General features: G+C 39.0%; 3 protein-coding genes across 6 annotated transcripts; 2 read left to right on the forward strand and 1 right to left on the reverse strand.

Annotated features, from left to right (window-relative positions):
• Nucleotides 1-151,625: 151,625 nt before the first annotated feature.
• On the reverse strand, nt 151,626-819,917 carry PLCB1 (phospholipase C beta 1). 3 transcript variants are annotated; one of them, XM_023626131.2, is made up of 33 exons: nt 819,408-819,917; nt 800,610-800,687; nt 602,225-602,293; nt 387,441-387,578; nt 364,292-364,371; nt 362,413-362,466; nt 361,906-361,981; nt 354,364-354,464; nt 352,933-353,099; nt 328,259-328,405; nt 317,863-318,020; nt 306,844-306,926; nt 300,268-300,352; nt 298,735-298,912; nt 294,303-294,370; nt 292,156-292,252; nt 289,819-289,903; nt 288,057-288,181; nt 284,065-284,219; nt 280,997-281,161; nt 279,614-279,713; nt 277,615-277,719; nt 276,478-276,587; nt 265,662-265,794; nt 263,414-263,467; nt 260,161-260,380; nt 256,048-256,228; nt 238,387-238,463; nt 238,197-238,286; nt 237,673-237,730; nt 236,511-236,597; nt 226,296-226,413; nt 151,626-154,944 (listed from the first exon to the last, which is right to left on the reverse strand). In XM_023626131.2, exons 1-32 carry the CDS (start codon nt 819,504-819,506, stop codon nt 226,315-226,317), a joined length of 3,522 nt encoding a protein of 1,173 aa, XP_023481899.1. In that variant the 5' UTR covers nt 819,507-819,917; the 3' UTR covers nt 151,626-154,944; nt 226,296-226,314. The 3 variants fall into 3 exon arrangements, with proteins under 3 accessions (XP_023481899.1, XP_023481898.1, XP_070103569.1); XM_023626130.2 differs by lacking the exon at nt 226,296-226,413; XM_070247468.1 differs by lacking the exons at nt 226,296-226,413; nt 819,408-819,917 and adding an exon at nt 817,627-817,706.
• Nucleotides 819,918-930,373: 110,456 nt separating this feature from the next.
• TMX4 (thioredoxin related transmembrane protein 4) lies at nt 930,374-976,917 on the forward strand. Its single transcript, XM_023626133.2, has 8 exons — nt 930,374-930,838; nt 941,311-941,426; nt 949,948-949,993; nt 951,330-951,458; nt 955,113-955,158; nt 962,813-962,914; nt 968,220-968,283; nt 972,097-976,917. The coding sequence occupies exons 1-8, from the start codon at nt 930,660-930,662 to the stop codon at nt 972,456-972,458; spliced, it is 1,044 nt and encodes a 347-aa protein (XP_023481901.1). The 5' UTR covers nt 930,374-930,659; the 3' UTR covers nt 972,459-976,917.
• Nucleotides 976,918-1,001,760: 24,843 nt separating this feature from the next.
• HAO1 (hydroxyacid oxidase 1) lies at nt 1,001,761-1,052,446 on the forward strand. 2 transcript variants are annotated; one of them, XM_001493831.6, is made up of 8 exons: nt 1,001,761-1,002,260; nt 1,008,439-1,008,590; nt 1,025,697-1,025,952; nt 1,034,535-1,034,710; nt 1,042,258-1,042,349; nt 1,049,233-1,049,391; nt 1,049,762-1,049,831; nt 1,051,699-1,052,446. In XM_001493831.6, the coding sequence occupies exons 1-8, from the start codon at nt 1,002,124-1,002,126 to the stop codon at nt 1,051,767-1,051,769; spliced, it is 1,113 nt and encodes a 370-aa protein (XP_001493881.1). In that variant the 5' UTR covers nt 1,001,761-1,002,123; the 3' UTR covers nt 1,051,770-1,052,446. The 2 variants fall into 2 exon arrangements, with proteins under 2 accessions (XP_001493881.1, XP_070103571.1); XM_070247470.1 differs by lacking the exon at nt 1,049,233-1,049,391 and having other exon boundaries at nt 1,001,986-1,002,260.
• Nucleotides 1,052,447-1,153,433: the final 100,987 nt, after the last annotated feature.

The raw sequence follows: 1,153,433 nt of genomic DNA on the forward strand, positions 1-1,153,433 counted from the left end.
TAGAGAGTGGAAGTGCCACTGCACAAGCCCATTTTACATCTCTGCTGGCATCATGTCTGCTAACATATCACCTCAAGCAAGTTGCTGGGTTGGGCCCTGAGTTTAGAGACAGGGCAGGGTAATCTGTCTATGGTGGGAGGGTGCTGCAAAGGGAGCGATGAGTAATTGAGGCTATCTCTGCCATCCAGCACAATGCATTCTCTGACTTCACATTCCTTGAGGGCAGGGGCCATTTCTTATTTAACTTCTAATCCCCAACGCTCTACATGGTGCTTGGAATGTTTGCTGAACTAAAAATGAATGACCCTGCCATCCCCCGAGTGGCTGGAACCAGATCCAGTGACTCATTTTTTACTTCTTCTGCAGCCTCACGTTACACCTCAAGCGGTCATTAAGTCGTATTGATTGACTCTGTTTTATAAATATCTCTTAAATCATTCTTCTTTCCTGTCAAGACTCAACTTCCCTAACCCCTCCAGGAGGAAGTAGCCTCTTAGGTTTCCCCCAAGCACCTTGTGCATTTCTATTTTAGGGCACTCGTCTGGTTGTCTGTTTCACCTTAAAGGAGTTTGAAACTCTGGAGGGCAAAATCAGGATTCCAACTCATTTTTTTCTTGCAAAAGAAATAACAATGTGTATTTTAAAATAGGTAATACATACACAAGATACAAAATTGCAAAGGCATGAAAACTAAGGCCTGCTTCCCATCCTCAAGCCTTCAAGTACTGAGAGGAAATCGTTATATTCCTGTCCCTTCTTTATCCTGCCTGTGAGTCTTGACTATACCAACTTACATACATATATTCTTTCTTCTTTCTACACGCTATTCTGCTTCCTAAATTTAACCTATTTTGGAAATGATATCTATACATGTAGAGCAGCCTTCATCTATTTAATGACTTCATATCACATGTGGATGTGACTTCCTTTATCATATCTGTAGAATTAATTACTACTCCTTGCTATGAGCAATAATAAAAGTCATCTATTTCTACTGCTCTCCTGCTCCTCCTCCTCTTCACCATCCACAATTTTAGCTGCTTACAGTATTTATTTAATGTTTATGTTCGTAGCTTTAACTGTATCTTCACTTCCATTACGTGCTTTATTTGGTCTATAATATCATCTTTGACACCTACCTGTGAAGGTTATCAGTATACCTACACTACTTTCCACCTTCTCTCCTCTTTCCTTTCCTGAATCCAGCTTATATGATTCCTACATTTTCAGGGTTTGATTGACATTTGATTTAGTCTTAGTCTTATGATGAAACAAATTCACTGCTGGTCCATTTGCTCTGTCTCCTCCGTTCATAAGCTGGTTTGTAGACATTTGGCCTCTGATAATTTCTTGTTAAAGGGTTTATAGAATCTGTATTCCCTAATAATCGCATGTCAAGATACCTGTCTGTTCACTGTATATTTAAATGATTGTTTGGCTTCGTATAAAATTCTTGGTTTATCTTTTCTTTCCTTGAGGACTTTGTAGGTTTTGCTTCTACCATCTAAGGATGCTGTGAGGAAGTCTGAGGCCAGCCTGGCATTTTCCCCCTGAAAGGTGATTAATTTTTGTACCCACTTTCCCAAAGGATTCTTTCTTTATCCTTGAAGTAAAATCATCTTACTAGGATATTTTTGCATCAATGGTAATTTAATGATGAAAGATAGCATAACTTTTCAAGTGTTAATTTCAAAATTACTATGTTTGAAACATTTTCTTGGATTATATCTTTAAATATTTTATGTTCTATTATTTCATTTCTCTATTTTAGAGATGTTATATATGCATTAGATTGCCTTGTTTGGTCTTCCACATATCATTTTCTTTCTAATTCTTCTTTACTCTTTGTTCTTTTGTATTTTATTTTGCTCACTTTTCTTAATCCCATCTTCCATGTCTGCTACTGTGTTATTCAGCAAGATCTTTTTCTTTGTGCTTCTCATTGTGGCCTTCATTTTTGTGATTTTGTTGTTCTCTTCTATTCTTTCTCTTACCTTAACTCCTTCTTACGTCTTGTGACATCTTCTCTGAGATCTTGGTGAAATACATTTGCATTTCCCTCTTTCCAGCCCACAAAAAGGCAGCTTCAGGGCTGTTCCCACGGATCTCTCTCCTCTACTCAGCTGCACGGAGACTGCTTCCTAGAAATACAGTTCATCTGTGTGAATCTTCATCAGCCCTGACTCTTTGATAACAAGGTTGGCCCAGGAAAGCTCTCACTACCAGCTGATAATCCTCCTTCCTGTTGTTCAAGACAAAATCACATGTAAATTATATCTCAAAAAAAAACAACCCCCCAAGGGTGGGCCGTCTGCTTTGGAGAAATGTGCTGTCTCAGTCTTAGTAGTCACAGATCTACTGCTATGGGGTGTCTTCTCTCAGCATTTGTCCATATCATTATTTGATCTTCACTGAATGTGGCAGCCCTTAGTTAAGTATTTGTCATGGGTTATGGAGTGACATTTCTGTTTCTCATTTCCTTTTGTTTTAGCGTGATTTGCAAGAGGAAAGGGACATAGCATTTTCTTTATTAGATAATTTTAAAATGGGAAAACAACAGCAGTATTTTCAATCTTCTAACTCATTTTTCTTTTAATCCAAGGTCTAGTATGGTATATACTTAATAAACATTTGCTAAGAGAAAAAGAAGGAATGGAGGTGTATTAGTTTTCTATTGCTGCTATAACAAATTACTTATAAATTCAGTGGCTTAAAGCAACAAAAATTTATTATCTCACAGCTCTGTAGGTTGGAACTCTGAAATGGGTCTCACTGGGCTAAAATCAAGTTACCAGCAGGGCTGTGTTCCTCTCTGGAGGCGCCAGGGGAGAATCCATTCCCTTCTCTATTCTGACTTCTGGAGGCGACCCACGTATCTTGGCTCAGGGCCTCTTTCCTCCATCTTCAAAGCCAGCAACACAGGGCCAAGCACTTTTCACATGGCATCTCTCTGACCTCTTTTTCTTCCCCCACTTTCCCCTTTTGAGGAAATTTGTGATTGTATTGGGCCCATTTAGATACTCTAGGGTAATCTCCCATATCTCAAAATCCTTAATCACATCCATGAAGTCTCTTTTCTATTAAGGAAATAAATTAATAGGTTCTGGGGGTTAAGACATGGACATCTTTTTGGGGGGATGGCATTATTCTGTCTACTACAGAGGGAGAAAAGAAGTGAAGGAGAAGATAAGCTAGCTGTAAGCAAAAGTCAGCAAATTTAATTCTATCCTTTCATAGTGAAGTTCTATTTTATATTAATAAGGGCTTTAAGTTTTCACGGTGCTCAAGCACCTAGGCTATCTGTGAGGTAAGTGAAAATTTTGTGATTGCGGAGTGAGGTTGAAAACGATATTGTGGCTCATATAAACAGGTAGATGTCTTGATTAATCTTGTTTTTAGAAAAAATAAAATATATGATTTAAAATACATTATTTGAAAAGTCTGTTAAATCATTTCCTAAATGTACTGGTTGCCAATAGTAAATAGTATAAGAGGTCAAATATAAATATAAAATTAAATATAAATATAAAATGGTATATACAGTTTAAATATAAATTAAACTATATCAGATAGTATTTAGAAAGGCAGATAGATGTACAAACGATAAACATAAACTTTTTTTTTTTAGTGGTTAGTAAGAGTTTATTGTGTACAGAACAGTCCTTGAACTGGGAATTTTCAAACCCAAAACTGATAGGAAGCTCAGAAACATGTCGTTAGAGGATGACTTATAAAGTGAAAATAAGGAGCTTATTTAACCTTTACAATGATTGGTCATTACAATGGGGATTTCCAGATAGCAGGATTGGTTAAAAGTGATTATCTTATACCATTTTAGGAAGATGACTTAAGTTTCTTTTATGATTATCAGAAGCATTTACAAGAAATAACCTAAGTTAAGTTTTGCTGGTAAACACTAGACATTGAGAATAAATGAGGAAATATTTCAAATTTGTGATGATGAAAAGAGGCATTTCTAAACTTATCTTTTGAAATCTGAATTTATCATGGGAAATAAGATGAAACGTATGGAAAACTTTTGACGCAGAGAGAAAGTACAAAAAAATATTAACAGAAGTGACATTCAGAAATTATGCAAATGAAAACATTTAGGATCTAGTTGTAAAATGTATTTCAAGAAGTGAACTACTGATTCCAACTTGGATTAACTCTCTGACACCTTAATGAAATAAATTCATTATTTTAAAAAAGTGAATGAAGGGACCATCGGTGGCCTGAAGGTTAAGTTCAGCGCTCTGCTTTGGCGGCCTGAGGTTTGCCCCTTCTCATCCCAGGTGCGGACCTGTGCACTGTGTATTAAGCCAAGCTGTGGCAGATGACCTACGTATAAAATAGAGGAAGATGGGTACTAATGTTAGCTCAGGGCCAATCTTCCTCAAAAAAAGAAAAAAGAGAGAGAACGAAGAATTGTTCTGAGAACCACCATGTAAATTACTGAAAATCCCAAGGCAAACCATTTCTTTGAAACTGCTTACAGTGTGAGGAAAAGGTTTTTATTTTTGTTGGATTCCTATTGGAAATGTGAATACCTCCTATGCTGCTTCTTAAGGTGGCCTACTGCTCCCAGCCCCAAAATGCAAATGCAGAAGCTTGGAAGTAGCATCTGGGACAGATGGCACCTGCTGCCCACTGGTCCCCACTATTTTTATAATATTTTATAATACCACACTGATGTTTTTCCAAGGAAGCATGACTCTAGTCTCATCTGCCTAATGGCCTGAACAGCTTTGGGCACATTTTTCTTTTGCCTGCTTTAATGTCATTTCCAAGAGGGCATAGCAACACTTTTCCAGTGAGCCAGACCCAACTGATTATGGATATTAAGGCTGGGTTAATTCAGCCTTTGGGCTAAATTTAGAAAAATAAGAATAAATGGAAGCAGAAATGAGTTAAGTAGAATTAAACGTAGGTACAAATGACCAACTCACTAGTGCAACGGAGGGTTCCAGCTGCAGTCTTGATGAATTTAGCTAATGACCATCAAGGTGACTTCTCTCACTGCAGTTTCTCCACAATTTTGTTGATATCGGGAAAAATATTGTTTTTTTATTAGGTGCCCAGACTGATGTTGAGCTCTATGGGGGCTGTACAGAGCATGCCTCAACAAGGTTTTATCCTCAAGAGAGCTTTTGTTTACATACAGCATTATTTGATTTGTTTTTCTTCTTGTAATCTGCTGCAGAAGATTGCAATGGTTTTTTCCATTTACATAATCCCGCCTGCCCATTCACATTCTTCAGGTCTTTTTTCTTTCACATAACCAGAGGCTGCTTCCTGGTGGTTCTAGAGATAGGCTCACCTGGGCCTCTTTCTATCAGGATGAACTGAACCTCAGTTTACTCATCTGTAAAAGGGAGATAATGAACTCACCTTACTCCTTGGGTTAGGTTGAGGATTAAGTAAGATAGTGCTATATTAAGGGTTCTCCAGAGAAACAGAACCAATAGGATATATACACATATATCTCAAGAGAGTTAGCATAAGGAATTGACTCACATGATTACAGAGACTGAGGAGTTCCAAGAGCTGCAGTCTCCTGGAGACCCGGGTCAGCCAATGTGTAGTCCCAGTCTGAGTCCAAAGGCCTGAGAACCAGGAGAGCTGATGGTGTGAGTTCCAGTCTGAATGCCAGCAGACTTAAGATCCAAGATGGTGTTTCAGTGTGAGTCTAAAGGCCAGAAAAGACCCAGCCCAGGCAATCAGGCAAGAGGATTTCCCTCTTACTCAGTCTTTTTGTCCTATTCAGGTCTTTAACTGGTTGGATGAGGCCCATCCATATTAGGCAGGACAATTTGCTTTATTCAGTCTATCAGTTTAAATGTTAATCTCATCCAGAAACATCCAGAATAATGTTTGGCCAAATGTCTGGGCACCCCATGGGTCAGTCAAGTTGACATATAAAATTAGCCATCATAAGAGCTTAGCATACTACCTGGCACCTATAAAAATTCCATGAATGCTAACTCAGGAGCTTTTTGACTACTTCTAGTTCTCATAACCTTTTGCTTCCTCTAAACTTCTATAAAATTTTCGTGGTAGTTCTAAAAAGCAATGACTATATAGCACATATAGCACTATAATGCATTTTATTGATTATGTTCATTTTTCCACGCAGATATATTGGGGAGAGAAAAAAAAAGAAATCATTGGCATCTTCAGTTGCTGAATTAGTAAGCAGAGCTGTGGCTTTTCCTTCCCTGTTCATGAGAGGAAAAGAGGAGTTCTTGTCCCAAATCAAGCCAGGGAAAGGAAGATGCACTGAACAAACCATTCCCAAAGACTTGGGTTTGCCCATTAGAAGGGAAGATTGGCATCTCATTGGGCACCCAGTTGGGCATCTGGGCTACAAAACCTGTAGCCTCACTCTGTGCTATTACAGCTAAGTGGGCTTGGGGTGGAGGTTCTTGGGAGGATCTTGAGATGTAGCCCCAGAGTCTGGGAGGACTGAATGAATATTAAGCGTGTTGCCCCTCACATGGAGATAGAGAACAATGGTAAGAACTTGGATGACGGGAAGGGAGCTAAATAAGAAGGGACTGTGGTGTAGTACACTGGTAAGCAATCTGCACCATATGCCATTCTCTGAGACTCTTAGAGGGCACACAAAATGGCCTCAGCACTATCCATGGCTCTACATGAAGAAGCGTGAAGGAGAGAAAAGGAAGCCAACCAGTGGCCACTTCAAGCATTGCAATGCCCAACTGAGTGAGCAGCTGAGGACAAAGGGAGATTTGGCTGCTACTCTCCAAGGGGTCCTTATTGGGGCAGAGGCAGAAGGATGATGAATATCACCCAGGAAACAATGCACCTCCATCCTAGTGGAGACGGTCAGCAGCATACCCAGCCTGAGTAAGACTGGAGCACATCCCACCATCAAAAGAGCCAGGGATGTGTTCCATTTCTCCTGTTTCCTCATCTTCCCTATAAAATGAAGGCTTTGGAACCTAGAAGGAGGGGAAAGAAACATCAGCTCCCTAAAAATCTGCTTAATTTCCTTCCCTCCACTACAGGGTGCTAGTGTGGGAGGAGAAATAGAAGAGCTAATCATGCTGCTTCTCTCCCTTCAAGTCTCCAAGTCAGGAAATAAGAAGATGCTCTTTAAACTAGATTTAAATGAAAACCAATTTAAAATGGAGCTTTAAATTGGACTAGTGTGCATTATTTTAAATAACTGAATATAGCAAGAAATCATTAATGGCCACTCCTATCGAGTTTGCTCCTTCTGGGCACACAACAAGACCGCATTTCTTATCCCTCTACAAGTTACAAAAGGCAGTGTTTTAATTCTGGCCAATGAATTATGAGCAAAAGTGACAAGTGTTGTTTCAGATCTGAGAAAGGGAAAATCTTTGGGGACCCTCCAGTGTTTTCTTCCTCAGCTGTGGCCCCCTGAAATATACACGTTAGATTAAACAGTCATAAGATGTAAGCAGGCTGGATCTCTGAGTCACCTCTTGGAAAAGAGATACCCTGGAACTAAACTTTTGTTGGAGTCGCTGGTATTCCAGATTTATTTGCAACCCCAGGATAATCGATTCTGGCTAATGTAGAAATTGATATTGGAAATTGGGTACCACCATAACAAGAACTTAAAATATTTGATAGAGTCTTTTTGCTCAAGCAGTGGACATTAAGGTAAGATGTATCAGTCTGGAAAGAGTGATGCATGTAGGCAGGAGCAAAATATTTATTAAAATAGTCATCAAAGATAACTTGGGGGATATGTTAGATTTCTATTACTGCCGTAACAAATTGCCACAAATTTAGGCTTAAAACAACACAAACTTATTATTTCAAAGTTCTGTAGGTCAAAAATCCTACACAGATCTCACCAGGATATAATCAAGTTGCATTCCGTTTTGGAGGCCCTAGGGGACAATCCATTTCCTTGCTCAGCTGGGTTGTTGGCAGAATCCAGCTCCCTGCAGTTGTAGGACTGAGGTTTATATTTCCTTGCTGGCTGTGAATTAATTGTTGTTCCCAGTGTCTAGAGGTCCCCACTTCCTTGACTTCTCACCCCCGTCCCCAAAGCCAGCAATAGCATGTATGGTCCTCATGTTCAATCCCTCTGACTCACTCTTCTGCTGTCCTCTTTTACTTTTAAGAACTCACATGGTCAGATTGGGGTGACCTAGACAATGCAGGATTATTTCTCTAATTTAAGGTCCAGGTTTAACAACCTGATTCCATCTGTAATCTTGATTCCCCTTTGCCATGTAAAATAACCCGTACGGGTTTTCAGGATTAAGACATGGACATTTCGGAGTCATCTGTCGGCCTAACACATGAGGCATATGAACCTAAGGGACTTGAGCTCAAGGAGTAGAGACTGGAAAATAGAATCTTAGGAGTCAGTTGCTATTGGCTGCATTTGGCAAAGGTGTTACAAGAAAGAGATGAGCTCAGAAAACAACTGCCAATTTGCAAGTAGAAATGAGAGAAATTAGAAGGACGCCAGAAATTCAGGGTCATGAAGGTCTGGAAAAGCCCTCTGCTTCCAGTTCCCAAAGAAAAAGATCAGATCCCCAAAAATGACTTTATGCAAAAAAAAATACCAGGACAAACTTCCAATTGATTAAAGGACCTCAGGGCAAAGAGAAGACTAAGATATATCCGCACAGTGAAACTTTTCAGTTGGATAAAATGACTCAAGACAACAAGAAGAGGAAGTGGGGAACCTTCTTGCTGAAGCCCTGCACCCTCCAGCTGGGCCCCACCAGGTTGAAGATGAGGCATGGCACCGAGTCAGTGAAGTGAAATACGCGCAGGATTCAGAACCAAGAAAACCTCTACTGTGGTCATCAGTCAGACGGAACATAAGCCTGCTAGGTTTTTGAGAGAAATGTATTGCCAAGAAAACAGAAATCTTTGACTGTTTCAGATGTAATGCAACCTTTGAGCCCCTAAGGAGAATCTTTTCCCGTATGCCAATCTCAAATGTGGCTGAAAAGGATGATGGAACAGGAAGGAGCTCCAGTGGTCAGAGCCCATGGCCACAGATCCCATGGGCAGGTTCCTACTCAAGGAGCATTCTCCACCCAGGGCAGGGCTGGCACTAGGATGAGGCAACCAAGGCACTTGCCTCAGACACCAAATTTAGAGAGCTGCCAAAAAACTCAGTAATCAGGATGGTTAATGTTTTAAAACATTTGAAAGTAATAAAATTAATATTTTACTGTTAAAATTTAATATTTAAATTTTTTAATTTAAAATAGTTTCTTTAAAAATGTTTTTTAAGGGGCTGGCCCCGTGGCCGAGTGGTTAAGTTCGCGTGCTCCGCTGCAGGCGGACCAGTGTTTCGTTGGTTCGAATCCTGGGCGCGGACATGGCACTGCTCATCAAACCACGCTGAGGCAGCGTCCCCCATGCCACAACTAGAAGGACCCACAACAAAGAATATACAACTATGTACTGGGGGGCTTTGGGAAGAAAAAGGAAAAAAATAAAATCTGGAAAAAAAAGTTTTTAAAAATAAAAATTGATGCAAAGAAACCCATGATAAATAAAACATTGAAATTTTAAATTAAGACAGAATCGTTGGGGGCCAGCACAGGGGCCAAGTGGTTAAGTTCGACTGCTACACTTCGGTGGCCCAGGGTTTCACTGGTTCAGATCCTGGGTGTACACCTAGCACCACTCATCAAGCCATGCTGAAGCAGCATCCCACATAGCAGAGCCAGAAGGACCTACAACTAGAATATACAACTGTGTACTGGGGGGCTTTCAGGAGAAGAAGCAAAAAACAGAAGACTGGCAACAGATGTTAGCTCAAGTGCCAATCTTTAAAAAAAAAAGAAAAAGACAGAATCCATGGACTAGGATTAGGTTGAGACGAGTGAAGCACTTGATCTCAGAGTCGTGCACGTGCAAATCTCTCTTCCTATTGGAAGCCATCTGTTGAGATGATGGAGCCACAATATGGAAGCAGATAGATTCCTGAGTCATCCCTCGGACATCCATCTACTGTCCTGGAGAGCCACCAGATTCTCAACAGAATGTGCATGAGAGAAGGTTACACCTTTGATGTGCTAAACTACTGAGATTGTAAGATTAATTTGTCACCTTAGCCTAACCAAGCCTATCCCAACTAATGGGAAAGTGGCCAGTAAGTTTTAGAATATTTCCAGGATACCATCAGGAGTAGTGGGAACAAATCAGCCCAGAATATTTGAAGTTGCAGCTGGAAATAATGGAAATCATTTCTTGTTTGTACTTCTATTTGAGACTGTTCAGTTACGTGTATGCATTTTTAAGACACTCGGAGGAAAACTTTATAAAAATGAAATTTTCGATTTGTTACATAATGTTTAAGAAATACAATGGTACTGAAGAAAAAATGGAATCTACAAAAAGATACCCTTACCTTGTGAACCTCAGGACTCAAAGAGTGTAAAGTTTCTTTGTGAATAAATCAGACAAAATATTGCCAAATATCAGCCTTTTAATTAGTTATGAAGTGAACTATCTCTCTTCAAGAACCTTAGTTTGAGCAAGGTGATGGTCAGTGGGGCCCAACATCTTATTTTATGTTGAGATGATGGAGAAGCAAGCAGAGAAAGGCTTATTTTTCATTTCTCATCACTTTTCATTTTATAGGTAATTGTCATGTGCAATTCAATAATTAGTTATTAACCTCAGTGTGAAATTAACCCCTATCATCATCACCGAATTTCAATCCATAGGTGTAACTCACTTTACTCAGTGATATATTCCTGATTTGTAATAAAATGTGAATTTTTTTGTCAAATCATATTTATTTATGTTGTAGAGCTGTTTTATCTGCCATAATGTATCTTTAAGTGGTAGCATCTTTCAAGCTAATAAATTTCTCTGACCCCTGGTTAATCTGCTAAGGAATTAAGGCTCTAAAAAAAACATTCAAAAATACTAGGATTGTTCATCTTTAATCATTATGTAGTGGAATCACTGGTCACTGTTGGTTTATTAATTATTGTTACTATTATTTTCAGTTTTCATTTTGGTATACCCACAACCTTCTTAAGAACCTTCTAAGTACTCTTGGAATCCCAAGAACAGAAAAATTGGGGACAGTCCCAAACTATTTGGGCAGCTACTCATGCAACTATCCAAAGCAGGCCCTTTTCATAAATTTATGCCTCTGAATTCAAAAGGGAAAAAGCCTCAGTAAAGGGTTGGTTTCTCTTACATACACTTTACCAACAGTTTGTAGCCTCGAAAGATCTGCAACCTAGAAGGCCTCAGGAAAAAAAAAGCTATGATCTCAAAAAAAGGACACCACAGACAACTTACAGAAGAAATAAACATTAGGCCTCGCTCGTGGTAATTAAATAAATCTTCCACTCATTGAATCGGCAAGACATTCTTAAATGACCATACTTAAAGCATACTTAAACTCGGATGGTGGGAGTGTAAATATTCCTGAAAATAATGTGCAATAGTTGTATACTCTGTTACTCTAAGTTCACTTACAGTAGTGTTTTAAAAATAATAATTAGCCATAAGGACAGTGATTTATGTACTAAAATATGCATTTCATTGAATATTTCTGAAAAATAAAAAACTGAGGTCAATACAAGTGTCCAACAACAGAAGCAAGGTTTCATATATTTAGAGCAGCCCAGATTCTTTGAAAAAGTTGGGTTTTTGATGTCTCTGATCTGGGTTCACTTCCAAGCTATAAAACCTTGGGCAAAATAGTCTCTCTGAATACAAATATGTCATATGAAAAATGGGAACAATAATACCTAAGATTCATAGATATTCTTATAAAAAAACTATCTTCACTTTTGGTTTACTCTAAGCAGACGTACTTTTATATTCCAGCACTACACTGTCGAATATAGTAGTCACTAGCTACATATAGCTGTTTAGATTAAATTTATTAAAAGTAAATAAAATTTAAAATTTAGTGTGCTAGTCTCACGAGCCATGTTTCAAAACCTCAGTAGCCACATGTTGATGGTGGCTACCATATTGGATGGCATGGATATAGGGCATTTCATTATCTTAGAAGCTTCTTTCAGCTCACGCTATTATTCTAGAGCCTTATTATTTTTAAAATAGAAAAGCTCATCAAAAATACTAAGACAAAGATGGTAGTAAATAAGAATGCTTCTCATGCAGATAAAACGTGCATTCAGCACACATTTTTATGCATATACATTTGGACAATATACTTTGACTTCTAAAAATTATTCCTGGAATTTCACTTGGAAAAAATAGTATGTTCTATTAGGGTAGAAAAATGATTACAAGCACCAAGACATATGTGTGATTATGAAACTTTTATTGCTTGTTAGTCAAGTTTCTTCATTTACGTCAAGTTATAGAAGACATACTCATTTCTTGATATTTCCTTTTCTATTTTTAAAGATTGGCACCTGAGCTAACAACTGTTGCCAATCTTCTTTTTTTTTTTTCTGCTTTTTCTCCCCCAATCCCCCCAGTACATAGTTGTAGGTTTTAGTTGTGGGTCCTTCTAGTTGTGGCATGTGGGATACCGCCTCAGGTGGCCTGACGAGAGGTGCCATGTCCGTGCCCAGGATCCGAACCAACGAAACCCTGGGCCACCGAAGCAGAGCTTGCAAACTTAATCACTTGGCCACTGGTCCAGCTCCCAATATTTCCATTTTTCAGTGAGTTCTTTAAGAAGTTATTGTTAAATTACTCATAATCAACTTAGCTTAAAATATTTCACTAAGTTCTTATTGGATGTGTTGCCTTGCTCGAACAATCTATGAATTTGGTTCCCCAATTAACATAGAATTTTCATGTCGCCTCAGTGAATAGAATAGATCCAATGGAAAAGTTTTTTAAGTGATAAGGACATTTAGCATGTACTATATTTGGATGCCTTCTTCCATGTAATTGACACAGACCATGTTGGGGTTTTTTTTCTATGAAGTATCTTCCCCTCAAATATCTAAAATATCCTTAGGCCTAAGAGAGTACCACAATAATTCTATCATTGATTATTTCATTTTACTTTTCTTATGCATCTATCAGATTACAATTTTACTTTTATAACTTTTATAGAGTTTAATAAATTTTTATGTTTACTTTAAAATTTTCAAAATAAACCAAAAACAACAACAAAAGTCTCAATTCTAAAAGTTTCAGAGTAAAGATTCATCTGTAGAGGATTCCCAAATTGTCCTCTCTTGAGCGCAGAGAACCTCTCTTTTCCGCTCCTCCCGATCTGCTTCTGGGGTAGGGCGTGAGTGTTCGTGGAGCATTTCTTTCTTTTTCTTTTTTTGGCTAATATCATTATTATTTTCATTACTTATTTTTCCAGTTCACCCAAATAGTTCTCTGGTGGTAGGCAGAATACAACACATGTAGACATGTACAAGTAAAATGAAATTTGGTTCTTTTGACACCAAGGCAGACCAAGAGCATTTCTTAACCTACAAATTTTATACAGTCAAAGGAGCCCTGAGATCCACACTTAAGCACTGTTTGGGTTTACTCCCAGACACATGCCTGGACTGTCTTCCCTTCCCTTTGCCCACTGGCATCTTGCCCATCCTTACACGTCTACATCCATCTCCAGGTCTTCCATGTAGCCAGAGACACTGGGAGTTTGGTTTTACGGAGAGACTTACCTGGGTTTGAATCAGCTCAGGCTCTTTCTACTCTGAGGACCTGGAAAAAAACTTAAATTCTTGGTTCCTCATTTACTCCTCTGTAGGGAGATAATGAAAACACCTTGTTTGTGGATTGTTTTGAGGAATAAATGAGAAATAAAGTGCTCAGCATGGTTCCTGGCACCTAAAACAACTCAATCTTAGCTGTAAAGCCTTTCTTCACTCATTTCCACCAGGCTACCATCTTGCTACTGATTTGGCTTCCCAATGACCCTGATCCTAGGAAGCAGGTGTGCTGACATATTAAACTGTTGTGCTCACTAGAAAGGTCTACCTCTCATCATACTCTTGTGAGTTTGAGAGCTATGAGTCAGTCCTTTGAGGCGGATCTATTGCATTCACCAGCAAAACTCAGTTTCTGAAAATGCACACTTAGAACTGGCCCCCGAAATGAAATGACCAAATAAGACACACTGTACTGCCAAACACAGAGATCAGCCTCCCTAAAGAAACACACTCTCTCGAGTTGCTTTGGCTACAGCCAACACAATAGCCATACAGTTCAGTGATTCAATTATATCCATCATCCTGGATGCTCAGCATCTTTCATATGCTGACTGATTTTCTTCATAAGGACACATCCATATTTACCATTAATTCTTTCGCTTTAAAAATGTTTTATATCATTCCATCACAGAAATAACCCGGTAGGAGTTAAATCTCAAACTGAGCAAAGCAACACAAAAAACTTTACCCATCAAGGTTAAAAAGAGGTACCTGGAACCGTTATCCACACTAAATGCCCCAGACAAAGCTTTGAACTAAATTTACCCTCTTGTATCCTTTCCCTGTTTCTATAACCATCTTTCTGACCTTCTCCCCTACCCCCAAGAAAGATTGCTTTAAGGGGAAAAGAATCCAATAACCTTGTTCACATTAAGATGTAAATTAGCAATTCCCTGCAAGGCTTAATAGGGTCTCTCTCATGGGGAATTTATATTTTAATGTGAACCAAAGGACCACATCTATAAGATATAATTTCAGGGAGCAGAAAGTTAAGTAGAGAAGGTCACTCAAGGAGGCTGTAGACACTTCTCGAACCTACGTATGTGTTAGATTCTGAGCAATGGAGCACAGCAAGTTCTGTGAGGAACAACCAGAAGCTGAGGACCAGGCAGAATGTTGTGGATGCTCCTGAGTGAGCCAGGGAAAAGCAGGAGGTGGAACATGGAATGGGAGGGCTCAGTGACAGGCAGAAGTCAGCGATCCATCTCCTCAAGGGGTCTGTATAGGAGAGGTCCAGCAAGGCAAAGCCAGGGGGGCTCTCTCTGGCAGACGGGGGGGGGGGGGGGGGGGGGGAGGGGGAATCTGGCCACAGGAAATATGCAGACAGCCACACAAGGTGTCAGCAGTGCCAAGAAGCATGGACTCCACTGGGGGTTTGGGGTTTAGAGCAGGCTCAGCTTTTCAGAGGACCAGGATGAGAAATTCTGAAGTTGAGTCCAAAAGGCATGGGGATACCAGCCAGGAAACCAGAGTCAGGAGTCACCACTGTCCTTGTGCCACCTGGAACCTTAGTAGTACCTCCTTCCAGTTCTTAGTTCCAGAGCTCACTCGAAAGGAGGTAGTATCCAGCCCAAACGGTTTAGAACAAATGGGCCATAGCTTTGATCCTAACAGACATTTACCATCTCCTTTGTCACACTCCAGGCCTCGCTTCTTCTCCAGGACTGACCTCCACTCACTTCTCAACTCTGGATTTTTTCCAGTGTGTGGTTTTGGAGCATCTTGTTGCTCTTCTGACTGACCTTCCTGTACTTTGCATCTTTGGTTCTTGTTGTTCCAGTCTCCCATTCCTGTTTCTCACTGGCTGACTTCCTCTATTCTCCACATCTGGCTCTAGTTCCAGCTTCTCAGACTCACTTCCTTTGAAGTAATTTATGTTCCATACAGAGTAATCAAGAGATGCCTCTAATAGTATCCAAACCATTTTCTTCCTCTGGAGCCAGCCTTAGCCTACTTCATCTCAATTGCCATTAATGAGAGACCTGAAGAAACTTGCCGTAGGAAAAGCCTGCCCCATGCATGCCAGTTAAAGGATGTGAAGAAGAGGTCTGTCTAGCAGCCTGAGCCTTTCACCTCTTAGAAGATAATCAGCCGCTGCAGAGCCCAGAATCTGCTGGTCCCGTCAGCCCTTCCACTGTTTCAGGGTCTGCTCCAGAGGTGTGGATCTCCTTGGACCATGCAACAAATTTGGGGAAGACATTTAGATTCTATTTGCTTGGGGTTTTTCCTGGCTGTATTAGTTTTTTCTTCACTGCAATAATGCTGCACCATAAACAGTCTCCAAATCTCAGTGACTTAGAGGAACAAAGATTTTTGCACTCAGATTCTGCTCCTGGAACTTACTGGACCAGCTCTGCTTCAGACTGTGGGATAGGTTTAGAACTGCTCCACATGTCTCTCATTCTAGGACCCAGGCTGAAGGAATGGAGACTACTTGGGGCATGTTCTTCTCCGGGCAAATGACAGGAGTACAAGACAGCAAGCCAGACTATATGAGCATAGTCAAAACCTTTGAACAGACATGGTATAGATTATATCTGCTAACATTCCGTTGGCTAAAGCAAGATATATGGTCAAGTCCAAAGTAAGGAAAGTGTTGAGTAGTATTCCCCGCCCGTAGAGAACCATGGCATGCCCCAGAGCAAAGAGAGAATTGTGGAAAAACCCTACAACCTGTAACAGTGGCCTCACGATGATAATAACAATAAAATAACAGGAGGAAGAGGAGCAGGAAGATGAAGAAGAGAAGGATATACCCTTTGTTGAGAGCTTTCTTTGGGCTAGCCAATGGACTAAGCCCCCTGCACGCATTCTCTCATCCATTCTATTGACAAATCTCAAAAGAAAATGTCTTTTTGTCCTTAATTTGTTGGATGAGGAAGCTTAGGAACAGAGAGGTCAAGTCAACAAGTAACAACAGCAACAAAAATAACGATGAGCTCATACTTATTGAGAATTACATCAATTTTGAATCTTTTCTGGTACAACTAATAGAAAATTGAACAGAAATCACTTCAATGAAGTCATTAATTACTTACTGTGCAAGAAGTCCAGAGGCAAGGGATTCTAGGTTTGGTTAGCTCAGTGGTTCATTAGTATCCCCAAAGATCCAGGGGCGTCTTTGTTTCTGTCTATCATCCTCAGCATGTTGATATTGTTCACTGCTTGGTACCAAGATGGCTGCAGCAATTCCAGCCTTCACATGTAGATGATAACTTCCAAAACCTCCCTGGTTTGTATGCCATTGTTAAAATCCCCACTTCCCCTCATGTTCCATTGGCCAGAATTACATGACATTCCTATGCCTAAATCAATCACTTGACAGGAGGTAAATGACTCAGATTGACTTAGACAAATTGTGATTCCCCTTCTTGGGCTTAGGAGAATCCTGGTCTTCTAATGGACAGGTCCTCTGAGACAGGGTAATAAATTGGGATTCTGTGAATGAGGGAGAAAGGCTGTTGAATAGGCACCCAAAATGTCAGTCACCATCTCTTATTTTGTGTCAGCCACTGTGCTGAGCATCTTGCCTATATCAACTCATCAAATACTCTCAATGACTCTGTGATCTGTAAGCTGGTATTAGCCTCAAATTTTAGCTTTCATTCTGAAAGTTGAATTAAATTCTCCGAGATCACTCAACTAATCAATGGCAGAGCCAAAATTTAAACCCTGGATCAAAATTAGCTTCCAAAGCCAGAGATCCTTTTTTTGTTTGTGACCAATGATTTCCATTAAAAATTTTTTCCCCAGATATATTTTTGATTTATTTAATTAACTAATTTATTTGTGAGGAAGATTTGCCCTGAGCTAACATCTACACCAGTCTTCCTCTACTCTGTATGTGGGATGCCTCCACAGCATGGCTGACGAACGGAATAGGTCCACACCCAGGAGCTGAACCCACAAACCCTTGTCTGCCATAGTGGAGCATGCAGAACTTTAACCACTCGGCCACTGGGCCAGCCCCTCACTAGATTTATTGAGAAAGAATTGACATATAACATTGCGTAAGTTTAAGTACAACGTCACGATTTGATACACTTATATACTGCAAAATGATTACTACAGTAGGGTTAGCTAATACCTCCATCACCTCGCATAATTACCATTTCTTTTTTGTGGTGAGAACATTTAAGATCTACTCTCTTAGCAACTTTCAAGTATACAATACAGTATTGTTAACTGTAGTCACCATGCTGTACATTAGAACCCTGAACTTATTCATCTTATAGCTGAAAGTTTGTATTCCTTGACCAACTTCTCTCTATTTCCCCCATCCTCCAGCCCCTGGCAACTGCTTTTCTACTCTCTGTTTCTATGAGTTTGACTTTTTTTTTTTTTTTAAAGATTTTATTTTTTTCCTTTTTCTCCCCAAAGCCCCCCGGTACATAGTTGTGTATTCTTCGCTGTGGGTTCTTCTAGTTGTGGCATGTGGGACGCTGCCTCAGCGTGGTCTGATGAGCAGTGCCATGTCCGCGCCCAGGATTCGAACCAACGAAACACTGGGCCGCCTGCAGCAGAGCGCGTGAACTTAACCACTCGGCCACGGGGCCAGCCCTAGTTTGACTTTTTTTTAAAAAAGATTCTACATATAATTGATACCATGCTGTATTTGTTTTTCTCTCTCTGGCCTGTTTCACTTACCTTAATGCCTTCAAGATCCATCCACATTGTCACAAATGGCAGGATTTCCTTCTTTCTCATGGCTAAATAATATTACATTGTTTATGTACACCACATCTTCTTTATCCATTCATCTATTGAAGGACACTTAGGTTGTTTCCATATCATGGCTATTGTGAATAATACTGCAATGAACATTGGAGTGCAGATATCTCTTTGAAATCTTGTTTTCATTTCCTTCTGATATATACCCAGAAATGGGATTGCTGGATCATAAGGAAGTTCTATTTTTAATTTTTTGAGAGACCTCTGTGCTGTTTTCCATAATGCCTGTACCAATTTACATTCTTTCCAATGGTGCCCAGGAGTTCCCATTTCTCCACATCCTTGCCTTGCTATCTCTGGCCTTTCTCATAATAGCCATTAAACAGGTGTGAGGTGATATTGTGCTTTTGATTTGCTTTTTCCTGATGATTAGTGATGTTGAGCAACTTTTCATGTACCTGTTGGCCATTTGTATATCTTCTTTTGAAAAATGTCTATTCAGTTCCCCTGCCTATTATTTATTTATTTATTTATTTTTTAAAGATTTTATTTTTTCCTTTTTCTCCCCAAAGCCCCCTGGTACATAGCTGTATATTCTTCGTTGTGGGTCCTTCTAGTTGTGGCATGTGGGACGCCGCCCCAGCGTGGCCCGACAAGCAGTGCCATGTCCACGCCCAGGATTCGAACCAACGAAACACTGGGCTGCCTGCAGCAGAGCACGTGAACCCAATCCCTCGGCCACGGGGCCAGCTCCCCTGCCTATTTTTTAAATTGGATTGTTTCTTTTATTGTTACTGAGTTGTAAGAGTTCTTTACATATTTTGGGTATCAACCCCTTATCCAATATATGGTTTACAAATATTTTCTCCCATTCCATAGATTGCCTTTTCATTCTGTTGATGGTTTCTTTGGTTGTTCAGAAACTTTTTAGTTTGATGTTGATTTTTGCTTTGGTTGCTTGTACTTTTAGTGTCATATCCAAAAAATCATTGCCAAGACCAATGTCAAGGAGCTTCTAGCAGTTTTATGGTTTCAGGTCTTATGTTTAAGTCTTTAATCTACTTTGAGTTAATTTTTGTGAGTGGCATAAGATAGGGGTCCAATTTCATTCTTCTGTATGTGGTCATCTAGTTTCCCTAATACACTTTATTGAAGAGACTATCTTTTCCCCATTGAGTATTCTTGGCTCCCTTGTCAAATGTTAGTTGACCATATACGTGAAGTTTTATTTCTTGGCTCTCAGTTATGTTTCACTGGCCTCTGTGTCTATTTTTATGCAAGTACCCCATTGTTTTGATTACTATAGCTTTGTATATAGTTTGAAATCAGGAGGTGTGATGCCTCCAGCTTTATTCTTCTTTCTCAGTATTATTTCAGTTATTCAGGGTCTTTTGTGGTTCCATACAAATTTTAGAATTGTTTGCTCTATTTCTGTGAAAAATTCCATTGAAATTTTGATAAGGATTGAGTCGAATCCGTGGATGGCTTTTGGTAGTATGGACATTTAACAATATTGATTCTTCTGATCTGTGAACATGGATATCTTTCCATTTGTTTGTGCCTTCTTCAATTTGTTTCCTCAAAGTCTTATAGTCTTCATAGTACAGATCTTTTACTTCCTTGGTTAAATTTATCCCTAAGTATTTTATTGTTTTTGATGCTATTGTGAATGAGAGAGTTTTCTTTATTTCTTTTTCAGATGTTTCATTGTTAGTGTATAGAAACACAATTGATTTCCATATGTTGATTTTATATTGTGCAACTTTACTGAATTCAGTCATTAGTTTCAACGGTTTTTTGGTTGGGTCTTTAAGATTTTCTATATATAAAATCATATCATCTGCTAATAACAATTTTACTTACTCCTATCTGATTTGGATGCCTTTTATTTCTTCATCTTGCCTAATTGCTCTGGCTAGGACTTCCAGAACTATGTTGAATAAAAGTGATGAGAGTCATCACCCTTGTCTTATTCCTGATCTTGGATGAAAAGATTTTAACCTTCCACTGTTGAGTATGATTTTAGCTGTAGGTTTGTCATATATGGCCTTTATTATGTTGAGATATGTTCCTTCTATATACAGTTTGTTGAGCATTTTTTATCATAAATGGATGTTGAATTTTGTCAAATGCTTTTTCTGCATCTATTGAGATGATTGTATGATTTTTAGCTTCGTGAACTTGGACGTCTAAGTCTCTCCTCAGGTTTACGAAGTTCTCAGTTATTATTTCTTTTAATAAACTTTCATCCCCTCTTCCTCACTTCTCCTTCTGGAACTTCAATGATTCTGACATTTGTTCATTTGATGGGGTCCCATAGGTCATGTAGGCTTTTTTCACTCTTTTTATTCTTTATTCTTTGTTCTCCTTTGACTGGGTTATTTCAAAGTTCCTATCCTCTAGATTGTTGATTCTATCTTCTGTTTAGTCTACTCTACTGCTGATGCTCTCTACTAGATGTTTCATTTCATTCATAGTTTTCTTCAGCTCCAGAATTTCTCTTTGGTTCTTTGTTATGTTTTCTATGCCTTTGTCAAATTTCTCATTTGTTCATGTTTTCTTAATTTGGTTGAATTCTTTTTGTGTTTCCTTATAGCTCTTTGAGCTTCCTTAAAACAGTGATTTTTGAATTCCTTATCAGGTAAATCACAGATCCCCATGTCTTTGGGATAAGTCACTGAAAGATTATTGCGATCCTTTAATGGAGTCTGTTTCCCTGGTTTTTCATGTTTCTTGTAGTTTTGCATTGCTGTCTTCACATTTGAAATAGCAGTCACTTCCTCCAGACTTTATTAACTGCCTTCAACAGAGAAATATCTTCCATCAGCCCTGCTAGGGATTCTGAGGCTTTCCCACACCTTCTATGGATATGCCTGCTCCACACTTCTTGCTTCCTCTTGTGTCAGAATTCTTAAGCTTGCATGCCTTCTCTAGATCCTGCAATGCATTGGGCCAGGTGCTGACAGGCTCCTTTTGCTTTCCCAGTGGTAGCACTAAAACTCAAGTTTGTGGTCTCTTCCCGGCCCACATATTTGGACTGGCTTTCTGCATACACTCACTAGCCATCTTCCAAAGCTCACTCTTGCCACCATCATTGGAAGAGTACACAGGGAGCCTGCCACACGGTGGAGATGTATGTGGGTGAGGCTCCTGGAGCCCTGGGGTTGCCTGTGGGCCAGCTGGGGGAAACTCTGGGTAAGGTGATTTCAGAAGCTCATGGGTAGGCTTCTTGATGGAGTCTAAGATGCAGTTAGTAGTATCTGGGTCCCTTTAATGTCCTTCAAGAGCCCTACCTGCTGCTCTCCTAGCCATTCCTTGCCCCTAGTCACAGTTCAGTACTTTGGATGGGGCAAGAGAGAAATGGGCCTCTTTGGCAACATCTAACTTCCAGAAGCTGGGCACTCACTCACATGCTCTCACTCCCTCCATGGGAGACATCCCAGGCTGAGAAGGTCTCTTGCGGCCCTGAGCTGTGCCATCTGGGGATAGGAGTGATGTGGGTAGAGTCAGATCTTTCCTCTTACCCTCGTCAGTGAGTCCAAACTTGTGGTTTTTTGCTCCAATGGTGTACTGGAAATTCTTCACTGAAAATCTGGATTTCCACATGAGCTCTCTCATCTGTAGGTGACTGTCTGAGACAACGTTATTCAGGGCTCCCATTCCATGGCCAAGAGGGGCTGGAGCTGGTTCACGGACTGCTGCAGTGTCCACACCTGAGACCAAGATCTCTATGCCTATTACCGAATGCACAGATGAGGGAGATTCCTCCCTAGTCCCTTGGCGTATGGTGCTGGATCCCACAGCTCCCATAAAGGTACATTTGTCTGTGGAAGGTTGCTAAATTGTTGTTGTTGTGGGGCTGAGGGGCACACGATCGATGAACGTCTTATTCCACCGTGTCGCTGATGTCACTCCCTCTACCAATCATTTCTCCTAAAGTCAGAATTCTTAATGAAAATCTAGATATTCGTGTATCATGTTAGTTGTAAAATATATATATTTTCACATTTTAGTATCCCTGAAATCAGAATGCAGCTAACAGCCAACGACATGTTAAAGTCTCACGGCCAGCTTTGCTTTTCCGTTACAGGTACAATCAAAGCTGTGAATAAAACATTAGACATTCAGGTCAAGAAAGGGTTTCAAAAAGCGAGACCAAATTGCCCAGCCATGTATCCAGATACCAGCGCCCTGATTAATCACTCCTGGGAATACGTGGGAGAATTTCCAAGGACCCTCTTGGGCTTGTCTGTTGCCCTTGGTGGACAGGGCCTGGGAAATTTAGGACACAAGTCACAGTAATATACCGTAATGATACATTCTTCCTTTTATGAGTTCCTATCCTGGATGACACCCTCTCACGGATAGTTTGTACTTTGTACTATACCCTGAAAACCCATGGGGAAATAAGACAGGGAGCCGTGCCAGTGCCTGCTGTCCCCAGCTGGCTTCACCAGCCTTGAGACCATGGTGCCTTTCATCAAGAACCTAACCTGATTAGGACCTGAGTACCTCCTGACCATACAGTGAGTGTACCAGCAGAGCCACCTACTGCCATCATCTTCTTGCCACCTGATTGACACAGGAAAAGACCTGGCTCCCCGTCTTCCTATACAATAAAAGCCGTCTCTGTCCACATACATATTATTAGGCTCCTGCAAGTCGGGGCCTCCCTTTAATTTACCCCTTTCTCTGTCCCCTTTGCCCCCACAATGTCTATAGCCACTTGGGGTGAATTCATCTCACCTGATCCTTCTGCTCTGCTCTGAGCTCTTGTGCTGGCCTTGCTATAAGCTGGAGGAATTTAAAGTTTCTTAAGGCTGCAACTAAGGTGTCTTCACTGGTACGTATTATTGGTTTTCATCCTGAGAGTAAAATTAAGACAAACACTTATGGACACGTGGGTGAAAGATAAACTCTCTTCTCAAAAAAGATAGGCATGCAAACACCCAACTACAATAAAAGCAGAACACTTTAAAGGTCAAAGCAGAATGCTTTAGAAACTGGAGTACATGGGGGATGGGAGTGAGAATTTAGGTAGACTTTGTACAACCCTTTAAACGAACTAATTTCTTCGAAAGCATTTTGGTAGGGGTGTAATGCACTAAAATTGACCATTCCGTACAGGAAAGACTTGAGTTGTACACCTTAAGAGGTAGAAGGATGAATGTAGTTTTGCCAGAAGTAAAATGGAAGAGATGGATACGAAATATGAAGGGACTAAAGATGGGGCCTTAGATCAGATTCCTTACAAGCAGAACCTGAGATGGTTTCAGGAGAAACTTTCCGGAGAGCACCAGGAAAGAAGCTAGATAGGAACAGCTTCAGCTAAAGTCTGGACTCAGCTGATCCGGTGGGGAGCTCTGGAGCAAATGCCACCACAGAGTTGTTCTCCCTTAAAGTGAGTGGGCTGGGCTTTTCTACCATTTTATCAGCCACTGACTGGGGCCTCTTCCCAGGAAAAGGGACAGCTTCCCAGGCCATTCCAGGTAAAGTGGCTCCCATAGGCCAAGGGCAATTCTCCAGAGAAAGGTGCGTCAGCCAACACTTGCATCAGCTGGGTGTCTAGGCGGGGCACCAAATTCATTAATAGTAGAAGAATTTTGATAAGACTTAGTAGCACATTGGATGCTGACATTTTAAAAATGAGCTACTTATGTTTCCATTTTCTATTTTCATCTATCTATGCAACAAATGCATGTGTTTTAAAACTATAAAGCAATATACAAAAAAGAGAGTGAGAAAGACTTCCTTGCTTCATACTGGACTGAAGCTGCCTTTCCTCTCCCTTTCCACTCCAGTAGAGATATTATATAAGAATTTCCAGGACTCAATGATCAGGAAAGCAGTCAAGCATTTCACCAAGGCTGTATATATCAGGACTCAATCCAAACTTGCTTGAAAGAACAGGGACCTTATCAGCTCAAGTCACTAGAAAGGATGAGTTTGGAGCTGACCTGTAGGGTAACTGATGTGGAACTCAAAACAAAATGGTCAAGACTCTCTTAATACTTTGGCACAGATTCTCTACATGTGTTGGGCTCTTTTCTGACTCTGTGGACCGGGTGTAAGGGAACAGGCTGGACAGATAACTTCAGGCTTACCCTAGCTAATGACCTTAAAATTAAGACAGGACTTCTTATACTCCATTTCGGTATGTAAATCTCAGGGAAGAACTCTGATTGGCTGCCTTGGGTCACATGTCTACACTTGGACCAATTGCTGTGCGTGGGGTATGTGGCGCAGATTCCTATGGGTTGACAAATATCTTTTTCCTTGACTTCCTGACGTATAGCCAGACCTCCTTTCGCAGCCCCCCTTGCAGTTTGATGTGGCCACATGACTGTGTTCTGGTTAATGGAATGTGGAAGGAGGTGATGTGTGTCACTCCTAAATTTTGCCTATGAACACCTCCCACACTCAATCGTTCACACACTCTCTCTTCCCCTTTTGCTGGACAGACGCAACGGACCAGGCTGTAGACTCTGAAGCCAAGGGGATGAAGGAAGCACAGGATGAAAGGAGCCTAGATCCCGGAATGACTGTGTGAAAGGCTGCCTGCTGTCTGAAAACATCCACGCTGGCTCTTGCATTTTGTTTGTGTTAAGGCCCTGAAATCTGGGGGTTTGTATCTTATACTAGCCTGTGTTTCCTGCCCTAACTAATCCAGGGTACTATGAAGAGCCAGACTGGCTTTGTGTTCAGACTTGTGAACAGGTGAGCAGACCATTGTGGCCTTCGGTGTCAAGCGTCAGAAGTGTCAGTCAGTTACTGGCTCTGATTGGATTCTAACTAACTGTGCTTGAGTCACATAATAATTGCTCATGTCAAAGGGATAGATTACCAGATTCAGCTGGGCCTGAGTCATACACTTGCCTTTGTAACCAAAGGCATGGAATTCCATGATTGACAACATCCCCGGGACCACACAGAATGGGGAAGAAACTGATCCCTAAGGAAACGGGAGCACTCTGCAATGACATCACCTAAAGTGAAATCATTAATGCCAACTGCATCCACCGTGATCGCAGAATAGGGTTACCTTCAAAGAGCCTGTAATTCTTAATTAAAAAATTTTGGTCAGGAAAAACCATGTTGACCTTCTCAACATCCGAAAATCATCACCTTAACATAATGGTTGATTGCCCTTTTTTCTCTTTTTGTGTTATTCTACCACCAACATGTACTTCCTGCTCCAATCAAATAAGTTTCCCGCTGCGGTAACGTGGAAGGCCCGTTCCTGTAGCCGTCGAGCAACGGTTCTCCGCTGGAGTGTGCATCAGACTCACCTGGGCTTGTGAAAACATAGATTCCTGGGCACCACACCCCGAGTTTTTGACTTGATAGATCTGGACTGAGAATTTGCATTTCTAACAGCTTTCCAGGTGATGCTGATGTTGCTGGTGTGGGGACCAGATTCTGAGAACCACTGCTCTAGGGAAAGCGGATGGAAAAGTTAGCATGTTTGTGTGTTGGCAACTGCAAGTGGATTTTAGCAAGATATTACAAGGTCACAATAGGCTTAGACAAGACATGGCTGGTTCCAAAGCAAATATCAAAGGAAATTGAAAGAATCCCTGTGACAGCATTGGACTTTCACATAGTAATAGATAAAACTAGAAAGGCTTTTACTGAGAAGGTTCCAAGAAGACTTCATAATTGAACAAAGTGCTTCAGCCAGACATGAATATCAGATAAATGGCCTTACTTTCTTCCCACCTGACCTTACTGTTTCACATGTCCTCAAAGTAACTGCCGTTAGCTAAAGAGAAAGATGTAGGGGCTAGGATACAAACTAACAAAAAACAGATCTGAGATCTATGTTTAGGATCAGGACTATGTAATGATGTGGGTGCACTAAATTTTTGAAGCAATTGCATTGCCAAAGAAACTGTGAGCCAGGACTGAGAAAGTTTGGACTGTTTGAACTTTAAAACAACCTTTAGTCTATCTCCTTCACTAGAATGTGAGATACGTGAAAAGAGAGACCTTTTCTGCCTGTGTTTTCAAACCACTGTACCCAGTGCCTAGTAGAGGGCCTCACACAGAGTATAAGCTTAGTAAATATGTGTGTTGGGAAAAACAAAGCAAAACCTTCAGAGACCTGAAAGTTGCACCAGCTAGAATCTGGCTATGAAAGCTGTGTACCCACAAGGAAGGTACATTCTCTGTGTACCTCGGATGTGGCCATGGAGGTTTATGGACAAGAAAGAGTCTCCTCAAGGGAAGATCTGGGGACATGGGGAACAGGGACAGGGGCTTGCTCTCAGAGAGTAGAATCGGGGTCTATCAAGGAACTCCCCCACCCTCAGGGTATTTGTGGAGGGAGGGTGTTCACCGTGCCTCCTTAGTGGGTCCCATATTTGCTGTGGGTGTGTCTCCCAGTATTCCCTTTTATGAATAGGAAGTTTATTTGGTCTCTACTGGCTCATTGTGTAGTGTGTATTGCGAGAGTTTGCAGATAATTTGTCTTTTTAGATAATAGGTGATTGGACTATGAGGAGCCACATCTGGATGGAGTGGTCTATGCCATCACCTGCTATCCTGGAATTAAGTTGGATGTACCAATTGGATGGAGCTCTGAGTTATCTCTCTTGGAAAGGGAATATGTTCTTATGTGGGAAGAAAAACAAAGCAAATATTTATGAACCAAAAGAACATCTATGTCTTCACCGATCCATTTCCTTTTTTTTCCGGGCTCACAGATGGCCTACATTTCCCAGATTCCTTTGAAGTTAGGTGTCGCCATGTGACTGAAATGCAGCTGTCTTAGTTTGCACTGCTATAACAAAGTAGGTAACTAGATAAGAAAGTCTAACAAAGTAGCCATAGATTGTGTGGCTTATAAACAACAGACATTTATTTCTCACAGTTCCGTAGGCTGGAAGTCCAAGATCAGGGTGCCAGTGTAGTGATGTTCTGGTGAGGACCCATTTCCAGGTTGCAGACTGCTGACTTCTTGTTGTGTCCTCACATGGCAGAAAGAGAGCAACCTAGCTCTTTGGCCTCTTCTTGTAAGGGCACTAATTCCATTCATGAGGGCTCCACTTTCATGACCTAATTATCTCCCAAAGGCCCCACGTCAAAATACCATCATGTTGAAGATTAGATTTCAATATACGAATTTGGGGGGACCCCAAACATTTAGTGCATAGCAATAGACAATGGAATGTTCACAAAAATTTTCAGAGCTGGTCCATAAGGATTTCCCGTGTGTGATTCTCCACGCTTTTTCATGGTGTACCATCTGAAAGTTACTATTCCGGGCAATCTTCAAAGCCACCTCTTGGAGATGGCAGCACCTCCATCAGCATGAGCCCCTCAGTGACTTTGAAGCAGCCACCACCTACTGACCATGGGTATCTGCACTGGATTTAACGTGAGAGAGAAAAAGTTTTTACAGTGTTAAGCTACGGAAATGTAGGGTTTATTTGTTACAGCAGCTAGCATTGCTGTAATTTATACCCTTATTATCCTCCTTCAAACTTTTAAACTTTTGGCAATGTAAAACCTACCCATCCCTGTCTGGAATGAACCTTTAACATCTAGACTAACAAAATCTACCAATTACCTCAAGGTCAAGTTCAAATTCCACCTCTTGCCTGAATCTTTTCCTAGCAACTAAGAAAACATAGACTTCTTTCTTTTTATTGTCTTGTGTTAGTTTCCTGTGGCTGCTGTAACAAATTACCACAAACTTGGTAGCCTGAAATTTATTTTCTCACAGTTCTGGAGGCCAGAATTGTTAAATCAGTAACATTGGGCCAAAATTGAGGTGTCAGCAGGGCGGCCCTCTCTCCGGAAGCTCCAGGGGAGAATCCATTCTTCACATCTCCCACCTTCTGGTGGCTGCTGGCATTCCTTTGTTTGTGGCCACATCACTCCAATCTTCAAAGCCAGCAAATTCAAATCTCTCTCTGCTCTATCTTCACACTGTCTTCTCCTCTGTGTGGGAGTGCTCTCTCTCTACCTCCCTCTTATAAGGATACTTATGATTGCATTTAGGGCCTACCTGATAATCCAGGATAATCTCCCAATCCCAAAAGGCATAGCTTTATCACAACTGCAAGGACTCTTTTTTTTTTTGTTTTGCCAATTGCACATATTTCTCGTAGAATACAAGTTGGAAGCTAACTTCATCTAATTCAGAATTATATAATGTATTACTTTGTATCGCTCTAATTGCTTCATGTATTTCCTCTCGTTATACAATGCTGATATCATTCAATGATTTATTCATTTATTCATCCAACAATTATTTGTCAAACATGTTGCCTATGACGAGCACCATGCTACCATAATATAGGATTGTAAAGGTAAACAGTAGTCAATCACACCACTTTAAAGGAGTTCATAAAATTGTAGGAGATACACATAACTATATAGACTATGATAATATGGTGTGGTGCCAATAGAGGGTGAGTGGAAGATACAATATGTAATAGGACATGTGGGAGGGATGCCTAATGCACACAATACCAAGCTGAGACCTGAAAGAACTACATTGGTAAAGGGAGAAGTGAATGGGCGAAGAATGAGGACAGGGTGAATAGAATGTGCAAAGTCACTGAGGTTCCCAAGAGCATAGTCTGTACCAGGAACTGAAAGTGGCTCCTTATTCAAATGGAGCACAGAGTGAAGCAACCAGAAAGCATGAGCCCCCAAAAATCTGATAAATGAGAAGTTCACAGGATTACCAAGTGAATAAGAGAAATGAAAACAGGATTTTGATCAAATACGTAATTTAGAGGTGAACAATTTAAATATCAAAAGTTAAGAGGAGCCCTTGGGAAAATGGTGAAGTCCTCAATTTTTGAAAGAACTGGCATTTTTAGGATCATGCTACAAATAAATATGACTTAAAAATATTGTAACACAGAATTATAATCATATTTATGCAAAAGTCGGTGTTTGATTTATTCACTGTCTGGTCTAACTAGTGCAAAACTACCATTTTAACCTAAGTTTTAAGAATGTATGAAATAAATTTATTTTCATGATTTCCTCCTTTCATTTCTTAGGCTTATTTCAATATCAAATCCTTTCTTCAGTACTTCCTATGAAAACGTGGTCACTCTTTTAGGTGGAATTAAGTTTTTCAGTACCAAATATGTTCAAATAGCAAGATCCTCCTGTCATGACAAAGCAATGGGCTTGGACTGAATTATCTATCGAGAGAGGGAATGTCAGCCCTATCCAATAGAACTTTCTGTGATGACGCAAATGGTCTACGTTTGGTCTGTCCAACAGGGAAGCCACTCGCGCCATCAGACTATTGATGTGTGCTTGCCCATTTACTGAGGAGTAGAGAGTAAATCACTGCTAACCTTGGTTGAAACTATCCAACAAATAGGGAGTCATACAAGTTCATGCACAAGTGTGCTTGAATGTCACTGTGTCTTGCCAGAGAGGCAGCGGAACAGGCTTAGCTGCAGAGAGAGTGGAGGCTGATTGAGGAAGAGCTTGGGGCCAGGCTGGAACCCAGGATAGGGACCAAGATCACCATTCTGTAGGTCAACCAGCAGACCAACAATTCTCTTTACAACTCCTTGAGAGTGTGGAGATGTTTAGTATCCTGCCCATGTATATTAACATTTTCTCTACAGAGGTTAAGCTAAAATGTCAGAATATATGTAAATTATAGAGTGCTATATAAACTTTAGGGAGGTTTTAATCATCATTATTATCTTGGAGTATGATGTGAAAAGATTCCTCCACTTGAATTCCTTTAGACTCGTTATTTTTATCATTCAGTTAAAAATATTTTCTAATAGCCACTATAATTCTTTGACCTATGGGTATTTATAGGCGTGTTATTTAATTTCCAAATGTTGAACATTTTTCTAGATATCCTGTGTTATTAATCTAATTCCATCATGGCCAGAGAACATGCGCTGTAGGATTTCAATCACCTGAAATTTATAGAGTTTTTTTTGTGCCTCAGCATTTGGTCTATCTCAGTGAACCCACTGCTTGCACTTGCAAAGAATGTGCATTTTGCAGTTATTGGGTGAGATGGTCTATAACTATCAATTAGGTCAATGTGGTTGCTACAGACTCTTTCCTTTCAGAAAAAATTAAATGCCCAATCATTTGGGAAATGGGAATTAAATATGGTAAATTCGTATACAAGACAATTTTATTCCTAGGTACAGAAGAACTTTTTTTTTTTTTTTGCTTAGGAAGAGTTGCCCTGAGCTAACATCTGTTGCCAATCTTCCTCTTTTTTTCTGCTTGAGGAAGATTAGCCCTGAGCTAACATCTATGTCAATCTTCCTCTACTTTGTATGTGGGTTGTTGCCATAGCATGGCTGATGAGTGGTGTAGGTCTGCGTTCAAGATCTAAACCTGCAAACCACGGCCACTGAAGCAAAGCACGACAAACCTAACCACTACGCCGTGGGGCCGGCCCCACTCATGAACAATTTTACTTTGCAGACCTTCTCAAACTTGGAAAGTTCTCTTACCAGCTCAACACTGCTCACTGGACTTTTCCCTTCAGATAAATTTGCTAAGTACATGATAACGATTGACACTTATTGAAGGCTAACTGTATACACATCACAAAGAAGTATTTATCATCAGAACTTCTGAAGCATGAAAGCACTTCAAGCCTCAGCTTTCCAAGCACTTCCCTGAGGGGTTTTCAAAGCCAGAGTGACCCATGAAGCTGGAAATCGTTACATTTTGCTCTTCTTCATCGTTGAATGCACCATCAATTGAATCAGCCAATTCCTCTAAAGGAATAAGAAGCTTGATGGTCTAAGCAATTCATCTTCTATGGCTACTGTTCAGCTATGAGCTGTATCTTCCACGTAAGCCAGAGGGATGGTCTGATGTTCAAGGTTTAACATAGACAAAAATACCAGGAAACATTTATTTAAAATCAAATGAATTTTAACGTGATCGGTGCATTTTATTAGTCAGAGTTTTTAGCTGCAAGCAACAGATATGAACTCTGGCCGATCTGAGCTGTAAAACCATATAGGAATAGTAGGTGGCTCACATAAATGGGAGGAAGGATAGATAGTTGAGACTTGGAAATGGACAGCAAACAAGGTGAGTCCAAGTCTGAGGACTGTTCCCTCATCTTGCAGTTGCAGTGGCCTGAGGGAAGGTAAGTGATTGCTACGGTTCTTTTCGTCTCTGCAGCTCTCCGTGGACGATCCAGGGTAGGAGCATCTGATGAACCAAGCCAGGTGGCAAATCCACCACTCTGCCACCAGACAAAGGAGGGAAACATATCCATCTCGCTTTTTTTGTCTTTTAAAAAAGAGTTAGATTCTACATTTCACCAAGCTTCATACAGTAGGAAATATCTCCCAAATAGGAAAAGGGTTCAGACAATAGCAGGAAAAAGGAGACAAATGCCCCCTAAATAACCCTTTCTGTCTGTCTTTATAATTGAGCATGTTCGCATCATAAGGCAAAGGGAAGGCCTTTTGTTTTGTTTGTTTCGTATTTTGACTTGTCACAAGAAGTAAATGGCACTTCAATATCATGTTTGCCTGCACCTTGGCCTGGGGGATCAGAAGAATTGGGTTTAATACTGGATTTGTTATGAACTAGCTCTATGATCTCAGTCAAATCACTCTCTACTTGAGCCTCAGTTTCCTCACCTGTAACTGGGGGAATTGGAATAGATGAACCCTAAATTATCCAGCAAGAGATACAATCTCTATCAGGGTTTTCCAATAGAACTTTCTATGATGACGGAAATGTTCTACATCTGGTCTGTCCGACCTGGAAGCCACTAGCCCTATAAGACTATAAAGTACTTGAAATGTGGACAGTGCGAGTAAAAAGCTGAATCTTCAATTCTATTTAATTTTAATTAATTTAAATTTAAATAGCCACATATGACTAGAGAATACTGCATTAGACTGTTCAGCTCTAAATTATAACCCCAGTGAAGGCAGGGGCCATGTTTGTCTTGCTGATTTATTTACTCTCAGGGCCCAGCACAGTGACTGGCTCAATGTTAGGCAGGTTGTAAGATTCTTTTAAATATTTCTTGGGCCATGAATGTGCCAGGCACTGTGCTAGATGCTGGGCATCAACGTGTGAACCCAACAGACATGCATCAGTGTTCTCATGGTGCTCACATTCTGCTGGGGAAAATACTCAATGAAAATACGAATAACATTTTTAGTATGTTGGCTGGTGATGAGAATTAAGGGAGAAAAATAAATCAAGAGGAGGATAGGAAGTGTGAGGGCTGGGGCAGGGGGTTTGTAATTTAAATAGAAAGATTAGGCAATAAGAAGGTGACATTTGAGTAAAGACTTGCTGAGGCATGGAAGTTAGCCATGCAAATATCTGGAAGGAAATATTCTAGGCAAAGGCCCCAACATGAGGTCATGCCTGGAATGTTCCAGAAACTGCAAGAGGCCAGTGTCACTTTGTGTTGGGAGGGAACAAGTGGAGAGATGATGAGTAAGGAGGTTAAAAGAGTAATGTGGTCTATGTAGCGGGGTGGGAGGTGGTTCCTGTCAGCCCTAGTAGATTTTTAAAAGTCTGATGGGAATTATTGGAGAATTTGTGAACAGAGAACTATGACACGATCTGATTTATGTTTTCAAAGGATCACTCTGGCTGCCCAGTTAAGAGTGATATGGGCCAAGGGAAGATGTAGAAGGACTACGTAAGGAGATATTCCAATCATCCAGGCAAGAGCTGGTGGCAACTTGGACCACAATAGTGGTGAAGGCGGTGTGAATGATCAGATTCTGGTTTTAGAGGGAACGCCAACAGCATTAGCTAATGGATTGGCCATGGGCTGTGAGAAAAAGAGATGAGGCAAAGATGCTGAAATTATTTTGGCATGGGCAACTAGAATAATGGAGTGGCTGTTGACCAAGCTGTGCAGGACTGTGGATGGGGCAGGGTGGAGAGCAGGTAAGGAGTTCCATTTGGGATCTGTTAAGTCCAACTCTAGAATGAAGAGTGAGCGTGCTCTTTGAATCTTCCAACTCCAGCAATATAGGAGTTTGTCATTACAGCAAAAGATGCTTACTGTCCACCTGATGGGACCCAGAGGATGATGGTCTGGAGTCTGCCCTACTGCTCTATCAAGATGTGAAGATTCTCCCCAGTCACATCGCCTCCTCCCTGAGTCTTCAGCTGTCTGAGTCTGCCCATTTCCCAAAGTGCACAGCATCCAGCTGTGCTGGCCACTGTTTATTTTGCCCGAAGGAAGCTGTCTAGACAACGTCTTTCAGTCCTTGCTAATAGAGTATTGCTTGTTTGTTTATTAAATTTAATTTGAAGGTGGTGAATAGATTGCATATATCGTGCTTGTTCCCCAAGGTACTTACATTCCAAGACTAGAAACCATTACACAATTTTAGCACAAAAGAGACTTTCAAAATGTGTACATTCTGGGGACGAAAGATTCTCTATGATTAGGGCATTTAAAAAATTTGCCTTTATTTTATATGTTTGTTTAAAACCAGAAAGATACGGTATAGAAAATAAATGCAATTCACTTTGAAATGCTTGAAATGCTTTTAACTTGGGTTAAAAAAAATAAGTGAAAGAGATTCTTTCTTTTTTTTTTCCCCCTTCAGCCCTGGGAAGGATTTTCTAGGTTTTGGAATCTTTCATTTATGAAAGTCTGAAGTCTGGCATCTGCTCTTTCCTGGGGTGGTGCCAAGAAAACGCGATGTTTGTCATCTGATAGGACAGAAGGCATCTTTGATTTCCTAGGAGAGCACAAACTTGGAGAATGTGAAGCCTGTAGAAAGGTACCTGGAAAGGAAACCCCCATAGAATGGCCACATGCTGCCAAGCTTTCCCTTGGGGAGCATTTGCAGAACAGGGACTGCATTGTTAGGCCAACAAACTACCCAGGACTTCTCTCTATTCCCCCACTGTTGAGTTCCTGGCTGGTGTCCCAGATTTGCTTCTGGGTCCTAAATGTACCCATGTTTCTTCTGTTGTGAACAGAGACTCAGGCTAGACCTGTGCTTCTCCCACCTCCCCTCTCTGGGTCTCTAGTTGCCTCTAACCTCAGGTCCCTCCTAAATGCCTTGTCTAGAGAGAGGTTTATTATCCACCCATGGGAGAGGAGTCCCCACTGAAGCAATCCGCATCCACTGGCGTATCCATTCTCACTCCCAGTAGCCACCGTTAGTACTCTTCTCACATCCCTTTTACCATCCTGTACACTTGTCCCTGCAGTGAGAGCTGCAGCTAATGGCCCACAGCTGCACCTTTCTCTGGAAAATTGCCTTCTGTTGATGGGAATCACCTTACCTGGAGATGCCTGGCAGGTTAACTCTCCCACCCTCAAGTGGCCAACGACTAATTAGAGGGCACAAAAGCCTGGTCCCTTTGCCCCAAGGTCAGGCAACTCCGCCTGGCAATTTATACTCGAGAGCCCCTGCTGATCAGATTAAGGCTTCTAGAGACCACATCCTTGCTTGGCTCCTTCCCCTTATCCATCCTACTTTCCCACCTCTTACAAGTGTCTTCTGAGAGCATTCCCTTAGTAAACTATGTGCACGCACAGCTCTGGCTCAAGCTCTTGTGCAAGATACACTGCAAGATAATGCACCAAGCAATCACAAGGATTTCACAAAAGACAATTTTAATCTGCAAAATTTTTAACCTTTTTGAGTGTTCACTGAAGCTCTTCATGATGCCTTATTTTTTTAACCAAGTCAAAAGCTCGTCTGGGTGGAGTTCTCTATCGAAAGCCTTACTTCTCAAAGTGTGGTCCATGGACCAGCGGCATCAGCATCACATCACCTGGGAGCTTGTTAGGAATGCAAACTCTTGGACCCCTGGCCCAAGTCAGCTAAATCAAAATTTGCATTTTAACAGGAATCCCCAGGAGATTCTTATACGTATGTAAGTTTCAGAACACTTGCGCAAAGATGTCCTATTGGTGAGTTTTGCATGGTTGAAATAACTGTGCAAAAATTTGAAGCTGACAGTCAAAATGCACAAAAACTATAGCTAAAGACGGAACAATAGCTCACTTATTTAGAGGTCATTAATTCTCTAATTCAAACTGCCAAGAAAAGAGCCTAAAATTAGAGGTATACAAAAAATCTCTGGGAAACCAAAATTGATGTCATGAAGTTCATAAACCAAAATTCACTTGTCTTACAGGAAATCTCCTCAGACTCTCTTAGTTGATGTTTCTTTTTAGCTGTGTGTTCCTGCCTAATAAGATTAGTTATCTGGTTTTAAAGTCTTCTGGAAATTTGAAAGAGCAATTAAAAGGGGTAAAGTCATTTCCTGGAGCAGTGGTTCTCAAACTGCAAGCCTGGGACCAGCGGTATCAGCATGCCCCGGGGGCCTGGTAGAAATGCAAAGCTCCTGTCCAGCCCTGACCTACTGGATTAGAAACTGTGGGGGTGGGGTCCAGCCTTCTGTAGTTGGACAAGCCCTCCAGGTGATCTGGTGCATGCTCAGGTTTTGTTTCCACTGTCTTGGAGGAAGCAAAGAGTGAAGCTGATGGCAAGGGGAAAGACAGGAGAAAATAAACAAACAAATAAATATAGCTACTGAACAGACAGAGAGAGGTCTTAGGATCATTTAGCCTTGATTAAAGGAGTGAGGGGGGCTAGACTTCAGTCACAGAGGCCAGTAGTAGTAAAGACACAGAATCATGAGACAATTGCATGCTAGGGCATAGATTTTAAGTTGCGGTAGAGAAGATGCTACAATGGAAGTGAGGGGATGATTACAGGTGTACGAGGAGCTTGGCTTTCTTACCTCCAAGTAACATGGAGCCACTGAATCTCTAAGTGGTAGAGTAACCTGGTTAAAAAAGAAGAAAAAAGTTTGGTAGTTGAAAAGGAGAGCATTCTGTCATCTAAGGATTTAATTTATCCATTGATGCAGAATAAACAAGGCAGTATCATATTTGGTTAAATAGTGAATAACGCCCTGTGGATAACCCTGAAGTCATGGACACGAATTGCTACTGTAACAGGCTCTGGATGGACCACGTACAGCGTACCTGGGACTTTATCATGAGACCGTAATCTCAATCGCAGAAAATGAAAGCAGTCACGTTAACCTTTCAGTGTTACATGGAGATAACTCTTTCTCTTCCAAAAGCTCTTCAATTTAGTCTTAACACTATTTCTACGACGTAAAATTGGGTTTCCCGCTTTCCCTTTACACTTTTGTACTTTAACCTACAATTTTATGATTGTAATAAATACTAAATAATAAAATGAAACTGCAATTTCAGTATTCGTATGAGCCACAGTGGAAGTCAGCCTGTGGAAGACACTTACAGGTCATGATTTTCTTTCACTTTCTCCAACTGTTTTTCATTTCTTTGTGATGATTTATGTCAGCTGACACAAAATTACACACCAGGTTGATCCGCATAACAGGGAGCTGGGTGGAAATACTAAAACAGAATGTCTAAAATTGTCCTTCAGAATGGAGAAATATAGTGGATCCACTAAAATATGTAATTCTATGAGTATTATTCAGTAGCTGCACTGCTTGGTGCTTTGTGTTAAATTATCAAGCAGTAAAAAATACTAAATGCTGCCTTAGTGGCTTTCAGAAGTTAAGGCATCCCCTTTAAACCCCAGTGTCAAAGGGAATAACGTTATTTTATGACGGTCAGGTTAATTCAAGGTAGACTGCTGTCAGGTTAAATGAACCCCTTCCCCACCATGGTGGGGAGAGCCTGTACTTTTGTATCTATTGGGATTTCTGTCCAGTGTCCTGGCACCACTGACCTAATAGAGAGATTCCGGCTCCGATGACTCGCACAGTCTCCTATGTGTTTTGGTTCTCACCGATACAGGTGTTTCTGCAACAGAAAGGAAAGACATGGTTGCAATGGATGACCTTTGCCAAAAGCTCAAAAAGCATTCTTTGAAAATTCAGAAAATGTTCTCCGTAGTTTTACTATCAATGTGGTCTTTTGTTGACTGCAAAATAGAACGCCTACTTAGATAACAGACACAAATAAAAATCACATTACTGGAATTTTTTGCTTAGTGGTCGTACATAATCATTCAGCAATAAGCAGAATTGTGCCTTTTAAATGAGGTTACATAGAGACATGATGGATGTTCCTTTCATAACGTAAAAAAGAATATTTATGTGAGTTATGTTGTGGCACAGCCTTTGTAGAGAAATATATATATTTAATTTAATTTTATATATGTATAATTTATATGTATATAAATTATATGTATTATATGTATATAAAATTATATATACATATAAATTTATATATGTATAATTTATACATATATATATAAAACCTGGATTTGGCCTTATGGGTTGACATGGTGTTAAAATTCCCAAAGATCTTAAACAATTAATTCATTCATGGGCATAAACACACATACACACACACACACACACTCAGATATATTTCACATTTTAAAGCGTCATATTCTAAAAATGAGGAAAAAAGGAATAGCCATTTCATAATCTTTACTATTCTTACATCCCTCCAAAAGGAGAAGGTAATCGTTGCTAACTTTATTGAATCCAGTTTAAAGTAACGGGCACACATATTCAAGTTGTTTTAAAGTTTTTATCTGTTTTTTATACTGGAGTAGAAGTGCCTGATTTTTTGCTGCTCTCTTTCTCTGTGCTCTTTTGCTCTGCTAAAACCTGCAACCCCTCAGTTTCTCGTCCATGATGCCCCCCATCGCAGCACTCACAACTCTGTGTTTTAATCTGCAGTGTACTGTCTGTCCTCCCCGGAAGACTGAGCCCCTTTAAGAGTTGGAAGAAATTTTCGTTTGCTATGATGTCCTCAGGGACCAGCCCAGTTTTTAAATAAGGATTTATTTGTCCAATGAGTGAATTCCTATATTATTAGGAGGTTCCATTTGGATTTTTACTACTCTGGTCATTACGTTCAGACACCAAAAAAAATCTACTGAATAATCTACTGAATGCAGCAGTTCATAATATTTGACCCATCTGTTTCACAGATTTACAATTAAGCTTTGCCAATACACCTGTAGCAGTTAAGAGAACAAATTCTGGAACCAAAACGCTGAGGTTCAAACCACGGTTCTATGAGAACTTGGAAAATTTACTTAAACCCTTCATGTCTCATTTCCTCATGAAGAGAGGGTTGTTCTGAGAATTTAATTAATTTATTTGTGTGTAGCAATTAGAACCGCCCAGCACATAGTAAGTACTGCATAAGTGTATGTTGTTACTTTTACTATTATTATTTAATTGTAAAACAACTCAGTGACTCAAAGGACAATTGAATGTATTTTGACAAACCAGTTCTCTAAATATATACTTTCATTTTGTTTAACTTTTTTTATTCTGTATCAAACGGGATGTAAAAATACAAACTTTGAAATCAAATTTATGATCATATTTACAATTCCTATCTTCGAAAGGCATTTTTTCCTTAATTTTCTGCAACCATACAGTCTAAGCCCTCCTTTACAATCTCCTTTATACTGAAAAGAATCTCACGCTTTGACACAATTTGAGATTCAAACTTGACATAGGTTCCACTGTCATTTTCCTGACATTTTTCTGAAGCACTCTGAGCTCTGGAGAAAGAGGATGTTCCACGTGTCAGATCCTCAGCTGAATACGTCTCCTGTGAGTCCGGTGTTGTGAGAACGAGTCCTGTTATTATTATGCTGGATCAAGTATGAATAGAGTGTTTTGCACACAGTTGCGTCTACTCAGTGCAGGCCATCCATGTATAGCACATTTTCGTGCATTTTCTTTGGCTTGATATTCATCCGGGGATGTTTGAGGTGGTTCAAACGTCAAAAATATCCATCTGTAAAATTTCCCTATATATTCCTATCCTTAACAACTTAGAGACCTCAGTAGCTTTGTCTTCAGATTTTTATTCACTATTTACGTATTACTCAATGACAAGCACTCAAAAAACTGTCTCCTGATGAGGGAGACTATACAACCTCTCTCCTGTATTCTGTCAGAGATGAAATATGGTTCCTATCCTGAGAAACGTGTCATGCATATTGCCCATAAAATCATTGTAGAAACATCCACCTTTCTAAAGCTTTCATCCCAGTATCAACATTTATCTACTCACTGTTGAGAAGACATTGTCCCCATTTGATACACTAAGAAATAAGAAAGAGGCAGCAAAACAGGGACAGAAAGTTCTTTTTTCCAAAGCCACAGAAAGAATTAGAGGGAGCAATGGGGGAGGGGGCAGTTCCCAGGGCTTCCCTTTGTTCAGCAACCTCCTTTGTCAGTTTTCAATAGCAGCACTGACATTGTCAGTACCAGTGGAACAAACCTTCAGCCCAAAAACTAAGAAGCAAACCTTTAACATTGAGAAAAATCACTTAAAAATTGATTCCACTTAGAGATATGAAGCTATGACCTTACCAAATGTCTGTGTCTAACCCCAGGGTCAAAGCATTGAATGGACAGTTGGGGACTGTGCCATTAATATCTCTGTGCTCCTCCCTTCTACCAGGAACTTATAGGAAAACTTATGAACAACACTTAACATAGGGCCATGTGAAATCTTAGCAACCCTTGAGTAGACAAGCCTTTATAATCTATTCTTACAGGACAGAATTCTAAAAATTAATGTTCTATGCCTCTACTTTCACTAATCTAAATGAAAGAATTTCACCATGGGCATACATTTTGTTCCAGGAAACTGAACATTTTATGTAATTCTCAAAGAGTTTATGAAGCGCAGGAAGAAAATTCACTGACAGAAGAATTGACACAATGAGAATGCCAGCTTGGACAACAACAACGTTATCTAATAAAAAACATAATGAAAACACGCTATAGAATGTTAATTGTTACCTTAGGATAATTTAGGCATCTGCAGGCCATTTTATCAAGCGCGTATTTTATTTATGGACTGTTGTCTCCATGTCAAGCTCTCTGAATTAATTCAACGCTTCCTTCAACGCCCACGTGAGAATGTTTCTCATAGTTCAGAAGTCCATGGCCATTTGGCCCAGCAGATTCCCAGTATAACAATGACTAACATTTATCTGGCACAGCTTTCCAAGCAGTGGGCTAAGTTTATGTGAGTTATTCAATTTTATGCTTATTACAAAAGTACTTTCAGAATTCCATCTTTATGAGAAAATTGAGTATTATAGAGGAGAAGCGGCTTGTCTAATGTCTTGCACTTAGGAACTAGCAGAGTAAGTTTTGAAACCAAGTGGTCTGTCTACAAAACCCATGCCCTTAACCGCTGGGCTACACTGCCTCACATACATTGCTTTAAATCATATATGCTTAGTATGAAGTCAACTCTAGTTTATTTTCAACAACTGGGGATTATTCCCAAAGATAGCTAGCCCTAATATCACTTGCCTCATTTGTTTGGTACTTAATATGTGCTATATTATTGAGATGGTAGTACATGGTTTAAAATTTATACTTTAAAATTGCCATTTATTGGGGCTGGCGTAGTGGTTGGGTTTGCGTGTTCTGCTTTGGCAGTCCAGGATTCCTTGGGTCCGGATACTGGGTGCAGATCTAGCACTGCCTGTCAGGCCATGCTGTGGCAATGTCCCACTTAAAATGGAGGAGGATTGGCACAGATGTTAGCTCAGGGACAATCTTCCTCAGAACACACACACACCACGAAATTGCCGTTTATTGACTACCTACTACATCAGTCACTATTTTGATTACCTATAAATTGGTCTACATCAAACTAATTCAACTTTAGAGTCAACCATTTCTTATCATCATGTCTCCTGGTTCTGGGGGTTGACTGTGCTCAGCAGGGCGCTTCTTGATTGCAGCCTCTTACGCTGTTGCAACCTCATGTGACTGCTCAGTCAGGCTCAGGACATGGCTGGAATCATCTTGAAAACATCTTCACTCACATGCCTGGTGCTTAGGCTAGGAAGAATTAAACATCTGTGGGCCAGAGTAGGTGGGTCTCTCTCTATGTCTCTCTGTCTCAATGTGGTCTCTCCCGCATGGCAGCTTGAAGTGGACAGACTTCTTAGATGCTGTTCAGTCTTCAAATGTGTGTGACCTGAGAGAGCATTCTAAGTCAAGCAGGGTCGCTTCCACCACCTTCTGTTCATTAGAAGGGAGTCACTGAGGCCAGCCAGTCTTCAAGGGAGGGAAATTACTCTCCATTTCATGACAGGAAGAGTGACAAAGAATTTGCAGACACGTTTTAAAACCAGCACAGGCATAATCATAAATGCCTTGCACAATTACCTTACTTAATTATCGCATTTTCAATGCAATAGACATTACCTTCATAGTACAGTGGAGGAATCAGACACTCAGGTAGAGAGGACAGAACTCAGATTCAAACTCACATCTGCCTGAATCCACAACAAATCCCATTCCCTCATCCACTGCACTGTATCTTAGACCAAAAAGAGATGAAGTTCCCAGCAGAATCAAAACAGAAAATTTTGGGATAAAAAGCAGGACTCTTCCAGGGGAGTGGCGTAAATTTTTCATTCATTCAACAAATATGTATTAAATGCCTACTATGTGCTAGGCCCTAGGGATACAGGGATATATAAATAGGATCCAAGCAGAATAAGGATTTAAACTTCTGCATGCATGCATCAGTATCGGAGTATTTTCCACAGTTCCTGCTCACGGATGTTAGTGTCTAGGGGAACTGGCAATTAACAGACAACCAAGACATAACAATATTTTATGAGTTGTGATAAGTACTCAGAAGGGAGTAAAGGGTATGGTGAAATTTGTGATGGATGTTCCTCATTGCAGGTGGCTTTCACACAGAAAATAATATAGCTCAGGCCACACCAAAAATAGTGCTGCATTGCACTGACAACAGGGATGGGTCCAAGAAACGGAAATGTGATTTAAGAAGGACCCATTAGAATGCTTCCCGGAATTCATACATGCACAGAGGAGAAAGAAGTTTTCTTCCTGCTAGGGTTGCCAAGCTGGGAGAGTATGTATATGGAACAGTAGGTGGCCATATTGAGGAAGCATATTTGGCCAAAGAGAAAGTAATACTGACACACAGAGAGGAAGGAAACCCTTGTGGGGTGAGGGAGGGGAGAGCAGAAGACAGGAGAGGGAAAGAGAGAAGAGGAGAAGGGGAAAAGAGAGGAGAGAACTGATAACACCCCCTGGGCTTAGTTTGGGTTAGGAGATACAGTTGCATTCTCCAGAGTGCTCTGTACTTACTCTCACAGGCTTGTGCTGCCATTTTGTGCTACCTTTTCTGCAAAACCCACTCAAGCGTGAAGTTGGAACATGGTCTCTCTTATCCACCATTTATTTTTATCTCCTGGTATAGCATCAGAGGTATACTTGGTGCTCAATGAGTATTTATCTGGTGAATAAATGAATGAAAGGATGGGTGCATGAGTGAGTAAGTGACTTGGGAAAGAAAAAAAGAACCACATAGAGGAAATTTACTTTCCTCTACCTAAAGACAAGGAAAGAATGCTTCGCTAAGTTGAGGAGTCAGAGAATATTTTAGCATTTTCATATTTTAAAAATCATTAATTAATATGGAGTTTCCTCAAAAAATTAAAAATAGAACTACTGTATCATCCAGTAATCCCACTTCTGGGTATATATCCAAAGGAAATTAAAACAGGATATTGAAGAGATATATGTACTCCCATGTTCATTGCAGCATTATTCACAATAGCCAAGACATGGAAACAATCTGAGTGTTCATCAATGGATGAATGGAAAAAGAAGAAGCGGTATATACAAACAATGGAATATTATTTAGCCATGAGAAAGAAGGAGATCTTGCCATTTGTGACAACATGGATGGAACTTGAGGGCATAATGCTACGTGAAATAAGTCAGATAGGGAAGGACAAATACTGCATAGTATCACTTATATGTGAAATCTTTTTAAAAAGTCAAACTCATAGAAACAGAGAGTAGAAAAGCGATTGCCAGGGTCTCAGGGGTGGGGGGAACAGGGAGAGGTTGGTAAAAGAGTACAAACTTTCAGCTATAAAATGCATAAGGTCTGAGGATATAATGGAAAACATGGTGACTACAGTTGATCACACTGCATTGTATAATAGAAATTTGCTAGAGAGTAGAAAATGTTTTCACCTCCTCCCAAAAAAGATATTTATGTGAGGTGATGGGTATGTTAATTAATTAGATGAGGAGAATCCTTTCACAATGCATACCTATATCAAATCACCATGATGTACACTTTAAATATCTTACAATTTTATTTGTCAATTATACTTCAATAAAGCCGAAAAGAAATATTAATTAAAAAACCACATAGTATTGATTCAAATACTAAATTATCAACAATCATCAATAGCATGAAACATACAATCATAGAAGAAGATGTAATTTCTCTTCCACATGGGCACAAATACAACTTAGGTTATAAAACCAAACATTCCAAACCCTTAGAATACACACAAGTTTCAAGATCAACTTAGTTTAAGGAAACTCAGTACTGACAGGTAGAGCACAAAGTCATGAGAAAATTAAAAAGTAGTTAAAACATTCATAATTCCCAGCTTTCTGCCATTATAGGCTTCAAGCCAGTAAAAATAATGGAACTTCCTTCAGAATCAAATAACAACTGGAGTTAGCACAATCACAGAAGAATCAGGAAGCTGGGGCCTCAGGACCAAAACATAACCAGATTGGATGTGTCTTCATGAAACCTCAGAGGTATAATTTAAAAATTACTGGGTTAATTTGCTTTTCTATAGCAAATGGTCCCTGAAAATGATGGTGTAATTTATCACCCAGGCATGAAGATGAAAAGTTCCTGGTGAGTAGCCAGGCCTTGTCTGGTCTCATAAATTCTGGCGTTGTGAGATTTCCTCCATTCCTGGCAAGTTTATAGGCACAGTAGATTTCCATGTTATCACCTTTCATTTCCAGTTCTGGCATCCAAGCCTTTTTATTAAAAAGAAATCAAAACAAACATAAAAGCCAATAAACAATCAGCAATAAAAACTCATAAAGAATCCAGACATAGCGGAAGTCAGTATCTGTTGTTGCTGGTCATTACATTCTAAAGTCTGTCTTCTTTTCCACCCAACTCAGAAGACCACCACCCTCATGATCCTTCCCATTCCAACCCCTCCTAAAATAACTTTCACTCATCCACACTAAAGGACAAATGACCGTGAGAAACTAAAAGTATTTCTTTTCCAAAGTGTGTTGGTGACTTAAGAGAATGAAGCTTTAGGGGCTGACATGGTAGTGTAGTGGTTAAGTTTGTGTGCTCTGCTTTGATGGCCCAGGGTTCACAGGTTCAGATCCAAGGCACAGACCTACACTCTGCTCATCAGGCCATGCTGTGGCAGCATCCCACATGAAAAATAGAAGATTGGCCCAGATGTTAGCTCTGGGCCAATCTTCCTCACCCAAAAAAAAAAAAAAAAAAAGGAGAGAGCACAAAGCTTCAAGATACAGCAATGAGTTCTCATGGTGAAATCTCCAGTATTTACCAGTGAGAAGATAGAGGATGTATTTTGGGGCTCAATGGGTTTTTCCAAATTCCTCTCTGGAATTGTGGAAGAGCGGGTTTTACAAATCAGCTTATATTAAGGAGCGTACTAGATATTCATAAAATACGGAATAATCTCTCTTTATTGATTAATTCATCCTTTCATACAATCATTTTTTTATTTATTCAACAAACACTGGGGATGCATTCTTGATTCCATCCCTTCCTAGTTGAACAAATTTGGTAATTATACTTGACCACTTTATGCCTCGGTTTCCTCTTCTGTAAAGTGGAGAAAATAGTAGTGCTTACCTCACAGGGCTATAGGGAGGGTGAACTAAGTTAATATACATGAAGCTCTGACTTGTGCCTGACACCTGGATTCATGTTAATTATTGAGTAACTACTGTGTGCCAGTGACTCTGCTAAGGACTGCATATATAAAGTGGAAAATAATGTTACTGTCCTCAAATGTCTTTGAGTCTAGTCATGAAACAGTCACACTGACAATGATAAGAAGTGTTTTTATATGATAAAGCTTAAGACTGAAAGCAAGAAAACCATGTAGGTGCCACTTGCAAGAGTCAAAAAGGAAAACACCGCAGGTCTGAACTAAAGCAATGGATAAGAGAGTGAAGTCTCAGTGGGGTAGAGGAGAGGATAGAGGTGTGAACGTTTTAGGAAACTGACCAGTAAGACTGGGAAACCAACTGGATGTAGGAGGGGGAAGAAATGAAGGCTTATAGGGTGGCCTTAGTTTACGGCCTTGGGCAACTGAGTAGATGGTGATTGCTCCCCATAGGTATGAATAAAGTAGGAAGGGAGGAGACACGTTCAGTTGTGGACACTTTGTGTCTCAGGTAAAGATGTTACTAGGGAATTGGATATACGGGTCTCAAAGGTTTAGAATGATGATTGAGACTTGGCAATCAGCTGATATAGGCAGGAGAGGAAACCACTGAAGCAGATGAGATGGCCTAAGGATATATCCTTCCTTTACTAGGCATGCTACCTGTGTCATTTAATTAATACTTATAAAAACTCTACAAGATAAAGGTATTAGTTAGAACGTAGTTTCAGCCATGTGTGACTGAGACCAAAAACAGCACTGGTTTAAAGGAGGTACACATTTATTTTCTCTTATGTAAAGATCTGAGCTGGCGGTGGAGGCTCTGCTCTAGGTATAATGCTCCCTGGTATGAGAAACCAAGAGTCCTTCTCTTTTGCTGTTCTACCCTTCCTAGATTCGCTGCCATGCCTACATCTGGCCAGCACAGAGAGGAGAAGGAGGACAGAAAAACAGCCATTCCCTTAAAGCGATGACCCAAAGTTGAATATGCTATTTCCACTTACATCCTATTGATAAGAATTTAGTCTGTGTCAATCTATAGCTCCAAGGAAGGCTAATCTTTATTTCGAGTGGCCCTGGGGGCACTATCTGTAAAAGCAACATTGGAAACAACACACGTGTCCATCCATTGAGGCCAGGTTCTTCTACACAGGGAGTACTATGCAGCTGTAGAAAGGAATGAGGAATAGCTCTATAAACTGCTAAGTAAGAAACTCTGGGATGAGTGGGAAAAAGCACAGTGGAGAAGAGTATGCTACCATTTATCTAAGAAGAGGAAGGTATAAAATACACATGTACATTTGCTTTTATGAAAAAATTGGAAGATGAACCATACAGTTTAAAAATTAGTGCCCTATAGAGGGAGGAAAGGAACAGGATAGAAGAGACTAGGATAGAATCTGACTTTTCTGAATATATTGTATGACGATTTGGAATCTTGTAAATATTTAGCATAATTATAAAGGAAAACTAAAATTCAAAGAGGCAATTCTGAAAAATTAAAAGCAAAATGAAACAAAACAATCTGATTATAAATTCAATCATTTTGACACACACCACCCTATTTTGAGTGACTTTAAAACACAGGCATTTGACAGTACATCCCTAGTGGGCAGTACCCTGTAGACAAAAAAGACTATAAAGAAAAATATTTTAACGAATCACTTATTGGTGGTGGTATTGATATTGTTATTCCCAGTCTGTTTGTGGACAGCGTGATAAAGCAAGGGATAGTTTTGCTGAATGTCATTGAGAACCAGAATTTTTAGATAGAAAGGAAGGTCATGGAGATGTAAAGATCAATAAAGTTAAGATTTAAAAATCTGTGGTCCTGAATTTGAATTAGAAGTTTTATTATGAATTAATGACACGCTTTCTTTAAAAAAAATAGATGTACACACATGCACACAAATATTTTCTAGATCCCTCCACTGAAAAAGTCTGGATACAATGACAAACTCAGTGACATAAGCACCCCTAGTGCCAGAGTGTTATCTCTAAATGCCATTGCTCCACTAAAGGCACAGGGAAAATGGCCGGTTCTGGGTCAAGGACAGGAAATGTCTGTGATGTGTTTGCAACAAGGAAGCTATCAAAGCCACTAAGGCCATGTCAAAAAGTCTCAGGAACCAATGCCAAGAGTCACTGACCAAAAATGGGAAACTCAGACCATTAATAAGATTAGTAACTCAACGGATTGAAACAGACCAATTAGTTCAAAATCTAAACAAATAACAACAGAATAAAATATCTCTTTGGTCATCATTGGAGGATGCTAGGGAACAAATTATTATTTTGAAAACAAGCTACTGTAACTATATTTCAGGGTCACCAACAGTTGATTAAAGGAAGTTTCTTTGTTTAGATGTATTCTTGCTAACATATTCTACTTAACAAATGAAGAACAAATAATAGGATCAGAATACTCCCATTTTACAATCCCTAAAAATTTTGTACCTACTGATCTAGGCAATGATCATCAATCAATACCTTCTAACATCATTAAAAACCCAAAGTACTATGTGCTTACTAATTGACGTCCACACCACCACTGTGAAGTATTCTTTGTGTTGTGTGTGTACGTATGTGTGTGTATGTGTGTGTGAGAGGAGGATTGTCCCTGAGTTAACATCTGTGCCAATCCTCCACTACTTTTTGTATGTGGGACGCTGCCACAGTGTGGCTTGATGAGCAGTATGTAGGGCCACGCCCTGGGCCTGAACCCGCGAACCCCAGGCAGCCGAGGCGGAGCACGTGAGCTTAACCACTACACCCCCAGGCTGGCCCCCTCTTTTCTTTTTTTTGCTTGAGGAGATGCACCCTGAGCTAACATCTGTGTCAATCTTCCTCTATTTTGTATGTGTGTTGCCACCATAGCACGGATGCCGACAAGTGGTTTAGGTTCGCGCCTAGGAACTGAACCCAGGCTGCCAAAGAGGGGTGTGCCAAACTTAACCCCTAGGCTGCAGGGCTGGCCCCTGATGTCACTTTCTTATTTTTTTTTTTATTGAGTTAATGATAGGTTACCCTGATGTCACTTTTTGAAAACTCAAATCTATTTTTATTTAGCTTTTAGATCTAACTACCAATTCATAGGAAAACAGTGAACAAAGAAACATGTTAAACAACACCTAGGTAACACTCACCATCAAAATCAAGACTGTGGGAAACCAAACAGGACAAAAGACTTGGTTATTCAATAAAAAATTTCAGGGACAAAAAATTCAGGTAAATTATGTCAACCAAATACAACGTATAAAGTTTACCTTGATCTTGATTTAAACAAAGACAGTTAGGAAACATTGAGGGAAAGTCAGACTGATGAGTATGGGAAAATATGAACTGTGATTCCTTTTTAAGTGTGATACATTGCAGAAAAGTCATTATCTTTTAGAAATACATACTGATATATTTATGAATAAAATGACATAGTGGATGATGTTTCTGGGATTGGCTTCAGAATAATATGGCGAGGTTGGGATGAGGGATACAGATGAAACCAGACTTACCATGAGTTGATAATTGTTAAAACTGTGTGATAGGAACATAAGGGTCATTATACTAATTTCTATTTTCTAGTGTATGTTTAAAATTTACAATATTAAATAACTTTCATCAATTTCTATGGAAGATGGAAAGCATAGATATTGGCAGGAAACTAGCAATTAGTACCACAGTATATGTGATAACGTGTATCCATTTTGTAGATGAAGAAACTGTGACTTAGAAAAGAGAAATGGATGGTATCCTCGTTGGCACCTGTAATGGGCCATCTTAGGAAAAAGAACACAGAAGGAGTCTGAGGAGGTGACGAGGGGCCGGTTGGAAGGTCAAGAGAGAATGGTGCCATAGACATTAAGTTAGAGGAAGTTTGAAAAGGAGGAATCTCTGTGTCCATAAAAATTGGCTGATTTTTTAAACAAGAAAAATCATTAATCAAGCATTTTCAAGGAACCTACTATAAAGCTCACTGACAAAAGCCCCTCGGGAACACACCTTGAGTCAAACAAAGTGGGATTTATTGAGCTTGATGCAGCAAAGGAGAATACACCCTGAGGAGTGGTGGGGCCTCTCCATAAGAGGGAGTTGAAAGGGGTTTCTTACGGGATTTGGGTTCATGTTGGATGACTCCAAGGTGGGTTTAAGAAAACAGGGGCCAGTTCTGGATGGATGCTGTCCAAGCTGCGGTATGCGAATAATTTTTCTCTAGGAGGCTGAAGTAGGGCTAGACCGGCTGTTGGTAGTCAGAAGGGGGCCATGGTTAGTTGTTCGTTGTGGGTGTCAAGTGTCCTTGCCTCTGTCCTGTTTATATGCTGTGAGCATTGTTTATGTTCAGGGAGAAACATCATGGCCTGGTTGTCAGGAGGGCCATTTTTCACTTTTTTAGTACTTCTATGCAGAGCTTTGTGCTGAGGTTGCAAATCTCCGTAGCAAGGCTCTAGCCCCTGATGGTGTCAAAGTCAGCTTGTAGTTTCAAGGCCAATCAGGCAGAGAGGAGGGAGGACATCTTAGCATCTCACATGTTGGGCAAACTTTATTTTTAATTTTGCTCTTTAAGAAGAACATATGTACGCACCTAAAATGGTAAGAGGAAAGCAACAGAGACAAAAATGGTTCCCAAATGGCGTGAACAAGCATCAGTCTCACAGCCGTAAAGCAGAATGAAGATAACATAATCAATTGCCCAGAAAAGTCCTACGTAGAGAGAAGAGATAATCCATTAAATAAAAATTAAAAGGAATCTCATTAAGAGTTACAGCAATCTTCCAGATTGTTTTGGAAACTATTAAAAGAAATCCAAGTTGCATTTCTTTAACGCACTCCACACCATTAACTTTACATAAAGAGCAGCACCATCAAGAAATAAATGAAACAATTCAACTGGCATTGAACACAGGATTATTCAAGAAAACCACCACTTAAGAAACAAAAACCCTAGATGCTTTTGCATTCAGTATTGGCCATATCAAACAATTTCAGCTGAAAGAAGAAAGAGTAAAGTAATTAAAATAACTTCCCTTGATACTGTAGGTAAGTAGGTGTAGCTGCTGGACCTTTTTATCTTCTTTAGCAGAAATGTTTTTCGAATCACTTTCTGTTCTCTACTTCTTGGTATTTGGAATACTGATTTTGGAATGGAACTTTTATCCATGGATGTGAAACTGATTCTAGAAGCCCCAAGTCTGGAAAAGAGAGCCCCTCTCTTTCCACTTGTCCTTGTGGCGTGAACCCTGCAGTAGACTCTGACGCTGGCTGGGGTGGAGGCAGTGGCTAATTCTAGTCCTGGAGGAAGCAGTGTCCTTTCTGAGGAGTAGGACTTGAGCTCACAAATCCCTAAGGCAAAGGCAGGAGAGAAGAGAAGAAAAACATGAGGAGAAAGAAAGAGGAGAGATACAAGATGAAAAGGGGAAGAAAAGAAATGGATAGAAGATAGAGAAGTGAGAGACAGAGACAGGAAAAATTGCCTGGAAGGGGGAAATTCCCCTCCTACCCCTCTTGAGTTCTTTTGGCTGGTCTAATAATTAAATTGACACGTGACAGGTTAACAGGAGAAAAAAAGCAAATTTAACTCATATGGATGGAGGTCCCATAGAAACAGGACCTGAAGAAATGACCAAAGCAAGCAGCTTTTATACTCTTTAGACAAAGAAACAACAGATTTGTGAGAAATTGACAGGACATAGATGCTTAGGCTTTGGGTGATTAATTAGTCAGGAATCTAAGCAGAGTTTGTTTACACAGCCTTCTCAGTCCTGAATTCCCTCTCTCTGGTGATAAGGATGTCACTCTACCTTCTGGATCCCTTTCACACAGGAGCATCCCTTTCACGTGGGAGATTTATTTCCTGCTTTCAGGGAGACAAAGAGAGGAGGATCAGAGTGCCCTTTTTGCAGTAGCTCTTTCTCAAGTAACTTCAAAATAATCAATATGCCACTGTGGCACATCTTGGGGTGGCCTGCCCTGAGCCCCAAAGAAATGAACCAAGATTGATTGAGTATCTTCTATGTGCCAGCCACTTTGCTATACACTTCAGACTTGATACCTTATTCATTCTCACAAAATCCCCTAAATTAGATGTTACTGTTTATAGCTTAGAGGAAATAGAGACAGAGATAGGCTATGTAACTTGCTCATCCAGTATATGGCTGGGGCTGTTGGAGTCGAGAGCTGTATTGTCTAAGGGATGGGAGTCATGTTTTAATCACTTCTCATTAACAACCAGGGATTGCAAACTCAGATTCCTAAAAGAAACCAAACGGATAACATGAAGGCATAATTTGGGTTGGGGGTTAGGAACTGTGGTCAAATGGGGAATGTTTTCCCCAATTAAAGTCATTCCATTTATTTTAAAAAAATTAAGTACTGTGTTGGCTTTGCAACAGCTTCCAACGTGCCCATTGGAAGAATTTTAGTTTAATAGCTGCGGCTAATGCTGCTAACCTGTGTCTATCTTCTGTCATTCTTGCTCTTCAGTAATCTCCCTCCTTGTTGTCCTTCCCAACCCTGTTTCTCTCCTTGTCCACCCCTCCTGCCTCTGATCTCCAAAGCTTCATTCTCAATTAGGAAAATTCCTTTTACTCCCTTTAATCTACCAGAATGCTTGGATCAGTTCAAATTCCATCTGCTTTCTTTTTAAAATTTACAAACATAAACAATAGATTTTTAACTTGTTGCAAAAAAAGACCAGTTCATTTAGAATCTGAGTGACGGAAGAGATTTTAGGACTGTTCAAATATAGTACTCTGATTCAACCTTGAAAAAAATTAATGACCAGAGGTCACACGGCTCTCCCAAGTTCATGTAGGTTTCCCAAGGTCACTGGGCTTTTTACTGACATAGCCAAATGTTAAAGCTACGTGGCCTTGTTCTTCCCACAGAACAGTTTTTCCTATCCTTTTAGTCAGGTAACAGAAAATCCCTGCTTATTCATTCATAACAATTAGGAAAAGGAATTCAGGTAGTTAATACACAGGGAGGAGGGGACCATATGTCATGTTTGTAAAGAACTTCACAGTTTAAAACCATCTCAGGGGCCGGCCCCACGGCCTAGTGGTTAAGTTCACACACTCTGCTTCTGCATCCCAGGATTTCACCGGTTTGGATCCTGGGCGCAGACCTAGCACCACTCATCAGGCCATGCTGAGGCAGCGTCCCACGTAGCTGAACTAGAAGGACCTGCAGCTAAGATATACAACTATGTACTGGGGGGCTTTGGGGAGAAAAAGGAAAATAAAAAGGAAGATGGGCAACAGATCTTAGCTCAGGGCCAACCTTTAAAAAAAACATCTTATTTGCTCATCGCAATAAGCCTAGGAGATGGAAAGAAAAGATATTTCCATTTTACAGATGGACAAACTGAGACAGAGAGTGTGAGTTATTTTTCTAAAGTTACATCCTAGAAAAATTGAGATGAGAAATCCAATTTCTGATACTTTAAAACAAAATTTATTGAGGTCACATTGGTTTATAACATTCTTTAAATTTCAGGTGTACATCATTATATTTCAGCTTCTGTATAGACTTAATTTAATGCCCTTTTTCCACTATGCCACTCCGTTTCTCTTTTTTATAAAGAATCAATATTATGACAATTAATGCTGTGTCATTTGTTTCTTTTACTTCCAATTTGCTATTTTCCAATTTGTTTTAAGATCATAAAATCTACTCAGTTTACCTAGTGCAGTGTCCACTGTCTCTCATGGATCCCTGATACCAGAATGTGAATAAGCCCAGGCTAGCTTGCTGGAGGAAGAGAAATCACATGGAAGAGAGCCCATCTGTATCAGCTGAGGCCATCTTGGACAAACCTTCAGCTGGGCAACCCCCAAACACGTAAGAGAGCCCAGCCAAGGTCAGCAGAGCTGCCTCCTTGATCTACAGCTGCCTACAGAAGCATGAGCAAACACAGCCAAAGCTACAAGTACACACAGCTGACCTGTAGACTTGTGAGCAATAATAAATGTTTATCCCTTTAAGATACTGAATTTGAGGGTGGGTTGTTATGCAGCAGTAGCTAACTGATACAACACCTTATTTTAGGGACTGGCAGTACAGCTTTGACACAGACAAAGACACAGTTTCCACCAACTTCTCAGCTGGTTTTAGATGATGGCACATTTGGAATCTGGCTTCCAAACAAAACTCTAAACTTTTTTTTTTTAAGTTTCAAGACTGCCTCCTTGCCTGACTGATTGATGGTGTACCTCTGTGTAAAGTGATAACATAAAGAAGTGTTGTTTGCTAGGGAAAAGTGTGTCAATGGACTGAATGTCATTAAGCATAAAACCTCTCTGGCTGCTAATAGCTTGATGGATAGCAGTGGGTTGTTTTAAAAACGTCTGGTAATTTCACTAAAACAATTTAATTTCTTCCTGGATCATGTGTTTCAAGTTTCTTTAGAGGATTTCAGAAATTCTGAAGGAATGGGCCCAGAATATAGAATGGAATATGTGTTATTATCCTAAGCCACGCATTCTTAATGGGGGCAATATTGCCCCCAAAGGGGAGAAAATTGGTTTTTGGGTGGGAGTGTGTGAAAAAAATCTTAGATGTTACAATGGCTTGTTGCCTCCCAAGAGCTGTAGTATGTAAACAGATATATGGTATATCTGTGGTATCAGAATTTCATGGGAGGGGAGGGGAGATTAGTATAAAAAAGTCCAAAAAGTCTCCTTAGAGGAGGCAGTAATGAAAAAGAGTTGAGAAACACTGTACTTAACAGAGGTCAGCACCAAATGGTCATGGCCAATAATTTTTTCACTGTATCCTCTCACATTGTTTACTTTTCTCTTAATTTATATCCTTTAATGCTTCCAGTTTCTATTTTCCATTTTCACTTAAAATAAAATTCATCTATCCTCATTTCTTGAGTAACTTCCAGGGTAGAATCCTTAGTTACTAATATTTTCGTCATCGACACCATTATCAATTATTTACTTTTTGTGAGGTGCCACCAACAAACGCTCTCTCTGGATAAATATATTCCATCTGCCGCAGAGTTCTCTAATCCTTGTTACCATGGAGTCCCCTAAGATACAAGTCCCTTACACCTGGCTAGTTTAGCAGCAGGGGTAAGAGAAAGCAGCTGATGGATGTACCTAGACAAGGTGGGAAGAGAGCATTTTCACACTGTGGTCCCCTGGGGAGACAGGGATTTTCACTAGAGGAACACTCTGGCCTCTCTCCACCCCCTTCCCCATCCTCCCCTGGAGAGAAGCAGAGACTCATCTGATAGTGAGTCCAGAAGGAGCTGAGCATGTTTGGCTCAAGTCCCGCCCTGTGGGATCAGCCTGCCAGCAAAGAGTGTTCATTCTCATCTCTTCCATAATGTAAATTTTTCAGTAGATGCCCCCATGGGTAGGCTGGTGTTGCCCCAAGTACCTGTAACTCATATGTAAGTTCCCGTCAAAGGAATCATATTGGAGAGAAATAGAAGGCACTTTCTTGAACTAGAATTTTTCAGTCATAACAGTTAAATATTGACCTCTATCTGACTGATGCCTGCATCTATCAGTTGGTTCCAAATTTGGGTGGGTTGGTGCTTGGGGCCAGCCCAGTGGCGTAGTAGTTAAGTTCACATGCTCTGCTTTGGCAGCCCAGGGTTCATTGGTTCGGATCCTGGGTGTGGACCTATACATTGCTCATCAAGCCATGCTGTGGCAGCATCCAACATACAAGACCTGGAAGGATTGACAACGAGCATATACAATTAACTACTGGGGCTTTGGGGAGAAAAAAAAACACAAGAGAAAGATTGGCAACAGATGTTATCTCAGGGCTAATCTTCCTCACCAAAAAGCATACCTAGGGAAAAAAAAAAAAACCGATGGGTGGTAAACATTAGCTTTCTTAAGTCCCTACATGAATTTTCCTTAAAAGAAGTTTTCCTAAAGTTGAGATAACCTTCTCAGGTCCAATCTCTATACACAGCCATTCAATTAGACCATAGAATGGCTGGATTCCATAATTTATACCACCCGCAAAGCTGACTCCACATCCCATAAAAGGTTAAATGCATGAATCTACGGACTGTAGTAGGATTGCCACAGGTGTGGCAATCTTCTGGCTGAATACCTCTGTAGAGTTCACGATCTGAGAGCCAAGGACTTTTAAAGAGAGAAGTTCAGTATTATCTTCCTTTATCTGAAGTGCAATTCCCTCATATAGTTATTCAACAAATATGCTTGCAGCACACGTAAAATCCATCTGTATTTACTTGTTACTCAGTCCTCTTGCAGCAAGGGATGTGCATAAGACGCATTTCTAAATTATGAGATCTAAACAGGCTTCTGCTGGGCAACTTCTGGAAAGACTTTTGCTTTCACAGAAAAAAGTATAAACCTGGCTGGTATTTCCTTTCCATCTTTTCCTAACTTACTTATAGACGTGGTATTTGGAAGCACAGCAGCCATCTTGCACCCATAAGGATAATAATAATAATGATGATGAAGAAATGAAATCAATCATGACTAAGCATTTTGAAGCAGGAAGATAGAAAGAGCCAGAATTCCTGCTGGCAATTTAAATGATATGAATCAAAGTCACCAAGTGCCTTCCTCCCGATTCCTTTTTACTTTGAGTAGGGCAGGGAATAAACCTTTCTTGATTAAGATGTTTGTGACTTGCAGCCAAACACTTTCATAACATACAATACACAACAAGGCATAAGACATACGTCCTACTCTGAAGCTGTTCATAGTCTAAAATCACCTCAATATAGGTGAAAAGCTTCACGATAAAGGTAAATACAGGAATGATAAAACTAGAAAATGGACCACTAACTCAGTCTAGGATGGGCTTGGGCTTTTTGGAATACCTCAATCCAAAATGAAACCCTGAAAATAAGAAGGAGTTAGTTAAGGTTGAGGGGACTAGAGCAACAACTAGCAACAACAGCAACAAGAAAATAAAGTCAGAAGGGAGAGGGGAGTAAAGCCAAATGAGAATACAGAGATAACAAGGACAAGATGTGAGTCAAGTCAAACCAACCCCCACCCCCAACACTGTAGTTATAATGTTGTCCTGCTTATTCTATGCTGAGTAGAAGAAGAGTATTGGAACCATCATACACTATAGACAAAAGATTATGGTCAAAGATTTTTTTATTTCCTACTGGTCTCTTTTTTGTCAAGAAATACATTTCCTTACACATGCCTAAAATTTTTTGTCATGATTCAATGTACGAATCTCATACTTCCCTTAATCCCTGCTGGGGGTAATCCAGATGCTTAACAATAAATATTCTATTCAATATTCTCCTTTAAAAACATTTTTTGGACTAAAATCTGTATTATATCTTCTTTGGAGGTCCCCGATTCTTTATGCTTTCGTGGTCCAGTTCTCCTTCTGCCTTTAGTGATGGCTGAGTGAATCAGAAGACTTGTGGAAGGTACTTGTAACTGGGCATTCTTGCCTGAAAGGAGAGAAGGAGGAAGCTCAGAGAGGCCTAGTGAGCTGAGCCAAGCAACTCTAAAGTGAGGGGTGTCTGGAATAATCTCCTGGGTGTCACGATTCTCCCTTCAAGAGTCACCATTTCATTGACTGCAAGCATTCTCTTCCACCTGCCCATGGTTGCTTAATAAACCTTCCCAAAACTTAGTGGCTTAAAACAACCACTATGTATTTAGCTCATAATATGGCAGGTTGGTTCTTGGTTCAGGTTTGGCTTATCTTGGTTGGGGCTTTCTCATGCACTTACGGTCAGCAAGTAGGTTCGGACTGGCTGAGTTTTTGATGATCACGGTTGTTCCAGTGGGACCAACTGGAACAACCCTTTGGTCTCTACATGGTCTGTCATCCTCCATGCTGGTTTGCATGATGTCTCAGGTTCCAAAAGCAACAAATGAGCAAACGCCACTGTGTAAGCACTTTCCAAGTCTTTGCTCCTATCAGGGTTGCTACCTGTTCCAAGGTCATATTCTAGGGAGTGGAGAAACAGACTCCTCTTAATGGGAGGAAAAACAGAGGGACATTGCAAAGGGTATGGATACTAGGACAGGCATACTGTGGGCATTTTTGGCAATCAGCCCACCAAAGCTGCACATTAAAATCAATTAGGGGGGCTGACCCCATGGCTGAGTGGTTAAGTTCGTGTGCTCCACTTCGGCAGCCCAGGGTTTCACCAGTTCAGATCCTGGGCGTGGACCTAGCACTGCTCATCAGGCCATGCTGAGGCAGCAGCCCACGTAGCACAACTAGAAGGATCTACAACTAGAATATACAACTATGTACTGGGGGGCTTTGGGGAGAAAGAAAAAAAAGAAGATTTGCAACAAATGTCAGCTCAGGTGCCAATCTTTAAAACAACAAAAACATCAATTAGGGATGATGCCTGATACCTAGGCAGCACACTGAACCAAGTACATCAGGACTTCTGGGAGTGGGACTTGGCATCAGTGTTTCTTTTTAATTTTAATTTTAATTTTTTGTTAATGGTCTAGCTCTATCTACAGCTCTGGGATGCCAGTTTATAGAAGAGAATTAGACCCCCTGAGAAACTTTACAGTTAGTTTCTCAGTAATTCAGGACTTTTTGATATGCAAACACTATTTTGTCCAGCTGACATGTCAGGTCAGTTCAGTTAAAGCAGTTAAAATTGATTCGTTTTAGGGGGCTGCTGATGGCATAGCGGTTAGGTTTGTGTGCTCCCAATTCGGCGGCCCAGAGTTCGCTGGCCTGGATCCCAGGCACAGACTTACGCACCACTCATCAAACCGTGCTGTGGCAGGTGTCCTACATACAAAGTAGAGGAAGTTGGGGACACACATGTTAGCTCAGGGCCAATCTTCCTCAGCAAAAGAGAGGAGGATCGGCATGGGTGTTAGCTCAGGGCTAATACTCATCCTCAAAAAAAAAAAAAATTGATTTGTCTTTGTAAAGCAGGTTTCTTCAAACTTTTATGTGCATCTGAATCACCTGGAGGGCATGTTAAACCAGAGATTGCTGAACCCCACCTCCAGAGATTCTGAATGATCAGCTCTAGGGTGGAGCCCAAGAATGTGCATTTCTGAGAAGTTCTCGGATGCTGCTGCTGCTGCTGCTGACTGGAGATGACATTTTGAGAAACCACTCATGTAGACTCTGCCTCTATTAAATGCAAGCGTATAGCTGGCTTGGTCTCATTGCCCTGTGGAAGGACTATGGTTATCACTGTGAGCTGAGAGGACTTTCGCAACAGTTCTCAATATCTTTTATCCAGGGCATTTAGATATAGCCAGAGAGTGAGCAATCACTACCGAAGGGGAAGGGTCCTCTGCTGGGACAAAAGACTGTTCCAATTGCCTGACCCTTTTGAAGTACCTCTACAGGACATTCACTTGGCGAACAATCCAGTTCTCTGCCTTCCCTCCCAAGTTCCTATTAAATGATCAGAAAAGATGAGGGTTTGGAGTAGCTGCAGCAAAGAAGCCTGAAATCGTCAGGACCCAACAATGAAAGTCTGAGGCTTGGCAGAGAACTCATTCATCCAGTTAACAGTTATCAATCAGAACCCACAAAAGGGCTCAGAGGAATCCCTGGGGAGCCTACAAACCTGACCCTCTACCAACAGAGAGCTAGTAATAATAGAAAAGAAACCCACTTGCTCTTTCCTGGATAAGAGCAAATGCTTTTTAAGTGCAGGATTTGCAGCTCATGCCTTGATCATAAGGAACAAAACATTCTGGTTTATCCTGATAATTCAATGGAGAACAAAGGGGCTGTTATCAGCACTGGCCAGGAAATCACTTTCGATTCTTTAATGTAATCACGCATCTATTTATAATATACACACGGCATCTAAATATTCCCACCTAATTCCAGGCAACACGACTTCAGTGGTTTGTAGGACAGGCAGCCCGCTCTCTATGGGAATCTCCCAAGAGGAGAAGGATGGTTTTACGTAACATGTGAGCCATTGCTTGATACTCTGTTTTTCTGCTCGTAGTGACATTACCAGCTTTGCCAGAGCTTGATACCTTAATTCTACCCCAGGCTAACCAATGCTCAGCCTGCACCACCAAGGGCATCTCCCCAGTTGTTTATTCTCCTCTGGGCTCCTGTTCTGCTTATCCCATTTGTCCCTGAATCTCCCGCGTTTGTTTTTCTGTGGTCTGTCAGGACACACTTTCTCCTAATCTCCTTCTCTTTTGAGACTCAGGCCCTATAGCAGAGAAGTTTGGGCCTCAGTTAATACAGTTATTTCAATTTTACTGTATAGCTCTCTCCTTCCATGTGCATATAGGAATGTCCAGGGACACTAGTGCAAGTACACACTCATGTAACAATAATAATTATTATTAGGGAACATAGTGAACTTTTTCTGCTCACCGTGCTTTAGATTGAATTAACATGTTTAGTCTAGGAGTTAGTGATTGTTATTCCCGTCTTATAGATGAGGAAACTGAAACACAGACAGACTCCTAGTTTCCCAAATTTCCTGTTTATGTAACCACTAAACCTAGGCCCAGTGCCTTTTTCTATATTCAGGACCTATTGAGTGTAGGCTATGCTCTCAGACTCTTCCTCACTTAGGGAAACTTTCCTCTCAACATCCCTGGTGGGTGGCATGATGGAATAGTGGAGTGATATGGAAAGCTGCCAACAAGCTCAGTTAGAGAACAAAACATGTCTTTAAAGGCAAAGGATGTGGAGACCCATGGGGATGGTGACGCAGTCCAGGAGAACTCCACAGCGTGCTCCTAACCTGAGATGCAGACCTCTGAAATCCCCAAGTCTGCATGAATATAATCAAGTACAACCAGTTAGGGAGCATCCACCAGGAGTTCGACATTTGCTGTTGCTCTTCCCCTGGGAAGTTTTATATATTCCTGCACTTCTCCTTCGACCACCCCACCTGCCTTATCTGGAGGCTGTTTACCAGGTGTGGTAACCGGGATAAAATAGCATGAGCTCGTTCCCAAGTATGTAAGGTTAGAGCAAAAGCATGAAAGAGCAAAAGAATGAAAGATCAAGTTCCCAGGCACAGCAGCCCTCAGCAAGGCCAGGCTTAGCCTAATTTAACGTTTTCCATTCCTGCAGCACTGTCCCCCTCCCCCACCATTTGTCTTTGCACACCATCTCCCTTTGCTCTCTTCTGTAAGATGCTCAAATATTTGCATATTTCTCAGTTGCGAAGTTTCAATCTAGGCAGAATTTAAATTATTCTCTTTGTGGTCACACTGGCCCACATATATATTAAGAGATGTGGTTAGATGCCAGAGAGGAGGCTGAGGAGAATTAGACTCTCCCTTCTTACTGTCATATCTCAGCGCCAGGTCTGATACCATGAGAAACCCCATTGTGGTATTTTCTTTTAAAAATGTCAGTCCGATAAAACGTGGGTAACCCAGGAATTAAGCCAAACAACTAATAATATTAACATAATTTACTGCACACACCAGGTTAGTAGCTTTGTGTGGAATGGCCACTTGTAGGGGGAAGAGAGAAACAAATTCACCGTGGGTGAAGAAATACACAAATATGAGCCACACTAACATATTTATCTCAAGCCAGTCCACTTGGAGCCATTTGAAAATTTTGCATTTCACAGAAGCCACACTGCATAGAACAAAACATTGAGACTGAAAAAATTATTTCCAGTTCCAAATTTAGTCAATTTCTCAAAAGAACAAAGTAACTTCAACAATTTACAAGGTCTGTCTTTACTACACCTTTCTTTCTAGGATTTCAGATTCCATATTTCTTCTCTTGGTCCAAAGCAAAATCAGATATGACCAATTTGAATATTTGATTTAAAAGTTTGGTAATCTTTTCAAATCTTTTCAGTCTGATAATATTTGTTTATTACCTGAAGATTTAGTTCAGTTACATCTATTGTCATTCCTGGAGTATTTGAACTCATTTCTTCCGTTTAATTTTGCCCTTTATACTTGACCTATTTAAAAAATATTTCCTTTTGTTCTCCTTTCTTATTTTGTTCTGAATTAATTTTCACCTTATTGTAACTATTTCTCTCTAGTAATTTGCTCTTTACTAAAAAAATAATTAATGTATTTTTTTTATTTTAGCAAATGTTCCGGAAATTTTAATATCACTATTTAACTTAATAATAGCCTAAAATGAATATCAATATATTGACCTGCCTCCTAAACAATGCAATAATGTTAAGATACTTTAATCATCCACCCAAGTTATATGTTTTGCTGTTCATTTTGGGTCTATCTTGAATTTTGCATTTTTAAAATTGTTTACACTGTGAATATATATTTGGTTTTTTGCGTATTTTATCAATTTGCCTTTCTCTCAATTCCTTCCTGCATCTCAGATCTACTTTTCCAGAACCATTTGCTTTCTTCCTAAAACATATTCTTTAAAAGATCTTTAGAGAGGAATTGTGAGTAGACTTGCTCAGTTTTGTGTTTGTCTCCCTCTCATGAAATATGACATGAGTGTATACGACAAATACGTGTAGTTAAAGTATAGCAACACTAACACCTTCCTCAGTCTAAGCTTTCTCAGTTTTTGTTCGTCTGAAAATGTCTAGATTGTGCCCTTGTTTGTGAAAGATATTTTTAGTGAGTCTAGAATTCTAGGTTGACTAATATCTTCTCTCTTTGAAGGTGTCATCATACTTGTTTCTCCTTTCCATTATTTTTAGAAGAACTTGGCTGTCAGTCAACTTTTATTCCTTTGTAAGTAATGTATCTTTTCTTTCTGACTGTTTTTAAGATCTCATCAGCTTACTAAAATATGTCTAGGTGCTAGGAATTTATTGTACTTCAAGAAATTTGAAAAATTTTGGAAAATGATAACCACTGTCTCTCAAATATTGCCTCTCTCTCATTCACTTGGTTTTCTACTTCTGAAACTGAGTAGATATGTGTTGGAACTTCTCACTCTATTGTTCACATCTCTTAACCTTTCTTTCATAATGTCCACCTTTTGCTCTATGATTTGCATTTTAGGTAATTTCTTCCGATTCTGATTCTTCAGTTGTCTCTAATCTGCTATTTAATCCATCCATTAGATTTCAGATTATTTTTCAAATCTTCCTGATAAACATTAATAGTCTACTGTTCCTGTGTCATTATTTCAGTATCCTTTTGGATTTTTAAAAGTAATATTAAACAGATTTATTTGCTGTTCCACATCTGTTAATGTAAACATCTGCGGTTTTTGTAGGGCTTATTCTGGTGACCTCTCACCCTGCTTTGCCCATCCATTAAAACCAAAGATCTAGAATTCTGGTCCTTCTGGCTAAATTAGAGACCTCATCACCTGCAGTACGGATCTACCTAGTTACCCTTACCAGTTGCAGGCAAGAAGCCAGGACAGAGAGAGAGTATGGAAGGTCTCCTCAGATAGACCCTGTCTGGTGTTCCTGCCACACAGAGGCAGAAAGTGTGGTGCCCATCATGACTAAGCTGAGGAGTGAAAGAGGAGGCGAGAGGACCAGCTGTGCCCGAGTTTAACCGGTGGTTAAAGAGAGAAAATATAGATGAGGATTTTGTTACAGAGTAACTTGGCCCCCTAGTGAAATGAGCCCAATAAAGTGCAATATATGCCCAAATGGGTTAGTCAATACACTCCTTTGGGGAGAAGCAAATGAGGAGTGGGAGGGTCGGGGAAGAAGTGAAGTACTGGCAGAAGTCCCCTCCTAAAACTGACCTGTAGAAGACCCTTTTGGTTTCCCACAACACAATCTCTTGGCTCACCTCTAATTTCAGCTGCAGCTAGACAGTTTTGTGTGAGCTCAGCTACTTTGCTGACAACAGTGCATCTGAAACAAATTGTATCTTCAGGTCTCTGCCTTGGAGTCTTGTGTGAAGCCCCAGGAAGCTGCTCCGCCTTCCAGCAAGAAGGGAACACTCAACCCACAGGGAGGCACAGCTGGTGGAGAATTTGGCTGTTTCTTTGGGAAGCTCCCAGTGACAGTGTCCTGGGTCTTTTCTCCTGGGCTGCTGATCTTCCCTAAAGGCTTCTGCTCTCTCACCATCTGGTAGCTGAAGTGGGGAGAAGGTGAGCTTCTGTATATCGCATATGTGTTTCCCTATTCTCAATTGAGGAATCAGCCGCAGCAATTTCAAAAATCTTCCATGTCCTCAACAGTGTTCACAAAACCCATCCACAGCCAGAAAAAGCAGTAAATGAGCTTTTGGTTTGTTTTGTTTTAGGAAGATTAGCCCTGAGCTAACATCTCCTGCCTATCCTCTTTTTGCTGAGGAAGACTGGCCCTGAGCTAACATCCATGCCCATCTTCCTCTACTTTATATGTGGGACACCTCCCACAGCATGGCCTGCCAAGTGGCGCCGCTTCCGCACCCGGGATCCGAATCGGCGAATCCCCAGCTGCCAAAGCGGAACAAGTGCACTTAACTGCTGCGCCACCGGGCTGGCCCCTATGAGCATTTTGTAGGTGGAAATTACACTGTCAGTCTCTTTGTTTCTGTGCATAACACCAAGATACAGTCCCCAATTTTGTGTGGCATGGTTCTTCCACTGGAAAAATGCAACACGTTTATTATAATTGTGGTGGAAGGAAGAATAGTTTAAGTTAGACCCAGATATACGTGAAAACATCTTAGTAATATTTCTCTAGCATCAAAACTAATTATCAACTGTGCTGATGTTTTAAAAACTTTTTTATTTTGAAAAGAATTCAAATGTTCAAGAAATAGTATAATGATCTTGGATATATCCTTCACCTAAATTCATCAATTGACGTTTTGCCACATTTGCTTTCCTTCTCTGTCTCTGCCTCACTCTGTATCTGTCTCTCTGTCTTTCTCTTCTCTCTCTCTCTCTATGTGTGTGTGTGTGCTCACACATACACATACATATATATTTGACAATCTGTTTGAGAGTAAGTTCCTGACATCACCTTTTTTCATAAATACTTCTGCATGGATTTTCACTATGATTCCCTTATATAACCACAGTACAATGATCAAAATCAGGATATTTAACATTGACACAATATTCTCTTCTTTTTATTTTATTTTTTTAAAGATTGGCACCTGAGCTAACAACTGTTGCCAATCTTTTTGTTTCTTCTTCTTCTTCTCCTCAAAGCCCCCGAGTACATAGTTGTATATTCTAGTTGTAGGTCCTTCTGGTTGTGCCATGTGGGACACTGCCTTAACATGGCCTGATGAGCAGAGCTAGGTCCACTCCCAGGATCCAAACTGGTGAAACCCTGGCCCGACAAAGCAGAGTACTCGAACTTAACCCCTCGGCCAGAGGGCCAGCCCGGCAATATTATTATTCTATATCAAGTATGTGTTCAAGTTTTCCCAATTGTCTCAGTGTCTTTAATACCAACATTTTCCCCATCCAAAGTCTATTATAGGATCAGGTATTCATTTAATTGTTATATCTTTTTAGTTCCTTTAATATGAAAAAGATCGTCAACCTTTTTTTGTCTCTCATGGCATTGTTAGTTTTTGAAGAGTATAGGCCAATTTTTTACATAATCTGCTCACATTAAAAAAAATAACTTTTAAAATAGCTGGTCTGAGAATGGGTAGTACTTCAGATCTATCGACACAATTGCAGTTTCTTTAGATTAACTCAGTTTGTGGCTTGAATTTTGCAAAACTCCCTTCTTCCTTTGCCTTTAAAGTCCTCTGTACTATATGTGTATATATGCAGCTCAATTAGGAGAAAATAAATGAACTCAGGGCTTTGAGACAGTCCCGGATATAATTGGGGTCAGTCCTGTGGTGCCACAAAGCTGTGCTTGGGAATCTATGTTCTACTGTGAAACACGGACCATGCGGATTTGAACACTTTTGGCAGATTAATGATCTCAATAACCTATCCTAAGAAGCCATATATCTGGAAATAAAACTTAAGGTAATATATAAAATTAAAATTATATCAAGAAAGTGATATTTTGACTACTAAAATAAAAAAGTATTTGCTTGCATACTTAGAGAATAAGATTTGTGATTCTATACTGTTCGCACGAACAATGATATATGGTAACCTACTTTTTATATGATTTCCCTTTAGAACTAAAATCCCAGTTATCATGTAGAAAAAGGATATTACTTATTAAAAAAAGTTCCACAGAAGGTAAGCTACATTTATATATAGCAGTTCAGCTCCCTGAGCTTTGCCATTGAGTATGTTCCAGTTGAACCAAAGCTCCATTGTTGTAATGCCATTGAGGAACAATCTACAGAAGGATTTTCCCCTTAAGGATTTTGATTTTCAGAACAAAGTGAAAGACAAACATGAAACGAAAGTGGATGAGGGAGACAAAGAGCTGCCAGTGGTGCTTAATCTCTGGACTCCTACAGGTTAATGGAGCCGGAAGCAGGAATTGCTGCAGTTGAAGAGAACAGGTAAGTTCTATTTATTCTATAAGGTTTCAAGGATGGCATTTCCTTATTTGTTCCGTGGGTGTTTTGTGTAAGACTAGTATAATGTGATTAGACAGAATCAAGTATCCTTTCCTGCCTTTGAGTATATTGAGCTCCAAGGTTATTTTTCAGACACATGTGAGGGTTGAACATTTTAAATATTTCTACCCTACCCCTCAGCCTATTGTTCTCTTAGTTACATTGCAACAATTGCATTATAATTATGTCTAATTTCTGCTTTGTTTTAAAACTATGTTGATTATTCATGGCTCTGCATTGAGTGCCTCAGAATTTGTTCCGGTTGCTAGTACTAATGTCAGCAACTGGATTATCAAAGTGTCTGGCAGATTCAGAGAAATGGAAACTCTCTCAATAATCTGCACAGCATTCTAGATCAAAGGAGAGAAAGGGACTGCTGTTCATAGCCATTGCTCAGGGAATGTTATTATTCATTTTGGACTGAAGCCATAAGAAGATGCTATATGTTTGTAGCATGTGTAATTTAACATGAGATAATGTCACAAAAGGAAATTACAAAGTTGTATTTAGCTTGAGGTGTTCTTATTAATCCCTTTTACCCTTTCTTTTACTGTTGAGTTGACTCTCTAATAGGAAGATAACACTGGTAATTTTTAATTTTTGTTTTATGAAATGAAATATAGTAAAATTATTCACAACAATTTAACACTTTTTATGTGTGACACATATGGAGACAGTGCATTCAAGTAAGTGACCGTGGTCACATAAATGAATAATTTGCTTGATTACCTCATTCCTGTCTTTCCCTTTATAATTGTAATGGAATTGTAGAAACTGAAATATGACTTTTTATTCAGTGAATTTAGTGCCTGTGAGTGAACTGAAAATACAAGTTATCTATAAAATATTTTTGGTTTGTCTGTTTGAATGGAAGGATAAAGACAAGGGAGGAACTGAAATAGCCTTTTTCCTTGAGAGGTTGGGAGATGAAACTCAGAAACACTGAAGGGTTTCAGATATATTGCAAAGACAACATCAATAACAGAAACTCCACGGCCTCCCTTTATGTCCCATTAAACGTTCTTCTTGTTTTATTTTTGGAGTCACTTTTCTTCCTGTTAGAGCAGGAGTATAGAATTCAGAATAAGCTCTTCCATGAGGCTTGAAACTGAAGTTTTAGAAAGGTATTCATGGAATAAACCCAAAAGACTACCATTTCAGAAAGGGTGTGTGACCCCTGAATTAAGAAAAAGGAAGAGTTAAAGGAGGGGGAAACATTGACAAGATGTTTTCAACCCTTTTTAGTTAGGGACTCACTTTGGTTACTTTAAATGCTTTCTTTCTTGCTACTTCTCTTTCTTTTTTTCCCATTAACCTTTCCTCTCTTCCCTATCTGCTACATGATACTATGTTGACACCATTAGTGAGAGTGTGTGAGCACATACACACACACACCCTGGTGAAAGAGGTGGGCCTGTTGGGTCATGCATGGAGACTCTTGTGGCTGGAACGCACTATAGAATGATAATGGAAAATGACATTAAAGATCCTACCTGAAGACCCTTTATCCCACAGGCCAGGGGGTGACAAACTATAGTCCACTGGACAAATCCCACCTTCACCTTTTTTTGTAAGTCAAGGCTTATTGGAATACAACCACATCCATTTATGTACATATTATCTGTGATTGCTTGCAGGATCCAACGGTAAACTTGAGTAGTGATGACAGAGACCATACGGCCTGCAAAGCCTAAGATATTTGTGATCTGGCTCATTATGGAAAACATTTGCTGACCCCTGCTAAAAACCAAAACATTATTTCTCAAAGGGTGGTCCCAGACCAGCAGATTCGACATCACCTAGGAACTTGCTAGAATGCAAATTCTCCAGCCCCATCTCAGACCTAAAGAATAAAAGTATCTGGGGATGGGGCTCACAATCTGTGTTTTAACACATCCTTTGGTAATTCTGATGCACAGTCAAGTCTGAGACTCCCCTGGGCCAGAAAAATCCAGCTAGAAGTTGCTAATGGGTTGCAGATGTGCCAAAGGTACTGGCCTACAGGCCATGGCTGGATTCATGTAGGGCCACAGTCTGGGTCTGGACATAATTCAAATTGTATTTTGCCAGTTAATTTGGGCAGATCGTTGATGATTTCATACAGAATGATTTTCCAGTTAATCTCAGAGACTATTTTGTAATAACAAAGAAGAACATTTGATAACACTTTATAGTTTACAAAGTAATTCAGAGTGGTCTCAAAAAGCAGTTCCTGCTTAAAAATGTTACTTTACGATACACAACAACTTTGTATAGAAGGCATATGTCCATGTGTGTGTTTGTGTGCATTTAATACCTTTTTCTTCAAGAAAAATAAATATCTTTAAGGTGGATTCAGTGGAGGGATATATAAATTTATTTCTTAAATGTCCTTAATGCAACCCTGTTGTACGATGCTTAAAGCAAACATTATATCTGAAAATCTAGACTAGATAAATTAGCCCAGGGGACCAAGATATTCAACAAGTAACTTAACTTGAAATGGTAACCTCCTTGATTGCACCTAAATAGGATTTCAGTAACAATTCATTGTAAGTCATGTTTTTGAAACATTTCTGTTGCTTTCAGGAAGGCAATCCTGTGGGCTGGCCTGTTCATAATCGGCACAGGCATGCTTGAATGTAAACTAGCAAGTAATAAACAGTGGCCCATTGCCCATCCGTCATAAGGATAGAGGATGTTGACTCTTTAGTGGTATGTAGAATAGGGCCAAACCAGAGCCCTGGCCTTGGGAATTGGGCCTGTAGGCTATTGTCAGAGGGTCTTCAGATTCTTTTGTGCAAATCTCTGCCCTGGAACTTAGGCCGGATCCAGGATCCCAGGAACTGTCTCAGGAGAAGCCCACAGTCAGATCGGTTGGTTCCAGCATGCTTTGCAAATCCCCCATGGCTTTTGGCTCTCTGGGGATTTCTGTAGTCCTCAGTCTGGCTCAATGGGTTGCTATTGATCTCGTTTGGCGTGAGACAATATTTGGACTGACACACCCTGCTAACTCTGTCCTCACTGCCAAATACACATACACATACACATTGACATGGAAGCACATTAGGCATTTGGACCTCCAAACCCTGTGGAGATGTGAGATGATGCTGTAGGCCCTTCACGGGATAAATTGATCAGGTTCACTTTGAACAATTACATGGTTGGGCCAAGATATCAAATGGAGTTTAACCCTCACCCCAAAAAACTCTTCCCACCACTGTGAGGGACTTTGTGATCATGCACCCCCTCCCCAGCTGGCATGCCACTTGTTCGGCGTGGGGTACATGGATTACCAGAGGGGTCTGCCATAGGGAGGACAGATGTAGGAGGAGGTCCACACAGGTGCAGACGCTTCTGGGTTCCTGGGTACCCAGCGTGTGGTCTATAAGAGGAACGTGGGCTCTGGGTGGGCCTGTCCTCTTGGCCTACTCTTCTTGCTCCATGGGGAGCAGAATAATTAGAGGAGGGCTAGAGTAAGTCCTCTGAAGCGTCGGGCCCAGGATAGGGGCCTGGGTTGACAAAGTTTAAGAGTGGCTCTAGACAGGCCTTCTTAATCTTCTTACATTGACATTTGTGGCCAGATAATTCTTTGTTGTGGGGACTATCTTGTACATTGTAGGATGTGTGGCAGCATCCCTAGCCTTACCCACTAGACAATAGTAGCACCCAAGTTGTGACAACCAAAAATGTCTCTAGATGATGTCTGATAGCCAAATGTTCCCTGGAGGGCAGAATCACCTCCTGGTTGAGAACCACTGTTCTACGCCAAATAGTACTTAGTCCCAGCATGTGTGGGTCTCCCTAGATTGACTCAGAACTATATCCTTCTTCCCTGGGCTTTTAAAATAAGAACAAAATGCAAAGTGAGGCAGCTCCTTTGTGTTATATTATGTGTCATCATTGTGCAAGATGGTGGTTCCCAGCCTTGTGAGAGTTTGTTCATAAATACAATGGAAAGTAAAGTTGGAAATCTGTGTTCTCAAATTTTATCAGCCTGATATTAGGGCCGAATCCATCATGCAGGCGGCTATTTCAGAACCAAACATCCAAGAATAATTGTCATCTCATGCACTGATTCTATTAAATGCATACGGTGAAACCACAGACTTTGATTCCATTAACTTAGAAGAAAATATATTTAGTGTTATAATCTAAAGTTGTGAACAGATTGCAGATAAATGCTCAGAATAGAAATGCTCCACACCAACATATATCAAGAATAATGGATGTCACATTCAATTCCAACTTCAACATGTGGTTAAGTCTCAGAGACTAGAGTCCACTTGAAATCATGTTTCTATCATCCACTCAAGTAAAAAGAAATAAAAGTAATTAACAGGGCACTTGCTTATTCCAAACCAACCAAATTTATATTATTGAGTTTTGCTTGTCTTTTTTTGCTTTTCTTTTTCTTGTGTGAGGTCCATATTAAATTTTGTTTCAACTATGCAGGAGAGTATAGGAAATTACATGAGACAGTGGTTAGCAAATATAGCCTGTGGGTCAAATCCAGCCAGCCCCTGCTTTCTAAATAAAGTTTTATTAGAACACAGTCATGCTCATTTATTTACGTATTTTCTATGGCCGCTTTCAGAGTACAATAGCTGACTTGAGAAGCTGTGGTTAACCAAGACACTAAGGCCTGCAAAACTGAAAATATTTATCCACTCTTTACATAAATTATTTTTGGTCCCTAATACGGGAGATACAGGGATGTGGTGTGTCACTTCAGAGGGTTTCGAAATATTTAAATGCTTGCTTAAGTTACTTCAAGCCTCAGTCCCTTTTTCCAGCTGTACACTTAAATCCTCATTTCCTGTTGATAAGGGTTATAACAGTTATTTTTGATAATTTTCTGGACATGCTGTAACGTGAGTGATCTGATTTTTGTTTTGGTACTTGAGCACCAACCTATTGATTGCAGGGGAGGATGTTGTATTTCTCAATGGATGAATCCAGGTTCCTTATACCCTAGATGGTTGTCACTGGGGAGGATCTTGGTTAAACTTGTTGCATTTGATAAAATTATCTCAGATCCAAATATACCTCCTTAAATGACGTGTCCAAAAAATAAATCATGCGTTGAAATGGACTTTGGAATAAATAATTCTCTTTCTCTTTCTTAAATGCTTTCCTGATATTTGCACATTGCTCATATTTTCTACTTAGTATCAAAAAATAGTTTCAAATGGGTTCTTTGGTGTGTTCATGTGGAAGGAGGGCAGGTGGCTATTTTGAGGCCTACCATCTGTCACTAAGATGATTGTCCTGTTATTTCATGGCATTTTTATATTCTGATTTTTCTTTTCTGATTCAGGGGAAGTCAATGATAGAATTCCATTATGATGCCTCTGTGTGCTTGTGTTTGTCTCAAGTCACTTATAATAGTTTGTGAATATTGTTTTTGAGAAGATTGAAGAATTGTAGAAAACAATTAAGAATTTAAAAAAATCTTAGAGCCTCAGTCTACTTAATAATATATATTATATAACATCATAGTCATAATGGCTCTCATGTAGTTTTTATATATGTTACCATGTTAGTATTATAATTTATAATACAATATTAAGTAGCCTTAGTATATATATATGTGTGTGTGTGTGGGCGGGGGGTGTAAACTCTATGTGTTTGTAGGTGTGTGAAGATGTGCATGTCTCATACAGTGTATGAAAAGTGATAATCTTCAATTAAACTTGAGGGTGAGACCTTGAAGCAGGAAGTCACTTGTCAAGGTCAGATGTTTCTTGATGTAACTGAAATTGTTTATACTGACTTTGCTATCTTTGTGCAGCTTAGAAAATGCTGATTATGCAAAATGAATCATTCGTTACTACTCTGTCTGCTTTTAACTTTTAGAGACAGATTCCTTCTTTTTCTTTTACATTTTATCCTTCAATGGATTTTCTCTTTGACTAATTCCCCAAAGTATCATTCACTGCCTCCAATCTCAAGTTGTTCCTTCCCAACTTTTTCAGTAGTGCCTCCTACAAGCTAGCCTTCAAGGCAGCATTCTGATACCCCAGTTGGAGATGACGGGATTTCAGGCCTCCCCACAAACCCAATGTCCTTTGTTCTCAATCCCTTCTTTCTATCCATTGACTATTCCTCAATAAATCACAGACAGCTTGTCCTAGGTCAGAAGAAAGGCAGGCGGCCTGATGACAGTAGCTAGACCAGCCCAAACCCACCCCCACGGACAGGAAAGAGGTCCCCAAACACAACCCCAGTGTTGACATCATCTTTGTTGCCTCTCTAGAGAAAGAAACTCCCTCAAACACAGCTCCTTCACCTTGTGTGTCTGTCTCCTCCCCAATCCCAGACTGTGAGCTGCCTGTGTGGAAGAACCATGCCTTGATTATCTCCGTATTTCCCAGAGGAGTGTGTCTGGACACAGTCACTGACAAATGAATATTTATTGAATGAAAAAAATAATTTAAAAGTTACTTTTAAGGAGCTTATATCAGAAAGAGAGCATAAGTAAACAGCGATAGTGTTCCATGTCAATTTCAGTGACCCCCCTCCCCCCCCACCCCCCACCCCCTACCCCCCACCCCCCGATTCTAAAATGTAACAGAGGTCATGGAATTTCGTGTCTGCAGAGGAAGCTCGGGCCATACAATCCAGTCATCTCAGTTGACTGTTGAGGAGTGTGAGGCTCAAACAGGAATAAACATTCATACTTACCAACTGTATGCTGGATCAGTGCTTTGCAAATATCTAATCTTCACAGTAACCCTTGCAACTCATTGTTTGCTATGAGAACTAGGAGCATTCTATGACAAATCACTGCACCATAGGCTTCAAGTGGCAGGCTCACCGAGTGAGCAGAGCTGGGTCTGCTGAGCTTCAAAGCCATGCTTGCTTCCTCATACCCTGCCCAGGCAGCCCCTAAGTACTAGAATTTTGCATTGCCTGATATATATAAACTTAAAACCAGATAGCATATAACTAATCACTTACAAGAATTACAGAGGTAGAGAAGTATACTACAAAATATCGTTACCGAACCTGAAGTGAGTTCGCTCACCCATAGAAGTGAGTTCGCTCACCCGTTGTGCAGCAGGCCAATCTCTGACACCGGGTGTGGTGGAAGAAAGTAGGAATTTTATTTTTTGCACAGCGCTGAGCAAGGAGAGAGGGCAGCTAACACTCAAATCCCAAAATCCCCGAAAAGCTAAAAGGAAGGGTTTCTATTTGGGGCTTTAGGTAGGGGAGGGGGAGCATATGGCCTTGCTGGTTGGAGCTTTCCCACCAGCCTGTCTTTGGCCTTGAGACACTTGCAGAGAGGAGGGAGCTCATGACCTTGCTGGTCAGAAGCTTTCCCACCAGTCTGTATCTCTTTGTGGGGAGGAGATAGTCCAGGTGCTTGTCCTTGGTGGTGTCTGTCTCCATGGAGCATAGTGGATTCTGGAGCTAGGAAGCCAGAGAGTAAGCAGGGAATGAGTGTTTTGGTTTTCACCCCATATATGCTGGGTTTAGTGTGGGGAAACTGATATCAGGGTCGATATCAATATCACAAAGAAACCATTAGCCTTATCCAGAATTGACGAAATCCTATATAGGGCAAATGACCGTGTTTCTTCAACAAATAAATGGCATTAAACAACAATAACAATAACAGGTAGGAGACTGTTACATAATAAGGGACATATTAACCACAGGCAACCTATGGGACCATGGTTGGATCCTGATTCATGAACCAAATGTAAAAAGAAAAAAAATGAGGAAACGGAGGAAACTGAACATGAACTAGTATTAGATGATATTAAAGACTATTGTGAATTCTTTCTAGTATGAAACTATTATTTGGTTATGTTTGAAAAATTCTTATGTGTTAGAGTTTCATACTTAAGTAATTATGAGAAAAGTATGATGTCTGAGATTTACTTTAAAATACTCCAGATGCATTTACATATTATTTATGCAATTAAAAGGTACATTTTTAGGGGCTGGCCCCGTGGCCGAGTGGTTAAGTTCGCGCGCTCCGCTGCAGGCGGCCCAGTGTTTCTTTAGTTCGAATCCTGGGCGCGGACATGGCACTGCTCATCAGACCACGCTGAGGCAGCGTCCCACATGCCACAACTAGAAGAACCCACAACGAAGAATACACAACTATGTACCGGGGGGGCTTTGGGGAGAAAAAGGAAAAAAAAAAAAAAGGTACATTTCTAATAAAAGTTGTAATACCCAGAGCCATTAATTTGGTCTGGCTCTAAGGTCAGATAGCAGTTCCACTCTGAAGCCTTAGGCAAGATAAAAATTCCTCATATATATTTTATATGACTCCATGTTAAAACAGAAGCAAATTTCTCTAAAATAAAACATGTGTACGGACTGATAAGCTCAAGTACAATTGAAATAGTCGACTCCTCCTCTGGGAAGAGAGGTCATTATGAGGTCAAGATGGGCCATGCTCCCTGTAAACCCTTCAAGGGCATCTGAGGTGTCAGGTTTGGAGGCACCCCTTCAAACCACGCAAAAATGTCTCTAGCCTACAGTCCTTGGGGCTAAAATCTCTAAAGGAGCAAAACCTATGGGCAAAATGACAGCTATATTTGAAAGAGCTTCCTTGCATAGCTGAGAAATGTGAGAATTCACAGCTCATTTACCCAAATGCTACCTGCAGCCCCTAAGAAACCCCTCTCTTTCTCAGTGCTCCTTTTGAAGAGTCAGGGGAGGAAGACAGTGCTCACCTTCTGCTGGCCTCTGCCCACAGAAGCCTCTAACTACCCAGCTCCATGTTGGAATTTAAAGAGACAGGAGTTGAGGGAAGAAAGAGAAGACCTTCTAAGACCCTCACAGTTTGAGGGGAGACTAGAACCTTCTCTGTCATGGTGACTAAAGAGAATCCCCAATTTCTGCACAAAAAACAACCTTTTAGTGCTCTAAAGCCCACTGCTTCTCAATCTACAATGTGCACACAAAAGGCCCTGGGATTTTGTTAAAATGCAGATCCTAATTCAGCAGGTCTGAGGTGGGCCTGAGATTCGCCTTTCTAACAAGCTCTCAGAGGATATGCTACAGCTGGTCCAGGGATCACATTTTTGAGTAGTGATCACATGGTCGCTTTTAGAGAGGGGATAGAGTTTTCTTTTGTTTATCAGTTTCTAGGGTCAGGCCTTTATTAGATGTCATTTGTGAAAACTCATCTGTTAGCCCATGTGAGTATGATCTTCAAAACTGAATAAATTATAAACCTTCAGAGAGGACTGGAGGAGGAGGTGGTGAATAAGGGTGGGAGATGAACGCTTACTCTGCTCTGGGCTTTTTTTTCGTATATTTTTCTCATTTAGGCCTTACAAAAACCCTCTGAGGTGAGTGTCATTGTCCCCATTTTGTAATAATAAGAAACCGAACCACAAGCTTACAACCATCCAAGCAAAATGTGGGAAATTCTACAGGAAAAATGACCTAGTTTCTTAAAAAATAAATGGCATGAAAAAAGGAGGAGGGGCAGGAACTCCCATAGATGAACAAAGACTTAACAGATCAAATAAATGCAATATCAGGATCTTATTTGGAACCTGATTTTATTAAAAAAACCCCCCATATATAGACACTTTTGAGGCATTTGGTAAAATGGAACATGGACTGAGTGCTAGGTATTAAGGAATTGTTACTAATTTTGTTAGGTGTGGTAATGTTATTGCAATTATGTTACAAAACAGAGTTCTTATCGGTCAGAGCCTGGTTGGTGAAATTATATCCTGTCTGGATTTGCTTTAAAATACTCCACCAAAAATAAAATAGTGGGGGTGGGGGAGGAGTAGAAGAAACAAGAAGGGCAGAATATTGATGAATATTACTTTTTAAAACTATTTTGAAGCAATTTTAGACTTACAGAAAAGTTGTGCTACTTTTTAGCACAGAGGTCCTCAATGCATATTGCCCACCTTCACCTGATGTTAATATCTTAAATGACTGTGGAACAATGATCGAAACCTAGAAATTAACACTGATCTAACACCATTAACTACCTAGAGATTTTATTTTAATTTCTCCTCTCTTTTTCGTTTTTTCTCTATTAATGTCCTTTTTCTATTGCAGGACCCAGCCAGGGTCCCACACTGTATTTACTTGTCATGCCACCTTGGTCTCCTTGAATCTATGGCAGTCCCTCAGTCTGTCCTGTCTGTCATGCCCTTGACGTTGTTGATGAGCACTGGTCAGTTATTTTGTAGAATGTCCCTCAGTTTGGATTTGCCTCATGTTTTCTCAGGATTAGATTGAGGTTAGGCTGATAATTACTGAAGCTGGGGGATGTATACCTAGGTTTTCATTATACTGTTCTCTCTTCTTTTGTGTGTGTTTGCAAATGTGTAGAGTAGAAGTAAAATTTTAAAAAGTAAGGCAGGGTGAGGTTATATAAGTTCTTTAAATTGACTTACTTAAGAAATGAGCAGATCCGGGATTAGAACTCAGATTAGTTTGACTAAAATTCTGTAACTTTACATTACAAAGAGTATAATACAAAATAAAGGACATCTAGTTGTTAAGGTTGTATTCATGGGTGAGCTGTGCAGAGAGATTTTTTACTGCTCTGAACATAATGAATCAGGCCCCAGTTTATGGGTATGTACCAATAATGGATATATTAGGTCAAGGTCGAATTGTCTTGCAGGATGCTTTAGTATGCATGAGAAACTAAAATCCATATAAGCTAGCTAAAATAAATATTGAACGTAGGGTGGAGGGGTGGGTCATGGAATTCAAAGTCAGGAGAATAGCAGGCTTCTTATGGGTCAAGAATTGGGAAAAAGAAAATTGTATACATTTCTCTCTCTGGAGGCAAATGAAACAGATATTTCTGCTTCTTTCTGTGTGTCTGCTTCATTGTCCTGCTTCTCTTTCTTCTTCATCATATTCAGTAATCATTCTTCATTGCTTCTGGCCATAAAATAGTAAATGGCTGCTTCCTCTTGAGGCTACATGACCTTAGATACAGGGATTATTATCAAGTGATTCTCAACTTCTAGGCTTCATTGAAAACCCTCAGTCATATTGTTCAGTTTCGCCCATCTTGTCGGTTAAATGATCATGCCAGTCCAATGAGCTGTGACCACTGAGAGGTAGGGACATATGGTACCCGTAGTAATGAGCTTATCCATTCATTTATGGCTACTGAAAGGAGTGTGGGGAGGGCGGAGTCAGGCTAAGATAAGAAGAAACAGGCAAACTGATTCCTCAGTTTCGTAGAATTGGCCGAGTTTTCTCCCCTTTTTCTTGATTCTAAACCCTCAGAAGAGATTATAGTTGCTGATTCCTGCTTTTCACTGTTGCAGAGAGAAAAATAATCTACCAGCACTCGATGATGTGACTTACTTGAAAGACCCATGATTCTATACTAAGGAATAGGCATGGTACTAAGTTCTCTGGGTAGGTTGGCACCGTCCTTGCCCTCGAGAAGATCAGAGGCTAGTAGAAGAGACAGATGTATAAATTAAAAATGACAATACCATGTGACTAATGCTGCAGTGGAAGTACATATAAGGTTCATCAGTACAACATAAGAGGAAATGACTAGCCATGTCCGGGGAAGGTAGGTTGAAAAAGTCTTCAGAAAGAAGGGGACATCCAAGCTGGAATTTGAAGACCAAGTCTGGAAGTGAAACACTTTTCTAAGATGACTCTTCCTGCAGGATTGACCCTCAGTCCACCATCTTGGATCTATAGGGAGAGCCAAGAGGTAAACCTTCCCTACTGGAGAAGAGGGTGCAGGTATTCAGCTCTCCTGTTCTCTGCTGTCTTAGCTATTAAGGATTAAGTTGTAGGTATTTATATGTCCTGCTTTCCTGATTTCTGAGGTATTTGAAACTCATCCCCACAGATCAAGATTTCCCCTTGACTTCTTAAAAATGCTAAGTTTGTTCAGCCATGAGGTACTCTCGGAGAGCATCATTGCGTTTTCCAGTTTAGCACCATTGTGAACAGATTATCTGAGCAACCCCTACATTTGCAGTGGAGAGACAGGCAGTGTGAGTTGAAGAAGACCCACTGGTGATTTGATCTCTCTCTTGTTTATATTGTAAAATTTAAATGTGTAGGGTAGGAAGAGCTCTTTCATAATTAGGTAGTTCATCCGCTATACTGGTCTTAGAAAAACGGAAGAAGAGAGCTGGGTATGGAAAAGTGAAATAAATATTTCTGAACTCATAAATTCTAAGAACCAGAGCGGTTGACACGAACCTTTCATTGTGCCCCAAAGCATGCATTTTAACCACTAGGTTGTTGAATTTCAGGGTGGAGGATGGGTTTGGTTACTTACCAGGAGTGTGGGGTGGAGGAGATGTGTGTACATCTGCCCTTGCTGTCAACCTGTGTTGAATGTTTGAGAAGTCACAATGTTTAGAATAACAATATGTGTAAAACACAGCTGGATTTATTATAAAACTAAGTAACAGCCACACCTTTCCCCCCCATAATATACACAAGTGATGCCAGAAAAGTGCTAAACAAACTAGGTCAAAATTTGAAATGGGCATGTCTATTTACTATCCTAGGATCCATTGGCCATCTGGAGCGCACAATAAAAGGAAATCCATTAGAAGGAACTTCTCAAACATTCAAACACTGTAACTTGACTTTGCAAAGCTTAAAAGAAGAGGACAGCAGAACCAGTTCCTGCTTGGACTGGAGTTTGTTTGTTCTGCTTGTTTGAAATCAGAGCCAAAGGCCCTAATGGTTTTGACTGGCTCTAAGTGTTTTTTTGTTCCTATACATTTGGGGTGGGCCACTTTTTGCCAATGAGCCTTTGCAGACAGCACAAGACTTTCCCCTCTAGTTTTAAGGACCTTCAAAATTTCTGGGAAATCGTTCCTGAAATCATGTCTTCTCTGAAAAGCTGCCTCTGCATCATGGGAAGAAAAAGCATCGTTTAATTTATAATAATTTACAAACCCCTGCTGTGTGAGGGTAGGATGGTTGCTGTGTTGTGGAGTGTGAAAGAGGTATGAAGTGCGGGTGTGGGGAGAAGTAAACAAAAAAAAAGTAACTCTTATCCTCAAAAAAGCTTGTACTCCAGTGGGAGACAGCTATATACCCAAGTCATGCATAGGACTTCGCCGAGGGAACCCAGCTGTTTAGCAGTACTGCAAATAGCAACATTAGTGTCAGGAACAGTGCACTTCATCTTAGGGACATGGCTGGGCACAGATTGGCTTCCCCATCTGAGTGCAGATCACACCTGTGGAGGGTCCAGTCATGTATTTCATCCTTCAGTGGGTCAGCAATGGCAGAGCCTTAGGACTGAGGGCACTGGACAGACCCTTGCCTGTGATGGCGGGAGGATGCTACTAGGAAACGGTAGAGCTGGGATTAAAAATCTGGATCTGGTTGACTTCAAATCTCATAGCTTGGGTCCTGGCACAGATACAGATCACCAAGGCATTTAGTCTCTGACCCCAGATTCTTCATTGGCAAAACAAAAGGCTTGGAATCAGTAATTTCCAAAGTCTTTTTTTTTTTTTTTCCCCAAGCAATGGAATACTTCTTTCAAATAAAATATTACTCAAATGCAAGATAAAAAACAGATCAGAGTAAAACCACTTTGGCTGGAGCCCGGTTGGGAGCCAGAGCCCTGACCTCCCTCTCACCCCAGAGGAGGTCTGTGTGTTCTACTGCATTATTGTTCAGTGAATACTCCCTCTCCCTTATCCCTCCCAAGGGAGAATATACTTTGTCACCCCATTGATGTTGGGCTTGCCTGTGTGACTTGCTTTGGCCAACAGAATAGAATCAGACATGACGTTCTTCACATGAGCTTCATTTTTCAAAATGAGCTTCCATTATCAAGATGGCTTGGCATCTTGCACTGCTGTCCTTTGTTGTGAGAAAAGTATGCCCCAGGCAGTTGATGCTCCTTTAGGCTGGAAGGAAAGACAGATGGAGCATGTGTGTGTTTTGCTCTTAGCCTGGAGCAGAACCTCCACAGCCAAAGTGCAAACCTGTGAATGAGAAATAAAGGTTCGCTTTTGAAGGCCACTGAGATTTGGGGGGATGCTCGTTACACAGCCTACTCATAGCAAAGGCTGACTAATGTAAGTTTCTAAAACATATTCTCAGAGCATAGATCTAATTGGTGGAGAAAAGTGAGAATCTAAAACACTAACCAAAAAAAAAAAAAAACAATAACAACAATAACAGTTTCCCACATTTGTTCCACTGATGGCATCCATACCAGATAGTTGAGTAGTTTTTGCTACTCAGCTGCCTAGCTTTGCGGTTTCCCTGTCCTGTTTCCCAGCCTAGTTTTCCAGAGTCCAGCACAATCTGTGAGCTTCCTTATATCCCTCAAATGAATTGTTTTTTCAATGAGTGATAAAGAGTTGATTTCTGTTGCTTGTAAGCACAGATCTCTAACTGACACATATGTACCCACTGTTTTAGTCACTACTGTATCTATATATCTATACTACAAATGAAGAAGAGTAAGTTCAGACATGAGGAAGGGTGGCCATATTAGCTCATCTAAATTGGCAGTTTGGCTTGGTACTCTGCCTGTGTCTCCATTCCCAGGCCTGTACCCTCTCCTAGATGCTGTGACAGCTCACTGGTGATGACTCACAGCTGCCGTTTCTCCAGAGATTTGCTCTGGGCCTAATGGGAGCAGCCTCACCCCCACCTCCATCTCCAGCAGCCTGTAGACAGTGCCTGCACAGGGAGAAATAGGCCAGCACCTTGCCTCAGAGTGGACCAACCCTGTGACTCTGTTCGTGCTCCAGAGCTCCGGTGGGATTGGGCTGAAGCTGAACTCCAGTGAGGCCACATCCTTGCTCAGCCTTCTCCTCTCCACTATACCATGATCTTCATCCCCCTCCTCCTGAGAACTCCCTCCCTCCATCAATCATCGGCTCCTGAAGCCATGTCTCAGGCTCCGATTATAGGGAAACAAAACTAAGATACTTTCCCTCTCAAACTCCAACTCCTCCTTCCTTCCCATTAGTCATGCCACCTCTGTGACTACCACAATCTTTATGGTGAGTACTCATTTTATAGTGATATTCTCAGGGCAAAATGGGATGGGGGACCAGAAAGACCACACAAAGTGATGGATGCCCCCTTCATCATTCTGATGGCAGTGTCTAGGCCACTGCCACCAAGGAAAGCTGGCTTTTGGAAGAGTGAGTGCAGAGCTGAGCAAGGGTGGTCATGTCTGCTCATTCGTGGGCAGTATCACTTGAGAAAAGCTTGAAATGGTGCTGCCTTTAGTGGCTTTCACGCTTTGAGGCAAGAGGCTCCATCCGAGGGGCCTCGCTCATCCTTCCTCTGTGGGATCTAATTTTCTCAAATACGTTTTGGGAACCGGTCCCTCACTGGCATCTAAGCCGCCCAGAAGGGGACCCCCTACATCTTCTCTGCCATTTATTGAGCACCCACTGGCTGTATCACCATGCTCAGTACTGGGGATATAGCCATGAACCCGACTCAACCTTGCCCTGTGAAAGTTGTGGTCTATGGGGGCAAAGATATCTTAGTTTATAAGTTCGAGAATTATTTTTTTAAATCACAATGGAAATAATGACTTCCAATGAGGAGGACCAGAGACTGTATCATGGGATCTCTATAGTTCTCTATGGCCCACAATCTAAACCTCCCCTCACCTGGAATCCCTGCTTGTGACAGCCCACACAAATTTTCCAAAATATGTCTTTTCCAATAAAGATAGTGTCCAAAAATTTGTACATGTAAGTGTAGCCTTTTCTATTTAATAGTTTAACATTGAATGCAGTACTTAGAATTTTTATCACTGCATGTTTTTCCAAATGGGAGTGTCTTTGGACATGCATTCCACTTCTGGGAATTCCTTTCCTGTTCTTTCTGCCTTGTGAACTCTTACTCATCCTTCAAAACACGTTTCAGATAGTACCCACTCTGAAAGCCGTCCCCGCCTCTGCTTGGTGGACACAGCACACTTCGTAATCCATCGCCTGGAGTTTTCCTTTATGTGTCTCACCCTACAAATATACTGTGAGCTTCTTCAGGGCAAAGATCAGCCTTGAGTGTAGAGACTCAAATAATAATAAGAAGACAGAATATTTATTGAGCACTTACTGTAGATCACATATTATTCCAAGAAGGCTACATTAACTCATTTAACCTTCTGAAGCATTTTATTATCCCTATTTTGCAAATGAGGAATGAAACACGGGAGGTTAAGTAACGTGTCTGAGGTCACACAGCCAGGAGATGGCTAAAGCAGCTTTCAGATCGGGCAGAGTGTCTAGTGTGGCTTCCAAGCTCAGCTCTAAATCTCATCAGAGCTTCCTCATCTGGTAACCTCAGCCCCCTGAGTCCGTGGATAGAATTTAGGAGGACCCTTATGCAGGGATGGGAAAAACATCCCATATTTTACTTATTTTTAACTGAGTTGTAGCACTTCCTTCAATTGTGAATGTAGGCAACAGACCACAGCAGTGTTCGCAGAATCTGTGACTTTGTGATGTAGACATCACAGACATTTTCTTACCACATAACAGTTGTGGCTGCTCTCTCAAAGACTGTTTAAGTTCTTTACTACTTAGTAATTGTAGTTTCGCCCACCACTGCATGTTGTCGTTTAAAGCATTAATGAAATACAAATCATAAATTTATTTTAAAAATACTTTAACTGTGTTTCAATAAATTTTTTTCCTTTGGAATCCTACTTTTTTTATTTTATGCATTTAAAGCATCATTCTGAATGAAGTACTGAAAGATGCTACAACATGGGTACATTTCAAATCTATTATGTTAAATGAAAGAATCCAGTCATAATGGATCACATATTATACGATTCCATTTATATGAAACGTCCAGAATAAGCAAACCCATGGAGGCAGAAAGCAGATGAGTGGTGGCCAGGGGCTGGGGTACGGGGAGATGGGGAGTGGCTATGAATCGGGTGTCTTTTTGGGTGAAGAAAAATGTTCTAAAATTAGATTCTGGTGATGGTTGCACAACTCTGTAAATTATGCTAAAGACGATTGAACTGTTCACTTTAAATGCATGAACTTTATGGTATGGAAATTATATCTCAATAAAACTGTTACAACAACCGCAACGTTATTCTGTGAAGTGTCGTAGGCTTCCCCAGACTGTTAGTGGGGTTGATCGGCACGAAGGCCACGTTCAGAACTCCTGCCTGTGGCTGTGCTTGATAAATACGCAGAGAGGTTCTGATGTAAATTTAAAAAAAGACGTAACTGTTAACTATGGTGAGTTGAAGTAATTGAATTTATATCATGAAATAAACCACTGTGGTAGGACTGAGAGGATGGAATGTGACTATCAGGGAAAACTTCCTGGGTCACTTTAAGAGGATGACAGTAAGAAAACACAGGGCCTGGAGGCCTTTGGGCCCTTTGCTCCTCATGCCTGGGTGTCAAATTTCCTTCCACGGTTTCAATTAAGTCCCTGCTCCCCAGGGAACCCCAGGGGCAGGCCACAGCGACTTCCTTTCCTTTTTAGCCCACCCCCACCCCACTAAGATGCCTCTGGGTTGAGTACAAAGAAATTCCTCTTCTGCCCTTTCCTGGAGCCATCACCTTTGTGCGCAAAGAGTTCATATTTGTGGCTTGTCCCTTAGTATTGTTGGCGGGGAACTCCGAATGAAAAATAGTTTTCTTGGTGCCTTTGCTTCAGGCAGCTCCTCCTGGAAGGTCCCCCCTCTCCTCTCCTTCTTCCTCCTTTAAGGCCCAAGCAGGGGCCCTGCCTCCTCCAAGAAGTCTTCCAAGAGGACTTCTCTGATGACCAAGTCCATCCTTCCATGGCATGAATGATGTCCTCGCCTCCCTCAGCTCCTTTCTCGCTGCTCATCGGTGCCCCATGCTTAGCATGGCAGCAGAGGCTGTTGGTGCCCTGCCTGAGGTCCACTGCAGCTTTAGGGGGCATTTCCTGTACGTGCAGATAGCTTCCTGTCTCAGGCACCTGCTACACTATCGGCCTGAAGGGTTTCCTGGCTGGAGAAGGTGCTCAGCCAGGATAGCCAGAGATTTAACAAGCCCAGGAACAGTCTGCAACAAAAGAAGGACAGGAGTTAGTGGGTAAAGATCTCATTTTCCTAATACTTCAGGGGGATGATTCTAGCGTGTATTCCCAGAAGAACTGAGCCCCAGGTGTCTACATGGTAAGCTGCTCATTAGTACATCCTTTATTACCTTGTCTTTATTCTGGGTCTCACTTCGCCACCCATCACCTGTGTTGGTTGAGAACATCTCCCAAATAAACTGCCTGCACCCACGTTCTTGTCTCAGGGTTTGATTTTAGGGGATCCCAATTAAGGCCAGCGTGCATGAGATATGGCTATAAAGGACTGTAACAGCCCTTTAAGCATGATGAATAGCAGAGGGACCTGTCGAGTAACAAGCCCAGGGCCAGGCAGCTCCACTGGGACGCAGGCTCCTTATTTCACTATTCTATTCCACTAACTCTGCCATTGCTCAGACATTTTTGAAGAGCCTCTTTTTGAACTGACTTCAGCACCCACAGAATATTGGAATCAAATCTCCGTTAATTTTCATTCCTGAGCATTAAGCAAATTGTTTTAAACTGCCAAAAGTGAATTCAGACCAGGTCTAAAAAGCAAAATTGATTCAGGTAGGTGACAGAACTCTTTTTCCTCCTATGGAGAAAAAATGACTCTGAGGGGGAATTCTAAGAATATGCTACCCAAGTCACAATAGCCATAGGTGGAAACGACCCAAATATCCCTCAAGTGATGCATGGACAAACAAATGTGGTCTGTCCCCACAATGGAATATTATTCAGCCCTGGAAAAGAACAGTGGTCCATGCCACAACGTGGATGAACTTTGAAAACATTAAGTGAAAGAAGTCAGACACAAAAGGCCACATACTGTATGATTCTACTTACATGAAGCATCTAAAAAGATAAATCTATAGAGAAAGAAAGCAGATTAGCGGGTGCCAGGGGTTGGGTGGAAGCAGAAATGAGGAACGATTGCTTAATGCATATGGGGTTTCCTTTTGGGGTCATGAAAATGTCTTGGAACCAGATAGATGTGATGCTCGTATAATATTGTGAATGTACTAAATGCCACTAACTTGTAAACTTTAAAATGGTTAATGGTTAATTTTATGTTACATGAATTTTTACCTCAATTAAAAAAAAAATGTGTGTGTTAAAGTATGTGTTCCTGATGTCCTTCTCTCCTTTTCCTGCAGGCAGGGTTGATATTTTAACTATTTCGCAACCTTGATGCAGACCACCTGTGGTGCTGGAGCAAGCCAGAGCAGCAGGTCTTCGAGGGCCGGCTCAGAGGGGCCTGGGCATTTGGGGCCATGAAGGGGTATAGTGGGGGCAGGACAGTGGCTGTTCACCACCTGGTAGGGAAGTATTTCAAGATCTTATCAACTGGATAGTCTTCCCGAGGTATACTGGCTGAGCATCAGTTCCGCCCACAGGGGACTATTGGGAGACTGACCTCTGTGTTTGCCTAGTGGGGTCTTTGTTCAAAACAGTTCCTCCTCCCAGCCCCATGGTCCAAAATGAGGGCATGTTTACAGCCTCGCTGTGCCTAGGGAGGGGTGGCACTAGCTCCAGGGATCCCATCAGCATCTCACACTACGGCCCCCAGGGCGTGATGCCAGAAGGACACGCTGGAGCAGGATGTTTACCACCTCCCCATCCTCATCCCCTCCCTACAAAGGCTAGGAAAATCCACTTTGAAACCCAATGGAAGCACAGGTTGGGGGATGGGCCCCATAGCCTTGCTATTCAGAGTGGCGTCACCTGCGAGCTTGTCAGAAATGCAGAAACCTGGAACCCACCGCAGCCCTGCTGAATCGGGACCCCTGGGTGATTTCTACGCACGTTACAATTTCAGAAGCTCAGCTTTAGGAAACAATCCCTTAGATTGTCTTTCTATTTTGTCTCAAAAATGTAGGTTTATGTCTCCCTCCCTTGTAGTTCTCTTACTGCCATAATTTGAAAAGAACACGTTGTGGATCTCTCTGGATACTATCCAGGGCTTTTCTAGACAGAACCAAAAGCAGCTCATAGAAAGCCCATGATTTCTTTAAAGTCCCCTGTTTCATCTTAGAAATTCATGTGAATTTTGCACTCTATTCCATGGTGTATTGATGTTTACCTTAACATAAAATTGTTTGCTTTTTACCTCCAAAATCTTTGAATGGAATTGAGGCTTCAGGAGTCTTTCGGCTTCATCATATTTTTATTCCCCAGGGCTTGAATCCCCGACGGGCACACTGCAGACTGAAAAGCAGATGTAAAGTGACTCAGGAAGTTAGTGATTCAACAGGGAAACCACGGGCATTTCAGACTCCAATTATGAGGGTAAATGCAAGGATACAGAAATACAATTAAAAGAGAAGACCTTTCTTTGAATTCTTAACTGCGGGTACTGCCCACAGAATAGAAGTAAAAATTCACGCGAGGTCTTCCACTACAGCAGGACAGATGTAGAATGGCTCCATAAAAGATGTCTGGACTCAGTCACTATCTTAGGTTGGGTTCCCTCGAAGCAGAGCCTGAGACGACGATTTGTGTGTGTGATTTATTGAGGGCGCCTTTCAGGAGAAGGGAGTGGGGGAAGCAGGCTGTGCCTGGGAGCCCAGCAAGGATGTAGCCTTAGGGAAAGTCTAGGGAGCTGATTCACAGGGAGCTCTGGAGCATGAATCATACCACAGATTTGTCTCACCTTGAGGTGAGAGCGTTGGCATTTTTGTACCCCAGTGTCAGCCAGCCATTGACTGGGCTGCTCCAGGAGGCAATGGTGCATCTGGGCAATGTAAGTCTTATTCATTCCAGGGCAATTCTCTGGAGAAATGGACCTTCTCTGTTAGCAGTAAATCCTCATTGCTGCCCAGTAAGGAGGTCTGGGAGGGCAACAACAGCGCCCTCTATGGCCTCCATGATGGTATCTGACATCGACATTCCCATAATGCTGTTCTTTTACTTAGAGATTGCATCCTGTTTGATTTAATCCCTTCCATATATATTGACGTCATTTTCTTTTTTAAACTGTTGCTGGACATGATCACTGTGGACATCCACTGCTTCCTGCCCTTGAAAACAAAATTCCCAAAGGATCCTGGTGATTCCCACCCAATGCCTTACCCACTTGTCATCTCATTCAGGTGTAGTTCCTGAGGTGGCTCCCTTCCTTCCCACTTTTGATTTCCATGTGGTCCTGCCCTGGCCACACCCATCAGTCTGGGAGAGCTTTTTCCTGAGCAAAGAGTCCCAAGGAAATAACAAAAGGGCAGCCCTGGCCTTACTGTTCTAGCTGATTATTTAAACAGCTGCCAGAGAGCTGCAGCTGCCTTGGCAAGAGTCCACAGTAAGGAAGGGAGTGAACCAACATGTGATGAACACAGTCACTGCGGTTTCCATGCAGGGAGGCACCCTCGAGTGTCAAGTGGCCTGTAGACACCCAGATGCAAGAGGCTTGCAATCGCCTTGAGTGATTGGGTGTTGAGGAAGGTGGGCGACTTTCAGACTGTACAGAATCTGGGGATGGTTTAATTAGTGCATTAGTTAATCAGGGTTCTGATGTCAAAATCATCTTGAGACAAGCACATTGCTTTTCTTTACCCCCTTCATTTCTTTCGCACCCTCTTTTCCTCTCTGCACCCTTTCCACTGTCCCCAGGCTGAGAATGTGCCACCGTAACTGGTTGTCCGTGTTCCATGGGTGGAACCTGAAATAGTCTAAGCAGACCTCAGGAGTTCAGAAATAATTCCTGAGAATTTACAATAAAATTTATTCCCAAAGCAACCATTTTATTTTTTATTTTTCCAAGGACTCACTCTAAGTGATAAGCAATATGTCTGTTTAGCATGTAGATGTCTTTTCTGGGAAGAGCAGTACTTTTTTTTTTATCATAGTGGGTTCCAAGGTCTTTGTTATGTTGACTGATAACACGTGACCGAGAGTTCTTTTTCCATGGAGTCTCTCCTGAGATTACTGCTTCAGAATATATTTTGGGAAGGGTTAGATTTTGTATTAGTCTGGATTCTCCACAGAAACAGAACCAAGAGGAGATAGATAAATAGAGAGAGATGTACTATATGGAACTGGCTCGTACAATGTGTTGGCTGAGAAGTCCAAGATCTGCAGTCCGCGAGCTGGAGACGCAGGAGAGCTGAGGGTGTAGTTCCAGTCTGAGTCCAAGGGCCTGAGACCCAGGACAGTCAATGGCTCCAGTGTGAGTCCACGTCCGAAGGCAGGAGAAGACCAGTGTCAGGCGAAGACAGTCAGGCAAAAAGAGAAAATTCTTTCTTAGCCTTTTATTCTTTTCAGGCCCACCTACAATGGGGAGAGCAATCTGCTTGACTCCTTCCACCAATTCCAGTGTTAATCTCATCCAGAAACACCCTCACTGACGCACCCAGAATATGTTGAACCAAATATCTGGGCACCTCGTGGCCCAGTCAAGCTGACATATGAAATTAACCATCCCAGATCTATTCCAATCTCCCTCAGTTTTAGTATCTCAGGTCTGATCCTGATCAGCTCTGTCCTCCACCGACAGGAAAATCTACCTTTTGAGCCCACAGTTTGTTTATCTGGGAAACGAAAATTTTGAACAAGATCACCTATGAGGTTTTGACTATATGATTTAATATACTTTCACAAAATTCATAAAATGCGATCATAGTCACACTTGATCTTTCTTTGGGATAAAAGGGTTTGGCCTTGCTTTATATCTGGAATTATGTGTGCTTATATGCAAGAGGGTATCGAACTGTGGTGGCAGAGAAAGTAAGTGGCCTATCAATAATTGTCATTTTAATCCAAGCAAAAGACTGTATTCCCAAACCTCTCTTAAAAACTACGGATGGCCAAAAAACCCCCATATGGGAACTGTTGGGTGGGACTTCTGAGAAAATTCCTTTAGAGAGATACAAACAGCTAGAGCGGACCCCACTTTCTTTTTCCTCCTTCCTCCTGCTTCTTGCCTGGAACAGAGATGTAATATTTGGAGCTCTAGCAGCCATTTTGAACCATGAAGACATCTTGAGATTGAAAACGATAAACTAATAAAGGCAGAGCAGGAAAATAGAACCTACTTTTCATCTGACACCACAGAGCCTTCATACTAGCCCTGAACATCCACCTCTGAACTTCTTTTATATGTTGGAGAAATGAACTTCTACCTTGCGTAAGTCACTTTATTTTGAAAGTCTTATAGGAACTGAATTCAATTCTGATCTGATATCAGAGAGAACCTAGATTCTGATTTCTTCAAAATAATGTTTCTCAAACTAAAGAATGTATCTGAGGGATTGTTAAATCACAAATTACCGGGTGCAGTCCCAGAACTTCTGATTAAGTAGGTCCAGGGTCAGATAATTTGCACTTCCAACAAGCTCCCAGATGATGCTGACTCTGCTGGCCCAGGGACCATACTTTGAGAACCACTGTCTCAGAACATCTCTCATTCATTGGGACAGGGAGAAAGGAAGCTTTGCCTCTTGACAAAATGGTGTCATAACATGGATTATAGGGTGTCAGCAAAATGCTGTCTTTCAAAACATCTTTAAATTTAACTTCCAAACTCACGATGAATGGCATCTTAGGAAGTTTTCATTTACATTCACAGGACACAATGGGTCCTGAGTTCTTTCTCTGAGAGCTAAGTGTTGAGAAGCTGGAGTTGACAAGTCAGCTGCAGGCAATTGGGCAGAGAAATAGCTATGTGGAAGGTTGTGTGTGTTGCTGTTTCCACCATGGGGTGTTGCTCTTTTCTGTTATCCTAAACAAATGTCTATCAATGTTTATAACAGTCTCAAGTGCTCTCTTTATTGATACCAAGATCTGGAGGGACATGTTTTTCCCTAAAGAGAGAGGAAGAAGATTAACAATCAGGACAATTTAACCCCGTGTTTTGGAAAGTCATCTCGGGATGTCCCCCAGCCTGAGGAAATGTCACGTTCCCAAGTCTCCTCAGGGCAACCCTTGGTCCCTTGTTTCTTGAAGGGAGCGGTGTGTGCGAGAGGGTCTCCTTCTCCCTCTGCTCCAGTTCACCAGTGACAAATGGGCACTCAGTAACCTGTGTGTGGGAACTGCGGGGACCTGTTCGAATGCCTGGGTGGGCTGTGCTGCTGGGGCGCAGGGCCGCCTGTTTCCCGGGAATCACTTCCCAAGCTCAGCATTCCGTCAGCATTAGTCACAGCATCTTTCACTGGGATTGTGGCGGGGAAGTTCTGGGCTTCAGGACTGATTTTGTGTTCAGGTTTTTATGGAGAAAGAGAAGTGCAGGCACAGGGGGTGCATTCAGGTCTTGGAGAAACCACAGTCCCTCCTGCTGACATGCCCTTTCACTTCCTCTTCACACTTGTCCCAGGACAATCCCCCCCAGGTCTGAGCTCCGAGTACTTACCTATTTGCTTCCACGTTTTTCTCTCTGGCCACTTGGCGCAGACTAAACGCTTAATAAAAGTGTGTGGAACAAATGAGTGGCAAACGTGCCATAGGTATGAATCAGCTAGGATAGCCTAGGGTATGCAGCTGGTGGTACCTTTGTTTCCTTCTTTCCTTCCTCCGTTCCTCCCTTTCTTCCTTCCTCCCTTCACAGGATGCCACCGGAGCTCCAAGTCAACATTTTGTTGAGATGCAATTTACATACAATGAAATTTACACACAGAGATGTAATTTACATACAGTAAATTACATACATAATTTATAAATCTTGTGTACAGTTTGATGGTGGTGTAACCATCACCCAGATCAAGAAAGGAACACTTCCATCAGTCCAGAAAGTCCTCTCATGTCCCTTTTGAGTCACTTGCCCCCCTCCCCTGCCCCTAGAGGAAACTGCTAGTCTGATTTTTATCACCATAGATTAGATTTCCCTGTTTCTGAACTTCATATATATGTCTGGCTTCTTTCACTCAACATAGAGTTTTTGAGATTAAATGGCACCTTTCTTAATTTTCTTAAATATCAAATTACCTGACCTTGAGCGCCTGCAGCATTAGGCTCCTGGCCATTCATCTGAGTCTATGTTGGGGCCCCCACACCCAGCCTCAACTACAGGGTCATGGCGCATCTGGGGAAGGGAGGAGGGCAGGTCTCAGGCACGGAGCACTTCGTGAGGCCCCTCCCTTCCTCATTCACACAGGTTGCCCCATGGAGCCTGCACAGTGCTTAGAAACTGAGACCACTGGGCTTCCGGCAATTCTTAGACAAGGCTCCTCTGCTGAGGCCCAGGGCCGCAGTGTCTGAGAATGCCTCCTAGGTGTCCTTGTGGCTGCCCTCTGGAGGTCCACTCCACCTCAAGGCTCCACCTTGGATCCTCAGAACTGGGGGCCTCCAGACCTCTATCTGCTGCCCAGCCTGAGGAACCTCCTCTCTTTTTCCTTCCTTCCCATTCCCTCTACCCCAGGAATTGGCCTCAGTGTCTTCATTCCTTCCTTTACAAAAGCCAGGAATAAGATTGTTTTCTTCCAGCAACTTCTTTATAGCCTGGCCTGGTCCTGAGACACAAAGGCCATCCTTGAGGTACTCCTGAGACCGGTGCTCCAGGACTCCACATCAGCTGCTCGTTGACCTCTCAGCAAAATCTCCAGTCCACAATAAATTGTTCACTTTGGTGAATTATTAAAGTCACTCCCTTGCAAGCTATTTTAATTCTGGCTTCTTCATAGTCACCTGGCAAAAAAAGAAAAAATGAATAACCCAACACAAAATCCCCCTTAAAGCTCAATACCTACCCAACCTACACCAGCACCAGAACCACGGAAGGTTTGTGAGGAAAATGCACAACCATGCTGACTACTTTCCCTTCACCTTTAAGGCCGCAAATCTCCCTTAATACATTCGCAAGAATGTTCAGTTTCCTCATTTCCAAAACAGCTCTTCCATACCTTCTTCTGTCTCCTCCAATTTCTTAACCCATTCCCTCCCCACCCCCAACACACATATATCTCCACCCTCCTCAGTGGGTGACCTATTTCAGATTCCTGTGAGAAAAAGGAAGCAGCCAACCAAACTCCAACATCTTATTATTCCCAAATCTGCAAGGCACCGGCAACACTCACTCTCTCGGCCTCCCCTCCTGCTGCTGAGGATATCCTATGTCCTCAGGATCCTGTGTCTTCTCCCCTTTCTTAAGGACTTGGTTCCTGAAACTACCCTTTCTTTCTTTCCTGCGTTACTGATTTCTCCCTTTTTACTGGATTATTCCTTTCAGCACATAAACATCCTCTAGTTTATTTTATTGTAATAAACAAATTCCCCTGGAACCAATGTATCAGTTTGCTAGAGCTGCTGTAACAAAGCCCACAAACTAGATGGCTTAAAACAACGAGATTTGTTCTTTCACAGTTCTGGAGTCTAGAAGTCTGAAATCAAAGTGTTGGCAAGGCTGTGCTCCCTCCAAAGTTTCTAGGGGACCATGCTTCCTCACCTCTTCCAGCTTCTGGTAGCCCCAGAGGTTTGCTGGCTTGTGGCAGCATCACTCCAATCTCTGCCTCTGTTGTCACATGGCATTCTGCCCTCATGTGTCTCTGTCTCTCTCTCTTCCCCTCTTCCTATAAGAACACCAGTCATACTTGATTAAGGGTTCACCTTACTCCAATATGACCTCATCTTAACTAATTACATCTGCAAAGCCCTATTTCCAAATAAGTTCAATTTACAAAAATCAGGAGTTAAAGCTTGAGCATATTTTTCTAGGGGACACAATTCAACCCAGAGCAACCACCTGTCTCCCTCCAACTGTTGTGCAACATCTCTACTCCCCTTTGTGTAGAGTGGTTCATTGTGTCCCCTCCTTGAATTCAACCTCCTCACCCAGGCCACACTCACCCCACATTCCATAGAGGCCACTCTTGTCGAGGCCAACCATGACTCTAGGTTGCCAAATCCACCCGTCACTCCTCTGGTCTTCTTGAACCTAACATCTCAGCACCATTGCACCATTGATGACTTCTTTCTCTGGTCTTCCATGCAATAACACGCTCTGGATCCTTGCTCCCAGTCCTTGCCTCTGCTTCTCAGCCTCCTTTGTTGGCATTGACATCTATAGATTGGAATCCCCCAGAGATCAGTACCAGGCCCCTTCCCTTCTCCTTCAATACTTTCTTCTTGGATGACCTGATTCATTCCCATGTTTTCAAACCCCACCGATGTCTACAGACCAGTCTGCTTTCTGGACCTCTGGACTCTCATATTCCACACATTTTTTTACATGTTCATTTGGATTTTTGATAGGCATTTCAGTCGTAACACAGTCAAAATCGAACCCTTGATTTTTCTCTCAACCAGTGTTCTCCCATTCTTCCCAGTAAAAGGTATTACCATTTGCCCAATTATTCAAATGAAAAATTTAGGTTTGAGTTCTTTTTTCTCTTGTGCTTCTCTCCCTCAGCGATCTCCCATCCACCAGCATGTTGTGTCAACTGTGTCTTCACAGCATGTATTTTTTATGTCAGTCTTACTCTGGGCTGGTCCAGGTGGCAGTCATCTCTCATTGGATAACTAACAACCTTCTAACTGGTCTGCCTATTTCCAATCTTATTTCTCAGAATTCATTCTCCTTAAGGAATCCAGAGTGATTTTTTTTTTTTGCTTTTTCTGATTCTGTCATGGTTGCTAATATCTCACTGGCCAAAGCAAGTCTCATTGACCAAGCCCAGTGACAGAGCAGGCAGGCACTAGAAAGTTAAACAGCAAAGGGCAGGGACACAGAGGAGGGTATAGTATTGAGGCCACTAATGTCATCAGCCTTCCCCAATATGGTATTCTCCAGCCCGTGCTACATATAAGGCGCTAAATCCACATCTTGGTTAATGAATGAAATGGATATTTCTTTCATAAAGAACAAAAGAAAAAAAACAATTAATATATTTTTAAAAAATTACCCTGGCACAAATAGTTGTAATACCATGGTCAAGTGAGGGATGTTTAATTTGGGGATTTCTGAATGGGCTTCAGAGTGTTGAAGAATCTCTGAAATAGCATAAAATTAGGAAATCCTGTCCTTCTGGGCAGACAGAAGGCCATGCTACAACCCATGTCACACCTACTCCCTTGGCTGGGTGCCGTTGTGCAGTACACAAATCGTGCAACTGTATGCAGCAGCTCTGGGCACCCACATCTTAGGATAACTGTGACCTTTTCTCTCTGTCTTTAGTGTAGCTGGCTTGATTAGGGCTGCGTCTGGCTGTTTGGAAGCCCTCATCCTTCCACTTTCAGTGTGGATTCTCACAAGCCGATTATTTCTTGTCGCCTCGATTAGAGGAAGAAAGTGGAGAGTCATTCTGTCTGGAAAAACACTTAGCCCCTGATGGGTCTCCTGGGGTGACTTCTGCCTGGAAATCCACCTGCATCTTACTGTGGCCCTTGGAGGAAATTATTCTTTAAGCCCTGAACATAGATCAATTTGCCTCATCCTGAGGAAGCATCTTTAGACCAATGCCAATCCCAAGTGAAGCACCAAGGCGGACACAGCTGAGGTTACTGCAGGTAATGCCAATCAAACAAGATGGCACACAATGGCCTCCCTAACTACCCCATCTCTTTAAAACCTTTTTTACATGTTCAAAATGTCTCTAAAATGGCTAATCCTTGTTTGGCCCAAGGGATAGTCTCATTCCTAGGGAGGTGGTTTCTAACATATTTTTGTGGACAGCATAAATAATGTAAAGGGATTGTCTTCTTATTTATAATAACTATATTTTTGAAACTTACTATTATTGTAGCTCTTTTCAAGGCTTCAAAGGGAAGGAAATCCAAACCATGATAATAGCGTAAAAATTGATGTTTTAATGAATATGACTATATCTGTCTTTTCATGAGGTTTTAAAAATTAAATTGTATTATAATATCCTTCTTTTAAAATATGTTCTTAATTTCTTTAGACACTCTAATTTCTTTTAATCACAAGTAATCCATATCACCAGAAAGTATAAATAAGTAAAAGGCAAGAAGAAGTGATATCATTGATAAACATACCAGCTAGATTGACTGTGTGATTTTTATGGTGTTAAGTACAGAGTTCAACTTCAGACGGGAACATTTTTCTAAATGGTTTTACTCCTCCTGAGTTCCTCATGGCCCTAGAATAGTTATGGCTATTGATTACTCAAGATGAATCTACAAAGCTATAGAAAATAACTGTTTAAGATGCTAAATGAAGCAGGAAATGATGAACTGAGTTCTCCAGGGTCAAGTGGTGGATAATGTTTTTATGGAGAACTTTCCATGAAGAAAGACTCAGGTGTTGCTAAGATGCCACTTCAAAGACATAACAAGTCTATTAAAATTTCCAGTGCTAATCCTGAGATGATTGAGCTAAATCCCTTCAGATTATTATAAGCATCCCGTGGCCTTGAATGCATTGTCTGGAATTCTAATGTTGCTGATTACTGTGGTTTGTTAGATAACTGACTCAGAGAGTGATCTGGAATCAGGGAAGAAATGATCAGGTTTCTGCTTCATGGTTCACTTTTGAAAAGAGCCACGAACAGTGCAGAAGATATTGCTAGACTTTGTCCCAGTAAAAGCTTCCTCTCTATTTCATCTCTCCAGAATTACAGGTCATTACCAGCAACAAACCATGTAACTGAATCTCCAATAGAAACACTTTGTCAGATAGCTATGCTATTTTCTGAGACAATTTTCCAAGTGACATAAAGAAATTAAAAGTTATCACAGAAAGCAATCTGCCCAGTTAATCTTACCTCTTCTAAACCCAGAACAATTTTCAAAACAACTTGTTTCTAAAGCATGCCATCAGCCATCAGAAGCAGATTCTTATAGATTTGGAGATGGCGTAGTTTTTTTGTAAAGAGCCTGATAGTAACATTTTTGGCTTTCTGGGCCATGTGGTCTTTGTTTTGACTAGTCAAATCTACCTTTGTAGGAGAAAGCAGTAAAGGAGTGGGTGATGCCATGCTCCAATATAACTTTATTTATAAAGACTGGGGCAGCCTATAGGCCTTAGACCACAGCTGCAAATCTTTCTTTTAGAGTCCTCGAAGCAAGCAACCAGTCTTGGTGTGTTTTTTGTCGGGGGAGAGAGAGTTAGAGACTTATGGTTGAAGTTTGGAAAATACAAAGTTAAAGTTTTTGAAAAAATAAAATCCCCCAAACCAAAACCGAAAAACCCAAAAAAAAAAAAAAAAAAAAAAAAAAAAAGGCAAAAATCATGCTAACTTTACGTGAAAAACAGTGGTTTTGAAAACGTTTTTTTACCTCAAGGGAATACATATATTTTTTCTCAAATGAACATTTATAGGAAACTCAGCGTATAAAAGAAATTAAAAAGGAATTCCAGTATTTGAAAGGGGAAATCTGACTGCTCATCTTCTTTTTTGCCCTCTCAGCAATCTCCTCATATATTTCTAGAAAGTTTCAAAGTCTCTTGAATAGAATTTAAAATCCACTGCTCCAGTATAATAGAAAACACACCTTGCCTCTAATTAGAGCTACAAGACTTAGTAAATAAAAATACAGGATATCCAGTTAAATTTGAATTTCAGATCAACAACAGACTTTTTTAGTATAAGCATATCATATGCAATATTTGGAACATACACATACTAAAAAGTTACTTGTCAATCTGAAATTCAGATTTAACTGGGCATCCTGCATTTAACGGGCAGCCCTCTCTCTACTCCTTCCTTTAGCCGCTCTCTGCCTCGTCCATAACATGATGAAAATTCTCATCTGTAAAGTGGGGGAACTGATAGTTCCTACATAACAGGATTTTTTTTTTAAAGAAGTTAATTTTTGACAGCACATACAAGAGTTCCTGGCACATAGTAAGCACTATATTACTACCTATTAACTATTACTAGTTATATCATTAGCTAATTAACTACTGCTAGTAGTGGCATTGGTTAGTAAGTGGTTGTAATAATTCTTACCAACTGATGTAATTATCATGGACTGAAGTGTGTCCCTCCAAATTCATATGTTGATGCCCTGACCCCCAACAGGATGATAGATGGAGAGAGGGCCTTTAAAGAGGTAATTAAGGTTCAATGAAGTCATAAGGATGAGATCCTAATGGATATGACTAGTGTCCTTATAAAAAGAGGGAGTGACACCAAGGATGTGTGCACCTTGAGAAAAGGCCATGTGAGGACACAGCAAGAAGGTGGCCATCTACAAACTAAGGAGAATGGCCTCAAGAGAAACCAAACCTGCTGACATCTTCATCTTGGACTTTCAGGCTCCAGAATTGTGGGAAAATAAATTTCTGTTGTGTAAGCCACCCAGCATCTGGTATTTGTTACGGCACCCTAGCAAACTAATACAGAAATCACACACATGGATTTTAAAAAATACATTTCCATTGGCCACTTCAGAAACTGAGATGTTGGGGGCTGGCCCGGTGGCACAGTGGTTAAGTTCACATGTTTCACATCTTGGTGGCCCTGGGTTTGCCGGTTTGGATCCTGGGTGTGGACATGGCACCACTTGGCAAAAGCCATGCTGTGGTAGGCGTCCCATGTATAAAGTAGAGGAAGATGGGCATGGATATTAGCTCAGGGCCAGTCTTCCTCAGCAAAAAGAGGAGGATTGGCAGTAGTTAGCTCAGGGCTAATCTTCCTCAAAAAAAAAAAATTGAGATATTTTAAATATGAGTTAAAAATGATAATATATTAATAAATTGATCTGATGATTCCTTTTGTTAAACACTCTGAAATATTTCTTATTTTTCTACCTTCTAAAGTCTTGTTCTTCTTTGAAGTTTTTAACTTATTTGAAGTATATTTTTGTAATTGTCTCATATTATAAGATGTCCCAAAAGATGAAAGTAAAGTATCTTGGGGAAGAGAAGCTTTGGCCAAAAGCAATAGAATTCTAGCCCACATAAAAGGTAACTTGGGTTTGTATCTTCAAATTCTGAAACTTCAAATTTTCTTTTCTTCTTCTTCCTCTTCTTATGTCACTAGGATTAATGAACTAGGTACAGAGTAGGCGTTTACTTTTAGTTTTTTGTGATATTCATTATCCCAGCTGGACCAGGCAGCTAAATATAAAACTCATCAATATTCAGTGTCAAATGCCCAGGACAGAATCTTGGATCTGACTCTCAATGTTCTTGGGCTGCATTTCACATCAAGTTAACTTACCAGTAAATCCCTTTTATTGTTCTGTGAACTGTTTGAGTGCTAAATAACCTCTTCTGTCCTGCAAAAATATAGATTCACTTTCTTCCCTTAAGAGACACTCATAATATCCAGGATTTTCTTCAAAATAATGAGGGAGTGAGGGGGAGTGAAACAAGATTAGTGGTGAGATGATTTTTGTAGCTGAGTGATAGGTACACTGGGGATTATTATGACAGTCTGTCTACTTTTGGACATGTTTAAAATTTTCCATTTTGTGGTAGATTTCCAATTCTTCACTCCCTTTAAGTAGTAGAATTACACAGGCATGCCCTTTGCTGTTTGACTGTACAGTGCACTGCACTCTATTAGGCATTGCATATGTCCCCTCTCCTCACATATTGCACACAGGGCAAGGACATTCTTTGGTCAGGAATGTGAGTAGCTTTGACATGCAATCTCCTAGCAGGGCCTTTAAATGTGCTTGCGTGGTTGGCCTTGGCCTAGTACATTCCCACCCTCTGTCATGAGAAGTGTGTGCCCTGGGTAACTGTTGTTCCTTCAACCACAAATCCTAGAAAGAAGAATTCAGAGCAGCCCTGAATTTGACTCACAGTGTGGGGTCCAGCCCAGCCCAGCCCAGCCCAGCCCAGTCCAGCCCAGCCCAGCTGAAAATGGCCCACAGCCAACCAGCAGACCTGTGATAGTAAAAGAAATGTTTGTTGTTTTGAGCCAATGGGATTTTGGGATTACTTGTTATGGAGCATTATCATCAGAGAAACCTGACTAACACACACAAATAATTTTTCTAAATAAAGAAAAACACCATTTAGAATCTATTCTACATTAAGAGTTGGATGCTATGTAATTAGTTATAATTAAACCTCATCTAAGTTATTTAGCTGGTTCCCTATCTAGAGTTCGTCAATAAACACTTAACAAATTTTAAAGCTAGTAACTGATTCCACTGTTGGCCTCTAGGGTCCCGTCCTGTCCATGGTGACTGAGAGCAGTGACTTAGGACTTCTTTTGTTTGTTGCTTTAGAGGCCAGAGACCCACCCAAGCTCTGTTTAAGGGTGGAAAGAATGCAGTGGGAATTCTCACCAGAATCCAAGGGCAGGAACCACAGCCCAGCTGATCTTTTGGGGAACAAGAATTGAAACTGGAAACAAAGTAAAGGCAGAGTCACCACATATGATTGTGAAAGTTGGGGGCTTAGGGTTACTTTTCACGTCTTAGATATCATACATTTTTATATTTATTATGACGGTTTCTGGCAGATGGCTCAAAATTGTCTTGTCCTATATTATAAAGTGTCTCAATAAATGAAAGTAAAGTGTCTTGAGGAAGTGAAATCCTTTTGAAATTTTCAAAGGGCCCCCTATAGGCTTGTAGTGGTTGCGGCAACTTGATTTCTCACCTGATCTCTTCTGTCAACTGGCTTTCTCAGGTTATTCAGAATTTTTATTCTCTCCTAATTTCAACTCGTACTTGGTGCATTGTCTTAAGTCAAAGTTAGTGGACTATGAGGGAAGGATCATATTTTCTCACTTAGTCATAAGTGTCTTAGTTAGGGTTCCCTCAAAGGCAGATTTTAAGACAAAGACTTGGGTACAAGTAGTTTCTTTGGGAGGAAACCCCAGGAAAGCACAAGTGAAGGAGTTAGGAAGTGAGGCAGGGAAAGGAGAGAAGCCAATAAAGGGAGTGTTGGTGAGCAGGTTACTGTGGGCAGCCAGGGCTCACGTCACTGGAGACCCTCTGCGGAACTGTGTAGAATGCGCTTCAGATCTGTTCGCCATGTGCTAGTTAATTTTATGTGTCAACTTGACTAGGTCACAGCGTGCCCAGAAATTTAGTTAAACATTATTGCTGGGTGTGTCTGCGAGGGTGTTTCTGGAAGACATTAGCATTTGAGTGGGTAGACCAATAGAACAGATTGCCCTCCCCAGCGTGAGTGGGCTTCATCCAAGTCATTGAATAAGAAAAAGGCGGAGGAAAGGAGACTTCCCTTTCTCTGCCTGACTGTTTGAGCTGGGATATCAGTCTCTTCCCGCCCTCAAACTGGGACTTACACCATCAGCGCTCCTGGTTTTCAGGCCTTCAGGGTCTGATAGGAGCTGAACTATTGACTTTCCTGGGTCTCTCGCTTGCAGATGGCAGACTGTGGGGCTTCTCAGCCTCCATAATCACATGAGCCGATTCCTCATAATAAATCTCTCTCTCCTTCTCTGTATATGTATTTCCTATGGGTTCTATTTCTCTGGAGAACTATGACTACGATACCCCAAGAAATAAGGAAGCTGAGGTATTTATCTATGACTCCCGGTTCTCCCTGGTTGAAGGCAACTCTTGGCATTAAACCCCTAGCTTCCTGGCTGCATTGCAGGTGGGCTGAGCAAGCTTCCGAGGCTCTGGAGAAAGCCCTCCAAAAGTGGAAACAAGAGAAGCGGGTGCTTGGGTTGGGGGTTGATGGAGTGATCAGCAACTGTCGCCACCACAACTGCAGATGACTCCGTGGTAGGCTGAGGGGCCATGGGGTGGGCATACAGCTGCTGTGATAATTATTTGATTAGACCCAGAATGTATGTAACTAGGGAAAATCCTCTTGTACGCAGCGTTTCAAATGAGTTAACATTTTGGCTTTATATTCTGCCACCTGCAAAGTATATCTCAGGCCCCCAGGGAAAGGCGAAAAGAACTGCAAGGTCAAAAAATAAAATGACAGCACTCATTCTCCTTGCCCTACTCTCACTCCTGGGCGTCCCTCTGCTGGACAGCAGCAAAGAGACAAAAAGCAGGTCTATGCAGGGGGTGGCACAGCTGGGAGCATCTTCCACACTCGGCCTGTTGTGCCTCTTCTCCAATGGGTGGGGCTAAATTTATGCTCTCTTACAGTTAGGTATCTGGAAGTTTTATCTTGTTCTCCCTCAGTTTCAAGGCTCCTCAGCATCTGTTAAGTTGTCCTAACATTTTATTGAAACGGAGAGCACTCTTGACATGTTAATGTTCCCCAAAATTTCCCACAGAAAAGTACATTGTAGTCAGAAAAACAAAGAAGGGTCTGGTCCAGCCAGGATCTGGTCTAGACCGTCCAGCCAGGCAAGCCCTGTAGCAATGAAGGAAGCATGCCACGGAACTGGCAGTAGAGGGAGAACCAGCCACGGCATGAAGGATGCTATTTTGGAGACTGTATAGAGTTCTGGTTCTGATGAAGGAGGGACAGGCCCATCTCAATCAGTATGTTGAAGGAGCAGAGTCACTGGAATAAATGAGGATGTTGTAGAAATGGATCATGCACCTCCCTATACCCACTTCAATTCAGATGATTGTGGAAAATATCATTCATGGATCTTGGGAACACAAAACCTTGGAGCACAGAAAACATGGCCAAAATCTCAACAGGCCTGAAAGCCTATCTTTGTTCCATCTGCTTCTCTAGGAAGACTGAATGATAGGCTTGTATATCCATTTTGGTTAAAGATCTGGGCATCCCAGAGCTGACCCTGAAGAACACAGACCAAGCATACAGGGACCTTGATCAAAAAGGCTATAGACTGAATGGCTTATCAGTAAGGGCAAGTGCTGGAAGAAACACACTTTGCCACCGGAGGGAATACGCCCTTACATGCCAAGGCCTTGTGCAGGCTGGATCGGAGGTTTTACTTATGCATGTACAATGTGGTCTACAGCTTCCCTTGCCCTGGGAGATCCTTAATGAGAAACTCTACCTTTTGAAAAAGCAGCCAGTTATTTCTGACTCTGATTTTACTGACTTATGCAGATGGATTTGTATTAGGTATCCTTCTTGAATTTCTCCTGGAGGTTCACAGGGCAAAGTATGAGGCCCACGGGGTCAGGAAAAAAAGACTACTTAGGCCAGTAGGTTCTGCTCACTAGTCACTGCACTTCACCTCTGAGTCATGCAAAAATGACCTCAAGTTTTCACTCTTCTTTCTATCTGTCTCCCTTTGCAGTAACTACCATCAAGAGATCTGCTTCCCCAACTCTCGATTCTGGGATGGCCTTTTTTTTTTTAAGATTTTATTTTTTTCCTGTTTCTCCCCAAAGCCCCCCAGTACAGAGGTGTATACTCTTCGTTGTGGGTCCTTCTAGTTGTGGCATGTGGGACGCTGCCTCAGCGTGGTTTGATGAGCAGTGCCATGTCCGCGCCCAGGATTCGAACCAGTGAAACACTGGGCCACCTGCAGTGGAGCGCGGGAACTTAACCACTCGGCCACGGGGCCAGCCCCCTGGGATGGCCTTTTGACTTTCTTTGGTCTATAGAATGCAGTGAAAGTGATGTGCTAGTTCTGACTGAGGCTCCAAGAGGTCTTACATGCTTCTGCTCTCTCTCAGAACTCTATCGAGCTGCCATGTAAACAAGCCCAGGCTATCCTGCTGGAGAATGAGAAATGCATGTTTCTTTCACCCTCATCACCCCAGCGAACAGTGAACCAACCATGAGATGTGTAAGTGGGACCATCTTAGACTAGCCAGTCCCGCATAGATGTGACTTGCCAGCTGATCAGCACCTGTCCGTAGATGCCTGAGCCAAGCCACAGAAACCAGAAGAAGCACCGAGCTGAGCCCAGTCCAAATGCCAACTCATAAAATCGGGAGCTAAAATGGTTGCCATTTTAAACCTCAAAATTTTGGGATGGTTTGTTTTGCATGATAGATAATTGATGAAATCAGGAAACAAAAGCTTTCTGAAGAGTGTTTTCCTCTATCTGTGGTGCTTTCTTTGCAGAGTGTACTGTTCTCCATCAAAAGAGTTCAGAGACTCTGAGAACTCTTTCTTGACCCCCAGGTGAAGAGAACAGTGGAGTGGATCTGGGTGAGAATGGGGTAGGAATTTCCCTGAAACATCATTGCTGGGAGTGAGGAGTGTTAGAAAGAAGGCAACGGGGAAGCAGGCCCAAGTGGAGGAAGCTGCAGATGTAGTATTAAGAGAGGAAACTAATTACTAGCCCAGATCAAGCCAAACCAGAGGCCAAGTGGTGAAATGTAGTGAAGGACCCTTGAAGGCACAGATCCAAAGACAGATTCTTACTGAGCACATGTTGCCCAAGGAATGCTTCTTGAGCATGCTCACATGCTGTCTCCTATAGCTATGCATTCTTCTTCCTCTAAACTAGTTAACTGAGTATTTCAAGAACCTACACTTGGCAATAATTCTTTCCATTCTTCCTTCTAAGCCCACTGGTTTCTGTCCGTGTGTAGATAAAGCTTTTGAAGGCCAGGCTGAATCCACTTGCTCTGCGCAGGAAACTTCCCCATCAGAACATTCAGTGAAGCCAGTCAATAAAGTCTGTCTGCAAGATGACAGGATCAGCAGAAGGTACAAGTCTGTCTCCCCAGTGAGACCAAAAACACAGACTGCGGCCAGCCGGTTGGAAAGAAAGCTGCACTCAAAGAACTTCTGTGAGAGAGCACAGACATTGCCTGAGTGAGGCGTCCTTAAAATCCATTCATTACTTTGAGGTCGGAGCTCTGATTGTAATTTAAGAATAATTTACTAAATTATTCAGAACCCACCATAGGCAGAAGTGCGAAGTTCTTTTGGAGCACTTGGGTGGGTTCTGCTTCCGGCTCCCAACCCGGGGGGCCTGGGATCTTCCCACTGCTCAACTTCTCCAGTTAGGAAAGAAATTGCTCTGCAAAATAAGTTCACGCTCTGAATGCTACCTGTTCTGGAATGCCCAAGTCAAATTTCTATAAAGGCATTTTATGCAAAGTCAGGATGGCAGCGCCTCAATTTCCTGACTTGTAGAGTGGTTATCAATCAAGATCCTACTTAGAGAAAAAATGGTTTTGAGAATTAAGCAAGTTAAAGGATGAGAAAGCAAACAAAAAAGTCCAAAGCATTGTAAAAATACAAGATCATAGAGGATTTGCTCCCTAGAGGAGTCCTTTTGGGAACGCGGTATTTTCTTCCAAAAGTGATGCACTAGTAGGGGAATTTCAAGAGCCTGGAAATAGGGTGGCCCCAACAATCCTTCAGATTGTGCAGTATTTCTGAATTTACTTGTTTCATCATTGTTATGGCTGAGTCTGTTCTCCTTGTGGCATAAAAGCCCACCAGAATGCTGGATATCTTTTTTTTTTTTTTTTAAAGATTGGCCCTGAGCTAACATTGGTTTCCAATCTTCTTTTCTTTTTCCTTTCTTCTTCTTCTCCCCAAAGGCCCCCAGTACATAGTTGTATATTCTAGTTGTAGGTCCTTCTGGTTGTCCTATGTGGGACGCCGCCTTGGCATGGCCTGATGATCGGTGCCATGTCCATGCCCAGGATCCCAACCTGTGAAACCCTGGGCTGCTGATGTGGAACACGTGAACTTAACTACTTGGCCATTGGGCTGGTTCCCGAGGATGCTGGATATCTTAAGGCAAACCAACAACTGCATCTGGTCTGCTCCACAACAAAAACTCGCATACTGACTTCATTTGAGTCTAGCAAACATTTTTTAAGCACACACTCTATGCCAGATATTACTCAGAGCTATTTGGGCTTGAAAGTCAGGGGCGGCTCTCAACGATCTTTCCTTTCTGGCTTAATGTAGGCTCCTACCAAAACTATTGGAATAAAAATGAGTCAGATAATGTCTCATCAGACTGTAGGCGAGAGAAGAGAGATGAAGCAGAACACAAGCACCAGCCAAGGTGTAGGGGGTATCCCTCTTTTCTGACACCAGCTGACACTCCCTGCTACCAATCCCTTAGCGATGCCCACAACATGTGCAGTGGTGCCCACCCAGCTCTTCACAGGCTGTCTTCTTGGCATAAGTTTGATGGCAAATATAGGTTAGTGCCTCTGACAACTACAGAAATAAGAATTCGTTTTCTGAGATTTTGCTAAAGCTTTCATAGTCATTGCTGGAACATCCCACAAAAGTCCATTCTCTTAGTAGATGCCCTATTTACAGTTACAGTTATAGATAAAATGAAAGCAACTCTTTGTTCATCCTCTGACTCTCAATTTTGAAGCCTAAGCCACCATAAATTAGGACTAACCTGCTCCCACAGATCTTATTAACAAGAATAGATCAGATGTGCTCTTTGTTATGTGTAGCTGTCAGTTGTTCTTGGCCAGGGTGGCCAAGGGTAGGGGGTGACCAGGAAAGCCTGGGTAAGTTCAATCTAATGATCCCTGCCTTTCATTTGTGTCATCAGTTTGAACTCTTTCCCCCCTAGACCTCTCACAGCAGATACTAATAAGTCGTCATATTGAACAGATCTTTCTTTTCACTGTCTTTCATTGCCTCTGCCTTTTTCCTTGTTCCATGGCAAAATGGGGCATGCAGAGGAGGGAAGCTGCAGCAACAGATTTATATGATTCAGAGCCTTTGAGAAGAGGGGATGGAGTTACACGACTCTCTCCTAATTATTTCTCCCTTGGGCTCCAATTATGTGTTAGGAACTTTTGGTCTCTCCCCAAATTTATCATCTTCAAATTCCCGTGGATTATAAAAACCAAAGGGCCTGATCCCGAAGCTTAACATTGTTTCCAGTGCCAGCAGAAGGCTTAAAGGATTAGATCACGAGGAGCCCAGAGAGGATCGTTTCTGTCTTAAGTGGGTAAATAACGGCCTCAAATTTGGCTGGGGATCTCTTGCTGGAAAATCTCTCTTTTCTCATCATTGCCTAAGGGCCTACAGCATTATTATTTCTTATAATGACACCATGGCCTTTGGACAAAAGGCCAAGGCTTTGGGTATTCAAAATTATGTATGGCCACTTGATGTTAGCGTTTTGCAGGGTCCTTACTTTCTCACTCTCTTTGGATGTGTTCCTAGAAAATTTGGGAAAAGTTGGGCTACCTCTTCTCAACAGGCTTTCAATGCGGGAGTCATAGACATCTTCTGTGAAATGGTGCATATCCAGAACAAAGTCTTACGTGGAGAATATTAGCTTCTGTTTATCCAGTACTTGTCTAGGGCTAGGTGGTGTATTAAGGCGCTCTGGTCAGGACCCCAGTGTTAAGTACCTGGTATACTCAAAGGGTGGTTGAAGGGTGTTTCGTGAAGGGACCATTTTGGGAGACCAGCAGGCAGAGTTGCCCTGCCAGGAACACCAGGGAGTTTTCCCCTTTACCATTCGCTGGCCTGGAGGAGGTGGAGTTTTATAGCTAGTGAGGGTTCCAGGAGAGGGCCACCAGACAGGAGATTTGGCAACTGCCAAATCTTTTGGCCTTCCAGTCTCCTGGATGTGCTTCCCATTGGCCAAGTCCAACCAGAAGCCAGAGGGCAAGGGAGCTAGGTGATATCGTCATTAGAGATTTCCTCTTGAGGCACAGAGCTGGGCTGAGACTGGAGCTCATATTCATTTTATTGTTATCATCACTGTTTTACTGAGAAACAGAAAGGTTGCATAACTAGCCTAGGGTCAGCCAGCTAGGGAGTGGTAAAACTGGAATTTCAAGACAGAGGATCTCTTTCTAGAGCCTGAACTCCTTGCTACTTTGCTATCCTGCCATTGGGGGGCTCTGGGCACAAAACTTTTAAAGAATCCCAGAGGCCCTCTAGGTCAGGGCTGTTCTGCTTATCACTCTTAGCAAGTGTATGTTTATCTGCAGGACTACCAGTCCTCGCAACAGACTTTATGTTCTAGGAGGTCGAGGAGCTTATGTTTATTTCATTCGAGGGCTGAATTTCCTAGCACAGAGCACACAGTAGGCACCCACTCAGCATTTTCTCTACTTGATGAACAAATTTATGGAGAATCTCCCACGGGCCAGGTTCTATGCCAGGTGCCGCCTTGCTCCTTTCTTTAGGGTGGCTCTCAGTAACCTACTTCTGCTGACTTGCCTCCAGGAATCATCTTTTCTTCAAGTTGAAGTCCCTCATCCCATTTCTTGAGCCCGAATGGGCAGGAGTTTGGTGGTTCAGGCACAGCTGTGAGGTGGCAGAATAAAGGGATCCAAGAGGCCCTGAGGTCTCTCCTGCCATCCTCTGCTCACCCCTCCTGCTGACCTTGGGCTGCCTGTTGCTCTCGGGGATGGATGGAGAAGCTCCTCCTCTTCCTGCCTCTAGAGCGGAGAGCATGGGGGCCTTCAGGAGAGGATTTCTGTGTTCAGTTTGCTGGTACCTTTGTTTTTTCCTTCTTCCTTCCTCTGTTTCCCTTTCTCGACCTCAAATCTACAGCAGAAAAGTAATACTCTCTGGCTTAGGCTAGGATGTACTGGTGTTCCATTTTTTCAAACTGAAAAAACGCTGGCTTAGTAAGCAGTTGGACTTCATTAACCAAGACTCGCAGGGGGTTAATTTTACTTGAGGAAGGAAGCCACCCGGGCAGCAGTTTCCAGGGGCAGAATTATCTGCCACAGGACAGAATGCTTGGAAACACGGACACAGAATCACTCATTTCCATTGTCATCCTGGATTGGAAAAAGAAATCAGTAATGTGATTTCCTCTCCCACCTTAAGATCCAAGGAAATGTTGCAGTTCCTTGACACATTCTGGATTATTGATGTTTTTCTAAGTATTCTCAGGAGGGAGAATATCTTGCCCTTTCTTTGGGGAGAAACACTTCAATTTCCAATGTAATCTAGCAGTGCTGAAAAGTGTGCATTTGTGTGTGTATGTGTGTGTTGAGAAGGTGAATCTTAAAATGTCATTTGGTCCATTTCCCTGTCTCTGGGCCACTTGACATCATTCAAGATAGGTCTCTTTTATTTGGAAAGAATAAAGTATTCTAAAGCTTTCTTTACAGCATGCATGATAAACTGGCTTTTTGAACCTGTATCTAAGAAACTTAATATGCTTAAAATCTAATTATTTTAACTCTAAAAAATAATTTTAATATACTTTTTTCTTATGAAATTTTCTGATACACACAAAGTAGAATGAATAGTACAATGAAATCTCATATACCCATTACCCAGATTCAACAATTACCAAGATTTTGCCAAATTTGCTTTATCTATTTCTTTTTTTGAATCTCTTTTTTAAAAAAATGTATTGTGGAATTATTCTGAGTCAAATCCCAGAAATATCACTTCATGTCTACATACTGCAGTATGCATCTATAAAAACTATGGCCATTGGCTTCCATAGCAATAAGGCCAATTAATAATCATTTAAAAAACAATGATAACAACCATTAAACTGTTGGATGACAATTATGCACCAGGCACTCTACATATTGTTTCAGGCAGGCCATGTTTGTGACAAGAGACTGAAGTCCATTAGAACTCGTTTTAAAAGCACGATTTGTGCACAAATATGTCCCTGAACCAAGGACAACAAGGTAGTTGTAGTCAGGTTGAACCCAAGGGAATAAAACTAGATAATGGAAAGCTGTTGGCATTAGGGGCTTCCCTGAGCTGCCATGTGTTTCTCTGACAAATCAGTAGCGAGAGAAATCCTTGGCCCCTTTACTTGAGTTCTATCTTATAAATTCCTGCGTGTAACCTACTCCTACACAGCTGCCAGAGGGGCTCAGACCTCTGAGGGTATGCAGTCAGGCAGTAGTTATACCAACTTCCATCCGAAGCTTAATTTTTAACAAGACATTGCTAGCAACACAATTCTGAGACTTGCTGGTCTTGATGGTCAAGTTCTTTGTTTGTTTGTTTGTTTTTTGTTGTTTTGGTTGTTTTTCTTTTGAGGAAGATTAGCCCTGAGCTAACATCCACTGCCAATCCTCCTCTTTTTGCTGAGGAAGACTGGCCCTGAGCTAACATCCATGCCCATCTTCCTCTACTTTATATGTGGGACGCCTGCCACAGCATGGCTTGCCAAGCAGTACCATGTCGGCACCCGGGATTCGAACTGGTGAACCCCGGGCTGCCAAAGCGTAACTTGCGAACTTAACCGCTGCCACCACCAGGCTGGCCCTGATGGTCAAGTTCTCAAGTTCTAGTTTTATGGGATTGGGGTCACCCATCTCTATGTGTAGTTGTTTTCTTTCCAAGTCTCATCCCTCTGACACTGGAGGATTCCCAATAAAGGCGTTGGCAGCACAAATAGTGGAATACAAGGAACCCTTCATCTCTCCCGTTTGGGTGTGGATTCTTGAGGGATTGAGATGTGTACGCAGCTTGGAGTTGGAGGTGGGGATGGCTCCACGGGCAGAACTTACGACTTTAGGAGGACTTCATGAACAGAAAATGCCAGCTGCCATGCAGAATAGGTTCAGAGGGCTTCATCCTAACAGGGAGGGATGACTTTCATTCTCTCCACATAAATATCTTGCTACGTGTTCATTATGCTCAGTTGGCAAACCAGTTTCTTCTACCTTTGTTGGTGGGCCAAACAGATGACTCAAATCCAAGTACCTCAAATGGACTAACTAGAGTTTCTATGTTCCATTTTCATTATTTTGGGGAAAAGATCCAGTTGGCTCAGGACAGACTTGGCAGCAGGTGTCCACGCTTTGTCCAATCAATGGTGGCCAGGAGAGAGGAGGTGGATAGAGCTGCACAGGTCGCCCCTGGAGTTGGGAGAACAGTACTCAGAGAAAGGATTCTCGGATGCACAAGCATACCCGAAAGGTGTCGGTCATAACTAACTTAATCACCATGTATTCTATGTGGAAGATAACTTTATTCCCATTTTACAGAAAAGTTAGCTGAGGCTCAGGGAATTATATTGCCTAAGAATACATGTCTAGAGGATGTGAACCCAGCTCTACATGACTCCAAACCTCACATTCTTGCCAAACCCCAGTCTACATGATTCTCATCCTAATATTAATTTATTCATTCTGTAATTATTCCCTTAATTCTGTGGAGCTGAGCAGTTCCTTTTTATAACTTTCATCCTATTAGAAAAAGAGAGTGACTATTTCCATGTTGCAATGTGGGGGCCACAAAAATCACTTTAACCATTAGTTTCCAGCCCAAAGCTGAGGAATATGTCCTCCCATGGATGGACTCTCAAGAATGATAAAAGCCAGATTTTATCAGGGAGTCAGCAAACTTTTTCTATAAAGGGCCAGGTGGTAAATATTTTAGACTTTGTAGGCCATATGTTCTGTGTTATAACTACTCAACAGCATCAGTTTAGCACGAAATCACTAAAGCAAAAAGCTACGTATTACAGAGACAATATGTAAATGAACAAGTGTGGTGTGTTCCAAGAAAACTTTCCTTTGGCCACTGAAACTTGAATTTCACATAATCTTCATGTCACAAAATACTATTCTTCTTTTGATTTTTTAAAGCCATTTAAAAAATTAAAAACCATTCTTAGCTCTCAAACCATATAAAAATAGGTGGCAGGCTACATTTGGTCAGTTGCCCATAGTTTGCTGACCCATGGTTTACCTTATTCTCATCCTAATATTTATTTATTCATTCAATAAACGTTCAGAAGACACCAGCTATATCTTAGGCATTGTGGCAGACACCGCGTGTATGATGGAAACAGATACAGACCTTGCTTTCATAGACCTGACCATTAGTGGGAAGACAGTATTAATCAAATGATCACACTAAAATTTTAAAAATTACAATAGTGATAAAGGCCACTAAAGAAAAGAAAAAGGAATTTTGAGTATGCATTACAAGGGTAGGTGATTTAATTTGGGGCGAGGGGTGGGAGAAAACTCCTCCATAGTAAAGTAATACTCTCTAATCTCTCCCACAAGCACCACAGCCGAAATTAACATTGCTGACTGCCTCCCATCACGTTGAGCTTGTTAGCTCTGAAATGAGGGTTTGCTGTGGTTGTGTCTGGCCAGTCTTACCCACCTTTGCAGCTATGTGGATTTTCGTTGAGAGGAGCCATCCGACATTTGTTCCCACTGTATTTTATCTCATTTCTAACAAGCTGTCTTTTTAATTTGCCCAAGATCATATTGAATTCTAGTCTGGCCCCTTGAGCCTTTAGGAACTCCATCTAGTTTCATTTTGCTTGCCGTTTTAATCCTTATTAATCCCCAAGTCCTTCAGCCAGGCGATTGATAAAGATATTCTACACCCGGAATAAAATTTCTTTCCCTCTTGGGTGCGTGGTTCTGCTGCAGTTTTAAGAATCTAAAGATTGTTTATTCCATTTTCTTTGCTCAGAAGACCAGCAAATACATCACTCAGTTGATGCTAGTACTGTGCTCGGCTTAACCAAATGGGTCAGAATATACCAGGATACAGTGCTAGGATGTAAGATTTACTCATCTCCAAAGCATCTAGGTACTTGGTGCAGAATATGTCACTGAAATGACTGAAACTTGTTTAAACTCTAAACTCTCAGAGTCATAGTTGTAAATATTGGGCTTAGAGCCAGAAAGCATAAGTTCAAATTTTAGCTCTGCAACTTAACAGCTAGGTGACTGTCAGCCCTTTTAGGTTTCAATTTCTTCAAATGGAACAGGTGGATAACAATGCTTCTCCTACAACATCATAGGCTCAAGGTCTACAGCAATATGTTTTCATTAATTGGGAGCATCTTGTAGCTTCTTTGATAACAAAACCTAGCGGAGGAAGTTTTTGATGCTGAGGAAGATTCGCTCTGAGCTAATATCTGCTGTCAATCTTCCTCTTTTTTTTTTGCTTGAGGAAGATTAGCTCTGAGCTAACATCTGTGCTAGTCTTCCTCTATTTTGTATATGGGTTGCTACCATAGCTTGACTGACAAATGGAGTAGGTCTACACCCAGGATCCAAACCCACGAACCTGGGCCACTGAAGCAGAGCACATGGAACTCTAACTAGTAGGTCACAGGGCCCGCTCCTAGCAGAGGAATTTGATTAGTTGATTTGCATTTCCATGACTACTTGTAACATTCTGGGTGAAGACCCCAGAGAACATCAGTATAAAGAAGGCAATCAATTAAATTTAATTTGGTTATTGCACTGGTCACACAGTGTGGCAGTTTTTAAAAATGGCTGAAAACTCTTTGATATTCCTCCCATTGAGAGGTGGGGGTCTAATTCCCTCTTGTTGAATTTGGGTGGGTTTGTGTCTCACTTGTAAGCAAAAGAATGCAAAGAATCAATGCTCCTGACTTCTGAGGCAACATCAGTTGCCCTGGGTTCTCAGGGAATACTCACTGTGGGGAAGCTGGAAGTTAGGCACCCTGTAAGAAAGCTGACAACTCTGAGATGACCAGGCTGGGGAACATATGTCAGTTTGCCAGTCATTGGCTCCAGCTGAGCCCAGCAGACAGCCTGCTCCAACTGCCAGCCATCTGAGTGAACCATCTTCCATGTCCTGCCCAGTCAAGCCTTCAGATGACTTCAGCCCAGCCAACCTCTGATTGCACCTGCATGAGAGACGTCAAGAGCTCACTGCGCAGTTGGGCTGCTCCCAAATTTCTGACCCACAACCAAGAGCAAAACATTGAAGCTGCTGTGTTTCTGGGTAACTTGTCATGTAGCAATACTGCCAGTAGTAATAACCAGAACCTACAGTCAGGATAGCAAGTGAATACTATGTAACCACACCAGCGTGGTTGGTGGAGATGCTGGTGCTGGTGGTGAAACAACACAGCTTTAAAATGTTAGATTTACACATATCGATTGTGACTTTATTTGTGTCACTAGGACAGAATCAAACAAGAAGCATAATGGAAGCTATGGGTTGAAGTCCAAGTTCCAGTTGCTTCCCATGCCCATTGGGGTGTTGGAGATAACATTTTAAGTGTGGCATTGACTCTTTTGGGCATATAATAACGATGACTGCTTAACACTGTCAGGCAAGGTCTGGTTTTTACTTCTATATGTTATCTATGAAGCACAGACCACATCTGAACCTTAGCTACCACTTTAAAATGTGTACATGTGCTTATGATCAAAAACTGAAAGAGGTGAGACAGGAGGAAGAGGAGTCCAGTTATAAATAGATCTGTCCAAACCCCACTTTTGTAAGACTATCTTAACCTGATTGACTTTGATTGGCAACATATAACAAAATCCAAGATTGAACTTTTTCAAAAGGATATGAGAAGTACGGTGGTGATGCATTACCTGAGATCTCTAAACTTTGAGAGGTCTCCGCAGGGGTCCTTAAGTGTTTCATTTGATTTTCAAGGAAGTATTTGATTGAAGTATGACATATATATAGAAAAGGACACTAAGCACAGCTTGGTGAGTTTTTTACAAGCTGAGCACACCGGGGAGCAAGAGCCCAGGTCTGGAAACAACCTTACCGGTTCTCCAGGAGCCTTCTTGTCCCCTCCTCCAGTTCCACCCGACCTTCAAAGGTAACACCATTCTAACTTCTACCACAATAGAGTAACTTGGCCTGTTTTTGAACTTTGTGTAAAAAGAATCGTATATCACATATTGTTTTGTTCTGGCTTCTTTTGCTCAATATTATGTTTGTGAAGTTCATACATGTGGTCAGATGTAATTGAAATCTGTTCGTTCTCATTGCAGTATATAGTATTCTATTGTGCCAATATACCATGATTTATTTATCCATTCTTCTATTGACGGTCTCCATGGATGTCTACTATTTCATTCAGCCTTATGAAGAATTTGCAGCTTTAGTTGGAATCAGCCCACTGAAGATCTTAAGTATCCAATGTGGTAGCTTTTTTGGAATACGGGCTCACTGGGATCTTACTATCAATCTCCCACTATGGACACTGTCTGAATGGCAACCATTGTCTTTGATGAATTTTTTAATGGCAAAAAAAAAAAAAAAAATGTGGAGTAGGCTTATCTCTACCATGTTAATGACCCTGAGTGAGTGGCTAAAGTTCTCTGGGCCTCAGTATCCATTGGGATACAGCTTTGAAAATGTCAGTGGTTCTTGTTGAGGGTAAGTTTATGACAGGGAAAACACTGAGCCGAGGAAATCATTGCACTCATGAGGTTTAACGGGAACAACCAAATCAAATTTCTGAATTACATGGTTTGCAGTTTTTGTGGGCTTGTGAAGGATAAGTTCGTGTGAGCTTCAGAAGCCATGCCATGAGGCAACTCTCTTTATGTGAAAATATCAAGTGACAATAGATGCATGTTAGGACATAGAATCCATGCAATTCACACCTGTTTGAAAAAAGCAAGCTTACTACCACTTTCCAACAGCAATGATGACTGCAATAAACAGGAGGTCTTCCAGCATCAAGAAGGGTTTGGGGCAGGAACAGCCTGTGACATGTGGCTACAGTATGGACCCCCATCTGACTAGTTGACTTTTCTTTTGTATAAAACTTGGGGAATTTGTGTTAAACCTAAAGATTCTCTTCACATGATTCTTTGCTTAGACTCCTCACACACATCTTTGTGCGGTACTATTTTAGGTTGAATTCTACTTTAGCAACCTCTGATTAATCCAGCATCAACCCTATGTGTTGCCCCAAGGTGAATTCATTCTTTCAGGAAGTAGTTTCTTCAAACCTAGACATTGCTTCTTGCTTGGGTCATTTTGTGATTTGTGGGGGCAATTTTGTATTAATTGGGGTAACATAAACTGCTGTAACAAATAATCCCTCAAATATCATGTTTCGACATAAGAGACATTTATTTCTTGCTCACATGAGTGTCTAATGCTGGTGTTCCTGGTCAGAGGGTGGGCCTTCCAGATGACATCCAGTAGTTCAGTTTCCTTCCATTTTGTGTTTCTGCCTCCCCAGAGCCTCAGAGTTCTCTACAATTTAGATGGCAAACAAAGAAAGAGAAAACAGAGAAGATATTTTGGTCTGGAAAGGAAAGGACACACATCACTTCCACTCACTGGTGGGAACTAATCATATGACCCTGCTTAAATGCAAGAGATTCTGGGAAATGTAGTCTCTTGTGGGACAGCTGCTGTCCAGTTAAGCACCATATCACAGAATAAGGAGCACAAATTTTGGTGGAGAGCTAGCTGTCTGTTCTACAGAAAGTGTGGGATGTTACATTTTACCTTATTTTACAAAAACCAATTATAATAACAGCTACCACTTGGGTTTTAAATAAAGTATGTGAATGTAACACTTCAAAATTGAGTGTGCAAAAAATAACAATTTTATTTCCTGTAACTCGAAATGATTTGCATTTTGAAGTTCTATCCCTCTATTACAGCAGGATCATTTAATTTGGGGGGGGGGGGCGGTCCTCTAAGGTATTCCATTCCCAGAACTTATGCCAGGGTTCTAGAATGAATTTCTGATATGTTGGGGGGCAGGGCAGGAATCTTGTCATTGATTCATCTGTCAACATAGGTCCCCGTGAGATGTTCACTATAGCAGAAGAGGTGCCCTTTAGTTTTAATGATTTTGTCCTGCTATTCTCAGGACATGGGAATTTTTCCACATCTCCCAACAAATGAATCCCCTAGCAAAGAAGTTCTGAGGGAGTAGGGTTTCCCATTGCTCTGAGATTCCAAATCCCTCTCAAACATCTCTCTCCTAATCCTAACACCAAATAGAGTTTAGCATCTTAACAAGAGTAATCCTTCTTCTTTCAAGTTTCTGGTCAAGAAGTTTTGTCTAAAACCAAATCCTTCCCTTTTTCTGAAGTTTAGGCTGTTCCTCAAACATGCAAAATATATTACTGATTCCAGACCTTTGCACTTTTCATCAGTAATGGATCCCCAGCACTTAAAAACAGTACTTGGGGCATTTTCATCACTCAATAAATATTTGGGGAATGAATTACCTTTGAGACAGATGATATTATCCTCATTTTACAGAAATGAATACTGTGACTCAGAAAGCCTAAGAAATCTGCAAAATGTTCTAAAACTGGTAAATGAGAGGGCCGGAATTTTAACCCAGGCAGTCAGTCTGCATTCATATTTATTTTAAAAATATGATATAAATAGTCTGCCTTTTCCCGATTCACCTGTAGTGCATTAGAGAGAGCCCTGGGACTAGGAATATGAAAACTCCCTGTCTTACTATATTTGTGACTTTGGGCAAATCACTTAACCTCACTATGTCTCGGTTTCCTCATCTGTGGAGTAGAAATAATGATACTTCCTTCATGGGTGACTGGGAGATTTAGAGAGTGATGAGTTGAGCACTGAGAAGGTAGGTAATTATGTCAATTATCTGTGGTTGCAACAATACACAACAGTGTAACAGATAACCATACAACCACAGTGGCATACAACAATAAATTGATTGCTCACACATCTGAGGTTCAGCTGGGCAGCTCTGCTGATCTTGACTAGACTCATTTATGTATCTGGGGTTAGGCTGGCTGTCAGCTGATCTAGGCGGGCCTTGGCTGGAATGACTGAGTGATTCGCCTCTGTTCCATTTATGTCTCATCCTCTGGCAGGTTAGCCTGAAAATGTTGTCATGGTGATAACAGAGGCATAAGAGAGCCATGGAAATACATAAATTCTCTGAAGTCAAGGCTCAGAAGCAGCACATCATCACTTCCACTGCATTCTGTTAACTGAAGCAAGTCACACAGCCCAGCCCAGCCCGGACTGAAGGACCGGGGGAATTGACACTGTCTCTTTAGTAGAAGGAATTGGAAAGTCATATGGGAAGGAGCATGGATATAGAGAGGGAAATTAATTGGGCCATTAGCATGCTCAGTCTTCCACAGTAATCAATAAACTTTAGTTCAATGTGAGATGCATTTGGGCATATTAAAACCTCGAATCCACTTAACAATCCCTCTGGAATCAATTTCACCAACTTATTTTAACCTTTTCCTCTTCTGTCCCATAGGATAAATCTCTAGCTACCCTCTGGAAAGGGAAAAGGTGGATGGATACCTCTCAGTGGAGAAAGGCCTTCTTTCTAACTGGAGACAGTCCCTTACTGCCCATATGTCCACAATGGGTAGATTACCAAAGTCTGTCTCACCCAGTCAAAGGAAAGTCACTCTCTTGTCTCTAAGTAAGGTTTAAGCATTTCTGTATTCAGAGGGACAGGCAAAAATTCCGTCATCATAGTGATCTAGGCCACTATTGACCTCCTTCTTCTGTATACAAGTGGCACAGTCTCAGTGCAGTGGGCACACTCTTGATGTTCTAACAGACCTTGCTCACTTCCTGACCTTTCTCCATTGTGCTGGCTCTGAAGATGAGTATGGGGTTAGGTGAGCCCTGAAGTCATGCTGTGATGGGAAAGGCAGTGAGGGACTTCTACTCTGGACTCCTGTTTGTTCTCTCCCAGAATATCTGAAATAAAACATCCCTCACATTACAAGGCTGATTTCCTTCTGAAATCCCCATCTGGTCTCTCTGTAGTATTCGTAATCCTTCTAGTAATATAATTAGGACTTTTTTCTAGGAAACAAATTGCTCTGGCCCTATTTGCTAAAAGAGCATTTGCCTTCTACCTGTTCTGGGTTTCATTATGAAGTATTTCTTACACTAACTTGATTTTCCTAATAGCCTTGAGCTTGGTAGGTAAGCGGTCTTGGTTTATAGCCCACCCCCAAATCCCTTTCCATAACAACAAGACTTCAGTAGGGGCATCTTCCTGTTTAAAACTTAACCACATCTTTTCTTCTTTGTATACTCCACTGTGTAATTTATGAAGAAGTGTCTTTATGGGCATGCTTTGTTGACTTAATATGTAACGAGCAATTTCCCTTCCATTAAGTTGACATCTAAAATGTTATTTTTATTCCTAACAAAACATCCCATTGTACATATGGACAGAAATTTGTTTAATGCAGCCTTTGTGTTGAGCATCTAGATGTTTTCTGGTTCTGTAAACAAAAGAGAAAGTGCTAGGTGTCATATTTCCACAACAGATTCTTACAGATGAACTACTGTAACCGCTTTAGATAATTCCACCGTCCAGGTGGCAGAGTTTAAAAGCTCTTATAACAGACACCTGGTTATTATCCCAGAGCCTCAATTCATCCTAACCACGCTAGGCTATAATCCTCTACACAGGGAGTCTTGAAAACCTACCTCCCCGTGAAGAGAAGGGTGGGAGCTCTCTAGCCCATTTCTGTTGATCAGGATTTTCAACAATTGTACCTTGCTTGGCCCCCACAATGGTGTTATGAAGAAGGGGAGACAGATGTTGCTATCCCTGTCTTTAAGAAGGGGCTTCTGAAAAGATAAGCACTGGTCCAGGTCACAGTCCTACAAAGTGGTGGGGTCTGTCCTCAAGGTCAGACTTTCTGATTCCCAGGGTGGGATTTTCCACTGCAGTATGTTGCAGGAACTTATTTTACTAACAATCATCATCATAGGTAACCTTTATTGGGAGTTGATTATACGTAGACTGTGTTCTCAATGCTTTACGTGTCTTAATTCATTCAATCTTCCAAATAATGTGGTAGATGTTGTTGTTATTGTTATAATTATTATTATTATCATCCCCATTTTACTGATGTGACAAATTGAGAAAGATTAAATGATTTGCCAAAGTCACATGGCTGGTGATTAAGAGAGCTGCAATTTGAACTCAGTTAAGAGCCCAAGCTCTTAACTCCTGTGATTCATGGATCAATATTGTCTGATCTACATAGCTTAAGGTAACCACAAAGTCAACCTGGAACCTCACTTCTTGATAGTGTTACCATATTAAATCTTGGTAAATTCATCATCTTCTCTTTCTTTTTTTTTTCATAATTATCCTGCATGCACACACACACCTACACAATTGGAATGATACTCCACTTATCTCCAGATTACAATGCAAAGAACGTTCTTATGATGAAAACAAAGTAATCCTGCTTGGTAATCCTTCTCTCCCCCTACAAACCCCTTCTGCGCCAGATCTCCTGTCTCACTGTCTCAGCCATAAATGATAAATTAGTTTCTTATCTGGATTTTATTTCTACTTCTTTAAAACAATACTTATTGTTTTCTTTTAATTGCAAGCATAGCATATATTTACTGAAAAAAATAGGGAAAACAGAAAAGTATGAGAAATAACGTAAAACCACCCATAATCTCTCTGGTCTGTGGAGACAACCACTGGTAATATTTTTGCTATCTTCTTCTGCCTATCCATCCTACAAGCAGATCACACCACAGTGCCATTTTGTGCTGGCTTTTTTCACTTAATGTATCATGAACATTCCCATGTTTTATTAGCTACAGTGTGACTTCCAACTACATAATATCCCCTTGTACTAATTAATATAGTAATTTAATTAATACACTTAGATAAGCATCCTTTGAGCACATGTGGGTTCCACTCCTGATGATCTTTTTTGGAAACGATTCCTAGAAGTGGTATTGCTGGATCTAAAGTGTATGTTTTTACGTTCTTGGTAACAGTTGTCAAATTCTTCTCTAGAAATACGTACCAGTTGGCACTTTCATGAGGGCTGAGTGCCTGAGCCCTTTTTGAGCCTGCCTGTACAAGGACCCCAGCTGCTTTGTACTTTCCTAATCTACATCTGGCTGTTCCAAGCCATGTGGATGACATATGTACTTGCTGCGGGACCACTTACACCCAAGTCCCACAGGCAAGTAGATTCATCTCTGCTCACTCTGAGGTTGACTGAGCCCGTTTCACAGTGACCAAAGGAGACCTACCCATTAGGAAATGATCTCTCTCCTACAGGCTCAGGGAGGCAGACCCTCTTTTCTTCCAGCCACCTGGCACCCTATTTTGGAAGAGGCCAGATGAGGCTACCCTCTCTGATTCTATCATTGCCACCCAGCCAGCCTTTGATTTTTGTAAGGACACACTTCTCCCGATTCAGCTTTTCAACAAGTTCAGAAATACCTATGTAATTAGTTCTTCTTAGAACCTGTATCACAAAAACTCTGATAAAATGAAAGCTGGCAGTAAAGATTTCAAGGTAAATGAAATCCCTGTCTTAAATTGTGTCTGTTCACGGAAATACTTATTGATATGCTAGATGTTAGATGGTAAGACACAATGCCTGCCTTCAAGAGGTCACAGTCTGGAAAAAGAGGCAGATAACTAGACCAGTACAGAGAGTAACTGAGGCATATGCAATTAGCAGAATGTTACACAGAACTTTTTCCATTGTTTTTGAATGATAGACAGTAAGAAGTAAATACTACACAGAAACTAAAGAGCTACCAGAGACATCTCAGAGGGAAGAGCACCAGTTTTGCTCCTCCAATCATCTCATGATCATTTGCCTACTGTCAGCTGATATAAAAGGAGTTAGTGGAATTGGAGACTTTGGGATTGAATTTCCAGGTGGAAAGGTACTCCTTCCTGTAGGACATGGGAAGGGGATGTTCTTCCTTCCTCCTAGCCAGGTGAGAAGGGCTTGCAAGACTGGTTACCTGGGAGAAAGAGGGACTCACTTTCTGTGCCTGACTGCTCTGTGCTTTTGCTGTTCTGCTCATTGGACATTTTGAGCAGGCTAAAGTAACTGGTGAGAGATGACACAGGGTGTAGAGCAGGCCCACCTCCACTTTGGGCACAGGGAAGTTTCTTGAGTTTCTGGATGGGCCAGTTGCACAATGGAGGCCTGATCTGAAGCCATCTTTCCATTATCCCAAGATGTAGAGAGACAGAGGGACAACAGCAGGAGGAGGCTGTGAAGAATATCCTGGAGAGCCGGAGATGGAGAGATGGAGGGGTATCTGATGAGGTCCCACTGGAGCGCAGAACTTCTTCCTTCCAGGGAACTACGTCCTTGGAAATATCTTCACAAGCACCCCACTAGGAAGTCAACATTCGGACATCAGGGCAGGATCACAGCAGCACCAGTTACGATGTCCTCCCTGCTCCTACTTCCCTGGGTGTCTGGATCATTGGCTATAGTCTCAGCCATTCTAAGTGACTGAGCAAGAATGACTCACCTGAACTATACATTTCTATGTCTTGTCCAAAGCTGTGGCCAAAGACATCGTCCACTCTGCAAATATCTAGACAATAGAAGAGTTTGATTCTTGGGAAGAATTTGCCTCAAGAGACGAAACTGGCGTCAAGTCATAAATCCAACATGCTTTCCCTTTTATTTTAACTGCCAATATCCTCAGGACCAAGTCCTTGCCCAGTAGTGGCAATTAGCCCATCTCCTGCATCTAGGTACATCACCCTTTGCTCTCTTTAAGTGGCTTCTGCCCTTCTAATGGTGCTATTTGACAATGTGTTTCATTTTGCAAATAGTCTTAGGCCACTTTCTAAGTTTTGAGGCAAACTTGAGTTGTGTGTGTATCCCAGTGTGAGACGTGAGGAGTCACACAGTGACGGTGGTCCTTAAATCTAGACCAAAGGGGATCTGCTGTCCAAATAAACAAATGACTATAGCTGAAAGCAGAGTGTAAACATGACTCTAACTGGTGGATTTGCGGAGCAAGCATAGTTCCTGTTTTTTTTAAGAAATCAGCCACAGTATACTCTTACATATATGTTTATGTTCTCAGGTCTCTGTAGTTAGAAAAAGCCCTAATTTGTTGTGTTTGTTTTTAGCTTTAACCAGAAAACATTACCACCTGAAGCCAGTCAGGAAATATTAGTAAAAATATTTATTTCTGTGATTCTTTTAAATAATCAAAGCCAATATATTTGAAAGTACAAGAGCAATAAAATATTTTCCAAATTTCTTATGGGGCACTGTTTGCTTACTGACTCTCTGGGCACCTGCTCTGGGCCTGATCCTGAGGATACAAGAGGGACCACAATGGATGTGGGTTTGCTTTCACAGAGCTGTGTGTCCGGCAAGGCTGTTTGTAGTACAGATGGTTGTTCCTGTTACTGTTAACTCATTAACCATAATAACTTTGTTTGGTCTCAATAATTTTGTAACAAATTACCACAAAATGTAGCAGCTTAAAACAGCCACTTAATTTTTACTCATAATTTTGTGGATCGGAAATTTGGGAAGGGCTCTCTTGATGTCTCTCATATAGTTGAAGTCAAATATCAGTGGGGCTAGAGTCAACTGATGGCTTGACTGGCTCAGATGTCCACAGTGGCTCACGTGGCTCACAGTGTGTACTGGCTGTCAGCTGGGAGCTTACCTAGGCTGCTGATCGGAGGACCTGCGCATGGCCTTCCCAACATGGTGGTCTCAGTGTAGTTGTATTTCTTTTTTTTTTTTTTTAGTAAAGATTTTATTTTTTCCTTTTTCTCCCCAAAGCCCCCCAGTACATAGTTGTATATTCTTCATTGTGGGTCCTTCTAGTTGTGGTATGTGGGACGCTGCCTCAGCGTGGTTTGATGAGCAGTGCCATGTCCACGCCCAGGATTCGAACCAACGAAACACTGGGCCGCCTGCAGCGGAGCGCGCGAACTTAACCACTTGGCCACGGGGCTAGCCCCAGTGTAGTTGTATTTCTGATGTGGTAACTGGCTTCCCCAGGACAAGCACCCCAAGAGAAGCAGCAGAAGCTGCATGGGCCTTCTGCATGGCCTTTGTGTTCTCTGACCCAGCTTTGGAAACAGTGTCACTTCTGCTGCATTCTACTGATTACAATCAAGTCATCAAGACTAGCTCAGATGCCTGTGAAGGGGACGTAGAACTTACCTTTTGATGGGAGGAGTCCCAAAGAATTTGAAGTCATGTTTTAAAACCACCATAACCATTATCTGGAAGAGAGATTTTTCATGCAGTGTCTCGTCTCACAAGATTTATGCATCTCTTTAGGGAACCTATGGCAGACGATACTTAAACATGAGGGGAATTTGAATCTACACAAACAAAGCTGCCTCTGCTCTCTTTCCCTCTACAGTTTCTGAAAAGCTAACTGAGGCAACGTTTTCCCCAATTATTCCATTTAATATCAGTCTTCTTAATAACTATTTTGGGACAAAAACCTAAGCTGTCGCAACCAGTACTGGCACTATTACCTGAGGCATGTTGGAAAAGGGGGAATTTGGCTCTGCTGAAACAAGAGCTTCCGTCTTTGGGCTTGCCAGTACAAAAGCTTGTGGGCATATTTACTCTTTGTCCCAGTGCAGAGTTCAGAGAACTGAAGGTTATTAAGAACAGCAGGTGTCACATACATGTCGTATCACAGAAACCCCCCCTGAGGTCGAGTCCCTGAGTCATTAATCTATTTCTGCCTATAAGCTTTCTGGGTTTCTTAAGTGTAGACTTCCTCACTGCCCCCTGGCCCCCTCCACTTTGGAAGGAATTTTACTGAGAAACAATGTGTCTCTGACACAGTTTTGAGGATGCTGGTTTCTCCTTTCCAAGATCTTTAAGAAAACCTTTTTAACTAACATAACCTTTAGAACTAGTTGGGGGTGTAGATATTATTATATCACTTTTGTCATGGCCTCACTGAGCAAGAAGCCTCTTGAGACTTCTCTCTCCTCCTCAAATTGTCCAGAATTCCAGTGTGGATGGGTAACTAGCTCAGGTCAAAGGAGTCAGTCCTATTTCCCATCGCCAGGCAGAGAGGGGACTGGAGGTCCGGAACAATCTAAAGCTTTTGCTTTTCTGGCACATGGTGTGGCGGCTGAACACAGGTCTCACACAGCCCCGTGCACACCTGCCCGCGGCTGTAGGATGCTGGGCTGAAGCTTTTAGGCGTTAGCACTGTGCATCAGCTTAGTTGCCAAAAGTCACCTTTGTTTGGTGTTTAAAGCAGGTAGTTTTTAACCCTTAGACCAAGACCCTCAGAAGAAATACATTTTACAACACGATCCAGGACACACATGCAAACAAAAAACTTCATGAAATGATGTTAACCCTACGATATGCAACACATTCTGACACTTTAAAGTCTATTCTTCCTTTTTTAAACGCTGATCGTGAACTGCTAAATTGATATCATGACCCACTGTGCTAGTCTGCTCAGGCGGCCATGACAGAATACCAGACTGGGTGCGTAAAACACAGAAGTTGATTTTCTCACAGTTCAGGAGACTGGAAGTCCAAGCCCAAGGTGCTGGCCCGTTCAGTTCCTCAGGGAGGGCTCTCTTCCTGGCTTGCAGATGGCCATCTTCTCATTGTGTCCTCACAGCTTCCTTGATCTTTCATGATTTACAAACCACGCTGCAGCTTCCTCTTCACGTTTGCTGCAATCCCCTTTCTTGCACACGTCTGTGTGGCTTGCTTGCTCGTGTCCCTCAGGTCTTGGCTTGAATACCTTTGCTGCCTTCCTCAGCCATCTTATATAAAATAGCCAGACATCCCCCAGCTCCAGCTTTCGTGTCCTCCTTATTACGCTTCATGAATGAGTGGAGAGATCCTCGAGCATTGAGGTGAGTAGTAAAGATAAGTTGGAAATGACAGCCCCTCTTTCAAAGAAATTTTTTCCTCCCTAGGGTCTCCATAGCACCAAACAAAACAGATTCCGTTTTAGAGGATATTCTTGGTCCCTTCCACATAGCAGGCAACAACAAATAATGAAATGTTTTTTCAAGGCCAAATGAAGAAATGAAGCAATTAGTCCTGAGATTCTGCCTCCTAACTAGATGGCATAGATGGTGGTACAGAAGGCGTTGTCCTGCTTTGCTAATCCAGTGGACTCAGTGAACGCTCTGATGGCCTGTGGTTGTTTCATTTGGAGTAGGCTCAGCAGCTTGTCACTTGTGACTATGGCTACTGGCCATAAACTAGTCTTGGCTTCAGACTGGGCATAGCTTGGCCTGTGCCTCAGAACCTTTATGACTGTGCTAAAATAGGGCGAGGCAGAGGACACTTCTAAAACAACAGAAAGGGCAGAGCACAGAAAATAACCTTGGCTAACATTTACTGATTACTTAGAATATGCCAGAGACCATGCTGTGGCCCTCACATAGCTTTCTCTTTTAGTCCTCACCACGGCTCCATGAGGAACATGCCATCTCTATGTTAAAGATGAGACAACTGAGGGGGTAGCACATCCTGAGGAATTTGCTAGAAGAATTAGAATTGTCCTTTTTGCAGAGCATTTCCTCCGTGCTCTTACTCCAGTCTTGTGATGCTCTGTGGCATGCCAGGAGCATGTGTCTTCATCCCTGATTAAAGGTAAGGGAGCTAAAGATGGGAGGCCAAGTAGTTCCCAAGGTTAGAGACTGGGCTGAGACTGGGCACCATATCACATGAGTCCAAATATCTCCTTCTCTGCCCACATACCACACCTGAAGCACTACTTCACCAAGAAGGTAGACTAACACTGCTGGCAATAATGTACAACCAGCAAACAAATAAAACAGGCCACTGCCAAGAGGCCCCAAATGTGAGGCATTCATTAGTTTGGAGAATTTTAAATGGCCCTGGGCTTTGAAGCCCAAAAACCAGGGTAAATGTTCCAATCACCCGGTGGTGGGGTCACTTTAGGCAAGTTTGTTAATTTAAGAGGCACAGAGATCTGAACATTGTCAATTAGCATTTACGTACTTCCGCTTCTCCCTATGCACAGCGAAGTTGGAGGCTGAGTAGCTAGAAGGATGCAGTGGGTCCCTGTATCGTCGACTCTTGTGGTGCCTACAAACAATTTCCCAGAATGCAACACTACCAGCTGTTGGCAAACTACATCCAAGGGGCCAAACCAGGCCACACCCATTCCTTTAGGGGCAGTCTCTGGCTGCCCTCCACCGCAAGCTGAGTTGTTATGATGGAGACCTCAGGGATCACAAAACTGGAAATATTTGCTATTTTTAGAAAAAGTTTCCTGACCCATACTTCAAACTTCCAAATGCCCGTCATAGTAGAAGGATGATGGCCACCTCTCTCCTCCGCCAAGGCCTTGTGCCCTCCCCAGTGTCTGCCCAGGGGTCATTGCACACCTACAGCTGTATCTAGAGGAAATAGCACCTCTACCCTTCGTGTCCTCTCAGCACCCAGACTATGCTGAAGGGAACCTGCTTGCTGAGGAGAGGCAATTCCTTGCCGAGTCACTACAGAGAAGAGAAGCCAGTGCAGGGTGAAGCAGTTCTTGCTCCCTCATTAGCCCCAAGTGCCAATGTGTTGCTCCAGCAGCAGCAACTCTGATTGTGGCCTGCCTCTCAGCCGGGGGAAATCTAGTGCAGGGAGCTCTCAGCCAAGCTGCCCGAAGCTCCCTGGGTTCCATCAAGGGCTGGGGAGATGGGCAGGATTGCGATGCTTACTGCCTCATAGGCCGGGATGGATGAGTGCTGCATTGAGAGGACAGTGATTTAGAAACAAGGTTGGGGGTGGGGTGTGAGTTTCTCCAGAGAGGGCTGGCCTCATCCTTGCTGGCAAAGCTGTCCATAATTAGGGGTCAGGAGTGTTGGTGGCGGCACCTATATCCTTGTTTCCCAGTGTCAAGAGAAAAAACTAAGACAATTTAGTAACAAGTTTGACGTCCTTTATTCATGGGAAACCAACCCATGGATTGGGGGAGTGGTGTGCTTCACAAGCAGAGGAGCACTCTTCCCGAGGGATTTTGGGCAACAGCAAGTTTTACCGTGTGAGAAGGGGTGAGACAAGAGACAGGAAAACAGGGCATGATTGGCCAGGAGGTGGGGGATTTCCTTAAAAGTCCAGTGGGTCCTATTTTCGAGGGTTGGGTGAGCTAGCTAAAGTCGAGTTGGAGGATTTGATTGGTGTATGTTAGGTTTCCTTGACAGGCGTTTCTCATAAGTGCAGGCTGATTGGGTTTACAGTTGTGATGTGGGCTGGGCCACTGGTGGGGGGAGCCTCCATTTTGTGGGTCCTGATATACAAATCAACTTTATCATCAGCTTTGTGATGAAGGCTGGTCTTTCTCAGGCCAAGGGCCTTGAACCATTAGATCTATTCCAGCCCCAAGGATTACAGCTGCTTTCACACTGAGGCAGGACCAGTCCCTCTTTGGGATCTCAATCATTGCCATTCCTTCATCTTCTACCAAGGGCATACAGGAGTCTCCCCCCACCTCTCTTTATGAGTCCCCCACCCTTTTTAACCCCCCTCTCTTCGGACAATGGTGCCAACAGACCTCCATGTATGTAATTAAGGTCATTACTTTTGTGATTTGGGGCTGATAGAGGGAAATCTGCTTCATGATGCATTTTTTGGGTCTGTGCTTGGAGTAGCTAGAAACAGTTCTCATGAGGGAGGAAATCCACTGAATTGTACTCAAATAGCCCAAGTCTCTGGTAAAGGCGGCTGCAGCCTCAGAATCAGAAGGTTGCTAAGTAAGCAAGAGAACCAACAGTCACTGCAGGAGAGCTGTGTTCAGGTCTGTTGCCTTCCCCAGCCCTGGCACAGTGGTTGACATAGCAGGTGTCAATAAGAATTCGTCATGTAAATATATGATCAAGAGAAATTAGTATTACTGGTTTAAGTGTCCACTAAAAGTGACTTACAGCCCAGTGTCCACCACCACTGTGATGCAGTGGTGCTAGGTGGGCACTGCTAAGTTTTGTTCTTATGTGGTTATTTTTACCCATGTTTCCAGGGTTAAACTACTTCTGTTCTGCTTTCCGCATCCTTCATTTTGATATGTTGATACATTTAATCAAGTTCCAATGCCCTCATGCTAGTGTTTATCCCAGGTGGTAAGAAGGAGTTTCCTTTTGGGAGCTTTGTCTGCTCAGAAATGCACAGGAGAAAGTGGCACTCAGGTTTAAAATGTGAGATCTCAAGTAGAACCTAAGAATAAGTTTTAGGGATTTAACAAGATTGTACACAGACCCCTGGATTTGTGTGTGCCTTTCTTTGGGGACAGAGTCCAGATTTAATCAGATTCTTAAAGGGGTCAATGACCACCAACCAGTTAAGTTTATAGGATTCTATTTCTTTCCATATCGTCTCCAACCAATTGTGCATATTGTGCTGTTTCCTGTTTAAAATTTCTTAAGAATTAGCTAAAATAAAAACTACAGAATCATGTGGAACCTCTAAAAGTGATTTATTGGGCATTAATTGAGTACCTACTGTATGTCATTCACAGTACTAGCATTTTAGTCACTTTGAGCTGCTATAACAGAGTACCATGGACCGGGTGGTTTACAAACAACGGAAATTTATTTCTCAAAGTTCTAGAGGCGCGAAGTCTGACATCAAGATGCCAACATGGTTGGGTTCTGATGAGAACCCTCTTCTGGGTTGTGGCCTGCCTACTTCTCATTGTGTACTAACATGGCTGAAAGAGAGCAAGCTAGCTCTCCAGCCTCTTCGTGTAAGGGCACTAATCCCATTCATGAGGGCGCCACCCTCATGATGTAATCTAACATTATGTGAATTTAAGGTGTGCAACATGTTGATTTGATACATTTATATATTGCAATATGATTGCCATTGTAGGGTAGCCAGTTTCTCTGTCACATCGCATAATTATCATTTCTTTATTGTGGTGGGAATAATTAAGATCTAGTGTCTTAGCAAGTTTGACGTTTATAGTACAATATTGTTGTCTATATTCATTACACAGTACATTAGATATCTAGGACTTATTTATCCACTAATTGCAAGTTTTTACCCTTAAACAACATCTGTCACATTCCCCCACCCCCAGCCCCTGGTAACTACTGTTTCATTCTCTGTTTTTATGAGTTTGGCTGTTTTAGATTCCACATGTAAGGGATATCATATAGCATTTGTCTTTCTCTGTCTGACTTATCCCACTTAACAAAGGCCCTCAGGGTCCATCCATGTTATCACAAATGGCAGGATTTCCTTCTTTCTCACAGCTGAATAATATTCCATTGTGTAAATATATATCATATCCTTTTTATCCATTCATCCATGGATGGGCATTTAGGTTGTTCCCACATCTTGGCTATTGTGAATAAGGCTGCAAAGAATATGGGAGTGCATATATCTCTTTAATATCCTGTTTTCATTTCCTCTGGGTATATACCCGAGGAGAATCTAAAGTTGAGGAAAGGCTTCTGCGAAGAGTAAACTCTTGGGAAAATCTCTTACAGAGTTACAGAACATTATCTGAGAAAAGGAAGTGAGGTGTGGGAGCTATTCTGGAGAAGAAAATAAGTATTTAAACATGGAGTTGTGAAATTATATGACATATTCTAATAGGGCAGTGGGAGGTAAAGTCATAGAGACAGTTTGAGCCTTATTAGAAAAGCTATGAGTTTAAGCAGACAAAGATATAATAAGATATGTGCTTCGAAAGCTCATTCTGCAAACATTATTAGAAGGGTTTGTTGCGGCTGAGGTCTTGACCAATGGTGATGTCGTGGTGGGAAGGAGGAAAATGGAGACAAATGCAATTCTTGGGAGATGCTGATGGAGAAGGGAGAATGACTTGGAGATTAATTGTGTGTGGGTGAAGGAAGTTTTGAGTCTATGGTGAGTTCCAGTTTCTGTGCGGAATAGTTTGGATGATAGACAAAGATCTCATTCACTTACACAGGTTTGGAAAAACACTGTGAGTTTAATTATAACACATTTAAGGAGGTTGAGGAGCATATGACTATTCAGGTGGAGAGAAATTCAGTAGATACTTGTATACAGGTCTGGAACCCGGGATATAATACAGGTCTGGAAGCATACACTTGGGAATCCTTAACGTATATGTGATAGTTCAGTTTGGATGAGGACCCAGTGAAATCTGCAGAGTGAAAATAAAAAATAACTAAGTACAGAGTTCTGAGGAGTGCTGGAATTTAGAGACTGTGGGGACACATGAAGATTCTGAAAAAATTAGAGAGAAGGGTAGCCAGAGAGATCTGTGGTAGGGGTGGCGGTGGGAGGGGAGGGACCAAGAGGCCAATGGAAAAGGAAATATCAACAAAGGAGTGGTCAGCCTTGTCAAACCTTACAGCAAGCTCAAGAATGCAAAGAGCAAAAACATCAAACTAATCCACTGGTACTTAGTCAGAGCATTTGGTCTGGAGTGAGTAGAAGCCAGACTGGAGAAGGTTGGGGCATAAATGGGAGATGAGAAAGCAGAGAGAGCTAAGAAGCTTGACTAGGAAGAGAAAGAGAGAGCAAGGACTAGTGGGAGAAGTTGTGAGATGGAAGGAAAGAGCTTTGTTGTAAAGATTCGGAGGGATTTGAAGACACTGATTCACAGAGAAGAAGCTGTAGAAAAATGGCAAATAGCAGGGTCAACTCTGGGGCAAAGGATCTGTGGAGGTAGGAAGGGCTGGTCCAAAGAAAGGATACAAGAATTCACCTTGACCTTGAAAACAAGACGGTAGGTGCAAGAAGCCACACCCAGAAGGTGACATATTGTATGATTCTATTTACATGAAAGGTTTCAATAGGCAAATCCATAGAGATAGAAAGTAGATTAGTCGTTACTGGGGGCCGGCTGGAGGGGAGATTGGAGTGGGATTGCTAATGATCAGGGTGGGTTTTTTTTCTTCTGGAATTAGATAGTGGTAACAGTTGCACAGCATTGCAAATATAATAAAAATTGCAGAATTGTATGCTTTATTAAAAGGGTGAATTTTATGGTATGTGAATTATATCTCAATCAAAAAAAAGAAAAAAGGAATGCACCTTGAGTAGGAGGAGAGACCTCTTAATCTCTGAGGCAGGAATACCAAGAGGAATATAAATGACATGTTACCACTTGGCAGGAGGGCAGTACTGCTTACATGATTTGCAGGGCCCAGTGCAAAATGAAAATGCAGAGCACTGTGTTCACAAATTATTAAGAATTTTAAGGGGCTGGCCCCGTGGCCGAGTGGTTAAGTTCGCGCGCTCCGCTGCAGGCGGCCCAGTGTTTCGTCGGTTCGAATCCTGGGAGCGGACATGGCACTGCTCATCAGACCACGCTGAGGCAGCGTCCCACATGCCACAACTAGAGGAACCCACAACGAAGAATACACAACTATGTACCGGGGGGCTTTGGGGAGAAAAAGGAAAAAAAAAAAAAAAAAAAAAAAAAAGAATTTTAAGACAATGACAGCAGAATATTAAACCAATCTCAGGGTCCCATGTGATTGCACAGGTTGCACACCTGCGAAGCCGGCCTGCAGGAGGGAGATCTCAGCAGATGGGTTTTCTGATGAAAATAAGGTGTAAGAGGAGATGGCTGTCCTAGTGGGGCAGCGGTCAAATGTGCATGTTCCGCTTCGCAGCCGGGGGTTCGCTGGTTTGCATCCCAGGTGCGGACATGGCACTGCTTGGCACACCATGCTGTGGCAGGCATCCCACATATAAAGTAGAGGAAGATGGGCATGGATGTTAGCTCAGGGCCAGTCTTCCTCAGCAAAAAGAGGAGGATTGACAGCAGTTAGCGCAGGACTAATCTTACTAAAAAAAAAAAAAAGATGTAAGAGGAGGCACTGGAGTAGATGTAATGAGAGAATGGGTGGAAATTTGGAATTGTCTTTGAGGGGAACTGGGGAGAGAACTGAATATGGACTTGAAAGAGAATTACTGGGCAGGGATGAAAGCTTGGCACTGGTCACAGACCATAAATTTGCAATAATGTGATTGTGATTTTTCACCCCTATTGGATCTCAAAAGACCAGGTACAGGGCTTAAAACAATTGGAATGGTAGGGGTAAGGTTTTTCTAGGCAAGCGTTATTGAAGATCAAAAGAGCAACACAGTGAAAGTTAATGATTAGACTAATCGCAATTACTAGATCCCCGAGGATGGGTTAGGAAATTACCATGCGTGGAAGGTGCTCAGATAAAGCTTGAGAGTAGAATGGCCTATGAGTCAAGGTCTAGATGAAGTGCTAGTCTAGAAAAATGAAGAGAAAGCAAGGAAAGTTGAAAGATTGTGGACTGAGGTGGGGCTATGAGAATTTAAGACGTTAGGTGTGGAGTTCTGGGTTTGGATAAGTCCAGGATCCAATTCTATTGCAGCTGCTTGAAACTGATAATGACTTGACTCACAGAGCATCGAGCTTCAAGATATTTTCATCTTAGGATCTAATTGGGGCAAGTTATTCTCTTACGTAGAAGGAACATCCTCAGCTACATACAGCAAATTGGGTGTTGATAGATGCTGTTGCATATGGTGTGACAGATGGGGAAAGCCGGGGAACATGTTTTTCCCTCGTCACAGAAGTGTTTTGTCTTGATGGCTTTGCTCCTTTATGGGCATAGCTGTGCTTCTCACAGTTCTCACCTCCTCCCCTCTCTACTACAGAGAAGGATGTGTCAGGCGTAGTACTCAGAGGGAGATGAGGAACCTGGCCAGCCTACCACTGTCCAAAGAACCACAAAACCATTTCGACTCCAATTTCTTTAACTAAACTTCTCCTAAAAATTTATAAAAGAGCATAAACCATAAGTTTAAACACCATGGAACCAATACAGAAGGTCCCTGTGTCCCTTTCCAGTTACAACTCCCCATAACGATAATGAATATCGTGATTCCTAACAGTGAAAATTAGTTTCCCCTGTTTTGTATTTTATAAATAAAACCACACTATATGTACACTTCTGTATTTCACTTCTTTTGCTTGACGTTATGTTTGGGAGATTCACCTGTGTGTTCACTAACTCATGTTCATTCATCTTCATTGCTGATTAAACGTCATTGTATGAACACACTACAACTTACTTAGCCATCCTACTGTTGATGGACGTCTGAGTTGTTTCCAGTTTGAGGCTACTATGAATAGTGTTTTCTTACGCATGTTTTTGTTGAACATATATTTGCATTTCTGTGGTGTATATACCTAGAATTCGAATTGCTGGGTCCTAGGGTATACATATATATTCAGTTTTACTCCAACACGCCAGAAGTTTCCAAGGTTGTATTATTTTCATTCAAGGTTGTATGATCATCCCAATTGCTCCACATCTTTGTCAACATTGGTATTGTTTCTCTTTTTAAAATTTAGCCATTTGGGGGGCTGTGAAGTATCACATTGTATTCTTTTCTATTTGAATTTAACATGTATTTATTAAACAACCTGTTGTGGGCCTAGCACTGTGCTGGATTCTGAAGGAAATTCCTAATGTATTTGTCAGGAGTCTCTGCTTGCAAGTGAGAGAAACCCAACTTGAGCTGGGATAAACAAAAAAAGAGAGATTTATTTTCTATACAACGAAGCTGTGGAAGGAAGCTGAAGTGAAGACCTGAACACTGTCAGGACTCTCTCGGTCTTTCATCACGGCTTTTCTCTGAGTTTTAGTTTCATTCTTTCCTACTGAAGACAGGCTTGTTCTCATATTAGGCCCATGGGCAATGGCACGACTGGCCTTAATCTAAGAACAAGGAAGGAGAAAGCTAACTCTTTATCATCAGTTCCAATGATAAAAACCCTGGAGAAGTATTCTTATCAGGACAGCTTGGGTTGTGTGCCCATATCTGGACCAGTCTTGGAGGTCGTTGACGGGGTAATCGGGAGGGAAGATGGCAGATAAGTTATTGTGATTCACACATTTGGATTGGGAGCCAACCTTTTTCCAATTATTTCGGTCAGGGAGGCATTGATTATGGAAGAAGATACAACTCCTATTCTAATGACATAGCTCATTTTGAGGAAGAAGCAAATTCCTCATAATGAGAAGCATGAACAGTTGTGGTCCCTGGAGGAATCCTTAGGAGCCAGGCCAGCACTGTTTGGTAGGTTATTTGTAAAAATGGCCACAACTATTCTCTCTGTATTTGCTCCTCTTTGCAATGTGACATTGTAGTTCCTCCTGTGAATAGATAGAGTCTATATATATCCTCATTCCTTGAATCTAGGCTTGCCATGTGAATTCCTTTAATCAATAGAATGCAAACAAGTAACAGCATGTCAGTTCTGAGCCCAGGTTTAAGAAGAATTTGGAGGTTTCTCTCATTTTCATTTAATTTGGGGACTATTGTTTAATAATTAACAATATTATTATTAAGTTATTATTATTGTTAAATCACTTAATTTTAGGGTTGTTTATTGTGCTGCAGTAGCTAACTGATGATACGCATCCCAATCTGTGATTACTAAACAAGAAAATTGCAGGGTATGTTTCTTTACCCAGAAACTTACAATTTTGGTGGGAAAACAAAGCATTCACAGACGACGGTGTTAAGAACACTATGAAATAGTGTCAATCAAAGTATGAATAAAGAAAAGTGCAAAAACCAAGTGCTAATGTCACAGGTGTGGTGAGAATAAGTATGGTGTACTCCAAGAATGCTTCATGGAGATGCAGAGATTTGAGTAAGCCTTTGAGGAAATGAGAACACAAAGTACAGAAGAGGTGATGAAAGCCATTCCAGATGAGTGAGCAAGGGATTCAAGTTCACATATGAACGTGAGCAGGACAGGTGTGGGGAACCAATAAACGATCTCTATGGAACTGTGCGTGGAGCCAATGGGTTAAGAGCGAGGAGAAAGAGGAGGAATAGGAAGAAAGTGTGGCTCTAGGAGTGAGGGCAGCAGAGGGAAGCACAGGTGGCCAAATGGGGACATACAGTTTTGACCCATATTCTTTTTAGCATGAACAATACTAAAAAAATTTTCTTTTAAATCCTATTTTAGCAGAATGCAGAAATGGCCCTAATCCTCTTTTCCTTCTTATATCTACTCCCCTTACAATGTAAAGGGAATAGTTATGATGCAACTTTGTATCTCCTTCCATCAAGAGATGCAGTCATTTCCTCACGTGGGAAATCAGAACCAGCCTTGTGACTTGCTTTGGAAGTGATTGTGTGCCAGTTTCAAACTTGGGCTTCAACAGGCCTTGCATAGACTCACTTTAAAGCCTTGCCTCCGCTACGTGAGCAAGCCCAGGCTAGTTGCCTGGAGATGAGAGACACATGCAGCAAAGAGGAGTCCCACAGCTGATGTCATCTTAGAGCAACTGGTTTCCCATCCAACCTGGCAGCAGACAGAAGATCCCAAAGGGAGCCCAGTTAAGATCAAAAAAGAACTCAGGCTAACTTTCTGATTTGCAGAATTGTCAACTAAGTAAAAGAATGTTGCTTTAAGCCACTTAATTTAAATTAAATTGGTGATTTCTCATAGAAATCTGGAAAAATGCCTTCCTTTGAAAAAAAGCATGTGATGTGGAAATACGGAACCTGCGTTCCTGCTTGGCAACAATTGGGACTTAAGAGGATCTACCTCTCTTAGAAGAGAACTGCAAAATCCAATTGGCTATAATTCCCACCATTCCCTATTGTCTTATACCTGGTCTAATTTACTTATTTACGTGACCCAACTGTCCTCTATCTGCATGTTAGTTTGCAGCTCTAGTTTAAATAGTGGGAATCTTTTGGGGGGGATTTTGGGGCCATAGAATGACATGATAAATGTAATTTTTTTAAAAGGCTATCTGGTGGCAGTGTGTAGGACTGGGAGTGTGCAAGTGGGAGGCAAAGATGCTGAAAGTTGTTAGAGAAATTCTAGCATGAGGAAATTTAGAAGATATCGCAAACACAAAGTATCAGAAAACCTTGATAACTGAATGGTTAGTCATGATGAAAATGGAGAAATTAATCCAATTAGTTACGAGGATAGAATAAGTAGTTTGGTTTATAAGCAAAGTCCAACTGCTCCCTTAGGAAATGAAAGCTATTACAGTATAGCCTAAAATTAATAGCATCCACCTCTAATGACGAATTAATTATTCAGGGCAGAAAATTCAGTTGATCACTCAGGATGCCAGGGTCTTCTGTCCTAGTTAACATAGGGTGTTGAGTATTTTATCTGTTGCTGTGTAATAAATAACCTTAACATTCATGGCTTAAAAGAACCATAAGCATTTTCTTACTGTCTCTCACGGTTCTGAGGGTTGACCGGGCTCAGCTTCACAAGGGGTCTCACGGTTGCAGTCAGACTGTGGCCAGGGCTGGAGTCATCTGAAGACTTCCTCAGCCATGTCTGGTGGTTGATGCTGGTCATTGCCCAGGAGTTCAGCTGGGGTTGTCAGCTGGAACACATACATGTAGTTTCCCCATGTGGCATGGACCTCCTCACAGCATGGCAGCTAGGTTCCAAGAGCAAACGTCCCAAGAGACCAAGGCAGAAGTAAATGCCATTTTTATGACTTAGTCTTGGAAGTCTCATAGTGTCACTTCCTCTGTACTCTGTTGGTGAAGGTAGTCACAAAAGGTCTGTCCAGGTTCAAGGGAGTGGAACATAGTCTCAGCACTTGATGGGTAGAATGTCATGGTCACACTATAAGAAGAAGAGGTTGAGTAGGATTTGGTGGCTGTCTTTGAAAAATATGACCTGCCACATACCCATAATAGGAACAATTCAAAAATAGATATATTCCTATTTCTTCTTATTTCAGTGTGTTTCTAAGAATTGACAAGATTATGAACCTGAGTGAGGGCAGAATGGATGATGGAAAGATCTGAAGTTTGGGTTTATTATCAACACAATTTAACTTACCGGGTTTGTAATTCGAAACTGAAATGGCTTTCTACCTCAGGAATAAAAAAGTAAACCCAGAATAATAGAATTACCATACTGGATCAGGTCACTAGGGAGAATCTAGCACATTCTTTTGACTCCAGACAAAACCAAATTTAACAGATTCCAAGAAGATTCTCTTTTTTAAATCACCTTGCCCAGAATGTACCCATACAAGCAGACTCTTCTATGGAATTTCTTGGTTTTGTGTTCCAGGTTCTTCAAAGAATTCAGGACCTTCAAAAAAACTTTAAATGTTATCAGTTTTGGTATTTCCTTTTTCATAATATCTCATGGTGTTGCTGAAACCTATGTCTGAATCTGAAATATGCAAACAAATGTTATCAACTCCCATGGACTGAAAAATATGCTTCAAACCAAAATATAGTTTTTCATTTTCCCAGATGTTTCTCTTTCATTTCCAGAAATACCTTAATACTAAACATTGCAGGATCTACTAAAACCAGGACCACAGCAATAAGTTAGGCCAAAGACTGCTTTCATAGGAGAATCTTATGTTCAAAGAAAATTTATGTTCAGAAAAGTCCTCATCAGTCTTTAATAGGCAAAAGCCATCAAAGCAAAGATGCTTGTTTGTGTCGTGCATCCTCTAGATGTTAACCTCAACCCATATGGGTCTGCCAAGTCACTCAGCTGCCTCCCCCTCCTACCCTCCTCTCCCTGTGTGTTACCAACAGACCTGGGGCTCCATAGAACCTGGTTTGAAAATCACTGGTTACTTAGAATTCTGAGCAGATTGGGGAGAATGATTAGGAAGAAGCATTTGAAGTGCTCTCAGCATATCATTACCGTCACGGCTATTATCATTATTGTCATCAGCTTTAGAAAACACTAAAAACTTAAATGTTCATAAACGCTGTGCGCAAGGTTGGCTCTAGAGTAAGCTAAATAATTGCTTCATTCTAAGAAGGACAGCCCAGGCTGATAAGGCACAGAAAACAAAGCACAGGATGAAATAATATCACACATTCATGAAGAATCAATATTTTTTTTACCCATTCTATTCAAAGTACTTTGCCCCACCAAGAGTTCTGAGAGGAGGGAATGGGTTTGGGACTGGCCGGCCTCCCATCTATTTCAAATCCAAGGGATGCAGGAGATAGGAGGGGCCGGTGGCGTTTCCTCTTTCTTTGTTAGAAGTTAGACTTCCCTGTCTTGGGCATTGGCTACTTCTCTAGGTATAGCTGAGCAGTCCATCATAGAGGTCTGTAAACTTTGGTATCATGGGAAACATGGTCTTCTAGCCTAAAATCTTGTTAAAACGCAGATTCTATTCAGTAGGCCTGGGGTGGAGACAATATTCTACAGTTCTAACAAGCCCTCAGCTGATGTCCACAGACCACACTTGGGGAGAAAATGTCTAGAGAAACATCTGAATGTGTGGATTTATCAGGTTACATCTATCTGGCCAGGAAAGGGGGATACTTGGAACCTCCGGGCTCATCAATTGGAATCAGAAGCAATGACAAATTCTAACAACTTCCCAATACTTAATGATGGCTAGACAAGGCTAATTATTTGTTATAGATGCTGGTAAAAAAAAATGGAAGATATTCTTTACTGTATGTATGTATGTGGGTTATATGTATATATATAACATATGTGTACATTATATATAATATATACATATATAATAAAAGTATATAATGTATAATACACACAAAGTACACACACACACACAATATATATATAAACATTTTTCATCCAGCAAGAATATACTATTTATACTTTCCTGCTAGATTAACGCAGGACAAATTTTACACTGAGCTTTGAGAAGAAAGACTATGTAAAGTAACTACATAACTTTAGTTCGTTCATTCGTTAGATCAACAAGCATTTATTGGGTGTCCACTATATCTCAGGTATTGAAAGAGAAACAACATAACGTCCCTACCTTGGGGTGGGGGATGGGGAGTCAGAGTCTACTGCAAGAGACAAATGTAAATTTCTAAGCAATATGGCAACTTCCATAACAGCTATCTTTACTGAAGTTCTCTTTCCATATTGAAGGAAGTGTCTTGACTCATTATCAAGCCTGAGGAGACATTTCTGTTTACAAACTTGTTATTGAAACTTTCAACAGTGCAGGTGCAAAATGAGGGAGAATTCTTGTCCTGGCAAGCATATGACTCCAACAGATGGCAGTTTTGTTAATAGAGGAGACTAACAGTGAGAAGAAGTCAGAATTCATGTTACGTTAAATAGTTTAAGTGGTATGCAGGTCTTCAAGGTGCTAGATGAGGAAGACGTGTGTCACATTAAGCACTAAAATTCACCTCTACCTTTGGCAGCTCTTTGAGTCTCTTGGAAGATTTAAATTAATTTAATTTGGGGCCTGCCCCGTGGCTGAGTGGTTAAGTTCATGTGCTCAGCTTCGGTGGCCCAGGGTTTTGCTGGTTCGGATCCTGGACGCGGACATGGCACTGCTCCTCAGGCCACGCTGAGGTGGTGTCCCACACAGCACGATCAGAGGCACTCACAACTAGAATATACACAACTATGTACTGGGGGTCTTTGGGGAGAAAAAAAAAAGAAGATTGGCAACTGTTGTTAGCTCAGGCACCAATCTTTAAAAAACAATTAATTTACTTTTTTAAAAAAAATTAGGGACTTGTATTTCTTTAGAATGTGATCATGTACCAATATTGGACATGAGCTGGCTCAACTATCTCTGGATTCTACATTAAATAAGGATTCAGAGAGGCTTGGGGGGGGGGGCGGGGTTGGTCCATCCTATCTGTCAATCCACTTCTGCTACGATTTACTTGCCAGGTTTTTCATGCACCTTAGTTCCAGGGTCTGCTACAAAACATTCAGTAATGTGTGTACGTGTATGTGTGTGTGTGTGTGTGTGTGTGTGTGTGCGCGTGCACTTCAACTCAGGCTTGAATTGGCAACAGGTTCACCTTGCTCCATGGTTTCTTCAGAAAAAGATATTTTAAAGGCATTTGTGCCCTATCCCCGGGTCCCCTGTAGCTCAGCCTTAAAGAATGAACTCACCATGACAGTGGTTGACTTTTCTCCTTAGAATGCATCCAAACAGCAGAGTAAAGAAGCAATATCCATAGCAAAGAAACCCCCAAGGCACCACCCATTTGTGGATTTCTTACATTAGGTCCACGTCTGTTAATATGCCCGAGAAGTTTGCCTACACGGGTTCCAACTGCAGAACTGGCCCAAGGACCACATTCTATGTAGAACAGCCTGCTTGTGAACCCATGACATGGGACCCCAGACAACAAGGCAAAGAGAGGCCTCAGAGGCAGGGCACAGATGGGATGGAAAAACCTAATGGTGCTGTTCCCAAGTAATTTCTTGAACATCTTAAATGAAGCATTTAGACTGTCTTCACCAAGGTCATTAGCTGTGTATGGAGCAAAGCCTTATTTTTAAAGTTTGGCGTAGCCCAAGGAATGCTTTGTTCCTAATTTAGAACACTTGTGCTGAGAGGTTCCAAGTCATCAGCATCTGCTGCCACCCACCACGTGTTCTGCAGAAGCCAAAGTCCGCTGGTGGTGAAGTCCCAGAGTCCGAAGGCTCCATGGGGAGCCAGCAGGACCTGGGAGAGAGGCTGTGTGGAGGATTATTTAGAAAGAAAACTAGCTCTTTAGAAAGATGTCTTGGGTAAGAGAGTTTGGATTCTATTTCAGTAAGCATTCACTTCTCTCCCCTTTCTGTTGTGGGTAGAGTGTACTTCCTGGCCCTCTTGATTTTGGAGTTGGCCATGGGACTTGCTTTGACCAATAAAATATTAGCAGATATGAGGCAGACAGAGGCCTTAATTGGACTGGTGCAGTTCAGCTTGGCTCTTGCACTGTAGTGATCTGCTTTGAGAAGAGCTTCTCCTGGGTAGCTGCCACTCCTGGGAAGAGCAAACCTGAATTCAATCCACAGTCTAGCTGACCCAAAGCCTGAAGCAGAGCCATCCAGCTAAGCCCAGCCTAGATCTGTGATAGCCACCCCGCAGATCCATGATTGTGATATTAATGCCTGTTCTTATAAGCTGTTTGGATATTCATTATATTGCATTATTATAGCAATAGCTGACTAATACATAGAGACAATTTTTGATTTGCATGTTTTTTCTGCACCTGGGTAGACATTTACATAAACTGACATGATAGAGTTAAAACCCCTTTCACATAGGGAATAGATAGGAAGCTTCAATCAGCTTCAATCTGGACTTGTGAGACAAGAGAAGAGTGGGGGCCGGCCCGGTGGCGCAGCGGTTAAGTGTGCACGTTCCGCTTCGGCGGCCTGGAGTTTGCCAGCTTGGATCCCGGGTGCAGACATGGCACTGCTTGGCAAGCCACACTATGGTAGGCATCCCACATATAAAGTAGAGAAAGATGGGCATGGATGTTAGCTCAGGGCCAGTCTTCCTCAGCAAAAAGAGGAGGATTGGCAGCAGTTAGCTCAGGGCTAATCTTCCTCAAAAAAAGAGAAGAGTGGCTTGTGACACAGTGGGCTCCCCTTTAACAAAGACGATAGCTGTCCCCAAAGTGAGCCTGGAGAGAGCCAGGATTAGTAGATACATAAAAGTGGCAGTAGGGTATTTAAGTTAATTTTGGCCCATAAGCCTGAAGAGTTCATTCAAATCCTCTAGCCCACTGAAACCACATTAAAAATTGCCTAAAAATTTTTGAATTTAAGTTGAAGATTTTAAATTATTTAAGTTAAATAAAAAAGTTGAAAAATTTAACTTAGACTTTCAGATTTCTAGCTTCTCTTGAAAAAAATCAGAATGTCAGGAAATGTTGAGCTTGCATTTCTTTCAGATGGTGAATATGGGAGCTGAGTCGTTCCCTCTAGACTGGGTGTGCTCTTCAGTTTGCTGAAGTCCCTGCCATGTTCCAGCACTCATTTTCAGCTGTCTATGTGGTTTTGTTCCTTCCTTATCCTTAAGCACTGGGATTTATGACATCTACTAGCTCAACAGCCATCCCCACATTTTAAGGAAATCCACAGTGGTAAGGAAAGGCCCAAGCGCTTAGCTCAGAGTAGATACTCAGTACGGTGACCTTCAGTTTCTCCCAGGACAGTCCTGGTTGATGCCTATCGTCCTGGGTTGACTTATCAATCTGCATGAAAAATTACAGGGTCCTATCTGGAAGTTGACACCGGCTTTCAGTATCTCAAGAGCCCCTACATGGCCTCTCCACATCGTTGGGGTTTGCTCACAGTGTCATGGCCTCCGGTAGCTAGACATTTTATATGGTGGCTGAGGGTGTCCCTGGTTACAAGGCAGAAGCTATATTGCCTTGTTTGACCTGGCTTTGGAGTCATGCAACATCACTACCGTCTCATTGTATTGGTCACAATGCCACCCAGATTCAGGGCAGGGGACATAGATACCACCTGGTGCTGAATGACTAGGAAGTTAGTTACAAAGTGAAGACTAGAGCTAAGTCTGCTTACTCTACCCAGTGTTTATTCTCCCCTTCCAAGAAGTCCTATGTGCTGTCATTCTCTGTCCCATTTTTTACCTCTCCACTTGTATTATACTATTATATGTATTATATTATATTATCAATTTGTGAACACTCTGTATTCTAAGGGAGCTAAGCCACGAATGGTCTTCAGAAGGTCTTACAAAATCTTGGAATTAAGTGCAAAATCTGTTTTTTAATGTGCATATCAGTCAGAGTTCTCTGTTGCAGACATAATTTAAAAATATATTAAAGAGCATTAGATAGCTCACAGCATCTCTGAAAGAGTCTGAGAATCAGGCTTGGAAGCTACACAGCTGGGAACAACTCCAACGTCATACTGTGGACTGCTCCGGGGAAGAGCTGTTGCCCCTGCTCTTGGACAGACTCACCGCACCTCACCCAGCTGTCACGGGGCACAGTGTGCCAGAACCTCCATCCACTACTGCTTCTGAAATCTCTGTGTCTTTGCCTCTGTCCTGGCCAGAATGCATGTGCACAGTGCCTCCTTCCGAAAGCCCTGCGCATTTGTAACTGAATGGTTGATCCTAGGCCACGTGTCTGTGCCACATTTGCAAACATGGGAAATGAATTTCTAGTGAAACTGAGGATATGTTGATTAATAAGTAGAAAAATTCTCAAGCATAGAACAGTGTTTATAAGGTGCTGAGAAGGCAAAAAGCATGAAAAAGTCCACTATGTGAATGTGTATGTATACGTGCTTTTCTGAATCATGGGTTCCTAGTTTTCATCAGGTCTTCAAAGAGGTCCCTAACCCTCACATATTAAGAGTTACTGTCACATAGACTCCTCTTGTATAAACACAAATCTGTGTGTTTGAGTCCATTTGTATATGTGAGCCCATTACACTTTCAGAATTGAAGACCAATTACCAATTATCTACATCTCTCTACTCTAGCAATATAATCAATAACTAAAAGCCAGATGGATATTAGAGTGGTATTTTTGTTCCATTGTTTAATCTGTTTTGTATCCTTTTTTGGGATGATGGTTAAGTACAAAGTTCACCAAAGCCTCGATTATTTTAATAGACTTTGTTTGTTTGACTTCTACTTTGAGAATAGAATGGCAGAAACAAAAGAAAACAAAAATCATAGAAAGCTCCCAATAAGGATTTGTTCTAAAAATATACTTTCAGGGGTGGTTTAGAGTAAGAACACATCCAGCTCAACTTTCCATAATTTCCAATACTTGATGTACAAGCAAATTCCCTGGAGACTCGATAAATGCTCAACTATTTAGAAAAATCAACTTTTCTCTTATTTAGGGATGGAAAGAATGTAAAGTAAAGCATTTGGGGGGATTCCACACAACATATAAGATTAGAACTTAAGAGAATCTCATATCTGAGGCACAGAGAGGGTGAAGTGTTTAATGCAAGATTAGCCAGCTCATAGCAGAGATTGAACTGGAACTGAGGACTTATTCCAAACCTGGCATCCTCTCCTCTAAAACACACTCAGGAAGACTGGTAACACAGATTTTGTACCAGTTAGTTACTGCTGTGTAACAAACCACATAAAAACTTAGCGGCTAAAAACAAAATGCATTTGTTAAAGCTTAGAAGTTTGTAGATTTGCTGGGTGGTTCTGCTGCTTGGGCCAGCTCCGCTACCTCAGCTGGGCTCATGCATGAGTCCGTGATCAGTTGCTGGTTGACTAGGTGGCTTAGCAAATCTTGGTTAGACTCTATCACACATCTCGTTCTTCATCTGGAAAATGAGGCCAACTGCTTCATGAGGTTTCTATCTTCCAGCAGGCTGGCACAGGTGGTGTCATGGTGGTGTCAGTTTTCCAAAAGATAGAGGTCTAGTCTGGAAAAGGAATAATGGAGTCATTTCCCTCTCTTAGCCAAAGCCCATCATAAGGCCAGCCCAAATTCAAGGGTAGGAAAGAGATATCACCTATTTTTGTTTTTTGATGAGGAAGACTGGCCCTGAGCTAACATCTGTGCCAATCTTTCTCTATTTTGTATGTAGGGCACCACCACAGCATGGCTTAATGAGCAGTGTGTAGGTCTGCGCCCAGGATCTGAATCTGCAAACCCCAGGCCACCAAAATAGAGCATGTGAACTTAACCATTATGCCACCAGGCCAGCCCCAAGAGAGATCACCTCTTAATGGCAGGATCTACAAAGTCACATTACAAAAGTATAGAGAGTCTGTGAAGAATTAGTGCGTTTTTTCAGTCAATCTACCACAAATTAATTAATTCAGTCAACTTTTATTATCACCCTGTCATTGCTTATGGACCATGCCTAGCCCAATGCTACAATAAGCTCTGGGGATACAATAAAGAAGAAGAATTGATCTTGTACTTATTTCTCAGTGAAAACTGTAATGTATCCAAATCATCTATTTCCTTAGTCAATTTGGTGAGTCAGGATCAGGTTTTATATTGCTGTCCTGAAAGCCATTAGCCCTTAAATTTGATATTATGCTTTTCGTAAAGAAAATCATATAAGAAATTCAGGAGTAATTTAGCATGCAAAATTAAAATTGGCTTTGGTGAGAATAATTGACTTCTTGGATGTTCCCAACAGGGAACTGTCAGGCTAGATGAGTTTTTACACTTCTCAAAGAGAAATTGGAGCTCTAACTGCTAAATTTAGCTTATAAGGATATACTACACACATTTGACAACTTGAAGGTCTTTAGAGTACAGGGAGAATTTTTTCCATGTCTATCTGATATTTCACTATATAATTGCTATTTCAGCTGAGATATGTGAGTGAGGCTATAGAGTGTCTCCAAACAACAGATGAGCCACTTAATTTTAGACTTTGATTGACTACTTTCCTAGGTTATTGACAGTAACATTTTCATGTTATCCAGATGCAGGACCTGGTCTAGGCAACATCAAAGGTATTCTTCAGGAAAATAGTCTAAAAATTTCAAAATATACCTAATAGAAACTGAGCAACTCTCCTGCAGAGAGCAACCAAAATGCTACATAAACCAAAATGTTTTCTTAAAAGTACTGAAGAGATGACAAGATAGCAAGTAATTAATGGGCCAAAATCTAAGGGAAAGTTGGAATCCAGAAAAGTAAGCAGAGCACTGAAGCCAATTACTTGAGACAACTTACCTATTTAGACAAATTTGAGCTTCAATTTTGATGGCCTTGCTGGATAAGACAGATAAAAATTAAAGTCTAAGAATCCATTCAGGTGCCAACCCAGTGTCCGAGTGGTTAAGTTTGTGCATTTTGCTTTGGCAGCCCAGGGTTTCACTGGTTTGCATCCTGGGTGCAGACATGGCATTGCTCATCAGGTCATGTTGAGGTGGCATCTTACATGCCACAACTAGAAGGACCTACAACTAAAAAAAGATACAACTATATACTGGGGGGATTTGGGGAGAAAAAGCAGAAAAAAAAAAGAAGATTGACAACAGTTGTTAGCTCAGGTGCCAATCTTTAAAAAAAAAAAAAAAGAATCCAAATCAGAGAACCGAACAGTAGACCCTTTACCCATTAGGCTAGTGCCCCTTGGGTTCACTGTCAGAATAAAGGAAAATCAGAAGTAATCCTAACACTGTATTTACTATATGGCTGGCAATAAAAAGTTCGCTTCTCAGCTGGAGGAAAAACAGTCCCAAAGAGATTGTTTTATCTACAAACTTGCCTCACAAGAATCTCATTCTTAAAATGGAATATCATATACATTAGTGGCCCAAAAACACTAAAAAAATAAAAACACTAAAGGTATCTGGGTTGGACATGCCCATAGGTCCTATATAGAAACAAACACCAATTCTTTCTGTCAGAAGGCATTTCCATCTTATTTCTCACAGAATGCTCATAAATAATTTTCCAAGGAAAATAGTCATTATACAGTAAAAGGTAATTAAGCACACAAGAAAATAGAGCACCATAATCAAGAACCAGCAGAAACCAAACTGTGAAACTGGCAGATATAAAAAGGAAAAAAAAAGTAGAAATAATCTTCAGAGAACAGACACTATGAAAAGTGACCTAACAGTTTTAAAAGAATACCAAATAAAACATCTAGCAATAAAAAAATGCAATAGCTGAAGTAACAAACAAACCATTCAATAGATGGGTTATCAACAGATTAGATACAATTGAAGAGAGGAGATATGTCAGCAGAATTGCGAGCTAGGATTATTAGTTGAAAATGACAGTTTTCTCAGATGCCATTATAAAATCAATGTGCTGAATGGAACATGAAGGAACTTTGGAAGAGTAGAGAGGACTTGGGAGGGCATGGACACCTGGAATAACTAATTCAAGCCATGTGGTCATCTAATCTCCCTTTGGATTATGTGCAGTTTAGGGAGGTAGTAAAGATGATAAACAGCATGGAGAACGGCCTTATATCCCCCAAATTATAATCCAGCACATGATAAGATAGAACAGTCCAATGTATTGAACCTCAGACCACCATGGGCCATTGGAATAGAAAAGGTAGATTATGGCATCAAGCATACTCAGGTGAAAACGCAGGTATGCCCAAGACTTAAAAGTCAAGAAGTGCAAATTTTGGGATTAAATGAGACATTATCACCAAGGTTTCAAGCAGTGAGAACAGTCAACATGGTAATCTCTCTAAGGATGGTCTTTCTTCACTATGGTTGGCCAGTTGAGTAACTTTTTACCTTGCATATCATAAAAGTGTGCAGTCCTCCAGGTCTTAAAGGACACTTTGGATGAGCTCAGGCCTTCTAAAGATTTTATTTTTTTCCCCTTTTTCTCCCAAAAGCCCCCAGTACATAGTTGTGTATATTTTTAATTGTGGGTCCTTCTAGTCGTGGCATGTGGGACACTGCCTCAGTGTGGCCTGACGAGTGGCACCATGTCTGCACCCAGGATCCGAACCAGCAAAACCCTGGGCTGCCAAAGCAGAGCACGGGAACTTAACCACTCGGCCATGGGGCCGGCCCCTAGTCCTTTTAGATATAAGGAATTTTCTTCATGAATTTAGAAGCTTTTGGTACGGTGTGCATTATTTTTATATAATTCAACTTAGTTCATTTTTTGAGCACCCAGCTGCTAAAAAATCTCTGTTAATTCTTTCCAATTGCAGCTATGTTCACGAAGTGCCAATATATGCCAGAGGGAGGACCCACCTGACCTTAAATTCCTCTTTCTATGCTGGCTTCCACTGAGTCAACTGTTGCCCTGCTTTGTTCCTGTCCTCCTGGTCCACTTATACCTAGTGGTTCTCTCTGCCTCATCTCTCCTATCTTTAGGAGTCCCAGAATTTTTCTGTTGTTCTCATGCCACTCTAGGATATAGGAATTTCTTGAAGCTGTCTAAGTGCAATTTGATAGAGTTGACTGTGTTCCCTCTGGGGCCTTGTTATTTCTTTGGTACTTTGCATAAAGAGGAAAAATTCCTCTCTTGGTAACCCCCTGAGACCTATACTCTTACTACATCCCTTACTTCTGCTTATTTCTCCCAGCTCACGCAAGAACAGCTTTGTCTCATGATTTATCCCAAACGTTTTGTCCATAACTGGAATTCTTCTCATTTTGTGGAGTCTACAGGCTTTTGGATGATACAGCCCCCGAGAAGAGACTAGCAGACTTCCAACTTTCTACCTGGTGCTCCCCTTCGTTGAGATATGGAACATGGAAAGGCTTAGTTTTTTGAATGAGGAAAAGATCAGATGGGGAAAATATTTTGAGAACAAGACTGAATTATTTGATATTTCAAGAATTACTCAGCTGCTTATGTTTGGAAGCAGTACTGCTCTAGATCCAGGCGAAGGGGAGTCCCTGTCTTGGGTCCCCTGCTTAGAGGGCCTCACTCTGGCCTTCTCCTAGCTGTGCCTCCCCCCATAGAGAGGTAACTGCTAGGCCTAGGGCACCTGCCAACCTGAAGGCAGATATTTTATCTGTGACAATCATATACAGGGAGAGAAAAAACGGGGAAAGTATTTTTAAAAGACTTTGTAATGTGTTGTGGATCAAATTCTACTTTGGCATTATTAAGAGAGATTTCAGTACAAATTTATCTCCCAAATAAAATACTTGGACTGGAAAACCTTCTTTCAATGGGCAATGGACCACATTCTAGGTTTAAAAGGTTGGGATTGCCCTTTGCTGCATATAAAGTGACGAGTGACTTAGGGAGCAACTCTTGGAGGATAAAAAGATGTTAAATGCCATTTGATGCTGAAGACCCTCTGTCCCAGTCTGAGTGTGTGTGTGTGCATATCTCATATGTGTAGCATTAGTATTGTCATGATACAAGGGAAATAGACCTTTCCTTTTTAACTGTGTTGGGATAGAGACATGCAATATGATTCATTTTGAGGGAGTAGCCTTAAAGAAATACTTATCTGGGCATGATTATGACCAAGAAACCTGAACTTCTAACCTGATAGAGCCTGGGGCAGAATCGGTGCCTGGAACATAGTAGGTGTTTGTTAAATATGTGTTGACTGACATCTTACTGGAAAAATGTTGACATCAGAGTATTTATAGCTTCTCCCAATGTAAGAATAGTTCTATTTTTGCCTACTTAGTTTGTGAGCCTTTTGGGGGCTGAATTAGGCAACACCAGAGCATTCAGGAAGGATAGGATGATTTACATTGCAAAAATTAAAGAGTGACTCAAAAGGTTAAAGACAGTTAAAGAAAATAGAATAAATCCAGAGATGAAGGTGAGGGGGAAAGAAGGCAAGAGCTTTGACACATTAAACTTTTTGACAGCCTAAGTTTGATAACATGCTATGTAATTCACTTCAACTTTTAAAGGCTTTGTGGCAAATATTTCCATAGCAATATTCAAACTTTCACTTGTCCTGAATAAATTGCCTTCCATATTTCCACAGGAAATTCACCAGGTCCCTGTGAATCCAACCCACGTTTATCAGACTTATTTGCACCCTACTTTTAAGAAGAAAAGAGAAATCTGGAAAAATAAACAAATACTTGACTTAAGTAAAAAATAAATAGACAAATGACTTTTTGGATTCACATAGAAAACAATCAGCACCGTTTTCCAAACAACCTCTAATTATTCAGCGGTCCAAGGAAGAATGATAACTGAGAGAGCCTTCCTAAGATAGAGTTTTGGGATGGACAGGTACAAAAGTGACCGGAGGACAAAAATTAAGCAAGAGGACCCAGATTTTAGAATAATTATCCACCCAATTAAAAAATGGGAGAGGGATTTGGATAGAAATTTCCCCAAAGAAGTTACACATATTGTCAACATATACAACACCATTAGTATTAGGGAAATTGCAAATCAAAACCACAAGGAGATAGTACTTCACACCCATTAGGACAGCAATAATCAAAAAGGAAGAAAACACCAGGTGTTGGAAAGGATGTGGAGAGACTGGAACCTTCAGACGTTGCTCAGAGTATAAAATGGTGCAATTACTTTAGAAAACTGTTTGGCAGTTCCTCAACAAGTTAAAGGTAGAGTTACCTTATGAACCAGCAATTCCACTCCTAGGTCTATCCTGAAGAGAAATGAAAACATATTTCCAAGCAGAAACTTGTACACGAGTATTTACAGCAGCATTATTCATAATAGCCCAACAGTGGAAACAACCCAAATGTCCATTAAGTGATGAGTGAATAAATAAACTATGTGTCCAATGGAATATTATTTAACCATTAAAAGAAATGAAGTATTGATACATGCTACAACATGGATGAATCTTGAAATTGTTATCCTAAGTGAAACAAGCTAGACACACAAGGCCACATGTTGTATAAATCTAATGATATGAAATGTCCAAATCCACAGAGACATAAAATAAATTAACGATTTCTAGGGGCTAGGGAGAGGAGGTGGGGGGAAAGGGGAAATGGGAAGTGACTACTAATGAGTATGGGGTTTCTTTTTGGGAAGCTGAAAATGTTCTGGAATTAGAGAATGGTGATTGATGAGCAAATTTTGACTATACTAAAAACCACTGAAATGGGTACTTTAAAATGAAGAACTTTATGAATTATAGCTCAACAAAATTGTTATTAAAAAAATGCAGAATGCTCAAAGAAACAACTGGACTGTGCATGGATTCCAGGGGCAAGAATGGCTCCTGAGTTCTCTCTTGTGCACAAAAAGAGGCGGTTCATACTCCTGGGATTCAAGGTGAACCTGGCTTTCTCCACCTTTGTTCCAGAACCTAATGTTTGGTAACTGACCTACTTTTATCCCTCACTAGCTGTTTTGTGTTGTGAGATTGGTGCCATAAGTGAAAGGCAGAGAATGTGGCTCCTGTGTTGTCTAGGATTACTATTACAGTATTGCCGACACATGATGTGCCTAATAATAGTGTAGCTTTAAGTTAATGACACTTACTATGTAGATATCCATTGTTTATTTTTCTCTATCTTAGCACTAACTAGCTAGATGAGTACACAAATTTACTCATGATAAATGCAATATTTATTGTATGATTACATTATGGTGGGTTTGGGGATTCAATGAGTGAATGAGACGTGACACCTGGCATCAAAGATGTCAGTGAAGGATGTATATACGTAAAAGGGCCATTACATTGGAGCTTGCATGTACTCTATATGTGAAAGAAAGTACATGGTGTTTGGTAGGTTGATTGTATTAGTGGCCGCCATTAATGACCACCCTGTGTCTACATCCTTTTCCCTATAACATTGTAATATCCTTTTATTCTTTATCAGGGTTTGTTGTATGGCTTACTTTCACCAACAGAATGTGGTGGAAGAAATGGTGTGCCAGTTCTGAGTTTAGACTTCAAGAGACCTTGAACACTTTGGCTTGTTCTCTGGATCCTGCCTCTGACATGTGAAAAAGCCTTTGCTAACCTGCTGGAGTGTGAGAAGTCATGTGAAGCAGTGCCAAGTTGGTCCAGTTGTTCCACCTAAGGTCCCAGACATGTCAAAGAGCCCAGTCAGGATCAGCGACCAGCCAACTCACAGCTGACTGCAGATGTACAAATAAGTCCAATTGAGATCAGTCAAGCCCAGCCCATAACCAGCAGAAAATGGTTGTTTGTGACACTAAGAGTTGGTGATGTTTGTTATGCAGCAATAGATAACTGATGTAGGATGCAGTGGGAGCACAGATGAGGAGGAACTTGGGTTGATCAAAGAAGGCTTCCTAGGGGAAGTGACATTTATGCTATCAACCTAAAGATGAATATGAGTTAGCTAGGGAAAGGAGAGAATGTGAGTGTGTGTGCGCGCGCGTGTGTGTGTGTGTGTTGGGGAGGGGTTCAAAGGAAAGGGAAGCAGAAAGTAAGGGTCTGAGTAGTTGAGGAAATAGTATTTAAAAAGCCCAGAAGGTGAGATGGTCCATAAGGCTGGAGTGTGGTGTGTGAGAGGAGTACTCAGAGATAAAGCTGGAGAGTCATGTAGGTACCAAATCATCACCAAATTATGCAGGTACCAAGATCTCAAACATTTATAAAGGAGTTTAGAATTTATCCTGAGGACAGATGGGCTCAATTAAAGGCTTAATTCCATTTTTGCTTTTGTATGATCAGTCTAGCTACAGTTTTCGAAAGCCATTCTGTGATTTAGGACTGAAGGCATGGAAATCATTTAGGAGAACCTTGGGAGGTGGGAGGTGATGGTGGCCTGAACTTGGGTAGTAGCAGAAGGAATAGAAAGTGAATGAATCTGAGGGCTATCACAGGGTCAGAATTGACCTAACTTGACTTATTGGAAAGAGGAAGAGGGAGAGAGAGCTGTCAAGGATGATCCCAACCTTTTGGCTTGGGCAACTGAATTGATATTGGTTCTGTTCATTGATTAGAAAACAAAGGCAGTGGAGCAGGTTTGAGCATAACTACAAATTCAATTTGGTGCATATTGTATGTGGCAGATTATATTTTCCAAAGATGGCCATGTCTATATATTTATTCCATCACTCATGTTCTTCAGGGTGACCCACACTGCTCCCACAGTGAGGTGGGGTCTATGCTGCTTCCTCCCCCGAATCTGGGAAGGGGCTTGTGACAGCGCCAATGAATAGAGTCCAGCATAAGTGAGAGCATGTAACTTTGAGGCTTGCTCATAAAAATTTTGATGCAGCTCCTGACTGCTTCTCTCTCAGAAGGTCACCCTTGGAATCCATACTGTGAGAAAACCATACTGTGAGAAAGCCCTGGCCATGTGGAGAGGGGATATGTTGGTATTCCAGCCCAGAGTCCCAGCTAGTCTCTCAGCTGACATATCATCAATCACCAGACACGTGGGTAAATTAATCTTCAGAGGATTCCAGCTTTCAGCCTTCTAGTCTTCCAGCCAAGGCCCCAGACATTGTGGAGTACAGACACGCCAGCCGTCTCTACTCTGCCCTGTCTGAATTCTTGACCCACCAAAACTATGAGAGATAAGAGATCATTCTTATTGTTTTAAGCCACTAGATTTTGGGGTAATGTGTAACATGGCAATAGATAACTAATACATTGCATTTGGGGTGCCTGTGGGACACTCTCATAACTCACATATTTCTTTTTTAAAATCAATGTTGCAGACTCTTTTTTTTATATGTTTTATGAGAAAACTTACATGAAGTACTCTGTCACTTCCACTATTTGTCAAAAAAGCTTTGACTGTTTTGCCTTTCTTAGCTTTGGTCAAGGAAGGAAGGAAGGGAGGAAGGGAGAAAGGAATGGAGGATCTTGAACACGGAAGTAATGGGCAAGTACAATGCCACTCCTGGATGGGGGTAAGTGAATGACAGAGTAATGACCACTGCGCCCTTTGGCACAAGCATTGAGACACCCCAATTTCCTGCACAGGGACAGATGTGCTCCATTAGGGTGGGCATTATGTCCTTAAAGACTGGCATTACGCCCTCTCCCACCATCTTGCCCGTCAAAAGAAGGTTGGCCCTGACAGCAAGAAATAACAGTTGGGTTGTGTTAAGAAATTTTTATTGTTTCCTTTGGATTTGTGATGAAAGCACATAAAATTACAAGTGGAAGAAACATCATGCCACAAAATTGCATAGAATTATTACAAAAATGTGAACTATGCATTTTAAATAATTTGAGATAGAAGAACCAAAATATGTACATTTTAAGAGCTTCAAATACTTTGTCCTATCTTTGTTTTTCTTCTGAAAAGGTGAAAGTCACAATGTCCAATCCATCACAAACAATATTTATACAGTGCACAAGCGCAACATTAACTTCAAAGTAATGCAAGCAATGGCCCTTTCTTTTGAAATTATTTAATGACTGCTTATCTATTACAGGAGTAGTAATTAATGGATGGCAATATTGAAATGTTAAAATGAAATGTTAAAAACCAAAAACACATGGCATGTCATTAGAACTTTGGAAATTGGTTTACACGGCCAAAACCACGCAGTTCTCAGTAGTGTATAGGTATCAGAGGGCACGGTCTAATTGAATACACAGCTCTACTCTCTATTATAGGCAAAACCACAGTACAGAATTTCACACATTCAACAAAGAACAAGGCAAATACATAAAGGCACAAAACTGCACATCATATAGACCCTTTTTCTTTATCTTAGTCTATTTCAAGTAATATTAATGTTATTAAATGATAGTATCACTGTAGTAGTTTCAATGATGCAAGATGGACAGTGTTATACACTACCCCACAACTGCAAAAAGTGTCATTGTACAGATATAAAAATGTGATTACAGTAAATGGCCAAATACAAACGTATTGTAAAATGACGAGAGTCACTAAGATAATGAAATCCAACTACCAAAACAGTTTTGTGTACGTCAAGGTTATTCAGCCTTAGTCTGTCTCTATACTAAAATGTGATACAATGTTCTATAATCATCACCTTTGTGTTTGGTTATGAATGCTATTATTAGTTCATTCTTCTGCAATTTTAGACTGTCTCTAATTTTGTTTATAAAAATGCAGCATTCGATTTTGACCATTCTTGCTTTCTTATGAGTAATGCCTTTCTTTCAAAGTGCAAAAGTAGAATGATTTACAAAAGATTTCTCTTTCAGTGGAAGTTAAGTTCTATTAAGTGTCTAATTAACACCCCAAATCCTTCAGATCAAAATATAATCATCTCCAAAGAGGATGGGATTTTTCCCCTTGTGTCTCGCTAGATGTGTTTTTTTAATCAAACCCTTTTTCTAAGCCTTCGTTTTGATTAAAACTTCATTGTGATCCCTAGTTATTGCTTAAAGTTAAATAATTTCCATAAAAATATTAAATTCTTGAAACACAATTTTCAGGACACAACTGGTTTTGTATTTTAACATGTTTTGCTAAGCTACAATCAGACAGGTTTATTTTAAAATAAAATAAAGCTATAAGCATCTTGCTTTAGGGCTTAACTTCAATATTCTTTGTGTTACTCTCTAACTTATATTTTCCTCTATATAATTATTCTCTCTTACTTAAGATTTTTCAATAACGTTTTTGATCATTTTTACCAGGATATAATTTGCTTCTCTTACGCCACTTGACATAGGAACTTAACAAAAAGACACAGTAAAGTGAATTAAATGTACATAGTAAATATATAATGAAAGATTTTTTATTTTAGAATAAAATTGATATCTGTCAGACTTAAAAATTGTGGAAGATACTAATAAATTTCCATATTGCTGTCCTATACATTTTTATATATTCTGACCATTAAAACAAGCTTAAAATCTGATACTTATAATCCAGTTTTTGATCCTGCAAAATATATATCAAATTTACATTCTAAATTCTAAATCTACTTTAACTTGCATCAACGGCTCCATCAATTGTTTCTTAGAATTTCGATATAATTTAATATCCACATAATCTGGATGTTTGGCCACTTTCTTCTCTATCCATTTATTCCTGAATTTGGTTTTAAATCTCGTGGAAGAGGTTTGGGTCACTGCCAATTAATATACACACATCTACATTTGTATGAATGTGCATATGTGTGTGTGTATGTGGTATGTGTGTATGTGGTGTATGTGTATGTACTTAAATGGTTGAGTGTGTACATATATACATGGAGATAATATATATCATTTATATGTGGGTCTGTGTATTCTCTAGATAAATATTCAATGTTTATCTCTATATTAAAAATAAATGAACAATAAAAAAAATGTCAGAGAGCAAAATAACCACTGGAACCTGGTCACTGATTGAATCTCTGCTCAACATACATCAGCTCAAGTATTTTTATTCAACTGAACAGACTCTTTGTTGTTATTTAATCACTTCAGGTCAACAGCCGATGAATACCCAGATTTGAGTGCAAATAGTCAACTTGGACAGCACACTGCCTGGAAGTGTGCGGCCAACTTGCTCATGCAGCCAATGTTCAAGCCATATTGCCAAGTCTGGGGATAGCTTCACTGGGCAAGGATGCAATCAAGTGACTTTTTCAGAATAGAAAACCAGCTTATTTGGATCACTACGGTATCTAATAAAGCCATGTCAGCAACAAGTACATTGATGCCTCTATGATAAATAAATTAGCAAACTGCAAGCCACCAGTGCTTGCAAAGCAAAGGATGAAACAATTTAATATGCACGTTAACTTGAAGATATGGTAGTTGAGGGGCAGTTGGGGAAAAAAAATGCTCAGAGTTGGCTGTTCAATAGTGTTAAATAGTGCTATGCATTTCTCAAACTATTTCTATTACTTTGAAATACTTTACACCAGAGCTTCAAATAAAACCATGAGCTTGATTCTCTTCAAAGAAGACACTGTCCTTCATTAAATGTTCCATGGAGCCTGGAAGTGGCCTGCTTTGAATTTACTATTGGAAAGAAAACAAAAATCTCACATACATGCACTCTCCACTAGTGGACCTGCAGTAGTTTCCACATAACACATGGAACCTAGGCATGGGGATGTCTGCATGGATCCGTCTGGACCTCTCCCTTTGGTGTGGATTTTAGGCTAAGGGATGCTTCTCAGGAAGATGCTTCTGGGCAGTGATTTTTGAAGAAGAGAGAGTCCGATGGAGCTTGAATGGCCATGCACGTTCTGACAGCCTGGCAGGAGCAATCACAGCGGGGTATCAAACTCTTTTCCTGGGTTGTCTCCTTCCAGCTCCTCACTGGAGGGAGGTCTGTGGTTCAGTTTGCCAGGGTCTGAGGCCAGAGAGGGAGGGGCAGAACTGTGATTGCTGTCTTCACTGATTTTCCCTTTCATGGCTTCCTGCACGAACTCCAAAATCTCCAGGGGTAGTCTTTTGAACTTGTCTTGGTACTCTTGCTCCAGCTCCACCTGCAGCTGGAAGACATCAAGAGAGGAGGATGATTTCATGTCATTTAGGTTATATAACCACTCGTGTAGTACTACCTTGAAAGAGACGTACAAAGACGGGGTGGAATAAATTAATTTCCATATCATCTACTGGTAACCTATAGAGAAGATGTAAAACAGAGTTTAGTTGGACCCGTCATTTGTCCATAGCTGAAAGTCAAGTTCAGGTCCTGTGTGGCATAATAGGGCAAACAATCTGCAATAATATAAATAAATACACACACAAACACAAACACATACACATACACAGAGGTAAGTCTTTGGAAAAATTTACAGGAGTAGTATGCAATGATCTGAAGTTCTTAAGTGTAGAGATTGGAAGGTACTGTAGCTGGGAGTGCCAAGGTCAGCCCTGCATCAGACTGGGGAGAGCGAAGAAGCTGTCTGGAGTAGACAGAGGATCAAGGTGTGGGCTTCAGGAAGTGAAGCCTCATCCAAAGGCTGGGAAGCAACATTTCTGAAGAGGAGCTCCATGCATTTTTACCAACCGAACATACTCATGGAACCAACTTGAACTTCTATTTTGACTTCGTCACTTCTTTATTTTGATTCCTTTCTTCATTCTAATTTTTATTTGCCTCGTAAACTGTTTTAGCTACCTATAAACTGTCTTTTAATTTATCTTTAATTTTTATTTAAAGGTAATGCTCTGGAGAATTTTCAGACTTTTAAAAATCACAGAACCCTTTCTTCAAATGCAGACTTACCTGGTGGCCCTAATCAGAAAACAAGTAAAAGCTGGAGTCTTTGATAGAAGGAGAGTGAGGGGCAGGACAGCGGTGGGTGCTGCCTGCTGGGAAGCTGAGCTGTGCAGAGCCCCATGGAAACCTAGAATTTTAAATAAAATTCTCTTTGCTTATTGAATGGTAAGGAGGGAGCATAATCTGAGAAACAGCGTGTGAGACTATGTGCTTTTTCTCCTCCTAGTAGCCTTCAGGCAGCTTTTCTTAAGATATGTCCTTAAAATCTTTCAGGGATATCTTTTACAAATCATCTGGAATCTTGACTTTGGTTCTGATTCAGATCTGGGCTCCCAGGTCCTGCATTTCTCAGAGCCTCCCCGGTAATGCCGATGCAGCTGGTCCACTTTGGACACCCTGATTATCTTCTGTCCTGGTTCTACTCTGAGATCCCACTTCTACTTTTTGTCTTGATCCTGGCTGTATGTCCTCTATCTGCAGCTTCAGTGCAGTCTCTGGTTCTTGCCCTGGCCCTGGGACAGTCTAGGGTGTGGACAGCCCTTAGGGCATCGGCCCCTTGGTTTCTTGATTCCCTTTCCTCACTTACATTCTGGACAGTGCCGGTAGCTTGAGAACACCCTCTTTTGTTCAACTCCTTTTCACTTTTGCTTCTATGCCAGAGAAATTGCCAAGGCTTAGTTATCTAATATAGATCCATAATCCCGTATCTGCAATTCTAAAATCCCCAAAGTTCTGAAATCCGGAAGGTTTTTGTAAATTTGTGGCAAACTCATTGACATTAACTGATATAAGGCTATTCATCATCCTCCTTTATCCTACCTCATGTCAATATCCATGCATGGCGCTGTTGACATATTAATTTGTCTGATCATGAGGGTGACCCAGGCCCCCCTGGGATATTATGCTCATAGTATATGCATCATATTACCTTTTTAAAAATCAGAAAAATTATGAATTCTGAAAAACAGGCCCCAAGAGTCTCAGATAATAGATTCTGCATCTGTTTGAATGACCTTTTATTTTTTTCCACATCAAAAAGCACCTGATAAAAATGCCTTGGCTTGAGTATTGAAAGTCACCTATTCTCCTCAAATACAAAATGTGGGCTATTTATGAATATGTGTGCTGGCATATGAATTCTAATAAGCCAAGGAGGAAATGTTCTGAGAGGAGCACCCCGGGGGCCCTGAGATTCACATTGCTGCAATGGAGCAAAGGCACCTTCACACACAGCCCCACCCTCAGTGTCGGGACAGAAGAACCACTAGAGCATCAAAGACAGGAAGACAATGGCTAATTCCTTCCCAGGTGTTTGTTAGGAGGAGATGGGGCTCTCACGCTGTCATACTCTCTTGCATGAGTGAAGTCTCAGCCCGTTTGACAGTTTCCATTTACTACCATTCAGGCCTCGTCATCAATTCATCTCAATTGTAATCCAGCAACACATGCAGTTAAAATTCCATTTCCAAGGAATGTAGGGAAAGGGAGAAAAGCAAGAGTCCCTGTGTTTAGGAAACAGCAGAATGCTGTCTTCATTTAGGTTAGAATGGGGGACCTTCAGCTAGAGATATATTGCATGTGACCTAGCAGTCAATTTCTCTCAAGTCGTTAGTGGACAAGACCTCATGCTGCTTGATAGTGCTGTTTCTTTTTAAAATTTGTGTATTAAAAAAAGGAAAATCTGAAATGTGAGAAAATGCCAAGTACTTAAGCTAACATTTTCTAATAATTTTTAATAATCTAATTTTAATAATTATGATTCTGCACCCAATTCTGATGTGTGGGTTTTTTCGCCCACAAAATCAAGCAATTCTCTACAACACCAGCTGTGTGTTGTACAACTGAACTCAATTCTGACACTATTTGCCTGGAAATAGCATCAGATCCCACAGGTTAAGGGCTCAGTTCCCCACCCCCACCTCACTTCAGATGCCAATCACAGGTCCAGGTTGTTATCTGTGCTCCTGACAGATTAGCTATAGATTGGAGGTTCCAACAATCCTCTCATTGGGTTCAATTAATTTGTTAGAGTGGCTCACAGAACTCAAACATTTTACTTACTATCTTACTGGTTTATTATAAAAGAATATAATTCAGGAACAGCCAAATAGAAGGGCAAGCATAGGGCAAGGTGTGGGAAAAGGTGCAGAGCTTATGAGCCGTCTCTGAGCAAGCCACTCTCCCCAAATCTCCATGTGTTCACCAACCCGGAAGCTCTCCAATCTCTGTCATTTTGGGTTTTCTGGAGGCTTCATTACATAGGCATGATTAAATCACTGGCCATTGGCGACTGAACTCAACCTCTAGCCCCTCTTCCTTCCCCTGGGGGTCAGGGGGCTGGGACTGAAAGTTCCAACTTTCTAATCACAAGGTTCACTTCCCTGGCCACCTGCCCCCAGCCTTAGGTTACCTAGGGGCTTTTGAAAAGCCACACCATTAACATAACAAAAGACACCTTTGTTCTTCTTAACACTTAGGAAATTCCAAGAATTTTAGGAGCTCTGTGCCAGGAATTGGGATGAAGATCAAATATATATTCCTTATTATACATCATAATATTACAATACTAATAATTTAATTTTAATAATTATATTAAGTAATGTTTAATAATTGGCCCAGTTGTGGCTAAATTATAACTTTAGTGGACTCTTTATCATGGGTTAGTGGTACATTTTATTGTATTCTAAACTATTTTAATGAATTAAAATAATTTAATTTATTAAATAAATTAAATTTATATTAAATTCCATATTTCAGTCTTTTAAAAAGTCTTTCAGTTATTAATGAATTACGAAATTGCTTTTATTACTGAATTTCAAATTAGAGCTTCTATTTTTTTCTTCTTATATTTATTTACTTCTTATAAATGGAACACTTACTCATTGTAAGAAAATATAAAAAGTATGTGGGGCAATCTGGCTCTGTTCCCCAAAAGCCCCATCCATCAGGAGTCTAGAGCTATTCCAGCCCAAGGGTCGCAAACTCACATGTTCAGGGGGGCCAGGCAAGTCACGAAAATAAGAGGAGGAGGCTGTGTGCAAGGAAGCAGGAGTGGTGGGGAGGACAGGCTCCATCTAAAGCGGGTGCCAGAAACTCAGCTCTAGCTGATGCTTGCCAGACTCTTGTTTTTCAAGAGAAGTCAGAAATTCAAGTTTTCATGTAAGATCTCCTGATTTTTTATTGTTGGCAATCAATTTGAACCACACTCATGAATCTTATTTGGCTTGTGGAGAGTTTCAAACTTCTCTCTTAGCAGATCTAAATCTGGCTTAGACCAGAGGATTCTAGAGATTGAGTCCAATTGTGGAATTTCAGTTTGGATCCTGCCTGATTTTCCCTTCCACAGTCCTGAGCTTCAGGTGGTTCTCCACTGAACACTAAGGCTTGCTCTTGATCATCCCTCTGCTGGGGGCCAGTGTCATCCCATCTAACTGCCACATTCTGGTTCATGTACTTAAACTTGTGTTGAGTTTCTACTCTGTGCAACTCAAGTGGCAGGCTCTGAGGCAATGGTAGATTGATGGCACAAGGGACAGCAGTTCCTTGCCCCTCCTTGTAGTCATGGTCTTTGCAGTTCCTCCTATCAAAGGGTGGAGTGTACTCTTCATCACCTTGAATCTGGGGAGGCCTTGTGGTTTGCTTCGTCCAGTAGAATGGACCCTAGTGACAGTATTCAGTTCTGAGCCTGACCTCAAAAGGTCTTGTGTGCTTCTGCTATCATGGCTGGAAGCTTACACGGGCATCTGGGAAGAAGCCCAGGCTGACCTGCTGGAGGAGGAGATACATGGCCCAGTTATACCTCTTTCCATCACTTCAACTGACTATCAGACATGAAAGTGAAGCTGTTATTAACCAGCCTGTGCTAGCTGACCCACCAATTCAACACAGGCTTGAGCAAGCCTACTGAGATCAGCTGAGCATGGCCCAGAAGAGAATAGCCTGCCTGGTTCATAGACTCATGAGCTTCGTAAATGCTTATTGTTTTATGCCACTGAGTTTTGTGGTTGTTTGTTAGGCGGCAGTATTGTGCAATAACTAACTGATACAAAGGAATATCATATATGGCCTGGCCCACGAAGCACTCATAATTTAATTCAGTTGACCCCATCTTTTTATCCCTATGGCCTCAAAACACATTCTTGGGGAAACATCATCAAAGCACAGATAGATTTTCATGAGAAATCTGATTTCGTATGATATGCCTTGGAGCTTTTCTATATCAGCAAACATGAACTTGTTTCATCTTAAGTTTATAAGATCTATTTTTAGAAAATGGGCAAAAAAGAGGGGGGGAACATGGTCAAATTTAATCTCTGATTTTAAGGCAAATTGTTACATTATCCTCAGATATTAATAAATAAGAGTGGGGCTGGCTCTGTGGCCCAGTGGTTAAGTTCGCGTGCTCTGCTGCAGTGGCCCAGGGTTCGGATCCTGGGCGTGGACATGGCACTGCTCATCAGGCCACGTTGAGGCAGCGTCCCACATCCCACAACTAGAAGGACCTGCAACTAAGATATACAACTATGTGTGGGGGGTTTGGGACGATAAAGCAGGAAAAAAAAAAAAAAGATGGGCAACAGTTGTTAGCTCAGGTGCCAATCTTTAAAAAAAAAAAAAATAAATAAATAAATAAATAAGAGCATTGCCAGAGTTTGTTTTATTATAGGCTGAGTTCTCCAATTTGACTAGCCAGACTCAATTTCTAAATTTCTTAGTTACCTTGATTTCCAAAACATGTTGCCCCCTCATTGCTTCTGTGAATTCTGGATTGATAAGCAGGCAAAGGCAATACCATCAGGTTCAAATGTGTTAGCCCTGCCTGACAATATTGTCAAAGAGTTTTGCTCTTGGGATGCTATCCTGCCTCTGACATTTTTTTCAACTGCCTTAAGAAATAAATTAGGGCGTTGATTTAGTTAAGCAAGGTGTTTAGATGCATAAATGTAAGCGAAGACCAGAGAGAAAGCAAAATTACTCATGAAGGTTAGTTTACAAATAGAAAAAAAAGCCCACCTCAGTATAATGTAAATATGACATAAATAGAAAATAAGCCAGGTTGCTGAGTCATTAAAGAGAGATAATGAGAACCAATTTTCTAAGGAAACAAATTGAAATCAGAGACTAATAAGCTACAGTGGGATAACAAAGACAGAACTGCCAAAACAAAACAAAATTGCTACAAAGTATGCACAGACAGATATTTAGGAAGATTTTCACAATTTGACCGCAGGTCCATCTCAAGTAATTTTGCCTAATGAAGTGTATTAAAGACTTTAATATAAAACACAAAGCAATAAAAATCTTAGGAGAAAACCCAGGTGAATAATTATATAATCAGGGGGTAGAGAGACCTTCTTACACAAGACAGAAAAACCATAAGCTACAAAGGAAAATTCATAGGCATGCTTATCTAAATGAAAATAATCTTTTTTCGTGAAAAAATGGTCAAAAATAAAGCAGTTCATAGGAGAAGAAATGCAAATATCCAATATATATATGAGAAGATGCTCACTCTTATTAACAATCAGGAACATGCAATTGCACAACCCCTTTTTAAGGGACGTTACATTGGTAAAAAAAATATTTTTAAAGGAGCAATAACATCTGGTGGGAAACTGACATTTTCAAACATAAGGCAATAATCTGATAATATCTATAAGAAAGAACATGTACATAGCTTTTGACCCAGCACTTTACATTTGGGAATCTGGCCCAGAGAAATAAAAGCACCAACACATGAGGATGAAAGCGTTCCCATACTTACTGCAGCATTGTTCGTAGAGGCAAACCAAACCAAAGCAAAACAAAATAGCAGCAACAACAACAGCAACAAAAACCTTGGAAACAATGCTAACTAATTTTAATATTACGCCACATGTGCACTATCATTGTCTATCACTATCCTGTTTTGGGGAATTAACTGAAAATAAATTTCAGACATCACGACACTTCACCATACATACTGCACCACACATCTCCTAAAAACAAGGATATTTTTTACACAGTGGCAATATCGTAATCATTTTAAGGAAATTAAGAATAATTCCTTGATGTTAGCTAACACCTATCCATGTTCAAATTTCCCCTCCCAAATTTCTCTGGCTTATCTTTTTTGACCAGAATTCCACCAAAGTTCATGTATTGCATTTGACTGTTATGTCTTTCTCCTTTTTCCCACTTGAACTATTTATTGCTTTACATTTTTTTATGACTTGGGTTTTTTGAAGAGTTCCGTTCAATTTTCTTATAGAATGCCCACGTTCTGAATTTGTCTGATTGTTTCCTTATGTTGTCATTTAAGTTGGTCCTGGAAACCCTGAATTTCCCGTAAACTAGAAGTTAAGCCTGTAGGCTTGATTAGATAGAGGTTAAACATCTGTGCGGACAAGAATAGTCAATAGCTATTCTGTTACATCTCATACTGCAACGTTTTCAGTGGGCGCCTAGTGTCACGTGGTCGTATTAGCGATTCTAAGTTTGATCACTTGGCTAAAAGTGGTAAATACGAGACCTCAATTTGTCAAATGTTTTCCTCTTGCAATTTGCAGTTATTCTGTGGGGTGAAACTCTGGATCCACATAAAGTTTTCTTAGTATCCTTTCATGAAATTGATGATTCTTGCCTATCTCATTGGGGGTAAATGGTAATTTTCTAAGTCTTTCTTATTTAGCTGGTATTCTTTTGTAAGGAAGAGCTTTCCCTCATCACTTGGAGATGAGCTAGAGTTCCTCCTAACAAGGCAGGGTAAGTGTTTAATTCTTTTTCTTTACTTACAAATATTCTGAGGAAGGAGTTGGGTCAATAATTATTTCACAAGATGGCAAATGAGTTTTCTTTTTCTTCTCTCTCTTCCTCTGAAAATAACTACGGAAAATACATTTTTATTTTTATTTATCCCTTTTGTTTAAGTCAGTTGCACCATTATTCTTTTTTGAGCTTAAATTGTCCCATGCTTGTCCAGTGGGAGCCCTTTCAGGCAGACTCCTCGTTCCTTTTGACATGCTCCAATTAGTTGTTGAACACTTACTTGCTTTTTCAAGGTATAACAAGATAGTTCAGACACCTTTTGTACTTTCTCTGGCTCGGACCTGGAAAGAGCCACTTTTCCAAGGAGCTTTAGTGGAGAAGGTGTTAATAAACCAAGCTCTGGGCGCTAAAAGTGCTCAGTGCTACTGACTGTCATTGCATTTAGGCCATCTTGATGGACGGTTAGGACATGTATTTTGAAAATTCGTTAGTACATATTGATATTTCAAATTTAAATATAACAGCATAGAATTTTTTAACAGCTTTGATTTTCTATTTGTACGTCTTTTTTGTTTTGCAATTAATTTTGCATATTTTGTTTTCTGATAAGATATTTACTTATTTGCTTTATATTGCAATATACACAAAGTAGTTTCAATATTATGACCTAATAACCATAATATTTAAGCTTAAGATTAAAAGCTTAAGAGTTTTTTGAGGCTCTTTTTTTCACAGAATATATCTCACTAAGGATGCACAATTATATTACTCTGCTAAAGTTCACTTGAAATAATAATATTCTCTGTGCAGCTTTGATACACACATAGGATCATTTATTTCACTTCATTTTCTCATTAGACATTTCTGATTATTTCTTTTTTGTTTTTCTTTCTCTAGGAGTATCTGCTGTATATATTTAACATTTAATTCCTCACAATCTTTTAACCGTTTAAAAAATATCTCCAGCCTTTGGGAAGTAGGTATGGTAATATGGTACTGTAATTATCCTGCTCAAAATATTTTGAAATTTACTGCTAAGGATTAGGGAAATAATAAACTAACAAACAAGCAAAGAAACAACAAAAACATCAATAAAACTTGAGTTTTTATAAACTAAAACGTAAGACTTCCACTTAAAGAAACGTAATGAAGCCAATAAATGTAAACCAATAACTAACTATGAAAATAGGGAAAAATAGTTATGTTACTGTGATAAATGAAGTCCATATACAGTTGTATATGTACTGTGATTATAACTATGAGAATATTTTCTAAGAACACGGAATTACTTTGGAAGGAAATACTAACATATAAACCGTGTTGGGATTATGATATTTTCATTTTTCTATTTCTCATTTTTATGGTAATGTGATTATCTTATTTTTAGCACAAAAATAGCATTCTAAAATAAAAACAAACCTAATACATAAAAAAATACAAAACAGAAAAATGCAAAATACTGAATGTGAGACTGAGTGACCAGGAAAATTTTATGAATAATTTCTGCAGAGACTATGGTGTTTTAACCTCAACACCATCAATTAGCTAGGAAGTTATTAAAAACAATGGGAAAAGCATTACAAAGTACATGCATAGGATGAGTGATTTCAAAACCAGCCTGAGCAACCTTGCAAAGTCTCATCTTATTTTTAGAATAATCTCATGAATTTTGACTTCAACCAAGAACAGAAATAACAGGATCATGTAAAAACTATAGACTGAGGTCGGTCAGGTTACCAGAAGATTGTTGGAAATGGCATGTGGGAATATGGGACTACATTATATATCCCAACCACTCCAGGTTTTGTTTGTTTTCCTTTAAATTTCCTTAGAATAAATTGCAATGGGACTGAGTGGGAAATTCCTTCTTCTACTCCAAACATAGGGAATAAAAACTGAACAAAACAGAACATACACATTTATTTAAATTTATAACTGAGCTTTAATACAAGAAAAGGAAATCCCTAAGTCACAGGAATAACAAAGGAACTCAAAGCCAAAAGGCCATGGGTGGCAGAGTAGATTCTCCACCTTGGGGAGCCAGAGTTTTGGGTTCTGAGAGGACAGGAGGGGACAGCCTGAGAATTTTGGCTGTTGGAGGGCTGAAACTGAAGTCCCTGCATAGTCAGGAGTCTCCACATTTTCAATGGGTCCATAATCTTGGGGACAAGGCAAGGAAGGAAGCTAGTGATTCAGGGGACCCATTGGGTGAAAAATGTCAGCAACAGGGAATCACAAACCCAAATCAGCATTGTGAGAGAGTACAGTTTCCAAATCCACATTTACCCCTGTGAATGGGTACCCAGTGCCAATAAATCAAAGCAAAAACTGTTCAAAAATTGATAAAATCCATAGAACCCCAGCAGAGGCACAATAAATTCAGACTGTTTGGACTCTCCCCTATAGACAAACAATCCGCAGTGAACATGAACTCAAAGTTCAAAATTACCAACCACTCTAGTGAAATACAGCATTTGTTCAACCTTGTAATTCAAGGTTGTCAATGGTAACAGAGATCTAAAGAAAATGAGTAAAATGATGATCAGTGCATTTCTAGGTCAAAACGGAAAATACTCCAGACCTAAACAGAAATAAATGGATAGTTCATACTAATGTGGAAAATAACAGCTAATTCACAATGGCTGTAAGTTCCTGACGCTTTTAATCAAGGGCCAGAGTATGGTGCACACCTATATTTTTGGCAGATTTTGCCTAAGTAATTATGTTTGCTTAAAAAATGATATTAAAATTAATTTTCATCTTTTGAACAAATACCAACTAGTAATAGAGCTTGTTGCAAAGGGTGAGGAAGTTGACCACAAATTAAACTGTTGCCATAGATCTACACAAGTGGATACTTCCTTTGGGATAGATAAGATTCTCTCTCCACACAGGGTGCTTGCATTTTACCAAATATGACCTTGGGCAGCTTATTTAATCTCTTGGAATTTAAACTGTCTCATATATAAAATGGTGATAATAATGCCAGTTTCCAAAGTTGTTGCTAAAAGGTTTGCATGAGATCAAGCATGTTAAGTAATTAGCATATTGTGCTTGCTTATTTATTAATTTTGAGCAACTTTATTTCTAAAGAGAGAGGAAAAAAAGGAATTTGCAGCTGAAAACATCTGGAACCCTGTCTACTAAGTGGTCTTTGCTCTTTCCAGTTACATCGTTAGGGTTTCATTTGGTTAATGCAACACAATTATGCTGCTTGTTCGATTTTTCTTTTTGGACTATGTTCCGGGTTGTTGTTGATTTTGATGCATTTATTAACAAATAATACTTTTGAACACCTTGATTGGTGCAAGGCCCTGTGTTTGGTGCTGCGGAGAATGACAAATTTAGAACCCTTTCAGGGTGACAAGTGATACATCTGGGGAAAAGAACCAGTTGGGCTGAATGGCTGCTACAGACATGATGTGCTGTGGATGTTGAAAATGGGGAGCGGATTGTAGCCTTGAAGTGATATAGGAAATACTTTATGGAGGACGTGGGACTTTAAAAATTGGGTCTTTTAGAATCTTCCCATATCCTTGGTGTTATCCTCATCCTGGGGCAGAAGCTTTCAACCTTCTCCCCATGGGATGTATAATAGATGACAATTACCAGTGAGACAGAGTTGCCTAGGTGTAACTTCCTCTTCCTTACTCTTCCTAAAGGTATATAGTACATATATACAAACAATTGAGAATGTTAGTTTTAAATATATCTATCTTTGAATCTGCTATATAAAAATTAAATCATTACCAAATTTCTTTCTTTTATAGTTAGCCACAAATTAAAATGGAGGGACTTCACATTCTGTGGTTGAGAACACTTTTTTAAAAGACAGCTATATGTTAAAAGTGACTAGATGGACAAGCTTTAGATTAGTGCTTCTCAAAAGTGAATGTACAGGGGCCAGCCTGGTGGTGCAGTGGTTAAGTTCACATGCTCTGCTTTGGCAGCCCAGGGTTTGCTGGTTTGGATCCTGGGTGTGGACCTACACACTACTTATCAAGCCATGCTGAGGCAGTGTCCCACATATAAAGTAGAGGAAGATGGGCATGGATGTTAGCTCAGGGCCAATCTTCTTCAGAAAAAAGAAAAAGAGGAAGATTGGTGGCGGATGTTAGGTCAGGGCTAATCTTCCTCAAAAAAAAAAAAAAAGTGAATGTACATACAAATCACCTGGCAATTTTCTTAAAATGCAGATTGTAATTCAGTAGATCCAGGATGAGGCCTGAGATCCTGCATTTCTAACAAGCTCCCAGGTGATGCTGCTATTGCTGGTCTAAGGACCATTTTTTGAATAGCACCACTTTAGACAAATGGCTCCCAACAAAGTGCTCCTTTTGTGTATCCCTCCTCAATGTTATTTCAGGATCTAGATTTACATAAAAGTATCCTCTTTCTAAATTTCACCTCTTGAGACCTCTGGAGTCGGCTAACGTTCAGGTTTGGATGCAAAGTGTTTGTTGGAGGCTGTTGGGTGAAGGCAGACGAGGGTTGCTAAGTCTGCAGAAAGGAAAGATGGAGGGATTAAGGACAAGGCAGGCAGTAGATTCAAATACCAAATGCTAAGTAAATCCAAATACGGAATCAATAAAAGAGGAAAGACAAAAGCTAGAGATCATGTGATTTACCAAGCACAGTTCCTAACATGCATTTGCATTTTAAATTTTATTTCAAGTCAAAGGCCAAATGCATTCTAACATAACTCATATGTATAAATCCCTCTACACAGCCATATATCCATGCAACTGCCTGTAGAGGAAATTTGCTCTCAATACAGCAAAGAACATAGATTCCTGTGATTTTCTCCCTTGCTCCATCCCCATTCCTTCTTCGCTGTCCTTGCCCCAATACACCTCTCTTGAAATGCTGCAATTTCCTAACTTAACCCATAATTTATACGTCCTCTGACTCCTAAAACATATTTCAAAACTTCTTTTGTAATCATCTTACAGACGTCTGGAGATTACTGTAGAAATCTTTGAAAGGGATGTTAGGCTTAGTATTGGAAAGAGATTTTAGAAACTATATAGTCAAACCTTTTCCCTTTACTTAGTATAAACCCACAACCGGAAGAAGTTAAGTGGCTTTCTCAAGAATACAGCTTGCTAACAGCAAAACTAGGACCAGAACCTAGTTGATTCTCCTTTGCAGTAGACTGACTGGATTATGATTCTGCTACTTCACCTCTTTCTGTATCCACAGCCTTTGTCTTATGACTTTAAGTTCCTTTTATTAAAGAGGTAGAGTCTAACTCTCTACCTCTTGAATGTGAGGTGGTCATGTGACTTACTTTGGCCAATAGGATGGTAGCAGACATGGCCCAAGCAGAGGCTTGAAAAAGCACTTGTACATTTCAGCTTTCATTCCTGTTATTCTACCATGGTCATGGAAACATGCCTGGACTAGTCTGGTAGAGGACGAAACCCACAGAACAGAGCTGAGTCACCCTTATCATCCTAGTAATACAGCCCAAATCATCCACGATCAACCAGCAGCTGGCTGGTACCCGAGATGTAAGCAAGTCCCGCTAAGATCAGTAGAGTTACCTACCAGACCTGTAGCTAACCACAGATATATGAAGAAGCCCAGCTAAGATCAGCCACAAGCAGCCCAGATCAGCTGAACCCTGCTAAATAAACATTTATTATTTTATGCCAGTGAAGTTTTGTGTTTGTTATGTAGTGTTACTGTAGCATTTCCCCCATGACCCTTATAATTTCTCTCAAAAATTCTGTCACCTTGACATGGAACAAATTGTTCACCATGTCCCAGGATCCAGACTCTTGCTGCCTTATATACATACCCCTGCCATTCAGCATCTAAAAGTAAATTTTATTACAGTGTATGGCAATAATTATGCTACTTGACAAGACACTTCATCCCAGCTAATGCGTGTGTTCCAGGCCTTGAAATTGTTGCGTCAGCACTGGAATATTCTCCCCTTATAGGTGCCTGCTCTTAAGGCCTACGAGCTTTCTATTTTTAGTCAGGTGCTTTCCGTAGAAGACTCAGATGCGGCCTATCATAGACGGGAATAAAAATGATGGTGAATGACGAAAGCAATTTTGATTTTACCAGAATAATTAATCATAGTCCAGAGACACTTTGTCAAACTGAATGTTACTGTTTTACTTGAAATATCAAAAGATGGTCTAAATCTTTGAAGACCTGTTCTCTGGGCTAAGGAAGCTGAGAGACTTGTTTCATAACCTTGAGTGAATAAAACACGATTAACCATCATTCTTTAAACAAAGAAACTGAAGCCTACCACTCACGTGGTTTAGTGCAGAATCAAGATCTGAACAGCAAACTCTTTCCCCCTAACCTAGGGCTCCATCCCTACCATTCCAGGCCAGCCTCTCGCTCTGTCAAAACAGGATTTGTGACTATCTCAGTAATCCAATATTCTGTGTGTTGAGAGAAGAATAACAAATAACCGAAGTATTTTCCTTGCATGTCTGGGATTTCAAAGCTGCTTTCACAAAATAATTGGGAAGTATCTTTTACTGAAAAGTGATGCTAAGGAGGGGTTCCATGGCACAGGATTTTACTGACATGCTGCCCTCTTAACACAGTACAGGATCATGAAAAACAGCAAGGACTCTCACCCAGCTGCATTTAGCTTGCTCTATTTCTCAGCCTTCACTGGGTTTTCTTATTTGCATCTGTCACGCTCGGAAGACACTGGCTTTTCACTCCTCCTACGTAACTCTTCAGTTTAGGATCTGTTTATTTGGTCAGCTGGCTGTTTTCCTGTTTGGCATTAAGTGCAGTCTAATTTAATCAGATTATTTCTGTAAAGAGTCAGACACTACAGGAAAGGATAAGCAAATGGAAAATTGGAATAAGGAAAAAAGTCCTACTTTAAAAGGAAAAAGAAAAATCTCTTGGGGTAGAACCAATCTAGTAAATATTGCTAGTAAATGCCAATGAAATACAGAACCATAAAAGTAATGATGGTAATATGTATAAAGATGGTAATAATTACAATTTACTGAGTGCTTCTTGTGGGGAAGGCACTGTTCTTAGGACTCTTCATATATTAATCAAGTTAATATATGTACATTAATCTCAGAATCTCAAATTCAAATATCTATGGGGCCCAAGAAACAATACAAATCTGTGAATTAGGTTTGGTATAAGGCAATGGAGAAGTGCCAACACCTGTGGCCAACTGGAATTGTATTTCATGTTTAAAACACTCAAATTCAAAAAATGTTCACATGTACCAAGAGACAAATAAAAGGCTCAATTTAGTCTGCAAGTCACCAGTTTGTGGCTCCTGATTTAGCTGAACTATAAGGAACAGGGGTTTGACAGTAAAGGGTGATTTATGCCCATGGGAAAGAGGCTAAGAAAGACAACACGAGAAGAATCCCATTCTCTCAGCCACATAAACCCTATAAGAATCAATAAAAAGCCTCCAGTCAATTGAAATAAAAGGCTATTCAAAGGCTAATTATTTTTAGATCAAGGGCATGTTTCTTCTCAATCAAGCGGAATGCCCCCAGCAGGGAAGAATTGAACTTACATTATGAATTCAATTCCTAGCTTGAGTCACATTAGAAACAAATGTCTATAGCACAGATGGTGCATGCAACCATCTCAGAGAAGTGGGGGTCCCAGTGAAACCTCCTCCTTGGGAAGTCTTGGGGTGGGACCCTTTAAGACATGCCAGGGGCAGCCCCCATGGCCCAGTGGTCAGGTTCGCATATTCTGCTTCTGTGGCCCAGGGTTTCCCCAGTTAGGATCCTGGGTGCGGACAAGGCACCACTCATCAGGCCATGCTGAGTCAGCGTCCCACATAGCACAGGCAGAAGGACCTACAACTAGAATGTACAACTACGTGCTGGGGGGCTTTGGAGAGAAGAAGGAAAAAAAAAAAAGATGGGCAACAGATGTTAGCCCAGGTGCTGATCTTTAAAAAAAAAAGGACATGCCGGAAGTGGTCACTGAAGATTTATTCTCATAGAAGTCTTGATCTTGTATGGAGCCTCCCTTCAGATCAGTCTCCTCATCTGCACACACCCTTGTCTTAACTCCTTTTAAGATTTACCAAGCATTAATAATTACCCAACTTGAACCCTAACTAAACCACTGTCTTGACGTAAACCCTGTGCATTTAAAAAACAAGAGCCAGACAGTGTCAGATGTCCTAGAATGAACTCAGCCGTGTCCCTGGAGAACGCCCTTCTCCTGATCACCTAAAATTAGTTCTGGTTTTTCTTTTTCTTTTTATAAATGTATATTTCAAGAGTAGTTAGCTGTACTAGGGTTTTATCAGGATAATTGATTTTGATGCTTAGGGAGTGAGTATTTCCTAATTATACAGTTACTCCTTCTAAACACGATGGTTATGTCTTCTGCTTAAATTGCTGTGGTTTTTGGTTGGCCATTTACAACTTGATCTGAGAGGAAACTAGACATTTGTCCTCCTGGCCTCATACGGGTTTTGAGAAGTCTGATTGTCATTCCTGAATGCTTCCTCCAAGGTGAAATTGAAAACCATGATAGAACTTCTCAGCAAGACAGCAAACTGAAACAGGGCCAGGTAAAAAGGTAAATAAAGGAATGACAGGGGCTGGGTGGGGACCGTGGTAATTGCAGAGGGCGTTCCTTGGGTACAAAGAGCAGCCGCCCAACCTTGCCAGCTAGATTGCTGCCACATGGATGCCCAAGGTTGCCACATCTTCTGATTTTCCAAAAGCACCTAGTAATCTGGATTCTCATGTCAAATGAAAATCTGATCTGTCAGCATTGACACCTAAATTAGAAATTTAAAAAACACTGTGCAGGTCAATTTGCAACTTCTGGAATATCTGGTTAATCTATTCCACTGGTTTGTCTTTGGACTTGATAGATAACTAACTACTCAAAAGGCTGCCAAGCCCTCCCCACTCAGGGATTGGCCTCCATCCTCTCTGCTGCGTGAGTGGACACACAACCACATTGTGCTGGTGTCTTGAATCTTTGACAAGGCACTCATCCCTGGGAAGGAGAAGACTTTACTTACACTTGGGATGAGCTTTCGACCCTATTCTAGGCAGCTCCTCTAGAAGGCACTTGCTAGATAATTTGGGATGTCTCCCTATTTTCCCATCTCCTCATTTATCAAAGTATGGTAATGTGACTGTGCTAAACCCACAGGGTTTAGAATGGGAAACCTGATAAACCTAATTGCAAGGTGTTTTTATAGAAATGCTCTTTCTTAAGTCTTCTAGACCAGATCCTTCTGCCAATGGATCCCTGTGTTCAAGAGGTCTGCACAGGTGATTTGCTACTGACTTTATCATTGGGGTCTTATATGAGTGGCAGTCAATTTAGAGCAATTCTAGATATAGCAGATTTGAATTCTATTATCTTGCTCTACGTTCTCAAAGATGACTAGTTCTCCCCAAAATTGACATTCAGCCTTCCATGGTATCTGCTGGGCCTGAGTGGCAGCTGCCTAGATAGGGACAATGTTTACAAGGCCTCCTCACTATTTTTGCACCCAGGCATGGCCATTTGACCAGTTCTTGCCAATGAAATGTCAGGGCAGGGCTTTTCAGAGGCGAATGAGGACATCTCTACCATCCCTTTACCTTTCCCAGCAAGGTCCTAGAGGGTGATGGAGCCACATTATGAAAACAACCTGGTTCTCTGAATTACCACATGGAAGCATGCTACCCACCAACCAGAAATACCCATGTTGGACTATTATATGAAAAAGAAATAAAATTGGAAAGGAGCCAATGATGTTTTGGTGCTGCTTGTTACAGCAGCTAGTGTCATGCTAGCCAATACATTCTCAGGTAGATAATTTGTGTTGCGTGATTTACATTAAGGTTAGAGGAATACGGAACACACACATAGATATTATGAGTGTTTCTACTATTTATGATTCATCTTTATTAGCCAATTTTTATACCACAAACATAGCCTCTTAAAGTTGCTTGGGGCTTATTTGGTTATTCTTGATTTAAAGGAGAATTAGAGAATTATCCTAACAATAAATCTTGAGTACTTTATAGCTACTTTATAGCTATTGGAGAGAAAGAGCTAGTGTTATGAAACCCAGGGGCATTATTTTCAACAATCTATTTTTCTTCTACAAGAAAAATGCAGGGACAAAAAAAAAAAAAAAATCTCCTTTTCTCCCATTGTTATCACCGGATTAAAGTCTACACAGAACTTATAGTATGACTATAATGAAGTTACTCTTGTGAGCACAGGAATGAGTGATTTCAATTAGGTGTCATTGCAAATTGATTTTAATACATTATTCCTTTTTCTTCTGCTTAGATCACAAGGCAGAGCTAGTAAGCTAAATCTTACTTTCTGCTTCCACCTTCCCATAAGCTAACCATCTCCTGGCATATAGAACCCTGGCACTGCTTCCAAAAACTTGGGTGATTTCTTCAAATCATCCAATCTAGGGAATTAAAAGCTCCTCTGATGAATCATAGGCATCCTTACTCACACAGGGATAAATGGCTTTAGGGAAAGCTACTGGTGACAGAAAAGTCTACTAGGTTCTACGGAGCCTGTTCTGGTTCTCAGTTGGCCTTGCCAGCCAGAGAGCATATCCTGATACTCGCAATACTGGATTGGATGGCCAATGCCATTGATTCATGGTTCATTCTCTACATTTACTCACTTTTGTTGCCTTTAGTCCCTCATACATTTGTTGATTTCTTCATTAATTTATCAAAAATTTATTGAGTGCCCTTCTATCTGCCTGGCACTGTGACTAATGGTAGGCATAGAGACATCAATGAGACACAGCCCTGGTTTCAAGAAGTCCTCAGACAAGTGGGAGAATGTGAAACTTAAAACTGTAACATGATACGCTGAGATAAGTACCACAGTAAAGTTATAAGAAACATACAACAGTAGCACAAAGGAGGGAGTGATCACCTCTCCCTGGTATCTCAGAATAGGAATTACCTAAGAACAGAAGTACTGGCCATCATTAAACTCCAGTTCCTTTGCATCCATGTCCTGGTGACTGCCACTTAACTTTACTAAGGGCCTACCCATCTCATTTCCCTCTTACTTTCTGCAGCACGTCCAATTATATTCCAAAACAACTAAAAAAGGGAAAATATAAGAACTCTGAATTGTTTTTTAAAAATGTGACTATTTCGTCTAATTGTACACTAAGTAGACCAAAACTCCATGAAAATTCAAAATATCCCTTGATACAGCAGAGATCAGTGACCTAGCAATAATGGAAAATATTATTATGTGCATAATTTTTCTAGTGCTATGTAAAATCCCACCCAGAAAACCTATCAATCCATACCTATGATTCCTTTCTATAAATGACCATCTTTCAGTACATGTCAATCAAATAAATATGACAGAATTTTCACCTATGGATAAAAGATTCCAACCTTGAGTTGTCTGCTTCTTCAGAGGTGGAAAAAATTTTCTCTGCTTAATTCTTTACACTTAGAATTAGATTGAAAATGTATCTCGAGGCCTCTCAACATTTTCTTTATCTGAAGAATATAACATCTTTCTTTTGGTAATAATGGCAAAACACAAAAACGATTAGGACGGGGGCAATCAAAGTGTGTGAGGTTACACAGAACAGCAGCATCATCTGGGATCTTGTTAGAAATGCAGGTTCTCAGGCCTATGCCAAACTTACTGAATCAGAAACTCTGGGGGTGGGAGCTCAGTTATCTGTGTATTATTAAACCCTCTGGCTGATTCCGGTGAATCCCAATGTTCGAGAACCACAGAATAGAACTTAGAAGCCTTGCAGGTGATTCTTGTACACATGGACTGTTAAGAATCATTTAGATATTTAATGATTAAGTCTTGCCAAGAAAGTAGTGTTAGATCTGGAAAATATTTGGTAAACCTAAACACAATTGACTGTTGTCAAGGTACACATATTGGGTACAAGTACTGGGTTCAATGCCACCAAAATTTGAATTATTGAGGCTGTAGTATTATAATCCTGGGGGGTTTCTCACTCATTTCCAAAACTAACTATAGTAGTTGTCATTGTCCAGCCTGAACCCTTTGGACTAATCATTACAATATAGACTGCTCTATTTCCAGTGGCCTGCTTTCACTAGTGGAGAGCGCAGCTGGCTGGAAGTGCTGCCCAGTAGCTGGCATGTATATACCAGATTCTCTACCCTTTGGATGGAATAACTCTAAGTTGCATACTCTACACAGTCTCCTAGAGTCCCCTAGTAGGATTGAGCACCAGTTGCCTATGGTTGTAACTTGCTTGATAATAAACACACCTTTTATCGACTACCTTCTCTTGGCTGCCTCACTTCCCTACCCCCTACTAGTTTCTGGGAGCACTTCTCAGAAACACTACTTCTACTCTCATCCTTGTCTCAGGGTCAGCTTCTGGGGGAACCCAAACTAAGACATTAACTCAGTTTGAGTTTATTAGCTGGCATACATTAGGTGTAAAAATTGCAGGGTTTTTCCTACAGCGTTTGGAGTAATGTGCCCTAGTGTCTAATGCACACTGATACTATTTGACTTGCTTATAAACTACTTAAGCTGAAGAGCTATCATAAATTATCCAATGACTATATTTAGATTGGAAAATATCCATTCCCTTCCGAATTGACACAGATCTAACTGGCCTCAAAGCAGATTAAATTCTAGCAGCAATCCAAGTAAATTTGAATTTGGATCTCTTTTGATCCCTACTGCGAGGACCTTAACCTCCCTGGTCATATATAATGTAACAGGAGTCTAAACTGCTGTGAAATTAACTCCGCGGAGAAGAGAAATTGATGTACAGGAGAAAAGATACACTGTGGCTGAAATGTGCCCAGCATAGTGATGGTGCACATTTATTTCCCTCTTCACCCAGAAGCATTTGCAATAGAGGGATAAACTCAAATGCCAGTTGGTTCTGGCGTTTTTGTTACACAACATTTCAAGTGAAAGAAAGGCTGGCAAGAAAAATTATGCTGAACATTGGGATGAATAAATAATGTATGGTATCATGAGCGTATTCAAAAGCAGTTTATCCTATTAAAAGAAGATCAAATGTATTCCACAAGAGGAAATACGTTACTACGCTGGACTTAATAGCAGAAATATAATGAGACCTTTAAGAAAATGGCTTTTGCATTAAAATAATAATTGAATAACAAGATCAGAGGTCTAATGTATGTTTAAAGGAAAATGCTTCTGCTTTAAAACAAATATCTAATATCTAATTGTCCAAATGTATATTTTCAACGTTTTTCTAATAACTCAAAAGTTAATTGACATTTTTTTCTCTTTAGCCTGACTGTTAACCACATGCTCTGTCTCAAAGAAAGTGACCCATGTCACCACTTAATGAATTATGCTTCGTTTATGTCTCAAACAAACATAGTAAGCACCTGATCCTTTACTAACCGTTCCTCTGCCTTGATCACATGTCGGTGATACAAATACACCAATTAAACTTGTTTGCTTTATACAAGTATGTTTGCATTTCATACTTGGGAGCCAAATGCTATCAACATTTTCAAGTAGAAATGCCACTAATCAAGACATGAAACCTGTTTTAAAATATAGCCTTTTGGGTTAAAATATCAGAAAGAAAATTGGTGATTTGGCTTTCTTTCCCCTTTACTCATCCATACATTTCTACTCACCTACTCCTCTAAAATATTTATTTTTATGTCTAATATTTATTTAATAAATCAGTAACCAACTTCTTTGGAAGACATATAACAGAACACGACTGCAAATTTATCTGTCAAGTCAAACCTAGACACCATGATGGGAGGGACTCATCCAAGAAAGTCGTGTCTACCATGAGATCAAAACGATGAGTTGAAAGTTAAGGAACTGGTTGGAATTATTTGGTTTCTAAATGAACTCAAAAATTAATTACTGGTTATCCTATCACCATATGAACTTTTCCTGTGAGTTCTCTTAAGACACCAGGAAACTCAGGTCAGGAACAAATGGGAGCTCACTGATAATATAACAATTTCTTAAAGAGAATAGGCCTTAAGGTGCTTTTCCTGAATCACCCGGCTTGAGTCCCTGTGGAGGTATATGGATTACCTCATTAATCATTGAATTGACTAATTAATATTTATTGAGCATCTACTAATGTAAATGATTGGCTCTATGGGAGTTGGCTAGGGGAATCCTGAACAGTATAGAATAGTTGTCTCACAAGGGTTAGAAATTTAAAATATGATTGTTGAGCCAAGGCAAAGTTATATAATAACATGAGCTAGGCATACAAGATGAATTGCCAGATCAGTAGGTATTATTGATTTGGGAATTGTGAATCACTGCGGGGGAGAGACTTGCTTCTGAGTTAATCGCTGAAACCAAAGCCTCCAGTTACCACACATGAAAACAACCTAATTGCCAGTGTCTTAAGCACAAAAGTTTTCTTTCACTGGGCCCTTGGTAATTATTCTGTAATAGTTGTGAAATAGCAACAACTAGAGCCAGCCATGATGGCCTAGCGGTTAAAGTTCAGACTTCTCACTGCTCCGGCGGCCCAGGTTTGTTTCTTGGTCACAGAACCACACCACGTGTCTGTCAGTAGCCATGCTGTGGCAGTGACTCACACAGAAGAACTAGAAGGACTTACAATGAGGATACACAAACATGCACTGGGGATTAGGGGAGGGAAAAAAAAAGAGAAAGATTGGCAACAGATGTTAGCTCAGGGCAAATCTTTCCCTGTGCGGGGGAAAAAAAAGTAATGACTATTACTATGAATATTTATTGAGTGTATATTATATGCTGGGCACTAGGATAAGTGACTGGCATGGATTATCTGTATGGATTACCTCTTTGAAATCTTACGTTATTCTAAGAGGTAAACACAATCATAATTTAATGGCTAAGTGACACAGCCAGTCACAGAGCTGGTAAATAATGAAGTCAGAATTCAAACTCAGTTACTCTTACACCATAGTCTCCAATTATGTATAATAACCTCTTTTCCTAGCAAGCATTAACAAGAAGCCCACATATTTGTAGTCCCTCAATGACTCACGAGAATAGAAAGTTGGTGGAAGCTTTTATACAGAATAAAGGAAGAACAAAGGCAAAATTGATATATACTATCATGGTAGGTAGAGTGGAGAACAGGATATTATGCTCTTTTTGCCTTCTCTCTCTTATTCCCATTGTGCTACCCAAGTGCTGTCCACGTCCAAGTAGATATTTATTCAGTTGAGTAATCCATAACCTTTGAAAATATTTTACTTCGTCTAATAGACTTTAGCTTAGAGGCTACACTGGAAAAAAGACTTCAGCAAGAAATATCTGACCAACACTTCAGAATTAGGAAGGGATTCTGAAAATATCCAGAGAGATCAAAACAAACAACCAAACAAACAAGCAAACAAACAGCGTTCTTGAATTCACAAGACTGTGGTAAAAATTCAAAAAGTTTTCAAAAGCCAGAATGCCATCTCTAGAAGGAAGAGCTCTCCAATTCAACTCTGTGGGATAAAATCACTTCATAAAGCCTTGCTACTGAAAGCGTGGCCCTAGGATCACCAGTATCACCTCAGGCTCACCCCAGATCCCCTAAATCAGAATTTACATTTTTAACAAGATCTCCAGGTAATTCATATGCACACTAAAGTTTGAGAAGTACGAGTTGAAGGATATTTGTTATGATTATCTCAATGTGGATATGAAGGGTTAAGTTGAAAAAATTCAGGCTATGCTATTTTGAAATATTTTCCATTTGTCAGCAGATGTTATTTATAAGAAAGTTCCAGAGTTGGTGCTTCTTTGAGATGAGTTAGTTTTTGAGCCAATCAAAAACGAGCTCACTGTTCCTAAGTGCTGGCCTTAAAAGTGTACGAACCAATTAGGAATAGGAAGGGGTATCTTATCAGATACAGGTTGTGTTATGGAGTTATAGTAATCAAGAGATTGCTGCAGACACAAAGATAGACAAATTAACCAATAGAACAGAATAGGTAGCCCAGAGACCGGCTGGTGCATGTATAGAATGTTGATATATGAACATGGTGGCATGGCAGATCAGTGGGAAAAGAGGAATTATTTAATAGATAAAGCTTTACAAGGTGGTTATCTGTATAAATAAATATGAAATTAGACCCTCACCACATACCATGCACATAGATAAATCCCAGAGAGATTAAAGATTTAAAAACCAAAACTCAAACTATGAAACTTTTAGAAGACATTATAAATAAACATATTTCAGACCTTGGCCTAGTTAAGGATTGCTTAAACAAGCCTCAATAGCTAACAATAAACATTAAAACAAAGATTAAATACTTAAAATTAAGAAATCTGTTAATCAAATGACCCCTTCAAAAAAGCGAGAACAAAGTTATGAACTGGGCAAAGATGTTTACAACACACATATCTGACAAAAGCATAGTGTTGAGAAAATACAAAGAACTGCTACAAAGCAAAAGACAAGAAAAATAACTCAATTTAAAAAATGAGCAAAAGATACAAATAGGCATTTTCCTTAAGAAACACATGTGGCCAAAACCAAAGCAACAACAAATAAACAAATGAAAGGATGATCATTCTCTTCATTGATCAGGGAAAGGCAAATAAAGACCACAGTGAAATGTCATTTTATACCTATCTTAATGGAACATACTGCAAAGTCTTACTTGAATATCAACTGTTGGCAAGTCTCGATCAACAGGGTCTCTCATATACAGCTGAGGGAAGTGTAAAGTGGGACAGTGACTTTGGAAGACAATCTAGCATCATCTTATAAAACTGAAGATCCATATTCTCTAGGACATAGCAATTCCACATGGGTATACAACCAAGAAAAACTCTTGAACAAAATTTGCATATGAGGGGATATGTGCAGGAATGTTCATAGCAGATCTGCTTATAACAACAATAAACTGAAATCACTAAAATGCCCATCAACAAGAGAGTGGATAAACTGTAATGTACTCATGGACTAGGATGTTAGAAGTCAAAACTAACTAAAGCCATATTCAACAATATGGATAATGTGGATATAATTAGATACGGATATCTATGTAGATATATGCAGATATGGATATGAAGATACAATTAATTTTATTTAATATATTTTTGTTAGTATACGTAGAAAAAAGTATAAATATCATAAGTGTGGTAGATTGATTTAAAAAAGGAGCACACTTTTTCACTCCTTACTTGTGACTTTTTTTTGTCAAAGAATATGGCAAAAATGAAAATCATCCATTACGCTGTGTGCCACTGTGGACGGTCCATTCTCATTGCTATACAGTCTTTAATTGTGTGAATATATTACACTCTATTTGTTGATGTAACACGTGGTGGATACTGGGCTAGTTCCAGTTGGGGGTATTATAAACAGTGTGGCTATGAACATGCTGGTATGTGTCTTTTGATGAATATATATATGCACATTTCTGTTGGGTTTAGCAATATATTTTAAGTGAAAAATATAAGTCCCCCAAAATCATAATACAGTATAATACTTCATTATGATACTTTTACATATATTAGCATACTTCAGTATGATACTTTTAACTTCATATGATGCTACTTTATGAAGTTAAAAACAACTAAAGTCAAAAACAAAATATGTGTTATAGGAATACATATACATATGATATAGATATACATGTGCACATATATGTACCTTTGCAAATGTACATATATGTACATATGTGTATATATATGTATAATGCACTTGTATATCTATACCTATGTAAATATAAAAGTACAAGAATTATTCATACAAGATACAGATTCATGACAACCTTGGAGAGTAGAGACTGGGGAGAGAGAGGCAGGGGTACCAAACAGCGGAGAAATCAGTGTTCTAGTTTTTGTGTTGTGTAATTATTTCATGGGTATTTATTATATTATAAATAGCTCAATATGGCCTTACATGGACCAATGAGAAGGATGTGTCATTAACTAAGGATTATTATTTATCCAATTCTGTACACCTGATGTCCATTAAAATGTGTGTAGGTTTACCTAAATAAAGTAGGTCGTTAGAACTAAGGTGTCCTGAAAAGTCACCAAACCATGTGGCCATTTTATATTTGAAAAGACCAAAGACCACGAAGTTTAAGGGACTTGGCCAAAGTCATTCAGATATTTTCATGATATAAATTAGTGTGAAAAAGTACATTTTCAAGGCAATTTTTATTCGCTCTGTGGTTTGTGAACTCTGTTTCCTTACAAATGCCAGTTCTGATGTTGAAAATGTTGCCATTTAAATACAGATCGTAGTCTAGCATCATAGTTCTCAATTGATTCTTAAAATAAAATGTTCCTGCTTTCTCCCATTTGAAGAGTATTGTTTCTTCAGATAAATTTTCTGAACTTTCCTATTGAATTTGCCGGAATGAGGAATGGGAAAATTAGAAAGGTGGGTTGTTTTGTTCTGTTTTGCCAGTAATGTGATCAATTGCAGCACATTTCTGACAGTTCTTAGAAGCTGGGGGGAATCCTGGCCTGGGAAGCGCTGGGGATTTGGAATAAGTTCTCTTGCAGCTGGCTGAACTTGGTCTTCATAGATTTCCTTCTCAAGTTTAAATCAAGAGGGGGGTTTGGCCACAGAGTGACAACGGAAATACTGGCCTCGTTTTCCCATTTCGTAATGCTTCCCTAAAAGCACAACTCAAAATATACTCTGGCCTTCATTTCTCTTAGGAGATAGTCCCCTAGACTTGGTGGCGGTGGTGGTGGGGAGGACATGACCACCCCCTCCCTATTTCTGAAATGTCTGACTCTTTCTCCCTTCCAGTCACATACTCGAGAATGACAACAGGGAAAGATCTCCAGATCAAGTCTAATTTTGGTCACATCCCCTTATTAATCAGATGTTTTTGCTACTTCCACAACAGAGAGAAATTCTAAATTCACTGTGCACACATCATTTAAAATTTCCCCTCTCCCTGTTATGTTATTTAAACTTTTCCTACATATCAATTAGTTTGAAATAATAAGTCTTTAGGCTATCCATTAATTGCTGCACTGTAGACATGATCTGTATTTAAAATTATGCAAGGAAAATTAAGCTGCAGCACGAAGGAGTCTTGGCTAACAGTGAAGGCTTCCTAGCCCTTCGGAGAAGCGAAAGGAGAGAATGGGGACAGCAATACACAGGAGGCTCCTTTTGGCGTTTGTCATTCGCCAGCGAGAGATGTGAAAACACACTGCTCCAGCTGTAGGCTCTTCTTCCTTGCTTTTCAGTTTTCATTTTGAATTCTTACTGTATTTGGTCATGCTGAGGCAGAAGAAAACGGTTGTCCGCCGAATGTCCTTTTCTAGTAGAAATTTATTATAAATAGTCTAAAGGCAACTCGGCTTCATAATGAATTTCCCCACCCCGCCTCCGCCCCGCAAAAAGAAAAAAACCCAACACGTCTTGGTCTGTAATCTTGGCTAAGTTTGTGGGAGGTGAAGGGATGGAGGGATGGAGAGGGGGGAGACAGAGAAGAGGTGTCCCACCCGCAGCCTTACCCACCAGTGCCGTGATTTTAGCAAATATCACGGTTTTATTGGAAGAAATATTAGTCGTAAGGAGGAAGAGGTGGTGGGACTCCCTGCTGCTTGCTCAGAACCCCCGGGGTGTTGGGGATTCGTAAGCTTCCCTCCCTCCCTAATCAAGGCTCTAGGCTGTGCTGAGAAACGCCCTGTAAGATCTGACTGACCCAGTCCCAGCCTCCTGAGTGGTAGTTTCAACAACTGAGGACCATGGGGTTGATTTTTTAAAAACTGGAAGGAGAAAGACGGAGAGAGAGTTAGAAAGTGACTCATGGGTGACGTTTTTCACACCTTCCCTACCCAGGAAAGTTTAAGTTTATAGACGTTTATTTTGCTTTCGCGCGCTCTTCCCCTTTTCACTCTGGCTTCTTGTTTTTGCCTCACCAGGATTCATCATTTTGACTTCGGGTCCGGCAAAGCCAAGGATCGCGGAGGCGTGCTTGCCCTCTAGTGGTGAAATGGCCCGTTAGCGTACTGGAAACGCTTTATGGCCAGCAAATGCTGTTTAAAGCTTGGGGGAAGCATTCTCTTTATGGAATGAGGCTCTAGCCAGAGTCCAGACTGTTCTACAAAATGTCTTAGCACAGGAGACGGCTGAAGGGGCAGAAAGCATCCCATTCTGGGTGTCATTGTTTAGGAGAATCACACAGAAGTAAGAGAATCTTTGTAGGGGAAGGTTTTCTTTTCCTCGCTTGTATTGAATTTATACTTTAGAGTCAGTAATCCTTAAGTCTCCACATTTTTCTCTGCAGTACAAGTGTTCATAGCAGCACTACTTACAATAGTCAAAAGCTGGAAACAACCCAGGTGTCCATCAACAGTGGAATGGATAAATAAATTGTGATGTATTCAAATATTGTACAACAATGAAAAAACTCCATCCATGGCGCCATACAACAAATAAAGGAAGCCAGGTGCAACTGACTATAGACTGTATGATTCTGTTGATATAAAGTTCCAAAACTTCTAGAAAAACGAATCTCTGTATTGACTGAAGTTAGAACGGTGGTTACTTCAGGATGGATGTGGTATTGATTGGACTGGAGCAAGAGAGAAGCTTCTGTGATGCTGATAATATTCTGTAACTTGATGTGAGTGGTAATTTTGTAAGCTTTTAAAAAATTTGTCAAGCTGTGTATTTATGACTTAGGCATTTAATTCTTTTCTCCCAGGCTTTCACCTATGGACTAATAATCTACTTTACTCCTTATATGCCCATTATTCTTTTGATAAATGCTTTTTTCTTTTCTGGATAAGCCACTTTTCAGAAACTTCAATATATATGTGTGTTTTTGTGTCGTCTTTAAACTCATGCAGCTGGTAGAGGTTGCTATTGGGGGTACTTCCACTCGTTAGCTGGGTCACGCTCACCTTATGTCCCCGGCCCTTTTCTCCTCATTGGTCATATGGACTGTTGCACTGTAAATGACACGGGCTAACTTCAGGCCACCACCAGGGGCAGTGACAAAATCCGAGCTCACTTCCAGGACATGGTGGGCTGGCCAAGGGCCGTTTGGATGTGATCATGTTGGTGTACTAAGTTTCTATTGCCTGTGGTATCTAGCACTGGGGGTGTAGAAAGGGCAGCTGAGAAGTGTAAGAAAACAATAAACGTTGCACAGAGGGGAACGAGAGGAGGAAATCAGAGAGCAAACAATGCTGCTGGAGGTTTGTGGTGACTTCTGGCGCTTTCCAATCTCAGGCTGTAAAAGTAGCCCTTCTCACACTTAACCAATCAATCTCAGAGAAAGGAAGAGGCTCACTCACAGCTTGCTCTTTGGCTGGGACTGACCCTCTGCTGATATGACTTCTGAGGAGAAGGGAAAGGTGAGGGGAGCGGATTCCCAGACCACAGGCCCATCCTGAGGACACTGAGAACACTGGGACATAGCCAGCTGGAGTCCTGCGTGTGCGAGGATCTCCTCCACTTCTGGGCCAAGGCCCTGATGTCAGTTCCAGAGCAGGGGGAACAAGGAAACTGAACAAATTGGGTGGGGTAGCTGTTCTCACTTCTAGGGGGACAGCCAGGGCTGGCACTAGATGCTCGCTTGGCTAGAGTTGGGTTTCCTCGACTCTGTCCTGGAGGATGTCTTCGTTGTTGATGAAAAGGAGCACTCTGTGATGGGGAGCTTTCCTCAAGGTCTTCAATTAGGGGTTAGAAAAACAATCGACTTTTCTTTTGGGAGACCTAACAAGAAGATATTCGCTCATGTTGGTAGCTGCAGTTTAGAAATAACACTTAGTAATCCCAGATGTGGCTGAAATGACAGAATAATTAAGAGGCAGACAAGAAGCACAAAATAAGAAAAACGGAAATGGAAAAGGAAGCACAGAGTTGACAGCTTCTGATGGATAGCAGCAGTTGAGGTGACCATGGCAGACGTCACTAATCAATTGTGGTGGTCTTTCTGGGCAAGCCTAAAAAGGCTTATCAACATAAAGTCCCAGACATCTGGCACCATATGTTGGAGTTGGCATGCAAAAAACAAATCATGCCATCAGGATAAGGCACCTGGGGACTGAAGGTTGGGTGGGAGCTCAGGGTTATTTTGCAACCCAGTATAAATCTCAAAGCAATGACTATCTCCCAGGCTAGGGTGGCCCATTGAAGCAAGCTTTATATAAACAAATGCACATGTCATAAATGACAAGGGATCTTGAACAACAGGAAATTTGCAGTTATTAAATGCAAATGCCTATAGGAAAAAGAGAGGTAAAGTTAATAGTAAAAAGCAGTGGTGGTGGTGCTGGTATGCGGCTGTAAGGCAACAATGAATGATGGTGATTGTGGCTAAAGCGAACACATATGCCCATTTAAGGGGGAACCCACTCCTCAGGTCCAGCTAATTACTGCCAAGTGGGAACACTGACTCAATGTGGCTAGGTCTTCTGATATTTCAAAAAAGCCAGGAAACACTTTTAAATGAGAACTCTCCTGATTTTTAAAAGTGGGAAACTAATTCAAAAAGAAAATAGTAGAATATAAAGAAAAAGCACTACAACAATACGTGAGTCAAATAAATTGCGTCTGCTGTTTATTTCAGCCCGGGTGTCAGTTTGCAACCTCGGGCTTATGGATTTTGCTTGGAATAGGATTGTCAGAGATGGGCTCCTGGAGTGGGCTGGGGAATTTTTCTTCCTATTTCTTCAGATATTTAGGATGAGGATCATCAATCAACTGCCCTGGGAAGTTTAGCTTTTTTTCTTTTCCTGACCAAGTAAAGGGAGTCCAGTCTGGTTTCTCAGGAATGTTTTGCCCTGGAAGATCCTGTACATCCATGACTCGTGAGCACTGTTGGTACAACTGCAGCCCCTTAAAAGGTGAGCACATTTCCTGGCCCTGTAAGCATGAGGAGAAAATGTGCCTGTGGGTATTTTTGAGCAGCTTGGTTTGCCCTGAGGCTACAGGGTCTGCTCTGGCTGTGACAAATGTTAACGTTCACAGCGTTGTCTCCTTTAGACTCAAGGGAAGGAAACTGCTGGGAGTCACACAGCTCTCAGTTGACAACTGCGGCACCTTGACCCACGTCTGTTTTAAAGATCCAATGCAGACAGCAGTTTAGAGAATATGAGTTCTAGAGCCAGGTGCCTTGATTCAGATCTCAATTCTGCCAGTGAAGAGTTGCATGAGCGTGGGCCAGTGGCGAGTCCCTGTGTCTCAGTTCCTTTGTATAACATGAAGATGATGGAGTCAGCCTCATAGAAACTGTGGGAGATTACAGGAGACAACTCAGAGCTTGGGCAGCTGGAAAGAACTCAGTCAAATGAGCTCTCATTATCTCAAAATCTGGAAGCCAGAGCAGGATTTTCTGGGGGAAAACCCAGAGGGAGGCAGTGCCCACTTGAGTGTTTGGCTTTTATTTCTAAGACCAAATATGACAATTCTAGCAGAAGGAGCTCCCAGAAGTAGAGGGTGCAGCCCTCTCTAAAATCTCTAAATCTCTCTCTAATTTTCTCGAAGCCTGCTGTCATTTTCTCCTGGGAGGAACTGTTTGGAGACTCTAAGCGTTTGGCTTTCAAGCCCCCCAAATATGACCCATCTGCAAAAGCAAGACAAACTCCTGGTTTGACATTCCAAGTGTGGCTTCCAGGATCTGACTAGTAGTGAGGACTGTTAGGCAGAAGGAGAAAAGAGGGGAAGCTGTTCTTCTTTAGCTCCGATTCTCTTGCAGAGTTTGTTTTTCCCAGTGTACCCTGTGGACCAATCTGGTTCAGAATCACCTCGAGGAGATTGTGTGAATGAGACTCTCAGGCCCATCCCAGACCTCCTAGGACACCACCCTTAGATCTGGGCAAAGGGGTCCATTACTTGGGCCCTCATGGCCTCTTCTGGCCCTTTTTCATCCATGCACTCCTCACAGGGCAAGCTCATCTGGAGACATGGTCTCCCCAATGCTGGGGTACCCAGGGTGGGTATCATAAGACATATATTGGGTCTTTGTCTCCGGTTCTTGGCACAGAGCTCCTAAACTCTTGGAATTTCCTGAGTGACAGAAGTGTCTTTACCTCTGAATTTATGCCAATAAGATGACTTAGCTAGGGTCTCTAGATAGCCTCAGGGTGGGGCCGATCAATGGAAGGATCAGAAGGATCAGCTCCCATTACCAACCTCGAGGGAAGGGAGGGGCTACCTGGAGATTGGGGTATAAAAACTCTTGAACAACACTGTTCAGAGAGTTTCCAGGTTGGAGAATGCATCCATATGCTGGGAGGGTGGCACACCCCAACTCCTGGGGATGGCTTCAGACTTGTGACTTTCATCTCAAGAGGAGGCAGACTTGTGGCACCGAACACTTAAGCTGTGGGATCTGTGCTAACTCTGGGTGATTAGTGTCAGAACTCAATTAAATTGTAGGACACTTAGCTGATCTCAAACAACTGGTTGGTGTCAAAAAACGCCTCATGGGGATACCAGAATGTCCCTCCCACCTGGCCCCAAGCTCCCTTTCCAGTCCCTCACAGTCTTTCTCCCCTGGTCAAGCCTCCTGAGAGCAGACTTTTTAACCATTTTGCATACACCTAAGTCTAAGGGATCACCAAGGGGTGGACGTTTGAAAGGGAGTAAGGACAGATCTTGGACATATGTGCTTGGATGTCCACTCCTATGCACAGAAGATCCTACATGGTACAAGAAAGAACTGGGGTGAGGTATAGGGTGGGAAGAGAAGGGGAAGGCTATGGGCTGGGGTTTTCTTTTGCCTCTCAGGTGCTGCAAATATTAGGAAGTGGGTGGTCCTGACCTGAATCAGAATCTCTTGGGATGGTGGCTGAGAATCTTGCTGGCGTGGTCACTAAATTGACTTAAATGGCTGCACATTAGAATCACCTGGGAGCTTTTAAAATGCTCAGGCCTCACCCCAAATCAATGACATGAGGATCTTTGGAGGTGGGACCCAGGCATCAGTAGTTCTCAAAGCTCCCCAAGTGATTCCAATATTTAGCCAAGGTTGCAAGCCCTTGAGATTAGGAAGGCAGATGAACAAATGCGATGGACCGTGGGCAAGGGGTCAGTGTGATGGAGGTGGGGCTTACGGCAGAGGGTAAATCACAGCTTTCCTAAAGTGACAGCCTCCAATCCTCTCCAGCTGACAGTTGCCAGGAACAGAAGAAGGCCCGCTCTGGACAGCTCTTCCCAGTTTTCAAGGGAAACTTCTGATGTTTGTGCGAAATTTCACACTTTGTAAGTGTTAGTAGCTAATTCCACACTGTGAGCAGCAACACTATCCAAGCCAGGTAAACAGCTACTGTCATGATTTGGTGTTTGAACTGCTAGTTTGGGCTTCTGAGTTAGAATCTTCCTACTCAGTGTGGTCCAAGGACCAGCAGTGTCAGCATCACCTGAGAGCTTGTTACAAATCTGGACGATACAGGTGGACTTACTATAAAGTCCACCCAGACATACTCAATTAGAACCTGCATTTTAACAGGATCCCCAGCTCATCTGCATGCACATTAAAGTTTGAGAGTCACTGATTGGCAGGTTATGCCAGTATGGTACTAACAAAACCCAAACTGTAGGTGTGATTTCTTTGTGTGCCACCAGTTTTGCTGAGTTTCATGCTTATGGAGTTACATAATCCCTGAGGTGCGTCTTCAGTAATCAATGCCTCCCCCACAGGGAGAGCTGGCATCTACTGTACCTACCACTCCACTCTGTCCCCATGGTTAAAACCAAGATTCGTGGCCTGTCGGTCATTTTCTCTCACCTTTCTGAAAGGTGAAATAGAAGAGAAGCTCTTTTTCATCTTTTTAAAAGTTAATATTTAATTTAATTGTCCTTCCCTCTCCACACTGTCCATTGAGGCCCTCAGATAGACGCCTTTTAAATGTCACGTCCCCTGAGCGCAACATGTTCACAGCTTGGCTTTCTTTCCACATTCTTCCTTCACTCAGCACTTCTGTTACCCTGATGATGCTCTTATCATTATGATTCAACTTAACTGATGAAAAACAGGCTTTTAAAAAGCCTGGCATAATGGAAAGAGAAATGACTTGGCTGAAAGTTTAGCAAATTACAGTTTCAAAGCAAACATCTTTTTATCTGGGCAACAAATGCAATTAAGTTCATTAGAGAGAAATCAGTCTTGCAGGGGGTTTTATCAGGTTTTTAAAATCACTTTAGACTAATGAAGCAAACTTTTAGCCTTCTGGATTTTCTCTATTATTGCCTATTTTCTGTTTTGCTGATTTCTGTTCTCATTTTTTGTATTTGCTTCCTTCTACTTTCTCTGGGTTTAATATGTTGTTTCCTTTCTAGTTTCTTGAGATGGAAACCTAGAGTGCTGACTTTCATCCTTTCTTCTTTTCTAATATACAGGTTTCTAAACTGTGCATTTCCCTCCAAACACTGCATAAGCTTCATCCCATAAATTTTAGTATGTTGTATTTTCATTATTGTTCAGTTAAAAATGTGTTCTTATTTTAATTTGGATTTCTTTTTTGACCCTTGGGGTATTCAGAAGCGTGTTGATTATTTTCCGAATATTTGGGGATTTTCTAGTTATCTTTCTATTACTGATTTCTCGCTTAATTCCACTTTGGCTAAATAATGTACTCTACACAATTTAAATAATTTGAGGTTTTGAGACTTGCTTTATGACCTAGCACATAGTCTATGTTGGTAAAATTTCAATGTGTGCTTAAAAGAATATGTATTGTACCATTCTTGGATGTAATGTATTGAATGTGTGGATTAGGTAATTTTGGTTAATTATATTACTCAAATCTCCTATATCCTTATTGATTTTTTTCCTGCTTGTTCTGTTAGTAACAGAGAGGGGTATGTTAAAATCTCCATTTATGATTGTGAATTTTTCTAATTTGTCTCATTCTTCATGTAATCATGAACCAAAAGAAACCTAGTGTGGTTGTTTTAATGTCAGATGAAGGGCAGCCCCATCCAATAGAACATTCTGAGATAATGGAAATGTTCTTTGTGTTATTCCATAGAGTAGCCACTAGCCATGTGACTACTGAGCACTTGAAATGTGACTGGTGCAACTGAGGAACTGAATTTTTAAATTTGTTTATCTTTAATTAGTTTAAATTTAAATAGGTACACATGGCTAGTGGCTACTGTATTGGAAAGCATTATTCTAAGGCAAGAAAAATTAAAGTGGGACATTTCATATTGATAAAAGGATCGATTTTACAGGGAAACACAACAATACTAAATAACTATGCACCCAATAATTATACTCAAACTTCATAAAGCAAAAAGTGACAGATTTAATACGTTTAGATATGTTCAAAGAGGCAATGCTTAAAATGTGGGCACTTGCATCATCTTTACTGCCTTCAAAATACCAGAACTTTCTAATCACTAAAAGAACTCATGGTCTATTTTCTTTGGAAGGAAAAAGTGATCTAGTACCCAAAACCTGGAGCCTCTAAGGAGGCATGTATATGCTTGAGGATCCCTAGACAAATGATCCATTGCAATATGGGAGAAAAGTACTAAAACTTCCACTTGCAAGAAAATTTAGCTTTACTTAAATCTATCATAAAATTTGACACTGTGCCATATTAGTGTTTGACAGATGTTCTGAGTGCCACATGGAGCTAAAGGCCTTCTGAGGAAAGAGGAGGATCCCACAGCTTTGAGGCCGGACAGTGGTGCCCTTGCTTATACATTCACTTTTGGTTTCCTGCAACATGTTCAGTTCACTGTGGCCAGTTAAGTGGATTTAACTAAACAAACTCTCACCAAATGGACTAAACCCCTGCAAAGAAATGGAGATGGACCATATTAGCCACCATGCGAGCTGTAAACAAAAAGAAACTGGCAGAGTTGACATTTCTCCCTTTCCTACATTATGAGGTAAAAACAACCATCACAGGAGAATCAGTTTAAAAAATAATATTATTAGGAAGACTCTTTGAAATATGGATTTAGTTCCTCTATAGCTAATAACAAAACTTACCTTAAGTGTATAGCATGTTAATGAAAGTGCAAAGCCATCATAATTAGCAGAGTACTCAAAAAGTAAGTATCCATCATAAAATCAAACCTTTACAATTGGGGATGGGATTAAATAAAAGGGATGTAGGGATGCAATAACCACAGCAAAGGATGCGCCTCTTCCATTTCAATCTTCAAATCTATGCAAGGAATCTTTTTTTTCCAGCAGTGACAGTCATTAAAATCAAGTTTTGAAAAAAAACCCCAAAAACTTAGAGCCAGCACTTTAAATATTTGAATCAAAGTGTTAAACCAAGAGTTTTGAAAATAATAAAGTCTATTCAAACAAATGTGCTCTCACTTTGAGAGCAAAGAGGTGTTTTGAATCATTAACAAATAAAATATAACACTATTTTCATCTTTATGTCATCCTTTTTATCATTATTTCATTATAATTTTAAAATACATTTATATATTATACACACAATCATTTGTAATGAATGTGTATTAGTCTAATAATACATACAATGAATAAATAAATAAATGAATGAATATGCTTAAGTTGGTGGGGGGTGAGTACTCAATTTTTAGGGTCATGATATCAAAAAGTTTGGCTCCAACTGCCATAAATGACTGGCCTAATATTTAACTTTGTTCCAGCAGGAAAGTAAAAGATGCTAGATTGCCAATGTCTAACTTCAGGGAATTTTCACAAAATAAAATTTTCCAAAGCCAGAAGGTCCTAATTTTGAAATACTGCTTTACAGATATTCTGTATATTTATAGCATAGACGTTCCTCAAAATTTCTGTCTAAATGATGCTATCAGGTCATGATGTATTCACAACTTGGTAAAACACAAAACATTGTGTTTGGGTGAAATATTGTCATTCTCCAAGTTCAAATACTCATAGTTTCATCTCAGTAAACTATGTACATTTTCTGATATTCTTAAAAATTAATGTGCAAGTTAACATCAAATAAAGTCTATATATCAGAATTTGTGATTTCTTCTCTTTCATATTTTGGTCTGTTGTTATTCTGAAATCATTGCACTGTCAAGTTCATGAATTAAACCTGTTAGGTACTGAATCCACATAACCTCTTTAGTTCAAAATGAAATAATAGAAAACACTTCAGTAGATGATTTTCCATTGCCACAAAGCACTTTGTGTGATTCAAAACCACACTTCTGGATAAATTGTGAGCCTCGACCTACAAATGGTCAAAACCAGTAGTCATCAGCAAGAAATAATAATAAATAGCTTGGACTGCTTATTTGATATAAGGTTGACAAAGAACATCACAATTGATCCAAATATTAAAATTCCATATTAAAAATATCATCGTTCACTTTATATGTAAGCATTTTTACTGGCTGTTTGTCTGTCCCCGTGCATAAGTAGGCTGGCCCTGACCATTCTCCCCAGGCTTTTGGAATATCGTAAAGCATGGCATTTGCAGTGGTCAAATTTCATTCTATTTTACACTGATGTCATCATTTCCTTGTTTTATCCCAATTTTATTACATTTTGCAACAGCAGCCACATAAGCCAAGATACTTTCCAAACTACAGACACAGGGCATTAATTCTAACTATGACAGAGGTTGGACAATGCTAATGTCTTATTTACATTTACTCCCTCGTTACTCCAAAACAGAGACCACATCAAATAACTTCTCTTTGCACAAAGCTGAAGAATCAAATTAAAGCCTCTGCAAACAAGTTTAGCATCCCTATAAAATGACTCCAAGATGTTACACAAGTATGAATCACACATTCAAGGCCATGAGCTCAGCATCAGTGGAGAACTTGAATTTAGAAATGCAGAGCCTGGTGGCCCCATGCACACAAATACAACCATCAGAAATCGTGGCCTGCAGGTTCAGAATTTATTTCCTTTATTGGCATTTACCCTGGAATTCTGATTTTAATGTCAATTAGCATAAGCTTAAGAGTGGAGACTATAAATCAGGAGTTGTGAGCACATGTTTACCCATGTGCTTGCTCTGGAGCCCCTGCCAGCAAAAGGATTTGTCTTACGGAAGGATAGAGCTAAGAAGGCAGAAAAAACTCGGGATTCAACTGAATACAGAATTAAGAGAACTGTTGCTCTCAATTACTATGATTGTACTGATTTCCTTTTAATAAAGATCTGTTTTAGAAGGAAAAAGGCAAACACGTTAGCTTCATGATTCCCACAAGGGGGGAAAATTTGTCTGTATTTATAACAGTCATGATAAGGAGTTCTGTTCTTTAAAATACAGCCACAGCTAAAGGTAATTAAGGCAACAGGACAAAATGTATTATTTTAGAAATGACTCCATAAAATGACTTAATAGCCATTACTCACACATTTTAAGGAAACTGCCTTGTGAGATAACACCAGGCTACTTCAGCACCTAGATTGCAATCACAGAAAATGCTGGTGGAGAGTGTTTTCTTAGTTTTTTTTTTTAACTTATAATTGTGGGATACTATGCCTGCATATAAAATAAAAACTGATTTCAAATTTAAAAAGAGTAGAAATTCATTCAGTACAATGGGTGGCTCATATCACATCATTCCTGATGAGATTCAGTCTGAAAAGGTCTACCAAATTAAAAAAGAAAATAAAATCAACGGAGGGTTCTTTGTTGAATGTATGCTTCAGCATTTGTGAATTTGTTGCCTTCCCGAAAAAGCATACTGGCCAAAGTGATTGTGAAGTTACAAAAGCTTGGAACTCTAAGAGAGGGAGTCCACGTTTTGCTCTGAGATAATCTGCTCAAGCCAGTCCCTTTGCAGACTTCCCACCTTCCCAAGCCTTCTTGCAGCATCCTTTTCCACTCAACTCACAATGTCTTTTCCCCTGTGTGGCTTCCACAGACCAATCACTCTTTTTTTGAGCTCCTCTCTACCTGTGGTCATTGTCACACAGCCCAGCCCCTATTTCATCTCATCATTTCATTCTGTTGTATCACCCTAAGGAGATTACCAGTGAACTGAAGGCAGGGACCACATCCTTTCATCTTTAGAAGCTCACACTATTTTTCAATCGGCTGATTGAGGTGCAGGACTGTGCTTGAGGCTTGGGCTCAAGTAAGAGGAGACCCACTGATGCTGCTTCAATTCAGTCTGTGAGGTACTTACGGGCCATGACAGCAGCACAGCAAATGCTGGAGAATTCTTAGTGGTTCTGTGAGATGTGAATAGAACACTGGGGAAAATATGTAAGAAAACAACACACAGATCAGCCCTGAATATTTTGGAGTCCGCGACTCAAGCAGTCTTTTAGAAGAACTAAAAAAAAATCGAAAGAAAGTAGGCTGTAGAGTCTGCCACAATCTTATCTTTGATTCCTAGTTTTATTGCCTCTGTGTTGTGAAACTAATCTCTTAACTGCTTTGAGCTGTTTCTTCATTTATGGATGTGTGTGTGGTGGTGGTATTGCCTATTTCCAAAGTTTATTGGGACATGGCACATAATATTAAACCTAGATGCCATGGGACCTGCTGGATCAGATGGCCCAGTTAGCAGAGCAGCTAGCATAGCAGCCTGGACCTGTTGCAGAGCTTTCTCTTGTTCTGGGTCCCACACAAAACTGGCAGCTTTTTGGGTCACTCAGCAGACGAGCTGGAAAAACACACTCAAATGAAGAATACGTTGCCTCCAAAATCCACTGGGTGTGTCCCTGCTAGGCAGTGTGCCTCTTTTTGGCTATAGCAGGGGTCAGATGCAACAACTTAGCCTTTGTCTTAGATTGGATATCTCGACATGCCCCACATCACTGGACCCCTGGAAATTACACTGAGGTAGTGGGCCCCTGACCTTTTCTTGGATTTATTTCCTAGCCTCTGACACACAAATGTCTTACCAGTAAGTCTAAGAGTAGTTGCTACTTCTTGCTCACTAGGTCCAATCAGCATAGTGTCATCAATGTAATGGACCAGTGTGATATCCTGTGGAAGGGAAAGGTGATTGAGATCTCTGTGAACTAAATGGCTGGGGAGTTGATATACGCCTGAGGTGGGAGAGTGAGGGTATATTGCTGCTCTTGCCAACTGAAAGCAAAATGCCTCTGGCGGACCTTTTTGGCAGGAATGGAGAAAAAAGGCATTTTCCAGGTCAATAACTGCATACCAGGTACAGAGGATGCGTTACTTTGCTAAACAATGAAACCACATCTAGTACAGAAGCTGCAATGAGAGTCACCACCCGGTTAAATTTCTGATAATCTGCTGTCATTCTCCAGGATCCATCTGTCTTCTGCACAGGCCACATAGGAGAACTGAATGGGGATGTGGGTGAAATCACCACCCTGCATCTTTCAGGTCCTTATGGTGGCACTAATCCCTGCAACCCATCCAGGAATACAGTATTGCTTTTGGCTTAAAATTTTCCTAGGTAGAGGCAGTTCTAGTGGCTTCCACTTGGTCTTTCTCACCATAATATCCCTCATTCCATAGGTCAGAGAATCAATGTGGGGATTCTGCCAGTTGCTGAGTATATTTATTCTAATTATACATTCTGGAACCTGGGAAATAACCACAGGACGGGTTTGGGGATGCACTGGGCCCACTGTGAAACTTACTTGAGCTAAAACTCCATTGATCAGCAGCCCTCTATAAGCCCCTACTCTGCTTGGTGGATCACAGTGACATTTTGGGTCTCCTGGAATTAGTGTCAGTTCAGAGCCAGTGTCCGTTAGTATCCAAAAGGTCTGATTATTTCCTTTTCCCCAACGCACAGTTACCATGGTAAAAAGCTGTAGGTCCTTTGGGGATGGCTGGGAAAATGATCAACAGTATAAATTTTTGGCAGAGTACCAGAATCTTCCCTCAAGAGGGCCTGTCCTCCCCTTCATTTAAGGCGTTCTGGGCCTGTAAACTGGCTCAAGCCTGGGAATTGATTGAGGGGCTATGATTCTCTCTTCTTATGATTCAGGTTAGAATTTTGTTCATTCAACCTAGAACTTTTTTGCTTATACAGATCAGGTAAGAATTTAGACGATGTCCTATTTATCTCAGTTCTAGGAACACGATGATGAACCAGCCAATACCATGGGTCTGCCTGAGTGAGACTATTCTGACTGCTGTTTCATTCTGTTGTCCATTATGGTAACCACGCTCACCTTGCCTTTGGCAGTTGAGTGCTACCACTTCACCCCTGCTGCCTGGGATCCAATTATTCCTGTTGCATTTAGGTTTCCCAATTCACTGAATGCAGTTCCCACTGTAACATCTGGCCTACAGAGAAAAGCAATCATAGAACTCCTCAGGGATGCCAAGGCTCCCCTCACAAGTTTATTTCTCATAGTTATGGTATGAATTATGTCTTCTGGACCCTGCCAGTGTGGGTGAGTAGGTTTTAAGTGACACGTCCACTCTAACTTCCCAATTTCCCTAAGCCTTTGAATCCTTTCTTCTACATTTAACCAAGGTAGGCCTGGCATTTCCAACTTGCTCACTTTGGGGAACCTTTTGGTCCGTGTTTCAGCCAATTGACCAAACAAACTGTTAGAGCCCTAACTCCTTAAGCGCCAACATTAAATGCAGAATCTTTGCTTTGTGAGTCCATATCAATAAGTTTGACCTGATCCACCTTTATGGTCCTTCCACTATTATCCCAAACTCTTAATATCCATTCCCACACATGTTCTCCAGATTTCTGTCTATAAAAATTTGAAAACTCAAGTAGTTCTTTTGGATTATAGCTCACCTCCTCATGGGTCACACTGTGTACCTCACCTTTAGGGATGTGCTTGGACTTGAGTCTAGTTATAGGTCTGGAAGCAAAGAAGCTTGTCGGGGGTGAGTCCTATGGAAACTCAGCATTGTCTTGCATGGCAGCGGCCTCAGAAGAGGTCAGTACAGTTTCCTCAAGCAATGCAAGATTAATCCCCCCAGAGAGGGGTGGAGATGCTACTCTCACTGGGGGTCGAGAGACTACTTACACTGGCAAAAGTAAGATCAGAATTTAGGGACTCAATGTCTCTACCTTCATCAGGGTCTTCCAAGATATCCCCATTCCAACTTTCAGGATCCCATTCCTTCCCAGTCGTTGTCCTCACTTTACCAGTAGACCCCTGGGAGGCTGGGAGTTCAACTTGCATTTGAGGATGAGATTCTGTGTTTGATTTTCAGGAGTCTCAGCTCTACAGCTACAGGAGGTAAAGATCTGCTTGAGGACATACATAGAAGCTTTCAGCTTATTTAGGTAGCACTTCAGCTGGAAATTTGAATCCCTGCGCTCATCCTTTTATTTCCCTATTTTGTCCAGCGATAATAGAAGCTACTAGCCAATCCCAGTACATTAATTATTTCGCCAAATATGTTCAAAACTATAATATACATACTCACTCAGATCCTTGCTTCTTAGAAGTGGTTGATTAGGAGTATGCAACAGTGATATTTTGCATATCTCTATGCCGGATCATGCTATGGACTACCTGTGCCCTCTTTACTACTGGAAATAGACTTATTAATATCCTGAGAACCAGGAGAGCTGATGGGGTTATGTTTCACTCTGAAAACTTGCAGGCTGAAGATCCAAGAGGATCAGATGTTTCAGTCTGAGTCCAAAGACCAGAAAAGACTAACATCCAGCTCAAGCAGTCAGGCAGGAGGAGTTCTCTCTCATTCAGCCGTTTTGTTTTATTCAAGTTTTCAACTGAGGATGAGGGCCACCCATATTAGAGAGGGCAATCTGCTTTCCTCATTCTATAGATCCAGAAACACCCTCATAAACACACCCAGATAACGTTTGACCAAATTTCTGGGCATCCCGTGGCCCAGTTGACACGTTAAATTAACCACCATACTATGTTAACAGGGATGATGGATAGACTGAAAAAAATGGTCACAATTCTTTTGCTGCTCCTCCCATCAAGACTTAGGGTCTATTTCCTCACCTTTTGAATGTGAACTGGTCTTGCGGTTTGCTTTGGACGGTAGAAGGTGGCAGAAGTGACAGTATGCCAGTTTTGAGTCCAGGCCTTAAAAGGCCTGTATGTTTTTGCTTTTGAGCAAGCCTGGATGAATCTGCTGGAGGATGAGAGACATAGAGGCCATCACTCTCACTGTCCCAGGGGCCATTCAGCCAGCTGCTGGGCAAGTGGGAAGGCCATTCTCAACTAGCCAGGCTCCAGTTGATCAGCCAGCTGAACAGAGACACCTGACGAAGACCATCTGTGATCAACTGAGCCCAACCCAGATCAACAGGAAGGCCCAGCTGACCTATAGGCATATAAGCAATAATATATGGTTATTGTTTTAAGTCACTAAGTTTGAGGTGGTTTGCTATGCAGTTAAAGCTCACTGACCCGGATGCCTTTTTAGCCATTTTAAGTTAGAGACATCGTGCTTTGGTCCTGTGCCCACTGAGTGAGCATCATTAGGTACTTATGGAGAAGCTGTTAAACCTATTATGCAGTTTATATACTATAACCACTTATAAGCTGGTCCCCCAGCAGATGGGGGACCAGCATGGTCATCACAGACAGCCCAATTCAGGAGTCCATAAATGAATTCAACTCACCAATACTCAGAACAGGCTAGTAACACAAGATATGCGTGGAATTCTCTGTTTCTGTGAGTGAGTAGATCTCCACAAATAAATCATAATGGAATTTGATGAGGCACTTTACATACAGCATAGATCTCTAAAATCTGTGATTAGAGACTTAAAATAAGGTTTTTATTAACTGGAAAAAATACAGTGAAAGGAAAAGAATGTGACAAAAGCAGAGACTTTGGAATAAGTCTTACAAAATAACAAAAAGTAGGCAAAAAGCCATTACCATGGTCAGCTAGGTCTGCCACCAGCCCCACCCAGATTTCTCTGAACTCATTTCCTACCAACCCCTGGCTGTCTGTGCCCCCTGCACTCACTACCTTGTTGTTCTTCAAGCAAACCAGCCCCTTAGCTCTTGAAACTTACTCTGCCTAGCAAGCTCTTTCCACAGATATATAGCTTGCTCAACACTCCTCCTGTGATGGTTAATTTTATGTGTCAGCTTGACTGGGCCATGGGATGCCCAGATATTTGATCAAACATTATTCTGACTATCTCTGTGAGGGGTTTTGGAATGAGATTAACATGTAAATCAATAGACTGAGTAAAGCCAATTGCCTCCCCTAATGTGGGTGGGCCTCATTCAACCAATTGAAGGTCTAAATTGAACAGAACAGGAGGCTGACCCTCCCCCAAGTAAGAGAGAATTCTCCTGCCTGACAGCCTTTGAACTGAAACATCAACTCTTCCTGGTTCTACAGCAACAGCTTCTGGCTTTTGGACTCAAACTGGGACATCTGCTCTACAGATTTTGGACTTGCCAGACTCCATAATCATGTGAACCTGTTCCTTACAATAAATCTCTTTATATACATATATATTTCCTATTGGTCTGTTTCTCTGGAGAACCTTGACTAATGCATTTCCTTAAGGTCACCTACTTAGTAAGGTCTTCCCTGACTGTCCTAAGAATAGAAAACTTTTACTCCCTATTCTTTCTTCCTATAATTTTCTCTGTAATTTTTGCTTCCACTCAACATGCTTGTAATTTACTTCTTTATTTTACTTATTGCTTGTCCATGAAAACTCCATGGGAGTCGAGACTTGTGTCCATTTTCTTCCCCACTGAATCCTCAGCACTCAGAACAATGCCTGACACATACTAGATGCTCAAAAAATATTTGTTGAAAGGATGAGATTGAGAAGAAAGAAACTCACTAGTTTAAGAATTGCTTTCGATCAAATATTTTTTTGAGCTCTGCCGATTTCACACATACAATGTATACAAAATGTGGTCTTAATGGTCTGTACTACTGCCACGGAGAATATTCCAGAAGGATATGCAGGCGAATGGAAGGGAAAAAGGCCTTTAATATACCTCACCCAGAAAAGCAGACATTAGGAAGAGTACCAATACATGGAACAGAATCCGTTGTTAGGGTATTAGTTTCTTGTGGCTGCTGTAACAAATTACCACAAACTGAGTGGCTGAAAATAGCAGAAATTTATTCTCTCACATTTTTGGAGGCCAGAAGTCTGAAAGGAAGGTGTTGGCAGGGCCATATTCCCTCCAAAGGTGTAGGGGAGAATTGGTCCCTTGCCTCTTCCGAGCTCCTGCTGGCTGCCGGCATTCCTTGACTTGGGTCTGCCACTCCAATGTCTGCCTCGGTGGTCACAATGCCTCTTCCTCTTCTGTCTATATCCACTGTCTTCCTGCCTCACTCTTATAAGGATGCATGCCATTGGATTTAGGGCCCACTTGAATAATGCAGCCTGGTCTCTTCATCACAAGATCCTTGATTTAATTACATCCTTGAAGACCTTTTTTCCAAATTAGGTAATGCTCACAGGTTCAGGGAATTAGAACATGGACAAATGTTTTTGGATACCACCACTCAACCCACTACAGTGCTGATAACAAATTGGAGTGATTGTCCACGATGACCATCCCTGATGGTGTTGTGCAGCTGCTGACATGAGGTGCCTTCTAAGGGATGTGGGCCTTTGTCATCAAGATAATCTGAGTCTAAAGACTCAGATTAATCCATGTGGTAAAGTTTTAAACAGTTACTTATTACAGTAAAAATCTTTGCTCAGGAAGTCATACGCTGAAAGCAAGATCAAACGTTTTCTTTAAACAAGAGAGTCATCTGTGGGTCAGGCTTTCACTCCTGACTCTTTCCTCCCATTTCTCCTAATCTTATGATAGGGATTCTTATAACCTGGCTCAAGAACTATCATGTGCTTTAATCCATGGAAAAGGAATACATTGCACTTTGCTCTCAAGTTTATAAAGTGTCAGTGATCATTGAGATCATCTTTTAAATGGTGCTGCTGCACATGGAGATGCAAAGAGATCCAAGTTCAGAATTTCTGGCTGTTTTTTCTGCTGCCTGTCTCTGTATCGCATGACTGCATTTTCACCTTCCCCTGACATTCAGAAGACCTGAAACTTTTAAATTAAATTAAATTTGTTTAAAGTATTATAATGGGCACTTTTCAGGACCAAGTGTTCCATAATTTATTTAAATATCCTATATAATTCTCCATTTCCCTGAGTAAGTATAAACAACTGTTCTATTTAAATTTTAAGACCACTAAATTTTATTACAGCCAGTAATGTTTTCTTTTTTTGCTGTTAGAAATGGAATCACTGAAGTCTCAGTCCTCACCATCCCCAGGTCAATAAAATGTTTGTTAAAAGGCCATAGACAAATGGCAAATAATATCTACTAGGTGAATTCATGTCTGAACCTCACTTTTAAAACCCCTTGAAAATTAAATTTTAACTGGAAGAATGGGGAAGTAATTGTGAAATTTATTTCAAAGAATTCATTTATCAAAAAATAAGTTGCCATTTAAACATTTTTATTTTGGGGCTTCGCTTTCAAGAAAAAGAGGTACTTTATAATAAAAGGAACTGGTAGGATTTATTCAACATCTCAATATCTAAGGTACGTCCTGAGGTCTTTAGTATGGACCACACTCTTTTATAATGACCTGACCTTCAAATTGATGACCCTAAGGCACCGGAAGCCAAGGCCAAGTCATCCAGTTAGAAACAAAAGCAGGGAGATTTTAAATAAGTATTGACAAAAAGAAAGGTCACTAGTTAACCTGTGGTCAACATTCTAATGAAACCTGATGTGACGGTCCATCATGGGGCAGATGGATGTGTGGGCCAGTGAAAAATCAGGACTGTCCTCACCTCCTGTCCAGGTTACTCTGAATGTGAGCAGATGTAATATATCTGAAAGGAGTGGAGGCCTCCACCTGTGAAGAAAAGCATTGCTTCTAAATGTTATGTCTGGGACTCCCAGTGTCAGCCATGTGAAATCTGACCTAGAATATACACCCCTCCTAGATATACTGATGTCAGTCTTCGGATGGATTTTATCACAATTAATACATGGAGACTCAAGTTCAGTGAGTTCTCATGAGACTCTTAAGTTTGTTTTTTTAAACAACCATAAAGTTTAGTTTCATTTAGAAAGGGTACTTGATCTGATACACACAGGAAAATGGAGGTAATGGGCTAGTGGTCCTAACTGTTTTCTTTATGTTCCTTAATCATTCTACCAATATTCTTATTCTACAAAATATGCATTGGGTGGTCCTTACCTGTGCTGTCTTCTCAAGGATGTAAAAGCAGAATACTACCACTTTATGGATTATAGGAATAGTCTTCTAATTGGTTTTCTGGTTCCCCTTTCCAATTCACTCTCCACATCACAGAGAGATTCTACTAAAAGAAAAATTGGGCTATGCATCTTCGATGGCTGTCCACTGGATAAAGCTCCAAGCCCTTATTGCTTCTTGCAATGGTCTGCCTGTTCTGGCCCTGTTCTCTTCCTCAGCCTCATCTCTTTCTATTGTAATGGGCTTCTTTCATTTTCTTCAATGGTTCCCTTGCTTCTGGGCAGCCATGCAGGCTGTTCCCATTGAGTATAACCTCCTTCCACAACACCTAGATTCTCACTTCTACTCAGACATCTGTTATTGCCTTAGACTTCGCATCCTCTATAAGTGATGCAAGGTGAAACTAAGATTCTGTTTTATTGTTAATGGACCATTTCTTGGTTCAGTGGTTATAAATCAAAAACTACTGATAGTATAAGCATTTAAAAAGAGACTTAGCATTATAAATGTAGAAAATTATCAAAGACAGTTTGGCTTTATGATATTTTCTGACAAAACTATCTATTTGGCATTATTCTATGCGGCAAAAAAAAAAAAAAAAAAAAAATCCAGTGCTTCTAAAACTGTTTCTGTGTGCTTCACACATCTCAATAACAATTTCAAAATGCTTTCAGTAGTGCAAATTTTCACTCTAAGTATTTTTTTAATTTAAAAACCAAATGGTTTTACACATTCCCAAACAGTTTGTTCTACCTTCCTATTCTGTAACATTAAATCAAATTAAATAAATCAGACATGTCAGTAAGAAATCTAAATATCAAAATGGCTGACTTTTAGCTCCCTTTTGCTATGGAAGTATTAGTCCAATGACTCCTTCCAGGTGTGTATTGACACAGCGTTCAACGTTGAAACAGTTAGATGTCCTCAAACCCACCTACAGAAAACTCTGAAAACATCTGTTTGTTCAAAGATGTACAGAAAGACAGTACAAACTAAAGTAGGTGTGTACAGATCAGGCTCAGAAATCTTAAAGACCGGAAGTATAAGCTCATGTACTTTACATTGCACCATGGTGTTAACTTGAATTACCCCTAGCAGCCAATGTGTGGAACTGACATGGGGAGGTCAGGGGGCATACTCAGCCAAAGTGAGGACCTGCATCTATGCCTGAACCTGAGCCATGCCCAAGAAAACCCACACAGCAATCCTTTTGATCACAGATTTTCCTGATAATTTACTCCTTTGAAGTCATTTAGGCTCAAGGCTAATGCTGAGGAATTAGGGGCTTAAACAAGAAATGCATCTCCTAAGGATTTTTTTTCCCCAAGATACAATCTTGTCCATCAACATTATCAAACGGAGCTGGCTGGGCTCCCTAGGAAGCTTTGTCATGGCACCGGTCAATTCACAGGTACAGAAGATACAATCCTAGTCCGGCAGAAATTCTCAACAGCCTTGGGGCATTTCAGATAGGGAATGACTTAATGAAGTTCTTGTATGTATTTAAGCCTGGCCCAATAAGAGACGACATATTCTTATTAGTGAGCCCATTCTCATGAGATGGGGAGAGATGATAGTAATGAGAGAAGATTGATGCTGAGTTGGCTCAGGTCCCACTGCAAAATAATTTTTCATTGTCTCAGCCATTCGCCTGAGAGAAGGTTCAGAAGATAATTGACATTGCTGTCAAGAGGGTAAGTGAATTTCCTTGTTTCATATTGTCAAACCTTTGAGAGAACTTAATTTGGCTTTTGACAATGGGGAGGATAGCGGACTGTGGAGAGAAGTGAGCTTCAGGCAGTATCTTAAAAAAGTCATGAAAAGACACTGAGAAAACTGCGGGTTTGAAGAAATCCTTTGGATTCACGTTAAAGGCTACCTCCAGCGTTTCTGGAACTTTCACCCTAGTTGACCATGAAATCCTAAAATGAAGGGAATCCTACAGCAATCACATCAGGGCATGAGCTTTGGATATACTTTCCCTTCCTCTGATTTCTTTTTCTAAAACCACACAGACTAGTCTCTATTAAAGTGATTTGTGACACTGCCACCTTCCCTCCTTTAGCTCAAGGGTTGTCAAAGTTCTGTAAAGAGCCAGAGAGTAAATATTTTAGACTTTGCAGGCTCTAGGGTCTCTGTCACAGCTACTCAATTTGGCTGTTGCCGTGAGAAAACAATCACAGATAATATGTAAATGAATAAGCATGGCTGTGTTCAATGAAACCTTATTTAGGGACACTCCAATTTGGATTTCAAATAATTTTCTTGTGTTCTAAAATATTATTCTTCCTTTGATTGTTTTTCAATGAATTCAAAATGTAAAAAACATTCTTAGCTCATGGGCTACGCAAAAACTGGCAGCAGGCTGGATTTGATCCCTGCTCTAGTTTAGAGCCATTCAAAAGAAATTTCTGTGATGGTGGAAAAGCTGTCTACTGGCATTGCCTAGTACTGCAGACACTAGCTTCACGGACTATTGAAATGTGGACAGTGTGACAGAAAATCGTAATTTTTAATTTTAATTAATATAAATTGGAATCACCACTTGTGGCCAGTGGCTACCAAGTTGGACAGTGGAGTTCCACAATCTTCTTTCATAGTAACTTGACGAAACATTCTTATCTCTTGCCTGCATTATAATAAACAAAAAGACAGCCCTTCTGCTTGCTGCCTAAACTATATAGTTAGTGCTCCTTCTGCAGAGATCACAGTTGATGTCTTGGTTTCAATTCCATAGTAAACACTGGCAAACACACACAGCACATGCAAATACCCATAGAGCACATGTGCATGCCCACACACAACCACAATGCAACTCTTCACTGGAACGCCGTCACTACCAAATTCAGTGAACAAATAATCATGGAAAGAAAATTATGCCTATAAATAAGGACCTTTTCCTCTTAATCAATGTCTGCCACGCAAACACAATATTGGACAATGAAAGTTTGATATAATACGAATTTAAACTTTTTTGTTGGTTTCCTCAATTATCTTTTACAAAATCCTACACTTGTTTAGATATAGCTTACAACAATGACCTTGCAAAACTGACCCAACAGATGTCATCTTCTAAAATATGCAAAGTGATCATTTCTAAGTCAACGACAGTGCACGAACTCCAGGTCATCTCAAATCAAATCTCAGAGCATCTATGGGCAGCGCCTTATGCTGATCTCACAGGTCAAGGCCAGAGTAACTGGCCAGTAAAAAGACAAAGGCATAAAAACATTAACACTTAAATGGTTTTGGTAACAAGCATCATTTAGTACACATATAAAGTCCTACTCATTAAAAACTAACTCAATTATAAGCTTCATCTTGTTAAGCCTATTTATGGTGAAATTTCTTGTATCATCACTGGTAGGGGTGATTTAGGCTTAACTAAGGAAATTCTAGAGTGAGAGATGGCTGATAGTTGTTTATCCTTGGTAAAACAAAATAATAGGAAAGAAGCATAAATGAATGGTGGGAAACAAACAAACAAACAAAAAAAAGACTTGCCCCTGCAATCTTAATGCTGTGTTCAGAATAATCCCAGGAAGAGAAGTTCCTTGAAAGCTCTTCAAGGCTCCACCTGAGGCCTTTTCTTTCTCTTGTTATATCTTTCCCTTCGGAACCTCGTTGACACTCATGCCTTCCTTTCCTTTATATATATATATATGTATGGTTCACAAATCTTTTACCTCCAGCTAAGACTTCTCTCAGTTCCACACTGGTATGTTCACCATCTACACGACTTCTCTACTTAGATGCCTCAAAGCATCTAAATCACACCATGTCCGACACCGCCCTCATGGTTCCTTCCCATCACTCCCAGTTTGCCTGTCTTCTGCAGTTCTCTAGGCCAATGATAGGTGCAAACATCTGCCTAGTTGCACAAACTACAAATCCACGTAATTCCTTGACTCTCCCCTTTCCCTATACCTACAGCGCACCCAGCACCAAGTCCTAGCTCTCACATCCTTCTACCTCCCTCTGTCTCCATTGTCACAAACCAAGTCCACGCTGCCAATGTCTCTTGCCTGCACTGATATAATGGCCCTAACTAACCTTTTGCATCCTGCTTTCCCTTGCCACCTTCCAATTTGTTCCCCAAGTCAATCAATAGAAATCTTTCAAAACCTAAATCTAGTCATATCGCTGCCTTCACCCAGGGTTAAGTATTATTAGGATAAAAAGCAAAATTGCTAATGCGGCAACCAAGGCTGTATGGGTTTCTCTCTTGTCTGCCTTTCTTTCCCCATTTTATATTTTCTTCCTTGCTCTCTGTGCCCTATGTACCACCACCTTTCAGTTCCTTGAACACACTATGGTCCTTCCTACCATAGGGTCTTTGCATGTACTATTTTCTCTCTCTAGAAGGATTTCCCTCTATCCATACACTCCTTACTCCACTAGACCCCACATAATTTATTTGGTTAATTCCTACTTGGCTTTAGCTCTCAGTTCAAGCATTACTTGCTTCAAGAAGTCCTGCCTGATCTTTACCCTTCTAAACCTACCCCATCGAGACCAGTCTGGGTTTTTCTGTAATAAGTTCTTCCTGGAACCGTGTTCTTTGCCTTCAGAGAAGGTGTCTCAGTTTGTAGCTTCATATTCCTCTATGTGATCATTTGTTTTCTGCCTAACTCTCTCACTTCTCTGTAAGTTCCACTAGAGCAAGGACCGTGTCTGCTTTTACAAACCATGGTTTCCCCAGAACCTGGCATGGTTCTGGCACAATAAATACATTCAAGACATGTTTGAACGATAAATGAGTACAACAACGGGCATCTGGGGAGAGTGTGAGTATTTGGAGGCATCTGGGGATGAGAAAGTATATCACGCCAATCTTCCTTTAAAGCCCAAGCTATTCCAGGGCTATTTCTCCTCTATGGCTAGTTTTGACCTATGGACTCTGTGGCCCAATGCCAACTAATAGACTGGCTATTATGGGATGTGTATTGTGTGTGGTTTACCAACTTACTCCTTTCTGCCTCCACGTTACTTTTCTATTCTTATTTTCCCCTTATCTCATTTCCCCCAGTTATTCTCTAATGATTTTTATCTTTCTATTCTGCATGCTCTATTGTCATTTGTGTTCCATCTTCTTGGGAACCAACCTACCTTTAAATAAATAACATTGATAATTATAATTATTAATCCCAATCCTTACTGTACTGCTAAAGCTGTGAAGTCCAAGTTGAGAACCAATTCCAGCAGCTATGTGACAATCTAGTAGCCAGCTGGATACACGAGCCTCATTGTCTTAGTGTTATTATTATTGTTTGTCCTTGAGGCTACATGTAGTTTCTCTCACAAACTCTTTCTCATCCACTCCCTGCTGTCCCTGAACTTCCCTGAATTTCAGGGCATGCGATAAAATTAAGGTAAATGAAGTAGAGACAGGGCCCATTCAGATTCTAGCATCCCAATGAAAATAACAGACAGTGAAATCATATAGCTGGTTATGTAAACCCGTGTTGTGATGTCTTTGGATTTACCTTGAAAACACTATTCTAGGAGCAGGTAACTGTCCCGGGGTCTGTGCTTGGTACATCAACACTGTTTCCCAAGGTCCCCTCACAGAGCTATATTTGCATCCATCTGACATTGATTCATGTAGCCAGATGGCAAAGGATGGAGCTGGATCACTCAACACATTGTGTGACCTACTAACAGCTCCAACAATCTATAGTTTAATACTAAATAAAAATATTCTGCCTTTGAGTTAAAAAATGCAGTTTGGTTTGTTGGTTATCTTACATATGTCATGAACAGTCTGAAAGCTGGATGCATCAATTCCAAAAAGCAAGGAGATAGGATGCTAAGCAGATTCCCCAAGGCTGGGAGACAAGATGGGTGTGGGTGTCATTGCCAAGCCAGTAGGGTGCTGATGAAAGCCACTGAGAACCAGGAGTCCACATTTAGGCACCTAAAGAACAAAATGTCAAAATGTTGTGATGACCTTATGATGTGGTCAGAAGCGTCTCACGGGATTTAGAATGTTCAAGATCCTCAAGGGCCTTCTGTGCTAAGAGAGATGGTAGAGACTAAATGCGTTCCTGTGTAAACAGCCTTCCTGTCTTGAGCCTGTTCTCGTTTGGAAACAGGGTATGAATCAAAAGAATATAAACTGAATCAGAGCGTCCCATAGAAGCAAAGATGCACTTAGGGCGTGTGCCCCGAGTCAAGACATAATTGGTTCAAAATGGGCTTGCTCAAAACTGACCATAAACGTGCCAAACCAAATATTAATATTTCAGTATGATATAAAACTGGGTAAAGTATACATTAATTGATTAGGCAGACAATGTAATACTGTAGCAGGGAATATTATAGAAACAGCTCTGTTCTCCCCACTTAATGTTATTGCAACAGATCAAAGATAGAAGTGTCATTTCATCAATCAGTCTTGGAATTCAGAAGGGTTTTCCAAACTGGAGTTTTCAATGCCATTTCTGAGGAAGTGTTTAGGTAGATGCAGGATCATTGTTTTTTGTTTGTTTGTTTTTTGAGGAAGATTAGCCGTGAGCTAACTACTGCCAGTCCTCCTCTTTTTGCTGAGGAAGCCTGGCCCTGAGCTAACATCCGGGCCTATCTTCCTCTACTTTATATGTGGGACACCTACCACAGCATGGCGTGCCAAGTGGTGCCATGTCCGCACCCGGGATCTGAACCGGTGAACCCAGGGCCTCCGAGAAGCGGAACGTGTGCACTTAACCGCTGCGCCACCGGGCTGCCCCATGGATCATTGCTTAAGAAACTGATCAAGCGACTTATGTTTTCCTGCCTTTTAATTTGCTTTCTGGTGGAAACTCTGACCTTGATGCAGTAATTGGCTTCGTGTCCTAAAGCTTTTCTTACCTGTGATATTCTCATCCTTTAATCCTCATGCTGTCTTTAAGCATCACTGAAGAATTACTGAAGAGAAAACCCAGAATCCTGCCACTTGCTCTTAAGGAAATTGGTCTCCAAATCACTCCAGTGTTGACTTTACTCTGACTTTTTAGGTCCCTGCTCGTAACAACTGGATGTCAGTGCAGTCCCAGTATGAGGTTCCTGGCTGCCTTCCTGTTCACTCTGCACCCCTTGTATCTAGCACAATGCCTCCACACACAGTAGATACTCAATAAATACTTGTGGAATGAATGAGTGAAGTGAACGGCTCTTTGAACTTTATTGTTTCCCAAATTAAAAAAAAACACACAAGTACACACACACATATATATACACAGTAACTTTCTATTGCCCAAATATTTAGGCAAAAAATATTAATTCACTCCATAAATTTTCATTGAGTATCTATATGCCAGCTGCTTGGGGTGAGAATAAACAAAGGGATGTGGCCCCTGTGTGGAGGTGAAACAGGCAATATACAAGTAATGATATGAATAGGACATTTTCAGAATGAAAGGTGCCGTAAATAAAATAGAAAAAGGAGATAGAGCCTATTCTGTAGTAAGCAGGTTTCTGTGTGGAGATGACATCTGAAGCAAGAACTGAAGAAGAAGGAATCAGCCACAGGGAAATCTGGAGGACCAGTGGTCTAGCAGCAGAAACAGAAAAAGCGCAGGCCTGTTTGGAGGCACAAAGGAAGCTGGGGTAGCTGGAGCATGGTGCCCAAGGGGCTGGGCGGTAGCAGGTTGGAGAGGACACAGGGCCATGTAGAAGCCTGCTGAGAAGGGAGGACGTTGTTCTACACCTTTTGATAAACCCACAGAGGGTTTAAGCAAGGTAGTGGCTTGATCTGAATGAGTTTATTTTCCACTTTCTATATGTCATTATGGTGAATCATGTCACATAATGAAAAGTGCTAAAGATGCTACCATAAGAAAATATTCCATCTGTTAAAGTCATACTCAGCGCACCAATACATCATGACTACTCTCTTTCTTCTTCTTTTTTTTAAAATAAACTGTTTCTTAAATATTGAGTAGATATAAAAGAAGGTAAAATATTCATAAGATGTAAAGAACATTGAAGCAATAAACACCCACTGACCAGTTTACAAAACACTAGGCTTCAAGTCCCCATCGTGCCTCTCCTTGATCCCATCTTCTCCCTGACTCCTCAGAAGGAATGGCAGTCTTGATGTTTTTGGCTGGTCATTCCCACAGTTAAAAAAAGTTAGTTGAGGGGCTGGCCCGATGGCATAGTGATTGAGTTCGTGCACTCTGCTTTGGCGGCCTGGAGTTCACGGTTTCGATTCTGGGTGCGGACCTACACACTGCTTGTCAAGCCATGCCATGGTGGCATCCAACATACAAAATAGGGGGAAATTGGCACAGATGTTAGCTCAAGGACAGTCTTCCTCAAGCAAAAAGAGGAAGATTGGTAACAGATGTTAGCTCAGGGCTAGTCTTCCTCACACACACACACAAAGAAAATTAGTTGACCATGTTTGTATCCCTAAACAATATATTGATCCACTTTGCAGGCTTTTAAACTTATAGAATTGGAATCACAATTATGTATTCTCCTGCCACTGGTTTTTTCATGAAATGTTGGGGTGCTGACATTTATCCAGGTCATTGTGTGTAGCTATAAGTCATATTTATTTTGTTGCTGTATAATTTCTGTTTGTTTAAGTATGTATTAAAACTTCTTCATTCTACTCTTGAAGTACAGTTGGGTTAGTTCCAATTTTTTGCTAGTTCAAGGAGTATTGCATGAACGTTCTTGCATGACTCTCCTGACGTATACACACATGAATGTCTCTAGGGAGTTTCTATCTTGGTGAGAAGGTACTTGGTCCTAGGAAATGCACATCTTTGACTTTACTAGATGATCTCAAGTTGTTTTCCAGGGTGTTTGTACTAATTTATACTCCCACCAGCAGTTTACAATTGTCCAAATGCATCATATCCTTGCAGATCACTTGATATCATTTGACTTAAAAATTTTCTCAATCGGATGGCATACAATAATATAAAATTATGGTTTAAATTTGCATTTCCCTGATTACTAATGAAGTTTAGCCTATTTATATGAATTGGCCATTTGTGCTTCTGCATATAAGAAGCACCTGATTAAGTTCCTGCACATTTTTCTATTGTTTGTCTTCTTCTTAATCTATAAGAATTTCATTTATATTATGGATACTAGCACTTATCTGTCTTTTCACTTTTTTAAAGTGTATTTTGATGAACAGAACATCTCACTTTTAATTTAGACCAAATTATCAATATTTCCTTTTATGTATTGTTGTTTTTTTATATTGGTAAAGAAATCTTTCCCTTTCCCAAATTTACAAAGGTATTCTACATTATCTTCTAAAGATTTGTAGTATTATATTTCACATTTAATTCTTCAAACCACCTGAATTTGATTTTTGTGTATGATATGAAGTAGGAATCCAATTTCATCTTTTTCCGTATTGATAACCAATAGTCCTGACAGCATTTATCAAAAGCCAACGTTTATCCACTGATTTCCAGTGCGAACTTTATCATAAACGAGGTTTTCTCTCTCTCTCACTCACACACACACACCAGTAAAGTTTCTAATTGTGTTGTCTTATCCAAATCTTCTATACTTTGGTGATTTTCTTGGTGGGGAGGTCTGCTTGATACATCAATTACTGAAAGAAGTGTGTTGAATATTTTCTACTATAGAGAGAAATTCAAAATACTTTTGCTTTACATGTTGTGAGAGTACATTATTATCTGCATATAAGTTTAAAATTGTTATATTCTCCTCAAAAGCTGAACATTTTATTACTACATAGCAGCTCTTTGTTTTTGCCTTAAAATCAATTTTATTTGATATGAACATACTAAAGCAGCCTTCTTTGGGTTAGTTTTTAGTAGGCGTATTTTTTCTTTTCCTTTTATAAACCCTTCTGCTCCACATATGTACTTATTAAGCAGCATATCACTTAATTAAAAAAAATAAGCTGACAATCTTTGATATTTGTAAATAGAACATTTTGACATAAGTTGTAATTATTGATCCTAACAGATTCATTTTTTTTCCATCTTATTTTGTGCTTTCTTTTGGATTCCTTTTTCTAATCTCGTATTTTTTTCCCTCTGCAATTTATGAAGTTATGCACTCTTTTTATTCTCTTAGTAGCACTAGAATTTTAATATTTATCAGTCTAGGGTTAATCAATAATTTGACCCTCTTGATGAACAACACAAGGACTTAGATTAGTTTAATACCAATGACCCCTTCTTGTTTTATTGTTTATATGGTATTGTTTTATATTTTAGTTCTAATTTAACCCCATAAAACATTATTATTATTTTATATAGTCAATGTTCATTTAGGTTTATCTACCTATTTATAATTTTTTTGATCTTTGTCCAGACTTTCCATCTGGGATCATTTTTCCTCTGACTAGCATACAGATTTATGATTTCCCTTAGTGAAGATTTACTGGTGACAAACACTCAGCCCTCCCTACCACACCCTCCCCCCAGCCCCAATCTCCTGCCAACCTGGGCTGGGCTGAAAACATCTTTATTGCTTTCATTCTTAAGTGATACTTTCTCTGGGTGTAAAAGTATAGATTGGCAAATATTTTCTTTCAACCCATTGAAGATATTATCCCATTGTCTTCTTGCTTCCACTGTTATTGCTGAGAAATAAATTTTATGTCTAATTGTCATTTCTCTAAAAGTAATTTCTCTTTAGCTGCTTTTAAAATATTTGCTTTGTTCTTGGTCTTCTGAAATTTCCATGTGATACATCTAGATATGACATTGTTTAAAATGTATCTTGCTTGGGATTCCTAAATCTTTGAATTTGTGTCTTCCATCAGTTGTGAAACATAACCTCTTCAAATATTCTTCTGTCCTCATGCTTACTCACTTCTTACTCTATCCTTCATGCTTTTTAATCTCCCTACCATATTTTCCATCTCTTTGACACTCTGCTATATCGTGGGTGATATTATAGATCACTTTTTAAATTTACTAATTCTTTCTCTGTTGCTGGAATGCTGCATTGAATTTTAAATGTAATTATATTTTCATTTATAGAAAATCACTCTGTTTTCAAATATGCTTCATCATTTTTTATAGTCAGTTGCTCTTTACATGTATGGTCAATCATAAAAGTACGTGTTCAACATTCTGTTTCTTATAATTCCAAAATAATGTTTTCATAGGGCTTATTCTGCTATGTTTTGTTTCCACTAGTTCTCACTCACGGACTTCCTTTATATTCATTGTAATTGCTTTGAGGAGCTGATATTTCTTAGAATATTTTCTGTATTAACAGTTTAAGGCCTGGTTTGAACATGGGCTCCTTTATAAACAAACTGATTAATTATGCCAGGAGCCCAGAGGATTTCCAGGATGAGACAGATTTAAACTAAATCTTGAGTCTGTCAGGTGGTACGTATTCAGGATTCAAACCCACATGAGGCCAGCTTGCACTCAAGAATTCTCAGGGAAAATTTTTTCTTCTCTATGCAATGACAAGTTTGACACGAGCAATTTTCTTGTAATTCCTTGCAATGATGGGTTTACTTTTTATTCATGCATTCTCTGAGGTTGTGTGGCCCTTCGAGGTCCCAGGTTTATGTGGTGGGTCTCTTATTAGACTCCTCACTTTGGCTTCATTTTCTGTTCTCCCACTGCCCGCACATCATGAAAAATCTACATACAACGTCAATGCAGCAGATACTTTCTAGGTGAAAGCTTTGCCTTTCTGCCTACCTCTTTGGGTGCCAGCTTTCCCTTGTACCTTGTCCTGTGAGTATTTCTTAATTTCTTTTTCATTCACTGATGCATTTCAACATATCTTAAAAGTTGTATAGAGTCTTTGTTTTTATTGGGAACTCAGGTCTCTCCAGTTTGCTTTTTTGTTGTTTTCATCTCTTAGATCGTATCAGCAACAGATGTGGGATTTAAGATGGCTGAGGGAAACAGGTGACTTCAGGATGGCTTCAGAATCACTGTAATTCTACTAAAAACGAATCAAGTTTGAAGGGACCATTAACAGAAATGCAATGATATCAAGGAACCATAATGACTCCTTTTAGCCTGAATTGGATTTTTTAAAGCTAGAAATACAAAGAAAAAGGGCACTTGAAGGAAGTGGATCCAGATGAATAGTTAGAGAAAAGCTTAAAATTTCAAACAATCTCCCATTTGAAGCTAATGTTTAGCACTAATGGAGTCTTTTACATTAAAATTCAGAATATTTTTGATCACCCAGGTAATACATGGATACATAATTTCAAGAAACACATGCAAACAAACAACACAGATAGCTGTAAAGCATCTCTTGACCACCTCCTAATCTTAGCCCCCTCCCTCAAGTTAACCATGATTTAAAAGCTTGGTGTGTAAATGTCCAGAACTTCTCTATTCATTCTTATTCATATTCATGCACATATACAGACAGAAACATAGAGTTTGGTTTGCATTTTAGAAAAATATCTAGGTGGTATTGTATTTTGCATGTAGAGCATGTTTTTGTTCTACTCTCTTGCTTAATAATCCAGATATACAATTATCCATTAAATCATTTTAGAATTGCGAAGACTGCTTCCTTCCCTTCAAACTTCCAGATTTTCTGTAGAGAAGCTTGATTCTTTTCTGACTTTCAATTTGTGACCTGTAGTTTCTTTCTGGAAACATTTAGAAATTTCTCTTTGTTTTTGGTGTTCCAAAATTCCCAGCTTTGGGCTTTAATGTGGATCTTTTCTTTCTTGTTGCTGGACACTCAATTTGGCCCTTCAGTCTGGTAACTAATGTTTTTGAGTCTGATAAATGTTTCTTCTCATATTTCTTCGAGAATTTGTTCCCCTCAGTTTCCTCTTTCTGGTGCCCCTCGTAGTTGGGGTCCCGTGCTCTGGGCACTCAGCTTGCTTGCTTCTTTTTTCTGTGAAATTAGTTACCTCCCTTCCATTTGCCTTCTGTCTTCTAATCATTTATTGATTTCCCATACACTTATCTCCTGTTTTGTATTTTTTGCCTCTGTTTTTTTTCTTCACTATCATTTTATGAGAAACAATTTAGATATCACTTCTAGGAATCTGTCTCACAGAAATACACAAGACTGCCTAAGAACATTTATACAGAGGTTATGCAAATATGCGTTCTATATTTTATGGTTTTTGTTATTTTATATTATATATAGTTATATCTATATATATTATATATATAAGAGGGAGAGATTGATTATTGATGGTACAGAGGAAAATTGTTGACTTTTAAGATTTAAATTGCATCTAGCACCTAATGAAATTCTTTTTTATTGCATGTTTTCAACAGTTTTATGAACAGCAGATAAATCTTTAATATTCAAATATTTATAGGTCTTTATTTCTTTTCTTGTGCTACATTTTAACTCACTAAGATGAACTATGGTTGGGAGAAGACACTGGTTCGCAGTGAGGTTGGGAGAACAAACAAGGAAGCTGGAGACTAGATTTCTGGCCTGGTCCTACCACTACCTGTAAGTGGACTTCTCTGGGCGTGTTTTCACATCTGCCAGATGAAGGTGCCATTAGGTTTATTTCAAAACCCTTTGCATCTCTTACTGTCTATATAATTTTCTAAAAATCTCTACCTTAGGTTTGCCAGGGTTAGCAATGGCTCTTTTATCTCACCTTTGTATGATTATAAATTTAACTTGCCCATGGCTCATTAACACATTTTTGTGTGAATAATGAAAATAGCAGAGCATGACATTAGAATCTGAACACAAGACGTTGCCAGAAGTCCAGTGGAAAAATCCCCTATTAAATAAGGGAGGATAAATCTGGGGAAATGCCATTCCTGGACACCAGAGGTAGTGAAAGAAAGCCCTCAAGGCTATGCAATCAATTTTTCAGTTAGTATGCTTCCCTCCCCCTTTAACTGTATATAAATTAACAGCAGCTGAAAACGAATAAAGGAAGGAATGCAGGGGAAAGAAGACTGGAACAAACACTGCAATAGAGCAGAAATTACATTTACCTGACCTCTACACAATAGAGAAGGGAAACATGTGATCTGAAATCAAAGGGGCTGGATTTTTAAAATAATGGACATCATACCGGGGTAGTTAGAGTGGAGATAGCTGTGCAACAAGACACATTAAGATGTGCTTGTTTGAGAATATTTTTGCTGGTGTCACAGTAGAAGGATGTGTGTAATAATATGTATGTGTGTTTTGAAAAAAAATTAATAGATTAACAAATTTAAGAGGTAGATAATGCACATGGTGCAAAATTCGAAGAGGACAAGAGGCTATTCAGGGACCCCCACCCCCTCCCTGTACTGTATTATAATACGGTTTTACTGATAATAAGCTTCTAAGTACCAGTACAGGCTTCTTTAGATTAGAGAAATGTATCAAAACGGTGAGTAAATTTGCCTTTTAAATATGTTTACATGTATATCTAAGTATACATTTTTTAAAATGCAAGTACGTATTAGGATGGATGGATGGATGGACAGATGGAAGGATGGAGTGCAACTTTCAAATCCACTGCCCTCCAATTTCAAGAGATCAAAGATGTTAAAAAGAAAACCTATTTCCTATTCTACTTTCCGACAAGTGAGTGACTACTATAATTCTAAGATTAGAAATCTAGGTGTTAAAATAGTTGTCAATGGGCAGTCTCTAGGTTTTCCAGCTAAATTAGCTTTAATTTTTAGAGAGAATGTTCCTAAAGGCCAGAACCATGGTCAAAATAATGACAGGAGTGCAACGCAGTTGATTGCCACTCTGAGCGTCTTTGCTCTTCCTCTTGGGCTGTTGGAAAATCTCACGTAATAGCTTTTTTCACAGTTTGGTTTGCCAGTAGGACTTAAATACTGAGGAATTACAGAAATGTAAGTGATCATGATAAAACTCTGACCAATACACCAAACAATATGCTTAGACACAAAACTGAAAGATAAATAAAAGAAAATTTCCAGAACTCTGCACTGGGCCCCAGTTCTAGCAGTCATCTCAGGACCTAGAGGAGACCTGCAGGTCACCTGGAAAGCTCTGCTGACTTTGTGCCCTTGCAGGGGCATGCAGTCACCTCTGAACACATCTCTAGGATAAATCTATTGAAATATCCCCAGAAAAGTGGCTGTCAAGAGCCAGTCTAATGAATCTGTCTATGGGGAATATTTTATTTTACAGCCGATCATATTAGAAGGATATTCTGAGCTCCCATGTTTGAAGCAGACATTAAAAAAAAGCAAATTTCTGGTTATAGTTCAATGGAATTGAGCATAATTTTCAGGCATGAAACAGCAAATATTTCTTCTCCTAAAAACCTGAGTTTAAAGGCTTTGACTAAAAATCTTGCCGAAGCATTTGATAAGAGTTCCATCTGGTAGAGAAAATTATAAGAGAAAACAGGAAAAGGCTGGCTCCACCTAGGCAGTGTGCCTTTTGTTCCCAGGTGACCCAACCTTCAGGAAGCTGTTTGTTATTCATCTCATTACAAACATCTCTCTGTCACAGCAGGTGTTGGGTCAGGAGAGGACATGGTGTCCAGGAAACCTGCAATCACGTTAGAAAACTCCCAGGTGACCCATTCTCTTTCAATTGACTCCGAGTGGCTGGCACTGCCTACCTCAGCCCCTGAGCTGCCTGCCCATGAAATGGTTGTCATTTAAGTCACAGCGGAAACACTTCCTCAATCCACTCTCCCTGGAGGTGTAGGAGCTACACTTCTAATGACAGAAAGGGAGGCTGTCCTAGCCTTTCTAACTATTAAAGGAAAGAGGCAATTTCCTTAGAGTTGCTTCAGAGTTTCACTCCCCATAGGATTGGCTTTAGAAGTTTCTTGCATGAACCACTCTCTTTGGGTAAAGTTCAGTCCTTTGAAGTTGTCCTTTCTATTTTCAGCTCACCAAAATTGTGGCTAAGTCTATCACAGAACTCAGTGTGTCTTTAAATGGGGGAGGAGAGAAGGAGGCAGGCTCAGACCCACAAGGCTTCCCTCTATATCCTCACAGGGCTCTGCTGTGAAGTGGCTGGTCTAGATTTCTCCCTGGATTAAAGACTGGTGGACATTTGGAGTGACTGATGCTTGGTAGCCATTGCTTAAGCCCATGGTCTGGGCCAAATGACCTGAGGGAGCCTCTTCGTCTTCTTCTTAGGCTTCCACTAGCCCCATCAATACTACCATTTCCCATCACTAGGGCACACAGGAACTTTCCTGTCCCTTCTAAGACACACAGGCTATGGGGAACCATGAGCCCTGTCCAAAATCTTCCAGATTTTGGCCTGGAGAGTAGAAGACAAAGAGTTACATACATGTCCCACCTCCTGCTCTATTCTCTCTCCCCTTCTTCTTCCCACAATTCCCAGGGTTGCAAGGGGTGGACTTTCTTCTTCCTCTATGTCATATCATTAGTTCTGTCACCATTGGGCTTATAATATAAGACTATATTATATAATAAGACTAAATTATAATAAGACTATAATAGATCTTCAGGCCTGGCTTCCGTGTTAAAAAAAGCTAAAGAATTTGGAGAAATCCCTTCCTCTCTTGCAGTGTCTATTTTCCAAGATTTCTGCCCTACTAACGAAGACCTTCTTTAGGGGGTCCCATCCTTTTCTTTCCAGGATCTATGACTCAGCCTTGAGGCAGGAGGGGGTGGGGGATTGGGGGGGCGGGTAGGGAGGCAGGGGATGCTTAAGGAGAAAACAAGATATATCAGTTTCTTACGTGCAAAATATTTTCACTGCTACACAAGGCAGAGTGAATTCTAATTACAGGACGGTAAATGTGCAAGTCTCTGGGTCTGCAGAGGCTGTAGTGTAGCAGCAATGCAGGCCTTGTGCCTTTCTGGATCAGCTCTGAAGATCACCATGTAAGTTGCATAAGTACTATTGTTAACGTACTAAATAGCAAGAGAAAACAACCTAATGTCTAAGCTCGTCTAGGGAAACTTTTTATTGTTCTTGGTAGTTTATGCTGTGTAGTCACGAGGATATTATTCTTCCACTGAATATTGATTTATCAGAGGGAAAAACAACCCTGCCAACTATTAAGCAGGTGAAATCTCTTTTTCCCTGGCAATCACTTTAATTAGTAATGTCATGATATACTAGATTGGACCATAAATTAGAAGTACTCATTAACCTCTTCCCAACTGTATTTCCTCTTATTTTCTCCATTCTCCTCCGCCCATCCTCACCCCCGGCCCCCCGCCATTACTATTCCCTTAAAGTCTGAATTTCCAGAAGAGTGTTAGACAAGCTGACTCCTCTACTTGCCTCCTGTTCATCCCACTCTTATCTGGCTCCCATTCCCACCTTTCCATTGACCCCTCACTAATATCAAGGACACCAATGACCTCCTGGTTACTAAAGTCAAAGGACATCTTTCTGTACCACTCTGTTGCTTTAGACACTGTGGATAATTCCCTTCATATTGATGCCTTTTTTCCTTCTTGGTTTCTCTGACTTTCTTGGTTTTCCCCTCACCTCACAGGTTGTACCCTTTCAATCTCGTTCAGGCTTTTTCTCTTCTACCAGAGCTCTTAAAATTAAGAGTTATCTAGAACTCAGTCCTGGGATCCCTTCTCTTTTCTCTCTATATGTCAAAGATTTTACCCATCCTATGCTTAAATTCAATCTAGATTCACGATTCTATTTTTGTGCATGTCAGTTTCACCTAGGGAAAGGGTAAAAACTTCAAATCACTTACTCTTTTCTGCTTGAATTCCTTCTTCAATAATCACTCTCATAATAGCCTCATAAAATGTTATGATGATAAACAAAATCATAAATGAACAGAGTTTTAATCAGAAAACAAGATGTGCTGTGGTGTAAATTTGAAGTGAAAGACCTGGGCAGGAAATTGAGGGCTGTCCTTTATTCTCCATCTTATCTCAGACAAGTCACTTTAACTGCCTGGGTTTCAGATTTTAGAGACCAGAGGTGTGACTCAATTGTAGTTTTCATAAAAGGTAGAATATGAATCCTGCCAAATGGCACTTCATTTTCAAAGTCTGAGCAACTCCTTACTTGTTTGGAAGTGGTATAAAAGACCAACATTGGAGAGAAATGATTCCTACAGAAAATAAAACTGAATCCCAAACCTGTTTACCCCAGATTTTATTCTATTTCATTTATTGTCGCTTAAAACTTTTAGTAGGGAAAAAAGTGGCCCCAGTAAACAAATGAGGCAAGTGTTAGCTTCACATTAGCTGTGGGGAGATATTAGCAGTGGGAGAGACGTTCTGTTACAGCTGAGGCAATTTTCAGGTAGAAGACACTGCTGAGTGCATTAGAACAATGTTGTCAGCTACCCTTATCTTATAGGGGACTTTTCATTGCCGCCACCCCCACAATTTACACCCAAGGCCTGAGAGTTCATAGGTCAGCAAGGCAGTATAGTTCCTTTCTGGTGGGGGAAAAATAGAAAAAAATGTTTAAAAATTAATAAATTATATTCTAGAAGAAAGTTTTGTTTTGTTTATAAAAGATGGGTAATAATGTTTTTGACTATGGTGATTTGCAATGGGAACTCTGCATAAATCGTGGGAACACCCTATGCCATAAAACAGTAAGGTTTGTGCCAGGGGTGCACTGGTAAGTGTTTAATAGGTGGCTCTCCTAGAAAAAAAGAGCCTGATTTGTAGCAGTTGCTGGTTTCCACGGTGTACATATTCTTACCATGGCCCATTTTAAGCTACCAGAGTAATAATCTTGAACAAATCATTGGGAAGAGGTGCACAGTAGGACCTTTCTGTAGCCACCACACAGACACAATAGATGTAAATTACCTAGACAGCACAGACAAGAGTGAAATGTCCTAAATAAGTAGCAAATGGTGAGTTTTGGGTACATGTTACCTTTGTTCTGTAATAATTTGTTTAATTGTAAGTTTATATAATTTACTTTTTAATAATGGCTGTGTTTAACGAGTGTCTCACAAAATCCCTGAAAAATTTTTAAAATGGGCTCTTGTGAACTATGTATGACCAGGTCCAGCTCACCATTGGTTTGTTCGCCAAGAATAAAGTAAAAATTAATATTAATATTTGCTTAAGCACTATTTAATTACATTCGCATTCTGCGAGGTGAACACCTTGCTGTAGGTGTCTTTCATACTTGTTAATTTTCTAGAACTCTATGTTATCTATCAATAGGTAAATCAAAAGCTGTACTTAAAATAATCAGATGCTAGATCAATATATAATCGTTTTCTGTACATTTGTGTGATTGAATGTGGGATATATATCTCCTTCTCAGAAAAAAACCCAGAGAAAATATATTTGCTTATTGACTGACATGTTATGGGCTGAATTTTATAACTCCCCCCCGCCCCAATTCTTATGGTGAAGCCCGAACCCCTAATGTAACTGTATTTGGAAATAGGGTCTTTCAGGAGGTAATTAATGCTAAATGAGGTCATAGTGCTTAGGCCCTAATCTGACAGAACCAGTGTTTTTATAAGAAGAGCTCTCTCTTCCTGCTCCAGCGCAGGTCAAACATTATGTGAGGACACAGCAGGAAGGCACGGTCTGCACATGTGCAAGCTGAGGAGAGAGGCCTCACAGAAACCAACCCTGCTGACACCTTGATCTTGGACTTCAGACTGCAGAACTGTGAGAAAATAATTTTCTGTTGTATAGGCCACCCTGTCTGTGACATATTGTTATGGTGACGCAAGCTGACTAATACAACATGTAAATAATGAAACAACACGCAATTCCACAGCAGTAATGATACTCAACCTCAGGCCTTGTCACACCGTCATGAGGAATTCTTTCCTGTCTGCTCCTCTGCTTGATAAAGTTCTACTTAATGCTATAGGTCAAGAGGTGCCACCTCTAGGAAGCTATCCCTAGTGTCCTCAAGTATATGTTAGTCCTTCCTCCCTTGTAAACAGCTCTGTTAATGGATAATAATAATGATCATAGTGTTTTGTCCCAACTCAAATCCTTCGTAGAAAGGTAGATTACACATTAGAAATTAAGATTCAGCATGCTATCTTTCTGTGCTGTCCATGTGCTAGCCACTAGCCACATGTGGCTGTTTATAGTCAGATTTAAACAAAAATCAAAAATTCAGTTCCTCAGTTGCATCAGCCACATTTCACATATTTAATAGCCACCTGTGGCTCGTGGCTACGGCATTGGCCTCTCAGACAGGGAGCATTTCCGTCCCTGCAGGAAGTTCTATTGGACAGAGCTGCAGTAGACTGTGTGCAGTTTGAGGTGGAGGGTGAGGTTGCATCTTTTTTGCATCATTTTATTTTCCCAGCACCTAGCCTAGTGCCTGCTATACAGTCGGTGTTCAATAAGTGTTAGTTGAATTAACAAAAGAAAAAATTAACATTATTTATCTAGTTGTAACTACTTAAGGCATTCATGGTTCCCACAGACCACAGAAATAAATACACATATGTAAATTTATTTTTATTACTGACAAGTAAAAAACTCAAAATGAGAAATTTTCATTTGCCCTGGGATGAGAACACCAACATGCACCATTGCGATATAATTATAGAATTCATCTTTCAGGGGTTAATATAGCAATCTATAGTCGTTAATTCGGAAGCACAATATTGATTCTAATTTATTTTTTCTAGGTCATCTCTGCTCTATTGTTCTATAAGTGACCTATGAACTCATTAAATCTTTCAGCATATTTATGCAACCTTATTTAATGAGTCTTGCAACACCTTGAATTCTCTGGATCTCATACTTATTATTTTAGTGGCAAACTTCTGAGTTTAATTAATCGCATTCTTCATGGACTCAAAGGAGATCATAAAAAGGTCACCCAGTTGTGTATTGCTTTCAGGCAGCATCTTTGTCGCCACATTTAAAGATCTTCAAAGAGACAGACGATGACCCTCGGCAATCTATTAGGTATTTAGATATTCTTACCCTTCGGGACTTTCCTTTTTTCTTACTTAAATCTTTCATCATTTAGCCCAAAGCAGTTTCCCTCACTCTCACTCTGGAGCAAGAGGAGAACAAGGTCATCAGTCATGTGCTCTAGAGAAGCTCCTACCTGTGCTAAGACTGAGACTTAAATACAATCTAAAAGGAGATGTTTCTCTTCCAAGATGTTCCTTTAGATTTCCTAGTAACCTCAGGCATAAATACTAGGGCTGAGCAAATATTATTTGAATGAATATATGAAAACCATAAAGACAATTCCTTAACAAATAAAAATAGGCCCTGGTGCAAAGCCCAGTGTGCACTCTAACTCCTTTCTCATATAATTCAGGGCACAACTTTCCAAGTAGGAGAAGTTGGTGTTAGTTAACAAGGATGCTGTTCTAGGGCTTGGGGAAGAGAAGGATTTAGGAGGGGAGGGTGCAGAGAGAAGAGAGGGGGAAGAAGATCTCATAGGAAACAAATTCATGTAACCTCTGATTTGAACTCAGCACCTACACATATAAGCTAGATGGCTTGTGAGTAGAGAAGACAAGAGGGAGGAGGAAAGTAGACGTTGGGGGGAGGTGAGACATTCTCCTTCAATCCCAATGCTGTGAACCGCCAGCAGTCGTGGACAGAGAAGCTTGTGTCAAAATCCTTTTAACCCCCTCTTGCAGGCCACAACATGTCCCAGGGTCTCCCTAGCTGCTTGACGTTGCTTTCTCCCTGGATGTGATGAACACAGAAAACAGCTGCTTGCCTTGCATGACAGGAGGTGCTGCCGACCTCGGCTTCCTGGAGGTGAGTCTTGTTTGCACAGGGCTGGAAGTTTCCTAACATCTAGTCCCGGGAGATGTTCTTCTCCAAGACGTTTGTTAAAAATGAGTGATTCTGAGAAACTTGAATATACTGCCTACGATGTTTAATTCCTCTAGCTGTCATGATCAGTTTGGGGGCTAAATAGCTGGCAAGCTTAGTTTGTGGTCTTGTGGAGGCTGGGGTATGCCGCCAGCAAATGAAACAGCGTTTGGTATATGTGACTAGTGTCTATCCCTTCTAACCACTCAGAGATCTGCTTCCTTCAAAGGCTGTGGTACCAATCAAAGGCGTCCTTCAATGGTAGTCTCTCCGTTTTACAGATGAGTACACTGAGGCTCAGACGATATGCCCTTATTGCTTGCCTGTCCATGAAATGTGAGAAAGAGATATCACCCCCCCGACAGCTAGAACATAAAATCATGCCTTCAGATATTTACTGAGAAAGATGAAGGACACAGTACATGGGGTCTCCAAGGTTTGGCACTTCTTGTATGAGCTTAGTAAAGTTCATTAACCTTTTTGAACCCTAATTTCTTCAACCACACAATGGTGAGAATAAGAAGACATGTGATGTGTTTTGGAAGTGCTTGGGAACATAGCAAGTGCTCAATAAATGCTAGTTGTTATAGTTTTTATTATTTAAGTGTTAGAAAAAATGTTAATGGTCTTGAATTGCTCTTTATTATTTCAAAGCATGTAATAACTGCATTTTTTGCTCTTTTGTGTTCCCTATTGAAATTGTCATAGCCTAGAATAAACACTTGGTATAAATTTATAATTTTCCAATGCTGTGTCATGGGAATTTTTAGAAATTGGTCATTCTATAGTTATTTTATATAAAGGTTCATACGTACTCAAAATGAGCAAATATCCTTTTTTTTGTTGTTTTTAATCTTGTTCTATAGTAATTTGCATTTATTAAAAATTAGAAGTTACCAGAGTTAAAAGTATGACTAACCTGTTCATCTCCACCTATTAATCTCTAGCTGATAACAAGGAATATATTTTTCCTTGATGAAAGTTTGTGTTCACGAATTTAAAAATGTGAAATTTCAAGTATTTACGTAATGAATATTCTTGGGATCAATCTTATAGTAAAAAGTCATTCTTTTCTGGCAAATTTACTTTTTAATTATTTTGTTTTCAGCTGTAGTCTATTAATGGAGATGTTTAAGGTAAGGAAGAAACATTTGGGAAAATATCGAATTTGGTACAAAAATGGACTTTCCATATACTGCTATAAAAGAATAACTTTTTGTTCTTTTTCAAACACAAAATAATGTAATTTTTTTTCTGTTTTAGCAATGAGATCTATTTTTCCATGGAAAGTGTGAAATTGGTTTATTTTTATGTTGCCTTTTATATGTGGAATGCTAAAGGGACAAAACTAACTAAGAGATTAAAGATTTTTTCACGTCCAGGTATTTTGGGAATAGCTATCTCTTTTGAAAACAAATATTTTTGTTAAGCAGGAAGCTCAGTTGACATTCTGAAGGGAATACAAGTTGTGAACCAGCCATCACAAGCCTGATAGCGCACAGCAACCAAAATATAACATTTACGTCTCTATTGCATTTGTTTAAAAAACCAAAACCCAAGTCATGTGTTCTGAGCTCCACTGTCATTTACCTCCTCTGAGAGAATTCAATATTCTACTGCGGTATTAAATGTTTCCGAATAACTCTCAAAATTACCAGGACAGCAACAATAAATGCAAAAGCAAAAAAACCCAACGATGCTTATAATTGATGACTTAAAAGATAGCCTAAACATTTACAGCCAAACGAAGACATTTCCAAGGTCTCCCTAAAGCCTTCGTGGAGAAGTCAGTAGGACTTGCCCCTCCTCTGCCCTGCCTTCCCATGTGGGCGTTATCAGAAGGCCACCACAGGAACGGGATCGTCACTGTTGGGAGGACATGGACAGAATTCATAGCCAGGCTGTGGCTTTGCTCTCAAACGGCATTCTCTGCCTCTCTCTTTCTAGTATCACAGTCAGTAGTAGAAAATAAAAAGATATCAAAGGGTCAGGCTCATGATTAGGCCAAAAAATTTAAACGCAACAAAACACAATGCAGGCAGCTTAGAGCATCTCCTTCCAGGTGCTACAGTCAGGAGGTAGGAATGTACTAGACCCCTGCTGGTCAAATGTGGTCCATAGAAAAGTGGCAGTAAGGGCATCTCGTGGTAACTAGTTAGAAATGCAGATCCCAGGTCCCACCCAGACCCCCTGAGTCAGAATCTGCGTTTTCAGACTCTTCAGGTAATTCATATGTTCATTAAAATGTGAAAAGCATTGAGCTATAGAATCATTGTATGTGGCAATTGACGTAGAGAAAGAGGAAGAACTTACATCTCTTTCTCAGTAAAGTTGTTTTCACTACTCTTTTGACATGTTTCTAAAGTGTACTGCTTCACAGACCAACAAGTGCTTGAAGACAAAAACACTCTAAGCCTCACTGTAGAACTCTGTTTTCAATACATCAGAATAGAAGTTTGCTTTCTTTATAATCACGATAATGCCTCTTTTCTCCCTGAAACGCATACCCATTTGAAATAGCTTAGGCCAGTTTTCTTATTAGCAAAAGGAATACAATAGATTTCATGATGCATCTCCTTCAGCAAGTTGAAGTCCTTTCTAATTTTCAAACTTCATTTTGCTCCAACCAGTAGCCCCTGGCCCAAGCATCCCTATTAGTGAGATATTTTCAAGAGCTCTTAATTCTAGAGAATCAGGAAATCCTGAGCTATCCCCTTAACTCAATATACCATGTGGGAATACAATGACTTCTGCTGGATTTTTAAAAGGAGGGATGTGATGAGTGGAGTGGGTTGAGAATACTCCCTGAGAGTTCATTCAATCCATTGGGTTTTAAGATAATAATACTGTAGGAAACCAGTGCTGTGTGAAGTAGGAACTTAAAAAATGTTTCAAAAGTGGAAATAATAGTGTGAGTGTAAGAGAGAAGGGTCAAGGTCAAAAAGGAAGCCAATTTTGCAAATAGAGAAACAAAAAGAAGAAAGGAGAAGAAGACAATACGGAAGAATGGAATTTATGTCAGGAAGAGAGAGAACAATGATGAAGAAATAAATACCAGAAGAAGACAGATAAAGATGAGGAGCACATCATGGATGTGGCTGGGAAATACAGCAGGAAAAAGATGGGAATGTAGAGAAAGGGAGGATGAAGAACAAAGGAGCAAGTCCACGATGCCTGTGAACCAGATGGCCACATGCCACCCTTCTCTCAAAAGCGACCCCTCCCATCCAGTCCTACCTGGCCGGAAGGATGGTAGTCACCACTTGAGAGCTTGAGGGTTGGGGGGAGTAAAGTTGGGGGACACAGAGGGATCCTCATGGCAAGTTTCCGACAAGAATGAGGAGGAACCATCCCCCTGTGTGGAAAAAAAGGGAGGCTGTCATTTTCGTGGCATTGAAATTGATTTCTAAGTCATCTGTTGTTTCAAATTGTTTGTCTGGGAGCTCTCTTGAAGTGCCTTCTAGAATGGAGATTTAAAACCTCCCACTCCTTTGTCTATTCCAACACTTCCTACCACAAATGCAATAGGATTGGCAATTGAATTCTCCTTGGTTCTTCCCTACCCTTTGTAGGAATAAGATGTTAAATGTGATCACAGCTATTACTTTTAAGAAATTCTCCCCAAAACCCCACTACTGTCAAGAAACCCAAGAAAAGATTGTATTGAATTACTGACAGCAGATGAACAAAGCAGCCCAATGAGTTGGGGCGTAACGGCTACACTTTTCTCTCTCAAAGAGAGAGAGCTATTTTTTAATACATGAAGTTAACTTTGTTAGCCCTCTATAGAAGTCATTCATTCCAAAAATATTGGTATTGAGCACCAATTATGTGCCAGGCATTGTTCTTGGGTGTCTAGAACTCAAGAGCATCAGTGAGCAAAATAGTCAAAGCCCCTGTTCTCATGGAACTTACATTCTAATGGGGAGGGACCAAAACTGGATGACACATTTAAGAAAGAAGTAAATGACCTAATGAGAGAAGGTGATAAATGCTATGAAAAACAGAAAGTAGAGCAGAATAAAAGGGAGAGGAGATGCCAGGGATGGGAGAGTGGTGGAGGGGGGTTGCAAATTTCAATAGAGTGATCATGGAAGGCCTCTTTGAGAAGACAGATTAGAGCAAAGACTTGAAAGACAGGAGGGAGTTGCCCAAGCAGACACTTGGGAGGCAAGCATTCTGGGCAGAGGAAATAGTCCATGCAACCGCCCAAGGTGGGATTGGCCTGGCTTGTTGGGACCCAGCAAAGAGCCCAGGGTGGCCTGAGCAGAGAGTAGGTCAAAGAGGAAATGAAGAGAAGATCAGCAAAGTAGGGCCAGATCACGTTGGACCTTGCAGACTTTTATTCTGAGAGAGATGGGGACTGTGAAAGGGTTTTGAACAGAGGAGTGACCTGATTTCTGTTCTAAAAGGCTGCTGTTTTGGGAATAGATTGTGAGCGGGCACACGTGGCAGCAGGAAGATCAGTTAGGAGTTGGTTTAGAAATCCAGGTGAGAGATGGTGGTGGCTTTGGCTCCCGTGGTTGTGCTGCAGTTGGCACCTTTACAAGTATAAACATGTCCTAACTGCTTTACAATATTTTGCAAGTCATAGGGTTTTTTGATTTCACCGAAAACAAAGACCCAATAATAAATTTGAGAATTGCAATAGCTTTTTGTGTATTTCCCAAAACCCAAGAACTACTTTAAAAGATAATAATGTGTAAGGTTCAAAGAAAAAGGAAAGAAATCCTTTTCAAACTAGAAGACAACATATTTCCTTTTGTCTACATGTCACCAAAAACACATACACGATGCTGGCTACTATCCTAGACATGATTTTCCATATGCTAGCATAATTAGCTAGGGCAAAATCCATTTTGATGCCAAAATGGTTAAACATGCTAAACTTCCCCTCAGTTGTATGAAGTTGTTTGTGTTTGAGTATATGTGAAAGTACGTGTGGGTGTGTGATGGTCACAGAGGGCAGGGAGTGGAGGATCCATCCAACAGAATTCAATCCAGGAATGTGACGAACTGTTTACTAGTCTATCACAAACATTAGCACCTACCTCAATTGCTAAAACTCTTTGAAATATGAAATTCTTTAGAATATGATAATATTATTTGAGCCTTGGTTTCAGCTACAAATTCAAAGACCTCTTTGTCAAATTCAAAGATCATCCTTAGCAAATGATTCTAATAAATTCAGAAGACTTGTGTCAATCGATTTTTGTTGACAGAAAATGTTTAAGCAGGACTCCAAGTGGTAGATTTGTCACATTAATTTGGCCTCAGGTGTAGGATATGGAACATAGAGAATGTGACTCCTGCTCTTAGAAACTGCTTTCCTAGTTTGAAGTGAAACTTCCTTCATCATCTTTTCAGCCCAGTGGCCAGGCACTTGCCACAGGTAAATATTTCTCTTGGTTTGAGTTTGGCCATTCTTCCCCTTAAAATGTTGAAGGCCATTGGAAGATCAGGTAGTGGTTTCCTGAGATCAATTAAATTTTTACATTCTTTACTTTTAAAAGTGTTTAGGATGTGTGTGTTTGACTATTTTCATTATTCTGGTTATAACAAAGCAGGGCTTTAAAAACAAACTAGAGATACACTGGGAATAAAACATCTACAGTCGGCCCTCCATATCTGTGGGTTCTGCATCTGTAGATTCGACCAACTGCGTATGGGAAGGCCTATGATGGCTGTGTCTGTTCTGAAAACGTACAGACTTTTTTTCTTGCCGTTATTCCCTAAACAATACAGTATAACAACTATTTACATAGCATCTACATTGTATGAGGTATTATAAGTAATCTAGAGATGATTTAAAGTATATGGGAGGATGTGCAAAGGTTATACTTAAATACAACACCATTTTATATAAGGGACTTGAGTATCTGCGGATTTTTGTATCTGTGAGGGTCCTGGAACCAATCCCCACAGATACTGAGGGACAACGGTAATTAGTATTGGCAAAATTCATATAAATGGTGCACAATGACAGGCACACAGAGTAGAAGGAGAAGTAGAAGTAAAGGTTTTGTGGGCCATGAGTGGTTGTATGGCCTTTTTTGTTTATGGTAGGTGGGCAGATGAACGTCAATGGGATTAAAGACTATCTCATCCTATTCCTGACATTAAACTCAGTGCTTCCTGGGAAGACTCTGAACCCCATCAACACATACACTCTCTACTCCAGCAGGTGGTGGGTATTTGAGTATTCTCCTTGAATCCCCTCCCTCCCATCCAATACACCCATCACCATACTCCCACATTTTCTTATCCTTTGGAAAGGAAAATAAGGACAAAGGAAGGAGAAAGAAAATTAGTAGGTAGAGAAAAAGGGGAGGAATCAATGGCATTTATGTGAATCTCAGTTGCAATTTTGTTTAAATCTCAAACTCAGCTGCCTTACAGGGGTCAACAGATAACAGAAATCCATGAAGCAGCCTGGGCAATGCCACACAAGCCTAAGGGGCAGCCTCTTCTCAGCTTTAGAGATTTGTTTACATGTTGGCTCACTGAAATCATATAATCTAATTTTTAAAGGGAAATTAATTTTTTTAAATAAGAAAATTTCTGAATTTTAAATAATGGTGTGATGGTTTTGTAATGTGCCAGCTTGGCTAGGCTGAACTACATTTCCCAGAGTTTCCTTTCTGTATGTTTCCAGTTAGGGTGGGTTACAAGGGAGTCTCTCCCAAGAGGTGGAGAGCTCATGAGGGAGGTAGCAGCAGCCATTTTGTAAGACACATGCATTGTTGTTGATCCGTTGACTGGTAATTGTAATGGCTGGTTAGGTTATTTGGACTATCCTTCCCAATGAAAACAACTAAAAAAGTGGGATTTGATATTAAAACTATCTTCTTTAAAGAACCGAGGAATCACAAAAATTTGAAAAATGCTTAGGCCTAAGCGCAGAGGTATCAAACCTAGATGAGTAATAAGCAGGGAAGTGGCATCTGTCCTAAGGGGCTTTTGCTAATGCTGGAAAATTTGAATTCATCTTTTGACAGGCTTGTAGGGTGAGCAAACCTCAAAGCCTGTGGTCTGCTCAGAATGAGGAACCTCACAGGAAACTTTCCCTACAATAAGCCAGGCATGTAAATTGTAGATTTGAAAATAAACCAAATAGAACTTCTAGAATTAAATAAAATACAAAGCTAAAATAAAAAACCCAGTGGAAGACTACAAGAGCAGTGTAAACAAAGATTCAGTGAATTAGAAAAAGTGTTGGTGGGGCTGGACCTGTGGCAAAGTGGTTAAGTTTGCATGCTCTGCTTTGGTGGCCCAGGATTTGGCCGGTTTGGATCCTGGGTTCAGACTTAGCACCACTCCATCAAGCCATGCTGAGGCGGCATCCCACATAGCACAATTAGAGGGGCCTACAACTAGAATATACAACTATGGACTGGGGGACTTTGGGGAGAAAAAAAAAGAAAAAAAAAAAAGAAGATTGGTAAGAGATGTTAGCTCAGGTTCCAATTTTTAAAAAATAAAAAGGGTTAGAAAAAAATTATCCACAGGGTAGCACAAAGAGAAAAAGATGGAAAATAGAGAAAAGAGTTAAGAGACAGAGAAGATAGAGTAAGAAGGTCCATTTTATTTTATATAAATAATGCGATGGAAGGAAATTTCTGGAAAATGGGTTGGAAGTCATTTTTGCTGACACGATAGCTGGGTTTTTACAGAACTGATGAAAATTATCCATCCAGCCACCTCAAACACGTATTTAGCTACAATATAGAAAACTGCTTAAAGCATAGGAAAAAAAATCCTAAATGCAAGCAAAGGAGGAAAATACAAGTTATCATCAAAAGAACTACACTAACAGTTAAGTTCTCAATAACAAGGGAAGTCAGAGGACAGTGGAATTTTATCTTCAATGTGCTAAAAGAAAATAACTGCCAACCTAAAATTCTATACCCAGTGAAAATATCCTTCCAGAATGAAGGTAAAATAAAGACATTTTCAGATGAAAATTAAAGCAAAACGAAACAAAAACCAAAGAGTTTACCATCAGTAGACTGTATAAAAGGAACTTCTAAAGGATAGAGAAGACAATGATCCCAAATATATAGTCCGAGACACAAGAAAAAATGTTCAGCAAAGAAGTTTGTGAATATGTAGATAAATCTAAATAAACACTGAATGTATAACATAGAATAATAATGTCTTACGGGTTTAGAAGTCTATAGAATTAAAATAAACTTCAAAAATAAATCAAGAGGAGACAAATGGAGTTAAAACTGTTCTGATGTTCTAGTATCGCCCAGAAGGAGAGTTAACACGTCTAAGTTCTCCATTCAAGAAAATAACTATTTATTTTTTAAAAAGGCAATTATTCGCATTGATAAAAATGAAAAGGAGATTTCTTCCTTAGAAAAAACAGACCAAAAAAACCCCACTAGGTGGGTCAACCAAGACTTGACAATGAGCAAAACACAGTCAACAGGCAGCCAATTTGGAGTCTGTGGTCTGGCTTCCATGAGAAGGCCCACTGAGTACTGGCAGGGAGCAAAAGATTTGAGGAGGCACAAATGAATCATGTAAGAATGAAGGTTTTACATTAAACCCCCAAGTTAGTCTCTTTCTCCCTGAACACTGGGAAGGCAAGACTGAAATATCAGCCACATTTAGGGTTCTGTCTCAGGGCCCACTGGTAGGGCCGACAAGACTAACTTCACCCAGAGAGATGAGTCACTCATCCTGTGACAAGGGTGTCAGAGGGGAAATGAGGAAAATCAGCCTATATTCCCCTGGTGGAGGAAGAAAAAGAGCCAGTAGCTACGTGATGAAATGTTCTTTGGCTATAAATTAAAATACCCTAAAGCTTCCTGGAATGCTCTCCTGCTGATGAGCTAAATTAAAACAGAAAACCTGTGTTCTAAGAAGCATCAAAGACAAATTAAGTGTCAGAGAAAAAGTAAATCACACATTTATCGACTGTTTTATGAGGTTACAGAGAGGGTTCATTAAAAAGTCCCCTCCAAAGATGATTCTTCCTGTCATGAGAGCCAGGAGCTGCAAAGTGATCAATATTCATTGTAATATTCACAGCAGATAGGGCAACTCCTGATTAACGATGCTTCCACATGTTAAAATAAATCTCTCTGCTCAGGAAAAAGGCAGAAAACCCTTTTCATAGTGAGTCAATCCAGAGTCGAGCATGACCACAAAAGTTGTGGTTCCTCTTCACTGGCAGTTGTTCTTGAGTTGCTTCTAACACCTTTTGTACAAATCAACCCTTTCTTATTGGCTGTGGCAAACCCGGGTATGGAAATCCCAAGGAAACCAATTACGTCACTGAGTTGAAAGACTGGCTAGGGTTTATTGCATCCGTCTTAAGAACTCTACAGCTATAGATTTCATAAAAAGATGCACCTTGAGCAAAACTGAAAACAGCATATACTCAGGGACTGAATCAAATATTTCACTGCTAAAAACATGCAGCTGCTCATTTCTCCAGAATTTGGAACTCTACTGAAAAGCTGAGCATTCTCTTTTAAGAATGTCTACTGTTGTTTGTAACTTAACAAATTTCAGAGGGACTTATGTACAGGAATGCACAACATAATTTTACGTCAAAGTGTGGGCCAAAATATTTATCTTTTGTCTAAGTTGCCTCTAAGGGATCACCTACTTCCATTTTTCCCAATGCCTTCAAAAATCACATACAAAAGGAATAGACTCATTGAATCTCTTTTTTAATGGGGAAAAATGGACTCTTCATAGGAAAAAGGCCTGGTGCATGTCACAAATTGGAGCATTCTAAAATAAACTTTCACATTGTGGCTAGCCAAATTTGGTCCCCTATTAAATACAGACCAGCAGGACGAAAGTTCTTGGTCCATGTATGGAAATGAAATGAATTTTTAACCTGTTTTGATTGAGGCACATTTTCTTATGACTGTTCTGTTGCAGGATGGTAAATTTTGAGTTGATCCTTCCAGATCATGAGCTCATTGTTGAGTCAAAGGTCAGCAAAGTTACACTTTGAATTAATCTCCGTCTTAGCTTGCTCTAAATCTAGCCAGAAGAATTCCTCCTTGCCACGGAACTATTGTCTTCCAGCAATTGGCTTTTCAAATTTCTTTTGTTAAAATTTTTTTTCAGTCTTGTTTGTTCCCCTTTAACGTAGTTGTTTGCTTACCAAAGGCTTGGAAAATTCCCCAGATGGTAATTGGGGTTCAGAACAGCTCAAAATAGTAACACTGGGAGAAAATAGGAATGTAAAAAGAGCTCCCCCCGCACCCCTCCCCCCCCCCCCCCCCCCCCCCCGTTTAGGAGGAGGTTAGGAACACAAAGCACATTATTACACTAGTTAGAATAAGTGGATGAAGAGGAAGTAAACGATTATATCGGACAGTATGAGAGAAACTGATGAATGAGAAGAAAGATGCCATGTAGTGTATATTTTTGCTGTAAGCGAAAGATTAGCCATTATTGTTTCTAGTTAGAAAACTGCTTGTATTGCCTGCAAAATACTTGAAGGAGGCACTCTATTCCCCTCAGTAACCTCTGGCAGAGTCTGGCATGCTTTTCTCTTCATAAGATGGTTACAACTATCTTTAATATTACCTACTATAGTGTCAACTCAATTTCCTCGGCCACCATTCGCTGATGGAAGAGTTCATAAATTTCGAGATGTCATAAAATCACTCTGCCTCTCATCTTTCTGACTGAATGGAACTGACTCAGTTAACCTCTTCTACAGATATTGTTGGTCAGTTTCATTTCCTTGAGCTGCTCCTCTTCTATTTTGTTTCTGCTTTTGTTAATTTCCCTCATATCTATGTCAAGCTTCAAAGGCCATTTGAATACTGGATGTGAAGAGGAATTATTTCAAAGCCAGTGCCATTCTATTTTTGGTCCACGTCCAACAATTACAGGAGCAGGGGAGGCCGCCATGCTGGGCCTGGCCTTTCACTTGCCTACATTTGCAGTCCTGTGCTTTGGTCTTTCTCTGCATGACCTACACTTGATCTTATTGTTTTACTCCGCTATTTATTATTGCTCCTTCTTGTCATGGTCATTTCCCTTTATTAGCCACTGGGTCCTACAATATTAAAGTCATATTTTCATATTTTATTAATCAAGTCATGGTTCCAAAGCACAAAATTTTTAAGCCCTGAAGAACACCTCTCAATAAATGCTTTAGTTGGACACGGAACCAACAATCTTCAAGGGCAACTTTCAAATCCAGACACAACAAAATGATTATAAGAGCAACCTCATGGATGAAAAGCAAAGAGAAATCATCATGGTACCTATTTATAGCCTAAATGAAGGCAACAGAATACTAAAAATCCATAGAAATACTTCAGATTTCTTTCTAAAGGGCCGAAAAAGAAGAAATGGAAAATTGCTATAAAGATGATAGTGGTACACACTGTTAATTACCTACCCATTTGCTATCTCTCCTCTATTATTTTGTTTTCTTATGCCTGTGATTGGTTTAGGAATGGGCATATGACATAATTCTAGCTAATGAGGGGAAGCTCATTGGGGAGACTTAGGAAGGTTTTCCCTCAATCTTATAAAGGGTTACAAGATGAAGACATTCCCTTTTCTGCTTTTGAATGATTATACGGAAGGTTGTGATGCATGGAGCTATGGCAGCCACCTTGTGACTGTGGGTTTACAGCCTAGAGATGAAAGGCAACAAACTGAGAATAGCATGGTGGAAATTCTGAAAATACCTGAGTTCTCGATGAGGTTCTTGAGCCACTGAATAAATCATTCCTTGAACTGTGATACCTGTGAACTTCCAGTAATGTGGCTTACTAAATTTTATTATTGTTTAAGCCAGTTTTAATTGGGTTTTCTCTAGTTAAGTTGCCGCTGAATGCACTCTGACTGATGAATTGCCCAACAGTTATTAGTTCTTCTAATGTTTGGTTATACCCAACGAAGAAGTTTAAAGGTGCTTCAACGCATATTAAAGTTGATTTTCATCACGATGATTTGAAGCAGCAACATAAAATCTTTGTAGGGTTATTTATATGAGAGTTATGTAATTTACACACATTTGTGACTGCATTTTGCCTATGGCTAAAGTAGTTGACGTATTTGGACCAAAAACAAAAACAAAGCAAAATAAAATTCTATAGGAATAACAATATTTCCCAAAAGAGATTTTTCAGAAATACAAAAACTGGCTAATGAGATATCAACCATAAGCTAAGTATCTTATATCAGTGTACAGAGCACTGACAAATTTGAATTCAGACACATGGACGGAAAATGTATCACCTGCGACTCATTATTCTTAAGATGTTTCTTAAATTTCAGCCAAACCTGGATGTTTTGCTCCAAACATTTGAACATTTTTAACAGATCGATCCTAAATGAAAAGCACAGCAATTTCTGAAATTATGTTAAGATTTATTCTACTTTATGAATGCATAATCAACCCGAGAGGTTGGCTAAAAATATTTAAATCATATATTTATATTAAAAACATTAGCAGCATATCTAAGTAACTATTATCCTTGGATTTTCATTATGCTTGAGAATGTATATTGCCAAGCCTAAAAACTTTAGGAGTCAAAAATCTTAAATAAATGTTCTGTCCAGTAAATACGAAAGAAGAAAAGCAGAAATAACTACAATGATACATTTAGAATTAGCCACAAGAATGCCATAAGAAGTAAATTGATGAATGGACTATACGGAGAAACAAAACTAACACTTTTGAGCTTTGCACGTTCAAAAAGCACTTGTATGAAATAGCAGTACCTTTTAGAGTAGGTATTTTAAACTGCAGATGGAAGGATAGAAAAATGGAAAAGCACGTTTTTCACAAACAGAAAACTAGTTGGTGATGAATCAAATGGGTAGAATGATCTAAAACTGAGATGCTTTTTGCTAGCCTGAAAGTATTCAAATGAGAAATACTCAGTTTGTTTAAAGTTAATATTCATGAAACACTTGATTTTGACCAAACAAAAAGTATAAGGTAATTTTAAAGTAGAGCCCAATAAACTATTATTATAGGGGGAAAAAAAGATTTGTTGTTTTCTGGTTCAGGAGAATATTTTCTTGGATAAAAACCAGGGTGATTTTGGTACAGGACATCCTCTACTGGACAAAGTCTGCCATGACAATATCACATCAGATACTTAGAGTTGAAGACGATTGGCTTATTTCTCTAATTCCCTCTATCCTGGCAGGGAGTGGGTGGGGTACTTTGAATATACCTATGCCTGAACCACACTCCAGACCAATGCAAACCAAATCTCCAGAGCTGGGCTCCAGGCATTTGCAGTTTTTAAAGCTCACCAGTTGATGATAAATGCTTACTGAATATTGCTGTAAAGATTTTTACCATCATGAAGAAACATACATGGTTTCACGTTTGAGAACTGATCTGAGACTGTGTGGGAGGTACATGAACTAGGGAGGTCTTATTCTAATTGGATGGAAAGAAAATGAAATTAGTGTGTATCATTATTCAGCTCAGTTTACCTTGGGCTTTTCATCCAGGATCTGCTGACGTATCTCCTTGTGTTTCTCTACCAGTTTTTCTTGTCGTTTACTTTGCGCCTCTTCTAACTATAAGAAAGTCACAAAGAAAGTCGTTTTCATCTACATGTTCAAGTGAATGTTTTCAGAAAAAATTGAAAGCTTTTCAGATCTATGACATATACTTAATTATTTCATATCCTGGTCAAGAATTCCCCTACAAGTTTGGAAACTGTTGCTAAGTGTTGGGGCTGGACAATGGGTACATAGGGGTGGAGGTGGGGTGATCAATGGATCATACGATTCTTGACACCAGGTACCTGAGGGTTACTGTAAATATTCAATAAGACCTTTTGACCTTGTTCCCAACACAGAGATAGATGAAAAGAAGTTAATCTTGTCAATTTGCTGCTTTCTTGTTTAACCTGAGGGGTGACTCAAAGGTCACAAGGATTTATGAGCTTGTTTTACAGAAGAAAAAGAATGCCTTCAAGGATCACCAGATAACCAGGCCCTGGCTGCTGTTGACACCCAGAAGTCAGATTGCCCAGGGGCTTATTGGGAGTGAAAGAAACATAGATTACCCCTTTGTTTATCCAAAACTCCTCCTGCAAAGCCCTTTAGCTCTATAAAACCCCCTGCTTTCTTCTCTTGTTAAGGCAGAGTTGAGAGAACCTATCCTCCCGCCTTCTTGTTTTGGCCAATTCGAATAAAGCTTTCTCCATCTCCAAGCACATGTCTTAGTGATTGGCTTACTATGCATTGGGCACACAAACTTGAGACTAAGATCATTCTTGCATTTTTGTTAATGTTTGAAAATTTCCATAATACCAGTTAAAAAAAATAAGAAATGCCTTTGGAGGTTGCCATCTTCTCTACCACTGATGACGACTAAAGGTTCTTTGGGGGAATCTCCCATTGCTACCATGTATCTAGGCTCCTGACTTTGGAAGTGATCTTTGACATCTATCTTTAGATGAGCCTTTTTACATATAGGTTTGCAATTAAACTTGCAGAAACACTGATTGCAAAAGTGAAGCAGCTCTTCTGGGGGCTGGTGATAACTAGACACGGCCAAGCCTGGCATTTCCCTCCAGAGGCTCACATTGTGCTTGCCAAATGCTCAAACACAGTTTGCAAAGGAGAGAGGGATTAACCAACATACCCTCTTGATGTACTGCACCACCTCCTGGATGTATGACCGGATCATCTCTGTCTTTTCCCTAAAAGCAAATGACAGATCATTATATGAACTCATTTGGCATCGACAAACACAGGAATCTCAGATTTCCAGATGAAAGTTTACAGAACTCTCAACATTTTTATTGCTACGGCAAGGAAGGTAAAATCTACCAGCTCTGGACAAAGGTCAGTTCCACCCAGGGGCAAGCTCAGTTTTCACCAAATGCCGAGAAGGTTTTCTGACAATATCAGAAGTGAGGATTCAGCCTTTCCAGAAGGGAAGCTCTTTACTCAATCTTTATCTAAAAGGCCCCGGGTGCGCCCCAATCCTTTATTGAACTGCTCTTCGAGTTCCATGTTAAAAACCATATAAGAGGGATATTTTGACAGGTTAATTAGAGGAGAAATTTCACAGATGGGGCTTTGTATGGTTGAGAACCTGTTATTCTGATACAGACTAAAAAGATCCCAGGTAAAAGGTGGGGAGAAGGCGCTCTTTCTCCTTACTCTTCCATCTGGCTTTTGTCTTTGGATTTAGCTTCTGTTATCTTCTCCTGCCTCTTTTTATCCATTTTCTTCTTTAATTCTTTCTTCTCTCTGAAGTCAAACGGAAGTAAAAGGGAAAAAAGGCAAATCAGCTGGCAATGTTTAATACGTTTATATACACAAGTCCATTGTAATGAGAACGGAGGCTTACTTCTCACAGATTTCTTTGAGCTTCTTTAACTGATTGTTCTGACATTCTTCAGCAACATCCGTCAATTTTTGAATAAGCTGGGGAAAGAAAATGCCAGTTTGCTGTTTTACATTATCACAAACAAAGCACCCTCTCCTCTTGCTCCCCTAAACAACAATATCTGTAGTTAGAAAATCTGTGATTGATGTTTAACCATAGTTAAAATTGCCAGACTTCTAACATAAGCAATGAGGACATAATTTAAAACTGACAAGAAATTTTCACATATTGAGGTATATGGACTGGCTATTCTGTTTTAAAACTGATTCAGCTTGAACTAAAGAAGCCTGACTAATGGCCTATTAAGCATACACTGTACATCTGCTTTAACCACTAAAGTAAAGAATGCATTAAATGTTATCTCGAAGCAAAAGAATGCACTCTTCGAAGATAAGAATGCATCCTTTCCCTCCTACAACTGCCAGTATCTGTAACGCCCACATCAGAACTCCGGAAGATAAGTCTCCTTTCCTGGAGGGTCATGTTGATCTGCTACTTTGCAACTGAATATCTCTTTGAACCTTGATGAATATGTATCTTGGGCGTGTTTAACCCATGTTCTTTGTTCTGAAAATGTATAAAATTGTACTGAAAACCATGCTTCTCCAGAACAGTTTTTTCCTTAGTGGAGACTGCCTTCCCAGATTATAGTCCTCAGCCTGGCTCAAGTAAAGGTCATCTTATCTCTCTCATCAATATATTGATTATTTGCATCAACAAAACCATCACATTATCTAGGCTTTAACATGAATTTTTTGTGTGTGTGTGTGAGGAAGACTGACCCTGAGCTAACATCTGCTGCCAATCTTCCTCTTTTTGTTTTAGGAAGACTGTTGCTGAGCGAATGTCTGTGCCAATCTTCCTCTATTTTATGTGGGATGTCTCCACAGCATGGCTTGACGACTGGTGCTAGGTCTGTGTCTGGGATCTGGACCTGTGAACCCCAGGTGACTAAAGTGGAACATGCAAACTTAACCACTACACCACAGGGTTGGCCCTTTTAATATGAAATTTTTACTATTATCTCTCTTTTTCTTTTTTTGAGGAAGATTAGCCCTGAGCTAACATCTGCCACCAATCCTCCTTTTTTTGCTGAGGAAGACTTGCCCTGAGCTAGCATCTGTGCCCATCTTTCTCTATTTTATGTGGGATGCCTGCCACAGCGAGGCTTGACAAGCAGTGCATAGGTCCGCATCCAGGACCCGAATTGGCGAACCCCAGGCCACCAAAGGGGAACATGTGAACTTAACCGCTGTGCCACCAGGCCGGCACCCTATCATCCCTTTTAATTAAACAAGATTTGTTAAGATTATTGTGCTGGTTACTGCCACTTGGCTCAGTGCAAAGACACCTAACAGTGTGGACCCAGGTTCCAATTCCTAGTCTATAACTTATTAAAAGTATGATTTTGATCAAGGGGCCGACATTTTCTGAACCTACATTTTCTTGGTTGTAAATGAGATTATCAATGACTTTATCTCTTGGAGGTACTGTGAAGCTTAAAATAAAATGAGTATGATACAAACGTAAGTTATAATCAACTATGAATTATAATTCTTGGTTCCCAGCTATCATTCATTGTTTAATTGCTTCAAGGAAGACACGAGTTACCCATCTTAGAAATCAATGTTCGTGTCTTTGTGTGAGTAACTTCCAAAGAACATGAGAAATTCCCTTTTGTGCTATCAGTGACTTTTGAATACATTGTCATGAAAGCAATTATTTTATTAGTTTGCATCTATTTTTTAATCAAACCAAGTTTCAAGAGGGCAGTGACTGTGTTTTCATATCATCGGTCCTCCGCGCAATTCCTAGTGTTCAGGAGGTGCTCAATAAATGCTTGTCAGTTATACGAGGGTAATTTTTCTTTCTGATCCCTTCTCTTTCTTTATCTGACATGAAGAACTTATGGAACCTTCTGTCATTGCTCAGGCAGTGGTAGCAACCGGACTCTACCCTTCTTACTGGAGCACCAAATAGATGGTGTGCGCTTCCTGTGAAAGGCCCCACTGCTGTTCCCCAGAGATGGAGAGTCTCAGATACAGCAGGGTGAGTTGACTAGTTTTATATAAGTGGTAGCTTACAACAGTGACAAAGCAATATAATCATAATACCAGCAAACTTTCGTTGGTAATTTATATATGCTGGGCACAGTTTGAAGAGTTTAAAGTGTATTAACTTATTCAAGTCCAGGAGTTACCTTGTGAGGAGTTATCTTGAGAGGTCAGCGCCACTATCTTTGTTTTACATATGAAGACGCTAACACATAGGGCTCAAGATCTGGGCTCTGGGCCACAGAGGTGGTAAGTGGCAGAAGTGGGTCCAAACCCAGAGGACTCAGGCTCCATGGCTTATGGCCTTCATCGCTTTCCCATGCTGCCTTTTCATTATGATTTTAGAAATTGTTTTAAAAAATTCTTCTTATCCAAGAGAATAAAAAATGTCAAGGGAGAAATTCTCTTACAGAATTACAACAAAGAGTCCACATTAACTTAACATTAACATGAAATTTGATGCATCCATCTGTGAAGTGGATTAAATCCGAACAAATATGAACTGGGGTTTAGGCCAGCAGAAAACCTATTTGATCATTCAAAAAGGATTGCCTGATCATGACTGTCACAATTAAAGAAATTATGAAATATTATAGCTTTGTAGTGCCATTTATCAAACTATCTATATATAAAATTCCAGAGTTCCTCTTCCATTCACCCCAAGGAGTTACAGAGGGTTATTCGGGGATCCCCAACCTTGGCTGAAACCAGAATCACCGTGGGCAACTCCTTAAAGATACAGATTCCAGGGCCTGTTCTAGGCCTATAAGCTCCAAATGTCTAGGGGCAGGGGCTGGGAATCTATATTTTCAAAATCCCCCCCTTGGTGATTTGGATACTTTGCCAGATTTGGGGGGTCTTGGTGGGCCTGTCCTCGTTCTACAGACCACTGTTAAATATCCAGTAATGCTTTTGAATTCAATGGTATTCATACTTCTGTTGCCATGTTGTCATCTCTGTCATTCGCCTGACTCCAGAATCTTTTCTTGATTATGCCAGCACCTGCTCACATTTACTGTTCTCCTTCCACCTCTTGCCCTCATCCTCAGCAACATCGACATCTAGTCAATGAAGCCACTGAGGTGGAGATCTCACAGCCCTTCTACCTGCTCAATTCTGACTTTTATTTTGATTTGGTTTCAGCCCCTACACAATTGCCAGCACCTTATTCCCTCAAGTTCCACAAAAGAAGTTCCCTGTCTGCTGCATGCCCTGGCCTACCTCTTTGCCCCTCCCCCAGACCACAAGCACTTGTTCTTTACTCTTCTCAGAACTAGGTCCCACCTCCTTTGCTGCTGGAACACACACTTTTATCTAAACTATTCAATTTGGCCACGATCTAACAAATATATATCAAGGATCTACTAAACACCTGCTGCTATTCTAGAACCTCTGGGCTGATGACCTGGCTTTCTAGATCTTGCTACTCAAAGTGTGGTCCACGGACCAGCAGCATTGGCGTTGCCAGGAAACACATTAGAAATGCAAATTCTCAGGCCCTATCCCAATTCAACTAAATCAAAATCTGCATTTTAACAAGATTCTCAGGAGATTCACGTACACATTACAGTTGGAGAAGCTAGATTACTGAGGAAGATGGAGACAATTTAGAAGAAGCCCTCTGTTATGGACTGAATGTTTGTGCCCCACTCCCCCCAAATTCATATATTGAAATCCTAACCCCCAATGTAATGGTATTAGGAGGGCGGGACTTTGGGAGGTGATTAGGTCATGAAGGTGGAGCCCTCATGAATGGGATTAGCGCCCTTATGAAAGAGACCCCAGCGAGTTTACTTGCCCCTTCAGCCATATGAGGACACAGTGAGAAGACAGCCATTTATGAACCATGAAGCGGACTCTCACCAGACACTGAATCTGCAGGTGTCTTAATCTTGGACTTCTCAGGCTTCCAAATTGTGAGAAATAAATGTTTGTGGTTTAAGCCACCCAATCTCTGGTAATTTGTTATAGCAGCCCAAGCTAAGACACCCTCTCAAATTCCTTCTTCTCTAGGATCTCAAAAGATCTTAGGAACTTTATCTGCATTCTCTTCATGACCCCAAACTCAGCTTCTTCACCTCTGATACATGGAAAATGTTTCCCTACTGGGGTGATTATGAAAGCTGAAGGGGAAAGCACACATGCAAGTCCTAGAGACTACCCTGTAGGTTCTTAACTTGGTTTCCTTACTCTTCCTTCCAAGAGAAAGGTTTGTGCCTTTGCTTTCATCCTCTCTTCTCCCTGGGGCAGGACCTGATCCACCATTTCATTTTCTCCTCTCAAACTTTCTTCTGCATTGTACACATTCCCTTTGCATAAAAACACATCTCTATTTTCCTTGTCCTTAGGGAACCCTAAACTTTTGTTCCACTTTTGATCTTCCTTCATTTCTATCTCTAAAATGGCAGACTCATGGCTGCTTCTAAAGCTTCAATGCCTCACCCCAAAATTCTTCAACCCTGCCATCTCACTTACACTCCAACCACTGGAATTCACCTGATTTTGCTTTGAGATTACAAAAACTTTTTTGTTACTAAACTTATTGGCCATTTTTCAGGACTTAACTTTTATTATTTCAGAGATTAAAAAATTTTCTTAGTTCACAGCACCCTTAGGATCACAGTAATTTTTCATGGTAGCCTTAGGCTAAAAGAAAGAAAAGAACAGTTCCATTTGTTTATTAAATAATTAGGCCCAAACAACTTAATAGCAGTACTTTTCATAGCTTTTAAGAAATGTTGCTCTGTTTCCTTCAAAAATGTGATGGCCCAGTGAGTTCAACGTGGTGCCTCAGGGTGCCTTTGCACAGTTTGGGAATCACAACTTTATCTTCTTGACAGAGTGCCAATTGCCAATCACTCTCATACAAAGCTCTCTTTCCTTAATTTATGGTATCTCCAGCAGCCACCACAGCCACTCCTTCTCTGTTTTAGGGGCTTCAATTCATTTCGGCATTTTAAACCCCTTTTGACCAACTCTAGCGAGGATGACTGACCAGCATCTCAACATTTTTACAAGCAAGTTCAAGATTTGTCTCTCACAGAAGACATGCCATTATATTTTCCCACTAAGTCTCATCATTCAGTTCTAAAGTGGACATCATCTTTGACCTCCCTCTTTGGTACTTGAGTCATGGAGATTTGTTAATTTCTCATTACTATGTGTCACATGGCTTTGTGTTAACAGCGCTCTGGTGCAGATTTTCATTAACTCCAGTCTGGACTTGGCAAGAATCCTCTCCCTGCCCTCAGTTGCTCCTTAGTCCTCCTACTCCATCCCAAATAGTCTTCTTTTTTGTGTGTAGCAAAGCCTTAACTGACTCTCTATCCTCAAAATGTTATGCTCCAGCTCTAAATCGACTTTCCTCATTAGCATTCATCATACCCAACAAACTATGCAGTACTTTGCTCTCAGAACTGTTCAGCACACACCTGCTTCTCTACTTTTTCTCATGTTATTCTTGCACCTTGATGATATTTCCATCTGCATGGGAGACATCACAGATACAGAACATTCCCATGTTTACAGAAAGTTCCATTGGACTGTGCTACCTTAACTGCTTCTGATAAGGGAGTGGGCACCAGCCAAGGTTTCCCCTTGTCCATGTGCCTTTCCCCTCTAGAGCACCCTTTGGTGATTCTCCTCTTTGATTGCCCAGATAACTCTAGGCCTTGGCCCCTTGATTGACTTTTTCTATAAGATATCATTTATAGATATTTATCTTTGTGTGTACATACTTTATTATTACTCTCCAAAAGGATGCCACTACTACAATCTCCCTTTCTTAATTATCTTTTGGAACCTTAGGCTCTATACAAAATAGGTGCTCAAAAAATATTGTAAACAAAATCTTTTAAGTTTTAAAACCAGACTGACCTCAACCTTGGTGATAACTATGGAGGGTCATGTCCAAGCTGTGGGCTGTCTTATTGGAAATACTTTCAAAACTATATAATTTTGGTATTTAACAAACTAACTTTTGTTCCTTTAGAAACAAATGTCTTCTTGTGAAATCCAGGTGTATTTTTTTTTCTTTTCTCCCCAAAGCCCGCATACATTGTCGTATATCCTAGTTGTAAGTCATTCTCGTTCTTCATGTGGGATGCCACCACAGCATGGCTTGATGAGTGGTAGTAGGTCTGTGCCCAGGATCCGAACTGACAAAACCCTGGGCTGCTGAAGTGGAGCGCCTGAACTTAACCACTCGGCCATGGGGCCAGCCCTTGTATTTTTTATTAATGTGGCATTTGCACGCAACTAATAAAAATAGCATTTCCCTAGAATACCAGATTATGTGTTTAAAAAAGGACAACATCTCTGTGTTTAATGTGACAATTATGTAAATATCCTTCTGCTGTGCTCAGTTTCCCTTGGTCTCCTCTGCTCTCTTATACTACAGACCCCTCCCTGTAACATTCTGCCCTTTCTAGCTATTTTCAAAACACCATCACTCCTACCGTAATTCTGTCCTTACAATATTTACTGTTTTCATTTAAACTTCCTCTACTTAAGGTCCAGGAGGCAGAATGATTAATATTATGACTTTATTAATAATATGCCACTATTGTCAGACTCACATTAAACTGGAAATGAGATTATATACATGAATCAATAATTTATCTCTTTCCTACTCTAAAAAGAGTGAGTAGGGGGGCTGGCCCCGTGGCCGAGTGGTTAAGTTCGCGCGCTCTGCTGCAGGCGGCCCAGTGTTTCGTTGGTTCGAATCCTGGGCGCGGACATGACACTGCTCATCAGACCACGCTGAGGCAGCGTCCCACATGCCACAACTAGAAGGACCCACAACAAAATATACAACTATGTACCGGAGGGCTTTGAGGAGAAAAATAAAATCTTTAAAAAAAAAAGAGTGAGTAGGGGCTCTACCCAATACCACCTCTCCAGGAAGAGCTTCCTCTGCTTTCTGAGAACTGGCCGTGTGCCCCATGTGCTTCCCACGAGAGCTGCTGTATTCTTTACCCCCATCCCTTGGCCAGGGTAACTTGTCCAGGGGAGGCCCTAATCCAAGTTGGACAAGTTATACCTTGACTTTGGCCTCAGGTGATTGGTCTAAGGTTGCAAGCTTGGCCAGTCGTATGACCCTAACAAGGCTTTCGCCAGGATTTTTCCAATCTGCCACTGGAGAAAGAAATGTGTCTTAGAAGGGGTTGGTATCTAAATTTTCAGACAAGGGGAAGCTTGTCTGCTGCTCTGGAAAAGAATAATACTAACGTGAAGAAAAAACCATTAGAGAGAGAGAGTGAGCAAGAAAAACAGAGAGAAAAGGAGAGAGGGAGAGGAAGAGAGAGAGGCAGAGAGAGAGACAGACAGACATAGAAAATGCTGTGAGTGGTCTCTGGTGCCCATCTCTCTATTCCTTCCCTTCCCCGGTGTGGATGACCAGTCTTTTCTTATGAGATCTACCTTGCGTATTTTTCTAATATACACTCTTCTTGTCTAAGTGAGTCCAGCATGAGTTTCTGTTGCAACCAAGAGAATCATGACAAAAAGCAGAAATAAAAAATTTCACTCCTTAACCCTCAAACAGGATGGAGGAACCTCTGAGTTTTGGGTTTAGGGTTTCTATTGCATGAGAAGCAAAAATAGGACCCAGAAGAGGGATTTTTCACACAATCACTGAAGTGCTTTTTAGTTAACCTAAGGGTACATTCACTTTTGGTGCATTGATTAGCAGATGCACTCTACTCAAAGAACCATTCAATCATGTATTAGCCACAAAACCCACTGAAGATAGAAAAGAAGAAAAGAATAGTTTAGAATTCCTAGGGGAAAAAACAAGAGAGTACATGCTAAACTGAAATTCAGTAAACAAAATTTAATTTTAACTTTTAGCATGATTTTTTTTTCTGACCCAAAGGAATAGACACATTTCACTTAGTTTGCTTATTTGTTTACCCCTAGTTAAATGTTCCAAACCTTTTAAGGAGTAAAAAAGAAAAGCTCTGGGAGGAATATAATTTCATGCTTGTTCTCAACTCCATGCTGAATGTCACTTGGTTTAGTCATTTGAGGGTGAGAGAATGGTTTCCACGGAAGATGCTAATTCCTTGACTCTAACTCGAAAGGGATAAAAAATACGTGGCATGTTTGGAGTCTCTTCTAAGAAGGACAATTTTGAAAAATGAGCAAAAAGCCAAGTATAGAACGTTCACCCTTCTGACACAACTCATCTTCCCTTCCCTTCCCTAGCCTTCCTTTCTGCCAGTCAAAGCATCCACTCTGGGTTTTCACTATAAACTGTGCGTTTTTCTTCTACGAAGAATTAATTTATGATATTTCTAGCCCAAGTCATGATGGACAAACTAAACACATACTGACAATGTAAAAACAAGATGGATGTTTATACTGGAGTGTATCCTTGTCAATCAAATTGAGAAATATTCATTCACTTGTCAGTGAGTATTTACTGAGCACCTATGATGTGCTGGACACTGTGCTAGTAAGGAAGGTCCGACTGTGAGCTGACAGACAGGCCCCGTCCACGTGGAGCTGACAGGCTTCACGAGGTCGCTTCTCTATTCAGGAGGAGGAGAAATTCTTAGACTAAAAGGGCAACTATCTTGATCATTCTCTGAGATATCCTTTCATACTTACGAATTTTTTTAAAAAAATTTTCTACAGCTAAATAGAATTTATAGCTGTTTATTTGAATCTAAAATGTGTTTAAAGGATCCTTGGAATTATTTTTTTCTCTTGCTGGGCAAAGAAATAAGTAAAAGTGAAAATCTGACCAAGACTCCTAGTCAACATCAATAAGCTGGCCTAATGAATCTATAACATTTAAAATTATTTTTTCATTTTTAAATTATGCCGAGGTAAAGGTCAGTTTTTTAGCTTTCTGGGAAATATAAATGGGTCCATGTAACATATACTCCCTCGAAAGGTATTTCTGGTGTTCTTTAATGAGGCTATCGACTGGAAATATTTTCGAACTTTAAAGAAAAAAATCAAGAAACTTGATAAAGCGAGCTTTAGTTGATGTGTTTTATCAGCCTAGATAATGCTTATAATTTGCCATCTCAATTCTCTGGGCCTTGTTTCCTCATCAGTAAAATATAGCTTCTAACTTATCTGTAAAGTTCCTTTGATAAATTGTAGAATTATATTATTCTATGGTTACAGGTATGCTTTTAGATTTCAATAATGGTATAAAAATATCCCGAAAATAACAAAAAGTAGGGATTTATGGCCATGAAATATTTATTTTAACGAGAAAGGTAACTTTTACAATTAAAGAAGTTTCACTTAAAATGATTCATATATATAGCTTTAAGTAAAAATTTACCAAATTTTTGTAATTATAAATGCTAATGGAGGTATTTGCAAGAGTTATTAAAAAGTTGGTGTAGTATCCCAAATGATGCAATTACGGATTTCTCGATCAAAATAAAATAAAATTAGAACACGTTTGCATCTGTTCAAGTCAAATGAGATCATTATATCTCATTAAACCAACTAAGAAAAAACTCAAACCACTAAAACTTTAGGACAAGGCTTCATAATTCTAAAAGATGTCAAGGCCATTTAATTTGGAATAAATGAACTAAATAAATATTGCTTACCACTTAGAGGTGGGAAAGTAGCAAGAATGTTCAAACTGGAGGGTTTCAAATAATTAGCAGAGGAGAGCTGACTAACAGACATGACCTGTCCTGTGACTTGTAACTAAAATAGGGCAATCAATCATGGGCTTAACATTTCAACGGTGCATTTGGAAGCTAGACCCAGAAGAGCTGTCCATGAAGATAAATACCAAAGCATGTCAGCTACTTTTTTTCTTAATGCAAAATATATCATCTCAGCATCCCTCACTTGCCAGATGGAATGCAATGAGTCCTGTAATTCCAGAGGGCACAAACTAAATTATCAGACTGTGGCTTCTATTTTGGAATTTTCCTTTCAGCAGAATCTCTTCTGTTCCCTAAGCTTCCTTAACTTGACACAAGTCAAAATTATTATTTCCTTTGCCTTTGGGGATGGTTCTATTACTGACTTTTTCCCCTTAATTTCATCTAAATAGTCACCAATTAACACATAAAAATATATTAAGATATATTATGCAGACACACAAAAGAAAAACCGAAGTTTAAAAGTTTATAGCTTTAAACAGAAATCTCTAATTATTATTTTGATAGATCTGACGTTTGGATTATCCCTGCATTCTATAATTTAAGTGAAACTAGCGTTATAATCCGAGGGAGACTTTACAAGCATTCTTGTACAAACTTTTTGTTTTAGAAACGAGAATGCAGACACTCAAAGAGGTGAAATGATTTAGCTCAAGTTACATAACTAAAAATGGAAGTCAGTCTCCTCACTCTAAATCCTGTGTAAGTTGTCCTTTGGTAAAGAATGATGACTATGTTCTAGGCACTGTGTTAAGCTTCCATGGATTGTTTTATTGAATCTCACATCCAAACTATGAGGGCTGTGGGTAGAATTTTGCAAAAAATGGCCCAAATTGTCCACTGCTCCCTGTTTTCACACTTTGCAATGTGATTTGTAGCTCCCCTAAACAAGAGATAGAGTCTCTTTCCCTATCCTTTGAATCTGAGCAGGTCCTATGACTTGCTTTGGCCAAAGAAGAAGGAAGAAGTTACAAGCCCTTTCAAGAGACCTTGCTCACTTGCACTTGCTCCTAATGGGAATCCTGTCCAACTTCCACATGAACAAGCCCAGGCTAGCCTGCTGGATGATATGAGATGTGGATCAGTCACCTGCCTTGACAGTCAGCCAACTTCCAGAAGCAGAGCCCCTAAGCGAGTGGCTGCTGAACCAAAGACACATGAAGGAGCCCAACCAAGACCAGAAGAACCACCCAGTTGAGTCAAGCTCAAATTGCTACACACAGAATCATGAGCTAAATAAATGGTTGTTGTTTTAAGGCTATAAGTTTTGAGGTGTTTGTTAGGCAACAAAGCTAACTGATAAAGATGGGCATACTATTAGGTCTGTATGACTTCACGACCTGTGCTCTTAACCACTGTGAGCCCCTGAGGGCAGGGATCACATTTAGGCTTGGTCCTCACAGAATCCCCCCACCAGTATGAGGACCGTCGTAGTAGGCCTTCGACAACTTTTGGTGAATGAATGATTATGTTTACACTCTCTAACCTGCGCAACCTCCCAAATTAATCAATGAAAAGATATAGCATGAACTCTGTGGGTCAAAAAGGCAGGAGACAATCCAACAAAAAAGTAGGCAATGGATGTGAACTGGCAGTTTGTAGAAAAAAGGAATACAAATAGACAACACATATACGGAAATATGCTTATTTTTGCTCATAATTAAAGCAGTGACTTCAAGAAAGCTAAATAATTTATTTCTCAAGAAAAATGATCCCACATTAAAGTCAGAATCTTGGAGGAAGATAGATAACACTATCGCAACTACTGTGGAGATGCTTCCTGACTGCAATTATTCCCGGCACATATCCTTTAGCTGGGCGACCATAGAAGGGAGAAAATTCAAGGCTGCCTCTCGGATAGGTTGCAGCAGCAAATGGTGCTGATAAAAGTCGTTAAAAGGAAGATGATGAGCTCCCTCAGGCTGTAGCAGGATGTCAAAAGCTGGAACACATATTTGTATTTGAACTCAAGATCTCCTTAGCTAATTCATGGACTGTTAAAAAAAAAAAGGTTTTCATTAAAAACAAGGTTTTGTGTATATCATCTCAATATTCCTCCCTATAGTTTAATGAAGGGAGGATTATTCTAATCTCCATTGGACAGATGAGAAAACTGAAGTTCAGAGTGGTCACACGACTACTCAGAGGGGGAGTAATGGCCTGAAATCAGGACATTTGTCTCTAGACCCTCACTTACCGCCACTCACATCCTGATAGGCTATTCCACTCATAGCTGATCAGTATTCACCCAGAGCTTTCACTGTGAAACCCAACTTTAAATCTCTGGGATCAACAGGGAGTTGGGGAACTCATATCACTGGGTACTAATGTTGGTTTGGGGCCCAGGAACCATTACTGGTGGGACAGGCAGGAGGATGTCTAGAAGAATTCGAGCCTTCAAGGTCAATGTGAAGGAGTGGAGAAAGGCATGGAATTAGAACATATGGGAGACTTAAAATAGGAGAAAGAGGAGAAAGGGTAGGAAGCAAAGCAAAGGAAAACGAAACAAGCCTCTGTAGAAGACTAAAAGTATGGCGACTAGAAGAGAAAACCAGGGAATCTTTTCCTGAAGCCGCTAAAAAAAGAGGAAGAGCGAGAAGACAAAATGGCGGGCCAAGCACTGCTGCGACTGAGAAGTGACCCCGTCGACATCACTACAAAATCCCCTCTCACTAGGTTGTGGATGTTCAGCCTTGAATGTGAGTGGGGCTGATTACTGAGAGTCATCGAGAACCCTCAGAGGGACCCCCTAAGAATTTCTATCACTTACCAAAGTCACTTTTAAAATTAAAACCTATCCTTTGGGATAGGCAAAACTCAGGGTCCACCCAAGGCAGTTCACAAAAAACAAATAAACACATCAGAGTCGATTCTCCAACCTTGTAGTTCTTCCCTGGAACAGGAAGCCTTGACTGGGATCCACAGATCCCCGAGATATCTATAGAGAGATTTCACGGGGTGCAAGAACTTGAACGGGGCGGGAGGGCTTCCATCTTAATTTTCATTGCCCTCTGCCTGAAGACAACCATTTCCTTCTATTGAGGATACAGGCAGGAAGTCACAGGAGTAGCTTCCACAGGACCTGTGCGTCTGCCACTGGTAGACATCCATCTGGCTTGACGACCAAGCTGTGAGTAGCGGAGATCGTACTGTATTTCCCATTTCAACTAAAAGGAACTTCAGGCTTCTTCTAAAACGCACTTTGAGCAAAGATAAGGATTCATAGGCTCTAAAATTGAGCTTCAACTTGAACATGTAACAAGTCACCTGGGACTCCTATTAAAATGCAAACTGTGATTTCGCAGGTGTGGGGTGGGGCCTGAAGACTCTGTAGGTCTAACAGACTCCCAGGTGGTCTGGGGACCACACTAACCAGGCTGCCAAGCTATTTGGATGTCGGGCTTTAGGGATGAAGATCCTTATTTGGACAGCTATAAAAATTCTTCGAAGCTCCAGAGTCTCTGAAGCTTGGTGTGCATTTTACACCTCCCATGATAATATGAACAATGACCTCAAAACATATTCTCTTGGTGTTTATCAGTTGATGGAGTTAGGTAAATTGTTCCCATATCTGTGTTTTCATATCAATATGCTGATACCTTTGTCATTTCCCTCATCACATGGTATTATAACTGTTTGTGATACATGCTCCCTGAGTGTGTGTGGTGACCGTGTCTTCTTTATCTTAATCTCCAGTGTCTATCAGAGTGCTTTGCAAATATTAAGTTTTTAATGAACATTTGGCAGGAAGTTTATTGACGCCATGGTTTCTTTCTCCATCCTTGAACTGTGGGTGCTGGCATTTGAAATACACGATCTTCAACCAAAACACGTTTGTATTTAATTCCCAAAGCAATTTTGGGAGATGAAATATCTTCTGCTTAATTTTCCTCATCACCCAAATAGTCTTTTTAACCTGGGGCCTCCTTGCTTTTTAATTACACTTCTATTTGTCTAATTTATCCTGAGAGGCCCGTTCATAATTCAGAACCACAACCAAAGATAGAACTGTCGCTTCTGGGTGCCTTTCAGTCAGAAGATTTCCTGGGAGAACAATTTCTGGTTATTAGAAACAGAGTTGATAGAAAGTTCTGATACATATGTCAGCTAAAGGCATGTAGTATAAATTGTGGATGCCCCAAAATGGCCATAAAATAAACTTCGTGTGGTTCTAAATCCAAGGTTTGGGGGCCTTAGCCTTCTTAACAAAGGCCCACACAAGTATGTTCAAAGACACTGGGGCTTTATTTGAAACCCAAATCCATGATGACACTGGGGAAGGGGTGAGTATTTTGAGTAGGGTGCTTATATTTGGGCTGAAAGGGACAGGCTGGCTTGGACACATATTTATGTTTTTCTGAAAACTCTTCAAAGCTTTTACAATGGATGCACTCATTCTTTCTTAGGGAGAAGCACATGTTCTGGCATTGCCACCTCCAGTAGGAGCTCTCCTGCTTCCTGTCCTTTCAGGTGGGATTTTCCCACCCATGAGCTCAGCTTGGTCTTCTGTAGTTCCCAGCCAACCTCTCCTCCAGGAGAAAATCTGTTGGGTAGCTCTTTATACCCTCATCTGGCGAGATTTAACTCGGTGCCTCATGCTCAGGTATCCATCTTGGCACTCTGAGACTGTGCAGCTCTTTCCTGTGATTTCTGCACCCATTTCTGCAGCACAAGTCCCCTTCTCCCCAAGAGGCCTTTGTGGGATGTGTGGGCATCTGTTTTCATCCACACTCTGAATTCCTGTTTTGAGAATCTTCTACGAGTATTGGGCTTCCTTCTTATTCTGCCACGTCTCTTCTCAATTGCCGTGACTCTTTCCTGGGGGAATGGAGTCTTCCCAGGGGTTGGGGTCCTGAGGACACTCTTGATGATTATGTCTGGGTTGTCTAGTCTTCTAGGTAACATTCACCCTGGGAGTCAACTTCAGTCATCTGCCGGAGAATCCCAGTGGGGCCTTCTAACCGGTGGGGCCACCATTCGTCCAAACTATGCCCTTTCCTGGGGCCCTGCTCCTCACCATGTACCGGGCAACTCAGTCCCAGAGTGGTCCTTGTGAAAGTTACCTTAGATCATGTCACTCCTCCAGTGGCTCTCACTTCACTCTGAGTGGAACCTGGAGGCCATATGGAGGCCTATAAGACCCTAAGAGATCAGTCCCCAAACCTAAAAGTCCTATCTCTTTGACTTAAGACCCTATAGTCCTCCTTAGGCAGAGCCCCCTGCTGTTCCTTCAACACGCAGCCCACGCCCAAGCAGAGCCTTTGCAGCTGCTAATGCTCTGCCTAGGAAAATCTTGCCCCATATGTCTGCCTGGGTCTATTTTTCACCTCCTAACTCAAATGCTGCCTTCCCAGTGAGTCCCTCCCCATCTACTCTATTTAAAATATAAAAGAATGGGGCCAGCCTGCAGGCATAGTGGTTAAGTTCACGAACTCTGCTTCGGCAGCGTGAGGTTCACAGGTTCAGATCCTGGGTGTGGACCTACACACCGCTCAACAACGCATGCTGTGGCAGCATCCCACATACAAAATAGAGGAAGATTGGCACAGATGTTCACTCAGGGCCAATCTTCCTCACCAAAAAAAAAAAAAAAAAAAAAAAATCAAAGCACACTACTCATCCTTCCCTTCACCGTATTCCTTATTTCGCTGTTTCTGATTGACTTACCTCTTAAGCTCTTATTACCATCTGACATACTATATATTTTAACAACTTATTTTGTTTATGATCTGACCCCCATCTGGAATGTAAGCTCCATAAAGGCTAGGATTGTTGTCATTTTTATCATCTAGTATTTTAATATATTTACTGAGTAGGTGTCTCATAACTATTTGTTGAATGAATGAATGAATGAATGAGTCAGTGGTTCTTTTTGAGGTAATGAAAATGTTCCAAAACTGTGGTGATGGTTGTACAAATCTTTGCATACACTAAAAACCATTGAACTGTACACTTTAGATGAGTGAATTGCATAGCATGTGAAATAAAGTTGTTAAAAAAAGAGAGAGAGGTACAGTATCCAGTCACGAAGGAGCTGGCCGCGTGTGCTCTATGGGAGTAGATGTGAGGCCATTATGATAACCTTCACTTGAAATCTGAATTAGTGGAGGCATCTACACAGTGGTTATAAAGCAGGGGCTCTAGAGTCAGAGGACCAAGGTTCAAGTTCCAACCATACCCACTTTCCAGTTGTGGAACCTCGGGAAAGTCACTAAATATCTCTGTAAGGTTTTTTAATCTGCAAATTGGGCTGACAATAGTGCCAAACTCCAGGGGCTGTTGTGAAGATTAAAGTGGACAATCTCTGTAAATGGCATAGCATAGCACATGGCCCCACCATGAGTAATCAGTACATGGCTGCTATTCTAATTTTAATTTTTGTTACTATTTTCTGGAGTACTAGGGATGGGGTCCTGGAGAAAGTGGGATGGCAGTGGTTGTAACTGGGTCCCAAAGCCATTATCCCCCACTAAAATTCACTTTGGCTGTCTCAGATCTGTCACAGCAATCCCATCCTTAGACAAAACCTGACCTCTGCCTGACCATTCTATCACTGCTTAGATCTTATTTCAGTAGTTCAAAAATAGAGCAGTCCACCAAAATCAGGTGAAGCTTGTTAAAAAGTAAATCCTCGGGCCTCACATTTAAGTACTGGGCAATGGTTCTCAAAGTGAGGTCCCAGGACCAGAAGCATCAGCATCACCAGCCCTACAAGAGGACTGTTGAATTGGAAATTTGGGGCGAGGCCTAACAATCTGTGTTTTACCAAGGCTTCCAGATGGTTCTGATGCATGCTGAGATTGAGAATAACTGAGCAAGCGGAATCTGATTTTTGATAAGCTCCTTATGGGATCTTGACCTGCTCATCTGCATGTTGTCACTGCAGACCCAGTACTAGGACAACACCATTACGCTGAATCACCTGTTATACAATCACGACTAACCCATCCACCCATTTCCAACGTACCAGCAGAAACAACCTCAGAATTCTCTTGCATGGACAGGCTCTCAGCAACGAAATGGACAGGTCATACAAACACCTCTCAGAACCCGTTTCCTCTGGGTATACTACTTTAATTTCTATTACACTTACTCAGCTGGCATCAGCTTGTCTTCAAGGCTACTTTATTTGATTCATTTCATCTATCTGTCACCAAATATTTATCATGACCCTACTATGTGTCAAGGCATCAACAACAAGGGAGAGAATGTCACAATTCATGAGAAAACACTTTGGAAGACAAAACTGATCATTAACAGAGATGAAGTCATTTCCTTTCACAGGGAGCCACAGGAATTGGGTAGATAACATTCCATATTAGCCATTTAGATACTGCCTTTTCTAAATGAAGGAGAGTGGACTGTACAATTTTTTTAGTTCTTGAAAAGCCCAGTGATACAAAAAGTGAACATTTATTTGCAGCATGTTCTTAGTTTTCCTGAAGAAAGATATAAGTGTTTTTAATTCCTTGCGAGAGTTCAAAGATCTCAAAAAACTATTATAACCCCAAAACAAGTTAGTGAAAATAAAAATAATAAAACATAGCTTCTTTGGGAAACAGAGAGGAGCTTGGTAAAGATGCTGGAATAATGGAGCTTAGAAAATATGAGTGTGGTGAACATTATGTGACCTGTGCAATTTCCAGTTCTAAGAAATGATGATTTTGTTCCTTTTTAAAACCCAAGTACTGGGTTTTGATTGCGCTTTTAAGTTAAGCGCACGTGAAATCATAAGTCACAATATCAATCTGAAAAATACATCTTACCTGGCATTAAAATAAGATTATTGGGTAAAGAAGTGAAGGGAAGGTGGCAGCCAGACCTGCCACTGTCTCCCTTTAAGTCATCTAAGAGCATCAAAAGTTTTCTATAGAAAAGAGGGCTCCAGCGATACAAACAGAAATCGCATTTCTCAGGCTTACCAACTTAATATGTTCTCGCTTCTGGTATTTTTCACTATAATACTGTTCTTGTCGAAGATTAAGCAGCTGCTGCTGCTGTTTGTCCTTCAAGTCTATTAACTTTTGGGTCATTTCAGCATCCAGGGCAGCAAGGTCTTGCTCAATTGTCGATGAACCATGGTCAGGACTGCTGGGTTCCGATCTGCAGAGACACAGAGCTTGACTCATAAAAATCATCAGGTCACGAGCAGGTGGAGGTAGGCTGTTCACCAGAGTTCCTCCTAGAGACAGGGCTGTGTTTGGAAATAAATATTTCAAGAAACCACTTGAGAAAGAGGCCGATACCCCACGGACAAGCTTAGCAGCAGAGGGTCTGCAAACACAGAAAGTAGATGAAATTTGTGTTGCTCAAGAAAGAGGTTGGGGCAGAAAAGGAAAGCCAGGAGGCTGGGGGCCCTGGCAGTGGTGGTGGAGAGAATGATAGTCCCCCCTTGGGAAAAACAATGTCTAATAAGAATTTTTTAAGGCTTTAATCTTTTTATTTTTTTTAATATGGCACATATAATGTCATTCCCAGCTACATTTCTCCCCCCTGACAATTTCAGTACATTCTACATTGATTGGATTCTCTTGAGGGAGTTGAAGAGGTACCACATTTTGCATCTGGGTAGTGTGTATTGAAAACAGAGAGCATGTGTAGATGCCATGTGCCAGCAGCCCTCCCAGCCAATATGGTCTGTTTCTTGACATCTTTTAATAGGAAAGATATGTTATTAAAATGTTTCTTTGGGCTTGGGTAGCAACTTCATTGATATCTGTACACAAAATGGCACTTTCCTCAAAATGCGTAGGTTACAAGAGGAAGGAGGATGCATTAGTTCATTCTAAAATATTTATTGAGAGCTTACTCTGTGCAGGTTAACTTTCTTTGAATTATTCATAGCCAGAAAATTGTACATATGGATATTTAGGACTAATGCTGAAATAAATCAAAGCAATTCTCACTAACTTATTCGTGCGTTAAAACATATGGTATGATTCCTTCAAATTTTGTGCTCTCACTTCTTATAGGACACAATAGAAAAGGAGACAGTGTTGGGAATGCAGTACAAGAACAGTTCTGATATTTTCCTTTATATGGAAAACTCTGCAGAAAGAAGACTAAACCACCCAAGATATCCAGCACATCAGATTCGGCCTCAATCTGCCTCTGTTTTTTCACTTGCAGCCAGGTGGAACAGGTAGAAGAAATTCCTGTTGCTCTCTCTTTGAAGTAGGCCAGCATCAATAGTGCCATGTGGAGAGGCAGTCGGTTAACGCTGGGGTTAGGATCTTATTTTGTCAAGTAAGGGATGCAGAATTCCCTCAAAGGTTTCTATTTGCACTTTTATATGCAAGGCCAAGTGAGAATGAACACTCTACAAGGCTCACGGATCCTGATACATCGGAATCACACAGCAGCATTGAGGTGGCCCTCCATCCTGGCATGGACATGAGATACATTTACCATCTTTTGTAGCAGGAAGCTAGTGTAGCCAGAACATAAAGCTGTTTCTTCAATCAGCCACAACCACCACAGCAGAGGCAACAGGTCAACATTTGTTGACAGCTCAACATGTGCCAGCCACTCTCTACTTTACTTTTGGCTTTCACAACAACCCAACAAGTAGGCATAACCATCGCCATGTTACATCTGAGGAAACAGGTTCAGTGAGAAAATGTGCCTAAGGACACAGTATGGGGGAGCAGCAGTTCAGCTTACCCAAGGACAGACACTTAGGGGAAGGCAAAGTCTGTGCTCTTAAGAACAACACAGAATCATTGCATGCCAGTGTCTGCACAGAAGCTATCTTTGAATGATCTCCTCTTCACATAATGTGGAAAGCTCAGTTGAGATGATGGATATTTGAATAAGAAACTAATCTAGAGGCTGGCGTGGTGGCGCAGCGGTTAAGTTTGCACGTTCCGCTTTGGCGGCCCAGGGTTTGTTGGTTCAGATCCTGGGTGTGGACATGGCACCACTTGGCAAGCCATGCTGTGGTAGGCATCCCACATATAAAGCAGAGGAACATGGGCACAGAGGTGAGCTCAGGGCCAGTCTTCCTCAGCAAAAAGAGGAGGATTGGCAGCAGATGTTAGCTCAGGGCTAATCTTCCTCAAAAAAAAAAAAAAAAAACAACACTAATCTAATGGACATCATGTCCATTTATTAGTGAAGTATTTTCAGGATTTTAACATGTCTCACGGAGGGTGGGAGATGGACAGACATAATCAGACCTCAGTGGCTTTGCCTCTTGAAGAAAAGTTTCTCCTGTTTTATCTTTCAATACTAGATGCTTAGGGACTTTTGTTTGTTTTTTGAGGGAGAGTATAAAACAATAACCAAGGGAATAATGTTTCTACATCTTCTGTAAAAACAAGGTTGAAGACATTATCCCCTGTTGCCTAACATTGCCTGTATAAGATCCATGAGATGAATTCTCTTGTAATTTAATACTGGGGAAGTGTTTGTCTCTCTTGGAAAAGTAAGCAAGTTTCCTATAATCACATAAGAAGAATCATCTAACCCATATTTCCTTTTCTCAGAAGCTAAAAGCTAAATCTAGTATTCAAAGAGAAATTACACTAAACAGCTGGTGCAGAAATAACCTAAGTCACGTATTTGATTTTTCCCACATAGGTGATTTAAAATTTTTAGTGGCTACCTTAAAAAGTAAAAAAAAAAAAAAAAAAAATGAGTGAAATTAATTTTAATAATATATTTCATATAACCGAATACATCCCAAAATAGTATCATTTCAACATGTAATTAAAAGAAAAGCAATATAAGTCAATATAAAATTATGAACTATTTTACATTCTCTTCTTTTTTTTCTTTTAAGGAAGTCTTTGAAATCTGGAACATATTTTATACTTATAGCACATTTCAATATGGATGAGCCACTTCTCAAGGGCTCAATAGCCACATGTGGCTAGCGACTCCTGTAATGGACAGCACGTCTAGGTAACTGCTAGCCACTCAGTCTGTGTGTATGTAGGTGTGTGTGTGTGGTTTTTATTTTTCTATTTTCGTAGGATTTTTACTCATCTGCTATGATGAGCTGCTTCAATACTCTATTGGAAGTTTTCAGGGTCTGACTTATAAGTAGATGAATACGTGAATAAACAAACTACATGCATATCACTAAAATAGAAATTTAGCAGACGTTTTAGGCCAAGCTTTACCTGAACTGTTTGTGTAACTGTGGGTAAATGTGAATGCCTTTAGCTTTCAGCTTCCTCTGTGAAGAAGTGACAAAGATTCACCTAGATGGCTTCTAAGGCTGCTCCAGCTCTAAGAAATAATGATTTAGTTCTTAAAATCCAAGTACTGGGTTTTGACTGTGCTTTCAAGTTAAGCCCATGTTAAATCATGTCACCATATGGATCTGAAAAATGCTTCTTACTTGTCTCTATAACCTGGCATCAAGATAAGATTGTTCTGTAAGAAAGAGAAAGGAAGGATGTGGTACAACCTGACTCTTAGCTCACAGACAGGTAGCTTCCATGCTCACATAGTTCCCCGATTACCATCTTAGCTACTTGCGGGTGATCACTGTGTAGGTCGTGTTTACTACTGTGTCCCACACAGCAGGCACTCAACAGATATTGATTGAATGAATGTGTGAGAGATGCTTCTGTCAGTCAAGGTCTGGGTACATGGGGCTGTGGGGCCGCCTAGACCCAGACACAAGGGTTATCTGTACAAGGCTTTGAGGGTTTTGGATGGGGCAGAAAAGGATACTTGAGACTTCTCTTTTCTAAAAGACAAGTGACCTCTTCAACTAGGTTCTAGGTACATGGAAAAATTTCATACCCACCAGATTGGCAGCTATAATATGGACTCACAGGCTAGAACTCAAAGGTAAGACTTCCCTCATATCTATTCTCAGAAATTGGTCAAATAAAGAAATTGAGTCCACAAGCAAAACTGATCTGAGATGACACAAGAGCTCTAGAGAATGGAGGGAATTGGGTGGCTTTCTTTCTTGCAGCAATGTCGGCCCAAAATATGGCATAAAATATCAAAAATCCATGTAAATAACTCTCTTCCTTCATACTATAAAACAAACAAACAATACCCATTCAACTCACTTTTTCTTACTATCCTTTTTGGCTGTCTTTTCCAAAGCTGCCCTCCTTCTCAAGTAGTCATTCTGAATTTCATTATATTTTGTAGTGTGCTCTTTGATAAGGTCAGTGGTTTTCTTGTGGTGTCTCTTAACCAGGTCTTTCATTTCTTTGTAGTGCTTCTTTTGAAGTTTCACGAACGATTTCTGTTGCTTTAGCTCTTCAATAGTCTGCGCTTCCACTTCTGCAACAAAAGAGTACAAGAGCTAACAGACCTGGAAGAACTCAAAGCACTGATGCAAAGAGGAGTAGCAGCCTGCTTATTGAGCAGTATTTGTCTGATCCTAGCCAACTGGAGCTTAAGAGCAGGGCTTTCATATCAAACATATCTGGGCTCTATCACTTGCTAACTTTGAGACTGTGTTGCCAAATTTCTTCAAGACCCAATTTCTTCACTTGTAATTTTGTTTTTAAGTTTGGCTTCCCTAGAAGCAAAGCCCAAAAGGGGGATTCGTGCATGTGATTTACTAAGGAGGGCTCTCAGGAGGAGGGGAGCGAGGACAGCCGATAGGCAAGGGGAAGCAGCTAAGCAAGGATGTGGTTGCAGCTGGAGCCTCGTTTCTGCCTGATCCCACAGGGAGCCCTGGAGTATGAATTGTATAACAGAGTCAGTCTCACCTGGAGGAAAGAAAGGTCAGCCTTTTGCAAATTCGGGACAGTCAGTGGGGTAAAGACATAGCATACTAGAGAGGGAGCTTACTTTTGGCTAAAGGCCGTTTTCAAGAGAAGTGGAAGCTATGAACCATTAGCAACCAACACTCACTACAGCTGGGAGATGGGTGTACCATACAGGAAAGGGAATCTGGGTGGAGCACCAGGTACATCCACCTTAAGGGTCACAATACTTCTACCACTTTTTTCAGTTGTTAAGATGATGAAATGAAGAATTCATGCAAAGTATTTAATACGGTTTCTGAGAGTGCGCCTTTGGAGTTTTAACAAATGATTGTACAGGTTCTATAGCACCATCTCTAAGGAGCAGTATTCACGGTATAGACATTGTAGGTTTGCATATTTGTCTCAGTGTTCCGGCATAAAGCAGCAAAGTGAGGGAAGGTGATTAATGTGATTTTCCCAAAGGCACTATAAGTGTTAGTGGCAGCTTACATTACTACATATTTTTACTGAGAAAGCACTTAACGTGACAAAGCTTGACCTTAAAACATTCTGTATTTTATTGACATATTTCATCAATTCTAGCATATGCATTGAAAAAATATGTTAACATTTCCAAAATTAAGTGCATTTTATAGTCCGTAGAGTGTAATGGTGTGTCAGTGTGTTTCTTTCTTAGCCATCCATGAATAGTGGGGTACCTTAAAATTGACAGTGTCTTAACTTTAAAGAATTATCATGCATTTGGATCTAGATTAAGTCATAGTTCACGTTTCCATGTTGTGAACTTTCTGCTTCTGGCAACAAAAATACGTTATCATCAATATTTAGAACTGTCAAGAGATTCAGAAATAATATATACCATGAGTAACAACAGTCTTGAATAGAAAATGAGACATCTAGTGGATAAACATGGAAGTCAGAATGATAATTTATGTTCCTAAAGCTAAGGTCTTTAAGCAATTGAAAAATGCTCCCCTTTTTTATAATGTGTCTATTCTCACGATAGTCAATTCCTTTTGAGAAAGAGGCCAGGGAGAGAATTAGGACCATTTATTTAACGGCTTCCCTCCGGCCCAAATGCACTCATTTTGGTTGCATAATAACTTATTACATTAAGAATTTATAATCATAAGGAATGGCTGCATATTTGGTGATGGATTTAATCCTGTTTCTTTAAAAATGGTGTGCAGCACATCGGCTCCGGCAAGTTTAGTAATTTTCAAGATGTTCCAACCTCAGATTTAAAAACAATTCCACGGAAAATACTATTTTTTAAAATGTCTGTGCAAGAGAGGCTATTCTTTGAATATGTTCTGAAGCATACAGGGTAATGTCCAGTTATTTAAAGAAATAAATATCACTCATAAACAAGCTACCAAAGATAACCACTGCTAATATATTGGTACAGACCCATTGCCTTTTGTCTATGCATTTATGTCTTTTTAAATAACGTCGGAATCACTTTCTACTTACACTTCTGTCAAGTGTGTTTTGCATTAACGTTATATTATTTCCCATGGAACTAAATCTCTAACAACATGTTTTATTTTCTTTTAATACATTCCTTGATTAATTTTTCCATGCATATTTTATGTATTATTTTGGTGAAATATAAATACATGCATGAAAGTATATAAATCATCAATGCACAGCCCTATGAATTTTCACAAAATGAACATGTTTCAATAATCATCACTCAGATCAAAATCAGACCACCATCAGCATCCCAGAGGCCCTCTTTTTGGTCCCTACCCCCCACCAAGTATAAGCTAAATCCGTGTTTCCAGCAGCATGAATTAGCTTTGCCTGTTTGGGGACTTTATGGAGATGGAACCAGAGAATGTGCTCTTTTGTGTCTGGACTCTTTACTTCAACATTATTCTTGTGAATTTTTTCCATGTTGTGTGGGATTATAGTTTATTTATTCCCACAGCTGTGTCCTATTTTATTCTGTGAATATACCACAATCTATTTATCTACCCTACTGTTTATGGACCCTTGGGTTGTTTGCAGTTTGGGAATTTCACCAATAGTGCTGCTTTGGATGAACATGTGTGTGCAATTCTGTTGTGTATTGGACGAAGTATTATAAAAAATTTTAAGACTCTATTACATACTGCTAATAGCATTAAAGAAATCTTGTACCAGTTTTAGTCCCACTAGTCTATGGAACTAACCAAATATAAAATATTTCCAAACTGTACCACAGTTCTCAAACACTCTGTATTCTATAGTCATAAGAGAATCATATTCTGCATTTCTCAAATACAGTTTATTGCTGGCACCTTGGGAAGACATGCATTCCTGTTCTCTGGGTCACATTTCCAGCATGAAACTATTCTTTGATTCTAAAATAGATATCTTGTGAAATTATATTATTTTTACACCAATGGGTCCTATCTGCCAAATATGGCTACTTTTCTGTGATTACGTCATGTAATGTGGCCTAAACTACAACTGTATATCTCTAGATATTTTTAGAGAAGAAATACTAATGATGTTATTTTTCAGAGGTGAATGGAAAGCTCCTCTCCTCTAAATACCTACACTCTATAATATTCAGGTGCCTAATTCCATGGGGGAAAAGGGTGGTCTTTACCTGTTAAAACACTCTGAATGAGATCTTCTGTTTTGGCCGGTGCCTTTACAGAACCTGAAATAAAAAGATAAAATAAATAGCCTCTTTTAACTTTTTAAATTTTATTCTGCTTGTATAACAACAATGTTTGAGCCCTGAGTCTAAATTTCTTTACTAAGAAATTACAAATTGCAGGAGAAAATAATTCCAAAAAATATTCTAAGAAATTTCTTTGTTTTATAACTCAGGCAAACCTAATTAAATGTGAATCTATATGCTCCATTTATAGAAAGAAATGACATCCTTCCACTTTGAATCAAAACTCCTGTCAATAAACTCAGTTTAGGCATGCTATTGCCACCTTTTGGTAAAATCAGAAATAGCAGCTGGTCTTTTAAAAATCAAACGCTGACCAGTAGGCAGTAACAATTGTTGCGGACAAGATCCCTTGGTAGATGTCAAAATCATTGGGCAAAAGTTTAAGGAGAAACAAGATATTTGCATAATCTTGAAGTATCTCTCTCAAGAAATCTATTAACCACAAGGGGAAAATCCTAACTTTCAGTGGAGAAACCTGGCGGATACCATCTTAACCAACAGCTCCAGCATCACCAATGATGAGACACATTAACATCAGGTACCCCTGATAAGATGCAGTGAGAAGGGGACAGCATCATTTCTGTGATGTTCTTGCCGAAACTGCATAACTTCAATCTAATCATGAGAAAACACCAGGCCAACTCAAATTAAGGGACATTCTACAAAATAACTGACCAGTACTCTTCAAAAGTGTCAAGGTCAGGAATGACAGGACAGGCTGAAGGACGGTCAAGATTAAGGGAGAATAAGGAGGCATGACAATTAAACACAATGGGGGATCCTGAGTTGGAACCTGGAGAGCAGGTGAAGTTCACCCAATGTCTGTAGTTCAGGTCTGAGTATGCTGATGTTAATTTCCTGGTCTGATAATTGCACCATGATTCTGACAGATGTTAATATTAGAGAAGAGGAGACCATTTTTGCAATGTATTCCGTGCCATTTTAAAAACGATTCTGTAAGTTAAATTATTTCAAAACATCAAGTTAAAAAAATCAAATGCTAAACTGCTAAATTCTCTTTTACATTCAAAAGCACCACCCTACATTTACTCACAGATTTAAGTGACTTCTTTCTATTCCAGAGACACTCAAAATGTTTGTATTTGGTTTATAAAAATCTTCACTTGAAAACTCACTTGTTTACGATCAAGTCATTTTCTTACTATTATTGATCTCAACAATCTTCTTAAAAGCATAGGCCCCAGTCACATCTAACATAAATTTAATATGATTTATTCTTTTCAAAATCTCGCTCTCCCGCATGAGAAATCTTTTCCCTTTTATTTACTTTATTAACCAATTTAACAAAAAGTTATCAAGTCCATGCTCTTCCCCAGCTCTGTGCAAAGGAAGCATCACACTGAAGCCTATCCCAGGAAGCCTACCACCTATTGGGGAAAGAGGACACGCAAACAGGAGATAATTACCTAAAGCAGTCTTAGACTAAGGATCAAAGTTAGCTGCAAAGAATCAAAGGATTTTTCTGAGAAGTGAGACATTGGTGTAGCTCTGCTAGGAGTATAGCGGCTAAAAGCAAGAGTTTTAGGGTCCTAGAGAACTGTGTCAGTCCTGCCTTCACTCTTCACTAGCTTTGTGACCCTCAAGAAGTACTTTATCATCTCAGAACTGCACTTCATTCTTCTGCACAGTGGGGAGAAGAACAGATTCAACTCTCATGGGCTTGATATGATGGTGAAATGAGAAAATCCACGTGAAGACCTTAGCAGCATGCTCAGCACACGGCAGACTCTCAAGGGTATTGAAAAGTAAGTTGGAGAAGGATGGAAAGGAATTTTTTGGCAGAGACTTAACTTAGTGAGATAGAACTGAGAATGTGCTTCTAAAGCATAGCTGTTTATAAGATGCTTGAAGAACTCTTCACAAAGCCTGCCAGCAGATGGATCTCAATCCACATGAAAGACAAGGGAAATGTGGGTGATGTTTTGTTGTGGCTTTATAAGTTATCAGCAGAGCCAGATGAGCACTTATGAGTCTCTCTCAGCATTCATTCATTCATTCATTCATCACACATTTCTGAAGCTCTTGCTGAGTCCATGCATCTTGGCTCACTTGCTGCCTCGGCTAACTGGATCATGCTACCTCCTTCAGGGGCACAGATGAACTGGAGGCTGGCAATCCTGTTGTACAGCTCTCTCTTCAGAGCGTTTACCTGGAGCTGGCTGGCTGTGGAGAGCCTGGGAGGGAGGTTTAGGTGTCAGGGATGTAGTGTGATTCACTCCGTTTTCTGCTGGAGTTGTCCTGGCTTCACTCGGAGCCTCCGATGGTGTTTCCCCAGGATCAGCCTAAAATCATAAACACCCTTTCATTCTCCACATTTCTTACATTACCTTCCTAAACCAATAAGGCTATATTTGATAGCATTTCCCCAACTCATCTGGAGTCTGAAATATCAAATTTAAAACTATCTGGAAAGCAGGATGAAATAGCATGGTGTTGAGTCATGACTGTGGTAGGATAACTGTATTAAAGGCCCCAATTTTTACACCTTCCTATGTCCATGCCCCTTGGTAGTGCCTTCCACACTGACTTTGAACCTGGCCACGTGGTTTGCTTTGGTCAAATGAGAGAGCAGCAAACTTGATGCAAGCAGAGGATTGAAAATGTACTTGTGAACTTTTCCTCCTTCTCAAATGCCTGCTATAGCAATGGAGGCTGAGAGACCATGTGGAGGCGAGTTGAGTCATCCAGGCAAGGATGTCCTAGACCAGCCAGCCCTCATGCACGTGAGTGAGCCCAGCTACGATGAGCTGAGCATGGTTCAGACCAGCAGAACTGCCCAGCTGACCAAAGGACTCCTGAAAAAGAAGCAGTTGATGATGTAACCCACTAAATTTGGGGGCTGTTCGTTATCCAGCAATAGCTAATTGAGATTTTGAAGCCAGACTTGCTTGAGTTTAAACTCTGGCCCTGCCACTTATTAGCAGTGTGATATTGGGCAAATCACTTAACCGTGCCTCAGTTTCCTCAGCTTTACAGATGAGAACATGTATGTCCTGGGGATCAAAATATTGTCTATATTGTAAGGTTGTTTAGAGGATCAGATAAATTAATATTTATAAAGCGCTTAGAATAGCTCCTGGCACAGAGTAAATATGTGTGTACTAAAAAAATAAACCATTTAAGCTTGTACAACACTACCAATGAATAATAATAATAAGTGCATTGAAACTTATGAAATCTCTACTCCAACCTCTCCAGCAGCTAGTCCATTGTGCCCTGCAGACAATAAGCATTCAATAAATGTTTGCTGAATAAACATTGATCATTATAATATAATTGCCTCAGTAATTATGTACCATTTCAATGATGCTTTTTAATGCTCTAAATGCTCTGCAACCCTTTTCTTAGAATTACCTTCTGGGTCCATGGTGTATTTTACTGAGAATGAGGCTATTCCAATGTTCCACTTTATAGTACATTAAAAGAATATATTAGGAAATAGCCAGAAGTCATTTGAAGGCCAATGTTGCGACATTTTGTCACATAATTACAGACAGCAGATTGCCATATGATAACATTTTTATAAAAAGTAAGATGAGTGAAAATAATGACATTGATTGTCACAAGTTGATTTCAATCTGTCCCCCAAAGCATCTTTAAAACATGAATTCCAAAACTGCTTTAAGGGATGGCAGAATTTAGGTTAATTCCACAAATAATCTCTGCTTATCTCCCATGGCCTGCCCGGTGCTGGAGGTATCAAGGTGGAAGAGATGAACCCTGGGACCCGTGGCCAGAAATCAAGTTGAGGAGGCAGGAGCCTAAACCAGTAACCTAGGCAGCCTAGATAACTCACTATGCAGAACTGTGTCTTTTGAAAAATGGCTGCTTCGGATGGGTGAGTTCTGGTATGGTCGCATTATTTAGTTACATCCATTGGGAAACTTCTCCCAAAAATCATATGCCTAGGGGAGGGATCGAGTGTTTTTTGTTCATCAAAAAATTGCAGACTGGAGGCTTAGGGCCCAAGTTGAGTGTGGGGAAACATTTTCTTTGGTTCACCCAAAGTTGCCAAATTTTTAAATTAAGGAGATTTTACATTAATAAAATGGATTTCCCGCTTCTCTTGAAAAATCAGGTAGAGCACACTGGGGCTACGTTCCCACTTTGGGTTAGAACGGAATGGTTTCTGCCCCTTTTAGGACAGCTCCTTCTCCACTCATGTAGGTTTTACCTGCCTCACTCCTGGAGGCATTTGGGTTTGTGGGAGACACTTGAGAAGAGTGAAATACCATAGACGTTGGGCCACAAAATTCATAAAGGAAATGCATTTACATTGCACAGCAGGGACTGAAGTAAAGGGAATGTTGGAAAGCGCACTGAGCCATTGCAAAGTCATCCACTGGTCTGGTCCTCTGGCTTAAATATAATAGGGGTAAAGCTTCCCAACTTCCAAGTGGAAAGGGGTGCCTGTGGTCACCAAACTCAGCTGCTTTGGAAACAGAGAAGGAAGGAGCCCCTTTTCCATGCATATCTGACCTTCCCCATTTATATCCAAGCAGATTTCTGGAAACACGTGGGAGGCGAATCCCACGGTGACAGCTGGCTGAAATTAGCCCTCTGGAGAAGGACGGAGGAAAAGAAAATTTTGATGGAGGAAAGAGTAGGGAGATAGAAAGTCAGCTTCCATGAAGACAATAATGTGTGGCTTCTTTTTGGGCAACTGGAATTAGTGTCTTGGGGGTATCAAGCTGGAGACATAGGCCAAGTGAATCCAGCAAGCTTAGTTTTGCCTCGTATCAGGTTTGCAGACATTCCATAGCTGTATGTCCTTGGGAAACCAAGTTCAATCACCAACTTGAGTCAAGATGAAGGGAAAATAAATCTCTGCTTCTTAAGAATATGTAAGACAAAGTCTACATTTCAGAAAGTGACATAATGTATAAATTCAAAGATATTTCTTAAAAAAGCAGATAAATGTTGAGTAAACATACAGGCGGACACTTTTATAGTTACAACTGAGGATAAAGAGATCACCAAGGCCGGGGCTGGATTTTGAGGTTAGCTGTGGAGAAATGCTCAGCGCAGGGGTCACACGGGAGATGTCTCCAGGCAGGGTGGGCTGCATCGCACAACCACAGGGGGACACCATTCGCACTGCACATTTATAGGCAGTTAAGGGAAATGATGGAAACGGACGAAATGGGCTAGATTTAATGCAACAGTACAGAACTAGAAATGTCAGTTTTATTAATTTAACGGAGACTCTTAGGATCCAATTAAACAATTTTTAAGGAAAGAAGGTTCAGTACTTTAGATGCACTAGACTTTAGCTGGGTGGGAAGAAAAAAAAATGTGCAGAATGAACCCCAACAGAAGACGGTCTCTGCCCTCTAGTGGCCAAATGGAAGCATTGCAATATTTTTTCCTAGGAAACACAAAAGAGTGACTTCTAAAAACCAAGATTCCATTAAAGAAATATTTATACCCTTCCTATTTCCAAAACAGAAGTGCCTTGAAAATATAATATATAATACAAATGTATTAGTAAAAGGATAAATGGAAAGGCCATTTTCACAAGTTTTATAGAATGAGGAGATGCCATTTGGTATAATAGCTGAAAAGATTTCCGCATGTGGGGCATTGAAAATTTGGATCTGATGATCAATCAATAGAGAACTAGAATTTGTGGAATTTAGTTGAATGGTTAATATGGTAAGTAAAGAGTCTTCCAAATAGCAAACGTGTGACTGCGTTGCTGGAGCTGTTGGGTCATGCTGTTCTTGCCTAAGTCACCTAAAAAGTGCAGTCCCGTCCACGCAGTGGTGGGGTGGGAGCTCTTGATTCAGAAGCCAGATGGTCTGGGGCAAGGTCATCAGTTTTTCCAGAATATTAAAGGTAAGACTCACAATTTTATTATGCAGAAATGCAGTCTACTCAGGACAAACGTGGGCAGTGGATGTGACTTTGTCAGGGCTAGCCTTTCCCTCAAGAGCGAGCTTCCCCAAACCAGAGTACAACTGGTACCTTAAATTTATAACAACTGAATGAAATAAGATAATGTATCCGCCCCACATTTCTAAGAAATTCAGATCACTTCTAAAAACTATATCCTGATGTATGTGTTCTGAAGCCTTTAGGGGTATTGTAGAATAATATTCGCAACCTACTTTGAAATGCATCAAAAAATAAGATGAAATAATGAATGGATAGAGAAATATATATGTGATAAAACAAATGCATCAAAATTTTAATTGTGAAATCCAGGCGATTGATATATGGGTGTTCATTGTACAATTCTTCCAATGCTTGTGTGTTTGAAAATTTTCATAACAAAATACGGCAAAGCCCCTATATTTTGAAGAGTCTACCAGGGTGCGTTAGAAGCTAAAGACAGCTTTAAGGAACTGAATGTATTCATATGTTGACTAGAGTTTTTTAAGCTTTTTGATGAACATTTATCAAGTAAAATTATTTGGGATTTTATTCCAATTGATACCCAGAATGTTCTTCCAGAAGTAAGTGGAACACGGATCCAATTGATTCTTGACACAGCATGACTGCATCATCATATAAAGAAATCATTAGCATTCACATGATATCTCATTGTCAAAATATTGGTGATAGCTGCAAGTTTACACGGATATGTATGAGTTTTTATTAATGTCAGTTTCTCTCTACAGACAGTAAAGCCTATGAGAGCATCTGATTTTTCTCACCATTATTTATATAATGCCCAGCATGGTGACTGACACAGTTGTGTTAAAAAAATTTATTAAATGAATGAATGAATAAATCCACATTTTGTTTCCATTTTGGAACGTATAATCAATAGATATATTATTAATGACAGAATCCTGAAACTAAAGAACCACCTAATGTTTTGCTGGGATAAGAAAAATATTTTTTTGAGTGAATGAATCAATAAATGAAAAGGATGAAGATACTGCTCTTTCTGTGGTCTGTAATTAGAGAATCAGCATTTGACTCATAATCGTAGCCATTTATTTAGAAAGAGATTAAGACATGAAAGGATATAGCCCTGCTGACTATTTTATATGTGTTTTACATATGTTACCCTTCCTAGCAACCTTAATTTGTTAGAAATATTTTGATACAGTCTTCAAAGAAATCAGCAGAAATGAACTCTTTGCAGTTAGGTAGAAATCATGGATTCCTCTTTGAAAGAGAAGGTAGACTGACCACCCTTTATGTTCACCTCATGAGACTGTATCTTTCAAATTAATGAAGCCAAATCATTTGGCAAAGACTATGGCCAATCACTCACAGAACAGATTCTGGACAATTCCCAGAGAAGAGAGTCTCTCCTGGAGCCCTTCTCAGGCTTCTGTGACTAAGCTGACATTTTAGAGTGGATGGAACTAATGGCTTTCATCTGGGGGGAGCCACATCTTTGTTAGAGACAGATGTAACACTCCAAAGTAATGGTTCTCAATGTGTGGTCCCCGGACCAGCAGCATCAGCATCACTACAAACTTGTTAGAAACGCAATTCTTGTGTCCACCCTAGATCCACTGAATCAGAAGCTCTGGGGGTAGGGGTGCAGCAGTCTGTGCTTGAAGAATCCATCCAGGTGATTCTGATACAGTAGTCCCCCATTATCCACAGGGCATACCGTCTAAGACCCCCAGGGGATGCCTGAAACCACGGCCAGTACCGAACCCTATACTATATATACTATGTTTTTCCATATACATGCATATCTGTGATAAAGTTTATTTATAAATTAGGCACAATAAGAGATTAATAACAATAACTAATAGTAAAATAGAACAATTATAACAATATGTAGTCATGTGCTGCATTACAACATTTTAGTCAACAATGGGCCACATATCCCGTGGTGGTCCCATAAGATTAGTACAAAGTAGCCTTGGTGTGTAGCAGGCTACACCCATCTGGGTTTGTGGGATTACACTCTGTGATATTCGCACAATGACAAATCGCCTAATGACGCATTTCTTAGACCATATTCCCGTCATTAAGCAATGTTGATGGTTGGATGTCAGGAGCAAGCTGTGCCGTCAGTTGACAGTGGGTAACTGAAACCGTGGAAAGCAAAACTATGGATAACGGGGGGACAACATGCTAAAGCTGGGACCCTTGCTACTCAAAATATGGTCCATAGGCCGGCAGCATCAGCATCACCTGGAAGCTTGTTAGAAATGCAGAATTTTGTGCCCTGCTCTGGACCTATTGCGTCTGAGTCTGCATTGTAACAAGAGCCCTGGGTGATCTGTATGCACATTAAAATTTGAGAAGCCCTGCTCTAAAGCAGAGTGAAAAACTTTGTTATTGAGAGTCACACTTTTTACTTTTTATTTTTTCAGTTTGGCACCTGAGTTAACATCTGTTGCCAATCTTTTTTCTTTTTCTTCTCCCCCCAAAGACCCCAGTACACAGGTGTATAGTGTAGTTGTATACACCTACAACTTCCGGATGTGCTATGTGGGACGTCATCCCGGTATGGCCTGATGAGCGGTACCATGTCCTCGCCCAGGATCTGAACCAGCAAAACCCTGGGCCACCAAAGCGGAGCACAGGAATTTAACTACTTGGCCACTGGGCCAGCATGAAAGTCACACTTTTATAATGGTATTAGATACTGCATGGATTATAATATTCAAGTTTCTGGTTTCATCACTATTTTAGGTAGATGAACCCAAAGCTCTTATTAGGATCTACTGAAATTTTAAAAATTGTTATGGAGGAGGTTTCTTGCAAAAGCAATTGAATTGAATTGATCATTGAGTAGTTTCAACTCAAGTGAATATATATTCTTCTCTTTGGATCTCATTTAAAAAGACCCTAGGGGCTGGCCCAGTGGCACTGCACTTAAGTTCCCATGCTCCTCTTTGGTGGCCCTAGGTTCACTGGTTCGGATCCCGAGCATAGGCCTACACACTGCTTATTAAGCCATGCTGTGGCAGGCGTCCCACAAATAAAATAGAGGAAGATGGGCACAGATGTTAGCTAAGGGCAAATCTGCCTCAGCAAAAAGAGGAGGATTGGCAGCAGACTTTAGCTCAGGGCTAATCTTCCTCAAAAAAAAAAAAAAAAATTAAAAAAAAAGACTCTAGTTCCTCTATTTATTGGCCATTGATATTAGGCAAGTCACTCTACCATTATAAGCACCCACTCCTCTTCTGAAAGTGAGGATGACTACCCTAGTTTGGCCTAATTGGGACCAGTTTTATCCAGGGCACCCAATGAAAAGTCCCCCTGAACTCCAAAGCCATAGAGAAATGAAAGTGACAGTGTGATTATCTAAAGGCCAGCTCCTAAAAGGCCAACTTTCTCTTCCTACTCTATAGGATGCTTTACAGTTCAGGGATTTTGAGAAACTATTGTTTTTATAAGTTGATATTTTGCTAATTTACTATTTGAGGGGGAATATTTTCGTTCAAAGAGAATCCAGAATTACCAGTACATCTCATCTTTGATTTCAACACCAAGCTCGTGAACCATGAATAACATTTCAGGCTTCTGTCTTGGAAAAATTAAAAGACACCCAAGGCCTTATTGAGTTAAACGCTGTAACCTCATGAGAGTACCACTTGGGATTTTTTGCCGTTGGGTTATTTTACTGGAGAAATTCACACCAGACCATAGGAACTTTCTCTTTCCCAATAATTAAATGCCATTGAAGATGCCCATGGTGCCAGAGACTGAATTAGGAAATATTTGTAAACTGTTTTAGATAAATTTCAGCTCACTTATAGGAACACGAGTCTGACAACTTAAAAAGAAGGCCTCCTGGAGTAAATAAAATGTTAGTGTTACCAAACAACTCACCCTCTTCAACATCAAAATGACCACGAAGGCCTCTCACACACCTGCACTTATATATGCATATGTGGATAATAAAGGGAACTCTTGAGAACAGAAATTTTGGCCTTGAATGAAAGCAGCCTCTGTATCTTGGAAGTTTTGGGTTGAGGAGATATGTATTTTGGCCAGCCACTGTACAAACTAATGAAATAGAACCCACATATTTAAACCTAACTTGTTAGAGAACAAATTCTGATAATATCCAAGTGTTTTAAAGGGAGAAATGTTGACATTTGATTCAACAAAAAAATTCAATTCAAAGGATGCTACTATTTAAGGTAAAGGTCTTATACTCTGTGCTCAGTCATCCAGGTGACCTGCTATAGAGGATGGAAAGATGAATGAAGGGCTAGTCCTAGTTAAAGGTTACTAGAAAATTACAGCTTTGTTATTGAGGTAGTGTGATGTAGTTCAGTTTAGACCCTTGGTACTCAATGTGTGCTCTGTGGAAGAGCATTATCCCATCATCTGGGGCTTGTTAGAGATGCTGAGCCTCAGGCCCCACCCCAGATCCACTGAATCAGGAGCAGCACTTTATTACGATGTCCTGGTTTGCACATAAGACTTCTAGAAGTGCTGGTGTAGAACATGAGTTCTGGAGCCAAGACTGGATGGATTTCAATCTCAACTCTGCTCCTTACTAGTTGCCTGGCACAGGACAAGGAATTTAACCTCTTGGTGCCTCAGTTTCTTCATCTCTTAAATGGGAGTAATAATAGTAATTAAGACATAGAGATGCTTTAAGACTTAAGCGTGTTAATACATTAAAGGGCTTAGAAGAGTGCCGGGGACATGGTAAGCACTCAGTAGAATGTTTCTGCCCTCTTTGATGTGGTAAAACAAGTCATGTTCGAATATTGCATTCAGATATTAGTGATACCGCATAATATTTTGTAATCAATACATTGGATGTTTACTTTTTTCTCTTTACAGGTGTATTTTAAAAATAGAAAATAAAAAGTTTTACTGATGTCCCATTGGGCATCTCTACAACCACATTAAGGTACTGGGGCTGTGAAACATTTTTAAAAATTAAGAATTTTTGTCAAGAAAAAAACATATACGTAGAAAACATGCTAGAAGGGTATAGACCAAAAATGTTAACAGTATCTGCAAGATTACTTACGAGCTTTTTTGTTTCTTTTGGTTATGTTTTAAAATTTTTTATATGAACTTTTATTTAGAGAAATAGCTATAAATATTATAAAGCCTTTGTTATGATTCAGATTAGGCAACTTTATTAACCCACCACCCTAAACAATGACATTAAAAAGACAAAATAAGTCCAGCAACTCAAATCTCTGTTGTTTCTTAATTTCCAAATTTTATATATATATATATATGAAGTTTATATAGTACCTTAGTACAATACACATCTATCTATCTATATATACATACAGATATAGATATATGTTGGAAATATATGTATATAAACAACTTTTCACATGATCTGAAACAAATGTCTATTGTTCAAAGTATGGGGGAATTTTCAACTTTACTACTTATTTGGTTTGCAAATTACTCTACGAAGATAACTTATTAGACTATTACAAATCTGGGAATATTTTGCAGTCGAATGAAGTCTTTAATTTTCAAATAGGAATGACCTTTCTAGCCACCAAGTTAAAAGGATTATACTAAAAAAGTCTTTGCTGCTAAAATAGTGTCTCCAGTGCCTGCCATGTCCTAGATCGAATTTTCTTTTGAGAAAACCACAGCTACTTATTTTCGGTGGCCTCATTCAAACAAACTTACATTATTGCAAGACAAGATAAAGGGCACACTGGTGTTCAAAGGTGTGAAATGACTTTTCTTTCCTAGCATTACATGGGAAGGGCAAATGATTTTTTTTTTCTCGAATTTCAAAAATGAGGTCAGTTAAGGGTTTAGACATTTCAAAGGAAAAAAGTTGTATTTTCTCTGTTAGACCATATGGAATCTATGGTCAATGCCTCTAAAGTTATTTCTAAAACTGAAAATGTTCAAATATTCTCTAAGTTTATCTAACATTGTACATTTACTAAAAATTCTTTCTGTTCACCATTTTTAGAGGAGAAATAAAAATAAAGTTGATCTAAAACCCTACTTCGGTATTTTTATACCCATTGGTATTCCATTCTCCCCAAATAGGTTTTTGATATGTGATGTCTGGTGCAAAGTGAAGGCTTTGAAATGACACCAATGTGTGAAAAGACCCGTGCAATGTCAATGGCCCTAGGTCTCCCACTCCTTAGAATGACCTTTTTTGCCATCATTAGAGAAATGGTCTCTCTGAGGCACCATTAGCAAAATGTTCCATGACGAGATTTTAGCTCAATTGCTGTACTGTATAAGCTGAAACTGGTAGTGTCTTAAAATGTTCTTTTCAAGTGAGTGCTTACTCCTTGGAGAACCTGGCCAAGAAATAGGTAGAAGTTGATGACATGAAAAGTATTGTTTCTAAATAGTGACAATACATGTGATTTTACTTGAAATGCATTCTTTGAACTTCTGTTTCTTAGAAAATAAAATACATCAAGTTGATTAAAGAGTTCCTGTTTTCTAATTAGAGAAGAATGCTATTAGTAGTAATTTATGTCTACACAAATTACACTTCTAATTTTACTAAACCCTTCCTTAATTATTCTTTGCATTGTGACATGTAATTTGGAATAATACACCGATTATTTTGGGAATATATATTATAATACATAAATATACAATTTAATAATAATAGTAAATGGTTTATTCCCCGCACCACACCAGGTATTGTGTTAAGTACTTTGTGTATCGTAAGAAATCACAAAAGCACTTTTGAAAATCTTGCACTTCAAATTAAAGACAAAGGAAAGTACTAAATGACTTGATGATCATCTTCTTTTCTAAGTGCCTTAATCACCTTTAATCAACATGAAATCACCTAGAAACCTTCACCTGAAACAGTAACATATGTACTGTTTAAGGGGGTCACAAAATAAGACAGATGCCAGTGGTGGCCACAGAATGCCAGAAGAGACTGAAGTATGAAAAATTCAGTCATCTAGATGTTTTGTGACATGATGCTGAACTCCAACAAAGTGTTTTTCCAGTGTGCTGTTTTCTTCTCCTCAGGTGTGATGTTACACAGGAAAAGCCAGCAACTAGGTGTAGAAACCATGCTTAATGCCATGCATAAGATTAGAACACCCTCTCACCTCTTTCTTCACTTCTTCTTCATCTTCCAGTGTCAAAGCAGCCAGTTGCTTAGCTCTCTGCTCCATCAGATTCACATAGCGGATTGGATTTGACAAAGCTTCAATCACATCTAAATAGAGGAGAGACATTTTAAATCAAAGGTCCTGGAGGTATTGATTATCCACCATCCATCTATCCATCCATCCAACCAACCATCCATTCATCCACCCAGCCATTCACGCATTCATTCATCACCCATCTACTCGCTTATCCATCCACCAATTCATCATCCAAATTCCATTCTTCCACCTACCCAAACAACTATCCACTCATCCATCCAACATTTTGGAAATGGACAAGAGTCAGGACTCTTTGCTGAAATCTCAAGAAGAGAGAACTTAAGTGAGGTCAGCTCTGAGAGACAACCTGGACAGGCTCCTACTCAGGATGCCTCAATACTCCAGATTCTTTAGTTTCTTTCTGAGGATTCCTTCACTCTAGCAATGGTCCACATACTTGTACTATTTGGCCCAAATGATGTTTAATAAGTGGAGACTTTTCACATAAAAAGGCTGCTTTCAAGACTGTCAAAACAACCCAAAGGTTTGGCAATATGGGTTTCATTTGCACATGGCACTAGCCAGCTGGAGTGAGTTATGGCTGCCATCTTTGGATGGGGCATGTGCTCCAAGTTTGCCATAGTCTCCACCACTCCCCAGTAACTTACACCCTGGCCAGTTAGCAGTATAAGCATTTAAATTTATGATTCCTGGTTGACATCGCCATAAGTTGGTTCCTCTAAACTCAGGATTCCAACCATGAAAAGGATCAGAGTTCTAAAACTGGCTGAAGGCAAATTCATTGTACAGGCCTAGATAGACTGTTGTAGGACCAGATAGCATGGTTTAGGAAGTGCTGGGCCCTTGAGAGTGAAAAAACATGCTCAAAACTTTATTGATACTTAAATTAAATTAAATAATTAAATTAAAATTTATCCACAAAGGCTTGAGCAATCTACCTCTAAACATACATACAAAAATAGAGGTGATTCTGAGACCAGAATCTCCTGCCTTTGTTTGGTCCAGTTTTCCTTCCACTGAGCCACAAAAATATGGATGACCCCAGATGGAAATATCTCTTTGAGTTATGCTGTTTACCTGCATATGTATCTGGGACATAGTCTTTCACCTCTATGTAGACAAAGACAGCTGGTAGCATCAGAGGCTGGTTCCTCTCATTCCTCAGAGAGATGTAGTGATAGCCTGGAGGGTGACAACAATACTGTGTATCACATTTTCTTCACAATGTTAGTTATAACACAGGAACACCTATGTGATGGAGGTGTTTATTTTAGGTGACTTTGGATGACAAACAGAACACTTCTTTCTCATTTTAATCACATGGTTTTGAGTGATAAGGTATTATTTTTCTCATCAGACAGGAAAACAATGTCAATTCTAATTTTTTCCATTTCCAATCATGTTTTTCTCCACAAAAGAGAATTCAAAACCATATGTCATAACAACTCACTATCAAAAAAACAAACAAGCTGATTAAAAAGTGGGCGGAGGACCTTAACAGGCATTTTTCCAAAGAAGATGTACAGATGGCCAGCAGACACATGAAAAGATGCTCAGCATTACTAATCATCAGGGAAATGCAAACCAAAACCACCAAGAGATATCACCTCACACCTGTTAGAATGGCTATTATCAAAAACAACAAATAACAAGTGTTGGCAAGGATGTGGAAAAAAGGGAACCCTTGTGCACCATTGAAGGGAACGTAAACTGGTGCAGCCACTATAGAAAACAGTATGGAGGTTCCTCAGAAAATTAAGAATAGAACCACCATACAATCTAGCAATTCCACTTCTGGATACTTATTCAAAGAAAATGAAAACACTAATTCTAAAAGATATGTGTACCTGCACATTCATTGCAGGGTTATTTATAATAGTTAAGATATGGAAGTAACCTAAGTGTCTGTTGATGGATGAATGGATAAAGAAGATGTGGTATACACACACACACACACACACACACACACACACACAATGGAATATTACTAAGCCATAAAAAGAATAAAATCTTGTAATTTGCAACAACATGGATGGACCTAGAGTGTAGTAGGCTGAGTGAAAACAGTCAGGCAGAGAAAGACAAATACCATATATTTCACTTATATGTCGAATCTTGAAAACAAAACCAGCAAACAAATCAAAACAGAAACAAACTTATAGATGCAAAGAACAAACTGGTGGTCACCAGAGGGTAGGGACATGGAGGGAAGGATGAAATAGGTGAAAGAGATTAAGAGGTACAAACTTCCAGTTATAAAATAAAATAAATAAGTCATGAGAATATAACGTACAGCATAGAGAATACAGTCAATAATATTGTAATAACTTTGTATAGTGACAGATGGTTACTAGGCTTGTTGTGGTGAGCATTTTGTAACGTATACAGATGTGAAATCACTATGTTGTACACCTGAAATTAATATAACATTGCATGTCAACTATACTTGAATAAAAAACAAAACACCAACAAAAACCCCCACAAAACCGTATGTCATAGCTTGAATTATTTGTTCAAATTTGTCCCCTAAACATGATTTCTTGACTTGAGGCTTGGCCATGCACTTCTGCTTTGGCCAACGGGATGTTAGTGATGTGGTCCAAGCAGAGGCTTAAAACACATCTGCAGAGTCACTCTCGCTCTTATGCATTCCGGTGGGCCATCATGAGAAGTCCATAGTGTGGGCACCACTGCCCCTTCAGTCAGGGCCCCCTAAATGAGCACGAGAGGAACAGACCTAACCCCAGCCCACAGCCTCAAACACAGCTACATGACTGAGCCCAGCCAAACCCTGCCAACCCACAGGCCCATGAGCATGAAGGTGAAACGCTTATAATCACTGAGTTTTCATATAGTTTGTTACGCTTAATTATTTTGGCAAGAATTTATTGATATACCATAGCATGTCACGAAAATGTGACACTGCCAGATTTAAATAAATAATCTTATAGCCCTTGTTACATAAGAACACGACAAAGCAGCATATAGCTTCCTAAATCTTTCTTTAATAATCATGTAAGCAGCGATGGCTTTCTTTACAACTTTGAAAAAAAGTTTCTCACCACTCTATCCATACCTGGTCGAATTGCTTGCACTGGCAAGATCCGGTGACCGATACATTTGCCTCCTTCTTCATAAACTGCTATCCTCAAACAGGCCAGAGAAGGAAGGACCACCTTATAGGGACATTAAGGATGCACGTAGTTATAAGAACGAGCAGGTCCAAGAAAGAATTAGAAAGGTAAATAGTCAAATAGCCCTGCTTCCCTAAATCCAAATAGAAGTTTCTACTTAGCTAATTGATAAGAAGTTAAGTTGCTGCTCTATAATTTCGATTTTCAAAAGGAGAAACATTACCACAGATACAGCTTCATCTATGTTCTCTCACCTTGTCATAATGAGAAGTTTGCTCAGTACATAGACGATTTTCTTTCGACGTGAACATTCTCAACAGTTCTATGTTCAAATACAGCTAGCGGTCTTATCACTATCTGAGCCTTCACTATTATATTTGCAAAGCAAATTGCTTTTACATTTTCAAAACAAAAGCAGAAAAAAAAGGGCTTTCAGGATAGCTTTCAAAATGTGATTGCTTTATAAATATGTAAATTCCCAATTAGGCAACAAGTAATTGCTCATTTTTTTCCCTCAATGTAAAACGTGGAGTAAACAGTTATATCCCAGGTCAAGAACATGAGACCAATTGTATCCTTAAAAATTTATTTTTGATAACAACAGCAAACTAACATTTGACTGTTTTCAACGTGCCAGATATTTTCTAAATGTTTTTAATGTATTAGGGAATATTTATAATAACCCTCTGAAGTGGACCCTATTATTAAATCCAATTAACATATGAAACAAGCGAGCACAGAGATGTTTATCATAGATATTCTCTTTGCAGAGGCTGTCTTTGTAGATATTTTGGCCAGATAACAGCAAAGGGTAGGTAAGAAAGTCTGCTCTACTTTCTATTGGACTTGTCGCCGTCCTTTGTGTGATAAGCATGTCTGAAGACTTGATTTTTGGTGAAGGCAGAGAGAAGGCCTAGTCGAATGCAAATGTTTTAACTCTATCAGAATCTGGACAAGATAGAATGACTAGCTGCCAGTGGCTAGCGATTCTGAATTTAATTAATATTATTCTTGACTTCCCACTCTACCTCATTTGAGTGACAATGCAAACATATTATCACTTGTATTATGAGAGGATGTGAATTAAATTAATAGGTCATTCTGTTCTCCAAATGAGGTATACTAGAATTGATTAACAATACAATTCTAAAAATCCAAACAAGTGATTCACAGAGATCTTGAATAGTTTTCAAGATAGCTTTGAAAATGCTATTGCTATTTAAATCCCCAAATTAAGCAGCAAATAATTGCTCATTTAATTTTTTTCTCAGTGTCAAACACCTGGGATATGCAGTTACATCTCATGTTAAGGACACAAGACCAACCTTTTTGAAGACAATGGGTTCTTCTTCCCAGACGGGATTGACAGCGTTTCCTTGTGATGTCTTGGTCTTGAATGCCTTCCTCCTTGTGTCCACCGGCAAACCGAACATGTCCACTTCTACGTAAGTCCCAACTTTCTTATCAGAAAGAAACTGACCGGAAATAATCTAGAACATAACAGAAAAGGAACAGTAAATGAATAACCACGATATAGGAGAATCCTTTAAGGAGGGAGAAATGCTGATGGTGGATACTGAACCATAGTCAAAATGACACAGAAGCAAGAGTAGAAATATGATTTCTCTTTTGGTTAAAGAGTTGGTAGAGGAATATTGAAAATGCTGAGGTTAGAAGGAGTCAATTAACAAGAAAAAGTTGTACAGGACGAAATATATGAACAAATATCGAGAGTCTGATGAGACTGAGGCTTTTGTAGTTATGATACATCTATTAAATGTTAAAGATGGATCTTTAGAGTCAACTGAGTATAAAGGTTTTTCAAATACTTAAAAATGTTACAAGATAAAAAGTATCATTTTAGCGTGATTGTAAATGAAATAAAAGGTCATTTGAGAGTACAAATTTAAAGCATAATATAGTAGAAACTCTAGCATTTAAAAAATTTCCTCTTGTTTCTAAAATTCAACTTGAAGGAGTTGTTGGAACTCCATGCTATTCCAGTTCTCAGAGTTGTTGCACTTTAAATAAAAAGCCACAATAGTGATAAAAAAACAAAACCAAATATTCATGTTAAACTATCAAGCCCAGTTTATCAGCACCCATAACCTCACCGAGTTTTAGCCATCCACACAATTGCGTGTATCCTTTGTCTGGCCATAAAACTAATGGATCACATATTCACAAAATGTCTCCCATGTCTGCCTCTTTTTCTAATCCAGTTTTCAGAATCTGAGGGATTCTCAGGTGTTGTAAAGGTTACCGGAGGCAAACAAGATGTCCTGCTTTAACACCAGAGAGGGGAGCAGGGGAAAGAGGTGCTGACGGAGCAAACCTGATGAACCTGGGTTGTCTGGTTGACAAAGCTGCCGCTGGCCAGGAGCTTTCCGAGCTCAAGTCCATGAAAGGGGACAGAATTACTGTTCCAAGATCATGACTGGGCCAGAAATTGGATACAATGGTGGCCTGAGAATGGCCATTAGTTTCTGAGTGTGGCCAAAGTTAGCTATATGCTGATGTGGTCAGGAATTCCAAACAACTTCAAGAGAAAGCCATGAGGAAGAGGCTGTCTGAATTTGCCCAGGACTACTCATTTCTCCTGAATGTTCTCTTTGGCCTGAGTGTATGGGACTTGCCAGCAACAATCTCTTTGTTTATCATGAGATTCTACATGAGGACAACTTAGCAGACATTTTACAGCATGTTTGAAACTTCCGAGTTACGGGAGTCACGCTGGGAATTCAGACGCACAAAGATTTTGTGTGCTTAAGGTGTTTGATTAAAGCAGAAGTCCTTGAGTAAGTTATGACACTAACCCTCAATGTTCTCATTAGTAAAAAAGGATGGCAGAACACCATGTGAACTCACAGGTCATTCTGGTCCTACAAAGTCTATGTCTGAGGATCAAAACCAAGGCACCGCGGGATGGGTGTGAGCCTCTTCTTGTCTCTAGCTGTAATGCTAAAGGCAGACCTCTACTGCAGGGTGGCTGTCCATTCAGAGGATACTAACATCTCTAGAACAGTGTCTCCGTTCTGGGCTCAGGCAGCAGTTTACACTCGTTGGAACTCAACTTTCTTTCCTGACTCTGCGTCATTTTATGATCCCTGACACTGTCACAGTGGAATTTTCAGGAAAAAATAAATAAGCAGACACACATGTACAAAGCAAGATGAATCGGCAAACAAGGACAAAACATTATTAGTTTGACCCGACTATCACAACCATGGACAAGGATTCTAAAAATAACGTTTTATCAGTGTGTGATGCTGAGGAGTTTATCTTAGTCAAACTTGACAGGAATGAAGCATCCTCAGCTGAAAACAATTTCCTAAAATAAATATAATCTTGAAGCTCTAATGCTGCCAGCTCCACTCTTCAGATATACAGTGTGAAATAATTTCAAGAGATAAAATTGCGAGACCCTTCATTGAAATTTTATTTTTAATCTTTGATATAAAGTGACATAAATTTTAAAGTAAAAATGGGCTCAACAAGCTTAGGGTAGCTATAAATTAATGAAACTGTGACGGAGCATTTTTTTAACACAGTTTTTTATATGCCTTTGGTTTAGGGCCAATCAGAAAATTGCATTTCTGTCCAATAAAAAACTTTTCCTAGTTCTACAGCTATCCAGTTAAACAGAAAAGAAATGAGACTTTAAACAAGTAAATGAAACTCAGCTACAACCACCAAAAGCTTAGAGAATTCCCATAAAAAGCTCTTCATAAAAATGATTTCCCATTCATAGTATTAAAAATATTTTCTCACAGCTAAAAAGAAATGGTATCTGCTGTAACATTAATTTCAAAGACTGCAGAAATCATTTGGAATTAATTTTTTAGGGCCAGAAGCATGTTTATTAAGCAATTCTTTTATTTAATATCATCACTCTGCGTTTTAAATGCCTGAATACGCTGATAAGAGTTTTGAAAGCCACACTATGGTAACTTGAGACTTGTATTCAATATTTCACAATTTGTTGAGAGAATACTTTTTTCCTCTAATTTTTCTCAGTGTGGATATTTTTCTAGAACTAATGGGAAATAAAAAAAGACCAGATGATTTCTCCAATATGGGTCACTAATTTTTGTGGTAAATTTCACGGTGGGATATTTACAACAAAAGAAAGGATTGGCCACGGTGAATCTCACCAGCTTGTTTTATTGATTTAGTGGCTAATTTTTATCCTGTTAAAAAGTGGCGCTCAGTCTCTTTATCTCATGCGTGTGCCTTCTGAAAACTACTAATTCGGATTCAGTCCTTAAAGAAAAAAGTGCATGAAGGAAATGAAGACTTTGCAGGCAACTAAATTTTTAATGACTAAACTACGCAAAATAGGCAATGTTCAAGACTCTTGTTTGGCACAATTTTATAATAGAGGTGTACGTACCTTAACAGATAAAGTGTTGGCCACTATCCCATCAACGATGCCTTCAGTGAATGGATCAAAATGCTTATCAGGTCTCCTCATGAACTCTGGCTTTAATCTGTAGCCACTCTTCCCGTTATATTCATACATCCCCATATTTATTTGCATAGCCAGGTCTGAATATCAAAGATACAAACCTTATTGTCACTGTACTAATATTTGGAGCAACAAGTAACATTGTATTACAGTCCACATTTTTATTTTTGGTGAGGAAGATTGGCCCTGAGCTAATACCTGTTGCCAATCTTCCACTTTTTGCTTGAGGAAGATTGGCCCTGAGCTAACATCTGTGCCAATCCTCCTCGACTTTGTATGTGGGATGCTGCCACAGCATGGTTTGATGAGCAGTGTGTAGGTCCGGCCAGGGATCAGAACTGGCGAACCCCGGGCCACCAAAGCAGAGGAGGCAACTTAACTACTACACCACCAGGCCAGCCCTGCAGTGCACTTTTGTTCCCATTTTAAAAAGGAATGTTGATTCATTGTAGAAACTTAGGAAACACAGATAAGAAAAAAAAATTGAGCTGTAAGCTCCAAATCCAGAGATAAACCACTGCTAACAGATTGATGTGTATTCTGTTTTTCTACTTCAAATATATTTTGAACATGCAATATGTCCATTTCATTAAATATTTGTCTGCTTTAATTTTCACTGCCATATAAAATTCTTTTGCACAGATATATTTGAATAAATGTTACACCAGGCCCCTCTTTGGGCTCATTTACAGCTTTTCTAATTTTTCACCATTTCATACAATGTTTTGATGAATAGCGTTGTGGTGAAATCTTAGAAGCCATCATTAACAATATTCTTAGCAGTGAAATTTCTGGGTCAAAAGATGTGCACATTGGAAAAGCTTTTTGACAAGTCTTGCTAAAATGCCCATGAGAAAGTTTAAACCACTTTACACCCCTCTTATCCACGTTTTTGAGAATGGACTTCCCCACACCTCACCAAGAGTGGATGCTACAGTTCTTCTTTTTTTAATTTATAAGAAAAAAAGATTTCCTTTTTAAAATTTGAATTTCTTTGATTATTTACCACCAATATCTAATTACACATTGACCTGTTTCTAATAGACAAAGATTACTGGTCAAAGTTTTCCTATGACTCAGTGTATGAAATAAATGTCCACACTAATTGCAATTGCTAAGGTTAAAAAGACCCCAACATTTTAAAGTCTTAAGGAATCTGGGAAGGTGTCGTTTGTTCCAGATTGTCTGAGTCATGACTCATCTGTATTTAGGTGGATAATAAAGAGGTGATGATAGAATTATTTCAAAGTTCCAGGTACAAATCATCTTTAGAGTAGGGAAAATAAGTACAATTTTATCTCTCATTTTATTAAGCTGTTATAACTTTGATACTAAAATTGGACAAAGTATCAAAAGACCAAAATGATGGACCTATCGTATATGAAAAAAATTAACTCCAGAAGCCTAAAAAATTACATTAGCAAATCATAAGTTCTGAAAAGTAATACAAAGCAAGCAAGTAGAATTTATAGCAGGAACAAAAGGATAATTACATATTAGAAGATCTATTCACATAACTTATCACGTTTACTCACAAAAGAAGAAATGAACATATAATCATCCCAATAGGTGTCAAAGAGACATTTGATAACGTTCAACATAAATTCCCAAAACACTTTTAGTTGATTAGGACAAGTGTGTGCTCCTTTAATGTGTGAAAGAATATCTGTCTGAAAGTCACAGCCAGCATCTACTCAATGTGTCACAATGATGAGATTTTCGTTAGTGTCAGGAGGCAGAGAAAGGTGCCCAGTCTTCATGCTATTATTTAGTATTATTCTAGACTGGTCAGTGCAAAGTACTAAGACAGGGGGAAAAGTTAGGATGTGATTAAATTATTGTGATTGTGTATCTGAAAAACCTGATAGAATCTACTGGCAAAACAGGTTATTATAAGAGCTTAGGAAGATGATCATTTATAAAATAAATATATGAATATCAATATCCAGAAACAATCTGTTAAAAATATAATGTTAGGGGCCGGCCTGGTGGCGCAGCAGTTAAACGCGCACGTTCCGCTTCAGCGGTCCGGGGTTTGCCGGTTTGGATCCCGGGTGCAGACATGGCACCGCTTGGCAGGCCATGCTGTGGTAGGCGTCCCACATATAAAGTAGAGGAAGATGGGCATGGATGTTAGCTCAGGGCCAGTCTTCCCCAGCAAAAAGAGGAGGATTGGCAGCAGATGTTAGCTCATGGCTAGTCTTCCTCAAAAAAAAAAAAAAAAAAGAAACAACTTATAAAAAAGAATTTCATCTAAGGAGACTAGACCACTAATGAAGAAAGTGATTTTGCTGAGGTACTTAATATAACAATTTTTTAAGTAGAGAAAAATGTACTTCCTATGATAAGAAAACTGAAAATTAAAAGGTGTCAGTTTTCTTCAGATGAATTTATAAATTTAATGTGATTTTAATCAAAATCTTATTTTTTTCAATGGGGGAGAAGGAAACGTATTAACAAACAAACTAAATTCATTTGGAGCAGGAATCCCACTGGCAATGGCAAGAAAAGAACTGCAAATTAATAGCAATGAAGGAGAATTTCCACTTCCAGGTATTAAACCATATTATAAAACATTATAATAAAAACAGTGAAGTATTGGCTCCAGGAGGCAGGTAAATTTATTAATGAAAAAGAATATAAGTTGAAAAAATGGGCTAAAATTAACAACAACAACAAAAGGCTACATCTATTAAGCTTTAATTCTAGTTCAGTATAAAAAAGGGTTGATGTCTTATTGAAATTATATACCAAAATTAAATTTGGATGGATGAAAGGGTTAAATGACAAATAAAAAGGAAACCATGGGAGAAATAGGGAGTAAATAGGGATCCGATCCTGAGGTGGGGAGGCTGTAATCACAAAAGTAAACCAAACGTCCATAAAACAAAACATTAATCAACCTGAGCTCAAAAAATAAATATAGAAAGTGCTGTTATAAATGAATAGGAAAACTGACAATAGTCCTGAATAGGGCCTTCATAAAAGCAGAAATATAAAAATCAAAACACACATTTAAAATGTTCAACCTCAATAACAAAGACATGAAATTACAACAACAGTGATGTAGTATATTTTGTTTGAAATTTTATTATTATTATTTAATGATAATACTTAACCAAGACCTCAAATGAGAGGGGACATCTCATGTCATACCTTGCTGATGGAGGAGAAATCTAGTGAAACACGTTGATGGACAATTTGGCTTTATGCACAAAGGTTCTTAATACTTTCACATCTTTTAGCAGAGTAATTCTGTTTTAGGAACTTTTCCAAAAAGAACATTAGGGGATAGACTTGACAATTTATATTCAAGACCATTCTCAGAGCATTACTTATAGTCTAAAAAATTCCCTAATGTCCAGTGATAGAAAATGGTTTTAGTGAATTGTAAAATATGCTTAACATACAGCTATTAAAATTCATGCTTCTGCATAGCATTTAGGTGTGTGTATATATATATATATATATATATGCATATATATATTTTTAAACAAGGAATTAAGTGAAAAAGCATGTATATACATAGCCAAAAAAACTTACAGATTACAAAGCCAAAAGTTAACAGTGTTGAATCTCTGAGTGGTAGCATTCCTGGCAGTTTTATCTTTTCTTTATACTTTTTTGAATTTTCCAAATTTTCTATAATAAATACGTATTACTTTAAAAAGTATAAAAATTTTGTTTGAAAATAATGCAAAACCCGTGGAAATGAAGACTTGTTTACAAACTATTGAAAACAATTTCTCAATTTTCAAAATCCACTTTGTTTTGCACTATTTCCTTCCTTGAAATTTGCTTTTATTTGTTTTTTCAATCAAGTCTGGCCAAGTCTTTTTTCCTTGGGAATGGTTTCTGGACACTTGGGAATGTGGCTTTATAACAGAAGGGAAACGACCATTAATGGTGTTACTTACCCACTGTTTGGAAATTAAGGGCAACCATTTGGCAACCTGCGTTCCAGAAGAGCTGAGGCATGTAGTTGGATGAATCCACGCGTGTCCCTTTTGGATATATCCTGCTAAGCTGCATTTTGTTATATCTGGACCATCATGTTAAGTAGTGAATACAATTATAAAAATAATTAGCCAATGATATTAGCTGAGAGGCCACCTTCCATCTTTCTCCATCAGGGAAATGAACTAAATGTTGATGATCTCATGGGGCTAGTGCGTGAAGTATGTAAAAAGCTTCTGAACAAACAGAATAAGTGTGCTTTAATAAAATAAATGTAACATCTCCCTTGCAGAGCCTTCTGGATGAAAACTAATGAGGTAGCAAAAATGATTGAGTCAAAGTCAACGTGATTTTGTGGCGATTATTAAGGACAAGCTTAATGATTAAGGACACATGAGGAAGCTCGAGCGTGTGAAATCGTGTGAGAGGATGATATTGTGTTTGGCAGAAGCAGATAACATGAACTGTGAGGCTATTTTTGAAATGCTCTCTGCTCATTTTCTTAACCTTCTCTGGGAATGCTATTTGCCAAGACAGTGGTACTCTTTATGATTGATAACGAGGTAAATATAGCACAGAAGTTTTGCCCTTGTTTTGTATTTTGGTTCCTATCGTCATCAGTCTTCCATCCTGAGAAGCTTTTAGTTACTGAACAACGCTATGTCTCCAAAACACGGTTGACTATTCCTATGACCAAGTTTGGTAGAGGCTAGCTAAGGTTCTGAGCTCGTGCAGCGGAGTCAGGCCAAATAGAGTTTGAACCTTAATTCTGGAACTTGCTGGCTGTATGGCCTAGGGCAAGTTATTTCCCTTTTCTGTGCCTCAATTTCCTCATCTATAAAAGAGGTTGAACAATTTCTACATTATAGGCCTATGGTGAGGATTAAATGAGATAAGATATATATCAAAAAGTCTATCACATAGTCAGTACTTAGTGAAACATAATGAATATAAGGATTTTATAAGGTGACTTTGTTTATGGAGTTTACATTTGTTCCCCCTCCTATTGTTGATGAGTTTTAAAGGTGACTATTTTATTCTAGGACTTGCTTCATGAAATTGGGCTGTTTGGGATATTTAGTATTAATTTTATGAAAAAAATTAAAGACCTGTTTCATTTTATTTTGATTCATGGATAAAAATAAAGAGCTTTTGTTGGCAGGAGTATCAACAAAGCCACTATTAGTAATATATTTATAGTCTCATCATCATCATCCCAACTATTTTTTGATTGGACACCTATTCCATATAAAGATGTGAGATGCCAGGAAGGTTTGTGTATGTGTGTGTATATACATATATATACACTTTACATGTATTATATCTTGTATATGTGTAGAGTACATAGACACACTTTACATAGCTGTCCCTAACCCAAACAGCAAGTCATAAAGCTAGTGTCATTATTTCTGTACTTCAGATGAAAAGAGTCAGAAGCAGTAAGCAAATTGCCAAAGGGTAAAGAGCTTGACAGTGTAAAGGAAACCTTGAAATCTGGATTTCCTTTACTCCAAGACCAGTTCTCTTCTCCGCATGCCAGGCTACCCCACTCACTTTGCATATGAAACCTGAAATGATTTATCATTCCAGGTGACAGATTTAAGCCATTTCATGCGTCTTTTTAAGCCATTTCACGCATCTTTGTCCTTATTAAAAACAAAAATTAAACAAATAGCACACAACTTCCGTTAATTCAGTAGTCATTCGTCAAATCAAGGATACTCTACAAATTCCACTGGAGACTTCGTAAGTTGCTCAAGTCCTTTGGTTTCCACGAAGGAAGACATTTCAAAACTTCTATTTCTTTCTGAGTTAATACAGCAAAAAAGGTGAGAAATAAAAGTGAACATTATAAATTATCACATGCAGGAAGTAGGCAAACATTCAGTGAAGTTGAAGGCAATGAAGCCTCAGAAAACTTTCATATTCAATTTTTTTCTCAGTGAATTATTTACCTGTAATGAAAGTTTAGTTTCAGTTGTCTCTTCTAATGTTTACCACCTGGGTCAGACATGCTTATGGTTGTGCAAGTTGGAAACATGGTGGCATTAGGATGGGGAAATGAACTTTAGATGTGGAAAGTGTGGCCATGAAAGCTGTCTTCTGAAAAGAGCCTGGGTCCTGCAGGAATCTTTGGTTCTAAATCCATTCAGATTGGTTTCTTAGGGCCATGGCGGGGGTTCAATAGAGAGACTAAGTGTATGTTAGTGCTAGATGCTGGCTGTCTCTTTTATACCCACATTGTCACTGCCTCAGTTTGTATATATCCTTCTGACTCAAATAACTGAAGCGACATTAGATTATGATATTTCAAAGCAGAAGGATCCTTGGAAATTTTCCAGTTGGATGGCCTCATTTTCAGATTAGATAACAGAGGCGGGGGAGGTGAATGTGCTCGAGGTCTCACCACTCTTAGGGAAACATTTTGAAAATGAAATCCAAGCTCCCAATTAGAGTGAGAGAAACAAAACAAAGTTATCTTAGTTTAGAAAGACTCAGAGTCAGATAGTTTCTCTGTCTTCTTCCCAACTAAAAGTCAAACTGTTGTGTACAAATTAGGACGAGCGTCATCCAGAGTGGGTAGAGAGCTCCCAGTCTTTAAAACTGAGCTACTTTGAGGCATTTTTCCCTCTTTGATGCCCACTTTCCATAATTAAAGCCTCATTCTTCCTAATCATTCCCAGATGCCTTCATCCCTCTCCTCACTTTCCCCAGTTTAATCAACTGTAAGGTAGACTCTTTCTTCTCTTATTTTGGTCCATTAAAAATCTACTTTCATTTGACCAATTATTTTAAGCACGACTGTTAATTCAAATTGTCAATTTAGTAGGTGCTTTGTAAAATACGTGTGGAATTCTCTTTAAAAAAGTGATAAAATGATATAAAACACAAGGAGAAAAGTCCTTGTTTGTAAATCTTTGGCTGATGCTGTTGCTGCCAGGTTCTGAAGGACTTAAATGCACCAGCTACTTCTCAGCTTGGCTACTCGTCTAGGAAGTTTTGACTCATGAATTAGGAAAACTCATTTTACAGCCAATGAAATATAAAAATAGCTACTTTAGGACGTTTCAAATTGAATAACTTGTGGTAAGACGCATTGGTAATTAAACGTCAAGGAAAATGTTGAAATCTTTATATACAAACTGTTTTGGAAGTTATGTTCTTTGTTGTAGAGAGCTCAATACCATATGCCACTAAGTTAAGACTCTTTGGGCAAAATTATACATAAATGTGTTATGTAGAAGCTTAGATTTTGATATCTCTGTAAAGCTATCCTTTATAAGAGGCTGCTGTGTTTAAGCAAAAATTTAGTTTTTAACAGTACACATTTATAAGCAGCTAAAGAGTCCCAAAGATTCTCTTAACCTGATAGCATCTTACATTTCATGCAAATATAAAGGACAAACTTCATGAAAGGGCTCTTTTCTTTAGGTGGAGGAAAGACGATATTTTTTTTTTGCCTCCAGTATGGATGTGTAGTTGGATGAAGGGAAAACACAAAGTGACGTGATGTTAATGATAGATTCCCCTAAATATATTAAAACATAGGCTGGGCAAATGGAATGTGGTGAATGAGTTGATTTGGTTCTATTTCTAGTTATCAGGGCTGACCAAGTCTCTGGCTGCTTCCTTTCTGGGCGATGGGTAGATAGTTTATTTCAACACTGTCATTCATGTAATGGATGGAGCCCATGGTGTTGTTCCAAGCCAAAAACAAGTGTAAAACTCTCCATTAGCTGTACTCTGGTCTAATGTCTTTCAGATAACCATGTATGCCTGCAGCCCTATTAAGTACTTTGGGGAAACATCATGGAATACCCTCTCATATTATTATTATATATATTATATATGTATATATGAAATACATATATTTATTATATATGTATATATGAAATACACATACATATATATATGTATAAACCAGATGTCAACTTATGCTATATTCAAGACTTCACAGAATAGTTCTATTAAGGGTAACATTCTTTGGTCTAATTACTTTGTGTTTAAAATATACTCATTATATGCTACATTTGGGGTTTTTCTCCAGGGAAAACTTACTTTTTGAAATTTCAAATGACTCAAACTTGACTGGCTGAATATAGTTCACCAGGTTAGACATCTCTTCTGTGGCCATGGCCTCGCTCCCAGCAGTGCCCTGGAAGCAGGAATAAAAATAACCTTCCCAGAGTCAGCATTAGCACTATATGATCAAGGGTTATTTTCCCAGGGCAATGATCAACTGATCCATGAGAGCGAAAATCACCCCTCCTCTTCTGAAAATGATTATTGCCAATAGAAAATTCATTACAGGAGGAACAAAAAGCAACACCTCACATTGCACACGTGAGGAGTGGGAGGAGGAAGGTGTAGGGGCGGCTCCCAGCTGCTCTGGGACCAGCAGCGTCAGCCTCACCTGGGTGAGCCTTAGAAATCCAGCAAACCAGAATCTGCATTCTTATGAAGGTGATTTAAATGTACAGAGATCAATAGCCAGGTCAATAGAGACAGGTTGCCTAATTGTAAATTCCAAGCCCACCACTTGGAAACTGTGCAATGTTGGGCAAGCTACTTAACTGCTCTGTGCCTCAGTTTACTCACCTATAACTTTAGGGTAAAATCAGTCCCAGTAGTATATAGAGTTTTTGTGATTATTAAATGAGTTAATTTATGTGAAAGAGCTCAGAACAGTGCCTGACACATAGTAACACTTCATATTACTTATATTAACTATTACATGTTGTTAGTGCCATTGCGTTGATTCTGACTCCTAGTGGCCCTGTGCACAGCAGAGTGGAACCCTGCCTGGTCTTTTTGCATCATCCTTTCCCCTTCCGGCGCTGTATTGGACAATGCTCTGCTGCTATTCACAGGGTTTTCATGGCCAGTTTTTTCAGAAGCAGGTGGCCAGGTCCTTCTTCCTAGTCTGTCTTAGTCTGGAAGCTCTGCTGAAACCTGTCCACCATGGGTGACCCTGCTGGTATTTAAAATACTGGTGGCATAGCTTTCAGCATCACAGCAACATGCAGCTGCCGCAGTATGACAACCGTCAGACGGGTGGTATGGTCCCCTGACCTGGAAAGGAGTTTGGGTTGCTGCAGTGAGAGGGCTGAATCTTAACCATTAGACCACCAGGGCTGGCTAACTATTGCATATCACTTTGATGGAGTTTTTAACAAAGAAGAAAACCAACACTGCAATATTGGCATGGACACACCTCTGCAGACTGATCTAATGTTTTCTCCCATCTTTAGAAGACAGAATACATGGAGTCAAGGTTTCTTTTGGAAACTCCTGTAACAATCCTTAGGTTAAATGTTAACTGGGAAATATTAATTTGCAAATGGACCATCCAATTAGTAAAACAGTTTTAAATTATCAAGACTCACTGATAAAAAGTTATACACAATTGAAACAATTCTCAGGCAGAACTACTTTATCAGGCATCTGAACAGTTTCCCTCCTGGACATTAAAATTTAGTGGGGGAACATAATTAATCAAAAATTTAGACTACATTAAAGGAAATAATTATAAGAGGAAGAACATCATGTAAGAATAGCTTATTATTTATTTGTCCTTATTAACTAAATTGTAAAGATACAACTACTGAGACAGATACTTTCCAATGTATTTGAAAGCAGATTCAGTATAAACTTTTTGACCAAGACTCCTGCTAAAACAAAGGTTTAAAATTCCAAGCGACCCATCCCTGATTTGCTTCTAGATTCTTTGAAATTTATATGTCTGAGCTGATGAAGTTATTGGGGAAGCTTAAGCTTATATCAATGGATATCTCTAGTCATTCCAAAGTTATAACATGGAATTAATGCCATATTTTGGAAGATTTCTCCAAAACTCATGTCTTCTCTGGACTTTGGACCATTTAACTGTGCATTTAATTGCCTCAAAACTGAAGCGGGCAGTTGGATAGCAGAGATTTTGAATTCTCCCTCTAGATACCCCATTTGATGGAAGGCACTCTCAGCAACACTGTGATAGAGAACTTTCCTCAGTGCCGTGCTTACTCCTTCAGTGACCCAAGTTTGCATCTTCATTATCAAATAGGCGCGTGAAAAAGTTTTAGAGTGAACTGTGACTCTTTTCACCACTAGATGGCAGAAGGTGGCCATGGACTAGATCCAGAGGGCGTCGCCTGGACTGGTCAGTCAGTGGAAAGCCTCTTCACACCAGAAGCCCAGACACCTACCTCATCCATTGAAGATTTTTTACAGTCATCGTCATCGTCATCATCGTCGCTCTCTGTGTCAGCTTCCCCTGTCAAATTTTAATAACAGATCATGAAGTAAACAAACATTTACAAGTTTGAAACACATGTAACACATGCATTACCAAAAATTTCCTTGGAAATTGGCCTTTCACTGTTGTAAAACTATTCCCCTGGATATGTAAATTTTATTAATTATAAAGAATTATACTGACATTTTGAATGCGGATTTTTTCTACATTTGATTTGTGAATACTATTTGAAATTTCCAAATTCCATAAAAGATGGTTGTCAACATTTTTATCAATATGTTTTAAAAACATATGGCATTGGGGCTGGCCCCGTGGCCGAGTGGTTAAATTCACGTGCTCTGTGTTGGTGGTTCAGGGTTGCTGGAGATCCTGAGCATGGACCTACGCACTGCTCATCAAGCCATGCTGTGGCGGCATGCCACACAGAAGAACTAGAATGATCTACAACTAGGATATACAACTCTGTACTCAGGTTTTGGGGAGAAAAAAAAAAGAGAGGAAGATTGGCAACAGATGTTAGCTCAGGGCCAATCTTTCAAAAAAAGAGGACTCTATCCTAATTTGAAAGAAAATTCTTTAAGAAAACCCAAACATATGGCATCACGTCCAGTTATCTCTCTATGGTATGTGTATCCTATCTTGATGTATATGTTATCTTTCTGGGTCTCTATGACCCTAAAACAGATAAACTAGTACTCCTCCATCTTTCCTTCTTTTTCTCAGCCCTGACTCTCCCACACGATGCTTGGCCAGTGCTCAGCGTGGGTACTCCTCCAAGGCCACAGAGGACCTCACAGAAGTTGAGGCAGAGGAGCTGGGGCAGCACGGTGGCTACAGGAGCACATCGGACTGCACATAAACCATGAGGTACCAACCGTAGCCTACGATTTGCCTGCAGGCTTGTTTGATGGATGCATTGTCCCCTAAGTGATGCATATATCTTAGAAAATGGTGATGTTCTGTTTAAAAAGGCAGGATTAAAATGGGAGAACACTTAAAATTGTTATGCGTGGAAATCTACCTCACTCAGACTTCATTCAGCTTCCTATTTAGCCAATATACAGTCATTTCAAGGGATTGTTTTTCTCTCTGAAGATTTGGTGGATGATTCCACCAGCATGAGGCATTACCTTCCTCTGCAGCTCTTGGCTTCAGTCAGACATGGTAATATCAGTTATGTAAAAAGATTTGCAAGTAAAAAGTAAAGAAGGCATAGTTCAAGACTGATTACTTCCATCTTTCAGGGTTTACACAGTGCAATAGCGTCATAAACCCAGTAGATGGCAATATTGGCTCAGCAAGAGGCAACTTGCATGTGCAAGCACCTCCTGCTCCCTGCCTTCTGAAAGGTAGCTGCCTTGTGCTCAATCCATATAAATGACACGGTGCCCACAGCACTGTCTTCTAAGAAGCTTATAAATGTTTTCATTTGGCTGACGGAGTTCAATCAATAACTGAATGACAGCAGTGAGCAAAGTATTCACAAAATATCTTTAGAGGGAAAAGATTTCTGGGACCGACAAGGCTTATTATGTTTGGCTTATTAAAGAAAGCCACATAGAACAATTTATGATGCAGTTAATAAGGTGAGTCAATTATATTATGGATAGAAAAATGTATGCTATATAGAGGCACATTCTTTTAGGAGGGTGGCAATTAAAATTTTTTAATAATCAAATTTGTTGCCCCCAGTTCTTGTAACTATTGTTTGCTTTTTAATTAAAGAGGGGATGCTCTTTATCAAGTAATTTAAAAAGCTGTTTGGCAGAACCTTCTACACAATGCTTCATGGGACACAGCAATATACCGGTCACTTCCAATACTCAATCAGGTCATTCTTTGGTTTCCACGGGAAAGAAAGAATTTGTCTTCCTTTCCTCTATGAGCAGGGCCTGATTTCTCCCTTATAAATCTTTGGAGGGACCTTTGAGGAATCTTGTTGAACCATTTAAAAAAAATCTTACTTTCCCCTAGTTCTTTAAGACAAGTGTACTGGTAAAGGGCTGAATCCTGGAAGAGGCACCTGGCCAACCGGCCAGGATAAGTAAATTGGAGTTGAAATAGGAACCATTTCATGTTTTTCCAGTTACTTGAGTTCCCAGTACTGAGGACAGCTACAAACCAAATGGTAAATTAGCAGTGCTCTTTATTCAGGAGCCGATCTACATATTAAAACGTCCAAAAGTTTCCATTGAAATAAATAAGGATTGCACAACAGACTACAGGGCTAGCTTAGGAAATCTACTGAATTGCTAACAGATTGCTGATCTTTCTCTGTATTAAGCAATAGTGTTCACTGCCTGTAAAAATTATTTTTTTGCATTATGCATCCAGTTAATAAGAGGGAGAGAACTGGTAGTGAGAAAGGCAGATGGTAGAAAAACAAGCTCCCATGTGCAAAGGAAGACACGATTTCCTTGCTAACGTTACGGGGGTAGAATTGTGCTAGGAAATAGGTGTCCTGTTAATGATATGTGTTCCAAAACTTCAAAAAGAACATTCTTACTGAAAACAAAAGTTATTTTTGAAAAAAGAATCAGAATTGTGTAATAATGTTGAAACAGACGTTCAAAAAAAAAAAACAAACTCTTTCAAAGAATTATATAATGTCTGTTGACAAGGATTTTAATCTAAACAATAAAAGGTATTGGCGATTGAGATGGAAAAAAGAAGAAAAGATAAGTCAGTGTCTTGGTCAACCTTTTTTTTTCCTGATTGTATATTTTAATAATTTTAAAATCTTTTAATTGATGTATGATAGGTATACAATGAAGTATACATACCATATGTGTACAGTGCAATGAATTTTCACCAGCTACTCAGACCTTAGTAACCAGTACCCAGATTAAGAAACAAGATAACCAACCAGAATCCAGAAGCCCCCTTGGGTTCCCTTCCAGCCACTTCTTCACCAAGGGGAACCGTTTCCTGACTTCTAAAGGCATAGGGTAGTTCTGCCTGTTTTTTGTACTTTACATAAATGGAATCATACAGTAGATACTATTTTTGTATTTGACTGCTTATGCTCAACATTATGTTTCTGAGATTCATCCACATTGTTGTGTGCAGTTGCAGATCATTATTGCTGCATATTATTCCATGGTACGAATATACCATGATTTATTTATCTGTTGATGGACATTTGGTTGGTTTCCAGTTTGGGGCTATTCTGAATAGTACTGCTTTAAGCAATTCTTGTACACGTCTCTTGGTTAACATCTACATGCATTTCTGTTGGGTATATACCCCGGAAGGGGATTCCCTGGGGCACAGAGGGAGCATATGTTCAGCTTTTCTAGATAGTCCCCAACAGTTTTCCACAGCGATTGTTCCAATGTTAGTTAAGTTTTTCACTGAAGGACTTTCTAGCTTCAAGCTTAAACTTTCCTCCACTCGTTCACCCTCCAATCAAGAGAGCCTCGTAATGTACTTTTCAGATTGCCAAGATTCTGACTAACGTTGGAAAAGAAATTAGACTAAATAATTCAAAGGAAATGGGTGATCACTTTGAATTCTTTTCTCATCAACCACAAAAATCTATTGCAAATAAAATATAGAAGGAAGATGAGTGATATTAAGCATCACCAAGTAGCTCTGACAGATATTCAAGTAACTTTACCATTTCACATTTTAAAAGAGCTCTGTAAAATATGGAAAAGTCAACTTGCCCAGACCTCTTCAGCATATCATCAAGGAGAATGCATTTGGTGAAGCTATGGTCCCAGGTCTGTTTTTTGTACTTTGGTTGTTGCCCTTGGGAAGCTTAAAATCCTGTGGTCACTCCAAAGATTTTTTGCCTTATGTGGTAGCCAGAATGATAGCCTCCCCCAGAATGTCCATGTCCTGTGACTATGTTACCTTATACAGCAAGAGGGACTTTGCAGATGAGGTTAGGTTAGGGACCTTGAGATGGGAGATTATCCTGCATTATCCGGTTGGGTCCAGTGTAATGACACGAGTTCTTAAAAGCAGAGGACCTTTCCTGGCTGTGGTCAGAGGGAGATACGATGGCAGAAAAAGTGAGATGAGACATTGCTGGCTTTGAAGCTGGAGAACGGGGACCACGAGCCAGCAAGTGTGGGTAGTCTCTAGAAGCTTGTAAAAGCAAGGAATAGGGTTCCCTAGAGGCTCCAGAAGGGAAGCAGCCCTGCTGACTTCCGGAGTTCAGCCCAGTGAGACCCGCGTGAGCCTTTGGACCTGCAGACCTGGGGTGAATACATTTGTGTTGTTTTGAGCCACCAGGTTTGTAGCAGAAACAGAAAACCAATACACGTTAAAACTGTGCCCAAATGGGAATGTTAAACGTCCTTTTAAACTGATTTCAGAGCAGCAGTTCTGAAACCCACACATAACAGGAGAAGGAGAGCCCGCCAGCCCCTCACCGGCTCCCGGAGACGAGGGCTCGAACACACTGGAGGAGTCGCTGTACGTGTTGGAGGCTTGTTCCGAGAGCTTCTTTTTGCCACTTCCTTCTGATGACTTGTGTGACTTCTTTTTATTTTTCACCAAAATTTTATACATTAAATCCATAGGGCTTGGAAGAGGAACTCCAGATTCCAGCTAATGGAAAAGAAAAGCACATTCCTTAGAAATACTGCCCCTTCCTTTCAGATTCCCTCCCCGAATGCCCAGGACAGCGCTGGATACCAAGAACTTCTAGATTACTCTTTACTACCTTCAACACAGCTCATTAAACTATTCTAAGTGTGTCCTGCATGGGGGCTGGTTCATAGCTCCTTCTTTTTTTTTCATGAAAGGTATATTTTAACTACTGTACCCTTACTTTTCTGCAACTAAATTTGCATGAATAAAACCATAGACATGTACTGGGAGATTTGGAGTGCTAACCCGAAGTTTCATGAGTTTTCCGATGGACCATAGAAATCCAACCATCTTGATTTAGGACAGATAAGAAGGCCTTGGCTTGGATTTTCAAAGGAGGGAAATCAGTTGGAGTGTGGCGTCTGCCAGGAAGAGTTGGTGAAGACAGGCCGGAGCATCCAGGCAAGCTGGTAGGAGCAACTTTTCAGATGCAGTTTATAAAAGGCAAAATCCCCCTCCTGGCACTAGGTAGTTAAGCTGCAGTCTCCTTGGCGTCAGCAGAAGTGGACTGCGTGGCTTCAGATTTCCTTGCAGCCCTGAGACTCAAGCTGCCATTACTTGCAAGTCTTATTTCTAGTGTTTTAGGCCTGCACATCTAATGGGAAATCAATTTCTCATGAGGGGGTTATCAGATATTGTATTAGAGTGTAAGTCCCAAGATGGGTTATTTTTAGAAAGTCTTGTGAACTTCCATAAGCTGGTCCTCTATATTTTGCTTCCAATGAGTCTGGGGACTGGTATGAAATTATGGAAGGATGTGTGGAGACTGGGAGAAAGTGTCCAGGAGGGAAAAGCCTCCTTCAGGATATTTCCGCTGCTTTCCTTCCCAAAGCAGGGATGTTACCACGGCAATAGGAGGCCTGAGTCCTGCTACACCAGAAGGTGCATGCCAGGAAGTGAGCAGCGGCCAGCAGGGGTGGGCTGGAATGTCATTGTGTCACCTGCAATGTCCTGTTTTCCTGACCCATTTCTCTCAAAGGAGTGTGAGGAGGTTCCCTGGGAGGTGATCAGAGCCCTGTCCCCTTGGACTGTCTCCGTGGGCTGACTGTGACTGTGGAAGTCCTGCAGTCCTGACTGGGTCACCTCTGGCAGTGAGGGAGAGAGAAGACCGTGGGCAGAGGAAGAGAACAGATGCACGACTCCCACCCTCAGTCGGGTACACTGCCGGTATCCTCGTGGTCCAAGGTTCATTATCAATTGCATTAATCTTACCAAGAAATATAAACATGGAAAGGATCTAAGGAAGTCTCTTCCTAACTCCTATCATAAATAATATGTGCATTCCTTCACGGGTAAACATCAAAACTACTTACTGGGTATTTTTCCAGTGGTTCCATGAGAAGGGCGTCCCCAAAGATGAGCCGGCAATACTCCGCCATCTTGGCTTGCTGCTTTGGGCTGAGGGAAAAGGAGAAAGAAAGAAAGGAAGGAAGCAAAGGAGGCTTAATCAAAGACACCAGCCAGGATTACTTTGTGTTATTAATTACAGAAAGATGTAACTCCCTCATCCTACCCTTCAGGATCGGTTTTCATCATTCTAAATCCCTTGTTTACTATCCCAACATACGTAAATTTGAATACCACACACAAGTGGACTGTGCAGGCTATTCCTAAGGCTGCCCTGCAGAGACACAGATGGAGGGAACAGCAGGTCATTTGCCTATCACTGGATTCTTGAATGTCCCAGAATTAGAGACTCAGTCCCTTTTGTTTAATTTCTTGATTCTAAGTCAACCGCAAGACACTTGGGGGTGGAACTCGCTCATGACTCCATGTGAATTCTTGGATGAAAGTTGCCTAACTGACAGAGAGTTGTGCTGCAAAGGAGTGTTTATAAGGAGGTGAAGCAGGAGAGGAGAGGTAGGAACGGAGGGAGGGAGGAGAGAGGGAGAGAAGGAGAAAGGGCAGACAGGCAGCAGTGTGTCCACTTGGGAGAGGGTCTGGAGGAAAGATAACAGAAGCAGGCACCTTGAGGAAAGGTGTGTGCAACTCTTCTGTGCCTACTAGAGAAGCAAAAGCGGTGTCAGCCTGACTATGGGCCAGTAGGAACTGGTCTGATGGCAAAAGCTGGAGCTGCAGGGTTTGCTGAGCTGAGCTCCAGGCTCTCAGCCGCTCTGGATCTAGAAAATGAGGAAGATAATAACTGTTCTTGGAAAGAGGCAGAGGATGCCGAGAAGACGAAGTGAAGTAACGGGCGCAAACGCCTTTGAAACGTTCGTTAAAAGGGCGGTAGGGATGTAAGATGATCTCAGTGTTACAAGGCAGCATCTGCCAGCCAGACTAGAGGTCTCACGTGCCTGTTCACATAACAACACGGTGGATACGAGGGAGCATCCATTTTCTTTCAATGCTCCTGCTTCCTTTGACCTTTTAAAAAGCAATAAAATTTTTTTCTCATTCTGTAGAATGTTAAATATCATGGAAAAGGTATCCAATTACATCGGGTTTTGTGGAGTGTGACTTTGATCTATAGGCTGTCCAACTTGATTTCCAACAATTGTCTCTACACGCGGCAATGTCAATATGTTTTAGCAGAACTAGGACTGTAGTAAGAATAAGTAAGTGATAAAAAGCCTTCTTTACTACAATTCAAGTTGATTACAAAATGCGATTCTTATTTTCTTTCCCTCTTCCATGACTTTTAAGCCTGAATCATGGACTGATTTTTCCTGGGAAGAGGGGTGCTTTTGGGGTTCAAATCCTCCTGCAATGGTCCACGGGGAAAAGCATTCTTTATATCCCTTTAAAAAAAGGCATATGTTTTGGGGGTCCAGTGAGGTCTCTGGAATTTAAATATAAGGCTGAGGCCACTGCTTTCTTGGAACTGCCAGGAAAGGCAAAGGAGAGCCTCACAGAACTTGCAAAGCCCTATATAACAATCTTCCACCTTCTCATCATGCCTTTTTTGACCTGGGTAAGATTTTACTCTGTGGCTTGTGCAGCCCTCAGAATATACAGCGGCATTCCTCAACACGATCAGGGAGAGAGGAAAACCTGCCAGTCAGAGAACTGATCCTGAAAATCACTGAGGCTGGTTGTTTAAGGACAACTCGTTAGAAGTTGGGGAGCAAGCAGAAAAGTGGCTGATTTGGCAGAGCAGCCCTGGGTATCCTCAGTTCAGACACCCTTGTTCAAAGGATAACTGGCCCAGGGGCTCAAGCAAGCCAGCAGCTCTGTGGGTGTAGCTGAGACATGTCCATTTGTGCTGGGCCCACACGGTTGGCCCACGTTGCACAAAAGCAATTGTCCAAACCCTCCTTTTCACTTTCACAGAGTAACGCTATTATACGTCACAGAACTTCACTACTCTATGGACCAGCAGCATCAACAGCGCCCGGAGCTGGTTAGAAATGCAGATTCAAGGCCTCCAATGCAGATGATGAATCAGAACCTCTGGGGAAGCCGGCCCAGGGTCTGTGTCTTGACAAGCCCTCCGGGTGATTCTGATGCACGCTCAAGTTTGAGAACGGCTGTGATCAGTTAAAATAAGTCAACAGGGGCTGAAGCCGATGACATTTTTCTTGAGTACTGGAACTTGGGAGCCCCAAGTTCCTCTGATCAGGGACCTGGAGTGAAAGGAAGGGTTTTACCCTAATTCTCTGCTTTCGGGATTTCTAGGGGAACCATATTGTCACCAGCAGAGGGATTTGGGGGAGATGTTCCAGGTGTCCCAAAGCAGGTGACAGACAGAGTCCTCTGCCCTCTGTCAGGCAGTCTCTAAATCAGGCCCTGAGAAGGATTTTGCTGGAGGAAATAATCCCATAATCTCTTATTCAATTCCATTAAAGAATCGCCTGAGCTAACGCTGCAGGTGACCAGGCCTGGTCCCCAGTGTCCGCTCACTGAGTTGGGAACCTGCATTCGTAACAAGCTGCAGGTAATTCTGATGCAGGTGGTTAATGGACCATGGCATTTAGAGCGGTGCTCTAACACTCCATTCAAATCACCTGGGGCCATAAGAAAATGACAATTCCCAGGCAGAGTCTAGGATGGGGCCCAAGACTCCACATTTCTGACAAGCTCCCCAGTGATGCCAATGCTGCCAATCAATGGATCAACCACACTGTGAAGAGCAAGGATCTATGTCTGACCTAGACATTTTAGAACCTGCCTCAAAATCAACTGAGATGGTTGGACCTGCCAAGTGGTGTGGTGGTTAAGTTCACATGCTCTGCTTCAGCAGCCTGGGGTTTGTGGGTTTGGATCCCAGGCATAGACCTATGCATGGCTCATCAAGCCATGCTGTGGTGGCATCCCACGTACAAAATAGGGAAAGACTGGCACAGATGTTTGCTCAGGGCCAATCTCCTTCCAGCAAAAAGAGGAAGATTGGCAACAGATGTTCACTCAGGGCCAATCGTCCTCACCAAAAAAATAAAAAAATCAACTGAGATGGAAAGAACAAGAGATAGATGTCCAAGAAACAGTAAAATGTGCTATTTGGTAATCAGGCTATTTATGTTCTCCACAAACATACCTGCCCACCTGACAGGGAACTGAAGTAGAGCAGAGATCAAAGTGAACAGAAAAAGTCAGAGGGAGACAAACCGACTTTGTGAGTCAGAACTACAGAAAGAAAAGCCTTTAAAATCACAATTAGAGACCAAAAAACAAGCAACAAAAAAAATCCTGAAGCATTTAGAGCATCCACATCAGCTACCATGGGGATGAAGCGAGAGGAAAATATTCGGAAATATATTTTGAGCTTCAGGCTATAGCAGATACATCTGGACAGATTAAAATACCCCTATAGTGTAGGCACTTGGCAAAGTAGTCAGTTTTCTGACAAAAATGAACATGTCCCATTTCTTGGTATAAATGCTCCAAGTTGCCCTAACCCAACTTGCTTCTCTATAGACAAGGGCTCTATGACCCATGGAAATCAAGGACTTTGTCCAAATTCTCACAGTGTCTGTGTCTGAACCAGGGCTGGGTGTTACTTCACTTGACTTCAGCGTAGAATTCTTTTTATGAAATCACTAGTTCACAAATTAGATGGGACATCCAAGTTAAGTAGGGCTTTTTATTTCTTAAAATTTTTGAAGTCTCATTTCTAGAAATTCGAATCCAGGTGTGGAGGTGGGCTCAGGAATCTGTATTTTATGGGATTCTGATGTAACAGGTGGAGAAGGATAAGTTGCCAGCAACTAATGGCAGATTCTACTTTGTTGTCTGTGGATAGATCATCTCAAATATTTGGACAGAAAACCACAAAAGTCAGTGAATTTCTTTTGTCTGGTGTGAGTTTGTTTTGGAGGCATGGGTCAAATGAGCTGGGACCAGAATTCTGAGTCTGGCGTTTTGTATATGCAGCACATAGGAGAATAAAACGGTTCACTAGAGATGGCAAATAGATTTCACTTGTTTTTGGTGGGTGTGTTCCTGTGTCACTGTGTTGAGAAGGATTCAGAGATTATATTTCGGTTTAGTGCAAAGAGCGCTGTAACTGATGAATGATGTCTGTCACCTGGTTCAGCAATGAGGCGAGGTGGCCCACATGTCAAGCACTGGGTTTACTAGGAAAAGGAAAGCTTATCAGTTTTCTCTGGGTGTGTGATAATCCTCCTAGGAAAGAATTGTGGCTGAGCGATTTTGCTACGTGCAGCTCAAGGACAACGGAAATAGGAAGCAGACCACTTCCTCCCACGATAGAATTCGCTGTCCTAGTATTTCGCTGCCATTGAATTATCTCAGTGGTTAGGGATAAAAATCATGGCATCCTGGGAAGGTTGCTTTCCTGTTTTCTTTTCTTACCTATGAATTATTAATAAACCTTTAATAGCTAAATTTCTCATTTTTAAACCTGAAGGCAGTATCATGGCACTATCTTCTTTGCTTTTGTGTACAATGTAGGGATTAGTTTTCTGAATGACTGGTATGGAAGACTGAAAAAATATCCTGTGGTTAAGGGTACAAGCCACATCAATGTGAACATTCACAGGCCGTGGTCTTGTGGATGCTGGGTGGTCTTCATTTGAAGTTTTGAAAGCTTCTTTCTGCTTCTGCTTAGGTGTAGGGGAGAGTGTTGGTTAAATGCATGAGTTTTAAGCCAGACTAGCTGGATTTGAATCCCAGCTCTGTCAAATTTTAGCTTCACAGCCTCGGGTAAGTTACTCACCCTCTTTGGGACTCAGTTTCATCACCTGTAAAGTAGGGATAATCATAATAAAATTTATTCTTAGGAGCACCTGGGTTTGCAGTGAGGGTTACATGCGCTTCTGCCTGGAACGCTGCTTGACACATAACACATATTCAGTAAATATTCGCTGTTATTATGTCTGTGGTGGTGGTGGTTGCTGACACTTCTCTGCCTCCCTCATGGGAGAGTTCAACAGAGCAGGTGTGACAACAGAGAATGGAACCGGAGATTTTCACTCTGTCTAATTTATATAGAAACATTTCCTGAAGAAAACAAATGTACCTGATTTGTAGTTATTTCTCCAAAAAAGAAATAACACACCAACAAGCCTGAGAACTAGAACGCCTGAAAGAAAGTTCTAAGGCAGTGTTCGAGCCCAGTCACAAACGGATGGGCAGAGATGAGAAAATGCTCCAGGAAGGTCATGTGCAAATCAGAGCTGTCAGAGCAAATGAGGTATTAAATACAGCGACTAAAGAGGTGCTCCCTTAGTTAGAAGAGAAATAGCAAGGAAACAGAATAAATTCTTTTCTCTTCAACTGACCCTCAGAAGTGTTAGAAAAACTCTGTGCCAAGTGATGACATCATTCATTGGATGATTGTGTCCTAATGAAACAGAATCACGAGCTGGTAAATGTAATATGGATTTCCTGAGGGCAAACTAGAAACACAGATAATTATAAAATTGGTTACTTCGCCATAAGGTCTCTCCACGGACACATTAACAAATGATCACATTTAACTACTTCGAAATTCCTCAAGCTGAAATTTGCTCAGGACCAAACCGCTTCTTTGAGATTTAGTGAATTCCTTAAGAATTAGTGAATTGAGGCATGTGTGGCAATTTAGTTGGACAAAGGGAATCAGTGACCTGGGAAAGACTTTCAACAGGAAGAAGGGAAACAAAAGAAACTTGTGAGCCAAATTAGGACAGGTGCCATTGGCTTTTAGTTGAGAAGCCTGGCTTCAGTCATTGAAATGAAGCAGAGGCTTCCCAAATGCTCTTTTGAGCAATGATGGTCACTATTACACAGTCTTCAGACATTAATTCCATGAACCAGAGTTTTAGTTTTTTGAATTTTGATTCAATATAAAGAAGAATCTTTCATTTTGAAGCTCTTTAAATTGAGTATATGATAAACTAATATCCACATTTTAGATATAAACATGTTTTACCTTGGCACTTTGTGATAAAATGAATATAAAAGAGTCAAGTCAAAATTACCTTTTCTTTGTGTAGCTCAGAGTAAGTGTGGGCTATTTTGAGATAGGAAAAATGTGTACAAATGTTAACAAACAGGGGAAACCAATGAGAAGAGGAAGGAGGGAGCACTTAGTGTCTGAGTTCTGTGTAAATGCGAAGTGGCGGAATAGAATTTACACCTCTCCTTCCACCAGCTCTTAACATGTATGGAACTGGCCATTTTAGTGTGGCAAAACTGACTACACATGTGCATGCAATAGAAGGAGCTAATGGAGGAGGATTATAAAAACGACCCGTTGAAATAGAGATGTGTTATTTAAGGAAATGTGTTCCACTGCATTGTAAAAAGAGGAATCCTTAATTTAAAATCCTACTTTGGCATGAAAAGAGAGACCACAAGTTCAATGGATTATTCAAATATTAATGAGATTTAAATAATTAATTCCACCATATACAGATGAAAATATACAAGAACGTCATTAATGAACAATTATTAAACATGCCTTATTTGGGAAAGACTTCCTCTTGAACGTGTTGAATACTTACGAGTCCACGTGGTTCTCAAATGAAAGCAGAATTGGAAAAGGTGAAGTCTTAAATGCACACTCAGCAATTGCTTCTATCACTTCCTAAAAATGAGAACACACGTATATTCAATATGCCGGAATTTTAATGTGTATTTTGCTCTGTGATTACATCCAATAATATGTTTGTCTTTTTCATCCATAGAATTGTATGAAATGGTCTGACATTGCTAGAAGGGGTTGTACAGGCTTCTGGACTATAAATTTTCTGACTCTTGACTTAGCAAAGTGAAAAAAATCAAGACTAGATTTTGGTGGAGGGGGAAAGGAGAATGATTCTTCTAGTTGCTAATTATATCTATTGTTTTTGAATACAAAAAGAAATCTAGAAATTTGGACAAAAATTGAAGGAAAAAATTTTCATCCATAAATTCATCCTTTGAACCAGGCCACTGTTGGCATTTGGTTATATTTACTTCTAGTTTGTTTTTCATATATTTGTATAACAGTTTTAATTATAGTAAATACTCTGTATTTTTTTAACATCGTTATTAAGATATAACATTATTGAGTTATAATTCACCCATTTAAAGTGTACAATTGAATGGTTTTTGGTATATTCAGAGTTGTGCAACCATCATCCCAATCTAAGTTAGGACATTTTTGTCACCCTAAGAAACCAGGTAACCATCAGCAGTCACTTCCCCTTCACCCACCCCGCCCCCAAACACCCAGCCCTAGGCAACCACTAATCTACTTTTCACCTGCATAGAATTGCCTCTTCCAAACATTTCATATAAATGGATTCATACAATATGCCGCCTTTTATGTCTGGCATCTTTCATTTAGCATGCTTTCAAGGTCATCCATGCTGTAACATATATCACTACTTCACTCATCAATCTGTATTTTAAGAAAATCTGTATGTCATAAGCTTTAATATCTGCATAAAATTCTAGGGAATTGAGCAGTATTATAATTGATTTAACCATTACCAAATTGTTGGGCAGACATATTCTGAGAGCTATCATTCAAATAATTCTACAAAGAACACCTTCATTTTTTCCTAATATTTTGAATTATTTTCTGGGAATATATTCTCAGGAATTATTGAATTAGAAAATAGGAATACTGTTACAGTCTCTTGTGTTTCTTCAAATTACTTTTCATCCTAGATTCCCTAGAGTAATCTATGAAGGACTAGATTTCAATGCATATTTGCCAGCTTTGGGTAGTATTTTTTCAAAGTGTTTTTCTCATTGGCCTGGTATTAAAGCACGATCTCCTTTATTTTTAATTATATCATGTCAATTCTATTGTGGTTTCACACACCCATATATTTGCTTTTTAGTTGCATTTATTCTTTTCATATTCTCCCTCCACGTAGGACTTTCCACTCTCATTCCTTATGCCTGAGCTTTTTCCACTATCTTCTCTACTTTCTTAAGGTACTTCTTTCTCTCACGTCTTTCAATTCTTAAACAATGCATAGCTTTCTTTACATCCATGCCAGAAAGCCATTTCCCTGGCCCCAGGGTAGAAATAAGGCTTTCTAATTCTGTGCTCCATTTGCATATATCTTCTAAGAAGGATCTGCCTGCATAGAGCAAAAGAATCACTCTCACTGTTGCTTAGAATTGAATTCACAGATTGCCATTCATACGTTATTAGTTTCACTTTATGATAGTTCATGCCATCAAAAATAAGTGCACTATAAATAGCAAGCAGCATCAAGATTTTCAATTCTTTCTTTGATTTATTTGAGCACAGGTTTCAGATTCAAACAGGCTTGTGTTGGAATCCTACTTAGCCTTACAAGCTGTGTGACCTTGGGAAAAATCACTTAATGCCTCTGTGCTGACCTGTAAAGTGAGGGTGATAAGTTTCATTCTACAAGCCTTTGTGAGGATGCAGCTAGAAAAGGTAAAGGACCCAGCTCATGATATGGGCATACCATGCTGGTGCCTCCCTCTCCACTCACCCTAGACTCTTACTAATACAAATAAGAGCTACCATTAAAGAGCATTTATTATGGCACAGGCATATCTTATCTCAGGCTATAAACATTCCATAAGGAAAATATTATCCACTATTTTACAGATTACAAAATGGAGGCTCAGAGCTATTAACCAATTTGCCCAAGGTCAAAGAGGAGAATCCAAGAAACCCCAGGAAAGTGTAACTGACTCTAGACTTTATGCTGGTAACCGTTGCAGTAACTCCTATGCAGCTAATGACTTTAACCACCTAAGATCAAAGTCCTCAACAGAACTGCAAATCAATATCATAAAGGAAGTAAGTGGTAAGTGGGGAAAAAAGGGCTAAGTTTTGACTATTTCATAAATGTGGCCCTATCATATCAGCTAAAGGCATTCTTGACTCGTCTTTCTCTCACATCTTTCAATTCATCAGAAATCTTGTCTAAAATATACCCAGAATACAACCACATCTCAGTACCTCCACCTCTATCATCCTGATCCATAACCTCTGCAGTAATTACAGTAAATTTTATCATCACTCCCATACATTCACTATTCCTTCCTATGAGATCTGCTGACGACAGGCATGGCCGTGTGTTTTCTTTAGGCCAGTGAAATGTGTGTGAAAATGATGTGTGCTGCTGCTGAGCCATCTTCAAGAGCCATCATGTGGTTCTGCCATGTCTCTTTCCTCTCTGCCATGAGCCCAGTGACATCACAGATTGGGGCTGTTCTTTCTGTATGGATTGCAGACATTTTCAATGAGAGCAACAGCCAACATGTAACTTGAGTGAGAAATAAACCTTCATGGTTCTAAACCATTGAGATTCTGGGGTTTCTTGTTGTTGCAGCAAAACCTACCAGAGGCTGACTGATAGAACCTTTTAACCGCTTCCCTGGTTCTTGTCTGCATATTAAATACCACAGCCATAGTGATTGCTCCTAAACCTGAGTCAGATAATTTCACTCCTTTGGAGTAAACCCTTCTTTGGGCTTTCATTTCACAGAGTGAAATCCAAATTCCTTATCAGACCTGGCACCTGCCATCTCTCTAAACTCATCTCCTTTTCCCCTTCCCCAATCTTCACCCTGATACAGTCCACTGACTTCTCTTGCTTTTCTTCAAATACACCAAGCATCATTTCATCTCTTTGTTCATTTCTTTCATTTCTTTGTTCATCTTTGCTACTTCTATCAGGAATACTCTTATCTGAAAGCAAGGCTTACTTCCCTAACTTTGGGGAGTGGTGGTTTCTACTCAAATGTCGTGTAAACAAAGTTCTTCTCCCGCCATCCTGCTGAAAATAGCATCCCACTAGCCCCTCTTTTCCTTCAGGACTTACTTATGTTGCCTTTAAGGCATGTGCCATATCTCCATGCACCATATTGTATGTTTATTTTGGTTGATTCTCCCCACTAGAATGTAAATTTCTTGAGGGTAAGCACTCAGTTTTCTCCACTGCTCTGTCTCTAGAGCCTAGGAAGTGCTAAGGTGCATTCTTGTTGCTTACTAAATATTTTCAGATAAATGAATGAACTCAACATTCTTAATAGAAAAGAAGCATCATTTATCTAATTGTGTTCCCATTTATTCTTCTATTGAGTATTTCAGAAGTCAGCATACTTTCTCCATAAAGGGCCACATAGTAAGTATTTGATGCTTTGCTGGCCCCATAGTTTCTATGGCAACTATTCACCTCTGCCTTTGTAGCCCCAAAGCAGCCATAGATAATATGTAAACATGGATGTGCCTATGTTGCAACAAAACTTAGTTTATAAAAACAGGTGGCAGGGGGCCGGCCCTGTGACTGAGTGGCTAAAATTCCACCTGCTCCACTTCAGCAGCCCAGGTTTGCAGGTTCAGATCCTGGGCACAGACCTATTTCGCTCATAAGCCATGCTGTGGGGGCATCCCACATACAAAATAGAGGAAGACTGGCACAGATGTTAGCTCAGGGCTAATCTTCCTCAAGCAAAAACGAAAAAACAAAAGGAGGAGGATTGGCAGCAGATGTTAGCTCAGGGTGAATCTTCCTCACCAAAAAAATAAATAAATGAAAATTAAATTAAAAACAGGTGGCAGGCTGAATATGGCCTGCAGAAGACTGTTTGTCAACCCTTGGACTGGTGTGATCATTAACTTAAGCAAAGCTTAAAACTTGATTGTAAGGTAAATGTAATTTTGTATTAAAGAAGTTTGAATGTTGATTCTACACTCAATATCCCAGTTAACACTTTCACGGCCAAAATTTCCAATCAAGATTGAGTCTTACATTAAAAAAAATCTTTCAGGGGCCAGCCCTGTGGCCAAGTGGTTAAGTTCACGCACTCCACTTTGGTGGCGCAGGGTTTCGCGGGTTCAGATCCTGGGTGCGGACACGGCACCGCTCCTCAGGCCATGCTGAGGGGGCGTCCCACATGCCACAACTAGAAAGACCCACAACTAAAATATACAACTATATACTGGGGGGACTTTTGGAGAAAAAAAAAAAGATTGGCAACAGTTGTTAGCTCAGGTGTCAATCTTAAAAAAAAAAAATCTTTCAAACATAAATGTAAATAACAGTGTAGTTAGTCTTTGATAACTTTTCTGAGGATGACTGCTGTCTTTGGCTATTTGAGAACTGCTCCAGCTGCCTTTAATAATGAAGGTTGACCGTAGACCGGCCCCATCAGCATTTGGACCAAAGAGAGGCAGTACTAAAGGTGAGAACCCGGCCCCCCTTCCCTTAGAAAGTGAGTGTTTTGTTCCAGGCCAAGCACCTATTTCTCTTTACCGTTGGCCAATGAAATATGAGTGTTTTTCTGGGCCTGCTCTCAGACTTGTAAGGAGCCCTGTCTCCCTCCCTCTTCCTAGCTCCCTGGGTCTGGTTCTTTCTTCCCACAGTGGGGAGGCTGGTGTGGCCTGAACTGCACCAGGGCTCTGGGGTTCTGAGACCTTCCTGTCTTGTGTCTCCTACTTCTCCTCGTTCCCTGCCTCTGGCCTTGTCCACTTCTGGTCTTGTGCACTTGACTTATGACACACCTCTCAGCTCCCACTGGGCCTCTAACCAAGGCCACGCTGTGTTTAATTTGCCGTGTAGTTTGAGCTTCTCGCCTCTTCCTAGAGATGAAGTGGATGCCAGGGGTTGAGTGTGGAGGGCACCCACAGCTCTACCATGGCAGCCTTACAAATGACTTAATTCAAGCCCCCGCCCTCACCTTGACTTAATGAAATCTCCTTACATATGTAATACCACAATCAGTATATTTATATAAAGGAAGCTAAAGTATAGCTTTTAAAATTTCAATTTTAACATCAAGAGCTAACATTTATAGAGCACTCACTGTGTGCCATGCATTGTTCTAAGCAATGTCTGTATATTAAGTAGGGTCAATGAATGCCTACAACAACCCTAGGAGGTGAGCACATTATCATCTCCATTTTGCTCATAAGAAAGAGGCTCAGTCTGGTAAGAGAGCTTCTCCAAGGTCTTGCAGCCAGTCAATGGGAGAGCTGGTACTGGAACCCCTGCAGTCAGCTCCAGAGCTGCATTCTTAACTTCTATAGGCTCCTTTCTCTCTTTTCTTCCCCTCCTCTTCCTCCTCCCTCTGTCCATCTCTCCCCATCTCTCCCGTAACTTTAGCCACCAGCTTAGGAAACCTTTTCAAACCTTTCAAACCAAAGAAAACATTTACTGAATTTCATCTAACAATTTTAGTTGAGAGCCCCTGAAAACTCCAGAAGTTCCATTGTAGGACCTCTGTTTGTTTTTGCCTTTGGAATACTTGGCATGGTGCGCACGATCACTGAGAAGGAGAGAACCAGTCCTAGGTTTGAAGTTTCGCTCTTTCATATGAGCTATCACCAGTGGACGCTGGATGTGAAAGTATCTTACTGCTCAATTGCTCCTTATTAAGTCAAAACCATTTTTCAGAGACTTCTAACACTGGATTCAATAATCTACAAACCATATGGCTCAATTACCAACCTCCAGTGGGAAAAACTGCCCTTGAAATCCTTTATCCTTGACAGACAACAGCAGGCTGTATTTCCACATCCGTTTTATGTGAGCATTTATGTAGCAGTTAAATTGCGTCCTAAATTATTATTATTTCTCTCAGAGAATGAAGCTTTATTTTCGGAAACGCTCCATTTAACCACATCCTCAAATTTAATATATTTCCATCATATATTTTATCACATTACCCAGTTTTCCATCTTGTACAATTGCTGGTTACAAAGGAGCTGCCTGAGGGGAGAAAAAGGAGCAGCTTGGGGATGGGGTTGGAGGGTGGGTGTCCAATGTCGGCAGGAAAGAGATTGAGTGGGAGCAGAGAGAATAAAGACCAAGTGGCGAATTACCATGTCACGACCATCAGAATGGCTAAGGCAATGAGGCAAAGACACAGAACAGCAGATATATGGGATAAATAATAAATAAATCTGGAGTGCAAAATAAAAAGCCCTCCACAAAGATGCTGAATTACAGCATACCCTCTTTCCCAGAACATAACCTTTTATTTTGGCCCATACAATAAATAAGTGGTAAACGCCAATAAGAACTTTCACTTTGGGGGATATATCACACAGAAGCTTTCCAGATTCCATCGACTGAGAGCAGACAAACTGTGTGACCTAAAAATGATGAACTTTTGCAATCAGTTTATTTTCCTGCTGCAATACACACTGTGGCTATAGATTATAGTCTAATTATACTGTGAAGGTCAGGTCCAAATATATGGGATAGCCCAAACTGGCAAACATTGGGAAAATCTTTTCACTGCCCATCAATATATTATAGATGGAATTTCACATGCAAACATAGAGAAAGATAGAATTCATTTATATGATGAATAGAGGCAAGAAAGACTAAAAATGAAGGCCATGCTATAATTTGTCTATTTGCTTTGGGATGGGAGCAATCATTTATTGAGCATCTACTATAAGCCAGATTCTTTTTTTTTTTAAAATATTGGCACCTGAGCTAACAACTGTTGCCAATCTTTTTTTTTTCTTGCTTTTTCTTTTACTCCCCAGATCCCCCCAGCATATAGTTGTATATTTTAGTCGTGGGTCCTTCTAGTTGTGGCATGTGGGACGCTGCCTCACCATGGCCTGATGAGAGGCGCCATGTCCGCGCCCAGGATCCAAACTGGCGAAACCCTCGGCCGCAGAAGCAGAGCGCGTGAACTTAACCACTCGGCCACGGGGCCGGCCCCAGCCAGATTCTTTTGGAAGTGCTCAGGATAGATCAGGGAACAAAACAAAGATCCTTGTCTCTGTGGACCTTACATGCGAGGAGGAGACAGATAATAGACAAGGAACATAATCTGTAAGTAAATTAAGCAGAGCGGTAGAATGTGGTTAAGTGCCACTTGGTAAATAGAAAAAATAAAGCAGTGGTGCGGAGTGGACCGGGAGTGTGGGAGTGGGCGTGATGGCTGGTTACAATATTAAATAGAGCGGTCCAAGTAGACTTCATTGAGAAGGTGGCATCTGAGAAAGGTTTCAAGGAGGTAAGAGGTGACCATGCAGATACCTGGGGGAAGAGCATTCCAGCAGAGGGAACAATCTGTGCAAAAGCTGTTAGGTGGGACGTTGTCAGGGAACAGCAAGGAGGCCAGTGGCATTGTAGTCAAGAGAGTGAAGGGGAAGCAGTAATGGGGGCTGTGGGAGGTGTATATGGATCGTGTGGGGCCTTGTCCCCCATTTAGCTTCTTACCTTTTCTTACAAAGTCACTGTCCACAGTGGTTTCTGCAAAAGCAGAGCAGGGCTGGGACTCGGGTGAGGCAAGTGAAGTGTCTTAAGGGCTAAATTTAGAGAGACACTCAATCTCAGGTGGCAGCTGTGCATTTACACAACCCTGAGAGTAAGCAGCTCCTTCAATTTTGCATGCAAGTTGCCTCACTTGTCTCACTCTAGTCCTGGCCCTGATGCAGAGAATGCCTGCTCTGTATATCTGTCCACAAAACAGGCTGGCTATCCTACTCCCCACGTTCATCCCCGCCCACCACCAGTCAGCCACATCCCTGCAAGAATTCTCTATCCTGCGAACGCACATCAGCAGGAAGCAGAGCTGGACAGACAACCACCAGGGAGATGAGTTTCCTGCTTTCTTTTGTCAACCCCCACCCCCAACTCTGGCAGGCAGAGAGAGGAAGCAGTATTCTGGGCTAGATTTAGTCTTTTAGTCTGTAAATCTGTCAGCAGGCGTGTGGATGTGGTTGAGAAGTGCTGCCTCTGGAGCCCGGGAATAGATGTAGAATCAGCTCGTGACTCTAGGATCACGGATGTGATTGAAGAATCACTCGTGTGGTCGAGTGCACAGGGACAGTCACTCTAAGCTGATTTTATGGCCAAGAAGCCAATGCTTCGCATAAAATAAATATGCCTTAGAATGTGCTTGGTGTTTGTCCCCCTCCCCCCAAACCACAAAGGGGCTCAAAGAATCTTGAAGATTATAAATTTTTAAGAAAATGTAATTGTTTCTCACATGGACTCTGAGGGGACAGTGAGAAGGGGAGTGGGCGGGCTCTCCTGGCAGTGGGTCAATGCACAAGACCATCAGTCCCTGAGCTCATAATGGTTCCATCAGGATGCTCTGTTTCCCTCTCCAGGATCATCTCCACCCATCAACAGACGGATGGGCCCAAATGGCACTCACCCCCACCCCACACCAGGGTCATCTGTCCTCCACTTTGTTTTAAAGAGACCAACTAGGGCCTTTAGGTTTAAAACCCTAGCCAGAAGGTTAGGGTTGGTATATTAACAGCTGACAAAAGACAATGGCAGGGGCAAGGGGTTGGGCGGGCACTATGGAAATGAAACAAAACTCCATTGATTTTTCCATTAAAGAAAACGAGAAGACCTTAAGAGTGTTCAATTTCAGAAGCAGACACAACGTTTAAAGATTTTGAGCAGAATTAAGGTCAACCCCATACTAAACTTCCTTGCAAAATTTAGTAAAGGGTGCCATTTTTCTCTAATTATTGTACTAGAGCCTAAGTTTAAGAAATCATGAAAAGTCAAATTCCTTAGGCATAACATAGAAAACATATTTTAAGGTGCTAAAGATATTACTTCTGAACATTTTTATTACTGTCAAATAGTGTACCTTTGATCAGGAAATCCATTTGTGTCAACTGAAACCTGGCCGTCCCTTGAAAATCTTGCTTCTTTTTTGTTGCTCTCCCAAGTGAGAGCTGTTTATCTTCTCACAACTCAAGTGCCCCAGGGCTAAAAGCTGAAGCATGGGATTTTTTTTGCCCCCATTGCTACTTTTGAAACATGACTTCTCAATCTTAGTTTTTAAAAATCCCAGTTTCACAAGGCAGCCAAACCAGCTTTTGCCACATCCTCACTTCTGCCATCTACTGAGCTTCCTTTCATTCAGCAAAGACTTTGGCAAGTGGCTCACTGTCTTCTTCATCCCAAACTTTGTCACCAATTTTGGTGATCTACCTCTAATTCATGCAGTAGTCTGGCATCTTAGCACTCTGACTTCCCCATATCCCCTGGCCTTGTCCCTACTCCACTTTAGCTTCCCACACACTTGGGCTGTGTTTTCTTGGTTGCTTAGGGCAAGAGTTGTTGACCTAGCAACAGTTCTGTCCTGACACCCAGGTAAACCAGGTAATGGGGTTCATGCCTTGGGACCTGTGCTGTAGACATTGTCCTCTGGCCCTTCTTCTCTGATTCCCTTCCAAAGAGGTGAGAAGCCTGAGTCAGTCAGGAGAATATGTCTTCTAAAGCCCACATATCTCCTTTCTAGATCACCTTTTAGGTATCTAGGACCCCAGATTTCCCCCACCCAAATGGCCCCAGGCTCCTGGAGATGACTTTTTTTGCTGGGGATGTGAACATAACTTGGATATTTGGGCTTGAGTATCCATTTGGATGAATATTAGGCCCTTCATGAGTTAGGATGGAGCCATGGATGGAGAGAGAAGGGAGATGAGCAGACACACCCTCATTCCTGGCTAATAAGAATGGCTGATGTTTTTTATCAGTTACAGCTTTGGTTTTTGCCTTCTGGAGAGGATTTATTAAGATACCCAATCATAGGATTAGTTCTGCTTACTGACAACACCGAATCCATAGCAAAACCCTGCATCCTTGAATCCTCACCCAAATCACCTACTATAAGCCCAAATCCTGTAAGTCTTCTCTAATCCACTGTTACTGAGACACCACAGTTCCCCATGATATGTGTGCTCCCTTGTTGCACAAGCCAATAAATCTGACTTTGAGTATGGGAGTATTCCTCAGGATCTTTGACTGATACATACCAATGTGCCAAAAGCTGGCATTTAATAGGCAATATTCCATTTTAGCATCACAGAACAGAATATTATATAATAGTTAAATAGTAGTAATTAATATCATCATCATCATAAGGAAGCAAACAAGCTAGAGGTACCTGCGATAATACTGATGAATCTTCCTAACAATGTGGAGTGAAAAAACAAGACACAAAATAATACATACCACGGTATGAATCCATTTATATCAAGTTAAAAAATTGGTGAAACAACATTATTTAGGGCTGCACATAAACTAGTATACTCTAAAGAAGAGCGAAGTTGTGATCACTGTAATGGTCAGGAAAGTGGTCATCTCTGGGGGTAAGGAGGTCATTCTGATGAGAATGGGTAGATGGGGTATTTCTAGGGTGTCAGTAAGTTTCTATTTCTTGATTTAGGTGGTAGTTACATGGGTGTACATTTTATAGTCATTAGTAAAGTAAACTGTGCAAATAAGTTGTATGTATTCTTTGTTATGTATGTTATACTTCACAATGATAAAATGCAAGAAAAAACAGAATGAACGCTAAATAGACAACTTCACTGATATTTCCTTTCGTAAGACAATTTCCTTAGATTTTGGTTAGCATGGACCAATATACCTGATGCCAGTTATCCATGGATAAACTGCTAAATTTTAGCCTATGAAATTGCAAAGGTGATTAATGGCCTATAGACTTAATTGTGACCCCTGGGACTTTCTATCTGAGGAGGCTTTACCTAAAGTGGTCAGGTCTCCTCAGCTGCCTCTCTTAGCAATATTCATTCACTCTACCTTGAAGGATATTTCAGTTGTCATGGTGAACCCATGGGTGATGACTGGTTCCTCTTCTGCGGTCCGTCCCTTCCAGCAGTCCAACTCTACGCAGCGACAACCAGACAGAAGCACTTGGCGGTACATCTCGACGGAGGAGTTTCCAGCCAGCTGGCCAGCTGTAAAACACCAACAAAATGAAGCCCAGAATCCCAAGAAGCAAGAAAGACATTGCTGGCTTCCTAGAAAAGCTCTTCAACATGGGAAAACAAAGAGTTGAAGAGCCTGAGTAGTTGTTTTCAGCCTTTCTTCTGCTTCAACACACCAGAACTTAGTGGCACAATCCCAGATGAAATGGTGGCTCTCTAGCAGCGGTTTCAGGGAAGACAGACTAGAAGGAAGAGCGCATTGTAACAATAACAATAACTCATGTTTATCAACTGCTTATCATGGGCCAGTTATAGTTCTTCAAACTACACGTATTACTATATTTAATCTTCATAAAAGTCTCTCTGGCACAACTAACTTTCTTTTAAAAAAATATTCAGATTCAGAAAACAAAAATGGCATAGACCAGTTCACTTGCCCAAGTTTCCAAAGCTAGTAAGTGGAAGATCCAGGATTATAACTTCAGAACTCAGTTTTTGAGTTCTAACTGCCTCCCTGTGAGGGAATATTGTTGACAGGCTATTCTATTATACAAGTCAACCCCTCCGTCATGTTTATCCAAGGCATAAACGCTTAGAAAAGCTAAACGTTCTCTTTTCAAAAGTGCTCTTTTGTAGGAATAAATTTAAATTTAATAAAAGAAATTCAAAAATTATATGCTAATGATTAGAAAACATTGTTAAAAAATGAAAGAAGATGTAAATAAGTGGAAAGACATCCCATATTCATGGAGCAGAAGACTTAATATTGTTAAGATGAGCCTACTCCCCACATTGATCTACAAGTTCAATTCCTATCAAAATTCTAGCTGGCTATTTTGCACAAACTGACAAACTGATTGTAAAATTCGTATGGAAATGTAAAGGACTCAGAATAACCATAACAATCTTGAAAAATTAGAACAAAGTTGGAGGACTCACACTTCTCAATTTCAAAACTTAACTACAAAGCTACAGTAATCCAGACAGTGTGGTACTGGCATAAGGTTAGATATATGGAGCAACAGAACAGAATTGCATGTCCAGAAATAGATCCTCACATTCACAGTCAATTGACTTAAACAAAGGTGCCAAGACAATTTATTGTGGAAAGAATTGTCTTTTCAACAAATAGTGGTATGACAACTGGATAGCCACATGCAAAATAGTGAAGTTGGATCCCTACCTCATATCATATGCAAAAAATCAACTCAAAATGGATTAAGCTTCTACATGTAAGAGCTAAAACTACAAAACTCTTAGAAGAAAACATAACAGTAAATCATTGTGACCTGGATTAGGCAACGGTTTTGTAGGTATAACACCAACAGCACAAGAAACAAAAGAAAAAAGAGATGAGCTTCATCAAAATTAAAATTTTTTGTTAGCGGAGCTGAAATATTCTAGTGAAGTGATGAGAATTGTAATAATCAAGGCACCTGAGAGGTCTGAGGGCAGGAATGGAAACTGAACCATTTCTGTTTCACATAAGAAGTCAATGGAAGATGCGAATTTCTTGATAATTATTTTTAAAAGTTTAATAATAAATAACTTTCAAAACAAGTCCACAATCAACATACAAATCGAAGTCTTTGGTTTCCCACATTAAAGATTTTCTCTGACTTATACTCTATTAGCCTCCATCACTTTATTTTAAATAGTCAATTAAAAGATGACATACTGATGAAAACTATCAAAATGACTCTGAAATGGACAAGATCTGCCCAGTGCAGACACTCAGGACAAAGACAATGGGATTAAGCCAATTGGCTTAATTTTATTTTTATATGCATGTCACAACACCCAACCATCAGCATAACAAAAGGATGACATTCTTGAGTTCTATAGAGCCCTAGAAAATGCACTGAAAGGCTGATTAAGAAGGTTTGCATAACCACTTTTCTCTATTGAAAAAATAGGGCATTTTAAACATACAAATGTGTTTGTAAAAGCAGAAATGCTGACAAAAAATGTCAAAAGTTCATGATGCTAGACAATCAATTTGCCGTTTATGATTGACTCCAAGTTTATTGTAATAAAGGTCTTGTCTGCATAAAGGGCAAGGGGACAGTGGGAGTGACGGGGAAAATCAGTCATTTATATGTTATTCTCAAGCTTAAGGGAGGACTACTTTAGCTGAAGGAAATGAAGAATTCAAAGAATTATCAGGTTAACTAACTAAAAATGCTACCTCCAGAAGAAAATTGCGCTGCTATTAAAGAGTAGAGCAGATTTTCTTGCATACTATCTAGGAAATTGTTTAACTATATTACTGGCTATATCCAGTATCATTACATAATGTGCAATCTTTGAGTCTATTTAATACTTTGTTGAGTGTTACCAACTTCAGTAGAGAAGTTGCCATGAATTTATAAGCTAAACAATGGTTAATGGTAGATTGAAGGAAATAAATCCTTAACCTACACTAGAATGTTCTATCATAAAAGATTCAAAGACTTTCTAGAAACATTTCTTTAGATTTGCTTGCAAAATTGTATTAAAGAACAAATAGAAGGAATTTGATGTACTTTTTGAATGTTGATCAGTTAGTTTTGAAAGACATGGTAAGCCCTGGGGTTGAGTTTGTGAGATGCAAGCGAATCTGAAAACAAAGAAAAAAAGCCTAAAGAATGAGAAGGCGTGTGTGTCTGTTGTGTTTACCATCCAACACCTAAGCCCAAAAGATCCCTCCAAGGTAAACTTGTTGTCTATTCTTAAAATGAATAATCTTTATTAGAAATGGAAGTCTCCCAAAGACAGCATATTTTGAGAAAACTCACATTTATCCATAATTGTCCTATTTCTTGGAGTGCATATTAGGTTCCCTCTGTGTTTTCCTTTGTTTATGGAGATTTTTTCTAAATATATGTAATAATATTCTCCATTATTCTTTCCTTTTCTGCCAAAAGCCTCAAAGCTGGTTTATTTTTCTTTCCTAAAATCCTAAGTCCTCATTATTTTATCCCATTTGCCCACTATATTTCCATTTGATTAGATCCAATAAATACAGTTTCTGGGGCCAGGGGATTGCCAGGGGTTAGAATTAATGATATGTCATGAGTCACTCAACCTGTGTTATTTCTGAAACTAGTATCTGCCATCATCTCTGCGTGGCTGTGAACACCCTCTGGAGGACATTCCAAGCCCATGATTGAAGTTGAGAGCCGAAGCTCCATCTCAGATTAATTCATAATACTGCCCCAAGTTACAGCTCTGAAACTTCTCACTTGACTGCATTCATTTTGGGTAGCTGGCTACATTCACTTGAGCTTTGTCTCAGATTACCCAAGGCATCCATGGTTGGAAGATACCAGAAAACTGAAAATAACAGTCCCTTTATTAACACAGGCTTCTGAGGAATTTTTCACCTTGCACAGGGTGATGATTAACTGTCTATATTTACCATTATTTATTGTCTTCAACTTCCAGGATAAGAAGTTTCCAGAATGTGATGCATTTGTTAATTCAGTGGCTTTCTTCAATAAACACTGTCTCCTTAAATAAGTGGAGATGGGGACTATGTTTCCTTGCTTTCAATGCTGTTAACAGCCATTCACGTAATTCAACAGCTACACTTGAGGGAACTGTCCAAAATACAGAGGCTACGTTGTTCATCTTGACCGTCTCTAGGGGCATTGATTTGATCTGATCTCTCTGTTCCATAGTATATGCCAGCTGCCCCAGTGAGACCATGAAGCTCGCTTGAACATAGATCCATTGGTCATGAGATGGCTTAGGTGAGAAAGTGGGAAAACAATTTTAAGCATATGCCTTACTGATTATAGAAGTCTCACCATTAGGATCTGTGCCCATTCCCAAACACAGTCTCTGTGGGAAGCAAAATACTGGTTGTTGGGGATCCAAAAATGAGGCAAGACATAGTCCTTACCCTTACCATTCAGGTAGGGAGGCAAGTTCAAATAAAATAGAAGGTTCTTATGTGGCAAGGAGTTTAACTCTCACTTCAATCTTATACTTCTGGTTGCCCTTTCTTTCTCTTTCTCTTTGCCAACAGAATATTCTATTTAGGTTCTGATATGCTTCAGGGTCCCCTCCCCAGCCCTGGGATAAATCTTAATTCTTCTCAGTCAGTCATAGTCGTTCTGTGCCCCATTTTAGTGATTAATGTGGGCATTGCTGCGTGGTGCAACTCTGGGCTACATCTAATAGGGCTTAAAGGAAAATCTACTGGATTGGGTAGGGGGACCTCACTCTTACAAAGGGCCACAAGACAAGGACTTTCCCTGTGCCACATATGGATATCATTTCATAGGGAGGCAATGTTGAGGATGCACAGTCGTCCTGAAACCATGAGAGGAGCAAAAAGATGGAAAGCACCTGGGTCTCTAATGACATCAATGAATTCCTGATTTAATCAACCCTCAGCTACTCCACTTCTGGACTTCTTATTGTGTGAGGTAACAAAGTCTTTAATATTTAAGCCATTACGTAATAGCATCCTATTACTTACAGCTCCAAATACTCTGGTTGTTTCAATTTATCTTCATTTTACAAATGAAGAAACTGAGGCTCAGAAGAGTTAATTTACTTAAATGCAAATTTAAACTTGGTCTGTTTATTTGCTAAGCTCAATTTCTTTCTATTCTACCACCCAACTTTCATAGGTCTTTATGTACTTTAAACCAAAAATAAACTATAAAAGGTTACATGTGCTAAAGGCTAAATGAGTGGGAGAGATGTGAAAAAAGGGAGTGACACTCAGTCTGGGTTGGTAGTAGATGACTGACAAGGGTAAATTATGCCTTGAATCATTTTTAGAACTTTTCTGCAGCCAAGAACATATATGTGAGAAGGGAGCTGAACAATTATTTGATACATTCAATCAGAAATTTAATGTATCAGAGGATAACTAAAATCGGAAATCTAATTTTTTCTAAGCTGAGTAAGGATGCTAATTATTTAGAAATATACCACTTTGCTTTGCATGTTTATATAGAGCCATTATCTCCTGAATGGTTTGGAGTATGGGAAAATTTATGAAGAGCTGAAAAAGTATAGGTTGAAATGAGTGCTTACTGTTCTGTCCTGAGAGAATTTTGTTTGGAGAGATAAGGGTATATTCCTCAAGGAAAAACAATAATTTAAAACATAATCACTACTTGATGCACTGCCAAGACTATCCAAAACCTTAGAATATGACCATCGTAATTAAGAATCAACTCATTCTATGCATATATTTCTCTCAATGTTCCGATTTATGTTTCCTTCTGGGTGTCTCGATGGTCAACAAAGGGGCAGTAATGAGTAGAGAAATAAACATAATGATAATAATGCATTGCTAAATTGCTTTGGTTTTTACACTGTATATTTAATTTTTACAGTCTCTTTGAATGCTCAGAAGAGAACATTCCGAATATCGAAATTCTCCTTATTTGAATTTAGAGTGGCATTTCTCAGGAATGCTAATTCTTAAAATGCTCTAAGAAAAGAAGTAGAGTGGTGATGGTAGGGGGAGGAGAGCTAGTCATAACTTTGATGTTTGAGAATCTGTAAGCTTTTTTCCCTATATTCAAAACATACTGTGGTAGGTGCCAATCTTTGTTCATATCTAGCATTTTTTGCACTCATCTGAGTAGGAAAACTTTCCTTTTTCCACCAAACACCCCTTATATGAAATGTTTCTATAGAAAAAGTTTCTACTTCTTCTGGAAATGCCTTTGAAGTATAAAAACTAACTCATTTTCTAAGTATTGATTTTAACATTTAATTGGATTCTGTTGGGTTATACATTGGTTATAATTTTCTTTTACAATAGTTTTAGTTGGCTTTGGGAAGTCTGAATTTTTATATTATTAATGTTTATATTTATGCAAAGGTCTCTGAGAGATAGGAGTTCCTCATTAGGTTTATCTATAATTAAAGCAAGGATACTAATAATCTCATATGAAGTAAAACCAAATTTTACCCATAAGTCAAAAGAAGATTTGAGGTAAAACCTAACGAGGCTGTATTAGAATTGATATGTAGTTTTTTGGGTTAATTATATGGAATCTCCTTAATTCCCCTGCAGGAAAATAAAAAACTTTGCTACTGGGACAAGGTAATATTGTGAGAATGTGGATTTATGTAGGGTACATAAAAACCTGGGTATAATAACACATGGCTTAGAAAAGTGAGCAAGATAAGTTAAAATAAACCCTAAAGATCAGAACACGATTTAACATAGGCAGCATAGTTTTAAAAATTGAATATTGGAAAATATATGAATTCTAATACTACTAGAAATTAAATAATGGAAGAAAGAATTGGTTTACCTAGTCGGAAACCAGGTACATCAGATGGTGGTGATATGAAGGCATTGTACAGAAATTTGGGGACAGCTATTCGAGCTCTTTCTTCATCAAAAAATAGTGGACCCTTCTCTTTCCCAGTATCTGACAGCTCCACATTTTAAGAACTACTGGCCCTTAATATGCTCACATCCCAAACCAAAGTGACACAATGGAGCCAAATTCTCTACCACATCTGTGCTTACCCAGTTATTCAGAGGGAGGGCAAATGAGTGCCTCTGGAAGAAATTAATTGGATTAAAAATCCTTAGAAAAATGCAGTTGAAAAAAAAACTGCAGAGAAAAACCGAACAGTATCCTGTAGTTTTATTGTTTGTGTTAACATTGAACGGTTTTCTTAGAGCTATTATTGTGTGGTCAGTAACGCAAATGAGTAATTATGTATAATTTGTTAGGTATCAAGATTGATAAAGGAAGCACAGCTATAGAACCAAGAATTTAAATTGGAAGATAGAAGTGCAAATATTTATGTGAATTCGTGCCATAAGAAGAAAAAAGAAAAGTATCTTTTCTTGCTTTGTTCACTGAAATGGTCCAGAAACAACATTCCATAGCGCAGGGTCCAAATTGTTTTCACCCAAATAATTTTTTTTTTCTCAATGAAAGGAACCAGGTTCATTGGGGGAAAAGTCTGATTCTATGTGTGGCACAAAGAAGGACAAGGTGAGCCTGGAAGATCTTTATGGGCCAGAAAGGAAGGACATTTTCAAAGATGAACGGGTCACGTCAAGAGGATATAGAAGCCAGCCTAAAAAATGTTTCCACTGACCAAAGCTCAGATAATTTGAGCATCAAAAGGAGAAGAGTGCCTGTGGTTGTGTGAACATACATAAAATCTGAAAACCGTAAGTCCATAATGATATGCAGAAAGAGAAAAATTGATATATTCTGAAAGAAGGTAAAAAGAATAGAACGTATATCCAGTCAATCTTGGAATTCATTCATTTGGGTATTATGGCCTCATATATTATCTGACAAATAATATAGATACTAATGAATTTAAATACATCAGTTGGAAGGCACATTTGGACTTAAAAAGGACCGTTAGTAAAATGACTGCATATTGTGACTTCCAGGTTGATGAAACCACACACAATGTCCAAAACTTAACTGAACATACATTTAAGTATTTTTAAGAGTCTTGTAGTCCTAAGTATATGGTAAATGCAAGATTCCATCATGTGCTAAAGTCATTAAAGTTATATTTCAAAGATCTAGAGTCTTAACTTGAGGTTCTGTAGACCCCCTCTAACTTGGATGGGAAAAAAGATTACATCTTCAATTTAAACATCTATGTGAAATTTAACATTCTCTTCAGCTATGCATGTAGGTCACAAATCACACTAGTATTAGCAGGACCCGTGACTTTGTCACCAGTAGAAATCACAGATATTTTCATATCATATTCCAGTTGTTGCAAATATCACAATAGATTATTTATACTAATCTTACATTGTGTTCATAAAAATGTATATCATAAATTTGTTAATATTTGTTAGAAATATTTCAGCTGAATTTATTTCCTCTTTAATCCTATTACTTTATTTTATGCATTTAACACGATGCTTAGAAAGTTCCATAGGCTTCACCAGACTGTCAAATAGGTCAGTGGTACCAAATAAGATTAAGAACCCCTGAGAATGAAAATAATGCTTTGTAATGGCTTATCAATTTGAGTGGGAGCTGCAAGATTTTTGTAGTAGGCCTAAGAAACTGAATCCAAGGAAGTGAGCTAAGTAGACACTCTTCTTTCGAAGTTACGAAACCTGTATTAGTTCTGAAACAGGGTAAAAATATTTTGACACTTCTCCCATTGAGAGCTGTGGTCCATGTCCCCTGTCTTTGAATCTGGGGAGGCTTGTGACTGTTTTGACAAATAAAGAAAGAAGTGACAGTATAGAACTTTGGAGGCTAAGTGCAAAAAGGCAATTAAGCTTCCTCCTCATTCTGTGAAACACTTGTTCTTGCAGCCATGAGCTGCCATATAAAAAGTCCACTTATCTTGGGGCTGCCATGCTGTGAGGAAGCCCAAGCCGCATGGAGAGGCTTCTTATAGGTAATGAGGTCAGCAATCTTGACTGAGCCCAGCTGTCGGGTAATCCCAGCCCAAGTGCCAGGCATGTTGATGGAGAAGCCTCCAGAGGATTCTAGCACCCAAGCTGTTTGCATCACCCCCAGGCATTCACTCCCCAGCTGAAGCCTTAGACATGAGAAAGCAGAGACAAGCCATCTCCTCTGTGCCCTGTCTGAATTCCTGGCATACAGAATATGGATCAAAATAAAATACTGGCTGTTTTATGCTACTGAGTTTGTTTTGTTTTGTTTTGTTTTTTTGCAGAGAACGGTTTGCCCTGAGCTGTTATCAATTGCCAATCTTCCTCTTATTATTATTTTTTTCCTCTTCAATGCCCCAGTGGATGGTTGTATATCATAATTGTAAGTCCTTCTAGTTCTTCTATATGAGCTGCTGCCACAGCATGGCAACTGACAAACAGGTGGTGTGGTCCCATGACCGGGAAAAGAACCCAGGCCGCCAAAGTGGTGATAGTGCTCAACTTTAACCACTAGGCCGTCAGGGCTGGCTCAATGCCACCGAGTTTTGAAATGATTTGTTATGCAGCAAGCAATGACCAGAACAGAGTTTCGGATGAGCCAAAAATGAATCTAGTTAGTTTTATGGCACGACTATCTCTTAGTAGATAATGTCAGTTGAAACAGAACAGGCCACCTGTAGCCAGATAACTATCCAGTTTTCAGGAAGAACACGCAAATTGTGTTCAACTGGCTGTAGAACTCAGACTATATGATTCTGACTAGATGGTCTCAGATTATGAGGAATCATCCTGAGATAGACTATTCCAGCTCTCTGGAGGCTACTTTGCTCTGTCCAAGAGTCCTTTCTATTCTAAGCTATTTTTCACTGAGTGTGGGATACCAGGCCAGTGCTGGACTCCATACCAACACAACATGCCTTTGAGCTAGGATGAGTGGACCTTCTTACGGAATTCAAAAGAAAAAACTGCTTAGTTGCCAGATGGCTGAAACCCGTGAAATTCTCACGAATATCTAGTGCCTGGATCTCCCTTGTCACTCTACACACAGCATTGCTGGTCTACGCTGCAACACAAACCACACACCCCTGGACAATGAGCACATCAAACCTCGCCCAAGGCATGGCGAGCATCTACAACGCAGAGATGCCAAAGGAGACCCCAGACCTCGGTTGTGTTGTGAGTCTTACGGTCTGGCTATCTCATATTCCTTTGGATGATGGACTGTGCGAAGCAGGAGAATTACATGGTTTTCAAAAAGCTTTCTTTTTAACCAGTAGATTTTTTACAAAGTCTTATCAAGGCTGGTAATTAGAGATCTGCCATGCAGAAAGTATTCCGCAAGAAATTTATTTTGATTATAAAAACACTTTCAGCTTACAACATTTTTATTAAAATTTTTTCTTATAAACCGTATTGAGATATATATACATACATATATTTACAACAAAGTACAGATTATCATTCACGGATCAATTTGTTTACGTCTAAGCCCTATTCCACCTTCAGCAAAATTAGCAATTTGCCCTGAGCAGAAGTTATTAAGGGCTTCAGAACCCTTTCCTGTAGACGAAAACAGTCCAGAGAACTAGGTAGGATTGTAAATGGCTTGAAGTCCGCAGAAGAATGAGTTCCGTTACACAAAAATTTCATTGGTCTGCAAATGGATACATTTTAGAAGACTTTAAACTTAGAAAGAGATAATGTTGTGGAGAAATGACAACATTGCTTCATAAACCTAAGGATATAACTTACGGGGGGAGCCCCTGGTTGTGGAACCCTACTGCTCAGAGGCACTTCACAGGAAACAAAAGAAAACACACCTTCACTTTCGAACAACAGAAAGTAGAAGTTGGTGAAATTTGGTGAGACTGGCTAAAGTAATAGTGAAGGAACTATAAATTCGTACCTGTGAGGTAGGTGTTGTGTGAGGAATTAATGAAATAGTGAGAAAGAGGCTGAGACATATCTTCATTCAAATCCAGTTTCTCAGGTGAAACGACTCCATTTTCTTCTCCACTCAGATAGCGCATGAATCCGTCCACTGATATCTGTCCTGGAGGAAAGGAAGAGTTAAGAAGAATGTGAATGTATTCTTTTTATGGGTTGCTGGTATCACGTTGCCTTAGCGTGTTTTTCCAGAAAATTCTGGTAGCATCCAAGGTAGAAGACAGTGGTCACAATTGCATTTTAATATGGAAAAACAGTAGTCTAGGATCACACTATCTCCAAATACCACAGATAATAGAGAAAATGTGGTTACATGAGCCTCACTGACTTTCATAGGATTTCAATACTTAAACACCAATCTCCTGTTTTGTTTTTTTTTTTTTGTGAGGAAGATTGGCCCTGAGCTAACATCTGTTGCCAATTTTCCTCTTTTTTTTGTTCTCCCCAAAGTACATAGTTGTATATCCTAGTTGTAGTCATTCTAGTTCTTCTTTGTCGGCTGCCATCATAGCATGACTTGATGAGTGGTGCGTAGGTCAACACCCAGGATCCGAACTGGTGAACCCCGGGCTGGTGAGGCGGAGTGGGCAAATTTAACCACTCAGCCAATGTGCTGGTACCAAATCTCCTGTTTTTAAATATAAGAATGGTTATCAACTTTATGGATGAACACCAAAATATTATTAGTGCTTATATCTGGATAATAGAATTAGTGGTGAATTTCCAAATTTTCTATTAGGAATTTATCTTACTTTTATAATCAAAGAAATTACTTAAAATGAAGCAAAAGTGTTTTCAAAGAATGATCTTTTCTCTGAAACAGAAAATAAAGAGGACCACAGATGAATCTCTCCTGGGACCATGAAATCGAATGCTCATAGAAAAAGGTCTTTACATTTCTCATTTAGAATGACTTTACTTCAAATGGAAGAAATATGAGTTACACTTTAGTTCAGATAGATTCTATTTAGATTTTTTCTTTTGGGGTTATCTTTCTGAGGTGACTAGCACTACATAATGAGATAACTCTTTATCTTTATCATATTAATCTTTGTAGAATACATAGAAAGAGAAACTTTAACAATCAAAGCTTCAAAAAAACAGCACATTTGTGGGTAGTAGAGACCTTGCCAGGAAATGTTGGAGGGTAGCATTTCTCTTTTTCTTGTTGAAACAGTTTTGTATTAATATAAAAGTGGTATACCTTCATTGAAGAAAAATTAGGAAATGAGATGAACAGGGAGGAAAAAGAAATCTTTTTCTCAACATGCCTAACTCTTCTTTCAGGGCAACTACTGTAAAAATCTTGAAGTGTATCTTTACCTTCCAGAAAAAAAAGTGTCATGTGTGTTTAATTCTTTTATGAAAATGCAGTCATATATATATATAAGTATATGATTTAGTAACTTATGTTGTTTGTATTAACTGAACAATATATTATGAACATTTTCATGTGAAAATAAATATTTAACTAAAACATATACTATATATTTATATTTTATAAATTAAAAATATATAACCATAACTTGACTGAGTCATATTCCATTATCATTGAACATTAAAGTTGTTTCTAATTTTTCACTAGTATAAATGACATTGCGTTGAATACTCTGGTAGTTAATTTTTGTACAATCTATTAATTATTTTCTTAGGAGGATTCCCAGAAATAGAATTGCTAGTTCAAAGACTTTGAAGGCTTTTAAGGCTTTTAGTACATGTGACCAATTTGCTTTCTGTTGAAGTTCTAGCGATTTACTCTTTCACCAATGGTTTTCCTTCTCTTCACCCCTATACCAAACTCATACGTAAAAACACAGTCTCTCATAATCTAATTTTTATTAATTTGAGCATTATTTATTCTTGAATGGTAAGAGGTGTGTCATCCGTAAATGGTAAAGCTAGCATTGACTATTTACCATAGTGTAAATCTTTTCACATCCAATAAATTTCTCAAAATGACTGATGAGTACTTTTCTCAATTTTGGAAACATTATAGCTAAATCACCTTTCATATTTTCCAGAAATAAAGAAAGAAAAAGAAAGAAACTTGGTTTGGCTCAGTTAACGAGAAGAGCTGAGTTTTATGAAAAAAAATTTTTCCTAAACAAACTTTTAAATAGGAACAATTATCTGCATTATAAACTCCTTAAAAATAAACTCTAACATATACCTTGATAATTTCAATAATGATAAAAGAGCTAAGATGGTCTCTTGTATTAGAAATAAGAAATATGACATAAAGGTCCTCACACTGGCATACCTGTGTGACCAATTTTGAATAGATGCCATAGTTTGTCTCCAAATAACCATCACCAACAACATGATCCTTCCGCTCATGTGGCCACTGATGAGGTCACTTTGGTTAGTGCCTTTGCAGCCTTCGTTTTAAAATTTGTTTACAGTGGAATGCATATATCATTTCAGATTGGTTTCGATTTTTGGAAACAAACCAAAGTCAGTGCCACTTAGGGCCAAAGCTATTTCAATAGATGGCTTTTAAAACTATGTTAGCATCTAAAACACATTTGGAGGCTTTTTTTTTTTTTTTTTCCTGAGGCAGATTAGCCCTGAGCTAACATCTGTGGCAATCTTCCTCTACCTTATATGTGGGTTGCTGCCACAGCATGGCTAATAAGTGGTGTAGGTTTGCACCTAGGATCAGAATCCAGGCTGCCAAAGCAGAGAGCACTGAACTTAACCACTACGCCGCAGGGCCAGCCCCAGAGGTGATTTTTTTTTTAATCTAATTTCTTTGTAGTCTTTTTTCTTTCTGTGACAAGTCCATTTTGTCAGCTTCTTCTCAAACTAGGCTCCCTCCTTCCCTCTTTCTCTTCCTTCTCCCCTTTCTCCTTACCTTCTACTCATTTAACAAAGATTTACTGAACATCTGCCATGTGATGTATACACAGACAAATACAGCGCAGTAAAGCACAGCCTTTGCTTCTGAAGAGCTCACAATCGAATAGGAAATAAGACCATTCACACATGGAGAACCAGGCATGCGCTCCTCCAAAACAGGGTGTATATTCGTATCTTCGTCATCCCTGGAATCTACCATGATGCTTTGTGCACAGTAGGTGTTAAATCAGCATTTCTTTTTGATGATTAGTGATTCAAAATAGAAAATAATTTCTTCTGAAACTGGAAGATCACCAAGGATAGCATAATTTTGATTCTTTTATCTGATTAGGTTGAATCATATGAAATTGCTAATGTTTGGCATTTTTAACCTATGCAAATGACAATTTCATACAACTCAGCCTCTAACTTGCCTCTTCCTCAAGGGACAGGCTAAATGTAAGTGTCTTTAGGGGCCAGCAAAGGAAAGTAATGTGACTGTGGAATAATGTGTGCCCCAAAGCACTGTGGGTATGTGTACACTTCTTCTAAAGGCATGCAAATAACAACAATAAAATACTGTGTGACCAAACATATCATCTTATGGTGCAAGATTTGACCATGAGGCTGCCAGTTCGTGTCTGTTATCTTGCAGGAATAAATATCCTTCGGTCTGATCAGCAACTTTTAAAAGCAATTAAAACAAAACCTACGGCAAGAATGACAAATTAATGTTAACTTTAGTGTTGATTCCCATTTATTGCATCTAATGCCTTCTGAACACTTGAGCCACGCTTGTGATTAATTTTGATGTCTGTCATAGGTGAAAACAGAAAAGTGGAGGTATACAAGCTATATATTTGATATTCTCAAATAAGGGCATTATAATTAAGGTCAACTTATACTTGGCAACATACCAAAGAACACGTGTTGAAGTTTTATTTAATTCATTAATGAGGAAACCAAGAAGATAAGGCTATTTCAAAGGAGGCTTGAGACACTGATACGTACATGTGTGCGTGTGTCAGCAACCCCTCAAAACAAAAAAACCCCAAAACCTATAAAAATATTGCTAAATTGAATATAAATCTGGTTAATGTCCTATGGGTCACTTAAACATAATCTTTGGGTTATCTTCTCTACCTTTATTAGTTAATGGGAGTCAAAGAGTTTAACACAATTTTTAGCATAGATTAGAATCAGTTAAAAAAAAAACAGGAGTTAGGTGAATCAGTGTTTGTGAGGATTATTTATAATTAATTATATTAAATAATTTAAAAATCTCCAGTGAAGGAATTTACCTAACCTTGAACAAGAACAATGAATGAGTTTGGAGGGCAGTTCAGAGTATGATTGCAGACTGAAGGAGAGCAGACACCAGCGAGCAGCTTTTCAACCACAGAGCTTTGCCTTGCTAACTAAAGGAGCAATTGCATAAGACTTTTGAGGCATCAAACGACTAGGCAGAGATATGTCAAAGTCAAGAAAAGCCGATGAAAAAGTACAGATAAGGTATAGTAGATTTGTAAGTTGCAAAGTGTCAGTAAAGGGGGTCAGGAGTTCAGCTGAAAAAATGCAGATGTTTGGCAAATGAATTAGCCTAAAAACAGCTGGAATATTGCTGGTGCTATTCACTTGAATGCATCAGTCTTTTTCCATCAGCTTTGCACGGTGTTTGCAAAAGTGCTTACAGTTTTTTTTCTGGTCCATTGAGGAGCATAGAAGAACGGAAATCTTTGAGAATTGAGATAGGATAAGCATTGCTTTTCTAAACAAATTAGTAACAGCACAAGAAATCCAGCTTCCATTCCTGCAAATAATAACTGATCAAGAACAAATTCCTCAACCATAGGATGAATAAATTATATGGGCTCTTAAGTCTCTTCTAGCTGTAGAATTCTATGAATTCAAGTGGTTTAATACAAAAGGATGATTACTAGCTAAATTAAAACAAAATGTCCCACAGTAAAATGAGATTATGAGACATCAAACCACAATTAAAACCAACGCTACAATTTTCTGGAATAAAATCAACAAGAAGAGAAGTTAAGTTCAGAAGGATAAGGCCAGCTGACAAACGCTAAAAATAAAGCCGCTTACATATTTTCTTAATAAAAGATTGGTATGCTTCCAATTGGACATGTCACTCATAATGGAACCTAAAGATCTTTATTAGCATATATATTGTTTGAACCACTTAGAGCAAAAGTGAAAAGATCTGAGTTCAATGGGGAGGAACAATCTTCAAAGAGATGTAAGAGGAAAGTGGCATGATAAAATGATGGTCCCCAATGGCCATTTATATGTCTCCTCATCCTTCAGAAATATTTTTGCTGCAGAGAAACTCTCAAATGTCACACAGCTTTGCAAAAATGCCGTGGTCAGCAACAGTACCTCGGCTTCCTTTTGCTTCTCCCCTTCCCTGGGGGGGATAATGACTGAGGCTCCACTGGAGGCCTCCTGAACATGTCAGGAAGATAGAAATTTGAACTTCTGCTGTGACAAAACGATACCCTCCAGGGATGTTTTAAAACCGTGCAGTGTATCCAGTGACACTCAACTGGATGTATTTCATGCTTCCAAGTGCATGCAAAGGCCCACGAATATATCACTGGGGTACAAGCTACTCCAATGCCTTCTCTAAACCTGAGGCCATCCCATGGGCCTTGGGAACAATTAAGAATGAGGAAGATCTGTGACCAGAAAAGGGAGCTCTGGAGAATAGAACAGAAGAATGGGAAGAGATTTGTGAACTGGTTCTCTCATCCTTTCAGCTCCTGATCCCTTGGTCTATTGACTTCTAGAAACCTACTCCAACAGGACTTTCCAGCTTGACTCTTCTGTTCCAGGCATCTGAGAAGAGATGTTTCAGCTCGAGTCTCTCCATGAAGAACAAGATATCTTGAACTTACCCTGGAGCTAGGGAACTCCTTTTTGGTGGTGATTAATGAATATATTTTTAGTGAGGGCCCAACTCCATGTGCCAGGGATAGAGAATAACCAAGGATTTGTCCATTCGAGTCCTGACCTTCAAGAACTTGAAAAACTACTGTGTAATATCCCTCTTTGATGCCTTTTGACGTGCAGTTCAGGTTTCTATTTATTTAGTGTAGTTTTTTAATGCACATGTAGCTGAAGAGTTTGGAGTCAGAGCAAGGTGCCCACTTAGCAGATAAACAAACTAACTTCATGTTGGCCACAAAGAAGCCCTCTGGCTTCTTAAGGATGTAAATTTCAAGAATCCTCAGAAAGGATCCACTCATTTTGTTCCAGTTCTGCTCCAGTTTCTCTTTCACTTTTCTGCTGCCCACATCTTGCAGAACATGGAGGAAAATCAGCCAATTTTGATTGCTGATGGGCTGAATTTAGAAGGAAGGAGAAGGGAGGGGCTGAGTGTGGCCAGTGGATGGAGCAGCCAAGGTACAGTTAAGAAACCCCCATCTTATTTGCTCTTGATGCACAGATACTGCTGCAGGAGATGACTACAGGGAAACAGCCTGGTCTGGAAGCAACTGGCAAGGGTTGTTTTCTAAATTTAGATCTATTTCTATAGCTGCTGTCCAGAACTGCTTCTGCTATGATAGCTAGTAGAAACAAGCTCCCTCATTTCCCCTCGATTAGAAGCAAATGCTTCCAAACCTTTTAGTTGATGCTTTTGGTATTTACTTCTATATCTCAAAATAATATGCTTGTATGACTATTTTTTGACTTCCCACCATGGGAGATGAAGATATTGCTCTTTCTTCTTTCTACCCCAGAGTACATATACACATTCTTCCCAGCCTTCTGAGACAGCTATATTACAATTTAGTTAGATGTGTAATCAGTGCTTATTTTATCATCACTACATATTCTGTTCAGGGCTGAGTCATACAGTAAAACAATGATTATTTTTCTTTTAATGCACAATTTTTAAGTTTCCCTGTAGTTAATATGTCTTGTTTTGTCATTTGCTTCATTTCTTTGCACATATCTCTAATCCAACTTCAAACTCGCCACAAGTTATCCAAACCTCTTTGCAATATGTTCAAACACAATAAATGTTTTCCAGTTTCATTTTCTTGAGGGTCTTTCCTGGAGTCTTATGACCTGCTCCAATCTAGATTGATCAATTTCCATTTCTTTTACTTCTCTTCTTTGTTAAATCTCTTTTATTTCTGTATACCATGTCTTCCTCTTTCATGGTTAGCTTTTTCATTTTAGTCGGAGAACGTTTTTCAGTAGCTTCCTGAGAAAGTGTTCATGAGTGTTCAATTTTTTGAACCTTGCATATGTAAAATTGGCTTCACGACACTTGCATACTTGATTGCTAGTTTAGCTGCCTATAATATTCTAGGTTGGAAAAATTATTCTTTTATATTTTTGTGGGAAAATTTGCTTCATTGTCTTTTAGCTTCTAGTGTGGTTGTTAAGAGGTTTGAAGACTTACCGATTTATCATCCTAAAAACTGATATGTGGCCTGTTTTCTGTTTGTTTGTTTTATCTTTTTGGAAATTTCTAGCATCTTATTCAGTTTCAGTTTTTTGAACTTTCACAGTGATGTGCTTTGGTATAGGCTTATCTTTATCCCCTGTGCTGGGTACTCTTTGACTTCTTTCAGTCTGAAAGGTATGATCCTTCTGTTTGGGAAAACTTTCATGGATTATCCTTTTGATAATTTCCTCTGTTCTCTATTTCTGAAATATGATTTGGCAAAATTTTACATCTTTATACATTCTCTCTCCAATTTTTCATGTAACTTTTTTGCTCTACTTTCTGGGAGATTTCCTCAACTTTATTTCCAACTCTTCTTTGAGGCTTTTGTTTCTGCTGCCTTCTTTTTAATGTCTAAGAACGAGTTTTTGTTCTCTGATATTTCTTTTTAAAATACCATTCTGTTCCTTTTTCAGCAGTACAATATGTTCTGTTATCTTTCTACGGAGATATTATTATATCAATTACATTACTTTTAATATTAATAAAATTAATATTAATTAATTATTAATGATAATTACTATATTAATGATATATGTATATGATAACTCTTCTTCTCACTGCACTGTTTTCGCCAAGGTTACCTTTTTTACTGCTTATTTCTACTTTTTCAAGAAGTTTTCCTCATACATCTAGTAATTTTTAATTGTTCACATTTCAAACTGGGGGACTAAAGAGCTGATTGGATTTTTAAACGTATCTGGTAGTCTTGAAAAGTATGAGAGTTCATAAGGCATCATTGTAGAGGGCTCAGTCTTTGTCTCTTTGGAGTAACCCCTAATAGCAATACTGTTAGTTCATTCTTCTCGGGCTGATCAGAGTCCTGAGAGAAGATCTGTTTAATCACTTGCAGGAGAGTAAAGCCCTGGATGCCAGCATTCTAAAGCCAAATGGTGGAAGAATGCTGGAGGTCTCAGCACTCAGTATGTTTTTGATCACTTTATCTCCTTGTTTTAAAGTGGCAGCCCTCCCTTCACCTGGGCCTGTGTCAACCTCAGTCTTCTCCCAGGTGGGAGTTCTGACTATTCCACAAACAACTGTTAACCAATCCTCCTTATTTTAGGGCTTACCCCAACCCGACTTCCAGAGGACCCTAGCGCCATCAATTTCTGAGTCCTGTAAGGTTTTTTATAGAATAACTCAGGTTCATTCCCAGATTTTCACGTGGCTGATCTATGACCAATTTTCTCAGATTTGTTATAGCTGTAAACATATAGCCAGTGCCAAAATCATATAATTGCTATCTCTCATCCTATCATCCCCACTCTTGCCAGATTATGCCTTTAAAAAATATCTCTTTTAATGCACTTTTAGTGTGGCTTCACAAAGAGTTTAATTAGATGAATATGTTCAGTTCACCATATTTGTCCTGAAGTTCCATGATTTTTCCAGTGCACCACACTGCAGATATTTTTGTTCTGTTTTAAGAGTCAGATGTTGCATGCTTTATCCTTTGATCCTCATATTTTTAGGTAAAATTAAATCAGAAGGGAGGAACCAAAGGTTTTCTGTCATGGATCTGCTTTGCCTGGTCAGGGACTTATCATGGGGTTCCCTGGTTTTCTTTTATATCTTTCTAATGGAAAGTATGCAGTGATTAATATCTCACCACAGATGATACTCTATGGATAATTGTCTGTCAGGCTTTCCTTGCTACATCTTTTCCCAGGTAGAGTGTGGTCAGAGTCACAGAGGCAGCCTGTGCTCTCAGTGCTTTTCAGATGGGAAGGTACGTGAACCTGTTGGCTTCTTCTGCCAACCTCACAGGCTGCTTGAGTGGAACAGGTATGGCAGTGTGTGTAAGGAGTTGTCAGTGCTCCAAATTTCTAGGGGAATCATGACTGAGTCATGTGACCCTTTATTTTATAAGTGCTGGGGAGTTGTCTAACTCTCCTCATGGCGGTCATGGGATGTGTCCCTCATGGCCTCATTCAATCAGCAGAAAATACGTCCAGAATTGTAACTGTATTTCCCAAGTCTCTCATGTGAAGTTACAATTTGAGTTCAAAGCACTGCTGGAGAAATTAGACCATTAAATCCAAAAAAAATTAAGGAGACTTCTGGAACTAAATTTTAAAGCAGCTGAAATAAATTGTGTATTGAATCCTGTCATAGTTGGCAGTACTTAACAGATGAGATATTTCCTCCCTTTTATTCTTCCCAAGTCTCTCTCACTCTCCTCCAATATAGGCAGCAACAAAGCATTCTAGCTTTGCCTCAGAGAAGGTAGGGATGGCCGAGAAGGAAGAACTAAAGGGTACGTTTTCTGCATGGTTTTGAGGGAAGTTTTCTACCAAGCCTTCCTTGTCCCCAGGTCTAGGGGAAGTGCCAGACAAGTTTGATGTTCTGAAGAGAGAAGCCTGAGGCTCCTTTCCTGGGAGATGCTCCAGAAAGCTGCGAACCTTGGCGTTCCCCAGTGGCCAGAAACAGCAGGAGCAGAAGTGTCTGCAGGGTCTAAATAGATGGACCTGTGCCTGAGCCTTAGAGAGGTCCCTCTTGGTCCACCCGTGATTAGCAAGCATGTAGCTGAACCCACTGTCCTTAAAATGATGATCAATGCCTAAGACCAGAAAGGAACAAGGCTGTATCGGGACTACCAGCTTGAACAGATGACCTAAGCCCAGAGTCTTCCTCTGATGACCAAGTACTAGGTAAGGCTCTTAGCACTTAGATACCACCCTAGGTTATTTCAATATAGAAATTAAGATAGAAGAAAAAAACATTTATGTTGAGTGCACTGAGAGTGACCTCAAATGTCACTATAACACGAAGCCTTCCCAAACCTTCCCCAACCACCCTATAGAAATAGCAATTCGTCCTGCTGGCACTTCTATCTCATACACTACTTAATATTCTCCATGGCATTCATCACCATCTGTCATTCTCTATATAGACTGGCTTGTTAGTTTTGGTCTCCTCCTACAAGATTGTAAGTTTCATGAGGACAGAGGGTCTTAGGCTGGGTTTCCCTTGAATCAGACTCTGAGACCAGGATTTGGGCATTTGTTTATTTAGGGGGTGGTCTCTTGGAAACAGTGGTGGGAGCGTGGGGAAGGCAGTCCATAATGGTGAATTATCAAACTAATCGCCACTGTAGGCAACTGGAATTGGAATGGGATTACCCTTGGGGAACCACTGGGAAATGAGGTAGAACATGTACTTGCAGGTTGTCCCATCTAAAGGGAGAGGAAACCGGGGTATTTATACACCAAGTCCCATCAGTCAGTGGCTGATTGCTTCCAGGGGTATTAATTCCCAGTACTTCTGTCCACTACACCCTTGGGAAGAGAGGCCTACAGGTGCCAAAGAAAGTTTTCAGCAAAGAGATGCAGGTACTCAGTGGGAAGTCTAGCCACTAGACAGGGCTTTTGTCAGTTCACTGCTGATCCTTAGAACCCGGACAGTGACTGACACATAAATGCTTAATAAATATCAGTTGAAAGAATGACTGTTAGGTTCCATGAATATTAACGTTTATGTATTAATACATAAGGCAGCCCTGGTGGTCTAGTTGTTAAGATTCACTGCCACCAGGGTTCATTTCCCACTCAGGGAACCACATCCCGTGTCTGTCAGTTGTCATACTGTGGTGGCTGCACATTGCTGTGATGCTGAAAGCCCTGCCACCAGTATTTCAGATACCAGCAGGGTCACCCACGATGGACAGGTTTCAGCGGAGCTTCCAGACTGAAGAGTAGAAAGAGGGACCTGGCTGCCCAGTTCTGAAAAAATTGGCCATGAAAACCCTGTGAATAACAGTGGATTGTTGTCTGATAGAGTGCCAGAAGGTGAAAGAATGGTGCAAAAAGACTGGGCAGGATTCCACTCTGCTGGATACAGGGTTGCTAGGAGTTGGAATCCATTGGAAGGCACTAACAACAAATTGATACATATCATGAGTAGTTTTGTGTATTATCTTGGCAACTAAACACCTCAAACTAATTTGTATCATAGGGAACTAAAAATGGCAATTCTTAGTTCAGCTGTAAATGACACCGCAAAGGAAGGATTAAGAGAAAAACATCAAAGAAACACAATGATAGCTTAGAGACCAGAACCCAGGGGCTTGGCCTGGCTTTAACTGATGGTACCATGATGGTAAACAAGTGTGCTTAAGAACCACAGGGAAAGCCTGGAGAGCTGAGTCCCAACCAAGAATCCTGGAGAGATTGAAAGTTTTATCTTTACTCCCTCCCTCTGCCTAGCCCAAGGCAGAAGTGCTAATCAAATGGCTAAAGCCACTAAAATAGACCAGAGGAAGGGGACACAGATAATTCAGAATAGGGCAAATCAATACTTAAACAATAGAAGAGTTGATTGTACTTCATTACATTGCAGAGGGCAAGTTAACTGCCCTGTCATACCCTCTCCTCTTCTTTGCTCAGCCTTGGTAGAATTTCTTTTTAAATTCACAAGTAAGAAATTTATTTGGAACAAATCCATAGGTCCTCCCCTTCGACCCACAAGCTTACGAAAGTAACTTTCGATAAGGTCAGGTGACACAAGCCTATGCTTGTCGTTGCACTGAAACTTCTGAGCTTGGTGGCAAGTCCTCAGCACTACACCTTCTCATGATACTTTACAGGATCTCTGTGACCAGGGGAGGGAAAAAGTACAGTGGGAATGGTCGAAAGGTAATCTCTAAATAGAATTCATGCCACATTACTAAGGTGGCCTGAAAGTCCCCCAGGCAGGCTCTTCCCTGTTCAGGACGTGTTTTTGACTAGGACGGTTACCTTGGAAATGACCCCATCCTGACATCAAAGCACCACCGTGGAACTGCTCCTGAGCTAGCCCTAAAAACAGATGGAAGGCAGCAGCAACGAAGTGCTAAAGGAAAAAAATAATGCTGTGGAGGTTCAAGGGAAGAAAATGTGGCCGGCTGTGTTTACAAACAGTACTTTTAAAAAAATAATGGATTCTGGCTTGAAAGGAAATGTGTTGTATAAGTGCAAGCAGGAGAGGAAAAGAAGAAAGAGAGAGAGCCAGGCTTTGAAGAGCTCCATGAATTTAATCTATCTTAAGTCTATGATTTAACAGACCTTCATAAACTGTTGACTCTATGCAAATACTAACTCATTTCATCCTCATAATAACTCTTTATAGCTGCTTTTATGCCTATTTTATAGATGAGAAATCCAAGGCAAGTAGCTGGCCCGAAGTCACAGAGCTCCTAAGTAGATAAGCTGGGATTTGAACCCAGGAAGTCAGGCTTTGTGTTCCATGCCATTAACCACTATGCTATGCTGCTGTAGAAGACATCACACATAATCTAGTATCAGGAAAAGGTTGATAATAATAATAATAATAGGAGGAGGAGGTGCCATTACTTGAGCACTGACCATGTGCCAGGCACAGAAATCCTACAAGAGAGGTACTTTTTAATTCTCATTTCCAGGTGAACAGGGACTTAGAGAGGTAAGCAACTTGTGTGAGGTCACAAGGGACTTAGGTGCGAGCTGGATCTGGAACCTATGGAGGAGCAATGGAAAGACAGATGGTGATGAGTGCAATTGATGATATTTATCCATGTAACTTTCCCAGCACTTGCCTGGATGAGGCGCATGGATGATGAAAAGGAGATCTTGCCTCCTGGCAGTTGGCTTCAATCTGAGCACCCTGGATTAGTCCTAAAAATAGCCCTGAATGTGACCGAGGAAGAGTTTTTTCCCATGATTTACTTAGCTCTCTACAACGTGTTACTTAAATCTTTCTGTTAAAAGAAGCTGGGCTCAGGCAGGACAAATGATCCATCTGGCAGAGGCGTGAGGATTAGCTCTTTGATTTGGATTTGTCTATCAAGGTCTAAAATTCTCTTCCAGACTTAATTTACATTCTAATCTCTGCAAGTAATTTAAAGGCATCCACTAGCATTTTTATTCTCCAACACATGAGCCTAACTTTTAGGAAGAAAAATAAAATACAACAGAAAACTTGTTATGGCAATGTGAGGACAAGAGAAATGCTAAACAGAAGATGTGACATCATTTTGTGGGTTTTGCAAAAAATATGCAGGTTAGCTTAAAAAAATAAAAATAGCCAAACACATGCAAATAACATCTTTCAAAGCCTGGAAACACAGAGAAATCTGTACAAATTCTGCCTTGCAAGACAGATGGCCTATAAATCCAGAGAGTCATCACACAGTTGAGATGGACAAATTGGACAAGATGCCTGCCAGCTAACATGGCCACCAGCCTCATTCTGTTGAGCCAAATGCCAATTAGGCAGGAGCTGGCTGCTCAAATGTTTGGATGTCACTGGGATTAGGTGATTGAGAATCCATTCATCATCATTCAATCCCCATTCTTAATGTTATGATACCAGAGTATGTTGGAATGCTACTGGTCCAATGGCTTAGCACCTCCTTAAGTCACTTCCAAGCATAGCACTGAGAAGCTATTTCCTTGGCTCATGTTTATTCCTGGTACTGTGACCCTAATATGAGTTCTGCTAGACCAGCTCAGAGAAAGTAAGTGCAGATGGCTTCAGTATCCTGTGGCTCACCAAAATTGATTTGCCTGCTTGCAGAAATAATCTATTCAATGTTTCCTTTTCAATTATCTTTGCTTGGGCACAAACTTTCATAGGACGTTTGCCAACTAACTGTTCTTGTATAGTATACGATATCTGCTGGTTTCTTCCTCTAGTTTATCAACTTATTTTTCAATCCTGGAGTCAAGTATGTTCTAAACATGATTTCATGCATTATTATTTTCTCTTAGGTTGAAAAGTGTCATGTATTCTTATTCCGTTTTGGTTGTAAAAGCTGTTTTATTAGCACAGCTAAGTACAAATACAAGTCCAAGATGTGTGACAATGCCCACTAAATGGCTACGTGCTCGTCTCAAAAGCCTTTGAAAATTAACCCCTCACTCAGCTCTCATGGCTTTCTGTGTCCCTGCAGTTTTCACTGTAGTAAGTTGCACTTGTTTATGTGGTTTGTGTGAAAGTTCTTAATAATAACACCTAACTTTGATTTAGCACTTTCCCTTCTTTGAAATACTCTCACATCTGCGAGTTTATTTACTGCTCACTGTTCTGTTTGGTAGGTAAGACAAAGTCTTATTATTTAACATGACAGATAAACAAACTTTGACCCAGCAAGATGAAAGTCCTTTTTAGTTGACATAGCTAGATAAGGACAGAATCCAGATAAGAACCCTGCTCTCTTGAACACAGGCTTGGAGTGTTTCCACTAGATTTGCGTAAATACTGATTTATCATTTAGAGTTCGAGGTTCTCAGAGGCTAGAAAACAAGTTTGTTGCATTTTATTATGCAACACGTGCAAGATTTATTATGCCCTGCCACACTGCTCTATCAGAGGAGACCCTTCACAATGGCTCCTGAGCATAATGCAAAGGAGGCAAAAATGTTCTAGATCCTTACCCAGAATGTCATGTTCCTTGGTCAAGCTGGACACTGGCTTGCTAAGGGCAAGGGGCATGATCTTCACTTCATTTATGTCTGTTTCAGTGTCTAGTGTAAAGGCAGGCCCAGAAGATGTGCTCATTAAAACTTTCTGGTGAACTACTTAGAACATGTTATCTTAGTGCCTTAAATTCTGCCTGTCCCTCAGTCAGCTCTCTACTCTGCAGCACTCTCGAAGTACAGCTTGAGTCACTTTCTTCAAAAGCCTCCAATACCCTTCCTCACAGAGGAGGTTTTACTATACTGGGAGCCCCAAGAAGAGAAGAATGGTACCTTTCTTTTCTTTTTTTTTTTTTAAGATTGGCACCTGAGCTAACATCTGTTACCAATCTGCTTTTCTTCTTCTTCTTCTTCTCCCCAAAGCTCCCCAGTACATAGTTGTATATTCTATTGTAGGTCCTTCTAGTTGTGCTATGTGAGATGCTGCCTCAGCATGGCTTGATGAGCGGTGCCATGTCCATGCATAGAATCCAAACTGGCAAAACTCTGGGCCTAGAATGGCCCCTTTCTATTTCTAGTTCAAGTGTGGACATAGGCAGTAAGGCTGAAAAGATGTGTGTTGACTAAATAAATGAACGAATGGGCCAAGGGTAGTATCTCGGCTTTCATGCCCTTTTAGCCTTCTCACTAATTCCTTCCCAAACTAATAAAATTACGTGACCATTCAAAGACTCAGTTTCTTCATTGTAAAATGGGGATAACAACACAGATTCAAAGATTCATTCTTGTGTCTGTACAAGATAATTAGCAGGTAAAGAGTTCCGAGCAATTACTGACACAATAAATAAAAATTTCCTGTTCCTCCAAGCTTCTCTAGCACATAAAGGACACTCAGATTTGCTGGATGAATCAATGGAGGTGTATCACATTCTTGCTTTTATTATAGTTATTTGTATATATCATCTCCTCTCTGAATGACAGTCTCCTTGAGAGTGAAAACTTTATCTTGATTTCATTCCACTTCTTTGTAGCTCTTAAGTGAGGTAGGCAATACACATTTGCTAGATTAAAATATCCAAGAACTGCATCAGGTATGTTAGAATACAGAAGAGTTCAATGAGCACCAGGTACCTTGGAGGATCCCTCCTTTGACAGGCTGGAGATTCTTGTTACAACTGCATAGCTGGATGGAAAAATTCTTTTTATACTGTTGTGATCATGGTGAATATTGTTTTGTTGATAATGACATTGTAGCTGACAGTACTGGTGCCCCAGGAGATATGGTTGGGCTGGACTTCCATCTGCATCTCTTTGTCTGATGGCTTACTTTATGGAGAGCAGATGGAAGTGCCTGAGGATGAACAATTCCTAAGAGCATCCACAGTGACTGCGGTTGGGAAACTCAGGCGTGTGTTCTACACTGGCTTCTAGAGTTTGCCCCAAGACTGAGATGCAGTGATGCACACTGGTAACTTTCTTGATGACACAATCTTTATTGGCTGCCTTCCCTTCCTCATTCTCATTTCCTAAATTGCCCTACTAGAGCTATGTGGAATCGCCTCTCAAATAAACTCTTTGTGCTTGAATTCTTCTCCCAGAGTCAGCTTCTGGGAGAACCCAAACAAAGACAAATAGAAACATTAATAAGACTCATTTTGGCTCATTTTCTATGTGGAAGGTAGAGTGTTAGGTGTGAAGGTTGATTTTGCCAATCATCCTCGTTAAGCCTTCCTCTTAAAATAATACTATCCCTACTCTGTAGATAATTTTGCTTTTGCAACTGGAGTCTTATAGAGCAGAGTGGTTCAGAGTCAAGATAGAGCTCTAGAATCTCTATAATGAATTATGGAAATTATTGGTCATTGTCAGCTTCCTGACATTATTTCACCCATTGCCATTGCACATTTTTCAGCTTTTCTGTTAAGTGCTAGGGTAGACAGTCCACATCTCACCTCATCTGGCTTCCTTGTGGTCATTGTTTGTTTTCCGTGGAGTTGATTCTCTTCACATTTGATCTGTTTCCTTTCCACTTATTTGGTCTAAAGTTGACTATTAACAAAATTAGACTCTGGGTAATGCAGATGTTGTGGGCCAAATGCCTGTGGCTTCATGGCCTTTTTCCAGCACAGTGCAACCTGCCAAGCTGTTCCTTTTGACTGAGCCATAGTCCCACCTGACCCCTACCGGGAAGGGAAAAGGGTAACACTCAGCGATTATCAACACTATGTTCTGATGAGACGTCTCACTTATGGGAAAAATAGACACTATCTGCTTTGTCCCACTAGTTTTCATGCAAAATGGCAAGGCATCTTGGGAAGGTATAGTCTGATGAGGGAAAGAAGTTTTAACAAAACTCAGCAGACTAGGGTGGATTGGACTACCAAGGTCACTTCCCTACCTCTTGGGACTGACAGTTGACTGTGTCTTTTACTGTTTATATTTTTCCTGACTGGCTGTTTTCTGAACAAAGGCTGTTTCAGCTGTGAATGGACATGGTTGTGACATTCTGGCTGGAACCATGCTTCTGAGCAGACACTGAGGTCACTTAAGGCTGGAGGAGAAAAATCCAGGATTCCTGGGCCAGGCATTTGCCTCTGCTCAGGCCCAATTTCTGCCTCCTGGGAAAGGAGGAAATGCAGTCAAGGAAGGGAAATCAGATGGAAGTTACCAAGACAACAAATGAACAATGGACTCATAATGGCTATCGTGAAAAGAATTTTTTTTTTCATTTTAGCCAATCTCAAATATTTCAGAAAAGTCTATGGACATATGAAACAACACAGAGGTAAGAGAAGCTTGGAATATACTCACAGATGATAATGTCATTCTTCTGTGACCTTCCACAGAGGGTAGAAAGTCAATAGGTGGAATTTAAATGAGATCTTCATCAATAAAATACGAGTGGCTTTTTGGCAGCTTTCTCAGTGCAGTAACTTAATTAAGGCATGAAAAGAATTGGCTACATCATATAGTTTTCATCCGTTTTTCTTTGTCTTTTGGGAGAAAATCTATCTTGTTTAAGTTGATTTTGTTCATTCATTTCAGTCCTTTTGTTCCTTATATTGCTACACAAGTAATCTATATAAACATATTTAAATGGATGCCATCTTAATTGTGAGGCAGATCTTTGAACCAGTCAATATTTCCTCCAGAAGAGTGGTTTTTAAATTGAGCATCCTGAATCTCCTGAGGTTTTGGCAGAAGTGCCTGCAGAGAATGGCATGGGGCAGGAGAGGAAGCAGGAGTAGGGCAGCCATCACAGCTACACTCCAGGCTCACCTCTATTCAACCAAAATACTGTCATGCACAACATAATGACGTTTTGATCAACGATGGACCACATAAATGATGGTGGTCCCATAAGATTAGTACCGAATAGCCCAGGTGTGTAGTAGGCTATACCATCTAGGTTTGTGTAAGCACACTCCATGATGTTCGCGCAATGAACAAATTGCCTAACAGTGCATTTCTCAGAACGCATCCTCATTGTTAAGTGATGCATGACTGTAATCCTTTTAAAGGTTTTTCGCATACATTGACCTTTCTTGTGAGACTTTGTTAGAAGAAACAAACACGAATGAAAGGATGTTATGTCAAGGACAAGTCTGAAAACCACTGCTATGGATGCCAACTGATAACTTGTAAATAGCTGGCATTGCATCTCTTTTCTCAGCAAGTCCTGATGGAGGGCCCCAAGTGGGAGTCTGGAGTCGTAGGGAGGACTCTGCACTGGGACAGAGAAAATATGGTGATAGTCTCAACATTCTCACTTCTTTAGCTGTCTCTTCTATGACCTGAGAGTTTAGGATAAATGGCTAAGTCCCTTGTAGACAGGAGATCCCAGGATTTGAGGCCACTGACCAGGGTTTCATGAATGGTAACAACTAAGACAGTTATGTGACAGGTTGGAATGAATGAGCTGGCGGTGCAGGCCCTTTCCATTTTATTTTTTCTCAGTGTTCAGCTACTCTGCCCTTACCAGTATTTCACTTTTGATTCTGTTAGGGCTGTTTACAGAAAAGTGTCTCAGTTTGAGTTGTTCCAAAAGCAGGTTTTGAGACAAAGATTTGAGTGCAAGTAGTTTATTTGGGAGGTAACCCCAGGAAATAATAGGAGGGCAGTGGAGAAATGAGAGGAGGTGGAAAAGCAGCTAATAAAGGGAATGATATCAAGCAGGGTACAGTTGTGGGCAACTAGGACTCAGTCTCACTGGGGAACTCCAGGAAAAAGTAGAGAACGCACATCGAAACTGTCCCACACGTGGGGCAAGGAAGATGACGTATTTGGCCTCCAACTACTCCTGGGACTATGAGGTCCTGGACACTTGTAGGTTGGCTGTGGTTGATCTGAGAGAAAGTTCTGGAGAGTTGCAGGGAGTGCTGTTACTGTTTTGGAAGAGTGAGTGCCAGGGTGTATGAGAAGAGCACCCATGTCTGCTGCACCCATGTCATCCCATTTTACAGATGGGGAACCTGGAGTTCAAGCAAGTCAAGTCACTTGCCTGAGGTTAACTGGCTTAACCATAACACTAAGCCAGCCTTTTTCTTTAATTATGGCATGTTTGATCTCTCAAAGCTGCACAAAAGACATTGATAAAAGTAATCATTATTCCTGATAACTTCCACCTAATAAAGAGCAATGGTGCTGGGAAAAATAATGATTTTTAAAGAACTACTAGGAAAATTAAGTGAAGAAGTAAATAGTAAGATTCCAGTATAAATCTTTACATTTTTAACTATAATTATAATTCCATTTTAATAAAAATATATATAAAAGAATGATTGAGTCAGAAATGAATGTTTGTGTACAGATACGACTTGCCATATTTTTTTCAGGTTTCATCATCAAATGATTCTAACTTATTCTTAATTACAGTAAGTTAAACAAGCCTGTTAGCCAAGAGACAGCAATGTTCAGGAATGCCTCTCCCCAGTGCTCTGAATCTCACTTCCAGACCCATTAATAGTTCGAAATAATTTGGTGTAAATGCCAATTATCACTTTTCATTAGTTCAGGTCAACAAAGGGTTAATGGGTGAAAATTAATATACGCAACCTTCTTACCATGAGCAACTTATGTAATTCTCCCAGCAATTCTTGCAGGGAACTTTTTCAAAGATGAGAAAACTAGAGGGTGAGACTGGTCAAAGAGGTTAAATGACTTCCTAAATAAGGCAAACAGTAGTGATGAATTACTGCTTTCTGACCCAGTTTTCGTGGGATCTGCTGTTGTTATCTGCCCAGTCACCATTCCTCCTTCTTCTAGGTATCACGCTCCAACTGAATTTCAGGAAACCACCTCTCTCCCACTGTCAGTCCATGTGGTTTAGGTAGTTGACTCCTCATTGGCTGTAGGGAGAGTCATGTGACCTATGTCTGTCCAATTATTTCATCCCATCCTCTGGGCTACAGTGATCCTACTTCAGGGGTGAGCTTGGGTGACTTAAGCCAGGCTCAGGTTTCTGGGACCTTTGAAGGAACTATGAGTAAAAAGAATTTCTGTATACTAAGATTGGTAGACCTGGAACTGCCGGTGGCTTTCTTGTCACTTCAGGAGAGTCTGCCCAAGAATGACAGCCAGTAGAGAAAATGATGGGAGATGAAGGAACACAGTTCTTTGACATCGTTTGAGCCCATGGATGTAGTCATGCCTGAAGTCATTAACACCCTGACTTTCTGCTTATATGCCCCAGGAAATTCCTTTCTGTGCTTCGGTTTGAGTTAGGTTTCCGTCATTTCTCAACTGAAGGAGTTCCACCTAACACTACAGGTTGCAGGATTCCTGAGTCCACTGCTCTCTCTAGACACTCTGGGTGCTTTTTGCTGTTAACTATAATGATACAATATAGTTCATTCATATCAGCATTTTAAAATAAAACAATATTGAAAATACAGTAGGGTTATTTCTGCTGATGCTTAATTATTAGCTTACACCTATTTGATGCAAAAATGCTTGCAATACTCGAACTTCTATTTGCTTTGCTGAAAACCAAATTGCTTTGCTATTACTCATTTTGAGTTCATTTCAATTTTTAAACTATTAACTCGCTAAGTACTGATCAAAGACTATAAGACATTATATAGTTTCATTTTAATGATTTAATTGCAATAAAGTGGGGAAGCTTTGGCATAGAACACCTGATAAAAATTTAAGAGGAAGAACTGATGATAAAAAAAGGAATGTAGGGGTCAGCCTGGTGGTGTAGTGGTTTAGTTAATATGCTCCACTTCGGTGGCCCTCGGTTCCTGGGTTGGGATCCTGGGCATGGAACTACACACCAGTCAACAAGCCATGCTGTAGTGGCATCCCACAAACAAAATAGAGGAAGATGGCACAGATGTTAGCTGAGGACCAATCTTCCTCACCAAAAAAGAAGAAGAAGAAGAAAAGGAATGCTGCTCAAAACATCTGCTAATATTAAAATCTACTATATTAATTCAATTGTTTAACAAATACTCATGAACACCTGCTCTTCACAGAAGAATAAAAGTATGAACCAACTCTACTGTTTTCTTTTGGTTTGGCAATTTATTTAAGCAAAATTAGGCCTTCATTTATAGACATATCAGTTGAATCTAGAGGTCTACATTCTGTTACTAAAGACATCAATATAACTTTTATTCTTCATGCTGATTTTACACACTGCCTTTCTTCTAAAGAGTTTAAATGATAAAAAATAACTCTATTCAGGAGACATTAGTCTTCAAACTCTGACATTCATGACCCTTTTATTTGGAAGAGGCAGGGGTCATTGTGTATTCCTGTGTTAGGCATATTTAGGTCTACCGTGCAAATAACATGGCAAGGAGAAAGCATTTGCTGACCCGGGGCCATGACATTATTCAATGCGTGGTTTTAAATTGTAAAAATAAACCAAACTCCCTCGAGAATAGTATCTTCTGCAATAAGCTTCAAACTCTTTCTTTGTGGAACCCAGACATGTGAACATTTGTCTTATACTACACAGAAACCCTCTGATTATTTATAAGCAATACATACCACTCCAGAAACAGAAATTTCAGCTTGGAAGTGTGGTCAACATGCTAATGACAGCAGGCCCGCAAAGCATCAGAGGCCATCATCCCTTCTGGATTTTCATTTCACACATTCATGTGTTGTACTTTTAGTCAGTTAATCTATGATCAGCTTTAACATTTAAGTTTCTGATCATACTGAAAAATGTTCATATAATTTTAGATTCTCTTTAATGTAAAAATTATATAAAATGCATATAAAAACTAAACATTAGCCTATGTCAACTTTGTGAATTAACACCTACTTTAAAATACAAATTTTTTGATATCAGAGCGTATACGTATATTTACGTTATTATATATGCACATTATGTATGTTTCTTATTCCTAACATTTTATAACAAATATAGGCAATATGGAAGTGTCTTTCTCAGACAAATGAGACTGAGTTTGTGGGTTAATTTGATTAATGCTTGGGGAAATTTGAGGAACTAGTCAAAATGAAAACAGCAGCAGAAAAATATTATAATGTAATATTAAACTTCTCTACTTATTTTCTTATGTGTTTATTCATCAAAATGTATTAACCAGTTGACTGAAAGTTAAAAACTCTGCTTTCTCAAAGAGCATCTTGGTATGAGATCTTAGGTAAGTTGTTTGACCCCAAAGTCTTGGTTTACTTTTTTTGCAAAACAAAAACATACATTTTGAAAGTCATATAAAATGAGTTAATTTCCTTGCATATCACTTGCCATATTGAGATCAAATAATACTTTCTTAAATTGTACTTTGTTGGATTTTACTTGTAGTTATCTAATAAATAAAGAAGACAGAAAAAGGAGCTCCTGAAAAGATCTTAAAAATGTTATGAACAGCAAAATCAAATTAAAAAATTGATTTTCATTTTTTGAAAAATATTTCAAACTCTTAGTTACTGAAGAATTGAGGTCTAACCCAACAATTTCTTAGCGTTTCAAATAAAGATTTCAAAACCATTATCCTTTTGACTATGAAATAACAGCTAACACAATAAAACAATCTTCTTTATTCTTCTCTGTTCACATAAACAGAGCCAAAGCAGCAAACAAAATGATTCGGTGTGAAACATCTCAAGTTCATTTTCTTACTGGAGTTTTGGGTTAAGAAATGAATTCTGTGATTTAAAAAAACTCACATCAAGGCCGACATGGAAGCTTCATGAGCAGTATCACATTAAGTTATAGAAAAATAAATAAAGTGGCTATTTTAAATACACCTGAACTTTGTGTGCTTGTTGTGATTATGGAATTCATACCTAGTGCATCTATAAGACGGCACTGAGTACTCTTGCCGACAGTAAGAGACATCATCTTAATTTCCATCGGACTCAAAATTGGTTCTTGCAGGACTATAGAGTTAGACAGTAACCTGTCATGATTTCTCCCTTTGTATCCTCTACTTAGTTCAAGTCATCAGAGTATTGTGTATGAGGGCCTCACAGGCCAGCTGAAGCGTGGGCCATGTGCCGTGTGTGTGAAGGGAGGGAGAAAAGGGCAAAGTTTATGTTTTGAAGTGCCTCCTTGTTTTCACAAAAGTTTTTGTTTTCCTAGTGTCGTGGGCGGATTGATTTTAGAAGTCTTGTTATATTTGTTATAACACTGTGTTAGTTATTTTTGGTGAAGTTTGGATTTCAGAAGGGAACTGTCAAGCGCTCAGGTGAAACCTCCAAGGAGTTGCCCTCAGCTTAACGATAAGGAGAACTCCCATCTCTTGTGGCCCTAAGGAAGAAAGGGTGTCATACAAAGTAGGTTCGGGAGGGTGGCCTGGGAAGGCCAACACATACTCTTGGCCAATTGTTTCCTCTGATTGACCTCTTCCCCACTGCAACAGTAAGAATGATGACAACCACAATGGTCGACCAAGAATACAAACAAAACTAAAATATATCATCTATAAATTCCCGACTAATAACATGTAGGATAAAATTAATTATAAGACATTACTTCTATTCTTAATAACTGCTTTCATTTTTCATTTAGGGGACCAGTTCCAAAATAAATACAATGGGTTAAAAGATTTTTTAATCAATTTTTATGATAATCATTCTTATTAATGACTCTAAATTTGTTAGAGCTGTTTCTATTACTTATAAATTGCCTGCATATTAAGATGCAATTTATCTCTTCTTAATACTTGGTTAATTGTGCATTATTTTCCTCCCTATGGAATATCCAAGCAATTCACAGAAACATCAGTGGTAACACACCACTTTTCTCAGTGAAGATATTTTAGTCCAGATGAGAATTGCTCTTAGTGGTAAAGTAACAGCTAAAGATCCTGTTCGGGGACAATGATGCCACATATAATGGAAAACTCCTGGCAATTAAATCATCACGATCTTATTTTGGCAATTCATTTCTCCAGAATCAAAAATATAAATTTCTTAATAACTTCCAGGCAACTTAAAGCTGTCTTTCTGACATCAATTTCTAGGCTATTTTGTTCTACACTGTTTTTTTTAAATATAAAAGGCCAAATTTTATAATATTTCCCCAAGTGGAAAAATTCATCAATAGTTTAAATTAATGGACTGAGTATTCTCTTCAGTTTTAGAGATTTAGGAAAATCTGTGGGTCATTTCACAGAATTAAAAATAGACCCAAAAGGGCAACCTTTAAGATAGTGAATTTCCTGTTGGAGAAAGATGCATTTAGTCACTGGGTAAATTTAAAACAAAACAAATGATTAGATGTTAAAAAAAAAAAAACTATGTTACATGCGTACATACACATAACAACAAAAACACCACACATCAAAGTTTTAAAAAATATGCTTCTGATTGAACCACCAGTGATTTAAGTCAGAAAGGAAAACAGGCATACAAATGTGGGAAACTGACCTAAATAATCCTTGATGTCCCTAACTACCAGGGGGGTGACCCATTTCACAATTAGAAACAAGAGCTTCATTCTGGTGTGGGACAAAGTGGACTGACCTTTTTTGGCGAGACTATTGTTGGGTTCATACTTCTCAATCAATACTTGGACTTGTTCTTGCTTTAAAGGTGGGTAAAGTATTTCATTTAGCCGAGGATCTCGCTGTTTAAGATTGATAAAATCCATCATCTGATCAACAGTAAGGTATGGTTTGCTTTTGGCACCACTAAAAACAATTAAAAACCAAGGAATTAGAATATTTTTCCACCAAGTGTCATTCATATACTTATTTAGTTACAGGGAAAGAAAATCCTGCCATACCTGGTAAGAGCATGCTATATTAAAATTCCTATCTTGCCCTAAAATCATTGTGCTGCTCCATCACAGTTCCTGTATCTCTATGGGCTACAAACATCTTTTGCAATCACCACACTAAATCCCCATGCCCCGGAACTACGTCAAATGCAAAAGGAAATCCACAGTAAGAAAACATTGCATCTTTCGGGTAAAGACGCACCACTCTAAACTGAATACAGAGGTATGGGTTGTTTTTCAATTATGACACTAAGCTTCTGGTTTAGTCATCAAATTCCCATATCTTATTTAATCATTTAAAGATGTATTTGTTACTCATTACTTTAAAAAGAAAGTAAACAATCTATTTGGGTACATTCTTCTTTTTATTAAGTTCATACTTCAGCAAGAGCCTATGACTCTTCAATATAATATGATTCAAACTTTTCATTTCTATCCTGTTGACAACCTAAAGACAAGCTCCATGGTACAAACATTGCAGATATTCAAGAAATAGTTGATGGCAATGAACATCACAAAGGGAGTACATACAACATCATTCTCAGTTAGCACTGTTGGCCTGTCTTCAAAATGAAGAGATCCTTGTTTTATGAATTTTGCGTTTTCTGTCATCTTGTAGATCTCAGTATATCAAGAAGGATAAATTGCTACTTCCTCAAATGTGTCTGGTTTGTTTATTTTCTATGGTATGTTTATTTTCCTTTTTTCCAATCATTTTTTTAAAAGTAATACCTATATAATTTCTAATATAAAAGCAAAAAATTTTCAGCTAAGAGGGTTCTTAGTAATCCAAATTTCTTATTTCATTAATGCGACTCAGAGAGGTAAAATGACTGGTTCCCAGTTTAGAGTTCTTTCTGCAACATAAGTCGATCTCCACTGAGCCAACATGGCTGTCTCTTCTAGCCATAATCTTCAACCACACAGAGCCTCCCGAAAATACTAAAACAACTACACGGAACAACAAACCACAGCAAACGTCCATTCATTAAAAGCAGTGGTTGCACCTCAGGGCCAGGAACCCGTGACTGTCTCCAACAGATAACACAGAAGCACAAGTGTTACACATGGTGTACGAAGAGGTTCGTCCACCTCCCTCTATTGCTCAGAATCCTGCCCCAGCCACCGAGTCCCACTGCAAGCCGAAACAAGTGGGTGAAAATGTGTTCTCTTACAATTCGGAAAAGATGTTATCAATTTCAGGTCGAGGGCAAAGGTTGTTCAGGAAAACTCTGTACACTTCTGGAGTGAAATCTTCTTGAGGTATTGAATCATTCTGGGAAATGAAACAACAGGATCAGTAAAGGGTCTCTTTCTTTCCCTATCTTCTTTGCTCCCTGTTTGCATCTCTCACTCTTCCTTCCCTTCCTCCTTCTTGCCTCTTCCCTTTCTTCTGGGAGGTCAGGGTAAACATCCAGAAAACATCTATGAGCCAGCTGTAGGGTTCATTTGGACACTAGCTTTGAGGTATCAAAAGCCTATGTTCTCTTGCTTTTTTATTATAATTTAAGCTTAAGGGTTTTCTCCTTCTAAAGGGATGTTAAGGCAACTTCCTAAGGAAGTACATTTACTAAAGTAAGTTTCACCTAGTAAACACAGGGTCTGTTTGGAAGTTTTTTTTAGGTTGCTTTTTTTTTCCTTAATCTTTTTTTATTGTGATAAGATATACATAACATAAAATTTACCATTTTAACCATTTTTAAGTATACAGATCAGAGGCATGAACATTTATATTTGTTTATGTGCTGTTTAGCAGGCTTTTGAATGAATATATTTTGTAAAAATGTAAAGAATCTGGAGACACATTTTCAAAATGAAAACATAAATTCCAAGTTTGCTTCTTTTTTTTTTTCCAAACAATGCCCTTTCTTGTTTAAATAATCAGTTTTTATAAGTAGGACGGCACCAGTCATTATTTCTATTGGTCCTATTGTTTGGGAAGTAAGTCATTGACATAAAAAGTTACTTCTATGACTTATTTTTCTGCTTAGTCCGGCTGCCATGGAAACCGGAAGCATGTATTCACATTTTTGTTAACAGGAAGGACATTCTTCATGTCGTTTTCCTATTTCAGGTACGTGTTTATGTGATTATTTTTATTTTCAAGCACTTCAACCAAAGCAACACCCTTCCTTTTACCATATTCATCTGTTTTGAAATATACTTTTATAGAAATATCTAAAAATTATTGTCTGAAATTGTACACTGCTTGCTAACAGATAAGAAAACTTAGTTCATCACTTGGCAGACAGCAGGAATCCCACATTTGTGTAATGAACAAACAAAATAATATTTCCTTTACGAAATCCATTTATAGAGTAGGAAAAAAAATCTATTTTGCACAATAGAATTTTGAGACAACCAAACAACACATGATCATATACATAGCAAGATGCATTGTACTGTTAGACTTAGTTACCCGGATACCAACTTTGAAATCATGGGCACAAGGGGCCAAATGCAAGAACAATGGGAAACTCCCATGGATTGTTTTATTGGTGTTTTGCCACTCATAAAATGGGGACAACCTGTAAACAGGTTTCCAAAATTCCATTTGATTTGCAAAAGTAAAGAAATCCCTTTGGTTAGAGGATGCACAGTTTTTGATGCCACCCTCTATCTGAGTTAGACACCCATGTCTCTTTAGGTAGTTTTGTAGATAGCTGGAATTGACCCTCTCTTCTCTATTCTTTAGCTGACAGACACAGGGAAGAGAAAGATTTAAAAATCAAATGCAAGAAAATCCTCAGTGTCTCTGCTGGCCAACTCAGGCACCTACCTGTAGTGGATTTTATGAACCCCAAGGGTGTTCTCCTGTTCTACCTATCAACTAGTTACTATTTAGAGCTCACTCCACTCCCTCCTTCCAACCTTGCCCAGCACAACATAAACAGAGTGTATCTAAGGGTATCAGTAATTATCTTCCTTCTCTGACTGACCTCTTTTTCTCTCCCTTTTGGCTTAGTTTAAAATCTCTTCCTCTGGAAAGCTTTTCTTCCTCCTGGACTGGGTTTTATCTCCATTCTGTGCTACCATTGCACCTTGCTTATCTCATATTTAACTGTATTGTGCTCCCAGCTGTACAACTCTCTCCATTCCTTGCTAGCCTTCAGATCTACACAAGCTAGGACCTAGCTCCTGCTTGTTAACTGCTCTCTCTCCAGTGTTAACTTATAGCAGGTGTTCAATAAATATTTACTAAATGAGTGAATGAATGTAGTTTACGAGAAAGGTGGAAATTGCTAGTGAGGACTTGTGTGTTGTATGTTTTCTGCAGAATATCAGATTCAGTAAAAATAATTTACATAAGAGTCCGACACATAATTTCATGGTACAATACACTTCACTGAAACTCTAACCATTGTTTATTTACCAGCTGTGTAATAGGACTTCCTATTAAAAGGGACAAATTAACGAGACAATCTGAATAAACACAATATTATTTTCACTACCAGTTGGATGTTAGCACATAGAAAAAGAGAAACATTTCAATACAGCTGATTTTCTTTGTTTCATTTTTCACTTGCTTAACTTGACTGATGAGGATGCCCCAAAGCATTTGGGGTCAGTGGGTGAAAATGGGAGGAAAAATATTTTGGAGAAATGAGTTAAAACGAGCATCACAAAAAACTAAAGTGAAAGAGTATAGGGGAGATATTTAGGAAAAAGCTATGGACAATTCCTAATCTCTTAAGTTTTAAACAAGGCTGAAATTCACAAAGCTCATTAACATATTTTCTCTTCCTGGATCTCGTGATTTGGTGAAGTAGGTGGAACAGATTCATTTTCTCCTGTTTGATCAGGAGGAAGCTCAAGGTTCAATACTCTAAAAATCATGCTCAATGTACATATACTCTTCTGTGAGCCCTTTCTGACCACAGTAGCTGGAGATGACACATTCTTTTTTTGTGTCTACAATCCATCTTTGTATAGCTTCATTATAGCATCCATCACACAGTTTTTCTTTTACTTTTTATATTTCTAATTTTCTACTAGACTGAGTTTTTGAGTGAAGCGATTATCTCTTATTAAATTCCTTTGCGTCCTCAATATGATGCCTGGCATATAATAGATGGCTAATCAATGTTTTTTGGACAAACCCAGGAGACGGGACCAGACCTTAGGTTTTCTTCTCATAGTCCAGGACTTGGTCCATCACGTCTTGCACCCAGTACAAAACAGATTGTCAGTGATGATTTGTTGCTATTGTTATCAGAAAAATCTTTGGAGGAAGAATTAAGAAGACCACTAGTTAAGACAGTCTGAATCAGGCTCATTTATTCCAGAAACTGCAAAGTACTAGCAAACTTTAAAAATGGAGTTGCTTAGGGGCTGGCCCCATGGCCGAGTGGTTAAGTTCGCGCGCTCCGCTGCAGGCGGCCCAGTGTTTCGTTGGTTCGAATCCTGGGTGCGGACATGGCACTGCTCATCAAACCACGCTGAGGCAGCATCCCACATGCCACAACTAGAAGGACCCACAACAAAGAATATACAACTATGTACCGGGGGCTTTGGGGAGAAAAAGGAAAAAATAAAACCTTTAAAAAAAAAGAAATGGAGTTGCTTCTATTCCTTGCTTGTATACAAAAATCTCAAAAGGGAAAAGATTAAAACAAAATCTTGATAGTAGTACTGGTGGCATTTTCATTTCCAGATTCCATAGATCCAGTTATGGCACATCCACACATCAAATTAAATATAAGGAAAAAACCCCATATGTATGCATATGAAAAAATACTCAGAGGGTAATAATGAATATTTATTGAGCACTTACTCTAAGCCAAGCATATAGTTCCATGAGCTTTACTTGAATATTTTCATTTAATCCCATGTCAACTCTATGAGTTTGGCATGGTCACCCGTCCCCTCTTTGAGATACAAACACTAGGGAGATGGGAGGTTACAAAACCTAAGGTCCCAAGTGTGTATCTGTGGGGGATGCTATGTTTTGAATCCAGTTTGCATGATTCTACAACTCATACTGTAGTTCAGCAAATTAAACGTTCACTTCAGTTTTTGGATGTGGTTTGTATTTTCTTCTTTACATGTTTGAAAAATAATTCTATGATAAACAGGTATTTAACGTTCAGAAAAATGTTACTTAAAAACATATGAATTTATTGCAGCGGACACTAATGAATAAAGAGTCCACATACAGATTTTATCTTGACAAATTGATGGATTATTTCCAAGTAAATTCAAGGTTTCAACCTCTTCTCAATGCTTTTGTTCTAAAGCTATAAATCAAAGTTAAGTTAGCCATAGACTACGTGAAATAATTACAAGTAAACTAGTCATAATGAGCCGAATACTTAATGTCGGTTAAAATGCAATTTTGATAAAGGTGATTTTAAGAATCACACTGCAGAAATGACTATATTTCTGATTTATATGCCAGGTATGTGGCATAAGAGAAAGGCAACATATTACAGTTATCCTGGGAGAAGAAGTTCTTTTATAAATTTTATTCATAGTATTCTTTAAATCCAAAAAATACTCACCATTTTCCTTGGTATTACACGAATGTCCCTAACTATAGTAAACTTTAGTTTTTAAAACAAATACATGGATTTATTCCTCACCTACTTCTTTAAAATGCAAATACATATGCCAAGACTATAATACAATTCCAAATGTCACTGAGCTCTTTGTAAGTTAAAAAGTCTTAAATCAAAGGGAATTTGGTCAAGTAAACTACTTTCAGTTCTCAAAAAGTTTGTGGCTAAAGTGGTGATTCTCTCAATATGGAAAGGTCTTCAAAGGTCTGTTATAATATGTTTGGATTACTAAGAGAAGGACGGTAATTGCTTTGTCTCTCTTTTTAGATACAGTGCTACTTTTTAACAATTAAGGTAACTTTGGCAAGCAACTGTGAACTCTAAAGGAGTTCCCTCTAAAGGGATGTGTTGTTCCAAAGGATCATGTTGGCTGAGACACAAGTTCAAGTGCGTTAATTATCCCTAACAATGTGCACAAAGATAATGTTTAAAAAATTTTGACAGGATATCCACTGTATTTCTGGTAATGTATCTATTTTTTTTAAAGAATCTATTTACAGAACACAATTAAATTGAGTCTGAACGACTGTTGGCTATGAAATGCGGCTCCCAGATATGCTGTACTATCTACCATTTATGTAACCTTTTCTTCTGGGGACTGTTTAAAACACCTCTTGTCAGTATAACCAGAATCTTTCTGCTAATTAATGGGCATTTTCTAGAGCCACTGTTCTGTAGATATGACATTACAACAAGGATTAAAGCTATACAATCAGTGCACAGAAACATTTATTTCCTAGTTCCAAAACTGTCTTTAGCTTTTAGATTTTTTTAAAGCATTCTAACTCTGCAAGTCCTCCAAGTAAAGGATACTTTACTATGAACAACGATCTTTCAAAAATTTATGATGGAGTTTGATTATATTTTTTAAAAATTGTTATAACATTTAATTTACTATAGATAAATATCTTTCCAATCTAAACATAACTCCAGTTATTTGAATCTCATTATCCTTTTAAAATGTCTCCAGTTGACATTGGTCTGAAAGCTTGAACCTATAATAGACATAGCGGCTTGTAAGAACTCAATTTTTATTTATTGACTGAATTGCCAGAATCCAATTGTTTAGAAAATTGCAGTTTACAGAGAATTGATTGATGGATTTGATTTTTTTTTTCAGCTTCATTTTTTATTCCTTCTTTCCCTTACCTGGATTTATAATAAGTTAAAATTTTTGATCATTGTATTCATAAGACGTTATCCAGTAAAGATAAAACCAGGAGCAATTGCAGAGGAAAAAACATTCTTTGCACATCTTTCTGAATTCATCTCTCACGCTCTCTTTTTATGCTTAAATGCAGTGGTCTTTTTTCAGTTACTCAAACCAGTAAATTCTTTCCAGCCTCAGGGCTTTGCACACATTGTTTTCTTTTTCTAGAATGAGCTCCTTGTTCTCGATGGCAGCACTCCATTCCTTTTGCTTATAGTTCCCTCCAATTTACACGTCAGTCCACGTGTTTGACTAGCACCCCCAGAGACCCTATGGTCCTTGAATCCTGGGACTTTGTTTTGTTCACCACCATATTCTCGGTGCTTGAGGGCACACAGTAAAAGCTCAAGAAATATTTGTTGAGTCAACAACAGGACCTTAACTGTTACATCTTTCCTACTCCAAAGCATCTAACGATGGAGGAATAACAAGCAAGTGCGATCATTTTATTTTGCTTATTAAAGTGAAGGTTAAAATGTTTGGGGGCCTTCCCACAGCTCTCCCCTGTGTTTGCAGCATCATCAGCTTTGTCTACCTACAGCAGGAAACTGAGAGTGGAGAGGCTCTCTTTTTGTTTCTGTTACCTACCAAAGTCATTAATAAACTTCACTTTTCTGAAAAGTATTCACAAGAATTGGCTAATGAATTTAGTAACAGCATTCAATACTTCTCATAATTTAATCATAAGTTTAAGAATGGCTTCTCAACTTCTCTCAGTGCCACTTGAACGTTGCCAGCTTGTTTCAACAGGCTTTAAAGTTTCTTCCTTTAAGTGTTATCCTTGGGAATGTGTTTACTTGTTGCTCAGATACTAGGTTACAAATAATTTGTAACAGAAAGGAGAGTTCTACATATAGCACTGACAAAAAGATTTTATGCAGTAGACTCAGTTATCCTAGAAACAATGGTAACAAATCCTTTTAGAGCCAGGTATGTAGAAATGCATTGAAATGAAGGCAAATTATTTTATTTTAGGTGACTAACGTATATTGAGTGGCTCGAATGTGGGCATAAAAAAAAGCAAATTACTTATTTTAGGTGGTTAATGTATATTGAGCACCTTGAATGTTGGGCACAAAAAACCATGTTACATGCTTGGCCTCTAGTCTACTTTACTGCATATGAACAAAGTAAGTGGTCTCCAAATTGTTTTTATCCTGCGTGCCTCTTGGCAAAAACTTTCTGAGCACAGCCCTGCAGAGTATGTAAATATATTTATTTATAAACATGTACTACTATACTAATTGCTTATTAACTTAAAAATCTTGAACCTAGACATTTAAAAAGGATGATATTAAGATGAAAGTAATATTTCAAAATTTTCTGAATCATAATCCATAATCAATAGCCAATATCTCAGTGATGTCAAGAAAGAATTTATTATTAATGGGAAGTTTAAATTCTTGATGACTTTAATATTTTTTGGCTAATACCTTTTTATACTAGATGGCTATTGCTTTTTTATTTACAAAGATCAAGGGTCTTTCTAGATGAAAATATTTGGGTTATGAGAGTAAAAGAAAATACGATTACAGTGACTCCATATATTGTAATTATTAACAAATAAGTCCTACGGACTTTTTTCTCCTTTTGGGAAGGAAGGATTCACCCTGAGCTAACATCTGTTGCCGATCTTCCTCTTTTTTTTTTCCTCCCCAAAGCCCCAGTGCATGGTTGTATATCCTTAGTTGTAAGTCCTAGTTTTTCTATGTGAGCTGCCACCACAGCATGGCAACTGACAGACAGGCGGTGTGGTTCTGCCACCAGGAAACAACCCCAGGCCACGGAAGCAGTGAGAGGGCCGAACTTTAACCACTAGACCATCAGGGCTGGCTCTCGACTTCCTGACTAAAAAAAAAATGTTTGGCTAATATTGGGGCAAGATATGCTTTAGTATGATTACTCAGAGCTATTAAGCGGTGCTAGTTTTAGAAAGGGACCATGCTCACCCTCGAAGATGGAAGACTACAAGCCTCTAAAGCAGTTTCAACTCGCTTCCGGTCTGCTGAAAACAAGCGGTATATGCTGTGAAGTGAAAGCACACACATTAGAGATGCTTAAAAGGCATATGGATCACAATCTTGTTGATGATGCCAACTGGAACATTCCATTGAAGCAAACCCTTTTATCATTCATCTTTAAAGAATCAGAATATACCCATTGCTCCATGCATCTGAATCTCAGATGGTCATTTGGGTTTAGCAGCAAGGGTCCCCCTGCCCCTCCTACCCCGTTCCTGCTTTGTTGTTTCCTGAAAATGATGTCACAGGAAAGGGGGATGAGGGAATCTCTGAGAAAGCCAACTGCACTGGTGTGCATACAGAGTATGAGGGAGGCAGCGTTACCGCATTTCCACGCACCCCTTGGACCAGTAGAGAAATGAAACAGAGCCATGGCACGGATTCAGATCTTTGAGAAAAAGAAAATGAATAATGGGAAATGCTCATGCAGCTTACTTTTTGAGAGGAATGCGCCCTTCTGGAGTGACTTGCAGCTTAAGTTTAGTATAGCTGTTGGGGAAGAAGAAAAACAAGTATTTAATTTTAAAAAAGCTTTTTTCTTGTGGAATAAAATACATAGAAAAGAGCTCATGCATATGTACAGTTTGCTGAATTTTCACAAACTGTTTAAGACTCTGCCATAGGCACTCAGATCAAGAAATAGAACGTTATCACTTTAATAGCTTTCCCAGAAGCCCCGCCCGCGCCCCCTTCCAGAGCCCATCTCCAAAAGGGACCCATTATTCTAGCTTTAAACAACATAGATTTGTTTTTGCCTGTTTTTGCACTATATATGAATGGAATCACATTCTTTTTTGTCTCAGCTCTTCCACTCAATTTTACATTTTTGAGACCCATCCTTATTTTTGGTTACAGCTGTAGATCATTCACTCTCATTGTGTATAGTACTCCGTTGTGTCACTATAACAACTGTATTTATCTCTTCAACTGCTTATGGACATGTGAATAGAGAGACGGAGCAACAGAGCTTTCAGACATTGCAGATGGGTGTGTAGATTGGCACTATCCCTTTAGGAAACTGCACACGCTGTGACCCAGAAATCCCATATCTAGATGTATATGCAACAGAAATGCTTACAACATGTTCATCAAAAGCATGTTCTAGAATGTCCACAGCAGCTATTCATAGGGAGACACCTATCGGGAATGGACATTTGCAATAGATAATGATTAGCCAACTAGATGCTTTACTAGCTATAACAAGCTAAATTTCAGGGAAAACATCTTTATCTCTGGGTCCCCTTCCAGCAACATCATCTGGCACAACAGATGTTCTAGAAATGTCTGTTGGATGGAGGATGGTAAGATCAAAGATTGTAAAGAGAAGGAGGAAGAAAGGAAGGAGAGGGAGGGGCATTATGATGGGTCCTCAAGGTGACAAACTAAGGAGATGAGATGATATCATGAAAAAGCATTTAAGTGAAGACCTGTGAGGTAGTGACCAACAGTAAAAGGAATTCATAAAAGAGGAAGAAAGAAATGTGGGCTGGGTTCTTAGGTCTGGAATGATGGGCATGTCTCACAGAAGAAGAGGGAAGAGAGAAAGTTATTAAATAAAATAGAGGACCACCTCATAATGTTTCCACTTGTAGTTTTGATTTCAAGGTGTCCCAACCTCCTGGACATCCAGTTTTCAAAGGGAAATCAACCAGCTTTCCTTGCTGCTCATCTGGCAAAAATCATTATTTTCCTTGGTCAAACAATTTTTAGAAAGACTATAATTCCAGAGTGATTGGGTAATCCTGTTTTGCTTTTCTTTCCTTCTTCTTTTCATTCTTCTCTTTCCTCTACATCCTTTCTCTTTCTCTTTTCTTACTAACACTTGCTGTGATTGTCTATAAGGGGACGAATCAGGACATCAGGCTATTGATTTAAGTAAGCAGGGGAGTTATTGTAGCATCTATCAGAGATCTAAGACTAGAGAAATGAGTACCATATGTTGTTTATTCTCTTCCTCAGATTAATAATTCATATGACACAGGCAGATGTAGAAGCAGAGGACTCTCTGAAATTAATAATTTTTGGTCCTGCGCACAGCTGCCAGGATTTGGAAACGTCTATTGCATGTCCAAGGCATTGATATTCAAGGGAGCTCAGGGTAACACGGGTGTGCAGCTCAGAGGAAAGAGCGATCTTTCTTGGAAGTCTTCCAATTCCAAACTGTGGAGGTATGAGTTCTCTAACAAATCCCAAAGGGAAATTTATGTTTATCAATGTGAGAAGCCAGTGCCGCATAAACAAAAGACTCACAAAGGAGAAAGGAAACTGACTCAGAAGAAGCAACACCCTTAGCAATAAAATTAGAGCTACTTACGCTTTTTCCAGAAATGCGTCCCTGGACATGTTTTGGGCCAGCAGGTTTGTTGCCAAACTAAAAACCTCATTTGTCCATTCCTGAAAAATGTAAATGACACTTGCGTTAGCTTAAATACTGTACCGTATTAGACACATGTTTTTAGCTAGTCTACCAGAAAGACAAATTGGTTCAATTTGTATGCCTAAGGGGATTTTTTTCTTCTTCTCTTTTTTTGTAAAAATGACATAATTAAATTCAAATCCCTGAGTGGCTACTCCTTTCCTAAGGAAATGTTTTTATCTGCTTTTTAAAATCCCTACCAATAGGGAAGTGGTAGGTTGCCTTTTAATAACCGAGTGCTTCTTACTGTTTTCCTTGTATTATAAACAGATAAAGAGTTACAGAAAAGATTAAAATACAGTCATATATATTTTCAACACCCCTGCACATATAATCTCCCTACTTACTGCTCAAGCCAGAGCAGCTATACCAGGGAATCTTTAAATGTTAATTACAGTTCTAGAAGTTCTCTAAACCAGTGGCAGTCACAATGTTCTACGGTGTCCTGTACTCTCTCTCCTCCCGACTCTGTCAATCCCTTACTATTCTCCTAATCTTCATCTCTACCTCACACCATTCACCAGTGATCTCACTTGGCTTCCAAGAAAATGGAAAGAAGCACATCTACAAGAAAAGTTGAAGTTCCATTCTGGGTGATGATTTTGAACACACAATTAACACTCTGTCCCCCCCTGCTCCCCCCCCCAAAAGTTCTCGAAGAGAAGATGACATGAAAGCTAAGTGATCTAATCATCTGATGTTGAGGTTGACTTGGTTCTCTCCTCAATGAAATCATGTTTTTTAGAGCAATAGGTTTTCCACCTAGTTTTATCATTTCTACTATTTCTATTTGTTGTTTTGTTGGTCTTTTGTGTTTTGCCTCCTGACTTAAGACACTGATACTATATCAATGTGTAATATATTTGAGGGAGGATTTGGGGTATAGAGTGATGGGGGAGAGAAGTGGGCCTTCCTTCTAGGCAGGACAAATCGTCTGGGAAGAGAACCAGAAGGAAGCACACATGGCAGGACTTTGAGGGAATGGAGTGGAGTCTAATAGGAATTGGAAAAAAGAGGGGGAATTACAACTAAAAATGTCAAGTTTGGGCCAGAGTATGGAGAGCACTTGATGTCTGCTAGGTATCTGGAGATAATTTAGCAAAAAATGTGATATCGCTGAAGGCCTTTTTTGGAGGGTGAGAAGTGAGGAGAGCCAGGGCTGGATTGTGTGTTAAGGAGGTTATCTGGCAGCCACCTTGAGGATGGATTTGAGGCTGAGAAACCAAAGAAGGGGAATTCAGTTAGTAAGCTATCATAGTCCAGGTGAGAAGGACGGAGGCCTTGAACTCCCAACACTGTTGGTGGAGGACTTGGGAGACCACACGGAAGAACTGTGAGTGAGGCCAAATAATTGACCACCAAACTTGATGTTCACACAGAAAAGCATCAGAATGACTTTTTAACAGCTTTAAAATGAAATTTCCTCCAATCCGATCATTTTAAACTAAGCAGTACCTACTGGCACTGGTTTTAAAAATAGGTTTCTAGTATAATATTTTCTGGGCTAAGGGTCAAGTTTCAGACATTTCCAGCTTCACGGCAGATTTATGTATTGGTAAAAGTATTTATAATTGAGGGCAATGTACCATTTTGTATGTTCACTGAGGGCCAATTCCACACCAGAAATAGGTACAGTGAAAGCATTATGAAGAGTTAGGGAGATTTAACTGGGTCCGACCATTTAGGTTGAAGGCTAAAGCCTCTATTATATCCAGTCCAATAGAAATATAATGTGAGCTACACATGTAATTTAAAATTTTCTAGTAGCCACATCAAAAGAAGAGAAATAAACAGTGAAAATTAGTGAAACTAACTTTAATAATATATTTTATTTAACCCAATATTTCAAAAATATTACTAATCAAGTAATCAACATAAAAATTATCAAGATGCTTTATATTCTTTTTATGTGCTTAGTCTTTGAAATGAGGTGTGGATTTTACACTTACAGCCCATCTTAATTTGCATTGGCAACCTTTCCAGGGCTCAAAAGCCACATGTAGCTGGTGTCTGAGGCTGCAGAATTGGTCAGAGCAGGTCTTCCAGATCCTTAGCTCTTTCTATGGGTCCTTTATAAAGCCAGCTGAAGGAAAGCGTCATTATCACTTTCACTGCACAGACACAGTGAACTCATTCAGAAAGCAAAGCATAATTCATTTTCATCACATTCTGAGAATGGGAGCATCTAAATTTCCAAGTGTGGGATTCCTAGAATCCATTGGCCTCCTGCAGCCTTTTGAGATAGTCAAAAGATCTGACTCAGGATGAATCAAAGATTCAGGGAATAAAGTAGTGACTAAGGGAACTTTAGAAATAACTCAACTCTTGGTTGGGTAGTGCTCGCAGTCTATATCACTCTGAACTAAAACAGCAAGTGTCTTCCTTTGGGTTTCTCAGAAGCAGACCCTGAGACAAGGACTTACGAGGAATGGATGTATTACAAAGTGTTCTCTGGCAACATTATAGGGGAGTGAGCAGGACTGGGAAGGGAAGAATGTAGAAGGGTGAGATCTCAATGAAAAACTGGCAGACGGTAATTTTGGCATCATCTCTCCCTGTGTAGACCAGCCTCAAAGTTGAATTTTCTCATGAGGAGCAAGGGAGCTGGAGGATGGTGAGCCCTGTGCCTGTTAGTCGTAGTTCAGAGCTGCTGGAGGGGATGGAAATCCCCAGGCAAATCCTGCTTTCCTTGATAGCAGGCAAAGGGGGTTCTAGCATCCAGAGAGAGCAGCCAACAAAGAGACATGGGTGCTGGCTGCTGGAAGGGAAAGCCCAGCAAGGTGTTGTGTGTGAAAATGACAAAAAAGATTGGAGGCGATGTGGGCAGAGCACTGCTACAGTCAGCTACAGCAGGATAACATATTTCAGGATAACAGAATAACATATTGGGGTACCAGAAGTAGCTACATTGTGTAAAGAAGAGATGCACATCCAAAGCCTGGGGGAAATTTGTTCACAATGTTCTAGAGCAGTGCTTCTCAAATTTTCACGTGCATACAAATCATTGGGGGCCTTGTTGAAATATAGATGCTGATTCAGGAGGTCTGGAGAGGGGACAGAGAATCTGCATCCCAAGTGAGGTCTATGCTGCATCATGCTATGAGTAACAAGGTTCTAGAGAGGACTTATAGCATTGACATAAAACTTGTTAGAAATGTAGAACTTTAAGCACCACACCTTCTGACTCAGAATCTGCATTGTTTTCAAAAAACCCTTACATTTTTTATGCATATTAAAGTTTGAGCATACCTCTGGGCCAAGGATGGCACCTTGAGGGCGAGGAGTTCCAGGACCCGGTTTAGGAAGCATTATTCTAATTTTTGTCTTCTCACTTCCCAAGCAAATAAAAAAATTATTTTGGCTATTTGTTTTAGAATAATCAAAGAGCTCTTACAGCTGTACTAAGAACAACACAGCTAAAGAGATGTGGCCAGAGCAGCTTGAAGCAGCCTTGGCTCATCATGAGATTATGACATAGGCTTCGCTGCAGGGTAGACGGATCCTACCCTGGCAGTGTTCTCATAATCCAGTGCTGGGCCCTAGTTAGTAAGGAAATGGAAGGACAGTTTCTTATTTAATCTGGAGGATTTGTTTGTCTACTTTCAGAGACAAGGTTCTGATGATTTCTGCCAAGCTTGGTTCAGCCCCTGCTCTTGAAATGCTGAAGCTTCTTAAGTGACATTTTCTGTCTTATGATCAATCTCTTCTCATGAAGGGAACAACAGAGACCCGAACTTGAGAAAATGGATCTAAAGGTCAACTTCTATGGAATTTCATCTGGAGTAATCTCTGCTCATAAATGCACGTGCTTGTATCTTATAACTGCAAGATTATTTCCGCAATTCCCTCCTCTAACAGATTCTGGTGCCATTACTGAAATACCAGTGTTGACACCATTAGAGGTACCAAGTTTTCCTACCATGTCACAAAGTTAATGAAAGTTTATTTCTAAAGCCATTCAAGCTCTGTCATTCTTGGCACAAGATTTATGTGTTTGCTTAATCCTATCAATTGATTCACGATTATCAATTACTCTCATAGGTATTGTTTGAGTGTTTACTATGTACTGAGCTAAATTTTTTGCATTCAATAACTTAATTAATTCTTGCAACAATTCTCTAGGAGGTGGGTACTGTTATTAGCCTGATTTTCCAGGTGAGGATTCCAAGTTTCAAAGCCCTTATAAAATTTATTTATATCCTCAGAGCTAATAAAAGTCACAGTTTGGATTAGATCACTGGTTTCTTGGGCTCCAAAATCTGATACATACAATTCAATAATATAAAAAAGATAAATAAATCCACTAAATGTATTCTGTATAAAGCGCTACTATGAGCTAGGCACTGTCCTGGGCATTTTGCAAAGAATTAATTGATTTACTCCTCACAACCACTCAATGAGAGATATTCTGTTATTACCACCTTATTTTTACAAACGAGAAACTGAGGCACAGAGGTATTCAATAACTGGCATAAGGTCCCACAGCTAGTTATAGGCACACCTGAGATTTGAACCCAGGAAATTTGCCTCTAGAGTCTGAACACCTTCCCTCTATGCTATGATGATGAAACAAACTCTGAAATTTATGAAGTAAAAACCTTATGACTATGCTAAGATGATGATGGCAGAGGAGAAATAAGATGGAAGGAAGGGTGAGGTCAGCCACAAAATGCAGATCTGAAGTCTTGGAACTTTGATAGTGGTAGGTCACAAATTCAACTTGAACTTGCTTTCTCCAGTGTAAAGAGAGAGGTTCAATCATAATAGGCTTCATGGTTGCTCTAGGTCCAGATACCATTGTGCAGCAGTTCAACAACTGTTCCTAGTTCTGAGAACAGAGAGAAATTTCTCCCATTGGCAATTCACACCTGTTAACTTTTTGACCTAACTTATGACTGCAAGGGATGGGTACACAGACAAAGACAGAGTCTTCTGGATGCAATATCATCCTTGCAGATGCTTCTGTCCCATTGTTCTGATTCATGTTATCTTTAATATTTTAATGTATTTATTTTATCTTTCCTTTTTCTCAGTGTTACATTTTTCTTTTGCTCATAAAAATACAGAGAATAGAGTAACTAACACAGGCTCAAACTTAACAAATGTTAACATTTTGCCATACTTTCTTTAGTACTTTTTAAAAAATATATACTTAAGACATTGCAGTGCAGATTAACTCTACACTGTGCTTCTCCCTGCTCCCATTCCTCTTCCTCTCCCCAGGAGCAAGCTCTATTTTGAAAAGTAGGTATCAATACTATATCTATCTTCATGTGGATTCTGAGGAGAATGGTGTAGATCGGTGTTCACCAAACTAAGGCCTGAGGGCTAAATCTGGCCCACCACCTGTTTTTATAAAGTTTTATTGGAACAAAGCCATGCTCATTTATTTACATATTGTCTATGGCTGCTTTCATGCTATGAAGGCAGAGTTGAGTATTTGAAACAAAGACTCCAAAACCACAAAATAATTGTTATCTGGCTCTTTAAGGAAACTTTGCTGCTCCCTGCTATGGACCCCTGTATGTTCAAAATATTACATAAATCATATCATACTGTATGTATCCTTTGGCCAATGGCTATTTGCAACCAACATTATGTCTTTAAAATATGTCTTTGCTGCTGCAATGTAGATCTAGTTTCTTAATTTTAACTACTATACTACCCCACTATGGGAATGTATAATCTATTGATCTATTCTTTTATTGATGGATATTTATGATATTTTCCTTCAAAAACGTTTGTTTGCATAAATTTATTTCCTGTTGCCTTAGGCCACATCCAAGAGATTATCTAGGGTGAATATCATGATGAATTCTTAGAATCCATACATCTTTATCAGCACCAGATGCTGCTACTTGCTCACCAAAGTGGCAAGGGCACTCTACATTCCTATTGGCAACAAAGGAGAGCTTTCATTTTCCCACATTCTCAAAAACACTTGCTATAGTCAGACTTTCAGAAAATATCTGTAAATCTGATGGATGCAAAGTGGGACCTGGCAGTGGTCTTAACTGGCATCCCTGGTTTGCCAGCAGAGTTGAGCATCATTTTATATGTTAGGACTGTTCTACTTTCTCCTTTCTGCAAATTTCCTGTTCACAATATTAACCCATTTTCTTTTAGGATATTTGTGCTCATTGTCTTTAAAAAAGGGAGGGTTTTTGTTTGAAGTTTGAGCTCAAACACAGGCCAGTGATCAATATCAGCCCTATGGGTAGACACAAAGTGCTACACAATGGCTGAATGCTATAAATGGTACACGTGGCATCATGGCTTGCAGGGCATCCTGGCCATGGCTGTGACCTGTTACTAGGCAGCTGGAGTCACAGAGAAAAGGCAGAGTGTAACTTACGCTCTTAAAAGCATGTATTCAGGGGGCCGGCCCCGTGGCCGAGTGTGGTTAAGTTCGCGTGCTCTGCTTTGGCAGCCCAGGGTTTTGCCAGTTTCAATCCTGGATGAGGACACGGCACGGCTCAACAAGCCACGCTGAGGCGGCGTCCTACATGCCACGATTAGAAGGACCCACAACTAAAAAATACAGCTATGTACTGGGGGGCTTTGGGAGAAAAAGAAAAAATTAAAATCTTTAGGAAAAAAACATGCATTCTTTCAGAGAGTTCCTTGGGGAAGTGAAAATATTCTAAAAGGAATACTAAAGCGTGCACTCTCTCTCTTTCTCTCTCTCTCCATATATATGTATAAAATTATAATTAGACTGTACAATTTTATAAATAATTACAAGTCAATGGTTACCCTAATGAAGTAAAAGGAGTGACAAATGACAATAATCTAAAAGCAGATATTTCCAAAGTGCCTGATTTGGAAGCCTCAATTTATTGTATTTAATTAATTTTTTAAACCCTCCTGGGATAAATAATTTCTAACAAGATATTTTAATATTTGTGAGACATACATAGGTCCTAACAATTTTTAATAGCTTTCTATTTATTTTTTATTTATTGGCAAACTTCTCTTGCTGTCACTGATAATGGTGTCCTTCCCATTACCTCTGCTCGGAAGGTGGGTAGGGAGCTGGGATTTGAGTAAGAAGATTCATTGTGCGGCTCATCCAGAGTTGCATTGCTTGGCTGAGCACATTTCTCTCACCTACCGCATGCATCAGAATTCATCCTGCTGAGCATTTGTCTTAATGGAGCAGGAAAGAATCTTTTCATGGTGAAAGATGGTATATGAGATGTGAAGACTTACATTAAAATCAGAAAGGACTCTCTGAGCAGTCACTGTGATTCTGATACTACAGAGAGCATTTATAATTTTGGTAAAATTTCCAGTACAGTTTCTCTATATTGATGGCAATGCGGGTCTTATATTTATAGTCAAAGTGTTGTCATCTTCATCTCATGTTCAAAGAGAAATGGTTGCCACGCATAATATAATTACCAAAACAAAACAAAAACCAGGAAGCATATTAGGTCCCAATATTATCACTATTGAGACACTAGAAAATCATATTACTCAAATGATGTAATATCAAGGAAAGGTGTATAATTATTTTCAAACTATGTGATTTGAATTTCTTTGGGCTACAGTCAACAAAAACATAACCCAGACTAGCCTAGGAAATAGGAGAATTTATCAAGGACACTAAGTTATTTCCTCTAATTGAAGGAAAAGTTAGACAAACTGCAGCAAAAGTATGTATTTGTAATACAAGATCATCAAGAACTTGGAGCCTGAATGCCAGAACTTTCTTCATTGCTTTTTCACTGCTCTCTCTTCCTGATTGCATTATTTTTTTCCCTACTGACCAGCCTGTTCCCCATGGCCACCAACTGCGTCAAGAGTTGTTACATATGGTGCCTCCTACCACCAGACAGAGTCTAACTGACTTCCTCACTTCCAGTAGGAAAAATCCTGAGAAAGTCTCTAATTGGTCTACCTCTAGAACAATCTATTCAGGTCAGAACATAGCAGTGTCCATACAAATCAAATCGTTGGAACTGGGGGAGAAGCAGTGAGCAAAAGGATGGAAGAGTATAGAAAACGCTACATATATCCATTCTTAAGAGTACCGTGTAGAGCAGAGAGAAGAAAAGGAAGCGTGTCATTTTATAACTTGCGTGGAATGTCATAGATCTGTGTCCCATCCTTTTTATAAAATAGGCAATAAATCCATACTTGTTGACTTGAGTGCATGAATGAATGAATCTGTAAATGAGAGTTATATCCATGCTTCATAATTTATGGCGTTTTGAAATTAACTTTTATGTCTTCTCCATTGTTTTAAATATTCAATCGCGATTCTTGCCTACAGGGTTTGTGATGCTGGCTTTACAGATTTCCTATTGTAATTTGAACTATGCTGGACTAGGTTATAAAAACTCAAAGTACTGTGTGTAACATGGGGCTGAAGGCACTCTCCAATTAATAAAGTATGGAAGCTTTAGTATTAGGGCTTAAGACATCTATGTTGGCTTTATAGACACGTTTATGCTTTGTTTTATGTTTTTGGCTGTATGCTGATAAGCGAAGCACTGCTGTGCTAAATAGTACCCAGTGGTCTAAGGAAGAGTTCAAATGCCTGCTGGTGCAGTGTAGAAGATGTGGATGTGCAAGGATCCACATTTTGGGCTGCTTTTGAGAGGTGTCAGGTCTCGCATATCCTAGTCTTCTTCCACCACCTCTTGACATCCTCCTGCCCCGTGGAAAAAGTTTAGTGTGGTGAAATCAAGTTAAAATGAATGTTAAGAGAATTCTTCAACGGATAAAAATAAAGCCTCCCAGAGAGGGCAACATCCACGGCACTGAATGGAAGAAAAGAGAAATATGTTTGCTTTGGCTAAGTTTTGATGATGAGAAGTTTTCAACCCTATCATTGTGAGTATCAGATGTATTTTGAGTATTAGCTGAGGAGACATCCTTCTCTCCCTCCAGCTAGTTTCCTGAGTCATTGCTCATTTGTTCAACGGAGAAAACGTTAATCTAGTGCCCTTATATAAAAACCCCAAAGCTTTGTTTCCACGTCTTTCCTGTCAATCCACCATATTCTTGAAATGGTTCTTTCCAAAAGTCTCCTGTCACTTTTATGAAAACACTTGTTATATCTTCTAAGCCTAGCCATATCAATGGTAATTATTACTTTGGTTGAATCTGCTGAATGCTGTGTAGTATAGACAATAAACATATGTAAGCAGGGTCTGCAATTATAATTGATACCATTGTTTATTGTTAAAAAAGTAATTCTATTTGAGATCAAATAAACAAAGATTTTAAAAGAGAAGGAAAACAGCTGATTTCTTTAGTAAGATAGATGTCAAGAGGAAAAAGAGGCACAACCACAATTTCTCGGGTGTTAAGTCATGCTGCTTATCCATTAAATGAAATCTGTTTGACAAAATTCAAACTGCATCCCTTGAAAATTGATTAGTAAACTACACACAGGTTCCTCCTCATTAACATAGGAAATTCTGCTAAAATATAATTTTTTCATTTGGAAGTCAATTTGTTTTAAACACCTTAATTATACCCCCACTATCTTTATTTTGAAACTTTTTGCAAGCTAGAGTCTTCCCCTTTAAACGAAGGGGTCCTTGGCCCTTGGTGAGTGACTCTAACCATCCTCTACGATGAGAGCTATTCTTTCCTTTGGCTCCGATGGCCTCACCTTTGGCCATTTCTCACCGCCTATGGAGGCTATGGAAGGGTGAATTTTTGTGCTTGTCTTCTAATTTAAAATTAAAATACTGTTGTCAGTTTATTTAATGGTTGTTACTGACTCTCATATTGTTGATGTTTTTGCTACTTTATTTAAAAATATACTTTATTGGATTTCAGAACCCCACTCTGCCTCTCTCTAGCTGGGGGACCCACTGCTAAGTACTCCCTAATAACCATTTTCCCCTCTCTCCTAACTGAAATTTGACATTATTCAGGCCAGCAACATTTAATAACTGAAAAATCGACATTTTCCAATTTCTCCAGTAACTAGAGTGGCAACGTGACACATGGTGAATCACATATTAGCAGAAGTCTGCTGGGGCGTTCTGGGAAAACGCGGTTTCCTGGTGTAGGGGCTGCTTTCTTTTTGCTGTTGGGAACACATATGGAATGGCTGGAGCTGCAGAGGCATTTTGATCTCTAAGGAAAAGGAGGTAAGAATCACAGGGTCTCAGCCTTGTTATTCCCGAGCCACCAAATCGATGCCAGAAACTACCTACCTTCAGGTTTCTTGCCGCATGAGGAACAAAAAAAAAAGCAAAACCAAACAAAATGAAAAATAAAAAATCCTTCATTTATCTAAGCTACTGTTTGGTTGGGTTTTCTGTAACCCAATGTAACCCTGCCTGACAGAATCATCTTGGGCAAGTTTTTTAACCTGTTTAATATTCACGATTGCCTTAAAAAATGGAAGTACTAATAGAATTGGCTTCATAGGGCTGTTGTGAGAATTAAGTGAGATAGCTCACATTAAATGCTTTGACGAGTGACAGCCATAACAAGTGCTTAATAAATTGTAGCAAGCTAAAACTTTATTATTTACCAAAGAACCACATATATAGCTTTCCAAAAATTGTCCAGAGGTGCTATAACAAAAGACAATGATGGCTTAAGGAACTTTTACTCTAGTTCTGCTTCTTGACAACCGCTTTCAGAATTTCTAATTTTACATTTCTGGGAGTTACTTCCATATTTCTAAATAATATATTTGCACTGCTTTTTCTTGATTGACTGATTTTAGAATTTAACTACTGATACCGTACTCTGATTGATGAGGTTTTAAATCTGTTACCCTGTCTCCCACCTGCCCTTGCTCCTTCTTTCTGAAAGAACTGGTCCACTAGTGTTCTTTCCCCTCGCCCGTATCACCTCTACGACCTCAAGCAACATACTTAACCCGTTTCTTAACCCACTAATTAAAGACACTATCACCTGTCTTCTTTGTTTGTGAGAGGAGGACTCTTACCTGCTAATCTTTTTACCTCCAACTCTTGCTAGCTTAAATTTACTCTTTAAATTATCAAAGTTGAAATGTTTTTATCTTGTCTAGTGTCCGTAATTGACTTTGATTATTTGCATGTAAATGATTCTAAAAGTTCAAAACCAATAAAATAAAAATTTACATGTTTATAAAAATGCAAATATAATTTTCTGCAGGGCCATATACTAGACTCTGATTATCTTACTTGCTAGTGTTCCACCACCACGAACCATATGGCTTTCAAAAGGGAACATTCCTGGGGCTGGCCCCAGGCCGAGTGGTTAAGTTGGCACACTCTGCTGCAGGTGGCCCAGTGTTTCGTTGTGTTCGAATCCTGGGTGTGGACACGGCACTGCTCATCAAACCACGCTGAGGCAGCGTCCCACATGCCGCAACTAGAAGGACCCACAACTAAGAATATACAACTATGTACCAGGGGGCTTTGGGGAGAAAAAGGAAAAAATAAAATCTTTTAAAAAGAAAAAAAAGGGAACATTCCTAATACCAAGACAATATGAATGTTTTTTGGCTGTTCCTCCAGTTGTTGAAAATCCTGCATGCTTTGGCATGCCTTATATTTAGATTATACATTTATCTCTTCTGTCTTAATTTTCTTTTGGAGAGAAGAAACAAGCCTTTTTCATGTATGAACTATCTTCCAGCTTCCTACTCACATTGCCTGAATCTATTCCACTCCCAGACTTGATATTTCAACTTCAAGATCTCTCTTTAGCTTTCATATATTTTCTTGTATTTGGTCTTTCTTATTTTCCATTCTTCTGTTTTCCCGTTTTCACTGGCTATGCACTCTCTAAATTGATTGGGCCTCTAACTCCTATCTTTTCTCTTATTGCCATCTTTTTGTCTTTTACTTTTTGGTTGTTTGTTTGCTGCCTTCATGGTTCTTATTGTTGTTTGGTTCCACATTCAGGGATAAAGATAAAGTTCTGTAGAGTTTTGATTTTGATTCCATTATCTCATTTTTGATTTCTAAGAAAAGTTTCTATTTTTGTTACCCATTTTTCATAGCATCTTGTCCTTATCTAATGGATATAATTTATTGAAAAGTCTCTCCAAAAATTACTTTCTACGTTTGTATTTTTAAAAAATTATTTACTTCTTGAATTATCCTTGTGTCTTCCATGATCATTTCTCTTTTTGTTCACCTTGGCCTCTTTTATCGTTCGATACTGTAGCCTTTCTCAATAGCCTGTGGCTATTTTGTTAGTTCACATTTTAGACTGGGGCAATAGAGGGGCTAACTGGGCGCTCTGAGTATGTGAGTAGGATTTACCGGCCTGCAGACTTCTCTTTTGGGTAGTAAGCACATGGGTGCCAGCCACTATGGTGTGGTATCCATAAATGCTAGACTGAGAAGAGCTTTACTCTGGATCCTTGACTCCAGTGCTAGCCACTATAATTCTCTCTGAATAGTTTGTTCAATTCCATAAAAGACAAATGCTCAGCTTTTTGACCTGAGAAATAATTGGTTATCAATTATTCTACATGTGGAGCAGCAGAAGGGAGTGGAGAGGCTGACAGTTTCGTCCATATTCCTTTAATTCCTTGCTCTAGTTGTCACCCTTAATTCTTAGTCCATGTTCTGCTGGGCTGGTATTACACAAGTCTGGAGCATCTCTCAATTGCTTCTAAGCAGGTCAGTGACTTCCTTGGCTGCAGATCTCCATGTACCCTAGACTGTGGATTTCTCTACTCTGTCTCATCAGGCACTGTCCTGTCTCCATTTTCTTCTTCTGCAAACTTATCAAATTATGTCATCTCCTAGTGACCCATCTCATTTCATTTCTTTCATCATTTGGTTTTATGTTCCTTTACCATCATTTTCACAGTACCTCAAAAGAGATAAGAGGTCACACCTGTGCTATTCTGCTCTTCTGGGCTAATACCACTTTAAATTTTATGTCCCAAACCAAATTTCTTATTTTCCCTTCCTAACTGGTTCTCCATCTCAATAAATGCAATTCCGAAAAGCTCTGAAATCATCCTTAGCTCGCTCCCTCTTTCTCTCATGACATGTTATCTCATCATTATCAAATCTTTTGGCTTTACATTCAAAATATATCCAGAATCCAACCATTTCTCACCACCTCTACCCCAGGCATCCTGGTCTCTCATTTCTGCTTCTGCATTCCTACTATGGCTTTTCAACAGAGGAGCTAGGGCAGTCCTGTGAAAATATGTCACACCAAATCAATCCCTTGCTCAAAACGATGCGATAGTTACCCGTGTCACTGGGAGTAAAGCCAAATTCTTACAGTGTCCATCTACCAGTATTTGGGTCACCCATCACCCCTCCTTCTAACCTCTCTGACTCATCTCTCACTAATCTCCTTCTTGATCATCACTCCCTTCCAGCCAAACTGGCTCCTTGCCATTTCACCAACATGCTGAGTACACACCTGTCTCAGAGCCTGCTTTCCTCCATGATAACCACTTGACTCACTCCATCATCTTCAAGGTTCTCCTCAAATATCATCTCAGTGTGACCTTATCTGACCAAATTATTTAAAACGGAAATATGCCCCTTGAAATATTCCAGCATTTTCATCCCTCTTTCCTGCTTTATTTCTCCCTGTCACCTGTCAACATCTTATTTATTTTGTTTATTTTCAACCTACCCCCCCACCATTAAGTAAGCATCATGAAGACAATCATGTTTGTCTATTTATTTTATTCCCAGCCTGTTACACAGGAGGCCATTAAACATTTGTTGAATGAATGAATGAAAGGATATTATTATATAACTATTAGGAAAATTGTTGACAAAGTGTTTTCAAAAAAGTTTTTTTTATTCTTATGGGCAGCTTATTCACTGGGAGCATTTGATGCACTGGGAGCAAAAAGATGACAACTGATATTAAGGCAGTGGATGAAACAGATCAACCTGCCATTCTCAAAGCATGTCGGGTATTTTTCCCCAATAAAGAAACCAGGAAGACAAATTTCCTTAGAGCTCTTCTTCCTTCAAAAAAAGAATGTTTCTTGATTTGTTTACTTGTTTGAAACCGTGTGCCTGCTTCAAGGTGAGGCTCACAGATAATACAATCAGGGCATACTCAGCTGCCAGGTTCAGGAGACAGGGAGGCAGAGGAACAAGGTGGGAGCAGTTTGTCTCTGGGTTATAGATGTATGGAAAGAAAGGGAGATACTGCTGCTTATGCAGTTTTCTGTCTTCTCTTCCTGGGGAAAAGTGGGCTCGCACTAACAGTAGCCCACAGTCTGAAATCATGTTCATTTCTGTGTCCTGAGGGATATATTTTCCTTTTGATTTGGCATTAATTTCTTTATGTGGCATTCTTGAACACTGCCTGGCTCAAAAGAAGCTCTCATTTAACGAATGCAGAAAAGACATTCAGGAGATGGAGAGCGGGAGCATTTTCCTCCACAATCACCGGAATAGCAATTGCTGATTCTTATCTAGGTGTAAGGAAGAGATTCAAGTCCAAATTGCCTTTTTTCCTCTTTTTATTATGAATGTCCCTCATTTGACTTCTGAACTTTTAGACTTTTATATGCATGTTCCAGATGGGTGACATTTTCACAATTTAAAAGTTTAAGATTTGTGTCCTTTATCTGCCCCACACTCATCTAAAACTCAAGCGCAGAATATGGGATGAATCTCATTTTCCAACAAAAGATATCCACAACTGTAAAATTCCAAGGCAAATAGTGCAATGTATTGACATAGTAAGATCTCGGCCCTTATACACGATTGTGTCGGGGAATGGCCTAAGATGACATAGGCGTATTTTGTTAATGAGAAGGGCAAGAATGGCAGTGAATGAAGATCTCACAAAACACAATAACCAAGAGGGCTAACTTTTCACAACTGTAAATAGCAATCTTTTGGGCATATATATTCTACCCCCAGGGATGTCATGCACAGTTTTCCGTTATGTCCCAAAACACATTGCCAAAAACAATATATGGTACATTTTTTTCTTTTTCTTAATCATTTTTGTTTAGAGAGAAGTCAAACTTATAGTCATTGCTCACTCACCATAAATTGATTCTAAATTAAAAAAGGAAATCAGAAAAATTGAACATTTTACAGAGAATATCTGTTAGTGAATGAAAATTCTTATCTCAATGTATATGTTCTCAGAATAAAAAGAAATATGAGAACGTTATGTCTCTTGAGGTCAGATTTTAAATGTCTATGCTATTAACTTAGAAGAATATCTAAGAAAATTCCCAAAGTTTTTGATGAAGCAAGTTCTATTTCAGGAACGGCCAGAGGTGGCTGTGGCAGGCCCCTTCCCAGGTCCCTCTTTCTCTTCTCTTTTCCAACTTCATTTTGTAGATTATAATTTCTTTTTCTTAGAGAGAGCCCCCTGACTATGGCACCTTCTCTCATTTCCTTTGCCTGAAGCCCTCAAGTATTTGGCTAATTGAAGCTATGTTTCTTTTTCTTGAGAAAGTGTGTGGTGACTGATGGGTTCAGGAGGGTGATGGTGGCAACGACTCTTCGAGTGGGAACAAGGTTGGGTTTGGAAAGATTAAGAGGATGGGAGCCATTGTAGTTAGTACCACCACGGTTCTCCTACTGAGCATCTTGGCAAACTGTGGAGAGAGGTCCATACTGGGAAGAAGAGGCCTGGAGCACCCAGCTAAAGGGCTTCAACATCTTCAACTCTAAAAAGTGAGATGATTAGAGTACTTGATGTCCCAAGTCCTCATGACTCTAGAATATTTTATGATCTATCAGTTGTTTTCAAGGGTCAAACGCCCCTTCCTCCGTCCTTCCCTCTGTGCTTTCTTCCTTTCTTTTTTCCCAAACACACATTTATTGAGCACCTACTACACACTAAGCACTAAGCTAGATCTTGGGAACACAGAAATGACTAAGCTATTGTTTCTAACTTTAAGCAGCTCACAAATCCAGGGTAGGGTGTCAGACACACTGACAGATAATTACAGTGAGATAAATGCAATAGAAAATATGCATGTGGTTCATCAAAGAAAAGAGCATGGAACAATCAGTTATTCATGGACATCATGGGATGGAGGGGGAGACAGATGAGTTGTATTTATGCTGAGTCCCTACTGAGGCTCAGAAATTCTTCTGGTGGACAAAATGGAGAAGGGCAGTCTAGGAAAGCACACGATTCTTAAGGCACTAAAATTAAAATTATAAAGTCAGAAAGAAGCACAGTGAGTCGGGATCTGCTGGAGCAGACTGGTGCAAGGATCCAAGTGGTGAGTCATCAGCACCTGAGGGCAGGGACTAGGTTTACTTCGGTCACGATGAATCCCCAGTGTCCAGCGAGGTGGTTGGCACATACTAGACCCTCAATAAATATTTGTTCACTACATGAATGAATGAATGAAATGGACAAGAAACTTCATTTTGTAAGTAATTGGCAATGAAAAGGATTTTAAGCATGATCAAGTTTGATTTTTCTTTTAAGATAATTCCTATGCAAATAGACCTGTAAAGTTGGAGACAAAAGAGAGGATTCTAGAAAAGGGGGTAGGAGGTGACTACAGATGAGACCTGTCAAGAACTTGAACAAGATGGCAGGGGGAAGTGGAATGAGGAAAGAGATGTGAGAGCTAGTTAGGAAAATCAGAGAGCAAGCAAGTTATTTGGATGGTGGGCAAGCAACTGATGTGGATGAAGTCAAAGAACACTTCCGGGAAATCCTATATCATACTCTCAAAATGAGTGAAACTAGATTCTCTATGACATTCATAGCTTCAGAGGTGGCAGAAGTCCCTTAAAAAATCTAAAATAGCCCCTCAAGTCTGATGTTCAATTTATGGAACATATTTTTGAAGAGCTCATTTATTCTGCAACAACTACTTCAAAATGTAATAATTTAGCATACAGAGAGCCTCTATTATACATTGTTTTGCATGTGTGAATTAACATTTAGAAAAACTAACTGGTTCAACTAGTTTAGGAAATTGTCAGTATCCATCAAAGCTGGACATATGGAGATCTATGACCAGCAATTACATACCTCACAGAAAGGCATACATTTATAGCAACACTATTTATAATAGCATTAAACTAGAAACTGCCTGGATGTCTATCAACTGTAGAACAGATAAATAAATTATGGCATACTGCCTAACAAAGAGAATGAACAAATTACAACCCCATGCAAAATACACAAGAATTTTATAAGCATGATGGTAAGTAAGAGAAGTCAGACAAAAAAGAAAACACGTTGTATGATTCCATTTACAGAAATTTTAAAAGCAGGTAAAACTATAATCTATAGTTTTAATTTATAATCTATAAAGTTAGAGGTCAAAATAAGGATGTGTTAGTAGGGTAGACACCTGGAGTGTTGGTGATGCTATTTCTTGATCTGGGTACTGTTTACAGGAGTGTGCTCTTCTTTCAAAAATCCACCAGTTATACAGTTATGATCTGAGTACTTTTCTGTGTATATTTCAATCAAAAGTTTTAAAAAATCTGGCTGAGTTCCTGCTAGTAGCATTGCTGAACGAGAAAAGTGAATTTCTTTATTTTGTTTTCCTATTTCTAAATGTTTAAGAGAATTTAGTGTGTAAAGAAGTAAGGACTGAAAACAATGGCATCAGTCAATCTTTGCACAGAGAAGTGAACACAAAATTTCCCCTGCCTGCCTCTGCCATTCGGCATCTCAATCTCAACCCACCAGATTCTTGCTGTTTCTGTCCACTGCATCTTAACATACTGGAGCAACATCTGGGCTGAAATTTGCCAGACTGGGTAATGGTTCAATACAGTGCCCACGAGGGGGCCTATGAGAGTGTCCAACTAATTAGGATTGAATATCAGAGCCTGAATCTCAAATCCTGTCACTCAGGGTGATACGTCATCTCGCTAGTATATTTCATAGAACAAAGAGCAGGGCTGGGAGGTCGCCGGGATTGGTGAGGGGATGAGCTTCCAGGCGCCCAGCCATGGAAAGGGAGCAGAACCCAGAGGAAAGATATGCTGAAAATTGTTTTAGTTTTCTAAATCCAAACAGGGAAGGCTTCACCTTTGTTTCCTTTGCATAGCGGGATTCCTCTTTGCTAATCATGAGACATTACATTCCTTGCCAAGATTCTCTAGGTGAAGAGTGGTCTCCCAACAGTTACACACTGGATCTTTGAGATCTGAAGGTAAACACCAGCATATGGCAATCCTGTGAACCCCTGCCCCTGACGCAGAGCAATCTGTTTTCCAACCTACACAATGCTGTTTAGACTGCATGATGGCAAGAACTAATACACACAACTAGAAGTCTCTTTCTATGTAGCCCCCCACCTCAAATAAAAACAGAATATTGGAAAGAGTAGGTAGAATGGGGCAGGAAAAAGAGAGTGCTTTTATCTTCAGACTCCTTGACCAATGGAAAAATTTGCATTGATCTGATAAACTGGTTCATTTGCTCAAAATGACACTGTTTTTTGGATTCATGTAAATGATCTGTCTTTTGCAGTAAATGTTAACCACACCAGTCAGATTTTAAGTAAAATTCACCAACTGGTGCTGAAAAGGGCTTGAGGACTCAAATAGTCTTTATTATCAGCTACTGACTTATCTCCTTTGTCACTGAGAAAACAGAGACAATCAGAAACCTAGAACTCCCTCCATCATATGTACCACTTACCAGCATCTCTACTGATGTACTCCACTTCTCATCCTCTTATACACAAAATGCCCTTGCTGTGTCTGAGCCGAGCCCTTCTATTTGTGAACTAGAACAGGGTCAACAAAGTTTTTCATAAAGGACCAGACAGTAAATGTTTTAGGCTTTGTGGTCCATATGGTCTATGTCATTACTCCATATGGTCTATGTCACTACTCAACTTTGTCTAGTGAAAGTAGTCATAGACAATATATAAATAAATGGGTATGGCTGTGTTCCAATAAAACTTTGTTTGTAAAAACAGGTCGTGGGCCAGACTTGGCCCCCAGGATCTAGTTTACTGGGTCTTGCACCAGATCCTACTGCTCTCGCCTACTCAAGGACATGCTCTAGCAATTCTCCTACTCTCCTACATCAGCACATTGTTTTCCCTCTTCAGGATCATTCCCACCAGCATACATATACGTTGTTGTTTCTCTCATCTTAAAAACCATCTCTTCATCTCACTTCCCCATTCCAGCAGTCTGCTCACTTCTCTGCTGCCTTTCACATCAAAATTTCTCAAAACAGCAGTCTCTTTTGGCTTCTTAATTTGTCTCCGCCAATATTCCCCAGAGGCCACTCCAATATGCTTTTGACTCTACCACTCCACTGAAGTTGCTCTAATCAAGGTCCCTAATGACTTCTTTAAGTTCAATGGCCAATTCTTGGTCTTCCTGTTACTTGACTAAGAGCAGCATTTGACCCTGTTGATCACTCTCTCCTCCTTGAACCACTTTCTTCACCTGACTTTCAAGGGCACACACTTGCCTCACTGCCACCTCACTGACTACTCCCTCTCAGTCTCCTTTTTCTGATTCTTTCTTATCTCCCCAATCTGTTCATGTTGGAGTATCACTCAGATCCTAGACATCTTCTCTATCTATAGTTAATTCCTGGCTGATCTTATCCAGTCGCATTAAATACTATCTATAACATGATGACTTCTAAATTAATGTATTATATTGGGCACTCACCTCCAGGCTCATATATCCAACTGCCTACTCAACATATCCACTTGAGTGTCTAATAATAATCTCAAACTGAACAAAATCAACACCGAACCCTTGCTATATATGCGCAAACACGCTCTATTTTAAATTTTCCCTATGAAGTAAGTGGTATATCCATCCTTCCTGTCTCTTAGGTCAAAAGTCTAACATCATCCTTGATTCTTCTCTTTCTCTCACATACAATATACAATTCATAAGCATATGCTATTGATTCTTCCTTTAAATATGTAGATACATATATTCAGACTCCTTCTCATCTCCTACTCAGCTCCACCTTGACCAAGTCACTAGCAACTCACTTAAAATATTTCAGTAGTTTCCTAACTGGTCTCCCTGCTTCCATTATTGCTTCCACCATGCAGTCCATTATTAACTCAAGGGTTAGACAGATCACGTCCATCCTCTGTTCAGAATCCTTCAATGGCTTCCATCTCCCTCACAATAAAAGCCAAAGTCCTTCAAAAGTCTTCATCATAAGACAAGAAATCAACTTCTGTTGCCTTTGCTAGTTTCCTTTGCTGATATCTCCAACTTTGCCACAAGTCATATAGCTGTGAGTGGAAGACTGTTGGGAATTAAGTGTAGGATAGTAAAGAGAGTATAGTGATATTCACCTCCTCTCTGTGGCTCCGAGGAGAAGTCAGGGCATCCTAGGGAGGGAGACTGAAGGCTAGGAGTCCCAGGAGGTGGCAAACACGGATGTGTCCATGGTCCCCAGGGGAGCAAGAGAATCATGGACAAGTGTGTGACTTAGAGAGAAAATGTGAAACAAATCAACTATTTCCAGGTACGTTAAAGGGAGGTGCCCCTTGAGGGAGCAGCAAAAGCTGATCTCTAGGCTAGAGAGGGGTTGGCAAATCATGCTGCATATCAAAAAGCATGATTATTGTTTAATTGCAAGAGTTACCATGTTTTTAGTCCAACTACACAGGGAAAAATTGAAAGACGCAGTTTTCTCTCCAGTCCATTTTTTAGAGTCACTTGTCTTAAAGAATAAATAAGAAATTCAATGTCAAGTGATTTACATAAGAAAGAAAGCATGCAAATCTGGAATGATATATTTAGGAAAGTTTAAGTCCTGGTTCTGATTCAAAGTTTTAATTCATCTAACAGACTTCTCAGAAACCTATGATATTGTTGCAATTGAGCAACTTCTTTCAGATGTTTGCCTTCTCTGGGCACCCCATAAAGAAAGAATCCCCTTCTTCCACCTTCACACTCTCCTCCTGCTTTATTATTCCACACAGATCTCCATTTGACCTACAATACTTTTACTTCATAATCATAACTTGTCTATGTCCTCCAGATTGTTGGTTCTCGGCATTCTAGAATGCGGTATCTCTAACTCTGGAATTGTGGCTGGCATGGAGAACGCACCTGACAATTGTGTGTTGAATGAATGAATGAGCCAGAATCCCTTTGTAAACAATTCTTTTCTGGAGACATTCAACTTCCAAAGAAGCTCAGGTTTTTGTCAGAGATTCTACATAAGGAGAGAAGCTGTCTCCTTTGCTGCTGGCACTACACAAGGGGGCATGTACATTGGCCTTGGAGATTAAATAGAAGGTGTGATGTTATGAGACAAGACTGACAATTAGAAGAATGGAAAGCAAGTTTTCAGAGTAAAATAGTGTTTGCAAATCTTAGCCTTCCAGTCCAGCAATTTCAGTGGGGGAAAAATACCCTACAGAATATTACAGCCAGGGAAGGCAAAAGATACTCTGTAGATTCATTAATTGTACCAGAAACATTAAGCAGCTGCTGGAAAAATGTCTAGAGATGCAGTCCTGATGGGCAATATTACAGGGCTCAGAAATCAGAATCCCCAAAGAAAATTAGTGAGTAGGAGCCCACAGAGAGGAGGAAATTGAATATGTTTTAAACATAACTGCACAAAGGTTTAATGCAATAAACGATGTGCAAACTGGTTTGTAATAGAAAATCTATGTTCACTCTTAGTAAAAGCCTCCCTGAAAGTCACTGACATTTATTGAATGTTTTTAATTGAGAGTTAATGAATCTCATGAATTGGTTATTTTTTAAATAAAATATGGTTGCATCTGGGGGGAAGAGATTTTAAATATATTTTGCAAATATTTAGTAGCTGTTTATCCATATTCATCCATCCATCCAACCATCCATCCATCCATTTACTGAGAAATGAATTCAGTACAACTCAATAGATTACCAACAGGATACCAGAATAAGAACTATTGCAAGGCAAGTACGATGTTGTCACACAATGTTTCACTGAACTGAAGTCTCTCCGAGTGTAAATCATCCTACAGAAACAAATGGGTGACTTGCTTCTTAAAGAGATAAAATAGATGAGGTTTGTAACACAGTCTTGAAGAGCAGTTTCTGAAGACCTCAGAAGGTTAAAATTGGTGGGCATTTCATTCATTCCATTACAAGAACTGAAGTCAATGTTATGTAAATGTTGGAAATAAACCTCTGCCATAACCACTAGTGAATTAGCGGCCAGGGCAGTACATCTGGCGTAGCTCAGAAAACTGTCAGAGCACTGAGGGTTAAAAATTATGGATTTATACAGAACACTGGCCGGACACGACCTTGTAGGTGTGATCCATGACATAAGAAGTTCTATAAGGACACAGATATGACATGCAGATTTCGAAGTATTCTTAGATTCATATGTAACTCTTGAAGGAAATTGTATGAAGGGAAAATATTGTCACTAGTATCCTAAAAACTATAAACATGGGGGAAAAAAAGGCTCTTCTTTCAATATGTTCAGTTCATTGGACATTTTTAGAGAAAGCATCAAACTTGAGCCCAAGATTCCCAGAAGGTCACAGCGTCTTATTTGATCTATCTTGCCTGTATTTTAGTTACTTCTGTATGCATCTGAAAGACCCATTATCTTGGTAAATTAGCAACTTCTTAATGCAGAGGCCATGTCTAATTCACCTTTTTAGTCCATAGCTGGATAAATATTATTTATATTATTTAAAATTTTTATTTAAAAATGTTATTTTTTTCATTCTTTCTCATATTAATTGAGCAACTACTATGTGCATGGTCATGGGCAAGGTGCTGTGCAAAGTAAAAGAAGTTAAAAAGGTATTGAAGATGTCTGCCCTCAAGGAGATGTTGGAAAGGAGATAGGATTGGAAGTGGCATGAGGTAAGGCTAAGAGAGAATGAGCTGGGATAAGATGTTTAGGTGAAATGGAATGTGGTTTTATTTATATTTTCTCTTGCAAAGAAATTATACCAAATGTGTTACTCTTAATGAAAAATCTCCATAATTCTAAGTAGATGCCATTATTTGGAAATGTTTGAATTGCACTTCTACTTGGCAGATAAATTATTTTTAGATGGAATTTCAACACATGTTAAATACGACAAAAACTCAAAGTCTTTCACAGGCATCAGTTCACTACCATAAGGATTCAGATCAAGGTGACAAGCTTCAAAAGTTTCTACCCATCCTACCTTGGCCACTTCTTCTTGGAAAGCCACGAGGTTCAAATGGGAGATGTTAACTAAGTCAGGCCCATATACCACCGTTATCATGCGATGTTCCAGGCGCCCGATGTTTCCCACATCCAAAAGTTCACGCAACTTGGGGTCCTGGATAATAAATGCAGAAAAAAGTTAGTCTTAAATAGAGTCCAACACAGTAGCATCATTTCAAAAGAATTAGAGCTAGAATGCCTTCAAAGCAAAGTTGCCAAGTTGCCTTTTATTCTTACTAGAAAATGGTGTGACTTGAAGTCCCTCACCCCACGATGGCCCAGAGAGGTCAAGTAACTTGCCCAAAGATTGTGGAGGGAGAATTTCTGGCTCAAGACTTACGGTCCTCATGGTATTATGCTAAAAGAAATAAGTCAGACAGAGAAAGCTAAATACCACGTGATATCACTTATATGAGGAATTTTAAAAAGCTGAACTCATAGAAACAAAGAGTAGAGTGGTAGTTACCAGGGGCTGGAGAGTGGGGGAGATGTGGACATGTTGGTCAAAGAGTACAAACTTCCAGATATAAGACGAGTAAGTTCCGGCAATCTAATACATAGCTTGGTGATTATACTTAATAACGCTGTATTATATACTTGAAAGATGCTAAGACAGTAGATCTTAAATGTTCTCATCACAAAAAAGAAACGGTAGTTACGTAATATGATGAATGTGTTAGCTAACGCTATGGTGGTAATCATATTGCAATATATAAATAGATCAAATCACTGTACACTTAAACTTACACAACGTTATATGTAAATTATATCTCAATAAAGGTGAAAAATGAAGACTTACGGTCCTCAGTCTAGAGCTCTTTCTGTCATACTGTCATTCAGTGACACATTTTTTTTTATTTATTTTTTATTGAGTTATTGATAGGTTACAATCTTGTGAAATTTCAGTTGTACATTAATGTTTGTCATTCGTGTTGTAGGTGCACCACTTCACCCTTTGTGCCCACCCCCCACCCCACCTTTCCCCTGGTATCCACTAAACTGTTCTTGGTCCATAGTTTTAAATTCCTCATATGAGTGGAGACATACACAGATTATCTTTCTCTCGCTGGCTTATTTCACTTAACATAATTCTCTCAAGGTCCATCCATGTTATTGCAAATGGAATGATTTTGTTCTGTTTTGCAGCTGAGTAGTATTCCATTGTATATATGTACCACATCTTCTTTATCCATTCGTCTGTTGATGGGCACTTAGGTTGCTTCTACGTCTTGGCTATTGTAAACAGTGCTGCAATAAACAACGGGGTGCACAGGACTTTTGGGATTGCTGACTTCAGGCCCTTTGGATAAATACCCAGTAGTGGGATGGCTGGATCGTATGGTAGTTCTATTTTTAGTTTTCTGAGGAATCTCCATACTGTTTTCCATAGTGGCTGCACCAGTTTGCATTCCCACCAGCAGTGTATGAGGGTTCCTTTTTCTCTGCAACCTCTCCAACATTTGTTGCTATTAGTTTTAGATATTTTTGTCATTCTAACGGGTGTAAGGTGATATCTTAGTGTAGTTTTGATTTGCATTTCCCTGATGATCAGCGATGATGAGCATCTTTTCATGTGCCTATTGGCCATCCGTATATCTTCTTTGGAGAAATGTCTGTTCATGTCTCCAGCCCATTTTTTGATTGGGTTGTTTGATGTTTTGTGGTTGAGTTGCGAGAGTTCTTTGTATATTAAGGATATTAAGCCTTTGTCAGATATATGACTTGCAAATATTTTTTCCCAGTTAGTGGGTTGTTTTTTTGTTTCAATCCTGTTTTCATTTGCCTTGAAGAAGCCAGTGACACATTTTTATGTGCTACAATTTTCCCTTTATTTCCTCCAAACATCCCATGAATCACATATTGAAATGCAAAATCTCATCCCTCTCCTCAATTCATGGACATGTTAAGATGAATAAAGTGGTTCTGGTAGAATCAAACACAACAATGCCATTTAGGGCTGGGGCAGAATCATGGCTGAAGGTCACAGCATGGACCTTCTCCAACACTGAGTACTGATGTAAAGAGAGAGGCTGGTAGAGTGAGCAAAATGGCGGCACCTGCCATGATTATGTTGATTTCAATTCTATCCTCAAAAAGCACTGAGATTTGGACAGAAAGAACTTCTGCAGCCTTTTCAGAGCAAGATGCATCCTTTGGGACAGCATAAGTGATGATCCCTTGGAGATATAGTCCTTCTGGGTAAAGGAGGTTTCCAAACTTTCTGAATTCAAAGTAAAACTACAACAGGGCTCAGTCAGCTTGGCTGAGTTTATTTTTCTCTCCTAGAACAGGCCTTGAAGGAAATGAGAGGTCCATGCAGAAAATTAGCATCAAATCAATCACTTAGCAAATTTGCAGCCAGCTTCTGAGCAAAGAAAAGACTTGCATTCTTATTTATTTAGCTAAATGCTGGGCCAACAGGGCTTGATTACTTAGACTGGTTATTTTGATCTCCCTTCTGAGGTTTTTATACACAGCATCCTTACAAAGAAAAAGTGGACTTCAAAAACCCAAGAAAGAAAACAAACAGAGCCTTTCAAGCTGACTTATTTGACTTGGTGACATTAATTCTCTTTTTAGTTAGTAGAACTTTCTCCTCTGTTTGGCTGCATGAAGAACATTTTCAGGTAAGTTATGAAGAGAGAAAAATCCCATTTCAAAGCTGTGCCCAATATAACTGAAACCTCAACTCAACTAGCAAGTCGAGAGCTTATCAAGTACATCAGGCCTCCTAGAAAGATCAGATGCTATCAGAAAAACATCAATTTGTATGACCCAGAAAAGGAGAGGTATACAGTAAAAATTCTATTAAATAAACAACAATAGTAAAACAGGGGGAATTTTAGCATTCTAGCATTAATGAAAGATTAAAGGAGAATGTTCAGGAAGAATGGACTTTTTGTGAAGGCTAATTAAAGAATGATACCAGCCGTCATGTGAAATGATTAATTGCATCACAGTTTTTGAACACCCTTGAGTCAAGGTTAGAAGAGAAAATATATTTGATCAAGACTTAAAAATTATTTTTAACTTGAAAGAGAAATATAATGCTCAGAAACTACCTGAAACTTGTAATTAGAAATCACAAGCTTTAAACCAGTGCTGACAGTATCTTTACTTCCACATTTAATGGGACAATATTTGGGAGTGAATGAGCTCCATACTTTGGACCCTTTCTTTCCTTCCAGTGAGAGCCACACAACTCACTTTCTGGCTTTTTTCTCTCCCAAGCGTGTTCTACTCAGTCTATACTACTTTACTGCCTAATTCTCATGTCCATTCAGAACAATTTTGCCCACCTCTTCAGTACTTAATTGATTAGGGTGCCTCCTCACAAAACTGCAGGGACCAGGTGTGGGGGTCAGGGAGTTTCCTTGAGATACAGGAATTCAAGGAAAGTCGTGAGCACTTGGACGAGGTCCCCAGGATAGAAAATAATTCTGGAAAAAGGGTTTCTGGGATTCCCTCTGGTCCTAACAATATTGTTAGGAGTAGTCAACAGGAATTTATAAGAAAGATGACCAACTCTTTGTGGCATCTCTGTAAAAGTGTTTTTTTGTGGGGTTTTTGGTGAGAATGATTGTCTCTAAGCTAACATCCGCTGCCAATCTTCCTCTTTGTGCTTGAGGAAGATTGGCCCTGAGCTAAAATCTGTGTCACTCTTCCTCTATTTTATATGTGGAACGCCAGGAAAGTATGGCTTGACAAGTGGTGTGTAGGTTCATGCTCAGGATCCAAACTGTGAACCCTGGTCCACTGAAATGGAGTGCATGGGAGTGCATGATCTCAACCATTATGCAACCGGGCTGGCACCTTTTTTTTTTGTTGGTGAGAAAGATTTGCTCTGAGCTAACTCCTGTGCCAGTGTTCCTCTATTTTATATGTGTGTTGCCACCACAGCATGGCTTGACAAGTGGTGTAGATTGGTGCCCGGGACCTAAACCTACAAACCCAGGCCACTGACTTAACCACTATGCCACGGGGCTGGTCCCATAGTTGTTTATATATATTTAAAAAACCTATTGGCTTTTATGCAATTAGAAATTTGTAATGAAGTTATTTAGAGGCAACGTCTGGAATAGGGAGAATAAAGGAGGCTGGCAAAATGACGAAGATGAGGATTAACCTGAGGGGTAGGTATTTGAGGATTCATTATTATATGTTTCTCTCCATCTGAGATAACATTTGTACAATAAATTTTTTAGAAAAGATGACTGAGCATGAACTGGAGGAGCAGTTATATTTGAGAAATATTTTTTCAACAGAAACCACAATATTGTAAAATTATTCAATTCTGGAAGTAAACAGAGAAATCATTTAAAGTATGTAACAAGAAAGTTCCTTACTTACGTCTTTTTTTGGTGATGGATCATACTCAGTTTTAAACTTTCTTTTCCACCATTAATCATTTTATTTGTCTTTCAAACCATACCTGTTCTTCATCTGTTGCATTTTTATCAACACCAAACTTGGATATGTTAGAATTCTCTCTCCTAGGACATGACTTCACTTTTCTTTGCACCTCTAAGTTTTTCATTTTAAACACAACATCCCAAGATGACATGGTGGCTTCAAAACTCATTCATCTTTATTGAGCATATTGATATGTGAGGGGTATGCTGAAAAAGATATTTGTCCTTTCAACCACCAAAAGTTGCCCTCAGCTGTTTTCAGCAAAGAAGCCCCTCAGCAGACAGGCAGACCAGGTTACTACCTGGAAGGATCAACAGCAAAGATACCACGTGTTTGGAGAACCTTATAGGTGGAAGGAATTTAAGGTAAAGAGATGGTTAAAAGAATGGTTGTCACTGGGTACATACCTCTCAGGTCTGGGGATATGAGTGGCTGCATTTCAAAAACAAACAAAATCAAAATAGTAACAATAACAGAAACCTATAGATAATTTGCACTAAAACCAGCCTCTCCCCAAAACCTATTCTGCTAAGGAATTTTACATCTGCACTTTTCTCATTGATTGAATCTCTTGATAAGTTTTCAGAGAAAGATTTACCTACTCATATTACCATCAGACTTAAACACATTCCTTCGTCCCTGCAATTGATGTAAATTCCTTAAAATTTTTACAAAGAAAACAAGCTACCTCTAAAACTCTGTAAAAATGTTCAATTTCTCTGTTGGAGAACACTAAAGAACCAAGCTCAGAAAGAGATAAGAGGTGAAGTGAACTTGGAATTTCATATTTTCACTAAGCTGTCACTCAAGGCCTGCTTTCCCCAGAGAATATCCTAGGTACGTCTGCACAGGTGGAATGAACCAGACCAACGAAGAATCCTGGCAGCTATAATTTACTGCACTCTTAAAGTTAAGTCTGTCTTCCCATAGGAGTTACAAAATAGAGATTGTCTGATTAAATAAGCCCATTTTCTCTCAATCATCCCGGATTTGTGATTAAATTACTTCATGCCTATTGCAAAGAAAGTCAAGTTGCTCAAGTTCATAATTCCTATTTCCAGGTATTGGGCCACTGAAGAAAGAAAAGACTGTTCCACACCTGAGACACAAGGACTCCCTTACTGAATGTGTTACTGTAATTATATCATTCAAAATATTAGAAATTAATAGGAGGAATAAACACAAGCTAAAGGATGATTTTTAAAATAGTTAAATGCCAGTTTCAACCTTCATTCCTTAATGTGACTTTTAAGAAAAGCTTTATTATTTGTATGTCAGATATCCACAAAATAAAACAACTTTTCAAGACCTTTAGATTTCATTTTTGGTACAGAAGATATAACTTTACTAATTTTTTCATCCCCATGAAATAGATCTTTTCTGGATTTTAGGCTTATTGAACAATTTGTACATTACTTTTATTCCCAGCAGTGATGCAACCTTCTCAATCTGAATTACAGTTATATAAATGTAACTTTAATCCATCATTTTTATAAAGGATCAGGTGGATGAAAATCTTTCCATTAACAGTCAGTACAACAACTGGAAATTAAACAGATGGATTCCTTGTTACATTTAAGTAACATTCCTAAGCACGCACTTTGCAGGGATAAAGCCACCTCTTTGAAAGCAGAGCAAAATTTGTGCTTCATTCAAATTTTATTGTAAAGGAAAGATATAAACTTATGTCCAGGATGGTTGTCCAACAATCCTTTGAACTGAACATTTGTCTCCCAAAAAATAAAAAATAGATTAACAAGTTCGTTTGGAATCAATATTTAGCTTCACACCTCTCAGTTTAAAGGTGTCTCTCTCCTTTTTGTGAATGTGATGAGAAATGCCCTTCTCCTCTTCAGGGTGCACAAGTAGCTTAAGCAGCTCACATAGCCAGCAAGGTTTTTCAGATAAAACACTACCCGTTTGCACGGACTACGACTCTGAAACACGGCGCCGTGAATGTCTCCTACACAGAGGGGAAGACTTGGAGGACGTTGTTTATACATTGTTTTCTGTAAGTGATAGATGAGGGGGCTTGAATATTTTTCAGCTGTTTCTTCAGAAGGAGGGAGCAAAGGGAGAAAAGACTGACTATGGCAAAGCAAAGCAACTATGGGCAAATACTAGGAAAAAAAAAGAACTAGTAGACTATTGCCTTTCCTGTCTCACAGTGGTGTTATCATAACAAGGTATTTCTATTGTTTTGGATAGAGTGGTGATGAATTTGTATGGTCAGTCTCCCCTCCACTCAGGGGGAGCCTCTTTGTACAAGTAAAGAAATCTATTGGTGGAGAGGATAGAATTTAGTTGGTCTGGCTATACATCTCCATTCAAAATAAAGTGGTCTGAAGATGCCAGGCATGAGTTGATTGAGCTAAAGCTAGCACACTATTCAAACCTAAAAGAAAAAAGAATAGTTTGAAAGAAATGGAAGGCAACTGTCTTGAAAAATATTTCTCTTGAGCATGGGCATGTCCATGCACCTAAAAATTTGGTTATTGTTGGGAATGGCCACAGAGAAGAAGAAGAATCTCCAAATAGTATTCTAGTGGTTAATTAAAAATTTAACTGCTCCAGGTTTTCCTCCTCTCCATGAACAAGCTCAGGGTGTGGTTTAATGTAGTTTAAAAGCCAGAAAGAAAGGAAAGGGGAAGTGGGTGCTGGAGGAATTCAGGCAGGCTGACACTCAGGAGAAGCAGAAAAAGGGGATTGAAATTAAGGGTCCTGATTCCTGGGAAGAAGTTAGTGCCAGAATGTGGAGATGTCCAAGGGAAAGACACTTTCAGAGCTGGACAAATGCTGTCCATTTCAAGAAGTTGCATTATCTGAGTAAGGTTCCTGGGTCACAATACACATGCTTGGCTTATAGGATGTTGGTCTTGATGCTCCAGAAGCTGACCTGAGTCAAAGATTGGAGGGAAAGTCAGTCATTTTGGAGGTGATCACAGAAAGCACAATGAGGGAGTGGGAAAGTGAGAGAAGGAGGAAGGAAAGCCAATCAGTAGTGTGTTACTGAGCAGTTTACCACTTTGGGGAACTGAGGCTCAGCCCAACTAGGGCCACTCCAAGACAGCGTGAAGAACACACCTCAGAATGTCCCCTAAGGAGCCTGGAAGCTGGAGTATTGATCTGTCAACTCCCACCGTCATTGGTGGAGAGTCTCTCCTGGGACGCCATGCCCTTGCACTTCCATGACCAGAATACAGTCTCAGGACTAGACGGGAAGTCTCTGTAGGTCACCTCTGGAGGTGTGCCAGTAGAATATGAGTGCATCAAAAATGTCTGTTACGGTGTTGAAGTGACTGTAAGAAATAAGAGCATTTTGTCCCAATATTGATTAATCTTCATGTATTCTACAGAATCCACATTTGAAGAAATTTCATCAGGGTGATAAACAGATTTAGATTCCTAACTGCTCAGTTCTCTATGAAAATAATAAATATGAATACAATAAGTTCTTCTAATTAGTAAGTATTTGTCAAGCACCATCCTAGCTGTTCTATATTTTCCCCTCCATTTAATCTGCAAACAAACACTGAGAGGTAGCTATGTTTTTTCCCCAATTTGCAAATGAGAACTCTGAGGTTTAGGGAGGTAAAGTAATTTGTTCAGTTTTATAAATAGGAGGAAGGGAGCTTTGACTCCAAGTACAACTGATTATAAAACCTAAGCCATCTCCACATCACATTGCATTACAAAGCATATCCAATTTGATGGAATTTATACAAAAATAGTGCAAATAGTTCAATTGGCAGCATAAACTTAAATAAATCAGCAGCCATCCAAGTCATCTCCTCTAGCAGTATTTTAGGCAGTTCATTAAAATATAAAATAATCCAAATGTGAAATTAAAATTGGAAAGAAATGTGGTCTAATGGCACCGCTTGCCTTCCTAGGAAAGAACAGAAGCTAAATGGTCAAGTTTAATCATCATATGTGCAATCATCCTTACTGAAAGGCAAAGTGCACGAAATACACAGCAGTTAAAAAAAAGTCAATTAAAAAAGTAGTTAGCTTTCTTCTCATCATCTCCCAATATTTGTCAAACAAAAATTCTCCAGTATAGACAGCTTGTCACTCATGTTTCAAACTATCACCCAGCCTTCTTTGACTCATACAACCACCTGACCGCCAGCAAAATTCATATGCACAACCATTACCACTCCAGTACATAAAAATCCACATGCCTGCAGGCATAGTGGTGTGTGCAAAACAGGCAATTAGACATCCTATGTTTCTTCCTGTTTAAAATCCCCCACAGACAGGGTGAAATGCATAACATTTCCCTTCAACTTTCAGGGGGGTCGGTGCTTCTAGGCATGTTTCAATATCGCTGTGCCCAAGTTTGAGAACAATAATGAGGTCTGTTTGTTAAAAGAATGCAGATACATTTACTAACTTCTCCCTGGTCGGTGAGTTTTTTGTTGGTGAGATATTTTATTCCTATTTTGTAGTGGTGTCTGCCTCCTTCCATGGCACTTTGATACAGTTAAATGGTCACAAAGAGGCTTCTGGAACCTCAGAACATAATTTAAAATCAAACATATCAAAAAAGGAAGCCCAAGAATTCCTCAATAATGACAAACACAAACAATGCTCCCTTTGCAGTTTCCGTAAAATCCACGCGTCTGCTACGGGCGTTTGACAATTGCCAGGAGACAGTAGAAACTGTGTCCTGTCTGTCTGACTGCGTTTTGGCTCTGCCAATTAAAAGTGACTTTGTGAAGCTTTTTTAACCCTTCTATGCCTCAGTTTCTTCATCTATGGGATGAGGATAACAGTAATGTCCTCTCCAAAGGTTTGTCAAGAGAATAAATGCATAATTATACATTAAGTACTTGGGACAGCACATAAGTTGTGAGTACTTAAAAAATAAATCAATAGCTTGAAAATGAAAGACAATATGAGGGTATCTACTGAATAATTTAATCTCTTATAGGCACCAGAACATCTTACTATATATATATTTACTTTGTGACAAGCAAAATATATATCTATATTTACATTTATGTATATATGGCTTGTGTATATTTGGCTGACTATATTCTAAACATATGTATTTTAATTTTATATTTTCTTTAATTCCCTCTTTCATGGGAAGCATCATTTAAAGAGTGCTAAAGGACAAGACATTTCTAGAACTTTTATGTTTCTGGCTCCTGCATTTAACTAGGTTTGAGAATTAAGCAAGTTGTTTTCTCTGAGCTTCAGCTTAGTTTCCACACAATGTGGAAGATAATAACAATGCCTGCTCATGTTAAAGCATTAGAATGATGATTAAAATTAAACTGTGCTGTGTCATATGTACAAAAGTACAGAAAGAATTAATATATTTTTGTGGTGACTGACAGAATTAACTTAAGTATGACATGCAAAATAGCAGTGAAATAATTCTTAGCTGTTATTTATCTTTTTCTTATTAAAATTATAGAGTTGTAGGAGTTTAAAGGAGAGAAATTTTCCTGTCAATTCACTATAGCTAATTGAAAGAATTTGAGGTAAATGGATAATTTATTTGTAAATGTCTAAATATAGATATGTGTATGTGAAAGGCTCTAAAAATATTCAAGATTAAATTTTTTTGATTTTCAGATTTATCTCCTTGTTTTATTTATATGTCTTTCTTTACCATTGCTCTAGATAAACATGCGTTGACTATATTCCATAATGCATAAAGATCAATAATGTATTATATCTTCAGAAACCTAGGCATAGAAAGCTCTTTATAATTCAAAGTCTGGAGAAGTTCTGACGTCTACTTTTATAAAGAATAACTAATAGCATCTAAATAAGCCCTGTCTTAAATATGTCTTTTTATGTGTGTGCTTCTCTTTGAAAGTAAGAAACTGTCTTTTAAAATTCCTTACTATCCATCCATCAAAATAATCCAGCATTATACACGAAGACCAAAGTTGTCATCTCTAAGACCTCAACGAGAAAAAATTACCTTGAAAGTTATATGAATGTGTCTAATCCATTAGATCAGGTAGGTTAATAATATCTCCATGCCGTAACACTACCACCGAAATTGTTAGTACAGTTCTAAACAGGAATGAAAAGGGAATTCATTGAGTCTGAAGCTCTCTTAATATTACAAAAATTATACAAAAACACACTAAGTGTTTGCATGACATTATTAGTCATTTCATTGCATTTTATTTGTTGGCCTGCACGAATTAATTTTTTCTTTTTAGGAAGATTAGCCCTGAGCTAACATCTGCTGCCAATCCTCCTCTTTTTGCTGAGGAAGATTGCCCCTGAGCTAACATCTGTGCCCATCTTCCTCTACGTTATATGTGGAACCCCTGCCACAGCATGGCTTGATGAGTGGGTGCGTAGGTCCTCGCCCAAGATCCAAACTGGTGAACCCCAGGCAGCCAAAGTGGAGTGCACGAACTTAACTGTTACACCATTGGCTGGCCCCATGAATTAATTTTTAGGCAATTGTTTTTACCTTCATTCTCAAATGTCATTTACCCTCTTTCCACCTTTTCCCCTCCTTCCCTCTTTTCTCAGTCATCTTTTCCCTCCCTTACCAAAGTTTTCCATAGGGGATTTTGTAAATCCTTTGAAATGTGGGGAATCAAATGTTTTACAGCATCCTAAGAAGACAACATTTAATGCATGAAGTGTGTTGGGATGAATTGTAATGGCACCCAGTTTTGTATCAAGAGAACTCAAATCATCCTATTGTCAAGGACTAACTCAAATTACCTGACTTCTTCAGTTCTCTAATTAATTCATTCAAATATTTCCTTTATGATTAATTTACAGCAATCACTGTCTTAGGTTTTCAAGACAGAGCAGTATATGAAATGAGAGTAAGAGGATGCATATACTTTCCTTTTTTTCTTTAATGAGTCCCACATAATACCTTTTTGTGAAATATAGTTTAGAAGATATTTGAGGATTGGTTAACAGTGTCATTTCAATCTAGTGATTTCCTAGCATTGTTGGGTAATTTCAACAGTTAAGCACAAAAAAATGGATTGCATTGAACCATGAATAGGTTGCCTCTTGTGGTATGCTGGTACATATTTAAGGCTTTCAAAGAAAAAAAATCACAAAAACTAAAAACCCAAACAAACAAACAACAAGAACAAAAACCTCCACAGCCCTGAATTGTAGCATTTATTGATTTTCATGGTGTAAATACTCCCACCATGGCCAATTTCAAGCTACTCAAATGACATCACTGAATTCAGAAGTGGAAAGAGACAAGCAGTAGTATTCTATTATATAGTATTTCACTGTACAGATACGAGAGCTATAAACAGTCGCGAGATCACAGATAGTTGTAAAATACAACAAAATAATTAGAGATAATTGCAAAATACAACAAAATAATTAGAAAGTGGTATGTTTTGAGTATTTATTACCTTTGTTTTTGAATACAATTTATTTAGTTGCAAATTCATATTATATTATAATATGATAATAGGTGAAGGAGGGGAAGTAAGAAGAACTTCAGGCAGGGGAACAGCATATGCAAATACTCTGTGGTAGGAAGAAGAGGAGCAAGTAAGAGAAAGTTCAAACCTAGTAGGGAAGCTTGGGTGAAATGAACCTGAGAGACAGATGGGGGCCAGACTATACTAGGAGGTATGGTCTGTCCCTGTTAGGCAGTTCCAAGCCCTTGAATAAGGCGGGAGCCATTGTATGATTTCAAGCAGAGGAAAGAAAGGGTGTGATTTTCTAGAATGTGGAGGACCTTGGAGGGGAGGCAACTGCAGCATTTCAGGTGGGAGAGGCTAGTAGCTTGCAGCTTGAACCAGGGGCACAGTGGTGTAGCCAGACAGGTTTGAGAGAAAGGGAAGAGGTAATATCAACTTGACCTGATGCTGGATTGGGTATTGGGGTTAAAGAGGTGGAGGTGTCAGCAATAACTCCCAGGTTCTTAACTGAGACGATGTTGTAGCCATGAGGGACAGGGACATCCAGAGAAGGACCAGGTTTGAGGGGAGTAGACCGTATGATCATGAGTTTTGTTTTTAATATGCTAAGTGTGAAGTGCCCTTGAGACTCTTCCTACTTGCAGATCTTAAATCCTGTTTCAAAGGTCTTACCTACTTGGGAGTGGCTACAGAAAATGAAGCTCCTGATTTCAGTTTTCTTCTGGATAGGATTCTAAATACAGCAAAGGCAGCCCGCAGAGCAAGATGTCAAGTAGATTTGTTATGCTTTCTCTTCTTCCGTGGATTTCAGGTCATTGCTCTTTAATCCCTCAAATATTTTTTCCTTTGATTCCCATGTTAAAGTCATTTTATATTTATCAAAATGTAGCCCAAGAAAGCCAAATGAAGTATGTACATTTAAAGAACACTTCTAAAAGGATTTAAAGAGAGGTGACACATTTGGGATGTCTCCACAGAAGGCAGATGTTAGCAAAGATTTCTGTGCGTTGTTGCATTTGGTAGTGGAAGGTGGCACTTGAATTATAAAGGCACTTTATCAAAAATATTGATTTCTAAGCCTATTATGTTTTATGAGGGTGGTTTTGGACAGTGATTTGGAACAAAAAAGCACCTTTAGTGTGATGTATTAGATGTTTCTCTACATATAACAAAAGAACTATGAATCACTGTCCTCCTTATGAATTTGATTTTCCCACATCCAAGTGATTTGCAATGCCTTATTATCTTTATTTGTGTTTTAAAAAAATTACTAGTGATGGGAAGCATCTCTTCTTGTTTACTGGCATTCACAAGTCTTGTATAGTATGAACTGTTTTTTCAGGCTGTTACCTCTCTATTTTTAATAGGCTATTTCTCTTTTTCTTACTGAGTTATAAAAAGACTTTTTATTGACCCTTTGCCTAGCAAATCTGCTGTAATATTTTTTCCAAATGTATCATTTGTCTTTATGCTTGTCATGATGTATTTTTCCCCTATAGAACTTTAAAATTTTTTGATATTCAAATCTATCGATCTTTTAAATTATTTTTTCTGATGTATTGTTATGTGCGGAAAGACCTTCCTTATCTTGACGTTGCAAAAATATTCAGTTTATAAAAATTCATTTTCTCTTCATCCTTTACGTGCTTTGCAAATGTTTACAAAGACTATGCACTCAATACATCATTGTAATATCGAGAACAATACAAAAAGGTAATCCTTTTCAAAAAATAACTAAGAATCAAGTTGTCTTTTAAATGGGAACATGTGCTCATAGTTTCTTTTCAGTCTATAGATGAGGATTTACAAAGACTAGACTTTGTAAGAGAATCTTACGATATTGACTGAAGGTTACATATCGGCATAGAAGGGAGCCAGCAAATAGCCCATATTCTGAATTTCTCCTTGTGAGGTTATTACAGTACTCACAGGTATGCTTAATGGGCACAGCTAATGTCCTTGAAGTCGGTACCTAAATGTTGATTGTTGAGCTTATTACTCCTAGAAGACCTTGAAATGGCTCTGCAATAGTCATGCTCTAACACCTGAATAAAAATGCCATAATTAATGGTGGTCATTGGTTTCATTTTACATAATTGCTCTTCGGGCTATGTGTGTGTCACAGAGCTCTATAATGCATAGGAGAAATTACAAATTCAGCATCATATTGGATAGTATTGGGCATTCCTTGAAAAACCTTGAAATGTCTTCTTTTTTCTTTTCGAGAAACAAAGAGATGCACATTTACACCTTTAAAATATGTAGTAGAGCCAACACTCACAATTCCAAGCTCTATCGCTTTATGGTTAAAAAGAAAGCAGCCAGAACAACCTTGCACACATGCATCTCACCTCCAGATCTACTTCTCCTGGACTTGTCAAGCCCTGTCACGTCTGGGATGCACATTTGAGTGTGGTCATCCATTTAGGACCCAAAATTCTTCCTGGAAAGTCATTAACAGATGGTAGTTTTCTCCCGACTGTCTCAGAAAATGCTCACATAAGGAAGTATGGCTGTTTCATGAATTGGGTTGGTAGTTTCATTTGTGTGTAATGAAATTCTGCTGCGGAAAGGACTTAAAGGCCCTCTAGGGCAGAGTGGAGGCTGTGGCAACCCAAATAACCTGGGACAGGTGGCCCAGTCAGTAATTGGGGCAGGAGGGTCTGTGATAACCTACAGATCTGTAGGGTTTAGTTCATCTGTGGGGTTTAGAGAACCCAATGGACCTAGGGAACCAGGACATAGAATTCCTCTGGGATATGTAAATCATAAGGTAATGAGGCCTCCTGGTGAAACCTGTGGAATTCCACTAGGGTCATGGCAAAGCAGGGGACTTTCAGGTATACACAAGTAAGGCCATGAGAAGATGGGACCTGAAATGTACAGGTCATTGGACTGAGGAGGGACAACTAGCTTTTGGTTATATACAATTCTTTCCCTACTTGCCCATCCAAGGAATGGCAAAGACAAGGCCTTAAGGACTGCCTTCTTCAAAACTGCTTTTCGGATCTTGACATCAGAGAACCCCAGGAAAACTCTGAACGTTTTCTTAAGTGAACTTAGTAAAAGAATTGACTCACCTATACACAAATGAATATTCCAGGAGCTCTACAAATACCATAAAAACACTTCTTTCATGTGTTCTTTCATTTGTACCTTTTTTTTCATTCATTCAAGAAACTTTGTGTTTTTATTGCCATTCTCTATGCTGGGTTATGTTTATAAATGAGGAATAGTCTTTGTCCTCAAGGTTCTGATGACTTGGTAGGGGAGAAAAAGACATAGACCCTTGAGTGTAGTGGAATAAGTGCTTCTGGAGCATAGGAGAAGGCCACCTAATTGTATTTAAGGAAGTTAAAAAGAGTGAGCTACAAAGCTGGTTGGTTTTTTTACACAGAAAACTTGAGGAGACTATATTTCTTAAGAGTTTGCAGACTTATGAATAGTGCAAAGGAAACATTCGTAAAATACCTGTAGAAACACTAGGAGAGTTGATCAAAGACTCATTAAGTGTTTCCTGCGCACTCAGCCAATAAAACTCCATAGACTGTATTCGGCCAATAAAATTTCTTCTAGTCCATGTTACTAGCCCTCCTGGTAATCCTAGCTCTCATGAGGAAGTTGTTTTTACTGGTTCTAGAAGTGAAAAACATATGGAAGTCATATTTTCAGGGATTAAGGAACTCATTTTTTATTATTAAAATAAAGTCTTAATAGAGGCTTCCAACATTTTAAGATAGTTAATGATGGCTGACGATTACATAACTATGTTAATGAACTGACTACAGTGGAAACCTTTCTTGGTGATCCCTTTGTTAAAGATACTGATGTATTTTTAATTTTAACTTTATATGAGTTTTTAACACTAAGGCTCAACCTAATTAAAACCAAAGTATTTCCTTGTATTTCATAACTAAGAATTCACTCAGATAGGGCCCAATAGGCGCCCTCTTGCATACATGTTTTCTTAACCTTGAAAACACAAAGGATTGTACTTTAAAATAAAATTTTACATTCACATAGAGCTTGGCACATATTATGTATATGGGTACCAACCTCTATTCCACTCCTGTATTCCATCCTTACCTTGCATAAACTAAAATAAAACTAAATGAAAGTAAAAATTTAAGCATGAATTTCTTCAGTAATATGGAACCTTGATTGATTTTTTTCTAGAAAGCCTGAAAATAATTGTGGCACATTTCTTAGATGCTTATAGTTTAGCATTGATTTAAGGTTTTTCTTTAAATTGGCAAATTTCTTAAATTAAAGTAGACTTACATAAAATAAAACCTCTTATCATTACCATAATGATATTGGACCCAAACCTTAAACTATGTTTAAAAAAATAACTCAAAGTGAATCATCGACCTAGACATAAGAGCTAACACTACAAAGATCTTAGAAGAAAACAGGTGTAAATCTTCATGATCATGGTTTACACAATGGTCTCTTAGATACCAAAAGCACAAGCAACAAGAGAAAAAATAGACAAACTGAACTTCATCGAAACTAAAAACTTTGTGCTTCAAAGGACACTATCAAGAAAGTAAAAAGGCAAACCAACAGAGTGAGAGAAAATAACTATAAATTCTATCTGATAAGGGACTTATGGATACCCTGCTGGTGGGAATGTACTAGGCTGCAACCACTTGGGAAAACAGTTTTGTAGTTCCTCAAGATGTTAAACATAGAGTTACCGCATGACCCAGCAATTCCCCTCCTAGGTATATACCCAAGAGAAATGAAAACACGTCCAAGCAAAATCTTGTACATGGAAGATCACAGCAGCATCATTCAAAACAGCCAAAAAGTAGAAACAAGCCAAATGCCCATCAATTGATGAATGTGTAAACAAAATATGGTATATCTCTACAATGGAATATTGTATAGCATTTAAAAACAACGAAGTATTGTTAAGTGCTACAACATGGACGAATCTTGAAATCCTTGTGCTAAGTGAAAGAAGCCAGTTAATAAAGATCACATATTGTATGACTCCATTTGCATGAAATGTCTAGAAGAGTCAAAACTATAGTGACAGAAAGTAGATTAATGGTTACCACGGTCTGGGGGGAGGTAGGAGGGGCAGTGACTGTTAATGAGTACAGTGTTTCTTCTCACAGCGATGAAAATATTCTAAACTTATATAGTAGTGATGACAGTACAACTCTGAATATATAAAACCCACTGAATTGTACACTTTGGAAGGGTTAATTTATTGATGTGTGAATACAGATGTTTACCCACATGCTCCCTAAAGTACCGGAATGTCCCCACCATACGGTGAAAGATGTTCCTCTATGTCTCAGACAGAAGACATGTGTGAATCATGGAATTCAGTATTTTTGGAGAAAACTTCAAAATATTTTTACTCTTGGTAGGTGATTGAGTTTTCTTGGCTTAATGATAGGTGGTGAATTGAAGGGAAAGAAGATGCTTAAAACAGCAGCGGCTGACAAGATAGACGCGTTGGAGTCAGCATTCATAATATGCACAGCATTCGAAGGATACATTCAGCCTGGCACAATGACTTTTAATCTTTACCTCTCTTTGGCGGAATCTCACTATTCTCACTTCTCCCAAATGCTGGGGAGTTTCCAAACTTTTAATCTCCTCTTTCTTATGCTCTAAACCGCAAATATAAATGCTTGAACCAGGTCTAGCGTCTCTGGGAAATATACAGTTACAACATAAGTTTATCTAAAGTCAGTAACCTAATCCCCAATGGCCAACATTGTTTTTGCTCTATTGACCTGCCTGCTGTATAAATGAGTGAAAGTGAGCAGGGAAATGTTGGAGGAAAAGAAGACTTTCAAATCAATAAAGATTTTCTTATTTTGGCAGGGAATAAGAGAAAAGTATTTAACTTCACTAAGCTCAAAAGTCCCAGGAATGTTGGGGCTAGTTTTTTTGGGTAACTTAAAAGAGTAGGGTGTCTATATTTATATATCTCAAACATTTTAGGAGCTAATAGTCCTGAATTACACAGCTCATTCCTGTTGTATAATTAATTGATAATTGTTGCAGTCTACTAATTATGATAAAGTACAAATGGAATTCATTCAAATATTAGAATCTCTAAGTAAAATAAAGCTTTGTTTGGTGCTCTAAATAATTACTTCTACTATTTTTATTTTTCATCCTCATTCATTCACTTATTTATTCAGAAAATATTTGAGTTTCTACATTGTGCATGTCATTATGCCAACTGACTCATATTTGTGTTTTTATAAAATATATTTATGAAACATTTTATGAAAGGCATTAGTGTCCTCTGCAAGAAACTACTCTGTAAATCTAACTATCATTTTCTAACTATCAGAAAATATTTTCTTATTTGGATATTTAACAAGTGTCACGCGGTAATGTAAAGCTTTCTATTTTAGTGAGCATGATGAAGTGTTTTCTGAGCTGAAACAAATTTGCCCTGTGGGCATACTCTTTTCTTTTAAGCCAGAGGTGATCACTAGCTCATTCTGAGGTCCATTTACTACCTCGAGTAAAGGGAACAATTTTGTTTATCAACCACATGGTAGAGCCCAAAAAAATCTTTACAAAATCACAAAGCTCATTCTCAAAGAGATTTTAATTTGCATGTGATATTATGTCCTAGACTATGTACAAACGAAGGTTCTTGAGTTAGCTGTATGATTTAAACTTTGTGCTCTCTCTAGTTATTTTAAAGACCCATTGATGGATTTATTTTATTCAGGGTTAACACACATGCATTAAAGAGCAGAGACTGCCTTAATTTTACGTGTACAGCTTGACATACATATATTCTAGTCATTTTATGTCTAACTTTTAAAAATTCTCACTGTTCAATCTCTCAAATCCATCCATTTTTTAAATCATCATTACTGCATGCATTCGCTCACTCACTCATTTATTCAATATAAATTTAATGAAGGCAAACACATGCCAGGCACACGTGGACAACACATGCAACTTTTACATTGAAGAAGACCAATAAACAACTATAATAAACAAGAAAATTTCAGAAACTGATACACCTATGAAGAAAACAAAATGGGAGGTGAAATAGGGAGTGGATTGAGGGTAGGGACAACTTTAGATGGAGCGGTGAAGGAGGGACCCATATAACAAAACCCAGATAACAGAAGGATGAGCCACACAAAAGTTTGAGGAAGAGGCAGTGCCGATGCCCTGAGGTGGGAATGCATTGGCTTCTTCAAGGAACATAAAGCCCAGAGAGGCTGGAACATAGGAAGAGAGGGGACAGGGATCTGTGACGGCAAGGACAGGGGGCCAATGCTGGGCCAAGTCACAGGACTCTCACAGGAATGGAGTTTGTATTTCTATTTCAAATGCACAGGAAAGCTGTTAGATTAATGCAGGGGAGTGACATGATTGGATTTATAATTTTGGAAGTTCACTTTGTCCACCATGTGCAAAACTGGAGGCAGGGAGGCCAATGAAGAGGCTATTACAAAATCTATTTCATGGTGGTTGGACTAATGCGGAATTATTGGAGATGGAAGGGGACGCATTCTGGATGTAATTTGGACATGGAAGCAACAGGTCTTTTTGAGAGGTAGGATGCAGGGATGGTGGTAGTTGATGCTGAAGGACAGGGAGGAATTAAACAAGACTGCCAGGGAGTCTTCCAACAGGAAAGATGGTGTCGCCATTTATGGAGCCTGAGATTACTGGTAAAGGATGGATTTAGGACTGGAAACCATCATCTCCTGCGTAGCTTGTTGGAACAACTTCCTTACTGGTATCCACCTTCAGACATGTTCCTAACAATTCATTCTAGCAAAATATTTACCAAAACTGATCCAAAAGAAGAGGAAATCTTTAACAGATCAAAAATCAAGGAAAACCCTGAAACAGTTTTAAAAGTCTTGTCTTAAAGACAGGTTGAGGGCTCATACGGATTTGGGAGGAATTCTGTCAATTTATCCTGCAAAGATACATTTTACACCTAATAATATAGAAAGAAAAAGATGTAGAAGTTTTTTATTTTATGAAATTATCAAGTACCTCATTCAAAGCCTGGCAAAGTTAACACAAGCACAAGCAATATAGATCATCTCACTTGAATATAGATATGAATATAAATATAAATATCCTAAAAAGAATACTAGTATATTGAGTTGAAGAGGGCAATAATAATTAAATAGTATGAATCCTAGTAGTCATAGAAGTAATCTAACACTGACCAAGAGTTTATTTTGTGTCAGACACCTTTTAAATACTTTCCATATATTAGACATTTGAGGGAGGTGCTGTATCTTTATTTTAATTAATTAGTTAATTAATTTATTTATTTATGTATTTATTTTGGTGAGGAAGATTGTCCCTGAGTTAACATTTGTGGCAATCTTCCTCTATTTTGTGTGTGGGTCACCGTCATGACATGGCTGACAAATGGTGTAGGTCTACGCCCGGGATCTGAACCTGTGAACCTCAGGCTGTGGAAGTGGAGCACGCAAACTTACCCACTATGCCACTGGGCTGGCCCCTGTATCTTTATTTTTTCAGAGGAGGAAACTAAGGTACACAGAAGTTAAGCAACTTGCTCTATTTTATAAACCTAGTCTGAGAAGCTTTTTCCCATCTCTGTGAAGAAAGTATTGTATTGTTCAATCAATGGCAAAGAGATAATTTTTTAGTCATTTGGAAAAATTAATTTCTCTCTTTTACCATCTCACAGATCATAATGATGTTCAAATAAAGAGTTAAATGTAAACAACAAACCACGATGATAAAACTACAGTTACATTTTTATATAAAACTGGGATAGGAAGACAATACCATGAAAGAAAATGTTGAGCATAAAATAGATGTTAAAATCAAAATTAAAGAAATAAGACAAACTGGGGAAAATATTTGACAGATAAAAAGAAAGGTTGATATTTTTAGCATAAACAGAGATCTTACGAATGAATATAAGTGAAAAATAATCAGCAAAAGCACAAAAATATAGATTCAAGGGGATTAGTCACAGTGATGTATATCTTAATGAAAAACCAGAAGCAATCAGTGTGGTATTCAATTATGGGAAACTAATCAATTAACCAAGTAAATTAAATCGATAGGCTGGAATACTATGTGGCCCTTAAAATGGTATTGATATTGTAGAAGAGCACATCTTGCCAAGGGAATATCACATGCTAAGGAGAAAATAGATTTCAAAATGGAATATGCTGTGTGATTGTCCTCTATGCACACGTGTGGTATGTGTTCAGACATACAGACATCCACTCACAAGATACAACATATTCCTCAGTTGTGAGGATGCAAGAAAATTGTTTTTGTTTTTGTATTTTTTGGTATTTTCCAACATTCTATTCTGTAATATATTATGTCTATAGTTAGGAACGGGATTTATAGGGTTATATAATAAAATAAAATGTTCTTTTAAGGCTTAATAGATTTTTGTTTTGCATATTTAGTGAATCTTCATAGAATCATTTTTTTTCTGGTATGTTTACTAAAAAACTTCCCCAAAAGGGGGCCAGCCTGGTGGCGCAGCAGTTAAGTCTGCAAATTCCACTTTGGTGGCCCAGGGTTCGCTGGTTCAGATCCTGGGTGTGTACCTATGCACCACTTGTCAAGCCATGCTTTGGTAGGCATCACATATAAAATAGAGGAAGATGGGCACAGATGTTAGCTCAGGGCCAGTCTTCCTCAACAAAAAGAGGAGGATTGGTGGCAGTTATTAGCTCAGGGCTAAACTTCCTCAAAAAAAAAAAAAAGATTAAAAAAATATTCCCCAATGAAATTCATAACAGATATGTTCAGTAGCTCACAAATCCTCTACACACAAAGGACAATACCCAAGATCTTTGTGTTGCACAACTCCAAGGGGCACCCTCAGACCATATTATCAAATGTATTCTATGCATAGACTATATAGTCTATAAAATATTCTATATTCTATTCCATAAGGAAGAAAACTCTACTTATAGAATACATGAGGGTGGGGGTGCTATAAGATATTTCCTGAAATTTAACTTAAAAGCCTGATTCTTATTCTTTCTGCCTCTTTTATAATCCTCCCTCTAACAATGATAGACAACAAATAATGATTTCCCTTGATCTGTTTGCAGTTGAATATTTTTTGACTCATCAAAAAATTCTAATGAGGGCTGGCTGGTAGCGTAGTGGTTCAGTTCACGTGCTCCACTTCAGTGGCCCAGGGTTCACAGGTTTGGATCCTGGGCGCAGACCTATGCACTGATCATCAAGCCATGCTGTGGTAGTTGTCCCATAAATAAAATAGAGGATTGATGGGCACAGATGTTAGCTCAGAGCCAATCTTCCTCAGCAAAAAGAGGAGGAGTGCTGGCAGATGTTAGCTCAGGGCTAATCTTCCTTACCAAAAAGAAAAAAATTCTAATGAGAAACTTTCCATGACTAGCACTCAAATCACAGCTTGATGTAGATTTTCCATGTATAATTGGGAAACTTCAGTAATTGTGGGATTAAAATATATCATATCATCACAGGTGTCTAGAAAAATTTTAGGATAGTCTCAAAATTTGAATGATTAGGGGTTGGAGAATTTTTAAATCTGCAGTTTTATTGTCTAGATTGGCATGTCTAAAGCACTTGAGTTTCAAAGTGCTTTCATTTACACCATATCTTTTTAAAAAAATTGTAGTAGAATTCACATACTATGAAATTAACCTTTTATTAAAGTGAAGAATCCGGTGGCATTTTGCACATTCATAATGTTGAGCAACCACCACCTCTATCGAGTTCCAAAACATTGTCAACACCCCAAAATAAAACCTGCTGCCCATTAAGCAAGTGAAAATTGTTCACTTTTATCTATTCAGCATAACATAAAAATGAAACCTTCTAATTCTAAGTGGTGGGATTATTGGTTAGTATCAGGTTGAAACAAGTATCTACAAAAGCAGTTCTCACACTTCAAAATCACCTGTAAGGCTGGTTAAAACACACATTGCTGGGCCCCATCCCAGAGGTGTTGATGCAGTAGAATGGGATGCGACAACCTGTACGTCTCACACGTCCCCAGAGGATGCTGATGTTGCTGATTTAGGGACCACACTTTGATAACCACTGATCTATGAATTCAGAAACAGCTGAATTGACAAGCATTGCATCTCTGTTTATGACCCCCTTCTTCCTACTAGAGAGAGCAAATGGCCCATTTGGAGCCAGCTGGTGATGCTAAAACCCACCAGCTGGGATTACCTAAAAGGTTGTTTGAATTGCATCTCAGAGTCCCACTTCAGGGAAAGTGCAAATGTTAAACTGATCTTGGATTGGAGCCACTTTGAAAACCTTAAACACTGGTCTTAGCCATAGATTTAGAGGGATGTATACAAAAGAAGGACACTTGATTCCTAAAATGTATTTTTAGACAAGTTCCATTCATAGTGAGTTAAAGTCAATGAGCAAAAAAAGAAAGAAAAGAAAAGCATTTGAGAGCATTTCATTTCTCTAAATAGAAAGTTCAGGGGCTGGCCCCATGGCTGAGTGGTTAAGTTCACGAACTCACTTTGGCAGTTCTCATCCTAGGCACAGACCTACAACATGGCTCATCAAGCCATACTGTGGAGGCATCCCACACAGAAGAGCTAGAATGCCTTGCAACTAGGATAGGCAACTGTGTACTGGGGCTCTGGGGAGAAGAAAAAAAAAAAAAAAGCTTGGGTAGAACAGGAAAAGTTTCTCAACTAAGATACCAGCTTTTAACTGTGCTTTCAGTTTCTCTAACTTCCATAAGCCACAGAAATTAAACTCTTTTTTTAAAAAAAGAAAGGCCTACATATTTGACACGGCTGTAATTAAAGTAGTTTAACTTGCAGCACCCAGGTTTTCGAATCATCAAGAACAATAGATCAAGAGGAGAACAATTAAGCCTAATTTTGAACACTACTTTAAAAACTCACTCTGCCTGCCCTTTCAGCGATGGAAGCTTTTCTGTTAATATTCTTTGACCTGAATGCATTCCTCTAATAGATTTCTGAAGAATTTGATTGGGTTTCAGCTAGAATCCATAACCTCTGGTTAATTGTCGTGTATTACATATTTTGTGGATAAAATACATTTGGGCAAGGATAGATAAGTCTATTCATGTTAATTCACCACTGACATTCAGTGTTTAATTCAATTTTCAGGAGTGACGATATCCCTGGCATTTCAGTAAGTCCATTTTAATTAATATCTCTACACCTCCTTAAACGCCATTTTGTATTTTATATGGGTGTTTTAAATGCAGTTTAAAGTCTATTATAAGAGCCCCTCTTCCAGGATTTCCAAGAGTTAACCTTGCCTTTGTTTGGGTGAAACACTGTCCTTTATATAGAGCATCCTTACAGATATTAGAAAATAATACTTTGTGTCTTATGATCAGCTTTCAAACTAATCTCATCAGAAAACTTTAATTCTTATCTGATCTGAGACTGGAAGAGGAACATGTTGGATGACATCAGGTATCCTTGGAAGCCTGGAACTCACACAGTCCTAGGAGATAAAATGGCAGCGGTGGTGGAGGTGGGGGTTCTGGGAAGAGGGAAGGAGGATGGGCGAGATAAACAGAACTGTGAAAGTAAACAGCTCCTACGCTTCCAGAACAAGCCTTGTCTCAAAGCAAGGAGAGATCACACCTGTTAACATTAGGAGGTTTTAGATGAATTTTATGTTTCAAACTTGGCTCTCCATCAATGTCTAAAAGCTTGCCAATACATATTAATCCCTCCGCTGTACTCAGGAACAAAGAAAACTTGCTCAGAGGCATTCTACATTAGGGATGAACAACCTGGGTGAGTCTGGCTTTGCCATGTTCTAGCCATGTAAGTGGGGGTGGTTATTCAACTTCTTTTCTCCATCTGTACAAGGGGTCAGAGGGCACTTCCCTCAGAGACTTATTGCTTAGTATAGTGATTAGTACATATTAGTACAAAGGAAATGCTCAATAAATGTTAGTTTTTAATGCTGCTTTTGACAAGACACCCTCCTTAACCTAACTCTGGTGAGGCTCCTCTAAGCCCTGTAGGCCTTGACCTTGGTGTTCTCTTCTGTGGCCTGCGTCACGCACTTGTAGCAAGGATCTTGCTAAGTCAGTTTAGAGAGAACTCCCCACCCTCAGAATCTGATCATCCTCAATATCCGATCGAATTCCTCATCCCCTGCCCTTGGCATTTGATCACGCTGGCCTGCCACCAGCAAGAATGCTATCAAGTCAGTTTAGCCAGCATTCTCCCCAACCCCTGATGCTTCCTCCCAGTAATTTTCCATCCACTAAGCCCCACTTGTCCTTGCTATATTCGGAATTGAGCCCAGTTCTCACTGAGGTCTCCTGTCTCCTATTGCAATAGTTCCTGAATAAAATCTGCTTTCACCTCTTTAACTTATGTCTCCAGTAGCCAAGAAAAATTCTATTGCTTGGGAAGAACAGGAAAAGTTCTTTTCTTTAACATTGCTGTTATTCACATTATTTTAAAATCTGTGGTTACATACATTTTTTCATTGGGCATCATAACTCAGAGAAGTGAATTAAAACCCCACTCAGTTGCCTCTACTTTACCTTTACTTGTTTAGTATGTTTAGGTTAGTTTTAGTCTCATTAAAAGTATTCTTTAGGGGCTGGCCCAGTGAAGCAGTGTTTAAGTTCACATGTTCTGCTTCAGTGGCCCAGGGTTCACCGGTTTGGATCCCAGGTGCAGACCTACACACTGCCTGTCAAGCCATGCTGTGGCAGGTGTCCCACATTAAAGTAAAGGAAGATGGGCACAGATGTTAGCTCAGGGCTAATCTTCTTCAAGAAGAAAAAAAGTCTTTGTTTTTTTTTGGTTAGGGAGATTAGTCCTGAGTTAACATCTGTTGCCAATCTTCCTCTTTTTCTTTGAGGAAGATTGGCCCTGAGCTAACATCTGTGCCAGCCTTTCCTCAATTTTGTATGTGGGTTACTGACATAGTATGGCTTGACGAGTGGTTTAGGTCTACCCCCGGGATCCAACCCTGAGAACCTGGGCCACCAAAGCAGAGCATGCCGAACTTAACCACCACACCACTGGGCTGGCCCCAAAAGTCTTATTTTTTTCCTTGTATGTTGTACAGGCTTACTAATTGCCTTTAAAAAAAGTCCGCGCTTTTATTTTGCACCTAAGAGGTTGATACATACTCTTGAATGAAAATTCACAGACACATCCTAAAAAAAGTAACTAGGCACTAGAATATGGAATATAAAATGTAACACCTACTTTTAAAATAAGTCAAAGGTTAAGATAAAAATTTATTCCTTTAAGAAATGCCTTTTAAGAACTCAGTTTGGGTGAGGAACTCAGTTTTCTGAAATGAATCAGACATGAGCTTAATATCTAATGCATACAAGATACAGTGTGTTAAACGTTTTATTTCTAAAAGAGATAATTCATTTACTGTTCGAGCTATAAAATTCATTTAAAGCACTGAGCTAGGGGCTGGCCCGGTGGCACAGCAGTTAAGTTCGCACGTTCCTTTTCGGCGGCCCCGGGTTCGCCGGTTTGGATCCCGGGTGTAGACATGGCACCGCTCAGCACTCCATGCTGTGGTAGCCATCCCACATATAAAGGAGAGGAAGATGGGCATGGATGTTAGCTCAGGGCCAGTCTTCCTTAGCAAAAAGAGGAGCATTGACAGGAGTTAGCTCAGGGCTAGTCTTCCTCAAAAAAGAAAAAAAAAAAAAAAAAAGCACTGAGCTCTTGCTGATGTCATTGTCTAACAAGTGCTATCTTTTTCTTTCCTCAAAGGCGTACCAGGGGATTCTTACAAATCAACGTACGAAGAGGAAGCTACAACGAGTAGAGTCTTCATGGCTCTCAGAAAACTTAAGTTAGTTATCAGGCACCAAGTTTTGATTCAGAGTGTGGTTTGTGGACCAGCAGCATCGCATCCCCTGGGATCCAGGTAGGGATGTGGAATCTCAGGCACACTCCTGACCTCCTCAATCAGGGTCTGCATTTTAACAAGATCCCCAGATGACCTGTGGGCACATGAACATCTGAGAAGCCTTGTACGTGTGGAGTATCCCTGAGACACGAGGGAAGGAGCAAAGTTAAAATACCAAATTCTGAGTCCCAGCCCAGACTGTCTGATTCAAACCTTCAGGAAGCAAACAGTTTGCTCAAGAGAGGTTTATCATCAGTCAGGTTTGGCAAACTAAATGGAGGGCACAAGCTGATGCTCTGGAATAACACGGGTCTGGGCTTGAAGGTCAGGGCTGCCCCGTGGGGGCGGTGCCTCTTTGGTTTAGCATCCCTTCACTCACGGTGATAGAACCTTCCCCAAGGGCTGTCGCGAGGCTGTGGAAAGTCCATCCGAATTCCTGGCATATAAAATAACTTGATAAATCTTAAGCTATTATAATTAATTTTGCAAAATTACTAGTACTGTTAATTATATAGCCCCCTGCCAGAAACCAGGCCCAAAAATACCCCACCAAAAACAGTAAAGTTCGGTTTAGATGGAAGCAGTGTCAGATTGTCACTGGGATCATACTAAAGATTTCAAGAACTTTTAGTTTTTGTTTAGTGGGCAAGAATCTAACTAGGAGTAAAAGAATACATGGCAGGGATTGGAAAGAGCGAGGGCGGAGATGGTGTGGGCAGAAGGTGGGAGGCGCCTGGGGAATACTCCTTAGCTGCCAGATAAAAATATCTGGGGCCGGCCCTGTGGCCCAGTGGTTAAGTTCATGCGCTCCGCTTCGGCGGCCCAGGGCTCGGATCCCGGGCGCGGACATAGCACCGCTCACTAGGCTGTGTTCTCACGTGGGGATTCCCACATGGCCCCTACTGTGTAAAGCACCTCTATTGCAAGTCCTCGGAAGGTGATGTCTCAGTATCACTGACATCCCTCCATACACACAGCTGGACGTTACTCGAGGGAGCCCTGAATTGCACTGTACCTTAAAAAGTCTGTTTCCTTGACTTTACCTTCTAAATGATCTTGTCAAAATGATTAAGATGAAAAATAAAGCTCTTTGGTCTTCTCTATTCTCTAGTGTAGCAGGATAGACAAAACTTGTTTTTTCTCTTATTTAGTTTCTTTTATGTTCATTATTTACTTTTCTTCCTAATAATCAGAATATATTAAATAAACTAGTGTGGTAGGTGGAGTGATGGCTCCCCAAAGGTGTCTATGTCTTAATTGTTGGAACCTGTGTATACGTTAGGTTACATGGCGAAGGGCTATCAAGTTTGCAGATGGAATGATGGATGCGAATCAGCTGATGTTAAAATAGGGTGATTATCCTGAATTATCCAAGTGGGACCAATATAATCAAAAGGGTCATTAAAAGTGGAAGAACGAATCAGAAGAGAGAATCAGAGAGCTGTCAGGGTGAGAAGAACTTGGTCCAACGTTGCTAGCTTTGAAGAGGGAGGAAGGGGCCATGATCCAAGGACTGCAGGTGGTCCCTAGAAGCTGAAAAGGCAAGGGAGTAGATGTTCCCTTAAGGCCTCCAGGAAGGAATGCACCCTGTTGGCACCTTGATCTTAACCTAGTAAGACCCATGTCAGACTTCTGACCTACAGACCGTAGAATAATAGATTTGTGTTGTTTGAAGGCACTAAATTTGTGGTAATTTGTTATACAGCAGTGCTAGAAATCTGATACAGATAGCAACAAGAAAAAGATACCACAGAGCCAAGGAAAAGCCTCTATCAATTTGACCTACTACTGGGCTATATTTAGCTATTGTATAAATAATTAAATTCTCGCAAAGGGAGCTAAAAATAACTCACCTGATATTTCTTGTATATTTTACATTTATATATGATGAATTGAACATAAAAAAGAATTAATTCAGAAGATGCTATTTCGTGATAAGCATCTTGGGCTGGCGTTTACCTTAGTATTCTCCGGACAGAAAAAGGAAATCTTCAGGGTCACCTCAGCTCAGTCATCTCCAGCCTCCACCTACAGCTCCCTGTTCAGGCCTCCTTTTATCTACATCTATTCTTTATTGAAATCATCAGTTTAAGCGGGACCATCTCCCCACAAGATGCTGAACTCCTCGAAGGCAGGTGTTCTCCCCCTCCCACAAGAGTACAAATATCAGAAAGGAAGGATTTGGGTCTGTTTTGGTCACTAATATGACTCAAGTACCTAGAGTGCTTGACTGCTCAATTTTCAATCAATTATTTATTGAGCAAATGAAGAAATGGTTTTCAAAACATGTTCATGCCTTGACCCATTCTGTCTCACCTAATAAATTGGAGAGGACAGCACAACTAAGCCAAAGGTAAAAATGGCAATGGAAGTCAACCTGGTCCAGCTCAACCATCCACAGAGCCTGCCTTGAGCACTCAAGATGCCCAGTGGTTTCCCCCTTGCTGATCTATCATGACGTCTGCCATCACTCACAAGACGCTTATCAAACGTGGGTTATTTTGCTAGACGTTTATATCAGGGTGCGTGTGCTGGGGGCAGGAGGTTGGCACAAGTGTCCTTTTCCCAAACACACGTTCCACTTTCCTGATTGGAAAAGGGTAGGGGGATTATAAACATCAGAAACACAACAATACGGAAAACATGAAAGCTCATGAAATCAGCTGTATTAGTTTGCTAGGGGTGCCATAACAGATGCCACCCTTGGTAGCTTAAACAACAGAAACAGTTCTAGAGAGTGGAAGTCTTTTAGAATCAAGGCATAAGCAGGTGCCATTGGTTTCTTCTGAGGCGTCTCTGCTTGGCTTGCAGATAGCAGCCTTCCTGCTGTGCCCTCACATGGACTTTTCTCTGTTGGTGTGCATCCCTGATGTCCCTTCCTTTACTGATAAGGACATGAGTCCCATTGGACTAGGGCCCAATCCTTACGACCTCATTCAACCTTAAATACCTCTTTAAAGGCTCTATCTCAAAAAACAGTCGTATTGGTGGTTAGGGCTTCAACATACCAATTTCAGGGGAACACAGTTCAGTGCAGAGCATCACTTTCGTAAATAACAAAACATCAGTCCTGGTTCCATACAAAATTTTAAAAAGATAATCAAGTGAGAAACAAGAACCAAGGCAATTTATAAGCACCAACTGGTGGAGAGACAAACCACTACTATGGTGGCCTATTCCACCATCCCCCAAATTATTTTGATAACTATTTCACCTCCCTATCTCCACTGGAGGCCTCTTCAGACCAGGTAACATACCAGAAGCTATGTTTCAAATATATTTGAGCTTCTCTTCAATTCACAGTGCAGAGTCTTGCACAATGTACATGCTCAATAATCATGCACTGAGACATATATTACATAAGTCTCAACTATTTTTTACAGTAACTGATAGTTATGGCTACTCACTCCAACACCAGAGGGACATTTCCAATACAGGATAGTCTGGGGCAAACTTGGTTTCCAAATTTTTTTTATTTTGGTGGGGGTTGGGAGAGATTATGTGAAATCACAATTTCAAAATTAGAAGTGGCCTGAGAGGTCACCTCTTTCAACATTTCTATTTTACAGTCATGAACTGGAACATCCAGAAATGTTTAATAACTAGACCATGGCCACTCAGCTAGGAAAAATTAGAACCCAGGACCTTTGACTTCATGTGCTACTGTCTCAGGTCTTATTTACTATGGTATATACACAAATCTCAGTATGAGCAATTCTGTATTAATACTCCATTAATTCAAAAAATCTATAATCTCAGGTAAGAGAGTTATAAGCTGGGACACAATGGTGACAAATGTACAACTGTATTATTTCTTCTGCCTGCAACCTTGCAGGGAGGAATGTAAAATTCATCTTGAAAATAGAAAAAAATAGAAAAGAGAAAAATAAAAGACTCACGGTGTCTTCAATAAGGAATGGTTCTGCTCTCACATTTGCTTTCTTGTTTTCCCTTAACTGCTTGGAATGCCATGGAGGCCTCTTTTGGGTGGGCTGGTATGTATTCTTGTTGGAATTCCCCCTTGCTTGGGCCATTATGATACTGTTATATAAGAAAGCAAAGAGTCATACTGCCACATACTCTCCTAAGAGGGTCCCCAGGCAGGCTACATTAAGAACAGTGCTGTACATGATCCGATAATTGTTTTAATTCCTACTAATTAATAATAACCCAACTCATTTAGTAGAAGTCCTGGGAGAATTCTGTATTGGTACTGCACAAAGCTAAGTAGATCCTGCATCATCCGCCTTTTTGAGTTCTCAACAGTTTTTATCTTTCACAGCTCTGGCATTGTCCTCCACAACAGCAAAGAAAGCAGATCCTTTTCTGTTCTTAAAATTTTGGCACAATTTTACAAACTACATAGCACTTCTGGTAGGTAAAAATACTTTCATCTACTAAAAGATATTTTTAGGCCTGAAAATTTAATAAAAATATCATCATTATATAATATACCAAAAGCTCAACCTTTACAGTTTCATGGGTCCCTAAACTGAAACATATACCGTCAGATGCTAGAGGTCTCTATCTCAAAGATTCCACACTGTTTATATGAGGGTCCCAGCCTTTGTTGCTCAGACTTTTGAGTTAATACCACAGTTCTGGATTCTGGAATTGAAATTTGTGAGCCCAGATAGAAAGGTATGGAGGAAATGAGGGTAGGACAGCATTTACAGACTATGGCGTACATTTACGGGAAACTTAAGTTGTCAGTCTAATTTACATCAAAATGAATTTTGCAGAAAATAAGCAAAAGAGATCATTTGAATTTGCAAATTTAATACTCCAAATTTTTCCTATTTGAGTGACCACTAAGGCCTACGGCACACTGGGATTTGTCATTGTAAATATCGGACTTTGGGAGGCCATAAAGGAGTGATACAATTAGCAAGCCTAGTCTAGTCACTGGCCCAGTATTTACTTTTAAATGCAAATTTGATTTTCTCTACTCCTTATTGTTTTGATAACAAATCCACTATCATCACTAAATAACTTCGTTTCTTTGTGAAAAATGTGCTGGAATGAAAGCCAAACGCTAGAGTTGGTGAAATGATCTAGAAAGATGATTCTTCTGACACACACTTTGTGATATCAAAGGCATGTCAACTCTGTAGGTCATATTGCCTCTCCACAAGTCAGATGATGGAACCAATACAATAAAATGTCTTTGCCCCAGTTTAACTGATGTGGTTAATCAGTGAGTCTTGCTTATTCACTCAGGTCTGCATGCGTTCATTCAGCGAGGATTAATTGAATCTGGAGTACTGAACTGGGTGCTGGAGTGGATTGGAATCCAATATTGGATAAGACATGGCTCCTTTTCTCCAGGAGTTTTTACAATTTAGGAGGAAAGATGAAATGTGAAAAGCACAAAGAGGTATTAACAAACTGGCAAATTTTGTGTAGAGGGGAAGCAATAAGCTTCATTAGAGAGGAGCTGAACAGAGTTCATGGAGATAGTGTCCAAATTTGAATTTAAAAAAAGACAAATATTTGGACACGTGGAACTGGCAAGGAGCAGGGGTCCCTCCAATTTAGGAGAAAGTGAAAGTAATGCTAAAGAAGCACATTGGCATGGGGACTCAGAGGAGAGAAACTCGTGATTCTGGGATGTGTCAATTCAGCTGAGACTTGAGGGGAAAAAAAAGCATCCAAGTCAAGAAAGGCAAAAACTCGATAGTTCTAAAAATGGGTAATAATATGATCGAAGGCAGGAAGACACGAACCAACATGGTGCACCGGAAACTAGAAACTGTTTGGCATTAACGGTGTAAAATGTGTGTAGAGCATGATGCAAAGAGAAGAGGTTGTAGTTCTGCCCAACCCCATCTCATCTTCAACAATTCTGCAAGAGGCTAGTCTAAGATGAGCCCAACTGACGTCCCCTGAGCTGTGCACATTTAAGTCAGTAAACTGGAGATTTGGCAATGGAATCTGTCCCTGCCATATGGCCCTAGCTCATTTGACAGCATGGTGGCACTGGCTTGAGGACATGCACAGATCTTAGCTCAGGCATGTGAGAGATATCTGAAAGGATCTAGATATAGGTCCTAGAACACACATCTAGCTATGCACCTACAATAGCCACACTGAGGGCCTTGGAAGCGTTTTGTCCCCACAAAGTGGATAAAGCTCCAAGAATCACATTGAGAACATGGCCATAGCATGCATAGGGGTACCCAGTGGGGCCAATGGGAGGGTGAGCTCTTCTGAACGTAAGTAGCAAAAGGCTAATGATTTCTTGGGATCAGGGTGGGCTAAAGGGTTGCTAGAAATATGCAGCAAGGGGCGCTATAACTATATTACTCCTGCTTCTATGCAGGGAAACAATTCTTCTTCCACAGAAACAAGAAAATCTACAGTGTAAAGTCAGAATGGTAGTTACCTCTTGCTGGGAGGAAGCCTGCTGGGGTACTAGGAAGGCTCAGTTTCAATATGGGTGGTGATTATGTGTATTTGTGTGTGTGTGTGTGTGTGTCTGTAAATTCATCTTTCACCTAGAATTTACTCACTGTACTCGAAGTAAATTATACCTTAAAGAAAAGTAAAATTTGAAAAAGAAGAAACTACAGGTGAGGTATTCACAATTTCTGGTTCCGAATCCTATTGTTGACATGATTTACGTATTCACCACATATTTATAGAATTTCTACTTGGTGCAAGGCATGATACCAGTTGCTATTCCTTCATATTTGGATATCATCAAATTTTGCCACTTGATTATAATCTTTCTTATATGATCTTGCCTCATTTTTTAAAAAAACATATGAAGTAAAAAAGTTATTCAAAATGACTATTATTAATAAACTAATTTCAGAAGTGTTCTTCCTGCAGTCAATTTGCAAATGCAGGCAGAAACTAATATTGTTTCTCTGCTAAAGTGCTTCATTTCATTTCTCTAAGGTCCTTATATCTGTGCCCCGGAAATACTCATTTAAATGCAGGTGTGAGGATGCATAAGCTTCTTAGCCGTGACTCAGAGTGCTGACGGGCCCCTTTTTATGATTTTTCCAGACAGAGAGGAATGGTTCAGCATGTTAAGTAGCTACAAATGGTGTAATTCAGCCATAAATGGCTGCTCCACGTGATTGCCTACTGCCACGAAATTTCTCTACCTTAAATGTCATGCTAATACACTGAAATTTCGTTTCTCCTCTCAACTTAGTTAAATAAAGGAGGATCCAAAGTTCAAAATGCAAAATTGAAAATTCCCCTCGAAAGCATTTCGAGGTTACTAGTAGGTACGCAGAAGGAAATGGGGGAGAATTACATCACGGTATGCCAGCAAGCTCAAGAATGGAAGGGATGCTCTTTGCTCAAAAGGAAGCACAAAGATCAAAAAGCTCTCTCAACAATTTGTTAGTTAGTGGGTGAGAAATACTAGAGATCACGTGTTCATTCCATGGAAATTCTCCTGGGCTGGGCACATTAGGTCACAGTCCCTAGAAGCAGAGCCCAAGATGAGTACTCTTAAGCCAGTGATTTATTAAGAGAGACTCTTGGAGGAAACATAAAAGGAAATAAGGGAAGCAAGATATAGGGGAAGGGAAGCAGGTGGACAAGGATGTGGTTTCATCTGGTGACTAGTCTCAGCCTGATCCCAAGGGGAGTTCTGTAGTATGCATGGCACCATAGTGTTGTCCCAAGTAGAGATAAGGAGTTGTCCTTTGCTACCCCTCTATGAGTCATTGGCTACAGGCCACCACTGGTAATAGGGTATTACCTCCCAGGGATTTCCCAACAAGGCAGCTCCTGTCAGTTGAGGCCAATTCTCAGAAGAAGGGAATGGCTATGAGTTGTTAACAGCTAACACACATAGCATCTGTGTGAAAGACACACTGACTTAGTAAAGGGATAGGATAGGGTACCAGCTGCGTCTACATTGGGCTTGCCCCACAACGCAAGGTCTGCAAACTTCTTCAATTCAGCTTTTGGCAGTGGTGTGCTGGTAAATGTTTAAAAACCAGCTTTGGGGTTAGGGGTGGGAGAGAAAAGCCCTGATTTATAGTACTTGCTGATTTCTATCATGTAAATTCTCCTAGCATGGCCAATTTTAGTCTATCGGCATGACTCACTAAATGCAGGATTAGGAACAAATGAGCAGAATGAGCTCTTGGGTTCTGGTGTGAGCTGGTTCTAGCACAATACTGGTTTACAGCATCCATACTTTCTTTCCTATCCTGACAAATCACGATTCATTGTCAACATAACTAAATGATAGCTGACATACAGAAGCTTGGAGCAGTCCAGATCTCTCTAATTCAAATCTTTGAGTTCAGAGGAGAAATACTCAATAGCTCTTCTTTGCAGGTGGTATGGCATAGCAGACCATTCTGGTTTGCCTGGGGCTATCTCAGTTTTGACACTGAAAGTCCCTCTTGCATCCTGGGAAATTCCTCAATTCTAGATGGGCAAACCTGGATGATGAGTCAGTTTAGCAGACCCAATAAAGTGATACATATTTTAAAATTCTTTCTTCGTGACTGCCCAGATTAATTGCTGTCTATATCATACATCATTTAGCTCTATTCCAATTAAAACTTCATCTCACAGTCATCTTGAACTCAGGATATCCAAAATTGAACCAATGATCTTTCTCCCCAAACTTATCTCCTATAACCATTTCTGAACCACCCAAGAAAGATTTTGAGAGTCATTCTAGGTTCATCTCTCATCTTCACCTTCCATATCCAAATGGTCACCAAGTCACTTCTGCTTATAGCCATTGGCCAGAACTAGTCACAGGGCTCCAAGTTAACTGCAAGGAAAACTGGGAAATACAGGAAAGCATATGGAACATTTAATCAGCATAATGATCTCAGCCACATGAACACCTACTATGGGCCAGGCTCCTCATTAGATATTAGGATACAGATTTGAAAAAACTGGGATCTCTACTCTCAGAGAGCATACAATCCTCCACAGAAGAGCCCAAATAACCTTTTAAAGATGCACATTGTTCATATTTTTTCTCTGCTTAAAACTCATAAATTGTTCCTCACTGTTAGTGGGGTAAAGCCCCAAGCCTTAGCATAGCATCCAAGATCCTCCTTGATCCTGACTACTTCCTACTTAGTTTAATTTCTGGCCACTTTTCCATAGGCATCCCAGGTTCTGGTCACAAAGCAAGTGTTTGCAGTTCCTTATGACACGTTAATTTCTACCCCTGTGCCTTGGCACAGATGCTACCTACAGCCACGTGTCAAATTCCCTTGAAGTTCTACCTCCAATATCTCCTCTCTAAAGCTGTCCGTGACTCATTTCAACAGAGTTGATTTCTAACTGGAGCTCAGTCATTTGTTTTCCTATAATCTGTGCTCTCTAAACTATGAGTCGCTTGAGAGCATAAATGGCATTTGGCTAAAACCCCCCAGCACCTATCGTAGTGCCAGTGGCATGTAGTAGGTACCTAATAAATCACTGTTAAAGTGCATTAAGTTGATACTGCTTTCTATTGATCTCAGATTGCTTCCCCTGAAAAAATTTCATGCATTCAGAGAGCATGCCATATATTTTTACACACATTTGGAGTGGGCACTTCACAGAATGCTCAGATGGTCCTACATTAACGTCGAACACTGGAAAGAAAATCCTAGAAAGGGGACAGGATAGCAAGAAGTCAATGCTCTACACCTCACATAGGACTGAGAAATCCTTTTAATAATATTTTGAGAATGTTGTGGTCATTGCATCATCAGCAGGGCCAATTTACATGATTTTATGAAGTAAAACTGCTCTCTCTTAGAACAGTAATGTATTATTGCCTTAGGGATACAATTTTGAAGTGGAGCTTGTATTAACCATGCCTTTTTATTTTCTGTTTTTCTGATGTTTTGACATCTGAGGCCTTGCTGACACTGGAGGGACTGCCCCTCCCAGGGCTAGTTAATTCCTAGAATAGTAAACAACTCATTTTGGAGGCTTATGTGCAAACTAACAAACCCAGAACCACTCCTACTTCCTCTGCTGGGACCTTTTACTCCCCTGCCCTAATCACCCAGGGCCAGGCCCTGACCCCAGAGCCCACTGAAATTATTCAAATCAGCCAGTCTCAGCCTGCTTACCCTGCCTTGCCCACCCCTTCCAAAGGAAACCACAAAAAAGGTTCTTGCCCACATTTTCCCCTCACTCCCTCTGCCTCCTGACTGACGCTGGGGCTCCCCCGTATGGCCCACTGTGGCATGGTGTGCCCCTCCTCTTGAGAACTGTGAGTAGCAAACTGTCTTTTCAATGGCAGTCATCTCCTGATCTTTTGGACTCACCATATCTCAATAATAATAATAAAACCTACATTGTAAAACAGGGATAGAATTGTCTTCCATGGGCCAGGGTGTAGGACGTATTGACTAACTTCCAGAAATGGGCACACAGCAGTTCTAGTCCCCCATCAAGAAGATATAGGCTGACATAAGAGGTAGACTGTTTGCAAAATGGCTGCCATAATTCTGCTCCCTGTATCCATGCCCTTGCAAGATTCTGTTCCTCTCTGTTCCTTCCTCCCACACTGACTCTGGTTTTGGCCAATGGGACACCAGTAAACGTGATGCCAGCAGAGGTTTTCAAAGATCTGTTCCATGGGGCCTACCCTCCCTTGCTGCTGGGAATCCTTCTGCTACCATGTTAGCAAGCCTACTGGAAGATAAAAGACTTCTTAGAGAGAGGTCTTAGTTATCCTAGCTGAGGCCCCAGACACATGAGTGAGGTCGTCCTTGGCTGTCAAGCTGCTACTGAGCTGCCCCAGACCAGATCTGCCTAGTCAACTCATAAAATAATGAGAAATAATAAACATTTTTCATTCTGTTCCATGCAGCTGAGGAAACTGCCTTCCAGAGCATGACTAAAGTCTATTGTCATATTATCAGTTGAAAAAACTTTATATAATTCTGGAGAACTCAAGATACAGGCTAGCCGGATTCCTCTGTAGTTGCTCGATTCTTTCTTACAGGAAAAAAATGGAGATCATAGTTTGAACATTCTCAGAATTTTGTAGAAAAAAATCCATTGTGTTTTTTATTTAATTTGATACCATATCCTTAAAACAGAATAATGGACATATTCAAGGAATTACTATTCATCGTCCATCTGCTTCTATACTTAAAAATTAACAAGAAATAATCAATTACAGATTTGAATATTGAGAAATCAAGGTGTATCAGTTAGGTATTGGCATATTAATGCCATGTAACAAACTACCCCAATACAAAATAGCTTAAAACAGTAAGTAGCTATTTAGCTTGTACTTCTGTGGGTTGGTTGTGTGGTTCTGCTGGTTTTGACTGAGCCCACTCACATGCATGTAGGTAGATGTGCTGTTGGCTGACCTAGGATGGCCTTGGCTGAGAAAATCGCGGGTGTTAGCACTGCTCCAAGTGTTTCCTCTTCTAGCAGTTTGCCTGGGCATGTCTTTCTCATGGCAGTGTCAGGGGGCAACTCTAAGAGGAAGCCCAATTGATTGCACTGTGAATTCATGTCTCTGTGAATGTCATGTTTGCCAATATCTCATTTGCCAACGTGAGTCACGTTGTTGGGCCCAAAGTTAGAGTAGAAGAAAGTTACGTATCTAAGGGCATGGTTACAGGGGGTGGTTGTGGTGAAGAACTGAGACTAGAAATGCAATCAATCTTCTAACTAAGTAAATACCAGCAAATTTACCTAAAGAAAAATAGGTGTACTGAAAACAAATTAGATTAATATTCTATCATCTGTCATAATGGCTGGGAATGAAGATGTATGTTTATTACATTATTTCCATTGAACTCATATTTATTCCTCTCAAGATGTTGTGACTCCTCAGGTCTATATGTGAATATGCATCCATCTTATTAATGAGCTACTCATTTGTGATTATATAGAAGAGGCTTAAAGAAGCGTTTGAATCATTGCTTCAAGTTAAACTGGAAGACAGTAAGAAACTGTGTGATTTATTTCTCAGGAATCCAGGTCATGGTTGAATTCTTTTTTGATGACCCTGAGTGATAATGGACAAAGAAGAAAGTGTAGTGTTTAAAAAATCTGGAGAAATAACTGAGGAACAAGGAAGGGCTGTTTCCTGTAAGAATTTAATCTAATTTTTATACTCTGGATAGTCCTTTAAGCAATATTCATTGGAACAATCTGCACAGATTTACTCCTCTTACAAATAACTTAGGTTCTCGATCATAACTTCTAATTATGGCCCTTGGGACAAATCAACACATCCTTTGCATTCCATTTCTTATTTAGGAGAGGTTATTTTTTATTAATTAATTTTTATGGGTCAACAGCTTTGTTCCCTTCACTCACTGTACTTCAACAGATCAAGGACTGTTCAGTTCTGAGCCTTTGTAACCTGCACGCACTGAAATACCGCGTTAATACCCTGGAAGGGAGAATGTATTATACAGAAGTGGCTATCTCACGCCCATCCAAAGGAAGTTGGTTCATTCAACAAAAATATTAATGGCAGATAATTTAATATGTACCAAGCACTGGGTGGGCGTCTGGAAAACACACACATATGCACAAAGTTTGCACTGTCTTTGCCCTAACAAAGCTATTAATCAGTGAAGACAAAGCAATGAGTATACCAAAAATAAATTATAAAGGTTTACAAAGGTTAAGATTATGAATTAGTTGTTGGTAGGTTTTATTAGAATACAGAGATGAAAAAAATCCCTACGGGCTATAGGGATCAGGTTTATTAGTTACTGGAGCAACTTTTAAAGACATATTCATAAAGGCAGAGGCCCCACAGCCCACACTGCATGGACCCAGTTGTAATGAGAATCTGGGATATAAAAAAGTACAAGTGGTTTTCACAAGACAGCCTAATACAGTAAGCAGTAATGAGCTCCTTGGCATTTTAACTTTGAAAACAAAATCAAACAAAGAAGACAGAGGCAGGGGGAAAAGCTAAAAGCGACTGATAATCTACGAATTAGCTAAGAGAAGAGTATTAGCGTGGTTTATTGTCTGTGAATTTACTTCTAGTCTTTAAACTTTATTTTAAAAAAAACTTTAAATTTCAGTTCCCATCAGCCCCCTTAGATACCAAGGCTTATAAACTAAACTAGGACACACTATCGTGGGGGAATTTTTAATGTTATTTTTTTTCTTTTGCCAGGTTAAGATTGCTTACGTCATCAAAGGTCATCAAAGAATCTGTGAAACTGTCTTATGACTGAACGTGGTTGTTTTCAGGATTGTAAAATATTTATCTCTGATATATCTACAGATAAGAAATGACGTAACTGTTGGTATTTCCTTAATAGTATTTATTATCAACCTTCATTCTTTCACTCCCAGCTCCTCTTGGAGTTCTTTACTCCCTTTCCTTGATCCGGCTCTATAGAATTCAGGTCTATTCTGCAGTATGATTTCTTTACTTCCCCCAGAGACCTCTGTTTGTTCCTTATCTCAACTACAGGTCTCACTCGCCATTACACATAACTTTTAAAATCCCAGATAGAAATTTAGGGGATATATGGATTATTATATAGTTATTCATTGATGACTACTACGTAAAAAATTAACACAAAAAATGGCAGGAAACACAATGCCATATTTAACTTTTGTTCAGCTAGATAAAATAAAAAAATGAATGCTTAAAAGTACTACTAGAAGAGATGAGTAATGAATTATTTTCTGATGCTTCATAGATGTGTATTTCTCAAATATTTCTAAAATGAGCTTCCATTATTAAGCACATATATGTGCATATATATATACACTTATTTAAAGAACTGGAAAATAATGAATTTAAATTATTGCCTGGAAATATTGTCTGGAAGTATGTCAGTGTTAAGTGTCATCTCCAAACCTTTTGCTAAAACTGAAAGGAGAGATTCTTAAACTATATTTAGAATTAGGAATGTCTGGTCAGAGAGGGTTCTTTTATTCTCCTTGGTCTCTTATTTATTGCTTTATACTTTGTTCATCCCAGACTGGAGGAATTTCATCAATAACAAAGATAGGCTCATAGGAATGCCTTTAACAGCATAGCACAGTCTCTGACCTCCTAAATGGCATTTTTCTTTTTTATTAAGACATGAAATCAGGTTAAGTGCTTCAGGAGGACAGACTAAACTCCTTGCCTTTAATGAAAATTAAGTAGAAATGTCCACCAATTATCAGATGTTTTTCAAATATTAATTTGATCAATTATGAGGTAATTTATAAAATTAAACAAGAAATTATATTTTCTAAACAATTTTTAAAAAGCCTACTGCACCTGAATATATGCATGTATTTGTGATTTTAACCGGGATAATACCTTTTATTGTATTGTATAAATTAGTCTATTGTATTGATGACTTCGTCAATATGCAAATGTTTGAAGGCTGGGTGTCCTCCATGAAGCAGGAGGATTTGTTTCTTAGTTTGATCAATCAGTTTCAAATGGTGACTGATGTACATCTCTAAGTTTGTTAATGGTATAAAATAAAGGAATAAAACAAGTAGCATAGACCACAATTTCTGGAGGTGGGGTGGATAACAACTCTCATGTGATCTTAGGCCAAGGGAAAATCGAATCAAGATGTTTACAGATCAGAATTCCACTTGTAATTACCTTACCGTGTAAACATGTCAGATCAACATGAATCCCTCTGTTAGCACTCTTGAGTGAGTTGAGAAATAGCCAGGAGTTTCCCCACTTATAGTGAATCAAAGCTGTCCACCAAAGGGATGACCAAAATCCTGGAGCAGGAGAATCTATCTTTAGATGAGGTGCTGAGATGGAGTCACTGCATGATCCTGGTCTAGTTCAAAGGACAAAAGGAATTTCTGCCCATTTCCCATGACTCTCCTTTGCCAAATTTATGTCTGAGTCAAGAAAGAAAACATAGGAGTCACAGGGAATCTATTTATCAACAGACACATTCTATGGGCACAATAGTCAGCTTCTATAGGAAGAGGAAAGCTCCTGCTGGGATCCCGATGCTGTCTACTCTAGGGTTCTTGTCTTTTTCTGAGTCTGGTTGGGGCTAAGTATAAGCTAAGCAGTCTCCATTTTGAAATGTTTCACTTGAACATCCAAGACAGCTATTTTCTTCTTCTTTTCCTAAATATTTGAAGATGCACAATTTACTGCTGTTCACCAAACTCATATATTAAACATCAAGATGCCTGATTTTTCTATTGCATCTATGCATTTTTGATCAACTCACTAAATGTTACTAAACCTCCATGGCCTCATTTGCCATTGATGGGTTAGACTCAATGGCTGACCCCCGAAGAGGTTGTGGGAGGCCCTCATTTGTAATAGTATCAGAAAAAAGTACTGGAGGGGCTTTGTTTTAACTACCATTGTGTCTCCCCACACCAAGCCTCTGCTGTTGTCACGCTCATGTCCCCTCTTACACTTTTATTGCATTCGGACTTGACTTCCAACTGGCAGCCTTAGTATCTTTTTGGCAGAAGTGATTTTTCTGAGGCCAGAGCCTGCTCAGTGCCTAGCAGGCTGAAAGAGCTGTGAAAATAATGTCTCCTGGAAATAACCCTTTACCAATACCCGAAGAAGTGGTAGATAAATACCCCAGCTCCCTTGTATCTCAGGTGGAGAAACTCTGAGGCTTGTATTTGACCCTGTCTCCCAGTTTCCAGTGGGAATGACTCTGGTTGCCCACAGAGGTAACTGGCTTGATAACACATCCTTTGTTGACTATATCTTTTGCCTGTCTCACTTCCCCTCACCTCTAATTCTATTTCCTTGGAACACCTTTAAAATAAACTGCTTTCATTCAAACCTTGCCTTAGGACCTGCATGTGGCCAACTCAAACTAAGATACCTCCCACCAGCAAGTGTTTTGTGGTGGAAAATCATTAAGAATCACAAATATTTATTATTTCTATTTTTTCTGATGACACTAAAATTCTATGATCTTAGGATTCCCTACTCTCAATCTTTGCATTTTAAATCAGAGTGCCCTCTGGCTCTTGATTCCTTCTCTTTTGCTATATACTTATTGCTGAAAACTTTTGAGATCTAATCTATATGCTTCAAACATGAATCAGACTTTAAAAAAAAAGTCTTAGAGGAAATTCTAAAAATATCTACATTTATCTTATTTCTCTTTTGCCCATGAAATGATGTTCATCAACTACAGACTGCAAAATGTAAATGCCCAATTACCCTAAAATAACAGGCTTGAAGAGGCATGGAATTCTCAGCTTTTTGTTTTGTTTTCACTCGATCATGGCCTGAAAGCCGTGAAGGAAACTATTGCTGTAATCACCCATTGATACTCCAGAGTCCTGCTCAGAGAGAAACAACGAACAAAAATTTAAAAGCTCTTTATGCCTTTGGGAGCTTAGAGTAAAACTTGACAGGCAGAGATGAAAGGGAAACTCAAAATGAGACCATTTAGGACTTGGGCTTTTTATAGAGCGGTCAGAAGGATCATTTGGCCAGAGTCTCACACTCATGAATTAGAATGTAAATAACTAGGAACTCTTTTCTCTGTTGATGGGAGTATAAATTGGTACAACCACTTTGGAAAACAGATGCATATATGAACATTCATAAAAGTTCTATTTTGAAATACAGAATACATTTAGAAACAGCCAAAATGTCTAATAATTTAGAAAGGACAGAGAAAACTTGCAGTAGGTTTGTAGAATAGAATAATATACAGCATTAAAATGAACTGCAGCCATACGCATCAATATCACTTCGTTGATATCCCATCCTTCTGCAAACACAGCCCCATTTTTATGTTCCTTTTCCTAGCAAGAGTTCTTGAAAAAGCCGTCTACACTGCTGTCTCTTTTCTCATGGTACATCATCTCCTGAATGTTCAGTTGAACAACTGTTCCCACTACATCAAAGACATTGCTTCCATCAAGATCACTGATGACCTCCATGTTGCCAAATCCAGTGGTGACATTTCTGTTCTCATCTTGCTTAGCTGCTCAGTAGCTTTCACTATAAATGATCGTGCCCCTTGACTTTAAATATTGTCTTCTGATGGTTTTTAGGATTTTTCACTCTCCTGTTTTCCTCCTGCTTTAATGGACGTTCTTTCCCAATATGCATTGCTGGTCCATTCCCTCTTACGTTATTAGAGTGTCTAGGATTCTTTCTTGAGTCATTTTTTCCAGTTGCACACTTCCCCTAGATGATCCCATCCTGTCTATGGCCTTAAATATTTAATACATAAATGCTAATGATTCCTACATCTACATCTCCAGCAATGACCTTTCCTCACAACACCAGACTCAAATATCTACTTCCTAGACGTTTCACATGAATGCAGGACCAACTTCACGAATGTAGGGCCCTGGGCAACTGCATTCAGAAGGGTTCATGCTTGGCTTAATGCTCTACAGTCGCCACGCTGAAATGTTTAATCCTTTTGTATTTGAACGTGTGCTTTGTAAGTGAAGTCCAATGGGACAATGAAAGATGCACATGAGCAGAGAAGATATGTGTAATACCCACGTCCCCTGTTTCTTGTCGCCCCAATCACATAATTTTCACTGCCCACAACCACAGGCTTCCTGTGGATCCACAACACATGAGAGTTCAGTGCGACACAAAGTGAGCACAAGGTGTGTTACATCTAGAGGCACTGACAGCCATGAGAAGCTAGGCCTTCCATTAGAATTGGAACTTGCCTCAAATGCAGAAAGAAGGCAATAGCATTCTAAGAAACACAAACCACCATGGAGCCCTGTCTTATTTGTGTCATTTCACTATATTAGCCAACCACTACACTGAAAATGACGACATAGGAAAAAATGGGAAAGATAGGGCAAGCAAAATGCATATGCATATATGAACTATGAACTATGAATTGTAAAATTTTAGTGATTCTGTATGAGTCAAATGCTCCTATATTTGCTTTTAAAAAGGCATTGCACAGCATAAAGATGAATGATAAAATTCATGTTAATAACGTAAAATTTTAACTTTATTTAGAATGACATTAAATAGCAAATTTTAAAATCCTATGACAATTCAAGAAAGGGACCATAGAAGAAAGAAAAAAGTTCTATATTTTAGTACCTTTAATGACATTTTTCCTTCCAGCTTTCCGAACAAGGGGGCCTCATTTTCATTTTCATTTTCATTTTTTTTGTTTAAAGATTGGCACCTGAGCTAACATCTGGTGCCAATCTTCCTTCTCTTTTTCTTCTGCTTCTCCCCAAAGCCCTGCAGTACATAGCTGTATATTCTAGTTGTGAGTGCCTCTGGTTGTGCTATGTTGGATGCCACCTCAACATGGCTTGATGAGTGGTGCCATGTCTGCAGTCAGAATCCGAACCAGGGAAACCCTGGGCTGCTGAAGTGGAGCATACAAACTTAACCACTTGGCCATGGGGCCAGGCCCCCCTCATTTTCATTTTTGCACTGGGCCCGCAAATGTGTAACCGGCTCTATATGAATGACTAACAGACATCTCAAACTTCGAATGTTTGTAAAGTATTCTTAATTCCCCTGTTCCCTTCCTTTCCAAATCTCCTTCTCTAGTCTTTCTCACCTTAGTTACAGCCCATAAATCCACCAGCTGCACTAGTGAAAAAAAATGTCGAGTTAGCCTCTCTAACTGTCACAGCATGATATATAGCATTACCTCCACAAAGTCTATCCCCAGGCTGTCCTCTCCTCTCCATCTACTATTACCCACTTGGGTGACATCACCACCATTTCTTCCCTGGAAGAAAATAGCTGCTTCTTGACTGGATTTCCTGGTACCTCTCCACAATCCATTTTATAAACAGCCCATAAAGAGGTCTTTTAAAGACATAAGTAGATATTTGCCCTTCTCTACTAAATATATTCCAATGTGTCTCATTGTTCTTTGCATGCAACTCAAATTCCTACTGTGGTTTTCAAAGTTCTACCTGACTGGTATCTGTGTACTACTCCAAACTCTTCTCAGCCCACTCCTATTTTCATACCCTATATCTCTGCCTCACAGGACTTTCTGTTTCTCCAGAATCCCAGGATCGCTTGCACCTTGAGGCCTTTTGTGCTAACGGTGTGCTCTATACCCCTATCTTTGCCTGCGTGCTCTTCTTTTCATACAGATCTCAGCTTCAATGTTTCCTCCTCAAAGAGTCCTTTCCTAACCACTCCAGGGGGAAAAAAATCCATCTCCTTACTCCAACAGGCACCTTGCTTTAATCCCTTCACATCATTTTTCTTGTTTATTCATTTATTTGTCTATGGCCGATCTTCTCCCACTGAGATGTCGACTCCATGAGATAAGGGATCTTATCTGTCTTGTTTAATGTTGTGTCTGCTGTGCTAGAATAGTATCTGGAATAAGATAGGTACTTAGTAAATGTGTCTTGACTGAATGAGTAAATGAACAAATGAAGCAACTTGGTAGTTCAGTTGTGTTTCCCCTGTAGATGGGTGTGTATATGTGTGTATATCTGTGCATGTATGTACCCATGTGTAAAAACACATATATATGTATATATTTACATACCATCGTAGATATTGGCATTGCCTCCCCAGCGCTTATGCGATGCCTCCCTCATTGTGTAGCAGCCATGGATTTGGCGTGGAATGGACCCACCCACAGTCTCAGAGGGATGCCCTCACTGGTTTAAAGCCACTCTTACCCTCAGGCCATATTTTTAGTGTTAGTGCTGGGCATGCATAACCCAAAACTTTGGGATTTTGCTCAATGTGTGAGGAAGAGAAGCCTTTATTCTGACCCTTAGAGTGACCAATGCAGCATCTAGTTCTGGTTGCTGCTGGCGTCAAAGGGACAATTGAGAGGAGAGCCTGCTTGAACATGAAGCAGACATTACAGAAGGCAGAGTGAAGAGAAGGAAACCAGCTAGACTCTGAATGACCAGTTGAGCTGCTGGTTCAAACCTGAAGCCTGACTGCTGGGCTTTCCAGTTACAAGAGGCAGTAAATTCTTTCATTGCTCAAACCAGTAGGAGCTGTACTTTTTGTTATTTACAAATAAAACAGTGTAATTGACAACTGATACTAAATTCTAATCACCATTGGCATTTTGGGTGTATTTCCTTCCAGTAATTTTTAATGTTGTTAAAAGATAAGATAGCTGTAACCAGAATGCATGTATACTCTTGTGTACTTTTTTTGCTTATTGTTACAGTAAGCATTTATTTTTATGTTAATAATCATTTTTATAACCATAATCTGGTTGGTTATATAAATATCCATTGATCGCATATACTGTAACTTAACCATTTCCCCATTTTTTAGACACACAGGGTATTATCACTCTTCTCAAGTTTTGATTAATTTCTTTAATATTGATTTCCTAGAAATTTAATCGTTAGGTCGGAGTGAATGGAAATTGCTTTATCTCTTGGAACACAATGCCAAATTGATCTTTTAAATGACTTTAATATTTTTGATACCATCACTACCCTGCCTGTATTAGACTTTATCACAGTTTTACTTTTTACAAAAATTTGACAACTAAATACACCAATAACTGCTTTCATAGTTATGTTTTAATTTGCATTTCTCTGATTACTACAGGGTTTGGAAAATTTCTGATATATATTTACTATTGATATTTATTCTTTGGGGAAATATTTCTCACTATGTAGTTGGAATTTATAGTCAGCTTTTTGGACTCATTGTGGCAGATGCTGTCGGTGTCCTAGCAATATCTCCTGAGTTCTCACCATTCCTATGTACGCAGACCAATGACTTTCATAGTGAACAACTGAAGTTCTCTGCCTAAGGGCTTTGTTGTTGGTGCCCACTAGGCTCAAGTATTGGATGAGCAGAAGGTGGTTGAGTTAAACGCCCTCTCTCAGAAACCAGAAGCATCCATCAATCAAAGACAGGTAGGAGTTGGTGTACAAATACCCCAGCTCTCTTGCCCCTCATGTGAGATAACAATAAGGTCTTTGTTTTACATTCTTGCCCAGAGCACCCCAATGGGATTAAGTACCAGTTGTCCACAGTGGTAATTTGTTTGATGATTCACATTACATTGGCTGTCTTCTCGTCCCTGTATCACCCCCTACTCCTATACTGGTAATTATTGACATCACCTTCCAGATAAATTCTGTACCTAAAACCTTCTCTCAGGTTCTGTCTCTAGGGAATCCAACTGAAGACAAACATCATATTAGATTTCCTATAGTGTAATGATGTAGGCTTTAAAAAATACTTATTGAACATTTGAAATCTTCCCTACTCTTTGTGAAAAAAAATCAAAATAAAACAGTTCACTTTCCTTTGGAAATAAAGAGAAGTACTTTATACAATGTATGCTAGCCTTTTAAAATTCTTAAAACACTTTCAAGAAAAAGGAACAAAAATAACTAACGATTTGTTATGATTTTTAAGCTAAAAGGAGCATTTATTCGTTATATATGTGGCTTCGGAACTTCGTTTTTTTCTGTGGGGTACTTCTTAGAGATTTTGAAAAGTACGAATTTCTTTCTCCCTAGGCTTTAATCATGATGCTTTAAGGAAATCTTTTGAAATGAAGGCAGCATATATTGCAATAACAAGGCCCTTTCATTAAATTTATCCCTTAAGAAAAACCCACACAGTAACTGATTTTTGACCTCAGTTCAAATAGAAGTTTGGCTAGAAAATTCTCAGAGGTAAAATACTAAGAGTAATGGGAAATTTTTGTATTTTAAAGTTTTCCAACAACCACAATACACTTTATCCAGCATATATTTGCTTTGGGCTGTTTGAAGTTCATTTGGAGTTTAGATCGTACTTTATAGATTTCATGAACAGCCTATTTTCCAAGTACATATGACCTCCTGTTTAAGGATTACTAATGCAAGAAGAAAGTCTTCTTTTAAAAGAAAATTTGTTGTTAAGACAATATCACAGCTATACATGCATATCCTTTCCAAACATTGTGTTTTAAAACTTTTAACTTCAGATTTCCTATTTGGGTATGAGATCTGAAACTCAACTGATCATAAATTCCCTTTAAAGCATAAATTCACTTCAAAGCCACAGCTTTGGTTGCTAAGTGACAACTTCTAAATGATGGCTTTTAAAGAATGTTAACAACTTCAAATGGGCATTTCAACACTGGTTGCCTTTAAGCAGAGTGGAAGCATACATAACCTACTAACAATGATTATTGCTTAACTATTTTAAAGTACCATAAAATAGTTTCTGATGTATGCCAATAAAGTTACAGTTTTATGGGCATCATGATGTTCATTCAAAATATTTGGAATTTGGAAGGAAGATTTTGCCCTCACAATTTAGAGAGATCTTCCCTCAAGATCTAGATGTTATTGTAGAACATGGAATTTTTAATGTTTATTTTATTTTTTGTGAGGAAGATAGGCCCTGAGCTAACATCTGTGCCAATCTTCCTCTATTTTATGTGGGATGCTGCCACAGCGTGGCTTGACCAGCTATGCTAGGTCTGTACCCAGGGTCCAAACCTGCGAACCCCGGGCCGCCAAAGCAGAGCATGCCAACTTAACCACTACGCCACTGGGCCGGTCCCAGAACGTGCAACTTTTGAACCTCATGTCCTCAGGAGTCTGACTGTCTATAAGGGCAAAATGAAGTGATGATTTGAGTGCCTGGATAATAAGGTTCACGAGAGTGGAGGCGATGGAATCAAATCACCACAGACCTATAGCAGAGTCATCACTTGAGCAGCCCTCCTCTTTTTACTTTAACTGCAGTATCTTTTTTAAACTCTAACACTTGCTCTCAGACTTGGCCTATCCTCCCTGGAGCTCAAGGCTAACACGCAAAACAAAAAGTTACCTTAGGAGCCCCTAACATTTTAGCTGGCTGAAAGTGCTACCCCTTTCCAACATTTATGAGGCCAACTCCCAGGTCAACATCACATAACGGCCCAAATGCCAATAGTACCCTCATTGAGAAACACTAAATGTGGTCTGATCAAGTTATCCAGCTAACTGGCTCAAGGCCAAAACTACAAATTCTGTGTTTTTTCCTCTCCACCTAGCAATTCTAAATTAATTGTCTTTTACGTACCAATTTGAGGTACGCCCCAATACAAATGACATTAACAAAATTATAGTATCAACATATCCTTATGCTATTAGGATCACAGGAGGAGTCTTTTAAATAGATGCTGTATTTCCTGAATGTGTGTTTTTCAAAAACCAGAAGTGATTTATATTCTTAAGATAGCTCAAGCTATGTAACTGAGGTCCAGAAAATCTGAAACAGGCTTCGTCACCCTTAAGTACTATAGATGAATAGTCATGTATCATAGCCAATTGTGCACTAAATTTATGTTACATCACCAGGAACATTCCAAGGAAATTCAATAATGTCTATTTATTAAATTTAGTGCTATGATTACCAACCAAGGAAAACAAAGCTAAAATATATTCCACGGAAAATCCAACAGCTTAAAAGCTGTCCAACAGAAGTTTTATGTTTGTTTGTTGATATTTAAATAAAGATCATCATCTAATTCATAGTCACATGATCCCTAAGAAATGTTGTCTTTCACATTTCTGAGGACAGGTCACACATCATTTCCCAGTCCTGTTTGACTTTGAAGGTGCTGAGGTATCTGTTGTCACGTTTACTGGAAAAAAGCAACCTTTTCATGAAACGTGCACTTGGTTCAATGGCTGAAAAACCAATATAAGTTGGGGTGCTTTGTTCCTCCATTCACTTGATACATTAAGCAAACAGTCCAATATTTAATGATTGTGTCCATCTATTGATAAGGCACAAGCTTCATCTCAAATGAATACAGCTCCTAAGATGATAGTGGCCTATTGTAAGGCAGTCAAATATACTCTGTAAAACTACAAACAGGCTGGGGGCTTAAAACTAATTTAAAAAATAAAAAAGTAATGATTTAAAAATACATCGTATTTTAACTATATGATTGATAACAAATAAATAACGAGATGAAACTTTAGAACTGTTGAGTTACTATTTTTTTTAACACATAGGGTTAATTTTCCTTCATATGGAATGAGCCCAGAGTGGGGATCCAGGGCTGAACTGATGTGGTGGCTTCAATCACTAGGAATCCAAATCCCTTGTAAATCTCAGCTCTCCCATCCTTAGCAATGATGGCCAAGTGCAAGGTTGCTTCATGGTCCAAAATGGCAGTTGGAGCTTCAATCTTCCTCTTTGCATTACAAGCATCAGGAAGGAGAAGGGCAGGGGGCACAAAAAGTGGCTGTCTATACTCCCTTGTAAAAAAACCTTTTTTAAAGTTCTACCTTACAACTTTTGCTTATATCACGTTGGTCAGAAATTAGTCACATGGCCAAACCCAGTCTTTTAGCTGATTACATTGCCACCATGAATAAAAATGGGAAATGTTGCTGAGGAAAAAGGAGAGAAAGAATACTAGTTGAGCAAATATACTGTATATTTTCTGTTTGCCCATTCAGACCCAATTTCCAGCTTTCTCCATCTTGTTCTGTGTCCCGGGGGACAGACTTCTGTGAAGGGCATCAGCCAGCTTTCACCCTCTGGCTTCGCTTCGAGTGTGGACAATGAGACACACCAACAGGAGATGGAAAGGTGGGAGGAGAGAGAGGACGGGGCCTTTATTTCTCCTGTTCTAGCTAAGGCCAGAGCCTTTGTAGATGGGAATAAAATTATTTTTCAAATAATTTGACTTAATTTTTTTTTCCCTTGAGAGAGCTATACTACTCCCCCCACACCATTTTAAGAAAATCAATTACTTGCTTTCTAATTCTTAAGCAAATTTTTCAATTTGTTGTGTGAATGTAAGTCTTTTTTGCCGATTCACACAAGGACTGTTCCAATTGAGAAATATTTACAAATCGACTACCTCTCTACCCTGTGATTTAACATAATATGTACACTCCTTTTTTTCTTTTTGGCTGTCAGTCTCATAGGTCTCTTTGGTTCATACACTATATGTCACCAAGAAGGGGCAGTTTCAAGCAAGTGGTAGCGGTAATGACATTAACAGCCCACAGATTGGTCAGCAACACGTATCTCATAAAGATGAGAGACTGTGTATTTCAAAAAGCCAGGCCTCAATTATATACTTTTCCTAGTTTAGAATTTATTCTAGCTAGTAAAAATAGTGTATCCTCCAAAATGTTTCCAAAGGTAGTAATTTGAGATTAGAAACATTCTAGAAATTACTTCAATTCAGGTATTACTAATGTTAAGATTACCCCCATGTGAAGCCACATTGCCTAATTGCTTAGAATTTCAGTTGGTTATATTTAAATTGGGGTTCTGCTTATTAAAAATGCCATCTATTTTTTAAGGAGCATTTTGCAGTGCACAGAGGAATCAGTGTGTAGTTTGGCTAAAAGACTGCACGCCATTCTGTTAGGTGGGCTGGCTTCATGCAAACATTATTAGCATGTGGCCAGAGCAAGTGAGATTGCGTTGGCACGGTTGCTATTTAAATATACATGCAAGAGGGAGAAATATTTCAATGAGTAAGGGACACTTAGCCTCCTCTTTGGCTCTCATTGAGACAACTGCCTTACCTTTCCCAAAGTCCCCATGGACATCCTTGCTTTACCTGGCCGCAGGTAAAGCACTGCTTCTGTGAAGCAGCAGCCCTCCAACATGGCCGTCCATTTAGATCACTGAAGCTTTTCAAATTCCCAGTGCCTGGATTGTACGCTGGTCTAAGTAGATCAAAATTCTAGAGTAGGGCCTGGATATTAGAATTTTTAAGGCACATGAGGTGATTCCAATGTGCTGCCAACGTTGAGAACCACTCCTACAAAAGAGACGAGGCTCAAGATGTGAGTGAGATGTGGGTAGGAGCGGGTCTCAATTTCTGCTTCCCACACAGGCAGCCATTCTGTACTTAGCTATGAAGGAATGTGGCTAAGCAGGCTAAGAGTGAACTTAGCAAAGAACTTTCCCTCCCCACTATCTTTCTTCACCCAGGGAAGATTTGATAAAAGGAAAAAGGCAAGCAAGCTTAACTCATGGTTGCCTTCTTATGGTAGGGAGAATTTCTTGCTGCAAGAATATCCAATTGGCCTAGCTCTGTAATTTCAGGTGATGGAGTGGAGGGGAGCTAAACTTACTAGTTCATGTATGTTGATTGTAGTAAATGTTCTTAATTTTATGGAAAAAATTCTGTTAACTGTAGCCTTGGCTTTCTTTAAAGGATTTCTAGTCAAATGCATTGATGATCTTGATGTCGATTTAGTTAGGGTATAAAGTAGATTTAGTCTATAAACTGTACTCTCTAATTGCAATCTGTTAATGAAATTTAATCCTCATGCAAATTGAGGAGTTGAAGCAAATTTACCAAACACAAATGAGGAGAGGTAATGAGGGGAAAAATTTTTAAAAATCTTTTACTTTTATTGATAGAATTAAACTATAGCAGTTATTTCAATGCGACTTATCTAGACAGAAGAGAAAAGGGTCTTGGACTTCTGTATGAAATCTCAAACCCATTGGATTTCAAGTCTCCAATGCTGAGTCATGGCACCCACTTGAATTAACTAAGAGAAATATTTTCAAGCTGATCATGTCTAGACTGTCATAGAAGCACAGACTAAGAATGAGGGCTCTAGTATTATATATTATCCCTCTGCTAAAATTGCAAATCTTATTTACACAAGTAATAATTATACTATGTTCTAAGTTAAAGATACCAAATTTTACAATGGGAAATATAAATCTAGTTCCATTCCTTTAGGTTAGAAGATATATCCACACACCACAACAAGATGGTAAAGTATACACAGAAGGAGATCTGAGTGAGAGATGTATGCATAGGCAAATAATTTCAGCATTGTACCTGAAACCATCCTTGACAAATTCCAAGTCATCTCTCCAAGGTCATTTCCCCATCATCTGGCCTCTTAGACAGAATCTGCTTACTTCTTCCATCCTTTGATTTATCAACACATTCTTTCCTTGGACAGTTTAACTCTACTGACCAGGAAGCACTTTCCAGTGACAAATCTAAATTATCTGCTGATGTGAAAGTTAATTCTTATTGTCTTTCCTCAGTGAACATGGAGAAAAGCTCACAGTGCCACCTGTTTTGCACTTACTATTTTTTAAGAGGGTCATTCTATGGCTTAAAGAAGATTTTTTGGGTAGAATTTCAAACTGCACACATATGATCTGGATAAAATATACACATATGGCCAAAGATTGGATGAGAAAAATATAAGATTATAATAGACCTAGTATAGTGGTAGGTTATGGGAGATCTGTTTTTTTCATTTATCTTCCTGTATATGTCTTTAAAAATAATTTAAAAGGGAAAAATTATATTTTAAATTACATACCTTTCTCCTTCAATTTTTGTATGTTACTTTTGCATAGAACAGTATCTTTCAATCATGATTAACCATCCAAATCACTTGGGAAGCTTTTAAAAACTAGTAATGCTCAGGCCTCATCCTCAGAGATTCTGACTGAGTCGGTTCATAACACAGACATCAGTATTTTTTGTAAACCTACCCAACTTGTTGTAATAGGCAGCCAGTGACTTACAAAGCATTGCTCAGCCTAACTTAGTTCGACGTTAGAAATACCTGAGGAGTTTAAAAAAATCCTGATGCCTGGGGAACACCCAGGCAATTTAAATGAGGATATGTGGGAATGGGACCCAGGCATCAGTATTATTAAAGCTCACAGGTGATGTCAAGGTGGAGAACCTGTGATTTAGACCAGTGGCTCTCAAAATGTGCTCCTTAGACCAGCAGCATCAGCATCACCTGGAAGTTTGTTGGAAACACAGATTATAGGGCCACACATCAGGCCTACTGAATCAGGCACACTGAGTGGGGCCCAGCAAGCTGTGTTTTTACCAACCTCCAGGGGATTCTAACGTGCCCAAAAGTTTTAGAATCACTACTTGGACTATAAACTTTAAGATTATACGGGCTGTAATTATTATATGTGTATCTCCAGCATCTAGCACAGAGCCTGGCAAAAAGTAGGTACCCAAAACTTGCCTGCTAAAGAAAAGGAAGGAAGGAAAGGAGAAAGAGAGAGAGGGATGGGGGGAAGGAGGAAGGAAGGAGGGAAGGAAGGAAAAAAGGAAGGAAGAAAGGAAATTAGGAAGGAAGGAAGGGACGGAAGGGATTCATATTTTATAAAATAGGGCATTTGTAGGGTTATATACAATGAAACCCAGAGAGGTAAAGTGAATTACGTTAGTACAAGACCTAGGCTCATTCCCTTTTCTACATCAAACTTTATACACTTAGGTGTGTATATATTTGCAATTGTTCTATATTCTTAATGATTTAGACCTTTTATCAATATATAATGTCATTTTTGTCTCATAACAATTTTTGACTTAAAGAATATTTTGGCTGGTATTAGCATAGCCACTCCAGCTCTCTTTTGGAAACTGCATGGAACATCTTTTTCTGTCCTTTCACTTTCAAACTATTTGTGTCTTTGGATCTAAAGTGAGTCTGTTGTAGATACCCTATAGTCAGATCTTGTGTTTTTTTTTCTTTGTTTTAAAATCCATTTTGCCAATCTCTGCCCTTTAGTTGAAGAGTTTAATCTATTTACATTTAAAGTAATTATGGATGAAGAAGGATGAGCAAAATGTTTTCTATATATCTTGTATTAATTTTTTGTTCCTCAATTCTTCCATTACTGTCTTTTTTTGTTTTTAATTGATTTTGACATGTATCCCTTTTGATTCTCTCACATTTCTTTTTGTGTATATTTTTAAATTATTCTCTTAGTGATCACCCTGGGGATTGCAATTAACAGCTTAAATTTATAGTAATCTTGTTTGAATTAATCTTAATTTAGCTTCAATAGTATACAGACACTTTGTTCCTATATGTTTCCATCTCTGCTCCTTTATATTACCATTGTCACAAATCACATCTTTATACACTGTGTGCCCATTAACATAGATTTATAATGATTGTTTTATACATTTGTCTTTTGAATCACATAGGAAAAAAAGAGGAGTTACAAACAAAAATTATAATAAAACTTGCTTTTATATTTATCTGTGTAGTTACTTTTACCATTGTTCTCTTTTCTTTGTATGGCTTCAAGTTACTGTCTAGAGTCCTTTCATTTCTTGTAGGGCAGGTCTACTAGCAAAACTCTATCAGCTTTTGTTTATATAGCTATATCTTAATTTTTCCTTAAGTTTTGAAGGACAATTTTGCCAGGTATAGAATTCCTGCTTGATGGTTTTTTCTTTCATCATTTTAAATACATGATTCTACTGTGATCTTGCCTCCATGGTTTCTAATGAGAAATAAGCTGGTAATCTCAGAGGCTCTCTTGTATGTGAAGAATCACATCTCTCTTTCTGCTTTCAAGATTCTCTGTCTTTGTCATTGTCTTTCAACAGTTTAATTATGATGTGTGTCAGTGTGAACCTCTTTGCAATTATCCTACGTGGGATCCATCAAGCTTCTTGGATGTGTAAATTCATGTCTTTTATCAAATTTGGAACATTTTTAGTTATTATCTCTTCAAATATTCTTTCTAACCCTTTCTCTCTCCTCTCTTTGTGAGACTCCCATTATGTTGGTATGCTTGACAGTGTCCCACAGGTCTCTTGGGCTCTGTTCATTTTTCTACATCCTTTTATTTTTTTGCTTTTCCTCAGACTGGATAATTTCAACTGACCTATCTTCAACTTTGCTGTTTCTTTCTTCTGCTTGCTCAAATTTGCTGTCAAACCTCTGTAATAAATTTTCCATTTCAGTTTACATAATTTTCACATCCAGAATTTTTCTATTTGGTTCTCTTTTTATAACTTCTATCTCTTATTGATAGTCTATATTTGTCAAGATATTGTTTTCCTGGTTTCCTTTAGTTGTTTTTGTGTTTTTTGAGGAAGGTTAGCCCTCAGCTAACATCTGCTGCCAATCCTCCTGTTTCTGCTGAGGAAGACTGGCCCTGAGGTAATATCTGTGCCCATCTTCCTCTATTTGAGGTGGGACACCTGCCATAGCATAGCTTGACAAAGTTGTGCGTAGGTCTGCACCTGGGATTCGAACCAGCGAACCCCAGACAGCTGAAGTGGAACATGTGAACTTACTCACTGCAACACCGGGCTGGCTCCTCCTTTAGTTCTTTGACCATGGTTTTTTTAAATCTTTTTGACCATATTTAAGAGTTGATTTAAAGTCTTTGTCTAGTAATTTCAATGTCTGTGCTTCCTCAGGGAGAGTTTCTATTAATTTCTTTTTTCCTGTGAATGAGTCATACTTTTTTGTTTCTTTGCATGCTTCATAATTCTTTGTTGAAAACTGGACATTTTGAATGTTATTATGTGGTAACTCTAGAAATCACATTATTCCCCCTCCTTAGGGTTTCTTGTTGCTGCTTGCTATGAGTTGAAGCTGGTTCTTTGTTCAGTGAATTTTATAAACTAATTTTTAGTGGTAAAATACGTATAACATAAAATTTGCCATTATAACCATTTTTAAGTGCACAGTTCAGTGACGTTAACTCACATTGTTGTGTTGTGCTGTCATCACCACCATTCATCTCCAGAACTTTTTCATTTTTTCAAACTGAAACTGTACTCATTAAATATTGACTCCCCATTATCCCTTCCCACCAGCCCATGGCAACCACCATTCTAGTCTCTGTCTCTGAATTTGACCACTCTAGGTACCTCATATAAGTGGAATCATACAAATACTTGTCCCTTTGTGTTTGGCTTATTTCACTTAGGATAATATGTTCAAAGTTCATCCATGTTGTAACATGTCAGAATTTCCTTCCTTTTTATTGCTGAATAATATTTCATTGTATGTGTATACCATATTTTGTTCATCCACTCATTCATTAATGGACAGTGGGTTGCTTCCACCCTTTGACTATTGAAAATAATGCTGCTATGAACATGAGTGTATAAATATCTGTCCCAGTCTCAGCTTTCAACACTTTTGGGTATATTCCAAAAGCTGAATTGCTAGATCATATGGTAATTCTCTGGATAACTTTTCAAGGAACTGCCATACTGTTTTCTACAGTGGCTGCAACATTTTACATTCCCACCAGTAATGTGCAATGGTTTCCATTTCTCTACATCCTCACCAACACTTGTTATTTTCTATTTTTATTTTTTTATAGCAGTCATCCTAATAAGTATGAAGTAGTCTCTCATTGTGATTTTGAATTGCATTTTGCTTGTGATTAGTGTTGCTGAGCATCTTTTTATGTGCTTATCGGCCTTTGCACATTTTGTTTGGAAAAATTTCTATTTAAGTTCTTTGCCCATTTTTCTAAAGTATTTTTAAGACTGTATTCTTCATTGCGTGCAGTTTCTGAATCTCTTTTCCTTTAGCTTGTGGTCAGCTGATGGTTTGACAGAGATTTCTTTAAAGAGCTCGAGCAAAACAAAAGCAAAAATAAAACAAGCAAGCAAACAAAAAAAACCTGTTGGACTTGGTAGATTGGCTCTGTGTTGAGGCACTCTTTCAATGCTTAGATAGGCTGTTTATAACTTCATCTTAGCTGTCACTTCCTGCTGGCTTAGAGCCTAAAGATGGGATGAAGGTGAAAGTTTTGAGTCTCTTAAGATCTTTTCTGAGCATGCGTCCTACTCTGCGCATGTGCATGGCTTTTTAGATTCTTTGCTGTATTGGGATATTTTCAAAACCAGTATTCTCCTAAGTAACTCTTTCCCCAGCTTTTCCTCTTAGGCTTTTGGCATGTCTACTGTTTGTTGCAACTGTAATCTTTTGTCCCTGGTGGCAGTAGCTTGTTCATTTGCCCTTCAATGCTTTTGATGAATGCCCTCTGCATGGCTTCTTTTTTGCCTTTAGAGAACTCCCAAGTTAGGCAAAAGCAAGGCAAGCACCTTGTGTCATTCCTTCTGGAAATCTCCAGACATATCAAAACAGACAAACATAATTTCTTGATACCAAGATTCACTCTGTTCCTCCTAGAACGAGGTATCCATATTAGGAAGACGGGCTGCCATCTTCATCACTGCTGCCACGCTGAGGAGGGGTGTACACAAGGCTAAGTTAAAATGCCACAGAGCTCTCTTATAGTGTTTAAGTGACCCTCTTCTTGATTCCCCATTTCCTTGGTTGCTTGAAACATTTGACTATTTTCCAGAGTTCTGATACAGTTGGTTATGACAGTTTTTGCTTGTTTTATTGGTGTTTCCATGGAGGGATGGACCATTGGAGCTCCTACCTCTGCCATTTTTGCTGACTTCACCAAACATCACAGTCTTAACCCTATATCCTTAACAGGGTTGAATAGGAATCAAAAGGCAGGCAGGCAAAGGATCATGACGCCAAGTCAATGACATGAGCTTTGAAGTGAAGGAGGCAGTTCTGACACAGTCTGGACACACGTTCCCTCTCTCCTCCGCCTCCGTCCCAAAGTTATATTATATAATCCAGACGCATGAGGAAAACACCAACTCATAGACTAAGATCACCTACCACAACATGGACTGCTGCACCTCACTCAGCATGGGGTCTTGGCTTGAGCTTCTAGAGGCAGCTTTTATGATCTAAGCACCTCTGAAGGCATATTTTCTCCCTCTTGTTGGTCTTAAACCTTCTCTGGAAAGGTCATACATTTGCATTTCCTATAAATCTCTGGCTTTCTCTCAATTCCTAAGTGTTTCTTTCAGATGTGGGAAATAAGAAGCAAGTAGGAACATTTTGTTTCAATGATAAGGTAAGGCCCAATGTGTATGTCAGGGTAGACTATGGCATGCGCTCTTATCCTAAATGTTACAGGAGCAATTTGGTTGTCAGGGCTTCATCAAAAGCATCAGAAAATTGCTTGAGTTGGAGGGGAATAGACTATAATTTCCATGTCTGCCCCAAATAATCAGTCACTGACAACTTAGACAATTCTTACCAATAAAGATGGAACCAATTTTCTCTATTCCATCAAAATAAGCATATTATTTTCAGAAAGAATTTTTAAAATCATTTCTAGACCTGACTAAAATTACATGAAAGAGACAGTGAGTCATAGGAATGATTTTTAAATGAACAGAAATTTAATAAGTGACCATGAATGTCTGTTGATATGCTAGGCAGCCCATCTTTGCATGATCAAAGATCCAACTAGCAATAATCAGAACATCTAGGTTAATGGCAGGACTAGAAAATTCTTTCACAGTTAATGGCTCTAATCTCTTGGGTGTCCCTCAGCTTTCCTGAGCCTGACCCTGTGATTACATCCATCTCTTCTCCCCCAGTTTAATCATTTTGCTTTTCTCAAATCCCAAAGAATTTCACCTATTAGTTGATATCAAGCAACAGGACTGCCAGAAAGACACAAGTAAAGGGAATTGTGGTACATTCCACACAGTGAAATACTTCCTAGCATATAGAAAATACTTGTCTAGCTATTCTGAAGGAATATTAAATACGTGGGAAAAAATTTTGTCAATGCCACATGAGAAGATGACCAATATGAGACCCTGCCAAAAGAAAAAAAGCAATTACAGGAGACTTTGCCACAAAACTGGTTAACTTCTTTTTTTTTTTTAGACTGGGCACCGAAAGGGGAAGTTTCAATTTTCTGGAGAGTTTCCTTTCATAGAACGGTACGTGTCCTAGTAATTTCACATGAATTAGATGCTGTCATATGCTGAATTTGAATTTAGCTTCTGAGCTAACGTAGAAAAATAACATAACATCAATATTGTCAAACAGGAAGGCAGAAGCTGGGCAATAGCCTTCCCTTAACAGCACTTTATTGAGGTTTAATTGATACATATATAATGCAAATCTTAAGCATACAGATCAGTGTAATCTGGCAATTGTATATAACCGCATAATCATCACCCAGACCAAGGCATAAAACATTTCATCTCTCTAGAAAGTTCTCCTCATGCTCTTTTCTAATCAATCCCAATGAACTCCAGAATGAACCCTGCTACTTTGGTATCTATCACTACAGAGTACTTTGCCTGTCTTTGAACTTAGTATAAATGGAATTGTGGAATATGTTCTCTTTTGTATCTCTTCAACTCTCTTGAAAACATGATTTTGAGATTCACCCATTTTGTTGAATATATCAGTAATTCCTTCCTATCTATAGTTGAGGCGTATTCCATTATACGATATACCACAACTTGTTCATCCGTTCACTGGTTAAAGGACATGGTTGTTTCCAGTTTGGGGCTATTATGAATAAGAGTGCTATGAACATTCTTTTTCAGGTTGTTACGTGGATATATGTTTTATCTCTTTGGGGGAAATACCTAGGAGTGAAATCGTTGGGTCAGAGAGTGGTAGGTATATACCTAACTCTGTTAGAAACTGCCAAAAAGTTTTCTAAAGTAGTTGTACCATTTTACATCACCACTGCCTAAGAGTTCAGTTATGCTACATTTTTGTTAACACTCGATCTTGTTACTATTTTTCTTATTTTAGCCATTTTAGTGAGTATGTAGTTGTAGAATAGCTTTTTGGGGTTTAAGAAATGATTTTATGAAGGTTCCCTTTTTTTCTGGATTCATTTGCTTGAATTTTTCTTTACTTGATTTCTAATTTTTAACCTTTCCAAACCCCAAATGTTATCAGTGGTTACAGATATGAATAAAATATTTTTTAAAACTTCACTGTATGTGTATAAATATCAGAAACAGGTACATAAAAGAGAAGATGCTTGCTTACATATATAAAAATCTGTTTTTTAAAATAGAGAGCCTTCAAAGGCTGAGAAGTTTGTGCATCTTAAAACAAGATTTCTGGGCACCAAATTCTTGCTTTATTTTAGAAATTATTCCATCTTGAACTTGAGGCTGTCTTGATGATATTTACTGATACTAACTGAAATTTTTGGTATGCCACTAAAACTTCAATAGCAAATCTAAATAGTGAGAAACTGTATCTAAATCCTGCCTTGCAACAGCAGAAACCAAAAGGAACCCTGAAATTGCCTTTTTCACACTTTAAGAGTGTGCCTTTTGAATTTTGTGATTACTGTGTCATGAGAAACTATAAAATGCATGCAGGTTATAAAATCATCCTGATTCTGAGATCTGATTTATCTGTGGCCTACACTTGGGCATTTGCAACAAAACTCAGCTTCTGAAGCTCCAGCTCTGCTCCTTAGATGCAGTTATACATGTAAATTGAACTGTTTTTAGGGGTCATCAAATTGATGAAGGATGCAGCTCAGGGATAGCTGTCATTTGGACACATGCTCCCTGCTCGCCAACCCAAGTTTATCCTGAATTCTTAATAACTCCCTGAGGTGATTAACACATAATCACCATGAAATCAGCATGAAATGCTTTTCCAGCTATAAAACTTACAACCTGGATGGGGAGATGCCAGTGCAGGACCAGATGTTAAATGTCTGGTGCCTGGGGAGTGGCTCTGGCATCTGGCTCTGGGCCACACATATCTGGCCAAACAGCAAATATCCACTAAGAAATTGAAATTGTGTGTGTGTGTGTGTGTGTGTGTGTGTGTGTGTGAGATGCTTGATCTTACATTTCTTCCCTCATGAACTTTTTGAATCTAGAAAAAAACAGAGGCAGGAATGTAAGTGTAATCTCTGGGAAGCCCAATCTATTGCACTGTGGTTGTTTCTAAGTGCAGTGGGGCTACCATCTAGGAAATGCTCTGTTTGTAGTGGCAGCTCAAATGGAAATGCGGACAAAATTTCCCAGAAGTTCATCAGGTATTGATTGTTCTCTCCATTCTTCCTTCTCCTGTTTCCTGCATCTATCCACTTCCTTAAAAATCTAGCATATATTAGCTGGACATCAAGGGCCAAAGGATGTCTATTCAGAGAGGTGAGAAAGGCTGAGTTAGGGGACTAGAACTTCCAAGTCTTCTCTACACAGTAATCAAAAGAAGAGCTCTACTTTAAATCTGGGTCTGGCAGGTACCAAATTAACCACAAAGAATATTAAAACATTTCATAACCCACAAGGCAGGCACACTGATCATTCAGGACAGTTGGTGTCTATCACACCAGATAAGGATCTTGGAAGCACCCCATTATGGCAAGTATTAACCCTTAGTTGCCAAATCATGGGAAGGAACTGGTTACCAGGGCAGTGGTTGTGCCCTCTAGAGACTTTGGGAAGCAGCTCTTTACTAACTAGCATAAAAGCATTTCAATATTTTAATAATTGCTTAGATATAACAGTCTTATAAGCCTAGCTTTAAGCCTCAAATCTTATTTTAATTGTAGCTTTTCATGAATACCAAGCCTCTCCCTCTTAGTTTGGGTTCTCCCTCCAGAAGCAGACTCTTATAGCAATCCAAAGTCACTCCCTTTTAGAGAAAAATCTAAAACCTGAGACAAGGATTCCAGCATAAGTAGTTTATTTGGGAGGTGATTTCAGAAAATACTGGTAGAGTTGTGGGGAAGTGAGAAAGGAAAGGGAAGGGAAGGGAAGGGAAACGAAATGATGAAAATTGTATTGTGGAGAGTTACCATTGTGGGCTACTGGGGTTTCATCATTCGGAAGTCCTCTGGGAATGACGTAGTTAGTCACCTAGGGGATAAGGAGCTACGTATTTATCCACTAACTCTCACAGATCATTGTTGGAGGGCTGCTTCTCAGAGAGCTCACTCTCCAGCAACCAAAGGGGCAGTCCACTAAAGAACGCCCTGAGGCATAAGGATTCAGTTACAGGGCATAGAAGACAGTGGGTGTGCATAGGACAGTAAGGGTCACACCTTCCAAATAAAATACCTCTTCCACGCCTTTAGAAGAAATGATGATCAGTAAAAAAGCAAGTTGGGCATATATTTTGTTGAAGCCAAGAAGGAGACTAAGCATCCATAAACCATTTATTTTAAGTTAGAATAAAAGTCTGAGGATATTTACTCTCTTCAAAGCAGTCTGTAGTGCTCTCATCTTCCAGTGGAAAGAGATCTTACAGCAGATTTCTTTCAGTAGAAAGAGATTTTTTTTTTCATATTTTTGGTTACAGCCAACTTGAAGTTGTGACCCCTACCCTTCACTTTTACTAAATTAAAACCCCACAGTTTAGCAACAGAGAAATGTATGAGGGATTTGTGGTGAGATGCAGTCACTAATATTTTATATTTTATTTTATACTCAATTCAATTATTCCTGTTAATCAGTGGAAACAGAGGAAAATTAGCCCCAGACCTTATTTGATGCAATGTCTTAATCTCTGTTCTTTGTCTGCTCCACTTGTCCTTCCCTGTCATAGAATTTAAATTGCCAAACTGATGGGTATATCTTTTAATCTGCTCCTGGTAGTAGTTTAATTATGCAAAGACAGAGAAAGAGAAAGAGCCATCAGCTGGGATTCTCCGATATCTAAACTGCGGGGAGTTGTTCTTTTAATTCATTATACATTGTGAATTTCATGTAAGGTGCACAAGAAACCATAGGGAAAACTTAAAAGCAAATCACTGGTTCAAAGTTTGATTCTAAGAATATTCTCAAGGCACTGTGATGGCCCAGAGAATGAAGGGAGGCTTGGGGAAGTGCACGAGCTGGGGCTTATTTTAGTAACCAAATCAAACCTTGAACACTCCCTTGGCCATCTTGACTTTCCAGTGGGTCCTGAGCTGCTCCTCTACTGTTTAATTACTAATTGGCTAAAAACATGAGAATACTTAAAAGCAAGCACTGGCAACTTGGACCTAGACATTCTTCTTCAACTCCACTTTACCTGTTTCAAATATAAGATAACAGTAGCCGAGGGAGGGGATCCTTTTATGTGCTTCATTTGCCTCCTCATTCCCCTTTTAATTTCTTTTGGCCTTCAAGAATTATGTCTTCCCTTTCCTTACTGCTTCACTGAAAACCATCTGCCGAGAAATGTTAAAATACCTCATTTTCTTGGAATCTAATATTTTGTCAGTCGTTACTTCTTTTTGATCAACATTCAGAGCTCGGCAAAACACTTCAACTTATTCTACTAATATTTATTGAGAACCCGCCTGTGCCAGACATTGAATTAGGTGTTGAGCATATAACGTTAAGCAACACCAGATATAACCACTGTTCTCATGGAGTTTACAGTCTGGTGGTGGAGACTGCGGACACAAATAAACATAAATTTACAAAGTGCTCTCAAGTACAGAGATTCAGTCCTATTGAATATGGATAGATAGATAGATGGATAGATATAGATAAAGATTGATCCTGGAGGCAGGGCTGAAGGGTGATTAGGAAGGCTACTCTGAGGAAGTGGCACTTGAATTGAGAAATAAAGGCAGAGGGAAAGAATTAACCAAGAGAAGGGATAAAAGCAGCAGTCTCGAGGGTGGGAATCTCTTCTGCCCAGTGAAGAGGAGAATGATAACAAAGGTCTGGAGAAGACAGTGGGGCTAGAACATGCAGGGCCTTCAAAGTCATAAGGCTTTTGGTCTTGATACTCAAAGCAACAAAAGCTATTGAAGAGTTTCAAACGTTGGGCTCACTTGATGTACTAGTTAATCTGAAAATATCACTTTCACCATAGTGTGGGGAAAATACTGGAGAGGAGCACACGTGAATGGTGGGCAGATCAGTTAGAAGGTTACTGCCAAACATTGAGGTAGACTGACTTAAGTGGGGGCAGTAGAGAAAGAGAAAAATGAATGCATCCAGGACATACTAGAATGGATTCCAGAAGCAATCCTTCAGAACACAGAATAGGTTGGAAATGGGTTAGAAGAAGAAAGTATAAAGGATGACTCCTAAGTTGCCAGCTTGCAACACTGGACAGATGGAGGTGACACCATTGAAACCAAGGAGGTGATGCTTTTATAATGCATTTGACACATGTCCCCAGGCAGGCCTAATTTCTTGAGCCTCGTCTTTAGGTTTTATGAGGAATAACTGCCTGGTCCAAATCTCTGATGGACAATTAGATCCCTCCTTTGATAATATCCATATTCGAAGGTGCCATAATTGTTTATTTAAAAAAATGATCCTGGAGTCAGCTGTAGGGCTTCAGTGGACACAAAAGCGAGCCATGAGCAGACAGAATGAGCACAGACAACAAATTGCTTGATGCTTAGCAGCCTGAAGAAATAATGAGCTGGCTTTATTACAAATTTGGAGAAATGGAAAAGTTCTGTAAAGTGACAGTCTGCCGCTTCAGATTTTTCAGAGAAGAATTGAAGTTATTATTCTAGAAATGTATGCATTTGTTTTATCAGTGGGCCATTTCACCAGTAACTGTTAATTAATGCCAACCCTTGATTTCCAACTAGGAGGTGGAATTATAAATCTTCAGATACATATAGCAAAATAAGCTATCAGGAAACAGCAGAGCAGAGATAAGGCAAAGCCATTGCCGGAAGATAATACTCAGAAAAGCACAGCTGAATTCAAAAGAAAAACTCATTTATTATGGCATAAGAAAACTCTTATTTGGAAAATAGAAATATGATTTTTGTCAGGAAGTTTTATACTAGTCATTTCCTACAAACACACAACTTGAATAAGAAACAGCCAGAACACAAAATGGCAATGGTGTTTATTATAATATCACCAACTAATTTCAGCCCCAGATTTGAGATTTCTCAGCCGTGTTCTGAATATACTTATTTCTGTAACAAGCTATGTTCAGCGGGTGACTGAGCTTTCAAACACAGGTTGCATTATGTTACCTCTCCCACAGATATTAAGTGTATGGTATGGGTTTCCATGAAGAATCAGAGTGGCATTCTGGGCAATATAAGAAAATTCGGAATCATGATGTCATCATGTACTCCCAAAACACAACTTAAGAACTAATATTTGTGAATGTATCATATGTTAGCAAAATACTACTGAAGGATTCATGGCAATGATTCATTGGGATCCATTAGAAACAGTCACTGAACCGGAAGATCATCCATACGTTCGAGAGTTTTTAAGACTATGTAGACATATTGAATAGGTTTTATAGTGTCCTACAATATGTCAGGGAAGGGAAGAAAGTCATTTCTCCATAACTTCAGGTAAACCACTGGGTGGCTTCCATCCATGTCCAGCTACCTGCTAAATTTTTTGCAATGGTGCTATAAAAAGAACACAACATTTAAACGTCTCCTTGAATGATAATTTTGCCACCTGAGGCACATTACTTTACCTCTTGAGCTTCAATCTCTCTATCTGTAAAGACATGATCTTACTTTTCTCACAATGCCCTTTTGAAGATGAAATAGGATAATACATGTAAACCTGTACAGTATAAAAGAAATACCTGATAACATTAGCAGGCCCACCAGCACCACTAACTTGGCGTGTCTTCAAAGTAAGTCTAGGGGCCGGCCCGGTGGTGCAGCGGTTAAGTGAGCATGTTCCGCCCAGGGTTCACCGGTTCCGATCTCGGGTGTGGACATGACACTGCTTGGCACACCATGCTGTGTGTGGTAGGCGTCCCACATATAAAGTAGAGGAAGATGGGCACAGATGTTAGCTGGTGGCCAGCTTTCTTCAGCAAAAAGAGGATTGGCAGCAGTTAGTTCAGGGATAATCTTCCTCAAAGAAAAAAAAAAGTCTACTATCTTTCACCCAATGCACTCTTGCAAAGTTTTTCATTTTGGCTGGAAATCTGAGAGTCTTCTTTGATGCTTTCTTCTTTCTTACTTCCCACATCCGTCAGGTTTTGATGTCTAACCAATTTTTTTTTTTTTTTTTTTTTTTTTAGTGAGGAAGATTTGTCCTGAGCTAATATCTGTTGCCAGTCTTCCTCTTTTTGCACGAGGAAGATTGTTGCTGAGCTAAGATCTGTGCCAATCTTCCTCTATTTTGTATGTGGGATGCCATCACACCAAGGCTTGATGAGTGGTATGTAGGTTCAGCGCCCAGGATCCGAACCTGCGAACCCAGGGCCACCAAAGTAGAGCACGCAAACTTAACCACTACACTGGGCTGGCCTCCAGCCAATTTTTTAATACCAATGTTACTTATATTTGTACTTAACTTCCTCTCCCTGTACCTACCACACTAGTCCAAATCCTCATTTTCCCTCCCCTTCACCATTTCTTGTTTTCTAACTGGTCTCCCTAGCATTGGTCTCTCCCAACATGAGGACATACACAAGAGAGATGCCAGATGCATTTTCCATGGACACACTTCAAGTCTTACCACAGTTCTGTTCAGAAATCTCCAGTGGTTTTTCACTTCCAGCCATGAAATGTTGGCACATAAAGCCTTCCATGGTCTTGTCCTCAATTCACCTTCAGCCTGATCTCTCATACTAATGCCCCAAACATAAGCTCTCCCCCAGTCAAACTGGCTATCACATCATTTCAGAAATGCCTTGTATTTTCCTGATTCCATGACTTGGCGCAATCTAGTCTCCCACCTCGGATGCCTTTCTTGTCCTCAGCTGATTCCCACTCATCCCTTAATGTTACTTCCAACACCACCTATTTCATGAAGGCTTACAAGAGACAAGCGTTTACCCCCCTTTACAATTCCATTGCACTAAATTTTTTCTTATAATATTTCCACATCTGCTTTTTCATTCTAGTTATTTTTAGACATATATTATTTATCTTTCCAAATTGTCATCTCCTTGACAATGAAGACTGTTTTATTCATCTTTGGATGCCCTTCCATGCCTTGCTGAGTGCCAGATGCTCAAGAAAATGTTACACAAGAATGTAAAAATCTATATCAAATCTATTTCGTGACTTTCAGTTTGTTACACATGCTCTCTTTACAAAACACATTTTTTCCTTTCACTATTTTATCTTTAATTGAGAGGAATGACTCCACCTAAGAGATACACTGGAAGTGTGGAAGCTGGACTTTTTTGGGGCATACTTCAGCACATGCAGAAAACCGAATTTTACATAAACATCAGTAAAAGTTGACCGTGTTCTAAATTCTGTCAGTGTCAGTAAAGCCTCATAATTGGAGTCTTTCTTGCTCTAACTGGTATGAATACAGCTTGAAGAAGGAAGTTTTAACGACCACTTACATGTATAGAGTGCCTTCTAATTTTCAAAGTACCTTCCCGCTCTTCTGTTGCACTTGAACCTTAAACAGCAAACTGGGATCAGATCAGGTGCTCTGATCACTACTTGAAAGAGAAGAAACTGTCTTCCCAAGAAGAATAAGTGACTTGCCCAAGGTCACAAAGCTAGGAAGTAACAGAAGTGAAAGCAAAAATAGAATCCGTCCTCTAGATGCTGACCATATGTTTCTTCACTTCAGTGTTGCGTTGGATTCTCCACCCTTCTTCTGCCATCTCCCAAGGTTTTGGGGTCCTGGAATGATCTTTCACAGTACCTGATCTTGTGCAGGCCACATCCCCATTTCTCCCCTAATTTGAAGAGAAGTGTGGTTACAACTGTTACACTTTTTAATATCTTTTCTCTGATCCACTTTTTTCTTTTACGTAATTTAAGTTATATCTGGGGTATGAAGTGCCTAACATTTTTTTTTTCTTTGTAGCTTTGTGAGATAATTTGCATATAATAGAACGCACTCATTCTAAGTACACCATTAGATGGGTTTTGACAAATGGATACATCGGCGTATTCCCACCACAGTCAAGATATAGAATCTTTCTATTACCCTCAAAGTTTCCTTGTGCCCCTTTGTGGCTCATCCCCCATTGCCAGGCCGCCACTGATCTGCTCTCTGTCTGCCTAACATTTAAAGCTGTGCTACACATAATTTGTGTTTAAGTCAGATCATGCCATGCCTCTTCTCAAATTCCTCTCCAGGCTGCCATACCCACTCAGAAGAAAAGCCCACATCCTTCACATGGCCCACAGAGCTCTGGGTACTCTGCCTCCACATGTCTCTCTTACCTCATTTCCCACTACTCTTCCAGAACACTTCCTATGTCCCTTCTTTAATTTATTTTCTGTCTGTCTTCTCAACTTGAACTTGCATACAAAACCCCAGGGGATATTGTTTAAGGAGAATTCTGATTCTGTAGGTCTGAAGTGGGGCCCAAGAGATTCCGCGCTGCTAACAAACTTCTGGATAATGCTGATGCAGTTTGATTAACAAGGGGCTAGGGCATTTATCACCAGCATAGGGCAGAAACATGGTCTGCTTTGTTTATCATGATATTCTCAGTGTGTAGCTAGTGCTTGTCATGTAGTGGCTGCTTAATAAGCAGTTGATGGTCAAATGAATATGCAAATGAATGAACTTTAAACATAAGGAAACAAAGCATAACTTGCTAGGAAATTTCTGTTTCACTAATTGACTTTGAAGCCATGACTGTGAGGCAAGTCAATTAACTTTGGGTCTCAGTTTCCTGATCTGCACAAGGACACTGAACATCACCCCTAAGGTCCTTTCTGGCTCAAAGTATATTATTCTATGAAGTATGCGAGAAAGAATAATTCCATAGAATCTGAAATATTATTTTCCAACCAAATCAGAAAGAAAGGCAATTTCGCAAATGTCACTGAAGCTCTTCCATTTTTTACTTAAGTGTTGTTCTTTCTCCTTGCTCTCAACAATTTCTAGTTAAGAGCTTCCAGTATGTGACTTCAGAAGAGCCGTCCGCTGAGGATTATAAAAAGGAAAAAAGGTCCCAGACCACAAATCAACATAATGAGACTCTTTTTTTGGTGAGGAAGATTCGCCCTGTGCCAACATCTGTGCCAATCTTCCTCTAGCTTGTATGTGGGTTGCCGCCATAGCATGGCCGCCAACAAGTTGTGTCTGTGCCTGGGAACTGAACCCAGGCCACGAGGCCATGGGGCCGGCCCTCCCAGTGAGACTTTTGACAAGAGTGAGCTGTTAATGTGGAGTATGTGGTAGCAGAATATCCGAGGCACAGTGCTCCTGCTACAGAACGTGCTTTCAGTGTATTCAAAATTCTACCTCCACTTGCGAGCAAAATTACTCACAGCTGGGTAATGAAGCCACATCTGTGTTCTGCAGCTAGCTGAAGCCATCTCATTCCTCTTTATCTGATCGAAATTGTACTGCTACTTCAAAATCTCATGCAAATGTAAAAGGGAGGGAAGTTTGAAAGGAAAGTTACATCTCAGAATTCTTTGTGTCTTCTGGATTTGAGACATTGCTTGAAGGTCTGTGTTGAGTGAATACTTGGTTATTGAACCATTACGTGAGGTACGGAGCAAATTACGTATTTGACTCAGCTAATATCCAAAAAATGAATATAAATTATTCGGGAGGAAAGTGAATTATGCACCCTGTCTTGAATTCTCATCAGCCAGTCAACATGTCTCCATTTCGTCATCTTTCTTTACCTGGGTCTGTCAGTCACTCATTCAGTTGTCATAGTCATCCATCTACAACATTGCTTACCAGACTAGGAGACTCAACTGTGCCAGACATGGAGCACTTCTACTGTCTGGAAGAGACTGGAGCTTGGAGACTCCTTTGCCATTGACATCTCCCCTTTGCAAGTTATTTTAAAGCTTTTCTTCTACCATTTTACTCCTCTGCTCCGCGACCTTCAAAGACTCTCTTCGGCCTGTGGAAGAAAGTCTAAATATCTTGGAATGGCATTCAAAATTTTCCTCAATGTTTGAAGGGGGTTAATCGTATGCCAGCAGTCACAGCACTCCTAAATGGAGCCCAAAAACCAATCCAGGTGGGATTGGCTTTAAAGCCTTAATTCCTATTTTCTATGCATACCGCCTCTCATACAATCTAAGCTTAGTCTTGAAATACTTAACCTAGGTAAGATCCTCACTACTTACAATAGAAGAGAGTAGAAAACAATTATGGTGTCTTTCCCTTCTCAACCTTAATGCAGGATCTGTATGCTTTTTCTTTCCATGAGTTTGTGCATATGACACGTGTGCGCTGTGCAAAGCCAGGCGGTTGTAATAATAATAATATGCCTCATTGCGTGAGCAGTGGGAGAATTATTTAAAAAATAAATACAGGGAATTAGGGCTCTAAATCACTGGCTTAGAACAGCCTTGGAAAAAGGTGGTATTTTCATGGGTCAAAAACAAGTCTGAACTTCAATAGATCAATTGTAGGTGTAACAATGTTGCCTTTATTCGCTGTCTGTCAACAACTTGGAGAAGGTGGGAATAATTCTAATCATTAGTTCTATCTGACACAACCTCCGTCCTACATTTCATCAATGGGGGTCTATGGTGAGGTGTGCTCCAGTGGTTTGGAAACATTTCAAAGGAAAACTAAGACGTGTGGGGTAATTTGAAAGACGAGAGGCAGGGAGTTGTCTGGAGGCTCCAAATGAATTGGAAAGGTTTGTGTGAAAGGACCCGTTGAGCCTGACAGGTACAAGAGGCAGGCTTTCTAAGATATAATGTGCTTCTGATTGCTGGCTGACAAGTTATTTTCTTTTCTGTCTTCTGAAATATGCAAGATTTTTTCCATGTTGTGATTTACAACTGGGTTCAGTTTCATCCACCTGTGGGCTTCTGCAAACTGAGCAGTGTGTTACCCGTGAGAGATGTTGTTTTAACAGAAGCTTTGCCAGGTCAAGAAAGCGAGAGAAATGGGAAGTCCTATCCTGCTTTCCAGATGAGATGGTTATGGACAAAGCAAGGGAATATCAAGTAATAGCTCATTTATCACACACCAAAGCTAAATGAGGACTTTTGTATAAATGAATTTTCCAGATAAATGAGAAAAGAATGTAAACCTTGTTTTCTTGAGTAGAGTATAAAGAGCATCATTTAACATTTTCTTGACAAATGGAAATCTTTCTTTTTTTCCACATCATTTTTATGAGTTTCAATGACTATGTTGTCTTATTTGGAAAATATACTGAATCATTTATTTTGATATCAATTATTAATTGATTGGTTCTTTTGTCAGGTCACTTGGGTTAACGCTGGAGGTTCAGTGGGGAATAAAATTGACATAACCTCCAACCCCATTAGGGCTACTAAGACATGGAAGACCAGTTGGTCAAATCCCAGTCTGCGAAGCTTATTATGCTCTTAGTTCTATTTATTTCCATCGGTGTTTGTGTTGTGAAAATGTCAATCGTTCAAATAATAGAAGAAGAAAGGATAGACAGAAAGAAGGAAAGAGAGAAAGAGGGAAAGGAAGGAAGGAAGAAAGGAAGGCAGGCAGGAAGGAAGGATGAAAGAACAACTCTGAGTATCTATTCTGTGCTCAGCATAATCTTAGGCACTGGAGATATAACAGCATAACAGCAAACAAGACAGGTGAGTCCTTCCCTGTCCTCTAAGGGAGAGATTGTAATTTACTAATCATCTTTAATTCTATAATCCCAGTATCAGCATTACATCCAGAATAGTCACCATATATGTGTCGATTGGGTGATTGATTTGGTCCTTGAATAAATGAATATGAATGGGTATATTACAGGCTGGGAAAACACATTATACAAGTTCATTTGAAATGCATCCAAAATCTGAGACAAATGGTTTTAAATGATATTCCTCAGAGCATTTCTTTACTTTAGAGCCTTCATGACATCAGGTCCTGAAGAAACTGTTCTTTATGAATCTTAAACGGCATTTTTGCTACAGCTGGATAAACTAAAAATGAGAATTAAGGGTATGGTGCAAATATTTGATGACCTTTTTTAGGGAGAGGTGGTTAAGAAGTTAGCAGTAAAAATGAAATGGGGACTGGAAAGTATGAGATAGTCTTAATTTATTCTCTCATTGGTCTAGTCACAGAATTGAGGCATTGTACATTGATAACAAGAAATAGAATTGTTTGATACCTGACATAAAATATCAGATGTAGTATGTAACATGTAAGAGAAATGAGAGACAAAGATAGCAAAATAATGCTAAGTGCTGGTTAATTTGTGGCATACTAGCATGCTTTTATTTTTTATTATTTTTTTAAAGATTGGCACCTGAGCTAACAACTGTTGCCAATCTTCTTTTATTTTTCTTTATGCTTTTTCTCCCCAATCCCTCCAGTACATAGCTTTATATTTTAGTTGTGGCCTGTGGGACGCCCCATCAACGTGGCCTGATGAGTGGTGCCACGTCTGTGCCCAGGATCCGAACCGGCAAAACCCTGGGCCACCAAAGCAGAGCGCACAAACTTAACCACTCAGCCATGGGGCCGGCCCCTAGCATGCTTTTAATAAGTGGATCGAGTCTGTCTTTCTGGGTTGATATTTGCAAATGTCTCTTTATTTCATAACATATGTACATCTTCTAATCATCTTGACCATTTGCTCATTAATTACAAGTAAAACTGACAGAATCCGTGGACTATCAATCCTCCAATGCAAATAATAGCCCCGGTCATTTACTCATACATTTAGAAACAAAATAGGAATTTTGTTACCGAGCAAAGAGGACACTCGTCAACAATTCTGATTAATTTCATGCTGACTCAGGCAGCCTTTCCTGAGTGCTACTTCATTCACTTCCTTAGCTGCTCTACTAAGCCCTCCACCATCACAGAAAAGTAGACTCCTGAGCTCCAAACACCTTTCTTTGGCAGAAAGTAGGATCTTTTGTTTTTTTTTTTTTAAAAACTTTCTAAGCCTGGGGCTGGCCCCGTGGCCGAGGGGTTAAGTTCGCGTGCTCCGCTGCAGGCGGCCCAGTGTTTCGTTGGTTCGAATCCTGGGCGCGGACATGGCACTGCTCATCAGACCACGCTGAGGCAGCGTCTCACGTGCCACAACTAGAAGGACCCACAATGAAGAATATACAACTATGTACCGGGGGGCTTTGGGGAGAAAAAGGAAAAAATAAAATCTTAAAAAAAAAAACAAAAAAAAACTTTCTAAGCCAAGCATTAGTTACTCTCCATTTAAAAAAATACATAAAAATGCTTATTACCAGTAAATATTTTAAAATTTCAGCTAGATTTCACTGCTCTATTCTGATTGATTTCCATAATAGAAAATTATACTAGAGGATTTTAGGAAGGTCCTTTTTTCAGAGAACTCTAATTAAGAGCTTTTACTTTCTATAGCTGCTTATCAGAAATATTCTTTCCTTATCCTGAGGTTCTGCATGTCATAGGTATGGTTACGTCTTGGTACTGCTTCTCGTGAATGCAATTCAATTCCACATATCATTATTCACGCTGCCTGCCCAGGTATACTCTGCATACTGTTGCATTATCAAACACTTGGGGAAAAGGAGAATTGTGAATTCCTGTGTAAGACTCTCCCATTTTCCTATCTAATAGATCCATTAACTTTTAAAGATTTTCTCATATGCAATGAAAGTATAATACAGGCTTAGGAACGGAATCAATACGACTGGCATGAGTGGAAGGGTAAATTGTGACCAGCTTTAGAAGTCATTTATTAGTGATAAGGGCCTTACTTTGAGAAAGGAGAAATGGGCATGCTTAGGATTTCGAAGACAAGTGATATTTCAGAATGCAGCCCATCTAAACTTACCGAGAAATAAGAATGGAAGTCTGACATCTGTTGAGGTTATTCCCAATTCTGACTGTTTTTCTAAAGAAATGTCCTTGGACTTAAGGAAGAGAAGTTTTGAACTTCACACACTCACAGTTCATGGGCATATGGGTATAACCACATGCTAGGCATTGTCATCACATCCATATTTGTAGAAAATGTATCTGTTCTATATCACAGACCTCTCCCTACCTTAAGGCAGTTCCAGAAACTAGATGTCCCTTGCTGTGGTAGCTTCTGTTCAAAGATGGCCACCACGAAGCTCTTCTTTGTATGTGCATGATGTTCTCCCATGGAGAAAAGGTGTCTACCCTTCCACCTTCCACCCTCTACAATATGGGATAGCTTGTGACTGTGTTGAATCACAGGATGTGGTAAAAGTGATGCTCTTCCAGTTCTGAGTCTAGTTGTTAAGAGAACTGGCACTTTCTGCTTCTTGCCCCGTGGGGTACTGAGCTGCCATGTAGGGAGGCCAGGTGACTCTGCTGTTGAGAAAGGCCATAGGCAGGAGCACTGAGACACCAGACATGTGAGTTACAATCATCTGGGAGCCTTCACATGACTTCAGTTCCAACCACCATTTGCAACCATGTGAGAAGCCCCAAATGAGAATCACCCAGCAAAACCCAGTCAACCCATTAGGTTGTGGGGTGGTTTGTTATGGAGCAGTAGGCAACTGGAACACATGCCCTCTTAGCGAAATAGTTGAACACTAGTACGAGTGACAGACAGCTGTGAGACAAGGGTGATCTACAAAGCCAGAAAGGGCAGCATAAGAAGATCAAGATGTAAGCCACAAAAAACTCATAAGGGACTTAATATGGTGGTTTTTCTCCACATTTTTTCTTCTTGTAAATCTATAAACTTTCTTTCTCTTAAAAATACTTTCTTTCATTATAAGTTAATATAATAGCTTTTCAAAACATTGGGAAACTAGAGAAGAGAAAAACATTCCCCATGAGCCCACCATCCTCTCATTACTGCAGTTAGCTATTGGGCAATTTCCTATCAGATTTCGTTTGTCCTTGATCATATGCATCATGTTTCCCTTCATTAAAATTATATCCAAAGGTGAATCTAGTTTTGTGGTACCTGCAGTTTATATATATTAAGGGGAAAAAAGAAAACTCTTACTTGAAGCAAAAATTAGAATAATCTTACCTAAAAAAATTTTTTTACAAAAATCTGTAACCATATAAAATGCATTACTACAGCTTCTCTAAAAGCCTTTAGAGGGGCTTGTGTAAGTGAGAGATCTTAGCTTCGTAATAAATTGCTGTTGACCCTCATGTATGTATACAAATTTGCATCCTGTTATTTTCTCTTAGTATGGCAAAATAATTTTCCACGACCTAGCCTAGACTTTATATATGAGCTTTAAAGACTTCATATTTTTCTAGAGTCAGTATCCTCTAATTGTCCTAATGTAGGGTTTTTGAACCTTGGAACTACTGACAGTTTGGGCTGGTAATTCTTTGTTGTGGGGGCTGTCTCATGCATTACCAAATTTCTCCTAGGTGGCAAAATTCCCCCTGCCCTTGAGAACCACTGCCCTAATAAATCCTCTACTCTGGTTACTTGTATTATTTCCTTTATTATAATTAAATATTTTCATGAATATGATTGTATTCAATTTTTAACTTTTTCCTTAACTCAAACTCTTAGAAATGGAATTACTATGTCAAAGAGAATGGCATCGACATGGCTTTTGGTGTATACTGCCAAATTTCCTTCCCCAAAGGCTCACAGTTATTTGAAATATAGGGCAGCACATTTTACTATAGATGAGATATAGCTAATATGCTATAATTAATTCTAACAAAATGTTATATTTAAACCATGTAATATACTTAGGATATCATAATTAAAGCCATTTATTTTGCTAGTAAACTCTAATTATTGTCTAAGAATCTCTTTCAGAATGGTCAGCAAAGAAATCCTGGATTGACTCTATCTTCCTTTTTTTTTTTACTTTATAATTCTAAAAACTATATTCTGGAAAAGATTTGCTCTGTTTCCACCAACCATGAGAAGGAGCTTGAAGATACCGTTCTAGTTTGTTGTTTTGCTTACTGTCTGCCTGGTTTAGCGAAAGTCTATATCTGAATGCAAAAAGCAAGTGGTAAAACAGTTTCAACATAATCGACTTGCAGGTATAGGACAAGTGTAGGCTTCCTGCTCTGCTTGGGTTTCATGAAGAGGGAAGACAGACCAGGTTCCCAGCCTGTGTCTACACCTGTCAGGATGGCTAATTAACTGCAGCCCTCTTTTCTCCTTGTCTTCACTACAAAAGCCCCATTATCCCCACCTCCTCAAAGATAAACAAAGATCTCAGTTGTTTCGGGTCATGAATAGAACCTAGAAAAATGGCTTTTCCCCCTCTCTGATGCCTGCTGCGAACATCCCTGGCTTTGAGGGAAAGCTGTAAACCTGACCCTCTTTCCCAGATGGTTGAAAACATTGCCTCCTGTTGTTTGACTCCAGTTCTACAATGTTTAAGGTGTAGGACAGAACTCCCTCTCTCCCTCTCTCCCTCTCTGTCTCACTCTCTCCTTCTCTCTCTCAGCTGGCGACCCCATCAGGCTTTGCTTTTAAGGAGCACACAAGCCCCTCCTACAGGACTGCCTCCTTCACTCCACATCTCCTCCAGGGTATGATGGCCAAAGCTCTAAATGACTAGAAAGGCAGGGTTTGTACCTCTGGAGGAATCGACATGGTACAGGTAGCTGAAGAGCTTAAAAATTCTGCCACACAAGGAATATTCCACGACAGTTCACATTCATATATAACATTTCTCAAGGTGATGAAAAAGTGCTTTTCTTCCTTTCATCCATCCCCTCCTCCCTCCCTCCCTCCCTTCCCTCCCTGGGTCCCTCTCTTCCTCTCTTCCTTCTCTCCCTCTCACTGTCTCACTTTTGTTTTTCCCTCTAAATTGCTTTTACCAAATTTCGTGACAATGGAAGTATAACAGGAGTTGTCTTTTAATCTTAATATATTCTCAGCCACACTCTCAAATTCCACAAATGGCTTTATGGCCTTGCTCTATTTCTGTTTAATGCGAATCTTCAGAATCAATTAATAGAAATCTACCATATTTAGCTCCCAGAAATGTCCATGATAAAAGCTGACGCACAAATGGAGTGCTTATGCTAGGGAAATGAAAAGCAAAGAAAGAAACATGAGAACTTCTCTAGCAACTCCCTGGGAGGTTTGAGGAGGTTGGTGTGAAATGCAGGCGGCACAAGCCACAGGTCTGGAAGGGATCGCTTCCCCAACAGCTGCCTAGCAACCAAAATATGTACCTGACCTGGCTTTTCATGGGAAAGATTATGCAGTGCCTGTGTACTTAGTAACTGATCAAACAGCTTTCTTGCTGAAGGATCTGATATTGCCAATAGCTCAGAAGTACTACAGGTTTTCAATTTAAATCCTTGTTGTGTTTTATTTAACTAGAAATACTCTCAAAATGAAGGTAGCACTGAATTGGTTCATAAAGCATATTAGATGGGCAAATAAGGCACTTTCTAGAATAAGGTAGGAAACAAAATACTAATGTCCCAAAGAGGGTAACAGACCTCTCCATACCCGACATTGCTTATTACTTGGGCTTTGGGTATTGGGTTAAGTAGATCCCAGTAGATCAGATTTCACCATTAAATTCACTAATATTTTTTTTATTAAGGTTATAAAAGTTAACATCCTTGTGAAATTACAGTTGTACATTATTATTAGTCATGTTGTGGGTACACCACTTCACCCCTAGTGCCCTCCCCCCACTTCCCTTTCCCCTGGCAACCACCAATCAGTTCTCTTTGTCCATATGTTAACTACCACCTATGAGTGGAGTCATACAGAGTTCGTCTTTCTCTGTCTGGCTTATTTCACTCAACATAATACCCTCAAGGTCTATCCATGTTGCTGTGAATGGGATGACTTTGTCCTTTTTTATGGCTGAGTAGTATTCCATTGTATATATATATATACCACAACTTCTTTATCCAATCATCACTTGCTGGGCACTTAGGTTGGTTCCATGACTTGGCTATTGTGAATAATACTGCAATGAAGATAGGGGTGCATGGAATTTCTGGAATTGCTGATTTCAGGTTCTTAGGATAGATACCCAGTAGTGGGATGGCTGGGTCATAAGGTATTTCTATTCTTAACTTTTTGAGGAATCTCCATACTGTTTTCCATAGTGGTAGCACCAGTTTGCATTTCCACCAACAGAGTATGAGAGTTCCCTTTTCTCCACATCCTCTCCAACATTTGTCACTCTTGGTTTTGGATATTTTTGCCAATCTAACAGGTGTAAGGTGATATTTTAGTGTACTTTTGATTTGCATTTCCCTGATGATTAGTGATGATGAGCACCTTTTCATGTGTCTATTGGCCATCCGTATACCTTCTTTGGAGAAATGTCTGTTCATGTCCCCTGCCCATTTTGTAATTGGGTTATTTGATTTTTTATTGTTGAGTTGTGTAAATTCACTAATATTTTTAAATTGCTGTATATATTACTTTTCATTTCTACTTTTTCAAAATATGGTCAAGTGAAATTAAACTGAAAGTTATGAAACAAAATGGCTTGTGCTTTAAAAGTTATGAGTTCTAAAATCTTGGATAAGTAGTAATGATTTTTTGATACAACATCATCACATCATTTTCAAGATATATATTTTTTAATCTGGAATAATTTGTAAAATCTTAGCGAATTATTTTTTTCTACCTCTCTTTTCCTTTTACTCCTAGCCTCCTGGGGTGGTCAGGATTAATTTTTTGAATGCATAAGGACGGGAGATGTAGAGGTGGCAGAAGCATTGCTGAAAGTTTATAAGTGAGCATTAATTTATATGAGCTCCACATATCCAGGAGAATAGCTTATAAGTACAAACATAGAACATGGCAATTTACTAGCAGGGAGTGTTTTATTTCTTTTTTTTCCTTTTTTTAATTTATTGTTTTTAATTTTTATTTTTTTCGGATGTACATCATATTTCAATTTCTGGATACATTACATCATGTTCACCATCACAACACTAATTATAGTGTATCCCCTCACATGTGACCCTAATCACCCCTTTTGCCCTCCCCCCTGCCCCCTTCCCCAGTGGTAACCACCAGTCCAATCTTCAATGCTATGTGGGTTTTTTTTTTTTTTTTGTCTTTTTTATCTTCTACTTATGAGTGAGATCATATGGTATTTGACTTTCTCCCTCTGACTTATTTCACTCAGCATAATACCCTCAAGATCCATCCATGTTGTCACAAATGGCTGGATTTCGTCATTTCTTATGGCTGAGTAGTAGTCCATCGTGTATAAATACCACATCTTCTTTATCCATTAGTCCCTTGATGGGCACCTAGGTTGCTTCCAAGTCTTGGCTATTGTGTGTAATGCCACAATGAACATAGGGGCGCAAGTATCTTTATGCCTTTGTGTTTTCAAGTTCTTTGGATAAATACCCAGCAGTGGAACAGCTGGATCATATGGTAGATCTATCCTTAATTTTCTGAGGATACTCCAAACTGCTTTCCATAGTGGCTGCACCAGTTTGCACTGCCACCAGCAGTGAACAAGGGTTCCCTTCTCTCCACACCGTCTCCAACATTTGTTGCTTCCTGTCTTGTTAATTATAGCCATTCTGACCGGAGTGAGGTGATACCTCATTGTAGTTTTGATTTGCATTTCCCTGAGAGCTAATGATGTTGAGCATCTTTTCATATGCCTGTTGGCCATCTGTATTTCTTCTTTGGAGAAATCTCTGTTCAGATCTTTTGCCCATTTTCTAATTGGATTGTTGGGTTTTTTTTGTTGTTGAGCTGTATGAGTTCTTTGTATATTTTGGATATTAACCTCTTATCTGATATGTGGTTTGCAAATATCTTCTCCCAATTGTTAGGTTGTTTTTTTGTTTTATTGATGCTTTCCTTTGCTGTGCAGAAACTTTTTAGTTTCATGTAGTCCCATTTGTTCATTTTTTCTTTTGTTTCCCTTGCCCGGTCAGACATGGGACTTGAAAATATGCTGCTCAGACCAATGTCATAGAGCATACTGCCTATGTTTACTTCTCGAAGTCTCATGGTTTTGGTCTTACATTCAAGTCTTTAATCCATTTTGAGTTGATTTTTGTGCATGGTGTAAGGGAATGGTCTACTTTCATTCTTTTGCATGTGGCAGTCCAGTTTTCACAACACCATTTATTGAAGAGACTCTCCTTTCTCCATCGTATGCTCTTGGTTCCCTTGTCGAATATTAGCTGTCCATAAACATGTGGGTTTACTTCTAGGCTCTCAATTTTGTTCCATTGATCTGTGTGTCTGTTTTTGTGCCAGTACCATGCTGTTTTGGTTACTACGGTTTTGTAGTATACTTTGAAATCAGGGAGTGTGACACCTCCAGCTTAGTTCTTTTTTCTCAGGAATCCTTTGGCTATTAGGGGTCTTTTGTTGTTCCATATAAATTTTAGGATTCTTTGTTCTATTTCTGTAAAAAATGTTGTTGGAACTTTGATAGGGATTGTGTTGAATCTATAGATTACTTTAGGAAGTATGGACATTTTAACAATGTTAATTCTTCCAATCCAAGAGCACGGAATATCTTTCCATTTCTTTGTGTCTTCTTCAATTTCTTTCAACAATGTTTTATAGTTATCGGTGTACAGATCTTTCACCTCTTTCATTAAGTTTATTCCTAGGTATTTTATTCTTTGTGTTGTAATTGTAAATGGGATAGTATTCTTAATTTCTCTTTCTGCTACTTCGTTGTTAGTGTATAGAAACGCAACAGATTTTTGTACATTGATTTTGTATCCCACAACTTGACTGTATTCCTTTATTATTTCTAAAAGTTTTTTAGTGGACTCTTCAGGGTTTTCTAGATATAAAATCATGTCATCTGCAAAGAGTGACAGTTTCACTTCTTCTTTTCCAATGCAGATCCCTTTTATTTCTTTTTCTTGCCTGATTGCTCTGGCTAGGACTTCCAATACTGTGTTAAATAAGAGTGGTGACAGTGGGCATCTTTGTCTGGTTCCTGTTCTTAGAGGGATAGCTTTCAGTTTTTCTCCATTGAGAATGATATTTGCTGTGGGTTTGTCATATATGGACTTTATTATGTTGAGGTATTTTCCTTCTATACCCAATTTATTTAGAGTTTTTATCAGAAATGGATGCTGTATCTTGTCAAATGCTTTCTCTGCATCTATTGAGATGATCATGTGATTTTTTATTCTTCACTTTGTTAATGTGGTGTATCACATTGATAGATTTGTGGATGTTGAACCATCAGGGAGTGTTTGTGATGTGAGGAATATATGCATTAACCTTCACATCACATTCCAATTGTAACCACTATGTCTTGCCATTTTTGTTCAAAAAGTAAATTTCTTTGATCTAGTTGGTTTAGATTAGCGTCAAAACACCATAAAACATGCATTAACTATATTCGCCCATTTCTCTGAAGACATGAATAATTATTGCAAGTATTATTTAGTGTGATAATATGATCTCTTTTACAGAACAAAGAATTACAGAGTCCTTTGTTACATGACTTTGAGTAATTCCTAACAATGTGCATTTCCCTCTGTTGAAGCCTAAATTTTCAATCATTATTTGCACAGTCTTCCTTAGGCAAAAAGGCCATAATCACATCCATCTTTCTAAAATCTCTGCTTTACTTTTCTGATTTGGATCTTTCAGTATATCACTACATCAAGGCCCAGTTTTCATTTTCATTATGGATTGTCATCTAATCAAAAATCCCATCCTTATATGAGTAGACAGATCAATGGAACAGGATAGAAATTCACAAGTAAACCAAAAATACAATAATTTAGTATATAATAAAGGTGACACAACAAAGAGGTAGTGAGAAAGAAGAATTATTTAGTAAAATCTATTGTTACAACTGAGATCTGGGGAAAAAAGTTGGATCCCTACCTCACACTTTACATAAAAATAAACCTAAAACAAACCAAATGCTTGAATATAAAAACTGAAAGTATCAGCTATGTTAACAATAGACAAATAAGGATCTTTAGTAATTCATGGATTGAACATTAAAGACGTAGAAAAGTTGAAAAGAACAATCTATAATTTTGATTTATTGGACAATATAAATTATGTTCCAGCATGTGTGGGCATTTATAAAACCTGACCACATGTTAGCAATAAAGTTAATGTTTTCAAATTTCAAAGTATTGGTATCACACTGAACACATTCTCTGACCACAATGCAATTTAATTTAAATAAATAATCAAAAATTACAAGAAATAGCCCATCTTTTTTATACATATAAAAACACACTTCTAAACACTTCATGAGTCAAAGCAGAAATAATAATGAAAATTAGACTATATTAAGAAATGAATTATAGTAAACATACTATGCATCAATGTTTGAAAGATGAAGTTAAAACAATACTTTAAAAGATATTAAATAATCTTAAATATTTACACTAGCGAATAAGACAAGTTTGAAATTAGGGAGTGCTTCATCCAATTCAGGGATTTAAAAAACATAACTGACCAATACCTTGATCCAAAGTGTATAGAGGACATTTTACGAGTCAATTAGAAAAATTTACAAACAACCCAATAGAGAAGAAAAAAAAATCACGGACAGAATACTTGAAGGCATAATTCACAGAAGTGAAAACCTTAAGCAACATCTGAAAAGATGATCATTTTATTAGTATCCAGAACATGCACATTCTGACCACAGTGAGATATGATTTCACATGCACTTGATTGAAAAGCTTGACCCTAGGTATTAACAAGGATATGGAGCAACAACAGCTCTCACCCACCCCAGATGGTAAGATAAATGAGACTACTTGTTCGGAAAAGTTAATAATTACATAGCTAGGTTGAAAATACCCATAGCACACAATGCAGAAATTCCACTCCTGGTTATACTCCAAGAATTACAGAACTTTTGAAAACATGTACATTGGAAGACATTGACAAGAATATTCAGCACGACATTGTTTGGAAGAGTCAAAAAATTAATTGGCACAAAAATGTCTACCACTAGAATGGATAAATGAATTGCAGAATGCTCCTAGAATGGCACATCGCACAAGTGGAAATCAAAGAACTACTGTTGTATGCATCAACATGGACGATCTCAAAAATAGAATGTTCTGAGGAAGAAGCAAATTACAGAAGAATTTATACTGTATGGTTCTATTTACATATATTAAAAACAATATGTTATTTAGGAATCTGTAAATTTATAGAAGTGGTAAAAGCATGAAGAGAAAGGGAGAATCATAAATAAAAATTCAGTATAGTGCTTACCTCTGTTGGAGATGGGAAGACTGTCAGGGGTGGGTTTTTGAGGGGCCTACAGAGAGTGTCCAGGGTTCTGATGACGTCCTTTGTTAGCAAAGAATGGCTCTACCGAGGGCAAGATGACAATATCTACTAAAATTGCCAAAGCACATACCCTTATAAGAATGGATACTGAGTATAACCTCACATATGCATAATAATGGACATCTAAGGTTATTCACTGCAGCACTGTTAGTAATAGAACAATACTGAAAACATTCTAAATCCTATCACTAAGGGATTGGTTGAATAATTTAGGCTCATCCATGCAATGGAATACAATGGAGCTATACAAAAGATTGCTGAAGCTCTTCATGAGTTGATACATATAGACCTCAAAGACCTTGTTCAGACAAAGAAATGTTTGAAACATTGTGTATAATACATCAACATTTGTATAAAAATAGGGTGAAGAATATATATTTAAATATGTATGTAAGTTCAAAATAATAGACTTTAAAGTATATGCAAAATTAAGATCATTGTTTGAAGGGAGGTACATAGGGTGGATGGGAGACATAGACAAGAGGGGGCTTTTCGTTATTTATCATTTTATACATTATCTATGTTGAACTATATGAAAATATTACTTCTGTGGAAGGGAACAGGATGGCTGGAGAAGGGTGTGAGGAAAACTGGTTTTTATAGTTCATCATTTATTTCTTCCTTCTGAATTTTGTGCCTTCAATACAATGCTTATATTAACTATTGATAAAATAAACAAAATAATATTAAAACAATCAACACAACCATCCAGTTCTCATTCACTAGGACTCTGTCAACAAACTGAACCAAAAGTCTTTCAATGATTTGTTGAGTGCCACAGAAATGGCACTGCCTTAGAAGATGGAACCTTTCTTTATCTGTAAAAACATATTATAAGAAGTGGCAGGGCTATTTAAACACCCTACAAATGTTCTTTGGGCATATGTTGGAAGTCGTGGGGGGGAAGCATTGCTGTTCATACTCTCTTGGAGGAAGAGAAGTCAAATATATTTAAAATAACATAAGATAAAATTAAAATCATCTTTTTCTCATAGATATACGAAACTGCTAATAATGCCATAAAGAACACAGAGGGGCATTTTTTACTCTTTTGGAAAATGGCAAGTGAATACATAATTAAATGCAATCATGAAATTACTACCGATTTTCGTATATTTCTTGATGAGAACACAATTCAAAATTTATCATCAACACTTCTTGAAATAGACCAAGAACAAACAAGTAAAAATAAATCAGTAAAAAGTAAAAACATCAAGGATGTGAGTATGAGATATGATAAGCATCTGCTATTGAGGGGACTGGAAGTGTACACCACCTACACACCCACAATGAGAAATCATTAGAAGGCCCTTGTGTAGAATTGTATTTTACTGTCAAAGCATCACATCTTTAGCAACTTCCTTTCAAGCTTTCTTATCTCATATTTTGTGCTCTTTAGCATTGTATAGAAAATACCCTTTCACTTTCTCTGGGAATTGTCACAGTTCTTTTAAGCTCTTTTTTCTCATTAAGGAAACTGAGAATTGGATGTATATGATCTAATCTTGGCCATGTGTGTCCTTGAGCAAGACACATAACCTCCCCGGGCTTGAGTGTCATTTTCTATAACTGCTAACATCCCTTCCAAGCCTATCATTCTATAATGCCAGAGTGAGTGAAGGTTTCTGTAATTCCTGCAGCCATCATTAATAACTCCATTCTAGACTGGAACAAATTAGAGAGACATTTCTTTGAATTTTCTCTTATAGGGTGTTATCAGCTAAAGTGGTTGAACAAACAGGATTTTATCTTCTTTTACATAAGAATTATGGAAGTATAAGGGTCCTGACATTGGTTCAACAATTTTAAGACTGATATCTTTACAGTTCTACTGAGAAGACCCTCAAGGTCACAAGATGGTTGCTGCAGATCCTGCCAAACAAGATAAAGACTATTTCCATCATCAGACAATTCCCCACCTTCCATCTAGAGGCAACCACTGTTCTAATATCTATCACCATAGACTAATTATGCCTCTTCTGGAATCTCATATAAATGGAATCACACAGTATGTAATCTTTTGTGTCTGGCTTCTTTCATTCAACATGTTTTTTGGAGATTCTTGCATATTGTAATAATTGCTGAGTAGTATTGCATTGTATGCATATACCATAATTTCTTTATCCATTCTCCTATTGATGGATGTTTGGATTGTTTCCAGTTTGGGGTTATTATGAATAAGCCTGCTATGAACATTCATGTACAGGTCTTTGTGCGGACCCATATGTCTTCATTCATATTTAGTAAAAACCCAGAAAAGGAATTGCTGGGTCAGGGCCAATGTATGCTTAGCTTTATAAAACACTGCCAAGGAGTTCTCTAAAACAGCTGTACCATTTTGCACAGTTGTTTTTGATGACTACATATCACTGAAATTGAGGCATCATAAATTATGTATTTTTTTCCAGATTGCAGGACATTTAATTTATATTGTTATCAATGTTGCTTTTTTAAAAAACAGGAAATGCTGCAATGAATACCTTCATGAAAATAATTTTTATCTGTTACTGGAATATTTCTACTGTTGGAATATTTACTTGAGATGATAGAGGCGAAGTTGAGTATTGTCATGACTTCTTAATTTCCCAAAAGTCTGTAGCAGTTTACACTTCCTCAATAAGAAATATTATTGTTTATAAGCCACTTCCTTCTTTTTTATTGAGTTTTGACATCCATGGATCTTAAGTGTACAGCTCAATGAATTTTTATATATGTAAAATTCAATAGCTATGGCCTAGATCAAGAAATAGGACATTTTCAGCACCTTAGAAACCCTCCTGCCTCTCCCAGACTATACCATCCCTCACAGAGGGACCTACTGTTCTGATATTGATCCCATAAAAATGATTGTGTGTGTGTTTAAACTTCATATAAACTGAATCATGCAGTTTATACTTATTTATTCTCATATGCAAGGTTTAAAAGACAAAATAGAGATTTTATTTCGAGTCCAGTCAACTTCTGATATTGATGGAAATGAGCTGCAAGATATTTAAAATAATAGTCATCATTTGTTGAGTGCATGTCATGTGCTACCTAAGGAATTTACATCCAAAATTTCATTAATATTTTCAATAAACCAATAAGAAAGATATAATTACACCCATTTTCTGGATAATAAATCTGAGGCTAAGAGTTGAAATAAATTTGCTAAGTCTCACAAAGCTAGTGTGTGACTCAGCAAGCACGCATACCCAGGTGTGTCTGACATCATCCAGCTGTGTCTGACGTCACAACCCATGCTTTAACTGTTACTGGAGACCAGTCCTTTAGAATTGCAAATGCTCACTTGCTAGATAAAAGATCTAAACAAGCCTCGGAGGATGCTTGCACTGGTTCCCCTTTTCTCTACTCTTTAATAAAAGCTAAAGGCATGCTGCTAGAGATGAAAGATCAAAAGCCAACTTGATGATCGATGCAATTACCACGCATGATTTTCTGAATCAACTGTGTCCTTCAGTGATCATCAGCTTTACTAGAAAATTGAAACAGCAGGTGTATATTAACATTGCAGCCCACAGCTGGTCATATTACTGCTAATCAGGGCCATTTTCCTATTAAAATACAATTATTACCCCCAAGGCATCAGTATACAAAATTATATAGAATGTAATGAATGGAGTAGCCAATGTCAGAAAAACAGCATGGATTCAAAAAGTATTCTGTGAGTAAAGTTGACTCTTACACTGAATATTTTACCATATTGAAGGAAATAAGGATGTTTGCTGCTCAGAAAAGGATGATAGAAAAACAAGTCAAAGCAGGGCTTATATCTGAAGGCAGCTAGAAGCACAAGGTGCCATTTAATTTAAGTGATTTTCTAATCCTAACTGGGAAGAAGATATTAATTTGCATAATATATTGGAAATTATAAATAGGTGTTTGCATTACAGAAAAAAGGTCCCAGTAAAAATACATCAAAGAAAGATGTTGGGATACATTTGATAAAAACACAAACATCCAGGAAACATATCATCAAAGAAAATGCTGGAGCCAGTACTGAAACAAAATTTCAGGTCTATGTGACAATTTCATTTATAGGAATGAATATAGAAACCCAACTCGTCTTTTATAAATTCCTTAAAAAATCTTTGGAACATAAAAGTGGTCAAATCATATGTGCATAAGTCCTAAGTGCACAAGTCAATGAAGTTTGACAAAGTTAACCTGCCAGATAACCTCCACCTAGATCAAGATAAAGAACATTTAATGTGTCCCAGAGGCCACCCACATGCCCCCATCCTTGTCACTACCCCACCCCAAAAGTAACCACTATTCTTTTACCTTAAGGATAGTCATTAGCAATGCAAGACTTCAGGTAAACATACTGATGCTTTAGAAGAAAATTAATGAAAATTGTTATCCAACCCCAATTTGCATTTGAGGAGTTGAACAAGTGTCATAACAATTTAACAGGATAGAGACACTGAAAGAAAACTTGACATCTCCCTCCAGGCCCCAAGCAAAAAGAAAAGTTCATTTTCCCTCATTTTTTATTGATTTTTCTAAATTTTACTTCATTTATTTCAGGTGTTATTAATGGATAACACAGAGTTGATTTTTCTCTGATGTTCTACTTAATCCATATGACAGCAACACAACTGACTGTTGGTAAGACATGAAAATTCAGTTAATTTTTCCAGTGTCTGTGTGGAGCGATTTCCCTGAGGTCTGCTTTCCCAGACCTCCCGGTGCACAAGGGCACAACATGGTCAGTTAGAGTTGGAGTGAACTGTGTCCCATCTGTGCAGTTTTTTAGCGCAAAACTAACCAGCCTAATTGAGATTGATTACCTGAACTTGGCCTTATCAACATTATAATCAAATTAACTAGACTATTACCATGCAGACAAATATTTATGACATTTCAACCCAAAATAAATGAAAACCGAGAAAATGCTATGAATACATAATACTAATTATAACTGAATAGCATGCATTTCTGCCAAGGTTAATCTTCTTCCATAATTGGTCTGTATTTGGTTCCTTTTTCTTACCTCTATATGGTTTAAGAGAATATTTTATAATGAATTTATGTTCCCCTTTCCATCCACCAGCCTCCAATCAGAGACTGAAAATTACACTTTTTTTTCCTTTACAGAAATGTCATTGTCAGCAGCTTCCTTCTGGACATTGGAAAGCTTTGTAAAAGCAACTAAAGTGATGTAGGTTGCTAATCGTGATTTTCTTTTAAACGATTTTTTTTTTCTTTTTTCCCTGAAAGCAGGTGGATGAACACAGAACCTCTGCTCACACCTCTCCAAATATTCTTCACAAGCCCCCATGGAGCCTGTGATGGCGCTCTGGAAGGGGGTGCTGCACAGGTCCCAGCTGGGGCAGTAAAACATCACAGGCAGCACCTCCCTCTCCTACATCCTACCCCTATCGGTGAAGAGTAAAACTATTTCTGGAGAAAAGTGAGAGGGCATGAATTACTCAGATAGTATTTTTAGATGACTTCTGAACATTGACTAATAACTCTTAGAAAGCATTGTTCACTTATCATTACCAAACAACCCAACTCTGGCTTATATAGAGCACTCAAGAAAATTTTACGATTCCAACTCTTGGCATCAGTTAAGTAGACTCTGCAGTGTGACACTTGGTTTTCCTTCTTAATTTCATCTTCTGCTCCATTTAACTTTACCCAACTGGACTTATAAATATTTAATCAGATCATTGCTGCCTGCTTAAAAAAGGAGAAAGAAATCCTGGCTGATACTCTTGACCAAACATGACCTTGAAAAGACAAAGACACACTTAGAATGTCACTCTCATCCTGATTTGCACTTAAGAAGGGAAACAGGTGACACAATTGATTAGCAAAATCGAGTTATTAAAAAAATGGACCCAGGCTTAGGTAGCCTGGGGAAACGTTAAAAAAAAGCCGTGTTCCCATCCCTCTGAAAAAACCCAGGGAGATTAATTTTTCTCATGATGTATTGAATTTTCTGCATTGCCAAATTCACAGACTTGTATTTAAATATTTGTTTTTCTTGAAATTTCTTCTCTCATGTAAATTTATAGACTATTACAGTTGTGCCTGGAGTCTGTGCATATAACAGTCTTTCCACTTTTTGGATATATGAAGGCTTTTAATACATAGCATTGAAATGAATTTAATTGATTTAGGTTTTTTTTTTAATTTCATACTTTTGTTGCTACTGTTGTCATTTTTATTTTTGAACTTTTACACCAAACATTGAAATGTATGTTGGAAGCTTTTTGCTATTTTAAATTTAATCAATTAAGCAACTAAATAATTAACTGTTGTGAAATCTTGAGTATTGACACTGGCCTGCCTTATTCCACATAATATTGTGCTCTGCATGCTGGCCTCTGGGAATGAGAAGCCACGAGCCTAGCTTTCAGATCTCTGAGGTGCTCTCTCTGTGTTGTCACTGGGCATCTCTCAGGCACTTAGTGTCTTGGTCTCACCACAGACTCTCATAACGCACAAGCATCTCCTTCCCTCCCCCTCCATATTGATCTGAAAGCCATCTTGATTCACCGGATGTTGAGTAAATTCCGTTTGTCCCCTTTCAGTGGATCTAAAACTGCAGCTTAATAACTCAAATGATGTTCACTGTAGCCCAGCGTTCACTCTATTTCACACCTTCCTGAGACTTTCAAGTAAATCCTCATACAGTTCTATTTGTTGATGATTGGGTGCTTTTCCTTTAGGAGTGGTATTCACATATATATTTTAGTGGGATTAGAATCATTTTAAAAAGCTTCTTCTTGAATCTAATTGTTGTTCCATGGATATGCTTATCTTTTTCCTAAATCCTCACAAAATCACAAGCTTCCTGGGCCTTATCTACCCTCTCCCCCGACCCTCCCCATATCCTAATTGTCTAGACTCATGCCCCACACAGAGCAGGCACTCAATAAACACTGAGTGGAATGCTGTTTGGATGGGTGGATGAATGAACATGAGCAAGACAACCAGGCCTACCCTCTTTGTCCAGGGATGCTATGACCCCCTCAACTATGTAAGGTGTCAGTATATCACACTGGACCATTTTCTGGTAGACGATGGTGAGAACCTACAGTGACCTCATGCCAAACTGCCTATTCCATTGAGGACCATGAACCATGCTCTATGATCAACATTTCATTTGATAGTTTGGCCTGCACATTTCAGCCAGTTTGACTGAAATGCCAGCTTGAGATAACCTTGCTTTAATTTAAGACTTTCTCATTTGAGAGGCAGAAGTATCCCTCTATCTTTCTGCCTCAGGTTTGTCTCAAATAAATATAAGCCCTCATTTCATATTCTTATCTTACTTTTTCTCCTATGTCTAGCAAAATGTACAAGCAAGAATATTTTTGACCCTTTATGTGGTTTAGAACATTTATTTTTTAACTTTATTCTTATATTTATTGTGGTTAAGAATTTTTAATACCTTGTTTTTCAGTCACTTGTACTTAAAATGGCAGTGGCTGCTTTCCAGGTACAGAAGACTATCTGTTTCATCACTGCAAAATCATTTTCTTTAATTTGCTTTTCCCAGGAAAAGGGACCATTCTGCTTTGGACCATATGTATCCGGTAGAGGAAGAAGTACGGGGCATGGGATGGTGGAATGATAAAAGGCTTTTGACTTTATTGGTCCATTGAGAATGGTTCAGTAGATTTATCGTAGTAGATATTACACATACAACAGGTGATATAGATCATTCTAGAAAAGTAGTCTTTATTTATATCTGTGTTTCAATGGCAAAATATTGACTTAGAGGTGAACTTTTAGAATGCAGCCCATGCTTAAATATCAATGTATTTGAACTTGTACTCCACTAGCTGTATTGCATTCTGTGTATCACAATTTATTGGAAGAAATTAATTTATTAATACAAGAGAAAGTATTGTGTATCATGAGCACATCATAGGCCTCGATACATTAACTTTTTCTTTTTCTCTTCTTTCCCTTTTTTAGTTCTTAAGATGAATCTCCAGAACTCCACATATAGATTGGCACTTTACTAATTTGTACAAATGAGAAAGAGGGCCTGACTGAATTAATAAAATGTTCTGACTGAATTAGTGAAAATTATTGAAAAAATGAATTTTTAAAGTAACTGATACAAAGTTAATATAGCATTGTCTAGAATTGGCCCTTAAGGGAGCAGCCTTAATAAATGGATAAGAATAATTTATAATTAGACTTTTCTTTTTGAGAAGTACTTAGGATGAGCTTATCTAAGGTTAGACATATTGTCTATTGTCTGCAATTTTATTTCTATTTTTAATTTGTTTCAGGATAGTTTTATTCGATAGTGCACAGCTCACTTAACACAGTCTCTGCCTAGAGTAATATTTCATCATAATCAGAAACATTCAGTTTAAGAAGTATTAGCTCAATTCTCACAGGGTTAGATAGATGAAGTTATGTATCCACTCAATGTTTACAGAAACCCTAGGCTATCCTTAACACTTCAGAAATCCTCAAAATACACAGATTTTGAGTAAAAGAAGCCAGACTCCAAAGACTATGCACTGTATGATTCCATTGATACGCAGTTCAAGAACGGATAGAAGTAATTTATAGTCATAAAACCTGGATAGCAGTTGTCTTTGGAGGTAGGGGGTGGTTAGCTGGAATAGGGCAAGATGGAACTTATAGGCATGATTTTCCCTATCTTGATCTAGGTGATTTTTAAGTAGGTTTGCCCATATCTCACAGTTCTTTGAGCTTACACTTAACATTTGTGCATTTTACTGAAGGTAAATTATACCTTAATAAAATATTATTAGCAAAAAGATGCATAGGTTGTTACTTGCATCTTGGGTCCAACTTTAGAGAAGAGGGTAACACAGAAAAAACCAGTTGGGTATGGATAACTGAAAAAGTAATTGGATAAAAGTATTGTACATTTATATGACTTATCCAAACTCCAGTCTTTGCCTCATCGACTAGTACAAACTTTAGATACTGATTATGATCGAAATTGCAAAAATAATCTGCTATCTTTACAAAGTGGATGCTAACTTTAAATTAACCAAAGGGATATCCTGAAATTCTTAAAACAAAATTTCAGAATAAACTCCTTCTTCACTAAGTCTTGGTTTCACCAAGAATTGTTCAACAGTGTTGCCTCTGTAAGCTAAAAAGTTGAGAAGATCCACCAACAGCTTTTCTTCAGACAAAGTGCTAATGACCCCTACAGAGACTTTTCTTATCACTCTGTTGCTTAAGTGTGATTTTCTAAGTAGATTTTCTCTGTGCCTGCCAGGTTTGAGAAAGCCTGAATTCTCTCTTGACTAACACATGAACTCTAAAGCATTCACGATTTAAAACAGAAACTATAGGGTCAGCCCAGTTGCGTAGTGGTTAAGTCCCGCACTCTTCCTCTGTGGCCCAGGGTTTGCAGGTTCATATCCCAGGGGTGGGCACAGGACCGCTTGTCAAGCCACGCTGTGGCAGCATCCCACAGAAAATAGAGGAAGATTGGTACAGCTGTTAGCTCAGTGACAATCTTCCTCAAGCAAAAAGAGCAAGATTGGCAATAGATGTTAGCTCAGGGCCAATCTTCCTCACCAAGAAAAATAATAAATAAAAAAAATAAAAAGGAAACTATATATTAAGCACCTGAGTCAGGCTGTCTTATGATACAGAGATGTATAAAGTGGTTGCTCTGGTCGAATACTACGTCCTTTTGCACATTATGGGTCAGGAAACATCCAACAAGAAATTTGAGAGCTAAACGTTCTTCAGGACTTAATGAATGATGTCCTAATAGTCCCTTAAAATTACTGAGCTAAATGAGAGCAGAAACATAGAAAATTAAGTTTCACATGGATTTTTTCAGGGAACAAAGCAAGACATCAACATAATGATATTTGTATATCATATGGTGAGTCACTGGGGTCGTCAAGTTCCGTATTTGGTTCCTAGTGTATCTCTATCTTTATTATCTCTAGTAAAACTAGGAAATTATACAATATGAAAGCAATTATACAAAAATAGTCAGATCTCTAAGAGCAACTCCCTTCCCCAAATCTTTAAGCATCACTGGGTGAGGAAAGAGTTACAAAGTATAAAGAAGAGTTTGCTGTTATTAATGAGATTTTATGTTTTGTTTTGTTTTGTATTTTGTATCTCTTGTTCCCTCTTTCCCATCCTAGTTCCTCTAGCTTAGTTTTACTCTTCTTTCAGATCTCAGCTCAAAGTCCCTTCATCAAACTTTTCCTTATCTTTCCTTCCTATAGGTTTTCTCTCTTTTCCATACTAAACACACTCACATGTTGTCTATTTCTCCTTCGTAGTATTCACCGCAGTTGTAATATCTTTCTTACTTTACAAACTATAAGCTCCTGAGAAGACAAGGACTGTGTCCATTTTGCTTACTTTGCAACTTCATCTCCAGGCATATTGCCTGGTACGTTGTGGTGAATGCTCAATAAGTATTTATTGGATGATTGAATGTATGAATAAATCAATGAATTAATGAAACCTTCCTCTGAAACTGACAAGGTTCTGAACTTAAACTGTGAGGAGAACGTTAACTGCTCCCTTAGTGAATAGTGGGCGATGCCTCCTTATACTGCCCAGTCTCCACTTGGCCATTTTCGCCCCAGTTGGACTTTCTTTTTTCAGTTCTATCCTGCATCCCACCTCTTTGAGAGGATTCTTTGTGAGCTATGAGAAAGTTCTTTATCCACAAATTATAGTATTCCTGAAGCTGGGAGAGAGGAGATAACAGTCAAACTCAGCATTTCTGATTTTATTAGTCCTTGTAGGCTAATAATGCTAAGAAACAACTCTCAAAGCTAAGTGGCACAATAAAAGTTAATCTCTAAGCTCCTACAACCCAAATGGGTTGAGAAGGGGTTGGTTCTCTTTTCCACGTAATCATTCATACTTACCCATACGCCTTCCATCTTTCCCCTCTGTTCTTCTCTAAGTCTTGGAATCTTTGGCATTAGGAGAGCAGATAGGCTGGGGCCGCAGGTGGGGTACACCCCTTCCCTTCACATTCTGTTGACCAGAGCTCAGTCATATGCCCCTCTAACTACCAGGTAGGCTGGGCAGTGCAGCCTATTGTGTTCCCAGGAGGAAGAGGGAAAAACATGAATATTGCTGAAGCTGTTAGAGCTATTTCTGCTACGCAGGAATCGCTGGATCTTCTTTCTTCATTTCCTTCCACCCTGAATCAGACTAATACCACTTGTAGAAAGGCAAACTCACTGGTTGTCAGGCTCAAATGGCTGACTGATGCCCCTGTTGTATCACCAACTTGGCATTGGTTCCAGTTTCAAATGTAAGCAATGCCTCTCAGAAGATCTACTTCTGTTCCATATCTTTTCATGTTCTGGTAAATTCTGTCTTTTTTTGTATCTTGACTAAGCTCTAGGCTTGCAACACAGGCCTCTTCAGGGTCTAGCCCCCTAGGACCAGGATGTCAAGGAGAAGGCATCAGACACAAAGACTTCTACCCCACTACTTGCAGCTCCCTGAATGGAGCATGATGTCATCTCTCTATGCAGAACGCCTAATCCTCCATCCTTTGGTGAATTTTTTTTCATTCTTCAAGACTCAGGTCTAGCTTCATATCTAGCACCCTCTTTTGTCAGATGGTCACACTCACTCCCTGTGAGAAGTGGCATACACCTAGTATACAGGACCCACCACCTTATATTGAGTGTCCTATTCATTTGTCTACAAACATTGTAAGAATTGCAAAGTGTGGAACTGTGTTCTTTCCATCTCCATGGCCATAACAAAGGATGCATGGAAAATCTTTGATGAATGGTTTTTTGGTTGAATGAATGCCTTGCCACCTTGATCATGACTCAATTACTATACCTATCTTGCCCAAGACTTCAGTCACCAGACTTTTTGGAACTTAAGACTCTTACATATGACTAGTATTTCATAGAACCAAACTGAAAAATAATGCATAAGACGATGTTAGGACCATAATTTCTCACTTTCTGTAAAAACTTGAGATTCTTAAAGAAACAAAGCAATCCCAATCCTTCTAATTTGGCTAAAGATAGCTATGGTTATTGGGCATGTTATGAAAATAACTGACCCACAGACTTTAGATATTTCTTGTACTTACATGTATAAAAGGAAGACTGTCTCTGGCAGATTAGATTGTTTCCTGAAAAGATCACTTGCTCCCCTTCACTTCCATGGGAGGACAACACTTCTCTGCTCCATATTAAGTTGGGTTTGGCCATGTGACTTGCTTTGGCCTCATCGTGAGCAGAGTGATTAGACACTGGACTCAAGTGTGACTGGCTTTGACCAATGTAATACTAGCAGGTGTGATACAGCAGAGTCTTGGAATGTGCTTCTATGTTGAATATGCTCTCACATACGTGGGCCATCACTAGGAGGAGCTCGTGGCTCAGCGGCGGCGCATGACATACGCATGGAGCAGAGCCACCTCATCTAATGCACCCAGCTGAGCTGAGTCTAGATAAACATCCCTAGCTGACCCAAAAGGAGTGATATTAAACAGCTTTTGGTTTAAGTCCCTGCACTTTGGGGTATTTGTTACCATCAGTGTTTGATGTGTACATTTCTTATACGAACTTTTCTCTATATCGTGCCTCCCTCAAAGCCACACCCAACTACACAGCAAATTATTTCTGACTGAAGCACCAAACAGTGAAGTAACCCAGACTGTGGGAAGTAGAGACTGGGAAGGAAGTTCTAATTAACTACTCTTTAAGCTGGTAACACAAGTTCCTGGACAGATCATGGATCAATTTGAATGACTGTGCGGGACACAGGAAAGCAGCTCCCTATGAAAGCTGCATCCAGTGACACAAACTCACAGAGTGTAGGTGATAGAAAGGAAGCTACAGGAGACGTAAAAGATTAGGGTACAATTTCTAATAATTGTATACAACCTGAGAATACTTAGTGTCATAATTACAAATGTAATTTACAGTAAATGGTATCTTCATGCTAACAGTTATTAGTTTAATAAAACCACTGCTCTAATAAAGCAGATGCTATTACTGAAACAGCTCTCTAATTGAAGGGTTATTATTGTACTCATTTTACAACAGAAACAGTAAATAAGTGGTAGTACTGTTAAAAGTGTGGGGCTCTTCCTCCAGGGCTGAATATATTGAAACTTCTACCATTTTATCTATGGTAATACTCTGTGCCTTCACTAACGTTTTGCCTTCCATTCTCCTCCCCCATCCCTACCTCTAACTTTTATAAGCTAATCAATGCCAGTGGATCTAAGCATCTTTTAATCTAAGACCTTGTTACTCCAAGTGTGGTCTGTAGGCCAGCAGCAGCAGCGCCCCCAGGAGTTTGTTAGAAATCTTGAATCTCAGGCCCCAGCCCAGAATTGCGGAATCAGAATCAGAATCTGATTTTACCAAGATCCACAGGTATTAAAATATGCAAAACGTTGCTCTAAAAGATAGTTCCTTTATATGATAAAGAAGATATATTACAATCTAATATCCAAAATTCTATGATAAAACCCTGGAGGCATATCTATATAATTGAATTAAAGTCTTATTACTCACAATGTGGTCTATGGACCAGCAGCTTTAGCATCACCTGCGTACTTGTTAGAAGTCTCAGATCTCAACCCACCCCTGCACTACTGTAGAAAAAAATCTCAGTTTTAACAAGATCCTCAGATGATTTGCATGAATATTAAAGTTTGAGAATCACCATGCTAAGGTATCCTTTCTAAGGAATTACTTTTTCGGGGGATCAGAATTGGCCACCCTAAAATGTGTCTCTTAGGCTTGGTTATTTTTAAGGACAAAAGACTTGGAAAGAAACTTTCACCTTCCACCTAACTGCCTAAAAGAATTTAGAAGGTCTGTTCCAGGAAGGAACTAACACCATTAGATAACTATGGTATAATGTAAACTAGTGTGGTAGACAGGAAGGCAGTAGCAAGCCCATTTTTATCAAACTTCTTTCTTGGGTCCCATTGTCTATAGATGGCCCAGCAAACATTTGTTTATCAAACATTAGCTTTTCCATCTCCATGTAAATTGCCTTCCTCCCCTTTGAAGTCCTAAACCACTGCTCCCAACATCCCCCTTTGTCTTTAGCTGAAAACGGTATTTAAGGTGGTGGCTTCCACATTTTGGTGAGTTACTTGGTTTTCCTGGGTTTCTCCCATGTATATGTGTTATTAAACTTTGATTTTCTCCTGTTACTCTGTCTCATGTCATTTTAATTCTTAGGCAGCCAGAAGGACCTGGAGGGTAAAGGAGTAGTTCTTCCTTCTCTGCAGTCTACACATGAAGCAAAAGATAATAATATTAGAATATTCATTCATATATATTATATGAGATATGAAGTTAACAAAATGTATTGTTTTAATTTTTAGCCATGATTTTCTTTGCTAGGATAGAAACAACAGTGTAAGAGAATAGAAAGGGCTGTACTCTATGGAATATAATAGTGTTTAGGGATAGAATTCCTTCCTTTATTGTGATTCATAATCTTTCTTCTTAATGATAAAGTTTAAAATGCCTTTGTTTCTTCAGCTCTGGTAACGTTTTATCATTTCATTTGAAAGTGTCTCTATCCTCATCCAGCAGGTTTTAGGGAATACTATTTTATTTCAGGGGATATTTAATGATAGCAGCTGGCAGAAAGGGAATGGAAATCTTACAATACTTTAATGAGGATGTAACTGTTTTGGTTTCAGCACATGTCTTACACGTTGTATATGTATTCATTTTGAATCGTCCAATGTATTCCAACACACTCGGTGCATTTAAATGAAGATAACCACTTACACTGTAAGAAATGTAATTAGTTTTATTGCAACTTATCATGAAAATAGTGTTCATCCTGTGCCCTGATCTCACATGATACGTTACTTTTCCTGTGCATAAAGGAGTGAGTGTGTGTGTGCCCTTCATTATGACCTACCACATATACAGCCAGCAGCTCTAACGCTGAGTGTATAGCTTAATGAATTTTTGCACATCTCCATCCCTGTGTGACCTCCTCCCAGATCAAAGAATATGCCCACTAGTCCTGAAGATTTCCTCTTGTCTTTTCCCTTTGGTTAATTTTTCCTTTTCTTATATGTCATACACATGGAAATATACAGTTTGTATTTGTTTGGGTCTAGATTTATATATTGAATCCTTTTGTTTAAACATTAAAAAAAGAAACCACAAAGTTAAAAAGAAAAGTAGAGAAAAGTCGACATCACATAAGTTCCCTAAGAATCTAAAACACTTCATTTAAAAATATGCTTGGAGAAGTTTTAGTAGGTTTATATTTACAGAGCTTCAATACTTCCCTCAAACATAACCACAGACAAAAAGGTAATTAAACTATTTGCTAACACTCCTTTAAAAAATATAAAAATTATATTAAAAAACTTAAGAATTGTAAAAATAGCACCTATGTCCAAATTTCATTTTTGATATTAGAAGATTAACTTATTTATATAGATTTTTAAAAATAAATTCTCACACTATCTCAATGAATCAGAAATGTACAAAAAGCGATGATTATGCACTTAACTTTATAGATTTCTGATTAAAATTCCATCATTGTTTTAAGTCCAAAAACACTGGTCACTTAATCCCAAATCCAATAAATATTCCAATCATATGGACTGAAATTCTGGAATACAAAACTTTTCTTGCTTCTATTTAAAAGAATAGTAGTCCTATCTGAAAAAGTTTAGATGATTACATGGAAAAAAACTCTTTCCTTTAGAAATAGTCTGTTGAAGTTTAATTAGCTTCTGCAGAACAGTAATTAAAAATCATTTCTTCTGCGAGAACAGTAAATTTTTAAATTACAGTTTAAAAAAGATCAGTGTTATCCTAAAAAAATAACTCAGACAATTAACTTTGTTATGAATATAGAGGATTAGATTTGGCTAGTGGGAAATTTTTAAGGTGGAGTCAATCTGTCTTTAGCCCTGAAATCATTGAGTTGATAGAATAAACAAGTTGCTCATTATATGACACCTGATTCACTCTAAATTCATCAATACAATGATCTTTGGGTCTCATACACAGTAGACAAAATGATGACTTTCACATTTCTAGAAAATCTTCTCAAACTCTTTCCCCCTTGTTATACATAAAATCTACATTAATCAGTCAATCAAAGCAACATGCAATCCTCCACTGGGGGCCATAAATTCTAATCATTGCCAGAAATGATGGTGAATAATATACTCCCTGAAAAGAAAGCAGAAATATAAGCAAGGCCACAAGAAACAAAGCAGATGGCAATGTTTTTTTGTGCCTACACCAGTCCTTACATGGTCTAACGGAGCAATATCACATCAAGCAGTCACATGAAAAGTGGTCAATTATTCCTGAGGCTTCAGAAGGCAGTGCAGATTGAAGTCACCTCAACAGTTTTAACAGCGCCAAAACAATTTTTTTTACTGACGTTTCACGGGTTTAATGGCTCCTCTCATGCCAATGTCTTTACTAGAGGATGCCATCCTTAAACACTAAAACAGCTTTAGGTTAATTAACTGATTATTCTCTCTCTCTTCACTTTCTCTTCATTGTATTTTATAGGCATGAACAATAATATAGTTTGAGGAATAACAGTATCTAGCTTTCTTTTAGAACACAAACAAAATGGCAAGCGCTGACTGCCTTTGCTTTCTACCTCAGATTGACGGGATCCATTGAAGGATTTTTCCTTTGAATGCGTGTTTCTTTCCAAAGCACATGGAAAATATGTTCAATAATCTCCTCTGCTTCGGCTCAGAATGATGACTTCATCTCCAAGTTGTCTTACAAGGATTAGTGCTCTCTCCTGTGGAATGTGTTTTGGAAGCCCATGGAAGCAAGACACCATTTCTATTGTTTAGCCAGACGCAGGCAGGAGAGTGGGATTTCTCTGGGCAGCAGTACAGCGCAAAGACCCGAAATCCACTGGGCACAGGGGAAGTTTTAACGTTGAATCGCTTCTACTGCACGAGGGTTAGGCTTTGATGGCCAATGGGTTATAATTTTTATTGGCATTAAAGGAAAAATATAATTAAACTATGAGACTGTTTAGGCAGTAGTGTATACAAGGCGGGGCAGAGGAAGTTGTCTGCCCGAGGTGCGGGTAACAGGGGAGTGCACTATCTGAAAGAACTTCTAAAAACATTATAACTAAAAGTTGGTTGCCTTTTATTATTATCCTTCCCTGGCATCAGTAATAAAATACTGCCTCCTCCTCTCAAAAATCTTTTATTGGTTTTACTTTGAAACAAGTTCTGGGGTTGTTGCTGAGTTTTCATTGTGCATATATATACATATATATATATGATTTCATTATATATGAAATACAACTGTATATATAATTTAAAGCATATATATGCTTTCTATATAAATGTTTATTTTATGTATTTATATACAAGTATAAGTTTAAATTATATGTATATATAATTTATTTTTATGTCTATATAGTATAACATATATTACATATAAATATATATTATATAAACATTTATATATTTAAAATTATGTTTATGTATATTTAAATGCATTTATTTAATAAATATATATTTTATATGTATACTTATGTACATATATATCTTACAAGAGCACATTTTTATAACTTATTTTTTAATGACCATTGCATTCTACGTGGAACCTCTTTTGGGGAACTCCTCCTTATAGTGGACCCCTGACACACAGCTGACATACACAGACTCAACACCACGTTTGTTTTCACAGCAAGAAGTAACTAACAGTTTGGTTTGAATTCATCTCCTTTGGTCAAAGGCCATGTCTCTAACCTCTGTGATATTACTCATACCAGAGTTTAAACAATAGATTAGAAATAAGCCAGGGTTGTTCAGTGATGGTAAAGATGAAGAAACAGAACTTGAGCCATCTAAAGTCTGTCATTTGATGTGACCACTTGGTATTTTGTCTGTATTTAAAATTTAAAGCAGTGAAAGAAAGCATGAACTTTGAGGTGTTATAAATTTGTAGAGTAAGCCAAACTTTTAGTTGCTATAGGAATATATTTATTGTATCTCAAGTTGCTATTTGAACTCAGATCTACGTGTCGTTTTCCTTCTAAGACACTCACCATTACCTGCTATATTTGGAAAGGGAATCTCCACACATCTATGCTAGCCCCGCTGGCAGATGGGAATATTTCTAAATGGGGTTGGATGCAAGTACCCAATCATTTGATATGTCTTTAAATTATGTAGAATTTTTTTTTTTGTTAGCTCTATAATTTTCTAAATTTTTTGTCTTTGCTGGGATATTTTTAAGTTAAACTAATTTAAAAACTTTAAAACCATCTTGGGCACCACACCCACATAGCTATCAAAAGATGCGTGGCATAACTACAATCTTCTCCTTTTAAATGAATTGTTGATAAAATAATACAGAGGCTAGAATGGCAGCTATAGGGTGGAGGGTATTTGAAGCTGCAACAGTCTACTTTGAATATTCATACCTCAAAATCATGGCCTTAGAAAGGGAGACATAAAATTCCAATACTCAATAAAGAATGTTTGATAATAACGTATTTTTCATATTTCATTTCTTTTGTATTGTATTTATCAATGCAGATTATTAAAATATTTATTTTCAAGTGCTGAATTCTTAACCTCTTTATAATTGCAACATTAACTTACCCAACTGTCTGGCAACAATCTTTCCAATGCTTCCTTTGTAGGAAATATATAAACACCCCCAGGAGGCAGCTCTAGCTTACCTCTTACTTGTAGCAAATTCTTATTGCCCTGTATTCCAAATCTGCTATTTCTCTGATACTCATTGAGTCTTGCTTCTTGTCTTGGATCTTAAACTGATGAATTCTTGGCCTCCTGAAGGAAACTGACTTCTGTTATTTCCATTCTACCTTGACTTTGTTCTTTGCTTACTGCTGGTCACAGCACCTGGGAAAAACATATTCCTTAAAACTTTCACTACTCTAGAGGGCCTGTAACTTAATCCTCACTCTGATCTTTGACACTTGTTACTTCTCAGCTATTTACTCAGGTCCTGTTGCTTTCTCAGATCCTGACAGTCATGAAGGAACCTCCAATGTATTGAAATCAACAAATTTTTCCCTAGTGTGACCAATGTGACCTTACAATTTATTGTTCAAACCATGACACTTTGAGACTAGAAGCTTTTTGACTAAGAAATTGGTTTTATTATATTAATAGACTGATATAATAGTTCTATTAAAACTATTTTTAAAGTAAAATTCCAATAATAATATCCTATTAAAAATGAAAAATCTAAGGCCAGTGATAAACTGGGCAACAGATGTCATCTGAGATTAAATCAGATAAAATGGGATAAAGAGTTACTCTTTTCATAACTTTCCCAGGCTTATAGAAAGTATTTTTAGACTAGTTGTGATTAGTTAGACGGACTGATTATTTAAATTCTTATCTTCTCTAGCAATTCACCATTTAAATAACCAGCCAACAAATGGAAATTTATTTACAATGGGCCTAGTGTCCTTTTGAAATAACATCTACAGTTGTAGATTCATTAAAGCTCTATCTTTCCCTGAGATGCGCTTTGACTTATTAAAATGTGTAGTTTTCTAGTTCATTATTCATGGAGACTTTCTTTGCTAGTTGTTTGGCATGTTAAAATATGGAATTTTAATGTTCAATATAGCAAACAACATCAAAAATGGTTGATATAGATAATTTCACATTGAGAGAGAGCGAAAACCTTCTAGTATCTCAAAGACAATATTGGGAGAGAAAAAGATTTATTATTAGATCAGAAAGTTCAGCTGAGTTAGGTTCAAGTCCACAGAGCTAAAAATACTAGGTTAGAATTACTGGCAAGATGCTAACAAGTAATTTTTTTAAATCCAACTTCTGATTTTTTTAAAGGCAAATGATTGCTTCTAAAATTCTTGCAAACGGAAGAAGGCAACCAAAAACCAGCTAATACCATGTTGGCTCTAGTGTTATGTTAAATCAAGTTATGAATGACCAGCACCTGCATAAGAAAGGAAGAAGGAAAGAGAAACCAAGGAAATCTGCGGATTCCTGGTGCAATGATCTGTCCAAACACCAGAGTTAAAACTTACATCCAAAGAAGCAAGTTAACTTCTCCAGCTGTGCCTAGAGTTATTCCCTCAAGAAAAATGGAAAACAGTGGTTTCCCACTTTTCCTTTTGACAGATTCTTCTGATAATACTAGCAAGTAATTTGCATGTAATCCATCCCATCTTTAATTAAATTGTGACCCCATTCACTTCCTTAAAGGCCAACTCGTTTCTCCATACAGATGTGACATAATTATCATCTCCAAGAGATCGCTTCTCAACTGAGCCAGCCAACTGTATTTTCCCTCCTCTTTCTTTTAATGCTAAAATTTCCAGTGGTCTCTTGGAGAAGAGTTAATCTCATTGAGCAATTTGACAATTTCAGAAAATTGTTCACATCACATCCAGCAAAACAAGATATATTTCACGGAGCATTTCACTTGATATCACAGTAATGAGGAATTTGTCACTGCAAAGATTTTAGGGGCTTTTAAATTTCTGTTTGAAACAAACACCAAACAGACTAGTAGGCTATATTTCTCTATTCTCTCTACTCCTTTCCTCCCCTGTTTGGAGAAGCACATAAACATTTGATTGCTGCTTTATTCACCAATTGCATTAATTAAAAATGTCTCTGGTGGGGTAACTAAAACCAATATCCCTTCCCTACATCCCAGCCCATGTTTCCCTATTAGTTACAGTGGGTTAACACGGATCGAGCTGCTGAGTCTCAAGAGGGCTCTCTGCTCAGCCAGAGAGGAGGCAACAGACTGAAGAAACTGACATGGCCCTGGTAGAAGTGTCCTGGAAGTATCCGGCAAAAAGAATTGCCCTTGGTCCTCCTGAGAAAAGGCTTATTGTTTCTTTGTCACAGTAAGAACTATCCAATGTCTTTCTTCTCGAGAGAAAAGTTAACAAAAGAACAAACTGCCCATATCTCAATGCCACATTGGCAATATTAGACACTTAATTGGTACCCTGCATTCAATATTTTTTAGGAACTAAATATTTCAGAAGTCACCTAAGCTGGTTTTGTTTTGTTTTGTTTTTCTGGTGAACTTATGGGTTAAACTGTGTTTTTAGGGTGAGGTCAGAAGAAAACATTAGAGAAAGAGGAGAGGAAGAAAACAAGAACAGAGAAAGAAGAGGAAGTGGGGGCGGGAGGCTGGGCCATAGTCACCTATCATTTTATAACCATGTGAATTTCAGATGTCTCCCCAGAACATCTTGTGGCCCAGATTACAACTAAATTACAATTGAAAAGGAACTCCAGTCCTGACTTATATTTCCCGGAAAACATCTGTCAGTGCTATTTAGCATTACTTTTGGTATTTCTGCACACATGGGGGCATTGCATATCTCTGCCTACTTGTAAGTTAGGTGTGGCCTTGTGGTTTGTTTTGACTAAGGAAATGTTGGCTGAAGTGGCTTGTGTCACTTCTGGGAAGACACTTTAAGAACCAGTACATGATTTGTTAGTTCTCTTTCCTTCTGCCACAGCAATTGGCAACACAACAAATGGTAGCTGTTCCCCGATGCGGGCCTCAGAGTGAAGGTGATACAGAGCATAGCCCTGCCAGTCTACAACGGAACTTGACTACAATGGAGCTCGACTGAAAATACACTTTTTCTATGCAGCTTGTCTGGCAATACCTAATTAAAACTATGCCTTTCAAGTAAGATCTTTATGCGCCTTGACTCTTCGCCCTACCCCTGCTCCAATTCTAGACATGTCAGAAGCCTCATACTGAGTAATGCAGGAGAGGTGGGACTAGTGACAAAGCCCGCCACATTCTTTTCTCCTCTACAAACTTAGGAGTCAGGTAATGTACAATTTAGTTGAGTGAATGAAACTTTTACATTCGACTTTCTGAGACTTTAAAATTTTTATGTCAAATATTCATTGTTATTTAATATTTAAATGAGAAACATAATGTCATGACTCAAAATTCAAAATTGTAAAGCCAAAGTATACACTGAAAAGTCTTGAACCCCTGATCCTATCAGCCCAGGGCCTGACCCTCAATTCCTAAACATTTTTTTATCACATTCATGTGCTTTTCCAGAGATTTTTAGATGAATGTACAAGAAATACAAATATATATATCTTTTATTTTAATGGTAGCATACTACATACACTGTTATATCTTTTTTAAAGGAGACTATGTGTAAATATCTGAGAACAACCAAAATCATTCTGATTGATCAGGGAAAGAGAAGAATAAATCAATAGAACTTGATTAAAAGTTTGTGAGATAAGAAATAAAGTAACTTTCTTTTCTCCCTTTATTCATTCAGTAAATTGTCCCTGGGACTGTATAGGTTTCCATGGGAAAGAAAGGACAAGAGACAAGAGCTGATATTTTGGAAGATTTACTTTGTACAGTTCATATACATTCATGTAGCAGACAGGAGGGAGTCTGTTGACTCTTCAGGTGACAGAGAGGTGGAAAGAGTTGGGGGGAAGAGGTATTTCAAAGAGGAGATGACGTTGAACTGTGTGTAGGAGGAGGAAAGAGGTATCTTGCCAAGAATCCCAGGGAAAGGAAAAACCATGTGCAGTGTCTCTAAGAAATAGAAGAAACAGCCAATCCAAGCAGCCACCATAGTTAGAGATCTGAATGTCATTCAAATCAGTTTAGAAACACTGTTTTCTCGGAGGTGTATTGGAAGAAACACCTAACTGGACTGGAGGTTAGAAAGATTACTTCCTAGTGTTCTATTACTACTGATAGCTTTCGTGGTTCATTATTCAAAGTGCCTTCCCTCTACTAACTAATTGGATCTTCATATTAACCTCTAAGGTGGGTCTCATTCTGTCATTGTCCATACAGTGGTGAACTCAGGTGCCAAGATTTCACAGCACACAGCTGGCCAGTGGAAGGATCACATACTCCCTCCTCTGTCCAGCCATGCCCATGATTGTTGAAGAGAGGTGATTAGCTGGAATAGACTACAACAGGAGATTAAGTCTGCCCAAGGCTTATGGATTTTCTATGATTTAGGGAAAAGAGATGGGAAAACAAGAGACACAGGAACAGAATATAATTAAACTAATTTTGCAGTTTTTCTCTCTAGGAATTATCAGCAAAATGGCAAAAATATTGTCTGGGATTGGGGTTTTGTAAAAGTATTCTACCAGAAAAAATTCTAACAATGCTGCAAAGATGCACAGAGAACAAAATATTTTCTCCAAGGGTTAGAGACTAACTCTTGGACCACTTAGAACTAACAATGGAGTTACTATTAAGCAATCAGCAAAACTTTGGAAATTTTCCTATCTATGAGAACATAGTTGTTCAAAGAATAACTAGAACTTGAAAATATTCAATGGATAAATGTACTTAGGCAGAAAAAACTGTATTTAATTAAATGCAAATCAATATTCCAGAAAATAAATAAGCATTTTATTTCCTCCAAACAACGCATGCACATTAATATCTCTGCAAATAATACAATAAAAGATTTCAAACTTTAAACATGTCCACCTGCCTTGTCAAGTGAAAGATGTTAGAAAATTAATTTCAGAAAAATGTATGGCTATGAATACCACTTTTATCATTTACTGTGACACTGCTGACAAGAATAAGAAACGATTTAAATGTCAGAAGAGTTCATGTCAAGTATTTTTCCCTTTTTGGGGTGCTTTAAGGATATATATTTTTAATAGTTATACTATCTTTAGAGCCTACCCATGGAACAGCATTAATTTTAAAGTTTATGTAACAGCATTTTTTTATGCAGTAGTCATTATATACATTAAAAATGGAAAAGTAGTTTTAGAAATAAAAAATATATATAAGTTAAATACATTTGACAAATGAAGCAAAGCCACTAACTATAGATTTTATTTATTTGTTTGATTATTTACTTTTGGAATTACATTCTTCATGCCTTAGAAGAAAGCAGCAAATTTACAAGAAATAAAAGAAAGCATAGGCATAACAGAAGCAAGAAAACCCCAAAGCGTGTATATATATTTTTTTTTCCAAAAATGGTTGCATATGATATACACTGTTGCACTTTTTAGCAGCTTTTAACAAGGAGACTATTGGGGGGCTGGCCTGGTGGTGTAGTGGTTAAGTTTGCATGCTCGGCTTCGGCAGCCCCGAGTTTGTGGGTTCAGATCCCGTATGCAGACCTACACACCCCTTGTCAAGCCGTGCTGTGGCAGCATCCCACATACAAAATAGAGGAAGATTAGAACAGATGTTAGCTCAGGGCTAATCTTCCTCAACAAAAACAAAGAGACTATTCGTAAATACATGTTAAGACCGTAAGACTGCACACTGCCAAGCAAAAGCCACTAATTTAGGAGAACTCAGAACTCTACAGAAGGATTAAGCAGCAGTTCAGGATCATGGCATGGGGGTGTTTTCTACAGCCCCTTGCATGGAATTTATCACTGATTGACGTTTCACTTCACCCATGCTGAAAATCCAGCAAGGGCAGGGGTGCTGTCCAGTAGCTCAGGGTGGATTACAGCAAGCTAGCAAAGGCTTCTCTCCAGAGCAGCCTCAGGAGATGGGACAGAGTGCAGCACGCCCTCATGGGAAGGCACAGTGGCGGTGACCAGACTAGAGCCCACTGGTTCCAATGCAAAGGGTGCTTCTGTGTCTTCATTCACTCAACAAACACACTGAGAGCCCACGGTGCATCCGGCACTGTGCTAGACACCCGGGAATGGCAGTGTGCATGGTACCGTCCAACAGGGTCTCTCCCAGGCTGGCCTGACCGCCGAGGAGGGAGCTCGTAAGCAAACAAGTGAAGAAATGAATTTGGAGTTAGCAATTGTGCCAAGTGATTTGGTTTGGCAGAGGTCGGTCTTTGTTGTGGAAAAGGCATTATCTGTCCCAGGTCAGGAATGGAACATGTCTTCTGTCTGGTTGGCCATGCTACCACAGTGGGTTCCTCTAGTGCAGCTGGCAGTGTAAGGAGGAGGGAGGTGGCTGGCGATCAGTCTCGGGTGTACTAATGGGAGTGTCTGGATGTGAACAGTTAGGGTGTCTCAGAAATCATAAAAAGAGAACACACATCGTGGGTGAGGGGCTGGGACCTGAACTAAGGGCAAGAAACGGAGAGGAAATCCTTCTTTCATGCTACATAAGGAAACAGTGGTGCATTTTATGCATATTTAATAGAACCAATGCAAATATGAATACAAATATGAATAGGAATACCAATAGCCAAGATTTGAGGAATGCTTGTGATGTTCTAGGCACCACAGTAAACTGTTCGGGCACGATCTCATTTAAGCCTCATGATCACCCTACCAGCAAGTCAGGACCTACTTCATCTATTCCACGTTAAAGAGGAGGAAACTAAGTCCCGGGGAGGTTAAGTTACTTGCCCAAGGCCATAAGAAAAGTAAGAGTGACTCCAGGACTTGGATTCAAAGCAAGATGACATCTGAGTATGGGCTCTTAATCACTAATATGGGGTGTGTAATAAAGATGAGGAATAAAGATTTGGTAAAATTTTTCTTTCCTAAATTGCAGAAAAAACAATACTTGAAGACAATGTGAACTATTTGCGCACATAGTGAACTCTCAGGGATGACTTCTGTGATCCCTGTCATTTCGTGATTTTATAGTCATTGCTCTTGTCACAATGGATCATGCTAAGCTCCGATTGTCAGCAAAGATGTCAACATTTTAGGGACAACTGGTTTCTTATGTCTTAAATATCCTTACAATTCTAGACACTAGAAATAGTATATAGAACCCAAACCCAAAGGTTTTTGCATTGGCTGTAAAATATTTGAATTTTCAAGAGACCGATTTGTACGGGGAAAAAAGAGAATTTAAAGACATTTAAAATGTTCTGTGTGCGTCCTTAGACTCTGATTCCTTTTCTTTAGCTTCTTTATACCTCATGGACTGATTTTATGACTGTTTCTAATCAAAACAATCTTTTCCTAAATTAATAAGCTGCTAAAAAAAAATTCACTGGAATACTGGATCCGGCTCAATTGTGTCATGTAATCTTTTCAGAATTTCTTTAGTAAATGTCTTAACATTCTAATTTTCATGAAAAGTTTTATCAGCAGGCTATTTTTAAAAAGTAGAAAGACTGAGTTGTCCACCTAATTTCTGACTGACGGTAAGCTCAAAGGGACAGGGACATCACCTGTCTCATTAATTAATGTGCCCCTAGCACCTAAAACGGTGTCCAGCACATAATAAGCATTTAATACATATTTGTTGACTGCATTAATGAAAACTTTCAGTAAAGAGAAAAACTCCGTGGACCACATAGAAATCTCCACAAATATTTACCTTTATGTGTGTTTCTATTTTTATTAAAATGTAGCAAATTAACATACCTATGCCCTCATTACAAATGTAGGAGAGTTGAGTGCATCCTTTGAAATACTTTAACACAATAGACATTGAATGGAAGATATTGACATGCATGCCAAGAATATAAGATTATATGAATTTAATTAACAACCAGAATACCCTAAATTTGGGGCACCAGGGTATGGAAATATGGGTCTGTGCTATATGATCTCTTTACTTCTCTTCATTGAACACTGGATACAAAGTACTTGGCAATGATTCTGTACATCTTTCTGGCTTCCTAATGACAAAAAAAGAAAACCATAATCATTTGAGTTCCCCTAATGCAACTACTGTCCAATGGTTTGCTTTATTACTGTGTTAGTGTTCAACAGGCCAGGTGAATAGATGAGAAGGCACCTCTCCATGACACGTACAAAAAAAGGAAGCAGAAGAAGACTACGGAAAAAGCAATACTCATATTTTTCTCAGAAGAAATCTCTTTTTTGCCCTCACCTGAAATATCCCTTAAGTTCCTAAGGTATTGCACTTACTCGTTAGAAAGGTCATAGTAAAATACTTACGTTCAGAATGAAAATTACATACTGGTTCAAAATTAGATGAAACGACATCTCAGCCTGAGAGTAGACTTTGAAAATCTCACTAATACCACTCCATCAGCAGAAGGAGTTTTATTTTTCTCATGGGTTTTGGACTCTCACAAGTGATAAACGAAGACTTGTGGACCATCCGATCAATTTTTATAGGGCATGCCCTCAGAAGAATGAAACAAAGGCCAGAATACCTGCTTTCCCAAGACTACCTGCTGTGTTTGGAAACCCTGCCCAAGTGATTACCATGTGAAAAATCTAGGCTCAGCAGCTTAAACATGAGAGACCATGTGAAGCAGACACACGCTGTTTCAGTTGAGGACATCCTTGGCCAGCCTCCAACTGATCTGGAAGCTGACAGCACTCCTGTAAGTTCCTCCAACTGAGACCAGCTTAGCCTGACCTAAATCAGCAGAACCACTCTGCTGAGCCTAGCCCAAATTGTAACCAGCTGAAACATAAGCCTACATAAAGGGTTGTCTTAAGTCACTAAATTTTGGAGTAGTTTGTAATGCAGCAAAAGCTGACCTCCTATCCGTGGGTTAGTCACTCTTACAGCATCATACATCCTTTACAATGCATCACAAACTGATACTGTCTTCTTTATTGGATGTTTCTTCCCCTTAAGAATGAAATCTCTCTCAGGGCAGGGACCTTTGACAACCTTATTTTACCACATAATCCACACTCTAAGAATTCATACTTATTAGTAGTTCAATAAATATTTGTGGAGTGAATCAATGAATCTATTTCGTAGAATTATTTTGAAGAGTAAATAAAATAACCTCTAAAATGAAGACTTCAATTCTTGGCATTTAGTTTACTATAGGAAGAGATTTTTGTTGTTAACTTTATTATCTTCCTAAAAGATATAGTGACCAAGATATAAAATATTCAGAAAGTCATTATCACTTAAAAAGACAAACATGGATCTTAAGTCCTTGTGAAAAGTGTTATGCACTAGACTAGCAAATGAATGCAATGATTAAAAAGAAACACACCCTAATGAATAGGGCTAAATTTCTGCAGTTAATGAGCTTCTTGCCCGTTTATGACTTTAAAAATTCGTGACGCGTTCAGATCTTTTTCCATACTTCATTTATTTATTCAAAACATAGTCTGTACCTTTACCAAGAAAAATATCCTATTAATCTTATTGGGTTCTTATTTTGACCATTCACATAAATAATCATTGTAATCATCAGTAAGTCCAAGTAATGCTTGGATCTACATAAAATCATCTAAAACTATAATCCAGCAGCCAAAACCAATCCATTTTATGGTCAAGTGCATGGTTAAATCTTTTATAACTAATTGGCTTGTAACTGCCATGAGCAGCCTTCAAAAACTAAAAAAAAATATTTGTCTTGTTTTTCAGAAAATGCCAAGAATAAGATGGGTAATTTGGACAGCAATTTTCTCCTCAACACATATTTAATAATTGCTGGCAGAATTGTATTCAAAATATTATCTTCTGAATTACCTTCCAAAATTACTTTTAGACAGATGATATTTACTTAGATCCTCACATATCATTTTAAAGTTCAGTAACAAATATCTGATGAGTATTTCAAATATTCAACAATGGATTTAATAAATTAAAATTTCTTAAGCATTTTGCTATTAATACATGGACTGCAGTTATACACAAAATAAGATGCAGATTTGCTATTCGCTTCCAAATTTCAATGTTTTTTCTACACAAAATGCATGAGCCTAAATAAAAATTTTGTATATTTTTCTTTCATTTCCAAGCAATTAAATTCACTAGCACATCTAATGTATGATCATTTATTGGATTCCTGAGATACACGTATATTATATAACAGTCACTGTAATCATAATAGTTCTTCAAAATTTTATGTCAAGTAAGCTTCTAATATCTTCAAAGTAGTTCAGACCTGGTACATAGAGACCCTATATAAGCTAGTGTTTGTTTAAACACGTCCCTTACTTCTTTGACTCTGTGTTTCCGCCTGTAAAATGAGGATATTATTTCTTGCCTAACCTTCAGCATTATTATAAAAATGAGCATGAAGGCTAATTCTTAAAGTATCAGTAGGAATATGAGGCTTGGTACTAGATATACTACTGCACAAAAGACTATATTTTGTGGGATACAAGTCAACTAGATTTATTTTGTGGGATACAGGTCTACTCGATTCATGCATTGACGTAGGGTCCACTCTACCAGCCTTTCCCTGACGGATTTCCAAGTTACACCAATGGTAGATAGCATTTAAGAATGTCCTTAGCCAACTCTGTGCCAAAAAGTACCCTGGGAAGAAAATCTACCTCTGTAAGTGGCTTTAGGGTGTGGTCTGTTGACCTTGTCCATCAGCATTTCCTTAAGAGGCCCATAACAGAGAGATAACTGGGAAAATCTCTGGTTATCAATCATTGCCAAGTTGGTATACATATGAATTACCCCACAATTTTGGAGAGTAAATCCTCTTTAAACGTTATAAGTCTGGGACATACTTTCACTGCAGTATAAAATGCCAGACTCTCATTTAATCATTCACATCGAACATTTATTATGTGCCAGGAATAATACCAGGTACAGAAGATAAAGCAGCAATAAAAAAGCAATGTCCATGCTCAGTTACAGCTTATATCCTTAGTGGGGCAGACAGAAAACAAGGAAGAAAACCTAATAAATATGGATGATAATATCCTGTTGTGATAAGTATTCTGAATAAAGCAAAGCACAGAAACATATGACTGGTGTGTAAGACAGGACTCTATTACTTTGAATAGAGTGATCACAGAAGGCTCTTTGGGGAAATGACATTTTGCTGAGCTGGGAAGATCTGAAAAAATGGCAGAGAGAATAGACTAGCATATACAAAGGCCCTGAGGTAGGGAAGAGGTTGGGTACTGAGGCCAGTGCAGGTCAGTGACATGATTGGCAAGAAAGGCAGGTAAGGCTAGATCAGGGAGAGCCAGATTCGCATTTTATGGATATCAGTCCTGCTCCAAACATCAGCTGAGCTAAGAGCGCAGAGTCTGAAGCCAAAATGTTGAGGTCTACATCTTGATCCTATTACATGCCAACTGTGTGATCTTGCTTAATCTCTCTAAAATCTTGTTTCCTTAGGTATAAAACAGAAATTATGATAGCACTTATTTCATAGGATTGCAATGAGATTAAATGAATTTATGCAAGTGAAGGGCTTAAAGTGGCAACTAGCCATGCTAAGTACTCAATAAAGGTCGATACCATCAGTTCATTATTGATGTTGGTGTTATTCTCCTCCTGCTCATGAATTCATCTCTAGTCCTCTTCTCCATAAGATTTTTTTAAAAAAGATTTTAAACTAAATCTCAGAGCGGGAGGGAAAGACTCTCAGAGTAGGACAAAAAACAAGAAAGAAAAAAGAAAAAGAAAATTTATTATTAAGGCACTAGGCATGATGTTTGACTTTCTCACATATTGTGGCTCAGTCATTATCATAACAACCCTGTGAAATAGATAAGCATCATCTGCATTTTACAGATCAGGAGACAAAGTCAAAAGTTAAGTTGCCACCCAAGGTCCCAAAGAATCCAGCAGTAGAGCTAGTATGTAAATCACAGGAGGTGGAGAAGGAAGGAAGGAAGGGAGGGAACAAGGGAGACAGGAAGGAGTAAGTGACTTAACTGTGTTGGAAGGAAGAGAATTATAGAACTTTCTGAGTAATAAAGAAGGAGGTAGAAATGGACACAGAAAATTGACAAGGGGAGCATATGACGGACACATTTAAAGAGCATCCAGAATTACAGACTGAGAAAAGCCTATTTTCTCTCCCTTTTTAGTTCCTTAAGTACTTCATTCACTCTGGCAGCTGGCTTTTGTTTTCTGACTTAAGAGCAAGTTAGCTTCTGAAATGAAAGAAAATGTTCAAGTATTTAAAATACCTTACTAATTTTAAATATTGTGATGAATCGTGGCGTTTTCCCCACTACAACAATACAAGACCTATCTTGTCTAGAATACATTCTTATGTAATTTGAGTTAATTTCCTGGTAATTATTGTCTTAGAATTCCTTAAACACACAATAATTCAACCTAAATTACCACTGAACATTTACAGAAAAATCTAGAGGAAAAGAAATAGAAACTTGTAAAAAGCAGAAGGAAAACAATATTCCAGAATGTTTTCTTATAATCTTCCAGTTTATCAAATGCTCAAGATATTACGTATTAATTCCTTTTCAGAATCTGCTAAGGTGGAAATGCAGACTCTTATATGCCACGGGAAGGACTATTTGAGATTTACCTTTTAATCATGGCAAAGCATGCAGCAAGATCTCCGAAAACTTTATGAGAAATGAAGTATCATAATCTTCCCATTTGCTAGGTTATGAAAATTATATGGAGATTTAATAACTTTTCCAGAGACCCAAAGCAAACCAGAGCCTTTCGTCTACCCTAAATAGTTACTCTTGGAACCTGCCATAAAATCAAACCATTAGTTAAAATCTAATGATGTATAATCACAATGTTGGCATTAGATTAAAATTAAACTCATTGTACAATCTAGTCAAGAAAATTTAATCAATGATCTTGTTCTAAATTCAGAAACTACTTTTGGAATAAACTTTTTAAAAAAGTCAGTGTTCATTTTTTACCACTTTCTCATCCAAAAGATAGAACAATAAGTGGTGCCCTTGATGACCAGAAACTTCGAGAAATCAATGACAGATGGATGACGCATAAGGTTGATTGAAACACAAAAGCATAGTGCAGAGGTGGACGTTTACAAAAGGAGAGAGCTGCACATGAGTATTCAAACCGCAAAGGTGGCAGGTGTGGGGTGCAGAAGGGAGTCTTGGGCTCATCATCGGGAGGTAATGACATCAAACTCATTTCAATGTTTACCTCCTGGGAGAGAAAGAGATTGGAGGTAAGAAGGTGATACCAGGCGAATTTTATTTTATCTGAATTGTTTGACTGTTACAATGAGAATGCTATTATTTCTCACACACTTATGTAATTTAAAATAGTTCAAGAAGTAAATAGAAAAAATGAACATATATAAAAATACTCTTTGCATTATAGGAATTTAGGCATGAAAACAAATTTCCAAATTCAACACTAAATCAATATATAAAAAATATACTTCTGGGAATATTTGTGCTTAGGTTTAATGCTATCGTATATTTGAAGGTAAATATTCTGAGTTCTTGACTTACCTCTACATTATGATTTGGGCACAGAGGAAATGCATCATTTTCCCCTATTTTATCACTCTGAAACTATAAATCACTAAATTACTCCCCAACATAGGTACAGGAGGAAATCTGATTCAACAAAAACAAACATTTCCTGCTTAACTTACTTAGCATTATGCCACGTTATTTTTTTAAAAGGCAAAAAGAGAAAAGACATTTAATTATGCCAACTATTTCCACAAAACCTCCTTTGATGCAAACTTAGAAAAGACCTATTTGAACAGTTTATCAACATCCCCAGAATTCCATTTCGAAGACGCAGTTAACTATTCAAACTACATGAAAGTGAATGACTCACGCATGCAGTCAAATGAGTCCTTTACATGTCAGAAGGGCTATTTTCAGAAGCCTAAATAATGGAACTCTACGTAAGGAAGTAGGAAGTGAGCAAAAATTTCTTTTTTAACCAAGACAGAGGGGCTGGTTGGGAAAAAATGGTTGGTAAAGCAACCATTTATCTAACACGAGCAGATTTTGTAATAAATGATGTGGCTAAGAGAAATAATATAATTTGGAGACAACTTCTTTAGCCCACCACACCTAGAACGAAGAATAGGCACTGATTTGCAAATCAATTTAGTTTTTCCTGCTTCTAGTCAAAATGGAGTAAAAAAGATCAAAATTATCCTCCTATCTGAAACAACAACAGCCAAAATATATGAAACAACTGTTTTCAAGAGACAGAACACCAAGTAAAGAAGGACAGTGATGTCCGGGTGATGGTAAACAAATGAAGTGAGTCCTATGTATAACCCAACTATTGTCAAGAGACGGTTGGCAGTCCATGAGGCAGGGAGAAGGAACCCAGGCAGATTCCAAGGATTCCCTGAGTTGAGGAGATGGAGTGAAGCATCCAGGCAGACTAAGGCAAGAGTACTGGAGAAGAGAGAGCTGCAGAGAGAAAGAATTCTGGAGATCTGTACAGGGCCCCTACTGAGTATTCATCTGCGGACTGACCAGACCATGCACTTCGGAAATTACCCAAGGCTGAGGAAAGAACAAGCCATGAGGATGAGCCGTAAGGATGGCCAGCACTCGCACAGGGCTGGAATAATACCCATTCCCACTAGCCACCCTGCGAAAGCTCATTCATGGGGCATTGAGCAGAGTAAACTAAAAGGTTTTGTCTCAGTAAAAGGAAATAATTAGGGTAATAAGGAAATAGTAGGGTGAACGCTGCTGTGGTGTAAAAAAATCTTAAAGGCAAGACTCAGAAGGAATATACAGTTTCTTAGTAACTTAGTTGTGCCAGAACAAAGCCAAAAGTTTTGGAGTAGAAAAATATCCAGCACCCAACAATGTAAAATTCATAATGTCTGGTATCCAATAAAAAATTATCAGATTTTCAAAAAGTAGGAAAATATAACACATTATGAGGAGAAAAATCAAGCAACTGAAACTGATACTGATGTTAGAATTAGCATACAAGGACATTAAAACAGTTTTCATGACTATATTACATATGTATAAAAAGTTAAGTAGAGACAGGAGGATATGAAAAAGACCCAATCAAACTTCTGGAAACAAAAATTACAATATGGATGATGAAAACTCTTCCCACAAAGATCACCACTCCAAGCCCAGATGGCTCCACTGCTGAATTCTGCCCATTAGGGGAGAAATAATACCAATTATTTACAAACTCTTACAGAAAACTGAATGCCCCAACTCATTTGATGAGGCCAGCTTTACCCTAATGCCAAAATCAGACAAAATCATGAGAAAAGAAAACCACACATCAATATCTTTCATCAAAACAGATGCCAATTTGGAAACAAAATTTTAGCAAACTGAATCCAATATACAAAGAACAATATCGCATGACCAAATGAGGGTTTTATCCCAGAAATGCAAGTGTGGTTTTATCTTTTGAAAATTAATCAGTGTAATTTACGATAATAACAAAGTAAAAAGAAAAATCATATGGTCATCTCAACGAATGCACAAAAAATATTTGACAAAATCCAACATATGTTCCTGATAAAACTCAGCAAAGTAGGAACTTTTTCAATTAGATAAATGGCTTCTATGAAAAGCCTACAGCCAATATCATATTTAATCATGAAAATCTAAATGCTTTCCCTTCAGGATCAGGAACAAGACAAACGTACCCACTCTTGCCCCACTATTCAATATTGCCCTGGAAAATTCGAAAGGAAAAATGACATGATTGTCTTTTTAGAAAATCCAGTGAAATATATAAAAAGCTATTATATCAAATAAACAAGTTTAACAAAACTGTAGGCTTCAAGATCAATATACAAAAATAAATTTTATTTCCATATACTGGCAACAAATAATTGGAAATTGAAAGGAAAAAATAGCATAAAAATATGAAATATTTAGGCATAAATCTGAAAAAAGATGTGAAAGACTTGTATGCCGAAAACTACACCACTGAAAGAAATTAAAGAAGAACTAGATAAATGGAAAGATATACCATGTTCGTGGGTCGAATAACTCAATATTTTTTAAACTGTAAATTTTCTCCAAATTCATCTATATATTTAACACAATCCCAAACAAAATGCCAAATTCTTTGCAGAAACTGACAAAATGGTTCTAAAACTCCAGACTCTGGCTGAACGATCCAGGAGATTGCCTGGCTGAACCCCTCAAAGTCTCTTAAAATTTTTGCTGGATAATGGATTACACTGCTTCTCTTACATTTAGTTCACTGTTCAAAGCAAGACACATGTCCAGCCTTACAGCAATGGGGCAGGAAGGATAATCCTTTAGAAGAGAGGGGCTTGATAAGGAATGACAGATGGAAAGGGCAGTGAGTATTTTGACAACACAACCTACCACAGTACCAGAGTCCTCTCTTGCCTGATTCAAGACATTTTATAGAGTGTTCCACCTGGATTCCTTCAATCTCGCCTTGGGAGATGACTGAATCCCTGTGAACGAGCCCTCGGATGCCAACAAGGAGGAAATAGACATTAAATAGGCCAACGCTCTAACCCAACAGAACCACTGTGCCCCTGGAACTTCCCAGAGAATCTCAAATCCACAGAGAGGACACAGCTACCCTTTAGATGCAGGTATGGAAGCCTCCAGGGAGAATGTGATCAGGCTAAACCGTCTTTCAAACCAGTACTTCCAAAATATGAGAGCTTTCTAGAACTTTCCTGGTACCTTGACTGGCTGCATTGCATCTGTTCTCCAGCTGACTTCAGGTCACCGGGACCCTGCCAAGCCCCGTGCTGCCGCTCCCAGGGCTTGGGCTCACCTGATCTCTGGAAGCAGTTACAATTTTCATCACCTGCTTGACCCAAACCAGAGCTTGCTACAACATAAACATTTAGAAAAAGCTACTAAATCAAAGATACCTTTCAGACTCCAGGAATCTGGCGGAGGGAGGGGGAAAAAGAAAAGGTGTGCAGCCAAGTTATGCTGTTTTACAAAATGAGCAGTTACATAAAGATGTGAAGACATTTTCATTTCTTATGACTGCTTATCTCTCTAGGTCATTCAGTTGAAATAATTTAGTTATGTAATACTCACCTTTAAGGAGAAAAATAATACTCAGCTCCCAGCAGAGCCTTCCTCCAAGCTCCCTCCCCACTTACGCTCATTCCACTGCTAAAGTCATATCCTGTGTTCTACTAGGCTGCAGAGAGGTCTGGTGTACAGATATTTACTTACAGGTTATTTACAGGTCCAAGCTCTTCCTCAACCCCAGGGCCCCTCCCCGCAATAGATAGTGGTATCATCTTGGGAGCAGGATCCATAATCTACTACTCTGGGTTCCTAGCCCCTAGCAGAGTTGCATGTACTCTTAAGGTATTCAATAAACGCATGAGGACTAAATTATTTAATGTTATAAACACTGCTTATCAGTACCACATAAAATAAGGAATTTTATTTAGGAAAATGTTTCCTAATCTCCACTTGTCTTCTTAACATGCCACTGCTGAGATTCAACAGGACTATGAGACTTTGCCATGTTATATTTTTCATAATATAAGCTATCAATTAAATGTTGGTCTCTAGGACAACACTATCCAGGACAGTCATTAAATCTAGGAAATTTACATAGATTCACCGAATTCCTCTATTGGGAGTTTTACTGTGTTTAATAGCAAAAATACAGTTATCAAATGCAGGTCAATAAATTTTGATACTATGTTATGACGAGAAGACAAAAATATTCTAAAAATGCCCATTTGTCACTTACAGAGCAATTAAGTGTTAAACGGTGGGGATGGGTCTAGGAATCCAAATGCTAACCATTGCTAAAGTGAAGTGAAGCTTCCTTAGAGAAATTTCAATTTGTCAGAAAGGTGTTCTAGCACTTGTAGGGCATTTCAAGCATGAGCCTCTGAGCCTAGAGGCAGCCCTAGTTGTATTCAGATGTCTGATGCTTCCCTATCAGTTATTTCATCTCGGTTGGGTTTCCTAGAATCAGAGGCTGAGATGGAGATTCTTGTGTCTGTGGTTTCTCCAGGCAGGGTGCTCAGGAGAAACTGTAAGGGAGTGAGTGAAGCAGGACACGGTGGAGAAGCAGCCAGCCAAAGATGCGGAATCTACATCAGCCTCATCCCTGAGGAGTTCTTCAGAAAAGTCCCACCTAGAGGCAACGACCTGCACGTTTACACCTTCATATAAGCCAGTCATTGACTGTGGTGCCACCCCTGGGTGGGATGTGACACAACCCATCACGTACCTCAAGGGTGAATCCTGAGCAGCGGGCATACACAGCAGCTGAGTGCCGGGTGTACTAGCCTAGAGAAAGGGATGTGAGTGGGGCACCAACACATCTGCTATTAAAAAACCTGCAGCTCCTGTTTCTCAGTGTTGTTTACAACATAAGGAACAGTCAACAATCTAAATCTCTAGTAAGCATCTAAATTAAAATACCATGTAACTACCAAAAATAAGGCTTTAAATTGTTTTATTACAGAAAATATCAAACATATGAGAGTATATAGAAGAAACACATAAAGATCCCATAAGTACTCATCATTTGACTTGAACAAATATCAACTAAATACCAGCTTGTTTTATCTATGACTCATTCACTGACCTCACTTCCCGACCCTGAGTATTTTGAAGTAAATCTCAAACATCATACCATTTCATCATAAACATTAATGTAAGGTTTTTGAAGAATATGATGAAAGGTTAAATTTTTCATGTTATAATAAATGAAAACTCAAATTACAAAAATCTATATAAAATATTATCCCAATTAGTTTTAATGTATATAAATATATATATATATATAAATCTGTACAGGAAAAAATTGGTGGTAAGAGACCAAAATTTTAAGAAGGAATTATCTGAGAATTGTGAGTTTCTATTTGTTTATATTTTTCAAATTTTCTACAATGAATAGGCCATATTTAGCCCTCAAATGTTCTTACAAAAATAAATATGTATATAAATTAGACTTTAATAAAGCTTTTATAAAAATAAATGGTTATCTTTAAAAAAATACTCTGCCTTTTTCAGGCCAGCCTCTGACGTGGGTTATGTTATACATAATTTCACTGAAGCACCCCTTTATCTAAACAGACAGACCCGAGGTCACTATAGAAGTTCTCTGAGGAGCTTAAGGGCAGATCAGACCTAGAAGCTGCGCACGTCCCCTTGTCCCCTCCTTATTCAATTCAAACCAATTAAGAAAGACATGGTGCCTTTCTTGTATTGAAAAATCCCAGTCAATCCAGGGGAAGTAGAGGACAGCCAATTCCATATTACAAAACAGTTCTTGCAAAGCCTTCCAAACCTGGGTCATCACCACAGACGATTATAGCAAGGCAAGTGCTGATCTCCTGGATGAAGTTCAGGACGAGAGGATTTGGAGTCATGGCCTTGTCCTCTGGAAGCACTGGTACAGGTGTGGCTGGGAAGCCTCCATTCCTTACTTCCAGAAATCCAACCAAGTACGGCCAAGCCAGTACCCAAAGGAAAAAAAATGTTGTGCATGACCTACTTTGCAAAATCTAGGATTTATCTACAAAACATCTCTAACATGTTTTGCAGAAGTATTTTTACTTAAATGTAAGAAAAATATGAACAAAGAAAAGATAACCCGAGAATAGCAAGGACTTCATCTTCTAATTCTACTTTGTAAGTGGATAAGCCTTTGAACTCACACATACACACACGTGCACATAAAGTCACATGGCTCATATTTTGTAACAGGAAAAAGAGGGGAAGGTAAGGAATAATTTGTGAAATGAAGCAGTCGAAATGATCACATGTCTGTCAAGACTTCTATTGCTGCATAGAACAACAGGGTTCTTTCCATGGTGCAGTTTAAAAGGGCTGGAACCTTGTGAAACAACAAACCTTATGCCACTTGCATCCAGTCTTGATTAGGATTCAATGAGATATTTCTGTCATTCATATCAGAAGTACAAAAGTGCTTAGAAGGCACTTTGATAGAGAACGTCAATAAATACAATTTCTCTTTTACAGGCCTGTAGGAGTGTCAGCAACTCTTAAGAAGATTTTGGAATAAAAGCAATTGAGAGAAAAAGATAAAAATGCATTTAATACATGGGTATTTTATCTTTCTGAATCTCAATGTCTTTCCAACTTGAAAGTCTAATCTGGGAAAGTAACTGTGGCATTTGACAAACCTGGACACATGAACGGGTTAGAATCACAGATATCTGAGATACTCAGTTGTTTGGATTTCGTCTTTTTTCTGCTTTTTCTGTCCTGAACAGATTAAGATTCTTTTTTTAAGTGGGCCAGGACAGTTTGATCAACTTAGCATGCCTCATCATGTGGTAGCTAATACCAATGTCCAGATTCTGTCACTGCTATGGCATGGAGTTTCATTCATTCATCCAACAGAAATTGATCACTAATTGTGTGCCAGCCATTGGTTTAGGTTCTGGAGATACAACAGTGAACAAAACAAAAGTCTTGCTTTTATGAAGTGGTTTGTTCAAAACAGGTTAGGGTATGTTATTTAATTTCACATCAAGCTTTCCGTGTTCCTAGAAAAATATTCGGAAACTCAAAATAGTGAGCATATAGCCAGCATTAACTATTTCTCTTTTATTCATTCCTATGGAGAACAGAAGTTTCACTTTCATTATTCATTCAAAGAAGGGTCCTTTTAAATATGCCACTATTGACAAACTTCAGGACTAAAAGTCTGTAGTTCCTTTAATATTTCAGATGGAAGGTCTTTGAGAAGACTGTAATAAATATAATCTGATTGCCTTTCAAGTGCTCATGGCACTGGGTTTGATCAGCAAATTAGATGCGATCCCAGTTGGCTACCATTTGCTAGGGAGAGAATTGTGCATCAATCTAGAACATATTTAGTTTATGCTGCTACAGTGAACAATAAATTAGTTTATTTTCTTATTACAAAGTAACTAATGGAGAAGGAGATGATGTAAAAAGTTTTGAGCAATATGGGGAGGCCAGTTAGAGAAGATGGATTTGTTATAGATAATAGCAATAATTAGAGCTTGAACAATCAAGATCTTACTGTCTTTGGCACCCATTCCACAGTGAGTCAGTTCATATTGATGCTTCTTAAATCAAGTCATATGTCCTCATTTAAAAAGCCATCTGCATTACCAAATAGCACAATATCATTTATTTCCAAATGGGGGACATTTGTAAGTAGCACTTACAACAGCCACTTCTAAGAAATAAATAACAGTGCGTGGAAACTTCTTACAAACGTCTACAACTAATTGCATCTCCAGTGGAAACAATGACTGTTTTGGTCCTACCCACATAAATAGTACACTTCAGTGCTTTCTATCTGGGTTATAATCTCAAAACCTCTGCTAGTTACAAAACCATTCCTATTCAACATAAAACAAAACAAAGTACATCACATAAGTCACCTAAAATTAAAGACAGGAGAGGTATAAAAGTGGTGAGTCAGACACTTAATTGGGAATTCAAGAGTGCTCTAAATTGCGTCCTTAATGAAATAACTCAAATATCAATAACAAAAATCAAAACAAAAACCTCCCCACTATAGATGACTAATCCGATAAGAGATTAAAGTGTGAGAAAGCGGACTAATTTCCAATTAGCTAAAATGCAATGGCATGGGGGAGACCATCCCTAACCAAACCCTTTGCTGAGTTAAAAGTCTCTCGCAAGTTTACAACAATAGGTGATTATTCAAGCCTGTGAAAACTCTGAGAGTGTAGGTTTAAGGAACAGTTAGGGAAGTGGATAGGACAGAAAACAAATACTAGCAACAATGGCTTTCTCATTGGTCTGGAAATGCTTTAGGCATTTTATTTTCAGCATAAAATGCTCCAGAGATTTTTATGTCTACTCGGAAATTAATTTTTCTAACTCCGCCCAGTTTATTTTTCCACTTGACACTTATAATATAAACACTGAGTGTGCTGACATTTGCATTCAATTCAGTAAAGTTTAATTTCTATACTTTCTTTTCTCATAACAATGTAACATTTTTTGGCTTTAACAAGAAAAAACCTCCTAAAATAGCTACTTCAACAAAATTTCCATCTCCTAACACAACACTGAAACATCATTTTATCTGTCATTTAAATTTTTCTTTCCCTGTTACAAGTTCAAATAAAAATAAATCTATAACAAATTAACATAGGGCTAATTATCCTGTCAATCCTATATTACAAACATTTACCAAAAAAGTTTTTTTAAACAAAGTTTTTTAAGGCTAATTTTAAAAGCATTTCCAAACCATTCCACATATTTTAGGGTTTATGGCGTAAAATTGATATTTTGTATTGTTAGAAAACTTTTCAACTTTTTGATGAGCTGGAAAATACTGCTAAAGTTGTGAAGTCAGACCAGGGTTTCCCACGGTCCTATTGGTTTAGGAACCCAGTGGTGGATTGAATGTGGTCACCGATTCCCTGATACACCGCCCCGGGGGAGGAGGTGTTTCTGTCTCCTTCCCCTCATTCTGGGTGGGCTCTGTGAGTGCTTTGACCAATAGAAGGCAGCAGAAGTAATGCTGTGCTAGTTTCTGAGCTCAGGCCTTAGGAGATTGACAGCTTCGTCTTCCAGCCTCCCAGAACACCCTCAGCCACAGGAAGTCTGACTACCTGAGGTCACCATGCCCGAAAGTTCCTGTGAGAGACTCCTAGAGAGGTCTGAGACCTCAGGAAAACAGAGAGATGCTTGACCACCCACTGCTCTTCCAATCCTTGGCTGAGTATGGAACAGACATTACGGAGGAGCTCGGACAAGTCTTCTCCAACATGTTCTGTCTATAGCCATGGCAATAACAATAATAAAACGGTTGTTTTAAGCCTTTAAGTTTTGGAATAGTTGATAATGTGCAGTCAATAACCAGAGCCCTCTGTCTTGGTTTCTCTACTTTCCCGGGATACCTCATGTATGCTCCTTGTATCTCACTGTATCCGTCTAAGAGCTAGGAAGGGTTTAAAGAACACCTCTGTAGATTCTGAATCTGTGAGTTTGGAGTGGAGGCCAGACATCTACATTTTTAATACTTTCCCTATGCGATTTAGATGCACACTAATTGTGAAGAATTGCTGGTATTAAATTGATTAAATGAGGAGTCCATTAGACTGAGGTGATTTCAACGCCTTAGTAGCCTACCTAAGCAAAGGAAAAACCTAAGCCTGTAATGCCTCAAGGTTAATAAATTGAAACCTAAGGACAACCACTCACACACAGCCAACCAGGCTTTCTCAAACAAGGCAGCCTTAAGCTACAGACAATCAAATCCTTTCCTTGTTTTGCTCCCTATTCTTCTCTATAAAAGTACTGGCTCCTGTTGGTGGAGTGCTCCTGACCACTTCCAGTTTGGCGTCGCCCGATTTGAATCAATTTTTACTCAGGTAAACTCTTTTTTTCATTTTTAAATATGCCTCAGTTTATCTTTTAACGTTGGTATAGTAGAATGAGGCTCTGCCACTAATTAGTTCACCAGATGAAGCCCTCTGGCTCTGAAGTTCTGTGCTGTCCTCTGGCTCGTGTTGCTTCTCAGAACTTACCTTGAAAGAGTCTGGGATAATAAAACTTGTTTATGCACGTAATGGATTTCTATGTGGCTAATGAATCCATATAATAGCAAAAGCATCACCAAACCTTGATTCTTAGTAAATACCTGTCATGTACAGGGACCATCTTAGGTCCTAGGAATAAGAAGAAATATTTAAGTATGCTGTAGTTTCTTCTCTTAAGCAGCTTACAACTTATTTGAGGAGTTAAAATTAATCATGAACACAAGAATAAAAGGAAACTTTTAAAAAATTGAGTACTTTATTGAATAGCTCTGTTTTATTTTTTTTCCCAGCCCCTATCAAGAAGTCAATGGAGAAAAATGAAATTTGTGGAGGACTGAGGAATATGCAATTATCTACTCTTTTAATCTGAGTTCTATGTTTGGAAGAATCCAGCCGAACAGAAAGCTCCAGATGTGGATCATGCAAGTTTGTCTCCTATACAAAGTTCTGTTTGACAATTATGCCTTTCACTTCTTTTTTTAATGGAAGAAATCTTAAGAAACAGTTAGAAGGCTTCGAGTCCCAGGTTTGCTGTAGGAATATATGAGGCCTTGCTCACTCCATCAGTCAGTCCCCAGTGAATGGGGTCCCATGCAACACAAATCTGTTATAATTAAGTACTTAAGTATCTATTAAGCGCTGGCTTTTGAAAGCTTTCTTCCCTGTGAAGCACTGGTAAGCACCCTCCTCTCTAATTTCTTTCTCTTCACTTGGACTTCCAGACAGCTTAGGGTCACATAATAACTTCTTAAGAACATTTAGTCACTTAAAACTGTTTATAAAGCGTCCTCTTGTACAGAGCATCATTTTCAAAACTGGGGGATGCAGTGCTAAGGAAGCTCAACAAGACCCTTGCTCTCCTGGAGCTGGTATTCGACTTGGGGAAGAGACAAGAAAACATAAACACATAAGTGAATAAGAAACAACTTCATTTTGATAAATGCTCTGCAGAAAACAAAGCAAAGGGACGTGGCAGAGGTGACCGGAAATCAGGTTCAGGGAAGGTGGTCAGTGAGAGCATCTCTGAGAGAGTGACATCTCAAAAGAGACACATATGCCAAGAAAAAGAAGCTATCAGAAGTTCTGGGAAAGCGACAAGTCTGAGAATAGGGAAGAGCACGTGCAAAGGTATTAATGATGCAGCCAGCTTGGCTGGTAGGTCTGTGCATGGTGTTTTGTTTTCCTTGCTCTTGATTTCCTAGTATATTCCTGTTTTGGGGGTTCCAATTCTTATTTTACCATCATTTTATTGTGTACCCTTTGCCTCAGTTGTCTTTGATCCTTTACAGAATGAAGCAAGACAGTGAAGAAAATTAAATGGTTTTAGCAAGATACTATTCTTCATTTGAAGCGTTAATGCATTCTGCAGTATTTGTTTACCAAGAAAATTTTAAACCACATATGTGAATAGCATTATATTTCTTTGGATAGCATTGTTCTCAACTGTGCTCAAATCAAATGCCCCACAGTTGCTTGTAATTTTAAGGTATTAACTCAATATTTTCAATAAGAAAGACCCCAAAGAACTGTTTGTCCAAGTACTTAGGATTTGAGGCAGAGAAGGGCTAATCAGGCAAGTCACTTCACTGACACTTAAGTGGGTGGTCTTGAATAACAAATCACTGGAAAAAAAAAGTGTTTTATACATTGACTTTTGAGGACCAACTTCATATCACTAATGTTAACTATAACGATTTGATGAAACAATTTGAAGCTGGTATGTTAGCATGTGATTAATGAAATTATGAAGATTTTTGTGCATTTATAACATATATGTGAGTGCAACATTATGGAATACAAAAGATTTATGTAGAGTCTTCTGTGGATAGAATATTGTATCAGTTGTAGTTTAGATGACAAAATAGAAGACTCGGGTTTTGTCTCAAGGAGGTTACGAGAATAAATATGTTTTTATTTAGTTGAGTTTAGTATTTATCAGAGGACTGGTGTAGAGAAATGTTCTCTCAGATATTACTGGCCTGGTAAATCAACTAAGCTTCGTTTAGCCTTTCTCATTTGCTATTGTTCCCATAAATACGTAGAGCGAGGGTAAAGGTATCAGATAAGTGGAGAAAAAATTTCTCTTGCATTTTTTCCCACCACCATTTTTTCACCCCAAAATAACTCCCCTTGATTCAGTAGAAAAAGAGGTTAAAAGAAAGCAGGACTGCCCATTCTGTTTACATCTCGAAAACATCTCTTTGCCATTAACAACAGCCTCACACGCTGACTCTCTGATTATGTTTTGAGCATAAGTTTTCAAACCCCACTTTATTACACATAGTCCGACTTGGCAAGTGGCCTGTATTTATCTATTTTTTTTGCCATATATAAAATGGAGTCCTTTGTAATTAAATTGCTTTTTATTTTTCTGAGTGAAAATGAGAACTGCAAGCATTTTCTATGTAATTTTCCTATAATTGACACTGTATGGGCTTGACCAGACAGTTAGATAATTTTGAAAATATTGCCCTTATTACTTTCAATAATATTTTTTGAGACATGTCTTTCTTTATTCACCGCTATAGGTTAATGAATATGCCACTCTGTGGACAAAAGACACAAATTTCGAGCTGGACAAAAGACAAAAATTTTACCCTGGGCTTACAGAATCACAGTTTTAAAATAATTTTCTTCAGGTACAAAATAAATTGAGATGTAGAAAAACCACAGATTTTATTAAACTAGGAATAAACAGTACACTAAAATAATTCTTGAAGCTGTGGATGTTCATGAAGTTTCACGTCACTATTAAGTGTTTTTTATTCCAAGCCTGAAAGTTTTTCTGCTGTTTAATTTTTCCTCTTTCATAAAAGAGAGATATTTAAGGAGATGCTATCTCCTTTTGTTTTGGTAAAAAAACAAAGAAACTATTGTTCACGGAAAACACTGACTTTCAGTTGCTTCCATTATCTGTGAATTTCAGATCAAAGAACTAATTCAAGGTATTGATTTGTTTGGTGGCTACTGCCTGACGTTCAATGTGATATTCTCAGGTGAGGAATAGAGAAGGCACAAAGTCTACTGGGGGAAAAACAACTACTATGTAAAAATAGCCCCCTCCAAAATAGGAATTAAGGACATTACATAAGCTGGTCTGTGATTCGTTTTGAGAAAATTAACTAAAATGAACTAAATTAAATACAGCCAAGGAAGAACAAATATGAGAGGTTTATTTAGCATTCAGTTTAGTGAAACTAAATGCAACCACCAACTAGTAGCAACTAACCTTCCCAATGCCCTACCTTCTAGGTACAGGACAAATAGCACACAAGAATCATCTATAAAGAAAAGATAAAATGGCTATTGAATGCTATTATTCTTAGAGAAAAAAACAATACTTTCAAAATAAAATATCTGTATCAGAAGTTATCCAAAAATTCACAATAATTAGTATTTTCAAATTAGTGTTATTTAACTAGGAACTTGTCAGCAATCATATCAGAAGATACCTCAAGACACTTAGAAAGTAATGCCCATGAAGATTTCTGCTGTCTGTCAGGTGATAACATGGTATAAAAACTTATTACTGGGGGCTGGCCCCAGGGACTAGTGGTTAAATTCAGTGAACTCTACTTTGGCATCCCTGGCTCCTCAAGCAAAAAGAGGAAGATTAGCAATGGATGTTAGCTCAGGGCAAATCTTCCTCAGCAAAAAAACTCAGAAAAACAAAAAGAATCTTATTACTAGGGGTTAATACACTACAATTTAATTTTTTAAATAACAAATGCGTTTAAAATTTGTCTATATGCTATACTAAACTCTCAATTTCAGTTCCCAAAACTGAGAGGCAGTTTTATAAGTCTCCTATTTTACTTCCGTCAAAGCCAGCTTCACTGCTCAGTCTGTAACGTGGCTCTCAGCTGGCACTCTAGTCTTCACCTTCAGCCGCTGGCAGATTCCCTGGGGTTACTTGGTTAGAATTTGGAAGATTTAATAGGAAACTCACCCTTCTCTGGCGGTTATCAGCCAGTATGGAACCCTCTTTGTGACACAGGCCGCACCCAAAGGCTGTAATCTGTCTGCTCCAAAACTACCTAAAAATTGCAGGCAGATGCGAGACAGCACCTACTCAGGGATAAAGATCCCTTTCTCAGAGATCTCCTTCAGAACAGCTCCTTCCCCTTTCCCCCTGCCCAGTCTCAGGACTGATCTTTTCTCAGGCCTTCAAGTCTGTTTCTTATCCTTTTTTTCATTTCTTGAACTACCAATTGTCAACCAAACTAGTGTTGGTGTTTTCCTGTTCATTTTGTACTACTGGATATAAGTTTCATCACATCCCTAATTTTCTCTGCCCAGCCTGGGCATTGGACAAGACCCTGATTCTCCCCACTCAGGCACCAAATCAGTCTTGTGGAATCTTTGGGGAGCGCTTGACCCTGCTGGCCTGGGAAGCCACGTCCTAAGGCTGCACCTCTGTATCTCTGAACTACTTGGAACCACTACCTGGAGACTCCAGAGGTGGGAAAGGTGCTGGCCTGGTCAATTTCTCCTCTATTTCTTGGCTACTGTCCCACTACTCAGAAAACCTCTAGACACCAATGTCTAGATATTTCACCACCACCATCATATGCTAGAGCTCAGCTCAGGGGATGCCTATACACAGAAGTTCCAGAACTAAACATGACAGCATGGAAGGTGCTTTGTGGATACTGACTGATGTCTGCAGGACATGTACTATTGTTGGGTCTACTATTGTTTACTCTACTCACATTCAACCATAGCAAAGAAGGAGAACAAATGAAGAATTGTGAACACATAACACTACATGGGTGGTAGGGAAATGAAAGTGAATTAATATATGGCTGTGTTGTAAAGGAGTCTGCAGGCAAGTAAGATTTGTATATTCTATAATGTTCTCTATTAGTGGAAGGTGAGATCCAGTACACAACCAATATCCTTCTGCAACTTTCCAGTGTGAGTTAATAGGCATAGATTTTGCAATATCAAAGCTTACATAGCATGAAAATTACTTCATGTAAGCCAGTGTTTTACAAGTTCTTGTGAGTTTTAGAAATATTGTATCTTCTGAAATATGTTCCAGCACTACCTCATTGTTGAGATTACACTGCATTTCTCTACACACTAAATAAAAATGTTCACATTCAAATGAATAATTTGATGGCCTACATTTATTCTATATTGATATAATTTGTTATCAATTAGCATTCTAAAGCAGATAAGGTAAAATAAATGAACAAGCAGAGTAGATAATAAAAAGTAAACAAATATGTGAATTTATTGGGCATATCATTCTGCACTATTTTGAATACATGCATTTCTTATTAACACTTCAACATTATCACCTAAAAATAGAGAATATTTATTTATATTGAAGTCATAAATCCTGTTTCCCGCATTCAAAAGTTAATGACAACAGAAATTCCAAATAGCATTTATGAAAAGAATTAGGCATAACTGCCAGAATGCAAAATTGTCTCTATAAACCACATGGTGAAGATTTTACAAGTATAATAGAATGAAACTCATGAAACAGCAGTACATAGCGTCCAAGCAATTTTGAGCATTTTTAATTTATGCAAAGAACCTGCTCAAATGAACACTTTGCAGCTTTTAGATTTTATTAGCAGGAAAACTTTATTCAGAATAATTATTTCATAAAACCTTTATGCATTCCATCATGAAGTTAGCAAAAATTACCAGGAAACATCATAATCCATACCCTTGAGGAAAAAATAATGAAAATTATAACTATTTAAAATATGTTTATTTCCAGTACTAACTACCTTCCTTAATAAGAATTAGAAAAACTGCTACAATTTCCCCAACATATGTAAAGTTCTATGCCCAAAATTAAAAATGTAAGCTATAAAATAGCATTGCATGTTTAAGAGCAAGCTCTTATATTATTTGTTTCCTTTCATCTTTGTGCTATTTAATTTTTTTGCCTTTTTCCAAGATGTTGCCTCTAAATGGAATGCCCCACATCTTATATATACTCAGCTCAAGTTCCATTCGCTCTATGAAGCCTCATCTCAAACTGACATCTCCCTTCTTGAAATACTTTTTCTTCTTTTTTTGCTCAGACTATCTATGCCCCACTGTTAAGACCTTACTTTAAGCGTTTTCACTACTTCAGAATTTAGTAATGCAGCATTTGTGTATTATTTCTGAGTTAAGTACATGTATCTTCAAGTTTCGAGCAAGTAACCCTTTACGTTTGTCATGATGGTGGCACAAGGCATTTCCTCGATAAACGCTAGCTCGTTTGTCCCTTTGCTGGAGTTTTTCACCCGGGGATAAGGATGTGTCACCACAGGGTAACAAGAGTGTGAACACAGCTGTCTCTATGGTCAAGCAATTCTAGACTTGAATACCCAATTCAGTTTCCTGCAGATAAACTTTTACTCAATAGATTTAAAGCTGGAAGCAAGCAATGAAACTTTCTGGGGAAAAGTTGAAGAAAAATCACAATAAAGAGGAGCTAGAGAGACGGAACTGCTGATGTCGAGCAGTCATGACATGGAACTGGATACATTTTCTGTGTCTTTTCCCTGTTCTTTTATTCCATCCCGGAAGTTCAGTCAATGTAGCAGGCATTGGATGGGCCTGTCTGTCTGTCTGTCTTCCTTTGGTTCTAATATCAGGGAGAGGCCCAAACTACTAAACAGGAAAGGAGCCATTTAATACCTAACAATTATGTTGCTGTGGCAACTATCCAGTTTGCCTCCCACTTCGTAGTGTCTCTCGAAATTGAAATTGCGCTGGAACGCTTGGGGGTCTTTCTAAGCTGTAGATTTGAATTCAGAAGATCTGGATGGGGCCTGAGAGTCTATATGTCTGATAAGCCTGCCTGTGCGGCTGAGGCTGCTCGTCTAGAGATTACTCATTAGATCCATGCCCAAAGATTCAGTCGGTCTAGGGTGGGCTCTGAACATCTACGCTCTTCAAACCTGCCGAGTGATCTAAAAAACAGCCTGATTTTAGAAAAACCGGAATGGATCATCCTCTTACTGGCAAAAATCCTGTATTAAACAGCTGATGTTTGAATAGTCTTTCACGGTGAGGAAATAATGTGATTGTGGAATCTTTGATGACTGGCCTAGGTCATGAGGTGAATGCCTCCCTTCCATCACTTCAGGTTATTTGTCAATATATAACTTCCTCACTACTTTGAACTACACACACACACACACACACACACACGAGTGTCATCTTAATGCAAGGCAAGATCAAACGTTCTAAGTCCTCTCTACTCAAAGTGGCCCAAGGATCTGCAGAACCAGCCTCACCTAGGAGCTTTTAAGAAATGCAAAATTTCAGCCACCACCCAAGACTCACTGAATCAGAATTCATATTTTTAATAAGATTCTAAGGTGATTTGTGTGCTCATGAAACTTTCAGAGGCAATGCTCTAATGAAGAAATTCTCTTTCATGCTTTCAAAAGATTCACATTAAACCATTTGATAAAAGGGATAATTTTAATACAGTGGCCCAAGCACTTAAGAAAATTAACATTAGCATCCGGCCAGAATGAATAATATGAGGAAATGCACTGCTGGATTCTTTTCGTTTTGTTTCAGCAAAGTAAAACTGAGGTTACACCAAAGAGCAAAATACTCATTCCTCAAGGGGATCAACAGCTTTGCTGTGTGAAGGGGTGCATCTTCAGACCAGCTGTGTCGAATCAGGCTGACCTGCTTAACAAGGAGGAAATGATGGGTCTGTGATTTCTTTAGAAATAGGGTGCAGAATCCACTGTAACACTTTTATTTCTTTCATCTCTTCTACCATCATTCTATACCTTCTTCAAATCCTGTAAGTTGCTCTACTGGAAGGTGGGCCCAGCAAACACTCTCAGAACTAACCAGTAGTTGGGATGGGGCTCAAGACAGCTTCTGGCTGGTGCCAGAAATGGCCTTAAACTCAAAGTGTGGCCCACAGACCAGTAGTATCTGCATCACCTGGAGCTTGTTAGAAACGCAGAATTGCGGGCCCTCCCCAGATCTGTGAATCAGAATCTGCAGTTTAGCAAGATCCCCAAGAGACTCAGAAGCATCTTAAAATTTGAGAAGCAGTGGAATGTGACATTGTGTTAGATACCGTTCCTGCAGAGGTGTGGAGAAGCAGCCAGATGCATGACTGCAAGTCATAGAATCATTAATATAACCTACCACGGGTGGAATGAAAACTTGTACTTAAAGAAAAGATCATATATTCTCCACCAATTACCCCAGTATTTATTAATTCTGTGTTCCCAGATTCTACATTGCATTGGATTATCCTATTAATCATTTTTTATATACTGCATACAAATTTTGCTCCTGAACCAGATATTAATTATAGCATCTTAGATGCAGTACCCCCATCCAAGTCAGTCCACGTGGATAGAAATATTTTAAAATTATCTCCAAAAAATTAAAAATTATGCAAGTATCTGAACTTGTTTTTGTTTTTTCAAACAAGAGAAAGGTGTAGAAAAAAATTGCATTTGAGTTCCAGCTCTTTCTTACCAGCTGTATGACTGAGCACAGGCTGAACGCCTCCACGACTCAGTTCTCTTGTTTGTAAAATTGGAATAGTCATGCCACACTTTGTGGTTTGTTGCAAGCACGTCCCTTTTGCTCTACATTATATCTTCAGTTGCACGGAGTCAGCCTCATAAAATGGTTTTTGAACAAATGAATAAAATGTATGAAAAAAACCTTTCTGGCATATCACAGGTATGGAGTAATATTAGTTTCTCTATCTTAATAATTTACCATTTTCCATGTAGGATTTTTTGACTGCAAATATACTGCTCCATTTTATATTCATATACTCAATGATATGTTCTTGCTAAATATGCTAAAGAATATGTATTTATGCTGCCTGTGTGTATAGCCATCTTCTTTTTTTGACAAATGCATATTGTTACTAGATATCTGGAGGCTTTTGTGTTAGTGAATGTGTATTATGCCTCGGAAACTTCAGGCAAAAGCAGTGTTGTACCAAGGGATGTAGGGGGATGAAGGTAGTCTGGCCCCGTGAGGAAGAGTATTGTATCACTGAAATTGTTTAAGCATTATGATAATAAAAAGTAGGCCAATTTTGGTCACACTTACAATGGTTTTAAAATTCTTTACGGGAGATGCACCTCCCCATTGCCTGCAACCTGGGACCTCTCAACCTTTGCCAATCACCCAAGGCCCGGAAATGGCAAATTGCAGTCCCCAGCCCAAATGCAGACAGAGCCCAAGGACTACAAAGTGTCATCTGTCCTGGTGCTCAAGCATGGGTGGGAAACCCCAAATAGGGCAGCTTTATGGGTCTGTAGATAATCCCTTATGATGGTGGATAGCAGCGCCCTGCCGATTTTACTTCTGCCCCAACCATATTCCCTACCACTCTCCCTCTCATTCATTCTTTGCTGATCTTTAAACTTGTCAATCATACTCACAACCCAGGGCCTTTGCCCCTGCTGTTCCCTCCATGTGTAAGCTTCTTCCACCAGATTTCCACATGATTTTCTCCCTTACTTCATTCAGGTCTCTACTCACATGTCATATTCTCAGAACACCCTTTCCATGACCTGCCCTTCCCCCATTCCTCTCTAGTACTTCATCTGCCTTATCTTTTCTCATGATACTACTTGGCATTAGATTATATTTTTGTTTGCTTATTATCTATAAGAAGAGGATTTTTATTTATTCATGACTATGTCTCCAGCACCTAGATCACTACCGGGCACATATTTGCTAAATAAATAAATAAATAAGCAAATAAAATAACATCCAAGTCCTGCCTCTCTTTGCCACTTGGGATTGGGAATGAGCTGAAGGCCGTAATGATATCTCTGCCTCATCTACAACATGTGCTCAGATAAGAGACCAATGGACTCAAGACCATAGCAGACAATTCCTTAATTCCACAAGTTCTCTTAGAGGCACCAGTGGTGGTCTGGAGCACAAGATCATTTCCTGTTTTTAAAAATAACCCACTGTGTTGCCATTTAAGAAGAAATTCACTATATTGTACAAATGAGATTAAAGTTCGGCACCAGGTCTGTGTATGGCTGCTGGCTCCAAGAATCAGGCGGCTGAGTGCCCAGCCTCCCTGAGAATCTGCTTCGGGAATAATGACATCATGCCATAACTTCTCTGAATCACATTTTCGCTCACTGAGTAGTTCAGACAAAACCAATCACATGATGTCATATTCTATTTCAAAAAGGAGGCCAGGGAGCTTGAATGGATATTTACTTCCCATTAGCATATATGGCAGGCAGCTTGAGCTTCATGCTAATGGTACCTGTAGAAATGATAACTCACAAGGCTGGGCTGTCAAAATCCATTTTCCAGCTATGTGTGACGCTTAGCTCCTTGCTCTGATGTTGCAAGGAGATTTGGGAGATACAAATATGAGCTAGTTATTTGTTTTGTAACTTGAGAACAGATCCTTTGCTCAATAAAGTTTCCCTTCCAGAAATGCCCAAAACATCTTCGAAATAATTTGAAGAGAACTCATTAAGGAAATTACTTAAAATGCTGATATATTAATTATTAAGCTGGGATTTAAGTGTATAATTAATGTGTATGCGTAATTTTGTTTCCTTTGGGATAACTAACTCCATTTCATTACTCGGATTAATTTTAACATCATAAACATAAAAAAGCAAATATCCAGCTGTATATGGCAGAGACACCTACATATTCAAAACAACCCATTTCCCTCTTTTAGGTATATGGCAGACTACATGTCCCAGAAGTAAGATGCGGCCATGTGGCTGACTTCCAGCCAGGGGAAAAAAGAGCTAAACTCTATGTTCACAAAGACTTTTGTGGGAGATCAGAATTGGCCATCCCAAAATGAGTCTCTTTGGCTTGATTGTGTTTAAGGACAAAAGACACCAAAAGAAACTTTGAGCTTCCCCCTAACTGCCTAAAAGAATTTAAGATAGAAGCCCTGTTTCAGGAAGGAGCTAATACCATCAGATAACTATAATATAATATAAACTAGTGTGGGGGACAGGAGGATCCTTGCTGAGCCCCTTTTTCTCTCTCGGGTCACATTGTCTATAAATGATCCAACAAACATTGTTTACTAAACATTCGCTTTTGTATCTCCATGTAAATTTCCTTCTTCTCCTTTGAAGTCCCAAACCACTACCCCCAACATCCTCCTTTGTCTTTAGCTGAAGATGGTATTTAAGGTGGTGGCTTCCACCATTTTGGCAAGTTACTCAGTTTCCCTGGGTTTCTCCCATGTATACCTGTTATTAAACTTTGTTTGATTTTCTCTTGTTATTTTGTCTCGTGTCAATTTAATTCTTAGGCCAGCCAGAAGAACACAGAAGGCAAAGGAATAGTTCTTCCTCCGCTACACCTTCCACTGGTGATCCTCCCAGCTCTTTCTCCCTCTGACTTGATGCAGCCTAGCAGGGTCAGCTGGAAGTCCCAATCTGAGGATGATGGGCCTACAACACTGAAAGATCCTGGGTCTGTAAATCATGGCTTAAAGGGGAATAGTCCAACATAAGGAGCATTTTGTCAACAACAAAACAAACTTCTATATAGCGTTAAGCTATGGAGAGTTGGGGGTTTATTTTTTACATCATCTAACACGAGAGAGGAAGATGGCCCCTCTCCTTGTCCCTCTTGTACCTCAGGTCTTTATAATCTAGCACTTAGATTCTTCATTCTCCAATTCTCTAAGATACTTGAGTGATCACTATAAGATAAAGATGAAGAGAACTTTTCCACTCTAAAGAGAGTCACTGGATAGAATGATGGTATATCTGGGGTTGGACTACATTTTATCACATCAGTTTGGCTGGGTGAGATGGTTTTAACTGTTATATCAGGGATTGGCTTATGCATCATCTGCCTTCTACTTAATAATTAAACTAGGTAACCACAAGAACCCCATCACTGGTACTATAGGCAAAAAAATAAAATGAATAATAAAATAAAATAACAATGAAAGAAAAAGACCCTTCTTTTGAGTTATATGTACTGATTTAATTAGGTCTAAATTAGTTCCACAAAGGTTTGCAAATAATAATATCTTTACGATCAAGTTATCTATGCTTAATTTGCCTTGCAATGAAAGTTCAACTACTTCGCCAAAAAACAAGAGCTAAATTTCCTAATAAACACATTGCTAGTAACCTTAGGGGAAAATTTTTTAAATGATCATTTTTGCATTTATTGTGAACATGGAATAATACAAAGATCTTTTATATCTTCAACCCGAAGCAACGGGAACAGGCAAAGGTTGTTTTTTTGTGGTTCTGGAGAAGGCAGTGCAGAGAGCTGGGAACAACTAAACTCTCAATTCCTATTTCCAGAAATAGCTCCATTCTCTATGAATTTACGAGAAAACATCAACTTCACCAAAATATTACGTAAATGAGAAGATTCGCCAGAATTAAATGGGCTCCTTTGAAGAAGTTATTATTCTAACTTAATAGAGATAGAGAAACTTAGCCAGCCAGGACATGGCCCATAAATGGAGGGCTGTTCAAAGATTGCACCTTGAAGAGCAGCATGTGTTAAATTTAGAGCTCTTTGAAATACACAACAAAGGAAGCCTACAAAAACCAATTCACCCAGCAGGGGGTCCATTATGAACTCTAGTGAAAAATAAACACGCCAGCTAAGAGGAATCACAAACTATCTGTCTCAAATCTTCCCAGGATTTTTCCTCTGTTTAATTAACGTTAATTTTCATTTGATAAAATGTCATGTTCCTTCCAATATTAATTCTGACTTTGTAACAGGCAGCTTATCAATTGCTGCTTCTCCATCCCTTCATCTCTGTCCTATTGTCACAATCAGAGCTCCCTATGGTAATATTCTTTCTTTTAGGGAAATTAATGTCTCTGAAGCAATGTTCTTCGACTGTGTTCTGTAGAACACAGCTCTCAAAAGATTAGTGGGGAAAGAAGAGGGGTTTCATATTCATGCCTGGCCTCCCTCCCAAACATTTACAGTGTTCATTTACATATTAAAGGCTCATGGAACACCTTTAGTTAAGATACTGCATTGCATTTATTGAATCTAAGTTTCTCCAGACTTTAAGCCACCGAACCTCTTTTGCTATAACACCTATTAACATTCAGTGGATCAATTTGGGAAATGTTGATATTAAATATGGCACAGAAGATATGAACTAGCTACCATATTAAAACCAATATGTAGTTTGCACATAACATCTTTCTAGCTAACGGTGGGGTTCAGGACATGCTACCGCAAAATAATACACCTTGGCATAGTTAATATTTTAAACTGAAGAAGTCTGAGAAAACAACAGAAACGGGAAGGTCACGCTGCCCTTCCTCCCCATCCTTTCCCCCCACCCAGTACCTGGCCCACTCTTCTCCCCGGACACAGATCATAAAACCCTCACATGACAGGTGCCTCCCTACACTCCAGAGAAAGGAGCATCCTTAGCTCTGAAGACAAAGGGATGCCCACACATTCCAGAACAAACAGGCCTTGCCAAATTTCCCCCAGTTTACTACACTTACTCTACTCCTTGACCTATCATATTTCTCCAGAACTGTCCACTCTTCATCAAAGTTAGCATAAAAATACTCAGGGTAACTGTTTCTTTGGTCTTCATTTTCTTATGAAGGCTCTTGTGTCACATAAAATTTATCTTAAATAAATGTTTTTCTCCTGTTAATCTGTATCTGTCAGTTTAATTTTCAGATCCAGCCAGGGGCCCTAAGAGAGATAAAGAAAATATTTTCCTTCCCTGCGCTAGTAAACCCTAACTAACCTGTTCATAATGGGTGAAACTTGGGCATCATGTTTACAAGTATTCCACACCATCGGATTCTCTCTCCTCTCCCCTCATCCCTTCCTTTTTTTTCATTTTGGTCATTTCAGCAATTCCTTGCTTTTAACCAATAGCAAAGGGGTAATAAAACAAAACAAGAGCAAAACAAACAAATGTGCAAAAAATATGACTCAACTTTTAAACTCAATTATAAAAAGACAAATAACTAAATTTAAAAAAGTGAGCAAAGGGGGGCCACCCAGTGGCACAGTGGTTAAGTTAAGTGTGCTCTGCTTCAGGCTTCAGTGGCCTGGGATTTGCTGGTTCAGAGGCTGGGCACAGACCTGCACCACTCATCAAGCCATGCTGTGGCAGGCAACCCACATGCAAAGTAGAGGAAGATTGGCACAGATGTTAGCTCAGGGCCAATCTTCCTCATCACAAAAAAAAAAAAAAAAAAAGCAAAGGCTCTGAACAAATATTTCTCCAAAGCTGAAGTACAAACGGCCAATAAGCACATGTAAAAAAGCTCAGCATAACTAAGATTAGGTAAGTGCAATCAAAACCACAATGAGATACCATTTCATACCCACTATAATGGCTATAAATAAAAAGACAAATAATGACAAGTGCTGGTGAGGATGTGGAGAAATTGGAATCATCATACACTGCTGGTATGAATGTAAAAGGATGCAACTCTTTAGGGAAAGTCTGGAGCTCCCTTAAAGTTTAAACATAGTGTTACCCATGACCTGGGAACTCCACTCCTTGGTATACACCCTAGAAATGATACGGGAAAGAGGCTCTGAAGAAATGACAGCTGTGAAGGCTTGAGAACTGATTAACTCAGTCCTCAAATTTAGGAAGTCGAACAAATCCTGAGTGGAATACTTAAAAAGAAACCCACACCTGGAGAAATTATAGTACAATTGCAGAACACCAAAGACAACGTGGAAATACTAAAAGCAGCCAGAGGAAAAGATAACTTCAAAGGAAGAACAATTGGGCTGACAGTTGACTTGTCAACAGCAACGTAGGTGCCAAACGGTAAGATGCTCTTGTCAATGTGCTGAGAAGGAACAAGTGCCAACCCGGAACTAAGACCCAGTGAATCTAACTTTCACTATAAAGGATCAGCAAAGGTCATTTTCATCCAACAAAAAGGGAAATGTTTTTTTTTCTGCTTTATCTCCCCAAACCCCCCCTGTACACAGTTGTATATCTTAGTTGTACGTCCTTCTAGTTGTGGGTAAAGGGAAATGTTTAACAACAGATCCTCACTAGATGAATTCCTACAGAATGCCCTCCAGGCAGAAGGAAAATAATCTGAAATGCAAAGTCAGAGATGCAAGGAGAGGTGAACCAAGAAACTGGGGAATATGAGAGTGAGTTTAAATATGCTTGGATTACATTAAAAATGTCTATTTCATGTGGTTAAAGAAGATACAATTAAATACTGGACAACAATAGCTGAAGCTTAAATGCTTAACATATTTTTGTTATTCAAGAGAAGCATAAAGATTTTGATTAAATAAAAATTAAATACACAAGTTAAAATTTCTAGGGTAACCAAGAGATTAGAAAAAAAGAGTACAGTGTATAATTTCAAACTAGTTCAACAAAGAAAAGAGAAAGAAAGAAACATGGAAAAACTGAGACAAATACAAAGCAGTGCAACATGAACGACTGTAGCTAGTTGCATCAGCACAAATAAATTTCAAGTAGCATTACTGAATGAAAAATCAAATTTCAGAAGAATGTATATAATATGATTCCATTTATATTCAGTATGATTCTTTTTTAAAGGATTCTAAAACATGTCGAATTAGACAGTATATTTTTAGAGCTGTGTGGTATGTCGTATGACTCTAAAGAGAAGGATGGGGAAAATAAGCACGAGATTCAGAGCAGTGGTTACATCGGTGGGGAAGAAAAGGAAGGGATCAGAATGGGGTACGCAGAGGGATTCTAAGGCAGGGCAAGCTCATGGTAGTTACAGGCATACTCATTTTATTGTTACCCTTTGTATCTTTTATACGTATTATAAACATTTTAGTAGATATTCAATACACAATTAAAAGCATGTGCATGGGGGCCAGCCACGCGGCGCAGTGGTTAAGTGCGCACGTTCCGCTTCTTGGTGGCCGGGGGTTCCACGGTTCGGATCCCCGGTGCGGACATGGCACCGCTTGGCACACCATGCTGTGGTAGGCGTCCAACATATAAAGTATAGGAAGATGGGCATGGATGTTAGCTCAGGGCCAGTCTTCCCCAGCGAAAAGAGGAGGATTGGCAGCAGATATTAGCTCAGGGTTAATGTTCCTCTAAGAAAAAAAAAAAAGTACGTGCATGTCCATATGTCCGCACCCACATCCACACTCATATGCTGTTCTGTACAAGCTCAGATTGCTCCCGGAAAACAAAATGCATCCATTTGTAGAAACCCCACTTTAAAGAGACAAATGAGCACGATCTGAAAAAGAAAATCAAGATAGTGAGGGGCCTAGCAATCAGAGTGCATAAGAAAGAAATGAACTAACTGGAGTTTTTCACCAGAGAATGGAGACGTTAAAGGGTTTCAGCATAATGATCTTCTGATAAGTGGGTGCCTTTTATATGGCCAACCGGTTAGATGGATCCAAGAGAAAAGTTAGTACCAATCCATGGAAACTTATGGCGACAAAGAGATTCAGGGTCACTAAAAGGAAAACATTTCTGCCCTCTTCCTCACACACAGCCCAAAGATGAAATGTGGCACCTCGGAAGGGGGTGAAGTCTTTGCATAAGGATGCATTTAGGTTTCTTATGAGGATTTTGGTATTAGATAACTTTTGAAAGATCTTATAATCCTCAGATAGTATAAAAACTTCCATTTGGGTCACTTTATACCTCATGGAACCACCTCTTTTGCTTTAAGGAGATCAAGTTTTCAGGGGCCATGCAGAACTATTTTTTCTGCTCTCACATTTCATCCTGTGGATTTTGTCTCAAAGGTCACAAGATGGTTTCCACGCCTCCAATTCTCATTTATTCAAGGTTGGAATAACACAGAAAGGTGTGCTTCTCACGATTCTTTGTCTTTTTATTCATATTCATTTATTTTATTCATGTCTTTTATCCATAAAAGAAGGTTCTCCCTAGTTGTTTCCTGCTTATTGGCCTGCCATATGTCATCTTGTCTGCCATACCTGAGATGTGAGTAGAAAAATCAGGTGTTTGGCATCCAAGTCTTACTGTGGAGGGAGGTGTCGGAGAAGGCAGGGAACAGAGATGGCAAGAGTCAGTCTAAACTCTGATCTGTTTTCCTGCCATAGAAACTAAGAACGAACACAGCGCTGATTCAGTCTCGAGAGACGGTTAAAAGTGAAAGTATCATGTTGGCTTTACATTTATCCAGATTGGTTGATTTACTTTAAAATATAATCTAGAATGAAGGGAAAAGGTCCATAAAGAAACACTGACGAATGCAAACAGGAAGCTGAATTCTCTGCAATATCAAGTTTTAAACAAAACATTTAAATTATTTAATAAGGTCTATAGTGCTTGTTTAAGAATACATAAAAGCAGACAGCTGCATTACAAGCTATAAACACTTTAACTAGAAAACATAAAATCAATCTGTCCTCTTTCAGGAATGCCCTGATTTGTCTTAATCAATCATTCTTAAATCATTGCGGTGAAGCTGCCGGTTCAACCCATTTATAAATCATGATAGTACAAAGGCCATCAGATGGCTGCTCCACGCCATCACCAGTGATGAGAAGACTATCAATATTTCCAGAACTCAACACACCAGCAAACAGTAAAAGAGCTTAAAGCCTCATTCAGTCTCAGTGACAACTCAATGAGCTTACACAGGAAAAGCATTTAGAATAGTCCTTTGCAAACGTGCTAAATGTTAGCTCTTGTGATTTTTCTTATGCTCATGAAGCAGGCAATGCTTGTGATTAATATATACATTTTATATTATATTATACATTATTATGTTATACATATATTTTTATATAGAGACTTACATATAAAGATAAATTTTAATATATTTTACATTATATATCTATTACATGGAGGAAATGAAAAAAAAAAACCCAGGCTATCCCAAAACAAATCTACTTAAGAAAAACAAAAATAAAATATGTCCTTTATTTGTTTTATCACTATAAACAAGGGGGGAATTCGGTATTTGGCAAGTTGGAATGGGGTATTTTTAAGACGAGATGCGTTTATGCAATTCCTATCAGACTTAGCAAAACATTTATGACAATTTTATGAGAGAGTCCATCAAACAAGGCAAAATCGCAAACCAAAAATATTATGTTAATTTCCACATAAAATAAAATGCAATGCAATAACATAAAAGAAACTTGCTACAGGCTTCCTCCTTGACCATCAGAACTGTTTTCTCTACCTGAGGAAAGAAATAGAACTGCACATGGTTTTGTGTTATTATTTAATCCTCCCAATTAGAGTGCAATTTTGTCCATGTAAGGCATCTTTCTATATTGTTTCCCGAAAAATATAAATATTTAAGGGAGGGAAAGAACACATGCTGACATAACAAAAACTAGTATTTGCAGAGCAAATACCACTTGAAAAACTGATTTGGCAAAAATTTCATGTGAACAACACAGCAACTCTGTGCAGTAGGTATTACCATAATCATGATTGCTATTTTGAGATGAGGAAATTGATGCTTAGAGGGATTAAGTGACTTGTCAGAAATTATCCTGTAATTGGTGGAGGCAGAACTACCTACCCACCATGTGTTATAGCTTTCACATCAAATCTTTTTGTTATATGAGAGTTCTATGAATCTGTTCTCATAAATGTAGACTAGACCGCATAATAGGAAAGCCATTTACTATGCACACATAATGTTTTTGGCCCTATGTAAGATTCTGGAAGATCGAGACCACCCTTCTCAGGACTGGGGTAAGCCAATGAACCATGAAGACCTTATATAAATCCTCTAGCGTAGTCAAAGAGCTATTCAAATATAAACTAATTAAAAATCAATAAAATTAAATTTCAGCTCCTCATTTACACTTGCCACATTTCAAGTGCTCAATAGCCACATGTGATAAGTGGCTACCACTTTGAATGATGCAGATACGGAACATGTCCATCATCACAGAAAGTTCTATTAGAAAGCACTGCTCTAGAGCCTTGCTACTCAGAGTGTGCTTTCAGCATCATCCTCATCACCTGGGAGCTAGTTAGAAATGAAGAATCTCAGGCACCAACCTAGACCTATTGAATCAGAACAACAGCAAGAGCCCCCAGTGATCCATATGTGCATTAAAATCTTAAATAGAGTGCTTTAGAGAAAAACCTTCAAAAGCTTTCCCAAAACACTCACAATCAAATAAAATATGTGGGCTGGTGGGTGGGTGAGGGCAACAGTGAGAAACATTTAGCAGAATATAGAGAACTTCACATCCAGCATAAACACTAAAAGGTCAATAATAAAGATAATGGTCCTCAAATATGGATGACCTATATGCAAGACATCACACAGAGACTTCGCATTGGTTAAAGTAAATACTTCTTTTAGACAGAGAATTCTGAATAGTGATTAGCACTAATAATGCATTCACCTTATGTTTTGATAAATGTTTGGGAAGAGAGAGTGTTTCCAGTGAACCTTGAGCAGACAGAATAATCCACAAGAGTTCATAAATCTTTGAATGGTGTGCACTTAAGGCAGGTGCACTGAGTGTCAGCAAGCATATGGTCACGTACCTAAAAACGATATTCTAAGCCCTGTGTAAGAGGATGACTTCCCAGCTCTTATGCGAATGCCAGGAAAGTAGTGAAGTCCTCTTGATTGATACTGGATGATGTCAATATGTAACTGTAGACAAGAAGTCTAGAAAAATGCTATGAACTACTAAGAAGGATTCAAGAAGGTACCAGGAAACAGAGCTCACCCTGTTAATATTTCTGTCACTGCCTCATTCCAATCTTGAGTTTAGTAGAATCATTTCTACCATTTTTTAATTAACAAAGAAGAACAAGTCCTCAAATCTGCAAAAATAAGTCTTTTCCATGTACAAAGACCAAACTGGTTCAGGAAGACGAAACATTAGTTCACAAACAATTTCTGAGCTAAAAATTACCACTGAAATTGGTGTAATGTGAGCACATTTTCAGTTGTCACATATTGACATTCATCTTTTGGGGGGAAGATATTACACAGTAACTTGACCACATCTCATTCACCACCTCCAGGTAATTTCTAGAAACCCTGATGGTTGTGCCATGCAAAGTGGTGATTTGTGAAATGACCTTGGATACAGTGGGGAAATAAAGAATGTCGTGGCCTCCATGGCGGATCATGGCATGCCATGGTTTCACTGACCTCAGGTCACCTGAGGTTCCTACAACAATTCCGTTAGATAATTTACATGGTTACATTTTTCATGAGCATCACAACAGTCACATTAAAAATGTCAGTTTAAATAACATCACAAGACTCTTTTATATTGAGTATATTTAATTATCATTCTTTAACAACATTTGAAGACCTATACTATATGAGGACATTCACTAGTACCCCTAAACCAAGCCCATACATAAAACTCAAGTGCCTATTATCTGATATCAACAATAAAGGCAGTAAACACATTGGAGACTAGAATCTTAGGCATCAAGTTATAAAGGACCAAACCACAAAAGTAATTAGACACTCAACATCAATAATTTATTATATGATCACTCTCCACGAACTATATTAATCCCTGTCCAAAGAATATGATTGAAAGAAAAAAATAATTTCCATGCAGATGCACAGTCAAGCCCAATACAATTACTATGCAAATGCTTGAAGACAAAATTAACTTGCTTAGCCAAAACTTTCCCTCAGAGATGAGTAGACAGATTTCTGTAATTTAGCTGCATAAGTGTTTTTTGGTTCACATTGTAGCCCATTGTTTTTCTACAAAGACAGATATGAATAAACACCACCATCACCTCCTCCCTTCCAAACCAATCACATTCTTCAGAGACTTTACTAGAACTCAGCTGTTAAATTATCTAATGGCATCAATGTCCCCTTATGCCTCCATATAAAAAAAGCATGACAAGCAATTTTATCCTACATTGGCTTTTAATTCTATTGAAAATAGAATCTAAACACTTCATAGCATAGACATCATGTTATTAGAATATTTGGTAGAGTGTCAAGCTCTGTGCAAACATTATTTCATTCATCTGCATGATATATTTTCTGGAATGGATGGCATGTTATTGTTACTGTTTTTAAGAGGAAAAAGTTAGTTTTGAAGGTCAGTTTCTTTAAGTGTAGAACTTACATAAGAGTCTGGAATTACAACCCCAAAAGTTTTTCATCACAGACATGTAATATAAATAAGGTAAACGGGCCAAATTGGATATGCAATAGGAATGGATTGTCAAAAATGAGAGAATGCATGCTCCCAAGTTTCTGTTTATCTAAGGGTGGTGGTAGAGCATAATGTTTAAGAGTAAAGGCTTAAGGAATATCTTTGGGCAAGGGAATAATCTGCTTTCTCCTGAAATCAGCACTTACACACCTATGTGGAAGCTCCCTTTTCCATACATTAAGAAAGGGACATATAATTTGTTGAGAGATAAAGAAGCTGGGACATCAGAATTTTATCATTAAGGTGGAAGCAGAGGGAATGAACATTTACTAAGATGAAATGTTCATTTACTCGTTCAACAAATATTAATTGGCCATGAGAAACTGAATATACAAATGGACAATGGACCATATGTGACAACAGAACTCTGACCATGATCTCTACAGTAACCAGCCAGAAACCAAACCACAACCTCTCCAGCAACCAGACCAAGAAGCAAAACCACAACCTTTGCATCAATCGGCCCCAAACAGTGATTTGGTCAATGACTTCTACTTTCCCTATTTTTGCTCCCTACACTCATATTGACTCAGGACCAGCCAAAGAAAGCTGAGTATGTTTCCCAAACCAACCGCATCAGGTGCCTATTTCTAGTTAGCCCCACTCCAGTTTCCCCATGCCAACAACCTCCAATCATAGCACACCAGAAGCCTCCCTTTGTTTCACTGTAAAGGTTTCCTAGTCCCTGCCTGCCTTTGAGTCTCTGCCAAAGGCAAATGATGGTGGCTGACTCCCTTGCAAGTTCTAAAGAAATAGCCTCTGTTTATTCTCATTTGTGTAGTCTTCATTTCTTTCCCCAAGCAGATCTTAAAAACAACCTTATAAAGTAATCCAATAAGAGGATGGAGGGGGAAATTTTACAAGAGTAAACGCACTGAGAGTTATGGACAGGACGGAATGTGAGGGATGCCTGTGAGTATGCCTGGAGGGCAGGGTGTAGGGTGTGTGTATGTGTGTGTGGGTGTGTGTGTTTACTTGGGAACATAAGCATGAGGTGACTTTGAACAAAGAGGCTGAGAAGATCATGAAGGGCATTAAATGACAAACTCACAAGTCTATAAATTTACCTTCTAGTTATGGGCAATAGTGAAAAATTTAAATATGAGACAAATAGGATTTAATGTGGACTTTTGAAATGTTATTCCAGCAGCAGGATAGAAGATGGATGGATGGTAGGAAATCCGTGAGGTGAGTCTGCTAAGGAAGTCATCACTGTGGTCCAGATGAAAGATACTGAAGACCTAAGCATTGGAAGTCCGGACAGAAAAGAGAACACGATTAATGAGATGATATCTATGTTAAGAACACATAACTGACACGATGTAGGGTAAAGACAAGAGAAGCGCTGAGAATCACTGCAGCTTTCTGGGGGACACGTTCATGGAGAAGAACAGATTAGGAAGTATATACCGACAACAACTAAGAAGAGCCGGTAAGGGGTGGAGGTGAGACACAGGGTCAAGGTGATGCCTGGAAAGCTCTTGTTACTCCCATTGAACGTGCTGCGTCCCACACAGACATAGACTCTGAATGACAGTGGAGGGTGCTCCACACTTGAACTTTCTCTCGCTTGGACTCTCTTAGTACATTTGCAAAGAAGCATGACTTCATTAGGAGGCCCTTTTGAAGGTGGAGACCGTGTGTACATAAAATACATTCTTCTAAAAAAGAGAGGTAGATTAAAAAACCTATCTCTACTGAAGTCCAAGAACAATTTTGGGTAAAATCTGCCTTAGGTAAAGAAGGTAAAAGGATTTTTTTCCCTTTGTATGCATGTTAAATATTTTCTTTTATATTAAAATTTATTTACTTTTCCTCACATAACTTGTGTGCTTATTAAAAGCAGAAAATACATCCCTTAAAAGATAAACCTACTCTTTGACTCTATTATTAAGGATGGGGGAGGGAGGTAAAAAATCAACTCTATAATTTGTGAAGATAAAAAAAAACAAATAATGCCACCAAGCAAACTAACAATTATTTCACTTCTCTGAAAGAAACAAAATAATCACCCCAAACCCTTCACTCACAATTCACAGCAAAGACAGGAATCTACTTAACACTGCTGGGTACAGAATGGTGAGACATACAGCAAAAGTAAGTCGTAAATACTAAGTTTTATGAGATAATTCATAGTATGTTCCTCTTGGCCACTTTTAAACCAAATCTGTGATTCTCTTAGCATCAATCATGTACGCAACATTGGAGTCATTGATTAAACCATAACACATATTCCTATAATTTACTGTGCGGTTTTGATTTTGATGTAAAAAGCTTTGATTTTGCTGTACACATCATTCTGATTACTGCCCCTGCTTGATTACGGTCCTTGAACATAGATGGAAATTAATTCTCAGCACAAAGATGAGAGCCTGTGAAGGAAGTAGGAGATCTCTGCAAGTGTTTATTTGTGTGACAGTGGTGAGTGGCTGCTAAAGGACAAAATTTGGCTGTACCGACTTCCCTCACCACCCTCTACCCAACCACATACCCACAGAACTAAGAATTACAGGTCTTAGATAATTTCAACCAAAACATAGTAAGAGGTGGATGTGGTGGGCTTAGAAGTAGAATAACAAAACTTGAAATGATAATCATTACCATAAGTGGTAGGCAAGACCCTAGTCATTGCATAGGCCTTATCTTATTTAATCATATAGGTGATGACATACTAGACATTTCCACTTGGGTATTTAGTAGGCATCTTGATAGAATTCTTGATTCTCCTTCCCTAGGATTCCATCCATTCATTCATCCATACATTCCACAAATATTTATTAGTCACCTGCTATGTGCCAGACAGTGTTCCAGGCACAATGAACCTAAAAGCATGGACAAAACAAACAAAAATACATCCTATCATGGTGTGTACATTCTAGAAGACAATAAACAAAATTAGTAAGTGAAGTAGATAATACATTAGATGGGGACACATGCCACAGATGAAAGTAAATCATGAGAGGGAAATGGAGGGGCAGTGCGACTTGAAGTAGGCTGGTCACGGAAGGCCCAGTTGCGAAGGTGACATGTGAGTACAGACATGCAGGAGGGGAGAGGGAGCCACGCTGGAGTCTGGGGAACAGTGTTACAGACAGCTGAAACGCAATCTCCACAAAAGCACCATCACTCCCCAATGGCTCATCCAGTAACCTGTGAGTCACCCTGACTTGTTTCTTCGCACTTCACATCCAATCCATCACCAAATTCTGTCAGCTTCATCTCTGAAATTCATCCCAATCATGTCTCACCATCTCTACTCTAGGCTCAACCTTGCCACCTAACTGCTCTCCCCAAGGTGTGCCTTCCTGAGGCTCAGAGTCAATTCTCTACATACCTTTAGCAAAACTGACCAGAGTCAACTCTCCACATAGTGGTTAGGTTGACCTTTTCAAAACATATGTCATATCCTTTCACATCTTGAAGCATATCTTCCAAAGACATCCATCGCCTTTGGCATAAAATCCTGACGACTCATCATGGCCAAGGTGTCCTGGATCCTGACTACTTCTCCACCTAATTTGCCAGCATCTCTCCCATCACTTACTGTGCTGCAGCCGCGTGCCAAGGTCATTTCAGCCTCAGAGCCTGTATTTGTCAGCTTGGGCTGCCATAACAAAATATCACAGACTGGGTGGTTTAAACAACAGACACATCTTCTCACTGTTCTGAAGACTGGAAATCCAAGGTCAAGGTGCCTTCAAGGTTGGTTTCTAGTGAGATCTCCCTTCCTGGCCTGTAGATGGCCACTTTCTTACTGCATCCTCACAAGGCCTTTCCTTTGTGAGTGTGCAGAGAGAGAGCTCTCTAGTGTCTCTGCCTCTTCTTAAAAGGACACCAGTCGATCAGATTAGAGTTCCACTGTTCTGACCTCATTTAATATTAATTACCTTCTTAAAGGCCCTATCTCAAAATATTGCTGGTTAGGGCTTCGACATAAGAATTTAGGGGGCACAATTCAGGCCACAACAGAGCCTTTGCAATTGCTGTTCCCTCTGCCTAAAATGCTCTTCTTCCACGTTTCCGCATGGTTTGCTCCTTCCTTTCATGCAGGTAGGAAGCCTTCCTTGACCACCCCCTGCAATATTGCTACCCTCACTCTGTGTGTCTCTCTCTCTCCCTTTACCTTTTGTTATTTTTGTTCCAACCTCCAATCCCTACCTGATACTACATTATGTAGTTAATTCCTTGTTTCCTGTCTGAATCCCAGTAGGCAGGGATGTGGTTCTCTGCTGTATCCCCAGGTCCTAGAAGAGTAACCTGTATATATCAAGGGTTCGTATTTGTTGAATGAAAATTCTCAGAGCAATTTTACAAAGAAAGAACTATTAGCCCCATCATACAGATGAGAAAACTGAGGCCCAGGAAAGTTAATTAATTTACCTTGGCTCTCTCAGTCAGAAGCAGGTTTTAAATCCAAGTCTGTTTACCTCCAAAATGAACACTTGTTCCATACATTGTTATCACTATTCTTCACAACAGCCCCATGAGGTGGCTACAAGAAGTACTGTTATTGTTCAGCTTCCATCAGAAGCTACAGGGCACTGTGCTGGCTTGGTGAGGGGAAGACTGGGACTCAGAGGAAGGGGGCTTCCTGCCCAAGGACTGGAGTGGAAGGGTAGCTGTAGGATGGAGTACCTTAGGAAGGATGCTGTGCCAGAAGCTGAGGTGCCATTCCAAGGTGGGTTCTCACACCCACAAATGAGTAGATAAGAAGAAACCAGGATGCAAGTCTAGCAGGGTTCAAGGTGAGTGGATTTGTGCTCCATAGGAAAATTCCCCTGGCTGCAATTCTGGTGTCCATGACAGCTAGTGTACTCAGGGACATTTAACGGGGCAAGCAAACATGGTGTCGTCAATCACAGGTCACCATTATGCCAACAAACTTTCCATCTCAGATACGCTACTCACAGGCCCTCTGTAAGTTCTACAGTCATTTGACTCATGCTGTACCTACCAGAACATCTTTCCTGCAATATATTCATCTGGGGTAATCCTAGTCATCCTTCAAAATCCAAATCAAGTATCATTTACTCTCTTGGGCTTTTTCAGCCTCCAGCCTCCCTGGAGAGAAACAAATGCTTCTTTTCCAGGGTTCACTGAGCAATATGAATAGTGCCTCCTGCTATAGAACCTGGCTCTATTCCAGCACATAAACTATTATTCGTTTTAGCTCACCCTCTCTTCTATGATATTCCTCAAAGAGACCACCTATCTGTTATTCATCTTACATCTTCAGCATACCAACATGCGCTTAGCACTTTAGAGGGGCCCAATAAATGTTTGGAAATGGAACTTCAATTTTCAAATGAGGATCTTGATGCTTGCCCAAGGCAATTAACCAATGGCAGAGCTGGGACAGGAATCTAATTCTTCTCCCTAAAATCTCAATGTTTTTCCAGTAGGCCATGTTGCATCTCTTTAGGTGATATTAGCATATGCTTTCACACGGCTAAGAAACTCCCAGGACTGCCCTGTGCACCTTCCTCTTGAACTTTAGGCGTTGGCAAAAAAGCTAACAGATTAAGCAAAAATAAAAATAGAAAAGGAAGAAAAAGAATAATCTGTCTCTAACACAAAGTATTTATTTCAAAGCCAAAGCATCAGATCAGAGAATTAAAAGTTAAAATAGGAGCCAGCCCTGTGGCCTAGTGGTCAAGTTCAGCACACTCTGCTTCGGCAGCCTTGGTTCAGTTCCCGGGTATAGACCCACACCACTCGTCAGGGGCCATGCTGTGGCAGGTGACCCACATACAAAATAGAGGAAGACTGGCACAGATATTAGCTCAGGGCGAATCTTCCTCAAGCAAAAAGAGGAAGATTGGCACAGATGTTATCTCAGGGAAAAATCTTCCTTAGCAAAAAAAAAAAAAAAAAAAATTTAAAATAGAATGATGTTTTGCAAATTGAGACATGTGAAGTACACTTTTTTCATGAATATTGCCATTTAACAAATTACTCACATTTGATATTGTTTCAATTTTTCCTAGTAGATCTCTTATTATAGTAGCAATTTTAAAAATAGGACAGAATTCCAGGCCTGGGTTCCAGAGAACCTTGCCGTGGATACTAAAACTGAAATAATTCCCTCAAACACCTATATTACAGGATTTTTAGATGAGTGAAAGAAAAAAAGAACAAAGGAAAGAAAAAAAGGAAGGGAAGGAGGAAGGGAGAGAGAGAGGCTAAGAAGGAGCAAGGAAGAGGAATGAAGGAAGGAGGGGAAGGAGGGAGGAAAGAAATTGCTGATAAAAAAGTAATTTTAAAATGCTTTTTTAAAGAAGGCAAGCTGAAAGGGGTTCTCATGATGAGTCAGAAATAGACAATCCACTTAAAATTTCCATCCAAATACAAATTGTCGATTTTTTTCTTTGAACTAATTCTTTTATTTCATATCACAAGGATACAGTGAATTTTTAATAGGGAAATGACTCTGTGGCATGGACATGTATAAGCATAACTGAATGTAAAATTGATGAATGGACCCCAAGTATTTCAAAACTGAAAAATGTGTCATCATTGATGAGAAACAAGCACACGGTTTCTATATTATTGTAAAGATTTAGCATTCATCCCACTGCTGATAAGAGTTCTCGAACATGGCAGCAGTGAGAATCTTCCCTTATCTTGCCATTTGGTGCGTATCTCCCACTGGCATCGCACACAAATTTGCTAAATGTTTTCATCAGGTACAAGTCCATTCTTTACAACTGAGTAGCAAAGTGATGAGGTGTAGTGTGGAGACATCTACTCGTTGGTGTTGGTTCTAGTACCACAGTCCTTCCACAAAATTTTTATTAACTGTCCAAGGTAGCATTAGCTTCCAGGAACCAGTTCTTATTTTTAGCCCAATTTTATTGAGCTGGTCGTATGTCATGAATGGAGGATGGCAGAATTCCTCAAATAAAATCCTCCAGCTGGATTGGTTGTTCGTACAAAGAGTGGAAGCTCTGGTGGATGCTCCACTAAAAACAGTCCTTAAGAAGGGATCTCGCTTTCTATAAGGCTGAGGGAAAAAAGGTACACATACTCCAGTACTGTGCTTGAGGCATGAAGCAAAGCCACTCAGCTATTTGAGGAGCAGAGACGGAGGAAAAGAGACAAAAAAAAAAACAGTAGTACCTTGGTAGAATTCTGAGGTGACAACTGTGGGCAAGTCTATCGCTCCACCAAATGCACTCTTCTCACAAGTAAAACACCACCTAAGAATGGTCCCAACTAATGGATGCTTCTTCCTGTCCATTAATTTCAGACATTGACAAGAAATTGAAAGAAAAATATATGCGATGACTTTGTTGACTGTGTTCAATAAAACTCTTCCCCAAATTGACATAGCTGTTTTAATCCATTAGAGATAAATATTAGGTTTGGAGTAGATGGAATGAGATTTGGCGTGAAATTTTTCAAAAGGAATGAGAACAAATCATTTCATTTACCATCTCTGACTCATCTAAGACCACAAAGGAAATTAATAGCAGACACTTCTGGGAGTGGGCTAGGAAGAAGCTTAGGAAAAACGATCTTGAAATATTCATGCTAAATCACTAGGCTTTCTGAAGACTTCAAAGGAGTCACGCTAATGTGTGGTGAAGATTCTCTTTTATTTTATTGAATAATTGAATTCCAAAGAACAAATTTCAATGTATTATCATTAACTTCCATTATCTAATTAGAGATTTGATGCCACAGAAATATTCGCCTATAAATTTAGGTTTTGTGATAGTCAAACCCCATGGTGCAATGGATGCTGTAGTCCATTAGTGGAATTATGCCTGCAACAAATATAGCAGTTACATATTCTTAAGGAGTGTCTTAGTTTGGCTTCCCTCCAAGACAGCATCTTAGACAAGGACATGAGTACAGGAAGTTAATTTGGGAGGTGATCCCAGAAGCAGAAAAGAGGAGTGTGGACAATGAGATGATGAGATGACGATCGTTTATTTATTAAAAAAGGATACAGGAATGGGTTCGTTACTACGGTGCATTGAGCTGGGATCAGTCCTGCTGGAAGCACTCTGAGAAACTGTGCCTCAGAACAGTTCTCCTGGGTGGTAGAGAAGCTGCGTGTTTACTCAGAAACTATCCCCTATTATTCCACTGGCTGAGGGAGGCCCCTCGAGGATGTTAACTCCCCTGTATTCCATGGTGCACCTGCTCACTGAAGGGTCTTCCCATTTCTCTCCCACATGCACTTGAAGTGAGGTGCTGGCAATATGCAATGAACCATCTATGACAGGTGCTCTGAAATCTAACGGGCCAAGGGGATGCCCCGCATGGTGAATCGCTAGTGTCTGCTATAGAGAAGCAGGACAACATAGTAGCTGAGAGAGTATTTGTTTGGTGTCAGCTTCATGACACTACTTTAGATCATCTATAACCCTCAGTTTCCTCATCCATAAACTGGTGATAATAACAGAATCCCTATGCTTATAAAATGCATGTAGAGGACCTGGCATGTAGTAAGCATTCCATAAAAATAAATTATTTTCATTTTCCTAAATGAATATTTCTAAACATTTTTTTCATTGCCAGTAATGCTCACCAAACCAAAGAAATATGTCAGATTTCTGTTAGTCATTTCACTGAATTTTCATTTAAGAGTATTCTATTCTGCTTCTCACTTTAGCTGGCATTTGAAATGGCCAATTGATGAGTCATGAAATGTCACATCCACTGGTAGTTGCTGTGCTCATGGAATCAGAAAACATCAGGATGGGAAGGGACCTCCAAGTTCATCCCATTCAATCGGTTGTACCATGCCTTTCAGCAGATGCAATTTCGTTTCTTAACTAGAAGCCACCTGTTGACCTTAAAAAATTGAAACTGACTTGTGTGAGGTCCATTTCTTTACTTTGTTGTCATCACCACTCATACAAACAGCAAAAATCCACACAGGGAGGAAAGCACAGTTGGAAAAGCCAAAAACATCCCTCCAAAAAAGAAGTAGTCAGTAGAAAGAATGCTCATTTTTCAAAAACGAATTATCCGTGAGATATTACATTGACATTTTCTCCAGATTCGCTCAGAAATGGTACACATTGCTATTTCTGTCCCAGCAGGAGCCCTGATGTTGAAACAAGTTTTTATAAGACAGGGTTTTCACAGTCTTGGGCACACTATTTGTCTTCAGTGGCGCCCTAACACTGCAATTACTCTGCCAGCTCAGGCTTCTTCCCCTGCCTTCTAAACATAACACATCTACAGATTTACTTAGAAATATATCAGCCACTTTTCCACACAAAGGCTCTGCTCCCACCAAAAACGTGGAATGTGCTGAGTATCTTTGAAAAGCTCTAATTATCAACTACTAGAGGTACAAACAGAAATAGGTGCAAAACTGATGTGCACTTAAGGTTTCCAGAGCCTGCTCAGTGAGAGTAAAAACACCTGGCAGGGCCAAAAGGGAAACACAAACACTGAGGGTCTCTCCTCTGCTCAACAGATGTTTTCATTCCGGTCAAGAAAAGGAATCCCTTTAAAAGGGATTTGGTCCAGTTAGGAAGCTTTTACCCCACAAAACAGTTTCTTAAAGAAGTCTGCAAGGCTGGCAACACAGAAGCCATTGTGTGTCACCCCAAGAATCTCTGGCAGGCAAAACCATCTGAACAGGAAATATAGGTGGGATTGTCAATACTGAGTTGGGACATCATGTCTCAGGGCTACTGCCAAAGGGTTGATTTGAAAGAGGGCAACATGAATACAAACAAAGGTGGCATGCATTTTCCTGATATTCTGTCCAACATACACACACAGTCCAAAATTGTAGCATCCCAAAGGGAAATTAAAGGTCATTTTGTCACCTTTTCCCTCTGGCCTGCCCCTCCCCTACTCAAGCCCTTATTGCAGGAGGTACTGCTAAAATCATATTCCACATGGTGATTATCCAGTTTTTGTTGACTCAAAAAGACATTGCTCATCAGCCTGTTTCCTTGGACAGATCTAGAAAAGAGAAAAGTACTTCTGATATTGGGCCAAACTATATTTCCCTGTAATTTCCACTGAATGTCTCCTTCTGACTTCCTAGGGTAATTCTCTTTCCTACTGGACAATCTTTCACATTTCTAAAGAAGCCTACCCTATTCCTCAGCACATCTTCCCTCCCACAAACTAAATTATCCCCAGTTTCCTGGACGGTTACTGATGTAACTTGGTTTCCAGACCAGTCACACCCTAGTAATTATTAGTAGTATTCTAGGTATTGTTTGGAGAGTATTTGGAAGGTATCGGGCACCACTTTATGTAGATTCTCTCAATAAATACTTCCAAGGTCATAGGGTCCCCACTTCAGAAATGAGGAACACGAGGTATCCAGCTGGCCCAAATTTCACAGCTAGTAAGCCAAGGAGCTGAGAGTAAAACCCAGGTCACTAAAATCCGGCACTCAAAACTTGGTGCTTGGACCCATTCGCCATGTGGCTCTCTTGTTTGTTTACCTGTTCATGGTAGTGCCCCAAACAAGAAGCATGTCTCCAGATATGGTCCTACTGGTGCAGAGTATAGCTGGCCTTTGACTTCTTTTAATTACGTCTAAAATGTAATGAATATTTCTAAACAGATGAATCACAATGTTGCCTCACACTGAAATTATGATCAAAGCAAATCATTCAGTGCATATACATTCACAGGTGCATATTGTGCAAAATTTCAGTAAAACTCCAGTCCTATACACCCAGGATTCCAGATCATTGAGAGCTCTTGGAATCTTGATGCTATTATTCAATGAATTAACTCTATCTCCAAATTGTGCATCAAATAAAATTTGAAAATAACATCTTTCATGATGGCTTCACAGACTTTTCTGATAAAAATAATTGATCAGAAGAAGAGGAAAGATATAACACTGAGATATAATCCATCATAAACGCTCATTCATTGGGGATGACTGTACAAAGAGATACTTATTTGCTTGACTAAACAACCCACTCATGCAGGCTCCTCATGTTCACCTTGTTCTTTCCTAAGTGTTCTCACATCAGAGACGTAAAAATCCTGAATCAGTCAAGATCCCATTCTCCTCCACTCAAATATCTGAAACAGATATATTAAGGGAAGAGACTTCAATGAAGGGTATAGGTAGGTGACAGGAACCAACAAGGGAAGCTGGTACACCCAGGATTAGCCACTGCACGGGTCTATTATTACCCCTGGGCCTGAAGAGAAGGGATGAAGGGGGAGGTAGGGGTGTGATGGAAATAGAATTACTGTAACTGGTGAGAGCTGGAGCCATAAAAGATGGGTTGTCTGTTGAGAACTGTTGTTGGGGAGATATTCTGCCACTGCCAGAAACGTGGTGCTGAAGGAGAGGGCAGTAGGAGGTAAACACCCCACATCTCTCTCCCCTTGTCCTTCAACAGCCTGACTGTGCCTCCCATTGGGCAAACTCAAATGGTCCATGAGAGTCACCTTCCTAGGGCAAAGAGTAGATTGGACACTGGTGGAGATTGGATGGCAGGGGCGAGGCGGGTGTGACATGGAAGTGAGGCAGCAAAGCTGGAAAAATAAGTATATATCCTGTCTCTAGTTTGGCTAATGGTCAATAGGTTTTCTTGCCAATTTCTTTTCCACATCAGGAAAAGTTATTTTTAAATTGATATTGAATGGTATACTCTTCCATTACCGTATAAAAATCAGGGGTCTCATCCCATCAAGATGGAGGAACTGGCCTCTTGCACATCAGCCAAAAATGTTACTTTTGAGAAAAACATAGTCCAAGGCTGTGAAAAAACATAGTCCAAGGCTGTGACCCACAGTCAAGCTTCATTTGCATTAAACTTTGCAATATAGTTTTCTAATCTAAATGTCAAATGCAATTCTCCCTACACTCCAGAAAACTGGGTTTCACTGAGTCTTTCTAAGTTGTACTAGAGCTCAAGAGAATGAAGATGAGTCAGTAACTATTTCATAATTAAATAATATTATAGTATCATCCCAGCATGCTTGATTTTTATGTTTGGCTGTTTTACTTGTTTCTATAGCATGACAAAGGTACTTTAATCTCCTGAGTTTCATCAATAAAACCAAGAAGAATTGAACAGATAGTATTGTAAATCTTGACAATTTATGTCAGAAAAGATTCATCTGAATTACCCGTAAAAGAAGATAATTTCGGTTTGCGGCTTTCACTAAATTTTTAATGCAGATCTTCACTGAAATGTGCTTGAAATTTTAAAAATCAGGAAAAGTCTATAAAAGATGAAGAGGTAAAATTAAGCACTTAAAACATATATAGATTTTTCTAGAAAATTCTCTAAATAAAAATAAAACTACAGGGACCAGCCCAATAGCATAGTGGTTAAGTTCACGTGCTCCACTTTGGTGGCCCAGGGTTTGCAGGTTTGGATCCCAAGTGGGGTCCTACACACTGTTCATTAAGTCACGCTGTGGTGGCACCCCACATGCAAAATAGAGGAAGACTGGCATGGATGTTAGCTCTGGGACAACCTCCCTCATGCAAAGAGAGGAAGATAAGCAACAGATGTTAGCTCAGAGCCAGTCTTTCTCACCAAAAAAAATAAGACTACAGAATCATTAAACCATATCTTGTAAACACACACACATAAATAAACTGAATATATTCATTTATTTTATTTCTAGAAATATGCTGGGTTCAATTATATTCAGTGTGCCTTCTCCCATTTTCTTTCAGAACTAGAACAAGGTGTATTTCTTGAAAACCAAATCCTTATTTTCTATATTCATTTATCTTCATATAATGCTTCTTTATATTAATTATATAACAGTTCCATGGTAAATTACCTTATTGTTTTTTCTCAGTTAATCCTCCTGTACTGATATTTAAACTAGTTTAAGAAAATTTTCCAATACAAAGAGCTTCACAGTTGGGCAAGCCAGACTGCATGGTCATCCTTCCTAAAGACAATTTGAAGAGGATCTTATCCCCTCTGCCTCCTCCATCTCCCCACAGGAATCCCTACTTCTGCTGGAAGCATGAATAATTTCAGAGATATCTTCTGTTGTGGTCAGTCATTGCTCATGTTTCAAATCTGCCTGGTTCGTTAGCAAGCAAACAGTCTTTCATTCAGTCCCCAGTGTTCATGCAAAACCACCTGTACTTAGATAAATACTAAGTCACTCAGCGAACTTCCAGAATAAAGAGTATTTATTATTTCCTATTAACATGAGCTGGAATTACAATGATCATATTTCTTATTTTGTGATCAGATTATCTTGCAGCTAGTACACTGCAAGGTATCAAAAGCCTTGGCTGGAAAATGCATTCAAAGTAATTCTTGTAGCAAATCACTCTACCTTTCAGAAATTCATATCATATTCAGGAGGCCTCTGGCTAACGGGCTTTGTTATCAGGCTCTTCTGTAAGTATCCTATTACGGTCTGTAAGTTTGAAAATTGATGCTTTCACATAGATTTCAACTATAACCATGTAATTCTTGATTTATTTTTTATGAAAGATAATCACATGGGTAAAATTCTCACTCAATTCTGTAGAGCTAACCATAGATGCTTGATGCCAGTGAAGAAATGATGATACCATTGTAATGGGAATATCACCAGTTAGAAACAATGAATTAACTTTAACTTTATACAATAATAATTGGAACATTGTCCAGAAATGTAGCTACTTATTGGAAGGGACATAACCAGATTTCCTGTGATGATACCTTTTAGAAAAGATTACTCTACTGAACGACAGCAGTAAAGTCTCTTGAATTTGTTCCATCTCAAATACCTGTAAAATAGTGAGGCTGAGTTAATTTCTGAGCTGTGTGCTAGCTGTAGTATACAAACTTTGCAGATATGTAGAAACACAAGGAAGCCCCAAAGAGACAAGTATTTTCCTTGAAAAAAGGCATGTGATGGAATAACGTATAGCAATCAATTCCCGCAGAGAATCCAGGAACCATCAGGAGTCACCAGGGACCTCTTGGCTCTGAGTTTCCCTTCTCCTTTCAATATTCCAGCTAGAACTGTTAAGCAGTTTTCTTAGACAATAAAAACATGAATAAAAATGTCCAAAGGTTTTTGAAGAATGAAAACAGAACAATAAAAAGAATGTATTCTATTTCCCATCATCCATATTAATATTAGCTATGGAACTCATAAATGTTTAAATCTTTTTTTGCCATCAGAACATTGGCTACATTAAAATGATTTTCCAGCCTTAAAAATATATTTTCTAGCCACTGATTGATTGCTGGCTTTCAAGCTACAAGGTATTTCTGTCCAAACGTAACTCGTTTAAATCATCCCATTTCATGGTGACCTTGATATGATCAGCCTATATTTCAAATGCTCTTGTGAAAAAAGCTCTGATGATGTGCAATTCTATTACATAAGATTCTTATCATTCTTTTACTTCAACATTCTTTGAAACTAACATAACCTTTTATATGACTCACTTCTGTACACCTAACAAGATAATATATATACATCCACGAATAAGCCTGCAAATCTCTAGGATATTGTTAATTAAAAGAAAATAGAAAGTAGAGGTCATTGGGGTGGCCTGGTGGTGTAGTGGTTGGGTTTGCGAGTTCTGCTTCTGTGGCCCGGGGTTCATCGGTTCAGGTCCTGGGCATGGACCTACACACCACCCATCAAGCCATGCTGTGGTGGCATCCCACATAGAAGAACTGGAAGGACTTATAACTAGGATATACAGCTTTGTACTAGGGTTTCGGGGAGAAAAATACAGGGAGGAAGAGTGGCAACAGATATTAGCTCAGGGCCAATCTTCCTCACCAAAAAAAAGAAAGAAAGAAAGAAAGTAGAGGTCATAAGAGTTTCAAAAGAGGACAAGGAATGATTTAGTCAAAGGAAGATTTTAAAAATTCAAAAACTTTGGTACATGGTAAGAGGAGTTTTGTATGCCCATAAAAAGGTCAATAATCTAGACAAAGAAAAGAAAAAAATCTAACCAGTAAAAGGAAGGCAGAAAGGGGTTTAAATTAAACATAAGGCAGAACTTAGAAAATGCACTAGATGAAGCATAATATTAGAAAAGATCCAAGTTGTATTTACAGTTCTGCCATCCACATATCATCCAAATACCATATATCTAAATATCTAAATGTCATAAATCTAAATATCCAAATACCACACAATTTAAAGAATGATAAAAGTCCATTTGAGATGTGGTCTGAATATAATGAGTCGTATAAGCCTTCAAAAAAATTTGACAGAAAATCCTGCTCCCTTGGTTAAGTACTCGAATAATTCTGTAGCTCAGTTTTTCTTATGAAATAGTACCAGTTTATGTTACTTGTATTTAGAGATTACTGGCAAAAAATACATCCTGTCACCTTTGAAGCCTTTAAAAGAGGTTTCTTTTTAAGATATTGTTTGTAAAGGGATAATAAAAGAATTTCTTAGTCATAGGAAACACTTCAGTGTGCTAATGCTCACTAGGTGCCTCAAAGCTTGGCATCTTTACTACAACTTCAGCCTCTGACTCTGAACCCTGTGGATGGAAAAGAGAGGGAATCGGCACTTTGCTCTGTCAACTGTTCAATCTTTTGCTCACTCTTGCCAAAATATTTACTGAGTGCCCACTCTGTACAAAGCACTGGGGATACAAAGGTAAATGAAGGGAACCCTACAGTGTAGAAGGCTCTCAAGAGATGCTTAAAAATGACTGCAGAGGAGATTCTGAGAGGATGGCCTTTGGAGAGCATGTTCCTGACCCTCTTTTCTTCCCAATTCTCTTTCTGGAGTAAAGTCAACAAGCAGAGTGCAGAGTCTGAGGGCATGTGCAAGGCCAGGAATGTTCCAAATCACCAAAGATGAGCAGCGTGTGTGGCTTCCTTCATCATGGGGCCAGAAGAGACAGCTAGCAGCCAGTTATTAAGGAGATACTCTCCTTGCAATTTGAGGTGAGAACTGAGGATTTTGTGGCAGTGTCAAGACGGGGAACATGAGCTGGATCGTAGGCACCCTCTGGCAAAGGACTGCGCCTGTCTGTTTGCAGTACAGAAGCCACAGAGAGGCACACCATCCAGCAGATCACAGAGCACCTGGCCAGGGGCTGGCGTCATTGATTCCTGGAGCACTCTAGAGCTTGTGGCTGAGAAACAAGTGAGGCTTGAATCCAGAGGTGCCTGAGAACCTGTTTTCTTATTGATTTGTAAGAGCCATTTGTATGTTAGGGGTGACATATATTTAGCTTCTTTCTGATATATCTTGCGTTTTCTTCCAACCTGTAACTTCTCTTTTATCCTTGTCCATTGTGTCTTTCCCCATTCAGATGTTTAACAGTGCTAAGGAGACAATGCCTATGTTTTCCTTTCTGGTTTCTGGGTTTTGTTTCATGTCTAGAAATGTTTTCTGCCACTCCACAGTGATAAAAAGTGTTTTTTGTATATTCTAGTAATTTTGGATTTCCCTCGATGTTTTAGATATTTATTCCATCTGGAATTTATTTGTTTATACGGTAGGAGATAGGGTGCCAAAATTACTTATATTACACATAGATATCCATTGTCCCAATACTCTTAAAGAAGACACCATTTCCCAATTAATTCAAAATATCACTTATAACTGATGCTTAAGTACCACCAATAAACAAATATGAAATTATGTATAAACATATAAAATAAATATAAAAACATAAAAATAAAACATAATATAAAGACATAAAATATATAAAATAAAACAATTATATAAATATATAAAATAAATATATGAAATAAAATATATTTATAAATATATAACATGTACAAAATACATTCATGTAAATTTATTTGTATTTGAGGGAGTGACTTGCTCATTTTGATATGCTCTGTAAGGAAGTGTATTCTCAGCATCATTTATTGGTGATTTCTTTTCTTCCAGCTGTCAATCTTCTAAGGCTACAGTAACGTGTATGTGACCCACTAAATTTTCAAAGATTTCCCTTAATACCTACTAACTACATAATTGGTAATTTTATCTAATATTTCCTTGATCACTGTCTTGGGAGCTCCCAGAGCCCCTGGCATTTTAATGTCAAATAGGATAATTTTCCTTGCCACTCTGGTGGACAATGCCAGAGCTAACATATGCACACTTTTATCAGCCACCTTGGCTCAGAAATATTCACAATAATACAAAATACTGGTAGCAATAGACACCACATCAGAGAGAACAAATTGATGGTGAAAACAACAGGATGCCACTCTACTGTGCTGGATGCCTGGTTATTTGAGAAATACATATTAACTGCATTGCTCAGTACTATAACATTTGTGTTCATGTGTTTGTGTATAGTTTAATAAAAGCATTTCTAAAACACTGGCACTATAATGAAATAGCATTTCATGCAGCCATTCTAAATGAGTTATGCTTCTCTGAACAGTTTCCAGTTTCTTTTATTCCACGGATCTAGTTGTCTCTTCCTGTACTAACAGATGTTATTAAAGTAAATAGGTGCTTCAGAATGATCTCTCTTCTAGCTCATACTCCCTCTAATCTTGGGATGATTCTAAATATGTTTCCCAAGTTCCATCCCCAGGAAAACTTCCCTGTTTTGCAGATCTTCTCAGTAAGGGAAATTCTTCATCCATTTCCCTCTTTTTGAAAACAGAACTCAAGTCCACCTGGTTCTGATAGACTGCCTCTGCTCCTGGCTATAGGAAAGGGCACAAATTCCAGGCCTGGCCTACCAGATCATCAAAGCCCATGAAGCCCATGACCACAGTGACTAGGTCAAGGGTTGGCCCACAATGTGGGTTTTTCCAATGAAAGGTACACCAAAGTTTTTGCTGGAGCAAATGGAACCAGGGATATCTCTTGAATTTGGAGCTAGAAGGATGGAAGCCTAGAGCAGAGGGGAGGCATTACATGGAGACGAGCTAACAGATACTAAAATCCAAGAAATGATGGCGGGGAGGGGAGGGAAAAGAGGGAGAGAAGGAAGAAGAGCATTGTTAGGTGATAGCATATTTTTTAAAATTAAAAATCCCTTGGGGGCTGGCCTGGTGATGTAGTGGCTAAGTTCACACACTCCGCTTTGGCGGCCCAGGATACGCTGGTTCCGGTCCCAGGTGTGGAACTACACACAGCTCATCAAGTCATGCTGTGGCAGCATCCCACATACAACATAGAGGAAGATTGGTACAGATGTTAGCATACGACCAATCTTCCTCAGCAAAAAGAGGAGGACTGGCAACAGATGTTAGCTCAGGGCCAATCTTCCTCACCCCAAAAATAAAATAAAATAAAAATCTCTTCTTATGTAATAACAATGTAAAAGCACTACTTTGATGAGTCTGTTTGCTTGTTTATTTTTTCTGAACACAGTGAGATTTCTAGATTTAGTGAAGCAGAAATAGTCATTGCTCAAAAAAATTAATGTATACACACATATATTCAATATTATTAATGATGGAACTTTCAAAAGAAGTAGAGCACACACCATTATCTTCCTCATATGGAGAGGACATTTAGCATATCTTATCCAGGAATCACCTAGCATTATTCTAATTAATCCTTAGAGATGCTTGAAATCTCATTATAGTTCATCCTTCCACCTGGAGTTAGTCAACCACCATAATGTTATTTTGAAAGGCATTTAAATTAGTCACAGCTTCCTCAAAAAAACTCTTTGCCTTTTTAGTATATCTGATAAGGGGAAATGGGATATTAACTTTTAATTGAATCCCAAAGTTTAGATGTAAGAAATGGAGCCACAGGAATAAGAATAGTGACACTGGCTAACCTGTTGGGATTACAACTGCCTTAGTGACAACTAAGGCACAAGTATTAGGTTTCCACTGCTGTATAATAAATTACCACAAACCTAGCAGCTTACAACACACATGACCTCACCGTTTCCATAGGTTAGATGTCTGAGCACAGCCCTGCTGAGTCCTCTGTCAGCAGCTCACAAGGCTGCAATTAAGGTGTCAGCCAGGCTGTGTTATCAGCTGGAGACCTGATTGGGGAATAATAGTCTCCCGAGATCATTCAAGTTGTTGGCTAAGTTCAATTTCTTGAGCTGTATGACTGAGAGCCCTGGCTTGTCTCTGGCTGCCTTAGACACAAGAGGCTGCCTGCAGTTCCTAGAGCCTGCCATATTTCCTTACCATGTGGCTCCTCCAACATGGCCCCAACTTCTTCAAGCCTGTAAGGATAGTCTGTCACCTTAGGAAGGGCCCAGTCTCTTTTTAAGGGCTTCTACCTAATAAGTTAGACTCACTGAGGATGATCTCCCCATTGATTCGCTCAAAATCAACTGACTTGTAACTTTATATCTGAAAATCCCTTCACCTGTGTCATATTCCACTGGCTGGAAGCCAGTCCTGGATTCGGCTCACACTCAAAGGGAGGAGATTACAGAGGGCATGAACACCAGGGGGCGGAGATCATGGAGGCCATCTCAGAATTCTGTCTACCACACCTATGTTCCATGATTTTGTGTGGTAAGGATAAAAAGTGCCTTAACGTTTATAGTTTATCTACAGAAGAACTAAGCAGTGCAGCAAAGAGTAATGAATTCAAATCACCGGGCAGCTTGTAAGAATCATGCCAAATTTCATCCCCAATGGGTTAACTTTGTGGCTCAGTTCATTTCAACAAGTATTCTAGTGCAAGTGTGTTACATGCCGTGGAATCATGGGCTGTGGCTACATGACAAGGTCTCAGTACAACGTGTAGAGACTTTCTTTAGAACATTTATCTGCCTAACTGTCTATGTGCATGAGAGGCTGGGTAGAATAGGGAAAAGAATACACACTTAGTCCTGAGAGTGTCAGTTTGAACTCAGGCTTCCACTAGTAGAAGTGCCTTCCACTAAGCAGTTCCTGCCTTAGGAAATCTCAGTTTCATTACCCATGAAGTGGGGGGAACTATCCTTCCACCTCTGCAGTGCGAGGATAATACAGTGCAGTAGGTGGAGGTATTGGTTAAGGGTGGGGGCTGTGTGACCGTAAGCATATTATATAACCTCTCTAGACCTCTATGTTCACTTCTGTTTTACATTAACAATTGTTTCTGGTTCATGGTATTGTTGAAATGCTCAGTACAGTGCTTGGCATGTAGATATGAGCTGCTCAATAAATACTACTTCTACTACTTTTAATACATGTAAAATGCCTGGCACAATAATTTATTGAAGAAACATTAATTGAGCATCTAATCTCTTCCAGGCACGGTCTTAGGAGCAGAGATAAAGCAGTGAATGAGGAAGAAATTCCCATCCTTCTGATCTTACATGTTCATATATGTAGTAGATATTATTATTACTTTATAATTGTGTTCTTTGCTCCATTAAAGATAGAGACTAGGTCTTACTTACTTGTGAAATCTTGGTGTCTAGTGTGTTGGACACACGTAGGCATTCAGTAAAGTTTTATATAAATGAAAAATAACAAGATAGAGATCATGCTTTCAAAAATGTTTCAATTCCAAAAGGAAGTGCAGACACAAACTAACTGGAATGATATATGAGTTAAACAATTGCCAACTAACTTCCTGCCTCCTTCTAAGAAGTGGTGCACACAAACATACCCATTGTGCTTTTTAGGGTAAGAATAGAAAATCAAATTCCTAAGAATGGAAAAGAAATAAACATGTTAGTCACAGAAGCTAATAGTCACTGGGATTGAAAATCATCTTGTAATTTTCTGGTAATAAGGGCAAAAACAAAAATACGATGGGTTGAATAATTTGTGTTTTTTCAATAGAAAGAACTGTACCATTATTCCAGAGAAACTGTTTATCCCCTGGTGCTACCCAGGGCTATTCTAGATGTCATACTGTTAGAATTAAACACTTCCAGCTTATGTACAGACTTCACACCACTCCTGGGGCAATTAGCAGTGGAACATTTTCAGATGGATACAGCCATTATCATCTGACAGAGCCCGTCGATTATGATGATGATGATGATGAAGACGATACCCATCATTTACTGAACACTCACTTGGTGCCCACTTTTATGTTCTTTATATTTTTTCTCATTTATTCCTTGCAACAACCCTGTGAGGCAGTTGCTTTTGTATTTCCATTTACAGCTCAGGAAACTGAGGCACAGGCAATTAGGGAACTTGCCAAAGGTCGCACAGATGGAATGATACCAGCAATTTCACTTCACAGCCTGTGCTTAACCTTGCAATTCATAGGTCCCCTCTTTGTGGGAGACCTTCAGAAAGTATGGGCAGAAATGGCTTCCACGTTGCCAATCAAAATAACCATATTCTCCCCAAATTTAAAACCTTCAGCACTTCATTAACCATTTCCCAGAGATCTTTCTAGAATCCATTCTTCCTCTACAGCTATTAGAAAGTTAGATTTTACTCTACAGTTATTAGAAAGTTTACAGTTAAAATTTTACAGTTATTAGAAAGCTAAATTTCCAGATGTTTACAATTATACTCCTGATTTTGAGGTCTGAGGTTTTCCCTCTTGATCAACTAACACATGCAAAAAAAGAACAGGATGCTGCAAGGAATGTGTTTCCTGTTGTAACTGTACTCCATAAAGCAAACTGTATTAATAAAGCTTCCTGGGTCTAATTACAAGTTTGGTTAACCTCAGCTGATTGTGCCCAGTTGCTGAATCTGTTCGCTCTGGGAAACCGGTTCTAGCCAGGCTAGTGAATGGATCCCACGTGTGACGAGAAAACCTACAGAGAGCAAAGGCAGAGGGGGTCACACTGTTTTGCCCCGACGGATGCCATCAGGAGAAATCATCCAGGAGTGACAGGTTCAATGCTAAATTAAACTCAGGACAGGAAGTGTTTTCCCTGGCAGCTGGATTTCTGCACCTCTGAGTTGTGAATATAGATGGATGAGCGATATCTCTCCTCCTTGTCTGCCGGTAACTAGGTTCGATAGATCAAAGGTTTAATGTTGGCAACTTCAAATGCCACTTCTAGATTCCTGTCTCTTTGATCATGTGGGAAAGACTTCCTTGGTAAAGAAACAAACATGGGATTGAAAGAAAATAGGGCTTAAAAAACCTGCCACAAACCACAGCACATAATCCTCTGGTAAAGCAGTGAAGTTAATTCTGAATTTTAGCATATGCTATGGACTGAATTGTGTCCCCCTGAAAAATCATATGTTGAAGCCTTACCACCCCTGCGCTCCCCCACCGTGTGACTGTATTTGGAGACAGTGCCTATAAGGAGGTACTTAAATTAAATGAGGTCATAAGAGTGGAGTCCTGATATGATAGGATTAGTGGCCTTATAGGAAGAGACACCAGGGAGTTCTCTCTCTCTCTCTCTAGTGCACACAAAGAAGAGGTCATGTGTGAACACAGGGAGATGGCAGCTATCTACCAGCCAAGGGAAGAGGCCTCAAAATGAAACCTACCTTGCTGGCACCTTGATCTCGGACTTCTCAGCCTCCGTAACTCTGAGAAATAAATTTCTGTTGTTTAAGTCACCTGTTCTCTGGTATTTTGTTGTGGCAGCCTGAGCAGACTAATAGACCATCTAAGCTCTTTCAAATCAAATTTTTAAATTAAATTTTAGCCATTATTTTGTTCTTTCCAAGACCCTCACATGACAACTCAGACTCCAAAGTAATCTTTGTCGACACTAAATTATCTGGAGGACTTTACACTTTGTGTAGAATGTGCCTACACATATAGAAGCCCAGAGATGGGGACCGTCAGAATGAATACTGAAGTCCCCCAACACTGTACATAGGAAATACAGGTCTGCAATCCTTCACTCATAATTTGGAAGTCCGAAAACCTCTGAAAACTACAAATCTGGCCATGAGTTTGCAGCAAATTCATTTGGTGGCAAAACCTACTGAGAAAGGACGTGAAACAATTTAGAGTCTTTAAAAATCACATGCAGAGTCATACATTCATGGCATTTTGTTGGAAAGAATTCGTCTTCTTGTTCTCCCTCTCCTCCTGTTTTGGCTCTGTTTCAGTTTCATTTTCAAAAAGTAAAAAGGGTGACGTTTCCATTCAGGTAACCGTCCTTCTAGTAACAACTTCGCTCTTCAGATGATGACCATAATCCAGGCTTCATGGCCACAAGGTGCCAGTGAAAACAGTCTCTTGATACTAATCTCAGAGGTTTTGTTAATTCACACAGAAAACTTCAACATTTGGAATAGGGCTGAAGCTGTATAGATTTTTGATTGTCTGGTTTTCTTTTCCACCTCATGGGGAGCTTAGAATTAATTGAATAAGACAACAATATAAGTTTATTAATGTGTAATATATTAATACATAGTAAATCAATATATAATTATATATTAATAAATAATTTGTAACAATAATATAATAGAAACTCTTTTTAGATTTCAAACCAATAAACAACGGGGAAAGTTGTTTTTTCATTTCCACTTTCTCTGCTCTCTTGTGATGAAAAATAAAAACAGAAATTTCCATCTTCAGCACTGCTATAGTCCTGTTAGCTTGTTCTTGGAGAAGGAAACTTTCACATCAGAGCCAGTCTGAGTCCTCACATCGTTGGTGCCCTAATCGTCTCAGCTGGATTCATTAAGCACGCACCTGCAACTTGCATTCGCAGCCCGGCTTCGGGCCCATCCCGCTCCCAGGCGGGGCATTGCTGAGACCACTAGTTCATGGACGCACCAGCTCAGCCTGCTGTTTCCACCCATGTCCCCAGTTTTCCCACAAAAGTAATCTCAGCCTTAGAACTGACCTGGGAGAACTTACTTCCTGTTCTCCTCTCTTCTAAACATGTCTGGATTTCACATCACCTGCAGCCTCTCTCCGGTCACCTAGATCTTTACTGATCACCTCTACCTAAGGAGAAATTCTTCCCTCTTGGTCTCAGCTTCGAGCTTTTGCAAATGTAACTCAAACTCACAGCACACTTTCCTATTTCTCCCATTAACCTATCTTCTAGTTTCAGATCCAGCTTCAGATTCACACTCTTACATGCCCAACCACAAAGTAAATAACCCCTGGCCTTATTCCAAGGTTCAGACTCTCAGCCTTCATCCCACAGCACGCATGTACCTGGAAGATGCTTCCAGCTTTCCCAAACTGACCTGCCCTTCTGTTGCCAACGTTCAACTCTGACAAACACATGCGCTTAGTGTGGCTAAAGCAGATCCAGGTTCAAATTCAGGCTCTGACACTGACAAGCAACTGGGAAGGCTCAAGTTAAACTATGTTTTTAAGCCAGTGAAAGTTAATTCACCTTTTTAAGCATTTGAGCGTTCGGCCATAACCATGGTGAAACATAACACCTACTTCAATTGGAGGTTGAAAGGATTCAAATGCCTGTGCAGCATAGATCCTCAAAGTTTTTAGTGTTCTTCTTTCCTTTTATGATAAAGAGCTTCATTTAAAAACCTTCCTGGGAGCCAGCCTGGTGGCGTAGTGGTTAAGTTCAGCACACTGTGCTTCCACGGCCTGGGTCACATGTTTGGATCCCAGGTGTGGACCGGCACTAATCGCTAGACATGCTGTGGTAGGAACCTACATATAAAGAGGAGGAAGTTTGGCACAGATATTAGCTCAGGGCCAGTCTTCCTCAGCAAAAAGAAGAGGATTGGCAGCAGATGTTAGCTCAGGGCTAATCTTCCTCAAAAAAGAAAAAAAAAAGCAGAAGCCTCTGTCTTTCAGGAACCACGGATGGCACCGAAATCACACAACTAATCCACAATCCACAACAAGTTCTCTATTACCTACCATAGGATAAAATGTTAACTTTCCCCCTCTTAATTCTAATGCTTCTGAGAAGTATTTGACAAAGATGCCAAGCAAAATTCTAGATGGAAGCCACAGAAGCTCCTAACTTCTGACCACTTTTGTCCTCCATCATTTCTCAAAGACAGTCCGAACTAACCGAGTCCATAGCCACCCGCTTCCCTGAGATTTCTGAACTCATCTTAAATAATGAGATACTTTCTTATTTAATTGTCACACTTCTTTTTTCATGAAGCCTGGTATGCCTTTGCAGTTTAATGATGGTTTTTTGGGGATGAAGAATACAAACCAAGAGTAAATAATCCTGCTCATTCTATTGACAATACCCATTTTTTTCCTGTGCATTTTGCTTTTCTTCTATCTAAACATAGCCATAAAAACCCTTACAATTGACCTCAGATTTATTTTTTGAGACTCAGGCCATGGACGCTTTAGCTGAGGATATCCTGAGTTGTCTGGATCCACATCTGGTTTCACCCTCCTTCCTCAGTTTTATTTAGTCTTTCTAACTGTCTCCTTCACCAGACCGTTCTCCGGGCAGCTTACCCCCCATTCAAGCTCCATCTGACCCCTGTATTTTCTAATTCAGCTAAGACCAATTATGACTAGAGAATCAAAATTCAAGCTTTACATCTTCAAATCCTCAGAAGCCAGGTTTCCTTTTAGACTTTCTGGTTGGGGCAGCATCTGGACTTTCATCTTCCATGAGTCTAAGCTATAAATCTGGGTATGTCCAGATTCCAACTATTCATTATTATAAAATCATCTTATAATATTGTTCTTCCACTTTTTGGCACATCCTCATCCTCATCCAGTTCATTTTTTCCCACTGTGTTCTGAACATCTCAGCCTATACTTTTGAAGGTCTGGAGCTTAAATTGCAAAAGAAGGGCTTAAACTTAAATTCTGTCTTGCTCATCAATTTCCTATTCTGAGCCTCAAATTTGTAGGCGAAGGGGGATATGCATAAGCCTACGCATGCGTGTGTGTGCAAACAACCAAATAAAACTAGTTAGCTTGTTTGGTTTTCCATGAATGGAGTGAAAATCAAATTGTAACAGAGTTCCTATTTTCTCAAATACTGCTGGGAAGAAGTAGAACTTTTCTTCCCTTAGGATTATGATTTATTTTCAGCCTTGTCCAGAAACTACTGAGAGTTAAAGTAGCACATTGCTCATGGACTTGGCCCTCAGTGAAGAACAGTTGCTGTGCTATGTTTCATTTTTCGCCAATCATCCTTCCACGTTTCAGGGAAAGAAATCATATTGTCAGCGAGTCCCTGGCTTTTCCAGACAGAAATGAAGCAGTGCTTCCCACGGTCCTTTCAACTCTGCACAAAAGCAGGATCTGCTGCTGATGGTGCCAGAAAAGTGTCACCATAAAGCTCAAAGTGAAAAAGGGGTGAGCTTAAGCAGGTTTCCCTAATGCCTGCTGTAAGATACCAGAAAAATGAGAAGGAAGTTTTAAAAACAGCACAGAAGTACTCTCTTAGGAAGAAAGTTTCAAGATCTTTTTTTTCCACATTGAATGCAGTGTGGATATGACATCTTCCAGCTCACTGCAAGAGAAGTCCAGAAATTAAGGCCCTGACTATAGTGGCCATTGCTGCTGATGCTACACCTTTGCTACTCAGTGCATGGTCCATAGCATCACCTGGGACCTTGTTAGAGATACAGGATCTCGGGCCCCACCCAGACCTGCTGAATCAGAGTTGGCCTTTTAAAGGCTTCCCTAGGGAATCCGGATGAACACTGTAGTTTGAGAAGCACAGTCCTAGACGACTTGACTAGGTCTCTCTGAGCTCACGTAAGTGTTGAGGTGGAACCATTCTGCCAAATGCTAGACCATCTTTGCTCATTTCAGGGTACGGAAATGATGTTGGGGAAGGCAGGAGGCAGCCCAGGGGATAATGTATCCTGTGTGAGAAAAAATTCAGGAGTACAGTCATAGAAGAGAGTTGAAAGAAAGACACATTCATTTGGTCTTGTGCCAAATATTTTTCCATTAAATACCTTCGCGAATGCTAACATGAGTCTTTCCATATTAAAACAGTGCTGCATGGTGGAGATCAGACAAGTAAGTTACTCTCCACAAAATGATAAATACTTAATGTGTTACTGAACAAATGCTCTGTCATCTTTTGAATGTAAACGTGTGTTATCTGAGGCCCTTAGAAACAAATAAAAGATTTGAATTCCTGTCCTACGACTCAAACATGAATCTTCACCATGACATATTTTGTAATGTTGTAAACTCTTGCCCAGGGCAGCTTATCGTATAACTCACGGTAGGCAAAGCAAATCCATTGTTCATTATTACAATTTTGTGTGCATGTACGGAGATAAACGGTAGGCTTAGCAAGGTCATTAAGATATTGTGAGCTCTAAGTAGTGGGCCCAGCTTCTGGATTGTGTGGGTGACCCTTCTGTCTTTCTTAGTAAAAAATTAAGCCTTACTTTAAAACCTGTGCATATGTTGTACACTTTCAAATTCAATTCACTTAACTTGATTATAGATCAATTGTGCTTATTAAGTGCCAGGTACGCAGGGAAGCTTCTAAGAGATACATAGATGAACATGATCAGGTACCTACTTGAAAGAGTTTGAAGCAGGTGCTAGGGTTAATGGAAATACAGTATTTGCCAAATTTGAAGGTCAAAATTTTTCTGTTGTTAGTTTGGCTTTAGTCCCAATCATAATATAAATTGCTTAATCTTAGTTGCTGTATGACCCTAAAGGGAAAAAAGGTAAATCAAGCATAATTAAATGGTATAATGAACATCTTGGCCAAGCTTTGAAGTATTCTTAAGAGCAGAAGTTTTTGTTTCTCTGGAGACAAAATCTTAGTTTAAATATTGACGCAGGCAACTTCTTCAGATTCTGGGACATGCAACCATTCCACTCTCAGGGCTTTGCAATGGCAGTTCCCTCTACCTGGAATACTCATTTCTTGTTTTTTCCAATTATCGGCTCTTTCTCATTAGTCAAGGAACTTCTTTGATTCTATCAAATCAGACAACTCAGCTCCAGTAAGCTGTTTGCTTATCACTAAGTGCACAAGTAGACGCACAATAATTTAATCAGTATTTAAGGAAATGAGATTACATCACAGGACTTACTTCTTTAAGAACTGGTTTTGTTCAAACTAGTCATTTACTCATTCATTCAATGTATTGAATTTACATCTACTATGTGTCAGGTGCTGTTCTGGTGCTTGGGGGTACAGCGATGAGCAAAACAGATCAGTTCCTTATGTCTTGGGGCTCATGAAGCAGGTGGGTGGGTAACTGACAATAAGTATGAAAAGAAATAATTCACAATTGGCTCATTTTAAATAGCACTAAGTAATGTTTAAGGAAACAAAACTAGCTAAGATGATAGTAGCGGTGGTTGTAGCTACTTGATTAGAGCCATTGGGTTCATTTAATAAATGCATATATAACGTTTGCTATCTGCTAGGACAATGCTAAGTTCTTTACAAATATTAAATCATTCAGTCTTCAAAACATCCCTAGGAAGGAAATATTTTTATCATTGCCATTTACAGATAAGGAAACACACAGAAAGGCCAACTCGCATGTCCTGGATTGCTGTGGATTACAGCCACATTTGAACCCAGACAGTCTATATCCAGAGCCCACACTACGACTCCCTCAGTATAGCTTCTCTGGAGAGCTGGCATCACTGATTGGCCTGCCTATGAGGTCAATAAGGTCAGCTGACACAATGCATGTGGCTATTCCTGCCAATAAAATGCTCTCCATACACCAAGGGAAGGATGTTTTCAAACGCATGTTTTCATCAAAGTATCCTTGACAGTCCACATTGCTTCATCTAATATCACCTGTACTCAAATTTCATAAGTCAAGATATCTAGCTTTTTTTAGGTATAATTAATGTACAGTAAAATATACAGATCTTAAGCAAATAATTTGCTGAATCTGACAAATGCATATATCAGTGTAACCTCTATCAAGATACAGAATATTTTTCCATCACCCCAGAAACGTCTCTTCCGCCCCTTCTCAGTCAGTTGGATACATTTTAGTTGTTTCTGGTCGAGACACTTCTGTGGGCATTTTGCATACTGAGTAGTGTTTTGACTTCTCGTAAATGTTTCACCTGTCAGAACAAATCAATAATCATATTTGAAAGTTATAATATCAGCCGCAATTTTCAACAGTAAGCTGCAATTCTGTGCTTCTCTGCCCTTTTTGTGCATCCGTAAATCTTCTCCTGGAAGCGTTAGTCCTGCTCTGACTTTTGTTGAATACGTCCATTTCTCTAAACTGCCCCAGCTGACACTGTGCCTTGGAAAAGACCCAGGCTCCTCTGCCTGTCTGCGGTTTGCCATCTCGGGGCACATCTCTCATGACCCACTACACAAATGGAGCAGGGTGCAAGGCTCACTCAGGCCTCCGAGGACATCTCCCAGCTTCACAGAAACTAGAGAGGAGGCACATGCAGACACAACTTCCCTGCAGCTCCCAAATTATTTAAATTCTGTGCATGGGATATCTTCTCAGCAGGTCCTTAACTTCATGGAAGTGAAGGTGGTAAATTAGAACGAATATTAGAACTGTGCTTCTCAAACGTGAACATGCCTATGAACCACCTGGGGATCTTGTTAAAATACAGAGTCTGATTCAAGAGGTCTGGATCTGGACCTGAGACTCTGCATTTCTAACAAGCCCTGGGTGACGCAGATGCTGCTAGTCCAAGGACCACAGGTTGAGTACTCCGGACAAATTCAAGTTTGGGTTAAATAAACATTCACCAGTGTACAAAGGTTTGAGGGTATAAAAGGGATCTCTGGTCAAATAAGTTTGGGAGTCACTAGGTTGAACTTAAAACACTTTCTTTAATACAGGCCTTATCAGAACCTTTAACATGCTAATGTGAATTGTTACTCTCCAACAGACCAATATGATACATGAGGTTTTCCAAGTTTATTAGATCATGGGACACTTTTTTGAAGAGCATTTGATGAGTCTGATGCCTCTTAATAGGGTGAGAGAAACTTGGAGATCTTTCCTGAACCCAGACTTCTGTTATTTCCAAGGGAGCTTCCTCAAGGGTTTGATTATCTTGAAAAAGTAAAATAAAACAAAAAACTTCCCATGGTTTGAACTCCTTATTTCTGCTTCTCTCCTTCTGAAATGACAGGTTCCACAAACTTTCAGAGCAAGAAGGGAAAGTTTGTATATTACTGGCAATTAATTGCCTAAGGACGAAGAGAAGTAGGTACATATAAAACGGTAACACATAAATTATGTAAGCAAATTCATCACATCAATGAGTTTCACAAATAATGATAAGGTTATAGGACTCATTTTTTCCACACTGTGGCAGTTCTCTTCCTTCCTCTCACCAGCTTAACTGGGAAGGCTGAGCGCTGGGTCTTCTTTCTCTAAGTTGCATCCTTCCCTCAGTGTGTCTCTTGCTAGGGACATGATATTTGTCTGATGGTTGAGTTTTTAAATTTCTTTTTCAGGTTGTCAAACCGGTCTATTCCATCTGGGTTTTTAAAACAAAAACAGACTTTCAAAATATACACTTCCAGCAAGCTTAAGAAATTCTGAACCACGGTGGCAAATTTTTCTTTCTGATTTGGATCTTTCTGCTACTCTCACAGATAACTTTCTGAATTACAGCCTTGCATCACGTTATCGCATTCTTGTTTTAGCCACTTAGGTGCATTGATCTAATGTACAGAGGCTGAAGCTTTCAAAATTTTATTTACTGAAAAAGATAACACCATAGATATTCAGCAGAATCTTGTCAATCTTAGGTTTAATATTTATGGCTTCAGATAATCCTGAACAAACCTGGGGGTTCACAGAACACTGAAAAACTAAAAATCTGAGTCGTGTCCTCTGCCAAGATCCTAGGCAAGAGCGGCTTGCTTAGGTGAGTGGAAACGGCTAGCTGATGCCCAGCACCCCTATGTCAGCTCGGCCTGCTGATCTCATTTAGCTAATTCAGAAACTTCTCTCATATCCCTTACAATCCGGAGGGCAGACGTTATTAGCCATACTTTACGGGTAAGGAAATTAAGGGCATTTTCTGTTATGAAAGCGTATATTTATAAATGTCTTAGAAGTATCCTCAGAGCTGTCAAGAATCAGCTCCATTAATCAGAATTACTGCTGTGACCTTATTTAATAATGGAACTTTGACAGGCTCATTTCTAATATGCAAACCCATTTATAATAATTTCTGATACAAACTGCTTGCTCATACAGATATTTGAGACCTCCAAATCAAGAACAGTGACAAACCTACCCCAACACTGAGACAACTAATACAGTGACCTTAAAAATTTCAAGCATTATAAAAAAAAATTGGGTACACAAATATCTGAGTTACAAAGAAACCATACTTTGGAACAAATGGTCCTATTGCTTCCATGTAAAATTATCTTAATAATCACCAACATTTTTGATGTTTTTTATTGGTCAAGCACTGTCCCAGGCCTGTGACTAAAGTCACATTTCTGAAAATATAAGCTGATTCAGTAAAAAGATCCTTCCCATGACAGATTCAGAAGCCACATAAAAGTATCACAAAAACTGTTAAACATTGTATGAAGTTCAAAATAAATGAGGGGCCGGCCTGATGGCATAGTGGTTAGGTTTGCACTCTCCGCTGCCACAGCTCGTGGTTTGTGAGTTGGATCCCAGGAGTGGACCCACACACTGCTCATCAAGCCATGCTGTCGCAGCATCCCAAATACAAAGTGGGGGAGGGTTGGCACAGATTTTAGCTCAAGGCCAATCTTTCTGACCAAAAATGAATAAACAAATAAGTGTCACATGCCAAATTTTATATACCAAAGGCAGGTTAACTTCAATTTTTCAAAGATTAAGTTAAAAAAACTTCCAAAACACAGACATCTTATAAACTACCATTACTTACTAACAGCAGTGTCAATATTTTAATTTAACATCTTTAATTTTCCACATGATCAGGGATGCTTACATAATCATTAGCTGCAATAATCATGTGAAAATTACGTTAATGAGCTAATGGAAATATAACAGGAAGCAATTTATACAGACTGAGTTTAAAAAAGGTTCTCTTGGGACTCTCAGAAATCTCGGCGTTGCCCCCTCCCCTCTGTGTAGGCAAGGGGTTCCAGAGGCATTGACAGAAGAGTATCATTTCATCCAGTCCCACTCTCCAGGATGGTTGAGTTAGGATAAACAAAGTCATCAGTGTCTTTGAGCCGAGCCATGCATCTGGAGTACTTAGTAAGTGTATGAAAATTAGACTATAATTACAGGAGAAGTTCACGGACAAAGTAGTTATCTTTTTTCTAAAAATGTAGAGATTTTGATTTTTTCATTATAGCATACTTTTGCACAACCCAAAGATCATCTTTGAAAAACTAAAGAAAAAGAGACAACAAAGAAGGCTTTTAGAAAGTTCTCCATTAGTAGATAAGAGGCTGCCATTTATTACTGACTGCAGATTTCAGTAAAATAAGAATTTACATACAATTGTCTGTTCATGTCTGAGGTCCTTCTAGGGCAAGTGAACAAAAACCCATGATCTGCATGTTCTGAAGACATTCAGTCACAGATATGCATCAGGTAATGCTTGATGCTTAGAGGTGGCCTGATGGGTGAGGCAGAACAAACAGGAGCTAATGTACCTGGCACATGATCAGGGAGGCAGAGTCACTCAAAGTGACACGGAATCAGGGTTTAGGAGAGCAATTCCATCTTACAAAGCTGTGGGAGCTGGTGAAGAAGTCTATGGGAGATTGCGGCCACTGCATCTACCAGTGGGACCCAAGTGACTGTAGGTCAGGGCTGGTAGTTGAGAAAGAAAACTGGATATGAGCAGGGAGAGAGTGAGATCAGAGAGGAACCTGTCTGACTCTCACCACCTCTAACCTCAACAATTCAGTTGATGTGTAGAAGACACTGGCACCCTTCACCAAGGAGCTGCCCAGGAGCCTCAGCTTTGGATCTGATGGAAGAGATCCAACTGGAGCTCAAGGATTGTAAGCCGCTGCCCCATTCCAGCCAGGTGACTGTAGATCAGGAACACCCTTTCTATAATGCTCGTGAGCAGCCTGGTTTTCCTGGCGATGGGTCTGTAGGCCCATTTCCATGTGCATCAGAACATCCTGCTAGACTGAACTATCATTCGCAAATACAAAATGGGCTTCTAAGATCTGACAAATTGGATTTTCCCTCATAAGATTTTCCACTCAGACATTCTGTCTTCTTACAAAGTATATGAGACTCCATTGAAAATAGGAATTAAATAACAAATCGATTAGAGAATCTGATTAGACTGTATATAATTTCATGGGCACTTTTATTAAGATTTATTGCTTTGAATTGTAACCATTTGTCTACCTGTAGGGTGAACTCTTCTAAAGAGAGAAACTGCCCCATTCAATCTTATTCTTCTAATATAAGGCACTCAACAAAAAAGCAAATACAGAAATTCATTAATGAATAAACTCAAAACACTTTTTATATGGAACTAAAAGGAAAACGAACTATTGAGGTAATTAAGTCCTATTGCCATGATCAATTCCACCTTGCAAAAAATGTATGTGTAGCAAATCTGGTCTGTTCTTCAGCCAGGCTATCTATACATGGTCCCCTAAACCCAACACAATCATGCCCAACTCAATTTGCATAATTTCCCTGGAAGTCTTTACACCTATCTTTAATTCTTCAAAACTTGGTTCAAATGCTCCCGTGTCTAAAAGAGCTCTTACTGACCATGCTAAGTCACAGTGCTGCATCTCCTCTGCTTTCTCACATATGCATTCTCCCCAGTATCTACAGGATCTTTGGCCAGTCCTATTCATGTGACTGTACATACAATGTGCTTCCTTATAAGCTTATTTTACCTGTTCCCGGGGCTATATCTTACCTCCCAAAGGGACACTAAGTTGCCCAAGGTAAGTGAACATCCCTTTGCATCCTCCACAGTGAGTGTGACCTTGTGTCTTGGATTTTTCATAGAGCACTTAGAATCTTGGTTCATGTACGAAAGTCAATTTGATAATATATAACTAAATCTGATTTAATGTAATATTTTTACATCTAAAAGACTTTTCATATAAATACTTGGCCTTATTTTCTCTCTACCCAGAACTTACCGTACTATGTACCTATGTAAGTTGTTTTAAGTCATTGTTGAGATAAACAGAAATAAATGCATACAAAGAACAGAAAATATTCTTTGTCACACCATGCATTCTCACTCTCTTGGTTCTGAAAATATAATTCAAATACTCACAACATCTTGAACTTAGAAGTAGCTAAACACACATGGGGCAAATGGAATTTCAAACAAATCCTACCTGTGTTTTGAAGATTCATTAGCCTATGGGTTATTTTTAGCATTCTCTCGAGGAATAGAGAAAGGGAGGAAAAGGGCAAGTTTCAGTGAAATAAAGATACAGATATTGGTGAGGAAGGGAGCCGAAGAATATTGACACTAGAGCAAGAAATAATCTCTCTGATTACGAAATCCAAAGCCTCCACTGTACCCTGTGGCCAAGAGCAATTTACCTTAGCCAAATAATTAAACAGTAGAAGACCCAGGTCAGACTCGGGTGTCCTGGTTCTTAGTTCCCACTCCTCAACAGCTCTTGATATCTTTCAGCAGGGGATAGCACTATCCTATTACATAAGCAATTTCTACTATGGCGTAGAAGATGCTTCTGGTGCCCCACACCATATCCACCACTTAGGAAGTCACCTGCAGCTCAGATGACAGCTCTCATACATGCTGACTTCTTCCTCCCTCCACCATCCACAGTCTATCAGATCGTCCCCAAGAGGGATTGAGCCCCAGCTGTCCATATCTGTGACACACTCAGCAGTGTCCCCTTTATTGACCTCCTTCTCATCCCGGCTTCACTCTCCCCACTCCACTCACTGTGGTTCTTGGGATCACTGCCAAACAGACTTCTTATACCCAAGTTCTTGTCTCAGAGTCAGATATGGGAGGAATCCAAATTAAGGCATATGTTTTTATCAACATCATTCTCCAATTCTAGCTCTTACAATGTTTCCCTTAAAAATTTTTCAGGATAATTTTTAATCCAAGTCCCAAGACTGAACCCAGTAATCTGTCTCTTTCCTTCCCTTTCCCTTCGCAGCAGAGAAATAAAGCGCACACAAATTTAACTAGAGATGCTCAATAAACCTCAGACAGCACCTGTCATGTAAGGACTTTGTGTTTCTTTCATGAATGGATGAATCAACAGATCAATCAACGGGGTACATTTTGTTCACATTTGGAAAAGATTTAAAGTAAGCAGTTCAACCACCATAACAACTCACTCCTACTGCATCAAATACTCTTCTGCAGATAAAATGAAATGTTGCGAATGTTCGTTAGCCCAGGATAAAAATAGAGAATTCCCAGTTTTTCTGAATGGGTGATTAATTAGCAAGTGAAAGTTGTTCTAGGGTAGTGCCTTGCAAATTTTCATACCACATGCCTGAAAACGCATATTCTGAGTCAGTAGGTCTGGGTGCGAGCCAAGATTCTGCATTTCTAATAAGTTTCCAGCTCATGTTGATGCTACTGGTACAAGAACCACACTGTGAGTGTTAGAGCTGTAAACTGTGCTGTCCCATAAGACAACCACTAGCCACATGGGGCCATTTAAATTTAAATTAAATAAAGTTAGGAATTTGGTTTCCTCAGTCACACTCTTCGCGTTTCAAGTGTTCAATGGTCACAAGTGGTTAGTGGCCGCCATACTAGACAGCAAAGATAGATAACATTTCTAGCAGTGCAGAAGTTTTATTGGTTAGAATTGCTTTAAACCTTGGAGAAATACTCTCAGATATTTTACTTTTCTTTGATTTTTCACTTTTTTAATCTTTTCACCCTATTTTCCTCACTCCTCACTCCCCTCTAATGCCCCACACTATGTTTGTGGAATTTTTTTTTTTTTTTACGTCTTCATAAGGATTCTGAAATGGGGAGCTCTAAGACATTTTTGTTTACATTTCTTCTAAAAGAGTTGGTTGAAACGCCATAGGCCATCAAGACAACATACTCTCCATAACTATCCTTATTTCTATTCTGTTTTTTATGGATTTGGTGAATAACAAGTATTTGTTCTGACAAATAGTTTGCTATGGCTTAAATGTCCTCTTGGAATACTAGCTATTGCAATAATCTTTCTCAATTTTATTAACCAAAATAAAAATATGTGTAGAAATCACTCATCTCCTAGTGTCAAGACTGAGAAGACAGAGTACTTCTAATAAAAAATAGATTTCTGTTTTTTGTCCTGATAACACTCTCCTAATCCACCTTTGCATAAAAATGATACTGTTTATTGACTCACAGAGTAATTTATCTTTCTAATAGCTGAAAATGCTTCAGAAATATACTTATTTGTTTCTCAGTTAATCTGTTAGAGTCTCAGGATGTCAGTATTGGCTATTTACTATTGTCAACAATCTTTCTGGCAAATAAAGATACAACCGAAGTTCAAATGCAGCACGAATTGTTTGATTATAATTAAATGCAATTCAGTTTAGAAAACCACAGCTGATGACAGCGTCCACTGGAGGCAACACTTCCATGGAAGATGCTAGAGATGACACCAGTTCAATCATTCTAGCCCTTGAGTTTTAAAATCTCATTTGAGACAGGGAAAGTTGCCAAAAATAAAAGATTCACATGTTAAAATGCTTCTGATATTGCAAATAGAGAAAAATCTAGAATTGGGCTGTCTGCTGGGTGTCCTTTACCTTCACGGTCAAACAGAGGTGACGGTAGCCTCTGATATGGTCCTTTTGTATCTAACTAGCATACTTTGAAAGGGTCTCTGAAAAGTAGCAACCAGGGATTGACTTCACTCCGAGATCTTTAACAAATTCAGCAGAATACTAGGCCTATTTCGAATGCTTGATAAACCTTCTGCACATTAACTATCAAGACTGCTGGTAGAAACATAACCTCATATTTTAAAATGCCTTTACTTATTTACACTGACAATTTGAAAAGAGAAAAACCCAGATTGCTCACCATTCTGTGTTCATGTCATTAAGTACGAGTTTTAACAACCAAAATAAACCTGGAGACCCTCCAAACAATGAGCGTTTATTGCGGCAGTACACATCTTTGCCCATGAGAGGAAATCAGGTAATACTTGACCATTTTAAACAACAATAGGGTAAAGCAGGAAAGAAATGGATGATTTTATTAACCACAGGGTCTACACCAATGTAATACTAAAGTAAAATTTGCATCATTATTAGAAATCAAATTTATTAATCCTTAAACAAAACATTTCTAGAAAATTCCACATATCTATGAAAACAAAATAAACTTTAATGCTTGCATAATTATCTACATAAGCTGGTGGAAGTCTTTAGCAAACAATTGTTGGAGCTGAAATTTCCCAATTTGATCCAATGTACTGGGTAAATTACCTTTTAAAATGTATATTGATTTTTTTTAAAGTCACAGATGATCATTGTAGAAATTTTAGGAATTACCAAAATATATAAGAAGAAAAAAAATCATTCCTTATGCCAAAACCCAAATACAGGCACCATTAACATGCTAATGCGTTTCCTCCATCTTGTTTATCTTTCCAAAGTACATTTATATATAGATATATTTCATTTTTTAAAATTAAGGTCAAACTGAATAGCTACACAGACAACTACATAGGCAGATTCAGACAAAAGCTATAATCTTTATCATCTATGCGTCAGGTACTATGCCCACCGTTCATGTGTGTTACCTCATAAATCTTCATGATAACCATACAAGGCAGGCAGCCGCGCCATCTCTGCTTGACAGATGAGGACCCACAAGGTGTTAAACAATGAGTATTTAAATTGTATATATAATGAGTGTTTAAATGAGTATAATGAATACTTAAAGTATTCTCCATTAGACTATAGAGTCCTATATGGCAAGACCTGGTTATTTACCCATCTCTGACTTCCCACTTCTACTGCAGAATTTGATCACATATTAGATAGTCAATTATTGTAAACTTGATACTAAAATGAAAGTCAGAAGAGGAAACAGTGTTTTCTTGTGTGGTAGATGGATTATTGTTCTCAATTCTTCACTCTCTCACTCCTGGGACCCCACGATGGGTTCCAGTAGCTAGAGGGTACATCCCTGCCCCACTGAATTTGGATTTGGCCATATGACTGATTTTCACCCATAGAACGTGGTGGAAGTAGGAGTGATCCAGATGTGACTCAAGGTCTCAAGAGGAAGGGAGGGTTTTGCTCATATTTTGACTTCCTGAAACTGCCATGACAGAACAGTCTAAGGTAGGTGCTGCTTCAAGGAGCTAGATTATAGAGACCAAAAGAGAAAATCTGAACTCAATTTGAGATCTGAGCCAAATTCAGTTATTGCACAGTATAGCACAGCATAACATAGCTGACATACATCCCTGAAGAAGAAAATAAATGCACATTCTGTAAACTATTGAGGTTGAAGGGATTTTCTAATGCAATAACTGACTAACATACTTGTAATGTATTCATTAGCATGCAATAACTAGGGTAAGCTGACCCATAGTTTTCCTATTAAAATTGTCAGTTTTTTAATGAGGAAATTGTCTTTCTACTTGACAAGGTCATAAAGGAAAATGCCTCTGTTTGTCGGGTAGCAAATCCACATGCTCTTTTTTAAAAAGATTCTTCTCTATAAACTACAACAATGGAAAACAGGATGTCTGAATTTGTACCCCAAACAATCTGTGCAACACGACTTGAAAACAGCAACACAATAGGAGTCTTTACTCTTTACCAAAGTGATTAAAGGGTAAAAGCACGATGAACTGGCAGTGGCTAGGCTGTACTCCTTATAGAAAGACCTCCAAACGTTTTCACTGTTGTTTGAGTAGCTCTATCCTATAAAACTATAATGTGAAAGACATGTGTTCTCTTAAATTTTCTAGTACATTTTTTAAAAAGGTAAAAGGAAAAAAGGTGAAATTAATTTTAATAATATATTTTATTTTAACCCAATATATCCAAAATGTTATTTCAACGTATTATTAATACAAGAAGTTACTAATGAAATACTTTATATTCCTTTTCCACACTAATTCTTCAAAATTCATTGTGTATTTTACACTTACAGTACATCCAATTTGGGCCAGTCATATTTCAAATACGACTAATGGTTACCGTATTAGATGGTGCAGTTTCAGATGATGTAAATTACCTATTTTAATGTATTAATTTTTTGTGACAAGATGGATGGACCTTGAGGGTACTATGCTGAGTGAAATAAGTGAGAGGGAGAAAGTCAAATACGATCTCACTCATAAGTAGAAGATAAAAACGACAAAAAAAAAACCACATAGCATTGGAGATTGGACTGGTGGTTATCATTGGGGAAGGGGAGGGGGGGAGGGCAAAAGGGGTGATTAGGGTCACATGTGAGTGGATGCACTATAATTAGTGTTCGGGTGACGAACATGATATAATGTATACAGAATTCGAAATATGATGTACATCCGAAAAAAATAAAAATTAAAAAAAATATATTAATTTCCTGTGGCTGCAGTAACAAATTGCCACACTCTTGGTCACTTAAAACAAGAGAAACTTATTCTGAAGGCTAAAAGTCCAAAATTAAGATATCGGCAGAGTCATACCTCCCTTGAAGGATCTAGGGGAGATTCTGTTTCTTGGCTCTTCCACTTTCTGGTGCTGCCAGCATTCCTCGGTTTGTAGCTGCATCACTCTCGCCTCCACCTCTTGTTTTCACATTGCCTCCTCCTGTTCTATCTATATCAAATCTCCCCTGTGTGTCTCTCACAAGGACTCCTGTGACTGGACTTAGGACCCACCCAGATAATCCAGATCTTTTTAGCTTAAGATACTCATTGACATCTGCAAAGACTTTTTTTCCAAATAAGGTAACATTCACAGCTTCTAGGAATTGGGACATGGATAGATTTTTTTGGGGGTTATCATTCAACCAAATTCAACAAAAAATAAATAAACTATCAAAATAAAAGCAGACTGTGTATGAGTCAATGAGGATTGTGGTTCATGAATCAAGACTTATAACTGATCATAATATGCATATCAAATTCAATAAAAATTAAATAAATTATTTACATGTAAATAAATAAATAATAATAAAAGGGTAAACAGTTTATTATGTGATACTGTGAATCACCCAGCAGAAGGACTTAAATGAAAAAATGAACATTATCAACTTTTGGGGAGGGTGCGAAGTACAAGAATCCTCTTACACTATTACTGTGAGTGTAAATTAGAACAACCACTTTGCAAAAATGCTTGATCCTACTAAATGTTTGATCCAGACCTGTAACTTGGCAATTCCATTCCCGGTATGTGTGTTCACCAAGAGGCATGTATTAGGATGTTGAAAGCAGTAGTATTTGTCACAGCACCAAACTAGGAACGACACAAATGACCATCGACTATATAATGGATAAATAAATTGTAATATATTCATATGATGGAATATTTTACACAGAAAAGAGAATGAACAATCTACAATTACACACAACAATATGGCTGAATCTCATAAACACGATGTTTGGTGAAAAAAAGTTACAAAAAACATACACAATATGAATAAATCTATATAAAACTATACTTTTTATTAATGAAAGTATATTAAATAGATTCAAGGAGTAGACCCCATGCCTTGTCCCCACTGTCCTGTTCTCTGTTTTAGTTTTCTTCATAGTTCATATCACTCTCTTAATTGAGCTTATTCATTTGTTCACTTACCTCTTGTCTCCTCTTGTCAACTCCGACTCTTAATAGAACGTAAGTTCCCTATGAGTAGCATCCTTGTCTGTCCTTGCAGATGTCAAGTTTTGCCCAAGAATACAATATTTGTAGACTTCTCTGATTGTTAATGCAAAGTTTATATGGAATGGGGAGGTAAGTTTCCCTCATAAAAGGCTTGTTGCACAGCAAGTTCCAGTTATGGTTTTGCATTCTATCAGGATCCTACTCATGGAAAGAGTGTGATAGGCAGCTGCGTGTCATCATAAGGAAATCCTTTCCCTACCAAGGTAAAATGCCGCCAATATGCACTGCCTCTCCCCTAGCTCTGACTTCACGTCCATTGCATTCTTGCATCTCAGCTAATTTATTTGGACCACACGTGAGTGGATCTGGGTGTGACCTCTCCCCACCAATCTCTAACCCACTAAAATGCTACTTGTTCCTGAAAATTTAAATTCCAAAGCTTAACACTACATAAAATACTAAAAATTAAATTTATTTGATAAACATCAACTGTACTTTAGGTTCTAGAACCTTTATTCACACAGAACAGGAAGGATTAATATTAGTAATGAAATTCCATGGTTTGGCAAGAGAAAAATTATTATTATTACTATTATTAGATATACATGGCTCTCAAGTGTCTTGAACAGGGAGTGATATGCGTGTGGCACAGGCAGAAAGGCTGATGAGTAAGTAATTTGTCTCAGGAGCCAAACTGGGTAGCTATGCAGATAGAAATAGACTCTAACACAGTTGGCATTTTTTACAGTGTGATTTCAGCTACTTAGATACAAATGCTAATATGCTTAAAGGTGTAAATCTTTCCAAAATTAAGAATCATTGTATTAAGCATGTGTTGCAATCTATTACCTACAGATTTACACTGCAGACACTTGACGTTAAAACCAAACACCACAAAATATCCAAGCATCTTATTTAAACTACAAGAAAATTTGGCGAGGGAGTCTAATATTTATGTCACTGTAAGCTTTTTTTAAAAATAAATTTTCTTCACAATATATACAAATATCAAATCATTATGCTGTACATCTGAAACTAATATACTTAACAAAATTATACTTCAATAAAAAATTTTACACTTCAATAAAAAATCATGTTCCTATAAAAACGGAAATTCAAAAAAATTATACTTCGATAAAAATTCAAATATACTACAGTAGAATTATTTTTACTGAAGTCAGTTACACTTCAATAAAAATTAACAAGTTTCCAATTTGGAATATTTTTACACCAAGTATATTAGATTTCTGTCAATAGAATTATCAAAATGTTTCAAAGATAGTAGAGAGAATTCTCCTACACCCTATATCCAGTTTCCCCAGTTGTTACTATCTTACCTTAGAATGATACATTTGTTACAAACAAAGAACCAGTATTGATACATCATTTTGAAATAATGTCCATACTTTATTAATATTTCCTTAGTTTTTACCTAATGTCCTTTTTCTGTTCCAGGATCTCATCCAGGATACAACATTACATTTAGTCTCTAGTCTGCTTAGGGTACTCTATACTCTGAGTGTTTTTTAGATTTTCCCTGTTTTCGATGACCTTAACATTTTAGAGAAGTATTGTCAGGCATTTTGTAAAATATCCCCTAATTTGGGTTTGTGTGATGTTTTTCTCATGACGGGACTGGAGTTATTGGTCTTGGGAAGGAAGACCACAAGCTAAAGTATCATCTTCATGACATCATATAAAGGTTACTACATGCCATCCACATGACTTAATACCGGTATGTTGGCCTTGGTCACCTGACTGAGGTAGTGGTTGTCAGGTTTCTCCACTGGAAAGTTACTCTTTCTTCCTCTTTTCATACTGTTCTCTTTGGGAGGTGGCCACTATGTGAAACCAACACTTAAAGGCTGGAGTGATGTTCCACCGTATTGAGGGGGCATTATCTACACAATTTATTTGGGATTCTTCTGAATGGGAGACTTGTCTATTCTTTCCCATTTTAAAAATGTATTCAATCATTTAATTATATCAGAATGGATTCATAGATATTTATTATATACTTTGGGTTATAATCCAATATTACATTACTTATTTTGTTGCTCAAATGGTTCTAGCACGGACATTGGGAGTTCTTTCAGTTGGCTCTTATGCCACTTTGACATACTCTCATTTCTGTTTTTTTTGAGTACTTCTTCTTCTTTTTTTTTTTTTTGGTGAGGAAGATTGTCCCTGAGCTAACATCTGTGCCAATCTTCCTCTATTTTGTACGTGGGATGCCACCACAGCATGGCTTGATGAGCAGTTTGTAGGTCCACACCCAGGATCTAAACCCGTGAACTTAAACCCGTATGCCGCCAGGCCAGTTCTTGAGTAGTTGTTTACTTTTGGAAACTATCAGATGGTCCAGGCTCATCTTTTAAATTCCCTGCCACAGCCTTAGAATCAGCCATTTCTCCAAGGAGCCCTGGTTCCTTTTATTGGAGAATGGTATTAGAAATCAAGATCTGGGCACTGGGTGTGCTCATTGCTTCTGTGCGGTGGTGTTGCTTCTAGGTTCTGCTGGTGCACAGAGCTTGAGAATACATATGTGTATACTAGATATGTATACATATCTGTATGTACACATATCTATAATTATTTCCCTATAAATCCATTTGTATTTATATTAAGCTAAACACTACTTCACACTGAAGTCGCATTTTAGTATCACATGATTCATTCTAGCTTTCACCCCTTGGCTACCAGTAACAATTAAAGTTTCAAGAAGCTATGGACTGAAAGTTGAGAAAACTACCTTCTCAGAGCTGTCCGAAGCTTAGAAATAAAATTCTGATTCTTTACTTAGTTACCAGTCTAATTTTCCCCACTCTGAAACATCACATCATTTATTCTAAGGTCCCACCATGCAAAACCATATTCCAACAATTCATCGAAACAACCCTAGTCAATCGATTTAAAAAATGAGGAACAGCCCAACCAAGCAGATCCCTCACACGCGGCTGCTACCATTCTTGCTTGTTCTGGGAATTCCCTGTGGCGTTGGTACAACCAAAGAACAGAATTTGAGTAGCCCTACTTTTTGGATTTTACATTTTTACTAAGGCTTCTTCAGTGAGTTTTCTTTCTGAAAAGGCTCTCTGCTTGACAGGCTCTTGTGTAGATGGCATGAACTTTGGCTATGTTGGAATATTGGAAGGCAAACATCAAACCAACTGACTCAAAAAATAAGTAAGCCCTGGTCTCCATTAATAAGGAGAGAAAACATGGTGTCTCAATTGCCTTTTGTTGCATCTCAAGACATAAAACTCACCCTGAAATTATTCTGTTGATAACACTTAACATAAGACAATTTTCTCCTGAATGTATGCACCCTATTTTATGACTGTGGCTATCATTTAACATATCACTCTCCTTGTCCCCCCATATTTGCTTAAGGTTAGGCTTGTATCTTAACACTAGTAAGTTGAATGAATTTATGTTTTCATTTACCAACATTTGAATTTACTAAAGGACGTGAGAAACAGCTTTTACCACCATGGTCCTCGTTGATTTAAATCTGCAAGTTTAGGAAATTTAGTTTCTGGAATTACTCCATGCATATCATATTCCCTCCTTCCTTTCTGTTCCAAAGTAACAGAATATATAAGAATAGATAAGGTGAATTTCTGACAACTTAGACGGGCCTTGAGAGCAGTCACTTCGAGCAGGCTAAGTGAAGCCAGAGAGAGACAAATACCGTATGCTCTCACTTATATGCAGAATCTAAAATAAAACAAAACAAAACCAAGCTCATAGATACACCAGCCTGGTGGTTGCCAGAGGCAAGGGTGGAGGGGGGAAAAATGGGTGAAGAGAGTCAAAAGGTACAAACTTCCAGTTATAAAATAAATAAGTCATGGGGATATAACGTAAAGCATGGAGACTATATTAATAAACTGTAGTGCATATTTGAAAGGTGCCAAGAGAGTAGATCTTAAAAGTTCTCATCACAAGAAAAAAAGATTCTAAAACTATGTATAGTGATGGACTTATGTAACTATGTATATGTAAATATGTATATGTAACTATGTATAGTAACTATACATTGTGGTGGATATTTTGCAATATATACAAATATCGAATCATTATGTTGTACACCTGAAACTAATATAACATTGCATGTCAATTATAATTCAATGAATAAATAAATATGTAAATAAATGAGGTGAATCTGTAACTCATGCTACAACATGCAGGAATGACTTGACTTGAGCCTCCAAATCCTTCACCACACTTTCAGGCAGTGATGCCTTGGTAAATATTAACAAGCAGGTATCAAGAAAAGAAAAAGAGCCCTGATTAGTAGTCTTTGACAATTTCAGTGGTGTAAATACTCCCAGGGCAATTTCAAGCTACCAACATGATGTCACCGAGCACAGATTTGGGCAGAGATGTGAAGCAGCACATCACTATACAGCATTTCCTCCATTCAGATACAATAGTTGTAAATAACCTTGAGAGCATAGATAATAATAAAAATAACCAGAAAGTGATGGGTTTTAGTAATAATACCTTTTTCATTGTAATGTATTTACTTTTAAGTTTATGTAACTTAACAGCTGTGTTTAACAACTGGCTCTGTATGCTAGTAAAAGTTAACTCAAATACTAACACCCACAGAGAAGGATTTTGGCTACTGGACTGTCCAGGTTTCAGCTGACTTTGATTTTGGTGAAAACAGTCAGCTTCTGGGAGAGAAAGCGGGAGTAGATTGATTGCAAAAATAGCCCATATTCTCCACCTTCCCTGTTTCCACACCATTTTGTAATGTGACTCTGCGGTTCCTTCTATTAAGAGGTAATCTATTTCCCCACCCTTAAATCCTGGCTGACCTTGAGACTTGCTTTTAGGCTAAAGACTCTGCAATAATTGATGGGATGCCTGTTCGGAGTCTAGACCTCAAGAGACCTTTTGTGCTTACAATTACTCTCTTACTCTTCTGTTTTCACCTTGAGAATACTCCCACGTTAGCCTGCTCTTGCATCTCTGCCTCCATCATGAGAACACACCCAGGCTAGACTGGCTTTGAGGGAGTGGTATGCAAGACACACGGAGAAGGATAGAAGCCAGCCCAGGTCAGCCTAGAGCCAGGGGACTCCAAAACATGTGGGAGCCCAGCCAAAATCAGCAGAGTAACTTCAGCAACCCACAGCTGATCACAGACACATAAGAGAACCCAGCCTAAGCCAGAAGCACAGAGTTGACCTGTAGACCCATTAACATAACAAATGTTTCTTGTTTTATGAGACTGAATATCAGGAAGGTTTGTTAGAGATTGAGAGTAAGACTGATTTCTGCCTTCTGTATTGAGAACTAAGCATAAAATAATCACTCTTTGAACATTTACTGGAAGCAAGTACAGGATTCTTGAAAATATCAGAGGAAGTCAGGGTAGCAGGTAGGCATTTGGGGTTGAGAGATGTTGCTCTTTTTGCTGATCTGGACACATGCAACTCCAAGAATTGTGGTTTGGTATACTATTTAGATCCCAAACTCTAGTCATAATCAGGAAAAATTCTGACATTTTTAATGTTAGAATCATATTTCTAAAATATTCTTATTATGTTTTATGTTTGCAAAACTAAATATGTCTTGTGAAGAATTAAAATTTGTCTCAAAAAATATCACTGCCAAATACTAATATTTCTGAGGAAGGATAATTAAAAAGACTTGTATGTTTTTAAATTTAGAATTTTCAGGGGCTGGCCCCATGGCGGAGTGGTTAAGTTCACACGCTCTGCTTTGGAGGTCCAGGGTTTTGCAGGTTCCAATCCTGGGCACGGACATGGCACCACTCATCAAGCCATGCTGAGGTGGTGTCCCACATAGCACAATCAAGAGGCACTCACAACTAGAATATACAACTATGTACTGGGGGGCTTTGGGGAGAAGAAGAAGAAAAAAAAAAGAAAATTGGCAACAGACATTAGCTCAGGTGCCAATCTTTAAAAAAAAAAATTTAGAATTTTCAAATCACAGAAAGCCACCCTAGCTGCTATGTCAGATGGCTATTGAAGTATGGAATTGAATAGCTTCTTCACTGTCTCAAAATGCATCCTGTCCCTCATTAGTAGTAAAAATGACATATCAGCTAGGAAAGTATTTCATCCATTCTTTTTCAATGCAATATATATTTTGAGGAGTATGACTCATATGATCTTATTCACATAATACACATTTTCTTATCCTGCAGAGTTATCAAAAGGAGATGAAATACATGGCAAGGAATTTTAATTTGTTACAAGGAAGGAGTTAGATGGCTTGAGCTTTGAAATAAAGAGCTTGAAAATAAAAAAGTAGGACTACATCAAGCTAAAAAGCTTCTGCACAGCAGAGGAAGCCATCAACAAAATGAAAAGGAAACCTACTGAAGGGAGAAAATGTTTGCAAATCACATATCTGATAAGGTGTTAGTTCCAAAATAAATAAAGATCTCATACATCTCAGTAGCAAAAAAAACCAAAAAACAAAAGACCCAATCCAATTAAAAAATGGGCAGAGGAACCAAATAGATATTTTTCCAAAGAAGACAAACAAATGACCAACATGTACATTAAAAGGTTCTCAACATCACTAATCATCAGGGAAATGGAAAGCAAAACCACAATTATATATCACCTCACACTTATTAGAATAGATACTATCAAAAAGACAAGAGCCTAACGTGTTGGTGAGGATGTAGAGAAAAGGGAACCCTTGTGCGCTGTTAGTGGGAATGTAAATTGATTTAACTCAAAGTCTAGGGTAGATTCTGAAAAATAAAGGGAAATTATAGACAACCCATGGTTCTCAATTAATGAGAAAAAATGGTCCTAATTTCCAATTGAATGGACACTCAAATTTCAAATTAAGACGTATAAACAAGGTACTAGTGTCCAATTCTTACATATGTGTAGTCTCCAAATGATACTGAAGGTCCCTGGGTAACCTATTGTAGGTACTGAATAAAATTAAGCTTCAAAAATGCGCCTCGATTGGCCCCTGGGGTTTAGAATGCCATCTGCACAATGCACAACATCTATCAAGATTCTGCTTAAATGTTACCTTCACTGTGAAGCTTTGCCCATCTTCCCCCATTCCTGCCATCACAGTTCCAGCCCACTAGGCAAAATTAAAATCTTGTTACACCAAAACACTTCCTTTGCATCCCAATTGTATCATTTACCACATTTAACTTTGTATTATAATCATTTGCAAACTTTCTGTTGCTTTCCTTTTTAAAGAGTAAGAACCAAGAGAGCAAAGACTTTGTTTTATTTCTCTTTCTACATCATTTGAGACCAAGCACAGGGATTTTCCTGTGGGAGATGTTCAATATTTTTATTGAATTAAATCGTTCTATTTCACAAAGAGTTTAGAACCTACTAAGATGACATCATATTCAACATTGATTAATTTTTGCCCAACCGCAAAGGGATAAGAATTTTAGCAAGTCATCAAAATACACAAACTTAAGTTCAAAAATAAAGAAAAATTAGATATAAAATTTACAAATGAGGAGACAACATTATCATTTGTTACATATGGTATGGCTGTATTCCTGTTAGAATGAAAAAAAATCAACAGAAAAATATTACAAAGAGATTAAGTGAAGTTCCTGGATATACAATGATATACCAAAAATTAGTTTTTTGTTTATTTAAGAAAAGGCAGTGAGAAATAGAAATGAAAGCTCTACTTAAAACAGCATCTTGGAGCTGACCCCTCATGGCATAGTAGTTAAGTTCAGCATGCTTTGCTTTGGCAGCCCAGGTTTGTAGGTTTGGATGCTGAGTGAGGACCTACACCTCTCATCAGCCATGCTGTGGCGGTGACCCATATATAAAGCACAGGAAGATTGCCACATATGTTAGCTCAGGGCTAACCTGCCTCGAGAAAAAAAAAAAAAGAGGTGGGTTGGCAACAGATTTAGCTCAGGGCTAATCTTCGTGAGCAAACAAAACAAAACAAAACAAAACCAGCATCAAAGTGATAGAATGCACAGGAAAAGCAATTTTAAACTTGTAAGATCTGTTTGATGAAGACTTTAAAATTTAAGAAGGAATATAAAAGACAATCCAAATAAAGATATACTCTCTACTTTGCATCTTTTTTCAATCTCTAAAAAAAGAATGAAGTAGACATACGTGAACTAATACAGTATAATTTCTGAGACATATTGTTAAGTTTAAATAGCATTTGATGACATGCCATCATTTATGTAGAATTAAAAAGATTTTTTTAATGGGCTGCTATAGGCACAGATTTCCTGGGAGATAAAAACAGGAAACCACTATGCATTACTGTCTCTGGGAAGGGAACAGAAGAAACGAAGGTGGGAAGGTATACTTTTTAATACTACTCTTTAACACTGTCAGAATTTATTTTTTAGTATGTGCATGAATTACTTATTTCAAAAAATAAGAACAATTTAAATATATTAAACCAGACCAATTCCACCGCTACGGATGTGGTTAATATCATTTGAATTTTCATGTTCCAAAGGTCATAAATGGCAAGAATGGTTATGTTCCTGGTAATCACTGTCAAGAAAAATTCTGGCACAAAGCAGAGCATAGACAGGTAGCAGACAGTTGCTCCTCCTGACATTCATTTAAAAGAAAACTTACTTAACTTGGAACATCCTTCTAACAGTTAGGAAGCGAAACTGACAGCTCTCACCTTCCTTAGACAAAAATCCAATCAGAAAACGTGACATTTTCACCCACATAATGTAGCAAAGGTACTTCCTCTGCCACCACAAGCAGTCGAGAATGTAAGAAAACTTCTGGCGTTATGCAAGATTTCTATCCCATAAAATTGATAGACTTAAAAAGCACAGGGCAGATGCAGCATCAATCTGCTCCCACGTGTTTTACAGCTATTTAAAGGGCCTGTCAACATGAATAATGCACAGGAGTTATTTTTACATAAAATGTGCTTGGAAATTATAGAATGAACAACTTAATGATGGTAGAGATTTCTAAAACTCGAATTTATAAGCCAGAGTAACCACAAGTATTCTTCTCTTCTTTTTATTTCCTGGACGTTGTGCTTAAATTTACAAGACAATGTCAACTACTTAATTGATAATAATTTTGTTTTTCATTTCCAACGTATTTAAAAAAATGAAATTAAAAAAATTAATTTTCTTAAAATTAGAAAATGGCATGCTGTAGATACACAAAATATATGAAACTAATAAAAACTGCCTTAGGGAAAGATGATTTTTTCCCATGGGGAATGGCTGTTAAAGAGGAAAAGAGAGAATAGTATCAGGAACAAAATTGAGTAGGTACAATGGGTTGATAAAAAACAATAACTTCTGAGTTTTTTGTTATTCTGAAATAAGAATCCACTTTTTCCTTACACAAGTTGAATTTAAAGTACTCCAGTATGCATTAATAGCCAGCCTGAACAGTGGAACAGAATAAACTGACCCAAGTGCATATGGAAAAACTGCATATGAAAAAGGCGTTAACTCAATTCACTAGGACAAAAGTTGTATTTTTAAATAAATGGTGCAAAAGACAGATTTTTCAATAAGCGGTGTTGGCACAACTGGATAGCAAGTTGGAGAAAAGATACAATTGTATTTTTAAGTAAATAATATTGGAACACCTAGATACCAGCTTGGGACAAAAAAAAGTGTTGTGACAAAAGGATATCAAGTTAGAAAAAGATAAAATTGGATTCATACCTCACAAGATCCAACTTAAAAAACTCCTAGATAGTCCAAGATGTAAATGTAAAAATAGGAAACCATACCAGAAGAAAAACTATGGGTGAATTTCTTTATAAACTAGAATGGAAAAAGATTTTCTGTGACTCAAAATCCAAAAGCAATAAAAGAAAATATTAATAAGTTGGCCACACAAAAATACAAATGAAAACTTAAACGGCAAAAAAACCCTGTAAGCAAATTCAACAGGCAAAAGACAAACCACGAGAACATTTTTGCAGCTCTGAGATGGAAAAAGAACTAGCTCTCCTAAAGAGTTCTAAAAAAATTGAAAGGAAAAAAAAGACTAAACACCAGAGAGAAAAATGTGGAGAATACACGAACAAAAATTCATAGAAAAAAATATGTATACTTGGCTCTTAAACCTATGAAAGGATGCTTAATTTCATGCATGGGAAGAGAAATACAAGCTAAAACTATATCAATAGCATTTCTTACCAAATTGACAGAAATGAAAACCTTGATAATACCCTTGGTAAGCCTGGGGATGAAGGGGCAAAGATCATTTTATACATTGCAGGGGAAATAGAAAATGATAAAAATAAAACAAAACAAAGCAGAAAACCTACAAAGGAGAAGCAAGCAAAATAAATAAGCCTAGGAATTTACCCTGAAACTGGACTTTTGCATATGTAAGACAAGGCATACATAAAGTCATTTTTTGTTTTGTTTTGTTTTAACGGTAGTCTCTTACACACAGCAAAATACTGGAAACAACCTAAATGGTCATCCACAGAAGACTGGTTGAATAAACTCCAGTACACCATGCAGTAGAATAATAAGTCGCTGAATAAAAGAACGAAAAAGATCCCCAGGACGGATGTGGAGTGTGGTTTCGAGATTATGTTAAGTGAAAAAGGCAAGCTATAAAAGTGTATAGATAGAATGCTACATTTTGTGTAAGCAAGGGAAATTTTATATATATTTTGAAAAACTGGCATCTCAGATCACTGTGAAAAGATGAGCCTTTTATTAAATGATATGAGGGGACTAGATAGCTGTGTGTGTGTGTTTCCTTACCTTTGCAAACAGAAACATGGAAAGAAAAAACTAGAAGGTGGGTAGAAATGAGGTGAGACTGATATGGATGGGAGAACACTTCTCTGAGTGTTCTTATATATATATAAACTCTGGAATTTTGAACCATGTAAATAAATAGGATGAAATAGTAATCTCTAAAACTGAATATAATTATAAATAGATGAATCTAACTGTTTCGCAAGTCAGTATACTTTTACAGAAAATCATTAACTTCAATAAATTTGGAATCTATATTCCTAAAGATTCTAAGAAGTAAAGAGAACTGCAAAGAAATACTGAATTTTCTCTAGTTGATTTGTTATTAGTGGCACTAGTATTTTTATCCTGGAATTATTTTGTGTCGACTGTAACAAATAAGTACATACATTGATGTGGCAAGGAACCAGAATTGCCACTATGAGAAAAAAGAAACATATACATGGAAGGAGAGAAAAATAAGGAAGAGTGTTGTAAAAATGGATTAAATCAGATCTACTTGGACCAGTGATCCCACTGCTAGCACTACAATTTAAGGAAATAACAAAGAAGAAAAATGCAAAATGAAGACAGATATTTGCATCAGAGCCACTTATAATAAAAATAAAGTGGAAGCTGTATAACTACTGAATTGTAAATGGATGGTAAATAGTTAATATAATTTCATAGCAACAAATCATTATTCAGCCATAAAACTGATAAATATGAAAAATATTTAGCATCATAACTGTGCTTAAGATGTCACGTTAAATGAAAGAACTTTAATACGTCACGTATGCCAACACATAGATGAACCCAGTTTGATCTTTCGGGAGATAAACACGTGACTGGGTTTTTCTTTTGTATATTTGGAATTACCCAACCTGTAAGGCAATTTATTTGGTTTCCACGGTTTTTCAAAGAAATTTTTCATAGTAGCTTCTGATGTTGCCAAAATTAAAGCCAGAATCCCTTTCCATTGCTCTCTCCACCTTGTTCTTGAATTATTCTTTACGCAACCTCCCAGTTTTGGTGACTGAGCCTTCATTAAAGCAATAATTCAGGAATGGTCCCTAAAATAATTATTTTTCTCTTCTCAGTCACACAGCCAAAAGGATTATCTAGAGCCAAGGATGCCCAATTCTAGCCTTCCAATGTAGTGTGAGAATTAACAGTGCGTGAAATTTTTGCCACATGCAACTAATACCAAGTAATGCTATTAAAGCAATATGTTTTGTTAGGATTAAAAGAACTATTTTGAGTGGATTTGGATTCACCACAGCCTAAATTTCTGCCCTTGAGTTAACAACGCCACACCTTATTAATTGTGGCAAAGATGCCACCAACACAGTCAGATGACACCCTTGAACTTCCTGCTCCCACTGCCTCTGCAACTTATGGTTTTAGATGCATGATTTATCGTCTAGCATCTTGTTGCCAGAGAAACTAGCTCCACTTACAAAAGCAAGGCATGGCTCAGCTCAACATATTATTTTTCTTTTGCAACTTCATAGTTTCCTCAATTTATAACCTTGAAATGGGCATGAATATTGGTAAATTAAAAGCAGAACACTTAAGGACGTGATTTTCAAAAGCTTGATGATTTCTAGTTACTTGGAGCACTTCTAAGAATTTGCTTAAAGAACTTAGAATAATGTAGCGCAAAGTATCACGGGAAAAAGATTTACAGAGCAGAGAATCAAATTATTATGACTTTTTGCATTTTACACACTAGAATAATAATTTACTTTGTCTTTTTAAAAATGGAAAAATAAGAGTTCTAGTCACACTTCCACCATATTTCAAATGCTCTACGGTATCCTTCAAATAAATTATTTGATTTAAGAACTATCACCCGTAACCATGAAGTTTTGAGCAGATAGCTATAAAATCAAATATCGAGTCTAGTTTGCTGTTACTTACACAACTTATTCTTTAACATACTTTCCACAAGTTCCATCAAACACTGCCTCACACGAAATATCTCACTCGATCGCCTATTTTTATTTTAGAAATTCTGAGCTATTATTTTTCAATATTATGAATTGACAATTTATTTGAAAGCACTATCGATTTTAAAAATGTGTAAACATAAAATTTAATTTTCATCATTCAGCTATTCTATATTCTTGGGTATATGTGTGGGACAGAGCTAATATGAAACCTTAAATTAATTTTATTTAGATTTTCATCTGGTATCCATATTTGTAAGTAAAAATATGTAGATAACGCCTTCTAAATAATCTTTAATCTTCACACAAAATTGCACACATGGAAATTGATTAATACAGAAGCATGTTTTGAGTCCCCCGAAATAAAATAACTCTCTCTCTTTAACCCCTATTTTTGACCATAGAGATTTACCTACAGCAAAAATAATCAAGTTAATAGTTAATTTCCCAGATTGATTATATGTGTCCCAATCCATGAAACTTCTTTATTAACTCTTATTAAATTCACACTAAGGTACTGTAAGGGTGAAAGCAAATGTAATTCATACATAGATACGAAATGACAATTTCAACTAGAAGCAATAAAATTTAATATTTAATTAATATTTGTAAAAATAAAAATTATGTTGGGCAATTTTTAACCAGATATTACAAATTCTGAAATCTTCTACTAAGGAAATGTTTAACTTAAAAATTTAAATATTTTCTTAGTATTTTTGAAATATGAATAATGAACAAAGCTTTTTAAAAAAAAGGTTATTCAAGATATCACTAAAAGTGAAAACTTGGCCAGAGAGTGAGAAGCCTCCATAAAATAGATGGCAAATGTAAGGACCTAAAGGAAAACACTGAGACTCTGGCTGACGCAGCAGAGTCTACTTTGTCAAATAGCGACCCTGACTTCAAGTCTATTAAATGGATGCGCAAATGACCTTTGGCGTTAGGGATAACACAGCTACCGCTTATGGAGCCCCCACTATGAAACAGGTTTTATGGCCTTGAATCGTCACAACAACCCTGAGAAACAGTATTATGAACTTTATTTTATGGATGAAGAAATCGAGACAGGGAGAAGTTAAGCCACTGACTGAGGCGACACACGCCGGTGGGGCCTCTTGACCACTGCTGCCCCCTCAACATGAGGTTACAGAGTTAAAGTATCACTTTCAGGGCATTAAAGTCACCTCCTGTGACCAAGCAAATCAGCAAACTTCTCCATGGGTGCTCACACGCGCGCGCGCGCGCACACACACACACACCTATAAGGGAACCAGGAAGAGGATACAGCTTTTAAAAATTATTGCTCCCTAAGCAATTTCTACTTACTTTCAATTTAACCTCAATTCAAGCTTTATCTTGAGTTCAGATCCTACCAAGAATCCAAGTGGTATCAATTTTACACAGGGGATAAGATGTAAAGCCATAGGAAACTGATCACAGAAAGACCTGGAATCCCGCCCTGTGGTTCACTGTGCATTAAGTTGGCCTAAATGCCAAACTACAGTCCAGCTACTGTGGAAATAAAGGAAATTCTTGTGTTTTGAATGATACATTGGCAATGCTGATGACTTTCTGTCATAAGCCACAGTCTAAATTTGAAAAAAAAAAATAAAGGGAGGGGTGTAATGCTAATAATGCTTAAAATTTAAATCAATCTATGTATAATACAAGATAAAAATTCAACTGTGTATTATCAAGGGATTTTTACCTCAAGAAAGACTTTTCTGGTTTAGATCAACAAAGAACTTGGTCTTTAAACTGCTTTCATTAGGTATCTGCACTATTGTGGAAACAAGCATCATTCTTAAATTGGTATTCCAGTCCCGATATGAAGTGTGATTAACTTCATAAGAACGGACTATGGAAACATTTACCAAATTGAATTCAGCAGAACATTAGTCGCGTGATAGGCACTTGACAACGAGGCCCATTGTCCAAAAAGAATGGAAAATGGCGCCAATCCATGTGTCCAACACACCAAAGGCTCTGAGAAGTCCTGTAATGAAGAAACTGAGCATCTCCAAACCTATTTGACAAGACAACACTTTTGATCTCGGAACACCTGCAAGCGTTCCAAGAAACTCATTTAGAGAAATATTAATTAATTGTTTTTTAAAAAGTATTCTTTGTCCCTGAGAGGAAAAAAAGCGAATCTTCACAGGGTTACATCCCTTCATGGCTGACAGCGATCAGCATATTCTTCTTCCAGCCCCACTAATCTTACCTGAAATCGGTTAGTACTTGGATACAAATTAAAATGTCAAGAAACATCTGGATGAGGAAGTACCAAAAGGCATGGAGAAAACGTGTTGGTATGAGACCAAAAGGTGAATTTTCTGACTTGTTAGATCCAATGATCCCGTCTCATAGTTAAATACCAACAATTATTCTGCTTAATTAGGTAGGTTATTTCATCTCCTAGAAATCTCTAGGGATATTAATTTCAGGAGTCTTACAAAACTTTATTTCAGCCATTAACAAAGATCTGTCAAGTAGCAAATATTTTACCACATTATTTTGACTTTGAGATGCCATTTTTTACATAAGATCAATGTGATTTCTTTGGGTACTTGAAATTTCACATTTTAGACAGCTAAGAATGTTAATTGTGTTCACATTCGAGAAAGAGAAAAAAACTTCAGTAAAAGTATTCTTTCATCCCTGAAAATACTTACTGTGTGTCAGGTATCACCTCCAAAGTCTGCAATGTAGCATTTCATGCTTTTGTGGTAAATGGAAGGAATTTTCAGCCATTTTTCATTGGAAGATGATAAAAATGAATTTCTAGTACATACACTTAAGTTCCTTCCACTCTACCAAATTAATGTTACCATTATGGGTGGCAAAGCCCTTTCAGGTTTGTACATCATTTAATTCTCACAATAGCTCCACGGTAGACATAAGTATCACTTTCATTCCGTGGACTTTTAATCCTCTTACATCACGTGTCGAATTACATTCCAGTCTCTTCCCCATTGGACCACGTGTCAAATTACATGCCAAATTACTTTAGAACCAAATCTCCAACCAGAAAGCAGTTCGAGTAATATATACTATGCTTAATTATCTATCAGACTCACTGAGTGCTAAGAAGAATAAACCAAAAAGTGAACCTAGGGCAGGTAGGGAGTTAAGTAGCAATGAGTGAGCTCCTAAAGTGTGTCCGACATTATGATTTGTGTCTTGTTACCAACCATCATCCAACTCAGCAGACAACCCTATCCAGGAGGTATTATCACTCCTACTAAGAAACTAAGAAACCTTCCTGGGATCTCCCAGTTGATATGTGCCCTGGAATTTGAATCTGGGTCTCTTTGACCCTAAATCTTGTTCTTCCATTTCAAAATAGTGCTCCAGATTTTGCTTTCAGATTTTCATTTCAACAGCTTCATAGTACAGAAAAAGACACCAATATGTCCTTAACTGTTCTTAACTGAAAGTAAATTGCCCTAAAATTATTTTCATTTTCGAGACCTCCATTTAACTATCTGCAAATTTAGACAGTTTTCTAAATAAGAACTGTAAGTCTTAGTACAATGGGTTGCTGTGATGGTCCTCTGCAGGCAGGTATTTGGCTGCAAAGATAAATATGCTTCAAGTTCGTTTTTCTACAGTTTATATATGAGAAATAGATTTTCATAGGTAGGTTCAAGTACCAGAGCTACAAAAGTATAAAATTCTCATGTAAAGCAGTCCACAGCAGTACATGGAATTCTACTGTAAATAGGTAAATTATGCAATTCTAACTCATTTTACAACGCATCACATAAACATCAATTATACATTTTATTTACTTACTGAAATTCATTAATGACGATAGCTAAAATGTATTTAACATATACAATGGACATGAGAGTTGTGTTAAGCGCTTTACATGCATTTTATCATTGAGTCTTGACAGCAACCAGATAAGATAAGCATGGAGATTATTTCCATAATTCAGATGGGGAAACTAAGCCTCAGAGATGTGGAATAATTTGCTGAGTTATCTAGCTAGTAGTTGGCTTTGAGCCTTGGCCAGCTGATCCGAGAGCTTGTATACTTAATGACTACTCTGTATTAGGCACTTAAAATGTGTAAAGACACATGTTGTGTGCTCTGGGGTAGACAAGAATGAGTAAGAATGTGCTGATGATACAAAAATAACATATTCTGTAACAAAGGCCTTCTGCAAAAACAACGTCTTTTTCTCGAATGATTCCAACTATACATTTCTATCCCCTTTGACAATCATACTGATCTTAAGAAAAAAATCTACTTATCTATATTAGAGCAATTGTGAAATAATCTTTTGTAATATAATAAAGAAATACTGTTTTGGGCTCGAGTGTGTCCCCCTAAAATTCATATGTTGAATTCCTAACCCCCTTCAGAGTGCGAGTGTATTATTTGGGGATAAGGTCTTTAAATAGGTAAATCAATTAAAATGAGGTCATTAGAGTGGGCCCTAGTCCAATATGACTGGCGTCCTTACAAGAAAAGAGGAAATTAGGACACTGATAGGTACAGGAGGACCATGTGAGGACAAAGGGAAAAGATGGCCATCTACACGCCAAGGAGAGAACCGTCAGAAGACAATCACCGTGCTGACACCTTGATTCAGAATTCCAGCCTCCAGAATTGTGAGTAAATAAATTTCTGTTGTTTAAGCCATCTGGTCTGTGGTATTTGGTTATGGTGGCTGGAGAACACGTATACAAGAACTATGGCACACTTTTCTTTATGTTAAGTACAGCCGGTCAACTGTAAGGAAGTCTAGACTGAAAACTGGTCCTTTTGACAAATGAATGTTGTAGGAAAATTCTTAGTACATCACTGTGTAAAGAGAAAAACCATCCACTTAAGCTGGTACTCTTTTCTCTTAGATTAATAGTTCTCAAGCTTAGCTGAACACAGGAATCTCTGGGGGGCTTTAAAGAAAATATCAGCGATTGAGCCTCACGCCAGACATTTTGATTTAATTGACATGGGTGTGGCCTAGACATGGATATTTTAAAAGCTCCCCAAGTGTTTCTCATAGCTCTATATTAGACCCAAAGTTTGAAAACACTGGCGTAGAGAGCAGCACACTATGAAGAATTAATTTAAGAAATTAATATCAGTTATCTCCACAAGATGGCGTATTACTGCACTTGAAAGAATTAAAATTGATACATGTTTCCAAAAGGCAACTCTGTACCATTGCCTGTGGAACAAATTGGGTTTAGACTGAAATGACATCAGGTAGAAGCAAAGATAAAATGAGTCACAACTTTCTGGAAAGACCTAAGGTTTAGTTAACTCGGGTTACTAATACTGGTGTCAACAAGGGGTCTACTCTGGCCCACAAAGACAACTCTCCTGGCCGCCATGTCTTTCACCTGCTTTCACCCCTTGGCAGAACAGTGACCTCTCACTTCCCCCTCCACAACCTTCAAGGGCATTTTGAATTCTTTGGCAGTAGGGTACTAAGAGATGCTTGCTGTTATAAAAACTATAGAATCTTTAACTTAGCCATATGCGTGTTCAGTTCACTGTATTGTACAGATGGACGCACATATATATTGGGTACTGTAGGCTTGCTCAAATGTTCAAATTTAATTGTTGATAAGAAATATACCAACCCCTTCTCAAATTTGAGAATTTACACCAACATCGCAGAAAAGACTTTGCCTATCTGCCATTGCTTTTTAGAAAGTAAAAAGCTTTTAACCATTAGAGAAGATATTCTATACTTTAAAGGCAGCTTTAAAAATATTCTGTTGTTCACTATGGAATGGCCATGAGGGTGACGGGCAGGGGGAACTGGCAGAAGAGTTTTAAATGCAAATATCTACCAAGGGAACTATTCCTTAACCCCCTCAGCATCCTGATATTTCTGCTACCAAATCTTTGACTAGTTATATAAAGGTTTTTGTTTCCAAGGAAACCGCTGACATCTATGGAATTTAATGAACATAAAAAAGGAACTATGCCATATAATTTACATCTGGAGATAAATGTGAATACCTGTCAAAACCATTACATACACACGGATAATTCTGTGATTTTTTAGCCCTATTTTTCTCCATTTAGTAAAGATGCAAATAAACACACATTTATGGAAACAAAATGACAAAACAACATCAACGACAACAACTATTGCACCATGTCAGGTAAATTAAGAAATAGCTGGAACCAAGAATCTGGGCCAAAGGTCGATCTCCTTAGCAATTGAGTGAAAAAGAGAGAAATCTTTATTTTGTTGTGTAAAGGGTTTTCTTCTTCTTTCCTAAACCTCAAATATCTACATCAAATTTTATGACTGTGGCTTCACACAATGGTGAAATCTGTACAAAGTCAGGGAAATAGCTTATCATCAGCAAAGAGGGACAATAAATAAAGCACTAATTTCAACTCCAGGCCTCATGGATGATTCATTGAAACCACTGCTGTATAACATCCAAATAACAGCTCATTATGAGATTTATATATTGGCATCCAGATTCTATGACGAGCTATTTGAGATTTGACAACCCTTAAATAAATAGCCTATTTGGAATATTAGCAGGAAAGGCTGAACGATACAGGGAAAAAAATTTAAAGCATATATAAAATATCTTCAGTAAAGTGTGCAAAAGTGGAAAAAAAAAAAAAAAAACTAGAAGGAAATTCCACCCTTTTACCCAAATGACTACTCCCCCCTTCTTGAAATGCTGTCTTCCGGTTCTTCACGCTCCTCACTGACTGCTCCTTGTCAGTCTCTTCCTTTTTTTAAAATTATGGTAAAACATACATACCATAAAATTGGCCATTTTGATGATTTTTCAAGTGTATAGTTTAGGGACATTAAGTAAATTTATATTGTCTTGTTGTGCAACCATCACCATCATTTATCTCCAGAACTTTTAATCTTATCAAACTGAAATTGCATACCCATTAAATAATAACTTTCTATTCCCCATGGCTTCTGGCCCCTGGAAACTGCCACTCTACTTTCTGGCTCTATGAGTTTGACTTCTCTAGATACCTCACACAAGTAGAATCATACAACGTGGGTCCTTTTGTGTCCGGCTTATTTCATTGGCATAACGTCTTCAAGGTTTATCCATGTTGTGACCTGTGTCAAAATTTCATTCCTTTTTAAGGCTGAATAATATTTGATTGTGCATATATAGGCCATATTTTGTATATCCATTTATCTATTGGTGGACATTTGGCTTGTTTCTACCTTTTGGCTAGTGTGAGTAATGCCACTATAAACATGGGTGTACAAGTATCTGTTTGAGGTCTCTGCTTTCAATCTTTTTGGCAATATATCATTTTCAGTCTCTTTTGCTGCTTCCTTCCTATCTTCTCAAAGTCTAAATGCTGGAGGTCCCAGAGTTCAGACATCAGGCCTCTTTCTTTATACCTACATTCCTTAGGGGACCACACATGGCTCTGAGCCTTAAATAATTAAAGTCATAACTCCATGGCCAACATTTCCCCTGACCTCCAGATTTGTGAATTCAAATATGACATCATCAGGTAGAAGTCTAATAGATATCTTAAACTTTAGATATCCAAAAACCAAATTGAATTTTTTTTTGTTTAATTGTTCATCTTCCTTGCCATCTCAAGACATGGCAACTCAATTCTCCCACTTTCCCAGGTCAAAACACTGAGAGTTGTTCTTGAATCCTTCCTTTTTCTCATGTGTCATAGCCAATGCATTAACAAATCCTACAGTTCCACCTTCAAAACACATTCAGATTCTGATGTTTTTTCTACACCTCTTGGTCAAAATCATCATCAACACTGCACAGGATATTTGCAATAGCCATTTAGTTGGTCTTCCTGCTTCTACCTTTGTCCCCAGTGGTCTACTCTCAACACTGGCCAGTGATGCTTTTAAAAGCTAAGTCAGATCTTGTCATTCCTCTGCTCAGAACTTTCAGATCCTTTTGCATTTCTCTCAGAAGAAAGGACAAAATCATTAGCATGGCCTATGAAACCCAGAATAATGTGACCCCTGGCTACCTCTCTGACTTCATCATCTTTCTTTCTTGCACTCCACTGTAGCCATATTGGCCTCCTTGTTATTCTTCAAATATGCCATTCATGTTCCCACCTTAGCGCTTTGCTCTTGCTGTGTTGTGCCCTCTGCCTGGAATGCTCCTCCCGCCCTTAGTTCATGTCTCTGCTTATATGACCTCCTCTTATCAAGAGAACTTACTCCCGTATGGCTCTATAAAACAGTGAGCCTCTTTACCACTCATGGCGTATGGCCTCCTGTCCCATTTTATTTGTCTCAGTGAGACTTATCTGTTATCTGTTTCCCCCACCCAGAAGGGTGCTGGAGCCTGCTCAAGGGGCTAGAGGCTGTGGCATACGTTGCTTTCTGACTCTGCATTCAATGATGTCAGATTGTGGCTTGAAGCCCACCAGGTTGAGAATATTTACCCAAAGGAAATCAGAAAACACAACAAATGAGGGATTTTTCTTTCTTTTTTTTTCTGAAAGGCTGTTAACCAGCACCACCAGTTCCCCACTCCTAAACAGAGCATCATATGAGAGCAGAGTTGTTTATCTTTGTTGTTCATTGCTGTTTTCCCACTACCTAGAACAGTGCCTGGCAGAAATAGGTGGCACTCAATGACTATTTGCCAAATCAATAAAGAGTGAAATTTAAAAGCCATCATTTTTTTTTTCTAAACAGCATCCCTGGCCTCTTTTGTGGGCTTTTTTGGGTGAGAAAGATTGGCCCTGAGCTAACATCTGTTGCCAATCTTCTTTTTTTGTTTTCTCCCTAAAGCCCCAGTAAATAATTGTATATCCTTAGTTGCAAGTCATTCTAGGTCTTGTATGTGGGACTCCGCCTTAGTATGGTTTGATGAGCGGTGTGTAGGTCTGTGCCCAGGATCTGAACTGGCGAACCCCAGGCCATCAAAGTGGAACTCATGAACTTCACCCCTTGGCCATGGGGCCGGCCCCCTAAAAGCCATCATTTTTATATGACGATTAGGAAAACAAAACCTAATCAATTAAAAAAACTTAATTTTACTCTACCTTATGTGATTCTGGTGATATTATATACTACACATAATTTAATTGTGACCTGGATATTTACAAGGAATCTGTATTCAAATTAGCATCACACATCTGAAATAAACTGCCCTTTGCCTATAGAACGAACTGGTTAATTGCCAGCTAAGCTCATGAAGGAGGTTTCTTTGCACAAAACACAGTTTGAATGTAAAACAAGAGAAATATTTTTCAATGATATCACCACAAGCATCATTGAAAGTTGAATGTCGGCAGTATGGAGTTTTCATACACTAAAACCTGGGTGAGCCTCTGTAACCATGGTGTCGCTCCCTCTGGAGTCCAAGGCACTCCCAGAACTGCTTTTGAGAAGCCACAAACAAGGTTGGACATAAGTCTTCCTTTCTTTCTTTGTGTTTGCAGAGCATCATATCTTGGTTAAAATGTGACCTGATTTTCTTTAAGTTCACCTGATTTGCTAGGATCCAGGTAAGAAGTTTTAGGTTATGTAAACTTGCTGGAGATCAGTGTTATAACCTGTAAGATGGAATGCCTTGGCTTGATTAACTTCTCATTTTAAAAGTTGGAATCAAGGGTTAACAGAGGGCTGGCCTATGGCCGAGTGGTTAAGTTTGCGTGCTCCACTTCAGCGGCTCAGTGTTCACTGTTTCGGATTCTGGACATGGACCTACACACTGCTCATCACGCTATGCTGTGACAGCATCCCACATAGAAGAACTAGAATGACTTGCAACTAGGATGTACAACTATATACTGGGGCTTTGGGGAGAAAAAAAAATAAATCTACCTTCTAAAAAATAAAAAAGGTTAACAGAACTTACACAACTAAAATCATGTGCCCCTTCCTACTCTCCATTTCACAGATGAGAAAGTAGAGGCACAGACAGTACGAACAACCTCCCTAAACTCGCTAATGGCAGGGCTGCCACCCAAACCCACATCTCCACCTTTCTAATCCCATCTACTTTTCAATACACCTAAGGATGAAATTTTTGCTGTCAAATTGATTCAGACTCCTAGTGACCCTGTGGACAGCAGAGTGGGATCCTGCCTGGTCTTTTTGCACCATCCTCTCACCTTCCAGCACTAACAGACAATGCTCCGCTGCTATTCATAGGGTTGGAGATGGGCGGCCAGGTCCTTCTTCCTAGTCTGTCTTAATCTGGAAGCTCCACTGAAACCTGTCCACCATGGGTGACCCTGCTGGTATTTGAAATACCAGGGGCATAGCTTTCAGCATCACAGCAACGTGCAGCTGCCACAGTATAACAACGGACAGATGCAGTGTGGTTCCCTGACAGGGAAAGAACCTGGGCCACAGCGTGAGAGTGCCAGTCTTAACCACTGGATCACCACGGCTGGCTAAGGGTGAAATACTTCCTAAGAATCCTGAGGATAAAGAAACTATCTTTTTCAGCACTATTTTTGAAAACTTTCTGACACGGCTCATAGTAAAAAATACACTTTTATGGTGACCAAGCACATGCACTCATGTACACAAAAAAAGTTTCACAAAACAATGTGCTTTGCACAAGACACAGATTATTTTCCATTCTAGACAGGCCTATTTCATTTTATTAATGCTGTACATGAGCCACTAAATTGGTCTGCTGGGTCAGAAACCACTAATAGATCAGAAACACCAGTGATAAACACTCTTTTTTTTTTCCTGCTTTTTCTCCCCCCAATCCCCCCAGTACATAGTTGTATATTTTTTAGTTGTGGGTCCTTCTAGTTGTGGCATGTGGGATGCGGCCTCATCGTGCCTGATGAGCAGTGCCATATCCGTGCCTAGGATCCGAACCGGTAAAACCCTGGGCCGCTGCAGTGGAGCGCGTGAACTTAACCACTTGGCCACAGGGCTGGCCCCTAAACACGCTTTTTAAAAGTAAAGATCCTTTGAAATGAAGATCCAGAGAGTGTGCGTATACAGCCTAGATAAGACGTATATACCACAACACCTTGCACTTTACATGCACTTCATAAACCAGGGAGGGAGGGAGGGAGGGAGGGAACCAGAGAGGAAACATAAATACATTTTAGATTTCAAAGGATCAGATGTTTTTTTCTGTTAGTTTTACATTTGGATAAAAATCTCCCAATTTCCCTCCAGTGACAAATTTCAAAACTGGTAACTTGAACAAAGGTTGTATACAGAAAAGCAGATCTGAAATTGCACATAATGTGTTAGGAGTCAACATTTAAAATTCATTAACAGGGCAACACATAGAAGCTTTTCCATTTCCTATAAATGTTATTTCAAATCACAGCGGGCAGAGAAAACAGTTCATCTTCAACCAGATCATGAATTTTTATGTAATGAGATGCTGCGAAAAACAAAAATAATATGAAAACACAGACAAATATTTGGGGGGGTGTCTGGGTATTTTGATAAATAATTTCTGCTGCTCCACACGTGTTCTTTCTTCCTTTATGGCCTATAAACCACGCAGAAAGTCTTCCACTCAATCTGTCTTCATGTTACATTGCCTTTCTGTACTAAGTTTCTAAGTTTTTCTCCCTCCATACTAATATCTTTACACTTTCTAATCCTCTACTCTTAGTCACGATGCTTTCTGTCTAGTCAACTCAATGGTCTCCTCTTGCTTAGTTTTCCTCCTCCGGGTCATACACCTCCTTCTGTGAGGTGGTTATACTGCAATCATTCTGAAATACTTGAGTCACGCTTTTGGTCCCTGCCACATAGAATTGCTGTCATGTGGGGAAGCCAGGAGCTGCCAGGGATGGCACTCAGAGGACGGCCACGATGGGGATCCTCAGGATGGAAAAGGATTCCCTTCCAGCACCTTGGAAGCCAGATCAGTGAGAGAAAGAGGCCCCTATTCCTTGGTGACATTTTTTTGAGCAGCTGAATGAGACTCCACCTGAACCCCACGCTTCCACTGAAATTTTCAATACATTCCAATAATTTTTAATTAATTATCTTTTATTTATTCAGTTTGAGCTGGGGGTTTCTTATGTAACTTAAAGATTTTAAGCTGACATCAATATCCACTTCTTTCTTGCCTGTCAATCCACAGAGTCCCTTTCAGCCCATCCCACCTCCTATCTCTTTATAATATAAACTTTTCTAAATTAAGTGATGGGAATGAAAACTGACTACCTGCAAATCTGACTTGAAATTTTTAATCATAATAAATGTAAAAATAATGATAACACCAACAAGAGTGGCTAATACTTAGTGAGTGTTTATTATATAGAAACGATAAGGTAAAGCAGCGGTGCTCAAATTTTGCTGCAAATTTGCTTTTCAAAACCCTGATGTCCATGCCACGCTTATATCAATTAGATTTTTTGTGTCACTAGAATCTCTGAAAGCAGGGAAGAGGCACCAACATTTTTTAAAGCTCTCTGGGTGATTACACGAGCAGTTAAATTTGAGAACTCCTTTGCTAAAGGTTTGCTAATGAATTATTTCATGTAATTCTTACAGGACTACTATGAAGTACTTATTATTACTATAATCATCACCAATTTAGCTGATGAGGAAGAAGTCTGAGTCTCAGGAAGCTCACACAGGTAATATGCAACAGAACCAGGCTTTGAAAATATTACAGTGGGTTGAGGTTCTTGAACAGCAGCAAGGAAAAGGAATGGCATCTTTTTTAGAAAGCCAAGAACACAGATAACCCACAGAGACAGCAATCTTTGATGGAGAAAGCAGTAAAAGCAAGAGCATTGTGAGCGTCGAAGTCTGTCCTCAAGAGAAGCATTTTAGGATCTAATAGTGATTTATCAGCTGAGCACAATACAGACCCCAGTTCTGTTCATTTATCAGCATTCAATGGACATTTATCAAACTGCATCCATAAATGAAACACCTAACTGATAAGCAGGCTGCGTACCGCAATAAAAGAGAAAGATCCAAGCTTGAAAGAAACTCTGCATGTGGCAGAGGAATTGACTTTGACTCCTGATGCCTGGAAACAAAAGGGGTCTGAGATAGTGTAGGCAACTGGCTTTAGCCAATTTTAATAATGAAATTTTAAATTAGGCCAATAAATGCATTAAAAGACAAAGCTTATTACTGTGTTACCAATATAGTTCTTGGAACTAAGAGGTTTACATGAAACTTGGCTGAAATGTTGGGAGAAGAAGAAGAAAAAATATTCTTTCCTGCACTGAAAACTGTGAACAATTTTGAAGCATCAACAAAGCATTAATGATGATAAGCCTGAGACGAAACTGAAAAACCAAACTATTGAAATTCCATTATATTACTAAGATATGAATGTAAAGAATAGACTGCTTTCACATGAAACACTTCAAGTAAACTTCTTGAAAATAATTCTGATTTTTCTTGTTCTTTTTTACATTTTCCTGTAAATGGTTTTAACCCTTTCAGTAATAAAAGCAGTGTTAGGTATTTGCTTTGTGGTAGAATTTGCCAGCAACTACTGCACTGCTCTGTAGCTGAAGAGTCGTCATTCCAGGTGACTTTTTTTCTTCCTGCATCTCCACAGCAACAGATCATTTTTGATGTCAAAGAAAGTATTTTGTCTTTTAAAGAATAAAACAAAAGTTGCAGGCAGATACTCAAATAGAAAATGGCTAGTTTTATACCAATTATGGAAAGAGGCAAGAGTTCCACCTGTTCTTCCCAAGTGCCAATATCATCTCTGCTAGAAAGGAAGTATTTAAAGCACTAAAATTTAAATACAATAAAGAGTAGTTTCCCGCTTTGATGGCAAGTCAACACATCCTCTACTATAATCTACTAAATAATCAAAGTTAAAAAAAGTATGTTCTTTACTTAACATTTTTAAGTAATCTTCAAAAAATAAATACATAAACTGCAAACACTGCTTTGAATATTTCTTCAGCAAGTTTTCAAATCCAAACAAATCAACATTCCACACAACTGATCCCAAAGTCAGCCTGTCTTCACTAGTAAAATTTGCATAAAGAAGACTTTATACCCTCTGGCGTCATGGATGGAATGATTCCAATTGCAAAGCATTTGAGCTATAAGGTCTTGTTTATCACGTCTAAAAGTTTAGTTCACGTATGCTTTTGAGGCTCAAGGAATTTTTCAAATAACATCAAGCACATTTTAACTATTTAGAATTACCTGGCAACTTTGGCATTGTTAATTTTTTTTTTCAAACAAAAATAACATTAGCGGGCACAAGCAATCCATATGTCCAACGGTCTATATATCTGCTCATCGTTTCCATCTTTTAACAAAAGTGGAAGTTTTTAGGGCATACGGGCTTCTGGAAGGACTGGCTGTTTGATGGTGTTTTACAACATCTCCAACAGAGAAACTTTTAGTGGGGGCAATTAATTGATACCATGACACAGCTAAATAATGAAGGCAGCATCTGGTGCGTGCGCAATGCTTGGCTTCCTACCTTGGGAGCTTTGGCATGCTTCCCGCATCTGGCATCCTTGACAAGGCTGAGATCTAACAGCTCCGTCTCCTGGAAGGCAAAAATGTGAAATCATTGAGCATCCATTGAGATCTCTTTTCTTTGTTTTATATCATTAACATCGCCTTTAAAAATAATATTATCTTGGTACCTGCCTGAAGATTTCTCTGCAATTGGGGTATTTTTTCCTCTTACATTGCTTACCAAATGAATCAGAATGGAAACAAAAAGATAACTAACTGCTAACTGCTACATTTAATATATATCTTAAAACATTTTGAAAGTGTCATGTGCGTGGTTGGATCCTCAGTCTATCCTACAAGCCATTCCTAAGTCATGACGAATCAGGCCTTCCTGTTCCTTTGCTGAAAAATAATTCTGAGAGTCATTCTGAGTGTACATAAGGATGTGTGAGTAGGGTGGGGTATTAGGAAGGACAGGTGGAAGGAGGTGCTCCCATCAGCTCACAGAATACACAGCTCACCTGGCCAAGGTAAAGGATGGATCTGCCTCCTATACCCCACACCCAGCCTTTTGCACAGATACCATATGCCCTGATCTTTTCATTTATTCACTATATATTATGGAACACCTAAATATGCAAGTTACTCTAGGGTACAAAACACATAAGTTAGGACAGCTTCTCTGGATGGACTTGCCATCAAATAGGGGAGTAAAGAAATGTATATGCATAAGACAAAGGAGAGCATGTTAATGCAAAATTTAAAGTTAACTGCTATGGGGGGCTCAACAGAGAAAAGATAGCTTTTCCCCTAGGGGCTGAGAGAAAAATCCATGGAGACATGAGGAGAAAGAGGGTTCATCCCAGTTGGAGGGTATAACATGAGCAAAAATATCCAGGCAAAAAAGGACCTGAGGTTATGGCAGAACTTTGAGGTGTTCACGGCCTTTAGACACTTAGAGCTGGGGAATATTGCAGGGGAAGGGATAAGGAGGAGGAGCGGGATAAAGAGGCATCCAGGAGAAAGGAACAGCACAAGAGAATGCATACTAGCAGTGTGGAAGGGGATTCACGTGGACGACATTCAGTATTTCATTGCTGAGGCACTAATATATGAAAAAAAGTCATGGGAGATGACACCAGAAAGGAATATGGGCAAAAGGATGGAGACCCTGAAAGTCTGGCTAAGGACACTGAGCCATGAGGTTTGTGACACATATGACACCAAGTTATCTAGTAGACTCTATCACCAGCCAGAGGGACTGCGGTGCAATGAGCAGAGTCGTCTTAACAGGACTCCAGCCATCCAATCTACATTTTCTAGAAAATGAGCCAGTTGGATGCAGGCATGGAATTCAGCTGCTTATAAACCCTCTGGACAGGAGTGGCTATAATTTCTCATAGGCCACAACATCCCCAGTTACTGGCCGCTGGAGTTCCCAGACAATTCCTTCAAACAGCTGCCACCGATTTCTAACGTTTGGTGCAAAATGGTCTGATTATTTTCCTGCGACTAAAGTTGATCTCATGACTGCAGTGTGATAAGGGTCAAAGAGGAGATAGAGTCTCTCCACTGGGATGCAAACCCATACAGCAGGTCCAACAGAACAGCCGGCCCCAGAACAGCTCTCTGTGGGTAGAAGGGAGGGCAGGCAACAGTGTCTTCTCTTCTTTTGCTCACCCTGGCCTTGTAAGTTTCCTTTTCCCCATTTTAGCGGATTCCTTAACCCATTCCCTGTTGAGTGTGACTCTGTGGAAATCCTCCCAGACCCTGGGATGTGACAGGTAGCAACCCAGCCAGGAGCTTGCAGGACAGATTAACTAGAGTCACGCTTGCCCTGAGGCCACACCATCCACAATACTGAAGGTCACGTTATAAGTGTTAGAAGAGAAGGCTATCAACCACAGGACTCAACGCTTCACTTAGGCAAATGCATAATAAAGTCCTCAGACAGGAGGAGGGCGAGCATCTGGCCCAGGTTTCTTTATCTCCACAGCAACGACAAATAAGTATTTGTTGGAAGAGGACAAAGAGGAAGAGAACCCAGCTTAAGGAAGTTTAATCTAGAAGACCAGAACCGAGGGCAGATCTGAGAGACTGGAGACCAAATGAAGGCAGAGGAATTCGGAAGAAAGGTGAGTGTGATACTGTGGAGGTAGAATTGACCAAAGGAAAGAGAGGAGTCAATAAACAGCTCTAGGGTTTCCATCTTCCTCACTTGGACTAGAAAGTTTGGGCAAAATGATAGTACAACTTGGAGACGTTGGTTTGAGGGGTTTATCCAAGTGAAAATGCCAGTCATTAAGTCACTCAAGTACTATATACTGAATGCTGCAATGCTTCAGGCACAGGCTAGATACTGAGGAATGACACCAAAAAAATACAAAGATCAGATACCTGTTTTGAGGAACTCATGCACAAAAGCAATTATTATACTCCAAAGGAGACATTTCAAGGTGCACTGCAAGATGTGGGCTACAAAAGGCTATGGACTCTTTTCAGTCAGTACACAAGGATGAGAAAGAGTTTGCAGGCTTATAATTTTGTATAGTGGGTGGAGGAGGGCATTCCAGGGAGAGGAAACAGCAGGTGCAAATGCACGGAGGCAGGAATTGTGTGCAGAAAACTACAAGTCACTCGAGACACACAGCCGAGTTGCGTGGAGAGTTAGCTCAATCAATTCCAGACTTACTAGTCATTACGTGTGTGTCCTCTTTATAATTATTCATAAGATGCTGATATTTATTTCTGATGCATTTTTCTATATATGCTGCATGACATTTTACATACATGCAGCATAAAAATCACACACACATACACAATACATTTACCTAATTTTATAGCAACATTTTCGATTCAAGGAAATTCCTCTCAGTTGAACAAAACAATAGACTTAAACTTTACTTATTTGTTTTTACGCAGAGAGCCCAAACTGAGTTCACAAAGAACTAGATCTGAGCTGGCATCATTATAGAGACTTTTATATTTCAGATAATGGACGCTGTTTTCTACTTTCAGCTCAAGAGGAAATGTTCATTCCAAGACACAGAGGGGTAGTTAATGCCAGCTGCCCTGGGGATTCATTCTGATACCGCAGCGCCTAAGAAACTTCTCTCGTCCATGTGTAAAATTGTGTGTGCAGGAAAACCACCACAGGGTACTATCAACATGGGTAATGTGGCGTGGGAAAGACCCAGGTGGAAAAGCTGTCCACGGACTCTTTTGGCTGGAAAGCGATGATTAAAATAGTGTCTCTCCCTGCTATTAACATGCAACAGCCACCCCTCTGGGGTTTAACTACATCCTATTCTCTCCTCCATTAAAAAGAAAATGAGGAACCCAATACACAGGAACACAAAAATGTTACTTGTGTCATTAAAACTTTTTCTAGGTTAATTTTCTTGTGCTAATAGTTTTAACAACCCACTCTCATTATTAGATAGCGGTGAAATGGTCCCCTTCTCAATTTAAGAGTAACTGTTTTCCAACTTTATGGAATTCACTATTCCTTTCCTCTTTTCTTTAAGAGAGTGAGGTTATATGATTTTTAAGCAGAAAACCTGGGTTTGAGTAAGGGCCCTAATATGAACTAGTCATGTATTTGGCCAATCATTTTACCACATAATGCATTTATTTTATTACTTATAAAATGAATATGATAGTACTTTTTACGCCAGTGGCTCTTAAACCTTAGAGTCACCTGGAAGGCTTGTTAAAACACAGATTGGCCAGTGCAATCCACCAGAGTTTCTGGGTCAGCAGGACTGGTACAGGCCTGAGAATCTGCATCTCTAATAAGCTCACAGGAGATGCTGATGTTGCTGGTCCACGGACAACACTTTGACAAGTACTGATATATATTCATTCATAGGGTTGTTATCATAAGCCTTTTTAGGTGAACACGATGGATAAAACTATACATTACTTATATGTTACATTACTTTGTATGAAGAAGCTATTACTGTCATTTCTTTTATAGGGAACTGTCGAATTAAAATTTTACACCTACTGAATGCAAAAGGGTGCCTAATGGTGAATAATCTAGGCTTAAAGTCTATTGAAGAAAAACTATTGCATAATAAATGCCATCAACTCTTATTCTAATGTGTCCTTAGCATTAAATTTTATTCTATACAAGTAAATGTCTCTGTTCAGAAATTCAAGCAATCATTGAAATTGTTTTATGTATGTTGAAAATGCTGTACTATATTACCTTTGTGTTACACTCAGTAAAATCAGAGGCATCTTTAGAAAAGTGAGAGAGGGAAGTTTGTTCTCTCTCACCTCTAAGCCCATCCAACAATGGAAAGGGGCTTGGGGTGCCCAAAGGCTTGTGGGTTACCTGGAAGAATGAACTAACAGAACCCCTTTTATTTCCAAGGCACACAATGGCCCCCTGCAAAGCTTAGAGACCACATCCCTAGGACTTCTAAACAGCCACTGAAGCATTGTCATCGGCTGTGCCTTCTCCCTTTGTCTCTGTGGACAAAAGTGAATTAACAATAATTAAGTACTTATTTTTGATATTTTTGAATGAGTGATGAGAAAACTGAAACATCCAAGATAAAGGAAGATCAAATTGTCTCTGATGCTTACTATTCAGCAGAAAGATTTCAATCCATCAGCCACAGCACACTATGAGGTAGATGAGCCATGAAATGCGCTGCAAACCCAGGGAAGAAGACAATTTAAAACTCAACTCTTTTCCAGCATACCAATTTCTGTGCATTGTCACCAAGTTCCATTAGTCATCCAACATAATAACGTGCTTCAAGTTCACACGATATATATACCAATCAGAGCAGCAATTACAGTCATAAACATTTCACAGGGAAGATATTAATGGCTGGGCATGTGGGGGTGACTATGTATACCTCCACATGTGGTATATTCATTAAGTTGTTCAACCTCTATTTACCAAAAGTAGAAGACACTAATATGTTTTATCGACTGCCAAACCTCCCTAATATGCCCAATGTTTTAAAAAAAAACCTATTTTAGAGTCCTTTAATGAAGGACTTTAATTTCAAAAGAAATAGATGAAATAGACTCAACTCTTTGTGCTTTGACGTTATTCCACTTCTGAGGGAGAGAAAAATCTGTGTAGTGCACCTCTCAAAAAAAAAAAAAATCTCTGCACTCTTCTCACCTGGTCTCCTGTTCCCTTTGTTCCCCCACCTTGATTTTTGTCTTTTTTCCCCACAGTGCAATGGCGCCCCCATGTCAGGAACACAAATGGAAATGAGATGTGTGGTCCTCAATACCACAGCAGAGAAAAGAGAAGGGCGATACGTCTGATTTCTTTATTTAAACAAACCTAGGTTTAATATAGTGCAAATTTCACAGAACTAGAAGGCAGAATCCTTATATTGTCTCTTAGAATTATAATTTGTAATCTGTGCAATATTAAGCGAGTTACTACAGATGTCTGTGCCTCATATCCTTGTCTGTCAAACAGAGACGCAGATGCCAGCAACACCTTCCTCATTGGGCTGCTGTTGAATCAACTGAGATATTAAATTAAGATCTCCACTTAGTAAGCAGGGAGCACTGCATGCATACAAACTCTTGTGCTGGCAACATTTCAAGGGAAAGGGAAAAGATCCTAGTGAAAGGCAAAAGATCCTAGTAGAAAAACCAAAAATGTATAGGTGAAGCATCTAGAAGAAAGACATGGAATGTAAACAAACCAAAGAAAAAGGACCTGAAAATCCAGTACTCTGGAGATATTTCATAAAACCTTGAAACCAAAATAAGAGAGATGACTTCTAGAGGAAACTGATTTTCACTTTTATGTGTCATAGTTAAATGCAAAATAAGACTAACACTTGAAATGGAGAAGAAGCAATGAGATGGTTCGTATGTTATGGGTTGTATTGTAACTACTGAAATAGTTCAAGCCAATAAAATAAAAACTGAAAAATTATTGTGATGAGATTAAAGATTCCTACCACCAAAGGAGGCAAAGTCAAGAATTGTGATTAATAACAGTAGCCATAGTAATCATAACTATTAACAATAGAGAACCAACAATGTGTCAAGAATTGTAAGAGATAATTCTCATATATTATCTCAGTAGTCCTTGCAACATCACTGTAACATGAGTATTATATTCCTCCAATTTGCAGATGAGAGAAGTAACACAGAAGGTAAATGACAACTGTTGGTCAGTTGTACAACTGAATCACAAATCTCAACTTTTTGCCTAACTATAGTAAGCTGAGTTCAAAGATGGCCACCATGATTTCTGGCCTCTGATAGCCATGCCTTTGTGCAGTCTCCTGCCATGGAGCATGGTCAGGACCTGCAACTTGTCTCTAACCAAGAGAATATGGCAAAGGGGATGGGCAATCGCTCCCATGATTTTGTCACCTTATATGGCAAATGTGAAGGGATTTTTGCAGGTGTAATTAAAGTCTCCAATCAGATGACTTAAATTTAACCCAAAAAGAGTGATCCTGGGTGAGCCTTTCAAAAGAGGATGAAGAAGTGTGAGACTTGAAGCAGGAGAGATGCTAAGCTGCTGGCTATGTTGTGTATTGCCTATGAAAAGGGGAGGCCTCTAAGCATGAAGGCCCCCTGACACTGATAAACTGTAGAACAGAACTGCAGAGACACCCTGAATGAGCTTGGAAAAGGAACTCCAGCTCCAGATGAGAACACAGCCCGACAGACACCTTTAACACAGCCTGTGAGACCCTGATCCACTGAAACTTTGAGATAATAAACGTGTCTTGTTTTAAGCCACTGAGGTTGTGGTAATTTGTTATGCAGCCACAGATAAATAATACACTACTCTCATTTAATTTAAGAAGAAAGTAAATAAATTTACATGTTGTGGCATTCTACCCAGCATAAGAGTGACTGCAATGCTGTGATCTTTTTTGAATACATCCAACAGGAAAAAATTACTGTAATGGAATCATACAATTTTGGAACTGGGAGAGACTGCTGATGAGGAAACTGAATCCCAGAGAAAATACATCAATTTCCCACGATCACTGAGCCTGAGTACAAGATAGAAAATGAGTCCATATACCCCAAGACCTATTTTTTTCCCTAAAGAACTATTTTTCAGTATTGATAAAACAGCAGGAATATTAACTGACTAATACAAATGGAAAAAAGAACATATCTTTGTTCACATATAAGAAGAAGTATCATGATAAACAGACTATAACCCTAGTTTTAGGAGGCTATATCCCCACAAGGCAATGTGAAGTATACTGGCAAATATCTAGTTAATTTTTTCTTTGGAGATAACCAGAAAGATAGTTCAGCTCCTGGTTATGCAGTAGCCAAATTTCCTCCTTCTTATTTCCTTCTTTGGCTCCCTAAGAAACTTTTATATATTCAATTAATAACAAAAAGTTACGGGGTCTAGCCCTGTGGCCTAATGGTTAAGTTCAGTGTACTCCACTTCAGCAGCCTGGGTTCGTGGGCTGAGATTCTGAGCAGGGACCTATACCACTTGTCAGCCATGCTGTGGCAGGGACCCACATACAAAAGACTGGCACAGATGTTAGCTCAGGGCAAATCTTCCTCAAGTAAAAAGAGGAAGATTGGCAACAGACTTTAACTCAGGGCAAATCTTCCTCAGCAAAATAAAGTTGCTTAATTTGAAAGTTAATGCAGCTAAACATAAAATTCTATCCACCGCACCAAAGCTTTATTAAGACACAAAATTAATAAAACTTAATTCTACTGGCATTTATGTTTATGACCTGATATATTTATAACCTAATGCATCTATGACAGTGGGGGGAAAATGCCATACATGATTCTAAGGTTCTAGAACGTATTATATCAGGAAATATCTTTTAGCAATTTTTATAAATGTTGAATGAAAAACTGGTGAAATTTAAAATGCCAGTAACTGGCTTTATTTTAACCTTATTTCATGGACATTATTTAAAAATTGAGAAAAAGGGCTCCACAATCATGGAAAATTTATATATATTATAAAGATGAATAAAATCAAGAATATATTGGATGTTTACGACCAATATGTTTTATTTCTCCAATTCTTATTTATTAACAGGCATCTCATGGAGGAATTCACCACATTTTTATGGACAAATAATGATACTGCATTTGTTAAGGACTCAGAGTTTTTAAAAAATTTTAACTACGATGATAAAGATTGCACTGTCACAATTTTCTATTACATCTGTGTTCAGCCAAAGTCCTCATTCCAGGCTAATCAGATTAACTAGAAACAGCATCCATCATTCAGCAAATAGTTTCATAAATGCTGAAAACTATCTTTGTGGATATTTGTGGTGAGCATAAAATCTGATCTCCATAAAAGGTCTCTTGAAAAGAAATATGGAAATGATATAGATTAATCAGGCAAACAAGCTGTTTCCACTTGAAAAGTCCAGATGATTTAAATGTAGCCAGATTTTCCCTTTAAATCATTTAAAACGTTATCTCTGGTTTACACCTATTTTGCTATGGCTGAACAGCCAAGCTTTTTTATCTGGTAGTGCAAGCTGCTTCTAGTCCCTTAATCTTACCTTAATATAATATTTCAGCATACCACTTATCTGCTTATGTAACACAAATTCTTTCATTTCCCTAGACCAGTGGTTCTTAAAGTGTGGTCCCTGGACCACTAGTTATCAGCATCAGCATCGCCCTGCAATATGTGAAAAATGCAAATTCTCAGGTCCTACCCTAAACCTATTAAATCAGAACCTCTGAGGTGGGGCCTGGCAATTTCTATTTTAATTAAGTTTTGGAGTGACTCAGAGGCAATCTAAAGTTTGAGAACTTCTGTCCTAGATATTAAATGGAGGCAACAGCTGCCCATAGAGAAGGCTAGTTAACAATAGCTAGAATTTGTTGCAGGACATTCTATAGGACGCTGGACAGGCTACCTAGATCCATTTTAGAAATAACTCCATTAGAGGCCTAAAAGCAATGAGAGAACTGATAATAAAACTGTTTGAGAAAAGTCTTCTTCAGACTACTGTGTTAATCAGTAGCATCAATATTCTTATAGATTGAGGCAGTGATGTCCACTTTGGGCCCTAGAGGCTAGACAAAATCAAGGAGACATTCTAAAGATGTTGGACCCGTTTCCAGATGCTCTGATTCAATCCTGTGCATGAGACACCCAGGCTGATAATTGATGTATTTCTTTTTCTCTTTAATCACACATTCATGGCAGGTCTGGGGACTTCCAAATTTTCTGAAGTATACAAAAATGGCATTTGTCCTTGCTTTCCTAGTAGTCACTTCATAATATCCACCCAGATAGTCTCATTTTTCTCCTTCAGCTATTTATTCCAACGTGTATCAAAAATTCTTCTGTCCAAATGTTGCATTGTATCCTGCCAACCCTCTTCCTGTGTTCTGGCAACCACAGGGTTTTTTTTTTAAGATTTAATCAAATTTTTACTGCTTCATCAAGGACATGCTAAGGCTTTTGTTTTTTTAAATCTGTGATTCATGGGAATTAAACAACACACTCTTGAACAATCAATAGATCAAAGAGCATAGAAAATATCTTGAGACAAACAAAAATGAAAATACAATATACCAGAACTTCTGGGATGCAGCAAAAGCATCAGTCACAGGATTTTGATGACCTTTTAATCTCACAGGACATCCTGAATATGCAGCGAGTAAATCTGTCTTCCAAAATGAGATATTTTAAATTGACAAGTATGCAATAATGTCATTTTTTTCAAAGAAGACTCGCTTCTTAAGATCACTTTTGGTTTTCTGGTAAGGACAAAAGGAATACAACTGACCATTTTCTAATGCCAACTGGTAGGGATAAGGACTGGATATGTCTAATGGAGAGCATCACACAATGAATTGTGCTATAATTCACCCACCTATGTGCTGTAAATTCACCAGAAATAAACTCCTTTTAATTCAACTGTTGATCAACCTCAACACTAATGCAAGTAGAGCACAGAATGAGGCTACCTGTTCACATCAAGAACTATAAGTAATTGAAAAAGTTCACTAAATCCAGAGTCACTTTCCAGTTACCCAGGAAATTTTCATAAAGCTCCTGCTGGAAACTCTATTGATGCCCACCTGGATCCTTGCTGGTCCCTTTTACTGGCTTGGCACCAATCACCCAGTGTTTGCTTGCTTCCCTCCTAACAATTGACACCTGTGGCCTTTGACTACCTTTGGCCTCCTGGAGCCACTTCGCTGAGATGCACCCAGAGCAGGATGTGTCTGGGAGGCTATTTCCCCCCAGAGAGTTCATAGCTCATGGCTGACAGGTGCAGAAGCATGACGCCCAGCAACTTTGCCTTGGGACAGAGCAAACTCCCATGCTGAGGCTGGGACTTTGCCTGAAAGCTCACCCTTGAATGGCTTCTTCCCCTTCACTGTCCTGTTTACCCCACTCTCTCACTGTTGTCTCCTGGAAGCCTTTCCTTAATAAACCTCTTGCATACAACCACTTGTATTTGGGTCTGTTTGGAGAACATGATCCAACACAGCTATCACTTGCAAATAATAAATTTAGAAAATAATGTTAAACTTAAAACTCTTCTGAATCATGTGCATACTACTTTTAAAAATCACATTTTCATATTATTTTCCTTGGCTTTTGATATATTTCTGTATATTTTTGGAATTCTTAAATTTTCTTTGCAAATAGTCAATCATTATGATGTATCCACTAAACGAGCATTCTTTGAGACAGTGAGTTCTCAGTCACTGTACATTGTATTTTATCTTGTATTATCCTTATTCAGATTTTAAAATATTTTGACCATTTCCTGGGAAATAGACACATGAGTATATATCATCAAAAGCTTCATCACACCATAATCAAAGAGGCAGTGACTGATTTTAAAAGAGAAATATTTCTTACTGAAAAAAATAATTAAAAGCTATAAAAAGCATCAGCTTAACTAATTCCCAAACCAGAGTTCATTTTTGTCATATTCAGAGCTAAAAAGAAATATGTTCATATCCATTATATTTTAGGTCACTTTCTTTTTGGTAAAGATTTATTGCATTTTCAACCACCTACTCCCTTCTTAAAAAAAAAAATCTATTCCTAAAGGAACATACAAACTTTACTCCAAAGATGAATGAAAAGGATTTATTTCACAATTTCATCAAAACTTTACTTAAAAAGTGAATAAAGATGACTTTTCAAAAAGCTTTTATATAACATCACTTTTCTAGGCATTTTCACAAACACTATGTATTAATTAGTACTACCACCTCTCCTTGAATAGAGAAGGTGTTAAGTAAAAAGCAGTCAGACCAAGAGTAGGATGAGGACAGATTTGAAAGATAATGCATGGGAAAACTATGAAATTGCAGAGTTACAGTTCTTGAGAGGAGAATCCTGTAGGCAGAGGGAAAAGAAAAGACCTGATAATCATTAAGTGAGATTGAACTAATATTTACTGCAAAGATAGAGTTCAGGAACAAGCCAAGTGACTACATGGGGGTTTCCCACCAGGTATCTTGGGATAACTCAGAGATGGCACAGATTTAGAAGAGAGAGATGAAGTTGGGTCTTATAATTTTTTTATAGGAATAAGACTTCCATAGCTAATGTGGAACGGACCAAATTTTCATGACCTTTCTGTAAGCTCATTAAAAATTGAAATGTTTTCAAGAGAGAGAGAAAAAGATTTGAAGTCATCTTACCAGAGTAAGATGTGGACAGATTTGGGAGGTGGGCTATGGGCTACTTGTCAAGAGGAAGCTTGAGTAAATGATCTTGCTGGAATGCCTTAGCTTGAAGCCAAAAAGGGAACAAAGGAGCAATATACTTATATGCTTCACATTTGTACTCCATAACAACAAGAAAGGAAATAATACCTCATAAAACTCTTTTAAAGGCCTTATGTTTACTCCAATTACAGATTCACAACAGTAGGTAGAAACAAAACAAGGAAGAACGACTAATAGAAGACATTTGTCTTCCAATACATCCTTGTCTTGACCTTCACGAGAAAGTCCCTGAGGAACTCGTACACTTACCACCTTCATTAAAAAGGTTCAAAGTGGCAACACAGTGCAGTTTATTTCTATAAATTGGTGAGAAGTATGGAATCTTTCAAAAAGTCAAGGACAGGACACTGGGAATGAAAATAAGAACAGTAGATTTAAGGAAAGAGAATATTAGTGCAAGTGACAGAGAGATCAAAGCATAAATTGAATGAAACTGTACTCTGAACACAAAGTACATGAATGAAGTAGGTTCTTGGGTAATGCAAAAAATTAAAGCAAAATCATTTAAGAGATTTTTTTTTCCTGTGACGGCCTATAATTTTCTGTTATATATCAAAAGTTGTTTCTGGAAAGAAAGCTGGGAGGAAGGAATGAAAGGAAGAAAGGAGGAAGGGAGCAAGATGGGTAAGGATGAACCATGGGGCATGCCATCTCCAGTAGCTCTGCAAGATTATGGCACTATAGCACAAGAAAAGCAGATACACTGGGGCCAACTCATCGGCTGGCCATTCCTGGACAGAGTTAGGGCAGGAGGGATAAACACAAGACAGTGTAAAAGGGGAAAGAGAGAAAGAAACAGAGGGGCCCCAGGGGCTCCTCCCTTCCTTCTCCTTCATGGAAGGTGCTGCTGGAGACTGCTGCTTGATGATGTTGGCAGTCATGGCAACATGATTTCCTGAAAACTCACTCTGAGGGCACTGACCTTGGGTTTCTGCACATGCTTAGACATGAACTTCACCTTCTCAAAGCAGAACACTCCGAAAAGACAGAGAAGCCATAACATGGTGCCAAGCAAGACAACTACAAAAACCAGTCCTTGGATAACTTTTCTGAAATATTAAATTGGATGATAAAATAAGGAGCAATTGAGAGTGGAAATGTTCCCAAATAAAATTGTCATTGGCAGAATGCAGGGCAGAATTTCTTTGTATTCTCTCCTTCCTTCAAATAAAGACATTCTCATTTTTAATGCCTCCTTTGCAAATATAGTTGAGAAAAAAATAATTGTATTAGGATTTTTCATCAAAGGCAAAACGGTCAGAAGAAATAGTTATTAGCTGCCTCAGCTGCTTGAATATTACCTTCCTGGTATAGGAGATGTCTTCTTGCTCTAGATCAGTTCCTCAAAGAATCACATTATTGATCAATATCGTTGTTCATCTCTGGAAGTGAGTCCTGCATGCCTATTCCAGGCAGGACCCCTACTTTCAAAAAGGGACCCACTGTAACTTTTGTTCTTTCTTTCCACAATTTTTCATGCTATGACAAATGACTTTATACTCTAGAGTCTGGAACAACTGATTTTCCTAATCTCTTCTGAAGTCTAAATTTTGACCAGGGTCACTATCCCTGGGTATACAGTTTTTCTAAATAAATAACTCATGAATCCTTAACGTAAGCACTGAACCGCCAGAGGACAGATCATTTTTTCATTATTGCACAATATATTTCTTCTTGTTTAGATGAAAGTAAACCCTAAAAAAAAAAGAAATCTTTCTCAGAATTACTTCCCCTGTATTCTTAAGATAGTAAATACCCAGGACGAAATGCTTGAATCTGTAGAGCTCAGACTCTGGACTCATGTTTGGTGAAAATATTCTATCTTACTTGTCCATAAAATCTTCATGATTTTCTTATTTTCTGTAATGACTGAGCATTTTTTGTATACCTTTCAACTAACCTCTCTAGTAACCATTTTATCTCCTATTAGGCCGCATCATAAAACCTATTGTGTTTCACAACCTAGGTTATTTGGGTTTTCAATTTTAAGTCAGACGAATCACATTTGCTCTATGTGGGTCAGTCAAAATTAAGTACAGAAGTCTCCATGTACCCAAACTGGTACTATTCTGCGTTATGATTACGGAATTAAATTAACTTGAGTCTTAAGCACTGTATGTCTTTCGGCATTATTATTTTTTTAGTACAAAAGCTGGGACACATCAAGTAGTCCAAAATTCAAGAAACTGCATAGATTTGATACCTTTATCCTTACCTCTTTGGTATTATTTGATAGAAAGACCAGTGGTTCTCAAAGTATGGTCCCTGGACAGTAGCGCCAACATCACCTGGGAACTTGTTAGAAAAACAAATTCCTGGGCCCATCCAAAACCTAGTGAATTGGAAACTCCAGGGGTTGTGGGATCCAGCAAATCTGTGTTATTACAAATCCTCCAGGTGATTCTGATACACTCTCAAGTTTGGGAACCACTGGATGGACACTTCTAGATTAGTAACAAACAGCATGTGGATATACCAGGCTTTCTTGTTCTTAATAATTCCCATACTTTTAAACACTCATATTTACACTAAAGCACACAGAGAAAGTATGCCATGTTATTTAAAGAAAATAGTTGATGTTTATGATGATCAGATATTATTTTTAAACAAATATGCAACTGAAAATTGAGATGCTAGGGGAGAGAAGAAGAAAGAGAGAGAGAGAATGAATACATCAGTGCAAATATAAACCACAGTAAATTCCAGACATGATGGTTCTCACTTTATATCACATCCACTCTTCAAGTCTATTTTTAAAGTTAAGAAGAAAAATATAGCATGAAGAGGCTCTTTGTTACGTAAAAGATCATTTAATGCTGCGGCTGTAACTAGTGATTTCCCTAATGTTATTTTAATAATATATAAGCATTCCCAAGTGCTTTAGAGCCACTTTCTGATGGAATTATTATTAAACCATTTAAAGGGCATAGAAACCTAAGGGGTTAACAGTCATTGTTATGCTTGGTAATGACCGAAGAAGGACTATATTATAATGGTACTACTCTTCTCTCCATACAAGTGGGTGGGTTTGTGCAGTTCAGCATTAACGGGCCATGCAGAACTTAAGGCAAAGGTTTCTAACTCTCCACCAAAACCTGAACTTTGCCTTACATACTGTAGAGAATTGTGGGAAAATCATTTCCTAATCATGAACCACATTTCACAGCACCGCTTTCATTTAAAGAGTCTTATGACTAGTTCTCACAAACGGAACATGAATGAAAGAGACGAGGGTCATTTCTGAGTCTTTTTCTTTCCACTTCTTCCTTTACATGGTTGTCAAGAAGACTCTAAGAGAAACTGGAACCACTAGATTGGACAGAGCCTAGGTTCCTGAATCACCAGGTAGAAGAAAGCCATCTTCAGACCAGAAACACCCACACTGCACTCTTAAGTGAATGAGAAATACTCATGTTAAGCCATTGAAATTCTAGAGTTTATCTTTTATAATAATGAGGATACTCCAGTTAATATAGGGCTCATATGACCTTTTTTTAAAAGGACAAATTGCACTATCTCAGATCATCAAACACCATAGGCATATTATGATAGTTAATTTTGTGTGTCAACTTGACTGGGCCACGGTGTACCCAGATATTTGGTCAAACATTATTTCTGGATATGTCTATGAGCATGCTTCTAGAAGAGATTAGCATTTGAATCAGTAGGCTGAGAAAAGCAGATTGCCATTCCCAATGTGGGTGAGCATCATTCATCTGTTGAGGGCCTGAAAAGAACGAAAAGGCAGAGAAAGGAAGAATTCACTCTCTGCCTGACTGTTGGAGCCGAGACGTCAGTCCTCGCCTGCACCTCACACTGGGACTTACACCATCCCCTCCCCTGGTTCTCAGGCCTCTGGGTTTAGCAGTCTGTGGGACTTCTCAGCCTCTGTAATCGTGTAAGCCAATTCTTTATAATAAATCCACAGATAGCAGATAGATATAGAGAGAGTTCTATTTTTCTGGATAATCCTGAAAATATATACATGGAAAGCTAAAAACGGGGAAAAAATCGTAAGAGAAGAACTAATTTTATCCCCATTTGATAGATGGTGAAACTGAGACCCCTAGATAACTGTGGACTCTCATACTCCAGATAGCTCAACACCCCTGGTTGAGCCCGATTCTCTGACTTGGTAGACAGAATCTCATTGAAGTTACAGCAAGCATTCTCTACTGTAAGTGTCTTCATACCACAGCTTTACAGCAAATCTTAAACTCGGATAGTGGGAGTTCTCCAAATTCATTCTTCCATTTTAGTATTGTGCTGGCTGTTCTCAGTTCTTTGCATTTCTATAGAAAATTTTTTAAGTGTGTTGATATCCAAAAAAAAGATTTCTGGGATTTTAATTTGGACTGTATTGAATCTATGGGTGAGTTGGGAAGAACTAACATCTTTATCATACTGCATCTTTCCATCTATGAGCAGGGGATATCTCCCAATTTATTTAGATCTTTGACTTTGTACATCAGTGTTTTGCCATTTTTCACATGCAAGATCCTTGACATATTTTGTTAGACTTAACCTTAAGTATCCCAACGTTTGCTGTGATTATAATTTTTTTTAAGTTTCAAATTCCAATTGTTCATTGCTGAAATACAGAAAAGCAATTGACTTTTATACATTGACTTTGTATCCTGCAATCTTGCTGGACTCACTTATTTGTTCCAGATGGGGTCTTTTGGTAAATTCCTTGGGGTTTCCTACATTAACTATCATGTCGTTTATGAGTAAAGACAGTTTTATTTCTCTGTTTCATATGTTTTTCTTTTTAACTCACTGATTCCTCTCCCCTTCAACTGGATGACGTTTGGCACTTTTTCCACAGCCCACTCCAAGCCCCATATTTCCCCTCAGAGTATTGATCTTCCACCTGGTCCTATCAAACCTCCTTGTCACATTTCTCCATCTTACTTAGCTCTTCTCATTTAGCCTTTTTAAATGCTCCAACTTTCCAATTTCCACTCGCAATGCTGCCAGCAATGACCCAAGTGTTCTGCAGTGCTTCTCTCCTTCCCAGACACAATCTCCACACTGCAATCATTCACTCATCTCTTTGACCACAGAATTGCAAGTTGAAACACAAACAGTAAGGATTCTTCATAGAAAAAATTCAGACAGTAATTGCACAGTTTTCCTGAAAATGCCACCAGTGGAACTGTGTGGTCTATTGTGGCAGCTTTTGCATTCCATCAAGACCAGCTAAAGAAATGAGCACTAGCAAAAGAGCCTTTAACCAGAGTTTTGACTGCAAATATGTCATATTAAGATAACAACCTAAAATTCTTTCATTTTGTTGACAATGTATTCACTGTATCCCATTTCCCCTTCTTGTCACCTCTCTTATCTTTCCTTCTAATCTTCAAAACCTAGTTCCCTGCCAAAACTCCCCAGTCTCTTGTAGCTATTTCCTCTGAACTGCTGAGGATTTTATTGTCTGTGCTAATCTTTTGCTCCTTGCTCCACTGATTCTATTGGACTGAACTGATACACAGTGGAATGTTTTATACTGTTTTGTATGTATGCACGTATGTGTGTGTGTGTGTGTGTGTGTGTGTGTGTGTGTTGTGTATGCACATTTTTTAATGCTTTGTTTTTTCACTTTAAAAAATGTCACTTGAAGGCTAAAATTCCATTTCATACTTCTTCATAATCTGTCTACAATTAAACACATCTGATTGATTGATATCTGTTTTAAAGCAAAGATTTGCCCTAGTTTTAGCATGAACTGGGGAATTAAGATAAATTTCCAAATATGAATTAAATCTCTTTTAATCCTATTTATAATCATAGTGAATGTGTATCAGTTAAGTTTATGTTCAGCTATAGATTTAACAAAAAAAGCCAACGTAACAATAGCAACTTATTTCTCTCTCAGATAAAAGAAGCCTGGAGGTAGGAGTCCAGGCTTGGTAGGGCTGCATCACCAGGTTTCTTGGTCCCAAGTTTTTCTATTTGACAGTTTCTCAGTCCTCACGGTAGAAATGGCTGCTCAAACACAATTCATATTGGCAAGACTTCAGCCTGCAGCAAAGAGGGAGGATTGCAGAAGCACATGCCCTTCCTTCTAAGAAAATGTTCCAGCAGTCTCACAGCCTTCTGTTTACACCTCTTGGCTGGAATTTAGTCTCACAGGCACACTTAGCTGCAAGGGATGCTGGGAAGTGTAAGGGGAGAATGGATACTAGGTCAATTGCTAGCAGGCTTCCTCTGGGTAGGAGAAACATTTCTTTCTCTATACGTGTGTATCAACACAACTTGTATGTTCAACAGTAATGAGATAAGCACTGGCTGAAAGACAATAGAGTCACTGCATGAATAATTCTGCCTCTCTTTGGGACTTCCCTATGACCTTCTCCAGAATATTATCTCTCAGTCATGACTGAGAATACCTCTTCTTCAACAAAAACTCACAATGTGACTACAGCCACACCTCCCCCCAAATACTCCCAATCTTTCTCTCCTGTGGAAGGATTTACCACCTGGCTTCTTAAGGAGCCAGGCTCCTTCTATCTTCCAACTACTTGAAACTAAAGAAAATTTGAGATTTCATAGCTATCTCTTCATAGAATTAAATTGAAATTTAACTTTAAAAATTCATCATCCTTACATTTTGTCTTAACTGTAAGGGCTAAGTCCATCCATTGTAATAGTAACATTGTAAGCAGCTCTAAAAGAAACAGTAGGTATAACAATATTTTGATGGACCACTCCACTTATATTTTTTGACCATTCCAAGTCCCCCAATATAGCCACATTCTCAACTTAACAGCAAATAAACTAAGTACCTCTGTCTGTTACGTACCAAGTGTCACCCAACTAATGGAAATTTCTGTGAAAACCAATCCAAGGAAATGAAAAAGAAAACACACACGAAGTTTCTTTAGACACACCATCTTGCTCCAATTAGATTCCGCCTTCATTCCTTCTTCTATCTTCTGGTTTTGTTTCAGTCCTGCTCATCAGACCTCATGTCCATGGTTTCTCATGGTTGCTTTACTAGTTAGCAAGCATAATTAGAATAAGGCACTACCCTTATAAAGCTCCATTGCAGCAAATTATGTAATAGAAATTTCAAGACAATGGATTGTATACCTTTTTCCATCCATACACTCTAGAATTTTAATTATACAGAATGCTCTGACATTCTTGCTTTCTATTTCATAAATATCAAAATCCAGAGGTAAAACACATTTGTTTCTCTTAATCAGCATATTCTTAATCCTTTCCTGTTTATAGCTGTACACAGGAACACTTTGGGAGCTATTTTGCCGCTTAAGATCAAAGCTAAGGCTATCCAGGGAGCATGGGCTATTATTTCCATAGTTTCTAAATTTAGCAGTTGGCTTTGTTTACAGTCATCTCTCCTCCACTCCACAAATACTTTAAAATTCCCTTTTCTATCACAATTCTGTATCCTCTATCTATCTCTCTAGCTAGCTAGCTTTCTACCAAGCTGTGCATTTTCTTCTTGAGTTTTCTCCCAGATGATTCCTGTCTTTCCTCTTTGATTTCTTTCTGGAAAGGAAGGACACAGGCTTTCGGAACTGAAGAAGTGTTCCCGGGACAGAATTCCTACTGTTGCTCCTCTCTCTGGGAGAAGGAACGCACTCCTAGTTGTGTTCCAAAGGCAACTGGTGAGTGCAATTTGAACTCCCAGGATTGGGGAATGCTTTTCACCCCAAAAGCCAGTGGATTTATTTAATGGTTCATTTAAAAGTGAACAGTGATTTTATTTTAAAGCTGGTTAAGATTTCTGGGGCAAAATTTTGCTTGTCACTGTCTTGATTAATGTAACACATAATACAAGATTAAGGAGGAGTGTGTTTAATAGTTCAAATAATAACTAATGATTACTTTGGGAAAAAGTGCAATGTGGGCTGTGTAAACTAAGAAGAAGAGAACATTAGGAAACATTATAAGTTAAATCTTTATTACAAGGTCCTTGCTCCAATGCACATCTCTTGCATTTTATTCTCATCACTGAGCAAAGAACAAGGTCAACATAACATTCTTAAAATGTCAAATCATGGTTATTAATTACTGAAAGCTTGAAAATCAGATTGGCTTAATTATCTTTATCATGTGTAGGCCTTCTATTAGGGATAAATATGGAGGACTGAGTTCCAAGGCAGGCATAACCGAGGAAGAACCTGGAAATGTGAGATTTGTCAGCAGGAAGAGGTTAAAATTAGTTTAGTCAGGCCTATGCTTTGCAGGTAACATTTTGAATAGTGTTGCTGTCTCCATATTTATAATGTCAGGCAGTTGTACTCAATAAGTTATTTTCTTTACAAAAATGTAATAGAAGTCTGGGACACTATTAAACCTCTGTTAAAATTTTGTATCCTGCCATGATCTAATGTAAAACGTGAATACCCCTGGCCTCCCTCAGTTATACCAGGACCATTTTTAACATCAGTGAACACTTCAAAGTAGAAACCATCCCATCTTCTTTCTTGTGCCATTTTAGATGCTTGAGGAAGACTTCTCTGTAGAAGTTTGGCTAAAATTGGAGGGAAATAAAAAGGTGGTTTCATGAATAGTCTTGGTTTTGCAGAATATCTCCACTCTCTTTTGTGCTTGGTAAAGTTTTAGGGAGAGACATGGCTTTTGTTCAGGCCACTTTGGGATTCTCAATAGACCAATGCTTCTCCATAGGGAGCCATTTTGCTGCCTACCGCTCCCTGCTCCAGTCCTGGGCATTTAGCAGAATCTGGAGACATTTTGGTTGTCATTCTACAGGGGTGCTACTGGCACCTAGTGAGTAAAGGGCAGGGGTGCTGCTGAACATCCTCCAGTGCCCAGGACGGCATTGTAACAGCGGGGAGATGGGTGCATAGACCCCAAAGCTGGTCGGGTCAGGCAACTGACATCATCTGCTACTCAAGGATTCCAATTTTACAGTCCTGAAGATGGAAGCTGTCACTCATTAATATGTTCATAATTAAAAATAAATTATTTCATCAAGCCTGATGAATTTTTAGCTCCCTTTTAGGTGTATGGACATTTGGTAGAGTTCATAGAGAACATCAAAGTTCTAAACCTGACGTTTGTCACCTGACATGAGCACTATATACCATCAATCAAGGGTGAAAACACAAAAGGAAGGAAAGAGTAAAAGGAACTCAAGTTTCCACTGCAATCCGCTTCCAATCCATCACATGCATCTGTGTCAACACATAAAACCCCGGAGCAAACAGTCCAGCTCTTTCCTTTTTCCTAGTAACGCTTAGTGAAGAGTGAAGGAAGAGCTGATTTTGACAGTTTTGAATCTCCTTTACTTTTTGAAAAATCCTAAAAATATGGAGAATGAGTCTGCAGTGTACCAAGTATACTAAAAAAATAAATGTCAGTTTGATTAGAGTAGTTTTCTGCTTTTAATTGCCTTAGGTCTTACTTACAAAAAGAAAGCAGAGATCATAAAGGGGCAAAAATTCCTTTCAGCATGCCAAATCTGCATCAGCTGTGCCCACACTTACCAACACTTACATCCTTTTCCCCCTAACTTTGCCTGAATGTTCAAACATTTGCCTGCAGCAAATACTTCCTCCCTCCTTCACACACATTCCTATGAAAACCAGACAAAAGGAAAACTGAGACGAGTTTAAGTCAATTGCCTTTTGGGGACACACCACCTGATTTTCATTGGGCTTAACAAGATTTAGTTTGAAATCTGAGTAGGCCTGCATTTGTGGGCCTGATCAGGTTGGGGTGGGGACCAGGAGAGTGATGTTGCAGAGGTCATTTTGGGAATAGGTCATTTTGGGAGGTATAATAGTTTAGGATTTCTTTGCGGGATGGAGGAAGTAGAGACGCCACAGTGCCAGGAGCTGAAGCTGCAAAGGAAGACCAAGGCCACAAAGGACTCAAATGCTGTCAGAAGCCTAGAAGAACTTGGGTATGAATTGGCAAAATAGCAAAGGAGGTGGATTTACACAGATGAAGCCAGAGCATCACGCAATGAGGAAATCAAATTTTAGCTCAGATCCCATAAATAAAGTAACCATTCCCCACCCAAAGGAGAGGAATAAAATGTTCCCTTTTGTCCTTGTGTGCAAAGAAGAAGGTGGACTAAGGACAGGGTGCCCAGTTGGCACAAACTGCGAGACCAAACAAACCCACAAAATCCATCTCTCGGATTGGCTAATAAAGCTGGAAGCCAGCATCTGGCAGTGCATTCTGGAGGCAAGTCAAGCCTCTTTATGGACTGCACTTGGAGTATTTACAGATTTGAAGAAAAAGAATTAGGACCAAGATCCCCACAACAAAACAAACGGCAGCAGCAACAAATAACCCTTGCGTCCAGCAGCCTGGAAAAGAAATGGCATGAGTCTCACAGAAAAGAATTAGCAAAACTACAGCAGAGCAGAGAAGTCCAGGCCAGAACAGAATGGAGTAGCTTCTCGTGCTGACCCTGGCCAGTTTCTCAAGACGTTAGATGTGGGAGTTGAGAGCAGAATGCTGATGTATAGTATGAGTTCGTAGTTGGTGCGACGTCTTATGGATTACCAAAGTTTGTAGATATCATTCTACAGTCTATGTTTATTCATTCTCAACAAATGCTTTTGCTGTCTGCATAAGTCCCTGAAATAAAGAATTGCTTAAGGCACAGCCACCTGCACTGGGCACACTGTACCTCATAGTTGCCATTAGATAACCAGTGAGGCAGGCCTCTGACAAAATTATGTTTTAGGGACGGTTATCTCTAACTATGTGTTACAGCATGCCAAAGAGTCTAGAAGTGTGTTAGGTGGTCCATTCAGAATCATTAGCAGTTTTATAAACAAGGTGAGAAAGTGTACAAAATTATCATTTTTAGAACTTTACGAATAATTCTGGTGTTAGGGAATTAACAAAGTAGAGGGGGCAGAGAGACAAGTCGGGGCTGTTAGAATAATCTAGGACAGTGGTTCTCAAAGTGTGGGTTCCAGTCCAGCAGCATCAGCATCACCTGAGAACTTGTTAGAAATGCAAATTCCTGGGCCCCATCCAAGACCTACTGAATCAGAATGTCTAGCAGTGGGACACAGAAATCTGTGTTTTAAGGAGCCCTTCAGGCGATTTTGATGCATGCTCTGGTTTGAAAAGTGCTGACCTAGGATCTTGCTATGCAAAGCGTGACCTGGTGGACCAGTGCATGGGCATCCCCCTCCAACTAGTTAGAAATGCAGAATCTCCGGCCCCACCCCAGGCCTGCTGAGTCAGAATCTGTGTATTATCCAGAGCCCAGGAGCTTGCTAGGTACATTAGAGTTTGAAAACCTGGACTAGGAGATGAATAAGATGCTAGAAGAGGGAGTCACTATGGGAACGGGGAAGAGGTACAGACTGGAGGAATGTCTAGGGAGGTTAATGAACAGCTCTGACACTTCACTTGTAATCCAGTTGTATAAAACTATCCCCCAGATACCCACATGGATTGAGTTTACTGGCCCTTTGGGATTTGAGCATCTCCAGGGTCTACTGTAGCTGAATAATAAAAAATTTTCATCCTGTGGAGCTCCACGCTGGCCTCTCTAATTGTCATTTTCCCTCAAAATGCAAACATTTCAGGGCAGTGCTATATAAGAAGGCATTTATATAACATTTCCAATGATTTTGTGGTCTTTTTTTGGGGGGAGCAGCAGGTGGGAGGGAGGGTGCCACCAAGAGACAGAGACGGGATTTGCTAACCTATTTGAACTGGTTAGACCCAGTTCAGAGTTTCTGAGAGGGTTGGCTCTGGTTGAGGGCTAGGCAGGCTTGCCAGCAACAGAGCAACAGTTTACAGGAGCGCTAACAAGCTGGAAGAGTGTGCTGTGGATTCGTGGAAAGAAGGCAAAGTTCAGCCTGGGAGAGGAAAGGGACAGGTGGGAAACATCTGTTCTAAGAGCAAAACGCATTACAACCTGCTGTCCCTTTCCAATAATCCATGAAGGCCTTGGCTTTAACGATTAAGCAGAGGGTAAAAGGAAAGAAAATATAGACCCGCTAATCGTCCTTATTTTGTTTTAATTGGAAACGAGTTCTGGTTCATCCCAGATTACAGATTCTTTAACAAGTAAATTAACAGATACCATGTTATTTATAAACTATAAGTTTTAGAAATTTACATTCCTATTCTAAGATTTATACGAGATTTACAATGCACTTCTTTATCATTTCATGAACGCTTGCCACACTCAATGCAAAATGAGATGAACACCTCACTGTGTATGGTCTACTACTTCTTCTGTCATCACAAAGCCAAACCTTGACATTCTCAGGGCTCCAGAGGAGACATAAAATGTTAGTTGACTCCAGTTGGTGTCACTGAAGATGTTCTGTCCCACCAAAGCACTCAGTGTACTCTCAGAAAGCACGGGGGAAGCAGCATGATCCAGTGGTTTTCACCTCAGTGATTTTTATCACAGATCCTGGAGTCAGAAGGGCCAGGTCTTAATCCTCATCCTGATACCTACAGCGTTGGGACCAGCGCAAGTTATTGAACTTCTCTGTACCTCAGTTTCCACATATGTAAAATGAAAATAATAGTTCCTACTTCACAAGGTTGTCATCAATATTAAATGAATTAATGTGTGCAAAATGCGTAGTGCAGTAACTAGCACATGGCAGGTCATCAATAAATGTCAGCCATCATTATTGTCAAATGTGCCATTTGACAGTTACAAACCGCCCCATGAAATGTTAACGTGTATGTCAATAAATGAGAATGTCAGGTATAGATAAGTGCTGTTAAGTTTTTAAAAGGTAGTAAGCGAGGTGAAGAGGTAAGGAAGCTGATTTGATCAGGTCAGTCGGGGACGGGGAGGGCCTCTGCAAGCGGTGAAATTTCACTAGGAGAAGCAGCATCCCCGTGAAGATCTGGGAAGAGAGAATTCAGGCACATAAAGCAGCCTGTATAGTGTTCCAGAAACTACAAGCAGAGAGAATTTCAAGGAAGAAGTAGGCCCATCAGACATGTCAAGAGATGCTAAGGGGTCAAGCGAGATGAAAACCAATGACAAGATGTTGGACTTTGGTCACTATGATAAGAATTTTCTCAGCTGCGTGTTGAGGTAAGAATGGGAGGGGAGCAAGTAGAGACTGTGAGTGAAGAGCACTCCCTAAGGAGTTGCTGTGAAGGGGAGTGGCAAAATCAGGGAAGGAGTAGTCCATAGTGATTTCAAATTGGTGAAAAGGAAGTACTAACCAGAGACAGGGGTAACGTGAGTAAAGACACGGAAAAGAGAAGCATCAGGGTGTGCATGCTGGGGGAGGGCTTACGGTAGGACAGGCAAGGAAGGAGATGCACAGGCAGGCTTATGATACCCAAGCATAATGCTGGAGGGAGAGGCAGCGGGGAATGAGTGTAAGAAGCTGGACTGCTCACTGGTGTCCCACCTGAACAGTGCAAGACGGAGAGCTGGGAAGAAAGCGAGCTGCTATTAGATGACATAGCTTAAGATAAAAACAATGACATTTGTGTTCCCAGAGCTCACTAAGCCCTCTGTTGTGAATGGGAAAGGCACCCTAGACATCCATGAGATCATACAAACATCAGAAACGAAGAATAATAGAGTTCGGGTTACTCGGAATGTGCTAACAATTCATTTTTAAAGAGGAGACACTCTACGTGTCAAAAGTAGTTTACCAATATATTAAAATCCTTGAAAATACATAATGGAGATCTATATTTAGCATATAATCCTTAAAATGTAATCTCCATCCTGGGAAATACGGAATAGGAAATTCAAAAGGCCCTAGATCAAGCTGGCAGGAACTTCGAAGTCTGCTGTAGAAGTGGTTCCTGAGTCATCTTAACTATTTCTCAGAATGACAGTTTGTGGCTGAGCCTTGGAAAGGGAAGGGACCTGGGCAAGAACTCCTAGGGCAGTTCCAAGGAGGATCTTTTACCCGAATTATCAATTAAGGAGGCCCAGGGGAGTGGAGGGACAATCATTCGGAAGAAGTCCAGCAGGAGGGGCCGTGCTGGGAATAGAACAGACAGCACTTACCAAGCACACGCTACTTGCGCCAGGCCCCATGCAGAACCCTTTTTAGGCATTAAGAGCTGCATTAACTTTTTAATGCTCACAGCATTCATATCCCCATTTTACAGACAAGGAAACAGAAACTCGGAGATGTTAAATAACCTGCCCAAAGTTATGCACCTGTTATTAAGTGAGAGAACTCATGACAACGAAGCTTCAGCGATAAGAGGACCAACCAAGTAAATCATCAAAAACAGAAGGACAGAGATTTTGTGAAGCCAGATGAATGCAGTGTGGGTGTGGAGAGAGAACAAGCAGAGATGAGGTCAAGGTGCAGGTGGGCAGAAAGCCAGTCCCGGAATTAATTCTGTAACACAGCCAGTCTGCCGATGGTGTAATTCTTAATGGAAGGTTGGCAGGCATCACTGGGCTGAGGAGCATTTCTGGGAGCAAATGAGCTCGTCCTGCTGGCAGGGGGAGGATGAATTACCTCTCCAGTGCACTATCATTCCACTGCCCCCCATCCCCAGCCTATTACTCTCTCCTACTCCCTCCAGCTCAGGGATATATAAGTTGGAGGAACTGCCCACATAAGGAGCGAGTGACAGCTTGTCACTGTAAGCAGCATCATCTTTGTTCTCTCGTACACCACTGCTGAGAATGTAAAGTGAAACAGACACTTTGTAAAACTGGGAGTTTCTAACAAAGTTAAATAGACACTCACCCTATGACTCAACAAGTCCACTCCTAGGTAATTACCCAAGAGAAATGAAAACATATGTCCACAAAAAGACCTGTATAAGTTTGTTCACAGCAGCTCTCTTCATAATAACTCAAAAGTAGAGACAACTCAAGCATCCATCAACTGGAGAGCGGAAAAACAAATTGTAGTAAAGTCATGCAAAGGAATACTATACAGCAATAAATATGCAACAACATGGATGAATCTCAGAAACCTTATGTTGAGTGAAAGAAGCCAGACACACAAAAGCCTCCCATGTGATTCCACTTAGATGAAGGGCAAGAAGAGGTAAAACTAAGCTGGATGATAGGATAGTCGTTGTCTCTGGATATCTCTGTGGGTGGGGAGGGCTAGTGGGGAGAGGTATTGCCTGCAAGAGGGCAAACAAGAACTTTCGGGGCCATGATAATGTTCTATTTCGATCCACTCTATGCTTACATAGGTGTATACATTTGTCAAAGTTCACTTAGTGATATATTTGAGATTTGTACATTTTACTGTATATAAATTATATCAAAGAAGAACTATTAGTGTACAAAGTAATATTTTTAAAAATTGTTGTTTTTCTGATAGCTGGGCAAAGGAAACCTCTCCATTGATGACTTTGATCATCCTTGTACTAGCTCTGCTAATTAGGCTCTTGACCATCACCACACATCACAAAATATAAAGAGAATCAACAAAACAGAGAACCTGCACCAGAGCTGCACTTTCTCCTCAACGATTCTCCCAGTACCGGGCCATTTTATTGCTTCCTCCTTGCAAAAGGGTATTGATAAAAAGGCAGACATACCATTAACATTAACAAAATAATTATAGTGCTGGAGCTCCATTGACAGGATACGCTCCCACAGAGAAACAGGACAGTACTTGAACTTTCCTTATGAAGATGCCGAGCTCCATGAATAATTAACATGCCTCTCATTGTGAAAATCCTGCCTTTTATATTTCTTTGAATCATGTGAATGTACTATCTGTTATTATAATTTAATAAATTTAAGTATTTGGAAAATAGAAACAATCAACCTCTGCTCATTCTTAGAGCTGTAAATCACTTTGCAAGGACCACCACTGTCCCCCACATCATTGACACTTTGGTGTCTCTAGCTTCTTGAGCATCAGAATCTTGGTCACAGGCACCGTTTGAGGAATTGGCCTTCATTCATTTCACAGCTCACCTTTCTCTCCAACTGGCAGCAATGGCCGCAATGTGCAGAAACAGGCAGATGTCCTGGCTATGAACAGCTGTGCGACTTGAGAGGCCAGGAACTTGCCTTTATTCATTTAATTACTCTTTTCATCTTGCTTACAGAAAAGAAATCTTAAAGAGCGAACACTAAGTCTTAAGCTTAGCTTCCTTACTAAGAAAACAAGACTCTTTGGAAAAGAAATTGCATATCTGAATTACCTTCCTTCTTAAGGATGGTGTGGAATACTTCAGCCATTAGGTGTCATTTTGAAAAAAAATGCTAAATTACTCAAAGCAATACTGACACTTAGGTATCATTTAGTTTTAGCAAATGTCATCAAATTATAACTATGAATTTACAAAAATCTCATATGCATCTTACAAATGCTATTTTAAGTTTTATTTCATGAAACTGGTTATTGCAACAGATTCCATGTGTCTAAGGAAATTCCATAAATGTTAGAATTTACAAAATGAAGCAGGGATGCTCTCAAAGACTAAGAAATGTATATTTACAAGACTAAGTTATCACCAAATAAAAGGTACCATGGGGCCGGCCCAGTGGCATAGCGGTTAGGTACACCACTTTTGGATCCCGGGCACGGACCTACACACTGCTTATCAAGCCATGCTGTGGCAGGTGTTCAACATATAAAATAGAGGAGGATGGGCACAGACGTTAGCTCAGGGCTAATCTTCCTCAACAAAAAGAGGAGGATTGGTGGCGGATGTTAGCTCAAGGCTATTCTTCCCCCAAAATAAAAAAAAGGTACCTTAATGATAATAAAATGAAAACCCACATTTTGATCTAAGTTTAAGTGACTATCTTACTTCACATCATCCCAATGAAATTTCCCAATGCGGCTAGAATAGTTGAGATTGCCAATTAGGAAGCCAGAGATTTCCTGGGTTCAAAGCTCAATTCTGCCACTTAGTAGCTGGGTGACCTTGGGCAAATTACTTAATTTCCCCATACCTTACTTTCTTCCTTTATAAAAGTAATAAAAATCTGTTCTTTAGATTAAATTGTTCAATGCATATAAAAACCTTAAAACAGTGCCTAGCATTAAAAACTGTACTTAATTGTTCTTAGCCATTATTATTTATTATCATTTTTATTCTGCTTCCTTCTATTAGAATTATTAGGACATCATTTAAATATAATGCTTCTATTACTATCGGAAATACTTTAGACACATAGAAATGATCCTAAAATTTATTGATGCATATTTTTCTAAATAAAGATATACACAGCCAGTGGAGTTAAGGACCACAGTGTTTCCTGTGAATGTTAAAATAGGAAAGGTTATAATCATAGTTATCATCATAGTGTTGTAGACTGTACTAGAGAAAAGAGAAAAAGAGAGAAAAGAAGGAACTGATGAGTAATGAGGAGACGGTACATGAAAACACCTATATATAATCAACACTCTTTTCCATAGACGTATATGCAATCAAGATAAAATAAAACCTTCAAGTATAAAGGAACTTAGAAGTATTTTATCCCAACCCAAAACTGACATCCATTCTAAGCATCCCTAGAGATGCTCAGTTAGACCATTGCTTCTCAAAGGGTGGTCCTAGGATTAGTATCACCTGGGAGCCTGTTAGAAATGCAGAACTGCACACCCCACCGGAGACCTTCTGAATCAGAACCAGCATTTTAACACTATCCCTTGGGTATTTGCATGCATATTAAATTTAGAGATCCTGTTATACTATTCTAATCACTTGTACTCGTGGCAAACTCAATACTCATGAGGCAGTGGTTCCACCAATAGATACTCCCATTTCTTAGAATGTGTTATTATATGGAGTCCAAACTTGCCTCCCAGTTTAAGACAAATATATAGGCCATGATCTCATTTTAAAAATATGCTTAAATATATATGCATGATATAAAATATGTAAATTTGTATGTATGCGTATAGGTTTAGGTTTACATAGAAAAGTTTCTGGAAGGATAACACCCAACTGTTGACACTAGTAAGCAATTTTTAAACGTGCTATTTGAATTTCTTACTGTGGCTACTTCTGTTTTACCCTTTCGTCTTAGTTCTGTTCGCTGTAGGATTCAAGACCACTTTTATTAACTCTTCCTCAGAGAGCTGAAAATAGCTTCCTGCCTCCCCTTGGACTTCTTTCCTCTGGGCTAAAGGCTCCAAATGTTCCACTGGCTCCTGCTGCCCTACCCTTCCCTCACCCTTCGGCATCTGTGCCATCAACAGGTCTCCTCAAGGCAGGGCCGGAACCCAGTTTTCCCCGACCCGCGTTATTAGAAGCAATCAGTTGATCTCCAGGAGTGCTTTCTTCTTGGCTAATCACTTCTTCGTTTGAAGATGTCATTTTAAAAGTCATAGAAGAAATTAGTTCTCAAGTCACATAAATTATCATAATGTTTTTTCCTTCTACGATGTTCTGAATGTATTGGAGATGCTAGGAAGAGCCCTGTAATGGCCTTAATTGCACAGACCCCAATAGTCATTTCTGAAGCAAAAGAATAACTATTATGTGTAAAGTGCTTGAAGGAAGACAAGGCAGGAGCACCAAGCACTTCCCAAGACAGGAAGAGAATAAGCAGGGCAGGGGGCAGTGGGGGGGTGAGGGGGGGGGTCACTGATCTGCTCACGTGCACGCAGAGACATTCAAGCATAGCTAACAGGAACAGTCAACAACCGTGAATTGAGCTCCTACAGATAAAATGACAATTGATACAATAACCAGAAAATAAAAATAAAACACAAGACTTTAATGGGAACTCTTTAGGGGGCTGAAGATTAGAATGGGGTAGGTAGAACTTTGGGTTAAAACAGTCTTTTTTTATGGTTCAGTGCCAATATCTAGAACAGAGTTCCCCAATAATTCAGCCTGTCATGAATGGGTCATGACAAGTCCACTTCTTGGCATAGCTGGGTGAGGACTGGCCAGTACAAGACCCCAGCTGGTCACCTCCAGCACCAAGGGGGCTGCAAACACATTATATTTTTCCTGTGTATGTTGTGCCACACCCCCCCCCCCCAAATATATATATTTAGAAACACTGGTATAAAAGATATTCTTTTTCTGTCAACTTCCAGGGCTATTTTGAAAACATATACCACAGCAGTGGAGCAAAAAACATCCCCAAGGCAACAGGAAAAGACATTTATAGTGTAAGCACTGATGAGGAGACCCCCATTCATTAAGGCTTAGCATTGCATTAATCTGTGCTGACATCATTGGTACTGAAAGAGCTATGTTTATAGGAAAGTTTATCAAGACTCTGTAACTCAAAGTCTGAACTTTGAGCCATTGCAAAGAGCACCTGAGAATGTTCTGCAATGGCATATCAACCTTGATACAAGAACATAAGCAGCCATGCATGGACAAGCATGGGGCAGAAGTAGGTGTGGGGCACAGACTAGCTTAGGATATGAAATAGAAACAAACAAAAAAAAGAACACATAGAACCAGAATGACCACAGAAGAAAGAATCTGGACATGTGTCAGGATAGTAACATTTCTCTAAGTCACTGCTGGCAGAGGGTTTACCAATTCTTTGTCAAGAAGGGACTGGAATTAAAACTGGAACTATATGAGTTAGAACTGAATATTAACTTTAATTGAGTTTTTAAAAACTATTTATTCAACCAACAAATTGACAATGTATAAATACGTGGATCAGTATACCCTGCCATCCAGTAAATTATTTCTGATGTATTCCACTATATGGTTTCAGATCTTGTTAACAAGTTATTTTTGTCACATTTATGATATCTTGGGAAGGAAAATAATATTGATGTTCGTGATTGTTTTATGTCAGAGATTATAACAAGTGTTTTAGTATGTATCATTCCATTTAATGCTTATAAACCTATGAGGTAGATGGTGAAAGAAGAGGAAAGAAGTGAAGCTTAAGGAAGTTTAATAGCTTGCCCAAGATCATACAGCGATTAACAGAAAGGTCTAGCTTTGAAGCCACAGTTTTCTACTGCACTCATTGTTTATTCAACCACAACACGCTGCCTGAGAACTGAAAGAGTCTTGTCAAGAGCATATGCCTTGAGTGATGTACCAAGTAAACAAGACCCTAGCAGAGGAGGGGCTGAATAGTACCCTTACATGTGATCTGCCTGTAGTAATCTACACGTTCCAAGAGCTCTGTGATGGTGTTCATATCTGTGGCTCCAAATATGCTTCTCAACCTCAGCACTTTGGACATTTGGAGCCAAATGATTTTTTTGTTGTAAGGGGCTGTCACGTGATTTGTAGGACGTTGAGCGGTACCCCTCTCTTCTTCCCACTAGAGGCCAGCAGCACCCTTACTCAAATTGTGACAACCAAAAATGTCTCCAGACATTGCCAAATGCCTCCTGCAGCAGGGGAAGACAAAACTGCCCCCAACTGAGAAACTGCTCTGAGGCCGTCAAATAAATATTTTATTTACTGAAAAATAACATAAAGCTTTGCTGAACTCAATGACTGGCTCAGCAATTGAAAGGCTGGACAATAATAGAATGCTCCGTTCTTTACTCTGGACCTAGATTGAAGCAACAACACCTTTGTACTATGTTTTTAGTAGTTAGGCTAAGGAACTAGCTGCTATAACAGGTAATCCTCAAAAATCTCAGTGCCTTGTTCATTGCAAGGTTATTCCTTACTCATGTTACAACCCAGTGTAGGTGTTCCTGTCAGATGGCTTGACTCCAGGTGATCATTCAGGAACTCAGGCTCCTTATGCCTTTGGCGCCACCAACTTCAACACATGCCTGGAATCCCTCCATTCAGCCAAGGGGTGGGGAAAACACGGTGAGGGAGGCACATCTTCTCTGTAACCACATCAGCCGGGAGGTGACACACATCACTTCTCAGATTTTATTGCTGAGAAACGGTCATGTATTCCTTCACTTGGAAGAGTTTTTCCAGCAATAACCCTACACTATAGAAGAGGTGTATGTATTTTTAGTGTTTTTCTGTTCTGAAGCAACAAGTCTGTTCCTTCAAAGCAACTACATAAATATTCCAGCCTAAGAAGAATTCCCTAAGTTAGGCAAATATGATCCCAATTGCATGTGTGTTATTTTCCCACTTTATGCATGGTGAAGTTTGGATACAAATAGTTCCTCCAACTAGGGGTTGATATCCCAGGGCCAGAACCCCAGATTCTGACTCTGATTTGAGAGTTCCTACTTCAGCAGGCAGGTGACACATATTCAGAAGAGTAGAGAGTGCCAGTAGTCAAAGAGAGGGACAATGTTATAAGCACTGTCTCTGGAATCTGACTGGGTCAAGTCTTGGCTTTGCCACTGAGTGGTTTTGTGTGACATAAAACAAGTAATTTAGTCTCTTAGAGCCTCCATTTTCATATCTAGGGATAATCATATTATAGGGTGGTGATAAAGTTTAAATGAGATGATACACAGAAAGTACTTAAAACAACGTCCAATAAGTTTTGGTTATTGATAAGTACACCACAAGAGACAACTAATACATGATCTATTAAGTTTACAGAATTTTCTGGCTAATAAACATCCTACTTAAGTTCTATCTATTTTGGGGTCTACTTAGGTTTTTCCATGTTAGCCCCTTTACAAAGAACAAATAACCTCTCATTGACTGGCAGATTTGCTCAATCCTAGAATAGAAACTGGGAGAGGAGGCAACTGGGAAAGCAAGTGTCGATGAATCAGCATAAATCCATCTCCATCACTGGAAAGCAGCCCAGAGTGCAGACTCCACTGACAGCAAGTCAGTAGAATCATGTTCATTTAAATACCAAGGGCAGCACGGAGCATTATGAAAGATGGAAGCAAGGTCAAATGCTTTGTGTGTTCTTCTGCCAGCTCAGTGGTCAGAAACTCTAGGGCCAAGGACAGAAACCCAGGACCCAACCTCACCATCCGGTTCCTGGTTTCGAATCATCTTGTTACAGATGAGGAGACAAAGGCCCAGCAAGTTTGGTGGTTAAAGAGTTGACATGAGTCCTAAACCCATGTTTGTTCATTCTTGGGCCAACCATCTTATCTGCGCTGCTTTCATATGTGTGTTACTTTATATTCCATAATTCTACAGAATGAAGTGATAATAAGCACGTGATGCCAACACAAAAATCTACATAATATCTTTCTGGAAGCTGCCAATTTTTTCCTTACACAAGCACCTCTTCGTATTTGAGATATTTCCCCCAAACTGAAGGTGGGTCCCACCTTCTGCAGGCACCTGGTCTTATTTTTTTAATAAAAAAAGAAAGAAAGAAAAACAAAGCAAAAAATGACCACTTTACTCCAAAAACAAGCTCTTTGTTTAGGATCAAAACATCTCAAAGCCCCTCTTTCGGTTGAGTTCACAATAACTGAAGATGTAATGGTTTGGTGGATGTGGACACCACACTTCAGTAATTTCTGTCAAAAAGATGAAGCACGAAAAACCACTGACATCACTGCAGCTCAGCCATGCCCCCAACCACAAAATCTTGTGAAAGGCATCAGCCTGCCAAGAGAAGAGGCTTTGCCTTCAGCAGATTAGTGTAAAAAAAATCTCAAAATGTCAGCTTTGGGTAACACGCTTCTACTGATTTTTATACAGAAAAAAAATTCACATGGCTTGAGTCTCATTCTTTCAAGGTACAAATTTTGCCTTGAGAATATGATGGTGGGCAAAATATTCCAAAAGCAAGTCTTTTTGGAAAAAAAACATTCTTTTTTGCTAAAACCCTTCGAATGGGTTCTCAGAGTCACCTCCTATTTCAGTTATGCAAGATTTTAATATCCTCTAGAGGTCAAGCAAAACTCCACTTGGTAATTTTGAGCTTTGCTTATTCGTTTTATTGACAGAGTTGGCAGCATAAACATCTGTAGATATGTATGTACATGTGAGTCTGTGTATATGTATGCACGCATGTGAATGAAATGTCTGCTAGTTGACTGTTTCTGACCTACAAAGATGGCTATTTCATAGGGTTCAACCTCATAAATTCAAGAAGTGTCTAATTAAATATGCAACATACACTGAAAACCTACTTTATGCCCTGAGAGATTATGACGTCATACTTTCTACTTCTCTCCTTCATAGTTCATTCTATTTTAAATCCATCCTTTATGACACAGCAAAGGACCTAGATGCTATTATCATAGATCGAGATAATATTCCTTCAACTCAACCAATAACAAATGCCAGTAAAATGCCCAGTCTTCCAGAATCTGTTACATGCCAACGAGTTTCTCCTCAAAATACACTTGAAACCTCAGATGCTATCAAGAAAATAGAAACCCAAACCAATCTCTTCTATAGAAATAAGAAAGCTCAATAGAGTGGCATATGTTCATCAGAACTACAGAACTGAGAGCTGGTTGCTGGATATGAGATATGACCATGGGTCTGATGCAAATGAAGCAATGAAAGGAGGGTAGATAATCCAAACCAGTAAGCTAGAGGAACATTTGAGAACCTTCTAAGGAACAGTCTTCATTCATGTGGCATGGCTCTTCTATGGCTATAAAATGTAGCTTCTTGAGCATTTACATGCAACACCTGGAAGAAATGGGTCTTTGTTACAATGGTTAAGCATACCATCTCTGGAATCAGACTGCCTGGGTTCAAATCTCAGCTTTATAGTTACAGCTGTGACACTGGGTAGACGTTACTTAACCTCTTTGTGCTTCAGCTTCCCATCTAAAAAAGAAAATGAGACTAATATCTGCCCTTATAGTTGCTATAATGATTAAGTGAGTTAATACAGTGTAAAGGCCCAGCACATGATAAGCAATTAATAAATAATAGCTACTGTTATTGATTCAATATCATTGTTTCCATTCATTCTAAGGCTCCCCTGTACTTGTAGCCTACAGTTTTTAGCAAGAGAAGGGGAGGGAGGTCTTTATGTGCTTTTTGCCCCAGGAAAGAATTATTCTTGAAGACCTACTTGTCATCTACCTATTTTCCAATTTTCAAGTACAAAATATGTGAGCATTTAATGACGCAAGGGAAACCTGAAACTCAGCTCTTTTACAAACATTTAAGCAACGCTTATTTTAATGCACATTTCTGCTGTGTAGATTTGGTGAAATTCCTAAAGCAGAGTCGTCATGAATTTGCACTGTGGTGTGCCAGTCTAGAGTTTAAGAGATCTAACTCTAATTTATGCTGGGGCATAGCTCTGGGTATTGCACAGGTGGGCTGTGAAGCAAACTCTAAAAGTAAATCACGGCCCAAATCAAATGATGATTTTTAATAAGGGAACAATGCTGAACTGTCTCATCGTAGATCTAGCTCTGGGCTCCTCTGGCAGAGAAGATGTCATTGCCATCAGTGGCGTTATCATTGCACATGGGACAAAATATGGTAGCTTCGGAGAGGAACCTGGATCACTGACATTTCTGGCAGCTGAAAGAAGGAAATGTTCCAGGTGTCTGCACACAAAGGTGAAAAGGAAACAAGGGCCACAAATGTGGTGGATAAAAACAAGTCCTTATTTTAGGCCGATAGTACAAAATGCTGCCTGTACTCAAAGATCTGGCCGCTCTGGTTGAAAGATTTTCAACCATCACCTAACACATCCGGGAGAAAAGCAAGTAAGCATTTTAGAAGACTTCTCAGAAAGAGCCTGGGATTAGCAGGGACATAGATAAAACCATTTCACCAGACTTCTCCCTTTATAGAATATTGGATATAAATACAGAATTACAGAATTAAATGTTGTTATTTAAGACCACCCAAAGCTAACCAGTCGAGAAATAGGAAGGGGTTAGAATCATCACGTGAATCTTGTATTCTTATTAGACACTGGATTTTGAAAGTACTGGGGCTGCTCAAAGTTGACAGCTTTTCCTTGATTTTGTACCCAGCATTATGTCTATGCATATCTGGTCAGTCAATTAACTAGATGGCCATAACATAATATTATGCTTATGGTTCATTTTCCTTTCTGAGTAATCCTCCCCCACCCCAACCTCCAGGGAGTCTTCTAGGAACCCTGGAGCAGCAAGAACTCTCTGAGATATTGTATCTAGGGGCATCTGTCTCAAAGCATATCAAAAGTCAAAACCGCATCAACTTCAATACGCCCAAAGCAGCACAAAGAGTAGCAGTAAGCTATTGTTTTATATGCATATGTACTTATTTAACTCATAAAATTATGTAATTCCTATATAACAATACCTGAAATATATATGTCAGTCCCCAAAGAATAAATAAATAACAAATCAAACATATCAATAGAAATGATGCAGAAAAATTAAAATTAAAATGGAATGGTTAGGACCCCTACCAGGCAATGCACCAAAAAACCACTAGTCATATGCTCAAAAATTCAGATAAGAAAGCCAGCACAGTGACTAGAGAAGCTGGATGCCGACACCAGCAACTCCTGCATCTGCCTCCTCTTTCCATTTTGAGCTCTCGGCAGAAGCAGCAGAATTCAAATTTAAGCTATGACAAAGGAGTTCAGCAAGAGAATGAGAGAAAAAAGATTTGGTGAACCACATAAGAAAAATTACTCCTAATCATGTTTTCATATGTGTGTGTGTGTGTGCGCAAGCATGTGTATTACTGTGTGTGTGTGTGTGTGTGTGTGTGCGTATGCCTCTATATATGTATATATGCAACTATATTTGTATGTATATAACTGCATATATATGTTTACATATAATATATATTTGTAGCTGATGCAATGAACTAAAAAGATAATCAGTTTTATATGGTGACAACTAGACAACAACATAGTTTTTCAACAATATGTGAAATAATTCATCAGCCAGAAAAGTCTCAGAAAAATACCTGGGTGCCAAAATGAACCACAAATTGATTAAAAAATTAGAATACAGAGGTGTGCATGAAGTATTGGGAAGACCCTGATATTGAATGAACTATGATCAGCATGCCTTCGACGGCAGAGACTGCTAATTGTTCTCCAATATCCAAGCTACCTTTCTTCCTTTTGGTAAGAGCAACCTCTAAGTGTTGACTGCACTAGTAGCCACTGAGTTAGAGACTACATTTCCCATCTTCCGTTGCAGCTAAGCATGGTCATCTGACTCAGTTCTGGCCAACAGGATGTGAGCACCAATGCTGTATTAATGTTCTGCTCTATGTTTTTAAAAGGAAACTGCTTACCCTCCACTTTCTTCTCCTTTCCTACAGCTGGAATGAGGACAAGGTGCTGTGATTCATATTCAGCCATATGAATACTCTAGCATACGGTGGAAGAAGATAAAAGAAACTGGGATATCTGGAAAACCACATGGAATAGTGTTAACTTAAATTGCCCATTGGTTCAGACCTTAACATGAAAAAGAAATAAATCTTCCATTTGTTTAGATTTTTTGTTTGGGCCCTGTGAAAGTAGCCATGTTAACTTTCTGGCAAATATCCTCTTTTGTTTCAGTGTTGTGTTTCAGTCTTGATAACAGGGTATACTTTTTTGAGAAACTTCTGGAAGACCACACAAGTAAAATAAAAATGAAGATACAACCTGGCTCTGATTTTTAAAAAATTTTTTAAAAAGAAAAAACATTGGGGGTTACTTGGACAGAAGACATGATTAACAGGCACTTTGTGGCTTCAAAATTTCATGGGTTAATAGTTGGACTAAGTCACCAGCAAAAATTTGAAGTAGATAACCTATACCAAGAACAATTTTCTGAGTCATGAGAAAGAAATGTATTTCTTAAGACTGCTTAACTCACAGGCCATGGGAAATCATAACCTATCATTCCTAGAAAGCTTTAAAACAATTGAAAATTGCCTACTCTTTGGCCCTCAGCATCGTTCTGCTATGCTGTAGGAATGCAAACCTTCCAGCTCCAGAATCTTAAACTGAGGACATGAGTGAACACTTACAAGCTAGACAGATGAGCAACAACACAAAATTAAAACCACAAAAGTTACTTTGTTTTCAACATCTCTTCTGTAGAGGTCAATATATTGCTCCACATATTTCCCAGAGAATTAATACGTAATAGCAAGAATTGGAAGAAAATTTAGGAATATTTCTGAAGTTAAAGAGAGCCATGTAAACACATCAGCAGATATTTACACTTCCAAGTAGGAACACTTAACCGAGAGCAAAATATTTACTTAGGCAACCCTAAAGGGTAAATCTCTTTTAGAAGAGTAATCTTGTAATTACTCTTAACTAGATTAGAAAAGTGGGTAGAAGTGTTTGTAGCTTCATACAGGTTCTCAAATATTCTAAAATATTTTGTTCCTTGGAAACAACAGCTTTTCCAGTGGGCTATGCCCTTTCCCACCCAGGTCAAGGGTGCTGTCCTCTGCAGCACTTCCAAATCCCCCAGGCAAAGTCAAGCCTTTCATTTTCTATCCTCTATAGTGCTTCCTGAACATTCTACTGTTCCACTTAATCCCATAACCATTTGTTTGCTCACTCCCTTTCCCACTGAACTAGGAGCTCCTTGAGAACAGCAGTAGATGGAGCCTCCCATATGTTCAACAGCATAGATTCCAAAGGCAGGCAGGTTCAAACCCCAGCTCCACCAAATCATATGCACGTGACCTTAAGCATATTATTTTACTTTCCTGAGCCTTAGCTCTAAAATACGTGAAATTATTAAACGGGCAACTCTGAGAATTAGATGAGTTAATACACAATAAATTTCTCTGAGCAGTGCCTGACACATAGTAAGTGCCACCTAAGTGTTTCATCAAGTCAGTTCCTGACTCTTTAGGTGCCTGATAAAAACTGGATGAACACCATAATAGGCCAACTTCAAGGATGGGATGAATCTTACAAGCAAGTGCCTCTTGTTAAAATATTTAAAACTTTTCCAATGAAAACATAACTTCACGAAACTCTACATGATCACAACCCAACAAAATTATCTCAAGGGCTTACCAGAGAAGATTCCAGAATAATGGTCTAAAATGTAACAATCTTAGCTCAGAATGGCAGTCCTTCCTTTGGAGACCTGGAACTTGAAATCTAAAACACTGCTTTTCAGGATATGCATTCATTGATCTAACCAAGAAAATCGACGTAGTTTCAAGTCATTTATTTATTACAGAGAATGTCTGATATGTCCCTTCTTTTCAGTCTCATCTGTTAATTCCCATGACTTCCGCTCTTGTGAATAGTTCGTGTCTACTAACTGCTTGTATCATGATTTTACAAGAAGAAAACTTCTGTTTAAATGCAAAGTTTCACAAGAAAAGTACCTGAAAACATTTTTGTATCTTTGTGTCAGTATCTAATATTATCAAAAACTTTCAAACATTTTCATTCTTTGAAAATTATTCAGAATTTCTTCCCAAGTGGAAAGTCCATATGAGCACCTGGCAATTCACAAAGTCATTGTCTGAGGACTGTCCTGTGGTTATAAACATTCTATGGCACATCCGGCTGTCACACTCTCTAGCAGTGCAGCCTTCAGAGTTTTGAGGAAAAGACAGAAGGAGCAGCATTCAGGCACACATTGCAGATACTGGCAGTTGGAAATGGGCTGGAGAACAGAGAAAGGTTTGAGGGGTATGGGGTCACTGACAGCAACCACCACACCTTGCTAATACTATATCTATTTATAAACTCGAGAGAGTTAATTCACTTAACAATTAGGAGAAAGGTCCTAACAAATAAACATAACCCATGTCCAAACACTGAGAAAGTGATTCTGGAAACAGGTTGCGATGCTGATGTTTATGCATTTATGAGACCCGAATAACACCGAAAGCCAATAAGAAAATGCCTCTTAGCATCAATTACACTTTTTAAAAATAAAGTGAGAAGAAATTAATATTTTTATTCTCTTTTGACACTTCTACCTCAAGATAGTCCCCAGTCCCTAGACAGACCTGTCAATTGCAGATTTCGCCCAATGATAACTGCATAAAGTTTTATTCATTCAACAAACATTTGCATATTTATGAAACATAAATCATAATTTATAGTACAGAAAAAATATCAACTAAGTAATTATTGCCTGATGTGATCAACTCCTTTTGTACTCTCTGTACAAAGCCTGTTACTTATAGTCTCCTTTGGATTGTGGGAGAATGTCAGGAACTTTTAACTGATGCCTCTGCAGAATATCAAAACTGAATACATGTCTTTCAGTAATATTTCATTAATGCAACTTCTGTAACAGTGGACAAATAATCCCTGTCAATGAATTTTGCACACGTGCACACACACCCCTAATGGATCCCCAGAACCATAATAGATAATAATAACAAATGATCATTGCTGTTTTACACCATTAAGTTAGTGGTGGCATGTTACACCCTCCTTAGACACTGCGAGCTCCTGAAAGACCCAGGACTAAGTTCTGTTCATAATTTTAAAACCTCCTCTCCCTAGCTGTATTAATCATTGCAGCCCAGCACCGTGTTATGCTTAGAGCAGTCACTGTAATATGAGTTGAATTCAGTGAGAAAAGCAATAGTACATACTTTTTCTTGATTTAGAAGTCATCTTACTTCTGAATCTCCAGTTCTCTCACTTAACCCTTCCCTCTAAATAAATATATTTAAATGAACTGCTGGATGGCACATAGTAATTAGCAAAAGTAGGCTGTATCATAATTTTGATACATTAAGTTAGCCAAATTTTTTTCTCAGCAATGACTGAGTATGGTATTAGGTTAGATGCAGTGGGCTTATGAACATTGATAAGACCCTGAAATGATGAAAGGGAATCACTGTTTAACGTAGTGGTTTAAGAAGAAAAGGTGTGTACATTCCTTGGCAATCCTTTCATCAAGAGGTTAAGTCCATGCTCCTTCCTGGAATATGAGCTGCCTTAGTGCCTTGCTTCTAGCTTACAGAAGCCTAAGTCACAAAGGGCAACAGAGCCATTGCCTGGTTCTCTTTCCTTGAGACACACCTTTCTGGAACTTTGAGCCACCAGGTGAGAAGCCCAGCTATTTTGAATCTCCCCTGCTGGAGAGCACATGGAGACAGAGAGAGACCAAAGATCAGGAGCCCCAGCTGATCCAGACCCCAGCTGTTGAGTCTCCCCAGCCAGACAATAGGTATGCAAGTGGAGAAGAAAGCCTTTGAGATAGTTCTAGGCCCAGGCACCCTCTTAGTGCAGAATCCTGAGAGACTGCAAGTGATTACTACTTAGCTGGACCTCGTGGACCTCCAGAACCACATAGATAACAATAACAAATGACGGTTGCTGTCAAACCACTAAGTTTGGAGTGGCATGTTGCACAGCAATTGACAACTGGGACACTATGTACTTTGTAAATATTTTCCTACAGACCTCATATATGACTTAAAGTATCCATGACTATATTTTAGAAAGGATAGAAAACATATCAGCAAGAAAAGAATGGCCAAATTCTGCAAGCGTGTGTGCAAGAAAGTTCATTCTGGCATCAAATCCCTCTTGGGACTGTGTTTCCGAAGCAATCAGTGAACTGGGTTTGATTGGGAACCCTTTTCACTCTGTGGGATGGAGATCCGACTGCAGCAGGTGGCTTTTTTTGAAAAGCTCCACCTGTCTAATGAACAGGAGCCGTTCCTTTCAATTCTAACACAATGTGAGGTGTATTTTTTATGTCAGTTCTGTCAAACCTTGACGTGCGGTACAGCCCCAGACAATTCAACACATGTCTGGTCAGCAACAGCTACTTCCTTTCCCCTGACAGACCGAGTAGGCTGCCCACTCTACCCAGTGAAGGAGAATTCTGAGGGAGTTTTTCCACGTTTAAGCATTCGTCTGTCATTTTTAATTCAAAACTTTGGAAGTAAATTGTTGAGATCTTCTACTTTCTGAGAAACATCTTGTGTTGCTTTGGATAACTGTTTTTCTACTTTATGTCTGATGATCTAAGGCTCTTAGAAAATGATTTAAGAAATGCTTGTAGAATATCCCCTTTTTATTCTATTTTTATAACCATCTTCTATGGTAGAATTTAATGAGTTTTTGTGTTTTTTCTTAAGGGCACCATTCACAAGAATTATTAAGATTCCAGTGTCGTATTCTACAGTACTGTTTTCTGCCTACCTACTTTCTTACTTTAGACATTATTTTTTAGCTGGTGGTATTCATTATGGCAAAGAACTTTACCTTGTAAGATGGGGTTATCTGACCTTGGAATGCAGGGGAAAAAAGAGAAATGGAGAAGAACTGACAAAGGAAAGAAAAGGACAGAAAGAAGATTTTAATGAAATAATTCAGATGGCTTCAGTAATCTAATTTTTGGAACATACGGCTGATGTCTTCGGTAGGGTCCCCCTGAAGCACACCCTGAGATAAAGGCTTGAGTGCAAAGAGTTTATCTGGGAAAAGTGATCCCAGGAAGCAACGACAGGTGAGTGGGGATGCAAGGCAGGGAGATGAAGGAAGCCTGCAGAGGACATATTAGCAAACAGATACTGTTGCTGGCAACACAGCTCAGCCCCGCTTCGGGGGGAAAATACCTCAGATCTGTTCCAATTGAAAGCTCAGGGACTTGGGGTCTTTTTCCACCAAATCCCAGAGTTGCTTATAGGGGCTTTCATTCCCTGACGCTTCCAGCCTGCCCAGCACAAGGCTCAGAATATTCCAGAGTCCACAGAGATCTCTTAGCCAGAAAGTCACAAGCACTTGTAACAAGAAGCTAGCAGCATAGACTGGATGCAGAGGGAGCATGGAAGGGGCACTGACACATCCGGTAGAGTGGTGAAAGTCCTCCCAGACATGTGCTCGGCACGGAGTAGATACACAGTGGTGGCCTTTCACTGGGGATTTTTCACTTATTTGGAGACATCTGGGTGACTTGCTAACACAGTTTTAGATCATGTACTATTATCAAAGCCAGTCTGATTTTGATGTTGATTCTCTACCAGTGGAGTTTTATATAGGTGAGTTTTGAGAACTACGGAGTACTGATAAAATATTTAAAGGACCCTTTGCCCTCTTTGGCTTGTTATCAGAAGCCTACTGTTCCCATCCCAGGACCCGTATCACCCCTCCAGTTTCTTCAAAGTCTCCCCTAACATTCCAAAGCTGCCAGAATGTTTATTTAAAAAGTCGATTTTCAATAACAGATACCAAACACATAGGCAGCAGAACATGGAAGTTTATATGAGGAAATAGAGGACTGAAAAAGTTATGAAGTGCTTGGGGAAAGGCAATAAGGGCTCTGAGGAATAACAATTAGGAGCAGGCAAAGGGCCACCTGGTTTAAAAGCTGTTTGGAATCAGAGTTTTTCTCACATGTGTTTGTATTTTGTTATAAAAGGGAACAAGTATATATCCACGCAAATAAAAAACACCAAGGAGAATACTTTTGCGAGTTGCTAGTATTAAGTACCCGCTTCTTTTGAACACAACAAAATTAGCTTACTCCCTAAATAATTTATTTCAATGATGTGTGCTTACAGAGAAGTGCAGACTGATGGGCGGAGGAGCCAAAAATTAAGGACAATAGAAACATATTGCAATCTGTTATGCTTGCTTTCTTTTCCGTTTTCTTTTCCTGTCTTTTTTTTCTCTCTCTCTCTTCCTCCTTCCCTCTATTCTTTTCCTTTTCTTCTTCCTTTCCTTCCTTTTTTCCTTATTTCATTCTTTCTTCTTTTAAAATGGTGGTTACCAGAAGTTAAGAGGTAGGAGAAAAGGAGAGATATTGATCAAAGGATACAAACTTTCCGTTATAAGATGAATAAGTTCTGGAGATCTAATGAGCAGCATGATAACTACAGTTTAATAATAACATACACTTGAAATTTATTAAGAGAGTAGATTTCAAATGTTTTAACCACAAAGGAAAAAAGGTACCTATGTGAGGTGACACATTTGTTAATTAGCTTGATAGCGGTAACCATTTCACAATGTATCTGTATATCAAACCATCACATTGTACACTGTAAATGTATTCAATTTTTATTTGTCAATCATACCTCAATAAAATTGGGGGAAAAAAACTATTTTTCATTAAAACTGTTTTGCTTTCCTTGGTAACATGTAAATGGATGGCAAAAGAATGTCTTATTAGCTATGTATTGAGTGGGTGTCAGGACAAAGCCAGAGTGGGATGAAAAATGTCCATGGAATGACATGCAAGTCATGGGTTGGTTTCCCTGAGAGTTGGCTTAAAGGAAAGCAGCCAGAATAACAAAAGTGACCACATATGGAAGTCCTAAGTGAAGCGGCAGCTGCAAAACAACGGCGTGGGGCTCTGAGCCTGGAATGATCCTGCCTGAGGGCAATCTCGCCTTTCTCATTTATTAGTGTGTAACCTGGAGCAAGACAATGTCTATAAACCTGAATTTCCTCATCTGCAAAATGGGGAAGTTCATAATACCTAATGCCTACCTCCTAAAAATAAAATGTGTTAACAGAAGGGAGCTCCTAGAGCAGAGACCAGCATATAACAAACACTAAGTATTAACTGCTGTTCCGTGGACTCTCAGATGTTTGTAATTGATTCTCACAATCCTCAATTTCATATGTATGCGTGTCATGTTACTCTGAAAGATGCTAATGTGAAAACACACATGCTTTGTTAATCACAACACAGTAATGACATATGGAAAAGAGCATTCATTCATGCATCATACACTTATTGAAAAAGTTGGATGCATTGTGCTAAATTCTAGTGTATACAGGCAGCCAAAACACTATGTCACACATCTCACTCTTGTTGCTGAAAACCTGGTGCTGACACTGTCAATGAGGCTGCTACTTCCCTCAACGCATGGCATAGTGACACTGTGCCTGGAGCTCACTCAGTGCCTCGGTTGTGATTATTATTTCACCAGAGTAATGCAAGGGGTCACAAGAAGGAACAGGAAAAGTGCAAATTGTTTTTCCTTACCTAGTTGAGGTTTGAGGAAATTGCTCAACATAGACTTGTGAATAGCTGTGGTTTGTTGTTATTGTTTTGTCGTTAGTGCCCTCGAGCAGATTCCAACTCCTAGCGACCCAGTGTACAGCAGAGGGAACCCTGCCTGGTCTTTTTGGCCATCCTCTTACCTAGCACTATATCAGACAAGGCTTCATAGCTATTCACAGGTTTTTCATGGCCAAGTTTTTCAGAAGTGGGTGGCCAGGTCTTTCTTCCTGGTCTGTCTTAGTCTGGAAGCTCCGCTGAAAACTGTCTACCATGGGTGACCCTGCTGGTATTTGAAATACCAGGGGCATAGTTTTCAGCATCATGGCAACACATAGCCACACAGTATGACAACCGACAGGTGGTGTGGTTCCCTGACTGGGAAACGACCCTGGGCCACGGTGGTGAGACTGCCAAGTCTTAACCACTAGACCACCAGGGCTGGCTGAATAGCTGTGGTGGACTGGATAAATGGCCCCAATTCACCACCCTCTCTGTATACACACCCTTCACCATTAAGAAGTGGAGTCTCTTCCCCGTGTCTTAAATTTAGCTGGCCTGGGGATTTTATTTGGCCATCAGAATGCACCAGAAGTGATAGCATGTCATGTGGAGCGTAGACCTGCACTTCCACTCTACTCTTGGAGCTCTGCCCCACCATGACATGAGCACACCCAGACTAGCCTGCTGGATGAGGAGAGACACATGAGCCCGTCACCCCTGTCATTGCAGTCAGCTGACCGCCAGACTGATGAGTGAGCCAGACCAGAAGACACCAGAAGAATTGTCCAGCTGATCCCTGCCCTTCTCAAACCCACAGAAACATGAAGTAAATAAATGCTTATTGTTTTAAGCCACCAAGTGTTGGGGTAATCCATTATGCAGCATCATTTGTCAATAGATAACTGACACAATAATGGAGATAAGATTCCAACACCAGTTTTTGTGACTCCAAGACCTACGTTCTTGAAGCTATAACAGGCAGTCATTGCATAATTAAAACACATGTGTATGTGTATCTATATAATATATATTTACATTATAAAAATACATGGTAAGTAGATGTAAATATAATAAGCTAAACAAAGGCTACCTTAAGTGGGAGAGATTAGCTGTGGGAAGGAGTGGTAAAAATACATTACTTTAACCACAGGAAAAGGCGACAATTTTATAAAAACAAAGAGGGAGCATCACTCTCACCTTTAATACTTAATGGATTATGAAACATTACTTTTAAGGACTTTACTCTTTGACTCTCACACTGTTTGGAAATCAGACCACAAAAATATACACAAAGATAAGCATCTTATTGGTTCACTGAAAACATCTATTTTCTGAACTTTTTTTAACTGCTTTTCAAGGAACACAATATTGTCATACAAACTCACAAAACACACACATGAGAAAATATAGTGCCCTTGGGTAAAGAAATAATAATAAAACTTTGTCAATGGCAATCATTCAACAGTTACTGTGCATCTACTATGTGGAAGGCACTGTGCTAACCTCTGGGAACCCAGGGACGAATAAAACAGCTTCTACCCTTTCCTAGTTTATCTATGTAACTGAGTAGCTACGTGGAGGATTAAAAAAAACAATAGTCACTTTCTATAAAATAACATTTAGCTTAATATATTAAAAATGTTCTGAAACGAAAGGTTCAGAAGAGCTGAAAGATTTGCATTTGCCTAGTCAAAATGGTCTTAATTCAGGTGCATTATATTCATTAAAAGATTCCCCTCCCCCCCAGAAAATCAGACTAGGAGTTCATAATGAACTTGAAGTACTGTAGGATCAGAAAAAAAGATCCAAATACATATCTCCGATGTGGTTAAAGAATTGTTTTAAAATCCTCGAGGTCATATAAACTGTATAAAAATTTACAAAATGCGTTTTTGATTAAAGACCTCGTATGAACACCAAGGCATACTGAAGTTGATAAGGCTGCAGAGAAATACCGTCTGGTTATGACTCCCATTTTATTTATGAATTCCAAGCTTAATGTTGGTCTCTGCACTCTAATACAGAAGTTGAGATGTTAGATTTTAAAAATAGAAGAAAAGAAAAGAAATAACTCCTAATGTACTCTGAATGGAAGGAAAATAACGCCAATAGTGCTCAAGAGGAAATAGGAAGAAATAATGAGAGCTTCAAAAATCTAAAAGAGAACAGATGAATGGGTTATTTAATAATTGCCTTTAAAACTATGAAGCTTTATTGTTACAAGATGAACACTAACATTTTACTCTTTATTTCTACAATGAACAAAATAACCAAAAGCCTTACTAAACTGAATCAAGATGGGAAAATAATGAATAGTAAAAGCAGGTACCAAAAGAGGCTGAAGATGCTCTCTCACTGAACAGCTTTCACAATAATCTGGATTGGGTGCTGAGCTCATCCTACCAAGTCTGGTCACAACGGGGCCATAGGATTGTCTTAGGATTTGCATTTTTATTTTGTGATACTAAGGATTTGCAAGTTCCCTAATTTCACATATTTGCATGGGTTTTGCGGGGATAAGATTGCTCATTTAACAAATACTTGCAGAGTACACACTTGTGCCAAGTACTCCAGTAGGTAATGGGAGACAGCATGCGTGCCAAAAGTCATGCAGCCCCTGCTTCCATGGAGCTCACAGTCTCCGATGGTGGACATTCCTTAAAGAAATAATTACCTGAATGAGACTTTGATTGCAGAATGCCTATTGCAGTGACTCACAGGGGGTCTTACACTAGTCTGGGAGGCCCAGGAAGGCTTCTCCAAGGACTTGCCAAGTGATCTGAGATCTCAAAGATGTGAAGATCTCAAAGCCAGAGGAAGATAAGGACAAACAACAGAGAGGACATTGATGAGTCTGAAGAACTGGAAGGAGAGCTTGTTGTAGAGAGCATGGTGGGCATGGGGGAGAATAAGAGAGGACAAGGCTGAAAACCTGAGGGGAAGCCAGAGGCAGGTTCTGCTAAGCCAGAGTGAACCCCAAAGCAGCATGGCAACATCACTAGAAACGTGGTAGAAATACAAATCATCAGGCTCCCACCCAGACTCCAGAATCAGACATTATCGGGTGGGCTCAGGAATCTGTGTTTTAACAACCCCTCCAGGGGAATCTAACGTATCCTTAGATTTGAGAACTTTCTAGGTTTTTTAAGCAGTTCTGTGTAGTCTACTTCTCCCGAACCCTTAGAATAGATCCACTTCTCATTTCCATTCTTTCATGTCGTTCACTCTCTATCGCCGCTCACCTACATTATTGTCACAGCCTCGCAATGGTCTCCCTGCTTCTATTTATCTTTTCACTCATTCATTCAGTTAGTATTTATTGACACCTACTATGTGTTGTGTTTGTAATGCATTAGTGAACAAAACAAAGATCTTTGTCCTTGTGGGGTTTATATTCTTTTTCGTGGTTGTGTGGGTAAGGGGTAAGGTGGACAGAAAGTAAGCAAAAAACATAAAACTTAATAAATGGGCAAATTATATAGTATAGAGAGTGATAAATGCTGTAAGGGGATAAAAAGAGAGTGTTTATGTCCCCAACAAAGACTGGAGATCTGTACAAACTGAGCTGCCTTTAATCCTCTCAACAAAACCATGCTATAAATGGGAAAAGAAACTCAACTTCCCAAGATCTAAGAGTTAGTAGGTAGCTCCCACCCCAGGTGTGTCTGCCTCCCAAACCTTGATCTCTCTCCATGTCACTGCAGTTACAGTTTTGGTTCCCTGGAAAGTAGACACTGAGATATAAAGATTTTTATACAAGCATTTATTAGGGAATGTTTGTGGGATCAACACTTACAGAGGGGAAAGGAAAGAAGAAAAGGGAGCAGTTGAGAGAAGAAAAGAGAGTTAGGCTGTGACACAGTTGCTAAAGTCCCAGCCAACCTCACGGGAGCTCTGAATTGAGATAGCCCTACAGAGTTATCCTGCTTTGGGGTGAGCGAGCTGGGTCTTAAATACTGGAATCAACACTCATTGGATATGTGCTGCAGGAAGGGGGCATGACTACAGCCAGATGGCTCTCTCCAGTCAAAGTCAATTCCCAGACAGGGAATTGTCAATAAGAGATTGTGAAACTGTACCTAGTACCTTACCAGGACTGGTTAATTTCACCAGTTGAGGCGGGGAGGGGAAAGATGTAGGTAAGAACATAAAAAAACAATTCCCTTCAGCTTTCTTGGAATTTTTTGTTCCAGAGTATTCCAGGATAACATCTTCTGCCAGAACACCCAGCTTTGTTGATCCGTGGCTCAAGCACTTTGTAGAGTTAGCATCAAAACCATAAGTGAGTCTTTGCACGGAGGGAATCGCCCTGCCAGATATCCATAAAGTGTACAAGTGCTTATTCAAGGAGAGTAAAACTGCCAAGAATATAATTGCTTGTAACTGGAAGTAGGCAAAGAAATTAATGTTGCTGAATAGTGTTCAGTCCCCTGAGAGCTGGCAAATTTAGTGAAGATTGCATATCATTAGAAAAAATTGAAGTGAAACATTTCAGTCAATATGGTCGGCTTTCTCTGAAATCCATGAGTGGTCATGGTTGACACGGTAAATATTTAATTCCATCATTTACGACTGCCCTTTGCCCCCAGCATTTGACTTCGGCAGCTCTGAGAGCTTAGGCAAACACTCTAGGCTCCATTTACTTGCCTAGCACTCATTCTGGCTTAGCAGACTGCCTTGGGACAAAATCGCAGGAAATATGTAAGCAAGACTGGCAGACACAAGAAATTTAACGGAGATAGGAATTAAGATGACAAAAGTATAGACTTAGAGTTGGGAGGGATCTTAAGAATGAAAAAGTCCACCTCACACTCCCTTTTATACATGAGACTATTAAGACCTGAAACCCAGAGAGAAAAGTTAAGTGGTTTTGCCCAAGGTCACATGGCCAGATCTCCCGATTTGAAGGCCAGTTCTGTTTCTGTCGTAGCATATGGCCACTAGAGGTGTGTGGTGACTCTGTAATGTGTCAACTTAGCTGGTTGAACAAAATTTCCCAGCTTCCTTCCCTGTATGTTTCTGATTAGGGTGGACCACAGAGATGTTCAGGAGCAGAGTTAGGAGAAGGAAGTGAAGGAGGAGCCATACTGTTCTCACTCTCAGAAGGTCACACAGTGCTTTGTAGTTCATGCCCACTGTCACTTATTTGATAGCTCACTTATGGGGTATGCAATTGCTCCACCGTTTCCTGCTCTCTAGTGTTCTGTACCTCCTTTGTCAGTCATGTTTTCAGCTCCACGATGAAGCTTCTCCTGAAGGACACTTGCTTTGTCAAGGCCGGAGGACGTGAGAACTAACAGGAGTCCAGTCTGTTTTACTGGGGTCCAATACATGCTCATGAGTTCCAGCTTATCCTTGCCTTCCCCCACTTTACACCCATCTTCCCTTCCCCACAGGCTTCAAATTCCAGCTTCAGATGTAAAAACAACAGACTTACAGAGACTGTTTAATAGTTCCCACAATTGTATACGGTCAAATCCCTGTAACAAATCCTTGTTAGTGGTTCTCCATCTCAAATTGAACTTGACTGAGACCAGGTGCCTACGGCTGATAGAATCTCTGCTCAAAGTGGTTCCCGGTACCCTGGGAATGGCTTACCCACTGTTAGACCCAGGGTTGCTAACCTTCCATTCTTCTCATCAACCATCATCAGTTAAGACTTCCAAATTCAGAAGTTACACTTTAAATTCATTTTAAAGGTATGTTTTACTTACTTGTAATTTTCACTACTGCTTAATAATAGAATAGTAGCTAGTATTTATTGAGTGCTTACTATAGGCCAAGAATGATGCTAAGCTTTGTGTCGGATGGTACCATTTCTAGATATGGGGAAACTCAGGCAAAGAAAGGTTATATAGCTTTCCCAAAGACACTGAGTTAGAGATCAGCAGAATCAGAATTTAAAGTAAGGTTGGTTGACTGAAGGCCCCACTCTCAGCATTATACTGCCTCTGATGAAGCGACTTTGCTTGAATGTATGGTTTCTTACATATCTTATAATATTTTGGCATCACCTTAGATACCTCCAATGAACATCACTACTATTTTCCTCCAGAGCTTAGAAGATATAATGCCACTCAAAGAAGAATTAAGAACTGTTCTGGTGCCAAATATGAATGGTCTAACTCCTTCTCGCATCCATAGCAGGCATTATTAATCTATGATGGTGCTCATTCCAACTCTTCTTAGTTATGGCTGAAGAGTTGCTCCCATACAGTACTCTAAGGTAGCTGTTACTAACTGACTGAAGATGACACTCAAAATGCTAACTCAGATGTAGAAGAAAGATAATGTTAGTAGAGACAAGGAAGAGGAGATCAGCATAGAACATGAAAAACAGGCCTCCTGTCAATCAACATACTTATTAAGCTCTTAACTTATACCATATTGGAGAAACAAGATGTATATTTACACACATAAAGATAATCATTAATATAAGATAGTATATAAATGTTGAACAATGACACAGGCATTAGGTTTCCAGGAAAGTATGAATTTGAGCTGGGTTTTGGGAAATATTTAGGATTTGCATAGATAAAAGGAAAACAAAAAAGATATTTCAAGAAGGAGAAGTGATGTGTGAAAATTTCTGATGACAAATGAAAAAGGTTAGAATGAGTAGGGGCAGAGTTCTGGAGAAGAGAGAAAATGTGAAGCTATAATTGGAGCTTTAGGGTTCTAGCAAGTGAGGTTCATATTTCACTTGATAAAATTATATACATATATATACATACATATAATTCTCCTACAGTGACCCTAGGCTAGCTATGTGCCATGCTTTGGCCAACGGGATCCTAGCAAGTGTGACACAAGCAGAAGTTTGAAAAGTGTTTGGGTAAGTGAAGTTGCTTACTGTCATCATTGCTTTCCTGCCACCAGCATGAGAACGTGTTCAGGCTAGGCTGCTGGAGAATGACAGAGAGATAGGTCAGCTGTCCCCATTGCTCCAAACAATAATACCCAGCTGACCACCAGGCACACGACTGAGCCTAGCCAGGACCAGAAGAACGACAAGTGAGACTAGTCTCTATTGGTGAAACATAGACTCCTGAGCTAATTAACCTAATTTAATTTCAGGAGGTTTGCTACACAGCACTATTTCACAAATAGATAATTAACTTTTTGCTGCTTCCCCTTATTTAAGAACAAAAAAACAAATTGCTGGTGTTTTCTGCTTTAAATGAAATTCATGCAGCAAGCAGGCTGAGAAGTCCTCTAGGGCACCAAAATTTTACTCTACAGAGAAAGAAATGATTTTCCCTTCCTTTTACATTTCATTAAAATACAAATATACATAAACATCATTTTCAATGTAAGTAAATAAGCAGAGTAAATAGTTACACTTTTTGGGGGACTCTATAATCCCGGTTATTTTGAAGAGAATCATCACTCTACAACAAATGGTGGCGCTTTCAAATATAGGAGAGCGACCGAAAATTGAAGCCATTTTTCCCCCCAGAGCGAAAACATGGAGGCTCCGGGCTCCCAGGAGCTACAAAGTCTCTGGCATATTCTAATGACTCAAGGTTAGGGTTTATATTTCTTCTGTACGTGTCCCTCCTTTTGCAAGTGCTACAGATGGAACGAGTATAAATTATGCCCTTTCAGATGGGGTAAGGAAGCAAGAGGAGTAAAATGTTAAAAACATGCTTTTTCCTGTTTTTCCCTCGTATTAATATGTAGGAGGGTAATTACTCTTGGTTCTGTTTCACACAAGAAGAGTTGCACTCCTCTAGCACAACATGCAGCTGGTTTCAGAGCAGGAAAAACAGGAAAATAGGCAATACCTAATTACACGTACCCAAATACCCACATGTAAATTCATCTCAGAGGCAGTCATTGAGCCCGTCTTAAGGTGGACACCTTGGTCCCTGAAGTTCTGCTGAGGATCTTCACCATTTTCACGGGGAAGATAAACAGGCAGACAAGTGTTCGAGTGCAGTCTTTGGCCTGATCCCACAGGGAGCTCTGGAGCGTGAATCATACCACAGAGTTGTCCCTACTTGTGGCATCAAGGGGAAGAGGGGAGAATTATGTGTGTGTGTATTGAGGGTGTGGATCTGTAACCTCCCTGACTAGGCAGCTTCCATCAGCCAAGGGTAATTTTCTGAGAAGGGAGGCAGCTGTGAGCCTTAGAAATCATTCCTCACATCAGTTGGGATCTAGAAGCGAGCTGGATGAAGGGCATCTGGGTGGGCTGCCTACAATGTCTTCTACAGCTCGTTGTGTCCCAGACACAGCAGAATAGACTCAGAGGTTGAGTGGTGAGAGGAGAGAGGGGGCATCAACAGAGAAGAAAATCCACAAAACAGGTGGAGATAAGGGCTCATTCTCCTCCTGTGTAGATGTTACGTAAGGTCTACCTCATTGCTCACATTCTAAGCCCACATCCGTACATGGGTGTTTCTGCCAATTTTGTAATATGAACCAACCATCACTTAAGGTAGGAATTCAGAGCCACCTTCCAAAAGATTCAGCTGCCTCAGGTACCACCTCCTCAGCTTCCTAGCCAAGTTCAAGTGGCAACTTAGAAAACTCAAAGCATTGGTAAGGCCAAAAAGATCACTCTGGAGTTATGGTAGCAGTTCAGAAAGTCAAGAACTTCTGAATCATCAGACATGCCAATGTCTGAGAACTGATGCATTTAACACAGATAAAAACTGGCTCGTCCTGAGAAACAGGATTAACAAATGCCCCCCAATCAAAGGCACCATCACAGATGCCGTTCCTCTCATTCCTAAAAAGGAAGATGCATCAAAACGAAATCCAAATGATCCACTTTCCAACTCAATCAAATCATCGCTGACCACATAAAACTATAAATCAGGGCAGTGCTTTCTGGAAGCAGACACCTTTCCACAGGAATCTAGAGATTCAGGTAAATATTCGAAGTAACAGAATGGACATATCCACACACAATTGCCATACACTGCTGATTGAACTGCCATTCGTCATACCACTTTTCCTCAGCGTCTAGTGTTTCTAAATATCTGATACAATAACCTTATATTATGCAGTGGAAAACTTTATTTTTTCATTCTTTTGAGATCAAATTTATTTTGGGTGAAATACACAAATCCTAAATGTACATTCATGAATTTCGAATGCATACAAATGCAACCCAAACTCCATCAAGATATGAAACATTTTCCTCACCCCAGTCCTTGCCCCTACCACCCAAAGGCAACCACTGTTCCTTTTTTCACCACAGATTAATTTACTTTGTTCTAGAAATTCACCTAAGTGGAATCAAACAGTTTATACTCTTTTGTAAAAGTCTACTTTCACTCGGCATCATGTTTCTGAGATTTAGCCACGTGGCTGCATCAGTCCTTCATTCCTTTGTGTTGCTAAGTGGCATTTGATGGAGAAATTTTAGAACCAAATATTTTCTAGCTTTTATGCTGATGATTAAAGCTGATTAAAACTGCTGATTTAGACAATCTGGATAATTTCTAAAAAACATGATGTCTTAAGAAAATATTTCCAAGGAAATGGGGCAAAACTTTTCCACTAGAGAGATCCCCAGCAACAAAAACAAACAAAATCTCCAAAGCTAACCTCCCAGAAATCCGTTCCTGCTCCACAATAAAACCACACACAAAAAAATCTTTTTTAATCATTTGCAAACTACTTAAAAGACAGAGTAAGAAAAAAAGAAGCAGAAAAATCACTACAGATCTCAATGTAGATATTTTATCTTTAAGACTCAGTGCTGGCCTAAGAAAACCAATCAACCATATTGTCAACTCTGAGACATTGCAGCGGCAGTGTAACCTGGAGAATAATTCCAAGGGTGCTTTATTTCTGGCAAACTCTCTTAATTGGCCAGTATGCTAATCCTTTTCTTAGAAGAACACTTAGCACTGGAAATGTGTGAGGCAAACACAAAAATACAAGTCCTGGTTTGGTATGCAAATCAGCACCATGGAAACTGGCATAGCACTGTGGAGCTCGGCCATCGGCAGGGAGCAGATGAGCTATGAATCGAAGCCGGAAGCAAAGTGCTGCTAACAGGACTCTGGACACAGATTCCCTCTCACCCTATGGCTCCCTTTCATTCTGAACTAGGAGGCTTCAACTTGACACTTCGATGGACTAGATCTTCATGGAACCTCCATTTCTCATTTGAAGCTCCAACTAACAAAACTCTTAGCCATTTAGAACACAGACATCAAAGTGTGACAGTATTTTAGTTATTATTTTAAGTTAGAAGGAATATATTTGTAGAAGTCTTCAAAAAGTTATTTTTTTAATTCAAACAATAAAATAAAGGCTTTTCTATGTCAGCTGTTATGTGGGCCACAGGAATTCTCTTGTCCTTGGTTCTATTTGCACGACTCTTGTGGTATAGAAATGTCTTGGGCATTCTTCTGGGGCAGAGAGAATTTCCCTCGTAATGCCTCATGGACGGATATTACCAGGGACCGATGAAAGCACTCTTAGAAAACCATACCCATTTGTTCACAGAAGTCCTTCCTTATCCAAAGTGCCTCCTCTAGACCCCTCAGAGAGATAGCTCAGGCAACTTACTGTTGTATGAAAACAGAGACTTAAAAAGATCTTTTGGCTAAAAGCTCCCATCGCATGTGTAAGAGAGGAGCCGAATGGAGCCAGTTGTCTAGCCCCCAAAGACTGCATTAGAGAATTCAAAGGCCAAAAAGGTGAGAAAAATGCCAAGGAATCATGCAGCCAGGAGAACCATCCCAGCTAACAACCACATATTGCTAGGGTTTACAACATGGCATCCACAGAATCAGGGAGTCTGTGAACTAGGATGGCAAAAATATCTTTATTTTTACTAGACTCAACTAAGCATTTTCTTTAATTAAGGATGTAGATAATAAACCACATTAACATTGGTAATGTTGGTTATTTTGCCACCAAGAAAAAAATGACAGATGTTTTCACATGCCATTACAGATTTGGCAGATGTCTATATATACACTCATTGCTACTTGAAAATTACAGTAGTTGTTAGACTATTGGATCCACTGCTAGAGTTTGCTATTAATGCATTAATAAAGAGGCACATAAACTAAACTATATAGTAAATGTTTTCTAAAAGTATGCTGTTAACTGTATTTCAAAATAAGTAGTTTCCTTTGTATGTGTATGCTTATACACTTAAGACCTTTATTCAATTATGCAGTGATAAAAACAACAAATGACTGGTATGCACCATAACACGATTAAATTCAAAAACATTACAAGGAGGAAAAGAAGTTACACACAAAAGAGTATCTACAGTCTGGTTCCATTACATGAAGGTGAAAATTATCTATGGTGATAGAAACCAATAGAAGCTGCCTCTAGGGGAGGGAGGATTGAATGGGAAAAGAATGAGAAAACGCTCTAGGATGATAGGAATGTTCTTATTTTGGTCTGGATGATGGTGACTATGCATACTTTTGTCACAATTGAGCTATACATAACATCTGTTCATTTTGCTATATGTAAATTTACCTCAATAAAGTACTGAAAACAACAATAGTATTATTCTAAACACTCCACAGGCAAAGGGGCCAATGACTCAAAAGAGGTTAAGAAAACCTGATCTCCTAACAGTACTTGGGAGCTTCAGGAAAGACAAACCAGCATCAAACTGACCCGTGAGTTACCACCCATAATCCACAGTCAACCCAGAGCTCATAAAATGTCCAGTGTGAGTGACCACATCTCCACTCTGACGCTCTCTTCATGGCACCCATCCAATTAACCCATTTTATGTGGACAATCCCCAATCATAGCCCAAGATACCCATAAGATTCACTGTGCCACCAACTCTCCAGCCCAGGATGGGTGGGAGGAATGCTTGGAGACCTTGCAAGGCCATGGTGGCTTAAGAGAAAAGCCCCCTCCAGCTAAGGCAAGGCAATGTCCCACATAGCTAGAACAGGAGTACAGCCCTCCACCTTGCAATGGCCTTTCCCATCTCTGAAAATTGGCAAGGGGCATACATTAATTGTATTCTATCAAAGGGTGTCCTCACTCTAGTTTCTCAAAATCAAGCACTAGACAGGTTCACTCAACATACAACACCATCATTTATAGGTGAGGAAACAGATTGGACCACCTTAAAAAACAAATCACCAATTACACAAGACAAGTCCAGGTGATATCCATTGATTGTCCATCTGTTAAAAAGACTGCTGGCTCCTTCCTGTCAAAGAGTCAGACAGCACCTACTTTGCTCTAGGTTCTATGGACAATCTCTTAAGCCGCCTGGGGAATAGAGAAAAGACCGACAGCATCTGCTGGATTCAGACCTCAGGACGTGCTTGGCCTGTCTTCTGGGCTGTGACAGCTGAAGGTATTTCAGGAAAACGGTCCTGCTGGACTGGAAACTGGGAGTTATATGTCCACATGGAGACTATCACTAGTGGGACCTGTGACCCTGGTCCAGCTAGTCTCCATTCCCCACCTTAGTTTCTTCATCTCCAAAAAGAAAGGGGTAAGAAATTCGGAGCCTCCTAGCCCTAATTGTTGAGGATCCCAAGGACCACACTACTTACTTGGGAGAAATCACATTTCTCCCAATAATACTTGCTTCTGGGTCCACATTGTTTTAAATTTCTATTTGGATTTCAATTTTAAATCACCAAATTTAAGACTATTTTTACTATTACAAGGAGAGAATCTATGAGGGTTCCTATCTGGGAATGAAATGAACAGCACTGTAAAGGCAAAAGAGATACAATGCTAATGTTGGCAGGCTTTATTATGGTCATTATTATATTTTTTATTACACTTAATTAAGAAGTATGAACAAAAGTACTGATAGAGTACCGATTAAGCTCACGGACACTGACTGCCTGGGTTCAAATCCCACCTCTTCCACTTACTAGCTATGCAATCTTGGGCAAGTTACTCCCTGGTGTGCCTTAGTTTTCTCATCTGTAGAATGGGAAAATTCATAGTACTTCACTCATAGAGTCATTATGAGGATTAAACAGTTAATGTTTGCAAAGAATATAGATCACCTGGAAGGTGGTAAGTGCTATATATGCCTGTATGGAATAATAAATTAAGAGCAAGTGTTTTTCTCAGAAAGAATTTGGGTATACTCTTCCTATCTCACGTTTTTAATTGTTGGCCAAGAAAAACTGTCCCCTTACTGAAAGAAGGTGATGTGCATAAAGCGGTAATGTATTTTGCTTGTTCAACGAAGGTAAAAAGTTTCTGGATTAACCACTGTGATATTTAAAGCCCCCTATAATACAGACAATAAATGGCTTTACTGTATAATTTGGAGGAAGGAAATAAACCACCATGAGTCAAGTACACGTGTTCCTAACTAACAACATAATTAACCATTAACAGGGTGGGATGGGGAAACTGCTGAACCAAAAAAAAAAAAAAACCCTTCATTAACATTAAAATATTGTCTAAAGGCTAAAGGGGAGCGGTCAGGTCTTTGTAGTCAGGTCTTCAGCAGACTCCTCCAATTGATAATCTGTAGTTAATCAATGGACTGTTCAGACCGTCAACTAGCTTTACCTCTGCAGATTCAGTCTGTAATTCATCGGAAGATGACACTGAAGAGGGAAGGAAGGCCATTTTTACTTCATTTTTACGGATCCATTTAAAGTTGAATCCAGAGACTAAAACCTTTTCACTGGCCCCTCAGCGTTCCCCAGCCTGCAAACAATTTCACCCACGCCCACCCTTAGGTCTCCAGACATGCTGCATTTACAATAAGTCCTATTTTTAGCCACTGAAACGTGGACGCTTTTGGTAAGTCTATTTAGAGACCATTCAGGATGCCAGCTAAATGTCCCATTTTACATCATCCTTCACCAGACCTGACAGTTGGAAACACTTACTTCTGCTCTGCTTCCATTGTGTTTCTGAAGTCATTTGAATGATTTAAATCAAGACGAGGATTTGCAAATGAGCTGAAGAAAAAAAGAGAGGTCTAAAACGCCAAACAGCCTTGTTCAGAATGAACTCAGTTCTAGTTAAGTTCATGGAGATTTGGTTAATGGTTGTAAATGGAAGTGGCAGTTCTCTGATGGTAACATTTCATGGTAAAACTTTTCAAGATTTCCCGTTTCCAAATCAAGGATTTAAAAAATATCCCCATAAAAATTTTGAAAAGAAAATTGTATAAGAGGAGAGCTCTTCATTCACCTTTCAATAAATCCACAACCTAATATTAAAACAACAATAATTGCAATGGTGTCATATTTGATTGAGCATCTTTTATGTGTCAGCACTAGTCTGGTTCCCTGATAATCTGAGACATTATCTCACTTAATCCCTAAGACAGTCTCAAAAAGTTAATATTGGCCTCACTTTCAGATGAAAATACTGTGGATTGCAGACATAGGAATTTGCCCAAAGTGAGATGCTGACCTAGGATTCAGTCCAACACTTGAGGAAATTTGACCACAAAGCAACACACTTCTTTCTTATATTTGACTTGTTTAGAAGATTGTGCAGTTTGACATGACCAGTGAACTGTAGGCGGTATTTCTGGGGCATTCCTAAATGTGTCCAGGAATCCAACTGGGACCTCCCAGTCATGATGATTCATAATCAAGATGGAGAGGAAAGACCTAGAGAAAGCCAAGAGAGGACACGTCTGAGACATGGAGCCTTTGATCTTTCCACCTATTTTTGTTCCTCCTTGTCCAACAAATCACTTATTCCCTGAAGCCAATCTCTGCAAACTGCAACCCAATGAAGTGACTCATCCTATAATGAGAAGGGTCCATCAGCTTCACATCCTCTGAGAGCTTTCAAACTTCAAAAGAGGAATGCATTAATCTCAACAAATCCTTAAACATCCCATCACTAGATGTAAAAGAACCGGCCCTCATCAATGCTCCTGGAGCCCACTGGTGGTAGCCTCCTTGCCCACCCTCAGCTTCTGCCCGCTGATCGTTAGGGGGCCACACACAAGGACTCAATTTACTTTAGCATCCCACAAATCAAGCTTTCTCCTCTCCGACTCTCACTTCTTTGCATACAGCTCTACAAAAGTCAACACTAACCATAGACTTGGCACAGAAATGAGCATTTCAGTACCTAATTCTAACAGCTGCTAAAGGCTGAAACCATAATGCAGCAGATGTGAGGTACGGGCCTCAAATGTGAGGGAGAGATAAATAGAGAGGCTTACGGGGGTCAGGGAACCAACTTTGTGGTGATTTTGCCTCTGAATGCCTAAAGTCAAACCATAAACCAGAACTCACGTCACCCCTTCTTTCATGCAGCGAGGGGGCACTAGTGAGGGCTCTGTTTTGCAGGAGGTCAGCTCTTCCTTCATTCTCCAGAGGTGGCTGATGCCTACAGCAAGCTTCAACCGGTTATGGACCTTAAGGCAGGTTGGGAGAATGGAAACTCCATGGTCTTGACCCAGAAGTGCCTGGGTTCAAATCTTTTTTTTTGAGGAAGATTAGCCCTGAGCTAACATCTGCTGCCAATCCTCCTCTTTTTGCTGAGGAAGACTTGCCCTGCGCTAACATCCGTGCCCATCTTCCTCCACTTTATATGTGGGACGCCTACCACAGCATGGCTTGCCAAGCGGTGCCATGTCCGCACCTGGGATCCAAATCGGGGAACCCCGGGCCGCCAAAGCGGAATGTGCACACTTAACCACTGCGCCACCGGCTGGCCCCTGGGTTCAAATCTTGTTCTGCTGCTTTCTGTTATCGTTAACCACTCTGAGCCCATTTCTCAATACGAGAACAGAGCTGATAACGTTTGCTGAATGTTGAGAAGCTTTATCAGGACAACACGCCTAAAGTTACTAGCATACATCCAGTGTGGAGAAAATGTTAGAAATGTCAGTTTCCCACAGGAAATTGGAGATGGCTCCTGTTTTCTAGACAGGTATGGGTGAAATAGACAGATAGGAACATGAAAAGCATTAAAATGTCATGGTTAGGAGTGTGAATTCTGGCTTCATATCCAGGTGGGTAAGTTACTTAACCTCTCTAGGCTTCACTTTTTCTCATCTGTAAAATGGGATAATCCTAGTAACCAGTTCATATGGTTGTGGTGAGGATTATATGAGCACTTAGAACATCACCCAGCTCACCGTAAGCACTCGATAAGTATTGGCTATTTATGCTTATAATAATAATTATTGTCATTTGCACAAGACCAAGTGGATATACACATACACACAAATCATGCCCAACAAAGCCTGTTGGAAAGGTTCAGAGATGTGTTGCCCATAGACGAGGCCCCTCAGGGGGAGTGCGAGGCCCTCCTTCCTCTTTTATAAAGAGCTATCAAGCACAAGCAGGGTTTCGATTCATTGTGCTTGGCCCTCAGGGATAAATCAGCCTCAATGGATTAAAGCAGCAGGGGATTCTTTTTGGCTCAATTTTAAGAAAAAAATGGAAACTGGCTGGGCTGCTCAGAGATGAAAGAGGCTGCTCCTGGAGGGAGGGAGTTTCTGGTCACAGGAGGAATTCAAGAAGCACCTGGACACACCTCTGGCAGAAGTGGCCCCTACCAGCATCGACAGGAACTGCCAACCTTTACGAACTCTCCCAAGACCAGGGTTTATGACGATATGAGAAAAAATGGAGCCAGGTAAATAGATGCTCCGTAATATCACAGCTATTAGTGTCAGAGACACTCACAAAATGCCTTAGAGTCCATCAGATTTGGTTCCCATTTTCTGCTGGGCCAGAACTTACTTCTTTGTGTTTGTCCATACTGTTCACCCCTTCTGGTCAGAGAGCTGGCCGGGCAGCTTGCTCACCTCTCAGTCTGACATGATCTTTCAAGAAAACAGCAAGAAACGCTATTCATCTGAGATGAGAACCTGGCCTTTGGTGCGCTGTTCCATTTTAATTCATGGCTTATTGGCAATCGCTCATCTCCTGCTGGAAATTAATTAAGGCTTGTGTTCGGCAGGAGCTGGTATTTGCTTTGAATCCTAGACCCTACTGTCGAAACTCTGAAATGACAAAAACACGTCTCCAATTTGGGGCTTAATGAGGCACATTGGAAGAGCCCCTGTTGTTCTCAGCTATTCTCTTCCGAACAATGTGCTATAAATGTTCTCGGCAACAATGTACAGGGTGGATTTCAGCCACCTGGAACTTCCTGCTGATTTTTCCAGAAAAAAAAAAGTCTACCTAGGACTGGACATAAAAGGCCAATTTGAAGGAAAAAAGAATTTAGTATTTTCACTGTTCAGAGATTTAAAAATTGCTCTCTTCATATTGTACTTCTCTAGTTCTTTTATGAAAGAAGTAATGTGCCATATATAAGAAGGATAGTTAAAAATTAATAATTTATCACTGTGAATTTCCCTTGTTTCTCTTCCAAACCCCTTTTAAAATCTATATCCGGCTTTGTAGCATTCTTCTAGCTTCCATCTGCTCAGGGGGGTGGTGTCAAGAACTAGCACCTCCCCTTGCCATAAGGCAAACGAAATCCAGAAACAAAAGGACTGAGGAGATAAAATCATGATCTTTGCTCCGAAACCCCAGATCTATATCAAGAGTAATGTAACAATGAGGGAACAAGAAACCTTATTTCAGTCCAGATGCTCGTATATTTTCAGGAGCTGCTCAAGGGAGCAGACCTTCTATTTCAGGGACACACACCAGATATTAAGAGGAAGTCCATCCTGCCTTTACAATGGAGGACATGCCTCATCTTGATTTGTTCTCCTACTAGAGACCACCAACTCTCTCCAAGTGCACCAAGCTTTGCAACAGATTCCCTACCTCACAACGCAACGGTGCAACCAACGTAATTTGCTGTAATTCTATTTGTCTATTTCCCTTTGAAATCTTATTAACCAAGACTGTCTCCCACCATCTTCAAGCCTCCATCCCAATGTCCAGATGCTATATCAATGACACAAAATAATATCTGATAAATTGTTCTTTGGAAAATAAAAACGACCCTAGTTTTTACTGGAAAAAGAAGACAAAAATAATTTGTCTTTTGACATAGATGGTATACGGATAAAGAGGTGTGTTAAAAAATAAAATTAAAAAAGTGAAAAATTGAACGGGGCATTAGATCATGCAACTTCTATTAGCAGCAGCTATTAGAATGTTCTTTAATGGAAGGAGGAAAATAGCTAGATGGATACATTCTGAACATACAATGAGAAGATGGCATGCATTGCTATGACGTTGCTAATCCAAAGCCAAAGTTTTAAATAGCTAAAGCACAACACTGACACCCGATGTTAGATAACGCATAATTAAAAAGCTAATTTTGACCCAATCAAGCTGTTTAAATTGTACTCATACCTAATTAAATTGGCCACATATCTTGACCATATTATCAAGTTGTCAAGGTCTTGAATAACTGTCATGACATGTGCAGATGCTAGCAGGAAAGAGGACTAGCTCCCGACATCAGAGAGTTGGCATGTGTTCCTCTAAAAGAAAGTAGTTTAGCTTAAGAAACTTCATCATATTTCTTAACAAGTTAACAGCTGTTCATGGAACACCTATGCTAGCTAAAGTACTGGGTAAAAGGTTGCAGAGAACACAAAGAGAAGGATCTAACTCTGTTATTAGTGCAACTGCAGCAAGAAAAAAGAAAAATCCACAAATAATGAAAACACATCTGAAAACAGTAAGTGCTTACAAGTACTGACTTCTTACTGGGTGCAAGGCACTGTCCAAAGTACGTCACATTTACTGACACTTTTAATCTTCCCAAGAAGCCTAGGAGGTAGTTGCTAATATTAACTCCATCTTATGTATGAGACAATTGGGGCAAAAAGGTTAAGTGATGTGGCCAAGGTCATACAGTCAGCAAGTGGTAGAGCCAGGGTTTGAATCCAGGCAATCTGATGCCAGAGGCACATTCTTGATGGCCAAATCCCAACTCTTGGAGATGACATAAATACTGCTGATGTTCTGGGGGATTGCCACGCGATCTCAAGGCACAGCTCCAATGGTATCCTTAAAATAAATCTTTCAAAACGAATTTACTGGGTCAAAGTATGTGTATGTTTTACATTTCAATAATACCTAGTGCCTAGATGTCGAGTAGACTCTGGACTGGCAGGAAAGATGGGAGAGGGTATTCCAGATGGTGGAAACAGCATGAGCAGCAGGATGATGGGGATCATGATCCAGCAGCAGCAGGAGCTTCATTCGTCTAGTGTGTGGATGACATGACAGGAGGGGATGCATAATGGCAGGTCTTGGTCAAGCGGTGAGTGGGGGCTCTCTTACCAGCGTTCTGGCTGCCTTTTTTCTCAAAGGATTTAGATTCCTCTTGAATCCGTGCAATTGTACTAACGAAGCTTGCATTTGTTATTTGGTAGAAAAAAATATATCATAGATCTTTCAGTGCTTCCTAGTTCTTAATGAATTCTCCTGAAAACCTTTCACAATAGGTAGAGAATGACTTGCCTATTCAGTTTTGAGATGCCAAACTCAGCTCTTTGAAAGGGGTCTGTTTTCTTTGAACTGAAAGAAGGTTTTATGAACACTATTGCTGCCCTTTGAATGGAAGATGATGCTGCTTAACATGCCTTTAGCTGGGTATACATTGCCTTAGGTTAGATGCCTCCAAGGAGAGATGGATTTCCAGGAGGGGGTAGGGTTTCTCCAGCTCCTCTGACTGGCTCCTGCGATTCCAGGCAGAAGTCTAACAAGCAAAAAGAGGCAAGGAACAGCTCCTCTGAATACAATGTTGTCTACTGACTCCTGCCCCCAACTCTAGTCCAGAGAGAGAGGTCCATCCCAGCTACAGCCTCAGGAACTGGAGCATCTCTCACAAGGCTCCTGATATCAGGGGCCTCATGGTGGATGGACCAGTTCACTGATCTGAAGTCATTATCTCTACCTGCAGATGTAAACATCACCCTAGCCTGGGGCACCTGACACCCTGACACTGATTCTTTCTTGTCAGACATTCCACATTTATCAAGCACCTAGAGTGAAACAGGCATGGTGCTAGGCATGGTGCTAGGCTCTGCGAATAAATAAGCAAAAGAGAGCTCCTTTCTCTCTGCTCTCACAGGGATAATAGATTTGGGTGGTAAATAAGTGTTAAAAAATAACCACTTCCAAACATACAGCTGTGAAATAACAGAAAGGGTGCTGTGAGAGAGTATAAATGGGGGAGGTGAGACTTTCATTTGGGGGCAAGGGCCTCTCTGACCTAGCGTGGTAGATTGATTGCTTTAATGGCCCAATACATCATCCTCCCTCTATCCATGCCCCTCACCAGGGAATTTGTAGATCTCCATTCAGGAAGCAAAGTATAACACGTTGCCCCTGCATCCCAAGCTCAGAAATGTGATTTGCTTCAGTCAATAGGAGGTTAGGAGATGTGACATGCCAGAGCATTGAAAAAACATTCGGGGGCTCTACTTGTGCTCTTGCACCTCTCCCGTCCACCATGAAAATATTCTCCAGCTAACCTTTTGGAGGATGAGCCATGGAGCAGAACTGAGTCATCCCAGTCTTCCTAGCTGAAGCCATCCTAGATCAGCCAACAGACTGCTAAGCACCAGATGTGAGAGTGAGCTTAGCTAACACCTGCAGAGTTATCAAGGTGAACTCCCTCCCCATATGAGTGAACAAACCCCCACCCCCCAAAATGTGTGAAGAACAAATGCCTACTGTTGTATTGTATGCCAGTGTGGTTTTGCGCTGGATACACAGCATTACTGCAGCAAGAGATAACTGATACATAAGGTGACATTAAAGTTGAGCCCTAAGGAAGAAGCATCCAAGTAAACCAAAGGACGTTCTTCAGCCTTGAGAGACATGAAAATAGAAGTGGGTGGGTTCTAGATGTATATTGCATATAAAAAAGCCAGCCCTGGTGGTCTAGTGGTTAAGATTCAACACTCTGCATCACAGGCCTGGTTCATTTCCCAGTCAGAGAACCACACCACCTGTCTGTCGGTTGTCATACTGTGGTTGCTGTGTGTTGCTGTGATGATGAAAGCTATGCCACTGGTACTTCAAATACCAGCAGGGGCACCCATGGTGCACAGGTTTCAGGGGAGCTTCCAGACTAAGACACACTAGGAAGAAAGATCTGGCCACCCACTTCTGAAACACTGGTCATGAAAACCCTATGAACAGCAGCAGAGTGTGGTCTGATATAGCACTGGAAGGTGAGAGGATGGCGCAAAAGACTGGGCAGGGTTCCGCTCTGCTGTCCACAGGGTCGCTAGGAATTGGAATCGACTCAATGGCACTAAGAACAAATTGGATATAAAATCAACAGGATATTGTGAAAGATTAGATGCAGGGAGATGAGGGTCTAAACGGTACCAAAGGATGAGCCTTAGGTATCCAGTTCGGCCAACTCAGTAGACAGCTATGGAATTTACTAAAAATGAAGGATGGAGGGGCTGGCCCCGTGGCCGAGCGGTTAAGTTCGCGCGCTCCGCTGCAGGCGGCCCAGTGTTTCGTCGGTTCGAATCCTGGGTGCGGACATGGCACTGCTCGTCAGACCACGCTGAGGCAGTGTCCCACATGCCGCAACTAGAGGAACCCACAACGAAGAACGCACAACTATGTACCGGGGGGCTTTGGGGAGAAAAAGGAAAAAATAAGAAATCTTTTAAAAAAAAAAAAATTGAAGGATGGAGGAAGAATGGTTTTGGGGGTATATAAAAACTGAGAGTTCAGTTGCTGATGAGGAATCGGGGTGCATGAGATTCATGTAAGCAGCGATGTCAGCCAGACAGCCTCTAAATCAAAAGGGGCGTATGGAAGGAATGGTGACATGAATTTGGGAGTGGACACCAGGTATATTTCCATCCATGAGACTGAATGATATGACTTTGAGCAAGAATGTTGATTGAGAATGGAGAGCGCCTGGGACTAAAAGTACTGTAGTGTGTAGTCCGTGTGTGTGTGTGTGTGTGTGTGTGTGTGTGTGTGTTGGAGGGGGGTGTTTATGTGTATGCTGAGATACATGATAGAATGTAAGCTTTACTGTGACTTCATCAGAAACAAAAACAAAAAGCTCAAAAACACTGTTCTAAGGCATAGTTACTGGGTTGCTGGGTCCTAAGCCATTATGTGCTGATCAGGGTAATGGGTAGAATTGTCTAAAAGGCTAAATTAATTTCCATCAGAAAAGACACAGAGACTGAAAGAAATGAGATCTAGAAAGCAGTGATGTGGGATGAAACATGTGAAGAGCAGCTGCCGCAATGAGCGGAGCTTTGCCTAAAGAGGATTTGAAGAAGTTTTACAGTCTCCCTTATGCTAGTTCTTCAGTAAAAATGAATAAATGAATAAATGTAGTCTCTCTCTCTCTCATTCTCGATTTTAATGAAACGTGTTTATAGTTAGAGTGGTACTTTAGATATCTTTTCTATTAGCATAACACATGCCCCATGCATCTGTTTGCTTGTGTTGCATCCTCCACTGCATTTAAATTCCTGTGTGTTGTGTAATACCATGGGAGATTTGCATACAAGAAGGGCTGAATAAATACTTCTGAAATTAAAGAATAAATGGGTTTTACACGCAACTATTTATTTTTCTGAGCAAATAAAAAAATAACACATACAAACAAAATACAAAAGCAAAACAAGAGTCCGATACCCAAATGAACAAAGCATCCGTCCTTCATACGGGCTCATTTCATGGGGAGGCCAGAAAAGCCCCCAGTTTGCCCACTTCCAAACTGAACTCTTTGTTCAGTCAGTGAACAAAGTCCTCTTCAGTACATTTATTTTAAAGTATATCAGTTTAAAAAATAAATATTAGAAATATGACCAAGGTAATAGTTCTTAAAATAATGAATAGCTTGAGGAACAGGGATACAAAATGCATTGGTTTGTGTCTCAGCACCTGTGACTCACAAGGGCTCTTCAAAGGAGACTGTAAACTCCATCAGTGGGTTTTGAGCTTTATGATCTTGACTCAGATTTTTGCTTCGTCTTATTAGAGGGAACAGGCATTTGGCAAGACCATGATTTAAAATGGCAAACGAGAAGCAAGTGAGCCTGCAAAACGATGGGGAAAACTTTTGGCAACAAAACGGAAGAGAGAATGACTAAACTACTCAGACAGCACGTGAACGTTGAGGCATAGGATTGAAGGTGCCCCTCTGGCGTGCTGCTCCTATGATCCGGGCTGAATGCATGGAATTAATAGCTCTTGATTGACCAGACTGCTACGAACCTTCCTAGAAAACGTCTTGCTTTTATTTTGAACAGCAGCACCTAGACCTCACTTTTTAAAATCCTTCATGGTGGTTGTGAATTAATGATACCAACATCCTCAGAACCCCAAGAAAGCCTTCTTTTGCCAGTCAATAGCATCCGTTCTCAGCCGCCCCTTAGTGGTTATAATTATTATAACTTGGCATTAAATGGCCCTTCTGCATTTTCTCCCATTCCCCTTTAGAATTTTTATCAATAAACAATTAAAGAGAGCAAGTTATTTAGTAGCTTTCTCCTATACTACTTTGGCATTGACTATTTTGGACATCAATGTACTCAGCTAATCTCTGGATATCGAACATTATTACCACTAACATGACTAATAACCTCTTTTTGAGTTTACATTTATCTTTCCTGCAGATAAGGGAAAAGGCTGATAGTTTTCCATATAGGGGAAGAACACCTCAAGTGATATAGTTCCATACAATCTAATCCTTAATTTTATACACATATATGTATTAGTATATGTAGATATAGAGACACATACATGTGCAAATATATGTATATATATTATAATATTATATATATAAACTCACTGTTACCCAAATCCTTTCAAAGCAAGGGAAAAGATGATACACCAATATAGCACAGGCTGTATCTGAGTAGAAATTATTTTACATCAAAAAAAAATAAACAAACTCTCTTATTTTCCATATAAATGGAAACATATGATTACTTCATCACACATAAATAATGTCTGCATGAAGCTACATGTGAAAAACTACTGTGCATTTTTATCACCTTTCTCTGTACCTGCCCTACAATTTATGAAGAATCCCCCATTGCTCCAGAAATCTTCCAGTGGTGCTATTGTTTGCTGCTGGGAGAATAGGATCAGTAAAGGCTGGACACACCTTGACTGACTTAACAAAACACCAGCGGAAGGAACACGAAACAAGGAGACATACTTGTGCATGTTCCCTCCCTTTCCTCCCTCGTTTTCCTCAAATCATCTTTCCCCCTAACCTCAAGACAACTGTTTACAACTACAAAGTTAATGGGAAAAGAGACCTAAAAGAAGTTTTCTAGGCCAATAAATGTGTGTTATTACCTCAGCTGAACAAGATGTAGAGATGGGGAGAACTCCCAGTTCTTGGTGAGCAGATACTTGTCCCTATTCCCCACTGTCACGACTATATGAAGGTTTAAGGGGGAGAGGGCACAGTATAGAAATAAGGACAGTGGTGATCCCTGTGATTGCCTAAACGACACTGAAGGGCTGTGGGAAATGACTCCAAAGAATTTTACAGGATAGATGGACACATAAACACACACACACAGAGTAATTAAGATACATCGCACTAAATAAACTCGTAAGTTTCTCACATCAAGCTACAGTAAGGCTTAACTGATCCAATTAAACTGACAGATTCAAATGGCTAGTTACTGACAGAACACCACATATTTGTTTTTTAAATGTAGTATTGTTCTGACAGCTGGTCTTAACATGAAAATAATTGTAGCAACTATCTTAGCATAGATGTCAATTCCGGGGATTATTAAATTGAGGCAAACTTGCTCAATAAACTTAGTTAAAATCAGCTCAGTAATCTTTCTCTTATTAAACAAAAAGTCAAATTTATTCATTGTCGTATTAGGTGAACAACACATTGAACCAAACATAAAAAGATATTCTTCCTTGTTTTGTGTGCATGTGGGTAAAATAAAATCATCAGAATATTTACCTAAAAGCCTATCTATGGCAAATAATGGAGGATTTTATATATTTTGACTAGCAGCCAAATGATAGCTAAGGTCCTTAGGTCAAAAACATAACTGAAAACTCAGTGGAATCAGGAGATTGACTGATTGATTTAGATCAATACTTTTTGGTCAGCAAACATATATTTGGTGCGTAATATATCCCAGAAATTCTTTTTTTAGGCAGGATATAAACATGACTAAAACAAGGTCTTTGCCCTGGAAGCTCTCATAATTATCAGGAAGTGCACAGATAAATTCATTTTTACAACACAATGTGAAAAATACAAAAATGCCTGAATATTGAAGTAAAGGCTTAACAAGGAAACTTTTCCTGCTATTATCTTTTAATGTTATTTTTATTACAAATCTAGGAATACACTATACATGTCATACATTCGTGTATATTTTAAATCACTATAATAAAATATAACAATATATCATATAATAATATATTATATAATAATATAAAAAACACCCATTTACCCACCTCTCCAATTTAAAACATAGAAGGTTACCAATATCATTGCATTGACCTATATATTCCTCCCTTTCCTCCCATATCACACCTTTCTGTCTACATACCTGCCAGAAGAAAATACTTCCTTAAAATTCTGGGCTGATGGTAGGGCCATTTTATTTCTTGTATAGTTTTATCAAATAGAAATATATCCAGAAACAACATATTTTAAATCGTGTTGCTCTGAATTTTACAAAAAAATGTATCATACTGTATGTAGTCTTCTGGAATTTTCTTTCAAGTTTGTGTTTCTAAGATTTCCAGATATTATTGCACATAGCAATAGTTCATTCATTTTCACTGTAGTATAGTATTCCAGTGTAGGAAAATAACACTATTTGTTCTCCAATTGATGGTCATTTAGATTTCTCCCCCGACCTTTTTTTTTTTTTTTTTTGCCATTATGAACATGCTACTATCCATTTTCTTGTAGAGTTATCTTGGTGCACCTATGCGAGACTTTTAGTAGGCTATATCCCTAAGAATGGATTCTCTCAATTATAGAAAATATAATGTCCAATTTGAGACAACAGTGAGAAGTGGTTTTCCAAATGGCAAGACCAATTTAATCCCCCCACTAGCAAAATACAAGCACCTTGATAATGTACATCATCCTCAACCCTTGGTATTGTCCAACTTGTTAACTGTCACCAGGCTATTGAGTATACAACATTTTGCTGTGATATTTGTATTTCCCTGATTAATGATGAAGGTTAGAATTACTGTATATTAGTCTGACCAGGAATAAAGGGTGGATGAAAAACTGTACGTCATTGTGGGGAGGCAGGAAGGAGAATGTCATCTTCGGTAAACTGGGGTGCTTTGTCACTGCCTTGCACTGTGATAGGTTCATAAAAATTTTTTTCTAAATATATAATTTAGGTCATCCTGTAAGGAAGCTTACAATTTCACTAAGAAAATGACTCCTGCGTGAAAAAAGTTTCGGATGAAACACAGTCTTAATGTCCCCGGCACACGGTGGGTGGGTGCTCTATAAATCTTTCTTGAGTGAACAATTGCACAAGATGTCCTAAGATGAGCAACCCAAATAGGATCTCTTCCAGCTGCCTCATGCCCCAAAATGGAAATAATCTTTTCTACCCCTATCCTACTCCTCCTCTAGTCTCCTCCTTCTCTGCAGTGGCATCTATGTCCACCCACATTCTTAGAACGGAAAACTAAGTTATTCTTGATTCTGCTATACCTTTCATCCCTTCACTCACTAACAACAGAGTCCTGCCAGTTTTACCTATTGCGTGTTACCTATAGCTCACTGATTCCCAAAGTGTGGTCCACGGATGACTTGGTTTCCCTAAGACCCTTTTCGAGTATCCCCAAGGTCAAAATGATTTCATAATGATACTAAGAGGTTATTCATTTTTTCATTATGTTGACCTTGGCGCTTCATACAAAAGCAACGGTGGATAAAACTGCTGGTACCTTCACACAAATCAAAATAATGACACCAAACTTCTAGTGTACCAGAGATCACTGGATTCTTCATTCTCACACACTCACTGTAGAAAAAATACCCTTCAGAATGTCCTTCTTGAAGCAGTACCACTTATCAGTTCTATCAAATCTTGACTTTTAAGAGCATGCTTTTTCAAATATTCTGTGTGGCAAAATTGGAAGTATGCAGAAGTATTATTTCTGTAGTATACGGAAGCACTAAAGGAATTGAGTTTTGAACTAAAGGAGTCGTTCTTCCCATGTAACACTATTTTTACTTGAAAGAATGACTGACAGGGAAACTTGGGTTATTCAGACTTGGGCCTAGGGCACACATTTTCTCGAAAATGAATCAAGTGAGTCTGTCAGTTGGAGGTAAATAACTGACAGTATTTGTTGCCAATGATAAAACTCAAACTTCCAAGGAAAAATTAGAATTTCGGGAAAACTTGTATCCACCACCATGAGTTTGACAGCTTCTCAATGCTTACAGATTTTTCTGATGAGATCAGTGATAGCATTAAAAAATGTGACCACATATGAAAGCAATTTATGCTGTGATCAAATAACATGTCTTTGGAACTACAGTATCAACCAAAAGATGACACTTTTAATGTGAAAAGTTCTTCTCTGTTGTGGCTATTGATAGCCCATTTACCCATTTCACCATCAAGCACTTATGGGGCACCTACTCTGTGCTAGGTTCTGGGATAAAGCAGTAATAAAAATAGATGAAAATTCCAGACACTGTCCTAAAGTTTTGCATGTATTGATTACTTTGATGTTGATAATAATATTATGAGAAAAGTAGTATTAATAACCTCATTTTGCAGTTGAGGAAACTGAGCCATAGGGAGGATGAATAACTTGATTAGGTCACAAGCTTGTAAGTAATGGAACCAAGCCCTCATTAAGTCCATTCATCATGGTAGAATTGTTCAGGACAATATGAAACAGTTGAATCTCATCACATATGCTTAAAATTCCCCTCTGACTCTTGAATAATAAAAATATCTGACAGTCTTAGCATCCTTACTAAGTGCCAGGCACCCTTCAAAGAGCTTTATGAGACTCAATCCTCACACTAATCCTATCAGGTAGGTACAGATTATGTGCCCATTTTACAGATGAGGAAATTGAGGTTCAAACACTTTATGTAATTTGTTAGCGTTAAATACCTTAGACGAGGCTTAGAGTCAAACTCAGGCCTTCTCTTTCTTGAGATCCCTTTCTTAACCATTAGGCTACACTTTGTTGCCAAGCATAACACTCTCAAGATAACAAATAAACCAATTACCAGATATTAAGATTAGAGAAGCTTAAGGTGAAAATAGAAAGGTATCAATTTTGCAGGCAGGCAAAAACTTTTTGATTCATTCACCCAATCCCCATTTATCCCTAGGGATTTGATGGCTGTCTTAAAAGCTGCTGATATGAAAGCCCAAACATCTGTCTAGACTTTCTTTCATTCCTTTCTTCAGTGGAGCTCTGTTATTCTAGAACTTCAGATCCTTAGAATTACCACAGAGGGCCGTACACATAAAATCATGTAGCAGTACTTTGGGGGGTGCTGGAAAGCATTTTTAAGGGTAATTTTGACTCTGTGGCATTTTTTTCTTATGTGATGACTTTACAACCTGTCCCTCACTATAACAAAGCCAGGGCAACATTTTTCTTATAACAATCCAGAGAAAATACAGATAAACCCTCTAATATGTATTGAAAAACATTCCTAAAGCCATCTGGGGTGAGAGCAGGGAGGTGCAGGAATAATTTACGAGTCAAAATTAGTTAATATACACATGTCATCAATCTTAATGCTATTTCCATAAGAATACCACCATGATAACTTTTCAGTGCTTCAATTTCCACATCTGTCAAATGGGGATAAAAACAGCACCGACCTCGTGTGAAGCTATGATGACTAAATGAGGTTAATTTGCCAAGAGCTTAGGATATTGTCTGGCATATGGTGGACACTATGGTTTGTTAATTGACATAAAAGGAAAATGTGTCACTGAGTTACAGAATGAGGCACACCAAGGTGGACGTACATTTCCAAATATCCAAGAGGAAATCAGAGACAGGACTTGAAATCATTCTCCTGGTCTGTAGTGTCTGTAAAGTCACATTACTCCTAAGGAAATGGTTGAGGAGTACAGATTCATAACGGGTTGCTCCCACTTTGGCTGGGCATTACTTTTTTTCCCCAAAAATTGTTAATGGTCCACTTGAAGCCAAGTCACCATCATCATTGTGACGGGCATTCTGAATAAACTGATGAACAAAATCCCAAAGCACTTTATAATCTACACAATCTCATCAACAGTTTTAGTTTAGTTTATATTCTTCTAAATTGGGGTCCAGTATTATATTATAAAATATAAGATGGATAACTGCCTTAGTTAAAGGTCTCCAAGTCAGTGGCATAGAGAGTCTGGAATACGGGCTCCATGCAAGATTAGGAGCAGGAGGCTGGGAAGCAGGGAGAAGTTGCCGGTGCCCAAAAGAAGATCAGAGCAACACAGTTTATATATGGATATTGTAACAGATGCTGTAGGTGTCCTGCCCACATCCCCTTGGCGTTGACCATTCCAATGTAGGCCCAAACCTACAGCTCCAAGTGCAAAAGCACCTCCATCTCTTAAATTGAGGGTTTTCTCTGGTTGCCAGAGCCTGCCAGGACTGTGCCCAGCAGTGCTGGAAGTTAAGGCCCTTTCCCTCAAGGGATGACTGATGGGAGTGGTGAATAAAGACCACAGCCGACTTGTTCCTTGGTTGGAGTAACTCTGAAGTATAAGATCTGTGCTGTCTCCCCGAGAACCCCAGTGTCTGAGCTCCCACAGAGGTAACCTGTTTGATAATGCACCCTTACTGATACTGACTCTTCTCTCCCTGTCTCACTTCCCATTCCTTCCAGGGTTTTCCCGGTACTGCTTCCTAAAAACTACTTCCAAAGAAATCTACATCTTAGAGGCTGCTCCTGGGGGAACTCAGACCAAGACAGGGTAGTCCAGGGTGTCTGTTGAGTTCTGGAGTCAATTTTCCTCGCTTATGTCTGGACCTCAACAGCAAAATCAATGTCTATTTACCTACCAAATAAAAGCCAAACCTCAATTTTTCATCAACTGTGATACAGCTGACTTCTAACAGCTTTTAGGAAGCCTACTGCACCATTTTAGGGTATGCAGAAAAAATTAATTAGACCCAAGGAAGCCAAGAAATCAATTAGAGTGAATCAGGTTATAAATCTCCAGTTGCCTGCTGTTTTATATTACATATGGAAATACCACAAAAGATAAATCAAATGATCTTTGAGAAATTATAACTGTTGCCATTCGCCTCTATGAGGAACTGGCACTCACTCAGTTACTTTTAAGCAGTTGGGAAACACTGTCAGAACACAGCAGCCTAATAGTTGGAAGTCACGGGAGGCTGGAAGAGAAACTGATGGTGGAATAGTCTCTCCTTGAGTCACACACACTCAAGGACTCTGAGCATCCAGGGGCGGTGTCAAGGCTTTATTCATCCTGAGATCAACCACAGTGATGCACTGTCTTCATTTATCAGCCTGATCAACCCCATTTATAACTTCACCTTTCAGCAGAGACTTTCTTCATAGCATTCAAGATGACATATTTAGGAGCCAGGCTGCCTGGGTTCAAATCCTGGTTCCACCTCTAACCAGCTGTGTAATTTTGAGCAAATTACTTAACCTCTCTATGCCTCACTTTCTTCATCCATAAACTGGAAATAATAATAGAATCTACACCTTAGGGCTCTGATGAGGATTACTGATTTATCCCCTTGCTACTAACTAGAGCTGCACAGGAGACCAGCAGCATCAGCATCCCCAGTGGAGGAAGCTGGATAGAAATGCAGTTCCTCAGGCCCCATGCCAGACCCACTGAACCAGAGTCTGCATTTTAACAAGATCCTCAGGGGAGGTGTGAGCACATTACAGCCCGAGACGCACTGACTTAACACATGTCAAGTGCCTAAGGCAGATCCGACAGGCTGAAAGTGCTCAATCAATTTTAGCTATTATTATCCCAGCTAATGAGACACTTCCCCAGGAAAGTCTTCTCTGATCTCCAAGAATGGAGTAAGTACTTGTATAATACCATTCTCTCATGGCACAAGCCACAGTCATATTTCTACATCTTTTTTTCATAGCTACTTGATTCATGTCTTCCTCACGGACTTATTAGATAGTGTCACAGATCCGATTTCCCAGCAGCAGACCCTGGAGGGGAAGGTACATAAGCACATGATTTACTAACACAGTGCTCAAAGGACAAGCAGATAGTGGAGGAGCGAAACAAAACTGGACAAGGGAGAGAAAGAAGCCAAGCAAGTTACAATCTCAGGAAAGCCCTGGTCCCAGCCTGATCCTGGAGGTAACTCGGAGGATAAATTATATTTGTGTCTGTGGCCTTGAGGCAAGGGAGCTGGACATTTATAATCTCACCCCCGTCAATCACCGGCTTAAGATTTGCCCAGGAGGAGACTCCGAGACACTCCTGGCACCTTGGAAGAGTAGCCCAAGGGCTGTCTTCTGAAGAAGGGAGCAGGCATTAGGAGTGAAGCATTCAAAAGCCAGGGGATGGGAACCCAGGACCAAGAAGCAGCGGTCTGAGGCCATCTGGGTGGGGCACTGACAGTGTCCACTACAGTTGGGCACTACACAGATGTCTGATGGTCCCAAAGGGGCCTCTTTGCCATCCTACCTCACCCCATGCCCACTCATTCATTCATGTATTCAACAAATTATGTCCTGAGTATCTACTATGTGCCAGGCACTGTTTGAGAAGCTGGAGGTACAGTATTGATGAGATATGGGGCTTATGAAATCTAGTGGAGAATAAAATAATAAGCAGTAAATATATACATATATCAGATATTTCCAGCTAGCGAAAAGTGCTATGACGATACAAAGCAGAATAAGAGAGAGAATGACTGTGGGGGAGGGGAGAGGACAGTAAAGTTGGTATTGGAATTGATGCTTCAGTGCCCCACTCAGGTCCCCTTCACTGGGCTGGTGTCCCCACTCCACAAATGCTGCAGGTGTTGCCTAACAGCTCCCACCTGCCCTCTTCTCGGGAGAACTGCCCTTGGCTGAGGAGTACCACCTTAGCTGAACCTGGCCGGAAGCTCACACACCCACCCCTGAGAGGGAGAAACTGCTGGCAGCCAATGACGTGCTGGATACTTGTGGTGCAATTCACACTCCAGAGCTTCCTATGGGACCAGGCTGACTCAAGACCTCTCCTGCTCCATCTTTACTCACTTTCTAGCCCTACCCTATTCTGATTCCCTCACTCTCTTTCTCCCAAGAGCATTCCCTCAAATAAATCACTTGCACAAGACTCCCCATTTCTGGCTGTGTTTCTAAGGAAGCTGACATAAGATGATAATAACTTCTCTCCTCTCCAGAATTTTCTTTCCCTGGCATCCCAGGGCCAGAGTTCCAGCTCTCTAGATGAGCAGCCACTTCTCATTTCCTGGTAGCCTCTATGCCCCTGCATGAGAGGAATCAGGGTAGCAAAAGGCCCCATTTCCATTTGCATTGGCCTCTTGATGGAAATGCAAGAGTGGAGAAGACCTAAAACACAGACTTCACGAGATGCACCAAGAATTCCTGATGTACTAGTTGGGAGGGTCCCCTGCTATCCAGCTTTCTGGCAACTAGTCTGAGTCATGGGAGACACACAATTGATAATTACATCTCAAATAGAGAAATCCTCCAGTTTATAGTGCACTTAATAAGCTTCTGCCAACTACAAGCATGAAAATGGCCAAATCCAGCATGTAACTTCATCCTCTTCTCAATGAAGACATCTCAAATCTTAGGGGTGACATCAGTAAAAGCTACCTAAACTCTCAATGCTTAGGATTCACTGGTTATAAATAGGTTTTTAACTGCTCACTGTACCTTAGGTTTCTGAGGCAGTCATGAAGCAAAGAACATTGTCACATGTAAATGCAACAAATTCCTTGAGCAATTACTAGTCTGTGTGGGTGACGTTGAGGTGATGAACAAGCCAAGAGGGTTCATGCGGGTTCTTTGTATGTCCCTCAGGCAGACGCTATGATTCTGTTGGCTTAATTATTATACCTTGTAGAGACGAATGCAGGGAACATGCTTGCTTTGTCGGCAGCTTCCCAGGGGACCAGGACTGAGTAATTGCTTTCCATCCCTGTAAGAATCATCGACATGGAACCACAGGCACCATCTGGCTCTCTGTCCCTCCCCAACATGCCCAGCAAGCCTCCTGGGGACAGAATGAAGTATTTTGGGTGGCAGTTCTCATCGATAAGATGATGACATCTTGTTTCCTTCTTTATTTTAATCACAGATTTTGTATTATTAAACATCTCTGACACCTGAAACCACTATGCTGGTTTCAAACATATTTCATATTATATCGTAAATAATATGATATAGTATTATTTATATACATACAAATACATACATATATATGTGTATATATAGATAATATTGAAGTGTGGTTCTTTGGGGTATAATGTAAAGAAAGTCACACACCAACAGGTAAGAAATATTTAATAAACAGCACCATAAAAATTGGCTGGTGATTTCTGAGGAAAGTACATTCATATGAATCTCACCTATCACAAAAATTCAAAATAAATTCCTGTTGAGTTAAAAAAAGGTAAATACTAAAATAAGAGATGAAAAATATGGATCTGAGTATTTATCAGCTTTATGGATGACGGGTGGTTTTTTTAAACAGAAAACAAATGAAAGAAAAACCCACTGATAATTTCAAGAGTATAAGACTTTTCAACTTCTTCAGGCCAAAATCATCATATATAGTTACAAAGAAAACAGGAAACTAGGAAGTTATTTTGTTACAAATATAACAGATAAAAGGATAATGGCCTTATTATAAAGAGATCCTTTGCTTAATATAAAGAGCTCTGGCAAATGAATCTCTGGGGTTTCATCGAAGGAAATCTCTTAGGAATATTCAAGAGCTCTAACACATAATAGGCACTCACTATTTGTTCAATAATTAACAATTAATTAACAATTAATTGACAATTAAATGAGAAAGTGGGAAATGGTAAAGAGCACGCACATAAAATTCACCTGGAAGGAAATGTACAGGATTCATACACCGGATGCTACGGGTGCCCTGCCTGATCACCATCTTCCACCTCCTGGGAGTGTTGGCTGCTAACAGCTCATAGTTGCCACTTCTGAAAATTGCCTTCATCCAAATGGGAGGCCTCTCACCTGGGAACATACAGGTTTATCCTGGGGCCAACCTCAGCAAATCACTGACTCTCATGGGTGGGAGGGGGCCAGACAACAAGAAGAAGTAGCAAAATAGTGTATGATATTTCCATGGACTAGGAGGAAACCACTAAAATAATTTTTGCCAGAATACCAAATAATACAGAAATATGAATATGTTGTTGCTAGTGCCCTCGAGTAGATTCTGACTGCTACCAACTCAGTGTATGGCACAGCCGAACGCTGCCCGGTCTTTTTGTGCCATCCTCTCACCTTCCAGCGCTATATCAGAAAATGCTCCGCTGCTATCCCTAGGATTTTCATGGCCAATCTTTTCAGAAGGTGGTGGCCAGACCTTGTTCCTAGTCTCTTTTAGTCTGGAAGTTCTGCTAAAACCTGCTTGCTGTTATTTGAAATACCGGTGGCACAGCTTTCTGCATCACAGCAACATGCAGTCGCCACAGTATGACAACCGACAGACAGGTAGTGTGGTTCCCTGACCAGGAAGTGAACCTGGGCCTCACAGAGAGTGCTGAATCTTAACCACTAGACCACCAGGGCTGGCTTATATACTATGAGGATCATAAAAGTATAAAGAGTCTAAGTTAATGGCATTAATATAAACTTGGCACTTACACATAAGATGGCAGCCTGAGAAAACATATAAACGTATCTTACCATCTTACGCGATGCCTCTCAGATCTATTCTAAAATGACCAATGGCCTATAACATGCAGAGAATAACATATCAGCCTTGAGACAATACCAATAATATTCGCTATCAAACTTCCGCTACATATTAATGAGAAGGGAAATTGAAGGGATACACCAAGAGCTACCTTGCATGCCTCCATCTTGAGAAATAAACACATGACTGGAAGTAATCCTTGCAGCATCCCAGGAGCCACCCCCCCACACTCATTTGTTGGGTACAGATGAGCAGGCCATGGTGGTAGCTGGCCCCCAGGGAGAGGCCCCAGTCTCAGGAAGCAGCTAACCAAGCACACTTTTGATCATCTTCCTGACCTGGAGGGCATTTCCATGATGCAGCAGGTAGAAGAAGGTCATGCATGGTCACACTGTGTATCTGATAAGGAAGCCAGCCCAAGAAGAAAGTTAAATACAGAAAACCACCGTGCCCTTCAAGAGGCTAGGTTGCTGAACTAGCAGTATAAATATATTAATATAACATCCAGAGAAGATTTCCTTAAAAAAATATTTTTTTTAATATAGAGACATGAAAGGATCCAAGAAGTCAAGCATCATTATTTCATGGTTAAGGGCAAATGTCAGGTGTACATTACAGATGACTCTTTGTTCAAGGATGAATAAACATTAAAAGGTATAAAAAAGTTTTAAAAGCCTGAGCTCTAATGATACCACATTATATATACAAAAAAAGGGAAAACCCAAACAAGGAGAAGGAGCATATATTTGGGGAAATATTTACTAAAGCAAACACGAGTGAAGCAGCTGCTTTATAGGATCAATAAAATTCCTTGAAACGAGAAGTACATAAACAATGAGAAGATAAGGCCAAAGAATGAGATAAAACAGGAGCTAAGACACAAGCAGAAACAAAACAAGAGCTGGGTAGGCTAAAAAGACAATGTGGAAAATACCGTAGCAAAATTAAAATCTTTATTAGAAATAGGGCACATAATTGTCAGAACAGAAAAAAAATCAAACCACTGGTGCAGGAACACAGAGAGGAAAAAAGAGATCAAAACAATGAGAAAGAAGATAATACATGTGAAAAGTAATCCCAAATAGTGCAAAGTGATACTGCAGAGGATGATGCCAGACAGATCCAAGAGAACCAAGAATTAGGAACAGAGTGGAAGGAAACATTTCCAAAGCTATCCACAATAATTCCCGAGATTCCAGGAAAAAGTTATAAAACATTATCGATGTCCACACATATTATAATGAGTTGAGTTTTTTTTTAATATTTCAAGGGGAGAGGAAGAAATCCTTACAGCATTCAGGAAGGTCTAAAAGAAAAACAGCAACAATTGCTTACAAAGAAACAAAAATCAGGATGCCCTCACATCTCCTATCACATCCAGAAGATAAGGAGAGATGGTCTAGAGAGTTTTGAAGGAAAACGGATGAAATGCAGGATTTTATACAATCATCCAAGTACTTGAAAGTCAACAGAATGAAATTTTGATATGCATGAGCACATCAAGCATAGTATGCATGACATCTTTCTCATAATGGTTAGGGTATGTTATTGCATAAAACAAAACCAGCACATTTTAACACAGTGTAATTCTGTTTTACAATATTGAACGCATTAAGGTAATGAAAGCAAACGTGCCAAAAGTTAAAGGTGAGATTATCTTTAGGTGGTAAGTTTATGGGTGATACTTATTTTCTTCTTTATACTTTTACGTATTGTGGCAAAGATTGCTATCTGTCCCCCAATATTGTCTTTCTTTCTTCCTATTGTAATTTTACCTGAGCACATGACTATCTGAAATTAAGATTAAATTTTCCAGTTTCCTTTGGATGACTGAACACAGACTAACGGAATTTAAATGGAAGTGAGGTATAAGACTTCCAGAAATTTCCAGAATATTCTTTTCTTTTTTCTGCCTCTTTCTGGAGGGTGACTGTGAAGACTGGAGTTGAAGCAGTCCTATCAGACCAGAGGTGAAAGCAACGTTTGAGGATGCCAGCATAATAACAGGGAAGGAGTCCAGGTCTTGAACACCAGGAAGCACCACATCAGCTCTTGACTGCTTAACTGAGAGTAAAGTGGTATAGAAACAAACTCTGATCATAAGACACCGGGATCTTTGTTACTTAGCTGGATGCATATTCTAACTAATATGCACATTTTCCAAAATTTCTGCCATGATCTCTTATTAATTTTATGGGAGACAGTATTGAAAAGAAGAAATAGAGGTTTAATAGAAACCAGTTGTGATAAAACCTAACTTGGACCCAGAGAGTCAAAAAACAAAACTAAATGAACTGCAACTCTTTTGATTAATTATTTTCCCTTATTTTGCTTATTTATTTTTTAAACAAGTGGATATGAGGCAATAAAATCTATTTACATTCTGCCTCCATATTGCTGCTGTCATTTTCTTTGCTGGATATCGCAGAAAATGAAGATTAGTTCATTACTGACCAAAAATCTGAAGAAAGAGTTGACTTACAACAGCTTACTTTTGAAGATCTAGAGGAACAGAGGCTGAATATTGGTTATATTCCTTCATTGTCTCCCAACGAAAATTTAAAATAGCCGATGACTTAACAGCAGAGAGCAAAAGAGCTATCTTTTACTCACCATGGCCAGCTGACCTAGCCTAGGTTTACTAGTGTGGGCATACATAACCTTGTCCCCCAGTGAGGCAACAAGTCAGGATTAGAACCATAAGGGGAGAAAGCACAATTAACCTCTTTAGATTGCTTCTGCTTCATCTTTGTGCTCTTCCTCTTTTTATTTAGAACTAAAACCAGCAGGCAGTAGAAGACTAATGCAGGACGTACAGCTCATCTCCATAGTAGATAATATCCATGCTGTTGGAGACCCTGCACTACGCAGAAATAGTATATTCTAATATGATATCACTGTGACCTGTATTAGATACAAACCAATGCATGTAACAGTTACAATGTATGAAATACAAAATGCTAACTGGAGCATTTATACATATAACATTATATATATAAACATATGTATATATACGTATATATTACATATATACATGTAAAGATTTATATGCATGTTTTTAAATTAAAAAAAAATTTTAATGTTCTAGGTCAGATTGTCCTATGATAGTTTATCCAAAGTCTTCTCTTTAATGAAAATAATAAGTAGCTGCAAAATATCTTAGGAATGTACAAAAATAAAATGAAAAATCAAACATCCCTAAATTTCTGAATTACCAGGTAGACGGTATTTAAAATAGTGCCTGTTGTTGTGTGTAGGAGACATGTTGTATCTTCCCAGACTAGAACTTTAAAGGATAAAAGGAAGGGAGGCACTTAAATGGAAACATATATTTGTTGACTAATAAACATATCAGTTATTATTTGCCCATTTTAAAAATAATTAGAAAAAAGGTAAAGACAATAATTAAAATACAACCATACCAAGAAAATAATATTGGAAAACATCTTCATATAAGTTCTACCTACACTTTTGAGAATTTTTTTAGGCCCAAAGTCACAAAGTCAATTTGGATATGAATTAAGGAGCAGAGAGAAGGTTTAACTAATTGAAATATTTGGGTAGATCTTTGTTCTTTGGTGTGTAAAGGTTTATTGGTAAAATGTGTCTGAAAGTTTAAAGGCATCTAGTAAACAAACAGCTTCTTTTTCTGTGTACTTTTAAAAATCTGATCTTTGCTGCTGAATTATTTACCGACAAGAGATCATGTTGTCTACAGTAAAAAGATTTTCTAAAAATAATTTAATCAAACAAACAGTACAGGAGAAAGAAATTGCTTTAAAAAGAGGCCTAGGTTTACCTACATGACTTTTTTTTTAACATAAATTAGAAGTCGCAGTGATTTTACTTGAGGAATGGCTGCCCAAATACAGCCCAGGAACTTTCTAAAACACACCTTTTCCTAAGCTGACTGTCCTTGATAAACCGTTTTATAGATCCCCAACATCACACTGCTTCGAGAGCTAAATGCAAAGTTTCAAAAGAAACATGCTGACATTGTTATCCTTATTCTTACTCAGTTTTCAATGCCATCCTACCAGAAAATAAGATTTTTGCTTTAAAAAGGGTTATTAATTTTTCGTGCAGCCGCGAGGAAGGACCCTTGAACAAGGCACCAGGGAAAGAAGGAGGGGTCCAATCAGCCATGGGTGACAGGTGATAGTGTCAAGGCAGAAGCTAAATCTTCTTGCACACCAATGCTTCCTGATTCGCCGTGGCGAAACGGCTTTATTCAGAAATCTAACGCATGAATCAAACAAGGGAGTTGATCTGGCTTACTGAGAGGCCGCTCTGTGGGAAGAAAGGGTACCCTGATTCAGGCCTTGGCCAAGCAATGTTCAGTCTGAAAATGGAACAAATAAATCCATCTTCCTTTATATCTTTCCTTTTATTTGTAATAATTAAATGCCTAGTGTTTGATAAGCTGGGTCAAAAAGTGGGGTTTCAAAGTGGAACTTAATACAGAATGTTGATTTTGAAGATAAATTTAGTATTTATATTTAAGACATATGTGGTTTTAAATTTACACAAAATAAGTCTTTATATTTTCTGGAAGGCTGTATAGGTTCAATATGTAAAGTCAAGATTTTTTGCAGTTATCTAATCCAGGTCATTTAATATCTTACTGGAGTAGTATTTCAAATTTAAAAAATTAAGTGTAATAACCTCCTAGTTAAAAAATCAAATAGAAATGATATAAACCTAAGAGAATCATGTCCACTCCATCCAGTTCTCCCACTAACATCTTCATCACATAAATATTTTTATTGTTTTTCTAAACATTTTATTGTAAAATATAACACATACACAAAAATTAATTTCAAATGTACAGCTAAACAAGTCATTATAAAGTAAATACCTAGGTAAGAAATAGAACACTGCCAGCATCCCAGAAGACCCCTCATTCGCCCTCTTGATCCTTACCCCCTTCACTGAGGATAACCAACCACCTGCCTTCTATGGTAATTCCTTCAATGCTTTTCTTTTTACTCTAATTACTTCATTTTCATCCTTATATTCTACAGGTTAGTTTTGCTTACTTTATCATTTATATAAATGATCTTACATACATTGAACGTTATGCATTATTTTGTATATAACTTTCTTCATTCAACATTATATTTAAGAGATTCATCATGTTGAATGTAAATGTAGTATGTTTATTTTCATCATTGTATAATATTCTTTCCCATGAATATACTATAATTTGTTTATTTTTTATTATGGTAATATATACATAACATCAAAATTACCATTTTAAACACTCTTATGTGTACAGTTCAGTGGCATTAAATCTATTCACAGTGTTGTGCAAGCATCACGACTATTTCCAGAACTTTTTCATCATCCCAAACAGAAACTCTGCACCCATTAAATAATAATTCCCCATTGTCCCCTTCGCATAGGCCTTGGTGACATCTATTCTACCCTTTATCTCTATGAATTTGACTACTCTTGGTACCTCATGTAATTGGAATCATACAATATTTGTCCTTTTATGACTGGCTTATTTCACTTAGTGTAAAGTTCTCAAGGTTCATCCATGTTGGATCATGTGTCAGAACGTCATTCCTTTTTTTTTTTCTCCTGCTTTATCTCCCCAAACCCCCCCTGTACACAGTTGTATATCTTAGTTGCAGGTCCTTCTAGTTGTGGGATGTGGGACGTTGCCCCAACGTGGCCTGACGAGCGGTGCCATGTCCACGCCCAGGATCCGAACCCTGGGCCGCCGCAGCGGAGCACGCGAATTCAACCACTTGGCCACGGAGCCAGCCCCACGTCATTCCTTTTTTAAGGCTAAACAATATTCCATTGTATGGATATATCACATTTTGCTCATCCATTCCTCTGTGGATGAACACTTGGGTTGTTTCCACCTTTCAGCTGTTGCAAATAATGCTGCTATGAACACTGGCATACGAGTATCTGTTAGAGTCTCTGCTTTCAGTTCTTTTGTGTGCAGACCTAGGAGTAGAATTGAGGGATCATACAGTGATTTTATGTTTAACTTTTTGAGGAACTGTCACACTGTTTGCCACAGAGGCTGCACCATTTTATGTTCCTACTGGCAATGCACAAAGGTTCCAATTTCTCCACATCCTTACCTATGCTTATTATTTTCAGGGTTTTTTTGGTTTATTTGTTTGTTTGTTTATAATAGCCATGTTTATTTGACCAGTGCTGGTATTTGGGTTGTTTCCAGTCTGGAGCTATTGCAAAAAAATGCTGATAAGAGCATTCTTGTGCCTGTTACCTAGAGCATCTGAGACTACATCGCCACTGGGTATATACCTGGAATTGGGGGTGTTCATAGGACATGTGCGTGTTCAGCTTAGGCAGAAAATGTCAAATAGCTTTTCAAAATGCTTATACCAATTTACATCCCACCAGCACATGTCTGAGTTCCTGGTGTACTTGCTATTGCAAGGATTTTTAATTTTGGCCATCTGGCAGGTGTAAAGGGATAGCTCCTCCTGGCTTGAATTTCATTATCATTAATGAGGTTGAGCACTTTTCCATACATCTAGCAGCTACTTGATATCCTCTTTTATGAACAATCTATCAATGATGAACAGCCTGTTCAATAATCTTACCCATTTTTCCCGAGTGCCTCATCTGTCATTTTCTTATGGAATTTTAGGAGTTCCGTAAATGTCCTGGCAAGCTCTTCATCAGTTACATGTATTGCAAATACCTAATTTGTTGTTTGTGTGTGCTTACAGAGTCATTTTTTAAAACACCCATATGGCTAATTCAAATATTTATTTTGTTTTTCTTTATTCACACAAAAGATAATAAATCTCTGGGGGCTGGCCCCGTGGCCGAGTGGTTAAGTTCGCGCACTCTGCTGCAGGCGGCCGTGTTTCGTTGGTTCGAATCCTGGGCGCGGACATGGCACTGCTCATCAGACCACGCTGAGGCAGCGTCCCACATACCACAACTAGAAGGACCCACAACGAAGAATATACAACTATGTACTGGGGGGCTTTGGGGAGAAAAAGGAAAAAATAAAATCTTAAAAAAAAGAAAAAGATAATAAATCTCATATACATTTATCTGTGCCTTTCTCTTTTTCCTTACCAATACAGTAAAGGAGTGCTTTCCATTCTTTTGTATAGCTGTATAATATTCCTTTGTGTAATTATACCTCTGCTTACTGTGCCAGTCCTGTATTGATCAAAACCCCCTATGTGACCTCCAGTTACAAATAATGCTGCAATGAATATCCTTGTACATATATCATTTGCAAGCAAGTCTGTAGGATAAATTTCCACAAAAGGATTTGGTGGGTTAAAGGGTAGATCTTTGATAGATATGCCAAAAATCTTTGGGGATTATTCCCACCCATTCTCTCAACTCCCAGCAAGGCCACTACCTGTTCCTCCACAAGCCACAAGTGTATTGTCATCCCTTTGCATTTTTACCAGCCTATTAGGAATATTTAGTTGGAGTTTTAAATTGAGACTTTTACATTCTGAGTAGGAAGTTTCTGTTTCGTATGTTTAAAGGCCTTTTGTACACGTTTCTTTTGAGTGTTATAGTTCCCCCTATCAAAGAAGGTCTTGGCTGCGTCAATATTATAATACTGAACATTAACATGTATGTGAATTTCTGGGGCGTCCTGGTAAAACACAGACTGATTGCATAGGCCTGGCCTGGGGCCTGAGATTTTGCATTTCTAACAAACTCTCAGATGGTGCCCACGCTGCAGGTCCAAGCAATACACTTGAGTAGCGTGGATGGTATGAAACATTGACAGCAACTCAAAGAAGAAATTCAAAACAAATCACCAACTAAAATAATCATTTGTTTAAAATGACCCAGATTTAGGATGTTATGCTCAAAATATCTTCTCATTTGTAGGTGGCTCGGTATGATGGCATCTTCATATTACAATGACTCCATATATAATTTTCATGTGTGCAAAGGGAATAAAACTCTCAGAGAAATAAAATGTGATGAATGATGAGCTACACAGGAGTGAGGTAAAGATTGAAATCAAGGAGACAGCAATTCAATTCCTCAATTTCAGTGGCATTTCTCACGGCAGGGCTATGGATGTGCTGTGGCTCTGAATGTGTATGGATGGGCTATGTGATTTCCTTACAGCCCTGGGCCTGGTGGCACAGGCTGAGAGAACCGTTGCTGGGGACCATTATAAGGGTGCATCTAAGGCCTGTTCCCATCAAAGTCCAGTGACTTCACATTTTAACCAATGAAACCAACATATCCCAGACAAAAGTTCAAATCGAAAACAAATAGAGTTTATACTTTAAGTATTATGCAAAATCTCATTTAAGGCATAAATGACCTCAAAGAGAATGTTCAATAAGAACAGGGCTAAATGAGAAAATTCCCATTGGGCAATACAACAACATTAGCACATAATACTTATTAAGCACTTACCAAGCGCTTTCCATATATTAGCTCATATAACCCTCACAACCACAGGATGAGGTGGGTTTCTCAAGAAGCCTAGACTCAGTGAAAAATACAGCAGGAAAATCTAATTAGACTTTGCTATTCTCACTTGTGAACAGGATGGACGCTCAGAAAAATATTTTCAATATTATTCAATTATTAGCACTCGAATTAAAACACAGAAAGCTAGCTCTTCCTCTGGAGATATTAATCTGATGTAATTCTACCTTTCAAATGAGTGAGAACTCCTGCAGATACACATTTTGGAAAGGAAAAGCTCTTCAAATTTTAAGCATATTTTATTTTAGTTACTGTTTTTTTAAGTTTTGCTTTCAAAACATTAAAGATGCTGGGGTTTTAAAACAATCATGATAGTGTGTCTTATCTTCATGTCCCCCTCTCCCCTTAGTTTTGTACATCTCCTCAGAGCAAGTAAAAATAAATCAAGAGGAAAAATAAGAATTTCCCAACAACAAGAAAGTCGGTGAGGTGTGAATCTTTGCTATTATTCAGCTTGCAAGTGATAACAACAACAACAACAAAACGGAAAAAATATGGTACCCTTGACACTGGTAAGAGCTAAAAGTAAAAAAATAAAAGGAGTGTGTTTAGTTAAATATCCTGCTCATAAGCTTAGCTCACACAGGCGGATGGATCTTCCTTTCTAGACAGCTTCCCCACAGGGACAAACCCCATCTTCAAAGGCCAGAGGAGCAACTTTGTGGCTTTAGGTCAAAATCCTGCACTGATTTTCAGGTTAAGATGGAGGATGAAAACTGCCTGGAAGAATACATTTACAAAAGAGCCAAAACAGTTAGAATACAAAACAAAAACAAACAAACGAGAAATGAAGCTTGACCCAATGCAGTAACTCTAACAGCTAAGAAAATAACAGAAGTTTCTGGGGCAGAGTTGCTGTGAGTCAGTTCGATTCAAAACACAGACCCCTCACCCAAGCCAATGGTTGAGTCCAAGCTTAGAGAATTCTTGTCTACAGCCACAAATTGAGAGAGGAAGTTGAGTAGGTGTCCTTACAGTTCCCCTTGTCTGAGAAATAGCAGAAATGCCTCTGAGTGAGGAAAATGGGAAAGAATGATTCTCTTTGACGGAAGGAACAAATCCACATGTTGCTTCAGAATGAACTGAGAAAGTCAACTAAAGTCTGAGGATATCTCCCTATGGGGCTGGGAGGTACCTCCCTCTCCCCCCCCCCCCCAACACACACAAACACACACACAGTGATGTAACCTGGTAAACTTGGCACAGGATATTCAACAAAACGTCAGGAGAGAAAATAGACCTGGTGTTCTAAAGTGCACATATGGCAATAGGTACTCCCTGCAGCCTTAATTCTAAAAAGAAACAGAAAGAACTCAGAACACTCAGCTCTCAAACCATAGCCTGTGAGGGAAAACACCCTGGTCTCCAATAAAGGAAGAAAGTCAAGAAGTCACCAATACTTTATTAGAAAAAACAGAATGTTTGAAAAGGGCCATTCAAGCAAGACGAAAAATGGGCAAAGCAACTATGCAAAATATCCCAATCCAGAGGAAACCAAAGAAAAGAATTTTTTAAGTATCCAGACATAAAAAACAAATAACCCATTTCAGGGAAAGATCAGGTTCTCCTTAGACACAGCAATACCCAGTGCTAGAAGACCATGGGGCCATGGCGACAAAGGTGACTCAAGAATATATATTAAGCTAAAGCATTACTCATGTTTAAGGCAAAAGAGTGACATTGACAAGCATGGAAGATTGCATGAAATACATGCACCTATGAGCCCTTCCTAAAAATATTTTTCACATAGTCCTTGACAATGAAATAGAGCCATTTTAGAGAAGAAGCAAGATACACAATTTAGGAGTGCAAAGCCATGGTAAATGGTGGGTGGAGAACACCGATTTCATTGAAATATAGTACTAACACTAATCAAATATGGAAATAGGGCTCTAGGACAATGTGAATGTTTGAACTATGCACAATGTAAAAATAATAAAATGAGTAGCAAAAATCAAGACATGGAAGCAGGAGGAGAGGCTAAGACATACTAGAGGGTGAATGTTCTCAGGCTTCATACAAAATCAAAATTTTAAGGCTTCATGTTAACATAATATCTATAGAGGGCCAGCCTGGTGGTATAGTGGTTAAGCTCAGCACACCCTGCTTCCACAGCCCAGGGTTTGCAGGTTCGGATCCTGGGCGTGGACCTACACCACTCATCAAGCCATGCTGTGGTGGCAACCCACACACAAAATAGAGGAAGATTGGCACAGACGTTAGCTCACAGCCAATATTCCTCAAGAAAAAAAGAGCAGGATTGGCGACGGATGTTAGGTCAGGGCCAATCTTCCTCATCAAAAAAACAAAAAGTATCTATGGAATGATCCTATTTTTATAAAATTATTTTTTAATCCTTTTCATCTATATTTATATCTGCATATATGCTTATAAGTCTATTTGGAATGAGATTAATCCAATGTTAGTGATGGTTATTCCTGGGTGGTAGGATTTTTTTAAAACCTGGATTTTTGTGCTTTTGTCATTATCTGACATATAAACATATATACATACAAACATAAGTGTGTGCCTATTACAAAAAACAATGTGTGTTTTAAAGAAAGACTCAAAGCAAATATGGAAAGTTGCTTCTACTGGTTGTTCACCATTTAAAATAAGTTTTTGTATTGAAAGTCCCAATCAGTTTCTCCTGTTCTCACTCATCACATCTACTAATATCAGTCTGATGATTTTTCTTCTCCATTTCCCTTCTATTGCTTTCAACAGTGTTTATATATGGAGATATATTTGTATCTTCCATGCTGTTACCTCTATGAACTATGGTTTTCTGAACATTACAGATCAGGGAACAGCTTTGCCTGAGGACACCTCCTATGGGAGAGGTGAGATCAGAACCCAGATCTGTCTCATGCTAGTGCCCATGGTATTTACAACATACCATATTAGGAGCAATTTATTTTCTTACTCTATTTTTTAAAACTAATTTATACAGAAAAGTATACTTGGAATTAATTTCTTGAAATAAAGGAAAATTGTTACTATTCCTAAAATCCAATATTTTTGAGGAGCTTTGAAAAATTCCTATCTAAGGGAGCATACGGGAGGTGGATCTTCCCCTTGGTTCAGCCAATGGGGAGGCAGCCTGCATATGGACATTCTCAGGCAGGATGCTTTGAAGGAGCAAAGTGGTAGCATTGCACTGATGTAGTGTCTGCCTAGATTACCACCAACTTGGTGATTTATTTTCCACCATAAAAGTTTAGAAGCAAATTACTCTTGCCAAATGACATATAGGTAAAATATAGTCCTATAGTTTCTATCTTAAAACAAGCAAAATTAACAACCAGAAATGAGTTTAAAAAGCAATTCACTCTTGCCAATTTCAGTTTTTGAGACATTTAGATTTAATTCATCAGAGCCAAAAGTAAGTAGTTATTGGTTAATATTAATGAAATAAAAAGCCAGGTCATAAAATGAGAGAGAAATACTACGAAATGATTAAATTACCTATCAAATGTCCTTAAATATGGATTTGGTTATTTGCCAACCTCCCTTGTTAAAATTTAGTTCATCCAACATTAATGAGGGTAATTTCTAAAGGGTGGAATTTGAGACAATTTTTCTCATCTGTTTGACAATCTTTGTTGTCCATTTATTACTGCCTCTTGAACTAGGATCAACCTAGGTCTCAGGAACTGTTGTTACATGTTTATTGTCACTGCTTAACTCTTATTTCTTCTCCTTTGAGTTTCAAAATTCTGTCGCTGAGTGAATAATTCCATTGAAAACAGGAAGTCCCACTCACATTGTATCTTCATCACCAGATGTTGGGCATTCAGAGGGAGCACAAATGCAAATGGTAGCAGAGTAGCTATGTATTGGTTACGATGTTGACAGTTTCAGCAACTACATTTAATTTAGCAAGGACTTTAATTTTTTTTATTTCTTTAAAAGTTGTCACCCCAAATTTGAGACAAGCAAAAGGCACTAAACTTCTGAAGTCTGATAGAAGTGGTATGAGGACATAGTCCTACCAGGCTCACCACTGTCAATAAACTCCAAAACTGGAGAAAACAGTAGAAAACAATCTGGGAAAGTGGTTCGGAGTTTAATTTTCCAACGTGGGTATACTCAAGGACAGTTAGAAAAATATAGTTCTCATCAGGAATTACTGCTGTTTCAGATAATAGCACAGGAGTGAAAAAATGTCTTATTAAGACTGTTGTTGAGGGGCCAGCCCCAAGGCCTGATGGCTAAGTTTGGCACTCTCCACTTTGGTGGCCCAGGTTCAGTTCCTGGGTGTGGAGCTACACCACTCATCAGTGGCCACACTGTGGTGGTGACCCACAAACAAAATAGAGGAAGATTGGCACAGATGCTAGCTCAGGGAGAATCTTCCTCAGCAAAAAAAAAAAAAAAAAAAAAAAGACTGTTGTTGAATTAGAGAAATAGAAACAACTGTAACCATGATGGTTAGAATGATTCTGCTGTATTGATTGCCCCTACCACAACCATTGATTATGACAATAAAGCCCCTTATTATCATCTTTCTTTTTCTTTCTCTCTTCTGTACCTTCCCATGACACCGTTGAACTAACAAAGCATACTGCACTGCAAACAGAATAGGCTGACTTGTGCAGATCTATGGCATTGGCTAGTTAATCACGGTGTTCCTAGAAGTGAAAGAAATAGGAAGCCCAGTAAATTCTTATTTGATCTGTATAAGCAGAAATGTTCTAGGTCAAGTGAACAAAAGTCTAATCCGAAGCATAAAAACAGAGTCAGAGTCCCTTCATCGATTCCCAGACTGGAGCCATTAAAACTCTCAGAAGAAAACACAGGAGTAAATTTTCATGACCTTGGATTTCAGAAATGGATTCTTAAATACGATACCAAAAGTATGAGTAACAAAATAAATAAAGACAAACAAGAGATGAACCTTGAAACAATATGCTAAGTGAAAAAAAACAGTCAGAAAAGACCTCACGTTATGTGATTCCACTTGTATGAAATGTCCAGAATAGGCAAATCTATAGATAAAGAAAGATGAGTGGTTGCCTAAGGCTGGGATGTGGTGAGGGGAGGGGAGAGAGTGCCTGTTAGTGGATATGGGGTTTCTTTTGGATGTGATGAACATTTTCTAAAATTGACTGTGGTTACGTTTGTATGACTCTCCAAGCACACTAAAAATGATTGAATTGTACACTTTAAATGGATGAATTATATGTTAATATGAATTATATATCCATAAACTTGTTTAAAACTATAAAAAAGACATAGAAAATTTGAATAGACCTATAAAAAGTAAAGATTTTGAGTAAGTAAGTAAAACTCTTTGCTCAAACAAAAGCCCATGTTCAAGTTGGCTCTACTGGTGAATTCTACCAAACATCTAAAGAATCAACACCAATCCTCACAAACTTTTCCAAAATATTGAAGAGAGGGGAACACTTCCAAACTCATTCTATGAGGCCAGTATAATATACCCAACCAAATAAAGTCATCACAAGGAAAGACAACTACAGACCAATATTCTTCACGACAACAGGTGTAAAAATCCTCAACAACATACTAACCAACTTAATCCAGCACCATATAAAAAAGATTATAGACTATGGCCAAGTTGGATTTATCCCAGGTAAACAAAGCTGTTTTAACATCTGCAAATCAATTAATGTAGTGTATTATATTAATAGAATAAAGGACAAAAACCACACGATTACCTCAATAGATACAGAGAAAGCATTTGGCAAAATCCAATACTCATTTATGATTAAAAAAAAAAATTCAACAAACTAGGAATAGAAGGAAACTTCCTCAACCTGATAAGGGAATCTATGAAAAACTTACAGCGAACATCATACTTAGTACTAAAATGCATTGAATTATACACTTAAGATCGATGAAGAACAAATTTCCTGGTATGTAAAATATATGTCAATAAAGTTACTAAATAAATTATCTTGGCAAAAAAGAAAAAACATACTGCATTATCAATATCAGTGATAATACTACATTAATCCAATTTTCTGGCTTACACATGTCAAGGCACAAAAGCCGTGCTCTCTACATACCTAATAAGTCTACTTAGCAATACTGGAAACAGTCTATCCAAATAAACATGCCCTTAGTGGTTCTTGCCCTCTTTCCTTAGACTTGGTTCTTAAAGGGCAAGCATTGGCTGTTTCCCAAATCACTGTGCTCTTATTTTTGCCCCAAAGACTGGCTTCATCAAGGCCTTTAAAGAACAAAAGTGTAAATCATGAGGCACCTGAGTGATATTATGCATGCATATAAAAAAAAAGTTGGAAAGGATGATTCCAATGCACATACCAAACTGTTCTAGTCATTATTCCTTAGAAATTCTTCCCTGCCCACCTCCTCCGTCTTTCTTCAGAGCCAGTGTAGGTGGAATGTGCGACTTGATAAATGCAGTCTAATTATATAACTCCACTTCTTCTTTTACAAGCTGTTATACCAGGGTTACCTTATTTTGTCCCCGTTATGTAATTGGGTTGTAGGATCCTTAAGCCCCAAACCTACATAAATATTAATTTTATCTCTGTCTTGTTTGATTCCAAGACAATCAAGCTCTAATTTTAGACTTTTAAGGACAACTTTATCTTTGAACACAAGACCTTGCCTTGCCTTGCTTCTTTTCTCTATTAATCAAACAATTTATAAGTCAAGCTCTCTTACGCCCCAGCTAATACATATGCTATACCTCTTGGGTGATCGTACACAGAAATTTCTCTATGTTAGATCAAAAGAGAGTCAGAAAGTAACAACAATGTAAGGAAGAAAGATTAACTGTAAATTTAAAGCAATATTAACTGTTTTCCTTAACATAAATTTAACCTTATTTTAAGACTTTCATTAATTTTAGAACATGGACTTTTAATTCTGTGAAGGGTGAAAATGAAATGATATTTTGTGATTATACTGGGGAGAGGTATGGACAAAAACTTAGTGAAAGCACAGACAGAGTAGTCAGATGGCCAGCAGTTTCAATCATATCACCTACTATTGAATGTCTTAAATGTTAATATTATAAAATCAACAAAAAAGGGTGCAGAGATTAAACTAAACTGCAGGAACCAAAATGGGGAGAAGCCAGAGTGTAATCATCTCCATATTTTTTATTCTCACATTCTTCCAGGCAAACCAACAGCCTCAAAAGGAATGAGGCCTACCCTTTCAGTGAAACTTAAAGAAAAATTTTTAAATGACCAACAAAACACAGTCGTATGGCAATGAATGCACAGCCCTTGTTGAAGAATGTTCAGTATTTCATCTTGAGTTTAGGTAGAACAATGCATTCCACTGTGTGGCATTGGGGTTGGTATCTGCTGTGGACAATTTCTTCCAAATTTGCGTAGGTTTGTTTTGCTATATTAGCAGAAGGGGTACAAGATGGGATTGAGGCCAATTATATAACAGCAGCTGTATAATTTTTAAATGCTGCTATATGACTGAGGCATTTAATCAAAAGATGGATCAATTACTACAGACATTATTGACAGAAATAAGAATTTTCTACCAGTTTTCACTTTCAAAAACTAGAAAAGCAAAAGTTGGATTTTAATCACAGACATCAGAATTACACACAAGAAGACAAGCGTCAAGGAAACAGGAATTCACGAATCTTTACCTTAAGTATTCTCATCACTAGGTCTTCTTTTCAGAATTCCATCCTTTTTTCTTTTTCCCCAGATTAATCACTCTGTGGCTTGACCCATCAACCTATCTATCTGTCTAAACACACATTTTTTTCCTTTTCAAATGAAGATGCAGTAGCCTATGTAAATATCTGTGTCCCAAATTCTCCAAACGTTGACCAGTATCAACAATCTTGGAGATTTCCATTCCCATTTGTTACATACCCACCATTACATTGTAATCAGAATCAACTTTCATTGGAATCTTAGTCTGCGAAAATTTTCCCCTTCCCCTGAATTTTTCAAAATCTTGAAGAAAATATTTTACACCAAAAAAATGCTTCAAGGAAGGAAATACAGTGTATATTTCAGCAAGTAGATGGGCAGGAAAAGAAAGAAGTGAAGAAAATCAATGCAATGCGATTAGAAAAGTGATTCCTAGAGGGCATCTGTTTGCACACACCCACCCTCTGAGCATAAGTGTGTGACTCTAGTCCACAGCGCTCTCTAAAATCCCCAGCAGCATTTGATTTCCTTTAAGAAAAAGATGGTTGTTTTCGAGGATATTGTTCAGTGATCATTCTGGCCACAACCCTAAACAGTATTTTCAATTTAACCCTGGACTGACTCAAAATACAGGTAAATTTTACCACTGATGTGGTACCAAGAAAAGTGTCATTTTCAACTTGACTCTACAATCTGCCAATCACAATATCCAAGAATTGCCATGGCTCAAGAGAAGCAAATAAAAGTAGTTGTGTTTCTTTTAAGAAAATTATCTAGATTTCACAAAGAAAAAATATTCAAATCATTACTTATTCCTCAATTTTGCCATATGCCTGAAGTAGCGATTAGAAGAGGAAGTCAAAATATAACGTTAAAACGAAGTGAACATTCCTTTATCTTACTGAGCCAATGTGATGAAAGCCAAAAATCTGTCTTCATGTCCACTGGATAGGGATACAAAACTTATGTTTTAATTTCAACTAAAGGATAGAAATAATAAGCAACAAAATCAGTTTTTGAAAAAAATAGTAAGCAATGAAATTCCTTTTTGAAAAAAGTTGTAAGCAGAAAATTAGTTTTCTTTATTACTCCACTACTCTATTTTACTGGCATTCTACAAAAAAAAATATCATCTCTGTAGCCCCTTAATAAAGCCCTTTGATATGCATTCTTCCTTTTAACTTATTTCTCAACTAATCTCTTGAAATAGGAAGTATTATTCCTATTTTGCATATGAAGATATTAAGACTCAAATTAAGTGATCTACTTAAGTTCTCAGGACCAGTAAGGGACAGAGCCAAGCCTGAATATTTCTATTTCTTCTTTTGCTGCTATGTGGTTGCCAGGAGACTATGACTGGGCTAGCCTGAGAAAAGCCACAGCAGGCCTGCTGGAGGATGAAGTGCCATGTGGAGCAGAACCCAGGCCACTCAGGGGAGACCTGAGCCATGTGAGAGCCCTGCCAAGTTCAATGACACCCCCTAGCTAACTCACAGATGACCGCACACGTCAATGAGCCCTGCTGAGACATGCTCAGATCAGCAGAACCACCACAACGGTACCGCGAGAAAGAAAAAATGGTTGTTGTTTTAAGCCATGAAGTTTTGGGGTGGCTTGTTACGCAGCACTATTGTGGCAACAGTTGACTGATACATAATTCAAAGTTGCCAACACACAAAGCCTCAGTATTGGCAATGGCTGACCAAGAAGAATCCAGAGGCTCAGCAGCACGTTAATACAGCATTTAATAAACAAAAGTAAGAAACTCAAGAAGTTAGCAATCTTACTTAGACTCCACATACATATCCAGGTCAGTATGGTTATTTTTACAATAAAAAACTAATTCTCCATCCTACTCCAATGATTTATTTCTACCATGACACTTGTATGATTTCCTAATGGACTGTGGGAAAAATAAAAATAATAAAACAATCGTTCAAACATCACTAACAGCTGTTCTTGCTGTCATGGCACATGTGATTATTGTTAAGTTACTGTTGCCAGTAAAACAGATTACGATTTTTCAAAAAATATTGCGATAACTTAGCAAACGTGATTGAGAATGAAAACATATATGTATGCTCTACAATTCTCTGTTTTAGAAACGACTGAAGTGCATATATAGCAGAATCAAAAGCAAGGTTAAGTACAAGACAACAGGAAGATATAAACTTGGGATATACCTAGCTATCCATAATAGTAGGCGCTCCAAAAACATTTTTTGAAAGCATAAATGAAAGAAGGAAAACGCTTGTGAAAGCGCTAGCTTCTACAGTCCATCAAAGTTCCCTTCTAGCTAAAAATGTGCAATGACCTCAACTTAGAAATTATCAGTGATATCATTATTTGGATATTAAATAGCTCCCCCACCCTTTGGCAAGTCTTAAATGGTACTTCGTCATTTGCTTGTAAAATGAAAAGGTTTGAATACGACAATTCCAACAATAATAACAACACTAGTCCTACCATGTGCCAGATTCAGAGCCAAGTGCTTTATATGCATTTGCTCATTTAATCCTCGCAACTGTCTTATGGGATAGATGCTGCTATTCCCATTTTATGGGATGAGAAAACTGAGACTCTCCAAAATCACATAGCTAATGGCTGGTGTAATTGATAGAGTTAGGATCAACCCCAGATATGTCTGCCAGCAAAGCCTGTGTTCTGAAACATTTAGAATTATGCACAGTGACAAGTTATTCTCTACATGGCCAGGTCCTGGACTTTTGAGGAATTTCCTCCCTGAGATAATAGCTGGAGAACCTCAGTCCAGCTCTTAAGACTTCCTTGTCAGTCATTCCCCATAGGGCATCCCCAACCAGATGTCTTGGGTGACACGCAGAATTGCTACATTTTCCCAGGGCAATAGGAAGAAAGCACGAAAAATCTTTAGAATGAAACTTCCTATATGCACCTTGCTAAGGTGAAAATATTCTTTGATGCCAATAAATATTCACCTTCTATATCACATTAATGAGGAATCCTAATCAAGCATGAGATATATATATGTATATATATAAAATGAGAATTGAATTTTCAACTTTTGTGTTATGTGGCACAAGCACTTAAATTTCTATTGAACTAAACTGAGTCAACTGATGTTGTCATATTTAAAGGAAAAAACCTCAGCACTTGAAAGCAAGGATTACTTAAGTCTCACTTTGAAATAATATTAGATCAACTGAAAATTTCATTGACAAGATGGTGTTCACACGACGCTCAGTATCTCATTAACGTAGTAATTCTCATTTCTCAATTAACTACTCCAAAGTTTAGTCTAAGCTAAGGATCAACAGCTATCGAATATTTACTATGTGTTAGACCCATTTTTAGGTGCTGTAGGCATTGATTAGTTTGTCCCCATTTATCAGATGAGCAAATTGAGGCTTATGCTCGGTGAAATACCAAGTAGATGTAATGATTGTGTGCCAAACCAGAGAAAGAGGGAAGAATGTGCCACTTTTCTAAGGCTTAATGTACAGCTGAGTATAAACTTGTGCATATCCAGTTAACTCAATACATTTTAGTTAACAGCTAAAAGCATGCACCTCAGTTCAGGAAATTATATACATGAAATCATTTACAAAAAACAAGTCTCAAGGACTCTCTGAATGACCTTCAAGCCTGATTGCCCCTTTACGAGTGGCATCGCCACGTGTACATCTCTGTGTGTGGTGGACGGTTCTCACCCAGTACTTCCAGTTACACAAGGGCAATGCCTTTGTCTTTTGTCTCTGTCCTCCAGGCCCCTGGCACAGGCCCACAATATGAGTTCAAACAAGTCTGGAATGAATTGGGGAAATGATGAAGGTTGGAATAAAAACCAATCATAGTACTGAGAGTGAGAGGTAACATTTATTGAGTGTTTACCATGTACGGTCACTGTCCTGTGTATTCCACACATACTGCCTTACTGAATCCTCACAACAACTTATGAAGTAGGTACCACTATTATCCCTGGTGTACTGAGAGGTGTAAAAGGGGGTAAGTACCGTGGGATGCACAGGTAACACATGATGGAATTTAAACGCAAACCCAAGCAGTCTATCTTTGAAATCAGTCATCCTAACTGGTTCAAAATATTATCTCACTCATTATTTAGACTGTAACATTCACAGACAGGCAAGGTAGGTATACACAAATGCCATATTTTGCTCAATTTTTCCTTATAAAGTTATTACCATAGGAGTAGATATTTAGCACTATCTTTTCTAATTTTCTTTCTAATTTCCTCTAATTTTCTTTCTAATTTGTTCAAAATGAAACAAACGATTACGTAAAAATCACTCGAGTACCTGGTTATTTCTAGGCTTAGTTGATGAAACTATTCTCAGCAGATTATATTCATTTTTATCTCTAAGTTTTAAATGGCGTGTTAGCCTTTCTGGCCCAAGTTTTGGGCTAAATATAGCAATTATGTTCTATAGGTGAAGGTCACTTTGGGGAACGTTTCCTCTAAAAACTAGGACTTTTAGAGACAACTATGGAAAAAGAATACATGCAAAAGGATCTCTTTAAATTTTAGGCTCAATATATAAAGTGTGGCTTGATTAACAATTTTATTTACCCACACCCTTTTAGGAAAGCATTTATTCAGTAAGGCATGCTTTATAATGTTTTCAGAGCAAACACAGTCCTTCTGTTAGCAATATTAGACTTTTAAAAGCGTAATATTTATTACAATCAAATGGAGAGAAAAATTGACCAGTTTAAGTAAATGTTCTACTTATTAATGCATGGATTAGATTAATTTCCACATTAATCTTCTCTCTACTACAAGCTCAGAAAAAGCAGGAAAGAGGGTCTTTATGGATATTTGTCTGGAGAATTCCTTCAGATGGCTTCAAAGAAAAGGATAGGAGCAAAAAGATCAACTGTTAGGCTGACTGCATTGATGGTCCCAATTAATGGCCTCCTCCTATCTCTGTCCTTTGCCCTGTGACTTTGCCATTTCCCCATCAAGAGGTAGAGTCTATTTTCCCTCCCCTTAAATCTGGTTGAACTGCTTCAGCCAGCAGAATGCAGCCAAAGTGACACTGTGCCTGTTCCAATTTGGGCTTCAACACGCCTTCCATACTTCCTCTCTCTCAATCTCTCTCTGTCTCTCTCTGTCACTCAGAGCCCTCCCTCTGCCCTCTGAACAGGCTAGTCTGCTGAGGAGGAGAGATGATTGGGGTACGGAAGAGCTGAAGTACCCCAGCCGGCAGCCAACCAACCCTCAGAACCGAACCATGGTTAGCGGACTTATGCCTGACCAAACACACAAGGGAGCCAACCAAGACCAGAAGAACAACCCAGGACAGCTCAGCTTCAATTACTGACCCACAGAGAATTGGCATTAAATAAATGGCTTCTGTTTAAGTTACCACATTTTGGGGTGGTTTCTTACACAGCAGTAGCTAAGTGACATAGTCTCTACTTGGGAAATACACGTAAAAATAATTCAAATAATATTTTCAAATTTGTATCAGCCTTTAAAAAATCAACTATTTATGAAATATTTATATCCCACAGAAAAAACTAATTGTCATTTAACGTAAAGTATAATTATAGAATCTTAATTTATTTTCCTTGTTTTTTTTTTAATATTCCTAATTCTCAATAAATGTGTTGAATTGAACTGGATATCTGGTTGCCTTTAATAACTCAATGTTTTATAAGAAGAATATTAATGGAAAAATCTTTAGGATCTGTCTGGATTCAGGAACAATCAGCATATGATGTATATAATCCTTAATAATTTTTGTCACAATTTAAATTTAATATAATAATTGCTAAATCTAAGGACAACTACAAGGTTCTTAAGATTTTTAAACAAGAATTAGGTCAATGGCATTCATTATTACTGGATTTGTTTTGTTTTGTTTTTGAGTAGTGATTCATAAGAACATTTTATACTTCCATCCAACATTTGTGTAAATGTACGTGCATTTACATATATGTATATGTGTAAAACCTTCTCAAAATAGTATTTATCCTTACTATCTCTAGGATATTCTGTTATATTGTATTCTACTGTTCATTTTTTTAAAACGCTGGTCTCCAACCAATAAACTGATTTTACAACCTACTCGTGGGTCAAGACCTGTAGTTTGAAAAACACTGGCTTAGGAGTTAGTTTCCATCTGCTATGAATCACAGTCATTGGAAAATGTTTTGATGATAAAGTGCTTGCCTAAGGGTTGAGCTGTTCTTTGCGCACAGTTAAGACTTTTTCTCCATTCTGAGTGGCCACAGGTAGTTTTTCTAATATAGTAATGACAACGATTAACAACTGCCCAGTGCTTTTGAGATTACAAAACGTTTTTCACATATATTACCTCAAACCTCCATTGGGTTAATTGGCAAAGGAAACACAATACCGTACAATTAAGTTTAATTCTAGGTAGGGCTGTAATTTTATTATCCAAGATAAAGTGAACTTTCAGCAAGTAAGACACATCACACCATCTTCCCATGTCCTGGGAATTTAGTTAGTTTTAAATGTGGGATATGCAGGGATCTTCTGGCAAAGGAACATTATTTGAAAGAAAAAGCTTCTTATAACCACATAAAATACATCAACCATGTTAGATCGCAGTTTTCAAATTGTTCAAAATTTACCACTTTGAACCACGATCAAAAGAAGGTACAAAGCCAAAGATCTGTGATCAGAAAACAATTATATAAACCTGTGTATAAGTGGACACTTTTTTTTCTTGATGAGTATCCCTCAGAAAAGAGGGGCCTAATTTATAGTCAAGTCCCAAGGTCGCTCATGTTACCAGTGTTTTCTTGATCACTTTATTTTGAACAATAGGACAATCTTTAGAGAAGATACCTAAATCTGAATTTACTTCAATTAATCCTAATTTGGGTACTTTTAGAGGTTTGCTTAAACAGAATTAGTATAACAGAAAGCAAAAACAATTAATACAGACATAGGAATTACTCCCAAATGGACATGACCTCACAATTGCAAATTGTATAATTTAAAGGGGCCTGTGAAGGAACACTTTAAAAATCAATACAATAAGTGGTTTCACAGATCTCTTCTAATATATGCAGGATTAATGGGGAAAAAAACCTATCCTAATTTATGCAAATGGTACTTATAGCTTGGGCTAAAATTTCCAGTGGTTACATCATACAGGGATACTAAAATTGCAACATCTCAAACAATGTAAGTAGAAGTGGATAAGAATTGTTCTGGAAAACTCCATTGGACTCCAAAAGATGCTCCAGTGGTAACAAAGGCAATGTGGCCAAAAGTCAAGTGAAGATATTGGGGGGAAAAAGTTCTTTGAAATGAGTAGGTTTAAAGCACTATTCATAAACATACCGCTTATATATGATTTAAATATACATGCAGCAAACACTGTTATCTGTCAACTCAATACTCATCCCTTCTTTGTGAATAAAATCCCTGTTTCATTTAGATTAGCAATGCATCCATCCCCAGGCAATGAATCACGATTTGTCTAAACCAGCCAGGCTCAGCTCTAATGGCAAATTATAGTCACCAGGGGATAATTATGGCAGTCTGGTATTGGTACAAGCGTAGATCAATGGATCAGAAGACAGTCCATAAATAGACCCACACATATAAAGTCACTTAAACAGGACTGTCCCAGATAAACCCGGGCATGTGGCCACCTAAATATAAGCAAGGCAAAACAAAACTAAAATGTCACCACAGATAGTGTTTTATCTCAAGCCTATTGAATTAATACTAATTTTAGCCTTGAGAGGAAGACATGGCGTAGATGAAGGTCGTTCCCTCCATGCCCTTCTCCATCAAGTAGTACGTGGATTGGCCAGTGAAGTTCTACACTCAGTGCTCTATCCTGCAGAGGTAAATGAGGGATAGTGGGAGGGTTAATCAAGCGAGGATTCAATTTGCCTTCTTGTGCTAATGAGGTTTTATTAAAGTAATCTTAGGAGTAATGCGGTCCAGCTGTATTCCTTATGCACGAAACAGCTATTTAGTAAAACTGAAATCTTTAAAATGAAGCTCACGTTTATTCTAATGTTATATGAGCTCACTAGGTCATTATCCATTTGTAGGACCTGCTTTTCATGCTTTTTCCCCCTCCATCCCAATGCTCTGCAAGCACAATAGAAAGGAGGTGCCATACAAGGTGTTCTTGGTGTTAGCGCCCCTGCACAGCTACAACATAGGATTCACAAAAATTTAGACACAGTTTTCCCAGGTGAAGCCAGCAGTTTCACACCATCTGAGAGACCTGAGTGACTGTTCATTACAGACTTGCAGAGCTATGCTCCCACTGGATACTGACACCAGCAGCTGCCTGGTGCCTAGCAACGCCCCTTAGGAGCTGAGCTTGGCTAAGGACAGTGTCTCCATGCTCATTTGGGAAGCTGTATCTGGAGGCCCCAAATTTCCTTCAGTTTCTCTCTCCTCTTTCCAGTCTATGATGGATGCACCACTCTAACCTCACTCTCTCAACACCCATATTTTCCTTCTACCTATTTTCCAGTCTTGAGCATCTGAAGCTCCCATTAGGCCCTCAAGTAACATCATCTGTGCCCCTCAGGACTTCCTGCATTGTCAAAGAGCTTGCTAAGGGCATTTGTCTGTGTTGACCCACCAATGAGAAAATATTCACATGTAGATCTCTAAGTCTAGGACAATAAATATCTTTCATTCACGGCCATTCTCAATTCCAATCGTCTTTACTGCAGCAAACAAATGACCTCAAAGTTTATCATCATAAAATCTACTCCAACTCTGAAGGTTTGGGGGGCAAAAAGATGTGGGTTTGAGTCTCACTTACAAGTATGTAATCTCTGCTGTTGGAAAATTCTCTTTTCTATTTTCTTAACCATAACATGTCTCCTAGAAGGATACACATCTTTCTAACAATTGCCAGGCACATAAGATACGACCACTTTGAACAGCACATACAGGCCTTTATGATCTGACCTCCACCCAACCACGCCTCTCAGCTGCAGCCACTCCTTGCTTACCCTTCACTCTCCAAGAACACAGTCACTGGTAGATCCTGGAAGCTCTAGCCAGCCTTTGTGCTTTCGACCCTGTTGTTTCTCTTCCTTGAATGCGTCTCCACGCTCTTATCTACCAGGCAAACTACTCTCCATGCACCAAGTTTCAGCTCTAAGGCCACCTTCCCTACCTTCCCTGGCAGATGTGAAGTCTTCCTCCCTGAGGATTTCACTGTACTTGGCCCAGCCCTTCACCAGACTACAGACCTTATGTGTCCTACATTGTTTTTGTTGGTGTCTCTTCTATAACTTCTGTGAATAAAAGAACTACATCTTTCCAGCTCAGAACCCTCAGCAGCTAGAAAAGTCCCCGGCATATTGCTAGGGCTCAATAAATATTTTGGGACCAACAGCCTCAAAGTAAGATGAAATGCACTATCGCTCTTACCTCCCTGACCTAGCAGCCAGCAACATCCCTGGTATATTCTTGGGCTCAATGAATATTTGTTGACTGACAGCCAGAAAGGAAGATTAAATGCATCAGTTCACTAAAAGTTTAAAATGGAACTTCTGTAAGTTTACACAATTAGTAGTTTTTCCTACTTCGTTTAGAATGTAGATCAAGAGATTTAAAAAAAAGTTAAAAAGGTTATTCAAAGATAGCAAAAGATATGATGAAGAGTATCTAGTTACCAACTACCTTACAGATGCAAAGGCATTTTGAAGCACAAGGTCACAAAAGCCAACAGATCGCAAATAATAAAGTAAAATAAATGAGATGTAACATAGAAGATGAGATATTTATAGTGGCAATCTACGCTACATGATTAGTAAATGATTTTCTCTTTAATCAACCAACAAAAATCGCAAAGTATTAAATGGGAAACACTAAAGGAGCAAGATTGCCTTTGATACACACCTTGAAAGCATCCTTTTAAGCCTGTATTTCCCATCCCCAGCGTCAGATTTTCACAGATACAGGGTGATGCCCATCAGATATGGAATGATAGGCTTAAGCTTAAATCTCAGTTTTCAACAACTCCCTGTGTGTTTGATTTTACAGCTGTGTTGGAGAAAATGTACTCGTTCTCAGCTAATTCTACACTAAATGCACTAAGACAGGAGCTGAAAGTGACTTGGCCTGCCTGTTAATACTTTGCACCTAAAACAATGACAGTAAATCTCTGGCAGCAGACTTAAGCTTCAGTTCCTCAGGCTTCTAATCCACTCTCCTTATGGTCATAAATCTTGAATGGGTAACACTGGAAGCATGGATAATTAGGAGAGCGAATAGCTAATACACTCAGTCACATCAGAGAGATGGTGCAGACAGCAATCTGCCAATAATCAAAAGAAACAAATTGAAGCTTTAGGCCTTCTGGTTATAGGACTCAAGGGAGTCACGTACACAGACAGGCTGTCTCATCTTTGCCGCTTCAGACTGACATACATGAAGACATGGCTTCAACGGAAGTTTAGATGTCAGAGTGGATGTGACTAAAATCACAGTGAAGCACAGAGCAAAGAGAAAATGAGCTCTCCGTTTATGATACTTTCTGTCAATCAAAATAGGTTAAAAGACGCCACATCATTTAAATAGCCTTCACAATTAGTTTTGGAATCTTGCCACCATTAACCATTTAAGATTCTGGTTCCACTTCTCATGCAGCTTCAGGCAAAGTTTTCTTTCCAATTGCTTCCAATGATGGACAGGTCCTTACTCCCGACAAGAATAATGTAGGAAGGATAAAAAGCCATGGATCATAGATAAAATGTTTTATTAACTTACCTCCAAAATATTCAGAGTGACATTAGTAATTTCTAATTTCTCAAGAAACCCCAAAATAAGAAACATTAGAAATAATCATATCTTAAAGTAGTTCATTGTTTCACAAATATAAGTGCCTTTTTTAACATGTCAAACATCATGAACAGTTTTTTGGAAATTTGCTATTTCTAATAATACTATTTCTTATTTAAATCAAACCCTCAGATTTTTTTGTTATTACATTTCCTCAACTAAAAGACTATAATTAAAGATTGATGCAACTAGACTATTTCATTTTTATTTTGACAAAAATTCACGAAACTCTTAGTATTTCATTTCCCAAAAGAGGGATTTCAGAATTTCTTCTGAATTCTGAAAATTTCCCCAAACTTCCTTTGCTTTCGTTCTAAGCTGCTCTTTCCTAAAAGCTCTAGTTAAATGAAAAGACTCTACTCCTTCCGAAGTAAATCTCTCAGTTTAACCGTTCTTTTAGGAGGAACAGCCCTATATGGCCTGGAAATTAATCACCAGTGGTTTCCTCCTACAACGGATAATAATAAAGCTGATTCTGGAACACCATCCGCCTTCATCACTAATGCTCTAATTAAATGCCCATAGCCACATTCAGATCATGTCTGGCAGAAGATTAACTGGGAAGACTGAAGCTTGACACAGATTTCCTGGGTGTTTGATCTTCAAAGATAGACTTGCTTCTGTTGATTGATATTGCTTTAGCAGCTGCTCATAAACATAACACGCAACTTTTACCTAAGTGGTAGCCTTGCCCTTTCCACCAGAAGGCCACCATTTCACAAGAGCTTTGTTCACCAGGTCCCCATAAATTCTGAGAGGATACAGCAGATACTGCTGTTGCCCACCCAGATCTGCTACCTCTATACCTTTGTCACCCACCCCCAGCTTCTACATGCTTTGTTCCCAACTGCTTGTACCCACAGACTTCTTCAGGGGTTTTCCCTGAGCTACTGCAACTGCCCTGTCAGTGTGGAGAGCTGGAAGGGCCTGGGAAGTTACACCCCAACATAGTCAGTAATAGACTGGTGCAGGAGCGTGAACGGAGAGCTCTCTTGACTCAAGGCAGGACATAGTCTGATGCGCATTTATGCTCCACAGCATCATGCTGAGGCTGGGACTTTACCTGAAGTGGAACCCTTATTTGGTTCTTCCCCATCCCTGGTCTGGTCCCACTACTCCTTTGCCATTGCTTCCTGAGATCCCTCCCTAATAATCATCAGCACACAATCTTCCTCTCTGCTTCTAGGGAATGCAACCTAAGACAAAGGGCTGATGTAAAGGCTGTGTAGTCACCACGAGGAGAGGGAGTGGAAGTGGAAGAAACCTAAGGTTTACAGAGCATTTACTCGTTCCAGACCCTGCATGAGGTACCAATGTATTATCTCATTGGATCTTACCCACGGGTAATGCATGTATCATCTGGACACTTCAAAGAAAACTCAAAAGCTAGGGTGGAGAAACACAAGGAAGTCTGCATGAGTGATCTTCTGTCCTGTAGTCACCCTTTCTGATCTACTCTGTCCCTTGTTTTCAAGTGTAATAATAATAAACATTTATTGAGCATTTGTCACAGTATGCCAGTCATATATCTCACTGTTGTGCAATAGATTTGGCAGCAAGAGGTTGAATGTATGTGTGTGTGTGTGCATGTGTGTGTGGTGTATTAAAATGCCTAAGGTTATACATCTTATAAGTAGTGGAGCTGGAACATAAATCCCAGTCTGGCCAATTCCTGAATCCATGCTTTCATCTACTATGTCATGTGACTAAAAACAAAAAAGGAACATTCATAAACACCTAATTCAACATGGTTTTCTAAGTCTCTTTATGCAAAAATATCATCATTTCTAGGTGGTTAGGCCTCCTAGAACAAATGTCATGTTGAAAGGATGAGTTAACGAATACATCATTTTAAGCCTTCAAAAGAAAAAACAGAGATGGTTCCTAGAAAAACCTGGAACCACCTAAAAATCAAATTAGACAATGCATATGGTCAAAAGCCAAGAAATGAGGAACCTTCGCACTTCAGTCCATGAACCCTGTATGAAACTAGATATTTTCCTGTGCCTCAGTTTACTCATCTACTAAATGTAGGTCCTTCTTTAGCACAATGGGGCAAAGATGTTGGGAACTGGCACATGAAGAGAAGATGCTGAAGGTGTGGGAAGGGTACCCATCTTGGAAAGAAAGTATGATGGTGCTTTTCAGGAAATATACAGCTTCCACACATTATAAGCCATCTGAGTTAGAGAATTTGATTTTGATACATTGATGATGTAGCCAAACAGTCCTGCTCCTTTGAAAAGCCACAAGATAATGACATGTCCTCCAGCTGCCTGAAAAATAGAGATTAAAATCAGTAAAGACAGAGGGACTTCAAGAACATGAGGATGGCTCTGAAGTGGGGAGAGATTTGATTCAGTTTAGATATACATTGGGGGCAAGTGAGCCATTGTCTCAGAAAGAAATGTCCCTAGAAAAGAAAAACAGCTGTTTGCAAACTACAGGACAAACATATAGGAGGCATTCTCAGCAGAAAACATGCACATACACGGTACTAATAAGAAATCGGTGTCAGGGCTTTATAGAATGACTTAAAGGAGTAAGAAAATTTATTTTCTTTGCTTCCCTTGCTGAACGAGATAGTGCAATTATTCATCACCCTATATCTTTGCCTCTCTGCCATGTGACTTGGCAGTAATTCCCATCAAGTGGCTGAATCTGAGTTAGACTTGCTTTGATTTAGAGAATGTGGTGGAAACCAAGATATGCCAGTTCTAAGTGTAGGCCTCAAGAATACTTGTAAGTTTCCACTGTCCCTCTTGAAACCATTACAGTCAGGAAATCTCCAGATCAGCACTGCCTAGCTGGCCCAGCAGCTAACCACAGATGCTTGAATGAGCCCAGAAGAACCACCCAGCTGAGCCCAGCCCAGATTGCTTACTCACAGAATCGTGACCTAAAAACATGGTTGTTGTTTTAGAAACAGTGGGATGGTTTCTTACAGACAAATAGCCAACTGACACACATTTCTTTTCTGTTTTAAAATTTTAATATTGTTTATGAGTTACAATGTAATTACATCATTTTCTTGAGAACCATTCTATTTTATGTTACCTACAAATACTCATGTATAAAATAAAACGTCCAGTGGACATCATATTTGAGAGTCAATATTACATGGTAGATAAAATCACAGCTCCCACATATGACATGTAGGATTTGAATCTGAGATCTCCTGCTAACTTTGTGTAAATCACCTCAACTATTCTCATCTGAAAAATGGGAAAAAATACAGTATCTCATTTGGTTATTGTGAGGATTAAGTGAATACACTAAAAGCCATCAAATCAGTGCCCCACACAGAGTAAACACAAGTAAGCTGTGATGGGTAACAATGGCAAAGCTCTTCCCATCATAACAAACATATATACTCCTATATAACATCTTTTTTACTAATACAGCTTTTCTGTAAAGTGGGTGGGCAGGTATAAATTTATCCCCCTTTGATGGATGAGGAGACATGGGCTTAGACAATTTAAATCACATAACCCTGGTTGCTGTTTCTGAGGCCAAAACTCTCTCCCTTCAGTCTACTAAAGACCTTGCCCAACACAAAGGATTGGTTGAGTACATTATGCAATGTCCACACCATGGGCTATTAGGCCGCCATGACATACCACCTAACTTGCAGACATACTTACGGAGTTTTACTGAGAGAATAAAAGGAAGATGCAGGAAAGCGTGTATGATGTAATACCTTTTTTGTAGCACAAAGACAAAGAAACCTGTACTTACCTACGGAGGAGTGTCTACGGGTGGATCTATACATATACTTACACATCCACATGTCTATCTATGCATATATAATAAATGTGCCTTATTATGTGAGTTTAAAGAAAATTATGTAAGACACATAATGGGTGATTGATAATAAGAGGGGAAGCAAAATGGGTAGAAGAAACAGGGAGAACATCCCCCCAAAACTGCCCTAACAACCTCACAAGCATGCATGTGATGCTGTTTACAAGAGTGCTTATATGGATATATAGAAATAATTTTAAAAGTAAAGAATATGCTTAAAATTCAAATTATTCTTCTCTTTTTCAATGTATATGATATGATATAGTACAAAATATAAAAACATTATTACCTGTTCTAAAGGCAAAAAAAAAAAAATAGGACCTCTCCCAAGCCACATCATTTTACTACTTTCACAAGAGAACAAATTTCTGTCTTTGCAGTAAATACAGGAAAGTTAAAGCCCCTTTGTATTTGTCTCAATACTTAAATTGCATCATCTCCTCCCCAGTTTGGCCCAGGATCAACCTTTTGCACTAAGTTAGCCTCTCCCTTCTCTGTGGAATTGGAAAGAAGAAAATAATTTGTTATGAGTCATTTTGAGGCATACAACACATACTTCACACATTTGCTGAGGTATAAATACACATGGTCAAGTACTCTCACCTCAAGTTCACAGTCAGATGAATGTTTACATATGTATGCACCCATGGAGCCACCATTCAGACCAAAATCTAGAAATTTTCATATCACCCCAAAATTCTCAGGGACTACTTTCCCACATTATCCTCCCCAGGAGAAAACTGGATTACTATTCTGATCTCTATCACCATCAATCAGTTTTACCTTTTCCTGAATTTCATACAAAAGGAATCATATTTATCTTTTGTGTCTGGCTTTTTTCATTCAACATGACATTTATGAGATTTCATCCATATTGTAGCATGGATTAATAGGTCATTCTTACAATGTGTTTATCCATTCTCTTGTTGACAGATAATTGTGTTGTCTGCCGTTTGGTGTTATTCCAAATAAAAATGTTATGAACATTCTTATAACTGTCTTCTGAAGAATATATATGCTCATTTCTCCTAGGCTCATAGGGTAGACACATGCACTGCTTTAACAAATACTAATAAACAGTTTTCTAAAGTGGTTATAACCAAGTTACATTCCCGCTAGCAACGCATGAGAGTTTGAGTTATCTACATCTTTGCCAAAACTTGGTGTTATCAGTCCTTTCAATTTTCTTCATTCTGGTGGACATGCAGCATATCTTTACACTGGTTTAAAGTATACATCTTTATAAATTTGCTATGTTAATTTCTACCATAAAAATTCTCTGATACAAAAGAGTATAAATTTGCTTTTAAGAAGTAAAAACCAGGGGCCAGCCTGGTGGTACAGTGGTTAAGTTCACACGTTCCACTTTGGCGGCCCAGAGTTCGCTGGTTTGGATCCCTGGTGTGGACTTACACACTGCTTGTCAAGCCACGCTATGACAGGCATCCCACATATAAGGTAGAGGAGGATGGGCATGGACATTAGCTCAGGGCCAATCTTCCTCAGCAAAAAGAGGAGAATTGGTGGCGGATTTTAGCTCAGGGCTAATCTTCCTCAAAAAAAAAAAAAAGGAAGTAAAAACCAGTTATTTTAATTCTTCAAAAATTAGAGAACTAAAGCATTTGCCACATTCAACTTTGAGGTAATGCATAAAAATGATGGGGAAATCGAAATTATACTATACAAATACATTATTAACAGTACACTACTTTTGGGGTACTTTTGTTTTCAATTCTAAGAGGAAAGCCAAAAACAACTATCATAAGACTTCCGTATTTGACTCTATTACATAAAGTTTTAGGAAGGGAAATTTTCTTCATTTCTGATTCCACAGCCAAGTTACAAAGCATCTTTATGTGCAATGAATATTCTTAATGAATAAAATAGAGTGGTTTTAAGGAATTAAAGTGACTGTAAATCGATGTAGAGTTAAATAAAGTAACCACTACAAAGCATATGGCTTGTCTCCTTCAAGGTTCTATTTATATCCATTGGATGACAACGATTAGGCAGTACATAGCTCCCTTAGCCCAAGTTATAGAGGCCTAAAAATATATTTCCTGGCTTCCACCAGGAACTGGCAGCCTCTCAAAAAGGAGTTCGCGGCTTGGCCAAAACACAATCATTCTTTCAGACCAATGTTATCTGCATTAGGGAATGGCTGGGTCCCATTAGTACAGAGGAAGGAATATTTATCCTCGTGTTTGAAAATTTAACCTTTCCCCGTTTGCATCTGTGGTCCAAGGCATGCTTTGGGAACCACTGGCCATCAGCCTAGCACAGGCTTTAAAGCAAGTTCCCGTGTCAGCCTTATCCACAGTAAACATTGGACTAACTTCTAGTTTTCCCTACTGGAGGGAACTCATCTATTATCACTGCGCTCCGTCACATCATTAAGTCATGATATTTTTCAGGTGTTTCTCTTGAATCCCCACCTCATGACGTGACCTATCCATCTAGAAGTTCAGTGAAATCCTGTCACAAACCTAGAGACAGCATGTCCCACAATGATACAAATTCAGATGAAAGGCTATTGGTCATTGACTCTCCATTTTCCTCCAAAGCCATCCCCCGTCTCATCTCCTTAACTTCAAATTAACATGGCTTCACAGCTTACCCAATGCACTTTGCACACCTCATTTGTAGCCTTATGGCCAGTATTTATATACCACAGCTGAATCTGAGACAACATTCCCCCAACAGACGCATTATCTCTCTCCTGACAATCAGCTTCCTTCTCCCTCACCTTTCTTTATCTCCAAAGGCACACAAACTTATCCTCATCCCTGGAGGTGAAAGCTGCCTTTTCTTTATAAGCAGTCAATAAATCCTGTTTGTCCTTCTTTCAAAGTATCTCCTGTCTCCTCTGCAATCACCATTGCTCTCTCATCTCTCTAAGTCTAGTTATTATGCCCTATACCATTATCTCTTAGCTCACCTCTGTGCCTCAGTCTCTCCACTCTTTCAACTGGCCCTGCACCAACCCCTTCACCTTGCAAGCTTTCCCTCTCAATTAGAGAATCAAGTGCATCTGTTCCCATTGGCCTTCAAGATACTTTATAGTTAGTCTGACCATATTGACCTCTCACTTCTCTTGCTCCTTGGGGTTCAAATGCCAATCATTTCCTTCTTAGAGAAGCTGTTTGTGCCACACTGTCAAAGACCCTGCTTCTACGCCAAGGTGAGTGAGCACTTGAAGCCATTTTCCTCGTCACAGCTGACTGGACCAGGGACGGACATGTGGCCCTTGGAATCTGGCATTGAGGCTCAGTGACACTAATACATCTCTGCTGTAGTGGGGTGGCCACACACTGGGCAAAGCAAACAAATGATTCTGCAGTGAGACAAAAAGTATGTAGCAGGAAGAGAAGTTGAGAAGAGACACTTAATTCTCTAGAGAGACAGGAAGTCATCTTAGCTCCTGAATCCTAATTTCTGACCACTGTTCTTCATGAAGCCTCAGTGAGTTTTTTGCCAAAACCCCTTATCATCCAAAATTATACTGCCCAAAGCCAGCTGGACAGGCCTCTCTGTTCTTTGTAGATAAATCCGAGTAAACTGCATTTGGGTACCTTCATCTGGGTACCCATTTGGGTGTCTTCATCTATGTGTCTTTGTACAGACTCCTCCATCTCCTTAAATGCTAGCCTCTTCTCCCCCTTCATCTAAATCTCGGCCACATTTTTGGACTTAGCTCAAACTCCACTTCTTCCAAGAAGCTCTCTTTGCTCCAGCTTTCACTGATTTCTGCCAAGATGGAAGGCAGGAGGTGGAAAGAAGGAGGGAAGGCCGGAAAATCTCTGTATTTACTAGTTGTGTGACCCTCTCCTCTCTCAACCGTGATTTCCTAATATGGAAATTGAGCAAAATAAAACTTAGCACACGAATTTCTTGTAAGCATACGTTAGATAAAATGCATGAAAATGCCTAGCCCAGTTTCTCTCCTCTAATCAGTGCCCATTGAATGTTTCATTGCATTTCTTGCATTTTTTGATTCCTACAGAATTTTGCTTCAACATCAAGCTGACACCAGGTGGCTACAAAGGCGTATCAGTTATCCAGAAATACGTATGATGTGGACCCAATTATCTTCAAACTTGGGACTGTTCAAGTGATGTGTTCTTCCATATCAAGAAAGAAGAGAACCCAAATGAGGTTAACTGAATGCCTAGGCAGAATCACCAGATGTTTATGACCCAACCTGACCCCGGGACACAGAGGAATCATGGAGAGTGAATCGAAACTCCACTAAAATTATTTTTTCTAGAAAACAAGGCTCGATTTTTCAAGTATGTTACTTGTATCTTATTTCATCAATTCACTCTGCATATTTTCTTACATTTGGAAATACACCAAGTGAAGAAATAAAGATGATTCTGTTGATAAGTCTATGAAAATGAAATTTCTAAATCAGGAGAATTTCAGTTACATTAGAAAATACCCCAACCATGAACATTTTAGCAGATGTTAGATCACAGGATCACAGAACCCAGAAAAATAACTTAAAACAGACAGGTAAAGAATCTTGTTTTTATAATAGTTCCCCATAACCCCTAAATCAATAACTAAATATCTGTTTTTCTTCAACTTAATTTAAATAACAAATCAGAACAGGTTTTGCAAAATCGGTAAAGGATAGGAAAAATATAAAGCAAAGTTTCAAAAGGGCTAGTTTAATATATAGTCTTTTCTTCTCTTACAAATTTGGAGAAAATTTGGCGTAGGCATTAGAAATCTATCAGGGAGATAGATTTTTATGTCTTAGATTTTTATGATATTTGCCAAGCTATATAATCTGTGTCTCACTTTCCTCATCCCTAAAAATAAAAGATTGCTGATGGGAGAGAAGATGAGTACAATCCTTTTGGAGGGTAATTCGGCAATGCCTATTAAAATGTAAAATGCATATAACTTCCGGCCCAGCCTTTCCCTTCTCTATGTATCCTAAAGAAGCCCAGCACAAGGAAGTGTGTGCATTCCAGCATTATTTGTAATAGGGGAAATTTTGAAAGCAGCCAAATGTCTGTCTGAAGGGAATGACATGAAACAAACCATGGGGCATCCATATGATGAAATACTCTGCATCAGGTAAAAACTGTAAAGTAGTTCTATGCCTACAAATATGAAAAGGTCTCTGAGACATCATTAAATATAAAAAGCAAATTACGTAAAACATGGTGCTATTTATTGAACATACAGTAAACACTAAACAATACTGCATGTTTTCCTCAGATACATATATTTGCACACCAATGTTCATGAAAAGTTTGGAAGGTTGCACAGCAAACTGAGAACATAGTTAATTTGTGTGCTTGTTTGTGAGACCGAGAAATGTCGAAGAGGACATTGACTTCATTTGTACTGTTTTCGGATTTAAACGAAGAAGGTATTCATAGATTACATTTATAATTACAATTAATTTTTTAAAAATCAGAGTTATAGTCTAGATTATCTCTAAATCCTTCCCAGTTGTATGTTTATTGCGAAAGTATGGATGACTTATTATTTGGAAATCTTAACTTGCATGTAGTATCTTAATTTATATCTAAACATAACCAATATACTTTAACCAATATCCCTATGGTTTGTAAAACCATATCTGATTTATAAGGAAATTGTTGGGAACTACCTATCATCTCAAAAGTAACACAAGTGTGAAATAACTATCGATTTGCAGCCAAATCCTTAGAGCTGTGGGCAGGATATTTAACACAGTCTCCAAGTCAGCGTCAACAAAGAACCCGTTTCACAGCGTATTAGCAGCTACAGTGCTGTGGCTCTTTTGAACTGAAAGAGCTCAAAGTCTGCTGTTGTTGCCAATTCTATCACAACATTCTAAGGCACAGAATAAAATGCTATTCTTTGTGTTCAATAAAAAGGATCTACTATAAGGCATCATATCTTTCTAAAGTGTTAACCAATAAAGTCAGTAGTCCATTCAATATTCTTTTCTCAAGAGTTTATTTATTTATTTATTTATTTATTTACCATTAGAAAGAGTAAACACAAGTTATAGAACACACTGAAGCACCATTTGATAAAACTGAATACAATTTACTAGAGACAAAACTTAACATTTGTCAACTGCATTTGGCACTATCTCCAATTTTACCCAAGCCTGTGATGGGCCTACTTGCAAAAATCTCTAAGTTGGTCCCATATTCCTTGCATCTAATGCTCATCTTATTAAAGCATATTATTAGTACTGCCTTGCATAAGAAGGCTTAAAATTATTTCCACATCTGCCACAGGAAAGTTAACGACCCTGAAAGCTCATGAGAGGGCTTGTTGATGACTTTTGGCCTCTCCCTTTCTTTCACATTCCAACCAGATTTTAAGTTGGCTTCGATGTCTTAACCCATTTCTCTTCTGGAAAGAGTTAGTTCCTTGTCCACCTCAGTCTCCTTCCTGAGAATTAAATGTTTCTTCTCTTTTCTAGCGCCAATACTGGCCTTGGGGTATATTGATGCAATCCCATTCTGCTTTCCTCAGGACTCTGTCTGTTTAATTAACCGTCCCCTCTTTCTCTCGTACCTCTAATTGCCCCTTTCCCCATTTCCTTTTGCTCTACGTAGAAACATGCTCAAGTTTCTCCAAATAGAGATAAAAGTGCTTCGGTCAACAATACTACTCTATGAACACAGAGTCTTCCATTCTCCCCAGGCACTGGCTTCTGCTTCCACGTGTCTTGATGTCGTCGTCTTCTCCTTTACTAGGTAGACTCCACGATCTGCAAGATTTATCTATTTCTTTATTCTTTTAGGCCCAGTGGTCTGTCTCAGTTTTCATTGCCTTAGGTCCATCTATAACATTTGACACTTTGGGCCAAATACTTCCTGAAATTTTGCCCCATATCATGCTTCATCTTTTTACCAGTTCACTGACTCCTGTTTTCTCCTTTCACCTTTCACATAGAAGTAAGAGTCACTGTACATCTTCCATCTTGCTTCTTACCTTGCACACACAAATGTGAATCCTTGTACTTCTTCTGTCTTTCTCTCCAAGAGAACTCACCTAGTATGTGCCACCTTGCATGACGAAGGGATGGTAGGGACAATGTTCCTAACACAGTCTACGTGAGTGATTTTCCCTGGAGCATAACTCCAGAATAGAATGAGAAAAGCATTCCCAAGTGTTGGAGTTGTGCAACCAGGGGGTCTGAACTCACCTGGAATTCATGCTCTCACGGGGCTTCAGCTGTCACTTTTGGCAACTGACTCCCACATCAGTATCATCACCACTGATAAATCTGATTCAAGGACCAATTCCATATTCCCAAATGTCTGCTGGACATTTCCACCTGGGTAACCTGCCAGCTCCTCAAATCATCTTACCTAAAATCATAGTCTTACCTTGCTCATTCCCACCAACACCCTCCAAGCTACCTTTCCTTCCAATAAGTTTCTTGAGAATATAAATCATCACTTATTCACCTGTCTAATCCCAAGGTTGGTGCCTAGATTATACTGTGGACTCTATCTGTGTCTACCCCAGAGTTCATGGAAAAGCTAGATTTCCAATTAAGTAATAATAGAGAAAGAAGTGGACAGAGATTCCTTTTTCAAACTCTAAGTTAACAAATAGTTCCAATCATTCAATTTCTGATTTCTGTTTTTAAATACCAAACACATCTCTTATAAAATAAAATATACGATTTTACTATAATAAATTACAAAAGTTATGTGTGCTCACTGTAGAAAAAAATGCAAATATGAGGCAAGTACAAATAAGTAAATTAAAATCATTCATAATCATACCAGCCAGAGAAAACCACTGTTATTTTGGTGCTTATCCACATAGCTGTTAGGCATTTTCTCCTTTTTAAAAAATAAGATCTTTTTGTTCATTTTCCTTTGTAGTCTGCACATTCCTCTTGACAGTAGAACATGAACATTTTTATGTATTATTTAATTTGGCAACATTGTTTTTAACGCCTGCACAAGATTCCATCATAGACATATATCATAATTACTTAACTGATTTCCTATTGTTGAATATTTAGTTTATTTTTCAATTTGTTATGCTATTGATCAGCACCACGATGAACTTCTTTGTCATTTCTGCTTACTTTCATGATAATTTCTTTAGAATAATGAATTAAAAGTGAAACTGTTGGATCAAAGGACTTGAGAACTTTCATGCTTTTGATAAATATGCCAAAAGCTACCCAGAAAATCTGAACCAATTTAAATTCTTTGCAAAATCGCTTAGAGTGGTATTTACTCTCACCATTGTCAACCACTGGATCTGTTGGTTTTGGAAGAAAGGAAACTTTATGGATGGAAATAATTATTGTTTTAATTTGTATTTTTTTTCGTTAGTAGTGAAGTTACTTTTCTTATACTTATGTTTGTATTTCTTTTCTTTCTTTTTTTCTTTCCTTATTTGTTAACTGTCCATTCATATTCTTTGCCCATTTTACTGTTTTTCGCCTACTCTAGTTATGGAATAAGGATTTAAAGCTTCTAAATGTCATCTAGTTTGCAAAAATTATTCCTAGTTTGCTTTTGTTTTGCGTTTGTATTCTCTCTTTTAATCTGTGAATTGTTTTATGTGGAAATATATATTTTTTTAATATTGGCACCTGCACTAACATCTGTTGCCGATCTTTTTTTTTTCCTTCTTCTCCCCAAAGCCCCCCTTTACATAGCTGTATATTCTAGTTGCAGGTCCTTCTAGTTGTGCTACGTGGAATGCCACCTCAGCACTGTTTGATGAGCCATGTTAGGTCCGCACCCAGGATCCGAACCAGAAAAACCCTGGGTCACCAAAGCAGGGCACGCAATCTTAACCACTGGCCACGAGGCCAGCCCCCTGGAAGTATTTTTTAATAATGCTGCCCAAATTATTTTTGCTATCCTTTTGTAGATTCTGTAAATTATGTCTCTTATCAAAAAATCCACTCTTATCCAACTGATGTAGTACCTTTATTATAAGTCAGTTGTTTTCTGTGTTTTGTTTTAATAGTAGTCAGGTGTGTTTATGAATTTTCTGTTCCAGTTTACTGATGTGTTGGTTTACGTGTCAACAAAATGTTGTATTATTTGTCTTATACCATATTTGAAATTTTGATTGACAAAATTCCCTCTTAATGTTTCTCAAGTAATTTGTTTCTTGAGTAGTAGTAGTTTCTCCAAAAAATTTCAGATTAACTTGAGTTACTTTCCAAATTTAAAAATAACTTTCTAACTGTGAAGAATTTGCATTAATTTAATTTGGAAATAATGTGTATGTTTAAAATATTATTCTATCTAGAAATATAATATCTCTATTTATTTAAAACTATTTTTGATTCCCTTGAGGGCATTTCGTTTTTTAAAATATACATATTGTATACACTCTATAAGTTTTTTAAAAAATGTAGGCATTTTATATTTTGAGTTGATGTTTTGAATATCATCTTTACAAACTTTTGATTACCAAACATAAGGAAACTTCTTATTTCATAAATTTATTTTGGAAATATTCTCCTTATTGAACTGTTCATTAAGAATAATTTTTTAGGGGCCGGCGCAGTGGTGCAGAGGTTAAATGCGCACATTCCGCCTCTTGGCGGCCCGGGGTTCACTGGTTCGGATCCCAGATGCGGACATGGCACTGCTTGGCATTCCATGCTGTGGTAAGCATCCCACATACAAAGTAGAGGAAGATGGGCACGGATGTTAGCTCAGAGCCAGGCTTCCTCAGCAAAAAGAGGAGGACTGGCAGTAGTTAGCTCAGGGCTAATCTTCCTCAAAAAAAAAAAAAAGATTAATTCTTTAGTTGATCTTTTGTTTTCAAGGTAGACAGTTATGCCACATTCAAATTACAATATTTATAATGCTTATTTCATTTTATTGAACAGTGTACACTAATACAAATGACAGTGAAAAACCCTGGCTCCTTCTCAATTTAATGGGAATGCCCCAGAATGTTACCATCATGCATGATGCTGGTTTTCGGTTTGAGATAGTATCCTACTATAATTAATTTGTAAGATCTTTTAAAAATTATTAGAAATAGATGTCGAATTTTATCACATCTTTTTGTCACTTTATCAGTATGATCATGTGGTTTTCCTTCTGTTATCTGTTGAGATAGTGATTATATGAATAAGTTTTCTAATAATAGAATATTCTTACATTTCTGGATCAATCTCTACTTTATTATGTTGCATTTTTATTATACTGGTAGATTTTATCTACAGGGATCATCAATCTTATTCACCCAACAGAATAAATCTGCAGCTTGGTTTATAAATGGAATATATTTTATGAATTAACAGGAAATAATGCACACAGTATTTTCATTTTCTTAAAGTTCCACATATATTTCCACATGGTTGGAACAAAGACTATAAAATTATTTTAACTAATGCTTTCCAAGAAAATCACATATAGAGCATACCTTCAGAAATTTCCAGTAATCAATCCCTTAATCCCAAAAGGAAGTTAGATGAATTGAGCTGGGCAAATTGACACTCCTTTGCTACTTTTTAGGGGAAATGACATTTTTAAAGGATTACCTCAAAAATCACTACTCATCAGGCACATTCACTATGTGATCCTAAAACTCCCAAATATGGATTCTAACAAGGAGAAAAATGAATTCTCAGCATAATATAGTAAACAAGGAGGGGTTAAGCCAGTCAGCATTATGTTCTGGATGACACTTAACATCATGGTAAAGAAAAACAGACACTCACTCACATTGTCTCTTGAGACCCTGGTAATGGCCAAGAGGTCTATTTTTAGTAAAATGCTGTTCCTAATCTAGTAATCTTTTACTCCAAAACAATTTATCAATTGTTGCCAGGTCCACAGAATCAAAGCAAAGACAATTGAGACCAAAAAAGAGTGACTTTTCAAATAAGAAATTTCATGTTCACTAGATACTCCCATGACAATAAGTACGTGTATGTCTTTGAACAGAAGTAGCATTTTAAAGTATTATATCCGGCCTCAGGAAGAGTTTTTAATAGGATGTGGAAATTTTACAGTTGACCTTTAATGTGGCACTGTGTTGAGAAGGAAGAAGTTCAAAAAGGGTAAAGTGTTACATTCCATTAGTGGCTGGAAATTTCTGGAAAGAATAAGCAAGGCGAACCAATGGCAGGATTTCAAATCCACGCACATGGCTAAAGCAATAACAACCAATTTTGACAATTATACATTGCACATTTCTGGAACACTTTTTCCTGCTTTCTATTTTTTTACCCTCTGGCTAACTCTCACTTGCTCCTCAAAACTCATCACTGGGTAAAACCACTTTGGCAAACTGGCAGTATCTACTGAACTGGACTTAGGCACAGCCTATAACCAGCAAAGTGCCAAGCTGGCTCCCACCAGTTCATGAGCTAATTGTAGGCATCTCTTCTACACTGTGCCTTCAAGCACATCCCTGCTTACAACTCAGTAACTCTACTCTGAGGTACATGACCAGCAGACATGCGTTCAAAGGTGCACTAGAAAATCCATAGCAACACCTTTACTAATAGCTCCAGGTTGGAAACTAGCCAAATGCCTCTAACAGTACAATGGGTGAATGAATGTTGGAACAGTCACACAATGGAATATTATATGGTAATGAGAATTACAGCTGCATGTGACAAAATGAATGAGCCTTGTATACAAATACCATGTTGAGTGAAAGAACCCAGACAAAAGAGCATACACGCTGTATGTTTCCACTGACATAAAATACAAAACAGGCAGAGCTAATCTGTGCTGTTAAAGTCAGGAGATTATCCTTGTGGGGAAGGGCAGTAACAGGAGGAGGAGGGTAAGGTTGGAGGATGTAAGGACCTCTGGGAAGCTGGAAATGCCCTGTTTCTGAACCTGGGTGTCAGAGTGCTGGTTACATGGTTGTGCTCAGATTGTGAACATTCACTGAGCTATACACTCAGGAACCATGTACTTTTCTAACCATATTTTGTATTTCAATAAAAAGCAAAAAAAAAAAAAAAAAAAGTAAGAAAAAAGCTCAGCCAGTCAGCATTTCTAAAGGGGGTTTCCCCTATCTCAGATATCTATCCACCTAACCAAATTGTTGTAAGACTTTAAATAGAAATGTAAACTACATAAAAAATGACCAGCACCTGGTATAAAATACACGCTTACAAAAGAGTATTTATGCTTACCATCATTCTCTGGCTCGCTCCTCGTCTGTATTGCCATATCACTTTGTATATTCATTCCCCACTCTGCTATGATTGTGTTTTTGCTTCATGTCCTTTCCCACTAGATGACCAGCAGCTTGAAGCACATGACAACATCTTAATTGTAACCACAGGGGCTAGAACAGAGTGGGTACTTGATCAATATTTGATGGGATTGAATAAAAGTCTGTAACAACCTCCATGACTGTGATTAGCAGGGTCCCCGGTGGCTTGGCGGTCACTCTCTCAGCTCATCTAACTGACCATGTGGTTGAGTTACAAAGATCCTAAAGTAGCTGCCCAGGGCCAAGAGTGTGCTGGGGCTGAGGCAGGCAACTCCTGGAGTGGGAGACGGAGCTCACCTTTCGTGGTGAAGAAATGTATAACATTTCCTCAAGATAGTGATTTTATTTCCTTTGGATCTCAAAGCAATATCTGCATTCCCATGTTCACTGCAGCATTCTTCACAAGAACCAACATATGGAGACAACCTAAATAGCCACTGACAGATGAATAAAGAAAATGTTTTACACACACACACACACACACACTGCAATATTACTCAGTTTTAAAAAAGAAGGAAATCCTGTCATTTGCAACAACATGGATGAACCTGGAGGACATTTTGTTAAATGAAATAAGCCAGACATAGAAAGACAAATATTGCATGATCTCACTTATATGTGGAATCCAAAAAAAAAAGCCAACTCATAAAAACAGGAGAGTAGAATGGCGGTTACCAGAGGCTGGTGGGTGGAAGAAAAGTGGAGATTTAAATTTAAAAAAGGAAGCAGAATGGTGCTTGCCAGAGATGGGGTGGTGGAGGTCTTGGGGAAGTTACTGTTTAATGGGTAGAGCATTTCAGTTTTGCAAGATGAAAAGACTTCTGGAGATGGATGGTGGTGATGGTTGCACAACAATGTGAATATACTTAAGACTACTGAACTTACGGTAAAGATAATAAATTGGATGTTATGTGTATTTCACCACACACACACACACACACACAAAAGAGATATATACACGTTTTCTTTTAGAGCCCAGACCATAGCATCGTGGCAGTGTCACAGTGAGATGCCAGCACAAGCTTCTGGAAGGATCTAAGACCATGCCTGCTGGGATCAGAGGTGGATCAAGCTCTAGGCTGGTGGTGGCAAAGGTGCTGAACCAAGACAGAGGAGAGGACTTACCTAGCTTACTGTCAGTCCAAAACAAGAGAACAACAATGCCTTGACAGTTAGAGCCTGGCATAAAGACTCATGGGAAACCTCTGCATAGAAATGGTGCCCAACATGAAGGACAAATGTTACGAGGTCCAGGTGTTTAGAATGTGAAGTGGGGGATAAGTCTTCTGAGAGGATTCTGGAATGAAGAGCAAAACAGAAAAACAGGCCCCAAAGCTGCTGCAGACCTGGAATATAACTTCTGGGTCCTTTATACTTGGCTGGTGGAGTAGAGCTAAGCTGGGTCACCAACCCATATATGGCTTTAATGTCAGGGGACTTCCTGGTGGGCAGCAAAGCAGCAGATTACAAAGCTTAGGGCTTTCAGATCATGAGCTTCACTGATCTGTAACTCTGCATTTGACTGGCTATAAATGGTGGAACCTCAAATCTGTATGTTCATCCAAGATGCTAATGATGACTGGCATTGAAGCTAACAAAAGCGTCCACATGTAGATAAAATAGGGAGGCTAGAATGCATAATCTTTTAAATTTGCTACAAATTCTAAAATCCTGTGCTGATAGCTAGTTGAAAAGCTGATAGGGGTGGCAACTCTGGCTCACAGTTAAAATAATAAAACTGAGCATCACAGGGAGGCTGTCACCTCTGATTCACTCCCAGCCCCAGTCTTCAGTTTAGGAGGTTGATGATTTTGTCCATCCATCTACTGTGGATCAGCCAACCAAACCAATGGGCCATGGGAGACCCATTTGACCACTGACTGTTCTTTCTGTTGGGTCCTCTCTCCTGGTCAGTGGGTTCACTCAGGAAATCAAATTAGATATGAGAACATGCTGCTTGCTGTGGAAAAAAGCAGAATGAAAGTAATAAGGAAGAAAGAAACAAAGGAAGGAAGCCAGAAAAGGAACCATCTGATGATGACAGATTTTCCAGACAATCATTCATTGAACATTTTGTGCCAACTGTGTGCAGTAACTGTTTGGAGTGCTACAGATTCACAGTGTCTCACAGACCTTGAGAGATTCCCTTACAGAGTATATAGGTCTAAAGTAGTGGTTCTCAACCATTGGTGATTTTGTCCCCCAGGAGACATTCAACAATGTCTAGGGACATTTTTGATGGTCACAACTAGGGGTGTTATTGGCACCCAGTGATAGAGGTCAGGAATGCTGCTACATATCCTACAATATATAGGACAGCTCCCTACTTTCCCAGCAAAGAATTATGTGGCCCAAAATGTTAAGAGTGCTGAAGTTGAAGAGAGAGAGTAAATCAACAATAACAAAGAGTGTAATACATGCATATAAAAGCTTCTACCTAGGTAATGAAAGGGATCAATCTAAATTGTGTGTGTGTGTGTGTGTGCATGGTGTATGGATGGTTTTCTAGAAAAGCTTTTTGGAGCTGCTGACCTATGAGATGAATTTTGACGTAGAGATTGCTTGAAGAATATGAGGAGGTGAGTAGGGAGGAGGGAGGGGGACAAATTGTGTCCTAGACAAAGGACCAGCAGGTGTGATGGTACAAAATTACATGACCGTTCATGTTAGAGAGAACAGTCAACCTGGGGCACCGTGGGATTTGAAGTTAGGGAGCAAGGCAGGGGCTCGATAATGCTGAACTTGGGATGCTAAACCAGAGTCTAGATCAGCACTGTCCAATGGAACTTCTTGCAATGAAGAAAATGTTCTATATCTGTACTTCCCAGTATGGTAACCACTAGCCATATGCGACTACAGAGTCCTTGAAATGTGGCTAGTGGGACCAAGGAAATCATTTTCTATTTTATTTAATTTTAATTAAGTTAAATTTAAATAGCCACATATAGTTACCAGTTTGGACAGAGTTGGTCTATACAGCTATGGAAAGATTAGAGATGTGGCTGGTCAGATTTGGATTTTAGATGATGCTGGAAACATCCTGGAGTAGGGCTTCTAAGTTAAAAGTACATATGGATCATCCGAGAAAAGCTCATGTTCTGTTTCAGTAGGTTTGAGCCCAAGATTCTACATTTCTCACAAGTTCCCTTGTGAAACCAGTGCTGCTGGTCCCGGACCACACTTTGAGTAACAAGGATCTACAGCAACATTGTCAAATAGAACTTTCCACGATGCTAGAAATGTTCTATATCTGCAATGTCAATGCAGTGACCACTAGCCACAAGTGGCTATTGAGCACCTGAAATGTGGCTAATACAACTGAGGAGGTGAATTTTTAACCAATTTAATTTAATTTCGATTAATTGAAATTTAAAAAGTCACATGGGCTAGTGGTGATAGAATTGGACTACGCAGATCTAGAGCATTGTTACCCAAAATATGTGAAGCTGTTTGTACCAATCCACAAGGAAGTAAGTACAAAAAGTAAGAGGAAACATTTAGAAACATTCATAGCAAGCTGAGAGCAATTTCAGGTCTATTTAACCTAACAATTTAAAAAATGAACTCATATCTTGCATGTCTGTGTTTTTTTAATTTTTCTAGTAATTCATTCGTAGTATGTTTTATAAAAATATTGGTCTATGATGGATTGAGGAAAAAAATTGGTCTTCTCCACCAAGCGTTTGTGAAGCATTGACTAGAGGACAAAAGTGGAGATAGAGATGCAAAAAGAAGGCAAAGAGATGTGCTAGGAGGCCATTCCAGCAATTCAGGTGCAGGCGGGCAGAGAGGAATTAAAGGGGCATGATCCACAAGATTTGGTGACTGAGTGGATGTGTGTGGGTGGGGAGAGTGGGTTCTTGCATCAGAAGTCAATGCTGGTCATTAAACCCAAGATCCTCTTGCTGGGGCAGAAAATGAGCCAATTGTTACTCACCTGCTCTTTCATTTTTCATATTTTTCTAAACCTCCAATAGTTCATCATTAGAGTAACACCTCACTCATAAGGGATGCAGCAGACTTTCTTAGATTTGTTAAATTTATTAGAATACATTTAATTAGAATTATCACTTTCATATATCAAAGTGCTTATGGGTTAGGATGGTTTTAAACGGGTGGCAGACACATTAGGGTTCATTGGACTTTCTCTTCCTTTGTGTACATTTGAAATTTTCCATAATAAATAAGTTTTTAAAAATAAATATTATAAACATGATAATGAGCCAGACATAAGAAAGGACACAGTATATGATTCCATGCATATAAAGTTAAAAAAAAAAACAGGCAAAACTAATCTAACGTATAAGAAGTCAGGAGAGTGGTTACCCTTGGTGAGCAGAGAGAAGGAGTGGAGGGAGCACATGGTACTGGGAATGTCCTATTCCTTGATCTGGACAATGGTTACAAGGGTTTGTTCAGCTTGTGAAAATTATTTTGAATTGTATACTTATTATCTGTGTAATCTTCAATACATATGCTATAACTCCGCAAAAAAGATTTTTAGAAGTTTTTTTGAAACGCCAATATATTGATTAAATTCATGAACTTACACATTTATCATTTATGCATCATATGTGTGGTGCATATTGAACAATAAAAAGATTTCAAAGTATAGTCTCAATTGTCTCAACCATGTAACACCACTATGAAAACAACATAGCCTAAAAATTATTCTAAGGTATTGCAAGCCCCAGTGGCAAGTCCCAATAATAATAGCGTTTACTGAAGACACTGGGTGCTGGCTGACTCTCTAGTTCTCTCACTCACCCTAAAAGATAGACGTTAACATTTCTAATTTATAGAAAAGGAATTTGTGGTTCAAGGAGTTAAGTGACTTCCCAAAGCCACAGAGCTAATCAGCCCGGATTCAAACACACATCTACCTGGCTCAGAAGCCTAAGTGTCTATTTCCATTTCACCACAATGATTTCCAAAACAAGCATCCAACAAATGTGCAAATTAAGTTACATGTTTATTTTACATTAAGCAGGCTGTTTGTTTAAATTTTGGTTTCTGTTTTTAACCAAAATAACTCAAAATGAAAACAAGTTGAAATTGTAAGCAACAGTTTACTTTAAAAAATTCCATTAACCTTATATGTGCCAAATCTCAAAATAATTCAGCTACTGATCCTAATTCTCTTGTGCTTTCTAGAGCTTCATTGACTCTCTCTAAGCAAGTACTTTAGGGGTGATGCTAATTTTCCCATCTGAACTTAAGGTATATTTTATTCTGAAGAATGAGAGTTCTTTGAATCAGGCTGGGAAAAGGCATTTTCAAAACTCTTAAAACAAGATGACTCCTTGAAGAAGGGGTTTAATCTACATGCATGTGTTTGAATTGAGTCTAAGAATGTATGATCTTTCTGAATTCTACAAGTATTTGACTGGATGTTTATATACCCAGAACATAATCCTTTCCCATGGAATTTAACCAAGATTTTATGCCCTGGGAAATGAAGAGACCTGGACTTAATTCAACAAAAGCAAATGTGCACAGTAAAACAAGTTTAATGCTCAGTCGCTGAATTTCAAAAGTTGATACACATTACAATCAATAGTAAGCAGTAATTCTTCTATTTTCCTAAGGAAAAGGAAAGAAAGACTGAAAAAAGGTCAGCGTTGGGACTCTACCAAGCCTTCAGGCTTACTTGTTCAATTTGGGTTCCTCCAAATGGCTGGCTTCCAGGGTATTTGCCAACGGGATGGTAAGAATGAGGTCTTTAAGTCTTGCTCAGGACAGAGAAGTCTTACAGCCTGTTCTAAACAGAGCTGTGAGACAATATAAATGTTCAAAGAAGGCCTGGGTTTTGGCAATTTATGTGAAGAACAAATTCCCTAAAAGGGCAAGACTCTTTGGAACTGCGCTATGGTTTCTACAATAGAAACGTAACCAAGTCCTTATATGGGACATAAACAAGAAAGCTCAATGATGCTGGAGCAGAGAATTCCACTTAAAAGAGGCACAGCTCAGAGCTACAGTCAGGTTGGAATATTCACCTATCAGTGGAAGCTTGATTATTGTAACTGGACAAAGCTGTCTGATTTGCAATAGTCAACAAATATTGAGGTACGTACGTTGCTGGTGAGTAAAATCATGATTTAGCTAATCAAACACAATAGCCATAGTGAATTTACATAAAACCCTGGTCACACATACTTGTCAGGTAGTTGAACAGTATTTTTTTAAATAAACAAATAATAACCCATATGAAAAGAATACAGTGAAAGGAATGGATTTCTTTCACAAAGAATGCTAAAGTAACCAAGGTTGAGAGAGCCAAATTATTGATATCCGGTTATAACAACGAAGATGTATGTTGAATAAAATTATTAAAAATAGTGTAAAGTGAAGCAATATAAAAAAGTTCAACATACAAGCAATTGGAGTTCCGGAAGGAGAGAAGAGAAAGAGTGGAACAGAAGATATTTAAAGAATAATGACCAAATTTTTGTCAAATTTGTTGAAAGATATGAAGTTACAGATTTAAGAAGATTGGCAAAACCCAAATAGAATAAATATGAAGAAAAACATACCTAGACTCATCTTGTATAGGTGCTAAAAACCAAAGCTAAAGGAAAAAAAAACTTGAACAGTGCCAAAGTAAACTATTACCTACAGACAATGATGTGAATGACCACTGTGGAGACAAGACGTGGACAAACATCTTCAAAGTCTCAAAAGGAAACAAATATGTCACCCTAGAATTCTATATCCACAAAAAATATCGTTCAAGAATGAAGGTAAAAAAGAGACATTTTCAAAGCATAAAATTAAGAGGAATTTTTCTCCTGCAGACCTGTACTATAACAATCCTAAAAGAAACTCTTTAGGCTGAAGAGGAATGATACAAAATGTAAACTTGAATCTTCAGAAATGACTAACAAGCATTGGAAGTGGTAGAATTGTGGGTAATTTTTTTTTTAAAGATTGTTTTCCTCTTACTTTCTTTAAAAGACATAATACTGTTTAAAGAAAAATTATAACACTGTCTTGTGGTATTCAGAACGTACATAGATGTAACTAACAACAACTACTGTTCTATGGAATTAACATACAACATACAAGAACCAGGTAAATGGGCCTCCAGAGTTACATGATTTCTATAAAACATGGTACAGTAGTAATGCTGTTTTAAAACATTCATAATAAATTGTTGGAAAAATAATGGTAAGCTAAGCCTAAATATCTAGACATTTGATCTTTTTGCTTCAATTCAATCTAACAACAATATGCAAGCAGATCTTTGGCAAGTATAGCTAAACACACAAGCCTATGGAATAGGAATTTGCAGGTCTTTTTAAATATTAAAACTCTGTGACTTTTAACTTTGAACTTCTCTGAAAGTTTCTCTTAATATCTATTTTGTTAATGCATTTGGGTTGCTATTTGTGATTTTAAACCTAATGAAGAACCCCTTATTGATAGGAGACAGGGGAGCCAAGCCTGACTTCACAGAGGGTAGTGGCATGGCGTGAGGACGGCCTGGTCTGCTCTTCTCTCAATCAAAAGCACTGGCAAAAAGTCAGTCTGGAACCTTCCCATAATAACTGACATTTAAAACCTTGCCTTTATTTCAAAACATAAACTGAGTCTATAAAGCAATTGCAAGATTTAAGAACTTTTTCAAACTCCTGATAACTTTCCATTTCTGGATTCTTGTTAAATGGTGGCAAAAAGTTGCAGTTACTTAAAAAAATATATGAAAAGACGTCTACAATTGGAATAGAAATCAGCCAAGTAAGGCTAATTGATCAGTTCTGGTTATTGTCATCATGACAAAGGCAAATTCAGATGCTTTGGGAAGAGATGATCAAGAATCCTGAACTAAAATGGAAAACATCATATTTTTTTAAGTTCTTCATCTATAGGTTGGCAAAGTAGAACTATCTGGAACTGGATTACGGCTGCCTCAAGTTACCTAGTCTACAGTAACAACCAGTAACCTTTAGAAGGTCTTATTCCAAGTTACACGTACACATATATTCCAAGCTTCATATATTACCTCATTTAATCTTCAGATCAATTAGCAGGATACAGCTAGTATCACCTGGACTTTACAGGTGGGAAGGAGAGTATGCCCAGCCTTCCAGGGTGTTGCCAATGGTGGAACCAGGATCCCTTCTATGTCTGTCTCAAAGGCCCATGCTTATAAACCTTTCGCCAGCTGCTTCTCTTTCCATGAAGGTATGCCCAATGATAATGATACCAAAGACACTAGGTGAATTTCCAGAGGCATTATTTCATCTCTGATCCTGCCCCTTTCTTCACAAGAAGAAAAAATGATTACTCTTTTTATTAGTTTCTTATACTTGCTGTAACAAAATATTACACACTGGGTGACATTTTCTTTTCTTTTTTTTTGTTTTTGGTGAGGAAGATTATCCCTGCGCTAACATCTGTTGCCAATCTTCCTCTTTTTGCTTGAGGAAGATTGTCCCTGAGCTAACATCCATGCCAATCTTCTTCTACTTTGTATGTGGGATGCTGCCACAGCATGGTTTGATCAGCAGTGTGTAGGTCCGCACCTGGGATCCAAACTGGTGAACCGCAGGCCACTGAAGCAGAGTGCGCAAACTTAACCACTATGCCACTGGGTCAGCCCCCACACTGGGTGACTTTAAACAACTGAATTTTATTCCCTCAGAGTTCTGGCAGCTTGTAGTCCAAAATCAATGTATCAGCAGGGCCACGCTCCTCTGAAGGCTCTAGGTAGGAATTCTTCCTTGCCTCCTCCTAGCTTCCAGTGGCCCCTGGCAATCCTTGGCGTTCTTTGGCTTCTAGCTGTATCACACCAATCTCTGCCTCTATCTTTACATGGGCTTCTTCTCTATGTGTCCTCTCTTCTTTTTATAAGAACATAAGTTACTGGATTCAGGGCCCATCCTAATCCAGCATGACTTCATCTTAACTAATTACATCTGCAAAAACCATATTTCTAAATAAGGTTACATTCTGAGGTTCCAGGTGGACATGAATTTTGGACACTATTCAGCCCACGGCACCCCTCAAAAATTATCACTCCTCTACGAACAGACCCAAATCTGATTCCACACTTTTTGTGGGAATTATTAAAGCTTGCATTTGGTTAGGGCTTTGTGGTTTTCACACGGTTTTATCTGACTTCTCTCTTTTGATCTTAAGAGCAACATTACACATAATCTGGGTAAGGTTATTAATCTCAGGTTTTGGATGATGAAACCAAGATTTTAAGTCACTTATCCAAATTCGAAACTCAGATCAATGACAAATCTGGAAGTGGAACCTAGAAAGCATGACTTCAACTCAGTTTACTTTTCCAAACTCACCAGCCCCCCCACACAAGCGTTCATTCATTCATCAAAGATGTATGGCATTCTTATTCTATGTCAGGCACTGTTTTAGCTACTAGGAACACAAAGATACTCAAAACTGGCTCCCTGTCTGCAAACAGTTTGCAATCTAGAAGAAAAAATTGTTGTGAAACCCTCAGATTGTTTAAGATGGCCATATGCACTTCGCAGGAACAAGAATGTATCACACTTGTGAAAGAGTAAGTTTTTAAAATATAGCTTAATTCAAATTCTTATCCCTTTAATAATGTCACTCTCACGTGCAGAAGGAAGGAGTTGAGGAATAAACACTCTCGCGTTAGCATATGAGCTTAACTCCAGAAGCGTGTGAGTATGTGAATGGGTTTGGACATAGATGCTCTGCTTGTTTAGTTGTAGAAACTACTCTCCATCAGAACGACATTAACTTCTACCTTGTTTGTAAAGGTTTAAAGAGAACTGTCAACATCTTACACGAGTAAAAAGAGCTTGGCAAGCTAAGACTACACTAAATCCCTCATGGGACACTTTGTGCCCATTTAATGAATACCTTCTCCATGGACAGTAGCCTCTGTCCAACCTCCAACAACTGCCCGGGCTCCACACCTCTGGCTGATTCTTGTCCCAGGGCACTTGCTTGTACCAGGGGTCCTAACCATATCAGTCCCAACTCTGCCACCAACTAACATATATTTGTAATAAAATAAAATTCATTGATAATATAACCTATTCATCCACTAATATAATGTCTTAAAAACCAACATAATGCTCTCATTGTAGCACAAAGAAATAAAAGGAAAGTAAATGACCCTAAAAGCACATGCATTTCAATATATCAGTGCTTGGCCACAGCTTCGCTAGAAGATACGGGAAGTCTCTGGATTCTTGTACAAATAAGGAGAACCACAGTGAGTGCCACACGCTGACGGAGGCACACTGCATCAGGACTCCTATGCTGGGACTGGTGTTGCATTAGTGACATTCTGAAATGGTGAATAATTCTTAGCAATGTTCTGAACAAAACAAAGTACACCCATGCCTCAATTTACAAGGCAGCTGTAGTCCTGGAAGGGTCAGTGTATCAAAAAACGCTGTAACGCCCAACTCCTGCAGTTACATGTAAATGGAGTTTCATGTAGCTTCGGAACATTACAAACTGTTTCTTCACCTACATAAATGTCTGTTAGGGAAGATGAATCTTGGGCAGGATGTGCTACCTCTTTCCCACCATATTCCCCAATCAATGGAACAACCAAAGCCCCACAAAATTCTAAACATATTCTATGGAGTGGTACTATCCCCCCTGAGACCCAGTAGTTCATGGTCTCTGTTCTCTATTATATTCTGGACTTTGTCTATCTAACTGCCTATTTGTATTTATCAATACCTATATAGTGTTTACTATGTGCCAAGATATTTTATAAATATTAACTCAATCTTCAACAAAATTCTATGAAATATTATCATCATCATCATCATTATTATTATTATTCCCAGTTTACATAAGAGGAAACAAAGATTAAAATACTTGTCCAAGACCACAGAGCTAGTAAGGGGTAGAAGCTGGGATTTGGACCCAGGCTGTGTGGCATTAAAAGCAACACTCTACCCTATACCACTTTTAATGTACATAGAGATGCTCATCTCTAACATTTTCCGAAGGGATGCAGATGTTGCTCATCTATGCATTAGACTTCAAATAGCAAGGTACCACACTATATTCCCCACTGATGAAAACAAGGACCACACGTGCCCTATTCATTGCACATGTCCCTAACAGAGCCTTGGGTATATAATGAAGAGCAATCTAAATATTGTTGAATGGATGGATGAATAAATTCACTTCAGTAGCCCTTCAGCTCTGCTCATCATGGTATTGGCAGATGACTTCATTTCTTACTTTGGTAAGAAGTTTACAGCCATTGATATCAAGTTCCCACAAATTCCTTCCTATCTCCTCCAGGTTATTGCACAGCTCCACCCATCTCTTCATCCGAAAGTTCCTCTGTACTGTTCTCCTTCTGTCAGCCCTCCTTCCATCCTCAGGGGAGATGGGGCGCTCCATCTTCTGTCACTTTTCTTTCTTCTTCACTCAATCCCTCATCTCCTCTGAGCTTTCTTCCCTGTCAACTAATCGATCAGCTCATCTTTCCTTCAACTCTATCATCTCCTAACACTCTGACCCTGTCTCTTCACTTGCTGTGGAGGCCCTATCCTAATGCTAACCCTAGACCCCTCATACCTGAAAGGATCATTATTCAGAATTACATAACACACTTTGCCTTCTGTGTCAAGGTTCCAACTGCTTTAAAAGGGAGATATGGATGACGAATATGTTCTGGAAATGACTGAGAATAATGTCACCTTCAGTAAAGTGGATTTAAAACAAAGTTTAGGACAGGTGGGCCAAGGCTTCATAGCAGCCACTTGCCCTCAGGTAGACTAAAGTTACATAGAGAAAGGGAGTAAGTCAAACCACCTCAGCAGTGAGCCGTGTACACAGGACATATCTGGGAGGACATCTCTGGGAGGCAGGAGAACAGGATTGGGGACAGTCTGCTACTGATTGTGTCACGTCAGGGAAACTGACTGACATTACCATTTTGGTTTGTTCAGGCTTCTGAATGTTCCACTGATAGACTCAGAGCTCTAAGTCCTTGGGTTTCTAAATAGCCATAGCAGATGGTAAATATTTTTGTGTTCATGTTTAGTGAGGGAAATATTCTGAATTTCTCTCTATTGGGCTTCACCACTTTTTGTGTGGTTCTGTAATTTAAGTTTAAATATGAGCATTCGTGAGGCCATTTCTTTGGCCTCTTTGAGGGAGAGACCTTCTACTTTCCAGAAAACTACCTTGAGCTGAGTGGACACCATGAACAGTGATCAGATTTCTATTTCTACTTAAATATACCCACTTTCTATATTCACTCAGAATTGCATTTTGAAACAGATTCATCCCTGAATTCTGTCTTTGTTTTAGAAGTCCCTCTCAAGCTGTGGAGACCAAAACAGAACACAACAAACTCTGCTTTGGCTTTTTGAAAGACAATGTCATAATTCCAGCATTGTCCCAGATTCCTGTTTGTTTCAAGTTTCAAGAGCAAATCCTGCAGCCTGATGCTCAATGTGAGATCCACAACGCCCTTAGGTCTGCGTTTGTGCTCTCTCTTCTTTCTCTAACCCCAAATTCCATATTCCAAATAGCTTTGCTAAATTCATTCTGTGACTAGAAGTCTGCATACAAAAAGCATGGTGGGTGCTTTTAGTTCATTATAAAGACTCCCTAAGTGAAAAACATACAGTTTACATAAAACTTTGCCAAGAACTCCCAAATATGGCAGTTCTTCAACTGTGAGAGCCTTCCAGTTTTTGTGAACTTCTGTCCTCATGTCCTATAATCACATAAAATGTCAAAAGGATCTTAAAATATCAGCTAATTTTAACAAACTCCTCAAAATCACATAAATAGTTTTTTTAAATAAAAAAGAATAAGAAGAAGCAAAGAAATCTCAATCCTGAATTATTGAGCAATCAGGGTATCAGCAAATTAACTCGGCATAAAGTAGATATCTCTCTCATACTCATGGTGCGTGTACTGCCCCCTCCTGTGAATTAAAAATAATATATATATAAAAATATATACAGACATAAAATTTAAAATATGGTAGATTATCTAATATTTTGGCTTATTTAAGTACTTTCCAAAGATCTTCAGGCTGCCTTCCAGGGTTGGTCATTTTGCACAAGTTTTGGATCCCAGCCCAGAGCACTTGATCTATGTAACCAAAACCATGCTGATGGATACAGAGCATCCAACAAATTCAAGTTTGTCAAGACAGACCAAAAGCTCTCAATGTCCACCACCCAGTCTGAACCTAGGACCGTTGAGGGAGAATTCCAAACGGATGGCATAATTTAGGGCTGTTGTGCTCCAAGGAGAGTGGGGGCAGTGAACTGTAAGCTATCTGAAGGGTAATAACTGGCCTTCACCACCTTACCAAAACAGATTATGGCTCTGTATGGCTGTAATTCAAAGCTGCCCTATGTCTTGCTCTGCAACATGACTTGTTGTCTCTAATCCTTCAGTAAACAACAAAGATGCTCCCCAAACATCCTAGCTTCAAAGTCATCCAAGTATTTTTTTCACTTTTTTTCTCTGTTAGCTATTTAAGTCTTCAAGTTCCTATGGCCTTTTGAGACCAACAAATTGATTCAGAAATGTAAGAAGCGGATACATACAAGTGGGTGCCTATGGGTTGGCTTTTATTTATAGTGTGGTGGAAGGTGGGAGGAGAAAGGGCTGATAGGAGTTTTCAGGAGGTCAAGAGATCAGAAAAACAAAACAATCTTCCAAATGCCCTCTAACTCACATGGTAAACATGGAGCTTCTGCATTAGGCCCAGCTATGTAAAGCAATCTTAGTCCTGAAGAAGCTGGCGTGGCATGGGGAAGGAAGAAGTCTTTCTTAGCCAGTAAGGAACTAGACGGTGGGAGACATAGGTGAGCAATAACTGCACCATTTTCAAGTTAGCTTGGCTTTTTCTACAGTCTTAGCTGCCCCGCAGACACAATCCCCAAGCAAGAAAGTGTGAACAGTCTCCCAAATAAGTTGAAAGGGGTCCTGGGCCTTTTATATATCTGAGAGGAAAAAGAGAAAGTTAAATAGCATATAACCCCCCAAACCACCATCCCAAACCCCAGGATTGCTTAATGGTAAACTCAAAGGCCACGTCAGAGAATATTATCACATGAAAAGGAATGAGGCTACACAGGTCCTTGAAACAGAAGACATTAGTCCTAAGAGGGGGGAAAGCAAGGCTGTAAAATGTAGCTTGAGGCATAATTCAGTAGCCTTTTAATGAAGGAAGACATAGCTGCTTTCATAAGCACATAGTGGACTCATTTCTATTGTCATTATCTGTACATCACTCCCAAAGCCGAAACATTACGTCTAAAACTGCTCTTTACTTCAACCACCTTTACCTTTTGCTTTTCAGCAGCTTTAATCAGAAGGATTTTTAAAACACATTTATTATTGTCCTTGCTTTGGTTGAGTGGTTAATGATTAAATTATATGGAAACTCTTAGTTGTGGATGCTAAATTGGACTGGGACTCTCTGCCCAGTAGGAAAATGACTTTATTAGTATTTCCTTGCTGAACTCTGGAAAATAATTGCATTGTTGAAGAGAACTACCTCCAAAAGAATTATGAACTATCTGCTTACATGGGTAACTGGTACAAAGTCAGCAAGATCATAACTTTTGAAAATCTAAGCTTTTCAGTTTTTATTACAAGTCATGTTAATGCAAATCTAATCACATTTCTTGCCTGTGGGCAAAGGCACACACACAGGGACACACACACACACAACATCATCATCACTACCTACCTCTACTTCCACCTTTGCTTAAATTCTTCACTGACATCGATTGCATTTAAGATGTCATCAAATCTGGCCAACAGGGCAGGCTTTATCCCAGCCCCTGTTCTGGCTTTATCTTTCCCCAACCTTCACCTTGTGTTCTGGACTTCTCTCAGCTCCTCAGACTTGCTTTGCTGCCTCCTGCCACAGAGCCTTTGCATGTTTGGTCTCCTCTGATTACAAAGTTCTTTTCCCAGCCCACTTAGTACCCTCACCACATTGGGCAATTAGCTCTTACTCATCTTCTGAGCTTAGATCACTTTCCAGTAGCCCTTTCCTGCCAGCCACCAGCATCAGACTGAGGCAGGTCCTTCTGTAGTCACAGGTGTCTCTCCTCAGTTGGGAAATGCACATGCATTCCTGCCATTATCTAAGCAACATCTTTGTCCCTGACCCCCCAGACTGTAAGCTCCATCAAAGCAGCGATGGAAGAGATTGCTTTTGCTCATTACTGTAGCCTCAGCCTCTCATGCAATACTCGGCCCAATAAACTCTTCGGTGAATTAGTGAATACACTTTTTATCCCCATCAGGCTTTGAGACAGCATAGAGTGGTTGAGTACCAGCAGGAAACATGGTGTACCATCTAAAGGGCACCTGGAGAGGTGTTAGTAGGTGGAGGAAGGGACTCAAGAAGGGAGAGACCTTGTTTTCCAACTCTCAAATTTGCAAAGAAATAAAAAATCCATAATGTCCATTTTTGGTATAGCTTTTATGGCAGCAAAAGTGAACATTTAAATTTTCACATATTTTAATGAAGTATTTTCAGTTAAGAACTCTAACATAGGTATGAGAACGTTCTTTGGGAGTCTCTGCATGTGTGGTGCAACTGAAACTTGAAAGTGCTCCCAATGTCCTTTCATGGGTAAATAAACAATGGTATACTCCTGGGAGGGCATATCATTCAGCCATCAGCAAACAGAGAACAGTGCCTTTCGCCAAGGTTGGAAACTGCAGAGAGAGAGTGCCTTTCGTGTTACGTAAATCTTTACGCTGTGAGTTTTCTATTTTACATTACTTTTATAATCCTCAAACACAATAACAATGAAAATTACTACCCCATGAGATTATCAGTACAGAAGTGGAAACAAGAATAAGCACGATGATTTGACCACTTCATTTTATAAATTGGAACAAACACACTCAGGCACATGTCTATTTGGCAATGATAACAGAGCAGAAAGGAAAAGTCTGAAGCCAGACTCCCACTTCAGTGCTCTTTCTACCAATCATATTCCCTTGATGTGAATTTTATTTAGAATAAAATGTATGTAAAATGTTTAGATATTCTTTTTGAAGAAACTATATATCAATTAATATAATAAACCAAAAATTCAGATGCTCTTCTGAAATTTTTAAGTTGACTTCTCATTAATTTATGCTCAAAAGGTTTTTATGTTCTTCAAAAGGAAGTAGAACAAAATCCTAGCTTTTCCAAATGTACAAGGAACTGAGTGTCCTCGTGACAATTCTTGAATTTTGCTGCCGTGCAAATTATATAAAACAGACACGTCTACCACCAAACGTAAAGTAAAAACATAAATATTTTCAGTAAATATAGACCTTGTACCTATGTGTACTAGAGTGAAGGTTGCTGATAGCACAAAACCGCTGAAGAGAATTCAAATATCAATTAATACTCAAAGCAATGACATTCATATTTCAGCTGCTCGCACTTGCTAATAAAGGAAATTAAGAAGTCTTATAAGATGAAAAGATATTAATAGCTTAATGAAGATTGACCTAAAAAGCAGATTTTTATTTTAACTCAAGATAGAATTATAGATAATGAACTGCTTTGAATAATTTATTTTAGGAAAATTGATACACCAAGAGATTTTGCAATCTTTTCCAACCATAATTCATGGAAGCATTGCAATAGATTTCAAGGGGAAGTGAAATAAACACATCTTCCAGTGTAAAATACAAAATTAAGAGAAACTTAAAGAAATTTCAGCAACCAAACACAGCATGGTTAATATTCTCCTGTTTTATTTCATCAACACCCATTTTTCTGCATCCTTTCCTTTTCTGTAGACTTTTATAGAATTATCCACACCATCTATAATTTCATTTGAATATAATTATGTGTAGAGAAACTTAAATATCAAATTCAGTAAAATTTGTTAATGCTCATCACTGGCACTTTTCTCATAGTAACCAATGAACTCTCCCACTTGAATGATCCAGAATGCTGTTACTCAGACAGAGAGATGAGGGTAGACCAACATTTCCCAAGAGAAACACAGGCAAGGAGAGTTTGAAGGGATTGAGATTCCAACAAGTCCAACTTTCCTAAGTCTGATGAGCCTGTAGTCATGCTGGCCACTCCTTCTATCTCATCCACCCTTTCACTGGATCCTTCTCACTCTTTACAAAGCAAAGCCATGCCCCTCATCCAACCAGAATCTTTCTAAGGGACATTATCCTTTGACACCAAATGAAGCGATATAATAGCCTCTTTCATCGAAGGCATCCTAAGCTTGTTGCGGTGCTTTGAACCTTCCCTGCATCCATCATAAGTATGTTCTGCGTCCATATATGTCATAGAATATGGCAGTGGGACGGCTAACAATTTCCACTTATCACACTTGCCTCTTCCATCCCCTCCTATTGAGAATGAAAGCATCCATCCTGAGGGAGAGTCCCACCAGAACATATGGAAACAAAGTGAGAAAATGTCTTGACAGCAGCAGAGTTACTTCACCAAGGCAAAAAGGCAAGGCAAAGCTTCATGACTCTTCTGTCTCACATTCAGAATTCATAAATGAGATGAAGGGACTTGCCTGGGAGTGCAGTGGTTAAGTTCATGTGCTGCTCTGCAGCGGCCAAGAGTTTGGATCTTGGGCTGGACCTAGCATCACTCATGAAGCCATGCTGTGGTGGCATCCCACATAGAAGAACTAGAAGGACTTACAACTAGGATATACAACTATGCCCTGAGGCTTTGGGGAGAAAATAAAAAGAGGAAGATTGGCAACAGGTGTTAGCTCAGGGCCAATCTTCCTCACCAAACAGCAGACTCTAAACAAACAAACAAAAAAAAGAAATGAGATGAAGATCACCACAATACATATTAACATGTTTATTTGAATTGAAAAATGAAATCAGACTTTTTCTGACAATGAGGTCTGGGTTTCCCAATTAGATTATGTGATGAATATTTCCCATAAATTGAATGAGTTAAAACCGTAGCTCCAAGGTTTGGATAGACATAAAATTATGATACAAGTTTTTCTCCAAAGAAAATATTACATAGTCAAAGTCTATTGAAATTACCAATATTTTGATTATCTGAAGCCTAAGTTATACATGCTGCCTCTATGTGAAAGACTAATTGGTACAGAGAATGATCTCTTGATGTCTTTCCCAAAATTGAGAAAGTAAAAGACCTCAATAGTGGTACACAAATCCTTTTACAAGTCAGGTTGTTTCCAGTTCTTTAAATTTAATAAAACTGAAAGAAAGTCTAAGTTGTTAGCCAATGGATTAATAAAATGACTTTTGGTGATAGATCAGTGATGATAGTTTTTTGTATATAACTTAAAATTTCAAAGATTTGAGATGCATAGCTATAAAAAAAATACTTCCATTACCATCCATTTACTTATGTTAGCATATGTTTCAACATGTACATTAATAAAGGGAATACTATTGATGTTGAAACTTATTTCATTCTAGTAATCATAATTTTCACCCTAGACATATGACTTTTTTAAAAAGAGCCTTGTTCATCTATTTAAGAGAGATATTTCCAATAGTTTTATTTTTATATTAAAAATTATTACAATCTATGTTACAGGATATTTAATAATCATTTATCAAGAAACAGTTGTTTTTGTCAATTTTAACAAATAATAATAGAAATATTCCATCCAGAATGTTTTCAACTCTTAGAGATTATAATCACAGAATTTTTTTTAATTCACATATAAATACACACACAAACATATATACTTTTGTTGCCGAAAAATATGATAAACTAACCAGTACAAGAATTTCAAGTACAGATATATTATGTTAGATTAAAATTATATGGTAGAAGTATTATAGAAGTTCAAGTGGAAGCAAAATAATTATAAATCTCTTGTTAAAACAGAACTTATTTATGCATTTTCTAATTGAATAATGTTGGCATGAAATACCTATGGTGTTTGGTACCAAACAGTTATATTTCTAACATTCATATTTATAATATAGCCAGAATTTACATATTTTGTGACTATCTAAACTTCGAATGAAAAAAATGTAGATGTTAACTTAAACATTTGTGAAGGGATACATAGATTTTCAAAATTTTTTTCGAGGGTACTTTAGCTAAAACGTTTGATAACCTTGGATCTGAAAGATCAGGCTAAGTGAGGTTCAAGTCTCTTCTACCCATGATATGTGTCTCTAGGAGAAGTAGGTCAAAGTTACGAGACCGTGAAACATCATTAGCTACGGACTTGCTTTCCTGCGGAAATTGCCTGTGTCAGTTTGACTGTGTGTTTCTGGCCGACATAAAAGAATCAGAAGCTTCCAGAGGGAAAGGAGCACGTTTTGTTCTTCTTTAGTAGAACTCCTGAATCTGGTATGTAACTCAATTACTTATTGAATAAATGATTATGTTTCTCTTGGGTGGTCCTGTTTTATTATAAACTGCCCTTTTGGTGGGAGTGTAAACTGGCAGGCATTTAGCAGAATTCAAACTGTCCTTTCATAATTTCAAGTGCACACAGTTTTGACTCAACAACTCTACCTCTAAGAATCAGTACTACAGGAATACCTTAACATGAGCACAAACATGTGTGTAAAAGAATGCCCATCACCGTTTTCACCAAAATAAAAGAGAAACAATCTAAACGCCTTCAAGAAAGAGATCTGTAAAACAAACAACAGTGTAGACAAACTACGGAATTATTAAAAGTCATTAAAACTTGTAGTAACAAGATAGAGTTATATACACAGACATGGAAAGACGGGCTTGATTTCTTGTTAAATAAAAAAGGAAAATGCAGAAGATCCAGAGAGTGATTCTATTTTTTTTACAAATAAAGAAAAATTATGCATCTGGACATACACAGACATTCAGTTTATTTATTTGGGGTTATGTGTGGTAAGTAAGCATTTTGGCTTCAAGTACACACTCCTGGGTTCAAAATGCAGCTCAGTCTTTCACTAACTGTGTGAGCTTGCACAAATTACTTTTGACTTCTCCCTGTCTTGTTTTCTCATCTATAAAATGGGGGTGGATCGGGGCTGGCCGCGTGGCCGAGTGGTTAAGTTCGCGCGCTCCACTGCAGGCGGCCCAGTGTTTCCTTGGTTCCAACCCTGGGCGCGGACATGGCACTGCTCATCAGACCACGCTGAGGCAGCGTCCCACATGCCACAACAAGAAGGACCCACAACGAAGAATATACAACTATGTACGGGGGGCTTTGGGGAGAAAAAGGAAAAAAAAAAAAAAAAAAAAGTCTTAAAAAAAAAAAGTCTTTAAAAAAAAAAAATGGGGGTGGATCATAGCACCTGCAGTAGAAAGGGTTGTAAAATTTACACGGTGAATGTGTGCAAAAGCACTTACAGAGCTGGGACAAACACTCATGTATGTTAGATATGATGATTATATGTATATGTATGCTTTCCTCTTACTTAGGATAGAATGCTAATAAAATGCTATTTTTACTTAGAATAAAATCCTCTGTATAGCAACACACCAAACAGGTCCCAATGATGACTTCGGTGTCAGTCAGGAAATGAAAAGAGAACTATACTTTTTATTTCACATATTTCCAATACAGACGCCTCTGGTTTTTCTTTTCCAATACGAATTATGACTTTGTAATTTGAATATTATCAACTACTTTCAATAAGCAAGTACTACCTTTTGCAATTTTAAAAAATGACAGAAACATATTTTTAAGTGTAGAGAAGAAAAAAAATACAGCAGCAGAACTACCATAAGATGACACATTCCTTTTCTTTTCCTAAATTACATTTTACATATACCCATTGTTTTAGAACAATAACTAACTCCTCTGAGGACAAACTCTACATTTGCCAAGGAAAGTTATTTCCTACTTTCACTTACAATGAGAAAGTCATTCGGTTGCTGAACTGCAAAACTGCATCCTGGTTTGTCCCTGTAAACTGTTCATTTTATTCTACAACTGTTGACAAACCTCAAGGTTAAACACAACGCGTAACCTCAATCTTATTTCAAGAAAAGAAAAAAAATCCCTTTTCTTCTGCCCTCAAGTTTAATTAAAATAGCAATCAGCGCTCCTCGGTCAGGGCGACTGCCCCTTGAAGCCCATCTGTACAGTGTGTAGAACCAGTTCTTCTTTCATGTTTTCTCTGCCACAATTAGTCATCGTCTCCAAAGTGAACTGCTAGCAAAGCATTTTTAGAAGCAAAAACATTAGTTCAATCTTGACTACCTGATGATAATCTTCCCTCAAAAAGCCAAGACAAAAACTGAGGAAAATTTTAATATCACGCAGGACCAAAATTTCTTCCATTCTGTTTTACTTAATTGATCTGTGGCTTGGGTTAAACAAATGCAATTCATCAATAAAATGCTTATTTTGCACACTAGCTAAATCTAAAACAGTATTCTCATTTTTTATTATTTTCAATAATCTCATGAAATAAAAGAAAACCATTTCTTTAGGCCTCCTTTCCAATCAGATTTGCAAATCTCCGTATATTTGATAGCTGTACAACATGTGCATGAAAAAGTCCATATAAACTCCTTGGGAGAGGGACTATATTTTCCTATTCCAAGAGCAATTCACATGACATCTATGAAACAGATGGAATGATAGTAAGCACAAGTCTATGGTTTATTAAGTCTTCTGTGTGTTTAGTGAGATAAAGCCTGTTAAACCCTTTAATTGACTTGAAAAAAAAACACACTACATCAACATAGACAGGGAACTATTTGTTTCCCAGCAGCACTGTCCTAGTGATGGAATGAACCAAGCATGTCTACGCTTTACTAATATACAGAAAAATGACCATCTCCTCCCTTCTCCATCCACTGCCAGCCCCCATCAAAGGTTGTGTCCACAATCACCTTTTAAAAAGCAGACAGGTTTTCAGAGTTCCTGATTTTAACTTAATTGTAAAGTAAAAAGGAATTACTAAAAAAAACAATTTTACCTTCTAATCCCGCATTCCAAGAATTTTTTAAGTGTATGGAACAAGTCATTGGGACCTCAGAAGAGGACCCACAGCGTCTCAGGAAATAAAATAGAAAAACAAAAAGAGTGACAGTTGTCTACAGTTCAAATACCTATATACCCTTTGGCATCCTGACAATGGGAAACTAACATCCAGATGTTCTGACAATGCCTCCCAGCACAATAACCTCACCCAAAAAGCCAACCTCCCCACCCTCCTTGTCCCATCAGCTTGCAAATACACATCAAAAGTATACCAAGAGTAGGACTCAAATGTTAGCACCTGAAAACATTTATCTACAATTCCAAAGTTGTAGTACAGGTAGAAAAGGGAGCAGTTACTGAAAAAGGAATACAGTATTAAAGAGAAATAAAATAAGATGCTGTCAAAGAAAATACTTCTTCTGGGAAGCATTGATTATGAGATATAGGGACTCAACAGCATCCCTTCAGTCACTCAACTACCATTTTTTAAGTGCCTACCTGGGGCCGGCCGCTGAGTCATCACAGATGGTGAGATGGATCAAGCTCCTCTTCTTAATGATGCAATGATTCACTAAGAGTGTAGGATTTACAACATATTTTCCCTTTCTGTTCAAGGAGGACAGAGTCATGTGATGCCCTGCACGGTCTCTTATAACAAACTAGATTTGAAAACGGGTGGCAGTTCACTGCAATTTATTCATTGTATTTCTTAGGGTCAACTTAAAGCTAACCTTCCATTGTCTTCCCTTTAGGACTGTATTTCCAATATAATTAGAGCTTTCTAAGGCAGAATTAACTCATTTCTGCCTTTTTTTTAAATGTTTTATAAATATCATTATAACAACAGAAGAGAATTTTAAAGAGAAAATAAATCACCATTAACACCACCGTTATAATGCAACAGCTGGCTTCATTTTTGAATGTCCTTTTCCAGTCTTTATCTATACACTAACATATTTTATCTATTTATTATAAGAGTGAAAGCATAATTTGTTATTCTGCTTGGATTTTTCCCTAATTTTATATCTAAATACTTCCATATTGCTTCCTCTTTTAAATGTATTTCTCATGGTAGTTCAATAATTCATTTTGCTGAAATACCATGATTTACTTTTATTTTTTGCAACTTTGTATCATTCAACTCATGTCCAATTGTTTCAGTCTTGAAAATACTATAGTGACTATCTTTGTGCATATTTACCTTTTTTCTTCTTTTCAAATATTTTCTTCGGATACGTTTATATGATTCAGCATAGCAATTCTGATAATTCTTAATATTTATCATTCTTAGGAGTAAAAGTAATTAAAAACTCAGTGTGTTAGCTAAAACACAGGGCAAGGTATTACTTATTTTGTATTTCAGGTTATTTTAGGCAGAAGCAAAATCTAGATGCAGCTTCAAAAACTACATTTTATTAATTTTACCCAAAGACGATATTATACAAGAGACTGATGATTTCCAAGTCAGACTGAGGATATTTCATTTAAAAATGTAACAAACATGACGATACTTCCATACTCCATTATTAAATTACCTATCATTCCTGTTTCACTTTACTGAATCCTGCAGTTCTGAAACTAAGCAAATTTAATAGAGGGGCAGTATATAAGACTTAGAGGTCTTATTCAAAATATTGGCAATATATACTAATGATTAAAATGTAAAGAAGATAACAAGAAGATGAAAGAAGGGTGAAAAACACTAGAAGAATCTTTGGCTTAAAAAGAAAAACCCGCTGAGCTAACATCTATACAAGTCATGGGTAAGAAAAAGAACATGCTCAAGTGTGTTCTTTTCATATTCTCTTCTTCTGTGAGAAAAGGTCAAAGCTGGATTTGCAATGAAAGTTATTATAGGATGATTGTAATTGATTCTTGAGCTTGCTTAACCTTACTTTTGTCAAGTAGATGAATTTAAGAAACCATGGTATTACATAATAAAACACTGAATAGAGGGGCAGCCCTGTGGTGGAGTGAAGTTCAAGCATTCCACTTAGGTGGCCCAGGGTTTCACTGGTTTGGATCCTGGGCACGGACATGGCACTGCTCATCGAGCCATGCTGAGGCGGCATCCTACATGCCACAACTAGAAGGACCCACAACTAAAATATACAACTATGTACTGGGGGGCTTTGGGGAGAAGAAGGAAAAATAAAGAAAATAATAATAATAAATTTTTAAAAAAACATTTAATAGGAAACATTAGCCAAGTTTTGTTCATACATTGAAGGTGATCTATCTATATATTATTAATCTAATTTTCATGTTTTTTATCATGGATAATTTTCACCACACACAAAAAGGAAACAGAATAGTGTTAAGAACACCCAGAGCCATAAACCACCCTCAAAACCATCCACCTGGGGCACATTGGCTCCATCCACATCCTCCTCCCAGGCATCACAGAACTGTATCTGTAAATAATTCAGAATGCATCTCTAAAGGTGTGGACTCTTTCTTTCTTTTTTTTTTTTGAGGAAGATTAGCCCTGAGCTAACATCTGCTGCCAATCCTCCTCTTTTTGCTGAGGAAGACTTGCCCTGCGCTAACATCCGTGCCCATGTTTCCTCTACGTTATACATGGGATGCCTACCACAGCATGGCTTGCCAAGTGGTGCCATGTCCACACCCGGGATCCAAACCAGTGAACCCCGGGCCACTGAAGCTGAACGTGTGAAATTAACCGCTATGCCACCAGGCCGGCCCCAACTCTTTCTCTTAACATAACAAAAACATCTTAAAAATCAGCAATAATTCCTAAATATCATAAAATACTCAATGTTCAAATTATCTCACAAATGTCATAATTCTAAATAATTTACAATCTCAATAAAGGCTATACATCTCAATTGGTTAAAATGACTGGTAAGTATTTTAAACTATAGTTTCCCCTTCTGTCTTATTTTTTTCTTGCAGTTTACTTGTTGACTAAACCAATTTGATTGTCCTGTGTCCTATAGTTACGTATGGTGCCTATCGTATGCCCATGGACTAGTCGCATGTTTCTCTTCTCACTTTTCCAATAAATCAGTAGTTGGACCTAGAGGCTTCATAAATGTCAGGTTTGATTTTTTTTTTTGGCAAGACTACTTCATAGGTAGTGTATCAACAAGACTTTTAATTACAGAAATGTAATATGTGCGTGCTAATAAAGTTAGAAGCCGGAGAAGAGCCAGATACGAAAGTCGGACAAGAAAAAGCTCATTTTGCTCTATTTCAGCAAGTTTTGGAACATTAATTACCTTCCACAGTCCTGCTATATTTCATAGCAGCATTATTAAGTGGACTGTTACAAATACTCTAATTGTTTTACTTTGTCTTTCTTGATTATTATAATCGACAAATTTACCACAAATAATTTAAGGCAAGTTCAAGATGGATATTCAATTTAAATTCAAAACATATTTCTAGGATAATAACTTATTATCACAGATGACAAAAGCAGAGTAAGATTAACTGAGCTCAATGCCAGAAAAGTAGAAGCAACCAGTATTGTCAAATAAGCGGCAAGGAAGACAAAAAAAAAATGATGGAAGGGGAATCTTTTAAGATAGGAAATTGCCAATGTGATGTATAGTATGTGCTTTATAAATATTTGTTGAATGAATAAGGACAATAGACTTAGGATGAATGGAATGTCCCAGAAGTGTACTCAGTAAACAATTCTGTCTCCTTCTGTGGGAAATGATAAGATGAATGATGAAGAATGATCACAACTCAAACTTCATTCTAATCTCTCCATTTGTGGCTCAAGAGCTGAGGAGCCCTCGATCCTCCTCTGGTTCTTCTATTACTTACTCAGTTGTTCCTCATCCCTCACATCCAAATTCTCTTTTTCCACAGTTCACCTTCTTTCGAACCCATTCCAGGCTTTCATTTTTAGGAAGAAAAAGACAAACTTCCATTTTGTCTTAGGTTTGTTTCCCCCAGAAATACAGCTTGATTCAAGGATCTGATTGTAAGTAGACTATCCCAAGATGACCGCAGGGAGCGCTCAGAGGACAGTTGAGAAGTGAGACAGGGAAGGGAGGAAACACAATGAAGGGTGTTCTAATGAACATGTTACTCACTGTGGGGAAGTGGGGCTGCGATAGCGTGATTTATAAGAAAAATACATATTTGGTCATTCAGATGACCAAAATATACTTCTCCTATATGTTTGGTCTTTGTCCATGTTTCCTGACTCACAGGTCCCAAGCCCTTGGGATTTCCTAAATCTTGAGAATGACAAAGGTGTCTCTTGTTATGTTGATGAAGTGACTTTTGGACCCTATCCAAGGATAGGGGCTGGTTGCCAGGAGAACCAACCATGTGATTAGAGAGTTAGAACTTTCAGTCCCACCTCCTGACCTCCAGGAAGGAGAGAGGGCCTGGAGGTGGAATCAATCACCAGTGGCCAATGATATATACGATCATGACTATGTAATGAGGCCTCCATAAAAACCCAAGAAACAGGGTTTGGAGAGCTTCCAGGTTGGTGAACACAGAGACTAGGGAGAGTGGAGCACTGACAGAGGGCATGAAATCTCTGCACCCTTTCCCCATACCGTGCTTTGTGCATCTCTTCCATCTGGCTGTTCCTGAGTTATACTCTCTTATAATGAACCAGTGATCTGGTAAATAAAATGTTTCTCTGAGTTCTGTGAGCCTTCCAGTAACTTAATTGAACCCAAGGAGGAGGTCGTGGGGTCTTTTGATTTATAGCCAGTTGGTCAAATGTACAGGTAACAACACGGACTTGCAACTGGTGTGTGAATTGAGTTGCCAAAAAGGGGGGTCATTGGAACCTCCAATCTATAGCCAGTTGGTCAAAAGCCCAGGTGACAACCTGGGCTTGTGACTGGCATCTGAAGTGGGGAGGGTGGGAGAGAGGCAGTCTTGTAGGACTGAACGCTTAACCTGTGGGATCTGATGCTGTCTCCAGGTAGATAGTGTCAGAATAGAGTTGAATTCTTAGACAACTTACTGCTGTCTGAAAGCTATTTGGTGTTGTGGGGGAAACTCCCCTGATACACACAAATTGGGATGGGAATCTGGACATTTTTAGGGGCTGAATTCTGCAGGGGAATTCTTGAAAACTGTGTGAAACTTGCTTCTGGGTTGTACCAAGGGAAGGGCAAAGAAGTTAGGGGATTTATTTTAAAACTCCCATCTATAATCTTGTTGGTTATTCCCTTTAGAAATACTTGTCCTTCAATCTTCAAGGAAATATTCTCCAACTTTTCTCCCACATCTCATTGATTATTCTTCAGCAGGAGGCTGGCTCCTTCTCATTACACTCCTTCAAAAGTTCTATCAATCAGGAACCTGGTTTTTCTTGTGCCTCTCTGTCTGGACAATCTCATCCTCTCCCTTTTCACCACTACCATCTACGCTCTGGTGATATATACTTCTCACTCTTTTCGAAACTGCAAACTCATCTTTCCCATTGTACTCTGACATCGCCACCTAAATAGTTAGGCAGGCTCCTGAACTCAGTTCAAAGCCAATTGACTGTCTTTTTCCCTTCATCACCACACTGGAAATCATTTAAAAAATAAAATAAAACAAAACCATTTCTCCTTCCTAGTTCTCCATCCCATTTATGACATCGCCTTTGATCTGGTTACTCAAACTAGACCTCACCACCTCATCTTTGCTTCTTTCTCTTCCTTATTCTCCATGCTAAATTTGTCATCAATTCCATCTATCTCTTGTGCTTCTCCCACATTCCTGTTACTACTACCATTGTTCAGACTTTGAACTGCATTCTCAACTCTGTAGTGATCATTACTTTCTCCAGATTGCAAATGATAATCCATACAACTGCCGGATTAATCTATATAAAACATACAATGGGGGGCCATCCAGGTGGCACAGCAGTTAAGTTCACCATTCCGCTTCAGCGGCCTGGGATTCGCCAATTCAGATCCCAGGTGCGGACCTATGCATCATGTATCAGGCCAGGCTGTGGCAGGCATTCCACGTATAAAATAGAGAAAGATGGGCATGGATGTTAGCTCAGGGCCAGTCTTCCTCAAAAGAAAAAAGAAAAAATACAATGGATAAGCCCATCCAGCTTAACCTTTTCTCCTCCATAATCACCATTCACTGTTCACCACATACACCCTATAATATTTGCCATTCTCCAAAGAAACAAAGTGCACCTGTAACCACAGGCCCACTTAGAACCAGTTCGAACAGATCCCATCTCTTATCAACAAAGTGATTAAAGATTGTCCTTCAGAAAATCTGCAGTCATGTAGCCAGAGCATGCACAGAAGAAGATATCAAGACCTGAAGTGACTGCAGAACCAAAGATCCTCCTCCCCATGGCACCCAAGGACCAGGACACGACCAGAACTTGAAAGCTGGACTCTTATCAGAAGCAAAGGGTCCTCATTCAGGAAGATCTGGTGTTAAAATTCCTTCCCCACCTCACCAAAAATGTTTAGAACCCTCTCATAAATGTTTAAAACCTTACCATGAATATTTGAAGCCCACCAGTCAAAATCTGTCGTGCCAGTGTTTCTGCATGCCAGTCTATTCTCCCTAACCTCTTAAATTTCTCCCCAAATCCTGAATCAGGGAGGCGTATCTAAAGACACACACACCCTGTCTCCCTGCAGATCCATCTCACAGAATAAAGCTGATCTCTTTTCCCAAAGGATGATGCCATGATGACTTGGCTGTTTATGTTCATCAGGCAAAAGAACCCCAATTTTGTGCAGTAACACACCTGTGATTCAGTGCTTTGGCCCCCTTCTACCTGAAATACAACTCCCTTGAAGACCGAGACCAAATTCTGCTTTCTCTGTGTGTCCTTCCTCATCTCTGCTCCCCCATTCACTCCCTAAACCTCTGAAAAACAGATTGATCTCTCCCCTGTGCTCCCTCAACACAATATTCATGATTCTGGAATATCAATCATCATATTATCTGATGTGATCATTGTTGTAGACAATCTCCTTCTCTCTATTATGAAATTTCTATCTGTGTGTGAAACCCCAGAACACAATACATTGCCTGGCACACAATTTACTCTCCATATATATTATTAAATTAAATAGACAAACAAGCAACCTCTGGTGTATGATATTACAATTATCTAGTCCAAGAAATGCCTGAATGTCTTCTGCAGTTGATTGTCTGCATATATGTCACAAGTGTCCAGAGAAAGATAGATATCATTGTAGAAATAGACTATGTAGTAAGTGGGAGCATTGTGCATGCAGACACAATATATACAAGGGCTGAATGTCCAAAAAGTATAATATTGACATTAACAAGAGTAAAAAAGTAAGTAAGCAAATGCCAAGAGAAAAATAACAATGTCCCAAAATACTGCCTACCTGAATATACTGGCTGAGGAATAAAATTAGTATTAAGATTAACCATGTTGGAAACTTCCATTCTAACATCTGTATTAAACAGTGGCAAGAAACAAAAAGAACCTACAAAATCGAACCCAGGTAAAAACTATGCGTCTTCATTCATGCTGTAGATAAACTGTATTCCTCACATCTCTGCTGATTGAAAAAAAGTTATCATTTTCCTTTAAGTTTATTGCACATTCATCTAAAACCACGTCTTGATAACATCATGGATTGCAAATCCAAAAGACAGAATTTTCTCTAGAGGTGCAAAACATCACACTTTTCTTTTCGAGCTATCCACCTTGCTTCTGTCTGCTTAGGAAGTCCCACTGCTTGCTAACGTAAATCCTTAGCTCTGGCTGAGTAATAGTCAATATGAGTTGGAAAGACTCCCAAAGTAAATTTCCTTCACTAGTTATATTTCAAGATGAAGGCTTACTTCTACATTAAGTACCAAATCATGTTGTTGAATAAGGTAGAGACTTGGGTTTATTTTAAGCCTGAAAACTATAGCAATTCTCTTGGGCACCCCAGCTGGTACCATGAAGGATATATTTGAGGCTTCTGCTAAAAATGGCTTTGGATTTTTTTCTTTGGCTTTAAAATAAGTATTGCATAACCCTATCTTGGTTATGTATATAGAGAAGCAAATCCTATAACAGATAAGGAGCAAACTTTCTCTAGGTAAGATTTAAAGGTTAATAAAATAAAATACAATACTATAATACAAGAAAAAGAAAGATGACTTTTTATAATGCTGGTGAGGGAGCCTTTTTTTAATGACACACAAAACAGGGACTAAAAGTAAATAACTGAGAAGATTTGGAAGCACAAAATACATTAACTAATGAAGAAACAAGAAAATTTCTCAAACTTATTTTATGAAGCTATACTATCTTGATACTGAACAAGGAAAGAAAGAGTAATTCTAGGTCTGTCTCGCTTGTGAATATAGAAGCAAAATAAAATACAAGCAAGAAGATTTCAGCAATGAGCAAGTAGAGGCTATCCTAACATATGAGAAGAGAAAAGCGCATTTCAATATAGATGCTGAGAAGTCATTTGACAAAACTTAATACCTATTTATGATTGTTCTAAATCCCTTAGCAAATGAGGTATAGAAAGGAATTTTCTTAACTTGTTAAGGAGTATCTTCTAAAAATCTAAAGCAGACATCACACTTAATAGTAAAACATGAGAAGCAGTCCCTCTGAGATCAGGGAAAATACACAGATCCAGACGGTTCTGCCTTTACTCAGCCTTGTGCCAGAGGCCCTAGATGATTCAAGAAGAGAAGAAAAAATCAAATGGTAAAAGGGTTTGGGAAGAAAAATGTGATTATGCATAGAGTATATATACTTATTACTTTTCTACATAGAAAATCCAAGAGAATCTTCAGAAAAACTATTAGAATGCAAAAGATAGTTAAGGATGTTAATGGTTACTAGATCAATATTCCAAGATCCAATAGCATTCCTATATACTAGCATCACCAATTTTTGAAAAGGTACCAAACAAAGCAATTTCAATCTCTGTAACAATAAAACTTTATAAGGACCTAGAAATATATAAAATACAAGGTCCAAGTCTTTTATAAAGAAAATTATACTAATAAATATTGCTGAGACTATAAGGTTTCTATAACAAAATAGAGATGATTAAGTTCCATCTTCACACCATAAAAATCAATTCCATGTGGATTAAGGCTCTGAATGTTTAAAATAAATCTCAAGATTTTTGGAAGAAAATATTGGAGCCCATCTTTATAATACAAGAGTTGGAATGGATTTCTTAAGCCTGTTACAAAAAAGCATAGCCCAGGAAGGAGAATATTGATAAAATTGACCTCATTATTATGGTTATATAACAGTTATGGCATACTTCTGCATGTCAAAGATAGCATAAACAAAATTAAAAGAGAGACTTCCAAGTGGAAGAAGATATTCAAAATGCAAATGATTCAACAAAGAATTAGTATCCAGAATAAATAAAGATTTTTGTAATCAACAATAAAATACAGCTCTAAGAGCATGAATTCTCAAGTCAATCGTCTGGCTGAATTCCAGTTTCTCCACTCAGCTGCTATGTAAGCTTAAGCAATTTATTTAACCTCTCTGTGCCTCAGTATGCTCATTGGTAGAATGGAAATAATATCAGCACCTACCTTAAATAATTTTTATGAAGATCAAATAAGCTAATAGGTGTAAATTCTTAGAGTAGTACCTATCATGGTGATCACAAGTATTTGTTTCATCATTATATATTAAATATGAGTCATAAGTACAAAGATGTCCATTACATTATTTATGTTTTTAATTTTCATAAGTAATATTTAAGTAATTATGAAGTTAAAAGATAAGTTACAAACTAGAGGAATTATCTGCAATATAACCAACAAATCATTAATATGCTTAACAAATAAAATTAAGAATTAAAAACAAGACATAAAATCTAATTGAAAAACAAGTGAACTATAACCAACAAGTCACCAAAAAACGATGAAGTGAAAGAAGGAATAACATATGCAAGGAGGTTCAACTTCAAAATAATCAAAGCAATAAAACTGAGGCAACAACGTCATATTTTCACACTTGAAAATTTCTTATTTTGGCAAACGTTCATGGACACTTTCATACATTATTGGTGGGAGTTAAAATTGGAACAATTTTATTCCGGAAGTCAATTTAATTAAATGTAACTAAGATCTTGAACATGTATATACTTGATTTTATAACTCTAACTCTAGTCTTTTATCCGAATGGAAACATCTGGGCAAAATGCAAAAGTGACATACAAGGTTGTCCATTGCAACGATGTTGACAATGGTTGAATTTCCATCAGTATGAGGCCAATTAAAGCCAACATGGATCATCCACAGAAAGGGATATCGTTCAGCCTTGAAAAATGATGATACTGCTCTGTATTCATAGTCAAGGAAAATATTTCTATTATTAAAAGCAAGTAAACACTATATATATTATTATCCCATTTTTGGAAAATAAAATTGTATATTTATAAATAATTGTATACAGGCACATAGGAATAGAAAAATCTCAAAATATACTCAAAGGCTAACAAGTTTCTGTCCAGATAGTGGGTCCTGGTGTGCCTGTCTGTCTGTGTCTGTCCATTTGTCCTTCTGTATATCTGTCTGTCTCTCTTTCACACACTTCCATGTTTTGGGAACCATATGAAATGCTTACATATTACTCACACAATGATCAAATATATAGCTGTTGCCCTTGCTCAATGTAGTCTGCAACTGTATTTGGAAAATTTCTATAATGATTGTCATTCAGGGGCCGGCCTGGTGGTGCAGGCGTTAAGTGAGCATGTTTCACTTCAGTGGCCCAGGGTTCACCAGTTCGGGTCCAGGGTGGGGACAGGGCACCACTTGCCAAGCCATGCTGTGGTAGGCATCCCACATATAAAGTGGAGGAAGATGGGCACGGATGTTAGTTCAGGGCCAGTCTTCCTCAGCAAAAAAGAGGAGGATTGGCAGCAGATGTTAGCTCAGGGGTAATCTTCCTCAAAAATAAAAAAAAGATCATCATTCGGTTCTTTGGATGTGAAGGATAGGTGGATCAACTGAGGCACCAGCTATTAGGACCACTGTCAAATATCTGGGTTCTTCTGAGGGAGCAATAGATCCACGTATTCTCTGAGGTAGTAAGTGGCAAAAAAATAAAAAATAAAAAGAAGAAGAAGAAAGAAAATAAATAGGATCTGTGGTAATTAGAACATTCCCTCAGTGGCTGGAGTTTACATGGTTTGAGATTATTGGAAAAATCCTAAAAAGTGAGATAGTTCAGCCTACACATCTGCTCTCTGCTCTTAGTGGAAGGTGAAACCAGTTAAGCTTCCTACTAAGCACAGGTAAGAAAACCCCCCTGCCATCGCTCCCCCTTCGGTGTCACAGCCTTCTGCCACCTGGGATGGGGAAGAGGTTCCCCAGAAAAGGAGCAAAGGTTCTGACCTACAGTGAGGTTGCAAGGAACACCATGGAGAGAGTTTGAAGGGAGGTGCACTTCAGGGTGGCCTCCCTCCCCAACTCCATCTCAGTGGAATTGCCTGTGCCCAGCTTATAAGAACATTTACAATATTCAGATGTGGGATTTTCATTTCCCATTTCTACAGGTGTAAGAAAAAACATCAGATTAAATTATACAAGTAATTCCACCTTTCCCTCCTTGTTCTATCACTTGTGAGTAACATGGAGGACAGGCAGGTAAAATTCCAAGCCATCGAATGCTTGCTCAATACCAATGCAGAGCTCAAATTAAAGGCAAACTGGTCAAACAGCCCACTGCCGAATGATACTTCAAAATATAATTCTCTTCCTGATTATTATGCACTGAGAAGGGCACAAGATCACTTTGGTGGTGTTCTTGCCAAAACTGCGTAACTTCAATCTAACCATGAGAAAACATCCCAAATATCCAAACCCAAGAGGAGTTACACTCTACAAAGGAACTGGCTGATACTTTTCAAAAGGGCCAAAGATCTGAAAGACAAGGAAAGACTGAGGAACTGTCATAGCCTGAGGAAACATGACAACTAAATGCAACATGGGATGCCGGACTGGATTCTGGAACAAAAAAAGACACCAGCTAAAAAACTGGTGATGTTCAAATTAGGTCTGTAGTTTAGTTAATAATATTGCAGCACTGTTAATTTCCGGGGTTTTGAAATTGTACTACGGTCGTGTAAGATGTTAACATTAGGGGAAGTAGTACTATTTTGCAACTTTTACATAGATCTAAAAATATTTCAAAATGAAAGATTAAGAAATATATATGACTACAGGATAAATCCTTAAGCCCTTAAGTGGTCTTGCCCCGTCTACCTCTCCCACTTTATCTCACCTATTTCTTCCTCTTGTTCTCTAAGCTCCACCTACTTCGGCCTCACATTGTAAACCTCTACAGGTGGCAGAGGTAAAGCTCCCCCACATTGCAAAGCTCTATAGGATTCATCCACCTAGAACATGAGGTGCACCCCACTTGCACCCACACTTTACCTAAACTTCAGCTCCTTCTTGCTCAGGGCTCTCTGAGCCCACGGCTTGAGTAAGGTTCCTTTGTCATGCACTCTTGCAGAATGGCATACTCTCCCTCCAAAGCACCTGTCTACGTTTGTAATCACTTGCATTTACTGAAGAATTCATTCCCTGTAAGATTCTTTTACAAAGCTCTATGACATCAGAGACCAACTCTACTAGCTCCAGCTCCAAGATTCTGGCACAAAGTAGATGATCAATAAATCTTCAGAATGATGAATACAGAAATGAATGAATAAAGTATATATTTAGTATAAAGGCCATACCACCTCTATGTGTGTAAATTCTTGTATTATGAGGAGGAGAAGGAACCTTATCATGAATAACATAAAGACAAATTATTGCCACATCTTCTAATCTTCTTTCGAAAAATTATTTTCTTTTGCATAGCTTCTTTTCTACTTTCCTAAAAGATCTCCTACTTAATAGCATGTGGGAAAGCCCATTTCCATAATGTAGAATAATAATGTAAAAATGCAGTTTAGAATACTTTTTCTACTTAAAGCAAAGAAAGAGGCTGCTAAATTGGGTATGCAAATTAGAATCAGTATAAGGAGCCCTGAAAAAGTCATCCTAGGTCTAAAAGAAATTAGATATTAAAAAACACCAGTTGAGGGGCTGGCCTCGTGGCCGAGTGCTTAAGTTCTTGCGCTCTGCTGCAGGCGGCCCGGTGTTTCGTTGGTTCGAATCCTGGGCGCGGACATGGTACTGCCCATCAAACCACGCTGAGGCAGCATCCCACATACCACAACTAGAAGGATCCACAACGAAGAATATACAACTATGTACCAGGGGGCTTTGGGGAGAAAAAGGAAAAAAATAAAATAAAATCTTTAAAAAAAAAAACAGTTGAATTTGTTTGCTTCTTCAGTCTAGTAAGATTGTTCTCTAGTGGGGTTTTTACATCAATTTCAGGGAGCAAAAGTTGGTTTAGATAAACGGAATTCCCTTCTTATTCTAATATGAAAAAATGCGAGTCTTCTAGCACTGAGATAATGATATATCTTTTTGCTATCAAATCTTCTTAAAAAAAGGTTAATGTTTACTTAATAGATATAGTTTCTTTATTATAGTCACATTAGCACGTCTTCTTTGAAAATACATAAGCCCTTCCTATCACCACTTTATCAAATATCCCATTAATCTAAAAACTAAATTTCATTCATATCTCCACATCCTTTTCTTTATTACTCATCATACTTGTTTGCCTGAATTATTGGTATGGCAATAACACAGACATGTGTCTTTCCTAAAATCGATGTATTTCCACATCCTTAAGTCCATGATGGAGAACCTGAACATTTATTTTGACATGGCCAGTATGGTTATTTTAACTGCATATTAAATATTTAAAATCCAGCTGTACATCTACACTAAAAAGAAAAATGACATAATGCACTTATGGGAATTTTCCCAACATTAGCACTCTGGACGGCAAAACACAGTGACAGACAACAGTCATATCTCCAGAAACACTTATCACAAGCCATATTACATCAACCCAAAGAGGGACCAGACTTGAAGAAGCAAAGGCAGAGACTGGGAGTGCCCTAGCAAAGTTCACAAAAGAAAAGATCTTTATTAAGGACAACGTGATTCTCCCACATTGGGGGTAAATATTGGATTAGATGGCAATGTATAATCAACAACAGTATGATCAAAATAAGAACAGTACACAAAAGACGGGAGCTGATTTCTTGTTCTGTTTTGTTGTTTGCTTTTGGTTTTTTTACATAACAGAAAACAGGAGCAGCCAGTATGTTGGCTCCATAGCACCACCAGAGAGCTGTGTTTCTAGTTTTCTGCTCTGCTATCTTAGCCCATGGTTTCCAATATCATAGTCATTTCATTGTCCAAGATGTCTGCTGGTATCTGGACACCAAATCCATATTTACAAAGAAGAATGCAAAGCAGAAAGGTCCTGATGGAAGAACACATCCATGTAAACAGTACCAAGATGTCTCACACAACTCTTCTCACAGTGTCTGATTGGGCTCAGAGCCACACCTAGCTGCAAGAGAAGCTGGGGATATATCATTTTAAGCCTACAGGACAATGTTCTGGTTTAAAATCAAAACAATTAGAACAGATGTTGGGGTAGAAAATTAGCAGTCTCTGCCATTCCTATAAGAATAAGAATAGTCCGCTTTTTAATTTTTTCATTAACTAGTACACAAATATAGTTCAAAAATTTAAAAGTATAAAAAGGTTTACACAGTGAAGACTTTCACACCCACCCCTGTCTCCATCTGCCAGTTTCCACCCACCACACAACACTTTTATTCATTTTTTATATCTCTTTCTAGTTTCTTTATGCAAATACATGCAAACGAGATTATTCTTGCCTTCCCTCTAGGAGCTATTTCCAAATCAGTACATAGAGCATGTCTTCATTCTTCTTCTTTTTCTTTTTCTTTTTCATTTTTCTTTTACAGCTGCATAGTATTCCATGGCTGGATCTACCAGAGTTTATTTGACCAGTCCCCATTTCCAAACATTTGGTTTGGGTTTCAATCTTTTTCTGTTATAAACAGTGCACATAAATTCTTCTGCATTATGCATTAATGAATCTGTAAGAGGACTGGATCTTCTTACAGATTCATTTACGAATAGAAGCTGGACTGCCAGGGCAAAGGGCCTATTTGTAATTTTGAGAGAGATTGCCAAGTTGTTCTCCCTGGGTGTTGTAACGATATGCACTTCCACCAGCAACATGTGAATATGCCTGTTTTCCCTCAGCCTCTCCTACAAAATATGTGTTAACAGTCCTCTTTATTCTGGAGGGTCTTTGTCAGCCTCTTATTGTATCTTATTATTTATGTCATAAATTCTATATGTAATGGCTGGACTTCACTTTGCTAAGATGTGCGTGAACAAATGTCTTAGCAGAGTTATAGATGTAATTGGATATATGAAAGGCATCCACCCCTTAGGGACATCCTGTTCTACCAACTGGATGTTATAGACCATTTCCCTACCATGTATCCTATTTTCATGAGAATTGGCAACAAACTGGAGATCCCAGACACACATTTGCTCTCAGCCCCCATCATATTTGGCCACCACTCAGCAGAAACCTGCTTCTTCATAGCTATATAACTTTATTTACACTATTTCTTAGAATGTTCTCTTTCCACCTTTCTATTATCCAGTTCCTCCTTGGTCTTCTCTAATTGTCTCTAAGATACTCTCTTCACCTCCTGAATCTTTAGGTACTTACACTGGTGCCACTCATGTGGCATTTACTCCTGTAAATGACAAGTGCAGTCCTGCCTCCATACTTGGCTTAGGACTGATAGCTGTCCTACTTCCATAGCTGACCTGATGGTACAGGTGATGCTGCATTCATTTTGTAAGAACTCCCAATGCCAACTGGAGAGGCTTAGGTGTTAAGATATTCAGGCGGTACAGCTGAAGGAGGGAGTCTCTTCCTGCACCTCTAACTCATCCTCACAGGTGGGAAATCCTCCCGGTTCCACCTACCCTTTATGTGGTTCTTTAGTGTTCTTCTCAACCTCACTACCTAGCAGTCTACAGTTCAGTCACACGTTTTTTGAATTGGCTTCTAGGGCTATAGAACTCTACTTGGCTTTATAGCATTTCTTGAAACACAGATTGTAAAAATGAACGTGAGACAGTGGGTGAGAACACATGATCTCAATGGGCAGGCATCTCCCTAAAGACTTCAAGAAGAAGGATTTAACCTTCTTAATTACCGCTAAATAGTGCTACATTAGAAAGTCTGAATAAATTGATGACATTTTAAAAAATCCAATTTCTAAAACGTTTGCCTTGTTTGTATTACTTAAATTGCTACACTGACTCTCCTGCAAGGGTGTTGTTAAATTAACAGTTCTCTTTATTTTAGATGGACTTTGTCAGACTTTTATTGTATCTTAATGATATTTGTATTAAGTTCCATACTTAAAACTAGAAATCTAATACGACGGTGATCTAGTTCAAGGATGCCAGTAATGAAGTTCACCTAAACGTTCAGCTCCAAAGTGATGCAGTTATGGTTGAATATTAAGGCCACAGTCAACCTTCCTTGCATCCTTCATTCAATCCTGCTTTACCAATGCAGTGTGAAAACTGGGCTTGAGTAATCGCCCACAATCATCGCCTTGGTAAGACACTGGGAAAAAAAACAAAAAAACCTTTGAAGTGACTAAGATATGCAACAGAGTTATTGAATAAGTGACCTTCATCTAATTGGTCTTTGGATCATCTAGAAACTTTATAACTGAAATTTAGCCTAATATGTGACCATTAAATAATTAAGTCACAGTGACATAGCACAACAAGCTGTCCCAGTACAACTAATGTGGTGGTGTTTTGGAACTGAAGTCATTTACTTTCCTTTTCTTGCTTCTCTCTCTATAACATATCAAAAAAACCCACCCATAATTAGGTAATAATATGTATCATTAAATTTCCCAACTTTGATAATTATGTACTGTGGTTATATAAAAACCACATTCTTCTTAGACTATATACACTGAATTATTTAGAGGTCAAAGGACATCATGTCTGCAACTTATCTCCAAATGGTTAGGAAAAAAAAATTTATGTAGATCAATAGATTGGTAGGTAGACTGATAAAACAAGTGGGAACAATTATAAACAATTAGTGAATTTGTGTGAAGGATGTATGGGTGTTCGTTGTTTTAGTCTTGCAAATTTTCTGTAAGTTTGAAATATATCAAAATAAAAAGTTAACCAAAAAAATACCCCCAATGGTACTCAGCTCAAAATCTTTACGCAAATATACACTCTTATGTAATGAGGTTGTTTTTATAATAACTCAGATTTATTTTAGCCTCTAGGAACTCCTCTTATATCTGTTGATCAGATTTTCCTTGTCAGAATATAACAATTATGAACTTGATTAGCTTACTATGTACTGGCTGGCCACAAATAACGAAGTAGCCAGAGTGTCTACCAGACCTGGGTCACTCACTTGGGAAAGGATATTAAATATTTGAAACTATGGAGTGACCTTCAGTGAACTGCACAGTAACAAAACCAGGGCATTTAGAGAAATACATGAACATCTCCAGGCCTCTAGTTACTTATTAAATGGTTCCCTGGCGACCCATGAGAGTTAATGCTCACCCTTAAATACCCAACTTACACCAGCGAGTGACTTGGACACCGAGAATAGAAGGCAATTGGAGCATTATGTACTTAACAGGTAGACTGCCCAGCGTCCAGCTTGCTTTGCCTATAAACACGGCAGCCAGGAGACCCGGAGGCCTGACTGTCAAGATGATTGTTTGAAATCTTCACATGGCTGTGCCATCATAAACATGGAGCTGTATGTGGGTATTGAGCTCACTAACTACAAAACAAACTTGTCCATGACAGGGAAGGTTAAGGAATTTCAAACTTCAAAATCACAGTATTGGTACTTTAGTTGAAGGGAAAGTGTAAAAGTGATCAATTTCACATAATCAAGCAAAAATAATGCTAACTTATTTTAAACAGCAAATATAAAAAGAGGTATTAAGAAACTACTTTGAGAATTTCAGGTAGTGTATACACTCTGATCTGTTCAATGATTAACCAGGTTTCACGAAAAGGGGACTAGGAATGTATTCTATGAACAAAAAGGGGAACGCAAACCATACTTGAACTACATACTGGTTTTGGTGTTATCTGCCATTTAGAACTTAATTTTTCAAAGAATAACTTACATAAGCACTCTGGCTTTAGTGCTTGGTATGGAATCTATACTCCTCATATATTTATATATCAGTGTATGGGGAAAAGAAAATCAGTGAAGCCACATGTTCACCATTAATTCAGGACATGCTAGAACATGCTTCCTATTTTTCACATCATGACTGAAAAAATATTCTGAAAAAATTATATTTATCTTCTCTTCCACACTTCTACAAATTTTTTTTCTGAGAAAAACTTTCCTTAAAGCGTGGGAAATGGTTAAGTATGGAGGTTTCTAAGGGACTCTGAGGATGACAAATATCAAAGAGGTGGGAAGTTGTCAGTTCTTGGATCATTCCAAGTTGAAACAGATAAATTTGTTGAATGAATTTCACCGAGAATAATACAACTGAAGAAAATTTGAGTGACTGAAAATTAAAGACATTATCATATCCGTGTTTCGTAAGAAGATATGGATGATAATGCATTGCAGTTTTGACAAATTTTACAATATGATAGAAAATTCTAGCACATTCCAACCATAAGTTCATCATGTGTCCTATGACTGGACAAAAGTACATATGCCTACCAACGTTTCCAGTGTAGAAGTAAGAGACTCATTTTCCGTGTGTAATATCTTTGCTTCTACATAAAATCCAAATAAAATGTCTTGTCTACATAGAAAACTAAAATTCTTCCTAATACTAATAAAACAACACTTACATCATATTCATTTGGGAAACATGTTTTTTTAAATATTACAACTACTCACCTCTTGGGACAATTCTCATTCAATTTCTAAATTATTTGCTTTACAGAATTCTTCTCCTTTGAAACACTTACAAAATATTTTAATTACCAATCAAATCACAATAGCACCAATCACATACTAATCATAACAGTCAACTACACAATACTTTAAGAATATAAGTTCACCTTCTGGGAATACATTTCCTAATATACTCAGTGCTTATGTGTTAATGTTTGACTATTTAGCTCATTTATAACACCCTAACATGGTTGGTTATGACTAGTTTTGAAAAGTGAAAAACATCACACTATACTTAGCTCTTTGAATGGGTCAAGGATTATAAATGTGAATGAAAATGGACGATTTCCAGGAAGCTTCCAAAATAACTGTGGACATTGTTTATGAGTTGGTGGCTACTCACATCAGAGCATTTGCATGTAATAATGCCATAAATCTCCTTTTGTCATGAAACCCACATTACCTTTCTTTTAGTTTCCAATTTAATTTTAGTGGGAAAATACATCTCCCCTCCTAATGAGATTAAACATGCGGCATGAACGGCATATACACACAACAGGGCCTAGGTTTTTTTCATATTTGTTTTCTTTTTACAGAAAGCAGTCATTATAATTACGTTATATTGCATTATTGTTCCCAGTACATCACCCCTCCGAGTGTCTACTTTTTTTACGGTTCCTCTCACTAAATTCTTTGATGTTGGGTCTGCCTATGTAACCTGCTTTGGCTAAAGGAATTTTAGTGGACATGACATAAGCAAAGATTTCAAATGTACTTGTGCAGTTGGTCTAGCTTTCTAGCACTTCTGCCATCACCATGAAAAGAGCCTCCTCCAAATGGCTGTTGGCTTGGCTCTTGAGCCTGAACACTACAATGAGCACATGTACGGAAGACCAGAGCCTAATCCACAGCTGAGCCTGGAGAAGACTAAGCCTAGTATGTAGTTTGAAGTCAAGCCCAGCTGAGCCAAGACTAGATAAGCCAAACTCCAGCCAACCTACAGATAAGAGGGCTAGGAATATTGATGTTGACCCATAGAGATTTTGTGGTTGTTATGAAAATAACTTATTAATGCACTAATTAATTATGTAAGGCTTTATCATATCTATATATTTATACACACACCAGCACCAGCACCATACAATGTGTAAGAGTCCTATAAATTTACTGATTTAGTTATCTACTTTTGATACTTTCCATATTACTATATGGAGATTAGGCATTGCTGGCTCTGATATCTGGAACTTTTCCATAACAAAAAAATTATCACTCATAGTATCAATGTGACCAGTATAAGTGGAAAAATTCCCACTACTTTGCCAGCATCCATCATTGCAGATTTTGGCCTATTCTACAAGCATAAGTGCTAAAGAACTGTGGAAAACGAGGAGCTCAGCAACAAGAATTCTAGGAAGAGGAGAGATGCTTTCCAGTCACTAACATTAAGGGATGGAGTGGCAGGCCCCAACTATTCCATTTATATTCATTCATCCAGCAATTTGGGAAATAGAACACTCATGAATCCTCCTTTAAAATTAGCTAGATGACAAAATCTAACTAACCAAAAAGTGCATCAAATTAATTAAATTAAACCTATTTAACTATGAAGAGGAACCTGTAGACCAATTTAGGACTGTTAAATAGAATGGAAGGAGGGTCCAAAGTCTAGAATTTTTGATACATGCAAAGGACACGGCAGCTGGTTGGATATTTGAGGTGAAGAGGAGGAAGAGATACAGATGATTCCAAAGTTTTTAACTTGGGGAGGGGAAGGAAGATGATATGGTGAATTAAGACAAGGATAGAGGTGGGAGTGGGGGAGGGATGAAGGATCGTGTGTTCATTGTGGGGTGTTGAGTTTGGAGAGTTTGAGGGCAGCAAATTGGAGATACAAAGAAGACAATTGGAAAATAGGTTTGGCATGTCAAATAGGATAGTGATCAGGACTACAGCTTGAGACTAAGGACAGTCCACATGCTAGGAGTGGATGAGGTGATCCAAGAACAAACACAGAGGAAGATGTAAGCCTTGGAAATAAGCATTGAGGGCTCAGTCTGCTCAGCTCCTCTGAAAGCCATCACCACACTTATGCCAAGCCCATGGTCCCTACTGGTGCTCCCAGCCAATAACTAATCTCAACAGAGAGATTAATGCAGACCCATTCCTAGGAGATAAAGGACTCTGACAGTTGACTTTGACTCAAGGATTCTCCTTCAGGTTTGCTGTACCTTCTTTAAAATACCTGTCAGTCTATGATACTTCCAATTAACCTCTTCTGCCTCTCTCCTTAACTCAGGATCAAACTTATATCACAGTCAGAAGGCTCTCCCAGCCTCTCCCAGTTCACTGCCTATTTTCACTCAGAGGTGTTTCCCCTAACAGATTCTTTGCACATTTAATCCCATCTTGGCATGTGCCTCTCAGATAATGTGGACTAGCACAGGCACATAGGGGTAACTAGATGACTTTCCTCCCTTTATTGTTTCAATCTGATTATTCAGCATCATGGAGGCAGACTCATAGGGGTTTGCAAGATATTTCGGACCTTCTGCACATAAATTTTATCTGCAACACTCTCATTATAGTCAATAAAGAATAAAGCTATTAGGTAGCCTACCTTCCTATGAAGGAGCACTCATACAATCCAAAACCTAAACAATATAGAGTTAAGAAAATTAACATCAGTTTCATGATACATGCAATTCAAACAAGCACAAAACTTCAGATTATTCTTATATTTCATTCACAATATTCATGGAGAGTACACGAATAATTTCACAAAGAAAGATCTGAATGAAGTCTCTCAAGAGCTAAAATTCTTCCCTGAATATATTCCATCATAGAAAGTTAGAGCTAAAGCTAACAGCCACAAAATAATACAACATTAAGAGATAATCTAAAACGAAATCCACACTTCTGGGTAAGATAAAAGAGCGTAAGACATTTTTAGTGAACTCCTTCACCTTAAAAAAAATCAAAACCACAACAACAAAAAAAGAAAAGTAGAGGGTAAAATTTAAAAAACTCCACTTCAGTGTAAATGCCACAATCCCGTTCCAGGAGAAAGTGGAATGATGCTAACAATGTTTCCAGGTAGAAACAAGTGAGACCAAAGGATTTGAAAGGTTTTCAAGTGAGGATTCACAAAAAAATTGTAATAGATATTTTCATTCATGCAGTAATTTACCACATAGAATACTCATGAATCCTCCTTTCAAATTAGCTGGATGACAAAATCCAGCTAACCAAAAAGTGAATCCAATGAAAGAAATCACAAAGGGGGAGTCCGAGACAAAAGAAGTGCTCTTGAGAATTGAATCCATTTAATTAATGCTTTTTCTTTCTGTAATAGGTAATGGTCACTGATTAATAAAGCAAAATAATGCAAAGAGCTACAGTGACCAGTCTACTAGTGCCCTCTTTTGTCCCAGCCCCTGCCACACCAGGTAAACACTTTCTAAGGTCATATGTATCTATCTATAAGCAATTGCAAACAGGCATATTCTCTCTTTTTTTTTTTTGAGGAAGATTAGCCCTGAGCTAACATCTGCCTCCAATCCTCCTCTTTTTGCTGAGGAGGATTGGTCCTGAGCTAACATCCATAATCATCTTCGTCTACTTTATACATGGGACGCCTACCACAGCATGGCTTTTGCCAAGCAGTGCCATGTCTGCACCCAGGCTTCCGAACCGGCGAACCCCAGGCCGCCGAGAAGCGGAACATGCGAACTTAACCACTGCACCACCAGGCTGGCCCCACAAATATGTATATTCTTATTAATTCCCTTTATTACACACTTTCTGGACATGAACATTTTACTGATCAGAATATCTTAGAGATCTTTCTATATCAATACAAAGAACTCTCCTTTCTCCCTTCCCCACCTTTTCCCTTGCACCTCCTTAACTGCACAATACTTCATTGTATGAATGCTCTATAATTTATTCAACCAGTCCCCTACTGATGGACACTTAGGTTGTTTCCATGATAGGCTTTTATAAGAAACTCTGGGATGAGTAACCTCATACATAAGCCATTTTGTACATGGGTAGATATACATAAAAAGATAAATGCCCAGAAGATAAATTACTAACTCAAAAGATAAATGCATTTATAGTTCTGGTAGGTATTGCTAAACTATCCTTCATAAGAACAGTGCTTAATTGCCCTTTTCTCAGCAATGCATGAATAAGGCCTAGTTCCCCACAGCCTCACCATTAGAAAATGTCAGACTTTTAGATCGTTGACGATCTCATAGATATGAAATGGAAATTCAGTGTGGTTATAATTTGCATTTCTACCTTTACAAATAAGTTTGGATTTCCTTATTCATATCTAAACACTTTTTGCATTTTCCATTTTAATCAGATTGCTGGTTTTCTGACAGAATTAACTTTAAACAATTTCAGGAATTATTACCACAGAGTATCATGGCATGGTAGAATCCTTAAAAATGTAAAACTAATATTATAGCTAACACATTTAGGGGCCGAGAGAGTGAAGTGAAAAGGAAGCGTACATAATCTAATTTCACCTTTCATAGCAGGAATTAGATATGGCTAAAGGGCAAAATTTTAGTTACATAAGTAATGACTAGAATTTCAAGTTCTTTCTAATCATTTTTTTTTTCTTAACTTTAGAGGGATCCTTTAGAAACAAATTATCCTATAATTGTTGTTATAGGATATTGTTATTGAAATTGTTATCTGGAGTTTGGCCTTTTAGATTTTATTCGGATTTTATTTTTATGCTTAACTTCAAGTAAAATTAAATCGAAAATGTTAATTAAATTAGTATGCCTCACATGTTCCAGCTGTTCTAAAAGTACTCCTCTTTATGCATTATCTTTCTATATGTATGGATTCCTAGGCCCATATCTGAAATTATATTCTCTAAAAGTTAAGAGTGTGTTTCTGAGTAAAAATACCTAGAGAAAATTTTATTTTATTTTATTTTATTTTATTTTATTCATTTATAATTTCTTTATTACTTCAAATTTTATAATGATTATATATAATTATTTTTAAAAAGCTACTATTTAAAAACTAGAAATATTCAGAATTTCCAAGATGATATACGCAAAGAATGCAATTCACAGGCAAACCAAGAAAACCATTTTCTCTTCTTAGAAAGTAAGAATAAAAAAGTAATATTTTTGGTTATTCTAATAATAAACTAGTTAAAGATACCAAGAGTCAACTTTTACCTCTGTGACCACAAATAAAACAACTCTGAATGCTGATGAGATGTAATTTGAGAAATTCTTTCATAGATTTCAAAATCATACAGGGATCTCTGGACTGTGAAACAAAAAGGTGCAAATGTATTTAAATAGAGCCAATTTATAATTAATTATGTCTTTGCACATACCATTACCAGATTAGTGCATGTAAATTTTACTTCAAGGGTGCATCGGTTTCGCACCCTGATGTCCCTGGAGACTGACAGTCATATTTGACATTCTGAACTAGAAAGTTGCCTTGAATAAGTCAAAGCCTGTTTTGCTTTATTTTATTTAAAGACCCCTTCTGTAAGCCATATTTACAAAAACTAAAAAGTTTTATCCTCTAGCTAATTTCAAATTTGACATTAGGCTATTAAAACATACCTAGATTAACCTAACACTGATTGGCATGGTCTTAAAATGCTCTTTACGTTTGTTTTATTCAGTAGCTGAAAGATAGCGCATTGAAGAAAATTTAAACATGGTATGTTATTGTAGAGCAGAGAGTGTGACATTAGCCTAAGTTTGAATTGTACTTCACCGCTACGAAACACTTTCACAAATATTTCATTTCACTCTAGCAATTTTATGAGTTAAACAGAAAATCAGTTTTTTTCCATTTCACATGGATTGCTCAGAGAGGGTAAAATATTTGCTGTAAGTCACATCTCTAGTTAAATGAAGGACCAGGATAGGAACCCTGAAGGCTATATAGTCCATGATTTCTCTACAACGGATGAAGCCAGATGTATCCGTTATTTATTACCACAATAAGGCTGCATAACAAACAACCACAAAACTTCAATGGCATATAATAAAGATTTATCTTTGCTCATGAGTGTATGGGCCAGATGACTGGATCTGCCGATCTGGACCAGCCTCAGCTGAACTCAGCTTGTCTTCCTCATGCACACGTGATCAAATAGCAAGTCAAGTGGAAGCTAGATGGTCTAGCATGACTCATCTCTGTTCCAAACAGTCTTTGATCTTTCATCAGGCTAGCCAGAGCTTGCTCTCTTGACAGAGGATGAAGCTGAACCACGAAAGCCCTCCTTAGGTCTAGACTCAGATATGACACACCACCACTTCTATCATGTTCTACTGGACAAAGAAAGTCACAATGCCAGCCCACATCCAAGGGGTGAGGAAACAGTTTCCATCTTTTGATGGGAGAACCTACAAAGTGAGATTACAAAGAAGTGTGGATAGAGGGAAGGGAAAAATTGAGGCCACTAATCCTCCACAGCAGACACTGTATAGCTGCTGCGCACCTGGTTCATATGATTTATTTCTCCTAGAATTGCTAGTACCAAGTAGCTTTTGATCTACTTTTCAGAATGATATGAGACAAACCCTGTGAATGCTATTGCTTCTATGTCTTATAGAGATGTCACTGTGGTCATCACTCACTAAAGGAAGAGATGGCGTGGTCTTCTTTACAGGGACACACTGGAGAAATCTTCAGGTGTCAGTATCAATGGTAGTTACATTATCAGCTACAGGAGCTTCTGAACAGGTCTGGTTGCTCTGATCAACACCGAGAATCTTTGTATGTGCTGCTAGGAATCTCAGCGCCAAACTGTAAATCTCTTTGAGTAATTATCAAGCCCTTCAGTGTACCAGCTCTATCTCTGATTTCATTTTTCTTCTCATATCTTAGTTTTCTCTTTGTTCTGACTTATTCCTTTAAAAAAACATTTATTTACTATTTTCTGGTTTCAAAAATAATGTAAAGTCATCATAAGAAAGTTTGAATATGAATGGCATAAGAAAGAAAATAAATTCCACCCACATTCTTACCAGTACCCAGAGCAAAACACTGCTAACATTCTGGCATATTGCTGTAGACTGAATGTTTGTGTCTCCCCAAAATTCATATCTTGAAACCTTAATCGCCACTATGATGGTATTTGGAGATGGGGCCTTTGGGAGGTAACTGGATCATGAGAGAGGAGCCTTATATGAAGAGACAGGAGAGAGCTTGCTTCTTCTCTCTCTGCCAAATGAAGGTACAAGAAGACAGCCGCAAACCAGGAAGAGAGCCTTCAACAATAACTCAACCATGCTAGCACCCTCATCTTTAATTTCTAGCCTCCATAAAAGTGAGAAATAAATGCTTGTGTTGAAGCCACCCAGTCTATGATATTCTTGTTACAGCAGTCCAAACTAGCTTGTTTCTTTTCATCTTTTTTCTTCATTTTATACACACACACATACACACATTTATACATTATCGGTATGTATACAAAATGCAAAAATTAAAGTCCTTTTTTAAAATTTAATGTATTATAAAGATTTTTCCATTGCACTAATATTCACCGATAGCATGAGTTTTAGGGCTGCAATGTTTACAAGTACCACAATTCAATCAATTCCATATCACCAGACAGTTGGAGACTTCGCCTCATTTATTGTTATCCTGGATGCTATACATGCTGTGTGGTGGTCTAGTGGTTAAGACTCGGCGCTTTCACCACCGCGGCCCAGGTTTGTTTCCCAGTCAGAGAACCACACCACCTGCCTGTCGTTTGTCATACTGTGATGGCTGCATGTTGCTGTGATGCTGAAAGCTATGCCACTGGTATTTCAAATACCAGCAGGGTCACCCACGGTGGACAGGTTTCAGCGGAGCTTCCAGACTAAGACAGACTAGGAAGAAGGAACCAGCCACCTGCTTCTGAAAAAATTGGCCATGAAAACCCTAGGAACAGCAGCAGAACATTGTCTGATATAGCGCGGGAAAGTGAGAGGATGGCCAAAAAGACCCGGCAGGGCTCCACTCTGCTGAACGCAGGGTTGCTAGGAGTTGGAATCGACTGGATGGCACTAACAACAAATATTCTGTGAGCTACCTCAAATCCTTGTTTGAGGTAAAAAAAAAAAAAAAAAAGATTTAACAAATAAAGGTTTTTTTTTAATAAGCAGGACTTTGGATTTCAGAAAGTGTGTCACACACCCTTTATTTCTCACTTAGGCCTACTACTTACCCTATTTCCAACTTCAACGAAACCATCCATTTCTGATACTGTCCTGGGAATATGTATTTATATACTTTTAGGTACTTGCCAAAATTTTTACCTTGAACTCATCTTCTTATTAGAGATAAAATATAATGATAATCATAATGATACTCGGGGACTGCATGGCACTTTTCACAAGCAGACGTTGGAGGTGCTGATTTCTGCCCTCACATTCTATAGAAGCGAGTAGCAGCCCAGAGTAGGAACACAGAGCATAAAGCCATATTGCTCAGAATCATCTCTCTCATAGTGGTCATATTTTTTTGAATTAACACCATTCTTTTTCTAAAACGTAAACATCCCTCAAAGAGTTAAATCTGTCCATCAATTGCACACTAGTGTGAAATTACTTTACTTTGATTATAACAACAATTAACATTTACTGATACACCATGCGTTATTTTCCTATGAACATCATTCTGATTATTGAGAAGAGAGTAGTGATAATATCACGTTATGAAAACCTCTTAGCAAAAGGAGACTCACAGTCATTTGTGTCTAGAAATGCTCTGAGATCAAGGATATTACCGAGAATCCTCAGGTGCTGCTTGGGTGGTCCTTTTTACTTCACTGAAATTTTTATTGGGATAATTATAAATTCTATAATTAGACTAGAAACGTAAAACATAATACAAAGAGATCTCAAGTACCCTCTAGCCAGTTTCCCTTAACGGTAATATCTTGCAAAAGGTAGTACAATATCACAACCAGGATGTTGACATTGACACCATCCATTGATCTCATTCAGATTTCCCCAGTTTTACTGGTACTCACATGCGTAGGTGTACGTGTATGTGAATGTGCGTGCACGTAGTTAATTCTAGACAGTTTTACCAGGTGTAGATTCATGTATCCACCATCATAGTCAAGATGCAGAGAATGGTATCATCACCACGAGGTTACCCTTTTATAACCACACCAACCTCCCTCCCTCCCTATGTCCATGACTAACACTTAGCAACTACAAATAGATTCTCTATTTCTAAAATTTTGTCATTTCAAAGCACTTATGTAAGTGAGCTCATACAGTATGCAATTTTTTTGGATTGGCATTTCACACTCAGCATCCTGGAGATTTATCTAGGTTGCTGTGTGGACCAACAGTTCGTTCCTCTTTATTGCTGAGTATTATTTGGTGATATGGACGTACCGCTATTTAACCATTCACCTATTGAAATACGTCTGGGCTATTTTCAGTTTTTGGCTATTGTGAATAAAGCTTCTATGAACATTTGTGTTCAGGTTTTTGGTAAACAGACATTTTCATTTTTCTAAAATAAATGCTCAAGACATTCTATATCATATGGTAGTTACACAGTAAGTTTTATGAGAAACTGCCCAACTGTTTTCCAGAGTTTTGTACCATTTTACATTCCCATCAGCAATGCATGAGTGATTCAGGCTCCACATCTTTGCCAGCATTTAGTAATGACATCATCTTTATTTTAACCATTCTGATAGGTAGGTAGTGACATCTTAATGGGATTTTAATTTGCATTTCCCTAATGGCTAGTGATGTTGAATATCTCTTCATATGCTTATGTGCCATCTGTACATCCTCTTTGGTGGACTGTCTGCATATGTCTTCATCCATTTTCTAATTGCATATTTTAGCTTAGTTTTTTTTAACTGTTGAGTGTAAGGTTCTTTATGTATTCTAGATACAAGTCCTTTGCCATTTTTGTGAGGTGCAAATACTTTCTCCCAGTCTATAACTTGTCTTTTCATCCTCTTCTCAGTATTCCACAGAGCAAAATATTTTAATTCTAATGATATCCAATTTTTGTTTTTATGTATCATGCGTCTGGTATCAACTCTAAGAACTCTTTGCCTAGTCCTAAATCCAAAGATTTTTCTACAGTTTTTTCCTAAAAGTTTTACAGTTTTATGCTTTACATTCATGTCCATAGTCCATTTAATTTCAGTCTCGTATTGTGAGGTTTAGGTCAAGTTTCCTTTTATTTATTTATTTATTTATTGCCTATGGATGTCCAGTGTCTCCAGCCTCATTTGTTAAAAGATTATCTTTTAGTCCATTAAATAGATTTTTCACTGTTCTCAAAGTTCAGTTGGGCATACTTGTGTGAGTCTGTTTCTCGGTTTTCTATGCTATTATCTTTAAGGCGATTACTAGAGCTTAACTCTGCCCTTTTATTATTTGTTTTCTATTTGTTTATTCCTGGTCTCACTCTTCTATTTTCCTTTTCTTGCCTTCCTGGGGGTCACTTGAACACTTTTTTTAGGATTCCATCTTGATTTTTTTATAGTCTTTTTGTTAAGTGTATGTCTTTGTATAGTTCTAGTACATACAAAGTATGCTCTGGCTATCACAATATACATATGTGGCTTATCAAAGTCTACTGGTGTCAACATTTTGCCACCTTAGGGGAAGTGTGGAAATCACCTTACCTCCATTTAAGTCCCTTTACCATCCCCACATTTAAATAGCATCTTTTAAGCATGAGATGGTGATACAATTTTGTTTTAACGATCAAATATGATTTATAAAATTGATGATGCAAAGGATGGCCTGTAACCTGTCCTCATATTTCTGCTCTTTCCATTGTTCTTTCTTCCTTCCTGATTCTCAAAGTGTCTTTCTTTTATCATTTCTTTTCTGTTTCAAGAATTTCCTTTATAAATATTTAAGATTGGGTCTGCTAGCAACAAATTCTTTTAGTTTTTCTTCGTTCAGTAAGTATCTTTATTTCCTCTTTATCCCAGAAGGATATTTTCACCAGAAGTCACTGTTGACAGATCTTTTCTTTCAACACTTAAAAAATGTGCCACTGCCTTCTGGCTCCATGGTTTCTGATAAGAAATTTGCTGTCATTCAAATTGTTGTTTCCCTATAATTAACGTGCCATTTCTCTCTGGCTGCTTTCAAGATCTTTTCTTTGACTTAGTTTTCAGAAGTTTAAATATGATGTATCTGGGTGAGGGTTTCCTTGGGTTTATCATGTTTGAGATTTGCTCAGATTATTGAATCTGTAGGTTTGTGTCTTTCACCAAATTTAGTAAGTTTTCAGCCATTATTTCTTCTAATACTCTTCAGCCCAATACTCTGGGGACTCTTCTGGGACTCCAATAACGCAAATGTCAGACGTTTTGTTGTCCCATAAGTTCCTGAGGCTCTGTTCAATTTTTTTAATCTATGTTATTTCTGTCATTCAGATTGGCTAAATTCTATCCATCTGTCCTCAATTCACTGACACTATCCTCTGTCATCTCCACTACTATTGAGCCCAAGCAGTGAGTTGGGTTTTTTGGGTTTTTTTAATATCACATTTTTCATGTGGTTCCTTTTTAAAAGTTCTATTTCTTTGCAAGGTTTTCTATTTGTACATTTGTTTCAAAAGAATTAATTGATTATTGAATTATATTATGAGGGCTACTTTAAAATCCTTGTCAGATAATTCTGACATCTGATTCATCAAGGTGTTGGCATCAGCTGGTTGTCTTTTCTCACTCAAGTGGTGATTTCCCTGGTTCTTGGTATGATGGGCAATTTTGAATTGTATCCTGGACATTTTGTCCATGTTAGAAGATTCTGAATCCTACTTAAATATTTTATTTTAGCAGGCAATCACTCTGTTTACTTTATCCTGTGGGTCCTGGTGTACTTTTGTGGGCTGTGGTTCTAACGATAGTTTAATTTTCAGAGGCTTTGCTGTGTTATTTTGGTCTGCTCGGTTTATCAGATACTGCTGGGGCTCCTATAGGTGCCTGAGGAGGCAGAAGGGGTTTCTTCAGTCCAGATCCCCAGTGCCTCTGGATGGGGGAAGGGAGGCTCAGGCCTGTGGGGACAAATAGATTTCCCAGGCCAAGTGCCTGCTGCAGTGGAATCCCACTGGTGCCACTCAGCAATCTCAGTGTCTCTGAACAGAGGAGGGAAGTCTCAGGCCCATGGAGACAAGAGATTTCCCAGGCCAGGCTACTTGTTGTGGCAGGCTCCCCTTTGCCAGTGCCATCCAGCCACCCAGCCACCCCCATGTTGTGTCTCTTAGCGGAGAGAGAATTTTCAGGTCTAGTGAGGAAAGAGAGCACTTTCCCTGGCCACTTATTTTCAGCTGGGCTCCCTACTGATCCCCCTCGCCAGAAGAGCTGTGTTCTCCTGCTGACAGCAGAAGGACTCGTGTTAGATCCATAGAATGAAGGAGCATCCTTTGGCCACCTTCTGTCTCTAGGTTAGTGATCATGAAATGCTGGGCCTGGGGCACCTGTCTCTATTGGTTGGAGGAAACATAAGATGCCCCGCCACTGTGCTATTCCTCTAGTCCTGATCTCACAATCAGTTTGCCTTCCTCTTAGCACCTTTGAGAGTTCTCCACTGATTGACTCTTGCATTATTTCCAGGATTTATAGCTGTACTTAGTGGAGAAGGGCAGAGAAAAATGAATCTATGCCTTCTTGTCTGGATGGCACAAGTCTGGGTGATCCTGTTATGGAAGATAAGTCCACTCTCATCACACTTTTGTTCAAAACCTTAAAACACCTTCGAATTTCATTCAAGAAAAGCCAAGTCCTCACAATGGTCTGAAGAACCCAACATCATTTGTGTTTGCCTTACAGTAACCCCTCTGACCTTGCCTCCTATTATTGCCCCAGTCTGCCATTCCCTCTGCTCCAGACAAATGGTGCTTTTCTGCTCATCAAACTATGCCAGAAGTTACGTATCTTCACACTTACCAATTCTTTTGCCTGGAATATTCTTCCTCTATATAGCCACATGGCTAGTCCCCCAAACCCTTTAAATCTCTGCTCAAAAGACCAGCTTTTCAGAGGTGCCTTCCCTGAGTACCTACATAGTCACTACCACCCTTCTCTCAGCTCTTCCCATCACTCTATCACTCTGGATAGCACACCACCTGGCTTACATGCATTTTGGTGGCTGTGTATTACCTAGAAGAGTGTCTGACACTTAGTAGGTGCTCAATAAAACTGAATAAATGAATGACGAGCAGGATGCACATTCATATACACAGACCCAAACATCACTTACTGTGGTTTAGAATAGTTACACCAAACTGCTTTGTGGGAGACAACACACCTGAAAAGAAATTGCCCCAGAACTTACAAAAGGCAACAGCAGGTGGGACAGTTCCCAACCAAGTGAACACTCGGAGAATGTTTATTTCTACCAACAATCCTCAGTAAAGGTAAACTGATGAAGGAAGCCCCACCCTGTAGGTTCACCTGGCTTGTGTGGACTTTATATTGAAAAAGGGACACTCCTCACAAATGAATTTCTAGTACTACAAGAGAATTAGTACAGCTTCTCACTTTGAAAGATAAGTAGTCTTTCTCCAGACAGCCCATTTACACAAGTTTCATGAAGACATAATAAAAAATAATAATACTAAACACTTACATACTGCTTCCAACATGACAAGCACTGATTTAAGTGAATTCATGTAATCCTCACAACAACCCTTTGAGGAAGTGCTATTATTGTCCTCTTTTCACGTATGTGAAAACTGAGGCACAGAGAGGTTAAGTCACTTGCCCAAAGTCACACAGCTCCCAAGTTATAGAGCTTGGGATTCAAACCCAGGTAGATGGGTTTTGGAATTTTTACTTTTAACTACCACTCTATACTGCAAAAGAAGCAACCTAAATGAGTTCCTCCCTTACACAAGGAAAAAAGAACATAACTCCTGAGCAAATAAAATGATACATACCTGGGAAATTAATTCCAAGTTTGTTTTCCCCAAACTCAAATTTGAAGCTGACCTCTTAAGCAAAAGTTATATTCATACTCAATTAAATACATACGATTACAGATGACAAGCTTATACAGATTCTTAAAAGTCACATATGCTTTCCTGTTATTTATGAAATGTTGCACCATACGCTAATGTATTAGAATAAAATCACATCCATTAATAATAGAGGAAGTGGAGGACATGAACAGACATTTCTCAAAAGAAGATATGAATATGGCCAATAGACACATGAAAAGATGTTCATCATCACTAATCATCAGGGAAATGCAAATCAAAACTACACTAAGATATCACCTTACACCCGTTAGATTGGCAAAAACATCCAAAACCAAGAGTGACAAATGTTGGAGAGGTTGTGGAGAAAAAGGAACCCTCATACACTGTTGGTGGGAATGCAAACTGGTACAGCCACTATGGAAAACAGTATGGAGACTTCTCAAAAAGTTAAAAATAGAAATACCCTATGACCCAGCCATCCCATTACTGGGTATCTATCCTAAGAACCTGATATCAGAAATCTCAAGAGTCCGTTGCACCCCTATGTTCATCGCAGCATTATTTACAATAGCCAAGACGTGGAACCAGCCTACATGCCCAGAAACTGATGATTGGATAAAGAAGATGTGGTATATATACACAATGGAATACTACTCAGCCATAAAAAAAGACAAAATTGGCCCATTCACAACAACGTGGATGGACCTCGAGGGTATTATGTTAAGTGAAATAAGCCAGTCAGAGAAAGACGAACTCTATATGACTCCACTCATAGGTGGAAATTAGTATATTGATAAGGAGATCTGATCGGTGGTTACCAGGGAAAAGGGGGGGTGGGGGGAGGGCACAGAGGGGGAAGTGGTGTACCCACAACATGACTAACAAAAATGTACAACTGAAATCTCACAAGGTTGTAATCTATCATAACATTAATAAAAAATAAAAAAATAAAAAAATAAAAATAAAATAATAGAGGAAGTGAACTCATCTTTGCCACATCAATGTCAGACACTACACAGTCATCATCAGACAGCCAATTTAGCAAAAGAGTACTTGCTCTTTCCGAATGACTATTGTTGAACTATAGGAAACTGCCTGTCTATGACCATTTTTGAACACAATTATAGCAATTTCATATGGCTCAGCCTAATAGATTTAGGCTTCGTTTTTTCTTTTTTCTTCTCAGAATTAGTCTTTTCTATTCACGGTTTTGTTTGTTTTTTTTAAGATTGGCCCTGAGTGAACATCTATTACTAATATTCCTCTTCCTTTGTTTTCTCCCGAAAGCCCCCAGTACATAGTTGTATATCCTAGTTGTAGGTTTTGTCGAGTTCTTCTATGTGGGACGCCGCTTCAGCATGGCTTGATGAGTGGTGCTAGGTCCGCACTCAGGATCCAAACCAGCAAAATCCTGAGCCGCCAAAGTGGAGCACGTGAACTTAACCACTGAGCCACGGGGCCAGCCCCGCTATTCACAGTTTTTATGTTTAAATAAAGACAGAGACTAAAGGTGGCTTTGATTCTATGTAGCCAGCATACCCTTTTAACATAATACTCTTCTTCTAGGTCAGAAAGGAGAAACCAGAATAAAGCCCGCTGCGTAGCCTATTTCCTACTGATATATTGATCCGTTTTCCAAAATAGTTCTAAGCAATTACATTCTTTTTTCCACCCAAACTTTGCAAGACTAAAAATTTAAATAAGATTTAAAATAAATCTGCAAATGGCATTATTTCCTATTCCAATTTTCCCACTTACATTTGAATGAAACTGTGATTTACTCCGAAGTTATACTTTCAAATGCTTCCCCCTTCTTACTTCTGTTTCTAAATAGAGTTTATTACATATGTTCTGTAAATATCCAAGTGTAGCTACTTTAGGCTTTGAGATCCTCTCTGAAAAAAAAGGAATACATGTCATTTTTTTCCCAGAGTCAGTAGAATTTTCTACTTGCTCTTAAGGCAGATAGAATAATTTATTAATTTCAGCAGGCCTCCCCAGCTAGAGTTCTCAGCTACGACAAGGAAGAGTACATCATAGGCACTCAAAAGGGATGGGGGCATAGGAATGGAGCCCAGGGCACCCACCCAGGTGGAACATTGATTGACATTGATTAAATCCCCTAACTGATGGACTCAGGTCATCTTCATTGAAATCTTAATGCTATTCTTTTAATATAAGAAACCTCGCTGAAAACTGCCAGAGACAAAGAGAAATCAGACATGGCTCCTGTTTTCAAAAAGGTAGAGCATTTAGGGGCCAGCCTGGTGGCACAGTGGTTAAGTTCGCACATTCCGCTTTGGCGGCCCAGGTTTGCTAGTTCAGATCCCAAGTGTGGACATGGCACCGCTTGGCAAGCCATGCTGTGGTAGGCGTCCCACATATAAAGTAGAGGAAGATGGGCACGGATGTTAGCTCAGGGCCAGTCTTCCTCAGCAAAAAAAAAAGAGAGAGGAGGATTGGCAGCAGATGTTAGCTCAGGGCTAATCTTCCTCAAAAAGAAAAGCTAAAAAAAAATAATAATAATAAAAGGTAGAGCATTTAATCTCATTTTCCAGGGTCAACCCAGCAAGTGGGCCTGTCACGCTTGTCCAGATCTTGGTTTAGGTGACAAACTGTCTTCTCCCCCTCCCTCTACCTTCTATTCCTAAGATCCACTGATGTAGGTCACATATCCCGAGTCCTGTCTGAGTTCAGGCATCTGGATCTGTTCTCCAGAGTTCTGGAGTCTAGTGGATATACGAATTCTTTGAGAGCCCCCCTATCTACACTCACTTGAGTGTATATCTGCATTCCTTGGGGACCCCCAAATTTCAATCAAATTGGGTGCAAAAAGATTTAAGATATGAACACCTGCCACAGTTCAAATTCACATTACATATATGTACATATATATATATATATATATATATATATTCAAATTTACTACAATTTCTACTAAAAATAGCTAACAGGTGTGGAGCATTTACTCTGTGTGCTATGCCAAGTGTTTTAAATGTGTTATCTCCTTTAATTCTCACAAGATTCCTATGAAGTAGATGTATTATTTCCATTTTCCAGAAGAGGATACTGAAGCTCCAAGTGGTTAACTGGTTTCCTCAGACACACATACAGTGTTTGAGTCAGGTTTCAAACCCAGGGAGTTCGAGTTCAGAGGCCATGATCTTACAAATGAACAATTATGGAGGTCACCAACTAATTCTATAAAGCACAAATAAAGAGATGGCAATAAACGGGATGTTTTAACCTTGGCAGCTCCCCACCCAATGTACATTCACTAGATAACAGCCTTCCTTCCCTTTCACTGCACGCTCTGTTGGCTCAGTCAGATATAAATACGCTGATGCCTGCATCTTCCCAGAGCACGCTCAGCTTAAAATAGATGAGCTCAGAGTAAGGCCTGATCCCGTCCCATGCTTCATTGACAAAACCTACCGAACTCGCCCTTGGTCAAACTCATGTGTTTCTCATCCCAGAAAAATGCATGTTGTGGCCCAGGCTAGAAGAAGAGATCTGGAACGATTTCCACCTCTCTACTATGGAAAATTCCCCATGATCATTTTCCAACAGTGAAGAATTCTGAGGTTTAATTTCTACTTTCCCAGTGTTCTTACAGATTTTGAATTATTTCCATGTTCTCAACACAGGAATATCTTTTTTTAAATGAAAAAAAAAGAGGCTATATTGGGCACAGAAAAATCACTTCAAAATCATTTAGGAAGAGAAAAAAATAGCACAAAAAGTGAGAGATTGATAACAGCAAACTCATATCCTTGAAGGTGAATTAAGAGTTTCTTTCCTGTTGCAATGGCCCCATCCAGTCTCGTTCTTCAACACATCTGAAAACACCCTTTGGTTTTAAGAGCTGATGCTGGGAGGGTGCTGCCCAACTGCATCTTGAGTTGGAATGTGGCTCTACATCCCAACACCTCACAAGAGATCTTTTCCTCTCTGAACGTCAATCAAGGAACCCAAAGTCTATCATATGAAGAGAGACCCCTACCGCACAGCAGTATAAGGGCCCTAATGTTGGATGTATATAGTTAATACAATTGCCTGGTGAGGGTATTTAACATTGCCTCGATATTTCAGGAAGGTGAGGAAGCCATTGATCACTTCTGCTGCGTTGAGACATTCCACCATCACAGGCAGAATCTTCTACGATTTGAGGAAATAATTCCTTTTCTGTATTTGATTGCAAAAACAGCCACAAATCATTCCCTTACATGGATCCATGTCTCTTTGCAATGTGACTTTGCACACATTATTTTCAAGACTTGGCATCTATTTTCCCACCTATGAATGATTTGATTTGGCATATAAAATATGGCAGAAGTGCCGGTAGGGCAATTTTGATACTAGGGCCTTGCAACTTCCACTCTCTCTCACAACTCTGCCAATCTACCATAAGAACAAGCTAGACTAGCCTGTTGCAGAATGAGGGACCACATGGGTCAAATCCTAGTCAAGTCAGCCCAGCCATCCCAGCTGCCACCTTAGACATCAAAGGGCAGCCATGATCAGCAGAGCCACACATCCATCCCACAGCTAACTACAGATGCCAGAGGAGCCCAGCTGAACCAAAAAGATGACCCACTGGAGCCCACACCAGATCGTCAACCCATACAGGGGTGATCTAAATAAATGGTTGTTGTTTTAAGGCACTAAGTTTTGAGGTGGTTTGCTACACGGCACAGGCTGATTAGTATATTTACTCTATCAATATCAGTAACTACAGGAGATAATTAAGGGGAAAAATGATAAAGGGAAAAATCTCTCTCAATTGACAACTTAAAATTTAATAAGGAACGATCAAACATTGCTTTTTTTGTAAAGCAGATTTATTTATGATATGTTCCACTACACCACTGTTTAATAACACAATCACTAATCACTAGTATTAAGTCACTAGTATTAAAAAATTTCCTTTTTTGGGGAAATGATGATGTGAGTTAGTGGAAGGAGTGCTGGGTGGTAATGAAGAGATGTGCATTGTAACTTGGGCTCTTTCACGAGCTGGCTACACGATTGTGGCAGATCCCACTCCCTGACCCTCAATTTTCATAGAGAAAACTGAGGGGATTGGATGTGATACCATTTAAGGCCTGGTCCAATTCTAAAATGAAGGATTTCGTGTCATTTTTGTCTGGAATTTTTTTCAGACAATTTTTTCTGAAAACATTTTCTTACCAGTACATTTCTATTATGGAATAAAAACACTGCAATTAACCCTCCAACTGGGTCGTTATCTCCAGTGTGTCCAGCGCTGCCCCAAGTCATGAGGATATAGCAATGAAGAGGACAGACATGCCCTAGTGGTATGCTAGAGCTTTCTTCTAAGCTTATGAGAGCCAACTGTGTCCTTCTCTTTCCAAGTATGTGTTCAGTGACAATGTGTTGGCAGCTTGAAATCAGACATGGTGGGAGCATTTACACCATCGAAATCAGCAAATGCTCCAAATAATTTTTCCCACCAAGAAAGCCAGTTGTTAAACATTCACCCGGGCAACCCTGGACTCTTCTCTCATTGAGTCAACTTTCTAATAGGGGAGCTGGACATTACATAACTGTGCACAAAATATTCGATGACAACCGTGAGAAGCATGGCAAAGCAGGGGAGGGGTAATACATAGGGCAACAATACATATTCCAAGCAGAGAGAAAGTCTTGTGAAGACTTCAAGCGGAAAGGAGGACGCCCCGTCTGAGGAAATGGAAGAAGGCTAGCATGGCTCTTGTGGCTGGAGCACAAAAGGCAAGCAGTCAAGAGCTTGAAGAGAAGATGGAGAAGGAGGCACTAAGGAAGACTTCGAGGGTTCAGACTGCGCAACTCTGTGAAAGGCAGTGCCACTAATAAGGCAGCAGGACCAGGCCAGAAGAGAAAGGGGGAGGAGAATGATGCCAATCTTAGAAATGCTGGGTTTCAGATATCTCAGGGGCAGGGTATTGGATGGTGATGTAAAACTGGAAGCCACTGTGTGCACATGGTAAATGAAGCCATAAGTGCAGATGAGATTCCGGGGCGTGGAGAAGGACTGCAAGTTAGAGCCAGCACAGCAAACTGAGTGCTCGGGAAGACGGGGAGAAGAAAAGAGCAAGGAAGCTAAGAAAATAAAAGGTTTCAATGAAAATGGGCAATTCACAATGTAAAATTCTACTAAAAGATCAAGCACAAAGAGAGCTAAAAATGCCCAATATGCTTTGCAATATGAAAGTCATCGGTGGCATTAGAAAGAATAGTTTGGAGGAGTGACAGGCACAGAATCCAGGTTAAGATGGATTGAGGAGTTGGCGGGGGGTGGGAATGGAGGCAGAGAGTATAGGCAAGTCTTTAAAGAAGTGTGTTGTGAATGAAAAGGAGAAAGAAAGGAAAGCAGCAAGTTAGGGTCCAGAGAAGGTATAGAACTTTCTTTTAAGATGGGAGAGGCTTGTCATGTTTAATATTGATTGTGTGATCTAGTTAAAGGGGAAATATTAATAACACAAGAAAGAGAAGGAATAAATGTTAGTGTAAAATCATTGAGAAGTCAGAGTCCAGGGCCAAAGAAGTAAGATGGCCCAGGAAAGGAGGAGAGAAGAGCTGAAGATGCAGGTGGGTTTCTGGGGCTGGTGGCAGGAAGGAGATGGAGATGCCCTCAATGCTTTCTCTCTCCACCAATGAAGTGGGAGGTCACCTCAACAGCTAGGAGTGAGGCAGCAGGAGTCTTAAACCAGGAGAAAGCTTTAATGAAAGTACTTGTAGGAAAAGTCATTGGCCTTGGTTCCTGACTGACCTGGCTTTCCACCACTTAGTAGCCTGTAACCTTAGGCAAGTGGCACAGCCTTTCTCAGTCTCATTTATTTGACCAACAATGCTTGAGCAATTACTGTACACTAGCAATGTATTAGAAATGCCAAACATATTGGATAAAGTCCTTGAGTTCAAAGACTTCATCAACTATTGGGCAAGTAAAACGAGTCAGACAAAATTAGCACAGCATTAAAAGCGCTAAGGCGAAGGAAAGCATCAGGTATTCTAGGAGCACAGAAGGAGTTCCATTCTAGACTGGCAGGGTTAGAGATGGCCTTCCAGGAAATAAGCATCCCAGCTAAAGCCTCAGTCTCCCCAGTGCAAAATGGAGGAAATCAATCAATTGATTAATTACCAAGACAGTCTACATAAAGCACTTTGGCATGATGTCTACAACAGAACATTTTAGCAGTAAGTTCTACTTTCCTTCCCTAGAAACCCTCTTGGTACAATTGAGACTATTATAAGCTGTCACAAACTTCAATTTTCTGCACAAATTTTCACTTTTCCCCACGTTTCTCAAGATATTCCCTAATAATGGCTGGAAGTCATTAAAACTATTCCTGATCGCTAAACCCCAACTTAAAAAAATATACAAAACAACTAACAACAATGTCTTGCATAGAGAATTGTAGCCACTGCATATAAAAACCTCACAAATTCTATCCCTTCTTTTATCTCTCTTTCATGTTTATGAGCCAGATGCAGCTGGATCCTAGATATCTGGGTCCCTGCCTTCCTTTAAATAAATGAATGTCCAATGGATCAGTCAGTAATCTTGACGGCAAAGGGATAACACCCCATCTTACACTGACTTACACAATGAAGGGGCTTGATCAGCTCATGGAATAGAAAAGGCCCAATGTGGCATCTCAAACGATATCACCAAGGACTTGGTTCTTCACTGGTTTGTCTTCTGCAGGGTTAGCTCACCCTTTAGACTCCCAGCGTGGCATCTGAACTATCCAAATACCTTCATTCATTGGAACGAAATAACAAATTCAGGTCCACTTAACATCCTTGCAGCATGTGATGCAGCAAAAGACAGAAAGGTTCTTTCCCCATAAAGGAAACTTTCCCTCACTTTTCACTGGCTCTGAATAGACGCTTCCTGATCCAATCTCCATGCAGTGACATCCAAGAGAACTTTCTGCAATGATGGAAATGTTCTCTAACTATATCTTCCAAAGGTGGCTATTGAGCACTTGAAATGTGGCTAGTGTGGTTAAGCAACTGCATTTTAAATTTTTATTTTAACTAGTTAAAACTTAAATATAAAAAGCAGCAAGTGTCTAGAGGCAACTGTATTGGACAGTGCAGCTCCACAGTGAGGGATGGGTGAGTTACACTGGTTGGCTAAACTAGTCAGTACCCTCTGCATTGAGCTGGGGATGAAGTTAATTCCATTCATTCCACAAAGAGAAGTCATCCTGCCTGGTGTCTCAGAGCCCACCATTTTTATTTCCCATAGATTAATGGCTCAATTCAACATGACCTCCTTTGCCAAGGAGTCATATTTATAAATCTTACCTAGCACAATGCCACATGAAAGTCACTTTGGAATAATAGCCTTTTAAAGCTGAGAGCAACCTCAGGACTCATACACTTCAGATTCATATTTCACAGAGAAGAAATGGGCTTAGAGCATCAATCGCTTTGCTTATGGCAGTTATGAGCAGGCCTGGACATGCTGACCTTCAGCCATTTTTCCACTATAAAATTCAGTCTTCTATGCCACAACACTCCAATAGGCCCACTGTGACAGAATCAACTTCATTCCATATGAAGCTTCATAATCATTAGCTTATTGAAGCTTCCAGTAAAGAATGTTACCGTAGAGGCCCGATATTTCACACTCAAAAGTCTAAATGAGCCTAAGAGGCAACATAAATGAGGTAGGCTGGCCTGGTGGGGACTGAGGCCAACTGGATACCACACGCCCTGTCTAAAGTAGGCAGCCTACACAGCCGCTGCTCTGCTCCAGCCAAATGTGGCTATGGGGGTATGTCAGACTGTGTGGCCATGCCTTCAGATGAGAAATCCAGATTTGTATATGCACTCTTCAGATTTTTAAATGCTGGGCACTTCTGTTTACATTTTTAATGCGTTATGCAGGCTAAGCAAGATCTGTCTGCGCATGGGGTTAGCCTCCAGTTTGCACCCTGTGGTAGAAATTTATAAAGTCTGACCTACTGAAAATTAAAGACTTCAGAGCAGTCACTGCTGGTGGTGCCCATGTGTTCCCATGCATCCCAACTGACAGCTTCCAACTGCAACTATGTCTGAGGGTTTTCTCAAAGCCTGGGGCCCACTGGTCTGGAGCCGCTTTGGTCATCGAGAGGGACTGGCAGAAGTGCTGAGGTCATTAACAGCCCCTGGGAGAGCTACCGTCAATCACTGACAGGTAGGAACTGGTGGGTAAGTAGCACAGCTCCCTGGCCCTTCAATTGGGATAATTCTGAGGTGTGTTCCACGCTGTCTCCAGAGTTCCCCAGTGGGATGAAGCTTCAGTTCCCAGAATGTAAACTATTTGATAATTCACCCTTTAATGGCTGCCTTCCCTTGCCTGTCTCGTTTCCCCCACTGCCCTGCCCATGCTTTCTGGGGTCACCTTTCAAATAAACTACTTGAACTTGAATCCTTGTCTTGGGGTCAGCTGCTGGAAGAACTCAACCTACAAACACCAGAAACTAAAATTGCTTTAGTATTTTGCCTGTTTGTTTTTGCTTTTAATTTTTTGCCTCCAGTAATGAAATATGTCAGAGCTGAAATGTATGAAAAAATCATAACATAGTCTAAAGTGGCGTCTACTTTGCTATTCTGACATCTCAATATTCACAATATAGCGCTGAAATGGCTGCCCTCTTGCATAATGAAGCCATGCTATAGGAATAAATGTTCTTCTAAAAATAGAATCCATTATGTATACCAGCATAGTCGTTAGTTTCTTAGCATAGCAACTAGTTCCGCCCCATAACACTTTTCATTGAGGCATTCACTTCAAACAGGTGCAGGGTTTGCAATGATGCAATATAAATTCCAGGCCTCAGTGCCTAAGTAAGTGGGGAGTTCTGCACAATGCTGAAGGGGAATCTCATGCAAAATCATTCTCATCACCATCCTCATTCCCTACAGAAGACAGAATCGAAAAGCGGAAATTCTAATGGGAGAAATGCGAAGTTTCCCACTCTCAAATGTATTACATAGATGTGATTAAATCACAAGCTTCCTGTCAAACCTGTATATGACCTGGCTCTCTCTGGTTTCTCTGGTGGGTTTATGTGTGGATAAAGGAAGGATCCTACAAATTCATAAGAAATGACAGGTTATAATTTAATAAGATGATATCTGCTTTTGAATCCATAATACAAATTGAAGATATAAAACAAAATAATTATATAAAAGCATTTTTCGAACTCCATTTGCTTATTCCAGAGTGCAGCTAATTTAATTAAATATGGAGTTCAAACAGAACTTGGTCTAATAGAGGATCTAGAAAAACATAAACATCGGGGATAATAAACCGGGCTTGGATGCGGAGGACATGTTCGGTAAGGATAAAACAACTAAGACCTGGAACATTCAGGGAATGAGAAATTAAATGAATTTTCATCAACTGAATATAACAAAAATATCTATTTTGATTCCATCTTGGATATTGAGACTCTTTCTAAAAAATGCTAGTAATTTCCTGCCCTCCTAAGTACAGTTTAGGGAATATTATTCCATCATAGCTAAATATCTTCAGACTCTTGTAAGGCCTCCAGGTGCTCAAGCTGAGTATTACTTTGGATAGAAATTAGGCCACGGACAGGAAAGGTAGAGTGAGCATATCCTCTCAGGAAGTTTACTGAATAACTTGTGATGTCAGCTTGCTTTCTATCCAGTGCGCATCTTGGCTGCACACTAGAATTAAACGAGGAGCTTTCAAAAAAAAAAATTCCAATGTCCTGACCACATCCCAGAGCAATTAAATCAGACTCTCTGTCAGTCGGGCAACATCAGCATTTTTTGAAGCTCCGCAGGTGACTTCAACGTGCAGCCCAAGTAGAGAATCACTTCATACTGTTAGCTTCTTCCCCGCAAATGTAATACGCCTACTGAGGCTTCTTTTCAGACCAATCTAAGGAAAAAAAATCTCGCAGGGAAACTTAAATTGACACATTAAGCAAGTTCTTTAAAAAGCAAAAAGTTAAGAGGCAGCACATAAAGTCAGACTCCCTGGGTTCTACTCATGCCTTGGCTACTAACCAACTGTATGACCTGGGGTCATTACTTGACCTCTGTGCGCATGTCAACCTACTCACCCGTAAATGGGATAATGATAGCCCTGTTCTCATAGTTTTTAGACATGATCCAATGAGTGTGTGCACGTGTACATATGTACTAGAACAGTGCCTGGCATACAGAAAACACCATATATGTGTTTGCTATTATTGGTGATGACAACACCCATGATAATAATAACAGTAATTAAAAGGTATGTACAAATTGAATTAGTACACATTAAAAAAACTTATTTATAACATGTGAACACCAACTTCCTAATAAACTGGTAGCTCAAAGTTTGTGGTTTTGCCTTTTTTAATTATTTAAACAAAATAAACAATGATAAAACATGAAAATGGAAAAATAATTAATTATATTCTCTATTTCAGTTTATTTTTCTTGTGTGCAAATGCTTATATGACTCAACTGTCCATCTAAATTTCTTTTACCAGAAGGAAAAAAGAGGCTTATCTTGCTGATTAAATCTAGAAAGAGCTTGACAAGGGCCCCATCAATAGGATCAAACAAGCTTGGATTGGCAAGAAAATGAACTAGAGAACAACCAAAACTGCTCCCTCTATCTACAACGTCTGTGATTCAAACAAAGGAGTGTGACATGATGTCAACACCAAGTATCTGGGAATTCTACTCAGAACAAAGGCAAATAGGCTTTCCACCTAACAGAAAATAAAATGATGAGCAATATACAAAATGTATGTCCTCCACGCAGTCCTCCAATCCAGTGTCTCAAACTGATTTTGGTATCAAAAGGTGTAAACGCCCCATTGTAATAGTTTTATAGCATGGAATGCTTCCAATTTAATTTCTCCTACAAGACTGGGAAGAGCTAAATATAAGCAACTCATAAAACTGAAGCATAATTTTGTAATTAAATTATATTAGGAGTAATGAATTTTAAATTAAAGCCAGGGTGTTTTATATTTCTAAACTCTGGTTACAATGTATTCAAATGAGCACTGCTGTCATTACTCACATAATGAAGTGTGGTGACGGTGACATGAAAATCATATTAATGCATTTGCACCCTACAAATGATGCCAAAGAAACTACAATGATGCCATTTCATAAGAACCAACCTGATTTTAAAATGCATTTCAAAAGTTTACACTTCGATTAGAAATTCTACCAGAAATCCGTGAATCACAACCTCCAAGAACTTGCAAAAGATTCCATCCTAATCACACTTCGTTGTATGTTGCATCTACATAGGATGAGCAATCATAACATTTGGCTAACCTATACCAGCTAGAATTCAATGAGGCAAAAACTTTGGAGTTTATGGAAGTGAAAAGCAGCTAGCATTGAGCATAAATGGAGCTTAATCTGCAAGTGGATTTGATCAGGAAAGGTTTGTTCCTCAGCAATCTGACAGCCCACTAACTAAATTACACTCAAAAAGACTAAAAGTTTAATCTCTAAGGATCTGGTCAGTATGGAGGACAAGGAGCTGCAAGATATCAATATAGATGTGATAATCCTAAAGCGATCATCTTAGGAAAACAGACAAAGACAACCATGGGGGAATCCACTTCTTCTTGTGAATAATATCATTTTCTACTATCCAAGACTTTTAAATCATCTTAAAGCTTATTCCATAAAATACTTCAGATTCCTGAGGGTCCAAGAAACTTTCACCTATAATGGAGGATTTATTAGCAAATTATCCTCAGAGGAAAAGTCTTCTAAATGATAAATCTCTTCTTTTGCCTTCCATGGCTGTGTTCCTGAAATATTATGAAATACAGAAATAAACATCTTGTTTGCCCAAACAGACCTAAGCATCAATGCTTGAGATCAAAAGACCACAGCAGAATCTAAACAGAAAACAAGTCACTATTACCTTGAAGAAAAAGGAAAAAAAAAGATTTAAAAACATACATAAATAGATGGTCACTTGGTTTCCAAAACAGCAAATTTGTGGTCCCTAACAATTAGTTAGGGACTAATTGTTTAGTCAGAGACTAATTGTTTATTATATAACAATAATAAAAGCCACCACAATGGACCTTGAGAGCATTATGCTAAGCGAAATAAGCCACACAGAGAAACACAAGTACTGCATAGTATTGCTTATATGTGGAATACAAAAAGAAGAAAAAAGGCCAAATGCACAGGAACAGAGAGTAGAAAAGTAAAAAAGTGGTTCCCAGGGGTGGAGGGGTTGGGGTCAGTGGCTATAAAACTTCTAGCTGTAAGATGAGTAAGGTCTGAGGATCTGAGGTACAGCATGGTGACTGTAGTTGATACCACAGTATTGTAGAATGGAAATTTGCTAAGAAGGTAGAACTGAAATGTTCTCGCACATACACAAAAATAAGATCAACGGGTGAGGTGATGGATGTGTAATTAACTATACAGGGGAATCCTTTCACAACTCAGATGTATATCAAAGCACCATCACGTATGCTTTAAATATCTTACAATTTTGTCAATGGTACCTCAGTAAAGCTGAAAATAAAATAATAAAATTTAATTTAAAATTTAAATTAAAAAAAAGCCATCACAAGGGATTGAATTTACAAAATGCTAGGCAACAGGCTAGGCCCTTCATATATGACACTTAACAACTCAACATAATACCCCATCTTATGGATGAGGAAACCGAGGCTCAGATTGTTCAAGAGATTGACCAGAGGTGACTCATGTACCAGACGGAGAGCTAGAACTCAAACTCACATCTGTCCTGACTGCAAGCTTCTGGCCTCCCAAATTAGGACTGTTTCAAGAAAATCTCTCCGGCTTAAAATGAAGTATTCACCAATTACGTTCCAGTGCTTCCTACTAAGGAATCCTTTTAATACTTTTCATTAGGAGGCATCTATACGAAGTTGTTAAGCATTAAGCAGATACATTAGGCAGTTCCTAGACAAGGATTCCAGGAAAATTAGTTTATTTTAGAGGGGGTTGCAGGACACATCGGGTGTGAGGAATCAAGAAGGAAGCTCATAAAGGGTGTATTTTCAAGCCAGTTACCACTGCGGGTGAATGGGCTTAATCCCATTGGAGAACACCAGGAGAAAACATAAAGCTAGCACCTTTGAATTATCCCACCCAAGAGGTGAGGAAGCTGTGGTATTTACCAACCAAACTCCTTTGGTTGGGTGAGTGTTAATTCCCAGGAACTTCTGGGCAGTCACATGGGTGGCAAAGGGAGATGTAGTGGCCAGAAAAAAGCAAGAGAATTCAAGTGCTGGCCACTAGGGTCCAACTCGTGGCTTCTGGAGTAGTAAGGTACTTGGGCACAGATTTCACACCATGTCTGCTCTAGCTATTAATTTTTTAAATAATAGTGAAGGAAATTCAGGGAAGAGGAGGGAAAAGCCTTAGTCCATAGGTGCTGCTGGTTAGTTGCCAATGATCGGCATACTGCTCCAGGCCAAGCAACCATCCCAGCCCTCAGAAAGTAATCCTCACATGCTTTTTGCTGTTTTCTAAAGTAATTTCAGTGATCAGTCTTCTGGGGAAGCTACCAAATAAGAATGAATAGAGTTCATCTTAATTTATAGCTCCATCATTGCATTCCATCAACTTTTGAGTGCCCTGCCCCACTTACCATCACAAGAAATGTCAAAATTGATGTTTCTGGGATATGCCAGAGAAGTTTGCCTGAAAGAGGAAGCGCCATTGCTAAACAACGATTAATGAAATGAGTGGTGCCTGATGGTTCCTTGCGGAGCCCAGACTATTTTTTGCATAGGATATTCCTAGATTTTCTGGTGGAGGTTTATGTTGCATCATTCAAAATTTTATTTATTTATTTATTTATTTTGGTGAAGAAAATTGGCCCTGAGCTGGCATCTTTTGCCAATCTTACTTTTTTTGACTGAGGAAGATTCTCCCTGAGCTAACATCTGTGCCAGTCTTCCTCTATTTTGTATTTGGGACATCACCACAGCATGGCTTGATGAGTGGTGTGTAGGTCCGTGCCCAGGATCTGAACCTGCGAACCCTGGGCCACCAATGCAGAGTGTGTGAACTTAACCACTATGCAACCGGGCTAACCCCTCATTCAAAATATCTTTCAGCTCTAGACTCATGCTGAAAAATATCCTTGTGGTTTATGTAAATATTTAGTTTTTAAACTTTGCTTTTGCACTCTGTATAGAAATTTAAGGTTAGCATAAGAGAAGGCAGTCTATGGTTGCCATTAATAGAAACTTAATCATCTCTCTGTACAAGGATCCCAAACGGTGTCTCATGTAAAAATCACTGGCAAAAACAAGATGGCAGCTCCAGCATATGGTAGAGCCAATCTCTCTTTTTCTAAGTCTGTAGAAATGACTGAATATGCAGGTACAAATTTATGTCTATAATCTAGGATCATGGGTAAACAGAAAAGTTTCACTTGTTGAATCAGGAAGTATGAAAGGCAGAAGATAAATGGAATAAAAATGAGGTAGGAAATGACATCCCAGAAGCCCACAGGCATTAAAACACAGGAGAGGATCCATGGCCATGAAACCAGGTGGTTGAGGTGTCAGCACTAGGAGTGAAATGGGAGCATCAGCTCAGGTCAACCTTCCATTTCAGCTCCCACCTTCCACACCCTCCACACTGCAAGCCAGAAGAAGGCACAGGAAAGAGGGTGCTATCATAGCTGGCTGCAACCAGAATGAACAGGCAGCCACCAACACACAGGACTACCCATTTGAAGAAACTGAACTTCGAGCCCCACCTCACACTGGTCCTCAAAATACATTATTACATTGCTGCTATGGTCTGGATGCTTGTGTCCTGCCCAAATTCATGTGTTGAAAGCCTAACACCCAAGGACAGTATTAGGTGGGGCCTTTGGGAGGTGATTAGGTCACGAGAGTGGATCCCTCATGAACAGGATTAGTGCTCTTGTAAAAGAGGCTCCAGAGAGATCCCTAGCCCCTCCCACCATGCTTGGAAACAACGAAGTCTACAACCCGGAAGTAGGCCTTCACCCAACTATGCTAGCACCCTGATCTTAGACTTCCAGCCTCCAGTGTGAGAAATAAATTTCTCGTTAAGAAGCTACTCAATCTGTGGTATTTCATCATAGCAGCTCAAATGGACTAAAACAATTGTTCAAGGATTAAAACCTAAATTAATAATAATGATGGTGATGAGAATGATGAATGAGAAAGGCCTTAAATAAAGCAAAAAGAAAACAATAAGGTTGAAATGTGAATACATCAAAGTTGAAAATGGCAAGTCATCATTTGTCATGCATAAGTTAAAAGTTAAGAAATTCAAAGACAAGCCACAGACAGGAAGAAAGTATTTGCAATATTTCTAGCAGTTAAAAGATTAACACCTAGAATACATACAGAACTCTCTACACAAAGGCAAGGGGTATAAGTCAGTAATTCATGTCAGAGAAAACAGAAATTGTCCACAAATGTATGAAAGTATACACAGCTTACTAGCAAATCAGGCAACGGCAAATTAAAACAAAGAGATATAATTGTTGTACCAGATAGAGAAAAGTTTAAATGTTTCTTAATAGTGTTGATGGGGCTAGAGGAAACAGTTCCTCTCACACGAGACTGGCAGGGTTATAAAATGACACAACCATTAACTAAAATTTAGGATATGTATAGCCTTCAATCAGCAATTGTACTTCTGAAAATTTACCTCAGGGAACCTCTGACCCATATATCCAGAGCGGGTACACAAAGCTAACTATACTCTATATTACAGGATTGTTGTCTGTAGCCCCAAATTAGAAACAGACCAACACCAACAATCCATCAACGAGACATTTTTATTTTAAAATTTAGTAATCCATTCCATGGGACATGATATGGCAATTTAGAAGAATGAGGTAGATACACATGTACTTACATGAAAAGTTCTGTAAGACACGCTGTCAAGTGAAAATCAAGTTTGTGGAACAGTAAAAATAATCTTATATTATTTAGGATACAAACGGATATAAACAAAACAAAATGAAATATTTCCATAGTCACGCGTGCACAAATTCACTAAGAAAAGACCTGGAGTGACCCCATGAAGCTGGTACCAGTAGTTGACTCTGGACAGAGAACTAGGATTGGGGTCCACAGCTGCGGGGGGGGGGGGGGGGGGGGGCGGGGGATAACGACATTTAGACTGCTTTACTCTCTTACACAAAAAAGTATTTGTATATTATCCACAAAATTAAAAATAAACAAAATCTCTAACCAAAAAAGAGAAAGTAGTAGGAGTTCTTCATTTTTACACCAATCTTGGAACAGAAGCACAGCGTCGGGTTGCAAGGCTAAGGTCTACTCTGTTTCATATCTTAGCAGGATAGGTTTTTACTAGCACTTTAACATTGACCCCTTTTTTCTTCTTTAGCTTTTCTTCCAAAATTGTCATGTAGATTCTTCTCGTTGTTCACAGGGTTTGCACGGCTAACACTTCCTGTGTTGGTTTCTCTCCCCATAGGGCAGAGCTCCACAGAAAAGTCGTAGCCTACTGTGGGCAGCCTCTTAAATACTCAGGCTGTGCAGGGGTCCCTTCTCACCCATGATTACAAATAAACCGATCCTCTTCACATTGCACACTGACATAAGAAAAACCACCATGCTTAAATTAGTCATATTTAGAGACTCGTTTTCACTGATTACAGTCAAAATAAGATTTACAGAGCCAACAATAAAGAGGAAAGAATGATCAAAATAACTCCAGAGCTGGTAAAATGTATGAACATTTATCCCTTAAGATGATGTTCATATTTATCTGCTTCCATCAGCCCCAAACATCTTTCAATGTTGCACCAAAGCACATGTCTGCTACCTAAAAATTACTTGCTAGCTCTGGTTTTTTATTCCTAAATCTATCATCTGTGCTGTATTCTTTGTTACCTATTATTTCTATGGTGACAAATGAAAGGAGGGGTAGGGAAGGGAGCTTATCATTATCTATCGAGAGTGAAATTGGTGACTCCGGTCCATGGTATACCGTAGCCAAGACAGGTGAGAGGACCTGGGTAAGACACAATGGAAAATGTGAGGATTTTCCTCCAGTGCTATAAAAAGAAAGATCTTGTAACAATATTCTTTACCAAGAGCTTCTTAAAGCCACTCAGCTCGCCTCTGAGCAGACTAGGTGTCAGGTGATTACTAATCAAAGCGCTGTGGCACAGGCTGCACAGACAAAGGAGAAAAATGATGAAAAGAAGCCTGAAGGGCGAAGAGAGGCATATTACAACAAATACCCATGCAAGCTCCCAAATCAATGGAAAACACAGAGTGCAAAATCAAGGGATAAACTTAAAAGTATCATACTTTTTCTCTGAGACGTGATCTCTGTAGTACACGCGATAGATTCACATCACTAAGAGGAACTGTCAGAAAATAATGTTTTAAAGAAACTGGGCCACTAAGTAACATCGTGATCGCACCATTTGGCCAGGTACCTTCAAATGATCTTATGCAAAAACATAAACTAAAAGCATGGCGTGCCGTCCCTTGTTTGTGAGCACCACTTCTAGCGTGGGTTCACGCTAACATATCACTCACAGGAGTCCATCTCCCAGAGGCGGATGCATCATTCCTTCTGGTTCTAGGACCGGGCTTAAAGCCAGAAGAAAATGACAAACTTGGAAGCATGGAAACTTTAATTTTTTTCTTAAATCCTCTCATCTTTTGGATACTGATATAGGATCATTGACCAAACAATAAACCTCCAAACTCTGATATATGACTGAGGGATGCCTTAGGTATTTACAAAGTGAAAAATGAAATTTACCATCGCTTAGATAGAACTCTAAGATTAATATCCATGAAAAGAAAAGTAATAAAGAGATCCAAGGAATTTCTACCACATTATTGGCTTCAATTGGTCATAAACAGCATTACGACCAAGAGAAAATCGTTGCTGTAAAAACTGGAAGAAGTTTTTCTACATTTGAAAATAAGCATGAGTCAAAATACTGGGTTCACAGAACAACAGAGACGCATCAAAGAGCCTTTGGTCCGAAACTCTTTCTCTTTCTTAAGCAAAGAAATATTTATGATTGGTCTTACAAGACAGCTTAACTGAGTTGCCATGAATTATTTAAAAGCCCCAAAATACCTTCTGTTGCTTTTATAGGAGCTTGATTTACAAGCTGAAAAATCAAACTGACAGTTTAGTCTCGTGTACAAATACCCAACCTTTAAAAATGCTCTAGGCATTATAAATATATCTTTCATGAATATAGCTTCAACAGTCCTAAAAATAGCCTTTAGGAGGAAAAAAAAACCCTCTTTCAAGCCATTGTTTTATACATAACAGCAGGAAACCAAACAGAATGTCAAAGCCAAAGTGATTAACACACCCAGTAATAAACATGAACAGTGGGTATGAAATCTTACTCAAACACATTTTTTGACATTAGCTTGGAGTCTATGGTTTAGACCCACATCCGTGGCCAGAAATGATTCCAGGGGCCCCACATGCAGAAAGTAATTCCAGGGCCACAAGGCTAAAATTTGCCTTTTGGATGACGCGTCAACCGGGCCATTCAGGACTGGCCCTGGGGAACAGAAATTACCTTCCAGTACCCTAAGAGTTTCCCCCAGGCTCCACCCCAACCCCATACATGCCACTGAACAGGGCCAACTCCTCACGACCACTCCCAGGTGAAATTGAGGTTGCCCCAAAAGCGGAAGGCAAGGCTGACAAACTCCAGTAACTTTGTATATAGGGACCTAACGTGGTGATGGGAAAAGGTTAAGAGCACCTCACAGTTTGGTGCCAGGTACTTTATAGGTTTCCATATATATTTAGCACTCTCAATAAAGCCTATGCCATCTCTCCAAATGTTAGAACCTTAGGGCCAAAATATTCTGTGTTCCGTGGCCTCATAGGTTCAAGTACAGAATTGAGGCATTGTCTCTTGAAATAATAACCACTTTCTATGAATATTCTTGTCTAACTGCCCGTTAAACTCCAAATAAATCTTACGATCTGCAGACATTCTACATTTTAATAATTCAATATGGAATCATCTCAATTGGTTTCATAATAAATGAGATCCTAAATTCATGAAATGCTGGACAAAAAGTTAATATGGGAAGAAATTCCTAAAAAATTGAAGGTATAGCCTAAGGAATCTTATTCTTGGTTTTCTAATGTGAAGAAATGATCAAGGCCAAATTCCTGCTGAAGCTGGGAGGACCCTTACTGAGCAGCCAAGGGGCAAAGGAAGAGAAGGTGAAAGACAAAGTGACAGTCATTAGGGTCAAAAGTGATTTTCTCATCATTTTTCTTCATTCTTTAAGGGTAGAGTTAGAGGGTGGGCTTAAATGAGTAATGCTCTTATTTTCTTCGACAGCAGATGTAATTTACATTTCCATGTTCCTGTCCTAAAAGACACCAATTGTTCTAGGATTTAGCACATCTAATATTTCTAGGATTTAGCACATCTAATGTTTCTAGGACTTGGCATATCTAATATTTCAAATTAGAGTCCTTGGAAAATCCTAAGACATTTCTGCCTTAGATATCTGTTTAAGTAGAATCTTTAAATAAATCAGGAAGGGTCATCTATGAAATGGATATACTTACGTAGATAAGATACTTTGCAAATCAACAACCAATTGGAAAATGTAAGAAAGACAGATATCACTTCTTACCTTGTTTTGATCTGTCCAGTAAAAGAAAAATCCCTGAGGGTCAGTCCTCAAAATAATTGGAGTGACAATAGCAGAGTCCTAGAAAGGTAAGAGAAAAATACATATATTAACATATATTGTTGTAGAAAGTCCTACCCAGGAGTTACTTAATGAGTAACAATTGTTAAAAGTTCCTCTAAGGTCATCAACTATTAATAAAAACTTCAAAAAAATGAGATGGCATCTTTAACTTCGTAGCATTATTAATTACATAACAGAGGTACTTTACAAATAATTAGAATATTTGTGCATTGCTTGTAAATGAAAAGCCCACTGATGCATATATTCATTGATTAAGACAAATTTTTAAAGGCATTGACATGCTTTCTATTAAAATGCTATATCTAGTTTTCCAAATAATTTTAACAATAAACATCATTACATATTTTATTTGATTAAAATGAACTAGGGGCCCATCCCGTGGCACAGTGGTTAAGTTCACACGTTCCGCTTCTTGGCGGCCCGGGGTTCACCGGTTCGGATCCCGGGTGCACACATGGCACCACTTGGCACGGCATGCTGTGGTAGGTGTCCCACATATAAAGTAGAGGAAGATGGGCACGGATGTTAGCTCAGGGCCAGGCTTCCTCAGCGAAAAAGAGGAGGACTGGCAGTAGTTAGCTCAGGGCTAATCTTCCTCAAAAAAAATAAAATAAAATGAACTAAAATCTATGCTTGAGGATAATATTTTAAATTACATTTGCTCTATAAAATGATTTTTAATTGTACTAAAGAGAGTAAACATAGCATTTGGACATTGCTGTTTCCAAGGTAACAGAAAATAAGGCCATTTTCTACATATTTGGAAATCTAGATACAAAATTGTTGCAAATTTAAATTTCATATGACAAAATAAAACGTCATAAACAAATAGTCTTTTGAGTTTAAAGCATGCAAATTATAAAGCAAAAACTACAGGCATTGTAATTACAATATTAAACATTTCTAAAATATGTGTTCTTTTCTTTTTGGCAATTTTCAGAAGGACACACCATCTGCACAAGAAAACGCATGCCACTGGATATGGATTTTTATACTGAAACACTTGGGCCTTTGCAGGAATTGCATTTTTTAAAGAGAAATAAATTACCAGTTTATTTCAACTTTTTCATACACATCATAACTACGCTATGTCACATCCTCGAGCGGATCAAAAAGCCTTGTAATGAAAATTCAAACTTGCAGAGATAATTTTGAACTTTGGGATTGTTTTCCTGATGGGTAGGGCAGATTGAGATGGCTTAAGTACACGGTAAGTTTTATTACAGAAGCAGAGTTCTGGAGGCCATTCCGTTGGGCTCAAAGCTCTGCTTGTCCCCTCTTGGTGCCTCATTTTACACAACCACAACTGAAAAACAATGAGATGATAATAACACTTACCTCAGAGGTTTTTTGTGAGAATGAAATAGAATAATTTGGGTAAAGCACCTGGACTAATGCTTGGCACATAACAATGTTTATTATTATTATTATTATAGTGGATTATGTTTAAAAACTGATTTATTAAAATGTTAAATGAGGGCCCGGCCCTGTGGCCTAGTGGTTAAGTTTGGCAGGCTCTGTTGGTGGCCCAGGTTCAGTTCCCTGGCACAGACCTACACCACTTGTCGGCAGCCATGCTGTGGCACTGATCCACATAGAAAGTAGAGGAAGATTGGCACAGATGTTAGCTCAGGGTAAATCTTCCTCAAGCAAAAAGAGCAGGATTGACAACAGATGTTAGCTCAGGGTGAATCTTCCTCAGCAAAAAAAAAAAAAAAAAAAAAAATTAAATGAAGGTTTATCATGGCATTCTTTTTTTTTATCATGGTATACATAATATAAAATTTACCTTTTTTGTGTGAGGAAGATTGGCCCTGGGCTAACATCTGTTGATAATCTTCTTCTTTTTTGGGGCTTGAGGAAGATTGTCCCTGAGCTAACATCCAAGCCAACCTGCCTCTATTTTGTATGTGGGATGCCACCACAGCATGACAACACGGCTTGAGGAGCAGCATGTAGGTCTGTGCTGGGGGATCCAAACCCCTGAACCCTGGGCTGCTGAAACAGAGCATGCGAACTTAACCACTACGCTACTGGGCTGGTCCCTAAAATATACCATTTTTAAGTGTAAAGTTCTGTGGCATTAAGTTCTTCCACATTGTTGTGCAAACATTACTATCATCCATCTCCAGAACTTTTTCATCTTCCCAAACTGAAACTCCACCCTCATCAAACTTTAACGCCTCACTCCCTCCTCCCAGGGAGTGGCAATCACCATTCTAACTGTCTGGCAATCACCATTCTACTGTCTGTCTCTATGAATTTCACTATATTCTTGGTACCTCATATAAGTAAAATCATACACTCTTTGTCCTTTTGTGTCTGGCTTATCTCACTTAGCATAATGTGTTCAAGGTTAATCCATGTTGTAGCATGCATCAAAAATTCTTTTTGAAGGTTGAATAATATTATATTGTATATATAGATCATTTTGTTTATCCATTCATCCATCAGTGGACATTTGGGTTGTTTCTACCTTTTAGCTATTGTGAGTAATGCTGCTATGAACATAGACTACAAATATCTGTTTTGTTTTGTGTGTGTGTGTGAGGAAGATTGGTCCTGAGTAAACATCTGTTGCCAATCTTCCTCATTTTTTTTTCTCCCCAAAGCCCCAGCACATAGTTGCATATCTTACTTGTAAGTCATTCTAGTTCTTCTGCGTGGGATGCCATCACAGCATGGCTTCACGAGCAGTACATAGATCTGCTCCCAGGATCCAAACCGGCGAACCCCAGGCCGCAGAAGCGGAGCGCACAAACTTAACCACTGGGCCATGGGGCCAGCCCCTACAAATATCTGTTTGAGTCTCTGCTTTCAATTCTTTTCCATATGTATCCAGAAGTGGAACAGCAGGATCAGATGATAGCTCTATATTTCATTTTTTGAGGAACCACCATTCTGTTTTATCCTAATGTTCCTAAGATTCACTCTTTTTTTTTTTTTTTTTTTGAGGAAGATTAGCCCTGAGCTAACTACTGCCAGTTCTCCTCTTTTTGCTGAGGAAGCCTGGCCCTGAGCTACCATCGTGCCCATCTTCCTCTACTTTATATGTGGGACGCCTACCACAGCATGGCGTGCCAAGCAGTGCCATGTCCGCACCCGGGATCCGAACCGGCGAACCCCGGGTCGCCGAAAAGCAGAACTTGCGAATTTAACCACTGCGCAACCGGGTCGGCCCCCTAAGATTCATTCTTAACATTCAGTTTGAAAAATATTTTTCACAAGGATTTTGTTGTTTCATAGAACTTCAGCCGGAATTTAAAAAATTTTAATTTACTTTTAAATGTCCAAAAAAGAATTTGGAAACAAATTTGATAATATAACGAAAGAATAATTTTTAAAATATTTTAAGCTTCCTCTCTGAGGTCACATGCATAAAAGTTCAGAACGATATTTCCAAGAAACCATAGCAATATCTTCAGTTCTGTTTCTTCATCTGCTCTTCTAGAGTGGGGCAAAATAAAAGTTTCCAACAAGCTGTACACAGCACATATCCCTACTTCCGGGTAAATTTGGAAGGAACCTGCAGGTCTAACTTACCCTTCTCAGGTCACTTCCTTTTCTTATCAGAGTGTCTGACAAGAGCATCTGACAAGATTCTAATTGAAATCTTGGTGACAATTCACTGCAAGGATCCCAGACAATCTTTAAAGTTAGCAGAGTAAAACGGCTCAAGTGTATATTCTGGAACACTGTTCCAGGCTGCCTCATTGTTTCAAATGCTATTTCTAGCTTATTCTTTCTCCTCGTTCAAAATTAAAGCTCCTTTGTTCAATATTTTCTTGACCCCACTCTTCCCGCTACGGTTCCTCTGTTAAATGATCATTTATCTCAGCTCCCTGCCTGCTTCCTCCATAATCACCTCTAACCTTCCAAGATCAGCTGGAACTTGGCGTTCTTGCCATGCAAGGCGGGATTTGACCCAGAAATACACGACTATCCATTTTCAATTCCACCTGCTTTTTTCCCACCTCCCACATAGCTGCAAGTGTCTATATTTTCGCCATACCACTGTAGCCCCTCCACCCAGGTCCCAAGCATTCTTAATTGTCAGAAAAAATGCTCTGATCTGAAGTTTGAAATATATGGTCACCCTTCATTTCCCAGGCAACTGCAGACATATTGTGACTCTTGCAGCATTTTACTGCAGAATAATGGAGACAGCTCTCAGATGATCTATCTTTTACTCTTTATCTCTCCATCAATATCTGTAAGATGTGTATTCCATAAGACGGTGGTTTTCAAACTTTCAGGTGCATGAGCTTTACTGCAAGGGCTTGTTAAACACAGATTGCTGGGCCCTTTGCCCAGAGTTTCTCATTGAACAGATCTGAGAAGGAGTCTGAGAATCAGCATTTCTAGTAAGCTCTCAAGGAGGCTGCTGAGGTCCAGGGACCACATTATGAGATCTGCTGACAGAGGCCTATGGAGGGTGAGGCTCTGGGTCAGGAATACAGTGACGTAAAGGCCTGAGGAGCACCAGTGAACTTAAAATGTAGATAAACCGGTGTCTTATAAGTACATTGCCTCCAACTAAGAATACCACTTTAATTTGCTTATTTTAAATTATAAGGTATTTTCTCCAATAAATATTTGCCTTGAAAAAGAGAACACTAATAAACATATCTTAAGTTAGTAATAGTGCGTGATGTACAGTAAATTTCCATTTACTCCTCTCTTTTTGATAGAAATCATTTTACTCTCATCTTACCTCATCAATAGTGAAGACTAATATAATGATATAAGGGGCTGCTGTTGTGCAATTTACATGAATCCCCAAAACGTCTTTAAGCCAAATAAAGGACAGTCAAGGAAGAAAGAAAAGGACTTCCACAGAACCACAAGATCCAAAAGAATGAGACATCTTTCAGCAGGAAAAAGAGCCATTGGAATCAACATTAACATTACAAAGTCCTATAACGCTTTATTACAATGATTTGCTCATCAATGTGCTGATATAAATCAACAATATATCCTAATATAATGTTATATAACAATTATATCTCAATAAAAAAGATGAAATGTTAAAAAATAAAGTAAATCACTATGAAAAAAAGAAAAATAATAATATAGCCGAAAGAAATTGGCAAGAAATGACAGAGGTACTAGTAGTCCAAACTTCCTTCCAATACCAGAATATTCTTTACAAAAATCCCTGTCAGAATAGTAACAGACACATCGTGGACACTTGCTCTGAACCAATCACTGCAGGATGAACTTTAAATGGATTTTCTCCTTTAATACTTACAATAATTTAAGAGGCAGACACTATTATTATACCCATTTTACAGATAAATAGACTAAGGCTTGGGTTAAATAACTTGCCCAAGGAAACCCAGCTAAGCTAAGGGAAGCACTGGAAATTAAACTCTCAAGGACATGCTCTACATCAGTGCTGCTCAACATTTTTTCGTTATTGCCCCACTGAGGAGCCTCTAGAGACATTTATTTCCCTAATCATCCTCAATGAAATTTTAATATCACAGATATTCTGAATATCTTTTTTTTTTTTGGAAGATTGGCCCTGAGCTAATATCTGTTGCTGATCTTCCTCTTTTTTTTTTCCTCCCCAAAGGCCCAGCAGTAGTTGTATACCTAGTTGTAAGTCACTCTAGTTCTTCGATGTGGGACGCCGCCATAGGATGGCTTGGTGAGCAGTGCATAGGTCCCATCCCAGGATCCGAACCGGCAAACCCCAGGCTGCCAAAGCAGAGCGCACGAACTTAACCACTCAGCCACTGGGCCTGCCCCTGAATATCTACTTATAGGCCGTATGTACCCTTGTGCTTTATGCAAAATAAAAAATAAAGACTAAGATTTTTCTGTCCCTCAAGAACCATTTTTCATTTCTTTGGAGGTGAGATGGCCCCCATTGAGAATGCGTGCTCTGCACGTGCACTGTCCCGACTGGGCTGGCTAGCCATCTGTGACTACTGGGCCCTTGACGTGTGGCTGGTTCAACTGAGGTGGGCTATAACATTTCAAAGACTAAGAATGAAAACAATGTAAAATAGATCATTAATAATTTTTGATATTGATTATATATTGAAATCAATATATTGGATTAAATAAACTATATTAAAATTAATTCCACCTGCTTCCTTTTACTTGTTTTAATGTGGCTACTAGAAAATTTTTAATTTCCCAAATGGCTCCCATGATATTTCTATTGGGCAGTGCAGCTCTAAACCTTTATGGGGAAATAAGGTCTCTCGTTAACGGGGAAATCTTTTTCACAAACCAAACTTGGTCAGATAATTCCAGTTAGAAAGTTTGGGGGTTTTTCCATATACGCAGCTACCATCTAGTTTCAACACCTAAGTAGTACAAAATAAATCTAGCTGCCTGTCAAAGTGTCAGTTCTGCAAATATCTGAATTGAGCCATCACGCTGCCACCCTCTGAGCTGCATTTAACCAGGTCGAGGTATGCTATGGGCTGAATTGGGTGGCCCGTAAAATTCATATGTTCAAGTCCTAACCCCAGTACCTCAAAATGTGACCTTATTTGGAGATAGGGTTTTTCCAGAGGTGATTAAGCTAAAAGGAGATAAAATCCAATATGACTGGCATCCTTATAAAAAGTGGAAATATGGACACAGACACATACAGAGGGAAGATGATGTAGCCACACAGAGAGAAGCCGGCCATCTACAAGCCAAGGAGAGAGGCCATGGTCCTCAGAAGGAACCAACTCTGCTGACACCTTCATCTCAGACTTCTAGCCTCTAAACCTATGAGAAAATAAATTTCTGTTGTTCAAGTTACTCGGTCTGTGGTACTTTGTTACGGCAGCCCTAGTAAACGAATACAGGCTATAACCCTAAACCGGAATGCTAATGTCAAGAACCTGTCCACAGACACAGCGCATTTCTTACACCACTGTCAGAAAGTCTAGGGGCCAAGGCGGACTGCAATCCCGACTCCACAGTGATTCTATGTTCTCATTACATGTTCTTATTCTACCTTCTCTATTACAAGAGGACACACGTGGATCGAGACGTGTACTTCTAAACTAATCAATATTACAGAGTCCACAGGGAAAAATAACAAAAGATATTCCACCAGGATTGCCCAAGACTTGTAACAGGAAGCAGCAGAGCCAACAGAGCAAATATATATCTTGGGGGGAAACAGCTACGTAAGGGAAAAGAATTCTAAGCATCAGAGGAAATCACACATGATGCCCACTATATGTCAGGAATGCAGCTCTGACTGTGAAAAAACTCAGTAGAGGTAAACTTGGACGCTAGAGTGTTAGATTAGGAGCAGTGCAGTAAAACTTCTACGTGCACCAGCACTGATGAGAATTCTCTTCCAGGGCTGCGTCCAGTCTGCAATTTCCCCAAATAAATGAAAGAAGAGGAAGTAAGAACGTCCAGAAGAGAGGTTGCAAAACAGCGGAGAGAAGCACCATTAAGATACTTGTCTCTTACTCACAGGTATAAAAATCCCTTTAAACATAATACAGGGAAAAGTTGGAAGCATGTTTCTTTCAACACTGTGCGGTTTACTTCAGACACTGTCTTACAGATTCATGTACCTGTATTCAGACACATAGTAGGCTTTCACACAAAAGCACAGATCCCCAATCATCCAAGGTGCTCCTTGCTTAGCAAGGCATCAGAGGAGTAAACCGAGCATTTCAGTAAGATATAGCTCTGATGGGTGGAAAGTGGCATCTCGCTGCGGCTTTAACTCCATTTCCCTGATGACTAATAACTAATGATGTTGAACATCTTTTCATGCCCTTACTGGCCACGTATGTACTTGTGTGTGTGTGTGTGTGTGTGTGTGTGTGTATGTGCTCATGCAGTGGCCCAATACTTTTAAAAATCAGTTAAGATTTAAATCAGTGGTTTAAATATCCTACAATGCACAGGCCAGCCCCCCACAATACAGAATCACCTGGCCCCAAATGTCAATACTGCCGAGGGTGAGAAACACAGCTATAATGGCTTCCCATTAAAATCTTTAAAGATAAAATCTTGCAGTGGCCTAAGCAGTATTTACGCAGGCCCTTGCCATCCTGCCAGCACTATCTGAGCCACCAAGTGCCCCACTTGCTTATTCTGCTCTGTCCTTCAAAGTCCCATGCCCTTCCCTCCTTGGATTGCCCACACGTGCTGTTTCCTTGTTCTGATGCACTCCCCCTCCTCAAGTTGGCCTGACTAATTCCTACTTACAACTCAGATCTTTCCATAAATAGAATTTCTCCAGGGAAACCTTCCACACTTCTTATACTCACTTGTACTTTTGTACTTTGTTCCTGTAGCACTTACCACAGTTATAACGGAATAATTATACCTCTATTTGTTTAGCATCCATCTCCCCCAGTAGAATAGAAACTCCATGAGGGCTGGAACTGAATCATTTATCATCATAAATCCACAACACTAGCAGAATGTCCAGCTTGTAAGAGGCATCAGTACGTATTTAAAGTATGAATACTGAACGGGTGCATGGAAGGAAACCTCAGGAAAAGAAGCAAGGTAGATTCTGAAAACTATCAGTTGGGGCTGGCACCTAGCAGGTTGCCAGTAGTCTTGGCAAGAGAAATTTCAAAGCAGTCGTGAAGGCAGAATAAGGCTTTGAAGGGCTGAGAAGTGGTGGGTGGGATGTGTGGAAAGGGAGGCGGTAAGGATAAACTACACCTTCATTGTGGGAAAGAAGATGAGCGAGAGGGCAGGAATTAGAGGAAGGAGGGTGGAGGACGTTGTGCTGGGCTCTGTGTTGGGATTTTTATGACTTAAAGGCTTAATGACATACGTGTTCTTAGAAGAGCTTCAACAGAGGAGAAACTTCCACAGATACTGTCAAAGGGGAGAATAATAATGAAGCCAGGATCCAGAGAAACCAGGAAGCATGGGCTCCAGAACATGGAGAAGGTGTGTTGTTCTCCCAGGCACAGGAGGGCAGGTGGGAAAATGTAGGTGACCCAACTACATGAAACTGGGAGTGGGGAAGGGCAGAAGTCAACAATACTGTCCCAGTCACTTCCATTTCCTCTAAACAGAAGACGTAATGTAGGCGGAAGTTTTATTATAAATAATATTTTTAAACGATATGCCTTTTATTTGATATTTTTCTTATTTTGGCAATAAAGCTCATATATTCATTTTTTTCTTTGTGAATCATTATTGTGATACAATGTTTTCACAACCACCAGTCTTTTGTTCTGTCACTCTCAACACTTCTGAATTTCTTTAAGGGCAATTTTCACTGCAATATCTGGGTATATGTGTGAGCATCTTTTTGAGAAAATAGAACTCACTGGTAACATTCAGAATAACAGATATAAATACATTAACATCATAATTTTCAACCAATATTGAATCGCAACTGAGTACACACTCAACCTTAAGCCCTGTTTAGACCTTACAGGAAATCAATGCTGTGACAGCTGTTAGCTCTGTATTGACAATAAACATTTAGCTTTTCAAACTCACATGAATAAACCATACATAAGAGTGCCACAGAGACTCTCATACTCTGGGAGATTTCAGATGGAATGGAAGGATGTAGCACAGGGCTTTCCAACCAACACCACACACAGGGTGTCGTGGAGGTCTCTCGGGAGCATGACTGGTCTCCAGGTCTGCCTCAAGACTGTACATTCCACTGTGTGAAGCCACTGTGAGCCAGACACACACGAGACACTTCCTTCACTCCACAAACATTCCCTGAGCACCTACTGAGTGCCAGGCCAATTCTCTACCCTAGGGAAAGAAGATAATTAATAGAAAGCTAACGTTCTCCAGGAGCCCTGGTCCATTTGTAATAGAGACAAGGCATATCCACCTTCCTGTATGCACCTTCCTACACTGGATATCTACATCTGGCCTCTCAACTGACACTACCTTGAATTCCAAGCCATTCTGCATCTTGCTTGGGGGGCAGGTGACTTCCTCTACACTTCCTTCATGCATACCATATCTTTAATTTTCCAAGATGAACAATTTCGATAAGAAGCCATGGGACCAGTCTTGACAGGAACCCAACAAAAGACAGTATTTGCAAATATGTTGGGAAGAGAAAAAGGTGGAAAAGCACATGTAATGAGTCTTGATAGATACAAAAGCGTCACTTAGGCAATGAAAAAAATGAACTTTGTTTTAACATCATTCCTGAATATCTTTCCATTTCCACGGTTCTATACTAAGTGATGTGGACCGTTTGTAGACTATACTACTATACAGTTGGCCTCTGCGCCTCAAAGCAGCTATGATGTTTTCCCATGTTCCCATGTCCTATAGAGTGTAGACAAAAATAAACTGTGTATAGACACCACAAAAACAGCTGTTTTAAAGACTCTAGCCAAAGGAGATGAGTTTCTAGGAATCTAAGCCTCATTTTTATGAATCCTAAAATCAAGGAGATTCTTTGGAAAAGTCAAAGAATCTCTTTCAACTTGTATTCACTTGGATTCTATTAAAAGTCTTTTATTACCAAAGGATCCTGCTTGGGGATGCCATAGTAGATTGGAAATGGCCCTGAATTTAAGCGAAAGAAGTAGTTTTAAATTTAGACTCTAGCTCTAACTAGTTGCATGTCTTTGGTGAAGTCATGACTCACTAGCCTCAGCTTGCTTCCATGTAAAATGGGAATAATAACACTTCCTCTTTTCTTACCACTCATGGCAGTCTTGATGACTGAATGGAGGTGAATATAAACAAATAATAATGCTTTACTAGTGTTAAGTGTCTGTGATTAGGACTCACTCTCCATATTGAACTCCAGAGGCAGTATTATAGCAAAACTCCATTCCACTCAAATGTAATATTGAAGGAGAAATTTACATAGGATGGCTAGATCATCACTGCACATTAGGGCTGAAAATCATGAAATTCTGGAACCATGAAAGGCCGTATCGGGCATGGATTAGTGAAGGAAAAAGAAACCCTCTCTGCAAATTTTGAACATAAAGGGATTTAATTACAGGTAATTAAGCACTTGACAGAATCACTGCAAGGACTGAAGAAGTGGGCTTCAGGCTGGGCCTCCATGAACGACAGGAGAACACCATACCTCTGACCCTTGAGGACAGCCATTGCCTCCAACACATTCAGAAAGGTGAGAAATCAAGAAGAAACTCCTGGCATCAAAAACACACCAGCTTAGCTGAAGACAAAGAAGAGTAATCTGAGAACAGGGAGCAGCTATTGTCATCAATGCCTTTTTGTGCCCACAGACCAGGAAACCAGATACCAGAGAACAATTATAGAAGATAATACTATCCTCCTTCAACATTTCACATACCTGTAGAAACAACCCAAAGGATGCAGAAAGGTGGCCTCTTTCACGTTTCTACCCTCCGTATGAGGTTGTGTCTTTGGTGGAGGTTAATTTGCAGCCAGAATACTAGATGCCTCAAAGGAGTCTAGTAAACTTAGCTTTAGATTTCCAGAGTCTGTATTAACAAAGGTCCCATGTGGGAATGGATGCTAAGTGAGACTCAACCACATCCAAGAGAGTACACCTGAGAAAGCATCATGGTTAGCATCCTTCATTTTAGTTTTAATAGACCTACTAGACTACTTGCTGACTTACTCTGTGGCCTTCCATCTTCTTTTTGAGCTCATATGACCTCTTTTATAAAATGAATCAAGTTAGCTTTCCCTTACTTATTTCATTAATAAGTTCCAAAGAAAATTTGATTTTTTAACAACAAAATAATCTCTTAATATCCTAGATATCAATGTTATATATTGATACCCGTCATGACTAGTTCAGGTAAGAATTTTCTTTGCTAACTAATCCATTTTCCCAGAGTTTGCTCAAAAAACTTCATTGCAATAATAAGAAACAAAACATTAATCAAATACTATGAACTAAAAGAATCTTTGAAATGAAAAACAGATGCAGGATGCTTTTAATTCTGTTTTAATATTAAATATTTATTTTGTCTTGTTTTATATAATAGTCTGTTTCCCCATTTACAATAATTTAGTTCTTTGATAAATGGACAGATGTAGTCAACATCAGTTAATACATATACCTAAGCATTTTTTCAGAATACGAATTAAAATTAAAATTTCCGAAAATTGAAATTAACATGTGAAGAAGATAAAATCAAATATCAGACCTTAAAGAGATCAGAAGGGAACCAGAAAGACTCTTAAAGAGTCTAGCTTCTTTACATGCTATTTCAGTTAGTTTTTTACAGAAATTGATAGCTTTCTCAGGATCTCGCGTGTAACTGACCTCAGAAATATGTCTCTAGTTCCTTTCCCTACTGATACCTAGGGGCAAGTGGCTCTGACTGGGGGATCAGACACGGCATAGAAGGAGAAAGGGGAGCTTTGTGAAATCTGTCTGAGCAGATGGAATTTGTGATATGATCTGAAAAGGCTGCATGAACCTAATGTTAGCTCGGGTAACAGGAAAACTAACGTTTTCAGTGACCAAGGCTTTATAATTTAGGTGGGGACCCAGAGCACTAGTCAACAATTCACAATCAATCCCATTCCATTTTCTCCTGGCACTCCTTGTTCATGATAACATGGAAGGATCCTGATAAAGAAACATTTAACTACAGATTACCAAGAGCAACATAAAAAAGCAAAAGGTTCTTGTCCCATTTAAACAGTCATTACAGGTAAATATAATTTGAAGCTATTTATTGATAGGCTAAGCTTTCAAGAGAAGTATTTGAGATATGCTAATAGCCAGAGCAAATTATCCTAATGCACCATAGGTGGGAATATCAAAGTCAGGCAAGATAAGAGAGAAAACATACGAGACAAAAATATATTCCAGAAACAACACCCTACTAGTCTGCTTTGCTATGCCAATAACAGCCTGTAGGCATTACATTTCCTTGCTAAATTACTAAAGCTTTGTTTAACTCTTTCCTCCTTCTGGGGTATTTACTGCACCTGCTTCACTTCCCAGACTCCATTCGCCCTCGGACAGATAAGGACCCAAACAAGGGTCATCTAAACCCAAGATAAGTCACTTTTGTTGTAATTGTTCAAAAGGGTCATTCAGCAATAATAAAACTGCTTTAGGTTGAAGAGGTTTGCTTTTGTTTTGTTTTCATTGAAAAAAATTAGCTGTATTAGAGTAAAAACACAAACCAATCTATGCAGCTATCAGTCAGGATAATGGTTACCATTGGGAGGGGGTGAGGGACTGGAAGGGAGCACTCAGGGACCGTGGGGCTGCCAATACTGTTTCTTGATCTGGTGCTGCTAACGTGGGAGTGCTCATTTTGTGAAAACTGATCCAGTGGGACAGAAGATTTGCCTGTTTTACTGTATGCATGATACACTCTGATGAAAAGCTTAAAATAGCTTTACGGACTCACACGGAAAAAGTTATATTCTTATGCTTAAATTACAGTAATTACCATCAATGAGAAATTCACAAAAGCTCTTTGGACATGAAAAAATGGACATATCTGGGCATATTTAAGTGGCATTTTAGAGGGCACCTGCCAGCCTTCCAGTCTAAATTCTGCCTCTCGCTCGGTGGGGGCCCCCTCCATCCACCATCTACCACCTCACTGGCCCTTCCCCTCTGCTCTCTCTTAATCTTGTCAGTGTCATCTTGTCGTCACTCTCTTGTCATCATTTTGGAAACTGTAACTGCACATTCTACACACTGCAAAAGTTCTAAGCTTCCATATAGGATGACGGGAAATGTGCAATTTCCTATAATTTTTTAAAATTATTATTAATTGTTTTGGGTATGGGGGCTTTTTGGGGAGAAGTGGGGAGTGGTGGAGAGTGAGGGAGCAGTTCTGTGTTTCAAATCCACAGGGCATTAATGCAAATCCAAACCTCTGGGCTTCCTCGGCCTTCTTTTCAAACAACTTAGCCAGTCTAGAAATTACGACTTTAGAAAGTTAGATTGCGCTTGCAAGACAGGACGTATGACGTGAGATTATTTATATACATTTATTACCTATGGGTATATATACATATATTTATATTCTTGCTCAATTACCAGAGTTTTGTTTAACTGTTTCCTCCTCCTTCTGGGTATCATACCTGTGTACCTACTGCATATATTTTTTGAAGGAATTTAAGTAGAAATAAAACTTTTGGATGCTTTGCAAACTGACTTGCTATAAAGAGAAGGGATCCCACATTTTATGTAGATTCACTTTCTCTGAAACATCTCTATTTCTTAAAAAGGGTAAAAAACTGATTTTTTTCCTTTTCAAATTATAAAATATGAAAATCAAACGCACATTAAAGGGAATGGAAGAAAGTGCTGATCTTCCCACTTGTACAATAAAAGAGTCGTCTGACACATACCGACCACCTTGATAAAATCCATGGCCCTCTAACTATTGGGGGACAATAACTTTTATGAACATGTTTTATTGAGGGTTTCCCATGTGTCGGGCACAACACAAAGCAACGCATGTGCCTTCATTCATTTACCATTAACAGGTGTTCTGTGGGTATACCTTACAGATGAGGAAACTGAGGTTGAGATTTAGCAAGCAACTTACCCACAGTGAGATCTGAATTTGGAGGGTGAAAGTGAAGGAAAAGAAAGAACAAAGAAATGAAAAGCCTTCCATGCCCAGAGGTTGTTGGACAAAGAGACAGGGCCCTGGGATGTGAAACAGGACAAATCAGAAGGTGGGCGCCTACTGTACAGTTTTTATCCTTCCACTTTCCCTCGACGTCCTGACCAATACAGAGCAAGGCCAAGGACCAAAAGGAGAAGGCCAGACTCTCAATAGCCTAAGTCCCTAGGGGAGAAGGAGAGAGTAACTCCCCTTCCACCATCCACCAGAACTCTCCCATCATGCTCAGGGTCCTTTACAACCACCTCCCAGCACCAGAGCCTGATAATACACAAATGCAAAATAAAAGCAAGGATAAAGTTGCATCCTTTGATATCTGGTAGCCAGGAGAGGTCATTCGTTTATCTGCTTGCCAAGTTCTGGAGGACAAGGTTTGGCCTTGATGTTCAGACTATATACACCATTACTAGTTGTTAAACCACTGTAATACTTCCATATGCCCTCACAGACACTGGAGCTTCCCAGACCTCCCACGATCAGGCAAAAGAAAGGTTAATGCCTGGCCCTGGTGCAACACAGTGTCTCCAGGACCCTGCTCCAGCTCCATCACCCACCTGCTGTCTGCTGTGATTGGTTAGTGTCTATGTCAAAGCTTTTGACTATGATCTTTAGAATGTCTGCAGCCTCACCATGACATTGGTAGGTAGCCAGCAGATAATGCAGGCCCCTGCGCCCTCTGGGTGACATCTTCCATTCCATATGGTGAGCAGGACAACAGGACCACTGATTATGGTGCTTCTACCACTCAAAGAACAAGAGAGAATCTCCTAACAATTCTAAATAGCCCCAAACTCATCACTTTCAAATGTCCCATATGCTTTCTAACAGGATATTCAGAATCTGTTTTATGAGTTTCCTCCCTTCCTCTTAAAGACCAGAGAGCAGGGTTCTACAATTTTTAAGTGAGATCAGATATTTGAGAGATTTTTAAGTTGTTTCCAGTATTTACTTTTCCTCTAAACAAGCAGATGGGTATGTACCCCTGGGGCAAGGGGCAGCACGTATTTCCCAAAGTTGGAGCCAAAAGGAAAGACACAGCAGCCCCCTCTGCTCAGATACACAAAGTCAGACGACACAGCCACTCAAAAATCTTCTCTCTTTCCTTTCCCTTTCCAGCAATCCCACCAGAAGCAGGTAAAAACGTTGAAAAATTTTTATTGCATAGAAGAAATTCAGAAGAAATGTATGAATGTGAGTTAAGCCAGTCTTGGCATCAGAGACACTTCACAAAATATCCCAGAAGATGTAAAAAGGTTGTCCAGGATTATGTCATCGAGGTCTTTTGACCTCTTAGGTAGAAAGGTAACCTTTGGATGAATTTCTCAAAATGCAAACATAGACATAAAATGAAATTCACAAACCAGCAATAATTTACACAGGCCAATGAGACTGTGTTAACTGTCATAATTTTCAAGTTATTTCACAAACCTTATCTCAGTGGTTTCAAAGTGTGGTTCCCCAGACTAGCAGCATCAGCATCACTCAAGACCCTATGAGAAATGCAGATTCTCTGGTCCCACCTCAGACATTCTGAATCAGAAACTGCAGGTGGGTTCCAGCAATCTGAGTGTTACCAAGCCCTCCAGATGGTTCTCATGCACACGCTGATGGCTCTGAAATGTGACAAGGGCTGCTTTATCCTACTAGCTATTCCCAACTATTAGATGAAATAGGAACTGTAGCGTTCTCACAGTCTTGCACAAAAGGCTGCAAAGATTCAGGGAGGTTAAGTGATTAAACTAAAGTCACACAGCTGACTGCCAAAAGAGTCAGCAGGTAAACCTAGGCCCTTGGATGCAAAATCTAGTTCTCTTTTGTCTTCAACACACAGTGTCACTAAGATGCAATAAAATTAGCTTGAATCTCAAAGGGCAAATATGAACTGCGAAGAGTAGACGGCTGACACCTAGGGAGGATAAAGGACTCCAAAGAAAGGTATCCTCTTGGTCCACATATCACCATGGAGACCAAGAGAGGCAAGGAACTTGCAGGATAGTTCATCATATTCCAGATAACTCGACTCCCGGGTGCAGTCTGGGTTTTCCCATATGAAAGATCTGAGATCTACTGGCCCTCTCCTTAGCGCCTACATCCTTCCTGGAGGGCTTCCCGGGAAACTCACTGTTGCAGTGCTCAGAGAAAGTTCTTCCCACCTTCTTCAGGTAGTGTTTGACTAGTGGCCTCTCTGTTACTCTCATTGCACCACTCATAATCTCTGTCTCATTGGTATTCTTGATGATAGTTTGTCCCCTCCACCTAACATATAAGGACTGTAACAGGAGAGAGTTTGTCTAGTTCCTTTTCCTCCCCAGGATCTAGCCCAGGCCCTGGCATCAGTAAGTGAGGAAGAAATAAATGTTACATAAATGCACATAACAAAAATCATCTACCTGGGTGTATCAAAATGTGTTTCCATCGAAGACCTTCATTTTCAAAGAGACACTGGGTACTTTCTTCCAAACTAGACATTCTGGAGAATTATTTAAAATACAGTTTAAAATCATCACTGTGAAGAAACCCAGCACTTGTGCCAAACCCCCTTTTTTATTTTGTGAAGTCTCTTTCCTGCTCTCTTCCTTCTGTCCTTCACTCTCTTTCTCAGTAAATCCACACCACATTAGTTCTCTGTTCTAGGATCTCAAGATGAGCAAGACTTTTTATTTGTTGTTGAATTGCATTTTCTATTTTTTTCCCTTGACACAAACAAAGCATTTAATCTGTGTCTGAATTTATTGTTTAGATTCTATTCTATTTACAAAAACATCCGGTCATTAGACTGGGACAGAGGGAGAAAAGCGTCAAGTCCCCAGTTAAAGGATCCATGTTTACATCCTTGCCTACAGCGTTTAATAATTGGCATGAGCTTTCAAGGAAGCTGTGGCTCGTCCTCCAAGTTCCGTTTGCGCTTCCAACTGGACAAAATAAAGACAGACCCACTCAGCTAAGTAACTGGATTCGCTACCTGGAATATTTAAATTGTTTTCAGACACTGGAAAATGGCTTAAAAGAAGATTAAAGAAAAATACCTTGGAGGATAACAAGCCATAATTTACTAGATAGAAAATCTTTTCAGCAAGAACTCCCTATTCTCCTATAATTCCTCCTGTTTAAGAGATGTCGTAGGCATTGGGACCTAAATTTCCTTAGATCCTGGCAGCTCAGGTTTATTCAGTGGGTCGCTCTTATCAAACCTTTTGAATGACACCAAGGACATAAAATTGATATGATAATATCCTCCATCTGAAGATTCCCGTGTTTTCAGCAAGATTATTAATTGAAGTGTTTGAAGGCCATTGGTTGGGTGGGGGAGAGTCACTTGACGTCCAAGGGTCCAGGACTCATGCGAAAGAAACACTGGAGATCTGGAGCTGGGCTAAACTCTGCCCTACCTGACAAGACCTGGGGAAATTACGGGGGAATGTCTTGATGGGTGTATTTTAAGCTGAAGACTCCAGCCAGCTCAGTTCTCAAAACTAGCCCTCCCCATTTGCCTGTCGGCCCTCTGAGCCCTCCTTGACCCCGCAACGCCCCCCCGTCCCCCTCGCCCCGGTTTCTGCTCTCTAGTCGTCCCCAGGTGTGTCCTCTCCAGTCCTTCTCAGGGCCCCTGACTCCTTAGCCAAGGCGCTGAAGTTTGGCAAGAACGACCACCTGTCGGCTGGAATGCTGTGTCCTCTGCCGCATGGGCTCCCATAAAAGCGCTAAGATGGTTAGCAATCACTAAACAGTTTCGGACTTCGGGCTGTTCCTTCTCGAAAGGGGGTAAAGGCGGTAATAGGGGGTGCGTCTGCGGGCTGAGAGGGACGCGTCTGGTTCACACCCCAGCGCTTTCCAGCTGGTCCCAACTTCACACTCCCCACTTTTCCAAACTCTCAGGACCGTCACCCGCCAAAGCCTGCCCCTTCTGCTCCACTGGCCCCAAAGTCTTAAGACCCTCAGGGTGCGCTTGCCAGATCCAGCCAGGATGTCAACTACTAACCCCCGTGGCCACAGGAGCGCGCGCAAAACCCCTGCTGTTTGCTACCCGCCTCAGCGGCTGCCAACCTGTGCGCCCCCAGGCCGCCCCTGCCCGCTGCCGGGGCGCCCATTGCATAACGCGCCCCTCGCCCCACCCCCACGCCGCCCTGCCCCGCGCCCCGGCCAGCGCCCCGAGCCCGGCCGCCCCAATACTTACATCATCCCACTTGACGAATTTGGTGCCCTTCTTGAGGCTGTCGGACACGCACACAGGCTTGAGTTGCAAAGCGTGCACTCCGGGCTGAGCCCCGGCCATCTGGGCTCATTGGGGCTCCGGGCGGCCCGGGCGAGCGCGGCAGGGACGGGGCGCGGAGCGCGGGCTCCTTTCTCTGCTCCGGAGGCGCTGACTCTGCTCCCCCGCCGGCCTCCCCCGGCCTCCCGGCCTCCGCACCTCCTCCGGCGCGGCTCAGCAGGCGGGGCGCGCGCGGGCGAGGCGCCGGGCCATGCCCCGGGCGGGACGCGGGGCCGGGCGCCCGCGGTGGATGCGGAGCCTCGGAGGGCGAAGAGAAGCCGAGCCGGGCAGCCGAGGCTGCCAGCCAGCGCCGGATCCTGCTCCTCAGCCGCCGCCGCCTCAAAGCGCACCATTCAGCACATCCTCTATACACAGAGGGAGAGAGCGAGTGACACACGCTCGGCGCCCCCCCACCCCCCGCCCTGCTCCTTCCCCTCCTCCCTCCTCCTCCTCCTCCTGGCCCCCCCTTCCCCGCCACCCTCGCTCGCTCGGTCCCTCCTTCCCCCGGCGGCTTCCAGCCCAACTTTGCGCGCTGGGTCAGGCGCTGGGAAGCGGGGACGCAGCGGCACCTCCCGGCTCCAGGGCCCCACTGCAGGCAACGCCTGCTCCTCCCGCACGCCCTCTGAGCATGCCCCGTGCCCTGCTTGCAGGGGTGCTGGGGGTGTACCGGAGCCACGTTCCTTGGGGTTTTGGGGGGAACTTGAGCGGGAGCCTGGACATGTCTTTGGATCTGAAGTCGGTGGGAAAAGGGAGTCATCGGGAGGGATCAGAGAGGCAATCCACAGCTTTTCCCTTGAGCTGGAGCTCTCCAGCGCCGGCCACAAACCAGCTTTTTGAAAAGTCAATTGTTATTTATTAGTAGAGAAGAGAGCAGTTGAGAGGTTTGGAGTGAGGGCTCTTTGAGGAAACTTCCCCGCGCCTGATGTTGGCAGCGCGCTGGTCTGGAAGCCGGGGCATGCGGTTAAGTTGTACTTTTGAGATAGAAAGCCCATCCTGAGAGAGGCAACGCTTTTATTTCCCAGGGAAACAGAAGGCCCCCTCTGCTCTGTGTGTGTTTGCGTGTGTGTATGTGTGTGTGTGTGTGTGAGAGAGAGAGAGAGAGAGAGAGAAAGGAAGAGAGAGGTGTCTTACCGATAGAAACTTGCTCACTTAGAAGACAATTCTAAGAAAGTATGTCTTCACTTATTCAACAAACATTTGTCATTTCTTTTAAAAAAAGAAAGAGATAGCCTCACCAAAATGGATAAAATTTAAAAGACTGATAATACCAGTGTTTGAGAGGATGTGGAGCAACTGGAACTTTCATCCAGTTTTGGAGAGAGCATAGAATGGTAGAGCCACTTTGGAGAAGAGTTTTGTAGGAAATTACACATTTATTTATCATAAAACCCAGAACTTCCTCTCCTACTTGCAACACACCCCCTTATCCGTGGGGGATGCACTGCAACACCCCAGTAGATGCTTCAAACCGCCCATAGTACCGGACTCTGTATATACCATGCTCTTTCCTGTACATACAAATCTACAATAAAGTTTAATTTCTAAATCAGGTACAGTAAGAGATTAACAATAACTAATACTAAAATAGAACAATTATAACAATATACTGTAATAAAAGTTACCGTAGATCTTAACTAAAGCATACTACTTTTTTCCTTCCCTTATTAAATCCAGACCTTTCACCTTTTCACTTAAAGGAGGCACTTTACCACTTCTCTTTGGGATGTCGGAATTGCCAGCATCACTACTCTTGCACTTTGAGGTCATTATTAAGTAAAATAAGGAGTACTTTAACACAAGCACTGCGATACCTACAGTTGATCTCATAACCCAGATGGCTATTAAGTGACTAACAGGGGAGTAGCATATACAGCTGGACACGAAGGACAAAGGGATGATTCATGTCTTAGGCGGGACTAAGCAGGACTTTGTGAGAGTTCACCAGGCTACTCACAATGGGAAGGCAATTTAAAACTTATGAATTCTTTCTTTCTGGAATTTTCCATTTAATATTTTGGGACTGCGGTTGACCACGGGAAATTGAACCTCACAAAGCAGAACCACGTATAAGGGAGGACTACTGTATTTGCCCAAGAGAAATGAAAATAAGTGTTCCCGCACACTTGTGCAGCAGTGTGCACAGCTTTCTTCATAATAGTCCAAAGCTGGAAACCACAAATGTCCCTCAACAGGTGAGTAGATAAACAAATTGAGGTTATGCCTGAACAGTGGAACACTATTCAGCACTAAAAGGAATGGATGTGCAACCTTGGGGGTGAAATGTGCAGCATTTAAGCCTTGTCAAAGAAATTGGACACAATAGATTACACACTGCATGATTCCATTTGTAGGAATTCTAGAATAGGCAAAGTAGTCTATGTTGACAGAAGGCAGGTCAGTGGTTGCCTATGGTCAGGTGTGGGCACAGATAAACAGGGAAGGAGTACCAGGGAACTTTTGAGGTGATGGAAATATTCTATACCATGTGTATATACATTTGTCAAAACTCGTAGAACTGTACGCCTAAAATGAGTGCATTTTATTGTAAGTAAACTATATCTCAATTAAGTCATTTTAAAACACGAAGAATATGAACAAAGAAAGAATGAGAGAAACATTCCTTTCTCTTAAGTGTCCACTCTCCCTGTCCTCTGCCCCCATGGCTTCCAAGGCCCAATGTTTATAAACTCAGTCAAAATATTACCAAATTTACTATTAAATATTTCAATGCATTCAAAAAACATGTATTGATCACTAGCTGTACGCTAGGCACGATTATAATCAGCATGGATAACCTGGTGAACAGGACCCCTGGCTCCTACTCTCTTTTGGGAGTCACACCTTATCCTTGGAAGCCACTTGCCACAATCTCTTTAAAGCTTGATTTGTTTCATTTTGATCACATGTCCCTAAACTAAAACCCAAGTATACTGCCCATAGATTTTCTAACCAGCAGCTTTGGCTTGCTCGTCACCTCACAGAAGGCACCGACCGGTCATGTTCTCACATTGCTTTTTTTCTTTACTTGCCAAGGACTGTAACAAACTCTACTTCCAGGGGTCCTGGCCTTCTCGCTTGTCCTTACAACTGATCCTACCACAGCTGTTCTTTTCTCCTTTCTTTTCTCCCACAGTCTCTCAGTTATTAGTTGGAAAGCTTATTGGTCAAATAGGTTTTACCTACTAGAATGATTTAGGAAGGCAAAACGGACCAGAGATGTGCTCTCTAGAAGAACAGTTCAGAGGATTCGAAATGGATTCTAGGCTAAATGAGAAGGTGGATTAAGCCTCTTCATCGTGGCTTATGGCATCGTTGTTCTCTGTTCCATGTCCCTCTCTGTATCTACACATTTTGCCATGTGACCTTGTAGTATTCAACTAGGCACCCTGTGTATTTATCAACCCCACTGGCAATGTGACTTGCTTTGGCCAATGGGATGTTAGAAGACGTAACTTGAACAAAGACTTGAAATAAGCTTGTGAGGTTTGGCTTGACCTTTTGGGTTTCTTGTCATTGCCATGAGATCAATGTATCTCATGCAGCCACGTGGGGTAGACCTAGGCCCAATCTTCAGCTTGGAGGCAAATCCAACAGACCTATTCTGGGTCGCCAGAACCCAACCAACCTGCAGACTTATGAGCATGACGATAAATGCTCATTGTTGAATGCCACCAAGCTGGGGAGTAATTTGTTATGTACCATTATTGTGGCAATAGCTGGTTGAGTCATTCATCTAGTATTCCTGATCCTTCCCAGCTGTCGCTGTGAATGTGAATGTAACAAGGAGAATAAAGCTGTAGAATTCTCAACAGTGTTTGTCTTCGAGACAAACTTGTGCTGTGGGAGCTGCTTCTGCCAGCAAAAGGAAGCAGTTTGATCCAGGAGGGCTGCGGGATAGACCCCTTCAACATGTAGCATAAGGCACAAGACAGCTTGCTTCAACTCTTTCGTTTTCCACACCTCTGGTTAAGGATGCAAGACAGAAGCATTTTAAAGTGTGAGGATTTTTGCCATGCAAAGGGACCTGTAAGAACATCCAAAATTGCGTGAGCCAGGCCTGTGATCCATCAAGTTCAGCGTTCTGTTCTGTTTCTAAAACAATAGAAAGGTCTGCTTTTCGTAAGAGCACAGAATTGCCCTCCAGGATGTCAGCCTCAGGGAGTTGGTAAAGCTAACCTTTATGGAGTACTCACTCTAGGCCAGAGCACTAAGCTAAGCACTTCCCAGACAGCCAATAACGTAGCCCTTACTACTCAACTGCACCCTCCCATCCTCCTTTTCTTGTAAGCAAACTGTGATTTGGTTCAGGTGGCAACACTGTGCTTAGGGAGGCGGCTTCCCCCTCTTCCCGGGGAATGAACTGTGATTGGACTACTGACCTAAACCAATTATAGAATCCCATTCTCCCTTGTCTATGATTGGTCTAGGAGGTGGCTATGGACTCAGATCCGGCCAATGTATTGAGGGAGGTGGGGCTTCTGGGAAATGTTTTTCTCTTTCTCTCTCTCTCTCTTTTTTCTTTTTCTTTTCTTTTCTTTTCTTCTCTTTTTTTTTTTTTTTTTGATATGTTGTTGTGTAAAGAGTTCAGCCAAGTAGAAAGACACAAAGAGCTTTGATCCCCCTTCATGAAATTGTTAACCCTTTGAGTCATCTCTAGACTTCCTGATAAGTAAGAAAATAAATGTCTTTATTGCTTATGCATCATTGTTACTCTCAGCTGATCAAGTGGACAAATATTATTATTATTTTTATTTTTATTTGAGGAAGATTAGCCATGAGCTAACATCTGCTGCCAATCCTCCTCTCTTTTTTTTTTTTTTTTTTTTTCTGAGGAAGACTGGCCCTGAGCTAACTTCCATGCCCATCTTCCTCTACTTTATATGTGGGATGCCTGCCACAGCATGGCTTGACAAGTGGTGTGTAGGTCCACACCCAGGATCTGAACTGGCAAACCCCCCGCCACCGAAGCGGAACGTGCAAACTTAACCACTGTGCCACCAGGCTGGCTCCTTAAATGGACAATGTTATTATCCTCCAATTTACTGATTATAAAACTGAGACTTGGAGAGGTGAATTAACCTGTTCAAGGTCACACAACTTGAGATAGTTTGAGACCTAGGAACTCTGACCTTAGAACTTGACTCTTAACCACCATGTTAAGCACTTCTAGAACTCGCTACTCAGATCTGAGTAGATTCTCCATACTTTTAATCACAGTATAATATAAATATTCCCAATTCTCCTGGAAAAGTGGTTGTGTGTGTAGCCCATTCTCTTGTCAGTTCATGATTCACTTAAGCCCACCACAGCGGGAAGGACAGGTGTTTTAATTTGAGCAGACATTTTCTAACAGAAGTTCTATCAATTACTAGCTGTGTGACATTGGGAAAGTTTCTCACCCCTTTTGAAATACAGTAGCCTGATTCATTAATGGATGAATAATAACAACAATGAAAGTTTATTGTATGCCAGACACTACTCTAAGGGTTTTACACTTTTAATGCATTAATCCTCACATTAACTCCATGAACTGGCTTACTATTATTGTCTCCATTTTATAGTGGAGGAAACTGAGCCAGAGAAGGGTTCAATGATGCCCAGGATTTTCCAGCTAGAAAGTGGAAGAACCAGAATTCAAGCCCAGGCATTTTGATCCCAGAGCCACCACGTTTAATTACCACACTACGCTATCGTGAAGAGTTAGTGTGAAGATCAAATGAAATCATATATGCAAGTCTCTGTCATGTAGTTAGTGCTAATCAATAGTAGTTCATGCATTTATAATTATTCTAAACTGGTACTACATTGCCTTTGTGTGCTCTAGAATAACTTTTTTATGCAATATTCAAAGACAGCATCCTACTTCTGTGGTCTATGATTTAGTCGACTTCTTTTTGCCTGCACTGACTCTATAAACTCAATCATATCCATTTTCATCTCTAACCTTCTAGAATTCAAAAGCTCTCTTCTATTCTGAATAAATGAGTTCTAATTGCATCTAAGTATCAGTGTTCTTCCTCTAACTCTATCTTTTTTGAAATAATGAAGAAATATGGAGAAACACTGGCCAGAATTAGCTTTATGATAATCATAAAGCTTACATTACTTTACATGAAATAGTCTCTAGCACATAAAACCCTCCAAGTGTGCTGCACCATACTCTTTTCCTACCTGGCTGGCTGGAACGAAGTTGATCCCCAAGACGACCTTGGGAGCCATGCATTAAAGAAGGCAGAGCAGAAGACTCTGTTAGCCTGGGTCCCTGAATGACAGCAGGTTAAAGGTCATCCTGATCACTTGTTCACCTGCGCAGTACAGTTATGTGTACTTTTAGAGTATTTGAGCTAAGAAATAAATGTCATTACTATCATTATCATCATTACATTTCACATCAACGTAAGAGATAAGGTTTATACATCTTAGTTGGTAAATAAGAACACTCATTGTGATGAAATGGCCAAGTTCTGACTCAGTGAAATCTGTTATCAAATAAAACACTGAGGGGCCGACCCAGTGGCACAGCAGTTAAGTTCACACTTTCTGCTTCGGCAGCCCAGGGGTCACCGGTTCAGATCCTGGCTGCAGACGTGGCACCTTTTGGCAAGCCATGCTGTGGTAGGCGTCCCACATATAAAGTAGAGGAAGATGGGCATTGATGTTAGCTCAGGGCCAGTCTTCCTCAGCAAAAAGAGGAGGATTGGCAGCAGATGTTAGCTCAGGAATAATCTTCCTCAAAAAAAAAAAAAAAGTAAAACACTGAGACAGGCAGAGACTCAAAAGAAGACAACTTAAAATTATCACCTGCACATGGAGAAGAGCTACACGTTTCCTGCCCCGGAGGTTCTTATTTGAACCCTTTCTTAATAGCACAGTGCCTTTTCTCTAAATTCTATCGCGTGAAAGAAAAAACCTTTCAGACTGCTTTAGTTATGTTACCAAAATGGTGGCACTTTTTTCTTCTTAAAAAACAAGAAAAATGGAACAAGAACAAGGCATGTCATGCAGATTTATCATTGATATCTGACTACATACTTTCAGATTTAGGTATGCACTCTAAATGTAGCTTAGAATGTGCTATATATTGCAATTTCATCAGTCAAGTGAAGTATACATAAGTATTGTTGTAAGAGTAAAATCCATAATCACTAATGATTATGAAAGCTATTAATTTTATGTACAGATTAATTATTGAGAACTTTCAAGTAGTCAAATAAATAGCAAAATAAACAATCAAAAAAAAAAAAAAACCAAGAAAAATAACCTGATATTCATTTAAGGTCTATTTTACCCTTCATTTTTTGAAATCTGGCTGATCATCTTAAGCATCATTTTGGGAAAAAAGAGAATTTGGAAGCGCAGATCCAAAAATGTTTAAAGAAAGACAGTCTCAGCAGAAGCCGGATTTCACAGAAAATGCAGATGCTACGGAGTGAGGGCCACAGAAACAGTATCTCAGGACTGATAAAAGCACTGAGGGACGACCTCTTCACCTCATCCTATTTTCCTCCTGCCGTCTCCAGAGCCTCTGATGCAGTGATTTCGACGCACAAGTGGCAAAATATAATCTTTGTAAGTCAGTTTATCTTCCAGACAGGTATCTTCTCTGTTCTATAAAAATAAACCTCAGCACACCCTAATCCTCTTTCACTTGAAATGTAACCACCAAGCTTTGGGTCTCTAGTGATGTCTTGACAGAATTTCAAGGAAATTTTTTTTAATTTTTGAGCTTCAAACACTAAGAATGCTTTCACCATTTAAGAAAAATCTTTTGGCCCATTGACTGGTTTCAGCTAATAATCCTTTTCCTAATTAAACTAAAGTTAAATCCTACAATTTTGCACCCCTTCTTCTTATACAAAGATTTCACTCACCATTTACTGATATAGTAACAGCTATAAAATATGGATAACCAATTTTTCACATTTTCCAGGGCTTTTAACAAACAAGGATATGACTTCGTTTCAGATCAGAACTTCTCTCTCCGGGCATTCTCTCCTTTCACTATAGTTGCCTCACCTTAAGGATCTAAGAGCAAACTCTTTGACTGGTTATAACTCTTCGTATTCTTATTTAAAACATGTAAAGGCAGTGGGGAAAAGTTACTTTTCAAAGAGACTCAGGTAGAGAGGCTCTAGTTGCCTGTCCAGAATCCATTCCCCTAGAGCCCATTAGCAGTAGGACTCAGTTGGCTCAAAACCTTGAGAGTTCCCTGGGGGAAAACTTGAAACTGGCCCCAGTACATGGAGGGCAGGAAGAGACCAAAGACAAAAGCAGATCACTCCAGATTGGTAGATGGCAAGTAAGCAAGGGAACTTTCATATGAAGCTTGTCTTGGGCGGCCACAAGATGAGCAGATCTCCGCATCCACCCACCAGAATCTTGAATGTTTCTGTAGAGGCCTTAACTGGGTTCATTCACATATCCAGTCTGGGTGGTCCCAACAACACATTGCTCTCTCAAGGCTGCATCCTTGAAAACAGCTCATAGTGGGGGAATAGTGGGCAGAACATGCATTCCGAGGACAGGGGAAGGAATGAGGAGCCTCCCATTGCCCCGGTCCAGCTCTTAGGTCAACACGCAGTCACATCCACTTGATGACCTCCTCCAACAAACTCCAATTCAATTTGGAATAGCAATGTGCTTTGTTCACCTTCCTTCCCTCTTCCTTCTTGCTCCTTGGAGTGCCCACTTGATGGCTAAAGTTCCAGCCACATGGTGAGCTTGAGAATGGAAGCCAGGAGCTAGGCTGGTAGAGCAGAAAGATAGAAATCATTGAGTCTCCCAACAATCACATCGCCCTGGATCACCTGGATTTGAAGGGAGAAAGAATATAAGTTTCTATCTTGTCTAATCCCCTATGATTTGGGGATTTTCAGACTATGCAGCCACAACTTACACTAACCGATATAGAAGCAAACACTGAACACTCTGGTGGCTTCTAATGCTGTTGTTTTGTTCCACATTGGTTCTCTAGTGCCTTTCAATGCTCTGTGCCAGCAGGTTAGGAAAAACGTCTTTTGTTTTTTCCATGTATTTCCCCAGGGTTTCTGTTCCTGAACAAATTGCTGGTTCTCAGTCATTCTACCAATTCAGGATCAGTATAGAAAAGCTGGTTTTCATGGAAAAAAAACTGTACTCAAAGTATTTGTGAGGGTGAGTAATGAGGGAGCTAGCATAGTGATGCATTTTATTAAAAGGAAGTCCCAACGCTGCTGTAGCAGCTACATAATTAGAGAGAGATGTTGCCATGTATGTCAATCTACAATGATATACAGAGACTGTGAAGTTTTGCTTTTTCTCACTTGAATACCATCTTTTACGTTAACACTGACATTATAATATGCTCTGGAATTGACTGAACAAGGATTTGGACAATTTCATTCTTCATCTAGCTAAATTGCATGACTCAGAGGAAAGAAATATATTCCAGTTTCCTTCAGATTTTAAAGACTAAAATGAATAAATAATTCCACATCATTGTTGACCCAGCTTTGTAATGCCAAGCTGAATCATATAGATACAGAATAATGTTGAGCTGGGATTTTGCATTCACAAAAAGAGTACCAGGTTAGCTCTTTAATGTAGATCAAAAATAGAATCACTTTGGGGCCAGCTCAGTGGCATAGTGGTTAAGTTTGTGTGCTCCTCTTCAGTGGCCCAGGGTTCATGGGTTCGGATCTTGGGCATGGACCTACGCATTGTTTATCAAGCCATGCTGTGGCAGCATCCCACATATAAAATAGAGCAAGATGGGCATGGATGTTAGCTCAGAGTTAACCTTCCTCACAAAAAAATAAATAAATAAAAACACTTTCTATATATATGTGTGTTGGGTAAATACAGATATTTTATAAACATATATGCATTTCCCTACTATAGATTACGTCCATTGGTACATATTAAATATCAGATTCCCATATACAAACATGTATAAAGAACAGGAAAGAGCAGCTAAGCCAAGCAACAGATGGCAGTAATTACGTTACAGATGAAAAATGAAAAATAACTTGGAAAATGGTTTACTTAAAAATGTAGTAAAAAAATTTCAACCCATTAATATGAAGATGCAAAAACACCTCCTATTCTTGACTGCAGAGAAAAAAATGCCTTAAAAACAAGTAGTCACTTTTGTTTGGGGGAATGGTTAAAAAAGAAAACTTAAGTTGCAAATAAAGACAATGGAGAGAACCTCTCCCACTCCAACAAATTATATTCTGTTATTTGAGCTTTGTTGTGACCGCATCTTCCAAAGGGTGAAGCAGAGTAGATTTGCAATGGTCCTGTGCTCTCATTCTAATCTTAGCATGTGAAGATAATAATGCTATCTCGTGTTACCTGTTCAAGTTAATTTACTAGAGAGAACATAATCTTTAGTTATGTGGCAGGGATGGGTACACATTTTAAGGAAAGGTCAGAGAGTAAATATTTTAGGCTTTCCAGCCATATGGTCTCTGTCACAACTACTCAAGTCCACCACTGAAGATTGAAAACAGCCATCCACAATATATAAACAAAAGAGAGTGTCTGTGTTCCAATAAAACTTTATTTACAAAAACAGGTAGCAGCGTATGGGCTGTAGTTTGCAAACCTCTGTTCTATAGGAAGAAATAAGTTTGAGATTTCTTGAACCTTTCACTGCCTCCCTTAAAGTAATTGAGCTTTTATTGCCTCATAAGTGTATCATTTCTTTATTTCTCTGTGGCAGGGAATTCGCAGCTTTCATTAATTCCGCTAGTGTACTATAAAGAAGTGAGGCCATGTAATACCACAGATCTAAAGCAGGAAATGTTTCATATAGGAAGACAGGCAACTGTCTGAACTAAGTGAATGTAACTAAATATATTTGTATTTTGGCCCATGATAACCCCCTAGCAACAAAAACAGCCTGGCAACAGCCAAACTCACAATAAAGAAAAATCTGAGGAAATCACCTTGCAAAATACATGTTCCTCACAAAATAATATTAGGTGTATCTAACTTATAACTATTCAAATTAATTTTTCCTGCAAATATGTGAGAAATGCAGTTATTAAGACAGCATTCCTCATTAGCATTATTTGCATAAATGAAATATAAAACTGCACCAAGCATGTATAGATAATAGCCTAGCTCTCATTAACTATGGCTGAGACATGTTCTCTGGGGTTTCTCTTCAACTCCATGCTTGTCTAAGCATAGCAGAGTCACTCAAAAGATGTTAATTGAGTTCCTACTGTGTGACTGGCAATCTATCGAACTCTATAATTAGTTTTCTCTCTTTCATGCCAACATGCAAAACCTAGTAATCTAGTAAATGAGAAGTTTATGATATCATTTAGCACCTTTCTACTCAATGCGTGGTCCACTGACCAGCAGCAGCAGCATCACTTGGGAGCTTGTGAAAGATAGAGAGCCTTGCTCTCCATCTCAGACCTTCTATGTCAGGTATGCATTTTAGCCAAAAGCCCAAGGGATTGGTGTGTACATTGGTGTTGAGAAGCAATTGCGTAGTGTATTAGTACCATAGTCAAGTGAATGATTCCCCAGTGTCCTGGCGTTCTGGTTCCACCGTCCTTAGGAACTAATTTCTTATCAAGGAATATCTTGGCATTGAGGAAAATCCAACTATCTTATTCTGTATAAAATAATCAAAGTGCCTTCTTGGCATATATCTTGAGCCTCAAATTCCTGATATGTATATTGTTCACAGAATAGCTGAGGCCAACTCTGTATAATGGAGCTTTGCTGAGTTTTGATGGACTGCTGAAGGTGGGCAAAAAATCCACGTTGGGGGCCAGCTCGGTGGCACAGCAGTTAAGTTCACACGTTCAGCTTCGGCAGCCAGGGATCCTGGGTGCAGACCTATGCACTGCTTGTCAAGCCATGCTATGGCAGACGTCCCACATGTAAAATAGAGGAAGATGGGCACAGGTGTTAGCTCAGGGTCAGTCTTCCTCAGAAGAAAGAGGAGGATTGGCAGCAGATGTTAGCTCAGGGCTAATCTTCCTTAAAAAAATAAATAAATAAAAGTAAAAAAAAGAATCCATGTTGATGCCACATTCCACGGATAGTATACCAATTGACTGGTTCCCCATGTTAGGATGTTTTTATGTGCCATGGTGGAAAACTAAGATTAAACCACAGAAGAAAGCTAACATACTACTTAATTTCTATACTCAGAGAATTCATTTGTCCTAATGCCTTCTTTCTTTTTCACCCCAGCATGTCAAAAGAATTGACTTTTGTCTTCATAGTACAATAACCAGTGCTACTCAGAAAAAGCACACAAAATGATTCTAAATTGCTGATGCTTGATATTTGAATTTTTAAATATTGAGATTATCTATTTACATAATTATTTTTCTCCTTTGTATGTGCTTAATATTCAATCCCTCATTTAGTCAAAGACATAAATTTTGATGAGACCAATTATTATCTTGGTTCATTTTTGGAAGCATGTTTTTTACTAACAAAATACTATATCTTATCTTTGTATATTTGTTTTTTATTCCAAAGGAGGGAAGCAGAAGAAGGTTGGCCACTGCTTTCTTGTTGACTAGCCTTCACTGTGGAGTTGCTTGACAGGTTTGGGTTCTCAAGAATGTGAGATCAAATCGACAGATAAATATTAGACAAAGAACTGCAGTAGTCACATGGGGAAGAATGTGTTTACATTTAGAAAATAGTTACTTGGTGATAGCGACGGCATGGGTATATGTATGGGTGTATGAACGTCTTCATGTTTAATAGCCCTCCCAAACATGTATCTTTTCGGAAATATTTGTCTTCATTTTTCAAAACATTGAATCAATAAGAGCAAAGTCATAGACATGCTGTTTTTAACATTTAAATGTTACTATTAGTAACATTTAACACTAAATGCTACTTTTCCATCAAATTATACAAACACTTAGTTTTTAAGTGCCAAATAAATCTATACAGCTTCTTATAAATAGAAGCAGCTCCCTGTCCCAATCCCACCCAATTTCCTGCTCTTCAGATATAAGTATTTTCAATTATTTTACCTGATTCTTTTGGCATTTAGCTCCAAATCGTTAAATCATATATTTCTATTACTACTTACTAATTCACTCTGTTTGCTAACTGTAGATTTCTTAATATGGAAGATGAAGAATTTGCCTTTTTTCAACATTCTTTCCCCATCTTTCCCCTGCCCTCATTATCCCACCATGGGTATAGATTTATCTTAATTTTGGCTAGCTCCATATTTAGTATTTATATTGTTTTTACCAAATATACATACGTAATATGATTTAACAATGTGTATATCTATACATTATGTATTAAACTATATGCTATTCATAGCTGAGTCATACAACTGTCATAATCACTTTTCATTTTCTGCACAATGTTTTGTTCCCTATGCCTTGCTTTATCATTTGATCGGCTTGTTTCATACTCACCGGGAATTCAAGACAGATATCACCTCAATTGTTGAAATCTCCTTGTGCTATGTGCAAACACGTTGCACATTCTTGAAGAAGTCTTCTGACCTTCTCCAGTCTGAATTCTTTGTCCTCCAGGTCTCTGCACCACTGTCTTCTGGAACTCTCCCTTCCCCATTAGGCTGAGAATTGGCTTTGCCTTGTCACTGCTTTGGAACTCCCAAGTCTTGTCTTCCTCATTTTTCTTAATCCTTTGGTTTCAAGGATTTTATCTTTATGTGACGTCCTGAGAAAGTACGCAAGGGAGATCAGTTATTTGAGAGTTGACATGTATGAAAATGCTTTTGTCCTGCCCTTCACAATTAATTGATATTTTGGCTGAACAGGAAAATTCTGGTTTGGAAATCATTTTCTCTCAAAATTTGAAAGATGTTTTTCCATTGCCTTTTAGCTTCCAATGTTGCTTTTGAGAAATCTGATTGTCTTTCTTCATCCTCCAAATGAAAAAATTTTTTTTTACCTTCCTGGAAATTTGTTGCACTTTCTCTTGTTGCCACTGTTCTAAATTTATGTGAACTTTGGACTTTGGTTTGGATTATTTTATTCACTATGCAGGGCATTCAGTGGGCTTTTAATTTTGAAAATTGTGTCTTATGATTCTGGGAAATGTTCTAGAGTTATTCCTTTGATTACTTCCTCTGCTTAATTTTCTCTCTTTCTGGAACACTGCCTGTTTTGGATATCAGACCCTCTAGATTTTTCCTCTAATTTTCTTATCTCTTCTTTCCTATGTTCCTGACTTTATCTTTTTGCTTTACTTTCTGTGGCATTTTCTACTTTACCTTTCAACTCTGTTTCAGTTTTCGTCTCTGCTATCACGTTTTTAATTTTGAAAAGCTCCTTTTTGTTCTCTGAGCAATCATTTTTATAACATCCTGGTCTCATTTCCAATTTTCTCCATAATATTAATGTCTTTTGTTTATTTTTAAAGTGTCTTTCTAATGGCTAGTCTTTATTCCTACCTGGTTGCTGTCTCCTGCTTGATTAGTCTTTATTTTTCATATCAGATACTTCCCACAAATATCTGGTGATCTTTAGTTGCTTGTTTATTCTAATGAGTGGAGCAGGAACAAAAGCTAATTGGAAGCTGTAAGTGCATGGGCAGAGTGTGGCTCATACTATAAGGTGATCAGAGTGGGCTATTTCCTTGGGTAACTTCAATATCAATATTTTTAGTCTTTTCTCTTATGTTGGTCAGATTTCCCAGCAAAGATTCTTCCCTGGGTTAATGTGGATGTATGTTAAAGTAATGTGACTTCTAGTTGTCACGATTTATAGACTACTTACTAAATATTTACTTTATCCATATTACCTCCTGTTTCATTATAATAACCATATGAGATAAGTATCTTTATTATCTCCAATTTAAGGGTGAGGAAATGAGGCCTAGGGAGGTGAACAAACCTCTTGTCAGTGTCATGTAATTAATAATGTAGGAGCTAGACTTTGAATGCACAACTGAGCTTTCTCCAACATCGGATTAAAAATGGTTACTATTTTTAAATTTTATAAATATTCCACTGAAATAAATACATGAATTCAGTGAACAAGAGGTTACAATAAACAATCAGTTAATGTAGGTTGAATAAAAGCCAAACGAACTTCAGAACCGAAGGCTGGCACAAAATCTTAATCTCCACAAACAGCCTGTAGATTGGCACAGGAGTTTGGTTCAAAAGCAATTCAACAGGGGCAAGGGAATGAAAATTTAAGAGAAACAAGAATTCTAATTAGAACTTTGGACAATGAATTATTGGGGTAACAAGAGTGTTCCCATATAACTTCCACTACAAACATACTCTATACAGTAACTCATGTTTTAAAGGCTGACTAGAACCAGTAAAAACCTTGGAAGTTGCAGAACAACGTGAAAGATTATTTTCCTACTTCTTTACTATTTGGAAAGCTGTCAACTCCTCTGAATGCATTGCTCTACATTTTATAACTTCTAACTTTCTCTTAGGAGGGACCATGGCCAGGCAGCTGCCTCTGCCATATTCTGAAATATGTAAAACCATAAATGGGTTAGAGTCACTCTTTTCTTAATTACCTAATTTTACATTTTCTGTAGTGATTTAAATGATTTCATTGTAATTATCTAGTTGTACTTTCCCAGTAATATCCTTTAATTCTATTTTCTCCATATTCCATATCTATACAAGCAAAAAGAAAAATGTTTTTAACAAAGGCCAAGCAAAAAATGTTATGGTCATTGATCTAAATTCCTCTTTGAAGCTCCATGTTTAAATGAAGGAATTGTCTACAGCTGCAGAAGCCAAGAATTATAAATACCCCAACACCCTACTCTGTGCCGCACGTACACTGTTTAGAGTTTACAAATACAAGTAAATATGTTATACAACTGCCGTTTGTATTAAGGCCTATATTTCCAAATATGATTGAGTAAAAATAACTTTCCTTCTTCCCAAAATACAAGCAAGTGAGGTAGAAGTTTTCAGAAAATGACATACCCTATGCTGTCAATTAAATCTAATATGTAAAATAAATAGCAGCTTAAGAATTATCTTGTTGTCAGGGTGGCCAAGAAGGGTGTCCCACCACCAGATACTGCATCTGCTTTGATTACTTAAGTACAAATGGGATTTTTCAGATGTCAGAATATGTATGGCAGCCAAACTTGTACATTCATACAAACAGTTGGCATGTCTTATAGATCCCTCTAAGTACAAATTTGTCTTGCTCTCTGCAGGTTGTTTGTTGTACTGGCATGCTGGTGCAGCAATGTCCAAATTTTTAACGCTTCCCGGGTGTTTATAAGCCCTTGGCCATTACTCATAAGAAAATTCAAGTAGACTAGTGTGGTAGACTGAATGCAAAAATGACTCCAATTCTCTGTCTCTCCCTATATCCACACCCTTTGCAATGTGATTTTTCAGCTTCTCCCATCCAGCAGTGGAGACTTTGCGTACTCCTCAAATCTGGGCTGGTGTTGTAACTTAGTTTGTCCAGAAGAATGGTGCAGAAGTGGCAATATGCCAGTTCTGAGCCTAAGCCTCCACATACCCAGCCACCATGAGAATAAACCCTGGCTAGCCCGCTAGAGGGATGTGAGAAACCAGTGAAGGAAAGCTTAGTCATTCCATCTGAACCCATCCTAGAACAGCTTGGAACCAGCCACCCCCAAACATGGGATAGCATCCAGCAAAGATCAACAGAGTTGCCTCCCAACCCACAGCTGACTGCAGACATATGAATGTGTCCAGCCAAGATCAGAAGACCTGTCCAGCTGACTTACATACTCATAGGCAGTCATAAATGTCTGCAGTTGTAAATCACTGCATTTTGGTGTGGTTTACAACACAGCATTGTAGCAGCAATAGATAAATGATATGAGAATGGGTATTCCTAGCTAGTAAACCAAAATCTTACTAAACTTACAAAAGATTTTTTTTTTAAATCAGTTCTTTGGTGTTCTTTCTCTTTGCAAATCCAGGGGTTTCTTCCACTTGACCTAAGTCATTCAGGTCATGACTTTCATATTTTCTTTATAGAAATCCTAAAAAATTCCATTTTCACAGATTAGAACTCTGACTCTAATATTAGTCAAGAGTAACAAAACACTGTTTATGTAACATGAAAATAAATTGACATATCAAATGTTATGACTCATTATCTACACTAACCTGAGGAGTAACTTTCATTTTTATGTCACTTGATTTTTTTTAAAGTATTCTTTGAGTTCCAGAGAAAATTCAAGAAATGAATATTCTTATCATCCCCGTTCCTCACTTAGAAAATCTGAAACTTAATACTAATAAGTGAATTTTCCATTTTTATGCAACTTTTCATGATAGGTTAAAATAAAACACCTTTCTTCTAGTTTAATTAAGACATACTACTTCATGAGCGCCCATGAACTATTCTGGCGAAAACAAAGGCAAATGTAAACCCTTTCAAATATTTAATATTTATTGTTTTATAATTAGGTGGCACTTCAGAGATTTCAAAACCCTGAGGAGGTAGGAAGGGAAGTTAAACATCTCTTTCCATAGATGGAAATACCAATGTTTAGAAAGGTTAATGAGTTCATTAATGAGGGTCATACAAGGCTAGAACCAGATGTGGCTTCTCCCAGTTTTTGGACACCAACACCAGAAGCCTGAGTCCGACTCTCTTCTTGAAAGAGATTTATTCAGGTTATTTCCATAATATTCTGTGTGTACAAGTTGCACACCCATGCAGCTGAGATCATCATGGCCCAAGAGGAAAAGCCAGGCCAAGTAAGCTAAAGGGGAGACTACTGTTGGCTCAGCCAGGGAGAGCAGTGTTGAGACTTTCAAGTTAGGACTCACTCGGACACCCCACACAGAAGAATCTATTCATGAAGAAATAGACCAGATTGATTCATTGGCTTCTGTTGTGTGTGTTGTTTGGAGTTCATAGTCAGAACAATCTTTGAATCAGTATTTTGTTCTCTAAAATAGGAGGGGTAAATGTACTGTCACATTCAATTAATGAAGAATATCCTTTGATACTAGCAGTGTGGATTGATTGAGCCTGTAGTTACTGTGCAAAGAGTATGCCAGTTGTTCTCTAGAGGATCTTGAATGCAAATTACAGCCTGCAACCCTCTGGAACCCAGGACTGTAGTCACATCTGACAGCTGCACACAATTTAAGTGGTGAGTTAAACCATGGACCCCATCTGTTTATGCTTCTTGACAAGAACAAGTTACTCTTCCAAAGACTGGCAGCAGCCCTGTCAGCACACGAGGTTCTTCCAAGTACGTTAGCTTCCTCAGTCTTCAGTCAAGCATAAGGCTAAGTTCTCAAGTGAATTTTCACTTCTATCACTTAACGCTTCGGGTAGTAAACTCTTCATGTGGGATGTCTTCTGATGATCCCTCCGGATCTACTCTCAATCCTTCTCCATCCCACTCTCTGTGCCCTGGCTCTGGGGATGCCAGCCTGGATGGATTCATCAACAAGAGTATCTTGCTCTCTATTTTCTGTTTGGCTATGTCCATGGGGTATACCAGGATGAGATGGGAGGAGGGAAGAAGGGTAAAGTCAGGGTATTAATTCTCCTGGCTCCATGCATGCTAGATCTCTGTAAGTCACTTGGTTCCATGTACTGAGGACCCCGGCTCCTATAAAGTTGCCCTTCCAGCTCTCCACATTGGTTCTGAGAGTCACTTCTCCTTACCTCTTTAGGTCTAAGAGTGGAGGCAGCTCCCTGCTGTCATTACTAGTCCCAGGGTCCTGCACTATCCCTTGTTTTCTTCCCTAACCTTTATAATAATCCCTTTATTAATCTTCCTCAATTACCCAGCTTGAGTGTGTCATCTGCTTCCTGCTGGGACCCTGACTCATACTTTGCCTGATGGCATCTCGCTAGACCCACTCAAAGTTATTGTGTTCATTTATTTAAAAACACATGAGATAATGCTGATTGTATTTTAATAAGCAGTCTACACACTGTATTGAAAAGGACAAGGACTTGCTTTTCATCCCAGCTGTATGCGACTCAGCTTTGTGACCATTGGCAATTAAATTCTGTTTTGAAACTTTCATTTTTTTGTTTTGTCATCTGATATATGCCAGGCGCTGGCTAGGAAATGGGAATAAACAAATAAATAACACAAGATATCCACCCTCATGTAGCTCATAATCCTAACAGGTGAGGTGCAGACATAAACAAAGATCTCTAACACAATATGATAAAAGCGATGTGGTGGTTTAGAGAGAAGTTATATTTACCTACAGTGACCTTCAATTTTCTTGTTTGGTAAATGAGCACAATGATATCTCTCCTGCTGATTTCATGAGATGAGAAAACAAGAGATTAGATGATATTAGTGAAAGTATTTTGAAATACTTAAGAATAGTCAACAGTAAAGTTCTTATTAGCAGAAATATTACTATCATGTTATTATTCTGTTATTGTGTTACTTGCTTCACTCCTTAACCTTTTAAAATGAACTAATTACAGTGTTTGTTCCTTTCTGGCATTATCAGAAACTTAGGTATTACTTCTCTCCAGGAAAAATTTTGCCTAGCATGAATTTAAAGAAATAAGAATAAATATCTTGAACATCTAATCGTACAAATTTAACCTCATATTCAGCAAGTGGTATTTATGATAGATTATAAAAATTAAGTCACAAAGTCAGTGGAATCCTGATGATACATAACTCTGCCCAGATAGAAATTTGAAGATATTGCTTCAACTAGTTTAAAAAGTAATTAATAAAATAGTTTACTGGTTGTACTCAGGTGGTTTTCCCTGAAGATAAACGATCTTCTATATCATTATTTAACCTTCTAGCTGAAGGTATCTGATCAAAAAAGGAGAATCCATTGTTGTCTTCAAAATGCACAGAGATGATGTCTGATGTACAATTGTTGTTTCCTCCTCCTTCCAACAGTAAAAATCTCTCTTTGTTTCAGGGAAATTTATCCATGTATTTTGGGTGCGGCTGCTCACCTTTTACCTCTTTCCACTTTGGAAACATGGGACCCAGGTCTGAAAAATCACAGAATCTCAAATACCTGGCCACAAGGTTTGGCTTAATATTAATCATGTGACCCAAACCAGGCCAATCAGATTCTTCACTGCAACTATTCTCCTGCAAGTATTTGGAGAGATTCCCATGTATCACACTAGGGTTGGTAAACTGACAGAATGGACATCTCGCCCACCACGAGATCCAAAAGATAGAGAGTGAGATAAATGATTCGGCTATAAATTAAGACCAATATACCCATGGACTTTTCAATTACATCAGCAGAAAAAGAAGAAAAAATCCTTTCTTTGCTTAAGCTTATTTGATTTAAGTATCTGGCACTGATAATCAAGTCTCGATTGCTGCATTTTGCCATATAACATAAAACAAAAATGACTGAATGAACTGGAAATCAGGATTCACCTTTCTCTCAATAAAATTCAAGGAAAAAAGAATTTAGATATATTCTAATTACTATTTTCGGAGCAATATGAGATGATTACACAAGTGTAAAACAAATACAGGAAGCTATGATGAAAGAACAATTGGAGAAAAGGAAAGGATTCGGATAAATTTGAAATAGAATTACTGAATACAATGTTTCATTGGGAGCTGGAAGAAAATAAATCATTTAATTTTCCAGCGCATCAAATTAGTCATTCAGTCAATGAATATTAGTTAAATATCCACTATGTGCCTGATTCTGATACTATGTACTAGGTGCTTGCTTGGTGGAAACAGACACTGACTTCTGTCCTTCAGAGCTGACCTTCTAGATGCTGGAGACAGACAATAAATACAAACATAATAAACAGGTGAACAACGAGTATTAGGCAACAAATAAGAGAACACGGAAACAGACAATGTGAATACTAGGGATCGGGGTAGGTTTTGGAATTCAAATGGGACCATCAGTGCCAACCTTATTGTGAAATTAAGATACAAGCAAAGACTAGAGAGAGAGGAGGAAGTGGGTCAAGAGAGTATGGGGGCAACAAGGGGAGAGAGTTCAAGAGAGAGGGAGAAGCTTGGACAAAGTCTCTAAGGCAAGGGTGAGCCTGGGGAGGTACAGGCAGAGCAAAGAGGCTGTGTAGTTGAACTGGAATGAGTGAGGGTGAGAGTGGTGGAAGAGGAAGCCAGAGGGGTACCAGTGGCAGATCCTGGAGGGTTTTATTGGCTGTTGCAAGAATTATGTTTTGCTCTCAGAGGAATGGAGAGCCACTGCAGGGTTTGAGTAAGAATGTCATGGTCTGACTTATGCTAACCATGGCTCAATCTGGCTACTGTGATGGGAAGAGATTATGAAAGACCAAGACTAAAAACAAAGATATAAAAAAGAAAACAGAAAAATTATTTCAAAGAATAGTTAAAATCATTAAGGGTCTGTTTAGGAGATATACCACCCACATAATAGAAGTTCCAGAAAGAGAAAACAGAAATTGGGGGGGGAGGGGGGGTGTTGGAGGGTTGAAAACTGGTTGAAATAATCACAGAAATCATAGCAACATATTTCCTATTGCCAAATAAAACATAAGTGTTCTGCTTAAAAGGCTTACTGAGATTTGGACAAATGGAAAAAGACCCATATCTGAAATCATTTTTTTAAAAAAAAGAACCCAAAAGTTTACAAAGAGGAACAACAGCAATAATGTGATTTCTCAAGAAATTACAATAAGAATGACATCAAACTTGTCATCAGTAGCAATAGATGCCAGAAGATGATATACTAAGGCCTTCCAAGTTTGAAGAGAACATTATTTTGAACTAAGAGTTCCAACTCAGTCCAACTATCAATCAAGCATATGTATGGGAAAAACAAAGATGTTTTCTCACACGAAAAGACTCAAATAGATTTTCTGAAAATTCTACTCAAGAATGTGACTCAGCCAAATAAGGGGGAAATTTAAGACTACTGAGGATATTGGAAGAAAGAAAATACTAAGAACCAGGAATAAGTATATAATTTGAAATTATAAAGATAATCAATGAAATAAATAAAAATGAAAACAAAACTAACAAAAGTTGAAAAGAGAAAGAAGTAAATAGGGCAGGGGTAGGAATGAGGTGAACTGCTTTTGAAAATCAATGTCAATAGACAGTTTAAAGTTTGCAAAGTGAATTTAAAAAAGTTAACATCATTACTCAGAATTAGGAAAATAACCAATAGAAGAGTTAAAAATGGTCAAAAATGGTTGTCTGTGTGAAGCTCGAGAGTCAGAAGGAAGGAGACAATTACTTTTCATTTGTACTGTTCCATTTTATTTGAACTTTTGCTTTCTATATATATATATGTTACTTTTATAAGAAATTAACTAAAATTTTAAATTTTGGTTGTCTGTTTCTTATTTTCATTGAGATTTAAAAGAAAATAGAATCCCTTACAAAGCAATCTAAAAAACCATTCAAGGGTAATCTGGAGGCTCTAACGCTTGACAGCAAAACCCACTAATAAACGCCAGAAATGTCATCTGTTATAATGGAATGGAAACATTTGAGTTATTGAAAATGCTGTCTGCTAAAATGGCATGTCTTTTCTCCAATAGGCAAGCAGGGAAGACATAACCAGCTATTTGAGCTAATAACAACTTTTTAATTCTGTAATTAGTCTATGAACTTGCAACTAAAACACAGGTTTAAGAGATACGTATAATACTCCATCACATGTTATACTTGTCACAGCTAATTGTAGAATACTATTTTGCAGAGAACAACTCAAAATATTATTGAGTTTGCATGACAAGATCGGGAAGAGAGAGGATCTCTTGAAAGTTCTAGCTTGCCATGTGTCAGTCACTGTGATAGGGAATTTGTTCATATTTTCCACTTTTCCAATAACTTTGTATGGTAGGTATTTTACAGATGAGGAAAACTAGGCTTGGAAGCAAGTCTGCTAAAATAGTAAAAACAAGATATGAACACCATGGGAGTGTCTGCAGTGTGAAGGTGGTAAAAACACTTTCTAATTTTCCCCGCTGAATTCCACTCTAAAATCAAAGATTCATTCATCTTAGCTGGTGAGCACTGCTTAGCGAAGCAGCTTTAACACGGTGGGCTGGTTCACTTGCCTCTGGAAATTGTCTTCTACCAACAGTATCCTGAAGAATCTTCCTGAAATCTCATGTATACTTTGCAGGGCTTTCTGGCTGGCCATTCCCTTTGACTGAAAATGACCCCTATTTTTCTTCTGCACATCATCCCTGTCATTCAAGATCAGAAGGACTTTTGTTTTCATCATGTGGTTAGCTATTGGGGGCTAAAATCTACCCCGTTTTCACCTTGCCAAGCTCTGTGCCCCAGTGGGTTACATCTTCAGAGGAAAAGTCCACTTTATTCACACAAAAGCTTACACCTGCGAGGCTACTGTTTACCAGCTACACACCTTCCTTATTGAAAGCTTAGTTCTTTTTCCTCTTTTGCTTAATGGATCGTTCTATAGTAACAAACCAACAGCATCACGCCATCCTGATGTCATCATGATCGAATCCAGGCTAAACGATCCTACAATTCTTCGACTGAGGATGTCAGTTCCACTTCTATTTACATTTTTTAAATTTAACTTTTTACTTTGAGATAATAGTAGATTCACATCCAGTTTTAAGAAAGAATATAGAGGGGTCGGCCCAGTGGCACAGAGGTTAAGTGCACACATTCCGCTTCTTGGCGGCCCCGGGTTCGCCGGTTGGGATCCCGGGTATGGACATGGCACCACTTGGCACACCATGCTGTCATAGGCATTCCACGTATAAAGTAGAGGAAGATGGGCACGGATGTTAGCTCAGGACCAGGCTTCCTCAGCAAAAAAGAGAAGAACTGGCAATAGTTAGCTCAGGGCTAATCTTCATCGAAAAAAGAAAAAAAAAGAAAAGAAATAATTTAGAGAGATTAGAGAGATGCTGTGTACACCTTACCCAATTTCCCCCAAAGGTAACATCTTGGAAGACAATAATGCAACATCACAACCAAGATATTGACATTGATGTAGTGAAGATACAGAACAGTTCCATCACTGCAAGATCCCTCAGGTTGTCCTTCTGTGGCCACGCCCACTTAACTCCTGACTCCACCTCCTCCTTAATCCTGGCAACCACTAACCTGTTCTCCATTTCTATAATTTTGTCATTTCGAGAATGGTATATAAATGCAACCATATAGTATAAAACCTTTTGGAGTTGGCTTTTCCCACTCAGCATAGTACTGTAGAGATAAATCCAGGTTGTTGCATGCATCGATAGTTTGTTTTTATTGCTGAGTAGTATTCCATAATATGGATATATATCACAGAATGTTTAACCTGTTATCTATTGACACCTATTGAAGAACATCTGATCTGTTTCCAGCTTTGATCCATTATGAATAAAGTTGCTGTAAACATTTGTGTACAGGTTTTTGTGTGGACATAATTCTTCATTTCTCTGGGATAAATACCCAGGAGTACGATTACAGGGTTGTACGGTTGTTGCATGTATAGTTTTTTTAAGAAACTGTCAAACTTTTTCCTAGAGTAACTGCACCATTTTACATTCCATTCAGCAATGCTTGAGGGATCTAATTTCTCTGCATCATTGCCAGCATTTGGTGTTATCAATATTTTTTATTTCGGCAATTAGGATAGGCTTGCAGTGATATCTCACTGGGGTTTTAATTTGTATTTCTTTAGTGGCTAATAATGTTGAACATCTTTTATGTGCTTATTTGCCATATATATATATATCTTTTTGATGAAATGTCTGTTGGAGGAGGTCATTGAGAGGACATGACCACTAGTTGACCCATGAACTGGACCCAGGCAATTGGAAACTCCTTACTCCCTCCCCTGTCCTTGGAATGTACATTCTGCCCAGGGTTTCTACACTCACAGCCACTTCAAGGACACAACCCTGGGAGAGTAATGTGTTGTTGAGACCATCAGGACTGGCTAAGTGACTGAACTCAGTCAAGGCCTGTATATAAATTCTTAAGATTCTGGTGAACATGTGGGGAGACCTGCTTATCTTGCAGACACCCAAGACAAGCCTCACATATAAGTTCCCTTGCTTATTAAACCTGCCACGTATGAATCTGGAGTGATCTGACTCTTTCTTCGGTCTCTCCTTACCTTCCGTGTATGGGGACCAGCTTCAAATTTCACTTGGGGAGCTCCCAAGATCATGAACCAACAATGTCTCTTCCTCTCTTTAGACCATGTTCTAATCTGATGGCTTGGTCTTTTAGTGTTGAGTTTTGAGTGTTTTTTTTATATTCTAGGTACTAACTAGTCCTTTGTTTGATGTGTCACCTGACCATCCTGGCACCCTCATCTTGGCCTTCTAGCTTTCAAAACTGTGAGCAATAAATTTCTGCTGTTTATGAGACACCCAGTCTGTGGTGTTTTGTTATAGCAGCCCAAACAGACTAAGGCATGTGGTTTGCACATATTTTCTCCCATTCTATAGCTTATCTTTTCATCCTCTTAACAAGATGTTTCATAGAGCAAAAGTTTTTAAATTTGGTGAAGTCAAATTTATTAAGTTTTCCCTTTTTTGGATCACACTTTTGGTGTCAAGATAAAAACTCTTTGGCTAGCCCTAGAACCCAAAGATTTTCTCCTATGATTCTTCTAAAATGTTATAGATTTACATTTTATATTTAAATCTGTGATCAGCTTTCATTTAATTTAGAATAAAGTGTGAAGTTTAGGTGGACATTCTTATTTTTATTTTATTTTTGCTTATTGCTTCAGCACCATTTGTTGAAAAGCCTATTTTTCCTCCACGGAATGCTTTTGTAAATTTGTCAAAAATCAGTTGGGCACATTTTTGTGAATCTAGACTTGGTTCTCTATTCTGTTCCATTGACCTGTATCTATTCCTCTGTCAATACGGCTGGGTTGACTACCGTAGCGATGTGAAAATTCTTGAAATCCAACAGACCGATTCCTCTCACTTTATTCTTTTTCAAAAGTTTCTTTTTTGTAGGATGAAAATATTCTGGAATCTGATAGTGGTGACAGTGAAAATACTTTGTGAAAATACTGAGAACCGCTGAATTGTACACTTTTAACAGTAAATTTTATGGTATGTGAATTATATCTCAGTACTTTGAAGGAAATATACAGAGTCCTACGAGAAAGTAGCAGGTCTCTCCTGGTCAGGAAAAGCCTGCCTTGCCAGGATTCTCCTCAGTCCTCCTTTCCACTTTGGTTCATTCACTCACCTGTTTCCACGGCCTCACTGGTCTGAAGTTTATTTCTATCCTACTAGAAAGAAAGTGCCTGAGAGTTCTTGATGTGACTGAAATTTTGCTCTGGGGTTCTAGGTCACCTCAAAGTATCTGAGGTCTTTGCCTACTTCACCCACACAATTCGATTTGTTTCACCTAATCTCTATGGGGTCTTTGATTCTGGCATTTGTCCAGTTTGATATCTGACCACTTACTTGGCCAATACCTGTATTTTCTCTCTGCTGTTCAGCTGTATACTTGGATCATTCTAGCCCATCTGGTTATGCAAGCTTCTTATCTTTACCTTTAGTTTCTGTATGTCCTGTGATCATTATCTGATGTCCAGCTCAGTAGTCTCCAAATTTCTTGATCTTACACTCAATCACTATAAATTATTTCTTCATACAGCAATCCAGCATTAGAAGGTAGATCTGTCTATAAACTACTTATATGTTGTTAGTGCGGAGGCTGTAATTCCGACTCCTAGTGATCCAGTGTATAGCAGAGCGAACTCTGCCACGTCGTTTTGCACCATCCTCACTGATGCTGTATCAGTCAATGCTCTGCTGCTATTCATAGGATTTTCATGGCCAGTTTTTTGCAAAGTGAGTGGCCAGGTCCTTCTCCCTAGTCTGTCTTAGCCTGGAAGCTCGGTTGAAACCTGTCCACCATGGGTGACACTGCTGGTATTTGAAATACCAGCGGCATAGCTTTCAGCATCACAACAACATGCAGTCACTGTGGTATGACAACTGACAGACAGGTGGTGTGGTCCCCTGACCAGAAAACGAACCTAGCCCCAGCGATGAAAGCACCGAATCTTAACGACTAGACCACTATACTTCTATGTACTAATATATTAATATATTATGTTGTTTAGATTATCTGTTGTTGCATTAAAATCCATCACTAAACCTCAAAATATAAAACAACAGACTTTTTTTGTGCTCATGTTCTCTGTGGGTCAGGAATTTGGGCAAGGGCTGGTTTTTGTCTTTGTTCCATAATGCCTGGAGCTTCATTTGGGAAGTCTCAAATAGCTGGGAGTGGCTCAAAATGCTCAGGTCTGGAGTCATCAGAAGCCTTCTTTACTCACATGTCCGGTGCCTCAGCTGGGCTCAACTGGTACGTCTGAAGGATCGGGGTGTTTTGTAACTTGGGCTTTCCCATAGTATGGTAGTTTCAGGGTATTTGGACTTCTAACATGGTGGCTCAGGGTTGCAAGGGCTTCCAGCAATGAAGATGAAGGCTGCATTGCCTTTCATGATGTAGCCTTGGAAGTCACATAGTCTTCCTTCTGCCATACTCTGTTGATGCAAGTAAATTCAAATTCAAGAGGAGGGAACAAGGACCTACATCTTCATGGGAGAAGTGTCAAAGAACTTATGGCTATGTTTTAAAACTTCAGCAGGTGCACACTGCATACACTCAAAAGATAAATTTAAAAGCATGAGATAAAAATAAACATCAATATAAGTTGCAATATTTTCTTTTTTGCCCCACTGAATCATCTTGCTTGTTCCTTTGGGTGTGTACTCCACCTTGGAATTCCATTGGTATAAAAAAATGAGACACATTTCCCTGCTGAAGCCTTAATGATAGTTGATGTTCACACATGGGGCACACTCTCATAGGTGTACCAATTTTATGCATATTTCCCAACACACTTGTTGCAACTCTAGCACTTTCTCTTCTACTCTGGAATTTATATTACGATTCAAAGAAGTAGAAATGAGATTATTATGGGAGTAACCTTGAATCCATTCTCATTTAGTAGCAAAGCATATTCATAGTATGACAGTAATAAATTATTTGCACCACATTTCACAAATGATTGTGGCACATCAATGTAGTGATACAAGGGTCAATAACTGTTATATGAAGTACTGTCACATAGGTCCGGTGTTGGACCCCCTTGTCCTGGAATTCACCTTTGAAAAAATTGGATGACGGATGGATAATCTTGAGGGAGATTGACATATCACCATAGTGGAGGGCCTGGGACATCTAAGAGGAAATTCAGCACAGAGATAGATAACGACTGGGGAAATCTAAGAAGAAAGATGACAGGATAGTAATATTTAATTGTAAATATCTGCTTTTCTGTGCTGTGATGTAACAGCCCTCCTCAGCTGTTCCAATGATCTCCCGTACTGGTGCCCCATATCCTTCCCTGGGTGGCACAAGGTAAGAGGAGAGAACCCATGCAGGATGGCAAGAGTCAATAAGATAGAGAATTTTACATTAATAAGAGAATAGAGAGAGAGTGAACCATGAGAATATAAACCCTCCCTGTAACTTGTGGAAATCTTAGAGAGGTCAAGAAAATTTGCACAGGATCAGGGTAGGGATTCAAGCCAATTTTGTAAGTCTCAAAGGACACAATGTAATGTTTGGTTATAAAAGCATAAAGCTAGCAAAAGGGTTGCTTGGCACTCAGCCAAAGGTCCAGTTTCCTCCAGTCCTTGTTGGCAAAGTAAGGGAACCTGATTCAGCTGCCTGTAAAATGAGATCAGGGCAATCTGTCATGCGACAAATATGGCAACACAAAGCAATGCTAGTCTCTAGCATCAACTGCTCTCTGCCTTACTCATTCCTCACCATCACACAAGTCTCAACAGAAAAAACAACCTATCTCAAAGGAAATGCACACCAAGGAATGCGCAGGATGATCTATTGGAACATGGCAAGAAAATGTTGGAACTCTTATTTCTATTTGTTTTTATCCATGTTTTAAAACGTGTAAACTGCATTCAGATAGAAGTGCATACGTATTTATGAATAAAGGTACTTTAAAGATGGTATGCACAAATTATTCTTACTAATTAGCACTTGAGAATCAAAATGTTGGACATTACAGATTTAGAGGATAAAGTGTGGTTTTGGGGCATCCAGAAACCAAAAGTAGAGTTGAATCAGAGCGTGGCTCTAGGATAGACTAGCAGAGTCAAAGAACCTGTTAAACTCTGGATAAACCATCAGATTTGTCCCAGCTTTTCTATATGTCCCGCAGCAGTTAGTTGCCTTTGGGACTGTGATGGGTTGAGAAATACTAACATGAATTATGCAAGTTCCTTGGGAAAAAATATGCTGAGAGAGGACCAGATGCCTTATAATGTTAAGTCGACCCACACGTCACTGCAAGTCATGAATCCCAGCAGGTACACATTGATTCTTGCCTGATCTTTCCACCTTTTTCAGTTAACAAGATTTGAACTCACAGTACTATGTTTTACCATAAAAACAGAAGAAATTGATATACATTGGCAGACACTTTACATATTAATCCATTACAGCTCTATAAAATGTAGCTCATATTACTCCCATTTTACAGGAAAGGAACCAGAGACTAAGCAATTTGCCTAACATCCCTCAGCTGGGAAGAGAAGAGCAGCGATTCAGGTCCAGTTTCTCTTGATTCCAAATGCCATGTTCTCAGACTGTGGTTCTTCCCGTCTAGATAAAGATTTAAAAAGTACTTTGTGGCCTTCAGATTTGAAAAAGATCTTTTTCCCCTGTGCTTTTGGAGCAAAAGGGAGGCATCGTGCACAGGACTAATATTTTGAAATGGAAGGAGGCATGTTAAAGGATTATCAAAATTCATTTTAAGAAGAGAAAGTGAGATCATTAAAACTCTAGCCACGGCGCTTCGATGTTGACCCCTGAATAATTTGTGGAGCTCTCTTTGACACTCAGCAACTGAATGTTGAATTAGAGAAATGATAATGGGAAAAAGCTAATTGTCGTCTCCATCTCATTAAACCAATTTTGTGAGACAATTCAAGAGGGTAGATGGCTATGCAATTTCCACACATCATTTGTTTGCTAAGTCACTCAACCCTGGATACCATTTATTTTCCAATTCAGAACTAAATATATATATGAGAAAAAAAAACTGGGTCTAGAAAAAGAGTCAATGTGGATTTGATGAAAACGGCCATCAGTTACTCACTTAGCAGTAACTCCATTGGACAGAGAGCATACCTTTCCTGAACGTGTATGCTCGTCAAAGCATGCTATTAAATGATAAGAAGGAGGAGGAAAATGTAATTTCTCCAGAATAATTTTTGCAACCACAGAAATAACTTGCACAAATGGACACTCAATTCTTTCCAGTCCATTCCTAAATGTACATTGCTGTGGCCTGTGATGAAATACCTTGAATACCTAAGTAGCTGTGTCTTCTGGAAGTTGCAGATAACAACCCACCACCTGCAATAATCATATTTCTATTGTCCGAAAAGGTGAGGAAAAAACACAAGGGGACTAATGATGTGAGTGAAATCGACTCAGTACAGTGGGCTTGAATACAAAACTACCAATAAATTGCAAAAGAAAACACCAAATCTCAGCTCTCAGAGGTGGTGATGTGAGATAACTGAAGGTATTTTTTTGAAAGTAATAGAAGGTTTATTTGCATTGTATAAAATAGTCTGATAAAAAATGTGAATATTCCATTTAATATTTGTAGTATTTTATACTTAATTCCTATTTCAATGATGATAAATAGACTAAACTTTTTTGGGTTTTGGGGGCTTTTTTTTTTCCAAAGAAGATTCACCCTGAGCTAACATCTATGCCAGTCTTCCTCCATTTTGTATATGGGTCACCACTACAGCATGGCCACCAATGAGTGATGTAGGTCTCTGCCAGGGAACCAAACCTGGTCCACCAAAGTGGAGCACACCAAACTTAACCACTAGACCAGGGGGCCAGACGCTAAACAAAACGTTTTTTAAATTTTGAAGCATTAGTAAGTAAACTAGAATAAAGTCACTAGAGTCAGCAGGGAATTCTCGAAGATAAGGAAAGATTATAGTGGGGGAGGCATTTGTTGTCCAAGCCTGGGTGATCATTTATCCTGAAATAATTACCTTTAAAATATAATTCCCCTCTCTGTCATCTCCCTAATCCTATTAAAACCTCCAGCATTTCTTTTGCATTTCTCTTCGTGATTCAGGAACCTCAAAATCCCCTTGAAAGTAAAGGTTGTCCCAAGAGTCAGTTGAGATGGTGGTTAACTACACTTATTGAGCATTTTGTCCTTTTTAGGGCCTTTGGATAAGTTGTTAACTTGACCTTAAATCTGAAAGAAAAATTGATTGCTTATGTTCTTCATTGTTTTATCTATACCTTCTACCATTTTCCTGTTTCTGAGTGGCTGAAAAATTATTCTGAGTACCATGCCACATTATCCACCTTATTCTTTCTTTTCTTTTCCTTCTAATTCCACATTATTCTCTCCCCAATAATATTTTTATCCTCCAAAAATTTTCATTCATAGACACATAGGGTGTCAGTTATTAGGCACCTCCTCTGTGCCAGGCACTATGCCAACTTCTCTAGCTGCATGGAGGCAGATAGGGAGGAAAAAGGGGAACTATTTCAGTATTTTTTCTCACTTCAAGGTTTGCAATAAACATCACTTTCTCAGCTGCCAAGTGCAGAGTATTACCTGCCAGCTACCGCAATCCATGAGAAATGCTTAGAATTAATTAGGTAGAATCATAGCCTGAAAGAGATTGTAACACATCACTTGAAGTTTATCAGCCTTTTGTGGATTGGAAAATAATATATATGTTAATTCAATACACGCTTTTGTATATGCATCAGAAACAAAATGATAAAGATGCCTCCTTTTTTAAAAAAATGTAACGATAGACTATTGATTAAGTCTACCTTTAATTTTCCCATGATACACAATCTTTTGGGCCTCTTGTTCACATATCCCCAGAAAGTGAGCTAATCAGAAATTTTAGCCTATTTTCCATGAATCCGGCCTGACAAGGTATAAGTCAGTGGCTTTCAGGCGATCGCTTACTGGAGAAAACCCTCAGTGAGGCATGCATGCATATCTGACTCACAACTTTTGGTAACCCAGGTGAAAGGTTCTTAAATTGTTCAGAAACAAGAACTTAAAGTTTAATCTGAATCCATTGTTAGGGTTTAGATTTATTTCTTCTTGGTCAACCTTAGTTATTTGAAAACAACTCTTTAATGTCTATACTTGAATTACTTTTGTCATGAATTTCCTGCAATTAGTTGATAAGATCAAAAGTCCCTTACCTGTGTTAAGTAATCTGATCCTTAAAAAAATATTTCTGGCTGCATTTAAATTTTCACTTCAATTTAATAGTTTTCCTGTTATTATATTAAAATAAGTAATATTTGTTGAGTGCTAACTAGATGGCAAGGACTGGAATATTATCTATAATTATTTACATAAATTGCAGAGGGTAATTGTCAAGAATTAATGTTCTGGAATCTGCAAATATATGTTTGAATTCTGACTTTACCACTTGAGCAAGTTACTCTCTTTGTTTTAGTTTACTCATTTATTAAATTACAATAAGGAATTGCTTATTCCTTATTCTGCTTCCAGAAAAGATGGAATAACAGGGAATAGATTTATCTTTACATCTGAAATAATAAAACAATTGGACAAAATATGCAAACAATGTTTTTCAAGACACTGGACATCAGACACCCAAGAACAGTAACATCCGAAAGACATGAAACAAAAACGATGAGCCTTAATGGTCCCAGATTGTGGCCTTGAGATAATTTCCATGTCCTGGCACAGGGAAGGAGAAACTCAGTAGGGCCCAGTAGATTCCATGAGGTGGGGAGAGGGAATTGAGTTGGGGGAGCATAAGCTGCCTACAGATCTCTTGACAGAGTGCTAGAGAGGAGAGAGCTGAATAGAGAGAGAACTCTAAAGATCTGCAGAGGCCCTCCCTGGACTATTTAGCAGAGCACTGGTCAGCATGCACATGCAAGGAAATTACCCAAGGCCAAGGAAAGAATTATCTGAAAGGATTAAAATTAACATTGTCTGGCAGTCACAAAGGGCTGGGAGTAGAGGCTGTACCAACCAGCCAGACTGGAAAACCTCAAACTTCACAGGGCAGGACATCGGATGTTCTACCCAAAAGGTACTCTGTAGTGGGCCTCAGTAGTGGGGGACACTTAACCCTAGACTAAATATCTCATGGACCCACCCAAAACGTTATAAAAGCCAGACCCTAAACAATCAAACTGTTTCCAAGTAACTTAACTCTCTTCCAGAATAAAATCCAAGGATATTTATAGTAATGTCAAAATATTTAGCACCAGAAAAAGGTAAAATTTGCAATCAACACCAGGTATCTAATCAAAATTACTAGGTAGGAAAAGAATCAGGAAAGTAATTAATTATAAGAATTAATTCTAAGAGGAAAAATCAACCAATTGAAATGGATCTAGAACTGACATGGGTGTTAGGATTAGCAGACAAGGACATTAAGATAGTTCTTATACATTCAAAAAGACAAGGAAAGGAATTAAAGATTTTTAAAAGACCAAATTAAATGTCCAGAAATGAAAGCTATAACGTCTCAGATGAAAAATACACTGAAATAGTTAACAGCAAATTGAACACTGGAGAATAAAATGTTAGAGACTTTGAAGATTTAGCAATGGAAATTATCCAAAATGATATATGAAGAGAGAAAAAAACCCCTGAAAATAGCATCAGTGAGCTTTGGAACAATTTTAAATGGCCCACTTATATATATAAATAGAGACTTCAAAGGGGGAGGGTTTACTTAAAGAAAAAAGTTAAAATTTTTCCCAACTTGATGAATACTAAAAAACTGAAGACCCAAGAAGCTCAGTGAACACCAAGTCTGAGAAAAATGAAAAAAGTATACCTAGGTACAGCGTAATCAAATTGCTCAAAATCTGTAATAAAGAGAAAATCTTAAAAGCAGCAAGGGAAAAAAGACATGTTCTTGTAGAGAAACAAAAATAAACATGACAGCAGATTTCGTGTCAGAAACAATGTGAGAGGGAAGACAATGGAGCAACATCTTCAAAATATTGAAAGCTTCTCCCATCCCCTCCCAGAAAAACCCCTATAAACCTGGAGTTCTCTACACAGAGAAAATGTCTTTCAAAGATGAAGGTAAAATAATGATATTTTTTCAAATATACAAAAGCTGAAAGAATTACCTCCAACAGACATACTTTAAGAAATCTTAATGAAATTACATTGGGCAAGTGAAAAATGACACAGATAGAAATATAAATCTACACAAAAGAATGAAGAACACTGGAAATGGTAACAATATGTGTAAATATATGGGGATCATTTTTCTTATTATTTAAATTTCTTTACAAGATAATTTACTATTTAAACAAAAGTAATTACAATGTGCTGTACAGTTTATAACATATGTATAAGTAAACACGTGTGACAATAGCCATAAAATCTAGGAGAGGAGAAATAAAAGCATACTATTGTAAGATTCTTAAACTCTATGCTAATTTAGTTATAAGTGGTATAATAACAATTGATGGCTGAATGTGATAAGTTAAAGATTTGTGCTATAAACCCAAAAGAGTTACAAAAGAGCTACTAAGGAAACAAAACAAAAAGTTATAACTAACAAGCCCAGAAGGGAGATTAAATAAAATCACTAAAATACTCAATTGATCCAAACAAAGGAAAAAGAGAATAAAGAACAGATGAGACAAATGGATAACAAATAGCAAGATGATAGTCTTAAACCTAAGTTAATTAGGTTTTAATCACATTAAATGGAAATTAATCACATTAAATGCAAATGATTCAAACAACCCAATTAAAACGCAAAGAGTATTAGATTGGGGAAAAGACCAAGACTCAACTATATGCTGTGCACAAGTAACACAGTATAATTTAATATGAAATAACAAATAAGTTCAAAGTACAAAGGTGAAAAAAGTGTGCCGTACTAGTCCTAAGCAAAAGAAAACTGCAGAGGCTATATTAATATCAGACAAAGGAAATTTTAGAGTAAATAATATACAGATATAAAGAAGATCATTTCATAGTAATAAAGGGGTCAATCCACAAGAGAACCTAATAAACTTAATTGTTTATGCACTAATAACAGAGTTTGAAAATACGTGAGTGAAAACTGATAGAGCTGCAGGAAAAAAATGACAAATCTACAGTTATAGTCAAAGGTTTCAATGTATTTCTTTCAGAAAATGATAGAACAAGTGGACAGAAAGTCAATACGAATATAGAAGATTTGAAAATACAATCACCCAACTTGATTGACCAAACTGACACTTACAGAACCTCATCCAACAACAGGTGAATATACATTTGTGTTGAGTCCACATAGAAAACTTAGCAAGACAGACAATATTTGGGGCCATAAAACAAGTCTCAAAGATTCAAATGGATTCATACCATACAAAGTAAGTTATCTGTCAATAATGGAATGAAAATAGAAATCAATAATATGAAATATCTCTGAAAAATCCACAAATATTTGATAGTAATATACTTCTAATAACCTATCAGTTAAAGAAGAAATCAAAATAGAAATTAGAAAGTATTTTAGACTGAGTGAAAGCAAAAACAAAACATTTCAATATTTGTGAGATGCCTGTAAAGCATTACTTAGTCGTAATTTTATAGCATTTAAATAATATTTTTCAAAAGAAAAAGGGTCTCAAATCATGACCTTAACTTCCACCTTAACAAACCAGAAAACATAGAACAGGTTAAAACCAAACCAAAGTATGAAAACGAAAGGAAATAATAAAAATCATAGCGAAAATCAATAGAACAGAAGACAGAAAAAGAATAGAGAAAAATCAATGACACCAAAAGTTGTCTTTTTGAGAAGATTATGAAAATTGATAAATTGTTCCAATTTTAGTATATGTTCTGCCAAAGCGAGCACTAAAATTGATAAATCTCTTGGCAGACAGACAAAGAAAAAAAGACCAAAGACACAAATTACAAGTCTTAGGAATAAGAAAGGTCACATCACAATAGATTCCGCAGATGTTAAAAGGAAGGTAAAGAAATATTATGAACAACTCTATGCCAGTAAATTCAACAACTTAGATTAAATGCAAAAATAATTTGAAAGAAGCAAGCTACCACAGCTCCTGTAAGAAGAAATAGATAAGCTGAATATCCCTATATCTTTTAGAGAAATTGAATTTGTAGCTAAAAACCTTCCCACAGAGAAAACTCCAGCCCTAAATGACTTCACTGGTGAAGTTTACCAAACATTTAAGGAAGAAATAATTCCAATTTTACTAAATACATCTGGAAAATTGAAGATCAGGGAATACTTCCCAACGTGTTCTATGAGATGGCATTACCCTGATACAAAATCCAGACAAAGACATTACAAGAAAGAAAACAACAAACCAACTCAGAAACACACATGCAAACATTTTATACAAAATTTTAGTAAATCAAATAATTCAATAAATAAAAAAGATCATCACCAATTAGAGTTTATTCCATGAATGCAGGGTTTAACATTGAAAGATCAATCAATATAATTCATCATCTTGAGAAAAATCTCTTTCTTAATATGAAGAACCCTATGGTCTTCTTTATAGATGCAGAAAAGGCATTGATAAAATTTAACATCCATTCCTAATATAAATTTTCAGCAAACTAAGAATAAATGTGAAGTTCCTTAACCTGGTAGAGGACATTTATGATAAACCTATAGCTAATGTCATAGTTTATGGTGAAGACTGAATGATCTCTCCCTTAGATCAAGCGTAAGACAAGGACGTACACTCTTATCACTTTATTCAACACTGTACTGGAGATTCCATCCACTGAATAAAGCAAAACAGAGAAATTTAAATCATCCAAATTGAACAGGAAGAAGTAAAATTGTCTTAATTCAAAGAACACCTGATAATCTATATCACTAATCTGAAGGAACCTACAGAAAAGCTTCTGGAACTAAGTGAGTTTAATGAGGTTGAAGGATATAGGATCAATATACAAAAATTAGCTGTATTTCTGTATACTAGTAATGAATAATCAGAAATTGAAATTAACACCATTTACAATAGCATCAAAAATATGAAACACTTAGGGATAAGACCAAGAAAATTTGTGGAAGTCCTAGTCACTGGAAACTATGATTTTTAACTACAATACATTCTTGAGAGTAATTAAAGAAAATCTAGAGCCAGCCCTGAGGTACTAGTGGTTAAATTCATTGCTGTCACCACTTTGGTGGCCTGGGTTCATTTTCTACTTGTGGAATCACACCACCCTTCTGTCAGTCGCCATGCTGTGGTGGTAGCTCACATAGAAGAACTAGAAGGACTTACCACTAAGATATACAACAATGCACTGGGGCTTGGAGGAGGAAAAAAAAAGGAAAATCTAAATAAATGGAAAGATACTCCATGCTCGTGGGTCAGAGGACTCAATATTGTTAAGATGGCAATTCTTTCCAATTTGGTGAATAGATGCAATGCAGTATCCATCGAAATCTCAGCAGGCTTTCTTGTAGAAATTGACAGAGTGATTTTAAAATTCATTTGGAAACGCAAAGGACCTAGAATAGACAAAATAAGTTTGAAAAAGAAGAACAAACTTGGAGAACTAGAACCACTTTATTTTAATAGTTATAAAGCTATAATAATCAATACAGTTTCTTGCATTTGTGTTAAGATAGATGGATCAATGGATGAGAACAGAAAACCCATAAATATATTGACAACCCATACATATGTTGACAATTGATTTTAGGACAAGTGCAAAAACAAAGCAGTGAAGAAAGGACAGTCTTTTTAACAATGGTGGTGGTTCAAATGGATATCCAAAGAAAAAATAAACTTTGATCCGTATCTCTTATCATATATAGAAATTAATGCAAAATGAGCCATAGATCTCAATGGTAAATTTAAAACTTTAAAACTTCTAGAAGAAAACATAGGAGAAAATCTTTGTGATCTTAGGTTAGGCAAAGAGTTCTTGGACAAAAAGCTTAAAGCATAATCCATAAGAAAGAATGTTGATAAATTAGACTTTATCAAATTTAAAATTTTTTTCTCTTCAAAAGACAGTGTTAAGAGAACAAAAAGTTGAACCACAGACTATGAGAAATATTTGGCAATCATATATCTGATAAAGGATTTGTATCTAGACTAAGTAAGTAACTCTCAAACCCAGATAAGAAAACACCCAACCAAATAAAAATGGGCAAATTATTTGAACAGATATTTCACCAAACAAGATATACAGAGAGTAAATAAGTAGATGAAAAGATGCTCAACATCATTAGTCATTAGTGAAATGCAAATTAAAACTAGGAGATAGCACCACGCACTGAAAGAAGTGCTAAAAATAAAAAGCTTAACCACACCAAGTCCTGGCGAGGATGTGGAAAAACTGGAATTCTCATACCTTGCTGGGACAATGTAAAATGATACAACGGCCATTTCTTAAAATGTGACACAGACACTTACTGTACAATCCAGTCATTCTACTCCTGAGTATTTACCCAAGAGAAATGAAAGCGTGTGTCCATACAAGATATTGTGTATGAATGTTTACATTTGTAGTAGTCAACAGCTGGAAAGAACCCAAGCGTCTTTCCACAGGTGAACAGATAAACAAATTGTAGAATGTCCATAGAATGGAATAAACTCAGCAATAAAAAGTAATAAATTATAGATATACAAAGCCATATGGGGGATCTCAAAATAATTATGAGTAAAAGAAGCCAGATAATATAATGATATATTTTATTTCATTTATGTAAGATTCTAGGAAATGCAAACCAATCTATAGTGATAGTCACCTGAGAAAGAGGGCAGAAGTGAGGAATGAAGAAGGATCATAAAAAATCATGAATAAACTTCTAGTTTATGGATATGTTCACTACCTTGATTGTGGTAATGGTTTCACTGGTCTATAGATATGTTTAGACATAAAATTGTACACTGCAAATACGTGCAGTTTTCATGTCAACAATAAATTTGTTACAAAAAGACAAAGTACAATACCTAAAGTTTAAGGTTATTTTGAACATAGAATGGGTAAATACATGTCAAGCCCTTTGCTCATTTCCTGACCCATAATAAGTATGAAGTAAGTTATGGTTATTGTTGCGCTGTGACCCTTTCTTTATGAATCTACAGTCGTCTTGGGTTGAGGAATATTAAATTTTACTATTTCATGAAAGTTTGGAGACCATGTTGGAAATCTCTGTCGCAATAAAGCAGATGGACTTCTGGCATCATCTCAAAATTAAAGATAGGAAAGAGAAAATGTAATAATCATTCATAAGATACATTAAGGTGACGTCCCAAGTCCAATTTTGGCCCCTAGATAAGACAACTTACTGAATTTTGTGTGCTCTATTGTTAAGCATTTCAGTGGGTTTGATGTGGATTAAGGCTGCCCCAGCTAGAGAAGCCCAAGGTGACCTGGCCTACATGCTAAACTATATGACCCAGTGGATTTTTTTATGGTATGAATTAGGGCTGCCCCAGGGAGAGAAGCCCGGGGCATCCTCACCTACATGCCGATCTATATGGCCAGATTCGTATCTAAAGTTATATGACCGCACAATAACCAGACCCCATCTGCACTGAAATCATTTGATGACTTTTTACATCATCTTTTCTTTTACCAGTAAAAATAAGTCACGTACCCATGCCTTATACAATTAGCCCTAACCCTCAACTCAGGGCAGCAGCAGGAGCTCTGACTGCCCATGGGCCCTGTCCCCATGCAGCAGCAGGAGCTCTGACTGCCCATGGGCCTGTCCCCATGCCTACAGTTCTTCACTGCCCATGGGTCTTGTCCCCATGCAGCAGAAGCTCTGACTGCCCATGGGTCCTGTCCCCATGCTATTCCACACTATTCTCTAAATAAAAGAGCACTACTGCCAGATCTTGAGAGTCCAAGAAATCTTTCTTTCGACTCCTCGGCTCACTGACCCCGCATCAGGTTTAAAACTCCCCCAAATTCTTTCGGACTGTAATACCTGATTTAAATCCCCCAAATTCTTCCTGAGACATAATCTGCAGCCAATCAGCAACTGAACCTGAGATTTGACTTTACTGAGTCCAAATACTTTACTGGGGTGACCCCAGGGATACTGATAGTTACTGGAAGTGATCTCAGGAAACACTAGCAGTGAAGCAGAGAACTAATTTAGGGGAGGGGAATTAGGCAGTAAAGGTTACATTATCTAGCAAGTTACCACCATGGGCAAGTGCTGCTTGATGCGGCTGAGGAACTCTGGGAGATGTTGTAGGACACACATTAGAGTTATGCTGACAGAGCAGCAAAGGAGATTACGTATCTGTCTTTCAAGCTCTGCTCCAGAGCTTGCATCCAGAACATTATCCTCCCTCCGGCATTTCTGGTTTGGCCGGAGCCTGAGCCAGAATCAAAGCTCACAGGCAGAGAGCAGCAGCAGGTGTTTGCAATAAGCAGCCTTCGGCATATGGAGTGAGCCCCAAGGGGATAAGAGCAGGCGCTCTATTCAATAGCCTCAGCTACATAAATCATGCAGGAATGCAGGCTTTTTTTCAGTTGTCCCTGCCAGTTGAATTATCTTTAGAGTCTGTTGAAGCTGACCAGTCTTTCACAGCTGCTATTGAATGAATCGCTTCACCACATTTGAGTGTCTGACTTCAATTTGTTAGCAATGTAGTTGGGAGATGCTGAGGGATTCCAAGATGCACTGCAGCTGCCCCACGCCTGTTATTAATGAAGAGAAGTTCATAAAATAATTTTATGAGCTGGATTATCATTGTACAGGTTTTCTTCCTAGGAACTGAAATCATTGACATGTCTGTGCAATTTGTCACATGTATTTTATCTTTTTAAAAAAAATACTTGTGGGTATTTGTTACAACCCTGGTGATCATTCATTTTTTACTCTTTATTATGGTTTCAGAGCACTATTATGTTGCCATTTTTCATTTCAATTTTCTGAGATGATATGTTTTACACGGGAAACTTGACTACAAAAAGACTTGTTAGACCAAACATGCATGACCTTCTGCTAGAGAACACGCTTTTTCTTTACCTCCAGTCCTATCTAGCAAGATAATTTTCTTTATCCCAAATGAGAAACCCACATTAGTGATAGCTGATCACAGAGACATGAAAGTTCATCATCATCAAGTGACTGTGACAGGGGAAATTCCCAAACCCCTCTGAACATTATATTAAAATGTTACACTTGAACATGGGCGGTGGTGTTCAAGTGTAATTTGACCATCATTAGCAGGAATATTATGAGAGTTCAAACAGCTAACAGGACGTGGAGCCAGCTGATTTTAAGTTCTCTTCCTATCCCAAGACTCTGTCCTTCTTTACAATAACCACAGAACGTTCTGTCGTGGGATGGCCTAGTTTAGTTATCTATGCTGCATAACAAATTACCCAAAATTTAGTGGCTTAAGACAACAAGTGCTTACTATCTCTCAGATTCTGTGGGTCAGGAACCTGGGGGTGTGGCTTAACTGGGTCTTCTGTCTCCAGCTCTCTCACAAGCCTGCAAGGATAGTATCAGTCAGCTCCCCTGGAGGAGAATTTCCTCATTTGGTTATTGACAGGATTCACTTCCTCACAGGCTATTGGACTGAGTTCCTGCTTGAGTTCTCTGTCACATGGGCAGCTCTCCAGGGCAGTTTATAACAGGGCATTGGCTTGTATTAAAGTGAGCAAGGGAAAGAGAGAACATGCAAGATGAAAGCCAATCTTTTGCAACTTAATCTCAGAAGTGATATCCCAACACTTTTTTGTGTGTGTGAGGAAGATTCGCCCTGAGCTAACATCTGTGCCAATCTTCCTCTGCTTTTTATGTGAGATGCCTCCACAGCATGGCTGATGAGTGGAGTAGGGCCACACCCGGGAGCTGAACCCGTGAATCTGGGCTGCCAAAGCAGAGCATGTGGAACTGTGACCACTCGGTCACGGAGCAGCCCCTCATCACTTTTGCCATACCCAGTTTCCTGGAAGCAAGCCATTAAGTCCAACTCAGTCAACAAAAGGAGGATTACATAATGGCATGAAAACCCAGAGGGGGAGATGATTGCGAGCTACTTTAGAGGTAACCACAGGACCTGAAACTTCCCTAGGACAAAAGCATCTCTCCTCCCAGGCTGCCCCAGAATCTGAAATTCTCACATACTTTCTAGTAAAGGGTTTTCCATCACCTGATCTCTTTCAGCAAATTATGTTAAATGCAAACATATTTCACAGGAGAGTTACGTTCAGGAGCAGCCATGGTAATCCAGGAGCACAGATCATCTTTAGATTCATTATACATGCAGCAGAAGCTATTTCACTTTTCTTTAGTGGCTGAAAAGTAGAGAAGAATAGTAGTATTTCTTGAGGGTCTGAAAAATGAAAGAGTACTACCATAGGAGAGAAAGTCAGCCCAATGACACTGAGTACCTTGGGGAGAAGAGGAGACCCTAAAAGGAGAGTTGATTTCAAAGAAGACAGATTTTTGTCTAGGACTGTCCTGCCTTCAAGGTTTCCAGGAGTGTCAGTGCTTTGAAACCACACGTTAACCATGTCCTTCTTCCACTTAAAAGATTTCTTTCGATTTCCCTCGATGCATGTAACATACAATCAAAACTTAGTTATTTAAAGCCCTTCGAAAATGCTCTCTATACTGTTTTTCCAGCCTATTCTTTAACGACACATGTTCCTTTTTTTGTTTCAGTAAAACTGAGTAAGGAATTAAGGAATTCCCCTGATCAAGAATGCCCTTCCCTTTGTGCCCACTTATTTGCATTTCCATAGCTACATTCAGAGTCTAGCTCAATCTTTCCACATCACGGTGATCTGGTCCCTCAAACTGGCATGGTTTTAATGGTTTATACTATTAATTTGAAAACTAATGCTGCACTATCTTGAAGCTTTTCATTTATTATTGCTTTTGTCTATTTATATCATATCTTTTTGATTGTTTATGTCTCATTTCTCCAGAGAGGTTTTAAATTTTTTGAGGGAAAAGAATTTGCCATATGCTTTTTCTGTGGTTTCAGAGTTTTACATACTGATTGTCTCTGATGTGAAATTTAGAAATGAGTCAGTTAAGACAAACAAAGCAGTAAATGTCTTACATAGACTCTGGTATGGCTAAAATGGATCTAGATTCTTCAACACTGCATAAGAGAAGTTGAAATATTTTTAAGCTTGACATCTTACAGATCAGCTGGATCATGCCCATCAATCGCACGGTGTTCCCCAGCACCTGGCATCCCCAATACACACATAACAGCCATGAGTGTGACCACACGTAATCAGGCACTCAATGAGCACTGTTAAATGAATAAGATCATGATTAATTGTTGCCAATAATAGTTAAATTCTTGATACTTGTGTTATAATTTTAAAAATTTAGATATGACAAACTAGAGAGCCAAGAACACATGTGTATCTATGAGAATTTCGTACATTAATTACGTGGCCTCTCACGTCAGTGAGGAAATGAAATATTCACCAAATGATATCGGGACAACAGATTTTTCATCAGGAAGATATAAAGTTTGAACCCTATGTCCCACCCACTACTCACAAACATTAATTTCAGATGGATTAAAATCTAACCATATAAGCACAACCTTAACAAAAAATGAGACCATGTATTTATGACTTTGGGAAAATCCTGAAAATGCTATAAAGAAGAAGTTTGATGAGTTTTAGTCATATGTAATTTTAAAGTTAATTATTAAAATAATTATGAAATATATCATTGTTAAAGTTAAAAGACACACCATAAAATAGGGGAAACCATTCATAACATAAATTAAATAGATATCTGGAATATGTAAATAACTTTCACGGTAGCAAGAAAAGACTTTCACAAAATATAGCTGAAAGAGAAACATAATACTGTAACGAAGTATGAAATCATTGCATTTCTTTTTTGAATGGCATAATAAAAAATTCAGAGGGAGGAAATGCAACTGACCGATAACTGTATGGAAAATATGCTCAACTGCATTTTTCGCCCAGGGAACGGAAAATTCAAACAAATTTGTTGCAATGATTTGTAGTCAGCTTCGCAACAACGAAAATGTTTGTTAACCTCATGTGGGCAAGGGTGGGAAATACATCAACTTTCAGGCATGCCTGGTGAGAATAATTTGGCACAGACATTTTAGAGGAGAATTTGGCAGAATTTCTTAAAAGTTAAAATACGTATCCCCTTGGACTGAATAATTCTGCTTCTGATTATGCTGGAAAAACCTGACGTGTGCAGCGAGGCGCTTACAAGGGAAGGGTTAAATAAAACCTTTAAATCTCTCCTATGGATAACTATACACAGCAGTTAAAAAGAAATTGGTGGTTCTCTGTGTTCTGACAAAGAAAGATCTCCAAAACACTTCTAAGTGACCCATACAGTGATACAGGCATATGAAACCATTCATATATCAAAAATCCCTATGTATTTGAATTTTATATTTCTATAAGTTCTTCATTTGAATTTCCTAGACAGAAAATTCAGAGGAGGAAATACAAATGGCCAATAACTATATGGAAAATATGTTCAACCGTCCTTGTTATCTGTTTCTATAAGAGTATGAATGTGTACACACACATCCACACACCCTCACCCACCCACACATACACATAGCAAAAGGAATGAAAGGGCACACTGTGGAGGGGCTATTCAAAGTGCTTCCATTTTATTTGCTATTTTAAACACAAAATTTGGCAATAGAATCCATGTGTTAATCCATATAATAAAATAGAATTAATTTAAAAGCCATGGGGGAATATAAATGAATAATTAATTGAAAGCATTACTTCTACTAAACAAATTTTTAAATCCCTCTTGCTCGTTTTCCTCCCAGCCATGCCCATAGGAGATCAGATGGGCATTTCCAGACAGCAGGAAAGATATGGATGCTCATACAGCAGAGTTTTCTCCCTCAATGTTTACGGTTCTTTTTTTTTTTTTTTTGAGGAAGATTAGCCCTGAGCTAACATCTGCTGCCAATCCTCCTCTTTTTGCTGAGGAAGACTGGCCCTGAGCTAACATCCGTGCCCATCTTCCTCTACTTTATATGTGGGACACCTGCCACAGCATGGCTTTTGCCACACGGTGCCATGTCCGCACCCGGGATCCGAACCGGGGAACCCCGGGCTGCCCAGAAGCAAAATGTGCGAACTTAACCACTGCACCACTGGGCTGGCCCCTGGTTAGAGTTCTTGATAACTGTCTGTTCATGATTCCGACTTCAGTCAGTGATTTCCTGGGGGAAGACAGACACAGGAATGTCCCTGCTTGACTTCTCTGAGAGTCAAAGGGAGTTCATGAGCAGCATCCTCCAGCAGAGCGCATCTTGCCCAGTAACTAACTAGAAAATTGGCCATTTTCAGAAACGAACTTAGAATGCCATACTTCCAATTGAAGGTCTATTTTTAAAATCTTTGTATAACAAAGGAATGTCTTTTCAATGGCAAAAATTCATTATGTGTAACGACTCAATTCCCAATATTCCTATTGCTTGCTGGAATAAACAAAAACAGAGTCAGTGATTACCTTTACTGTCATCCTAGGAAATTACCATATTCATTTTGAAAGACTTTAAGTGAAATATGTCTGTGTTCAAAGCCCCTCTAAAAATGTAGGCCAGATCTACCAGTAAGCATCCTAAAGGTTACTGCTCCTGCTGACCACATAAAGTTGCCTGTGATGAGCTGACCTCAGCCTTTTTCTTCATTTTTCATTTTTGCCAAGTGCATTTTCAATTATTGGGAACTGATTAGTACCAGTTCTCAGTTCTTTAAATGTTTGAAATCAATTCCTCAAACATTGAAAAGTGATTCTAAGGGCCAGCCCCGTGGCCGAGTGGTTGGGTTTGCATACTCTGCTTCAGTCGCCCAGGGTTTTGCCAGTTCGGATCCTGGGCATGGACGTGGCACCATTCATCAGGTCATGCTGAGGTGGCAACCCACATGCCGTGACTAGAAGGACCCACGACTAAAATATACAACTATGTACTGGGGGGCTTTGGGGAGAAGAAATAAAAATAAAATCTTTAAAAAAAAAAGAAAAATGATTCTGCTTTGCGATTTACATTGTTTTGTAACATCTCATGCTTTCTAAAAGTACTAGGTATATGCTTTAAAATATACTATTGTGCTTCAGGCCTTCAAAATAATGATAATAGATTGTTTCCATATATCAAGGCTCACTCTAGTGAGTGGGAAGAAAAAATTATTTCCTTCTAATATCATCAAAGAATTAAGTCCCTCTACTTTTGGAATCTAGATGAATTCGTTCATTCATTCTCTCTCTCTCTTTCAATCTCTCTCTGTGTCTCTTACTCTGCCCCTGTCTCTTTTACTTTAGGTCTGAGTGTGAATTGCAGAAATTGGTACCACCCTATATTTCTAGTTATTGAAAGTGAAATGATATTCGAATGTCTACAGTTGTCAAGTCTGGCTCACAGTAAAATCGTTAGTGGGGAAAAAAGGGGAGAGATTATTTAATAATCATTTTAGTTCTCAACGTAGACATAAGTTGAAGGACAATCCATCAATTAATAATTATACAATGCAGGAACTTTCCAGAAATACAACTTAGAAAAGACATTACCGATGAGGACCCAAACAGGCAGGCACGTCTGCTAGACTTGGGTCCATGCCTTTTCTCCAAAATGACTGCGTCTAGTTGGCATTTATAAAATTTACCAAAGTAGAAGATATAAAACTTACACTTCATGATAAAGAAAATGTGTTTCAAGGGCCTGTTGGCTCTGTATAACTTTGGCAAAATCACAGCCATCTGAGTTCTATCAAAAGAAAAAGCCAGGAGCTGACTAACCTTGGTTATCTCTTCCAAGTATGCAATAGGCCTGCTTCCGATAAATTCCAGCCTGAAACTTTTAAAGAATTCCCGCAGCTTTACAAACTGTGTTAGCTTTGTGAATTCCATGCAAATTATCCACAGTCTTACTCTGAGCTCTGATGATGAACAATGTGTGTTTATATTTGTGTAAAATTGGAGACAATATAATCATGACAAAATTCTCATTTTTTTCTACAGCTTTTCCTGCCTAAAAATTGCACAGGAGCTCAAGAACAACACCCATGTCATGTTTGCCTCCTGTCCCCGGTACTTGGCACTCTGCCTGGCATAAGGCTGGTACTGAGCAAAGGGTTGTTCATGAATGCATTAATGCTGAATATGTATTATTCATGTATATTCATGTATGTGTATGATTACTTGTCATGTCTATTTTTTAGTGAATGTAGTATGAACTGAGATGTATGTGTGGAGAGTAGGACCACGTCTACAAGGTTAGACGTCTAACCTACAAAGAACCTGCAACTTGGTTTTCTCTGCCAATCCAATCTTGTGATGACAAAAATCGTTTTTTTAGAAGTGTGTTTTGAGTACTCATCATTTAGGCTAATTTGTAATGCTCAGTCAAAGGAAGGTGCTACAAGAAGGGAATCACTTGGTTGTCAGAGCTGGTTGCAGATGGAGGAGGTAAACCCATTTGTATAAGGAACCCTGGATCTCCCGGGAGGAAGGAATCCAAACATTTCCTGCTAAGTGAGGTTTAAAGTTAGAGAGATTCATAAGGCTGAACCACAGGGACAGCCACTAAAAGCCAGTACCAGGGATGGGCTACAGATAAGTTGAAATAAGGATACAAGTCTGGAGAGAAATAGATTCAAAGATCAGCTCCAATATTTGAATTTATCAGGTGATCAGTGGAGGAGTCCAGCGGTTCTGGGCTAAGAGTTATTTGAAGAGCAGAACTACGCCTTCCTCAAGCCGGAGAATCACTGTGCATGAGCTGAAAGGTCTGATCACTGAGAATTCCAATAGCCTGAATGTATATCTCCTCCCAATGGATGCTGCCAAGCCAGGAATCTTTTCAGCTATGGCGTTGATGGTAGCAGCAGAGCAGGGATCTCTCCTCATCAGTTTTCTCCCCAACCAGCAAGGATCCTTTCACTAGTGTGGGTAGCATCTCTCCTGCCTATGGGCCATCCATCTGCAGAAGATGGCATAATGGCCCCTGGAAGCTCTGTTCCACTGCGATGTCAATCTCCACCAACGAGGGGCCAACAGAAAATCCGTCTCTCTCCACCACTCTGGGGCTAATAGCACCTGGAAAAAATGTTTGGATAAGGAACTAAAAAAACACCTGCCCTCCCTCATGGGATTAGTTCAACCTTAAGAAAAATCTAGCACCAGACAAGGTGTCACCCTACCACCCATGGTCACTTAAAAATTAGGAGATAGCGGCTTCTACTGGCAGCCAGCACCTCTCCAACACCACAAGGCCAAAATGGACTGGACTGCTCTCTCTTTTATATTTCTGAGCACTCAAAGATTCCTGGTCTCTGATGGAGTGGACTAGAAGGGTAGAGGGGAGTAAATTGACCTTCACAATTCTATTATAGACAAGTGCGGAATAAATATAACAGTCAGGGGACTGTGAAAATGTTATTTGTACCACAAGTAATACAGAGTTAGCAATTTAATAATGCAGTAGGCCCCCATTGTCTGTGGGAGATATGTTCCAAGACCCTAAGTGGATGCCTGAAACCACAGGTAGTACTGAATCCTATATATACCATGTTTTTTCCTCTACATAAATACCTATGATAATGTTTAATTTATAAATTAGACACAGTAAGAGATTAACAACAATAATGATAAAATAGAACAATTGTAGCAATATACTGTAATAAAAGTTATGTGAATGTGATCTCTCTCTCTCAAAATATCTTGTAGTGTACTCACCTTTCCTCTTCTTGCGATGTGAGATGATAGAAGCCTACATAATGAGATGAAGAGAGGGGAATGATGTAGACATTGTGAGGTAGCGTTGGGCTCCTGTTGACCTGCTGACGATATGTCAAGAGGACAATCTGCTTGCAGACCGAGGTTGACTGCAGGTAACTGAAACCACAAAATGTGAAACCGTGGATAAGGGGAGTCTACTGTAATATGACAGTTTATTAAGTTGGTCAATTTAGTAAATTTTATCAAAAGAGCCACAAGAAAAATCATGACTGTTATAAGCACGTATGGTAGATGAGTTGTGTTAATGTCCCCGATTTTTCACACTTCCTGACATCTACAGACTTTGGTAGTGCCCTCCTGTACCGATTCTGGCCCTGGACAGGTGGTCTTTGAATCAAGCGGAGCTTTAGAAAAGCACTTGGTTATCCCTCCCGTTTTTTCTTGGATCCCTCCCACTACATGAGAACATGTTTGGATTACCCTGCGGGAAGATGCAACATGTGGCCTGGATCTGAGTTGTCCCACTGAAGCCATGCGAGATCATTCAACCTCCAGCTGGCTCACAAGCTGACATCAAGCACATAGATGAGCCTGGCCAAGAGCAGCAGAACCACTGAGCTGAGCCATCCACCCTTGAGAAATAACAAGCGGTCATTGTTTTAAACTGCTAAGATTTTGGAGTGATTTGTTACACAATGAGTGATACAGCATGTGATCAGGTTGTATCAACGAACTATGAAGTTATGAGATAAATAAGGAAAGCTGATAGTGAGGATTATTTGTCTTTACTTCTGTTAGTATATTTACATGTGCAGAAAATGGCTGCATTAATGTTAAAATAGTCGACACTCATCCTACTTTTCCGGTCTGACATGCAACACGTGATAAGCATCTCAAGCATGGAGATTTTCAGACACACATTTTTACTGACAGGGGTCAGAAATGTTGTCATATATTAATTTAGGCAATTTGCTGAAAATCTTCTTTCAGTGACTCTCTTGGGAATCACTTATACAATGGGGAAACAATCATCAGACACAATCATTTTTATTTTTAATATTTTTTTATTTTGAAAAATAATACCAAAAACGCAAGGTAACAAACATTTTTGGACCCACCACACACAATTTAAACATGCTTATATTTTGCATAAATAATTATGATTTGTTAGAAGAAAATAATAATGATAATAGACATAAAAATAAAATAAGGAGCCAGACCTGTAGCACAGTGGTTAAGCTCAGGGCACTCCACTTCGGTGGCCCAGGTTTGTGGGTTCAGATCCCAGGCATGGACCTACAAACACTTGTCAGTATTGCTTTTGCAGCAACCCACATATAAAATAGAGGAATACTGGCACAGATGTTAGCTCAAGGCTAATCTTCTTCAGCAAAAAATAAATAAACAAATAAAATAAAATTTGGTTTCCCCTGTGACCACCCTTCTCTCTCCTTTCCCAAGGTGATCACTACCATGAATTTGGTAGCTACTTGGTCAGTTTTAAAAATAATGATAATAAATAATTATTATATATTATATTATTAATCTATCTTATGTTTGAATGGTATTTTAAAATTACATTATTAATAAATTATGTCAATAATAGCATACTGTGTATTGTGCTCTTCAACTTGTGTCTTCTCTAAACCTTCTTTTTTGAGATCTATCTAAATATTGTAACTGCTGCATGTATTTGCAAAGCATGACGGTAACAGTCTACTACTGATGGACATTTGGGTTGTTTCCTATTTCTCACTAGTTCAAGAAAATCAAATATTTATTTTTGTTCATATCTTCTTGAGAACATACCTAGAAATAGAAATTCTGCATCATAGTTCTGCATCATTTAATTTTTACAAAATAGTGCTAAATCATGATTTTTGCAACAGTTGTGACAAAAATTTACACTTTTCCCAGCAGCGTATGTGAATTCCCATTTCCATATACCCAGACCACACTTGACTTTACCAAACTTTGAAGGTTTTGCCAATCAAATAGGTCTAAAATATTGTTTGTTTCTTGAGTTTTATTTCCCTGAATGCTAGTAAAAATAACCATTATTTCATGTTTATTGTCAATGCAAGTTTCTGTTCTGTGAATTACCTGATTATTTCATTTGCCCGTTTTTCTATTGAGTTATCTTTTTTATGTTAACATGTATGAGTTTCTCATGTACTACCTTTTCCAAATACCAAACCTTTGACTATTATATGAGTTGTAGTGTCTTGTCCCAATCTGACTCATGTCTATTCGTTCCTAGTATCTGTATCAGTTACCTATTGCTGTGAAACAAATTACCACAAACTGAGCAGATTAAAACAACACATATTTATTATCTTACAATTTCTCTGGGTCAGGAATCTAGACTTGGCTTGACTGAGCCCTCTGCTTCAGAATGTCTTACAAAGCTGGAATCAAGCTTTCATTCCAGGCCAGGGTCTCATCTGAAGGATCAGCTGAGGAAGGGTCAGCTTCCAAGCTTATTTACATGGTTTTTGGCAGTCTTCAGTTCCTTCTGGGCTGGACTGAGGCACTCTTCCTAGCTGACTCTGCAAAGAAAACACAGCAACTTGCTTCATCAAAGCAAACAAGAGAGAGAGTGTGCTTGCAGAACCTTTTGTAATCTAATCACAGAAATGACATGCCCTCCTGTGTTGAGCTAGTCTATCGGTTACTTCTAAGCAAGTTATTCCAGGGGAAGGGATTACCCAAAGTCAAGAATAGCAAGAGTAAAGGATAATTGGGGACCATCTTAGAACCTCCCTACTCCAGTGTCTTATTTGTACAGAAGCTTTTAATTATGGTACAATTCAATGTATCAGTCTATTACTTATGATGATAACCTCTGTTTGGGTGGTTTCACATTTTCCCTTATCTCTTGGTTCAAAAATCATTCCATATTCTGAGGTAGTACAAATAATAGGCTATGCTTTTATTTTATAGCTTTACTTTTTTTCAAAGCTAGACTTTACCTAGTTTTTTTGTATCTTATGATGTGAATTACGGATTACTTTTTTCCAAATAGAAAACCAAATATCCTAATACCATCCTGGCCCCACAAATTTCACATCCTTTTTTTTAATATATCAATGTCCCATGCATGATTTTTTTTCCTTTTGTTTTATTCTATTGGTCTATTTATCTATTAATTCACCATTGCAACACTATTTTTTTAAAAGAAGTTCTCTTTACTATTATGGCTCTATCATGAGTCTTGATAATTGATAGGCAAGTCATCTTTCTTCTACTTTTTCTGAATGGTCTTGGTTATTCCTTACTTTTCCTCTTCTATACAAGTTTTAGAATGAGTTTGTCAAATTCTTCGATAAATTTTGTTTACTTTTTTATTGGAATTGACTGTATTCCCTGTTATGGCTAGAATAGCGAGAACAAACATATTTTTATATTGAATTCTTTCATCCATATCCTGATATATCTCACCCATTTAATCAGGCCTTTCTTTTGGTTCCTTAATCATTTTTTTAAACAATTTTTCTCCAAAAAGGGCCTGCACAGCTTTTTTCAGATTTATTCCTAGGTATCTAGTAGTATTTCTAGCTTTTGTTATACATATTATATATGTATATAATTGGTTCCAATCTCTTTTTGGGTAAGTCTGAGTTCTCACAATATTGAGATACAAAAATGGAAAAGAGACATCGCCTGTGTAAGGTATCAGCTCTCCTCATTTTGGTCCGATTTTCTGGTATGGAAAGACTGATTCAATGTAATTTCTCCTATTAACTTGACAGAAAATGATAAGAATTGTTCCATGAAAATTTGAGTGCAAGGAGTATCATTTTAATTTGTTGCTTAAAATGTATTAGAATTTGTGTTAGGCCCTCTCTAATGGAGATCCTGTATCAAATTCTCACGGCTTCATGCTGCCTCCCATGTCTGAGCATTTCAGTGGATCACAGACTTCCATTCCTGCATGGGTAGGAATCTTGGTGTCTTGAACTCTCATTTGGCTCTTGATGCTGCTTCTCCCTGATGTAAAATGCTACCCTTTGTGAGATCTCCTCTATTTTCTTGCTGACTCTGCTGAGCCATGCTGTGCTGGGAATCTCTCTGCCCTGCAAAGACCAATACTCTTTCCATGCTCAGATTGACCACAAGATATCTTAGCTTTGGCCTCCAAGGATTCAACCTACAGCAGCCAGTCCTTCTCCCCAAAGACCCTATCACTGCAGAAGTGATTAGCTGCATGCACTCACCTCTTAGAAATTCCGGAACATTTTCCCCTACCTGTTCTGTGAGACGTCGAAAACTGACACTACTCTCCTTTCTTGGGCCTCTGAAAGTTTATTAGATTCCTATCGAACTTCAAAGCATGATTTGACGGCCTAAGTGGATAAGCTTGACTTTAGTTATGTTAAAGACTTGTCCACCTTTACAGAAGGTGGACTCATTCTTGATAATTCACATTTCCCCATCTCAGATCTTGGTCCCTCACCCCCAGACCAAGTGTGAGATATTCCTGCTAAAGTGCGAGCACACACACACATGCAAATTCTCAAATTGAGTTGTCACTGGGTCTTCTGTGAGTTTTATTTTTCCCCATTCTCACTGATGATAAGTGACTTAAAAAATATGATAAAGTGGATTGAAAAATAATCAAAATTAGTAGGAAATTTTAGAGACAATAGACTAGAGTCCAAAGAAAGCTTATGCTTATAGAAGATTGCTTTCTCTTCTACCCAGAGATAACCATTCACTCTCCTGTTCTTTCTGGAAAATATTTTGTGACATATTTGAGAATCACTGGCATTAATGATCTCATGCTCTTGTTTTAAAAACCTCAAGCCTACTCAAGGTGAAGGCATTGTTACCCTTTTTACAGATGAGGAAACTGAGGCTTTAAAACTGCTAACAAGCGTGCACAGGGTTAGTCAGACTGAAGGGCTGAAATCAGGACATCTCCTTGACTCTGAAGTCCATGCTCATAACCATTGTGTTATAATGTTTCCTTTGCTCATATATTCTCAATTTTAAAGCACAAATATATTAAAAATGATTATATATATATTTTTGCATTAGGAACTTTAGTTGTACAGAACTGATTAATCACAACCCTTGGTTTGTGACTAATGTATAATGTGTCACTAATGTGACTAATATATAGCCTACTTTGTGGCTATCTTATTTATTTAATTGGCTATTTGAAATAATATGTTATGTACTCATCAGTCAACTAACCAAAACAAAAGCTAAAATTTTGATAATGACCTATCTAAATACGCTCCCTTCCCATCCCACCCTCATCACTGTAGCTAAGCATCCTCTTGAGCTCTATGTTCACAATTTCCCTTGGTTTCCTCTCTCTGACCGACTATCTAAAAGATATTCACCTATAGTTTTTCAACTTTTAAAATGTTTTTCAACTTTTAAGTCCTTAATCCAGCAGTTTATTTTTGAATATGGTGTGAGACAGAAACCCAACTTCATTATTTTCCAAATAACTAACCACTTTTCCCAGTTTTATTATTAAACAGTCTATCCATTTCTCTTCCATTGCAGTCCAAAAGTCATTACTTATTGAGGTCTCTCTCTGCGTTTTTGTTAAATTCCTTTGCTTAATATTTCCCTTCCTACGTCATCACCCTCTTGTTTTAAATTCGATAGCTTAATAATATATCTGGATTCCTGGTACAGTAAGTCTGCTTTCTCTGCTTCAAAATAGTCTTCAAAAGGGTCCTGATGATTCCTGTCCTATTATACTTCCATGTAAATTGTAGCATTATCTTATCAGTTTCCAAGAAAAGCTCTGTCAGAATCTCAATCAGAATTGCATTGAAACTGTAGCTCAATTGGGGAAAAATTCAAATATGTATAACATTAACTCTTCTTAATCATAAAAATCTCTCCATTTATTTATATGTTCTTTGATATCTCTTAATACAATTTTATAATTTTCCTCATGGAGATCATACATATCTTCTGTTAGATTTATTCTTAGGTCCTTGATATTCTCTGATGTTATTGTATACGGTATCTTTTTCTTTAATTATATTTCCTAGGTGTTTTGCATTGTTGTAGAAATATGCAAATGAATTTTGATTATTAATCTTATAAATAATCACCTTAATAAAATCTATTACATCTAACATGCTTGTGAATTCTTTCGTGTTTTCCATGTCAACAGGCATCTCATGCAAATAACGAGAGTTGTAATTCTTACTTTCAAATCCTCATGTGTCATTTCTTTTTCTTCTCTTACTACACTAGCCAAGACCTCTAATACAATTAGTAAAAGTAAAGATAGTACAGATCCTTATAATTAATTCTAAAGAGGATTTTTTTTAACTTTTTATTAAGATTATGATAGTTTACAACCTTGTGAAATTTCAGTTGTACATTATTGTCAGTCGTGTTGTAGGTACACCGCTTCACGCTTTGTGCCCTCCCCCCAACCCCCCTTTCCCCTCGTAACCACCAATCAATTCTCTTTGTCTCTATCTAAAGAGGATATTTTAAATGTTTCTCCATTTAGAATGATGTTTGATCTAGTTTTCTGTTTTTATTTTTTGTTAGAACATAAAAATTCCTTCTACTACTTTAATGAGCTGTTTTTAAAAAACCATAAGTGGGTATATATTTTGCAAGTCCTTATTCTATAACTATTAAATAATTTTATATATTTTTTCTCTTGATGTGATGAAATATATCTATATATTCTTATAGCTTAAATTCCTCTTGGTCATGGCACACTATCCTTTTTTATATAGTGGTTCAATTTGTATGCATTTTGTTTAGGATATTTGCATTTACAATCATGAGCCAAGAGGATCTGTAAATTTTCTATATTAATCATTCATAACAGAGTTCACCAAAGTGTGCTCATGGACATTAGCCTTAAAAGATGCCCCACACAGTAAGGGTTATATGGTCATTTCAGTATGACAATTTTGTATTTACTATCACCCTTCTTGGGGATTTAGAATGTACATTAATAGTGCTCAAAAGTCCTGCAGCAGATACATATATTTAATTCTGTTTCCCTATCAGGTTTGGTTCCAAAACTGTTTATTTCTCCTGCAAAGTGCCCTTTTGAGAATGCAGGGAAGTGAGGAGTTAATGGGAACAGGAAACTTTAAAAAAAAAAAAAAGATTCCTTTGATCTTTATGTACTGAATTTCTATTTTTGGTGCTACGGGCAACTCCCCAGCAATGGGGATAAGATAATAGATTCACCTTGTTTTAGCTTAGGCAGAAAATCCTGAAGTTCGGTATTAACAGCAGCACACTTGTGCAGAAAGTTTATTTTATACCATTAATCTTGATCAGGAATCAGCAAACTAGGACCAGAAGCATAGGCCAAATCCAGCCCTCCCTGAAATAGGATAGCTAAACTGGGTTCTTGTTTAACCAAGACAGCCGGCTAATATAGCACAACTAACCCCAAATACGAATGGACACAGTGGCAAGTACTACCATGTCCAACATGCTGGATTACACTCTAGTACATGTAGTAGGAGTTGTCACTGTCCCCACTTCCAACCACTCAGATCCCCTTCACTGGTTCTGTGCACCCATATCTCTGATTTTATGTGTTTATTCTTACCTGTAATTTTCCTCAAAGGATCACCATTAGGCTATTTCGTCAGGTTCTTGGACAGTCAGAAGTAATTGGGTTTTCATGTTTTCCTAGAGATAATCTGTAGCCAGTGACTGGCACAGGAGTGTAAAAGCTGCTCCCTTTGTCTTGAGCAGGGACCAACTCTCATGGGTGACTTAAGCTCTTGAACTCCCTGTAGGATCAGGCCAAAGCTGGGACTTTACTTGAACTCAGATCTTTGCCTAACTTTCTCCCCTTCCCTATTCTGCTTCTACCACTTTCTTACTGGTTTACCCTGGGAATACTCACAGAATAAATCATTTGCATATGTACCTCGGTCTTAAGGTTGCCTCTGGAGAAGACAATCCAAGACACCACGTAATATGTCAAGTGTCATTACCTAGTAGGATTCAGTTCAGTGCCCAGTTCTTTTGCCCTCCGTTGTTTTGCCCTCTGTCTAAGATACCATGGCTTAATCTGAGATGTGCTCTTCATCAAGACAAAGACTTAAGGATCTTTGTGACCAGTCTCCTGTCACTAAAAAAAATAAAATAAAATAAAGCATCAGGAGAGAAGGCCTATGAAATTCCTACTTTAAGAACTTTAATATTTTTCGTTCTTTGATGAGTGTGTACCTACTTGCTAGACAAAGCTACCTGAATTTGTTAAAATTTTGATACAGTTTAACTTGACTACTGTCTTTTACTCTTTACAGGAACTAGGTAATATCACTAAAAGATTTACAATGCATTTATAGCTTATGTTTCTTCCCAGTTATTTATCTTTCAAAGATATAGCCAAGCAAACAATGGCAGAGTAATAATAAGGGAACTAAACAAAAGTATGAGCTACTGTCCCTTTTGATGACTAGTTAGATACTATCACAGTCAGTTCATTAACGTGGAAACTCCCATACGATCAGATGACATTTTGCTTTCAAGATTGACCTTAAGTAAAGAAAGGTTGAAATATAACTGAGCAGAGAGTTTCTGGAATGAGAATTCTCTCACTTGTTTGTGTTTCTCACTAAATACACAAAATTGGCCACAGAACAAAGACACAACAAATGAAGTAAAAATATTTCTTATGTTTTCAAAGGCTAATAACAATATTTTGAATTTTGAATTTTTCTTATCATAAATTTGAGTATAGTACATAAATTATGAGTAATCTAATAAAATTAAAACTGGTTTCCTCTCTGTTCAAAAGAGTCACAGCAGCCTATGAGGGCAGTAACTCATGTTCCCAATCTCCACTTTTCCAAATTAGCAGATCTTACATCACATTTGTCTTGAGTCCTATTCCTCCTTAACCACAGCGTGATGCTGAAGGGTAGTTTCTAGATCCAGACCTACCAGCTTTGAGACTTTAGGAGAGTTTCTTAACTTCTCAATTTCATTTTCTGTAAAATGAATCTAGTCACAGCAACTTTAAAAATTGGACCTCTGACAGACACTGCCTCCTTCCAGAGGTAATTTGTTTAATTAGGTTATGCTATGTAAGAATGACTAATATTTGCAAATTGTTTCTTCACAATTTGATTTAATGTGGGCATCACATTTTACAGTTAAAGAGGACATCAATCCAAGTTTTTGACAGGAGTACTCTTGATGTTCCGGGGATAGGAAGAAAGTCATTGCACTTTTTATGGGTCATCCTTTTACTCCTTCCTTTGAAGACAGAAATCATACTTTTTTATCAGCTAGGTCATTTTAGTGAGTGGTCTATTTTCCAGCACTTAGTAGATCTGTTCATTACACATTACTCTTGCGTGTGCTTGTGTTAGCTGAGGGAGCCATGAAGCGCTGGTAATGAAAGAGATTTAAAATGAATGGGAGCTTTTCTCAGTAAGTAAATGCAATTTGGGAATATAATTTGATAGAGTTACTTTTTGGACTAAAAGTTTATTTTCTCCATGTAATCTGGATTCCCCGGGTTGTACTTAACTGTGACCACTGAATATGCCTTCTCATATCTGCCTCTGTAATAGCTCTGTCTTTAATTATATTTCCTTCCTCCTAATTTTAACATGAGATGAGAGAATTAGTATCATTTCACAAAATATGTATAAAAACAATAGTGTTGCTGAATGGAATCTGAGATCAGCCATTAAATCAAATTTGTGATTCTCTGGAAATTCACAAGCTGAAAGAGAAAGACTACAAAACAAGTCAAACACATGGCAAATTGCCTTTCACTCAGGCTAATGGCTCTCTCTCACCACCAATTATTGAATATATCTTTTTCAGTCATCATATCCCACCTTTAGCTTGGTAACCCCTAGATGACAAAAGCAATACAAAGTGAATTGTGGATTTTTAGGAATATATCTTTCTGTATTTCAAAATCACTTCTAGAAGGCTTCAATTTTATGAGAATGAGCTAAAATGAAGTATCATTGACCTTAAAATACAATATTCTAAACTTATTGGTGAAGATAAGGCAGAGCCCTAAGCATCTGAAGAGAGAAAACTGATAAAAGTGTGCATCAGTAAGGCTTCGCATTTCAGTAGGCTGTTCTCTAGTCGTTCCTGTGACTTATATGTACACACATGGATAGTCTTCAGTGCTACTCAAACATGACTCCATCAGCTAATACTAAATCAATTAAACATGTCCCATCTGTCTTCATTTAGGTTCCTGAGTCAGCAGACTCTAAAGCAAACATTAGAGTGCAAGAAGTTTATTTGGGAGATGATCCAGGAAGTATCTTAGGGGAGTGAGGAAGAGACAAGGAAGAGAAAGAAGCCAATAAAGGGCGTCTTAGCAAGATAGTACATCACCTCTGTGAGTTTTTTGGAGCTCAGTCTTGCTGTGGAACTCTGGGAGATAGTGTTGGACACACACCTGAGGGTTTTCCCACTGTATACCAACTCGCTCAGTCATGTGTTGAAGGCTGCTGCCAATGGGTGTTAACTCCTTGTCATTTCCAGCCTGCCATGCGCATGGGCATCAGCAGCTTTGGAGAAATCCCTCCATGCAGATACGTGCAGTTGAAAGTAGACCAGCAGCACAGAAGGCTATAGACAGTGTACTGATAGCATGTACTCTACAATCCAAACAGTCCTGTCTTATGATGTCCCAGAATATGTGCAAATGAGAAGTAATGTGGTTCACTAAAAATTTAATCCTACAAGATCTCTCTTATTAGTGATGCCAAAACTTGTACGTGTACCTCTGCTATCATATCATATCACATAAAATTATCACAACATATTTTAATTATTTTTCTCTTGAGTCTCTTCCTTTTCTACCTTCCCATAAAACATTTTCTGACTGCCCCACCTCAGGAAATCTATCTCCTATAAATTTGCATAGTATTTGTTGTCTGTACTAGTCATTTGCAATAATCGTGTCCTACTTTGTGATATTATTTATATATTTATGCATCTATTTTCTCACATTTTGAAACATACTTCTACATTCCAGTACCTAACACTTACTAGACATCCAAAAATATTTTGTTTCGTCTTACTGTAAATAAAAGAAACAGTTGGTTCCTAAAGTATAACATAAAGTATAACAAATTTACTTGTCCTTCATTATCATAAAGAGTTGGAGTCCTTAAAAAATAGGAAGGAAGTCAATATAAAGTGAACAACCAGTAGTAACATTATAAACTTTTCTATGAAAAATGAGTTTTCAAAAATTAAGAATGTAAAGATATATTTTTGAGCTATGCATTATTTATTCAAAACTTCTAAAATAATGCATTTGCAACTACCCCTTGAATTTCACCCATTTATGTAGCCAGTTAAAAACTGAAAATGGTGTCTTTATACTCAAATCTGATTATTTCCTCTAAAATTTTGCATCCCAATGGAAGAAAATCTTTCACTCCAGGGTCTTTCTCTTTAGTTACAACATTTTTTGGTTCTCATGCTTCGGTTTCCACACTCCGGTAAAAAACAAGTCTGAAGGTTTCTGCCTATTGTGTTGCAGGTGAAAGTGCGACATTATAGCGGAAGAAAAGTGACATGAGACTCCCCCCCACCTCCTCCACTCTTCTGGAAGCCTGTGACTTCCAACCATGCGAGCTTTGGAAACAAGTAACTGGATTGCTGCTGACCGAGGTCTTGCAGCCTAGAAATATGGTGGCCTTGCGGGAGCCATAAACTATGGAAAACCTGCCCAGCAGTTTCAGTCAACCAATGGGACTGTTTACGTGACTCAGATGGTTTTAGTTCACTCTTAAAATCCAAATCATGGTCAAAAGGTACGTGCCTCACTATGGTTCAGATATTTTCAACAACACATGCAATCAACTTGCTTTTAAAAACCATGGGAGCTCAAAACTCACCCTGATTTTTGCTCAAAGAAATACCACAGGGCTGCTCATCTCTACCACACTCTGGCGGTTTATTTTTTAAAAAGATTTATTTATATCTTGCAGTCTTTAGTAAAGTGAGAAATAAATTTAGAACTTAGTAAGATGGGAGAGAAATTCTGCATGCCATTCTTTTAATAAAGACTGTGCAGTGTTTTTTATGCAACTATCACATACAGACATGGGAAGCTTACAAAGACATACACAGTGTGGTGTTAAAAACCAAAGTGTATACAAACCATCTTAATCGTATCTTTTGAAAAATTAAGCCAATACTCCAAATAAAATCTTGGAGGTATACTGTATAAAAAGATTCAAGATCAAGGGGCCGGCTGGGTGGCACAACGGTTAAGTGCACACGTTCTTCTTTGGCGGCCCGGGGTTCGGATCCTGGGTGCAGACATGGCACCGCTTGGCAAGCCATGCTGTGGAAGGCATCCCACATATAAAGTGGAGGAAGATGGGCACGGATGTTAGCTCAGGGCCAGTCTTCCTCAGCAAAAAGAGGAGGATTGGTGGTGGACGTTAGCTCAGGGCTAATCTTCCTGAAAAAAAAAAAGGATTCAAGATCTGATCTGAGGATTGTGAACACATAAGGAAATGGAACAGATTATATAGGGAATGTATGACTAGCATTGAAATATAGATATAAATTCCTTTCATCCTGTAACCCATTGTAGAGGAAGATTTTCATGCATAATAATTTTAGCAAGCTACTTTATCTATAATTTTATTTTATGATTTCCCCTGCTGGAAACTTTTCAAGAGAAACTAGTCGGTGTTGAGGATGATAAAAATCTATTCATTCCTTTCTTTTTTTCTCTTTGCATGGATAGTTTTATTTAAAACATACTTCCTCAGGAATTCCTGTAGATATTTAGCTTTCTTCATATTCTCTCAGAGGAAAAACACATATTTCAAGGCATCTGTAAGATCTATAAATACAATGGAACAGAACCTTATTGAGTAAAAATGATGCTCATTCAAGGTAAGAATATCTTCCTAAACTCTGGATTTCTTCCAGATGGCTGTTTTGAAATGTTTTGCTTTATTTCAGTGAATTTTAGTATTTCAGGCAACTTGTACATCTGTGAGTGTGGAATTATGTTAAAGCAGCAAAAAGTAAGAGCAATAACAGTAAATTTTCAAAGTAAGATTTATAATACACAGAGGCCATCGTTCGAATAGGATAAAAAGGCATTCGAATATGATTTTTTAAGTATTTACTAACATGTCAGTACGAAACATCTCAATTTTTAATGACAACTGAGGAAAAGTATATATTTGCTTTCAAATCCTGGGAACTTTTCTGGGACTAAGATAAAATATAAGGCAGTTAACAGTGTGAGCCAACGTTATATAAGGGAGTTTCTCACAATGATAAAGTGTCTCCAATGCCTTCTATCTTATGATTTAACTATGTGGGATTCCAGAATCAAATTCTAAGGGGAAATAATAGCAAAAAGAAACAGTAGAGTTTATTTAAGATATGCCTTTTATCTTTTCACAATGTAGACCACTAAGAACACGATCCATTCTTAAAAGATGGAAGCAAAGAAGCAGAATTGAGCCAAATCCTATTAATACAATGAGTACATCCAAATCTTCAGTGACAGCAAAGCTAGTTCACTCAGAGGTTAGTTCAATAGTTATTTTAAGGACTCACTGTCCTTTCTGGGAAAATGAACTGTGTAATGTCAAAAGCTCTCATGATGTGAAAAATTAGATCACCCATGAACATGGATTAATATCTATTCAGAAAATACTGGCTTCACTTACTGAATTACTGGAGGCACACTAAATGTTTGTTTAGTATTTTACAGTTAGCATAGTTGTGCTAAAATCGCAATACCCACTTTTCTCCATTAGAGAGATGTCGCTTGGCCCATTGCAATTGCCAAGTCTAATGCAGGTTGTATATTACAATCATGGGTATGTTTGGCTACAGTCCCCTTTGATGAGGGGAGGAAGATAGTAAATAAACAGAAAAGAGGTTGTCGTGAATTTTGGGGGAGGGCAAGATTGCTTTCTGGATAACCATTAAAAGATTCTTGAGGAAGATCGAGCTTTGGGGATGCCTGCCTGCACTGCTATATCCCAATGCTTCCAATAGTGCCGAAAACATAGTAAGAAATTAAAAAACAGTTTTATGTGAATGAATTCTAGTAATACAAAGCATTGATAAAAGAATCTCTTAAAAAGGCAATCCATTTGGAAGATCTCTTTTCCAATTTTAAAAGTATTAAAAAATATGAAAGTTAATTACTATAATTTCTCTTAATTATTCTCTTCTTATGGTCCTGATAACTCCCCATTCAGATCAGGTTGAAATGAAGATACCAAGAAGGAGAATCTATGTATTCAGAGAAAAATCTCTGTTATGCTTTAGACTCCTATCATAGATCGTGTCATCTGCACAGAATCTCAGTTTATGCTTTTGTTGTCCAAACTTGTCTCATAAATTTACCCCACATTTCTCACTGTTTATCTTTCTACTTCCTCCTCTAATCTATCTTCACCCCCACAAATGCTTCCACCTTTGATTTTCCATTAGTTTCAATTACTATTTCCATTACATTAATAAATGCAACAGAATTAAATTAACATCAAAAAAGTCTCAAACCAAACTCATTATCTTCTTCCCAAATTTGGTCTCCATCTAGTCCTTTCAAAACTTTCTAGAATTAGAAAGTACTAGTACTGACAGAATCCTCAATGTCATCTTAGACCACTCTTTAATTCTCTTCACCCAACAGGTCGTTGAGTTCAATCAAGTTGGTTTCAAAAATATACTTCAAATAAATCACCTCTTTCTCCTTTTCTCTGTTACCACCTACGGTCAGGCTTTCGTCATACACCAACTCTTCTCTTGCAAAAGTCTTTAGGGTTTTGTTGCTCCCAAACCTGATGTCACTTCATCCTTTCCTTTCAATGTTTCTAAAGTTACCTTCCCAGAATATAGGCATGTCATTTCTCAATTCAGAATCATTTCACATGTTCCCAAAGGCTACAGAACCAAATCGAGCATGTTAGTCAAGAGCCATCATAATCTTTGCAACAACCTACATACCTCTACTTACCTATTGCCTATCTGTTTTTCTGGACCTCATGATCCTCTGAACATTACATGTACAGAATTTTGTCAGTTCTTTTGTTGCTATTATTTTAATGGCTTGATATGTCCTTCTTGCCTTTGACTCCAATAAATCCTACTCATCCTTTATGATTGAGATGAGATGCCAGTTCAGTATTAACATTCCACCATGTTGATTTCTGTTTCTTCCACCTATGCATTAGGTTGGCCCTAATTCAGTGGAGACTCCATTTAATGCTTCAACTGATACGTAATGGTGACAATTGTGAAAATAAAGCTTCAGATAAATTGTGCTGAACATAATCAAATGTATTTTAGAGATCTTCAAAAAACGTTAATTCATGGGCCAAAGATGAAAATATCTAGCTCAATGAGATATATCAATAGTCAAACCTAAAGTATGTGCAAGCTGTTAAAGATGAAGTCTTTTAACGTCACTGTTTTGACCCTCACTTTGACATTTAAAACTGTATTCATCATTGAAACGAAAATAGTGCAGCCTCTGAAGTTACTTTGATTAGTTTATTTCTGTGCCAGGGCCCTTTGATTTCTATTGGCTGCGTGAAAGTGATTCATCTGTTCGTTTTCACTCATCAGTGCCTCTGGAGTTCATCTTCAAATGGAATATTTAGTAGCAAAGATCATCACATTTTTTAGGCAATTCTTTGCTTAGCACATAAAATAACGATAATAATGCATAACATTAATCGTGCTCTTACTCTTGCCAGGCATCATATTGAGTGTTTTGTACACGGATCCTTTCATGCAATGATCTCCCACCCTGTGATGTGGTACTATACTATCCTCATTTACAATTCCCATAACTACTGTTGGCATGACTTAGAAGCTGTTTTTAAAACACAAACATTTAATTGCCAGCCAGCAAAAATATAATGTCCTAAACTTCATCAATAATCCAAACCAATGCTACCTCAATTAAGAAAACAAAACAAAAAACAACCCTACCATCCAGTACTTCTACATAGAATGACAAAACGAAATAGACAGACAATACCAATGGTCCGGTATGGACCAACTGAAATTATAATACATGGCTGAAGGGAGAAAAATTGGTCAATCACACTGGAAAACTGGTCAGCAGAATCTACTAAAGCTAAAAAGATGCCTGTTTTTTAACCTAGCCATTCAACTCCTAGTTAAGTACCCACAAAACTGTGCACCAGATATGAACAAGGACATCTCTAACTGCACTGTTTGCAGTAGCCCAAACTGAAAAATGTCAAAGCTCACCAATCTCAGAATGGATAAATTATAGTATATTCACTCAAAAATAATTCACACACAGCAGAGAATGAACAAAACACAGCCTCATGCAACAACACAGATGTATCTTAGAATGTTGAACAAAAGATGTCAGATGCTAACGAATACATATTATTTGATCCTATTTACATAGGGTTCAAAAAGAGGCAAACAGTATCTGGCAGTAGAAGTTAGAACAGTGGTTACCCTAGGGGAGTTGAGTAACATCTTATTTCTTGATCTGGATGTTGGTTACATGGATGTGATCAGTTTGCGAAAGTTCATCAAGCTGCACACTTATGATTTTTGCACTTTTCAGTACGCACATTATTCTTCAGTCGAAATTTTACATTGTAAACATTTGCTTTTTGGGATTTTTGAGGAAGATTGACCCTGAGCTAACATCTGTGCCCATCTTCCTCTACTTTATATGTGGGACACTGCCACAACGTAACTTCATAAGTGGTGCATAGGTCCACGCCCAGGATCCCAACTGGCGAACCCTAGACTGCCAAATTGGAGTGTGGAAACAACCGCTCCACCACTGGGCCAGCCTCACATTTGCTGTTTTTTAATTGTGGACTGAGGCTGGAGGACAGTAGCCATCTTGTGACCATGAACAATTGCATCATAGAGTAGCTCTTCAATTAAGTCACGGGTATCAGATTAATTGACTTGAGGTCACATAGAGATGATTTGGAAATAATGGAGAGTTGAAGCTCCACACCAAAGGGTCCTGGCTGTGTCTGTGGTCCCAGCCCCACAGTCTCACTCTCCCTCACCCAGCTCAGCCTCTGAGCCTCCCTGCAGCTGCTCAAACTTGCCAAGCACATTCCTGCCTTGTGGCTTCTGCCCTGAGTTATCTCATCGGTGTCAAATGCACTCGCTCCGGAGGTGTCTGCAGAGCTTGCTTTCTCACTTCCTTTATGCCTCTGTTCAAACGTCATCTCATCAGAGAGACCTGCCCTCACCTCAGCATATAAACTTGCATTTTTCTCCATCCCCTTACCTTGCTTTATTTTCACCACTGATGTTATCATCTATGCCATTTTTAAATTTGGTCATTGAACTCCCTCTCCCTCTGTCCACTCAAACATAAGTGCTATCAGGCCAGGGGTTTGTGCTGTTTGGTTCATGGTGATAATGTCAATGACTAAAAGAGTTCCTGGAAATATATAATAAGTATATGATAGCTACTGTTTATTGAACGATATTAACATACGACTTTATTAATGCTACCGACAATCTTCAGGAAATCTGATTGTCCCTTGTTCTACCAAGTTGAAACAGAGAAAGGTCAGTGGAGAAATATGCCTGGACAATTGCAGGGTGAGAAGTTCCCACCATCCTTACTCCCTGCAATTTAATTTGGGACCTCTCTCACAATGTGAATATTCAAACAGCCTCTTCTCTCTCAAAAAATGATCTTCTCAAAAATCAAATCCTGAGGCCCAGACCTGTGGCCGAGTGGTTAAAGTTCTGTGTGCTTCGCTTCAGCAGCCCAGGTTTGCTGGTTCGGATCCTGTGTGCAGACCTATTCCACTCACTAGCTATGCTGTGAAGGTGTCCCACATGCAAAACAGAAGAAGCGTGACACAGCTGTTAGCTGAGGGTTAATCTTCCTCAGCAAAAAAAAAAAAAAAAAAAAAAAGACAAATCCTCAACTTTCAGACACAATTTAAAACATCAATTTAGAATCCCCAAAGTTCCAAATTGTCTCTTCACTTCCTTTCTATGCATTTGTGTTTTCTCTTTGATACTTGGGCTCCAAGGCAATAAAGAGCTTTCCTACATTGGGAGATAGGCAGGTCTTAGGGGCAGGGGCAGAACCACTTAAGATATCCAAATTGCATCCCCCCACATACATATGCACACAAATGTGATGACTTACTCATTCAACAAACATCTATCATGTGCTTGACATGTGCCCAGCGCTAAGGGGAAGGGCATATAATGATGAATAGGTCAGATGTTTCCTGTTTTCAGTGAAGCTTATGTTTTGGTGGAGGGAGTGCCTTAGGTTGGATTCTCTCAGAAGCAGACTCTCAAACAAGTATATGGGCACAAATGGTTTAGTTGGGAGATGACGGGGTAAGGGAGAGGGGAAGGAAAGTATGGAAGAGAAGGGAGATTATAAAGGTGTATTAAAGAGCTGCTACTACTATGGGCATTAGGGCTCAGTGCTGCTCTGGATTTCTGGGATATTTGACAAAGTGGATCTCAGAGATGTCGCACCCCAGGGTCCATCAAATTTCAACTGTCACTGGTTGAGGGCTGCTTCTGGGCCATGAACTTGCTGGTGCTTTGGCCTGCCCCCCTGTGCAGGCTGCGCATGCTCCTATAGCCAGAGGAACCCCTGAGGCAGAGAGGATCGGGTGCTTAGAGTGGGAGCCACAGGCCTGAGAGGGAACTGTGGGAAGGAGGGGCGATTAGAGAAGCAGCCACCCTCTGCTGCAGAGGGACAGACAGCACGCCAGTCAGGAAAAAAGGAAAAGCCAAGAAAGATGTGAGAGAATTGGGATGACTGGATAGCTATGTTAAATTGGTCAACCAAGGTCTTTCCAAATATATGATGTTAAGCCGAGATGTGCAGGATGAGAGGGACTCAGTCCTGCTCACATCACAGGAATTGCTTTCTGGGGCCAAGAGAACAGCCAAGACAAAGACCAGGATGCAGGAACTGGTTTGAGGTGTTTAAGAAAGAAATGATGTGGCCTGTGGAGTCAGAGTGAAGTAAGCAAGAGAAGGAAGGTACTGTCTGTGGTCAGGTGAGCGCAGTAGCTGGGCAGGTACGCCATGGGCAGGAGGCCAGCAGGTGTTCATTGATGGGAATTCCATGAACAAATGTTATACACGCATTATATATACACATGTACATGTGTCTGTATATATATGTGTATTAGGTATACATTTCATAAATATATATTTAAGTAATTATTTATATACATTTATTTATACACACTAGTTTAATGGGTGATGAAAATAATGGAATCTGTTTTCATTTCCAGTCATTGTGCACAAATGAATGGTGTAGATAAATAACTGTGTATTTTGTGATCTTGGCTGAAGTATCTATGGACAACTCTGTAAGTGTCTAGTCTTGTATAACCAGGACACTGCTGATGAGAGTTACTAAGAAAGCAGCATTAGTGGAAAACTAGTTGGGAGGAGGGAAAGGAAAACAGATGGTTGGCATATAAATCTAAGTTAATATTCATTTCATTTTTTGATGGAAGCTCCTTAAAAGAAAGAACTGTTATAAAAGGAAAGGGCCTGGAAATAAATAAATAAATAATCCTATAACTTGAGGCTTCAAGCATGATGGAGAACTTTTTGCTTTTCCTGCTGTTTTTCTTCTTTTTAGAAATATTGGCTGTCACAAACCCAGAGAAATTTAGTATTGAGTGACTCACTCCAGGACGCATCCCTAATTTTTCAGCTCTTGCTTTTTCAAGATTCAAAGTTAGCGGGAAAGGCAAATGTATTGTTTGCTTTAAATTCAGTATGCATTGGCATTACTTACAGTGACTGTGAGAGCCTTTTAACAAAGGAGAAAAGATGACTGCATTGACAGTGAAATTAGAGAACTGTTCAGGCGCATTATGTTGAGTTGGCAGTGAAACGTTTGGAGCACACCTGTTTTATGCAAATGCTACAATAGCATGAGAAAATCAGCGAGGCAGCATTGTTCTCAGTTGTTTTAAAGGCAAGAGGTCATGGAGACAATGCTGATATGGGCTCATTTTTAATGGGTTTAAAATTAGTTTCTATCCTATTGAAATCTTTCACAGCATGTGAAATGACTCGCTCTGAGTTATTGCTGAGAGGGAGCTGGATAATGGAAGAAGCAGAAGACTCCCTGTTCTTTCTCCACGGGGCCTCCCACTGCCCTTGCCTGTTCATTCTCCTTCCTGCAGAAAGCCCATGATTGCCTAATCGACAGCAGTGTTGAGGACTGGAGCCTTAAGTCAGCCAAAGAGGGTGCTGCATCTTCTAACTGGGCTCCTGGCCCAATTTTTACAAGTCATACACTTGGATAATCCTTTTGTCATCCAATTGCTATGAGGCCAGCTGTTACCCATTGAAACATAATCCTCTTTCAACACTCTTCATAAACATACTGGTTGAGAAACAGGAGCAATTGCATCAAACCAGAAGGAATTCAGTGGGAAAGTGATTGATTAGAAAGAGACCATTGCTCCCCCTCAAACTTGCATAATTCCCATCAGATTGTGATTTCAAAGTTTTTCTAGAAAGGAACTCAAATGATCTGAAAATATGAAGATAGTTAAGACATTACAGGCTCTACGACAAGATTCATTTTTACCGTTTTCTACTATTTTTAAAATGTTTTGTGGAAATCAACCCCAAATTCCCTCATTGGTTGAATGGATTGAAAAACAAATTGTGGTATAGTCTTACAATGGACTACTACTCAGCACTAAATGAGCTACTGATAAATGCAACAACATGGATCAATCGTACATGCATTATAGCAAATGAAAGAGCTATACACTATATCATTCCATATAAATGACCTGGAACATTCTAAACTACAGGGAAAAAGTGAGATCAGTAGTTGCCAAAGGCTGGCAATGGTGGAAGAGAATTGGCTATAAAGGCACAGCAGGGAATCATATGAAGTAATGTAATTGGGCTATATCTTAATTGTGGTAGTGGTTACCTGACTATGACTATATATTCTATTTTGTCAAAACTCATAAAATGGCATATCCAAAAAAGGTGGATTTTACTGTATGTAAATTGCATGTCAATAAACCTTATTGAAAAAATTGTTCTTCACTGAAAACTATATTTCCTCCTAACTTTTGTTAAAAGAACAGCACACCAGTCTTGTTTTCCTTCCTGCAATATGCTGTGACGTGTGCTATGAGGTGCTATGGCTCAAAGGTCCTTCTGAGTTATGGGTGTTCTGTGTTGCTTTGATTTGGTGACATGAATAAGAGGCAGTGAAGGTCGTAGCCTTTTTCTGCAGCAATAAAGGGCAGTTTTGTTGAAGACCTGCCTGCCTGTTACCAACACAACATACTTAGGGTTCAATGTATTAAAATTTTTGAAATACGTTCTTTATTGTTTAGAGCTTTTTTAGTTTTAACTAACAGAAATCCGCTTCAAACTCGAGTTAGAAAAGAAAAATTGAAAAGCTAATAGGATAATTCGTGAAAGCAACAGTTTGACATGAGGTTAGAAACCAAATAACTGGCCTTGATTCTTCAAAGAGATCAATGATCTTTTGATGGTTTTAAAACATGGTGTAAGCTCTTTAACATCATTCCTATTAAAAGGTGGGAGGTCTATACCCCCTTCTCTATGAGTGCTTCCATCAGTACAGTAGAGCAGAAGCAACACTGTTTAACTCATTAAATTGTGGGGTTGTTCGTTATGCAGCAGCAGATAAATGTGAACAGACATGGGACAAAAAGCCAAAAAATAGTACAAAACAAAAAAAACTAAACAAAACAAAACTCAAGGACAATATTATATTAAAGGAGACTAAAGGAATCTGACAACTAAATGTAATACATGGTCTTGATTACATCCCTGGGGGCAAAAACAGCTCTACAGAAAATATCAGGAACGAAGACAGACTTTTCAAAAGAAAAACTTGTTGGGAAGAAAAGAAGCAAAGTTCAAATAAAGCTAAAAGAGAGAGAGAAAGAGAGAGCAAACAGTCGCTGAAGTCATTTAGCTTGGGTTCAAATTGTTGCTTTTCTCATGTCTAGCTCTCAGACCATAGGCAGATAAACTCTCCCTCCATTATAGGGTTTCTCAGAGTATTTAGTCATCTGGGTGTTGTAGGGATTGAAAGAGATAGTATATTACATGTAAAGTGGTTGGAATAGTTCCCAGCATCTGGTAGAAGCTCAGTAAGTGTTATTACTAATAGTGATTATTTCCAACAAAGGAAAACCACAACGAACCCAGGCTGCTGCTGCCTGTCTCCCTCGCAGCTTCTCTCTGTGTGTCTGCTTTAATCTTCCCCCTCTCTTTGCAGAATGATTTGCCTTCCTTCTGGAGGCCCATGTCTAACATTGCTGCCCTGTCTCTCTTGAGTTTCTGTGTCCCCTGTTCTAGCAACCAGTCCAGACTCTTCAGTGTCTCTTAATCCTTCTCCCAAATACCAAGGAGAGATGGTCTGCTTATAGATCTTGTGTCTTGTGAAGACTCAGATCCAGCCAGCTTTAGAAACAGGTTGAACTGAGTCCTATGGTAGAAACATTGCTGCTGAGGCCCAAGAGCTCTTAGAAGACAGCTCTAAGAGAGCAGAAATGGGCTCGGCAGACACCTTCCTAATTAGAAGATCATTTTCACATAGATTGGCGGTGGAAATAAAATTGTTTCCATTTTAGGGCCGTGGAACCAATTTTAATTGTGAAAGTCGGAGTTGTATCAGGTGTTTACAATCTTAGAGAATGTAGCAGATGGCCTAGTGAAACTGGGAAACCAGGGCTTAAAAGAACATCCTGCCCTTCTAATTCTGCCACTTTTTGATTACTCCCCTGCCATAAAATGGTTGCTAAAAAAGTGTTGCATACCCTCTCCGAAGCTAGTAGCCTAGAAAAGGGCAAAAGAGAGTGTTTTGGTGAGATCATTTTATGTCTTAGGAAACAAATGTATTTGTGGGACTAAGTGATTGCCAAACAATAATAAACTGGAATGATCCCTTAAAAACATTTTAAGTACACATGTATAACAGGAATACACTCCTGTGAAAGCTCCAGTAAGGCATATACTGCTGATATAACTTTGACAGTCACAAATCAGATGTGTACGAAAACAAACCTCTATTTTACAATGGTGCATATTTTCCTGTTCTCTGATGATCCACTCATCGTCGGAAAACTTAATATAGCCACTTCTGGTGGAATTACTGGATTGAAGGGGGTGAGGGTTTAAAATTTTAAATTACCCTCCACCATTTTAATAGTCCTTGTCAAATTGCCAATTCACCACTGGAGTGAATGAAAATATCCACTTCCCCACATCTTTGCCAAACTAGATGCTTTGAATCTCTTTGTTTTGGATAATCAAAGTGCCAGTTGAGTTTAATTCTATTCTGGTGATTATCAATGAGTCTGACAATCTTTTCTTTGTTTAATTGTCCTTTTATATTCGCCTCCTGTGAATTGGCTGTATTGATTTGTAGATGCTCTTTATATATTCTGTATATTAATCACTTTTCTGTTATATATTGTGATATATTCCATTATACATAAATGTAAAGAATACATTTCAAACTAAAACAAACAGATAAACAACTTTATCCACAAGGGGTTGAGAAGAGGAATAGAGATTTGTAAGGGATTTCTTAAGGGATCCTCTGCCCAGTGAGTTCCATCCCTGCCCCCGCCCTTGTCCCATGTGGTTGTCTCTTCTCACACCTAGTGAACACATTCTCCATGGGGTAGAAGAGAAGTGGACTGCTGCTTGTCCTTTGCTCGGGATGTCTAGAAAGTGACAGATGAACTAGTGAGAGAGTGTAAAGGGCTGCATTTGGGAAGTAACTATCTTCCCACTTGCAGCAGGTCCAGGAATGTGGAAGTCTTTCCCAACTATGCCCCAAATCACCTGGGAGAGAGTCTAAGGACTGGTCCACTGTTACTGGAGACATGAATGCTGTGGTTGGAGTTGAGGGGAATCATCTGGGTCTCCAAAGACCTCACCAAATTTCCCACGAGAGTCCCCTTTAAACATCAGCCAGGAGCATAAGTCAGCTGTGACAGGAGCCATCTCCAGCTAAGCAGGAACTTTTCTGCTCTATCCTTTTACCTCTCCTTCCTTTTCCCTACCCTTTAGCCAGGCAGCGTCTAAAACCACAGCTAGCCAGAGAGTATGAGGTAAGAAGAGATAAAGGGCAAATGGAAGCCAACCACATCCCTTTCCCTAATAGCATGGGGCCCCACAAAATGCAGCACAGAGCTGGAAAGGAGGAGGAGAAATCTTATCTTAGAATGAAGTGTTGATTCATATCTTGGACTGAAATGTGAATGTGTTTTTAACTTAACATGAGTATAGTATAGAAAAGTCATGGAGTCTGTTGAAGCTTCTCTTGCTTAAATAATTTTGAGGATGTCTGTTGGGAGACAAAAGTAAAGTTACTTTTTATTACATCCCATACATTATGCATTGGTTAAAACATATTACAGCTATTTTTTCCCAGTCTGGCCTTCAACTTTCTTTATGCTATAATTTGTTTATAGAATTCTCAACTCTAAGTCATCAAATTCATCTATCATTAGAAGGGCCTTCTTACCCTAAGATTATAAATGCATTCTACTTTTTTTTTTTAAACTTACACTCCATATTTTAGTTTCCTACAATTGGTCTTTAGATACATCTGGAATTCATTTTGTGAATATTGTTGTAGTGTCAACCTTCTCTGGAAATTTGCCCTCAACTGGGAAGAGCTGCCTCTCACAAGGTCACATCCCCTTCCCGGGGGACAGCTCACATCCAATGACTGATCCATGTGGGACTGTAACATGCCAGGCCCCTGACCCCAGGGCTGGACATCTCAGCTTCAGAGCTCCACTTAGGGCTGGCTGAGGTCACCGAGATTAAATGGCAGCCTAGCTTCTCACTCTGCCCATTGCTACTTCCTTCACATCCCCCTCAGGTATCGATCCAGAGAGCAAATCTCCAATAAACTTCCTACCAACAAACCTCTGTCTGGAAAACTGCCTCTTGGGGAACCCAGTCTGCAACAAATTTAAAATAGTTAACTGAATTTATTTTTCTTCCAAATGCGGAATTCACAATCTCAGTACCATTTCCCAAACAATTAATCCTTTTGATTTAGAAATGTCACCTTTTGTAAACTGAATTTCCCGTTGAAAATAGTTCTGTTTTTGGTCTGTTCAGTCTGTCTGACTCCTTTACTTGTATTTTCTAACATTATTCCTCCACTGTTTTAATTCTGTAGATTTAGAATAAGTTCCGTTATCAGGCCAGTCAAATTACTCTTTAGTACTTTGTTTTCTTATGAAAAGTATATCGACTATTCTTTTGTTTGTATGTTTGTTTGTTTTTCTTCTTCCAGATGAAATTTAAATGTATTTTCTCAAGTTCATATAAAAATTCCAATGTGGATTTTATTTCTTATTGCATTGAATTTAAGGAACAATATACGGAGAAGTGAAATATTTACAATAGTAAAATTTCTCATCGAAGATTTTTACACATTTCTCAGTATACTCATGCACTTTTCCCATTTTACAGAGTCTTTTCTTATACGTCTTACACTTCTCTCTTCGTAGGTTTATTTCTAGACATTTAGAATATTTATTAGTTCTTATGAATGATATCTAAGATTTGTACATTAATCTTACATCTGACTACCTTGATAAATTCTCTTATTAGTTCTAATAATATTTTGGTTTATGCTCTTAGATTTTTTGGGCAGATGATATCATCTGCAAGTAATGCCAGTTTTCTCATTTCCTTTCTAATCAATGTATTTAACTTCTTTCTTGTTTTATTACATTGGCTATGATCACCAATACAGTGACCATGATAGCACCTACCATTGCCTTGTTTAAGACTTTAATAGGAATTCCTCCTACATTTCACCAATAATTATCATTTTTACTGGAGGTTTCTGGTAGATACCAAATATCTACTTAAGGCTGAGTCTGAAGGGTAAGTATCCTTGAGTATCTGGAAAAATAGCAATAAAGTGAGGTGAACCCAGAAGTCAGAGAGAGGGTGATGGGTCTGACCACCCTGAACAGGTGGTTTCCACCCAAAAAGAACTACTGCAGAGGACAGATGGCAACTTCAACTAACTAACTCGCTGAATAAACAAATAAATAAAGGAGTGCAAAGGGATTCAATTATAAAACATAAAGTTCTTTTGAGAACAAAAAGAAATGATTGTCAAATTTTATGATTCAGGAAAGATATTGAAAGAGAGGGCAGACACTGCTGAGACCAGATCTGCCAGGCAGGAAGACTCTGGGTAATAAATATCTTTAAACACAAAACAAAATTACAGAGATTTGGAAATGATGAGGTAACCCAAAAGCCATTTGGAGTGCAACTCCAGGCATTCCAATATGCAATTAGTAAGAACTCCAAACAGAGATAAAGGAACAGGTGGAAGAGAGGTAATAATTAAATAATGAAAGAAATTTACTCTGAGTGGAGGAAAGATAAATTCTTCATAGTCAGAGGACTGAATGGGTTCCTCACAGGGCTGATGAAATGAGACTTGGCATATGCTGGTAGAATTCCTGAACTTCAAGTATAAACAGAAATTTATACCAGACTTAAGAAAGAAAGAGCCTTTCTCCCAAAGAAGATATATGGATGGCCAACAGGCATATGAAAAGATGCTCAACATAATTAGCTATGAGGGAAACGCAAATCAAAACTACAGTGAGGTATCACCTCACTCCCGTCAGAATGGCTATAATTAACAAGACAGGAAACAACAAGTGTTGGAGAGGATGCGGAGAGATGGGAACCCTTGTTCACTGCTGGTGGGAGTGCAAACTGGTGCAGCCACTATGGAAAGCAGTATGGAGTATCCTCAGAAAATTAAGAATAGATCTACCATATGATCCAGCTATCCCAATGCTGGGTATTTATCCAAAGAACTTGATAACGCAAAGGCATAAAGATACCTGCACCCCTATGTTCGCTGCAGCATTATACCCAATAGCCAAGACTTGGAAGTAACCTAGGTGCCCATCAAGGGACAAATGGATAAAGAAGATGTGGTATATATACACAATGGAATACTACTCAGCCATAAGAAGTGATGGCCCATTCCTTGGACCTTGAGGGTACTATGTGAAGTGAAATAAGTCAGAGGGAGAAAGTCAAATACCATATGATCTCACTCACAAGTAGAAGATAAAAACAATGACAAACAAACAGATAGCAACAGAGATGGGATTGGTGGTTACCATAGGGGGAAGGGGAGGAATGCAAAAGGGGTTTTTAGGTGGTGAATATGATGTAATCTACACGGAATTCGAAATATATTACGATGTACATCTGAAAGCTATATAATGTTATAATCCAATGTTACTGCAATAAAATTAAAAATAAAAAAAGGAAGAAAATATCCCTTTAAGAAAAGAAGAAATATTCACAATCGCACTGTAAGCTCAAAGGCAAACAAAAATAAAAAGAACATAAATTCGGTAAAGAAGGAAAATGTAAGACCCAAAGCACTAACAGGATAAAGAAACGTTATGTAAGATAAAAGCTACAATTACTGAAGAAGACATAATGATTGTAAACCAATGAATATGGCAGCCAAATATTAGAAATGAAAAGAGATTTTAATAAAATGTAGAATTATGATGGATATTATAATTACCACTTTAAGAATCAATAAACTCTTGAACAGGAAATGAGTAACACAATCAACAAGTGATTTCATGATATAGCAAGTATTTATATGTAGAGAATACACAATTTTTTCATATGTATGGGACATTTAAAAACTTAATCATATAAGTGACCACCCAAAACCAAAAAAATCAATTTTATAAGCCACATCTTCTGATCATAATCATTGAACATAATAAAAATATGCCCCAAAATGGAATAATTAAAATTACTAAACATAATGCCAAATGGCCTTTGAGTTAATTAGGAAAACGAAGTTAACGTGAACATCTACGCATAAAAGACCGTAAAGAAGAGCGCTTTCAGTCAGTTGAGACATGGCTAAAGCACAATCAGAGGAAAACATAGAGTCTGCAACGCCTTTATTCACGAAAGAGAATGAAGAAAAAAATTCAGTACTTCAGAATGCTTAGTTTATGCGAGATAATGTTCTGTGTTCTTTATATATGTTAAATTACTTAATTTTCACAAAAATTTTATGAGGTTGGTATTATTTTCTTTATTATTTAGATGAGGAAACTGAGGCACATAAAGGTTAAACAGCTTCACAAGTGTAAGCCAGCCAGCAAGCGGTGGCCCCAGCCCTCCAAGCCGGAGAAGCCAGGTTCCAACGTGTACCCTCAACCGCTGTGTTAACGCTCATCTCATGAAGTCGGAAGGACACAGACAGAAGTGAAAATGGAAAGAGGGGATGAATAAAGATATAACGGAAATTTAAAAAATAGAAAAGAAAAAAATGTAGCAGAATGAATAATCCTAGACCCAAAATTGATAAATGTGATTAGTGAAAAAAAGAGAAAGTAAAAAAATATTAACTAATAAGAAGGAAAAAGAGAGGACGTAGGTGAAGAGATGAAACAAATGAAAAGGAATGATTCTATGTAATTCTGTGATATAAAACTTGAAAATTTAGAGAAAATGCATGCTTTCTTTGAAAATTGAAAGTTACCAAAATTGACCTCCAAAACTGTAAAAAACACGAAGAGACTAATTGCCTAAGAAAAGACTGAAACGTATTTATTCTTTAAAAAACGTGAAAATGATACCAAAACCAAATGAGTGATTGCTGTGTTTTTCAGCATAGGTAATTTTAATGTTAACTTCTTAGTAGGGGAAAAACTTGGAAAACTCCCTCTCTTCAGTATATGAAGTTGGTATGTCAAAAATAACACACTGTGAAAAAATAGAGTGAGTTTCAGGAACACTCCGACGGTACAGTATCAGAAAACACTTTCCGTTTATACTATATTAAGCAAACAAATTAAAGAGAAAACAAAAGCATATCATATATATATTAAAAAGGGATTTGAGAAAATTCAGCAGCCATTGGCAATAAAAATCTAAGTAAAATAAGGAGAAAAAGAAACTAATAGTCTCAAACTTCAAAAAGGAATGGTCACCATTCTGCTTCATGAAGCACTAAATCCATACCCATTAAAATAAACAATAAGATGGAGACATCGGCTATTGTCATTATTCATCATTACTTTGGAAATTCTAGTGAATTCAAAAAAGGGGGAAAATAAAATATTTTAAAAAGTATGCAAAATTATTTCTTCTTGCCTACAAAGCAAAAAGAGACCCTATTAAAAATTAACATAATCACTGAGAAAATTAGATGGCTAGTTTGAAGATAGCTTTATGATAATCAATAGAAATAGCCAAGTAAAAATAGAAAGAAGGAAAACACTACATTCATATTATGGACAAAATCTATAAAATACTTGTGAATAATTTTGAAAAGAAAGGTAAAGGACTTACATGAAAAAAATTATAAAGTCACATCAAAAGATATAAAATAAGTTCATGTGACAGAAAAAATATTAAAACCACACAGGAAATTATGAAAAAGAGAACAAGGATTCAGAATTTGATTTCTCAGATAGTAAAACCTACTCCAAAGCCGTAATAGTCAAAATAATACACAGATTAGAAGAGACTGAAAATCTCCCCAATACATCACTGTATATGTAGGAATTTGATAAATGACAAGGTGGTACTGAAAATAATGGGGGAAACAGTGCATTTAAAAAATGATCATAGGATATTGATTTTTACATCTGAAAATAAGAGTCTGGACTCCAAACTCACATCGTGCAGCGAAATGAATTCCAGTTGGATTAAACGCAGAAATTTAAAAAGAAAACAGGAAACAACACGCATCACTGAAAGAAATTTGGGAAACAATTTGGAAAAAAAAAATAGGGGTTATGGAAAACTTTTTAACCAAGATAGGAGACCCAAGAAGCTATAGAAGAAAAGATTAACATATTTGACTACATGCAAATTTAAAATGCATTTAGTTACACTGTATAATATTCAAAGGGCTCTTACAAATTAGTAAGAAAAAATCCATAGGAAAAATAAACTGGTGATATGAAAAGGCAATCTATGGAAGAGTAAACACAAATGAAGAATAAACTTAAGGAAAAAAGCTCAATTTCTCCAGTAGTTAGAGAAGACAATAATATAAGTAACAGTGGCATCACTATAACTCTCAGACTGGAAAAATATATGAGTGTGATTATACTTGCTACTGGCAGGGACGTGGGAGAAAGGGTCTCCTCTCACTTGCCTAGTGTGGGTGTGTACTGTCTAGGGCCTTTTGGAATGCAATCTGCCAATATTTTTTCAAATTCAAAATACACTTATTCCTAGCTCCTGAAATTCTACTGTTGAAAATCTATCCTGCTGAAATAAAAGGTTTGGTACAGGGGCCAGCCCCGTGGCACAGCGGTTAAGTTCACGTGTTCTGCTTCGGTGACCCGGGGTTCGCTGCTTTGGATCCCGGGTGCAGACATGGCCGCTTGGCATACCATGCTGTGGTAGGCTTCCCATGTACAAAGTAGAGGAAGATGGGTATGGATGTTAGCTCAGGGCCAGTCTTCCTCAGGAAAAAAAAAAAAGGTTTGGTACATAAGAGTATACGCAAGTGTGTTTATTGCAGCATTGTTTGAAATGCAAAAAGGTTGAAGACAAAAATTCCCATCAGTGGGGAAACTGACAAACTGAGGGACGTCAATGCCATCGAACATTGTGCAGCCATTAAAATAATGCATTAGATCTCTAAGGTGGACTTGGAGCCATAGTCATACTGTCTTAAGTGATAAAGCAAAATGAATATAATTGTATGTGCTATTATCAGAGTTTTTGTTTTTTTAAAGATTGGCACCTGGGCTAACAACTGTTGCCAATCTTTTTTTTTTCTTCTCTGCTTTATCTCCCCAAACTCCTGTTGTACATAGTTGCATATCTTAGTTGCAGGTCCTTCTAGTTGTGGGATGTGGGACACGGCCTCAACGTGGCCTGACGAGCGGTGCCATGTCCGCACCCAGGATCCAAACCCTGAGCCACCACAGCAGAGTGCGAGAACTTAACCACTTGGCCACGGAGCCGGCCCCCAGAGTTTTGTAAACAATGCTAAACCTTCTAATGTTTGCATTTATATACAATTAGATCAATTGGAGGAAGGAGGTGTTTCAGTCAGGTCCTCTGGGAAGCTAGGTTGAGATGAGTGCGAGAAGTTTTTGGGGAGCTAACGCCTGTGAAAGATAGAAGGGGGAAGAGGCAGGGTAGGATAGAGCAAGTCATAGATTATGATTCAGCTGTCAAAGTCTTGGCCAATCCAATGGGAAGCCCAGGAGCAAAGATTGCCCCCTGGAGGAGTCCCACATGGGGTACAAATGGCCAAACACGGGCTGGGTCTGCCCCAAGAAAAGTGTAGCATCAACTCAAAAGCTGAGGTAGAGCATGAAGGTCCTTATCTTGGAGGCTTTCAGCTAACTGCGCTCCTTGCAGCTGAATGGCAAGTTCTTTCTTTGAAGGGAGGTCCAAGCGGTGCATTTCCACAGCTGCACATATGCCAGGATTTGGATAGGGAGTGAAAATGTGAGACTGAGGGGGAGATGGGAAGAAGACAGAAAGGGAAAAAATTATGGCAAGGGGTCATTCTCTTGCTTTTGTTTATAGATTAACCACATAACTCTGAATGAAGTTGAGTTTCACTTGTTTATCATCTTCATAAAAACGGAATTATATGTATTCTTTTGCAACTTGCTTTTTTTCCTTCAAAAATTATGTCCTAAGGGGTTGGCCTGGCAGCATGGTGGTTAAGTTTGCACACTCTGCTTTAGTGGCCCAGGGTTCACTGGTTCGGATCCTGGGCACGGACCTACACAGCACTCATCAGGCCATGCTGTGGCAGCATCCCACATACAAAATGGGGGAAGATTGGCAGAGATGGTAGCTCAGCGACAATCTTCGTCAAGCAAAAAGAGGAAGATTGGCAACAAATGTCCGCTCAGGGCCAATCTTCCTCACCAAAAAATAAATAAATAAATAAATTATGTCTTAAGATTCAACCATGCTGATGGACAGAGTAGTTTACTCATTTTCACTGTTGTATAATCTTCTAGTTATGATTATACCATAATTTATTACCTCCACTCTTGTTGATGCACTAGTGTGTAGCTCCTTCTTTGGGCCATAATGAACATCCCTGTATATATCTCCGGAGGCACATAGGCATGAGTTTCTCTGGTGTATCTTCCTTGGGGGTGGAATTGCTGGCTGCAAGCTGCACATATGGTTAGCTTTACAAGAAAATGCCAAATAGTTTTACAAAGTGGTATAAAAAAGCTTCTATCATAGATTTTACATAAAAGTATGCATATTACGTGAATGTAATGAGATAGGTTGGTGAGATTTCAAGTGATTTTTACTTTCCTCCATATAACTTGAGGTATCTTCGGAAATTTTTTAAAAAGCAAGTGTTATTTATGTAATCTGAAAAAAAAAGCTCAATAAAAGTATGTTTATCATGAGAAAAAAGTGGAATCTTCCAAACTACAATAGCCATGGTAACATATGCTGTAATAAGAAAAACAAGCTAAGACATCTCATTAAACAAAACAAAGCAAAATAAAATAAAACAGAGCCATCTATCCTAGTCCATTATCTGGGAAATGTTACAGATAAACAGATGCTATCAAAATAGATAAGAAATCATAATCCTTGAATCCTAATCCCAGCTAATTTAGTTTTCCTTTGACAGAACTTCTTCCTAATTAAACTGTGGCTACTCTTTGAGAAAGGTATGCTGTTCAACAAGGATGAAATGTCCAAACGGTTTCCTTCGCCTCTGAGAAGCCAGAAGTTAAATAAAACACAACGTGTTGTTGCTAATTTTATGGACAATGTAACGGTCAGAATTCCTTAAACGTTCATTTTTATTTCACTATTTTATGGGCTATTGATGCTTCCAGTTTCAAGGTCAAAGTGTCTTCCTATTTTTGAAGTCATTGAACTGTATTTTTCCAGTCAGTTTCAGTAACAATAATTGTAATGCTCTATTTTCACTGTAGTATCAAGGCACATACTTTGCCAAAATAAGTGGCCTGTTGGCTCAGTCTCCCTTTGTGTTCTTCTGTCCTGTCATTAGGCGTCTCTGTCATTTTAATTTCAGAAGAAAGATGAATGTTTACTAAGTATTTGTTTACTTCTGATTATCCTGGATGAGAAATTTACCAAGATTTCCACAGAGAAGATTCAAACAGCTCTTCAGGGCGGCAGAAGGGGTTCATCCATCAGTGTCTACTCAGAGGACAGAAACCACACCAGTTTGTTGACAGTGAGGATTCAGTACAAAGAATTGTTAACCCAACACTGAAAAAGAAAAAAAAAGGTGTGACTGAATTAGCAACTGTAGGAAGCAGCTAATCACCCCAACAGCTAAGAGAACAAAGGGAAAGTGTTGTACCGATTAAATTGAGAAGTCTAGAGAAGGACCCTGTGGAGCTCTGCAGAGGGTGTCCTGGCCAGTTGGGGTTGGCCTGGGTCCGGGAGGCTGGCTCCCAGACCTCTGAGGAGAGCATGACAGCTGGAGCTGGTGTCTCTGGGCTCAGAGGAGGGGCCCCATGGAGCAAGAAGAACTTAGGCACATATTAAAATTCACTCCGAAATTCGAGACTGGGTTGGAAATGGCCTACTGTCCTGTGAGGAGAGGACAACACAGGAAAAATACAGCCACCGACAGAATATATCCTACACATCCCTCACGTAAGTAAGTGAGCCTCTTTTGTTATATGGCTCTATTCAATGATGTTGAATGACTTTTCCAAGCTACACAGGAAGTCACAAGAGCCAAGCAGATGTGAAATTCACTCTGTCTCTCATTTATAATCACATGATCCATTTCAGCTTCATCCGATTTTAGACACTTGAAGAAGTGTACTTTTTTCCCTCTCCCTGTGTGTTTGATTACTATGACAGGGGAAACTTTTAAAATAAGTATAGGAAAACATGATTCTTTCAGGAGACACAACAAGGATTCGATTCAGTGTAATAGTTGAATTTGATACTGTTACAAATGTCAAACTCAAAAGTCATTTAATGGTGACTTTTAAAAAATAGCATATTTTTGAAATGATGATTATTAGCTTAAGTAGAATGGAGAAGAAGACAAGAGCCAAGTGACTGCATTCATTCATTTGTCCAGTATTTATTACGTTCTTGCTGTTTGTCAGACTCTACTAAATGGGTCAAAGAAAAATTCCTTCTTCAAGTGTGAAGGTCAGCAAGTCCGGGCATTAAACTTTACTTATAAGACAGTGAACAAAGATGTGCACGTTGCTGTTTAACACTTACCTTATGTTATATTTTATACTTATATATGATATATATAATTTATATATTTATATATCATTTAAAAAATATATATTTATGTGAAGCATTAAGGATTACACAAAGAAATAGAGATGAAGCTCTACAAATTCATAGAAACTTGCAGTTATATGAGTAATATATTTAAATAATAAAGGATAATTTAAAATAAATACATCAAGCGCATGAATAGTGGCACACAGAAGAGACCCCACGGCCTGCAAGAATTGGCTGAGTAGTTATGAACTCTATTGCCATCTAGTGGCACAAATCTTAAAAACAAGCTAGGACTAGTTAGCAGAAGAGTTGGAGAATGCCACCTGCCTTGGGGCATTCAGCTTTATTCTCAGGAACCAAATGGCACAGAATGTGACCTTCTCTCTTTGTTCTTGGCCAATAAAGGGTAGAGTGAGTGGTGTGGGGTGCTAATATGTTAGGTAGAGGCTCCCATATTTAGACTCTAAAAGAAGGGAGTAGAAGGAAATCATGTCAAAGGAACATATAAAACAAAATGATCGCTTTAGGAACAATTTTGATTTTTCTCTTAAGCACATGAAGGGTACTTGTTGCTTCAGAAATAGTGTTTACAATATTTTCTTTAGAATAAATATACAAGAATTATCATATGATTATTGAAGGTATAGGGCTTTTTTTCCCCTAAGCTTTGTTTTCCTGATTTTGATAGTTATTGAATGGTCATGAGATTCAGTTAAATCATCAACCAGGAAAAATAAAATAAATCAAACTCTTTTTTTAAGGTTATTTTGGCATCATATTAAGAATGCACACAAATTAAGCTTTGGAAGACCCATAACTCAACCTTGAGGAAAAGGCTATGTGAATGACTGAATAAATATGTTTCTACTCAGGTCTCCTAATTTATCTTAAAATTGCAAGCATGTGTGCTGCACATTATAATAAAAAATGATTTTTAAAATCTTTTCTGAGTATAAAAACGGGAGACATATAGGATATAAACTTATTTTGGCCTTGGGCTTAATGTTCATCTATCAGGTAGACACCAGACTAAAGAACAGGTTAAATAAGACAGGTTGCATTATCTGCAGTGGAGAAAAGTACAGAAATGTTTGGTTTGCTTTAGCTGGGTGCAGAGTTAAAATATGCGCCCCAATTCTTGGGACCCTATCATTATTTCATACAAAGCCACTCTCTTACTTTATCCACCCCCCTCCCACCACCAGTCTTTTGCTCTAGATCTCATTCATTTTCTTCCTTATTTTCATTCCAAACTCTTTTGAGGATCCTCCCTTTGCTGTCTCTATTTGTAGTTCTTTGTGTCTGATACCATACAGTATCCATCACTTTTTGGCTTCCATTTTTTTCTAGGGATTGTCAACCAGATTGCCACCCTCTTGGTACCACAAGTAATACTTAGATAAGCATCCTTGCATATGACCCTCATGCAGGAATTTCTGTGGTTTATATTCTCAGACGTAATTTACAGGGATTTTACAGATATAATTTCATAACATAATGAATTACTTCTCTTCCAAATGCTGCACTGTCCAAACTTATACCTGGAGTGCAGGAGGGCTCCCATTTCCCCATAGCCTTGCTAACACTTGATGTAACATCACTGAGTTTTTTGGATTTTTGTTTTGTTTTTGCCAAAAAGATAAGGTTGTTATCGTTGCATTCCATTAGTCTGGGTTTTGGTGTGGTAAAGTATCTCTTCACATCCTTGCTAGCCATTTTTGTTTCTACTATGGATGACCTAGTTATATATTTTTCCTATTTTTCTATTGGGTGCCCACTCTTTTCTTTATGTCCTTGCATACTATTGATATTAACATCTTATCAGTTTTTGACAGAACATTTAACTTCTCCTAGACTTTGTCTATGATGTCTTACATTGAAGAGGAACTCTTAATTATGTTGTAAGGTGAATTCATCCCTATTTTTACCTTATGGTTTGTGCTTTTTCGAATATTTCTTAAGAAGTCCTTACCTACCCCAGACTCATTGAAGATACAGTGTGAGGAAGGGATCCAACTTTATTTCCATGTTTATCCAGTTTTCCTAACACTACACCTTCTAGTAAACAAGTCATCATTTCCCTACTAATTTGAGGGACCACCTCTATCCCATACTAAGTTTCCATATAGACATGAATCTGCTTTTTGAGCTTTCTATATGGTTCCAGGACTTTGTTCTTATTGCTATGGCTATGTAGCATGTCTTTCTTTCTGGTGAAATGGGATTTCACATAGAGCCAAGGATTCTTGTTCTCAGGAGAATTCTTATCTAGAACGGAGACTCTTTTGAATTAGCAGACATGTGGCCCCATGGTGTAGAGGTTAGGTTCACGCACTCTGCTTTGGTGGCCTCAGGTTTGTGGGTTTGGATCCCAGGTGCAGACCTGCACACTGCTCATCAAGCCATGCTGTGGCGGCATCCCACACACACAAAAAAAATAGAGGAAGACTGGAACAGATGTTAGCATAGCAACAACCTTCCTCAGTAAAAAAAAGGAATCAAAGTATGTCCTATCTCAGAGAACGAAGCCATGAACAAATTTAACAAATTCCACAACCAAAAGAACCTGAGCATTAAAAAATTGGATTTTTTAATATTTTCCCACATTTTCATAAATGTTATCACTATGCAAATGAAGTGTTTAATTTTAATATTATAGAGGGCCCAAATGTCATATAAACTCAATTGTGAATATTTTTAAAATTTTCATTTCAATTCCTTTTTTTTTTTATTTTCTCTGCTTTATAGTCATTTAAATTAAAAAAGTCTTTCTCTCTGCTCCCACTTACTTTGTTTCTCTTCTCGAGCTCACCTATTTTCTTTGTGACATTTTCCCTGCTCTTCTGTATGGTGGTTTCGTATTTTTCTCTCAAAATCTACCATCTCCCTCCTCTTTAGAGACTAAATCTTTTTTGTTTCAGGATAATTATTTGGCTTTTGTAAATTCCAGTCCTTTTTTATTAGCTGCATGAAAAATCCTTTTCATCCTACATTTTAAAATGAGAAGAAAGAGAAGATTTAATTTTAAAAATACAAAATGAGCTGTGAACCTCTTGTGGTGCCAAAAAGTAAGGAAATATTCAGAAACGGATGTGGGCATGTCAAAAGGACACAGGCATCAACTTGGAAAGATCCCCAACAACCAAAGCTAGGTCAATTTGAGCAAATAAATAAGTAGTGATAGTAGTGTTGGATTATAACCTATAGAATAAAAGAAATATCCATGCATTCACGCTGATAGGACAAACGGTGGAATAAATAAATAAGTGGGAGAGAATGGAAAGCTCTAGGTAGAGAAGAATTCTAATAATAAATGTAGGAGGAACGAAACAATAGGAGATCATGACAACACCAGAGAAATAATTGTTGCAGCAAGATCCATTGATAAATGCTAAAAGTAGTAGACAAAGTTTGAGAAGGAGGATTTCTGCATAGTCTCAAAGCATCTTCCCCAAGATATTGACTAATTATAAAAGGAAAAACAGTAGCTGTATGGAGCAGACACCACCTTAACCTAGTGAACAAGGATAACCATCGTTGATAATAAGACACTTTTATCACTCCTGATAGGATGACCTGAGAAGGGCACAGCATCACGTCTGTGATGTTCTTGCCAAAAATGCAGAACCTCAGTCTAATCATGAGAAAACATCACATCAATGCAAATTGAGGATTTTCTACCTGCCAAGGTCATGAAAAACGAGGAAAGACTGAGGAACTCTTACAGATTGGAGGAGACCAAGCAGACATGACAGCTAAGTGCAGTGCAGGATCTTGAATTAGGTCTTGGAACAGAAAAATGAACATTAGTGAAAAAACTGGTGAACTTCAAATAAGGCAGTGTAGTTAATAATATCGTACCAATGTTCACATCCTGGTTTTGATCACCATAAGATGTTAATGTTGGGGGAAGCTGGTGAGGGGTGAATGAGAACCACCTGTATTGTTTTGCAACTTTTCTGTAAGTCTAAAATTATTTCAAAATAAAAAGATATATTTATATCTATGTGTATATATATGTATTATGTGTATGTATTAAACGTTAATTTTCTCTTTCTTGGAGTTATAGTCTATGCTGGGTTAGCTCCTATTATTTTTACTTACCAATAAAGAAAAGACTCCTCAGTTTTTCATGCCCCTTAAGTTGAACTCCACATTTTTACTTTAGAAACAACCACAACAGCAACAAAACACTGAAACTTTCTCAATATATATTATCCATAAATGTGTAGCATGTTTTCTTGCTCACACCAGAGAACTAAGAGGGAGGTTGTAGTTTAGAGTTTTTATGGTTGCCTTGATGTTCTATCAATTTTCCAGAAACGGATAAAAACATAATGAAAAACATTATCCATCTCTCCCAAAGTGGGGCAAATGCCGTCCTTTCCCCAAAGTGATTTATTCTGCGATGGTGGTGCTCTTGTGTCAGTGGCCATGTTGGGAGAAGCATGGGGCTAGGAAAGTGAAACTAGAGATGCAAAGAAGACAGAGGCCTCCAGGGAGGTGGGAAAATCTTCACTCCATTGCCCTATTTGGTAGCTCCACTTGGTTGCTCCAAATGCTCCTCGTGCTGTTGGGTGTTCTGGTATCTACTGTTGACTTTGAATAACTCCACTGCTCTCCAGTAGCTACGCGTCTCTCACTTAGCGTCTCTCAAGGGCAATAGTCTAATTAGGTGACAATTAGAGCACTGTTCTTGAATACTGTTTATCTTTGTTATAAATTAGTCAAGATATAAATACCTACGTATACAGCAGTGGTTCTCAACCCATGGCAATTTTGCCCCCCAGGGAACATTTGACAATGTTTCCGGATATTTTTGATTGTCAGAACTAAGGAGGTGGTACTAGCCTCTAGTGGGTAGAGGCCAGGGATGCTGATAAACTTCCTACAATGTGCAGGACAACTCACCACAAAAAGAATTATCTGGTCAAAAATGTCAGTACAGTTGAATACACTAATGACAAAGTTTTTTAAGGAACTAGTTAAGGAACTGCATCAGAGTTCTCTAGTCCTAAAACCAGCTGGTATCACACACAAAATATTATCATTCTGCTAACTTCCCTTTTAACATGTTTGTGCTTGTGATGCAAGCTGATCCACTGACTCAGCCTTGTTTTATGGTAACAATAACAACAAATAAAGTTTATGCAGAACTTTAAACTACATCAAGATATTTTCATGTATCATCCCATTTGAACCTTGACTGAGGATGCTATCACAGCGAAGTCATTCCGAGGTGGAGCCATTAATCTTTTCTGGTGATATTAAAATTAATGTACCTAGGGGTCTTAGCAACAATCCATGCTCCCACGGAAGGCAGAAGGGCACATAAGTAAGTTGATTCTCAGAACCAACCTTCAAAAGCCCATTGTCCCCTGGAGTAAATAAACAAATTATTAATAACCTTGGATTATGTATCTAATTAAATTTTTGGCAGTAACCAAAAGAAAATCAAATTAGATTGTTGCTGTGAAGTGGCATAATGATGTCCACTCTTTGATTTTTCCATTTTGAGAAAAGTCAAGAAAAGAATTGACTATTATTAATAAGGAAGCTATTTTCTGTTAAGTTTTTCTTTTTAAGTATAATGTAGCCATATGTATTAGACTGGAAGAGGAGCTTAAATTTTCCTAAAATTGTGTCAAGTTTTAATTATTATTACACCATTTTTTCAGCTACCAGTAAATGCTAGTGATTTCCAAACAAATTTCTCCACTGTTTGGAATCATATTACCAATACCCTGTAACCGTCTCAAACCCAATATCATCAAAACCCAAGGAACAGCTCCCACTCATTCACACAATTCCATTCCTCTTCTTCCTGTGTGCTCTATTTTGACAGCGTGTGGAGCCTCAAAGTTCATGAAATCTTACAGTGCTCACCAATTCCTTCCCTTCATTCACTTCCTAAAACCGATCAAAAATCCTCAGTAATGGCACTTTTTTGTGGTTTTTCTTTAATATTCATCTTTTAATTGTGGCAAAATATATATAACAAAATTTTCCATTTTAATCATTTTAGAATGTACAATTCAGTGCCATTTGTTACATCCACAATGTTGTACAGCCATCACCATTGTCTATTTCCAAAACTTTCCCATCACCCTAAACAGAAATTCTACCCCTTAAACAATAACTCCCATTCCTCCCTCCCCAGCTCCTGGCAACTACCACTCTACTTTCTGTCTACAATAGGCAAATTCAGCCTATTCTATGTACCTCATTTAAGTGGAATCATACAATATTTGTCCTTTTGTGATTGGCTTATTTTGCTTGATGTTTTCAAGATTCATCCATGTTGTGGCATGTGTCAGAATTCATTTCTTTTGCAGCTGAATAATACTCCATTGTATGTACATAGCATATTTTGCTTATCCATTCATGTATTGATGGTCAGTTGGGTTGTTTCTGCCTTTTGGCTATTCCAATGATGTTTCTGCGAACATTCATATACCAGTATCTATTTTAGTCCTTGGTTTCAAATCATCTGGGTATATACCTATGAGTGTAATTGCTGGATCATACAATAATTCTACCTTTAACATATTGAGGAACCTCCAAACAGTTTCCCACAGCAGCTGTACCATTTTACATTCCCACTAGCAATGTACAAGTGTTCCAATTTCTTAGAAATTGCATTTGTATTTATTTCTTCTTATTATCATTTAAATTGTGGTAAATACATATAACAAAATTTCCATCTTAATCATTTTTAAGTGTGAAGTTCAGCAGCATTAATTACAGAACTCTTTTCACCCCACAAAAATGAAATTCTGTACCCTTCCTCCTTGCCTTGGCAATCACTACTCTACTTTCCATTTCTATGAATTTTTCTACTCTAGCTATCTCATATAAGTGGAATCATACAATGTTTGTGACTAACTTATTTCACTTAGCATAATGTCCTCAAGTTTCATCCATGTTGCAGTGTGTGTCAGAACTTCCTTCCTATTTAAGGCTGAATAATATTGCATTATATGTATATACTATATTATGTTTATCCATTTATCCAGTTGATGGACACATGGGTTGATGTCTCCTTTTGGCTATTGTGAATAATTCTGCTATGAACATGGGTATAAAATATCTTTTCAAGACCCTGCTTTCAATTATTTTGGATTTATAACCAGATATGGAATTGCTGGATCATATGGTAATTCTATTTTTAATGTTTTGAGGGACTGGCATTCTTGTTATCCACAGTGGCTTCACCATTTTACATTCCCACAAATAGTGCATAGGGTTCCAATTTTTCCACATCCTTGCCAACACTTCTTATTTTCTGGTCTTTTGATAGTAGCCATCCTAAAGGATATGAGGTGAAATCTCATTGTGGTTTTGACCTGCATTTTGCTAGTGATTAGTGGTGGTACGCATCTTTTCTGTGCTTGTTGGTCATATATATATCTTTCCTGGACAAACTTCTACTCAAGGCAATTTTTCCATCGGGCTTTTGTTGTTGTTGTTGTGGTTGTTAAGCTGTAGGGATTATTTCCATATTCTAGATAATAACTCCTCATCAGTATATGATTTGTAAATAATTTCTCCCATTCCATGGGTTGCCTTTTCACTCTGTTGATTGTGTCCTTTGATGTATAGAAATTTTGAATTTTGATGTTGTCCAATTTATCTACGTTTTCTTTTGTTGACTATGCTTTTGGTGTTATAGTCAAGAAATCATTGCCAAATCTAATGTCATGAAGATTTCTCCTGTTTTTTTTAATACTTTTATAGTTTCAGCTCTTATGTTTAGGTTTTTGATCCATTTTGAATTAATTTTTGTGTTTGGTATGAGTGTCCAACTTCATTCTTTTGCGTATAGATATCCAATTTTCTTAACATCATTTGTTGAAAAGATTCTTTTCCCCATTAAATGGGACTACCCTTAGTATTACATTTTAACATATTTTTTGAATCATTGCCTCTCCATGTTTTCTTACTGTTCATATGCTGATTTAGGCTCAAAATGTATCTGAATGGCTTGGACTATCTCATAGGTTTAGAAAAAAATCCAAAAAATTTTTATATATTGGGAGAGAGAACGTTTTTCAGCATTCTAATGGGATGAATATATTTCATAAAAAGAAGGAAAATGTGTACACATCAGTTATTTCAATGTTATTTGTGAATATATTAAAATATTAAAGAATTTCTGGGAATTATTTTTAAGTGACTTTAATATTTTAAGATAGTACATGGCAGGCATTTCTTATTCTTCAGAGATAATTAAGTTAATGGATAGAGGAATAATTGAAAGAATTACATCAAAGGTCTATAGAAAAATCTGGAATGGATTTTCATCAGTAATTTGATAGCCTACTGTTTTTAGAGAACACAGTTGTGATGGGGAAATGTATAGATATTGCCACAATTATGATAAAACTGTAGACAGTTTTCTTGATGCAATTAAATAAGATTTCACAAACAAAATATTGAATTCCATATTTTATCTGATGATGCAACAAAATTGGGCATAAATATCTCCAATGAAAATAATTTGTAATAGAAAATACATAGCTGATATGGTAGTGACCATTCAGAGATCTTGACGGCCTAGTTACAAGGAAGTAGTGAGAAGTCAAACTCAGAACCACAATACATAAAGTAGTGAAAAGTTGATGGATTGTTGCCAAAATTTGTTGACTGTCTACCAAGATATCAGGTGTTATTATAAAAGCTTTACATCCAGGAACTAACTTAGTGCTTATTAAACCATTTTACAGAGCAAGCACTTGCTGTACCAAGAAGTTGGACAACTGTTCCAGGGCCTCATAGTTCATAAGAGGCAGTTTTGGGGTTTGAAGCCAGGAAGTCTGGCTGCAAAGCAGAGAATTTTAACCCTTACTCTCATAGAGATCATTTCATTATAGTGCTCATTGAGGAAAGAGTACATTCCCCAACAAAGGTGCATTTTCATGAAGCTCCTTTGTTAGCGATGTCTGGGATTGACTGTAAAACACTTACACAGAAGGCAGAGTTGGTCCAGGCACTCTTCTACTTGAATTCTGCACTCTATTCCTATCTATCAACGTTTCTGGGATGGATCTAGCTTAATTTTCAACTTCTAAAATATTCTTTGATGATGGCTTTAAGATATTTTACCATATAGGAGTATTTGAACTTTAATTTGAGAACCCCAAAGACCAAAATCCCTTTAAGACCAAACAAATGAGTAACTAATGGTAGAATTTCAGGCACTGTGATAGGTTAAAATGCCTTATTTAATATCCCTAAGTTGTATCACATAAGTCACTGTCTGCCTTGTTTGTGGAGGAAAAAACCAGCCCTACTGTCAGCACAACGGAACAGGGTGAAAATGAGGTTCACATCCAGGAAGCTCAGCCACCTTCCATGTCATACCAGCTCTGTTCCAGTTCATGCCTACCTCCTGGGGCTGACAGTCATTTGTCTCATGAATGTTGGAAGCTTCCTCACGGCCACCACAAAGCAGCCAGACAGTCCTATCCAGAATTCTGACTCCTCCAGCCACTTGATGATTTTGATAAAATTTCACAGTACAGGGCTTGGGTTACGGCGCCCCAAGAGGCAGCTGAGTGGGCCAAATGATGTCACTTGCCATTGTGAGGGGTTAAATTCCACCGATGCAAACTTTGACCAGTGGGGAGGAGAATCTGTGTGAAGCCCAGACAACACGTCCTCTTGTTTTCCTCCCCCAAGCGGAGTGGTCTGACGCATGGATTCTCTTTTTAGCAATTCAGGATATCCCATGCCAGGTGGGTACCTCTGTTGGTTACCATGGTTCTGTACCTCCTTGTGCCTCATTTCCTTTCCTTCCCTTACACTAGTTGCTCCAAATTTTCTCACACCCCTCAAATTAAGTACCACTGCTTTCAACTTGGCCTCAGGCTCTGTTTTCCAGGGAATGTGGGCTGAAACAGTTGGCATTGATATCCCCATTGTACAGATGGGGATAATAGTAGTGAAACTCAGAGAAACTGAGTAACTCTGACGTCACTTAAATAGCAAGTGGCAGGCCATCCAGCCTGAATTCTAGCCCTGTACCATATCTGTACTGAAGGCAAAAAAGTATGTTTTGCTAAGGCAATAAAGTGACAAAGATAGGACTAAGGATGAAGTCCAGAAGCCTAGCCATTACTTCAGAAAGCACAATAAAATACAATGATCAAACTTAAAAATGGAAATGTCATTAATACATTCAGAAAGCATATAAAATCTACTAATCTATTTCAGGAGGAAAAAAATAGGCTGTTATTAGGCAGAGCTCCAAAACCAAACACAAGGATCTGTACTCTTCTTAGCCAAAGGATTTTAACCTTGTTACACTCTCTTCCTTGCTCTCAGTCTTCCCTGTGCCAAATATTCCATTACCAAAATTAAATTCACAATGTTTAAGCATAGCATAGAAGCATTGCCCACGAATGTGGACAAAATAGGAATCCAGAAATATCCCATTCTACTGGTTACAAACTGCATGTTTCTAATTTATCACTTTTGCTATTTGTATTTATATAATCATTTTTAATAATTAATACATTCACATGGACTAAAAGGATATTCCGTTTAAAATCTTCATCTTACCTCATTCCCAGCTGTCCAACTTCCCCGAGACATTTTAATGAATCCTTCTGGGAGGGAGTTAAATTAGCCGTCTGAGATCTACTCACTCCTTTACAGGGAACATGCCTCAAAGGGACTTAGTCTAACTTCGGTAATCTGGACCTCCAGGTAAATAGACTTACTGATATTTATTAGGAGGTGGAAGTATTGTCTCTGAAAGGCCCTTAGAAGGCAGGCCCTGGCTAACGATGACCTATAGTACAGGTGAGCTCTAGGGAGAATGTCAGGTTGGCTATTCCTGGGCATCAATTGGAGATGCTTCATAATAAAATGCTCCCACTGTGGAAGGTGATCCTGTGAACCTCACATAGAGAATACATCTCTAGCTGATGGTGCGAGGTAGCCGCCATGACGTCACAGACTTCTCTCTGCTTCATCCGAGCATTTGATTGTAGACGTCCTGGCCATTCTTACAAAGCTTGATACTGGGAAATATCTCTCTGATTCATAGGAATTTGTGTGTTTCCTCAACTTCTGAAGCACTTCTATGCATGTACATAAATACAGACATCTATTCTTTTTCCATTCTTTACACCAATGGTAGTATGATAAACATGCTGTTCTGTAGCTTGATTTTTTTCCTATTAATTTGAAAATCTAAAAAAAGCAAAGGAAGAAAACAACAAAAGGGGAGGGGATCACTTATAATACCACCAAAATATTTGTTTGTTGAGCGGTTTTTACATTTTCCACATTAAGCAATTTTGGAGGAAAAATGGAATAAATACAAGCTGTGTTGACAGGGTTATGTGGAAACAGGTAGTTTCATACACTGCTTACAGGAGCATAAATTGAGACAGTCTCTGTGAAGGACCATTGGGCCATGGCTGTCACAGTTACAGATGCATATTTCCCTTAAGTCAGCAATTCTACTTCTAGGAAACTACTGGGACAGATGTATTTGCATATATGGAGTACATTGTGTATATAAGATTATTCATTCTTTATGAGAACAAACGTTTAGAAATACCCTAAATGCCATCAGCAGAAACTGATTAAATTATGCATAAATACTGAAGCTGTAAAAAAAATGAGGAAGTTCTTTACGTACTGATTAGCATTATCTATAAACTGCATCAGTTACAGCTGCACACTACAGCACTTTTTATTAACTACTAAGAAATTGTTGATGCATACATTTCAAGCTTTTTCTTTGTGCATGAACACACTTACGTATTTTTCCAAAATAAAATCGTACTAAATGTGCTCTTTCATAACCTAATTTATTATGTTTTCCAATAAGATCAACATTATCTCATATTAAGAAACTTTAACAACATAAATTTTCAAATGCTTTAAAGTAGCACAAAAATATAGAAAAATACACAAACCACAAATATATAGCTCTATGAATTATCACAAAATGAACAAACCCCCTTCTGAACAACCATGACAATTTCTACCTACTCTCTCCTGACATGTTCAGGAACTTGTAATCAGTTCTCTTTGGAATAAAATCCCATTTTAACAAATGGAAGTATTCTATATGTATTATAAATTTTATATTTTAAAGATTGCAAAATATTTTCCATTAGCAATATAGGACCGATTATGACTTTAATTTCTGCCAATAAATCAACTGAAACTTATTGTACCATGTCCTTACTAAAACATCACTTGATCTTTTGCAAATCTGAGCTTGACAGGTGTCTATGATGCAATATATATGAAACTGAAACTATTCATATAAACTCACAAGGCCAAAAGTGATAAGAGGCCTCTAAGGAATTAAGGCCACACATCATTTCTGAATATCTTTTATATGATTGACACCAGGCCATATGCTACATCTACCAATTTTATTATGTAATGCACCTTCAACAACGACATACGCAAGTCACCTTAAAGATGATGATTTGAAAGACATTTAAATACTAGATGATGCTTTAAAAACCAGTAAATTTTGTGAAAATTGTGTTTCTTGGAAACTTAATATTCCTTAGAAAATCGATAGGTGTACTATTGGAAGAAAAGAAATCAAACACAGGAAGAATTTTTCATAGATAATCTTCACAAATATAAGTAAAACTAACCAAATATGTACATATATTGGTCTCGTTAGCATGTCATAGCTGACCTCTCTGAATGATGTGGTCTGTCAGTGTTTGTTGGGAAGCCGATGGAGGACCCCCCCACGGTTTATCAATGACTATCCAGCCTTCTCCTTGCCTGCTGAAGTGAAGTTGGCCTTGCCTCCTCCAGTCTTGTTTCCTCTCCCATCCTTGCGTGAATCTGTAACATTATGGGTTCTTATTGAAGTAAGAGAACAGGAGGCCAAGGTCTAAGAAAGGGGCACACATTTGAGATATGTGTATGTCAGAGAGAGAATTGAGTGCAGCTTTGATGTGTGAGGAGTTGGGTGGGAGGAGAATCAAATTTCATTTTTATATTTTGTTTTTGATTTTGTTTTTTTAAGAAGTACCACATGGCTTAAGTGTCCCTTTCATAAGACTTGAGAATACAAGTAGGGTTATTTTGACATTGCTTTTGGGTGTGGCATTGTGTTCTTGCTCCATAACTGAACCACCTGGTTAACAGCTTCATATGCATCATGAATTCAAAATCTGAGTTTTAATACATAAGTAGTATCAACTAACTAATCTATGCCAACTTAATATTTAATTCAGCTTATATTTGTCATCTCGTTCAGGATTTAGTGTATATGAAACACTATACCAAACAAATTCTCTCCCTCGGATCTTGATTGAAAGAAGAAAGTTTTAAATTAACAAAATACACTCTATTTTACAAATTAAGATTGAAGAAGTGCTCAGTGGTCAAATAAGTTCAGGAAGCACTGATTAAGAGCCTCATTCAATTTCTGCAGATATGTGTCTGGAGCACTAATGAACTGAGAAAACAAGTTGAGCTTGCTATGTTTGGGTGTTTTTAAGTGTTAGCATATTGAACATATTTATCCTGACAACCTGAAGACACTATCTCCAATTCTTCAGTAGTTCTCCAGATATAGATACTTTACCACTCAGTTCTACAACACAATCATGGGAAAAACCCCCGCCATTTCCAACAACTTTTTCAGACAACTTAGTGCATGAACTAGCATATTCTTGACATCAAAACACAAAGAAGACAGAAAAACAAAGGAAAATTTAGGATCATTCTCATTCATGAACATAGATGCAAAAATCCTAGCCCAAATATTGGCAAACTGAATCCAAAAATTTATAAAAAGAATACAGCAACATGACTAAATTGCTTTCCCTACTGCCCTACCCCAGAAAGAAAGGTTGCTTTAACATTAGAAGGTCAGTTAATATAATTCAACACATTAACCATTTGAAGGAAAAAAATCATACAATATCTTTAAAAGGTACAGAAAGAGTTTGATAAAATTCAACATCCATTCCTTAAAAACATTCTTAGCGGGGGCTGGCCTGGGGCTGAGTGGTTAAAGTTTCACATGTTCTGCTTCCGCGGCCCAGGTTTGCGACTTCAGATCCCAGGTACAGATGTACTCCACTCATTGGCCATGCTGTGGAGGTATCCCACATACAAAAAATAGAGGAAGATTGGCACAGATGTTAGATCGGGGCAAATCTTCCTCACCAAAAAAAACCCGAAAACAAAACAAAAAACAACTTCTTAGCAAACTAGGGAAAAAGGAGTTATTTAACCTGATAAAGAATGTCTATAAAAATCCTACAATATCATACCTAACACTGAAACATTGAGAACTTTCCCTCCAATATAAGGAACTAGACAGTAATGCCCTACTGTCATTTCTAGTCAACTTTGTATTGAAGGTTTTAGAGCAATAGAGTGAAATAAGAAATAAATGGTTTAAAGACTGAAAAGAAAGACATAAAACTCTCATTATTCATTTAGAATATAGTTCTGTATGTAAAAAATCTAAAGGAAGCTTATGTGACAAATTACCAAAACTTAGTGGCTTAAAAACACACATTTGTTATCTCACTGTTTCTTTGGGCCAGGAGCCCAGGCAAGACACAGGAGAGATCTTGGCTCTCATCTCACATGGCTGAAATCAAAATATTTATCCTAGTGTTCTCATCTGTAGATCATGGCCCTTTTCCAAGTGCACTGGGGTCATTAGAATTTAGTTTTTCATGGCAGTGGGACTGAGGAGCTCTGCTGTCAGAGGCCACGCCTCTTCATAGGCAATCCACAACATGGCTGCTTTCTTCTCCAGGCCTGCAGGGCAGTCTCCCTTTCCTTATTAAGAGCTCAGTCCCTCCTTTAAGAGCTTTCAAATGATTAGGTCAGGCCCACCCAGAATAAATTCCTTTTTAATTATCTCAGAATCAACTGATTGGAAGTGTTAATGACTTCTGCAAAATCCCCTCTCCTTCCCCCCCTCATAACTTGACCTAATCATGGGTTGATATCCCATCATGTTCACCAGCCCAGCCCACACTCAAGGGGAGGAGCTTACTCAGGGTGTGTACACCAGAGGACAGGAATCTTAGGAGCCATCCTAACACTGTTTCTGCCACAAAACTTCAGACAATTTTTTTCAGAACTAATGAGGTTAACAAGTTAAGTGTATAGTAAATTTATATTCAAAATCATTCGTATTCATATGTACCAGAGAGTTAGAAAAAAAAAAAAGGGAGACCATTTAAAATAGCATTCTAATAATAATAGTAATTCTATTTGATCAGATGACCATTGAGGAATTGAACGAAGTCTTCCCAGAAACCATATTAGACAAGAAGAAGTATCCTTATTGGCCTCACAAGCCAATTGAGAATTTATAAACTGGAGTCAAGGGGAAAGCTCTGGCCCTTGTATTATAAACTCTGGACATTAAAAATAATTACATAGTGAGAAAAGTAAAAATAAAATAGCACTCTAAAATAGAGTAATTAGTAGTATGTGCTTTAAAAAATTGTGCAATCTCTATGGAGAAAACCATGAAACTTTAATGAAAGACATTAAATAAGAAGTATTTAAGAGAGCTATAACTTATTGATATGTTGGAAAACTCCAAAATGTTAAAATGTCAGCTCTTGTAACTTGCTTTATATATCCCGTGTAATCCCAATTAAAAAAAAAATCCCAGGAATTTTTGTTTGTTTTTAGGACTTGGCCCAAATCAAATGATTATAAATGTATATGGAAAAATAGAGAAACAAGAATATCAAAAGAACTTACTGAAAACATAGAGAAAAGTGTACAATTTTTTCAGTGAGATATCAAGATGTATTATAAGACATACTAATTAAAACAGTTTGGTATTAATGTAGGGAAGACAAACACATCAATGACACAGAATAGACAACTCAGAAATAGCACTACATGTAAACAGATGTATAGCAGACAAGACAGAGTGGCACAACAGATCACTAGAGAAGGTTAAGAAACTTCCGTAAGTGTTTCTGGGACAACTGTGGACTCATAGGAGAAAAAATTAAATTAGATCCCTACCTCACACCATATCCAAAAACAATTTTAAGGAGTGTCAAGGCGCAAAAACTAAAGGCACAGCCGGAAAATATTTAGAGATAATATAGGTAAAATAGATGCTTCCTTACATTAGGAGAAACATCTCTAAAATAGGACACAAAAGGCACTAATGAAAAGGAAAATGTAGCTAAATACAATTCCTTTAAACTTTACAAAGTTTTATTTATTAAAGAGACACAATAAAGTTAGTGAAAAACTAGCTACACTTAACTGACAAAGGACTAATTTCCAGAATATATAAAGAACTTCTAAACATTAATAAGAAAATATTAGACAAACAGTAGGAAAAAATAAGCACAAGACCTAAATTTGCCCATAACTAAAAAGGAAAAATTGGCCAATAAATATTTGTAAAGTTCTTAATTTTCTTAGTGGTCAGATAAATAGAAATTAAAATCTCAGTGAGGTTCATTACTTACCTACAAGATTGGTAGAATTAAAAGGTCTGACAGTAGCAAATATTGGAGAAGATATCATTAAACAGGAATCCTCATACACATCTGGCAAAAATATAAATTGAAAAACTATTTTGGAAAATAATTTACCATCTAGTAAAGTTGAAAATATACGTACCCTGAGATTTGGTATTTCAGTCCTATGCTTGGAGCAACCGGTACACGTGTCCCAAGGTTTATGTACAAGACTGGTTGTAGCAGCATTGTCTGTGATGGTCTCAAACTAGAAACAATGGAAACATCAATCTATATTATTTGGGTAATTAAATCTTGTTTGGTTCATATAATGCAATAGTATGCAGCAATTTAAAGGAAGAGACCACAGCTACATTCAACAAAATGCATAAACTTCACAGACATAATGTTGGATAAAAGAAAGAAGATGCAAAAGAATACCTGATGAAGGCACAAAATTCATATAAAAATTGTATTCATATAAAATTCAAAACAAGCAAGACTCATCTCTCATGTTTAGTGATACGTACATGGATAGAAAAGCTATAAAGATAGGCAAAGAAATAATCGCGGCATGAGTTGAAAGAGAAGTCACCACCAGAGGGGATGGAGGGGGTTGTGACTGGGGACGGGCAAGTTGGGGGCTTCAGTGGTGCTGTTGATGTTCCATTTCTTCACCTGTGTGCATTTACGTGTGTGTAAATGTTTGAGTACAGTGAAAGGGTTCTATTGACGCTTTGGGTCTTTATCCTAGGAAGCTGTCCTGCACACTGTAGGATATTTAGCAGCATCTCTGGTTTCTACCCACTAGATGCCGGTAACATTCTCCCCTCCCAAGTGGTTACAACAAAAATGTCTCCAGATGTTGCCAAATGTCCTCTGGAGACAAAGTCACCCCCAATCGTCCTTTGCGAACCACTGATATAGTAATTTTCTAATGAAAATCTCCATGAATACAGGAATGGTTGTTACTCTTTCACAATAGCCAACGCAACTTTTTATTTGAAGCTGCCATGTTTTAACATAAGTGAAAAAATGGTAGGGCATTTGTGTACATTCTCCTAGGAGAGATGTTTTCTGTTCCTCAATCAAATGCTGGGTTTGAGATTGCTTCTATTTCCTAGTTCCTTTATCCTGTGAGAATTTTAGGGGCCAGTAATTTATAGAAAGCGACTTTTTAATCACCTTCAATAATGTGATGAAAATACTCTCTTTTGTATGGCACAGAATAAGATAACAGAGAAAGTGCTCATACTTTCAAATTAAACGTGAAATAAAACTAGGCTAATATTTATGGCCCTTTGGTATGGGGAAAACAAGTATTTTTAAGTGTTACATGGATTTATTTTCCTTTTTATTGGTAAAAAAAGATAGAAGCTAAAAACTTGACTATAGTGCATGTTTCATATTACAGTGTTTTAAAGTATATGTTGTCTTTTATGTAAATGCATTTTGAGGAAAAAAATGTCATAATTCATTAGGGTTTAGGCAGTGTCGTAAATCTGTCACAGAACATGGGAAAAGCGTCATTTAGTTATATTGGAAAGAGTGTCATTGCCACAGTCCAACCACCTGTACTAAATTGAGTCATTTAAAAATGCAAAGGGGTGTGTGTGTGTGCAGCAACAGATGCAAGTAGTAACTCAACACCTGTTACATTTATATGTAAGAATCACTTAAAAACATATGTGTTCTTTGGCTATGTTTTTAAAAAACTTTAAAAGGCAGAAATTTAATAAATGTCTAAAAACATAGGATTGAATCAAGCATAGTACTTTTTTTTTTTTTTTTTTGCTGAGGAAGATTTGCCCTGAGGTAACATCTGTGCCAGTCTTCCTCTATTTTATATGTGAGCCGCCACCACAGCACAGCCACTGATGAGTGGTGTAAATCCATGCCCAGGAACTGAACTTGGGCCACCAAAGGGGAGTGCACCAAACTTAACCACTAGGCCACAGGCCGGACCCCCTTCAAGTGTAGTATTTTAAGTTCATAAATATGCAAAACATACACACATACCTATATTCATATATTTTTTTTAACTATTTTAGAGTTTTTAAATCCATATCTTTAGTATTTAGAATAATAAGTAAAGGGTAAGCATTTTATTAAGTGGTAGTATAATGGCAGTGGGGTGCTAGAGTCATCTTGCACCAGATACCAGATCGTAAGGGCCAAATGATAAATTTACAAAATTTTACTAGCTGGAGGACATCAAGTTGGTAGTTTGAAATCAGCCATGGTGGGGGTACTTAGACCATATAAATTGGCAAACTCAATGAATCAGGGCTTCCCGGCCTCAGGGAAGTGGGTTGCTACACATTTACCAGCATCCCACTGGTGGTCTGGCTAAATGGTGTTACATAGAATCTATCCTACTATATTTATAATTTTAAAGTATTATGTTTATGCTTTAGCAGCAAATTGTACTACTGATTTGTGTGAAGTATGGACTTTTCTTTTAGTTACATTTTACTTACGTTTTCTCTTACAGAATACGCTTAAGCTGTTTTGCCAGCTTCTATCAGCAACATAGAAATCACTGCCTAGCAATTGTCCCAAAGTATTTTATAAGGTAAAATACAAGATGTTGAATTCTTGGCCTGCATTACCTAATATTTTAATGCTCATCTGCGTCTAATTTTGGATTTCCAAATTTTATATGATGACAAAGGGAAAGGAGCTTGAAACAGGGACAAAGACTATACTTAAGAGTATAACATTAAATTTATTAAATGGTAAACAGTTTTCTACCTTCACTGAAATGTAAAGAAAACACAAAAAAACCAAAACTTTTTCTTTTAAATTCATGATTTAAGTAACTTGGGAAATATTTGGTTCAAATATCAAGAAATATTTACTAAAATGAGATCTGTAAGGTGAATTCTTGTGTGGATACCAAGAACTGATGGTTTAGTTAATGTGTTTTGTTGCCTTGAAGTAGAGCAATAAACTCCGTGGACATCTTTGTTCCTTTCCAATTTCTTCTCTATGATAGAAGATAAATTTTGCCTAACATGTTATGTGCACAAAAACAGTTCCTGATTTCCCAACCTTCGAATGCCAAAAGACAACAGATATTTGTTCATAATAAACATGTTTCAAATCTGTTTTTTAAGGTTGAGAGTTAAACTTTGAGGTGCTTATACTTTCTTGTTACCAGGTCATTTTCTCCATCTGGAATTTTCTCTGCTTCTCTTCTTCACCTGCTCTGTTCCTACCTACATATCAGAGTAGCTCTAAAGTTGGATATCTTCCACGGCTTAGTCTCAGCCCTCCTATTCTGAAATGCTCTAGACCATCCAACACTTAGTGTTTTCTGAAGGTTATTTAATGTATTATCAGTTAACACCTTGCTCATTAAGAACAGAGCCTCATGCCTCTCTTGATGTCTCAGCATCTAGTACAAGGCTTACACACAATACATGCTCCATAAAATTTGTTAAATGAAATGAACACACAAGTTGGTATGTTTCAATATCCAGGGCCTGGTAATTATTAGAGATCACCAGAGATTATAGGTAATTTTTATACTTGAATTCATTGAAATTTTTTCCCTTTCATGTACAATTTGCCAGATTTATGGCATACAATTGCTATAGAAAAAATTATGCCTCCTTCTTTTCCAGTTTCAATTTAATCTGACTTGAAAATTGACACACATGTGCCAGGTTCCCAAACACCATGTAATCAGAAAGTATAGTATAATCAAAAAGTGAGGAAGACAAGTAGTTACAGAAGGGAGCTATTATATTTAGATTTCACTGAGGATTTTATAATATTAGGGTGTCTTGTCCTAGTCACAGTTGGTTGAACCCAAAGGGGAATCAGAGGGAATAGTCAGCCAAGCTGTATTAGTGACTATAAAATGTACTTTCCTGATCGGCATTATGCACAAGCAGCTTTTCACATTCATCTGCCATTTCTATTTCTTATTCCATAGGTATTTATGACCCTATATATCTTCCTACTGTGTTGTATGTCTTTTTCTAAATTATTAGTAGAACTTCTTGAATTTCAGGGATAGTAAACCTTTGTATATTGTGTATAATTCAGGTCATTTTGCCTGATTTGACTTTACTTAAAAAACTATTCTTCATCGTGTGGCAAATTTACCAGAATCCTTTTATGGCCTCAGTGTTTCATGTGTTACTTAGGAAGGCTTTGCCCACCAGATAATTATAAAAGTATTCTCCCAAAACTTCTCCAAGAGCATTTGTTATTTTGAACTTTTTCATTAGTGGATCTGAAATTTATTTTGGTGTATAGATTGCAGTAGAGATATGTATATATTTTTTTCTTGATGAAGAGGAAATTGTCCTGACTGACTACTGTGCCTTAGTCCAATCTCCCCACTGATTTGAAATGCCATTTGTGACATTATTAGTATACATCAATATTCAGTTTCCATGGATGACCACCCTTCCTATAGGTTAGGCAGTCTAATGATTACCTCTGGTTGATGGACCGTGAGCTGAACTGGTATGTGCTACTTCTGAACTAAGGAAGCACAAAGCTCCTTGCAGCCTTTTACTTATTCTTTCCCTGCCATGATGACGGAGGAGGCCTCATGCTGAAACGACAGTGTCATCAGATGGAAGCAGCCTCTATTGTGTAGACCCTGCCTGGTGTTCAGCTTCCACAGAGTCTCTTAGATCCAAAGTGGATTTTGCGTGACAGAGAAACAAGCTTTATGAGTCAAGCCTCTGAGATTTTGGGGTGTGTTTGTTACTGCAGCCTACGTCTACCTTATCCTGACTAATATACCACCTTTAACATATATAAATATCCGTATACATACAGTTTTGTTTCTTGAGTCTTTACTCTGATCCATGTATCTATTTGCTGCTTCTTATATAATACTTTCCTGTCTTACTGTAACTTTATAGCAGATTTAATACCTGAGAAGGCAAGACCTGCATTATTGTTCTTTTTCAAAACCCTGTTGGCTAGTCTTAAGCATTAACTTTTTAAGGTAGACTTTTAGAATTCTATATAAAAGACTGGTTGGATTTTGAATCATACTGCATTAGATTTATAGATTAAATTAGGAAAATTGACATCTCTGCCATATAAAGTCCTCGAGCTTTTTTCATATGTCTTGCACGTTTCTTTAGGTTTTGTTTTATTGTTTTCATTGTGTTTGAATAAGATATTTGTCTAAATTACATTTTAAAATCAATTCTTACTAGTGTGTAGGAAGAGAATTGATTTGTCTACATTTCTCTTGTATGCAGCTTTTCCTGAGCTCGTTTATTAGTTTTTAAAGAAATTAGTTGATTCTTTTTCACCAAGAGGTAGTCCTGGGCTTGCTGTTTCTTGGAGGCTTATCAAGTCTCCTTCTGAATCTGTTTCTAGTCACTAGCTTGGAACAATTGCGTGTATTTCCATCCTTCATGGTTTCTTCTGCCATCTGTTCTAGGAAGTGTCCTATTTAAACTCTCCCTCCATCTCTTGTTCCTGTAAGGCATTTAGCAAATCTGTTTGTGTAATTAAATTCCTGTCCTATTATTACTTTATGGACTAATTTTACAGCATGGCATAACTTATTTAATATTTTCATACTGGTTTCACCATCCTCCATAGGAAAACTGTTGTATATTTTTTCTATACCCTATTATTATGGAGTTTGTAATCTGAATATAATCTCCTTATCTCTCATTGATTATCCTCATAATATCAAGTCGCGCACTGCCAATTTTATCGAGGTCTTTGCTTGTTAGTATGTATTAAAAGTTTCTACCACTGGTATATAAGTTCTTATCTTACTTGGTAAATTATTTTCTTACATCCATTGTTCAATGTGTAAAAAGGACACAGAGTACAAAAGACAGATATCTGATCCTTATGAGTCTGTTTACAAAAATGTTAGCGTATTCTTACGAGTCTTTTTGAACAAGTTTAACAAAAATCCTGTGAAGTCCATGAGTACTTAAATACCATGGCATCAAAGCATGTAGCTATCCAAAGGCTTGTAAACCATTCTTTCCAATACCTTTTACCTCACAGGGGGAGCCTACCCACAAAAGGTAAAAAGGGAGAGGTAGTTCTCACTCCGCTTTCTGGAAATATCACCCCCAAAACACCCCCCAAGCTACTCTTGACTAAGCCATCAAAGGAAGATAGTGGACTAGTCAGAATAGGCTAGACGATGCTTCAGGGACAAACAATTCCACATTTTCAGAGTGGCTTTTTGACAGATGAAAGACGGTTACAATTATTTTGCTGCTTCTTGTTAAGGGGCAAAGTCTAATTCCTCTTCTCTTAAATCTGGACTGGCCGTTAGTGACTTGTTTGACCAATAGAATGTGGTGGCAGTGACATTCTCAGATTTCTGAAGCAAGTTCTTAAGAAGCAATGCAGCTTCTACCCAGGCCTCTGGGAACTCTCACTCTAGAGGAAGTAAGTATGACAGCCCTCCAACCGCCATGCTGAAGGAAGCCCAAGTAGCCACATGGAGAGGCTGCATGGATAGGAGAGATGCCCCCTCAGTCCCCAGCTTTTTTAACCATCATGTACCAGGTGCCAGAATAACTCTAGCCTTAGCCCCCAGGTGCTTGCCAGAATATGAAAGAACCCAAGCAAAAACAGTCCAGCTGAGCCTATCAAACCCCAGAACTGTGAGACACTATATTGAGATGGTTAATTATCCAGCAATAGCCTACCTGAATGGGCTTATCATAATGAAAATTTATATCTTGCCTATGCAGAGTCCATTTAGAATCCAGGAGACTGTCCAGGGCGCTGTCCTCCCTAACGCCTCTCAGCAATTCAGGCTTCTCTGGTCCTGGAAACTCCTAGATCATGACCTTTCGTGTGTGTGTGAGAGAGGAAGATTTGCCCTGAGCTAACATCTGTGCCAGTTTTCCTCCATTTTGTATCTGGAATGCCTCCACAGCATGGCTGAGGAGTGGAGTAGATCCGTGCCCAGGATCTGAACCTGTGAACCTGGGTTGCTGGAGCGGAGCGCATGGAACATTAACCACTTGGCCACAGGGCTGGCCACTCATGACCTTTTCCCTAAGGTTCCACAGCAGGCAAAGGGAACACTGGAGCATCTTGCACCAGTGATTAAATGCTTCAATCTGCAAGTGATACACATTCACATCCCTTCTGCTTGCAGACCAGTGGCCAGAACTTTTACACTAATATGCGTGACTTTGAAGAGGGTGTGAAAGCATCCTCCTCTGCAGACTGGGAAAGAGAATGGAACTGGATATGCACCCACCACACTCTTCCTCTTTCTCCTGCTATTGCGTCACCTCATCAGAGTCCAAGCAATTCCTTTTCCACTAAGAACCATGTGTTTTTTGTGAAATCATAGTTGACCCTTAGTGCCACCATTGGTAACTACTCTAGGGACAAAAACTCTTTCTCTCAGTACCAGGTACCAATCTTCCTAAAATTGTACTTCCATTCTTTAAACATGCAAAGGATTAAGCACTGACCTAGTTACCTGTTGTTGCATAACAAATTACCCCAATCTTAATGGCTGAAAACAACATTTATTATTTCATAGTTTCTGTTGGCTGGAGGACCCAGTTAAGCTGTTCCCTCTGGCTCTGGGTCACTCATAATGCTCAGTCATCTCAAGAATAGGGGAAGAATCTGCTTCTAGGCCAGTCATGTGGTTGTTCACAGAATTTAGTTCTTCCAAGGCTGTTGGACTGAGGCCTCACTTCCTCACGAGAACTTGTCTAGAGGCCTCCCTTAGTTCCTTGTCACATGGAGCTCTCCATATGGCATCTCAGAATGAGCCAGCAAGAGAAAAAGAGATGGGGTCCCAGGTTTTTGTAACCTTATCACAGAAGTGATATCCCATTACTTTAGCTATATTTTATTCATTAGAAGTGAGTCCCGTGGACCAGCCCACACTCAAGGGGAGATGATTACACAAGGGCTTGAATACCAGGAGGTGAGGGTCTTGGAGGCCATGTGGGAAGATGCCTATGCCAATCACTACTATGAGTTGGGTATTGTGCTCTGCAGGGATGCAAAGACATATAAGGCAAAGCCCTTAACTGTGAAGAGTTCCTACTAGGGGTTGGAGGAATGAGGAAAGAGGGTTATAACTACATGTAATTATATACAATGTGATAGAGTTATACGGGGAAGAGCTATTAGATCCAAGAAGAGAGAGCAGCTAATTCCGCATGACTATTGGAGGTACAGTGTGAGCTACACGATAGAGGCTGAATAATGATTCACTAGGCTACTAGAGAAGAATAGGGTTCTAAGCAGAACAAAGAGGCAAGGAGGCATATAAGTATCTTGTATTTTTTTTGTTTTTCTAGAGAACACAGATCTTTTTCTAGAGAACACATATATATATTTTTTTTTCTAGAGAGCACAGATCTAATGAGACAGCAGCTGCAGTATCGTTAAAGCTGGGTGTCCCTCACTCTTCTGTGAGGTGCTGGCCATGCAGACTTTTTCCTTGGTGGGTTCTTACTACCATGCTGTGGACTCAGAAATAGCCACACATGATTCTACTTAAAGACTGTCATCCAGAAGGGGTAGATGAAGAGGGGATGTCGGAACAGGAAGTTAATGGGACGGAGTTTAAGAAAAGGGAGCCAACTGTTTGTCCAACAAATTCCAGCATACTACCACTTTCTATGGACACAACGATTTTAACTGAAATAATGTGATGTTGATTACACTGTAAATTTGGGAATGGCCAATATTCCTATGGTAGAAATGTGATGCAGTGGTGATAAATGTGCAGATCTAGGGGTATAAGGAAAGGGTATTTGGATTGTAACTCCCTCTTGAACCCTAAAGAAGGGGAAGTAGGTTGGGGACCCATTGTCAACCCAACCTCACATCACACTGTAAAAGATTTCACCAGTGATCACTATGTGCTTCGGAAACGGGGAGTAGCTTTGTGTTACTGGAGCATAGGCGATTGTGGGGATGGTGGAACGTAAAGTGGGCAAAACTGAAGCTGGACTGTAGAGGACTTTGTGTACCATGTAAGTCAATTTGACTTTAACCTAGGAAAAATAGAGAGTCTTACAATCATTGTAGCATGTTGTGCCTCCAAATAATAAGAAGTAACCTTTGTTGAATCATATCGTGAGCCGGGCATTATATTTATCTCATTTAGTCTTCACGGCCATCTTATGCGGTAGGCTCTATTACTGCCTGCATTTAAACAGAACCTCGGTGTCAACTAGTTTTAGCCCTAAGTCACAGAGGTGGGAAGTGTCAGGCCGAGAGGCCAATCATGGTCTGACAGCACCGCTCCCTGACCTTGGTTTGTGCCACCACACTGCACATTTGTTCCTACACATTCTTGCTACATTCCTTCCTACTGAACTTAGTCTGAAGGGTAAGAAATGCAATTTTTGAACACACATTTAGTGTTAGATATGGAAAAACCTTCAACAGTCAGTATCTTTCGTGCCTCAGATATACTCTCTCTTTTCAATTTTTCATTTTGCAAATTTTCCAACATACGCAAAAGTAGACAGAAAAGCAAAAATGAGTTTGGCTTCAACATTGACGTTGTCCCATTTTTGTTTCATCTGTCCTTCCTTCACTCCCCACATTTCATTTCTGGAGTTTTTTTAAGTGAATTCTAGATATCATATTACTTCAACCATAAATATTTCACTATCTGTAACCAATAAAGATTTTTAAAAATATGGTCATAACACCATCAACACACCCAACAAAATTAATAGTAATTCCTTAATATCAGATCCTATTTTTAAGAATTTTTTGTTTTTTTTGATGAGGAAGTTTAGCCCTGAGCTAACATCTCTTGCCAATCTTTCTCTTTTTGCTCAAGGAAGATTGTTGCTGAGCTAATATTTGTGCCAATCTTCTTCTATTTTGTATGTGGGATGCCATCACAGCATGGCTTGATGAGCTGTGTGTAGGTCTGCACCCGGGATCTGAACCTATGAACCCTGGCCTGCCAAAGTGGAGCACTTGAACTTAACCACTATACTACTGGGCCAGCCCTAAGAATCTTTCTTTACCAATCGCATATCACGTATAAAAATTGTACTGAACAGAATGGTAGAATCCCCATGCATGAATCTCTTTCTTTTATAAGCACAATAAAATATTTTCCATTGAGATTATAAGATTGATCTGTATCCAATAACAGTGACTTTTAGTAATACTTATTGCAAGGACATTTTCCAAATTTACAATAGTTTGTAAATTTCAGTCATATTTTGATGATAAGACCTGGCTACACTTAGAATTTAGCGACTACTAATTAACACCTAATTCAGGTAAGATCTTCTCTGGAGGCAAAATTAATTCTTCTCTCCTATAAGTACTGATTGGAGACTGACATTGCTACTGGACACAAACACAGGTTCTTTACTTGCCACACAAGAGGGGCCAAATAAAACTGGAATGCCAGGCTTATGCAAGGAAAGGATTTGTATTTTGGGTGACGTCAGCCAGGAGAGGAGAGGGAGCCCTCAAATTCGTCTTGACTCCCTGAAAGATGGGAGGCAAGGGGTTTTAAATGTTGTCAGGCATGTGGCCTTGCTGGTTGGCACCTTCCCACCAGCTTGCGCTTGCCTTTGTGAGGCTGCTTGTAGAGAGGGGGATGGCAAGATGAGGAATGGATACCCTTGGTTGTCTGCCTCTGTGGTGGATGGTGGATTCTGGTGCCCGGCAGCCGAGGACTAAGCAGGGAAGGGGGATGGGTGCTTTTGGTTTTAGCCGCATATATGCTGAGTTTAATGTAGGGGAACTGATATCAAGGCCAGTATTTATTTTATGTGCCCTACAATAGTCTTAGTTGTATAGCTGTTTTTGTTTTAAGCCCAGGACAGAAAACATACTTTTCATGACATATCGACCACATTACCCAGTTTTACACTTTGCACACCTAATAAATTCTTATAAAGCATATTCTGAAAAAGCTCACCAACCCTCTAAGTGTAATTCCATCATACACACTAAAGATATGGTGGTCTCAAGGTACAGATGCACCTTATGCGTATCTGGAAAGAGATCTGGAAATCATTTAAGGATATTCTCATTTTAGATCTGACAAAACTGTAGCCTAGAGAAGTGTGGGGTGCATTTTGTTGCAACCGGCAACATTCTTATTAACTGACTTATTTTATCTGTTAAGACCCACGTTGTAAAAATTTTTATGAAATTAAAATTATTTTTGTCAAACAACACAATTGCATAGTCTAGTTTCACTATTGACTCCAATTAGGGAATGATGCTTCAATTCACACCTGCAGAGAGTACTGACATTTTCCTCTCCCTTTTAGCAAGAGATGCCCACCACGGCCCTCGGCTTTTCATTAAACAGGTTTACCTTGCAGTCCACTTGTTATTTTGGCTACCCCTGAGGAGGGGATGCATTTTTAAATTACGGGCCATATTTCTCTTTAGAAAAACCCACACGCGCCAACCCCACTTCCCGGGGAGCTGGGCACACGCGGTGCATGTTCTAACTTAAGCAACATTGGGTCATCTGTTTATTTTCAGCGCGGCATTCAGGAAGAAAGGGCGGCCGTTGCCATGGCAACCGACACCCCGGGCAACGGCAAGTCGAGGCAGGAGGGGGCGTGGCCTCGGCGAGCCCGGCCGATAAGAGGCGGCGCGGCCGCCCGCGTCCGGAGCGGGGTCTGGGGTGCGGCGGGCGGAGGCGGGGCGACCCGGCGTCTCCTCCGACCACCTGGAAAGGCCCCGTCTGGCAGGGAAGCGAGGCCGCGGGTCCGTCGCCGCTTTCCCCGCACCCAGCGCCGAGGAGCCTCGCTCCGCGCGCCAACATGGCGGCCGGGCGCTGCGGCCCGCTGCTGACGGCGCTGGTGGCCGCCTGGGTCGCGGCGGCGGCGGCGGCGGAGGCCGGCCCCGAGCAGGCCGCGCTGCCTGAGGAGCGCAGCCGGGTGCGGCCCATGACCGCCTCCAACTGGACGCTGGTGATGGAGGGAGAGTGGATGCTGAAATTGTGAGTGTGCCCGCACGCCCCGCTGTCCTCGCTGGCGCTGACCTCCCCGAGCCCGTGGTCGCTCGCGCTCGCCCCTTGCCCGCTGGGCTCGCCCTCAGGCCCGGCCCCGCCCTGCCCAGCCCAGACCTGCTCCCGGGTGAGCACCCGTCACCCCACTCCCCCGACCGCGGTGCGCATGCGCGCCCGGCTGGCCGCGGTGACAGCTGCGGGTGTAGCGCGTATCCCTCGCCTCGCTCGCCTGCTGCTTTGGAGGAGGAAGTGTTTCAGGGATGGGGTGGGTGAGCAACTTACTAAGGGGAAGAGGGGGAACAGGGGACGTCTGCAAGCCAATCGTGTGCTTTTGATACAGGTGTGTATGTAGAGGACAAAAGCGGCACTTCACTGACCTTTATGTCAAGTACAAACGGCGTGGGCGAGGTATTTGTTGAATAAATAAAATTGCAGCACGGCCAAGAGCAGACGAGTTTGTACAAAGTATCTTAGTCTTTATGTTGAAAACCTCGAGATGTCATTGTGAAAAATAAAACAGAAAGATTAGTGCCTTTGAAGTTTTAAAGGAAGATTTCAGATAAATGTTATTTGTTATGATTTTTAGAGGTAGGCCCTTCTGGGTAGATAGCATACCTTAATTGTGCTAGTGTCATGAAGAAAAGGACATTAATGAATTGTGCCTTTGGAACAGTAGGAGGTAAATCGTGGATAGTGCCGTTTCTTGAAGGAGATGGGCAAATTCACTTTTGAGTTAGGAGCAGGCGAGGGATCGGTTCATTGTAGCTTCAAATTAACTTCTATTAGGAAGTGGTTGTTTGAAAGACTTGAAGTACACAGTGGGCAGATGTCTGAACAGGCTGGAGACCATCGTGGCTGGCTGGCAGGGACAATGAAGAATGTCTGGAGAAACGATCACTGAGACCACATCTCCTTGGCTTGTGGTTTCAGGCAGTATACATACTTGATCACTACTATTGAATAATTAATTTTACGTTGAGGTCATAGATGCTCTCGGAATTGGAGCTTTCCTTTATTTGTCCAAGACCGGATTTTGAATCTTTGATTTAGATTGCAAGCAGACGCCTATCGAATGGAAACCTCAGTGTGAGATCACGGCCAAAGTTATACATCACTTAGCGGATCCCATTGTTCAAAGAACATAATACACATTACCTTCCACACAGGTATTTATCTTTTGGTCACAAAGAAAGGGATGTTTTAGACCTCAAAGTAAAATACCTTTGGTATAGTAATAAGTCAATGAAATTATTAAAGAGATCTGTAGACATGAAGCACTTATTAAAATAAACCATGTAACTACTTTGATTGAAGGTGAGAGGGTCAGTTTCTATTTAAGAGAGAAACTTTTCCAGTAGAGCTTTATTTAGGACTGTCACGTTCCTAATAATTGTAAGAGTTTTAGGGAGACTTCATTTTGTCAGCTAGTTCTATGCAAAGATCTGTTTTTTTCGTAGGTGCTTACACAACAGAGTTTTTCTAGTTGTCAATTTTCTGATTAAAACTGAGTTTGTATATGTCCGTGTTGAAGGTCAAAGCAGAAAGGGCTGGCTGTGTTTAATGGCCTCAACTGCTTCATAGTTCCTTTTGAAATAGCTATGATTTTTTTTTTAAGTAAGAGAACCAAGGACTCTAAAACTCAGGTAAGTTTAAGCCACATGAATCTTCTAAGTGAGCAACAACCAAAAGCTCCTATGTTTGGCCATGTTGATGGTTCGAATTTTAATTCTTCATAAATGTGAAAGCCTAGACATAGTAATCAGTTGCTCGAAGCTTGCCATGTATCCACTGGGCTGTGTTTGGGCTCTGATGCAAGATCAGATGAGACATGAAACCGGAAGTAAGCTGTGTAGGCACTTGAGATCATTGTAGAAGTTCTGTTTTTATCGAACACACTTCAGAATAGGTCGAGATGAAGTGAGGCTGGAAAGGAAGGAGGTATAAACCATCCCATGCAACTTCTTTCTAAACACCAGAACCTAAGTGCTCGTCTTGAAGAAATACTGTGGCTCTTATTTGTGATCCTTCCTCTCCTCTCTTTGACAAAATCCAACACTTTAAAAAATATATAAAATTCATTATATTCTCAGTACCACTATAGACCTATTATAAGTTTCTAAGCCTTCATTCAAACAACCAATAAATGATCTGATTTTTTTCTGATGTATATAGCAGGGAAAAGGAGAATGTGTTAATACTATCTTCCATGTTAACACTTTGCTCAGGTGAACTGGTCATAATAAATGGAGATTGTTATAGGGGTCCACAGATGATGTGTTTAACTTCCCTAAAGAAGCAAGTTAGACTTTCTGACAATATTAAAAATTTGACGTTACTTTGATTGACAATTTTTTATTTGTTCATTTGCTTGTATGCTGCCTCTCTTCTGGGAATTTTTTCTTGTGTATTTCACTTCATACAAAGCTCCTATAATGAAATTCCTGGTTATACTGGTGTTGATAATTTAATTTATTTTAAGGACCTAGCATTGTTTGTCTACTCTGAGACATGAATAGCTCCTATTATAAAATTTAATTTGTTATATTTTCTTTGTCTTTCAAACAGTGAATTTTTTGGATCTATGCAAGTGAATTTTCAGTTTTAAAAAAGAACTTCTCTGTTTAGGAGAAATATCAGTTAAAAATGTATTTGCAGTCAAATGCAATTCAATTTCAAATTCACCATTTCAATTCTGAAAGCTTTTTTAAGATCTGAAAAATTATCGCGTTACTATTTATATTTTCATGAATGCTATGGACTTACTGTATATTCAGTTTTTCTCTTCCTGTTTGCTTGCATATATTGTTTTATATTTTTTACCCCTATTTCTGCCATGTCTCTAGAATTGACTTGCTATGTTTTTTTCTCTCAACCCTTGATGAAAAGTTTGCCCTTTCTCTGGCTTAGGAAAGATGATCTAATCTTTAAGCCTTCTGATACTTTCTTTTCTCTATTTCCCTTATTTCATACTGTCCTTCATTCAGTTGCTTTGTAACCTTTTGCTATTTTAAACACTTGCTTGGCTCCCATTATCTCAGTCCTTGAGAATACTACTTTAGTTCTTTTGAAACACAAAAGCATGCAGTATAATATATTCTGTATATTCTTCTGGTGGGTTTTTTCCCCCAAAGAAAGAAGTAGATATTCAAGTAGCTTAGTTTTGGCCTGCCTACCTTTAAACTGGTATCCAGAGAAGTGTCTTTGGGTTAAATTAATGTACCTCTGTAAAGCATAGAGATCTTCATAAAGCACTACTTTTTCTGACTTTGTTCTTGTGGGGATCATATTCCAAAATTGAAATTAGTCATCTGGTGATGGAGGAAAGCTTCATTTCCTTAGGATCTCTAGGTTTTAGTATTGTTTTTTCAGTATTTTTCTTATACCTGGAGCAAACATCTTCAACAGCACTCCCTTACCAGGCCCATATCAAATAGTTGTAATTTCTTGTAGTTTAGTAGATTGTCTTAATTTGTTGGTTGAATGTTTAAGAGATAGTCATTAAATACTTGTGTGTTAGGTTCAGTGTTGGGACCTGGGCAGCTGAAAATGAAGGAGCTACGTTCCTTGATTTCAAAGGACTGGCAGTCTATTGTGCTTTGAAGGAAATAAATGACGTATGTAGCTTTCATTTATCTTACAAATGTTTACTGAATGCTTCTTTTCTGTCAAAGCAGTGGTTCTCACCAGGCACTATTGGCATTTTGGGTTAGACAGTTCTTCGATGTATGGGGTTGGCCCACACAGTGCAGAACCTTTGGCATCCCCGGCCCCTGCCCATTACATTCTGGTTGTCACATGACAAAAAAAATTTAACAACCTCCTTTCCCTCTGCACATTTCCAAGTGCTGCTGACTGAAAACCACTGCCCTAGGTACCGGTGTGGGTATTGAAAAACAGCAGAAGTGTAGCTCATAGGCTAACCTAGAAGTGTTTGATTTCAGAGTGTTTCCACAAAGGGTATTCATTCACATCACCTTCTTCCTCATCATCATTTCAATCACAGTAAACAGTTGCGTTACTTACATCACATATTATGAGTGCTGCCTTATTTGATCATCTCAACAATCTGGTGCAGAATTATCGTTCTCATTAACTTGAGGAGATGAAAATTTGAAAAGGTTAAAGCTTTGGTCAAGGCCAGATCCTTAGTAAGTGGTAAGCAAGGCCAGAACTGGAAGGCAGCCCTGAGCTTTGCAGTCCCAGATGCAAGCCAGGGAGAGTAGGTGGGTAGTGGGAGAACCTGGAAGGAGGCACAGAACCTGGCTGTTTGGTGCTTAGGCTCTCAGCTGGCCAGCACCCTGACCCACATGAGTGGAGGCCTTTTTCCTGTAGGATTCAGAGGCCCACCCATGGTTTTACGATCTCTAGCTTCTGCATATAAAGAGCGTCATTGCTGTATGCTCACTCCTGACTCTTCTCACCACTCAAACAGATGCCCCGCCTTCGCTATAGCCCAACCCCAGGAAAATTCTTTCTTACTGTGCCTTGTTTTCATCTAGCATGGCCCTTATCACAACTTGTAATTATAAATTAGTATATGTACTTTTGTATTATGTTTTGTCTGACTACTAGATGATAAACTTTAAAGTAGAAAAATTGTTTATCTCTGGAGCCTTAATAATTATCAAGTACTAGGTGTTCTATACGTAAACTTTTTTTTTTTTTGGGTGAGGAAGATTGGCCCTGAGCTAACATCTGTGCGAGTCCTCCTGGATTTTGTATGTGGGATGCCACCACAGCATGGCTTGATGAGTGGTGTACATGTCCATGCCTGGGATAGAAACCCATGAACCCTGGGTCTCCAAAGTGGAGCACTCAAACTTAACCACTATGTCACTGGGCCAGCCCCTCAATAAATACTTTTTGACTAAATGAATGAATGAATAATTGGCTTTAATTGTTCTTTTAATCAAGAGCTTCTTCAGGTGTATCACTGAAGGACAGACACATCTGTATATATTTTCTTAGGTGTTAAGAATGATGACTATTGGGGCCGGCCCCGTGGCCGAGTGGTTAAGTTCACGCTTTCCAATTTGGTGGCCCAGGGGTTCCCCAGTTCGGATCCTGGGCGTTGACATGGCACTGCTCTTTAGGCCACGTTGAGGCCGCGTCCCACATACCACAACTAGAAGGACCCACAGCTAAAATATACAACTATGTACTTGGGGGATTTGGGGAGAAAAAGCAGGAAAAAAAAAAGAATGATGTTTACTTGTGGCCTAGGACCTGCCAGGCCCTGTTTTAGGTACAAGGTATGCACCAGTTCCTTCCTTCATGGAGTGTTCATTCCAGTGAAAGTACTGAATTCCATTTTCTCTAGCAGGTGTCATACTTTTTGTAGAGGTGTCAATTTTCAGTTTCCCTCTACATTTTATGATAACATGTCCTAGAAATGATCTTCTAAAGAAATATAATTTAGCATAAGGCTTTCAACTCTTGGGTCATTAAGAGTTTTTCTAGATTTTCCAGAAAGAATAATAATTCTTGATGTCTGTATTTGTTGCATCATTTGTTGACGTTTAATTTAGTTTCATTTATTAAGTCATAGAAAGATGAACCTAGGATACCTCTGTTGTCTTCATTATCACAGATTTTTCTGATTGTTTTGGTTTAAGTAAGTTCTAAGTGAAAATTGACTCTGTCATTGTCCATCTCATTTCTGCAAGGATAAGAAAAGAGAATGTACTGGGAAACACTGGTGAAATTTGAGCCAGGACAGAAGTAAAGAATTGCCCATTATTGGGGAATAAAAGTTTATTTTTAGTAAAATTTTATTTCTAGGAAATATATTTAAGTAATTCCTTCCCCCGAAGTGTTTTAGTTTACTTAATGAAATCTCACACCAAATTCAGTGAGTCATGCAATCAAAGAGTGAAGGGCCTTCAACCACCTTGCATATAGCAGAACCTAAGTGTGATTTGTACCTAAATACTAACATGGATAACAAAAGCATGCTATGGAATTTTGTTTCCAAGAAACGAATAAAAACATTGGACTGATATCCAAGTTAGTGTAATTTAACAATGTTTAGGCTATCTGGAATGTATTTAAAATGTCTTTGTGAAGCTTACTAATTTTATATACCACTGTCACTTGCAAAAAATTTAAATAGAAAAGGTACTGTTTTGTACATTACATTACGTTAGATACAAACATTAGAACCATGACTATAAAGGTTCTATTTCCTCTTGGAGACTTGTAAGTCAAAGAAAGATTAATTTGAATATAAAAGACAAAGTTATGGCAGGTGAACTCTTCTGTAGTTCTTAGGGGAAGACTGCCACTATGAACTAGGTTTAAATAATATACATGAAGATTGTGTTCAGTCATTTCTGGTGAGCTTTATCATGCATATGTACGTAAAGAAATTACATTTATATATACATATGTATAGACACACACGCACACAGAAAGAGAGCACAGGAGAGCAGAGCGTGAAGATCATGTGACTTTCCTTCTTTGTGTTCATTTGGGCCCTGGAGGTATTTTACTTATAGTAGGTTCTAAATTACTGTCTAAATTACTATCCTTTGTATACAAAAGAATACTAATGATTTTAAAAGCTGCAACAATGGCACAATTCCCACACCTGAGAGGGAGAGTTGGCTTATCTCAACCACCAAAAGAAGCCACTGGGTTAGTGAATGGTCTTGGTGCCTTCCAACAGAATAAGCTCTGATTAAATCTTGGAAATAATGGCAGTAGCAGTGCCTAGACCAACAGATAGCGCTCCATATGAGGAATGTCTGAAATTACCTCAAGGGTGTTGTGTATCTGAGGGTCAATATCACCAAAACCCTAATTCCTATAAGAGCCTGTCTAGAGATGAGGGACTGAGATTTTGAAAAATGATGAAATTTACATGATTTAATAATTACTGATGTAGGAAATGTATCCAGGAGTTATATGAAGAAACAGACCTAGAGAAACAAAGCAGAGAGGATCTAGAGTTTATTAAATTGTATGTCAAGATTTCCTCCTTATTTTTGGAATTTATTGCTTATTCCTTCTCTCTTTCTCTCTTCCTCTCCCACTCCCTCACTCCCCTCTTCCTCTCTCTCTGTGGGTGTTGGGTCTTATTTTCGTTGGAGATTTTTATCACATAAATACCTCCATCTGAGTTCTTGCTCTCTGTGGTCTTGGGTGACCTCAAGCGAGTCACTTTACACCTGCTTTGTGTGTTTGACAATGAGGTTGTAAAGTTCACACGAGCTAATGCGTCATAAAAGTGTCTTGGAAACCAAGTTGTGTGTTACAAATGTACTTTGTATTAATGATTGTTCCTAGTATGTGTCTGCTTTACACGTGTCATCTAATTTCCCAATAACTTGCTAAGGTAGTTGCTGTTATCCCATTTTGCAGATGAGGAAACTGAGGCATGGAGTGATTATCAACCTGCCCAAAGTCACATGGTTAATGTGGTTGGTCTCTCCGAATCTGGCCCAGCTCTTATCCAATATACTGAAATGCCTGTTGAAGTATACTTAATAATAAAATGTTCCTTTTTCCCCTAAAGTTTACCATCAGTTTGCCCCAGTCTCATCTGCCATTTCCATATTTAGAAAATATGTAGAAAATTGTCTTCTCAGATGAAGAATATAATTTTCTTTAAAGTTTATTTACTTATTTATTTAGCGAACATTTATTAAGCACTTACTGTATACCGGGAATATACTTTGCCCTGGAAATGTAGAAATACAAGTGTTTAAAAAACATCCAAATTCAAACTGTCAGTAGATTGTTCTTGGATCATGTTCTCTAGTCTGTGTCTCTTGGATCTCAGAGACTGGACAGTGAGCTGTAATGGGAGGATTAATGACCTCTTAGAATGATCTTGGAATTGGCTATACCAGTCTTTGCGAGAGATGGAGTTGAGAGGATGAACGACTGTGCTTACGAAGTCTGGCGGCTTCTGGGGCCTCCCTGGAGAGAGAAATGCATGCCTTGCTTTGGGCAGCCCTTTCTCTTCTGGGTTCTGTCTAATCTCAATGCTTTTACTGTCTTGACTTTTTACCACCTACCCCCCCCATCTTTATTTATGTGAAAGACCAAAATCTTGCCCAGTTTCAGGGTTTTGTTGTTATTCAGCACAGTTGGTTTATTTATTTTTTTTTTTGAATGACACTTATATACCTGCTTCTGCTCAGTTCAAGATAAAAGGATTTGTAAATAATGACCTGACAGCACCTTTTGTTACCGAACCAAAGTGGGTTGGCCTCTTGGTGAGTTGAAATCAAAGCCTTCACCCAAAGTAGTTGTCACACAATATAAAATTTGTTTTCAGCAAATAAAGGAGACCATGGGAATCACTTTCAAAGCTGTGGCTCTCCAAGCAAGGAAAAGCAGGGGCCTTTTATTTTGAATGGGGAATGAATATTCAAAAGGGAAGTTTTGTCATCACATGCAGAGGTGGGTATAAGCTCACACAGGTTTGCTTTGAAAATATGCTTTTATACACATCGCATGTTATGCTAATAAGGCTTAAGCTCCTGCTGGGGCAGGGATCTTAACATTAAAATGAAGCAAAGGTAACTTTTGGTCACTTTTCTGCCCACCTGCACAGGCATCCTTCTTGCGGTGGGGTTTGGACTGATTCAGGGCAATTGGTGGTTGAATATTTTAACATAACTAAAAAACACTTTTGAGAAAGTTAAATGCTTTTGAAACCTCCTTTCAGTTACTCGGGGCAGTTAGTCAGTGACACTTTGAGCCTAAATCTTGTTATGGAATTTGATCAGTTGTTTAGCACTTTTTCCCCTTATTTCCTTTCTTAAGGCAGTTTTTCCCCAGTGTGTATTTTCTTCTTTTTAGCAGGCATTCTTTCCTACCTCTTTTTCTAGGTCACATTCACAGGTACCAGGGTTAGATCTTGGACATATTTTTTTTTAGGGATTACTATTCAATCCACTGAGCTTTCTAAACAGCGCACTTCTCTGGATCCCATTTTAACACCTGCAGATGAAATGAACCACTTCAGAGCTTTATGGTGTGAGTATTCGTGATGTGTTCCAGGACCATGGGAGAGCAAGGTGAGGCCACCAGCATCTTGCCAGGTTGATGGCCCAGCCTTCCAGTTCTTCTCTTTGCTTCCGTCTCACCCTTCCCTGATCCATCATCCACAGAATTGCAAGTGATTTTTCCGAAATGTAAATCGGATCGTAATTCTCTTACCTCTTTAGGGCTTACATGGCGCTTCAAATAAAGTCCTAACTCCTTTTATAACATTTTTAAAGGCTGTGGATAATGTCCTCACCATCCCCTCTCAGTACTCTGAGGCTTCACACATACCATTCTCTCTGCTCAGATTAGAACATTCCTTAACCCCTCTCTGGCTGTTCCCTCCGACTTTAGATCTTAGGACGTGTGCTTCTTTCTCTGTGACCCCTTCTGAGATCACCCAGCTCCTGAGTGTCTCCATAGCAGTGTTCCTCACTCTCAGTCACAGCATTTGCCACAGGGACTGTCATTACCCCTGAGCTTAGCTCTGTCCACTTCTGCACTGTACAGTCTGCAAGGGGAGGAGGCACCTGTCTGTCTTGTTCACACTGGTAGCTTCAGCTTGTAGCATAGTTGTCAATTCATGTTTATTGAATGAAAAAATAAATGTAAAACCAGGGTTCTGGTTAATGGCCCAGGTATTTCTAACTCCTATTTAAGAAAGTGTTGGGTAAAACTGGTTTAGCCTTTAACTTTTTTCTCAGAATGGTTGAGAACTGCGACAGACTTTGGAAATGCCTCACGTTCTTGGGGACCTACTGTTGACAGATCTTCTGGTCTCTGTTCATCAGATCTGTACCTTTGATGGATCTGAAACTGGTTTGGCTAGTTTAGGGACATCCTGGTGAAAATTGTCCTCATTTAGTAGGGCACTCAAAACAGTGTTCGCCCTCAAATATCAAAAGCCATCTGGAAAGTGACAAAATTTGAGTTGATTCTGAGAATAACACTGAAATAAAATATTTTATGTATTATACAATTTGTGAAAATCTTCTTAAACTTTGGCTAATTTTCTTCCCAGGGAATTGATACTCATACATTAAATTCTAGGGGGGAAATACGCTTCTGTTTTTCTGTATCAAATGACTTGAGAAAAGCTTGCTTTTGTCCTTCCTTTTTGTTAAGTTTTTGTTTTTGCTTTTTTTTGTGAGGAAGATTGGCCCTGAGTGAACATCTGTTGCCAATCTTCCTCTTTTTGCTTGAGGAAGATTGTCCCTGAGCTAACCTCTTCTATTTTGTGTGTGGGATGCTGCCACAGTATGGCTTGGTGAGTAATGTGTGGGTCTATGCCCAGGATCTGACCCTATGAACACCAGGCCACTGAAGCAGAGTATGTGAACTTAACCACTATGCCACTGGGCTGGCCACTAAGAATTTTTTTAAAGTTAAATACTCTATTTCTCTCTGTTTTTTTTTTACAGATATTTTTCATATGTTTATATTGATTAACCATTCTTCTTTTATAGTTATGCCCCTTGGTGTCCATCCTGCCAGCAGACTGATTCAGAATGGGAGACATTTGCAAAGAATGGTGACTTACTTCAGATCAGCGTGGGGAAGGTAGATGTCATTCAAGAACCAGGTACTGTGGATGTCGAACATTAAATGCAAAAGTTTGTTACTTTTTATTTTTAAAATTTTCAAGTGTATTTCAAGATCCTTTTTGAGGATAATGGGTACCCTTGAACTGACCATCTAGAATCAATAGATAACATTTTGGCATATTTGAGTCTGTTTACACATACATATATGTGTATATATATATATTTATATTTTTATATTATTATTTTTTGCTAAGTCTTTTGAAAATAAGTTGCAGACATCATGATATTTTTCCCTTCAATACTTCAGCATATTACAATTTCCCTAATTATTTCCCACATGACTTCTTACAGTTTTTTGACCCAGGATCTAATCAAGGTTCACCATTTTCATTTGGTTGATATGTTTTTAGTTGCCCTTTATCTAGAATAGTCCCCATTTTTTTCATGACATTGATATTCTGAAAAGAACTGACCAGGAATTTGCCCAAAAGAACTGACTAGGAATTTGCCCGGGTTTCCTTCTGGTGACATTTAGCTTATTCTTGTGTTTTCTGCATTTTCTATAAAGTTGAAGTTCAGTCTAGAGCTGTTATTTTGGGTTAGACATTTATGCAAGAGTACTTTGTAGATGATGCTGTGACTTTATATTGTATCCCATCAGAAGACATGTACTGTCACCATTAGTGATGTCGCGTTTGAGCACTTGGTTAAGGTAATGACACTAAGCATCTCAGTTACAAAGAAAAGACCCCACTTTGTAATCGGCAGGTAATCTGTGGGTGATACTTTGGGTTTTAAGATACTTGATGATCTTACCTGAGTTAAATGTTTCATTGTGGGTTCCAGAATGGTGAATTTCTAATTCTGTCATTCCATCTACATTTATTAGCTGTTAATGATGTAATTTTTCAAAAGGAAGAGGAAGGTAGCGGAGACTTGAATTCTGAAAAGGTACAATTAATTTCTATTTGCAGTTTAAAAATAACTGTGTGTATTACATATGAATCCAGAGAAGAAAAATTGGGCTTTTGTAGATTGAAATCTCTAATTTGACTATGTTCAAAGTTTATTCATTTTTTCCTATCTACATTTAATTTCTACCTGTTGCCTCCCTTTACAAGGGAAAAAAGAAGGTAGGTATGCAAGTGTAGCTATTGCCTTTCTGTACTTACTGAGAATTCAAAAAACACAAGGTAATGAATTACCAGTTGCTTGGACAACAAATTGGATGGTTGTGTGTTAAGATCAATGTGTTGAGAAACCCATGGAGAGAGATTTCTATTAAAAGCCATGAGTCCTTAAGACTCCATCTTTTGAGCATTTGAATCTGAGCCACTTCTGGCCATCTGCTATTTCAAGATGAACAGTTGTGGTTATTAGTTCGTGGTTTGGGCCATTATAATGAGTTATTCTGTTTGGAGGTCAAGTTATTAGAATTACATTTTTGCTGTAAACTTGTTTTCATCTTTTAGTAGTTTGAGTCCAGTGAAATCAGGTATAACCCTTGTTAATTAGTGGACACTAGACACATTTTATGATGAGTTTCTTAGAAATGCAGCTGGCCAATCACATTTCAGCCATTTTGTATACCTACTGTGAATTCACAGCATGATTTGAATTAAAAGAATTAAACAGTTGGCTTTGTGATGGATTCACAAATCTAAGTCTAACTGAAGATAATCTTTCCATCTAAAATGTAGACTTACAACTGTCTTTTCCACTATAAGTGGATTAAGTGCTTTTTTGATAATGAAGTAAGAGAGAAATTGATTATGATGAAATATTTAAAAAACAAATTCATCACTGACTCATAGTATTTATGTAAAACAAGCTATATATGTTTGAAATCTTTATCAAAGAAGAAGGAAAAATGTCTTTGGTGTGGTATTCTATAGAAATAGTGAGGAAACACTGTCCATAAAAGGAAAAATGATTGTTTTATGTAGTAGAATAATTTTTTAAAGTAGAAAGTCTAGAATTCTTTAAGTTATAAAAACTTAAAAACTGTAAATAAAACTTAGGAGACAAAATTCTACACGCATGATTGAGTGGCCTAGAGAATATTTCACTTCAGATTATACTATTTTATGTTTATATATTTTATGTTTATTATACTATTTTGTTTTTATAATTTTACTTTAAATTACAAACCTAGCTTTCAATTAATCTTTTAATAGAGTTTAGAAATAATGTGTTTATTCAAATATTTGAGTTCCTGCCCTGCACCAGGCCATGTTCTGGATCCTGGGATACAGAGGTGAATAAGGAAGACAAAGAGCTGGCTCCTCATTGAGCTTACATTCTGGTGAAGGAGATAAACAGTACCAAAAGTAAAAGAGCAAATAATGTCTAATGGTGGTAAAGGCTATGAAGAAAAGTAAGCAGGGTCAAAAATGTAGAAAATAATGGCAGCCACTATTTTAAAGAGGATGTACAGGGAAGGAGTGTTTGACCAGAGGTCTTGACAGATTGGGAGAGTGAATTTCACCAGCTTTGGGGGAGGAGCATTCCAGGCAGAGCAAACACCCTGGGCAGGTGGGAGTGTGCTTGGCTTATTTGAGGACCAATATGACAGCCAGTGGGGTACTTGAGATAAATGGGGCTGGAGATATAGCTAGGGACCAGACCATACACTTTTTGGCCATGGCAGGGAGTTTAGGTTTTATCTGAAGTATCGTAACAAGGAAGCTCCTGGAAGGTTTTGAGCAGAGGAGTGACATGACATGATTTATGTTTTAAAATAAGCCCTTTGGCTGCTATGGGAAACATGGACTATAGGGGGTCGGAAGTGGAGGCAGGAGGCGCAGTTCGGAGGTTACTGTAGTGGCCCATGAGTTGAGAAGAGGGAGTCTTGGACTAGTAGCAGCAATGGTAAGTGATTGGATTCGAGATACTACATTTGGCTACATTATCCAAAGGGATTTCCTGATAGATTAGTTGTAGCATTTGGTAGAAAGAGAGAAGATGAAGACTGAAGGAGGAGCAGGTTGGGACAGGGTGTAAGTCTGAGATGTTTAATAGAAATCCAAGTAGAGATGAGCTAGAGATTTACAACTGAGGGTGATCAGTGTAGTGGTATTTGAAATGAAGGAAAGAATTGAGATTATTTAGGGAGTGTGTGCTGGAGAACTGGTTTGAGGGTTGAGAACCAGGTCACTCTAACAATTAGAAGGAAAGAAATAGTTCCATCAGAGGAAAAGGAGAAGCCAGGGAGGTGGGAGGGAGATGGAGAAGTGGGGGCTCCTGGAAGCCAAATGAAGAGAGTCTCTTTTTTTTTTTTTTTTTTTTTTTTTTTTTTTTTTTTTTAAGATTTTATTTTTTCCTTTTTCTCCCCAAAGCCCCCCGGTACATAGCTGTGCATTCTTCGTTGTGGGTTCCTCTAGCTGTGGCATGTGGGACGCTGCCTCAGCGTGGTCTGACGAGCAGTGCCATGTCCGCACCCAGGATTCGAACCGACGAAACACTGGGCCGCCTGCAGCGGAGCGCGCGAACTTAACCACTCGGCCACGGGGCCAGCCCCTGAAGAGAGTCTCTTATGTGGTACTCGTTTACTGGCAAGCCTCTGGGGCAGCTTGTCCCTATTCCTGGGAGCTATTTGCGTATTTACTTCACTTTTACAAAATCTAATGTCCTGGATGGGCCGTGGGAAACCATTGAAATGATGATTTTTCTCTACAGTTTAGCACTTTACTGGATATTTCTGTCTACAGACTTTTATTTGGTTACAGATCTCCATCAGTACACTCTTTCATCAGAGCTGCCTTGCCACGAGAGTGCTAGCAAGGGATAATTTCATTTCTTTTCCCTCAAGTGAAATTTAAAAGGAAGGGAAAGTAAGAATTTTTGAAGTCTTCATGCATACCCTTTAATAATTCTTTTATAAATCTTATTCAAGAATTTTATCATTCTTACTCTTTAATAATTCTCACTCATAGTTCATATTCTATAATTCTTTCATTGGTATATAAAATAAGAGATGTTTTTAAGGTATTTTAAACAGAAATGAAGATTTGAGAATTAGAAACACTGGGGATTATAATAAGCTCATTGCATTTTTACAGCCGAGATGTAGACGTCCAGGAAAGGACAGGCCTTAGATGAGGGTACATTACACTGCCTCTTCAATCCTGCATAGTCCAGGTGATGTTGCAGTTGAGCTGAATTTGGGGAATTAAATTTAATGGGTAAGTACTTGAACCCTCTGTTCCGTGCAGATAAGCTTAGTTGTCAAGGACAGGAAAACAGCAGCTGTTCATAGAGCATGCATGAGTGGTGGCCATTTGACTAGATTAGAGGTAAGCGGGACCCCTGCGGTGGCCAAGAGTAAGCATTGTGTTTAAAACCACTAATTTATTACAGAAGCCAATTTAGTTTACTGTACTTCAGTTCCTGTTAATATTTTAATTTTGTAATTGTAAAAGTTAGTCTTTTGTATTCTGTTGACAACTTTATTTAATCTTGAAGGTATGGTTAGTTCTACTTTTTTCCATTGTTTTCCTTCTGCTGCTTTCTTTAGTGATATTAACTAACATTTAGTAAGCCTTTACTTCAGCCGGTAATTTAAGCACATACATACATTTTAGCTTCACAACAACCCTAGGAAGAACAAACTCTTTATCTCTATATTATTCAGAATACTGAGGCTTACAGAAGTTAAATAATATGCCCAAGGTAACACAGCTAATAAATAGTAGAACAGAAGCTAATAGCTATCCTTATTTTCTTAATATTGAACTTAATTTCTATTGTGTTTTTGCATATCAAAATATAATTCTATGCCATAATTTTTTCTCTAATATTTTAATTCTTTATGTTTTGCTATATGTCTTTAAGATAAGCTTGCTAATAAGAAATTAACTTTTTCCTGCATTCTGGATTAGTGCCCCTTTTATGTTGCAATGCAACCTTCTTTTTAAAGTGGAAATTAAATTACCCTTAAGGTAAAAAAAGCATGCAGAAATTTTGGAGACTTTGTGGTCAAACTTTATCCCTGTTATTTATTTATTTATTTAACCTTTAGGTTTATGAATGCACTTGTTTCTTCCACACTTTCTGAAGTTTGTTGCATGAACCATTATGCAAACCTTGAAATGAGCTGTTGCCGTGCTGTTATAAATCTTTAAGATCCTCACTTGTTTTTAAACCCTGAAGCCACAACCTCAGATGGTACTTCTCTATTCCAAGGTGGTCATGTTTTAACTTTTCGGGTAACGACATTCTCCCTTGACAGTTCATCACATCAGTATTAAAGGTTAAAAGACATTTTTGGAGCACTGACATGAGACCCAGGGCTGTCTGACGTCTTTCAGCCTCTCGCAAGTGACATTTATTTGAGATGAATTTCATGTGGTGTCGCATCTTCAAGCGCTTAGTAGTGTGTCATAATCTAAGGACCACTTTGGCTGTTCTTGATTTTGTTGTTATAGATTTTACTGAATACATCTTCAGTGACAGTATTTTATTCCAGACAACAAACTGAAGTCATATCTGAGTTAGATGCTATAACCTTATTATTAATATTCCACGAGTTGTCATTTGAAGAAAGATTGACAAAGAAGCGTAAAATGAAAGCAGTCTCGAGGTGCTACAATTTATTAATAGTGGTCTTTGTTTTAAATGAACCTTAGTCGATGGCCTTGTAAATTGGTGTACTGGTTATGGAAAACAAAACAGCAATTCGTATCAAGAGCCATAAAATACTTATGTGCTTTAATCTAACAATTTTGGGAATAAGTGTCCTGTTATACCTTCTAGCCTGAACCAGAAAGATGCAGAAAAATCCCAAAGACCATCTGCCACTGTGTTTCTTTTTTCTTATTTTCTCTGTACTCATTGATTTTCAAGGACACATTTATTTTTAAAGATATGTTATCCAAAATAATGTGCAATTTCCAAAGCACTTAAGACTAAATTAGTGTTTTTTACATCCTCTTATTTTATTCTAACTTTGAATCAGAGATTTACATATAGAAAAATAATAGCATTTATTTAGTATTTATTATATGTCAGACACTTTTCTATATGCTTTATAAATATAAAATCATTTAATACTGAAATACTACAAAATCGAAATTCTGCCCATTTATAATAAGAAAACTGAAGCCCAAATAGCTTAAATTAACTGTTCCGTGTTACAAACTAAGACGACGCAGAAGTGAGGTTTGACCCCAGGCAAGCTGGCCCTTGAATCTGGAAATATTGTTTTGCATATTGTATGATTTAGTGTGTTTTATGAAATATTTTTAATATTTATTTATTTGCTTTTTTACTTATTGCCATGGCCAGTGATGACCAAGAAGATATGAAAGACTTTAAAGAATAAGTTAAAAATACTGCCTTCCATGATACCTAACATTTATTAGAAATCCTATCTATTTATTCTAATAAAGATAAAATCAAAATAGAAGCTTGAAGAAGTAGTGGAATGTACTTGTTTGCTCATTGCCTTTTAAAAGTCAAGTAACGAAGCGTGATTTCCTAACACTGTAATTTTCCTTAGATAAAACTTTTTGGTGGTCATAAGACTCTAGCTAGGAAAGAAGTGAGATAAGAAACTTTGTAATATTTATTTTAAACAGAAGTATATGATAATTTTTAAGCATTTAGGATTGCCAACAGTTTGTCCTCTGGCAGTTGAGAGTTGGCAGTATACTGAAAGATACCTTTGTTCCCTCCTAGGATGGAGTTCCAAGCACTGTTAGAGCCAGAGATGCCCTGTAGACAGAGATGCTTATTACAGTCCTCAGTTGACTTCTCAGGTCACCAGGTCACCTCTGTTTTTGTGACTGCCAGTACAGCCTTTCTTTTCCTTTAATGTACAATAATAAACGTATGTAGTAAATGTTTCTTTGTGTAACGTTCACTTTTACTACCATCAGAGTACTGTGTTTTCTTTTAAGTGCCATAGGGATGTTTTAAAGTCTTCTTGATTTGATATGCGAAAAAATAGAGAATCCTTTGGGAGGACTCATCATCAATCAATAAATTATTATGCTGAATACAGATTTAATTTATAAAATGGGTCTAAGCAAATTTTCCATGTTTTTAAAAGTAAAGCTTCAGTATTTGAAATGGCAAGTGACCACAGAGATATAAAATTTGAGCTACTTTATTTGAATAGATATTTTATTTTGTCCAGATTGTTCTTAAGTGGGAAAGGCAGAAGTGAAGAGAAATGTTAAAATGGTGTCTGTCATTTTTCCATGCTGGCCAGGAGTATCCTTTAGCTTTCTTTCTCTTTGCCAGACCAGGGTTACTCACTCTTGATGTCCACTTAAGTATTTGTTTGTAAACATTTAAACAGCAGGGACCTGTTCTTCATTCCTAGTCTTATTCAGGTTTTTGTTGCATCCCCTTTCTTGAGATCATCTATCTCTGTTTATGCTATGATTGTGATTATTAAGTTCTTTCCCTCTGCCACCAGATTGCGAGTTGTGTGAGAACAGACTGTATGTGTTTTGCTTATCTGTGCCTATCACAGTCCCTGGATCAAAAATGGTGCTTAGTAAATATTTGCTGAGTGACTAAGGGTTTTATTTGTCTTTGTCTTCACATGTATCTAGCATAGCATTTGATATGGAGTTAGTGCTCAGTAAAGGTTTGCTAAGGCAAATTGGGCACATCTGTTTAATGTACATAGAGTACCTTGACAGTACTTGCAAATTTTATAAATGTGCAAAGATTATACATGATCTTCTTATTTCATATTCTTTATTGTTCTTTTTTTTTTGCTTTTTTACTGAGGAAGATTGGCCCTGAGCTAACATCTGTTGCCAATCTTCCTTTTTTTTTTTTCCCTCTTTCCACAAAGCCCCAGTACATAGTTGTATATCCTGGTTGTAAGTCATTCTGGTTCTTCTCTGTGGGATGCTGCCACAGCATGGCTTGATGAGCGGTGTGTAGGTCCGCAGCCAGCATCTGAACCAGCAAACCCAGGGTCACCGAAGTGGAGCGCATGAACTTAACCACTTGGCCACATGGGGCCAGCCCCTTTATTGTTTCTTTTAGGCTTATAACTGATATAATAATACCTGTAATTTATTGAGTTGTTGTTATGTGCTAAGCACTTAACACACTGATCTAATCTAACTTTAGAACAATTCAGTTAATAGTTTATTTTGTTATGTTCAGTTAATTGTAATAATTTAATACACCCATTTTATAGATGAGGTATAAAGGTTAAGTAATTTGTATAAGGTCACAAAGCTACTAAATGGAGAATTTAGTATTTAACCCGGCTTGCATGCCTCTCAAACTTATCCTTTCAGCCATCATACAATTCCAAGTGGCGCACAAGCCAGAAAACTCCAGGGTAACTCATCGTAGATAAGCAGGTTGTATGTCAGTGACTGGAAAGTGTTAGATAAATAAAAATGGTTAAAAAAAGTAAAATTTCTTTAAGTCAAAGAAAGAAATGGTAAATGCAGTTCAATACTTGTGATGATTTTGATAATGTGGTTATGAAAGCAAGCTCCAGGCTGCTTGTTCTTAGAACTTAAGTGAGGTGTTTGGGGCAGACCAAGTTTCACTTGTAACTTTTTTTGTTTTTGCTTCTTGTAGGTTTGAGTGGCCGCTTCTTTGTCACCACTCTCCCGGCGTTTTTCCAGTAAGTTTAAGTAACTTTTTGGTCTTGCGAAGATTAGAAATCAGTAGATAATGTACCAGGAATTCTCAGTTGTTTTCCAAAACCGTCACTCATTCAGGAGAAAGACTGCTCTGCACTGAATATGAGCTATTAGGAGAGAGCAATACCCAGCGTGCTGCAGAGAAGGGAACCTAATTTCAGGCAGTGAATAGGTGTGGAGGAGGGAGGTCAGAGAAGACTTTTCTGATGATAGAAAAGGTGGGATGATTCTTAATAGTTACATAGGAATTGGTGAAGCAGACAAGGTAGAAGAGGCCTTTCCAGAGAGAGGAGATATCATGGAAAAGCCCAGGAGAAAATGAGATCCCTTCTGAGAACAGTAACTAGTTCTATATGGCTGGCTCATGGGTGCAGGATCTAGAACTCAGAAGAAAAATCTAGACTTGAGATACGTAGTGGGCCTTCCTCAGCACTGAGATAGGTAACAGTTGAAATATATCTAGAGAACACATACCCAGTGGAAACAGAAGCAGGTCAAGGATAGAACCTGTGGTTGACCAACATTAGGACATCTGTGAAGAAATACAGGGAGCAAGAAACTGAGAAGGGATGGTCAGAGTAGTAGGGAGAAGTCCAGGGAGCTAATGTCATAAAAGGCAAGGGAAAGGAGGAAGGAAGGGGTGTTCAGTAGAGGACAGTGCCAATGACAGACCAAGGAAAAATGGCAGAAAAGTGCTCTGTTGATATGGCAGTGGGAGTCATGGAAGACTCTCCCACTTTGAGCACTTTCAATGGAGTCGTGGTAGCAGAAGCCCCAGTCATGTTGAGTAGTGAATGAATAATATGAGAGGAGAGGATGGCAAGTGCGGACTCTTCCCTTAGGGAGCTTGACTGGTGAGAGAGCGAGAGGGAGGGAAGCCTGAAGGGGCATGCGACACTAAGAGGTGTTTTGTTGACTTTGAGGGGAGGGATTGAATAACATAAACTTGGAAATGTGGATACAATTTTTTAAAACTTGGTAACAATTACTGCTTTGCTGTCATAAGAAAACTCAAAATAATTGGTAGCAAAAATAATGAAAAGTAACTTGGCAGATTAAACACTGCCAAGAACTTCGTTTATAGTTACAAATTGTGCAGTGATAAAATAGAATGTTGAATGCTTTCTGTTTTGGAATTTCTCATTTGTAAAAGATTAATATTTATGCTTACTTACTGCTTTATGCCTAATTATATCGTTTTTCTTCATTTGAGCCAAATTAAAATTCAAAGTGGAGTTCCCATGTAAAACCAATAGTTATTTTGATTTTTTTTATCTGTAACACTTGTTTGTAATCAGTTTATTTTGATAATTTTAGTGCAAAGGATGGAATATTCCGCCGTTATCGTGGCCCAGGAATCTACGAAGACCTGCAGAATTATATCTTAGAGAAGAAATGGCAATCAGTTGAGCCTCTGACTGGCTGGAAGTCCCCCGCTTCTCTAACGTAACTTGATATTTTTTTAATGACAAAGTGTTCTTAAAAAAAGAACAGGAGGTATCAAGTTAACAGCCCATGGACGTTGAAAGCCTACATTTTTCTTCCTATTCACTTCTAATTATGCAGACTACACATGACCGTGTTTGGCCAATGTGGTATTGCTGGTTTATGACCCCATATGTTTTAGCTACTTGTTAGTATGCTGAGAGTTAAGTAGTAATTTGGTGGGTTACAGAAAGTCTCTCCTCTAGCGTTTGCGCTAAGCCACGCTGTTTTCTGTTTACAAAATATGTTATTAAACATCATCTACCATTATTCCTTCCTTTTAAATTATTGATAAGATAGAGGAGTAACTCTTTCTTGAATTATAGTTCATGAAAGAATTGCTCTTGTATCTTGTGTGGAAAATAAAACTGATGATGTCTGGCTGCCTAGCAGAATACTCCTGGGAGTAACTTTTGGCCATGATAACAAACTGTATAATACTTGGTGAGGTAGATAAGGCCAAATGATAATAAGTTTTTCCACAGTTGGTTTTAGTTTTGAATGAGTTGTCCTATTTGTAATTTTATGTTAGAATATGTAAGTGTAAAAAATGTCCTGCTGAAATAGGAGCAAATCATGCAATACGTCAGAAATCAGTCATCTAGTGGTATCTATATAATACCCAGGAAATACATAGCTTACTTTAAAAGCAGCTCACCTCTGGCATTTTATTCTACAAATATTTGAGCACTGCTTTCATGCCAGATGCTGTTCTAAGTGCTAGATATTCAATAGTGAACCAGACAGACATGGTCCCTCTTCTTCTCAAGTAACTTCAAGTAAGACAGATTAAGAAAAAAACTAGGAATACAGAGAATCATAGTCTGGATAAGGCCTATTTAAAAAAAATTAGAAACACACCTTGGGGCCAGCCTGGTGGCATAGTGGTTAAGTTCAAGTGCTCCACTTCTGCGGCCTTGTGTTCATGGGTTGGGATCCTGGGCACAGACCTACACACTGCTCATCAAGCCATGCTGTAGTGGCGTCCCACATACAAGACAGAGAAAGATTGGCACAGATGTTAGCTCAGTAACAGTCTTACTCAAGCAAAAAGAGGAAGATTGGCAACAGATGTTAGCTCAGGGCCAATCTTCCTTCACCAAAAGCAAACAGACAAACACACCTTTACTGAGACAAGGAATAACTGGAGGGGCATGGACCTACATTAGATGGAGGCTCTAGGAGACGTGGCTCTGGGGAGAGGATTGTGTGTGAGATATGAAGGATAGAAGGATCTAGCCAGGTAAAAAGCAGGGGAAGAATATTCCCGGGAATGGGTGTATAGCATGAACATAGGCCCCAATTTGGAAAGAGCTTGGTGTGCTGAGGAGCAGAAAGGTGGCCAGGGTCGAGGACAATGAAGGGGAGGGAGAGTCATGTGAGCCGAGTAAGAGAGGCAGGCTGGAGCCAGATCACACAGGGCCTGTGGCCACAGTGGGGAACTTGGAGGTTATCAGTACATGCAATGAGTAGGTGGCTCTTAGGAGAAGAAATTGGAGAGAGCGAGAACGGCTGAGGTGAGACAGTTAGACAGCTGTTGTCATGTGTAGCCTAGGGATGATGGTAGTGCATATCAGGGTGGCAGCAGTGGGCATGGAGAGAATGGGTCGATTTGAAATATGTTTGAAGGTAGACTTGGCTAAGGTGAAGGAGAGGGAAAATTCGCAAATAATAGCTTCTAGGTTTCTGGTTTGAGTACTTGGTGGATCCTCGTGGTTTGAATACTTACTGATTTGTTATTGTTGGTGCCTCAGTTTACTCACCTGTAAAACTAGGATAAAATCAGTCCCACTAGCATGGAGAGTTTTTTGTGATTATTAAACAAGTTAATTTATGTGAAAGAGCTCAGAACAGTGCCTGGCACGTGGTGAAACCTCATGTTACTTTATATTAACTATTACATATTGTTGCTGCCATTGAGTCGATTCCAACTCCTAGTGACTCCGTATACAGTGGAGGGAACCTTGCCTGGTCTTTTTGCACCTTCCCCTCATCTATATCAGACATGCTATGTCAGACAATGTTCTGCTGCTATTCACAGGGTTATCATGGCCATATTTTTCGGAAGTGGGTGGCCAGGTCCTTCTTCCTAGTCTGTCTTACTCTGGAAACTCCGCTGAAACCTGTCCACCATGCTTGATCCTGCTGGTATTTGAAATACTAGTGCCGGAGCTTTCAGCATCAAAGTAACACGCAGCTGCCACAGTATGAGAACTGACATATGGGAGGTGTGGTTCCCTGCCTGAGAAACGAATGTGGGCTACGGCAGTAAGAGCGCTGAATCTTAACCACCAGACTACCTACTGATTTGAGCAAGAGAAGATCGAGGGTTCAGTACTGGGCATGTTAAGTTTGAGATGGAAACTTCTTTGTAGAGCAGTCAAGTTGGATACATGGAGATGGGTCTCCGTGGAGAACACAAATACAAAGCATACAGATGGCATTTAAAGCCTTGGAAGACAGGGGGTCACCTAGAGAAAAGGAAAAAGAGAAAAGTGCTTGGGACCGAGCCACGAGACACTCCCAAATCAAGAAGTTTTGGAGAAGGAGTCAGCAAAAGGAAACTGAAAATGAGTACTAGTGAGGCAGCAGGACAAATATGAGTGCACAGTTTCCTAGAAGCCAAGTAAAGGGTGCTCAAGAAGGAAGGAGTACTTGTTGAGTCCCATGTTACCAAGGGGAAGGAAGATCAAGTCTGAGACACGGACGTTGAATAAAGCCACGTGAGGTCACTGTGGCCCTGACAAATGGTGATAGTGCAGTAGTGAGAACAGCAGCCAGATTTTAATGGGTTAAAGATATGGTGAGGAAGAAGAAACAACAATGTAGACTACTCTTCGGAGAGGTTTGTCTGTGAAGCTGGAGGGCTGTGTGAGATCTAGGGATGCTGGAAGATGAGGGAGGGTAGCACGTGTTTTCATGCTGATGAAAATGATCCAGCAGAGGGAGAAAGTGCTAACGCAGGAAGAGGGGATGATGGAAAGAACCAAGTCATTAATAAGACAAAAGGAATGGGAGGAAGTTTTGGACTGTGGTAGGGCAGATAGACTTTCTCTGTTCTAACAGGAGAAGAGAAAATGTGGATACAGATGTGTACAGGCTCAGATTTGGTGGTAGAAAGGTAAGAGAGATCACATAATGTTTTCTGATTTTGCAGTGACAAAGGAGTGTTTGTTAGCTGAGAGTGCATGGGGAGGAGAGGGTGTGTAAGATTTGAAGAGAAAGAAAAGTACATGAGCTCTCATCTCAGGTAGAGCCAAAAAATGCCAATGGTTCTGGGCAGTATTGACTGCGCCCTGAAGTTTGTGACGATGAAGGGAGAACAGTCAGCTGGCCATATGATTTTTCTTCCCCAGAGACATTCAGCTGCTAGGGCTGGGGATTTTGCCATGTGTGTACAGTGGAGGGAGAAAGGGCCAGGGGGTTAGAGTGCAGTTACAGCAGAGTGATTAAAATGTTGGCCATGAGGTCTAAACTATAAGAATGGAATTGAATCATGGAGAGAGGACAATGTACTGCCAGAAGCGAAGGGGCAGTCCTTGTGACTTCGGTTTTGTTTTGTTTTTTCATAATATGCATCACTGTGGTTTTCCTTCTCTTTGTTTTTTTTTTTAGGATGTCTGGAATGGCTGGTCTCTTTAGCATCTCTGGCAAGATATGGGTGAGTAATCTTAAATATACCCTTTGTGAATCTTGGCAGAGGGGTTTTTTAAGAGTAAGAATTTAGCTTCTAAATAATAGGAAAATAAATGCTTATATATACTTCTGTAATTTCACTTTTCTTCTTAAGCCACACAGCTGCACTCACGTGGGGTCCCAGTGGAAATATGTCTTTGTGTAGAAGGGCATAAATTGAATAAGGACTCGTAACTATTGTGTTAAAGTCATATTTTCTTAGGTCAATGACAATCCCTTTAACAAAGCTGAGAGGGCTTATGTGGTTTTACTTCATCTTATTTTCCCATCTTCATAAGCTGCCTACAGATCAGAAATCCCTGAAAGTGATTCTATATGTCAGGGATCAGCAAACTACAGCTTGTAGGCTGGCCACCTGTTTTGATAAAGTTTTATTGGAGCACAGCCATGTTCATTCATTACCTATTTTCTGTGACTGCTTTTACACTACAGTGGTGCAGTTGAGGAGTTGTGACAGAGACCGTTTGGCTCACAAGCCTGAAATATTTGCTCTGTGGCCCCAAAGTTTGCATGCCCCTGCTGTATGGAATTATATCATGTCACTGAATCATTTCAGTGAGTTAGAACTGTTATTTAGGTTAAAATGTGGAACTATTATATTATCTTGAATGTGTCACATAACCTTTTGCTCCCTTTTATGTGTACAGTGGGCTAACTCGTACCAGATTCAACAAAATTGCTGTGGAATTAAATACGTATCCTTAAAGTATTTTGAAAAATCTTTAGAAGTGAATCCCTCCATATCTCTTTTCTAAGCTAGGATTGTAGGTGATAGTGTTGTATTTGGAACTTAAGACTGAAGGAGCCTCATGAAGACTTTTTCTGTTTCTCATGCACATTGATATGTTGAGGGAAATTTAAGAACAACTTTTTGTGTCCCATTTTCTCAGTTGTATTGTATTTTTTGCCTTGTGAGATAGAATACTTACTTCAGGGTTTTTTTTTTTTTTTTTTTTTACAACAGAAGCTAAATTGCTGACGTAATTCAGTCTTTTTTTGGTTAAAATTTGTTAACTGTCTTTTTTTGGCATTTGTGTATTATATTAAACAATAAATAACATTTGGTCTTTCTCCAGATAGTTTGAGTTTGATATGGTTTCCTTCTGCTGTTTTCTTAATGTTGGTGAGAGGTTTATTCAAGGGCTGAGAATTATGAATTGCAAACTGGCAATTGAGAGTAAGAGATTCTGCCTTTTGCAGTATGTTGACACTAACGGTTGACAGAGTCATATATTCTGATAGCCATCTGAGAGCCTTGTATTTAGCCTTGTAATGTCTAATCCAAAAGGGTGATTGTAATAGATGGATGTTGGAAATCCTCGAGATCAAGATCTTAGCACAGAACCTAGAAGTGCAGGTCAAGAAGTGAACTTGCTTTGTGAGTTAAGAAGAGCTTAGATGGAAGTGGATCATGGCCTTCACACATTGTTAAAGAGTAGTTTTGCTTTCAAAGACAGTATCAGGGAAGATAAGGAGTTGTTCTGACTTCACAGAGCTTGGCATTGAGGGCTTAGATAAACAAGAGTTTAGATAAGGAATCAGTTTTTCATTATATCATGTGAATGATTACAATATGTGGCATTTGGAGCACATCAAGGCCAGGAGTGGATGTTTTATCTTTGTACACACAGTACCTAGCCTTGGACAGCACGAATGGATGCATTGGACTGCAGAGAAAGGGCCATTTGGAGAATAGAATATCATTCATCTCTGAATAACCAATTAAGATATTCTTCTTAGTGACTGAGAAGTAAAGTATATATGATATTTGTATATATGTATATTTAGAATATCTTTCCAGATATGAAAAAAGAGAACAAAAAAGATTATTTTATAAGCTAAACTGTAGAATTTGACAATTACATTTTACATTATGTAAAGACATTTTTATTAAATATTAATACCATATTTTTTTCTTTTTGGTGAGCATTTTCCTGGAAATTAATTTTTTTTCACTTTCAAACTTTCTGTTGTAGTTATGTTTTAAGTGAGTCTTGTAAAAAGCAGGTAGCAAGAAGCAATTCTTTTAGCTGATAAATTTAATCCATTTATATTTAACAGGATCACTAGTATATTTGCCCTGAATGTATATTGTGTGTATGTGGAGAGGTCATGTGGGAGGGGAGTGTACGTGACCAAAAGAATATAAATGGTAGGTTTGTAGATTATTTTTATCTCCTCGTATGTGAACATATTACCTTAAAAATCTGTAACAGAAATATAGTATTACCCTCTGTATCAACATCTAGCTTCCCCAAGCCTCTTGACAACTTTTGTAGTTTCTTTTATTCTTAGAAACAAATCTTTAGCCTTTTGTCAAATCTCTGGGAAGGGCTCTCACCACCTGTGTATCTAGAATCCAACCCTTATCCTCTTGTTCACAGAGGGTATGATCTCTGGCCTGGTGAGATCCAATCCTTGGTACCCATCAGGTCTCTGGTTCCCACTTCAACCTCTGGGTACAGTCTTGCCTTGTTGCTCTTACCGAATCACTTACTGAGCCAGTCGTCTGGGTCCACTCACTTAGCTTGTTTAGCTCATTCTTCTCCCTTGCTCAAGATCCTCACATCAATGTTGAATGTATAATTGTGGGGAACATAACCTGTTTTTAACTCATGTCTAGATAATATAAAACTGTAGTGCAACCATATTAACCATGAACAGAAGAAACAGCACATAGTGAGAGAGAGAGCATGGCTAGAACTAAAAGAGTGTAGTCTTCAAGAAAGAAGATAAAAACAGAGAAGAAAGACAGACGTAGAGGGCCTAACACCAGTGAGGCAAGATTGTTGATGCCTATCACAGTCTCTTTTATCCTACTGAGTTTTTGTGGATACATAGACAGATAGGAGTCAGTCTTTCCTCAGCAAGAGTCTCCCCTGGATGGGTGGCTAGTTAAATGTAACTACTTCCATAGGGAAAAATGCATATTGTTAAGTGGGGGGAAAGACAACAGTTGGTATAGTGTTATGTTCATATGAAGTTTTGTGTATATTTGGGAAATGCCTAGAGAGATTAATCAAATGTCAACAGTGGTTATCTCTGATATTGAAATTGTGGCTTATTTTAAAAAAATCTCTTTTTCTGTATTTTTAATTTTTCTCTAATGAAAACGAGAAAACACAAATAAGAGCAATATCTGGGGAAGATCGGAGCCTACTGAACTAGTGATTCCTTAAAGGCCTTGAGTTTCTACTTTAGGAGTGAACTGGCATTCTGGAGATAAAAGCTGGGCCTCAGGATGCTGGGGTCGCCTGGTGATGGCACCCACACAGCTGAGTTCCAGTGAACTCTGGGGTTTTTTTGGGTCTGCTTTTGGCTTTCTTAGCTCTGCATTAACTTTCTATATGTTCTTGCTTGAATAAACCATTGAGGTGAGGAAGCCCCTTGAGTAGTCTTAAAAGCCAGATCCTGTAAGCTTCCTGCTTTCTGTCACCTGGAATCCTAGGAATCCTTGATAAGTAATTTGGACCACAATGTGGAGCAAGAATAGATAATCTAGAGTGTTCTTTCCATAACCAAAATTCCCGTTGTTTTTCCAGCCTAATCACAATGGAGTCCACTTGTGTATTTTAATTTTTATATAAACTCCTAGAAGTCATTGCCACTTTAGCTCTAATACCTATCTTCAAGTATAGTTTTGACATTCTGCCCACTTATAGGAGTCACTGAAGCCTGCAAGATGTACAATAACAAGAGAAGTTTCTCAAAGAGTAGACATCTTTTAGATGCAGAATTCATACTGCTTTTCTATTTATGGTAGCAAATTAAAATTTCTTTAAAATCGTGTTCAACTTTAAAAAAAAGTGACTCAGCTTACTGAAAAATGTGGATAATGTACAGGATAGTAGAAGGTGAGGCTAATGCTGTGAAAGTGACGTGCAGAAGGTGGAACTGGGACACGCCGCAGTCAGGGCTGGGAAACCTGGGCTGGAGAGTTCTGTCTGTGGCACATGTTTGGAGAGGCTTTTCCATCTTTCTGTCTTTTCTTCTCTTTTCACAGTTGGCTACAGTGACACAGGGAGGCATGGTCTTCTCTCTTCCAGGGAGACAGGCCATTGTTCTCCACCTCGTGTGCGTGTTTCTGGACCCGTTTGTTTTTTCTGTTGTTACTGGAACATTTTGAATGCTTAGCATAGAACCTGGCACCTAGTACATACTTGATAACTGTTTTTTGTTAGTTATATTCACTAATCATTGTTGTCATCATTATTTTACTGTTCCCCTCTGATTAGGCAACAAGGAATACTTTATCTCTTTATTCACTTATTTTTTAACCAAGGCTGATAGCAGGATTAAAATAGCTTTCTGTGGCAGTTGTACAATGTGTACTTTTGCTAACTGAGTTTAACATTTGAATGTGTTTAAACATTATTTGATTTGGTGGATTTGTGCTGCTCACTGAGCTGATATAGGATGTAATTTACCTCTCCTCACTGTTACTGTTCTTATGAAAGCATGCAGGCATACAGCAAATTTCAGCTACAGTAATGTGTGCTACAGTCTTGGGAAGACAATCTGTGATGGAGAAGATTTAATGCTTTGTAACTATCTTGTGATGAGAATTAAAGGCCGTGAGTGTTTAGACTGGAGAATAATGAGTGTATTTTAAAACTCCAGAACATCCTCCTGTGTTTTAGATAGTGCATCTGTTTTTGGTTTTTTTCCTTGTAAGAATATCTAGAACAATATTACAGTGAGATGGTACACATCCGTAAGACACCTCTCATAGAGCGTACAAGAGGCTACAAGTTGTGTCCTGTTGCAAATATCCAGAAGATGAAACATGGAAGGAGAAGCGAACCCTTGGCCATCCCTGGAGAAGTCTTTTTGAGCTGCTGCCACGCAGGGAAGATATTTTGAGGATTCTAATCTGTGTCTGAAAGGATTTAGGGCTTGTCCCAGAACTCCTAGAGTATGTCCTGTGACATAAGTGGGATCTAAATCCAAAAAGCTCTCTGTCCTTTGGGATTAGCCCAGCTCTGAATGAGACTGTGCAACACTGGGCTGGATGGGTGGGTGCTCTCGGGCAGCATCTAATCTGACCTGCAGTTGTTCAGGTCCCAGAGGGACTGCTGTCGTCCCTGGCGTTGGGGGGAAGGCTCTGCTTCTGATGCATAGATGCCTTGGCCTGGCTCCATTCCTTAAATCCATCTGACCACTGGTTGGGATATTCTTCTCGTTTATTCTACTGTGATGATGTCTTTACTCAAATCTGTATGTAGCCAAAGTTAGCTATAACTCAACCATCTATTACAGTAGTGTAATAGTATAAACTATCAGGCCCATTAAGCAATATCTTTGTGCATTTTAAGAAAACAGAGTAAGATCATTCCTTGTAATGGGCACATCTATTATTGAACAAGGGTCAGTATTTTCCACAAGTGAAAACTGTCACTTTGCCTGGCAATTAACAGAAACACAGAAATCTAAAACTGAGTTAGAACAGTTTTAATCAGTTATTACTTGGAAACATATATGCAGCAAAACATCAAGTACCTGGTACCGTGAAGCCTAACACTCTTAAGAGGCTCTGAAATCATTGTGGACTCAGACAGAGCAAAGAGAGAAAGATTGATGTCTGCACTTGAGGAAACACAACTTTATTAATGAGGCGTTAGTAACAGTCACCTAGAAGACCACAAGATAGCAGGGCATCTCTAAGAAGCACAAATAAATCCTTTAAAGAGGAAGTTGATACAAGAAAATCCAAGTGGAGCTTATTAAAATAAGAGAGTGTTTTGAATGTGCTAAGAAGTGTGTAACTCAGAATGTAATGATACAAAGGCAAATAATTTACTACATTCTAGAAAATATCTTAGTTTCTTGAGGGTTACAGTAATCATTTATTTTGCAAAAAGGGCATAAGACACTGTCCAGAAGGACTTACAACTGCACATTATTCATTCTAACCCTATAAGTAAGGCAAATGGGCAGATATTATTTATAGAGCAAGTTTCAGAATACATCCATCCATGAGTCAGCACAAATGCAGACTGGCTTTCCATATCTGCTAATTCTTCAGTACATTTCAGAATTGAATCCTAATGATGGCACTGAGTCATCAAGAAGAACATAAGCTATGTTCAATACATAGAATTTTCTAAAGTAGGGACCTGTACAATACATTTTAGAACTTCTATTGAAGAGTTTGAGTGAAACAACATTTTGATATCTCAAATACCTGTTTTGCCTGCTGAGTTGCAGAATTCTGGATTATTCTTATTAAACAGTTTTCCTGGCTGAAGACAGAAGGATGACCAATGCCATCAGTACAGGACAGATGATAGTTTTACAAATCAAGAGTTGTTTGCATTTCCTGTGAATAGTTTAAGGATTTCCTAATATCTTTTTCTTATTCAACAAATGTTTATTATTAACACTTTACGTGTGCCAGTGTTGAAAATACTTGCTGAGTCTATATCTTTTGCTTCTGCTGAATAAGAAATTGAAGAGAGGAGATCTCAGGTTATTCTAGATCAGCTAACAAGTTTGTTTGTTTGTTTATCATTCAAAATTAAGTGAGAATGAAATGTGTCATTTAATTGTATTGACATTTATAAACCGAGAAACCAATGGGAGATACTTGAGCAATTTAGATTTTGAGAAATATTAAATTAAAATAGAAGCTTGGACTCATTTTCAGTCACCTCATCAGTTCTGGGCAAGTCATTCAGTCATTATCTCTGCCTGCTGATGACATTTAGTTTACAGCCATTTCATCATGTGCCCAGTAATTGCTCGTATTATGGTGAATGACTGTTTTTGAAGCTTGAAGGGCCTAAAGCAGATGACTACTAAGCCATCATGAGGAAGTGTGGCTCCTTCAAGTTCACATCTAAGTGGGCTTTGACTCCAAACTAGTAGGTTCATATCTGTAATTCCATATGATTTAGCGTGTAAATAATTTCTAGCTAAGACCCTATCTCTTCACTCATTTTTTAGTGTTTGGTATTAAATAGAGTCCCAGAGAACAGTAAGCATGAAAGGATGTGCACTCTACTCAAAGACTGATGAAATATCATAATGAATTATTCATAATGAATCAACTGGAAGAATTTTCTCCTGCCTAATATTATATTTTAGGTTTAATTGTCATTTAAGACAGTTGTTAAGAATGGGGTTAGAGGTAGAGCAACAAGAGTCTGATTAGAAAAAGAGTATAGAGACATTTTAAATGGTTGATTTTCTGTAAGTAGTAATTTAGTTCTTAAAAATTGATAATGATTCAAGAAGTTTAATTTTTTATGGATGCCATGTTATGAGTAAAAAGTGAAGTATATATAATTATTAGACAAGAGTGACCAAAAAGATCTATCATGGAAGAAGGGACTAGAAGAACAATTCTACCAGAGTTCTACCAGATCATAAACTTTAAGGAAGTGTAACAATTCTTACTAGAAATGACCTTGATTATTACTGTCAGATTCTCAATTCTCAAGGTTGTAAAATTTGACTTGTTCTTGAAGAATCATGTAGATGCATAAACCTCTGGATGAACTTTGTGGGAGCTCATGTACAAACAATTTGCAGACTTGAGTTATAGCTAGAGAGGGAGATTCAAACATTTTTGATCCTCATTATAAGTAAATATTTTATGTTTTTTCTTCTGATTACAGCATCTTCACAACTATTTCACAGTGACCCTTGGAATTCCTGCTTGGTGTTCTTACGTCTTTTTCGTCCTAGCCACCTTGATTTTTGGCCTTCTCATGGGTCTGGTAAGAGATAATGCCAATCTCTTTTTCCTGTCTTTGAAGTCGAGTAGTTTTTGTGCAAAACTAGAAAGCATTCAAGAAAGAAAAAAGCACGTAAACAAATATCATTTTGTGTGTAATCTAAGCAGTTAAATTGTATTTGCTTATTTGATACTGCTTTAAAAAGCACATAAACAAATATCATTTTGTGTGTAATCTAAGCAGTCAAATTGTATTTGCTTGTTTGATACTGCTTTCAATGATAACTTGAGATATAATGGAAAATTCATTAAATTATTATCTCCTAATCCTATCCTTCAAATATTCTCCCCCAAATATAGGCAGTGATGAAAGAAGAAATAGAGACTTACTTGAATTGGTAGTCAGTTTCCAAGACAACCGAGTCAGCTGTGATTTCACACATTGCCTACTTGATTAGAACACTGTGGTGATAAGGCCAAAGCTGTGAATTTGTTCCCTGGGTAAACAAGATGATTTTTTCTTGTTCACATACTCAAATTGAACGTCTAATCCTGAACATCTGCTTATGTATACACTCTGGTTTTCCCAAGATGGATTTTTTATGATAATGTGGATGAAAACACAGTCATTATGGAAAAAAATAAGATGCAAAGCACATCACTATATCTTCGTTTGGTATGAAAATCATTATCCAGTAGGTATCTGTACATTTTCTCCGTAGGTGTTTTAGGTAAGTTGGAATAACAAATTTATTTACTTAACTGTATAGGCAACTATAAATGTTTTGGCCTGTCTCTTTAATATAGTATTTTAATCTTTGTTTTTACCTACACTTGATCAATTTGATTGAGCTTTAAACTGTAATTAAGATAAGAAGTTCTTACATCATTACACTCTATATTAATCACATAGTTCTTGAATGCTCTATAGTAGGAATAACTGATGATGACTAAAAATCTGTATAGAAAGGGCAGTCTTTTAGGTAGGATTATCTTAAAGTCTGTCCTTATATTTTATAATGAATTTTGGCTCTTTAGAAGGGTCTTTTTAAAAATAAAATTAAAATGTGAGCAGTTGCCTTTATAGCAAGTCCTACCCTGAGACAATAAAGTCATATTCCAAGGAGCCCAGGAAGCTTGATTTAATTTGCCATGAATATGCTCACTTCATATTATGGTTTATATCTGAGATTTGACTGCTGATGTTAATTTCAAGGGTGGGGATAAAACTTAGATGTGTCCTTCATTAGGTCTTGGATATATTCCATTCTGTTGCATTAATCTTATTGCTGCTAATTAACATGTCCCTAATGCTAGGCCTAAAAGGATTTGACTTTAGACATAAATTTGACGTTGGCTATAAATGTACTTCTCCCCTCTACTGTCCAGTGCTAGGTTTTTCTAACAGTGCATTCTAGAGCCACATGAGCGTGACGCTCTTGGAGGAGGAACAGTGAGATCCTGGGCGATTCTGAGGCGGAGTTATGGAGACTGCAGGTTGAGTATCAGCCTAGTGGAGGACCACTAAAAACTCTTCTCAGCATGAAGAGTTGTGGAATTTTATCTTTGAGGTTGACTATACGTCCAAGAAATTGAGTCAGGCCTCCCTCTGCCCTGGGTTCCTTTGGAAACTTAGATTCAAATAATCAGTGTAGGAAGGTTATTAGAGGCTTGCCCTGAAGAAAGAACGGAGTTGATTCTAGACTGTTCAAGTTGTTCAGTGATGTAGAATATTGTTTCTTTATAAGAAGTTGGGAGGAAAAATTTATTTAACAAAATAACAGTAATTTCAAAGCAGTAATAGACTCATAAATTTTCTGTTAATAAATTTCCATAAAATAGCAAACACTTGTCTCTGCTCAAAATGCCTTTTCTACAGCTGTAGCCTGTGTTAAAAGAAACAGCTAGAATTTTTGCCTTCAGTGAGGTCTCCAGGTGTGCAGTTCAGTGCTCTCTGTCACCTTGGCTGTTAACTGGGGGCTGAAAGCAGAATGCAGTCGTGCAGTCATGCACTCGTGTGAAGCTTGGTCCTGGGGACCCTGGGGGTTCTCCTTCCTCTGAGTCTTAATAGAGCTGAACATAAATGCAGTGGCCAGGAGCGGCGGGATGTTTTCCATAGAGAAGTGATTTCCTGATCAAGTCATTGTTTCCCATAAGCCTGACTACTATGTTTCCTCTTTTTTTCTAGTTTTAAAAGATGGGAAGTCGAAACAAGGCTGCTAGTTTGACTTTTGTTTGTTTTCTTGATTGAGCCTAGTGATGGTTGAAATATTTTACTAAATGTTATTTTTCACATGTAAACAAAGGGCTCACTTGTAGAAATCAAGTATATATTTTGCATTTAATTTATTTATTTAAAGATTGGCACCTGAGCTAACAGCTGTTGCCAATCTTTTAGTTTTTTTTCCTGCTTTTTCGCCCCGAATTCCCCCAGTACATAGTTACGTATTTTAGTTGTGGGTCCTTCTAGTTGTGGCATGTGGGACGCCACCTCAATGTGACCTGATGAGCAGTGCCACGTCTGTACCCAGGATCCGAACCAGCGAAACCCCGGGCCACCGAAGGGGAACGTGCGACCTTAACCACTCAGCCACAGGGCCGGCCCCTATATTTTGCATTTTAAACCAACATGGGAAAGAACCTTAAGTGCACAGTCTATTCATCCGATCACTCTGGCAGCATCATTTTCTGCCTTCAGCAACTCTGCTGTGAAGGATGGAAGTCAGCAAAGCTCTAGACAAGCAGAAAAGCAGTGGAAAACACAGGCAGTGATTTTTTGCCTCTATTATTATTATCTGGTCCCCATTTTGTCTGGTATGTATAGACACTGTCTAAATTTTGGTGCTTGGGCAGATTATTTTTCTACATGCTGCTGACCAGTGCCTAGCACAGAGCCTTGCACAGAGGAGGGTCTCCAGTCTTAGGAGGAGTAGATGTCACTCTCTATGAAAGACGGTAAATCAGTCTGCTCTCCTCATTTAGATGCATGGCTGTCTGCTCCTCCCTGGCTAAAAACTGAAACCTGAAAATATGACCCTGGAAGGGGAGATTGAGGAGGAAAGCACCATCCCCCTATAGACCCTGTTTGTTTGTATGTTTGTTTTTGAGGAAGACTGGCCCTGAGCTAACATCTGTGGCCAAATTCCTCTACTTTATATGTGGGACACCTGCCACAGCATGGCTTGATAAGAGGCACATAGGTCCATGCTTGAGATCCGAACCAGTGAACACTGGGCTGTGGAGGCGGAACATGCAAACTTAACCACTGCACCACTGGGCTGGCCCCTAGACCTTGTTTTTAAACAGTGCCATTCTTAGTGGCTCAGAAAGTGGCCTGTTCCAAGGGAATAGTTCTCTAGACCAGAAAATAGATTTTGAACTGAGAGAATCTGGGGTAAGGAGAGGGTTTCCTCCCAATTTCTAAAAAAGGAAGACTATAATGGAATTGTGTACTGTTAGATATAAAATAGACCTTGGTGACAGGCTACTGGAACATGTCGTTTCAAGAGAGTGTGAAGAACAGTTAAGTGACTTGTCCAAGGTCACAGAGCTAAGAGAGATAAGGTTGAGGCCAGTGTCCCATAAGTCTTTTCTAGGCCCCCTTACCTAGCCCCTCTGGATGGCTCAGATATATCACAGGTGGAACTTAACTGTCTCCCAGGCTTTGTTGTAAATGGCAACATTTGTCACTGGCAGTGTTTCTTCTTTCACTTACAATATGTCTGGACCAAAAATTTCCCCTCCTGTTGGAATTAAGAAAGGCAAAAGAAAAAGAAAAACACAAAGAACATTATATCCCATGAATAGCTAATAAACGCATTACTATCCCATTAAAAATGGAAGTTTTCATCCTCAGTCTTTTCAGATGGAAATGTTTTCCTCTATGTTGCTCCAATCAATTTAATGGCTTGGAGCTTGTTCCTTTCCCACCCACAGAGCTTTGTGCATGCCTTTGCCCCACCACATGCGGCTCCTCAGCGTGGCGCGTAGGGCTTTCTCTGGATCCAAGAGCCCCCATGACTCAATTTGGTGTAGCCGAGAGGAGCCAGGCAGCTGGAGCTCTCCTCCTCTCCTGACTATGCCCAGGATGTTAACCGCCACCTCCTTCCGGCGGTCGTTCTCACTCCCTCCCCACCCCATGACTGGTTGTGAGCTCCGTGTCTCTTAAATATCTGTCAAAGTGCTTTCTTCATTTTTCTGTTGAGACTCATGTTCAATGTTGTTTGATAATTAAACTGCCATTGTTTTCTCTTTTTGATCCCTCCCCCTAGTTGTTAGTATGATACCTTGAACCTAATGAACCGAATATTGAGTAAAGTCATAAATGAGTACAGTACAGATGGTAATCAATCAAAGCAGGGTACACGTTTGATGTTTGTAAAATTGAATCAAAAGAACTATGACTTTGGTTCTTTAAAATTTTAGAGCACCTGTAAAACACTAATGTATGAAGTACTATTCCTATTTTAAAGACTAGGCAGTTATTCCAAGTGTGGGCTAAGTCTGGGAGTTAGCTGGGTACAAGAAGAACTGTATAGCCTTCTAAACAGGCAGCTTCTTCCTGTGTTGGGGCTCTCTGTGATGTGTGGTGCCGCGAGGTGAGTATGTAGGGGAAGGTGTAGAGAGTGGCTCCACGTCATTCTGCTCCAGCTAACTCTCCCCTGTTTGACATATCCCATCATTTTCATCAACGTGGCCTGTGCCAGTCCAGGCGTCGAACATGGACTAGGATGAACCTGCCCCTGAGGAGCTTGTAGTTTATCAAAGGAAAGGACATGTTAATAGCAAGTTGAAAGTGACTCATGCTGCAGTCAAGGTCAGAGGTAAAGCCAGTCAATCATTGTCTAAAATACCATTTAGTTCATGTCATTGATGAGTTTTTCTCACAATTTGTCCCTGTAGAAATTTCTTTTGATACTCTTAAGAATTTTAGACCCTGAAGTATTCTTCCACACAATCAGGGTTGCCTGTTGGTGAGGGGCAGCCCATATACAGACTGCTTTTATTTGTCCAGAATAGCTTTTTTAAAAGACCATTTTTGACTTGGCTGCTAGTATCTTGTTTCTTATATCTGCTTGAGTCGTCTGTTTTTAATCTGGGGACAGTGGGCTCTCTGTAGACATTTGCCTCTGTGACCTCTGTTCTAAATTAATAATATTTTCCTACATGATGGCACATTTGAAAAATAGGAAATTCTTAATTATACTCTTGTCTTTTTTGAGGACTTTTCACCATTGCTAATTATTTGTCTATGAATATCTGTTTATAGAAGCAAGGCCTAATTTTGAGGTTCTTTGGTAATAAATGTCCTATCTACTCACTATAAAAATCACTTTTTTTCCCTCCAGGTCTTGGTGGTCATATCAGAATGTTTCTATGTGCCACTTCCAAGGCATTTATCTGAACATTCCGGTAAGTACAATAAACTCATGCCATAGAGTATTTTTGGAATTTAGTGGTGTGCCTTTTTGTGGTCATATAGATAGTGGGTTTCCCCCCGATTTGCTAGGTGATCAAACCATCACTACTACCTAGTTCCTTGAAATGTGTTCTCTAGAAAGATTTGAACAAAAATTATTTTTTTCGTCTCTTAAATTAGGGAATATTTCATTGTGGCAATTGCTATTTCCCTTTAAGTGTATGCCCTTCATTGATCTTTTGACACCTTTTCCTTCATTCAGACTGGAATGAGAAGAGAGGGAGGGGAACTCACATTTATTGGGTCTCTACTGTACAGGCATACCTCAGAGATATTGCAGGTTTGGCTCCAGACCGCGCAATAAAGCAAATATCGTGATAAAGTGAGTCACACGAATTTTCTGGTTTCCCAGTGCATATAAAAGTCATGTTTACACTATACTGTAGTCTGTTAAGTGTGCAAATACAGTTATGTCTAAAAAATAATGTACATAATTAAAAAATATTTTGTTGCTGAAAAATGCTAACCATCATCTGAGCCTTCAGCAAGTCATAATCTTTCTGCTGGTGGCGGGTCTTGCCTCAGTGTTGATGGCTGCTAACTGATCAGGGTGGTGGTTGCTGGAGGCTGGGTTGGCTGTGGCAGTTTCTTAAAATAAGACAACAATGAAGTTTGCCCCATTGACTGACTTCCTTTCGTGAACAGTTTCTCTGTAGCATGTGATGCTGTTTGACAGCATTTTACCTTGAGTAGAACTTCTTTCAAAATTAGAGTCAATCCCTTCAAACCCTGCTGCTGCTTTATCAACTAAGTTGATGTCATATTCTAAATCCTTGTTGTCACTTCAACAATCTTCACAGCATCTTCACCAGGAGTAGCTTCCATCTCAAGAAACCACTTTCTTTGCTCATCCATAGGAAGCAACTTCTCAGCTGTTAGAGCTTATCATGAGATTGTAGCAATTCAGTCACATCTTCAGGCTCCACTTCTAATTCTAGTTCTCTGGTTATTTCCACCACATCTGCAGTTACCTCCTCCACTGAAGTCTTGAACTGCTCAGTCATCCATGAGGGTTGGAATCAACTTCTTCCAAACCCCTTGTAATGTTGATATTTTAACCTCTTACCATGAATCACGAATGTTCTTAATGGCATCTAGAATGATGAATCCTTTCCAGAAGGTTTTCAATTGACTTTAACCAGAATCAGAGGAATCACTATCTATGGCAGCTATAGCCTTACAAAATGTACGCCTTAAATAATAAGACTTGAAAGTCAAAATTACTCCTTGATCCATGGGTGACATGGATGTTGGATGTTAGCAGGCATGAAAACATTTATCTCATTATACATCTCCATCAGAGCTCTTGTGTGACCAGGTACATTGTCTGTAAGCAGTAATTTTTTTTTTTGGTGATGAAGATTAACCCTGAGCTTACATCTTTTGCCAATCTTCCTTTTTTTGCTTAAGGAAGATTGTCCGTGAGCTAACATCTGTGCCCGTCTTCCTCTATTTTATATGTGGAATGCTGCCACAGCTTGGACCAATGAGCGGTGTGTAGGTCTGCGCCCAGGATCTCAACCCACAAACCCCGGGCTGCCCAAGTGGAGCGTGTCAACTTAACCACTATGCCACCTGGGCCAGCCCCAGCAGTAATATTTTGAAAGGAGTCTTCCTGAGTAGTAGGTCTCAACTGCAGGTTTAAAATATTCAATAAACCGTGTTGTAAACAGATGTGCTGTCATCTAGGCTTTGTTGTTCCATTTATAGAGCACTGGCAGCGTAGCTTTAGCACAGTTCTCAAGGGCCCTAGGATTTTTGGAATGGTAAATGAGCACTGGCTTCAAATTAAAGTCACCAGCTGCATTGGCCCCTAACAGGAGAGTTTGCCTGTCCTTTGAAGCTTTGAAGCCAGGCATTGACTTCTCTCTAGCAATGAAAGTCCTAGATGGCAACTTCTTCCAATTTAAGGCTGTTTCATCTACATTGTAAATCTGCTATTTAGTGTGGCCACCTTCATTCATGATCTTAGCTGGCTCTTCTGGAGAACTTGCTGCAGCTTCTCCATCAGCACTTGCTGCGTCCCCTTGCACTTTTGTGTTATGGAGACGGCTTCTCTCCTTAAACCAACCTCTGCTAGCTTCACACTTTTCTTCTGCAGCTTCCTCACCTCTCTCAGCCTTCATAGAATTGAAGAGAGTTAGGGCCTTGCTCTGGATCAGGCTTTGGCTTAAGGGAATGTTGTGGCTGGTTTGATCTTCCTTCCAGACCACTAAAACTTTCTCCACATCAGCAATAAGGCTGTTTCCCTTTCTTATCATTCATATGTTCATTGGAGTAGCATTTCTAATTTCTTTCCTGAACTTTTCCTTTGCATTCACAACTTGACTAACTGTTTGATGCAAGAGGCTTAGCTTTTGGCCCGTTTGGCCTTTTGACATGCCTCCTCACTAAGCTTAATCATCTGTAGCTTTTGATTTAAAGTGAGACATGTAACTCTTCTTTTCATTTGAACACTTAGAGGCCATTGTAGGGTTATTAACTGGCCTGATTGCAATGTTGTTGTGTCTCAGGGAATAAGGAGGCCTGAGGAGAGGGAGAGAGACGGGGGAACAGCAGGAATAGTCAGAACAAACACATTTATCGATTATGTTCACCGTCTTATATGGGCGTGGTTCATGGCTCCCCAAAACAATTACATCAATAGTAACATCAAAGATCAGTGATCACAGATCACAATAACAAATATAATAATGAAAAAGTTTGAAATATTGCAAGAATTACCAAAAAGGGACACAGAGACATGAAGTGAGCAAATGTTGGAAAAATGCTGCCTATAGACTTGCTCAATGCAGGGTTGCCACAAACTTTAATTTGTAAAAAAAATGCAGTATATGAGAAGCACAATAAAGTGAAGCGCAATAAAATAAGGTTTGCCTGTATGCCGGTAACTATCCTAAGTCCTTTAAAAGCCATCTTCCCAGTCCTTGCACTGCTCCACACTGTTTCTGGGACCAAATAGCCCTGGATTTGCATGTTTTTATTCCTGTTTTTGAGACTTCGCATGAAGACTTTTATGAGACTTCGTAATTGTTGAATTTTATGTGGGAGTTTAACTAAATAAGCTTATATTTCTTTTTAGTTCTTGAAGTTTTCAAGGTTTTGAGACTTTATAGGTAATTAGAAAATCTATTATGTTCCTTAGAATTTTTAAAGGTAACAGAAACTCAGTTTAAAGCAACTTAGGGAAAAAAGGAAAATTTATTAGCTCACATAACTGAAAAGTCCAGGGATGTTCTGCCTTCAAGCACAGCCCAAGGGATGTTAAGTTTCTCTTTCCATGTGGCTGATTCAGTAGCTGTCAACAGCCCTAACTCACATTTTATCAGCTTTGCAATCCCTGTAGAAAGAGAGAAAGTTTTTCCTCCTGACTCTGGCCAGAAACTCCTGGGAAGTACTCTGATTGGCTCGACTTAAGGCACATTTCTAAACCAATCACTGTGACCAGTGAGTGGGTCCTGAGCATTCTACAAAGTACAAAATACAAAGCATGAAGGAACCTTTGCCTTCCCTGCCCCTGTACTCTGCCAAAGTCAACACGGTTAGTGAAATCTCCACAGAGGGATGGAGAAGCCCTGGATGGGGCTAGGATGCCAACTAGAGATCTGTGCTGTGTGATAACATAGCTTCAAGATGGAGGAAACTGTCAGGTGCCCCATTGTTTAATTTCACAGCTAAACACACTCAATTGATTGTTCAGTGACCATTGTTTATTCAGAGGACATTCCCCTCTCTTCCCTCCACAGAGCAGAATCAGGAGTCAGAGGAGGCTCATCGGGCTGAACAGTTGCAGGATGCAGAGGAGGAAAAAGATGATTCAAATGAAGAAGAAAACAAGGACAGCCTTGTAGATGATGAAGAGGAGAAAGAAGACCTTGGCGATGAGGACGAAGCAGAGGAGGAGGAGGAGGAAGACAGCCTGGCTCCTGGTGTGGATGAGGAGAGGAATGACACCCAGGACCAGGGGCCTTTGCGAGAGGCCCAGGAGGACCTCGACGCCCATGAGACTGAAGAAGACGTCCCTGAGCCACCCTCTTCAGCTGACACAGAGGTGGCGGAAGACACGTTGAGGCAGCGCAAAAGTCAGCATGCCGATAAGGGACCATAGGTTTAATGACAGTATTTCCAAGAACACAGACCACAGGAATGTGTCAGCTTTCCTCTGGTCTGCAGTTTAAACCAAATCCTTATTTCTTCCTGAATGAACAAGCTTCTCTTTAAAAAAAGCAATCTATAGTCATGTAGTCTCATGGCATTAAGCCTCATATATATTAATGAGAATCTTTAGAGCATGACAATCAGGATACAAAACAACAAACATGGTGTTAGGATCTGTTTGGGGACTTGGGATGGGCACCAGTTTATATCCTTGGGGCTGGGGAGTTTTGACCAGAGGATGCCCCCCTCAGCCCTGATGAGCACTGTTCGTAGATGAGGCTTCAGGCTCCGTAAAATGGGAGCGGAGCAGCCTGAGCATCCTCAGAGTGTCACAGGAGTCTGACTTCCTCTTGCTGTGTTAAGTATTTGTTTTTGTCAAGCTCTAAGAAACTCCAGGCACCACTGTGCAGGGATGCTTTTTAGAGATAGAAATTGAGAGGGCCCTGGATATGATTGTAGAAAAGAGTTTGAAATTCATCCCCACTCTCTGAAGCTCCTTTTTTATGTTTTATTTCTTCTCTTTCACATTTCCAGCTTTCTCCGCAGGCGCCCCCACTCGTCACAATCCTGCCTCTGAGAGGGCTCGGGCAGCCTCGGGGGTGACGTGAGCTGCCTTCATTCTGACTTAAGGGTTTGGATAATCAGGGACCGCAGCTCACGAAGCTGTGATTGCCAAGCGTCTCGAATGAAGTGTCGTAACTTTTGGAGATTCAAAAGGAAGTAGGGATTTTACAGGAGAGATTTTTGTCGTTTTTTTGCCAAAATTTAGTAATTTTTTTTCAAAAAGTTCCTTTAGCAATCTTCTTTTTGAAGCCAGCAGTCTCCGACTCTTGCCAGGACAAGGTAGTCTTGTGAAGAAAGCTTGAATACTGTGTTGTTTTGTTTCCATCTCAAGGGGTTCCCTGGCTCTCGAACCATATTAATAATAACTGGAAAACCATTTCTGGTTTTCCTTCAGTGATGTGCTTTTGCTGAAAGAATTAATGAAAGTGAATATCTAGAAATGAAAGATTTGGTTTCGTTTCCTTCTTCCTTAATCTCGTAAAGAGTTTTATCCCTGTAAATCTCTCAATACTCAATCTACTAAAAGTACCCTGGGGGCCCAGTTTCTTTGAAAAAATCCATCCATCTACTTCTGCCTTACCTAATTTATGTCTTAGAATAAATTTGTAAAATTAGATTCCAAGCTTATGAAAGATGTCTAAAGTTGATCCTATGTCCCTTGGGTCCAGACAGAATAATAAGTAATACAGGTTTATGAAATTCAGAAAGTTTCTGTAGTTTTTAAAAAGAAATATGCAATACACTCCTGTCAGGCTCTTTAAGTAAGCCTTACCTTGTGTTAGCTTTGCAGGGCTCACGGAGGGCGAGGTCCTGAAACTGCTCCCTGGTGCGGTGGAGTGAGCCTGTTGGGAGCTGCACACAAAGGGAGTTTTCATTCTGACCGAATCCAATTTCTAGATGGTTACTTTTCATCTTTCCAACTCAGTTACCTGACAGTCTTATCCCAGTTGAGGTACCGTGAGGTTCATTACGAGTCGCCGATAGTTTTTCTCTTCTGATACCGACGTGACCTCTTGTTTGAAGTATTCACCGAGCTGACCAGGAAAACCTTGACTTTTGCTCATTTCTCGCCCCTCCCGCCATGTGGGTCTCAGACATCCTCTCCCAAAGTGCCATGGTTCTGGTGGTGGCAGCTCCGTGTCCCTGATACCAGGAAGCCTTCCTGGATCAGAGCTGAGCCCGGCCTACCCTCTTGTCCCTGGATTTCTTTCTCTCATAATCAGCTGGAACAGTTTTCAAGGATCATTAAGTTCAACTTCAGAGCTATGGAATAAGAAAGGTTTCATAGTAGCTTTTCTGTATAGTGCCCCCTGTGCCATATTGAAATATTTGGCTTTTTAAAAGTGGAGTATTTGACTAGAGAGGCAGGAATGAAGAAGTAAAATCTGCTTTGGCTTTTTATAAATGTAAGGCCAATTTCCAATTGGACCCCAAATAGTACCTAATTCTAAGAAAAATGTATTTTCTTTCTCAGCAATACGTTAAAAAATTGGCAGAAGAGGAGCAAACAGTTTGGAGAAGACGGTCCATTAAAAATTGAAGTGTCTGGCTATAGGAACCATTTTTCTTGTTTTTCCTTTTTTTTTTTTTAACATCCTGGCAAAACGTAGGGTTTTTACTAAATAGCTTGGTAAGTACACATATAATTTAATTTGTTTCCACTTGAGGCCTTTAGGTTTGTTTTTAATACTTAATGAATATAAAACTAAAGGAAAAAAGCCAACCTAAAGTAATTTAAAATTAGATTAACATTTCAGTTGGATTTTATGGATTTTTCTCCTGTAGATAATATATTTAATCCAAAAGTCAAGTGCATGGAAACATGATTTTGATTTAAAAATAAAAACAATCATGCTTCCCCCTGTTGCAATATTAGTTATTGAATTACAGAATAGAACTTTATATAAATAAAAATTAGCTAAATTAAATAAAAGTAACTGGATCTTGGAATGGTGATACGGAGCGTTCTGTGTGAGTAGTTGGAGCAGGATGGGTGCCTTTTCACTGATTAGGAGGAACGTTTGATCTTTAGCTACCTTTTTCCTAGTTTCTTTTGTTATTCATCTCTTGCAAGATCTGCTAAACTACCCCAACTTGCTGAGAGAGATCATAGGGCAGCAACATAGAGATGGTGCCACTTCTTTCTTTCCCTTTGAAGTGTCAGCAGTGATTGGGGTGAGAGGTGGGGCACGTGGAGTTCACGGGGCCTTGCACTGCGGGGCGGGCGCGTACTTAAACCTGATCTCCTGCATGTGATCCCTGTTAGCCACAGGCCTCCATAGTTACAGAAAGGAATCTCAAATCACGCTGAGTCAAAAGTAAACAAGCTTTGTCCGGGTTGACTTCTGACAGTGGAGAAAGCCAAATTTTTACTTGTCTACGGCCAAAACCCCTGTTTATCGCCAAGGTGTTGCTCCATGATCTGGGTGTGTATAAGCCTGCAGAGCCAGCATCCTGGAACACCTTTGGAATAGATGATAAAAATATCTTTTAAATAAGTTCTTAGCACATGACTTCTTATTACCAAGTCCCTTAAGAGCGGAGCCTATATGCTGCTTTACAGGATGAGAAACCTTAAGGACTCCAAAAAAAGGTTGAAACAACAGGGCACCCCTGATGTTGCAGCATAAGACCTGGAATTGGTGTGAAGGGAGAGGTTGGTGCTTTTGCTAATATGCATCAATAGTTTACCTATGTCCTTCATTTCGGTGTTGAAGTTGTTTCTGCCAGTGTTATAAATGTGTGGTTGACCCATCCTGTCAAATATAAGAAATTTTGGAAAGTATTCATGTAAATCTTTCGTGCCAACAGAAATGTTCCTTCTTGTTTAGTATCTCTTTATCTCAGTCCTACATTTTGCTCCTCTTGAGAAGATGATAGCTCGTCTTGAAAAGCCAAATGTGGAGTCATTAAGTCTGATGAAGCCTGATGCGGTGGCTTTTTGGGCATCTTTCCTGACCCAGGAGGGTTGACTGGAAGGGCTTTGAGAGTTTCAGACCAGGACATGGCCTTCAGATGGCTTATTCTCAGTGAAGTTTCATGTGACCTGTGACGCTGTATGTGTGTGACTTACAGAACTTTAACATGTTTCTGATGTAGTGTAATCATAATTTGTTACTAAATAGCCTCTTCATGCAGATGCAATTTTTATACTAAAAATACTGTTTATTTGTATTGCAATTCGTTATAAATTCGTTATCCATATTCTTTGTAATAGTCTTAACTTTTTAGCCCAGTGATATTATTTTTGTTTTCATCCGTGTGTTCTTTACTTCCTCAAATAGCATCTGCAGCACCTGGAATGGGAAATCAAGATAGGAGTCTTGGGGCCGGCCCTGTGGCTGAGTGGTTAAATTCACGTGCTCAGCTTTGGCGGCCCAGGGTTCAGATCCTGGGCACGGACATGGCACCACTCATTAGACCATGTTGAGGCGGCATCCCACATGCCACAACTAGAAGGCCGCACAAGTAAAAATATACAACTATGTACTGGAGGGATTTGAGGAGGGAAAAAAAAAAAAGCAAAAAAAAGAGATTGGCAACAGTTGTTAGCTCAGGTGCCAATCTTTTAAAATTAATTAATTAAAAAAAAAAGATACGAGTCTCAAGCAGTACGTTACCTGAATTACAAATCACCTTACCACAAAATTGTACGTAACCCTTGATCCTCTGTGGTTTTATTTTATTGTAATTTTCTATTTGCATCAAAACCTAATGATAGTGATAACTAAGTGAAAACAAAACAGTGTATTCCTTTTCATATAAGTATTTTCATAAAAGTCATTTGCCTAGGCAGTAAAAATACTACTTTATTAAAAGAAAATTTTTCTTGTGTCCATCCTCCACCCAGTCTATTCGTTGTCCCTCTTTCTTTCTCTCTCCTTGACTTGGTGAAGCCCACACCATGTGTCTTTCAGCTGCCTTGAAAAGTGCACGAAATGAAGGACAAGTCCGAAGGTCCAAGGCTTCCTCCTTGTCACAGTCATTGTGCTGCCTATAGAAACTCATTGAACTCACTTCTCAGGTCTCTCTCTGTCCCGAGGTCTGGACCAGAAGGCAAGCGATGCTGCTACTCCTTCAGGACACTGTGGACTGATTGTCTCCTGGGGCATGCAGAAGACTCTGGCCTGCACCTAACCCTTCCTATCACTATTGCAGTGGAAAAGCACAAAGGAGGTGGGGAAGATTGGCCCTGAGCTAACATCTGTGCCATTCTTCCTCTGTTTTGTTTGTGGGACACCACCACAGCATGGCTTGATGAGTGGTGTGTAGGTTGGTGCTGGGGATCCAAATCCACAAAGCCTGGGCCGCCGTAGTGGAGCCACTGTGCCACCGGGCTGGCCCTGTGAGGTGACTCTTTTAACTACCCTCAGGGACTGAAGTAATGCATGTTGGATTTTTCACTTTTGAAAGATGGTAGGGGGATGTGTCATAAGAAGAAAATGATTCAACTTCCATACCACCGATTCCTTCCTTCAGAAGAACCGGCTCAGAATGCTTGTTTGTCTGTGTAGAGGAAAATACCCATTATGCAGTGTCACAGCCTATGTGAACTTGGTCATACATCCTTGGTGGGAGCAAAACCTGCAGCTTTTAACCCAACAACAATGAATTGTAGAATGGAATGCCCTGCTTTGCCCCAACCTTGAAGGCTCTTTGGAACATATTCCACAATAGTAGGAATTCTTTCTTAGAGCACGTGAACTTCTTGAGATGGATAACTGCCTTGAGCTAATAAGCTGCGTTAACAGACTCCTGAATCTCAGAGGCTTTAAGAAGAAGAATTTTAGTACTATTTCACTTGGATCAGCTCAGGCATCCCTGACAGTAGTGGCTCTGCTTCGTGCAGGTTTTTCTGGGACCCAGGTCAATGGAGGCCTTACTGTCTAGCATGTGGCTTTTAAGGGGGCTGCGGTGATTTTCTTCCCAACCAGTCAGAAGGGGAAAGAGCATGGAGGAGCATTCCTGGGCGATTTGAAAGCTAGGCTGCCAGGAGGCACACATGTGTCCTTCTGTTCACATTTCCTATGAGGACCTAGTCACAGGATCACGCCTCACCAAAAGGGAGGCTAGGCTATGTAATCTTGCCATCTGCTTAAGAGCAGAGAGATTGGAGAGCTAGCATCTCTGCTGCAATGACTACCCTACCTACCTTTGTAACCCAAGTGCCTCACAAAGAGTAACCTCCTGAGAAAAGGTAGTTGTGTGAATGCATGCGTGGTGGGAGAGGAAAGAATACATGTGGGTCGGATTCTGGTTGCCTGCCTCCGGGACTTTACCATTACTGGTCTTCAAGATGCCAGAGTTTTCAAATCATGAGTGGTGTGTGTGTTCTCCTAGAATGTAGTTTATTTGGGAAGATGGATATTAATAAGTGGGTTAAGAATTACAAATGGAAAAGTTAAGAGATGCTATGTGAGTTTATAAAAAAGGAACCCAGTCTAGGTTGAGAGTTTAGATGGTGCTTGTGACCAGGAGGGCAAGATTAGGGGCTGCTGAGGCAGAGATGGATTTGGGACCCCTCTGAGACAAACCAGCAACCCTTAAGCTGCACGTATGGAAAAATAGGACTAGCGTTTATCTCAGTGGGAGGTGGTTTGCTGAGCCATCAGGATGGATTCTGGTCCTCATTTTCCTTTTCCATGAGGGAGTGATAGAGGAACAATTTCTTATTAATCTTTGGCTTGAGCTTTTTCTCCCCTTTCAATATCTTTGATAATTAATCAGTAATTTATAAGCTCTGTAAATCTCTCTAAAGGAGATTTTAGTTAACAGACATCTGATTAATCATATTAACCTAAAAATTACACTGGAAAGATTTATGCCATCAGAATTCTTTGTGTTCTCTTGTCATGGTGGGGCATATAATTCCTAAAATTATTTACTATAATTAGTTACTTTAGTAGAGACCATAGGATAGACCCAGAGCACATGTGTGTCCCAAAGGACAACTCTAGGTTCACAGAATTACAGAGCTGTCATTCTATGGGAATGTCCTTCAAACTCTAGCTCTCTATGCAATAAATTCTAAGCATGAGTCTCAATCTAATAAATAGCATTAGAAACCAGCAGGTTATGGGTTGACCATTGACTTTTAACTATTCTGACTAATAACAATATTGTACAGAGCATTCTAAGACTTTGCAGATCCTTGACTACCCCATAGATGTGACCAGCCCTGAGCAAGGCCATGGGATTACACTGTGGTATCAAGTCGGTTGACTCTCCTTCAGAGCCTTTATTCTACTGACTCTGGAAAAGTAAAAATCACCTCCTTACAGAGAAAATTGTCCTATTAAATGGCATAAAATAGGGTGATTTCTTTTTCTTCTGTGCTCTTTAACACATATCAATAGTATTGGCATTTGTTTTAAAACTGCAGGTCTGCTCTCATGCTATCGCAGAAAGACAGGCCACCTGTCCTGTGAGTACAATGTAATCCTAGTGACAGGTTCAAGTAGTGGCATCAAGAAAGAGTCAAGCCCATGGCTATTCTTGACCGGGGAGAACTGCCTCATTCGTAATATGCAAACAGATGGTGATTTAGGGACGAACTTGTCAGGAGAGATCTTAGTGTACATTGTTTCAAAAAGTTAAATTGTTGGCCTTTAATAAGCTAATGATGTGAATCTCCAGGAAATAGTTTAGTCTAGCATTTCCAAAACTTATTTGACAGGCGATATTGTGGATCAGGAAATTTGAAAACCCTCCCACTACGGAAACTAGAAATGTTGGCTAAAATATAACTGACATCTTTTTAAGGGCAGAGCTGACCCAAAAAGAAAAATTCACAGGGGTCAAAAACCATGAGGTAAATAAACATGACCTGGTACTGGGACTGCCCCACTAGGGCTGATGGTGGTGGTGGTGGAGAGGCGCTGCCCTAGGTAACCAGGGAGTGTGTGTATTGGCCACATAGGTATAGGATACACGGTCTTGACTATAGCAAGGTGGGAAGCTGGAACTGAAACTGCATACAATTCCCAGCTGTATCCTCAGCGACAGGAAGAAAATCTCACTAGCACATGCAGACTACAAGGAAGTTTATCTGTCTTTGCCTGGTCTATGTGTTGAGAAAATCATAACCATGGACCTGATCTTTACAAATGGAAGTTTAATTTGCACTAGCTTCATAGTCTCAAAAGGTCCCAAACCAAGAAAGTCTCATAAAAAGGCTAATGGGGGAGGGAGGTATACAGTAGTCCTCCGTTATCTAAAGGGAATAGATTCCAAGACCCCCAGTGGAGGCCTGAAATCATGGATAGTAGTGAACCCTATATATACTATGTTTTTTCCTATACGTACATACCTATGATAAAGTTTAATTTATAAATTAGGCACAGTAAGAGATTAACAATACTAACTTCTCTTTGGCGTATCTGAATTGCCAGCATCACTACTCTTGCACGTTGGGGCCATTGTTAAGTAAAATAAAGGTTACTTGAACACAAGCACTGCAATACTGCAACAGTCACACTGATAACTACGATGGCTGCTAAGTGACTAACGGGTGGGTAGCGTTTACAGCGTGGATACGCTGGACAAAGGGATGATCCATGTCCCAGGAAGGTGCAAGATTTCATCATACTACTCAGAACGGCGCAAAGTTTAAAACTTGTAAATTGTTTATTTCTGGAATTTCCCACTTAATATTTTTGGATCACAGTTGTCTGTGGTTAACTAAAACCTTGGAAAAAGTCCCACTTAAGATGAACTCACAATCCAAAATAAGAAATTACAGAAGGAAGCTATTCATCAGACAGCAGAATTAGATGTGCCCTAATCCTTGAGATAGTAGTATCAGATAAAAACTTTAAACTTTTAAAATTTATTAAAAACATAAAGGAACAAAAACCAAAAGAATAAGGCACTTTTTTTCCTCAGAAAATGTATTTTAATTTCATCCATTCTGTATGGGTGGTTCAATCCTTTTTATTGGCGCATAGTATTTTATTGTTTGGCTATACAGCACACTGTTTATCCATTCTTCTGTTAACAGACATGTAGTGTTTCCAGTTCTTGGCTGGCCCTTTGAATCTTCTGATTATGAGACATTCCCGGGACTACTTTACTAGTAATCTTTGGTAGAAATACTGCAATGAATTTTAGAAATATATTCCTCAGGATTTCCCAAGATTTGTTCTTATATCATCAGAAAACAGTGTATATCATCCTTGCAGGGAGCAGCTGCTTGAGAAAACAGATCCTGGAGCACGTCTTCCTAGAGTTGAATCCCACATCCACCGTTTGTCAGTGCTGTGGACTTGAGCAAGTGACCTAACTTCTCTGTGCCTCATCTTTACAGCGGGGGTGCTGAGGGGCTTCCACATCCACTAAAGAAGTTCTAGACAATTTTAACCAACCATCCTAGTGAGGACAATTAGAAAAGTGGCTTTAAATATATATGTGTAAGTGATAAGATGTTAATATATTATAAATTTTAGTCACCCCCACACACACACATGCACACACACACACAGTGCCTGAAGGCCTCAGAGTTTGCAAGATAGTGAAGGATTACCAGGCCAGGACCTAGGGGAGGTGGAAGGGTCAGGAATGTGATCCTGATGTTTGGGGCTGCTTTTCTTCTGAGGGCATTTGCTGTTTCTAGGAGTAGGGGTGGAGAGTGCGTTGAGAGGCTGAGTGATGCTTTGAGAGTTTTATCTGCAGAGGGGGCAGGGATTGGCTAAGGATGGGAGGGCCTGCGAAAGCTCCTTGTATGAGTTGGGTCTCTGAAAGGAGGCACACTAGGAGTAGGGATGAGTCAGAAGCAGGCAGTCTGCCACAGCTTCACCTTGATTTGTCCACCTCCTGAAAACAGAATGAGGCTATCCTGGAAGTAAGTGTAAATGCTGGGAGGAAGTAAGTTGGTAATGATTGAGTTCTTAAACTGAGTGGTGAGTTCTCTTGTCTTTGGTTACTTTGCTATGAAGTAGGATTCCATGGTCTAAATAAATCCTGGGGCTCATATAGCCCTGTCTTTGTGAATTATTGCATTCAGAGAACCATAATCTAGCAATCGAAAGTAAATATTAATTTCCTTATATTCCTTTCATTCTCTGCCTCTTTTAGTCCCCAAAGGAATCCCCTGCCAGCCAGCGTTAGCCCCTCCTTTTATTCTTGAGTCTATCCTTGAAAAATTCTCTATCATGTCCCCAAAACGTGAGTATGAATCGCTCTCTTTCTCCCTCCATTTTCCTCTTACGACTACCTCTCCACTTTTACCCTCGCTGGAGAAAGATCCTTTCTCCACAGATCCTTTCTGATACAGATGCCCCATCTTGGCTTATAAGTTTCTTTAACTGCCTAATTAGGCCAGGAGCTCCAGGAAAGTAGTAAATACCAGAATGACATTGATTGGGAGGGGAAGTAGATGGGAGGCCATGAATGCCCATGTGTTGAAAGAAATTGTACCTGTGTGCCTATTACACTTTCCATCTGTTGCCCCCCAGCTTCTCTAGTTTATTCTGGACAGATCAAAATTACTGTCAAGTATCTCTGACAGGAGAAACTGTCAGGCTCAGCTGCCTCTGCCAAACTTCATCATTGTCCTTTCCACAGACATTGAAGGCGAGAATGGGAAAACTCCCTAATGGCCAGCATATCAGGTTTAGTACTTAATCCCAAAACCAGCCCCCCAACCCGAGACTCTCTACTCCTCTGCTCCAGTCCCCATTCCTCGTAAAACAAAAGATGATCCATCTGATGAACACCCTTGAGGTGGAGGCTACCACTACCTCTTCTCCACAACAGAAGCAAACATCAGCCACGTCCGGTCCTCCAGGTTTGACCAGGCAGGCCGAGGGTGATCCCTACATGTACTCACCCATGCTGAGTTCTTTCAAATCTCTTATTGTAGGAAACCTACTTGTACCAGAAGCAAATTGGTGCCCAGTCTTCAAGAAGAGCTGTTTCTCGGGTCCCTGTTAGGGATTTGAATCCTATTTTTGGTACCTGAGAAGACCTCAATAAGATGGAGTGTCGTTGCTATAACTTGCAGTTCCCTAAATCTTCCCAGGGCCTCTGGCATGAGCCCCATTGGGTGACCCTGAAGGCCTTACAATCCATTCTTTGTTTTCCTCGGCCTAGGTCTGCTTCACCAATAGTGAGAATTCATGAGGCTCTTGCTTCAGGATTAATACCCAGCAAATCATGGCTCAGTCACCTACTTTCTCCAACCAGTAGATTTGCCAAGTCTCATTACGTCACTGCTGGCAGACGGTCCACCTTAGGAATTCTTCCAGCCATTTACTTCTTATGGGCGTGTCCTCTCAAAATCATCCCTAACATTAATGGCAGCTTTTCTAGCTTTGACTTCGTAAGTCATCCCTGGTGTAGGATGTTAGATGGCAGCCTGTCTTTGTGTCTGTGCATTTTTGTATATTTTGGTGGAATGGTCAAATCACAGCTCAAGGTTTTTTACTTGTTATTTTATTTTATTTACCTGCCTTGGCATGGTATTTCCCACAAATTTCTCAAGTTTCTGGGAGCTATTATTCTCCACTGGTTCCAAAGTCTGCTTGAAGTTAGCTTCCACGGCAGCAGCCAGATCCCCCTGGAATGAGTCTGTTCACCACCGGTGGAGCAGGGCATCAGCTTTGGCTGCTCCAAGCAGGATTGACATAGACTTTCTTTCTCTGTTGAGAAAGCAATGTAATTTCTTAAGTAGTTAGATGGCCATTGAAGTTGTCTGAAAACTGATGTCCAGTTGGCAATTTCACAAGACAAGTTTTCTTTTAAACACAATCTCAATTCATTATATTTGCTTCCTGAATCTGATTTCCAAATTATAACAGTTTTTCCTTCTCCCCCTCCCAATTATAGTTTTCAGCAAAGCCTCAACCACATTACTCTGGCTTTCTGGAGTTATTTCAAGAACCTACTACTCTTCAGTTCCCACTTCTTTATTTTATTGTTTCAAGAGTCTGGCCTTCATACAAAATGAACTATTGACTCAGGTGATAATTTAATTCAAGGTGCAGTTGGATGTCGCATCACAAGTTCTAAAGACTTGGAGATTCGCTCCCAAAATGTAACCCATCTAAATTCAATGACTTTCCATGACTCAGTCTTTTCTGCCAACACAACTCAGCCCAGGAACTGAAACATAAATAAGTAATTCTATCTCTGGAAAAATACTAAGGAGAATCCAATTCATTATTCCGACTAACATTTTTTAAAATCTCCTCCTCATTTCTTCTACTCTTCTACCATGACATACATGGGTACACAGGGCTCCCCTTCAACTCCCCCCCCTTTAGTTATTCTCCGTTCTCTTCCCTACACACTTTCCCCTGCACCTTTTTACATAAGCTCTTGCTTTTTTCCTCTTCCTTCCGTTTTCCTTCCATGTCTTATTTTTTTTTTTTCTCCTTTTGCAAATCTCACCCTTTTCTGCTACAAATCTTTTTATCATTTCTTTTTCCCCCCCTCCACTTGACTTATGAATTTGTATAATAAGGTCTGGGGGGAAGGAGGAAGACGAAGGAAGAAATGGAATACAGCTATGCTCTTCCTTGCTAGGGGGAATCACCAAATACTCAGAATATATTGTCCCTGTCACATTACAGTGAAATAATAATAAATTACAGCTGATATAATTTGTTGCCTTTATGGACCATATTTTTTCCCACCACCTCCCTCCCCTCTCCCTTTTTCCTCTCTCTTTGAGTTTGACACTTTGAGTCTTCAATCTAAAACTAGAAATAAAACAATTGTTCTTCCTACCTTCCCCAACATTTACTTATAGCAAGTTTCACATTTGAGTGAAAGATGTTATAATGAGTTCCCAAGTTAGTTATATCAATTCCATTCAGTTCTTTCTGTTTGCCCAGAAGTAAATTAGCCTTGAGGATGCAGAAGAAGAAAATCTCATGTTTGCTGCTCCAGCATGGGAAGAATTTGCCCCCTGCCTCCCTCCTGCCCTCGTTATCACCATCATAAGTTCCCGACAAAGAGCATCCAATGGATAAGGTTTGTTTTTCTGTAGGAAATTAAATTTTATATGTAAAAATCTCTCCAGAGGGCTACTTTCTTCTCAGATTACACCATTGTCAACTCAAGGAAACAGACTCTCCATCAAAGAAAGCGTTATTGATTAATTTTCTTTTAGAAAAATAGCTAAAAGGAAATTAGAATTTATTATAAAAGTTTGCAAAAATAAAGACTGATTTTTCAAAACAAGAACTTCTCTAGTTTAGGTAAAATTCAACAAAGACCTATTCTTGACATCACTCAGTGAATACAGAAAGATGGGATTTCTTGTAAAAGTTTCTAAAACATACGTTGCTGCATCATTTGAAAAAAGGAAAACACTTAGACTGAAAGACTGAGATGTTCAGTTTACAAAACAGCCATGAAATAATAATTTGTGAAGCCTTCTCAAGTGTGATTCCTGAACCAACTCAGTATTCCCCGATACCAACTTAACTGTAAGATTTACAGAAATGTTACATCTGTGGCATAATAATTTTAAAATTTTCAAAATCATTCTCATGATTTATCTTTAGGTTTGAAAATATTTCTAATGATGAAAAATTAATACTTTGAGCTTATCTGTTATAAATCCCAATTGGAAGTTTCTATTTTACAATTTCCTGGAAGCTTACTTCCTATTGCAGATCCTGTCTTTGAAATATGTTTTGGGAAAATTCTCAGTATAGCTCGAGAGGCTTTAATTAGGTGGTTGTACATCCCATGTGTTCTATAGATGCAGCCCGTAAAGTGCTATGAGTACTATCTTTGAAATCAGAACCTTAGATTCTAGCTTAACTCACCCACTACTTGTGTGATGCTTTGCAAATCCTTTAACCCTTGTGGGTGAGAATCCAGATTCTCGATGCAGATTATTGTCTGTATTAACATGACTTTATTATTCTATTATTTTCATCAATTGAACTTTAGTATTCTGGGAAACACTCGCAGAGGAAGCTAAAATTACAAATAACTTTATGTTATTTCCAGAAACTTTCTAAAAGGCCCATCAGACTCTTCAATAGAAGGCATCTTTCTGGCTTCCTGTGTTCACTGAGCCTAAACTGTCGTATCCTGATTCTTACCTAGTCCTAACCAAACCTGCCCTCACCCATGGAACCAAAGTACCTTAAAGGAGCCTTCCAGATTTTAATGATATCCTCATTTTGCCCTTCCCGGTTTGAGGCGTTACTAAGAATCTGTTGAGGTATTGCTCTGCCTTAAGGAATAACTCAACTTTGTCTGATCAGCAGGTTGTTTGAGTGATATTCTGGGGAGCCAGCACCGGACAGGGGTCAATGTTTTTGATTTATTAAATGCCATTGTTGGACTATGTCAGTGGTTCTCAACTGTGGCTTTATACTAGAATAACTTGGCTTGTAAATATTCCAGATACCAGAACACTACCCTAGATAAATTCATTCAGAACTTTTACCCAAGGTGGGCTCCATGGGGATGCAACTTGTGCAGATATACAGGGCCCCATGCTTCAAAGGGCCCAAAGCTTAGTTTAAACGCTACATTGTTGCTGCTTTGAAATGCTTAATAATTTATGAATAACGGGCCCTGCAAATTATGTAGCTGGTGCTGCCTTTAAGAGAGAAAGCATGAGCATTTTAACCCTCTTCAGGTGATTTTAATGTGCAGCCAAGGGTTAAAGAACACAAGACCAGAGCTTTTCTTTGGACTAAAAATGCAATAATAATAATAATTGAGCTGGCATTTATTGAGTGATTATATAAAGTACTCTACACGCAGTATCTCATTAATCTAGGAAATTAGATTTGAACCCAAGAAGTGTTAGTTTACAGCTTGTGCTCTCAATCATGATTATATTGCCTCTATAAGGAATTGATTTATAAAGCAAATATCCATTAAATGCATCTATATTAGTTTCCTGTTGCTGCTATTACAAATTTAGTGGCTTAAAACAACACAAATTCATTCTCTTATAGTTCTGGAGGTCAGAAGTTTGAAATGGGTCTCACGGGGCTAAAATCAAGGTGTCAGCAGAGCTGTTTCCTTCTAGAGGCTCCAGGAGAGAACCTATTTCCTTGCCTCTTCCACCTTCTAGAGGCTGCCAGCATTTTTTGGCTCCTGGCCATGTCACTCCAATCTCTACTTTTCTCATCACATTGACTTTGTAAACTTTCTCTTAGAAAAACCCTTGTGATTATATTTAGGGCCCACCCAGATAATTTGGAATAATCTCCTCATTTTAAGATCTTTAATTTAACCACGTCTGTAAAGTCCCTTTGCCTTCAAGGTGACAGATTCACAGGTTCCAGGAATTGGAATGTGGACATCTTGAAGGGTGCAGGGAGGGGTTATTCATCCTATCACAGCATCCTGATCAGTTTTTTGAATCAGGAGAAGGAGCCAGCTGTAGACAAATCTGGAAGATAAGTGTTTCCTGGAGAAGAAAGAGCAATCATAAAGGCTCTGGAGCTAGAATAAGTTCCATATCTTCAAGCAGCAATAAACACGGGGTGAAGAGTTGGAGATGAAGCATACAGTGTGTGAGTGGGAGGGGCAGATTAGGTCACATCCTGAAGGCCACCTAGTGAGAAGTATGGATTTTATTCCAAGTGCAATGAAAAGTCATTGTAGGGTTGGAAGCAGAGGAGTAACATGATTTGACTTTAGCTCTTAACTTCATCTTGTGGTTATCAGTTCAAGTGAGAGAGGCTGGTGGCTTAGACCACAGCAGTTGAAACATAGGTGTTGGTTAGCGATGGGAATTGGGATATAGTTTAGCACTAACCCAATAAGACTTGTTACTGAATTGGATGTGGAAGGTGAAAGGGAAAGAGAAGAGTTAGTAGCGTTTCCTAGGTTTTTGGCCTGAGCACCTGGGTGAATGGTGCATGAAAGATGAAATTATTGGACTAAGGTACTGTTATGGACTGAATGTTTGTGTCCCCCAAAACTCATAGGCTGAAGCTCTCGCCCCAGGTGTGAATGTATGTGGAGACAGGGCCTGTAAGGAAGTTCTAAGGCTATGATAAGGAAATCATAAGGGTAGGGCCCTGAGCTGATAGGACTGGTGCCCGAAGAAGAAACCCCAGAGCACTCTCTCTTTCTCCTGCTCTCTCTCTCTGCCATGTGAGGACACAGTGAAGAGGTGGCCACTTGCAAGCTAGGAAGAGAGATCTCCCCAGAAACCAAAGCAGCCAGCACCTTGATCTTAGAATCCCGAACTTCCAAAATTGTGAGAAAATAAATTTCTATTGTTTAAGCCACCAATCTGTGATGTTTTGTTAAGGCAGCCTGAGCGGACTCAGATAGCTAGACAGCTCCCAGCCGTTAACAGTGAAGACAATAGCATCTCTTGATTCCAGAGTGCTTCCTACTGGCTTAGATGTTAGAGGCAAATCTAAAGATATGAAATGAATGCCTCTTATGTTCACGACCTTGCAGAGAACTTCAGAGACCCTATTTTAGTAATTGCTTGCACTTTTGAAGTATAATCATTTCATAAGACTTTTTTGAGGTAGATCACTAGTGAAAGAGTGCCTCCTTTTAGAAAGCTGACACCTCAAAATCTACATACACAAACACATCAATGGGAGATGCTTGTTCAAAATTATTTACTGCTCATTTTATTTAAGTAGTAGTTCATTTGGGTGCATATGAACAAGAGTTTGATTTCTAAAATTTCAGACTAAGTTCAATATTTCAGAAGCACAGCCAGTGCATAAAAGCAAGATATCCCTAAAGATGCATCTTCAGATAGTGTAGCAGAAATGAGCAGGGTCTTAGGTATTCTGCCTTCCTTTGCCAAAGAAGTGCTGTTCAGAGCCAGAACATGACTTGTCAGTAAGTTGCAATTTGAACAATAACTGAATATTGATGATTTAAAAACATTTTGTTAAATTTTAGGATAATCGTATTGTGGCCTATCTTTTTTTTTTTTTTTTTTTTTTTTAACAGAGCCCTTATCTTTTAGAGATAGACAAAATGATATGGTGTCTAGAATTTGCTTCAAAATAACCACCAGAAGCTGTAGGAGAGGATAGAAGAAGTAAGTTTGGCCATGAGTTGGCAATTGTGAAAGCTGGCTTGTGGTTAAATGGAGGGAAGTTCATTATACTGTTCTCTCTACTTTTGAATCTGTTTGAAATTTTTCCTAATAAAAAGTTAAAAGATAGCCATCCTATTGTTAATGGCACTGTGGAAAAGGACTTAGGTCTCAGAGTCTCAGCTCAGTGCCCTGTCCTCTTTACCAGCCTTTCCTGAACTTGTATTATCTTTTTAAAAAAATATATTCACATGTTAAAAGATGGTTTTCATAAAGGGGTAAAATAACTCACATACAGATATAAAAAATCAATCTATGTTAAAGATTTTATTTAACTCATAATCAATGACAAAACCAGACAGGAAAGGTTGAAAAATGGACACATTTCTCATCAGGATCATTAAGATGAATGTGCAGATGGAAGGAATACTCGTGTTTCTATAAGAGGAGAAGGGAAGTCTATTGATCTCCTATAGAACAGGACTGAATCTGCTTGTCTATAGACAAGAATTGTTGTGCACTTCCATTGGACGTCTATAGCTTATAGAGTTGTAAAATAGCTCAAAGACATTGAGAAACTAAAATCAGATAACCTGGAATATTATCATCTAAATAATCATAGTTTTTCATTGAAGCACATATTTTTTCCTACATATATTTCTTTCAAGGAATATCTATTAGTGACCCATGGAGCCCACTTTGAAAAATGACTTTGGAACTGCTGTAAGTGTACTGAATGTGGGAAGTGAAACAAGGCAGATACCAAATAGATTATGTGCCTCATTAGTTGAACTTGAATTCCAAGTACTGCTCATTTTATATGGATCCAAACATTTTGAGAACTTATGTATCCTCTGAGGGCAGGAATTATTTAACATCAAATGTTGATTTTTGGAGCAGACTCTGGAATAAGAAAAACGTATTTTATTTCTGCTGAGAAATATTGGCCAAAAATAAATAACCTGCCCATATCACCATAATTTTAAGTCTATCGATTTATATTTCCTGTGTTTTTTAAACCTGGCTATCCTTTGAGAAATTGTTTCCTGCACATTGAGAGTGATGCCATCTCTTTTCTGGAAAATGGCGATGTCTATCAATACTGAAATCTCATTAACAGACACTTTCCCGCTACTGAGAGCTGAAGGGGCAGAATAATTTGTATGATCCATATCCACATGATTTCTGGAAAATCCTATTAAGATAAAAGGGCTGAGAATTATGGAGCTGGCCTGTTTCCCAATGTTATCTAACTGAACTGAAGAGATGAATGTGGATTCTAAGAGCAGAAAAAGGTAGAAGTGGGTGTGCTGAGGACTCGTGGGAAAACACTAGAGGCTAATTTATATTATTGTCTTCAGAAGTAAGATAGAGCTCAAAGAGGACAGTTTTTGAAAGCTACACGATAGAGAATGTTAAGATGGATTTTCCGATGGTCATTCTGCTGCATATTCACCATATTCTTTTCAACAATTCCTATCTTTTTTGTGATATTTCTGTCTCTTAGACAAGGATTGTAATAGGATTCTTAAACACATGTGTATTTAACTTTCAGGAGTTATTTCACAGTGGGTAAAACATGGCTTAGAAAAGAGCGACAAGGTTTCATTATAACATTATCTCATTCTGGCTTGGAAAGAAAGCCAGTCATGAAAAAACTATGATTCCTCTTTTGACTCAAGTGGGTGCCCATTGCTAGGGCTTCCAGAGATGTAAAGAATTGAACACCTGAAAAATTATCTGCTTTTATTTACTATAATGAGCCTACTGGGAGCTTCTCTCAGGTGCTGCACAGAAGTTGAAAGCAGCCTTTGTCTTCCTGATTATAAGGAGGCTATTGTCAGGAGGTAAATTTATAATAACCTACAGAACTTCGGGAACATTCTGTTGTTTATTATTGAGGAGAGAGCTGGGAGGGTAAAGGTCTCATTCAATAGATTGAAAGAGTCTTTCTTTGAGTTTGACGGCTGCTGGATGTGTTCATTAAGAAAAAAGGGCCGTTGCTCAGGACAAAATTGCATTAGCACTAGCCTGCCTCATCTATGAGGGTTAATGTCTACCCATCGTGCTGGGGTTCAAGGTCAGAATATATGTCTTTTATCTACCTACTTGTACAGAGCAAAACATTTCTTCTGTTGGGATTTCAAAAAGCTGAGTGACCTGGCTTACTGGTTGATTAGATATTTTATCTGTTTCCAACTTAAGAAACTATGGGGTTCTCCAGTTTGGGAGCATGAGGCTCTAAAATAGTAGTTTATAAGGTAAGTGGAGAGGAATCAATCCTTCTACTCTTGTGGCATCAGAAGCTACAGTTGGACACTATGAATATTCTCATAGTTTCTGGGCTGCCCTCATTGATAGTGTTTGATTATATTAGAAAATTTCAGTTAATAAGAGCCAAAATAGGATCTTCAAATCAAGATTTTTCTTTTGATGATAAGTGTCAAAATCACAGAACACACATACACGTACACACATCCAGGTTCATCTCAATAAATTTTTAGAAAAAACAAAACAACAAGCACTAACATTTGAATGAGTGTTTCTGGGACTGTACTCAGTAAGACTAATTTCAATGACTTCTAATATCTAGTTCTATAGATACTGTATTAAGTTACATTTAATCCTCAGTTAACTATAAATCACAGCTAATCTTACATATAAAGTAAACTGCAATTTCATATATTTGTATATATATAAAATATTGTTTGCGTGTATATTGTATATGACGTACGTGTGTATATATGTATATATAATATGTTATATATCTTATTATTACCTTATTGCATCCTTTCCTGGGCATTCCGATCAACTGAGGTCTGGGTCACTGAGGAGTTGTGTTTAGATGCTAGCAAAAGGCAACTGAAATATAGAGAATTAATAAGATAAAGGGTTTTGTTCTCTGATATGAAGGAAGTCTGGAGGCAAGTAGTTTGCAGTTGATATAGCTGCATTGTAGGCCCCAGAACCCAGTCTTCCTGTCTCTTTTTTTTTTAGTCCCCAAAGCCCCAGTGCATGGTTGTATATCCTAGTTGTAAGTCCTTCCAGTTCTTCTGTATGCGCTGCAGCCACAGCATGGCAACTGACAGACAGCTGGTGTGTTCCAGGACTGGGAAAAGAACCTGGGCCACTGAAACAGTTAGAGCACTGAACTTTAACCACTAGGCCACCAGGAATGGCTCTCCTTGTCTCTTTTTGCCCTGTCATCTTTAGCTCTGGTCTCCATCATTGGATTGCCTCATTGTTCCAAGATGCCTGCTGGAGCTTTCTTCATTCTAAGCGGAAAGTGGAAACAAGGTGGGAAGGGCAAAGAGTGGACTTGCCAGCTAAGTCATCCTCCCTAGAGGGATATGTAGAGGGGAGGGTCACGGGGAAGGTGAGAGGTGGAGGGTAGGGTTTTTTTTTAAACGCATAAAACACATATCAGTTGGGCAGTATCATGTGCTAATATGAAATTTAACCATTGTTTCTGTTTCCTAGGACCTGACTGTGTAAAATTTGATAAGAAAGAGAAAAATACTTGAAAGATCCCTGTGGTACCTATATTTAATATTAATTAAAAAAATGCTACTTGTTAATACACTAATATTGGAATCACCAGTGGAGGATTTGCTGAAGCACTGTCTACACAGACCAGGATGTTTTTGTACTGGTTTTGATCTGGTTTTGCCTTATTGAAGAAAGAGGACCACATTTATTATTTCTATCCCCCTCATCACTCTTGGACTCAATGTTTCTAAAGAAGTGACCACCACAAAGAAGTTGTCTTTCATAGGCAATAATTAGTTTCCCAATTTTGCCTTAGCTTAAGATCTATATAACTTTTGATCAACAAGCTTATCATAATAATATATATTAAAATAATATACTATGCATAATAATATAGTATGTGATATATAAAACATATCAATACAATATTATGTTGAGCAAATATGTTTGTACTGAAAAGCAAAGAGGCTATAGTATTGTAGCTTGTAAAGACTAATGTTGGGTAAATGCATGACTTCTAGTAGAGTTTTAAAAAACTAGAATCAGGGACGACACTTGTGGCCTAGTGGCTAAGATTGGCATGCTCCACTTCAGTGGCTTGGGTTTGGTTTCTGGGCGTGGACCTATACCACTCACCAGTGGCCATGCTGTGGCAGCGACCCACATACAAAAAATAGAGGAAGATTGGCATAGATGTTAGCTCAGGGTGAATCTTCCTCAGCAAAAAAACAACAACAAAAACAAGAATCAATCCTTGTGTAACTGACCTATGTTGGCCTGAAACCTCACACTGGTTCACTACCACTGGTCTCAAAGCTGACGAAAGAAATGCCATTCTTGCCAAACCATTCCTCACTGGGAGAAAGTTAGAAGTGAAACATTTTTTCTTCCTATGTTGTCCTTTGTGGCTAGGCAGCTACCTTTGCTTGCCACAAGGGATATTTCCAGCAATATTGAGTTGAAGTAACAGAACATAAAAAAAGCATTTTTACAGTTCTTTAAAAAAAACTGTCATTATTTTTTTAAAAAAACTATATCCCCTTTATCACTATCAACAAAATGAGAGAGGAGGGATGAAAATTTATTCTTTTCCCAAGTCTATTTGCTTTTAATAAATTTGCATGTTTCCCACACATATTCCTCATAAAAATATTCTATTTTAGCAATTTCCAAAAGATGTTAGCCCCAACAATTATCCCGTTTTCAAATATGGTAACAGGAGCTTTTCATTTGACATGTACGTGGATATGTTACTTTCAGCCTTTAGTGATTGGGAATGATTTATAAGGAGCCTGCTGTTAATATTCATCTATAACATTCATAAGAGTGTCAAATGGTTGAACACATGTAGGTAGACTACACGCCTCTCTGTCCTGCCTGCTAAGACAAGGCGCCTGCAGAATGAGAATCTGTTCCAGGATGTACATCAAAGTGCAGCAATTTCCTTTTAGCATCACCTTTTAGGTAGAGCTATCATTCCTGTCTGGCTTCTAATTTGAAGCCCAGAGCTTTCACTCCTAGTACAAAACTATAGTTTAAATAAAACTGCACCGTTTAAGGTCATTTCAATTCTGATTCTTAATCGCTAAAATCAGAGACTGTGACATCTCATTATCAGTCAGTCGGCTCTCTCGCTCACTGGTTCCAGGTGGGGCTGTGTTTTGAGAATAGCGCCCTCTGGAGGTTGCTCGTTTATCTTTCTGTACACTGCTTACAGAAAGCATAATTTCTAGCACCTGTTATCTTCTTTCATCACTAACCTTGGGAATATCTTTACGTCTACATAGGAGATATTGTGGCATAAATTTAGTTTTTTGTTAGTCAAAAGGACAAGTTTTAGGTTCCAGTGGTTACATGCATGCTATGAAATATTATATCTTAAAGACTATTAATGGAATGAGGAAAGGGCTATTCAATAAGTGATGGTGAGACAATTGGTTAGTTATTTGAAAAATAAATTAATTCCCACCTTAGGCCATATATGTATATATCAGTAAGATTGGGATACAATATGTGACCTAAAATAACAAAGGTATAAGTGATGATCACACTACGTTCCCATCTTGTGTTGCCTGGGACTCTTTTCTTCATCAACTTCAGTCTATTGCCCAGGCTGACAAAGCAGCCACTGTTAGCACATAGCTGGCTGCTGCGACAAGGAAAAGAGAGGTAGAAAGGGTCTTGCATTGGTAATTAAATGCCCCAACCAAAAACTGACATCTTCACTTCCACTAACAATTCATTGGCCAGGACTAGTCATATGAGCCAGAACTAGCAGGGCCTCATCCACAAGGGAATCAGAATATGCAATATCACATGTGCCTTGAAGAGAGAAGCTGGATCTACACTGTATTTGTTGAAATATTTGGCTCACTTTTCCTCCTGAAGCAAAATAAAGTTATCCCCTCCCCAAACGAGAGGAACAGGAAATTCCATTTAATAACGGCATTCAGCTCTGAGTCCAGCATCTCCACACTGTGATGTGTGGGGGATCTCTACCTTGGATTGGAATGTGGCTTCTCTTTTTCTGGAGACCTATGAACTAAAAAAACATGTTTCTTGTCCTCTATAGAGGAATTACTCAAACTGGACCAGCGGCATCAAATATTTGAAATGTAATTTTCAGACCCCGTTTCAGACCTACTAAATCAGAAATGCTGGAGGTGATCCTAGGAACCGATGCTTAATCCCCAGGTGATTCTGATAAAAGTTTGCTAAGCACTGTCCTGCACAGTCAATGTGCAGCGACAGGACAGGAACAGAACAGCCACTAGAAAGGGGAAGAAAGGGAGACCTTCAGTAGGCGCTTGTCTGTAGTAATTCTGAAACCCTATTTGTTTTTTAATAAAATGCATTTTGGTTCTTAATATTCACAATTAAAACATACATATAATTTCAATTGTTTACTTGGACAATGTTCATAAGCAAAAATTCATATTTATATCACCCAAATGCAATTGAACATTTAAAAAAAATGATGTGGGTGAAAAGTCTTGCATGACATTCAGCTTACAGTCTGTATAATGGCAGAAACACACGCAGATGTTTCCGGACGTGTGCTGACGGTCTGCAGGGATGTGTGGCTTCTCAGTGTGTGCAGAGTAATTGGCAACAATCTTTTAAATTGATCACTAGGAAGTGATGTTTTAAACATTTTACATCCTGACGTGATAGTTTAGAACTTACATGAAGACGTTTTCTTTATTTTGGTTCTGTTTTTAGGAAATTGGTTGAGAATTGAGTACTGGCATTTAATGTATTATAATTTTCCCCATTTATATAATAGGAAGTAAGCTCCCAGTTTTGCATTTACATGTAGAATTTCTGATTTTCAAGAATGGATTCCTGCTAGTTAAAAGGAAGATGGTTGTATTTCTTTACTCTTTTGCTCTTATTCTGTTCTTTCTCTCTCTCTTTTGACCTCATTGTGAGTATGTGTTGGTTTTAAAATGTGGCTACAGGTTTGGCCCTGGGCGTGGACATGGCACCACTCATCAAGCTATGCTGAGGCAGCGTCCCACATAACAGAGCCAGAAGGACCTACAACTAGAATATACAGCTATGTGCTGGGGGGCTTTGGGAAGAAGAAAGAAAAAAAAAAGAAGAAGATTGGCAACAGATGTTAGCTCAGATGCCAATCTTTAAAAAAAAATCAAAATGTGGCTACAAGTTCTTAAACACTCGTTTCATTAAGAGTTGGAATCTCTGTCGCCTTCCCTTTGAATCAGGTGGACTGGAGATTGCTTTGACCAAAAGCAGAGGAAGTGATGCTACATGACTTCTGAGGCTGCGTTGTAAAAGCCACGTAGCTTATGCATTGTTTACTAGAACACTCAGTCTTGGAGAGCTAAGCCATCACGTAAGAAGTCCAACTACCTGAGGCTACCGTGCTGTGAGGAAGTCCTAGTGACATGAAGAAGCCGCACGTAGTAGAAGCTCTGGTTGACAGTCCCAGCTGTCCCCAGCCTTTGAGAAATCGCAGCTGAGGTGCTAGATATGTGAGTGATTAAGCTCTAGATGATTCTAGACTCCATCCATTCATCTCATGCCATCTGAGACCCCACATCATGGAACAGAGTGAAGCCATCCCTACTTGCCTTGTCCAAGTTCTTTGTGTACAGAATCCACGAGCATAACAAAATGGATGTTGCTTTATGTCACTAAATTTGGGATGGTTTGCTATGTAGCACTGGCTCACTGGAAGAGCATACCGCGTGTATATCAGTCACATGTTTTAACTCTTTTTACCAAGCCATCTTGTCCAGTTAAAAAGATTGATTGAGTGCCATATTCTTATCTGGGTCTTGCTCTGACGTGGCTTGTTTCATTCAGTTGTGTTAACGAGGAAGGTAAGGGCTGTGCCTGGGATTTGATCCTTGCACAGAACCGAGTCTGAAATGATCTTTATCATTCAAACACCTTTTAAAATTTATGTTTTATTGACAGGGTTTGGGAACCAGTAGCCTCTACAAGCCTTTCAAGTCCCCAAATTTCTGGACTCTCTCTTTCGGCTCCATTGGACAGTCTTTTTTTCCTATTTATAAACCAACCAAGTCTTTTGTGAGCTTATTTATTTTTCATGTATAATTCACTCAATGCAGCCAATAGTAGCCAACTCATGCTATATATTTTGCTTTACAATTCCTTCGCTTATGGGTATATGTTCATTAAGTACATGATCTGCCTTCCAAGTTATTGCAAGTGACAAGAATAGTAATGGTTTTGCCACTGCATGAAATGAATTTTCATTCTTCTTGCCTTTAACAATGGTTTTCTTCCCACTCACCCTCTAAGCAAGTACCTCTGATTTTTTACTTTTTGTTACTCCTCTATTTTTTAAGTTAGTCAGGGTGAGTTGAATTATAGTCCTGTAATAAACAACATCAAAATTTCAGTATGTTAAAACAGAAAAAGTTTATTCTTGCTCATGCTACATAGCCATTTTGGTCTGACTAGAGGCTATGCTCCATGATGCACACTCAGATTTGGGATCTCAGGCTGACGGAGCAGCCACCATTTGGAATATTGCTAGTTATCATGGCAGAGGGAAAGAGAGCCCAGGAAGGTCTCAGTTGGCAATTCAATTCTCTGTCTCAGAAGCGACACACTACACTTCCACCCATGATTCTTTGGCCAGAATAGGTCTTATGGTCCAACAGGCGAATCAGGACATGCAATCCTAAGATGGCCCAAGGGGAAGAACTATTTGCTGAAGAGTGATAAGGACTACCACAGTGCACAGAGATCAGTTCCAGATGGAAGAATGGCTTTATCACCTCTGGAGGATTTTTCTAAATAAGACTAAAAAGCCCAGACCATCAGTGAAACTATTGATAAATTTGACTACATTATAAAATTTTAAATTTACATGCAATAAAAAAGCCATAATTAAAGAGAAAGCATAGACTTCAATTTTTGAAAATACTGTGGGTTAGGTTTACTAAAAAAGTCTTTCACAAAACACCTACAGATGCAAGATAAAATATTAAAAACATGTTTTACAATGCGTGGCTGAAATGGCAAGAAAGTAATGAATATTCTGGAGAAGCCAAACAAGTAAACAAACACACAAACACACCAAAACAGAAAAGAACTGGAAACCAAGCAAAAGCCCAACAGATAAATGACACTCAAGCTGAAGGTTGCCCAAAGGACATCTACTAAGCCCTGACCACTGAGAGTGTCAGCATCTGTAGCTGCACAGGGTAGGGAGACAAAGCCATGGAGACTCCTGTATAAAGATGGGAACCTGTAGGACCACACCTCAGTGAAAGCATAGTATGGAGAAAAATCCCTTCTTGCAAGAAGAATGACCTGTTTCCACATACTGGATCTGGGATACTAGGGAAAAACAAAACTCAACTCATAATTCATGACCAGTAGTTAGGAGTCAAATGATTCATTGCCCGTATTCATACTAACTGAATGATCTAAAATATGTCAATTCAATCATCCTGCTGTAAATAATTTATGGCTATTTTAAATATAACACACATATTTTTAAAGGCATCAAAGTGTTCATTAAATAGTAAGGAATAAACAGATTAAGAACCAGGTGAGAGCAAGAGCTCAGAAAAGTCAGCGAGTCCTAACACTTCTTTTCCCCCAACGGCGGGCATGTGTTGACCCAGTATTGAGTCTCTATTTTAATAGCCTCAAAGACCTTGGGGGAAGAGAAGACAAACCATATCACTTTAAAGGTGGACGCTCAAAAGGACGTTAACTCGGCATAGCGGAGAAGCACAAGGCAACACATCTCCCTCGTCTCCATCTTTACACCATCCCCAGGACACTGCCTGCAAAGTCACGTCCTGTGGCCCAGCACAAAGAGAGAAGCGTTCTCAGGAGTTTGTAATCCCTGAATACCTTTCATCCCAGCTCAAAGCCAGGACCTCAAAGAGCAACATGTTTAGTGCGTGAGTCAGAAAAAAAAATCTACCTCGTTAGACGCAACTTGCCTGTCTAGGAGTTGGGTTTAATTAGAACAAGGAGGGGAAAAAATAGATGAATAATAATAAGAGAATGAGGAGGAGGAAGAGGAAAGGGAAGAAGAAAAAGTAGACAAAGGAAACTAAGTTAAAGATGGAGACAAAGAGAAAGAAAGAGAGAGAGAAAGGGAGGAAGGGACAAGGGGAGGAAGGAAGAGAGAGAGAAAGAAAATGGAGACTATCTCACCCCATGCTCTCCTTCACGCAGCTTTGAGGCTGACATTGGCATTATTCATGTGTGAAAAAAAGTCAAGAATGTAATAAAACTGTACCTTATACACATATAACCACAAAGGATCTGTGTCCAAAGCATATAAAGAAATTCTACCGGTCAATAATAACAAATGTAATATAAAAAATGGCCAGAGACATGAGCAAGCATTTCACAAAGTGAAAAGTAAAAAGCCAATAAACATACAAAATACTATCAAAGTCATTAGTAATCAGGGAAATGCAAAGGAAAACCACAATGAAATAGTTTTTACCCTTGTAAGAGCACCGTCTCTAGCTGTCCAGCATCCCCTGCATCTCACTAGGCATCGGCGTTTATGATGTTGTAAACACAGCCCCTTTTTAGCAACTAGATGGCGAAAATGACCAAGATTCCACCAAGGCTACACATCACTGAGAATAAAAGCCTCTGAAAAGGATAGAAACAGGAAATAGGACATTCTCCTAGCAACAGTCTAAATCACATCTTAAGACAAATGAAAGGAAGATCCAGCGAGGATGTGGAGTTCTAGTCGCTTCCTTCTAGTTCATGCTTGAGTTTCCCCTGAGATGAAGACAGGAGAAGAGCTCCCTGTGGTTCGCAAAATATCCAGCGGTGCTGGAGATGGTGAGGCATTATCCTGCTGAAATTTTTATTGGGATATTAGGGAGGGTCAGAAGTGAATTAAAATTTTATTAAGTCCAATGTAAAAAAACAAATCCCCGTTCATTTGGCCACTGTGAAGGGGAGTGCTCAAATCCAGCAGATGCCATCGCACTGGCATTGACTGTCCTGAACCCCAAACTGGGGAGGGGGCTGGGGCAAGCGCAGCCTTCAGCAGCTTGAACAAGGCCTGACCTTGTTTTGTCATGTTAGGCCCTCAGCATTTCACTCCACTGAGGCCTAGAGAGGAGTTTTACAGACTTTATTGTCTCTGAAACAATGTGTGTTATTTAAACAATGTAATTATCACAAATTAACAAAAGCTGTTCAAAACTCCAACTGCTTCCTTTAATTCTCTCCTCCAAGAGGTTAATTAAGCAGTATGGGGACTATATTTCAGTTTATCCACTAAGACGATACTCCAAATCAGCTGTTGGGCTGCAATAGTACAGAATGACAGTGGAATTTTTTTGTTTTAATTCAAGCCTCTTAAAAAAAATTCTCCTTACTCTGCGTCTTGACAAAGTAGTGATCGCAAACAATATTGTGCATCAGAATCACCTGGAAGCCTTGTTACAGCACAAAAGATTGTAGAGATTCTGATTCAGCAGGACTGGGGGTGGGCCTGAGAATTTGCATTTTTAACAAGTTCGCCGATGAGGCGGATGCCGTTGGTCCAGGGCCCCAGTTTGATGCTTGAGCACTGGTGCTTGTCTTCCTTAATTTCACCAGAACTTGGCGTACTTCAGGTTCATTGTAGGATATTAAATTGCCTCTGTATCAAAATTACATTGGTTGCAAGATGCTAACAGTTTTAATAATTATTAAAGTTGGGAACGAAGGAATATGTAAATAAAAGTCCATGCTTTCACCTGCAAATTTTGAATGAGTTTTCAGCAGTGTTTAAGATTCCTTAGATCAACTTTCAAAGTGATTTTGTTAACTGTGAAATTGAGTTATTTCTTTTAGGACTCCCTTATCATATTAACAGATTTTCATATTCCAGTTGTAAGTTTAATGTCATTTTACCTATCACCACCTTGATGCAAAAAGTAAGCATTTTGTGAACTTTAGGAATAAACCTATGTATAATTCAATACCAATCCTAATAGCATAAAACTTTTTGATTAAATTAAGGGGTAGGGAAGTGAGATTGGAAGGGAAGGCAGCCAACACAGGGTGGGTTATCAGCCAGCTAACAGTGTGGGCAACTGAAGCCTGCAGTATGGAACACACACCCAGGGTTTAGCCACCAGAGGAGTGAGGGATTTGGGGTATTTATGCACCAACTCCCTTAAATCTTTGGTTGAGGGCTGTTCCTGGAGACATTGATTTCATAGCACTTTAGTATGCCATGTGGATGGAAAAGCAGGCTCCAAGTTCAAGGGAAAATTCTCATACAGATGTAGGCAGTTGGAATTTAGCTGCTGAACGGCTGATGAGTGGCTTTAAGTGGAGGCTTCTAGCCTGAAACCCAGGTCTGGCTGATATCAAAGCCTTGCTTTCTGAATCATGTGTTACTGGTACAGATCTTTCTCAGGTTCCTCATGACTGAGAGAAATTTTAGACTGAGTCCACAAGGTCTTTTGGAACGCCACCTCCCTACATCCTCTCTAGAGCTAGACAAGACTCTTTAAGAATTAGCTGTCAATTTGGCCTTAATGCTCCTTATTAAAGCCAAATGTTTACGATTGGCTGACGTTCATATTGTGTAGACCCCCCGTGTTTACTGGATGCCCCACTCATTGCATAAGCTCTTTTTCATGTGATATGTGTATGATCCAAATGTGGATGAAAAATGAGGGTGGAGCCCGTCCTGGGTACCAAGCGAAGAGCAAAGTCCATACTGTGTGGAAGAAGCAGCCTTGAACAGAACTGAGTCAAAGCACTTTCATGCAGTTCCTCCTCTAAGACCTTAATTTTTGACTCATTCCTCTGCCTTTTTAATGTGACAGACAACTAACCCCTCCTGTCGCCTTGTAAGGAGGGCTTGCGGCTTAGGTGCAGCTGTTCTTTGGCAGACAGCCACAAACGAAATTTCAAAGTCTAAGTCTATGTTTGCTTAATTAATGTAAGCAACAGAGAACTAAATCTGAACTTTGGAAAAGGTCTATTAATAATTGACAAGTAACAGAATTGTCAGGATGTAGAAAACAATGCAGGAAAAAATACCCCCCAAAACCTGGAGTTGCACTAACCTGTGAAAATGTTCACCCGGCTTGTTTGTATCAACGATTATGAACAACATGCTAAATCAGTACTGCGAAAGTCGATATATGACTATTATAGGTCTGGAGCGAATGATGAGGAAACTTTGGCTGATAATGTGGCAGCATTTTCCAGGTAAGAAAAACAATTTTTAAATCATGTTTTAAACTTACACAAAGACATTCTACCAAAATAAGATCTCCTAGTTTTAATATTGATGATGTGGAATTATTTGTCTAGATACGAGCTTAATAGAGAGGGGAGAATTTTTGGCGCTGTGAGAAATCTTGGGCTTTTAAATTGTTTAAAAATATTCCAAGCCTGAGGATCGTGAACAATTGACTGGAAAAGCCAACCCTAATTTTCCTCACTCGGAATTATGTGGATAATTAATTTAACTACCTATAAAAATAGTGATAAATTCTGATGACTCCATTTTCTTTTTCTCTGAGTATGACAGTGAGGGTGTACGTTCATGGGGTAGGAAACAGCATTAAATGCAAGACAGCCGTCTTATCTGGTTGACCACATTGGATTGTTGCCTCCAGGATTCCCATCCTGCTGGTTTTCTGTTACCATTCATTTTGATTACTGTAGTCTAAAGGTTCACTTTAGATTTCAATTTGTCTACATAACATTAATCTTTCAATTTTGCTGTTTCATCTCTCCTCCAAAGTCCTTCTTTTTTCTGTCAAATCAGTTTTCCCTTGACTTTCATATTTCAAAGCACGAGATGGTGGGTGTCATGGTTTATGTTTTCTGTTTGTAATAAAAACAAGAAACAATAACTTTAAAGGAGTGTTATTTTCTCAGCAGTTACAAAAATAGTTTATTCGCTGGAGGAGGGGAGGAGAGTCTTCAATATACTATGCTGTTTTAAGTGTATCCATCTTACATTACAGCCCTTAGTAAAGCCAATGAATGGTGTAGATGCTCACTAATAGTGATAAATTAGAGAAAAAAGGCAGAAAATTTTCAGGGGAAAGAACCTGCTCTCCTTCTTGATGTCTTCTTTAGTCTGGAGCAAAATCTCTCAAAATCACTTTTCTGTGTGTAAATTAGGGGAAATGAAATCATTTTAGCCAAGGTGCTCCCTGGCAAGCAGCACCGACTCGCCCGCAGGAGCCTGAGAATGAGGTGAAGGGTGGGGCCGCCTCCAAACTTCTTCAAGCCTTGCCTTTGCCTCAATCTTGCCTGGAACCCAAATGAGATCAAAAAATGCTGGAAGAGCCACAGGAAAGGAAAAGTTGGCTAAGAGTGGAGGGGCTTAAAATTCTGTATGATCTTTTCCAATCATTATTTAACATTTTGGGCCCCTTCAAAGTTTTCTGCTCTTGGAAGATGCCCCTTTTTGGGCGCATATCAACTCTGTTCACCAGGTAATAGAGTTTGTCTATTAGTAATCTCCTGAAAATAACACTTTAACCCAAATAGATCATTTTAACCAAGGAAATTTCAGGCCCTTGACAGGCTTATAGAGTTGGTGTCTCTTTGCCTTCCTTAAGTCACAATGCTCAGGTGACCACCCAATCCATTTATATACAGCCTTCCGCACTCACCCTTTAACCCCCTTTACCCCACGCTAGTTAGTTAATTAACTTACACTTACTTGGCATTTCTATGGGCTAGACTCTGTACTACATGCTGAAGATAGAGTGATGAGAAAGTTCCCATCCACAGGAGCTTATATTCCAATCAATGCATATTGGCTTTTGTCCTCCAAAATGCTGGTGGGATCAACTGATGCAAAATGTGCCCAAAATAATTGGCCCAGTGGAGGCCTCAAAGAGGGAGCAAAGGGGTGCAGCAAAACAGATGGATCACTTCAGCGACCCTAGAAATTCTAGAAACTTTGTGAGCCATAGAAGACAGTGCTGACTCCAAGCTGTGAACAGGAAAAGTGCCTCATGGCTTATGTGAATTACATGGTATTCCAGTGAGTAATTGCAGCCTATGCATGTACTGCGTAACTTAGGGATAGGACACAGACAAGGAGAATGCGTTGACAATGCCACCTTTTCCATGACCCGTGATCTTTCTCTTTTGTTCTGCTTTAAAGGGGGAGAAAAACATGGATTAATCAACCTTCTCTGGAGGATGGCTGATGCCATTTATCAACCACTTGAGTTTTTATTGCAACAAACATTAGGGGCTGTTGCCTATCTACCATCTCAATTCTTCTTTTCCTGTGAAACTTTCTGGGTGACCCTTTGTTCCTCACCCTGTATCATCGAGGTGATCACTTGGAACTAAGAATAGATTTTCTGCCCTGGTTGCGGTGGTTTGCATTGATGGGATGAAATCTCTCACTCTGATTCAAATGAAGACTGCAAAACAACCAAACCTCACATAACCTGTTGTGACACAATGTCAGGGTATTTCAGACATTTAGGAAATTTATACACCTCCGCCTCCCACAAGTACCACCAAAGGTCATTCACAGTGACAGGTTTTATCTCTGTGCACTCAGCTCTGACAACCACATTTTGGAGTTCTGGGCACACGGCTCACTCAGGTGACACAGCAGCTGCTTGGAGATATTTCTGGGTAGACTCTAATATGATTGTGGCCAAAAAATAAAATAAAATGAAACACAAAAGGACAAATAAGGTAAAACAGATGGAGCCACAATGAAGAACATAATTTCCTTTTGTAAATATGACAAGAACAGAGCCAACGTCAGCTTGCTACATTTTGCATGGCCTGACCTGATTGGAGTTCACTTGAAAAAGAGTACTGTTTGGTTTCCTTACACACGAATTCAATGTATCCATCTCAATCATGGTTTTCCTGAATTTGTGGCTTCTAGGGAAATTATCATGGGTGGAAAATAATTCTACGATTTGGGCGTTTAAAAGTCCTGATGATATTAGAAAATGAAGCTCTTCTCATTCCTGTTGAAAGGCTTCACCTATTGACACGGAAGCTTGTGTGGTTTCTTTTAGATAACATGATAAAAGTGATATCACTCTCTCACTTTAATATTTGAGAAGCAATATAAACTCACCAGTGACATTTTCAGTCCTCTTCTCATAGGTGTAAATGGCACGGAATCATTCAGCTAGTTTGCACGACAGGAGGTAAGCTGCTTTTTGCTCTTGCATTAGGAAAAGCAGCCACTGTAATTGTCTCTCATTTCTGAAGATTCACGTGGAAAGAGATTTCATAGCCCAGCTCTCTTCTCTTCTCCTCCTCTTCCTCTTCCTCCATCTTCCTCCTCGCTCCATCTTGAACCTCAAAGCTGTGGCTTCTTTATCCAAACTGTTGACAAACCTCCACACACACCTGCACACACACACAACCACACACAATTTCAGGAGGTTCATGGGCCTTCTTGAAACCTATCTACACACCAAAGCCTTCAAAAAATGGTTTGACTAATTTCAATATGCTTACCATGCTATATTTTCTTCTGACTTAAATTCTTGCCCTCCTTCTTCCTTTATGAGGGTGCCTCAGAGGCTAATAGTGATCCAGTTAAATGTTCGAAAGATCTCATAGTATTATAAATGAATGGTGGTAAAGAAAGATTACAAAAATTATGGTATATTTCGTATACATATATACCTATTACATCTATATATACATATATTTTAAATACTTTGAGTAAACAAATTAATGTGGGGAAATTGGAATGCAATATGATCATACTGCAGGACTTATAAAACATTAATTCACTGTGTCCAGTTGGTGAGATTCAGTAACAGCACACGGCTTTTAAGCTGAATGATGTGTGAGTGTCTTTCTTCAACAGAGGGGTCCCCTCTTGGGGAGTGTGTATATCACCTGATTTTTTTTTTGATGAATTAAATTTGAGGCCCTTGTTGGATGTGAAGTGTGGATCAAAAGCCCTGTTAAAGGATCCCCACCTTTACCCCACTTCCTTTACTCGGATGTCTTCATTTTCCACCCTTTGAAAAAGGTTTATTATTCAATCGGTTCAATTGTTTTGTCAATCTTGATATCCTTTTTCCAAAGTGGAGGTCCCATAAGAGCACAGTCCAAGGTTATAGTCAGCTACTATTTTATGTAAGATTGTGGAAAAATTACTCTAATTGGGGGTAGGGTCTGGTGGGGCTTGGAAAGCTATTGGAAGTATCCGACAAGGTGAGTTGTAATTGCTTTTCGGGAAATATCAAAATGTGGAGGACTTTTTAGAGAACATACATTTCCCACTCCATTAATCTCATCTAATTTTTGCGTAGAAATTGCTTTTGTGCGAATAGAAGTGTTTTGTGCATTGGTTGATGAGTCTCTGTGCTGTCCTGCCCAGAACAGAAGCTAATGTGTACGGGGAAGCCGGAATACACCGTTATTAAAGTGACTGCGCCACCATGTGGACAAGCGTAAAGCTACTGCCTGGAGATAGATTGAGCCTTGCTCTATAAATGGGAATTGGACATTAAAAATGTCCCTTCTGCCTCATAGACACACACATGCACACACAGGCACACACAGGCACACGCAGAGCTGATGCCCCGCAGCTCTGTGTGTGCTCTTCATAAAAGTTTCCATTGTTTCTCCAGCTCTAAGTAAATATTAATGCCTTTCAAGGCCAGCACGCCAACGGCTGCCATTAAAATCTTTTTCTCTCATTCTAATAGCACACTTAGAGATGATTGGTAATAAAAACTCTCTTCAAGGCTTCTGCCTCTTCCCTTTCAAAACAGAGATCAAAGAATCATGCTGTGAGGGTCAGTCGAGAAGAAAAGACTTCCAGCAGCAGAGCATGTGGTGTGTCAGAAAATAATGACAATTACGATGTTCAAAGGAATTGCAGAGGAATCGTACAGTAAAACTTCTTTATTATGCTTTTCAGGGGCTGGACATTTTTACTTTATTATATGTGGAAGGGTTAGATTACAGACCCTTAGTTATTCCACAAAGCAACATGAAGGCAGAATTTCTTCTTCCGCTACAGGAAGTAGGCTTCAATTAAGACTTTGGAGAGTTGATTTATTTTGGTTACTCCATCACTAAATCACACTTTACTGTATTAACTAAAAATCTTGATCTTTCTGGAAGCAGAGTTAAATCTAGGTAATGAAAGTTGAATGCTGGTTAGGTACATAAGTGTGTCTCCACACACGCGATTGCCTTAGTGCTCGCTAAAAATAGGACTCAATTTCTTCAGTTTTAATCAGTTACTAATGAGGAGAAAAATAATCCTGAACAAATAGGATGATATAAATTTTGCTGAGAGGAAAGAGAACTAATCCTCCTGTAAATTTTACTAGTGAAGTTTTGGTTCTTGGTTTATTGGTAATTTTCATTGCTACACAGAAGAATTGGAGAAAAAGTCTTCTAAAATAATATTCAAGAGTCAAAAATTTTTTAAGCCGAAAACTCCAGTCTCTGCCCAACAACATTTTTGAGGAAAATGATCAATTAAACAACAAAAACATTATCTTCCCTCATCATTTTTCAATGGATACAGAATTCACATTAAGGGTTTTGAAGAAACTACATTATCATTTTAAAAGTAATTGCCTGAAGCTACTGTCTGTTATTAATAAAAAGATAAAGTAGACATAGCATATCGTTTAAAACTATAATCTAACTTCTCTGCCTTTGTATAGCATCTTCAAAATGGCTTGGAGAAGTGAAATGAAAGCTATGTTCACACAAAAACGTTTAAGTGAATGTTTATAGTGGTTTTATTTATAATTGCTCCAAACTGGAACCATTTCAAATGTCTCTTAGCTGAGAAATGGATAAACAAACTGTGGTACCTCCATACAATCGAATACTATTCATCAAACACAAGGGACAAACTATTGATACATGCAGCAACATGGAGGAATCTCAAATGATTACCACCAGTTAAAGAAGCCAGACTCAAAAGGCTACATACGATATGATTCCATTTATACGATATTCTTGTGAAGTAAAGTTATAGGGACAAAACAAATATGTCAGTGGTTGTTAGGGAATTGATTGGGGAGGGATTTACTACAAAAGCAATGAAGAAGTTTTTCAGGATGGTTGAACTATTCTAGATCTTGATTGTCTTGGCAGTTACATGACTGTGCATTTGTCAAAGCTCACAAAACTGTACACTCGAATGGGTGAATTCTACTATATGTTAATTATACCTTACTAAGAACAATGGCTTGATAAATTCATTATTATCTTATTGCTAACTTTCCATCTTAACCAACATTAAAATTGTCCCCTTTCCTTTAGGCTTGTAAAGTAATTTGCTTGATGGGGAAAATTCAAGAATATTGTCTCTCTTTTTTGCTAAAGCATAATGTCAAAGCTTTGGTTATACTTTTGAAATTCTGAAACCTTTCTTTAAAAACAATTCTAGATGGAAGCTGTATCCACGGATGCTCCGGAATGTTGCTGAAGTAGACTTGTCGACTTCTGTTTTGGGGCAGACAGTCAGCATGCCCATATGCGTTGGGGCTACCGCCATGCAGTGTATGGCTCATGTCGATGGGGAGCTTGCAACCGTGCGAGGTAGGAACAAGGTTCTCACCCAAAGGGACAGAAGACAGCTAACATTTAGTGACTCCTTTCTCTGTATGCATGAAGCCAACAAGCCAACCCTTCTCTGGGTGTTTTTGCACTCACAAAAGTTAAGCTCATTGACTCTGCCATCAAAATGCCTGTTCTTGCACACCCTGCTTCTTTATTTTCTAGCTGCTTGACTCTGGGCAAGATGCTCTTTGTGCTACAGTTTCATTAGCTGTAAAATGGGGATAAAATTCGTACCTACCTTCTTGGGTTACTGTGAAGATTAAACGGTCACACATATAAAGTGCTTAAAACGGTGCCTGGCACAGAGTACTTTCTCAATAGCTTTTAGTTATATCATGAGTATTAATATCAACATCTCAGTAAATGGAAGTCAGAGAAGTTACCTCACCCAAGGCCATACAGCTAAGTAGTAGAAGAGATGGGGTTCAACCTTGTGGCTACCGTATTTCAAAGCCTTTCCTGCTTCCCAAAATCCATGTGATTCTCACAGAGAAAGAGCAAATGCAGTGACCTGGTTGGTTGTGTTTTCTGCCATGGTTTTGGACCATGATTAGTTTTGACAAATGGGTTATATTCCCAATAGAGCATTTCTAACTGCCTTAGGAGAGAGTGATGAGAAATTCAAATATGATGTAAAGACATTCCTTATTACGGCTAATTTATTGACTTTCCAATCCCCTAGCAACTGTGAACAGTTGGAAGGGCATGTGCAATGATAAATCTCCCAACATTATGCTTCAGAAACTCATATAAAATTTGATTCTGAATTCTATCTGACTGTTTTTGATTCTTAGCGGGGCAGGGAATTCAGGCTCAAAGAAAGGAACTAAATGCTATTGTAAAGCATTGTAGTTCTAAGAATTAAGGATCTTGTAATGCATTCACTTCCCTCCCTGAAATGTCTTCCACAGAATTCTGCCAGGGACATCAGCATGACGCAGTAAGGTGGTGCTGGACAGACAGGTCAGAGCCTGGGCTTCCTTAGCTCCAGGACCACACACACATAAGTAGCCTTGGGGCCCAGCCATTTGTCTATGGTAATCCTGAAATATGGGTAGGGATAAGAAAAAAAAGGAAATACTAAATGGGTATCTGTCTATTTAAAGTTGGGATAAGACAGTACTTCCCAAGCATGCTGTAGACAATATCCACTAAGACAAGGCAAACACATCCACATAAAAATATGAAACATCCCTGCTGTCAAATTTCTATTAAAAAAATGAAAGCAAATGGTAACCTAAGAAAATTGAAAAAGTATGAGACTACAAATGTCCTTTCTGTGTGAAGAACTCTTATATTTGAATAATTAAATAACATACAGCACAAAGTAGATAAAAAGATGTAAGCGCAAAAAGATATAAATAGGAAATTCACAAATAGAAACCTAAATGACCAAGAAACATATGAAAAGTGTTCAGTTTCACTAATTATTAAATAAATGTGAATTATAACTATATATTTTATTTTCTAAATATCAATTGTTATTTTAAGATTATACAGTGTCATGAGGTTAGAAGGAAATGTTCATTTTCAAATACTGGTAGAAAGAGTGTAAAGTAGAATAATCTTTCTAGAAAATGATTTGGCACTGCGTATTAAAGCTTTAAAAATGTGGATTCCATGTGATGCTGTAAATTCTCTTCTAGGAATTCCAAGGAAGTAACTATGATTTTGAGGAACGACCTTTCTGCAAGAGTTTTCATGCCTTTGTTATTTTTAATAGGAGAAAGATTGGGGAAAAAAACACCCAAATGTCCCATAATTGAAGATTGCTTGCCAAAAATAGGGTGCATGAAATATGGGATAAAATTTTAAAAAATCATATCATAGAAAGAGTATAATGGTATGGAAAGATGTTACAATATATTATATTTTAAAAAGCAGTTACAAACGATAGTAGGGTCCTAACATACAATTATTTTTAAGGACAAAGAATGCAGACTACATTTTATAAGTGTTTATGTATGAGTGATGGAAGTACTTCTAACTTTATATTCTTCTTGTCTTTGGTCCATACTTATAAAATTCCATTTCAATTATTTTGTAAGAAGGGAACAATTAAAACTAAATTTAAAAGAGGAGAGAAAAATGGAGAAGGGGCCCAGAAGAGAATGGAAATGAAGGGGAGGAAGTAAAAGAAGGCAGTAAGCAGAGCTCACTTGGTGAAACACCCTGGAGCCTGCAAGTTATTGTTATATATATTGCTTTATTTGATATTTGACAGGTGTCTCTGTCCCTGTTTTGTGGGAAAAGGGCTAGAGTTCCAGAGCAAGCAGGTTTTTGTAATTAGTAAATGACAGGACTTACTCTCTACCTCACTTCTGAAGGTTCCAAGATCGGTGCTCCTTATTTTTGGTGGAGGTGGGGTGGAAAGAAAGAGGAGAAGAAAGTTTGCTTAGAAACTGTAGTTTGATAGCCCAGGCAGGACTATTTGATCCAAGATATTTCCCGTCAGCACTAACCACGAGGTTTTATTAAATACCTAGTGAAGTCTTTTTGCTTTAGATTCATTTACCAAATGCTTAGAATAGTATTTTGGGACTATTCTAAGCATATTACAAGTGTTAAAGCATTGAATCCTGAGAGCTGCCCAAAGAAGTAGGTTCTATTCTTAAGTCCATTTCACACATGAGAGGCTGAAGCACACAGAGGTGGATAACTTGCCCAGCGTCACGCAACTCATAAATGATAGAGATGAGATTCAGACCCTGGCAGTCTGGCTTTAAGTCTTGGCTCCTAACCACCTTGTACTGCTTTTATTTTCTAGAAAATCTCAGAAAATGTCATAAGGGGAAGCCCATTCATCTGTCCATTACAATCCCCTAAAAGTAATTATCACTTTAGGGACATGCAAAACAGGCCCCCCCCCCCAGGAAAGTGACATGCTTGATAGACATTTGGATAAGGTGGAACAGGCAGAATGGAGAGAGGGTGGTGACACTGAGGACACAGAGGAACTGGCAATGAGAGCTTGCACCACGACCTTCTAGAATCTAAGATCTAGGGTCAGGTCCCTGTGAGGGCAGTGACATCAAAATTTATATTCTTGATTCACAGTAGAAACCTTCCTCAAGGATTTCAACATTCTTAAGGTTTACTTCTATGTTCCAAGTACCACCTATGGATGGATGGTCTATTTAATACTTAGATTAATCCTGAAAGTCGATGGTGACCAGCCCATACCCAGGAGCATTCCTTGGTTGGTATGTTTCGGTTGTAGGATGGATAAGTTATGTGGAAGGAAGGGAGGTGTGCCTGGAGCAGATGCTATTGGTGCTCAGGATATATTCCGGTGTTACTCAACATTTCTATCAGATCCCACAACTTTTTGCCTGACATTTTCTCTAGCAACAGAAGCTGACAGAAGCTCACTCACACATACCCAACAGTGGGTTGGGTATGTGTGAGTGAGAGGGGACCCCTCAGCCAATGATACAGGTGTTGGTGGATAAATACTCTCTTTGATTAGAGTAACTGAAGCATTTTTTAACACCGTTGCCCTGTGTTTCCCAATGGAATTGAGTCCCTGTTACCTTCCCATGGGCACACCCTTCACTGACTGCCTTCCCATCCCTCTCTCACTTTTCTGCTCCTTCCACTCACTCTGAGATCATTCCCAAATAAAAAACTTGTGCTCATATCTCTGTCTTATTGTTGGCTTCTGGAAGAATGTGAACCAAGACAATAGCTAACTGAAGGTTACATATAGCCCCAGGCAAATTTAAGTAAGAATGTAAGAACATTCATATTTGGTAGAGATTGCTTTCTTTTCTAAAAGCTCAGAAAATTGACATGAGAATTATGCAGCTGATATTTGGTTTACTCTATCCTTTCAAAAGATGGAAATCCTTTCAAGACAGCTTGATCCTTTGGGACTTTGTGAAATCTACGGAAATTGTTGTGGTGGAATTTTCTTCCCCATCCTCCTAATTTTCTGGACCCCTAATCAAAGTCTCCTGTTTCTAGGTCCTTGGGCCCTAGCTAGAAGGAGAAGTTGGGGCCAAGTTCAGAGGACAGGGGTTAGTTAGCAGTCCTCTCTGGAGAAAGTGTCCCTATCAGCCTGATCAGTAAGAGTAGGTGAGGGCCATTCAAATCCCCAGGGAATGGGCTGGTCTGAGTACTTAGAATGGGCATCCAGAAAGTTCTGGAAGTTGCCATAGTACCACAGTTTCACCTTCCCAGTTGGTTTTCACACTTTTTCACAGAACCCTGCTTCAAGAGACCTTTGGCTTTTCTTCTCACCACTATGAGATACATCCCTGGTATGAACTCAGCCCAACCACACAGCTTTATTTTTTTACGTGGCTGTGTGTTTGTAGACTGACCAATAGAGATACTCTTTCTTCATTTTCAAAATGGCAATGAGTAGAGAGTTGCAAATAAAATACAGGGAGCCAGTTATACTTGATCAGGTAAACAACAAACCATTTGTAACTGAGTATCCTGGATACTTCTCTACTATACCTGGCACCCCAGCTGAATACGAACTCTTACCTCTAGAGGTTCTTGTGAGGATCACACGAGATAAATGCTAGGAAAAGCTTCCCAAAACGGGGCACACTTTTTATTTGCCCCTCAGAGTCCAAGTCCCTAAATATTTCTCTTCCACACATCAAATCTCACTTTCAGAAAAGTACACTCTGTTTACATCTTAGTGGGAAGGAAAATTGCTCTTTTTACTTTGCTAAAGATACTTTTGTTTTCACCTTTATGCAGGAACCTCAAAAAATGGCTTTAAAGGCCAGGTTGGTAATGTAAATGTCCAAAGAGAGATGAAGTTAAGAAAAGAACAATGCAAACTGAGAGGTGGAGACTGTAGCAAACCTGAGATTGCAGGTTCCATGGAAAGGAGGCAGCCATGTCTTGGAGCCAGCTAGCTATCGCCCCAAGGGAGTGTGGATTCAGGGGTGCCAAATCTTCCAAAATTTTAAGAGAAGCCAGAAATCTTGATTTTTATGTGCAATCTCCTGGTTTTAAATGTTGGCAAATAAATCAAAATTCTTTAAAACACTGTTTGGGGCAACAATGTGTAGGCCAAAGCAAATACTTTTGTGGGCTCCAACTGTCCCCTGGGCTGTCCGGCTGGGACATCTGATTTATGTGGAAATTCACCACTAACTCATTTCACGTCTTGTGGCAGGTCATTTTCACTCTCTAGGATTACATTTCCTCATTGATAAAGTGAGCTGCTTAAGTAGGACTGGTGGTTTGCTTACCACGTCCCAAGGAGGCTGGGGTTCTTCCCAAGGATTGGGGAAGTTAGATGTGCCATTGAGGCTGCAGCTACTTGTGTTGCATTTTGGGGTTCAAAAGAATAGTTCTTTAAAGAAAGAGTTCTTCTGCTAAGACAAAAACAAAGAAAAAAATCTTCCACAATGAGAACCCTCAAAAACCAAAATGAGAAAGTTCCCAACAGGGCTGGATGATCTTTACAATTTTTTTTTTCAGTATATAAATAAATGGTTTTATCCCTGTTTAAAATTCTATCAGATCCAAAAAGAGAGACCACTCAAAGTAGAGAACTGCCCTTCCTTCTATTTCTCAAATCTCACCTCCTTCCTCTACCTTCTGCCTTCTGTGCCAGCCCTGGAGGCCATGGATGGTGGAGTGAGCATCTGTGCATTTGATGTTCATGTGTCATAGCTGCATTCTTGGGATAACGGAGAGCAAGCACATATGTATTTATCTCTGGATCTTGCCGAAAACACAAATAGGTGTTTAATTAATGCTAGACAAATTTAAAATGCTATACTTCAAAGTCATGTGCAGAATGATGATAACCGATATTTATTTAGTAATGAATGTGTACCAGTCAATTTAAATGTATTAACCCGTCTATCCCTTACTACCATCTTAAAATATGTGAGCCCAAAGCCCTAAGGATCTTTCTCCAACTCCTGTGGTTGTGGAAACTGAGGCTTGGAGAGGTTAAATACCTTGCTCAAGGTTATTAATCACTTACACGGTGCTGTCTATAATATCCTGGTCAGTTACTGATATTTCCAAATGTCATTAACTACAGCAAGAATGCTAAGGCAAGCTCTATGCTACAGTCCTGGGAATATTAATTGAAAACGTTCTATGTTTTTATAGTTTTATCCCTATAGTTTTGAGAAGATGGAATAAGCCACAGAATATGAAACTCATTAGGAAATATGACCTTTGTAAAAAATTCAGGAGCATAAATAAATGGGCTTGAATTTTAAACAAACAAAAATTAAAACTCCTAAGACTCTTCTCTTTTAAGATAGAAGGAAAATAACTGGGAAACACTGAGTGGAGAGCAGTTTGCCAGGCATTGTGTTATGAATAAGAGATTTACTGTGGTAGATGATTTAGTTAACACTTTAGTAATTGACAATTGTTATAATATATAAGAAGTCATATAATTGCCTCTACATATAACACCACATCCATTTGAAACTCTATTAGATTGGTTTTTGATTTTTAAGTTTTGTCCTTCATATAATCTTCAGAGATGAACACAGAATCATTTCCATAAATATTTAACACATTGAAGGAAATAGCAGTAATAAACATAAATGCTAATAGCATATAAAAGAGGTAGTCTCATGAGGTTAAATTTCCAGCTGGCAAGATAAGTAGAGCATCTCTAACTTCTCAAAGAACCAATTAACAAAATGCTTGCTACACCACTGAGGCTTTTGGGACATGATCATGGAAATCTCTCTGGTTTTATGTAGAGTAGTTGTAATAAATTTTTATTTCATCCTCCATGGAGCTATATGAGCTCTTTTTGCTCCACTTAAACATGGGAAGTCAAAAAGAAAGAGAAAAACAAAGATTAAATCTTCATTTATCCTTTTGCTTCTGACTTGTTATGTGGACAAGTGCCACATGAGGGAGTGCTGGGACCTCAAATAGAGAAAAATCAAAACCCACCTAATGTGTTCCAGGAATGCTCAGCGTATTAGCAAATTCTTATTAAACTGTCAAAAAAAAAAAAAGATTTTAAAAGAAATTCCTGTCCCTGGATGCAATTAGAGGTTACCACACAGGATTTGATGGGCCATAAAACCATTAAATCTAAACACTTTCTTTTTGAGCCTAAAAGGCCAGAACATTCCAAAGTGAAGTTTTGGGACTCAGCTATGACTTGACCACCTATTAAGGTGCAGGTGGAACAGATTGCAGAGTAACACAAAGAGCCATACAGACCCCAAAGAACTGAATTAGGGTGTAGGTGAGAGCTTTAGCTGTTGAATTTTCTGGATTTTCCAAGATTAAGTGATCAACCTTAACATTGAGTGAAAGACCATTCAGCAAGAAAAATTGTCATTTCCTTTGCTCCAGACCCAAACGATGTATTTTTGAAAGCTTTATTGATTTATATATTTATGTGTTGTACTAGGTGACCAAGTAGATATACATTTCAGCATACCTACGAGGAAAATATCCTCATTATTCTCAATTTTACCTAAATCCAGGAAAAGCACCAGATTTGCTTTAAATGAAACTTTTTCTGAAGTGAGCGCCTTTTATGTACCAGGTGCCTGGACTTTGCATCCCTATCATTAATCCTCACAATAGACCTGCAAGGTGATTATCGTTTATCATCTCCTCATTTGATGTGGAGAAGGATGCCCTTGACCAAAGTCTAGTGCTGGTCAGTGGTTAAGTTGGGCTTTGCCCCTAGATCTGTTTCACTCCAGAGTCTGACCCAGTCTTTGTCCATTATTTTATTCATTTTTACTAAGGAGGAACAAAAGTAGGGAGGAATAAGGGAGAAAGGACAGTTCACTAAAACTTGGTCTGAATTACGTCAGTTAAACATTTCGAAGGGAATACCTTTGCATCATTGTAGTGAAAAAAAAAATAAATGAATTCACACCTTTTCTCACCTTTATTTTCAATCTATTTCAGCTCAATTTGATGTCTTGGACCTTCTTTTCCAACAATTAAAAGTCAGTGGACACGTTCTTTCTGCATACACACTCACACACATTACATATATATATTCATACACATACACATACATACATATATAATAAAAGATTATGGACCTCCTTTATGTATATATGTACACATAGATGTAGAATATATATAAAATGTATAATTTGTATCTAAAAATTTTCTAAAAATGATAGATTCAGCATTGAAATCACTTTGAAATGAGACAAACTTCATTAATCAAAAACAGCTATTAACAAATTAAACTCTAGCTATGTTAAAGACTAACATTAAATGGTATGATTGGTAGGATTTGGCACCAGAATTTAAGTGATTGGGCAGCTTTCTTAAGAACATGAGATTGCTTCTCCTCAAGTTATTAGCATACCTGATGATTTAAAGTGTGGCAGTGAAAAGGAGAGGCTCGTATGTGTATCTTGACACTGAGATTGTTAAACTGAGGAAGGTTGACTGAAGTTGTGGTGTGCAAACTTGATACTCCTTGAAATCATCTTTATTTTATTTATGTTTTGGTGAGGAAGATTGGCCCTGAGCTAATATCTGTCACCAATCTTTCTCTTTTTGCTTGAAGAAGATTGCTGCTGAGCTGACATCTGTGCCAATCTTCTTCTATTTTATGTGGGATGCCACCACAGCGTGGCTTGATGAGCGGTGCTAGGTCCATGCCAGGGATCAGAACCCACGACCCCAGGCTGCCAAAGCAGGCATGAGAACTTAACCACTACACCACCGGGTTGGCTCCTTGAAATCATCTTTAAAAGGCATTTCACATGTGGTCTGCCAGTTATGCCAGGACCCGACAATGCTCTAAGATGACAGAATAATAACCTGGGAATCATTACAGTAAAGCTAGTGTTTAAGTCTGTTGCGGAGTTCTGCCCCAGAGACACAGTGGAACCACGGAAAGGAGAGCTAAGATGTCATTGGGTCTAACTGTTCCTTGAAAATATTTCCTCACAGTAAAAAAGAGTTCTAGAGGTGTAGTGACGGTGTGCTCTCTCAAGATTATACTGCTCAAATTCAGGCAATGGGCCATCACCAAAGCGCTGGAAAGACGAAGTCTGGTTTCTTAGCCTTTCTTGGCAGTGTTTAAATTGGTTAAGTTCCCTAAATTGTAAATTAAGGTTTGTTTGACTGCTTCTAAGTATTTCAAGCGTAATTGTAGTGAAAGTCTTATTCTTCTCTTAGATTACTAGTTCAGAAAATTCGTTTTCTGAGAAATCTCAGTGGTAACTTCAATCATTCATACAATAAGGTTAATTGTGTTTTTAACAAACCTGTTTAATGACAGTTCCTGTTCGAAGAAAGGCTGACACACTCAATGGATGTTAGGGTGCACATTTATGCAAACACTTCAATATGTCAGACACTGAGTTTAGAACTACACAACTGCTTGGTACTTTGTCACTGCATATTTTCCCCATTACATAATGACTTCCTGTGCAGATGACAAAATGCGTTTTCTCAACAAAATTTTCAGTGCAGCTGTTTTGATGACTAAGTTTTGCAGGAGCTTTTTAATCGAATGCACTTAAAAAAACCTTTAGGCCCTTTGAACATATTACCCCTTTTCCTTTAAACACATAATTTTGGAAACTTAACTCACCTTTCCCATAAAGGAGAGTTATTTTCAAAGAAATCATTTGGACCCAAAGTAGCACATTGCTCAATTGTTCTGCTCTAATCTGGCTATATGATTTGTCTCACAAGAATTAATGTTCCGAATAAGAGACATTGACTCCCATTGATAGCTAATATTTTATATTTTCCTGTTTGTTTTTGTTGTGGTAGTAGCTGCGAATGAACATTCTGAAATGTGTTATAGTCCCCTCTCTTGTCACTCCTAACTTGACGAACTTGAGTTTTACTTGATGATTCAGCTTCTTATTTATATGTGTAAGATTGTTGGACCTGACATTAAACATTTGGAAGTTATTTTATATTTGGTAAATTGGCCTTCTCAGCTTTAAGTAAGCTGTCTCTCTTCTTCATCTTCTGTGATTTTATTTTATTTATTTATTTATTTTTTAAAGATTTTATTTTTTACTTTTTCTCCCCAAAGCCCCCCGGTACATAGTTGTATATTCTTCTTTGTGGGTCCTTCTAGTTGTGGCATGTGGGACGCTGCCTCAGCGTGGTTTGATGAGCAGTGCCATGTCCGCGCCCAGGATTCGAACCAATGAAATACTGGGCCGCCTGCAGTGGAGCGTGCGAACTTAACCACTCGGCCACGGGGCCAGCCCCTCTGTGGTTTTATTTTTATTTTGTAGTTTATTTTTGCTTCTAATCTAAAATCTAGATTTTAGAGTGGTTAAGTGGTCTGGGGATGGTTACTGTAATACAATTTAATTCCTTGACTTTAAAGCTAGTAAGAGATGAATGCATAAGAAAATGTGGCAAAAGTACCTGTGCCTTCTCCAGAGGGACACCAGTGGAGAAGAAAGATTCATCACAGGATGTGACTGGCAATTGGCAAGAAACGCACCAGCACTGTACACCCTACTGCCACTGATAAGTTTCTCCCTCCTGTTTTCTGTAAGGTCCTATCTTTACTCAGGCCGTCTGATATATCCCATTAACTTGGATGAGTCCTTGTGAAAGAAAATATCTACCTCATGGTTCTCAAAGGACAGTCCTCAAAACAAAAGCATGAATATCAAGGAGGAACTTGTCAGAAATGCTGAATCTCAGGTCCCTCTCCAGACTACTGGGTCAGAATCGAATTTTATCAACATCCCCCGCTTGAGTCCTATGCACGTCAAAGCTTGAGAAGCACTGGACAGAGCCTGGGAAGAGAGTTCCTGCTGGTTCCCAGCCAAAGGCGTAGTTTAAATCCTCAAAGGTGAAACAGTATTGGATGTAGTGTGACTATCACCCTCATCTGAAGACCCTCTAAGATCTTCTGGGAGCCTGCTGATTTCAGGACAATTGCCTGAAATGATCAGGAAGTAAGAAGCAGACTCTAGATAATAAGAGAGATGTGTACAAAGCAGTTTTCAATTAAAAATTGGGACTGGGTAAGCTTAGTATGTGGTGCCCTAAAACTCAAGTCCCCAACAGGTCTCCTATCTTCTCTCTTCCACATCCAGATTGGACCAGAAGTAAAAGTTTTCATTAAGGCTTAATGTCAAGCAAAACCCTGCCAAAATCTAGAAGCACAATTGCAATTTTTAGCCATAGAGAGGATTCTGCCAGTTTGTGCTGTTTTGCAAAGCTGGTTACCTGTTCTAGCCCTTTAAGTGTTCCAGACAGTTGAGCATTCTATTTAAATCACTGTATGCGGGAATTTAGGATTTGTATCAACCCCAGAGGTGACTCCATTCACGTCTAATATGAGTTGATGTCAACCTCAGTAGTTGATTACAGGTTCCATACTGTAGGAAATTGAGTTAACTTTCATTGAATGGTGGTTTGGGGAGGCAGACCCACACTTGATGTTAAGCCAGATTTATTGCAGACCCTTGTAGCATTTCCCCACCCTCAGGCATGCGATTTAACTCCAATAAGAAACTTTACTGTAGGTGGGTTTGAGAACAACTTTTATTCTATTAAACAGAATGCAGCAACATTTTCCACTAGCCCACAGCCCATTTTGGCAGGGGAGGGCTTATGGGTGATAGGAGGCAATGATATTAATCTCATTTATTTCCATCTTACTGAACTTACAGTGGTATTGCAAATGAAATAGAAACAAAAAAATGTGCTGAGAACTTAAAAAACTTTTCTTCCGTGTATTGTTGTTTGATGACTGGACTAAACAAATGCTGGCAGCCCCTTAGTGCTATGCTGAAGTTCCCTCCGTGGAGATCTGTAGACAGGTCAGGGGTCGGGGGAAAGGCATATTTTTGTCGCATCTTCTGGCTTATTTGCTGTTGTCGTGTCCATGACTTTTCAATGGGATGTACACCCTGAGAATGTAGGAATTATCTCCTTTGATCACCTCTCCCTATATAGGATCTAGCAGAGAGTGCCTTGGCCTGGAGAAAACTCCTCTCTCTCAAGAGCTTTCTTCCTCCAGATAGTGAGCATTTGACACTAGATCTGGAAGGGAAAGAGGGATGGGTGTCTTGAGCAGCAAAACCCTTGCAGAGGAAAGCTGAGTGTGGAGAAGATAATGAATAATGATATTAAGAAATCCAGGTCCTTGGCAAAATTATGAAATTTAAAAAGCTATCTAGGACTTCTTTTTCCAAATATTGTTAGATGTTCTCTCATTTAACCGTTTACAATGGCACGGCCTTAAAGTTTACACAGAAGACGTTCACAAACATTGTCCAGTGGGCTATAAGTGGGAAGGGCAGCAGCTATGGTTGGAGCTACTTTGCAGATGAAATGTGCCTTGTGGATGGCAAGGCCAGGCCTCTAGCACAGGCCTCTGACTCTCAATCCGTTTTATTCTGTTGTCTTTCTGAGATACAGCCATTATCTCCCAGGTTATATACATGGCTTTATGTTTCAGCTTCAATGCCTGAGACCTTACTAGTGTTTCTTTTAGTGATTGTGTGCACGTGTGTGTGTGTGAGTGATATGCATTTTTCTTATAGCAATGGCATCATGTATTACTGTTGCTTCTAAATAAAGAAGAGGAAAAAGTGTCAAATATAAACAGTCTAATTATATCTAAACCAGCCCTGGTGGTTTACTAATTAAGATTCGGCGCTCTCATTGCTGCGGCCCCTGTTCCTTCCCGGGTCAGGGAACCACACCACTGGTCTGTCAGTTGTTGTACGCTGGTGGCTGCGTGTTGCTGTGATGCTGAAAGCTATGACACTGGTATTTCAAACACCAGCAGGGTGACCCATGTTGGACATGCATCAGTGGAGCTTCAAGACGAAGACAGACTAGGAAGAAAGACCTGCCCACCCACTTCTGAAAAAATTGGCCATGAAAGCTCTATGAATAGCAGTGGAGCATTGTTTGATACAGCGCGGAGGGTGAGAGGATGGCACAGAACACCGGACAGGGTTCCACTCTGCCGTACATGGGGCGCTGGGAGTTGGAATCGACTCAACAGCTCTGACAACGACAAGACTACATCTAGAGCATTAAAAGTTTAGGTGTCTATCCTTGAAGAAGATGTGTCTTAGGGATGGTAAAAGAGGGGGTGAGTAGAAGTAAGGAAAGTAAGGAAATGGAGTTCTGTGATAAGGGATCAATGTTTACTTGATGGTGTAGCCTCCTGGATACGGAAGCCAAATTTTCTAGACTCGGATCAACATTGGGGACCTTCATCATGGACAAGAGCCAGGCCTTGCCTTTATAGTAGTACCACCTCAAAGGTGGTTTCCTTTTTGCCAGGAGTTACAAACATGCAACATATATCCGACTCCTCCGTTACTGCACCACAAGTTGAGAAGAGGACTCCATGCAAGCTGACCCATGTCCTTTGTAAAGTGAAATCTGACAGTTTCTGCTTTTGAGAGCAGGGGGTCAGAGTTTCATGGTGAAAAATGAATGGGGAGAGAAAACAGAATCAAAAACATTTGTGCTTTCAGGAACTTTCAAGGATAATTTTGATCAGAATTTCTCAACAAAATCTGACTATGCTAGGTCCTTTATAAAATTAAAAAATTGTAAGTTTTGTCCCCAAAAGAGTGACGTGAGCTACAAGAGTATATTTTTATCTCTCAGGAAAAGTGCTGTTTGAAATATTTAGCAACCAGTGCAGCAAAGGGCTTTGACCAATGAGAAGAGATACTCAGATGCTGGTCTCTGGTGCTCTAGCAACATTCTGGATGTCCTCAGCTCTGCCCAGCATTAACCCTTAAATCGCTGGATTGTTGGCTGGGAGGGGTCCAGGGGTTCCTTCTGGGGAGAAGGGAGTGATGGCACATGAAAGGACTCAGGTGGGTGATTTACTTCAGAGCCATGGTTATTTACCAATTCGAATGGAAACATTTCGATATTTTAAGAAGCAGAATTGTCATACCAACTTAATCTCAGATCTGTCCTTAGTGAAACCGGGCAAATCTGTGATTCTCTCTCTGAATGGTCCTTGCAAAACCCCAGGCTCCCATACCTCATTCTAACATAAAGTGTGCTGAAAACATTGGATGCAATGCATCACTAATTTTCCTTTATTCCAGCAAATAATCACAAGTGAATGGGGATCATGGTGATCAGTAATATACTTTCCAAGAAGCCTGGAGCCTTCTAAGTTTTGCACCTGTTCTCACCTGGGAGTAATATCTTAGCCTCAACTCATAATATGTCAGCACAGACTATGATATTACCCATGTATCCAGGAGACTGCTGGAGTAAATTCATGAAATCACCAAATAATGAGTTATTAAATGCCTTCAACTGGAAACAATGGTAATTTAGAATTTGGGGGGGCTCTGATTCAAAATTTCAGCCCTGTATGATTTAATCACTGGAAAGTAAATACTGAGCACCAGTAACAGCTGGAGACATTAGTATCAGAGCTGGTAGACTCAGGACGTAGATGGCATGGACTGGCCTTCCTTCCCTCTGGACATGCATTGCTCAAGTGATTTGGACAAAATGTTTGTGAGGGTGGACACCTCCTGCAATTCTGTTGGTTTAGGTGAAGTAGATGTTATTGGTACACTGGTTTGTAGCATTTCAGCAATCTGTGTGGAATGTCTGTAGGGATTTCTTATGAATTCAAGGAGATCTTTTTGAGGATTTTAATCCTTCCTGGCAGATCTCCTGCTTACCCACATGATACCTTTGTGTAAACTACAAGAAGGTGCCTTATCATCTGAGCAGTCCTCCTGGCTGGATCCTTTTGTGCAGCCACACTCTGCACCTATAGTATGTGGCAGACCATACCCTCTGGTTTCCAAATTTCCATGCCTTCCTAGAGCTGTGGGTGTGGTGGCATCCCTTAGGGATGTAGCAAACCTGCTCCTTCAAGTGTCACAGCCCTGAAGAATTGGGGAAGTACATTTATTTATGCTTGGTGCCAGGGCTTCTTGGAGTTCTGGAAAGGTTACTGCCTTAGGGGAGTGGTCAGACATGCTGGGTTTGCATCTCATTCTGCTGTCCATCTCTGTGTGATCATTGTTAGGCCACATCCTTTTCAGGACGTATTTTCTTTGTAGTAAATTGATGGTTAGGGGATTCCAACCCGAGCAAACAATGTCCCCTGGTGTTCCTGTCAAACAGCATGAACGGCCTGGAGCTATTTTCCGTATTTACAAATCTTAATGAAAATCAAACAATGGTCCAGATGTTCATATGTGTTATTACTGAATCAAATGTGGTTTGTTGGACAATATTTTGCAACCCATGAGTCCCTAGTAGAGAAATTCTCAGAGGAACACTGGGAGGGAACAAATTAGTGACCCATTGACAAGATCATCTCCAGCTCCTATCTTTTTTATCTGGCCTGTGACCTGAAGGACAGGGATGAAAAACACCTTCAAAGGCATAGAAAAAGTAGCATTTATCCAAAATAAAGTCTATTTTATTACTAGCTGACTTTAGAGCTTCACTATCAAATGATAATGCTACTATTTAAATGTAAACATGTGGTCCAGGACCAGCAGCATCGGAATCACCTGGGAGCTGGATAGAAAGACAAATTCTTGGGCCCCATCTTGGACCCCCTGAATCAGAAACTCTGGGAGTGTGTTTTCACAGTCTGCATGTTCACAAATGCGCCAGGGGATTTGGCTGTCTGCTAAAGTTTGAGGAGCATGGAAGCTTTTTAACCTCCCAAAGTAGCTTTCTGAACAGCATGTCACTTGATTCTCCTCATCACCCTGAGTGTCACTTGGACAACTACATTTACTCCCATTTGGCATAGGGTGGGCACGCAGAGAAATCCAATGACCTGAGGTCATATAGTCAGTTTTATCTAGTTATCATTTATCTCTCAGCGTGTTTGGTATATGGCATTTAAGCATTGTATCCTTTTCTCCTCCACTAACCCTAACCCCAATTTTACTATCTATTTTTGGAGGAAAGCCTACTACCCACATTCTTTCAAGTTCTCTAAGACAATTGGTTAGATGAATTTATCTAATTTTTCATTTATTTGCTCATTTTTTGACATCTTGCTCAAAAGGATGTGAGGTAACTGCTGTCTACTTGGGATGTCTAGTGTATGTATTTTATAAAAGTTAAAAAGACAGCATAAATGATAGAATACACTTTTAACAAAATTTTAAAAGATAAAAATTTAAAAGAAAGAAAAAAATTAAATTCACCCATAATTCTCCCGCGTATCATTAGCAATTCATTTGTTTAGGTTCACATACCAATAATCACATTTGTATAAATGTGGAATCACATTATACATGTCATTTTGTAGCCTTTTTTGCTTTCTTAATATATCTTGAGCATCTTTCTATGTTCATAAATATTCTTTTATGATTGTAATAGTAAGATTTCTTTCTCTCTAGATATGTAGATACATATGTATACCTCCAGATACATATCTATATATATCTATAACGAGAAAGAGGAACATATATCTGTATCTATATCTATCTATAGGTATATAGAGAGAGATTTAAGAAATTGGTTCATGGAATTGTGGAGGCTGGAAAGTCCAAAATCTGCAGGATAAGCTGGCAGGATGTAGATAGGGAAGAGCTGATGCTGCTGTTCAAGTCTCAAGGCGGCCTGCTGACAGAATTCCCTCTTCCTCAGGGAAGGTCAGTCTTTTCCTTAAGGCCTTCAACTGATTGGGTTGAGAATAATCTGCCATCCACACTATACAGAATAATCTGCCTTACTCGAAGTCTGCTGATTTAAATGCTAATCTTCTCTAAAAAATATCTTCATAGCAACATCCAGACGTATTTGAGCAAACATCTGGGTACCATGCCTAGCCGAGTTGGCACATAAAATTAACCAACACAAAAATATTACCTTTAAATGGTGTGTACATGTCATTTCACATATGAACTACAATTTATCCAACCCCCTAAGGTTGGACATTCAGGTTGTTCACAATTTTTTCATCCTTATCTATAGCATATCTTTGGCTATTTGACTCATTTTTGTTTTCAGGATCAATTCACAAAGTGTAGAAGGAATACAAATTTCTATATTTTTAAAGACTTGATTTCTTATTGCCAAATTACCCATGTAGTTGTCTTTACCCCATGAACCACAACCCGAAGGCTTTGTCGTGGGGAAAATGCCAGGCTTGCCTTGATCTTGCCCTTTCTCCCTCAGCTTGCAGGTCACTGGGAACCGGCATGATGCTGAGTACCTGGGCCACCTCCTCAATTGAAGAAGTGGCAGAGGCTGGTCCTGAGGCGCTTCGCTGGCTGCAGCTGTACATTTACAAGGACCGTGAGGTCACCAAGCAGCTAGTGCGGCGGGCTGAGCGGATGGGGTATAAGGCCATATTTGTGACGGTGGACACCCCTTACCTGGGCAACCGCTTCGATGATGTGCGTAACAGGTTCAAGCTGCCACCCCAACTCAGGTAACAAAGGGTCTCTGATTACCTGGGCCCCTGAGCTGTTTTCCTAGCTCTCTTTGCTCTTAACATAAACCAGCTCCAGAGGCTTTCTCCAGTTTCCAAGTGAGTGCCCTGGGGAATTAGATCTTCGTAAAACATTGGTCCCAAAGTATGGTTGAATGGGATCTTGTCTAGGATAGATAGGGTCTTTGTTCTAGAGACGGCACCATTGCCAAACATCCACATATATTATCTCCAGCAAATCACACACCTTGTGTGGGTGTCACATACTTGAGCTATAAAACAGAGACAAGAATTGCTCATATACTTGTGAAAGTCAAATAAATTTATGTACCAGAGTGCATTAAGGGTTTTGGATAATATGAGTTGCCATATAGATGGAAGATACATAATATAGCCCAGGCAACATTATTTTGTGATCCCAATACCTTAGGTTTTGGTCTATTGAAATTAAAGAACCACCTTTTAACTTTATTTTTTAATTGTATTTGGAACAACTGTGGCTAGGAAGATTGAAGAAAGCTAAAAGAGTAGAGACAAGAGAAGCCACATATTTTAGCCCTCATCTCCTGCTTCTTTCAGCAAAATTCCTCTTTCATTGTGGTTCATCCATGGATCAAGCAAGATTCATTCACTGGTTCATTCCTTCATTCATTCATTCACTCAGTTACTCATCTTAGCAAAAACCATGTATCTAGTGATCTAAAATTGAACTATGATGGTTTTATCAGGTCATTCAGCCTGTCCATTAGCAAGAAATTGTTGATCTTGTCCTTTTAATATGTTGGGATTAGAGTCATCTTGAGTCACAGCCAGGAACTCAGCGGAATTTACTGAGAAAGACTCCAACCTCCCTAAGCTACAGACCTCTTTCCCCCTTTGTTTCTTCCTTTGCCCACTTCCCACCAACATCTGCTCTTAGGTTTTTCATACCAATGTGTGACTGATAGCCTTCAGGGCTGTAAGTATTTGAACTGGGATCACAACCTTAGTTTTAACGGCAGATGTTTTGATGATAGGATTTCGAAGCATCCATCAGAGTATGTGAAATGATGGAGGATGCCTTCCTTGGATCCTAGACATCAATTCGCAGGTTGTTTACTGTCTGTATGTAAAATTAACCCTTCTAAAAGATTCAAAATCTAAAAGATTCAAAATCACATCAGCATTCTATTGAAGGACAAGAAGATCGTTGGAAGCCAGCGTCCCGTATATATTATAGTCAGAGTGGGATGTATCTCATCCACCATATAGGTCCATATAGCATCTTGTATAGGTGTCACATAGCTGTCATATAGCTCTGCTGTGTACACACCTATTTGAGTATAAAATATTGTGCTTAAAATCTTGCCAAGGAGCCATATATAAATTAGCTGTGTGATGCCATCTCTGTGACACTTCCAGGCAGGTTTAGGATATTATTTCCGTATATGGTCCTTCTGTTGCCCAATGGCAAAAAGAGACAGTGCTTTCCCTGAGAGGCCTGCCAATAAACCTGCTCCATGTATCCCAGACGGGGTTCCCCAAACACCCTGTCTTTCTAAGAAAATAAAAACAAAAACAAAAGTCCCTCACATATTCCTACTTCTTGCCAAATTAATCAGGAAATAGATGGCTTCAAACATCCCTAATATGAAATCTGTATTCACATTATTTCTCTACTACTCCTTGTTTTTTAGACTTTCTAAAATAATTTGTCTCCTACTATTGAGGCTTCTGACAGGAAACATTCCTCATGATTTCCCTGTGGCCATTTGGAAAGGAATTTGCTATTCCTTTTCCTCCCCTCCTGATACTGTTACTACTACAAAAATAAATAATACAGTCAGGTCTTTGCAGCCTCAGAAGCACTTTCTCGCTCTGGATAACAAAGCCTGTTTCACAGTGGTGTCTTCTTCGAGGGGGAGATGACACAGTTCTTTCTGGCTGTATCTCTTGCTCCCTTGGTGCCAGAGCCACTCCGTCAGGAGCGGGAAGGTTGACTTGCTTCTTCCCCTTTTCCTCGCTCTCGGCTCCTGCCCAGATGACGTGAAGGACCAGGAGACAAAGGCCCTTTTCAGCTGTCGATGTGCACAGGAGTGGCCACGGCTGTCCAGCTTGTCACATCTCCCCTCTGAAGATGATCACATAATGAGCAACACATCCAGGTCACAGGGAACGCAGGAAACACCCCACAGTCCGGTGCCCCTGACCCCTAGAGCGCACACTGGGCTTGTCTATCCTCGTGGACGACAGAGCCGGCCAGCACCTTATGGGCAGCAACTCCGCGGCCCACAGTCAGCCATGGAAGGCAAAGCATGCTAATGGGAGGCCCAGGCTTCCGCTGGAGGCCACATACAACCAAAAAGCTCATCTGTTACAGCCTGATATGAAATCAGATTTCTTTCCGCAACTGACCTGACTCATAGAAGGTGAAGGCTGGCTTTTCAGAAGTGAGGTTTGGCAGGCGAGGCAGGCAGGAAATCCAGAGGAGAATGAGTCTGTAAAGCAGTGGCTCCTTCCAGCCCCTGCTACTTCCTCTGCCTGGGTCGGGGGGAGGGGCCCGGCTCTTGGCATCTGGGACCAGCGAGAGTTCAGGCGTTTGGTAGTCTCTGCTTGGGCTATATGCAAAACACATGGATGTGTGCACATTATGAATGGCAGGGAGGCTCCTGAAACTGAGGGGGAGTAAGGAGAATTCTCATCTGCTCTTGGAAGAAGCAAGGGATGAAGCTGCTTCACTAAACTGATTCCTGAGGCTTTGAAGCAGGGCCTTTTTATCTCTGTGCCCCATGGAGATGGTTCATTTACCCCAGGGAAGATTTGGCTCTTCAGTATAAAGCCAGGGCAGTCGAAAGAGCAAAAAAGTAATTTCCAACATTGACTAAGATCAGGGTAAATCATGACACCTACTCCTTTGGCAATTGCCCAGGGACATGCTTCCTTAAGCCCTGAAATGATTTATTAATCACAATAGCCAAAACACATCACACTAAAACAGATCAGGCCACCCTTGTCCTCCCAGGTCTCTCACGATAAACGTGGCCTGTGAAGCTCCGCCTGATTCTCTGACCTCAGTGCCTGGCACCCTCATCTTCACTCTTCCAGTGACACCAGCTTCCCCGCTGTTCTTTCAACATACCAGACACGCTTGCACCTTAGACCGTCCGCATTGACTGTTCCCTCTGCTGGGAGCATTCTTTCCCCAAATCACTGCACGACTAACTTCCACACTTCCTTTACATGTGGACAGTAGGGGTGGATCTACACGTTCTTACACTGGGAAACCAAAATAAAAATAAACAGTGGAGATCAGAATAGATGCAATACGTATGGGGGACTTTGCAGGGGAGAGAAAGATTTGTGAAGGAGGACTTGGTACATGGCCCAATAGTCTAAAAATTCTTTGGCTAGGAAAACATTCACAATGTAACTGGGTTAGACAGAATAATGACCTCCCAAAGATGTCCATGTCCTAATCTCCAGAACCTTAAGTATATTTCTTTACATGGCACAAAGAACTTTGCAGATGTGATTGTGTTAAGAACCTTGAGATGGGAAGATTATCCTGGATTATCCCGGTAGGCTTAATGTAATTAAAAGAGTCCTTATAAAGGGAAACAGGAGCATCAGGGTCAGAGAATGTAGTCGGGGACTGTCTGGCCTTCAGAAGCTGGAAAAGGCAAGGAAAGGGGTTCTCCCCTGGAGGCTTTGGGAGGAAAACAGCTCCACCGTCACTTCGAGTCTAGTCCAGTGAGATGCATTTTGGACTTTTGACCTCCAGAACTGTACTAGAATAAACTTGTGTCATATTTAAGCCTCTAAGTTTGTGGTCATTTGTTATAGCAGCAACAGGAAACCAATACAATAACAATGCTCTGCTAATTTCCTCTGCACGGGAGCTTCTCAATGAGGCCGGCTCTGATGGCCATATTTAAGAGTTCAAGTTAAGCCTCCACCAGCTCACCTCCCTTATTATGTTCCACTTGGTTCCTTGTTTTGTATGGCACTTAAGTTCTAACATGTTCCATAGATCGCTTATTGATGATGTTTTCTGTATATTTTCTGTCTCCCCTTGTCAGGAGGTCAGGCGGCCAGGTGTTTTTGGTTGTTTTATTTACTGGTATGTCCTGAACATCTAAAACACTGACGTATAGTAGGTGCTCAATAAATAATGTTGAATCAATCAATAAAAATGTAGTTGATCATATGAGATGTACCCAACAAAACATGACTAGTAAGAAGGTGAACAAGAGTTTGCCCTCAAGCATAAAATCCATGCCCTGAACCTTTCTTCTATCTGGCCAGCCACACTGAGGAGGAAATTAGTAGGTCTACATTCTTGATGGAAGTGTTTCCCCAACCACAGAATTAAAGTCCGGTGGCCCATGCACCAATTCCTCTATGTGCAGGCACACTTCTTTTTATTATGCTTTGTTTTATTGCGCTTCTCAGATATTGCATTTTTTTTACAAGACCCTCCAACAGCAAAAAAATTATGACTTGCTGAAGGCTCAGGTGATGGTTAACATTTTTTAGCAATAAAATATTTTTTAATTAAAGTATCTACATTGTGTTTTAGATATAGTGCTATTGCACACTTAATAGACAACAGTGTAGTGTAAACAAAACTTTTATACGCACTGGGAAACCAAAAAATTCATGTGACTCACTTTCTTGTGATATTCGCTTTATTGCGGTGGTCTGGAACCAAACCTGCCATTTGTCCAAGGTATGCTTGTATTATGAATCTCTCAATCTCTCTAATATTGTGTTAATATCATGGGCTCTATTTTGTTTCCTATTATGGAGACACGTAACTTTATCTTTAATGTCACATTATCAATACTTATAATAAATAATATTATGTATCTCAACACTATTCATTATAATTAGTGCTACTATTGGTAATTTAATAGTGTCTAACTTTCTTTAGTAGTTGTTACTATTTTTATGATACTAACTTACTAAAAGCTAAAATAATTTCTATATTAGATTAAAAAAATATATTTGAGGGCCATTCAAGGCACAATGAATCCCATACAAAGAAGAAATTCTATCCCTTGCCTTTGGATTATTACATACGTTGGGATTCAGAGAATCAAGTTCTAAGTAATCATGTTATTATTTTGATGTTGCCCTTTTCCTTCCTTACAAAATGGAATACTTTGGTTATCAGAAGCCGTTTTAAATGTTTTTTTTGTGTGTGTATATGTCATAATTCGAATAAAAATAGCGTTCATGGAGATTTCCTCAGAGCCATGGTAAAACACTCCATCGTGGGTCTCTGTCAAGATATCTGAAAACTTTTTCTTGGCTTCTGGCTTTGAACAACGTTTTAGAGTAACAACAAGGCTTCATTGTGCGCTGAGATTTCTGTAAGGCAACATTCATTCAAGTGTTGATCTGCATTTCACCGTCCAAGAATAACAGCAGTTATTTATATAATTTTATCCATGTTTCTGTTTTTTCCTATCCATTTCACCCTTTCACCCCGCCCCTGCTGGAACACTGTAGCTTGTTTGGGATGGGGGTGGGGTGCTATGCAGAGTTTATACACATACAGATATTTTTCTTTTTTTCCTTAGTCTTTCTATGGAATAGACAGACCGGACCTTTTTCTTATTGACAATATTTTTTAAAAATTTGGAATTTAATGTCCCTTAGTATCATTTTTAAGTAATGGAATAGGTCTTCATAATAAGCATATGTTTATTGACCAGAAGGTTAGCTTAATTCAAGATGACCACAGAAGACGAGCTTCTGTGATAAAATGTACAACCCCAAGTGGTTTGATCAAAAGAGATGCCTGAGTATTTCAGCTAAAATCCATTCTAAAGCTCAATAAATAGATGGATACCAGTATGACTCTCCCAGAGCTAGAATTTTCTATGATATTTAATGGTCATCTGAATCCATGAAACTATAGGACCAACTGTTCAATCCTTCTTGAGAAAAACTTGCCAATGACTTGAATAGAATTATGTGGGATGTGAATGTTCATGTCTTTGTAACATATGCTGCCCAAGATACACAACCAGCTATTTTCGATGAGAGTACACTGAAATGTAAAAAGCATTCAACTTAGTTTTACATCAAAGGAAGTTGTACGATTCTTTAAAAAAATAATTTAAAAATAGTGTGCTTATGTATTCTAGGTTTAAATAAAAGTTGTTGTAGTCATGGCTTCTAACTCCTTTCCATGTTTAGTGACAGAGCAAATGAAAGGGAAGAAAAAGCTGTGACTAAGCCGGAGATCAAGATACAGCTGTGCTTTTACCCAAAGGGGAGATTGGTTAGCAGAGTAATTTATAATGTGCAGAAGAGCAAGTTGAATCCAGGTCATTGTCATCATTCAAAGACAGTCTTTCAGAGATATGAAGTTAACAATTGGGTTTGGGGCTGTAGGCAACTAAGTCACATGGGTGGTACCATTGTGTATCCAGATGACCAGCCATCCAGCTGGTGGTCAGAGGTACAGGCAGAAAAAACTTTTGTCCTGAGTTTGCAGAACTGCCAAAATCTAGTCAGGATATTAGGATACTAGACCAAGAGAAAAGACTTCAGGTGTAGAGTAAACTGGTAGCAGAGCCAGTATGCTCCATAAATACTGGTGTATTTGTTCCACCAACATCCTTGACACTTCAAATCTACTGTGTGGGTGGTGACTCAGGTTCCAGGTGAATTAGAGAAATACTGGTCCGAGCTGGGTTAACAAGAGTAAATATAGGGGAAGGTAGTAACTCAGTGGGTTTTTGTCTCAGTTTGGGTTCCTCTAGGAGCAGAGAGCGAGGCAATGATTTAAGTGCAGGTTGTACCTTTGGAAGATGAAGGGAATGCTGGCACAGGAATGGGGAAGTGGTGCGAAGGAAGGAGAGCAGCAAACAACAGGCATGTTAATCAAGACAGCTACAACTGTGGGCAACTGAAGCTGAATGCTGCTGGAAAATTCTAGGAGATCATGTAGAACACATCTCAGAGTGAGTCTGCCTAGGGGTGAGGAAGCAGGGGTGTTTATACACCAACATCCTTGACACTTCAGGCCTGCTGTGTGAGTGGTAACTCAGGCTCCAGAAGCAGGAGAAAACCACGTGTATTAGTCAAGTTCTCCAGAGAATCAGATCTAGCAGGATATATAAAGGTTTATAGATATTAGATATGGAGAGAGAGAGAGAGAGTTATGGAGGCTGAGAAGTCCCACAACATGCTCTTTACGGCTAGAGGCCCAGGAAAGCCAGTGGCCCAGTCCAAACCAAAAAGCCTGAGAACCAGAGGAACCAACAGTGTATAACTTCCATCCAAGTCTGAAGGCCTAAACTGGGGCGCCGATAGTATAAGTTCTGGTAAAAATATGAAGGCTTGACAACCAGGAGCTCCAATGTCCAAGAGCAGGAGATAATGGATGTCCCAGCTCAAGCAGAGAGAACAAATTTGTCCTTCCTTCGCCTTTTTGTTCGATTTGGGCCCTCAACAAATTGGATGATGCCCGTCCACATTGGTGACAACTATCATCTTTAATCAGTCTACCGATTCAAATGCTAATTTGAATCATCCAAAATTTATCCAGAAACATCCTCACAGACACACCCAGAAATAATGTTTTACAAGCTGTCTAAGCACCCCTTGGCCAGTCACACTGACACGTAAAATTAACCGTCACACCACAGGCAGAGAAATGAAGGTCTTGATCATTGGAAAGCTCATGCCCTGGTCAGGATCGTCTGGGGAAGACTGGGAAGTTTGAGTCAGCAGGCAGAGAGTCTCAGAGAAAATAACTAAATGGAGGATGGAAAAGCAAGACCTGTCAACTCATTTGCTGGGAAATACTTCGCACTTCTCCTTAAGCCCCCCGCCCCCAATAGCAGGACAGGAGAAAAGTCTACGGTGGCAGCAGACAGAAAGTATTAACACGTGTTACTGCAGTTCCAATTCCCTCTAGAATTTTCCACAAGGATATTGGAAGATTTCCTGAAGTCACATGCAATTGCCAGGATGCAACTGAGATCTGAGCAAAGAGAATGTAATTAGGAGTCAAGATACCCAGATTGGACCTGAACGCTGCCTGAGCTAGTTTATGTTTGGGGGCATCTTGTTCTTCACTTCTGTTTTTGTTTCCTATGTAAAATAGGAATCATAGGGTATCAATTTTAGTTTCTAAAAGCTTTTAAAAACACTTTGTTAATATTGGGATATAAAAGCCCTCTGTTAACTCTAATATACCGTGCAAATGTTTATCATTATGATTAATATGCATTGCTGGCGGAAAATAGCATTAAATCTATTGTCTGTGTTCATAAACTGGCTTGAAAAGGTAGAGATATTTGAATGTGGAATTTATATTTTTTCTTGAAACTGATTTATTTATACAAACACAGCCTAAGATGTAAAATAAACTGTGACCAATTAAGTCCACTAGATTGTCACATCTAGCCTGAAATCCTCCATCAAAACATGGAAAATATGCATGCAACCAACCTAGAGACGGTTAAGGAGTGAAGAGCCAATTGATTTGAAAGGGGTAACTTTTCTTTTTTCATTGAATGAGTCATTGTAAAGACATCTCTACCTTTGGGAAGTTTCTCATTTTATTTGTTTCTTTATTTCAGAATGAAAAATTTTGAAACCAATGATTTAGCATTTTCTCCTAAGGAAAATTTTGGAGACAACAGTGGCCTTGCCACATACGTGGCTAAAGCAATAGACCCATCTATCAGCTGGGAGGACATTAAATGGCTAAGAGGACTGACATCACTGCCAATTGTTGCAAAAGGCATTTTGAGAGGTTTGTTTATTTCTCTCCTTGAGTTCATACTGATTTTATGAGCCGTGATATTTTTAAGGGAAAATAATCAAGAAAAATTAGCATGGAACTCAAAAGAGGCATTCTGTCTCTCAGTTCTCCCTTTTGATGTTAGTGAGTAAATATCTCCTCATTCTTAAGTAATATTATGAAGGAGAGCAGGACTTTCATGAAGTAAGAAGTCAACTTTTTGAAGGTATTGGGATATCATTTCCTTATTTTGGAGCTGTCACTAAATTGTGAAGCTTAGCAAGATCTAGGTAGAAGGTCTCAAATTCATTGCTTTGGTTGAAAGCTGCAACAGTTGCGCTCAGACCAAAAAGAAGCTTCAAAGATGATATTACAACAGCTAGACTTGTTTTAAAAGCTTCTATTTTTCTCCTGTTCCCTCCAAGTTCCAGTGACTAGAACTAATTTCTGAGTGTTTACCTCATGGTAAAGAATGGTTGACTAGGACATTAAAATCCTCAAATATCAAGCCATGAATGTTAAGGCACTTGACTCCTTCTCCAGTATCCACATGTATTCAAATCCCGCAGGGAGGTACCAGTGACTATAATAATTTGGAGTGTAAATGTGTTCACCCACAAAAATGTTTTCTCGCCTTTGAAAATATTTTTTTTCAGTATGGTTATATAGATAACTGCCAAAAACATATTATTTTAAATGGAAATGTTTAAGCCAGTGGCTCTGGGATGAGAGGTTCTATTGTCTTATCTCCGGGTTAATGATGACTTAGAATCAAAACTTTTCATTGGTTTTACTTGAATACGTGGGAGTCATATGACCTCTATTTAAAAAGCTCTAAGCGTGCCGCAGACTTTATCTACTTAATCTTATGCACACAGAAATGAAGCTAATCAAAGTAAAAGAATGGGCCCAGCGAAGGTTATAAGTAGTGGAGATATGTTTAAATCCAGATATGTCTTAATCTGTGCTTTTAAAAAACTACTGTTACACTCTGTCCTGTTGATCATTGTCTTAGTTCATAATTTCTGTGGATTATACTTCAATGAGCGTATCCTGGTGTTGCAGACACCTTTAGACAATAGTTTCACTTACCTGCTGGCATCTGTATTGTCATTCATGATTGTTAGTGCTACTTCCTGTAGCTACATTCAACTGTGGGTACTAAACAACATTAACTTGACAGTTCTGCCCCATTCATTCATTCATCTATTCATTTATTCATTCAGTCATTCATTTCATATACATTTATCATACTTCTTGTATGCTAAAAATTAAAAAAAATAGTAACAATGTCTTTGGCCCAAAGGAAAGCACATTCTTGTAGGAGGCATGCACAGAAATAAGAATTTGTGTGCAATAAAGATGCTACGGGGGCTGAGATAGAAATCTGTGCAGTATAAGGGTGCAGCTTAACATAGAACGTGGGCAATTATAAGAGTGGGTTAGGGAAGATCTCATTTCAAAATGAAAGATGATGCTTGAGTTTGGCTATGATATCAGGTCAAATGACTCTTTCTCAGACTGGGATAACAGCAAAATAAAGCAGTTATGAGTAATAACTTATAAATCATATAAGCCATATTAGAGAATGCAGACTTTAAGATGTTTGAGAACAACTAAAGATCTTGATCAGAGAAGCAACCTTATCAGATTAGCATTTTAGAAAAATCACACTTTGTGTAATGGATCTAATGGATGGAGGTGGCAGAATTGGGGTCAGGAAGGACATTTAAGAAACTCTTGTTGCCCAGGCAAGAGATGATTGTGACCTGAGGAAACTGGGAGGGTGTAATTGAATTAGAAATTTAACGTAGTTTTAAATATTTAATTCGTTTTCATCAGAGAAGTGGCCCAGGACAACTGACTTGAAAAGACCAAGGAAGACAAAGTTTTAGTATAGTCCCATATTGATCTAAGTCAAATAGGGAACAAATATAAGAATAAGGTTATTTAACTTTTTAACCAACTATTCAATTTAGGATTCCCAATATATGTCATTTTCTATGACTTTGTCCTCTAGAATATGATGGTAATCTATTGAATTAGACTTTACTATCATATGTTAGGTTGAAAAATTGGTTTCTAGGACTTCATTCTGTGGTCATCTTACCTAAGACCAGCACCACCACCATCCATCAGCTCTTTTTACTTTTCATCCACATGAATTGTGTAACTCATGTCACTACATATTTTCATAATCTTTTGCACACAGGAGATGGCCCAAATGTTCATTGAGTAAAATCCTCATTGAAAACGATATGAATCTATTTCAGCAGAAAGGGCTCAAAAACAAGAGAAAGAGAGATGGGGCATTTGGCATTTCAAAGGAAATAACTTATTTACACATGTACAGTTTACATTGTCTAGTTTTTCTGTAACTATTTATTTCATTTATTTAACAAACCGGAATCGTCTCTATGACAACAACTGCATTGAGTAGTGCATAAACTCAATCTGGAGATGGGGGGAGGGGTGGCGGGGCCAGTTCTGGGAAATCTAGTTCTCACTCTTTCACAGATCTTCATCCAGAAGTCACAGGGATTGACTGAGAGTCTCCTGTCCTCTTTCATTTTCCTTTTACCAGAAAGATGCAGATTATGTTTGCAGGAACATGAAATCATGGGCAACTGGAAAGGTCTCAATGAAACATCCCCCCTTACCACCATTTCAGGAACTGCATTTTAATGAATGCAAATCGGAGTGTAAGATGTAATCTCTTGCTATGATTAGACTCTGCCCTTGGAAAACTTCAACACGAACTCCAAACATCTATTTGAGACAGGATTGCCAGAACTCACGCTAACAAGCAAATGGCTTTATGAGCAAAGGCATCGTGCTTTTGAGCATTGTTTTTAAAATTAAAAAAAGGTTTTTAGCTAGGCTGTCTCACTTCCATAGTGGCTTTTTGTTTCTCAGAAACTCTTCTCTAACCAGCTCTTTGCCTGTAGACGTTTTTCTCAAGACGCTCTCAAAGAATATTCACTCAATGTTCCTGGATTGTGTTCAAAACTGCTGCCACGTATCTAGGATTTAATTACTAAACTCCTGTACGATATCACAGAATCCTGGGTCAAAAGCTTTAACAGCTTGTGGGTAAATCTTGAGTACTTACATTTCCCTTTGGTATTTAAGATAAAATATGGACATAATGTATTAATAAGATAGCAAACACTGTGATTCCCTATTGACTATTGTATTCGTCAATCAATTAACGTATCGACTGGCAAATTAACAAATGTGGAATGCCATATCAGTAAACTCTAAGGATTAATGAAAATAGCAAAGATTCATGAACACTGTGCTAAGTCAGAACATTCTGACCCTCTCATTAATTCAACATTGTTTTTCTCTCTAAGTTAAAACAAAATGTAAAACTGTGGACAAGGCTTCGTAAGTAGCTAATGAAAGAGGCTCATTTCTGGTCATAAATTATTTTTACTTTCTTTGCTTCTCTAGACACTCATGATCCTATCTTCTGAGCAAACCATTCTGTCACTTCCCCCTGCATTCCCCGGCACTGCCTGGAAGAACATGGAAAACCACATGAAATGAGAGAAGATAGCAAATTGTTACTTACATGGCACTTACTTCGAATGAAAGGCTCTTTGTAATCACAATCTACACTAGCATGAGAATTTATTGTTAAAAACAAAACTCAAACAGACTTGCTGAAAGCATCCAGCAAACGAACCTTCCTTCAGCTACTCATCTTCTCACTTTATATTCCCCACACCATCAGATGAAAATAATAATAATGGTGAATATTTATCTGACTGGTCAATATATGTCAGGCCCTTTCTAACTCATTCAATTCATTTAATCAACAATTATCCTCGTGATACAGGTTAAGACTCCGATGCCCAAAGAAGTTAAGTAACTTGGCACTTACATAGCAAGAAAGTAGCAGATAAGGGAGTTGAATCCAAGTGATCTGACTACTAAGCCTAGGCAATTAATCACTTTTTCATAGTGTATAGGATTTGTTTATTGATAATACTCAATTTCTCAAAACACAGGTTGTAGCTACATAGTGGCAGACATCTGAATATAAATTGGAGAACTGCATACATCCTCATTCATGGGGTTCATAGAACAATAGAGTTCATATATTTGATTTTTTTTTTACCTTTGATTTGGTCAAAGGTATCACACACACAACTAGATAACCAGAGCAAACCACATCAATTCCAAATACCTTTTACATTGTTTGTTAAGTTTATTTATGGATATATGTAGTCTTTTAAAAAAATACCATACTACATCTCTTTATTAGAATAGGTAAACTCATGCAAACATTAAAACGGAGCTGTCCAATATGGCAGCCACGAAGTTAATTGAAATTAAAGTAAAATTTTAGTTCCTCAGTCACACTGCCACATTTTTATTACTCAGTGGCTACACGTGGCTAGTGGCTGTTGTATAGAGCTGCATAGATCTAGAACATTTCCATCATCACAGAAAGTTCTATTGGACAGCACTGTGTTAAGGCCATATCTTTAGAGAACCATTTTCCAAACACGTTTTAAATGATAATGTATTGAGCTTCTGGTTCAAAATACTGGACTGAGTACTCATAGTAACCTCTTACTAAACCTATACTCCACTTCAATTAAAGTAGAGAAATCGAAAAATACACGAGACTTATGACAGCAAAGCAAAGGAAGATGAGGGGCACAAACAGCAGAGGAATTTCAAGAAATTTATGAAAGAAACAAAGTGTAAAGGAGCGTATTGATAGGAGGAAAATGCAAAGAAAATTGCCTCTCAACATAGGCTTGGCGGGAACCCTGGAGGAGGCAGGGGCAAATTATTTAATGGAGTGCCTAAGCAGCTCTAGGTGTCTAGTCTACATATGTGATAGAGATGGGGGATTAGAAGTGGAGACTGAAAGCAAGGCCATTAATTGGAATTCTGTTTGTAAAAGTATTGCACCAGCCAATAGTCCTGTCCCCTTCCCTCACCTCTTTGCAATGATGGGCACCTTAGCATAGTAGCTTGATCCTTTCTAAGGAAATAAAAGGATGGCTGGGACAACCTATGGGTGGATAACATTTACAACAGGACATGATGCTAACCTCATTCTGATGCTTGAGGAGCTCGTAGTCCACTAGCCTCTTAGTTAACATTCCTGGCCTTGTCCCACATGAAGCTCCAAGAAAGAATTTCTACTCCAGGCAAAGACTTGGCAGGAAAGAAATTGATTTATAAAACAGCCCAGGAAGTGTATAGCAGCTCCCCAATCTTTCTTCCTTAAGTATAAATGGAAAATTTAGTATCACATGGCATATCAGAAACAGCAAAACGTAGAAGGCCAAGAAAAAACTACAGAAAAGGGGATACCAGAAGAAAGAGATAAAACAAAAAAAAACTTTAAAAATTCCAAATGATAGATGCAGAGAAGTTGAAAATATACCTAAATAATAAGAATCTGCTGACAAAAGAAAACCAGAATATTAAAAAGAGCTACCAAAGACTAAAAGTGTGATTTCTGTAATTAAAAATGAAATTATTGATTGAACAATAGAATCAATGACATTTTCCAAAATGTAAAACAACGACAAGGTAAATAGAGGGAAAATATGTTTAAATGAAGGAAAGCCTTGAAGATCCTTTAAAATGTCCAATATCCAACTGATGTGGGCTTCAGATAGAAAAATAAAAGAAAGAAGTAGGGAGGAAATTATTAGAGACAGACAGTTTCTGAATGCTGGAGACATAAGTCATTAGACTGAGGGAAAAAAATCACAGCTTATTACATCCCTTATGAAATTTTAGGAAAAAAATGTGTATAGAGAAAGCAAACAATTACACAGTTTACTTACAAAGGAATGGGAGTCAAATTGGATCCATCTTCTTGTCAACAACAATGGGCACTAGAAGACAGTGCAGTAATGTCTTTAAGGTTCTAAGGAAAAGGATTTTTCAACCTAGAATATCATACCTAATCCAATTGTCATTCAAACACAGGAGAAGGTATTTAAATGCTCTCTAAGCTTACCTCTCATGCATTCTTTTTTAGGAAGTTACAAAGGAATGTTCTAGGAACAAATGAGAACATAAACCAAATGAAGCCACAAGTTAGATTCAACCCAACAAGAGATTCAATGCAGAGTGAGTGCGAACAAACCTATAGGATGAAGGTCAGCAGTAGGCCTTGAGAGTGACCCAAGCAGGATAGAGCAGGAAGGTAGAGGGCTCAGGAGCTTGTGTCCAGAGGGAAAAGAAGAAATTTAAAAAGGTTAGGTAGAATAATTGAAAGTTTGAAGAACTTGGGAATACTCTAAAGTCTCATAATAAGTGGAGAAAAAAGAAGAGGCAATTAGAAATCCAGGAAAAGAAAGCTGTGTAATAAACCACGTATGGTCCAATATGAAGCAACATTAAAATGTAAAATATAGATCAATCAATGAGATGGGAAAAAGTCATCTTTCCATCTTGAGGCTAGGGCCTTTTCCCTCTGAGTGACTGAGAAGTTTCCAGTGAAATCTTGCAAATAGATCTTTTTCTCCAAATACTGGCACATTGCAGGTTAGGACTTCAACATATGGATTTTGGGAGGACACAAAGATTCAGTCTATAAAACACAGGTTTAACATTGTCATGTCCCTGTAATTTTAGAAGAAAAATAATACTAGCATCATTTTAAAATAGAAGAATATTTAAAAACTAGTATTCCATGAAACAGTTTGGAAAATCGTGTTTTAGCATAAAATTTTAAAACAATCAAAATTACAGATCCTCCTATGAAACTTTTTTATTATTCTTAATCAGATCTGCCCTTGCTCTCCATTGCTGAATTTGTAAATATGTACGATGTTCTGTATCCATCTGTTTAAGTTCTCAAAATTTGATTTTCACTACAACCTTGGACCAACTATTTTTGAGTGTCAAACTTGAAAGGCAGTGTTACTTTCATAATCCTGTTAGCCGATGGTTTGTTATTGGGAGCATGTGGAAAAGAATAGTTTAAAATATAAAAAATATGTTGGAAATTGATTTGAGAACATTGATCTATTTTAAAACTGTAGAGATGTAGCATATAATTTTAATATTACATTTTTGACATACTTCAGTGAGCAAAATACATTTAATTATAGAACAATATAACTTAAAATAATCACTGAAGTTATAACTTTGGATTAAAAAATGTTTTGGGTATAGACTTGTTCATTACTTGTTACACTTAAAGTGCTTGACACATAGATTATTTTATGCTATCCAAATTGTAGAGGAGTAATTCTGCTAAATGCTAACTAGTATGATCTTATAAGTAATAATAAAAAATACTTAGCAGGAGTACTTCCTTATGTGGATAAATAAATTTTAGCTGCATACCAATTTTCTATCTATTGAAAATTTTATTTCATAATTAAATTGTTGTAAGTGCCAACTTTTTTTGGCCAAGGAAACCATCACTAATTGGGTGTATTTCTATGCTACAGTTTCCGAGCAAGGTATCCATGTGTGAGGTCAGGCTCCTTTGACTGGGATGCTTCCACTAAACCTAAGCCTTCTGTTAAGTTGCCTTTGCCATATAATGGTTGTCTTCCTCTTTCTAGGTGATGATGCCAGGGAGGCAGTTAAACACGGTTTGGATGGGATTCTGGTGTCGAATCATGGGGCTCGACAACTTGATGGGGTGCCAGCCACTGTGAGTTTCGGCGAATGCTGGGATTTCTCTTTGGAGTTCTCATTTCCATCACAGTTTTGACTGTCTCTGTATCTGCATCTTCTCTGTGTATATTTTTGTGTGGACACTCAAGGTAGAATATGTATGAATATATGAGATCTCAGATTTTAACTTGAATGGCATATAACTACCTAAATTAGATCATTAATTAGTCCAGTACATTTATTTGTAAACTTATAAAAGTCCCTGTTAAATAAAAAGCCATTTGTGGGCAGAGACTATTCTTGTATTCATAGGTTCACTGATAAGTATAATGTAAGTTGGAATATGAAAGAAATGATCCTGCCATGAGAGTCCAAAGAAGGGGAGTTGGCAGACAATTGTCATAATTACAAAAAGCTTAGGTGGAGTTTGAGATCATCGGCACAAATGTGACACGAAGTCAGGAGGAGGGAAAGGCTGGAATTTCCTGTGAATGTGGGCTTGAAAAGCTGCAGAGAGATGTTGAGTGGGTGGGAAAAGGAGAGAGAAATCCCATGGCCCAGGGGAGGGAAGGTTGGCTGGAAATAGGCTACTCTGCTTGAGCTGTGAGCTACTTTGGCTGCACATTAGAATCACTGGGGAACTTCAAAGACTCTCGATGCCCAGGCTGTGCACAAGAGTAATTCATCAGCATCTCAGGGGTGGAGGTCATAGGCACCAGTATTTTTCAAAGCTACCCAGGAGATTCCAGTGTGCATCTATGGTTTTTATACTCTGTACACACTGTGCTAGGCAAATCAGAGTGCAGAATCCAGATAGAAAAGTAAAGTAAACTAACCTGGCTGGAAAGGTCTGGGACTGAGTTAGAACTGTAAGGAGGGCAGTTAGCCCCAAGAGAGCCAAGAGCCAAGGAGACCAGCAGAAGTGCTGGGGTAGATTTTAAGATCAAGGATTGGGGGCTCAGAAAGGGATCAAAAGTCATGAGGACAGACACATATCCTGGGGTGGATTTCAGGCATTCTTGATCCAGAATGGGTCCAGGAGCTGTTGGTGGAGTGGGGTGAGACTTTAAAAAGGAGCTCTCTTATATGCTCTCTACTTGTGGGGACTTGGCCAAGATTCTCTTAGATGAGACAATGGTGTTTCAGGTGCCTTTCACCTCTGCCCTGTCCCTAGGTGGACCCCTGATGTTAGAAGCGTGAGCTTAAATGTGGAATGGGAAAGAGCGAGACGTGTTTGAGGAATACCAAATAATCCATTTTGTTTACGGTGTCTGGTGGGAATGAGGAAGTCCTGGGAAATAGGGCAGCCTGGACAGGTGAGGGAAGAGGTCCTTGAATATTATAAGTCATTGGCTATGCAATAGAAGAGCCTTGATTTGGCAGCAATAAGTCATATAAATTGGATTTTGGCACGACAGGAGGCAGGAAGCTCAATTAGGTGGCCTTGATGATTGTGACAGCCAAGGAAAAGAGAGAAGGGCCAAACTGTGACCCAACAGAGGGAATTGATTTCTACTCCAAACCTTAGTTTCCTCACCTTTTAAAGTTTAAACATCATTAGATTATTTCTTTGGTGGCTTTAAACTTCAATATTGCATAATCTGATTCATGATAGTCGAAGGAAGCTAGCATCATGTAATAAAGCTTAAAAAACTATATTTACAAAATAATGTGGATGGGCTTTCCAGACCACCATCTCTGAACTGAATCATTTATATGCATTTCCCTCCTTTTATCGGAATGGTTTGGGCAAAGTTATTATATGGATGGCTTTATTGGGATGACCCATTGAATTCATTCAAACAACTGGAAGTAGAGTAGAACAAATAATTTAGTCAAGTAGTCGTGGATTATTATTTCATTGAACTATTAGGTTGCTTTAGCTAAACTCGTAGACCAGTTGGGTAGATCATAGGGCAGACTAAATGACTACAGGGGAAATATTGAGTGTGTATATTTGTACTCACAGTTTTTTCTAAAGCACTAATGGTAGGAATGAACCAAGTCTTTGCACATTGTGTGATTACACAGTCAAGAATTTAAATCATAAAACTGGAAGTTTTTAGCCCTTTCCAATTCAGCTTGCCTTATAGAGACCCATCTTTTTAGACGATATTAAATGTTACCTGCAGGTAACTAGAGGTAGAGAGTGAAGACCCCTGGCGGGGAGGAGAAGCTGGTCACAGCTCAAGGCTTTTTCCCAGATTTATGCCTCTCTTGTGTATGAAGACATAGGCTTAGTGTGAGGGCCAAATTAAGTTTGTTTTCTAAAAATAAAATCTAAATCTACTGAAATCAAATCTAACTAGATTTTAAGGGAAAAATATCTAAATGGTGTGGTTTATTTCCCTCTGGCTGAGGGGATATGGAAACTTATCTAAAAGGGCTTTTTGAGCTGTGGTCTCTGAGCCCGTTTTTAAAAAAACAATGACCCTCCCCTTCGCATGCTGCGTGCAAGAGAGGAGATGCCTACTTGAGTCTTGCCTCATACTTTAGAGCAAATTTAAGGCCCGTGATGGGGAGAGAAATGTGAGAAAGGATTCAGTTTATGGTGAAGATATTTTTCCCTCACCGTGTGGGTTTTGAGGTGAGTGGCAAGAGGCTTGAAGGAGGCTGTGGTGTAAAACTTTTCAGCAGACACACAGAGGCCTTGCTGTCCTGCAGATTCTGTGACATCATAAGTCAGAGCCAAAGAGGCAGAGTGATGTCATGGGAAGGGCACTGAAATGGGAGTCTAGAGTCTTGGGTTCAAGTCCTTGTCTTGCTTCCTCGAAAGGGTGAGAGCTGAGGGGACAAGTTACTCAGACTTTTCAGCCTGAGCCTCTTCATACTATTGTGTTGGTTGCAAAAAGAGAGCAGCTGGACTATATACTTTCTACATTCCTATAAATCACCAAGCTCCCTTGGATGGAGAAATACTTATCACTAGGAGTCCTCAAATAGGAGTTTAACTTCCATTTGTCTTAACATTGTACTACTGAGAACCACTGCAAGACCTCTGCTGTACCCAAAAAGAGTTAAAAATTAAGTTCAGGTCAAGGTGCTTGAGGTAATAATGTGCCAAGACTGGTCTTGAAGTAATTAGAGAACAATGTGACAGAATATTTCCCAAATCTGTAGTACTGGAATATCTCAACCTGGGGTCTAATGACAGAATCTCTGGAGTCTTTGACCTCTGGAAACATTGTTTTTCATTTTTGTTTCAATGGTAACTGGACCCAGATTACCTTAAGCTTAAAAATATGACATTCTTTTCCAGTGAAAATTCTCCACTGCAAAACATTTTCATAAAATAAGCATTTGGGTTGTTCAATCAAGTGTTTCCAAAATCGAGGCCTCAGCTATGTTCTATGAGATCTAGGTAGATTATATTTCTCCTTTTAAAAGGGGTCCATGCAGGGGCTGGCCCCGTGGCCCAGCGGTTAAGTTCGTGCGCTCTGCTGCAGGCGGCCCAGTGTTTCGTTGGTTCGAATCCTGGGCGCGGCCATGGCACTGCTCATCAGACCACGCTGAGGCAGCGTCCCATATGCCACAACTAGAAGGACCCACGATGAAGAATATACAACTATGTACTGGGGGGCTTTGGGAAGAAAAAGGAAAAAAAAAATAAAAATCTTTAAAAGGGGTCCATGCAATTCTATCTTTGGGAAACACTTGATATATCAGTTAGCTTTTGTGGTGTTCCAAACCACTCTGAAACTTACTGACCAAAACTCAATAGCCATTTATTCGTGTCACAATTTTGTGAGCTGGCAATTTGGGCTGGGATCTGCTGGGAGGTTTTTCTCGTCTTTGCTGGGCTCACTCGTGCGCATCTGTGGTCAGCTGCTGGATCTACCAGGACAGGCTGGTGCTGCATGACCTCAGCAGGGTCAGCTCTGTGTTGTCTCACGTCTGGTACATTAGGTAGGCTGGTTCTCATGAGGTGGCAGGTTTCCTAGAGAGTAAGTGCAAGCTTGCAAGGCCTCTTGAGATCTAAGCTTAAAATGGTCACACTGTCGCTCCTCTTGTATTCTCTTGGTGAAAGCAAGTCACAAGGATGGCTCAGATTCAAGAGTTGGGGAAATACCCTTCTGGCCCCATTTCTTCCGCATGATGGGAGGAGCTGAAATGTCACATTGCAAGAAGATGAAGATAGGGAGGGAAAGAATTGCAGCCATTTTTGCAGTTGCAAACAATCAGCCAAGCCCATATGGAGCAGTGATTTTCTAGGTGTGCGTAGTGGAAACTCCCCTAGAGCGGCCTGGTGGAGTGTGATGCGTTAGGTGGAGCAGAGAAAGTCAGGGGAGGCTTTGGGGGTAGTGGCCCGGACTCTGTCTCCCTTCACTTTTGATTAAAGCAGTTCTGGCTTTATCTGCTTTAGTTTCGTGCAGCTGCTTTGGTTTGAAACCTGTAAAAGGTTCCATACCTAAAATGTCAGAAATCAGGAGTGTGACAGTGACTGTTATAGGAAGGTAGAAAAGACAGTACTCCATGTGAGTGGAAGTTTTGTGGGCCAGGGAGCATCCTGGAAGACTGGGACTTGAGCAGAATGGGAAAGAGGAGTCTCTTCGTGAGTCGGATCCCTGCATATTTCTCAAATCTCCATGGCCTTCTTTTTGGACTCCTTGAACCACCTGGCAGGACACCTTGAATACACTGTATCCTCAATGAAGTGTTTGATAAGTCAGTGAATGGATGGCTGAGTGAGCGATAGCATATTGGGATCTTACCATATTTTCCTGTAGATCAACCCCACTGGAGTTAAGCCCACAAGTAGTTGTCTAAAGAAACACTAAAGAAAGAAAAGCTGAAATGAATGGTCTCTTAGATGGGTAGCAAGCTGAAAAGAGGAAACGTAAGTCATAAAATAGTGGATTTGTCTACTATGTTTATTTAATCTCCTCTAATCAGAATTATTCTCTGAAATATACAACCGGAAAGTGCAACTACAGAGAGAAAAAGGAGGAGGCTGGAAATCCTCAGCAATGGACAGAACATCCTTGTCCACAGACCCATGGAACACCAGTCTGCGCTCTATTTTATAACCCAGGATTCACATTTTCAGGATCCTTATTAGTTTCCTTTCAGGCCAGGTTGGGCATTGGAAATAACCTAAACAGACTTGATTTGCGTGACTTTGAAAATGTGTATTGAACCCAAGCTAGCTAATATTTTTCTTTGGTTCTGGTTTCAAATGGGGAAATATGCTTAATTACAGCTTGCATCATCGCTTGGAAATTGTAGCATTTGTATGTTGATGTAATTTGCCTGACTGTAAAAGGAGGACTATGTATAGGTAAAGGGACATATGTAAGTGGATCCAATGCGTGTTTAGCAAAGCAGAAAAGCCAAAAGGAAAAGGGGAAAATCACATTACCTGCCAAACATTTAGGGGCTGCAGGCCAAACGTTGCCTTCACTTCCTCCAAATCTATAGTCGGCTTTGGTCGTCAGCCTTTTACATAAAACTCTCTTTAAATTTAGCCACCAAAATTTTAGGAGAGAAGAGGGAAAGCCTTTTTCAGCTGATGATTTCAGCACCATTATTTCTAGAAAAACTGAACTTGAATGGGTGGTAGCTTCTTCTGCATGCATTTTAAACGGGAATTGGATTTAATTCTATATTTAAATATTTGGGGACGAATGTGGGTAATTTCTACAGATTTTGACCTACGGGTCACCTTGGGAATTGTTTCCATTCTCAAGTGCAAACATTTACATCAAAGTAGCCAACTGTATCAGCTATTAGCCGTTAACTGTATTGGCTATTAGCCAACTGTATTAGCTAATGCCACATGATGCTGTAAAACAAGATTCCAAACTCAGCGATTTAAATCAACAGTCTTTTATTCCCATGAAACTTTGTGTAAGCTTGGGGTCTGCCGATCTGGACTTGGTGCTGGTTAGGTGGCTGCACTCCAAGTTTCGTGTCCAGCTGGGCTTGGCTGGGCTAGTTCTGCTTCCCGAATATTTATTCTGGGGCCCCAGCTAAAGGGGAAGCGTTGCCCAGGGAATGCTCCTCTCATGGCAAATGGCACAAGTGCAAGAGAAAGTTGAAATGCATGAGGTCACTTAAGGCCTATGCCCAGAAATGGCATTCTGCCACCTCTGATGGCACATTATTGACCAAGGTAGGTTGCAAGGCCAAGGCCAATATCAAGGAGTGGGCAAAGGCACTCTGTTTCTTTTAGTGGGAAACACTTGAAAGTTGCCTTGGAAGAGGAGTGGGTTCAGAGTGGTGTAAAGGCTCAGGAACAATGATGCAATCCACGGGGTCAAACTCTATGTGATCTTTGTGTTCTCTAGGGCTAAGATAAGCCCGTCATTAATTGCCAATCAAGACAAAGACCTTCAAGGCGCATGTGGTCATATTCCTTTAAAAGCAAGAAAAACATTTTCATGGAGAGTTCTCTAATGTATGGCTGGAATAAAGTATGTTGCATGGGGAAATCAGAGACTAAGTTTTTCATTACTAGCTGTGTTTGCATTTTAATACACCACTGCTTCCACTATCAGCTGAGTATGAATTTTAACAATTGATTTTCAAGGAGTAATGTTCAGAATAATTTATATGAGTACGATACATCATTTACTTTTATATGTTTTATAAAGAATAGCTATAAAATGTCATTACATGTTTGAAAATTGTATTTATATTTTTTAAAATCATAATCTTTAATTTTGAATATCAGGAACAGAAAAAAATTTTGAACTTGGAAAGAAAAATAAGCCACTCAATTCCAAATTTAGTTGGTTTTTCAGTTACTAGCATTTGCACTTCTTCTTTCTCTCAGAAGGGGATAATTTTACTGTTGATCCCAAACCTACTCAGCTTCTTTCACTCTAAGCCCTAGCCAGAAGGTCAGTGGCCTGTGGAAGTTGAGTTGGGTAACAATTCAAGATACGTAGTATCACATTATTGACCTCTTCTCTCCACAGATTGATGCTCTGCCGGAAATTGTGGAGGCTGTGGAAGGGAAGGTGGAAGTCTTCCTGGATGGGGGTGTGCGGAAAGGCACTGATGTTCTGAAAGCTCTGGCCCTGGGAGCCAAGGCTGTGTTTGTGGGGAGACCGATCATTTGGGGCTTGGCTTCCCAGGTAATCGGAGGCAGAGAAATAAATATATAAAACAGGGCGATTTGTTGGGCCCGGCCCAGTGGCGTAGTGGTTAAGTTCTCATACTCCGCTTTGGCAGCCTGGGGTTTGCAGGTTCAGATCCTGGGCATGGACCTGTACCACTTGTTGGTGGCCATGCTGTGGCAGCATCTCACGTATAAAATAGAGGAAGATTGGCACAGATGTTAGCTTAGCGACTATCTTCCTTAAGCAAAAAGAGGAAGATTGGCAACAGATGTTAGCTCACCAAAAACAAAAACAAAAACAAACCAGGGTGATTTGGCAGTGAAATAAATAAGTGAATCAAGTCAGACTGACTTACCCAAAAGATCTGTATCTTTTACTTGCTTAGGGAGAGAAAGGTGTTCAAGATGTCCTTGAGATACTAAAGGAAGAGTTCCGGTTGGCCATGGCTCTGAGTGGTAAGACTTGTCATTCTCATTTACAGCTTTCCTTTCTTCTAGTGGTCTTTAAGCCAGGCTCCTTGCTGGAGAGAAGTGAATTTGAGGGGGAAGAGGATGGAATTATTTGGGGTCTAATTAAATTTGAAGTTGGCTTTATATTTACAGCTCAAGTGCAGAGCACGTTCTGAACTGAGGAACTCTACAGCGTGCATGGTCTGTAACAGTCACTTAGCCTCTATCTTTGACAGTCTTATCAGGCATATTTGGCTGAATATGAGTACCTTAAGGGTAAATGCTACATCAGACTCTTCCTCATTTCATAACACATGAGCAATTAACTAACTGGATAGTCAAAACCTCAACTTGGATGTCAAAGTGGCATCTCAAACTCTGCTTGTCTAAAAGTAAACTGCTAAGTTTTCCTACTAAACCTGCTTCACTTATAGACTCTCTAATCTCAGTTCATGTTAATACCATTGATTCAGTTGCTCAGATCAGAAATCTTGAGTCATTCTTGACTCCTCTTTTCTCTTACACTCTCACATCCACAGGGGCTCTATCTGCAAAATATAACCAGAACCTGGCCTCACTCACCACCTCTACGGCCCCCACTCTGGCTGGAGCTATCATCATCTCTCTCTATCTTGGATTTTGCAATAGTCTTTCTGTGTATCTTTCCCACCATCATCTCTCCTCCCTCGGCTATTGCAGGTGTCTGTCGGTCCTCGCCTCCTCCCCCTCCCAGCCTACTCTGCTCATGGCAATCAGAACGATCTTCTTAAACATTAGTTCAGGTTACGCCATTCTTCTGATCAGAAACCGAAGGCCAAAGTCCTTATAATGGCCTTATGTGCTTTGACCTCTGTCCTCTCTCTGACCTCAACTCCTACTATGATCTCCCTTGCTTTTTCCACCCAGGCCATGTTTGCCTCCCTGTTGTTCTTTGACTACGTCAAACATGTTTCAGCCTTGGGGTTTTTGTATTGGTTGTTCCATCTGCCTGTATGCTCTTCCCCCAGGTATCTGCATGGCTAACTCCATCCCGTCTTTCAAGTCTTCACTTAAATCATCTCTCCAAGGGTGCTGTCCTGATCACCCCATTTAAAATGACAATCCACTCTCCATCCACCTACTCAACCTCTAGTTTCCTTTCCCTGTTATTATTTCATTCCTTTTCCCACCTATCACATCGTCGATCATATAATTTACTGTTTAAATTACAGGCATTATGTATTATCTCTTCCCTCTCTAGAATATAAGAAGCATGTGGCAGGGGTCTTTGTTGTCTTCACTGCAGAATTTCCAGTGTCTAGGGCAGTGCCTGGCACATAAACAATATTTGCTGAAAGAATGAATAAATAGAAAAGTACCATTATAACTAGTGACCGATTTGAATTTGACTCAGAATGGACCTCTAGGTGCAAAGAATGACCTTGAGTTGATTATCAACTCCCCGACTTGTGAAGGTAATGAGGGCTTCCTTTTCTGTGATCCATATCGCCCAGACTGCCCCAGATCAATGGGCTACTCACTACTGTGCTGAGCCTGTGTGGACAGCCTCAGCAAGAAGAATGCCATTCTGTGAATCCTCACTATGCGTTTTAATTTGCTACAGACATACCCTAAAAGAGAGCTTTCAGCCACTGACTCTCTGTTAAATGTGGCAGAAAGAATATACTCTTTGTGTTAATAAAACTATGTGCCAGTCATTTTGTGTTAAGGACTGTTTAGGTAATAAAAATGGTCTCATGCCACATAAGATTTGGCAAGCCTACCTTGAATCATAAACCTTACATTTGTCAAGTTTTACATTCCTTGGGAAAACGATTACCTGCCTGATTATTATTGCATTCATTTCATATTAAATGTATGCATTATTTTTCAGGGTGCCAGAATGTGAAAGTCATCGACAAGACATTGGTGAGGAAAAATCCTTTGGCCGTTTCCAAGATCTGACAGTGCACAATATTTTCCCATCTGTATTATTTTTTTCCGGCATGTATTACTTGACAAAGAGACACTGTGCAGAGGGTGACCACAGACTGTAATTCCCCACTTTGATACAAAGGGTGTCGTTCTTCTCCAACAAAATAGCAATCCCTTTTAGTTCATTGCTTCTGACTTTTCAATGGGTGTCCTAGGAACCTTTTAGAAAGAAATGGACTTGCATCCTGGAAATATATTAACTGTTAAAAAGAAAACATTGAAAATGTGTTTAGACAACGTCATCTTCTGGCAGGCTAAAGTGCTAAAAACCGAAAGATATCCTTTGATAAAGTCGGAGGTAGCTAAGGCTGAGGTAGAAAGATATTGATCTTACTGTTTATTAAGTGGCATTGCATTTAGATATCCTTGAGACAGTGTTCTCAGATTGCAATCTCAGGTTCAAATGGTTGGACATGCCTGGAGAAACAGAAGATTTGGATTCACAACACTGAGGGGTGGCACTTGACGGAGCTCGGATGAGTTGCTGATAATTTGTGATTTTCTGGATACTTTTTAGCACCCTGAGCTATGCCACTTCTTTGAATGTCGATTTCCATTCACATCTTTAGTGTCTGAATCTATCTGAATATTTTATGCTATATATTGCTTCTTAATCACAAAGAAATAAAGCAGTTTTTGAAAAAAAATATATCTGGTGCATTTGTAACAGTATGGAATTCAACTATTTTAATCTCAGAACATAATTACCTCTGTGTTCCCCTTGTGCATACCCCATCAATTCTCTTCTACCTCCTGGTTCCTCTTCTTTATTCTTCTGCTTCTGTCCCATTCACAGTCACATGCAGGGCTGGCTACATAATTTGTGAGGATCATGTCAAATGAAAATGTTGGCCTCTTGTTCAAAAAGCAGTGAAAGGCATTTTCCTTTTTTCTACAGTTTTTCTCAGAACCTGTTGTGGTATCTTGTATCTGCTATTTAATGTCACATTTCCTTGGGCTTTGAGATACTCACATGGCAAGAGAAGGCCCTCACAGGTGCCTGGGACACCACCCTGCGGCCTGCCCCAACTCTTCTGTGCCCGTGCCCAGGTGGAGTGCGGCCCTGTCACTGGGCAGGTGGAAGAGCCAGCAGCCAAGGACTCATTCAGGGAAGGTAGGGAGAAGGTGGGAGATGGGACAATGTATGATTCTAGGATCCAAGCCACAGGCATGTTCCATTGTCTCCTCGGCCCTTACTTGTAAAACACAAACTCAAAGGAGATTATTAAGAGTCTTAAACCAACAACCACAGAGCATTAAACCCAAGTGTGAGGCTCCCTTTTGAGTGTGGAGTGCTGTGCATTTGCACTGGTTGCATGCCCACAAAACCCCAGTCACGTGACTTTTAGATTATTTTTCCCCACCAGGCATTTGACACATTGGGGGTGAACTTGGTAGATAAAGTAATTTCGAAATTGATTTTTCACCATTTCCCTGGTTGTCCAATCATGGTGAAATATTTAGTAAAACAATTGAAAGAATTACTACCTTAAAATATGTTAAGTTTTATTATTCTCAGATCTCTCCTCCCACTCTGTCTGTCTGTCTCTCCCTCCCTTCTTCCCTCTCTTCCTTTAAATGCTAGGGCATTCCTAAATATTATGATGGACACAAACATAGATCTTTCTTTCTGAAATTATATTGAGGTCTGATAAAGAAGAATTATTTAATAATACTTAATTTTTATTAATTTAATAATTATTTAATAATGAGAAGGACTAGCTACCTCTTATTTTTTCGCCAAATACCAAGAGGGAATATTATTGTCGTATCATGTAACTGTTTTACGCTTTTCCAATGCATATTAATCCATTAATAGTATGTAATAAAGTTGATTCCCCCAATGATTCAGAAATCCCTTTGCTACTGGCAAAGACTGTCCACTTTGGCTACAGCATAGTACATGGTCGGGTGGTGACTTGCTAAAAAGTTGATAACTTCCCCAGCAGATAGAGATCCACATGGTGTTTTAAGTTTTATGCAAGTTACCTGAGAATGGGGATTAGTTGTCTTAATTTGTGAATTTCTAGACAGGTTTGTGACCCCCGGGGTCATTTTACCTCCTTGAATGTAGATTTCCATCTTTTCTTCAGAACTGTAATGTAACTGAATGCTTTATGATCTATATTGTTTCAATAATCAGAAAGATATAAAGTTGTTTTTACTTTTTTTTTTTTGAGTGTCTCCAGTCCAGTTGTAACAACACTAAAACCAAAGCTCTCTGGTGACTAAAACAGGAATGGGGTGTGTTTGTTGCACACCCATTTCTGGGAATTTTATTCCCTGAAACTGATAAATATTTTTTGAGAAAGCAAGTTGACTTTTCTGTTCCTGAATTTCTTGAAAATGTAGGGGAAAGGGGTCATGGGGAATGGATGGTTTAATATAGACCAAGTCTATTTCTCTTCTATGTTATTTAATGTAAGTAGTGCTCTGGAGTCGTGCTTCTCAAACTGTAGAGTGCACCATAACCTGGAGGGCTTGTAAAACAGATTGCTGGGCTCCACTCGTATAGATTCTGATTCAGCAGGTCTGGGGTGGGGCCTGAAAATCTGCATTTCTAATATGCTCCCAGGTGAGGCCAGTACTGCTTGTCTGGGCATCACGCTTTGAGAACCACTGGTCGAGTCTAGAGTGAGGTGCATCAAGTCAGATTTGCCAAGCAGATTACGTAATGAGCCAGCTGTTGGGTGTGGGACATGCCCCATCAAAAAGATCAACTTTTCCTCAGCAAATGATTCTTTTTGTTGAATTTTATTCCTTATTGTGGTATAAAATGCTTTCAGTGAGGTATGTAAAGTGCTCAAACCTAAATGCATAGGTGAGTAAATTTTTCATATACACCCATGGGACCACCACCCCGATCAAGATACAGAACATTTCCATCATCCCTAAAAGTACCCCCTCTACCAGAAGTAAACTTAGGGTAACCTCCATCACCTTTGATTAGTTTTGGCTGATCTTGAACTTCATGTAAGTGGAACCATACAGTATGTGCTTTTGTGTTTGGTTTCTTTTGCACAAAGTATGTGGAATGTATTCGTGTTGTTGAATATATCAGTAGTTAGTTCTGCTTGTTGCAGTATGAATATACCACAATTTATCTATTCATTCTCCTATTGTTACATGTTTGGGATGTTTGCAGTTTCTCTCCTGGAAGCTGGTTCTAACTGATTTTTGTGAAAATGCAAGCTCAGTGTTATTTTCTGCGTTTTCTAAGAAAGCTAGACATCTACATTGTTATGGAGAGATTTTAAGTGTTGGCAAATATTTAACATTTAGCAGGTCATGTTAAACATGGTTGTGGCCCATGTCTGGCCCATGAGTCACAGGTCCTCAATGCCTGTAACATCTTGTCCTCACAGATGTTTCCCTCGTGGCTACATCCCTCTTATGCTCCTACACAGAATCATGCCTGAGACGTGTAGTGATGAGCACCTGCCAATAGAAATTGTCAGAATCTCTTTTGTTTAAACTTGCTTATATTCTGCTATCTGGAAGAATGTGGGTGTGAAATAAACTTCCTTCTCTCCCCCCCGGTTTGGGGAGCTCAGGTTCCCAGCCCTGTAGCAATGAATCAAATGGTATTGATGCTTCTTTGCGTGCAGTTTGCAAACTGCATCTGTGTCCTTGCTGTGTTATTCATTCATTTGTTTATCTTGCCAAAACACTGGTGTTTGTGAAACAGCTTTAGAGGGCTGCGGTGGATTAGTATAGCATGAAAGGAAGTTGCGGCTTGTTCTCAAACAGGGAAAAGACTTTTCATTGTAAAATTCATAATTTATTTACTGTCCGATGGCCTGTGTTGCATGTCAGTTGCATAGCAACAAAATAAAGTTTGTCTGTTTAGGAAAGTCTGAAGTTTCTTATAACATAAAGATAGAGGATGCTTTCTGAACTCCTTCGCCTCAGTGTGCACTCTGTCACATGCCAATTACAGAACGACATCAGGATGAGAGTTTATTTTAGGTAAATAAATGTTAACCCAAATGATGGAAGGCTATTATTATATGTTTATACAATCGGAAATCTTATCTATTTCAAAAGATGCAATTTCCTGTACTTATCCAAATCTAACTTGAGCAATAGGTATCTTCTTTTCTCTCTAATGTGGTTGCCCATAGTTGGTTGGGGTAAATAAGAAATACTTATTTTTTATCCAATTATCTCTTTATTTCTCCGCTGATATTTTCTGAATATCATTTTAGATAATGAGCATAGCTTCAACTAAAAATTTTCCAGGATCTTCTGAAAACCAAGAATTGTGTTACTCTGAATGATGCCAAAACAAGGGCTGGAATTTAAGTGAGCAATAAATTTGATTTTGTTTGTTCAATTCAGCATCTTTGGGGAAAAGATTCTGGCTTGGTTTCTTACCTGTATCCTCTGGTTAGATCATCTGTCTTTAAAGCTGATTCATTTTCCGTTACAGTCAAATTCCTCAGTCTCTTTCTAACAGTGGGATCTTCTTATTGATAGAGTCTTTTATATTCTTTGCATTATACATTAGAGCTTCATTCTAACCTCGCTAAACGAAGGTCAAGACCAACACACTTGAATACACTGGATTAAGATCCTGAAGATCCGAGTGACTAGTCGTGTGAAACGTTATTTAAGCGCAGGACCCTCAGATTCTCAGCTGTGAAATGAGGACACGGCATGGTGAAATGTGAGAATGTGTCGTGAATTATAAATAAACACTCAAAGTCTTATTAATAATAATTATCAGGAGAGATAATATGATAACTCCCAACATGTATTTTGTTTTCATAGTATTTATTTTTAAAAAGTAATTTTTTTTCAAAAATGGTTAAGGCTTTCTAGCAATTCAACAGAGTAAAAATAAAAATCACCACAGATTTTGCTGTAGAGCTCATTGTTATTTATATTAGGTGGATATCATTTCAGACATGGCTGTATAGATATAATAAATAATGGCTGGAAAGATAGAAAAGGCTTTACTAAAATAGGACTGTACAATAAATGTTACATTTAAGTGAAATACTAAATTTAGTTTTACTTGAATTTATTAGAAGAGAAAGTGGAATTGAAGGAATTCTTAAATTTAGGATTAATGCTTGTTTCAAAAGGAAATATTATAGCTTAAAAGTTCCTGCTCATTGTATTTTAAAAATTATGAACAACTTAAGAGGTTGGAGTAATTTCACATTTCTAGTATATGCATGTTTCAATTTCAGACAATATCAGTTCATTGCTGTAAAAAATGAAGAATTTAGCTTCTTACATCTACTTTCATTTTTCCTCCCCTTCTCCCCCAATTTTGTTAGTATATTATTTTTTATGTCATCAAAGTATAAAACATCCTCTTCTGTAACAGTAATTTCTGAAATTGTTTAATATTATTGTTTACTGAAATGGATTCAGTACTTATAACAATCTTTGTAGCTTCTCCATTCTCAGGTGCTTAACTTTGATTCTCTTCTTGGTTCCCTAGATTTAATTGATAAATTGTATTTTCAAAAGAATAGCTGAATTTCTTGAGTTTGTATGTATTTAAAAATCTGCCTGATGCTTTTATATTTGAATGACAGCTCAGATGACATATCCAGATGATATATACTCAGATGATATATTTTTGGGTCACATTTTTCTTTTTGCAGACAGTGTGGGTTGTTACGTGGCATTGATTTTGATGTAGAGAAATCAAGGCTGCCCTGCTTTCATCCCCTTGTTAATTTAACCACCCTCCTGGCAAACCTGAGATCTGAAGAATTATTTCTTTATCTTTGAATTTCAATACCTTCAGCTGAGGTAATGCTAAATATCTCCTGACTCACAATTTGAAAACAGAACTACGCCTAGCACATTGTGTTTTATTTTTAATTTAAATATGAAAAAACCAAACTTAAGCAGCGCATATCTCATATCAATGATTAACATATATTTTTACAATATTGCCCTGGATTTTTCTATGTTAGCCTTACCAACAGTGTTATAATAACAGTAATATCAGTGGTTATTATAAATTTTTGAACATTTGTTCCATTAAACAAACATTTAAAGACTCTTATTATTCAGACAATGCCACCCCACGAATATTTCATGATGATAAAAATGTTTTATATCTGTGCTGTTCAATACAGTAGCCATTAACGTCACATGGCTGTTGACCAATTGAAATGTGCCTGGTATTGAATGCTTCATAATATTTAAATTTAATTAATTTAAATTTAAGTAGTCATGTGGGCCAGTTGGTACAGCATTGGATAGCACAGTCTGGATGTTCAGAGCAATCTTAGGCACAGAAGAGACTATGTAATAGACTTAGGACCAACCTTGCTGCATGGTTACCTTGGTCAAGTCATAGAGTCTTTTCAATGTAGCTTTCCAATGAAAAAATGTTATAGTAGGTCTTACCTGTATGGTAGGCACATCAATTGAAATAATAAATGTAATCATGTTTTAAATTATTTGCAAGGAAAATGCTATGTTGATCTAAAGCAGCTTTGTGTTTCGTTTGTTTTTCTTATTAATCTTTCCAGTTATACTTTACTGGGAAGATCCAGTAAAGATGGTTTACTGGGAAGAATTTTGTCTAAAGTCTTGAGTTCATGGCCCAACCCAGCAAGTGAGTGAATGCATCATCTTCAGAAAATAATCTTGATTGTTGGTTTTCATCCTTTAGGTAGAATAGTAATATCAGAAATCAATAGGATGTAATAGTGAGTAACGATGCCCTTTCAAACTGTAGAAATGACATATATGTAAGCTATTATAAAAATAATAGTAATAAGAATATACGGCATGTAGTGTAACAACTGACACCTTGGAAATCTGAAAACAATGAGAAAAGTTTGTTAGACATAATGAACTGTGTCCTGTAAAGTGGACAAAATCCTGTATCTTAAATAGCCAATTGGCACCAACAAGGAGTCTTTCTCTAAGGAAATTTGGCAACTCCTTGATCCAGGAGCACAGATTTCTTTACCATATGAACAAGTAGCATTGCCCAAGAACACACTTTGGTTCTGACTTTCATTATGGTTGCTACCATGTTACCTGGTTTTAATATTAATGAGCACCTCTCAGATTTTTTGAAAATTTCTGCGTAATAGTAGATGATAGCTTTGCACTCATGTAGAATATATTTTTGGTTTGAATGTTAGTTAATATTACAACCATGCTATCTAGTTTAAATATTAAAGAGTAATATTTCTCTAGTTTTTTGGGAGAATTTCTGAATAAAAGTAATTTAATATAGTACATGTCACGATATGAACATCCCTGTTTTTTTTTTAAAGATTTTATTTTTTCCTTTTTCTCCCCAAAGCCCCCCGGTACATAGTTGTGTATTCTTCGTTGTGGGTTTCTCTAGTTGTGGCATGTGGGACGCTGCCTCAGCGTGGTCTGACGAGCAGTGCCATGTCCGCGCCCAGGATTCGAACCGACGAAACACTGGGCCGCCTGCAGCGGAGCGCGCGAACTTAACCACTCGGCCACGGGGCCAGCCCCTATGAACATCCCTGTTTTAAGTAGTGATTTTTTAAAAGTGTACTTAAAAAGCAGTCAGAGTGAAACTCTTTTTCAAAATTCTTCAATAATCTGACTGAATAAAGTTAAAATTCACTGCTTCCAACACTTCCAACCACATAGATATATGTATGACAAAAAAATACAACAATCTGAGAAACCAACAAAAATATTTGAAGATTCAGGCATTAGTAAACTGTTCAGCTACCAAAAAAAGAAACAAAAAGATTTAATTTGTGCAACTATTAAATATTCATGATTATGGGTAGGGAAGTGTATACAAAAGCCAGAATCCATAGCCAAAACTTGAACATGCAATCATTGGATCAACTGGTGGTTTTGTCTACACTACTGCATAAACAATTTTCCTACTTTCCACTAAACTGACCAGATGCTTTGTTGTCATGTAAATACAATCTGAACGAAATCCACAGATTTCCCCCCAAACCTTATTTTAGCTAAACGTTTTTTGGCTAATCTTTTTCCAGGTCTGTGAGCAATTTAACCAGAATGATTTGACTGGCTTTCACCTCTTTTGCCATCCCTTGTCCATCCTTTATTGGGCAGGCAAATGATGGAGAAAATGATGCAAGTGTAAGCAAATAAACAAAACCTTTCCAAAGAAAGGTCTTTGGAAAGCAAGACATTCCCCACAGTTGTTGGCCCTTTCTCAGGAAGGGAGTGGTTCAAAGGGCACAGGAGGTTAATTCCCAAACTGCCTCCCCACTTGACATGCCTCCTCTCAAGAGTTCACGAGTGACAATCTCTTCCCCCTCTACTAAATACCCTCTCTGTTAACGCTCCCACTTCCAAAGTTCCTTTTTTTTTTTTAAGGAAAATTAGCCCTGAGCTAACATCTGACGCCAATCCTCCTCTTTTTGCAGAGGAAGATTGGCCTTGAGCCAACATCCATGCCCCTCTTCCTCTATTTTATATGTGGGACGCCTGCAGTGCATAGGTCTGCTCCCAGGATTTGAACCGGGTGAACCCCTGGCTGCTGGAGCAGAATGTGCAAACTTAACCACTGAGCCACCAGGCTGGCCCTGCAAAGTTCTTCAAGGTTTCAGTAGCAAACTTCAGTAGCAAAAAGTGGCAATATACACTTTTTAAAGTTAATTGAAAATGGTATACGATAAATTGATTAAAATTACTTGGTCTCTAATAATATTAAAAAATGTTCATATTCTTGTCGCTTATTCAAACCATCCTGGTGGTGATGGGTCTCATAATCCTGCAGTATTTTTCACCTTACGCAAGAGAGGGAGATGAGAGATGACTGAGCTGCACCAGCAGCAACAACAAAACAAGACTTGTGTCCTGCAAGAATCCATCTCTATATCAATTTCAATTTATTTTATGTACTATTCACCCTTCTGAATTTTTGACTCTCATTCAGAAACAAAGCATAAATCAGGTATTCTCAATAGTCCAATCCAATATAAGAGCCAACATGATTTTCCAGGCCAGATTCATTTATGTTTTTGCTTCAGCCAAATTAAGGGTTAAGAATGAACTAGAAATATCGGACCCTATTAGAAAATGCTCCTAATCAGAACTTGTCTGCACTATTGAAGCAGTCCGGTAAAATGAATAATTACGTTTGTCACCAGCTGTCACATGATGACATATCAGTTACTAAAGCAAAATATGATTTAAAAAAACCTTTTAACCAGTTTCATGTGGAGGGTGCACAGAAGGAATAGAGGAGAGGAATTCTGTGGACATGACCTTTAATTTCCTAGAGGATGCCTAGATGCCGTTAGATCTTTCTCTGAGCATTGAGGTCCTGCCATGATGAATACTGGAGTGAGAGCTGCCATCAAGATTTTTGGGCTCTGGACAGAGACCTCTTTCTGTTATGGTGCACTACTTTCTGCATTTCTCTTTGGTGCTTTCAATATTTATCTCAGGGAGGGCAGAGTTCTATATCACTAACTGTAGGATGTATTAATCCTTTAGCATATTAACAGAAATATAGTGTCAAGAACAATAGAAAGAGTTTCCTTCGACTGTGTTCTATCTCCTCCTGTAGCCTTGCTTCCAGTTCTGGGCACACTGAGTGCATTTCAGAGACAGTGAGCAACATGGTAAAGATACCTGGATAGAAAGTCATGTTGCTTATACCCCACAGTCTTGGGATTGACATGTGATAATCTTTACTTTCTTATATGCTGTTTAGTAAACATATGGATAATCTTCCACTATGATGTTCTAAGAGCAAAACAAACACCAATAAGGAAAAATTATGAGAAATAGTGCTAGGAAGTGGATTTTCAGGTCCATGAGGGCAGAGAATCTGTCTGTCTTGTTTTTTGCATAATCACCAGCATCTTACAGGAAAAATTGTAGTTACTCAATAAATACTTAAACTAATTGATGAACATTTATCAGGAATATTATGGAGATTTCTTTTTACAACCAACTCTGACATCCTATACTTGGCATCAAATATCTAAAGCATTCCATTAAGAAAATTTAAAATCACAATATTTAAAGGAAAATTCTAAGAACAATTAATTTTACACAGGAGTATTTTATGATTATAAATTGCTATTGTGAAATTGTGTTTGACTTTCAAAACAGAAATAAAAAAGGGAATGTTATTGTATTAACAAGTAAAATTTTCAAGGATAGATTTCATCATTTAAAAATTTCTTTGATTATGTTTTTACAAAAAAATAACTACCAAATCAAGAGTGATAAATAGTTGAAATGTTACAAAGTCATAGAATTTTAGAGTTGCCTGGAATATGTCAAATCACATGGCCAAATGTTACTCACATGTATCCGATGGGCGAGTCCTGTGATCTGTTCTCTGAAAAATGGGTCTATGGCCACATAAGCTGGGTGTGCTACATTTTAATTATGCAATAGTTAGCTCCTAAAAAGTAGTGAGTAATTAATGTTCCTTTAGCCCTTCTGAGAAAATTAGTTTTTGTTTAAGCATGCTAAACAATATCCAGTTGAGACTTCACAACTCACCACACTTTGTTGAAAAGAGCAAAGTACAACTTGAATTAGGTCAAGCCAAAGGACAGTTTTTAGTATCTCACTAAATCACAGGAAAACCACAGGAAAAACACGAATGCAACTGGGCTTTGGGAAACTTGGATCCAGGAATTTGAAAGCAACAAGGACTCCTTTTGCTTTTTTCCCTTTTGGTTTTCCCATTATGATGGCTTTGTTGTTTTATCACTGTAGACCAGCAATCTCCACTTAGTAGGTCACATGGCTACCTACAGTTCCCTAGATTCACATCTCCAGCCACCAAGAACAATTCGTTCTCTTGTTCCAGACCTAGGTCAAGATTATCTGAGAGCAGAACTCTAGTTGGGTCACTTCCACATCCCTTGACCAATCAAACATGATCAGGGATAAAAGAAACAATAAGAATACGGAGCAACTGTGAATTCTAAATACTGTCTCGTGGAGATGGGGGAAGAGAGGAGGCACTGCTATTTCCAGAGTAAGGAACTTTTGCTGGGGACTAAATAATAGGTGTTCCCTGTTGAAACAACACATATGTTTTTAGGATAAGTATGCCCCATGCAATCTTTGGGACATACTTATCCTAAAAAATTATTTATTGTTTATCTGATATTCACATTTAACTTGGCACTTTGTAGTTTATGTGTGCTCAATTTTGGAGCCTCCTTACAAATTAACTAATGTTTTCTGGTCATATTTTGATAAAAAAAGAAAATTAGAAAACATATGAGTTCTTTGACCTTAATCTCATAACACCTGAAAGGTACAGCAACACTTGACAACCAGGAAATTTGATGCTGGCCAGGGAATTGCCTTGAATCCCACTGTGAGTAGTGTCTTACTTTGTTTTCTGGACCACCCATCAGTGATCCAGAGCCATATGGTCAGTTTAAGGCCACAGAAGGTTTGATAGAAGTTTAACATGTTGTTCCAAAGCTAGTGTGTTCTCTCTTGGAAATTGAACATCTTGATTGTTTTATTGTTGAAGTACACAAATTAATCATATAAATTTAAAGTTGAGTCTTGTGGTTTGATAAAACACATCTGGCTATTAATGTATCTCAAGCCTTCTATTAAAGAAATATAACTACTTTTGTTAAACCAGATATTTTCCATAAATACTTCATGTATGTCTACAATTAGTATAGTAAAGAACTAGGGTTTTGTAAAGTGCAGTGCGAAATGCTCCAGCCCTTTCATCTTTAATTTTGGAAAAAGACCCAGAAGGATTAGAATTTACCCAAGGTCAGTCAACTAATAGTAGCAGAGCTGAAGATAACTGATAAAGTTTTAATAGCAAAATAAATCAAAGTTTAATGATAAGAAATTAAAAATATATGTTTATGCAAATCACTGTCAGAATACTCCTAATCAGTTTAAATGGCATCTGTAGACTTCAGGTAATTAATAACTCAAAAAATTATGAACTTTGGGGGTGGCCTGGTGGAATAGTGGTTAAGTTTGTGTGCTCCACTTCAGCAGCCAGGGTTCATGGGCTTAGATCCTGGGTGCAGACCTACACACCACTCATCAAGCCATTCTGTGATGATGTCCCACATACAAAATAGAAGAAGATTGGCATAGATGTTAGCTCAGGGCCAATCTTCCTCACCCAAAAAAAAGGACTTTGAAGTGATACAATTTTATTTTCCACATTGCGATGCTGAAGGAACTGCATGAAACAGGAGAGGTACAGCAGCGCTTCAAGATCATCAGTGAAAGGAATTCGCCACAGAGGAGATGGAAATCAGGTGACATCATGGAGTCCTCAAGCCAAAACCAATTTGTTGAAGTTACTATCCTATCAAGGTGCTCTTCTCTAACATCTGTGGACACTGACCCCATGATATTGGTTTGAGGCCCCTTTGTACCTTGTTAATTATCTTGATTCTGCTATCAGAAGCTGAGCAAACTTCAGTACAGAGAACCAACAGTTGTATCTCCGGTACCTACCGAGTAGGCTCTCAGAAGCAGTGGCAATGAACAATCTAATCTTCCATGTTTCTTGAGATAGTACTGGCTCTACATACAGGCAGAGCATACTGTTGATTATGTGATAAACTTTAGAAACCATTAAAATCATCAAGGGGAAGACAGAGGAAGATGACATCTCTCAGGCAACCTCAGGAGGAGGCAGGATGGGTAAGGTTTATCAATGATAATTTGGAATAGCAGCCAAATAAAGTGGCATTTAAATCTAATAAGAAAGCAATTCGTTATCCAGAGGACAAAAGTGGAGACTGGGGATAAAACTGGATAATCAGCTAGAAGTCTCCAGGTGTTGAGTGATCATATGCTCCAGTTTGCCCATGACAGTCCTACTTTTATATTCATTCTCCCAGTGTAATTGTTAACAATGCCCCATTTACTCTCAAAGTCTCCCAATTTGGATTGTAAATTACATGGGCCACATTGATGGAACAATGTGAACTCTAGTTGTGATATGCCTCAACTGATGTGAAGTTCTCGTGTGCTGTTGAAAATTCAAGCTGTGTACTTGAACAGATGAGGTATTGGTGGGGAAAATGAAGTATTTCTGGAGAGGCCAGAGGGATGGAAGAAAAGCTGGAACCCAGGAAGTGGTCTTTAATATGTAAAGTCTCTTAAAAATAAATAAGAATAAACGAAAATCTTTTTCTATGCCCAAGATCAAAACATGGAAATCACTTGTACATAAGATTTTATAGGCCACTGTTGAATCAGGTTACTTTCTTCCCTGATAACATAAGAGTAATGAGTATTTAATAATTGAAATTCTTTTTGACATTGTGATCTGATGTTCTTTGTAAAAAAAAAAGAGTTTCATAGAGAAGGATCAACATCTAATTCTCCTCTCTGCTACTTCCAGATCAGAATACTCAGTAGTGGGGAAGGATGAGAGGGAGCGGAAATGCTTTCCTGCCTGCTCTAACTCATCTGGCCTCCCAAATGTCTCTAGGCATATGCAACAATCCATCATTCCTAGCTACTGTCTAGTTTTTCCTGCAGAAGGTCATTGCCTTTGGCTCTCTCCAACAGACCTTCATCAGATCTTAGTCTAGTGAGGGCTGGAGCCAGAGAGAATACAGTTGACCACTTGCCTCTGGCTCCCATTCTCGTCCTGGCAAGGCTAGACTCCAGGATGAAGATAGAGACAGGAATCCAGCCAGGAGCATCTGTTCCAGTCAAGTTTCTCACCAGCCTGGGATCTGGTCCTTATTTGAACACCTGAGATCTTGCTCTTCATTTCTATGGTTCGATGATTTAGACAATTATTTCCACTGCCAGGTATGGCTAAGACAACTGAACCCAGAAAAATAAAGATCAGTGATTATCGGAGATTCTGATCTGTTATTTAAAATTCAGAAATATAGAATATTCCCAACGAGATTTCTCCAAGTATGACACTTGGAGTAACATTTCTTAAAAATGGTCCTCATGCCCTAGAATTACCCAGTTAACTCATACTTGTAGGTAACATTTCTATGGAGACAAGGACAGATCAAACATTGAGTTTTGTGTGAAACACACTGATAAGCAAGTTAAAAAGAGAATATTGCACATTGACAATACTTATCCTGTATCTATACAAATGTATTTTATTTATGTTTATTAACCACTGGGGATTGATTCTCTGATTATTTGCAACCACATAATCGCTTGTTTCCACTTACAACTCACCTTATACCAAGACTTTATTTGACTGAGAGACCCTGGAAGAAAAAAAAAACTTCCAGATTCTCAAGGGCTGATTTGTGGAAAATCTGGATTACAGAATGACCAGCTCCATTCCAGGCCCTATGGCCAGCACAAGTTTTATTGTTTTATGTCTCAAAATTGAGGACCTATTTGAGGTTGTCTTATTCAAAAGTGTTTTCCAAGATCTCTCTCCAACACCTGACCAGGTGATTAACACAACAGCAAAAATAGATCAAAGCTGTGGTTATTTTCCCTGTTCTTCGCACAACAAATGCCTCAGCCATCTGTCTGGCATTTAATATATAAAAGAAACCTGCAAGCATTATAACCATTGATACAGACTACCAATATTTTGAGTTACTAACACATTTGCCTGTTACGTCAAGGCATCTGAAAGTTTAAAGTTTGGCAAAGTCATGTTTTTCTTTTTCTTCTCCTATAATCCCAGGGTAAACATTAAGCAGACAGCATTTCTGCTTTGAGCATTAAAGAAAAAAAAACGACTGAATTTGAAAAGCCTACTAGTACGCTTTGGGGATTTCGGAAAGTGTCGTTTGGCTGGGAGCTGGGTGGGACGCTGCCATTCTGTAGATGGGGTAGGGAGGCAGCCGCGTGGCCTCATTCATAAACTTCACAGCTACTGCAAATATCAGCTGATGAATATTTATGTTATCCCTGGCTTAGACCAAAAAGACAAACAGGGGAAAAAAAAACGAAAGTTAGGAAAAGGTCGTCTGAACTCTGTGGGACTTTTTACCAACACTTTCCATGCGCGAGCAGTAGCCCTGAATGAAGTCATTCTGTTCAGGGGCCCTGCACAGGAAAACAGTCTGTTCATTAGTGCTCCGCACTTTCTTTGAACCTTGTACATTCATGGGGTCCTGAAAGGAAAACCATTTTCCTTAAATCAAACACACAGGATATAGAGCTACCTTATTATTATTATTATTATGATTTTTTGGTAAATTATTGCAAATTGCTCCTCATCGTATAGTAACTTCCATGGTTCAAAGCGAGAGCAAGCAAGTGAAGGAGAGCTTTTAAATATGCATAAAAAAAGGACAGTTCCAGGCCAGGTGAATATTTTCTTGAATTAGTTTCAGAAAAATATCTGTAAGTATATATAAATAATACGATTACGTAACTCTACTCGTATCGTGGTAGAGAAAATTATTTTTGTCATATTTCAGTCTTATTTCAGGAAAAATACCCCTTGAGCCCCACTGTATAAGAAATAATCAAATCTTAATTACTTGGGGTTTATTATTAAATTCCATATCTCTCCTTTTAACTCTTTCTTTGCCCAGCAGAGCCAAATTTATCCTCTGCTGCCATTTCTGCCATCTTTACCACCTCCAAGTTGACCCGAGACTATGGAAACGACAAGGAAACTCATCAAGATGAGAGAATTTTTCCACCTGCCAGTATCTCTATTATTAGTTTTCTTTCAGGAGAAGAAGCTCAAAAATTTGGCTGAAATGAAATTTGTGACCCCCTTCTGGATTTCAATGATGGACACATCTTGTGATTTTTCTAATGCTCATGGGGAGGCAAGTGTATTCGGTGGCGATCCCCAGAAGTGTTTCACTGAAATGAGGATAGGGTGCAAGTGATTTAGGAAGGAAATGCTTTCCGGAGACAAGGGAAAGTTAAGGGGTGAAACCAGATACAGAAGGGAAAACCCCAAGTAAGGGAAATTCCAGCTTCAGCTAGATTCCCCAAGGAGCTCTGGAGCATAATTGTACCCGAATGTTTGTTCCAACTTGCAGCAAGGGAGCTGGACTCTCCTGTTCCTGCACTAGTCAGATATTGGCTAAAGACTGCCCACCAGCGGTATTGGGGGTGCACGAGGTGACCAACCATCTCAGTTTGCCTGGGATGTCCTGCTTTTAACACTGAAAATCCCACATCTTGGGAAACTCTTCAGGCTCACACAAACTGGGCTGGCTCATCATCCTCGAAGGATGTAAATTCCCAAGCACTTCTGGCTCTCTGGGCAGCAAAGGGCTCCAATAGTCCAAGGTCAGCCTTCTGAAGGGAGGCACAGGAGCAGGCCACATGACGGAAGGCCCACCGAAGCGTGTGGATGGGCACACATACACAGCATGGGGAATTCAAGGGCCTTTGGATTGAGCTCAGCTCTGACCCCTACATCAGCCACTTCCTATAACCAGTTCTCTAAGCAACAACTAGGTATTGGTAGAGATTATTTTAAATGGGGAATTGAGGGCAGAAATTTCAGATAGGTCTTTATTTCATTCTCCACATAAAGTTCTTAGTCTTAGTGGGCCTTAAGTGCTGTGGCACATAGGTTCAGCACTAGTCAAGACTTACATGAAGATTTATGAAGAGAGTATTAACAAGAATGAAATTGGGTACCAACTCACAGGTCAGAAATTAACAGATTGGACTTGAACAAAATATCTACAGATATCATGTGAGTAGGGTGTAATAAGCAATTGCCCTTCATCTGTGAGTCTGTTGTGTCTAATTCTGAGGGCACATGGCATGTGGTGAAGACAGAGGGTGAATATTCTCCTGCACTGCCCAAGATTGGTGGAATCCTATATTTCTTTTGATTTAAATTCTAAGAGTTAACAATAACTGCCCAAAGTAAATAGCGAATAATCTGCAAAATTCACCTTTTTCTTGCCTTCCTTTCTTGGGATTTTTTCTTGTGTTCTTCTCCTGGTTTACAAAAATAAAAGAGAGTGAGTGAGAAATAGGTCAATTTACTAGCTTGGGCAGGTATACTTGGTAAATGGTGTGAGTGTTTTTAACTTCATGTGTTGACAGTAACAACTGCCTCACATTTTGCACTTGGTTCTTTGGTTGTTTTTCTCAGCTTTTCAAGACCCTTGTGGAGCAGGCCCGCCCAGAGGATTTATTGTAGGAGTGCTTGCTTCTGCCTGAAGCAATACGTCATCTGCATGAGAGAATGTCCTAGACATCCAACCTTGTATCACTTTTTAGGAGAAACAGGGACTCGAAGAAATGGTTTCCAGCTAAATCTCTGCGAAAGTATCTGGCTGATTGTTATAAGAACGTGCCAAGGAGAGAAATCTTCCTTCCACCATTGCTTAGTTTGTTGAGAAAGCAATCGAGGTGGGTCTTCTTGGTTATTCTTAAAACTCTTTCTAAATGTTGGCCTGGTTGCTGTTGGGTCTTGAGAATAAACTGTGAGCCCACCCCTTCGAAAATGTCACCTTGGCCTGTTGCTAAGGTAACTCCACAACTAAACGTCAGAATGCTCTTTGATAAAGGCGGGATAATGAGACCTGAAATAAGGAGGGACAAAAGCTTTAAAAATGTTATCCAGGAAAAAAATAAGCGGATGCTATTTCTGAATTATTTATTATTAATATTTTGAAAAGGTAAAGACTGCTAGTTGTATATGGACAAATTGACAAAAATTGAGAAGTGTAAAACTATGACCAAGCTTTTGAAGCTAAAGAGAAGTGAATGTATGGAATGCTAAGAGAATAATATTTATTGAAACTCTATCTGAAAATGGTACAGATCAAAAATGTGGCTAGGTTTGTAACATTTTAGCTGTCATTTTATCATAGGTTTTCAGGTTTGAAGGAGAGCTTACCTAAGCATTTAAGCTACTGGTTAACCAATCTTCCGTGTACCTTCAGATCTTTATATGACAACAGAGAGCGATTACTGGCGTGCATAACACAAATGAGGATTCTGGGTCATGGCACATTATGGAAACTAGATAAAGATTTGTTGAATGAATGAATGTTTTTTTCCATGAATGATAAACTTTTTATTCAAAGAAATAGCAAGATTAAACATGCAAAACTCATAAAAATTTCTGTTGCAGAAAACAGATAAAAAGTAAGAGATTACTATCAATTTGTAAAATGACGTCTAGCAGAAATCAGTCTGGTCAGACTACCTCCAAGTTCATAGAGTTTTAGAACTAGAAAAGTGTTACGGCGACTATTTAACGCACTTTGCTTTTTATTCAGCAGACAATGCTCTGTGAGAAGTTAACTGTCTAGCGTAAGTCACTCTAATGCCCGAACATTTTCCCCAGTTAAAGACAAATGAATGATATTATTTGTGGATACATTTTCTCTAGATTAGATTTGCTCCCTCTGTTTCTGCTTAGCATCAATTGGATTACTGCAATTAGTTATCTACAAATCAAACAGAGATTTGGATTTTTAAAAAGGTTATTGTCTTTACATTTTCTAAGCATATATTTTTCATGTGATAAAGCTTTAATTACAAGATCATATAAAGCTACAGACTTCTAAGCCTTTAGGGCTTTGCTCCTATTTTCTTCTCTTACTGCCCACATTCCCCAGTCAACCTGGTTAATGGGTAGTTAATAGGCATCAAATAGGTTAATGCCCAAGGCCTCACAATTTTTCTTTTCTGCTAACTGTGCTCCCCTGGTTGGGAGCTCTGCTTTGAGAAATCTTCCTTCCTGCCTGTGCTCCTCGGATCCCGTCACAACTCTGATGCTGTTGTGCTGTCATCTCCAACTTTAGGTGTCTACATCCTCCTGAGGATGCTGAGCTGTCTTGAGGACCCTTCTTTTGTCTTTCTGTTTTCCACTATATCCTGAGTTTGTTTTTAGCACCATAGTGTACGTAACCGACTTACCAGAAATAACTGTTAAATAAGTGATTTTTATATAGCCCAAGAATCATACGAGTGGATGACGATTTAAAAAGAAACAGTGATCCAGCCACCAATGATGTGAATGTTAGTGAAGCAAAATGGCCTTTGGTGTTATGAGAGTTTTAATAGCCCTCCCCCGACTTTGGTTGACCCTTACTCCTGGCGTCATAAATCCGTTACAAAAACTGTTCTGCCTACAGATAACCACCTTTGAACTCTTCTCTTTGGGGCTGAGAAGCCGCCTGGGTTGTAAGAACGAATGTATGGCTCCAGAAAGGCTGGTAAGATATAATTTGGAGCTTGAAAAGAAAGGGACAGCCTTCAGAACAGTGTATTCCTTTATTTGTATAAGGTAAGCTACCAGAAAGAATTTCTTAAGGCATTTCATACGGATAAACATTCAGGTTAAAAGTGTGCTCAAAGATTGCATTTAATGCCAGTACAATCTACTGTCTATAATAATTTTTTTCTTTTTTTGGTGAGGAAGATTTGCTCTGTGCTAACATCTGTTGCCAGTCTTCCTCTATTTTGTTTGTGGGTTGTCACCACAGCATGGCTTGACGAGTCGTGTACATCTGTGCTGGGGATCTGAACCTGCAAACCTGGACCGCCAAAGCAGAGCACCCTGGACTCCACCATTATGCCAATGGGCTGGCCCCTCTATAATAAATTTCGATCATTAAAGTGTGGATGATGTAACTGTTCATATTACACCAAAAACTTACCAACTCAGATTCTATTATTTTTAGATGTGGGCTATTTTTGACAGGAGCCAGAATTACTTTTTATTGAGCAAGTGCTTTCTTGTAAGAATAAGTTGATTCATTTTAACAAATATTCTGATGATAGAAAATAATTTTAATTCCAGTTTTTTTTCAAGATAAGTCATGTATTGGACTACAGATCAATTACTTTTTACATTTTTTTATTAAGGTTTAATTTACATATCGTAAAATCCACTTTTTCTATTGTATAGTTCTGAGAGTTTTGACAAGTGCATATGGTCCTGTAGTCACCACCTCAATCAAGATATAGAACAGTTTCCTCACCCTTTAAATTGTTCTATGCCCCTTCGTGGTCACCCTATGCCCCTTTGTGGTCACCCTCTCCTCTCACCCCAGCAACCACTGATATAATTTTTGTCCCCATAGTTTTTACTTTTCCTGAAAGTTATTAAGTGGGATAATTCAGAATGTATCCCTTTGAGACTGGCTTGTTTCACGCAACATAATGCATTTGAGACTCATCTGCGTCTTAGGTGAATCAGCAGTTCCTTTGTTTTTTCGTTTTTTGGGTTTTTTCCCAGGCTATCCCATGTCGTGAATAATTCTGTAGGATTTTTCTTCTAGTATTGATTTATTTTTTAATGACTGTTTGTTTTCAGAGCCATTTTGGGTTCATAGAAAAATCGAGAGGAAGGTACAGAAATATCCCATATACGCCTTACCCAACACCTGCATAGCCTCCCCAACTAATAACATCCCCTCCCGGAGTGATATGTTTGTTATAATTGATGAACCTACTTGAACACATCATAATCCCATTTTTACCATAGTGGGAAGAATATGTTTAGTTTTGTAAGAAACCTCCAAACTATCTTCCAAAGTGGCTGTACCATTTTGCTTTCTTATCATCAGAAAATGCCAGTTTCTGTTGCTCCACATCCTTGCAAGCATTTGATGTTGTCAGTGTTCCAGATTTTGGCACTCTAGTAAGTGTGTGGTGGTATCTCATTGTTGTTTTAATTTGCATTTCACTAGTGACATATGGTGTGGACCATCTTTTCACATACCTTTTGCCATGTGTATATCTTCTTTGGTAAGGTGTTTATTAAGGTCTTTGGCCCACTTTTTAATCTAGTGGTTCATTTTCTTCTTCTTTTTTCAGGGGTTGTTTGTTTTCTTATTGTTTGTTGAGTTCTAAGAGTTCTTTGTATATTTTGCATGAGTCCTTTATCAGATGTGTCTTCAGCAAATATTTTTTCCCAGTCTGTGACTTGTCTTGTCATTCTCTGGACCTTGTCTTTTGCAGAGCAGTTTTAATTTTAATGAAGTCCAACTTCTTAATTACTTCTATCATGAATAGTGCCTTTTATATTTTGTCTAAAAAGTCATCACCATTCCCAAAGTCATCTAGATTTTCTTCCATGTTATCTTTTATGAGTTTTATAGTGTTGCTTTTATATTTAGGTCGTTGGTTCATTGTGAGTTAATTTTTGTGAAGGGTGTAAGATCTGTGTCTAGACGCATTTTTTTGTGTGTGTGTACATGTGATATCCAGTTGTTCCAGCACCATATGTTGAAGACAGTATCTTTGCTCCATTGTAACGCCTTTGTTCCTTTGTTAAAGATCAGTTGACTATATTTGTGTGAGTCTATTTCTGGGCTGCCTATTCTGTTCCTTTGATCTATTTGCATATTCTTTCCCTAACATCACACTGTTTCAATTATTGTTGCTTTATAGTAAGTCTCGAAGTCTGGTAGTGTCAGTCCTCCAATTTTGTTCTTCTTCAATATTGTGTTGGCAATTCTTTTGGCTGTCCATAAAAGCTTTAGAATCTATTTGTCAATATCCACAAAATTAACTGGCTGGGATTTTGATTAGGATTGCATTGACCATATAAATCAAGTTTGGAATAACTGACATCTTGACAATACTGAGTTTTCCTATACATGAACATGGAATGTCTCCCTATTTATTCAGTTCTTTGATTTTGTTCATCAGAGTTTTGTAATTTTCCTCATATAGACTTGTACATATTTTGTTAGATTTATACCTAAATATTTTACTTATGGAGTGCTAATGTAAGTAGTATTGTGTTTTTAATTTCAAATTCCAATTCTTTGTTGCTGGCATATAGGAAAGCAATTGACTTTTGTACATTAAACTTGTATCCTGCAATCTAGCTTTAATCACTTTTTAGTTCCAGGATTTTTTTGTTGATTCTTTCAGATTTTCTATATAGACAGTCATATCAGCTGCAAACAGCATTTTATTTCTTCCTTCTCAATCTGTATACCTTTTATTTCCTTTTCTTGTCTTATTGCATTAGCGAGAACTTTCAGTATGATGTTGAAAAGGAGTGGGGAATGGTAAGATCCTTGACTTGCTCCTAGCATTAGTAGGAAAGCTTCCAATTTCTCACCATTAAGTATGATGTTAGCTGTAGGTTTTTGAAGATATTCTTTCCCACGTGGAGGAAGTTCCCTTCTATTCCTAGTTTACTGAGAATTTTTCATGAAAGAGTATTGGAATTGGTCAAATGCTTTTTCTACATCTATTGATATGATGGTATGATTTTTCTTTTTTAATCTGTTGATGTGATGGATTACATTAATTGATTTTTGAATGCTGAACCAGCGTTGCATACCTGGGATAGATTCCACTTGGTCATGATGTATAATTCTTTTTATACATTGTTGGATTTGATTTGCTAATATTTTGTTGAACATATTTCCATCTGTGTTCATGAAAGATAGTGATCTGTAGTTTTCTTGTCTCATAGCATCTTTGTCTAATTTTAGTATCAGAAAATTCCTGGCCTCATAGGATGAGTTAGGAAATATTCCTTCCACTTCTATCCTATGAAAGAGATTGGAGAGCATAGGTATCATTTCTTCCTTAATTTTTGGTAGAATTCACCTGTTAATGCATCTGGGTCTGATGTTTTCTGTTTTGGAAAGTTATTAATTATTGATTCAATTTCTTTGATAGATATGGGCCTATTGAGATTGTCTATTTCTTCTTGTGTGAATTTTGGAAAATTTTGTCTTTCAAAAATATAGTCCATTTCATCTAGGTTATCAGATTTGTGTGCATAGTGTTGTTCATAATACTCCTTTATTATCCTTTTAATGTCCAAAGGATCTATATAGATGTCTCCTGTTTCATTTCTGAGTTCCTTCACTTTTATTGCTGAGTAGTATTGTGTTATATCACAGTTTGTTTATCCATTTATCTATTGAGTTTGTTCCAAGTTTTGGTGATGCTATAAGCATTCTTACATAGTTTGTTTTTAAAGACTTTATTTTCCCTTTTTCTCCCTAAAGCCCCCCAGTACATGGTTGTGTATTTTTAGTTGTGCGTCCTTCTAGTTGTGGCATGTGGGACCCCACCTCAGCATGCCTTGATGAGTGGTGCCATGTCTGCACCCAGGATTTGAACTGGCGAAACCCTGGGCCACCAAAGCAGAGCACACAGACTTAACCACTCAGCCACGGGACCAGCCCCATCTTACATAGTTTTTATTTTAAACAGAAATTTTTAGTTCACCTGGAAAAACACCTAGATGTAGGATCATTGTATCATATGGCAGGTGTATATTTGGCTGTATAAAGAACACTCCAAACTATTTTTCAAAACTGTTGTGCCATTTTTTATTTCCACGAGCAAGATAAAAGATTTCCTATTGCTTTGCGTCCTTTGGTATTTTCAGTTATTTTAAAATTTTCGACATTCTTACGGGTGTATGGTGGTGTCTCATTGTGGTTTTAATTTCCCTTTTGAGTACTGATGTTGAGCATTTTATCTGTTCAAAGGTTTTGGCTAGTTTTAAGTTCAGTTGTTTGCTTTCTTATTACTGCGTTTTGAAAGTTCATTAGGTATTCTGGGTACAAGTTCTTTATCAGACATGTGATTTGCAAGTATTTTTTCCCAGTCTATAGTTTTTCTTTTCGTTCTCTAAACAGTGTCTTTCAAAAAGCAGAAATTCTTAATTTTTGATAGTGTCAATTTTATAACTATTTTTCTTCAATGATTGTGCTTTTGGTGTCATATCTAAGATTTCTTTGCTCAATGCAAGATCACAAAGATTTTCTACTATCTTCTCTTCTGGACATTTTAGTTTTATGGCTTTCATTTAAATTTATGATCCATATTTACTTAACTTTTATACAAGGTACGAGGTATGGTTTGAGATTGCACACGTTTTGTATAATTGTTCCAGCACAATTTGTTAAAAAGACTATCATTTCTCTATTGAATCACCTTTTCATCGTTGTAGAAAACAATAGACTCAATTTGTGGGTCTATTTCTAGATTCTTTATTCTGTTCCTTTGATCTATATGTCTATTCATTCTCCAATACCACAGAAGGCTAATTATTTTTTAAAGCTTGAAAATGTGAAAGTGATTTTTCTTATGAATAGATGACCAAAGAGACTTTTGCCCCTTTGATGAATTCAACTAAATGTTCTGAGCTCAGTTTTTTAATCTATGGAATGAGGATTTGGGTTAGTGGAAATATGAAGTACTTTTCTTCCTTCCCTTTCCTTCTTTTTCTTTTCCTTTTTCCCCTTCCATCGAACCTTCTCATTCCTTCTCACCCTCTTTCTCTCCCCCATCTCTCCAAGTCTCTCTTCTTCATCTCTCTTTCTCACACACATTCTGTTCCTATCTGGTCAGTAGATGGTGCTGTGTGGCAACACATATATTTGCTGGTTTCTTAACTTCTTAAAATATCATATTATGTCATCTGTAAATTCTATGCCTTATACCTACACTTTGAGAAATGATTGTTAAATTGTTAATGGAACAATAATGTTCACACCCCTCACCCTTTGAGAAGCGAAACCCCAGCCATGGATCTTGTCACTGGAAAAGTTTTCAAGAGATAAGCTTTTGATTAAGAAGGAAATTTTTAAAAAAGCAGTGGTAGGTAGTGGCCCTGAAAACTCACAATATGGCTTAGACTTGTGTGACATTTGAGTTGGTGTTTGTTTATCCAAGAGTAAAAATATGGATGGCCACTAAGAACATAGGATAGGAAGCCCCTTTGCTCAAAATAAAATCCCAAGGTTAATTTGTTTGTGAATCACAGAGCCAGCTGGCTGTCCTAGCCCAGCTATGACTTTTGTGGTGACAGCTGTTTCTACCAAGATTTGACGGGTGGGAGCGAGGGCAGAGCTGGTGGTTGGGAAATGGGCTGGAAGTGGGAGATGGGCTGAAAGAATTAACTATGGTTTCTTTACAAAGGAAATCCATGGCTTTCAGATAGTCTCAATGGAACTCATATGTCCTCTAGATGGACATAATGCTTTTATTTCCTGGGCAAGAAGAAGTGGGTGTGCATGGTCAGTTGTTACTTCATGTCCCCTTAGGTTATGATTTAATGATGAGTGTTTAATTTTCCAAAAGTTTAGCAAACTGTGAAGGTTTCCAGAAAGGGCACTATATTTGTTTGCAAATAACCCAGACTCTACTCCTCTGGCCTCCAAACCCAGAGGGCGTATGGACTCTTGGAAGTTGCCTATAGCCTGGCTTGCCAAAGGCCAAATAAGAGGCCCTTCTTGGAGTTGATGGTGTCATCCTGGGATTTCCATGTATAAACAATAACAACGTTCACCTCATAATCCTTTACAGTTTCACAAAGAACTTTTTAAAACATACCTAATTATCCTTTTCCTTAGAAAATGCACATTTGAATTAAGGCATTGGAGGTCCAAGCCAGAGAAGGTCAGTGAAGAAGAAATGCATAGGTGAATATGACCTCTATCCTCATTCGTATCTCCACTTGGGTGTTTCAATTTTACAAATCCCAAACTTAGCTTCTGATAGCCACCCCCAATCTGTTCAATTTCCTGTCTTCTCTGTCCCAGTAAATGGCAATGTCATCCTTTCCGTTCTCAGCTCCCAAACTTTAGAGTTGCTTTTGGCTCCCCTCTTTCTCACTCCACACCTGATCTACAAGCAAAAGCTGTTGCCTCTACCTTTAAAACATATTCAGAATCTAGCCACTTCTCGCCTGTCCCTTGGTACACCCCAGTCTGACTATTGTCTTTGCATAAGTTGGGACAGAAGTTTTCTAACAGATTTCTCTGTTTCAACCTTTGTCTTCACTTCAATCTAATCTCAGCATAGTAAGCATAGTGAGACTGTTGAAAGGTAAGTCAGACCATGTCACTTCTTTGCCCCAAACCCTCCGACGGCTCCCTGTCTCACACTGAGGAAGGGCACACACCTTACAACGGTCTGCAAAGCCCTGCATGGTGTGCGTCTTCTAAACTTGGGGCCCTGTTTTTGTCACTCATCCCCTCACTCACTCACGGCCTTCTGATTCTTCTTAAACTGGCCAGCAATGCTCTTGCCTTAGAGTCTTTTTGCTTTCTCTTTTCCTTGAATGTTCCTTGCTCAGATACCATTCTTACTCACATTTCCTTCAGGTTTTACTCCATGTCACCTTCTCCCTTGGTCTTCCCTGGCAGCCCTATTTATTGAACTGGTAGCTCTCTTTATTTGAACTCCTCTCTAACCCTTTCCTATTCCTCTCCTGGCTTAATTTCTCCCTTCAGCACTTATTACAAACATATGATAATCTGTACTTATCATCAACCCCCAATTTCCTAGAATATAAACTCCATGAGGGCAGGGATTCCTGTCCATTTTATTCCCTATTGTATCCCCAAAGCCTAGAAAAGTGCTTGACATTTAGGAGGCGCACGAAACTGTGACTAGGGGCCGGCCTGGTGGTGCAGCGGTTAACTTCACACGCTCCGCTTCTCGGCGGCCCGGGGTTCGCTGGTTTGGATCCCGGGTGCGGACATGGCACCGCTTGGCATGCCATGCTGTGGTAGGCTTCCCACATATAAGGTAGAGGAAGATGGGCACGGTGTTAGCTCAGGTCCAGTCTTCCTCAGCAAAAAAAGGAGGACTGGCAGTAGTTAGCTCAGGGCTAAACTTCCTCAAAACAAAACAAAACAAACAAACAAACAAAAACTGTGACTAAATGAATAAATGAATGCATGAATGATGTTCCCCACCTCACTTCCATGGTACGAGGCCCCAGCAGAACCACCAAAGAAAAGTACTACAGCTCACCTAGATTCGCAGGCTTGGAAGATTTCCTGGTTAGGACTGGAGCATGGAGCTCAAAGGCCCCCCAATCACTTTGTGGATACAGTTTTGTGGTCTCACCCCTGGAGATTCTGATTCAGTAGTTCTGAGAATCTATATTTTTATGTGTTCCCCAAATGATTTTAATTCTTAAACAAATTTGGAGACCCACTGGCTTAGAGAACAATTTCTCATCAATTCAGTAAATATTTATTGAGCATATTGTGCATTCTAGAAATTATGCATGGGAATGGCCCCAGTCGGACACTTGGTAGGAGAGACAGAAGTGTAACATTATACTTCTCATACAGGTTAATTAATGCTTTCCTGTGCATCTATTAATTGCAGGGATTGAAGAAGACAAAACAAGAATGCATCTGGAGTGATCAGGGGAGAATTCCCAGAGGAAGTGACTCCTGGCAAAGAGGAGGTGACAAGGCAGGTGAAGGACAAAGACACTATCGACAGGGAAAACAGCTTGGCCTCTGAGTTCAAGGCAATGGCTAGGTTCCTGATTCCTATTTAGAGCATCTCAGGGTCCAGAGTCGTGTCTTACACCCAGGGAGGAGGGCAAAGTTAACCAACCTTCCATTTTTCTAAGACGCAGCTACATTCATTTTAAGTCCTCTTTTCCAGGTGTCTGGGATTCTAATTGTCTCTGAGATCATAAAAATATATTTCTGGCTTGTTTATCTAGTTTTCCTTTTAAAAGAGTATAATAAAGTCCTTCTTAATACGGAGTAACTAACGATTTTTGACATACTCTTTTTCTGGGGTGTTTGCATTTCGACAAAAATGAGGCAACCTTTAATAATAAAAAAGAATCAGGTAGGCATTAGTGACAAGCCAGCAGGGAGCTATTCTTCTAGGCTTAAGCTTCCAATTTTCCTCAAGTGACAGTACAAGGGGAACACCTTAGGGTCAGTGCTGGAATTTGTCTCTGGTGGTTCTCTGCCAATAGATTTCATCTCCATACTGGGGGAAATGGTAACCTCTCCTGTCTGTTCCAAGCTTGGTATAGGCTGTGGACAAAAGAATTTATTTTTCTGTGCTGAAATTACTCTAATTTGTATTATCTTATTTGTATAGGGTACCGTGTTTTTCTAATTTATATTAGTCAAGGTAAGTAGTGTAGCTGCTGTGACAAATAAACCCCAGATCTCAATACCTTATCACACTAAAGTTTTATTTGCTACCCAATCATGGTCCAATGTGGGTCGAAAAGGAGTGGGGGGTGGGCTGGTTGTTTAGACAGGGGCCTCTACTCTATGCAGTCATCCAGGGACCCAAGATTTTTCATGATGGGCTCCTGCAAAGTCTAATCATGGCTTCAAAATTGCCCTGATATCTTCTAGATAGCAGATAAGGAGAAGAGAGAGCAGACAGGCATTCAGCTTTAAGACACCCTAAACCGAGGGTCAGCATACTTTTTCTGTAAAGGCACAGATAGTACATATTTTAAGCTCTGTGAGACACATACTCCTTTTTACAATTACTACTTTCTGCCATTACAGTGCAAAAAGAGCCATAGACTATGTGTAAATAAATGGAGGTGGTTGTGTTCCAAAAAAACTTTATTTACAAAAACAGATGGTGAGCCAAATTTGGCCTGTGGGCTATAGTTTGCTGACCCCTGCATTAAACCAATAGGGATGTCTTCATTCACATTCCATTAGTTAGAACCAGTCACATGTCCCCACCTAGATACAAGATGTCACAGGATGTAGTTTGGCTGTGTGCCCAAGAAGAGGAAACTGGTGAGCATCTAGCCAGACTCTGACATATCATGTATCAGGGATAGAATGTTCATTGATTTTTTTGAGACAGTGGGTACACTGCTGTCTAGTCCCAATTTGATCAAAGCCAAAAATATTCCTCTACAAAACATCATCTCACAAGTTTTCTAAGTGGGGATAGTTTGTTTAAGATGGTCCTGGGAGGTCCTACACAGATCAAGTGGGAGACTTCTTTCCAGGCAAAGATAAGTGTTCTCCCAACTAGATGACTGAAGTATAACACGCTCCCCGCTGGTAATAAGTGGTCAGTACTGGATGGCAGGGATAAGGACTTCTCTGTGTTAACTCAACTTGCAAACGCCAACTGGGACCTGAAGCTCTTCTGTCAATTGGTTTCCTTCCTTTTTTCTTTCCAAAGTCCCTAGAGATAAGTGAAAATCTTGTCCTGCTAGTGTGCATTCAAAGATCTAATTATACTGGCAGCAGTTCAGTTTGTGGTAAGGTATTTGTTTCTTTGTCTCTCCAAAGGGCTCCCCTTTAATCTACTGTGGAATCAGAAACAAAGGGTTCTTTCAACAGTCCTGTGAATTAAGCAGAGCAAACATTTGGCTAAAAATAAATTTAAGCCTTTTAGGATGGCTTCCTATGTAGGAGTTACAAATACTCTCACAACCCTGGCCCTTAACCTCTCATACTCTATGCGTATGTGATGGATTTTCTACAGCAGTGGCTCTAGCTCTCCACTTCCCCCCTTGCATCTGAGCTGGCCTGTGACTTGTTTTGGCCAACAGAGTAAGGTAGAGGCCTGCATGCTCCATTTTCTCTGAAAACCCTGCTACTCCCATGTGCAAAAGTCTGGGCTAGCCAGGAGGAGGATGGGAAATGACATGAAGGAGAAAACAATTGCCCTAGCTGAGGCCTTTCTAGAAAAGTCAGCAGGCCAAGTCTTCCAGAGCCTGGCTCACATCAGCAGAACTGCCCAGCTGACCTGTAGATTTGTGGGATTGTTTGTTACTCAGCAAGAGCTAACATAGAGGGTATGTCAATTATGTATGCTTTTGGTTGTAAACAAGAAAAAATGATCACAGAGGCTTAGAGAGCAGAAATTTATTTGCCTTTCATAACAGGAAGGATAGAATTAGGGAAAGGGCTTGTACAGTGCTTCAAAATTACGTAAGTGATGCACTTATCACATTTTCCACACCCTCAACCTTAGTCTCTTGGCTTTCATTTTCTCATTGGTAACTATGTGGTTGTAAGACAGCTGCTTCATCTCCAAAATCCTAACAGTGTTCTAGGCGGTTTGAAGCAGAAGGGGAAAGAGCTAATGGAGTGAGACAGCTGTCCCTTTTTACTGGAGAAGTAGAACCTTTTCTTGATCTCCATTTCAACAGATATCTTCTTCTTTGTCCTTAGACTGAACCAGGCGACATGGTTACCCGTTGGCTGGAAGGTGTTTGGGAAGAAGGAAGTTGCGTCTGCCACAAGAAGGAAGCAGACAGTGGTCAATTGGCAGCCTATGCCTCCTGGGGGTGATTTTTCAGTGAAAGCCTCACAGAGGTAGTGACTTTGGGCATCAGAAAGGACTTCTCAGGTAGACAAGAGACGAAGGGCATTCTGCCAAGAGACTCTGCACACACTTAATAATGAAAGAACACCCCTATTTCAGAGATTCAAGAGCGATGACTGAGTCCCATAAAAGGACAAATATTTGCCAAAGGTAATAAAGCTAGAGATTGAGTGAGCAGCACTCAAAGTTACATCTTCAGATTTGTAGTCTGGGGTCTTACTGCATTTTGCAAGAATTGAGGCAATTTGTATGATCTCAGAGTTTCCTGTAAATATCCTCTTAATGGCCCTTATCACACTAAAATATAATCATCTTTTTACTATAAGGTAGACCTGAAGGCAGTATTGTTATTAGTTGCTGAACTTGTGCACCTTACTTAACTTTTTGGCCTTAGTTTCCCCAAAAACGCTGCTAATAGCATCACTCGGTTATCCAGAAAAATACCCTATGTAAGGTTTCCTATATCTGATAAGTTGTAGAATTCATCCCATAGGTATTAGCCAGTCGAAGCTTCCATTACTTCTCAAAGGTCTCGTACATAATCAAAATGTCTACCTGTTTCCTCAGGGCTCCTCACATCCGTCCTGCATCTGAATTCTGTATGGCTCTTTCTAAGGTTCAGTGCAACCAGGCACCGTCCGGCTTAAAAGGCTTTGTCTCCAGCCTGCCTCTCTAAATACGGACATCTGAAAGTGACTCTGGACACCTGGATGACCCAGGAGCCTCCACGTGCAGGTGTGCCTGTGAGGGTCCCACTTGAAGCCTCCTGTTGCAGTGCTCAGTCCAGTTGAGCCTTTGTCCCATCCCCTTTCGCTCTCAAAACTGAGCCAGTTTGGATGATAAACTGCACGATCACACCTTTAACTATTTCCTTTCTGTGGCCTTTATCATTGTGTGAAAGTACTGAGCTATTTTTTTGAAGGATTAATGCATAACATTCTCCTCAATGCTCGAGTTTCCGTCTTGTAAAATTTAAGTGAAAATGAAAAATGTATGTTTGCATGTGGGGAAAGGGGAATGAGAGGAGTTAGCCAGCAAGCAGGAAGCAATTTTAAACTTTTACCCCACCGAGGAGACAGACACTAGCTTATTTTTTATTTAAACTTTGTGAATGCCCCAATGTTTTCCATTTTGACCCCCCATTATTCCTATTGTTGTTAGATATAAGGAAGGACTTTGTGATTCTTGGTCAAAGGAAGACTGGAGATTTGCTCACTTCTTTTGGAGGTTGAAAAAGGAGAAAAATTGATAGAAGTGATGGGAAAGCAAGATTGGCTTTGGATCCTCTTGGGTGGCAGGCACAGCCTCACTGTGCAAAGGCACCTGAGGGATTTGTACCAGCAGGAATCCTCAGTCGTCTCCAGTTTCTCAGACCTGGAGGGACAGATCTGCTGGAACATCTGTCTCAAGTCACAGAGGAGGGAGAGCATCCAAGGAGAAGAGTGTCGGGACCCTGAGCTGTTAGAATCCTGAGTGTCTTTCCCTGAGCATGCCTGTTGTTACACTTGGTACTTGGACTATTATTAGCCGCTGCTAATTTTCTCAGCAATATTATGGATCACGGAAGACTAACCATAGTTTTTCATTATACAAAATACAAAATGCATTCCCAGTTCCACGTAACTGACTCCCATTTATACCTGAGTAGCATCTATCCCAGCACTGGGGTGAGGAAACTCTAGGCAGAGATGCGACAGTCCCCAAGGGCAGTCTGTCCTTGCAGAGGAGGTAGACTCCTGCCCCCACCTGCAGATAAGCTGGAGACATTTTAAAATTATTGCTATCGGATGTCTTTTAAAAATGACCAAGAGGAATCAGAATCATATCTCGTATTGGAGGTTGTCCTGGATGTGAAAATTAGGCTTGAAGGTAAGAAAACTAAAAATAAATAAGTTACAGGTCACCATATGATAAGAAATCTCTACTCTTTCCCACTCCTGAAATTGAGAGAGAGGGAGAGAAAGAGAGAGAGAGAGAGTTTATTTCTTTCTTTATTGTGTGAAAGGAAAAGGACCCGGGACAGCCAGAAAACAGATACATAGAAAAGGGGATTTACCAAAGGGAACAGATGTTTTTCTAATTTTGAAAATGTATAAGGCTTGAAGCACGCCTTTCAAAGCTAGAGATATGCACAGATTACCACCCTGTATGGGTTATGGGCACTTGGGGACTTCTTGTCCATTTAATATTTTTTGAAGTTTAATATCTCAGCAGTGAAAGGAAACAGAAGCAGCTAATTCTGAACCTCAGAGTTCTTTCCTGACCCCTTGGTACCTAGGCACAATAGGGTGAGTTCAGGACTGAGTGAAGTCTTAACTCCCTGTTTCCTGTCTTTTGTTAGTTTTAATCTGACACTTACACATACTTCAATGTGGACTTTTGTGTGGGAATGCCTTTGATTTTTTTTCCACTCCCAAGGAATGCCAGCTAAGAGAGGGAGAAAAATAGAATAAGTTCTAATCATATGTAATATATATCTTAATAAGTGATGTGGTGCCTTTTTTTTTTTTTAAATCTGAGAGCTAGACTGGTGACATTGCAAGGCTCTTCTCTTGGAGAAAATCTGAACTTCAGTCTTAGGGAGACCTTGTATTTCCAGTCCTTTGAAATGTGCAGGTCTCCATGAGAAACCCACACCTCACAGGATGAGCCACATGGCTCTTGGGGCCACACCCTGTCAGAGCAAATGGAGGCTGAAGCTGTGGTACTTGCATTTGGGAAAGTGAGAGCTGTTCTCATTCTAGGGAATGGAGTGGGTAGCCCTACTAAACGCACATATCTTGCTGGGTGTCTGTGCTTGGGGTGGGGTGGGGAAGGGCTCCTTGAGTGGCCCAGTGAAATGCTTTATTGGCTTAACAAACCCTTCCCTTGAGCTGGGTGACCCAGTTACCTGGTCAGTCATTTCAGTGGATCATCAGTTGACTATGACTAATGGGTCATTAGATTTGGAACCTTTTGCTTAATGTGGTCTGCTCAACTGCCTTTATGAGGAAAAGCTCCTATTTCCACTTGAATGAGTGGGATCATGTCTGGGGGCGATGATACATGTGCTTTAGTTAGAGAGAATGATGGAAAAGCAAATAACAGGCAAGGGTGAGTAATAGCGATTAAAAGAGTTAAGCAACACAGTTAACATTGTGCCCTTCTGACCACATGTTTAATAGAGTGTGATACATACTTGTGATGCAGAAATCTATAAACTCAGAATTACTGTATGGAAAATATATTGGCTACAATACATCAGTTACATTTTAACACATGTATGTGCATATGTGTCTATATTACATATGTATATATGCTTGCAACCATCTGCTTTAAAGAGCTCTACTGTATTATTCTGTTGGTGTTTTCATTCAGTGTTATTATTTTAACACATATATTCATTTTGGTTTCATATTGCTTTGCAACTATTAGGTTAAGCTGTTTAATAGAAAACATTCTCTATATTCTATTAACACACACTCAGCCTATGCTATTGGGTAGTTTATGCACAGACACATTACATGAAGATATTCTGTTATAGTGTTAAAGCATAATTTTTCAAAAGGTTAAATCATGAATTATTCAAATATAAAATGAGTGTATATCAAAGATTTTATCCAACTCGTTAATAAATGAGGAAACCAGTAAGTTGTTAAAACAGGTCCAAATGACAATGTGACTTACTGGGATTTATAGAATTCACTTGTAGTACTATGGGCAGGAATCATTCATATTGCTATTCATTTTCTACAGATTGACAGCCACCCCTACAGAATTTTAAAATAGCCAAGAACTAATCTTTGGAAAAAAAAAAAAAACAAACATTTCTAAGTGTTGAATAAATTTTCCTGATGAGAGTTATATTGCTTCATTCATTAATTCAAGTACTTTTGAGGGTCTATTCTGAGCATGTATTAGAGACTGGTATTGATATCAGCTTAACACAAGGTTGACATAAAGGAAGCCATATCGTGGAAGAAAAACCACATTATAACTTTGAATGATCTCTGATTAACTAACTCAGACATACTCTGGAGATTTTACGGCCCTTCCCAGTTGCTATAAGTTGATAATTTTGTTCTTTTGAGTTCCTTAGGAATGTAATAACCCCTGGGCAGAGAGTCTATGCTGATAGCCATCATCAATGACAACTGAAAGATCTGGGTACAGGGCATTGCTCCAGCGTCTGAGGCCTACCCAGTAAAACAAATAGGATCAGGAACTAAGAACAGATTCTGCTCCCACCTGGAGATCAGATGGATGCCCCCAACCAGAGACCAGCCCCGTATGTAACTGGCCTGTAGTCTTTGTTCTGTAAGATGGTTCTTTTGGAATTTAGTTGCCCATCTTCCCCCTTGCTAGCAAGCTGTAATAAAGAAACCCTTTCTCTCCCACCACACTGCCTCTCAACTATTGGCATGTCTTGTGGCAGGCAGACGACCCCCACCTTGGGTGGTAACAGTATGCTCAGGTGATCATGAGAAAGTGTCTGTTCTTTAGGAGCTCAATATATTCAGTGGAGGAGAGGAATTAACTCAGATAACCACAGTACATTTGATAAATGCCAATAGGATCTTAATGAATCCTTCTCTTGTGTAAGGACATTTGTGGCTCTGGGGAAGAAATACTGTTTGAGCAGAGTCTTGCTGGTTGAAAAGCTCAACAGTAGGAAAAGGGAGGTGATGGTTGGGGGTTGAAAAGTAAGCTTTCCATTCTACCTAGAGGGAATAGAATATGAAAAGGCTCAAGGGTGTGAAAAAGCACTACAAGTATCAACAAAAAACCAAGGCACAGGGGAGGGATGTGGCTGGGAGGTGCAGCTCTTGGAGAAGGAGAGGCAGACCTAACTGATAAACCACATGCTGAAGGAGGTGGGGGAGTAACTTCAGTGTTTCAAATCACACTTGGAAACAATGTAAATTCAAATCAGGAAAATCAATTAAAATGCTGTTACAATGGACCAGGAGGGAGGAGATCAAAACTCCAACCAGCCGGACCCCAAACATTCTAACACTTTGAGCGGCCACATGCCAAATTATGTTTGTTTGTTTTTGGAGCAGGAGGCTTCCCCTTCCTCCTGCCCCTTTTCTTTGCTGTTAATCCTTTCCCTTTCTCTCCCCTGCCCTCCTTCCTTCGGGCGTCCCTCCCTCCATGTTTTCCTGCCTCCCTCCTTTCTCGCTTGCTTTGTGACCCTGCCTCTCTGTGGTTGAGTGCTGTAGGAAACACCTGCTGCCTGTCTGCAGCACAGTGACTCTCCTGTAGAATCGGATTGATTCTGGGAGCTGCTCTGATTTTCAAGACAGTTCTGGACAAACACTGACACATTCCTACTCTCTGATTCTTGTTTTAAAATCCGTTGCTAAAGCACCATGACATCATCCTAGGCAAGGTAAAATACAACTGCTGTTTTCTGCTTTATGATTATTACATGCCAGTCTGGTTTTCCTGATCCCTCTCAAGACTGGAAACCTTTCGCTCCCACTGACAAGGCATCTGCAGGTCACCTCCCAGGGTGGGTTATTTCCACAGATGGCTAATTTGGTCCATTTGTCTTGACTTGTGCTAATTTCCTCTCTAGGGGGTGAGATTTTTCTGACACTATTAATTTTTTTTTTTTTTGAGTAGTAGCAGTGGGGAAAGATGGCGGAGGGAGCTAGAAGAGTTTTCTTATGTAACTTCCACTATTCTAAATTTATCGCAGTTGCTTCAGAACTCCCAACTCATTCCATGAGAGTGATTTCATCCAAGTGTCTGGTTAATTAATCCAATTAAGACAATTCACATTAAAGTGTGAAATGATCAGTAACCAGCCCATGTAACCTTGATGTTCTATTCAAAATAGATGATTAACCAGATAGAATTTCGAATTGAGTAAATTTGGCGTATTAAGTAGAAGGAAAGAACTTAAAGTAGCTTAACAGGAAGATGTTTGATCAATTAATAACTACTGCACCTAAAAATAAAATCGTTATTCATCCTATGACAAGATATGTGTAATTCTGGGCTGGTCTAACACAAGGACCTCATGGGTCTGATGGCTGTGGAACAGTTGACCATGCCATAACTATTGAAGGCACAGTTTGTGCATCCCTAAAATGAGGGAGCTTGAACAGGGCAGGAAGACAGGTGACAGTGAAAACTTAGAAAGCTATTATCTTATTATTCCTTTTCAAATACGATATGAAAAACAAAAACCTAGCAAGTAACACATGCTCAAGGTGTAAAAAAGAACATCCCCAATCCATCTACAGCAAACCACGACAACACAACATTCAGTTGTACAGCGTGTTAGAAGGTAATAATGGAAGTTTCCCTCTGTGCCTTCAGGACCCACCGAATCATTCATTTCTCAGAGGTAATTAGCGTTAATTTCTTGTATATCTTTCCAAAAATATTCTTAGGGCATTGCATTAGTTAAGGTTCTTTTGGTTTCAGGCCACAAAAATAAACTCCGACTGACTTAAGCCACAAAAAAGAATTTACTGGAAGGATGTTGGGGTATTTTGCGGAATTGGAGCAGGATTAAATCCTAAGTCTTTGGAAAGGGTTGGCTAAAGGAAAGTTATGAGACATCCCAGCACCATACGTCAGACGATTGACGTTAATGTGACTTGGCTACAAAGATTCCCAGCCTCTGACAGTTCTGTTTTAAATTTCAAATATGATTGGCCAAGCTAGATTGGGTCAGCGGGCTGTAGTGTGGCTGGACGTGTGGGGGCGGAGGGGTTAGGGGATGGGCAAATCTCATAACGCAGGAAGTTGGAGAAATTTTCTGGACAGTTTCAACGGTAAATTGCAGGACAGCAACTTCATAAAGTATCTATGCGTGTAAATATATTTGCATTTACTCATACACAAAACACACACCCACACAGGATATATTTGATTTTAAAACAAATATCTTTCACATCTTAACTATCTATGAAGTCAGGGATGCATTTTATAATTGATGCTGTCTTAGTATTAGTGGATATTTTTATACACAACATTTTGTCTTTTTTATGGCATATAAAACAGTGAAATCTCTCCAGGTTGGCATTGCAGTAATTTCTGCACACCTGGAAAAAATACTGTTTGTTCCCGAGCCAGGTGTCACTTATAGGCATATTGGACTTGCATAACTGGCATTATCTTTAGGAATCCTTGTATCAAAACCTAGTGTCTGAAATTACCTCAGAGAAAAGCCTCTTTCCTATTACAATTACATGAAACTTTCTGTAAACACTAATGAGCTTATTTTAGGAGCAAAGTGCAAAACTAGCTGCTATGGGTTAGAGTAAAATGAAGATTCTATTTTTGCTCTTAAGATAGTTACAGATCGACACCTTGATTTTGAACTTCTAGCCTACAGAACTGTGAGAAAATAAATTTCTCTTCCTTTAAGGCCCCACATTTATGGTAATTTGTTACAACAGCCCTAGGAAACTAATATACTCTGGTTGAGTCTGTACAGTGTTTTAAAACTGCAAAGCATAATAAGGTATATCGGATGTTTTCTGAGATCTAGTTTGGGTGGCAGAAGGGGCATTATGTGTCTGAAGCTGGGGATCTTTAGCAATTTAATTCAGCATTACAGCCTGAGTTTCTGTTAAGTCCGTGGCTGGCAGATTTTTCCTTCTGGCTAAGATGGAAGAAGAGGAAATGTATTTACCTGCTTATCTGAAATAACCGAAAAATCAGACAAAACATGAGAAAAAAAGAGGATTTTTAAGACATTGGTTATCAGGTAATACAGGACAATGAGATACAGAAAATAAATATAGTGAGCCCCACGATTGTCCCAGTTTCCTGCCTTTAAGAGAGTCTCCAGGCTGTAATTCACAGAGTGAGAACCCAGGCAGAGCTTGGTGAATTATCTGAGTAGAGGAGACAGAGCTTAAAGTCTGGGAGACCAAGGTGTTCAAAGGACAGAGTCCTGGAGGAGAGAAGGATACGTGTGTGAGAACCTTCCACATGGATGCATATAGCTGTAGTGCATTCATTTACATCAAATGTTATATAGTCTGCTTCAATGTACAGTTCTTCTCAGTAATTCATCAAAGTTTAGGACTTCTACCTGGAAAAGCCTTTGGCCTGCACTCTGTGTTTTTTCTTACCATTTCTACTTCAGAGCCTGCATCAGCCATCCTCCTGATGGATAAGAACACTTCCTCTAGGCATGTTCAGTCTCTCACACCCCTTGCGTGCTAAAGAGGACTCTGGCCCCTTCAGTTCTGCTATCTGAGGAAGGTCTGACCAGTTCTTCTGTCATTTGTGGTGGAGGACCAGAGCATGGCTGTAGAGCGACAGGACCCGAGAGGTGAGAAGGGAAGAGAGAGGATCTGGCAAAGGCCGTCACTCAATTGCCATAATAAAGTGATGAAGTGGGGAAGGGGGACGGAGTCAATGGCTGGAGGATGGGATGGCTAGGGGAGAATATTCTCTTGCTGTTTTGAAGAAAGTGCCTTGGGAGTGGTTTCCATGCTTAAGCCAGTGGATGAGAACATTTTTTTTCTTAAAGTATTTCTGGAGACTTTGTCCTCTTCAAGGAGTTAAAAAAATGCAAATAAAGAATTTAGGTTATTTTGAGAGTTCTTATTTTTGCACAAGCTGTGTCTATTTGACTTTTCTCTGAGCCTGAACTCAGAGAGACATAAAATAGTATATCATAATAGGACTTCAGAAAACATTTAGTCCTCAGTGTTTAATTGGGACTATATTATAGTTCCCATAGTATGGGACTTCAGAAAACATTTAATCCTTCTTCAAGTGACACAACTTGGAGACAGAATTATGACAACAACTTAGAGTGTCAGGGGATTCTCAGCTATCTCTTTCTTCTGCATGTCACGTTTCACCAGATTGGTCTTTCCTCAACCTTTTGAATTAATAGTTTTCTTGCAGGGCTTTCCACTTCCTACCAGAGTTTCTTATTAAGTTCTGTGCTCCATGATTGACTGCTTCCACCCCTTTGTGTTCCTAAACCAAGGCTGTCAGATAAGGTCTGTAATGATCAGATGCCAAACTATGGTGCGTTTAGTTTGGCTGAGTTATTGCAAGATGGATCTGTCTGTAGGAAGGTTGGCACTCCAACGTTGAAATTGGACATGGAGAGAAAGACTGAAGGGCACATCTCATCTGAACTAATTGTAAAGGGAGAAATGAACTTACTTGAGCCTCTTGGTTATGAGTGTGCTCCTTTCTCCTCTGTAAAAATTTGGTCCTGAAAATCATTTTAAACTAGGTAGGGGGACTTTTTTCCAAGACCCCTTACACATACAGGTGGGGACATATTAACACATTATTTATATTAATAATTCAATGTTATCTCTCATAACTAATATGCTGCAAATATTGAGCTGGGGAGCAGCTGTGTAGCTGCTCATATCTGAAATAAACAAAGAGCTAGTGTCTGTGAAAAGAAAGAGCTCAATTCATAACAAAATTGCATACATTTCTAATATAGGAAATATAGCCGCTTTGCAAAGTTCTCTCTAGGACAGTGGGAGATGTTATTTTACACACTCAGCATTCACCATTTTTAACTTTCCAAACAGAACCTATTTCAAATATTTTAGGGAATTTTTTTTTGATTCTGTTTTGTTTTTACTTTTCTTAAATTGGATGGCCGAAGACTGCCTTCTGGAGGTCAAGTGCTTGATTGACAGCTGAGTCCGGGTCTGAGCAATGAAAAGCATTAAGCAATGGTGCAGACAGGAAGAAACAGAGGAACATCAGGTAGAAAACAGGCCAGGGGCCTGGGCCTGGGAGTCTTGCCACATGTCAGAAGTGGGGTTTGAGGAGGCTGAAGATAAGGTGGATGAGAGCCAGAGAAAGATAAATGATGGTGAGAGGTTGCAAGGGAGACAAAGGGGCATATGGAATGTTGGAACTGTATGGGGCAAGACTGACTTTTCTGTTGGGGTCTGCATGCAGAAAACCTGTCAGGGCTCAGTTCTAAACTTCAGTAATCAGGCTGATTGAAGGAAAAAGTATGAAGGAGGTAAGGGCTGTTTCCAACCTTCTGCCATTACTTTTCAACACCCTGTAGGTCTGTTGTCAGATTCTTACCATCCAGGTGTTCAGACCCCCACCCTCCCTTCTCCTGAACTGCAGCACAGGGTCAACCACATTGTAGTAATCATTGGACAGCCTTCCTATTCCAAAGTTTTCTTCCCAATTCTTCTGCTTCCCCCAAATCTGGTCCCTCTTTGTTCATGTCCTTCATCCCTGCTGGAGCTAACTTGACAACTGATGGAGCTGGGGTTTCAAACTGATATTGTCTCAGCGTTTCCTCTTTCTCTGATCACATTTGTACTCTTTCTAACACAGTAAAGAGGGAATTCCAGTGGAATCAGGCAGGAAAGAAACCTTTCCTTGATTCCTTCAGATTTCGACTTTGCCCACGTGTAAGGGCCAGGCCTGAGAATGTGAACTTAGCTGTTGGAGTGGCTGTGGTTGAGGAGAACTAGAAGGAAGGATGGAGACTGCTAGAGGCAAGAGTTGATCAGAAGCTTAATGGAGAAAGAAGAGGTTGGAGTGTGGGCTAGATTAGAGCCCAACTTGGGGGGATACGTACAAAACATTCACAGGGCTTAGTGAGTGACTGAGGTAATTCCATAAATTTTTTTTTAAACCATGGCTTGAGCTAATGGGTTTCTCTTTTCTCCCACTCTGTGAGTGTAGCCCAGCCTTCCGTTCTGCTAATGTTCATTGGTTCTGTTACTGAGTCTGGGGATGGAAAAGGTTGCTTAGGTGTCAGCCAAGACACTCCCTCTGTTTGGGGGAGAGGGAGCTGCCAGCCCGACTATCCACTTCCTGCCAGCTTAAGGAGCTTATGACTCAGATTCAAGCAAAACACTGAACTGAAGCAAAAAAGAGAGGGAGGGAAGGTTCCCTCTTCAGCTCAGATGAAAGCTCCAGTGCCAAACTGCATCACTGAAACCTTCAACTCAGGGGAACCCATCACACCAGAAGGCTACGTGATTTTGTGTTCATTCTCTGCTTTGAAAACACAGACATATGCACACACACAAACTTCCTTTCTCTCATGCTCACGCAGACACGTTTCTTCCTGAGCTGGAATTCTGAGGCTGTTGTACCTGCTTGTGAAAAAAAGCTACTCTTGGAAGCAGGGATGATTATTAAGCATCTCGCAGGTTCCATGATAGCAGAAACGTTCCCAACAGATGTTATGATTCAGCTGGTGTGTCCAGTTGTCCTGCTTGCCATGTGTCACCCTAATTTCCATTCCTCATAGAGGAAAGTGTTGAGGGAAGACTACAGACATTTCTCGGGAATAACACTGCAACCGAGATGAATGTGTTTTAGAATCCTCTGCGGTTCTGGTAGCTTCCTGGATATTGCTCTGATGGCTGAGTTGCTGCCAGTGTTGACTTGCTGGTCATTTTGGAAGGTGACTCTACTCCTAAGGAAAGGTACTGGGTGAATTAGAGAGATCTCCATTCTTTCTTTTCCTTCCTCCTTCCATTACTCATGGACTGGCCAACAGCCCTCCCCTCCCCCTCCAGTTGTCTGTGAGTAAACATTAGTCATTTCCCTCCAAGTGTCTTACCTCCATGTACCAAGGTACTGAACTACATACTTTTTTGTTAAATATAGTTTCTGCTGTGACTCCTTTGTGTATGATTATATGTAGCATGCAAAAATCTTCCTGATATTCAAAGTTTTCTATGTCACTACCTTTTAAGAAATCGTGAAACTCTCACAGTCAACTGCTTAGGACAAGATGCCTTAATGCCCTTTTGGAAATCTTTCTGATTTAGATCCAGCTTAAGTTTCTAACCTCATCTCACCTGGCATCGTTACTCCTCTTTAAACTGGCTGGACTGGTCTACCTAATCTCTCAACCCAATTTAATCACTTTTCTCTTTGAAATTCCTTCTTCTAACATCTGTCTAATCCCAACCATTCTTAAAACTCAGACCCATGTCAGTTCATTATCTTTACTGGAGGAGCAGGAAGACAGAGAGAAAGTATAAAAGTCTCGAAGTTTGAGGGAAAAGAAGCCCAGTTGTGATGTGTGGTTGTGGTGTTCCTTGGGCTTTAAAGGCTGTCATTAGGCTAAGGAATTCATTATAGGCGCCCCATTCTCCTCCCTTCTGAGAAGCTCAGAAAATGAGATTTACCAGTGCATCAAGAGCTGTCAATCCCAGTCAGAAGAACACACTACCTTCCTTCTGGAGTCGGACCAAATTTTCCATGCTTAATAGTGACAGATATGTGTGAAGTCAAATTTGAATCAGAAGGTAGTTCAGTGGGCACAGATACAGTGAAAGCAGAAGTAGGTGGCAGAACTAAATGCTGATTACAATTTAACCCAATAGTTATTTCTTGTCTTTTTGAGAATCTCTCTCAAGGGATGCTTGTGGATCTGAATTGCCCTAGAGACAGGTTCTCAAGGTTGTGTCTCTGAACTTCCAAGGCTGATCAATGCTGTTCCTATCAGGCACATTTCTTTCTCAAGAACACTAACACCGTCCAACTGATTACTATCCAGGCTTAAAGAGAGGGCTACTCTGCATCTTTAAGAGGACTCTGCCAGTCTCTGCTTTGATCCATTACCTGTGGGCTTCACTGTTTAACAATATTCCCAGTTACCGGAAGACTACCACTCACCTTCCGCATAGGTTGTTCTCAATGAGGCTCTACTACGAATCAGGTTATGTAGCCCTTTGTCTCCAGTGGCTTCTCAGTAAATATTTGCTGGCTAGTTATTAGTCTGCCACTTTTGTAGGCTGTTGTATATTCCTTTGTCTGGGATGGGCAGCCAGGAGCTTAATTAGTGATTCAGGGTTAGTGGCTGAAATTTTCCCAAAAGCTTCAGTGTTTAGGTCAAGGATGAAATTGATAGAGAGGGGGCATTGGGGAAGGCACACAATTTTTCTTCCACTTTTAAAATAGAATTAGACTAATACTTTTATGGATGAAAGGCACTTCAGAGAATAAACCATTTCTTATTTTATAAATTAACTAATGCTCAGTTAGATTGTCTTGTTCTAATTCAAATAATTGGTCAGTGACAAAGTGGGACAGAAATCCACATCTTCTAACTTTTAAGGCAATTTGGAAATTATCTTTTAAACCATACTTTACTTACAGAGTCAAATTGAGGACATAATTCCTTGATCTTTATATTTCACTATGGTCTCCCAGGAACCGACAGCACAACAGTCACCAGAGTTAGGCAATTTCATTAATGCTGCCAAATATTTATGTCCAAAGTTCTTTATGTTCGTTATAAAAGTTAGTAACGAAATAAACATTGCTATGGTTACCATGGAGTTAGACTAAAATTTCAACATATGGGGCTTGAAGGGGTTGATCCAGCCACTTCAGATGTGATTTCCAAGGTAGAGATTGTGGTAAGGGTGACTCCTACGAAGGAGTCAGCTATTGTGAGTATTGGGCTTCCAAGGTGCAATGTCATCTCATACATTTATTCATTCTGGGCTGGGTTGGAGCTTGGAAATATTGCATGATTAAACTGGCTGATACCATGGAGGCAAAAGAAAAAGCAACATTCTGTTTTCTGTTTTTCTTCCAGGATGATAGTGTGTACAAAACTGCTTTTAGCATTGTTTTCAGTACATTTTCCCTTTGTACCCAAATGTGAATCAACTAAAGAAATATCAATTGGAAACAAGTTAGAGTAATGCAAACATAATACAATTTTGAGAAGAATAGAATTCGTTTGAGACTGAGTCATATTTGGTTGTGTCTTTTATATGGTTAAAAGTGTTCTGTGATAAATGTAGAATTTTAAAAAGCTTAACTTGATTGTAATGACTAGCTAGGATTACAAGGATGCATTCTGTGTCTTTTGAGTTGTTTTTAATATTTTGTTCTGCTTTTTATTTTAGTGTACTTTTTCTCTATAATTATAAAAGACAAAAGAAAGCCATAATCTTGTGCACTGTCCTGTTATTAACCCAGAGAAATAACTATTTGAAATATGCTAGTAATTTTTACTTTGAACCTACATTATTTTATAGGAAAAGGCGAAGAAGACCTTTTAATTGGCTTCGTCACTGAAGATAACACATTGGAATGGCCAACAACTCAGTATGCCAAAGGATGCTTCAGGATGATAGTAGAAAAATGAGGATAATTTCTGTAAGTGACTATAGCTAATAAGCTACATATAGATGTTTTCTCCCAGAGTTAAGAGGTACTATGTTTCAAATGAGCATGTTTTCTCCTGTGTCCTAAAGACTTGAATAGTAGATTGGCTAATAGGATAAAATAAAGAAACACAGCTCAGTGTACTCCCAACTGACATACAACCACAGTAGCATGGAGTGTGAGTCATTTTGGTACTGTAAGTATTACGTACTGTGTGTTTTATGATAACAATTCCAGGAGAACACATATTTGTGCAATATTTAGTCTGGTTGGTAAAGTAGATTTAATTATATTTTGTGGGACTTTTCTTTTTTCTTCTCAAAGAGTAAAGAGAAAGGGTTTGAGGTTGGTATGGCTAATTGTAGCAGTGACTATAGCAATGTTTGTTAGAAACAGAGCAAATTTTGTTATGATATGAATCTGTTACTTATCAGTCTTTTCACAAATGATCTGTAATGTTGTAACGTAAAGATATTCAGAGCTCTTTTATCCATAACAAAAGCTGATGAAATTGAAAGTGTAAGAATAATATTATAGACTATGTCAATAAAAAAGAGGGTGAGAGAACACTATTTCAGTCCTGCAGACGAGCATGAGGTCAAAGGGGAGAGATGAAAATTTCTTTGTAGTTATTATTCTTATTTTTCTATAATGTGTAGATCCTTGCTACCCAAAGTGTGGCCCATAGACTGGCAACATCAACATCTCATAGGAGCTTGTTAGGAATGTGGAATCTAAGTTCCCTCCCCAGCATCAGAAGGTGCATTTTAACAAGATGCCCAGGTAAATTCATTTGCATGCTAAATGTTGCGAATTGACGATGTATAGAGCTTTTTCTTGTGTGTGTAAATATCTGTGGAGGTAAACATAGGGAGTGTCTCTGTTTCATGATGTGGTAAACTGAAACATCCCCCCCCTTCCGATAGGAGGAGAGGCAGAGGATTTAAAAGCATCAGGGAAGAACAGCTGCCACAAGCCAGATGGTTAAGATAGGAGTTCTTCTCTACTACAACGGCGGCTCTTGTAATATAAGCCACATCTTGAAGAGGTCAGATACGCCTTAACACCATTGTGCTGAGGTTATTTATTTATTTTCACAAGGAGCAGAGTCAAGGTCACGTTCATAGGAGGCTCTCGCTTTCTCGCGTTAGGTTCGATTGTGTTGTTTCTGGTAAATATTAACTTTCCCTTTAACAAGCTGTGCTTGCATCTTGATGAATGAGTGAGGAAATTCATTGCAGCACTCCGCAGTCAAGGGCCTCAAGTGGATTCACTCATTCTGCTTTCTCCCATTGTCTTGGGACTTAGCCCATTCCTACCCTTTAGGGGTCAGCATCTTGGGTTTAATGGAGTTGAGTAGATACTGAAAGGGACCAAGGAATTCTCCAAGTTTTGTGGGAAGTGCCAAATTTTTTAGGAATTGGATTGAGAAACAAGGAGTTTAAAAACAAGGGTGTGAGAGCAGAATGGAGAGATTAAGAAAGGAGAGAGGTCATGAGAGAGATCTTTCGGAAGGGTCTTCCTCTATCTAGGGGTGCTCAACTTTCACTTCACGTTGGAATCACCTGGGAAGGTTTTAAATTTCTGCTTCTTGGGCCGCAACTAGACCAATAACAGTAGAATTTCTGGTGGGCCCTAGGTATCAGTATGTTTTTTAAAGATCTCCAATCATTCCATTTTGTGACTAAATTTCAGAACCATTGAAGGTCTAAGTTGTAAAGTTTCCTCCCCTTCTGTGTTAAATGTGTTTTGTGTCGGGACAACTAGTAGGCAGGAAGAGTTCCAGTATCTTGATTATTTGAGGAAAGCTCAGGGGTGAATGAGACATGAGGCTTCCTTTTGGGATCACTGGGCGAAATATGCTCAGGTCCCAGAGACAGTGTGACTAAACTCTTCTTGGTACTGTTCTCTGCTCCTCAATCTTCTCAACCCCCACAATCTAGCAAGAAACACTGCTGGCTGAATGAGTAGCCAGCCTCTAAGACGGCCCGTGGTGATCCTTGTCTCCTAATATTCATGCTCTGGTGTAGTTCTCTCCCATGTTGAATCACTCAGGGCTGACCTGGGTGACCAATAGAAAATGGTAGAAGCGATGGTGTCAGACATCCAAGTCTAGGTCATAAAAGGTATTACAGCTTTCGCTTTAGTATCCTGGATCTCTAGCTCTACTGGAAGCCAGTTACCATGCTGTGAGGACACTAAAGAAGTCCCATGGAAATGAAGCAACTTGTCAGCCATTTGAGTGAGTCACCTTAGAAATGAATCATTCAGTGCAACTGAGTCTTCACATAACTGCCGCCCAGCTGACGTTTGACTGCAATCTCATGTGAGATCCTGAGCCAGAACTGCCCAATTTAGCTGTTCCCCAAATCCTGGCCTTCAGAAACCATGAGAGATAATTAGTGATTATTGCTTTTCTAAGCTACTACGTTTTGGAATGGTTTGTTATACAGTAATCAATAATTAATACAGCAGGACTCATCCAAACTCTGGTTACCCAGAAAAGCAGTCAGTTTGCAGACGTGTGTAGATGACTTCTAGAGCATGGCGACAGAGCCGAATATTTTAGGAACAAGTTGCCTTCAATTATACCTTAAATTGTACTGACTGCTTTGTAAGATAAATATTAAAGTTTGCAGGAAAACTAGTGATGTCATTAAGACCTTAGCTTTTTATTAAGTCATAACAAGTAGCTAGACAGCATTTGCTCTATAGATCAGCACAGTTGAGTAGAACTGGACGTCTTCTATCTCTGCACTATCTAATATGGTAGCCACTAGCTATAGTTGTCTATTGAGCACTTGAAAGCTGGCCGGTTCAGCTGAGGGGTTGACTTTTTTTTTTTATTTTAAATTGTTGCTACCATATTGACAGAACAGTTCTATATAATTTCTGAGAAGAATATAGAGATGACCAGAATATTCTGCCCTAGTTTGTAAGTTGTGTATTGAGAATAGATGGAAAACCCTGTCAGGGGAGCAGTTGATCTATGGTATATTCAGTTGAAATTGTTTTTTCCTTTTTATTTATTTATTTTTTTTTAGGAAGATTAGCCCTGAGCTAACATCTGCCACTAATCCTCCTCTTTTTTGCTTAGGAAGACTGGCCTTGAGCTAACATCCGTGCCCATCTTCCTCTACTTTATATCTGGGACACCTGCCAAACATGGCTTGCCAAGCAGTACGTAGGTCCGTGTCCGGGATCCAAATCGACAAACACTGGGCTGCCGGAGCAGAGGGTGCGAACTTAACCATGGCACCAGCAGGCTGGCCCTTATTTTTTTTCTTTTAACCCTTAAATATGTGTCTCTTGGAGTGAATGATGTTGAACCACATAGAAGCAGATCATAACAGATTGTGTACTGTATATTCAAGGTGTAAATGATTTCAGGCTCTCTAGCAACAAAGGAGGTTATATTGGAATTTGAGAGGAATTTTGAGATGTTGTCAAACACAATCGTCTGTATGGTACCAGCTGAACTGCTTTCCAGAGAGGTACTGGCCCTGCCAGCTTGCATCTTCTGCTCAATCTTATCAGGTGACTACATACTACAAGGTAGGCTCAAGAAGATTTCCAAGCAGTGAACCACCAATATAATCCATCTATAATGTCTATTATCCGGAGTTCTGTTGTTGTTGTTTATTTATGACGGGGTGATGATGATGATGATGGTGATGATGACTATTTAATATCAATTGTTATGGTTGGATCAAACTAATTTATTAAGTTTACCTATTCTTCGTTACTGTTTTCTGGAATTTAATTAGAGCAAACGCTCAAAATCACGGGACTGGAAATAAATTACTAGAAATTCCTAACACCATTTTTGCTGTCTTCCTTATCTAAGATTTTCAAACATGTTATACACAGAAAATTGTGGGTAGACTATATTTTGCAACCTGACTTTTATTTAAAATACACATGAAATAGTCCTATTTTATGATCGTCTAATTGTATTTTGATAGGAAAAGTGATGAGAACGTATTGTTAAAATAATCAATGGTGGATGACATGTTTTTCGATAAAGTAAGGATATTTTTCTAAGTTAGGCATCTATGAATAGTATCTTTTAATTTATTTGCTCTCTTATTTGGGATATTTATTTATACTAATTATCAAACTTTTTTGTTTCTTTATTATTACAAATATAAAATGTGATTTTATTTTTGAAAAAGAAAATCAAATAAATAATTTGAAAAACAATTCACCCAAAATTCTACCATCTATACCACTCTCAATTATGTTTATACACATATTTTTGTAAAAGTAAGTTCATAGTATAGACACTGCTTTGAAATTGGTTTTCATTTTAGAATAAAAAACTATCATATTTTCGTGCCATTAAATGTCTTACAGTTATTTTACACAATACTAAAACGGATAGTTATTTATAATTTTCAAGTTTTTTAGTGTGTTTGATATACATTTGCATATATATTAATATTCTAATTCTAATATCCTAATTCCAGTTGCATGCCTACCACTTCATCAGCAAATCATGAGGCAAAATGGGGAAAATAATAGATGTAAAAATCGGATATATACAGATGTTCCATTTAAATCTAAGTCAGCCCTCTATGTCATCTGGGGAAAGTCAATCTTCCCCAGAGCTGAAGGAGTAAACATGACTTTGTTTCGAAAAGTGGGGAAATTGCTTGACGTACGAAGTCACCGAAACATGTGTTACTCCACCAAGCTCTTGAGGTCGATCTGAATGACTGTCCTAATTGGAAAGATTCAAGGATGCATTCTTCAACATTGTCGACGGAAGAGTTAAACTCTTCATTCTGCCTTTGCCTGTCTTGCTTCCTCGACTTCCCTCCCAGTGTTTCCTGCAATCACCTCCAGAATAAATGCTGGCATTTGAATATGTTTCTGAGGGAACATAAATGAAAACACCTAGTTTTCAGTAGGTTGTGTTTTTGTTTTGTTGATGGTTTTCTTTGTTGTGGCAGAAGCTTTTTAGTTTGATGCAGTCCCATTTGTTTCTTTTTGCTTTTGTTTCTCTTGCCTGAGGAGACATATCTAAAAAGACAGCACTAGGACCAATGACAAAGAGCATACTGCCTATGTTTTCTTCTAGGAGTTTTTTTGTTTCAAGTCTTACATTTAAGTCTGTAATCCATTTTGAGTTAATTTCTGTGTATGGTGTAAGATAGTGATCTAGTTTAAGTCTTTTGTTTGTGGCTGTCCAGTTTTCCCAACACTGTCCAGTTTTCCCTCTTATTGAAGAGGCTATCATCTCTCTATCGTATGTTCTTGGTTCCATTGTTATAAATTAGTTGTATATAGAAGTGTGTGTTTATTTCTGGGCTCTCAATTGTGTTCTATTGATCTGTGTGTCTGTTTATGTGCCAGTACCATACTGTTTTGGTAACTATCGCTTTGTAGTATAGTTTGAAATCAGGGAATGTGATACCTGAAGCTTTGTGTTTTTTTTTTTTCTTAAGATTGCTTTGGCTATTTGGGATCTTTTATGGTTCTGTATAAATTTTAGGATTTTTGGTTCTATTTCTGTGAAAAATGCCATTAGGATTTTGATAAAGATTGCATTGAATCTATAAATTGCTTCAGGTGATATGGGCATTTTAACAACGTTAATTCTTCCAATTCATGAGCAGAGACTATCTTTCCATTTCTTTGTTTTTCCTTCAATTTCTTTCAGCACTGGTTTATAGTTTTCAGTGTACAGGTCTTTCCCCTCCTTGGTTAAATTTATTCCTAAGTATTTTATTCTTTTTGTTGCAATTGTAAGTAGGATTGTTTTCTTAATTTGTCTTTCTGATAGTTTGTTGTTAGTGAATAGAAATGCAACAGATTTTTATATTTTGATTTTGTATCCTGTAACTTTACTGTATTCATTTATTATATCTGATAAGGGGTTAATATCCAAAATATATGAAGACCTCATACAACTCAATAACAAAAAAGCAACCTGATGAAAAAAATGACCAGAGGATCTGAATAGACATTTTTCCAAAGAGAGCATACAGATGGCCACAGGCACATGAAAAGATGTTCAACATCACTAATTATTAGGGAAATGCAAATCAAAACCACAATGAAATATCACTTCATACCTGTTAGAATGGCTCTCATCAAAAAGACAAGAAATAACAAGTGTTGGAGAAGTTGGGGAAAAGAGGGAAACCTCATACACTCTTGGTAGGAATGTAAATTGGCGCAGCCATTATGGAAAACACTATGGAGATTCTTCAAAAAGTAAGACTAGAACTACCATATAGTCCAGCTATTCTACTTCTCAGTATTTATCTGAAGACTGCAAAAGCACTAACGTGAAAAGATATACGCACCCCTCTGCTCACTGTAGCATTATTCACAATAGCCAAGATACGGAAACAATCTAGTGTCCATTGATGAATGAATGGATAAAGATGATGTGGTATACTTATACAATGGAATACTACTCAGCTATAAAAAAGATGAAATCTTGTCCTTTGTGACAACATGGATGGACCTTGAGGGTTTTATGCTAAGTGAAATAAGTCAGATGGAGAAAGACAAATACCATATGATTTCACTCATGTGGAACATGAAAAACAAAACAAATCAAAAGCAAAATAAACAAAGTACAATAAAAACAGACTCATAGAAGCAGACCAGATTGGTGGTCACCAGAGGAGGAGGGAGGGGAGGGGAGGGCGAAATGGGTAAAAGAGGTCAATTATATGGTGACAGATGGAAACAACAATTTTGGTAGTGAGCACACTGTAATATATACAGATATCAAATTATAATGTTATACACCTGAAATCTATACAATATTATAAAGCAACGTTACCGCAATAAAAATAAGTAAGTAAATAAATAAAAGAATATTTGGTATAAGAGTGAGAACAAATTTGGTGTTTCTTGGAAATACATTAACAAGTAACAAGGAGAAAACAAACTCCTATTGTGTATCAGAGTTCTTCATTAAGGCAAAGAATTTTTTCAACTGGGAGGAGTAGATTAAACACTGAGTATCTGAGCGAATTTGAGACCTAAGCCCTCCATTGATCAAATCTCATTCCTCACTCGGCATATTTTTATGCAGTGGATGTTTTATGCCTGGGGCACTATTTTAAGCGTAGTGGGTACAGTATCGAGAAAGGCAGTCAAGATCTGCCCTTTTGAGCAGGAGTAAACAAAGAACTGTAAATAAAGTGCACAATAAATGAACGAGGTAACTTCACAGAGTGATGTTTTATGGAGAAAATAAACTGAATAATGGAAGAGTTCATGTACCTTTTCATTAATTTCTTAACTAGTTCATTCATTTAATAAATATTAGCTGATAGTGTAAGACAGCTACACTCTAATTTTTAAGAAATATCAGAGAACATGATTTCTGATAGAAGTCTGAACTAGGAACATTTATATCTTGGCTTTAAAAATGGTGATAAAGACTTATTTTGGGGATTATTGCCTTTTCTCTTTTAGCTTAATATAATATTCTAGAATGTATTACCATGCATATAGTTTATAAGCCTTTGGAAGATACTATAGATAATCTCTAGGAGCTAGCAAACATTCACTTAAGATAAATCCTGCTAAAATCACATTATTTCTCATTTTGTTAGAATCTCTAGAGAACAGAAAATTCGATGAGCAAAATGCATTTCAACTATTTCTGTTACATCAACACATCTGACAATATCTTTTGCAAGAATATCATGGTTAGGATGTACATTGAATGATAAAGCTATTGATATTTAGTGCCATTTAAACATATGCCTGCTATGTGTTGGTAAATAGTTCTGTAGTTTGTCTTTATTTTTTTTGAGGAAGATTAACCCTGAGCTAACTGCTGCCCATCCTCCTCATTTTGCTGAGGAAGACTGGCCCTTCGCTAGCATGCATGCCCATCGTCCTCTACTTTATATGTGGAACACCTGCCACAGCGTGGCTTGATGAGTGGTGTGTAGGTCCACACCCAGGATCCGAACTGGTGAACCCTGGGCTGCAGAAGAGGAATGTGTGAACTTTGCTGCACCACCAGGCCGGCCCCTGTAGTTTTCTGACGGAATGTACTCTTAGCCTTGTTGGGTCAATATTTCTATTGATAATTTTGATAGAGTTTTAGAAGTGAGGATACATAGGTAAGATACATAGCTAAAAATAAGTGACAAACCCAAGAATAAAAGTGATGTCAACTGACAGGGACATGCTGGTCCAAATCCGAGGAAATGAAATTAAGCAGAAACAAATTTCAAGTTCTGTTTAGGTTCAGAATGTCAGCTGCGTGAGAGTGAGCTGGCTTGGCCACAATACAGATGGCAAAGTTCTGGACTTCCATTTGATGACAGCCATAAAATAAGCCAACAGTGTGATGTGGCTGTTAGAAAAATAGACTAGCACAATTTTAAGTTGCATTAATGAAATAGTGTGTCTAGCACAATAGTGGCAGTAGAAAAAACAATTTCACCCAATTCTGTTCTAGTGAGATAACTATGGAATAAAGTGGCAAACTTCTTGCATTATATTTTACGATAGACTTCTCCAGTCAGAGTATGTTCAGAGGCAGGCACACACAATTCAGAAAATCATATCTTTTGAGGCTAGTCTGAAAGAACAGGGTATTGTTTTCCTGTAGGGGAAAAGATCAAGGAGATATTTGCAGAGTACTTTTGTCTACATGGCAAGCTTTCATGTTGAAGAAGCCAGAGAAGATTTGTAGAATATTAGTTTGAAGTTAGGGTGATGAGGATTTTGGTCGAATGTGAGGAACAAAATAGATTTATCCCAAACATGGCTAACATGAGGAAAGATCTCCTTTACTAGATCTTTTCATGCAAAAGTTTCATCCCAAAGTGGATTTTTTGGATCAGATGGTATGCCAGTTGACTCTCATTGCATGACAAATGATCCCCAAACTTAGAGACTGAAAACAAGAATTCTATTTCGCTCATCTTTTGGTGGCTCAGGAACAGAAGAGCTTGCCTGGGCAATTTTCACTGGAGTTTCTCAGGCAGTTGCATTATGTACTGGCTACAACATACGAAGTTATATACCGACTGCAACGCTATGAAGGCTTTCCTGGGTTTGAAGGCCAAGATGGCTCACTAACCTGGCTGGCAGATTTTGCTGGCAGTTGGCTGAGAGCTCAGCTAGAGCTGCCAACTGGAGCCCGCACATGTGGCCTCTTTATGTGTTCTCGACTTCCTCACAGCCTAGTTGCTTCAGAGTAGCTGGGCTTCTTACATGGTGGCTCAGAGACATAAAGCGTGTGTCCCAACAAGCAAGGCAGAAGCTGCATTGCCCCTTATGACGTACCCTCCGGGATCAAGCAACATCACTTTTCTTGTATTGTAGTATTTGCCAGTGAATCAGAAACCAATGTAGATACATGAGAGGAGGACATAGATTCTAGTTTGATGGAAGGAATGTCCAAAATTTGTAGATATTTAAAAAAAACTGCCACAGATCACCTCTTAAGTAACTTCCAACTTGAAACCTCTGATTTTATGAAACTTATCGGCTATCTGGTAAGATTTTAAGAGAAATAGGGAATTTTGATCTCTTCTAAAAATTTAGAGTTGCTACCTGGGCTCTCTTGAAACTATTCATTGGTGTTATCACATAAAGGATTTTTAGTTTGACTCTTATACACGCATCCATACAGTGGATATTATGAGAAATATATAACTAAAATCATGAGTTATTCCAAGTAATTTGTGTGAAATTGTAATTATAAATATATAAACAAGGCTCTAAAGCAATTTTCTAAAACAGGAGAGTTTGACTAGTTTAGGCCAGTGGAGAGGCCTTGATAAGATAGGCACGTAATTGACAAGCTCAGACAATCTGCAGCTTCAACACTTGTCTTAAAGGATAGAAATAACTACTGGAAATAAAAAATTTGAATTTAGCTACAGTGTTTGGTGTGTTGTGACTTATAGGCGTTATAGAGTTATTCTCACCAGGATGGAGACCTAACCCTTAGCAGAAGCTCAATTCAAATAACCACTGAAGACAGTGTATGTGTGTGGTTCCTGTCACTCACCTTCTTGTCAACTCCTAAGGGCCCTGACCCAGAGCTGACTGTTGCTCTCATTTGCCCACTAGAATTTGGTGTGCTCTTTGGGTCCTCCTGAAAACTGACCTTGGACACACTCTTACTCTACTTCTGCTACTGTAACTAGATTTTAGCTTTTGGTCTGCTTCCTAAAGGCATCCGATCCCTGACCTGAGCCTGGCTTTGTCTTGGTGTCCTTATTAGGTGCTGACAAATCCACCCTCCCTCATCACGTTGCTGATCCACCAACTGAAAATCCCCCTTATGAGACTTTAGCAAAGGAACTTTGCTTCTCATCCTTTTTTTTCCTTTTCACTTAAAAAAGAGCAATCAGTGTTTTCACAGAGTAGGCTCTAAGCAACTGTAAGTATCTGATAGAGCTAATCATATTTTCATCTTTTCTTGATGCTTTCACCATTCTTTTTCTCTTTTCTTTTGATGAAAGAGGAAATCGAAATTGAAGACTTGCGTTTTCCAGCTATTATTTTTCACATTGACTCAAACGGTCATTATCTTCTTTCACATTAATTAGTGCTTTTGGGGGAAAATATTTGCAGAATCCCTGCCTTCTGCTTTACTGCTGCAGAACTAAATAAAGACTTACTTTGTACCTCCCAAGGAGGATTCAGAGAGTATTTTCAAAGAAGATCTCAGTTAAAAAATGTAACCTGCTACTCTATCTAGCAAACACTCCTTGTATTTTGACTTTAAATTTATTTCAAATCCAACATCTGTCCCCTGGACCAAACTGGGAGAACTTAAGTCAAAAGAAGCACCAGGTATAGCTTCCTATCAAAAAACGAAAACAAAAACATTCTATTTTATCATGAAATCTCAGCTCAAACAGAACGGCCTCTTGGTATCCAGAATGCTGTAAAGAGTCATGAGAGCCAAAACAGCGGGCATCGATGGCCCCCCAGATGGGAATTCATGAATGCTAATTTGGATAAATAAAATGCTGGGCTCCAAGGATTTTAATGATGCTCCTCTTATTATTTAAAGTTTTTTTTCCCTTTAAGAACAAAAACAAACTCATTTACAATGAAGCTACAAAACAATCCTTGTAAGAAGCGCAAATCTGCTCCTTCACCAACACACTTCCCAATGGAGGGTTTCCACCCCAGGCTGATCGTAAACCTTTTCAGGCCTTTCATGTAAGGCCCAGTTTGAGGTAACCCAGTTGTGTCAGATGTATCAACCCATCCAGGTATAAGCTCAGAATTCAGGCCAACATTTGGCCAATGTCTGCAAAGTCTAGTCAAATGGATTATTTATTTTTTGGAAGCTGAAACAGAGATGAAATATGGCTTGAGATCTTGCGCCAGATTTTTCCTTGAAAAATCAGAGAATTTACTGCTGTAAAATGTCCAGTGATGGGGTAAGAAAGTAAAATAAGACAGCCTGTTCTTCAGCAATACATATGCTCTTATTATGGCATCGGTGATACATATGCTGTGTTCTTCTTGATCCATTACTGGCAGTTATGACCGTTCTATCATCCTAGCCAATAAAATGTCAAAAAAGTGAACGCAGTGCAGGTTCTCACGAGATCCTTATTGCTCAATAAATAGGGGTGCTTGACTGGACTCTAGAATTGCTACCTGAAGAATATTAGGTTGCCTTGCACAGAGTAACGGTTTGCCATTTCACTGCCCCAGGGCAGCTGGTTGTGGACCCAGAACATGAGCTGTGGAGCTGCTCATGGCAAAAGGTAATTGAAGAGATGGGAACCAATGTGAAACCTTTTCTAACAGTGTCTGAACTAGTGGAAATGCAAACACGGTTTTCAGAATGGTCAGATGAATCAGAACACAAAAACATGTTAACTTTTACATACTTTACAAGAGATTAACAGGATGTCTAGTCACGTTTACCAATGGAAAAAGAAAAGAAAAAGATACCTAGTTTTGGACAGTGGCAAATAAGATCCAGACCAGTTAAAAAATTCTGCTGAAGAAAAGAATATATTGCCTTTGAAGAAAATTAGCACATGAATAAAGCAGACATAATAAGAAAGAAAACAATAATAATAAAGGTAAAAAACAGGCAAACCATGATCCTAGATTAAATAAGAACTGATTATTTACATATGTAAGAATTTTTATGCACATATACTAAATATAAGGTATTTAAAAAAATAGGTAGATGTCATTTTGTACTATATCTTATGCATATTTTTTACATTTAATAACATATTTTTCATATCACATTTTCCTAAGTATATTGTTTCCATTGGTCATATGGTATTTCATCATAAAGGAGCAAAGGACCTACTGTTTTTGAACAAGAACCTACTGTTATGTGCTGGTTTTTCTACTACTTAAAAAAAATTAATAAACACTGCTGTGGTTTGAGCTATAGATTAAGCTTTATGTAACTACATGATTTTTCTTCTCAAGAAAAATTGCTCAAAGTGTAAAGCCTTAAGTGACTCTCCGTTGCTCATAGGATAAAGATAGGTTTTCTTCCTATGGCTCCTATTTCCCTCACTCTCTCCGCTCCAGCCACACAGGACATGTGATCAGTGTGTTCTTGGAGGATTTCAGCTTTATGCCATCTTGGCACCCATTGAGAGGGCATTCCCTGGGCCCCTTTGTGGTTGGTTGAGGCCACGTGACTAATTATGACCTTTTAGCCTTTTCCCCTTACCATGGTGATTGGTAACCACTTTCCAGATAGTGGCTGCGTTATTAGATGGTGTTCCCGAGTGAGAAGAACAAGGAGCAGAGCCAACTGGAGCAAAGTCCATCTACAATGGCTATAAAATGTGAGTGAGAAAAGAATCTTTGTTGTTTAAACCACAGAGACTTTAGGGTAGTTTGTTACTGCCACATGCCACAGCCTATGCTGACTGATACACTGGCCTTTAAATTCTGCATTCCCTTTCCTTCCTTAGGTTATTTGTACGTGTTATTACATTTGTCAGCTACTTCCTTTCCTTACCTAGCAAACATTTACTTACTCAATGCTTTATAGCTAGGTGCGCCCTGGGAAATTTTGCCAGAATTCTGGGACTGCACAACTTACCCTTACGATAGGCACATCTAATTCCTTATAAATTTTTTTCAGGGCTTGTCAGAATTACAATTTTACTTTGTTTGCTTTATTAGTATACCTGTTTTATTGTAATATCTATCTTGTCTCGTAGATCACAACCACTGTGAGAGGTAGATGTTTTACAAAGTGCTTGGCATGTAATAAATACTTGCTAAATCATTAGTTTAATGAATAAACAAATGCAAACGCACATTCCTGACCTTTATTATTGCCTAGCCAAATAGATCTCCTGGAAGATCTTATGCCATGTTGCACAAAAGTAGCCATTCTCTCGAACCTTTATAAGCAGCTTCTCACTTTTAGAGGCTAAAAGATCTCATTGCTCATTGTTTTAATTTCAATTTCTTTCAGAAGGATAAAATATCTTCATTGGCTCATTGGCCATTTATATTTCTAGTGGCCTATTCATATTTGCTCAATTTGAGTTGAGTTTATATCATTCATAGCTGAAAGGGTACTTAATAACGTAAAATTATAGGTAAATTCAACTTTGTCCTGCCCTGTAGACAATGAATGCTCTCTGTCACTCTGGATCTCTGTCCCTCTCTCCTTTCTCCAAAACATTCTAGAAGTGCCAAATTCATGAATTTGAGAATATTAAACCTCTTGAGCAGCTCATAATAAGGCAATATTTTGATTCCTACTCCACTAATTTTCCTTCTGTAGAGGGTCCTCGGGAGTCCCTCAAGGAGGTCCATGTGGCTGACAGAACAGTATTTGGATGTTCTGGCGTCTATGGTTGTGAGAACATCGTTAAATCACCAATTCTTTAGAATCCTGATACAACATATCTTATCTAGCTATGAATTTCCCCTATGAAACTAACTAAACTCAGTCATGTATGTACAACCCATAGAAATAACAGCCCAGTCTCTGCTATAATACCGATGGGATGGCATTCCAAGAATTAATTTAAACCTAATTGTTTTCTTTTCTCTGGATGCAGACACTTCAAAGAGTCAATAAAAGCTCGTTCAAAATAAATAAATTTACCCATGCTCTGTGGTTCCCACTTCTTGGCAAATTGCACACTTCCTTCCTATAAAGGTGCACTCTATATAATTTACAGAAAGATTGGTTTTCTATTAAGCTTTTAAATTTTCAACCTTGTGATATAAATCCTATTCTCTTGAATTTGTAGCAAAAGTGAATTTTATATGCATTCCGTTTCCAAGTGAAAATGCTAATTGTTTTTCCTTTGGTCACAAAATGTATAAATACGTGTTTCTAATTTGATTCTAAAACCTGCCTGAAAATCTCCGTGGAACAGCCTTTGCAATGCTGACCTTTATTACAGCCTTGCTCTCCAGAAAAAAGGAAACTTTTTCTTTGGTATTTCTTTTGTCTGACACTTGCGATCTTTTTCTTCTAGAATTGAGTTTTGTTCAATTGATGGCTCTGTTTCAGTGAAGTAAACTGCATTTCCAGATTTAGACTGCGCAGTCTGTTACAGAGATACATTGAAGGAATTATTAGCAAATATTTCCTATATATTGTGCTTTGTTTCGGAAAGCAGATACCTGTAGAGTGGAATGACACCAATGTCCATCAGATTCATTTAGCTGTCTCGGTGTGTGAGTGAGTTTGCCTGCCATGTCACAATCACAATATCCTTTGCCTCATGTTGGGCTACTCCACAATATATTACTGTTCTATGCACTACACACATGTGCCACAGATGGTCACTTTTAATTTCAGAGCTCAAATGTAATAAATTCAGCACATTAATATTTGGCTAAGATTAAGTGCTGGGAGACTACCACGGAAAACCCATCAGTCAAGTTCATCTCTAACCAGGCCGTTGTGATTCCATTGCCACAAAATAAACCTTTGTTATGCCTTTTCCTCAGCCTCACAATCCTTTTTCTTTCTTGTGAGTAAGATGTAAATCTAATCCACACGCCAACATTTGCTTACAAGCTGTGCAAAGAACTCAGGGTTTTGGTATTTTGTTAAAACAGACCTGTCAGGGAGACATTTTACTAGCTGTGTAAGTCAGAGCGGGTCCTGGGGTTTTTTTTTTGCCCTCTGTTTGGACTCTGCATTGATTTGTTATTTATTTTATTTTTTATTGAATTCAGTGGAAGGCAGTCAAGTCATCAGTAGCAGTTTCAGTGGAATACCTGTGTTGATGGCCTGAGGTGAGAGACTTGGGGGAAAATCTGGTTTCTGCACTCAGGCGAAGAGAAAGAAGTTTTCAGGGGTAGGGATAAGAAAATACCGAAAGTGGGATAAACTATCATGGAGACTCACATCCATCCTTTCTCGCAATCCATCCATTTTTTAATTTCTTTCTATTTACAGCTTATATTCCAAAGTTTATCATTTCAGTAATGTCCTTGCCAATAGCCTACCTACTTGCTCTTCTTTTATCCATAATTACCTAGTAATGTCTCAAGGCTTATTGACTCTGTGTATTTACCTTCTCTGTGCTTGCACTTCAACAGATAAATATTGCAGATATGCTTTGCTGTTTCATGAGTTACACCTTCCTGGCCACGAATTTCAGTGGTTCTTCCATGTGATGACCACGTTGTTTCAGCTTGCAGTCAGCTCACTCTCTTAGTCTCCATGATGACCATTTCAAACCTTCTGCACTCTTCTCTGTTTTCCCACTTCTGCTCTTCTTTTTTTTTGTTTTTCAAGGAAGATTAGCTCTGAGCCCACATCCACTGCCAATCCTCCTCGTTCTGCTGAGGAAGATTGGCCCTGAGCTAACCTCTGTGCCCATCTTCCTCTACTTAGACATCACCTCTTATTTAGGTCCCACCCCTGCACCCAACTTTTGTAGCCCATCATTTCCAGCCATCTCATTAACTTTAGCTCTTTAGCATTTCTCCCTTGAGTATTTAGCCACTCGCTCTTTCCTGGATCCTTTCCACTGTCCTTTAAGCAGATGTATAGCTTTATAGACTCTGCTCTATTCCACTGATCCATTTGCTTATTTTTGCAGCAATGCCACACTCTTTTAGTTTCAGTGTCTTTATAAGAAGTCTTGCTACCCTGGTGGTGCAAGTTCATTAGCATTCTCCTTCTTCTTCAAGATTTTCTTGCTACTTTGCATTTTCTCATAAATTTTAGAATAAGCTTGTCAACCCACACAATACACACACCCACACATTGAACTCACATGACTTACTCTGTCGGGATTTTGACTGTGGTGGCATTGAATCTATAGATCAGCTTGGGGAGTTGGCGCCTTTACCATATTGAATCTTCCAATCCATGAGCATAAATTAGCTCTCCATGATTACGCAGATCTACTGTAAAGTCTCTGAATGTGAATTTTATCATTTCTACCTCTAGAATCTTGCATTTCTTTCGTTAGATTTATGTTTTGGTATTTTTTAATTGAAAGCAGGGTCTTCTAATTTATGTTTCTGTTTGTCACTTGTAAACAGAATATAATTTTGCTTTGTATATTAATTTGAATTCAGTGACATTGCTAAATTCTCTCATTTATTTGAACAAGTCATTGGTAGAGTCTTTGGGTTTTCTACCTACAATCACATCATATTAATAATAGTACATTTTTTGTTGTTTTTTTCCAATCCTGTTCGTTAGTTTCCTTTTCCTTCCTTCTTTCCTTCCTTCCTTCCCTTCTTCTTTCTTTCCTCTCTCCCTCCTTCCCTGCTTTCTTCCTTCCTTTCTCCCTCCCTCCCTCCCTCTCTTGCTTCTTTCCTTCCTTCATTGGGTATTATAGTACAGTATTGAATAGAAAGGTCAAAGAGAACATCCTTATCTTTTCCCTGATATAATTTCAGTATTGCATCATTAAATATAATGTTTGCTGTAGTTTGTTTTTAATAAATTTCATTCATCAAGTTGAGAAAGTTTTCTTCTAATTCTAGTCGTAACTGGTTGTTTTAAAACATATATAGATGTTAAATTTGTCTTATGTTCTGCATTTTTTAAAAAATGGTCATATGATTTTCTTCATTGGTCTATTAATGAGAAGAATTATTAATTGATTTTCAAATGTTAAACTATCCTTGCATTCCTAGAATAAGTTTAACATGGCCATGATGTGTTATTCTTTTTACATATTACTAGGTTTCCTTCTCTAAAATTTTACCTGGGATTTTCTTTTGAATCTATTCATTCATAATTTATTTCATTTTTTTTTTTCTTGATGAAGATTGTCCCTGAGCTAACATCTGTGCCCTTCTTCCTCTATTTTATATGTGGGATGCTACCACAGCATGGCTTGATGAGTGGTGTGTAGCTCTGCACCCAAGATTGGAACCTGCCAACCCCAGGCCACCAAAGTGGAGCATGTAAACTTAACCATTATGCCACCAGGACGGACTCCATAAATTATTTGATTTTTAATGAATTTACTTATAATATTTTATTTATCTTATTATTTCTATTTACAAAATAGTTTCCTTTCTCTAGGCCTGTGTTTTTCTTTCTTATCTTATCTTTCTTTCTTTCTGACTGTTCTTGTTGGATTTTGTTACCACAGACTCTTCAAGAACTTGAGAAGGAGCAATTTTATATTTATACATTTTTTCCACTTACAGAGGCCCTCAAAATTGAATTTAAGAAATCTTTTTTTACCTCTGAATTTAATGGTTATAATGGAAAAATAGTGACAATTTTGATGTGTTCATTTTTCAATGATTTGGGAAATAACAATAGACATAGCTGAAACAAATATGGAAAAATGTCAACAACTAATGATTTTCTTGGTGGATGTTAGGATACTTATTTTGCTAATTTTTCCTCCCATTTATGTTTGAAATTTTCACAATAAAATTTAAAAATATATAAATAGATTCATTGTTCTATTAAAAGACAAAGATTGACAAATTTGAAAAAAGAATCTATATGATGTTTATAAAAGACCCAACTAAAACAGAAACAGAAAAGTTGAAATAAAGGAGTGGGGGAAAAATATTAATCATGCAAATACAAACCAAAAGAAAATGATATAGGTGTTTCAAATATAACAGACTTTAACATAAAAAGGGTCAGGGGCCAGCCCCATGGCCGAGTGGTTAAGTTCATGCGCTCGGCTTTGGTGACCCAGGGTTTCGCTGGTTCGGATCCTGTGCATGGACATGGCACTGCTCGTCAGGCCATGCTGAGGCAGCATCCCACATGCCACAACTAGAGGGACCCACAAGTAAACAAATATACAAGTATGTACTGGGGGAATTTGGGGAGAAAAAGCAGAAAAAAAAGGGTCAAATCACAAAAAAGATAAAATAATTCTAAATGTGAATTATAAGGCAGAATTAATGTGTACAGCTTTTCCTTTAAGTTCCATTTTCGCAGTAAAGAATTGTGTATTAGATAGTTATCAAATTGTACGTGGGTTCTTCTGTTTCATTTTCTATCATTGTGAGTCTCATTATGTGTTCATACACTTTTATGTGCTTACAGGGTTTGAATTATAAACAGGATTATCTTTGATGCTTGAATTATCTCATATTTGGCCAATCTGAGTCTCCTTAAATGTTTGATGCTTTGACACGTAATAAAATGTAGGTTGTTTGGGTGTTCAAATCAGTTATTTCTTTTTACGATTTGTATTTTTTCAGCTTAAAATTTTTTTTACTCCCCATTCTTTTGAATTGATTATTTTTCTTTTTCAGGAAGCTCACCCACTCCATGAGTCCTGGGCTTTATTGTGGGTCAGTCGTGTAGGCATGCAGTGCCCATGAACCTGACCTCTGCTTCTTGGACTCTAGCTTCCCAAAAGGTCAACCAGACAGAGCATGGCCCAAGGCCTCGGGCATACAACAACACTCCTATCAAGCAGGATATTCTAGAGACTCAGAGATTCTCTCTCAGGATCCCATCAAGGACCAGTCTTGAAGACAGATCTTTCTTAGGGATGTGCAAATTTGAGCAGCCTCGGCCTGCTGGGTTAACCCTTTCCTGCTCACAGTGTGGAAAGTAAATAAAAGTTCAGGAAGAATCTTCAGCATGTCCTGCCTTGTAAGTATTAAAATAACTCTTTATTCCAGAAGCATTCATTAATATACTTCTAAAATTCACCCCTCTCTAAAATATGCCTGTAAAGGAAATGCTACTTCCCAGCTTCTCTTATTAAGAATCTCCTTCTGTAGGATGAATCTTCTATCTTTCACTTGCTCGTTTCACCCATTTCAGTAGCACAATTGTTACCAGCCTATGGATATAAGTATTGAAATTACTATCAGTAATAATAAAAACAAATGTTAGTCTTCTTGACTCCATCAACTTGCAATCTTCCTTCAACCCACTCCCACCCCAGTTCTCATCACAATCTCTCCCCGCTGAGTCTAGGAGGATAACTAACCTTAGAAATGTTGAGGTGGGGATATGCCCTGGGAAGCTCTCAATGAGTACAAGTTCTCTTTGGTTCCATGCAGAGATGGAGAGAATGTTGCTCTATAGTTTATGTCACATCTGATCCAACTGAGCCACCAAAGCATATCTCCCTGATGCCCTAATCTCTCACAGTCTGCGGCAAGAGCTGCTCTAACAGTCATCCTAGTCTTCCCAGCAGCCTTTGCTCTCTGCAGATTTCTTCACCTCAGGCAACTAGCTTCCTGACAGCTCTTTCTTTTCCTGTTCACCTAACGTGTGGGCACAGGTTACAGTGAAACTGGAAGGCTGGTGCCAACAATATCAGATTAGTGACAACGTATGAGCATCTTGAGAATCTTTCTCCTCTTGTATGATGGAGAAGATGGCCAAGTTCAGTGGAGGTTTGCATCATGACCAATGCGCTTTGAAACAGTGGTTCCCAGAATTTTAGCTTTAAAATAATTCGTTAATTTAAATGAATTTGAGAGAATCTAATAGAATTACCATATTTTTTATTTCCCCAAGAAAGAATATCTTGAAGTTTGAAAAAGAAAATTCCAAAGCACAATCTATTCACTCATTCATTCCTACTTATAGAACACAAGCAACTGGACAAAAGAGTAAACAGGGCCTACTCTAGGAATAAAACAAACACTTAAGTGAAATAAACTCAAATTCTTAAAAAGTTTATTTCATTTTGTGTCAGGGTGGTGAAAACTTGGCCACAGCCTAGCCCTGTGTGGAAAGCAGCACATGACTGCCTTCTTAGAGGCGATAATTGTTTTGGTCACTCTTGTCTTCCAAGGGCCTAACTCAGTGCCTGGCACATAGCAGGGACTCAATCACTGGACAAAATAAATCTATGGGTGAATAAAGAATAAAGAAGGCATGGGCGGAATAGCAAGCAGTGAATTGCTGCTATTTTAATAATTATTTTTAACTCACAAACTTCTTTCACAATTGTAGTGAGTTGAATTGTGGCTCCCAAAAGTTATGTTTGCCCAGAACCTTAAAATATGACTTTATTTGGAATAAGGGTGTTTGCTCATGTAATTAAGGTAAGAATCTTGAGATAAGATTATCCTGGATTTGGATGGGACCTAAAACCAATGATGAGTATTAGACAAAAAAGGAGTTGACAGGGGCTGGCCTGGTGGTGTAGTGGTTAAGTTCGTGCGCACTCCACTTTGGCCATCCGGGGTTCACTGGTTCACCGGGTGTGGACCTATGCACCATTTATCAAGCCATGATATGGCAGAGATCCCACATATAAAGTAGAGGAAGATGGGCATGGATGTTAGCTCAGAGCCAATCTTCCTTAACAAAAAAGAGGATTGGTGGCAGATGTTAGCTAAAGGCTAATCTTCCTAAAAAAACAGCAACAAAAAAAAGGAGATGACATACAGAGACACAGGGGGAAAGCCATGAGGAAGAGTGAGGTAGAAATTGCGGTGATGCGTCTAAAAGCTAAGTAATGCCAAGGATTGCTGGCAAACACCAGAAGCTAGGAGAGCGGTATTTGAATGGCTTTCACCTCCGAGCAGAAAGAACCAACCCTACTGACACCTTGATTTTGGACTTCTGGCCTCCAAAACTGTGAGAGAATAAATTTCTGTCATTTTAAACCATGAAATTTTTGTCAATTTGTTACAGCAACCCTAGAATTGAATACAAAATTTTACATATAAACTTGGAGTTACTTTTATGTATTCAAAGAATCATTGTGGAATATTTACATGATATATGACAACATGCTCTTTTAAAAATAATAATTTGCATTATTAATCACATTTTATAAAATTATTTAAATGAAATCTTTTAATATTCTTTATACACAGGCAAAGTATAAATATGTTACTATTTAAATTGAGAACAGAGGTTATTTACTTAAAAAAGTAATGTTATAAAATTACAAAATAAAAAATACGATTATAAAATTATAAAAGAAAAAAAGTATGATTTGTTGACCAATAAATTAAAAATGGCATGTTACATTGTGTTTCATTAGAGGATAGATGTTCTTTAGATATATTTTGAAATTTAGTTACGTGTTTTATATCATCAAAAATAAAGACTGCTTTTGCGATCTGATCTTTAGAATATCACCACTTTTGGATTAGCCATCGACTGATCTGTTTTTCTAGAAGATGCATCTCTTTCTAGATTATAAGACAGTTGGCTTCATATTCTCTTTTCAGCCAGGAGGTGCCTCTGGAACCTCTTCATTCAGGTTAAATGAAAAGACAAATTGTGTGTAATCCCTGCTGTATTTTTTCTTCTTAAGCACTGATTTTCTGAGATCTAAAGCTATTCTGATTTGATCTGCAGGAATTTTAATCAGAAGAATTCAATGTGCTGATTTGGTGCTGATCATGTTGAGAAAATTTACATAATTACTATAATTTGTGTGCTCTCCCTAAATGATGTTTCTTTGCTCTTGACTTCAACCAGCTATCATTTATGAGTAAAAGTGAAACATGTGTTAAGACCTATCATGGATTAGATTATTGTTCAGAAAATATTGACTCCCTCGTATGTCCTACCTGTGGTCTTTTCCCACCATATTGATGTTCAGTTTAATCTTGTCAGCTGTTTCACTTTCCTGGCGTATATTTTTAAAAGTAACATTTTGTTGCTATAATTTCCCTTATAAACTCAAATAAAAAACATTTACTTTTCAAATAAGAAGAATAGAGTTGTAATGATAGTTGATTGTCAGCTCTTACGGTTGGCAGTTATAGGATTCAATTTATTAAATGTTTTAGCATTCGATTTATTTGTATTTTGGTTTTGGTTGAAAAGTATCAAGAAAATTTCAATTATTTAGAATAATAACTACAAATATTAATTTCTTCTTTTAAACCTTGTTTTGTAGTGTTAGGGTGATCTTTATTTATTTTTTATTTTATTTTTATTTTTTGTGAGGAAGATTGTCACTGAGCTAACATCTGTGTCAATCTTCCTCTACTTTACGTGGGATGCCACCACAGTGTGGCTTGATGAGTGGGTCTAGGTCGGCACCCGGGATCCGAACCTGCAAACCTAGTGTGCGAACTTAACCACTATGCCACGGGGCCGGCCCTGGATTATCCTTAGAGTAGAAGCCCTAAAGTGAATTATTAGGACATTATTTTCTTATAAATTACAAACACTATCTCATAATTGTTAACATTCTTTATTGTAATTATAAAAGCTAAAGAGTAAGGAGCCAAAATTTATCATATAAGTGGTAATATGCAATTATTAAAAATGAGAGCTTGCTATATGTGGACTTATTATTGAACAACTGCTCTGGCAGACGCCTCCTCTGAGAGACACAGCTAAGCCTGACTCGTGTTTAAGTACAACACACAGATGTTAGCGCTCCAGTCCATTGACATTCCAAGCGTGGTCTGTGGATGGCAACATCAGCAATGCCTGGGGGCTAATAAGAAATGCAAACTCTCAGGCCCAATAAAGAGACCACTGAATCACCACTCCTGTGGGTGGAGCCCAGCAATCAGTGTTTTTTTTGTTTTGTTTTGTTTTTGAGGAAGATTAGCCCTGAGCTAACATCCATGCCCATCTTCTACTTTATATATGGGACACCTGCCACAGCATGGCTTGACAAGGGGTGCATAGGTCCGCATCTGGAATCCAAACCAGCAAACCCCGTCCCATTAAAGCAGAAGATGCGAACTTAACCCCTCTGCTACGGGTGGCCCCAGCAATCAGTATCTTAACAAGCTGCCTGTGAGATTCTGATACAGCTCAAGTCTGAGAGGAGCTGGGCCAGAGGGCCACACCCTCGGACAGAGTACCTATATAGACATGCATAGGCCAGAAATGACATAAAAGATCAGTCTTGCAGCCCTAAGGTGGTGAAGTCTTATTAATGACTACTTTATAAACACTTCAAATATCTGAGAGAGAGGGTAGGAGGAGATGCATTTAAACTTCTGCAGTGAAGAAGTTAACTTGAATGTAAACGATTATTCCAATGTATATAACATACATCCTACATATTTATAGTATATAATTAAATAATTCTGATTTTCTAATTACTGTTTTACCAATGGCTAAGTATCTTTCAAGCAGAAAAATCTGGATCAAGATTTCTGGAAATCCTGAGATAAATCCCATCACTTGTGTGTAGTTGTTCATAGCTTGGTGGGAGGAAAAGGCAAGAAAAGAGACAGTTAAGATGCTGGGGTCTCAAGAGAACTTCTGATATAAAAATCCATCACTTCTGTGTTTTCTGATATAAAAATCCATCACTTCTGTTCATAGTTTGGTGGGAGAAAAAGGCAAGAAAAGAGACAATCAAGATGCTGGGGCTTCTGGGAACCAAAAGGTACGATCAGATACAGAGGCACCCCGTGGTAAGAACGTAGATAAATCGCACATTTGGGAACTAGTAGTCCATTAATATGATTGTGTGGTTTTGCACTCTGATGGGCAAAGAAATGTCAACTTCGCTTCTGATTTTTTTAACCACTTTTTTGAGATTTAATTCACATACCATAAAATTCACCCATTTCAAGTGTACAACTCAGTGTTTTTTAGTAGAGTCATGGAGTTGTACAACCATCACCACTATCCGATTTCAGAACACGTCTATCATCTCTCAAAGAAATTCCTGTATCCATTAAGAGTCTATTCATTCTTTCCCACCTCCACTACCCCCAACCCTATGCAGACACTCATCTACTTCATGTTTCTATAGATTTGCCCATTCTGGACTTTTCTTATAACTGGAATCATATGATCTAGGTCCTTTGCATTCTTTTGTGTCTGGCTTCTTTCTCTTTGCTTGTTTTCAATGTTCACATGTTATAGAATATATCAGTACTTCATTACTTTTTATTGCCAAATAGTCTGCCATTGTATGGATATAACAGATTTTATTAATCCATTCATCAGTGGCAGAACATTTGGGTTGTTTCTACTTTTTGGCTCTTGTGAATAATGCTTGCTATAAATATTTATGAATAAGTTTTTTTGTGGACAGATGGTTTCATTTCTTGAGTATATACCTAGGAGTGCGATTGCTGGGTTATATGGTAACTCTACATTTAATCTTTTCAGAAACTGTATTCAAATAACATTAGCTGCATCATTTTGCATTCTCACCACCAATGTACGAGGGCTCCAATTTCTCCACATTCCTGCCGACTCACACTATTGTATGCCATTTTGACTATAGCCATTCTTGTGGGTGTGAAGTGGTATTTCATTGTGGTTTTGATTTGCTTTTTTCTAATGCAAATAACTAATGATGTTTTCATGTACTTTCTGGCCATTCGTCTGTCTTCTTTGGAGAAATGTCCATTCACATCTTTAGTATTTTTATTATTGAGTTCTAACAATTTTTCTACAATCTAGGTATGATTTTCATTGATGAAGTACAATAGATATTACATCATGCATGCAAACCTCATCATCAGTGGTACGGTTGGGGGAGTCACTGACCCCAGGATTGGCTTGTTGGGTGAGGGCAGGCTCTATCCAATAATCCAGGAGGGCCTAATGCCTGAGGGCAGGTGCACAGGAGCGAACTGCGCATGTGCCTGCTGAGAGACTCAGTATCTAGGCCTCCAGAGATCTGTTCCTGGGATTCGGTCTGTGGGTCCAGGCCGTGTAGGGATAGACTGTGCCAATGCGGGGAATTTTGGGAGACTCACTGCCCTGCCAAGGTCCAGCCCACTCCCAAAGAGATGCTTGTTCTCCTGAAGCCAGATCTCACGGTAACTCCTTAGCCTCGTCATCTCGGGCAGTGCCAGGGAATCCGCTCATGAGAGACACCTGGGAGACCTGATGCCCACAGAGGCCCTCTGTATCTTCCCTGCACAGGACCATAAGAGGGCTGGCTCAAATGACCTTCCTTCTGTGCATCAGGAGCGTAGTGCGGAAACCCTGGCCTAGGAAAATGGCTTGCTAGGTGACGGGTGGCCCCTGTTGACCCAGGCGTAGAAGTGAATGCTTGAGTGCAGGTGAGCTTGGAGTGAACTACGCATGTGCATGTGGGTACACTCGGAATCCAGGTTCCCTGTGCTGGTTCCCAGGGCTGGGTAGGGATAGGCCTGGCCCCAGGTGGAGACTTCTGGGGACACATCCTGCTGCCAGGGTCCATCCTGCTCCAGAACAGAGTTAATAATTCCCCTGTAGCCAGATCTCAGGGATCTCTGTACCCATTCTGTGCCTGACCCAGGACACATGGGATGAAAGTCACCTAGGAATCACAGTTGCCAGACATACCCAAAGTCCAGTAAGGACAGCAGGACCATATGTGGTCTGACAGGAGCCACCATTCAAACCTCCTCATCAATGGTGCAGTTTGGGGAACCGCTGGACCCTGGATGATGGCCTAATGGATGAGGACAGGCCCTGTCCAAGAGGCCAGGAGGGCCTGATGCCCGAGGGCAGGTCCCAGGGAGTGAACTGCACATGCGCCAACAGCTTGACTCAGCGTCCAAGGCTCTGGGGTATCTGTCCCTGGGTTCAGTCCACGCTGGAATAGGCTGCACCACAGGCTGGGGCTTCTGAGGGACAATACGGCGCTGTGCATGGTGTGAGGTAGGCATCCTATTTCATTATTTTGCCTGTGGCCGTCCTGTTTTCTCAGCACCACTTCCTGAAAAACTATTCCTTCCCCCATTGAATTTTCTCAGCGCCCTTATCAAAAGTCAATTGACCACAAATGTAAAGGTTTACTTCTGGACTCTCAATACTATTTTATTGATTAACATGTCATTTTATGCCAGTACTGTGCTGTCTTCATTGCTGTAGCTTTGTAGTAAGTTTTAGAATTGAGAAGTGTGAGTCTTCCCGCTTTGTTCTTCTTTTTCGAGATTGTTTTGGCTATCCCAGCTTCCTTGCATTTGCGTGTGAATTTTACGATTTGCTTTTCAAATTCTGCAAAAAAGCCGTCTGAGATTTTGACAGGTTTGCATTGAATCTGTAGATCTACTTTATTTTCTTATGTGATTGTAAATACCTTCAGTACGCCAAGGAATCTCAACTATCTATACTTAATCCAGACATGTGTTAGAAATCCTAGACTCCTATATTTAACTGCCCAGTCGGTCATCTCTGAGGCATCTCAAACTTATCAAGTTCAGTTTAACTCTTGGTGTTTCTCCCCTTCAGGTGGACTTCCCCTAGCCTTCCGCCTCCCCAGTTAATGCCACTCTTGTTTACCTAGTGGACTATGCTGTGTAGCAGATCAGTTTCTGCAGGTGATTTAGACGTAAAAAAGTTTTGTTTTCTCATAAAAATAGTCTGGAGGCCTGGCTGGCATGTGAGTGCCTGCCTTCTCCAATGTTTGGTCCTTGCCTTCATGATCCAAATTGACTGCTCAAGTTACAATTTCACATCTAAATTCCAAACAGAAGGGTTTAGGAAGAGAAGAGTAAGACCATGACACCTTTTTTTTTCTCTTTTTAAGGAAACATCTCAGAAAGTCCAAACACTTCCACTTATATTTTCCTGCCAAGTGGTTAGCAACATAACATAATAACAATACACAGCTGAAGGTGAGGCAGAAAAATATAAATTTTATCTGAGACTCTTAGCCACACCAAATAAATTTAGGGTTCTATTGTTAAGAAGAGAGGGAGGAGATGGGTGTCAGGAGAGGAAAATAGCAGAGAATCATCCTGTAGATGTCATTTTCCTTTTCTTTCCTTCTCACCCAAACCATCAATAAATCTTTTTCTGTTGACTTTCCAACAGTAGGTTGAATTGGTTCACTTTCTATCTCCAATGCATTTTTGTCCATGCCATCATCATATTTTGCCATCCTTAGTATCCAATTATCTCTGCTACTCTTTGCCCCTATATTCTGCAGACACTTGTCAGAGAAACAGTTTACAAAATTTTTATCTGATAACATTGTTTCCTAGCTTAAAACTCCTCTAGAGTTCTCTTTGCCATTAGTATCTGTAGATTTACGTATGCAGCCTTGCATGCATTGACCACTTCCCGTGTCTCTAGCTTTAGCTCACACCACGCATTCCTCACTTTATCTCATTCAGCCCCACGGAACTTTTTCAGTCCCTCACACACATTGTGTCTCCTATCACAGGGCACATACTGTTGCCTCTGTTGGAATGTATTTCCCTCCCTCTTTGATGAGTTAGAATAATACCATTCATCCTTCTGATCTCTGTTATGGGGTCAAACACCCCTTCTATAAGCTCCCACAGCTTCTCTCCAGTGAAATATGTAGCAATGCAGTAATTTCACATTTATATGGTGATTTGCTATTTGTCTGATCCCAGTAAAATCCAGGAGGGGAGACACGATGTCTTTATTTGCTCGTCACTGTGTTCTTGGAATAGCATCTGACATTTGATGCAGTCAATAAATCTTGGTTAAATGAATGAAATAATGAAGAGATATCATGGAGAAGAGGGAATCAATTTTTTGAGCTTCATAAATACAAAACTGGGAATGAATTTTTGGAAAACAATATTGTTAAAGAAAAAAACCCAGAACATTATTATATGTGGAATTACCCAACAACTTGTGGGCAACTTGTCTTGTGAATGTGTGCCCTTGTTCATTCATCAGATAGTTGTTGAGGATCCTGTGCATGCCCTGCCACTTGCTGCTTGTATGACATTGGCACATTATTAATGACTCCAAGTATCGGTTTCCTCATTTTCTCAAGCAACAGTAATTGATTTCCCAGGACTCTTCTCAGCCAGTCTGCTGAAGTCTACACTTGCAGTGGTTATTTCATGGTCCTCTTCACCTGTTCATTCATTCATTGGTAATGAAAGGTCTGCCTCTGAGGTTCATCTCTCTCTGAATTAGGAAGTTATCTATTTGTAGATGCTTCCTTCAGATTGATCACAGACTGTCATTCTAATGGGTTCTACTGGATGTTTGGTAGGTTTTGGCACTGAACAAATTGGAGTTGGTTCCTGCCTTCATGGAAGTCAGTCTAGTGGGGAGGGAGGAAAGGTGTAAAATAAAATATTAAAAAATTAACTGCTAAATTGGAATAGATGGTGTGAGGGGCAAGTCAGGGAATATGATATGGGCATGTGGGGGACAGATTGATTGATTTTGCAAGTTGTTGTCAGGCTTCTTAGAAAAATAAAGAGAGACTATGGGGATCACTAGAATTAGGAAATACTAATATACAATGAATGCTCCTTCACCAGGGGCAGCCTGGGGATCCTCCATCTGTACTCATTTTGCCAGATCTTGCCTGAGCTAAACTGGAAAGATATGAGACTGGCCAGAAGCATGCAGGATGTAGGGGACGAATTAAGATGTGGATCTGGGACAGTTTCTCTGAGGAAGTGATACAGTTATTTAAACAAAGACTTGAGGGATGAATAAGGAGCAGATCTAGCAAGGAGTGGGAGGAAAAACATCCCAAGTAGGAGTATTAAGCCCCCAAGGTGAATGAGAGCTTGTTGTGACTTTCCAGAGAGGCTGCGAGGCTGGCAGGGGCTGAGGCTGCCGAGGACACTTACCATGTGTCACCTCAATTCCTCACTCGCTCTCCTCCAGTGTTCCTCCTAAATAAGGCTCCAAGGGTTTGACAGAGTTCTTCTGATGCACTATGGCAAGTGCAAGAATACTGGGGCATTTTCCCCCTTTGCCTAGAAATAATATATTTGCGTTAGTGTGATTGAGTGTACACTTGCATTTTTGACCACTTCCCCACTGTTGTGCTTCCAGTCGGTCAAGTCCCCAGAATCTTGATCAAATAAGTGGGTGTTAGGACAGTTACATACCTATCATTAATATTTGAGACTAAATAGGAGAATTTAAACATCACTGCTCATCTTCAACTTTCCGTGTTATTTTTCATAGCATTTTGCTCTAGAGATAATATGTAACCTTCAATCCTGTTATATTCTACTTTTTTATGATAGATATCACTAGATACTACACACGAAGTACAAATTAAGCCTAATTACATACTTTTTGTTCAGGAGAAGTAACATACACACAGAAGAATAGGCAGTAAGATGATGGCAAATATATCAATGTGAGGGAAGCGTGTACTACACAACTCCCTCAGTCAGGTATGATCTTAATAGCAAAGGCAGGCCTTTAATTCCAGTGAATTAATGAACAAGTGAAGAGGGCCATGAAATAAAAATAGGAAAAGAAGATATGGAAGTTTTTTTTTTATCACAGTAATGCCCGCAGATGAGCTGAAAAGTGTCCCAAGGCATCAAAGAATCAATCGCCCTCACCTGAAGCGACTGATGACTATTTGGATGCCAAAAATAGTCTGATTGTACTTGTATGTAAATAAATGTGTGTACATCCTTCAAACAATTAAAGGAAGGGAAATAAAGCCCTTTATCCAAAGCTTTTACATAGCTAAGCATTTAAATAGTGGAGTGTTTCCAGGAATTTTGGGGGCACCATACCTCATATTTTGAGAAACCCCACCAGATCATTTGTAAGCATGTCTAGTGTGTACATGTAGCATCGGAAAGATCAACATCCATTTTCCATTCGTAGTCTGGACAATGCTAGGTACTTGTCACCATCTTGGCCCCAAATGTGATTCCTAGGAGGCACATACAGTCTTAATGATGTTTCGGTCAATGACGGACCACATATACAATGGTGGTCCCATAAGATTAGTACCATATAGCCTAGGTGTGTAGGACGCTATACCATCTAGGTTTGTGTAAGTTCACTCTGTGATGTTCACACAATGATGAAATCACCTAATGACACATTTCTCAGAATGTATTATTCCCCTTCATTAAGTGATTCATGACTGTGTTCACAAGACGTTAATGAATATTTCCAGTGTCCATGGACCAATGTTTGCTTCACTGAGTCAGAGGACTGGATGAGCCCTGGTCAGCTAGTGCCAATCAACCCAGTCGAACAAAGACAGAGAACTATACTTGTTTTAAGAGCTCTCTGGAGGATATTTCACAAACTTACCCATTCATTCTTATGTCAAGCAACTCCTCCTTCTTACGAAATCTTCCTTCTAACTTCTGAAGTCAATGTTAAGCCTGCTTTCTCTATTTTGTCCCAGGAAGGATGAGAAGTTTGCCTACTATATAATCATGGCAACCAGTCCTCTTTCATCTTTGTCCCCTCTGGTTTACAAAATGGTCTCAGGTTATTCACTTTCTCTGATTGACATGTATAAATTTAGACCCGAACTTAGTGATCTTGAATATTCTTATATTTTTGTAAAACATAGCTGTATAGCTGGGAAAAGAGTTTAAGCAGAGGCCAAAAGTCACATGAGAAAGTGTGCCCCTGAACACACAGGCTAATGCTCTTTCTTCCCCACCTCAATAAACTCGCCTTTATGTGCCTAGAACAACACGTAGGATTTCTAGAATGCAAAACTTAAACAAGAGTTCAGAGTAGTATGGGTATTTGGAGGAAGATGGTAATTGTTATGAGAAAAGTCAATTGTTTTATTATTTTAAAGCCTTGAGAATGAGAATTTAAATTGTCATTGGTTTCCTATCCCTCTTGAGGCAAGCATGTTCTACACTGATCGTTCTCAAAGAAGGAGCATGCACATAATTGGGTTTGTAGTCATTCCTGGTGTTGGTTCAGGGTTTTTGGAGATAAAAGCACTAGTCCTTATGACCATCCACCACTGGTTCCAGCACAGCATTGTGAGAGTCATAAAGTCTGCTGGCTTTGACTCATGCTCCCTGAGAGCATCTTCTGATCTTGGCCAAAGAACACTCCTCACCTCTCTCGACACTCACTCTGTATCTTTGATTATAATAATAATGCAGCCAACACTTATTGGATGCTTATAATGTGCCATGCATTTTGTAAAGGGATATATATATATATATATATATATCCCTTCATATACATAATACATCTATAAAAAATTCTAGAAAAATTAGAAAATTTAAATCACATAAAAATATGTATGTATTTTATATATTTTGTATGTATCTGTATATACATGTATTTAATGTTTATATATACATACAGAAAAATATATAAATATGTGTGAATTTGTATAAACACTATCTATATAGACACATACACAAAAACACATACAAACTTACATGCCTAGAATAAGGCCTGAAAGCAAACATAATAAAATATAAATGTGATTATCTAAGGTTCATAGGATTATAGATATTTTTGTTTTCTTCGTACTTTTCTGCATTTTTAAAACTTCTCAGCTGAGCATGTGTGGATTTAATCATTAAAAAGAACAAGAAAATTGTAGGAGAAAATATTGTAGATCCCAAGAATACAAAAAATGATGAGGTTTTAAAACCTGTTATATACGTTGTGTCATGCATTGTCCTACTAGAGTCGCAAGTAAGATAGTGACATGAGGCTGTGTTTTGGAAGCCCTCTTCCTGTGAAATCTCTATGAGTATGTCAGTCTGATGGAAGAGGCCAGCTTCAATTAGAGACGGTTCTGGTGCCCATGGTAAGTGAACTTGCAGGCAACTCTGTATAGCTTTAAGAAAGTGTAATTAGAAGTGAAATTGCAGCGTTTTGTTGTCCAGGAACCCACAAGGTAAAGTGAGTCAGCTGCATTCATATAGTCTAGAGTAGAGGAAAGAACAATCTACCCAGCAACAAGAAAATATATATAATGTTATAGAAAAATTAGAGAGTGTAAATAATATAAACATTAGAACCACCACATTGGTCAGTTACTTAAAATTTTTAGATTTTTGTTCTCACATGTAACATGAGCAGGTTGGACTAGTCTTCTCCAGATCTCAGCATCTGGAATTCTGAGTCGGTGTGAATTCCACCACTGAAAGACTCAGAACATTCACAGGAATGATCGAGCTATAAGTGAAGGATAGATGGAAACTTTAGTCTAAACACCAAGAAACAAATCAGGAGCAAAGAATCCCAAGAATAGCTGCATTTACAGGAAGAAAAAACTTTTCAGTTTCTACTGAAAACCTCCCTTAGCGGTTTTTATTGTTTGCAGTGGGTTTTTTCCACTGTAGTTAAAAAGACCTAAAGTGAGAAGGGCCTGTATGGCTGTTTTCTGATCACCTTGAAGGGATAAGTAGAAATTTTTGTAAGACGCAGCTCTGTAGAGGAGAGGAACCCAGAAGATAAAGTGGATGGGTGAGCACCCAGAGTTGAGAGGTCAGTGTTCCAAATCCCTAGAATCTGAAGGAAAATGGAAAGCACTGTGTGTGTGGAGATAGTTTGAGAAAGATATGTGTGCATTCTCTCCCAGAGCTTAAACCCATCAATAGGCTGAGAGTGTTCAATGTCTTCAGGCCACATGTTTCTTATAAGCCTGAGACTCAAACATCCAATTATCCATTTGACATTTCCAGTTGGATGTGTCATAGGTATCTCAAGCTTACTATGGCCAAAACAGAACCCTTCATTTCCCCCTCAAACCTGGCTCTCCTCAGCCTTTTTCATCTCTATAAATGGCACCACCGTTGACCCAGTTACAGAAGCCAGAAGCCTGAGAGTCGTTCTTGACGCCTCCCTTTCCCTCAGCCCCCACATCAATTCATCAGCAGTCCTGTCAATTCTCTCTCCAAAATATCCCTCATCCCCATCTATTTTCCTCAATCTTGAGAACTCCCACTCTATCAAAGTCACCATGATGTTTTACCCAGACTTCTGCAATAGCCTGCAGATTGATTTCTTCATTTCCACTCTTGCCCCTACAATTTATTGTTCATATCACAGCCAGAGGGATCTTTTAGAAACTTACATCACTTGTCTGCTTAAATCCATTGTTCTTAGAATAAAAACTGTGCTCCTATCCATGGACGCCTGCATGATGGGTCTCATCCTCCTCCACATCTACAGCTACTATTCTCTCCTTTGAAATATCCAGCAGGTCTAACTCCTTTTTAGGTCTCAAAACACATCCACTTATTTGGGCCACAAGGTCTTCCTTCACCTGGAATATTTTTTTCCCCATAGATCAGATCTCACGGTGGTTTGTGTCTACTATCAGTCCTCAGCTTAAATTTTACTTCATCAAAATGGACTTAACTGTGACCACCCTATTGACAATTGGACCTTTCTCTCATTCTGTATCATGACACCCTGTTAATTCTTCTTATAGCACTAAATCAGTCAGTTATTATCTATTTATTGATTTATTAAATTGTGAACAGCCAGTCTCACCCACTTGAGTCTGAGTTCTCAGAAGACAGGACCTCTGAGTGGGATTCACAACTCCAGCACAGTGCTGACACACACTAGGCACTTGATAAGTCTTTGTCAAATGTGTAGATAGATATGTGGGCTTGGGCCTTAACCAATGGGAGATCCAAACATTCTCAGTTGGATGCATAACCTTTAGAGAGTTTGGCTGAAGAAAAAATGTCATTACTCTATTATCAGATCTCTATACGTATAGTCACGCATTGCTTAACAATAGGGGTCTGTTGATAAATGCATCATTAGGTGATTTTGTCGTTGGCCCAACATCATAGTTACATCATAGTTGCATCGTACTTACACAAACCTAGATGGTGTAACCTACTACATGCGTAGGCTCCATGGTACTCATCTTATGGGACCACGGTCATATACGTGGTCTATTGTTGGTTGACCAAAGCTTTGTTATCTGGCACATAAGTGTACAGTATCTGCTGATTGGAATGGGTTTCAGTGCAGTAGTGGCAGCTAATATTTTGCTGGCAATTTTTCAGAGGAATTCGCGGTCCACCATTCTGCTCTTGAAATCTGTGTGTCAAACATGAACCCTCCTAGTAGCCCCTGCATGGAATCCAAAACATAGTTCTAAATGCAGCTTCTCCCAAAAATATTTGTGTAATTTCAGCAGCCAGTGAGTCTCCAGCCCTCAATTTTCTCATCTATAAAATAATATGGAGGAAGAGGGGATTTGGAAATATGTTTTCCTTAGGTTCCTTTTAATTCTGTTTCCTGATTCCAGAAGACGGATTCATTTCCTTTTAACTCACAAGTAGGAGGCACTGAAGTGTAGTATGGTGATTCCAAACCTTACTGTACTTGTGTACTTCCTCTATCTTTTTGCCATATATACCTGCCACCTATACAATTACTGATTGAATTTTTAAAAAAATTGATTCACTTTTGTTTATTTTTTTCAAAGATATGTATATATACAGACGGGCAGACAGACAGACACACGTAGGTAGGTAGTAGGTAGATAGATAGACAGATTCAGAAGAAAAGCTAACTGAAAGAGAATTCAGTTAATTACTCCTTTCTTTTGTTTTGAGTCCTTTTTGCTTTTTCTTGCCTGGGGCAAAAAACCTAAGAAGGCAAAGAAAAAGAAAGAAAGGAATTCTGTCTTGCTTACTGGAAAACACGTTAACACATTCACCAACCAACCAACCAAGAGATGCATCAAAAACTCTTGATGTGCAAAAGCAACAATTGAGACCTTAAAAAGTTGCGCTGTCATTGTGGCTATTTATAATACTTGGTGTGCTTGCACCTGTTATATTTAGTAACAAGAGGGATATTTACCAAAATAGATACCTACAGAATAGACATGAGAGTCGTTTCACTTCTGTGGTTCAATTTTGCCTGAATTACTTTTCTCTGCCTTATGTTTACGGTGCAAACAGGCCTGGCTCCTGAGACTTTTAATCTGATATTTAGTCATTCAGCTAGCATCCTCAAAGCTCCAAGATGTGTTATGACAGCCTTGAGCTAACTGGAGCCTGGCCAGTGGCGTAAAGCTAACTTTGCATATTCTACATAAAGCATCAGCTGCGTTTCTCAGTACGCATTGCTGAATTCCCTTCCCACTCAAAGTTTGCGTTTCACCCAATATTACTCTCAGTTGAGCGTTTATGTTGGTCTTTGCCAACGATGTAGTCTGTGAGGATACAAGAAACTTGTCAATTCTATCTTGTGTAGTAACTTCAGATCTAGAAAAGTCAACAGACTTCTCTTTGATCCACAAGGCATATAATTTTCTCGTGAGATTTATTTTTCCCCTGCTTGTAAATAAGTACCTCCTCAAAGACACAGTCAACCAAGGATTCCTTTCTGCACTTCTTCATTCTTTTCTCATTCTTCACAGCAAGCTGGAGTCTGCATCTCAACCTAATTGACAAAATTTTGGCCACGTTAATATTTTCTGTCTGGCAGTTGCATTCATCAGAGTCAAGTGAATTTGAAAATCCTTCTAAATGACCTCTGGAGGAAAACAGCTCCTGGCAATTAAAAAAGAATAATTTGTAATCATCATATATTGACTAAGATTGGTCATAATATTTATAAATAACCATAGAAACATATGACTAACAGGATCTACACAGTTGCTTCCAAACCTCCTTCCAGCACAAGGGGAGTCACATAACACTTATAATCTGAAATGCTAGGTGATGGCAAATATTACGTACATGAAGATAGAGAAACTAGACCTGCTGGAGCGATTCCTTAATGGGGTTGCTTTGCAAGCAGCCCCGCCACATTTATGCAGAGTCCTGTTGGCTAATGATTGATGAAACCTTAGTACCACCGTACCCACTTAGTTGAGAAAAGGGATTTCAGAAACAGCAGAAATAGGTAAAATAGAAATACTTTATATTCTATCCTTTAAGATAATGGAGGCAACCTTCACACCTGGGATGGAGGCCATTCATTCAGGGTCAAAATGAATGCTATCTTATCTCAGATAACAAATTAAAGCAAGGTGCCATGTGAACATTATGTCAGCAGACAGCTGTGGTTCCAGGTATTGGGACTGGTGCTACTTGAGAAAGTTGATTCTGCCTAATTAAGCTTGGCCTATGAAGTTGCTTTGGGAAATGCACTGTCCCACATCACTTAGCCAAAGATGACCACAGGAGGCTGGAAATAAGGATTGTCTGGCACTGGAATGGAATGAATGCAAGTTGGCTTTCCGTGATCAGAAGCGTAAAACCTTGTATCAGTTTTGATGCCCTGTCCCAACTTCCGTTTATTCAACGCGTTTCCATCAAACATCATATGCCTGGGTTCTAATATCAGTATGGGGGATATGGAAGGGAACACATAGCATGGTCCCGGCTTGAAATAAGTTAGTTGTCTCAAACAATTGGCCTTAGCATTAGTTAATAAAGTGTTAAGGATTTATTTGACTTCAGTTTAAATGTTAATTTGGGAATACCTACTTATGAATAAAATGGCCAAATTAGAATTCTTTTGTTATTTTCTTATTTTAATCACTTACAACGTAATTCTATTTGAGGTTTATGAAATTAGCTTTGGACTAATCCCCTAAATTTCAGGCCATATTCAATTAAAATTGAAACACTATATGTGTTCCTCCAATGCAGGAGTTCTGAATTTGAATTTTTTTGACCTTTAATTTTTTGATATTTTTTGACTTTATACTGGGAAAGTACTGGGTAAAAATATTAGACAAAATTAAACATAACTGATCCTTTCTCTTGCTCTTGGGATGACTTCCCTGACTCTTTGCTTCTTCATTTGCCACATTTAAGGACTATAACTTGGAGAGTAGATTGGTATTGCTCTTTGTTTTAGGATCCTACAAAGAAGGGGAAGATAGAGGCAAAGTCCTTCTGTGTGCGTGTGTGTGTATTTATGTTTGTATTTATTTTATGCAATGTTTGGGAGTAAGTTGTAGACATGGTTTTCCCTTACCTCTAGTCATTTCAGTGTGTTTTTCCTAAAAGCAAGGACATTCATAAGCACTGCACAGTTATCAAAATCGGGGAAATCAACATGTGCATGATAACAGGATCTCATCTACAGATCTCTTCAGATCTTGTCAGTTGCCCTCGTTGTTATTTTTCTGGCCCAGGATCCAACCCAAGATCCTTCACAGTCATGTCTCTCTGGTGATAGCTCATCTGGAATTATTTCAGGTCCTGCCTGGTCTTCCATGACACCAGCAACCCAAGAGAGTACAGGACAGTCACCTTGCCACCTGCCCTCAATTCAGGCATGCTGTTCCCTCACAATCAGAACCCACAGAAGGCGGTGCTGAGTCTCTCTCAGTGCTTCATATCTGGAGAATGGATTTTGAAATTAGAAACCACAAATGTCAGGCAGTGCGACCTGGGGAAAATTATATAACTTCTCCGAACTTCAGTTTCTTTATCTATAAAACAGGAATATTAATAGGAACCTCAGACTGTTGCTAGGAAACTATATAATACGGTAAATTACTTAATGCAATGTCTGGCGTATGTGAATTGCTCAGCAAATGTTACAAGTTATTGCATCTGTCTTAGAAGATGGACATAAGTAGGCCTTCAGAAATTATGGTAATTGATTTCCAGGTTCCTTACTACCTTGCCAAGAAAGTGCTAGAATCCTTGTGATTTGTTATTAATTTTAGCAAAACATTTAAGAGGAAGAAGAGGTGGCTGCAATTACTGTTTTACGTGAGGTTTAGGATTAACTGAATCATTCAGTTCAGCAGACTAACCCTGTCCATGATAACTCATGGAAACTTGGGCTTCAACTCATAATTCAGCAATACCGTTAATGTAAAATGTATTTCCCTCCCAGCATCAGATAGCCCAATTTGGGTGAAAGGAAAGTGGGAAGATTTTGGGGAGGGGGTCTGACTTTTTGAGGAACCAGCTGAAAGATAAGAGCTACACATCCAACCACATTTGTCTCATCCAGGGGAACTTCATTTACTTATGTTTTTAAGCAATAAATTTTCTCCTGAGCTAAGAGGAGGTCATCTTGGTCTAAATTGTCTGAGGTTTTTTTTTTTTTTTTTTTTTTTTTGAGGATTGGCACCTGGGCTAACAACTGTTGCCAATCTTTATTTATTTTTTCTGCTTTATCTCCACCCCGCCCCTCGACCCCTGTACACAGTTGTATATCTTAGTTGCATGCCCTTCTAGTTGTGGGCTGTGGGACGCCGCCTCAATGTGGCCTGATGAGCGGTGCCATGTCCGCGCCCAGGATCCGAACCCTGGGCCGCTGCAGCTGAGCGCGCGAACTTAACCACTCGGCCATGGAGCCGGCCCCTGTTTGTTTTTTAAGTAAACATTATTTTTTAGAGCAGTTTTAGAGTCACAGCAAAATTGAGCAGAAGGTACAGAGATTTCTCATATCTCCCTTGCCTCTATGTATGCACAGCTTTCCCCATTATCAAAATCCTCCCCAGGAGTAGTATGTTGTTACAATTGATGAACCTACATTGATACATCATTATCACCCAAAGTCCATAGTTTACATTAGGGTTCACTTGTAGTGTCACACGTTATATAGGTTTTGACAAATGTATAAGGATGTATTTCTACCATTACAGTCTTATGGAGTAGTTTTACTGCCCTAAAAATCTTCTGTGCTCTGTCTAGTCATCCCTCCTTCCCCACAACACGTGGTAACCACCGATCCTTCTACTGTCTCCATAGTTTTAACTTTTTCAGAATCATATAGTTTGTAGCCTTTTCAAATTGGCTTCTTGCACACAGTGATATGTATTTAAGGTTCCTCTATGTCTTTTCACAGTTTGATAGCTCTTTTTTAGCACTGAATAATATTCCATTGTCTGGGTATATCACAGTTTATTTATCCATTCACCTGCTGAAAGATATCTTGGTTGCTTCTACGTCTTGGAAATTACGAATAAAGCTGTTATAAACATCCACCTGCATGTTTTTGTGTGGATGTGTTTCCAACTCATTTGGCACATACAAAGGAGTGCGATTGCTGAATTGCATGTTAAGAGTGTGTTTAGTTTAGGAAGAAACTGCCAAATTGTCTTCCAAAGTGGCTGTACCATTTTGCATTCCTACCAACAATGAATGAGAATTCCTGCAGCTCCACATCCTTGTCAGCATTTGGTTTTGTCAGTGCTTTGGATTTGGGCTATTCTAATAGGTCTTTTGACTATTTAAAAAATGTTATTAGTTTTCTTACTGTTGAGTTTTAAGAGTTCTTAGCACATTTTATATAACAGTTCTTTATCAGATGTGTCTTTTGCAAATATTTTCCCCCAGTCTGTGGCTTGTCTTCTCATTCTCTTAAGAATGTCTTTTGTGAAGTACACACTTTTAATATTAATGAAGTCCAGCTTATTAATTATTTCTTTCAGGAATCATGCCTTTGGTGTTGTATCTAAAAAAGTTATTGCCGTACTCAAGGATGTCTAGGTTTTCACCTGTGTTATCTTCAAGATTTATAGTTTTGCATTTTACGTTAAAGTCTATGATCCATCTTGAGTTATTTTTTTGGAAGTGTTAAGGTCTGTGTCTAGATTCATTATTTTTCTTCTTGTACGTGGATGTCCAGTTGTTCCATCACCAATTGTTGAAAAAGCTATCATTTCTGCATTGTGTTGCCTTTACTTCTTTGTCAAAGGTTTAGTTGACTGTTTTTATGTGGATCTGTTTCTAGGCTCTCCACCTGGTCCTTTGATCTATTTGTCTCTTCTTTCATCAACTTCACTTTGTCTTGATTACTGTAGCTTGATAGTAATTCTTGAAGTTGAGTAGTTTCAGTCCTCTGACTTTGTTCTTTGCCTTCAGTATTATATTGGCTATTCTCAGCCTTTGGCCTCTCCCTATAAACTTCAGATTCAGCTTGTCGCTATCCACAAAATAACTTGGTGGGATTTTTTTGGCATTGCGTTGAATCTATAGATCAAATTGGAAAAAACTGACATCTTGACAAATTGAATCTTCCTATTCATGAACATGGAATATCTCTCTATCTATTTAGTTCCTCTTTGATTTCTTTCATCAGCATTTCATAGTTTTTCTCATATATATGTTGTATGTAATTTTAGATTTATACCTAGATATTTCATTTTTGGGGGTGCTAATATAAATGGTATTATTTTTTAATTCCAAATTCTACTTGCTCATTGCTAGTATATAGGAAAGTGATTGACTTTTATATATTAATCTTGCATCCTGAAATCTTGCTATTATCACTACCAGGAGTAATTTTTTTGGTCAATTCTTTCAGATTTTCTACATCGACAATCATGTCATCTATGAACAAAAGCAGTTTTCTTTCTTCCTTCCTATTCACTATACCTTTTATTCCTTTTTCTTACAGTATTAGCTAGAACTTCCAACATGAGGTTGAAAAGCAGTGGTGAGAGGGAACATCCTTGACTTGTTCTTGATCTTAGCAGGAAAGATTCTAGTTTCTCACCATTAAATGTCATGGTTGTCATAGGTTTTTTGTATCTGTTCTTTAACAAGTTGAGGAAATTCCCCTCTATTCCTAGTCTGCTGATGGTTTTCTTAAAATCATGAATGAGTGCTTGATTTTGTCAAATACTTTTTCTGCATTTATTAATATGATCATGTGATTTTTCTCATTTAGCCAATTGATTGTCTCAAACTTGTATTTTCTTTACTAGTGCCCACTTTCACAGAGGCTTGCAATCAGTAAAGAGTGTTCCATATTAAGAAATGATCTTTCAAAATGTCTGTCTTGATACAACTCAATTTCTCTGCTTCCCCTTTCAGGTACATTTCTTGAAATCATTGTCTATGGATGCTCTGATTCTGTCCTTCCCAATCCATTGAAACAATTCTTGTCTAGGTCACTAGTAACCTCCAACTTGTCAAATCCCATGGGCATTTTTCTTTTATCTCCTTCGTCTCTCAGGAGCCCTTGACCCAGTGGACCACTCTCTCTCTTCTGATTCATTCTTAGTGTCTGCGAATAAGCAGCAGACCTTGCAGTTTCAAGACTTCAAGTTGAATAAGAGCAAAGTTTTGAATGTCTTCATTTCCACAGTGAAGAAGAATGCCTGGCATACAGATGCTCATATGTGTTTATTGAATGAATGAATTTTCCAGAGTACTATTACAGAAATTATTATATTATCTGCTTACTCAGCTTTATTTCAATTAGGAAATCATTGCCATAATTTTGATGGGAAAATCTGAGCTCACAAGTAACTTACCCAGGAGGTGAAAGGAAAGCCAATGTTCACCGGGTGTCGGGCACTATTCAAGGTGCTTTATATGAATTTGGTCATGTAATTCTTACCCTTGAAAGACTGATAGTTAAAGATGAAAAAAGAGGTTCAGATATGTTTAGAAATTCACAAAATCACACAGTCAGTAAATGGCAGAGAACATATTTGAAGGTACATCTGAATGACTTCTCTGCCTACGTACTTTCTAATAGAAGAAGAAATGAGGGCCTACATCTGTTGACAACCTGTTCAGGTCATTCTTTTGGAACGGGGGTCAGGAAACTTTCACTGCAAAGGGTTGGTGGCTTGATTTTGGGCTTCCCAGTCTCCAGAACCGTGAGAAATACATTTCAGTTGTTTATAAGCTACCCAGTCTATGGTATGCTATTATAGAAGCCCAAACGGAGACACCACATGAATTGTGTTAGATCTTCCAATCCACGAACACAGGATGTCTTTCCATTTTTAATATCACCAGTTTTTGATAATTAGAAAATTAAGTGTAGATCAGTGATATGTGGAATTGGGTTTGTTCGGGATTCTTTAGCTATGGTACGATTTTGGCTATGTGTTTAATCTTTCTCAGTCTCAATTTTGAAATCACTGAAAAATGCTATAAGGCTTACTCTTTATTTACACCTGCAAGTCTGGAGGATGGTGACTGGCATCTTAAGATTTAGCCCAAAATTGTTTATGTTATTGATGGGTGCGAAAAGGATGGAGGAAAAGAGCTTTCTCTATTCTTCCTTTCTACTCCTCTGCGTTTGTATATAAGAAGTGGAGTTTGGCTGTGATTGTGTACCGAAAAGGCAGTAATTCCTTTCTTACACTATCTCAAATGTGTGTTTTCAGGAGAAACTAAATTTGGGGAAGATACAGGGAACCAAAATCCATACTTATGTGTAGCTCAAGTATTTCATCTATGGCCATTACTGCTGCCAAAACTACAATTTTTGTAAAAACCTTATTGAAAACCTACAACGTCCTAGGTGTCACGCTAAGAGTTTTAAATGCAGCAACCTGTTATCACAGCAACTAGATGGAATGTGTATTATTATTGTCTTCATTTTAACAATAAAAAAATTGAGGCATTGAGAGATTAAGTGACTTGCCCAGATTTAAGCAGAGTTAACATCCTGAGCTAAGATTCAAGCCAAACTTTATACACAATGCTCTAAAACCCGTGTATATTTCACTTAAGGGCATGCACGATCACACTGGTTGAGTTGAGACATTCTTGCAAGTTGTTGCATAGCATCTTGAAGAGCTATTAAAAGCAGCAACACCCCTAGCACTTTTAATCTTGTAGTTTTGCCCATTTAAAACAGTTTCCCTCCTCTTGAAACATCGATGCCACTTCATCTTCTAATGCCTAACTTATTTTTAGGTTTTCCTTTTCCATCTGGCGCATTCTTTACTTTCTCTAAGCCACAATTATCTCCCCGTTCTCTGACCTTCTGCAAACCTGAGAACTTGAAGGGATCTGTGAAGTCACCTCTCTGAACTTCCCCATTTTTCACATTAGGAAACTGAAGCCAGTGGTGTTAAGTCATAAACTAGAGATTGGTTGGTGTCCAGGGCTAGAATTTCCAACATAGTCTTCTTTCCATTGTGTTTTATATCTTCCTTAAATGAGACACTGTGATGTTTGATCATACATTGTCTTCTCTTATTCGTGCGGGGCCTTTTTTCTCCAGGTAGGCTGTGATGATACAGGGACTTCCTTGTATGTGCCATAGCTCCTCATTATTGTTAGACAATAGGCTGTCAACATATGCTTATAGAATTAAGTCTTGTGTCCAAAAACAGGTTATAACAATTCCAAAGTGGAGGGGTTTTAGTACAAGACAAATTGCTGTATGCAAGTATGAACTTTCTCAACCAAGCCTAGGAGACACGGGCTGAACATTGTATATAAGTAATGAGCTGTGTTCATGACTGATTCACTGTTTTCTCATGGGTGCAAGTGTACAGAGAATTATTCACAAGTGGGTTCCAAATCTCAAGCAATGAATGCATATTATTTTTGCTACAACTTAGTTTACATACACTTAGGACAATGCCTGTTAGATGAAATTTGTAGACCAGTGGGTTGTGTGACAGGGTGAAAAGAAGAATGGAAATCTCTGTAAATAAAAGGAAGAGGCATACCACAGAGACAAGTCACTAATAGTTGTCTTTTTACTGAAATATACTGAAATGTTTTCTTGTGTCAATAGGTGTTTTATAGATTTAGATAGGCATGGCTATCCTGCTACCATGATTCGGTTATGTTTATTGCTGACTTGTTTGTATGATTTTTGGTCTTTTACTCCCTTTAAGCGTGTTGTCCAAAGATTCAGTATTTGAAAAGATGCTATAGCTACCAAAAGGATGAGTCCATTGTTGTAGCTCCTCGTTTATCAAAGAAGGGTTGAAATTTCTTTAATTTGGCCTTGATCAGAATGTCAAATGTAACTGCAGGAAAGCCATCAACCTCAATCAGTACTTTAATAAGAAAGTCTGAAATAATGGAAGTCAAAACTTCAGCTTTCCATTGCATCATGTTGCAGAATTAAGGAAAGGTTAGCAACTAGACATCTTATTGGTAACATAACCAAATTAGATCTACACTAATTATGTATCTTGTCAACACAAAGTTGAGTTTCTGTCTGAGTTTAATTGCTTAAAAGGGCAAAGACAATTTTCTTAATATTGATAATTTTTATAATAGTTTGAAGGATGATTGTCTTCTAAAATTAAGACTAGGATATCTTTGCTTGAGCAAACTGTATTTGTCAAATGTTGGTTGTAAAGCTTATGTTTATTCCCTTAAAGTTGCAAATGCTATATGGGATGCAGATTTTCCCACACCAAGCTTGGTGATAATTAGGTGCCTAAGACAACATTATCTATCTCTCATTGCTTCTTAAAATTAGAACCATTCCTAAAGCCATGTACTCTGTTTGAGTCAATTTTATAAGTAAAATTTGTGACTCTAATTGTTGACTTGAAATCAGGATAGGGTTACCATTTGTTATGACAATAGGATTAAAAATTAGCCTAATTTAGTCTAAAGTCAGTAGTTTACTTACAAAGGAAGTTATAAGAATAGCTAACTGTTATTGACATCAAGTGGCCTGGCTCCAGAACCTGTTCTCAACTGTTATGTCACATGGATTTTCAGTAGGAATGTCTGAGAAAGGCGAAGAAAAGGAATGAGTAGGTAGCTAACAAATCTTCTATGGACCAAAGAGACTTTGGCAGGATAAAGGCAAAAATTAGCTCTTAGATAATTTGTGAACGATTTTAGCAAAATTTGACTAATGTTTGTAAGAAGGACTTGGATGGAATAATGAATGAATCATATTTAGATGTAAAAAATTACCTAGGGGCTGGCCCAGTGGTGTACAGGTTAAGTTCCTGTGCTCCACTTTGGTGGCCTGGGGTCACAAGTTGGGATCCCAGGCACGGGCCTACACACTGCTCATCAAGCCATGTTGTGGCAGCATCCCACATACAAAATAGAGGAAGACTGGCACAGATGTTAGTTCAGGGCCAATATTCCTCATTAAAAAAAAGAAAGATCTAATATGTTCCAAATTTTATGCTAGATATATTCACGAATGATTGATCTCATTTAAAAATTGAAGGCAATATGTCGGCATGATCTTCTCCATACTGTCTTCAAGACTGGGAAGTTTCTAGGAAAATATTTCATTCGATGAATTTGTGACCAGGGAACCAGGCAAAGAAAGTGTTACCAAGGATCTGATCAACAATCAGCATAGTCTGTCAAACGTTTGTCAGATAGGAAGAAACTATGTGTTCTGTTTTGCAGAAATTGATGCCCCCATTTTGCAAATGTTAGTATCTTGCAGAGAATCTTACAGGGTTGCAGCAAGACCCCTGCAAAATGTTTCAGTACTAAGCAACCTAAAATTACCTTAAACTCGTTAGCATCTTAAACTCTCCTCCTCTGGGAGGATCTAAGCAGCCATTTTAAGATCATGTGATGTATGTGATAGCATAGTTACCTGCTATGCATGCACCCTGAATGAACACAGTTGTTATTACAAATAAACTTCTTATCCTCTGCTCTCTTGTGTGAAAAGTCTCCACTGGCAGTGAGCTCACAGAGAGCCTGCTTTGAGGAGTTATCCCCAGTGTTCTCCATTGCTTGTGCAAGCAATAAATCTTTTCTTCACCCACTTACGCCTTGGTTGTGCTTTTCGGGTCTGCACTCACCAAGAGGTGAACCCAGTGCATCTGGTTATAAATTGAAAAAAATGCACAGCTGAATGTCAAACTGAAAGCAGAATTTCTCTAAGATCTTCATTATGAGATTATAGGTGTGCATGCTTGGGTATGTGTGTGAGTACATAATATACAAATAAGATCTATTTTGTTCAGATTCAGAAGGTCTTTCATGACATATATTAGATTAGAAGATAATTTTACTAATTTACAAATTTTACTAATTGATGAAAATATTTCAAAAGTGAAGTTTTTTAAAAAGAATCTTATGCAGTAGCTTATATTATTGTCACAGTTATTCACTCTCTTCTGAGTTTGTGTGTTTCAATGTGGGTGGAGAGCACTGTCCTGTCATATTGATTTGGGGTTTGGTCAGGGGACTTGTGTTCTCCAGTGAAATGTGTGCAAGTGGGGTCGCTCCCATAGAGACTATAAGAAACATTTGTGTGTCTGTTCCCCAGATATGGGTGTATAGGTTCTCTAGGATAGTTGCTCCACTGATCCATGAGAAAGAAATATATGTTAGCTGTCGTAAGCTGCTGAGATTTTGGAATTGTTTATTACTGTAGTGAAAGTTAAGTAATATATTTAGTATCCTGGCAACGAAATCTGTATGTTTTCAAAAATTATTGATCCATCATAAAATTTGTAATTAAGGTCATTCTTTGCACAAGAACATTTTTTAGTTTTCTTTGCACCAACAAGTAATCTTTGATGTTTATGTGATTGAATAGAAGCAGAATTGTTCTACTTCTGCCAACTTTTACTAAGGATGATCATTAAGGTATATTCAGAAATACAAAGATTGGAAACATGACATTACATGTATAGTTGTTGATTCAGAATGAATTTTCTAAAATAAGAAAAATAAAATTTGAATATATGGATTAAGAATTAAAAACACATTGGTTTGCAAGTGACAGAAGCCCAACTAAACCATTTAGGCCACAGGAAAAAATATTTGGAGAATATTAGGTTTCACATAACTTTTAAAAGGGCAAAGAGACCTATGGTTGTCCTGAATAACTAGAACCAGGAGCTACAATTGTTCCAGAATACTCTGTTTCAGACTTTTTTTTTTTTTTTTTTTTTGGTTTCTCTGGATCTATGGAGATTATCATGTGGTGTTTCTTCCTCATTTTGTTAATGTGATGTATCATGTTGGTTGATTTATGGATATTGAACCATCCTTGTGTCACTGGTATGAATGCCACTTGATCATGGTGTATGATCTTTTTAACGTATTGCTGTATTCAGTTTGCCAATATTTTGTTCAGGATTTTTGCATCTATGTTCATCAGTGATATTGGCCTGTAATTTTCCTTCTTTGTGTTGTCCTTATCTGGCTTTGGTATCAGGGTGATGCTGGCCTGGTAGAATGTGTTAGGAATTTTTCCATCTTCCTCAATTTTTTGGAATAGTTTGAGAAGAATGGGTAATAAATCTTCTTCGAATGTTTGCTAGAATTCTCCTGAGAAGCCGTCTGGTCCTGGACTTTTATTTTTGGGGAGGTTTTTGGTAACTGTTTCAATCTCTTTACTTGTGATTGGTGTACTCAGATTCTCTATTTCTTCTCGAGTCAGTCTTGGGAGGTTGTAAGAGTCTAAGAATTTATCCATTTCTGCATTGTCCAGTTTGTTGGCATATAGTTTTTCATAATATTCTCTTATACTCTCTTGTATTTCTGTGGTATCTGTTGTAATTTCTCCTCTTGTATTTCTAATTTTATATATTTGAGCCTTCTCTCTTTTTTTCTTAGTGAGTCTGGCTAAGGGTTTGTCAATTTTGTTTATCTTCTAAAATAACCAGCTCCTTGTTTCATTGATCCTTTTTACAGCTTTTTTGTTTCAATTTCATTTATTTCTGCTCTAATTTTTATTATTTCCCTCCTTCTACTGAGTTTGAGCTTTATTTGTTCTTCTTTTTCTAATTCTGTTAGGTTTAGTTTAAGACTGTTTATTTGAGCTTTTTCTTGTTTGTTAACATGGGCCTGTATTGCTATAAATTACCCTCCTAGGACCACTTTTGCTGCATCCCATATGAGTTGGTATGGTGGGTTTTCATTCTAATTTGTCTGCAAATATTTTTTGATTTCTCCTTTTAGTTCTTCGACAACCCATTGGTTGTTCAGTAGCATGTTGTTTATTTCTAGTTTCATAGCATTATGTTCGGAGAAGACAGTAGATATGATTTCAGTCTTATTAAATTTATTGAGGTTTGTCTTGTTTCCCAATATATGGTCTATCCTTGAGAATGTCCCATGCACACTTGAGAAGAATGTGTACTCTGCTGTTTTGGGTGGAGTACTCTATATATTTCTATTAATTTCATCTGGTCTAGTTTTTCGTTTAATTCCACTATGTCCTTGTTGACTTTTTGTCTGGCTGATCTATCCATTGAAGTAAGTGGGGTGTTGAGGTCCCCTACTACTATTGTGTTGCTGGTAGTATCTCCTTTTTAGGTTTGTCAATAGTTACTTTATGTGCTTTGGTGCTCCTGTGCTGGGTGCATATATATGTGTATAAGTGTTATATCTTCTTGCTGGAGCATCCCTTTTATCATTATATACCGCCCCTCTATGTCTCTCTTTACCTGTTTTATCTTGAAGTCGACTTGTCTCATATAAGTATGGCAACACCTGCTTTCCTTTGTTTGCCATTAGCTTAGAGTATCATCTTTCATCCCTTCACTCTGAGCCTATGTTAGTCTTTAGAGCTGAGATGTGTTTCCTGGAGGCAGCATAATGTCGGGTCTTGTTCTTTAGTCCATCCTGCCACTCTATGTCTTTGGATTGGAGAATTCAGTCCATTTACATTTAGAGTGATTATTGATATATGAGGGCTTAATACTGCCACTTATTGCATGTTTTCTTGTTTTTCTGCATATCTGTTTTTCTTCTCCCATGTATATTGGGCTGCCGATTTAATTAGGTAGTTTTCTATGTTGGTTTTCTTCATTTTCTCCTTCTTTATTGTACATGTCTCTGTTCAAATTGTTTGTTTAGTGGTTACCATTAGGTTCATATAAAAAGTCTCGAAGAAAAATGTTTTCTGATTGCCTCTTATTTCCTTAGAGTACACTGATTCAGTCCCTTTCCTCTTCTCCTTCTAAGTTATTTTTGTCATATCCTATTCCATCTTGTGTTGTGAGTTTGTGGTTAAGGTGATGATATAATTTTTATTTTGGTGTTTTCTTTTTCGTTATCCTTGATGTAAGAGTTAAATGTTTACCAACCTGAAGTTATAGAGAGCTGCCAATTTCTGATTGTTGCATACCTATTCTTCTCCTTGCTCAGGGCCTTGTAGACCCTTTCCTGTTTTGTTTTTTCAGGTATGAGAGCCTTCTTGAGGATTTCTTGTAGTGGGAGTCATGTGGTGATGAACTCCCTTAGCTTTTGTTTATCTGGGAAAGTTTTTATTTCTCTGTCATATCTGAGGGAGATTTTTGCTGGGTAGAGTATTCTTGGCTGGAAGTTTTTGTCTTTCAGGATTTTGAATATATCATTCCACTCTCTCCTAGCCTGTAAAGTTTCTGCTGAGAAATCTGCTGAAAGCCTGACAGGGATTCCTTTGTAAGTTATTTTCTTCTGCCCTGCTGCCCTTAATGTATTTTCCTCCTCATTGGCTTTTGCCAGCTTTACTACTATATGCCTTGCAGCAGGTCTTTTTACATTAACATAGTTTGGGGCTCTGGTTGCTTCTTTCAAGTGGATTTCCACCTCCTTCCCCAGGCTTGGGAAATTCTACACTATTATTTCTTTGAACAAGCTTTCTGATCCATTCTCCTTATCTTCCCCTTCCCCCTCTTGAATACCTATAATCCTTATGTTGCATTTCCTAATTGAGTCGGATATTTCTCTGAGAGCCTCTTCATGTCTTTTTAGTCTTAGTTCTCTTTTCTCCTCCCTCTGAAGCATTTTCATAGTATTGTCTTTTAAATTGCTAATTTGGTCTTCCATATTGTCAGTTTTGATGTTTAGGGAGTCCAGATTTTTAAAAAATCTCATCCATTGTGTTTTTAATCTCCAACAATTTGGATTGGTTCTTCTTTAAAGTTTCAATCTCGTTTGTAAAGAAGCTCCAGAATTCGTTAATTTGTCTTTCTGTGTTTGCTTCTAACTTGTTGAGTTTTCTTTGTGATAGCTATTTTGAATTCTGCGTCATTTAGCTTATGGATTTCTGTCTCTTCAGGGTTGGTTTCTGGGTGCCTGTCACTTTCCTTCTGGTCTGGAGATTTAATGGCGATTTAATAAACTTTCTCATACTGTTTGATGGTGTGGATTTTTGTCTCGACATGGCCTTATTATTTGGTCACTGCTGCAATGTGCCTCCACTGAGTGGAGGCATTGTGTATTGTGGACCCAGCATGATCTGGGGCTCCCCAGCTCTGGCCACTGAGTGCTTTTCTTGCTATACGATGCTCTGGCTGATGGCAGATCTGGAGCACTGGGCAGCGAGAGTGGTGCACTCCATCCACTGTGCTTCCCCCAGCCTCTGCTTCTCACTCTGTGTGGAGCTCTGGGTGATAGCAGGACTGGAGTGCCATGTGGGATGAGGAGCACTTTCTTATGCCTGCATGCCTCCCCCAACTGATGCCTCTCTCTCTGCATGGTGCTCTGGGCACTAATGGGGCTCCACCTGCCACTGCTTCTCTCTCCATGTGGTGCTCTTAGTGATCATGCGGCTGAAGCGCAGGGCTGGAGTGCTGGGCCAGAATGGAGCACCTCTCCCCAGCTGTGCTCCTCCTCTAGCTAGCTGCTCTCTCGCTGTGCTGTTCTCCCAGCAAATGTGGGGCTGGAGTTTGGGGCTGGAGTGCCGGGCGGGAATGGAACACCTCTCCCCAGCTGTGCCCCACCTCTAGCTGGCCCCTCACTTTGCCACTCTCCTGGTGAACATGGGCTTTGAGGATGGGGCTGGAGAACCAGGCAGGAACAGAGCACCATCCCACAGCTGTGACCCTCTAGCCAGCCCTTGTCACACCTCTCCTGGCAAATGTGGGGCTGGAGTGCTGGCCCAGAGTGCTGGGTGGGAATGGAGCACCTCTCCTCAGCTGTACTCCTCCTATAGCTGTGGCTCCTCTCTCTCCACGGGGCTCCTGCTGACCAACTTCACCTTATTCCAGAGGTTCCAGCCTCACTACGACCTTCAGGCATATGGCTTGGTGGGACTCCCAGGCATCTCTTGTGTTGTGAGTGTATCCTCTGTTGGTGTTTGAATGTCCTTTTTGTTGTATTTTAGAAAGGATAGTTCGAGGGAAAAGCTCACTCTGCCATGATGCTGATGTCACCTCCCCTCTTTCTCAGACTTTTGCCTCTGTTTCCCTCACTGCATTCCTCACTGTGAACCACCTACATGGCAAATGAGACCTTGGGAAGGCTCTCAAGGCATATGTTAAAGCTTTGCAACTAGGAAGAGACTTTCCCTCATCTTTTTGTTTCCAGATACAAAATTCCCAGGTAAGGGCTCTTGGTTAGACCACCTGATGTCACATGCTCAACTTCAGGCTAATCAACTGAGCCTTAAGGTAATATTTTACCATTGAAAGTCTCTAGTAGAACTCCATGACTCAAAAAGATGAATAAAGTGTTCTCTAGCAGGTGCTATTCTCAGAAGAAAGGAAGCTTCCTGGGTAGGAAAAAAAGCAATAGATAAGAAATTTGAGGATTTGAAAAAATAATCAAATAATCTGAAGCCTGGTAAAAGTTTATTGCATCAGTGCCTAGTCAAAAGTCCTTGATTTGGTTTTAGTGTGGTGTTTCTGAAAATATGGTTCATGGACCATCTACTTGTTACAAAGTATCGATTCCTTGACTCCATCCCACACCTACAAATTCAGAATCTCCGTGACATTTTCCTTCTATACCCATTTTATTTAGAATTTTTTTAATAAATGGATGCTGTATCTTGTCAAATGCTTTCTCTGCATCTGTTGAGATGATCATACGATTTTCATTCTCCATTCACCAAGGGGTGATTAGGCTCACATGTGAGGTGATAGGCTATAAGTAGTTTTTGGGTAGTGAACATGATGTACTGTACACAGATTTTGAAATATATTATGATGTACATCTGAAAGCTATATAATGTTATACTCCAATGTTACTGCAATAAAAGAAAAAAGAATCTTCATGACAAGGACCAAGAATCTGCGTATTAAATTAGTTCTGATAATTATAAAACTCTATTAAGCTTGGAAACCACCAGTTTAAGTTTTCCTATGTAAAAGAGTTTTTGAGATTCAAAGGAAACAACTTAAACAAGTTCAGCCATCTGGTGAAGAAGCCAGAAAGAAAACGATTCCCTGGCTCCTCACAGAGAGGGCATGCGCTTGTGCTTCCATATTTTCTGGTACCTCATTTGCAGTATTTTTGCTAAAGTGGATCTAATTATGTTTCCTCTTTTTAAATCTCACTTTTCTCATGGCTCAGCATCCATTTATTGACCGAGACTTCTCTATTCTACCTCAGCAGGCTTTCTAATCTCTTCTCTCTTCCTACTGATGTGTTTTCAGTTCAGTCTCCAGTTACTGCCCATTTTCCACCTGGATTATTAGAATATGATCCACAAACCTGTATCAGAAACCTTAGGGCCTGGATGTATTTCAGAATTTTTTTGTGTGTTTTATAAATCTGAGCCATATGTCATATATTAGTGGGTAGGGTTTGAGTCAATACGCCATATTCAATGAGATTACTATTTCTGCCCTGAAACAAAGCGAAGTAAATATTATAAAAAGCTTCCTGTCAGTTTAGGTTAGCTTTTGCCACTGATAAGTTGCCAAAACCCGTGAGATTTTGGAATTTCAGGTAAGAGATTGTTTCATAAATAGCTTTTTCTTGCCTCCAGTCCCTCTTTCTGTTTTAATTAAAAAAGTGTTATGTACTTAATTGTCTTCCATTTGCAAATCTCTGTGGTAGGCATTCCAGGAGGTGCAAAGAGGAGAAAAACAAAATGCCTGCCTTCAAAGATGCTCATTTCTTTTACGGAAAAGTCGACATGATGAGAAATACCATAAGGGACAAAATGAAGGAAGGGTACAGAGGCATGAGGTCATCATACTGCAGGCTCAGTAAAGGTCTATCAAGCATCAGGGTTTGATTTGGAGAGCTGTTATGATGTGGAGGGGTTACTAACAAATTCCTTCTCAGCATTGAGAAGGACTGTTGTTCAAATGTCCTACACGGAGTTGAGAGGCAGGCTGATGAGATGATGCCTATAAAAATCCTATGCTATCTGTGTGGACGATGGTGGATTTTCTCATAAATTCTCAACACTCTCTGTATTGGCTATCTATTTCTTATGACTCCCTCTATCACTATCTGTCTGTTTTCTTATCACTTCTTCTGTTAGTTGTATTATCTATTGTTGTATAACAAACAAGAGAACTTCTGTATCATACAAAAATTTGAGTTTACTGCCCACATGTCCGGAGTCATCTAGGCATTGACTGGGTGGCTCTGCTGAACTGTGCTAGACTGACATGTGTGGGGTTGCCAGGTGGTCAGCTGACCTAGACTGCTTTGGCTGGAGTGACTGTAGCAGCTGCACTCCCTTGGCTCTGCTTCATATGCCTTTATCCTCCAGAAAGCTATCTCAAGGCATTTCTCTCGGCAATGGCAGAGGCTTAACAAAGCAAGCCTGATAAGTAAGCCCATTTCAAGCTTTGCAGCTGAGTACCTGAGGGTTACTGTAAATATTCAATAAGAACGTGATTACCCTTCAACCTTGTTCCCAACAAGACACAGATGACAAGAAGTTAATCTTGTCAATTTGCTATTTTCTTGTTTAACCTGAGAGGTGACTCAAGGGTCACAAGGATTTATGAGCTTGTTTTGCAGAAGAAAAAGAATGCCTTCAAGGAAGTTGTGATCACCAAATAACCAGCCCCCAGCTACCTTTCAGGTCTCGAAGTCTGATTGCACAAGGGCCTATCTGGAGTGAAAGAAACATGGATTTCCCCTTTGTTTCTCCAGAACTCCTTCTCACAAGCCCCTGAGCTCTATAAACCCCCCTGCTTTCTTCCTTGTTAAGGCAGATTTGAGAGAACCTATCCTCCCATCTTCTCATTTTGGGTAATTCGAATAAACCTTTCTCCATCTCCAAGCACCAGTGTCTCAATGATTTGCTTATTGCTCATCGGACACATGAACTTGAGATCAAGAGGTTCAACATCAGCTTCTGTTTGTGTCACACCTGCTCACATCCCATTGGCCTAAGCAAGTCACATTGGCTGAGCCAAAGTCAAGGGACAGAGCAGATCACCCCAACCCCAGGTGGAGGGCCCAGCAAGGTTATGTGGCAAAGGGTGTGGTTACAAAGAGGGGTGAAGAATTGAGATAATTTTGTGATCTTTAACACTCCTATTTTCAGACTTCCTGTTTTAACTTATATGAAGCAGTATGATATGTTCACAATTTTTCTTTCTTTCTCTTTTTCTTTCTTTCTTTCTTTCTTTCTTTCTTTCTTTCCTTTCTTTCTCTCTTTCTTTCTTTCTTTCCTTCCTTCCTGCCTTCTTTCCTTCCTTCCATCCTTCCTTCCTTCCTCCCTTTCTTTCTTTCTTTCCTGGGAATCTTGAATAATTTTTTATTCCTGTACACACATTATGATTGTCCATGATGTTCCCTCTGCTTAGGATGTTCCTTTTCCTCCATTAATCCTTTAAAGTCTAGCTGAAATGTGCATGAAGCTTTCCCTGTGTATGATAGATGTTTGTGTGCAGTGTCCCATGCTCAACAATAAATAAAAGGTAGGGTCAGTGTCTGTTTCATCTCAGTATAACCAGCTATGTGTTTTACAAATAGAATCTTGAAAATAGCATGGCTTATTTTATGAATAAAAGGCCCTGCCAAGAGGTTCACCAATGAGAAGAGAGGTAGTAAAAATGTGAACTGAATGGGACAAATTTTTCACTTGTTTTATGAGTTAAAAAAATAAAATCAATAAAAGAGAACAAATTGGACTCTTTACTTAGGGCTTGGATCATAACTCATTTGGGTTGTGTGTAAGAGTGGGAATGCCATATAATTTGACGTCACTACAACCTGCGTTCAGATCCTCATATTTTTGCTTTACTTGTGTAAACTTAGGCAGGTTCTGGGCTTTCTAAGGATTTCATTTTTCTTATCCTTTCATAGTGTATTGCAAAAATCAAACGAGGCATATAAATGATGTAAGGCAACTGGTATATCATCAGCACAGAAATGTCAATTTACAAATCTTTTTCTTCCTTTAAAGAAAAGGAACCAAAATAATATAAAATAACTGATAATTTAATCTTTCCTTAAGGAATTTCACATGATCAGTATTACTCATTTTAGTTTCCTGGTCTATCATTCCTCTAACAACAGAACACTGGTGGGCCATGTGGCACCTGCACAGCGAAAAGTGTGCCTCAACCTCCGACCACCAGTGACTTGTGAAAATACTGGTCAGCTCATGTGACATTCTTGGTCTGATGTGTCTGTCTCACAGCCCAGATGGTTGGCAAAACATAATCTGCAAACCCTCTGCAAAGCTTTTTGTGACATCTGGAGATGTGCTGCTGTTTGATGTCCTGATCCAATCCATCAAAGACCTTGTGAGAAAACCACGTGTCTGTACTATTGTCTGCATAGAATTCAGATGCACAGCAGTTGGGCCAAAATAATTTGACAGATTCAGGAGCAAGAAAGAAGAAAAATGATGGCAGCTCCAAAGTGACCCTAAACCCACCCTGTACCTTGTTCTGACATTGCTCAGCTACCCGGAGGCTTGTTGCTTGTCTTCTCAGGACTCAGAACAGCCCTCTAATGGCTCTCTGAAAGTGATTTATATGCAGTAGAGGAATATCACAATACCAGTTCTGTGGTCAAAGAGAAGCAAATCATTACCCTTGGTACTTTGGGTTTTGGTTTGTCAATTATGTAAAGAAGCTCCCAACAGTGTACTTGTCCCTCGAATATTAAATACCTGGCAATCTGCCACATCCTGTGGAGCTGAGATCTTGCTTTTGATTTGAAAAGCAGCATCATAGTTGAGTTTCCACTTAAGTGACTTTCAGCTGCTTTTGAATTGCCTGAAGTTGAATGAAAATATGTTTTGCCAGGTGTTTTCCAAGCAAGGTTGCTCAGAAATCTGCCAGAAGAGTTGGGAACTGATTTGTTCATATGTGTAATCATGACCAGGCTCACCAATCTCTAAAAACAAATAATAAAGGTAGACATAGTAAATCTATAATAAACCACTTCTTTATATCTTTAGGGAACATGTTAAACCTCTACCCAAGGCTTGAGAGAAGCAAAGACATATTAATTTAATTAAGCCATACCAAATAATGGAAGGCCAGGAAACAAGTACTTATTATTCTAGGAGAGCTCTTACTTTATGCTAGAATAAAGATAACAAGGAACACCTTCCTGCATGGGCTCATGCATGAGGCAGCTTGATAAAGTGGAAGAAATTGATAGGAGACTTGACACCTACTTCTCTGACATAGAGATTCATACAGTATCCCATTAATTACGGATGCTTTCATGATGGAAACTTGTGCAAGTGAGGGAAAAGAAGCAGGATTGGGCAGAGGGAGAATGCAGTTTCAATGAAGCAGGAGTATCCTGGGGCTAGGATGGTCCTTTCGAGTTGACCCAGTTGGGAAGAGGGGGCTGCATCTCTGTAATCCCTTTTTGATCAATCTTGGATGTAGGCTGGCCTGGAAGAAGGCACAATCTTGACAAGGCAGTTTCTTGAGCTGAGGCAATCGTAGGGAAGGTTGGCAGTCTTCTTGCTGTACTCCCAGCAAATGGAGGGCTAAGTCCTTCATTCCTGAAGAGGGATTTGGACATCACAGGGTCCACCACAGTACCTCACCACTTAATTTTTTTCAGACAACTTCATTTTCTACTCCGTAGTGTTACTTCTACTACCACCTATCTCAAAGCAATACAGTGATAACAAATGCTAGATTCATAGATGAGTTGCTTTGATTTTTCATTTTACAGAATGATAGTGATCTAAGCTTATTGATATTAATTTGAGTATTCATGTATTTATTGAATTCCGCAAATATGCAAGATTGGGAACACTCTGGTGAACAAAACAAAGTCTCTGTTCTCATGGAGGTTGCAAAATCGTTGGTGACTAATGCAACCATGTGTAATTATTATTCTTGAGCTTCCTAGGGATTGCTACTTGGTCAGTGCAATTTAGTAGTAAGCCAATGATCAGTCAAAACATTTCCTTAAATACCTTGCCTTTATGTGTTCTACTCTTTGTCAGGGGGATCTGTGTGTGAAAGCCTACCCTCAAATTTCAGGAAATTTACAAGACAAGTCTAAGTTTCCTTCCTACTTGTGCAAGGCCTCAAGGTCAGCCAGAGGTGAATGACTGAGGTTTTGTACTTTCCCAGGTTTTTCCTGAGCGTACACATAGTCCTGTGCATGTGAGAGGCCTTTTAGATCCCCAGAAATGTTGGAACTTTTCAAAGTTCCTTCTGGTCCTATAGTTTTACAGGACTTCCCTTTAAATTTTCCTCTAGGATCCAGCTTTCCCTAACTCACATCACAGGCTTAGGCATCTGCAGTGTTGCTGGAAGATTGCTATCGTTCACACCAATTCCCCGGGGGTAGGGTTTTTTTGTTTTCTTTCTTTTGCTGAGCTGAGCTCTGAGTCAAGTCAAATGGCTACACAAACTTGGAAACAGCAATTTTCTAGGGAGCTACCAGTTTGGAAAAAATATTGACTGTGCTCTGAGCATGAAGCTTTTAACAGAGCTCCAAAAGATGCCAGTCTTCTCCTTTAGCTGTGAGGCTGCTAGCTTTTCATGGCTGCAGTGCCACTGAGCTGGTGAGGGTCAGGGTGGTTGGAATAACCTCAAGGTAAATGCCGTACAATCCACTGTCCTACCGCAATGTCTTAATCATTTCCCTTGGACGAGCAATTTTCAGTAGATTTGATTAATTTCAAGAGTTCTGACATTATTGGTTTTAATTGTTTTGCCAGTATTGTTGTTGTTTTTGTAGGAGAGCAGGTTCATGGACATCCTCACTCCACCATCCATAAAGGTCTCTATCCCTCGGTTCTTAAACTCTATGATGATGTGCTTTGGTGTGGCCTTTTTATTTAATTGCCCTTTATTCTCCTGGGCTTGGCCAATTAAGAAACGCGTGTCTTTTACCTTT

Source organism: Equus caballus, chromosome 22 (genome assembly GCF_041296265.1).
Source record: "Equus caballus isolate H_3958 breed thoroughbred chromosome 22, TB-T2T, whole genome shotgun sequence".
Classification (NCBI taxonomy): domain Eukaryota; kingdom Metazoa; phylum Chordata; class Mammalia; order Perissodactyla; family Equidae; genus Equus; species Equus caballus.

Bases quoted from the DNA above. Each gene is read 5' to 3' on its own strand.
- HAO1 (XM_001493831.6), top strand. From the start codon at position 1,002,124: ATGTTCACCCGGCTTGTTTGTATCAACGATTATGAACAACATGCTAAA. The intron at 1,002,261-1,008,438 runs GTAAGAAAAACA...AAACAATTCTAG, and splicing joins AATGTGGCAGCATTTTCCAG to ATGGAAGCTGTATCCACGGA. The intron at 1,042,350-1,049,232 runs GTGAGTTTCGGC...TTCTCTCCACAG, and splicing joins TTGATGGGGTGCCAGCCACT to ATTGATGCTCTGCCGGAAAT.
- TMX4 (XM_023626133.2), top strand. From the start codon at position 930,660: ATGGCGGCCGGGCGCTGCGGCCCGCTGCTGACGGCGCTGGTGGCCGCC. The intron at 949,994-951,329 runs GTAAGTTTAAGT...TGATAATTTTAG, and splicing joins ACTCTCCCGGCGTTTTTCCA to TGCAAAGGATGGAATATTCC. The intron at 968,284-972,096 runs GTAAGTACAATA...TTCCCTCCACAG, and splicing joins GCATTTATCTGAACATTCCG to AGCAGAATCAGGAGTCAGAG.
- PLCB1 (XM_023626130.2), bottom strand. From the start codon at position 819,506: ATGGCCGGGGCTCAGCCCGGAGTGCACGCTTTGCAACTCAAGCCTGTG. The intron at 288,182-289,818 runs GTATCCTTGATT...ATGATGGTCCAG, and splicing joins TCTCCAGTGGAATTTGTAGA to ATATAACAAAATGCAGCTTA. The intron at 277,720-279,613 runs GTATGGATAGAG...GTCACCCTCCAG, and splicing joins AGTGCAAGCAATTCGACCAG to GCTATCACTACATCTCTCTG.